Here is a 1,153,433-nt window from a genome sequence, read left to right as displayed (position 1 = left end):
TTTCACAAATATATAATTTATAAACATTCATTATAAAACAATTTTATGCCTTATATGTACTTGTTATTCTTTGTTTACTCCGTGAATCATAACGTTGACAAAACAAGTACTTGTCTTCTAAAAGGAATCTTGTACCGTCATATCAATGCTCTCTCCACGTAATGAGAATTTATCTCATTGTATACAACGCATTTGTTGCTGCCTTCTAAAAGCCTTTTCGTGTGCATTTTAGTATAAATTTTTAAATAAAGATAAAGTGATATTTTTTAATAAAATGTAATTTTTGAAAATCGAATTAATATGTTTTCTTTTAACTGCATAATTTTTTAAAAGTAAGTGCGATATGTAGTGTGTGCAGTTTAAGTAAAGAAATAAAACTCCTTCAATTTTTGTTACACTAACATTTTCCTTCAATAAACACAGAACCCCGTCACCTAAACAAGCTGTGGTCCCAATCAGTCCACAAATTTGTGCTTCTGTAATCAGTTTATCTAGCAAGTAACTAAAACTTCGAATGTCTGTACTTCATAGAAGTGACTGCTTAAATCCCAGATGAAAAAACTTAAACTGGACTTGTAGAGTCATTAGATTTATTTCGGGGCAATCCTTTTAAAGCAACTTTTCAAACACGATTAAATTTCAAGTGTTTTAATGTATTAGATTACATAATTTAAGTCTTTTCGCTTATTAAATTTAAGTAATGCTTTTTCTTGTTCATGAAAAGTATAAAATTAGCATCCTTTTGTTGTAGTGTGCTTTTAGTGAAGTTCCGTAATGACCGCCAGTGATTCGTCGAATGATAGTGATTGAAAAAAAAAAAGGTATCATTTTTTTAAACTTCACTTTAAAGATTGAATAGCCTACATTGAAAGGGAAAGCAGATCACAATAGACTCATGCTTGAATTGTGCCATTATAACATTTGACCAGATGTTTTCTCCGTTACACTGATAATTGACTAATAAGTATTGGAAGTAATTAACTTTGCTATTTTTAAGCCTCACATAGCACTTATAAAAGGACTTAAACAGCAGATGTTCACTTTTTCGAATTCCCTTTCTTTATAAGGCTCTGATTTATGTAAAGGAAGTAACAAATTTTACTGATGCGTAGAAAATTTGTAGATAACATTTTATTCTAAAAACAAAACTTTTGCTTTATATTAAGCTTTGCATTTGTACCTTTTTCCTCTTAAGAGAGAAAATTTTGCACGAGAAGAGTTTTAACCAGAGATCTGGCGATTTTTGTCAGATAAATGTTGAATAATCATTTTAACCTTTGAATCATTCTTTGTCCTCAGCATGACGTAAAAAAATTCATTATTATACAGAAATTTGCATGTCAGTGTTCTTCATGAAGTCGAAGCTATCTTATTCTAGACTGCTCAAATTGTGGCAGACAAGTTGCAAATACCGAAACTCTCCAAATAGGACTTAAGCAACAGCTTTCAGCTGTGTAAAAAAAAGCTTAGATTACCGTAAGGTCCAAAGAAAACACAAATGAGTTTTTCTTATAAGTCCTATTCAGAGTAAGTAAATGCGCAGGAACCAGCCATTTATTGCCGTAAAAACCTAGAAAATGAACTCCGCAATTATTGAAAACTTCCAAAATTCCTTTTTATAAGACTGAAAGCTACTTTATATAACATCTAATGAATATGAAAGGTATGTATTCGTTACCGTGAAAATTGGAGAATGTCGACTTTCACCGGAGAATGTCAACATTCACCAAATACGTCGGTGAAAGATCGAATATTTCTTTACATTCTTGTACATTCGGACCCTCACCGGTGTATGTCGACAATCCCAGATATACTCTGGTGTAGGTCGAAAAGAGAGGAGTATATGTACACGCTGCCATTCCAAAAGGAAGTGTCCCACAAATAAATGCAGTTGTAAAAGCAAGAGCCTCTTGTGCAATTTAAAGTGTCATAATAGTTTAAGTTGTTGCAATAAATAAGATTTGAATCACATAATTTGGTAAGTTTATAACTTCTATTATTTTCCTTTCTCACTTTGAATGTACTGTGGGTTTTAAGTTCTTATGTTCTTAAGTTCTTATTCTGAGTCTCAAGTGCGTTTTTTCGCGAATGAATTACGGAGAAGGAAATATAATATTCTTATATGTTCAACATTCACCATTAGTACATGGTGAATGTCGACATTCACCGGTGTAAGTCAGAAATAAGAGTATTTGGAAAATATTTCGGACATACACCAAGCGACTATGTGAATGTTGACATTCACCGATGAAAGTCGACATTCTCCAGATTTCGGTCTTTCACCGTAACATATTCACAACTTCGTTTTATGTTCAGTTGTCACAGCAATACGTCCAATGAGACTTTTCGAAAATATTTTTTCCCTGAGACTGATCTCAAATGCCAATCTGTTTCCCTCATTTTTCAAAAGTAACTGTAGCTTGCAATACTAAATTGCATTTATTCAGTAGAAACCTCTGTTTCTACTAGTGCGAAGCAGACCACCAGCGGCTGAGCGGTAAAGTCGCTGAATTGTCCGGGTCTCGAATGGGCTGGGTATGTTTTCGTGGTTTTTCCCATGTGTATGTGTGTACAAGACAGTTCCCTTAAGTCATGCATGAAGGCGTCTCTCCCCTTGGGCAGAGAGCCCTCAAGTGCTTTGTCATAGTCGAAACGACCAAACCCAAACAGTAGAAACAGAGTTTGACTACAGAAACAGAGTATATTGTAGAGTTAAGTTCAGTAAAGCATTTAAATAAATCTGTATTTTGATACAAACCTTGTGCTCATCGTAAGTTTTAATTTAAATCCGTATTTCGATTTAAGCAGTCGTTTTCATCGTATCTGTATTGAACTAAAGCATGCCGATATAAAATGTAACACTAGGGAAATAACAAAAACCCTAGATTCACTCATTGTGAATAAAACCTCTGTCAGTTTCGAAATATTTAAGCAGATTTCTCTTCTTTATAAATCAAAAGAATTTACCAATTCCAGTATTTAGACTTACGGTTTGGTTTGATGTAACTATATGACTACGGCAAAGCTTCGAGGGCTATCTGCCTAAGGGAAGAAATGACTTCGTAAAGGACTTTCTATGGGAAACTGGTTCGAATACACGTTACGCATGGGGAAGATCACGGAAACGTCCATGCGGCTAGCCCGTCAGCGGGATTCGAACCTCGAACCGAACTACCAGTGCTCACACACTTCACCGCTCGGCCGCTAATGAGCCACTGCTAGTTTCATGAGTTTTCGAGTTATATTTTATAACTACATGAGACAACCTCAGTATTCTTATTATCAGTAATAAAACAATCAGAGGATGCATTAGTTAAACAACAAACCCAGAAAAACTTCACCGCACTGAAAGCTGAAAACAAACTCCAACAGATCGAAACAAAGATTAAATTAGAAGTGATTTACCAATTATTTTTAACAATACATTTATCAACTGCAAAAATAAATATATTTAAAAAAAATTCAATCATTGTAAAAGTCGTAATTTTTTTTCTTGTAGAATCGTAAAATTCCCAAAGGATTTGCTAAAGAAGTTAGCTCAAAATTGAATAAATCACAAATAGCGCCTGAGCGTTTCGGTGATCAAATAGGAAGACAAACAAGCTTCAGCGATTTAATTATACTGAAATATTTATAATAATGGTATTAATCAAATGCACTAAAGTTGCGTTAACGTGCAAATCAGATACGCCAAAAACAATAGTCTACTCTCTTTCATATGAAATTAGAAGTCCCATATATTTATCAACGGAATGATTTTGAAGCAAATATGACCTCTTTAACACACCTCATTGTAAAATAGATTAGGAATAGATTATGCATATATCAGCTGTCACTATTCTAAATCTTATATTATTAGTCGAATGAATGCCTTAATTCCATGAATATTTTAAAGATTAGGGTCAATAGTTATCCAGAGGTGTTAATTGTTTATTATCATGTAAAACTATTAAACATAATTCGGAACTGATGGGAAATGAGAAACGTTGTAGTGAGTACACTTGACAGGTACTTTATCTATCTATTTGAGAATTTTGCTTATAGTCTTCAAATTTATAAGAGTTTTATGAGAAAAAGGAAGAGTTATTAAAGTTTACCTGTCTTTCTGCAGAATACCTGGGATGAGGATTCATATTTATCGTATAAACGAAATGCAGCTAAGAAAAGCTGTGCAGTTAATATCAATGGTTCTCTGCTTTCCTTTCTTAACTTGCGTTGCAGCATCTGTTAGCGAATGTTAATTTAATATATCTTTAAATTTCTTGCTGCTGCAAAGACATAATTACAATATTCCCTGGTTTTAAATAAAATTTAATAATAAGTTAAATTACAGTATTTAGAATGAATTCCCTGGTTTTTTTCAATCCCCATTCGGAATTAGACTGCAGAAATTTGCTGGATCTCACTCTATAACGACTCACACTTTATATTGACTTGTAACAGAGTCTATAAAGAATAGGAAATAAATATTATTTCGAATAATAACAAAAGCTGACCAATCGGTGGCAAAGACAGCTGAACACTAGTAGTTCGATCCGGGTTCAAATACTGGAGAGCGGACTAGCTGCATGTGAGTTTTCGTGTGCTTCTTTTGTGTAGCAAAATACGAGCCAATTTCCATTATAAAGTCTTCCCCAAATCCTTAGAAAATAGACAGTAAGCAGATTGTCTTCTGGTGCTTTGCCTTAATCTTAGAAATCTTTAATAAAGCTATACAGAAAGCAAAATATTAATGGCAATAATAGAAGCTGAAAGACCTTGTTATTACCTCGCGTCTTAGTTTAAAATAATTAAGCAATTTCGAGATCTTCGGAATGTTAGACTGCGAACATTCGCTGATCAAGTTGATTTTGTTTCTGTTCCCGGAGGCAACGCCGTAACTTTGATATGATGTCCGATATGCTTGCTGACTTACTATCTTTTATTCATTTTTGTTTGTTTCTTATTTTTTCGTTTTAAAAAAAAACTGATTCATTATTTCCCGAAATATTGCGTAATTTTGAAACTGACTTTCTTCCTAAATTAACTTTCAATTTTATTCAACATTTTTATTTCGTGAGATAACAGTATTAGATATTATAACTTGAATAATTCTGATCCTATTTGTTAAAAAGATGGCATTGATTAACAACTATATAATACAGAAGAATACTTATATAAAATCTAGTAGCACTGATTAGTGTCAGACTCTCAAGAATTTAAAATTTTCCAAACAATGGAAGAAAACACGGCAGAGATGGAACAGCCGAGAAAGGAATTGTCTAGGATGAATCCAAATTCCATGCATGACAGAACTTTGTGGTTTGCTTATGTTTCTGTTATCGAAAAATGAACTAAAATACACATTTGAAATCGCATTTTCTATAAACCTGTGTTTTAAATGAAATAAATGAACAATATCAGAGATGAAAGTTTTTGTAAACATTGGTTTAGTATTAACAATGCTAAATTTTAATAAGTTGTAAAAAAACACGTAAATTTCTAGAAATGTTTTAATTATTAATTTTTGTTTGTTTGTTTCATACGTGTACTATATATGTGTCATATAAGATAAATAAAAATAGGCTAGCTGTAGCCTTAGGACAATCGAGAACCCAATAAAAATTCCTTAGTGTGTTCAGACAATATTCTTCTTCTTTTTCATAAGCACCACAATCTGTTACAGCCAAGGTCAAAGTTTCCTCCACCTGACCCCATTCTGCACAACAGCTTTCCATTCATCCAACTTCAATCAATCTTAAATCTTCCTCGACACCATCTATCTATGTAATCAGTGGTCTTCCTTTTCGTCTTATTCCCTCAGTTCTCAAAAAGGTCATCTTTTTCGTTGGAAATGCATCATCATATCTAAACACATGGCCCAGCCATTTGACACGAGATGCTTTTATGATTCTCACAATATCAGTTTCACCATATTTCCTATATTTTCCATATAGTTCGTGATTATAGAGAATCCCCACATACCATTTTGTTGTGCCGGTCCAAAGATCTTTCTTAGGAGTTTCTTTCAAAAAGTTTTCAATTATCAGGTGGTCTTTCTCTGCTCTGTTAAATATCCAATATTCACATCTGTAAAGGGTAACAAGTCGTATTAAAATTTTATATAAATTTAATTTAGTTTTTTTAATTTTGATTAGTTTGGATTTAAGTTTTTTAAGGCCGTAGTAACATGTATTAGCCAGAAATATTTTGCTTTTTATTTCAGGTTTTATATCGTTGCAACTTGTGATCAATGTGCCCAGATATTTAAATTGTCTTACGGTCTAAAAGGCATAACTGTTTATTTCAAGGGGGATAAATTAACAGTTTTGTTAGATGCAATCATAAATTTAGTTTTGTCTTCATTAATGATTAAGCCCATCTTTCTTGCAGCAGTTGAATGGTTCTGTGCAGGATGGTTCGACTTGTGTTTATTCAAGAGTCTCTTATGATCATGGCCTTTTCTACAGCTATATTAAACAAGATAGTGAGTCTCGCTGTCTTAATCTTTTCTCAGTCTAAAAAAGTTCTTAAAGATGTGTTTAAATTTCACTATTTTAAAAATCATCCTTATCAGTTTCTTCAGGATATTTAAATCCAACATCGCTTCAAGTAATTTTTCTCTGTTAATACTATCCTAGGCAGCTTTAAAGCTAACGAACAGGTGGTAGGTGTCAATGCTATATTCTTTAGTTCTTTTTAAGATTTCAGACAATATTAGTAAGCAGGAAATTCTTGCGCGCTTCCAACGATAGTTCAGGTCTTTTAAATTTCCTCAGTGTTCATTCCCATAGGAATTCGGGCAACAACAACGAGAACTTCCATATGCATCTTTCCATATGTCCCGGTTTTTAACGTCATATCATAAGTACTACACGTCAATACCACGGTAGTATTGAAGAGTAGTAGTAGCGGAACACTTCGCGCAGGAACGGAAGAAATGAAAGAGCAGAACAGGAATCCAAGACACCGAAGAACTGAAGGCATGAAGCATTTTATTTATAGCAGCGCTCAGTTAAGCAATGAGACTTCATGACGTCATTTTTCCCTGCCGTGGCGAGTAAAGGCAGGTTTCTAACAATATGAAATTTACAAATACAGATGTGTCCCTCTATTCACTAATTCAATAGCCATGGCTTTAGCTATTCGTCGAAGCATAATTGTTTTAAGTTAAACGAGTAAAAGTTACAAAACGCACGCCAAGCGAGAACAGACCATAGCATTACGAAATATAACAAATCGGATAAATTCCACCTTACCTTCCCACGGGGACCCAATCTTTCGTAATAATGTGGTACCATTTACTGTATGATTAAAATAAAATGCAGTTATTTGTTGTTAAAAATAGAAATTTAATAATATCTTTATAAAATAGTATGTGGGTAAAAATATTTTTATTCCTTCCTACGTATTCAGTATATGTTAACTGTTTTAATTTAAACAAATGTATAAATCAACTATTAATAATGTTTATTTAAATTAATTGAAACCCACGACATAGTAACGACGATAAATTTGACTTTTAATTATTTTCATATTCACGTAAACAAAATTAAGTGTAATTAGACACCCATATATACATATATATATATATAATGTTATCAATAAATTTCCCATGAAATTTCGTTTAAAATTTCTTTTCTGAGGAATAAAAGAATTGAATTCTTAACACTAATCCTTCTGTTCGCAGGTAATTAAATAAAATTCACCATTGCTAAGTCACTGAAATGAAAATCCGCATGACCTACTAAGAAAGTAACCTCGTGATATAGCTATATAATAAGACTTGCTTAATAAATGTGTTAAGTCCGTACAATCTTCTACGAAATTCTTTGTCCGGATTTAATTGCCTTGCTTTTAAATGGCAAAAATTTAATCACGCATAGCAAAAATAATAAAAATCCAGAAGTTTTGCAATGTGTCTGAAAAGCAATTACATGCATTTTTTTCTGTCTCATACTAATTAATCCAGATTGCTCAAGGGAGCTAAATTTATTCACAAGAAAGTCATCACCGAATTAGTTTCAAAAGAAACTACTAATGTAAATGAAATAACATTTGTTTCACGCTTAAAATCAAAAAAGAAAAACATATCCTGCCTTTTCTCATTCTGCAAATCTCGATTGATCTTAGATTAACAAAGTGATTCCCTTCAGTGTCATGGCCTAAGAAAATTGCTTTTAGGTGATAAATACATGGTTATTCTATTAATTTTAGGTTTTATTCCATTGAAAATACGACTCAATTTCGTAAATGACGTAAAAGGTAAGTCTTACTGAATGATAACCTACGACAAATAAAAATAATTTCCTTTTTCTTCATTTTTCCCGAAGCTACATTCTTCAAAACGAATAAATCCTTATTCAATGAAATTTCATGTGCAATATTAAACAGCAAATACGCAGTCGTTAAGATTGTATTGATTATAGCTCCATTTTACGTCAGCGGAAGATCCTCTAGCTTTAAACTGTGCTGTTATCAGTGCAATTTAACCGTTTTTCGAAACTATTTAAGCTGGATGATCTAGTTGTGTAAAGTCAGGAACACATTTTCAGCTACTAAAAGTCACAAAATACTGTGGTATGTTTAAGGTAATTACAACACCTATATATTTACCCTGAAATAAACAAAGATTATTTAAATTGGATGAACCATTCAAATTATCGTTTAGAAATGCTGGATACAAATCACTGTATCTACCTATCATACGATAATTATATCTGCAATCATTTTTACTATTACGACGATCATTTACCTATACGAAAATATAGTTGCCATTTCATTTTAAGTTAATTATATTTTTTATTATATTCAGGAATATGAGACAGTACAGATATACATAACTCTTACATGTTTTTATATACATATACATATAATGCAAAAGAAAATAAAAAAATACGTTTAAAGTTCATCATATTCAATACGGAATGATGAATAAGACGCAACTCCCCCCCCCACACACACACACACCAAAAAAAAAAAAAAAAAGGTAGGGGGAAAAAAAGAAAATCTGAAAGTTTTCAGATTTTACATTACACCCAAAAGGGCGTTTTCTTAACATTTTCTCTGTTACCTGTATTTATTAAATAATATGTTATTCGCATTTGCACCACATAAAATTCAAATATACAGCAATATCATAAAATATTTAAAAACAGAAAAGCAGTGTGTATTAAGATTTGCGGATACACAGATTCGCGCGCCGCTAGAGATAAAAGCGTTTCTTTCCGAACAGTTTTACCATGCTTGCTCTGAAATCGTTGAGTTTCACAGTGTGAGAAATATTCAGTTACAACCGAAAACATCGCGGACGAAAACGTCGCAGAGGAAACAACGAAAGATGAAAACGTCGTGGGGCAAAACGTCTTGAGAGAAAAGAAAGCAATGAGATAATATCGCAACTCTAAAGCATCGTGGTACAAAATACCGTGGTCGAATAATAAAGCGATTCAAAAACTTCGCAGTTTAAAAACATCGTCATCGAAAATATCGTGGTAAAAAATGAAGCACCTACAAATCATTGCATGACGATAACATCGCACACGTGCGTTCTTCAGGTTTTAAAAGTTGTAATTGCATATTCGTATAAAGATTTGAAAGCTCAAAAAAACTTTTAACGACACTTTAAGAATAAACGGAAACAAAACAAGATATAATTTTCCTCAAAACAATTCCAGATTAACAAACGCCAAAGAAAGCAATTTTGCAATTAACTAAGTAATTTTATACAGTTAACCTCGTGTAGTTATTTATCTTCCTTTTTCTAAATATTTTTAGGCTGTATTTTTCAGGAAAATTATGAGTAAAACTTTATTAAAAAAAGATTAATTTATTAATGATCTTTGTAAATTTAAAATTCTATCTATTCTATTTGTAAATTAAAAATTCTATTAAATGCTGTAAGTTGCATTAATTTTCTACTCATTTTCAGTTTTTAAAGGCTTAAGTTTATTCATTCTTACTTTTCAGTAAAAATTTCTTAGGTTATTCAAAAATATGAAATATAAAAGTAAAAATATCCCTCCTTCCTTCTTGCGCTCTCAAATCATTATGCTAAAATGCATTTACAGCTTTTAAGACCTGAAAAACGCGTATGCGATGTTATCGTCATGCGACGTTTTGAAGGTACTTTAATTTTTATCACGATATTTTCGTCGACGATGTTTTTAAATTGCGAAGTTTTTGAACCGCTTTATTTTCGATGACGATATTTTGTACCACGATGTTTTAGAACTGCGATGTTTCCTCTTTGCTTTCTTTTCTCGCACGATGTTTTGTACCATCCGCGATGTTTTCGGCGGGCACCAAACATTCATGCACTCATGCTGATTCTTTATTATTTAGTTTCTTTTAATATAATACATGGAGATAATTTTTGGTGTCAACACTTTGAAAAGTGAACCAACGCAGAAAGTGAAACGAGGCAAAATGCCGTTGGTCTACCGCCTTAAAAAAAAAAAAAAAAAAAAAAGCGGAAGCAGAGTGGAAAACAGCAAGAGATCGCGAAATAAAAACAAATTAAATATGTTATTTTGAACTGATTAAAATGCTCTCTCTATATATATACATATATATATAGTCATAATACAGGGAAGACCCAATCCTCCTAGTCCCACTGGACCATATGACCATAAAGGGTCGACCCCCTCAAGACCACAAAAGGAAAGAAGAGAGAAAAGGAAGCTAATTAACTAAAAAAATTGGAGGTTTAATTAACGAACTAAAAATAAGGAAGAGACACAAACAACGAAGCACATATATATATATATATATATATATTTGTAATAATAAATTCCATTGTCAAGAATACACTTAAAATTCTAACTGTATGTTCTTTTCATTTTTAATGGCGACGGCCTCTTATTTGAAAGTACGTGGAATTAAATCCACAGCCCCGTAGTCAAGTTGTTTTTTCCGCCTTTTCTACACGTACAGTTTTAGAATGTTCTGGAGATATTTAAAGCGAACTGGATTAGTTGACGAGGCTGACGTCATTTCTTGGAAGCTCCGCCTTTCCAGAGGCTATAAAAGGACTCGCAAAAGAATATCGGGGCTTTTTCTTGAATGTCACGATGCAGTAAACTTCATACAAAAAGTTATTAGTAATTCTTTTTTATTTACTCCGGATATCTGATTTTGTAACTGTTATTTTCTTCTGAAATATAATAAATGGATCCTGTTTTTTAAAACTTATCGTCTGATAATTTAACCTACGACAAAAGCTGGTACATCTCATATATATGTATATATATTTATACCTGTGTGTATATAAAGGATAAAAACATGTAAAGCAACCTTCTAATTTTATTTTGCAATAGTCCCTTTATTCTTTATTTTACTTTGGGTAATCCCCTTTCTATCCTCTTTAAACCCTATTATTTTAACCTCCTTAAACCTTATTATTACCCTAACTATTTATAACATATCAGTCTAAACAGCGTCATTCCGAAATTAATCTTTATGCTTTCTTACGTAACCCTGTAATGAAGACACCTCTAAACCAATGGCAGGTCAGAATTTCTATTGATATGTGAACCGAAACCTTTTGAGTCACCCACACTACTTTTGAATGCTTGGTTACTTTTGCTTGGTTGCTGCTGATACTTTCCGGCTAATCTCTATCATTCATTGAACATCATGTAAACTTCAGAAGCTGTTTTACAAGTTTGTTTATGAACTGTTCGTAACTTTTTCGAAAATTACTTGCTCAATGCTATGTTACTAAGCTTAAAACTCGAAAGGCATCCATCAATGGAAAAGAACTTGACAGCGTAAAATTTTAAATTAGGTAAAAAGCAACATTATTTTAGCGTATCTGTTTTCAGAAAAAAGAATACAGCAGATTTTTATTGCTCCTAAAGGGACCTGTGTTTGATTCCCTCAAAACCGATAGAGTTATTGAAAATCTACGTCAAAAGTTATCTTTCTGCCTAGTTTTAAATGGTTGTCTAAAATCGATACTTAACTGTTGGCAACTTAATCCCTTACTTGGCGATAATTCTCTTTAACTTTTCGACGTTTAGAATGTATTTTAAACTTATTTGGCGATTTTATTTCAGTTTAAAACCTTTATTCTGCAGTATATTGATCCTATTAACCGAATTGTTGTTAACAATAAGGGAAGAAGTGTCTATGTTTCTGTATACAAAATGGCTGGACTTGGACAATTCGATAACATTATCCGAATGATAATATTAACCGCTATCGCATTAAGCTACGTGTACTGTATTATATAAAAATGTAAAAACATTCAAAATATTTCAAAAAAGTATTTTTTACGTTATTCGCCTAAAATTAAATGATAATCTCAATAAAAGATACGCACTGATTAAGGTTTTCTACCAATATTCGATGATATAATTATTTGTATTAATTAATTAATTTCAACTGAATGCAAATAAACTTTACGAAAGAAAACCAATGGTTTGTATATGATTCAAATTATCTTGAAAGTAACAAGTTTGAGGCATTATCGGACTCATGTTCAATACAGCGAAGTGTGTTCTTTGTTTACTGAGATTTCAGATATAGCTTGAAGACGACATATTTTGAAGTATTTTGATCTCAAGGGAGAGAGAAGTGCGCAATTTGCCTTCCCTTGTTCATAAAGGATTCCATTTCCATGTAAGGAAAACAATTTTACGGTTTAGGGGAAAATCATTAATTAGTATAAGAGCTTGTGGTGCTTCTTTGGCAAAATGAAGCAACTCCAATGATGGAACACAGCAATAACTTTTATTTAACACTCAAAAAAATGGCGACATACAAACAAGAAAAGAAAACATATTCTATCATTTAAAAATAAATTACATTCTTCGTGCGAGAGTCGCACGAGGCACTCGAGTCTGGTTTCAAATATTGCCATTCACAAATACCTTAATGTTCATCTATTTAAATTATTTAATCTACAAGATTTTAATATTATTTAAAGCTGTTACAACCTCTCCCCCAACGGAGAGACTTTTTCCGAAGGGAAAAGTTCTGTAAATTTCGAAAGTTTATAAGCTCGGCTTGCTCGATTGCTTAAAGAGAAAAGGTTATTTCTCTTATAAATTTCTAAATTTCAGGCCAAAAAATTTTAAGTTTTAAACAATACTTTTACACCACATTTAAAAAGAAAGAAATGGAGAACGTTCAAATACATTAGTTGAGCATACATTAAGTAATAAAATTAATTCTAAACGTGGTTACATACACTAAGAGTTACATTACTTAATTCTACTCAGAACATCTACGTTCTTGTGCAAAGATCCTTTGCGATGAATGACCTTAAAATTATAAGGTTGTAATGAGAGTGCCCAGCGCATCAATCTAGAGTTACATTTGGCGTTGGATTGTAGCCAGACCAAAGGATTATGATCAGTTTGAATCAAGAATTCTTGCTGACTATCCAGATAAAAATGCAGTTTCTTGATAGCGTAGATGATAGCAGCGCACTCCTTTTCAGTAGTACAATAATTCTTTTCAAACTTAGTAAATTTTTTGCTTATATACAAGATAGGATGTTCACGTTGTTCATCATCTAATTGGCATAGTACTATACCCATGCCATTGTCTGAGGCATCGGTTTGTATAATAAACCTTTTATCAAAATCGGGAGCATACAGATTTGGTTTCTTGCATAGCAACTCTTTTAAATTCTTAAAAGCTCTGTCACATATTTCAGACCATTGTATATTTCCTTTTTTTGTTACCCCCTTCAAAGCGTCCGTGAGGGGTGAAGCAATTTCCGAAAATCTCGGTATGTACTGGCGATAATACCCTACCAGTCCTAAGAAAGCACGTACTTCTGTTTTGGTTTTAGGTGTAGGATACTCCTTTACAGCCAGGATCTTTACTTCATCCGGGGTTCGTTGTCCTTGTCCCACAACATGGCCTAGGTATCTCACTTGATCTTGTGCAAATTTACATTTTGATGGTTTTAGTCGTAAATTTGCTTTGTGTATTCTTTCTAGAACAGAAGTTAAGTTTTTAAGGTGCTCTTCCCAGTTTTCTGAGTAAATGGCAATGTCATCCAGGTATGGTACAGCGAAACCTTCGCATCCAGCCAGGACTTTAATCATAACTTTGCTAAAAAAATATGGGACATTTTTTAATCCAAAGGGTAAACGTAGAGGCCTGAAACTTCCAAAACTAGTTACAAATGTTGCATATCTTTGGGCTCTTTCTGTTAACGGAATTTGCCAGTAGCCTCTAGATAAATCTAATAGGGTAATATATTTTGCTTTTGCTACAGTTTCGATACGTTCTTCAATATTAGGCAAAGGATAGTATTCAGTTTTAGTAACAGCATTGAGTTTACGATAATCAATACAAGGCCGAGGATCCTTTGATGAAGATTCTATCAAAATCATGGGAGATGTATAGTCCGATTCTCCCGGCTCTATAATTTTAAGATCGAGCATTTTCTGTATTTCCTTTTTGAGAATTTCAGTCTGTCGGGGTGACAGTCTGTATGGCTTTATTTGTATTGGTTCGTTATTTAATAGCTCAATATCGTGACAAACTAAGTTTGTTAGTCCAGGATTATTTGAAAAACAACCAGAATATTTCCATAAAATCTTTCGTAAATCTTCTATTTGTTCGGATTTCAACCTTTTCTCGAGTTCATTCTCCTCTATGATGTCCGAGAAATTTAATATACTTGGATTGGAAGGTAAACGAGGAATGTCCATTTCTAAGTCTCCTTCCACTTCAGTTATCATATTAATCATTTCTGGTCTTTTGTAATATGGTTTAAGCATGTTAATGTGATATACTTGATTTGGCTCATTTTGTTCCTCGAAACTTACAATATAATTGGTTTCTGAAATTTTCTGCTCTATTTTTCCAGGTCCTTTCCACTGTACTTCTAGTTTATTTTGACGATTCGTTGATAAAACAAGAACTAAATCTCCTCTAGCAAATTCTCTTTTCACTGCGTTTCGATCGTACCATGTTTTCCTCCGTTGTTGAGTTTCTTTCATGTTTTCCACGGCAAGTTCTTGGCATTTCTTCATTCGATTAATAAGTTCGAAAACGTAACTGACAACATTATTACTTTCTTCAATCGGTTCTAGCCACTGCTCATAAAGTAAAGTGACTGGCGTTCGTAGGTTTTTGCCATGAACTAATTCTGCTGGTGTAAAACCAGTGCTTTCGTGTGTGACTGTTCTGAGAGCAAAAAGAACTGATGGTAGATAATTCTCCCAATCCGAAGTCGCTCCTATACATACGACTCTTAACACCCTTTTTAGCGTTCTATGGAATCGCTCAACGGGATTACTCTGCGGATGATACACAGAGCTTCTTACATGTTTAATGCCGAAACGCTCCAAAAATTACTCTGTCAAAGCACTGACGAAAGAGGTCCCCTGATCTGTTTGGATCACTTTTGGGAAACCCATACGACTGAAAATCTGTAAGAAAGCATCAATCACAGATGGCGAAGAAATGTCTGTCACCGCTACAGCATCTGGATATTTGGACGACATACACAGAGCTGTAATAATATATTTTTTTCCAGTCTTCGAAATAGGTAGCGGACCAACGGCATCGGCATTTATTTTAGTGAATATTTCGGAAATTACTGGTACTAATGTCATTGGAGCCTTCTTTTTGTCATTTCCTTTTCCAGCGCGCTGACAAGCATCACAGGTTCTTACAAAATCTTCAGTTTCTTTGTAACACCTCGTCCAGTAAAAATATCTAGCAAGTCTGTCTTTGGTCTTTTTGACACCCAAATGACCAGAAGTTCCTTCGTGGCACATCTTTATAATTGACGGCTTGAGTTTTTCAGGTATAACGACAAGCTGTCTTTCAAAGCCCATTTTATCCGTCGTTTTTTTAACTAAAAGTTCTTTTCCTGTCAGACTATAGTTCTCATTTTTGCATGTACCTTCTTTAACTTCTTGGATGATTTTAGACAGTTCCTTATCAGCAAGCTGAAGTTGTGCAATTTCTTCTGAGTCAATTTTTACCAGTTTCATGATAGCTTCATCTTCCGTATTTAGTTCCGGTAAATTATCTTCTTCTTCAAAAACATCTCTGGATGCTTTATTTTCTTCCTTCATCGGTTCCAAGAGCTTCTCTTCAGCTATTTCTCTTTTCCTTTGAGCTCTAGTAGAGACAGCATTAACCTGGTGAGGACAACTATCAGGCTCCTTTCCTTGTTTATTCAACAGTGCAAAAGTTCGATTGCCTAATAAATACCTTCCTTTGTCGAGTTCATTTCTAATAATGGCAGCCTTAGTTATTACTCGCCCAAGATCGCAATTTAGTTCGATCTCAGCCAATGGTAAACAGGTTGGATTCAAGTCTAATGGCTGTTGCACCCACACATTTTCACCTGTCAGCATTTCCGGCGTGATGTATTTGCGACAAACTATATCAATACTAGCACCTGAATCCCTTAATATAGGAATTTCATGACCATTTACGTAACCCATACTAGTATAAGGTAATAGAAATTTATCCTCTGGTTTTGCACTAATTCTGTTAAGATTAGCAGGAGATTCAGTACTATTCTTAAGTTTTGGACATTGAGGCCTTAAATGTTGATAGGACCCACACTGATAGCATTGTGGCGTCTTTCGTTTTTCATATTTATCATCTGGACGTGGACTTCTAGGTCTATGAAACAAGCTTTGCGTATTAAATCCTGATGACATTTTGTTTTCAGTTTTATTTTTATTATCTGAACTCAATTTACCTTGAGTTAGTGCATTGTATCTTTCTTTCTGCCTATCCACTACAGGCTTTTTTTTTAAAGTTTCCGCAAACGTTTTCATAGGCATCAAGTTTTTCAGCTAATTTTTTAGTTGAAATCATCTCTACCCACTCATCAAGAAAATGATCTCGAATTTCAGGAGAAACTCGACGCTTAAGTTGGTCAATCACCATCAAATCTAGCAACTGATCAAAAGTCTTAACTCCTAGACCAGTCACCCATTCCTTGCAATAATTTTCTATTTCATAATTGAAATCCACCCATGTGGATTCGGTACTCTTTTGATGTTTCATAAATTTCTGCCTAAACTTTTCCGGGTTTAGTTTAAACCGTCTTAACAATAAATTCTTCACGTGTTCATAGTCTTTAGCTTTATCGGAGGGTTCTCTAGCTATTAACTGGGTTACTTCGTAAGGAAGTAGTCCTAGTAAATGAGATACAAATTCTTCTTTATCAATTTTAGCCCATTCTGCTTGCCTTTCAAACAATAGCAAATATAGACTGATATCTCCTTTCTTGTCATCGAATTTCTGCATAAGGTGACGCAGCTCCGTTTTCGGCCGGATCTGTCCGGTATTTTGAGACTTTGTCTCTGCTTCAAGTCTTAATCTCTCTAATTCATACTGTTCTTTCCTTCTCCGTTCTTCCGCTTCTTCCTGTCTCCTACGTTCTTCTCTTTCCCTTTCCTCCCTCTCTTTCCGTTCTTCTCTTTCCTCCCTCTCTTTCCGTTCTTCTATTATTGTGTCTAAAACTCCTTTGACGAATACTTCATCATAATCTCTACTTTCAACAATTTTCTGTTTTAAATCGACTATTTTCAAATCTGCAGTCACATGAACTCCCAGTTCAGCCGCAAGATTTTGCAAATCTTCCTTACGAGCTCTTCCTAAGTAAGACATTGTTTCTATGTTTAAAATTAACGAACATTGTTTTCTTTATATTTCCTCAAAATAGCTCAATTCAATAACTTTAATTAATTAATGCAGTCGGGAATCACGAAATTAATTGCATTTTGTTAAGTACGTATACCTCAAAAATGAAATATTTAAATTATATGAAGTTCATTCTCTCTACCACATTAATTGTGATTAAAATAAGAATAATAACATAGAGCAATATATATATATCTACCGTCTGCACAACTAAAATGAATATTAAATATAATATCAAATACGGTAATAAAATAAGACAATTTAATATTAACAGGAAATAATAATCTGGTATCGCTAATATTGCGTTCAGTGATGAACTAATAAAATAAAGCAATTCTATATGAACAGGAAGTAATAATCTGGTATCACTAATATTATGTTCAGTGATGAACTAATAAAATAAAAATACGCACGATTATTCGATCTTGGTCGGTGCCTCCAAAATAATTAAGACTGTGATGCTTCTTTGGCAAAATGAAGCAACTCCAATGATGGAACACAGCAATAACTTTTATTTAACACTCAAAAAAAATGGCGACATACAAACAAGAAAAGAAAACATATTCTATCATTTAAAAATAAATTACATTCTTCGTACGAGAGTCGCACGAGGCACTCGAGTCTGGTTTCAAATATTGCCATTCACAAATACCTTAATGTTCATCTATTTAAATTATTTAATCTACAAGATTTTAATATTATTTAAAGCTGTTACAAGCTGCATATCTTTGACAGTCTCTATAGCCGATCATAGACATGTAAACGAGGTTTCGAAACCCATGTAAGTCTGTTTAAGGGGCTAATAACCCTGTTTTTTTACCTAATGAATGGCAATGCTCGTTGGAATCGAACTTGTCTGTTGCAAGAATGCGCGGAAACAGATTTCAGTGCGACAAAGTAGGCATGAAATGGTTTAGACACCAAAACTGCAGTGGGCCAAATACCTTCTCTGCCAATCCAGCATCTGAAAAGTGCACTATCAAAATAATAGCGTGCATTTCACAAAAAACGATCAACAGTTTGGTAAATTTCACGAAATAAAAATAGAAAGTTTTCATGTCTGTTAAAATTGATTCTATACTCCATGTTAGAGAAAGCTTTGTTGCAAAACAGAGAGATAATTTTTAATCTTTTTTATTTCCATGTTTTTTAACTTTAATTTAAGATTTTGTAATGTTAAATTTACGTTCAATAAAGCTTTTATTCACTTTTTGTATCATTTTTCAATAAGTAATAATTTTCATTTCTGTCCATGTTATTTAATTTTGGCTAGCAATGTATAAAAATGAGTGATTCATAATTAATTCCCTCTGGTATTTGAAACCTTGTAGTGTAAGAATTTTATGCATGTTATGGCATAAAGAATCTCTCAAAATATTGCAGTATTTCGAAATATTGCACGACCAACTTCAGTGAAAGACGGTGGTCGAGTTGTTCCTTTCGCATCTCACAGGAAGCCTATTTCCTTGACCTTGTTGTACAAAGCATGAACGGGGATGTCTTTTTTTTTAGATGCTTCTTTTTTATACTCACTGTTTTCCGTTTTACTTCTTTTTTATACTCACTGTTTTCCGCTTTAATTCTTTTTTTATACTCACCGTTAAAAACTGACTCTCCCTTTCACCATCACAACTGACTCCTATTTAGCGAATTTTAATGTGCAGTAAACTTTTTGCTCATCAGCAAATGCCATGATTGTGATATATTGACACTTAGCATTGTAACTGCTAATTAGCTGCTAAACTGCAGTTATGCAATTAGGCCTTATTAATGAGCGTTAATTTGGATAAATCTTCTACTGAACTACAGTGCACTTTTTTTCTTTTCATTATATTTTTTGTAGTTATTTTATCAAAAATTATCCGCTCGCCTCCTTGCGCGCTCTCGCAGTGTAATTGGTAGCAGATCTTCTAGAAGCCAAAAGATTCTTGATTCAAATCCCCATAAAAGCATCGCTGGATTTTCACATTTCAAGTTCCGAAAATTTAATAGCTCAGTAATTTTACTACAAATTTTAGGTTTCCCGATGGGAATTATGAATTATCTTACATCAGGAATAATGTAATCAAATTATGGCATAGTATCTCTAGCTGTAATTAGTCCTACGAAAAGCAAAATATAGATATTTTGTTTACTCACATTTATCTGTTTTCTTCTTATTTATTGCAATACTTATACGAAAAAGAGAATTGGATTTTGACTAATAGTGACTTATTATTTACAAGATATCAAAATAAAATAATATGTCGAATTTTATATAACAAATAAATGCATTTTGTTATCTGATAGCAAATGTTTTAATTAAATTAAGATGAATAAAAATGTTTAATTATAACTTTATTTTGAAGTATATATATATATATCGTATCTGGCCTTTATTTTTGTAATCGTTGGTCGTAGTCATACGCTTTCCAATTACAGGAGGGTTTTGAAGATGAAAATATTCATGTTTAAGCAATGTAAAATTTTAAAAAAAAAAAAAAAAAAAAAAGAATTCTTATCGACAAATAAATAAATCTAACTGTATGTATAATAACAGTTTATATATGTAGTTAGTGTAACAGTAAATATTTAACAATATTTAATATCAGCTTGTTCTAAAAAGAATGTTGAATTAATAGGCTATACAGTGAAATAATGTAGAGGTGTCATCGGATTTTTATTACTATTATTATTGATATTGCCGTTGGAAAATTGGTTATAACTAACCACCTAGCATGAACTTTTTCTGAGCTAATATTTTAAAAACTTCTGCCAAATGTATTCTAATATAACAATATATGAAATTCAAAATATCATTCAATAAAATTTCTGAGGAAAAAAAAAGTGTTTTATGAATTTTCCAAACACTGCTTCCACAACATATTATCATTTTGCACCAAGGAATGAAGATGGATAGAGCAGTTGAGAAGCATATATTCTATTATTATCAGTAAAATAGGATCCATAAAAAATTCGAAGAACCGTGACATGTCTTCCTATCGTCCATTGACGTAGTTTCATAAACTTCGCCGCCCAACAAAGGACGTCAGTTTATTGCGGTTTTGTGGTCATGTGAGTCGTCTGCGTCACCTGGACATGACAAGGATAAAGGGAGCTGGCTGCTGATGGCGTCGAGATGACACCCATCGATGTTCCTCATCGTCTGCAGATATCGCGGAAACAAGCGATCTTGTTTTGGAAAGCTCTTCTGTTCGAATGTTTTCGACAAGGTGCTGTCCAAAATATTTCTGCCATCTGGATTTCTCGTTCTATTTGTTTCTTTCAGAATTACTTTTCCCCGACTCTTTCTTGAGAAAACAAGATAGTTTCGTGTTTGTTTTTATCCGTTTTATTTCTTCTCTTGCTCACTTACAAAGTACAAATTTAAAGTTCTAAATGCAATTTAGGTATTTGGAAATGCCGCATAAAATGAGATAAGAGGTATTTTTTATTAATTCCTTCCCTTTCTTAGTATATTCTTTTTGTTATTTTTTTACATGATAAATTTAATTTGCATATTATATAGTTTATTAACATATTACATGTTGTAAATTAAATAAAATGCAGATTATGAGATAATTTTCACAGCTGTTACTTCATATAACTAAAAGCTGGAAACTTTCTGGCATAAAGCAGATTGAAAATTTATGTGATTCGGTACCTTTGAAACTTTCTTTCATAATCTAATCAATTTTTGCATTAAGAAACAGGAAAATGAAAAGTCACATTTATTTCTAAGATACATCAATCACTATACAGCTAACACGCTCAAAATTTAAGGAATATTTTACATTTCTTTAATTAAATAATGCAAAGGATTAAATGTTGCCCACTTGTTATCCAAATGTTATCCGAGCATGGGTGCCTTCATGAAGGCATTTTTAAAGAAAAACTAGCTCATATTTAAGAAACACGTTAACAAATAAAAATAGTAACTAAAAAAATAATAAAAAAATCTGAAAGGTTTCAGATTTTAAATTGCGTCCAAAGGGGCGTTTTTTTAACATTTTGTGTATTACCTTTATTTATTAAATATCATGTTCTTTGCACTTAAACCATAAAATTCAGTTCAACAGCCAAAATAATTTTAAAATGAGCATATGTTTAGAATTTCCGATACACAGCTTCGCGCGCTAAAGATAAGAAGTTTTTTTTTTTTTTTTTTTTTTTTTTTTTTTTTTTTTTTTTTTTCCCCGTAGAGTGTTGCCATTGCTCGCTTTTAAATCGTTCAGTTTTTTAATCAAAAATTCGTTAAAATTTTATGAAATAGGAAATCGATAATATAACAAATTCAAAATTTCAAATTTGGGCTTTCAAATGCCCATATTCGCAGTAGGATTACGTCATTCAAAATTGAATGGCTCTAGGTACCGTTATTTTATCACAATGTGAGAAACATACATACATTTATGCAGATTCTTCATTATTTAATTTCTTTAGATATAACAGGGCGATAGTATTTGGCAGCAACAATTTGAAAAGTGATACGTTGTTTATAGGGTTCCGACGCAAAATCGCAAAACGAAAAGTATAGTCCTTCAACGGTTTTTTTAGTCCAAAGGGACAAAGCCCCTTCGAACTAAAAAAACCGTGAAAGTCTTTACTCAAATAACATTTTCGTTCATAATTAAATCTATAATGAATCACCACCATTCGGTGATTTAATCCATTCGGCAATGGGAGGCGAGTTTTAGAAGTAAAAATTCGCTTTACTATGTATATGTTTCGATGTGAATGGTTTTGACTCAAATTAAAAAATGTCAACAAAATAAGCAATTTTTAATACATTTCATTATTTTAAACTTGAAAATTGCTTTCAAATTGATTTTTAATTAATGCTTCCTAGCTTCGTTACCGCTATGTGTTGCAATCTCAGCATAAAAGAATACTCTTAAGTAGTGTCTTTTTACTGTCACTATACACGAAAGTGTTTCGATAGCATTGTAGAGTATTAATTTATTGTTATTAATAAGTTATTTTATGTTAATTAGCTTTTCAGTCTTTCTCGCTTTTTATTTCCATGCCAGAATGCTAATTTCTAGCTCGTGCGTCTTCAAACGAGGTAGAAAGAGATAGTATTTAATAGAAAGTTTTAGATTGTAGAATGAGAGCGTGTTTCGCCTGCTGAAGGCCATGTTGTTAATTGAAAGCTGCTTATTTGTGGCTTTGCGTTATTCTCGCCACTAGGCTTGTCACGCCGATATTAGGTCTAGGTTTTTTGCCGATATTAGGTTTTCTGCCTGTGTAGCCTTTGGATAACTACAGATTACTTAGTTAAGTTCAATTCGTTACTTTTGATTTACGCCATAAATGCTGGCTCGTTCTGTAAGCCCAAGCTGTGCCTTCCGTTAAATTATATGAGTTAATAAAAAGATCTTTTAACCTTTTACAAGTCTCTGTTGTAATTTCCAAGACATTGCGAGAAGTCGCTGAAGTCTTCAGAGTTTTCACTCAGTGATTGTTACCAAAGAAAGTGAAACTCTATAATAGTTAGAGCTTCTGTATGAGGAAGACTGGATTTTCATCGAGAATGTTCCAGTATTCATAACAAAAGTTTTACTGCATATGAGAAAATTGCGTATTGAATAGCGATGTTTTCCGTATGTGTTCAAATTGCATAATAAGGAATCTCGGTTAATTAGCTTCCGAATGATCTTGAATTACTCGCACATGTTAAGGTTCAACAAGTTTTAATCCATTGCATTCAGAGTTACTGTGCTTGTGATTTAAGCCCTCTTACATCAAATATCTAAAAGTGGAAATAGTTAGCGTTTATAGCTTTTAACTTGCACGTGTTTCAGAACAAATTCATCTTAGTCACAGAAAGTTAATTTGGAAAAATCAAATACATAATTTCCTCCAAAGAATGTATAAAAATATATATCTAGCTGTAGTAGTTTAGAGTTTCCTGCTAAAATTCGTATTGGGGAATATCATTCGATAGCAAAATTAATTGGAATGTTCTTATTAACTAACTAAAGCTATATAAACTACTATTATGCTTCATGAGTAAGGGCACGATGCACTGAGAACCGATATCCAGGAGTAATATTATCTGTGTTTTTTCGTAGCTTCAACGAGAAGTGAAACCTTGTTGATCAAAATAACAGAAAAAATATTAATACCAAGCTAAACAACAATTTTCTTCTCTGTTAATTTAAAAATCCCGAAATATTATAGAAATCCGCTGAGTTATTATAACACGCTTTAGGTGATTATGATATGGAGCTTCTTTGAAGGTATTTGTAGCATCCTGATAACTAGTAAAATTTATTTTTTATGCATGGTATTCATAAAGCAATAATATGGTCTGCTTTTCTGCTGTATTGCGTAACAATTACAGAAAGGAAGTAAATTTAGATTTCACCCAAAATTCTTAAATACCGTTCTAAGAGTTTAGAAATACGCATTTGTAAGGTGACACTTAGAACTCCAACGAGATGGATATTAGTGACCCAGCTATCAACACAATGGCAACACTCGCATTCGTTTTTAACGAATGCTTCGATTGGATTTGAGGAAAACTGATCTTTCTAAATGTTTGAGTTAAAACATTTAAATACTTTTTAAATTAGAATTCGAAAAATTCGAATAATGAAAAAAATGGCAAATCTGTCTAAAGATTATTCTTGGGGCTCGAGAATTTGAATATTTAATACCTCTGAAACGTTGTAACAGAAAAATTGTTAAAGAATCATTTTTATATGATCTGCCATAGAATTTTCAAAAATTACTATAGGGTATATTAAAAGATGCAGAGAGAGCAGTAAAGAATCATTAAGATAAAATTACTAAAAATGCTCTTCTTACTATTGCAAATAAACGTAAAAAAGGTATATCGTTACTACCAATCTTTGACTCACTAGAACTCATAAATATCTGTTTATATTAAAGTATGTCATTGTGTCTCTTTATTAAACAACCAGTGTATTAACCATATGTTTGATCTCTTTTCCTATTCAGAACTGAGATTTATAAAAGTATATGTAAAATTGAATTTCAGTGGTTAATCGAAACAACATTTTATATATAAAATAAGAAAATACTTGAAGATAATTCCCCATTTCATTGATATCATTATTTTTTTTCTAAAATTTTACTTTGTTTGCTTCTGGTAATTTATTACTGTATACATATTTTCTTAGCTTGTTTTCATTCTTTAATTGAAATGTTTAGGATATATATTTTATGTGACATGATTATTTACATGTGACGTGATTTCGCTTCACGAAACATGCACAGTAAAGATTTTCTTTATTTTTTAAAAAATTTGAAATAGAGAAAAGACTTTCCCTTATCAATACTTTTTTTATTATTTGATTAATAAACATACAAATGTAAGCTTTCAGAAGACTCTTAATTAACTGTCCTTTACGGGACCAAATCATAGAACGGAAAGTGAGTTTATTTGAGAAGCATGGAAAGCAGCATTTATAAATTGCGCGTCAGAATATAAAAAAAGTATTTTACAGAAATAAATATCCATACTTAAATACTTAAGAATTTGTATGTATATTCCTCCGGTTTTTGAAAACAAATTCTGCTACTAGTTTTGAACATAATCCTCCACCCGAATTCGGAGACCCTCCAGCTCCGAATTCTGAATTTCGAATTTGTTTTTATTTCTCTCATATTTTGTGTTCATTTAATGACATTTCGATTTATAAATTCAGCGATTAAAGGTAGTGTGTTGACGTTGCTTCAAATAAAAACTGCTACCTTCCTCACATTAACGTGTTGCTGATCTGCAAAGCATAAGACAATCTTTCAAATTTAGTCAGCAAACATAGTTATAAGCATGTTGCCTCTGTTGCAAACGGAAGATTAAACTATTCTATTTCGAGTAGTATCAACACATTGCTTTAAATCTCCGAAACTGTTAACCCAAATTTCATTAAATTTGTAGAGAATATGAAATAAAAAAGTAAATTTTTAAGTTCGGGCTTCAAAGTGCACATACTTAAGTACAGGACAATGTATGTTCAAAATTTGATGCTTGTAGATGCAGCCTTTTTTACAGTGCATGAAACAAACGTTTATATATACATAATTAGATACAAATTCTTCATTAATTAGTAGCAGAGATACGCACATACAGGCACACAGGCATATATATATAAGAAAGGGATGGAACATATAGAATTTATATAGAGAATCATTAGGATTTTTGATGCTGAAGATATGAAAAATATGCAGTGCCCTCGCCGAGACTCGAACTCCGAATACGCGTCGAGTGTGCATTCAGTTACACCAGGAAGGAGTGCTTGGCGACTCGGGGATTAGGGGACCCATTCGCCAAATCCTGGCCATAGTCCCTATATATATATATATAAAATCATATCTTTAAAAACTGGAAAAAGTATACTAGCTCAGAAAATGTTTTCAAGACTTGAGACTTTTTAAAAACCTTTTTAAGAGACTCTTTATTAAAAAAAAAAAAAAAAAAAAAAAAAATTTTAAGTTTAAAGAAAAAGAAGATATTGAAATTGTTAGCTTTTCGAGCGAAGCAATTTGTAAAAGTGAAACTTAATCTGAAAGTTTTTTTTTATTATTATTATTTTATTAAAACTTAAGATTAAGAAAGTTTTCTAAATTTATATTTTAGTCCTATTTAGAACTTTTCTTTAGCATTATGTGCGTGTTTATATATGTATACATACATATATATATATATATACATATAATTTTTGGAATTTTAATTTTATATTTATTCATGGATTATGAAGCTTGCAATTGATTTACATATGCTCTCAGAATTTAAATGATATTGTAGATTAGTTCGCAAAAATAATTAATCATTTATTTGTTTGCATTAAATTTCATTTAAATTTATTAACTTTAAAATTTGCTTTTTACGAATAAAGAATGTTTGATATATGATATATGTATATATATTTTTGTTTCCCTCTCCTTTCTTATTTTATTCGCACAAAATATTTTTTTTAATAAATTATACCGTAAATGTTTGAGGATTTTTAATTATTTTCGTTTTTTAAATACAAAAGCTCAAACTGAAATTTCTCTAAAATAAGTCCCGTAGTGTTCTTTTCAAGGACTTTATTATTTATCCTTCTCGTGATATAATTCCCTTTCTTAATTAATAGTTTATGTACTTACCTAATATTTAAAATCATTTATAAAAAACAGATAATCGAAGCTTTTCATAACATTTTTTCTTAACATTTTCTTAAATGAATTTTGTAAAACAGCACAAATGAAATTACTAAAAATAGTTTTGTATAGTATTATGTAGTATTAATATTAGTAATTACTGTTGAGAGTAGCTCCGAAACTGAATTATTATTATCTGTGATAGGACTTAAGCCCAAGTGTCCAAGCGACGAGCTTGTTTGTTTATCGCCGGAGGTGAAAATTTTCGATAAATTATAATAGTTACGTAGCTTATTCACAGGCATATTTTAAAAAATGTTTTATAAGAAAATGAGGCTGGATATTTATTTTACTCCTCTGTCACTAGATGTCAGCATTACATATTAAAAGTTTTATTTAGTTCTAGGTTTTAAGAGTAGATGGCATCACTATACAGTAAAGGAAATTTGGTTTTGGGAGAGAATTTTTTTTTTTTTTTTTTTTTTTTTTTCTCTCTGTTATATTACCATTCTCAGTAAAATCTCCTGTGCTCAAATAGTCGATGCTCATGTATGTGATAAAAGACGTCAGAAATATCTATTAGTAATTACAATAAAGAAGGAAATATTTATAAAAATTATAATTTAATGTACTATCAATATCATGAATTAAATCTATTATAAATTGCCTCAATGAAAAACAGCTTTGAATTATAAAAATAAAGTTATAAATCAAAAGTTAAAAAGTAAGCGTATTTTGCTTTTAGATAGTTATTCAAACATAAATTCGAGATGTATTACGGAAAATCAAAAGAACCTTAAAAATTCCCATTTGAAAACTTAATATGTATTGCGTTTAAATTGTTAATTAGTTAAACAACATTTTGTCTTAAATTCAAACATAAATTAAAGATTGAATGGCAGCTCCTCAGAGAAATGGCAGATTGCTAGGCCGCTAATATTTCTTTTTAGCAATAGTTACTGCATAAGGTCCCAAAAAATTTAGATCAAAATATCGCGGTGAATTTTATTCTATTTCTGATTGCTGACTGATTCGTGTATGGGAGATATGTTTTTCGCTACTATGTTCTGTACGAGGTTTGTAGAAAAATTCATGTTTTGTAAGTTTTTTATCAGATGACCAAATTTAGCATTTTCAGACTGTCTACCTAATTTGAATTATTTCTTAAATTGGAATCATGAATCTTCGATGAAATACTCAATAGATATTTGTTAGCGCCATCTTTCCGCAACACATTATGTAACTCTATTACCTTACAAATCGGACCTAATTAAAAATTACCAAGGCCCAGCGGATATTCTGTTGGCCCTAAAGAGACGCGCTACTATTATAAATGATCCCGAATCTCTATAATTTTTCGAGTTTTATGTTATAGGATCAAAGCTTCCTAAAAATTATATAATTATTCATAAATTTAAATCGACTTGCTTAGTATTTTTAATAATCTCCAAACACTGCATTTAAAAAAGACTTTCGTTCATTAGTAAGTGGAGATGATTCAAAAGGGAGGGCATCAAAACCTCATAGTTTATCCCCAAATCAGTGCTCCGAGAAGAATGGCTTTATCGGGCTTTAACGAAGGTTTTCCACCACCGTAAATATCGTCTGCGTAAACAGTTCGCGTTGGCGTGTTTAATCATATTTTGTCAAACGATTTTTGGCTTTTGAAAGAAAGGGACTTGTTTTAAAACATTTTGTTGTAAAATTTGTTAAAAGAATATCGTTATCATTAAGTACACGATATCTAAAAGGGAACTATCACACTACCAGATTAAAACCATCACTTTTTCTTCCAATTCTGTTGCAAAAAGTCAGCTACAGAATATCACCAAATCATGTACGAGTATATATCTTTAGGTACTATTGTTGTATCATATGACACTGTAAAGGTTTGGCACCGATAATTCAAAAACGAGGACTATGATATTCAAGAAGCAGAGCTCTATAGCCGGCCTACTAATGTTGCTGAGGACAAGTTAATCAGTTTACTTTAGGCCAACCAGCGGCCGAGCGGTAAAGTCACTGAACACTGGTAGTTTTGTCTGAGGTTCGAATCCCGCAAACGGGCTAGCTGCACGGACGTTTTCGTGGCTTTCCCCAAGTTTAACGTGTGTACGAACAAATTTCCTTGCGGAAGTCCTCCACAAAGGCATATGTCCCCTTAGGCGAGATAGCCCTCGAGGCTTTGCCGTAATCACATAAACCAACCGATTACTTTAAAATCCAAATGTTTGTTATTTTAAAATTCCAGCAGATTTTTCTAGATTGCATACTGAAACAGGAAACACTCAGGAGTATGTATATTTCGGTGATCCAGGTGCTATTGAAAATAAAACAATTTTTTCGTTCTTTTTAAATGAACGCTTCTTTTGGGAATTAATAAAACAAATTTTTCTGATGTTTAGCGTTAAAATATTTATTTGTTTTTAGATTTGATTTTTTAGCTTGTTTTTTAGTTTAGTTTTAGATATTATATATTGCGATAATTCAGAAAAAAAATATAGGTGGGATTTTTTAAGAAGGGAGAAGAATAAAAGCAGACACAAAAAAATAAAGATTTTTTTTTTCCTTTTGAGAAACCTTAATATGTGAATTTCTCGCCCAATTTGCAAAAACATAATATATCATAACTAATATATCTGTTTAAATTCCTTCAAAGAATGCTATAAAAAGCCTATGTCATTTGAAGTTTTTGCTTTATGAATAAATTAATTTCAAACCCTTAATACTCTATATATTGTTTCGCTATTAGATAGTGATAGTTTTATTATTTAATACCTGATCAACTTCATATACGACAGGCAAAAGATTTTCTTATATATTAGTTACCTTCTTCACATCCTAAACTTCATATAACAATCACTTGAAAAACAAAAGTATACCAAATATCATTTTACATTCTGAAGCCAATGATCATATATTTTCTCCTTTAATTTTATCAGCAACAATGATCCTTTGATTCTGTCAGTTGTTTAGCCTTAAATCGCAAATATGCCAAACTTTTACACATAAATTTTCAGTTGAATGTTCTTTGAAACACCTTTTGGTAGAAACTTTAATACATGCGCCTATTAAGCGTAACTGCTATATATCGAATTCTTTAGTGAAAAAGAACTTATAAAAACAATTTTCTCCCATTTCTGTTATTGCTATAAACCTTCTTTTGTGATAGTTAGAAGTGGGACGGATTTCAGATTATTTTATTGTTTTATTATTTAATACTCTAACTACAATTAAGAGATTTAAAGAATTCATTTTGAATTAAGGCCACTCAATTAACAGTTTTAAAATCCCCTATAATGACATGAATAAAACCTTACTTATATAAGGCTGATGGAATGCTTGCATAAATATATATATTCCGCATGTTTAAGTGATACGCATTTTATAATAAGTTATCACGTAGCGTGTATTTGTAGATAAAAATTACACAGTATATTATACAATAAAATAAAATAAGTTTTATTTCTTTTAAATTATGTTATAGAACAAAACAAAATAAATTTTATATTATTTTACTGTTCATGTCATTTTTCTTTATTCTCATCTGTTAAAAATGTTCGACGGTAGTAATTAACAAACAGGAAAAAGAAGAAAACATTCAAAAAAACGCAAATAGCGAAGGTGATCTTGGATGTGATACAACCGATGGCAGACATAAACAGGAGGTAGAGGGTCATAAATAGAAACTGGAGCTGCAAAAGAAAAAAATAATGATAATAATAATGAACTGTAATCTGAAAATAACAGATAACAAACTAATATCGAGAAAAATTTGCCATTAAAATTTTTAAACTGTACTAAATACTTAAAATATTTTAAAATAGAATGTCATAAAACATTCATATGCTGATCCTAAGTAATGCTTGAAAGCATCTTAAAATAAATAGTTACAATTAGCGTACTAATTTAAGAATTAATATTTCAGAAATTCAAGACATAAAAAATGAAATCGAATTCGAAAAGAATTATGTAATAAGCAGCTATTCCAAATTTTGGGTGAGGGAGGGGGTTTCTACGATATTATTTCATCATAAAGTATGACTATGTAAAAGCTTATGCACTTACATTGTCCGATGTAGAAACAAAAATGCAATACCTTGAAGAATCGGCCGTATGAATATGCAAATTTCGGCGAATCCATAGTCATAGGATTACGTAAGATGCAAGTTGGTCATGTGATTATAGGCGATATTATAAAAGGGAGGGAAATGTCGACGAACCAACAATCGCTGTTCTCTACAACTTTGGGAATGCAGAATTTCATGAAGTTCAGCGTACGAGAAGTCACGTGTAAATGAAGACAATGTCTAGACGAAGACACAGTAGGCAATTCTGGCAAACGGACTGTTTTACGAGGATTCAAACTGTAGGCTTACCTACAGATGGTTGGTCTTACCGTCCTATCACTGTTGAAATGTGCGTAGACTTATCTACTGTGCATAGTATTGGTCTAGACTCTAGATGCTTCAATGAATAATCTATAAATAGACGCGTAAGACCAGGTCCATCTAAGCGTGCTACAGAACGCACAGATCGACACATACGAAGAGAAGCGATGGCAGTCGACTACTATGAGCATTTTGCGCAATGTACATAGAACTTTGAATGCTCCAATTTCTATAAGAACAGTTTTCCGACATTTGGCTGAAAGCTCCTTCACACAAGCTACCCTTTGAGAAGACAGTCATTCATGTCAAACTGTCAACGCGAAAGACTGCGATGGTATCGTCAGCATATTTTTTGAACATCTGAATAGCACCATGTGGTATTCAGCGACGAGTCATCGTTATATTTGTCTGATGATTGTCACCGGTTAATAGTCTGGAGGCATAGGAGAAATAGAGCCAAATCGACTAATATTGCTGAACGAAACTCCGCTCGTAAACTTGGCATAATGATTTTGAATGCCATAAGTCATGATAGCAGGTCCCCCGTCTTTTGCATCAGAGGCACATTGACGACGTGAGAATATACTGATGAGGTGCTGCAGCCGTTTGTGCTACATTACTTTCAGCGGCTGCAAAATGGTATTTTCCAGCAAGACACCGCATACGACATTCGTTAGCCGACGAAAGCCTTGCAGTATGTTACATTGCTTTCTTGGCCTGAGATGTCCCCTTATCTTTCATTGAGCGATCATATTTGGGGTGTGATCGGTCGTCATTTGTCTGCTTTGCTCCAGCCGTTATCGAAGGACGAACTTTGGAGGAGGTTTCAAAGCATATAGGCTTCTAATCCTCAGGAAACTATCTGAACACTAATTGAACTGTATCTAGTAGGGTTGCGGCTTGCATCGCCGCGAGTAGTAATGATATATCTTACGGTTTATCTGTATATTTCAATGCTTGTTTGCATAGGCGTGCTCTGTCAGTGTACCAATTAACATCACATTCTACGCATTATGTCATGATATTGTATTTGCTATGTTGGGCAGTGTATTTAAAAATGAAAAGATTTTGACTACCTATAAACAGCCTATTAAACCAGGAACATCAAAAAGGCAGGAAACCATCAACTTGGATGCCCTGATAAAAACGCAGTTGCCCAAAAGAGGATTTCTGCGGCTATAAGTATATATTTATTGTTTACCTTGTTACATTAATAGTACGAGTATATGATCAATAATGTGTAAAGCAGTGACTCGCAATCTGCTTGACTCGCAGAATCCACTTTAGAGGCCTACCTTGTATCTTACAACGTAATAGTGTTTAAGAATAATGTTATAGAGGAAAGGAGGAGTTTTATAGTAAGGTAATGTAAAGTAAACCGTTAGGTAGACAGTTACGCAGTCCCTGAAAAATGAAATGAAATTTTAAGCTTTGAAATTTACCATAATATTTTAATTTATTCTCAACTACCACCAATACAAATGTTATTTTTAAAACTTGTCCTTACGTAAAAGCTCTTCCTAAGTTCAATAAATCAAATTATTTGCGTTACAAAAGCTAGCTTATTTGTGAGAGCAAAAACAAATAGTGCATGCAATAAACCCAATTTCTTATATGAAACAGCCCACCAGCGGCCGAGCGGTAAAGTCGCTGAACACTGGTAGTTCGGTCCGAGGTTCGAATCCCGCGAACGGGCTGGCTGGATGGGCGTTTTCGTGGTTTTCCCCATGTGTAACGTGTATACGAGGCAGTTTCCGTTAGAAAGTCCTCCACGAAAGGCATCCCTCCCCTTAGGCAGATAGCCCTAGTGTGCTTTGCCATAATCAAATACACCAACACCTTATATGAAACATTACATCTGATTCAATTCAAACATATGTTCATTCAATACTTATTATTTGAAGTTTTTATTATTCATTATCGAAGACAATGCGATTTAATTTTACTAATAGCAGTAGACTTAAATTCAGACATAACGCATATACGTTTAATGAGACACAACGCATATACGTTTATCCCACGCATTCTGTTGGGGGAGGGTTGTTTTAAAAGAATTATACGGGAATTAAATGCTCGGTCATTTCTTGCAGAGAATGCATATACGTTTAATGAGACAAAACGCATATACGTTTATCCCACGCATTATGTTGGGGGGCTTGTTTTAATAAAATTTTACGATAATTAAATGCTCGAGTCAGTTCTTGCAGACAACGCATATACGTTTAATGAGACACTTGTAGTTGCATTTTTGAATTAATAAATCAATAAATATGTGTAACTTTTTTCTACCGGAAATACTATATCGCAATGATTCGAGATTAGAACATATGAGTAAAACAAAACCCAACGCTTTATTAATGCCTACATACTAAGAACACAACTAAACATCAAACAGAGGTCAACTGCAGAGAAAACTTGAGGAGAAGTCACAATGTTAATGGCATAAAATTAACTGTGAAACACACAGCCAATTTCCTTGAAACGTAGCCCCATAGAAATAAAAGCTAGCTAGTCCAAATTCTCGAAGGGCAATAGGCAAGAAAACTCCAATGCGCCATTTTAAGAAATAACTCAGATACTGCAAGAAATGACTCTAGCGTTTAATTCCCGTAAAATACTATTAACCCTTTCCGGCACGCTACCTTTAAAGTCGGAGTTTTGATTTAAAAAAAAAAAAAAAAAAAAAAAAAAAGGTAGGCAGACTAATTAGGCCTAGAGGAGTACGCAAGTAAAATTTTGGGAAGATAGCACTTATCGTTTTAATTCTGTGGGTGTGCCCAGGTGGGCACACTGATTGAATAGAGCTTCGAAAAGAGTGCTGAAACGAGCATTGTTGTCAATGAACTGACCGATGAGATGTGGAGAAACAAAGAATACAGACTCTCAGTTGTTCTAGTTTATCGGAGAGCCCGGTCTGGGCACACCTAGGGTTCGCCGTTTGATTTTAGGCAAGGTTTCAAGGTAAAATTTAAAACTAATATAGAATAAGGAGATTAACATACAGCCAAAAAATAACGTAGAAGTTTCTTTTCAAATAATTCCTTTTATACTCTAAAAAATCTGGAAGATTTCTTTGAAAAATGAGGGTCTTAAACTAAGCATGGGTAAAATAAATGGACTGGTTTGCGTTGAGCTGCCAACTACTATAAATAAAGAAGGTTCAGAGTAACCTATAAGTCCTTTTCCATTCAATTTTTCTGTGCGTACGGAATATAATTTTTAGGTGTCTCCAGACCGGACACAAAGAGTTAAAACATGTCCTCCCCACAACAGAATGCGTGGGATAAAGCGGCTTCTTACTCAGCCTTGTCATCTAGTGAGAAACAGATCTTGCTTGCAATAATTTTGGAATTAATGGTTACAGAATGGCCAAACGTTGTCTGCAAGATGGGGCAAAATTCAACTTGCCAAATTTCTGTTCAGATATTACTTCTGGTTTTCTTATTTTCATTCCACTTTTGTGATTCGTATTCTTCAATTTCATTGAATTTTTTAATCATGTTAATTTTCTGAAGCTGCCATGAAATTTCTGGGAAATGCATTCGGAGCAGTTAGGGGTCAGTGAAGCATAGGTTGGGAACAACTAGTATAAGGCATTCAACTGTAGGCAAGGATAAAACATAAATAATTAATCGCACTGTCATTTTAAATACATTATTCTAAGAATTCATAGCAGCAGTGCAATGATATTAGTGTAATTGCAAGTGTATCTTCTCATTGTAGTGTAATGTAGCAAGTTAATAGTATATGTAACTGCAAGTATTATCTATACAACATAAAGTATACCTGAACTGCAGATAATTAGATAGTTTTTAAATAAATGCTTAGTATACCATGTTCCGATTAGCTAATCTTTGGAGGAAACTGCCTCTGATGCGAGTCTAGACGTTATTGTTTATTTTTTTAACTGGATCACTTGCGCACGAAGCCTGCAATAAATATTTGAGTCAAAGGCAATAACTTTTATTTTTTCAGGCCGCCAAATCAGCTTACTAAAACATTAAAAATCTCTTTAAAATTTTCAAAACGTTTCTCTTGCAATTCCAAATAACTCTACAACTGCACAGTTGAACTCTGATGAACTCGTATTTAAACAGGAAGCTTGACTTTGCCTTACGAATAGCTCGGATGATATTGTAATCTAAGGAGTCAGGCTCCGTGGCCTAACTCCTTAGATTACAGTATCATCGCCTTTCGCTTTGGAAGAATGTTAATTAATATGCTTGTTTCGGATGGCGTGAAAGTTACTTTATTAAGCGTATCAGTGGACAAGCAATAGGTCGGATCTGACTGAAGATCCAGTTTATCCTGCTCTTACCCTGGAAATTCTGCTTCCACGATGGTAGTAAGGGTTGCTTCCATCGAACTGGAAGTGGATTGTGTTGGGTGCACGTATTCATTACGGTGAGGTGGTTCGATTACCTTATTAGAAGCGACTTTATGTAAAATTCCACACATTCGCCTGCGCTGTGTGCTGAAGTCTTTCGACTACCAGTTTGAGTGATGTAGCCTTTTGGGAGTTCTTAGAGAGACTATCTTACTGCACAAGTCCTGTAAGCTTGGAATAAGCTTAGCTGTAAAAGAATACAGCTCGGCACTTTTCTAATTCGCATTCCGTTCGCGCAATTACCTCTCTCACTTGGTTGGTGAATTTTGAAAGACTGTCTCTCATCTGCTTATATCACTTTGTTAAGAACTTGTCATGGAGACGGCCGATACTATAGGTAATATACTTATGGTTTGAGACAGACGGAGCATTTTGCACTGTCCATTTGCAAATTGTTGATGACATTGAAGAGGTTGAGATGGTAAAGTTTTCTCATGAATAGTCTGACAAGTTTTGAGACTGTTTGGGACATTATGAAGGATTGCAACGAAGTCTTCGACGCCACGTTCTCTTATAACCGTAGTAGAGTATTTTCACGTATCGTCATGGGCGTTATAATCTCCAGCCACCAGGTGTTGTGCCTAAAGATACTTTCTGAGTAATCCTTGCTAGTTGTCTAGAGCTTCCATAATATCAGCTGTTTGGCGGAATGTAAACGTTGGTTATATAGGTACTGAGGTCTATAGCTTCTACAGCTATAGTGACAGTGTAATTAGAGAGGAATACTATGTTGGCAACCCATTTTTGAAGGCAGCATGTCGTTGCGACTCTTGGGTTCTCCTTGCCATCGGACTGCCTGACTGTCTATGTTAATGGCAGTTCTGCTACCTTGTTTAGGCGATAGTAAGATTCCTGCGCCAAGATGAAGTCCATTTCACTTTCGGTGGCGTATTGTACGAGCTGGGCCATTGCGCTCTCGCCCTCTGAAGATTGATTTGCAGAACTCGAATTTCATCTTGTTGAACTATTTGAGCATTGATATCACCGTCCGCGTTCTGCTCCATGCCAGAATTCCTGTTCACTGGGGGACTTCGGCTGATGCCTTTAGCCCGCTGGCTAATACTTGGTATTGCTGCGAAATCGTCTGCCAATGCGTTGGTACTCTAACATCTGGGGTGGTAGGCTGCATGTCTAAAGTCGTGATTTGCACCATGCTTGTACTTTGCAGTTCCGCAGTTGATGCAGGCTGGTCATCGGGCTCTGCAGATCCTCACATGGTGATTTCTCGGCCAGAATGCACAGAATTGTGCCTCACGGTAGCAGGTATCCTGCATGTGGCCCAGCTGCTGGCACTGGTAGTACTTCTTGATTACCAAGTAATCCCAAATCGTGCGGGTGTAGCAACCTATATGGATCTTCTGAATTCTAAGTGCTGTTGCGAAGCTTGTTGGATCGCGTTCGAAGATCCATATTTTTTTTAACTAAATCCACTTCAAGTAATGATCTGTTCGAGAATTTTGGACTTGCGCTGATATTCGAAAAGATTAGTGCAGTCCCGAACACATCTGCCCTTATCTGCTTGAGTCAGCTCATGCGGCACCCAGCGATTGAACTTGTACGTCAAGTTTATGCAATGCAATACGCGACTAATGGCGATGGCACTAAAGTCTAACTCCTGCAGGCTCTCGAGTAATTGCACACCGATATTCCTCCACAGTTTCGCGCGGGCGAGTCTCATCAACATCAGCAGGCCGGGCAAAGTAATCTTCTTGAATAGCATAATCCTCGTTTTTGAACTATCGGTGCCAAACCTTCACAGTGTCATATGATACAGCAATACTACCTAAAGATCTATACATGATTTGGTGACATTCTGTAGCTGACTTTTTTCAGCAGAACTGGAAGTAAATGATGGTTATTATCTGGTAGTGTGATAGCTCCGTTTCAGACAACTTGTACTTAATGATAACGATATTTTTTTACAAATTTCGGAACGCAGTGTTCTAAAGCAAGTCTCTTTCTTTCAAATACCAAAAAGCGTTTGACAGAATATGATTAAACACGACAATTCGAACTGTTTGCGCAGACGTTATTTGCGTTAGCGGAACACTTTCTTTAAACCCCAATAATACTGGCAATACAAAATGGAAGAAACATTAAAATAACTTATAAAGTTGAGCACGAAAGCGATGGCGGCAGTCGCCTAAACATAGATGTTCAGGATAAAGTCACAAAGAAATTTCTTTCTTCTGTAATACGTTACTTGGATGTTTTAATATATCTCGCTCATTTACTTATCAAAATAATTTATTTACATTAATAGAGAAATTTAATTTAAATTCGCTCTTAAACAGCATTCCATTCCTTTATACCAAAATCCAACTACCGCCATTTAATCTCTTTACCTCACTTCTTTTCATGGCAAACTGCCTTATTGGCACTTTGTTGTGCGAATTTTATCGGTATAATATGAAATTTCGATATTAAATAACATTTGATATTAAATAGTAGTTTGTACTAAATAGTTAGTTGCTTCTCGAGAAAAAAGTACTTTGGAATTCTAAAATGAGATACGTGTCGAATTATATATAACTGTTTAAAAAAAGAAATTCTAATTAAAATTAACGTAACTTATAACAAATGTTTTTTTCAACAAGATTGTATATAAAAAATTGCAGTTCCTTAAATGCAGCATAATATTACACATATACAAATCGCATATTTAGAAATAATCCTATTTTAAAGGTTTTAAATAAATCTGTAATTTTACAGATTTTAAATAAATCTTTGTATAAAGTACCCGGTACTTACAATTTGCAAAGACGTCAAATATTTTTTCCACCAAAGATATTTCTGGTAGTATGGTCCCAAAGAAGCTATGGCATAATAAGTGTACATGACGACATGGACAAATCCATTAATGCCTATAAATACTGAAAGGTATGCACCTGAAATAAATGTCTGATACTTAAGAAACGAAACATTGTTAAAATACATAATGTAATTATTATTACAAAAAAAAACATTCTGTTCTAATGTAAATACAAGCATAACTGAAATTTCTGTAGTCAGTATGATATTAGCTGAAAATTATCAAAAGTAACTCGAATAAATTAAAGAGATTAATTTTTCCCGAGAGAGATTATTGACTCATTTTAGAACTTTAGTGTTTCCATTCGTCATATCAGCATTATGTATTTCTCTGAAAGCTTTAGCTGCTCAAGATTTTCGCTTCAGAAACCAATCCATGGGGTTAAAAACATAAATGTACTTTATTTTTAATTTGCTATCTCTTTTATCATAGCTGTTTGTCTAGCATAAGTTTGTACATGCTGTGTAAATACAATCAACTCGACTATAACTGCTATTTCGGTAAATCTGGAAAAGAGGAATAATCGTAATTGACAGCTCATAATTGTTAAAGTATCGTTTTCATTCACTATTTTACTTCTTTATCGTATGCTGTATTATGTAGTAGCTGGAAGGTAACACATAATGCAAAAATTGTAAATCTCAAATCATGCATCAAATTATATACCTCTAATACAAATCAAGCTTAATTTCAATATGACATAATACTTTTTGATAAAAATGACGTAAATGTTTTTTTTTTCTGAAAAATGCAGAGTTTAATTAAAATATAATCTGACATTTTTCATGTCTCTAGGGATAATTAAAACACATTTTTCTCAATTCTTCTCCATCTCACATAAACTGAAAATATTTGGTTTCTCCTTGAGTCATTCTTCAATCTTCTTCTTCATTCAAGTCTGTAACAATCAAGTCGGTCAATCTCCGAAAAGTAAATAAAATCCATTTCATCATCTTGTACATTATAATAAACTGCAGACATGCCAACTCTACCGTTTAAGCAGAAGACTCGGTTTTCTACGGCACATCCGCCAACTCGATTTATAGCACGTTTCTGTTAACTATCTCTTATTCTGAAAACATATCTCTATTTATATCCGTCGGCTTAGTATTGCGTTCTTCTCACCCAACCTGAAAGATGTTGGCTTTTTTTAATACTAATCTTATTAAAAAATGAAGGATTTGTATGTTCATTCGTCGCAACAATCACCAGATTTTGAACATACGCGTAGTTCCGCCCCCTAAAATGTGCACCTTGAAAGCCTTAATTTTAAATTTCGAATTTTTCTTTTGCTCAAGTAAAATATGAACTTTTGAAGTTCAGGGGTATGCAGTTCAGGGGTATTCAGGGGTATCATGGTTTTAATATGAAATTATAGTCTAACACAAGTTTAGCAGATAAGCAAGTTTTAGGCTCTTCCCAACACTTACGTCACTTACTTGTAAAGAAATGGGAAAACGAAACGACAAAGGCGGTAGATGCTTTTGAGCAGACTAGGTAAGCTAGAAGTATAGCCATGAGACAGCGTATTGCTGACGAAACGTGGAACATGTTTTTTTTTTTTTTTAATTTCTCTTTCAAACTTAATTTGATTGCTATTGATTAATAAGAAGAAAAAACTAATTAAGAAGTTTAAAAGCAATATATATTTTACATTTTTAATCTGTATCTGAATGATTGAACTAAAAATACATTTAGTTCAAATATCTAATAATTTTTATGAATATTTGCAGTTACCTTTTTTGATTTTAAGAGATTATTTTAGCATTGTGTGGCATTTTAATTCATACAGAATCTTACTTATTTTAAACTTGTTATGGATTTTTGCAATTTTTAAAGTCATATCCTACTTTCAAGGGCTGTATTGTAATCTGATGACTTTAAATACAAGACTAAAGTGTTCAAATTATAATACGACACTTTAATAATTTAGATTCTTTGTTGCTAGACGGATCCGTACTTTAACTTGGACGCAAAGGCTTCGAAGTTCATTATGTTTAGTTCGTCCAGTCTGTCTGATATATTATAATATTAGTATTGAGCTCCTTCCGTATCTTTTTTTATATCCTCTGAGCACTATTCGCCAGGTTTCGTTGCATAGATGGATAGAAGAAAGGAAATTTTACTGCAGAAATAATATATATGAGTATTGCTACAGTATAAGTTCTGTGCCTCCTATTATCGAATTCTGCAAGTAAAAGGTAAGGGAAAAAACAATCGATATTTAAACTAACGTCAGTATATATAAACTTATATATGCTGAAACAGAGTGTCAAAAGTAATATAAAAGGAAGTTGAGAAGATCTGACCGAAAGAAATAAACTCATCCGAATTACATTTTCTGTATTTAATAAGATCTAAGAAATAAAATCCTTTAAAACAGTTTTCTTCATAAAACTCCTTTTTACAGCATTATTAGGAGTAGTTGTCATACTAAAGAAATTGTACTGTCAGCTGTAGTACTCACTGCAGTTTAGTATGTAATTTCTATTTCATCTAATGTTTAAAATCGTTAAATTGAAAAGTTGATTAAATTAGTGAGATCAAAACAGCAATAATTTTGCTTTATTACTAAAATTTATTTATTTAATTTTTATGAAATTACACTAGCTGTAACGATTATATATCTATATCTCAGAGAATTGAAACTAAAAAAAAATTTTTGGACAGTTTATTTAATTAATTAAAAATTTTGTAACGCAACGTTTCAATTGTCTGTTTCGGCGAAACGCGTAATAGAGTTAGCTTGGATCGATGTTCACTCAGAAATTTCCCTCGAAAAGCCAGAGTGGACCTCGAATTGAGCTAATTTACCATTTTCCGCTTTTTAATTTTTAATGTATTTTTAACTTGTTCCATCAATTGTTTTTTTACTGTGTTTTATTTTTTGCCTTTAACTTGTTCCGTCGATTAGTATTTTACTGTGTTTTATAATTTACATTTTATTTCGCATGTGGCCTAATATATCACCTCATTCAATTTAATTAGTTTTTTAAAACTGTGTTAAAATTTCCGAAAATATTTAACATATAGTTTTTTATTCGAACTTGTAAAAACTACTGAATATGCATATGTTGGATTTTTCTTGGAGCCACAGCTTTCGGTCACTTTTTGGCGAGCTAACTACAATTTCTCTTCTCATTTTCTTAATTTTGCAGCACATTGCGCAAAAAAATTTTGACCAAAATTGGTCTTTCTGTATTGTTCTTACAACTTTGCTTATAATAATATCTATACATATATATATATATATATATATATTATATATATATATATAATGTTTTCTTATTAATTAAGCATTTATAAATTACAAATTCCAACCTTATTAATTACGAATTCAAAGTTTTGATCTCCGTACACCTTTACCGCCCACCAGCGGTCGAGAGGTGAATTTGCTGAACACTAGTAGTTTGGTCTAGTGTTCGAATCCCGCGAACTCGTTTGGCTGCATGGACGTTTTCGTGGATTTCGCCCTATGCAAAGTGTATACGAACCAGCTTCTTTAAAAAGCTCTCGACGAAGGTATCCCTTCCCTTACGCAGATAGCCCTCGAGTTCTTTGCCGTACACCTTTATTATCTAAATTTTCTTTTAGATTTCCTGGTACATAATCTAATCATTTATAAATTCTCTCTCTCTCTCTCTCTCTCTATATATATATATATATGTATATAATTTTTTAGTCTGGATGGGCAAGCAAGCGCCTAGTTTTTTTCAAAAAGAAAAGGTTCGTCAACCGACTGCTGTGCGTGTAGTGTACGTGTGAAAATGTCATGATCCAGTTTGGCCTTGATGTCCTTTATGTTAATAACGTTCGTAAAAATTTAATTTTTATCCCCTTCTTGCCTTCTCTTATCTGTAAAATCTATTATCTTTCAAGTGATTTTCCTTCTTTCGATAACTGAAATTTGCCCCTTAAAATCTCTGATCGATATATGAATTGCTGCCTAATTTACATCAACCTTTGACATTGTTTCCTCCTATTTGTTATTCAGAAAAGTGGTCCTTAAGATTTCCCACTAAAGAATATGAAATTCAGGGTCCGAAGAAAGAAATTCGTAAACTGTCTTTGTCAATCATTGAGCTTGAATTTCGAAAATGCCTTAGGTTAATTTTCAAATTTTAAGTAAGCTATTATTCAAACATATGAGATACAATTTTAACTTAAATTGTAATTGGTACTTAAGTTTCCAAATAGAATTCTGAATTTAAATTTCCAGCTGTAACTGTTATTCTAAAACTTTATCAATTAGTGAACTCGGTTCTTTTTGAGTTTTCGATATCCAAATATATTCTTCCCATTCTAGTTAATGAATTTGATTTCAAATCCATTCTAATCTCCAATCTATTGAAATTTTAAAACAAAAAATTGCAAAAAAAAATTAATCGTAATTAATTTTTGATTTTTTTTGCTGCAATTCCTTTATTGATGAATGGCTTTAAGCATTTACATGCATCACAAATACCATTAGACTCACATCTTAAATAAAACGAAGTCATCTTCTAAGTGCATTAGATTTGATAAAAATGACTGAATGAAATAAGCATACTAAATAATGCAATTAATAACAGACTTTGTTAATTTTCTAAACTTACTTGTTTCGGTCCTGAATCCCAGCCATCCAAAAATTGGAACAACAGCATGATGAAATACGTGTAGAGGTGTGATCATGTTGAATTTTTTACTTAAAACTAAAAATACCTAAACAACAAAAAAAAAATAAATAAATAAATAAATAAATAAGCAAATAAAAACATAATAATATAAAAACATACGAAATGAAATTTTTTCAAATAAACTCAGTATTTAACAAATGAAAAGTGACCATCGAGGCTTATTACACAAATTTAAATAAATAAACTGTCTTGAGGTTTTTCAACATTGACTGAGTTATTTAGTAATTATTAAGGCTGTTAAAGGATGAATTAGATATTGCATAAAGTACATTACTGAAACATTTAATGTAATACCAAACTAATCGAAGTAATTATCTCTATTCCATTATTATAATTGTTGTTGGTAAACTAAGATGCCGTCCTGAGGAAAAAAAGCACGTCTTTTTCAAGTTTCAAAATATTATTTTAAGTAACGAAATAAAATTTACTGTTTTAAGACAGGAATAGATATTAAAATTTTTATCCATAATCTTATCAAACTCTTTATTGAAAATTATGGATTAGGAAATGAGTCATTCGATTAAAATACTCAGAACTCATATTTAATGTTAGCTTCATTAATGCATTTAATTTTAATTCTTAACTAAAACTATGATCCTTACAAACTAATTTTAATATCTGAAGTCTCAAACTTATAATTCCTAAATACATTTCTCTCGTTTTCACAATAATACTATTTAATTTATTTTTTGCTGTAAATTTTGCTGTTCCTTTCATTTTTTACCTGAAGCAATTTCATCACACGTCTCATGCCTACAAGGCATTACACAGTTAATGCTAGTTTAAATAACATTCATAATCATATAGGTTTTCTAAATATATGGCATTCAAGATAAAACAGCACAATACGTAATTTATTGGACGTAAACTATGCTTATTACATCCTGCAAGTCAGTAGTCAATGAGAAGTCAATAAGTCAATACGAGTTTGGAAATTTTCAAAACGTTTCTTAATATATATTAAATTCAATTAATGCGAAAACTCATAAATTACTTGTATGAAAATTCTTTCAACTCACCGAATGAAACGAAATCTTAAATTGAAGAACGGCACACAAAAATAAATCACAAAATACGACCATTGACTGACATTTAAGCAAAAAATCAACATCGAACTATTTTAATTTCTTTTTATCCAGCCTTTAAAAGCTAACATCAAAATCGAAACGAAAATAACATCAAAATATCAAGTTCTGAAATTATAATATCACAGTCAGTTTTGTTATACGGTAGTCAAACTTTTTGTGGTTTATTTTTCCGAAACGAAAATAACATCAAAATATCAAGTTCTGAAATTATAATATCACAGTCAGTTTTGTTATACGGTAGTCAAACTTTTTGTGGTTTATTTTTCATGATGAGGACGAACTTTGACTAAATTTATCGATAAGGACAGGGGGACGTATTAAAAGTTAGGTTTTGTAATTTTTTTAAAAAAATTATATTATAAATTAAAAAGTTATATAATGTAAAATTTCTATCATTTAAAATATTTTTCTAACTGGAAGTATATATTTATGATCAACAATCAGGAAAATAAAGGCCGTATAAGGATTCTTGTGGATCCTGTGTGTGTATCTATGTATGTATGTGTATATATGCTTCTGCAGCATAGTAGATTGTCAGTGCTCTTGTCTATTTCTGCTACCCAAGAAGAGGTACAGGTAAAAGTATGGGGGACACCCCAGCGATGCACCATGGGTCAGTTGGTAATTCCTTACCATACTAACTCTTTAAAAAAATTGCTTTATTAGAATTCATTCTTCTTTATTATAATTATCCAAGCTTTATTAGATTTACAAATAAATATTTAGGAAGTAGGCAACTGAAGCTTTCCAAATGATGTAGAGTTTACCTATTGTGGTACAGAGTGCGTTCCCACCGTACGCCTCGCATCCAGTATTTATTAAAAATAATGAATTAGTCCATTAAGAGGTTACAGTATAGTCTCAATACAATTGCAAGTTCACAAATTAAATTGAACATCTGTTTCGTTGTAACAAAAATAACAGATAAACATAATTGGTATGCACATAAATATAATGAGATAACTATAACAAATATATGTTATAATGAACTGTAAATAATAATACTAAAGAAGTACCTAATGGGGTTATTTCAATTATAAAAGGTTACTTACAGTTTAAAAAATTCACAAGTGGCGTCATTTGTACATATTCACAAGATGTAAAAGTTTATTTAATTCATGTTGTTTGAGAACTTATACTTGGCAAAGATCTAAGCCGTAGGAAAAGAGTCGTTGCATAATTTTTTGACTTCAGATACTGATGTTTATCTTTAACTAGAAACCTTTGAATGCCAGGAGATCAATTTGTGGGCTTTTATGTGATTCTCCTCAGTTAAGGGGCTTGAGAATCTGTAATGATCAGGAGTTCCCTTTTCCTCATATATACAGATGTCGGAGTTCGCCATATTTCTGTCTTAGAAATATGTGGGGAAGAGTTCGTGTCCTATTATATAGTAATTTAATTAAGGATTCTTGTAAAAAATGAGAAACTTAGATTGGGGATCAAGTTATATATGCGTCTTCCCTGCGAAGCATTATTTCGCATATCTTGCCTATATTTTGAAGCAAGTTTAGTCATACTTGAAATTTGAGGGAGGCCATGGAAGGATGATTTCAATACCGTCTTGATTAAGAGCTGCTTCTTTAGCTAATTGACCTACCTGATCGTTACCAAAATGGCCACTATGTCCTTTGATCCATGAAAAATTTAATTTTGTAGTTTGGAATTATGGCAAGAGGAAATTTTATATCGGAAATCAATGGAGAGGAAGGTAAGAGATTCTTAATCGCTAAAATAACTGCTTGGGAGTCAGATTTTTATGGTAAACTCATTGATAATTTTCAGAATGGCTATTTAAATCGCTGCTTTTATGGCTGACAATTCCGCTTGGAAAACACTCTTATTATTATGGAGACGACCTTTTCATTTGATGATACTTGAAGGGGCAGTTTCGAAATAGACTGCTAAACCAACTTTTCTTCAATTTTTTATCCATCGATATATGCATTTGGATATGAACTACCTGAATAGCAGAAATCAATTTTGATTATACGCCATTATGCTATGTTAGACGACTTAGCATGTCATGAAAAAAATCGACGTTAAAATAAAAGCCATTTTTATAAAATTCATACACCATGAGGGAAACCGTTTAATAGAATTTCATTTATTTGACAAATATATTACAATGATAAGACGAAATGATTCAAATTTAAGTAATTTTGAGATACACATTGTGCAGAAATCAGAAACCTGAGCATCCATATCTGCCAATAATAGTCCCAGCTACCAGATATTACCAGATAATAGGTAATAGTTGACCACCTGAGCCCTATGTGGACCATCGTTGCCTTCTATTATCAAGAACCCAGGCCAAACTGCCCTCCTGTAAAGTCTAACATGGGGCTTTACGATCTTCTCTCTATACTTCCACATACATGTACGCCGAGAATCAGTATTCAGGCTGAATCTCGATTTATCTGTAAAATGCTCCACTGGTTCAAAGAACATGCTGTCTGCACCATGCTAAAATGCTTTCTTGTATGCTGCAGTGAGCGGGACGCCATTTGCGCTTGTGATTCGTCTGTCTCTGATCTACGGATAATTCGCCACCTTATTCCGTCATCCATACTTTCGTGATTACTCATTTTACCTTATACCTTATGAAATTTACGCAACTCTTGCGAGAAACTCGGAAAATATCGTGAAGGAGGAAAGGCACACAAATCGCTGAAAACTTCTAGTGCGCTTATACCACTTCCACAATCACAGCTCCGCAGACACACAAGTGTAAGCCTACATATTCGACTCTGAATATGTGTATAATTCTTCAGCATAATTAGTACCTTCAATTATATAAGTTTCGTAAAAATAGACATAATTTGTCAATTCTCTTAGTTTTCAACACGATTGTATATCTTCTACCAACGAATTTCGGGTTTCTTGTGAGCTTGTAAGGATCTTAAGTTTTACTAACGTTTATTTTATTTTAAATCTTTACTATCACTTCTTATTTTCTACTTCCGGCCAGAATTATAAGCGTGAAGGAGTTTATGCAAAGTTGTCTGGCGAACGCCAAGTATTTAAGTGTGGCCTTTTTGCCAAGCAGAAGAGAGGAAGCCGTGAGTTCGAAGCAGGCCGCTTACCTTAGAAGTTACGCAGTTGCTACTTTGCCTTCCAGGCCAGAGGTTTTAATCCTCTTGATAAATTAAACGTATTGTAGTGTTCACAGTCTCTGTGCTACATACGCTTTCTGTTATTATAAGGCCAATCTTATTCTAAAGTTAAATTAGAGTTTAGTTTTATTTTGATATCTTTTAAGTTAGACCCCGAGTGGAGGGTCATTGTATTCCGAAGTACGGAAGTCATTGTATATAAAGAAAAAATAAAGGGTTTTGTATACCCTTCGTCTGTATCCTGTCTACTTACTACAATTAGTGAACATAGCTTTAGTAAGCTCTCTGTTCTAGTCAGGTCATTGTATGTTTCCGAAGAAGGCAAGAAGAAACATTGAACCTGATAGTGGCGCCCGACGAAGAATAACCATGGCCGAGTTTCAAGAAGAACCTGTGCTGCCTGCAGAAACAGCTCAGAATCCAGAAATGCCAGCTGCCGCCCTGGAAGGATTCGGGTATATTGTCCAGACCATGCGCGCTTCGATGAAACCAGAAGCAACGTTTAATGGACACTCACAGGTAACCAGTTTTTTGGAAAAATTGGATGACCACTTCATGCTCTACCCCGTGCACGAGTTTCAAAAAGTTACCTTAGCTACCAGCGCTTTGAGGGGCCAAGCGCTTAACTGGTTCAAATGTATCGGCAGAAGTCTCTTGGGTCAAGCAGGAAGTCCCACCTATACCTACGAAAATTTCAAGACTGCCCTACTAAAAGCCTTCCCTGTTGTAAGGGATCGTGCGAAATTAGAAACAGAACTTTTCAGTATATATCAACAAAGAATCGAAAACCTCTCGAGCTTTATTTTAAGAAAAATTCACGTTTTCAAGCTCTTGTATGGAAACCGTCCGGATCCTGAAATAATTCAAGTGATTTTGCCGAGGTTACTACCCCAAGTGCAAGACTTTATTGAATTGAGAAATCCGACTACACTGGAAAAATTATTTGAGCTAGCAATCCAGTTTGAAAGTAGAAGAACGGCGGCCGTCGAAAGAAGACGCCAATATCAACAGCGAAACCAAATTGGTACGCCAAGACTACAGCAAACTCAAGCACATGGCTACGGAGAAAAAGCGAATCAGTGGGCAAGGAAACCCGAGCATTCAAAAACAGCCGGCGAACGTCGACAGTTCAATAGCAACCCAGGAAAAAAGTCTCAAGGCCAGTGGAGAAAGAAGGAAAGCACCGAAAGAAAAAATAATTTAAACTAAAACGGATTTCTGCTGACGAGAGGGTGCGGAAATCCGAAGGCCACGAAAACCCCTCTTCCTACAAGTTAAATACAGTAATGGTGAAAAATTTAACTCTTCCGAAGATTGAAGTCTTGGTAAATAATATCCCGGCCACCGCACTCCTGGATACCGGCGCGCAGTGTTCCTGTGTGGCAGAAGTTTTTTTTAGAAAGTATTTTCGCAAATACCGCATATATAATGCGGATAATACAACAGTATTAGCGGCGCAAGGAGAACAATGTAAGTGCGTAGGTAAAGTACCTTTGTACATCCGTATCAAGGACGAACAAGTAAAGGTGATGTTTTTTATAGTAAAGAATTTGCAAGCACACTTAATACTAGGAATAGACTTTCTTTCAGACGCACAAGCTACACTGGATTTTAATGAAGCGTCTCTTAAACTGACGATGAAACCAGTGCGTGTAGAAAAGGTTGAACCGCCAAGGGTAAATCTCGACCACCTGCCTAGTGACGAGCAAGATAGAATCCGACAAGTGGTAAGTGAATTTGCTTCCTTATTTAGTGATATTCCAGGATTTACCCAGGTTACTAACCATAGTATTGACACCGGAGATGCATTGCCGGTTCGTCAAAAACCATACCGGTATGATAAGAATAAGGAAAAAATTATAGAATGGCATATTACCGATATGCTACGTAAAAAGATCGTAACGCCTATCTCAAGTAGTTATGCTAGTCCGGTGGTTTTATGTAAGAAAAATAATGATTATCCTTTGGAGCATCCAAAAAGGTGGAGATTCGCTATTGATTACCGTAAATTAAATTCCATAACGAAATATCCGGTATATCCGTTACCGATTATAGAAGAAATTTTAAGGAACATAAAATCAACCAAATTTATGACAACTTTAGACTTAACGAATGGTTATTTTCAAATAGGGATCAGGCCTGAGGACGTGCCTAAGACTGCTTTTATAACCAAGTCTGGCACTTATGCATTTTTGCGAATGCCGTTTGGCCTTTCAGGCGCCCCAGCAACATTTCAGCGATGCATGGACATTGTGTTAAGACCTGTTCTCGGAAAGTCCACATTTATCTATTTAGACGATATCATTATTACTAGTGATAATCTAGACCAACATGTACAGGATTTAAGACAGGTGTTTTCTTTATTAAATGAGGCCGGTCTAAAAGTTAATGTTGAAAAATGCAAATTTGCAGCCCCTGAATTAAAATATTTAGGTTACAAAATATCGCAAAAAGGGATCGAGACAGATGAATCAAAAATAATCGCTGTACAAAAGTATCCGACTCCAAACACGGCAAAGAAGCTCTCTTCTTTTCTAGGACTTTGTTCATATTATAGGTCCTTTATAAAAGATTTTGCGGCTATCGCTGAGCCATTGTTAAAATTAAAAAGGAAAAAGGCAAGATTCTCGTGGACGGCCGAAGCCAATAGTGCTTTCGAAAAATTAAAACAAGCATTAACGCAAGCCCCTGTGTTGAAATTTCCTGAAAAGGATGAAAATTTAGAAATTTCAGCGGATGCTTCGGATTATGCGGTAGGAGCGGTACTTTCGCAAAATCAGCAGCCAGTAGCATTTTTTAGCCGAACTTTAAATCAAACACAAAGAAACTATTCCGCGACCGAGAGAGAGGCACTTGCAGTTCTGTTAGCAGTGCAAAAGTTCCGAGTCTATTTTGGAAAGGCGCCGATAACAGTATATTCTGATCATGCGGCGGTAACTAGATTGTACTCTGGAAAAAATTTATCCCCAAGGTTAATAAGATGGGCACTCAAGCTGCAAGAATATAATCTGGTAATCAAGCATACCCCCGGAAAGGAAAATATCGTAGCAGATGCCCTGTCACGAATTAAATTAGACGAACAGGGTAATACCGTAAAAGTTGCAATGCTGACAGCGTGTACAATAAATTCCCGAGAAACTGTAATAACCGAACTGGGTAAGGATCCTGAGTTTGGAAGTATTTATGAGTATTTGAAGGATCCTGAAAATTTTAGCCACCAAGATATTGTGGCGATAAGAAATAGGGCGGCCCATTACGAACTAATAGATGGTCTATTATTTTATACAAAAACTACGAATTCCAACAACGAATTTCGACCTGTTATCCCAGCTAGTCTTAGATTAAATATCCTGCAAGAGCTCCATGACAGCCCTTTAGCTTCTCATGCTGGTATTCGAAAAACTACTCAACGCGTACGCGAGGCAGTCTACTTTCCTGAACTGCAAAAGTTAACAAGGGCGTATGTCCAGTCCTGCCCAACATGTCAAGCCGTTAATTATATTAATTTCCGCCCGGCCGGGTTTCTAAATAGTATTAAATCCGAATTTCCAAATGAAATAATCGGCATCGATTTATTGGGCCCTTTCCCAAAAAGTCAGTTAAACAAAAGTCGCTATCTCCTTGTTATAGTTGATCATTTTAGTAAATGGACCGAAATTGTTCCCTTAAAACGAGCCTCCGCGAAATTAGTTACCGATTCTATTTTAAATAAATATATTTTAAAATACGGGGCGCCCCTAAAAGTTATATCGGATAATGGTCCTCAATTTGTAAGTAATATATTTGAAGACATGTGCCAAAAACTGGGCATACGTCATTTAAAAATGGTCCCGTATCGGCCGCAATCAAATATAGCGGAACGGGTCAACAGAAATATAGTGAAAATTATCCGTAGTTATGTTAAAAATTTTCATAAAAGCTGGGATAACTATGTCAATGAATTTGCTTTCGCCCTTAGGACCGCAAAACATGATACAACGGGAAAAACTCCTGCTGAGTTATTTCTAGGCAGAAAGATTATAACACCGTTAGATAAACTATTTTATGTGCAACAAAGAGCCCCAGAATTTAAAATGGGTGATATAGAAAAACTAATAAAAGAAGCAAAAAAGAATACGGAAGTAGCACAAAGAAAACAGAAGTTATACTATGATCTGAAACGACGGGGAGTAACTTATAAAGTAGGGGATGAAGTACTAAAAATTAAGCATTCACTTTCTTCAGCACCAGAAGATAAAACTGCCAAATTTTTCCCACGCTTTGAAGGACCATATGTTATAGAAAAAATAACTCACGCTGTTGTAGTATTAAAGGCAAGAAATGGTGAAACCTGTTCCGCAAACATTGACCAGATAAAACCATTCTATGACCGTAATAAAATGCAAATCTTTTCAGATCTTTTGCAGGATCCGGTACGGCAGACACCGCAGGTACAAGTTCCAGAGGTGGGAAAACGACAAGTACAAGGGCAAGCCAATGAGAGACAGAAGCAAGTGAAAAGAAAATTGCCCCGCGGAAAAATTGAAGGTACAAAGAAAAAGAAGCCGTTCCACCGTCCAAAAAACAGAGTTCACGAACACCTCCAGAATGAAGAAGGGAGAAGGACGACGTATGTGGAAAAGACCGGGAGAAAGGACGGCAACTATAACCCGGCTGTGAAACGGAAGATTGACTCATCTGACAGAACTCTCCGCAGCAAAAGTCGCCGAACTGCGGAAGGGCCATCAGCGGCGGAGGAAAAAGTACAAGAAAAATTTGAACGGCCAACAACGAGGTCCAAGCAGGATCACGACAGAAGTTTCCCGGTTCCACCAAGACCAGCTGCCTTCAAACGGCCAAGACCACAAGCAGAGGACAGAAGGAAGATGTTCAAGGGTGGCCGTAGTGGTGAAAAACGGAAGCTTCCAGAGGAAAGCACTGAAGGGCGAGCCCGTACAAGAAGGAGGATCAACCAAGCTACGGTTTGCAGCACCTTTAAAGACTGGGCCCAGAAAAGGATGTCTGAATATTACAAAGATAAGTAAAATTTTGTGTTACTTTACAAACTTAAGTTAATCTTTCATTCTTACTGCAAGTGGCAGATTTGAAGAAGTTTTACCTCATGCGAGGTCTACCTTTATCGCCAAAAGGGCGAGAAATGAGTTGTGACCGATTTTCTTATTATGTTTTTCAATTACTCGCGCGTAAAACTAAAGTTGATGTATAATAGCGTTGTATAAAGACTTAAATATTGTAAAAAGTTATTGTATAAATTTTATTTAAAACATTCTAACAAGAAAGAAGTTTTAGTCTGAAAGACTTTTTGAAATGTAGTATTATTTCAATGTAGAAAGAATTGGCACTTGCTTTGAAAAGAATAGAAGTTAACAATGTACTACTAATGTATGTTTTCAAATGTGTAAAATTAACGGCATCTTGATATGTTCTTGTATACATGTGAACTGTTATTTTGAATGTTTAGAAATAACGTGATATGGTAAAAGTGAAAGTAATGTTAAAAATTTTGTTATTCGTGTGACTGTAAAGATTAAATCATGCTGAATATGTGTTAAAGGTTGAATGATGTAGTTAGGCTCTCTGACGCTACACTTTAGAGTTAGCCACTTTCAGAATAGTACCTCAGGGTCTAGAGTTGAATTTAGGGTGTGTTAAGAGGTCTCGTATGTTGAATTTTAACACGTTAGTGTTTTGATTGTAGGAGGAAGTGTTGAACACATAGACAGAAACACATTCGTGTTTGGTGTTTTTACAACACATGTCAGAGAGCACGGGGAGAGATAATTAAAATAGTCATGAATGAAATAAGAATGTTAAGAAAAGTATATTCTATATGTTATTTGCAATGTCATTCTGTAACATTTCATTAAACTAGTTTTCCTTCCAGATCTCTGGAAGGAACCAGAATTGAATAAAGCTCCTGTTTTGATGCAGTACAGATGAAAAAGAAAAAAGATTGTTGTATATTCCGGGAGCTGCTATTGTAACAAATTTCTTTCTTTTAAAATTTTCTAGTTTCTAGCTAAGTTATGTGTGTAAAAGTTTGGCCTCGCGTTAGTTTCTAGAGCTAAAAGTTTTCAACAAGGTCGTTTTAGACCTCAGTTTCAAACTAATTAACTCTGGCGGGAAGTATGTAAGGATCTTAAGTTTTACTAACGTTTATTTTATTTTAAATCTTTACTATCACTTCTTATTTTCTACTTCCGGCCAGAATTATAAGCGTGAAGGAGTTTATGCAAAGTTGTCTGGCGAACGCCAAGTATTTAAGTGTGGCCTTTTTGCCAAGCAGAAGAGAGGAAGCCGTGAGTTCGAAGCAGGCCGCTTACCTTAGAAGTTACGCAGTTGCTACTTTGCCTTCCAGGCCAGAGGTTTTAATCCTCTTGATAAATTAAACGTATTGTAGTGTTCACAGTCTCTGTGCTACATACGCTTTCTGTTATTATAAGGCCAATCTTATTCTAAAGTTAAATTAGAGTTTAGTTTTATTTTGATATCTTTTAAGTTAGACCCCGAGTGGAGGGTCATTGTATTCCGAAGTACGGAAGTCATTGTATATAAAGAAAAAATAAAGGGTTTTGTATACCCTTCGTCTGTATCCTGTCTACTTACTACAATTAGTGAACATAGCTTTAGTAAGCTCTCTGTTCTAGTCAGGTCATTGTATGTTTCCGAAGAAGGCAAGAAGAAACATTGAACCTGATAAGCTTCCTTCGTCATGTAGCAACTTTAATGATCAACAGAGTGTATTTCTTAATTTAATACTGGACTAAAATACATTCGTATTTTATTCTGAGAGGAAAATACGGAAAGGTTTAAATTATCAAATTATTCTTTTATACTTACTGTATCTAGTAACTCTATATATCTTACGACATACATTTCATATCCTAGAGCAAAAAACTGAAACAGGAAAAACAAAATTAAACCTTGATTCGAAATACAAATATATTATTTAAACAATACATTATTATTAGCATTAATTCATAGAATTTGCTGCGCATATCAAAATAGAGTTAAAAGCCAAAAAAGGTACCAGAGCATTGCATTATACCACTCTAAATAATGGCAATAGTGATCGAATAGCTCTTGAAATAAGAAATATTGCAGTCTATTTTCTACAGATATACGGTACACGTAAATGCATGGAGAACCTCAAGTTCCCATTTCCCGTTTCTGAGTAAATAAAGTTTCCACATACTAGTCCTAGACCTACAAAATTGCATATAGCATCACTCAGATCGCATCTAGTGCCACAGGAAACATCGATGAACCAGCAAACAAGTTGATTTAAACCGAAGTTCAGAACGTCTTTAGATTGGCCTTTATATTTTTTACATAGCATTATGTTACTTTATCACCGGATTAATTCCCAATGAAATCTGTCGAACTTTTAGAACCTCGGCCAATCCCTGAGGAATGGAATATTTCTATTTTATTACATCTTCTTATAGTTTTCCTAGAAATAATTGAAAAAAGCCTCCCTTTCGGCATAGTGGCAAGGAAGTTGATAGTCATAGCTTTGGACACAGGTTTGAATTCCGGAAAAAGCATGGATGTTTGTAAGTATATATTGTCTTTGTGGCACGGCGGCTCAATCTGAAAGTCATCTCAAAAGGTACGGCAAGAGGGATAGTAGACCCTCACATTAATTCTCTGTTCTTTCTAATCGGTGAAATTTGTCGTCCCCTGCGGTGTAACCTGAGCAATGTTTTTGGTATCGAGATGGCTAAATTGCAGATGGGTTTATTTATTTCTCACGACTTCTTCACTGGTAAAGCATTTAGCCACTGAGCTCCAATTTAACACAAAACATTTTCGAGGAATTTTCGTTAAATATACTCGGTTTGCAGCAGCTATTGAGAGAAATTTTCCTCTCTTTTTAAGATTCTAGAAAAATGGCTTAACTTTGGCTTTTTAGCCTATTATATACAGTTCCTTTTGTAACAAGCGGTATTTTTATTTTCGGAACAGAAAGCACTCTAATACATGCTTTTTTAACAAAATGCGCTCTAGAAAATCTAATTGCGTTTCGCTAAATTACCACTCAGGTGATAGCTTTTTAACTATAACATGAGAAAAGGCAAGTAAGTAAGAGACAAATGCATGGGCTTTAAGATACTCGAAAAACTCAATAAATATGTATATTTATAAACTGAATTGAAAACGTACAAGTTAGCTGTGTGCTATAAACTGCCATCATGCAAATCAAGTATAACTGTTAAAAAATACTAATAAGCTAATAATATGCTTTATATTACTTTTTGAATCTTAACTGCAATATTTTACAACATTCATTATCCCATCACATTTGCCTCTTTTTACATCCAAAGGAAAAAACAAAGATTAAAAGTGAAGAAATTACGTAATACTATTTTTCAAATTACAGTATCATTGACTGAAAATGTTTTTACATGGCTGCAAAGACCATCACATCTTCTTTCGATTTCAGCTTATTTGTATTAAAATCTGTTAACAATCATAATCAGAAAAAAAATGAAAATCAGAAAAATTTCTTCATTATTTTCTATCTGAAAATATATATATTAAATTTAATAATTTTGCCTCATATTTTACACACATACACAATACATTACACATCTTTCAATTTTTTATTATTATTGTTATTCTTATTGTTATCATGCGGTAATGTTAGATTCTTTTCACTAACTTTCTATAATATAAAATGAGAATACAAGTTACTTTTCTTAACTTGAATTTTAATTTTTACATATTTATTTGTATTCCAAGTCCGTAATGTCAAATAATTTTTATGCTCATAAAACCAAGTTGAAAATTTACCATACAATACTAAAAACCTGTTACCTACAGCCATGAGCAGGTAGTCACACTCATTGGTTTGTACAGGCCCTACCATTTTTGTGAAAGTTTGTTATTATATTATCTTTTGTTTGTTTTTATTTATTAAGTATTACATTGCTGTACAATAGGAAAATATGATTTTTTACAATAGGTGAATATGTATTTTATGAGTTTTTAACTATATGCTAAAATCATTTCGATTTAATATTGATAATAATATATACCATGATTTTCACAAGACTGCCAAAATTTATTGTATGATCTTTAAGCTAACTTTCTTCAAGAACATTCAAACTGGACAATAAATTTTATTTATAGAATGATATTTTGTTAGTATTTCTAAAGTATATCTTAAAAATTGTATCATCATCATTTGTTTGCTTTCTGATTGAAAATTGTAAACATTATACAAAATTTCTCTTCCTTTTCTAACATAATAATGTGTTTTTGTTGAATAACTTTCTCTTACCAAGGCTTTTTCTGCTTTAAGAGCGGAGACAAAATTATTAAATTTAATTGAAACTAACTGGCAACAGACCTTCAAATTACTAATTTTTATTTAAAGTAAAATCCCTTCAGGGCAACTTCGCTTTCTTTGCGCTAACTTCATTATTGTAAACTCTCGTCCAATCGTTATCCAGAACTAAACCAAAGACCTTCCAAACTTATAAAATATAAAATGACTTTCCAAACTCATAAAATATAAAATGACTTTCCAAACTTATAAAATATAAAATGACTTTCCAAACTTATAACCAAAACCAACTACGCAACTTCTTTCGCCACCTCGCTTTCCTGCTGGCAAAGTGTCTCTTATGCTCTGTTTTTGCTATTCTTCGCTATTTGAAATGTAATTACATGTCCCAAATTGTGTGTGTGGGGGGGGGGTATTTAGCTATTCTAGTGTTTCACAAATTATGAAAATAATGTGCTGAGATGTTTAATTACAAAGCTGGTCGTGCTTCTTCCAAAATTCTCTCTACCGCAATTTCTGGGCTACTACGCATCAGTTTCCATGGCCATGGATAAAAAATTAATCCATGTCTAATTCGAGCTATCATCTAATTTCAAATTATCTGCACTGAAACACATTTTCATCTCAAACACACATACAGACACGCACATATATAGGTAAACAATTCAACTATCTGTAGACTAGAGTTTTAGCAATCATTCAAAACATAAAGATAAGAACCCCAGTGTTACCACGTTTAAGCTCAGCAGCCTCGATTCTTGCGCGCATTGAATGAAAAATCAGTTGGTGTTGATTGAGCGATACTGCCTCTGTAATTTTTTTTTTAATTTCTCTGTAATTTTCTGTAATTTTCGATTTCACGTCGTTTTAGTTTTTGTGTAAAATTGGTTCTAAATTTCTTACTTTTTGTCTGTATTGATCAATTTTCAGCAGCGTATTAAATGGGAATACTTGGAATAATTATGTTTTTAAGTAAACAAAATGTGCTACGCTCTATATATATGATGTTTAAGGTTCAGTTACATATTGAATATTTTTCAGTATCAGCATGCTGTTTGCCTCTGTCCCTGCTCTAAACTTTTCTAATCATTTAAAAAGCGTTTTCATGGGTAATATAAACATTATTTGTTGTAATATTTTTTAAGAAATGAAGCAAATTCGCAATGACATAAGCATTAATCGTTATCATAATTCAAAATTTTAAATCAGTGTAAAATTTGAAATCATTGCCAAATTTTAAATTTATATGTAGACGTAATTTTAAATCAAGAAGTTCAGTGTACGTACTTAGGCAAATAGAAACATAAGCTCCTGTAATTAGCAAAATAAACATGAGTTTTATATTTCGCTAAATAAGTATAGATCCTTAAACAAGAGTAACCACAATGTGCATTTCACTTAAAACTTATATGTAACAGAAGTCGAATTTAACAAATTAAAAATCTAATGTTTTTATGCGTCTCACTTGTATTTGTGTATTTGTTGTTAAATTAGCATAACTTGCAGTTGCTCCAAAGTTCATCATACCATTTTTGTTTCTTTAATTTTTGAAATTTTACTGCCATACACACAAAAAAACGGAAAAAAAGAAAAAGCAGATTGTAGACAGACAAAAACCTGGATGTTTTTCAGAGAACTGCAAATTAAGGAAACATTAGAAAGAAATTTTATTTCCTCCTTTTTCTTACTGACATTATTTGCACATAATATTAAAGTAATGATTTAATAATAGATATCATTGCTCATTCCTTTTGTGTTGTAAACAGGAGGCTCCTGTCACCGCTGTAATATTAGAATTATGTAATAATAATTATTTTTTCTTTGTACAGGAAGTTGATAACCCTACATAATAATATATTTATCTGTACATTGTATAATAAAATGTTTATATTTTTGTGACTTTTATCAATCTAAAGTATCGGAAGGGCGTCAACAATCAGGTTTCCTCTTAAGTGGGTCATTTTCTTGGTGGTGATGGGCATGATGCTTGATGGTGAAGATCTTAATAAGGTTATTTAGGAAAAGGTGGGTGATTCAGAATAAGCCTTTATGATCATTTTAGATGCTGTTTTTGAGGCGAAATATTTTAAAATATACGTGACATTTTTAAGTCACATCTTCTATTATTATTCTTCGACATCTTCTGTTACGATTTATATCTTAGGATGAATCATTCATTATTCTTGCCTAAGGAAAAGTGCAAAGGAAAGACAGTGGTCACACTATTAAAGGATTTAAACGAAAGCAAATTTGGTGGAGTTTCCAGACTTTTCTGATCTTTTGAAAAATATCCCTTAACTTAGAATGTTCGACTCAGACAAATCGGTTATAAACTTGCGGGAGAGACAGAGTACAACTACACGATAGAAAATTGTCTTCGTTGTCGTGGAGAAGCAATTAATAGTCCTTCTATGTGTGAAGTCTTCATACACAGACCTTCTATCGACCTCCTGGAAATACTGCAATAGAAAGCTTCGTTGGCTATTTACCAAAAAGGGACGAGATCTGTGTTCATGTGAAATGATCTAATATCATTATCGGAATTGTCTTCGTTTATTTCTAGTTTCTCTTGGCCTCTTTGCTCTTACAGAATTTGGAGTTTCTTGTGTTTGAATCCTTTTAAAGTGTAATCATACTCCATGAAAGACATTCAGGCTGAATCACAAGAAGTATTAGACGACCTTCAATTAAAGATTCCCAGAGAAAATGCCAGTCATTGTATGATCTTAGCATAAATAAATAAAACTAATTTGGAGTGAATAGATACTAGATTTAATTACGTTAAGTTTCCAAAATTTGGTTGGTCTTGTTCTTATCTTTAATAATCAGAATAGTATTTATTAAATTGTAGGGTTTATATTTATTTTAACGAACATTTATTTTAAGTTTAAACTATCTTTCCTGTCAAGCCTTACTTTCCCCTAGAACTGCCAATGCCAGAGTATGTAAATTTTAGTAAAACGCGCAAGGATTCAAATTTATCAGCGGAAGTGTTCTGAGTTAAATAGAAAGGAAACGAGTTAGAAGGTGTGCTTTCTTGCTTCACGAGTGTGGAAGTGGCTAGTTAGAAATTGAAGAACCACGCGTTTCGGCCTGTGTGCTTGCCTCGGCAAATTGTTACGGTGAGGTTAGTTACGTTTAGAGAGCCTCGTAGTTAGTCTCTTGTTATTATCTCTTTTTAGTTTCTTATTTTTATTTTACCGCCGGATCGGCGTAGTTTGTGAGCGTCAAGAGCACGCATTTGTAACTTCTAAAGTTGAATAAAAAGGGACTTAAACCCTTATCAAGACTCTGTCTAATTTCCAGTTTCAGCAGTCACCACTTTGTTGCATGCAGGTTGGAAGCGCGCAACTTTACATTGGCGCCCGAACACTTGTCGAACTGAAATGGCCGAAAATTGGATGGAAGTTACTGGACAACAACAAGAAATGGCAAGCCAATTGGAAGGATTTGGATACCTGGTCCAGACTTTGAAAGCGTCAATCAAGCCAAACGTCAATTTCGACGGAAAAAATTCGGTGGCGATATTTCTAGAAAGCCTCGACAATCACTTTCAGCTCTACCCTGTGCCTGAAAGACAAAAAGTTGTCATCGCCACATCTGCACTAAGAGGACAGGCCGCGCTATGGTGGAAGAATATAGGCAAATTTTTATTAGGGGAATTCGGAAGCCAGACATATACATTTGAAAATTTCAAAAAATCGTTATTAAAGGCCTTCCCCATAGTGAAAGATCGAGCAAGGCTAGAAGCCGAACTATATAGTTTCTATTAACGGAATATAGAAGAGTTGACGGACTTTATTCTGCGAAAAATTAAGCTGACAGATATGCTGTACGGGAAGAAACCCGACGCGGAGATTATTGAAATAATCTTACCAAGATTACTACCTGCTGTTCAAGATTACTTTGAAATTAGAAACCCAAGCACATTGCAGGAGCTCTTCGAATTGGCGATCAAGTTTCAAAATCGCAGAATAGCGGAAAAAGCTAGAGGGGCATCGTATTCTCAAAGCATCCGAAGGCAATCTTCAAATGAGCAGACCAGAAATGCAAACCGCTCTTATGGGGGAAAGAGCTATCAAGCAAACTCATCGAACCTCGAAGGCCAAGGCCCAAAAAGAAAATTCGAAAACAAACGTCCGCGTACACACAAGGCATAAGTTGAAAGGAAAGCTTTAAACGAGTAGAGGGGCCTGTGAAAGGGAGGGTCCAGACCCCGGAAGTTTTAAAAAAACCCTCAAAAAGACACTTAAATACGGTCATCGTAAGGAACTCCCATCTACCAATTATACAAGTCCTGGTTGGCGATGTACCAGTAGAAGCTCTCATTGATACAGGAGCAAAAGGTAATTTTATGAGTAATACATTTTTCAAGAAGAATTTTTATAGGCTACGATTATTTAAAAACAAAAACACAGAAATTATAGCGGCGCAAGGAAAAACCTGTCACTGCATCGGGAAATTATCATTAAACATACAGGTAAAAGATGAAAGCCTCAAAGTATTAATTTTTGTAGTAAAAAATCTGCAAAATCCACTTATTTTAGGTATGGAATTTTTAAGGTCCGCGAGGGCCAAATTGAATTTTCAGGACAGTTCTATTGTGCTGGAGATGGACCAGAGGGTGATGGAACCAGTGGAACAACCGCAAGTTGACCTTAGCCATTTGAATGACCATGAAAGTCAAGCCATCCAGCAAGTGGTCGTACTTTTTCAAACTTGTTTTCAGACCGGCCTGGTAGCTGTCAAATAGTTACGCATCAGATACAGTTAACTGCCGACAAACCTTGTAGGACTAACCTTATCGCTATGATAAACAGAAAGACCTAATTATAGAAGAACATATTCAGGAAATGTTAAAGAACAAAATAATAACGCCCATAAATAGTGAGTACGCGAGCCCAGTCGTACTGTGTGGGAAAAAGAACGAGTTTCTTCCTTCGGATAAAAGGGCTTGGAGGTTTGCTATCGATTACAGAAAACTGAATAGTGTTATTAAATTCCCAGTTTACCCTTTGCCGGTTATAGAGGAAATTATTAGAAAGATTAAATCTACTAGATAGATGACTACTTTGGACTTAACGTCTGGCTACTATCAAATAGCTATGAGACCCGAAGACATACATAAAACCGCGTTTATAACAAAATCGGGCACTTATGCATTTTTACGCATGCCCTTTGGGTTGTGTGGGGCCCCATCAACATTCCAGAGAGCTATGGACATTGTTCTAAAGCCTGTCTTAGGAAAATCGACTTTAATCTATCTTGATGATATAATTATAACGAGTAGTACGTTGGAACAACATATTAAAGATCTAGAACAAGTTTTTAAATTATTAAAAGAGGCCGGTCTTACAATTAACGTCTCAAAACGCAAGTTCGCAACTAAAGAACTTAAATATCTCGGTTATAAAATTTCGCAAAAGGGTATAGAAACGCAAGATTCAAAAATAAAAGCTATCAAGAATTTCCCACCGCCCAACACCGCCAAGAAACTTTCTTCTTTCCTTGGGTTATATTCTTACTATCGGTCTTTCATAAAAGACTTCGCTAATATTGTTGAACCACTCTTAGTAATCAAAAGGAAGAAAGGTAAATTTACGTGGACAGCGGAAGCAAACACAGCTTTTGTAAGATTAAAAGAAGCGCTCATCAATGCCCCTGTTTTAAAATTCCCGGAGGGGGACGAAAACCTGGAAATTGCAGCAGATGCGTCGGACTATGCGGTGGGTGCGGTTCTTATGCAAAATAGCCATCCTCTGGCATTTTTTAGTAAAACGTTGAATCACACACAAAGGAATTATACAGCTACAGAGAGAATAACATTCGCCGTATTAATGGCTGTACACAAATTTCGAGTTTATTTCGGCAAAGCGCCAGTAACAGTCTTTTCGGATCATGCGGCTGTTGGTAGACATTACTCAGGGAAAAACCTAACGCCCAGGTTAATAAGATGGGCTTTAAAACTCCAAGAATATAATTTAATAATAAAATATAAACCGGATAAGGAAAACAATGTAGCTGACACACTTTCTCGCATAAAACTGGACGATGAAGGCAATGAACTTAAATGCGCTGTGCTGACTTCAAAAATTTTAGATTCTAGAGATACAATTATCGCTGAACTGAAAGCTGATCCTGAATTTGGAAATATCTATGCATATTTGAAAGACCCCGAAAGCTTTGAGCACACAGATATCGATGCGATAAGAAATAGAGCAGAAAACTATGAAATAATAGATAATTTATTATTCTATACGAAAACAACAAACGAACATCTCGAGTACAAACCAGTCATCCCAGACTCGCTTCGATTAAGCATTTTGAATGAATTACACGACGCGAAAACAGCGAGTCATTTAGGGGTTAGAAAGACTTTAAAAAGGGTACGCGAGGCGGTATATTTCCCCCAATTATACAAAATAGTAACTGCGTATGTCAGGTCCTGCAATCAATGTCAGTTAATAAATGATATTAATTACAGCTCGGCCGGGTACTTAAATAGCATTCGCGCTACATTTCCGAATGAAATTTTAGGCATAGATCTTATAAAAATCGTTTTCTTTTAGTAATTGTAGATCATTTTTCAAAATGGACAAAAATTGTTCCACTTAAACGCGCGTCAGCCAAAACAGTCGCAGATGCATTCTTACACAGATACATTTTAAAATACGGTGCACCGATAAAAGTCATTAGCGATAACGGTAAACAATTCATTAGTCAAATATTTGAAAATATATGCAATGGACTTGGCATACGCCATATCAAAATGGTTCCGTATAGACCACAGGCAAACATAGCAGAAAGAGTGAATAAAAACATTGTAAAATTAATTCGCAGTTACATTAGCACACATCACAAGCGCGGAGATGGCTACATAAATGAGTTAGCTTATGCTTTAAGAACGGCAAATCACGATACTACGGGAAAAACCCCAGCAGAATTGTTTTCAGGCCGAAAGTTAATTACGCCTTTAGATAAATTATTCTTTGTGGAACAAAGAGAGCAAGAATTTAAACAGAAAGACGTGCAAATGCTTATTGACCAGGCGATTAAAAGCTCGGATACGGCAAGAAATAGGCAAAACGTATATTATGATAGAAAACGCCATGAAGCAGATTTTAAAGTTGGGGATAAAGTGTTGAAGCGTAAATTTTCTTTATCAAGTGCCCCAGACAATTTTACTGCAAAGTTAGCTCCAAAATTTGAAGGCCCCTATGTAATTCAGGAAATCAAAGGAGTCGTATTGTACCTTAAGAACGAGAGAGGGGAAATCTGTAAAGCAAGGCCCGACCAGGTGAAAAAAATATTATAATCAAAATGATTTTGAAATCCTTAAAAGTTTCTTGCAGGACTTTTAAGGATTTCAAAATCATTTTCAAATCCATAAAAGAAGTAGAAGGTCCAGAAGTAACGTCACCCGTTCCACCACCCAAGAAGCAGAGAACTTAAGAGAAACCTAGCCCTTCTACAACCCATGCGACGGTACCGAAAAGAAGACACGAAAACTTTCAGACTCCAGCATTTAAGAAAAACAAGAAAGCAAAGCCGCCGCGTAAAGAAACCTTGGTAAAGAGGAAAACACGACTTACAACGTGTCGCAGTAGAAATTATACATCAAGGAGAACGCTCCCAGGGCCAGAGAGTCAGGTGCAAACAAGGCCGCCGTTCCCGAAAATAAAAAGACAGCAGGAGGAACGAAAAGACCAACACCAACAGAAGAAATTCAAGCATGACTCCAGACCGGAGGACGCCAAGACCAGCCGTCCAGGGAAAAAACGGAAAAGACAGCAACCCGACGATTACTACTCCAAGAGGCCAGCATGCATAGGACGAAAAAGAAACATTAACGTGGACGACAGTCGGAGGTCATTAAGGAGAAGACTGAAGTCCACGAAACCTATGACGTGGGAGCAGTTCTGCCAGAAAAGAATGACGGAGTTCCAATCATCGAAAACTCAAAGATAAGTTAAAATCTTCTATATTTTTTTTTTCATTTGTTCCGAAATGTTATGCGTAAATACGAAGTTCTATGTTTTGACGGAAGTCAATGTGTCTCGGTTGAGACTTAGTTTTGTTTTACTTTATTTAGCTAAAGCAAAAGTATTATTTTCTTTAAGTATAAAATCTAAGAACAAGCAGTTTCTGTTGGTCGAAAGACTAATTCTGTTATGTTAAAGCCAAAATTTGGCCGAAGATAAAAATAACTTCGTATTCTTGTATTAATAAGAACTTTAGTTTCAGTGCCGCCAGCTTGGCGAAGAATGAGTAAAGTAAAAATTTTTTTTTCTCTTATTCATTTTATGGTAAATTGTAAAAATCATATGTATTAGAATTTTGTAAATATATGTAAATACGTCAAAGTTATGTAAAAGTAGGATTTAGTCTAGAAGCATAAAATTTTAGATGCTAAAAGTAAATGCTCAAAAGGAATGAATTCAAATTTAAGTATTAAACTGTAGATAAAATCATGCTTTAGAGCGAAAGCCTGCATGTCTAAAGATGAATGAGGGGGAAGTTAGAATAAATGTGTCTTGTAGGGTTCTCCACCTACACTTGAATTTTAAAAATGTTAAAATAGCTCATCGAGTTTTAGAATGTCGAGTAAGGTGTGTCTATTTGGTCGCTGAATGCTAACAAATCATTGTGGTTAGGGAAAGTGTTGCAATACTAAAACACGAATATTCCCGTTTTGACACCACACATGGTGGAGAGCCAGGGTAAAATTAAATTCATGTTTGAATACTTGAATGAATGTGAATTAAATAGTAATTAAGAAAAATAAAACGAACAAAAACTTTATTCAGTGTCAAGAAAGTGTAAATTATAATGTATTTAGAAAGATACTGATACTTATTCCTTCCAGATGCTGGAAGGAAGAGAACAAGATTGATTGCTGAAGTCCAGGAAAAGTTGCTGTAAGAAGAGAGAATTAAATAAGTATACACAGAGGTTTATTATACCTTTTGTGAGATAACAGATTTTTTTTTGTGTAAACGAGGCTCTTAAGGAATTGTAGAAATTGTTCAGAATTGTAGAAACTTTTCACCAGGTCGTTTGTAGGACCTGCTTCCAAGTTTTCCAAATTCTGGCAGCGGCAAATGTAGGGTTTATATTTATTTTAACTAACATTTATTTTAAGTTTAAACTATCTTTCCTGTCAAGCCTTACTTTCCCCTGGAACTGCCAATGCCAGAGTATGTAAATTTTAGTAGAACGCGCAAGGATTCAAATTTATCAGCGGAAGTGTTCTGAGTTAAATAGAAAGGAAACGAGTTCGAAGGTGTGCTTTCTTGCTTCACGAGTGTGGAAGTGGCTAGTTAGAAATTGAAGAACCACGCGTTTCGGCCTGTGTGCTTGCCTCGGCAAATTGTTAATCTTTCAACGTAATATTCAGAGTTTGCTGAATTATCAGCGGTACTTTAGAACGCGGTGAGGTTAGTTACCTTTAGAGAGCCTCGTAGTTAGTCTCTTGTTAATATCTCTTTTTAGTTTCTTATTTTTATTTTACCGCCGGGTCGGCGTAGTTTGTGAGCGTCAAGAGCACGCATTTGTAACTTCTAAAGTTGAATAAAAAGGGACTTAAACCCTTCTCGAGACTCTGTCTAATTTCCAGTTTCAGCAGTCACCACTTTGTTGCGTGCAGGTTGGAAGCGCGCAATTTTACAAAATAAAAAAAGCACATTTTTAAACGAAACTTGATTAGGATATATTTAAGAATAAACCTACCACGGCAGTCTGCTTTAAGCAGCTACAGGCTGAAGCAAAGCCGACATATGTAATTCCGGTAGGTATACATTAGAAATTGCCACCTTCACTAACAAATCTTCAGCCTTAATTTTGAAGAACACCGGACCACCACTTTTCCCTACCTCAGCTTCTCTAAAGGATTTTCGTCTAGCCACGTATTTCGAATGCCTCCAGGCCGCCCAGACACTACGCGCTTACAAGCAATCATGCCTTTTCTGAAAATAGATCACTGCCGCATCGATACGGCAATCATCCTATACCGGCTGGGCGGATCAGCTTTAGGCAGTAAATCTTCATGTGCCATTACGTATCTTAATCCTAAGAGAATGGTGCCGGTGGTGTTTCAAGCAGCCTAGTTAAAATTTATGACACCATTTGTATTTGGAAACGAGTGATCTTTGTCACCTCATCCCAAATTTCAGGATATTTCTTTCTAAATTTTTAGCAGCATTGCAAAATGTATTCTTTGTAATCTATTCTCATTAGCAAGGATAAAAAATGCTTTTCTTTACCAGACAGGAAAACCAATTACATTTTAATAAAACATATAACCTCAGAATTAGTTCACAACCCTTTTTTTTTATCACCACCTGCGTTCTTTCTCACTAAAAGCGAAAACTATTTTATAACAAAGCAAGAACTACTATGTGTTTCAAGAACAAATCGTTTTGCCCAAATAATGTACTGTATGCACATAATTACATTTATATGCATAATTAACTTGCCAATTACCACAAAGTATATTTTCTGCTCAAACTTTCATAATTTTCGGTTGAATATGGAACATTATGGTACTTCGGGAAAAAGTGATGTTCTCACTCTTTGAAATTTATAATGCAAAATCTATACAGATAGTCCGAGATACTACCACGATATCGGCTTAACGAATTTTACATATTTCTGCAATTCTTGTAACTGGTGACAAATATTTGTAATATCGTTGCTCAAATTGTTTAACCTATATACTAGATTTGCGGTTTTGTAGCTGAGGATGGTGGTTCGGTAAAACCATCGAAACTAGTCCTGTGAAAATTTTGAAAATTAACGCTGACTTTTGTTGTTTGACTTCTGAATTAATACTATACACTAGCATTTATATATACTGTTGCATAGACTGGTACACATATGTTATAATAAATATGCTTTTACTTACATCAGCTACTACAGGATTTTGGGAATCTAAAGCTCCACAGAAAAATGAAAATCCTAGTTTAGGAACGAACTGTACACCCTTGGAAAAGAAAGAGGAAAACATGTTAGAATTTTGATTACTAAGTACATTTTTTAAACAAAAGTTGTAAATTGCCAGGTTTGTGAAATACAGGTATGTGGGTAGTAAATAAAATTGTGCGCTCACGAGCTCACACATTCACACATACATATATAGTATATATATATATATATATATATACACTGCTCGACATTGAAATTGCAACACCAAGAAGGAGTGGTCAGAAAGTGATGAAATTCGGAAAAAAGACAGAGACAGCAAGCAGCAATAAGTGATCTTTATTTCAAAATGATAGTCAGAATACAGAGCGAGAACGGCGTCGGCTCAGTAGAATGTAGGACCACCGTGGACAGCGATGCAAGAAGAAACATGTCTAGGCATAGGGTCAATAAGAGTGCGGATGGCGTCCTGAGGGATGGCTCTCCATTCCCTTTCAACCATTTGCCACAGTTCGTCTTCTGAACGAGGCAGGGACTGAGTCTGCAAACGGCGTCCAATCACATCCCACACAAGTTCGATTGGTGACAGGTTAGGAGAGTAAGGTGGCCAGGGAAGCATCTGTATAACTTGCAGAGCACGTTGGCAGATACGAGCACTGTGTGATCGGGCGTTATCCCGCTGAAAAAATGCATTAGGCAGCCCCTGAAGGTAGGCGATTACCACAAGCCGCAGTACTTTATCCAAGTATCGTTGGGCCGTCATAGAACCCTGAATACGAACTAGAGGTGACCTAGAATCGTAGGCAATAGCAACCCAAACCATTATGCCACGTTGTCGCGCTGTAGGGCGTTCCACAGTTACTTCCGAATTAGATCTGTCTCCACGTCGACGCCACACATGTATGCGGCGACTGTCACTGGATAAACAGAAGTGTGACTCATCTGAGAATACGGCGTTTCGCCATTCTGTCGTCCACATCGCTCCATTCCGGCACCATTCTAAACGTTGGTGTCTATGCTGTGGGGTCAATGGCAGTCTTCTTAACGGACGCCGTGAGTGCAGGCACCGTTCAATCAATCGACGGGAAATGGTTCTGGTCGACAAGGGAACATCCAGGGTATCTTGCACATGCTGCAGAATCGCGGTACAAGTGACTTGCGGAACCGCCACTGCTTGTAGGCGGATGCGTCAATCCACGCGTGCTGACGTCTTTCTGGCTGCATCTGCACCCCTCCTTCTTCACATATTTCCTTGTTCCAACCCTGTTCGCCATAGCCTATGCACCGTGCTCGCATCCATGTGGGTATCAGCTGCGATTTGACGTAAGAACCAACCCGCCCTTCTCAGTCCGGTCACCGTACCCCTCGTAAAATCGTTTATCTGCTGGGAGTGCCTTCGTTGACGGCGACGTGGTATTCTCTCCTATTACATGTATCCTCCGGGATAAAAGCCAACTTTCTTCGATAATTCGTTTGGCAGAAATAACGACACGAATATTGTCCATTCTGCACGTTTCTTTCCTTATATCTTACTTCACGTGCGTTGGAGAGCTGCGCATTTCACATCATTCGCATAACACAGTGAGGTGCGTCTACTCTAAAATTTGCATAAATTTCTGACCATTCCTTCTTGGTTTTGCATTTTCAATGTAGAGCAGTACATATATACATATACGTATTACTGAGTACCATTAAAATCATATTTAGTTATTCGTTACAAAGTGTGACTAAAATTAAAGAAAGGAAAACAGTTAATTTATTAAGATAATAGGTATAAATCATATAAATAATGCTTTATAGATGCATCGTCCAAAAGCATAGATTTGAACATACATGAGAGATGTATCCTCCATTAGTTACAGTATAAAACTATTTATTAACTGTTAGATGAGTTGTAACTGATTTATCTTTATTGTTTGGAAAAGCAGAAAATATTGCCTATCCGTAGCTAAGATTTTCCATTCAGCTTTCAAATTATAGCAGCATACAATGAATGTACAAGCTAGAGAATTTGAGAAGGATAGCTATTTCATTATAACATTTTGATGATGCAAATTTTATTAATATTTAAACCTAATTAACAAAACAATTTTCATGTCATATGTTTCGTATCGAAACTACAGATATTCTCTGCAAATTTCTGGTCTATATATACAGGTTTCCAAACGTTTAGCGCGCATTTTAAATTAGCAGTTTTTAAAAGTATAGTTTAATTTGAGCACTGAAAGTCACTGCAATTGTATACTGCAATAAGCAAATATCTTACGTTATAGCCAATCACATTGACTGTCCGAAAATATGCCATTTAGGCAGTCGTTGAAGACTCCAGCATTCTGGTGGTTTGAAAGAAGTTCATTTAAATTACGCATTAAGTATTTATAACTTTTGTAGGATAATTTTTGATGACATTCATGTCTCTGTGGCTGAAAGAAGACGAATGACAGATATTGTGCGATGACGTGCTTTCGAATGCATTGAAGCAGGACAGTCAAAGATGTCTCTCTTCTTCGGTATTCATTATTCTGTAATATCTCGAATTTAGAAGCAATTCTAAAAGGAATCAAACGTTTGTTCGGAGATCTGTGACCAGTCGACCAATGATTGCCATCCATTCAGAAGATTGGTATATGCGGAATCGAGAAGCGACCCCGCAACTGTTAACCTGAGGGTGTAAGATAATATCTGCCAATACTGTGCGCCGAAGGCTTTACGTGATAGGATTGTATGCCCGAGTACAAAGCGTTTCTGTTCCACTAATCCCCCAGTCGAAAGGATCAAGATTAAAATGGGGTCATTAACATGTCCATTGGACTGTTTCAGATTGGAACAACGTTCTGTTCACGGGCATGTCCAGATTTGCTCTGGAATGAGATGATAGGAGTGTAAGGGTTGCGTGTGCCTCCTGCAGCCTGTCTAAGGCATTTGGAAACTAGTATAATGTAGAACTGGACTCTGCGGCATTTCTGAATACCTTAATGAAAGCATGGGCAAACTCTGCAAAGTTTGAATGAAAATGGTCCTATACCTTTTTATTGCAGGTATTGTTTTTGTTTATTTTTAGCTTTAAACATCAGTCTGTTAATGATTCATGGGATGTCATCAAATAATTTACCAGAACATTTTTTCTTCTTTGTACATAAGTTTTGTCTCTCGTGCTGAAAGACATCTACTACCTTGATGTATAATTCAGTTTTAAACTATGTACTTTTCATTTTTGATTGATTTCAGCGTCACGTACTTAACTTTTGGAATCCAATGTATGATCCATCTGTTATTTATATTTAAAATTAAAGCACATGATTGTAATACAATTATCCTGGTAATTTATCGATTGCAATCATATATATGTTTACTCTGTTCTTTTTACTCTTATTTAAGCAGCAAATCAGTAGTTCCAAACTTTTCTGATTCGTGGCGCTTTTCCTTGAATAAACCTTTTCCCGGCTCCCTACCTTAAATAAAAGTATAACTGATCATAAGTAAGAGCTAAAAATAAATAAAGCTCATGTATCTTCATCATTTAACAATTTTCTTTTTACTTTATTAACATTAAATGAATAATTAACAGGATGAATGAACCTGCAAATTACTGCACATTTTCTCAAATTGTGGAATTAAACTGGACACGACCACCTTCATTTTCTTTTCCACATTGGTTTTTGCTCTATATTTGTTTTTTATTACAGAGATTGCCGAAAACGCAGTTTCGCATAAATAAGACATCGAAACTGGAATTAAAATCCGCTGAGCCTTATCCCCTTTCTAACTAGACAGGGATATTCATCATGAAATCCAAACTTCTGTCAATTCCATGCTTCCAAATTTTGTTTTATAACTGCTTTCGCATCATAACTCGATAAAATTCTCTTATGCCACAGAAGTAAATTCAGAGAGCACTAATGTTAAATCGATCTTGAATCCATCCACTTGAGCCCATTCAAATTATTTTCAGATGTGAAGGCATCAAGAATCTCGAATAGGTCCTGAGCCTTCATTGCTATAGTGACATTTCACAAAACAAAAGGTCTTATTTGTTATTATTACCATCTATAAACCGTACATAGCATATCAAATGACCATCCTTATTTAAAAAAATCCGTAGCCTCATCTAGCTGTAATTCAAATTAAACTCCTTTATTTTTCACAATTAATTGATCATTGATATATTCCGCCATATGCTGTATTCTCCGACTAATTATGTTACTGGGCAAAGGCACGTTTAAAAACAGTTTTTCAAAAGACTCACCAACCATGATTTTCATCATATCTACAGCAGCCGGTAGAATAAGATCTTCTGAGATGTTATCAGGCTTCTTGCATTTCGCTATTCTTTAAGCCACCTTGTAAGATGCTAGCAAAACATTGTTTGTTATTGATGCAGCATTAAAAGTGTATTTTTATATTTTCAGTTCTTTTAACTTCCTGTCAAAAAATTCACGAGGTTTTCCAACCATGCTGTGGTGATTAGCTTCTAAATGGCGCTTCAATTTACTTGGAAGCATGCACTCTGCAGCCAAAATTTTCATACACAATACACATTGCAGTCTCTTTTCACCATTTATTTTTGTTAACTTAAAGCCAAACTCTAAATAACTGTCATCATATTTACGATATTTTTGCTTTTTCGCAGTCTTGCCACTGGTTGAAGACATACTTTCATTATCTACGCTATTACGTTTATGACTGTTCAAAAATCGGTCCATTATCAAAGATACAAGAGCAAAAATCACAAAACTATGTATCAAAGACAGTAAACAAGAAGAAATGTGACACTAACTATACTACATGAACTAATTTATACCACTTTTCATTTATATGAAGCGCTGAGCTTAGTTTCACTAGACTTAGATTATAAACCGACTGACTGAATCGAGCTGGCAATGCGTGTTTATAAGGTATCCACAATATCTTCCGGAACAGTCCAAATCTGTCTAAGAGCCTAGGCAGCTCAACGTGTTTATACTACCAATCAACCTAAGTTGAAAACATTAGATATAGTAGGAAGTGTGTGCGTCCGTCGTAGAAGCATAGTTGTAAAATTTCGAGGATCCATATTATAAAAATTACGCTATGAAACATAAACATTGTTGAACCAAGAGAACGGAACGGAAAAAGTGTGTGAAACGATAGACTACGTTGCGTCAAGCTTTTTATTTAAAACTCTGCTAATATGTCAGTCATTCGATGACCAGTTGGAAACCATATTCTTTTTGGCAAATTATTGGCGAAATTGCAGTTGGACGTGCCTCACCCCACTCTCGATAGGAAACCCAATCGAAGCATTCATTAATTCACTGACAAGGAAGAGAAGAAAGCAACTACTATGGCATCTGCTTCAACTTTTACATATGTGTATAATTTCAAAACCTCCTAAGGCTTGTTTTGCATCATTATACGAATTAGAATTAACTCACAGATATTACGAATATTAACAAAGCTGTGGATGATAGATTTCATCAACTTTACTATGAAAATAAGAACGCAGAAAACTTTATAAAATTTATTCCTATTCAACATGAATTAAATATTAAAACCAAATTAGATTAATCTAAATTAAATTCTTAAACTTAATGAAGTACTGAAGTCAAACCCTAATAATCAAAAAATTAACGACATAAAATCAAATGATATGCGATATATATCAAAACGATATATATCAAAATCAAATTTATATATTTGGTAATCGCAGCAGCAGATATTGCAACACAGAAAATTTGCACAAGAATTATAGTTTCATTTAAACAAGAATGTTACCACAGTTCCGTTTCAGTTTAACGTCGTATTTGGCTTAAATTTTAAGAAAAGTAAAGATTAAGAGCATTTTCCAATTTACAATTTTATTTAAATTTAAGCAGTTCTCGTTCTTTTTAAATTAAAATTCACAGATTTCTAACTTTGCTAAATGCAATCTGAAGACCAAGATCACATTGAAATTCCTTTCAACTTATGATTTTATATCTTTCATTTTTTTTAAATATACTTTCAAGCATTTAAAACTTTAATGGTAAACTCTTTGAAGAGCTGATTTGAATTGCTACTCTTCGTATATAATCTGAAGTTTTCATATTGCAACTTTCGTTTCATTTTAATTCCAGGTTTAAAGTGCTATTGAAAACTAAAAACTAAAAACCTATTAAAAAACCGCGAGGATTTCAAAATTTAATAAATATTAAATTTCAGCAAAACTGGAATGAAGGTACTTGAAGGCCATTTTTTCGAAAAACATAATTAGAAAATGAATGAAAAGTAATATAACTTTCTTTAAAGAAATTCTGAGAAGGAAAGGTGAGCTTTATCAGCCGATACTTAATTGCGAAACTTCTTTTAATCTTTGAAAATTCTCTTATAACACTAAGATAATCTGACTTTATAATAATGTAAATTTTATATATATTAATTAATACTATTAATTGTTATACCATGCGCAACTGTCAGATAATTTAATTCTATTAATTTTAAAAAATGATCTTTTTTTAAATTTATTTTTATTTTTCATTTTATTTATTCACTTATTTATTTAAGCAAAATTTATCTATCCTTATGTATCTCAACTGCTGTTGTAGGTCTAGAAAGATATTACTATTTAACTCAGATGTATACATTAACACTTCGTGCATGCGTAGGAGTCAAATGTTACTGCTGGAGATAACACAATTTTTACAGAGGATTTACCTTAGTTTTATTCTAAATATTCCATTTTTAATTACTTTGGGATATTTGCTCTGTTCAGACCTAATAAGATACATCTTAGCTCTTACTTTTACAATTAGATACACATAAAAGAATGCCAATGAAAAATTGTAGAATATCATGATCCGTCTGATATCTATTGGCTTTCTCTTCTCCATGATTGCCGGACCAATTACTTTCACAAAGAAGACGTAACTGCTGACGATGGTAATCATAGGGGTTATAGTCTTGAGCAGAAACTTTTCTCGTATCATGGGATCTGGAAAAATAAAATACCTTTATCGTAAGCGTTACTTTTTAATTTGAGAGCATGAATATATAATTTATTTGAGTATATAAGTTATTCGAGTATAGAATTTATTTATAAGTTTACTTGAGTATATAAGTTATTTAAGTTATAAGAACATGTAAGTCATATGAATGTTGAAGTTAGGTATAGGCTTTATTTTATTAAATAGTTATCATAGATATATATTTCCAATTACAAAATTTGTTGAAATAAAGTCGAAAGTTTCATGAGAATAGTTTCAGTATTATGGGTGAGAGAAGTTCGGTAAAAATGAAACCTTTAAAAACGTAGCCTACTAGATAATACTATAAAAACAAAGTATTTTTATTGAGTAAATTAAGGTTCTGATCAGTAAAATATTTATTATCCTAAACAGCATAAAAAGGCCATCAAAAAACGTCTAAACACATAAACATTTTAAAAGGGGGAGAGATGCATTTTTTTTTATAATTTTGTTCATTTTTTTTATTTACGTTTGAGCATTCCGGAACAAATTTAGAGCGCAGCTACGCAGTATGAAAATTCAGTTCCTGGAATATATCTTTAAATAAATTGCATTACAGATACTGTCTCTTCCAGAATATTCCCCAGGCATCTACACACTGATTTCAATGGTTTCATGAACAAAAGTGTCAAATACTTATTTCAGTACCTGTATTATTTAGTAATATGTTGAAAATCTATCACATTAGAAAATGTTCGTCATATCAAAGTAGCTTTTAATTTTTGAAATCAAAAATTTCAGAGAACTAATGCAGGTGAAAGGATTTAATTGAATGATTGGCTTGCTGATAGGAAATATGTCTCAGAAGAAGTGCTATATATGAGGCAAACACTTCTAATCTCTTTCAAAGATTCATCCAATTCTTTACTTCAAATTAAATTAATTGTTTCTCGATTAATTGCGATTCTCCAACGATCAGTTATATACTCAATCATTTGAACCTCATAAGATGGTTTAACAATTTTTTTTTATTAAACCACAACTGGAAAAAATGTACGTCTTGTGCTTGGCAAAATCAGCCAACCACTTGCGGCAATGGAACTTTAAGTAATAATCAATTTCAAGATTTAAAACTGAGACTAGTAACCAAAGGCTACGCAATATACTTAATGCGGAGTTGTCTCAAACTTCTCACCTGTGTAACAATTTATATGTTGACAACGATAATGCAAAGCCGAATAATACAATCTCATCAGAGCTAGCAGAAACCTAGTAACGTGGCCTCGAGAGGTAGGAATATGCTCTGTCTTACAGTCCAAAGACCTCACCTTAAATATGCTATTAACCTGATTTGCATTCTAGTAGGGAAATAGAAATAAGAAGTGACAGTAAGTATCTAAATCATAATAGTTGATTAGATTAACACAATAGAACTTACATATGTATTAATTCAGATGTGTTTAAACATGAGTATTCATATGGTTTCAATTTAATCATAAAACGAACAAAATTTTGTGACAATTCTAGGAATTCAATTGCTTATACACATCGAAAATTGCTTTTTTTAGCAACTGATATTTCCATCTTTAATACAGCAGTGTTCGGTATTACATTTATAGCTGGTTTCTTGAAAGTATAAATTGAATCTCTCTTTGCTAATTGTCTGCATGAAGGTACAGAGCGCTTAAATATTTGTAGGAGCAAGAAAAATCAGCGATGCCCTCGCTAGAACTCGAATTCCGGACCTTTTGATTGTTACGCGGATGTTCTTCCCATTTACACCACGAGAGCACGTGCTAAGGAAGGAGAAAATTCCTTGCAATGGAATGTTATATATTCAACAAATTAAAGCATAATGAATATTTTTACTAACTGAAATTTGTTTTCTACGGGACGATTTGAAAAATTCCTTTTTTTTATAGAATGCTCGCATTTACGTTAAAACTGTTTTTATAAAATTATCTATTATCACTAAAATTGCCAAATTCACATTAAAAGGAAAATAATAGTCATTTCAAAGATAAATTACATATATAAGACTTCACAAATGTTATGTCATATAGCACCACTTTTAAACTTTTTTACTTGTTAAGGTTAAATATTAAATTTTAAAAAAAAATTATCACATCAAGCCAAAACGAATACATACATTTATGGAAGATTATTTATTTTTCAACTGATTTGTACAATATTTCTGAAAACCAAATACAGTGGTACCTCGACATACGAGTTTAATTCGTTCCGTAACCTTGCTCGTATGTCAAATTGCTCGTATCTCAAAGCAATTTTTCCCATTGAAATTAACTGAAATGCCATTAATCCGTTCCAGCTCTCAAAGCACCACCTCAGTTGTTTTCGTTAAGTGTTTTTGAATAAGAAAAATGTATTTACAAGAAACATTTATTTATAAATAACAAATACATATTCTATAAAAACATATTTAAAAGGAAAAGTGAAGTGCTTACAGAAGCGCTTAATTTTCGTCACTGGTCTTCGCATTTTTCGTTACGCTTTGCACATTTTCACTTGCAGATAGTTTAAAAAACTGTCCAAGGAAGTATGTTTCAGGATATCCAAGTCCCTTTCAGGATATTGCGGAAATGAGTTAGGCAAGTTTCGTTGAACAACTCTGATGCACGACCAGTTGCAACTTTTTCGGTGTGATTTTTATCCACGAACTCTACAACTTTCTCCCACATTCCCAAGACTTCCTTTGTATCTCTTGTATGGATAACCTCCTCCATCTCTGGCTCCTCTTCAAAACTAATTTTTCGTTGAACCACCGTATGCTGCTGCGAATGTAGATCGTGTAACTCCTGGGTTGTCAGCTCCTAAGACTGTTCCTCGACGAGTTCGTCACATTTCTCTCATTCACCTCCAGACCCATGGATTTTCCTAGAGAAACAATCTCCTCTACCACTGACACTTCGTGTTCCAATCCTTCGAAGGCTCTTTCAGCTACAGCCTCAGGCCACAGCTTCTTCCATGCAGAGGTTAAGGTCCTCGTTGTAACACTCAGCCAGACCTGATCAATAATTCTTAGGCATGTTAAAGTGAACATGCCTAAGAACTCTCAAAGGGTAAGTTTTGTGTTCTTCGTCACCCCAAAGCAGCGCCGAAAAATGTGCTTGGTGTTCAACTTCTTAAAATTAGAAATCACCTGCTGATCCATGGGCTGCAGGATAGGAGTGGTGTTGGGTGGTATGCAGAAAGCCTTTATAAACTTGAACTCTTCGAGTAAATCATCTTCGAGATTTGGTGATTACATGTTGTTTTACTGTAGATATTTTTTAACATAAGAGAAAAACACCAGGTTTATCTACTCCACAAAGAATTTCCTGGTGACCCATGCCTTCGGATTTGTCCTTCAAATAACTGGTAGTTTTTCTTTTAAACTCTTATGTGACTTAAAGGCTCTGGGATTTTCCGAATGGTATACTAGCAGAGGCTTGATTTTGCAATCGCCACTCGCATTGGCGCAAAGTTCTAGAGTTAATCTATCCTTCATGGGTTTGTGACCTGGCACCGTCTTCTCCTCTGCCGTTATGTAAGTCCTATTCGGCATCCTTTTCCAGAAAAGCCCTGTTTCGTCACAGTTGAAGACTTGCTGGGGGATGTATCCCTTGGCTTCTATCAGTTCGGAAAACGTTTTGATGTAAACCTCAGCTGCCTTCACATCCGAATTTGCTACCTCACCATGCCTGACGACGCAGTGAATGCCGGTCCTTTTCTTAAAGTTGTCAAACCAGCCTTGAATGGCTTTAAACGAGTCTTCCGATTCCTCGTTTGGGAAGTGTGTGGGATCTGCTTCAGCAAATCACCTTAAATCGCTCGTGCCTTCTCACATATGCTTTGTGATAAGGTTCCTCCTTGAAGCTGCTTCTCTGTCACCCACACCATCAGTAATTTCTCATTCTTTTCATGGAGAGAGGTCCGGAGCTTATAAATTATCGTAACGCCCTTAGCTGGCGTTAAACCCTTTATCAACTCCTTTTGTTTAAGCACAGTACATATCATTGATGTGCTACGCCCGTACATCCTCGTTTAGTGTATTACTCGCACACCTTGTTCATGTTTTTCTATGATTTTACGCTTTAATTCAATAGGCATCATCTTCTTCGGTCCCATGGTTATAAAAATAAATGTGATAATGTTATGTAAATGTACAAAAAGCAAAAAACGCGAACCCAACTTATCAAAAATGCTTCGAAATCGAGGAAAACAAGCACACAGACTGAGGTCTAGTCTGAGGTGGGAGAAACTGTTAGACGCTGCACACGACACCAACATGTGCTCGCCTGTTGCGGTCGTGTCTAGCGGTGTAGTGTGCGATTCCTCGTATCTTCAAATCTTACTCTCATCTCAAAGCAAAATATCGCTCGCTCGGCGGCTCGTATCTCAAAACGCTCGTATATTAGGGCATTCGTATATCGAAGTACCACTGTATATATACTTCTAATTACATTCTATTGTGATTGATTTGCCTCGTTGTAAAATTAAGACTAATTTTAGTCAAAAAGTTACCGAAAACATGCCTTTTTCAAGATGTTTATTACACTGGTGTGCACAAATTAAGGACGAAGTCGAAAAATTAGCATATCAGCTGAACGAAGAGGCAAAGCGGACAGAAAGACAATCAGGAGATTAAGTAAGGTGATGTACGGTAGCACATGCGCAGATATGCAGGTAGACGTAATGGGGGAGTGTCTGATTAGTATAAAGCATGTTGTCGGTGTAAGATCAGTATTTCTGGCAAAGAGATAGCAGTTAAAATCACACCGAGTTGCTGCCTCAGCGAGAAATGGCGAATAATCAATCTGTTAGACGACATCTGGATGCTTTTACCCGAGGTCGAATCATTGGGAAGTTGGAGGAAGGCCGCAGTGTGACAAGTGTGGCTGCAGAGTTCGGAATTGCTCACAGCATCGTTTCACGACTTTGGAGGCAATTTCAAACTACAGGAACAGCTATCCGGGGGTTTAGTAGTGGTCGTCCACGAGGAACCACACACGCAGATGACCGGTATATTGCCTTACAGGCCAGAAGAAACAGGCGGCAGACAGCGGGAGAAATCGCTAGACAGGCGACTGGACGACCGATATCACGTTTTACCGTGGCCAGAAGACTGCATGGTGGTGGTCTGTTTGCACGACACCCTGTACGGTGTGTTCCTCTAACGCCTGCCCATCGGAGAAGGCGTTCTCTGTGGTGCCGGGAACACCGGAATTGGAGAGACAATGAATGGGGACGAGTACCTTTACAGATGAGAGCAGATTCAGTCTGAGTAGCGATTCTCATCGCATACTCATCTGGAGAGAGCGGGGAAGCCGCAATCATCCCTCGAACATCATTGAAAGGGACAGGTATGGAGATGGCGGTGTTCTCGTTTGGGGAGGCATCATGCTTGGTAGTCGTACAGACCTTCACATCTTCGACGCAGGTTCAGTCAACGGGACCCGTTATTGTAACGAGATTCTTCCATATGTGCGTCTTTTTAGAGGCACTATGGGTCCGCAGTTCCTTTTCATGGACGGCAATGCACTATGTCATCGCACAGTAGCTGCCAAACAGCTCTTAGAGAGTGAGGATATTGAACGTATGGATTGGCCGGCACGATCTCCGGATCTCAATCCCATCGAGCATGTATGGAATTTTCTAGGAAGACGCTTGGCAGCTCGTACCTTACCACCAGTAACGATTCCGGAGCTTCGATTGGCGCTGCAAGACGAATGGGCAGCAATGCCTCAACAACTCATTGACACCCTCATTCTCAGCATGGGCAGACGCTGTGAAACCTGCCTAGCAGTCAGGGGAGATCATATCCCCTATTAAAGACTGGATGTTTCTTGCTGGACACCCATCACAGGGATGTTTCGGCCTTCAGTCGCATTGCGCTCCATGCTACTTTTTCAATAAAGCTTCTTTTTATCCCTCTGATTTCTCTTTTAGTAAGTGTTGCTTACATTACTCATGTCCTTACGTATTGTGGATCTTACGGTATTAAATGTGTTGATTTGGAAAGCTTTTGTACAAAGTTATATTGAAAAAACCGCTTCATCCTTAATTTTTGCACACCAGTGTATTTCTAATGTTAAAAATATCCATTTTTAAGAATCTCTGGGAGATTTGTTTTGCTTCTTTTTACCGTAATGTTCTACAAACACTTCGGCTTCAAAATGCTGTAGATGCTTTGTCTTCAGTTTACAAGGATGCGTACAATAAAACATTTCAAATGTAAAAATGTATTTCGATGGAGTTTTTGCAAGTTAAATTTTATGTCGACGTTTTGTGTGCTGTTTAGAATAGTCAAGACAACGTGCTTATTTATCATAAGGAGAATAGTTTACACACTGCGGGGTTTGAAAAATAAGGCTCCCAAAGTATAAATATTGACTTAAACACTATTTTTAATTTCTTTGATTTTTTATTATAGATGTAGGGGTTATTATAATTTCCCAATAGTTAGTTATAATTTTGAATAGCTTTCCTTTATTATCTTGCTTCTTACCTACGGTTCCCTATCAGAATGAATTTTCAGAATCGCGTGAACCAGTATTTAAGGGGAAGTCTCGGTCATTTTAGTTGAAGAGCCCAGAAGTTCTTGGTACAGCGTCTTCTGTCTTCTGCTCACGTCGTTGCTTTAAGTCTCATCTTTACGTTCGGCCGTATATTTACATGCCTGCTAGTATTCGCCATTGACCATACTAAGGGCCAACTCTGATAGTTATTGTTGTGCAGCTTCGGCTGGTGTTAGTTTAGCTAGCATTAGAGTAGTCTCTTATTTTCTATCTTAAGCCGAAGCGGAGACTTCCTGTAGGCCAGTAAAAGGCCAATTGTGAATAAAAAGGGTAATTTAACCCTTCTTTGGACTTATTATTAAATCCTTAGAAGTAAACGATTAGTCGCTAAACACTTCTTAAGTATTCTAGCTGCTAAAGACTATCAACTTAGCTAGAAACTTATATAGTCATAAAATAATATGGAAAATTAACATATTAAATGTAAAGACATATAGAAGGTTAAACGCAGCTGATAGAAAATGCCGGGTATTTTGATAATATTAATGGCGTAAAACTGTATTATTAACCTTAGCTACTAATGTCAGGAAGCGATTGTTTCTCACTGTTGGACTACATAGTATTCCACCTGAAGTCAGCTTTCAGACGAAGATTTTATCGTAAAATAATGAGAACTTTTGTGTTACCTTTTTACAAAACTTACTGGTTGTAATTAGATATCAAAATTAGCAATTTAAATGAATAAAATGAAATTTTGATTAAATCTTGGATTTCCTCTAACCGTATATTGCCATAAATCAGTTTTTGTAAATGGATTTTAATATACATCATTTTAAACAGGATAAATTCAAGTTTAATTAATCATTATTGACCTAGTAATCTAAAACATGATAAATGAATTCCATGATATTACTTTATTTTTTCAAAGATAAAAATAAAGCAAACAAGAACAGAACATTACATTCAATAGAACTCATTTCAGTAAAACTAACATTACCTCCTGCGGAAAAAAGATCCTTAAATTGTTCCATACTTGTTGTCATATTTTCCTAAAATAGAAATGAAAGCAAGCATTAATTATCGTACGCTTTAAATATATCCGCGCGTGGATTAATATTTAAAATAAAATGAAAAGAACTCTTAAAAATAACATCTTTAATGAAACTAAAAGTTTTAAAGTTGAAAATGCAGTAAAAACAATAAACGGTGTAAGATGTGGACTGAGTTCAGTTAAAACAAATTCAAGGAAACATAATTATCGCATAAAGAAGTAACTGAAAGCAAAGCGCAGTATAACAAAGCATGGCTCGACAAGAAAAATTCCAAAATGATTAAGAATATAATGAGTACATAAAAAATTGCACTATTTCAGAAATTAATATCAGATCGCGAATAAAAATTAAACAATTCATTTTTCTTTCATTGGAAAGACAATAAAAACGATAATAAACGTTTTTCAACTAAGCAACCATGCTTTTAAGATGCAAAATTATAAATCGAATAAAAATGTTTTCAAAAAATTGCAATCTGAAAACTTCAAATCCTAAAACCTCGAAAAACATAAGCTGCTATAGTAAGTATGCTTATTAGCAGTTTTACTACCTTTACGATAAAAAAAAAAAAAAAAAGTTAAGTTTATTGCATTTTTTTTTTCGTTATCTTAACTTTCATTTCTAAATAAATTAAATTTTTAAGCACACTTTATATTTCTAAATCACTTCCGAGTTTTTCTTGCAGCATCATGGTTTCGATTACTTCGTTATGTAATAACTACGTACGTAATAACTCGTATTTTAAATTTTTGTTAACTGAACCACTTTCTATCACACCTCGCTCTCTGTTCGGTATATGATGTATAGTTTAAACATAATTATTAAATTCTGTGTATGGTTCCACGTAATTCTGTGTATGGTCTACCAGAAGTTAAAAACTACCTACGAAACAGACAACGGTACATTTAAAAAGATACGCTTAAAATGGCAAGGCCGTAAATTAAGGCCATGTTCAGATATCTACACTTACTTAATAAAAATTAAATAATCCATTTTTTAATTTATTATTATTATTATTATTATTATTATTATTATTAAAAAATTAAATAATAATAATAAATTAATAATTCATAATTTATAATTATAAATTAAATAAGCCATAAATAGCTGCGTTTAATTAATAATATTAAACTGTGCATTTATTTTATGCGATCTTTTGCGCATGAAATAAACAATATTTTCCCAACTGGCAATGTTTTTTATTTTGTTCGGACACAAAACACGCTTACTGAAAACTATGAACTGCGACGGGTTTAAAAAATTAATAAATTTAGAACTAATAGTTCTTCCGTTTACTTATTTCGCTTTCTGTACCTAAATGAAGCAAAAACCATTGGTCAATATAATAACAGTCAATACAGTAAAATCAAACGGAAGTTTCTGTAAGAATAAAAAATAGTCATTTGGCTGATGGTAATTGAAAAAATACAAATGCCAAAAACATTTCTCAACAAATCAATCAAATGTTAATATAAAAATTTGAGTTCTAATAACATTCTGAGTGAAATTCAGAATCTGAAAGAGAAGAAATTTGTGCGATAAACATCTCATTGTCAGATGCTATATAACATGTATAAACTGAAAAAAAAAGAGCATTTTCCTAAAACTGTCAGTTGACTTCAAAAGTAATACTTTTCATTCCATAATCCTACATTTGAATCAAAACACTCTTAATTACATTAAAAGATGAAAAGAAGTAAATATGCATCCTCCACGCAAGCATGTGATTGAAATTCATAACTAGCTTCTTACATATCATAGATTTTCCGGCTTCCTTCTTGATGTAGCCTTGCATAACGATTTATTACTATATGTATCATCTTAAATGCACCCAAATTATTTAGTTGGGCTCACGAGTCGTCGTGAGTACGTCTATAATGGGGTTGAAAAGGCTACTTTTATCTTGCCTCGAATTTAATTAAAGTTTCAACCTCAACTAAAGGAAACAATAAGTATTTCATCTTTATAAGGAAATGTTTACTTAAGGTCTTGCTTTCACTTCGACTACAAGATACTGTCATTTTTAAAAAACATATTTCCTACTTAAATGAAACGGGAGTTAGGGAACAAATTAAATCACTGCAAAATTAGGGAATTGTACTGTTGAGAGATTTGAGAACAATTATAATTCCTTTCTAGTAATTTTTATTTGAATATCTGCCGCTAGATTTCTAAATAGTTATTCCAGTGAACAGGAACCACAAACGATCCGATCTGAAAAGTTTTGATAAGCGACTAATCTTTATTCTATGTTAAAAATCCTATAGTTTCCAATATAGAAGCAGTACCATAGCATTTAGCCAAATATCATATGATTTCTAAATTTCCCCTTTTACTTTCTAACAATATTTAAACTGTAAAATATTCTTTTGAATTCATCGGTAAACTTAAAAACATTTCTTCCCAGTGTTTGGTTATAAATCCGTTTGATGTTAAATAACAATTTATTAAGGTTCTAGTTGATGAAGCATTAAAATGTTTTGAAACCAGACGTAAAGAATTCCATCATAAATGTGGTTATCAAAGTTTTAATATAGTTCCGCGGTGACCATGAATTTAACTCCGCAAACAGGCATTTATTTTTTAATACAAAGATTTTCAGAAGAATATTGTGTTTTGCTATAATTTAAGTAGTCACTATATTAAATTTTCTGGATATAATTATTTTATCCCTCCAACAGTTAATTTCTTTGAATTCCGCTGTATCTCTTATGGTCTTATAATGTTGAAAATACAAACTTCACTCTTTGCTGCAGTTCGAAATTCGAAATTATCCAAGGGTTCCCAACCGGAAGTGTATATGCTGGCTTTAAATTCGAAGCACTATATCCTTCAAGTATTTCAGTTTCATTTTTTAGCACTGGTACCTATGTAGTGCAGTCTCCAAATTAAGAAACAGTCTGTGTGTCTTTCGTTCGTACTGCACGTAAACTAATAGACCCAGGGCTACGAAATTTGGTGTACATCTAGACAAGAGCCAGTGCACCTCGAAACGATTTTCTCAAAATTCGAATCAGACTTTTTTATTTTGTCTTTTCGATTTATCGCATCCTTTTTAATAGTTTCATTCTTTTAGAAGTTTCATTCTTTCTTCGTTTTGACAACAGTTTTTCATTCAATCGTATACTGGACTGCTTACTCAAGATCAGTAAAATACTTCTTACAGGATATTTTAGAAACCTTGTTGCTGACTGTTGAAAATCAGCACTGTTGCCAATTGGAAAAATGAGGGTGATAATTCTGTGCAGTTTTTAAATTTAACGTTTCTCTTGGATACTGGACGTTTGTTGAGAGAAGGCAACAGGAAGTTGTTTATTTTATTTATTAGGATAATTAATATTTGTATTAAGGGAGACTGCTTATTTCATTGTAATTTTGTTATATATAATACACATTTTTATTTTTTATTTTTTTTTTTTTTTTTTTAATTTTTTTATGTGAAGTTGTTCTGCAGAGTAGTAGTAGTAGTAACGGAGAACGTGGGCACCATTCCTCTACCTGTTCTGCAGAGTAAAATTTTACGCAGTTTTTAAATTTAACGTTTGGTATTCCCTTAGGCATTTTCGGTACATTTAACAGTCAGACGAAGGCTGGGCGCATAGCTGCTAGTATAAGATAAAATGCCGCATTTTTTCTTTTGATTTTTAGACACGCAACACACACATCGCAATCTTCTTATTCTGACGCACATATGTTTTCGAGGCACAAAAGAAAGAATTTCCTTGTCCCCCTCCTCTCTCTCTCTCTCTCTTTATTAGCTAATGGCAAAGAGGTTTATATATTTTAAATTATGTCATCCACAAAGCACAATTTTGAATGGTTATTGCTATCTGATGATAGTTTCATTTTTTTAGAAATGTGATTTTGGCAACAGTTTCTCATTCATTACTTTGGATACTGGACTGCTCATTGTTTTCTCTTGAAAATATGAGATTTATTGCTTATTTCATTGTAATTTTTTATATTTTGTTTTAATTATATGTAATTTTAATTATATAAAAGGTTTTGATGAGTTTTTTAGGAAGCAAAGTTCTTAATTTCTTTTATACCATTTGAATTCTTAAGATTTTGTAAAGGGAGGTTGGTTAATTTATTTATTAGGATAATTAATATTTGTATTAAGATATATTGCCCATTTCATTGTAATTTTTTTATATGTAACACATTTTTTTCTAAATTTGTGGGGTTTTTTTAATGAAGTTATTCTGCAGACTAAAATTCTGCGCAGGTTTTTAAATTTAACATTTGGAGTCCCCTTTAGGCATTTTTCCGGTACATTTAAAAGCCAGACGAAGGCTGGCCCCGTAGCTGCTAGTGTATAAATAAAGCAATATATTTTTGTTTGTTCTGCTTTATTTTAATAAAGATTATACAGGTCATAGAGTGGAACCTCGAGAGCACCTCTACATACGAGAAATTTGAGATACAAGGAAAGTATAAGCGAAAAATTTCGCCTCTAAATACGAGCTCTGACTTGAGTAACGAGCAACGAGTTAGGCTGTTGGTATGCATGGCGCCATTTTCTGATCTGGCTTGACTCTGGGAATCCCTTAGTCAGATTATTCAATGTTCTTTGATCTACGTGTTTGTGCGCTTATGAGTTAATTGTTTATTGCATTTAACCTGAAAATAAGTATTTCACGATGCCTCTGAAGAAGATTGTTGCCTCAGATAGTGCTGAAGAGAAAAATAAGAAAACTATGGCCCTTGAAATTAAGAAAGAAATCATAGATAAGCATAAGCGTGGTGTAACAGTGACGGAATGGGCGAAGACTTACGGCCTTTCGACATCGACAATCTGTACTATTCTGAAGAAGAAGGAAGAAATTAAGAAACTTGATGCAGGAAAAGTAGTTACTGTTACTTCCAAACACCGCTCAAAACTCCTAGAAACTGTTGTTGGTGTGGATTAACAAGAAGCAGTTAAGGTCGGCGTCGGCAGCTATCATAAATGTAAACTACGGTTATATTATTTACCATTAGAAAAATGTTGAATTTATGTTGATATTTTTGGGGGTGCGGAACGATAAACTGGGTTTCTGTTATTTTCAATGGGGAAATTTGTTTCTAGATACGAGAAATTCGCTATACGAGCTCAATGCTGGTACAAATTAAACTCGTATTTCGAGGTTCCACTGTATATGTTTTTTTAATTTCTGAAGAAAAATAATTTAAATATTTTATTCAATATTAAATAATAATAAAACTCAAAAATTAAACAATAAAATTATTTGTTATTTTTTAAAGCAAGCAACTCATTTCTCTTTCAAATAAAATGAAACAATTAACTACTCAATTTTTACTTTAAAACTAAATGCAAAAGAATTTGCTTTTATTTTTACTTTACTAGTATAAAAGGGGTTCGTACACCTTAAAACCTTTATATCTTCGGATATGTTACTGTTGCAAGAATTGGGATTACTTATTTATTTTAAGAGCAATTACTTCCAACTTTTTACAGCTGTCAACATAATATAGCTGCTTTGAGAATTAGTAACCAGAAAGCTTGTGTTACCACAAATATTCTTACAATTAAATCTGCTTTGTGACAAAATGTTTTATGCATTCATGTCATATTTCCCCCTTACGCGCACAGTTTAAAACATTCTGTTACATAATTTAATTCCATTTTTAATATATAGCTTTTATAACATTTAAAAACTACTGCGAACTTAAAATCCAAAAAATTTCATGTTAAATTCTTATTTTATTTGGAGTTGAGTTTATAAAATGTATTTTATTAAAAAAATCTGTAATGGTTTCTTTTATAAAATTTTTCAATGCTAAAATATTCATCAGATTTCGGTTGAGTTAGAAGATAGTGCTCATATAAAGAATTCCATCAAATTTCAAGTATGTACCATTAGCCATTTAAATTTTTTTTAATTTATAAAGTCTTTCACTCCAATTCTTAAGACAGCTAAATCAAAATACAATTTATAGAAAATAGAGAGAGGTGGCATCCCTGCAAGGACACACAACAAGTGAAATCCAATAGCCATCACCATTGAATCGAATCCATTTTCTTTCTCAAATGTAGTAGTTCCTCCGACCCGGAGCCCCAAGCAGTTATTCTATACATCATAAAAGAAATAAACACATTTTTATAAATGCCTTTAAGAATATTGGAATTAATAGTTAAGATACTAGATGAAATGTTTTGTCTGTAAAAATTTTAAATTATATCACATTGTTTTCTTACGTAATCAAAAATGAGAAATAGAATATAATTTTTCATCTAGGGATACTCCCAGAATGAATTAAATGGTTTTAAGATGGAATTATTAAATTTAATTCTGGTAGGACGAACGCGATGGCCGGATTTAGGAAAAAACACTAAGTTAGTTTTAAGGTCATTAATTACCATTTTTTTTTCAGATTCACACCATTCTTTTAATTTGCAATTAAAGTTTTGAAATTTATTTTCGAGTTCCTCCAAAGAATCAGCATATAACATAAGAGATAGATTATCCGCATATGCCACCACGTCGACCCCGTCATCAAAATTAATACTAATCAAATTATGCATTATTAAACTCCAGAACTACATGATCCCTGAGGACAACCATGTAAAACATCCTCTGTAATTTTTGTACCTGATGAGCCAGTTTCAAATATAACCTTTCTGTTTAAAAAATAGTCTATAATGATTTTTAAAAAATTTCCCGGGATTTTCATGTCAAAAGGTGTCTTAAGTAGCGAGAGTCAACTGACCGCATCAAAGGCCCCAGAGACATCAAAAGAGACCACAACCACATGTTTGGAAATACGATGTAATCTAATAAAATCAAGCACTCTGTAAAGAGCACCTTCCGTGGACCGCTTAGGAATAAAATTGTATTGTTTTCCAGAAATTAAATCAAATTTTACAAAAATGTAGCCATCTATTAGCTATAATTTTATCGAGTATTTTTACAAATACATTAAGCAGACAAATTGGTCTGAATCCTCCAAAGGCGGGAGTCCTTTGGGATTAAAATTAATTTAGCCCACCGCTTCATATCGTAAGGAATTTTCTCCCTCCTTTCTGCATGCCTTCGCGGTGTAAAGGTTAGCACACTCGGCGCGTATTCGAGAGGTCCAGGTTCGACTTCCGGCGAGGGCATTGCTCATTTTGCTTCAAAATAACCTAATGACTCTACAGTGGCGCTCGAACTAAAAGGTGGTGGAGGATGATTCTTCACCACCAGGATTTCGCGACTGCATCCCCTAATCCCCAGTCGTCCTTTAAAAGGGGAAGTAGTTTAACGAAATAACAAGTTTTCTGGTGCATTTTAGAGCTATTATTATTGAATAATTAGCAGTGTGGACAAGAAGCGGATCATGTAGCTCAGCGTAGAATATGCCAGCTTTGTCATCTGAGACAAATACTTTCCAGACCATTTGAATACTTGTCACAGTACCCATGGACAGATGTGGTTCTTGGCTTCAAATTCTTCCTGAGCAGTTCTTTCAGTGAATCTATGTATCACAAGCTAAAGTCTACAAGGATTCTGCCAGGAATTTCTAGATTAGACTTGATGTCTGAATTTAGAACCACCAGTCAGTTAATCGTATCCTTCGGCTTTTTCAAGATGTTAGTAGAGAAACTTGTGTTTCTTCGCAATTGGGGAGTAATAAAACTTCCTTCAGGTCCTCTGCTACTGCTGCTTCTGGGACTTTGAAGACATTTTAGCTGGTCTCCTTACACTGGAGAATTTTCTGATATATAGAAGTATGAAGAGACGATGTGCCAGGGCCTGTTGAAGAATAACTGTGTCACTTCTCTTTCCGCAGCTAATTAGGAGTACTTTAGAGTGGGTAGCTTAGATATTTTTGAGTTTAATCCCTAACTTATTTGGATTCAAACACTTTGCTAACTGGGTTCTTAGTTGGTTATTTTTCTTTATCCTTAGGCCTTAGAAGCAGAACGTGATTCTGTATGGTCTTCGAGAGTGGAATTGTCCAGTGTTTATTATACTTTGCGACGTCAGACTGAGAAACTTTAGAACTCCTGTATGCTTCAGCCTAGACATCTTGGTCGATAACTTGCGCAGGATCTACGTAGAATTGCATAATTTTCACTTCACTCCTTTGTTGCAAAACAAGGAGTTCTTTCGTGTACGTAATGCAGGCTTTCTGCGCAGCTATAATTAGTTTTTGCTCTCCTGCTAAATCTTGGATATCGTTAATGAAGCCTTACAGTTTAATGAAGCTCTATAATCTACAGCATTGAATTTTAGTTTTAATTTGCGCTACTTTGGGTGTTCTAACATACTATGTGATTCGCAATATGCCGCCGAGGCTTCTTCTGACAATACTGTGCACGAAATAGAGCTTATTGAAGAGCCTTTGCGTTTGTACGTGCTTGGTCTATGATTTCATTACCAATAGTTCAGTACCTTTCAGAGATATGGTGCTCTCTAATTACTTGAGAAAAGTAATAGCATAAAGGAGAGTGTGTGATCTTGCGACTGTGCTTTGAGCTGGTGAGAAAGAGCACCAATAAAAAATGGGAACATAGTCTTGAAACTAACTAACTTGCTGTATCCTAAGCAATGTAATAACAATATACAACGCAATATTAACACCAAAAATGATGATACTACAAACACTGAATTATGTACACAAAATTAAACACAAGAGTACTTTAAAAAAACAATTACAATTAAAATTTAAAAAATAAAAGTTTCCGCTTGACAAGGAAATATAAATACTAGACCCAAAAATATCTTACAGGTCTTAAGCAGGATGTCTTAAACAAAACTGTCTTAAGGAAAGCTACGAAATATAAAAACTGGTTACAATTATGCACTAAATGTTAATATGCTTAAAGTTAAAAATTAAAAATTAAAAAATTAAAGTTAAAGTTAAAAATTAAAGTACAGTACAGTTAATATACAAAGCCAAGAAAAATGCAATATCGAAAGTTAAAAAAGATGCGTAAAGAATAATTATTACAAAATGTATACAAAATTTTATCTCGCTTGATATGAAATCATTATGTGAAAACCTCTGCATTGAGCGGTTCCATTAAAGCAAATACCTGAATTTTTCCATGGCCAAAGACGGGCAGTCTGGCAAATCTTAAAGAAATATGTCATAGCCTCTGTCAAATCTCAGAACACTTCTCAGATATTGTGTCTTTCGTCTTTCTTCTGTTTATATAAATTTTCCCACTGATTACATCTCATATATAAAGTAAAATTATTGAGCTTTCCGAGAAAATGCACAAATTTCTTCTCTCAAACAAGAGCCCATCAGCAGCTGAAGTCGCTGAACACTGGTAATTCGGTCCAGGTTTCGAATCCCGGTAGCATATTTCACAAGTGCACATCTGTGTAACCACCGAGGGTGTGGCTTCTAGGATGGACCAATAGGCATCCAGTAATATTTCTGTCATGTCACATAACCTTTCGCGTGCTTTAAGATTTAAGCAAAATGGTTGAAAATATTTTGCCACGCATTTTTCTGTACAAAATAGTTAAAGTATCGTCGATTTCTTCTGAAAATTTTCATTGCGAAGTTAGATCAAATATAAGCAAATGTGAAGATTTCCCTACCTGGTTAAAAGAATTTAAAATAAATACAAACACATTTTGGATACTCCGCAAAAATATACATGTGAAATATTACGTATTAAGTGGTGAATAAGATGAAGAAAGAAATATGTGATAAACATTTGAGCCCAAATGCTATCTTTACATAAAACTATGCATATGAGAAAAATATTTATACCAGTTATATATTTAAATAGAAGCCAGCACTTTTTATTGCAGTCTATATGAAAAATTACTTTAAAAAAAAGCTATACACTTGAATTTTCGTAATCCACAGGTGTTAAGTAAATGCATAATATTCGAGGCTAATTGTAGCTTGAGTCATTTTCTCGACGTAAAGAGCGATAATATGCCGTAAATATCAATCCAGATATTAATGCGTGATAAAAATGCAGTAAGTGAAATGTCAGCGATTAATTAAACTTATGAAACGAAAGCATTACGAGATTTTCTTCTACTACGCCATACATTTTTTACCGCGAAACAAATGCAAATTAAAACGTAAACGACATACGCTCGCATGCATGAAGATTTAGCGTCACAAGAGCAATAGAAGCTCATTATTCCATTTTCGAAACCCCTCCCTCAGTGGCTACGCTGATGTGCCCTTGCGAAATATGCATCCCAGTAAACGGGCTGGCTGCATGAGCGCTTCCGTGGTTTTTCCTATATGTAACGCGCATACGACCCAGTTTCGCTTAGAAAGTCCTCCATGAAGGTACGACGAATGCTTTGCCATAATAAAATAAACCAAACAGTAACCAAAATTCATACCGAAAGGAAAAGAAATGAACTTCACTGAGAAAGCGAAATTAAATTCATAGGAGGAAATCTATTGTAGTCGACGAAACCGAAATTCCAAGTCCAAGGCTCTTAGAAGTTCTATTTGCGTGCAGCATTTTTGTTGTTGTTGTTGTTGTTGTCTACAGCTATTTATAAAATGTCAGATTAACGCAATAAATTATAATGAGTAGAAAGAAAATCACAAAAAGAACATCTCCAAACCATTTTGTAAATCAATGGAAATTATTTTCCTTCTGTTTTGAATCAACAATGTCGCCTTTCATGACAACAAAAGAAACATGCATTACAGAAGCATTTATAATTTTTTTATCCATTTCACTTCCTCCACAACGTACGCTTTATTAAGGATTAAGTACTATACAACGTACACTTTATTAAGGCTTTATTAAGGATTAAGTACTATACAACGTACACTTTATTAAGGCTTTATTAAGGATTAAGTACTATACAACGTACACTTTATTAAGGCTCTATTAAGGATTAAGTACTATACAACGTACACTTTATTAAGGCTTTATTAAGGATATTTGTGCGCTGCACATAATTGAACAAAAAGTTTCAAAATGTGTATAATTGTTTCCTGTTTCTCTGAACTAGTACTAACCGACGTTCTAAATATGCACTTCGAAGTAATGAACATTATTCTCTTTGAAATAGAACAAAGTATTACAATATATTTCGCAAGCACAATACTATATAATTAAAAACACTCATCAAATATGAAGACATTTATCATCAATGAAACTGTATATAAATAATTTTTATAAATTTGAAATCGTTGTGGAATATGAAATGCTTTTATTTTCCCATAAATAATTTAGGTATATGCTAAAAAATTAATATAGTGAGGCTATTTATATTTTGAGAGCTGAAGATGGACTTATAAGGAATATATAAGTGATTAAATGGGTCTCGCTAACCTGTTATTTGAATAATTCGGCAATAGGAGGAGTTAGTTTCGTCCAATTTTGTGCACTTGTGCAGGGGCTCAAAGGAAACTTATTTTAGGAGTCTGGTTATTTTTGTTAGAAATCTTTTTGAGCTAAAATGTACCGATATTCAACCGAACACCGTGTTTCAATAATGTGCTATTCTTTCATTTCTCATGTCTTTGCCCATGATGGGGGCGTGTCTGACCTTGCATTATTTTCTGATCCCAATTCACCATTAAATAATATACCCCTCACAGAAGTTTCTACACGCTGTAGAGAGTCATTCTGTAAGTTTATACACACGCACATACATAACCTAAAATATAAAAATCAATAAACGAATAAACTTAAAAAAGAGATCACTCATTGAACAGAAAAATTCAACTATGAGGTTATCTTGCATAACAGGTGGTGTATAATAAACAAGGAAATACGGACACCCCATTAAAAGCTAATAATGAAAACTTCAGTATAAAGGAATAGAAAAATAGCAAAACATCAGTAAATTATTTTACTTACATGACGGACTGAAGAAGCAATTTTGATAAAATAGTGAAATAATTCGCTTCAGTATTTAAGCAATACACAAAAAAATGGGAAAAGATTTTGTTCAATTAGAAGTGCACAATTCTTAAACAAATTACCTTCAAAATAGATCTAAAGTGACTTTTAAAAATAAGCAAATCTAGTTAACTACATGTGGAGATTCGGCATTGTTTTGTATTTTCTGAAACTTTAAAATGCTACCAAATATTTTCAGAAAGTTTGTTCTTAACAATCAAAATTCAATATTTAATTATTTTTGGGATCATCTGTTGGTATTTAGATAAATTTTAAATGAATGTTTTTTTAGATAAATAATCAATTGTATGTCTTTCAAACAACCCTGTAATTTAAGACCGTCAAGCTTCCTTTGTTAGTCTGGCATATTTTTCTCAGTCAAACATTTATTGATAGGTAATCAAAATATCCTACATAGGTTCTTTCAGCTTTTCATAACACTTCTCAATTAGTCATATTTTTCTGTAATTACAGCTAAAATAAACGCTAGTAGATATTTCCAGTTTTCTTCTCTTTCCATAAAAGCAAAAATTAGTCTTCGAATTTCCTTCATTAATCGATAAAATGTTACAATAAGGCTTACGGAAAAGCGTTGTGTCACCATCTGAACATTTTTAAAACTACTTACCTTGTAAAAACCTTCAAAACCAGTGCATTCTTCTATTTTTGTCAACATGAGAATTTAAAGGACTATTCTTATTTTTGTCTAATTTTATTTGAGATAATAATACATCTTTTATTTTAGAAGTATCTCATAAATTAATCATTAATTTGTCTATTAGCAACAAATAAATACAACAATGATACAATAACGATATTAACCCCTTAACTGCCGCGGGCGTATATATACGCCTTGCTCAGCCGATGCGTTAACTTTGCGAATAATTTTAGGTGTAGCAGCGCAAAGCAAATGATAGCAGTTTGGAAGGACGTATATATATGCCTGGGGCAGTTAACGCATCGGCTGAGCAAGGCGTATATATACGCCCGCGGCAGTTAAGGGGTTAATATCGTTATTTCGTTTAGAATATCAATTATTATTTCGTCCATTTTTCATGTTATATATATTATATTTAAGCTTCAAATAAAAATCAGAAAATAAATGCAGTAATCACTAATGAATTTAGTATATGGAATTTTATTTCATTTGTTTTTTAAATTTTTTGTTCATCGTTATAAAGAACTTACTGTTTTAACCCCTTAACTGCCGCGGGCGTATATATACGCCTTGCTCAGCCGATGCGTTAACTGCCCCAGATGCGCCCAGATGCGCAGCCGATGCGTTAACTTTGCGAATAATTTTAGGTGTAGCAGCGCAAAGCAAATGATAGCAGTTTGGAAGGACGTATATATATGCCTGGGGCAGTTAACGCATCGGCTGAGCAAGGCGTATATATACGCCCGCGGCAGTTAAGGGGTTAATATCGTTATTTCGTTTAGAATATCAATTATTATTTCGTCCATTTTTCATGTTATATATATTATATTTATGATTTTTTACGGCTTTATATCACATTTTGAATTCTAATAAGAATAACCATATAAAAAATTACGCATTCCACAGTTATATTTAAAGTCCTGTCAAAAAAAACATATTAAAAACAACAAAATGTGCGTTTCCAAAGCAAAATGAAAGCAAAGAATATGTAATCGTACGTCTAGGGATATTAGGCTATGATCTGCCTTAAACTATACAAACCTTCCCATAGTTTGATGCAAAAGATGACAACTGTTAGACTGTTGAATTTCTTAGACTGTTAAACTGTTAGACCGTTGAAATGACAAGATTTGTTAATAATTATCATTAATTGTTCTTCCATAAAAATTGATTTAAGTAAATTAGCCTCAGAAATGATTATGTTATGTTGGAGTAGTGGTATGTTCCTAAAAATAAAATGTAGCTTTAAATATTACTAAAGCGAAGGTCTCTTGAATAAAGTTTAAAACTGAGCATTTATATTAATGACCTGAAGCAGAATGTTTTAACTTCTTTTTCATCAACATGGGAAATGGCTGTGTACCTATAACTATAACTGAACGCAGACGAGACGTTAACGATGACGAATGCTGACGTATAATGTAATTAACTGTTCTTTTTCTTATTTTAATTTATGTAATCGCTTAGAAGTAAGTCAATGAATTTCAGTGCTGACTACTAGTGATGTTTTCCTCTATTAATATTCACTAATATTAATAATATGATGGATTCTTTAGAGCTAGTTCCCAAAATGTAAATTCTTTTTCTCATTTAATTCGCCAGATGGACTTTCGTTGCTATACAGATCATTATGATCTTTAATTACGTTAATCAAATAATGAAATCAAAAGTTTTTTGAAGAAATCTAATGTAGTATGTGAAACAGTTTTATAAACTTTTGCTCGTTTTCTTTCCGTTAATGAAGCATATAACTAAAATAATTGAAGATGAGAATATCTTCCTGGAGATTAGTCATAATACCGAGTCTTGCGCATAGAGCAATAACCAACATTTATGCCGTCTTTATGAAAAAATAGTTAAGCATGGAAACTCCTATTACTTAGTTTTTCAAGCAAAGAAGCAGAAGCAGGGACAATATTTAATCACGCGCTCTTTTAAATAAGTACCGTGAAAGATCTTCCCGCGTTAAAAAACTTAGTGATTCAATGTCCTTTTCAAAATTGATTAAACCATCAAATACTCTTTCCAAAAATGCTTATCAACTCATATAAGTATGTTTTTTTTTTTTATTTATTAAGTCTACGAATTATACCTATATATCCTATTCCGCTCTTATTTTTCCCCTTTTGTTTACTAGTTTTATCGTTCGAAAATCGAGAAGAGAAAATTATGCGAATAATTTAATTTCCGATGGATGCGTTTACTGCAAAAACATAACAAATGAATTGTAGTCATAACTATTACAGTATTATTTCTTTAAAAATAACCTAACGTCCAGTATGAAAACATAATAATTATAACATAACAGTATCCAATAAGATATTTTCACTTCTACTTCCCTGTAACTTAAATAATCTCGTCCCCATTCTCATAATTCTAGTCCGTCTTTATTACCTATATAAATCTCAAATCATTTAGTATTCCTGGAACTGCTGCTTGCATCGGATGTTACAGCTTTTACGTAGTCGCTATTATCAGAGTTGTCATGGTCTTCGTCCTCTTTAAGTTTGTTCTCCCACGTGTTATTATCTTCAAAATCATTTACAACATTAGATATCTCCTTTTTCTTGAAACTCTTCATTATTATTGCTTCATGAGACAAAGCGCATTGATCCAAAATACAGGAGAAAGTCTTTAATGGTTTCTGTTTTTCAAATGCTGGTAAAATTCTGAGACTCTGCTACTATCCATTTGTTATAAAACTTTTGGAGATTTTTGAATGGCTTATTTACTGATACATCCGGAAATAAGTGCAAGTCTTCCTGGAATAATAATAGAAACGGCGTTTGTTCTGTTCATTTTTTTTTTTTTTTTTTACATCTTCTATGACATGCCCGCGAAAACTGTCCAAGACTAACAGTGACTTCTTATTTAGAACAGCACCTGCCCGAAGGCTCTACGCAGTTTCGAGCCACTCTTTCAGTAAGTCCGACGACAGCCATCCTTTACCGTGTACGCTAACTGCGATACGATGAGGGAGTTTCTGGTTTTAGCATCGTCTTCTGCTTAAAAATTGCGAAGGACGACTATTTTTTACCATCGGGATTCACTGCTAACCTTACTGTGCAGCATACCTTTCCAACTCTTAGTTTTTAACTAGCACGGAAGATGCTTTTTTTTATTAACTTTAGTGTTATAGGGCATGTCAACAGGGATTTGATTTGCGTTTCTGTATGTCCAAGACAGAAGTCGTAATCTTTTATTTCCTGGATCTCTAACCTATGAAATTCTAACACTTTTCCTTTACTTTTCAATGGTAACCGTTGGGCAAACGCCGTCCTTCTCTTCAAACTAAGCCATTTATTCTCATGAAACCAGTGACCCATCCTTCGCTCGCTTTGTTGGACTGTAATATTACGTTTCCTCTCTTCATTCCTTGCTTTCATTTGCATCCTTTCAAGCGACGCAACTACATCATTGTTTCTTTGTTCTGATGCGTAATTCAGCATTTCAATATCGACTTCCAGAAAATTTCCGGTTTTGAGTTCCGAAACGCTCTCCGCTCTGAATTTGTCTTCTTCAGTGAATTTTTCGATTTTCTCCAGCAGTAATACAAATAGAGTAAATTCAACTCCAGACTGTCTACTAGCAAGTCGGGCATCATTAGCTTCAACGAGTTAAAACTTTTAATTTAGTTTTGCTAAGCAGCTATGATTATTTTCTTTTCCATGGTTCTAAGAATTCTGGGAATACTGTGCTCGTAGTATACCCACGTCAAAAGAAAGTTTTTATATCAACGAATTGCCGATTATAAATAAAAGTATTGTTAGGGAACCATAAGTAGAGAAGATAAATGTGCGGCTGACTCAACAAAATCCTGGACCGAAATCAGCTAGTGTTGCTTTGTTGTGAATGGTCGATTTTTGTATTAGGCTGGCGTAAAGGTCAGCAGTTAGAAGAGAAATGTTCGACGTAACCTTCGCAGAAAGTTTACGAGATTTTGTCTCTGTTAGTGAGCTGAAAGCAATCACTATGTGGACAAATCCATTTTAAAATTTAGGGGAACTCGTTCTCTGAATGCATTAAAAAAGGTGGAAAATTAAGTGAATTTTTTTTTTTTTTTTTTAATTTTCAAAACGTGGCACTAAACCGCTAGGGGGGGGAAATATGCAAGGAAATAGGGTACTAATTGTACTAGCATATATACTTCTTGGAAAGACTTTAAAACATAGCCATATTTAATACAGGGCCTTAATAAACTTGTTCTTTTGTGTGTGTGTGTGTACTGAAATCTTACGTATAAGTACTGTAGAACACCAAAATCGAATTAAATAAGATTATATATTATACGGATAATCTACAAACTCGGAAAACAAATCTGCATTTCTTACTGTAGCCCAAATATGTATTTAAAGTAATGCGAGTAAGGGAATTTTGATTATGGGCTTATTTTGTTCACATTCACATTAAATAAAAAACCATGTAACACACAAAATAAGAAATAATAAACGCACAGAACAGCATCATACTGCATCATCCATTAATGGAAAAGAGAGATACGACATTCGAAACTTCGAGTATAATGAATCCAGAAAGAGATTCGGGTTTCGAAAACTCGATTTTTGCACCATTTTCGTCATTCGAATATTTCGAATAACAACACCCCCCCCCGAAAAAAAAAAAAACCTCTTAAACGCTTTGACTGGAAAATTTCGAAAGATCAATTTCATTGACGCTTAATAGAAATATTTAGTTTAAGAAAAAAAAGATTGTTACTATTTTAGTGTTACCTAGGCTTCTCATGTTCCAGGAACAATTCGTGCTTTTGTGTAAACCTTTAAAATAAACACATTTTGTTTTCTGAAGAAAATTCAATAATCTTTGCGTAGCATTTAGTTTAACTCTTCAAATATTGCTCCACTATCTACTTTCGCTTTGATTTCAAAAAGATTGTGGCAACATATAAAAAGAAATTTGAACTGTTCTTTCTTTTTTTTTTTTTTTTTCCCCAAAGGAAGCTTTAAGAGTAAAGAGTTTTAATTATGCACTTAAATTTACTTCGTATCTTCTTAATAGATGCAGATGTATTTTTAAAGACTATATTCTTAAACTAATTTTTCATCACACATATGTATTAAATTTTATTTTAATATTAAGTACAGCTTTCTTCTTCTTTGTGATTATTATTTCTTTTTTTATAATGGACTTAAGAGATTTCAGATTCTAACATTTCCAGAGATTTTAAAAAATTCATATCCATCCCATTTCTGGTAGAAAAAGCAACTGATTGTAGTACTAACGCTGTAAATGTGTACCAAAACTTCCTTGCATACAGACAGAATAAACATTACGCAGGTTATGATAGTTCTTAAGCACTGGCTAAATGCTGCATAAGTCAACATATAAGGTATTTCTCTCACCTTCTTAGCGAGCCTTCGGGGTGTAGTGGTCTGCACGCTCAACGCGTAATTAAGAGGTCCACGGTTCGATTCCCGGCGAAGGCGTTGCAAATTTTTCAGTTCTCTTGCTTCCAAAAAAATCCTAATGTCTCTTCAGTGGCGCCCGAACTAAAAGGGTGTTGGGTGATGATTGTCCTCACCCAGGATTTGGCGATTGGTCTCCTAAAAAACCTAATCATCCTTTAAAAGGGGGAGATATAAGGTATTTCTCCCTTCTTAGCGAGCCTTCTTGGTGTAGTGGTCGGCACTCTCAGCGCGTAATTGAGAGGTCCTCGGTTCCATTCCTGGCAAAGATGTTGTAAATTTTTCAATTCTCTTGCTTCCAAAAAACTCCTCTTGTCTCTACAAACCTGATTTCTTCGCTTAGTTTGAAGTTACATACAATGAGCAATGTTTGAGCAAATGTTTGAATACGTTTAAAATTTATCAAAAATTATAAAAGAAAGTTTTACAAGTTAAATTTTTTCTTTATCTGCCAATTTATGTCATTAGCCAGACGCAAGAAATAAAAATTAGCCTGCATTTTTCTCTTTTTTATAGTAACTTGAAGAATTTAGGGAAAATGTTTTAATGAAAGTATATAAATACATGAAATACTTTCTAATCCATTTAATTTACTATCCTTTCTGTTTTTTCAAGCCAGCAGTGCCTTCAATATGCATTTACTCTCTTTTCTAATGAATAACAGCAAGTCAACCGTTAATCATATTAGAAATTTTCTATTAAATTTTAACAATTTTGTTTAAAGTAAAAGCATTTAGATTTTAGATTTTAAGTTTTAATATTTTATTCTAAATTCTGAGGTATAATTATCCAAAATATTCTCTACCGTTGTCCTTTTATTTACATTTTCATAGCCTTGATAAAATAATTAAACTGGTCAAAATATAAAAGACGATTTGAGAAAACAATGGGAAATTGTATTTGTTGGGAGAAGGTCACCAAAAATGAGACTTAATAAAATACTCTTTTAGCTATATAATTACATTATTATGTAAAATTTTAATTTTTTCTGCGTATCTTGAAGCTTTTCTTGAAACATTGTTTTTTACATGCATCTACTGAGGAAGCTGTTTTACGTTGCGGGTTTAAGGCATGTTATAATCTGTACTTTGCTGTGCCTGCGACATACAAAAAAAAAATTGAATTCTGGGATTTTAAAATGGACCCATATTACGTAAGGAAGTCATTTTTGCTTACTTTTAGATATCTGAAGAGAAGTACATCCATAAGGCTTTTGGCAGAACGAGTTAGAAGTGTTCAGTTCATTATCTTTAGAAGAGAGCGTAACACTAATTGGCAACCGCCATTACGATCTAATATTCAGACAATGCAATTTGAAACATTAACACAACTTAGAGATTATACTAATACGTTTTATTTTTTGCGATCTTTATTTCTTGTTCAGTTTTCGGTACTTATTAAATTGAACATACTTTTAGTACAAGTATGTGTTGCTTGTTTGCACATAAAACTAAAATTCAAATGTGTAGCAGGGAGAAAAATGGACTCAAGCAAAGAAAACTGAGGATTCATTTTTCCTCTATCTGTCATCAAAAATTATTATATTAAAAAGGTTTCCATTGCCAGAAATTGCAATGTCTATTCTCGTGTTCAGCCTGCAGAGCGTAATTTTAGTTCCAATATTCCTTTTATTTTATCTTTTGGTGTATTTTTGTATGGATAAAATATGTTATTTAACTTTTGAAAGCATTCATAAATAATATGCAAGTTTGAAAGTTGCTTAAGGAAAATGCATAGCTAACTAAATACATCTGGAATGATCTAGGTCAAATATAAAAAACTATCAAATACAGGTGATTAAGATAATTTTGACCTGTAATAAATACACAGAGTTATCGCTTTCTCTCTTGTATGCTTTCGTGATGTAAGTGGTTAGCACATCTAGTTAAAAACTTTAAGATTCGAGGTTCGAATCCCGGAGAAGCCACTGTTGATTTTCTTACTTTCTCCATCTTCGAAATACCTAAAATGCTTTATAACTCAAAAATTGAATTTTGATATAAGGTCCGTGAGAAAAATATGCCGAATGAGAGTTAAATAAGAAATGAGTTAAATACGATATGTTTTGGACTATGACTAATTTCGTTACGAGGGATCTTTTAGTTAAAATAAAATTTATATATCTTTATACGAGTCTTGTAGAAAACGAATTTCATTGATATATTACTCCTTATATTGCACTCCAGCACTGCTTTATACAATTGTCGTTGAAAATATTGATCAATATAGTTTTTTCAAAAAGGAGATCTTATTCACAGAACCTTATAGCATTCATGTTCTGCATAAAAACGGCAAACTTTAGTATTGACTGTCAGGCAAGTTCACAACATTATTTGCACAAACTAAAAATGAAAATCATTTCTAGCTTTGAATTTTATTGAAGATTTTAGGTTACAATTATAAAATAATAAAACACCATGATAATAATAATATATTTTGAGTGTTTTTTAATCTTATGAGTTACTTATGTGAAAACTCTCTCATACTAAATGTTAACTAAATTATAACTTCGAGATTGCTATACACTAATTAAACACAAAATAATATCGTTGAAGAACTCAAACATAAAAAATTATCAAGAATATCACTAAAGAGAAAAAGGTGAAAACGAGAATCCAAAGCAAGCCAAGTTCTGAAATAAAATTCTCCGTCAATTTTTATCGTACATGAGTCAAACGTTTTGCGATTCATTTTGTATAACGAATATAAACTTTTACTAAATATTACCTGCAAGAACGTTTGAAATGTTTTGTATTTTTACATAAGGCATTTTTAAAACTTAAATGCGACATAAAATTAATATTTAAGTCTTTTAAAGCATTTCTGCCCTCCAGCGGTAAAGTCGCGGAACACTGGTAGTTCGATCCGGGTTTCGAATCCCGGTGAATGGACCGGCTGCATATACCTTTCCGGGTTTTTCCTCATGCGTAATTTGTATACGAGCCACTTACTCTTACAAAGTCACCTACGAAGGCATCCTTTCCCTTAGACAGATAGCCCTCGAGTGCGTTGCCATAATCAAATAAGCCGGAGGTTAAAACATTTCTTTAACTTGTAAAACACGTTTACGACACATAGTTGTGAAAATACAGGCCCCGCAAGGACTTTTTTCTTCAAATCTGGTTTCAATAACCGAATGGGCGGGAAAAAAAATTCATCTTCATCCGCAAGTCTCGCATGCAAATTGCTGAAAAATATATTTTGAGTTAGAAAAACTATTAATCTTAAAAAAATGTTTTAAGTTATTGCTTGCAGAAATTTTAACATTCAAAATTTTGAGTTTATTGAAATTCAATTTTATATGTAATCTATCTTTTTTTTTAAAAAAAAAAGATAAAAATGATTCAGAATATAAAATTTTGACATTTAATTACTTTCAGTTCCAGTTTTGCATGTTATGAACTTTTTTATTATAGATCTTTAGCACAATAAGGAGTAATATATCAATGAAATTCGTTTTCTACAAGACTCGTATAAAGATATATAAATTTTATTTTAACTAAAAGATCCCTCGTAACGAAATTAGTCATAGTCCAAAACATATCGTATTTAACTCATTTCTTAAAATCGAACTACGAATTCACAATTAACCCTTCAAGAAATATTTAGTTCTGCAATCTCTTTCAAACGTCCTATATAAAGAGCTGTTTGCGATTAAAAGCAGATACTAGATTTGCATGTGTAAGTACATCCTCTGATAAACATCTAATTAATTTAAAGATCACATTTAATTGTTAACCGTACAATACTAATTTATTCTAATATCTTAATTAGTAGAACACACTATTATGGAACCGAGAGTAATTATGCTGATGTGACGCAAGAGCAAATTAGAACTATGTTCCGTGAAATATTGAAATAGTATAATGCCAATACTTTAGAAAATACAAATCAGCTTCCATAAAATTTAGAAGCTCTAGAAAATGACTGAGAATTAAATTTTACCTGATTTTAATTTTTAATTGAGATGCTTTTTCCCTACCTCTATTATTCTGCATAGCTAGATTACTCTTTTCCGTGCTTTGTCCCTAATAACAGTTTGCAATGAAATGATATCATACTAAGCACATTTTACATGCTCTATTTTCATACGACATTCAAAGTTTTATCCTCCGTCTATTCACAATGTTATCTTACTAAAATATATCCGTCGCATTCACAAAGTCCTTTCACGGCCTTTATTTTGGCAAACTTTGATCGTAAACATGTATTTCCGATTACAAAAATGTTTTAAATGACGTAAATATTCATGTTATGTTATTTTTAAACTTAAAAATTTATTTCGTGAAAATTACAGAATCTGACTAAATTACAAAACCTATTTAAATAATGTATCGCCTGTCCCTTCTGATATGTTTAATAAAGGTTTATACTCATTGTAAAAAAATAAAACACAGAACTTTTGATTCCCATATGACGAAAATTGACACATGCATTTAATTAAGAATGTTCAGGAAACAGACACAAATTATAAAGAACGATATGTTTGCAATAGTACATAACTAAATATTAAATATCAGTTTAGAAAAAAAGTTTCGGATATTAATATATTTACTGACCAGCACTGCTTTATACAATTTTTTTTTCCTTTGAGAACAAACATACAGACTTCCCGTGCACCACATATGTACAACACGGGGCTTACAGAAGTAAGTTAACTAGAACATTAAAGGTTACATGTATAAATAAACATTAAAAATTACATGCATAAATAAAGCGAACAAAAGCAGAGAACAGCAGTCTGGACTTCACGAAAACAGATAAGTTCACTGGCCAAGTCACTCCGAACATTTTCAAATCGTTCTGTAAGCATAATCTAGGGCCATCAAATGCAGGGCACGAGAAAATCAAATGTTCCACATCCTGAGGAACTCTTTTTGAAAATTCACATAAATTGTTTGATCGTAGATTAAAACGAAACAGATAACTTGCAAATTTACCGTGACCAGATAAAAAGAGACACTTTAAAATTTAACGAGAGGAAAGACTCGGAATTCAGTCTATGGGAAATAGAAGGAAGGAACTTTTTGGTGACTTAAGCATTACAAGATGAAATGTATTCCTTATTCCACATAGCTAAAAGCTTTTGATAATGAAAGGACTTCCAATAACTCTTTGGAATGCTAATGTTGATATCAATGGGTAAATTTAAGGCATCTTTAGCTAAGAAATCAGCTCTTTCATTTCCGTAGAAACCATGATGAGCACGCACATAAGCAAAGCAGATATCAATACCTCTAATTCTAAGTGAACTAACAGTTACTAGGGTTTCGATAACTAATTTATCGCAGCTGGTAGACTGTCAGGCAAGTTCACTATTTGCACAAACTAACAATGAAAATCATTTCTAGTTTTGAATTTTATTGAAGATTTTAGGTTATAATTATAAAATAATAAAACATCATGATAATAATAATATATTTTGAGTGTTTTTTAATCTTATGAGTTACTTATGTGAAAACTCTCTCATACTAAATGTTAACTAAATTATAACTTCGAGATTGCTATACACTAATTAAACACAAAATAATATCGTTGAAGAACTCAAACATAAAAAAATATCAAGAATATCACTAAAGAGGAAAAGGTAAAAACGAGAATCCAAAGCAAGCCAAGTTCTGAAATAAAATTCTCCTTCAATTTTTATCGTACATGAGTCAAACGTTTTGCGGTTCATTTTTTATAACGAATATAAACTTTTACTAAATATTACTAGCAAGAACGTTTGAAATGTTTTGTATTTTAACATAACGCATTTTTAAAACTTAAATGAGACATAAAATTAATATTTAAGTCTTTTAAAGCATTTCTGCCCTCCAGCGGTAAAGTCGCGGAACACTGGTAGTTCGATCCGGGTTTTGAATCCCGGCGAATGGACCGGCTGCATGGACGTTTTCGGGTTTTTCCTCATCCGTAATTTGTATACGAGCCACTTCCTCTTAGAAAGTCACCTACGAAGGCATCCTTTCCCTTAGACAGATAGCCCTCGAGTGCCTTGCCATAATCAAATAAGCCGGAGGTTAAAACATTTCTTTAACTTGAAGTACACGTTTACAAAACATAGTTGTGAAAATACAGGCCCCACAAGGACTTTTTTCGATACGAAATACATATAGAGTACAAAGTTTGTAAAATATATTGAGAAACATTTTCTTAGGCGCACTGCAAGTTGTTTCTTTTAAAATGGTTATGAAAATAAATTTGATCATATTAAGGGGAATTGTACGGTAAGGAGGGGGAACACAAAAAGTCAGAGATGAATTAATGATAATATAAAATCTTGTACAAAAATCTGCAGTGTTAAATTAATAATAAATTTTAAACCAATAAAGTAATTATATTTCTTATCTTTAAAAGAAATAAGATAATATATAAAAAGCCTTGTGAAAAATAGATATAAAAAGGCAACAGTTGTATTAAAAGTAATATCAAAAAGCGTTAACCCACTAACTTTTCATAATTCAAATATTTTCATACTGTCTATACAGAATTTTTTTGATATATTTTCAGGCAGTTTAATTTACTAATAGTTACATGAAGAAGTTCATGTGTAAATAAATATATATTGTATAACCTTTTTACTTCCTTGTACGAAGTAAAAAGGAAGTATTGTAATCGCGAAAAGTTTCCGGCAGCATATTTCAACGAAAATATCAATTTTGACCGCTATCCAATGCAATTTAACGATGTTTTTGCGTGATATCTGTACGTAAGGACAGAATAAAATACTCTTTTCCTTCAAAAAAATTATAAAACTGCTTTAAAATTAATTCTGAAGAGAATTTTTAGTGGCGTCTGTACGAACGTATGTACGTACGTATCTCGCATAACTCAAAAACGAGTAGCCTCAGAACGTTGAAATTTTGTATATAGGACTGCTATAACATGTAGATGTGCACATCGTATTTTGGTTGCAATCGGCCGCACCAAACGTATATAAATATATTTATATACATATATCCACTTCGTTACCCGGCTCAGTGATCTCAGTTTCTTTACTCTTATATGTTGGTAAATTGCACATTTTTTGCTTTAAAAATGATTGAATTATACTTTAAATTTATTGTTTTTATCTTCCGGTTAAGGATTTTATGCCTTTAGTAAATCTGTGTGCAATATTTTTAGAATTATCAGCAATTTTAAAGTTGTTTAATTGCCACTAAGCCTTTTTTAATGGCGGCCATTGATGTTTACATTTGAAACAGGAGACTAGTGGATTTGTTGCCAATCTAGAGAAACTTAGCTTCGCAACAACAAAGATAACGCCTTCATTTATTATTTAAATCATGCTTAATCCTTTCTGGAATTTTTTCGAGGAAATAAGCGTTTAAGATTTACTTCGTAATTTTTAATATAGATATTTTGAGTTTTTATATATTTTTGCCTTCTCGCGAAGTGAGAACTGAATTAATTAAATGAGAAATACTCAATCGTCTGTGAAAAACTGTTTCTTTTTCGTTTTGTTTGCTTAATTTCTTTTATACAGCATTCTAGCTTTATTATAGTATTTGAACAGAACATGTGGCAACGATTAGATAATTCTATTCTTTAAATGATATAAATTTTGTGCATTATGAGTTATAATATGAACGAAATATATAAGTTAATTATTATATAATTATTGGATTATATAACAGTTAACTTAGTTTCCGTTATAAAATTATTATATAAGTTAACTGTTATATAATTATTAATACTGTAAAGTGAATCTAGCGCCAGAGTGTCGCTATGGTAAACAAATACTAGAGTGAATTTTAAAGAATGCATTTATTCTATTGTGGTTTATGCGCTGGCTTCGAAGTAGATTTAATTCAATCCAATAAGTTTAAATGAAATGCAAGAAAAAATGCGTATAATTTAATATTCCAATACAAGGAAGTCATGTGATGTACACATCAGATTTTTTCTTATATTGTTTCGTATATTTCGTATAATTGTTGCATAATAAAACAATTAAGCACACACATATATGCCCTAAATGCATATAGTATGTATATAAGAATAAATTAAACTTAATTAAAAAAATTAAATTTAAATACAAATTTAATTAAATATTCTTTATATATATATATATATATATTAATTTTAATTTGCTAAATTAGTGAATTTGTTTTCATGGATTGGTTTTGCACATGATTTGCTTATGCTTCTGAATTTAAATGATATTGTAGATTAGTTCGAGAATTAAATCTTTGATATGTTTGCACATTTTTTAAAAAAATTTTTTAAAAATTATTTTGGCTTTTTATTTTTATTTATTTTTTTTTACGCTTTAAATTTGCTTTTTTACTTTTATACGTGTTTGTTAAAATTTAAATTTAAATTTGTTTAAATTTAGTATGTATATAATATAGAGTATGCATACTTGTTTTAAATTTTTAATTATATTTTTGTATATTGGTATATTTCACTGTGTTATGACATTAACCGATCGTAATACTGTGAAAATGTTACTCACAATATTTAGATACAAATCAGGAAAAAATTAAGTTTAAAATTAATTCGAAACATTATGGAAGTTTGAAATTCATTTTAAATACTATAAAATGTAACATATAAACCTGACAAAAAGATTACAAAATTAAGATAAACATAAATATCTCTTTCATCAAATTTTGCAGTTATAGGTAACGGTTGTGTGTTAATGTGAATTCATTACGGTAACAAAAATTTTCTGCTTGATGCAATGACTGTTTAGACTAATCTTTAACATGCTGTGTGTAAGTAAATAGATAAAAATACATAAACGTAAATGTTTTCACGAAATCCAAAAAATGTCTAGTCTTTCCTTCAAAATCTTTCATGCTAAAAACAGCTTAATAATCGTCATTTCAAAAAATATATTTTGGATAATATGTCTATAATCATATTCTTCAAGTTGAAGGCTAATTAATGAATAAAACTAACCCATTATTCATAACTTAACTATCTGTAAATTAATGGTGGTTTTCGAATAACAGGAATTTGCTGAAAACGTTTGTCTTTGAGGTGTTAGTTTGGATAAATTAAAGTCTAATAAGTTCTTTACAATATCATTTCAAACATGTAATTCATAATGGAATACATTTTTGATAATTATGAATATCGTGTCGTATTTTGACACAGTTCTGAATACACAATCAATTTATTGAAAATTTTATAAAGAACTATATGTTAAAATACTTAAATTATATAAACAACAAATTATATATTATTATATATTATTAAATAACATAAAAAACGTTTTCACTTAAACAAAATACAAATTTACCTGATGTTCTTCAGATGTTTAAAGTTATGAGATCAAAACTTCCCTTATTATTAACTTCTGTTCTTAGTAAGCAATTACGATATTTCTATCTGCATAAGGAAAAAAGTAGCATTCTTATATTCACCCGAGAAGAATAATAGCAGCTTTTTTTTTTTTTTTTTTTGGTAGTAAGGTTATTGTTTTTTCCCTCACTTTAGTGGTCGCTTAAATACTAATTGTTTTCCTTCTCTTGACGTAAAGTTGTATTTCCGACGATCAGAATTTCGCACGTTGTACTCAAAAAGAAATTTTTATCTTGACCTTGAAAATGGTTTTGCGATATTTGTTTTATTCGTTATGTTTAAAAAAATGGCAGATGTCTGAAAATGACCAACAGGAAATCTTTTTCTTTTTATTTATTGATACTTTTGCTTAGGATTAGCAATTGTTATAATTTTTTATTAAAAAATAAGTAACAATTAATAATATTTGATTATCTTTTAAAACGACGCTAAATATTTTACTAAACTAAAACTAATGTAACAAAACATATTTTGAAAGTTAGAATTTTCTTCAAAATATCATTTCATATTTTTTAGCCTTTCAATTTATGAAATTAAATAAATTGTAAATGCAAAATAACTAAATAAATACTTTTAAAATTATTACGTAAGAAGCAAATTATTTTTATTAATTAAATTACTAAAATTACTATTATCAACAACGTAATACTTAATAAATTAATACAGCTTAACGTAACTTCATAAAGTAACTTTACTTTTTGTCAAAAAATTTACTTTCCATAAATTACTTTTATGTCAGTAAATTTGTCAGTAATTATTTTTTAATCTGTAAATTTACTTCTCATCAGTATTTTTATTTCTTATTACCAGTATAAATTCCTTTTTAATTTTTTTTACTATAAGTAGATTGGATTGAACTTTTCTAAAATGTTCTTTAGAGATAATTCATTTTAAATTTAGTTTATTATGTTTCATAACTATAGTATTTATCCTAATAATCTATCTCACTTTTTTCATATTTCCTAAATATCTATCTTTCCCTTTTCAATTCGTTTCCTCCATTTCTTGGCCGGTGACTAAAACTTTAATAATATGAAAAGTAAAAAAGAAAATCAAAGAAAAATTTTAGCTAAATTTAAATTGCACTAATAATAATGCACTGCCATTCTCAGTTTCACACTCGTGGGGTATTTTTAATTCCCAGGTGCCAGCCCCTTCCTGCAACTTCACTGTGAAGATATTGACCAACGGCAGCATTTAAAACAAAAACAAAAAATATTAAGTTTCTCTATGTTTGTCAAACCCTATTCTATACTGAGACTATACGCCAGTGTATCGATACCATACTCCAAAGTACGGGGTGTTTATAAAGTCCAGGCCCATTTTGATATTTAATAACTCATAAAATAACAAAGATGGATTAAAATTAATAACATAAATGGTTAGACCTTGTCAATGAATATCCACGTGTGCCCCCTTCGTCGCACGGAGAATATCAAGTCGATATTCATTTTCACTCCAGGTACCGGTAAGCATGTCGGCATCCGTAGAGGCTATTGCCGTTGTAATTCTGGCTTTTAGGTAATCAATGTTCGACACTCTCCTCCTGTAAACGTTGTCCTTTACAAATCTCCAAAGGAAAAAGTCCATCGGCGTTATATCAGGTGATCTGGGTGGCCAAGGAATTGGACCTCCTCGCCCAATCCATCTTCCTGTAAAATGGTCTACGAACGATGGTACCCCAATGAGGTGGTACACCATCTTATTTCAAAAAGACATGTGGCTGAAGCTCTTCTAGTTGTGGAAATACGACGTTTTCCAACATGTCTAAGTATACGACTGATGAGACAGTCTTTTCTGTAAAAAGGAAAGGCCCAATGACTGGGTCGTGCATTAGTCCACACCAAACATTAATCTTTGGGGAATCCCTTTGTGCCTCCCGGTATTCATGGGGGTTTTCAGATTCCCATATACACACAATATGGCAATTAACAATGTCAAAATGATACCAAAAACAAAAGAGAGAAAAATGCAATTAATAAGCAGACGATATTTAGAAAAGTACAGATATTTAGACTGGAAAATGAAATTATCTGAAATTAACCACACGCGCAGACGATATTTACAAAAGTAAAGATATTTGTTAAGAATAAGTTCACAAAAAAAAGTAAGCGGACTATAATATCACTTGTTTATTTTACATAACACTTTCAAAAATAGAAGGAATGTCGTCTACGACGACACAGCGCACTTCACTTTTAGCACTGTAGCAATTAAAAAAAAAAAAAAGAATAGAATACAAATCACATAAGTTATGAGTTGAAAATTCGTTACCATAGCAACCAGAATTGAATCATCAGGCAGCAACGCCATCTAATGTTGCAAAGACACACTAGTAATTCGTTTGGTAACAAAAAATACTAAACATAGCCCCCGGCCTTGAAGCCTTCTAAGGGTTCAAAAAAGACAAATAGTTAAACCTTACATAATAACATTAACAAAAAAATTAATTGAAAATATAACTAAAATTAAAGTTCAATAATATGAAAAAAGTCAATAGTGCATATTAGTCATGATTGGGGATAAGACACAATTTAATAACAGCTCGTTTGAAATCACCAGCGGCTGTATGGATTGTAGCCACTCGAACTTTTTTATCTTTACCTGGATGAATTAAGGCAATTCTTCCAATTTTCCATTGGTTTAGAGGCAATTGTTCGTTTTTGATCAGAACTAAATCACCACATTTTAGGTTTGGAGACGCACGAAACCACTTAGCACGTTGTTGAAGTGTTGTTAAATATTCTGCACACCATCGTTTCCAAAAATTTTGCACAGTCTATTGAACTAGAGACCAACGCTTAAGTCGTGAAGATTTCACATCACTCAAGTCAGATTCCGGAATGGCAAGCAAAGGGGCTCCAATCAGAAAATGACCTGACTAAATGACTAAAGTCGTTTGGATCACTAGACATCGCACAAAGAGGACGGGAATTCATACACGCTTCCACTTGTGTAAGCACTGTTAAAAATTCCTCGTAAGTTAGAAGTGTGGATCCTAATACTCGTTTAAGATGAAATTTCATGGATTTCACATTAGATTCCCACAAGCCACCGTAGTGAGGAGATGTCGGAGGATTAAATAACCAAGTTATACCTTCTGAGGTAATGTAGTCACATAATTCACTGCTTTTCTCAATGCGTGCTGCATTTTTATAAATCTCCTTCAGTTCCTTACTAGCACCTTTGAAGTTAGTAGCACAGTCACTCGAAATTTTAGATGGTTTGCCTCGTCAGGTGATAAATCTTTTTAGAGCTGCTAAAAACGTTGAAGTTGATAGATCACTGACTAACTCCAAGTGTACAGCTTTTATTGAGAAACACACAAAAATGGATACGAAACACTTGAAAGTTTTTGTTCTTCTCCCAACTTGAGACTTAATAGAATATGGACCAGCATAATCAACACCGGTGACTGCAAAAGGTCTTGATGGTTGAACTCTGGGCGAGGGTAAATCACCCATTATCTGGGTCACAGTCTTGCCTCGATTTCTAATACAAGGAATATAACTATGAATAATCTTTCTCACTACGCTTCTCACCGCAAGAATCCAAAACTGCATTCGTAAACTGCTTATTAATAACTCTTGACTAGCATGCAAATAATTGACATGGTAATGAGTTACGTTGAGATTAGTGACATATCCTTCCTTTGGAAGCAAAATAGGATGTTTGCTATTTTCAGGAATGTTTGCATTTTTTAAACGACCACCTACTCGAATGACGCCTTCTTCATCAAGGAAGGGAGTTAATTGTATTACTCGGCTGCTCACACCTTTTAATTCTCTCGATGTTTTTAAATAAGAAAGCTCTTGAGGAAAATATGATTCTTGGACATTTTTATCACTGTTTTAGTAGCTAATCGAAGCTCATCGGTTGTCAGAAAACCTCTCAAACGATTTTCGGAGAAATTTCGACAGTTGTAAATAAATCTTAGGCATAACGCAACTATACGACGTAATTTTGTCCAAGATGAATACCTTTTAAAAATGTCATTTTCCTTTACCGCACAAGGTGCTGAAATGCAAGTTTTTCTTTCTTCTCTACGAACTCCTTCATAATCTACATCAGGAAGATGTTCACTGTCAGGACATGGTTCGTAATCTTGTGAATATAACCAAGTAGGTCCAATGAACCATCGCTCACACTTCAGAGATTCTGCTGGAAACATTCCTCTTGTACCTGAATCAGCTGGGTTCCGCTTTCCATTGATATGGTTCCACCTTACATTAGGAATTGTGTTCTGTATTTTAGCAATGCGGTTTGCAACAAAGGGAACCCAACGATATGGTTCTGCAGAAATCCAGGACAGTACAACAGTTGAATCTGTCCAGTCCAAAACTTTACGTATGGGAAACTCTAAATGTTCTAACACTGATTTAAGCAAATTCACTAACGAAACTGCGGCGCATAACTCTAATCGAGGTAATGATTTCACTTTCAGAGGGGCAACTCTTGTTTTTGATGCTAAGAGTGTTACTTTGATGTCCAAATTACGTGACACTGAGCGCAAATAAATTGCTGCACAGTAGACTTTCTCGGAGGCATCACAAAAAGCACAGATATCAATACAGTTCAGGTCAGGATCAAAACAAATCTCGGTATTTTTAATTGTTGAATAAGATGTAAATCATTTCGGAAAATTTTCCATTTGTTAGCAATCTCATCACTAACAGGTTCATCCGACGATAAATGGAGTTTCCACATGTCTTGTATCAAGATTTTGACATAAATAATACAAGGAGCAAGCCAACCCAATGGGTCAAATATTTTCGCTAAATCAGAAAGGATATCTCTTTTAGAGTATTTAAACTTTTCACCAGAAATGAATACGGAAAAGTTAAAGTAGTCTTCACGGGGGTTCCAATTAATTCCTAAAACTTTGATTGAGCTATCGTCTTGAATTTTCATAGCCTCAGAATCATTTCTCAACTCCTGGGGTATATTCTCTAACACTGACAAGTCATTGGATGACCATTTATGCAGAAAAAACCGTCCACGTTCTAACATTTGCAAGAGTTGATTTACTAGATTTTTGCACTCTTCAGTGTTTTGAGCACCTACCAAATAATCATCTACAAAAAGGTTTTGAAGTACAACCTTCGAAGCTAAAGGATAGTTATTCTGCTCATCGTTGGTATAAAGGAAAGTTGGTATAAAGCACGAGTAGCCAAATATGGAGCCGAGGCAGTGGCCTATGTGACAGTATTAAGTCGAAATTCTTGAATAGGATCAGTTGTACTGTCCCGCCAAAATATCCTTTGAAAGTTTCTATCCTCTTCATTAACTAGAATTTGTCTAAACATTTTCATGATATCAGCTGTGACAACTTCTGGGTAACATCTGAATTTGACCAAAACTGGAAACAGCTCTTGTTGTATTCTGGGACCTGTCATCAATATGTCGTTAAGAGATAGTCCTGATGAAGACTTACTAGTAGCATTAAATACCACACGTATTTTACTCGTAGAGCTAGATTCCTTAATTACTGCATGATGTGGCATGTAGTATGCCTGACTTGGGGACGCTGAACTACGGACTGGTTCCATGTGCCCGAGATCCAAGTATTCCTTCATGAAATGTTTATACATATCATATGTATCAGGAGATCTTAAGAGATTTCTCTCTAAAGATTTTGTAAAGAAAGATCTTTAGATTTAACCCAGCCTTGAAGGGTTATCTTTAAATGGAAGTTTCACTACATAACGACCATTTTGATCACGGAAGTTTGTTGTTTTAAAGAACTCTTCACATTTTTTATCTTCACTTGAAATACGTTTGACTTCCGGAATGGAGTATAAAGACCAAAATCTTTCAACTAATTCGTCTGTATTCAACTGAAGATTATTCACTGTAAAAGTGTTAGTTAGATTCGAATCATCAGTAATAGTGTTCCCGGAAATGATTCAACCCAACTGAGAACAAATTGCAAAGGGTAATGATTCTCCTCTCTTTATGATGTCTCCCTTAAGCATAGTAAAAAATACATTTACACCTAACAAAATATCTATAGGTTTTCTTTCATAGAACTTAGGATCAGCTAAGACTAGATCATGAAAATGATTCGCAATTTTAGAAGGAAGCGACACGTTAGTCACATCTGAAGTTATCCTTGGAATCACGAATGCATATGTTCGAAATTTGGAATTTGACTCAAAGTGCGGGGTAAAAATTAATTCCACTTCTCCACTTGTTACAGTGTTGAACGAACCAAGGCACGATACTTCAATTTTTTTGTTAAATCTACCTATCTTTAGTTTACTGACACACTCTTCACTAATAAAGCTGGCTTCACTGCCACAGTCTAGTAAAGCCCTGCAAGGGATGGCTTTACCATTGGAATCACTAACTTTAATGAGAACAGTACACAGTAATACACGTTTTGATTCACCTTTAGAATAACTAAATTGTCCTGTACATGTTGTGACATTTGTAACGACTTCATTCTTTGGTAAGAACACTTCGGCTCTGGGGGAGAGTGAGGACGTTTTTTTTTTTTTTTTTTTTTTTTTTTTTTTTTTTTTTTGGTTTCTCATTTTCACTTGTTTTGATATTTCGATCAAAATGAAGAACAGTATGATGAATTAACTTACAAGTCATACATTTATGTAAACTACGACAGTTTTTCACTAAATGAGGCTGAGAAGATAAACAATTAAAACAAAGTTTGTGTTTCTTAACAAATTCGATTCTTTTTTGGGCACTTAAGTTTAAAAACTTACCACATTTGTGAAGAGAATGATCTTCCTTGCACATTATACAACTGTTTTTACTCGACACTAAAGAAGTTACTTTAGAATTAGAAAATTTCCTAAAATCTTTAGATTGGTTTCTACTATTCTGCAGGGTTCTAGCGTGGTCTTTTAGAAACTCGAGTAAATTATCTAAAGTACCTAATTCATCTTTTTTCAAAGTTCTTTCCCACCAAAATTTTATGTTTTTATCTAATTTCTCAGTTATCAGATAAACAAAAAGAACATCAGAAAGATCAGAAACTTCTAGCTTAAGAGTTTTCAAAGAGCGTATACATTCATTCACTACATCAACACAATGTAAAATAGCTTGAGCTGAATCAGAAACATTTGGCAAATTAAACATTTTACGGATTAATGCATTAGTTAATTCTCTTTTATTAGAATAACGTTCCTGTAAAAGTTGCAACGCTATATCATAATTAGCATCAGAAATAGGAATTGACTCAATAATAGACAGAGCCTTTTTTTTACAAGAAGCTTTTAAATATTGAAACTTCTGACATTTAGAAATATTCGGATTGTTATCTACACTAGCCTTAAAAAGATCATAGAAACTAATCCACTCATCTATATTTTCCCCTGTAAAGGTAGAAAGTTCTAATTTTGGTAATCGAACGTCAGATGAATTTACTTTTGCTACACTACTTGTTTCGATAACAGAGTCACTGGAAAGTTTCTGTAACTTTTTATTTATAGTTATCCATAATTCATCTAAAGTTTCTTGTATTGTTTGTTGTTCCGTAATGAATGTTTCACAATCTTTTTCAGGACACAACAAAAATATTTCCTCATAAATAGAACGAAGCTCACTGTTAAAAGCATTTAGTTTCGTTTCAAACAACTTTACCTCTAAAATTTCTGCTTGTTCTAATTTCGAATTTACCTTGCCTTTAAACATTGTTATATTGCTTTTTAGAACCTTCTTTTTAGTTAAAACTGGTTTCAAATCAGCCATTATGAATAACAATAAATATTATACTAACAACTCTAGCAAAAGAAGATGAAATTTTGGAACGTACTCACCCCCAATGTTGAGGTTTCTACGCTACACCATGCCACGGGAATATTCCACAAATCGAAACTGATTTCACCACAGATGCCACACGCATAATCCACAAATCGAATCGAAAGTACACTAAGCTGATTATTAATCCACAAATAGAAAGTGATTTAACTTGCTAATATCTGAATAAATCACATCATATCCAAAGCTCGCTAACTCTTCTATCCAGTCGCTACGGACCAGGAATGTTAAGAATAAATTCACAAAAAAAGGTAAGCGGACTGTAATATTTTACATAAAACTTTCAAATAGAAGGAATGCCGTCTACGACGACACAACACACTTCACTCTTAGCACTGTAGCAATTTAAAAAAACAAAAAAGAATAGAATACAAATCACATAAGTTATGAGTTGAAAGTTCGTTACCATAGCAACCAGAATTGAGTCATCAGGAAGCAACGCCATCTAATGTTGCAAAAACACACTAGTAATTCGTTTGGTAACAAAAATTACTAAACAATATTCAAACCTGAAAAGAAAAATATATAAGTTATTTCATCAATAAATGCCACAAGTTTGTTTATATCTTTATTATTTTATGAGTTATTAAACATGAAAATGGGTTCGGGACTTTATAAACACCCTGTTTATCTTCTATCGTTGAACTAAGATTAAATTTATTTTCATGAATAATGAAGAGATGATGTTCTTTACTTCCAACGCTGTGCTGAATTTCGTGTCTAGGCTCCAGATTTTGAAAACATTGCCTATAATTTTCATGCATGAATTATAAGCAACGTTTTCAAAATTGTAGGATTTTATTTCGGACGACGTGACGTGAAACTTGCTTGAACTTTTTTTTTTCTTTTGCCGTCTCCGATAAAAATGAATACATTTTAGAACGCAAACTCGCAAATCCATTCACTAGTTTCGATGAGAATTCATCTTTCATGCATTTTAACATTCCTAATTTGCAATATAGTCTTAATTTTAACATAATTCCCATATTTTCAGGTCATATACCTGACTTTATTTAATTTTAGATAAAAATTTTAACTTCTTTTCTACTTTCAACGTTTGATTTTCCCATAATATTCTGAATTTTAACTAATTTGCTATATTTCTACACTATATACATGCCTTTCATTTAACCTTTTACTTACTTTCATGTATTTTAACTTTCTTAATATCATACATGCTCTCAATATTAACTTAATTCCTATATTTTCTGACCATATGTATGAACTTTATTTAATTTTAGATGTAAATTTTAATTTGTATCGCACATTTTAACCTCCTCAATTTTTAAAGAACTCTAATTTTTAACTTTTTTATTATATTTTTACATCATACACTTGAATTTTCATTAATTTTAGATGTAATTTTTACTCTTTTTTCTTCTTTTTTAGTTTCCAACATACTCTATATTTTAACTCATATTTTTACAATTTTTGATCGTAATCACGCTTTTGATTTTACTTATTTTACGATTTCAATTAAACTTACATATTTAAATTTCTTAAACTTACAGATAGTTTTTAATTAAGTATTTTATTTTATAAACGTTAACTACTATTCATATCCAATTCGTTGAATAGCCCTTACTTAATTTATATTTTATAGTACTATTTTAATTTGCTTAATTCTACAATTTATCATTCTGCAGTATTCTTATCATGATTGATTCTACTATTTTACTTCATTTTTAACTTCATCCGAATTTACTGAGAAATAAATTAATTGCTTTAAGAAAAATTCATTTCGGAATCATATTTTACTCCTCTGAAACATTTGATTAAAACACTCTTCACCATAATAACAACCAGATACTACATTATTGCTTTTAATAACATGAAAATTGTTTCCAGCACCTCTACAAGTAATTATACTAGAAATACTAATAAATTCCTCTACAGGAAGAAGATTAAATTCATATTATAACTATAGACTATAACGGTACTAAAATTAACATTACAATGGTACTAAAACCAATTCCGATTTATTGCTGGTCACTTCTGACTTGAAAGCCATTTGTGACCGACGGAATTTTAATGATCCAGCTCGGGACATCGCCAAATTGTCGTGGAATTCCCTTTTGAAACTTCTCAAAATAGTAAACCAGTAGCTAGAATTTCCTGGAAATTTAAAAAGGCCCCTTGGGAAGACTGTGAATTTCTTTTAGACAGGGAATTAGATTCCAGGTCTTTAGACTTGACCAAAATATCGACAGACTATATGAGATAATTCGGCAGAAAATCATCTCATGTGCGAAGAAAACCTTTTCAAGGGGCAGAGTCACAAGATACAAATGTTCTGGTCAACTAATTTAATGGATCTAAAGAAGAAGCGAAATAGATTCAGACGTCGTGTAGAACTGAGGAACATTTAGGAAATTCATTTCAAACCTTGACTTTCATAGTAACGGAAAAAGAGCTTTCAGTGCCAGAGGATACTCTAGGGTAATTATTTAAAAATTAAAACTTAGAGCAAAGTTAGAGTTCTCAACAGATATCAGTTTGTCCATTTTCAACGCTCCCATTAGCTGAGTTTACTCAAGAGCCTTAAAATACGCAAGTCTCCAGCTGAGGACAACGTATTCTCTATGCATTTAGGCCTTATAGCTTTCAAATCGATTTTTTTGTTCTTCAACAAAATTTGAACTGCGGGATGTCTTCTTTCCCTTTGGTGCAAATCTACAGTTATCCCGATTTACGACAACGGTAAAGACACAGGGAATTTCCACAGTTATACGCCGATCTCCCTGACAATTAACTTCTGTAAGGTTTTTGGAAAAAATCATTTTTAGCATATTAAATTGGTTTTGGGAGACAATAGACATTCTCGAAGAAGTGCAAAATTGATTCCGAAGATTCAGATCCACCTATCATCAAGTTGCCCACCTTAGTAAGTCTATCAAAGACGGTCTTGTCAATAGACACATTTTATCTGCCTTCTTCGTCGATTTCAAGTCGGTTTATGATTCGGTATGGAGAGAAAATCTTCTCCTAAAGCTACCGGACATGGGTGTATATTCAAATATGTTGAAGTGGTACCTTTGTTTTCTTAATAAGGGCATATTACCCTGTTGCCTCATCGAAGCGAAAACATTTTCTATCTGCCTTTACCTGAGTCAGAATGTCTTAAAAGCAGAGGACTGTGATGAAATCCTAAGATCTGTGACATCTTAATCATTACATTAGTCTTCAATAGCGTATCATAGTTGGACATTTAACCATAATTTTGACTTTGGGTCTGCAAAAATTATCCAAAAGGCTTCTTCCATAAGTGAACTGAATTTTCTTGAGGCTTTTCATATTCACAAAGATTTAGCATGTTTAGTTAATGACTTTAAGTCCAAACCAGTCGTTCCTAATGCTTTTAAAATTCTCTTATCTTAATTCGGTTACTATTTTTGCCGATAGATGGCGTTACCTCCTCGCGTTTGGTACTACCAGAGGGTATAAAAGTCCGTTCAGTGGTTGCTTTCCATTATTCGAAGTTCAGATTTTGAGCATGAAGTGCAGTTGCCCCTCGCTCCCTATTTTTAACTTCGCTAATTTTCTTGTTCCTATGAGTTACATGTTTGATCAGATTGCCTGGCTCAGTAAAAGTAGGCGGCCAGTGTAACTCTGATTAAAAATTAGGTTATAACCACGTGCAGTGCTGATAAGGACCACGTGTTTCTGAGACTCCTCCCCCTTTATTTTTCTTCTTTCTAGGTATTTCTTTCTCCTGATGAGGAAGGACCTTTAGCTGCCCTCGAAATCGATTGAGTGTTTCAATATACTTACGCTAAATACAAGGTTGTTCTTACGATTTTGATAATCATAACCTTGTTTCACGTTGGCTCAGGGTCTATACAGACAGTTCTAGGATAGAAAATTGTGTCAATGCAGGAGCCGGTGTTTCTTGCGAGCTCTTTTCATTTTACTCAGCTGTTGGTGCTCACAGGTCGGGTTTCGACGGAGAAATCTCTTCTATTCGATTGGTCCTTCTTCAACTACAAAAGCGATTGGAAAGTTTTTCTTAAGTGGTGGTTTTCTCGTACTCAAAAGCAGCTCTTCAGGCCACAGAACCTGCTGGCCCATCCCGTACGAAAGACGACTGTAGCAGTCTTTTTACATGTTTATCAGATTGTAATAAAACATTTGTCTTGCAGTGGAACCCAACCCGCTGCGGATTCGATGGGAACGTGGCAAAAAATAGGGCTTCTGTTTTACAGTTAAATAGCTAAAAATGGCCTACCAATCTATTAAGACAATAATTAAAAGGACACTAATGAGTTCCTTTGCTCGGGATGTTGTCGCTAGAAGTGATCAAAAGTAGCCCTGTTTCAATAATATTCAACATATTCCTGAGTGGCCTCGTGATAAATCGGTGGCACTGTTATGGCTATTTTCTGGCCACGATTGTCTCCGAAAACACCGTCATACAATTAACTTAGTTCCGGATACTGTTTGTCCCTTGTGCGACTCTGGAAAGGATTTTGGCATTTCTCTCATTGCCTCCTTTTCTGATTTATCTCGTATGTCCTTATAGGAGCGATATTGGATTGCCAGACTTAAGTTGACGGATTAACCGATGTCTTTCTATCTTTATATTCATTCTTTCTGTGTTCATTTCTTTTTGTTTTAAATGTACCTGTTGCCCTGTGTACTTGATACTAGAAATTTAAAAAAAAAAAAACTTTACACACTATTTGCAAAGATAAAGACACTCCATATGATAACATAAGGTAGTATCACCCTTATATTTTTAAAAATTGAGATCAATTTCAGTTATGCGATTTATCTGTAGAGCTTTCAAATACAGATATATTTCTGATGGAAACTGCCCAACATATTGCTCTTTTACTTCTAAATCATTTAAATAAACCCAACCAATTAATGAAATAGTCGAACTTTCAACAAAACTTAGTGCATTTATACAGTTATTTAATTTATAAAATACGATATATTGAAAACAATGAGAGTAGAAACATCACTATTTCACAATTTAGAAAGAGATTTTTAATAATCAGAGTGAAAATATACTGAACTTCATGCAAGATTTTTATTGTTTCATACCAAATATTTCACAAAAAAAAATAATTCTCTGGGATATATATAATACAATGTTGAAATTATTTATCAATAAAAAAGAATGATTTTTTAATGTCGGAAGTTTTTATTTTCAAATAAAAACAAATAAAATTAATAAAATAATAATAATAAACAAAATAAATAAAATTAATAACACAAATAAAAACAAATAAAATAAATTTCAAATAATTTTCAGTTTTAATTTATTTTTATTTTCAAATTATTTTCCGTTAGAGAATTTTCAAAAAGTGATAAAAAGCTTAAAATACTATTATTATCCAATTCTTTGTTTATTAGCTCGAGCTTTTTATCATTGCATTTACTTATATTTTATCTCTAAAAGTTAACAAATTAACACTTTGTCCTTGTAATCCAAAATTTAATTAATTTAACTTTCCAAATCCTATATCATCTAAATATGCTAAAGGCGCCAACAATAATTCACTAAATAAACATTTTTCAATTTAAATTTCGAATCACAGAAAAAATTTGAATTTCTGATTGAAGTTTAAAAAGTCAATTTAACATTTTGCCTCTGGATAACTACCTTACTTTGGAATTTAACAAAAGCGTTTCATGTTCACTACCCACCTCTTGGCATAAAATCGTAAATATTCTCGAATTAAAAACTCAGCTTTTAATGAAATTAACAATTTCCACAGCTTGATTGAAAACGATTTTCAGGTTTTCAGGGATTGTTTTCGCCACTAAAGCTTCACGAAGAGTAGTGAGTAAATTTAGTTTCAGGTGTGAATTTCTTTATTTAAGAAATAACATCGGAATGTTATCCTGTTAAAGCCCGTGGTCCGTCACTGCATATGGCAATCCACTTATTCCCGGGAATATCATTCTCAGGCATTAAATTGTCAATTACTTTGAAAATTTTACTTGCAGTTGCTCTATCATGAAGAGATTTACAAAATAAATACGCTTCGGCAATTCGTTTACCTTCTTCGAAATGTATATAAAATAATAATTGAATAAATTTCCTTGTGTCAGTACTTTCATCCAATTGCAACGCAAAATATTCACTGTGTTCTATTTTTTTTTTTTTTTTTTTTTTTTTTTAATTAATGTCTTTTTTTATGGACTTGCCATTTTCCCATTTTATGCCATTTCATGAATTTGTCAACTTACTGTATCATTTAATAACAGGATATTATTAACTTCATTAGCCGATTTTTGGTTGAATAATGTTAAAAAACATTATCTATCTTAAACTGCTGGTAATATAAGGTTTTCTCCAAAGGTGTGAGCCTGCCTAGTCTTAACAATTCTTAGGCTTACTAGGTAACTGGCTTCAAAAGTTTTCTCGCTTAAAGTAACAAAATCTTTCATTACTTGTTTACTACTTTTGAACTCCGATAATTTCTTCTTAAAATTTTCCTCATATTTATCCTTTAAATAGGCATGCTTAGATTCAAGATGTCGTTTAAGAAACGACGGTTTTATACTTTGATTAGATAATAGTTCACCGCAAACAACTCATTGAGGTTGAGAGTCCATTTCAAATAAACTCAGACGACAACTAACTCATTATATCTTCTACTACAAATAGTTTTTCTTTTCTTTTCAATATTCTTAGTGCTAGTAAGTTTCCGTTTAGTCATTTCCGCTTAGTCAATCCTCGCCATTTTTCCATTTTGAAAATCTAGGTTCCTTTTATTATTTTTTCTCAAATATTTAAATGCACAATATATTACGATTTCTCCAATAACAAACAACGATGTTCTCAAATCACGTCGAAAAGTAAGGAATACAAAGCAACAAGGAATGTGTTAGAAATCCGGTGGTAGTTTGAAGACTATTATGCGCTGCATGTAATTGTAATATACGTTCTAAATTATCTTTTTGAAACATAAAAGTGTTTTAAGTTTTTTGAAAAAACAAAATACGGCATTAGAAGTTTTAGAATTGTATCAGTTACAATTATATTAAATACATTAATTATTACCGGTAAAACGTACAGAGTAATATTAAAAATTATGTGTACTTTAAATTATATAAAATTAGATATAAAAAATTTTAAATTACTAAGAACCGCTTTTATTGGCTTTAAATTGCTGACTTTACTGAGCAATTATAATTTGGAAGATAAAAGTCTTATGTCACTTAAAATAGCCAATGTTGTGAAATCTGCCTAACTGACGATAGCGTGAAAAATTTTAGTATCGGAGTGACAACACTTATCAAGCCAAGTGGATCATAAAGATATAATAGAGAAACACAATCTAACCTAACCTAACGGCTCAGAATGTTTGGAAAACTTCCGCTTAATATGCTCTTAATGTTAAAGTTCTCTTTTCTGAATCCCGTACATGGAAATGATACCTTAAAGACTGCGCCAAAATTAGTGCTAATGGTAATTCTATATTCAAGATGAACATGAGCCAAAAACAAATTGCTTCAGTGCATGAAACTTTTTGTAGTTACTAAACAAATTTTATTATTTTCGATGCTTGTTCTAAAAATCATAGATTGCAGGTGTTCCTGCCAGATGAAAAAAATTGACCTTTACTAGATACGATGAAATCTCTTTGCATAACTTTTATGATCGAGGTCACAAGGACCGATGAATAAAATTACATTCAGATCACTTTCTGACTATAAGTATACACTGAATTAACAAGTGTAATTTTTTTTTTCATTCTAAGCTACCTGTAACATCCTTCAATATTTTCCCTAAAGGTGATTAAGGTATCTTGAAACACGTGATACAGGTAAGCAAAAATTGTCACCAGATTCAAAAAAGGTTAAAATCCTTGCAGTGATTCAAGTTTTAATGCGAAGTGCGTGAACTAAGAAGTATCAGTAAACATATTTATTGTTTCCTTTGTTCTTTCTTGGGGAACTGCATTAGAAATTCTCAAGGCCATTTCAAAATCAGCACGCGCATGATGTTTCTATTGTATACATCCACTTAGCTCGTGCAAATCCTTTTTTTCCGACTCATGCATACTTAATTTCCCTAATCCTATAACAAACTAACAACAAAAAATTTAATTAGCAGTTTTTAGAAATCGCAGCTTAAACAGTTTTGAACTCAACGGCCCTTAATAACTCGGTCACTACTATAGCTATCGTCACCAAACTTTCTACAGTTCTGAGTCCTGGAAAAGGTCAACGTCCACTTTTTTCAAAAAAAAAGTAGCTAAAATCAGAGATATTAATTAAAAACTCGGAAAAAAGATAATTTTCGCCTTCATTTTTCCGAGTGGCAATACTCTCGCAAGCTGGAGATGAAAATCTGCTTCAAAAGTTGCTTCCACTGCTCGCTTTCAGATCCTAGCGTTTGTTAATAAAAAGTTTCTCTAAGTTTTACGATAAAATAAAAATAGCACTACTGCCAAAAATTACATACATTATTCCCGATTCAAAAAATTCGTGGAAAGCCATTTCGACTATTGCCATCTTTGTACAAATTTAATCAGACGAAATATGAATTAAAAACTCTGAAAGCGCTAGTTTACACACTGATTTTTCCGAGTGGCAACAGTCTCGCGCGTTGGAAGTAAAAATGCTTTATTTCGAAAAGTGTTGCTACTGCTCGCTTTCAAATCGTAGAGTCTGTTAATCAAAAATTTGTAAGTTTTACAAAATCTATACAGAAGAATGTATGTTTGTGTATTTGCTTGTTTCGCGTTATTGATTTCTGATCAGTTATGATAAATTTTTTGCCACATTTAATCGACTAAAGTTGAATGTAGGTAAAATATTGGATGGAACTTAGCTTTTACGACCATTTGATTGGAAAAACGAAAATCATTAAAAACTGCGTGCCATTCTTGCTGATATAATGAGAGAGAATTAGTTTATTTTTCTATCGAAATTTTTATGTGGGTTCCATATCGCATGAGACTGAAAAATATATGACTATGGATCTTATTTTTTGCACCGTTATTAGAGAAGGATTACAGCGGTGTCGTTCTCTTTCTTGTTAGATGCATTGCACTCAATCTAACTTAACTAGCATCGGGTACTTCCGCTAGTTTATAAATAATTATGATAGTTAGTTGATGTTATTTTTAATTAAATTTTAAATTTTACTAAATAATTTGGTAAGGTGAATTAAAGTGATCGGATGTTATTTCACACCATTTATTTAATTAAATGTTTTTGGAGGAAAATGCGTGGTTTTAATTTTCCTTCCTCATGCCATAACATATGCGATATTGTTCTGAATTTTCAACCGCAGAATCATACGGAAAAGACGTAATTGTTACAATGGACCGACACACATCTCAGAAGCCATTAGTTTCTAAAACACATCATGATTACTGTAATGAAAGAGCTCAGATAATCTATTTTAGACATTGTATCGCAAAATTGCATTATATAATAGCTAAGCATTTTCCTCTTAAAAATCATTATGATAGTGTTCAAAGCTTAAAAGTAAAGTAACCAATCGCTTAAAAATGTTCCTCTCCCTTCGAATATGGCAAATTAGTGGAGCTATTACTTTTCATTGCATGGAAACTTTAGAAAAAACTGCTGCTCTCCTAATCGTAGACGTTGATTCAAAAGGAAGTGACAAAAAGTTTGTAAACTTTGGGGAAAACCAGCACTCATGCAACAACCTTCGTAAATCGACCACAGAACGTAACTATCAATGTGCACCTTCATAGGCCTTCTTCTTTATGCCTAATGATGCGTAAAGTAAATGGTTTCTATCCATGTGAAATACTATTCCAACTCGATTTTGATTTGACGCAAGTTATTTGAAATGATTTTCTTCAGCTATGGCTGAAACGGCACCTTTTTCAAAAATCTTTATCCTGAATCTAATATTATAAAAGCGTTCTTAGTCAAAGAAGTAAATAAATAAAATAAAAAAATAATATTATTATTATACATAGCAACAAAAATGTGTACTACCAGTTGACTATCAAGAGCCGGTTTTAATTTAAATGCATATTAGACATGATATGTGCTCTACTGTCCCCAAAATAAAAACTACCCGAACATAAACACACAATCGCGTTAGAGAATGCCTTTCGGCTTTTATGTAAGGCGGATTAAAAGCGACCTCGAGAAGTCATGTGCATTAGTCGTTACAAGTAAAATTAATTTTTAATTTTATGGAATTTAGTTCAACTTTTACCTCATAAGCCGGTAACAGAAAAGATTTTTCCTCCGAAGTCTTTCTGCTCCCTTAAGAGGTGAACTTAGTTCTTCTGCGATTATTTGTTACTGAAACACAGTACCGCTCTCTTATATCCGGGAATTCGGCTTGTTTCCTCTGTTTTATTCCAGAGTCAATCGAAACTACGTCATTGTTTATCAAAACTTTATTTAAATGTGTTTATTTAGGAGCATATAAAGAAGCGAATTTAAACTGATGACTTTAAAAAAAATTGGTAAATTTAGAAAGAGAAGTTTACTGAAAAGTTATTATAATGAATTAGCCACCAATGAGTCGATTAGTGGAATAAATTTGTTACTAGACTATGCTTTGGAGCCAAATTACTAGCTACAAAAGTTTTTGTTGTATAAAACTGAACGAATATAAAATTTATTGATCTATTTAACCACTGCTTTCATCTATAACAGTTTTTAATCGATTTAACGATTAGAGACCAACAGAATAAAAAGCTTTTAGGGAGCACAGCTCGAGGAATGATTTACTATAATAAAAAACCTATCCAGAATAATTCCATAAAACACAAGATGTTAATTTATTGATCAATAATCGTTATATTTCCTATATATTAATACTTTCCGCCTCCAATGCATTTACTTAACGTTTAATCCTGAATTTGCCTTAATGTCGTTATGTGAAACGTATACAGATCCTGTAGCGAATTATCTTTTAATGCATCAGTAGAAACAAACGTTGAACACTAAGCAGTAACTGTTTTTTTTTTTTTTTTTTTTTTCCATATATTGCTGAATTTTGGGTTACAAATTGATGAAAAACAAAAGCCTTCTGAAGAAGTACTTTATCGCAATGCAAACTCCATGAGTTGTCTCACCATAACCATCTGTAGCCTACTGGTATGAATCACTGAACACTGGTAAGTTCAAACTCTGGCGAACGAGCTACCTTCAGCTAACGAGCTATATTCAGGAAGATAGTTACTTATTTTATAAAAGATAATTTCAAACTTATCGATTTTTTTTTTTTTTTTTTTTTTTTTTTTTTTTTTTTTTGGTTTGACTGATCAGAGTTTATACTGGCAACGAAAACTATTAATAACACATCGAGTTATGCTCTGGCCATATTTTACGCTGTTAACGAAAAAGTTTCAAACATTAACCAACATGCCGGCTGCGAAAAAATAACGAATATGTAATAATAAGAAAAATGTTTAAATCTAAATTATGATATTATTTTACTCGTCTGTCTGATTTCTTGTTAACCGAGTAACTTATTGTTCCTAGAAAAGCAGCTGATATCAGGTTTTGGGGTTTGCAACAACTCAAATACTACCCTACTAAAAATTAGCTTATCTTTCTAGAGAGTTTGGTATAAATTATGCAAAATAAAGATAATTAATTCTATACAGCTTTTGTTGAACCTGTTATGTAGCCCATATGTTTTTATGATCATCTGTTTGAAAAGCATAACAAATATAGGAGGGTTCGCGGCTTTCTCCTTGTGCAACTTTAATATCAGCCAGTCTCTTGCAGAAAATCCTCTAGAGGGTTTTCTGTAAGAGAATGGCACATATTATAGGTTACGTATGGACCACACATCATTGGCAGATAGCCGTAGTGTGCTTTGCCAGAATCCAACTATTCTAATTCAATTTGTACATTCATAATGCATAACATAAGGACAACCAAAATAAACAGTCGATATTACCTATGACCAAATTTGACATCAACTTTTGGTCATCCTTCAAATGCTATTCTCTTGATTGTTAAGCTGTTTTTGTATCACAGGCGTTTTAAACACGCGTTGTTGTTTTCGGAGTAATTTGAGAAGTGACGCACCACAACCCCAAATAATTTTCAGAATTGGTTTAGTAGCTTGTTTATAGCATCTCTTATTGTTAGACGACACTCGGTAAGCACTAAATCTCTGAATTGATTGACATGTTGCTCTTAAGTTGGATGATCTACCAGAATGTAATCCATGCATTCTTTGCGTTCTTTAAACTTTTATGCTACTCAAAACTTTTGCTTTTGATAAAGTGTTTTGGTAAAGGATTTTTTTTTTTTTTTTTTTTTTTTTGCAATATTTCAAATGTTTCTGCTGCAGAAATGTTATTTCAAAAACAAAATTAAATACATGTTCTTTGTTTAATTATACAGAGACTGTTCGCACATTTTTAGATGATTTTGTTTTGCCGTAAAAAAAAATAAACGTCTGCTTGAAATTTTTTTAAACTGAAACTATATATTTGAAAGTATAAATTATCGTCTTTAACTTGACAGTTTTGTTTCCATGCAAAATGTCGCTTTCAAAGAAGCAGTGGGTGGAAGGCTATATTTGGGGTCTTTCCAATGAAACTTTTTCGTATCTAGTTATTAAAAAACGTTTTGAAAGCCATGATTTTTCGACATCTAATGCTACGATAGGTAATGTTGTCAATAGCAAAGGGAAAAAACTCCAAAATTTCACTTTAAGCGGAAAAATTGTTCCAAATATATATCCAAGGGGGAAAATGGCATATTTTGAATGTTGCAAAAGTAAGATTTAAATGCTAAAAGAAAATCTGTCAAGTCAAAGAATAGTTGCAAAATCATTAAAGTGCTCAGTGTCGATTGTAAATAAATTGATTAATGCTGATTTGAATATTAAAAAGGCGACAAAATAAAATGTGCATTGTCTTTGTCCACGACACATAGCCGTAAGCAGAACGCGCTGCAGTATTCTTTATGAGAAACATTTATCCGGACAAAAATGGGAAAAAGATGAATGAGTGCACTTAATGACTGCAATAAAAATAGATCCGTATCCTACACTTCACTCATATCCGTACTAAATCTCCTGATCTATCACCCATGTATTTTGGGGCTTTGGACTTTTAAAAAGCGGGTTGTCCAAACGTTCGACTTCCAGAAATAATTTAAATTCCAAATCCTCAGACCAAGACTCCAAATCAAGACCAAGACTTTGGAAGCTGTTCGAGAGCAATGTAATAAAATACCTCTTCCGATACAACAAAAGGCTTAATTGTCTTGGAAATTACAGTGTATAAAGATATTGAAGAATAAGGGTATTCAGTTAGGTTCTAAGAGATTCAGTTAAAACATTTAAAACATATTTTTTTCAATCCTGATATAGTACCATGTCAGAAATTTAATATTCCTAATATCAGCCAGCTACAAAATTTAATATTTATTAATAACAGCAATTAAAACTAAATTTCATAGAATTGTATTTACTTTTAAATTAGAAAAGTTATTTATCAGAAAGAAATAAAGCATCAACACATTTTAAGTATAAATACAAGTTTTTTTTTTTTTTTTTTTTTTTTTTTTAAGATTGCCCTTATTCTACCTGCATCCTCAAGGATATCCAGACAACAAAGATATCTATTGGTGAGTGGTTAAGACTGCTAAATGCGGTCGTTCGACCAGAATTCGAACCCAGGAACGGGTGAGCTGCATAATTTCCCCCCTGTGTAACGTGAAAACGAGCCAGTTTTCCTTAGAACGCATCACTTCCCTTACGCAGAAAGCCATGGTATGCTTGGCTATATTCAAAGCACACGAAGATTCTGTAGTTATCACTTCAAACTACTAAGAACGTTAAACACAATGGAATACAAAGCACATCTAAAGAGCGAAGCTCGCATGGAGATCTCTCAGTACTGAAATCAAATCCGAAATCAAATCTGAACTAAAAACTGAGAATAGATGCTTTCTCCGGTCTTGTATAGTTTTCTCCCGGCCGCCAAGCAATTTCGGTACTTTTCGTTTCTCGAAATTACTGGGAGGCGTATACGATTGCAGTTACATACAGGGATCAATTACAGTACCGATAAAGACTGAACCAAAATATCGCCAACTTTGCGTACATTTAGCCATTTCTCGCCAAGCCAAATTGTTGCTAAATCCTTCGCCCGCTTGACGCTGTCGCGTAAATTTGGCGAGAAAGCCATTTACCTCAAAGTTAAATAGACTTGCCGCTGTAGTCTCATTTTTCCAGCAAAGCTTCTCATTTCTTGACGCCGTTCATGTTACATTATACAAAATTCGTAACAATACTTATCTTTTCGTAGCTTTAAGCTTCGAATAACTGAAATACATTAGTTTCGAGAATTGTTATAAAATACATTACATTTTTATCATCTTATGTTCTTCCTTGACATTCAGACAATCTCAGCTTAATGTTAATATTTTTTTTTCATACAATAAGTAGTGGTTTCATACAGAGTGATCCAAACTAAATGTTTACACGTTTTCTGTAGTTTTTATTTTCATCACAGCTAGCCAGAAGGCAAACTGGCAAACATCAGTGTACATCATATACTAGAGCTGAGCAACTTAAGTGAATTTTAGTGTTTTTAGAATGCCAAGAATATGTGCGAGGAATATGCATAAATTTCAGAAATATATACGAGTTGCAAAGACGAAAGAGTAGAGAATCTGATACTCTTACGTCGTCTTGTATTAACGTGGCAAATTTCAGGAGGAACTATGTGTAATATGGAGCAGTTTCAACTAAAGAATGACAATGAACGAAGATTGGTGACAATACTGCAGATTAAAAAGGTATATGCAAAAAAGCCATGGACACTAAATGGCATGCGACATGCGATTACTTACTGTCCTATTCTCGATGAAATTATATCCACTGTTTCCTCCCCCTTTTCTTTTTTTTTTTTTTTTTTTTTTTTTTTTTTTAGTCCAAAAAAAGTCAAGATTAAGATTAAAATTTTTTCCTGAAGGACTATTGTTTTCGTTTTGCGATTTTGCGTCGATTCACTACAAACCAAGGAATAGTCTATTCTAACCTCATTGTTACAAACGGCGAATCACTCTTCAAACTGTTGCCACGAAGTATTATCGTCCTGTGTTATATTTAAATAAATTAAATAATGAAAAATATGCATAAATGTATGTATATTTCTCTCATTGTGGTAAAACAACTGTACATAGAACCATCGAATTTTGAATGACGTAATCCTCTTACGAATATGGGCATGTGGAAGACCAAATTTGAAATGTGGAATTTGTTTTATGATCGATTTCCTATTTTGTAAAACTTTAAACGAATTTTTGATTAACAAACTCAAGGATTTCAAAGCGAGCAATGGCAAACTTGTACAGATAAAACATTTCTATCTATTTGGAGTCTCTGTTCTGTATCGGAAATTCAAAACGATATGCTCATTTTAAAACTATTTTGCGATGTTGCTATTGAACTGAATTTTAGGGTTTAAGTGCGAAGAACATCATATTTAATAAATAAATGTAACACACAAAACGTTAAAAAACGCTTCTTTGGACGTAATTTAAAATATCAAACATTTCAGATTTTCTTTTTTTCTTATTATTGTCCTACATCACCTGAAAAAGATATATTGCAGCCGATAGAAATCATTTTGAACATATACAATTTTAAGGTATAATAATTGTTATTATTAATATTCCTGCTATCATGTTCCAAAAGTGAAAATATTAATTTTGGGACATTCTGTAGTTCAAGCAGATAAAAGCTCCAACTATGTTCGTCATTCATCTTGAATACCTTCTAAAAAGAAGGAATCACTTCTGAGAACAGTAGACGTATTACGTAATTTCTTTATTTGTGGGAAAAATTGCATTCTATTTCGTTATATCTGTTTTGATGCATTTTAAAGATGTTGCATGTTCGCATGCCGTTAAATTCTGCCGAGGTCGTGTATAACTTCATTACTTTTCCTTAACCTTCGTAAACATGCCATTAACTTCTGATTTTTCCATGTGTGATATTTCTGACAGAAACAATAGAACTACATCAATTATTATGTAATTCAGATATTTTGCCAAAAGTGAACATAACCTGAGTATTACGATGCGTATGTTTATTGGATTTCCTGCGCTCCCTTTTACGCAGTGTTAACATTATTCAATTTTCAATACTTAACTAAATTTTGAACGAGATAAGGAATATTGCCTTATTATGTAAGCTCTACAGATCTTGGCAGAAATTTGGTTGCCAAAAAGTGAGATATGTAACAGCAAGTCTTCCACGACTTTTATGGAGCAACTTCATTCCATTTTCCCTGAACAACATTTAATTGCGCTCCGTTTCGTTTCGCCATTAATGATATATTTTGACCTTGTATTTTGTCCAGCTTTTATTTTTTAATTTTTGTAAGAACTTGAAAGAAGATTAGCTACAGAACATCAAATTTTTTTCTATGGGAAATCTAACTTTTATGCGTTCTCCCGGTTCCTATATTTATATTTGGGAAAGTTTTATTTTCTTTATGAAAAAATAAAATTATGAGAAGCTTGATTCCCGTACGACAAAAATTTACATAGATATTTAATTTCAAAATTTGATTTTTCTGATGTCATTTCAAAAGTGCCTTGGAGATTGGTTAATGTTTAAATGAAGTGCAGCAAAAAATGTATGTAATTTAATAGGCTGTACGAGGAAGTCTTGTGGTGTTCATATCAGAGATTTTAAATATATAATATGATGCTGTTTTGTTCGGTTTCTACTCAAGTAATAGTATAATGGTGTGGGCGCTATGCTAAATCAATTCACAATAATAAAAGAAGACTTTATTTTTTTATTACGAAGCTTAGTTTCTCTAGGTTGGCAACAAATCCACTATCCTGCTAAGTTTCAAATGTAAACAAATATGGCTGCTATGGTAAAAAAATTAGGCTTAGCCGCACTTAAACAACTTTTCAATTGTTGATAATTTTACAACTACTGCACGCAGGTTAATTAAAGGCATAAAAACCTTAACCGGAAGATAAGAACAACATAATTCAATTATTTTTAAAGCAAAAAAATGCACAATTTACCAACATATAAAAAACAAAAAACTGAGCTCACGGAGCCGAGTAAACAAAGTGGATATATATTATATATATATATCTTTATATACTTCAACCACCAGAAAATTTTTAACCAGATTACAGAATTTAGGTAATTAAACGACCATATCTCAAAATCTATTTCATTTATCTTAATGAAAATAATCTTAAATGAAAGGTTTAATTTTTCAGCTTTTAGTTAACAGTCAATGTTTCAAGTATAAATAATCATATTGAGTAATTTTAAACCTCAATATTACATAGTAATTCGACCAATTGCCCATAGTTTCATTAGCGTAGCTCGGAAAATTAAGTGAGAAATAGCTTTAAACATAACTTACAAAAACTCGAATTAGTAGAAGGAATCAATTAATACTTTGATTAAATAAAATACGCGTTGTGTAATATAATTTGGAATAATTGCTAAATGAATTTTGAATAAAACGTTAATAAAGTTAAAAATTAATTCACTAGACTTAAATTGACTAAACAACAATACACACGTACGTACGTACAAAAAGACGCCATGCAAAAATCTCTTCTTAATTCATTTTAAATCTGTTTTATTATTCGTTTGGGGGGAAAACAAAAAGAGTCCTTTGTTCATATCCAAGCAAAGTCAGCGTTAAATTGCATTCGAAAGCGGTCAAAATGGATATTTTGGTTGAAATATGGTACCCGGAATTTTTCTGATTACAATACTTCCTTACATCAAGTATGAATAAAAGTTAATCAGAACTGTCTCTTCAAATCTTTGAATAAGATTTATATCATTCTCTAAATTAATAGTTCCATTTGTATATTTTCTGACGTTATTCAGGTCCAGTTTTAATAGCAATGAAAAAAATTTTAAGTCGGACTCCAAATCATTTAATTCCTTAAATCCACTTTCAAATTCTTGCCATAATAATACAATTTTTCCTTCCTTTTGAGATTTTTCATTTGGAATAAAAGGATGGGATATAAAACAGAGAATATGCGAATTTTTTTATTTCAGTTGTTTTCCATATTTGTAATTCAACTTAAATTAGTCGCTTAGTAAGTTAAACCGCAAATATAGGAAACATATTTGCATCATTATCAAACTGAAAAGTTTAATGGCTTAGAGGGTTTGTTTAGAAAATAGTAGGAGTGAAGTTTTGACTCATAGATTTTCAAAATATGCCCCTTCTGCATCAACACAGCATTTCCAGCGACTTTGCCGATCATTGAAGGCTCCCTGGAATGCTCTTCAACTGCTTCGTTAAAGCAATTGAACAGAGCCGTCTTTTCATGACCATTTTCAGTCGGAGTAAGAAGAAGTCTCAAGGAGTGACCTCTTAGCTGTACTTGTACAGATTCAGAAAATGAGTCGCCTGCGTCCGTTCAGCAATCGCTGAATCAAGGACGCTCCAACACGACAATGTGCTAAGCCACACCGACTTTGCTGTCATGGACTTCTTGACCAAACATGGCATCACCACTCTACAGCCCAAACTTCTTCCTCTTCCCCTCCCCCCCCCGACTGAAAAAGGGTCATGGAAAGGAGACAGCACCAAGATTCGGTCAAGAGGCCGTAACGAGGGAGCTGAAGTGCATTCCAGTTTCCAAGTTCCAGGGAGCTTTGAGTGATTAGCAGAACCACTAGAAACGCTGGGTTGATGGAGAAAGGTCATATTTTAAAAACTAATTAAGTGAATAGTCAACTAACTGTGTCAAAATTGTGAATAATTTTAAAAAAAAAAATTCAGTCCTACTACTTTCCGAATAAATCCTGCATTTGTCAAATTAAAAAGTTTATTAGTTAAGGCAAAAAGACTCATTATCAAACTAAAAAGTTTAATAGAAGCATGCATACATGTCAGTGATAAGTTTATCCTTTCCTTGCAGCTCTTTATAGAGAATACTTACATGGCCGTTCTAATCAACAAGAAATGCTAAATCTTAGGGGTGTAAGATAGCAGACCTCCTCCTGGTGAAATCTGCTACAGCTTCTGACGAGCTCTCCAAAATGGTTAATTTATGCAGTGCTTATGCTAAAAAGTCCTAAGGCTTGCCTCCGTGCTCATCTTTTTCGTTTTAACATTGTTCACTAGGTAACACACATTGTAACATTGTAACATCTTCACTAGGTAACACACATTGTAACATTTTCACTAGGTAAAAAAAGTACCACAAACATAGGCATTGTTGAATGTACTGGTGAATACATGCAAAATTGCAAGCTGATTGTGTCTGCACAATATTCTTCGAGGAATCCTACATTGTTCTACAAGATGCAAATTTTTGTTCCAGTTACTGAAGCAGTTTCAGATATCTGCAGGTAACAATTCATCCCAATCGATTTTATTTCTCCAAGCTTCCTCTAAAAATAATTCAGGCAGTAACAATGTGGAGCAACTCAATTCAATAGGATTGTAGATACTATTTAACACTGAAAGTAAATTGTGCTTAGTAATAACATCAGATTCAAAAGATTCTTCAGGAAATAATACAAAAAGAAGTAATTTCGGTTATTCCACTTCATCCCAATAGCATCTGATCTTGCTTCTCACTTGCATTAGAATCCAAGTATTGGAGCTCAAACCGCTCTTCAGTCATTACATCTTTCACTTGAAACACAGATTGTGCAACTCTTCAGTGCTATTCCCACTCATAAAAAATTATCTATGTAGAAACTTTCTTTTAGTTTTTTGGATTGTTTCCTGAAACTCATCACCTGAATCACTATCGTTTTGATATCTTTCCATATTCAGGTGATGTCTTATGGCAGCATTTAAAAGGAAAAGACGGTGCAATTCCAAATATCACATGACAATGTCAGTAAAATTCAATTTGTTGTTGTTACCTGTCTGACAAAAGTCAGCACAAACCCACACCATTCACTGTGGCATCAAAGGTGCCTGTCATTAGCAAGAGCACTATATAGGTGACAGCTGGACTTTAGCACAGTACTCCCCTCCCCCAGTTTTGAAAAAGAACACCTCTGGGGAATGGATCCTAGATACTCCCTCCACTTGTCCCATACCACCAACCTCTCGAGAGGACTTTTGGCTCTACAAATATTCAGAGTGTTCCTCATGATACATAGACACTAATATTTAAAAACATCCATGTCTTCTCTAGGATTCAAACCTGGGCCCTTAGATATGGAAGTCAGCATCGCTAACTACTATCCCGATTAGTATTTTCTCACATCTTTCATCCTCCCATCATAAAAATTTTAAGACATCTTGATGTTTTGGATTTACGTTTAGTTATAGAAAGCCTTGCTGGATATCTGCCATACCACCTAATAACCTAAATCAAAATTTTAATAGAATTGGAAATATTTGTTGAGACAAGATTAGTTCCTTACTTAAGCATTAATTTAAGGATGTAGAACCTCAATGACATAAAACATTTTCATTACTCCCAAGCATACCACCCTCTACATTTGGACACAGAACCTTGATTCGGCTATGTCACAGTTATTTACAAGAGCAGGATGCCCAACTAACCATGGAAATGTTACTTCCTATCTTTGATCTTGATTGATTTGAATGGTTTCTTGAAAACGAACTAGTATTTTTTTGTCCTTTCATCCTAGATATTAGCAGACTTTCCTGTGATGGTACCTTTTAACTCTCAGTGTCCCAAAATTTTAACACTTTGAAATTCTGAAGACTGTCACTAGATTAATAACAGCCCTTTTCTTGTGTGTTCGTAATGTATACCATCCTAATTTTGTTTCAACTCCCGAAATTCCAGATTTCACAATTTCTATTCTCCTTGAAAAACTTACTTTCTATATACATCTTGTATGTAGTAAAATTTCTGTGATACAGAAATAACATCTCCTGCTGCGCAGGTAACTTAAATATTTAGTGTAATACAATAATAAAACGATATGCAAAATTATCAGTATCATGGAATATTAATTTGGCATCATCAATGTCTAAGTGGCACCTGTCCCATTTTCTTTATATACAAGCATATTAATCCTGCTCTTAAGTTCAAAATCAGTCTATAAATAGTTTAATGGCAAATATTGTAAATGCATTTTGTGAACAAGAACACAAAGTAGACAGCAAAAATGTTAGTTTTATTTTATTTAATTATGAATAAACATCATTAAATTAAAGGTGACTAGGCATATTTCAAGTATAACATGAGTTCATCTAAAAAGAACAGTTTTGGATGCTCGAGGCATATTATTACAAAGGTAAAAATACCCAAAAATAAGTATCAAAAGATTATCTACTGTACATGACTGCATGAGCAATCTGAGATAAAAAATCATAAAATGCACATTGGCTGAGAAAGTGTTGATACTTGTTTCTCTTTTCAAGTTTCACGAAGTAATCAATAAGTAATTATAGAATAAAAGTATACATATAGAAGTATAAAAGAATATAAATGAGCACTTTTTGTAAGTTTTCATATTAGTTTTAATTCTTTCAAAATAACTTGTGCAATATATGACATTAATGAAGAAAAATTTTATATACTAATTTATAATTGAACACACTAATCAGAAAAATCTATAAATGCTTAAATATAGTATTTTGGAGCTTTGAGTATTTCTTTATACAAATAACATGAGATTCACAAATGATGAAAAAAATCACAAACTTTACACACAACATAATTTTCAAGCAATTTAAAAATGCAAATAATACTATTTAATGCATCAAAATAATTTTTTTTAATAATTTTAAAAAAAGATTAAATACACTTATAACATTACAACATACCAAAGTTGAGCTCACACCATTCTTCAAATATGATCTTTGATAAAACAAAAATACAAATTTATAACTTTACCTAATATGTAGTATTTTGATGAATTAATGCATAAAATAATTTTTTAAAAATAATTTTAAAAAACATTAAATACACTTATAACATTACAAAATACCAAAGTTGAGCTCACATCATTCATCAAACATGATCTTTAATAAAAAAAAATACAAATTTAATAACTTTACCTCTTACATGAAAAATTAAATTTAAAAAAATCCATCTTAAAACTAACCACCATATTTTTTAAATATTGTATCTTTTCTTTTGCAATAAGAACAAAATATAAAATTATAATTAGTAACTCAAAATACATAACTTCTTTTACGTTAAATTTGAATCAAGCATGTTCACAAACATAAGCAAATTAAAATAATGTAAAAATTAAAATCCATAACAATATGTAATATATTAAAAAAGATGCATAACATAAAAAAAGATACATACAGTTTCAAAATTTGGAGACTTCAACAACTTTAAAAAATTAGCGAACTGCATACTAGTATTTATGACTTTACCATGAAATTAAAGATCCATTTCACTATCAAATCATATAGAATTAATTTATTTTGATTTTATTACCGTCAGCAAATATTTCTCAAGTGATGCAAATATCTGCTTTGAGTTATGATGTTGCCTCTTTTTATTATAAATATTATAATGCAAGTAAACTTGGGTTGAAAAAATTAGCTTAAAATATAATTACAATAAAAGTATGTAATATACATTTTATGATTCACAAAAGGGAAGTAAAACATATTTGCATTTATAAAAATGCAAATATATATTTTGTAATCTTCTTTAAACAGCTGATCCTTGAACTACGCAGGAGTTAAGGGCACCAATTTACATCAATTGCAAATTCGTGTATATATTTTTTAACCTTTCCAAGAACTTAACATCGCCTCTGACTATCTGAATATGAAATGTAGATTAAACAAACATTTTACATGTCAATGTATAGGTAGTATTCTTATCTCATACACACACACACACACACACAAAAAAAAAAAAAAAAAAAAAAAAAACTTGTATTTTTCAATTAACACAGCAACAATTACCTTTGTGTGTCATATGTAATTTATTTCTCTCATCATGAGTTATTATATTATGTCAACATCATTACAAATAAACAGAGAGAATGAGCATAAGTAATTTTCTTTTTGCGCTGTTGACCTCCTACCCCTTTATTCATCTTTTATGACAAGACACAGATTACAAGATTTGGCTGTTATCAATTGACTATGAGTTCATGATTAAATTTGTCCAAGCCAAAGACTTCATCCATACAAGAAGACCTCTTTGTGAAAATCATAAAAGAAATGCTACCAGGGTAACAGATTGGAGGTGCAACAAAAAAAATCACACCATAAAAGAAAAAAAAAGAGCAAATGCTAGTTCAAAAGTTTGCCTTTTCTGGTAATGATTCCAATTGTTTCTAATACCAAGCATTCACACTGGTAGAATTTTGTTAAATAAAATTAGGAATGAATTCTAGGAAACCTGCCAACTGGAATAATTACATGCTCTCTTATATTTTAATTTTTATATTTGTCTTTGTATTTATCTTTGTATTTTATGTTTATTTTATATTTAATAATGCAGCCTTCCCCCCTTCCATAAGCTGCATATGCCATTAGGTTCTACAGCTAGATTTTGTCCTAGCATTTATGTTTGGTGCTATGTGGTACCCTATTAACTGAAAAGTAATACATAACAAAAAAAATTTCAAATAAAAAAATATGAAAAAAATTAGTTTTCTTAGTTAGTAAGTTAGTAAAATTAGTTAGTAAGTCATGCACTGATATGGACTGATAAAACACATGAAATGTGATTGCCTTATAATAATGGAATTGATAAGCCTTGCCTATATACTAATGGTTCATCAGAGTTATAAAAATTTTATGGCAGATAATAATACGAGTCCTGAAACATTTTTGCATAAAAAACAGATGCAATATTTATCAACCTTTCGACTTTCTTCAGCACTGCCCTTTTAGAGGCAAATCCAGATTACCTTAAGATTCTTCATACAGCACTTTTTTGCTTAGTGTATTTTTACAATATCCAAAGACCTCTGGAGATCATGTTGATTACAGTATTCAGATATTAGATAAATGAAAGAAATCAATGACGATAAGTACAGAAATGACCAGAGATAGCTATATCACTTAATCTTACCATAACACTAACAACAGAACCTGGCTTCAAAATGATTACAATAGTAACTGCAGCACAATTACGTACGTACTGCAGGTAATTTTATAAGATATGATTTTATGCAATGTGCATCTTCATATTCATTCACATTTCTTTCAAAATAAATGGCATCGTATGAAATCCAATTGTTTGGGAACTATCTTAAAACTTTTTTCTTGATATCTGTATTTAGCATAATAAAGAATAAAATAGTCTAGTTTATTGATGACATACTTATTTTTTCTTAACTATCTTGATCTAGCATTTAAATTGTGGTAAAATTCTGAAATATTTTTTTAATACCTTACCAAACAAAATTATTTACAATTGTGCCCATGCATTAAACCTGCGTATTTCAAAGGAAAACTAATTTAAACTTCTGAAATTCCAGCTTTCAAAAAACTTTAGATATACAAATTTTGCAAAATAATAAGAGGAAGATTAAAATCAATTTTAAATTTCTCACCCAAATTTTAACTATACCCACAATTTTTTCTGCCTAAAGGGATATCATAAATACAAACATAAAAAATAAACTTCTGAAATGTAAATATTCAGATATGTTTTAAATAAATAGCATGAATTTTGCTATCATTATTGGCATCATATTCATAAAAAACATTAGTCGCTAATGGTGAATATTAATGATATCTGGACAGCATGATCACTAGTACAATGTATACAGCTATGACTTGTAAAAATATAATAAATACTCTAGCAAAACAGTATTTTGCTTAATTAATAAAAATTCTTTTTTTTTTTTTTTTTTTTTTTCTTCTTCTTACTTTTTAGTGCTCAGAAAGGAATAATTTTGAACATTTCTGGACAAAAGAGCCCTCACACTGATAAGAAACTGTAGAAAAATGAAATGTAAAATGATGTATAGTGAATAATACATAATAATGAACAGCACCAGTAGATTTGTGATAGGGACACCTTATACAATAGTGCATGATATACATGACACGTTTTTATAAATATTTCAAGCACTACATTGGCCAACTATTTTTATGAAAGATATTTACAATATAAGAAGCTTTAACGACATACAAAAAATAAAAATCATACTGAAAGCATATCTGACTTGATATATATATATATATATAATTTGTATTGTTAGAGCAATGATACAAAAGTCTATATGAAGGTGTCAATAAAGTTCATGTTAAAAGTTTATAACTGTGCAGAACATATTTTCCTTTTCACCATAGTTCATATATAATAATATAACAACAGATTTTATATATATATATATATAATGTGAAAATTCAAATGAATCTTGTAATAACTTTCCCTTTGAGATTGACAAAAGCATTAAATTTTATTTTTATGAGAAATTTAATAATAAATATGTAATAGCACAGACAAATTATCTCAGCACAGACAAAACATTCCATTCAGTCCCTTAAAACATACATATATATAATTTGTGATCAGTGAATTTTAAAAATACAACTGATTGGGGAAAAATTCATTTGAAAGCTGATTTTCCAGTTTTAAATATGCATTTAGAGAAACATCTTTTTCATACAGACTATATTTATAATGGCAGCTAATCCAAACTTCTTTGTTAGAAGCATTTATTTTAAATAAACCTAATTATCTAATAAAAATTTTAACAAAATATAAAATTTAACTGATATTATAACAGAAACTGGTACAGTTATGGCCACATTTACACAAAGTGTGTTAATTTATACCCATGCTTATATATAGCCTCCTTCTATGTAACAACGATCCATTGTGACAATGGACACTCGGAAAACAGCATTTCGAATGCTCTAAATATTATGGCACAGCAGTGAGTTTCAACATCAATGCAATAAATGACTTGCAAGAAAGATGTATACTTATTAATGGCATTTTAAAAAGGATTATTCTTTCCCAAAAATAAATTCTAACAACATACAACTTATTTGACTCAACAATGTTTTATTGATGCATCACAAAAAAAGATAAGAGAAATTAAAGTAATTCACTGTTAAATAATTACAGTTGCACATTTTCACTTCATTAAAAACCTTTTTAATGCAAAGAAAAGACATAGCAATTACCCATTTAAAATGCAAGAGGAACTGAATAATAGAAAAAAAATTGTGAACAAAAGCAAAACTGAGCTTTACAGATGCAACAGGGAATGCCAATGTTCTACAGCACCATTTTTGTAACAACACAATGAAATATTGTGGAAGTAAAAAGCTTCATTTCTATTAACATAATATAAAATAGTTATTTGTTTCACTTACATAAAATTAAAAAGTCACATATTTTGTTTTATATTTCTGCATTATTTACCAAAAGAAACTGGAGAGCTAAGGAAGTTTGATATTTAATGCAAATTATGCATTCCATCAACTTTTAAATTCCATATAAATAATGAATTCCCCTTCTTTACATTTTTAAAAAACAATTATTACAAGAAAATTCACATTAATTTAAATGTAATACTTATGAAGTGCACTAAAATTTTCTATATGGAATCACAGATACACAAACACCATTTGACTGTTTATTAATTCATACATAAATAATGCAAAGAAATATTTTTGATTTAAACTAAAAAGATATAAAAATATCTTTGAAAGAAGGGATATATTTCATTAAAGTACTTGGAATAAAGTTTTGAGAGCCAGTGCAAACACTTATACAAAAAGTGAGAAAATTTTTTCAATACTCAAATCTTTTTCCATTCAAGAAGTTTATATCTTCTATCTATATATATATAAGTGTATACTATCTCAAAGGTAATATAAACCTTCAAAAATGATGCAGATTACATATCAGAAAAATTTCAGATTCTGATAAAGATGAAATCATTAATTCTAAAACGAGAAATTCATAACAAAATTAAATTGAAACCTTAGTTCTGATTTTTTACAGCAAAATTGTGAAGTTACTTATTTTGTTTTGAAATTTATAAAAGGGATTAAGAGAGCATGATTATAATATATTACTATAAGTTTTTATCATATAATAAGTTTATGATAAAAACTTATAGTAATATATTATAATCATGCTCTCATTTATATATAATAAGTTTTTATCAGAAGTATACTGAAGGTAATGGCATCCCTGATGCAGTAATATGTTATGGAAAGCACAAATTTAAACAGTCATTTTAATTCAGCACAAATCATAATACATCTACCATCTCTTAATTAACCTACAAAATGCTCATTCAAAAAATTTCTCTTGCAATCATATATGAAAAAAAGTGAACGGAGGAACTGCATTCAAATGAAATACAGTTTTTGCAGTTCCAAACTTCAATAAAATATGAAAGAAGATAAATTATGACTAAGTTCAGGTACAACTTGTAAATACTCAAATAAATCCAAGCAACCAAAATAAACAAAATTTTGAAAGCAATATTTTGAGAAATGTATATTATTAATCAAGGAATATAAATGAAGAATTCTATCTATTTTCAATTATACATAAAAATGGCGATATGAATAAAAACCTCAATATATTTTCTGAATAATCACGGTTGATTTGGTTTTGTTCATAATGCATTACTTTTATTCTGCAGTGCTTTTAATAAATAATAAATGCACCATCATATTACGTACTAAAGAGTTGCTTTTATTTTTTATATAATTCCAAGCACAGCATAAACTATATATTAAGATTCAAAACTCTGCTTCAAAGTTTAAACTATATGTATCCTTACTTTAACAACAAAACAAAATTTTTCCTTTTCGGGGGGGCTGCAGAAAATATTGCTATTAATTTCATATAAGTAAAATATTATAAGCTGTAAGCAAAATAATCTTGTGAAATAAAGAAAAAATAAACATTACAATGCACAATTAAAAATATCAAGGCAATATTATAAAATAAAATCTCCTTAAATTACCTATCATTACAAAATTGAAAAATAAGATAACTACATATCCATTACATACCTATAATTGCTATTTCACAAATATATATTCCAAAACATAAAATGCAAAATTTGTTTTACATAATTATAACAGATCTTATAATGCACAAAAATTGAAGCTGGTCATATAATTAACCCTCATAAATGCATAAATAATTGCAATAAATTGAAATCATGATAAATTAATTTATAACTGCATAAAATAATTGCAAATATTAAAAAAAAATATATGTAAGTAAACAAAAGAAATCAATTACAAAAGTAATTATTTCAAAGCAATAGTGTTAACTTAATCTTAGTAATTAAAAACCACACATGTGCAAGTTTTAGAGATCAAGACATTAAAACACAGTACAAGAACACATAAAAAATAATCCACAGCAGACAAAATACGAAAACTGAATTCATTGTTGATGCATCAGTGTGCCTTGGGCTGAAAAAAGTGCAAAAAGCACTTTAAAGGAAATTTCTTAGAAAAAGTAAACATAAATTTGGAAATCGATTTGCTAGGTGAAATACATCTTTTAACATAAATAATATTAAAATGAATATTATAGGAACTTCGTGAAAACTTTGGGATTTAATAAAACAATAATTCTTCAAAAATAAAGCATCTAAACAAATAAAATTAATATAAATTTCCATTATCTAAATCATAAACAGTCTGGGAAAACTGGAAAAAAAAATCTTTGGCAGCTTAAATTTATCATTGCTCATGTCACACTTCCCTCAGCCCTCAAATTAAATGCATTTCACGATGTTTCAAAATATAAAATATATTAGGCTGAACATGAGATGACTCATTACCTTGTGAATTTGCTTTTCAACATATGCAATGTAATTTCATATTTATATATTCTATAGTTTATATATAACATGAAGGCTACACAAGCTTGCATTTCCTTTGTTGCCTTTTTTGTGGTTCTGGACGTAATACAGCTCTGACAGCTTCATCAAAAACCTATATACAAATACAAAATAATTTTTTAAGAAAGTAATGTGGATTTCAATTCACTACACACATTATCAAGGATGATATATTATTCTAAATAATTGAATCCCAATAGAATAGCTATGCAAAAGGAGCTATTCTATTCTATTAGATATCTAATATTACTTGAATCAAATGTTTCCACTTACAAAGATAAATTATCTTGAAGTGAAAATTTCATATTTGGATACAAACTGCTATCAGAGTAACAACAAGAAAGTATGGAAACCTGAATTAAATTTATATGTCAGCAAAGCACTATGAAAACGTTAAGGCCTGCGTCCAGGGAAAATATTTTAGAAACTACCTTATACAGAAAGAAACACAGTAAATGATCTTTAAAAAGCAGGTGAAGAAACATTTAAAAATATCATGATTTGAAATCTGACCAAAACAATTTGATTGCAAGAAAATTATCAGCAGCATTCTTTCTATTTTAGAATTTCATAAAATAAATTTTTTCACTTATCTTTCTTTGGGCAGAGATGCATTATTAGAATAATAATGAACAGATGAGCAAACTTTCATTTTTATTGAATTCTCGTGGCTTTCATATACTAATTACATATTTTAGTAAAATCAAATAAGTTACTGTCTGCTATACAGATGACATAGCGCAAGTAAGATCTGATCCAATTGCATTATTTTAAAAAACCCGTCTTGTTAGTGCTCTGCTTTTGCTTTATTTATTTTTCACATTTATGTATATTAAGCACAGATGCCATTATAACAGCAGCCGAAAATTAATACTAAGATTTCAGAGAAATGCATAATAAAAGGTACTTGTAAGTATTTTTATCGATATTTATTGATGAAAGTGTTTAATTCCGCTCAAAAGAAGACATTTATAAAAACTTATGTAGTTACAATTAAAATGCCTATTACTGAAAATAATTTTGCAATATAACAAAATTTTCAAAAATTAAGTTTAAAATATTAAATTTTAATGTGTTTATAAATATCAGGTTTAAGCAAAAGTTTCCCACCACTGCAAATATCGTCTCCGCAAAAAGTTTGTACTGATGTGTTTAATTATATTTTGTCAATTTTGGGCATTTGAAAGAAAAAGACTTGCTTTAGAATACTGTACTGTGAAATTTGTAAAAAAAAAAAAATATCATTAGCATTAAGTACAAGGTGCCTGAAATGGAACTATCATGCTACTAGATTACAACTATCATTTACTTCCAGTTCTGTTGCAAAAAAAAAGTCAGCTACAGAATGTCACCAAATCATGTGTACAGCTTTATTGTTCTAATGTTCTAATGTTGTATCATATGATACTGTCACGGTTTGGTACCGAAAGTTAACAAAGACATTCAAGAAGCTGAGCGCTCTGGCCATCCTACAGATATAGATGGGACCCACCTAAGAGAGCTTGCTAAAGATTTAGATGTTTATACCATGTCCTTTAGTCGCACTATGCATTGCATAAACTTTAAGTTCAATCACTGTGTGCTGCATAAGCTGACTCAAGCAAATAAAGACAGACGAGTTCGGGTCTGTACTAATCTGCTTGAATATCAACACAAGGAAAAAATTCTGGACTGAATTGTCACTTGAGATGAAAAGTAGATTTACTTCAACAATACAGGCTGAAAAGGGGGTTGGTCTGCACAGACTGAGTCTGTTGACAGCATCGCAAAGCACAATTTGACTTACAAAAAGACAATGCTTTGTATTTGGTGGGACTGTCATGGTATTATCCACAAAGATTATCTGAAAAAAAGGTAAAACCCTTGACTGTAAAGTGTACAGCAAGATGCGAGTTCGTATTGACACTGCTATCAAGGGAAAACTTTGAACTGAGTTCTGGTGCAAAAAGGTAATTTTCCATCAAGATAATACAAGACCACATGTGTCTGCATTCACAAGCTTCTTTTGCTACACCCACCATATAGCCCCGACATCGCTCCTTCAGACTTCTACCTTTTTCCACACCTGCAGCTATATCTTGCTGGTGCTACTTTACATTCTACACAGGACATCTGAAATAGAGAGGTTGATCTGTTTTTGGAGTCACGGCCACCAAGTGTCAAGGCCGAAGGCTTTAAAAAACTACCAAATCGTTGGCAGAAAATCATAGATTTGGGTGGTGATTACTACCCAAATCTATGATAGCTAAGCACTGAGAAAGTACTGTTTCATGTTTTTTCTCAAACTCTGTTAAGAACGTCTTTTGGCGGAAAACTGGAGCAGGGGAATTTTAGCAGTTTTGATATTTCTTTAACTTATTATAATAATTTTACAATTACCAAATATTTTTACACAATGTATCAGAAAATAGATAAAGATAAGGCAATGCTGTCAAAGAAAAAAATGAAAACATTTCAATTTATTCTTTTTATAACAGAAACATACATTTTCCTTGCTTTGCATGTGATGCTGTCATTTAGTCTCTTACTTGTTTAAAATTTTCCCATTGTTCTATGTCTTAAAATTAGAAATTAAAGTTAATGACCTAAAACTGCAATAGTATATTACAGTAAAGGTGAAAAAATTGACAGTTTCACTCATGCGTGTGTCAGATTTGCACAATACTTATGGGGGGGTCCCACAAAATTTTTGTAAAGGGCAAAGGGGTTGCGAAAAAATCTCAGTGATAAAAAGGGGCGGTCACGACTGAAAAAAAGGCTTAAGAAACCCTGCCATACAGGATCCAGAATTACAGACAAGGCCTGTGAATGGCCAATGTCAAGGATTTAACCCTTTGTGAGGCACACCTAAATATTTCCTTCTGTATGCACAGAAAAATTCAATGAAAAGGGATTTGAAGGTTACTATAGGTTACTCTGAGTCTTCTTTATTTATAGTAGATGGCAGCTCAACACAAACCAGTCCATATATTTTAGCCATTTTAGTTTTTAGAACCTCATTTTTCAAAGAAATCTTTTAGATTGTTTTTAAGGTATAAAAGGAATTGTTTGAAAGGAAATTTTTTTTGTTATTTATTTATTTATTTATTTATTTATTTTTTGGCTGTATGCTAATCTCCTTATTCTATATTACTTTTCAATTTTTTATCCAATGTTGAGGAAGTCACGAAAGACCAGTTGGAATATGGCAACATTAACTCCATATCTGATTTCATATAATCTTCAAACAGGAAACCTACTAGACAGGACATTTCGATCTATAGTCCTATGACAAAACAATATTGGTCTCTCTGGGACTCACTCTATATTTGAAATGGTGTCTTGTACCAAAAGTTCAAATTGGATCATGGAAAACTGTTCCAAAGGTAGCTGATACTTCCATGATCTCAGACGTTCTTAAAGAACTACATAGCAGCTAGACAGGAGGTCACTTCAAAATAATGAAAACTTTGCATACAGTTTAATAACGCTTCTACTGGAGTAGTGCGAGGGTTTGGATGTGCAAAAGTAGTGCCAGTCCTGCAATGCTTGTGCGAGTCAGTAACAATGATCGAAGAAATGCAGCCAATAAAGTCGCAACATTACAATATAGAAGTGCCTTTTGAACGCATTGTGTTTGACATCCTCAGAACTCTGTCACGAACTGCTGATGTCAACAAATACATCCTCATAGTCATTGATTTCTTCATAAAGTGGCCTGAAGTGTATTTTAACCCTGATCAGGAGGCTGTCATGGTAGCAGAGGTAATAGTACTGTATTTCCAGGTTTGGAATGTCTCTTCAGTTATATTCTGATCAAGGAAGAAATTTTATCTTGGCTGTAATTAAAGAACTCTGTAAACCACTCAGCATAGACAAAATCCAAATGACACCTTTACATCCCCAGTCAGACAATATGGTAGATAGGTTTAATCAAATAATCCTCAGTAACTTCTAAATGACGGTTTCCACCATCTGGGACTTCGGTGGCATCAAGCTAAAGCTCACTGGACGGCAGAGTGGAGATCTGTTCCCTGCTCATTGCAGGACAGAGTTCTCAGATGAAAACTGTCTCTCTTGGTGCCAGTGATGGCTATATGCTGCTTAGAAGGAGGTCAGGTGAATATTTGGAATCAAGCACTGCAGTATAGATACACCGAACTACACCAGGAGTTATGGTCAAGGGGCAATTTCCCATCAGAGGAGAAGCATTCTCATCACTATCCTACATGCCTTGGTAGCAAAGTGGAACCTCGAGATACACCTCTACAAAATACAAGAAATTCGAAATACGAGGAAAGTATGAGCAAAATATTTGTCTCTAAATATGAGCACTGATTCGAGTAACGAGCCAAGTTGTTGGTATGCGTGGCACGTTTCCTGATCCAGCTCGATTCGAGGAATCCCCTCGTCAGATCATTCAATGTTCTTCTATCTCCATGTTTGCACGCTTGGGACTTGCATTGTTTTTTAAGTTTAACATGAAAATAATTATTTTGTAATACCTCCCAAGAAGACTGCAGGCACAGATAGTACTACAAAGAAAAAGAAGGAAGCCATGCCCTTGAAAGTAAGAAAGGAATCATAGATACACATAAGCATGGTGTATGAGTGACAGAATTGGTGAAGACTTTCAGTCGTTCGACATCGACGATTTGCATTATTCTGAAGAAGGAAGAAATTAAGAAACTTGATGTGGCATAAGTTACCGTTACATCCAAGCACCATCCAAAACTCCTAGATGTTGAGAAGCTGTTGTTGGTGTGGATTATCGAGAAGCGGTTAAAAGGTGATTCGGTGTCAGAAGCTATCATTTTTGCTAAGAATCTGTATTTGGACCTTCTCCAAAAAACACCAGGTCTTGTTTACCAGTGTTATTTATTAGGAAAATTGATTTATAGGTTGATATTTTGGGGTGTGCGGAACGGATTAACTGGATTTCCATTATTTCCAATGGGCACGTTTGTTTCTAGATATGAGAAATTTGCTATACAAGCTCAAATTAAACTCGTATCTCAAGGTTCCACTGTACTCCAAACTGGTGACTGAGCTGGCTGTGCTGCCATTCTTGAACAGTATACAAGGAGGCATAAGGCTCCTCCCAATACCACTACTTATTACAAAACATACTCTAGAGAGGGGTGATACGTTGTCTTGGCTTGCGAAATTACTTGATCTTTCTCCTATCAAGCATGTATAGGACATGACTAGACAACAAATCAACCATCATCCACAGTCAACATGGGCCACTTCTGGTATGACTGGTCAAGTGCAACAGGCAAGGAATTCCATCTCACAGAATAGCAAACAGCACCTTCTTGCATGTTTGCAAGCTTGCATTGATTATTAAGACAACTATAGAGGTTACTGTACCACAATTTCCACATTTGAATTCATATGAAAAACTGTTCACATTTCATATTTGAAACCACTAAAGGTTAATGTATCCCAATTTCACATTCCAAACAACTCTTTTCATGTACATTTTGACCTGTGACCTTGAAAGAAACATTAATTAATGTTACATAGACCAGTGGTCAGCAAACTTATTAGCCAAAGAGCCAAATATGAACATTACAATTAAAAAAAAATGGGGGCCAAATCTGCTTGTTTAGTAAACTTTTATTACACTAAATAAAACTAAATTTAATACTTAATATTTATTAATGCAAAAAATGTGCTTGCATCTCTTTGGAAAGTTTGAGTAAGTCAGGTTTGTATGTTGTTGTTTTTAATTTTAGGCATGATTCCAAGTTCTCATCAATAAGGTGACTTCTCAGTTTACTCTTGATAATGTTCATGCTTGAAAAAGATTGTTCGCATATATATGTAGAACCGAAAAGAGAAAGAATAGCAAACGCGAGCTTTTTCAGCTGATCGTAAGAGTCATTAATGCTATTCCAAGCGTTGAAAATGATCATGTCTTCCTTCTCCAGGTCATTCAAAGCAGACCACTTGTGTTGTGAACTAAGATCACATTTTTTCTTCTCCAATATTTCCAATTCAATACAAAGACTTTCGAATTTAGAGCGCCATATCTCCTTGTTTTTTAAATCCAGCAATTGTATTTCAAAGCTACCAATGTCAATTTCAAAAGAGAAAATTTCAACTCGGTTATTGTACCATTAAGAGGATTTTTGACAAATGCTAAAGTTGCTCTGCTGTTTTTAAATTCCTGAAACATGCTGAGAAATGCTTCCCTCATATTTAAAATTATTGTTTTAAAATGGTGTTTATCAATAGAGGAATTATTTTCTTGGCGATGCTTCAGCAGGCTCGGAAAGTGAAACAATGTTTCCTTTCAAAATCCTGTGCAAAAATGGATAATTTGTTTTCGAATGTTATTACTTCTTCTAACACCGAAAACATTACGTTTCCTTTCCTTTGTAGTTTACGATTAAGCTGATTTAAATGAGACATAACATCTACCATGAAGTAAAAGTTTTGAATCTACTGATCGTCTGTTAGTTCTGGATAATGAATGCCCTTCTCAAGGAGAAATGCTTTAATTTTAGGAAAAAGGGACGTGAAACGTTTTAAAACGTTCCCTCTTCATAACCAACATAATTTGTTATGAAGCAGAAGATCAGCGTACTCACTCTCCATTTCAAATAAAAATTCTTTGAAATGGCGATGATTAAGAGCTTTAGCTAAGATGGAGTTGATAATGTTAATCACTAATTCCATAACTTTACAATTTCTTCCGAAAATCTTTGCGCACAAAGCGCTTCTTGGTGAATGATACAATGGTAAACAAGTATCTCATGATTAATTTTTTCTTTCAAAATAGCAACAACCCCTTTTCTTACGCCGGTCATACTTTTGGCCCCATCTGTTGAAATCGACACAATTTTAGCGAGGGGAATATGATATTTATCCATACACTCAATTACAGCATTGGCGATGTTCTTCTTTAGGGCCTGAATGAGACAAAATCTTACAAAAAGTGAAACTTGTGCTGTATCATTTATGTCACAAGACTCGTCACAAGACTTTATAAAGCCGAAACCAATTTCAGATCTTCGATATGCTGGGTGGTTATATTATACTCCAAAATACTCAAGAATCATGCTATGAATGTCCATGCTGCCTCGCAAATATATTTTCAGTAACAGAAATAAGAATATGTGAATGAAGAATTATGAAGAGATGGAAAATATTAACAAAGATAAATTTTCCAATTCATCATTTTTAAACATGAAGAGAACTTTTAAACCAAATAATTATTCTTTTACTTCTAAGCACATAGTAAGTAGTAGAACATATTATACTAGAACAACAGAACATTAAGGAATTTAAGATTTAAAAAAAAAAAAAAAAATCTATCAGTTGCCTGACAGTTGCAGCATCTCAAAATTTCCTTCCAAAATATAATTTATACTACTCACCTGCTTAAGGCCTCGTTGTGTGAGAGCTGAACATTCAAGGTACTTAACAGCCCTTATTTTTGAAGCCAGTTTTTGACCTTGCTCTCTTTTGATTGGAGACAAACCTTGTTCACTTAATAATTGTAAAGTTTCTTTATCTTCCCGCAGGTCAATTTTTGTTCCTGAAAGTTTTATTATTATTATAATTATTATTAATGCTGTAATGACTTTTTATTATGCATAAAATATTCAATGATGGCTTTAAAAAAACATATTAGAAGCTCATACAAAACTGTTAGATATTTTGAATGACCACTTCATCCAGCACAACTTTCATAAAGAAATAATTCACTGCAATAATTATACACATGACAGCATTTCAGTATTACAGCATTAAGTCTGAAACCCAAATGTCTAATATCCAGAATTATTTAATTATCTGGACATCTAGACCAACAGCATCTGTTTTTCCCCTCTCCCTTTTGCAAAATCTTGGAATAGAGAATATAATACTCAAAATAAAACAAGTATGCCAAAAAAAAGTAATCATTCTTCCAAATAATTCCTGCACATCACTTACAAATATCTGTTAGGAAATCGCACCCTGACCAATGGCAATAAATTGGGTGTTGGCCCTTGAGTGGTTATGGGGAGTCAGAATTTTTTCTATCTGAACTAAAGAATAAATAGGGTCCATAGATATATTCGTTTGCAGTGGAATGTTGCTTCTGTTTTTTTTTTTTTTTTTTTTTTTTTTTTTTGGTTGTCATTGCAACAGAAAAGGGAGAGAAAGAACTTCCTTTCCTGTCTACTATGTAAATTGAAAAGTTCAATACAGTCAAAAGTCGTTAATTCGGACACCCATAATCCGGAATGATCTATAATCCGGACCTCAAAGTTAAAAACTTTCTACGCATGCGCCGCGTTGGCACATGCGCACAGGCGTTTTACGCGTGCAAGTAAGACCTTGACTACTGCGCATATGCGTGTGTGCAGAATACGTTTTCGCCTGTGCGTTTAATGTATAACGGACGGTGTAAGCTAAAATTATCTAATTATCTATTTCAGTTAATGTTAATGATTGCGTTGTTCCTTAATCTTCGAATTGGATCCCGCTTATTATTTTTTGCAGACTGTAAGAGCAATTTTATAAAAGTAAACTTGAACTTTTGATTATGTCAAATAGAATTTCCGATGCTGGAACTTCCAAAGGATCTACAAAACGAAAGTATGTTTCGATGTCCAACAAACAAAAAGTGGAATTGCTGCAAAAAATGGATAAAGATATGAAGAATGTGACAGAGAGGTTAGTGAAAACGAAAAAATTTCGATTGACAAGTTAATCGGTATTCTCGGCACAGCAATTAACGGGACTTGAACAGCGGAGCTTTGTAACTGAACAAGAAATTCTGTCTGTTTATAGAATTAAAGAGAAAGTATTATCACATGTAACGAAGCAACTTAAACAACTTACATTGAAAGAAATGTTTAATAAAGTAAATAAATATTAAGCTTTTTTTTTTTTTTTTTTTTTTTTTTTGTAAATTTTGATACCCTTTAGATCATAATTGTTCTTTATTTCATAAATTACGGTTTCATATTTTTAATTTTAGAATTTCTGCATGCCATCGTACGAAATTTAAACTGATGACCTATAATCCAGAAAAATCGATAATCCGGAATCGCCGAAGTCCCGATGAGTCCGGATTAACGACTTTTTACTGTATTTAAGCCTCACCGATAAACTTTATTTGAAATAATTATTTTATTTTAAATTAACATATTAAACAAGATATTTTATTTTGTTATTAGAAATTTAAAAATTACATCTAACCCTCTAATTATGTCTAATTTAATTACCTAACCTAATCACATCTAGTTTTCCTTTTAATGTTTCACTTACAGAGATAGACAATGAAAAGATACTAATTTGTGCAATCATACTTAAAAAGCTTTGAAAAATTAAGAAAGGAATCTTTCACAAAAGAATTTGAAAATTTCATTGTGATAACTTGGAAATTCGCATACTATTATAAAACACTGCTCATCATTTATGTCTTTGTCACCATACAGGCAAAGAAAAACTTATTTTACTGTAAAATATAACTTCATGGAATTATTTTTATTGTTCTTTGCCGGATTTAAATAAACAAATAAATTTCTTTGGAAATTTGTTTATAGAGGAAAGCCAATTCCCAGAGAGTCAATTAAAGGACCTGAGAAATCTGTATAATTGCACTGTCTGTTAAATAAATATTTCTTTTAATGTAAGGAGTGGAGTTTTACATTTTCATTATTTTTTTAATTTAACAAAATTTGTAAATTTATTCCTAAAAAATCAAGTAATGGAATTACTTTTATTTTCATAAATACAGACAATTTAAATTTGAACCTGAGTAAATAACTGAAATTAAGTTTTAATTGCATAGATTCTACAATGAAAGGCATAAACGTGTTTTCATACTTATTGTGCTAAAAGTAAGTTTAAAAACTATTTTTTATATTAAAGAAATCAAATAATTTATTTCTCTTCAATTAAAAGTATACTAAGGAAAATGATTCTTTAATTCCTGTCTCCTAAAAAAAAACAATAAAATCAATACAAAAGTATGCATTGATGACCTTCTTGACACTTTGCAGTTTGAAATCATTTCTGATTTCAATAAAGAAAATCAAACGAAAACGTAAAAGAAAGTCCACTTTAAAGAAAAAAAGAAGTGCTTTAAAGAAAATACAGCATCAGAGTCTTGTCATCAAATTTTTATATATGAAACTAATCTCATAACTGCATCTCCTCAACATTTTTATTATCTTCAAATCGTTATTTATGCAGCATTTGTGCTCCATTACTGGCAAGTGCCTGATTTGCGCAAAAATAGTACGGCTCTGTGTTGTAGAGATTCATTTAGATTAACACCTTTTTGAAAGTATGCATTGTAAAATATAATGTCTTCCTATTATTTAAATCAAATAAAAAAACTGAAGCATGTTTATATTAAATGAGAAGAATAGCAAGAATGAGTACATCTCATGTTACCTCATCTTTACATCAAAACATGTTTTCCGAATCGCCATCTTTGCTCTGTAAAATCATACTAAAATAATTCCAATGCACAAGTTAAAACATGATTTTGATTTCATTCTGTGTTTGCAGAAATTTATGACTTGCAAAGAATCATCATTGATTTTTCTCGTGCTTCTATATAAAGTTCATGCATCTCTGGTATTTTCTCGACACTAATTGCTTTATTCTTAATAATAATTCTTAAATTTCACTTCAATTATTATACATTAATTATTACTGCTATCAGTCAAGTCAGTATACAAAAAATGTTTACTTGCCATATGTGTTAATTAAATAAAGGAGCCTGTGAAGTTTACTGCATATACAGTTGAGTTTCAATTTACCATACGAGCTACTAAGAATATTTAAGCATTGCTATGAAGGTTACAGTACAGCGTATATTCTCAGAACCCAGTAATACAGATTTTGGTAACAATAACTGTTTTATGAGCTATAATTAATAATTATAAAACAAAACTTAATACTTAAACTTGTTTAAGTATTTAAAACAAGTGATTCACATTAATCATCAAATGAAACAAATTATACGATATTTTTACCTCAATACAATTATTTAAATATATTGAAGTGTGAATTCACATCAACATCCCAATGTGATTTCACATCAACGTCACCATGTGACAACACAAAAAGTCAACACTAAGCCATGCCTATTGCATCACTGCGACATTGAGATCGTCACAGTGTGACACATTTGCAATGTCACAGTGACGTCACTGTGCTGTAGGGTCAGTATATGACATAAAAAGAAGGAACTTATTGAAAATTCTGAGCCCCCTCCACATTTGTAATGAATAACAGAAAATTCATTCATTATGCTAAGAATGATGATAATGACAAAGTGATGATTGAATGAATGAAACCGCATTGCAGCAAGGGCGTGCTATTGGCTCAGAGCAAAATATTTCATGAGAGAATGAATACCACAGAATACCTTGGTGACCTCTTAAGAAAAGGCTCCAACTTGTATCAAAGATTCAAAAGCAATACTAACAACTTCAAAAGTGCAAATGCTGCATGAATGCAAAAATGTAAACAATAGGAAACCAGAAAAATATACTTCTTTGGGTATTTACAGGAGATGGATGTAAGATTTTGGGGATTTTCTAAAATTATCATTCAAATAAAAGAATATGGATGAATGGTTGGTTTAAAAATAATTTCCTACTCAAAGCTCATCAGCATTTCAATTAGTTTACAGGATGATGTAAAAATTGCTCCGATTAAAAGACAGTTGTTCGTCTCATACTTAACTCTATGTTTTAATAAATGATAATATTTCCATCTTATTCCTTCCTCCAAACTGAACATTCATCATTCAGTCATAAATTTTTTGAACAGTAGCAAGACTATTCCTGAACTTTTGAAATATTCAATACAAAATTTGCTTTGTAGAGTACAGTAAGGTTCAGCTTTGTAGAGTTCATAACAGAACATGCCAGAAATTTTTTAAGACTTCATACAACTAATTGACACCATATTTTACAGTAGTGTTGATGATAATAATAGCAGTGAATCTAAAGATTTTTGGATATTACAGGCAAAATGTGAAACTTCCCAATTAACAAAATTTGTAGAGAACAGGGCTGTGGAGTCACAGTCATAGAGTCAGAATCGGAGTTAGGCAGATTTTTGGATTAAAATGAGTCGGAACTGGTGTCACTAAAAAAGCCCTCGGATCCGACTCCAGTTTTTGTTGAACTGTTTGAATTTGAAACGAAATTAAAGTGAATTGAAAAAAAAAAATCTAATGACAAACTAAGTTATTATTTTTATTTATAGACTATATATCTTAATAAATATTTAGTTATTTTCTATTTTATTGACATATTAATAAATAGTATAAGGGAGGAGGACGGATGTGATATTTGCCATTATTCATTCATTTAGTTACTTCTTCATCTCATAGATGGCACTATTATAGCATAATTCACAAGAAGAAAAAGGAGCCCATGGCTGCAAACTGCATGTTGAGTCACCAAATTTGAAACTCAAAAATAAGTTTTTTCATCTCTCTTATTTTTTCATGCACATAAAGGCTACCTAAATGAAAATAGTGATAATCTGTTTAAAAACCTTATTTGTGGGTTATTTTAATAAAGTTTTTATAAATGTGTCATGAATGCATGTTTTACAAAATGGCTACAAATCTAAAGTGACAGTAAGGATATTAAATGGACCAATAATACATGGGGATAAATGGAACTGTCCATTCTGAATATAAAAAACATATTAAACAGGTATATTAGTTTTTAAGTAATTTTTCATAACTTTAAAATTATCATGGATCCATCAATGTCTAAGTAACTGCAATAAATAAAATATTATTGTTTATGTTTTGAAATAAGAATTGCTGAAAATATCTATATATACAGCAAAGTACCAATATTCTGCAAATGCCTACACTTGAAGTTGCATCTCTAAGTGTAAACAATTTTGATTTTAAAATTAATGTTTTAATATAAAAGAATGTATAAATTTTATTTTTACTTTCGAGTTTGAGTTTAATTATAAAAGAATGTTTTAATCTAAAATAACATATTCATTTTCAACTTTTGATTTTGAAATTAATGTTTAATATAAAAGAATATATAAATTTTGTTCTTCTTTTGATTTTGAGTTTGATTTTAAAAGAATGTTTTAATATCAAAGAATACATAAATTTTGTGTTTACTTTTGAGTTTGATTGCAAATTATTATTGATCGCAAAATGTATAAAATAATACTCATTTATACATTTTTCTATTAAAGTCTTTTGTATATATTAAGTTGCCCAAATATTAGTAGTTTTTTAATTGTTTTTATTATTTTTAAAATATTGTGAGAGTGTCAGAGTATATATATATATATATATATATATATATATATTGAAACAACAATCTCATCTAATTCAGTTCTTAACCAATACCTTAAATTAAGAAGAGTAGCTTACTAATTTTTATTTTAGATTTTGTTTATGACAAAAACTTTTTTGGCTTAAGTAGACTAATAGCTTTTTAATAATTGAGTATTGGTTATAGCTTATGATCTAACTCTAACAAAATAACTAATTTGATTCTTATTTGAAAAAGATGAAACGTTCTCACTTAATTTGGTTATTGTTAATTAACAGTAGATAGATTTCTTTCTGCTTGACAAGTCAATTAATCAGCAATTTTTACAGTTAACTTTTTTTCTATACGGATTTTAAATAGTTTTAACTACAATAGAAATCTAAATAACTTTAAATACTGACTTAAATTACTACTTATTAAAATTTTTTCTAATAATTCATAGCTTTAAATTTTTTTTTCCTTGGAAATACTATGCAAAAACCTTTTTTAATAATAATAAGAATATATATATAACCTACATAAAATCCTCAACAGTAATATATTTATGAAATATGACCTATTTCGGATATATATTGTTGCTAATTGTTCATCTTATGATAAAGAGCACAATTTTATATATTACATATATAATTATGAGAATTTTATATATTATATTGTATTTTTTTAGTTTTATAACAGTTATTTTAATTTAGTTAACCTTTCCTATCGCTCCTCATTTCAATTTACAACTCCCAGAATAAGTTTTTAGAACCGCATTGAATGCAAATGAGTAAGAAATAGTATTAAAGGAAAGTTCAACTTACTTAGAGAGAGAGCTAGGAATCCTGAGTAGTGTGCGTTTGCCTTTGGGCTAAGTCTCTCTAAACTGCTGTTACGCTTGGCCATATGTTATGTGCTTTTTGATAGTTCGCTGGCTAGTTTAGATTACAAGCCAATTATCTTAGAATTGTGTTAGCTTCAGTTAAATCTCGTAGCTAGATATACTTAGTTCTTATTTCTTATTTTTGAGTTTAAGCCCAAGTGGAGGCTATGTTGTAGGCTCGAAAAAAAATGGCCACAGTTCATCTTATTTGATTGAAAAAGGGTATTTAACCCTTCTGGAGTTTATAATTTCTGTTCTTTGAACTAAGCGATTATTCACTGAACATTTCACTAGGTTTCTCCACATTTAATTTAGAAGAATAAGAGTGAGGAACTCTACAATATATATATGATCTATAGCTCCTGTATCTTTTTTTAAAGATTTTTCATACATAATACACTTATTATTATTAAAATGTAATTTTAAAAATATTATCAGATATTCATATTTGTATTTTAAAATCTGAAGCATGACGTTGAAGAAACAACCCAGGAGATCAAGTTTTTAATGAATATTTCACCATAACGACAGATGAAAAGTACTTTGTGTGTCAATGTGTTACTTTAAAGTGTGGTACTGATGGTGAGAAAAAAAATCTGTGGACATAAGATAAGCAAGTTTAGAGGTTCTGACAAGAATGCTCCATCAAGAACCACAAACTTATTGAGGGACGTAGCACGCTTACATCCACAATTTTTTGATAAAATTAAGGAAAAGATAAAAGCATGAGCAACAGAAAAAGTAATATCAGGACCTTGCACTTCTACTGATGGAAAAGCTTTCCTCACTAGATTTTTTTAACTAAAGACAAGATAACTATGACTGCTGAGAGCTTTAAAAAAATTCTTATCAACTTAGTTGTACAAAATGGTGTAGTAATGGTGGAATGATGGGTGGTTGTACAAAATGGTGGAATGTATTTTTGCAACCTGAATTCCTAGGACTTTAATTGAAATCGACGAAATTTGGGATTTCATTAGATAGGGAAAGTGTCCATAAATTTATTCTCAATGACAATACAAGCAAGAAACAAAATTTGAAAGAGGACTTCAGAGGATAGTTCATACACTTAAAGGTGGATGATGCTACTAGACACAGAGTAAACTATTTAGCAATTAATGCCAGATTTATTAATAATAATAGAGTGATCATTACGAAGACAATAGCAGTAAAAGATGCTGAAGCTCATCATGATAGCCATTATCTCCAGAAATTAATTCAAAGAGTTTTTAAACAATTTGAAATAAGGAAAGAGCAGATTCTTTGCATAGTTAATAATAATGCATCTAATATGGTTAAAACAATACAAAGATGAATGAAGATGAAGAAATTGTTAGAATAGATGGAAAAAGGACTGCTTTAGATATTGAAACCTCTCGAGAATATTCACACGGAGCTTTAGATGATGTTACTGAATAGGCATCAAAATTCTGCCAAATCAAGCAAATGTGTTGTGCAGTCCACACCTTGCAGCTTGCTGCTAGAAATTGGGTGGAAGGAACCTCATGCTACAAATGTCATTGGTAAATTTAGGCAAGTAGCAATAACTCCCTAAATTGATGCCACTTTTAGGAGGCAAGTGGAAAAAAGGAGCAATTATTGATCAAGAACGCAATGGGGAAGTACATATTTTATGATAAAGAGCTTGTTAGAATTAAGAACGTTTTTATAAATTGTAGATAATCTTAATGTTTCACTAAGAGAAAAACTAAGGAATGATTTTGCAGAATTGGAAACTTAGAATTTTGTTGGATGACGAATAAATTAAAAAGGCAACGAAAGCCATCTATGAAATTTCACTAAGAATGAAATTCTCAGAGCAATTGGAGTATTCAAATCAGGACAGTCAGACTTCAGACACTGCAACTGAATCTCTAGCATTCTCTTCCAATGAAGAATTAGATTTTGAGAAATATATGGATAATATGAAAAGGCTAAAGCAAAGCGGATGAAAATAAAGATGAGTCTTTAGATATAAAAATAAAAAATACAAACAAGATTCCTACACAAGCCTTGAAGAAATAGAGAAATATGATCACTCTTGCAAGACACCTCTTTTAGAATTTACATTAATCTATCCTGTATTATACACAAGTTAAAAGAAGTAGCTCTAACATTAACAGCTTTTGCTTCTGCTCAAGTTAATGTGGAAAGGCTATTCTCAGCTCTGAAGTTTGCAAAATCAGATCTATGGTCCTCTATCAAAGATCTTGCTGAAGCTGTACTGTTTCTTAGAAATTATTAATGCCAGTTTTTCATTCCATAATAAATGATAATTAATATAAATAATCTGAACTCCATCAACTTTTTTGTAGAATCTATTACTTCTTTTGTATTAAAAAAATAAGCTGAAGCACATGTATATGTTTACATATATATATGAGGAAGTCAGAGTCTTTAAGTTTAAAATTCTAGGAGTTAGATTCGATCATTTTCCCCCACCAACTCCACAGACCTGGTAGAAAAGTGCTAATAAATGAAGATGATATAACAGTTTTACATTGCAATGACAATGCGCCAATCATGAGTCAATTAACAAATGGGAAAATCTATTGTGTGATTTTAAATCCAAAAAATATCTTCAGTGACTATGAGGTTGTTGAGAATGAAAAGATTCCTACTGATAGTTTAGTGGGATTTCTGGACAAAGCAACTATAGGACTTGAACAATGAAATTCTGAACAAGAAATTATGTCTATCTGTAAAATTAAAGAGAAAGCACTGGCATAAAAAAAATAGAAAAAAAAAGCACGAAAGAAGCAGCTAAAACAACTTACATTGAAAGAAATATTTAACAAAACAAACACATATAGAACTTTTTTTATAAATTTTGATTTCCTTAAGGTCATAAATACTTCATTATTTCACAAACTAACTACCTTGCCTTTTTAATTTTATAATTTCTTTATGTCATAGTACTAAATTTAAACTGATGATTTAAAATTCGAAGACTTCCAAAACTGGAATTATCGAAGTTCTGACGACTCTGGATTTTGCAATTTGTACTCCATTAAATTGATCAAAAATGTTCATTTGTGAAATTTTGATTACAAGAAAGGGCTAATACAGGTTCCAAAATGATTTGATGATGCTTTTAGCATAAAACAGAAGGCATGTGGCATGACAGTCCATGAAAACAATAGTACTTTTTACAATAGAAACCATCAACCACTAGACTTTTATCAAAGAATAATTTATGTATTGTAATCTACTGAGGAAAGTCAATTATAAACATTTCACAGAGATCAGGCTGAAAACAGCTCATCAGCGAGAAGAATTCACCCAAAATGAAAAGGACTGTGCAAATTAGCGGCACAAAAATTCACAGAATCAAGGCTAGTTACAATAAAAGAATGTAAAATAACATCTTAATGCACTACTCAATGGAAGTTATCAGTTAGTGTGTGATCTCTAGAGATATTCATCTTAGCCAAATACAAGTGTTGTGGCTTAAAATAGATTGGCCATCATTAGCAAAAAATTTAAATAATAAAATATTACTTCAATCATTACAACTTTTCATATATTTGCCTTTACACATAAAATAAGTAAATAAGCCTCTTTAATATTTTTTTTTTTTTAAATTTTGCCACTAGCACTTATCAAAATTAAAAAATAATAATAATAATAATAATAATAATGAAAATACAAAAATAGAAAACTAATAAAACAATATATATACTCATAAAACAAATGCCCCTAAACTTTATCATATCATACTATGTAGCCTTATACAAACTTACCCACTAAAATGATAGGGGCATCAGGACAGTGGTGCTTAATTTCAGGATACCACTTTGAGGTAACATTTTCAAATGAAGATGGACTAACCACACTGAAGCATATGAGGAAGACATCAGTCTGAAAAGAAAAAGGAAGGCATAAATACTGATTAATCATAAATAAGTTTAATTGAGGAATAACAGTGTATTTTTATATTCACAAAGCACTGCAATCAAATGCATGCTCGGTATATTGATTTCATACATTTAAATTTATTCAACCTAAAATTTTAATTAAAAATTAAATTGCTACAATTTTATAATATTAATTGGCAACATTTCTTATTTTTTCAGCATATCTTAGAAGTTTGAATTCTAAGACATAAGTACTTCCCCTTATTAAAAAGAAATATATTTGATACAGATACACTCATGCTTTTGATCTATATGACATCTGACACCTTTAATTGGCAGAAAGAAGGGAAAGAAAAGAGAAGTAAAGATATAAACACATTCTTTGATAATGAGTTCTGGAATTAAAGAAGTTAAACAAAATTGAAAGATACATATTTGAGAATATCTAATTTAAGTCCAGAGGTACTATTTTCTTTTAAAACATTAACATCTTTTATTTAACTGAAATAACAATGAAGTTTATAATTTTTCAAAGCATGTTTTCTTATATACATTTCCTATAGTTATTCATTCTTATTTCTGTTGTGCAAAACTAGTTGTATTCCTCTCTCTTACAGATATATTCTGACAGTTAACTACAACAAAGCACACAAGAGCTTCTGACAAAGCAGGATAGCATCATGGGAGGAATTTCTATAGAAAACTAGTTCATATTTACATTATACATAGGAAAAAAACATAAAAACTTCATGCTGCAGGCCCAATTGCCAGGATTTGAACTTGGATTAACATAGCAGTGTTCAGTATTCTTCTCCATTCATACTAGTGGACATCCTATCATGATTTCTTCTTCTATTATAATTTTATTATTTAAGTCTTCTACTTATGAATAAAATTAATTTAATTAAGGGAGAAAGGAAGCAGGAAAATTTTAAATTTCTCAAAATTTTTCTTTGGAACTTACAATTTAAGAGATTAACCCATTACCGCACAGTGATCTGTTTATAAATCACCTACTTTTAGAACAACCATTGAGAACAATATCTTTTAATCACTTCTTTTTGTCACTGGCTGATTTCCTTACATATGTGGTCATACTCCCAAAGACGTTTTGAAGCATTCTTTTCCAGAACAAACCAGCAGATAACGTCTGAAGTTAGCCAAGTGAACTTCATGGCACAGCTTTCGATTTTGTATCCAACAGAAAAAAAAAAAAATTAAAAGTAAGTTACACTTTTCTTAAGTGTTCTACATTTTCAAAAACTCTTTAATTGTTCTGTGCTATTTAGATTAGAAAAATAACTGGTCTTATACTTAAAATTTTAGCTTAAACATGCTGATCTATAAATAGGTCACTGGGCGTTAGTGGTAACTAATATTGTTTTTTTCCCTTTTCATTTTTTCCAAAATGTACAGTGTAAAGTGTTTCACACCGCCAAAGAAGCATTAGAATATATGTTTTCTAAGGAGATTGGGTCATATATAATTGCTTTACCGCCTGAGGTGGATGAGTTAACTGATGAAGAGTGCTTTGATGATGGTGAAATGATCACTCTATCAGTAAAAACATAAATGATTTTGGACTCAACATTACGGAACAACTACCATCTACATGTAGAGCCAGCAATGAAAATGAAAATAAAAAAGAGTTCAAAATTATCAAAAAATGCAGCCAAAAGCAAACCAGACAAAAAATAACCCTGCTTATGCTTTTAACAAAGAAGGTAATTTGTCTGGTGAAAATCTTGAGAGCATTTCAAATATTTTAGAAAAATATGAATGCACTTAAAATTTTTGAAGAATTTTTATCTCCCAAATTTTACGAATGCATTATGAATGAAAGAGAAAAATATGTGAAAATGTGGAAAAATAAGCCAGAGTAGTTACAACTGATGAGTTGAAGTGTTTTGTTGGTTTTTTGATTTCCTCTAGCTACCATACTGGTAATGAACCTGATTACTGGTCAGTGGAAGATCTTATGGTACCGATAGTAAAAAATCCAATGCCTCTAAATAAATATAAAAAAATAAATCTGTAATCCATTTCACCAACAATAATTACGCAGCAATGCAAAAGTCAGGCTGGGCATTCAAAATAAGAAAATAAATCAAGCATATAAATCAGTTTTAAAAAATTTGGAATTTTCAATAAATTTCTGTCTGTTGATGAAATGATGATTAGATATTACAATCATCATTTTTTCAAATAATTTCTTAAAGGCAAACCTATACAGTTTTGCTATAAATCATGTAGAGTAAAGGATTACCATTATAATTTTGACTTATAACAGTGGTGTGGAGAATTTTGACAATACTCCTGAAACTTCGAATGAGCCGCTTGGAACACGGTGAAAAAAGGTATAAAAGGCATCTGAAGACATATCGTAGTTGCATACCTCACATTGGAAAAAAATTCAAAGAAATTTGCATTGGAAGACATTTGATGATGTCATTAAGACCAAAGTGATAGGCTCTATATGATTAGATAGAAAAGACCTTGTTATAGATAAAAGACGAAACCAAAGAAGATGCCAATTTTAAAAAAATGTAAGAAAGTCCTATTACGTTTTGTACAAAATGCGATGTAACACTTTGTGTGAAATGTTTTCTGCTGTATCATGCTTAAATATTGCAAATTTGCTCAATAAAAATATAACTAAGTTTAGATCAGTAAAACAAGATTTTTTTTCCTTTAAATCCTTTCAGTTGGTTTTAATTTTGCAAAAAATTCATATTTTTCAAACTAAATTCGTAATTTTTTAAATCATGTCAGAGGGCAGTTACTTGTTCTTTTATTATCAGAAGTGCCCAGCAATCTATTAATAGATCACCTATTATCTGAACTGCTAATTATGATAATTGAATAAAACTTCATAATTACTTAATTTACAATATATATAATGTTAATTTAAAAACATTTTTCAAAAATTATTATGCATGCATTTTGTGGGTGCTGTTAATCACTGAAATGTCAAAAACAGTTTTCCAGATCTTTAACAAACTTCATAGATGTACACATTTAAGCACTGACAAAAGCTTTCAAAGAAAATTTTCATTCAGATACAGATAAATACAGAATAACTCTTGTGACACTACAAAACATAATTAATAAATAACAGATTTCAGTTGAATTTCATACTCATGACATTGTGAACAGCAAAAGAGATTAGAGTTGTGAAAAGGATGAATATTTGATGAGAAAAATGTCTGGAGGTTCCAAAACAGAAGAATGAAAACCATTCACAGAAACTCCCAGAAAACAAGATTCAGCCACATTCAGTACAACCACATTTAGATATGTGCTACTTGAAAGTTAGCCAGTATGGATTTGAAAATCTTACGTTGAAGCAAATTATTAACACTTAAATATCTGGCCTTTAATACAGACTCTTGATCATGGCACTTAATATGCAGTCCTGTGTCATAGCGTATTACTTTTAAACAGGTGCTTCAAAGGTGTAACAACCCCTAGGATTTTAGCTCTTAATTCCTCTCTGAGTGGTAAATATTCAGCCATCTTCAAAAGCAATCATTTCCATTCTTCAAAAGGGATCCAGAAGAAGGAATGACCATAAAGTGCCCATTATAAAGTAGCAGACCATATTTATATGATTCTGCCTGTGATTTTAAACATTAAATTAGATGATAAAATGCAGTACTAAAATGCAATAATTAACACTATTTACTCAAAAAATGATAAAAATTACAATAAACTAAGCCCCACCCAATTTTTTTTAATTAACTATACTTGGCATGCATATATTTCATAATAAATTCAGATTGCAGTTTACCATTAAATAGCAGAAAATAAAGCCACAATGCCAATTTGCAGTAAGTTATGATAAACTTACATTATTGGCCAGTTATCTGGCTCCACAAATTTAAAATGTTAAACTGATTGTTTTGCCATCAAACAAGTTTCTGGTTAAAATAAAAATATTAAATTTCAAACCAAAAATCAAATTATTTCCCAGCTTTTCCACAGAATCACATATAATAACATTGTAAATAATCTTGACAGAAGACGCTTTTGTGAAAATTTAACCTATTATACTATTGGTAGTACTATTTCATCATCATTGCTTTACTATTGCATAAAAAAAAAGGATACAAACAGATATATATCATAAAATTAGAGGAAAAACAATAACAGATAACCCATGAAGATAAACACAGAAGAAAGATAACAGCAGAAAATTAATTTAGATCTCTGTTTTACAGAGCTCTAAATTTATGTTTACAGAGCTTTCAGAAACATTACTTTTCAAAAGTAAAACTTTTCCCCCTCAAATCTCCTTTTTTATCAAGCTAAAACTGGTAGCAAAACACACTTCATGTTGAATTTAGGGAAACATTTTATCACCTTCATATTTTTTGTTCAAATATGAAACTTAGTCAATATGTTGCCACACGGAAGGAATTTTTCTGATTTATAGCCTTATGTCACAAGCCTCTTAGGGTCAATCAAGTTGGGTATGTTTATGTGGGTTATGCAACCCAAGCTAAAAAATTCTCAACAATATGACCCTACAACTGTTATTAATGCATGAATACAACTATCAGTTTCTGGGTATACTATCATCAACTGCCTCTTCTCTACGATTTAAAAGTATTGAAACACCTTCACATAAATGGTATGGAAAAATGAAATTAAAAATCATACATTTCCTTCAGAATACTGTTTTATGAGGTGTACAGGGTTTTAGAATTGAATTTTTTCAACCAATCCCAGTGAACCTGTTAAATGATAACTAGTAGCCTTTAGTTACTATCATTTTTCATTTCCTTCTATTGCAGTATCCTTTGTTTACAAGATAACTTTTGGATAAAATTACAGCAGAATTCTGATTGGGACCATGGGTTGTGCAGATTAGAGAATTTTGCAGATTACAGGTTAAGTTTTTGTTTACATTTTTTCCCTTTTTATTTTTACATTTAATTTGTTAATATATAAATAATTATAAAATCATACTCTGGAATTATTTAATCAGAATTTACTCAATGCAAAATTATCACATATTTTAACGCATTTATTAATAAAGAAAATGTCAGGACAAGAGATAAACTTTGCAAGTAGAAAAAGGATAAACAACAGGGAATTTTTTTAGAAAACTTTAAAAAAGCATCAAAATATTTTTTGCATATCCACATGTGAAATTAATTTTTAAATAATTTTTACACTCAAATAAAAGGAAAACTGTGTAAATAAGTAAATACACTGTTTACAAAAATCTCAGCAACACAGGTTTGCCTTACTGGAATCCCTACACTCAAAATCCATCAGTACATTTTGTGCATATGCTGTTCTATAACACCAATAACAGCTTATAAGAAATGCTACAACTGAAATTTTGAATTTCTTAAAAGAAAATTTCTGTTTTTTATACCACTGTTACCATACTTTTGATATTTAATGACACATAAATCTCATTAGGGGCTTCAATTAAGAATCTACGCATATTTGTTGGCAGTGCAAACAAGTTAGCATTCAGAATGTAAACAAACCTTCCATTGTATGCATTTTATTTGAAATTCAACTCCTGAAAAACCGTTTAGTTCTTTACATATGTTAATAACATAAATGTTGACATTAAAAAGAAGTGGAATATACATTCAAAAGTAATAATTCATCTAAAATAAATAATTTGCAAATTCACAATCTGCAATTACTATGAAAAGTGAAAGTGTGTGAAATTGAGAAAATGTTGAATAAATTAAATTTATTGCATTGAATTTTCTGAAAACTGAAATTTTGTTTGTTTACATGAAAAAACGAATGCAGATTACATGCATTTGTGGTTTAAGAAATTGCAGATTATTGGAATTTTACTATATTTCATTTTATGCACCAAATATCCAACATTATGGTGTTAGCGACTAAATAGCAAAGAGCAGAAAGTTTGCTTCACACAATGCAATTATAGTTAAGCAGCTTATTGCAAACATAATTGTGACTGTTCTTAATCACCCGCCTTATTTGACAGATATGACACAGACACTTTTCTGTTCCCTAAAATGAAATTTTCACCTTAAAGAGTACCGATCTGGCTGCACTTCAGCAGTTTCGAAAACTGCAACAAAAGAAAAAAGGATTGTTCTAAGAAATGACATTTACAAAGCAGTCAAAAGGTGTTAAAAATCTGCTAAGAAATATAGAATTGCAAAATATGCTAGAATAGCAAAAGAATGAATATACATTGAGGCTTAAACAATCATAAAGTTGTTTTCTTCAAAATTTGACTTTTTTAAGAATTCAATTTTAAACTTCATGGTTACGCCATGTATAAATATTTAATGTGATAAAAGATTTTTGTAATAATGGTGGACAGTAAATTATATTTCATTTGATAAAATTCAATACATAGTAACTTGCTATACAACAACACATTTTGATTGTGAACTTAGTATTATGACATCTAAAGTATAGGCATAACATGCACTTTTACAGGTTTATTCTTATAAGAATTATAAAAATTAAAAATAACTAAAAAAGTTACAAAATCTTTAAAATAATTATGTTTGAATTATATCTAGAGCTAGTTATGCACCAAGTAATACACACCAAAAACAATGTACATTTCCAAACATTATAACTGAAATAAAATTTTATATGAAAGTCAACAATAATTATTATGTTTCATTTATACCTGAGGGTATGATAATGGTCTAAGCCTATCATAATCTTCCTGTCCAGCAGTATCCCATAAACCTAAACTGACTGGTATTCCATCACACATCATGGCAGCAGAATAGTTATCAAATCTAAAATTATAGAAAATATAAATTACATGTTTATCTGAAAAATTTAATCCAACATCTAAGAACTTTAGATTACAGTCTAATCAACAGACAGAAGAGATTATTTTTTAAAGTTTTTGAAAAATTCAGAAGTGTTTACTATTTTGAAGAGATGAACTAACTACTTGTGAAAAATTTTCAAAAATAGTTCACTTTTCTTTTTAAATAAAAATAGCAGTTAATGCTGCTAACTCAAATTAAATCTTTACTCTAAATAAAATTAAAACTCACCTAAAAAAAGAAACTTGCAGACTTCAGTATTTATCTCCATAACTGATTTTCACAAAATGGTAACAACAGAAAAATAGAATAACACTAACAGAAATAAATGTACTTTTCTGTTAAAACCTATCACATATTTTTAGTACCATGTTGATGCATTTTGGTTTATTTTCCCTTCATCGCTCTCTATATTTCAACAGTAACAGCAAGAGCTGGTAAGTAACCACAGACGATTCCAACCAAAAGTTTGATATTTTAACCATAACTGCTTCAGAATGTTTTGATATTTTAGTGTGATTTGTGTTATTTAGAGTAAACTGAAAAATCCAAATCAGGCAAAAAACAGAATTGACTTGTTAACATTTTCATGTGATTATTTTTCATAACTTTCACAGTGCAAGAGTCCAGACAAGAGTGCTTTGATGAACTTAATTCTTTATGCAGTGGAACCTTGAGATATGAGCATCTCTATATGTGAGAAATTCAGGATAAGAGGAAAGTATGAGTGAAAAATTTGTCTCTAAAATATGAGAATTGACTCAAGTAATGAGCAATGAGCCAGGCTGTTGGTATGCGTGGCATCATTTCCCGATATGGCTCGACTCGGGGAATCCTCTCCCAAACGGTTCACGACCATTTGTTTGCCAGAAGTCATGGCACTCAATGACTTTCTTTAATTTCCGCACATCAAAAATAAAGGTTAGCGTTGACTTTAGGTTACCCCTTGTATTATTACGAAGTTGCTGTTTCATTTATCATCAAGTTGTTTCATTTATGGTAGCCTGAGTAGCTGAATGTTATGGATCGGACCATGCAATTTTCTTCCATTCTTCTAATGTCCTATTTCGATATTTCTTAAGGCTGGTTTACACTTCTCCGAGTGACTTTCAGCGAGCCCCTCATCAAAATAGAAGAAAAGGAAATCAAAATGTGACTGGGTAACTCACTGTGATGTGTTGGGAGCATTGAATCAACTTTTAAATGAACTTCGGGGTGAGGATATCCAAAGTCACAAAAACTTTATCAGAGTGGGTGAAGGATAATTTGGAACTTTATAGGAAATGGTCACTCCACTTATTCAGAAAAAAAAAAAACTACGTTACTTCGAGATGCTCCTGTAATCAAAATTAAAATGCAGATAGCGCTTCGGTTTCTGGAGACATGTGACTCCTGCAGTTCTCTGCAACATTTATTTTGAATGCCAAAATGCACAAACAGCATATTTATTCCAGAAGTGTTTGAGACCATTTTCTGAGTATGAAAGGTTGAGCACAAATTATTATCTTTTGCTTGAACACTCCAACACCCTCAAATTTTAACATGTCAATAACAGCCTCATATGCCTTCTGTCAGGGATTTTTATTTTAATACTTCCCACTGATCATTTGTAAATAAAATCTAATTTGTTGTTCAAATAAAAAAGAAAGTCTATAAACAAAATTTTAAAATTTTAGATATTTTATTAGGTGTAACTGGCCATGAGTAAAAACTGGTTTTTCAAAATTTATATCAACAAAATAAAACTTTGCCCTTTCATTTATTTTTTTACTTGAAAACTGTATTTTACTGTGTAGTTGAATAACATATAATTTTATTGTTTTTTTTTTTAATTAAAGAAAATTCAGAAATAAATATGTTTAAAATAAATATTTTGAATCCGATACGCTAATTTAATTTTCTTCTATGTTTTTTCTACAATATCAAAAACCTAAATTCATTCTGATCAGTAGTTATATCCGTGTTATACTTAGGTATTAGTAAACAATGATCATAATATTCAGGTAGTGAAGTATCCCATAATACTTCAAAAGAAGCATACACATTAAAAAAAGCCACAGTTAGATTATCGCTCCATCTCGGCATTGGACACGAACATCTCTGCAAACGCTGCTCGGAGTTGCTGCTTGGATAGATTTTCAACAGGTTCAAAGTAGAAACAGATTCACCGACTCATCTCCCCTACATTTCTCTTAGATAAAGTGAGCATTTACATTGTCAAAGAACTCGTAGCGAGGGGCTCACTGCAGGTTGCTCGAACAGGTGTAAACTGGCCTTTAGTTCACTGCAGATGCAGCTGGCAATGACGTGCCGTCAGTGCAGAGACATGCTTCGGCTACGTAGGCCCATAATGGCAATGTATATGGGCCTACGTACTAGTACTTAGTGTGTTGAGAAACACTGTCTGGGTTGCCACTGTTGTAACTGGTGGTGATTTCAGCTGTTGTAGCTTCTTCAGTTAGGCAAAGAATGCATAGCAGTCTCCGCTCTCCTCTGAAATCAATGCGATGCAACTGCACGTGAATAGCCCACTAAACGCAGATTCCGATACTGATGCTCCAATCGCCGAGCCATAACAATTTGACCTTTATCAAATCTGATAAATCAGCTGCTTCTCAAATTATGTCGATAATCATGATACGTTTGGAAAGACAATGCATAGCTGCTTTATATACTCCAACATCAGCCGTACACTCGCAGTGGTTTTGTTCCTGGCCAAGCCCACTGTTATAAATGGAGGGTGGTTGTAATGTAATGGCTTTGTATATAATATATTATTTACCATATTTTCAGTATAAAAATCACTTAATATGAAATGCAATTAAGAAGTACAGATAAGATAACACTTTCAATGATTCATTTTCTTATGATGATCAGCAATGGATGTTTATAACATTGAAAAGAATAAAAAAATTGTGCATTGTCAACTGTCAAGTTCTCATGTTTACGACTGTACTTTTATAGATAGAATTTTATCACTAACTGACACCAATATGTAGTTAAATATTTAATATGTTTACCTTTTATATACTGCAATATACAAGGAAACTAACTTTATTTAAAAAGATAATGAATGATTTGTATAATAAATATGTATAGTAATATATATCTTCTCTTTAGACTACAAATCTGGCAACACAATAATGCAGCAATCTTCAAATGTAGTCCACAAGGTCAGCATCTAATGTTATTAGCCATTTCTGAAGATTACTTCACGGGAAGTTGCACTAAATTTATTTTGGTTAGTTTTTGTTCAGTCTGGGTCTAAAATTTCTGATTTCACAATATAAACTGAAAAACACACATCAAAGAATAACTGCAGAAAGACAAAAACAATGAAAGCCATAGGATTTTATCAAACACAGTACTTTGGATACTGTGAATAAACAATAGCCCACTAAAGAACACAAAGAAACGAAATGAAGATAAATGAGTAAAGATGAGCAACAAAGGGCGACTAAAATACAGAGACAAGTTGTTAAGACTATGAGCATTTAAGAAAAGGTTCACACTTTATACAATAGAAACAAAATATCAAAATTTAATTAAATACTCTTTTTTTTTTTTTTTTTTTTTTTTACAAAAACATAAAATATAAATAACTAAGTATAAACAAAAAAAAGATTAAAAATATAATAATCACAAACTATCACAAAAATTATAAAATAATGCATAAATTTAATGACATGGCACAGTTTATGCCAGAAGCTGCCAAAGGCTTTCTTTCATGTCAACTCGTTTTCCAATAAGCCCTATAGTCAAGCACCGATTTTTTAAAAACATTTCTTTTTTTAAATACAAAAGATTTTATACTTAAAGCCTCTTAAAACATAAATCTCTTAAACCTATTTAAAGAGACTGTCATTACATCTGAAATATGTTGTACAAAGCTGTTCCTGTTGCAAAAGAACTCATCAAATTGAAAGCTCATTCGGCTTCAGCACTACTAGTACACTTATGATGACCTTAATTTATATTCAGGTATTTAAATTTAAATTTTGAAATAATTCAGCTTATCTATTTGAAATAATTTAACTTATTTATTGAGATTTTTTTCAATGGAAGACTAAACAATCGAACTCCATCCTACTGTCTTGATGTTAACCAATTTAATAACTACAATAAATTTATTAAAAACATACAATATTGTTCAGCACCTATTTAAATTTTAGGTTATCTACAATGCTTCTGATTAAATTTAAGCAAAACCAGAAGATATCTTAATTTTCAGGAAAAGAAAATCTAACAAAACTGATTATTACATGCAAGACATATTTTTCCTGAAATAGAAAATCATCACAAGAGGCTTACAAATTAGAGTTAATTTAACAAAAGCTTGTGAATTAAATTACACCATCTTCAACAGCATACTATTATATCCCATCTAAGAGTTCATTTTTTACAGTCTACAAGACATTTTTCTGATTATTTATATTTCCCAGTTTATTATTGATGCACATGCATTAACATGGATAATCAGGAGTTCACTGTACTTCCAGCACCAAATTTTCTCATAATAAGGTAGTGTATTTTATGAAAACAGTTTTCAGACTTTAACTAGAAGTGTTCAGTAAATATAAAACCGATACTTTGTTATTTACACCTCCAGTTTCAGTATTTGACAGCACTGCTATGTCTTGGGAACATTTTTAAATATGCACTCTACAATAGCCAACACATGCATGCGCATACTGCACACATATTTGAATACAGATGGATTTAAATGCTTTATATTTAATTGTCATTTCACCAAACACTTATCCACAGCTTCAAAAATGTAAATATTAACCATAAGGTTAGGTTTATTTTTCTGCCATTGTAAAATGTATTATTTCTCATAAAATGTTTTTATTATTTATGAACAGAAGCTGTAAGCCATAAAGATAGCCAAACATAATTTTTTCACTAATTCATAAGCCAAACATAATTTTTTCACTAATTCACAATCACCAATGAGCCAGCAAAATTTGGTAAAGGAGAAGATAATAAGAAAGTATAATGAAATTTAATAAAAAAAGGTATAGAACAAAATTATATATATATACAAATTAAAGTTAATTAGTTATAACCATATGCATAAAAGTAAGCAATAACAAGATTTCTACTAGTAAATTCCTTCACTGAAATATATTTCTGTTATAATGAATAAACAGATAAAGAATCTTACACTGTTGGAACATATTCCCCAGGAAAGCTATCTGTTGTATACGATATCAGCATGCAAGTTTTCCCCACAGTCCCATCGCCAACGACGACACATTTTATAGGTCTTCCGGATGATACACTACCTGCAGGCGCCCTCTGCATTAGAAATTTTTGTACAAAAAACTGCAAATATATAAAAGTATTTTTAATACATAAAGCTTGTGCATACTTTTTATGATACATTAATCAAAAAAAAATAATTATCTTATACAGAAATTACTCTGGACAGATTTAACTTTAAAGGCTAAAAAGTTAAATCTGTCCTGATATTGATCACCACATTTAGTCACCAAAACTTACGAACATAAGTGTTTAGATGATTGTTTCAAAGAGCTACCTTTTTACTGCAGAGTATTATAACCGTTCAATGACTTTTTATAACAGATAAATTAATAGAAAATATTATTTATTCTGAAAATAAATCTAATAACCACTGATTTAAACTTGCTTCCAAAACCTTTTAATTAAACTTAATAACTAGAACATTAATTTCTGAAGTTTATTACTTCTAAGAACTACTAAGAAAACAATCCCAAAGAATATAAATAATTTTCTATTTTGAAGTAAATCTGTTAATAAAACCACATTAAAGCAGAACTATTTTTAATAAAGCTCTCAGCCTTGTAGCATGAAAAACCAGAAAGTTTATTGCATTGCATAGCAATGCCACTTCTGAAGAACACCAGATTAACTTAAATTCACTTTATAATGCATGATCCAGGTTACTGAACTGTTTACAATATGATTAAGACAGAATAACAAGCCGAACAAACACTAATTCAGAAGTCAAACAACAAAAATCAGTGTTATATGTTCAAATTTTCACAGGACTAGTTTTGATGATTTTACCAAACCATCAAAACTGGTCCTGTGAAAATTTGAAAATATAATGCTGATTTCTGTATTTTGACTTCTGAATTAGTGTTTACAATATGATTCAGATATAAATTTATTTTAACAGATATTCTGAATTTTATGCTCCTCAGTTTCATTTTATAATTTTCTTGTGTTAGAGTAGACTTTAAGGTACCCCTTGTATTATGGTGAAGTTGTTTCATTTATCGCCATGTTGTTGTTTCATTTATGGTAACCTGAGTAGTTGAATGTTATGGAAACCCTGTTGTGACGTAACCGCGTGCGTGATTCTGGGAAATTTTGAATCATGAGATGTTTGGCAAGCGCTTTTGTGGTGTGTGTTGGTTTTATTGTTTAGACGGTAGAATGGCTGAATGTAGTAAGATTAATTTCAAGTTTCTGTACGATTTGGAACGAAAGAGGAAAAGAGCATTAATTGACTGATGTGTAAATATTAAATGACTGATGTGTAAATGAAGGTTTATTAGTAGTCATTATAAATGTCCCGTATGTAGGAAGGATATGCGTCTAGCCCAACGTAAAAACCGTTTAGATGGATTTGAATGGGCTTGTAGGAAAAAAGGTTCAGATGTGGCGATGCCAATATATGGATTCAAGTTCAGATAACTATGGGAAGTTTTTGGATGCTGTTAAGGAATTTTGTGTGCCACAGACTAAAGACGAAGGAACTTCTAAATAGGGTAAGTGGATATATGCTTTTTGTAGTGCTTAAACGTATAACATGTTTTTCCTTTTTTATGTTATTTTATTGATTGGTTTAAAATGTCGTTTATTGAGATTAAATATTTTTTGTTTGCCTGTATTTTAGAATTGGGTGCTCTATTGACTTTTTAAGTGAAAATACATCGATGTGTACATGGACAAAGTGAAGGGAGTTTTCTATGCAAGTTTGTGCAATTCTTGGAATTTTTTAAGTGAAAATAGATCAAAGTGTGCATGGATAAATTCAAGGGAGTGCGCAATGCCATTTTTGTGGAAATCGGAGATTTTTTTTTAAGTGAAAATAGGTCGATATGCACATGGATACAGAGTTTGTGCAATTCTTTGTCTAGTTGTTTTGGCTTTGTGTAGCAGCGATGTTTGGCACAAAAATCGCTGTTATGCAAGCCAAAATAATAAGTCAAAGAACTGTACAAACTCGGTATCCATGTGCCGCCAAAAAACACCAAGTTTCACCAAGGGGTACCCTAAAATATACTTTTATCTCTTCTTGTATTTTGTATTTAACCTTCTTGTATTTTGTATTAACTTTGTATTTTTTCTTGTATTTAACCTTACCTGGCAGCAATTTTAAACACACTAAGAAAAACCCAAGGGAAGCAAAGCTTTTATTCATCAAAATACTTTTAAATATTATGAAAATAAAATTTAAAACATAATGTACATACTATTGAGTAGATTTAACTTACTATTAATACATACTCCTGAGTAGATTAACTTATTATTAGTAATGCACTATATTAACAAACTAAACAAAATTAAAAATAAATATTAGTTAATTAAACATTGGTTGAATCTTTATAAAAGGTTTCACATATGTTTATAACACGTTGAGACAATTTAGCTCAAATCAAATTTAATAAGAAAAATTACGGCAGAAAATCACTAAGGCCAGAAGAATAGAATTTACTCAATATCAAGTTTCTTTAATGCAATATATTTTACTTATTGCTGAGAAACATTTCACAGCAATAAGTAAAATATATTGCATTAAGTTAGTAAGGGATAAAAGTAAAACATCGAGATTCTGTGACCTGCCGGTTGATGAGATGTAAAATCAGGAGAGAAAGAAATTATTCTTTAATAATTTTGATAAAATTTCTAGAATTTTTCCAAAAACTACTGTATTACATAAAATGTTCAGAGGTTTAGGACATGTTATCAACTTAGCTTATGCATTTAAATTCTGTTTTAGTGAATAAGTAAATGCAGAAGTTACATAATCAATGCATAACTTAATGCTGGAAGATGCCCTTGTTTAGCTCAATTGTGAAAAAAAAATCATTCAAAAGTTTCATTAATGAGGATACATAATTGATAAGAATTTGGGTTTACTTGAATTCGAGGGTTAAAAGAAATGTCTTGCATTAAAAGTGTAATGGGATGAATATTTAAATTATAAAAAAGCATTTTATTTCTTAACAGCAATAGTAGATTCATGGCAATGCATAATTCTTTCAATATTTCTGTAAAATAGCACCTAATAGCAGAGGAAACATGCATATAACAATATTATTTATTAAATATAATATTCTATTTTATTAGTTTAAACTGAGAATTTTGTCTACTAAGCAAATAATGCCTGTAACAATAGTCTCAAGCACATCTATCATTAACCTGCACCTTTTGCATTTATAACATTAAGAATAATAGTCTAAAATTTTAAGAGTTAAGAATTAAAGCAAAAATCTATCTTATAAATATTTTATTTACTAGATGGATAATTTTAAAACTAGTTTCTTGTACAAATTATATTTTATCTGCAAGATTATAAGCAGAAAATTTTAGAAGTAGCAGTAATAATAATGTTTACTTTATCAAAAGAACCAAATTTAACGAAAAGCAATTTTAAATACACTTTTTTTTTAAATAATTTTCAACCCTTCGGTTATAACGGTTTGTTTTATTCCCCTAACTCCTACACCATGATAAACGTACTATCTCATTTTTTCCCGCATTTAATTCCAAATAGTAAAAACAGAGAAGAGACTTTACACTCGTTACAAAAAGGTCGCCTTAAAATTTGACAATGACTGAAAAAATCTCCGCTTTAATAAATGACAGAAATATAAACTAAAAATGCTGCTAAAACCAAACACAGATTTTTCAGAAATTACCAGTGACATACGCAAGTAAACAAATTTAAACCATCTAACATATATACCTCAGATAACAGATACATGATGTCAATGTTTATTTAATGATATTTTTAGATTTCAAAAGGTGCGTTCTTAATAATAAAAACATACTTTATTCTGCAACAAGCATTAGTTCCTTAAATATATTTAGAATTTACGAATATTTAACCTTACCTGGCAGTCTCAAAGAGCAATACAAAGTTTCTTCTTCCACGGCGTCTTTCCCCGATTGATACAATTTCGGTATCCCCAACAAAGATTCCGGTGAATTTTTGGAAAAAACTTCAAGCCAGATGATCCACCCAAACTAAAATAATAAAAACAAACTCGGGAAGCATGTGGCTTAGTAGCAACACTGATATGGGGGGGGGGGATGATAAAAAAAGACAAATGTATTAAATGCGATTTTCGGAAAAAGGAAAAAATATAAGTTTTATATTGCAAAATCAAAATATTAGAAATTTGTTAATTTTTTTTATTTAACATATTTTGAATTCCTTTATGAACCTCAGTGAGTGGTAAATCATTAAACCAAATATATAACACGAATTTTCAAACCTAACAAGCCAGAGAATCTGTCTGATATCTGAGACCCGACGAAGGAGGCTTACCCGGATATTTACCGGCCTCAGGGCAAATACTCTCGACACACGAGTGCTATTGACGAATGAAGGGTTATTGTAATTGGCTATTTATCGCCGTACTGGTTATTTTTTGTTATTATACTTTTACGTATGTTGTAATTGCCATGTGAATGGGTTTGGGGAAGTTTTTATAAAATATTTACGACTCTTCTCTTTAGTGGTATAGTTTGTAGCAAGAACTTAAGATTATCATTATATATACGCGTGCATTAAAACTAATCAGTCTGCTCAAAAAATGCATTAGATATGTGATTTTACTCATGCATTATTTCTTCGTACATACACAAATAGAAATATATATTTCTGGCATATATGTATATAATATTTAGAGTGTGCAGTAGTTTTTAAAATGCATGAAATTTATGAAATCAGATTGAAATCTGTGTTATATTTTATTATCTATTTAATGGAGAAATACTTATTTATTACTGATTTAATGGAGAGATACGTTTTATTATATTACATTTTTATTGTCAAGTGGAGTAATCTTTGAAATATTATAAAAACTGTATAATGGATTGTTTTGCTAAGCAAGTTTTTTCCGAACATTACGCTCTGTTAACTCTTTATTGAATACGTCCACTGTATTATGAAAAGAAACCTGACATTGTATTAAAAACATATTTCCCTAAAAGATTTAAGGAAGGCAATTATTATTCATTTTCTCAAATATTTGTTTTTATATATTATGTAATGAATGTGGAATATTTATGATTGCAACCTTTGAAATCAATCAAAAATAAATATTTAGGTCAAAAGAATTGTGTATGTAAAAAAACTTGTCCACATATATATTTTCATGTTAACAGAATTTGTTTTTATATATCATGAACAATTATGTGAGTTCATCAATGCAGAGATTCCTTATTGATTTCTACAATATTTGTCCTTGCAATCGTAAAACTGCATATTTGCAAAAAGTATAGATATATTTTCTTTGAAAATAAAAGTAAGACTGTTAAGTAGTGTCTTAGATATCAATTGTTTTATCTTTATTTAAAAATTAGGGCATAATCGGCAAATTACTGAGAAAATTTAGATGACTAAAAACTAAAGAATTTTGAATGCAAGAATGTTAGATAATTTTAGATATAGATTTTATTGCTTATTACTATATTTAACTACACTTATTATTGCAGCTTATGTAAAATTTACTGTTTCTGTTTAAAAAGTTGTTCTTTTTTACATCCTTTCACTTTTATGAAGAAAGTTGGAAAGCAGAATTATGGTGCAACGTTTATTTCATATAATGCCTGCTGAAAAGTAGGACCAATTATGATGTAACAGGAAAAACAAGGAAACCAACAGTTTTAAGGAAGTATCTGCAGATATCAATTTTAACAACTAGTATCCTAAACATTAGTCAAAGTGTAACAAATTTTTAACTTTTTGACCCATTTGGGCACCTAAATTATAGACATAGTGATCTTATAGATTCAAATAATTAGATATTAATAAGTGGTCTTCAACCTGTCTCCTATATCTTGCACAACCAGATATTTCACAACTCACTTTACATTTTCACTGCCATCTCCTTTACAGTTTCCAATGGACTCATTTTTTTACACCGAATATACATGTACTTCTATCTACATAATCTATGTATTCATCATATGATTGTTTCTTTTATTTATGTTTTATTTCTTAAGAAATTGATATGATTTTAAAAAAGGACAACATTTATATTATAAGAAAATGATTTAATGAAGGTGACCCTTTTCTTTTTACAATGAAAAAAGAGGACAAAAAGCGAACAAAGCAGGACATTTGCGTCTTTACAAAATTTTTTTAAAGCAGTCACACGAACTGTAAAACGACTAAAATACAAATAAATTGTTGTTATTATTACTTCTACATCAATTGGCATGGCAGATGATACCATGTTTATTGCATTTGACAAAATATGTGTATTACAACCTATGCCTAGTGTTTTCTTTTAGAGTAAATCTGGTAATTTTTCATAGACATTATTTACTCCTTTTGCATCTTTTCCCACCAAAATTTGTATTTGTATTATCTGCTGTTAGTGCAACAACTTTATATTTCAAATTGTTTTCATTTATTACTCTGTATAGATGGTTCACCAAAATTTCTTCGCCCTCGATAGACTTTAAATTAAAAATTTTTATGTGAGTGCCGTTGTTAACATTATAATATCTTACTATTATTGGATACAATTTTGTTTCATTATGATTCGATGCCTCAGATAAAACTGTTACAAATACTGCATTTTTCAAGTCTTTTGCAAGTATATTGTCACAATTATTATACTCAGAGTATAATAATTATACAATGAAAGGAAATTTGTATTTGCATCAGATGTAAATGCGAACTATAATATTATAGACACATTAAAATAAACAAAGTAAAGTGCGCAAAAGTGTGAGGTGCATGACAAGTGTGGCTGCGTGATGTATTGATATGCCCAGAATGTGTTGTCTGTGCATTTTATAATCATGTTTCTTCGAACTGCACCATCACATGACCATTGACGTGTAACATTTCGAAGCAGCATCTTTAACTAATACAGAGATAAACAGATTAGTTGTAAAATATTGAAAAGGAAGACAGTTCGGAGGACACTTCTTGAAGAAGGACAGAGTCTACCAAATGAGGACAATTGGTCTCCTTGCATGGTGGTTCACATGTAACATTCTTTTCATTGTTACCTCCTGGGGCATAGCTAGAGGGGAGTGAGGGTGGACATCTGTCCCTTGCCCCCCCCAAGGGGAGCCAAACTGATGTTACTAAATTTTAAAATTAAATATTTTCCGTTCTTAGCAAACAAAAGGGGGTGCGAAAACTTCAGCTGGGCACTGAAAACCTTACCTATGACTTTGGTTACATTATCAGCTTTAAGATTTTCCCCAGGCAGATTATTATAATTCTCATACTGTCTTCGGACTAGTTGTAAGACATTTTAGCTCTGCGTATTCCTAAACATTCATGATTTCATTTGGATAAAATTTTCACGGTGAATCATTTCCATAAGTTTCTTCAGAGTATCAGGTATGAGTCAACATTTCAGACATTAGCATCATATTCTGAAACATAAGCACAGAAGCTAACCATACAGAAATAAATGCCAATGATGATTTAATAGCTGTCCTTTAAAAAAAAAAAAAAGTATTCTATATAATATCCTTTAATAAAGGTTAGTTTTTCTATATAAATTCACCTTAGCTGCTTCATTACTTTTTACCATTTTGTCTTATTAAAGATTTTACAGCAGTGCTGTTCTTTTGCAAAGTGGAGATCTGTATTAAATTTCTATTTTTTTAGATATGTACTGTTAAATATAATTTAACAGAAATTCAATTATCCTTCATCCTCTCAACATCAGTTTTTACTATTCACTTATATATTCTGATGGACAGAATGAAACCCCTAAAAGGCGAAAAATAAAAATAAGTAATAATAATAAAAAAAGGATTTAAAATAAACCATATTGTGATAAATATGATTATTTTGTCATTTTATTTATAATAGAGGAATAAATTACTGTTTTAAAAACAAACCAGTACTATGAAATAAAATTACATAGAAAAAAATTTCCATAAAAAATGACAAATGGTCAAATCAATAGTCATGTTTTTCCTGAATATATAAACCTTCATATCCAGCATGTAAAATTTTAATAGAAATTTCTATCCAGCAGTAAGAAATAGTATTGACCTAAAATGGCAAGGATGAGTCATGTTAAAGATGTTTGATATTTATTGTATTTTGTGTAACGATTGTAAGTTATATATTTCTTAAATGCAACGGACTTATATCATAAGAGCTTGCTTTTGTTTGCATAAAGGCACAAATCCACATACTATTGGAATTTCACTTTGCCAAACAAATTCAAATTTTACACGTACATCCATTTTGATGTTTTCAATGAAAGCAAAAATACCAATCTGCAGTTTGAAAAATTAATCTGGCAATTTAATTATGATCTGTACATTACTTATAATAAGTATAACAAAAGTTAACATATAACACATATGAAATTTTATTATTGTACAAAATCTTTGGTAAAACAATTTTGGAAACTTCTGAAAGTTAATAGTAATTCTGAGAACATAAAAAAGCTTTATTATTGGGCATTAGTAATAGTTATTTTCTTGTTTGAGCAATCTAAAAGCTATTAAAAGAAACAGAAATTGAAAAATCATCAGGAATCATATATGGTCATCTTAGGGAGATTTTATTACATTTAATATAACTTATGTAATAGTTTACTATTTATATATGTATATGTGCTATTTCATCACTGTGTGCTAACATAAGTTGTCAATAACAATTATTAAATGCAGTGGTTTGTGAAATGGGCAGAAGTTTTGATTTTACTGCTTACTTATTTATAATTATTGATCATTTTTAGCAGTTACAGTGAAATCATTGGGGCAACCACTTCCTGAAAATGAGTAATGTTTCTGAGATCATAAATCAAACTTCACAGAATTCGTTTTTAAATATCTCTATAAGATGATGGATTCCATGAAAGATAAGAGCCATGGATGCCCTTCTTGCAGAGATTTCACTGTGTAGATATTTAGTTATTGCTATTTCATTACTCATTATTTGCTTCTGCTCTCTCACATAAACTATATGCATGATGCTTAAAAGATTTTCAGAAATATGTTTAATAAAAATTTATAATTTTAATCCAATAGTATATATTATTAAATTTTTTTCACATTTCAGAAATGTTTAATATGGAATTTTTATTTACTTTCTCAAGGGGGAAAAAAAACTTAACATCATGATGTGTTAATGAAATAAACATCCTGAATTTTTTATTCATACATAATTTGTCAATGCATGATCTCATAAAAAAGTTCTCAGATTTAATATTTAAAAATTATGGAAATTTTTAACTTTTTTTAAAATAAAAATTCTTGTTTTTAATGTAATGAATCTCATTGCTAATGTTGGAAATAAAGATAAAATTGTACCTAACAGATGGGAGATTTCACTGATATGAAGTTATGGCATTAAAAAATTATTCCTGTTAGCATAGAGCTTCTGATAATAGTATTCAGACTTACTAATACTATTTCTAATATCTAATAGTTTGAAAAGACAATAGAACTTTGTTAATTCAAAATTTGTGATAATTTAAATTTAGATATCTCTTTCCCTGATGAGTTGTTTTAAAAATGTATACTAACTTTTCTTCATAAATCAAACATAACTTTGATAATTCAAAATTTGTGATAATTTAAATTCCTCTTTCCCTGATGAATTTGTAGAGGCATTAAGTTATTTTAAAACAAGAGACATGAAAAATGAGCAATGCCCTCTCCGGGAATCGAACCACGGACCTCTCGAAGACCCGCCAAGCATGCAGACCAATACACCACGAAGGCACGCTAAGAAGGTGGGAGAAATATGTTATATACTCCCCCTTTTAAAGGGCACTGTTGATTAATCACCAAACTCTAGTGGTGGAGAATCGTCATCAACCATCATTTTTAGTTCAGGCGGCACTATAGAGATATTGTTTCTTTCTTCTTCTTCTTCTTCTTTTTTTTTTTTTTTTTTTTTTTAATGCAGTAGAAGTAAAAAATTAGCGACGCCTTCACAGGGAATCGAACCACGGACCTCTGGAATACGCGCCCAGCGTGCTGACCACTTCACTACGAAAGCATGCTAAGAAGCTGGGAGAATTACCTTATACACTTCCCCTTTTAAAAGGTGACTGAGGTTTTATGGGACCCACTCGCCAAATCCTGGGTGTGGAGAATCATCATCTACCACTCTTTTAGTTTGAGTGCCACTTTAGAGAAATTATGTATTTTTTTGGAAGCAGAAAAGATGAAAAATGAGCAATGCTCTCGCCGGGAATCCAACAACGGACCTCTGGAATACGCGCCCAGTGTGTAGACCATTACATCATGAAGGCATGCCAAGAAAGTCGGAGAAATACCTTAAAAGTTTTATCAAAAATGGATACTAACTTTTCTTAATAAGTCAAATTTCCTTGGGTGCTGTAATCAAAATTTCAATCAAATTTTCAATTTACTCAAAATTCAGAATTTTGAGTAAGTTTATTTTTCCCCCTACTTTTTCCTATTTATCCTAAATTCATAGAAGTTGTTCTAACTTCTCGGGAGATTCTAATCAATTGAAACCTGGAATGTTAACAAATATGTAGAAGTCTTCGGTAAAAAACGAACTTCCCCTTTTCGTCCTGACAAGCAAATGAAATATTGTAACATGAATACAAGTCTGTATCTCAAAAATCGTCCAGAAAAGCATCCGTTCTCTTAGCAGATGTTCCTTACACACTTTGCTTTAAGTTAATTGAAACAAAATCTACCGTGATATGTAATTTAAGTTCTTCAGAGGCAGTGTTTTGTCAATATTCAAATTTTTTACACATAACAATAATATTTGTAATAAATATTTAGAGATATCATGTATCATACAGCATTATTTATTAGGAAAGTACACAATTCTTGGTTTAAGGATGCTAGCATATGAGAACACTGCAGCTTGGTTTCTTGATCAATGCTATATCTTTTGGTACCTCTAAATTTTAATAATAAATTATTAGTGCTATGTAACTCTTGATTACCTTGGCATTAATTAAATCACACTGTTTCCTTTGCTTGGTCCTAATACTTATATAATGTGCCGTATGTGACTTCAGAAAAAAATCCAAGCTGTTGTCAAACTAAAATGAGAAGCAATGATATAAGAAGCATGATTGCCAGTGCCCAACTTAGCCTAAATGGGGACTTTACCAAAAAGTTTTTTGGGACCCTCCTATGCTTTACTGCTTCAAACATGCGAACTTTTTAGATATATTTAAATTTTTATAGTAATAAACTTTCTAGTCGATTAAGGGCCCTTCTGTGATGTGGGGGCCTGGGGCAACTGCCCCGTATGCCCTTGCCTTAGTCAGGATCTGATGATTACATAACCTACAAAGTACATATTTGAGGACTATATTTCCCACCTATTTGAGTCCCTACTGTCATACTTTGCTTTCTTCCTTGAAATTGGTATTATACTGCTAGCTGCTAAACTTGCTATACCATGACTGCGGCATGCAACAAATGTCAAATTTGCCTAAAGTACTACATGGTGGGATGTGCAAATAGTTAATGATGAGCATTCTAGCGCATGCACACAAAGCAGGTATGAATAACATATGTATTGTGTATAATTGTAAAGTCACACCGCGATTTTCATTTAGAAATCACAACTGAACATCGGTCGTTTGAGTATTACGCCTACATACTATTATAAACGAAAAACTCCTACCAGCACCTGTGAGAAATCGACTGCTCCAGGATTGGAGGGTTTATCGGTCCACTAGCGCCTAGAGGACAGCCATTTCGTCTCGGCTTTTGCGGGATTGTACAATGACTTCACGTGCCCTGAGTCAGGAATTTGGCTCCTCATGTTCAGGACTACGAGTGTCTGCACAGACCGCGCTATGACGTCTGCAGCACCACGAACTGTTAGGACTGCGACCGTTATTGCGGTTTTCAATTGATGACGCAGCAGAGACAGGCGTACGTACCAGTAGATTGACGAACGACGATATTGGACACAAGAGTACCACCACATCCTCTTTGTAGAGGTTCTGCTTCAACATCATGATGAAACTCGGTTCTGCGTCAGCCATCATGATGGACGTATCCATATATGGAAGTGTAGCAATTTTAACGCCCAAAAGCAGAGTACTTTAACCATCAGCTGTGTGCATTTAGAAAAATTATATGATCATCATGAAACATGCAAGAGGAATGAGAATACAGAAATGAAAATACGATGGAAGCCTATGAGTCTACGCTTAGTCACCATGCATAATTGGTCTCAAATTGATTGAAGAGCATACTTCGGAACACAAACTACACTCTTTTGCAAAAAATCCAAGCACCATGAAGGAAGTGGTTGTTTTTGATGAAATTAAATATATGTATAACTCATACACAGGTAATAAACTGATTAAAAGGTCAAAGTTATAGTACCTGTTCATGGCTCACAATCACCCATTGAGTGTTCAAGTTAGTAGTTGGTCGAACCGCCTCTGGCGGCAATGCATGCTTTAATTCGTCGAGGCAAGGAATGGTAGAGGTTCCTAATGTCATCCTGCGACACATTCTGCCAAGCATTCATCAGTTGTCGCTACAGATCTGCGATATTTTGTTCTGCCCGAATCTGGCGGCCTACCATGCCATAAAGATTAAAATAGTTCCGACCCGGCAATAAGCCATACAGCATTGAATGCTGTGACACCAAAGGGTGTCTAAAAACTATTTAGCGATCACTCAGCCTGAGTCAGACCTTGGTAGTATCATTACGAATCCCTACCGCACCTGAGCGCGCACTGAACAGAACGGTGCTTATAGTTCTGTGAAGGCCGCTAATTTTCTCCATATTCCACTCCCAACGTATGCGCAGAATAAGTGAGCAGCGTGGGCGAGGTCAGGTCCGATTAACTCGCATAAGTAGAGCAGCCAACTCATGCATTGCCGTCTCTTCCCTACGTCGACGAAGGACCCACGGAGAGGGACTGATAAACATGGCCCAAGATCCCTAAAAGTGAACTCCTGACGATTGAAAAAAAGACAACCGTAAAAGAGACAACTATTCACTGACGGCAATGAAATTATGCTCTCAGAAAACAGCTATTAGCACTACAGCTTACCACAATATCGCTGCCGATCACATTCACTCAGGACCAGGTTCGGAGCCTGTGCAGCCGTACCGGGCGGTAGCACTTAGGGAAGACAAATGTTTTAGAATTTAGGGAGGCACTGGGCGGCAGAAGTTAAGACAGCAAAGACTGCACAGTGGGGCAAAGAACCTACCATTGGCCCTGCGTACACTCCTTCATTGATGCTATTCCACCAGATGCTAATGTTAACTTTCAAGAGAACGATAATCACCGTGCATAATTGATCTCATATTGGCTGAAGAGCATATTTCCGAACATAAATAGTGCCAACTCAATTCTTTGGTTTCAATCCTATCAGCACTTTCAGAAACAAAATTGAAACATAATTTCGAAACTTGATGACAAGAGTTTTTAATTGTTGATCAGGTTTATGCGCGTTGTCAAATGGTTGTAACTGTCGTCCTAACACGCCTCATGCATATCACTTTTGGGAAAAAAACTGAAGATCTGGCAAGCAAAAGGGACGTTGTAATATTAAACAGACATTCCTTGGAGGCGTTGGCCGCATGCAGCTGGCTATTATCTTGCTCAAGGATTATCGCTGACAAATGCCATAGTTTTGGCAATACAGAAGTTGGCAGGATCTTGTCCATAAATCATTGGGCTCTTAAAGTGCTGCGAAAGATCAGTACAAATTTGGTTATTATAGAATTTGGCTGCCTAGATAATAATGCCAGTATATACAGAGGTATGGTTGTTTTACGTTGACAAAGGGTACACAGCTCACTGGGACTTCTATGCTGAATTAAGGTAAGCCAATCTTCTTTCACGTATGAATCCCAAGCTAACGAAAATCATAATTCATCGCAGAACATGATCCAGTTCTAACCCGATACATTCGAAAATTATCAGCCGCAACACCAGAATAAACGTTGCTCTCAATGCCCCCTCTCCGGGGATCTACGTCGGAAAATCGGGAAGCTACTGTCTAAGATCTATACATAAGCAGTTTCGGCCACGTATAATCAGTCTTTACAGGACTAGAACCTACGTTCATTCAGAGAATGTTTCAGGACCATATGGCATCATTCAGGACCATATGGCATCATTCAGGACCTGCAGGGACCATATGGCACCATTTAGAACCTGCAGGGACCATATGGCACTGTCTTGTCTGCCTATTGACTGTAGGTCGCAACATGATTAGAAATGAGGCGTTTTCATTGGGTCATTGGCTCTTCGGTCCTCTGGTGCACTTAGTAGATGGAACAACACATCAAATATGATCATTGAAACAGGACTGGTACCCAGCTGGAACTTTTATTGACTGAGCGTTATCTTTCGTCAAATGTTATATATATAAAGTCCGTAGGAGACCGCGTGAGTTACGTCCGCCTGAATGGTCTCCTGCAGATCTGAGGATTTTTTCTGAAAGTTAATCCAGGGCAGGAGCTCGTCTCCAGTGTTCTGTTCTGCTCTCCATGCCTAGGAGTTATGGATATTGCAACAGACGCCGAAAATTCAAACCACCTTTCCTTACAACACTGTTTTTTAAAACTACACGTCTAGAGTATGTAGGTAAGTGATGCTGAATGGTAGAAGCTTTCAACTAATTTGCAGTAACTCTTGCTATCCCACGATCCTTCCCAGAAACTGCCATTCTAGCTCTGCGTCTGTCCTTTTGGTGATTCTGAATGCCTTATTGTAATACTTAGTAACAATACAGTTCTAACTGTATTACACTCTTGTCAGAATTCTGGTTCTCAGGTTAGACGATGCATCAGTAAGATCAGTCCGTTCCCATGAAAGTGGTAATGCAGTCACTGTCGAATTTATTCATTTGGATTATATTGAGTATTCGGATACATTCTTATTAGCTAATGCAAACAAAACTGTGAAGTAAGTAGTCAAAGTTATAGAACGTTGACACGTTAGTCGATATGCTTAACTGAATAAATCTTGCTCAGGCAGTTTTAAGTAAGACAAGAGAAGGCTTATATAAGCACACTGTTTTTTCGGGAAATGAGCCTGTCCTCACCTACACTGCTGGCCATTAAAATTTCAACACCAGGAAGGAATGATGCGACGAACGGTAAAAGCACGTGAAAGGAAGAAGAGATTTGGTATGCAAATGGATTAGAATTTAAGCGCATGCAAGGAGGGAGAAAAGACATCTGATGTATTGCATAAAAAAAGTTGCATAGTGGATTTCTCATTCGGAACGCGCTTTGTACGGCCAGAGTTTTCTCAGAATATCGTGTTATGCCTCAAATATTAAGACGAAATTCTTACCAGCAAGAGTCGGAATATGGTAGAGGCAGGATTGTTTCCCATAGAGAGTGTGGATTATCGTTCCGCGATATCGCCCGTCGCACTGCTCGACATCCAATCACTGTCATGTGAATATATAATCAATGGGTTGCTGAGGGTCATACTGAACGGCATGCAGGATCTCAACGCCGTCTCCTGACTAACGCTCGAGAGGACAGACATATTGTGAGGTTAGCCTTGAAAAAAAAAAAAAAAACCGCGCAAACACATAACGAACCATTAGTTAGGAAATGGGTATGTTTGCAGTACGCCGAGTATCCGCTCGTACGGTGCTTCGACATTTGCAGCAGAGCAGTGCTTAAATTGCACCGGAGCCCAGCTCTGGTACTTCTCAGTTTTCAAGATAAATTACAATTCTAGCCGGAGTGCACCGGAGCCCTAAATAAGAAGGCTGCGGCAATTCTTTTATGTAACTGAATAACAATTTCCGTAGAAATTTTAACTCGAAAATTTTATTTTTAGCAATAAAATTATATTAAAAATCGCTTATGACATTTTAATTTGTCACTTTACAATTATTTTAGTTTTAATTATTTCAATAAATAATAATTAATTATCTAATAATTATCAATTAAATTATAATGAATTATATAATAATTGTTAATTGAATAAAATCTATAAACTTTAATTAAATAGCTATTAATTAATTTGATTATAATTAACTGTTTAATTTTAAAATTATTAATGAGTTTAATAGTCATTTAATTTATTTATTTACTTTTATTGCTCTTTGCTGGCGGTCTTCCATAGGGCTCCGGCACTTATAATTTTAAAATTTAAGCCCTGCAGCGGAGTGAACTATCAACACGATGACTGCTACTTTGGCTTCCCTTGAAAATGCAGCATAGAGAGAGAGACAGTGATTCTGGTGCACCAAACGACAAAGCTGGATAAAAGAATGTCACAATGTTGTCTTTTCAGACATGTCCCTGTTCAGCGTGTGATATTCTGATGGCCGTATATGTGTCTGGAGGCAGCGAGGAGACTGCACGTCGTATGCCATACATATCTTTTTGCAATAAATATCTTTTTTGTATTTGCTTTTCTTCACAGTGTTGCTATTTTAATGGCCAACAGTGTACTACTGAAGTGTTCCTAACTGAAACATGTTTCGTTGAAAACTGCGTCTCGCCTAGCTAGCGAGATAATTTTATACTTAAACGAAAATGTTTCGTTTGAAGCGATAATTTTATACTTAAACGAAAATGTTTCGTTTGAAGCACTGTTTCTCGTTTGATTTCTCCAAAGAACCGGTTTTCGCATAAGTCAACTGATCAGACAAAGATTATATATTCGACGTTGTATGCATAGACGTTCTTTCTGCACCTTCCCACGCATTGACTGTATTCTCAAATTGCATATTAATTCTTCTAACACTACATTTCCTGAATGTTTACGCCAGCCCAGAAATTTTACGAGTCATTCATTTTAAGTAATATAGTCTGCTTCTTATTCGATCTATTATTTTTCTTCCAGTCTTTTTTAAATTGCTAATTCTTCATCGATTTAATACATAGCACTGTTGATTTATGTTATAGTGAATGAACTTCATTGCGTTTTTCTGTGATTACATTTCACTTATTTTGTGACATTGCATCCCCTTTTTTTTACCAGAAACAATGAACTGTTTGTATTTTCTGAAATATTAATGCTAGATAATTCATTGCTATGCAGCAACTTGATCAATATGGTTCAGAAGAACCGACTCACTTGTGCCAAGATTCGAACTTCAAATAAGCTATTTTTTTACTGTTATGCTTAAGTACATTAAGGACACTTGAAACCTGTCAGTCCAAAAGTGCTCTGATGTGGATGATAGAAAGCAAACAAAAGGTGTAAACCACAGGAATCTGTCTTTTCGGGTTTTATGTATCGAATCTAAGAAATAATTACCTATACTGCTGCAACATAAACACCACAAGTAACAGGTATAAAGTTGCACTATTATGAATATTCAAGATCTTTCCGCATGTAAAGACTCAGAATAAGTTAACACCACACTTATTGATATGTATAATGTATAATATAAGCAAATGATAATCTCCTTTTCATCGAGTTAGAATGTCATACAATAAACAGTCCATGTTTAAAAGCATCTAGCTAATTTCCTGGTCTTAATCCCATATCAAGTAGAGTTATACCTGACTTATGCAACTTGAAGTTACATGTTTTTTTTAAATCATTTTTTAAACTCCAATATATGCATACAACCAATGATTGCATAAGAACTTTGATGGACAAGTGGTATAAGCAATGTACTAACTTACATTTCACAAAAATTTAGACCAGATTTTATGACAGCAATGTAACTAAGAATGCTTTAGATGTATGGAAAAAATTTAATGTTGTAAAGGGCAAAATTATTTTGTTTCCCAGTTGCTTAATGATTTCACTCCTATATATATATACATATGCCAGTATTGGGCTCAAACACTACTCCTGCATGAGTAATGTCTACATGAGAGTGGAGTAGGTCAAACACTACTCCTGCATGTATATTTAGTTTATTAAATGAAAACTTTAGTTATTTTCCCTTTTTTTTAAGTGTATTATGTAAATATAAATAAATATATATATATTCAGAAACAGGTTTGAAACATATTCACATAGATATTAGATTTTTTTTATATGTACATATACAGTATTCTTTATTAGTTCAAAACTGAACTTCACAATATCATCTTCTAAGACACAGGTTCCAAAACTTTTCCATGTCTAGCAGTTCTAAAAAATTATATTCTTGCAGCCCCTAACAAAGTTTCTAAAGAGGGTGAGGAAAAAGAAAACAGTTATGTAATCAAATTTTAATAATAAACAAAAATAAAACATGGAACTAAAACAAATATTACAAAATTTAATATTTGCATAAATTTTTCAAAACAATAATTAATAACTATTTCTATTCCTCTGTATTGGATATTTTTTTTCAAATTGTGGCACTTTATTGTTAATAGCAATTCGCATATCTGCTTGAGCATCCAAGCGATTTCTGAATTTTGTTTTGATTGACAAAAGAGCATACTTCACAAAGAATTCCTTCACATGCAGAAAGGCATCTTTTTCTTTTGTGATTGTTTTCATGTCTTCACAGAACAAGACATCTTCCATTATAGCAACACTATGCTGTAGCACCCAGACAGGATAGTACTTAATGACGCTGCCTACCATACCAAAAGGTTCGAGTTCAAATCCCAAAGAAGGCATGGATGTTGTAATGTAAGTGTGTAATGGTTGTTTAGCAAGGAGCATTAAAAGCAGAAGGTGAGGCGAAATCCTTGAGAGGTTGGTGGTAGGAAACTTTCTGACCACATTCAGAGCATTCTTCTTCAAAATTCCATTTTGGTGGAAGCTTAGTACTTAGCAAGGCCCAGCAATACCTACCCACTTAGATATACAGGTGCTGGTTTTCCTTCAATCTGTCAGGTACTAAAACAAGCTTATTTTTGTTGCCCATCAGTTATTATGAAGGGACAAACAAACATAAGTTTGATTTAGGTAATTCTGATTATAGATGCTAAAATATACATTATGAACATAAACTCTTTAGAACAAAACAATTTCAATAAATATCTATTTGATTTGAATATATTCAAACATCATATATACTAATATTTTCAGATTTTTTTACCATACAATGTTTACAAGAGAAGGATTCGGGAGACAATTACAAATTATTATTATTTTACAAATCTCTGAAAGCTTTTTATCAGTTTCAAAATTATTTGAATGGAACTATTTTGAATTTACTTAAAAAGTCATATTTTCATCCTTTAACTGAGATGCTCACACGTATGTATTCTGACTCAACACAAATTCAGACATTAAAATAAAAATAACACCAGAAACATATATTATAAAATTTAATTCAATCTAATACATTATTACTAGACGTAAATTAAAGAATATAAAATTCTAAAATACATATGCAAAATCTGATGTGCACATCACATTACTTATTAAATTATACAAAAACTGCAGATTTTGAAATTTAAAACACTACTCAGTCTTTGTCACATGGGAGTCAAACTTCTCATAATTTCATTTTTTATAATGAGTATAAAAATGTCCCAGATATTTTTGCAGACATAAGGAAGCTGGAGATCGCATTAAAATAGATTTCGTTATTTGTCAAAATAATTTTAAAAAAAAGTTTTACATTGATAAAACACAACTATTTTCATCATTTAAAGCATTTCAATGATAATTGGGAGTATAGACTAGGGCCAATGATTGTGAAAATTAAGGCTAGGTAAAGGTGTGTGTGTGTATATATACACATTTGGTTCTGGCAATTACAATAAAAAGAGAGATGCACAACTATAGCAGTCCCATATACAATAAACATTCTACGGCTAATCTTTTTTAGTTATGTGAGATAAATACATATGTATGTACAGAAATCATTGAAAAAATTCCTTTTGGAAAAGAAGTCGTTTATTCTGTGCATATATACAGATGTTATGCAAAATTATGCATGACTGTATGCATGACTTTATGATAACTCTTATGACAATGCATAAATCGGCAGAGATTTTAAAAACTATTAATTTTTTGGGAATCTGACACAGGAGCCCAAAAAAAAAAAATTTTTTTTAGACAGCAATGTTCAAAAGTAGAGTTTTATTTAAATTTTCTGTTAAAGGTTGTTCTCAAATTTTGTATTTTCTTAATACAATATTTTGATTTACGGTATAAAATGGGTTTATAACCAGAACATTTTAAAGTTCTTAGTCATTCTCAGTTTTACTTGGGACAACAAATTAACAAATGATATTAAAAAAAAAAAATGTTATTGTAACTTTTTTAAGTTTATTTTTTAACAGTTTTAAGATATTAATATATATTTATTTGGTTTAATAAAAATATACAGTTTAATTTAAATATTACAAAAGCCTGATGAACAAAACTGAATTAAGAGTATTAATGAACTATTAAAGCAACAGATTAATAACATATTTAATTTTATAGCATACTTCATTTAAAATCTTTCCTAAAGCAGTTTTGAATAATGAGAATAAATATGGCACTAGTTTCAATTCACTAAGCATCATCAATTTAAAATTTTTTTTCTCTCAGTTTTCCTCAAAGCAGCTCTTTTACATAATAGGAATAATTATGCCTACGAACCTATTGGCCTTTCTATACATCTTAACTTTTAATTTTTCTATTTTAAAAGGGTCAACTTTGTGGTAAACTTCCGATTCGTATTCACGACGCGAACGACCTAATATTAATAATACGACTACGAACAAAGACAGATTGAACAAAAGGTTGGCTACTTTTGAACAATGCACTTGGCTCTAAAATTTATTCTGGTAACCTTACATTGCATCAGCGATTTCGAAAGGCATCATGGGAAAAAGTACACATTTTTCGGTAAACTTCCGGTATCAGGGACTCAGTTATCTGTAAAATTCACAAGCCAGATTCTACACCGGTGTACAGATCCATAAGCTTACTACCTTGCATTAGAAAAACCATGAAAGCCACAATTCTTACCAGGATTTACAAGTATCTCGACGCCAGCAACATAATCATTCCACATCAGTTTGGCTTTCGGAAGCATCAAATCAGTTATATAGAGTAGTGCAACTGATTTGCGAAGAGACCTAAACCAAGAACGTCTCATGTTGCGTTTTTCTTGATGTAGCAAGGTTTTTTTTACAGCGTTTATTTGGAAGCACTCATATACAAAATACCAAGGAGGTTAGAATAGAAGGAGGGAAGGTTCAACTCAAACGGTGAAGCTTGGCGGCCATCTTCCTGTTATCACCGTGACTTGTGCAAGGAAGTCTGTCATTGCAACATTTTTTTCTTTTCTTTTTGAAGCATGTCAGCTTGTATTGCATATGGATGCACAAATAGATTCTCGAAAAAAATTCCGGGCATTATTTTTCACACATAAGTATTAATTTTCTTTTTTTATGTAATACGACAACTATGTCAAAAAATATCACAATGTCATGTGGTTTTCTTTCCAGATGTGAAAAAAAAGGACTTAAAATAGGTTATTTAATATAACTATGATCAAAATATATTAAATACATTTTATTATAGCTGGTATCTTCGTTCCTTAAGATACAATGCTATATGGTAGGATTTAAATTGTATAATTTGAACGTTTTAGTTAATTCGTTTTATAACTTTCATGAAAAGTAAGAAATCGGTGCTACTTTGGTAGACGGTTGCACGGATTTTCGCGATTTACGTTGGCGCAATTGTTGGCGCGATTTCTACAAACGTCAGCCATCTTGAAAAACGCTGTTTTTCCGCATAGTAAAGTAATCGAAACTTAAAAAAAAAAAAAAAAAAATATCGTTAGAAATAATGGATTAATTTTTTTGTTGAAAATGTCGTTTTTTAAGATGGCAGGCAAGTGTAAATAAATACATTTACTATGAGTATAAAATACTAAAGTAAGGTTATTATTACTTTCATATAGCAAAGAAGAGAATAAAAACACCGCTATAAAAACATTGTGCCAACGTTTAATTAGATTAAAATATTACTGAAATTGAATATCGAAATAAAAAACATCATCCAACATTTAAAAGAATTAGAATATTATTGAATTTAAATACTTTAAAGTACGTTATATAGAATATAATATATATATATGTATATTATATAGAATAAATACATTTACTACGAGTATAAAATATTTAAGAAAGGTTAAATTATTACTTTCATATAGCATAGAAATAGAATAAAAATACCACTATAAAAACATTGCGCCAACGTTTAATTGGATTAAAATATTACGTAAATTGAATATCGAATTAAAAACCATCATACCAACGTTTAAAAGAATTAAAATATTACTTAAATTAAATACTTTAAAATAAGTAAATAAGAACGCTTCGTACACTAGAGCTAAAATGACAGCAATTAGTTTATTGTCGGTAAAAAAGGAGGAATGTCTGATAATTTTCTTACCGTTACAGCGGTTATTTCTTCCAACATGACCACAATATCATATACGGCCGTCTCAGAATCGGCTCTTCTAACGGTCTTCATCTGTGATCTACATTTTCGCACTTCATTGAAGAAACAATTAGCGACGTTTCCTCCAAAAATTTAAAATAAATTTCCTCTGACCCTCGTAAGAATTTATAAATAAATCTTTGATTAGGAAAGCCAGGCTGGCGAAAATAAGGTCTCAAAGGACAATTTTTGATTCCGAAACCAAAAATTCTTGGTACTTATCAAAAACAACATTCATCTTTGAAGGAGACATTTTTGAAGGAATTCGAAGATATGAATTAAATTTTAAAATGGCGCGGTAATGCACAAATTTTCAGCAACCTATCAGGGAGCTGATTACAGCTCATTAATGCAAAAATATTCCAAAACCAATCAGAGAGCTGATTACATCACACCTAGAATTAAAATTATTTAAATAATCATACATAATAAAATCATTTTAAAAAGAAATGCAAATCTAAATTGTATTTTAATATTTAACAGCCATAAATAATGTTTAAAACATTAGATTAAATTTATAGATATTAAGACCAATTACTTTTAAAGTAAGGTGACGTCACTGATTACATCATCCACAGCATAAAATTTCATAAAATATGATAAAGAATAAAATTTTTATTTCAAATAAAAATGCAAAATTAAATTGATTTTTAATATTTAGAAGCCATAAATACTATTTAAAACACGGAATTTATGCATAATAACACGCATTATTTTTTAAATAAAATGTCAACAAAGTATCGGTTACCATAAATAACTTATCCAGCAATGGGTTTACCATAAGTCGTATTACTCGCCAAAAGAAAAATTGCCAAAAACTCGCCAAAATCCGTGCAACCGTCTACCAAAGTAGCACCAAGAAATCAATTGTTACTATTTTTATTAATTTTAAAGGTGTTAAATAAAGCAATTATCTTCTTTATATATTAATTATTATCATTTTTTAAGTTAAGATAAACTGTTCTGTTGTTAAAAATTTTGTGCGTAAACTTACAAAGTTCTGGGCAGTATAGTGATAAAATTAAGTAAAATATTTACACAATTGAACATGTGGAAAGATGTATCCAAAAACTTAAATAAATAACCAAACCAAAACCAAAAATAGGTGTATTTCTGTAATTCAACTTAATTAAAGGCAGTTTCTTTGAGATTAATAAATATGAAATGCGCATAAACTGAAATCAATGCATTCACATAAATCTGTTTTATTTCATTAAGATTTATTTTCTAACCTAAGCAAATCCGTGAAATATGCAGAAACATCATTTTTTAAAGGCTTTAATGTTATGCGCATGGATTTAGATTTCGAACTATTTCTTAATAATTTGCTGTACATAGTAAATTATGGATATCATCTTTATTACTTTAAAACAAAAATTTAACAATAGCGAGGGATTTCATTATAAATTTAACATATTTTTACTGGAAAATAAATGCACGGAACAGCTTAGAAACACGTACATGTCACTGCCGTAATGCAATGTTTTGAAGTCACAAACATGGACGCCGCTTGTTCGGCGGAGTTTCATTCCCCGATAGTGGTGGAAACTGCGAACCCTCCCTCCTTCTATTCTAACCTCCTTGCAAAATACACAGTTTGGGCTTCCCAGATTACATTGCAAATATCAGTAAATCCCACCTAGCAGGTAGAGTCGTTGATATCTCTGGGACATATTCAACTCACCGAGTTATATCGGTGTACCACAAAGGTCTTTATTTGGGCTCATGCTCTTCAAGATTTTTTTTCCAATGGCTGATTGTGAACAGTTGCAGTGTAACACAGTCCATTAATCTATATAAGGCCAGATGTGGTATTCTCTTTATTATGGAGGCACCTAATAGGTGGGCCACCATCGCCTCCTATGAAGGGACAGACAGTTAAAACCATGCCTTCTCCGGGATTCGAATCCAAGCCCTTCGGTATCGCAGTCACGCTTCCCTAACCACTATACCGTCTGGGCGGCTCTTCAAGATTTTCGTGAATGCCATTCCATGCACACAGAACACTGCACATACAATGTACACGGATGACACAGCCAGCCTTACTCTAAGTGCATTGCTCAGTGCAGTCGTCCAACACTTACAAAACTACGTCAGGAATTGGAGAACTCGCTAGGTAAATAGAAAATTCAAATCAACGTTGAAAAAAACTATGGTTATTTCCTTCCCAAAGAAGAAGAAAATTAAAAAAAAAAAAAAAACCTCATGTTTTAAGAGAATACTCTGGCCTTGATCTTCACTAATATTCTGTCGTAACTGCACACATTACATCTATTATGCAAAAGTTTCGAGTACATAAAGCACCCATTAACTACTCGAAAGAGCATTCTGTCTACAGACAATAAACTACTTGTTATCGTCTTCTTGTTTAGTATTTATTTATTTGCCCAAAGAGGACGTTATTCCCGAATGGGGAATTAGTCTCGAAACGGCATTTTGCGTTGAATCACTATAAACTGAGTAATACGTTTCAAATAGTTGCCACCAAATGTTAATTTCCGCATTACATTTAAAGGAATTAAATAATGGAGAATCTGCATGAATATATGCATATTTCTCTCATTGTGTAAAAACAACTGTAGCTACAGCCATCCAATTTTAAATAACGTAGTAATCCACTCGAATATGGGCATCTGGAAGCCCAAATTTTGAATTTGTTTTATTACTTGTTTCATATTTTGTAAAAATTTTAACGAATTTTCTACTCAGAACTGTGTTTTTTTTACAAATTACAGTCTTCTCCTGATATTTCGCAATAACAGAGTACATGCAGATCTGAAATTTCTCCAGTTAAGCTTTAATTGTTACCATATGGTAAAAGCTTTACATAAACGCTAGGGGAAGGTTAGTAACGCTGCACTTAGAATTCGTACTTACATTTTCAACGGCGTAGATAACATCAAAAAGCCCATGGCCATGTTAAACCAAATCACATGCTTGCATCAAAAGCATATTCTTTGTTTTGTAAATCCTGTTCCTAATTTCCAAAGATATTATATATTTTTCTAAAATTTGTGCCACTATCTGGTTATTACACATATTGTAATTTATCTGAATGCGAATTATGCACACGTCTTCGGTATTGATTACTTATTTCATCGTAAAGGACTTTTGTACCTAATTAATTAATTTTGCAGCAATCTATTTCGTTATTTTAATCGTAAGTGTTTTGGATACGGATTAGGGCCTAGTAGCCGAGGCAACTCGAAAGTGTAACTCGAAAACACATGCGGCTGTCAATAGCGGATTTATCATGTTTCTTGTCTCAGAAATTCTAGAAAATTCTACAAGTAGGACCCAAACTAGAAGGTGGGGGACGATAATTCGTCACCACCAGAGTTGACGGTTCGGTTCCGACCTACCTTGTTCAAGTGAGGAGAATTTAAGATGTTTCTTCACCTTGCCGCGTGCCTTCGTGATGAAAAGCACGTCCGTCTAGTAATGTCGGAATGTCGGGAGCTCGAGTCCCTTCAAGGAACTCATCACTGCTAATTTACCATCTTTCCTGCTCCAATAAACACCTAATGACACTAAGGCCTAAATTAAGTCATAATATTAAAAATGTAAAAACATTTAATGAGACGTAAATGTCTACATTTTTGTGCACTTTGTACGCATATCAAAGACTCGAGACAATTATCTCTCTAGTGCAGCAAAAACGACTCATGTTGGCTTCCCATATTCTTCCCACCATGAGCATAACCAATATCCCAGCCAGGAGGTTGCAAACGACTTTAGACTCAGAAATTGAGTTATTATTGAAATGCAATTCGCCCGACAGTATCAGTATAAAGATAGGACAGGTCAAGTATAAAGATAGCCAAGGGCTTTTAATAAGACCCAAGGTAGGATTTTGAGCAGATAGTTGTAAATGAATAGTCACATGTTTTTTTTTTTTTCTAATCGAATAAACGAATAAATAAAAAACTGACTCGAGTACATGAATAAGCATATTGTTCTTTGGAGAATAGGAATGAAAGGTCGCTGAACATTTGGGGGGGGTGTCTTTACCTTATGCTACAATAGTTCTAATTATGTCTATCAAAATCTTTCTAGAACTTCCTACCTATTTCGATTCTTCTTTTTTGAACTAGCTTTCGATGAACATTCAACATATGTATATAAGAATTCAAATGATCACTAATCAAATACTGAGAGTAACCTAATTTTTATTCTGTCCCATAATAGTACTCATGGTGCATGGTTGAGAGAAAGAAATAAGGTTTGATTTGATGCAGGGTAAAGCATACAAGGAATATCTGCTTTAAAGAATGGATGCTTTCTTGGAGAAAAAGGAAACTGACTCATATCCACGTTACACATGGAGAAAACCACAAAAATGCCCATGCAGCTGGCCCGCTCACTAGGATTCGAACTACCAACCCTTAGCGACTTTACCGCTCGGCCGCTGGTGGGCGACAAAGAAATAAAAAGCTCATATTTTTGTATGTGGACAAAACGTTGTAACGAAGTCTTCCGAAGCTCTTTTATGTTGTCAGTCTTTACTTATTTGGCAAAAAGTGTGCTAAAGTTCTATTGCACTTTCAAAATTTTCCAAGTCGTAAAAATAAGGAAACAGTGTACCGTTCCTAAACTTTTCACCTGGTTAACAAACAGAATCAGAGGACAATAACAAAAAAAAAAAAAAAAAAAAAAAAAAAAAAAAAAAAAAATTCTGTTCATTTGCAGCTAAAACGTCATTTCGAATCTGATAATATTATGAAGAACCCAGATACGTAATTAATATATATTTTTTCTAAAAATTCCCCAATTCTAGATGTTTGAACATTTGTAAGATGTACTTGAGCTTATAATCTTCATTATTTGAAGTCCACTGTCAATGATTTAAGCTATGCACTGACTTACGGCAAAATATCCTGACATAAAATATCTCTTGCTTTACGATGTTCTCTCCCGAGCATTAAAAATCTACTAATGTAGTCTACATAAAGTAGTATATTCAGATTTCTTGATTGTGAAGTTTTAGCTGCAGATAATATAAACTTGATGCACGTAAGATTTATATCAGACTTATGGTTGAAGGATTCGAGGTATAAAAAATCGCTCGTACATGCATTAAAACTCTCAGCGATTTCGAGACTAAATTATGTCTAAATACCAAATTTTGTAAAATTTGATGAGAAATTTTGGGAGAAATTCAAATACTTGATCACTAATCAAATACTGAGAGTAACCTAATTTTTATTCTGTCCCATAATAGTACTCATGGTGCATGGTTGAGAGAAAGAAATAAGGTTTGATTTGGCTTATTTGATGCAGGGTAAAGCATACAAGGAATATCTGCTTTAAAGAATGGATGCTTTCTTGGAGAAAAAGGAAACTGACTCATATCCACGTTACACATGGAGAAAACCACAAAAATGCCCATGCAGCTGGCCCGTTCACTAGGATTCGAACTACCAACCCTTAGCGACTTTACCGCTCGGCCGCTGGTGGGCATCATGGTGCGCACATTTTCAGTTTTCACCAAGAATAATTCCCTTGGCAAAATTCTTAATTTATAGTTATTATTCTTAATTTATAGTCCATTTCACTTTCCCTTTCGTTGCCCATGAGCGGGGAAAAAAATTGCATCCTTTATTCTTTCAAATCAATTTTTTAATATTTTTTTAATTTTTTAATATTTTAATCATAGCTGTTATTTTTAGATAATTTTTTCCTTTTAAATTTTTATTTTGTTTCAGTTGCATGGCTAAATTTCCTTCAAATAATTATTTTAAAATTTTCTAGTTATTCATTCAAACTGTGTATTTTAAGAATGTATATTAAATTACACTTTTGAGAATTTGATTTCATTTATTTGAATTACATTTCTTTCGATAGAATACTTTGTAACACAGATTACGATACGTTTGAAAACTGCATATCTTAAAAGGGAAAATACAGTAAAGCACAGTTTATAAGTCTTCCAATGGGACGTTCGGAAAAGATAAATGAGAAAGATGTATAACCAATATTTTAGTGTAGGATGAGCTACTTACATTGCTTTACGGAGTTTTATCATTGTGCTTTTGTACTTTTACAATTTTATAATCCCACTTTTAGTCTTTAAAATATTTTTATATTTTAGTTTTAAATATTTAATTTTAATATCGCAAGAATCAAATAGCATAAGATTTAAAACAATAATTTAAAATTTTTAAAAATACTAAATTTTACGCAAAAAATTATTTTCTTTCTTAATGTGTTGTAGTTTTTCTTCAGGCATTTTGAAACTATATCAAAAATCATCCACATTTTTTTTTGTTCGCAATATATCACAAATACTATTTTCGAAACGTCTTTGTATTTCTGACATTCATGTAAATGAAATATTCTTTCCGTTTCATCAGTATTTGGTCACAGTAAAATAGGGAAGCGACTTTTACCAGAAATACAGAACGTCTTTTGGTGTCTAGAGTTGGAGATGTCAAATTTTTAAACTATTGAGCAATATAATATAAGATATTACAAATACTTATACTACTAAACATCATTACTGTGTAATTTGAAAATCCTGTTCATACCTATATTGTAGTAAGTAAATGAGTGAATATATGCAAAATCAAAAAAACTTAACGGCTAAATGTAAATATAAATATTATGCTGCTAAATATAAAATAAAAGTACTATGCTAAAATGTTTGCTATTCAGTGAATAGGTCAGGTTAAGTTTTTTTAAATATGCCGAAGCATGCGAAGGCTAACTGCATAAGAGGATGGATGCATTTGTGGAAGACTTTCTAAGGTGGTGTTTGCGTATTTAATTATGGCAAAGCACACTAGGGCTATCTGCCTAAGGGAAGGGATGCCTTCGTGGAGGAAGTTCTAAGGAAAACTGACTCCTATACACGTTGCACATGGGGAAAATCCACGAAAACGCCCATACAGCCAGCCCGTTCTCGAGATTCGAACCTCGGACCGAACTACCAGTGTTTAGCGACTTTACAGATCGGCCGCTGGTGGACCCGGACTTTCTAAGGAAATCTAGCTAATATTTGCACCATTCATATGGAAAACCATGACATCCAACGACGCAGCCAGTTCGTTTGCCTGGGATATGAACCCGGGTAGAGCTTCCAACATTCAACGGTGTTAGTCATTCAGCCACGAATTGGGGCCATTTTATTCGGCACACATGCTGTTGTTACATGAAGCATAACTTGCTTTTTGAGTGTGTAGTAAAAATAATGCATGCAATTTTCATTCAGTTTACAATTATACATATACCTTTCATAAAAATTATGATATATGCTTAATTACGCTAAATTACTTACTCGAAAAGATAGTGAAAGCTGAGAAAATAAAGATTTTCACAATCTGAAATTGAAAAATATTAAATATGTATGAGTATTTATGCATATTCGTTTAAAAACATGCATTTGTCTCTAATTAAATATGTAATTAAATTCTTTAAAATGTATTTGGAAATGAAGGATATTTTAATTTATAAAATCTTATGAATGTCAGTTACCGTGACGAATTCTTAGTTCTTAAATATACGTAAAGAGCTGCCCAGTCGGTTTAGTGGTTAGGGAAGCCTACTGCGATACCGAAGAGTACGTGTTCGAAACTAGCAGAAGACTTGGTGGTAACTGTCCGTCGCCTTCGTAGAAGGCAGCGATGACCACCTAGTTGCCTCCACAATAAAATGGCCACAACTTCTGGCCTTAGGAGTGGCCAATGCTGATTAGGCAAATGCCCGCCATTGGATATATATATATATATATATATGTAATAACATATTGTTGCGTTTTTTCTTACTTCTGACACCAGTTGTTGCGTTATTTTCTTCCTTCACATTCGTACGGGGTTCGTGAGGATCTGGAGTGAATAACGACGACACTAGTTGGTGAAGTATCGAAACACACTTTATTGGCTAGTACTAATCAGGACAGTTCCAAAATCACGTTACAGTCGTCGAACTACTACTATAAACACACTGACACAATCAGCGACATAGCCTTCAGGTTATCAGGCTATCACGGTGCAGACAGCTTGACCGCAAGGCACCAGAGTACAGCTTTTGACTCTCCTTGGTCGTTCTCGGAACTCCACGTACTCTCGAGGCTCTCCACGCTACAACTCGCGATGCACTCGACGACACACAGAGCACGGCTCTCGACTCTTCGGTTCAGTCGTTCCCGGGGCTCAGCACGCTCTCTCGACGATGCATTAACCGCGATACACTAAGAGACTCCTTCGGTGCACTCGACGACCCACTCGACACTAGTTGCCCGGCTGTCAACCCGATCGACTGCGCAGGGATTGACTCGCTAGACGAGACACCGACTCGATACTGACTAGACGAGGCACACTCACTCGCCCTCTCGATGAAGCACACACTGACTGACTGCGGACCAGCACGGTTTATATAGCTTTCGGCCTGTGCTCGAGAACATTCTGGGCTAAACCGGTAAGAATTCGTTCCAGAAGGTTCTCCAACCGTCCATGGTATATCCCCAATTGTGTCGCCAAATGTCGTGAAATGGGCGATTTCTCACCAAATGTGGCAACCCTGCCCTCTTTGCTATTTTATGGCAATCCTAAAACTGCTTTGCAGGGAAGCCATCTGACCGCGCCTGTACATTTCGTAACACTGTCCCCTCCCATGGACTGCACGTCCCGGGTAGTACAATCCTTGGTCAGAAGCCTAATTCGATGCAAACAAAACGTAATGAAACAAACATAAGGTATAAATAAATAACATAACTAAAGAAACATATTTACTCATAATAATTTTAAATTATACAAATTAAAGTTTCAATTAAAATCTAAAATTAAATCTAATCTCTAATTAAATCTAAAATCTAATATCAAATTAAAGTCTAATTTCAGTCTCTGTCTTTTCATTAAAATATACACCGGTCAAATATTTTTCCACTGCAGTTCTCAAAACCAGTTCCGATGTTTGCATTAGAGTCGCGAACGGAACCCGATTCTTCGCTATGAGACGCACACATAGTTTGGAAAGTGGGTGAATTTTCTTGCCATACTCGAGCGCACTGCTTAAACTGTACATGAGCTTCTCCCATCTCTGCATCACATACGCTTTCAGATGATTCAACACTTGCTGCTTGTGACTTCGTCATTTCACTATCACTTTCGACGATCTTGACAGTCGCGTTTTCCCTTTGTTCTATCTCTACTTCTGGCACATGAGATTTAATATCTTCTTATTTCTTCATCCTTTGATTCTTCAGACGCCAATTCAGTCATTTCCACATCATCTTTTATGGCTCTAGTTTCTTCTGTAAGCTCCACTTTCATCTGTGGGAGTTGCTTTCGCACCTTTTCTTGTTGGTTGTGCATTAGCACTGAAGGCGTAATGAGTACGTTTCCTCAAGCACAGAATTAAAGAATAAGTCAAAAGATTAACTACGAAATCTTTATTTGTTAAAATAGGATAATTTTGCTTAACTTAAGCATAACAAAAAAGTAATAATGTTCACGGACATTAAAACACTGAAGTATTGAAAAGAATAACTTACAGAGAATCATCATCAGTCCTAAATCACCAGGCTTACCTATTTTAGGCAATAAGAAAAATAAACAGGAACATACTTTGCCATCGTACCTGAAAGAGAAGAAAGTACTACTGGATTAGACCTTTGGCCAGGTACAAGTAGCTAGGGTGAAAATCAAATATACTGCATTGCACCCGAGTTTTACTTTCTCTCGCCAATATATACCTTGGCGCACGTTCGTTTCGTATGCCTTTCGAGTTTCATTATGCAAAATACCTAAATTTATGCTAACATCTTTTATGGCTCTAGTTTCTTCTGTAAGCTCCACTTTCATCTGTGGTAGTTGCTTTCGCACCTTTTCTTGGCCAACATTTATTTCTTCTCGTCCGACGTTCTTCTCTTCCAGTGTGGCTTTCATCTTCTTCAGTCCGGCTTTGAACTCTTCCATACCGGCTTTCCATTCAGCTCTCATCTCTTGATATCCGGCTTTCATCACACTCCTCATCCCGACTAAGAAGTCCATCAAAGTCTTCGTTTCCTCCGCCATGGCTTTCCTCTGCAGGCGAGTCACTGGCATTCACTCGCAAATCCCACTTCTGACACCAGTTGTTACGCTATTTTCTTCCTTCACATTCGTACGGGGTTCGTGAGGATTTGGAGTGAATAACGACGACACTAGTTGATGAAGTATCGAAACACACTTTATTGGCTAGTACTAATCAGGACAGCTTCAAAATCACGTTACAGTCATCGAAGAACTACTATAAACACGCTGACACAATCAGCGACACAGCCTTCAGGTTATCAGGCTATCACGGTGCAGACAGCTTCACCGCAAAGCCCCAGAGTACAGCTCTCGACTCTCCTTGGTTGTTCTCGGAACTCCACGTACTCTCGAGACTCTCCACGCTACAACTCGCGATGCACTCGATGACACACAGAGCGCGGGTCCCGACTCTTCGGTTCAGTCGTTCCCGGAGCTCAACACGCGCTCTCGACGATGCACTAATCGCTATACACTAAGAGACTCCTTCGGTGCACTCGACGAACCACTCGGCACTCGTTGTCCGGCTGTCAACTCGATCGACTCCTCGGGGATTGACTCGCTAAACGAGACACCAACTAAATACTGACTAGACGAGGCACACTCACTCGCCCTCTCGATGAAGCACATAATGACTGACTGCGAACCAGCAGGGTTTATATAGCTGTAATAACTTACTTAATCTTCTATTATGGGTGGTTCTTGTGTTTTATTGGCCAAACAAAGACACTTTCCTTTAAGTAGATCTATTTATGAAACAAAGACTATGTACAGGTATTATATAGTACAGATTACAGAGTATCTATTTATGCCACTTTCAACCACTCTCATCAAACTCTCAACCCTCTCTGGAGAAAACTCTTAATTAGCTACACATACGGGCGGCGCAGCGCCCTCTATCTCTTTTTCGACAATAGCTTTCAGCCTGTGTTCGAGAACATTCTGGCGTAAACCGGTAAGAATTCGTTCCAGAAGGTTTTTCAACCGTCCATGGTATATCGCCAATTTTTCGCCAAATTGGCGATTTGTTGCCAAATGTGGCAACCCTGCTCTCCTTGATATTTTATGGCAACCCTAAAACTGCTTTGCCGGGAAGGCACCTTACCGCGCCTGTACATTTCGTAAAAATAATGTTACGAAGTTTCTATATAAATGTAAGTAATTTTAGTGAAATTATATGTAAGTTGTATCTAATTCATAATTTAACATGAAAGTTCTCAAGAAAGCGAAGTTCCGCCGGAAAAATTGTTACAGGGGCAAGCCCATTTAACATTAAAGTAAACGGCTGGAGAGATAGGGCAAACTCATGATGGTTTTAGCGACTAATTATTTTCGTCAAATTTAGCAAGAAATCGCCAACCATTTGGCGACATGTATGTCCAACTTCTCTGAAACTATAACTAAATCTATCACTATGTAACTGTAACTGTGTCCGGCTACTTTTAATATTAACCATATATGACTTCCAACAACTTTGAGAAATCAAAGGTACTGGAAATTTCTCTGCGGTCGAGGAAAAACTATGTAAGACCAGAGAGAGTATCAGTTCTCAGTTTCATTCAGAGTACTGAGAGATCACTGTTTGAGCTTAACGCATTTGAGGCATTTTGCATTGTTTTATGTTCAGCATTCCTAGTAGTTTGACGTGGTACTACTTATTGCGTTCCGCCATTCTAAGAGGTGTACGAGTACTTTTGTGAAAAGCTTCAGAATTTTAAACCGTAGAGACTTTAGGTTAATTGGAAGCAGGAGAGATGAAAAATGAGCAACGCTGTCGCAGGGAATCGAACCACGGAGCTCTGGAATACGCGCCTAGAGCGCTGATCACTACACTACGAAGGCATGCTAAGAAGGTGAAAGAAATACCTTATACACCCCCCTTTTAAAGGGTGACTGGGGCTTTTAGAGGACACAATCCCCAAATCCTGGGTGTGGAGAATCATCATCCACCACCCCTTTAGTTCAGGCACCACTGTAGAGTCATTGGGATTAATTTGAAGCTGGAGAGATGAAAAATGAACAACGCTCTCACCAGGAATCGAACCACGGACCTCTGGAATACGCGCCCAGCATACTGATCGCTACACTACGGAGGCATTCTAAGAAGGCGGGAGAAATACCTTATACTGTTTCTTTTGGGAAAATAAATTTCATTCAATCTCATCGGCTCTGTATTCATTCAATACATTACGAACCCTTAGGCACGTAACAATATAATGATTATAAATAATATCGGAATATACAATGACCCTAACATTCAGTTGTAAACAAAAATTTTAGTTCTAATGACAAATATATTTATGAACTTATTTAAGCAAGAATTTTTTATATTGGAAAACAATATATAAAAATTTAAAGTTACTGGATGGAACAATATATGACATGCTTACTTAAGGAAGTGGCAACAAGAAATTTTACAATGCGCATTATTGACATCTAGGTGTCAGAAGAAATTTTTAGAAAATATTAAAAAAATCTTTTTCTTTTTACATATTAATAATTTTTTTAATGTGTCATCCTCTTAGAAAGTTACGTACATGGAAATCATACATCAGTAGCAATGTTTAATATATTTAACTGTTAAAATAAAAATGCTCTAGTTTAAAATAAGTCAAACAGCGCATTAATTACAGAGTGACTACGACTTTTGTTTTAAAAGACATCTCAGCTGAAAATCATCTCATATTTCAGGAAGTGACTCTATAAATAGAAGCAAAGCAATGTGTGATTTTAATTTTAACAACACTGTTGCGTGCGCACGGGTTCGTAGTAGATTGAATGCACAAGTCCGATTAAAAGTCAATGTAATTTATTCTTATCACAAGAAATAAAACAAAACGCTGAAATTTTTCCTCAGATATATTCTTACAGTATCACAATATCACACAGTAGTTATATTTTAAACTACTAAAACGTTAAACAGAAAGCAATTCAAAACGCAGAGAAAGCTAATCCGATCTCAAAATTACAGCAGCTAAGTAAACAACAACAGTTCGCTAAAAAACTGTACTGAGATGTTTCTCTCCGGCTTTTATAGCTTTTTAAACCGGTCATGAGAGACAGTTCTAGCAGTTTCTGGAAAGCAAAAAGAGAATTACGGTTACAGCTAACACAGTAGTCAATTACATTTATTCAATTTAAATACAGATTACGAGATATCTATTTATTAAATGCGCATGCTCCTGTATTTTTACTTTTCCGACATAGCTTTTTTTTAAAATACGTCTCGTGCTGCATCGCACGGGGATATAAAACAATTTTAATGATAATTCTACTAAAAGTAGCTAACTAAATACACAATCCGTAACAATACAATAAACTTTGCTTTTAATTTTTATTATCCTTAACTAAATAAAATCGAATTACTTTAAAGTTTCTTTCTAATGTAATTAGAGGAAATTTCTGAAAGCATTTAATTCAAGTTAAAACTGTTCTGAGCACGCGAAAAATGTAGCATTTAATTTCGTTTTGAATGAAATGTTGTTTAAAAATCTATTCTTTCGCATAGTTAGGCCTCTGGAATATTGTAGAAAAGAAAATATATACATTCATGCTTATAGTTGAGACATAATTACTATATGTTTATCTCCGAGCATGTCAAACCTTATGGATTTTCATGCTAAATCACTAAATATTTTGATAAACAAGTGCGAGTGTCATTGCTTCAAGGGATAGCGCACGGAGAAAACCAGTTTGAGACCTCTTCTTTCCTTCGTTCATTCATGGAGGAAACACGAGAGTATACTCAAATTAAACAGATTTTGTTGGATCATTACCGTAAAAATTTGTAAGTCATACAAAGAAGCTGTGCAATAGATGGAAAGATATTATCGAATAATCAGCAGAAACTGGATAATCAGGACAAGGAGAAAGATTTTAATATGCGGAATTTCCTTCTATGTTTTGAATGTAAATCATCTTCACATTTGCAACTCTAAAAGTCCGCAATGGAGAAATAAAAGGCTGAAAATACTCCGATGATTTGAGTACGATTCGTCTTCATATTTTCGATCGTCATGTCTGCAGTGGAGAAAATAAAACAGAAAGACAAATTGACATCCTTAGCATTGTCCGACCGCGCAGAAAAATACTTACAGCCATATATACCGTATTTGCCGGCTTATAAGACGCACCCCATTTTTTATACAATTTTTTGAAGGATAAAACTTTATTACTGTTCATTATACCGCCAAGTTCATATCGTTTTCTCAGATGGGGATGGCCAGAAATGCTTCTCTGCAGTCCTGTTTCCATGTTCTTTAGCATACGCAATCACACATATGCTTTGTTATAGCAATGCCGACGTTGTTTTTGAGCCATAATTTGCCAACAAATTTAAGAAAATTGAACAGTAGAAATTTCACACACTTAAAAGTCGTTCACAAAAACTGGAAAGTTTAAATGAAGCCAGCTGTGATCGCTAATGACAGCGCATACGCATTCACTGAACTCTACATAACTGAAATATTCTCACACTCCGGAAAGGAAACAAGGGGGGAAAAAAAGTCGCATAACGCCGAATAGAGGAAATTGGTGTCTTCCTTTTTCCCGCGATTCCTGTTTTTGCGGTTGTCAAAAACATTCCTATTTCCGCGAAATCATCAATCTTCATTACCCCCTGGGATCCGAATGGACTTTGGCCACACCCGAAAGGAAGGAAAGAAAAAATTTTTTTAATTAAGAAGAAGAATTTTTAAAAGAAATAATCGAAAAATATTTACGATCTCAGATTTTTGCATGAATGAGGATAATACTGTATTTAAAAGGAAAGAGAGAGATGTTCAAACTCTGCGATGATTTCGGCAATGAACTAAAAGATAGTTTCTTATAGTAAAAAACAATATTCCAAAATTCTGCATAAAGGTGAGTTATAATAAAATCTTTCAGAATAAATATTCGTTCTAAAACTACTTTCTTTCTTCTAAAACGTCGACTTCTTTGGTCTTAATTGCGCTTTTGAAGCTTTTAATTCTTTCATTTATACAACTCAAATAAACTACATTCTCCTTATTTTTATTCTGAATTCGATACTGATAACCTTTATAAAGGGCTAAGGGTTTTTTCTTTTTAGTTCCAATAATGTCTGAAACATTCATATTGATTAATATAAGATATGAAAATAACTGCTAATATTGTAGCAGAATTACAAATGGAATGAAACTTTAAATTTCAAGAGGAGCCTAAGACACGTTTTCAATCTATCGAAAACTAACTTATTCACAAAGAAACTACCCAGCTCTTCTTAATGACTTATCATGACATCTCCTGAGGAGCTGTGGAAAGGGTATTGTACTCTCCGATTTCGCGGGACAGAAATAGTTTTGAAAAACGCAGAAACATAACTAATTCAGGAAATTTCCAGAAATGAATGTAATCAAAAACTGAGTATTCACGTATAAAACGCACCCCTTTTTTCAGACCTATTTTTAAAGGAAAAAAAAGAAGTGTGTCTTATACGCCAGAATATACGGTAAGTAAAACAATTATTAATGGGAGAAGAGTTGTTAATCCTACGTGATTCTGATATTTCTATAGATGTGATAGCGAACTCCTATGCACCTAAAGATGTTTTACTGGTGAAGTAGTGTCGATCCGCCGGCCGTTGGATCGCAACTCTAAATGACTACCATTTACTAAAGTAAAGACTCAAAGTGATGTTTTGGGTGACTTACGAAGGCTGCGGTAATAGCAAAGTCTGTAGGTCTGGGGCACTCAATTCTATGAAACAGACCCTTACTCGAGAGAGACTTAGAAAAGGCAAAAGGCGAAATCATTAGCGTAATTCTCAGAAAACGGAGGGTAAAAACTGTCTTTTGAATGTTGTAGAGGAAAGGAAGGAATTTAAGAACTGGGTTTGGAGTTGGTCGCTAATATAATTCGAAGAGAACAATAATTGGCATTCGTCAGAACATTTAAACCTCACTCAGCGAGCGTATGAAACATTAAATTCCACTTGGGAATAAAATTAGGAAGAGAGAATTTTTTTGGAATGAAAACCGTGACAGAGTATTTATAGATTTGAGTCAACCAGTGCTTCGTGCGTCTGAATTTTGAGAAAGAATTTGCAGTGCAATGTGACGCATCGGATATGATTTTAGGGGTTGTCCTATGTACAACGTATCAATGTCCTATCCATAATTCACCAGTGATGAAGAACATCCACTATTAGTAAAATATTGAGTTCCGCGAAGAGAATATACAGCACGACTGAACGAGAGCGTGTGGCTATACCCTAAAAAATTAAGGTTTTACCTAGACGGGACCTATGACTATCTTTATATGAATGGTGCAGCACCGTAAAATCTGGCTGCTACGGCCTTCCCTAGCGAAATTATGTGCTTTCGAATTTATCAACGATGTAAATGATGCCACGAAAAATGAAAAATTTAATGTAGCGCTATCTTTCAAAAAAACATAAAAACTGCCAAGTTAGTGCGAAAAATATCGAGCTGTTATCTGAACAGATGAGAGAGAAATATGTAGGCAAAATACAACATTACGAATCTCAAGAAGGCAACGTTACCAAGCTATGGATACTATTACGAATTTTGTATACATATGTAAATTCCTTTAGTAAAATGTATAAATTGTAGTATTTCTTGCATAATTTATGAAAAGGGTCAAGAGGTTGAAGCTTTGCCCGAAAAATGGGTTACAAAGCAAATCTATTTAACACTGAGGTAAATGACTGTCTGACGACACAGCCACAATTGCCAGAAGTAGCATTATTCGTCAGAAAATTGCCATGTGTCAGAAAATTGCTATTGTCATGAGTCAAATGTGCCGGTTTTCATAAAACTGGCAATTGTGACAAACTTGACAGAATTGACCTCGTCTGTGTAAATTGCCTTGGGCTTCACGTCGCGTCCTATAGGGGGTGCCCTAGGTTCCCCACCTATAAAAAGTCTATTAAATCATCTAATGTCAAGACAGGGATTAGTTATGCCCAAGCAACTAAACCTACAAAAACTCTATCAAAGCCTCTGCCACTAATGTCTCTGCGGATGCGGGTAACGTTAATATGCAAAATGTGCCAAGAAATTCCTCTCATACTCATGTTAATAAGAACAATAGTAGTAATGCAAATGTTAAAAGTCAAGAATTAGCTACTGTTAATTCAAACTCTGCCAAAAAAAAAAAAAAAAAAAAAAGTATAAATGATATATTTGAGTTAAGTCGGGAAAGAGGTTGAAAGCATATTCGGATGGAATATCAGCCAAGTTATTCATATTTACAAAAGCAAGCTATCTGAACTTCGCAAATGTGATACCATATTAGATAAAATTTAAGTATTGCATATCATTCTTGAAGAAATTCACGGGTTAGTTAACAATGTTTAATTTATGGATAAAAATCTTGTAATTGTAACATGGAACGCAAACGGGTTACGCCATAGACTAGACGAATTACGTATCTTTGTAAATGAGTATTGCCCTGATATCTATTTCCTTCAAGAACACAAGCTTAGTCCACAAGATACTTTCCAGGTTGCCAACTACAGTCTCTACAGATATGACCGAGAGCGTACAGGCACCCTGGAGGAAGACCGCTCGATCACACACCACCTTACAACACTGCCACAGCTTTTAGCCGTTGAGGCCCTAGCTATTACAGTCACTACACTCACATCACACCCACTCACAGTTATCTCCGCCTACGTTCCAAGCACAATAAAGATCACAAGCGAATATTGCGCAAGACTTCGAAGCGATATTCCAACTCAACAGAAAAACAACAATAGGCGAAGACTTCAACGCACACCACCGCGCATGGAACTGCAACCACACCACATTCCTAGGCTCTGTAATTTACCGTTTTGCCAACCAGGCAGGAATTACTATTGCAGCTCCAGATACCCCAACACGCTAAAATGACAGATCAGCCAATGTTTTGGATTTTTCCTTCTCAAAGGCTGCGCCCACCAGCGGCCGAGTGGTAAAGACGCTGAACACTGGTAGTTTAGTCCGAGGTTCGAATCCCGCGAGCAGGCTGGCTGCATGGGCGTTTTCGTGGTTTTCCCCATTGTGTAACGTGTATACGAGCCATTTTCCCTCAGAAAGTCCTCCCCGAAGGCATCCCTCCTTTTAGACAGATAGCCCTCGTGTGCTTTGCCATAATTGAATAACCCAAAAAAGGGTTATTCAATACCCATAATTCTCAAAGGCTGCTCCTCAAAATCCATCCAAACTACTCTTAATGAGTTATCCTCTCACCACAACCCGGTCGTAATTAAAGTGGGGACCTCTGTCTGTAGCACATCACACAAAAAGGCCTTTATTACTAACTGGGCAGGATATGCCAAAGCCTTAAACAACACCACACTGCACATTCCAATAGCACACACAGGTGATGAGTTTGACGCAATTGTCACTAGTTTCACTACTGCCCTGGTAAACGCTCTTAACGATAATAGCCCTCCTGTTCAACACAGGCAAAAAGCCACAGATCCTGAACTTAGAAAGCTCGTTCAAAGAAACGCTGCATGCAAAAGAATGGCAAAGGCACAGATATCCAGCGGATAAGGCTGCACTCAATCGATTAAACCACCAGGAAAGGCCTCTTACATGTCAGCATGCACAACACGACTGGGCCACCTATCTCTCTTCCCTCTCAGCTGAGAAAAGCTCAGTCTGGAAGGTGACAACAAAATTAAAGAGATGCTACACAAAGTCCCCCGCTATTCCGCCCCTAAAAGGCCGACAGCAAATTGCCACCACCGAAATTGAGAAAGCTGAGTCACTAGCTGATCACTATGCTTCTCAATTTTGCACAAACAACATCTCCCCCCCCTCCAACAGAATACCTGGTTTTCAGCACACTGACACAATACCTCTCAAAGCCACGCACAAACAACATTACTCCTGTCAAACCATCAAAGGTCTACGGCTACATCGAGAAACTCCAAATCAAGAAGAGCCTTGGATTAGATAAAATTTCAAACAAGATGGGTGTTCTTATGCTTCTAAGACTGTTTGCTGTCATCAACGCAATGTTACGCCTGGGCCACTTTCCTTCGCTTTGGAAGACCGCCGTCATCACTCCTGTCCCAATGCCTTATTTAGTCTTATTTAGTATGGCCGCATTACGCTTAAGCCGTAATGCGGCCATACTAAATAAGGTTGTATTTTTTGACAGTTAGCATATAAATTAGCAATTATAAACTACAAATCCCAATAATGGCCGAATGAATACGTTCTCTGAAGAGTGGTAATTCAATCTGTGTGCAACTTTTATCGAATACACATAAACGAATTAACAGTTTCCTTCATGTGCAACGTGAATACGAGTACTTTTCGTTTAGAAACTCTCCCCATAGGCATCCTTTCCATAAAACAGACAGCTGTAGTGGAGCATTGTCATCAGACAAATATAAGCTTGAAAAATCTGCAATTCTAAGTGAAATTTAACTAAGTTGAAATTCACTTGGATTTATATATCAAACTACAAGTTATTTGCAGTTATTTGTAGTTTGTAGTAACTCAGCTGTAGCTGAATTCTCGAACAAATTCTGTGGAGCCAGTGTTTTCATGATGATTTTTATCACATCTAAACTAATTATTAAAAAATAAAGCACGTTCTTAGGGAACCAGTTGAAAGGTACGTAACACGAAGAAAGAATAAAAAGGAAAATAATTTCCCTTGACCAACTGGTGAAATGCAAATTTGCAGTCTGGGTATTTGACGTCAGATGATTTTAATTCAGTTACTTAAGACTTTTTGTGTGAGTGCGAGAAACAGATTTTTCTCTTCTTTCACTGAGATGCATACTGATAATAAATGAATAAGTCTATATAAAAAAAAGGAATATGTCGACGTATAGCATTAAGAAAAGGAAGAAAGCCTAGATTTGTGGAGATTTTTATATAAAATCCAAGAAGTTTTACATACTAACGTTTTAAATTTTTACATATAATCTGGGCCTAAGTAATTTCGCTTAATTTAGCAAACTTATATATAATTAGTTATATTATAAACTGACAGACAAGATAATTGATTAAACGTACAGATAAAGGAAACTATTTTAACATACAATTTTTGTAGAAAATATGTATGGTAAAGTTTTTTTCTCTGTTAAAAAAAAATAAAAAATCCTTTTGGTACACTAAACTACTTGAATACATGATTTTTATAAAAAAATATGAATGCTAAAGTTTTTTACTGTTTTCTTTTAATTTTCCTCGGTCCGTACTGCTTTTCTACTCTAATTTTTCCTTCCTCAATAAGAGTAATTATAACATTGGTGGCCAAAATTCATTATAGAGACAAAAATCCTTCTTTTAAAATTTGCCTCTCCTAACCTTCATTTCCTCAAAATCATTTATCAGTACTTGGACGTCCATTTTCTCAGCCATCTCAGCTTCAACGCACAATAGTGATGTTTCACAGCCGATCTTGTGTCATAGTGTTTCTTAAATATATTTTTATTAGTTTCAGTATTGAAAATGACTTCTCACTCGTAGCTGTGGTTACAGGTTACGATAAATACAATATAAGTAAATTGCACACTCCCGAATAACTGCTTGTCATGTCATAGTATTTTACCATTGCTAATTTAGCTAAGTCCTTAACGGATTTCAAATTTTGGATTTCTGTTCTGAAAGTATTTATAAATAATAAAAGTTGTACTTCCAGTGCGTTATCAAAGCCTTCTTTATATGTTTTCTGTATTTTTTAAACATTATTAATAATTTCCGTATTTGTTGACTATGACAGTGTTTTAGGTTCTTTATTTTTTGTTTTTCAAATTTAGTTTCTACGCCCCATTTATTTGTAATAAACTCAGCTTCTTTCATAATGTCTTCAAACTTGTTTCTCATATCTTGCATATTAATAGAAACGCTTTTTAGATGTTGATGAGCTCCGATCGATTGATTTTCGATTGCTAAGCCGATTGATGGGTTGATCGATCCTGCACTATAGCGCAGGACGTGTTTAAAAAATTTTTGTTTTTAATTTTCGCCTGTTATTATGCTTCTTAATATGTATGGAAACATATATTATATTTATATTTCATATTTATCACAAAAATATTTCATGTTAATAATACGATACGTTATTAATATTAGTAGACATTTGCATTGTTTATGGTGATAAGTTTGGATTTTTTAGATAAATGGATTAAAAGTTTAGCTGAATTGAATTTTTAGCAAGTTTTAAATTATAAGAATTTAGTTTATGTAATGTTACAAATCAATAACTTACCTTTATAACTTACCTTTATATTTGAGATTACTTTGAAATTTAATTTTAATGAAAAACTTCTGTTTGTTCTCGCCATAGACTAGAGAAATGGCATTAGAATAAGAGCAAGTTTAAGTTCAGTTTACTGTTCTGAGTCATCAGCCAATTTACAAGTATAATACTTGAGGGGTAGCGTTTCACACTTCAACGCAGCTGTTTAACGAAGAAAGGGACCCCGCCTCCACTATAAATTTCCAGTGTCTTCCCAAGTTGAGTCACAGTAAAACTTTCATCCAAGATTTTACTGTAAAAATGTCCATTGTCCATTTCCCTTTTAAAACGCTGAAACATCTGTTTTTTCCCCCTTCAGTCAAATTGTACTATTATTATTGTCATATTCCAATGACACATAATACATCACGTGCAATATCTTTTTACATTTCCTCTGTACTATAAATGTATTTCAGTTAATGTATAATTATTAAATATTTAACAGTAAAAATTATGGATATTCGAATATTTTTAGGAAATTCTTCACAAGTTTACGATGAAATCATAAACAAGTAGAAACAAATTTTATTGATATGTATCCAAAGAGCTTTGAAAATGATTGTGTAATACGAAATGGAAATTTTAAAACTAAACACTAAATACTTATGGTATGAGGATTTATCTAAATTTAAATGCCCACTGTAGCAAAATATGACGATTCCCTTCCAAATATTTCAAGGTCCCAGAAATGTTTAATAATTTAGAGTTAAGCTTATTGACACTAACGTGTATTTGAAGATGAATAATACTCACACTCTGTCTCATGGATCCTAAAAGTAGAACACATAAATACTTGTTTAGGAAACAAGTATAAAGTTTCTTCATAATTAGTAAAAATAAAATTATATTAAGCAAGTTTTGCGTACTTCGTAGAGAAATGTGCAAAACTTCATTTAATGAAAATAGGTTTGTTGTGGATCAAAGAGCAAAATCAGTTAGGAAAAGCGGGTATATTTTAGGAGCATTAATATTTATGATTATTGTTATCTGTTTTATTTGCGTCTTAGAAAGCTATTTATGTCTCAGAAATTAATGACCTCAGATTTCCAGTCTTTACATTGTTTATCAATTAAGCAATATCATTTTTTATCTTAATCATTAATTTATTAATGATAAAAATATAAAAAGTAAATATAATGTACGAGAACATATATTAACGGAAGCTATTTATGTCTTAGGAAAGCTATGCAGTGATGCCGAAATAAAAGAGAATAATGTACAAAGGAATTTTATGAGTGAAAATTGCTTCATTTACTAGTAAAACGTATTAATTAAATTTTTTAATTTGCAAAATTTATTCAAATATTGCAATAACGGGAGAGAATTCTTTTCTGAAATATTCCATTCGTTTGTGTAGTGAAAATAGCAACGTAATTCGCGTTGTTTCAGATGTTTAAATGCAACTTAAAACTATTAGGGCAATGGTGCCATTGATATGTTTTATATTTTCAGTAATTAATTTATCGAAATTTACGAAGTAGTATATACTTTTAGTTGTGTGATGCCATTTTTATTATCATTATTATACTATTATTGATGATTTCACGTACTGAATGGTGTGGAAAATAAATTAAAAGCAAAAGTAAAGTAAATTGTAAAATTTCATTTCAAATAACGATTAGAAAGTACTCCATGAAGGCGTTCTTCTCCTTAGGCAAATAGTCCTCGAGTGCTTTATTATTGTATAATAATTCAATTCCGTTTAAATAACGTAGAAATTGTTGCGCATTTTTCAATTATACGCTTAAATGCTTCACATTGTTAAAATAAATTGTAATTTATTATATTTTTTTCAAACGAAGGGAAATTAATATATTACTTTCCAAACAAATTTAGTGTCTTCAGAATTATCTTTTACAGATAAGTGTGAATTTTTGGTAGAGGGTAATTTACAGGTTAAGAAACACTACCGCTCTTCTCTTTTCTAAAGCAAATCAAGTAAATCCTCAAGTATTAAAATATGCTTAGTAAGTAAGATATAGTTTACGGGTTCCGTGCCTTCAGATTTAATTCTCGATTAGGGATTTTAAATAAATCCTAACCTGCATTTTAGCTGCAATGTGAGAGTATTTTGAAAATTTTGATATGAAAAATTGGATAAATAGAACTGAAATATTTATTCACTCATTATTTCAAGTAAAAATATTCATCCCTTCCGTTTCCTACCCCCATGAGTGAAGAAGAGGTAATGAATTTCGATAAATTTAATGAAAAAATTTCATTAAATTTACACTGGAAATTAACTGAAATATTTGGCCGCTTAAATGTTTGAGCATCTGTGTGTTCGTCAGCCTGCCGTAAGACTTCCCCCTTTTTTTCGGACATTGAATTCATTCAAAGATCCCTAAGCCGAACTGGAAATCTCTCCTTTCCAAATGTGGTGTCATAAATTCTTTGCTTTTCCTGCCCATACAGCACACTTAGTTGCTATGACGTTGCAGTGAGCTCTCAATGTTGCATTTTCTTTACATCACATTTGTGACCACTGTACAACGTCGCAGAAATGTCGCATTGTGACGTGGATGTGAATGTCGTACGGATGTCACATACGCGTCGCAGCAAACGTTTTAATGTGACCACAAGAAATTCGCAGTCTTTCCCACCCTGACCTTTCTTGACTTTGCTCGCTTAATTCTTCTTTAATGGAAGGTATTCTTGCGCGCTGACTTCCCTCCCCTCCGATTCATTGCTATGTGTTTCAGTAAACCTTTCTAAATAAATGATTATTTTATGCTAATAGCTTAAAATTTTAGTTATTTCTTTTTTATTAAAAATATTAACAGTTTTTAGCGTGTTTTTATTGATGTGGTACTTTGAAATCATTGAACTATATTCTGTGGTGAATGGATTCACATTCTACCGTATCTCGTGTTATCAAGAGAGACTGACGAAAGAGTTTGTTGTCTGCATAACGTTTGTTTGTCTTAAGGATTTTCGCGACCATTTTTTTAGTTCTGTTCACCGAACGCATCGTCTGTGCTACATTTTCAGGTATGCACTGTTTATTGTACATTGAAGTGAATGATATCAGTAATAATTAATATGTAATAATAAAAGCGTAATTTAAATTATATGAACAAAAAGAAATACTGGCAGTAGATTAATTTTATTTGTATTACAAAGAGTGCGAAAGCAAGGGCCATTATCGAAAGTCATCTTATTTTTGTCTCACTGCTTAGAAATTTTAATTTAGGGAATCAGGCTTATTTGGTAGATATAATTCACTTTTTGTTGTTTTTAATGTTAAAAGATAATGTGAAAAAAGAATTGATTTTATGCATTTTACTGCAGTACTTTCATCGTGTTCAGCTATTTTTCGAAATTATTCACAAAATAATTACTTCCTTCCATGCGTGGTACTTAGTACTACAGTATATAGTTTATTATATAGTTTTTTTTTTTTTTTTTGTGGTCAGTACAAAATTTTAATTCAGAGTGAATTAGTTTCGACGTTGTTTGACTGATTGATAAATAGCGCTCTAAAATAATACTGGCTGGTTAAGTTTCGAATTACAAAACATCACCAGCATTATGTAGACAGACTAGACAGACATTACTAGAAATGTGCATGTAGAAAGTCACTTGACATGAATTAATAGAGGAATGACGCCGTCCAGAGAGGTTTATTATAAGCAGTTACTATTTTTAGTACAGAAACTGAAAATACCTAAATTAAAATGATGAGTTAAGGGCAAAACAAATTTAAATTAGAATCTTGATATACATAGTTTTTATCTATCAATCTCTAGATATACGCTTAACAATACACAAGAAACATTAAAAAATTAATATTCTATTTTCTGAGGTATTTTTTAAATATACAGTAGTGGCCAAAATTGTGGACACTTTTGGAAATTTATTATTAGGATTGGATGGGTTTCGCCCAATCAGCTTGCTTCCTGCACTGGGAAAGATCCTAGAGAGGATTATCTGCAGAAGACTACAGCCAGCCCTAAAAGCGCTTCCAAACCAGCAGTTTGGTTTCCGTAAAGGGTTGTCTACTAGAATGCCGCTTGTCAGAATCGTTGAATTTTTAAGCGAAGCTATTCATAAGCCCCAGACAACTGCTTTCCTTATGCTGGACGTGGCAAAAGCCTTTGACCGCGTCTGGCATAACGGACTTATATCTACAAGCTTGCTTCCCTTGATCTCCCCAGGAAAACGATTTTGGTTCTTCACTCCTTTCTAAGTGATCGATCCTTCTATGTCAGGCAGGGCGATGTTTATTCTGAAAACACTTTAATTAAAGCCGGCGTTCCTCAGGGAAGCATCCTTGGGCCTATTCTCTATATGTTAAGGACTTCCCTATGATTGAAAATACAAACTGCATCACCGCCTACGCTGACGACACCGCCATTCTTTCTAGTTCACTTAATCCACTACATGTCATTATCAGAATACAAAACCACACACACGAAATACCACACACACGGTGTCGCAATTGGAGGACATCCATTAATGCTACAAAATCTAAATTATTACTGATAGGACGGCACAGAAGAAAAAACACTGATGCAGATCTGACCCTCTTTAATGAAACGGTGCCCAAAGTCAGAGAGGCTACATACTTGGGAGTTCGTTTTAACGGCTCGCTTACATGGGGTCCTCACATTTCCATGACCATCGGGAAAGCCATAGGAGTCTCTAGGAAGCTCCGAAACTTTCTTGACGCCTCCTCACCACTGGATCTTACTCGCAAGAAGCACATTTACACATCAATATTAAGACCCATCCTTACATATGCCTCCCCTGCAGTGTGCTCTGTTACCCCTTCCGTATTAAATAAATTGCAGGTTTTCCAAAACAACTACTTACGAAAAATCACAGGAGCTCCCTGGTTCGTTCGCAATGAACAGCTACACAGAGACCTTAAACTCCAAAATCTGGCATTATTCATCAATAAATTAAATAATAATTTTTTCAAGAAAGCCATCACCAACGCAGAGGTAAATTATTCTGACAATTTTAAGTACGAGCTCCTAGAACTTGACATCAATTTAAGGCCGTATGCAACCCACATTTATCGGAATGCCCCATAAAAACTCCTAACTTCTGCCAGCCAATTTTGAAGTTTCAAAGTATGACTTCTTCATTTACACTGGCCTGAGCCACATCTACACAATCTTGCTGCAGTCCCTTTTCAAGGTATTCCTGCGAGGCACTGTATGTTATGTCTCCTCTAACCGGGGTTATTTGAGGTGCCTGTAATAGCGGGATATAATTCCTGCTGAAATAGGCATATCAAAAGTATCAAAGTATCATAGTATAGTGTATATTCTCAGAAGTGAGTAATACAGATTTTCCGTAAGTCAGCTTTGGTAACAATAATTGTTTTATGAACTGGAATAATTAATTCATGCAAATTTGTTATGCTTTTGCATAATACTCTATTTGTAAGAGAACAGAAAATTGCGTTTAGGAAATGCTGAAATATTTAAAACAAATGATTCACATTAATCATCAAATGAAACCAATTATACGACATTTTTACCGTAATACAATTATTTAAATATACTGAAGCTGTGCAGTGAAAGACAGTTATTTTAAATTGATAGCTTAAAAATCTCATAAAATTGTAATTTGTCGATGGAGTAATAATGGTAAAAGAGAATGCCCGTTTTGTATAACTAATATAACTAAGTATAAATATTTATTTCCTGTAATTTATTTTCCATAATCACGTTTTCCAGCCACTGATTTTTGCACCCATAACTATTTTTTCTGTATTATAGATTAAGCCAGTGCTTAATTTCTAAAATTAGAAGTGCCGGAGCCCTACGGAAGATCGTCAGCAGAGGGGAACAAGAGTAAATAAATAAATAAAATGACTACTAAACTCATTAATAATTTTAAAATTAAATAGTTAATTGCTATAAAATTAATTAGTACATATTTAATTAATGTTTATAAATTGTAATTTAATCAATAATTATTATATAATTAATTAATTATAATTGATAATTATTAGATAATTATTATTTATTGAAATAATTAAAGATTGAAGTAATTAACTAATTAAAATTAAATAAAATGTGAAGAGATAAATTGAAATTTAATACGCGATTTTTAATATAAATTTATTGATAAAATTAAATTTTCGAGATAAAATTTCTACTGAAATTGTTATTCAATTACATAAAAGAAGTGCCGCAAGCCTTTTTATTCAGGACTCTGGTGCGTTCCGACTAGAATTATGATTTATTACAAAAATTAAGAAGCATCGGAGCCGAGATCCGGTGAGTTGCGGCCCAATTTAAGTTCTGATCGTAGGGGGGAGTTCTTTTATCATCACAAAAATTAAATATACTTAAAGTACAGCTGATGAAAATTCCAGGGCGAAACAGAATGAGGGTATGAGCGGGTGGAAAAAAAAAATGAGGGGAATCTTGGTGAGAGAGAACGTTCTCTTTGACCGTGGCTCTCTGTTGATATAATTATAGCCATCAAGCAAATGGTTGTCAGGGGTAAATGAGTCCTGAATCAGACTCCTAAATGTAAAGTTGCTGATTACGCTCCCCCTCCATTAGTGGATACCATGGAGGTAGGAAGTTAGACCTTTCTTAGCTCCTTTCTTACCTCTATGGTGGATACTGTGGGAAGGCGATGCATAGGACGTGCTTGAGCAGTTTATCTCAGTATTTCACTCTTATTGTACTCCCTGTCACTTAACGCACATTTAAGAACACAAATTTTAATTCCTGCGAGGATAATTAACTGTAAGCATTGATAACAATACACTAAATACAAAGGCATGGCGAGGTATTTAGGCATTCCTAAACAAACTCCCTCCAAATTTATTGCTTTTCTTAAAGGGAAAGGTTTCCGCATGTGAGTGAGGGGACTTTACTTGAACGTCTCATGTTCTCATGAGTTCGTATTTCTAGGGAAATAGAGTATTGCAAAGTCTGCTTATTGTTAAACTAAAACGTTAGGAATTCTAAATTCGTTTCCCTTTAAATTGTGGTTCAGTTTTATAAAAAAAAGTACCAGAGCTCATCTTATTTAGGGCTCCGATGCGCTCCGGTTAAAATTGTAATTTATCTTAAAAATTGAGCTCCGGTGAGCTACGGGGCAATTTAAGCAGTGGTTTAAGCAACAAATCGCTAATTTGGAAACAAAGATTGTAGTTCACTAATTTGGAGTCTAAAATTGTGTTGATTTACAGTGCTTAAATTGCGCAGGAGCCCACTGGAGCCCGGCTCCGGTACTTCTCAATTTTTAAGATAAATTACAATTTTAGCCGGAGCGCATCGGAGCCCTAAATAAGATACGCTCCTGTACTTCTTTTTATAAAACTGAGCCACAATTTAAAAGGAAAAAATTAGAATTCCTAACGTTTCAGTTTAACAAAAGGCAGACCTTGCAATACTCTATTTCCCTAGAAATACGAACTCAGGAGAAATGAGACGTCAATAACATTCGGAAACCTTTCCCTTTAACCCTTTAACTGCTTAAGACGTGTTTTTGGAATTCTTTAAAAATGCTTAAGACGTCTTTACACAAATTTCAAATCGCACGAAAAATGCTTAAGACGTGTACACACGAAGCCCTAATTTCGCGAAGATTGCTTAAGACGTGTTTAGACGACGCGATCTGGTCTTCCTTCCCCTACCTTTCTGCAGGCGGCTGTCAGTTGACACAAAGGTCTTAATAGTGTCTTTATAGGGTCTTAATAGGGTGTCTTAATAGGGTGAAAAGAGCACTTTAGGAAAAAAGTCCTTAGAGTGAAGCAGGGGCGTAGCTAGAGTTTCCAGCGCCCGGGGACAACTGAAGAATTTGCGCCCCTTTCTGTGTGCCAAGAATGGAAAACATTTCATTAAAAAATTTCGTAGCATCAATTTGGCGCCCTTTGGATGCTGCGCCCGGGGACAGATGTCCCCCCTTGCCCCACCCTAGCTACGCCACTGGAGTGAAGTATCGCTGTCAGACAGCAGGTATGTATTATCTGTGTGACGACTGAAAGTCTGCGAAAGAGGATAAATCGTTTTACATCTGTTTGCCCCAAATTTTAGTAGAAACAAGAAAAAATAAGAATTGTAACGAAGGACGCCTTTATGCCTATATGTTTTAGAATCAAATATTTTATTTTTGTATTGAAAAATGATTACAATTTCTGATTCGTCAGGAAAAAATATAAAATGTTGCAACCAGCTTTCTTGTTTGCCTTCGTATTTCAAATGCGCGTTATTATAATGCTATATTTTTCCTTTTTACATTCTTAAATGTTAAAACTGTGCTTTCAGCATGCCTGAGTTTTGTACTCTTATGTGTGGCTCTATGCTCCGTAAAAATGGCGAACTGACATATAAAAATTATATAAATGTTGAAAGGAAGATATTCTACTCGAAACTTCAACTAAATGGAATAAATGAATACCCCGAAGGAATTTCTAGAAATATTTGTTTTAAAAATTTTACTATTAAGATTTTAAATCCAAAATGTTTTGAAATCTAAAGAAAAAAATCTGATGTGTACACCACATGACTTCCTTGTATTGGAATATTAAATTATACGCATTTTTTCTTGCATTTCATTTAAACTTATTGGATTGAATTAAATCTACTTCGCCGACAGCGCATAAACCACAATGGAATAAATTAATTCTTTAAAATTCACTCTAGTATTTGTTTACCATAGCGACACTCTGGCGCTAGATTCACTTAACAGTATTAATAATTATATAACAGTTAACTTATATAATAATTATATAACGGAAAGTAAGTTAACTGTTATATAATTCAATAAATATATAACAATTAACTTATAACCAGTTATTTCGTTCATATTATAACTCAAAATGCACAAAATTTATATCATTTAAAGAATAGAATTATCTAATCGTTGCCACATGTTCTATTCAAATACTATAATAAAGCTAGAATGATGTATGAAAGAAATTAAGCAAAGAAAACAAAAAAGAAACAGTTTTTCACAGACGATTGAGTATTTTTCATTTAATTAATTCAGTTCTCACTTCGAGAGGAGGCAAAAATACATAAAAACTCAAAATATCTATATTAAAAATTACGAAGTAAATCTCAAACACTTATTTCCTCGAAAAAATTCCAGAAAAAATTAAGCATGATTTAATTTGCAATAATAAATAAATGCGTTATCTTTGTTGTTGCGAAGCTAAGTTTTTCTAGATTGGCAACAAATCCACTAGTCTCCTGTTTCAAATGTAAACATCAATGGCCGCCGTTAAAAAAAAAAGGCTTAGCGGCAATTAAACAACTTTAAAATTGCTGATAATTCTAAAAATATTGCACACAGATTTACTAAAGACATAAAATCCTTAACCGGAAGATAAAAACAACATAATTCAATCATTTTTAAAGCAAAAAATGTACAATTTACAAACATATAAGAGTAAAGAAACTGAGATCATTGAGCCAGGTAACAGAGTGGATATATATATAAATATATTTATATACGTTTGGTGCGGCCGATTGCAACCAAAATACGTGGTGCACATCTACATGTTATAGCAGTCCTATATACAAAATTTCAGCGTTCTGAGGCTACTCGTTTTTGAGTTATGCGAGATACGTTCGTACGCACGTACCTACATACGTTCGTACAGACGCCACTAAAAATTCTCTTCAGAATTAATTTTAAAGCAGTTTTATAATTTTTTTGAAGGAAAAGAGTATTTTATTCTGTCCTTTCGTACAGATATCACGCAAAAACATCGTTAAATTGCATTCGAAAGCGGTCAAAATGGATATTTTCGTTGAAATATGCTGCCTGAAACTTTTCGCGATTACAATACTTCCTTTTTACTTCGTACAAGGAAGTAAAAATATGTATTCCTTGAAACATTTTTGGAAAGACATCTATCGATATAAAATCTCTTAAAATTAATGGAGTGTAAATTAATTAAAACAGTTAGTGTACGGAAGGGTTAGATATACATACTCCTCACAAAAAATTACAGTCAGAAGATCAATTATTTAAAGATATAAATTAATTACATTAAAAGAATTTAAAATAAATTAACATCTGTCCAAATATCAATGCTAACAGCAATAGCACGAATGAAAGTTATTCTTTAAATTCCGAACTTAATTCATCCGTCGGTACGCAATGATTGTGTCTTTGCAATTACTTTTCTTATACACTCACGTTTGTGAAAATTGCAACACCAAGAAGGAATCGTCATAATTGAATGCAATTTAATACACAGTTGAGTGGTAGTGGTACAAATAAATGATTAAATGTTCAAAGCAAACAAACAAGAACAAGAGATCAGAATCAGTATTTTGTGTGGCCACCACGCGCCGCAATAAGTGCTGCTACACGACGTGGCATGGAGTCAAACAAAGTTTGAATATCTGACTGAGGAAGAGCATTCCATATCGTTTGTACGCGTACCCAAAGTTCGTCTGCAGACGCAACAGGACGAGGATCACGAGCAAGACGCCGACCAATGACATCCCACACATGTTCAATTGGCGACATATCCGGGGAACACGCAGGCCAAGGAAGAAGCTGTACCTGCTGCGCTGCAAAGAAGGATTTAACAATCCGAGCAGTATGAGGGCGGGCATTGTCCAGTTGAAATACAGCGCCTGGCAAGCTTTGAAGGAAGGGAACAGCTTCGGGCTGTAGAACTTCACGGATATACCGGTTGCTGTTCAGATTGCCCACAATTCGTAGCAATTGAGATCGTCTATGATATGCTATGCCGCCCCAGACCATAACTCCGGGTGTTCGTCCACTGTGGCGTTCGATAATGCTCTCCGGAAGGTGGCATTCACCGGCATAGCGTCTGACACGAATGCGGCCATCATGGTACCACAAATTAAAGCGAGATTCGTCAGAAAACACGACATGCTGCCAATCAGCACGCCAGTCTCTATGCTGATTGGCCCATTGTAGCCGCAGGCGGCGATGGTCGTGCGTTAGGGGGATCCTGTATAAAGGAGTCCGTGCGCGCAGTCCACACTGCAGCAGACGTCTACGAATTGATGAAGCACACAATGAAACACCTGTAGCTATTGACCACAGTGCTGCCAATTGTCTAGAGGAAGCTGTACGGTCCGTCCGCGCCATGCGGACCAGGTGTCTCTCATCGCGAGCTGACGTCACATTTCGGGGTCCACTCCCGGATTTCCGAGTTGTCCGACACTCGTCCGTCCACTGCTTCCAAACGCGCATCACTGTGCTGCTGTTACGCTGCACACGAGAGGCTACTGCACGATACGACAATCCAGCTTCACGAAGGCCGATGATTCTCCCTCGTTCAAACTCTGTAAGTTGTTCAAATCTCGCTCTCTTTCGTCGACGAGGCATAAGTACAGATTGAGTTAACGTTTACCACTAGCAGATAACCACCGATAACCATACACGCCTCGCTACAGCCGTCTATTTATTCGGATCCATCAGCCGTTCAGAAGGCGCTGCTCAGCATACGCATGCGCTACGGATTTGCAATTCTAATCATTTGCATATCATGCGCTACTTTGCATTTCCTGAAAATTTCAGCTCACTCGCGTAAGTCCTTCATGGTGTTGCAATTTTCACAAACGTGAGTGTAGATACTACAAAAGGCCGCCAACGAAGTAGCGGTAAAATCGTTGAATACTAATAGTTTGAAGCGGGTTCAAATCCTCACGAATGGATTGCCTGCATACCAGTTTTAGCGAAATTTTGCTGCCCATGTTTAATGTGAATATGTACCAATTTCAATTAGCTTTTCATGATGACGTGCCTTGACTACGAGTCCTCGCTCGGGTTGTGTTTGGTTTGGCTTGTTTGATTATTAAGCACGTGAAGGCGATCTGTCTAAGGGGAGGTATGCTTTCGTGACAGATTTTCTAAGGGAAACAATCTCGCACTACAAAAAGTTAAAACCATAAAAACGCCCATACAATCAGCTTGTTCACGGGGGTTTGAATGCAGGTCAAACTACCAGTATGTTAAGAGAAGCGATTTCAAGAATGTTTAATTATTTTATTTAGTTTGTAATAAGCTAAATAAAATAATTAAACATTCTTGAAATCTCTTCACATTACTGAAATGGCAATAACTTCGAATTATACTATGCTACCGTTTTTCCTCTAATATCTGGTTCCTTCCAGAGATCTGGAAGGAAAACTAGTTTAATCAATTTGTCAAGCAATTAAATTGCAAGTAACATGGACACGTTTATATATATTCTTTTAAAACTCTATTCTTTTTTCATTAGTACCATTATTTAATTATCTCCTCGTACTCTCTGACATATGTTGTAAAGAGAGAAACACCAAACACGGCTTGTCTATGTAGAAGTGTTCAACACTTATGATCAAAACACTAACGTGGTAAAATTCAACATAAGAAGACCTCAGAACACATATTTATCTCTGAACCCTGAGGTACTATTCTAAACAAGTGGCTAACTCTGCAGTGTAGCGTCAGAGAGCTTAACTACATTCATTCATTCCAAATTTAGCACATATTCACAAGGCGTAGCGCTTTTTTCAATTATACTATTAAGTTTTAAACTTTGGCATTTATACAGCATTTTCACTTTTAACATATCATAAAAATTTTAAAGAACAGTTCACATGTGTATAAGAACACATTTACATGCCATTAATTTTACACATTTCAAAACATACAGTGTGGTAATAAAATGTTTTGTTAAATTTCTTTTCTTCAAAGCAAGTGCTTGTTTCTTTTACATTTAAATACTACATTTCACTTTTATACAAGTCTGTCGGACTAAAATGTCTTTTCTTAACAGAATCTTTTAAATAAAGCTTTATAGAATATTTTTACAATGTTCTTAATCCTTTAACTGCTTAAGACGTGTTTAAACGTTTTTGGAATTCTTTTAAAATGCTCAAGACGTCTTTACACAAATTTCAAATCGAACGAAAAATGCTTAAGACGTGTATACACGAAGCCCGAATTTCGCGAACATTGCTTAAGACGTGTTTAGACAGCGCGATCTAGTCTTCCTTCCCCTACCTTTCTGCAGGCGGCTGTCAGTTAACACAAAGGTCTTAATAGGGTGTGAAGTCTCTTTGAAAAGAGCACTTTAGGAAAAAGTCCTTAGCGTCAAGTATCTTTGTCAGACAGCAGGTATGTATTATCTGTGTGCCGACTAAAAGTTTGCGAAAGAAGATAAATCGTTTTACAACTGTTTGCCTTGTGGTACTTTATACAAATGAAAGTCAAACAGGATTCGACGTTGTTATAGTTCATTGCCGAATTTTAGTAGAAACAAGAAAAAATAAGAATTGTAACGGAGGACGCCTTTATGCCTATATGTTATAGAATCAAATATTTTATTTTTGTATTGAAAAATGATTACAATTTCTGATTCGTCAGGAAAAAATATAAAATGTTGCAACCAGCTTTCTTGTTTGCCTTCGTATTTCAAATGCGCGTTATTATAATGCTATATTTTTCCTTTTTACATTCTTAAATGTTAAAACTGTGCTTTCAGCATGCCTGAGTTTTGTACTCTTATGTGTGGCTCTATGCTCCGTAAAAATGGCGAACTGACATATAAAAATTATATAAATGTTGAAAGGAAGATATTCTACTCGAAACTTCAACTAAATGGAATAAATGAATACCCCGAAGGAATTTCTAGAAATATTTGTTTTTAAATTTTATTATTAAGATTTTAAATCCAAAATGTTTTGAAATCTAAAGAAAAAAATATGTAATCCTTGAAACATTTTTGGAAAGAAATCTATCGATATAAAATCTCTTAAAATTAATGGAGTGTAAATTAATTAAAACAGTTAGTGTACGGAAGGGTTAGATATACATACTCCTCACAAAAAATTACAGTCAGAAGATCAATTATTTAAAGATATAAATTAATTACATTAAAAGAATTTAAAATAAATTAACATCTGTCCAAATATCAATGCTAACAGCAATAGCACGAATGAAAGTTATTCTTTAAATTCCGAACTTAATTCATCCGTCGGTACGCAATGATTGTGTCTTTGCAATTACTTTTCTTATACACTCACGTTTGTGAAAATTGCAACACCAAGAAGGAATCGTCATAATTGAATGCAATTTAATACACAGTTGAGTGGTAGTGGTACAAATAAATGATTAAATGTTCAAAGCAAACAAACAAGAACAAGAGATCAGAATCAGTATTTTGTGTGGCCACCACGCGCCGCAATAAGTGCTGCTACACGACGTGGCATGGAGTCAAACAAAGTTTGAATATCTGACTGAGGAAGAGCATTCCATATCGTTTGTACGCGTACCCAAAGTTCGTCTGCAGACGCAACAGGACGAGGATCACGAGCAAGACGCCGACCAATGACATCCCACACATGTTCAATTGGCGACATATCCGGGGAACACGCAGGCCAAGGAAGAAGCTGTACCTGCTGCGCTGCAAAGAAGGATTTAACAATCCGAGCAGTATGAGGGCGGGCATTGTCCTGTTGAAATACAGCGCCTGGCAAGCTTTGAAGGAAGGGAACAGCTTCGGGCTGTAGAACTTCACGGATATACCGGTTGCTGTTCAGATTGCCCACAATTCGTAGCAATTGAGATCGTCTATGATATGCTATGCCGCCCCAGACCATAACTCCGGGTGTTCGTCCACTGTGGCGTTCGATAATGCACTCCGGAAGGTGGCATTCACCGGCATAGCGTCTGACACGAATGCGGCCATCATGGTACCACAAATTAAAGCGAGATTCGTCAGAAAACACGACATGCTGCCAATCAGCACGCCAGTCTCTATGCTGATTGGCCCATTGTAGCCGCAGGCGGCGATGGTCGTGCGTTAGGGGGATCCTGTATAAAGGAGTCCGTGCGCGCAGTCCACACTGCAGCAGACGTCTACGAATTGATGAAGCACACAATGAAACACCTGTAGCTATTGACCACAGTGCTGCCAATTGTCTAGAGGAAGCTGTACGGTCCGTCCGCGCCATGCGGACCAGGTGTCTATCATCGCGAGCTGACGTCACATTTCGGGGTCCACTCCCGGATTTCCGAGTTGTCCGACACTCGTCCGTCCACTGCTTCCAAACGCGCATCACTGTGCTGCTGTTACGCTGCACACGAGAGGCTACTGCACGATACGACAATCCAGCTTCACGAAGGCCGATGATTCTCCCTCGTTCAAACTCTGTAAGTTGTTCAAATCTCGCTCTCTTTCGTCGACGAGGCATAAGTACAGATTGAGTTAACGTTTACCACTAGCAGATAACCACCGATAACCATACACGCCTCGCTACAGCCGTCTATTTATTCGGATCCATCAGCCGTTCAGAAGGCGCTGCTCAGCATACGCATGCGCTACGGATTTGCAATTCTAATCATTTGCATATCATGCGCTACTTTGCATTTCCTGAAAATTTCAGCTCACTCGCGTAAGTCCTTCATGGTGTTGCAATTTTCACAAACGTGAGTGTAGATACTACAAAAGGCCGCCAACGAAGTAGCGGTAAAATCGTTGAATACTAATAGTTTGAAGCGGGTTCAAATCCTCACGAATGGATTGCCTGCATACCAGTTTTAGCGAAATTTTGCTGCCCATGTTTAATGTGAATATGTACCAATTTCAATTAGCTTTTCATGATGACGTGCCTTGACTACGAGTCCTCGCTCGGGTTGTGTTTGGTTTGGCTTGTTTGATTATTAAGCACGTGAAGGCGATCTGTCTAAGGGGAGGTATGCTTTCGTGACAGATTTTCTAAGGGAAACAATCTCGCACTACAAAAAGTTAAAACCATAAAAACGCCCATACAATCAGCTTGTTCACGGGGGTTTGAATGCAGGTCAAACTACCAGTATGTTAAGAGAAGCGATTTCAAGAATGTTTAATTATTTTATTTAGTTTGTAATAAGCTAAATAAAATAATTAAACATTCTTGAAATCTCTTCACATTACTGAAATGGCAATAACTTCGAATTATACTATGCTACCGTTTTTCCTCTAATATCTGGTTCCTTCCAGAGATCTGGAAGGAAAACTAGTTTAATCAATTTGTCAAGCAATTAAATTGCAAGTAACATGGACACGTTTATATATATTCTTTTAAAACTCTATTCTTTTTTCATTAGTACCATTATTTAATTATCTCCTCGTACTCTCTGACATATGTTGTAAAGAGAGAAACACCAAACACGGCTTGTCTATGTAGAAGTGTTCAACACTTATGATCAAAACACTAACGTGGTAAAATTCAACATAAGAAGACCTCAGAACACATATTTATCTCTGAACCCTGAGGTACTATTCTAAACAAGTGGCTAACTCTGCAGTGTAGCGTCAGAGAGCTTAACTACATTCATTCATTCCAAATTTAGCACATATTCACAAGGCGTAGCGCTTTTTTCAATTATACTATTAAGTTTTAAACTTTGGCATTTATACAGCATTTTCACTTTTAACATATCATAAAAATTTTAAAGAACAGTTCACATGTGTATAAGAACACATTTACATGCCATTAATTTTACACATTTCAAAACATACAGTGTGGTAATAAAATGTTTTGTTAAATTTCTTTTCTTCAAAGCAAGTGCTTGTTTCTTTTACATTTAAATACTACATTTCACTTTTATACAAGTCTGTCGGACTAAAATGTCTTTTCTTAACAGAATCTTTTAAATAAAGCTTTATAGAATATTTTTACAATGTTCTTAATCCTTTAACTGCTTAAGACGTGTTTAAACGTTTTTGGAATTCTTTTAAAATGCTCAAGACGTCTTTACACAAATTTCAAATCGAACGAAAAATGCTTAAGACGTGTATACACGAAGCCCGAATTTCGCGAACATTGCTTAAGACGTGTTTAGACAGCGCGATCTAGTCTTCCTTCCCCTACCTTTCTGCAGGCGGCTGTCAGTTAACACAAAGGTCTTAATAGGGTGTGAAGTCTCTTTGAAAAGAGCACTTTAGGAAAAAGTCCTTAGCGTCAAGTATCTTTGTCAGACAGCAGGTATGTATTATCTGTGTGCCGACTAAAAGTTTGCGAAAGAAGATAAATCGTTTTACAACTGTTTGCCTTGTGGTACTTTATACAAATGAAAGTCAAACAGGATTCGACGTTGTTATAGTTCATTGCCGAATTTTAGTAGAAACAAGAAAAAATAAGAATTGTAACGGAGGACGCCTTTATGCCTATATGTTATAGAATCAAATATTTTATTTTTGTATTGAAAAATGATTACAATTTCTGATTCGTCAGGAAAAAATATAAAATGTTGCAACCAGCTTTCTTGTTTGCCTTCGTATTTCAAATGCGCGTTATTATAATGCTATATTTTTCCTTTTTACATTCTTAAATGTTAAAACTGTGCTTTCAGCATGCCTGAGTTTTGTACTCTTATGTGTGGCTCTATGCTCCGTAAAAATGGCGAACTGACATATAAAAATTATATAAATGTTGAAAGGAAGATATTCTACTCGAAACTTCAACTAAATGGAATAAATGAATACCCCGAAGGAATTTCTAGAAATATTTGTTTTTAAATTTTATTATTAAGATTTTAAATCCAAAATGTTTTGAAATCTAAAGAAAAAAATATGTAATCCTTGAAACATTTTTGGAAAGAAATCTATCGATATAAAATCTCTTAAAATTTATGGAGTGTAAATTAATTAAAACAGTTAGTGTACGGAAGGGTTAGATATACTCCGCACAAAAAATTAAAGTCAGAAGATCAATTATTTAAAGATATAAATTAATTACATTAAAAGAATTTAAAATAAATTAACATCTATCCAAATATCAATGCTAACAGCAATAGCACGAATGAAAGTTATTCTTTAAATTCCGAACTTAATTCATCCGTCGGTACGCAATGATTGTGTCTTTGCAATTACTTTTCTTATACACTCACGTTTGTGAAAATTGCAACACCAAGAAGGAATCGTCATAATTGAATGCAATTTAATACACAGTTGAGTGGTAGTGGTACAAATAAATGATTAAATGTTCAAAGCAAACAAACAAGAACAAGAGATCAGAATCAGTATTTTGTGTGGCCACCACGCGCCGCAATAAGTGCTGCTACACGACGTGGCATGGAGTCAAACAAAGTTTGAATATCTGACTGAGGAAGAGCATTCCATATCGTTTGTACGCGTACCCAAAGTTCGTCTGCTTTGGTACTTAATTCATCCGTCGGTACGCAATGATTGTGTCTTTGCGATTACTTTTCTTATAGATACTACAAAAGGCCGCCAACGAAGTAGCGGTAAAATCGTTGAATACTAATAGTTTGAAGCGGGTTCAAATCCTGACGAATGGATTGCCTGCATACCAGTTTTAATGAATGTTTGCTGCCCATGTTTGTAGCGTTGCGCGCCTCCAACTTGCACGCAACCAAGAGGTGACTGTGAAAACTGGATAAAAGACAGAGTCTTGTTAAGGGTTTAAGTCCCTTTTTATTCAACGTAATAAATTACAAGTGCGTGCTCTTGACGCTCACAAACTGCGCCAACTCGGCGGTCAAATAAAAATAATAACCTGAAAAGAAACTAAAGACAAGACTCTAATTACGAGGCTCTCTAAAAGTAACTAACTCACCGCGTTTTACAATACCGCTGCTAATTCAGCAACTTGAAGATCACTTGAACGATTAACACTACTTCCAGGCAAGCACACAGGCCGAAACGCGGGGTTCTTCACTTTCTGGCCAACTACCTCCGCGCTCGTGAAGTAAGAATATCACACCTCGAACTCGTTTCCTTTCTATTTAAATCAGAATACTTCCGCTGATAATTTGAATCCTTGCGCGTTCTACTAAAATTTACATACTCTGGCATTGGCAGTTCCAGGGGAAAGTAAGGCTTGACAGGAAAGATAGTTTAAACTTAAAATAAATGTTAGTTGAAATAAATATAAACCCTACATTTGCCGCTGCCAGAATTTGGAAAACTTGGAAGCAGGTCCTACAAACGACCTGTTGTAAGTTTCTCTAATTCTGAACTAACTGTCGAGAACCTCGTTTACAGAAAAAAAATTTTATGTAACAAATTGTATACTAAAATTCTGTTGATAGTTATAACTCTCTCTTCTTACAGCAACTTTTCCTGGACTTCATCAATCAATCTTGGTCTTTCCTTCCAGCATCTGGAAGGAATAAGTATCAGTATCTTTCTAAATACATTATAATTTACGCTTTCTTGACACAATAAATTTTTGTTCTTAAACGATTCGTTTTTCTTAGTTATTGCTTAATTCACATTAATTCAATTTTTCCAAGCATTAATTTAACTTTACCCTGACTCTCCACCACGTGTGGTATGAAACGGGAATATTCGTGTTTTAGTCTTACAACACTTCCCCTAACCACCATGATTTGTTAGAATTCAACAACCAAATAGACACACCTTACTCGACATTCTACAACTCGATGAGCTACTTTAATATTCTTAAAAATTCAAGTGTAGGTGGAGAACCCTACAAAACACATTCATTCTAACTTCCCCCTCATTCATCTTTAAACATGCAGGCTTTCGCTCTAAAGCATGACTTTATCTACAATTTAATACTTAAATTTTGAATTCATTGCTTTTGAGCATTTACTTTTAGCATCTAAAATTTTATGCTTCTAGACTAAATTCTACTTTTACATAACATTCAAGTATTTACGTACATTTACAAAATTTTAATACATATGATTTTTACAATTTACCATAAAATGAATAAGAGAAATAAATTTTTACTTTACTCATTCTTCGCCAAGCTGGCGGCACTGAAACTAAAATTCTTATTAATACAAGAATACGAAGTTATTTTTATCTTCGGCCAAATTTTGGCTTTAACATAACAGAATTAGTCTTTCGACCAACAGAAAATGCTTGTTTTTAGCTTTTATACTTAAAGAAAATAATACTTTTGCCTTAGTTAAATAAAGTAAAACAAAGCTAAGTCTCAGAGACATATTGACTTTCGTCAAAACATAGAACTTCGTACTTATACATAACATTTCGGAACAAAAGAGAAAAAAAAATTTATAGAAGGTTTTAACTTAACTTTGAGTTTTCGATGCTTGAAACTCCGTCATTCTTTTTTGGCAATATTAATCCCAAGTTAGAGGTTTCATGGACGTCAATCTTCTCCTTACTGACCTCCGAGTGTCGTCCACATTACTTTTTCTTTTGCGTCCTCTACATGCTGGCCTCTTGGCGGAGTAATCGTCTGGTTGTTGGCATTTCCGTTTTTCCCTGGCACGGCTGGTCTTGACGTCCTCCGGTCTGGAGACCTTCTCGAATTTCTTCTGTTCCTGATATTTTTGTTCCTCCTGTTGCCGTTTCAGTTTCCGGAACGGCGGCGTTGCTGGCAGCTGACTCTGTGGCCGTGTGCGCGTTCTCCTTGATGTATAATTTCTTTGGCGATCCGTTGTAGGTGGTGTTTTGTTCTTTAACACGGTTTCTTTATGCGGTGCATCTGTATTCTTGTTTTTTTAAACGCTGGAGTTTGAAAGTTATTTTTTCTTTTTGATACCGACGTCCGGGTTGTAGAAGGGCTAGGTCTCTCTTCGGTGGAATAGTTGTTGTTATTTCTGGACCTTCTACTTCGTTTAGACTTGAGTCCTGCAAGAAACTTTTAAGGATTTCAAAATCATTTGGATTATAGTATTTTTTCACCTGGTCGGGACTTGCTTTACAGATTTCCCCTCTCTCGTTCTTAAGATATAATACTACTCCTTTGATTTCCTGAATTACATAGGGACCTTCAAATTTTGGAGCTAGCTTTTCCGTAAAATTGTCTGGGGCACTTGATAAAGAAAATTTCCGTTCAATACTTTATCCCCAACTTTAAAATCTGCTTCACGGCGTTTTCTATCATAATATGTTTTCTGCTTATTTCTTGCCGTATCCGAGCTTTTAAGCGCCTGATCAATCAGTTTTTGCACCTCTTTTTGTCTAAACTCTTGCTCTCTTTGTTGCACAAAGAATAATTTATCTAGTGGCGTAACTAGCTTCCGTCCTAAAAATAATTCTGCTGGAGTTTTTCCCGTAGTATCATGATTTTCTGTTCTTAAAGCATAAGCTAACTCATTTATGTAGCCATCCCAGCGCTTGTGATGTGTGCTCACGTAGCTGCGAATTATTTTTACTATGTTTTTATTCACTCTTTCTGCTATGTATGCCTGTGGTCTATACGGAACCATTTTGATATGGCGTATGCCAAGTCCATTGCATATGTTTTCAAATATTTGACTAATGAATTGTTTTCCGTTATCGCTAATGACTTTTATCGGGACACCGTATTTTAAAATGTATCTGTGTAAGAATCCATCTGCGACTGTTTTGGCTGACGCGCGTTTAAGTGGAACAATTTCTGTTCATTTTGAAAAATGATCTACTATTACTAAAAGAAAACGATTTTTATTTAACTCGCTCTGGGGGAAGGGACCAAGAAGATCTATGCCTATAATTTCATTCGGAAATGTAGCGCGAATGCTATTTAAGTACCTGGCCGGGCTGTAATTAATATCATTTATTAACTGACATTGATTGCAGGACCTGACATACGCCGTTACTATTTTGTATAATTGCGGGAAATATACCGCCTCACGTACCCTTTATAAAGTCTTTCTGACCCCTAAATGGCCCGCTGTTTTCGCGTCGTGTAATTCCTTCAAAATGCTTAATCGAAGCGAGGCTGGGATGATTGGTTTGTACTCAAGATTTTCGTTTGTTGTTTTCGTATAAAATAATAAATTATCTATTATTTCATAGTTTTCTGCTTTATTTCTTATCGCATCGATGTCTGTGTGCTCAAAGCTTTCGGGGTATTTCAAATATGCATAGATATTTCCAAATTCAGGATCAGCTTTCAGTTCAGTAATAATCGTATCTCTAGAATCTAAAATTTTTGAAGTCAACACAGCGCATTTAAGTTCATTTCTTTCATCGTCCAGTTTTATCCGAGAAAGTGCGTCAGCTACATTGTTTTCCTTACCCGGTTTATATTTTATTCTGATATTATATTCTTGGAGTTTTAAAGCCCATCTTATTAACCTGGGTGTTAGGTTTTTCCCCGAGTAAAGTGTACCAACAGCCGCATGATCCGAAAAGACTGTTACTGGCGCTTTGCCGAAATAAACTCGAAATTTGTGTACAGCTATTAATACGGCTAATGTTTCTCTTTCTGTAGCTGTATAATTCCTTTGTGTCTGATTCAACGTTTTACTAAAAAATGCCAGAGGATGGTTATTTTGCATAAGAACCGCCCCACCGCATAGTCTGACGCATCTGCTGCAATTTCCAGGTTTTCGTCCCCCTCCGGGAATTTTAAAACAGGGGCATTAATGAGCGCTTCTTTTAATCTTTCAAATGCTGTGTTTGCTTCCGCTGTCCACGTAAATTTACCCCTTTTTCTTTTGATTACTAAGAGTAGTTCAACAATATTAGCGAAATCTTTTATGAAAGATCGATAGTAAGAACATAACCCAAGGAAAGAAGAAAGTTTCTTGGCGGTGTTGGGCGGTGGGAAATTCTTGATAGCTTTTATTTTTGAATCTTGCGTTTCTATACCCTTTTGCGAAATTTTATAACCGAGATATTAAGTTCTTTAGTTGCGAACTTGCATTTTGAGGCGTTAATTGTAAGACCGGCCTCTTTTAATAATTTAAAAACTTGTTCTAGATCATTAATGTGTTGTTCCAACGTACTACTCGTTATAATTATATCATCTAGATAAATTAAAGTTGATTTTCCTAGGACAGGCTTTAGAGCAATGTCCATAGCTCTCTGGAATGTTGATGGGGCCCCACACAACCCAAAGGGCATGCGTAAAAATGCATAAGTGCCCGATTTTGTTATAAACGCGATTTTATGTATGTCTTCGGGTCTCATAGCTATTTGATAGTAGCCAGACGTTAAGTCCAAAGTAGACATGTATCTTGTCGATTTGATCTGTCTAATGATCTCGTCTATAACCGGCAAAGGGTTAACTGGAAATTTAGTAATACTATTTAGTTTTCTGTAATCAATAGCAAACCTCCAAGCCCTTTTATCCGAAGGAGGAAACTAGTTCTTTTTCCTACATAGTACGACTGGACTCGCGTACTCACTATTTATGGGCGTTATTATTTTATTCTTTAACATCTGAATATGTTCTTCGATGATTACGTCTTTTTGTTTGTCGTACCGATAAGGTTTAGTCCTACAAGGTTTTTCGGCATTTAATTGAATCTTATGCGTGACTATTTGACAATTTCCTGGTTTTTCTGAAAACAAATTAGAAAAATTACTCACCACTTGCTGTATTGCTTGCCTTTCATGGTCATTCAGATGGCTAAGGTCCACTTGCGGTGTCTCCACAGGTTCCACCACCCTCTGGTCCATCTCCAGCACCACGGAAAGGTCTTGAAAATTCAATTTGGCCCTCGCGGCCCTTAAAAACTCCATACCTAAAATAAGAGGATTTTGCAGATTTTTCACTATAAAAATTAATACTTTGAGGCTTTCCTCTTTTACCTGTAAGTTTAATGATAATTTCCCGATGCAGTGACATGTGTTTCCTTGCGCCGCTATAATTTCCGTATTTTTGGTTTTAAATAATCGTACCCTATAAAAATTCTTTTTGAAGAAATTTTCACTCATTTCCTTCTGCTCCTGTATCGATGAGGGCTTCTACTGGTACATCGCCAACCAGGACTTGTATAATTGGTAGCTGTGAGTTTTTTACGATGACCGTATTTAAATGTCTATTTGAGGGTTTTTTAAAACTTCCGGGGTCTGGACCCTCCCTTTCACAGGCCCCTCTACTCGTTTAAAGCTTTCCTTTCAATCTGTGCCTTCTGGGTACGCGGATGTTTATTTTCGAATTTTCTTTTTGGGTCTTGACCTTCGAGTTTCGATGAGTTAGCTTGATAGCTCTTTCCCCCATAAGAGCGATTTCCATTTCTGGTTTCCTCATTTGAAGATTTCCTTCGGGTACTTTGAGAATACGTTGCCCCTCTGGCTTTTTCCGCTATTCTGCGATTTTGAAACTTCACCGCCAATTCGAAGAGCTCCTGTAATGTGCTTGGGTTTCTAATTTCAAAGTAGTCTTGAACAGCGGATAACAATCTTGGTAAGATTATTTCAATAATCTCCGCATCGGGTTTCTTCCCATACAGCATATCCGTCAGCTTAATTTTTCGTAGAATAAAGTCCGTCAATTCTGCTATATCCCGTTGATAAAAACTATATAGTTCGGCTTCCAGCCTTGCGCGATCTTTCACTATGGGGAAGGCCTTTACTAACGATTTTTTGAAATTTTCAAATGTATATGTCTGGCTTCCAAATTCCCCTAATAAAAATTTGCCTATATTTTTCCACCATAGCGCGGCCTGTCCTCTTAGTGCGGATGTGGCGATGGCAACTTTTTGTCTTTCAGGCACAGGGTAGAGCTGAAAGGGATTTTCTAGGCCTTCTAGAAATATCGCCACCGAATTTTTTCCGTCGAAATTGACGTTGGGCTTGATTGACGCTCTCAAAGTCTGGACCAGGTATCCAAATCCTTCCAATTGGCTTGTCATTTCTTGGTGTTGTCCAGCGGTTTCCATCCAATTTTCGGCCATTTCAGTTCGATAAGTGTTCGGGCGCCAATGTAGCGTTGCGCGCCTCCAACTTGCACGCAACCAAGAGGTGACTGTGAAAACTGGATAAAAGACAGTCTTGTTAAGGGTTTAAGTCCCTTTTTATTCAACGTAATAAATTACAAGTGCGTGCTCTTGACGCTCACAAACTGCGCCAACTCGGCGGTCAAATAAAAATAATAACCTGAAAAGAAACTAAAGACAAGACTCTAACTACGAGGCTCTCTAAAAGTAACTAACTCACCGCGTTTTATAATACCGCTGCTAATTCAGCAACTTGAAGATCACTTGAACGATTAACACTACTTCCAGGCAAGCACACAGGCCGAAACGCGGGGTTCTTCACTTTCTGGCCAACTACCTCCGCGCTCGTGAAGTAAGAATATCACACCTCGAACTGGTTTCCTTTCTATTTAAATCAGAATACTTCGCTGATAATTTGAATCCTTGCGCGTTCTACTAAAATTTACATACTCTGGCATTGGCAGTTCCAGGGGAAAGTAAGGCTTGACAGGAAAGATAGTTTAAACTTAAAATAAATGTTAGTTAAAATAAATATAAACCCTACATGTTTAATATGAATATGAGCCAATTTTAGTTAGCTTTTCATGATGACGTGCCTTGACTACGAGTCCTCGCTCGGGTTGTGTTTGGTTTGGCTTGTTTGATTATTAAGCACGTGAAGGCGATCTGTCTAAGGGGAGGTATGCTTTCGTGACAGATTTTCTAAGGGAAACAATCTCGCACTACAAAAATTTAAAACCATAAAAACGCCCATGCAATCAGCTTGTTCACGGGGGTATGAATGCAGGTCAAACTACCAGTATGTTAAGAGAAGCGATTTCAAGAATGTTTAATTATTTTATTTAGTTTGTCATAAGCTAAATAAAATAATTAAACATTCTTGAAATCTCTTCACATTACTGAAATGGCAATAATTTCGAATTATACTATGCTACCACTTTTCCTTTAATATGAAATTTTGAACTTTTCCGTTATCGGACAGCCCACCAGCGACTGAGCGGAGTCTAACGGAACAACTGGTGGTTCTGTCCGAGGTTCGAATCCCGGCAAACGGGCTGGTTGCCAGGATGATATTCTTAGTTTTCCATATGTGTAACATGTATGCAAGCCAATTTCCGTTAGGCAGTCCTCGAACGAAGGCATCCTTCACCTTAGGCAAATAACCATCGAGTGCTTTGCCATAATCAAATAAACCTTTATCCATAACATTCTTCAAATATTTTTATGTTGAAAAGTTCATGCGCCAATGTTGGCCTCCCTTGAATGAAATATGTTGTTTATTTTTTGTTTGTTTTTTATAACAACAATGTTCTTGTTTTCAGAATCTGAATCATCAATAAAATTCTTTTAATAATATGCGATTCTATTTTTTTTTTTTTTGTTTTGTTTAATGAAAAATTAATTTAAGCGACAAATTTCTTACATATAGAAAATTTTTCGATTTTCGAAACGAGTTGCTGTCAAATGCGCATCTTCTCGTTGCTGCATATATTTATTTAAAGCAAACTGCTTGTCGCGTGTGCTTTTATATTTGAAAAGATTCAGAGAATTTTCAACAGGGAAATAAAGTTATTGATTTTACTGAATTTTGTGGATTCTTTGTGTTTTGAGGTAAAAGTCAAACCATCAGATATGTGATAACCTTAAAATAAGAGTATATATAATCACGATTTTGCGGCCAGACATTCCCAGCGAAATATATTACAAGAAATTATCTATGTAGAATTAATGTATATTCCGTTTAGTATTTGAATTTATCAGTGTTATTACACATCAGTTTATCAGTGTAAGTTATATCGAGTTTTAGTTGTGTTCGATATAAGAATTTTATTTGGTTTATATAAATCCGATTCGTTTAATAATATTATATTTATTAAATACTATTTATTAGGTTTCCAAGTCTGTCAAACCCAATCAATGGCCTCCTGGCTAAGATTTCTGATTATCGCTATTTCGACTCATATTCGAACCCAAACAAACGAACTGGTTGCATGGTTGAATTTTGTGATTTCCCCTATGTGTAACATGAACATGAGTACGTTTTACTTAGAAAGTCTTCCATGGAGACATCGGCTGATAGATCTCGTTTCCTTTGCCATACTCAAGAAATCTAAAAATTTTTCAAAAAGACTAACAGATGCATATAACAAAATAAAATTAAGTAAATGCATATAAGAAAATAAAATTAAGTAAATGTATATAAGAAAACAAAATTAAGTAAATGCATATAAAAAAAACTGAAGTAAATGTATATAATGAAAAAAAATGAGGTAAAAACAAATTTTTAATAAATTTTCAATACAGTAGTTTTTAAATTGCTTGTTTTCAAATTTTATTTCACTTTTATGTATGTACTAATATACAGTGTAAGTGTGGGAAAGTGTGCTTGTTCGGCATATCCATATATATTAATTAAATAAATCTGATTTGAAAATGCATGCACCAACGCGCTATTCTCGTAGTTTGAAAAACACTAAAGTATTTTCTGAGAAAAATATTTATAAAAAAAATTAAATTTCGTCTTCTTACTCGGTGCTGTGTAAAAAATTTAAATAAGCTTATTAATTTTTTCTTCTTTATATATAGATTATATATATATGTTTTTTCTTCTTTCATATATAGATGAAAAAAACAAATTAGTTTCTTTTCATCTATATATGAAAAATAACAAAATCTTGCTGTCAGAATGGAAATTCTTAAAAATATAAAACTCGGTTTTTTCGAACAAAAGTTTTTGAGAAATTTCTCTAGGTCAGCAGGTAGTAACAGGACCACTGACTGCTTTGTTTGAAAAACCCGATGAAGTGGATGATTTTACTCCCAAAAGGTTTTCTTTAACAAAGCAGATGCGGTCCAAATGGCTTTACTGAGAAGCGTTCGTATTTGAATAGCTTGAAGCTTGAAAGCTTGAGTTGGAAGACTTCTTGTTCCCGAAGCAATCAGTTATACAGCAATAAAATTTGTTATAGATATTTCTCTCTCTCTCTCTCTGTGAGTTCTTGAAATCTTGGAATGGGTGAAAGTTTATTTTGTTTTACATATATAAGGAAACTGCATGTAAAGCAAAATAATTCAAGGCACCCATTGTATGTTAATCATTGTACGCCCCCCCAGCTCTTCGGTTGGGTATTAAGAAAAGAAATTCCTATACTGCTTTTGTATTACTTGTATAGTGAAGGATTTGAAAAAAATAGCTTCATATGAAAAGTTTTTCTCCGATGAACGAATGCAGCTAAAACATGCTTCTGTCTTCAAGTATATCCACAAAACATGAAATAGTATTGTACTCTTTCGTATTGTATTGCATTTTTATATTACTTCGTGGTAAATATTTTGATTTTTAAATTTCTCTCTCTCTTTTCTCATAATACACAAGTAATCTTTCAAACATGGCTGACCTATGAACCTAAATTTTTATACTATAAAATTTTATATAAAAATTAGCCGTAATCATTAGACACAGCTTTGTGTATATTATATTCTTGAATACATGTCTGCAATTAATACTAAGAATACTATTGATAAAATTCGTAATATAATTAGTAATGAAAATACTGTTTAAGCTAAAAACCGATTTGAATCTTTTTTTCATTATAGGGTAACGTAAGCCAAACAATTTTCGTTAGAAATATACAATTATGCTAACTTGACACATCAGATAGAAAATATTTTATCATCATCATCGGCTATGATAAAAGATTTTTACGCTTAAGATTTTGGATTATGATAAAGCACACAGGACCTATTTGTGTAAGGGAAAGGAAGTCTTCATGGTAGATTTTTTTGTGGGAAACAAACTGTTAATTCACAATCAATTGTACTTATGAAAAACCCCTAAACCTCCCATGCAGCCGCTAGAATTTACCGGTGCTCAGCTATCAAACTGTTCGGTTGCCAACAACAAACTACCAACATCCAGCAATCTTATTCACTCAACTATAGTGAACTTAAACTAATGTTTGTATAGTATTAGTAGTATTAAAATAACGAAAATATTTATTCTAATAAAAATTTTTGTTTGAATATCCTCCCTAGTAAGATATTTCCTTTGGTTGGAGATTTATCAACAATAAATACTATGTTCAAACAAGACATTTATTTAGAGCATAATGCTTCAAAAATGTATGCTGGGAACCCTAGAAAAAAATATCGCCGGAAAATATATCTCCAAAAAATATTTAATTATGCATATTCTTATGATTGATTATTAAATAATTAATAACTTTTATAATTATTAAATGCAATGCTTATTTATACTTTACCAAATGTACAGCAACACTCTTTCTTTACAAAAATACTATATTGAATAAATTATATTGTAAGCTAATAAGTAACAACATTGCTTTGTTTAATTAAGATACAATAACAAGCCGAACAAACATTAAATTGGAAGTCAAACAACAAAAATCCGCGTTATATTTTCAAATTTTCACAATCTAATTTTCATTACATCTTATCTCGTTCATTTGCGCTTTTGCAGCTAAAGATGATGGTTCGGTAAAATAATCGAAACTAGTCCTGTGAAAATTTGAAAATATAACGCTGATTTTTGTTCTTTGACTTCCAAATTAATTGCTTTGTTTGTTATTAATATATCTCATCTTTCCTATTTCAGATAAAATTTACTAGTGCTTCTTGGACTCCTGTCCAAGAAAGAATTTTTAATTTGAATCAATAAATTTATGATACACTGAAAACGGTTTCAAGTTATAATTCCCTTTCTGAATATCTTGAATGTATATAAAAAAGTAAAATGTAAATTTAATATTAATATTATCACTCTTAAAAAACACCCAAATGTTTCGTTTATTACTCTTAAAACTGCGTAATAATTAAGGAAAAAAGAAATTATTTAAAATAATTATTAGTTGCATGCAGTTGAAGGATATAGGAAAATGCTGAAGGTTTTTAAGATTTTTATTTAATGACAAAAATACAGAAAATCGGAAATAATACGCAATGTGTCAGCAATATCTCAGAAGGAATGAAAGTTGCATCAGATATTTATCAGAATATAATTTTAGTGATAGCAGTTTAATCAGTCTGCATTGAAATTCCGGTGATAATCAGTGACATACAGATTTAGGTTACTTAGGTTAAAAATGCGTAATAATTTAAAATTCAACAGGGTAAATTTTAAAACCAATTTATTTGAAAACTAGCAGCTTTGCTGCCAGCCTTCGTCTGGCTTTTAAATGTACCGGAAAAATGGCTGAAGGGAACTCCAAACGTTAAATTTAAAAACTGCGTAGGATTTTACTCTGCAGAACAACTTCATAAAAAAAGTTATTACTTATAACAAAATTACAATGAAATAAGCTATATCCCTTAATACAAATATTAATTATCCTAATAAATAAATTAATCAAATTCCCTTTGCAAAATTTTAAGAACTCAGATGGTATAAAGGAGGTTAAGAACTTTGTTTCCTAAAAAAAGTCAGTCAAAACTTTTCAATATCTTAAAAACAGTGAAATGAGCAATAAAAAAATAAAGGAATGCAAAAAACAAAAAATTCTGAAAAGCAAAGTATAATTAATGATATTTTATCTTATATTTTCAAGGGAAAAAATTACAATGAAATAAGCTATATCTCTTAATACAAATATTAATTATCCTAATTAAAAAATTAACCAACTTTCCGTAGAACAAAAATCATGCAAAACTTTTCAATATCTTATAAACAGGGAAATAAGCAAAAAATAACATGAAAGCAACTCAAAAAACATAAAATTCCGCGCAGAATTTTACTCCACAGAACAACTTTATAAAAAAAATCAATAAAAATGTATTATATTTATATAAAAATTACAATGAAATATGCCAATCTCTTAAAAACAGTGACATAAGAAATACGATGAAAAATTGTTGCCAAACCCATATTTCTAAAAGAATGAAACTATTCAAAATGATGCGATTTCATCAAAAATCTATCAACAACAATAAGACAGGAAAATTGTTGCCAAAATCACATTTTTAAAGATGTGAGATGTGAGAAGTGTACTCGGAGCTTCATTTAAAAAATCTTTTAAAAATACAAAATGTTATCATTTTTCCAAAATTCTTTTTGTAAAAGCATTCGCAAGGATGAAAGTTTAACGTGTCCAAAAATCAAAGAAAAATAAACTGTACATTTTTAAAAATAAACTTTTTTTAGAAAAAATCCCATTGAAAAAGTGTTAAGCTCCCTTTGTTAAATAAATTTGTACTTAATCGATTTATTGAAACACAAAATTTATTTTAAGTTCGTAAAATAGCTAAGTGCCTACGTTTCATGACGATGTGAAAATGGAGTGTGTAGAGTAAAATCTCGCTTTCCTACAGCCCATTCATTATGTTTCAAAATGACACGATTTCGTCACAAAACATGAAATAAAAAAATTCGAATTCGAATTTCGAAAAAATCGCTTCGAAGTGCACTGGCTCTTGTGTAGATGTACCTATGTACCAAATTTCGTAGCCATGGGTCTATTAGCTTACGCGCAGCGCGAACAAAAGGCACACACACAGACACTCTTTCTTTTATTATATGTAGAGAAGATATGTAGAGGTAAGATTGTTTAAGGGAAGGAAACTTTTAAGTTTCGCAGCTGTACCCTGCGGCATTAAGACGGTCATCACGGAGAGTCTAGCCTTTTGCAATTCTTGAGAGCTCACATCTACCGAACAATCTCTAGTAACCAATCTCACTTAACGGAATCATTGAAGTAAAATTCTGGGAGGGATGGGAAATAACAAAAGAACTGCTTGACAATTTTCAGAGGTTTAGGGTTATTTTCGCGACATTTTACGGGAAGTTCGGTCCAAAACTATCGACAGTTTTAAAGGGATTCGCAGAAAATCCCTCGACAGGCTAAGGGTTAAGAAGGGCAACAAATTTGGGGAAGTTTGTTTAGGAACGCGTAAATTTCTCGCCATGCCATCGTATCTAGTATATTGTTATCCTCGCAGGAACGCAAATTTGTGTTCTTAAATGTGCGTTAAGTTACAGCGAGTACAATAAGAGTGAAATACTGAAATAAACTGCTCAAGCACGTCTTATACATCGTCTTCCCACAGTATCCACTAATAGAGGTGAAAGCGTAACCAACAACTTTACATTCATCCTTAGGAGTCAGATTCAGGACTCATTTTACCCCTGACACGCATCTGCTTGATGGCTATAATTATATCAGCAGAGAGCCACGGTCAAAAAGAACGTTCTCTCTCACCAAGATTCTCCTCATTTTTTGTTTCCACCCACTCATACCCTCATTCTGTTTCGCCCTGGAATTTTCAGCAACTATACTTTAAGTGTATTTAATTTTTTTGATGATAAAAGAACTCCCCCCTACGACCAGAGCTTGAAAATTGGGACGGAGCCCACCGGATGTCGGCTCCGGTGCTTCTTAATTTTTGTAATAAATTATAATTCTAGCCGGAACGCGCCAGAACCCTGAATAAGAAGGCTGGGGCTCTTCTTTTATGCAATTGAATGACAATTTCAGTAGAAATATTATTTCGAAAATTTTATTTTAACAATAAAATTGTATTAAAAATCGCTTATTAAATTTCAATTTATCTCTGTACATTTTATTTAATTTTAATTATTTAATTACTTCAATTTTTAATTATTTCAATAAATAATAATTAATTATTTAATAATTATCAATTAAATTATAATTAATTAATTATACAATATTTATTGATTAATTAACAATTTATAAACATTAATTAAATAGCTGTTAATTAATTGGGTAATAATTAACTATTCAATTTAAAAATTATTAATAAGTTTAATAGTTATTTTATTTATTTATTTACTCTTGTTCCTCTTTGCTGACGGTCTTCCATAGTGCTCCGGCACTTCTAATCTTAGAAATTAAGCCCTGTTGGGCACTTCTAATCTTAGAAATTAAGCTTTTAATTCAAAATGAAACATTTCGTTGTATAACAAGATAATAAAATAGGTAAATGTCCTATAAAATATAGTACTAAAACGGTTTTACTTTCATCCAGTTATCAAAATAATTTAGATCTCTTTCTGGAAGGAAAGCAAAGGAAAAAAGAAATGGAGAACAGAAAACAGTATTAAAAGCCAAACTGTTAAAAAAAGTTTATACAGATATTTAATAAACATAAATGGATTACAGTTATATAACCTTAATAGAATGAGATACAAGCTCAGTAAGATGAGGAAACTTCAACTGATTATATTGGATATTTTCAATTATTTAAAAATTTCGAATATTACCGAAGTATTTTAATTACCTTGAAAAGTATAATACCTTACTGGATCATTAAACGTTTGTTGTAGTTACCTGTTCTCTAAAATAGGAGTTCATCACTCTAATCATTTAGAAAGTAATCCAGTGTTGCGTGACATCCATTTACATCTTTAGTACCATTATATTCATGGCCCTTTATTATGCTGCATTCATGTCACTCTATGGCTTTTTATTAAGTCGAAATGAGTTGTTACATGAATGTTGCAGTGTGACCTCACAACAATATTACTGTGTAACTTCACAACAAAGTCACAGCGTGACTTCACGCCAATGTCACAATGTGACTTCACATCAAAATCCCAATCTGCCTTCACATTACGTCGCAATGTGACGTCGCAAAAAGCGGACATTAAGCCAATCCTACAACGTAACTGCAGCATTGAGATCGTCACAATGAGACACGTTTGCAATGTTGCAGCGACGTGCCGTGCTGTTGGGGTGGACTAGAAAGGTATTTCGACATGGGGGTGGGGCAAAGTCCTTTCATGCCACAACTGCTCAGTGCTCAACTTACGTCAATGATTTTGTGTCCTTAAGAAAGAAAAGCATGTATTCTGGATTTAGCAATTAATACTTAAACACGAAATTTATTAATACTTACGAATTTTATTAATACTTACGAATGATTCCCCCTAAAGCTTATTAGTGTAAAAAACAGAGAAAAAAAATCGATCCGCCTTTAACTTTGCCATTTTGTAATGTCAATCGTACTTCTAAATCCAAAATGTTTCTGTCCCTTACCTTACCTCTTGGTGCGACTATACAGGTTGCAAATACCATCTTTTTTTACATTGTGAGAACTATACATTCAAACACGCAGATTCTTCCTTTTTTAATTTCTTTAAAAATAATACAGGGTGAAATTATTAGGTAGCAACAATTTGAAAAGTGATACGCCCTTTATAGCAAACCAACGCAATACATGTTGTATTAAATTGTAAGAATCATTCACATTAATAAATTCAATTTCAAATTGAACATTAAGACTGATTTTTGGACTTGGATTTGATAGAAAAGCTAGTAAGAGATTCAATATATGAACAAAATTACACGCTATAGAATGACATATGAAAATTACGAACTGCAAATAATATATCACGATTTCTTTTAACTTGCAAGGTTCATTCCAAATTAAGTAGCAGAATCCTACATAGTTACTTCTTTGATTTCTGTGCCTTCAGATTTAATTCTCGATTAGGGATTTTAAGGTAACCCACCTCGTTCAAAAGGCCGATTTCAACTGAAAAACTCATTTTTTTTTTTAAATTTAATATTTTTTAATGCCATGTTCTTAGCTATCGAAAACAGCTCTTTTCTGTTCTTGATATGTTGATTAGAAGTGGAGATATACCCGTTTTTCTGAGATACAACAGACCGGAAGTAACTGTCTACCACACCGGAAGTTAAAGTTTAAAGGACAAATTAAAGGTGCAACTTCCACTTTTTTCTGTGTTATATATAAATTAAATAATTTTAAGCCTTTCGATATGTGTATGGAGGTAGGAAGTAAGATGGAGTCGCCCTAAACAAGTTTCTCCCGTACCCTGCTCTGAAGCATCGGCGATCCCTACGTGGTGACCAAAACATTGGGTCATTTACCATTGAGTTCTATGGGATTTGACGAGTTCAGATGTAAATATTTTGTAATTACGTCGTAAATATACATATAAATGTATATATTTTCTTTTTCTACAACACTTCAGAGTCCTAAGTATGTGAAAACAACATATAAATAAACAACATTTCATTCTGAACGGAATTAAATGCTATACTTTTCACAGGACAGTTTTCTCAGAATAGTTTAATTTGAATGAAATATTTTCACAAGTTTTCGTTAATTACATTAGGAAAAAAAATTAAGGTAATTCGATTTTATTCGGTTAAGGTACAAAAATTAAGATGAAAGTTTATTGTATTATTAATATTAAAATTATGCAAGGTTTTTTTTTTTTATTTATAGAGCTTCTTCCTAAAATACTTTCTTAAATATGACATGATTTTTTGGCTTCTGAGGCATCTTTTAAATCGAAAAATGTAAGTCAATTTATAATTAATGCTCTATTCGGTTCATTTTAAATTAGAGAATTATTAGGAATTAGCGAAATAATTAAATAGGTATGAAATAGTACTTGACTTTATCTGAACATTTCTGAAGGGAATAAAATAAGTTTTTTTTTAAGTATTATTTAAAACTTGTAACTGAGTTATTATAAAATGTAAGGGGAATAATTCTTTTAATTATACTTATCAGATTTTTTTTTTACTCTTCATTTCAACAATACATATTCCAAAACTCTTTATTACGTTCTTAAGTGCGCATCTCATAGCATTTGCTTTACAATACCTTTTAACAGATTGCTTTCCAATACGAACAATTCTTGCTTAAATAGTTTTATAACGTATTTGTCAACAGGATTTCAATTTATGTTTACAATTTAATATTAAGGTTATTATATAGTATTTAGATAACATTTATAATCATTATAAATTAGATACATTTAATAATTAAATTTCTTCACAGTACTTTCACAGTTGTTTATAAGTGAATAAATTCTTCATTTCAAATACATTTATAAATAATTTAATAATTATTTATAATATGAATATTTAAGTATTTTGTCAAAGGCAGATACATGCTTTTTGCAAGCACATGCATAAATACCCATATATATTTCCTATTTTTCATTTCCGGCATGTGCAAATCTTTAATTTCTGTGCATTCACTATATTTTTCGTGTAAAATAATTTACACTAATTTAGCATACACCCAAAAGTTTTACATAAAAAATATATATGAATATAATTTGAATGAAAGTTATAAGTATTATTTTTAATACCCACTCAAAGGTCAGTTTTTCTTCGAAATTCCTCCACGATGGCATCTCTCTCTTTAGACAGATAGCCCTTGCATGCGTTACTCTATTTAATAAAAACTTAATCTGACCTATGTGCCTAATTACAAATATTTTAACATACATAATTTTATATTTATAAAACGTGTAAGCCCAAAGTGATTATTTTTCAGATATATAAAATTAAAACGATGGATTTAAAATGAGCAGCAGTAAAGCCTCTCCTCTAAAACATTTTAAAAGGTACATGTTACAATAATATATGCATGTGAAAAAAATTTGTTTTCTTTAAAACATTTTGACGTTTGGAAAATAAAAGTAGCGAAAACTCTATCAAGGGTATCGAAAGACGTATACAATTTTAAATGTACCGTAAGGTATTTTTCATTCTTTAAGCATAACATTTTTCTTAAAATCTATATTTTTGTAATGCAACAGCTTATAATTTTATAAAACAAATTCATAATCAAAATCGCTGTTGTTAGTTATCGAAAAATAACCAAGATGTGATTTTTGCGTAAATGTCACTAAACTATACAAATTGCTATTATCCATCACACTATGAATGTTTCTTTCATGCGAAAATGTCTCTTTTTCGATTTCTACGGAACTGTCGTGTGTCGAAATACTATCAGAATCTTGTCAAGCGAGCTTCTGAATGTAAACAAAGAACACCCCATCTGGTGACCCAAGCTTCAAAGCAGTGCTTCAGTTTTAGCGCGGGTTGGCCCCTCCTCCCTTTCCTACCTCCATGGATATGTGTGGAGAATCTGGCAAAGTATTTTCATTATATATTTTCTCTTTTACGTTTGGCAACAACGTTTCGAACTTATTGTTTTGTTTACATTGAGATTTCGATATTTCGGTTTTGTGTACAAATTTCCTGCACTAATTTATAAGCTAAAGATTCATTTTTCTGCACTTTTTTTATTCTGTTTAATAATCGAAAGTTCGAGAATGCCAAAATTTATACGTAGTCATTCAAAAAAGCGAAAATTTTACAGCGACTAATACACTAAATATGTGACTGCTGATGCTGGTAATCACAATGAAATTGAAACATCTGTCTATGAAATTATCTGGAACATTTATTGCAAATGAAAAAAGTGATTTTGATGAATTAAAAGGCAATCATAACGTTAAGGTTTCTATTCTTTTAAATGTTATACTCTCACTTTGTCACATATAATGCAGGAGCATTTTTAGCGAATATTTGTGTATATAATGTCATGTAACAATCTGAAAACTTTAAACGAGATTTTTGATTAGTTGTTTTTTTCATGATTTCTGTTCACGGCAACCATGATAACTCTAAACTTTCATTATAGAATCACTTGAAATTTTGCACACACGTTTTATACATTATTATGCATAATGTAGACTAGCAGTTAAAAAATTAATCCCATAGAATTTAAGTTATATAACTTTTTCTTCAATAGCATGTGTATTTTTTTAAAAAAATTAGCGTTTACTGACATATTTGGCTAGTGAATCAATATTTTCAAATTATTCTGGTTCAATACATGTTTCTAAGTAGTATGTATAAAATAAAGCAGAAAATAGATTTTTATCAACAATATTTTCCTGTCAGTGACGGTTGATATTTTTATTAATTTTGATATAAAATTTTCAGTTTTTTGCGTACATTTCACAAAATAATATTTTTTTTATCGCTTCTGCAGTGATTACATTTAAGTTTGAGTACGATTCATTAAAAAAAAAATATCTTAAATTCAAAAATATAACAAACATTTTGAAAAACGCCCTTCGAACGAGGTCGGTTACCTTAAAGAATTCATAACTTGCATTTTATCTGTTTAAGTTAAAAATGCTGCATTTTATTTGTTCTTAATTACTTAGAAAATATGTCAACTGGTTATTCGATCATAATGCGAATTATACAGTAACAAATTAATACGTATAAAAATAAGTACTTTATAATAAATAGTTACAATTAATTTCTACTTCCACCGCTTTTTGTTTTGATTTGCAAAAGGAGAAACCTTTCCTTTAGGGGGCCGCCTTTAATAATTTTCAGGTTTGAGTCTAAGGAATACAAAGGGACCTTTCTTATTTCCCGCTCACTGCTATCCCTAAACTGGGGTAGGTTATGAAGTATTTCATAGTCGAATGCTGGAATATTAACTTTTGTAAAAACTTGAATTTAGCTGTTTCAGGTGCTTCCAAGGCCCTCCTATCTGCGTCATGCAGAGAATTGCGTCACTGCACCATATAGCATGGCCGACTCTATCATGGCCTTGAAGCGAAATCAGTTTCGGAAGGTCAAGTGATCAAAATAGTCGATCTTTTTCTCTTCACTATAATCGCGAAGTTTAACTTGTCAAAAATAGGTTTATCTTAAAATAAATATAAGTAAAATTAATAAACGTGAGTAAATCGCATGATTTGCATTAAATTTTTCATAGTGTAATATTTTCACAGGTAGTAAAATGCATATCTTCAATAATTTTTAAAACAATTATGTTTATCTTACTAAAAATATCATTGAGAATCACCACATATTAACTTTATTTCTGCAATTTTAATAAAAATGGAATCCATTTATCTAGTCTAAATCAAATTTGTTCCCAAAATAATATAAAATCCACAAAAAGGGAAAAATTCAATAGATTTATGGATGTAAATTTTATTTAGATTTTCTTAATACTAAAATAAATATTAAGGGTAGAATATTTTGTAAAACTTCATGCTGCTACCATCGCATCAGCTATATAAATTTTTAGATCCATAGTCATCTCTCATCACTTCATTCACTAATAAAACACGGAAATGAATTAAAAATTTCTAGAATGCTAGAAAATTTGTGTATAAACGTACATGCATATTATGCTATAAATAAATCTTTCAAGAAAATTTCGAAAAATTAAATGCTAATTACATTCATAAAAAAGGACATCCTTCTATTTGTGCCAGCTCCAATTTCATGTTGTATCACTTTTTCCTAAAGGTAAGTGATTAGGCTCACCTAAGAGGTAAGTGATTAGGCTCGTTTTTTTTTAAGTGGTGCTCCCCAAATTACAGGCCTATTCCATTATCAAGAATAGATTCATAAAATTTGAAGCTGTACCATATACACGCATCCTACACCTTACATAATTTATGCAGAAACATACATAAAAATAAACAGTTGTGACTTATTAACTGAAATTAATTTGTAAAATTTTTAACTTTTTTATATGAACATTTTATATTAATTTTGTCATTTTATTATTTTGTATAATTATTTAACATTATTTGACAAGTTTGATGATGAAATTATAATATCGCATTTAAAACGAAGCTTCTTCTCACTTCCTAATAATTATCAGTGATTCATAAAAATGCTTTATACAAATTACGGGTTTTTTAATTTACTTAAATCTCGCGGAATTTTCCTTAACCATTCAGCTCTTCTTTTAGGTGATTTAGGTAAATAGTAAGTAGTGACATTCTCGCTTTTGTCGTAATTGGATTTGCAAAATTGGATGCTAAAACGAAACACTTGGATAGGCTTGAGAAGAGCTACAAATTTTCCCAAACAAATCTAAAAATTAAAATGATATAAACCAAAATATAGATAAAACTATTATTTACCATTGCATAAAGCTTAAGTTATTTACAATCACTTAGAATAGCAAAATAATCCACTTACATAACACTATTGGCATAATATATATCCAAAAAATTGGACGACCACGGATTCGTAATCACATACTACCACAAAAACACATCGACCATCTGGATCACGTGATTTTTGCGCTTCAAGGCCATTATAGAGTTGGCTGTGACCATATAGGTAGTGTGCCCTTAAAAACTCAAAAGAAAACGAATTCTATTATCTACATATACTTAAAGATTCTAAAGTTAAAAGTAAATTGGAGTCAAATCAAGGCTATTCCTCAACTATATTAACAATCGTGTAAAAGGGGCTTAACACAAAATCCAAACATATCAAAATTAAAATAAGAATTTATAGTAGTGCAATGAATGTAAAAATGAAAAGCAAAAGGGAAAAAAAATAAAAATAATAATTAATCTTCTTTTATTGAAATGCTGATTCCGAACTCATCAAAGGAAAATGAATTAAAGCTTCTATATACATGCAACGGAATCCGTATTTTAAGTTTAAACATGTAAATGTAGTTCAGCAGGACATTTAAGGGCCTCCTAAGCCTTCGGGCCCCTATGCGATTGCGTTCGTTGCATACCTTTATTTACGCCACTGGCTTCCAGACGCAGAGTAATAACGGGAGCTTAATATGCGGTGCGAGTTAATTAGTTTCAAATGCGACCTAGCCTCCATTTTTTTTATCAAGTTCTATAGTTTAACAACTATATCCCGTTAGCCAAACATTGCTTCACGTGTATTCAGGTCAAATTTCTGATCATTCTAAGTAGTTCTTATTTTTCAGAGTTTAAGAAATTGGAATTTTAATTACAATCATTCTATACTTGCGGTATTTTCAGTTTTCTTGAATTCTGACGTGCGGTTCTTACTAATTTGAAGTTTGACCATTTCACTTTTATGCATCATTCACCCATAAAATATTTGACAAAATCGCTTTATTAAAATGCAATGATAATATTTTATCGCAAACATGTATTCAAATAAAGATTTTAATCTGAATAATGATTTAAAGAATTTTTTATTCACGAATTGTGTAAATGTATGAAACACGGAAAATGTCTGCTTTCATACCACCTGCTCTTTAATTGTCAAGAACCGTTTAAATTCAAGTGTTGTCTCACTATCTGCAGCTGAAGCGAATTGTTACATTTTTGCTACATACCTGCTGTTTATGTAAAATGCCTGATGAGAAGCAATTGTCTATATTTTCAATCATTTATAGTTTTAAAATAACGCTATACTGCAATAGGATTTATTGAAGATTTTTTTTTTTCCTTTGCGCATGCGGATTAAGAACATGTACCAACCACCAAGTGACCATTGATCTTTCTCCGCCTCCTTCTAACGGCAGTGATGCGTTAGTGGGCAGCACGCATAATTGTTTGCTTGTGTATCTGTAATGGAAATTGCTTGAAATTGTGCAAAAATGACTGGGAACATTGGAATGGAAAACTTGATTCCCATTGTAAATAGATTACAAGATGCTTTTACAAAGCTTGGAGTTAATTTATCACTCGATTTGCCTCAGATAGCAGTAATAGGAGGGCAGAGTGCTGGAAAAAGTAGTGTTTTGGAGAATTTTGTGGGGAAGTAAGTATTATGATTTAAAAAGTACGAAATAGAGTATATATATATGAATTATAAATCTGAAATTCGAGTGAAATTTTAATTTGTATTGGCTATATCACTGCTTCGATTTCATTTAATACCGTAGTTCATACCTCTTGTTAACATACATGAACCGCTCTTCTTTACAAGTTACTGTAGTAAGAAATAAATTTATTAACTGAAATTAGCTTCTTTACTTATTGTTTTGCATCAGGTGTTATTTTTTAAGGTAGAATAAAAATTTTGCATTATTAGCTTGCAGTTCTATTTATGAGCGCGTGAAAAATTGCTTACATTTTATGAAAAGATTGAAAAATAAAAAGATATTATTACGGTTTGAGTAATATATTCTGCAATTTATCGTGTTTTTTGTGAATAATATGTAGTGATTTCAAGCAAAACGCATTGCTTTGTTTACATAGGATTGATTTTTCATGTTTTATAATCTTCCTAAGTTTGTATGTATATAATGTATTCATTTCAGCCGAAAACTGACGATTGTACGTTAGCATTCATCACTGTTTGCTTTTGTCTTGTATGGAAGTTATAGTTTAGCTATTTATTAATGTGCTTATTTTTCTGTTGTATCTGTTAGATGTTTTTAAGAAGCAAAGCAAAAGTACATCCAGTAATGATAAAAATCTAATTTTATACAGCATTTTGCCTTCTTTTTTTATATTTTTTATCTTCTGTATATATCTGATTGAAAATATCTGAAAATTATTGTAAATTGCTAATAAACTAAATTATTGGTAGTGAATAAATAAGATGAATGAAATGTTTGTTATAATTAAAAAAAAATAAATTAGAAAATGTTGTATGATCAAAGTTTGTAATTTATTTTTAGTGATAAATTAACACAGCATAATTTTTTAATGGAATGAATAATTTGCTGAAGTATTACTTTGAATTTTAAGGAAAATCACATTGCTGTTTTATATAGGCATTGTGAAGTAATGCTTATTTGATCAAAACAACATGCAAGGAATTTAAGTAATTTCAAGTAATATTTAAAAATATATTGGCAATTTGTACAAAATCCTTACAACTGTCATATTTATTACATTAGAAAGTTGGAGTTTAATTTACATTTTTAATACTTTTATTGTTTATGCTTAAGTCATGTAAATATGGAAAAATTTTGAAATGAAAATGATTAATTATTGTATGTTTCTGTAGTTTGTTAGACTTGGCCTTGTATTTAGGTGAATGTTTCTATTTAAAATTTGCCTTAAATCCATTTATTGGATTTTCCATTGCATATGGTTGCCTTTTTAAGTAAATAAGTTCTATAAATATGTTTTATATTATAAACTGCATATTATGTTTTAATATGTCAATGAATTTATTTTTAATGTTCATTTTTTTTTCTCCAGAGATTTTTTGCCAAGGGGCTCTGGTATTGTAACAAGACGTCCTCTTGTTTTACAGTTAATTTTCTCCAACCAAGGTAATTGATGTTAATTTTTATTGCTGATTTATGGCCAGTAGTGCCAATAGTATTTAAAATTTTTATAAATGTGTATTTTGTCTTACTAAGTGCTTAACAAGTATAAAGAAGTGACAGTACTTCTTTATTATTACAACTGTCAATTTTTAAATGTCAGGTTTGTGCCAGGATTATTGCTTCAAATTTACTTCTCATGTACAGTTTGTAGCTGCTATTTCTATAGTTGCTTTTAATATGGCATCAGTAGCATTTTTGAGTCCCAGCTACTGTCACCTCATGAATTGCACAAGGTAAGACTTGCAATAGTGACAAACTGTGCCTCATTGATTTTTATTCTGCTGCTTGGCAAAGTACCACTGTATGTGAGTACCTGTTGTTAGATCAACTAAACTAAATTTATGGTTCATGATAAAATATCACTTAACTTGTTTTACAGCTTCTCTACTTTGTATGTTCACCAACTATCTGAATAAATTGTCAATTCCTCTTTAACATGATCAGTGATTTTTGCCATGGATGTCATTATCTCTCTATTTAGAATGTGAGCGGGAAAGAATTCACCAGTTTCTTGCCATAACTGGTCAAATATCCAGTATTATGGAAGAATCTTGCTGACTTTGTTTTCTTCCTGTATGAATAGATTTTCATTTATGTCAGTAATTTTTTCAGAGCCACATATTTACTTGTTTGGTTGTTGGATTAGATGTAGAGAATATACCTCTCTCATAAACTCTTCAAATCAGTAGTCATATTTTCGTAAAAGCCGAGTTGCTTTATCCAGCTCTTAATAGATGTCATTTCTTCTGTCCAACAGTAAATAAATTTCTGTGCTATTGCAAACATATTCTAAACCCATTGAAGCATTTTTTTAAAATTTAATTAATTAATTTTTTAACTCCACAAGAATAGCAACTGACCAGTTTGGAGGGAAACCCATCAATGTTAAATTCCGTACTTCTCTCTGCCTTTGAGCATTTCACATAGCATCTTCAAATACTTTTATTGATATGTCATTTTATTTAATTGGCATATTTGCATTATTCAAATGCAAGAAAGTGTTTCTTTCTTGGAAAAAAGATATAACATCATCGGTAAAAGTATAGTTTAGGGTTCTCCTTGGCGAAACTTGGCGATTTTTGGCGGTACATGGATACCGATTTTGTGCAATTCTTTGACTCATTATTTTGGCTTGTGAAGCGGCGATTTTTTGCGTCAAAAATCCCCGCTACACAAAGCGAAAATAACAAAACAAACAGTTGCACAAACTCAGTATCCATGTACACATCCACTTATTTTCACTTAACCCCCCCCCCCGAATTGCATAAAAATGGCACTGCGCACTCTGACTTTATCCATGTACATGTCGACCTATTTTCACATTAAAAAAAAAAAAAAAAAAATCCGAGAATTGCACAAACTTGCATTGCGCACTCCCTTTACTTTGTCCATGAACACATCGATATATTTTTACTTAAAAAGTCAAAGGAGCACCAAAGTCTACAATACAGGCAAACAAAAAATACATAATCTCAATAAAATACATTTTAAACCAAGCAATAAAATAACATAAAAAAGGAAAAACATGTTATACATTTAAGCACTACCATATATATACCAGCAAATATTCAATATATACCAGCAAATATTCACTTACTATGATTTTTGAGTTCGCTTCGTACACCCAGAGCCACGTATAAATCAAAATATCATACTCAAACGACTTTTTTTCAAACCAGGTACTCTTTCTGATCGAACGCTTCACATAGTGACCATCTGAACCTTTCTTCCTACAAACCCATTCAAATCCATCTAAACGGTTTTAACGCACACCACAAAAACGCTTACAAAACATCCCATGATTCAAAATTTCCCAGAATTGTGCATCTGATTACGTCACAATAGGGTTTCCATAACATTCAACTACTCAGGCTACCATAAATGAAACAACAACTTCGCCATAATACAAGGGGTACCTTAAAGTCTACTAACATTTTTTTTTTAAAGTAGAAAGTACGCTAACATGTTGAATACTCGGAGCTTTTCTGGTGGAGATAATTTTGTGATCGTGAATTGTTAACATTTGTATGAAGAAAGAAAATTCTGTAACATGAGATTTACTCAGAGTTTTACTTGTTGCAGACAAACTCTACATGATCATTATTAAGAGTGCTGGCCTTTTAAAATGGTGTGTGGTAGCAATTCATCGCTAATCTTCGTGTCTTTTACAAAATGGGGAGGGGTGTAAAAATAAGGAAGTTCTGAGATGACTTTTTTCATGCTAAAACAGTATTAATAATTTAAAAAAATCTTCATTATCTAGGTATATATGTAATTTTCATCTTTTAAGATATACAGGATGTTTATAAATGAATGGTGCAGTTTTAAAAATTAATAATAAATCAATGTATTTTCTTACTTGTCTAAAACCTACACAGTAAGCAATGTCGACTATCCAAGTTTCTCATGTGCTATCTGCTGTTTGCTTGTCATGCTTACTCCACAGCATCAATTTCCAAGATGGTGCCGCTACAGGAAAAGGCTTTCTGTGTGGTCCTTTTCAAAGTATCCAGATCTGTGGTTTCAGTACAGCATGAGTTTGATGCATGTTTTCTGTGTGATGTCCCACAAGAAAGTGCATAGCCCATTTTTCTTCAACAAGAAACTGATTGTCTGCCCGGTGGCAAAGTGGCTAGCTAGTCATGCAGCTGCACCGCAGGTTCTAGATTTGATTCCCAGGCTGGGCAAGGTTGACTCAGCCTTTCATCCCTTGAGTGGGTCAATAAAATGAGTAACAAGTTCACTTCAGGACTAAACACCAGGGATCCTGCAACAAGCTGACCACTTGCCCAGAGCATAGGCTGATGCATTCCGGGGCCCAAGGTCAAGAAAGCAGAATTTGTGACACTGCAGGCCGTGGCCCACTAGGGCTGTTGTGCCTCTGAATTTTTTTTGTGATTGGTGACTCATTTGTAGACATGTCGGAAACCTGGTTGTTTCCCTAGGTGAATACCAGTTATGATGATTATGTTTTGCAACTGGATGGTGCTTCGCTCCATTTTCACAGGAATGTACAAGAGCTTCTTAATCGGGTTCTTCACCAATGCTGGATTGGACATGTTGCAACAGCAGAGAATAACCTTTTCCCCTGGCCATCGCGTGTGCCAAATTTAACACTATGCCATTTCTTTCTTTGGAGGTTTGTTAAAGAGAGAGTTTCTGACTGCCATCGCCTGTGTCCGTTGAGGAAATTTGTAGTCAGATAAAAAACTTGCGGATGTGTTACACCGAGTATGGGAAGAATTTGATTACCATTTAGATATGTGTACCAAGGATTGTGATTAATGTGTGAAAGATTGTGATTAATGCATAAAAATCTTGGGCAGTTGCTACTGCTTATGCTGTAAGATTGCTGTATAAAATAATACATCTATTTATTTTTTTTAAAAGGTCACTATTCATTTATAAACATCTTGTATATCTATTTTTATTTCAAACTTCGGAGATCTGGGAAAAAGTCAAGCAATAAAATGAATACAAAACTTAAGCATTCATTAGTTAGGCTTTTGCATATCTTGGGTAAGTCAGCAGTTACTACTATCAGATGACAGTCAAAAATAGAAGTTCTGTAAAATTAAAATGCTACAAAGTAAAGCTAGCAAATGAATTTAAAGAAAGGAAACATATAAAGCATTGCTTAAGTTAAGATGTATTTTCATGAAACTTGGTTGATCATATGTAATACTTGCTGAGTTTGTTACATCGGGTGATAATGTGACCCCAGGTTCATTAAGTTTGGTCAGTAACAAATATAGCATGAACTGACCAAAAATTTGATTATAAATATGATTTTATATTAAATTATTATCTTCTTTTTGCTTGCATCTCATAAAGTATAAATGTTGATGCATTTCTTTTTTTTTTTTTTTTTTTTTTTTTTAAGTTTTTGAACTACCCTTAATAGCGTTATCTAAAAATAGCTTTCTTAAATAGAAAGATTTATTTTATACTGAATTTTTATAAATTCCTTGGATAAATAAATATATTCTGTCCGTAATTATCTACATTAATTTTAAGTTAAATTTTAATTTGGAATGCAAGTTTAAATGCAAGAATTATTTAAATTCTTTCGAATAGCTTACTCAGAAATTATGTAAAACCGCAGTGCATTTGCTAGTGCATTCTCATTAGAATTGAGAAATTTAACCCTTGACTTTGCCTTTTTCTATATTTTCGCCATCGGGTGAGTGGTGTGATTTCATCCTAATTGACTTAATTACTGCCTGCGAATGAATGGCCTTAGGGCATAAAATTGAACTAATTCTGTTTGGCATCGGTTGTACCATTATTGGCGACTTTAATTGCCTGCACCGGCAAAATGGAGAAGTACCAATAATGGAAATCCAGTTAATCCATTCCGCACCCCGAAAAATTTCATTTCTATTTCAACTTCAGTAAATATACCTGGTGTTTTTCGGAGAAGATCCAAGTACAGATTTTTAGCCGTAGCGCAAATGATAGCTTCCGCAACCGAATAGCCTTTTAACTGCTTTTTGTTAATCGCACCAACAACAGCTTTTCAATATGTTCTAGGAGTTTTGGACAATGCTTGGAAATAACGGTAACACCTTTGGCCACATCAAATTTCTTAATTTCTTCCTTACTCTTCAGAATAGTGTAGATCGTCGATATCGAGCGGCCATAAGTCTTTGCCAATTCCATTACTCTTATACTACGCATATGTTTTACACTATGCATATGTTTATCTATGATTTCTTTCTTAATTTCAACAGCCATGGCTTCCTTCTTTATCTTTGCAGCACTATATGAGGCAACTGAGGCAACAGTCTTCGTTGGAGGCATTGTAAAATAATTATTTTCATGTTAAATATAAAAAACAATTAAATCACAAGTGTACAAATACATTGATCAAAGAACATTGAGTGATTGGGAAATGCGCCACACACCAACAGCCTGGCTCATTACTCAAGTCAGTGCTCTTATTTAGAGACAAATTTTTTCCTCATACTTTCCTCTGAAATTCAAAGATCTTGAATTTCTCATATGTAGAGGTGCTCTCATTTCGAGGTTCCACTGTGTTATGCTTTGTTTCAGAATTCATGAATGAATAAATTTGTGTGCAAACTGTATGTTTTAAAGCTTTATAAAGAATTAGAAATGAAGATTTTGGTAAGATTGTTAATTTTCAAGGTTAATTACCACTTATGAGAGTGTAGACTTTTTTTTTTTTTTTTATGGTTGTTAAGACTGAAGAGCTGTGTGAAGTACAGTAGCATCTGATAATTATAACTGAACTCGAACATTTATGAAAATTATTGAAATGTGCTACTGAAAGAGAGTTAACATTCCTATAAGACAACTGCAGTACCTTATTACTTATTTAAATGAATGTTAAGTAAAATATTGTTTTAATCATTTTTAAGATTTAATTTTGACATTTTAAAATTGTCTAGTGTATGTTTTTTTATAGGGTAATATAAGTTTTAAATGAACAGAAATATATGATTTTTTTTTCAGATTTTAAAGTTCAATTGTATTTATATTTAATATTTTTCATGATTTTTTATAAAATATTTAGTTTAGGAATAACAATAAAACTTTTCAAGGCAATCGCCTTCCTCAAGAGTAGAAAACAACCATGTGATGGCACTTTAAGTTAAATTTCTAGTTAGACTCATTTATCAAGTAGGATGAAGGTGTTTTGGATAATAATTTTTTTTGACATTTCACAGGAACTATTATTAGCAATTAAGGATAGAAATGTATACATATTATCTTCTTAAACAAAAGTATGTATTATAAAAATACTTGCATAGGTACAAAATATACTATTAGTGATGATATAAAATACCGTTAAATTTCATGAAAATATCAAATGATGTTTTTTTATGTTAATTATATAAACTATAATCATTATTTTAAACTATAACTGTTATTATTAATCTATAATTAACAGTAGGCACGGTTTTAATGAGCAGTAAATGGAAAGCATCTTCTGGAGATAAAAGATTTCATCCCCACTTTTGTTTTGTATCTATTGTTTTGAGATTCCTTGGTTTCATCAAAGCTATTTATGCCTAAAGAAACTCTAAAAAAATAATTAGAAATGACTGATTTTTGTTCCAGTAATATTCTGCATTATTTTTTGGTTAAACTTTTTTTTTTTTCAAAAATGATTGTCAGTATTGTAGTTGGATTTTATTTTAATAGCAAAGTTATTTCTTTGAGAAATAAGCACCATTATTGTTATTTTAAAATTTTCACATTATGGTATAATTTGTAATGTAATTTAGCATAGACTTTTATGAATATAGTGCTATAACTTTTGACATTCTTTTACATTTTATTGGACTGAGGTTCAGATCCTGGTAGACAGTGTGGCTACATAGGTAGGGTTAAGGTTCTTCCCATGTGTGTCTTAGATACAAGCCAGTTTCCCATAGAAAGTCCTCTACAGAGGCATTATTCTCCTTAAGCAAATAGTCTTCGTGTCCTTTGCCATTATAATTGAATAAACAGAAACCAAACAGAAACCTTTATTTGTACAAGTGTAGAGACATTAGGATTTTTTGAAGCAGGCAAGATGAAAAATATGCAACGCCTTTGCCGAGAATCAAACCGCGGACCTCTCAATTATGCGCTAAGCATGCAGACCACCACACCACGAAGGCATGCCAAGAAGGTGGGAGAAATACCTTATATACTCCCCCTTTTAAAGGGCGATGGGGGTTTTTAGGGGACGCAGTCGCCAAATCTTGGGTGAGGAGAATCATCATCCAACACCTTTTTTAGTTTGGGTGCCACTATATTGACATTAGGATTTTTTGAAAGCAGGCAAGTTGAAAAATATGCAACGCCTTCACCGGGAATCAAACCGCGGACCTCTCAATTACGTGCTGAGCGTGCAGACCACCACACCACAAAGGCATGCCAAAAAGGTGGGAGAGTTCAAAATCAATGTATGAGTGTAACTAAAACAGTTTGCAGTGTAATTATATTTGTAGGTATTGTAATTAGGTTTTTTTGGTGAATTAATGTTCTCTGTTACATTATTCGGTTCATTATTCATTAAAGTGGGTGAACACTGGATACATTTATATGTTAAGTGTCTAATAATAATTAACTAAATCTATGTATCTTGAAAATACACATATTCTTTTCATATAATACAGTATAAAGTCCGAGATCTGGACTCATCAGGACTTCGTTGATTCCAGATATTAGATCATCATCAATTTAAATCTAGTAAGATGACATGTAGAAATTATAAAATTAAAAATGTGAAACATTTATGATCTAAAAGGTATCAAAATTTACAAAAAAAAAAAAAAAAAGAAAAAAAAAAAAAAAATTGAAGGTTTTCAGATATCGCAATTAAAAAAAAAAAAACCTTAATATTTAATTGTTTATTTCATTAAACATTTCTTTCAATGTAAGTTGTTTAAATTGCTGCATTTTTTGTGTTGATACTTTCTCTTTAATTCTATAGACAGACAATTTCTTCTTCAGTTACAAAGTTCCATTGTTCAAATCCAATAATTGCTGTATCAAGATGTAAAAGGTTACCAGCGATTTGACTAACTTGTCAATTGAAATTTTTTCATTTGCAATAATAACCTCCCTGTCACTTTCTTCACTATCGGTAGAGGTATTTTCTGGATCTAGAACGATACTACTGATATCGTCATCCGTTAATTGATTGATGATTGGGGCATTGCCATCGCAGTGAAAAACTTCTGTTATATCATCTTCATTTATCACCGCTTCTCAACATTTCTTTACAAAATCCATTAATTAGAAAATCTCGCCTTTGGTTTGCGATATCTGAAAACCTTCAAATTCATGGCTATCGTTTTCATTTTCCTCACCTTGAAATATGGTATATGGACATAAATTATGCCAAGCATTTTTTAAAGTATCTGCATACACATCCTTCCAAGATCTTGTAATGCTCCACACAGCAGATTTTATGGTAAAGTATTTCAAAAACTCTTGAATAGGCTTGCCATTATTCAAGAAATTTAACACGAATTTAAAAAATGCTACTTTATATTTGCATTTCAGCACATGCACTATTCCGATATCCATAGGCTGAATAATGAATGTTCAGTTTGGAAGAAAGAATAATATGGATACATTATCTTTCACTAAAATTTTAAGTGAAGTATGAGCCAAACAGTCATCTACAGTCAGGACAATTTTTGTATTATGAGGTAAAATAACTGAATTCAAATGTTGCTGAGCCTCGGGTATGAAAACATTTTCAAACCAGTCATTCATTAATGCTTGTGTCATCCATGCTCTTTTATTTGCTCAATAGATGATGGAGAAAATATTATCCCTTTAAATGCTGGAGGTTGTGTATTTTTTCCAATTATGAAAAGTTTGCACTGGTGCATTTCTGCAACATTTGCACATGCTAAAATTGTCAGTCTCGCTTTGAAATCTTTGACACCAGTTGGAGCCTTTTCTGTAGAGGTTGCCAAGGTATATTGCAGTACATATTCCAGAAAAGACCAGTTTCATCAGTGTTGTAAATTTCTTCTGAAGATAACTTCTCACTATTAACGAGTTCATCTGCAAATAGTTCAGCATCTTCAGTTTCTACTGAAACTTTTTCCCCTGAAATTTTTAATTGCCTTATGCCATAGTGATTTTTAAATTTGGCTAACCAATCTGTCAAATATATGCACTCAGTTTTTAAGTTCATTTCTTCATGCAATATTTTGGCTTAAGCCATTAACATTGGACCTGTCAATGGCATGCCCTCGCTGTGATGCTGTGTGACCCATTCAATCATTGTTTTCTCATGAGCGTCGCTTTTAGTATAACAAATAATTTTTCTGTTTTTCATTGCTAGTGGGGAGTCAGAATCCACCAAAAATTCAAAAAGTTCCTTTTTCTGTTATATCATATACTGTTGACTTTCCGTTGCCATACTGCTTACATAATTTTGAGACGGATATACCTTTATCCATTTTATGCAAGAATTTCACTTTTTGTTTAGTGGACATCGAAATATGCTTTTGCTTTGTAGATCCTGTTGCAGCTCCAGAAATAGAACTCTTTTTGGCATAAAAGTTCAAACTTTAATTTTTATAAAACTGCTGTAATACGAGGCGTATTCGGAACCGTTTTGAAAAAAAAAAAAAAAAAAAAAAAAAAATAGTAAAACAATTTTTTCGAATCCAATGTTATTTTTACATGAAAATACATGTCTTAAACTATTTTTCAACATAGTTTCCGCCAGATCAAACACTTGTCATAGCGGGTGACCAGTTTTTGTATACCATCGTCAAAGAAACTTCCCGCCAGTTTCGATAACCACGACTCCACAGCATTTTTCTTGTCATCGTCAGATCCAAAGTGCTTGCCACCAAGCTCGCGCTTCATGTGCAGGAACAAGTGATAGCCGGACGGCGCCAAGTCCGGGCTGTACGGCGGGTGATCGAACTGCTCCCAATGAAACTGTCGAATTAACGATTGAGTGACACCAGCAGTATGGGGCCAAGCATTGTCATGGAGCAACACAATTCCTTTACTGAGCATTCCTCTTCGTTTGTTTTGAATGACACGCCTTAGTTTTGTTAGTCTCATAATATCATGCTGCATTAATGGTTTCACCTCTGGGAAGAAATTCAGTAAGCAAAACGCCTTTCCTATCCCAGAAGACAGTGCACATGATTATCCCAGAAGACAGTGCACATGATTTTTTGTGATGACATTGTCACTTTGAACTTTTATTTTTTCGGAGAATGAGTGTGTCTCCACTCCATCGATTGTTGTTTCGATTCTGGTGTGAAATGACACACCCAAGTTTCATCACCTGTCCTGTCACAATTTGGTTTAAAAAGTTTTCTCCCTCATCACTGTACTGCATGAGAAATGTCAGGGCACTACCAAGTTGCTTTGTTTTGTGAACATCAGTGAGCATTTTTGGAACCCATCAGGAACACAGTTTGCGATAACTTAAGCGGTCAGACACAATTTCGAACAAAACAGTACGTGAAATTTGTGGAAATGGCTCTGAAAGATTTGCCATTGTGAAGCGTCTGTTCTCATGAATTGCTTCATTAACTTTCCTTACCAAATCATCGGTGACAACAGAAGGCCGACCACTCCGAGCCTCGGCGTGGACATTTGTTCGACCTGCATTAAACATTCTTACCCACTTTCTCACCATTCCATCATGTATCGTGTATTCACCGTAAACTTCTGTCACTTGACGATAAATTTTGGCCTGTTTAACATTCCTCGCGTTCAAAAATTTAATCACGGCACAAATCTCACAGTCAGCGGGAGAACTAATTGTCTTAAACATTTTGAATGTGCACAGCAAACTGAAAACACAACATAGAGCAACCAAAATGGCGACAATTGAAAGTCAGTGAACAAGAAAGACTAGTGCGCATGCGCGGGACGCCTACCAAAGCGCTGCGACGGCGCTAGAATGAAACGGTACTTAGTTTCCGAATATGCTACGTAATATCAGCTTGCAAAAAATAATAAGCTGGATCAAATCATAAAATTAAGGAACAGCACAATCTGCTGTATTCTGAAATTCCTTGGAATCAGTAACGTATAATTTTAGACTAGCTTAATAGCATCCACTGTACATTATTGGCAATGTATCATGAGATTGGTGATGAAAGACAAGTTCCACTAAATTTTGTTTTGCTTCTATAGTGCACTGAGATAATTAAGCCTCATTTGTGTTAGATAATTATTTATTATACTTAAGTGTATTTCTTGCACATACTTATCTCAGTCTTGAATAAATAAATTTCCACATATACTTAAGATTTTTTGAAGGCTGGTGCTAGATGTCTTACCACCTGATCCAGTCTCTGCAGGTCCTAAATTCTTCTACCAAGCACCTCCCTGAATTTTGAATCTTTGCTAGCCTTAAAGTTTGGGTTCCAGTGCTTTCCCTAAATTCTAAAAATTTTGTCATCCTGTAATTTTGTTGTGTGTTGCTTCTCTAAATTCCAAAAAAATTGTCTTCCCTAAATTCTGCTGCCTTTTGCAGACGTACAAGCTGTGTTGCTGGTTCTGGGTTTATGTGAATAACAAATCAGTTATTCTTAATTCAAATAGCATTAAACATCTTTTGAGTATGAGTATCAATAACAAAATATATTTTTAGCTTATTGAAAGAAATTTTTTCCTTGTCAACATTTCTTAGTGCTTTTAACTTACATCTATTATCATCGCTAAGCGTAATGTCATCATAAAAAGTTACCTTATTAATTCTGTAGTCTTTATTATTCCGTTACTACTATTAAAAAAATTAGATATCGCTGTATGAATCATTACTCAAATTGTCATGTGTTGATAAACATGCGTTGAGGAAAGCAAAATATAATAAATAATAATTTGCCAGGTGGGCGTCAGGGATATAAAATATTAATAGTTATATCAACAATGTTTCTTTGTACAATATGTTGGTTTTGTATGCCAAGCAGATATGCTGATCATTGATCACACAAATTTATGCTAAGATGATTATTTCTTCAGTATTGAGGTATTTTATTTAGTGCTGAAGTGAGATTAAGAGATCGGGACTCTCCACATGTTTTACTATGGGGGTGATCAAACGTGTATGCATAAAGCATACCCCCTTTCCCCCAAAAACCTAAAAACAAAAATGGTTGGTGGTGCTTTGGACGTCCGGATCACAGACTTTGTACTGTAGTATATTTTTTAATTTAGAAAAAAATAATTTTGCATTGAAATATGTATCACTTTTGAAAGGAAATGGAAGGTTACTTTTGTGTAACTTTGGAAAATGACTTTTTCTAGTATTACAAGGGGAAAAAAAAAAAAAAAAAAAAAAAAAAAAAACTAAAGGGATAATGATTTAATGTTCAAAGTTCTGATTTATATTTTGAAACAGATGTGTTTCAGAATATTTTTTGCAAAAATTCTGTGCAAAGTTAGTGTTGTTTAAATATGCAGAAAAATGAAATGCTTCAGATAGAAATTAATAAAATAACAACTTTTTGAAATTCAAATGATACATGTGATATTTGTGGAACAATTTAATGAATTGCCCATTTATCATGAATCATATTATCATATTAACCATGTAACCATATCATCATAAAATTGCAAAAAATCCCCTAAAATTCACAAAAAGCTGTTGTAGAAATTCAGAGTGCGATAAAGTTGCTTCATTTGTCATGCTGGACTGAATCATTAGCATTTAGATTTTGATGTATATAATATTAAAAAGTAAAACAAAAGTGGTGATATGGTGTTCTAATGTCATAGGAAAAGAACTGACATTGATAATAAACAGTTCTTATCTCCAAAAATTTTGAATAGATGTAGTAAAATGATATGCAAATAAAAAATTTTGGGGGACAGATGTAGATTTTTACTGACTAAACTAAAAAAAATTACTTAAAAGAGTCATAATGGAAAAGAACTAATTATTTTCATTTACTATGTATTCTGTAATCTAAAGATAAGTAGCACTGATTTAATTTTCATGCACATAAAGTTGGTAAATGCTAATCTTTGAATATGAAATCCTTTAAATTTTATTATTAGCATTATGTAGTCATAGTCATTTCATCATGTCAGTCATCATGTAGTCTATTATAGATCTTATTAATTCTGTGGATATCACAGAACTCAAAAAATTTTGTAGACTTGTTAAAAATCTGAAAACCTCTAAAATATTAATCATATGTCATGATTTTTTCAGTATTATTAATAATTTATTCATATAGGGATTATTTCCCACTGACTCTGTCCAAATTTCTTAATTTCTGAAACATACAATAAAATGATTATTAATCTTTTTGAATTATAAATGCCAAAACTTGCTATTAAATTTTTTTACAATTCTTATTTTCAGTTTTCATAAAATTGAATTTGATCTCTTTTAATCTTTATCTGTCATAAGACTGAATTTTTTTTATAACAGAATATGGAGAGTTCTTACATGCAAGAGGCAAAAAATTCACAGATTTCGATGCCATCCGTAAAGAAATTGAAGATGAGACGGACAGAATGACAGGATCTAACAAGGGCATATCAAATGCGCCTATAAATTTAAGAGTATATTCTCCAAATGGTATGTTAGCCATATTTTTAATTATTTTTATGTTCTTTATGATTGGTATAGCTTAATTTTAATATACACCACATTCTCTTGGAAAAGTAAGTGAGGCTAACAAATTATTTTCATATTATCTACAGCAGGTCATCTTTAAATGTTTACAGTCTAAATGCTACATAGTAATATTTTTTAATTAGTGGAAGTCAGTATGGAACAGAAAAGCATGAGATATATGGATCAGTTTGAGTCTTTATGATCTGGAATGTTAAAACAGAAAAATTTCATATGCAACGTAAGTTTTAAATGAGCCAAAGTGAAAAAAAGAAAATTCTCTCTTCTCTCTCCCAAAATAATGTTTAAAATGGGCTTATGTATTTTAAAATAATTTCTTTCATAAGAAATAATTACACGAATAATTAGTATAGTAGCTACTAGTTATAATGATCTACACTGGTTTCCAAAAATATAAGTAACTCATTTAAAAACGAGCTAATCCGTATACAATTTGAAAATTGCTGAGTAAATCCCCAGTATGCAAATCAGTGGCGCAGTCGAAATATGTCATCTACAATGACCATAAAATTGCATGTTTCAGAACAAGCCTGCCAATTTTGCTGTGATACTGAGATAAGAAATTTGAGATAGCCAATTTGACAATGACCTCCAGACATCATTTACCCAAATAACTGCAGTGTAGATCTGTTGGGAGCCTAGAGGCATTAAACACGTCAGAAATAAAAACTTATTCCGAAATTTATAAAAGAATTTTTTGAAACAGTTCATCATGATGAGAATGACAAAAGTTCATGTAATCAGAGTTAAGAAGCCTTTAAGTGAAATTGCTTTTACGTAATATGTGACAGAATATCTTTTGAACTGAAACTACGTAGCAAAAGTTTCAAAGACAGTAATGAGATTTTAAAAATATTTCATACAAACTCAAATGACAATGTATCAATTGAATCTGAAGATACCACATTACTCAAAAAATGGGGCAGTGAATAATTGGAGGAGGAACTGTTACACTTTCTATTATTTTGTAAAACCCAAAATTTAACATTTCCATCTGACATGCTCTAATTTTTAAAGACTACAAAAATTGTATCAACATTTCCAAATATGGAAATCATATTACGTATATTTTTTAATTTGCTTGTATTGAATGCATTTGGTGTGTTTTCAGTGTTAACACACACAAAAAACTATTTACGAAACTCATTAAGTCAAACAAAATTAACTTTTCAGCTGTACTATACATCGAACAAAACATGTTGGACAGTAGTAATCATGAAGAAATGATTGGTAAATTTGCAGAATTGAAAGCGAGAAAAAAAGGAGTTTTGAATTAATTTCATAATCATTTTTTCAAAACTATGGTTTTGACATTTAATTGAATAAATTATGTTTTCTTAATTTATGACATACAAACAAAAAGTTCCAATTCTATTGATTGTATTGATACATAATCAAATGCATGTTTATAATTATACTAAAAATGGAAACTGTATTAGATTTTTGAAAAACGGACTATTTTTTGTTAATTATTATTATATACTTATCGTTTATTATTTTGTTAGAAAGTTATTAAAATGGCCCGGCAGGAAAAAATGTGTAGGCCCCTAAAATTGGTTAATCCATCCCTGTTCCTAATTATTAAATCTCTTCTTCTTCAGCAATTCAAGAGCATTAAATCTCATTGCTAGTTCAATCAGGCTTTCAAACTGTTGAAAAAAATTTCTTCTAATTGTATTCCAGACAGTCAACATTTTCATGTCGTATCCAAGAACACTCTTCAGATGTTTATTATCTACTTTTTGAAGATATATTTCAATCTTTGATAGCACAAAGAAAGTACTGAAGATCTCAAAGTATCTGATTTCAGGGATATAAGCTTGTTAGGTAAGATGTCTCTAATTTGGGAGCTCTTCAAAGGACTCTTTTATTAGTGTGTCTTCTGCTAAAGCCTTTGATAATATTTTAGGAATTTTCACCTTAAAACATTCCCCATGACATCTGTTCATTTTTTTCATTGTAAGTATTAGTAATATGTCTCTGGTTTCTCACAGTTAATGCAGCTAGTTGTAAGATTTAGAGTAGTTTCATTAGTGATATAGTGGAAAAAAGTCTCGTTAGTGAGTCTGGTTGACCTGTAATGTTATTGCAAATTGTGTTTTTTATATGCCTCAAAATGATTTTCTGTTGTGTGGAGAGATTTTAATTAGAAGAGGGAACTGAGCTGAAATATTTAGTTATACTAAGAGCAGATTCCAGAATATGCATTTATAAATTTTTTATTATTGCCCCTCCCCAATCTCATGTTGATTGCAGCATTTTTGGTTTTGAAATTGGTGTTTACTTGCATTCCTTAAATAAAAATCAGAGCTTTAAATAAATCCTTTAATAACTTTGAAGTTGCTTTGCATTCTATAAAATTATTAAACATCCCAGTGCTGACTTTTCTAAAAATGGTTTCAGCATATCAAGTGCCAAAATATTATAATTTTTGAGGATGTTGATTTAAAATGTTGCAAATGGATGTTTGGCAAAATGGATAACAAAAGTATGAAGCATCTTTTAATGCTTTCTGAAGTGCTTACATAGCAATTTAAAGCAAGGCAGCTTTTTTCTAATTCTGAAATAGTATCCTGAAAGTTGATAAATAAAATTTCTGGTAGTTTTCAAATAGTGAAAATGAAAGAGAACCCTATGATGTTTGGAAAAGTTTTATGATTTGATAAAAGTTAAATGTTTGCCATGCTTAATAAAAAGTATTGATAGTTTAGGGGATTCAGTTTTAGTTTATAAAAAACAAAAACAAACAAACAAAAAAAAATTTTACTTGATTAATTAGATAAGTGAAATGCTAAGATTTATAAAATATAGCATTTATTTCTACACTGTTTTTATTTTGAACTGTTTAAAGACAACATATCTTTTCTTCTATTTGAATAAATATTAGTATTAGAGCAAAAATTGATATCTATCTCAAATCACTATTAGTACTGATATAAATTTTTCACTACTGACTATCAAAATAAATATATAGTAATGAACAGTCTGATCAAACAGAAAATCCATAAAGTTATTTTAAATAGCATGACGTAAAGGAATCCAGTTATCTTTTAACCCCAGTATCTGCATACCTGCTGGGGATAGCTTATCAAAATCTCTACAAGCTAGAAGATAAAAAAATTGTCATATGTTGCTGATACATTTTATTATGAAATACCTGAAAATATCTTCTTTTCTACAGATTATTTTTTTTTATCTTTTCATTTTATAAAGATTTAGTGGTTTGAGTCAATATGATTTATCAGTATTTAAAATAATTTATATTTTGGAAGGAAATTTGAAGAAAATCAGATATATTTTGATAATATTTTATAAATAAAAATGTTTGGTCAACAACTACAAAGGCCTTTATTGATATTTAAAAGTTGCATATTACAAATTTGATATTTTAAGTTTGCCAGTTTTGACAACTATGAAAATGCTTAACTGCTTTATTTATAACTGAAAGGAGGGAAAAAATATTCTGTATTTAATGCGAAAGACTGAGTTTTGTACTGTGTACTTTTAGTTGTTGAAGACAATGTAACATTGGAGAAGTATGATTTTAAAATAAATGGTGCAAAAGAGGCTGTGGCTTTTTAACCATAGTAATTATCCCTAAGGAAAACATTAATTTATGGTTATTGAACAAAAGAAATTGTGAGTATTACAAAGTACAGCAAATTGAACCTAAGTAAGTAAAACTAAAATTAAAGTAGTTGAAGAAATGAGAAATTTCGTCTAATAATGCGGAAACTAGAATTAGATGCTTAGAATGTGAAAAACTAAAAAATAATATTCACAGGTAATATAAAGCTGATGGAAGTAATCTAGCAAGCTCAGCAGTTATCACAGTTTAGTGTAACTATTAGGAAGAAGTAGAGTTTCACCTTCATTTATGAAGAATATTGGAACTAAAAGTGTTTTAATGGAGATTAAAAATTGAAACAAAAAGTAACAGAAATAGCGGAAATTCAGTTACCTGACAAAAACAGTGACATGAGTAGTAAAACAATAGAGAAAAGATTATGAATTAATTCACAAACTTAAGTAAGAGATTCTGATCTTTGCAAAATAGCAGAAAACTTCTGCCTATTTTATAAGCACTGAGAAATTATTTGATTCATAAAGTTCCTGTAGAAGGATTTTCTTTACCTGTCAGTAACGAAATTCATTTTTAACAGCCTCGTGAAAAGTAACTATTAAACAACTTAAAAGGGTAAATTATTTGTGGCAACCCATGTCAATCTGGTTCAGTACAGGAGGAATAATCAAAGTGCTTGTGTACTCAAATGTATGTTCACTGAATAGATGGAGTTGAAATTTTGACATTACTAGCAAGAGTAAATCTTAACAGAATTTAAATAGTTTTTCTTTAGCAATGTAGCTGGTCAGAATAGGTAACTATTCCAGTCTATTTATTAAATGAAAATTACTTTTAGGATATTAAAAACATTTTTTATGATTATAACAGTTGAGATTTTTTCCGTTGGTCTAGACAAGCACTTTTTTATGAAATTTCAATTTGTGCTTTCATAGCTTGAATAAATTAATGGAGGAAATTTTATTATTGATTATAGATAAGTCAATATGGTTCACTATAGATAAATTTTTGTTTCTAGGGAAAATTAGTTGAACTGCATGTAATTATCTTTCATAATTTTTTTGAACTGTTTTAAAATAAAAATTCTGATATAAAATTAACATGTTCTTTCAGTTTTGAATTTGACCCTTATTGATTTACCTGGAATGACTCGAGTTCCAGTTGGCGACCAACCTCCAGACATTGAACAACAAATTAAAGATATGCTTCTTACATACATAAAGAGAGAGACTTGCTTGATACTTGCAGTAACTGCTGCAAATCAAGATTTAGCAACTTCAGATGCTCTTAAGCTTGCTAAAGAAGTTGATCCGGAAGGTAATCTAAAAATTTTTTCATTGATGCCGTTTTCCCCCTGCATATTTATCACTGTAGTGGATTATCCAGACTAATAAACAAATGAACTTTTGCTAAACAAAAATTCGAAGTGTATGCTTGTTTTCTTAGTTATCTGTTATAGAACAATAATCTAAGTTTAAAATCAGCTGTAGATTTGAGGTGTGTTATTTTTCCTGTGCTATAAGTTTGACGTGTATTTCAAGTACAGTGATTCAAGTGATCCCTGAGCTTGCATAATATATGACTTATGTGAAGTTATGTAAGTGTGCAAAAGCCATAATATTCAAACTATAACCTAATTATTAATTGAAAATGATATTTTTGTAAACAAGCTTCTTTTCCCTATTTTTTTTTTTTTTTTTTTTTTTGCATTCAAACAATATTCATGTAGTTAGTTAAGCAATTTTTTTAATGGCTGTTTATTCATTATTTATTTTCCTCTAAAATGGATTCAAATAGCAAAAGAAATTTCCAATAAATGTACTAGCTGAAGCTCTTAATCTTGTGTTAGTCAACCTAAAATCAACTGATCTTAATGCTAGCCGAGAATTGTTCAGCTTAGGAACTGTGCATTCATTCTGATACATTTAAGCTATGAGGTCATCTACGATGACAAAATGCATGTGACCACATAATCTACTCTACACATGTTTGTAAGATGCCATTCATAATGACATTCAAGATTAAAGCTTGGATTGCCTCAGTTGCTCTCAGCCTTTAACAGCAGTTTTCTTCTTCATAATCATCCATTTCCAGCACCAACTGTTCCACTAATAAGCCAAATTAACTGTCACAAGATTTTTTTTTTTTTTTTTTTAAATGTGAAAAGTGTTATTTCATTTAGTTCATATATGCTTTTGTGTATTTTTCATACTGTTATAGTTTATATTGACATTAATAATACTGTATGATGGATCATTGTAAAATAATACTGAAAATGATTATATAAATATATATCTACATATGTATAATCATAATTAAAATTTAAGTTTATTAGGAAAATACATTTAAACAAGTTACAAATTTAATTTGCTTGAAATTTTATGGAGCATGTTACTTCATTACATTGGAAGATTACTGAACAAATATTGATTTCTCTCTCAATAAGTCAGAAAATGAAGTGATATATTCCTAAAGTTATAGTGACAGATAATTTGCTTTAAGTGAAGGAAAAAAAAATATGCATGTGTAGCAAGTAGCTTATCAGATTGGTAAAATGTCAGATGTCTTTTCTGTCCTTAAGAAGGATTTTCAGCATTTTTCATGGCATTGAAGTGAAATCAGTTTTGAAAAGTCCTATGATCCAAATAAATGATTTTCTTCTCTTCACTATAATTGCAAAGTTTGCTGAAAATCATAATTTTTTCTTGAAATAAATGTCAGTAAGATTAATAAACATGAGAAGGTTATATGATTTACGTTAAATTTTTCATAATAAAATATTTTTGCAGGCAATAAAAATGTATTTGCTTAATCATTTTTAAAACACTTGTAATTTGTTTATATAACTAAAATATCATGGAGAATGACCAAGTGTAAACTTTATTTCTTTAGTTTTAATGAAAATGGAATCTATGTAATCTGAATCAAATTTATTCTCCAAATAATACAAAATCCACATAAGGGGGGGGGAGGAAATCAGTAGATGTATGGATGTAAATTTTATTCAGGTTTCCTTAGTAGTAAAATAAATATTTAATAATGAATATTAAGAGCAGAGTATTTTGTATAACTCCATGCCTCTACCATCACACTAGCTACATAAATTTCCAGAAGGCATGTATCTATACTTATCTATCTTCATTCACTAATAAAAACTGGACATCTAAATTTTGTCAAAACAGGGAAATGATTTAAAAATTGCTGAAATGCTATAAAATTTGAGTAAAAAGGTAAACTTACATACACATTATGCTATGAATAAATCTTTTAAGCAAAAATAAAAGAATGAAATACTATTGCATTTTAAAAAAGGACTGGCTTTTATTTTAGCCAGCCTCAGTTTTATGTGGTACCACTTTTACCTTTTAAAGTGGTTTCCCAAAATTGCAGGTGTAAAAACAGATTCATAAAACTTGCAGCTGTACCATATACATAAGTGATGCATTTTATACACAGTATATACAGAAACAAGAATGCATAAACAAAATAAACTATGAGTTTTTGTTAACTAAAATTAGTTGGTAAATTTAAAAAAATATGAACATTTTATATTTTGTCATTTTTGTGTTTTGTATAGTTATTTAATAATATTTTCCACATTATCCAACAGATATTTTGTAACCGAGTTTGTAAAGTCATTCCAAATGTGGAAGAATCTGTTAAATTAAAGCGAATTTGACCTAGCTGTATGCAAAATAGCTTATATAAAATACCCATTTGTCTTCTTGACATAAGGCATGCATCTTCAATATTGTTAAGAATTTCACTAAACCAAAAATGTATAGTTGAAGATGTTAATAAAGCAACTTCTGATGGCAATGTTAATTTTCCCCTTTCTACTGCTGTAATAAAACCAAAAATATCATCTGCTCTAATGAACACTTTGCAACCAGTCATGACAAATATTTGATTTTACAACCATATTTCTATCATGGAAGCATAACCTGAAACATAATGAGGATCGGTAAAATATCAGATGAAACATTTTTTTGTAGAAAAATCATTAATCAGTAACTTTGAATAATCATCATTATTCACAAATGAAAAATTAGAATCCTTGTGGTGAAAAGAACAATAAAGGAACGTTCATATTTGATGATGAAATAATATTGCTTTTGAAACAAATTTGATTTCAAAATTGATTTCATTTTCCATTGGTGTATTTTGATTGCCTGGGTGGCGGCCTGCTAGCAGTTTTGAAAATGCATCCTTATATATATTTATCTATGTGTAACGTTAAATCGAACAGAATTCTATTCAAAGTATACTAAGTCAATCAATCACTGTGTATTGCAATTAGTTCAACCTGGAGTATTGAGTTTCTGTTTTGTATCATATGCAATGTTTATAACTGATTTTCAAGTCGTGAAAATAAAACCCAAATGCGCAAACGCATCCCTCATACCCAGAACTACATGTCTGTTCCACTGATTCTAAGAAATAATTTAAAGTAAGAGCCATATTTTTTGCTGAATGATAAAGATATTCATGTTATCAGATATTTCCGTATGTATTGTATAGTCAGTAAGCTGAATGCTGTTTAGGTAACCATTGGAAATCAAGAATTTATTATAAAATATTTTAATTGCATTGGCATTGGCCATTACTCAGGCAATTTCAGTCTAGACAGTCAGGAAAGCTCTGGGGATTACAAGCATCCAACCTTCTCTGCTGTGTGTCAAATTTCTGTCTTAGTCTTGTTATTCATATTATAACTGTTTTTACTGATAATGCTAATGAAAAATTAAAGTATAGATCTTACTAGTGGCCAAGCAGATTAAGATTGCTGAATACTGGTAGTTCAAACAGGTTTGAAATCCCAGCAAACAGATTGGCTGTATATACATTTTTATGTTTTTTCCTGTATGCGATAGAAATACAAACCTGTTTCCTTTGCAAACCATCATGAAAGCATCGATTTTCTTAGGGAGATAATCCTAATGTACTTTGTTTTAATCAATTAACCTAATCACTACTAAATAATTGTTGCTGTGCCATTTTCAAAATTATTCTTAGGAAATAATTTACACACTCCTTTTATTCAATGATTGAGAGTCCAGACTGTAATTTTCTCTAATTTCTTAAAGCTAAAAAAATTAAACCTTTTGTTATTGTAAGTAATTAATATTTTTATCTTATAATTTTACACTTATGTACTTATCTATAAATCATTTGCTTAAATATTCTTATAAAATTTTGTGAATTGTATTATTAGTTAAATTTTTTTTTTTTTTTTTTCACTATTAAAGGCTTACGTACAATTGGTGTAATAACAAAACTTGATTTGATGGATGAAGGAACTGATGCTAGAGATATATTAGAGAATAAGCTTTTGCCTTTGAGAAGAGGTAAGTTCATTTTATTTTTAACTTAAAGAGACATCACAAAAATTATTTTGTTTTGATAAGTATTATATTTATACATTTTCTTTTTGTACATTTCGCTGTTTGCCAGAACAGTATTTGATTTTTTTGCTTAATAATTTGGTCATTCATTATGAAAAATTTTGCTACATTTTATATATAGTTTTTTTTTTTGAACAATTTAGTTATTTGGTTTCTTTCAGAAAGTACTATTTATTGGGTTTACAAATAAGTTTTGAGGGATTTACATAAGATGGCGTTACTAGTATTAAATCCTATTGGATAATCTTGTAACTATTTTTTAAAGTGTCAGCATTTTCATCTAAAAATCAGTCTGTTTCATTTTGCTGAAGTGTAAATAACAAACTTTCTTTGTGCTCAGCCCATGTCAACATTTCTACCAACAAAACAAAATATGCGAAAAGCGCTTCCTGTTTGCTTTAATTTGAAGAAACTGCAGCTGATGGGCATCGATTGCTGTGTGAAGCATATGGGGAACATGCTGAAAACATGTGAGTACTGGTTCGAGTGACAAAGAACATGAAGGAAGGCCACTAAAGTTTGAAGATGCTGAGTTGGAGGCGTTATTGGACCAATGTTCATGCCCATCACTGGGGAACATTATTAAAAACAGTTGATGCTGCAACTGAGCTGAGCACTGAAGCTCAAATGCCCTCCAATATACCAAAAGACATGACAAAGTGATCTTTCAGCATGACAATGCTCGGCCACATGCTGCAACAGTCGTCAAGGAAACTTTAGAGGTGTTTCAATGGAATGTCTTACCCGCCGTATTCACCAGACATTACTCCTTCGGACTTCCACTTGTTCCAATTGACTCATGACTTGGCCAAGCAGCACTTCTCTTCATACGAAGAAGCCAAAAATTGGGTCGGTTCTTGGATCGCCTCAAAAGATGAATTTTTTAAACGGGGAATCCATGTGCTACCTGAAAGATGTTGAAAAGTTGTAGCTGACAATGAACAATACTTTGAATGAAATACTTTTTCCAGTTTCTCTGAATAAAGCATCAAAGTTAAAAAAAAACCTCTAAAAACTTATTTGTTCACCCAAGAATTTCCTTTAATGTACTCTCATGCCGTAATTAAAAATAATTTCAATTTTAATAAGTAGAAGGCATTCAGATACAATTTAGATGATGAATTCATTTTAGTTTAGATATATTACTTGAAACTGTATTTATACCAAACTAAGCTAAAAATATTAACATTGAAAATTATATATTTTAGATGCTTTTATAAATGTATATGTTTTAGTTTAGATATATTACTTGAAACTGTATTTATACCAAACTAAGCTAAAAATATTAACATTGAAAATTATATATTTTAGATGCTTTTATAAATGTATATGAAAAATAATTCTGAAGTACTCTATTAAACCTTATTATATTTTAGTATTCTTAAAAATTTAAAATGTATATTCTTCAAATTCTGTTTTCTGAGGTAATTAGTATAATGAAATATATGCATTAAAAGGGGCAGAACTATTACATTGCCAAATATACTTTAAAATTTCACACCACCATGATCTGACTTATGTAAGTTTACTAATTTGGTGTTTTTATTATTGGTTGTTTGTTACTGGTTGCAATGCAACTTTATGACATATTTCAGACTTCATTTAAGCTACTCTTTCTGTTCATTCTAAAATGAAAATTTGATCTTGCATACAAAGACGAAAAGAAAATTGAATTTATTTGGGGGAAAAAATGAAGAAAATAAGGACCTGTTTGAAATATTTTTTAATAAATAGAATATTATGGAAATATAAGGAAAATTCTCATTGCAGTGAGTGTCAACATTCATCTTTGCTGCTTGATATGCATATGTGCTTGCCATAGCACAAGGATAACAACTTTTTCATTGGAGACTGACAATTTAGTTCTTACTTTTTTTTTTTTTTTTTTGTTTGTGGCCGATGTCTGATGTTGGCTCGTGTATATTAATGTTTAAATATATAGCCTCTTGTGAAATGTGCTTTTTTTTTTTTTTTTTTTTTTTTTGTAAATGTCAAATAAAGTGGGCTTTAACTGGTAGCTGCAGTTCTGGGATTTATAGGTCTTTCTGATGACCTTTTGATGGAGTCTAATGGTGAAAACATTATCACCATGTTTGGGTACCTAAAGTAAGAACTGTACTGGTGCACCATACGCTGCAGCTATACTTGCCTTGAAAACTGATTGTGATTTAATCCATGATTTTGTACAGAAGATGCCTCTCTAGTTATAGAATCTTGTGGTTCAGAACTTATCCGAATGAAGTATGCTGCAGTTTCACATGCTGCTGAAGAAAGTTTTTTTAGCAACTTGGATGGAATTTGTGATTTCTGTGCAGTGTTGTATCAGTACGAATGATTCTTAAGAATGTTTTGATGAAGATTCGTACCCTGCCACCCTCGGAAGGGGATACTCTTACATTTAAACCCTCATCGACTGATTCTCCCAATGGCTGAAACCAATACCAGTGAAAGAGAATTTGGCAGAAACTGTCCCTTGAATGTTTTATCCATTGGATTGCTAGGTTTGGAATTCCACTCCACCATAAGTACCGATCAGGCCAGGAATTTTTAAGTTGCACATGTTCACTACTTTTAATAAACTTCTTAGTGTTCATAGAACTCGGACTACTTCATACAACCCTGCAGCAAATGGATTACTTGAGAGATTTCACCACTCACTAAAACAAGCATTGATTTGCCATAATAATGTCCAGTGGACATTGAGTGTTCCAATTGTACTTTTCAGTGTTCGATCATCGTACAAAGATTTGAGTGGAACCTGCTCTGGGATTGTCTATGGAACTGCTATTCGTCTTCCCGCAGAGTTTTTGCAACCCACCCAGGTGTATAATTCTGATGACCTGATTTCATATATATCATTTATTATTTATGCGTGAGACAATGAGAGAGATGTTTGTTGCCAGTCTCCACATCATCTCATGTTATAACAATATGTATTTTGTGAACACAGCTTTAGAGTCATGCGCTCACATAATTGAGGCATAATGCACTGAAATCACCACTGACTCGCTTGTATAATGGTTCATTTAGAGTAATAAAAAAGGTTTAATAAAAATTTTATGTTTTTCTTTAAGGGAAAGAAATCAGTGCTTGACATCGATTGCCTGAAACCAGCATTTTTTGTTCCAGACACTCTAGCATCAGTTTCCATTCCTGAACTCTTAAATTAATCCATCAGGTACTGATGTTGAAATACCTATGCTTACTAACCAAATACCACTTGTGTATACTACTGGGTGTGGCTGAAGAGTCAAGTTTAATGCAATATAGCTCTGACCCTTTGTGTCTTTGGCACATGGAGGGTAAAATCCTGCTTGCAGCGAGTGGCAGCATTCATAAAACTTGAATTTCTTCGCCAAGATTGACTACTTACTTCCCATCTTTTTTTTTTTTTTTTTTGCCTGTTCATGGCTGATGTCTGATATCGGCTTGTGTGTGTTAATGTTTAAATATTTAGCCTCTTGCAAGATGTGCTTTCCTTTTGTAAATGCTAAATAAAGTTGCTTTTAAATGGTAGCTGGAGTTTTGTGATTTTTAGGCCTTCTGATGACCTTCGGATGGAGTCTAATGCTGATATAACATCACCATAGGAACAAAATAATTAATGTTAAAAATCTAATAAATTTTGTGAGAACTCGCCTTTTTACGATCAGATTCAAAGTGCAAGGTAAAGGCTAAAATATCCAAATACTAAATGGGAATAGCTTTTTTTTTTTTTTTTTTTTTTTTTTTTTTTTTTTTTTTTTTAAAATCAAATTTAATTTTTTTTACATCAAATCATAAGTAAAGTGCTTCAGGTAAAGTAAGGTAAGGGTATGCTTCAGGTATTGTAAGCTTCAGGTAAAATTCACATAATTGTTAATGAATTATGCAAAATATAAAGATATTTATGTATTACTTTATAAAAGTTAATTTTTATTCTTGATATCTAATAACTAGGCTATATTGGAGTTGTCAATCGAAGCCAGAGAGATATAGAAGGTAAAAAGGATATTAAGGCTGCAATGGAAGCAGAAAGAAAATTTTTCCTCAGTCATCCAAGTTATAGGTAATTGTAATTTACTGTAGATTTTTTGTGTATTAAAGATTTAAATGTGTAGATCTACAGCACAATCAAGCATTATTATAGAGTCTAGATATACTTGTGGTGCTTATATGAGTGCAACCACGTTAACAGTAGTCACAAAATTTTCAAAATACAAGTAACCCTCGTACAGCACAGTAGATAGATCCCTAAAAAATAGCATATTGTGTGAAACCATGTTGTACGAGACCCAGAGCCAGTACAAAAAGGAGGGGTTATGTTCCGTAAACTTTTATAAAAAGAAATATTTTTTAATTCTATGTAAACAATTTAATTTTTATTAAAAATATATATAAGTACAACAAAAAATATTACATATTTTAATTTAATGCAAATTTAAGTTTAATAAATTTCTTCTTTGTCATTGCTCAGTATAATCAACCGAGATCGGGTGATTATACTGACATTTTTTCGGTGGAATGAGATCGCTTTCACTTTCAGAATTTCTTTCTTCATTTAAAGTTCTGGCATTTTCCTTCCCTCTTTTAAAAATCTGTAATTTTACTTTACTTACTAGTTCTTACCGGGTCACTGTAAATTTCTCTATATAGAGCTAGACAGTTTTACAGCTCCCTTTTGAATTTTTGGTTATTTTAGCGGAAGGGTCTGCATTCAAGAAAAATGAGTCGAGATTTTCTGCTAAGGCCTTCTTTTAATTTTTTTAATGCTAAATTTTTAGCTGCACCATCTTCATCAAAGCTAGTGTCCTCAGAATAGATTTGATTTACATGTTCGGATGCCATTTCCATCAAATCTGCTTCGGCAATTTCTTCTTCCACTAATAAATCTTATTATAACGTCTTCAATAGCCATATCCATAAATGGTGTCTGCCGATAACATCGCAGAGAAAACAACGCAAGGCGAAAACGTCGTGCTACAAAACATCGTAGGAAAAAACATCGCAAAGAGAAAACATCACAGTTCTAAAACATCGTGGGACAAAACATTGTCGTCGAAAATAAAGCGGTTAAAAAACTTCGCAATTTAAAAACATCGTCGTCGAAAATATTGTGGTAAAAAATAAAGTATCTACAAATCATCACATGACGATAACATCGCAGACATGCTTTTTTCAGGGTTTAATAACTGTAAATAGATATTCCCATAATAATTTGTAAGCACAAGATGTAAAGAAGGATAATTTTTACTTTCACATTTTTTTAACTAATAAATTTTTGTTGAAAAAGTAAGAAGGAAACGTAAGCATAGAAAATTAATGCAACTAAGTAGTGTTAGGTGTAGGAACAGTATTTTGACATTGGGATGATTCAAATCTTGTGGGTGACATAGAGCATTTTCAACTAGTAATAGCAGCGTGAAGTTCAAATTTTTCTGCCTTAAATAATGTTCAGCGTCTGGCACAAAACAATTTTAAAACTAATCTTTAAATATATTTCCAGTTACCCAAACTCTTGGATTTGCTTTCCAATATATCAGTAAGGTGTTTTTATTTATGCCTTTAAGTTCACGAGGATTTTAAGATCTATAAACTAACAAGGGTTTTGTCACACCCATTACTGCACAAAAGTATCATTAAACAATTTTTAGGTACGTTAAATCCGGAGGCAGGTTTAAAATGCGTATGTAAATAATAATTTTTTTGCTATTATCATTCCTTCCTCCGCTATAATTTTTTTAAAACATAAAATGCATATGTAAATAATATTTTTTTTGCAATTATCATTACTTCCTCCCCTATATATTTTTGCAAAACCACTTTAGTGCACTTTGATGATTTTTTATAGAGGAGGGGAGGAAGGAATGATGATTTATTAATTACAAAAAAATATTATTTATATACACATTTTATGCTTTAATAATGCATTCATTCTAAAAATCAGTCAATAATCTTATTTGACAAGCAAGTTTTTATTTCATTTGTTGTGGAAATTTCTTAGGGATCACTGTAAGAATAAATTCAGATTACATTTAAAATAAATACATATGGAATGATTTTTACATGTTTAGCTATTCTTTTAGCACACCATCAAAGAGAAACTGGTTTTCTGTATCAACTGGCATTATAATTTCAGGGATGAGGTGATTGCTTGCAAGCTGTGATATTCTTAGTGGCAGGTTGTGCATTTTTTTTGCCACTCATAAGTGACAAGCGTCTTTGAGGTTATTCTTTAACATTAGAATTGTTTTCTGGTTAGAACCATTGTAAACAACACTCTCACATTGTTAAGTCTTTTTTATTATAATAATAAAATAGGTAATTTAACTTTGTGATAGACTGTTCTGTCAGTAAGTTCCATCATGTGCTACAAGTTATTAAAATGGCCATTTGAGGTCATAATGATGCCATTTGCTAAAAACTCGTACATTTCCCACACTATTCTAGTGAAGTCTATTGTTATGTATTGCAATTAAAGTATCATTATGAAAGATTAAAATATCTTGCTGAAATACTTTATGTAACACATCTTATTATATAATAAATAATTATGTTAAGCAGAATTGTTCTGAACTATTTTTCAATTGTTTCTATTGTTGATTATTTTCTTTTGTATTATAGGCACATGGCAGATCGTATGGGAACACCATATTTACAACAGGTGCTGAACCAGCAGTTGACTAACCACATTAGGGACACATTGCCTGCACTTAGAGATAAATTACAGCGGCAGATGCTTTCTATGGAAAAGGAAGTTGAAGAATTCAAACATTTTCACCCTGATGATCCGTCACGTAAAACAAAAGCCATGTTACAGTATGTAATCTTTGACAGTCGTTTTTTCAGAAATTTATTGTTTTATCGAAATATAGTGGAACAAATTTTAATCTGAGATTTAAAATTGTATAAGTTTACAAACATACATTACTGTGTTTTCTAAATATGAGCCTGTAAAATATTTCCATTTTTTACATTTTGGGGTTAACAAAAGTTTTCCGCCACTGCAAATATTGTTTGTGCAAAAAGTTTGTGTTGGCGTGTTTTATCATATTTTCTCAACAATATTTGCATTTGAGTACAAGGTGTCTGAAATGGAACTATCACATTACCAGATTAGAACCATCATTTACTTCCAGTTCTGTTGCAAAAAGTCAGTTACAGAATGTCACCAAATCATGTATACAGCTTTAGGACTAATGTTATATCACATGATACTGTGAATGTTTGGTACCGAAAGTTCAAAAACAAGGACTATGGCATTCATGAGCCCCCACCCTTGCAAGAACTTATAGAAGAAGATCAGTATATAAACACTTGAGAGCTTGCTAAGGGGTTAGACCAGTGTTTCTAACCTTTTTTGTTCTATGCCCTCATAATCCTCTCTAAAAGTTTTAAGCTCCCCCCAGCATATACATAATTTTTAATATTTAAAAATTGAAATGTTCTCGAAAGAAACTTGAATGAAAGCTTTTAGGAAGAAATGACTAAGGCATTTTGTGAGCAAACACAGTAAGTGAACTTTAAAAACACGGAGAACTGAGATTCAAGAAAAAACTCATTTTAGTGAAAGTTTTTCATTTTAAGTATTAGTAATTTTTATTATTTAAATTTAGCGAGTTCCTTGCACTTGATACTTGCTGCAAAGAAATTTTATGTCAGGTTCCAATTTAGATAACTTGAGTCTCAAGTCTCCTGGTTTCATTATATCCAATCAATTTTTTTTTTTTTTTTTTTTTTTTTCCTAGCAGCAAATCATTTATGGCACTAAATCCACATTCAGCAAAATATGAAGATGGAAATGGTAACAATAGTTCTCTTGCAAATTTTGTTGCATTTGGATATCTGATTCTGGTTTCCTCACAAAGCTATGTCATCGCTCCATTTATATTAAATAAAGTTTTAATTAACTTATTATTTTGCATTTCTGCGAGTTCTTTTTACTCCATATTTGAAATATCAGCCAAATCCACTAGCATTGGCTGCTTCATCCAAGTTGGGAAATCAATTTGTTTTAAGTTACAAAATCTTTTAAATCAGCTGATAAAATTTTCAGATGATCGACAATAACAAGTATAGTGGTATCAATAACAAGTATAGCAATAGTCACGTCACATTTTTGGAGCCAATGAGACTTTTCAAAATTTTTGTGGTAAATAGTATATGCCTGACATAATTCAACAAAGATAATGAAACCAAATATGTTCCTTTTGCATCGACATAAGTTTTTATTTACTCCTTGAAGTTGTTTATTTAATATATTTAAATTTTCAAAGATATTGGCTAAATAACCCACATTATCCGTTAATGGACTTTTCATTTCAGGTTTGTTTCGGTCCGAGGTTCGAATCCCGCGAACGGGCTGTCTGCATGGGTGTTTTCATGGTTTTCCCCATGTGTAACGTGTATATGAGCCAGTTTCCCTTAGGCAGATAGCCCTAGTATGCATTGCCATAATTAAATACACCAATACCATTTCAGGTTTGTCGTTTATAAAATAACTAAGAGTATCAAATAGTTCCATAAATCTTTCCAAGTAGTTCCCTTTCGACAGCCTTCTTACTTCAGTGTGAAGTACAAGTCTCATAGAGTCTTCATTTTGTTCTTCATAAAATAAATTTAAAAGGCGTTCACATTTGGCCCTAGTTTTAATAGCACTATTATAACTTTACTTATACACTTTATAACAGTACACTTTATAACTGAATTTAGTACTTCATTTAGAACAGGGGAATTGTTTTTAGCTAGCAGGTTTTCTCTATGAATAACACAATGCACAAGAAGCATTTCAGAATTCTCATCTTTTATCAATTTTAAGCAACCCCTTTTCTTATTCTATGCTTTATTTTATTTTTCAACCATCATATTAGGAGCACCATCTGCAGTACAAGATTATATTTTTTATATCTAAGTAATTTTTTAGCTTACTATAAATATCTTTGGAGGTAGTGGTGCTTTCTAATGATTTACAGAAGAACATTTCTTCAGCAAAATCACCTTTATGAATATATCTTACATAAGTTACAAGTACGGCCTCACTGTCTCTCAAAGTTGGTTCATCCATTTGCACCAAAAATTTTCTTATTTTCAGCTTTTTAACAAGTTGTATTTCAATATCCTCATTTAATCTTTCTTCTGCAAACAGTATTGTTATTTAGTGGCATAGCTTTAACATCTTTGTCATCTTTTTCTGGAACAGGTTTAAATGCTGATATTGATGGTTTGATTCAATTCTCCCCTATAGTACGGCTTTTCCCATACTAAGCGATGAGTAGTGAAATTTGATAGCCTCAAGAGCACGATTAACAGTTGCATTATGAGCAGTAAATAAAGACTTTAATATTACTCTTTTTTCAAAAATTTTCATTAAAGTGTGAAAATAATTCAAATCTGAATTAATATCAGCATTATGTTTCGCCTTCAAATGTGCCTCAAGACGTCCTAGTTTCATTAATTCATTGGTTAGGCATTATTGGCATAAAAGACAAAAGTTGACCGGGTATGAAACCAAATTTTAAATATGTCTCCGAATAAGGACAAACGTTTTTTTTTCTTTCTTGCACCCCTCATTTCATTAAGGGCTGAAAGAAAGAAATATAAGATCAATATAAACAAAGATGAAAGCAGCTGCTGTTGCCATTGAAGGAAAGAATAATATATTGGTTGCCATTCCTACAGTAAAAAATAAAATAAATTCATTGGTTGAAATGTGCGAGAAACATCTGGAAAGCATAATGTGTCAGTTATTTAAATGCCTTTAAAAACATTTAAATGTCCATATTTACAGAAAGAATTCTTTATAAATATTTAAAATACACCGCAATATAAAAACTTTTTAAATTGCGGTGCTTACAATTGCAGTGCTTATTTTAAACGCTTACATTTTTCTTTATTTTGGGGAATTAAAAATGAAATTTCGAAAAATTTTGACTTCATGAAACATATTTAGAACGTCCTTTGTTCCCTTAAACTCTGGGTGAGTGCATTTTCGAATTGCCCCCCTTAACAGTCACATTGCCCCCTTGTCGGGTGTGGGCCCCACGGTGGGAAACACGGGGTTAGACGTTAGTAGTGCATTAGTCATTAGTATAATTAGTATGTCCATTAGTCACGCTATACATCTCATAAACTTGATATACAAGCTCAGTCGCTGTTTGCTGCTTAAGCTGACTCAAGCAGATATGTACAGACATGTTCAGGCCTCACTAATCTGCTCACGTATCAATGCAAGGACAAAATTTTAGACCATATCATCACTTGTGATGAAAAGTGGATTTATTTCGACAACAGAGGCTGAAAAAGGGGTTGGTCTTCACCCTGTGAGCCCGTCGGCAGATTCACAAAGAGTATCTAGAATTTATCCAGATTTAACAGATTTTATCCACAAAGAGTATCTAGAAAAAGGTAAAGCCCTCAACAGTAAGATGTGTAGCGAGATGCTACTCTGTGTTGACATTGCGATCAATGAAAAATGCCGAACTGAGTTCTGGAACAAAAAGATAATGTTCTATCAAGATAATGAAAGACCACATGTGTTCTGCATTCACTGGCTGGACTCTGTACGCTCTCGAATGGGATCTTTTGCCACACCATATAGCCCTGACATCCCTCACTCAGACATCTACCTTTTTTTTACACCTGCAGTTACATCTTGCTGCTGCTAGCTTCCATTCTGGACAGGACATCCGAAATGAGATTGATCTGTTTTTGGACTTTCTGCTACCAAGTTTCTAGGCTGAAGACTGAAAAACTACCAAAAGATTGGCAGAAAATCATAGATTTGGGTGGTTTTTACTACCCGCACTAAAGGTACTGCTTTCACGTTTTTTCCTAACTTTATTAAGAACGTCTTTTAGCAGAAAACTTTCATTACAACCAGATATTTTATGAAATGTATCACTTGCAGCTTTTAGGTGATTATCATCTTAATAGTAAATAGTTGATTTGCTGTACACCAAAATGTGCTTAGGCTTTATACAGAACTTAAGTTTAAAAATGATATGATTGCGTGTTACAGATTATCACATCTGCAACACATGATTAGCATAAAGGCTAGTTGTAATAACAAGATGCATTTATTTGTATCATATAATCCCCCCTTTTTTTCTTTTTCTTCCTCTTTAACAACTTAGCTCTTTTTAATTTCCTATTCTTTGCTAATTTCTGAGACTGTAATTTGTATGTTTGGAAATCATCTTGAAAGGGTAATATATATTTGTTTTATTTGGTAACATTAAGTTCAAAATGTAAAACTTTTGTAAGTTTATCCAGTTTCTTTTGCATACAATCAAATAAGGTTCGTAATTTCTTGCAGTCATGTACTTTTCATTTTAAGCAAACTATGTTGCAAAGGACCAAAATTCTTGTAACTTTGAATTTGTTAATACTTGAAATGTGCACAGGTATTCAGATGTAAATAAGTCAGTCATATTTGCTGTTAATTAGTAAAACTGATAACTTTTGATATGAGGCATAGATAATAAATTCTGATAAAGATGTCTATTAAATGACTAGAAATAAAATTCATTGATAATGTTTTATATCTTGTACAAAAATGTTCTAATCACAATGATGATGTGCTAGATGTTAAAATATATAAACTGTTGAAAACTTAGCTGTATCTTATTTAATAATTAAAATTTGATATTAAATTGTGTTATATTAATAATGTTTGCTAGCTTACAATAAATATCAGCAGTTCGGGAATCTTTTGCACAAATTGTCAACTTGCAACCAACTAGTAACTTTTATGCTTTTGTCTGTAAAGAATCATTTAGGTGTTTGCATTAATATAGAAGTACCTTATTTTCTTCACAACATGTTTTTTCCCCAGGTATAAAGAAAAAGATATTTTGTATTAGCAGAGCCTTACTTGCTCTATTACACAGTTTGGTGAAGTTTACAAGAGCATAGCTCTATTACACAGTTTACTATTTTTTTATTGGGGGAAAAAAAATAAAAAATATAAATTAATCGAGCTTAAAAACTTTTTTTAAATCTGAAAGCTTTCCGATTTTATATTACGCCCAAAGGGGCTTTTTTTTAACGTCTTGTGTGTTGCCTTTATTTATTAAATATCATGTTCTTCACACTTAAATCATAAATTTCAATTAAACAGCAATATCACAAAATATTTAAAAGACCATATCTTTAGAATTTCCGATACACAGTCTTGGGTGCTGAAGATAATTTTTTTTTTTTTTTTAAAGATAAAAGGCCTCCCTCCCCCATACAGTGTTGTTCGCCTAGTTGGCGCGGCGTAAATCGCCTTAATTAAAAACTTAAGTACCAACGCCTTAGGGCAATTTACCAACAGAGACGGTTAAAGTAGCGGTTGGCTACTAATTGCCGCCTAGCCATTGACTCGATTTCGATTTCCTACAGTGTTGCCACTGCTCACTTTGAAATTTTTGAGTTTCTTAAACAGGAAATGAATATTTTATAACATGACTGATCTAGGAAATCAAAACAGTTTTTTTACTTCATTGATGTTGCAGATGCTCAATGAAAATTCTGTTAGACATTTGTTACTAAACATTTCACATCATATATCAGTGTTTTTAATGTAAATTTAGCAGTATTAGGGAGAGTATGACAGTTATTAGCCTTTTGTGAAATCCGAAGATTTATATCCAAAATTTACCAGTGCATTTCTTCTCTAGTTAAGGTGATATTTTTAATTGTTGATTTTATAGCATAAAAAATCTAGTCAGAAACTTCATTCCATATTAGTTTAAAATCTGTTAAATATGTGGAATAGATTGTTCCTCATTAATCACATTAAAATAACAAATAACAATTGGAAATAATTTTCTACTGCCTTTATTAGAAGCATATGTGGCAACATTAAATGGTAAATGCTTTGCAGCAGATGTAAATAATTCAAGAGCATAGGGAGCTATATTTTGCACAATAGATTAAGTTTTTGTACACCGAAGTCTTTTATTTTTACAAATCATCAAGTCAGGAAATATTGACTTCATAACTTTACTTCCATATTCTTTTGAAAAATAACTGTGGTGTGACTTTATACCATGATAAACTTCTGTGAATTCTGCTGCTATTATCTGATCATCAAATTTTGAACTTTTCAGATTGGAGTTAGGAACAAATGAAGATAGTCATTGTTTATGAGAATTTACTTTCATTCAAGATTTGACAGCTTTTACACCTTTCTACTTTATATTCATATTGCAAACAGAATATCTAGCCATTTTTTTTTTCTGATTTTCTAACAGTTCATAACCATGTTTTAAATTCACTTTGTGTCAGCCAATCTTTATTAAATCTACAAGTTCACTTCTTCTTTTTTGGGTTTTTATTTTCTTGAGTTGTCCTATTTTGCCCTATAAAACAGTAACAAAAATATTGAATCAATGAATGAATTAATTAATTTAAAAATTGATAAACTGCTTTATCTGTTTTTGGTTTTTAAAACATCAATAGTAAAAAAGCATAATTATTCTTCTTAAAGAAAAGGGGTCATAGACTTTGCTTCAAGCAATATACTAATTTCATGAGATAATCATTTGAATACAGTTTTCCAGGGTTCGTACAGTCCTTATAAGTCCTTATAATTTTTGGAATCAATTTTTGGTTCTTAATTTCCTTAATTTTGGTCAAAATCAGCAGAAGGTCCTTAATTTTAATCATCTGAAATTTCTGTTTTTATGACTGCCATTTTGAGTGTGAATTAGCATTTTGGAGGAATATACCTAAAGAAAATTATTCTTCAAAGATATGTGCAGTTATTATGTAAATTACCCAATTTTTTATGATTTTAGCCTTTACTATAATTTCCCATTTCTATTTCCTCGTATGATAGAGTTACTGAGCCAGATTAAGTTTGAATTAAATTGTATAATCTATGACCACTAGTCTGCATTTTTAGTTTGAATTTGACTGTTCTTGTTTAATTACATCACCGTTAGCTGCAATTGATTTTGTTAGCATCAGAACATGCCTTTTTGTTCGAAGTTCTTTTTAAATAAGAGGCTTATTTAAACCTTTGTCTTATATTGTAGTTACTTTCAGCCATAACGATAATTTGTTTCATGTCTGTCAGGAGGTTTCAGACTATTTAACTTTTACCAGATCAAGTAAACTGTCATAGGTACATTGTGGAGTGATTGACAAGTTAGGAAATAAAGCACGCAGAAACTAGCAAGATCATTGGTTTGCATCTTTAGACAAATCTCTAATTCTTAGAAAAGATGCTTAAAGAGAAGGAAATTGATATAAACAAGCCAAAATGTTTGGGAAGGCTTCAAATTAAAATGATAGATAAATATTTTGTTGAGTGTTGTTGGCAAAGTTACAAAACATAAATGTTTTGTAGCTTTTAATGTGTAATTATCCTAATATCGTTTAAGGGTCAATGTCATAAATTACATGTATTTTAAACTGTGAAATTTTATTAGATTTTGGATTTTAATAGGGCTTTTTTAACAAATATTGTTAAAAAAATAAAATTTAATAGTTGCCATTTAATGCTTAGGGATCCATAATGACTAAGGTTATCTAACTATTCAATTTAATTATTTATAACTAACTGCTTACCCTTAAAAATTATCTCTACGTATTAAAGCAAGTTATTACCTTTCATTAATACTCACTGTGGTCACAAGATAAAACACAAAAATGTAAAAATTCAATTAAATCTTATTTTTTGCATCTAGTGAGACTTAAAATAATGCAAAACAACTTATCACCTCTGGTGCTTTAATGGCTTATTGGAACCTTAAAGTACGTTAACTGGGTTACAACACCTGGAACTCTACACGAAGCTACAACACTAACTGCATCACACATAGCCTGACTTTCAACACTTGCCAATCGTGTCTACATCAGGCCTTTCAGTTTTGTTCTAATCAGCAGGTCTCTCTCTGGACAAGCAGCAGCAGTGACAAGATTCAGTCTTTCGTTATGAATTATGCTGATTATGATCTTACTTCTCATTTTAACCTATGCGCTTTGACATAAAATCTACCTGCTATTTACTAAACCTCTAGATTGACCAAGTATGTGACAAAATGATACATAAAAAAAAAAAAAAAAAAAAAAAAAAAAAAAAAAAAAAAAAACCTTAAAGCTGACTGTTAGTAACACGTAAATGTCACTTATCTTCTTTCAAATATGTCCAAATATTATAAATGTAAAATATTTAATGCTACTTGATAAATTGCATTTGATAAGTTTGAGAATAAATTATTTTATTCTCAAACTTATCAATAATTATGTTAATTCATGTTTAGTAATTATGCATACTACTTAGGAATCTATTTTATTTTTAGGGTGGTATTAAAAGTGAAATTCAGGCATGGATAATATTGTTAATTGAATTTTTTCAGTTCCCATTTGCTCATAGGTCCTTAATTTTTTTCATTAATGGTCCATGACTGCTGTTTTTTCATTTTGGAAAATCCAAAATCAGTAAAGCAACTGCTTAAAAAAAAAAAAAAAAAGGAAGAAAGGGTGGAGGGGGGCAAGGCTCTGGTTAGATTAGAAACATTGTTGCGTGAAGTTTATTATAAAGATATATTACCAGGAAATATGCCAAATCTAATTTGCGCTACCTGATTTAAGGAAAATTGCCAAAAAAAAAAAAAAAAAGTTTTAAGTGGCATGGCTTTAATGCAAAAATACCTTTATTTTATTCTGCAGCTTTTCGTGTGTGTTTTCTATACTTTAATTTGTATTCTGAAAATCTTGGTATGAATTAAAAAGTATTTTCATGCAGACAGCAAAGATATTAAAAGAAGTTCATAAGTGTATGTACTTAATGATTTTGCCAGTGCTTTTATCATGCATTTAATCTTTTCTTTTCTTTTTTTTTTTTTTTTTAATTAAAGTTTTTTGGTCACATGGATGCTAAACTATGAAAAATGTGTGCATTAAATTATTGTATCTTTTTCTTCATTAACAATTTAAAAATAAGGATTTTTCTAATATATTTTATGATTAATTACTTACAAACTCCTTTCCGTAGGATGATTCAACAACTTCAGACAGATTTTGAGCGTAATATTGAAGGCTCAGGATCTGCATCTATTAACACAAGTGAACTTTCTGGTGGTGCAAGAATAAACAGATTATTTCATGAAAGATTTCCTTTTGAAATTGTAAAGGTATAATCATGCTTATGTTACATGTAAGGTAATACCGTTTTTAATATATCTGTTGTTTCTTAATGTGTTTAATATTATTTTTCTTTAAATTCATTTAGATGGAATTTGATGAAAAGGAATTGCGAAGAGAAATAGCTTTTGCTATTAGAAATATCCACGGCATCAGGTTTGATATTTTTTTTAAATTTCATGATTTCATTTCATAACTAGCTTGCATTATTTTGTTAGAATGTTTGTATAAATTTTAATTTATTTGGTAGTACAATTATGCTTCCAAAGATGAAGAAAGTTTCTGTAGTAGCTCTCTTCCAACTCTCCCCTTTTTTTGCTTTACATAATATAAACCATGTCATATTATAAGTTGTAGAGGCATTAAGATTTTTGGAAAAGCTGGAGAAATGAAAAATGAGTAAACGCCTTCGCCGGGAATCGAACCACGGACCTCTGGAATACCGGCTCAGTGTGCAGAATCACTACACTAGGAAGGCGGGAGAAATACCTTATATACTCCCCTTTTAAAGGGTGACTGGGGCTTTTAGAGGACACAATCCCCAAATCCTGGGTGTGGAGAATCCTCATCCAACACCCTTTTAGTTCGGGCGCCACTGTAGAGATTAAGATTTTTGGAAAAGCTGGAGAGATAAAAAATTAGCAATTGCCTTCGCCGGGAATCGAAACACGGACCTCTGGAATACCAGCCCATCGTGCATAGCCGCTACATCATGAAGGCACGCTAGGAAAGTGGGAGAAATATCTTATAAGTTTTGTTGATGTTAAAATTTTCAAGAATTAAAAAAAAAAAAATGAATACCCATCTTTCAAACATAAAATCCATTCTTCAAAACTAATATTGCTTCTGAAGAAGAGCTATAGTGTCTATTAAAATAAATTTTTGTGTTTACTTTTAAAATATACTATGTGTACTATAGTTCTCATTTTGTAAAAATTGCAAGATTTTACTTTTTATATGGTCCTTTGGTCTCTATAGATATACTCAGAAAAATTTTATATCCATTATAAAAAAGGAAACAAAGTGTTTGATTCCTGTATGAGAAAAACTAACAAAGATATTTAATTTCAAAATTTTGGATTTTTGATGCCTTTTTGGCTTGCTTTGCTAAAAATACCAAATTAATACTTTTATGAAGTTTTATTATATTAAAATCAGTCTAATAAACATATGAAAAAATTTTAAAAACATATGAACAATGAAAATAAACATATGAATTTTATTGTCTTATATAAGGGTTGCCCAAATGAAAAGTGGACAAGTTGAAGAAAAATAATACCTTTATTGTAAATCAAAACAAATCGCCATGGTCGTTGAAACACAGGTTCCAATTTTGTAGCAGCAGCTCGATGCCTTTGCTGTAGAAAGATTGGGGTGAATTCCTGAGGAAGTCCTGCATGGCTTCCTTCACTCCATCGTCCGAATGGTAACCTTTTCCCTGTAAGACTCTCTTAAGTGGTGCAAAGATGTGAAAGTCACAGGGTGACATGTCCGGACTGTACGGGAGGTGCTCCAAAACCTCCCAACAGAATTGTTTAAGGTCGTCTGAGTTTTCTGGGAGACGTGTAGGTGGGCATTGTTATGCAGAAGGATCACTCCTTGTGTGAGAAGGCCCGGCCATTTGTTTTTTATTGCTTATCGCAGTTTCGTCAGAGTACTGCAATATTGTGCGGAATTGATAGTGCTCCCTTGGGGCAGAAACTCAATTAAATCTCGTCCAAGACAATCGAAGAAAAGGAAAGCATCACTTTCTGTGCAGTTATTGTTGCTTTCGATTTCCGTGGAGGAGGAGATGAGCTGTGTTTCCATTGCATACTCATTTTCTTGGATTCGGGTGTGTAATGGTGCCACCAGGTCTCGTCGCCCGCAACGATACGATCCAGAAATGCGGGATTCTCCTCATAACAGATCAAGTGCTGGAGACAGAAGCCCATTCTTCGTTTCTGATGATCAAGGGTCAGGTGTTTTGGTACCCATGCCGCACACACTTTTCTGTATGGCAGATGTTTGTAGATAATGGTGTTAACCGTTCCTTTACTCAGGTTGAGTTCGTGACTGATTTCACGGGTTGTAATCCTTCGATTATCTTGGATCATTTCGTTAATGGAGGCAATGGAATCATTGGTGATCACTTTGTTTGCTTGGCCCGGTCTCGGCAGATAAAATGTCGTTAGCCACCCTTCACGGAAACTTTTACACCATTTGTTTACAGCTGTACGACCTAAACAGTGGTCGCCATACATTGCCACCATTTTTCGATAGATGTCCGCATTACGCTCACCTTCTGCAACCAGAAAATGTACTACTGCGCGTTGTTCTGATCTGAACGCATCCATGGATAGCATGACTTTTCTTTTGCACAATTTAATCTCCTACAAACAGGTTTCATGGTTAAACTCCATCTGAGATGCATACATCATACCGCACTTTATATACTTGTGCAGTGGCACTGCTATCGATGCATTCATTCTGACGTTATCGAACGTGTCCACTTTACATTTGGGCAACCCTTATATAACCGTTGATCATTAGGTAACTGAAGTTTATACAGTTGCATATTGTACTTTGAGTGTAGAAATATTGAAAACACAGTGTGATATTTGACATTGAATTCCTGAAAATATTCATGACAAATATTATTAGGTTACATATCCAAAGGGCTAATAGCGCAACTTCATTTGTATTGTTTTCACTTTAATGAATTGGCTTAATTCTTCACCCACTTAATATTTAATAAAATGCATGTAATTTCAATTCTTATAAGATTTTTCATTTCTGCAAGAAAAAAATTTTCAGTTTCCTTGTAAAGTTATGGTTTTGTAGCATTTCCACCTAACTCTTCAATTCTAGATAACATTTTTATGTTTAGAAATGTAAAGTGTGATTATTATTTGATAGTGATATTAGTTTGGTTTCTTTTGCTTTTAAATTTCCTCATTGTCTATGTAAATGCTGTTTATTCATATTGGTTTTCTGGAGTGTAATAAATATGGAATATTCAGTAACATATATTTTCTACTAAAATATTTCAATGTATTTAAAAATAAATAAAATTAGAATTAGATGTTCATATCTGTTGTTTAAATGCATTTCTGTATAGTAGCTAGGATAGAATGATATTTGCTTCATACTTGAAAATAATGACTAAGTTTAATTTTTTTTCCCTTATATAGTTTAAATATATGCTTGAAAATGATCTGTTGTTTTTTGAGGAATATTATTTTATTATAGAGTTGGGCTTTTTACCCCTGATAAGGCATTTGAAGCAATTGTCAAGAAACAGATAGCTAAACTAAAAGAACCTGCTTTGAAATGCGTGGATCTTGTTGTTGCAGAGTTAGGAAATGTAGTCAGAAAGTGTACTGATAAAGTATGTAAGAAATTTATTTGTATTTTAATAAATTTTTAAAAAGGATGTAAATGTTTAACTTTATAAATTAAATTGATAATACTTCTGACAGAGAAATGAAAGAATCTAAATTGTATTAGAACCTCTTTAGTGAGATGTTTAAAAATCATTGCAAAAGTTTTTAAATATACTGTTAAAAAAATTCTTGAAAATCATAAAAATATTAGTGATATATAACTCATGAATTTCAGTCAAATAATTCATTATTCTGGAAACTGCATTTTATGTTTTGACATGTGAGAAAGTTACTGCTTTCCTAGAGCAGCATAAAAAAGAATTTATATTGAATTTAAATCTTTTTTGGTAGAGGGGGCCTAAATGTTAAAATGACCTTTTTACTTTCCTTCGCTTGAAGTTTTTTTTTTTTTTTTTTTTTTTTTTTGTGGTTTGAGTTAACTCTTTTTCACTTGTATGTATTGGTTAGAAAGCTCATTGAATTGGCAAATGGGGAAAATAAATAAATAAATAAATAAAAATAAAAGCTGTTCAAAATTTAAAAAAAAAAAAAAAATCTGAAAGATTTCAGATTTTAAATTACGTACAAAGGGACATTTTTTTAACGTTTTGTGTGTTACTTTTATTTATTAAACATCATGTTCTACATACTCAAACTATAAAATTCAGTTCAACAGCAGTATCACAAATTAATTTTAAAATGAGTATATCTTTAGAATTTCCGATACAGAGTCTTCCATGCTGGAGATAAAAAGATTTTTTTCGTACAGTGTTGCCATTGCTCGCTTAAAAATTGTTTAGTTTTTTATTAAAAAAATTCGTTGAAGTTTTACAAAATCTGAAATCGCTAATAAAACAAATTTCAAATTCAAATTAGGGCTTCCACATGCCCATATTCTATGGAAGATTACATTATTCACATTTTGATGGCTCTAGGTGTCGATGTTTTATTACAATGCAACAAACATACATACATTTATGCAGATTTTTCATTATTTAATATCTTTAAATATAACACAGAGTGATCATATATGGTGGCAACGATTTGAAAAGTGATACAGCCTTTTAAAGTTTTCGACGCAAAATGCCAAAACGAAATTAATAGTCCTTCAAGGCAAATTGCCCCTATCGACTAAAAATAATACTTTTTGATTATCTGCAGCATCACCGAAAAGTCATGAGCACATGGGAAGTTAATTTTTTGTTAATCTAATGCTTGAAAGGCAACAGCCATTTTTAAAATAACGGCACACTAAGAATTCCATACAAGAACAGTTAATAAAATCTAAAAAGGAAGAAACATTAGTAATAAACTACTTACCTTTTTGAAGAAATCCTTCCTTTTTATGGTGTTGTTTTTATCATGTACATAGCAATTTGTTCCTACAAAAAAAAAAAAAAAAAAAAAAAAAAAAAAAACTGAAAATTGCTCAAACTTGCCTCTATACAATTTTTGCATTGTTCGCTGTCAAAACAGATATGTGCTATGTACACTCCTGGGTTACTACATAAATGCTTTCTGCTGACATCATAGGTTACCACTTAATTATTTTGGTGATATTTATTTGTCTCATGAATATTTTTTCACTTCTTTCACTGGAGATCACATATCAGAAGACTTCAATAGAAAATAGTACATATAATACAATTGTATGTAAATGGAAAATATTATGCAGTCTAAACCCTGGAATGATATAAAATCTGAAACTCCTCACTGCCAGCAGCCAAAAGAATTGCTTAACACATGCATGTTTGATATTTTTCATAAAACATGTGGAGAATCCTGATTCTTAATTTCATTTTGGCACTAAGTAAAATACCTGCATATTGAAGAAACAATTTGTTGGTATAAATCTGTATAATAAATAATTAACTCTTCATAACCACCTTTTTGCTTGTCATACATCTCATACCGAAACAATGTTGATTTTACACCTACAAAATAATTTTTATCTCTGATGGTCAGCCTGTCAAAACATCATTTCATACATCTCAAACGTTCAAACAATCTGAAACATTCTGCATCCAAACATTGTTGATTTTATAACTACAGAAAATGTTTTATCTCTAATGGCAACCTGGGGAAACATCATTTATTATTTTTTGCTTTTGTCATTGCATGACTGTCAACACCCATCTACTTGAGAAATGATTAATGAAGCAATGTCTCATCTCTCTCTCTCTCTTTTTTTAATATTAGTAATTGAATACCAAAGAACATGGCTACATTTTATGTTGGCATTACACTTAGTGATGGTAAGAGACTTCAGCTAACTGCCCAGTAAAGTGCTGAATGTGTTGAGGAGGAGAAATTTAATAAATATTTCTTTCCATATGCAAAAAACAGATTTTATAAGTGATACTCATAGGCCAAAAGATTACATTTAGTGCTGTTTGAATTAAGAAGGAATGATTTGTTATTCAGATAAGTCTAGAATCTGCTCCAGAGCTGGGGTGGCAGAATATAGGGAAGGCAATATTTTTAAAATTTGGAGAAACATTGAACAACAAAATTAAGGAATGTAAAAGTCATTAGAATTTAGTAAAGGCAATGGGGCATAAAATTTTGATAATTTAGGGAGGCACTTAGCAGCAGAATTTAGAATCCACAGGGAATGCACTAAGCTGTAAAATGTCTAGCACTAACCTTGAATAAGCGATATGTGGGAATTTACTTATTTGGGACTCAGATAAGCATGCATGGGAAATAGGCAAGCATAATAATTAACTAAACTAATATAATTCAGGCTTAATTTCACCAGTGTGTGATGAAAACTAGATAAAATTTAGTTGAACAACATTTCTTTAATCACCAGTCTCATGATACATCATGGATAGTGTATAGTGGATGCTAACTATATGATTGATGATACACCCAAATTTAAAGATTTTCAGATATCGCAAATTTTTACAGAAAACAAAATTTTCCAGTTAAGAAAGAACTGCAAAGAAATTGTAATAAATGAAGATGATATAATAGAAGATTTTCATTGTGATGAGAATACCCCACTCATCAATCAACTCAATGCCCTGATTATCATCAATAATGGCAGCATTTTAAGTACGGGAAAAAATTGTAGTGGATTGTCAAGAAGTATTATGCGAAAGCACATTTATAAACTGTTCATAGTCTTTCTGGAATTTATCTGATTATATCCTTTAATTATAATTCTTGGAAAGGGGGTTGTAGAGAATTAATTGATTTCATCTTTATCATCTTCAGTTTATCATATAATGTGCTTGGATTAATTTCAGAAAGTGATTAGCAAATATATTCTTCTGTCAACAATGTTGCAACTTGAATTATTACCAGTATCCACTCATACATTAAATTCTTCACTATTCATGTTAACTGAGGACTTTTTCCTATTCAGTTTCTTCCATTTCATCATTTATTAAAAGGTTGGCATATTTAAAAAGGTTTATTATTTTCCTTTCTGAGATGTGACTCCAAGATGTCTTCAGTAAATTCGACACATCAAGAAGGTTAGTTTACCTTGCTAATTCGTTTACATTTATATCCATATCATACATGTTATAAAAACTCTAATACTTAGCTAATCAGGATCAGAGTTAAATCAGGAATTTTATATTTACTGATAAATATAAAATATCAGTATGCTTAGAGAAATTTACATTTTGCATTATTCTTCAATTAAAAGAATTATCTCATTCTTCATTTCCCTGTCCCATTTTATTCCATTAGACAGTAGATATAACTCAAGGTGTGGATGACCTAAGTCCATTACTAAGTCATTCAACTTAGGTCATCCACACCTTGATTTATATCTACTGTCCATTAATAAGCTCTTTACTTCTTTCAAGCATCAGGTATTTTTTTTAAGCATACTTATTAATGCAGCATAAAGTAGTCGGATGATCTTTTAATATTTATAAACTTTTCAGTTTTATATAAATATGTATTTTGGGGCAATGCACAATACTATAGACCTGTGTCATCTGCATTGTAAATATTTTTGGGACAATGCTTTGCAGAGAATGTAGGCCATTAATTTGAACTGCAGATAAATCAGCATATTTTTTTAAACTATTCGTGCATTTGTAAACAATGTTTTTTCCATTGGGTAAACCAGCCATTATATTGCTACAAACTATCATTTGTCATTATGATTAATTCTCAATCTTTCTGCCACATCAGTGGAATACTGACTGCCCCATCATTGTCACAAACTTTTGCAAATCCAATAGCCATTGCCTTCTGAACATTGCAAATTTTCCCATTCCCCCTTCATGTTTTCATTTCAGTTTTACTTTGATTTGCAAACAATAGCTTTATAATTTTCTAAAAGCAGCTTTCTGTTGATTTTGAAGGCAAGTCATAGCAGTTTAATAAACAAACTTCATCACTGATATCGTTGTTCCTTTTACTAGTCTTTATAATTTACAAATGATCAACAGAAAGTGATTACAGATAATAAAAATAACTAAAAGTGACTAAATAAAAAATTCGAGCTTTGTAAAACAGAATATTCATCAAAATGCAAAGTTCAGAGTGGAGGAAAGAGTTTTTTCTCATGTAAAAACAAACGTGGTTATCTGAATTCAAGCTCTTTTAAACTGTCCAGCAAATATTTATAAAAACCAAGAAAATGGGTTCCTTTACACTTGGTTGAATTAAGATTGCTTTATTGTCTAATTTTGACAATTATAGTTGACTAAATTCGCAGCCATGTCATTGGGTAACATTTGTGTGTTGTTTGGCGCATTTTATGATCTATTTTGACATTATTTGGCAGTTTTAATTCAGCTAAAAATATTCTCAGATTTTAATAATAATTTCATCATATTAATTCAACTTTTGATCATAACAAGTAATAGATTTTGTATATGTTGTCTACAAATTGGCAAGATTTTAGCAAATCAGTAATAATATCTGAATGATAACATTAACCACAATCACATTAAATAGTGTCTACCATGCACATACCTGGGTTGCCACATGACTTCATTTTGGTGAGATAATATGTTCCCTCATCAGTACTTTTTTCATGCTTTTCGATGTGTGTGTGTGGGAGTGTAGATAATCAGAAAGTATGACTTGCTTCTGATAAAAGTATTGTACTTATGCAGTATCCCATTCCTGAAAATATTACACTGTCAACTGGCAGTTTTCTGAGTGCTTATGTACTTAATTTAATTGCTTAGCGTAAAGGATTTCTAGTGACTTCTTATGTTTAATTTTCTCTTATGAAATTTGTGAACTAAAACTTGCAATCATTCATTCATTTGGAAGATAAATAAATAAATAAAAGATTGAAATTTAACATTTGGATGGAGATCTCATGTATTCTTTTCAAGAGCATAAAATAGAATTAAAAAAGGGGTTAAAGAAGTCCTTAACATGTCTTATAAATGCGATAAATTATGTTGTGGTTTTATAGTTCAGCTACATTCATCATAAATATTTCCTCCCGAAGTCTATCGTATTGTGCCTTTCTGTATTTTTAAGAGCAAATTCTGTTGTGTTATCAAATACAAATTGTTGTCCTAAGTACCATTAAAGTTTTTTTTTTTTTTTTTTTTTTTTTTCCCCACTGTCAAATTTTGATCACCAGTTGATGTCACTATAGTTGCCAGGAAAGGAATATGTGTGTACCAATGTTATAAGTCATTTTACGGAAAAAGAAAATGTAATTTCTTTGATTCGTCTCTTATTTAAAATTATGACTTCACATTCATAAATTTTCATTTATCAAATTCATCCATATATCTTATTTTTAATAAGTACATGAGTGCTTTAATAAACTTTTCGAATCTTAAAATACTGCAGAAATAGCTGTAAAGGAAATAATAATAGAAAAAAGATTTTTAAGGTATTGCTTTTATGACCTTTTCAATCTTTTTAAAAATAAACTTCCTAAATTTAGTGTATGTGAAATTTGGTAGCTTAATTATTTATCTTATATTTGATAAAAAGATGTATAAAATATGTAATAATTTTTGTTTTATAAGTTTACTGAGTTTCTAAAATATCTTTTTAATAACATATTAATTTTATTGCAGATGAGCAGGTATCCTCATTTAAGAGAAGAAACAGAAAGAATAATAATGTCTTTCATCAGGGAAAGAGAACAGAAAACTAAAGAGCAGCTTATTTTGTTGGTTGATGTAGAATTGGCTTATATGAACACTAATCATGAAGATTTCATTGGATTCTCAAAGTATGTGAAAGGAAGTCAGTTCGTATTTTTTTAAAGTAGTTTAATAAAACATTCAGATCTATATAATGATAGTATTTCTACCTGCGTTTCCTTTTGTGTATTTTATTTATTTATTGTATAATGATAATGAAGATATTTAAAATTAATTACATTTGAATATAAAATTTCTTTTATTTATAGTATGGGGGTGTTGCTTTTATTACCTTCTTATTCATATTTTTAAATAGTAATTTCTAGGAGCTTATTTTGTATTTGTATGCGAGTAATCTATTTTTATGTATTTCCTTGAAAATTATTCAATAATTAAAAAGTTTTATTTTTGTAAGTAAGAATAATGATGGAAAGATAATTTTTAGATGAGTGATGTATTTTAATATGCTGTTATATTTTAAAGATCATGTGAAGGGGGTGCATGCATGCCCTTTGTAGGAATGAGCAATATAAACACCAAAATAATATTGTCACAATATAATTCAAAACAGTGTGAAACATATCACACAGTTTTGAAACTTTACAAAAGTGTTTTAACAATACCGTGTTTATGTGAAATATCTCTATGCTTACAGATGTTTAAAAAGAGTGCTTAATCCTTTCTTATAGGTTCCAGGAGTCAATGATGGTGTATGTAGATGCTGCAGTATTTTCTTATATTGAGATGTATTTTCAAAAAAACATTTCAAATAACACAGAAAATATTAAATTGCTCGCATTTGTAGCTTTTTTTTCAAATTATAAATGTTTTTTAACTAATTTATATTTTATTATTAGTAGTATCAAAGAATTCACATCCTTACTAGTGTTACAAACACTTATCCCCTCTCTAAAAAACTTGAATTAGAATATTGCATATGTATTCTCTAAAGGTATTTTAAAATCCTAGTTTAGATAAAATTCACTATTTTCTGTGTTGTATGTTAAAATTTTATGATATAATCACTATTGTAAATTTTTATTTCCCAAAATAACAAATAAATTTATGCATTAAAATATCGGTATAAAATATGTGGTGTTTAGTGTTTTACTATTAAAATGTGGCATGATAATTTCAGCAAAGTGTAAATGAATTTTAATGTGATGTAATACTGAAAATATTTGTTCTCTTTGAGTAAGGAATTTAGATATTTGTCTAAAAGATTGTAGAGAGAGATGATACAATTATGTTGATATGGTGCATCAATTATGTATATAAATATTGTGTAATACTTTATTACTGTTATGAATTATGTGTAAAATCATATGCATATCCTCTATAATAATGCATACATAATAAAAACTTGTACACTTTAGGAAAATAAAAAAAAAGGATGAAATTAATAATGGAAAAAATACTTTTTTTTGCATACATTTTCAACATCCTAATTTGTGATATTTTTTAAAGAATGAATATTAAATGTGAAATTTTCTGTGTAATATTAAAAAGTAATAACGAGAAATGGCACAGAGGTTATTCATGCGTTTTCTGAACAGTTTTGATTAAGCAAATCATTAAATTTAATGATCCATAAAAATTAATTTGCTTTCTTTTACTCTGAGGAATAAAATGTATTCTGCAGTTCAAATTTTTACAAAATGACTCATGTAAGTAAATTGTCGGATAAATCTGTGTTTCTGCTGTGTTCCGCACAGAAATGTAGTCGCACGTTTCGGGGTAAAACAGTATAGGGATCTTAGGCTACAGTCAATAATATCATGCATCACAAAAGAAAAAAATTATATTCGATGCTTTGTACAGGAAATAGAATTTCAAATGTGCATGTGCTTCAAAGAGCATTTTAAACATTTAAGGCTGTACTAAGAAAAGCTTTGAATCATCTATTTTTGCTATAAATAAAATAATAAAAATTAAAATTTGGGGGAAAAAAGGAGCAAAAAGTACCTATGTATATTTTTTTAATATATATATATAGCAGAGATAAAACCCAATATTAAATTCTTTACAAAAATAATTTATTCTGTGAAAGATGAAAATTTATTATTACCATAAATGAAGCATGGCTATATTTAAATGACTAACAAAAAGCAATAAATTTACTATTGTAAAAGGGGAGAGAAAGACTTCAGAGTTTTGTTTCTAGAGTCTTAAGAAAGTTTCAGTGAAGAGTTCATGATCACAGCAAGTTTTTCGTACAGTAAAAAACTAAAATTAAGAAAACTCAAAAGAAATGTAAAAATTAGAGTTTTCATAAAACATTGTTTTGATTCCCATACTTTAAAATAAATAAATAAATAAATAAATAAAAGCAGTTGAACTCCATCAGGTCAGAATCACGAGGTACATATTAGCATCTATAACCAAATCCTCTCTCCCAAGGAAAAAGGTGACTGCATTCTAAAGTGCAAAGTTTTCCTTTGCAAACCCTTTTCACTTTTCTCAGAAATGTCAAGATAAGATGTTAGTGAACTCTCTGGCTGTTCTGTTAAAAAAGTCACTTATTTGCAAAAGATTACAGACCATTACATATAGATGCAGTCTGTATGTCATAACGTATGGACCTATGTTATAGACAGATTATGGAAAGAGAGGTGAGAAAAAAATTCCAATCTAAAATAAATAAATGCTTTTTTGTCATGGAAATCAGTATGTAGGTTAGTTGGTAGGAGACAAGCAACCAGATCAAGCAAATGAAAAAGATGTTTTATAATTATTGTGCTGTATTAAAATTGTTAAAAAATGTTTGAATATCCTCTGTATGTATATAAAAATGTATAGTATGCAAAGAAAAACATAACTGAAGAGTGTTAATTGGTATCCTATCCAAATAGCTTGGGATGAAAACTGTTTCAGAATTTAAAATTGTGTAGGATTATTTGAACTTCCTATTTAAATAATAGTATGGTTTGGTGCATCAAATACATACATGAAATTTAGTTATCCAAGCATATGCATCTTATAAATACAATATGTGAAAAGTAATTTTATGCAATATATTTTGTAATTTGATGCACTAAATAGTTTATATAAGCAAACCTACTTTTATGTTCTGTCTGTAGTGAAATTGTAGTTGTCTGATATTGATAGTAATCTGTAGTATCATTCCTTGGTTCTGAATTTACATGTAGGCAATATTTTTATTATGCTTTTTCCACTTACCAATTTTTAACAATAAGAAATAATGTATTTAGGATAACCGACTACTATTACATTGTAATACATGGGCATGTTTGCAAATGAATTTTTTTTTTAAATGCACTGAAAAGGTTGAAGAAAGCTGGGAGCATTTTTTTTTTCTTTTAAGGATACTACATGAATTGTCAGTGACAAATCTGTTTTCTTTGTGAAATATCAAATGACATTTTCTAATATAGCTCACTAGCACTAATAAAGTTTCCAATTTTTATGCAATTTCTGGTGAGGGATGCCAAACTAGTGAATGTATATTTGGTAATGAACCTAAATACTTTAATCATCTAAATGAGAAAAATATGAAGTTGTAGTATGTTTGTATTGCATATTAAATAACTTTAAATCAATTAATTTTTTAATATAAAGTAATATATTTGAGAAAAGAAAAAAAAATCTCATTACAATGCAAATTACAAGGTACAATAATTATGTGATATGTGTGATTCTGTTCTATTAGTTAATGTTTACAATCACTGCTGAACCAGAATCTTTTCTTTATCCAAAAACAATATCTTACGCTATTGTGTTCTTTCCATGTCCTTATGTTGTGTGTTCCCTTATAAACAGTGATGTCAATTTAACTGTTAAAAGTACACAGCATTCTTGTTACTAGACAAACAGTGTATCTTTGTAGAGTTATTTGACTATAGTTGTCGTATCTTGCAGTTAGTTTACAATAGCTTCCATTGTTTGGCTTCTCTCTTGATCTGCAAGTATATAAAGTGTTTATTATTGGGCGTTGTTATTCGTGCACAGCCACCACTACTACTTCCAACAGCTATACTTATTCAGAAAAACATCTATGCCTACAATATTGCACTAGAGGCAATATTAAATTCATTGGCCAAAGTGCTTTAACATTGCCCTTGCTTATCTTTCCTAGTTATTTGACATTGTCATCAAGTCATTTAAATTTTTCTTTTGAGTATTTTGTTATCTGTCAGCTGGATGAATTTTATGGAATAATTATGCTACCATTGCAAATTCAAAAGAAAATTTCCTAACTTCTGATATTATTATTTATGCATCATGGCAATATCTTTGGCATCATGATTCCAAAATTTCAATAGGCATCAGCTTTCTGCTAAAGATCTGTAATTATACGAATTACTGCAGATTTTTTTGTTGAATTTTGAGGTCGTAACCTTTAAAAATAATATTGGTTCTTAAGTTTTGTATGCCGAGATGTAAATCATATCCGATTTCGACATTTATAGAGCATGAAGTGTGGTGTAAATATTTTGTAAAAACTCTTATTATTTACTGTGTTAGTACATGCAGAAATATTTATAATAATAGTGTGTAACCTCATCTACTAGCACGATATTATTTTTATGAGTGAATAAATTCACAGCAAAATTCACTTATAGTCTAGATAAAATTGAGAAAACTCAGTCTTTAATTTCTATTAAAAATATCACAGAAAAGTAATTCATTTGATTTAGAATGCATGTACTCAATCAAAATAAATGAGCTATGCTATTATGTATTATATTCTTTATATTATGTGTATGTGGAATATAAATATTGTAGAATGATAATGTAATAATTATATCATAAATATAAAACCAAATGTTTTATTGATAATTTCTTTCCATTCACATACAATAAAATTAGAATACAATATTTAATGGATATAATTTACAAAATACATCTTTATTGACTGTTTATATGATTGGCAAGGTTTCTACCCTAGAATAAGCTGGTGAATGGTTAAGGTTTTGAGGAATCAAATGTTGTATGTAGATTTTCAGTTCATGTTGATACATGTAGCTCTCTTCATTCAGAGCGTAACTGTAATTTTTCTTGCAATTTCTTAATATAACTGTCATTTGTATATTGTAAGCATCTTTTGCAAAATTTGGTTTCATTATGTGTATAAAAATTACAGTATAGTAGAACTCCAGTTATCCAGATCAAACTTGATTGATAAACTAAAATTTAGCTTATTAATTTATTTACATACTTTTAACTTTTAATGAAAAATAATGTAAAAAATCTAAATAGTTATGTTAGGCAAGTTATCTAAATAGTTCTGAAATGTAATTTATAAATAAAAATAATAATCCCTGTTGAAAAAGCAGGTTAGATTAAAAATGAGATGGATTTTTTTAAAATTTCTTCATTAAAGTCATAAATTTATTACAAATTTTAAAAGCAAAAATTTAATATTATTTCTTATGTTGTTAATTTTATTATAATGATACATGTGTAAGTAAATGTCTTAGTTAAATCTAGTTGAATCAAAACAGGCAGTCCATTTTATTTTAAATATATGTAGAATAATTTATTTAGTTTTAGTATAAATAGAATTAAAGTAAAAATGGACTATCCATTTATGAGAATAAAAAATTATTTGTTTAATTTTGTAAAATTTATATAGTTTTTATTTGTTTAATGAAAATAATATATATATATATATATTAAATCTGTGAAATCATTGTATAAAAAGGCAGTAAATGGGGGGTTTGCATTATTTTCATTGCAGTAAATATTTATTTTATTGCATAAAAGAAGCAACTTAATTATTCAGATTTTCAAATATCTGGAGAAATTGTGATTCCAGTTAGTCTGAATATTTGGAATTCTGTTGTGCAGACTTTTGAATGCTTGGAGAAATTATGGTTCCAGTTAGTCTGAATATTTGGAATTCTACTATATTTCTCTTTTCTTTCCTTTCCATTAAATATGTCTGTATGCAAAATGTGAAAATCTCTGATGTGTCTGAAGTGTATTTTATCAAGTTATTTTAGCTGCTACTATATCTCTATATGTTATTAATTCTGTACATGTTCATTCTACTTTCATTTTCATATTTTCAAGCAATTTATTTATTTTTTTTTTTACATTTTGAAAACTATATTTTTACTGTTTATTCTGTCTGCCAGAACTGTTATTTGATAAACTATATTTATATTGAGTTAGTTATGTTTAGTTTATGTTCTCCTTTGTAGCTCTGTTGAATTTGATTTATGTTGTGTATAATTTTATTGACTGGTTTGTGCCCCTGGCTAATTGTGAATTCTGGTTTAAGTGAGACCGAAAGTGATATTTAGTTAGGGACATTAGTTTATTAAAATTTAGTGTTTTCATATATTTTTTAATTTTGAAACTTCTTAATAATTAATATAGTTATATATATTATGTGGGAAATATATGTATTTTTTCTGATTTCCTGTTAAAATTTTCAGTGCTCAACAGACTGCTGAAGTTAATACTGGGAAGAGGAAGCTAGGCAATCAGGTACTACAATAGCAAAACATATAACTGCAAAAAATAAAGACATCTGTATATTTTAAATGTTTAGGAAGATCCAATGCTGTGGTAAACTACATTTAAGTATAGCATATATTTTTGACTGTTTCATTTTCATAGGTTATACGTAAAGGATGGATGTGCATACATAATTTAGGAATCATGAAAGGTGGTTCAAGAGATTATTGGTTTGTTCTGACATCTGAAACATTATCATGGTATAAAGATGAAGAAGTATGTGAAAAATTCATTATTTTACGCTGTGATAGAAATTGTTATGAAATATATATTCTAAAATTTGTATACATTATATATTTTTTTTTTGGGGGGGGGGTAAAAAAATTATTAAGGAATACTAAAATTAAAATCACTTTTAAAATATTTCCACCTTTTTAATAGTTATTAAAATTATTTTATTTGTATTCTTATAATTTAACCTCTCATGATGAAAATTGATCACTTAGATTGGAATCAAAATAATGCTTAGAAAAGATCAAATTTTAAGTTATTATGCTTAAATAAAACTTTTCATAAACAAAAAAGTTCTTTTTTTGGAGGGAGGGGCTGCATAAATAAAGGTTGGAATCTAACAAACAGTAAAAGAAACTGTTAGCAAAATTGGCAATAAAAATGAATGTTCTTAAGTGTCCTGTGTTCAATTTCTAGCAACTGAACAGCTAGCTGTATATGAATTTTTCTGTTTATAGTAGGAATAGGGACCATTTCCCTATTAACATTACAAATGGAGAAATTTGTAATTTGAAAAGGATTCCATTGGAAGTCTTCTGTAAAGGTTTTGTGTCTAAAGTGCTTTTCTGTAATAAATTATCTGTTTGCTAATAAAAAGTTTAATTGAAATTCTGGTAAAGTTTTGGCTAGACATGTAATATTTTATTGTTTCTGGTTTTGAAATTTATTTACTATGTAAAATTTACTATTATTTTGAGTTAAAAAGTTATTAAAAATTTGTTGCTTGTTAGCTGATTTGTATTTTATCTTCTAAACAGACATTCAGATTCATAGAGAAACTTCATCTTTATTACAACTTCCCAACAGTTTCCATAAATGTATTTCAGGAAAAAAGTAGGTTATGAATTCAGTGCTTCTGAAGATTTTATCAAAATCTTTCATAAAATAAATAATTCAGTTTTAATAGCTAAAATACTGAATCATTGAGAGCTCTTGTTAAAATTCTTGCTGGTATAACTTCAAAATTCATTCACTGAGGTAACATTCACTGAATTACTCCCATAATTTACTTTTCAGATGGAATGCTGAAATCAGAGTTCACTATAGGATTGAATTGCTTCACAAATATTAAAAGCCTTATTTATAATTTTGTTCACTGTATGTAGAAGAGGGAAAGGGAATTTTCTAAATTTTACATATAATCCTTTGCTATATCAGACTGGTTTCAAGTCAAATTTATTTATTTTAAAGTCAGTTTTATTAATTTTTGTTTTAAATAAAATAACATTCTTTCAACCTTTTATAACATCCACGTTACTTTATTTCTGTAGACTTGTTTGAGGTAAAGAAATTAAGACAGTTATTTTTATAAAATCTGAATTTAAGACAGTCTTCCCCCTTTTTGTATTTCAAAACGACTAGAAAAATCTATTTATATTTGTTGCTTTCATGTATATTAAATATTAATGTTGTTTTGCTGATTCATTATGATTTCAGATTTTGAAATTACTAAATTCTTAATGTTTCAATATTTTAGGAAAAAGACAAAAAGTACATGTTGCAGCTTGATGGTCTACAAGTTAAAGATATTGAATCTGGCTTCATGTCAAAGCGTCACACCTTTGCCTTGTTCAATCCAGAGAATAGGCATGTATTAAACTCACATTCTTGATAACCATTTTTATGTTGTTTTCATGTTTTAGATCTTTTAACATAATATTTACCACTTTTTTGTTTCATGGTTGTTATGAATTTTTACCAGATATACATTCTTGCGTACACATATTTATAGTCATCCTGGAAAGGATCATTGTTTGTTATATGTGTGCTTATCACTACTAGTATGGGTGTTGGAAATATGACTAAGTGTTATTTGTGGAAATGTCTTGCAGAGCTTTCTTCATAACAACAACGAATTGCTTGGCTGAAATCGATGCCTGTCTATTTTTGCTTTAAAGTAAGCAGACAAAGAGGAATCGCATATCACAGTATTAATTGAGGAAGGAAGATGCAACAAAATTATTTGCTGCTTTGTTTTGTCAACAGAAAAGTGACAAAGTAGCAAGTTCTACTTGAGTGCCAGTGTATTTACTAAGCACTGACTAGTGTAAGCACTGAGTAATACACCAGTGTATCTAAGGATGGATCACAAATGGCTGTATAGCATTAAAAAACAAATAAGTGTAGTTGGATGATAAGTGAAATAATGTCAGAATACTAGGACATAACAATAAAGATAAGTGAAATAATGTCAGAATGCTAGGACATAACAATAAAGATAATGTATCGTGCTTTGAAATCCAGAAGGCTTTGAAAAGTGTTCAGGCAAAAAAATTATCATTTTGTGCTAAATGTGTAAAATTGAAAAAAAAAAAAAAAAAAAAAAAAAAAAAATGCAATTATCGTCTGCAGGCATTCTGGTGTAAGATGTCAATATGGGGTATGGCTACCATGGAGGGGATGCAAGATTCCACACGTCATGTTATACTTTGCACAGCATTATCCGGCAGCTGTTGGGGTAATTTATTCCAACGCTCTGTCAGTGCACAGATGAGGTTGTATTTGTTTGTTGGAGTGGGGCATTGTCGACTAGCAAAACTTTTCCCCAAAGCATCTGAAATATTTTCAGTGAGAGTTAGATCTGTAGAATGTGCTGGCCATATGAGGCATTAAATATCCTCGCTTTCTAGGCACTCTTGGACAGCGACTGTTCGATAACATGTTGCATTGTTTTCCATGAAAACAAATTTATTACTGACAGCACCGTGGAACATGCGAACATAAGGCAGCAGAACATCATTAATGTATCATTAGCCAGTCATAGTCCCAGTTGGAACCACATAGAGTAACGAACGGCCATTGATCATAATCCCGGCCCATACCATGACAGCTATATGTAGGGTATTTATTGGTCCCTTTCTTGTAAGTTTGCCAGACTATATGCAGTACCACTCTCACACCAAATTAACTGGTATCTGTAGTCCGATAACAGACTGAATCTAGATGCTCATTTGAGAATAGTACACAAGCGCAGTTGTCTTCCCTTCAATTGTGATGCTGATGACGCCATTGCAAATGGTGGAACTGGGACATCTAGATAATAGAATGCACACAACAGGATGGTGGGCATATAGTCCTCATTGATGCAAACGTCTGGCTACAGTTTTTTGGGAGATTCGCTTGCCAGTAGCGGCAAGTAACTGTTTTGCTATTTCAGTAATTGTGCTGAGCCGGTTCCTTTTTGTTGATAGTGCTATGTGCCTATCTTCTGCAGGCGTTGTACTGTGAACATGACCTCCCCCGTAATGTTTGCTACATATTCCATTTGTCTGAAATGATTTCCAAAGCCTTGAAACAACACTGTTGCTGACATTGAACTCCCTAGCAACATCTGGTATTATTCGCCCTTCTTCAATCTTGTTAGTAATACGGCCATTAGTGAAATCGTCTAAGTGATGTTGGGAAGACATACCAAAAATTGAGAGTTCATCAGTTTATTCGTTTCCATTACATTTTGCTTTTGAATGACAATGATCAGGTCACAATTTTGAATCAATGACAAGTCGAATCCTTTATATCTCTTTTTCAGCACTATGACGTGGCGAACAACTTTGGCAAACCAAAATGTCTTACTGTATCCTGCACATATACTCATTTTCACATTTTTCTGCCTTCCATTTTGTGGTTGGTTTCACTGCTATTGTCATCTGTCCTTAGCAGTTCTGCACCAGTGTAGAGGCAATGCAATCTAACAATATCCAGTTCTTGTGCCAAAGTCTTGGAGTTTTGCCATGGATTTAATTGCATAGACTGTGAAGAATCTACACATGCCTTAACTCGAGTATAGAACACATGCATTATCTCCTGTCTACGCTGTTTGAATTCTTTGTAAACAGTTCCTGAATTATTATTAGTAGTGCTGTTATTTAAAGAAGCCAAGCATAATCTGGTCTGATATGTAGCATCGTATTTTCTTTAGTGATTTCAGGATGAAAAATGTAATTTAAGTTGTGGACTGTACGGAAAATACCGTATTTTGAAAACTTGATATATTTTGCCTTTTCATGAGATCTAATGGCATTTATCATATATATTAATTACATCATTGCAAATAATTGTATGATCTGTGCATTCGTCATCCAGCTAAATATGTGAAACAGAATGCTGTTTAACATAGCATATCTCAGGTCTTTAGTCAGAATCTTATGGACGAGTTGAAATATTTCATGTACATAATGCTTTCAAAATATGATGTTTGTTTGCTTGCATTTTGACATAGTATTCATATAAGCATATTTGGCTCATATTTCGATGTAGTGTTTATGTAAACAGTGTGCCAAAATTAAACTATTTATTAAACAGAATTAAATTGTTCATAAAAATAATTTTTGATCGGCTGTTTTTGAGTATAAACTATATTTCGTGCATAATTTTTAAAATTTTTATTTTGAATTATTTTTATAAATTTTTGAATATTAAATATTTATTAAAAAATTTATTTATTTTAAATAATTTTAAATAAGTATTAAAAATATTCATATTTTGTAAATTAAATTGTTTTTAAAGAAAACTTAATAAGTTGTTAGCTGTATTAAAAAAGAAATATTATTGTAATCTTAAATATTACCTGTTTTTTCATGTAATTTTAGCTCATGAAAAGTGGGCTCTAGAATGAAGTATGTTCCGAATTCTGTTTTGAGTATAAACACGAAAGACATATCAAAGCAACAACTGTAATGTTATATATATTATTTTAAATGTTTAGCTATGTATGGTAAGCAATAAATTTGTATATGCTGTGTGACCATAGGAATGTTTACAAGGATTACAAACAGTTAGAACTGTCATGTGAAAGTTTAGAAGAAGTGGATAGTTGGAAAGCTTCCCTACTTCGAGCTGGGGTATATCCAGAGAGAACGTCTTCAGAGCTCACAAATGGAGAAGAAGGTTCTTCAGAAGGATCCACATCAATGGACCCCCAGCTGGAAAGACAAGTTGAAACTATTCGCAACCTTGTGGATTCTTACATGAAGATCATTACAAAAACATTCCGTGATCTTGTCCCTAAAATTCTGATGCATTTGACTATTAACAGTGTAAGCATACAACTTCCATTTTAATAATAATAATAATAATAATAATAAAACTGTTGCACATAATTTTTTTTCATTGGAAGCTAAATTTTACTTATTTTAGAGTTGCTGTAAGGTTTGTAATGGGGTCTAATGTATTGATTGTATCAAAAGTTATGACAGTTCAAATGAAATTACTGCTTATGAATTCAATCAGTTTTTTAATTACTATGATATCAAATCTAAAAATCTGTTAAACTTTTCAATTCAAATATAATTTTTTATTTTTCTAACAATCATAATCCTCTTTCAGACCAAAGACTTTATATATTCTGAATTGCTAGCAAACCTATATTCTGCTGGAGATCAGGTAGGTAATTTTAAATATTAAAATTTTAAGTAAATCTTAAATTTAGTTCACAAATTTCTGTTGTAGAAATGCTGTATAAAGACGTTTTTAATAGTAAGCTAATTAAATTAGATACTAAATGGTTTGTTGGTTTAAAATGTTATTAAGTGTTATGATAGCTAATGAAATAATGCATTCATTTGATTGTTTTAATGAAAATTTCAATATTAATTAAAATTGTGTAATTTTGTAATATTCAGTTTGAAAATTATTAAACATTCACATGATTCCAAATTTTGCTTAATGTGCTGCATAAATTATGAATATTAAATTCATCAAATGCTGATTTTTAAAGCAATATAAATCAAATAAAATATATGTGAGTGCTTGAGAACATAAAATAATGAGCAGTTTATTTTTGAGCAGTTATGTGAAACTTTTCCTTCATTGTTTAAAGAATCTGTCTAGATGAAGCCTATGAGTTGATGATTTCCTTTCTGTATGAAAAAGATCAAGTTTGTTAAATTTCAAGCAGTGACATTATGCATTGTAGAATTCATAATAAATATTGTTATAAAAGGATACTTAAATTTTTCTATGGATGTTTAGTTTTTTAACTGTTATCTGAAAATTGAGATACGTATCAGTTTTTTTTCTGGCAACTTTAAAAAGAATTAATAATTCATAAATATTCTCTCAATCATTTTTGAATTGCTGCTTCAGATTTATTATGATATTCTTCTTAACAGTGCAATCATTCCTTATTTAAAAAATTTAATTTGGCATTAATTTTAAATGTGAAGATTTAACGTATTTCAAGAGACATAGTATATCAGATTAATCTATACAAGTGTATTGTTTGAGTTGTCTTAAATGCATAAAACTACATTTTAATACTACCATTTGAGGGGGGGGGACTGAAAAGCACTGGAAATAGTAGAATATATAACAGGGATTTTCAAGACCATGGGAGCCGCTTGATAGGTTTTATGAACGTTCGAGAGCTGCAAGTCCCAATTTAGATTGTTTCAAAAATAATGAAATATAAAGAAACTTTTGAAGTAAATGAATGAATATGTAATTAATATGATTACATATAAATGTAATATATTCGGGAACAATAATTTTGATAGCACAGAAGTGTTGATCCATAATGACTAAGAAATCGGAGGCAAAGGCAGATTAAATCTTTGGTTTTATTTTTGGCAACATGTTGCGGCTACACACAAGTCGACAAATTAAATGTGCCTGTTCCTAAGGGCTTACATTTTTGATAGATTTGCAGCAAAAAAGAAGAAGCAGACAGACTGCAGTCCAGCTAAGGAAAACATAGAAAGTGCGTAATGTTCAGGAAGAAATTTTATGTCAAACTGAGTTAGTTTTGGTTCTCAAAGCATTTTGATTGGATAGTTAATATTGCTGTAAAATTATTATTATTATTATTATTGGATGCTTAAGTTTTAGTTCAATTTACATCACCAGAATTACATAAGAGTCATATGACATAGATTTTTCTCTAAATGACACAGTGCAAATAGAAGTTACTATTTTTAGAATAGAGAAGGGAAATTAATTTACGCTGCTAATTTAATCTTTTACACATTTATTTTTCTTACATAAATATGAATAAATACATCCTATATCTACTATCTATACTGTTTTATATTACAAAAAATTAAGTCCCAAGAAAATAAAAATTTGTAACACTTGTACTGGGTAACAATTTTTATTTCTTTGTACAAAGTAAAAAGGAAGTATTGTAATCGCAAAAAGTTTAATGCAATTTAACAATGTTTTTGCGTGACATTTGTACATAAGGACAGAATAAAGGGCTCTTTTCTCCCCAAAAAAATTCTAAAACTGATTTAAAATGAATTCTGAAGAGAATTTTTATGGCGTCTGTGCGTACGTACGTATCTCGCATAACTCAAAAACGAGTAGCCTCAGAATATTGAACTGCTATAACTTGTAGATGTGCACCTTGTATTTTGGTTGCAATCGGTCGCACCAAAAGTATACAAATATATCCACTCTGTTACTCGGCTGGTCTCAGTTTCTTATTCTTATATGTTTGTAAATTGTGCATTTTTTGCTTTAAAAATGGTTGAATTATGTTGTTCTTATCTTCTGGTTAAGGTTTTTATGCCTTTAGTAAATCTGCATGCAATATTTGTAGAATTATCAACAATTTAAAACTTGTTTAAGTGCAGCTAAGCCTAATTATTTTTGCCATGGTGGCCATGTTTGTTTACATTTGAAACTCTAATATCCACTCAAAATAGTGGATTTTTTGATAATCTAGAGAAACTAAGCTTCACAATATTACAATATATTTTGTACTTCACAATATATTTTGAGTTTTTATGTATTTCAGTCTTGTGGTGAAGTGAGTACTGAATTAATTAAATGAGAAATACTGAATCGTCTGTGAAAAACTGTTTCTTTTTTGTTTTTATTTGTTTAATTTCTTTTATACATCATTTTAGATTAATTATAGTATTTGAATAGAATATGTGGCAACGATTAGATTATTCTTCAGATGATATAAATTTTGTGCATTCCGAGATATAAAATGAATGAAATGTAACGCTGTTAAGGGACCTTAGCGCCAGAGTGTCACTATGGTAAACAAATGTAGTGAATTTTAAAGAGTACATTCATTCTATTGTGATTTATGCACTATCGATGAAGTAGATTTAATTCAATCCAATAAGTTTAGAAGAAGTGCAAGAAAAAATGTGTATAATTTAATATTCCGTACAAGGAAGTCATTTGGTGTACACATCAGATTTTTTCTTCAGGTAGGAAAACCAAATATTTTCTTCAGATTTTCCTAATACCTCTCTGTTTATAGAAGTAAAATGAACTGATATTTATTGGTCTAATAAAAAATTGTTATTTGAGTAAATTACAAATCTTTATTTTAAAGAAAATTGAGTGTTTTTTTTTTAAAACATGTGAACAGTCTTTTAGAAAGGATAAATTAAATGATACAGGTCAATGCATACTGTAGAGAAACTGTTATTCAAGGAAGAATATTTAAAAATAAGCTATTAACTTGTTTAGGCTTTTGCTTAAAGAGTAATTTTGTTTCTCCACACAATTAACATACGGACGAACATACTGAGATCATTCAAATCATTGGCTCCTAAATTAAGAAATCATTAAATATATTTTCCCCAAACTTTGGAATAATTTCTTTTACTGATGCCCAGTATAGAAGAATTCACACACACACACACACACACACACACACAAAAGATATATATATATATATATATAATTGCAATTTCAGTGGTATTTGAATAATCAGTATCTCTCATGACAGCCCTGACTGATTTCAGCGTGGCATCCAAAGGAATCTGCCAGAATTTTTTAGTAATCAGTACACTGTGCATCATTGAAAATTGTCAAAACTATCTCTCGAATTGTCCAAATAATTTTGGACATAGATAGCGAATTATTATTGAAAACTTTCGAAACTTGTCTCTCGAATTGTACTGATAATTTTGGACATAGATAACAAAGTTCATGTGCACCACTGAAAATTCTCAAAACCACCTCTTGAATCATTATTAAAGATACATGGCACTGCATGATTTCTATTTGAAATTCCATTTGTATTAAAAAATCAAACTATATTTATTCAAAACAAGTCACATTTCAGATGGCAAAGGATCGTAAGTAGCCCGTGAGCTGCACTTTGGCCGTATCTAATATATGAGATTTATAAAAAGCAGTTGAGATTTTGATGAAATTAGAAAGCTTTAGTGACATCTAATTTACAAATTGAAGTCTTTTATATAATTTTAGCAGTTTCTAGCTCATTTGCAAATCCTATCTCATTTGCTTGAGTCTATCCGGAAGAAGAGACCAAAAATGTGGTCTGAGCAGTCATGGGTGTTGTTGCATGACAGTGCAGTCCCTACTCGTCAATGACTTTCTTGTGAAAACGAAAACAACTGTTTTGCCTCATCCTCCATACTCACCTGATATCACACCCTGTAATTTCTTCCTATTTCCTGAACTGGCAAGATGCTTGCAGGGTCATCAATTTTAATCTTCAGATGATGTTAAATGTGAATCGCTGGTTGAATTAAAGGACATGGCCAAAAATGGATTTCAGACATGCTTCGATGAACTTTACAGGTGCTTGCAAAAGAGTGTTGTTGCACAAGGGTCTTATTTTAAAGGATGATTTGTTTCTGCAATTTAATTCATAATATTTTTTATGTTACAGACTCAGTCCGGGAACTTCCGAATCATACCTCATTTGTAGTTTGCAATAATATCATTGTAACTGTCTTGTAATAAATTCATTTGTAATGTGTTTATTTTTTGTGATATAGTTTCATACCAAAATAATGCATATTGTTACTTATTTTGATTAACTTTTAAATGACGCGTGCCAGCACATAATATGGCATTCCAGAAGTAATTTTACCTGTAACAGCAATCGCGCGCTGGCACATATAATAAAATTCTATGCTTTAAAGTTTTAGTAATAAATGTAGTCATGTAATAATCTTTTATTACCTCTTTTAAATAATATTTCTTATAATAATTTGGCATATGGGTACAATCTGTTTCTTTGACATAGCATTAATTATGAATACAACATCACATGACCAGTAGAAAAATTGTTAAGGTTTCTATGCCTTTAGTTAATCTGCATGCAATAGTTGTAGAATTATCAACAGTTTAAGGAGTGTTAAGCCTAACGAGACCACTATTTGTGTACATTTGAAACTCTTAGTAGAATAACGAATTTACCAAATTTAAACTTTCAGTTTTGTGCACCAGGAAATCTGTCTTTCTGTCCATTGGGTAAAATTTTTTTTTTAACTGTATGTGCTGTTTTATATTTTCTGTATTTTACAATTTTTAATGAAGATGCTTTGAGTTTTTGTGTATTTTTGTCTTGCTGGGAAATAAGAACTAAATTAATTTAATGAGAAATACATCTCTAATGAAATTCGAGGAAATAAGTTTGAAATGCAACAAAAAAAGCATATAATTTAATTGGCCATGCAAAAAAGTCGTGGTGTCCACATCAGATATTTTTATAGTGTATTATTGAGTAAATTGAAATATTAACTGAATTATTCCTTCCTTGAATTAGAGTTCTTTGATGGAAGAATCACCAGAGGAAGCTCATAAAAGAGAAGAATTGCTGCGCATGTATCATGCTTGTAAAGAAGCCTTAAATATTATTGGTGATGTTTCTATGCACACTTCTTACTCTCCCATGCCACCCCCAGTCAAAGATGATTGGCTGAAGGTGTCAACTCCAGATTCACCTCGGTAAGTGCATTGCTTTTATGTCATGTTTGTAAATATTAGAATACTAAGCTAATCAGTTTCTAGTTTTTTTTTTTTTTTTTTTTTTTGGGTGGGAGGATATATTTTGTAAGAAATTTTAATAATGCTGCTATTCAGCTGTTTGAAAGTTGTGCCTTTGCAACTGAGAATATTTTCTTTTGATTGATAAATTATAGAAGTAATTAATTTATTATTTGATGATGCACATATACTTAAGTTTTGCATAATGATGTATTGTAAAAATAATATCCATCGATAAGAGATTCTAACTTTTGGTGCTACTCAACTTTAGTGCTGAATTTAAAGTATTTTCTTTCCATATGTTAGAATCTAAATTTTTATTAGGGAAAAAGAGAATCTTTCTTTGATCTAAAAAAAGAGCAAAATAAGATTCTTAGGCGTAATATCCCTTAAGTATTTTACGGAATTAACAATGTAGTGCCATCTGGTAGCATTTTATTTTATAGCATACAATGCACATTAAATGGTCATGAGTGATATATTTAGCTTTGCTATAACAGCATTGCATTTTAATTTTTTGTTGCATGTATGTAGCTTTAAATTTATGCTCGAAAAGAAATTCTACAATATTAACCATTCTGTCGTGCCACTATCAAACTTCATGAGAGGTGAGTTTCTCTGTTACTGGCAACAGGAGAGAGATTGTTATTCGAAAAGATGGATGAACACATTCCGTTGTAATGATCATTTTGTGGATGTTGCATATTGTAAAATAAACCTATTAAACTGTGCTAAATAGTATTAAAATGCTATATATTAAAAGATCTTTCATCTGATCTAAATTTTAACAAACCACTCACTTTTCTCTTAAACTCACAATGATGTTCACGACATTTTTGGCACCCCTGGGTGGGCGTGTTTGTTGAAACATGTCGGATAAAAGAATAGATAGGGTAAGTTGATTACCTTATACTTCCATTTTGAAGTTATTGATTATTGTTTTACTGAAGTTTAAAGTACTATTCTTGCCTAATTTTTATCTGAATATTTTAAACTTAAGACAAAATGGAAGTGATGAAAAGAAACAAAACTGCACAACGTTCAGCTTTTACTAAAGCATATAAAAGACTAGATCAACTTTTAATGATGTTAATGTTGATTATGAAGAAGCAGAAATGTGTTTTCATTTTTCAAAAAAAAAAAAAAAAAAAAAAAAAAAAAAAAGGCAGAAACATTAGAATTGACGCATAATGCTTATTTAGATACTCTAACTGATGATAAAGAATTCGAATCAGAATTTGAAATAACAGAGGACTGTCAAGAAAAGGCGGTTAGGATACAGTTAAAATCGGAACGATTTCTCGATAATATTAAGAGAAAATTAAATGAAATACAAAATACAGCGTCTGAGAGTAGTCAGAAATTAGTTACTGATGAAAGTACATGTAAAACTTTGTGCCAACGCCTACCGAAAGTAGAACTTTATAAGTTCGCAGGTGATTTAAAAAATTGACTTGCGTTCTGGAATCAGTTTAAAAACATACATGAAAATAATAACTTAACGAATGCAGACAAATTCCATTATTTGATACAGTCAACAAAAATTAAATTAGAAGCTAGAGATATTGTAGAATCTTTTCCTGTAACGAACGAAAATTATCCTTTGGCTATAGAAAGCCTCACTGAGAGATATGGTCGTAAAGAACTTTTAATTGATTTTTATGTTCGAGAGTTAATAAAACTTGTTTTGGATAACGCAGCGAAAAAGAAGCAGGATTCTTTGAGTAGTTTGTATAACAAACTTTCAACACAACTTAGAGCCCTGAGCAGTCTCGGTGTGACAACTGATCAGTGTGGAACAATTTTATACCTTCTTGTAGAAAGTGTCGTATTCATGTATTGCGATCATTTGAAAAACAATGAAAAATTACTAAATCTGAACAAACATTTCGAGTCTTGATGCAATAATAGAATTTCTGAAAAGCGAAGTTCAGTCAGAGGAAAAAATAAAATTAAGCAGAGTGGATATTTTTTCTCTGTTTGATCATAAACACTTCGCAACTAGCCAAAATATTCCTTCCATGTCGGATTTGATGAATCATGAAGCAATACCTTCTTGTTCATTTTGTTTAAAAGATCATGAAATGCATAACTGTAAAAAGGCATTTTATATTCTGTTAGATAAAAAAATGTCTGTGGTAAAAAAGAAAGGTTTATGCAGAATATGCTTGGTTAAAGGTCACCTCAGTAACCAGTGTCGATCAAATGTTAAGTGTCAAATCTGTTCAAAAAGACATTTGAAATTTTTTTTGTCCTAGTCTTGAATGTAATAAGTCTAGTGAAATGCATAACCAGGAAAATGATAAGAGAAAACAATCGATTCTTTGCATTCGCGTGCTACGAATGAAGTTTTTGTTCAGACCTTGGTTGTAAACATAGAGGGTAAGAATAAAAGGCGTAAAGTTAGATTAAAGATTGATACGGGAAGCTCAAATAGTTATATTTTAAAGTCTACCACAGAAGAAATGGGTTTTAACTTGCAATGGGAGGAAGAATTTAGTCACTCTTTATTTGGTGGAACGAAAACTGAAATTTATAAACATAAATGTTACAGGATTTATTTGAGTAGCCTTAATGGTAATTATTCGTGTAAATTAGGTGCTGTAGACCATGATGTTATTTGTAATGATATTTCAAGCATAAGACATGGTTCTTGGATTTGCGAATTAGGAAATAAAGGAATACACTTAACTGATACCCAAGGGAATCCAGGCCCTATTGAAGTACTGTTAGGGGCAGACGTTGCAGGGAAGTTATTTACTGGCAAACAAGAAGAACTAAGAACAGGTTTAGTGGCTATAGAAACAAAATTGGGTTGGACTTTGATGTGTAAAGTACCTCAATCCGAACATCAGCACAATGTAAATATGACTATAGTTTCTGTGTTATCTCAAGAAGACCTGCCTATTTCATCACTATGGGACTTAGAATTATTGGGTATCCGAGATCCTGTTGAACAAAAAACTAAAGAAGAGTCAAGAAGAACTATTATAGTTCATTTTCAAGAAACAGTTCATCAATTAGAAAATGGTAGATACAAGGTTAATATGCCTTGGAAGATTGAGCCTGCAGTCTTACCTGATAATTATGACCTATCTTTGAAAAGACTCGAATCTACTATGAAGAAGTTGGAAAAAATCGGATATCGTGAAAAGTATCATGAAGTGTTTAATGAATGGCTGCAGGAAGGAGTTATTGAAGAAGTTCCTCAAAAGGAGGTGTCTTTACCTGTTGTTCATTACCTCCCACATCATCGAGTCATTAAGGAAACGTCTTCACTATCTTCCATGAAAATTAGACCTGTTTTTGATGCTTTGGCAAAGCTTCCTAATCAGCCATCTCTAAATGATTGCTTAAAGAATGGAATTAATTTGATTGAAACTATTCCCTCTATTCTAGCAAGATTTCACTTACATGAAATTGGTCTGATTTCAGACATCAGAAGAGCTTTTTTACAGATATCTCTAAATGAAAGAGATCGAGATTTTTTACATTTTCATTGGTATGGTGATGATGGTAGAATGAAAACATTTAGTCACACCCGTGTGGTATTTGGCATTACTTGTAGTCCATTTTTGCTAATGGCGGTTACTGACCATCATTTATACAAAGAATCCTGGAAAGAAAAATATTCTGAAGAATTTCTTTAAAAATTACAAGATAGTTTTTATGTCGATATTTGCATAACTAGTGTACAAAATAATGCCGAACTAGAAATAATTCATCGAATCTGCAACTAATGTGATGAAAGAGGGAATGTTTGATCTAAGAGGATGGGAAAGTTCTGGCATTCCTGCATTTTCAGAAAGTACAACATCACCGGTATTAGGACTGATTTGGGACAAAGATTTAGATACCTTAAAAATAGACACCGAATCTTTGAAATTTGATGAAAGAGGAAAGGTAACTAAAAGGAAAATACTTTCACTAGTTAGTCGAGTATTTGATCCCATAGGTTTCCTTGCTCCTGTTATGATTCAACGTAAGATTTTGCTGCAATCCACTTGGAAAAGCAAAGAATCATAGCATGATGAAGTGAAGGATGAAATGAAGAAGAAATTTCTAAAATGGAGAAAATAACTGAAATACTTCAAAAATATAAAAATTCCAAGATGGTTAGGTATGATGAAGGAATCCAGTTTAAGTATCCATAATTTTCTCGATGCCAGTAATAAAGCTTATGCGGCATGCATTTTCTTAAGAAGTGAATCCAGTATGGGTTCAGTGACTGTTCAATTACTTCAAGCCAAATCACAAATAACTCCAATGAAGACTATTACTATACCACATCTTGAATTAATAGCCGTTACCGTAGGTGCTAGGTTGTTTAGTTCTGTGAAGCAAGCTCTGAAACTTCCCAACATCAAGACTCTTTTGGACAGATTCGTCCACAGTTCTTGTGTGGATAACTCGTCGAGAACAGTGGTCGGTATTCATTACAAACAGAATACCATATATACCCGCGTATAAGTATAGTCGATACCGCATATAAGTCGACCCTCCCACTTTGACATAAAAAATTCGTAGAAAATAAGAAACCCGCGTATAAGTCGACCCCCCACTTCCGAAATCGATCGAGAAACTTCGTAAAATTTTTTTTAAGTACTACATTTATTCAAAATCATCTGAGAAAAAAAAGTAAATATACGATAAAAAATACCTTGGTAAATAAACAAAATCAAAATCCTTCAACGTCCGATTCATGGTCAGATTCACCAAACATTTCACAGAACTCTTCTGTCGTCATTGGCTCGTCATCATACATATTTTCAGTCACAAACTCTGTTTTGTTACAATCACTACTAGAGCCTTCGTCGTCATTTTCACTTTCAAAAACAGCTAAACAGCTTCACTTTCAAAAACAATTCTAAATCATTTTATAATCATTTCAAAGGGTATTTCGTTCCAAGCATCTTTAACCCACTGAGCAATTAATGTAATATCGGGCTTTTTATTGTTGGCTCCCTTTGTAAATGTTGGTTGACCGGAACTAATCCACTCTGCCCAATATTTTCTAACATTTACTTTGAAGGGCTTATTGAGGCAGACATCTAGGGTTGAATGACGGATGTCAATCCTCCCGGAATTAAAAAAAGATTCGCGGAAAAGATTTGCGTACGTAAAATCTATCTGCATTTTCCCTTTTTAAAAGTTAAAAGAAATATTAAAAACTGTTCAGTTATTACGTGGGCTATTTTTTTTAAAATTTTGACGTGTATGCCTGTTTACAAAAGTGTTTCATGAATGAACAATAACTATTATAAAGACTTATACGTACGTAAAAACTATCTGCATTTCTCTTTTCTTGGCATGTTGGGGAAACTTTTTTATTGCTCGATATTGATCAGTTGTTCGGGGGCTGAAAATTCTTTGGTTTAATCGAAACTTACTCTAGTTAAAGTATGAAACTCTGTGATTAGTTCGTCACATAATTTAAGTCATGAAATTACGTCAAGTAAGTGACTTATTTGATAAGTCATCCAATTTGAGTGCGGAAAGAAAACAGCTGCATTACATAAAGAAATTTTTTAACTTCCGATTCCTTTAATTTTTTACGGCCCCGCGTATGATTCGACCCCCCCCACTTTGAAGTCTGTTTTTTGTCCAAAATATCTCGACTTATACGTGGGTATATACGGTAAGTGAAATTAGAAAATTGACAACTTCGAAAGATTTGTTCCATATTTCAACTGACCACAATCCAGCAGACATTTTATCAAGAGGTTGTGGACCCAGGCAACTTCAGAAACGCAAGTAGTGGCAAGGGCCAGCCTGGTTGAAGAATTTGAAGGAGCAGTGGCCAAAGTCAGCTGTAAATATTAATGAGAAAGAAGTCGAGATGGAGAAACAAAAGTCAGTCATCTCTGCTAGTAACACAGAGCTAGAGTCAATTTCATTGCAGTTAGCCAGAAAGTTCTCTAGATTTTCAGAGATGATTAGGGTTATGGCTTGGATACTGCATTTTCAATCAAAGGGAGAGGACTTAAGAAAATGCAAGGAACTTCCAAAAAGAATTGTAAAATGCACAAAGGATTATTTTCCGTGTAATGCAAAAGGAATGTTACTCTAATGAAAAAACACGAAAAAATTTGAAAGGTCTTCTAATATTTGAAGATGAAGAAGGAATTTTATGATTGGATTCCAATCAAGGCTCTAGTAGACGAAGGCTCTAGTAGTCCAGATTGATAAATGAGGAAGAATCGAAAGATTTTATTTCTTCAATAACTCTACCATCGAAACACCTGGCAGTGAGAAGATTTATAGCCCAAGAACATATTGCTAACAAGTATGCTGGGACATTAACTCTACTGACTATTTTACAGAAAAGATTTGGATAGTGAAAGGGAAAAGAACTGTCCGGAGTGTTATCAAAGAATGCTTAACATGTAAAAGGCAAAAGGTAAAACATCTTGAGGTACCTTTTCCGCCTCTTCCAAAAGACCAAACAGAAGTAGCAGCAGTTTTTTAAGTTTCGGGTGTAGATATAGCTGGACCTCTGTTGACTAAATCTAAACAAAAGGTGTGGATAGTACTTTTTACTTGTGCCGTATTTAGTACCAATGACTTCATCCAAGCTATGTGTAGATTTGTAGCCAGAAGAGGACAAATTCCTGTGATGTATTCAGACAATGATACTAATTTTACAGGACTACACAATGCTCTGAAACAATTAGATTGGACTACAATTGAAAGTGAATTTAGAGTCAACGAAATTCGTTGGAAGTTTAACCCACCCTCTCCATGGTGGGGAGGCTTCTGGGAACGCTTCATTGGGATTTTGAAAGATCTTTTAAGAAAAAATCTTGGGCGTTCCTGTTTGTCTTACGAGAAATTGCAGACTCTGTCTGTGAATGTGAATCTGTCATGAACAGCAGACGATTAACTTACATATCCGAGGAACAAGATCTGAACACCCTGACCCCCTCAATGTTTCTTCAGGACATTCCATTAAATGATGTTCCTGATTTGAATCAAATTGAAAAGACTAATATTGTTTTGAGATGGAGACATACTCAAAAGGTTCGTGAAGATCTAAAACGAAGGTTTAAAAGGGAGTATATGGGTTTCCTTCGTTCTTCACTTAACAAAAGAGAAGATAAAATACATGTAGGTGACATCATGTTAATTGGTACAAGTGATAAAAAAAAGACTCCATTAGTTGCTAGGGAGAGTACTGGAACTCTTTCCAAGAAAAGATGGAATCATCAGACTTGTGAAACTACAAACTGAAAAGTAAAACATATGAGACCAATTCAACGACTGTATCCTTTGGAATTGACACCAAATTACGAGCAAGTTGTATCGGAACTTCAGAAGGCTATGAAAGTGGTAGCTGAAAATCCTGAGCTTAATACTGACTCTAATTAAACTGTTCGCATGTCTCGCTCAGGACGAAAAAGAAAACCAGTTAAAAGACTGGATTTATAAACTTCTAAACAAACTTTTGAACTTTCTGTGTTTGAACTCTAAAATATTGATTTCAATTTGCATTCTAATATTTTGAAATATTTCTATTATTATTTGTACATTATTGTTATCTCAAATTGTATGTATGTGTTATCATTATGTTACTGTTTTGTGTTTGTATCCCCAAACTCAAGGTGGGGAGAATGTCGCACCCTAATCAAACTTCATGAGAGGTAAGTTTCTTTCTTACGGAATGGCAACAAGAGAGAGATTGTTGTTCGAAAAGATGGATGAACACATTCTGTTGTAACGATCATTTTGTGGATGTTGCGTATTCGTTTGTTGGTAAAGCAGCAGTGAAGGGAGAAAGAATTAAATTCTGAGGACTTAAAATTCAGTTTTAACATAAACATAGCAAATTGTACGCTTCCTTAAATTTCTAATTTAATTTAGTTTGTTATTATTATTTATTTATTTGACAGATTATTGTTATTACAAATATAATAATTAGTGTTATAGTTGTAATAATAATAACCTGCCAAACTAAAGTCTGAATTTTTTATTATGTCGAAAAGAGTTTCTAATTCTGGAGCTACAGCAAGATATGCAAATCGAAAGAATGTTTCAATGTAAGTCAAGTAAAGAGTGGAATTGCTGCAGAAAATTAACAGAGACATATTAATTTCAAAATTGCATGAGTATAACACTGGAAATATATACAACATATGAAACAGACAATGGAAGCTTTTGAATTTTTTGCAGATTTCAACGTGCCATTAGCAATGAATGACAGAAAAATCATTTATTGTTCTAAATCAATCACTGGCAATCACAACGACATGATGATTAAATGGATGACACAACATCACAGCAAGGGTTTGCCATTGTGATTGTCCCATCTAATGCTAATGGCTCAAGCCCGTAATATATCATAAGGAAATAGACAAAAACTGAGTGCATATATTCAACAGGTTGGTTAGTCAAATTTGAAAATCCCCATGGTTAAGGCAATTAAAAATTTCAAAATAAAAAGCTTATACTGAAGCAACCAAACGATCTGCAGATGAATTAATCAAATTCGTTAATTGCAAAAAGTTATCTCTAGAACTAATTTATAACCTTGACAAAACTTTTTTTTTTGGGGGGGGTGCAATATTTGCCATGAAAATACCCTGGTAACCTTTGCAGAAATCTTTTATATCGGGAAAATTACGAAATCTCAGGCATTTAAAGGAATAAAGATTTTCTCTGTTGTCTATCATTAAAATAAAGAGTATGGATGACACAAATTGTAATGAACAACTGATTTGAAAATCATTTTATACTTTGGGCTCAGTAGCATTTGAAATCATTTAATTTATTGTGTGATCAAACATTGTAGATAATAGACTGTTGCTAGAGGGGTTTTATTCTAAGTCGAAACGTCTACCATACCTAAAATCTATGTTTCTATATGAAGAACATCATATGTATATCTATGATTAACTCAAAGCAAGGCTAAGTTAAATATTTATTTACAACATGTACAGTTAATTAATCAACATATAGGAAATTCTACAAATCAAAGGGTATTAATGCGCCATTCCCGTCTAGCATCTAACATCTAACTAACTTTTACTTCAGGTGAGGGTGCTGCTATTGCCGTATGACATCACATTTCTCTACATAGACAACTGTTCAGCTCATACTTCACTTAAAGTTTTAGTAAAAAATAACTTCTTTGTTTTATTCTTTCAGCCCAGTTGTACATTCATTATTCAGTCAATGGATGTCAGACTGCTGCACACACTGAAATGCAGATATAAAGTAGCCTACTTAAAATCCATGATAAATTTTCTGAACACCCGAAAGACAATTTAAGAATTTTTGAAATATTTTAGTATTAAATCTGCTGTGTGGAACATTGTAAGGTGATAAGATGTCTGCAGCTGATTTTCAAAAATCCTTGGCATATAATTTTATGGCCCACTACCATATTTCATGATGATGATGATAGTCAGGAGTTTGAAGTGTCTTTAATGTTACAAGCAGAATGTAAAATTTTCCAAGGTACTTACTTTCCCATCAGCCATGAAAGCTGGAGGTCCTGCCGAAACTGCACCAGCAGATCTGGTGAAAGTTTGAAGGAAGAGATTGCTATTTATTTATTTAGATAATAAAAGATTCTTTAAATTTAATTAGATAATAACCGGCATATAAAAAAACCAAATAACTAGGAGCTTGTGCTTTGAGATCATCTGACAAAAAAAGTTCTTTGAAACTAGCACTAATCATTCTAGTGGTCAAAAATCCTCAATAAATAGCAACAAAACTATAATCTTCTTTATGAACTCGTTGCCTTATAATTTCACTTGAATATGATGTGAACTGATGTACTAACTACTCTAATTGATATGTTATTCTGCGATGACTTTTATTGCACCATTTGGACAAATTCCACTGTTTTTTTCAGGTTTTGAGTATGTACATTAATGTAACCAGTTCTGCAATTTTGAAACTTGTAACCGTTTTGCTCAAAGTAGGTCACTAATTTTAATCCTCCTCTCCAAGATGGTAGACAAAAACATAAAGAGAGCAGTTAGTGTTTGACTTCCAGATAAAACCTAGCCATCAGGATCAAGGTTACATAAAACCAAAGCAAAGTTCTTATTAGGCATGTAATAAAAGAGAGCTGATGCATTCTTCCAATTTTAAGGAGGCCCACCAGCGGCTGAGCGGTAAAGTCACTGAACACTGGTAGTTCGGTCCGAGGTTCGAATCCCGCGAACGGGCTGGCTGCATGGGCGTTTTCGTGGTTTTCCCCATGTGTAACGTGTATACGAGCCAGTTTCCCTTAGAAAGTCCTCCACGAAAGGCATCCCTTCCCTTAGGTAGATAGCCCTAGTGTGCTTTGCCATAATTAAATACACACACACACACTTCCAATTTTAAGCAATTCCTCCTCACTTCCAGTATCACTATATCAGACACCCTTTGCTGTGGCTTTTTTATTGACCACACCTCATGCTTATGTTAACTGGACTTAGATAAACTCTCGTAAAATATTAAATTAGAATTTAAAAAATATTAAAATTTTAAGAACATAACTTGAAATTTTATAAACACTAAATGTGCATTTTTGGTATTTTGGAAAGATGTTAAGATATGAAACTGTTGCTTCAGCTGCTTTTATATAAGCCCTGCCTACTAATGCCTACTTTCACTGCATTATGCACACCATGTTTTTAATGATTATTGAAATTAGATTAGAAAAATTTTTTGTAACTAGTTAAAGATGTAAAATAGTAGTATAATTTTGTTGCTTAAAAATTACGGCAAATGCTTTTCTTTTATAGAAGTCTTAGTTCTTATGAATGTGTTGTAATGTCACTTTTATCCATTATTGGCAACATTGTTAGAATTAATCAACAGCAAAATAAGCAGACCTTTTATCTCCAGCAAGTGGAACTGTGTATTGGAAATTCTAAAGATATGCTCATTTTAAAGTTATTTTGCGATATTGCCGCTGAACTGAATCTTATGATTTAAGTGTGAAGAATATGATATTTAAGAAATAAAGGTAACACACGAAACGTTAAAAAAAAGGCCCCTTTAGACGTAATTTAAAATGTGAAACCTTTCAGTTATTTATTTATTTATTTTTAAGATTTTGATTTCGTGATCATAAATGCTTTATTATTTCATAAACAACTATTTCATATCTTTAATTTTATAATTTCTACATTTCATCTTAGTAAATTTGAATTAATGGTAAAAAATATGGAAATTTCCAAAATTTGGAATTGCCAAAACCCTAATGGTTCCAGATCTTGAAATTAGTACTGTAAAGTCCATGTAACTCATAACCGTTGCGGTAAAAATACCTTATTTACCTTATTTGTTATTTCAAATAACGAATGGAAATATCCAGTGTCACTAGCTCTAAATGTTCCCTTCAAAGTCATTTATAGATGCATATTATCTGAAATATTCTTTATCATTACATGATTCGCGTGAGCTAATGCGGTTCATAACTTAGAAGCTGTAGAATTTCACAATCTGTTGAACCATTTGTAATAACCACACATAATAAAAATTGTATCATTTCTTGGTATAGGCGTTTGTTTCTACTGCTTCTGTTTCATAGTTGTTTCTGTTCGTTAATGAATATTATTGCAACTTTTTAAAGAAGTTTTATCTCAACTGTTTTTATAACTTAAGGCCTTCATCTCCTTCTCCTGGTGGGAGTAGAAGAAATCCTGGTGGTGGTCGTGCGCCACCTCCACCCCCATTGACTAATCGACAACCCCCAGGGCCTCCACCTGCAAGTAACCGCATGCCACCTCCAAATGCACCTCCACGGCCATTGAGTGGTGCAGGCATAGGTCAGCCTCTCATACCTTCGTAAGTATTTCCTCTCTTGTCGTGTTTTATATTTTATTTCTAGAATGGATTATTTTTCATGGATGTGTTTTCATTTTTGTGATTTTAAGCATTTCAAAAAAGAAATTAAAATGATAAATTAAAGCATTTTGAAATAGTAATGAATAATTTTTTTGGTACTAAATTAAGAACTTTTCTGTGATTTACCTAATTATATGAAAACATTAACTGTAGTTGAGGTTGTCTGTGCTTACCAAATAAGAGTAATACATTAAACTTAAAGCTAATTTCTTATTAAATTTTGGAAAGACTAATTATGTGATAAATTTGAAAGAAAGGATGAAGATACCAAAATTAGGCATTCTCTTTTTTTCTTTTTTTTTTTAAATTCCATGACTAAGCAGGACAGTTTCTTGGCTTTCTGCCCCTTGTGAAGAAATCATGTATTGAATTTACTGAAAATAATTTTTTATAACATCAATGCAGTTTATAATTCAATAAATGTAGAAAGAAAGTCTATATGTTTTGTCATTAATTTGAAAATAAGCAGATGTGTAAAATATTTTAGCTGTTAATAAAACAGTTTTTTTTTTGTTTGTTTGTTTAGATATAATGTTGCTTTATAATTTGATGTACAAAATCATCTATAAATGTTAACAGCCATTAGCATGCTAGTTTTAAAAGGAAGTGCTTGTAAGAGTTTGGATTGAAGTGGGGATAAAGATGAATGGTCTTAAGGCTTGCATAGAAACAGGTTTGCTTGATATAACCAATTTATATTTAAAAGTAACAAGTACCATATCTGAATTTTATTTGCTCCTAGCATATTGATGGCATAGATTAAAAAAGCTTATGTGTAAAACACATGACTTCCTTGTACGAAATATTAAATTATATGTATTTTTTCCTGCGCTTCATGTAAACGTATTTCCTCAAATTTCATTAGAGATATATTTCTCGTTGAATGAATTCAAATCTCACTTCGCGGCAAGGCAAAAATACATAAAAACTCAAAATATTTTCATTAAAAGTTGAAAGATATAGAAAAAATAAAACACAAAATATTGTTAAAAATAAAAGAGCAATTTTTGCAGTTAAATTGCAGTTTCTGTGCAAAAACAAACAATTCAGGCAGCAGGCAAGAAGACAATTTTTTCAGTGCACAAAACTAAAAGTTTCCTTGTGGTCCCAATTGGCAAAAAGGCACTGAAAGTGCAGAAAGAAATTCACTATTCTGCTAAGTTTCAAATGTAAACAAATATGGCTGCTGTGGTAAAAAAAATTAGCTTAGCTGCACTTAAACAACTTTTAAATTGCTGATAGTTCTACAAAAATTGTGTGCAGATTAACTAAAGCCATAAAAACTTTAACCGGAAGATAAGAACAACATAATCATTTTTAAAGCAAAAAATGCACGATTTACCAACATATAAGAATAAAATAGAGCTCGCTGAGCCAAGTAACAGTATGTATATTTATATATATATATTTGGTGCGGCTGATTGCAACCAAAAAGGGAAGGGTACATCTACATGCTATAGCAGTCCTATATACAAAATTTCAACATTCTGAGACTACTCGTTTTTGAGTTACGTGAGATACATATGTATATACGTATAGACGTCGCAAAAAATAATCTCTGTCGTATCAATTTTAAGTCAGTTTTATAATTCTTTTTGGGGAAAAGAGTCCTTTATTCAGTCCTTACATGCAGATGCAAAAACATCGTTAAATTGCATTCGATAGTGGTCAGAATGGATATTTTCGTTGAAATATGGTAACTGGAATTTTTCATGATTGCAATATATCCTTTACTGTGTACAAAGAAGTAAAAAGTTTAATTTTGTGTGTGATGAAGTCCAATATTTATGTGTGAACTTATGGAAGTAACATAATGAGAAAAGTATTTTCTGTATTTGGTATATTTCATTTTATACGCAATTTTAAATAAATAGATAGAAAAATTTAACAAATGAAATGAACATATGAGATTAAGCATTATCTAACTTGCATCTAATAATGGAATTAATATTTTGTGTGATAATTGATTGCAATAAATGTAAAATGTGCAAGAAATAAAATCATTGGATTATTTTTGAGAAATAAGGTAATAATATGGTGAATGTATCAAATATATTAATGATTGTTGTAGAGACAAGCATATTATTACAGTCAGTTATTTTATTATCATCAAAATTATCTGTAAATTAAATGCAAATTCTTTTGAAAGGAAAGCGGCAGAGATTTATGGTGCTGTACTGTAAGTGAGCTTCCGAGATGGAAAATAATTCAGACTAGTGATCATTTAAATATTTATTTTAAAACTTAAACAGAGATTTCTGGGTTAAATGAAAGTAAAGCATCAGCACAGTTATAGAAAAGAAAGACAAAGCTTTCACATGGGATGCAGTTCAGACACATGCATGTCTTATATCTATGGCATTTCTCAGACATTCCTTTTTCGTTTTTGTCGCAAGGAAACCGCACAGAGGGAAGGGGGTGCCCTTAACAAGTTTGTTTGTTATTTACTTTCCAGCCACTGATTGCATAAAACCAGCTTTTTTAAAAATGACTTTAAATATCTTAAATATTAATGTTATAGTCTGGTTTTATTAAATTAAATTATATTCTGGTAAACCTAGTTTGTAATATTATTATAGCACAAAGTTGACATTTTTTCAATCTAAAAATTATTTACTATTTTTTACTATTTACAGTTATCAAAATAAATAGCATCAACTGAAATAGCTGATGCTATTCATTTTGAGTGATTATTTTAAACTGTCTGTTTAGATAAATTTGAGAGTAAATCATCTGTTAGATAGGGACCCTTGATATATATAGAACTACTGAGATTTACATTTTCTGTAAAAAAAAATTTAAAATCATCTTATTTAAACATATGTGACCATATTATGTAATTCTAAAATTTTTCAGTAATTTTTAAAGTATATTTGAGTTTTTATTACATTTGTTTTCTCTCTGTTTAATAAATGTTCTTTATATATACAGAGAGAGAAATATATATATATATTTCTTTCTTCATCCCTGCTTTTGTTAGCTATTGTAGCTTCTATTGTATAATCTTTGTCTGTATGTTGTTATGTAAGAGTCATGATGATTTGCTTTAAACGAAGCATCTACGCTCGTGTCCAAAACTATCTTTACATGCATGAAATCATGGATTTGACAGGAACTTTGAACTAACTGTGAACATAAATACAAAGAAAAAATTAAAAAAAAAAAAATGCATATGCTATAAAACTCTAACATGAAACTATAAAAATGGTAATAATAGTTACAGAGTTCAGAAAACGGCAACAAAAAAGAATAACTGAGAATAAAATTAAGGCCTATGATTGCAATATGGAATGTGATCTCCCCTGCCTTGTACACACATATCAGAATGCATTTTCATGCTGGCAATAATAACATTAACTACAGTTTTGGAAATTCAAGTTCCACTCTTCCAGCAATGTGGTTGTCATGGCACCTGCTTTAGTGTAGGAGAAAGATGCAATTGCTTTCCCAGAATAGCCCCCTAATCTTTCTTTCAGGCTAAGATGAGGAGATTTTGCTGCCATAGTATTTGCTCAATTTCTTCATTTTCAAGTAATTTGTCAAAGAGGTTTACTCAGTGTAGGTGAGCATTTTTTTCCCGTAAATAAAAAGCCAGATCCATATGTACTTCTGAAAAATTTTATATGAGGTACTAAGACCTTGTCCCAGTATCTCTGGCCAGTCATAGATACATTGTTGAAAATTTGTAGGGGCATACATCTATAGATCATTATTTCCTCCCATCACACCTGCATTACTCAAATGGTCATATTCCTCTTTGTTCAAAGGAAAATTTCGTGTTCCTGATTTATTTCAGAAGCAAACACGTTTAGAATCAGAAACTAAACTTTGACTCATCAGTAAAGAGAACGGGATCACTGGTATTCTCTCCAGCTCTGATGTTTTTTGCATTGTTTAAAATGGTATCTCTTTTGTTATTAAGATGGTGAAACACATATCTTGGACTTTCTGGCATAAATGCCTTTTTCATTAAACACATCTTATATAGTTTACCAATGATACAATAGTTCCTTTGGTGTCTGTATTTTAAATGCATGCTGTGAACTTAACTGCAAGCAGTATACTTCCTGTTATGAAAAGCAGTTGTTTGTTTCCAACCATTTCCAGGCCTCTTTACAATAATTTCAGAGTTTGAAAATGTTTCTATAGCACTGTCTTAAAATATTCACGTATCTCACTGCTTCCATTATTGTCTGTACTGTTTTTAAACGGCCGATGATTTGCCACTTCGCAGTTTCTTCCAAATGATACTTTGGAGCCATAGACAATCTTTTTTAATCCCTTATGTACTGAAATCAAATGCTGTATTGCAGAAATGCATCCATATTCACTTTGTGCAAAGTGCTTGATTTATCATCATATGATGTAATGTTTTGATTTGCATGTTGCAAACCATTTGATCACTTTTGATTCGATAATGCTTCACACATCTCTTGCAAAAATGGATTACATTGATTGCATATTTCATTGCATATCATTATTTTGGGCACAAACTAATTCACATGACCAAAATTTTAAGGTTATATGACATCAGTGTGATATGAGTTGCAGTATTTCTGAATGGCCTCATACATCCATTTATCAATCTGGGTTTAAAAGTTTGAAATACTAACCTCAAAAGTGTGTAAAAGTAGCTGAATTAACATGGTGAAAAATGTATCTTTAAATTCAGTGATTGGCACATGTTTTTGATTCTAATTATTTATGTATTCTTTAATTTCCTGCATTTAGAGGAACAAAGTTTACAGACACAGAGGAAAACCTTCTTTTGGTACTTCTAATAACTCTTATATTTGATACGTACAACATAAAAAGTTATTGTTTTTTTAATATTTGTATAAAATAAAATAATATGTTGCTATTGTTTTTGATTGCTGTAGCATTTATGATATATCATAAGAATTTGTAACAGGAAAATGTGCTTAAGTTTATAAAATAGAGCAGAGATTTGGTATGAGAGTTGGTAATGTTTTAGGCAAGGTATTTGATGTCCTCATGATTTCAGACTATATAATGGACAATAACATATTTAAGGGAGATTATATAAAATTGAACAGTTGTAAAGATATCATCTGTTGTTTGGTTTAATATGTGAAAGAATGAAAAGTACCACAGAAGTAAACGTGTATGTATATAGAGTGTATTTTGAACTGGTATCATAAATTTTCAGAGTATTTTTTTAATCATTATGCATATCATTTCCAGTAATATATCCAAGTCTCACATAAATCTAATTTATGATAAGTATTGGTTTAATTAGTATGTTTGAGTATTTGAGCTACATGAATAGCAATTTTTGTATAATGTGTGATTTGACTCTGAAAATTAATAAAATTATAAGTAAATTTCTCTCACTCTTTTTTTTTCTTTTATGGTGCTTAAAATTATTGGATTTATCATGACTCTAATCTGTTTTCAAATTTCTTTTCTTCTAACCTCTCTTATCTTTCCTTTCTAATCTTTCTTCTATGCAGTCGTAGCCCAAGTGGAAATGCACCTTCTATTCCTCCTCGAACCTAAACAAGAGACTTCTTGTGGTACACTCGGTGGGATGTCCCCTGCCACTGCCGAAACCTTCAGCACTTCCAGTAGCTTTTTCTTTTGTCAGCTTTTGCTTGCTTTGAGTACATAACAGGGCTCTTGCAGCTTTCATAAATGGGACTATATAAGTGTTTTAGTTTAGTTCAAAGATATATTAAGAACATCAAATAATATATAAGTAAGGCTATTGAGAGGTGGCATCATACCACTTAGTGTATTGGTATAATTTACTAGTAATAAATTCAAAGATGAAAATAGTATAATTTTGACATCTTCATGTAAACAAAGCTTTGTTCTAGTACGAAGAGCCCTGGTGTGACCAAAGAATTGTTGGATGTACTTTTACTAAACAATTTTAAGAGATATCCTGTTAGCTGCTGTAGAATTGTTGCTTGTAGGATTTTTCTTAACCAGGAAAAAATGTGTGCTATGTCAAAGGTTACGAAAAGGAGTTGGTGGTTAGCAACTACTAAACATATCGTTAATTTTGTAATTTTTAAGACTAAGACTAAAATTTTTTTAATAAATCTCGCATGTATTTTTCAGTCATCAATTTTCAATACTGATTAATTTTTATGTACAGTTGACTTATGTTACTTGTGTTTATATCATCTTTTTAATTGAAATCATATTGTTTAAGAACATCTTTGGCATTAAATATTCTGTGAAAGAAGATCTGAAAGGCTTTAAGTAATTCAAAATTTAGCGTAGATAAAATCAGCAGAACTTTTCTGTTGGGCTTTTTTTAATAACATTTTGGTGTATTTGCACTGTGCTTGATGTCATTTAAAATGTGTGATATAATGAATTATTGTATTCTAGTTATTCTGTAGGTGAGTGTATTACATTCTGAAATCATGAAATAAGTAAAGAATTAATGAACTCTTTTCAGGAATAACAAGATTATAGGAATTATTGTATAGATTTATAAATGAAGAACTATACACACATATACTATATAACATACATATATAAATATATATAGAAATATCGATGTGCAAATTTCTGACATTTACTTGTATATGTTAGATATGAAAGTAGTTCGTTTTAGTTGTCTTTGTGAATTGTGAATTTTTCAGAAGATTTAATGAATGAAGAGTACAAAGGTTATTGACAAGTATTTATTTTCTCCCAAACTCTTAAGTTTTTCTAATATAATTTTTTTAGATTGTCTTGAAAGTAATATTCTTATAATCTAAGTATGTTATAATTTATCATTTTTATTTTTGAAAACCACTGAACATAGAACTTGTCATTCTTTTTATTATGTAATTATGTGCATTCACTGTGGCATATATAAGTATCAATGACATTCTATCATAAAAAATTAGGACTGTAAATTTTTGCATTTGAATTGTGAGACACAAAACAGTTTCAGTGTATAAACATTAAACTGACTTAAGCTGTAATTATATAAATTCCTAAACTGCTTAAATTTAATTAGTAGCTATGGTTTAATACATGATGTTGCAGTTTCACATGTGAAATAAGTTGTTTTTTCCTATGCATACTGTTCTGTTTAAGGGAAGTAACTGGAGTAAACATCAAGTTGCTCATTTAGATTCACTTAATGAGTTATTTAATGCCATAATAAATTATAAGTATAGGGCTTACTTTGAATATTTGGTTTCAGTTTTAAATGACATTTTTCTTTTGAATAATAACTGCAATAATTTTGTTTGCATGAATAAAATCAACTGCAGTTTTTGATTTATGAAAACATTTTATTAAACTATTGAATGAAAATTTATAATGCATAAAAATATTAACAGTCTGGATAGTCAGTCATCTGTCTAAATCACATGAAAGTATTCATGGGATTGAAATTATTACTTACTAATGAAATACAAAAATTTTACTTTTGAGGAAAATATAAACTTTTTTAAAATATAAGAATATATTTTTGAAAGATAAAGGTGCTTATATGTATTGCCTCTTGTAATTTTATTACTTAGGATTATTGCTGTATGTTCTACTTTGTAGGATTTAGTGTATTAATTTTATTTTGTTAAAGTTAAGCAGGCTTAGAGTTTACAGAAATGAAATCAACATAGTATGTAACATTACAATTTACATTGTTCCATACAGAACTGTGTTTGAAGTTCCATACTGAAATCTCCCAATATTTTAAAATTTCTCTCAGTTTTATGAAAGTAATTTTTTAAATACTTTATTGAAACTGTAATAAATGAATACATCTACTAAACTCTCAGCCTGATTGTTCATTAATAGATTATTTTCTAAGAATAAGTTTTCATAATTGTTAAGATTATTGTCATGTTTTCTTAGGCGACCTGTACCTCTCATCCCACCTCGAATTCCTGATCGACCCCAGGTGCAAGCCAAGCCACTAATTATTAGGCAAAATCAGTAATGACAGCTTTAGCTTATTTTTTATAAGGTCCATTATAAGATAATCATCCAGAACTTTTTTAACAGGAAGAAAACTGTGATTTTGTACATAAAATATATTAACCGATATGTTTGTTCTTGGGATATGAATTTCAAATGCTCATTGTCAACCATGATTCCAGTCTTTTCATATATTTGCTGAAAATTGATTTTAAAGTAAAATGTGTTGGAAATACAAGAGTTTAATGTATTGAACATTAATTTATTATCTAGTTTATTTAAAAAAAATCTATTTTCCCCCCTCATTTAAAAAGATTGGTGTTGACTTTTTAAGCCTTTGCACTCTTAAATTCTAGTATTATGCCTTCAAGGCAAGTACTTGTTGCATTTGTATGACAGTACAACTGTTAATTGAAAGTGCAAATAATTAATATGCATTCCATTAAAAATTTTGCTCTGTGATTTTTCTTAATTTGTTACTTTTGACTATCGCAAAGATTTTTTATTTACCTAAAGTTCCTAAAATTATTTGTGTGCTTTTAGTTTAATGAAGTATTATTTTATTTGTATTTTATTCATACTTTATTTTGTTTATGTGTGATGGTGTGCCAAAACAAATTTTTCTACTATATAAAAGTTCCTAAATTTAGGAAACTTTTATATCTACATTTATTTTAAATGCATGCATTAATCATATTAAACTAAATATGTCTTTTGAAATAAGGGAAGTTTTGATTATTAAAGAGATTAAACTAAAATGAAAAAAAAAAAGATAAAAAACAAATTGATTAAATAAAGCTTTAAAGCTTCCATATTTCTAGTACAAGTATCTTTTAATAAATGAGTTGAGTTTAAAAGCAGTCATTCTTTTTTAGTTACAGACTGTATGTGACTCAGGAGTATAATTGTTTTTGTAAATTATAGTTGCCATGTAGTATTAAGATCAACCATGACATATTTAATTTTGTTAGATATTATTAATCACTGTTGATTATTTTGAAGTTATGATTGTTAAAAATTTGTTTTGTTACTATATTACATTATTCATTGAAACTCTTAATGCATAGAAGATTTATTACCTAAAATATGAAGACTGAACTAACCAATATTCATATATTAAAAAACTCTTTAATTTTTTTTATTAATGTTAACTTTCCTTGAATAATTGCATTTGTGAAATATCTCATTAATTTTAGTAAGTAATATCTCAAATAGTTTTTGTAGCAAATGCTTTCAGTCTGTTATAAAAATTATAATTAAAAATTAACTTTATTTGCAGATTCATAAAATTTTTATCACGAACTCATATCTGTTTTAAATTACTTCTGCTATAAATATTTTTGTTTATTCAGTTTTGGAGTAATCGCAATTTGTAATTTTAGATATATTAATCTTTTTGTTATTGCTGTCGTCTATGAACAGTAAAATGTTATTGCTGTATTAAGATATTTTGAGAACACTTGTTAATTTTATATGAAATATTAAAAATCTTATTTTCCCCCCTTTTTTACATCAAAATTGAAACATATATCAAAATTTTTATACTTATACCAGGGTTGCCACGCTACCTGGAAAACCGGAAAAAGTCAGGGAATTCGGAAATTGACCAAGAAATTCAGGGAAAAGTCAGGGAATTTAAGTGTTTTAGTCAAAATCTGCAAAAGTGAGGGAATTTCATACAACGATCCCGCCAAAAAAGGCGAGTTTTGCGCCAACGTTGGAAGAGATAACTTTTTTGGTGAATTGTGTATCACGTGTGTGTCATTCGGGCAGCTGGCATAGAGGCAATTTTCGCAGCTCCAATTTGATTGTCTTTTTAGAAAGGCAAAGCAAGTTTCCCGCAACTTTTGGTTTCCAGTAACCTCGAGAATCGCATGTGCAGTGCATGAACTAAAGAAAGTACCTGTTCTCGTATAAAACAAAATGGGTTTAATCCTAATATACGGTACCATGAAGGTTAGAATTAAAAAATATGTATTGTAAAGAAGGAAAACCTCTCTGCAACAGACGTGGCTCGGTTCCATCATAGCGGGAAACAGCTGTGCATGCACGATATATCTGTCGCCAAAGCTCGAAACCGGTGTCGAAGTTCGAAGGTCACGTTATCAAGAGTTCATAAAATGAATATCGTTTAAAATGTCTTTAAACTCTCAAGGAAAAGAAAATATTTTTTGGCGCAAGTAAATTAATTCATGGATTAGTTATTTTGAGGGGGGGGGGGAAATCTACGAAAATCTGTTTTTAAAATTATTGCGAAAAATCCAAGAAAAAACATTCTTTGATAAAACGTTTCTTCTTGGATTTTTCGCAATAATTTTAAAACAGATTTTCGCGGTTTTCTTTTTTGTCAAAGAACGTTTCTTTGGTGACAATTTTCAAAGTCATCGAAGGCCGTATCGTATATTAGGATTTTACCGCAAAATCTTTTTTTTTTTTTTTTTCTTTTCTTTTCTTTTTAATAAATACCTTGTCATTTTGCAGTAAAATAAAAAAAATAGTAATCAATCATCTAGGATAACCATGTAATATAACTATATTCGCTAAAATATCGTTGATTATTCTAATTAAATTTTTAAGTAATTTTCTTTATTTTTATGTTATTCATATCATTTAATGTTGCTTCTTCCCTCTAAATTTATGTATCATTAGTAAATAATATTTCCAAATTTCAGGAAATTTTCTCTGGCATAATCCTGAAATTAATTCTAGCAGTATGATGACATCACGAAATTTAATGCACATATTTTTTCCTTTTGTATGCTGCGAAATACGTATAAAATACCTCAATTTAGTAAAAAAATATCATTAAATAGATTTCTTTCTTTCGTTTAGTTGCAGAATGTCTGCAAAAAAAAAAAAAAGCCTTATTTTATTCCAGATTGGGCAGATTCTAATCTCAATCTTCAGTGGAGAAAACAACTCCTATTATAATTATATTTGTGTTTTTAAGTGTTAAGGTGCCTTTTAAGAATACACCTCACACAAATTAAATTTACCTAATATCTAACCTAACTTTTAGCATTGCATTGTGATTTATAAGAACCGGATTAGCCTCGTGTTGAACGGGGGATGATCATGAGTAATAATTAAATAAAACGTACAGTTGTTATCCAATGTATATATCTTAAATTTTACTAAGTTTTTTAAGCAGAAAAGTAAACAAAATTATCAAACAAAGTGTACCAAGAATAATTAAGAATAAATGTCCTCTGATTGGATTTATTGAATAATTAAGTGAATTTGCTACATAGTACAAGTAATAACATAATTAATTTACCTCTTAGCACAGCCAACGTACATTACGCGGATAGACTGGAATTTTCTCGAAACATACCTGGAAAACCTGGAAAAGTCAGGGAATTTCATTCTCCTGTTTGAGTGGCAACCCTGTTATACATTTCATGCATTAGAGTATCTTGAATAATGACTTGAAAAAAATCCAGTGAGATGTTATAAAATACTTTTTATCTTAGAAATTAAATTAACATTGCTTAATGTGATTATACAGTCATTTTAAAGGTTGCAGGCAAACCTTTCATCCATATTTAATTTTTATACTAAGTTTAGGGTTTTATGTTTTTTACTTTTTTAATTCTATCTTTTGTGATAGGCATGTTTCATTATCATATTTGATATATAAACATACAAAATTTGGAAACCAAGAAATGTTTGTGGTTTTACATTATCAGTTACTTCCACTTTCCCTCAGGCTTGCTGTAAAATCATTGTTCTGTACAGAGATATGTAAATGAAAAAATGAGTATATATATATATTATATTTTCATTCTGTTAGTATTTTGTGAGTTATTTTAAGTTTTTGTGCAATAAATTATTTTTCCTTATGTTTTACATTTCAATATGTAAATTAAAGTTATTGAAATAAATTGTAAATACTATGCTCTAAATTCTGAATTAGTATATGTAGCAATTCGGTTTTTAATTAAAAAAATATATGTCACATAAATACCACAGGAATGTATCTGACATATCGACAATGATGTTTTAATTGTCCATTGATTCTTGCTTTTCTCATCTGCAGAACACCTTAAAAAGTATTTTAGCATTGTTTTTTAATTGTTTAAGTACTTTTCATATGGCTTAGAAATACACGCACATAAATATATATAATATATATTTATAAAACGCACATATGTGTGTATTATAAATATATGTTATAAATTGAATATATATATATTATAAATTAAAGAAAAATAATTTTTTTTACAAAAAAAAAAAAAAAAAAATTCTGCAGGGTACAATTCAAATACCCTTTGTATAATCAGCTTCAAATTCCTCAAATTTTCAAAAAGTATCAAAGTCTGCTACCGAGGCAACAGCTCCAAGTGACTTAAGTTAAAAAAAACTTTAGGAAGTATGATTGTTAATCACCACGATGCTACAGGGTTCGTACAATCCTTGAGAGTCCTTAGATTTTTTGGAATCAATTTTTGCTCTTTGAAAGTCCTTAATTTTCACCAAAATCAGCAGAAGGTTCTGAATTTTAATCATCTGAAACTTTTTTCTGTTTTTACAACTGCCATTTTGAATGTGAATTAGCATTTTGGAGGGATATTCTTGGCGATTCACTGACAGATATGGTTATCTTTTGAATGGGTTCATGGGTTATAATTTGTTTCTATTTCTAACATAAATGATGGGATACTTGAGTTTCTAAGCAAGAAGTGAAACATAAGCATTTTTAAATTCATTTTTTTCTAATAAAGAGCTCTTAAACAACTTTTCTCTTGTGGGGATGTGACTTCTTTTATTAAACGGTTCTAAATTTGGCGACATATGAACATTTTGGCGATTTTAAGATCAGTTTCTATAGAAAATTTTTAATTCCGAGATGTGAGAATTTTTCGACAAAAAAAAAAAAAAAAAATAAATAAATAAATAAAAATAACATGGATAAATATCATTAAAATAATGGTAATATATTGAAATTATATTAAAGAAATAAAATTAAAATAAAACATTTTTATTTTTCAATGTCATATTATAAAGTTTCATTTTGGGAACTTATTATACAATATTTTGAATCTGAAAAATAAACAAGGTATAATGTTATAAAGCACAATTTACGAAGCAGCTCTTAGCAAAAGCAAAATTAGTTATGTAATTAATTAATAATGTTTTCTTTTTAATTTTATCATTGTAAGATTTTTTCTGATGTCAGTCTTTCATAGTAAGAGTTTCTCTCATGTCTCAGAATATGCATCAGTTTTCTCTATAAAATTAATTTAACACTTTTTCCCTTCTTTTTTTTTTTTTTTTTTTTTCCAAAATATTTCTAGCTTTTTGCTGTTACAGAATTGGTAGGGATAATTTTTCTCTAGGATTTTAGACATTGCAGCTTGGAAAGTTTAGAAGGCAAGATTTATAGACCCACGATTCTAGAAGATTCAAGAAATATGTGACAAAATGAAAAATGTCTCCATGGTATCAACACATAATGGATGTATTTTACGGAAAGTTTGCAATGAATTTCTTACTTTTTGGAGAATGTCTGGATGAACAATGAAAACATAATATTTGAATGTTTTACTTCTGATACTAGAATCTTTTTCTTAACATGTTTATCTTCCCTTTATTTTCTCTACTTATCAATAGACACAAGCATGGAATATATATATATATATATATAAATGCCTATAATCTTATCACATGGACAGGCATCATAGAAAGGAATTTTTTCTTAATAAAGAAATTGAAAACTGACAATTTAAAAGATTCATCTAATATGTCTTAATGTGGGGAAAGGCAACGACCATAGTTGATAACACACATTTATTACTATTTACAAATATAGATTATATTAGGATTACAATTAATGATAATGGTATACGAGCGATCGAGTGACGTCTGCTCCGCTCGCCAGCTAATCCTCGTCTTCCTCCGAAGGTGGGAAACACATGCTGACGCAATGCATACGTCACACAGTAGGGGATTAGGGAATATCATGACATAACATTTCCCACATTCATGCATCATACACAAGGCTGGGGCTAGGCATTTTCCCACCTCATGCAATCTCTGTGGATCTTAAATCCTGTTGCCCAGTGCCTTCCTAAATTCTGCTTCTAATGCCTGCTGTAAAAGAAAAGTTTTGCCATTTCTAGAGCAATTAGCAGCTTTTTCTTTACATTCTAAAAGCATTTAGTTTTATTAGAATAACAGAAATATTTAATTGAAAAAAATTCTAAAATGAAAAGGAAACTTATTGAAGAAAGAACCTGAATACATAAAGAGAAAGTTATTCTTCAAAGATATGTACAATTATTATTATGTAAATTACCCAGTTTATAATTTCAGCCTTTACTATAATTTCCCTGTTCTACTTTCTCACCAGAATGCTAATCACTTGGACAGATTTTGAACCTTTGTCTGATATTGTAGTTACTTTCAGACATAGCGATAATATGCTTCATGTGTGTGGGGTTTTGGTACGTGTTGAGACAAATCTCTAATTGTTAGAAAAGATGCTTAAAGAGAAGGAAATCGATGTAAACCAGACAAAATGTTTGAGAAGGCTTCAAATTAAATTGATGGATACATATTGAATGTTGTTTTTACAAAAGATAAATATTTTGTAGCTTTTAATGTGTTATTATCCTAATATCGTTTAAGAATCAATGTCATAAATTTATGTATTTCAAACAGTGAAATTTTATTAGATTTTAATAGGGCTTTTATAACAAATATTGTTAAAAAATAAAATTTAATAGTGGCCATCTAAATCCATAATGACTAAGATTATCAAACAACCTAATTTAATTATTTATAACTAATTGCTTACCTTTAAAAGTTACTCTGCATATTAAAGCGACATACATATTAACCTTTCATTAATAGTCACTGTGGTTGGTCACAAGATAAAACACAAAAATGTAAAAATTCAAGTAAAACTTATTCTTTGCATCTAGTGAGACTTGAAATAATACAAAACAACTTATCACATCTGGTGATGTAATGGTTTATTGAAACCTTAATGTGTATTAACTGGGTTACAACCCCTGGAACTCTACATGAAGCTACGGCACTAACTGCATCAAGTGTATTAACTGGGTTACAACCCCTGGAACTCTACATGAAGCTACGGCACTAACTGCGTCAAACAGAGCCTGACTAATTTTCAACACTTGCCAACCGTGCCTACATCAGGCCTTTCAGATTTGCTCTAATCAGCAGGTCTCTCTCTAGACAAGCAGCAGCGGCGACAACATTCAGTCTTTTGGGGTTATGAATTGTGCTGATTATGATCTTACTTCTCATTTTTACCTATGCCATTTGACATAAAATCTACCTGCTATTTTGAACTTGATTTTGAACTGCACACTCTCTCCAATGTGAAGGACTGGCTTAATTCACATACAGTTAATAATTTAATGAAGCTTGCAACTCCATCCGAAGTTTAGTCCCTCATTAAAAAAATTGAAGACCAAAAAAGTCCCGGGGCTTGACGGCATCACAAGCACTGCCATGAAAAACCTGCCTATCAACGTTATGTGCAAGATTACTTCTATCTTTAACGCTTGCATGACTCACTCTTACTTCCCACAACAATGGAAGACGGCCAAAATTATTATGATCCCCAAACCAGGGAAAGATCATATGCAAACAGATGGTTTCCGACCTATCAGCCTCCTGCCTGGACTATCTAAACTTTACGAAAGAATTTTACTTGCCCGTATGAAATTGCACCTCCTAAAGCTACCATCGGAGCAATTTGGATTCCGTGAACATCTATCGACCACCAAGCAATTAGTAAGAATTACTGACTTTGTGGGACAAGCACTTCCCTATAATTTGAATACAGCTGTCCTCATGCTAGACGTGGCGAAGGCTTTCAACCGCGTTTGACATGAGGGGCTAATTTGCAAATTGATCGATCTTGATTTTGAAAGGGAACTCATTCTTGTGCTACTTTCTTTCATATCAAATAGGAATTTTAAAGTCTCCGTTGGAAACTGCCTCTCTACTAAAAGAATCATGCTGAGTGGTATTCCTCAGGGATCAGGTTTTAGGTCCGATACTCTACTTGTTCTATGTCGCAGATTTCCCGAAAATCCACTGCAATACTTGCATGCTATGCTGACGACACTGCTGTCGCGGTGAAGTCAGCGAATCTTAATCATGCAATTAAAAAACTACAGGAAAACGTCCCTTGCATTGAAAATTGGTGCAAACTCTGGAAAGTCCGGATTAATGCATAAAAATCCCAACTCCTCATTGTCAGAAAAAGAAAGAGCAATGCTCCCCTTAAAAAGGAACTGTTACTGTTTAATGAACCAGTGCCAATTGTCAATAAAGTAAAATATCTTGGCCTGACTATCAATAATCGAGTTACTTGGACTGCACATATTGAGAATGTTCGTAACCATGCACTAAGAGTCATGAAATGTCTCTACCCAATTATAGGAAAATTTTCAAAAGTGAATCTGTATAAAAAAAGACTAATTTATCTTAGTACCATCAGACCAATTATGACATATGCGGCGCCAGCCTGGGCTACCGCCACTGAAAAAGATATAGAGAAACTCCAGAAAATGCAGAACAAGTTCCTTAGGATTAGTATGCCCACTATTATGTTAGAAACAAAGTATTGCATAGAGACATGAAAATTGAACCACCAAATCAATTTATTCGCAAGATTAATACAAGTCTCTTCAATGGTGCGGTAAATTGTGAACGTCTTATGAACTTTAACTTGTTTCACTACGAGATACTTGTTGAAGATAAGTTTCTCAGGCCTTATGCTGCTTATCTGATTAAGGAAAAACAAGACTTTCCCACTTAATTAGTGTCTATTAAATAATGATCACGATAGTATCTACTTTCAGTGACACCAAACTCAAGCAGCAAGCATCTGAGCCTCAGCTTGGGTGGGTGACTACCCATGTGACTTAACGGGCTCTTCTTCCTGTGCCTTGTGTTTATCTCCTGACGAACTTGGACTAATATGCATATGTAAATAATTTAGAAGACTGATTTATGAAATTAATTTTACTATTTCTACTTTCATATACGTTTTGTACTGTATTTAATTGCAATTTTAGCGAGGTATTCCTCAGAAGATTCGCAACCAATGATAAGTTAGCTTGCAGCCCACGTGACAACTGGTCACGCCTCTTTCCCATTAGCTCCTGCCCTTCTGGACTCACACTTCGAACTTATTCTCTTTTCAGCGCCCAAAGAGCAAACAGCTGATGACAGCCGGAACACATCAAGCAGAATGCTTGATAATTTCGGCATAAGTGTAACTTGGAACACATCAAGTTTTAAATTTAATAGAATTCATCGCATTAGAATTTCAAAAGAAGAATGGAATCGCGGCATGCTACCTCGATTTCGAAAAAGCATTCGATCGAGTGTGGCATGCCCGTCTCATTTTTAAATTATCCAAATTAAAGCCTCCCGACAGCTTCCTGAAACTTATGATATCCTACTTAGAAGATCGCACTTTTCAAGTCAGATGCGGAGATGCCCTTTCAAATAAGAAAAAGATTTTTAGAGGCCTTCTTCAAGGCTCGGTTCTCTCTCCGGCAAATTTTAATCTGTATGCAAGTGACATGCCTAAACCCACAGATGCAAAAATTTTGAAATATGCCGATGACACGGTGATTTTATCTAATTCAATGAACCCTCAACACACAATAGACAAGCTTAAAAATCAAGTAAAAATTATCGAATTATGGTGCAAAAGATGGAAAATTAACCTTATTCCTGAAAAATGCTGTATTGTAATGTGTCGAAGATACAAAAAATACTCCCCTATCAACAATGATATTAAGAATTGATAATGCACTCATCCTTACCGCAAGCTCCTACAAATACTTAAGTGTTTTCATTGACTCTCAACGTACCTTTACAGAACACATTAATTATGTGACCAACAAAGCTAACGCCGCTTTTATGGCTTTATATCCACTCCTCGGAAGAAAATCAAAATTAAATCTACAGACAAAACGGACTCTGTACTTAACTTTAATTCGTTCAATACTTCTATACGCTATGCCTGCAAGACTCACAGGAAAAAATTAAGTGTTATGCAGAACAAAATACTTCGCTCTATGACAAATGTAAATTGGTTCATCAGGAACATTCAAATTTATCAGGAATTGAAGATCCTTGAAATACAAGAACAAATCTTAATTTTTTCACATATATTTTTCAACGTCATTAATTCGCCGCACAATGCTATCAAAAATTTAGCGAACTATGAACTATGAGAGTACGGTTAAACGACCACGATCTATTCACCACAATGCAAAGTGGTGAATATGTAAATATTTTGTAAATAGTATGTAAATATTTCTTCAAATTTCTTGCATTTACCCGCATTTAATAGCATTTATTCATCTTACCAAGTTTCAACTCTGTGTTGTATTTTGTGTATGTATTTTTATCGTATTATTTGCTTTTGGCAGAGCATCGGACTATTGTGAACTAAAAGACTTTTTAGCAGATTATGGACTTTGCTTTATTATTGTTACAATTCGAACGCGAAATGAGCGAAAGTTTCTCTTCTGCCAGTGGCAACGAAGAGTCGAAAACAAACTTGGAAGAGAGCAGTCGCTCACTCAGTTTCTCTTGATAGAATTTGATACGAAGGGGGGATAATCCCCATCTTTTGATTTGAAATTAATCTCGAATTATGTTTATATTGTAATATAAAAGATGTGTGTAAATAAAAGTCATTAAGACTTAATTGAAGTAGTGATTTGAATCGAATATACAAATCGAAAGCTCTCCCAAACAGAACTATGGATTATAGAAATAACATATTTTAGTGGTGCCTTCACCAAGGGACTTTTGGATTAGAATTTCGAAGATTAGCAGATGGATTACGTGTAAACAGGTAAGCAATTCCTTTTTCTTTGAAAATTTGGAAAAAAAAAAAAAAAACTGTTTCAATATTGTGATTAGTCAATTTTAAACATGGAAGCTTTAGACAAACTGAAGCAGAAACGTACGAATGAACGCAGTAGCGTTACGAAATTAATTAAAAAAATACAATCTTTGTTATCAGAAAATATCGAAAACACAAACATTGAGGAATTGCAGGAGATGAATGAAACAATTCTCGAAAGAGAAAACACGTTGAAAATGTTGAATTCACAAATCGAAGCTCAGTTAAAAGATGTTAAAGAATTTGAAAAAGATATTTCTGCAAGTGATAAATACAATGAACATATTATATCAGCAAAGTTTAGAATTAAAATAAGATTAAATAAATGTAATGAAAATTTGTCTGTGAAAAATGCATCAGATGCAAATTCTTTGAACCCTTCCGTTTCTGAAATAAATGTATCGTCATCGGCTATGGAATTGCCAAAGTTAAATATTCCACGATTCTCAGGAGATGCAGGAAAATGGTTAGAATTTTTAACAGTTTTCAAGCTGCGATTGATCAGAATAAAGCTTTAACCAAGATTGAAAAATTCGTATACTTGAAATCATTATTGATAGGGCAAGCATATAATGTCGTTTAAGGATTTCAGATAACCGAACAAAATTACGATTCGTGCTTAGAACTTTTAAAAGAACGCTTTGGAAAACCAGTGAAAATTATAAAATCACATATGAATAATCTTTTGGACATAGAACCAGTTAAAAATTCTTCTAACTTAAATGCACTAAGAAGATTACACGACGCTTGTGAAATAAACATACGAAGCTTAAGTAATTTAGGAGTAACTTCAGGTTCGTACGGACACTTGTTAAATCCGATATTATTGAAATTATTGCCTCATGATTTGACTCTCGAATATCATCGAAAGCGTGATTCAAAAGAGGAATCTGATGTTACAGGTTTAATTGCTTTTTTGAAAAACGAAATTGAATGCCGGGAACAAACGTACGCAGTTAACAAACCTGAACCGAAATTCGTTTCTTTGAACGGAAAGAATAAAGACTTCGACAAAAACAAAAGTAATTATAAATACACAAACAATGAGTTTAACTCTAAAGTTAACCCGTCGTCAGCGGCAGAATTATTAGCTCCTGTAAAAGAAGAAAACTGTATTTTTTGCAAAAATAATACACATAATAGTGAAAAGTGTAATATGAGTGTAAATGAAAAACGAAATGTACTGCGATTACAAGGTCGATGTTATGTTTGTCTGGCTCAAGGTCATCGATTTTCTGATTGTTCTGAGAAAAACTCTTGTGTATACTGCCACAAAAAACATAATGTAACCTTTTGTTACAAAAATGAGAAAAAAACCGAAGCATCGCAATCAAAAGGAGTAGAAAATTCAGCGTGCAATCACATTAGCATCGGTAGGAATAAAATATTTTTACAGATGGCGACAGCAGAACTTAAAAGTAGGTCACTCAATAAATTAGTTCCTTGTTTATTTGACAGCGCTAGTCAACGCTCGTATATTCAGAAACGTCTGTCTAAACAACTGGGATTAAAAGTCGCGGGAAGGGAAGAAATAATGATTCATACTTTCGGATCTCAAGTGCCTACCAAACAGAACTGTACTCGAGTAGAAGTAAAAATAAAAAACATTTTCGATAACCAGGAATTAATTATTCAGGTTTTAGAGACTGATGAAATATCGAGTGCTGAGCTAAACTATCCTCCGGAAAATATTCGGGAGTTGTTAAAAGATAGGGGAATAATTTTAGCGGATGTTGATCATGAATCTTTAGATAACAACAACGTATCTTTACTCATTGGAGCTGATAATATTGGAAATTAGTAAAAGACAAAATTGAACGTTTGAACTCAACATTAGTTACAATGGAAACCAAAATGGGTGGGTTTTAATGGGAAAATTATCTGATCATATCGACGATAAGAAAAATGTGACTAATGCCGTCTCAGTGAGTTCTTTATTAATTCACACACCGAAGATTGAAAATTTGTGGAAATTAGATTTATTGGGGATTCAAGACCATGTTAAAACAAAATGTAGAAAGGAAATGGAAATTGCCGCATTGAATCATTTTAACGAAAGTGTTACCTTTAAAGAGGGAAGATATGAGGTTCAGTTGCCTTGGGTAATAGAACAGGACTGTTCAAGTCAAAATTTAGATATTATTAGACAGCGCTTAAACAGTATGACACACCGGTTGATACGAAAGGGCAAATTCGAGGATTACGAAAATGTTTTCACAGATTGGTTAAATGAAGGAATTATAGAGGAAGTCCCTGAACACGAAATGAATAATCAGTGTCACTCTTTACCACATAAAGGGGTATTCAAAGAAACTTCGTCCACGAAATTGCGACCGATTTTTGATGCTTCCTGTAAAGACAAAAATTCGCGCACACTTAATGATTGCCTAGAAAAGGGTCCAAATTTGCTGGAACAAATTATTCCTATAATTTTAAGATTTCGCAAGAATAGAATAGGAGTTATTTCAGACATAAGAAAGGCTTTTTTGCAAATGTCAGTGAATAAGAATGATCGAGATTTCTTACGATTTTTATGGTGGAAAGACTTTGACAAGGACGAACTTAGAGTTTTTAGACATAAACGCGTTGTTTTTGGATTGAATTGCAGTCCCGTTTTATTGGCTGCTGTATTAAGCCACCACATTGATCTGGATTCGTCTAAATATCCTGAAACAGCGGAAAATTTAAAAGAATCATTCTACGGAGATAATTGCATTACAACTGTTCCTGATGAAGAGACACTTACGCGATTCATCGAGGAATCGAAACAGATATTAGATTCTGCGTCATTCGATCTAAGAGGGTGGAAGCACACTTCTCTTTTAAAGTCTGAAGACAGTATAGAACCTACTCCTGTATTGGGAATTTTGTGGAATAAGGAAGATGATAGCCTTTTCTCTGAGGTGAAGACTGCTACTGACAAACCAGTGAATCTTACTAGAAGAAATATATTGTCTGCGGTACATTGCATTTTCGACCCCATGTGTTTTCTCTGCCATATAACGCTAACACCTAAACTACTCATACAAAAGACATGGTTGTTAAAAATTGGTTGGGATACAAATATACCCGAAGACTTAGGAAAAGAGTTCTATTCGTGAATTGATGATTTGTCACTTTTATCCAGTATTAGAATTCCAAGGGCTATAGATATAAATGGAAATGAAAGTCTTAGTCTTCATACGTTCTGTGACGCAAGTAAAAAAGCCTATGGATGTGTAATTTATTTAAGAAAAGAAACAAGTGAAAATGTATCGGTGTATTTTCTTCTATCCAAAAGTAGAGTGAGTCCATTAAGAAAAATGACCATAAATCGTCTAGAATTATTAGCGTGCTGTATAGAAGTCAGACTCGCAGCTCTTGCTTTACAAACACTCAAATTAGACAACGTTCCAAGGAACTATTAAACAGATTCGAGTACTGTACTTTTTTGGATCCAAAGAGATGGCCATTGGGCGCCATTTGTCGCAAATAGAGTAAAAGAGATACAAAAATTGTCATCGGAATCTGAATGGCGTCACATTCCAGGAAATTCGAATCCAGCAGATATACCATCACGAGGGTGTTCGATTAAGAGTTTTGTGAAATCTCGCTGGTGGCAAGGGCCAGAATGGCTTATGAAGAACGATGAAGCGTGGCCAACTAGTGAAATGATTACTAACGAAGAAGAAATTATGAAAGAAAAGCGAAAGAACATTATTTCGACTTTGGCTAATATCACCGCTGAAAAATGGTATCTGATTTACTTTTCAAGTTACTTTAAAATTGTGAGAATAATTTCTTGGATTCTAAGATTCATAAATAATTGTAGACATGGAGGAAGAAATTATGGCAAAACCCTGAGTATTGAAGAATTAGACATTGCTGAGAAGAAATTAGTGAAGATCGTTCAACAAGAAGCATTCTCTAGTGAAGAACAGTTGAAGGGACATTTTACTTTCAGAGATGAAGAAGGGATTATAAGATTGAAAATGAAGATTTTGGGAAGACATGATGATGAAAACTTCCGGGGCCATATTGTACTTCCATCCAAACATGAATTAGTAGAAAGAATGATACAAGACTACCATTTACAACTTTTACATGCTGGTACTCAAGTTCTTTTGACTAATATTCGTCAAAAATTTTGGATAATAAGAGAAAAAAGAAACAATACAAAGAGTCATATCGAAGTGCGTTCGGTGCAAGAGATACTCGGCGAAAGCTCTTGATACAGTGCCTTGTCCTCTCCCAGAAGATCGAGTCAGAGATGTTTATGCATTTGAGGTGACAGGTGTTGATGTAGCAGGACCACTTTATTTAAAAGAAAATAGAAAAGCTCGGATCTTGCTTTTTACTTGTGCAGTTTATCGTGCGGTTCATTTAGAATTAATTGAAAGCTTATCGACTAATGGATTTTTTTTCGGATTTAGAAGATTCATAGCACGAAGAGGACGGCTTAGAGTAGTATACAGCGATAATGGCACAAATTTTGTAGGGGCAAGGAATTTACTCCGATCTGTTGATTGGAACCAAATTATTAGAATTTCTTAAATAATGAAAATTCAGTGGAAGTTAAATCCACCAGCCGCAGCATGGTGGGGCGGCTGGTGGGAGAGACTGGTTCAGATGATCAAGAAGTTATTGAGAAGAGTCCTGGAAAAGCATTACTTTGGTATGAGGAAATGTTAACTATCCTATGCGATGCAGAAGCAAATGTCAACTCCAGACCATTAACATACGAGTCAGAAGATTCCACCGATTTATATGCACTCACTCCATCTATGTTTATTCAGGATGTGCGAGCTGAAGGTGTTCAGCATCTGGATAGTTTGGATAAAATCAACTTATCGAAAAGATGGCAATACCACCAAACGTAACGTGTGGAATTTCGTAAAAGATTTAGAGATGAATATCTTGGTATGTTAGTACATCGACCAAAGACTGTACCTTCGCGAACCATCAAGAAAGGTGATTTAGTGTTTGTAGAGGACGATAAAAGGAAAAGAACAGACTGGCCTATGGGTCGTGTGATCGAAACATATCCAGGAAAAGACAGCAACATCAGAGTGGTGAAAGGGTGTAAGTAAAAACATCTAGTGGTGAACTGTTAAGACCAGTTCAAAGAGTATTTCCAATGGAGATAGACAATAAAGAATCTATCTTCGAGCTTAAAACTACTGAATCATCCATATCTTCGAGAAATACTGGTTGAAGGAATGATTTAGTAATTGATACCAAAGACTGTGAACTTGAAAATTCTGATAAAAACATTCAGTTTAGTAGGTATGGCGGAAAAATTGTGAAACCAAGAAATTTTAATTAGTTTAATTTTGTTTTCAGTACCACTATTATTTGTTTTCTTTATTCCTTTCTTTGAATTTAAATTTTGTATAAAATTTGATTTTCCAGTTTAGTGAACTAATCTCTTTACTAGTATTTTTCAGAAAAGAATTTTTGCCTGTTGTTTAAAGAATGTAAATTTGCAGAATATTAAGTAAGTTTAAAATATTCAAAATATTTGTTACGCCTAGATAAAATTGTTGATTTTGGTAAGATTTAAATTACTCATCTTATATTCGTATTTCAATTTTCATTTCACTATTGTTTTGATTTTTTCATACTTTGTCAGAAATCAAAAGGTGGGAGAAATGTTACAATTTGAACGCGAAATGAGCGAAAGTTTCTCTTCTGCAAGTGGCAACGAAGAGTCGAAAACAAGCTTGGAAGAGAGCGGTCTCTCACTCAGTTTCTCTTGATAGAATTTGATACGAAGGGGGGGGGATAATCCCCATCTTTTGATTTGAAATTAATCTCGAATTATGTTTATATTGTAATATAAAAGATGTGTGTAAATAAAAGTCATTAAGACTTAATTGAAGTAGTGATTTGAATCGAATATACAAATCGAAAGCTCTACCAAACAGAACTATGGATTATAGAAATAACAATTATATAAAAAAACTGTGTTTTCAAATCAAGTCTATCGTTAACCGACTCTGCTTAAAAATATGTCTCTGTGATTGGCCCACGTGACTTCACGCCAACTTCTGTTAGTTCCGAAGATTTACTAAGATTTTAAAGTATTTATTTAAGTTTACAGTGTTTAAACTCAAGAAACGCTTCCTATTTGTGACTCTTTCAAGTTTTTAATTGCTATCAAGGGATTATAGACTCATTTGAATTATTTAAAAATGATTTACTTCTTTTGTATGATCGACCAATCCGACTGCGACTCAGTGGCGTAGTGAGGGGGGGGCAAGGGGTGCATGATGCCCCGGGCGTTGCTCGTAGAGGGGCGCCAAATGGTCTCCAAACAAGATTTTTCGGAAAATTTCAGTTTTTATTTTGATCGATTTCTGGAAAATATATTTAAAATTAATAATTATTGTAATATAATTAATTATTTATTTTCTTGATTTGTCTGATAAAATGTGTAATAAAATGCTTGAAGTACATGAAGTAAAACGTTCTTTCTGACCATTTTATTTCTCCAAAGTAGAGATATATTTTTATTTTTTTAAACGAAATGCACGTATATCTCCAGCTTTTTATTTTAAAACGATAATACGACCTTGTCCCGAATTTCTCAAACATATCCAGTTTCCAAAATGCGATTCCATAATCTGGAAATGACATTTTGGGAAAAATGGGAAAAACCTAAAACTCCACTACAGATCTATAGAGAAAATGTTTTTCCAAACCTAAAGTCGCACTTCAAATACTACTTACTATTTCATTATCAAATGCTAGCTATGAACGTTCGTTCAGCAAATTAAAATAAATTTTCACATATTTACAATCAACGATGGGACAAGATCCCCTAAGTCATCTGAGCATTTTTAAGCGTGGAAAGAGAAAAATTTGAAAGGATCGACTTTGATGAAGTAAATAATAAATTTTCTTTATCCAAGGTAAGAAAAATGTATACATAGTAATTAATTGCATTCGCGTATTATATTATTATAATAAATATAAGTGACCGGCCAAATCGAGGTGCACGTGATTGAAGCGAGATGAGGGCAAATTTAAATTTTTAAGTTGGCTGGTGCTGTGTCTGACAATTTTAGATCTTTGTCACTCCAAGCACGAACGTGTTCAGTTGGCTAAGTCCTTTTGCATGCTAGGCCATACGAAACGTTGCTGTATCAGTTTCCTCGAAGCCTTGATGCCAGGATGTGACAGACGATGTAACTGACTAAAAATGGCATGGCGAAACCCGGAGGGAACATAAGGTCGAAAGCTTGAATCCTGAACATCACAATAAAGTGATTTTCCAGGTGACAGCTGCATAAACTGCAAGGTGAGATTGATGGAAGATTTGCTTTTCAAGAGTGTTTGTAGTTCTGAATCCCGGTGTTGTTCATCCGCCAGTGCAGCAAAGTTTATTGGCGAAGGAACGGCTAGTTCTTCGATACAAGACAAGGTGTCTGCTACAATATTCTGCGAACCCCTCGATATAACGGATACCTGTTGAAATTGCCCTATGAAGTCTAGGTGTCTCATTTGACGAGTAGAAGCTTTATCCGAATGCTGCTGAAAAGCAACCTTATAAACGTAGAGTGATAATGGTTTAGATGCGGAAGGATACTGCAAATTTGTTGCCGAAATTAAATCATTTTTGCATTTTTTGAAGGCTTCGCGAGATTCTGTGGTCCAGGTTATAACACCTTTATCGTTTTTCTTGCTTCCAACTAAAAAACGAATTTAGAGGTGCTTGTAGGGTCGCTGCATGAGGTAAGAAACGTCGATAAAAATTGAGCATAGCAAGAAATCTTCTTAAGTCCTTCACTGTAGATGGTTCGGGTATATCGCGGATAGCGGTGACTCTATCTGGAAGGGGTCGAACGCCATCAGCGGAAATTTCATGACCAAGAAAGGATACTCTTGGTTGGCCGAAAACGCATTTAGAAGGATCAAGACTGACACCGTACCTTTTAAAACGTTCAAAAACTGTTCTCAAATGTGATAGGTCTTCTTGCTCTGAAGAGGAGGCGATTAAGACATTATCAAAATAAGGTACACAAAAGTCAAGGCTGATTAACACCTGATTCATGAAGCGTTGGAACGTTTGAGCAGCATTGCATAAGCCGAAAGTTATGACCGGAAACTCAAATGGTCCAAAAGGCGTAATAACCGCAGTTATCGGAATATCAGCTGGGTTAACTGGCACTTGGTGATATGCCCGCTCTAGATCAAGGGTTGTAAAAATAGCTTTTCCCTCTAAAACTTGCATACAGTTTTGAATGTGCGAGAATGGGTAACGATCAGGAATTGTAGTTGCATTTAACCGACGATAATCGCCACACAGGCGCCTGTTACCATTTCGTTTCCGAACTAGATGGAGAGAACTGGCCCATGAACATTTTGAAGGACAGCAAATTCCCTGTTCCATCATGTATTGAAATTCCTCTTTGGCGGCTTTAAGCTTGTCCGGAGGTAAGCGTCTTAGTTTAGCTGCAATTGGAGGTCCGGTAATTTCAATATAATGTAGTACGTGCTTGGGTTCCGAAATACCCATAATTGGGCGCGTGTTTCTAGGGAATTCTCTGAGAAGTTGATGCCATGGAGAGTTACCCGAAATCAGTTTTATGCTCAAATCTTGACTATTGCGAATTACTCCCGGATAAGTTAATTTGGATGTGGAATCTATCAAACGGCGATTCTTAAGATCGACAAGCAAAGAAAATTTTTGAACAAAGTCAGCGCCACTAATAGGACTTGAAACAGTAGCAATAATGAATGACCATTGGATGTTGCGGCGCAATCCTAAATCAACAGATATCAGGCGTTCACCAAAAGTTTGAATAGGAGTTCCATTTGCTATATAAAGTTGTAACTTGGTAACGCGCTTTTGTTCGTGAAAATGTGGTGGAACGACAGAAACATCAGCCCCGGTGTCTACAAGAAACCTTAAGTCCGATTTCTTTTCGATGACGAAAAGGCATGCAAAATTACGGCCGCTGTCGTTCACAACTTCGAGCAACGGCCTTTCTCGTTTCCCTGGTCGTTATAACGACACGGTGGGCGGCATTTGTTTGCTTGTTTTGTCTTTTCATCCATAATGTTTCCAAATTTGTGGCGGTAAAAACAAATACCCGGGTTATGAGGCCCCTTTTTGGACCATAAGATCACTTTGTGATCAAGCGGGTTGGGGCGTTCTAGCAATCCTATCCAGGTTATGAATACCCGGCTTTCATAACGTTTCCTCAGTGGGCTGCGACGTGTATTTCAACCACGTGATGTGGAGCGGTTGCGCTGAAAATGTTCAGCTTGGATGGCTACTAACTGAGCAACCTGTTTGGACAAATCATCAATTTGAGCCTGTAACACCACAATAGCAAACGCCTGCACTGCGTGTATTTGCGCTGGAATGGCCAGCTGGTGAATTTTATCAACGATTTTCGGAAGATCTTTAAGTAGCTCGCTACTGGCCGCTAAAATGGTTTGCATGTTAGATGGGAGTCTATTCATCCATAATGTTTTAAGAATGTTATCCGTTAGGTTACCGGCGGCTAAGTCTGACATTTTAGACAGCAACTGAGAAGGCCTCATATCACCCAACCGTAAACAGCTGCTTGATTTTAACTGTCTCGGATTCTTAAAAAACATAAATTATTTTTTTTAAAGATTTGTATTTGTCCGTCGCCGGTGAATTCAAAATTATTTCACGAGCTGATTGAAGTACCTCTGATTCTAACGCGGCGGTCGCTGTATAAAATTGAGTTTCGTCGGCAGTAATGTGACTCAACTGCGCATCCCATTGAATGAACCATAACGATGGGTCTCGGCGACAAAAAGGCGGTTGCTTAAGTGCCACTCGCACCAATTGTGAAGCAGCATAGTCGTCAAACCCTTTAGATCAATCAAATATGTACAATAATATGTATAGAAAAATAATCAATATGTATATAGTGGCACGGTTTCTTGGTATTTAATCAGAGAAATTGGCGGCTCAAATGCAGTAGACGATACATATATCCGCTGCACTGGAATGCGGCACAACGCTTGAAATGACAGGTGAAATGTCTTACTTGCATCTCATCACACTGGATAACTTACTGCTGCTCAGAATTTTGACATATAAACTCCCTATTCGTAAAAACATTGAAGGTTGTTATTCGTAATAAATACGTGTCACCAATTATGGTAGTACGATTTTTTGAGACAGAATGTTAAATAATTATAACAATTGAACAGAATAAATATTTTTTTTGTTTTTGGTTGCTATGGGTTACCGGACTGGCAGAGTTGAGTTGTAGTAGGCAAATATCTATTTATCTATAATGTATATTAAACTTTTAATTGTTTGAAAACTGTACTTTTTAAAAACACTTATATAAATATGTAAAATAAATAACGCCTTTTTAACTAATTCTAGATAATCGTATGTCTGATTTTTCAGTCGACACAAATGCATTTCCGAATCCAAGGCTAGTGTAGTTAGGTAGTAAATCTACTTAATATAGTTTTGAGTATTTTATGGCAGATTTAGCATTTTATTATTATTTGCACTATTTTCGTATTACGAATATATTCTATACATTATGTTACTGACATTTTTTTTGTGGTGGGGGGGGCGCCAAAAGGGTATTTTGCCCCGGACGCCAGTTATGCTTGCTATGCCACTGCTGCGACTCTCAGTCACATGTACGTAAGGGGGGAGGGAGAGAAAGGGAACAAAAGGCGATATGTACGACGTCCATGCAAAGTTTGCTCTGCTAGCAAAAAAAGAAGCGAGAGTAGCTTTATGTGTTCTCTAGCCTAGTACCTTTACATCTTCGAAAATGTTTTTAAAAATACCATACATCTCTTAAATATTAATATTTTTTTTCTGTTTATATTATAAATATATATATGTAATAATCAATCATCAAATAAAGCAGGTGTATTTTTTATAATTATGAATTAATTTTTTTTTATTTTACTTCTATTTTTCGTTATTGTTAAATTGCATATAACGAATATGCAAACCAAATTTAGTGTTTTACGATAATGTATAAAATTTTAAATATTTTTTTCACCTATTCATTGGTCGTCAAGAAGCGAATCATGCCGGCGCCCACGCTTTAGGTGGTAGACACGGTGCCGGCGCTCAGACTTTAGTTGTCTCAGATGCCACCGGCGTACAATGTGTTAACAAGAGGGCTTTGGGCAACATTTAAACAACAGAGGCCATAATAAATAAGGTTGCACCTGTACTACTTTTGATCCTATATGTCTTTCTCTTGACAAATTTATCTTTCATTTTTTTATTTTTCACTATTAAAAAAAATGGAAAATTGCAAAAATGATTCTAAACATGCCACATGGACAGGCATCTGTAGAAATGAATTTCTGTGTTATTGAAAATTGACAGTTTAAAAGATTCATCGTATATCTCTGCATGTACATTATCATTTATAAAATTACTTGGAGTTATTCTCAATACTGAAATTACCGAAGATAATTTCTTTTGTGAAGTCTAAATACATGCAGTTTTTTTACAGTAATAAAATGTGAAAATTCAAAGATAAAAGAAAAAAAAATTATTACATAAAACAAAAACAAAAAAATACTTCTTCAAATGGATAGTGTTGAAGATAAAAACAAATCAGATGACACCACTGAGACTAGTAAGGAGTATAGGTTTGTTTTTTAAAGGAAGTAAACTTAGAAAAGTAGGCAAAGGAAATATATATATATATATATGCTAAAGTATCCTGAAAATTTTAAAATTAAAAAGATAAATAGTTTGCAGTGTTGTCAATATTTTGTATCTTTGTGTATAAACCCTTTTAAAACCGATATAATAAATTATGTAAGTTACTTTAAAGTTGCAAAATTTCCTTAGATTGCAGTTTTGATAGTGCTTTTTTAGTGAATATTTTTAAAAATATAAAATATAATAAATTAAAAAATATAAATTTAATAGTGACCATGTAAATTTAAAAAAAAGTGTGACTATTACAGGTATAAAATAGGAATATTTCAAGAAATTATATTTCCAATTTAATTTTAATGACTTGACAGCTTAAGGAGTTGGTTTTATTCTGAAATTTGTTTTTGTCTGAAATTTGTTGCTTAATATTATATTGCCTTGTTTTTAATAATAATGTACCTTGCACACTGTTATTTTATTATTAAAATGGTGTTACTAGACTGAAGCCGATTGCATAGATACTTACTTTGATTTATTCTCTTCTGTATTTGCTGATAAAATGTGAAATGTTTTTCATTGATGGTCTTAAAAGTCCGTAATTTCCATGAATAGAAATGTGTATAAATCCTGAATACGATTTGTTTTGTGTGCTACGTAGAAGCAGTTTTGCATAAAAAAAGAAGAAAATTATATCTAGAAGACATATAGAGTGTGGGGAAATTCTATAGAGGTTGGAGAAAGGAAATTCAACATTAAGCAAAATTTTCGATGTACAATGTACTATTATTGAAGTAGCGACATTATGTGGCATCCAAGTAAAGTCATGTAGTTAAGTACTGGAGGAAAATGCAATACATAAAAAAGGAGCATGATATAATATTATAAAATGCAGTTAATCTGCTTAATGATTTTTAACTCTTGCTTTAAGAGGGCAAAAGTCCACTTCAATAATTCATGAAAATTTCAAAACATTATGATTTTTCTTTGTCAGAATGAAAAGGTTTTGGTGATATAATGATCAAAGTCATGATTCGCAGATGTCAGTTAAAGCCAATTCACACCACTCAGTCGCGCGTAAAGCAGTAACTAATCAGAAGTGAGTTCAGAGGCGGTCTTTTCCTGATGGCCGGAGATCATGCGAATTGACTTCCTTACGGGTCATTTACAGGTATCTCGTTTCAAATGATCAGTTTATACCAGTTTTTTTTAAATGAATTTGCTTTCAAAAATTCTTCTTGCAGAAAATATGATATTACATGAAATAATCTTAAAAAAATGCAGATGATAATTAAGAATGTATAAATTAATACAGTAATTAAATAAGTTATTTAAAAGAAAAGGCTGAAATTTATTAATGTTGGGCATAATTATCAACCATAAATAAATGTTGTTGATAATTATGCCCAACATTAGCATAAATAAATGTGGTTGATAATTTTTACGTAATAATCTAAAGCAATAGATTGTTGGGACAAAATATTGACATATTTCGAAATCCTTCATTTTAAATTCTTAAAATCTACCCCAATTTAAGGTTGCTTTTAAGGCCTCCTGTTGCCTAATGGATAAAGCTTGGCTTCCAGAGCCGAGGATTTTCGGTTCAAAGAAAGTTATTGTAATTTAATTGGCATTTAAAAAAAAACATACTTATCGAAAAGTTTATCGCTAGCTTCAAAACAGCGCAGATACTTATTCAGTTTGAAGGCCAGTTTACTACTGGTGATGGTTTAACTTTGAGGTAACGCGTTGGGAACACCTTTCAGCGGATCTTATGTACATTATATGTTGGGGGTCTTGCTTTTTCTCATCTTTGATGAGTGTACGAATTCACTAAATTTTTACCTTCCGCGACTCTTTTTTTTTTTAATTTTATTTTTCACAAGGACTCTGCATTCATTTTTCAATTATTACAATCGAGATTTTAGTCTTGCAGGCAGTACTACGTGCATTTTCTTTCTTATAACAACAAGCCTTTGCTACAATTTACAAGACAAGGTAGTATGTGTAAAAGCCTTTTCGGCTAACGTCAGACTAGCAAAAGCGGTTTTAGTATAATATTGATTTTTTACTTAATTTAAAAAAAAAAATTCATTTTAAACCACCGGTGACGAATAAATCATTTATCTTAAAATTTAGAAAAACCATTATTTATACATATAGGAAGCTTTTCAGTGTAGGAAATTTAAATTAATGCAGAATTCAACCTTTGAGATTGAAGCCGATTTTATGGAATACTTCTAGACATTTTAATCGCTTCATGTTTGTTTTTCTCAATGTTTCTGTTACTTAATTATGTGTTAAAAATGCTAAACAGAAATATACAAGTAAATTCAGTGTAAAACCACAGAATTATAAGTTTTAAATATTTTCGAGCATTTTCCCCTTCAACAGTTTGTTTAAATTGGCCTTTATCCATTTTGCTACTATTTATTCATTAAATATTTATGACAAATTAATCAAGATACAGTATGTGAAAAGACTAATATTAGTTAAACAGGGTGTTGCCGAATCCGAAAAATTCAGAGGGGTAATAGTAGGTAGGCATCAAGAGAATTAGGTCGAGAAGAAAAAAAAAAAAGTTCTCGTATATAAATTTCCCATGCGTAAAAGAACTAGCAGTATATGCATGTGATTTACGGCCGAGCAAGTGGCCGCGGACGCCGAGCGTAGAGAATGTAGCAAGAGCAATATCCGACGAGACGTTATCCGCACCATTACAAACATCGATCAGCGACAGAGGGAGCTGGGATCCTTCCATACAACGAGGCGTAATGCAGGACAAGAACGTAGTGTGCGCATCCCTGAAACAGATCGGTTGGTTGTAGCTGAACTGCATACTCTGTACAAAATGGTGTGAAAGGTTCTACGAGCAGAAATGTGCATTTCTTTCACATGCAGAAGATCCAACTCCTAGGCGATGCCGATTAGCCCTTTCGATAGAGTTCGTCCTTTGGGTGCTTTATGCAACTTAAAATGATTTACAGTTTCTCGGCTATATTTTACTCTCAGATGAAGACTTCTTTAACAAGAGAAGGCGTAGTCAACGCGCAAAATGCGTTTATGTGGCCGTCCGAAAATGCCCACAGCACTGTCTCATTGAAAGGGGAACACAAGTTCGGAATTAACATCTGGGCAGGGATTCTTTGAGATCAATTATATATACCTTTTTCCTGAAAGTCTCAGCGGTGTAAATTACCTTGTTTTCCTAAACCACCTCTTCTTGGATTTGATACAGGGGATACTGGCTGTTGTGTGCCAGAACATGTGGTTCGTGCATGATGGTATGCCAACACATTTTTCGATTTCGATGCGTAACCACCTTGATGATACATATTTTCCGGAAGGTGGATCGGACATGACGGACCTGTTGCTTGATCTCCACACTTTCCGGACGTCATCCTTGGATTTCTTCTTCTGGACCACCTGAAATCGGTTGTTAATCAGGCGTCTGTGGATGCACTGGAGGATCTGATAGCACGAATCATCTTCGCTTCAGCAGACATCCCTAGCACACCGGATATGTCTGAACGCGTCTGGCAATCCTTCGTCTCTCGGTGTCGGCTGTGGAATGAGCTTCGCGGCCGCAAATTCGAACAAATCTTCTAAAAATGTCTCGTCGTCTCTTTTCTGAGGTTGAACTGTGATGCACACTATAATCCTCCTTTTCATCAAATAAATGCTTTAATACTACTTATTATTGGCCCTTTTAGTTCCACCCGACGTCACACTTTTCATAAGTATTTCCGCGATTTTCTCCCACTAAACGTGATTTGTGGCCCCATGTTCTATAACAGGTTTTCATCCTCTTGATGTCTAGTATCACCTCTCTGAATTTGTCGAATTCGGCAACCCCCTGTATGTATGATGAGTTTTTAAAATAATTTTAAGGATTTAAATGTTTTATGGATTTTAGTCAAGATTAGATATGATACTGACATATCAAGATTCCTTCTTGTGTAAATACATGCATATATATGCATATAAGAAGTACAAATTTATAGTGGAAAGAACGATTTAGTACTCATATAACAATCTGGAAAGAGTTTTATAACAAAAACTGGATGTTTCTCAATCAACAGAATTTAATCATAGATTCTCATATGTTGTAAGCATTTATTAATGACGAAATGTAGTAGGATTTCTTTCATCAAGGTTGTGTGATGCAAGAGATGGTGCTTTTGATCATATCTGAAGCTTTTTCTGCTATCATGATTGTAGGTATGTTTGTATTTCCCCAGACGATGGATGGCATGACTGATGCATCCACTACTCTTAATCCTTCAATCATTTTCACTCTGAAAAAGTGTCAAAAGAGAGATAAATGCATTATAAACAAGCCAATTTAGGAGGAAAAATAGTAATTTTGGTGACATTTATTACTGTATGTGCCAGTGGTTTTTAACCATTCTCCCCATTTCCTTATTATTATGGATTAGAATGATTTGATTCACGATTAAATTCTAAATATATGTGAAATTGAAAATATTTAATGTATTTTACTATAAAAGTACACACAAATTCAAAATACGTTATATTTAATAAATGTACATAACATATATATTTATTAATGCAGAAATTTTTGTTATATTTAATAAATAAAAGAAACATATCTTTTGATTTGCTTTCAGCCTTTCAGGTTCACATAATTTCAAATAAGTAGCAGTCAGTATTTGTTGTTAGCTTTTTATCTTAGTTTGGCAATCTGATCTCAAAAAAATCTTCCCTGAAACTGCTTTTTAACTTTTCTTCCTTCCCTGAAACTATTTAACTTATTTTACTAATTAACTTATTTTTTCATTGAAAACCACTGGTATACAGAGAGTTTTTGCAAATTCAGTTTTCAAGTTATTTTCTCGTTCAGTAATAAATATTGATTGTACTTAATGACTCTATTTTTCCCTTCGAATCCCGAGGTACATATAGAAGCTGCAAATGTAATATTAATATTTTTATTGTAAGTGGCCTGTAGCAGCTCTGTCTTCAAAAGTTGTTTTGAAGTCTGCACCAAGTGTTCTTCTGAATCCTAAAAAAAATGACATTTTTGAGGACATTTGGAGCACTAAAAAATGTCAAAGATCTAAGATTCCCACTGACGAAGCGGGTGACGGTGGTTTGATCTTGCCTATTACAATCATGTGCCAAAGAGTCACCCGGTCGATTACTCTGCTAGCAGAAGTACTCCATCTTCTTCTGATTTTGAGTTCATCAAGAAATGTGTAAGCTTTGGTATTACGTCATTGTTGTGGATTTAAGAGATTTTTTATTATGTAAATAATAATAGATGAAAGACTTCAGTTTACTTTTAAGTTTATTCTGGTTGTGGACTGTTATCTTTTGAGTACCACTGGTAAAATAAATTTCATGTAATTTTGTCTAGAATTCTGAATCAGAAATTTTACAAAGTAAATGGATCAATAAAATCTGTAAAGAAAAATAATAAAATTTGTATAAAATCTGTAATAAAATCTGTATTTCATGTCATTGTATTGTGATCATGAAATGTGTAGAAATTTAGCTTGAAGTACTGAAAATTAAGAATTAATAATCTACAATAAAAGTGGTTAATAAAAGTGGTAACTAGAGGCATTCTAGTTTGTAATTACTGTGATTACTAATCAATTAAAAGTTTTCGCCATTGCATCTTAATGTTTGTTCAACAACACTAGGACGAGCTTACCTCTCTCTCCAGGACTATGTGGCGGTTAATGCAGGTTGATTGCTTTTCACATTGCTTTATTTAAGTGTCAGAAAAAGGACGGATGCTTATCATTGAAATGTTTTCCATCATATGGACATTCAAAATATATTGGGATGAAATAATCTTGAGAGTTTAGTGGTAGGGGCAGAGGTGTGCAGTATCTTTTAATTCCATATCCCTTTGAACTCACTCAATAGTGGAATCGAGCAGCTAACACTTTTATACTTAATTAATTTCTGAATTAAATTATGCAATCGAACCTTCCTTAGGCTTCGTTTCTTCTAGTTGTTTCAGACCTTCACAGATGCCTACTTTCGCATTTAAGAATTCATTTTGCTTGAATACTGTCATAATGATATGGGGAAAGTGAACATGGTGTCTCTTTATCTGTGAACAACTATTGTCAAAATGCCCTTGAAGTTGTTGGGCTCTAAAAGTGTCCCTTTTTATTATCGTTAATTTTTTTTTATTTTGATTCAAAAGATTGAGTGCTTTTAAATTTTGTAGTGCTTCATAAAATATTAGACATACATAAAATAGGAGGAAAAGTGATAAATTTGTTAAATATAATAATATATTTATGAATAAGATTTAACTAGGTGATTGCTAGGTGATTTATAATTAGGCAATGTCTCAAATACATCTGTTGTTCGAAATACTGCATCTTTAATAATAAGCCTTCGCTGTTAGAAATCCGGAGTTCTACTTCTCTAAGTAACTTCAGTCATGCTTCACGTCTAATAATAAGGAAGATAAAGTGAGAGTGCACCTGTATGTGAGTGAAAATGTGTACTGCATTTTTTTGTGAATTGTGCTATATGCATTCCAATTCATTTAAACACACGAGAGCACCTTAACTGCTGTATAGTATAAACTGGATATGTTTTATTTCACTGTGTCGATGCCGAGTTTCATTAAATTCAGTCTTGTATTTATTTTATAGGAAATTCGGAGGGGGTATTTTCTAACTTTTGGATGCAAGTATATTGTTGACTGCCATTGGACTTATGATTGTAAGTAAAGAACTGTACCTGCTACTTTTAAAATAAAATAAAAAATTAATTATAAAATTTAAAAAATCAATTATGAGCTGTAGTTCGTACTTTAAAGCGAAAAAAGTCACTTTTGATATTATTTTTCATAAGTGTGTTACAAGTAGCGAACTTGTCTGGTGCAAAATGAGCAACTGTTAATTAATAAAATAGCAGATCTTAGACTAAGTATCTATAACTCCAAAGAACATATTAAAAATTAATTAATGATGAAACTTTTGTGCGTTGATTCATTATGTTTCTATTAAATATCGTTTCGATACTCTGGAAAATGTTCATCGTTTTCTTGAACTTTGCTTATTAGTTTACATTTATGAAAGCAAGCTTCCAGCCTTTATATAAATATAACTTAACATATATCAATTCTATAATAGCTAGATGAAAAAAAAAAATGAAGGGGACGAAGTGAGTTGCATTTCAAACGTTCTCACTTGAGCTGGGGGTCGACCACAGTTGTTGGATCATTCGGGTCTCCCATCTTGGCTGTTCCAACTGGATGGCTTAACGTCATGACTACAGCTCTAGCCATGCATTTTAAGAAGAGATCTAAATCTCCAAAGAAACGCTCGCATCCTGGGAATGAGGTGTTAAACATTTGTGATCCCACTCTCTGCATATGGAGACTTGACAGTATCTTAATGCAGGTTTTTAACCCTGAGGAAAAAGAAAGTATTAATTTCAATTACTTTTTTTTTTAGTATTGTGATCTTCAGAGAATTATTTTCTATAACGTCATTTAAATCCGTCAATTTTTTCCTTTCATTCATACAAACGCATACTGTTCCCACATTACAGACACTCATAGTTGAAATAAAATCAAATCCGCTTTCAAACTCCAATCTAATTATTCTTGCATTTCCAAAATCGTAAGAAAAAAAGTAGTATACAATCATACACATGTTTTCACATCCTAAATCACTACAGATGTGCCAAACGTACCGCCTGCCAAAATCGGCGATTTTTGTTTTGTCTCTCATGGTAATCCATTTAATCAGTTTCAGCCGCTTCTGTATATTTTTGTTAGGTTATTTTTCGTATTTCTGCTGTGCCTTCTTTTTTTTTTTTTTTTTTTTTTTTTTTTTTGATAGGGGTCAAAAATGTTTTATTGCATTTTTACCAACTTTTTTTAACAGTTTTTCCCTTTTTCGACCGATTTTTATTATTTTCATTTTTTTGTTTATATTTCGCACTTTAAGCCTAACAGGACTAATTTTGGGAGTAACGTTTCATGAACGCGGTGCATCTGGCATATTTGTTCCCGTAAATCTTTCCCACACCGTGGTTTAATATCTAAAATATCCCGAGAACACAAAAAACACGATTGCTACGCGTCAAAATGTTTAACACCAGGACCGGCGCTAGTCATTTTGCCGCGCCTAAATACTTCGCCGTTTTATTGCGACTCTTCTCTAAATTAAAAAAAAATATTTTTTTCTCTAACTTTTGGCGTTCTGTAGCGCCAGCCCTGAAAGTAACAATCACCAGCCAAATTCATGAGTTCACTGAATTTTAATTTTCACTAATAAATGTCATTTTTAAACACCGATTACTCCGCATGAAATTTTTAACGTGTCGTTGATCAAATTCAATTCAAACCGTTACAACAGTTGGTTCTCAAAATGTTTTGCCCCATGCACAGCTTTAACCATTGCTAGACGATCTTCCCCTCCGCTTCCTTTTCAAAACTTGGAAAATGTATATACATTTATCTAAATTTAGATTATTTTCAAATAGGTTTTGTAAATTAAACAACAAAAATATAGAATAAAAAATGTTGATAAATACCAAAACTTGAATAAAAGTAGTTTTTTTCCCATAAACTAAAATTTAAATGAAAATTTGATCGGATTCTCCCCTGGAATTATAAAATTCCTACCTGGTTGCGAACCCCTGCGTTATAGTGTTTGAACATCACGAGTTCTCTATTTTCCTCTTTTATAAGCTTCAGATGCTCCTCGACTACGGAATATACAGGTTGCCAACATTGGCGTGCTTATTGCGTACAAAACATTTCGTTGCCATGCAATGGTAGTAAATACAATTCCAAGCTTAATTAAGCTTAATTAAGTTCAAGTGATTGAGTAAAAACTGTAGGAATAATCCATTTTCAAAAAGATGCATTCATATTAGATAACTTTTAGAGTCTAAAGTTTGATAGTTGTGAAATTTATATTACATATGACTTGAACATTATCCGTTTGTGAATGAAAATCTATGAACTTTTTAAATCGCAGCGGTCGCATGATTACAATGTTGAAGCAATTATATTGTTGCGTGCCTATGGTTTCATAACAGAGCGAATGCACTCAGAACCGATAAAGCGACCTTCACGCTGACAGGTCAAACTTTCAGCTGGTACAAGGACAAGGGTAAAAAGCTGCTGAGTGAATCGGAAAGTTTCAGTTATAAATTTCGACGTTCAGATCGTAAAACTATTATATGGCAGAAAACTCAATGCCGAAATCCCAGAAATAATATTACATAGGTTGTAGCACCACATATAGGATTTCTTGGAATCGAGCAGCCCAGGTACCTTAGAAAAATTGTTCGAACTAGCTGTTGAAAATCAACGTGTTTTAGAAAATATGCATATGCGATGGTCAGAGGAAATATTTAGCGGGATCTTTAGAAAGTCTCTAGTCGAAAGAGGTTATAAGTTTCATGGGCAAAAACAATTTGGTGTCTGGCAGATTTTTCGTCGAGTAATGGCGATCCCATAAAAACAGAAAGAATATGATGTGAAGAAAGGCAGTGAGAAAAATTTACATTAGGAAGGAATGCTGTGGGCCAGAGAGGTCAGTCATTCCAGAATAAAGAAAATGCTTCTGAAAATTTAATTGAATAAACGATTTTGGTTAAAAATATAACCTTGTTGAATATGAAAATCATGTTGAACGAATTTTTTCAAAGGCTGGGATAGTAATAGAGGCGCAAAGTAGCTTTTTGACTGGTAAGATTTTTTTTAAAATTAGGTCTAGCTTGTTTTAGGTTACAGGAACAAAAGTGATAACAGCGCAATACAAATACTGTGAATACGTAGGATACGAGTTCCGTTGAATACGAGTTCCGTTGAATGGGCAAATAAAGAGCGAGTAACTTATGGTAATATTTTTTATGGTTAGAAATTTATGGACAAGGGTGATTTTGGAATTAGATTTTTTAAAAGCAGTTGGTGTCTGTGCAGATGGAGATGAGAATGGTAAAGGAAAAAGAAGCAGCACCGACAGCTTTGGACTTTAATGATCTGTCTCCGAATAAGAAGAAATAGTTGGAACAATTGCTAAGAAATTTTTCAGAATTATTTGATGAGAATTCAGAGTTAACTCAAGTTGAAAGTCATGAGACTGGTACGGGAGACAACTCCCCCCCCCAAATAAAGCAAAACTCTAACACTGCGATAAAGTCAAAGAATGTATGATTTAAAAACATATTTCAGAAATATTAAAGGGTTTTCATCCGCAGAGAACCCGTTGGCGCTTCGGAAAAGAACCCGTTGGCGCCGTTGCATTTTTACTCGCCAAGCTCGCGGTTCATCGGCGATGAGCCGAGCCGCAAACGTGATATTTTGTAAACGTGATTTTTAGTGCATATAAATTCAAGTTAGCAGACAAAACAATATATTAAGCATATGGTAGTAAAAATTCACAGATAATAAGCATGTAGATGTAAAACTAACTTGTTAAGCGTGATATACGAAAATTGTATTAAATTCAAGTTAGCACAGAAAAGAATATATTAAGTATAAGACAATATATAAGCATTTATAACGGAAATAAAAATTCATTTGAAAAATATAAATTAGTATTAATGTACTGAAATTAACCTGTTAAACGTGATAATGAAAAAAAAATTTGTCTTAAATTCCAGTTAACACAGAAAACAATATATTCCTTACACCAGCAGTGGTTTGCTACTTTTGATGACCATGTTGATGCATCAAACTATTCTGTCATCTTAGATAATCAATAATCTTTTTTATTTCAACTTAATCATCTATTTATGTCACACTTGCCATCCTTTGAAAGGTTATTGTTAGAAAAGCATTAACAATATATTATCTTGTTAAAATTTTACGCCAGAAAATTGATTTATTCTCATAATTTTAGATGACAATAACCAATAATAAAAATAAAAGCATTACTTAGTTATTTAAAGTGCTGGTTCTTAGAGCTGTTAATAATTAAGAACACAACGTGAACAGCTGTGTTACAAATTAGCATTCACCCCTCTCGCATTATTTTCTTCCTTTCATCCCGAACCGAGAACCGGCATCTATCTACGAAACTATTTCTATCTATTCGTTGTTAAAAAATTCAGAAAAAATAATAATAAATAAGAGAAGAATAATATAAATCTGCAAATGCGAACAACGACAGTGATAATTCAACAAAATGAACCCAAGAGGAATGGTTGCAAACTTCGAACAAGCGAATAGGATAAATGCGCTGGGTTACCAGGTTTGAACTTTTATCGCCAAAGTTGACGATGTTTACATTTACCGGGTTCTCTGCGGAAGTGCTTCCATATTAAAAAAGATAATCTCCGAGTAGTCCCTACGTTAGTCTTGAATTTCATGTAGAAAGAAGAATAATTTATCTCCCACCAATTTTAGGGCATGGAGACACGCTATCGATAGCAGGATTATTGAATAGCTTAATAAAATATCATGTTTACCTTTCACTAAAAGTTGAAGAAATAATTAGAAAAATAGAGTCCACATAATAGTATATGACCATACAAGATCTCACGTCTGGATATTTCCAAATATCTGTGAAACTAGAGGACATGCAAAAACGGCATTTATTACTAAATAGGAAATATACGCATTTCCTCTAGGGAAAGCATTTGGCCTATACTGGTAACCGCTACATTTTAAGGGTCACGGACATAATTTTATAGCCCGTACTAGAAATCAACATTGACATACTAGAAAGACATAAAAGTCTCTAGTAACACAACTGTTGAGCACATTGATCATAGAAAATAGCAATTAAAAATTATCCCCTACCGAAGACTGCAAAGAAGTTAGTATAATTTTTGGGTTTGGGCTTCTATTATAGCAGAGATTCGCTTATATAACAGATCCCTTGCTAAATTAAAAAAGATTAGATTCACTTGGTCGAGGGAAGACAATTTAATTTTTAAAAAGCCCCGGTCTTAAAACTGCTTGATCCGGAAGGCAAGTTAGAAGTCACTGCAGATGCATCTGATTTTGTGCAGGAGCTACGCTTATGCAAGACAGACAATAAGTAGCGTATTTAAGGAAAAAGAAAAAAGTAACAATTCAAATAAATTGTATGGTTACACTACGGGTCCTGTGTAGAGAGAAACACTAGGGGTCATGTTGGCTGAACAGAAATTTAGAGTCTATTTTGTTAAGTAGCCTATACTCGGACCATGCAACAATGACCTGTACTCGATAATACTCGATTTAATCACCTACTTAGCAATCAGAAGAGTAACAATGAGAGTGATACCGATGGCACACTCTTTTTTTTCTTTTAATTCTCACCACACATTCATATCCGATATGTAGAGATTCTTTTTCTCGTTCAATACTTCTACAAGATTTAATTTCATTTAGCCTAAGTTTAATTTAATAAGCATATATTTTGCATATATAAGGTAACTAGATGAGATCAGCGTCTTAAATTTGATTCCGAATAGCAACAGATATCTATGCCCTGATCAGAAATTGAATTACATTCTTATCGGCTTTGGAACGGAAATAAAAAAGAAAGTCATTACCCTCGACGACATCCTGCAGATCTTGTGGATTAGAATAGTAATTAGGATCAATTTCAGGAGGATCATAAGGGTTTGTTGAAAGAAGGCGGACGGTTCCTCGACTCTTAGGATGAAGAATCTGGGACAAGCAAAGATGAAGTGGTTTGCTTTGGTATGGCCCGAAGTACGCTTGAAAATCCTGGAAAACAGACAATGCGTAAGCAGTTTCGAAATTGGACGAAGGGAAAAAAAAAAAAATTACAGCAAATTTGTTGTTAGATGTTACGAAAAAGCTTACTCGGTACTGACGTACGTAACGTAAGACAGTATATAGAATATCCTTTATTAATGGTTATGAAATGTCATACACCATTCATTAATTACACAAAATATATACAAAAATTAAGGTATAAGTGATTTCAATTAAAGGTATTCTGGAAGGTATGTAAATTAAAATGTTATTAAGATTTTTATATAATAAGATAAAAGTTATTAGGAAGAAAGTACATTGTTTCAAATTTCATTTAGCCTAATGAGCTAACAGTTTTCAACCTGAAATTCAGCTATTTCTCTTAGCCTAATAATTCTCAGCCTGAAATATGAATTGATGATCATATGTTTTATGGAAGGCCACAAAAATTATTAATGCCCTCGTAGGGCAGCGTAATGACCACAACGTGGCACCAAAAATAGAAACGCTAAGTTATAAATACTTCGAAAGTGAGGTTGGGGAGAAGCACAACATTGTCATGTTTGCTCCTGCATTAATTTCCGAAATATGGACGGGAAGTGTATAAACGCATAAATGCTCGTAACAGACAAAGATGACCGCATTAATTTGGACAGCTTATAACCAAATACTCTATAAGGTATTTCTCCCGCCTTCTTAGCATGCCTTCGTGGTGTAATGGGACACTTGGCGCGTATTCGAGAGGTCACAGGTTCGAGTTCCGTCGAGGGGATTGCTAATTTTTCATGTTTCCTGCTTCAAAAATCATAATGCCTCTACAACTCTTCCCATTACTTAAATGAAATTCGTTGCTTTGTTTTCATAGTGTAGGGTTTATATTTATTTTAACTAACATTTATTTTAAGCTATCTTTCCTGTCAAGTCTTTACTTTCCCCTGGAATTGCCAATGCCAGAGTATGTAAATTTTAGTAGAACGCGCAGAGTATTCAAATTTTTAGCAGAAGTATTTTGAGTTAAATAGGAGGAAAACGAGTTTGTAAGTGTGCTTTCTTAATTCACGAGCGTGAAGGTTGCTAGGTAGAAATTTAAGAACCGCGCGTTTCGGCCTGTGTGCCTGCTTCGGCAGTTAGTTGAATCTTTCAACTTCTTATTCAGAAAGTTTGCTGAAATCTCAGCTGTATCTTAGAACGCGGCTAAGTTAGTGACGTTTATAGAGCCTCGTAGGTAGTGACCTCTTTATTTATTCATCCTGTTATTTATTTTTAGTTGTACTTTTCTATTTTTATTTAACCGCCGGGTCGGCGCAGTTTGTGAGCGTCAAGTGAACGCATCTGTAACTTCTAAAGTGAAAAACAAAAAGGGAGTTAAACCCTTCTTAAGAGTTTGTGTAATTTCCAGTTCATAGCAGTCACTACTACTGTTGCGGGCAAGTTGGGGCCACGCAACATCACATTGGCGCCCGAAAACTTTTCGAACTGAAATGGCCGAAAACTGGATGGAAGCTCCTGTACAATTCCAACAAGAAGAAATGGCGAACCAATTAGAAGGATTTGGATACTTGGTCCAGACGATGAGCGCATCAATCAAGCCAAACGTCAATTTCGAGGGAAAAAATTCGGTGGCGATATTCTTAGAAGGCCTAGAAAATCATTTCCAGCTATACCCTGTGCTTGAAAGACAAAAAGTTGTCATTGCCACGTCTGCACTAAGAGGACAGGCCTCACTATGGTGGAAGAATATAGGCAAATTTTTATTAGGGGAATTCGAAGGCCAAACATATACCTTTGAAAATTTCAAAAGATCATTATTAAAGGCCTTCCCCATAGTGAAAGACCGAGCAAAGCTAGAAGCCGAGCAATATAGTTTTTATCAACGAAATATAGAAGAGTTGACGGACTTTATTCTGCGAAAAATTAAACTGACGGATATGCTGTATGGGAAGAAACCCGACGCGGAGATTATTGAAATAATCTTACCAAGATTGCTACCTCCTGTTCAAGATTACTTCGAAATTCGAAACCCAAGCACCTTGCAGGAACTCTTCGAGTTGGCGGTCAAGTTCCAAAATCGCAGAATAGCGGAAAAAGCTAGAGGGGCATCGTATTCTCAAGGTCTCCGAAGGCAATCCTCAAATGAACAGACCAGAAACACAAATCGCTCTTATGGGGGGGGGGAAAGAGCTATCAAGCTAACTCATGGAAGCCCGAAGGTCAAGGCCCAAAAAGGAAATTTGAAAACAACCGTCCGCGTACCCAGATGACAGAAGTTGAAAGGAAAGCTTTAAACGAGTAGAGGGGCCTGTAAAAGCGAGGGTCCAGACCCCGGAAGTTTCAAAAAAAAAAAAAAAAAAAACTCTCAAGAAGATACCTAAATACGGTCGTGGTAAAGAACTCACAATTACCGATTATACAAGTCCTGGTTGGCGATGTACCAGTAGAAGCCCTCATCGATACAGGGGCAGAAGGTAATTTTATGAGTGATACATTTTTTAAGAAGAATTTTAATAGGTTACGATTATTTAAAAATAAAAACACAGAAATCATAGCAGCGCAAGGAAAAACTTGTCAATGTATTGGGAAATTATCATTACAAATACAGGTAAAAGATGAAAGCCTTAAAGTATTAATTTTTGTGGTAAAAAATTTGCAAAGTCCAGTTATTTTAGGCATGGAGTTTTTAAAGGCCGCGAAGGCCAAACTGAATTTTCAGGAAAATTCATTTATGATGGAAATGGATCGGAGGGTGGTGGAGCCAGTGGAACAACCGCAAGTCGACCTTAGCCATTTGAATGACCATGAAAGCCAAGCCATCCAGCAAGTGGTGAGTACTTTTTCGAACTTGTTTTCAGAACGGCCTGATAATTATCAAATTGTTACGCATGATATACAGTTAACTGCCGACAAACCCTGTAGGACTAAACCTTACCGGTATGATAAACAGAAAGAACAAATTATCGAAGAACGCATTCAGGAAATGTTGAAGAACCAGATAATAACGCTCATAAATAGTGAGTACGCGAGTCCAGTCGTACTATGTAGGAAAAAGAATGAGTCCCCTCCTTCGGATAAAAGGGCTTGGAGGTTTGCTATCGATTACAGAAAGCTTAATAGTGTTACTAAGTTCCCAGTTTACCCTTTGCCGGTTATAGAGGAAATTATTAGAAAGATTAAGTCTACGAGATACATGACTACGTCTGGCTACTATCAAATAGGTATGAGACCCGAAGACATACATAAAACCGCGTTTATCACAAAATCGGGCACCAGAAGTAACGCCACCCGCTCCACCACCCAAGAAGCAGAGAACAGAAGAGGAACCTAGCCCTTTTACAAGTCATGCTACGGTCCCGAAAAGAAGAAAGGAAAATGTTCAGACTCCAGCATTCAAGAAATCAACGCCGCCGCGTAAAGAATCTTTGGTAAATAGGAAAAGACCAGTTACAACGTCCCGCAGTAGAAATTCTGCGTCGAGGAAACCACTTCCAGGGCCAGATAGTCAGGAGCAAACAAGGCCGCCGTTCACGAGAACAAAAAGACAGAAGGAGGAACGAAAAGACCACCACCAACAGAAGAAATTCAAGCACGATTCCTGACCGGAGGCCGCCAAGACCAGCCGTCCAGGGGCAAAACGGAAAAGACAGGAACCCGAAGACTACCACTCCAAGAGGCCGGCGTATAGAGGGCGAAAAAGAAAAATAACCATAGACGAAACTCGAAGAACCCAAAGGAGACGATTGACTTCTATGAATTCCATAACGTGGGATCAGTTCTGACAGAAGAAGATGTCGGAGTTTCAATCATCGAAAACTCAAAGATAAGTTAAAATCTTCTATAAATTTTTTCTTTTGTTCCGAAATGTTATGCGTAAATACGAAGTTCTATGTTTTGACGGAAGTCAGTTTGTCTCGGTTGAGACTTAGTTTTGTTTTACTTTATTTATCTAAGGCAGAAATATTATTTTATTTAAGTATAAAATCTAAGAGCAAGCAGTTCCTGTTGGTCGAAAGACTAATTCTGTTATGTTAAAGCCAAAATTTGGCCGAAAGTAAAATAACTTCGTATTCTTGTATTAATGAAAAATTTAGTTTCAGTGCCGCCAGCTTGGCGAAGAAAGCGTGAAGTAAAAATTTTATTTTTATCTTATTCTTTGTATGGTAAATTGTAAAAATCATATGTATTAGAATTTTGTAAATATACGTAAATACTTGAAAGTTATGTAAAAGTAGAATTTAGTCTAGAAGAATAAAATTTTAGACGCTAAAAGTAAATACTCGAAAGAAATGAATTCAAATTTAAGTATTAAACTGTAGATAAAATCATGCTTTAGAGCGAAAGCCTGCATGTCTAATGAATGAGGGGGAATTAGAATGAATGTGTTTTGTAGGGTTCTCCATCTACACTTGAATTTTAAGAATGCTAAACATAGCTCATCGAGTTTCAGTATGTCGATTAAGGTGTGTCTATTTGGTCGTTGAATTCTAACATATCATTGTGGTTAGGGGAAGTGTTGTAATACTAAAACATGAATATTTCCGTTTGTCACCACACATGGTGGAGAACCAGGGTAAAGTTAAATTCATGTTTGAATACTTGAATGAATGTGAATTAAGCAATTAATTAAGGAAAATAAAACGATCAAAAACGAAAACTTTATCCAGTGTTAAGAAAGTGTAAATCATAATGTATTTAGAAGATACTGATACTTATTCCTTCCAGATGCTGGAAGGATGAGAAAAAATTGATTGCTGAAGACCAGGAAAGGTTCCTGTAAGAAGAGATGGTAAAATTATGTATCTACAGAAATTTATTCTAATTTTTGAGAAAACAGTTTGTTTTATGTAAACGGGGCTCTTGAATTTTAGTTCAGTATGTGGAAACGTTTTGAACAGGTCGTTTCTAGGACCTGCTTCCAAGTTTACCAAATTCTGGCAGCGGCAAATGTAGGGTTTATATTTATTTTAACTAACATTTATTTTAAGCTATCTTTCCTGTCAAGCATTTACTTTCTCCTGGAATTGCCAATGCCAGAGTATGTAAATTTTAGTAGAACGCGCAGAGTATTCAAATTTTTAGCAGAAGTATTTTGAGTTAAATAGAAGGGAAACGAGTTTGTAAGTGTGCTTTCTTGATTCACGAGCGTGAAGGTTGCTAGGTTAAAAATTTAAGAACCCCGCGTTTCGGCCTGTGTGCCTACTTCGGCAGTTAGTTGAATCTTTCAACTTCTTATTCAGAAAGTTTGCTGAAATCTCAGCTGTATCTTAGAACGCGGTTAAGTTAGTCACGTTTATAGAGCCTCGTAGGTAGTGACCTCTTTATTTATTCATCCTGTTATTTATTTTTAGTTGTACTTTTCTATTTTTATTTAACCGCCGGGTCGGCGTAGTTTGTGAGCGTCAAGTGAACGCATCTCTAAGTTCTAAAGTGGAATAAAAAGGGAGTTAAACCCTTCTTAAGAGTTTGTGTAATTTCCAGTTCATAGCAGTCATTACTACTGTTGCGGGCAAGTTGGGGCCATGCAGCATCACAACAGAATAAAAGATTGACATCTCCAAAAAGCATCTGACGATAGCCAACAACTTTCTTTAAAAAAGATGGTTATTTTTAAATTTTGGTTAATTTATTATTTTAAAATGATTTAATGTGCATGCTAAATTAACTTACGTCTTTTGTTAGAAAACAACTACATTCAGAAGTCAAACAACAAAAATCAGCGTTATATTTTCAAAATTTTTACAGGACTAGTTTCGATGGTTTTACCGAACCACCATCCTCAGCTGCAAAACCATTGGTTTTGCAGCTGCAGAGTATTTGCGGTTTTGCAGCTGAGGATGGTGGTTCGGTAAAACCATCGAAACTAGTCCTGTGAAAATTTTGAAAATATAACGCTGATTTTTGTTGTTTGACTTCTGAATTAGTCTTTGTTCGGCGTGCTATTGTGTCTTAAACAACTACATGTTTTAATGATAAAATTTTGAATAGATTCACTGATATTCTTGATTAGAAATTGTTATCTCCGTCAATAAATCGTCTATGCATAGCAAAAAGTAAGTATCTGTTACAGTCTGAGCATTCAGGTTGTAATACTCAACGCATAGCTGCACTTTCCCATCCAGCTTGGGAATCAAAACCACAGAAAACTGCTGCGATTGCAAGGATGCTCTCGTCAAAAACTGTCATGCAAGTACAATCTCTCGTACAAACCTGCTCCTGGTAACATCGATATATTCCAAATTTCTTTCAAATAGCCAAACCTCTGACTGATTTAACAAAAATGAAAGCAGTATGTGAGTGGTAAGTGCAACAAGAAAATGCTATCCAAAAGCTGAATTCAAAATTAATTAGGTCACCGAGTCTTAAGCAAGCTGATGGAATGAAGCCTTTTGTCATTCGAACAGATGCTAGGCACTGCAGCCATTCTATTAGTGTTGCTGCAGGTGGAGAAGAATGAAGAACCTCATAGAACCTCATAGAATATGCTAGCCAAATCTGACTCGACTTTACAATGTGTCCCATTTCTCCAGTTTGCACTAAACTCTTTCTCGTACAACAGGTACGAAAAAGAGTTATACCAATATAAACAGAAGCAATATGTTGATAAGAAATGACAATCAACTGCGAAATTTACTCTTGGAGATAAAGTCTAGGTTAGCTTCCACCCTGTCAGCAAAGGCCCATTAAAGAAAACTAGTGAATTCATGCCTAAGCGAGACGGTCACTATATGATAGTGAATACAAGACGCTCAACGACTTTTAATGTTGCCGATCGCAACGAAACAGATAAAATTTTCGGCAAATATGTTTCAACCTTGAAACCAAATCAAGAACGACACAAGTTTCAGACTTCAGGTCGGGTAACTCCAGTGGCTTTCTTGAAGGAAAAGGGTCGCCCAAACCAAAACCGAACCTGCATCCGTTTGAAAAGGTGTTCCTGAATTTTAAGTTACTATTAATGAAACTCTAGTTCGTTCATCTTCTTCTCCACCTACTAAACAAAGTAAACAAATGACAGTTCTTGACTTCTTGCTGAAACGTCTACGAAGTCAAGGGGGGAGGATGTAACACATTTATTTGGATGTAACCGAACGATTTTATCGAACGCCGTCTAGTGGCAACGAGAGCAACTTACATCAGTCGAGTTCCAGCTGCGATGAAGATAGTTTTTAATCTCCTTGTCTCGAATGTTAATTCTAAATGTTAGGGGTTTCGTTTTTGGTGCATGTCTGGTTTAATATATATTTTCTTTGTAAGTGTTCCTGTGCTCTGCTAATAAGTACTTTTAGAGCTAGGCAGCGTTTGTGTTTATAGAAGAACGGTTACATCATTATATTAGTTATTATTTTTAATTCAATATCTATATTTTTATAATTTAAAATACAGCACAATAATTGCTGAATTTTTTAAATCAATGACTATATTGATTCTGGTGACATTATCCTTGAATTAAAAAATATTGTAACAGCATCACTCAAGAATATTTTAAATTCACATTCTTCTGAAACTAGTAAGCCTCCGGTTCTCTAACGAATCGAATAAGCGAACGCATGAAACTCGCTACGGTATGCATAGCATGGGAATAAGACTGGGAGAATTAAAAAATAGAGAATAAATCCAACTTTGTATATACAGGGGTGTAGCTAGAATTTCCAGCGCCCGGAGGCAATTGAAGAATTTGCGCCCCTTTCTGTGTGCCAAGTTTGGAAAACATTTCGTTAAAAAATTTCGTAGCACCAATTTGGCGCCCCTTGGATGCTGCGCCCGGGGACAGATGTTCCCCTTGCCCCACCCTAGCTACGCCATTGTGTATATACATTTTGAGACTTAGCAATGAGATTAAAGTAAATAATATTAAATTAAGATTAAACGAAGGTGGATGGATTATTTTATTGCTTTCTTTTACAACATAACTCAAACTTTGCGCAACAATAGAAAGTAGAGTTAACAAAATAAATAAACTCATGAAAATTAATTAAAACCTTCATTGTACACAGTGTTTCGGATAAAATCACTGCTAAGCATTGTTAAACATTAATAAACATTGATTAGCTGCGGGCGTCCACGCCACACGCATTTTTTTTCTCTTCACGTTTTCTAATATAAGATAAACTATGTTAGTAAAATAATAGTAATTAATAAATAAAAATGATATTGCATTAAAATACAATTAAGTTTTACAATATATCAATAATGCGATGCTAATTGATTAAAATCGTCATGTTATTTATTATAAATTATGTTTAATAAATACTGTTTATATTAAATTTAATAAATTCTAAAAAATAAATTATATTAAATTAATATTAATTTTAATACACGTTAAAAAATTAACGTTTACAAAATTTAATAAATGTAATACTGTATTAGTTATTGGGCTCGTTAATGAACTTTTACAAAAATTAGTTTCATATAATATTTATTAAAATTTATAAAAGATTAATCTGTATTTCACTGTCTTTGAAAATTAAATCTATTTACGATTTAAAGCTTGAACAATAAAGTAAGATTCTTGAGCGCATTCCAATAATTGCTCCTCACTCTCTAATTTGAAGACCTAAACCACAATAAGGGTGGTAAAAAACAAAATAAAGCAAATTTTATTGACTTCTGATATTGCTATAACGGCAACCCTAAGTGTGTCCAACGGCGCACATACTTTTTTCTCTTCGCCTTTTCTAATTTATGATTCGCTGCATTGTTCGATGCCTGTAAATTTCTAAAGTTTTGTTAATAAATGTGAAATATTAATATTATCATTGGTTGACGAGGAATATATGAAATTATAAAAGATAACACGGTCTCTTTTTTCGGTCGCGGACACTTAGCCGACAGGACACTTAACCGACACCAGTTAGCCGACAAAACATTTAGCCGACAGGGACACTTAGCAGACAGTACATTTAGCCTACAGGACATTTAACCGACACGGACACTTAACCGACACGGACACTTAGCCGACAGGCCATTTAGCCGACACGGACACTTAACCGACAGGTCATTTAGCCGACACGGACAGTTAGCCGATAAGACACTTAGCCAATAAGGACACTTAGCCGACAGGACATTTAGCCGACAAGGACACTTAGCCGACAGGACATTTAGCCGACAGGACATTTTGCTGAAACAGAGAGTTAGCCATCAAGACATTTAGCTACGGGACATTTAACTGTCAACACATTTAATCCACAGGACACAAAGCCGACAGTAACGTTTAGCTGACACGTACCCAATAATTATTCAAACTTACTATCAATTACAAAATTTCTCGACTTCTCCATAAGTTCAATATTTAAGTTATTTTTTCACTATCAGTAAAATTCATTTTTAGATTCTTAAAGATCTCATATATACTTTTAATTATTGAGTTAATTTAGCATGGTTTGATATGTATCCATGGACCTTATAAGAAATAGACCAACTCAAATGGGTTTTCTCCCTTGCCTTGGCGTATTGCCGGCTGTCACCTTGCCCATATCCGGAGGAGTATGCAGCGCGTATAATTTTCAAGAAAAAGCTGGTAATAGCACCTCATTTGACAAATTAGAATTTTTAGATATTTTTATTTTTGAAACTGAGATTGATTTTTAAAAATTTAGCATGTTTATCAAGCATAATTGATGTTCTAAATAATTATAAAGCTGTTGCATGCTTTCAGGTCTGGATATTTTTGTAGCTTTTCCTATGCTGCAAGGAAATTTGTATCTCCTTCTTTTAAAAGTAATATTTTAAATCTGAACTAATAGAAAAATTCAAGCAAAAAATTTTCTCTTACAATTTTTATGCTTTTATTGGTATAAATAAGTAAAAAATACTAAAATTGAAAAAAGGGATTTTTGAAAGGTTTTGCTTAAAATTCTTATTTGTACTGCTTTTTTAAAATTATATCTGAATATTAAAGCATAATATTCTACAAAGAAGTTTTATTTCAATAATATTTCATAATACATTATAGTGATTAACACTTTTAACACTTTAATAATTTTTATGCATTTATTATAAAGTTAAAAATTGTATTTGACTGTAATAATTGATTGTGCTAGTATTTTATAGTGATTATTTTTTTAATTTATGTCTAGTTCTGCATAAGTTTTCTTATTTATTGTTAATTTATTTTATCAGCCCAAAGATGCGGCAGCTCAGAAAAGCTATTAGTTTCGAAACGGCATTTTGTTTTGTTTCACTATAAATGTCCATTTCACTTTGCAAACTGTTGCCACCAAATATTATCGCCCTGTATTATATTTAAAGAAATTAATTAATGAAGAATCTGCATGAATGCATGTATGTTTCTCTCGCACTGTGAAAAAACAACAGAATTTAGAACCATAAAATTTTGAATAACGTAATCCTCCACTCGAACATGGGCACCTGCAAGGCCTAATTTCGAATTTGTTTTAATCCATTTCATATTTTGTAATTTTAACGAAGTTTTGATTAACAAACTCAACGAGTTCAAAGCAAGCAATGACAACCCTGTACAGAAAATAACATTTTTATCTCCAACGCGGAAATTCTAAAGATATGTCATTTTCAAATATTTTGTGATATTATTCTTGAATTGAATTTTATGTGGTTTACCTGCGAAGAACATGATGTTTAATAAATAAAGGTAACACGCAAAACTTTACAAAAACGCTCCTTTGGGCGTAATATAAAATTATATTGCTGAGTGCTTCCAGAGTTTATCTTTTTTTTTCCTCATTACAGTCAAAAACGTTTATGCTCCGAATTTTATGAATTGCTAAAATAAATAATCACCTTTTAATGTTAATAATTAATGATCATATAATCAAATAAATGATCGTCTTGTTATGTTATAATAATTTTAAAAACTATTGCTTGAAAATGCTCATAAAATCAAAGAAAATGTTCAGATCTTGTTTAATTTTACCTTATTTGTTTCAAAGCATCATATGCTATCAGTATTATTTAATTTTACTTTATTTGTACACAAAAATAAGTTCATAAGTTTTGCGTTTAGCATTTTTACCGTTTTACTAAAGTAAAGAAATTCATACAAGAATTACGCTTGAAAAAAATGCGCAAAATGCAATGCAATAAAAATTATAGTTATCCTTGAATTATACTTTTTATGGAAACATATAGTGGTGAGGGTTAGTTTAGCAAATATATTTTATTTTGTTATTAAAACAATTTAAAAAAAGTGAATTTTTAAGACAAGCAAAGGTATAAATTATTTGTGACCTCTATAATTTGCAGTTCATGCCACCATTCTTGAGATAAAAATTCTGTAACATTTTATAAACCACGCCTCTTGCTTAAAATACTTACTTACGTGAATGTTTATAGCCATAAACTAGTGTATAATGTTTAATTTAGAAGTAAAATATTCTTTAAGTTTTTGTTTTAATCATTTTCGAGAAATTTCAGCGCTTTTTCAATTTGGCCAATGTACACCAAACACAATGTACACCAAACAGCAGGATACATATCAAACAATGCTAAATGAACACAATAAATAATAGCACATATGAGATCTTTAAGAATCGAAAAATGAATTTTACTGATAGGTGAAAAAATGACTTATATATTGAACTTGTGGAGTAGTCGAGAAATTTTGTAATTAATAGTTTAAATAATTTTTGGGTACCTGTCAGTTAAACGTCACTGTCGGCTTAGTAACCTGTTGACTAAATGTCTTGACAGGTAAGTGTCCCGTAGCTCTAAATGTCCTGACAGCTAACTCTCTGTGTCGGCCAAATGTCCAGTCGGCTAACTGTCCGTGTCTGCTAAATGTCCTGTCGGCTAAGTGTCCTTGTCGGCTAAATGTCTTGTCGGCTAACTGTCCGTGTCGGCTAAATGACCTGTCGGCTAAGTGTCCGTGTCGGTTAAATTCCTGTAGGCTAAGTGTCCGTGTCGGCTAAATATCCTGTCGGCTAACTGGTGTCGGTTAAGTGTCCCGTCAGCTAAGTGGTTTTCGGCTAAGTGTCAAGGACCCCTCTTTTTTCTAACCTAACATTTAGTTTCTTTAAGTTTCTTCTTTGACAATATTAATAATTTATCAAATTTTTAATAAAAATGGATGACAAATTTTTAAATTACACTCTTTTAGCTAAAATTATTAAAAAAAATGTAAATTAAGTTAGGAATTCTGAAAGAACTTTATTTCAAAGTTAATTTTTAATTCATCCTACGGTCAAAAGATCGAAATTGTGATGATTAATTTGGTCATAAAATCTCTGAAACCATAATTCATTTGATCTTTAAATATCTGTTAACTCTGAAGAATTTCCAAATAACTTTTAGGAGGGAAGAAAATGATTTTACATTACGTCCAAAGGGGCATTTTTTTAACGTTTTGTGTGTTACCTTTAGTTATTAAATATTACGATCTTCGCACTTAAGCCATAAAATTCAATTCAGCAGCAATATCGGAAAATAATTTTAAAATGAGCATATCTTTAGAATTTCAAATACACTGTCTCGCGAGCTCGAGATAAATAAATGTTTTTTTTTTTTTTTTTTTTTTTTCATACAGTGTTGCCATTGCTTGCAGCTTTGAGTTTGTTAATCAAAAATTTCTTAAAGTGTTATAAAATATGAAATTTATAATAAAACAAATTTCAAATTACAAATTAGGGCTTTCAGATGCCCATATTTGGTGGAAAATTCAAAATTTGATGGCTCTAAGTACCGTTGTTTTATCACAGTGCGAGAAACATACATACATTTATGCAGATTCTTCATTATTTAATTTCTTTAAATATAATACAGGCTACAATAATTAGTGGCAACAATTTAAAAAGTGATTCGCCTTTTATAGTGAATCGACGCAAAATCCCAAAACGAAATTAAGAGTTTTTCTGGGCAAATTGCCCTTTTGGACTAAAAAAAAAAAAAAAATGACTGGAATAGATTTTGAATAAAATTCCGCCAATTTTGAGGACTACATATCTCTCTTCTCCTGGAGTAAAAAAATTTTTGCAAAACATGGGAGCAATGACAACTATTTTATGCCTAAAACTATGGGTAGGGCAAAGCGAACACGAACGTAATGTTGTTTTTCGAGAAAAATAATAAAGGCAAAATTGTGATCAAGTGCCAAACTGTAATTAGTTACGGAAGATTTGTTTATTTTCCCTTTTTAGATATAACGTTCACATTTGTTGACCCGAAATTTTGATCTCTTTTATGAACAGTGTACATGCACTTCATGGCTCAGTGACGTATTCATAGGAATTTTGTCTTTCCTTAATTTCCTTCTTTGAAAATTGGATACTAGAATACATCGTGCTATCAGCTGAACTGCTCTTAAACAATAGAAGGGTAAAAAGTTAACGAATTCTTACAAGAAAAACAAATTGTGGAGTAAAATCAAATACATCTGCTTATTCTCAATGGATTCGAGATATTTAGGGAAGACATTATTTCGAAAAATGTGAAACAGGAAAAAACAAAAAAGGACTCAACCAAAATTGCATAAAAACCTAAATTACAGTTGCAGAATTTGTCATAATTTCACAACTGAGTGTGAAAAAGAATGACTGAGAAAATTCATGAAATTGTTAGTGATTCTGAACTGTAATTTAGAGCAAGTATTAAAAGAGTTTTAGTTAACATTGCACCTTTGGCTTGATTCCTAGGTGCAACTTAGCAAAAATAGCAGGAAATTCCACAAAATACAGCTCATGATCAGGTATATCTTTCTGGGCTCCAGTGGCGTTGTTGCTTAGGAAGGCCAATAAATGGATAGCAGATGTAGATACCAAAGGACCTGAAATGACAACATTCATACACTCACTTAAAATGTGCTATCAGATGACGGTTTTCCGCTATTTGATAAACATAAATAAAGTTTATATTTTCTCAATCTGCCCCATGGAAAGAAGTTCATTCCCAAAGATTCAGTTACCATTTTTCAGTTTGCCACTACTCGAATCATCGTTAATTTTTCATATCTGGAATCGACTTTTGCAGACTGTCTGAAGTTTGCTATATTTTAAAATTTGAATAGCGTGTATAGTTAATTGAAATCTCCCGGAAATTTCAACTAATTTGCAGAGACATTAGGTAGACACCACACCACGAAGGCATCCTAGAAAGGCGGGAGAAATACTTATAAATTGAATACGAAAAACAGTCGGTTATAGTCATTAACATGGAAGGTCGTACTGATTCTGTAAGTTATTCTCTCGCCATAACTACGCTAAACAATGTTACGAACTACCTTCTGTAATACTGATGCATTTTGTTCTTCGAAAGCACTAAAAATATCTGTAGGCCATAATCGTGTTATAACCATCTCAAAAGCATGAATGTGATAAAATGTGTCTTTTTCTGAGAAATAGATAATATACAGTTTTCATAAGCAAGCAAATCATTTGGTCTTCTGCTTTGGAGAGGAAAGGAACTTGTCTTTATGACTACGCAAACCGAGAATTCTACGCCTTCGAGCAACATGACCGAGATGCACGTTGACGGTGATATCGTCTTGAACATCTTCGATAGTGAAGTTGACCGTATTAAACTGTTATAACCATCTCAAACGCATGAATGTGATAAAATGTCTTTTTCTGAGAAATAGATAATATACAGTTTTCATAAGCAAGCAAATCATTTGGTCTTCTGCTTTGGAGAGGAAAGGAACTTGTCTTTATGACTACGCAAACCGAGAATTCTACGCCTTCGAGCAACATGACCGAGATGCACGTTGACGGTGATATCGTCTTGAACATCTTCGATAGTGAAGTTGACCGTATTAAACTGTTATAACCATCTCAAACGCATGAATGTGATAAAATGTCTTTTTCTGAGAAATAGATAATATACAGTTTTCATAAGCAAGCAAATCATTTGGTCTTCTGCTTTGGAGAGGAAAGGAACTTGTCTTTATGACTACGCAAACCGAGAATTCTACGCCTTCGAGCAACATGACCGAGATGCACGTTGACGGTGATATCGTCTTGAACATCTTCGATAGTGAAGTTAACCGTATTAAACTGTTATAACCATCTCAAACGCATGAATGTGATAAAATGTCTTTTTCTGAGAAATAGATAATATACAGTTTTCATAAGCAAGCAAATCATTTGGTCTTCTGCTTTGGAGAGGAAAGGAACTTGTCTTTATGACTACGCAAACCGAGAATTCTACGCCTTCGAGCAACATGACCGAGATGCACGTTGACGGTGATATCGTCTTGAACATCTTCGATAGTGAAGTTGACCGTATTAAACTGTTATAACCATCTCAAACGCATGAATGTGATAAAATGTCTTTTTCTGAGAAATAGATAATATACAGTTTTCATAAGCAAGCAAATCATTTGGTCTTCTGCTTTGGAGAGGAAAGGAACTTGTCTTTATGACTACGCAAACCGAGAATTCTACGCCTTCGAGCAACACGACCGAGATGCACGTTGACGGTGATATCGTCTTGAACATCTTCGATAGTGAAGTTGACCGTATTAAACTATAAGTTATTTCTCCCGCCTTCTTAGCATGCCTTCGTGGTGTAGTGGTCGGCACACTCGACGCGTATTCGAGATGTCCCTCGTTCGAGTTCCTGCGAGGGCATTGCTCATTTATCATGAAAGGTAAGTGCAATTTGTCTTGCCATTCAGGTACTGTTAAAATTTGAATTAATAGTAAATTTAATAAACGTAAAAGTACTCATGTTGGTAAATCTAGTATTGATAACGTTGACATTTTAAAGTTGCAGCTAAAAGTATTAAGCAGTTAAAAATCGAGAAAATTTCTAAACTGTGCAACCGCTCATAAATTTAATCTATTAGATGATGATAACGAGAATGTGACCCCAGATAATCAGGTTGTGCTGCAGCAGGTGACCTAAGCTCAAGAAACATCTATCCCTCTCATAGTGAAAGCTGTAAATCTTTCATATGAGAGAATTTCTATAAATTTGTCTAAAAGTACTGATGTACTGTTGCTTTAAAGGCTTGAAATGTATGCTTGTCCTGTCTAATACAAATGCGACAAAAGGCGTAAATTAAATGTGATATCTTTCAAGAATAACTGTAACTTTTAAACAGGTTATATTTTATGTGAACTATCTGTTGGGAAATGAGATAAAATAGGTACTCTAAGAGATCAGAGATCTCCCAAAATAATTTACTGTCATCACTTTTTGAAATCATGAATGATTTTATAGAAAACAATTGTCTTCTGCTTATGTAAGTAATAAACAGCTGTTTCAACCATTCTTATTCTTTTATTATTAACGTAAAATTGAAACGAAGTACTTGAGTTTTCTTTAAGTAAAATTTTTAATTGTTTCATGATATGTCAAAATTCTGAGCACTTGAGTTACAATGATATTTCAATTTCCCGGTTATTTAAAGTTTAAAAAAGTATCATAATAATAAATGCTATTTTTTAATGATTCTTGTGCTCACTTTTCTCAAAACCTAAAACGTGAAAATTTTTAAAAATATTTCTCGCCATGAAAAAGATAGAGGAAGTAAGGATACTATAATCCTAATTCTTACCAATTCTGTTATTGATGTAAGTTTGTATGTTATCCGGGTCCACTAGTCGTTTCAGGTACGGTTCGATATCATCACTCAAGTGGTAAGCCACAAAACCGGCACAGTGATCTTGGAGGTTAAAACCCACAGGTAGATCGGCCACAAGCGGTATCTAAGTGTCAAAAACTATAACTGAATAAATTCAAGTAATGCATATGTTACATACATTTAAATCCTTTTTAATGGCACTCGTTTAACCGAAACGGCTGGGAAAAATAATATTGAAAAATGAGTCCAAAATTAGTCAACTCAGCAGTAAATATATATTGTATAAACATATTGTACACCATGTCCGCAGGAGTCATTACCTGGCCTTTATTTTCACAACCTTTTGTCGTAGATATATACTTATAATCATAAACATTTTTTAAATGACGTAGATTCATGTTGTGGCATTTTTAAATGCAAAGAAATCAGCTTTATAAGAATCTTGAAATATAACTTTTCTATATCGGGGCTGAGCCGCCCAGACTGTCTAGCGGTCAGGGAAGACTGACGCCTTAGTAGTGGCCAATGGCGTTAGAGGCAAGTGCCCGCCATTCGGGAAAAAAAAAAAAAAAAAAAAAAATGGGGATGAGATAGTTTTAAAAGCTTTGCAACCACCTCATGTTTTACAGGCAAAATACACCGCACCTTGCAAAATAACCTGTAACTATGTTTTTCGCAATAATAACTACCTAATTCAAAATGTAAATGACAATCCAACCAAAAAAATCACATTAATAAATTATTCAAAAGGTTTCATCTGAGGTGTAATCTGACAAATTAATAGCATTTTGTTTCAGCAAGCTTGTTTTTTTTTTTTTTTTTTTTTTTTTTTTTTTGAAGTGTTTTGGGCAATGTATGAAAGCCGGCAGTTTATAGAATACCTGTGTGTTTTATAGAATGCTGAAAACTGGCGAGCAATTGTATGAAGATTAACTTTTCATACATTTCCTAGGCATTCTACAATGCCAAATGACAAACCGGTAAGTATGAAATACAGCTTTGATTCGTTTCAAATATTTATGCATTTAATTTATTCATACGAAATCCACATATTTAATACATTCATTCCATAATACCATACATTCTCATAGTTTTCTTTAATAAGAAAGACATAATTTTTTTTAGTGTAACTTTAATTTTTCTTTACGTATTTTGAATAAAAGTTTTTTAAAGGAACTCTTTTATTATTTCTTCAAAATTACATTTGCATTTTTGGGGAATACACGCTTTGCCTAAATTTTATTTGTGATTGCATAGAATGCCTAAGGAAAGTATAAAGTAATTCTCATATCTCATACTTTACCTAAAAACGCCAGGAATTCTATAAAATGCCCACTTTCTATAGAATTCCGGCGTCTCATACATTGCCGGTAATCTAAACATTAAAAAAAAAAATTAATTTACGCGTAGTTGTAAATAAAAAAAATATTAACATTTTGAACGTAGTGAGTTTCTTTGACAGTAAACAATAGGGGTAAGCAATTGAATCTTTTTCAATGGGTTAGTGTGAACACAATTTATAATTTAGTTCTAATATTTTTCTACTATCCTATTTTTACTATATTAAACATACACTGGTGTGCAAAAATTAAGGACGAAGTCGAAAAATTAGCATATCAGCTGAACGAAGAGGCAGAGCGGACAGTAAGACCATTCAGGAGATTAAGTAAGATGATGTACGGTAGCACATGCGCAGATATGCAGGTAGACGTAATGGGGGAGTGTCTGAGTAGTATAAAGCATGTTGTCGGTGTAAGATCAGTATTTCTGGCAAAGAGATTGCACGCCGTATAGCAGTTAAAATCACACCGAGTTGCTGCCTCAGCGAGAAATGGCGAATAATCAATCTGTTAGACGACATCTGGATGCTTTTACTCGAGGTCGAATCATTGGGAAGTTGGAGGAAGGCCGCAGTGTGACAAGTGTGGCTGCAGAGTTCGGAATTGCTCACAGCATCGTTTCCGACTTTGGAGACAATTTCAAACTACAGGAACAGCTATCCGGGGGTTTACTAGTGTCCACGAGGAACCACACCCGCAGATGACCGGTATATTGCCTTACAGGCCAGATGAAACAGGCGGCAGACAGCGCGAGAAATCGCTAGACACACGACACAGGCGACTGGACGACCGATATCGCGTTTTACCGTGGCCAGAAGACTGCACGGTGGTGGTCTGTTTGCACGACGCCCTGTACGGTGTGTACCTCTAACGAATGCCCATCGGAGAAGGCGTTCTCTGTGGTGCCGGAAACACCGGAATTGGAGATACAATGAATGGGGACGAGTACTCTTTACAAATGAGAGCAGATTCAGTCTGAGTAGCGATTCTCATCGCATACTCATCTGGAGAGAGCGGGCAAGCCGCAATCATTCCTCGAACATCATTGAAAGGGACAGGTATGGAGGTGGCGGTGTTCTCGTTTGGGGAGGCATCATGCTTGGTAGTCGTACAAACCTTCATTTTTGACGCAGGTTCAGTCAACGGGACTCGTTATTGTAACGAGATTCTTCTTCCATATGTGCGTCTTTTTAGAGGCGCTATGGGTCCGCAGTTCCTTTTCATCAACGACAATGCACCATGTCATCGCACAGTAGCTGCCGAACAGCTCTTAGAGAGTGAGGATATTGAACGTATGGATTGGCCGGCACCATCTCCGGATCTCAATCCCATCGAGCATGTATGGGATTTTCTAGGCAGACGCTTGGCAGCTCGTACCTTACCACCAGTAACGATTCCGGAGCTTCGATTGGCGCTGCAAGACGAATGGGCAGCAATGCCTCAACAACTCATTGACACCCTCATTCTCAGCATGGCAGACGCTGTGAAACCTGCCTAGCAGTCAGGGGAGATCATATCCCCTATTAATGACCGGATGTTTCTTGCTGGACAACCATCACAGGGATGTTTCGGCCTTCAGTCGCATTGCGCTCCATGCTACTTTTTCAATAAAGCTTCTTTTTATCCATCTGATTTCTCTTTTAGTAAGTGTTGCGTACATTACTCATGTCCTTACGTATTGGGGATCTTACGGTATTAAATGTGTTGATTTGGAAAGCTTTTGTACAAAGTTATATTGAAAAAACCGTCTCGTCCTTAATTTTTGCATACCAGTGTACTTTACTACACTACCTTAATAGTTACAACAGATTATCGAATGAAAGTGTTATTCAAAATAGTTTTCGAGAAGTATGAGGTGTATGGGTTATTTTCGACGTTTGAGATTTTACTTTATGTGACAACTTAATCTCTTCTGTGGGGCCTGCTGCATTAATTTCGATCTTAGACCTCCATCACGAGATTATTTCCTTCCTTTTGCCTTCAGAAAAATATAGACTAAGGCCATTTTTAAATAATTTTCAACCACAATTTCTTTTCATTTTACATCTTGGCGAATTTTAAAAGTTTGAAAAAATCCTTATGTTTTATTATAGGTGGCAAAGCAAATTCATAGGCCGAGACAAGTTAGTTCAAACAAAATACATTCACTAATATGCACTGAACAAGCATTTAAAAAATTCCTTGAATTACGGTTTTAAATAGAGTAAATGGTAAACTAGTGTCTAGCAGACATAATTTTGCAATTATAGTAAATGGTTTACAAAGCGCATTCATTGTTTTAGTAAAAATTACCATATGAACACACAAGACTCGTTAACTGCAGGAAATTTTTTGTGATCGTATTAATAAAGTGTTTAAATGAAATGGAAATAAATAATCACAGTAATCGTAAATACATTGTGCTCTAAAACTGTATGACTTACTGACCTTCAATCTGTCCAGTTCGGTCATGGGTCCAATACCCGACAGCATTAATAACTGTGCGCTGTTGATGGCCCCAGCTGATAGGATAATTTCTTTCCGTGCTTTAACTTGGCGTGTGGATCCTTTAAAATCGAACTGCACGCTAACGGCCCTCCTGTTCACGATCGAGATCTGACGAAAGGAATAAATGCACGCACAAAATACATTTCCGAATAAGCAGACGAAAAGAAAAAAGAAATGAAAAATAAGGAAGCATTAAAGTATTTATTTTGGTGAACCTAAAAGTTTTTATTATGGTTAATTTAGTCTTTCGCTATAAACATACCTTTTATCTGTTCTAGAACTGTGATTCGAATATATTCTATGTTTCGCATCTTTAAGAAACATCTGATCAATGTTCATATCGATTACAAAAGTAATATTAATCACGAAATGCATAGTTGTTCCTACATATCTCGTGACTTGTCTTTAACAGCATATGTCACTCCTTATCTCACCCATTAATAGTTCATTTCATATTCAGGTTGAAAATTTAAGCTCCTCCGGCATCTGGATTGATTTATGTAATTTTCCTTGGATTGCGCAATAACTTTTAAGTCATTACGGCTGGTTCTGGTCTATAATTTTAAGCACATTTTGAATGATTTATTGTTGGTGTGGACAGTATCTGCTGGGATATTTTGATTGGTTTGGGCAATACCCTAAAATTAATCCAATTGATTTAGTCTAGAGGTAATTTAATTATGCAATAATTCTAGAGCTGTAGCTTATTTATACATTATTATATTATATTAGTTTTTTCATTGCTAGAATTTTCCTTTGACTAATTTGTGTAGTAGGTTTTGAGATGTCTTGAAGCATTTATGTATACATTTCGGTTAATTCACATCGCCTACATATTTTTAGAATTGTTGACGCAGTTTCCTTAAAGTATATTGTGTGGCAATTTTAGTGACAATAAAACATAAATCACATAGTTTCAACTATAGTGCAATTTGAAGTAGTAATAATTATTTGATTACTTACTTCCTAATTAATTTGCCAAACAGGATAATGGTATATGCTTTGTTAATCTTTCTCAGAGAGCATTTACAAAGGAATAGGATAACATTTGCATTATACATAAAGGTACGCCTGTTAGCATTGGAGTAGCGGCTTGGAAATTTCTTCAGTTTTATTACACCCATGCTAAAAAAATAAGTAACAAAGGCAAAACAGGTAATAAAACAAGAGCTATTTAATGGATATGCATGAAATTGATCCAAGAGGTTGGTGCGGCATTATTAGACCACACAGCAAACAATAAAGGAAAGCCATACAAAACCACATGCATTACATCGCGAGAGATGTGAAGAATGTGCAATGGAAACATCACATTTATTATTGCGAATTGAATTATGCTTAATCTATTCTGAAATTATCGTTTAGTTGTTAAATTGTCCCATATATTGACTCAGAACAGCGTCCAAAATAAGTCAAGTCAGTTTTTACGCCTTCAGTGTCTTTTTGCTGATTGAGACCAAAAGTAAACTTTCAGTTTTGTGCACCGAAAAATCTGTTTTCTTGTACGCTGGCGGATTTTCTTGTTTTTACGTAGAAACTGTAATTTTAAATGTAAAAGTTAAAAAAAAATGTTTCTAACTGTATTTGGAGTTTTATGTTTTTCTCTATCTTTAAATTTTTAATGAAGGTATTTTATGTTTTTATTATTTTTGGCTTACCGCGAAGAACTGAGTTAATTGAATGAGAAATACATCTCTAATGAAATTCGAGGAAACATTTGCTTCATATTAGCAGAAAATACTGTCACTTTGAAATGTATTCAGCAATGATGTGTAATTGATGATGATAATTTTATCTTTATTATTGACAAATAATACGCTAGTAACGTACTTGCTGCACGCATATTGGGCGTATATGCCAAAATATAGGTTTGCGACGAACATTGGAATCCAAATTATAGGGCTTTTGCTATAGTAATAACCGAAGGAACAGTTCGCCATTGGATGGAATCAAACTAGAATGCCTAAAGCATCTTCTTTTATAAACGTCCTTTGTATAATAGATTTAGCGAAATATAATTATGAATTTCAAGAAATTGATTGCAAATTAAATTATGATAATTACCAAATATATCTGGAATTTTTTTTTAACCTTTAGATTTCAAGTCCATTGTTTCCGTTTAAAAGATCAAATTCTAATCTCTAGCTTGAGATTTTTCTTTTTCCCCATTTGCACGTTTCCTCAGAAAATTAAAAAACATCGTAAGACATTTTTTACCTTTCTTACCATAGCCTCCGTCACAATATCTAAGTTAGTCCTATTCTCGCTAGGTACAAGATAAGCCTTAGCTGCACTGCATCTCTGCCCTCTGCGGATAATAGCTTGATGATCATAAAATCCTGCAAAAGGAGTCACGGAAATAATTTCTAGAATATGAATAAAGGAGCATTCTGTTATTATCCATTAATGACATTAGTATTTTGTTACCGTATTGTGATGGTCCGTTGACGTCCACAAATCTGTACCCCAGACTATGAGCAGAATCTACTACAGGATTCTTGACAGCAGGTTGGTACCTGGGTTTCGAAATTGTTACTGGTCCGTTGCGTCCATGGAAACCTGGCCATTGAGATTTTCATAAGTATTGTAAGTAATATAAATATAGTGCACTCATTAGTTATACTCTGTACGCATATAAATATTTCATGACTTTTTATTAACTGTATTTCTTTCATGTGCTGATCTTGAAATTTATGATTCATCCGTGGCCTATCGCGTGAGTGCATTGTTTTTTTCCAGGAATGTAAAAATGCGTGAATTAACCTTTTTCATGTGCTGCAACGATTTCTTCAGATTACTGATTTATTCTAATTCACGTATTGCAAAACTGACAGTCAGATTCAGGTATTGCGAAATTCACGCTGGGGACATGATTTTTTAGGGTGTGTTTTCAAATTAGAAATGTGCTTCAAATTAGTAATCAATGAGTCCCTTCTAAATTTCTGCCTATTCAGTTTCAAATAGAAACTAAATAAAAGAAAGAGAAAGACAAAGCATCAAAATTTAAAACAGATTATTATGTTTAGAGTATGCTTTCGAAAGTTACATTATTTATTTACTGGAAACAAAAATTTACTTTCAAATCTATTTACTCTATTTAATCTCCTGTATGTTAAACTTTTAAGAAACATAAATTTAAAGGAAAATGAAAATATTTATTAAAAACTGCAATATCACTTAAAACACTATAAAAAGTAATATATAATTGTCTTCATATGAGTATGTTTGTATCAACTAATTTGTGATGGCATATTCGAATCTTTGAATCCCACGAAAGTTTAAAAAGAATACACATCCATAATTTCGATTGGATTGGATTGGATTATTTAATTATGGCAAAGTACACGAGGGCTACCTGCCTAAAGGGAGGGATGCCTTCGCGGAGGACTTTGTAAGGGAAACTGGCTCGTATACACGTTACACATGGGCAAAAACACGAAAACGTCCATGCAGCCAGCCTGTTCGCGGGATTCGAGCCTCATACCGAACTACCAGTGTTCAGCGTCTTTACCGCTCGGCCGCTGGTGGGCCCATAATTTCGAATAGTTATCAATCGAATCTTTCGAATCCTTATTTAAAACCCGTTAAAACGTTCAACTCAGAATTTGAGCATTTCAATTTCATTGACATCCAGTGGAAGCGTTCGTTAATAAAGAACGCGATTAGTCTGATTTCAGTAAATTTGTATCACCAGCATCATTTGGAGATGGTCATGAATGCCGTACTCGTATTTTTCTGAAAGTAGCTGTACGTTTTTAATTTTGTATAAAAACTTGTACGTTTTATGATCACGAATTCACGATTCTATTTTTCACGAGTTGGGAGAGCATCAAATTAATCAAGAATATACTAGTATAATCAAGCGTCAATATACCATTTCCACGTAAAGACTCAACTTGAAAATAAGAACTTCCAATTGAAACACAGAAATATTTAATGAAGAGCTTATGTACATTATTTACATTATTCAAAACACAAAATTTGCATATAATATAAATTTCCCATCATAGGGCCAAGATTAGTTTATCAAGAGCAATTATTAAAATTGTTGATTACCGCTATGCGGCCAAGAACAGATCATTTCAAGCGTCGCACTCAAGCTAAAAAAGTTATTACATTCTTTCTCTGCCGCCAGTCACGTGACCTAGTCGGCGACAGACGATAAATAATAAAAGAAAAATTGGTTCCATCGGAAGGAAAAAGAAATAATTTCAACAAGTTTAGTAATTTTCTACAGCGTTCTGTGTTTAGTTTATCTGTTTATTTCTTAAAATAATAATCTTTCTTTGACACTTGCTTTGATTTAAAAGTTTCTGGAGTATTGTAAAAAATCTGAATATTTACAATTTTTTTGGTCGAAGTACAGGGTGATCTTTTTTAAAGTGACAGCGTTTGGAGCGTTCTGTAGCGGGATCTAATAGCCGAAATGCCACCAAACTTGGTTTTAAGACTAATCCAGACATGGGAAAAAGGATTCCGTGAAGAAAAATTTTAGTTCCAAAATTCGCCGCTATGGAATTTTGTGGCGCTGCTGTAGCTTACAATAACGAGAATTAACGTAAAACACCGGTATCAGAGAAAAATTCAAATGTTGTGCGATGACAGCGCCAGTAATAGGGGTTATAAAAGCAAGTAGTAGACAGCTCCGACAAATAAATTCAGCTGAAGTAAACGAGCTCCCAGTGGACATGCCTCTCACGTTACAGGAACATTACCTCTGTATTACATGAATCAATGTAATGCATCCGAAGCTCTTCGGGAATTTCGAACCAGAAAAAAATTACGAAAGGGGCTTTTATCACTGAATGGTCTTAAGAAAATGATTAAGAAGTTCGAGGAAACGGGGTCACTGACCATTCGCGCTGGAAGAGGACGTAAACCAGTATCAGAAGATGTAATAACTGATGTGGTGACTGCAATTTTCGAAGCATTGCAGAGAACCATTGCTGGTACTAGCAGAACCTAGGGTGTAGCTCGACAATTGGATATGAATTATTCCACGGTATGGAGAGTTTTGCGGCGCGTTATTGGATTTTACCCCTACAAAATCAGCCGCTTGCACGAACTGAAACCAACTGATTATGATAAGCGAGTGACATTCGCTCTATCATTTCTTGCCAGGGTAGAAATTGATGATGCTTTCCCATGGCACATTCTGTGGGGAGATGAGTGCCATTTTTATCTCAATGGGTCCGTAAACACACAAAATGCCGAATTAGGGCTTCTGAGCAGCCCCACACCGTGCACGAAATCCCATTAAATTCCCCAAAAGTCACTGTGTGGTGTGGTTTCACAGCCGAATTCGTGATTGGGTGATTCTTTTTTGAGACCATCAGTCCGACAGGGCCCCAAACGTGCAGCATAAATGCAGAAAGGTACCACGAAATGCTGTAAACGTTTGTTATTCCACAGCTTCAGCAAAGAAACCGTCTCCAACAGACAATCTTTATGCAGGAGGGTGTTCCGCCACACATTAGTAATAAGGTAAAGCAGCTGTTGTGCCAAACTTCACTGATGATAGAGTCATAAGTCGCAGTTTTCCAGTTGCATGGCCGCCTCGTTCCCCTGACCTCACGCCATACGATTTTTGGCTCTGGGGTTATTTGAAATCTCAAGTTTACGTTGCCCGACCCGCCTAACCAAACAAGTTGGTCTTATGGTCATGACAGGCCAATGCCCTTTTCAACAAATGAAAAAATGAAACATAAAATATCTAAATGAGAATAATCATGTGTAAATAATAATTATAAGCATAAAAGTGAAGAAAAGGAACAAATACAAACATTTAGACAAGAGCAGACACTAAAGACAAAAACAAAAAAGCGAATAACAAACGCAAACAATGGTAACAACAAATTATTAAAATATACCAATTAGTGATGGCAATAAAATGCAAATATCATACACTGATTCCCACAGCCCGGCGCTAACCGTCAATATATTTCATCACAGATTTACATAATTGTGCGAAATCTTTAAAGCATAAAAAGGGATTTTCAAAATCAATATTTTTATTGTTTCTTAAGCTATCAAAGTAGGGACAGACTTCGAGGAAATGCTTAGCATCACCAAACAGGTCACATAGTTTACATTTATCGTCGTTCTGTATCTTAAACCTAGCGAAGTATTCCGAGAAACACCCATGTCCGGTCAGAAACTGGTTAACTTCAAAATCATTAAAGATAAGTTTTTTTTTCTTAATCAGTTCTAAATGTTTCAAATAGCGACTTTTCCTTTTAGAAGAATTCCACTGTAACTGCCATTGCTTAAAATAAAACGAATAAATAACTTTAGTTGCTATTTTTTTTAACCCTGAACATAGGGCGTCCCCGAAACACTCCCTATGGCAGCCTCTTTTGCGAGCACATCCGCTCTCTCATTACCGTATATTCCGATATGGGCTTTAACCCAACCAAACTTAATATTAAAGGATAAGGATAGTTTTTGGAAAAGATCTTTAATATCGATAATCAGACCATTATTATTTTCTGCATTATAAAGTGCATTTAAACCAGACATGCAATCTGTAAAAATATAGAAGTTAGAATTTCTTGCAAAATTACTTTTCAATATCCATTTAAGGGTATAGAGGACGGCGATGAACTCGGCTTCATAAACAGAGTTATATTTTTCAAGTCCCAATTTATAGTGATAGATCTCAGTATCAAAATAATATACAACAAAAGCCGAACCCACCTCATAACCCGATCCATCAGTAAAAATTTGGTATTCCGTTAAACAAAAGGATCATAAATATTATAATTGATAGAAATACGGTTTGCCGGATGGATCACATGTAAATTAAAGACAGAAAATGAGTCAGCAAAAACTGGGATTTCATCATAGTTAAATAAGTCTCCGAAATATTGTTTCTTAATATAGTTTTATAATAATAAAACTTGTAGATTATCGAGAGAGGCGGAGTGCCCGCCAGGACGCAAAGCACCTCATTCGAGACTGTGTGGAAACAACGGGTGAGCGCGAGAAGCCAGCTCCGCTGAATGGAATTGAGTTTCGTACGTAAGTGTAGTAACTCCCCTGCCCTGCCCCTGCCCTGCGTTGGTGGAGTATCAAATTTGTCTATTCTAAAGGACAGCATAACAAAGACAGTGCGGAATATTCCTCGTGATATGTTACATATGGCTGTGGGGAACGCTGTGAACAGAATGCACGGTGTTATTTCTGAGAACGGGGCTCACATTGACTGTGGTCTAATTCCTCACCAGGGAACTTAATGTAGTAAATAAACATTAATAATTTAACTATATGATTGTATGTCTTGATGTCCCATGTCTTGATTAGTCTAAATACCAAGTTTCGTGCTATTTCGGCTATTAGATCGTGCTACAGGGTGCTCCAAACACTGTCACTTTAAAAAAGATCACCCTGTATATAGAGATAAATAACTTGAAGTACTTCATTTACTAAATTTCATTTGTATCTTCTTAGTAAATATATGTGTGTCTTTAAGGAAAGCAATTCTTAAATACGTTTTTCTTAAACGCAGAACTCAAATTTTATTTTAATTAAGAAATTTAACATTAAGTACATATTTTTTGCTCCTGTTCTTATTAATCTTAAATGGAGGATTAGAATGATTTAACATTTGAAGTATTATGTTTACGCTTTTGCAGCTAAGGATGCTGGTTCGGTAAAACCATCGAAACTAGTCCTGTGAAAATTTGAAAATATAAGCGCTGAAGTTTTGTTGTTTGACTTCTAAATTAACATTTGTTCGGCGTGTTATTGTATCTTAAGTATTCGAGAAAGCTTAGGCTTCATTTCTGTGCCATTAATAATAAAACGAGTAAGATAATCAAATAGCATTTTTGACGACGGAAAAGTTAAAACTTAAAATACGCATATAATAGTGAAATTCGACGAAGAAAAAAAGGACATATATATAATTCGACGAAGAAAAAAAGGACAAAAGAATATCTTTAAATGGATTGGTATCTGAGAACTTTGTTCTTTTAAAGGACTAAATTATTCAGTGCAGTTTCAAAAGGCATGGGAATGTAGGAAGCATTTAAAAATGATGTAATCATATTTACCATTCCACACATACTCCAGATCAACGTTATCTTCGAGTTTCTTGAAGTAAGGTAAAACTTCCTCATAACTCCACCCAGAAGCTCCTTGAGCTGCCCATTCATCATAATTCTTTCTGTTTCCACGAACGCTGAGTAATGCGTTAATTGTACTAGAGCCTCCAAGTGTTTTGCCGCTGGGCCATACAACTTGCTGTTGTGAAAAATATAATATGAAGTTCATATATTTAAAGTAATAGTCTTTTATATCTGTTAATAATCATATTGCTTCTTTTCTGAATAAAACATTTTAATCACTGATTAGTGAAACCTCGAGATAATGTAATACTTTAAGAAATAAAAATGAACTTTTATTTTGTAAAAGTAGAGACATTAAGGCTAATTGTGGCAAAACTGTTGAATAAAGAAGTATTTGAAAGAACAATTTATTAAGTATACGCAAGTAAATACACTGACTTAGCACAACTAGATTTCGTGCCGTCGAATGCATCAGTGTTTTGTTTGATCAAATATATATATATATTTGATCAAACAAAACACTGATGCATACAACTTGCTGTTGTATGCATCAGTGTTTCCATGGTGTATATGTATATATATATATATGTATATATATATATATGTATATATATACATATACACCATGGAAAGAGAGGAATCATAGAAGTCCACTATTCGAAATTAGGAACCTCAAGAAGCCCAGAAAGGGATGAACGAGGAAACCTGAAAGGTAGCTGGAAAGCCCATCTGAAGGATAAATCCTGGCTCAAGGGAAACAAAACGTGTAAACCACGAGTCTCACCAAGTTAAATTCTAGAACTGAGAGAGAGAGAGAAAAGTACAAAAGCAATGAAAGACTGGGATAGAAATGGCAGAAGAATGCAATGAGGAAAAGTATTATATCCTTCTGATGCTGCTACTGACGAAAGCTAAAAATTTGGAAATGTTATGTACGTATTTTTTATTTGTCTTAAAAGTTTTTACCAGATGACAAGTTTGGAGTGTTAGTACGCAGAATTTCAACTAAGTTCTAGTCCAGAGAGTGTTCACATGGTTTATTAAGCCAAGAATTGAAACTTTTTATCCACAAAAAAGACCTCTTTTTTTCCCGACTTTGTGTGCTGGTTGTTGGAATCCAAATTCTAAATAAGAGAATCGTTGATATATCCTTCAGCCTAGGTAACAATTTTAAGACTACTGAAAAGACAGTAGTAGCATACGATATGCAAATGGCATTCAGTATGGCTTTAGTCATATGGATAAACAGCTTGGATTGCCTGGTGTGGCTGACATTAATATTATCCAAGGAAAGTAAACTGGCTTCGAATGATTTTATAAATCGATTATATTATGAAACGAAAAGTGAACTCTATAAAACTACAATAAGTTTATGCAGTTAACGTTGTAGCTCAGAGAAGATTTATTAACGTTGCAGTATATAGAAATATAGCAATACTTTCAGTTTCCTTGTTCCATTTCTCACAAAACTGAATAGATCAGCATTTCTCAAACATTTTTCAAGCAGAAACTACTTTTGTAAAGTAGACTCCGCGGAATATGTTACTTTTGTACACTTTAAAATCAGTTTTTGTAACCATACATATTTACATTTGTAAGCATTATATACATTATATAATACCACTATACTTATATTAACTAGTACACTTACATTTTTAAGATACAGTTAAATAAAATTCATTTAATTTTATGTTCGTATTAAACAATTAAGCTAATAGAAAAAAATTATATCTGCTTTTAATAACTCAAGGCTATTATGTAGAGTCATAAATTTTTTTTTTGATACAGGGGACGTGAAAATTGTGCAGTGCACTCGCCGGGATTCGAACCTAGACCTCTTGAATACGCGTCGAGTGTGCTGCCGTTACAGCACGAAGGCATGCAGAAAAGAGGGAGAAAATACCTTATAATTAGAGTTCGGATATTATTTAATTTTAAGTCTGAATTGAACAATTAAGCTAATAGAAGAAAATTTATATTTGTTTTTAATAACTTAAGGCTATTACAGCTTGTAAATGTTATTAAATAAAAAAAAATTAAACACATTTTAGTACTCATATTAATGAGAGGGATAAACTTACCGATTCTTGCACACTGTTCTATGGTTGGATGTATTCTGGTAAGATTAAGACTATAATCTGAGGGATCGCCACATATATTAAGTTTGTTTTGGTTCTTTGTTTTTATTTGAGTTGGTGATGAAAACCCTTTTTTACACAAATGCATAGAAGCAAACTGAACGATTATTATAAAGCACCATTGTGCAGTTCACTATACTCCATTTTCACTTGTGATGAGGTCTCGAAACTTACCATACCTTCTGCTTGGACTTTCATTTTAAGTTCGGTGTCATCAGAGAATCCTATTAACTTTTTTTTTCATTCAATAATAGTTTGTTATTTTCAAAATATCAATGGAAAAGATTAAGAATCCATCAAAATTCCTTACATTCACCACTTATAATAAATAGTATATATATGAAATAATTGGAAAATAACTATCTAATTGTAATCCCAGAGTTGTGAAATGTGAACATATGCCACTGTGTAATGCTTTTCCAATAACACTATAATTTTCTACTAGTAAAGATTTTGTAAATGGTGTAAATAGTGTAGAGTCTGTAAATAGTGAAATATTTATCCGTTTTACACAACTAACCCCAGAACCAAATTTTCTCTCAAATCTTTTTAATTTCTCAAGGACATGAATCGTCAAAGACATTGAATGGTCTTATGGTCAAAGAATTACCTTGTAGACAGAGATTTAATGCATTCAGATTTGAGAATATATCTCGAAGATGTCCCAGTGTACTTAATCAGTAAGAAGTGATGTAAAATCTTGTTAATTTTGTTTACAAATAGCAGGACATTTTTGCAATTCCAGGAGGACCATTTAAGAGAAGCTGGAATAGATTATTTTCAAAATTGTTTTAAAATTTTTATCATAATTCCATTTTAAAATCAAATACTCATGTATAAGTAAATACAATTCTAATAATAGTAAAGTCATTAGGATTTCTAATGCCGGAGACGTGAAAAATGTGCAGTGTCTTGGCTGAAACTCGAACCCTGGACCTCTCGTCTACGAGTCGAATATGCTTCTAATTACACGACGAAGACATGCGGAAAGGAGGGAGAAAATACCTAGTGATACAAATATAGTAGATATAAAATAATTTAAATTATGCATTAATTAATTGAAATTTTACAATTGAATAATAATTTTATATTATGGGGAAAATTAGGGAAGCTACTCGTGTCGAATGATAAGAAATGAAGAAACCATCAAATGTCTTTTCAACATGCAGATGATGTGTATATAAACTCGCTATACATGTCACATTTTACACACGCTTTATAGTCTCGTCGCCTGTTGCTCCACTCTGAGTCTGCGGGTTTGGTTAAGGTAACGTTTCCATGTAATACTTCCAGACCCCACCCACTTAATCAGAAATCGCTACGAAATCGGTATCAATCTTTTTGCTGTGGAAATTCAGTCCAGTTTGAGTGCACATGAACTTCTAAGCGGTTCATTATCATTTGTGTTACTCGTATAGTTCATATTATTTTCTCCTCTATTTTAGCGCATCTCTATTATGCTAAATAGGACGACGCCTGCAGACCAAAGCGAATCTTCAAACTCCAATTCAAGGACATCGAAACGAAGAAAAGTACGATTTCTAGCCATTCAGCATTAGGTTTTTTTCGGAATGAAAATGAAGATAATCCCAAACCTGAGTGTGTAATTTCCAATGAAATACTTGCAAACAAATGCATGTGCCCACGTAAATTACGTCGGCACACTGAGAAAAAACATCGCGATTTAAAAAAAATCAGTCTGTCGAATTTATTAAAAAGCAAGCTGAAAGTTTCGAAAATGTCAAAAACAAAACTTTTGAGCAAACAAAACTTCCACTAAAGCCCACCTTTGTCGGGATTGAAAACTTGATCTAGTGTGTGATCTTGCTTTTCTATAATGTTTTGAATTTTTCTGGATGCGTCCGAGCAATTTCTTGATACGCCGACGCAGATTCTGCTTAAATTCTTATGCTATGAATAATTTTAAAAAGCTTTTTGAAATTTTCGAATAAACCTTTATTTGCCACAGAATTTGGGTTGACAGAGGATTCTCTATGTTCTTTAAAGGTATTAGTAAATTTTGAGTGTTTTTGTTTAATTATATTACTATCCAATGGAATTCTTTTCTTCACAGCTATCATTAGTCTGAAAGCTGAGTGCCTTTTCCATCTTCTGAATTATTGGCCCCGGGGGGCCAGCTGCATTTTTTGCGGATGTCTAAGATCCTGCAGCAACTGCACTTCTTATTTCTTTTTCATATTTCTGAATATTCCGGACTGTTGCTTCATTCAAATTAAGACTTTTTGCAATGTGCTCTTCTCTTAAAAGCAGGTGATCATTTTAGTGTGGAGGCACCTAATAGGCAGCCATCGTTACCTCCTATGAAGAGACAGACAGTTTTACATCCAATGCCTTGTCCGTGATTCGAACCCGGGCTCTTTGTATCGCAGTCAGACTCGCCTAACCACTAGACCGTCTGCGGCTCTTCTGAAGAAAAACATTTCTTCTTAAACTTTGTTTTTATCTTTATCGGACATGGCTTGGGACTGAAACTTAATGTCTTAAAGACGAAAAAGTTATTCTTTAACACACCGTGGCTCGACGAAGACTGCCAAGCAGCAGTGTGAGACAATTTTGCTTTAGGCCACGGAAGTGAGGATTCGAAAGTTGGAAGCCGAACGTGTATGTTGTGCGTTTTGGAGCTCTTATTGTGACCTTATGTTGTTCAGCTTCAGCGATAGTGAGTTTTCTTCATTGTTATCTGGAGACTATGTTTTCTTGAGAGTGTTTTTTTTCTGCTGTGCTATACTTTGAAGGAGGGAGTTTTCTTCATTGTTATCTGGAGACTATGTTTTCTTGAGAGTGTTTTTTTTCTGCTGTGCTATACTTTGAAGGAGGGAAACGATTTTCCTCCGTTACTGGGTAAGAATTCAACTATCGCTCTGTTCCACATGGCTCGTCTCCCTGGAGGACATTAGTTCTTACGGAAACCAGATCTTTGAAGACAACTGGCAGGGCTTACTAAACAAGGATTATTATGTATTAAATGACTATGTAGGTGCTTTGCTCAATATGGAAAAACCTTATGGGGAGTTCGTTAAAGTTCTTGACATTTCTTGGGGAATTTCTTATCGTGTTAGAGCAAAACTGTGTTATAGGATTCCGTATTGTAGGAGGGCTACCTGTATCTGTACATACTTTTTCGGGTGTACTTGCACTTGAAATTACTTGAAATTTTAATACCATGCATTTCACAACGTTTTTGAATTTTGGAATAGGAATATTTCGCTTCAGAATGCGCTAAAACATATCCTTCAACCCAAAGCTTGTTTAGATGTGACATTTTGAAAGAGGATTTAAAAGTAAAAGACGATATTTCTTATTTTAAATAATAAGCTGTTTCCATAAATTTTTGTTCTGAGGTATTTGCTATTTTTTTAATTCTTTACCGAAATCTTTCTAAAAATTGATACACGTTCTGTATTTGCAGTGCATAACAGAATTCAAGGCTTCATCAAAAATACTGTTATGGAAAAACAACACTGAAGAACCACAAATGTCAGACTTCTAATACATTTCAAACGTTTGTATTCGAAAATAATACGAACGTTTCTGACAGCGAAATTAGCAAGATCTGAAGGCATTTGAGTGCTGTGAAAGAAAATTTGAAATTTACGTTACTGAAGAAATGAAAAACTGAAGAGAAAAATTGGATTGCGCATCCCTTCCAGGGCAACATTACTACTGGCATCATCGAACGCTGATGATCTTACTGACCTATCAGAAAATACATTCCTGAAACTGAATTTTAACTGTAGTAAATTGAAATGATTCTGGTTTATTTGTCTAACAAACTTATCTAATTCCTTCTATTTAAACTCTGAAGCTATTACTACCTTATGGCATCTTCATACATTTATGAAGTTGGATTTTCGGCAGTGGTAGGAATTAAAATCCGAATATCGAAATAAGCTGCAAATGTCGAACTCCTTGGTCTGAAAACAACGTGAACTGACCTGGAGTTCATTGCTATCATCAATAGCAATCGAAAACAGACCTTGTTAGAAATAGTTTTTGTAAAATTAAATTTATATAATAAATATTTTTTTCTTCATTGAAGTTCCTTTTTGACCCATAAAACCTCTTTCCAAAAAAATGTTTGCTGCTTACCTCTGAAACAATTCAATGCAGTAGATGAAATGGGTCAGGCATACGAATACATTTATTAAAAAAAAGAGAAACTGTAGAAACATTCAAAATTAAGCTTATACAAAAAACAAGTGTAACATTTTAAAATATTGGAGTACGAGTATTTAACAGAAGACCTGAGCAAAAAGGTGCATATTTAAGCTCATTAGCAGCTCATTTTTTAGGTATACTTAATTATTTATTTCTGCGCAGATGAAGTGTTCCCCTCCGTCACATATGCAGAAATCCTTATATCCTCTAGCTGTAACCTGGCTTTCAAGCACGGCCAAGAGAAAGTTCAGAAAGTGGTAAATGGGAACACTAAGAAAACATTTAAAAGGGAAATGGTTTTTAGAAAAACAGTAATTGACGAAATATAAAAAGATAAAAAGTGTCAGCGATATTGAAGTCGACAGACATTGAAAGATAAGTAAGTGTCAACAATGGAAACGGGAGTTCTGTTAATACTGTGTCTTTTGACTTTAGACATTTTACACGACTGGTAATTCTTTCTTTTTATAATGAGAATAATAAAACGTGAATGCGTTTTAGCAATAAAGTTTTCTATTATAATACCAATACAAATACCTTAAATAAAGAAGTTATTAATTCGTAGAATATATAATTGGTACAATTCTGCATTTGTTGTTTTCTTTTTTTTCTTTATGCACAAAAAATATTATTAAGCATTAAAAGCAAAAATTAATTTGTTGGTATTTTATGAATAAATTTATGATTTATATATGGGTTTTTAAAATAATAGTATAATATAATATTTATCAACTAAATACTTCCTTTTTATGTAGAATTTGCGAGGACTTCGGAATTTATAAAATTTAAAACGTAGTCGTACTTATACGAATATTATAACGCAGTATACAGAGAGAAAAAATTAAATTTTCTTAGAGTTTTTTTAAAATGATGTAATGTTAAGCAGTTTTCATTTATTTGAAAAGGTACTCAACTTTATTGATGAGAGAAGCCGCTGTATATCTTTGTGGGGTAGTCCTGTAATTCCAATCAATGTCACTGAAAATAAACCCTCTAGCTGCGGCTGGAACTTCGGTTAACAAATGTGGAGGTTTTCCGGCTTCTAAAAGTAGAACAGTTACACAAGGAATCTCAGACAAGCGGCTGGCTACGGCGGAACCTGCAGCGCCTGCGCCTACTTTTAGAGATAAAAAGTAATGCAAGATTAATTTAACAATATGTTCTTAACAGTTCATCCAAAATATTTATAATGCATTAAAAGGCTAAATCCTTTTTTAAGGCATGGTTGTAACTGTCCATCCCTTTATAGGAGGCAAAAGTATCCCGCCTGTTAAGTGGCTTCATAATAAAGTGACCATCACTTCTGGTCTTAGTTGTGGCCAAGTAGAAGTCGGCTTAGGGCTCGCCATTTGGAAAACTTTTATAGATTTACTTCTTGTATTGTTTTGATCTTACAAGTAAACCTTCTCTCCTCTGATACCGGTTTCCCGGAAACTCATATATTTTCTGAAAGCTTATGTCACAAGTAGAAAAGTGTGAAATATCAAGGGCAGAGGGATAAGCGTTTAAGAGCTGATTTAAATTTTTCAAGAAAATTATGTAATTTTATTGTTTAATGAAGCATGGAATGTGAGTATTAAGTAAGTATTAGATTTGTTGCACTGTGTAAAAAGGCTACTTTTTATTTTTTTAAGGGAAGTAGGAAATGGGATAAATTAACTATGACCTCGCTGAGATTCAAAGCACAGATTTTCCAACTGCTAGATGCCGTATTATCACTAATCTTTCAATAAGAGGAGGACAATTAAAGAAAGGCACGGAACGTAGTCGGTCAAATATAGATGGTGATGAATTATAGTCCACTGCATTTCAATTCGGGTTGCATTATAGTGACATTAACATGTTTAGAGTTGCCGCTGTGTTGAGGTGGTAGAGGAATTGTCTGTTACAGTCTTGGACTTGAATTCTATTCCTGGAAAAAGCATGGGTGTTTGTAAGCGTATTGCGTCTTTGCGGCATGGGGTGGGATTTAAAATACAATCAGACTGAAAGCTCTCTAGTCAAGATGACGATAAGAGTCCTTCGGATCCATCTTCTATAGGTATTCTCCATCGAAACTGGGATGAAGCTTCCTCTCGGGTGTAATTCTGTCACTGCCTATTGTGCGCACTGGGTAACGCTGTTGGTGATGACATGGCTAAACGACTTTTGGGTATGACCATTCCAGAAAAACGCATTAAATGATGCAAGTATCTGATTATTTGGTTTAGCAACAACTACACTTTTTCAGAGAAAGAAATGTGAAAAATTAACTGCGCCTTCACTGGAAATCGAAACACTGATCTTTCCGTTACTTCCGAACGTGCTACTGCTTACGCTTTGAGCAAACGCTCAGTGAAATGCAATAATTCCGTATATTTTAACCTTAGAGATATTTATCAAGTGCTTAATTAATTTATTTGTAAAGAATGAAAGTTATTTTATCAAATTTTAAACTAAAGTATGTTTTTGGGCTTTTTACGTCAGAACTGAATCAACTGAGCAGTTAAATGTTTTCCAAAGGCAATGGAGTTTAATTTTTCAGCGAGAAAATACGGTTGCATGAATAAAAGTACCTCTAGCATTATGGCCGAAGTGATGCAAACAATGAAGGGTAAATATCCATTTTGAGTAAGAATCACGTGCCTTTTCCTGATAGAAAACATTTAACGTGTTTTAGATTTTCTGTTCTTTCTCCTATTCCGGCTATAATCGTTAAATATCCCCAAACATTTGCAACGAAATTATGTTTTTTGGTTTCATATTTTGCGTTAATGCAACCTATGGCTAAGTGGTTTGCAACTGTGTTCATCGTGGTAACTGAAAGTTTGGAAATTAAACATGACACAATAGACATTTTCTCTCAATTTTAGTTTATAGCATTTAAAAATGCTCTGATTGCATGAACTCATAACAATAAATATTAGAGAATAAGTTACAGGACATACCCACAATGTAGTCGTATTCTTCATTAAAGTTTTCTTTTGTAGTTGGCGAGTGCTTTTGCGTAGCTAACGAGAAAAGAAGCATTGGTAGTAAGGGAGAAGAAGAAAAAAAATTCGAACTCTGCGCTTCTTCTACCTGTTCCATTCTTCCTGAAAAATGAATTCGCAATTTCTTTCGGAGTCATTATTAATTTTGTATAGAAACATAGAACTCATTAGATATCTTATTGTAATGAGAAGAGTTATGCCCGAAATTAAAAATTAAATAATTGCACATCCAAGAAAAATCTTCAGAAAATGATAATTTGATTTATGTCTCTTTTTCGTGTATTTTATTATACAAGTGATTTTAATCTAAACACCTCTTTGACAGACTGAAATAAATGAATTTAATTAAAAAAGCTAAGATAATTAGAATATAATTACAATAAATTATCGATTGTCAAGTTTTTTATACCTCATAATTCGTGAACGTAAAAGGAAAAGGGATTTCATTGAAAGAACTAATAAACACACATAAAAATTTAAAATGAATGATATAAAATATACAAGCATTAAAAAATACGGTAATCATTGCGATCAAAGTTGTCATCATGTAAACATACTACAGTGCAAAGACAGCTACCGCGTTTAATATTCCAAAATTATTTGTATTGATTATTATTATGAAAATTTTAGATTATACAAGCTTTAAAAAAGTGACTAGAAACTATTTATTAAATATTGATTCTAGATACGTGCTTATAAAATTTCGCAAAATAAGATATGAAATTTGATAGAAACCGCCTCATTTTGTTTAACATTTAATTTTAGCATTTGATATGGCTTTCGCTAAGAAGAGTGCAATAAATAAAAAGGTTCATTTTAATTTATTCTCATTGACACATTTGAGCATATATGTCCCGTAGATGCTATTAGTTAATAATTTCACAAAGCCAGCTATAGAATTAATAAAGAGAATTTTATCAACAAACATCGAATCATTAATTATCTGAATAAGCAACTTCCGTTTCCTCCTGGAACTAGTGATAATCTGATCGGATGTTTTTAGTAATAGGTACTGGACTGGACTGGACTGGATTGCTCTGATTATGAGTAAAAACATACTAGACTATCTGCCTAAAGGGAATTGTATCGTATTTACATTGTACATTTTATTTCTCAAATTAGAAAGGAAAGTGATTTTTACGAGACCAGAAACTGCTGGTAAATATACTACACAATATCAAAATACATTTTCGAAAAGAGGAGTAAATAAAAAATCACACAGATAAAAATAATGTTTTAGAGTAAACCTTCCTTAACACGAACTCCCTGAAGGGGAACACTTGGATAACATGAACAAAATTTCGGCACCTGGAACGATGCACATGATATTATAGGAAATTTTATCGGTTAACCAGAATTTCCGTTAGCACGCAAATTATGAATTACGAACTATTTTTATTCTGTTGCATCATTTTATACTTTCCTTTAACACGAACTTTCAAAAGTTTTTCATATTTTTTCCTGTTGTCTCTTCTGGTTTTCATAAAACTCAGTTGAACACGATAGAATAAGTCCACTTAAAATTTAAATGAATTTTATTCATTATAAAGTATTTACATAGATTTACTGGATTGCAGTTTAGTTATATATGAAGTTTCAGCGCACTTTAACATATCTTTAAGTTCTAATGGCAGCGTTCGATGGTCCTGTTGATGGTACTCAGATACCTTCCAGGATGCGATAACTAATGTTAAGTTGCTAACAGTTGTAAGGTTTATCTAAGTTTTCTACAGTTATCTTTAGTTAAAGCTACTTTCCTGTCCCTGCTAATTTCAGCTTACAATTTCCTACCAGAATGCGTTTTTAGAATCGCGGTTAATGCAAATGAGTGGTATTTTAGTCGAAGTTCCACTGACTTCGTCAGAGAGCCAGAGTTTCTGACTAGCGCGTGTTCGCCTTTTGGCTACTCTCTGTCTAAGCTATTACTATGCTCGGCCGTATTTCAGGCTTTTGATAGCTCCGCCAGCTTATTTGATATCTAGGGGCCAACTACTTTCGGTTATATCGTTTTAGTTAAGTTTTACTTCTTCATGGCCAAGTGGAGGCTTTGCTGTACGCTCTATGAAAGGAGCCAACTGTTATGTTCTTATTTTGAGAAATAAAGAGTAATTAACCCTTCTTGAGTTGAAGAACTCAAGAAGGGTTAATTACTCTTTATTTCTAAGAAGACTGGAATTTGAAGTAAGCCAGATGGCTTTTGATTAGTGGTTTCTCCCCCTAATTTGAAGACAGTGTGATATTTGTTAAGCAATGCATCAGTTGCAAGCCGTTGAGCTGTAGTTAATTGCTGTCCTTCATTTTCTCGTAGTCGGCAGTTGTTTACAACAACTGGGGTTTCTTCCAGTACTTGGGATTGATGAGGTTTCACGAAGCTATATTTTCTTCGAAGTTCATCAGAAAAGTTCCACTTATTTTCAGCAAGATTTAAAACAATTTTAGCTTTTTGAAGAAAGTCAGTTCCTAACAGAGTCGAGTTATTTTTGGCATCAGGCAACACAAGGAGCGGAGTTTTGAACTCTCTGCCTTCGAGAAGAATGATTTGTTCGGTGCGAAGTACCTCTTTTTCAGATACCAAACCATCAGCGAAAGACACCTGTAGTGTTGTCTTTTCAAATACTGCATCTTGTTTCTGCAGAATATGATAGAGGGATTCACTTGCAATTGAGTGACTAGCACCAGTGTCGGCGAAAGCTGTACCGGAAACACCACCAATACTAATTGGAAATACAGCAGTCCGAGTGGAAGATAAACAGGATCGGATTTGGATAGTGCCAAAATTTGATGAACTTGAAGACTTTGGGGGGTTACAATCTGGACATTTAGACTTAATAAAACCAGTTTTTCCGCACCCATAGCATGTTAAAGGAGGTCGCTTTTCCTCTGTTTGTTGCTGACCACAATTTAAAAAGGTTTTATGAGTTCCCTGTATGTCACTTGTTCGATTTTCTACTTTGTGTTTGGATGGATTAGTCGATTTGTAAGAATAGTTCCGCCTGCCAGGAAGTTCAGTTTTATAGTTTGTATTTTTAACACGTACAGCTTCATAATCATCCAATTTCTGTACTAATTTAGATGAACTCTTTATTTTCCCCCAAGTATCAATAAAATGCTCCTTAACGTCAGTACTGACTCTTCTTTTAAGCTGATCCGTCAGGACCAAGTCTTTGAGTGATTCAAAGTCTGTAACATCGAGACCATGGAGCCACTCTTCGATTTGGGTTACCCAGGAAAATAATAAGTGATAATGGTACCCAGTTTACTAGTGCTGTTATGCAACAACTATGCTATATCTTGAACATTGATCAAAGTCTTACTCCTGTCTATCACCCACAATCTAACCCAGTTGGAAGGAAGAATAGAGATCTGAAACCACGTTTAGCAATACTTGTTGGTAACGACCATCAGTCATGGAAGGATAAACTGCCATTAATAAGGTTTGCTTTGAATACAGCCAAATGTGATTCAACTGGACATTCTGCTGCTTTTCTTCAATTTGCACGAGAGTTACGAACCTTAGATGATGTAAAGCATGATATAAAAGCCGTAATTGAGAACGATAATTTTGTTCCCGAAATTACTCCATATTTGAAACGTTTTGCAAGAAATGTACAACAGGTACGAGAAAGAGTCGAAATGCATCAAGATAAGCGGAAACGATATGCTGACAGAAAACGAAGAGAAACACCGAAATTCGTTCCTGGAGATAAAGTTTGGGTCACCCTCCATCCAATCAGCAAAGGTCCACTGAAGAAAACTGCTAAATTCATGCCCAAGAGAGATGGTCCTTATGTGATAGTGACTACAAGATCTCCAACCACTTATGATATTGCCGATCCTCATGAACCAGACAAAATTCTCGGCAAGTATCATGTTTCAGCCTTGAATCCATATCAAGATCGAAATAAGTTTCAAAACTCAGCTCGTGTAATTCCAGTGGTTCCCTTAAAGAAAAGAGGACGCCCGAAACGTGTAATACCGCCCGAATCTGCACCTGTTGCACAAGGTGCTGGTGACGCTAAATTTCCTGCTTGTCAAACTGGAGCCCATTCATCTGATTCTCCGCCCGCTGCACAAAGTAGACAAAGGTCAGTTCCTGACTTCTTGCCGAGACGTCTACGAAGTCAGAGGGGGAGGATGTAACAGACCTATTTAAGTGTAATTGAACTATTTTATTCACGCCATGAACTCATGAACTGTAACCGAACTATTTTATTTAAACGCCATCTCGTGGCGATATGAAAAAACGTCAGTCGACCTCCAGCCGCCATGATGATAGTTTACTATGTTATGTTATTCAAATGTTTGATGTTCCATTTCGTTTATGTTTCATTTTTATATATATTTCTTTTGTTTGTAACTGTTCCTTGATGTTAATAAATCCTTTTAAAGCTAGCCGGCATTAGTGTCTATTGAGGAACGGCTGTAACAGACCTATTTAAGTGTAATTGAATTTGTATAGTATTTTATTCATGCCATGAACTCATGAACTGTAACCGAACTATTTTATTTAAACGCCATCTCGTGGCGATATGAAAAAACGTCAGTCGAACTCCAGCCGCCATGATGTTAGTTTACTATGTCTCTGTTATTCAACTGTTTGATGTTCCATTTGGTATATGTTTCATTTTTATGTATATTTCTTTTGTTTGTAACCGTTCCTGTGTGCTCTGTTAATAAATCCTTTTAAAGATAGCAGGCATTAGTGTCTATTGAGGAACGGCTACATCACAGTGGTATTTTAGTCGAAGTTCCACTGACTTCGTCAGAGAGCCAGAGTTTCTGACTAGCGAGTGTTCGCCTTTTGGCTACTCTCTGTCTAAGCTATTACTATGCTCGGCCGTATTTCAGGCTTTTGATAGCTCCGCCAGCTTATTTAATATCTAGGGGCCAACTACTTTCGGTTATATCGTTTTAGTTAAGTTTTACTTCTTCATGCCCAAGTGGAGGGTTTGCTGTACGCTCTATGAAAGGAGCCAACTGTTATGTTCTTATTTTGAGAAATAAAGAGTAATTAACCCTTCTTGAGTTTTACGTTTCTGTTTCTGAACTAAAGCGATTATTCGCTTATATGTTCACGAGGTTCCTACACATTTATTTGTTAGATAAAAGTTAGGAACCCCACACAATAACAGAATCAATCAGACCTACAGGAAGCAGATAGGCATACGTCTGCAAACAAAACTGAAAATCTTAGAGCAAGTAGACCATGGTGTACTGAAGACAAATACAATTGTCGAAAAGTATGGAATTGTCAAATCTATTTTATACACAGCACTTAATAATATTTCGAAAACATCCTTAATGCTACTGCATCGGGTTCCGGGAAAAAATCTAACCGACTAAACAGCGCTAACTACGAATGTGTCGAAACTTCTCTGTCAGAATGAATCAACGATATGCTTGCTTCTAGTTTACCTTTAAGTGAACCTATAATTCGATTAAAAGCAAAAAGTTTGCAAAACTTAGACATTCAAGATTTTAGCTGTTCTGATTGGCTGTACCGGTCCCAAAACAGACACTTAATTTCACTTTTAGTGATTTGTTGTGTAGAAAATAACGTGAATAAAAGGAGTAGACACTTGGTTGCATGAATTGGGCCAAGTGGAGAGAAAAGTACGGCTCGTGTGATGTTTACGATATGAACGAAAGTGGGCTTTTTATAATCTTATCCCAAGTGGTACCCTCGGAATAACAGGTGATAAGTACCATGTACAATGGCGGAGCACGCAGTAAACAACGTTTTAACTGTTGTCCTTGTATGTAATGCAAAAGGTGATAAACACTGTGCTTGGGTGATCGGTATGTTCGAGAAGCCGCGTTGTTTTAAAAACATAAACAGCACCTTGCATCTAATCTTACCATAAAAAAGCTTGATCGAAAGCTCATAATTTCATAAGCGGCTTCTTCATTTTAATAGTCGAATGGTGGCTCAATAGGCATATTCTAATAACACTGAATAGGTGTACAACTCATAACATCTATGATTTGAACCTAACCAGCTTTTCTTACAAATGCAACAAGTCGTCTTAAGCCTTTATTACTCTTATGAGGAGTTGCAATTTGCGCTGCTGAAAAGTTGACAGAAACATCAGCTTGGTGCAGTAAAAGCTCTCTTCTCATCCTGGAATCCCAACCTGGATCCGTGTCTTCATAATATGTACAGAACTGTATTAGCAGAGTCTGGAGATATAAAGATGCTAATCCTGTTGAGGAGATAGATGGTGATAACGATACCACCTCACCTCACGAATGGAATATTCTACAAGACGTTGCAAAGCCTATTAGTTTTCATGAGTTTGTTAGTGCATATAACAACGTTACCGTGTGTGCTCCAGTGGAATTAAATGCACAAGAAGTTGTGTCTGAGTTTCAAAAAATATCATCTGAAGAGAATGAGGACAAAACCATTCCACCCATCCGCCAGGAAGTGTTACCCGCTTTAGACACTTTAGAACGCTTTGCTGCAACATGTGAATTTACAGCCAGTTTTCCGAAGCCATGAGTACGGTTGACCGTTGTAGTACCAGCATTTCCATTCCTGTTGTGTCAGCGCAATGTACAGGGATATTTCACCTGAAAATGCTTTGTGAGGACATATTTTCAAGCTACACTATACAATAATTAATTTAGGTTTGTAGCGTTATCTATGACGACGCCCATAATTTACTGTAGTACGTAGGTACCTGTATACTGTTAATGGTTAATGTATAAAAAAAACTCTTACAGAAATAAAATTTGAATCTCCAGTTAACGTAATTTTTTTTTACACAAACTCTTGTTTTCTCAGTCCTTTGTAATTCTTGTTAACTATCTAAATATGAGTATACAATATAATTTTTGGAAAGACAAATTTTATAAAAAATTCAACTTAATGTTCCATAATGAGCCTTTCATAACATCCCTTTTCATAACAAAGTAAGTTAAAATAAAGATATGTTTAAGCAATTTTAATACTAAAAAATATTTGATTACATTTAATAGATTTCTTAATATATTGCTTGAGTAATATAAGATGAAGTTGTTTAGAATGTTTCTGTAATCTTCCATTTTTTTCGGAACATTCAAATTTTGTACTTAGAAAATCAATGATTATATTGTAAATGCTTCAACTTTACATTTATCACAGAAATAAACAAATATTCATGTTTGAAACATTAGGCAAAATTTAACATTTGTTTTACAGAAAAGCTTTTTAGAATTCATATATCTTAAATAGATGGAATATATGCAGATATCGGTATAAAAAAATTAAAATTCTTAAACGAGGTATAAATTTTTAAACGAAGCTTAAAATATGTAAATAGATTCAAATATAAATTTGAATTTTCTAGCTATTGTAGTAGTTCCCACAATTTTTGAAGGCGAAAATTATATATAGCAGAAAAAATTCTCCTTAGTTTTTTTGGGTGGGGGTTTATTTTTTACATATTTTGCTATATAGGGGGAAAAACTATAATAGTTACAGTAAAATTAAAAATCGGAAGAATTTAAACTTACCTAATTTCGTTTTTCACTCAAATTCAGAAACTTCTATCAGAATGTATAAAAGAATATTTATCAGGACAGAAACATGTCATTCAGAATTGGAAAACTTTCCGGGTTAATTCAATTCCTAGACAGACTGAAAATTACATCGACAAGAGTTTCCAAATATTGGTTCAAATTTCCGTTACTCAGCCGTATGTAAATTGTAATCATTCAGGTTTTTGCATTCAGTAATTATTATTTTTGTGAATTCAGCAAATGGCTGACATAACAGGAATAATTTCGACTCTACATTTAAAGAAAGGATAGTCTCAATTTAAAGCTGTGGGATAATAACACATTCTTGTTTCCATTGTTATTCAACCGTATTAGAAATGAAAGAAATGAAAATTGTTTATTGAACCAATAAAATGACATGCAAACATCCTATGTTTTATCAAATATAAAAATCAGTTTTCTTGGGAAAAATAGGCTATAATTCATTATTTTCAAATTGGTTTCTAAAATTTCATCATTTTCGTTTATAAATGTGAATACAGTAAAATATGCGAAAATCTAAACTTGGCAGTTTTATTAAATTTTCCTAGATCCTGCAAATATTTCGCCTTTTAGAATTTAAACTTATACTAGGCTCTTGCTTCTCTCTGTTATATGACATATCTATACAAATAACTTCTGAAAATGTTTCTTTCAATTTTACAGGATTGGTAAAAAATAGCTGAATCCTTTGGATGTCATTTACGTAGATTTGATAGAAATCCTTCTACTCTTATCATAAGTCAACTCTTAACTACAGTTCCTATGTACATTCAAATTTGTTCTTAAGAACTCTTTCATAGTAACTTCTAATGAGCATTTGTATATGCTAGGTGAATATATTTAGCAAGTATAATAATGTTACTTAAAGTATGAGTAATGATGTGTGCTGGTATTGTATATACAAGCAACTGAAATTAATCATATTGTAGGGTTTATATTTATTTTAACTAACATTTATTTTAAGTTTAAACTATCTTTCCTATCAAGCCTTACTTTTCCCTGGAACTGCCAATGCCAGAGTATGTAAATTTTAGTAGAACGCGCAAGGATTCAAATTATCAGCGGAAGTATTCTGAGTTAAATAGAATGGAAACGAGTTCGAGGTGTGCTGTTCGTACTTCACGAGCGCGGAGGTAGTTAGCCAGAAATTGAAGAACCCCGCGTTTCGGCCTGTGTGCTTGCCTCGGAGAATTGTTAATCGTTCAACGTGATATTCAAAGTTTGCTGAATTAGTAGCGGTATTGTAAAACGCGGTGAGGTTAGTTACTTTTAGAGAGCCTCGTAGTTAGAGTCTTGTTATTATTTTCTTTTCAGGTTCTTATTTTTATTTTACCGCCGGGTCGGCGTAGTTTGTGAGCGTCAAGAGCACGCACTTGTAATTTCTTAAGTTGAATAAAAAGGGACTTAAACCCTTAGCAAGACTCTGTCTATTTTCCAGTTTCAACAGTCACCTCTTGGTTGCGTGCAAGTTGGAGGTGCGCAACTCTACAACATTAATAATGATGATTATGTTTAATTCGTTGTTGTGAAATCCTGCAAAATCTATTCATGTAATTTTTTATGCAGTTTTACATATCTATTTTGTTACTTTTCTTCTTACGTTCATATATTTTTTTCCTCCAATAAAATTTCCCACTAGGGAAGCTGCATTGAATTCCGCATGGCTCGACCTAGGACAGATGTCATCTTTGCGGTGCACTGTATTGCTTAATTTAATTTTTTTACAAAATACCTAAAATAAGCTTTTAAGTCCATTGCTGAAAAATACTTCATGAGCTTTAATTTTTCGAAATTCATTTTTGAAACCTTTATACGTTTCAAACTTCGTGCTCTTTTCGCTGGCTGGTAGATTTTGTTATCATTGCCCTTAATATGTAAGTCTCCAAGTTTTAAGTTTAGCATTAGTTTCTTGCCAATGTTGTTTTTCCTGAAACATGTTCTCATCAATCAAATCTTAAATAAATGCTCTAATCAAGCTATACTGGAATGAATGTCATTCTGAAAATATGTTACAGGTACATAAAGATTAGCATATATATCCGGAATTGTTACGGGTACATAAAGATTAGAATATATATCCGGAATTGTTACGGGTACATAAAGATTAGCATATATATCCGGAATTGTTACGGGTACATAAAGATTAGCATATATATCCGGAATTATTATGGTACTATTGCTGATTTAATTAACAATTCTACTTTCAATATTCCTGTCATTTACAGAGAAAACAGGTAATTCGAAAACTATTAGCATAAGGTTTAATCATTTTCTTTCACAGCAAGTATAATTTTATAATCGATTTTCTTTTCAGTTTTAAATGCTAGGAAGGATATCTAAGTATCAGATATTAGGTTTTGAGGCAACAATTTTCTACATTTAATTTTAATGTTTTAGGTGATGCCACTTTTCGTAGACTGCAAAATTAACAGTGTGGCTGGCGGAAAAAAAATAATCCCTATCAATTACGGGTATAGTTGCTGATGGCAAGTCCCCAAAACTCGTACATTGCCTAACGAAATTGCACATTGTCATTAAAAAAGTATATTTTGATTTCTTTGATTAATATTGTTATTAAATTCATTAAAAAACTGTCGAGAAACAACTTATAGAAATATTTTTTTATCTATTTTTTCCACACCCTACTGGTAGCTGGTTAATTATGATAATTTTAAAGCATATCATTATTTTCAATTATCAACGGTTTCTCAAATGCTCAGCGTGTAGGCGCTATGTTATAGAATGGTAGTTAATTGATTATGAATTTTACCTGTTTCCTATCACTTCAATAAAAGTATTCTAGATGAACGAGAATACTAAGCCGTTATTTTGGAAACAAAATTCTAGAGGGTATTTTTGCCTTTGAGTCTTTAAGATTTATCCTGTAAAGTACAGCAACTTCATCTACTATTGGATTGGCTTTGAGGGTAGTTTTCCATCGCAATTTCTTTTCATTTTATGAATAACCTTTGAGTGAAATGTTTATTACCTTATCCTATTCATCACAGGATTTTGATAGTTGAGATGATGCACTGTAGTTTCTACTGACGCTATAGAACTACCCTCTAGGCAAGGAGAAACCATGTATTTAATCGAAATTTATCTTTATTTTATATGATTTATTTGCTTTCAAATTCTTTGGCAAAATTGAAAATATATTTCTGGAAGTCTTAAAATCAGGCATTAATTAGTAAAGGCATTAAAATCTGTTTCTGAAAAGCTTTCAGAAGCACAAATTTTATTGTCTTCATAATTTTCAGGCTTTCTTTCATTAATATTTAATTGATGCTGCCTCTGCACTTTTTGATTATTTTATCTTCTTTCATAACGGAACAAATTCGTGTTTTTTCACATTTGGTATTTATGTATAAACATTTTTAATGGTATTTTCATTTTTTGTTATTTTGATAACTTCAGAATTCATGGATCAATTTCATACTTCCTTAAGCATGGTTGTCAAAAATAAATATTAAATAAAAAAAAAAAAAAAAAAAAAAAAAAAAAAAAAAAAAAAATCTGAAATGTTTCAGATTTTAAATTACGTCCAAAGGGGCGTTTTTTAACATTTTGTGTGTTACCTTTCTTTATTAAATAAAAGAAAACTCCTCGCACTTAAACCATAAGATCTAGTGCAACAGCAATATCGCAAAATAGTTTTAAAACGAGCATATCTTTAGAATTTCCGATACAGAGACTCAGGCGCTGGAGATAAAAATGTTTTTTCTGCACAACGTTGCCATTGCTCGCTTTGAAATCCTTGAGCTTGTTAATCAAAAATTCGTCAAAGTTTTAAAAAATAGGAAATCGATAATAAAACAAATTTCAAATTTCAAATTTGGTCTTCCACATGCTCATATTCGTTGGAGGATTACGTTATTCAAAATTCGATGACTTTATGTACCGTTGTTTTATCACAATACGAGAAATATACATACATTTATGCAGATTTTTCATTATTTAATTTCTTCAAATATAATGCAGGACTCTAACATTTTGTGGCAACAGTTTGAAAAGTGAACCGATATTTATGAGTCCGACGCAAAATGCCAAAACGAAACTAATAGTCCTTCGGGATTCAAATCCCTTTGGACTAAAAATGAAATTACATTTTTAGGGAAATTACAAATTAACTTTTTAAAATGAGTTATTTTGATACTTTTTGGATTGAATATTTCTAGCAAACTGTAAGGTTTTTTTTCATTCCATCCACATCTTGTTGTTCTGATTATTTGAAAAATTTGTCACGTCTATTTTACTGAAAAAAATTCGCAGTTTCCTGTTTATGACAGCTTCTTCATTAAGCAAGTTCCGGCCTTTCATAACTCTTAATGGAATTTACTTCATATTCTTGTTAGTTATTAGCAAAATCAGGCCAAATGAATTCTAAAAGAAACACTCCATGTTTTCGAGGAACTTCGAATTTGATACTGTTGTTAATGTTTGATAGTACTAATTATTAAACGGAAGGCATATTTATTATTAAATTGGAGTGCCTAATGGTTAACGAATATGACCTTTTATTAGACCTTAATTTTGTTCTTGGCATAACTATGTCGCTTGATAAAGGCATGTCATTTTTCTAGATGCTGACATGCCTTGGATTTTAGAATTCTTAAAAATATTTATTATATGCATGTATAAATGCGTTTTTTATTGAAATAAAAAATAAATTTACACAAAAAGTTTGTCAAAATTTGAACATCACAGATTTAACGGTAAATAATAATATCGCCGTTATTTACTTACTTTTGATGACGAAAAATGGCAGAAAACCTATAAAACAAATATTATATTATTCTCAATTTAAAGATGAATTGGCTTGATTCAACTATTATATTTTATAGAAGCTATTGTCTTCTAAATCTATGAACAATTTTAAAGCTCAGTATCTAAAATTTTAATGCAAAACCTTTACACGATTTTATTTAGTCCTCTGTATGTTTGGGTCAAATTATGAAATTAGTTTCTGACTCCCTTCTCATAAAAATTAGATGTACAGGTTTTTTTAAAAATAAGATTGAATTTTTATCATTCATCATGTTTAAGAGTCAAAATAGTCTTTACAAAATTTTGATATTGATACTACCGAACAAACCGAAAAAATTTTGAAGGTAATTTACTTAATTTTAGCATTTTTCTTCTAAAAAAGGGATAAAAAAAAATCCCTTACTGTTGGCGACGACATTTTAAATCGAAAGACTTCATCCTTTACTGTTAGCAGCCTCATGCATTAAATTATGATGAGATTGCAGTTTTAAGGCAAATATAAATTTAAATGTATGGTACATAAATTCACTCCATTGAATTCATCAAAAAACCCTAGAAAAAACGGAAAACGTCCAACGTCCGCGGCGTGTAATCCGTTGCTGTTGCTTTTTAGGCGAAATAATTTTCCGAAGCGTTTTCTAAGCTATCGTTATATTCTTGGTCATATACGACAAAAATAAAATGAAAAAATGTTGCACTCACACGTACAGTCTGTATCCGAATGTTAACAGAATTTCATCGATGACTTGAAATAATAGTATAGAAATGACACATGTAAGAATGATTTCGCGCAATATACTTAAATTTTTTTCTGAAATTTAAGTAAATTGAGTAATTTAAGCATCTTTCTGATAATTGAAGTGACTTCCTGGTAATAAATTTAAGTAACGTTCTGTTAATTTTACTTAAATTTCTTTCTGAAATTTTCTTTAACAATCTTCCATTGTTTATGATACCAACAAATGTTTTAATATATTTAAGTGAAACAATGAAATTTAAATAGTTTTTTTATATATTTTATGTGAATATATTTTCTAGAAATAATATCAGCAAGTTACACTTCAGTACTCAGACGCTGTGGAGCTTGTTTTTAACAAGACTGCACTGAAGAATTTAAGTATTGAAAGTTGTCCCGTTGTATGCATTAAAAGACTGCTTCTAAGCACTTTACATTTTAAGCTACATTTAGACTACTTATGTAATATTAGACTTTGATTCTCAAATCACAGTAGAAATTTATAATGAACAGAGAATGAATGAAGAATCATCTGATTCTGAAAGCGAAGCTAAGTAGATGAAAAAGATGAGAAATTTGTTTCTGCTGAAGCAAATGTGGTTGCGAAACATTGATAACGTTTAATGCGTTTTTTAGTAAATATACTTAAAGTGAGGTAGGTCATGTTTTTATGGTTCTTTTATATAATGTCTTTACTTTGGTATAACAGGATTTCAATACTTTTGGAATGTCTAAATTACAATTAGGATTTATCTATTTAATAAGCTATGATTCTCTAGTTACAAGTTGAACTAAAATCTCCCCGGAAGAGGTGATTCCTTTGAAAGAAATTTTACTCAGGTCTGTTGAGGGATCAGCAAGTCAATTCAGTGAATTTCTTTGGCGTTTTTCAAAACTAATTCTCACTCATGATGTAGGAATTTGATAACGTTTTTCTTTTATCGCAATATTAGAATCTTACACATCGACCCTTTCAATCATTCATCAATTCTAAAAGCTATGAGGTTATTAAAAAACTACTTCTGCAATATTTGAGCATCTTATATACTGTAATATTTCCGCATTATGCAACATATTTGAAATGTTCTTCGCAGGCTATTATATTTAGTTATTTAAAATGTTTAGACAATTCCGCATTTGATTGGTAACATGTGGAAATTTAAAAGAGGTGAAATATAAGATATTAAATATTACAAAAATGAATTTACTTTTATGTATTATTTTTTGGTCATTTTCATTTGTGATTCTTATTTATCCATTATGCAATGAAATTTTCTGCCGTGGTGCAATAACGTTATATTCCAGTAAAAGTTTCATCAATATCATACCTTAGTTAGTTAAGTATTCTTACGCTACCACTAACTTGAAAAACCAAAAAAATTCTTTTATGCGGTGTCCCCTAGTATTTCAAGTAGCAATTTCTTGGGTTTATTATTCGAATAATTTGAACGCTCATTTGAATAATAAATGCATTTAAACGGAGGTTGCTTATTACTTCCATTAAAAGTAGCTTAAAATGTTTTCCCACTTACCATATAAAAGGAATAGGTTTGGCTTCTCTTATCAAATTTTATTCCTTTGAAAAAAAAAGTGTTATAAAATCCTGCAGTTTTTTTTGTGCAGAGCACATTATCTATTAAAGATAGTGACACAACTGTGGGTTTAAAAATGTAATGTAACAAAATTATAATGTTATACAATACACTAGGTTATTTATCATTTGCGTATAAAAAAGTAATTAATTGATAGAAATCTGAAGACCCAGCAAAAGGAATCCTCAACAGAAAAAGCAAAGAAGGAAAGGAAATGAAAATTTTGAATGCTTTCTCTAAAGACAGTAATGCAAGTGAATATCATCCTGCTATTGCTTTTGTGAAATGATTTATTTTATCCAAATAAAAAATAAATGCTTGCTTCTTTGTTCATTAAAATTATCTCTTGCTAATTTATAAATCAGATTAAGATGAAAAATGCCTTTTCATTATAATAGTGATTGAAAAGCAGAGGTGCGTCATAGTCATAAAAAGTTTCTGCATAGTATAGAGTAAGTATAGAGATTATATCTCGTGTGAAATTGGGTTTGGATGAAACAATAACCTTAATGAAACTTTGATGATTGGTGAATTTTTAAAATGTAACAATGTAATTATCTTCAAACTTGAGTGATAAGCTGAGAGAAAATATTTGTGCTGAAATTAATTACAAACACAGATTTTATCGCAAAAATTTAATGGTCCAACAATAAAAATTTGAATGAAATTAAAAATGTTATGAAGAGCTTCCGAAGTTCAAGGAACTTCGAGAAAAATACGTTTCGGAGTTTTGAAAACTGAATTGTATGAAAATCAAAACTTCTTCTCTACTGTAACGTTGGAATGATTTGAGATAACATAGAAAAACCGCCAAATGTTATCTGAAATAAAAAGAATCAATTTTTACTAATTATAGTGAGTGAGTGAGTGAGTGCACCGCTATGATGGCTTCCGACCACGGACATGAACCAAACGGAATTATACGCGAGAACAAAATACGGCAGTTAAAAGCTGTTTATTATTCTAAAATATGACAAGTCATCTGAATGTAATTAATTTGATGTTGGGCAGAATGTATTGTAGAGTTGGTGCTCAGCTGATGCTCTGCAGAGTAAGTCTGACGTTGTGCCCAAGAAAAGTGAAGAATCTGTTTTCGGTACAAATATAATTAATCACCGTTTTTCGATTCAGAATTTCGTTGACTAAAATGAGCTGAAAAATGCTAAAAAAAATAAAGCCAGAAGGAAAGGGAAAAATTCATTTATGATAAAAATAACTATAATACTAACATTCCTTAGTTACTATGTATACCATTCTATTGATATCAACAGGTATTTTACATATAACAATTAAGCAAGCCAACATATGTTAATGTCAGTGTTGCCATTAGCATAAAACTATACTGATGTAGTACTGAAAGGCTTAGTAAAATTCTATGCGAAACTGTATCTCTGAAATGGTATCTGCAAATTTTGTAATTTGCCTAATTAGGAAAATAACATGTTTGGTCATGCTTGGTTCATGGCAACCATTATAAAATTGTAATTCCCGTATAATTTAGAATTCGGAGCAATGTTAAAGAATATGTAAAGATTTATACTCTAACGTGTTGTAGTTAACATGTAAAATATGAACTAGTCAATATAATAATTAGCAAACTAGTTGTGGATAACAACTACATACATACCTTATCTATGGAATATTCTGAAGCATCGTAATATGTATCACAAGCTAGAACGCTGGATGTTAATAAACTCATTGGCGCAAATGTGGCTATTTGAACTTTTTTATTATTTTAAAAACAAATTTTCTAAGCTTATTACTAAATGTAAATAAGTTTAACTTACGTTACTAAGTTGTATAAAAATGACAAATCCGTGTTAAAACAGTTTATACAATATTGCATACAACTTAATTCAAAAACATGCCGCTCCTATTTACAAGACTCCTGTTACTAAGAACGTCATACTCTAACACTGTAAAATATTTCAAAAGTAGAAGGTAAGTTAATGGAAACTAATGCATTTCAAACATAAATAATTGCTAAAACCACGATTCTTGCTTGCTAAAACCATCTTCTTAATTTTGTAAAACTTTCATAACCAAGAAGTGAGATTTTAATAAAAGTTAGGAAAAGGATTTTTAAACTTAAATGTACTTAATAAATATTACAAACAGAAATATTTATGTAGTCTGATGTTAGCCAGTATGCTCTAAGCATCATTATACTACTGTTAATGGTAGCAATTAGTCATTAACGATAAGCCGTAACAAGTTGCATGTTACAGCGTAATACTATGATTTATGCTGAGAGTTGAGGTGTAAATTCTATATTAATCTATTTAGATCATTACAACTTTTGTATACCTGTGTAATTATATAATCAATGCGTGATCATGTATTCAGAGTGAAAATGCTTTAAATTAATGTTATGAATGCCCGTGAATCTCTTGTTGCGACGGCTTATTGTATGACCAGTAGGTGCAGTAATGTGACACAGCAATACTTGTAAATTCGCCAAAGAAGTTCTGGTGCTCTGACTACTCTTCCCTGTCCCACTCCCTGGTACGCGAATGTACATTTTCTTCATATGAGCCTTTGTCGCACAATCCTGGCGTATATTGCCTTACCAAGTAAAGCTCTATCCATGGATGTAACAGTCTGTGGAGGTTGTTCGTTGATTTCATTTAGCTACTATAATAATCAACCGATCTTCATAAAAACTGGTAAATTTTGGTACATCGAAGACAGGTCTCCGGACAGTTATTTGATTTGTTTGCGATGTTTGAAATACTTCCACATTCCACAAATTAACGACTCATCTGTTCACTTCCACGCTTATCGAATTAATTTCCACCTTTTCGTTGCCCTGCGTTGGCAACACGCTTTTGAGATTTGTCGTTCGTAGAATTCGGTCGCTAAAAGCGTAGCTGACCTGTAAACGTTGTAATTCCTATTTTGAAGCTTATCTGTACTCCTGAATTATTACTAAATGTTTACGTGTGAATGTTATATTATTAAATGTCTTCAGTTTGATTTAAATGCACCAAGAGTCTTGAATTTATTAAGTATAATCAAAACCGAAACTGCGTCATCCATGTCGGCGCCATTCTAATACGAGGAACGTAAACAAATTTCTGGAGGCACCGGCGAGATTCAGGCGGAATTCGTCTGCAGTTCAAGTACAGATAAGTGCTTTTTATTTCGATTTACATCTGAATTTGATTCTTGAAGTTTTATATGTATTTTGTATTGATTTTCGTTCTGAACTTGAATACTTCGATTACTTATTATGGATCAAGCTACTGTCATTAGATTGCGTAGTAAAGCAAAAGCGGCCTTCACAAGGCTTCAGAATACTATTTCTTCCGATTTATCTAAAAATGAAGTAATTTTGCATCTGGAGCGCTTGGAAAGGATTTATTCAGATTTTGATAAATTTGATGCCCAATTACCAGAAGAACAGTGAGAAATTGAAGATTTTGAATCGAAGTATTTTAGTTTGAAACTTCAGTATCAAAATTTATTAGATGTATTAAATGTGGCTAATGTGCCAAATGTTTCAGGAAATTCTAATATTAGTAACTTTAAGTTACCTAAGTTAAATATTCCTATTTTTTCGGGTAACTTTAATGACTGGATGAATTTTAAAGATTTGTTTGTTGCAACAGTGCATAATACTTCTTTATCGAATATACAGAAATTTCAGTATTTAATCGGATCACTTGCTGATGAACCAGCTTGTATAATTAAACATATTCCGTTATCAAATAATTCTTATGAAGAAGCATGGGCAAAATTGCTCGCTAGGTACGATAAAAAGAAGCAAATAGTACAATCGTTGATTAAAACATTTATGGATCAAAAATATATTTTACAGGTTGATAATGTTAATTTACGGCGATTAGCTGATACTTCCGATGAAGTTATCAGAGGTTTAAAAGCTCTTGGTGACAAAGCAACTTCTAGAGATCCATGGTTAATATTTATGTTGCTTCAAAAGGTAGATTCAGAAACTCGAAAGTTATGGGCACAGAAAACAGCGGAAGATGATTTTCCTACATTGGAATCATTTTTTGAATTTTTAAATTTAAGGTGTTCTTCTCTCGAAATTATCATAAATAAAGAAGCAGAAGCTAACGTTGTTCATAAAAATAGTAATGTTAGTTCTAAAACATTACAGAATTCTAAATTTAGTAATACTAAATATTCGAAATGTAACGGACTTCATGCATTATATAAATGCGTTAAATTTAAGAATTTGGATATTACTGCTAGAAAGAACTTTGTACGAAAACGAGGATTGTGTTTTTTATGTTTAATTTCACATCTAATCAAAAACTGTAATTCACATTTAAAGTGTAATTCAAAAACACATAATAGTTTGTTGCATGAAGATATTAAAGCTAACACCGTACAGCTTTTAAAAGCGCCAAATGAAAACGAAAGAACTCCAGAGAGAATTTCGAATGAACCATGCGAGGGTCAAGGTCAGGTAGTTATCAGTAATACGATTCAAAATTGCAACTCGGCGATTTTGCCTACAGTTCTCGCACTCGCATTTTCGTCCAGTGGCGAAACTATCGAAATTAAAATATTATTGGATTCCGGAAGTGAAAGTTCGTTTATTTCTGAACGAGCTGTTCGAAGATTAGGATTAAAAAGAACAAATCAAAGGTTACTTTTGCGTGGAATTGGCGGAGTGCCAGCTTCCAAAACTCGTGGTTCTGTTGATTTTAAAATTCAGTCAAAGTTAAATAATGAAGTAATTGATGTTAACGCATACATTTTGGATAGGTTAACTTTGCCATTGCCGGAACAAGTCATTAATGTAAAGCATATAAAATAGATTAAATCTATTCCGTTAGCGGATCCGAATTTTGCTCAACCCAAAGAAATTGATTTGATTTTAGGAGCTAATTATTTTTTCCGTTTTAAGATGTGGCCACATATATGGTTCGAAAAATGAGCCTGTAGCTCAAAATACAATTTTCGGTTGGGTGATTGCTGGGAAGGTCGGAAATAATATGGAAGGTCCCAAAACAGCAAATTCACACTTCATAAAGTTAGAAGATAATATAAATATTGATTACGAACTTAAGCGTTTCTGGGAAATGGAGGATATTGTCGATGTTGGAAAGAAAGAATTTCTGACACCTGAGGCACAATTTTGTGAATCACATTTTCAAAACACTCATTCTGTTAATTCAGATGGGCGATTTGTGGTAAAACTTCCATTCTATAAATCGCATTTGATGTTGGTTGATTCAAAACCGGCAGCAATTTCTAGGTTGCGTTCCATGGAACGAAAATTCAAAGATAATCCAGAATTTAAAAAACAGTATAAAGATTTCATACATGAATATGAACAGTTAAGACATATGACTGTGATTAATGATGATTTATCTAACAGGATTAATGATGATGTGATTAATGATGTGATTAATGATGATTTATCTAATCGGATACAGAAAAGTTTTATCTTCCTCATTATGCGGTCATTAAACCTTCTAGTACAACGAAAAAATTAAGAGTAGTTTTTGATGCATCCTGTAAATCTGAAAATGGTATATCATTGAATTCTCTTTTAGGGGTAGGTTCGAAATTACAAAGAGATATTTTTGAGATTTTGATTAATTTTCGATTTCCTAAAATTGTTTTCACAGCCGATGTGGAGAAGATGTATCGTCAGGTGATGGTAGCCCCTGAAGATCAGAATTATCAATTGATACTTTGGCGATACAATTCCAGTGATGAAATGCGTATGTACAAGTTGAAAACAGTTACGCATGGTCTTTGCTCTGCTTCATTTTTAGCAACTCGATGTCTGAAGCAGGTAGCTTTAGAGTCTAAAGAGGAATCCGATGTATCTCGTATATTGCAAGAGGATATGTATATGGACGACATATTGTCGGGTGCAAATACAATTGATAATGTAGTATCTGTCTGCAAGAAAATATCTTCAATTTTACATGCACGTGGTTTTGATTTGAGGAAGTGGAATTCAAATTCTGTAGAATTCTTAACTGAATTTAAGGAACATTGTTCGTTGAATTCTGATTTTGAGATATCTCCTAATTCGAGTTCGAAAGTCTTAGGACTTTTTGGAATTCAACTACTGATACCTTTAGTTTTAAAGCTACATTGCACATCAACGCACCTATAACAAGGAGACGCATATTGGCAGAATCCTGCTCGCATTTTAGATCCTTTAGGTCTCTTATCTCCTTGCACTATATTGATTAAAATATTCTATCAAAAATTATGGTTAGTTAAAGGAGACTGGGATTCAGTTGTTCCCCAGCGTATCTCAGATGATTGGTTTAAAGTTCAAGAGACATTCTGTCAAATCAATAATTGTGAAATTCCGAGATGTGTCATACTTACAACGGACAGTGTTATCCAACTACATGGATTTTCTGATGCATCTTCGCAGGCCTATGCAGCAGCCATTTACTGTCGCCAGAAATACAATGGTACGATTAAGGTTAATCATTTGGTATCAAAGACTAAAGTCGCGCCTATAAAGCAAGTATCCATTCCTCGATTAGAACTCTGTGCTGCGTATTTTTTGACCAGTTTAATGCGATCTCTATTGAACATTTTAAAGAAGTTTAATTTCGAAATCTTTGCGTGGACGGATTCCAAGGTAGTTAGTTCTGTCTTGTCTATCAGCTCATCCACGTAAGTGGAAAACTTTTGTGGCAAACAGAACATCTCAAATCATAGAAGTGATACCTATTAAAATTGGGATCATGTTCCCTCTAAACAGAATCCTGCAGACATTGCTTCTCGTGGCATTGAACCTCAACTCCTACCAAATTGTACTTTGTGGTGGAATGGTCCACCATGGTTGCGTCAGGAAGAGGAAAAATGGCCTAAATATGAATTAAAATCTGAAGATGATACTGAAGTAAAGGCCGAACAAAGATCTGATCCTATTTTTATTTCTCATATACGTGAATCAAATGATTTATTAGCTAATTTGTTAGAGCATTATTCTTCGCGTTGTAAAGTTGTTCGTATTCTGGCTTACTGTCAAAGATTTATTACTAATTGCCAGAAGCATCATGTTACTCAGAACATTTCACGTAGTGGCATTAACTCCAGCTGCCTTATGCCTCTAACATTTCTAGAGATCCGATTAGCAGAAAATTTCATTATTCGTTGAATTCAGAATCATTATTTCAAAGATGATTTACAATGTATTAAAGAAGAGAAACCTTTACCCAAGAAGAGCCAACTACGTACTTTGTATCCATTCGTAGATAAAGATGGTCTCTTACGGGTGGGAGGACGTCTTAGAAATTCATCTTTAGCATTTAACATCAAACATCCTGTCATACTTCCTTCTCGACATAAATTTAGCGAATTACTAGTGAAAGAACTTCATATTACTTACCTTCATGCTGGTCCTTCTTTATTATCACACCTCATCAGGTAATCTTACGGGATAATTGGAGGAAAGAGACTGATACGCAGTTGTGTCAACCATTGCTTAATATGTCATTGATTTAAAGCTGCTTCAAATCCGCAATTGATGGGGGACTTACCTGAACATCGTGTGACTTTGGAACGACCTTTTACGCATCTAGTGTGGATTACGCAGGTCCTATTACCATGAAATTTAATAAGGGTCGTGGTTCTAAAAACAACGAAAGGCTGTATAGCTCTGTTTGTTTGCTTGTCGACTAAAGCTGTGCATATAGAAGCAGTCAGTGACCTGACGGCAGACTCGTTTATCGCGGCACTTAGACGTTTCATTTCACTTCGCGGTGCACCACGCCACATTTACAGTGACAACGGTACCAATTTTGTGGGAGCATGTCGAAAACTACAAGAACTAAATCAGATTTGGTCTTCCTTGTATTCATCTATTAAATGGCATTTTATACTGCCTGCTTCGCCCCACTTCGGAGGAATATGGGAAGTCGGCATTCGCTCAGCGAAATTTCATCTGAGAAGAGTATTGAAAGACACTCTTTTAACCTACGAAGAGTTGTCAACGCTACTTACCCGGACCGAGGCTATTTTGAATTCACGTCCACTTACTTACGTGAACGATTCTGATATTGACTCTATTAATGTTTTAACCTCTTCTCATTTTATTACAGGTGATATGTTGATTTCCTTTCCAGAGACACATCAGTCTGTTCGCACAAGGAGTTCTAGGTGGGAACTTGTACAGAATCTACGTCGCGGATTTTCATATCGATGGAAAAAGGAATATTTGAATTCTTTTCAGCAGAGATCCAAGTGGCAGCACATCACCCCCAACCTGAAGATCGACACGGTGGTTCTAGTCATCGAAGATGGATCTCCACCTTTAGCTTGGCCTATAGGACGGATCATCGATGTCCATCCGAGCAAGGACGAATTAGTTCGCGTAGCTACAGTCAAGACTAAAACTGACCAATTAATAAACTTTCACCTTTACCTGTGTATCAGGACTAAACCTGATAGGGTGGGAGTATGTTCACCTCCCCGCTTATCGAATTAATTTCCACCTTTTCGTTGCCCTGCGTTGGCAACACGCTTTTGAGATTTGTCGTTCGTAGAATTCGGTCGCTAAAAGCGTAGCTGACCTGTAAACGTTGTAATTCCTATTTTGAAGCTTATCTGTACTCCTGAATTATTACTAAATGTTTACGTGTGAATGTTATATTATTAAATGTCTTCAGTTTGATTTAAATGCACCAAGAGTCTTGAATTTATTAAGTATAATCAAAACCGAAACTGCGTCATCCATGTCGGCGCCATTCTAATACGAGGAACGTAAACATCATCAATGTCATAGAAAAGAGAGAGACCTTTGATTGACTGTTCTGTCCGATAGCTCGCCAGGATTCATTATCTGCGATTCGTCTTCTTTCATACATACTCGTAAAGACATGAAACTAATCTCCAAAGCTATCCTAGGAAAGTTATAAGCACTTCGAGTCAGCATTTAAATTAACCTCCTTCAGAATTCTGGCGTTTTAGCGACTGCCTAGTGCCTAGTAAGTATATGTTCAATCGTTGCTAGATATATGTTTGCATTCTGACAATCTGCATCTGCCGCGGTTTTCGTCCAATTAAATTAAACTACTTTTTCAAAAATTACTAATTTGCATTGAGTGCTTAACTTTTGCAAGCCACATTAGTAGAATTAAATTTCTATAACTGATATGCATATTTTAATCTTAAACTGAAATTTAGCTTACACGTCTTTCTCATTTGTGATTATTTCTTGGGCGATCTTTTGAAAGACGAATAAACAGTGCAATAAGGTAATACAGATTTTATTGATAGGAAAAGAAGGCAACGAGGTTATGCTCACCTTACTTTATTTATGTATGCCAGGTTCATTCTGGCGGCGAGATAATCAGATCCAGTCGTACATTTGAATAACAGCTCAGCAGTGGAAAAATTACGGATTTTGCAGTATTATCAATCAGGTGACTAGAGTACTAACACAATGCATATAACACAACTTGCTGTTTTCGTAGGAGGTTGTACAGTCCAATAGATGAACTTCTGTCTGAAATTGGAGTAGCAGGAAACTACACAAGAGAAGGGTTAAAGTACCCTTTATTAAATCTTTGAAAATTTACAATGCGTCAACTCGACACTAACAAACTTCGCCTCTGCTTGGGCGGTAACTGAAAATCAAGTAGCTAAACTAAAAATATGAAGATATTAACAAAAGATAGAACTAGACTACAGGGCTCAGCGAGATCCCGTAATTTAAAACCCCTTCGAAGCTAGTGGCAGCAAATAAATGCAATTAAGCCACTTGAACCAGCAATAAGCAAACATATCTACGGCAGAGGATGCGGCTAGATATCCAAGTCTGCTTAAATTCTGGCATAGGCAACTGCAGAGATTTATATTTATTTTAACTAACAATTTAAAGTTTAAGTTCAAACTTTAGTATAAGCCTTCATTCCCCTAATTGATAATGCCAGAATAGTTAAATGTGGTAGCGCGCGTGAAGGAACGCACATTTCTGCTTTGTAGAAAGTATTTAAAAGGCGAGTTTCGATAGGAGAGAGAGAGTTAGGATCTAGCCGCAACCTCTGCCGTAGGTACGTTTGCTTCTTGCTAGTTCAAGTGGCTTAATTGCATTTATTTGTTGCCACTAGCTTCGAAGGGGTTTAAGTTACGGGATCTCTCTGAGCCCTGTAGTCTAGTTCTATCGTTTGTTAATATCTTCAAATTTTTAGTTTAGTTACTTGATTTTCAGTTACCGTCCAAGCAGAGGCGAAGTTTGTTAGCGTCGAGTTGACGCATTGTAAATTTTCAAAGATTTAATAAAGGGTACTTTAACTCTTCTCTTGTGTAGTTTCATGCTACTTCAGTTTCAGATAGAATTTCATCTACTGGCCTCTACAAGGTGTTACTGATGAATTTGAAGTAGTTGAGGAATTACTGAAAATAATTCATCTGAAAAAGAAAAACTGTTGCACAGAATATCTTTTCCGAAATAAAAACTGTAATAGATAAATGTAAACGTAAATTAAGTTGGGATATAATCATTGGATTTAAGAGTGATGGAGCAGCTGCTATGTTTGGTGAAAAAATGGAGCATCGTTAAATTCAGAAACATAGTGAAAGAAGAAAATTTCAGAATACGTTTTGCGCTATACATTGCATTATTCATCAAGAAGCACTCTGTGCCAAAATCTTGCAGATGGTTAATATTATGCAAGCGATAATTAAAACGGTAATTTTTATCCTTGGACGAACTCTGAATCATTGAGAATTCGTTGTATTGCTTGAAGAAATTGAAAGTGAGTACGGAGAAATGATTGTAATGAGGTAAGGCGTGTAAGGCGAGAAGCTGTATAAAAACGATTTTTTGAAATTAAAATTTTCATGATGTAAATAATAAAACTATCGAAGTGCTACATAAGGATGCATGGATATCATTATGTTCTCTTAGCATTTCTTGTTGAATTAACCCTCCAACTAAAAGTTCCTAATAAAATGCTGCAAGGATAAATTTATCGTTGATATGTATGCTTCCATTAATGCTTTTAAAATAAAATTGTAAATATGGGAAACGCAACTGAAATCAAAATATTTCGCCCATTTTCTATTTCCTAAATCTGTGCTATTATTCCGCATGAAATATCTCAATACGTAAAACAAATACAGCATTATTAAGAGAAGAATTTGAATGAAAAATTTAAGGAATTCAATGATTTAGAATCTGACTTTCAAATTATTTTATCTAGCATTAAAAGAGGATGTGAATAATGTACCAGAAAATCTACAAACGGAACTAATTAATTTAAAATGTGATATAAATCTTAATAAATATTTGAAGAGACAGATCTAATTAACTTTTATTCGCATTTGTTGATTAATAAGTTAAATATTTTCAGTTTCGAATTTAATAAGAATAATCGCTTTGTGTTTGGGAATGCATTTATATGCGAAAAGTTTTGTTTCGCCGTTGAAAATTAATATATCTAACAAAAGAGCCCGATTGACCGATGAGCATCTACTACCCGTGATGAAGACAGTTTCCAGTAATTTTTCTCCAAAGCTACAAACGTTATCAAACAAACTTCATCACGTGTCAAGCTGCAATAAAAAAAAGAGAACTCTGCAATTAATTATATACAATGACATATAGTTTGTTTGCTCGTGTCTATAAAAAATTTAATGTAATAAAAAAAGTAGATTGTCGCCAGGTTATCTCAAATTTTATTCTACTGGGTCCTCAAAATTTTGCAAGCTTTTTTAATTTGTTTCTTTTGAATTTACGTTAAAATTAATTTATTAAGTGGTTAATTCAACAAATTAGAATTATCTCTATATATATAAAGAAGAAAGTCTGTGTGTTTGTTTGTTCGGTAATAACTCAGTCACTATTACAGCTATCGTCACCAAACTTTCTACAATTCTTTTCTGCGTAATGGTAAAAATCGACCTCCACACACACACACACACACAAAAAAAAAAAAAAAAAAAAAAAAAAAAAAATCTGAAATGTTTCAGATTTTAAATTACGTCCAAAGGGCCGTTTTTTTTAACGTTTTGAGTGTTACCTTTATTTATTAAATATCATGTTCTTTGCACTTAAACCATAAAATTCAGTTCAAGAGCAATATCGCAAAATAATGTTAAATTAAGCATATCTTTAGAATTTCCGATATACACAGTCTCGCGAGCTGGAGATAAAAGTATTTTTTTTCTATATAACGTTGCCATTTCTCGCTTTTAAAGCATTGAGTTTGTAAATCAAAAATTCGTTAAAGTTTAACAAAATATAAAATCTATAATAAAACAAATTCCAAATTTGGGATTTCAGATGCCCATATTCGCAGTAGGATTTCGTCATTCAAAATTCGATGGCTCTATGTACCATTGTTTTATCACAATGCGAGAAATGGACAATCATTTATGCAGATTTTTCATTATTTAATTTCTTCAAATATAATGCAGGACTCTAACATTTTGTGGCAACAGTTTGAAAAGTGAACCGACGCAAAATCGCAAAACGAAAACAATAGTCCTTCAGGGACAAAGCCCCTTTGGACTAAAAAAAAATCAGATATATTAATTAAAAACGCTTAAAACGCTAATTTTAGCCGTCATTTTTCCGAGTGGCAACAGTACTGATATCAGCAACAGTAATATATCAGCAACAATGGCTGAGTGCCATTGTTGCTGATATAATGGGAGAGAATTAGTTTATTTTTCTATCGAAATTTTTATATGGGTTTTTCGCATCAGACTGAAAAATGTATGACTATGAATCGTATTTTTTGCTTATAATAATGATGTATTTGTTTTAGTTTTGCTGACCCAAATGACAATTCCATACGTCAGATGAATGTATATACCATATGATTCTATGATTACGTAATCAGTTTATAAGGTACTTCTCCCGCCTTCCTAGTGTAGTGGTCAGCACGCTGGACGCGTATTCGAGAGGTCCGTGGTTCGAGTCTTGGCGAGGGAGTTGCCAATGTCTCTCAATACCCAATGTCTCTACAAGTACGTGTATTGAATATTACTTTGCTTCTTTGGCATTTTTAGGCATTACATTGAGGCATCATATTCCTTATGACGTGTAATATGCTATTATACGAATCTTCAAATGATGTCATGAGTAAAATAATACATGACTCTCTATCCAACTTTACTGACATCGGGTACTTCCGCTAGTTTACAATAGATGTCAGTCCAAAAATTTTAAATTTAGCTGGTAACCAATAGAAATCTGAGACAGATAGAAAATAAGTACGACAAATTTGAATTTGTTGGGCAAAGCATACACAAACAAACGCAAATCTGAATTTGTTTGTGTATGTTTTGATAAATATTTAATAAGTGAAATTTGAAATTTTGTTAAAAAAATCTTTTCCCTGCGGCACGCATGCGATTTGAGGTTGAGACCACCTGCCTACAGTATTGATTTCAAGATAAAAATTTGCTCTTGGTGAAGTAAAATATTTTGATTTCGATAAATATCTTTGATGTATCAAAAAGTCTATCATGCACTAGATTAATAACTCTGAAGTCTTAATTTATGTCTTTTTTCCTATTTCCATTTTCATTAAGATATCTAAAAATTCAGTGGGAGATCTAATAGCGAATTTCTGTGTAAAACAAAATCTTTTCGAAGAATGTTTCCGCTCAGCATGTACTGAAATGTACGACAGTGATTTTATTTACAAATATAATATTAAAAATCAACATTTTAACTGCAAACAGGCACAAGAATAGCTTTGAACAAAACCTTTGACTGTAAGTATGAAGAATGGGAAGTAAAAATGCAAATTTCTAATTTGGATTTATTCTTTCTAAAGTATTGTGTATTAATTCTGAGTTTATATTTCGTATTCCAAATTTATACTAAGAGTCTCATATTTTTTGCACATAAAGATATCATAAGAAAGCATGAAATTATTGTTTGAACAGTTTTGATAAATTCGTTAACACATTTAGACATAAGGTTCTTAGACAGTTATCCCTTGCCTAATGAAACATAAGATATTTTTTTTTTTAATATGGGGCGTTGTTGCTTTTTGGCTTCAACTTGTAACGGAAATCTTGTGAACTTAAGGAATCCTCTAGAAATTGCCGAATTTTACCAAGCATATAAGGATTCATTCAGCTCATTAAATTATTAGCAATCCAAATATAACTAAATGCAACCTATTTTGAAACTTAAAAGTGTAATTTATCCTGAGATTCCTTTATACTAAACTAAATATGAACGATGAAATGTATAAATAAGAAGCAAGTGATGAGATTGGGAAATTTGGAATTCATTTTAGTTTTGATATCCATTACTTTTATTTTGCTCTAAATTGTGCTAAAATAAAATAAAAAGTAAATTTCGTAAGAGCTTAAGTATTACAGAAACACGGTTATTTCTGATTTCAAATGAAAAGCCTCAACGCATTTTGAAAGAAAACTCAGTTTCGCTTTATAAAGAGCAACATTATTCTGTGAACTCATATAAGTTCCTTTTCTTAAATAATCCTTGTAGTTTGTTTACCTGAGCATAAAGTTGTAAATGTAAGTTAATTTTTATCAAACAAATTTATTAATTTGAAGCGCCCTTTTCTACAATTAATGCCATGTGCGAAAATATAAAAGCAATCAGATCTGAAAATAAAATATCTTCTTCTTCAGCCAACGCTCGTCTTGGCCACGTCAGCCACTTGATGCCACGCTATCTAGTCTAGTCGTGCTCATCCTTCCATTGTGTCTTCTCGAGTTTCTACCTCCAGATCGTTGCAGGTAAGATGATGACTAGTGTTATCTTCTCCCCCAAACTTATGTCAGGGATAAAAGTATAAGACCGTCATTAATCACTTTTTCCAAGCTTGGTTTAAAAATACCAAATATCACAATTTTTTTATCTGTTAAATCATGTTTAGGTGTTCATCGTTTTGACAGATCAAAAGTCATGTGCGTCACACTCTAATTTACGCTTAAAATTATTTAAAGATTTAAAAAGACGCAACCTGCACACGTAACAGCCAAAAATTGCAGGTAAAAGTATCTTCTCGGTTAAATGTTAGCACCAGTGCTATACAATACATCATAAAGAAGCATCAAAGCTTAAGTAAGATGAAAAATGTTACTATACTTGAGAGACCACAATAAATGAAATGACATAAGAGATTTAAAAACATTTATCAAGTATAATAAGATTGCATCAACTAAAAGAAATTTAGAGAAGGACTAGGATCACTATGAACTGGAGGTATGTTTAAGAATAAAATAATAGACATTTACATACAATAAATTTATACATCCTATGATTGCAATCTTATATCTCTAAAGCAGCTGAAAACATGTCCGTCTGTCGTAGCAAAAAACACAAGGACTATATGAAAGTTAAAGGAAAACTATAATTATTTTAAACTGAAGTTAGATATTTATAAAGAATTTAAGGATTCATTTACATGCTATCCTATTTATTTATGTTAATACGGAGATCATTACAGGATATCAGTAAAGAGAAGATCTCATGAAGATTGCATTATACCAACGAACATCCTGTTAGTGTTGTGATTCCAATTTGTATATGTCATATGTAGAATTGATAACCTTTGTTTGTGTCTGAAATACTAAACTTACAGAACTATCTTGAAGGTATATTTTATCTTTGAATATTGAGAAAACCTTTTCAGTGTTTTGTCTTCAGTTGTTAAATTTGTGTTTCAAGATTGCAATATATGTTACCATAGATCTCAAACTATTAAGCGTTTGTTAAGAGAATATATCGCTGAAATTTGTCAAACAAGTAACCTAGGATAATCTTTCAGAGAAACTTCAATATATTTGTGTAGGGAATGGGCCTAGGAGAGGCATTCTGATAAGTGGGTAAAAAGGTAACTGTATTTAAGTACTAGTATAAAAGCAAAACATCTGAAAGCAAAAAGTTATGCTTTCCATGTAAAAGCCAATTTTTGTTGCCTGAAAGACCGAAAGGGAAGCAAATTAATTTTGACAATCTGATATTTTGTCTTAAAATTTAGAGATCAAGTACTTTTGTCAAACAATTGATTTTAAGAATGCACTTTTTAAAATGATATAAGAATAAAATCCTAAACTTCATTAGTTTAAAATCTTTATGCTCCTAACTATAAAGAAAATATTTCAAATATACAAATTGATCAATTAATAAATAAATTCCATTTAAAATATATTTCCCTGTTAATTATAAAAGTGGTTTAACATATATAGCGGTGGATGTAAAGTATTATTAACGTCCTTCAGAAAATAGAATAAAAAGGAAAAGCTAAACAGGAGTTTCTGTAAACACATTATTAATTAGTCAGAAATTAATAGTTATTAACTAAATATTTCACTCTTAGGTATATTGAAAGTTTAAAACATTTCTTATTTATCAGTAAAAGCAGAATTTTAAGTCAGACATTTTCAAAGAAGGTTCTGTAAAAATTATTGGAAAACTTGGACACATTTTAAAATTATTTTGTGAATAACTAGATAATTAGAAAGAGGTTTGATTTATGTTGAGTATTGAAAAAAACCAGCTGTAAGCCTTATTTCTTTAAATGTCAATCCTAGATGCACGCTTCGAATATAAAGTTTTCCAAAAGAAGATGGAAAATTTTCGTAACAATTTTTCATTTTCATAAATTTTCTGGAAAGGTAATGTCAACAGTATGAACAGAAAGTTTCTGTAAAATTAAAATCAAATATAAAATAAAAATTACAATTATAATAAGATTATAATATTTTAATTAATTAAAAATAAAAATTTCATACCTATACTCAAAATTTCAGGTATCTGAGGTACATAATTTTCCCATTCATATAAAGAACGTAATTCAGACATTTGAGAAAAGCTAGCGAAGCAGTTGCAAATCATAAGGAGTTTTGTTCATGATAAACTGTAGCGTATTGAGTAAAATAGAAGTCATTAATAAAGTCGTCGGAAATATTCAAGCTTATTTCTGTGAATTTTGCACTTAGATGAAAGCTTTTGATATTTAATTAATTGCAGCATGATAAATATTTTGTGATTTGATATTTTGCCGGAAGGGTAAAATAATATAATAAAGTCGCTTGTTATTGGTTAAAGATTGTTTAACATTTGTTTTAAAATTTGTTCAAAAGTTTAACGATTTTTGTCTTAAAAATTTGCTTCATCCATAATGTTGAAAGTCAGAAAAATTCTCTAGTCTGTTTTAAGAATTTAATTTATGACTAAAAATAAAAGTCTGAGATCAATATTTAAGGAAATAAAGCCGATGTGTATAATACTGTATATTTCTTTTGTGCTAATATATTAAAAATATTTCAAACTTCTTATTTACTGCTGTTTTAATTTAGATTTTAGTTATGTTTGTGAGATTTGTTAAAAAATATTTCTTCACTTTTAATAAATTCTTTAAATCTTATTATTAAGGCATTGCATTTTATTACAAATCTCTATTTAGAAATTTATGATAAGTTTGGCAGGGTTCAAGCAAATTCTAATTTGATTTGTGAGAGAAAAAGATTGAGAAAGGATAAAACAACATCAATTTTAGGTAATTTTACAAAACTGAAAGCATGGTATAATAAACAATAATGATTATTGATGGAAAAAAAGGATTATTAATTTCTTAGATTAAGATCCTTTTTCTTTCCCAGTTCCAAAGCTCTCATAATTTCAAAATTTAGCATGGAACCTTGATGTATAGTTTTTCAATGGGATGTAAAAAAATGACAAAAAAATGCGGGAAAGCGATTAATATCGGAAATTATTTTACAGTGTAAGTAAGAAACGTATTTTAAATATACTTTCAGTATGACTACACAACATTAAGATACTGCTTTCTAACAAAAAGTAATATAATGGTATTTACAGTATAACTTTATCCCATTTGGAGACATTTCGGAACTTAAAAATGTTTTCACGGTCAACAATGTTTACATTTTGAGTATAAAAACGCGTTAAAGTTTTTGTAAAGTTTTATTAGTGCCCGGTGATGCTTGGCAACATTTCTTGCTCATTTTTATCTTATTATCGCTCCCTACACACACGCTACTACTACTCTACACACGCAGACCCAAACTGGAACTAATTATATAAACCACTCAAAACTTGAGGAATAAACTAATAAAACTAACAAATAAAAATGGCTACCTCAGGCAACAAAATAGCATCTGTGAATGACACTAATAACACAGATACGGAGCTGAGGAATACGCGCTAAGCATTACTGCATTTACTATCCAAGGAGTTGAGACAAAGAATATGCACACATAGACGTTCTTTGGTTGAGAGAGTCTTGTTCAAAGAGAAGGAACACAAATAACAAGTAGGTACGTTGCTTAATTTTTTTTCTTAGAGAGAAAGTGATTTACAGAAATTAACGCGTTGAAATGATAGTTACAGGAATGATGAATGTGAGAATAAATAGCAAATTACTGAATATTTCGCATATTCAGAATTGAATCCAAAGACATGTTCTTAACGTCAATTTTTCTTCGAGATACGAATCGACCAAGCAGTATATTTTGATAAAAAAATAGCTGGATAATTTTGGTTTTCCTTCTAATTCATATAATACTTTATAAGCAGTTCGTTGAAAAATGATTAATGGCTCTTGCGATGCATCAAGATTTTTACTTCCTTCGGTGTCCTGTAATTCTACGATGAGCTCGTGAATGTTGCTATGTAGTTAGTGTTTACCTAGGCTTCGGTGTGATTGATTATGCATTTAAATTTCTACTACAACTTCAAGATTCGGAATAAATGTCTGTTTCACAGTTGAATATATTACGTTTCCGTTTTGGCACAATATACGGGTAAGTCAAAGTTTATCTTTCATCCAATTTTAAGTTATTAAGGAACAATAAAATCAAATTTAATTTCCATCTTCATTTTGGCTTGTTGCCGGTATATGTATAACATTCTAAAGGCCACTTTATATAATACTGTTTAGGGTTTCCTGAGAAGTCTACGCCTTTTCTCTGGTCCTTCAGCCCAACTTAGCCAATAGTTATTAAGAGTGCTAGTGCCGATCCCGTCCTGAGACTGACTTGCTGTATGAAAGATTGCAGATTCTGTAAACGTTCCAGTGGCAACGATTAACTCAAGTACTCAGGCCAAGAAATAACGACTACTATATAGTGTTATAAACCTCTACATTCAAGCTTTCCGTTGTTTATTAATACTAGATTATCAAACTTATAGACAGCCGCTTTCTTATGCATTTTATTAACTTTCATTAATAAAGTTATACTGATGACTGTGATGTACTTTTGTGCTGATCGTAAAAATGAATTCTGATTTCTTTCTGTATCATCTGCAGATTTTTTTAAAATTATGAAACTACATTTTGTTATATTTACCGCTATTACTGTTTTCTGTATGTAACTACAGAAATGCCCTGAGTGATGGAAAAGTTATAAACCAGGAAATCGGCAGGAAATAATTTATAAAAACCCTAATTTCGCTTTTGTTTAAGAAGCTAATATTTAGCAAATTAAGAGTAAGTTATTCGGTCATTGTTATTTTTGTTAAAATATCCGAAAGCCCGCGTAAATTTATGCCTTAGATTTCATCGGAATCCTTAATTTGTTTAAATATTTATTAGCTTTGATAAAACATTTAATTCCAGTCCTCACGAGTCGATAGTTTTTACGCAACACTAGTTACTATAGTTTGTTTGACGTTTTCCACTTTTAATTTTTTAGGTGACGCTAAATTGCTTATATATATATGTGTGTGTGTGTGTGTGTGTGTTTGTAAGGTATAAAATATGAAAGAAAACTACTATTAATTTAACATCAGTCCTTTTAACTCCTCATTTTAATTTGGTTAAGTTCCCTTCTTGTCTTAATATTAATGTAAGAATCTAAATTAAAAATTAGTTCATTTCGTGCTTTCTCATATAATTATAGTACAATACAGGTAACTATCATTCAATCAAATTAGAATTTAAACAAAGTCTTTAAATAGTACTGCTACTAAGTGCACAACCCCTTTTTCATTCTTTTATCTTGTCGCTATTAGACGCCCACAGTTTCCTTCTCTTCTTAGTCCCTAGTCTAAATAGCGATGTGAGCTCTACAGAATTATGGGATGCATATAGTACCTATAATGTTGATGTGTCAACCTGTCTATGCTTATCTAGAATTGCTTTATTACAAAATAAAACTAATTGAATCGACGACCACTTCTGAAAGCTTTTCTCCATTATGTCCTCTTATATATGTCCAGCTGTGTTTCTAATCTCAAATTAGCTGATACTTCACATTCGCATATTATTCATGATGATTACATTTAGAATCGACAAGATCCCGATCTGTGCGGGGAAACTTCAGTCGGTTTCCTTTGGTGTACCAGCATTTGATGTGCTGTCGACTAAATGAAATAATGTAGAGTTATTACATTTCTTAGATGCTGATCCATAATGATAATGAACTAAATGTAGTAATGTAAAATTTTTGCATTTTTTAAATGTTGGTCCATAATGAAGAGCAGTATTTGGAAACTGAGATTAAATAGTCACTTGTTTTCATTGACATTCATGGCCACAATTTACTTGGCACGCCAATCATGCCTATTTACGGAATATTTACGTTTTTGATATTGTTACGATAGGAAGAAAGCTGTCTAGACATGTAGCATGACTTTTCACATGAGGCTGTTGATTCAATATAGTTTTATTTCGTAATAAAGCAATTCTTGATAAGCATAAACAGGCTTGCACATCATCATTATGGGGACGATATGCAAGCCACACATCTCTTTTTAGATAAAGGATGATGGGCAGAAGCAAATTGTGCGCGTCTAGTAGCAGAAAGGGGAAGCAGGAAAAGGACTCCGCAGTTCGCTGCAACGACCTTTAAAAGCTTGATTCCTTTGTTTAACGTTTGATCTGAATAAAATAAATCTAATTGGATGAAAGCCGCAGGCATTACAGCATGATTAGATAAGAAAGCACGAAAAGAATTAATTTTTAGATGACGGCACTTTAAATTCATATATCAGTAAAGACAAGACGTGGACGTGGCCAAAATTAAAATTAGTAGCTTTCTTTCAAATTTTTTATTTTACACATATATACATATATATATATATATATATATAATAGTAAAGTTAAATTAAATTTTAAATAATTCTCTTGTGCCATTGCTGCAAGGAATAAAATTTAAATTTAACAAACATTCTATTCGTAAAAAGAACATTTAAAGTTAATTCAATTTTAAATAAAGAAATTTAATTGCAAACAAATAAATGATTAATTATTGCTGCGAACTAATCTACAATATCATTTAAATTCTGAGAGCATATGTAAATCAAGTGCAAGTATCAAAATTCGTGAATATATAATTCCAAAAAAGTTTTTAATACTAAAAAATTAAGAAAAATGCATAAATGAATAACAGTTGAGCAGGCAGGAGACAGACTTATCAAGGGGAAGTTGCCTCCAAACCTAACTCTTCAATTATTCAATTCGTGTTTCGTCATCCATGTAGGCAAGGGTAAAAGTAAAATTCAAAACGGAAAGTAAATCCAAATGTTGTGAATCACTAAAAAAGAAATTTAAACAAGTGGAATTTTGTTAAATTAGCAAGTAAATGACTAGAATTAAAATTAAAAAAAAAAATAAATTAAGAGTAGAAAACCCAATTTTTTAGAAAACCAAAGTAATTTAGAAACTCTTGCCTAGAGAAAACTTCCCCGACACGAATTATGCATATAAATAAAAAAAGAAACTAGATACTATCTATAAAAATACATAAATAATTCAAAATAATACTAAAAAGGCAAGTAAACAGTAAGTTTTAATTTTAACTTACCAACTATAATTGTATTTGGAGAGTGGAGCAGCATTGCCAAACTAAGTGATGTTAAGTAGTGTGTTTCTGCTAACTTTATAAATAGAGGGCGCTAATTTATTTCATTTTAAGTCAAACAATTTTGCCGTACTTTATTTCAAAAGCATTTTAGATTTTTTTACAACCCTTCGTTTTTTTTACAATCCTTGATATTTTACAATCCTTAAATGTTTGCAACCATTTTTTTCACATAGAGTTAGAGTTAGCAGTTTTACAATTTTTTACACTTTTTTACAATACTTCACAGTTAGCAACATTTTTGCAACAGAACACACATTTTACATTACTTAAAGGTTTTAAAATAGATCTGACAGATAGCAGCTTAACACTCAACTAGCAGAAAACACTACTTAACAACACTTAGTTTGGCAATGCTGCTCCACTCTCCAAATACAATTACAGTTGGTAAGTTAAAATTAAAACTTACTGTTTACTTGCCTTTTTAGTATTATTTTGAATTATTTATGTATTTTTATAGATAGTATCTAGTTTCTTTTTTTATTTATATGTATAATTCGTGTCGGGGAAGTTTTCTGTACGCAAGAGCTTCTAAATTACTTTGGTTTTCTAAAAAAATTGATTTTCTACTCTTATTTGACCTTTTTTAAATTTTAATTATAGTCATTTACTTGCTAATTTCTCAAAATCACACTTGTTTAAATTTCGTGATTCACAACATTTGGATTGACTTTTCGTTTTGAATTTTACTTTTACCCTTGCCGACATGGATGACGAAACACGAATTTAATAATTGAAGAATTATGTTTGGAGGCAACTTCCCCTTGATAAGTCTGTCTCCTGCATGCTCAACTGTTATTCATTTATGCATTTTTCTTATTTTTTAGGATTAAAAACTTTTTTGGAATTATATATTCACGGATTTTGATACTTGCACTTGGATTTTGATGCTTTCAGAATTTAATTGATATTGTAGCAATTATTGTTCGCAGCAATAATTAATAATTTTTTTGTTTGCAATTAAATTTCATTATTTAAAATTTAATTAAATTTAAATTTGCTTTTTACGAATAGAATGTTTATTAAATACATACATATATATATATTAGCGCATTTAATCAATATATCAAAAGCATTTACTCAAAAGGAAATAAATCTCATATCTTTCTAATTGCACCGAATCTTTAAATTTTAAATTGAAATTTACTAATAATTCGAAGTCACCATTTAGTATCATATTTGTATTGGTTCATCTTAACTGAAACGGAAAGTTGCAGTTTATTTCAGTACTTAATTGCAGTTTCGGTCAGTCTGAAATTAAGACAAATATAATATTTGTATTTCTATTAGCATACACGAAATATTTTAGATTTTATCGTATTCCTATTAACCATTCAACTTCTCCGGTTAAATTTCTGAAAAATGTATAAAAATCTGATATAAAAAAACTAATATTAATTAAAGTGTCTTGAGTTAAAAAAGTGTAGTGTAATTTACGTAGATAAAAATAATTAAGTAAATACAAGTAAGTTAATAATTCAAGAATTTAAGTGTTTTAAATAATATTTTAAAGTCGTCGTTTACAGAAGGAATTTCGTTGTTTCAGGGGGCTGAATGCACTCAGCCTGAGTCGTTAAAAATAATCCAAATCTAAATAAATACGTATGTATTTTTTTATTTTTTGAAAAGGGGATGATCTTTTAATGATGGTGAAAGCGGTACATGGTACAAAACAGGTTGATAACCATTGACTTGGAGAAATATAAATATTGTTAATGATTCCGAAACAATTATATGAAAAAAATATGTTAATCGATCGTTCAACTACATTTGAGCAATTGTTTTTTTCTGTAGGGCAGTTGCGCTTTTCTTTGAAGACGGAATGAAGCTGAATTATTTTCTTTAGCTTCACAATTTCTTTCATCAAGTATGCTACATATCAAGTAAGTCTGGACACGGAAATGAAATTATTTATTTTTTATTCGTTATTTCATGTTTGAAATTTTCCTTTCATATCTGTCAGATTTAAAGTATTAAAATTTGCTTCGCTTACGACTTTTGGAAGAAACTGTGATTGAATTCTTTGGACATGATGTATCCCAATTCAATAAATAACACTTAATAACCACCACGAAATAAAATCATGTTTTTATTTTAGTTCTACGAGTGTTTAAATGGATAAGACAGCTAAAACCTGATAGTTCGACGTATTACTCATAGCAACTGTTTGGTTTCAAGTGATTTCACAGCTTTTCCCACTTGCAGCGTAAATAGAACAAGTTTTCCTTAGTAAGTCCTCTTCGAAAGCATTTCTTAAAGACTGATAGTCCGTGCTTGCTTTGCGTTAATTAGTTAACCTATAATAGCATTTCTTCCATAAAATGTTTTTTTGTAAAATCTTACTAATCTTACATGCCCAAATTTACAGTCGGGAAAAATGTTTTTAACTGTTATGTATATTGAAGGAAGGATATTGTTATGTTAGGATTCGGATATTGTTATCTATTTGCCCAAGTTCTTGCCATTTGTATGCGAGCACACAGAAAATACATTGATTATTATGATCAATAGCCGGTTTGTGTTATCAAAATACAATAGCAAAAAATTTTTCAAATTGAAGAAAAGTCTGTAATAAAAGTTTGAATCGTCAATAAGGCCAAAATAAGGCAAAGGAATTAACAAATAGCACAGAAGTGTTACCAAGTCAGGGATTAAGCCGCCAAGCATCTTGATTTTGATTTAAGGCAACTATGTACAAAAGGTGAACGTTTCTTAAGTTTTAGGATAGTCGACTGGCCTAACCAGTTTAATGAAATGGAATTAGAGACGACATTGCTTTTTCATGTCAAAATATCTCTTCGCCCTCTTTTTATAACTTGCCATTTTTATGAACGGTCTATTCTACAAAACGCTAATTTTTTATTCTGCTTAATCGTTTCATCTTGGATTCGACCAGAAAGCTCAATGATCTAAGGAATAAAATCGGCTTCTTAACCGCTATGGCCAACTCTGAAAAACTAGAAACTAGTAACGGAATGCTGCTCTTACGTTAAATATTTCTCAACCCGCCTTATGCAAGACTCTGAAGAACTATGAAGGTATTATTTGTAAAGCAAAGCAGAAAATAAACGGATGTGTGGCATAAAAGATCCCAGTGTTGAGAAAGCATTTAAGATTCTGTTTACAAACTTTCGTGAAAAGGATGTGGCAGTCAACGGTCCATTGATTGCCACAAAGCTAAAGAACTAGTGTAAGCACGATTGTAAATTATTATATTGTTATTACACAGAATAAAATTTGAGAACAATTTGGGAAAAGTGATTTTTTAGAAAGCGAATTCATCTTGGTTGATTTAATCGATTTACAAAAACATTAACGAAAAAGATGCTGATTCGTTTCTGCAGGAACATGGTTGAATGTCATTAATGAAATGAGAATGGCCTAAATTATCTACAAAATACTCTCCTGAAACTATATATTATAACACCAACAAAACAGAACTATACTGTCGTGCTTTGCCTAGATTTAACATTGAAAATTCAAAAGGATTTAATATATCAAAAGATCGTGGTACCATTTTATTTCCATAAATACGAGTAGTAAAAGAAAAAAAAATAAAAAATCTTAAAGCTTTCAGATTTTACATTACGCCAAATTTTTTTTAAACGTTTCGTGTTACCTTTATTTAACTTTTTCTCCCTGTAACACGCTTTCGAAAATTCATTGTGGAAATATTGTTGGGGCTGGGTCTTATGATCTTCAATATTGGGATACCTCATACGAACACTTACTATAAATTTACTTCCTTGAAAGAAATGTTTATATCTCTAGAGGCTTACATTTAAAAACTGCAGCTTATTTTTTATACAATTCATACGAAATTATAGTAAAATGAAGAAATGATTAATTTTTATATGATATCAGAACATATATTAGGAATTGAAAATGGATTAGAAAAGAATAATAAATTAAAGTACAATATAAAAATAATGTCAATTACTAATATATTATTTACTAAAAATGTATTTAAGGTATGTATTATTGATTACGAAATGTATTTCAGGTATGTATTGTTTATTAAGAAAACTTAAGTCCCTATATTCTTGGAAGTTTAACAAACAAATAAAAAAATCTATGTTAAATTAAAATGTTTGAGATATTGAAAATTCAAATGTCTGAAAGTGAATTATTGAAACTTTCTAATTACCCATTTTATCTAGGTGATTACTGCTGTTAATTATTTCCTTAATAACTAATTAAAGAAACTAAAATTGTATTCCTAATAACATGTTCAGATTTATGATAGGAAACATGTAAATATTTTTTATACATTGGAGTTTTAAAATGATATAATTTAATGCTTTAATTAACGCATTTTTTCAGTGCTATATCGTTTCTAAGGATACATGAAATGGTGACTTTGAGGTTTACATGTATATAAAGAAAAATTAAAAGCAAAATCTCTCGTTTAAAATTGCAGCACACGAAAAGCATTTGGCTACATTTCTACAGTTAAAAAACATATTCATTTCTAAATTTAATTATTTTAAATATAAAATGGATGATAACAAATTTTTACCATTTATTTCTAACTTATGAATTGTAAGAAAAATATCTAAAAATTTGCAAAAGAAAACGTGTAAAGTTCTGTAAGTAATGGGAAAAATTGTCAAAAGTCCTATAAAAGTGTAACATCAGAAATCAAAAAGAAATATAATGACAGGTTTTGGCATTAAGAATCCAAATAATAATACCTGAACTTTAATAAGCAAATAATAATACCTTTGCTTTTTAATTTTGAAAATTATAACAAAGCATATTTAAATAATATTGATAAATAAATATTGTCATTGAGTTTTACAATACTGCAGTTTCATCTGAAATAGTTAAATGGAAGATGCACTGATTCTGTAAAAAAATTATGCATTCATTATATAAAAAGTATTTTTCACTTAAGTCTCGCAATAATACGTAGTCAACGAAATGTTCCATAAAATTGCCGGCTTTTTGTTTTCAGAACTTTGGAACATCTTACAAATAATAATAATTATGTTTTATAATTTTCTGTAGTTGAAAAGTTAAAAATTACCTACTAAAATATCGAAATGTACAATAAAAATTTCACTGTGATTAGTAAAATTATAATTTAAAGAACATTAAAAATATTTTTAGATAATTTGAGAGGAAAGATAAATTTAAAATATTCTATAATTTAAACGAAAATTTTAATTTTACAGTGTATTCAATCTATAACGTACATGTTCAAATTTAGAAAGCTGACAGAGGTTTATTTGTAAATCAGATATACTATTTATTTTACTTCATTTTTTCCACATGCAAGAAATAGCCTGAACAATTTCAACGTAGACGCCTGGAGAAATTTGTTTTTCATTTATTAGTAGACAATTCTCTTTTAAATTTACAGAAAAAATATTTAGCATATAAATGTGCATATCATTTCGGAAGCGTCTGTATACTTACTAATCACTTCTTTGCCTGATATGCTGGATTCCTTTATAAATTTCTAGAGAAAATATTTCTTTGCTTAACAGAAATCAGAAAACAAGTTTTCTTTTAATATATATAATATACAGCTGAAAAAAGATATTTCTGATAAATTTCTATAAATGCTAACACATAATGAAATGAAAACTTGAATGCTAAATATAATTAAAGTCTCAAATATATTAATAAAGTTGGTAAAAAATATCATAAAAATTCTCATCCTTAAAGGAAACTTCAAAATCAGTGTTGCAATTTAAGTGGCTGTTTAACAAACTAAAAACATAATATTAAATTTATACAAGATGTTATTAATATTTTCATTAAATTTTTAAGAGCAGATAAGGTAGACACATTTAATTAAAACTATAGTTAATATTGTAAAGCTATAATGTTTTTAATTTTATTAAATGTGATTAAAATATGAGATTTGAAAGAAATATATAAGAATTATATATTTATTTTTAGCTATTTGATATGAGAGTTTTTATAATTTAAGTTTTTTTTATCAGTAAATTGATTACAAATTATCCTTGGAATGCCGCTGAAATTCATTAGCATTCCAAGCTTATTAGATGAGGAACTCAAAAGTTCTCACTTCAGTGCAGATGTATGTACTTTTTATTACACAAAGCTCACAAAAATGGAATAAAATCATAATCTCTTTGTTGCTAGTAGTTTTTTTCATAAAGAGATTTAAAGTTTTTACCTGTTGCTTCAACGTCATTTATACAAGAAAGGATAGATATTATATCTACCCAAAAACGTATTGAAGAAGAGGACAAGTTTTACATAATATATGTTTGTATAAAAATACCAGTCTTAAATACTCTTCTTCATAAAGTCTCCATATGGTGACAGATTAATGATAGAACGTTTGATCAAAAAAGTTTTTTCTTGCAATGAAGATTATATTTCATAAGACCAAGACTCCGAATTTTAGTCGAATAGTTTTCAATAAACACGACAGTTTTCTGTTGTAGAATGTGGCAATAATTCTTGGAGTTGTGGATCAGGTAGAGCGTCCCTGTTTGGATCGGCCGATCCTCCGCCGTTTTCCATGATGTAGTATAACTTATTTCCCAAACCGTGATGCGAATTTGTTCTCAAGCCAACAGTTCCTTCGGTGAGTGTCACAATGGAGACTTCATCTTTCTGTGGATAATAAGAAATGCTACTACTGCGGCGCATGTTTCTGTGCTTGACTGGTTGATATCGGTGACGAAGACGAAACACAGTAAATGCCGTCAGCACTCCAGCTAGAAGTAAAAAACAGCCTCCTGCCAGACCAGCTGAAACTGCTATAGTAGTAGTGTGATCCCAACCACTTTGTTCTCCAGTTACAGTTACAACTCGAAGTCGCGAAGATAGGACACGTCTTTGTGGAGATACTGTCTGAACACTATTGTTCCTGAAATCATCGGAACTGTTACTTACGTCACTGAGCTCGGAAAATTCCGAAAATGTTTTCATCGTTGTAGATGTCAGTGAAACACTGACTTCGCTAGTATGAGTATTTTCTGGAGTTAAGTAATGAGGTTGCGTTGGTGAGACAGTAGTATCTTCTGCAGAAGTAGTGGAAAGCATTTCAAGAAGAGAGCTCGTTGGTGAATAACTTTCAGGTGTAACACTAGTTAGATAAGCAGGAATTTGGCTGTTTTCTTCGTTATTTACAATTTCATATTTGTATGGATCGGCAGACATCGAATTTGGCTCAAGTGCGTTTGTTATATGCGATGCTACGTCTGACGGTGTTATTGTTTCTTCATAACTCATTTCTTTTTTCATACTTTTATATGACGACAGCGTTGTCGTAACAGATGAGCTAAAGAGAACTGTAGATTCATTTACAATCTCAGTACTTTTTACCGAAACAATGACTGAAGTAGTTTCTGTACTCACTGTTGCTTCTAACTCAATCGTTGACGTTTCAAAGTCAGTGTCTGTCAGCATCATCAAAGGCTTCAACTGGATATTCTGCGGTGTAGCGCAACGTATGTTATAACTGCTATAAAACTGAACATTGGATTGTCTTATCCAGTTGGAGAGCCATTTTATATCTTTATCACATTGCCACAAATTTCCGCTCATCTTGATAACTTTCAGGGCAGGGAAAAACGAGGGAAAGTCAGATCGTAATTTTATTATGCGATTATGCATAATATTTAATTCTTGTACGTTTCTCAAACCATGCAACATGCGCGTTGAATTAACAATGGTTTGAACAAGTAGTGAACTATCGTATACCTCTAAGTTTAGGAGACTGTGTAGAGCGTCAAACATCGCTTCATCTAATTGAACGTTTGTTGGAACTCTGGACATCTGCAATGTAGTTAACTTCGAAAGACTGTCAAAACACCGCGCATCAATTATTTTGAGATTATTTTGAGACAAATCCAATGTTTGTAGTTGAGTCAAATTTGCGAACACGCCGGAAGTTAAATTTTCAATTTGATTTGCTTGTAGATCCAAGTTTTTTAAACTGATCAGATCACAAAATACACACGGCGATAGATTCCGAATTTCATTGCGCTGAAGAAATAGTTGCTCAAGTTGAGTCAAGCCTTTGAAACTATAACTTGGTAAATCTGTCAGTTTGTTTTCCTCCATATACAAAGCCAAAAGACTTGGTGGAAGATTAGGAGGGACTTTTGTGAGACAATTACCGTTCAGCCATAACCTCATGAGGTATTCTTGCCTTCCGAGAGCATCATTTTCGATTTCGCTAACACAGTTGTCATCAAGAACCAGCAAACCTAAATAAGGATAACTATCAAAATCACCCGCGCTGATGTGAGTGAGGTTGTTTTTTGCTAAACGCAGATCGCGAACGAATTTCGTTAAGCTCTGAGGAATTCTGTCCAGTCCAACATGGGAGATATCGATGTACTGAAGTCTGGAACCAAAAAAATCTAGCCTTGAGAGAGTTGTGAGGGGATTGTTACTGATGATGAGATGAGCGAGATTCGTTAGGTACTGAAACGTACCTACTTCGATGGCAGAAATATTGTTGGCATCTAAGTTTAAGTACTGAACTTTGTGAAGTCCCACAAAAGTACGTGTTGTTAACTGGGACAATTTATTGTCTCTTATGTTGAGTTGTTCAAGGTTTAATAATTCCACGAAAGCTTCTTCTATGAATTCCACGAAATTAGATGACAGATCTAGGAGACGCAAACGTCGTAGATCTTTGAATACTGAGTAACAGAGTACAGCTAAAGAATTCTGACTTAGATCAAGCTTTTCAAGTTTCGTATTCGATACAAAAGTTGAATTTTCTACGGTCTCGATGCGAGACTGTTGAAGTTTCAGCTCCTGGAGTTCAGTTAGGCTGCTAAAATCTTGTGAAGAGATTTCCGTGGTCAGAAAATTTCGTAATTCGAGTCTTTTAGTAGTTGGTGGAATGTCCAGCGGAAATCGCCATAACCCATCTCCTACACAACTCACATAGTCACCAGTGGCATCGCAATAACAAGAACTCGGACACGGAACAGAAGTGCTGGAAACGTCTTTGACATTCAAGAGAATAAAACTAAATATCCAGGACAGTAGCATTGCGAAGGTTTTCATAGTTTCTGTGGTTTTGCTATCTACTAGCATATTAAATTTCAATAAATAAAATAAGATTGGTTACACCGTTTTCTGATGTTAACTTGCAGAGTTTACTCCTTAGATATACACTGAAGAGAAAGAGTCAGTATAAGTGCTCTCTAAAGATCAAAAATACGCTTTCATAAATTAAATGTAACTTTCCCTTAAAGCAGATTTCCTTAAGTCACCATTACTCATAGCACTATCACAGCGTAAATTTACACACAGAACTTAATGTCAGTACAAGAAGAAATTTAATGTTACCTTTCAAAGGTAAGTTAATCCTTAGAGGTGTAAAAGTTTTGCTGTTATTCAATCAGCAAGTATCGTATAGATCAAAGAGACATGCATAGCTATTTGATCAAACTTTTTACTTCACTGAATGCGCTCGAAACATCTATTGACTTTCAAACCCAATTTGCTGCCAGGAAATTAAAGGAGTGTGAATGAGCTTTGAACGAATACTTCCGGTGGCGCGCAAACTGCAGCCGGAAGTGTTAATATCTTTTTTCCTATTTGAAGCTAAACAAACTTTGAAAAAGCTAACATCCTGTGGCGCTGGGGGCGGGTAGTAATACTTTCTCCCTTTCTCCTTGACTTTGGAATCCACGTTTCCTGCGGCTGCTTCAGAGACCCGGATGAGCCGCCATTAAACCTCATTAATTACTTACTATCCGCAGCATTACTCCACATAGTTTTACCTTAGCCCTAATGTCAGTTTTCGCAGTGTTATTCATCACAGCTTGGCTTTCATAAACATCAGGAGACTCACTTTGTAGAACGTGATTTGCTTCAAGAATATTATGCTAATATCCCAGTCTGTCGGATTGCTGAGTTAAGACCTTAATATATGATTCGAGATTCGTTTAATGCGCATCAGACATTTCGTTAACTGTTCTCTTTCGTTTCACTGCTAGCTTAATTTCTGAAAAATTCGGTAGAACTCTGCAGGCCTTACTCTTCAGGAAGAGTAATAATTTCAATTTCAGCATACATTTACAGTTCTCATTAAATGTGTTATAACTTTATGATAACGTTTTGTTTAAATATATGAAGTGTTTTATTTTTAATTAATATTAATTAAGAGTTTCTCCGAAATAATGAAGAGATTTTTTGGTAGTCGAGAACTTTATGCTTCGCTACACAAATACGCTCCCAGATATTTCACATTAATGCAGAAATTTGATAAAACACCTGTCTCAGATAGGTGATACACCTTTCTTTCTTTCCGGATGCGGGCAGCAAATAGTTATCTCATAATTTTATCAATACTGTGAGTTGACGACATCTGCTTCGAACATTTTTCACGATGGATAATTTCATGAAAATTCGGTGATCAGTGAAACGTGTAACTAATTAGATCTGAAATTATTCTAAACTGAAAATATCCAATATAGTGCAGGGAAATGAATTGTCTCCTTTAAATTTGCTTCGCTATTAATTGATGTAGTTTCAGGTAAATAAGTGCTTTTAAAGCATCATTCTTATTGCTGCTTGATTTTTAATTTGAGTAGGCTGTTCTCTTGATAGAAAGTATTTTCTTCAAAAATGGTGGTAATTTCAATCCACAACATCACCTGAAAAAGATAATATGAAATGAATTAAATCATTCAGTACAACTGTTTATTTTTTTAAATATATGGAAATAAATATAATAATAAGTAATTTTTAAATATATGGAAATAAAGAAATATAATCTTCAATAAGGAGAAATGCTATCTATAAATAATACAAATAGCATCCTTATTTAATATTAGAAATGAAATAAATTACCATATCTGATTTTAATTATATTATCTACCTGAAATTTTTCTCTCTGTTTCTAAAATTTTTATCGTGGTTTATTTCAGTACATAACGTGAAATAAATTACTAGAACAGAATTTCATGTTATCACATTTATGCAAACGATTAAGTAAAACTTAAAAAAAAATAGACACATTTTTAACGAATAAACAGAAAATATATACATTTGCTGTTTGCTTAAAAAGAATGATTAAAAAATTATGAATAAAAAGCTATAAATATTATTTATAGATTTACTATTGAAGAAATCACATGTAATCCCTAAAAATAGCCAAAGCATTATACATATAGTTTAACATTTAAGCAATCAAGGTGTACATTTGGATTTAATCCAGAAAAAGTTAAATGACATTTTATACTTTATAGTTAGTTTTTATTTTTGTCACTATTTAATTGAATTCTACATTTTTAGCTTCAGTGGGACATAATGAGCCTTCATATTTACTTTAACACACAATGCAATATAATAATAGTTATTCAATATTTAATATTCACAAAAATCTCTAACTTTTAAAATCAGAATTATATTAATACTGCTCATTTAATCTTTTAAACCTTGAAGTACTTAATACTAATCAGACTAATTTTCTTCAAAATAAATTTCGGAACTAGGATATATTTAATCAAATAAAAAAATCATAAATTTCTTTATTTTCTTTAAGCTTCTGTAGAATTTGGTAAAAATAATTCTCATCGAAAACTCTGTCAATTTAAGCACAAATAGAGAAGAAAAAAACTATAGAGAGGGTTAAAACAGCCTTATATATATATATATATATATATATATATATATATATATATATATATAACTATCTTTAAATGAAACATTTATTTAAAGTTTTCTTTTCAAATAGCTTAAACATGTTTACAATCAAATGAAAGAAACCTTTGATTGGTGCTTTGTATGATTTAAGTTAGCTTAGGGGAAACAAAGACGTAATTGTTTATAAATAAATGGACTGTGAAGAAAACGAAAATTAACTGCGAATAAAATAAGGCGTCTTCATAAACCAAGACAGAACTAAAGGTAGAAATAAAAAACATCTAAATAAACAACGGAATAAGTAATTATAAGCAAAGGGAGCTTTAAATGCGTTTAATTAGAGCCCATGTTCGTGTTGTAGAAGCAAAGAACTAATTTTTTAGGTGTTTTAGGGACTCAAAGATTTTGTAAAGCGCATTCCAACTGATCTGAATTATAAATTCTGTTCTTAGGAGCATTACATGTATTTATTTACGGTTTTTTTCAGAAATCCTTAAGCTTTCCATCTTGCAATTTTACAGACTTTTAAAAAAAAAATTAGGATCATGAGTGGTTTACCGTACATAAACTGGTTGATGGAAACTACTTCGTAGATTATAAGGTGTAAGGTGCGAGTATCATTGCACATATATCAGAAAAATAGAGAACGTGAGTTAATATACAATTTAATTAACATTTTAGTGCAAATGGGGAAGTCTCATGCCGTATAAATAAAATAAATAGCAATAACATATAAATATAAAAGAAATGTATACGATTATTTACATAGATTTATTACGTATATTTTCACTAAAAATTTACCTATTCTTCGAACAAGGAAAATGAAAGCTACATTTTTATACATAGAATTAAGAGACTGGAAAATTTTCGCTGATTTAAGCTTGCTATTTTACGATTGTGCTTATTAACTGCCAGTTTGTGATCTTCGGTGGTAAGACTGAGAGCCAACTCGCGTTAATTATCTCTGTGCAACTTCGACTGAATATTTAACGCTTTAATTTTATATTTCTACTTTGAGTTGCAGCAAAAAGTATTGGCTAATTTTGTAAGCACCGAGAATATTGTTTGTAAATTCCTTCTTGAGTTGAATAAAAGGGTCTTTTTACCCTTCTTACGACTTGGAATTTATACAGTTTGAACTCAGCGAATAGTCGTTCAAGTAAAGATCTAGCGAGCAAAATGAAGTTAATTTATCCAGAACCTTACATAAGTAACACCATGTCTTTTTCAGACAAAGTCTTTTGACTGGTGAAGACACATACTGGTTACATGACATCATAATGTGATCTATTAAAATCATATTGAAACATCTAAATAATACTTTGTGAGAATTTTTGATTTAAAAAATTTGATGTGTACACCACATGACTTCCTTGTACGAAATATTAAATTATACGCATTTTTCTTGCATTTCATTTAAACTTATTGGATTGAATTAAATCTATTTCGCCGACAGCGCATAAACCACAATAGAATAAATGCATTCTTTAAAATTCACTCCATTTGTTTACCATAGCGACACTCTGGTGCTAGGTTCACTTAACAGTATTATATTTCGTTCATAACTCACAATGTACAAAATTTATATCATTTAAAGAATGATCTAATCGTTGCCATATGTTCTATTCAAATACTATAATAAAGCTAGAACGATGTATAAAAGAAATTAAGCAAAGAACAACAATAACAAAAAAGAAACAGTTTTTTCACAGACGATTGAGTATTTCTCATTCAATTAATTCAGTTCTCACTTCGCGACAAGGCAAAAATACATAAAAATTCAAAATATCTACATTTAAAATTACGAAATAAATCTGAAACACTTATTTCTTCGAATAAATTTCAGAATGGATTAAGCATGATTTAACTCGCAATAATAAATGAAGGCGTTATCTTTCTTTCTTGTTGCGAAGCTAAGTTTCTCTAGATTGGCAACAAATTCACTATCCTTCTGTTTCAAATGTAAACAAGCAATGGCTGCCATCTAAAAAAATTATTAAGCTTAGCGGCACTTAAACAACTTTAAAATTGTTGATAATTCTAAATATATTTCATACAGATTTACTAAAGGCATAAAAATCTTAACCGGAAGATAAGAACAACATAATTCAATCATTTTTAAAGCAAAAAATGTACAATTTCCAAACATATAAGAGTAAAGAAACGGAGATCACTGAGCCGGGTAACAGAGTGTATATATATATAAATATATTTATATACGTTTGGTGCGGCCGATTGCAACCAAAATACGAGGTGTACATCTACATGTTATAGCAGACCTATATACAAAATTTCAACGTTCTGAGTCTACTCGTTTTTGAGTTATGCGAGATACGTACGTACGTACGTACATACATTCGTACAGACGCCACGAAAAATTCTCTTCAGAATTCATTTTAAAGCAATTTTATAATTTTTTTGGAGGAAAAGAGTATTTTGTTCTGTCTTTACGTAAAAATATCACGCAAAAACATCGTTAAATTGCATTCGATAGCGGTCAAAATGGATATTTTCGTTGAAATATGGTGCCTGAATCTTTTAGCGATTACAATACTTCCTTTTTACTTCGTACAAGGAAGTAAAAAAGAGCGAAGAGCAGATTTAATGTACAGTGGAAACTTCAGGATATTGTAGTCGTCGTAATCTGAGGGATCTATAATCTATGTGAGTACTCTAGGACCAAGACGAATAGTACACTTGGTTAAGTGATATTAAAATAACTGAAACTTGAATGTACTACCCCATCTCGAAGAAATGTTACTCCTTTAATTTTCTCGAAACAATTTTAGAAAAGCAAAATATTAAACTGATCAATTATGAACACGGTTTTATTTAATACTTGTAATTATTTATATATTTTAATCAGTTCTTTTACGAATTTAAACTTTTTTCTAAAGCTAAAAATAAGTATTTCAAAGTTACTTTGAATTAAATGTAAAATAATTGGGTTTTAACATATTTGAGATTTCATGCTTAAAATGATATATCAGAGAGAAAAAAAGTGTAAAAGTAAATTAACTAATACATATTTATATTAATATAGGAAGGGTGGCCACAGCGCGACTTTCGCAGGCTAGAGGTGCGGCTCTCATGCAAATAAAATAAATGTGAGGAATTTTGTAAATTAAAATTAATCACATTATTTAAAAGGAAGTAATTAATTTATTTCATTTTTTACAAAGTTATTAGCAAATTTAGACTGATCAATGTACAAGTGTAATTATTTTATTTCATTTCTTGTTAGTTAGGAAACTCAATAATGTTATTCAGAAACATAAAAATAAATAAAATTATTGTACTTATTCCATCAAATATTCTAGTCTATTTAGTTACATTTACTTATGGATGCTTTACAAATGGATGGATGGATGCTTGTGTATGCTTTAGAAGAAAAGTAGAAACTAAATTGAGTTGATCTATAAATTGAGGTGATGTGAGCGGAATAGAAAACATATGTAATGCATCAGAAACTTTTAGCATCATACAGAATTTGATGCGCATTAAAAATAATTTAGGTGTTAATTCTACGTCTGAATTGATGAGAAATTTATGGTAACTACACTCATGTTCATAAATTAAGGATAATTCGGAGTCACGCGGAAATCGAACTCTAAAATAAATATATCACCTGTAAAATCACTACACACATCTTCAAGAATCATATGGAAATTTCAGGAAGTAAGCAGATGACACCGATGGTACGTCACAATGACGAGAGTGTAAGAGAGTGATATGTAAGGAATACAGGCAAAGAAGTAAAATTGTTCGCAGGCGCTTTATAAGCATTTCAGTGCAATAACCGAATAGTTATGACACAAAGGACGCATTTGGATGATTTTTTACGTGGTAGAATCACCCAACTGGAAGTATCAGAAGAACTTGGAATTGCCCAGAGTGTCACCTCCGGGCTTTGGCAACGATTCCAAGATGATGGTAATGTGAGTAGACGTTACAGCGCAGGTCGCCCCAGAGTTACAACGCCAAATGAGGACCGATATTTGGCAGTTACTGCTAAAAGAAACAGGCAGAGCACATCCTCAGACCTGTCTCGTCAGCTCTCTTCAGCCACTGATACGACAATTTCAAGGCAGACCGTGTACAGACGCTTAGAGCAGATTGGTCTATATGCTCGTAGACCTGTCAGATACGTTCCACGTACTGCAACTCACTGTCGCCTGCGGTTAGCCTGGAGTAGAGAGCATGCATTGTGGACACCGCAACAGTGGGCTTGTGGGATGTTTTCCGAAGAGTCCAGGTTTAGCTTGCAGTCTGATTCTCGGCAGACTTTCATATGGAGAGCTCCATATACACGTTACCACCAAGAAAACATCATTGAACGACACCGTTACGGTGGTGCAGGAGTCCTTATTTGGGGTGGAATTATTCTGGATTCCAGAAGTGACCTGCGTGTCCGAATTGGAACCATGACAAGCCAAATCTATCGGGACGTCATTCTGGAACAACATGTACGTTTGTTTCGGGGCGCCATGGGCGCACAATTTGTGTTTATGGATGACAACGCCCGTCCTCACCGTGCAAACATCGTAAGCGAATACCTTCAATCGGAGGATATCACCCGTATGGACTGGCCAGCATTCTCACCGGACTTGAATCCAGTAGAGCACGTTTGGGACATGCCTGGCCGACGAGTTGCAGCCCGTCAACCTCCTCCTACATGTCTACCGGAGCGTTGGAGAGCATTGGTTTTTGAGTGATGTAATATCCCCCAAGATCAGATCGATAATTTGATACTCAGCATGCCTAGGCGTTGTACGGACTGTATTGCATCGTCTGGGAGACACAATGTATTACCAATCATACCAACCATGAAATATTGTTTTTTTTTGTAATTAGGTGTTTTTTGTAATTTGCTCCAGGGAGGAAAAATCGCTAATTTTTTTAATAATATCAAACATATAGCATCTTTTTTTGCTCTTTACCTTTTGTTTAATAAATAAGGTTTACAAATAAGTCAAATTTGTTTTGCTTCTAACTCTTCCTTTGCCTGATTTTGCATTATCCTTAATTTATGGACATGAGTGTAGAAGCTTTGGGAATATCGAATAAATCTGCTGTAAGTCACACTTTAGAACAAACAGGGGGTTAAATATAGAAATTTCGAGAATCCGTAAAATTTGAGGATAACTGATATATGGTTTACTTGCTGTGGAATGAAATGGTGGGGAATTTCAAGATAATTTTGAGGTAGCAGAAAAACGATTTGAGTCGCTGCTGCGCAGATTTAAGAATTCGAACTTTCATGATAGATTAATATATACAAGAAGATATCGCAGAAGAATAGGAGTACTTAAAAACTAAAAATGAACACTTTTATCGCATCGAGCTGTAATTAACAGAAAACAAAGATAGGTGTATACTTCGCATTGTGTTCAGCATATCTCACACGCTGAAAGCAAACTGCCGTTGAATGATTGTTTAAAATCACACGTTTCATTCCATTTTAAACATATTTTGCTACTTTTAAAATGATGTAATTATGGAATTAAGGCTTTTGGCAAATCTAGTTGCGACTTCCGAAATTTACTGAATTCCAATATGCGACTCTTACTGATATGAAGTTTCGCTACCCCTGGTATCGTATCTGATATGCAATGGGCAAAGATGTTCAAGTGTTTAGAGTAGAATCATGTGTTACGTATACATTTAAAAAGAATATTTGGAATTGCCCAATTTTTTAGCTGTCACTATTGCTTTAACGTAGATGGTACTTTGATTACATAATAAACAGTGGACATCACATAAAAATTAATTGAAGGTTACGACACTAAAAATTAAGAAATAAATTAATTATAATTTAGATGTTCGCCCAAAACATTTTACAAAACTTTAAATAATAATTGAAATTGTTAACTAATGAACTATATTTCTGAACCATACTCATTTTCATTATACAAAAGTAGTCCAGCGTTTTATAAACCTTTCAGACTTTTTAACACTTAAATTTCCTTTATTCGAACGGGTTGGTTATTTCAGTGAAGTAAGCCCTGCTTTACGTGATACGCGACTTATGTAAATTCGTACTTGTGAAAGTGAGCAAACAATGTAACATTCAAACTAAATCTACCAATTAGAAATAAGGGCTCTATAAGCAATATTTCTGTTACCGGACAAGGGCAATTATTGAATTCTTTCAACCATCCAACTTCAACGGTGACTTCTCCACTACAAGGCCAAATAACAGGAAGTAATGCTTTTATCTGATACTGTACACACTAAGAATGCTTCATCATGCTTAGATACGGACTAAATCAACTAATAGTTCAATGAACGTTAACTTTTGCGCTCAAATCTAAAACTGATATACTAAAAAATTGTAGAAAATCACTTATTTAATATTTTTTACAGTTTTTATTTTAAAAGGTTGCGAATAGTCGGTTTAATAGCTTGTGAAAATTTTAGGACGTTATGAAAGATGTATTTTATGATGTCAGAATTAAAAGTAATGATCAGATGAGTATAATGAACGCAAAATTCGATTAAGTTTAAATATATCGCCTCAAAACTGTAATTTAAGTTAAAGATTCGGAGTAAACTTCATTTAGATATTGTTTTCCGATTTATCCGATGGTGCAAAGAGACTGAAGTATTGCGATGCTTAATTCGACGTTTATAGATATGAACGAATTATGCATAATAAACCTTTTCAACATTAAATAAAATTCTATCTTTTATTAACAGTGATAAAATATTTTAAAATATTGGACAAATACAAAAGAACGAAACACAGCAAAGTCTGTACTATGATTTAGTGACTATTTGTTAACGAGATCCCACGGAATGCTCATAATTGCGTGATTTAGGTGAATTTTTGTGCTTTTCAAAGATATTTTATTAATTTAGGAAATAGGTGGAGCACAGAATTTAAGAATCTGTAACAAAATTTGGTTATTGGAAAAAAAAATCTCTTCTTCGAAATTTTTATTATTTAACATCATACATAAACTTTTAACATCATACATCATCATCAGAAACTTTTAACATCAAAATATTCTAGTAAATAGGTGGCGCACAATTTAAAGATCTGTAACAAAAATTTGATACTGAGCCTCTTAGAAATTACTTTTCCTTCATTGGGATAGGATATGTTTTCTAATTAAAAGAATTTAACTCATCGAATTTCGAAGAAAGTTCCAAATGTTTCTGAAATATATTGAGCATTGTGTCACAGTTTTGTACCATTACGAGAATATTTTGAGGCATGTTTTAACACTTCACATTTGACTTTGTGTGTGTGTGTGATTATGGCAAAGCCTCGAGGGCTATCTGCCTAAGAGGAGGGATACCTTCGTAGAGGACTTTCTAAGGGAAACTGGCTCGTATACACGTTACACATGGGGAAAACCACGAAAACGCCCATGCAGCCAGCCCGTTCGCGGGATTCGAACCTCGGACCGAACTACCAGTCATTTGACTTTGTAAAGCTCCCGAATGAAGATTTCTTATGTTCAATTTTTTTCATTTGTTAAGACAAACTGTTTGCAACAGTAAAAACTAATTTTCAACTTCTTGAGTTTTATGAGTTTAGAATAAGACTTCGGATTGCATAGGCAGTGTAAAAATATAAGCAAAAATATACAGCAGTGCTTTGCGTAACGAATGCCCTCGTATAGTGAATGTCCCTCATAATGAACATGAGCACAAGCGGAAAAATGTCCTGCGTAAAGAATTCGATTCCTCATTACGAACCATGGCTCACCAGTAGAGTCGCTGAACGCTGGTAGTTGCGACCTGGGTTCGATTTGCCCCATGTGCGTTTTCGTGGTTTTCCCCATGTGTAAGAGCCAGCTCGCCTTAGAAAACCTCCCCGAAGGCATCTCTATACTTAGGCATATAGCCTTCGCATGCTTTGCCGTAATTAAATAAACCAAACCATTAAAAATATGCGCAGATTTCGATACATATTAAATACGAAGCTAAATTTATTTTACTCTCTCTTTTTGGCGTGTAAACACAAAAAACGACTTGTGTATATATAACGACAATGAGCGAAGAAGAGGGAAAATACATATATTTTTAATATTATAGTGCTACTGAAGAACTGAAAGCTCTTCTTGAACAAGAACAAGAGAAAGTCCACGTGGAAATTTCTTTTAGTGAGCATAAAGAAAACGTAAACACTCCGTCCCATCTGACACTTCTGAAGAAAGACGTGTCCTAAAAGTGTAAATTAGACTGATAGTACATCTCTTAAAGAGAACATTTATTTTATCAAAAGCAGAATAAATCCAGGTCAATTCAAGAAATTTTAATTGCAACATAAAAGATCGTATTACACAACACGGTGTAATTCGTGAACATCTGCTTAGAGAACCAGAACTTATTTTACAGAGAACTACTGATAATTGCAAATCAGCCAAACTTTCCAAATTATACTCATATGCTATGTCAGAATCATCTGCATTGGCACAGGTTGTTGCTGTTAGTCATAAGAGGAGTAAAAAGAGACAGAATAACAATTTTTCTAAGCAGTATAGCTAGATCCATATTTACAAGCAGCAAAATCAATACAATTCTTGATTACAGTACTATTATTTAAGCATAAGTATTTCTCTGCGCGTAATGATAGCGTCAAAATATGAATATATATAGATGCGGTAATATCTCGATAAGACTGTTCATTATCATTTGAAACAGTTCAGGTGCACAACTGAGATCAAAAGGCATGACAAGAACACGATATCTCCCAAAAAGAGTAATAAATGTACACAAGTGAGTACTTTCATCATCTGATAGAAAACATTTTTACGTCAGTTAAGGAAAAAGTTCAGACCTCTTAAGTTTTGACAAATGCTGATCATGAGAAGAAATCTGATAAATCGGAGAAGAAACCTAATAAACATTAATTGATGCAGATTTCAGATACTTGTAAATAGAAAAAAAAAACTGTACTTCATGCTTGTGAACCTTCTTTCCGTCTTGTTTCATTCTCATAATTTTTTTAACTTAGCTTTCTAGAACTATTAGTATTCTCAAGCAGCATCTATAACAGGTACAGATCCTTACTGCAGGATGACTTTATGTTTGCCAGGGAGATTGCATATTCCATCAAACACGTCGTTATATTTTTCAGTTGTATGACGCAATGCTGAAAAAATAGAATGCACACTATTTACAGAACATTTAGGTGACACAATCCGTTGAATTAAGTCAATAATCACTTTGTAAGATGGTTATTGTCATTTATATAACACCTCATAATACACTCACCAACAACTGGCAAAGCATCACCAGTATATGTATAAACACTTATCGATGTCGGGCAAAATAATGAATTAATAATATCATTTGATTTTTGAAGTATAGAAAAAGGTAAAACATTTACCTGTGCACCAATATCCAATTTGGAAGTAACTGCCTGGTCATTAACACTAATTTATTGTAACCAATTACTTTAACCAGTTGTAAAAGAAAGAAGCACCAATACAAGCAATGTTTGGATGTGTTAAATCAGTTGAGGAAACCTGATGGTTTGTCTCTCTACGTATTGTTTTCTGGCTTACGCGAAAATACTGGAAAAATTATTCTGCTTTCCGCAATTATTATATGCCTTTCCATAAGCTGGGCAGTCTCTTTGTATGTTTTGAACAAGAACTTGATCACTATTGTAAGAAATTCATTATGACCCTACAGACTACCAAACAAAATGGATTAAAATTTAACAAACAGAAAGTTTGAACATCACTACTAGCATTAAAATATTTAGATCACATTGTCTGATTTGATGGTCTCTCACCAGAAGTAGCTAAAGCGCAAGCAAATACAAGTTTCCGTATACCCATTAACAAGGAAGAACTGATGAGATTTCTGATTATGGCAACACATGTAATGAGATTTGTGCAAGTTTCTCAATAAATTTTGAGAAATTATAGAAAAAAGACACCATTTGGCTATGGGATGGCCATTGCTATTGAATATTTCTGCTAGTCAAATGTCTATTTCAGTCAACCGCTCTGTTGCAGTTATTTGAGAAAAACAAACCAATATCCCTTTCTAGTAATGCTTGTTTATTTGAACTAGGTGGAATGCTCCTGCAGGATAATAAACCTGTATTTTATTCTTTGACAACATGCGGATTACAGATACTTGCAAATAGAAAAAACTGTATTCATGCTTGTGAGCCTTTCCATTATTCTGTTTTTGGTCGAAGCTTAGAAATTCAAGCAGACTGTAAGCCCTCGTTGAGTGTGGCTCACAAATCATTTGACGATACCTTACCAACACTCCAGATATTGTTAATGCGATTGCAAATACATAATTTTAAATTAATGCATATTCCGGGGAAACAGCTAGCTGTTGCTAATCCTTTGTTCAGAGCTCCTCTGTTCTCAGTTCCTGTCATTATCACTGACATACACCATGTTCAACTAATGATCTCTGCGGTTTTTCAAGCTTCACAGTCCAAACTTGGTGAGATTAGACAGGTGACAGGTGATGGAGGACGGGAACGCCTGGTGTCTAACATAGGTAAGCAGGCGTGTGTCCCGCGTCCTCCCCTGTTTAGAAGCAACGACTCACTGGAGCCCCAGAAAGCTTCACCGGGAGTTTATTTTGATTTAAACATAGAGGTTACAGCGTCATACAGGAGTGGTTTCAGCTTTACATAGGTGATAGAATAACATAATGTTGTGATTGTACACAAATGCATATAAACATAAATAAACACAGGAGCTGAGAGAGAAGGAAAAGAAAAGAGGAGAAAAGATGACAGTAATGAAAGTGAGGAAGAGTAGAGGAGAGAGGAGACGTGAAGAAAGAGCATGTGAACATACACTAGCAAAAAGAATAGCAGTTACGCATACATTAATACTTAGCATTAACACGATAACCCACATAAACAGTACATACTAATTTGGGAGACATGCTCTTGATATCTAAATATGTGAACAATATACGTTACAGAGGCAAATAATAGTGCAGAAGTGATTTGTATACATGCGATTTACTAACAGACGTTATAAAAATGCTAATATATAGAATATGTTAAAAAAATAAAAATTTCTTTGCACAAGACTGGAGCAGATACACGATATTTACAGATACGATGATACAGATAACAGATATTTACAGATAACTACAAGTACACAATTCCTACAAAAGCAAATACGCGATATAATCTCTTAACACACAAGTATACATTCCCAAATACATGATATTTACATATATGCTGGCACTAATACTTTCAAGTGCATGATACTGACAAAAAAAAAAAAAAAAAAAAAAAAAAAAAAAAAACAGATTTGCAATACAAAAGCAGGTACGCAATTACACATATACAAGTACGCTACAATAAAAGTAGATACACAAATGTTGACATATTCATATGCTTACAAAAACGCTGACACTGCTGTGTTTACAGTTACATCGAATATATTATTGTATAAAAATCGGGAACAGGAGGACAGTTGTTGATGCATGTTGATATATAAATTGATATATAAGCTCCTATTATGTAAATAATGTTGTACTATTATAGAAATGCTGGTGATGTTGATTATTCTTGCAATACACCGATGCAAGTGCTTGCAATACAATACTTACAGATGCACAATACTGAAGTAAATACATGATTTTTACAGATACGCTGATACTAATACTTACAAGTACACAGCAAATACACAATACAATCGAAAATACACAAATACATATGCGCGAATAACCAGATACAAGATATTTACAAATGCGCTGTCACTAGCACAAACAGGTGCATGATACTTACAAAAACAGAGTCGCATTAAAAATTCAAATACGCTTTTACACATATACAAATACGCAGATGCACATACACTTTAAAAGCAAAGCCACAATTGCCGATAGGTGCACGTGTTTACGAAAACGCTGACACTGAGAACAGGAGGACAATAGCTATGCATGGGTTGGTTGATATATATAATTTCTAATATTAAAATATGCTACTATAGAAATGCTGGTGATATTGAGACATTAATAGTGTTATTTTTTCAGTACACTGCTTATATATGCTGGGACAAATGCACAAATACACAATATTTACAGATACGCTGACACTAACACTTACAAGTACAGGATACTAACATAGTTACACCACACAAACGCGGGTATGTAAATACATTTGAGCAAATACGCAAATACATATACGCATTAAAAAGCAAATACAGAAACGTTGAAAATGCGCATGATTACAAGTACGCTGACACTGTTTTGTTTGCAGCGTCATCTCACATATGCTATTCATAAGAAACAAGAAACAAATAGATGATGAATTACAGTTCAAAACTATGGAATAGTTGTAGTACAGGCGAGATTAGACAAGCAAAACTGGTGAAACAGAACTAAAAATTGCGGAAAACGTAGCACACACCATACTTTGAGAAACACTATTTCTCGAATGGCTAGCCTCAGAAGAAACAAAATCTTGATACACTTGGGAAAACCTATTGGAACTCTCAGTAGGAATTACACATTGAGAATGACATTACTTGTTGTAGACCACGACTAGTGATCCCAAAATCTTGTCTAAATGGAATGTCTACATTTAGACCATAGATGTTAGAGGTATAGTTACTTGTAAAATTCTTGCTCTACAACCTCTCTATTGACCAAGGCTGGCATCAGATACTGAAACTGGATATCAAATTGTATCAACACTATGCATCAACACTTGCATCAACACTATGCTGCGTTTAATACTTGCATCAACACTGTATTTTGCACACGCACCTATGAAAATGAGTGTAATTTTTAAAGTGTGTAATTTGTTTATTTTAAACAAAAAAGGAAAATATTATCTAGAATGTTAGAATTCTCTAGAACCCTAGAACCCCCTAGGATGCCCCAACGGCTGCGAGCACCTTTGGTTAAGAAACCTTGATCTAAAGTGAACATTCTTTTTCTTCTCAATTTAATTCTGCATAGCAGTTTCAAATCTAATTATTATTCACTTACCTCGATGATCGACCTGACCATCCCTTACAAAATAGTATTTCGCACAAAAAAGCCGCTCTTAAAAATGTGCTGCAGCAGGCCGGCCACCCCCTCCGCCCCCCTCTAGCTACGCCACTGAATGACAGACAGTATCATAGGAACAGAATCCATATTAAATTCTTTAAAAGCTCGAGTGTCATTACAAGAACAGAATATCAACAAAAGATTTGTTTTCAACCTGCTCAGAAAAGAAGTTTTGCAACTGAGAATTTATTTTCGGCAGAATCCCTTCATTTCGTTGGAATAAGAGATATGACTTAAATTCTTTTTTTTTTTTTTTTTTTTGTTTTGTTTTGTGTAAGATAGTTTTTTTTGTGTAAGAAGAGTGTAGAGGTTTATTACAAAAATGTGTACAATTTCAATTATTTAAAAAAAAAAAAAAAAAAAAAAAAAAGCACTGAGGCTCCAATAGGCTGCTATAATGTATCACCTAACTGAATAGGCAACATGACCAAATCTGCAACTGAGGAAGCGTTTTGGGCATAAAAATTTAGCAAAACGGAATTCGTCACCGTGGCTCAACTTACATTTCTATTCACCTCCAAAGTTATTACGCTTGACAAAGATATTTAAAAATACGAGTTGCTTGTGAAAAGTTACAAGGCTTCAATTACGCTTTCTTGAATAAAAAGTTAAACAGGCCTTGTAATAAGCATGAAGAAATTAACAACGAGGACGTGTTATGAACTAGTGATTTCCTGCATTACAGTTTTGAAAATTTTACGGAAGCGGCTAAAATTCAATCCATACAAATTTCAGTATTTGCAGCACCTGAAGGGACTTGGCAAAATAAGTCGTTTCGTCTGAAGGCGTGGCCGTTTGGTCTATTGGGTGATATAAATCACAGTGATTGTCTACATCAGTATACGGAATGTTGGAATAGAGCTTCATATCTGCATGCACGTACTAATCCTCCAAATTTAATTGCGATATTTTGTATTTTTTAATACATGATTGAAAGCAATTGATGTTTTTTCTTATTTTTGTATTACATTGCTCTTAACGAAACTCCACCCTACTAGTGAAGACAATGGAGTTTCTTGTATTTCAGCATATTTCCCAAATCAGAGCTATATTAAGAATTAACGAACGAGTTATGGCAAGTATAGTACTCTTAAATTTGGTTTGAAGCGTTATCACATATGTATCATCTGAACTATAATGCTACACAAATAATATTTGTACTTTGGAATACTTAATCCATTTAGACAACGATACATTGTAGTTTCCCATAACAAAGTATTGGACATGCACAGCTATGTAAATAACACAAGCCATTCTAATACGGAAAGAATGCAGACTAATATACAGAATCCTTTAGAAGCTTAGTTCTAACACAAATACCAACCATAAATTGATTTTATTACACTTTTTCCCTTTACAGAGTTCAATTTCTTACAGAAAACTTGTGTTAAAGAGAAAACTCCTTTCAGATTCCATTGGAATAACATGATCTGACTCTAAGGAACGGAATTATAGGAATTTTACTTTACATCCTCATTTCTTTTTTCGTCTTTTTTTAAATAGAAAAGGCGAAGGAAGTGGCGTACGTTGATTGTCAGAACCGAAAGTAAAGTGGAGAAATAAATGGGAGGAAAAAAAAAAAAAAAAAAAAAAGGAAACTTTATAAAGAGCTAGACAGGAAAAAATTTTCACCTTCAGTTTAGACTGCAAATAAAAAAAAAAAGACCACGCTTTGAAATTTACAAAAGTAATAGAGATAGATAAGGAAAAGCGTTATCACTCCAAGTCTGGGCTTAATGTCTTCTCTTGCACGTGATGCTAATTTTATTTCTCAAATAGTGTGAAGTTAAAAAATTAACTCTAATTTGAAAGGGGAACTAATCTGAGATCTTTGTCTATCACTGCCACGCATAGAGACAGATGCAGACTAGCCTGTGTCTAGAAATATCACATTTGTTATCTGAACTTCGCTTTAAAACGACAGAATTCACGAACAGAGATAAAAGTTTGAACTTTACCTATTTTGTATTTTCAGTGTGAGGTAGTGAATGTCAGAGAACTGTCTCCTTACAATTATTGCTTTTTTTAAAAACAGAATATTTTTAGAATAGGTTTTTCTCATTTCGTTATTTGATAAAATCTCTCTCTTTCTTCATTCTTTTTCTTTTTATTTTAAAAATCTGATCATGACATCTATTTTTATTATGAGAAATTAATAAAACTATCATTTGAAGTATTACGGAGTTTGACTACCTGGTAGACGCATACCTGAAATTACATAAATTATAAATATAAATTTTTTATAAATTTAATTTCCTTATAAATTTTTTGAAATTAAAAATGTTAGAGATTTCTATAGAAATAAATTGAATAATTAATAAACAAGAATTTATTTGGAAAAATATGATATTACAATAATATCATTTATGATAATTGGGAGGTGAATATAAATGTGAACAAATTACTACATACCGAAAAATATAGCTAATACTTTTCCAGATTTCAGTTATTTATTAAATGTATTAATCATCTTTTTTAATTGTCACAAGATATTCTGCCCACCAGCGGCCGAGCGGTTAAGTCGCTGAACACTGGTAGTTCGGTCTGAGGTTCGAATCCCGTGAACGGGCTGGCTGCATGAGTGTTTTCGTGGTTTTCCCCATGTGTAACGTGTATACGAGCCAGTTTCCCTTAGAAAGTCCTCCGCGAAGGCATCCCTTCCCTTAGGCAGATAGCCCTAGTGTGCTTTGCCATAATTAAATACACCACCACCACACCACAAGATATTCTCTTATAGGTTGGCCAAGAAAGTGCGCCAAAATACGTTTTTATAAATATATCAGCAAAGCTAAAAGGTGCGCAAAGTAAACAAATGTATATATTTCATTTGATAAATGATTAGTTAATTTTTAATTGTCAGATGAAAATAGTTAAGCACTCGGACTGATGCAGAATTTCGTATTTTTTGACACCAAAAATGATATCTGCAGGAAGTATTCCTTATATAATAAAAGTAAGTGATTATTCTATACTGAAGCGTGTAATTATAACGTTAGAAACTGTTTTTGCTAGTTACAGTAATGTTCATAAGATATATCAGTCAGATGTATTAGAAATCACATTAATTGAATTTACTATAAGTCATATCAATTAATGATGTTACTAATGATAAAATAAAGATGTAGATTATTATTTGAAAGATAACTTAAAGACCTTATGTCACTTGAGGTGGGAAAATACAAACTGGCTGTTTGTCAGGCTGCGTGGAAAAATTAATTATCTCTTGAATATTACAATCTTCACATTTGCCAAATTAAATAGGACATATAAGCACTACAGCTGAGGGATATCGAAAAATTGAAACGACTTCGTTACAACATTACAAACGCTGCTAACGTCGAAACAAATATGAAATATGAAAATACAACAAAAGTAGAGAGTACTTGCTTCAAAGCACACCTGCATATAAATATGAGAAAATATTATAAAAATAGAAAATTCCAAAAATAATGTAATTTGAAGCAAAAGTAAAGCTTCAGGTCACATATACAATAGAAAATATTAACTAAAACAAATTATTCCAGCTTGTTATTTATAGTCGACAGTGAATTACAGAAAAGAATTTTTCCCCGCTTCTTATTTAACAGGTAAGTATATAAAATATTTCGTGTACGACGTAAAAGTTTTTGGAAAGTTCAAAATAGGATAGTCAGTACTGTAAACGATTTTAATTTGTTGAATAAAATGTGCAGAAAAGTAAACATTATCAGTTTCTCTAAAATTTTATCACATGTTCTCTTCGTGCTTCATATTTCATTGCTTTCAAGTTTTAAAAAGAATTTAACTTAATTCAAATCTTTACTGAACTGAATTAAGTTACTATTCCTTTAATTAAGCTTAGGAATTTACTTTTAATTAAGCCAGGAAATTAAATGCCGAACAAATATTCTTTTGCATAGTATTAAATATAAACACTATAAAATTCGCAAGCTTTAAACATAAATTTATAATAAAATAAGAACGTAAATTAATGGGTTTGGAATTATGTTTCTTTGCCTCACTTGAACAGCAATAGTGAAAGACGTTCGAGTATTACTTATGTTATGTTTTAAGAAGTGTGCGAAACTGCTGTCAGTTTATAAATGGCTTGTAACAGTCAATTTTTACTTCTCCGCTTCAAAATATTTTATAAAGAAATTACCATAACGTTGCTAGTTGCTATTTCTTCTACCTTGCACTAGAGGGCACCACCTGCAGCGAGCTCGTTCGGCATTTTCAAGTCAAGATTAATCGCAGTGTCCGACTATCGCGAGGATGTCCTCTTCTTAAGCGGATATTTCATATCCGAATCTTTTCTATTGTCTTTCCTTGCATTAACCGTGAGCTAGGGATATATTTCACCCGCCACCAACAGCTACGGTGGGCGGGAATTTCTTCTTCTCCCTTCACCAATGAAATATTTGGGTTCCTTAAGCCTTCGTTCGCTCGTGGAACGTGAAATTATACTTTTCTTCGGAACTCCAGTTCCAGGCAGTTCGATTTATCTTTAAAAGGATGTAATATGCTCCATCCAGATGCATCCGAGATATACATTTTTTTCTTTGCTATGTAATTAGAAATTTTTCCTCGGTGAATGAAAGTGAAATAATTAACGTTTCTCTCTGGAATTGGCTTATTAATGAAGTAACGATATTTGTGTAATGTAACGAGAAGTTGAAGCGAAGTGGAGTTGAAAGGGGTAGATAGATAATTAATATAAGATTAGAAAGAATAGGTAAGAGTAAATTTTGCCTTTGGCATTCAGTTACTTGCAACATGAATCCCTACTGCAATTCATTTAAGCAAAGATTAAGAAATTAGACTTTAAAAATGAACCTAACAAAATTTTACTGTAAAGATATCTTGAATTTATGATAGACTGTCCTAGTTTTTTACAGATATTGTACATGGCTTGCTATTCCAATATACATGATAACTAAACCATCAGAACGTTGCAAATGCTTTTACATAAATTCTCTGTGTCAGAGTTCCAGCTTAAATTTTGATCCGAACTACCGAAATGATATGCTATATTTCTGAATTTGAGATTAGTTAATATAATTCCGTAAAATATTACAGTCTCCTCGTGCTTCATATTTCGTTGTATCTAGCTGTGAAAGGGTATTAAAAACTTTGTAGAATATTAGGCATGCGATCAGTTTTATTGAATAATGTATTAAAATGGTAGAGGGCTTGTTGCATTAATTCTGTTTTATTGAATAATATATTTAAACAATCGAGAATTTCCGCATTACTTATATCTTATTTGTAATACGCAGGGAATAATATATGAGTAAAGACGTATGTTGACTCTTCTCAACTTCCCTTAATAAGCTGTTTTTAAGTTATGATCACAGGGGACTGCTTTCAAATTTCAAATTCGTGAAAACAGTAGATCATTTCCATTTTTGTTTAAATAGACTGTTTTAAAAAAGTCTAATGCTATTTTTGATGAAGTAGACCCGAAATGGTTTTGCCTTTCGGAAAATACGAATAAATAACTAAAATCCTACTTTCAAAAGCAAGTAGCATTTCTCGATTTTTACGTATGTGTTATATGTACGTGCCATCTTTGTTTATCTGGTTTTTACACGAGCCTCAGAAGTGTTATTCTTCTTTAACAACAAAAATAATAGCTTTTATATTCTATTACCTTTACCATTATGGGCTTTTATGTGTTACATTTTTACTCATTCTGTTATGTCATTTAGGATTTTCTCCAAAAATGGTTCTTGTAATTTAGTTTTGGCGATCAATGAAGTTGCATAACCGAAATTAACTGTAAGACAATTCATTCGCTGAAATTAAAATCCATTAGCTAATGTTTAGAATTTAAACTTCAGGGCATTTCTGCTTTGCGAAGAGACAACTTTAACCAACTTAGCGATGTGAAATCTGCAGGTATTTGGGATATTTTCTAATTCAGCATGATCATTTGTTAAGATTAGATATAAACAGTTGGACATTTTATACTATAGTATGATTATTTATTAATACTGGAAAGAAAATAATAATTACTTTTAGGTGAAAGTAGTATAATTTCTATGCATAAAAATATAAAATAAATTAAGGCTAGTATTGTTAAGTCTCATTAAACTTTAAAAAAAATGCAATTAAATAAGATCCGTAACAAAAGAAATTCGTTACTGTGACTTATCTCACTTGCCTGATAGAAACATCAGAACAAGCCCACGAAATTCATCGTAGCAAAGAGTGCAAGAATGCACCTGTCATTGGCAAGAGGCTTGACAGCATTATACAGATGGCAGTGCGACTTTACTCAGTTCCACACCAATTTTGATGGAGAGTCCAAGGGTCTGCAATCCCTTCTTCACCTACTATCAAACCTCTCGAGAGGACTTTCGGTTTGCCGAATATTTGGAGTATACCCATGCCACACAGACACTATACATTTACAAACATCCATCCTTCTTCGGGATTCGAGACCCTTTACGCCAGTCAGCGCCCCTAACCAATGTCCCGAAACTGTCTACAAACTTTATTTATTTTTTTTGTAAGAACATATTAAGTAAAGGTCAGAGTAAACTTATCTGAAGTTAACAAACGAAGTCATTAAATAATAATGAATGAAAGTCAGGTTATTTTAAAATGACAACTAGTAAAATGTTTTAAATTGGTAATGGTGAAAATATTACAGTTTTCGGATGTTGTATTGTTTTTTACACGAATTATACGTTATATTATATGTATTGGTTCGTTTTGTGTGCTGATTTATATGAGATATGACATATTTTCCTAATTTTCGAGTGCATAGTCTAAGTACCACCGGTTGATAACCCCTGCTTTAGACTGGTACGCAAAGAAGTACACAAAGAAGCAAAGTATTTTTAACTATTAAATTCAAAAATTAAAACTCCATCATCCTGATAGAGGTTTTTCTCTAACACTCGTAAATTTTATGCGATCTGAGCTTTGTTCAAGAGTGGTGGTAGTAATAGTACTTTGTAGTGTTGGTACATCCTAGTCAAAAAGTTGAGAACCGCTGAAAGCCATTTTAAAGAAAGCAACAAAGAAAGTCATAAATCACGCTTAGTTATCTCCATGTTTGTATGTTGGGATTTCTCTTTAATAGTGAAGTAAAAGGCTAATATTAAAAACTTTTTTCATAAATTTTATCACTTCAATAATCTATTTTTCTGGAAACTTTATCCAAACAGTTTGCTTCTGCCCTCTATTTAATAAACTCGAGTTTTCTTAATGTGCATGCGATTGTTGTGGTCAGAATCTATATATATAAACATGTCCCGTTTTAATTCACTAATTTTCTTGCTACTTAAATGATCTTATATATGTAAATGTATGTAGGTCTTATATACATAATATATGTTAATGCATACAAGATACTAGGCTTAATGGCAGACAGCAAACAGTTGCAGGATCAATCAAACATACATTTACACATATTTGGCATTTGAGTCAGATATTTTTATTTTAGAATATTTGCTACAAAGAGAGAAGCATTTTCCATTTCTATAGTTCATTTTATTTGCCTTGTGTTAGAATCCAGGCAGCCAAATCTGAATCTTTTGAAGCCTTTTTTTTTCCGAGATTTTTGGGAGCCCTATGTGACAGGATGACAGATGTGAAGAATATGTCGCTTCTAGGTTTAATGTTTTAGTAGCCAAAAATATGAAAACAAAACACTAGAAAGTCAAGTAAGAATCTCATGCTAACGACAGCTGCCATACTTTCGACTTTTTCGATAGGTTCAATGTAAATTGTGTTCCTAGACCTGTGCGACTTGGAAGCACGGCAGCCTGCAATTTTCCATCAGTTTTCATACAACTATTCATAAATAACGCTATCATTACAATATTTTTTCAGCTTGCGTAAACATATATGCATAAGTTTATATGCATTTATTTGCATAGTTTGAGCTTGCGTAAATCTATATTTAGTGTGCATGAAAAGCAGTTCTTAGATGAAGAGAAGAGGAATGTAAATACTCCTCTCTGGTTCTGGACCTAATTTTAATGATCTATAAAGAAAAAAAAGAGTATTTCTTTATTCCGATGAAAAGAAAATATGTCTTGTGCCAGACTTAAATTTTTCTTTCATCTGTGTTTTATGCAAATGGTATCCAAATAAAAATAGGAAGCAAAAGCCAATTTCATTACATTAATGGTTACGTTCTAATATGATTTATTTTCTGGTAATTATTTTTCAAAGCTAATTTAAGAATACCATCATAACTTTTAATTAAAGTAATGAGCACTTACAATTGTGTGGAGATGTTCTTAAAAATACACCTACTTCAGATACTGTAAAAAGCTTTATTATAAATAGGTTGGTTGGTTGGTTAATTGATCAAGACAAAGCACGCTAGAACTACTCGCCTAAAAGAAGGGATGCCTTCGTAGAGGTTTTTTAAGGGAAATTGGCTTATATACAATCACATGAAGAAATTAAGAAAATCCTACATAGACAGTCATTTCACCGGAAATTAAAACAGGTTAGATCTATTAATTTTCTTAAATTTTCCAAGATTTTTTCACTGGGCCATTAATGTCTTCCGTTATTAACAGCAAATCAAACAGCTTAAATCAAATAATTTTAAAACAATAAGATTCATTCTTAGCCAAACTAGAACACTTGACAACCACTGTTGATCCTTTCGAATGTATGACGCCCTTACATGTAAGAACAGCTTTGCTTTTGTTAAGGTGTTTTAAAGAAAAAAAATATATGAAGATATTTGAAAGGGCTCAGATTTTAACGGTAGCCCCAAACGATTTGTTAAGGTTTTTCTACGCTCTCGCTAAGCTCGCAGTCTATCAGTTAGCTGCTGCACTCACTCCTCTTAACCCAATTCTTTTAAATTAAGCGAAATTAAAATCCGCTGAGCTTTATCAATTAGAGGCAGATATTCATCCTTTACCGAAATCCAAAATACTGTCAATTACATGCTGCCAAATTTTGCTTTCAAATTGCTGCCGCAATATAACTTGATAAGATTGTATTTATCCGCAGAAGTAAATACAAACGGAGAAGTGTTAAATGGAATTTGAATCCATGCTAACCTATCGAAATTTTAATTTTGAAAGTATTTCTCAAACTAGATAATTAACTATCATAACACCCTTCAAACACGGTTTTCATATCTTGAGAAAGACCAAGTTGACGTCAAAAATTTCTGCTATATCATCTCGATTAAAAAGTGTTAGTCTGCATCTTCATTCAGTTTTCTTCTTCCTTGTTTTTTTATGAAAGGTGATATTTTTTCAGCTTGAAAAACCATGCATGTTTTTTCCCTGCAGAAAGAGATTAAGGAAATTCAGTGTTTCAAAAGTGACTCATAGATACCCCAGTTTTATTAAAAAATCAGCATCAGCAAAATATTCTGCATCTTTGAATCGTTCTTCTTTAAGGAAAGTAAAATTTCTTGCCGCAATAGTAAGGTTCATGATAAAACATTACCATGTGCAGAGAATCATCCTGCACTGTTTATAGTAAAACGAGCATTCGGATCCCATATCCTCACACAGTTTTCTTACTTTTAATAGAGGAGATTTTATAAAATTTACCACATTCACCACAGGAATTCTAACATCTTGCTTCAGTGCAGGACACAGATGTTTTGAAGCAGGGCTTCTTAAACGTTTTTCAGTAGCGAATCCTTTTTATCACTGAGATTTTTTTGCGATCCCCAGGACACCATAATATTTACAAAAATCTTGTGGGACCCCATGAGCATTGCGCAAATCCGACACACGCGTGAGTGAAACTGTCAATTTTTCCACTTGTACTGTAATATACTATTGCAGTTTTAGGCCATTAACTTTAATTTCTAATTTTAAGACATAGAACAATGTAACAATTTTAAATAAGTAACAGACGAAATGACAGCGTCACGTGCAAAGCAAGGAAAATGAACATTTATATTATAAAAAGAATGCGTCGAAATGTTTTCGTTTTTTTTGTCTGTATTGTCTTATCTTTATCTATTTTCAGATACATTGTATATAAATATTTGGTAATTGTAAAATTATTGTAATAAGTTGAAAAAATATCAAAACTGCTAAAATTTTTGGCGAACCCCTGTCGCCGGTCCCGCGCGATCCACAGTTTAAGAAAACCTGATTTTAAGCAAGCGCTTCTCTATGAGTAAAGCAATGGGTCCAAAGTGCATTTAATGATTTTCTTAGAATAAGTGCATGTAATCCTTCACAGCAGCCAGACATGGAGCGAGCTTCATCAGTACAGAACCAACGGACTTGGGACAATTCAAATTATTTTCAGATATGAATGTATCAAAAATCTCGAACAGTTTCTGAGTGATATTTTTACAAAGTGATATTTTTACAAATAGAAGGTCTTCTTTAATATTATTTCCATCTATAAACCGTACATCAAACGAGTATCCTTATGATACATATGAAATGAGTATCCGTAGCCTCATCTAGCTGCAATCCAAATTCCATTCCTTTAATTTTTCCAATTAATTGATCACTAATATCCTCCGCCATATATGTTGTATTCTCCGACTAATTAATGTCATTGCGAAAAGGGACTTTTAAAAGCAGGTTCCCAGCAGAATCACCAACCATGATGTTCACTATATCTATAGCAGCCGGTAGAATAACTTCTGAAATGGCATGAGGCTTCTTAAATTTTGCAATAGTATAAGCCATCTAGTAAGATGCTAGCAAAGCGTTGTTTGGTATTGATGCCATCTTAAAAATGTGTTTTTTGTTGTCTTTTATTTTCCTGGCAAAAACTTTAAGAGGTTTGCCAACTGTGCTGTGGTAATTAGCTTCTAAATGGCACTTCAAGTTTCTTGGAAGCATACACTCAGCTAAAACTTTCATACACAATGCACATTGTAGTCTCTCTTCACCATTCATTTCTGGTGACGTAAAAGCAAACTCTGACTCGTAACTCGTAAAACCATCATCATGTTTATGATATTTTCAGTTCTTCACAATAGCGCAAATGGTTGATAATATACTTTCTTTATGTGCACTATAACGTTAATTAATATTAATAAATCAGTGCATCATCAAAGATACAAGATAAAAAAGTCACAAGCTATCTATCAAAGACAACAAAAAACAATATGCCATTAACTATACTATATGAACTAAATTATGTCGCTATTCTTTTATACGAAAAGCTGGGGTTATTTCACTATAATAAGACAACTGAATCGAGCCGGCAACGCTTGCAAAATCTTCCAAAGTAGTCCAAATTTGTCGCGAAGGTTCTCGATCCGATCCGATCCGAACAAGTATGGTGGAGTACGCACTTCAACGTGTCGATATTACCGGTCATCTTAAGTTGAGAACACTGGGTATAGGAGAAAGTGCGTGCATCCATCGTAGAATATTATAATTGTAACACTTCGAGATATCACATTTCAAAAAGTACGCTATGAAGTATAAATAATGTTGAACAAAGAGAACGGAATGAAAAAATGCAAAACGATAGATCATGTTGCACCCAGCTTTTTATTTCAAAATTTGCTAATATCATGCCAATCATTCGATGAAAGACATCCTCTTTTTGGCATTATAAGTGAAACTGCAACCCCCTGACCCCACCCCACTCTCGATTAGAAAATTAATTATAGCATTCATTCTTTCACTGATCGGAAGGAGAAGAAAGCAATTATTATGGCGTCTACTTCATCTCTGACATGCGCGTATAATTTCAAAACCTCATATAGCTTGAAAAACGTTACGCAGTTCCACTGAGATTATCGTTATGAATGTTTTTTGTCATATTACGGGAGCATTTTTATAATAAATCTGATAACGAAATTGTTACTTTCGCTGCTAATTTGACTGGCGTTTCTGTGACAAGAATAAATCATACGAAATATGACCTGAAAGAAAATAGTGCATGGCGAAAAAAAAGACCTGTGAAGGTAAGCACACACAAACTCGAATCAAACGATATGATGAACAACTTTAGCAAAAATGCGGAGAAATGTTCACGGTTTCTTTTTACTGAATGAGCCGTGAAAAGATTATTCTAGTCTTGTACGTGTTCTATAAGGTATTTCTCCCCCCATTTCTTAGCATGCTTTCGTAGTGTGGTGGTCTGCACGCTGGGCGCGCATTTTAGAGGTCCGGGGTTCGATTCCCGGCGAGGGCGTTGCTCATTTCTCATCCCTCCTGCTTTCAAAAAATATTTAATGTCTATAAAGTGCTTATATTAGATTGTTATCAGGTATAGCGCGATCATACAGCAGGAGCAGCGTTGTCAGCTTACTTCGATAAATATCCTACCCCGGGGACTTTACATTTTATACCAGGTCAAGTAAAAATAAACTACACGAAAAATATGGATATTTTTAGTTTGTTGTTTGTTCAGTTAGGCCAAATGTCTTGGTTCTATTAATTATGAAACTTTTACAATATTTCACTGCGCCCCTGTGAAGGGGCCGCGGTTCCCCGGGGCGCCACAGCGCACAGTTTGGGAACCACTGTGCTAACCACTGTGCTTTTTGAATGCTGTCCTTACTACTGACCGGTAAAACCCTAAATTCAGGACGAAATGAATAGCAGAAAGTGAGCTCGTGTATCGAACTTCAGTAAATTGGAAGCATTAGTTCAGTAGCAAAAATCAGAAACGTTCTTCTTTTCTAGAACCTTCTACAACCCATCGAAACAATGTCGAAAATTAAAAATAAAATAAAAATAATGCTGGAGTAAATAAAATACTTCATTCTCCATATTAAACTTTGAATGTAATGAAAAATATTAAAAGATCAATTTCAATCATTATAATTCCATTTTTTTCCAAGTTCTTCCACTTAATACTTCCCTTAATAATTAGTCTTAGTAATGACGGATTATCGATGCTTGAATGCATTTATATTGAGTTATTATAGTTTTATGTAGATTTGTTTTGCCATTACATATTGCTGTGGTTTTGTGTGCATATTTTATATTTTTGTTATGAAGGGATGCTTGCAACTATTACGTTTTATTTTAGGAATAATATATATGCAGCGTTTCAAAGTTATAATAACTCTGGCGGAAATTAAAATATCGTATTTACCCCAAAGCTCGCGATATTTAATACCGCTAAAAATTGACATTTCGAATTTTTGAGATGATGAATGGGAAAGAATAGAAAAACGGAATCAAAAGGTCTAGATTTTTTTTTGGATAATGTGTATCAGCAGTTCTCAAAGTGTGTCCCACAACCCATCAGTGGGTCGGCATACTATTTCAATAAGCCACGAAAAGTTTTGAAATGCTGTATTTACTTATTTATCTATAAAAACGAAATTATTTATAATTAATAATTAGTTCTTTAATTACATAGGTATGTTTTTATTACAGCATTATTGCATTATATTCTTCTAGAAATCTTCTTTTTCTCTTCCTGTCTTCCGAAGCAATTCTATTTTTATTTGTGGATCGACATAAATTTCCATTTGTATGCATATGGATAGCGATATTCTCGCCCACGTTGGCCATAGTCAAACCAGGCTGCTTGCTGATTTTACCTATTATCGTGGAAAGATTTAATTGCGCTACGGAAAGATTGCCAAATTTCAGCTGATTACACATTATAATCTTCAACGTTTGCATGGGCATGGCAGAAATCAAGTCAGAGTAGTGTAAATATATCAAAACAAAAGTCCCATGCGCAGCTTTCCGATTTATCGTTAGGTAAGAGAAAATATAGACGTGTTTCAAATACTGAATATATGCTTTCGGTATGCCTGTAAAAGTTAACTCATTCTATTTTTCCTTTTTACTTCCTTGTACGAAGTAAAAAGGAAGTATTGTAATCGCGAAAAGCTTCAGGCAGCATATTTCAACGAAAATATTCACTTTGACCGCTTTCGAATGCAATTTAACGAAGTTTTTGTGTAATATCTATACGTAAGGACAGAATAAAGAACTCTTTTCCTTTAAAAAAAAAAAAAAAAAAACTGCTTTAAAATGAATTCTGAAGAGAATTTTTCGTGGCGTCTGTACGTACGTGTCTCGCATAACTCAAAAACGAGTAGCCTCAGAACGTTGAAATTTTGTACATAAGACTACTATAACATGTAGATGAGAACCTCGTATTTTGGTTTCAATCGGCCACGCCAAACGTATATAAATATATTTATAAATATATCCACTCTGTTACCCGGCTCAGTGATCTTAGTTTCTTTACTCTTATACTCGTATGTTTGTAAATTGTACATTGTTTGCTTTAAAAATGATTGAATTATGTTGTTTTTATCTTACGATTAAAGTTTTTATGCCTTTCGTAATTCTGGAAGCAATATTTGTACAATTATCAACAATTTAAAAGCTGTTTAAGTGCGGTTAAGTTTTAAATAACATGGCGGACATATTTGTTTACATTTGAAACAGCAGAGTTGTAGATTTGTTGCCAATCTAGAGACACTAAGCTTCGCAACACAAAAATAACGCCTTCATTTATTATTGCGAATTAAATCATGCTTAATCCTTTCTAGAATTGTTTCGAGGAAATAAGTATGTAAGATTTACTTCGTAATTTTTAATACAGATATTTTGAGTTTTTATGTATTTTTGCCTTGTCGCGAAGTGAAAACTGAATTAATTGAGTGAGAAATACTCAATCGTCTGTGAAAAACTATATGAACGAAATATAATACTGTTAAGTAAACCTAGCGCCAGAGTGTCGCTATGGTAAACAAAGTGAATTTTAAAGAATGCATTTTTTCTATTGTGGTTTATGCGCTGTCGGCGAAAGTAGGTTTAATTCAATCTAATAAGTTAAATGAAATGCAAGAAAAAATGCGTATAATTTAATATTCCGTACAAGGAAGTCATGTGGTGTACACATCAGATTTTTTTTAAATACATACATTTCTAATAGCCTTTTTCTGAACAATTACGGATTAATATGTAATATTAAAAAACTCTTCTTTGACTTAAATACGCATTCTGTTGTTGATAATGTGATTTTTTCACACATGCGAGTAGAAGTGCAGAAGATAAATGAATCCATTTAATCTTAAGGGGATATTAAAACTCTTAGATTTTCGTAAGGTATAGCACGATTATATGGTACAATCGAGAAGGCGCAGCATTGCCGGCACGCGTCCGCAAGACTATTCTGTGCCAACGACTTTTATACAGGGTCAAATAAAAATAAACCACACAAAAAATGTAGCTATTTTTAGCTTCTCAATTGTTTTTATTTAGATAGACTAAACGTCTTGGATGAATTAATTAATGAAACTTTCACAGCATTTTGCGGCGGCCCTGTAACGAGGCCTTGGCTCTCAAGAGCGCCGCTGCGCACAGTTTGGGAACTACTGCCTTACATATTTGAGTTTGGTATCTTGCAGGTGTGTGGTATCCAGGTGGCTAAATTCGTAAGATTTCAAATATTGTGGTTCTTCTTTGCGAAGCATGATTTAAAAACAATTTAAAAAGTTCCATTACAAATCGATAATACTTGGCTAAATACCATTAAATTCTCTAAATATGATATGCTAATATGAAATTAAGTAATTAAGTTTTTATTAAACCTTAAAGTTAAGGGGTAGGTTTATTTAATTCATTACTGCAAATTGCGCTAGAGCTTCCTGTGCAAAGGAGAGGATGTCTTTGGGCAAGATTTTTCAAGAAGAACTAGCTTCTAACGCCTACTTAATTTACATATAGGAGAAAAATACGAAATTATCCGTACAATCACCGCTACAATCAGTCAGTACATTGAGCTAGTCACGTCAGACTTAACAGTGGCAAGTGGCTTTAGGTGGCCACTTTTATGCTTTAAAGAGGAGAGATATTTTATTGTAAAATATATTTTTAATTGTTCATCTAACCCTGTAATACGGCTATGATTTACAGAAAATCATTTAAATTTGATAACGGTGAAACTTTGGAAAAACTTACATCGTTCGTAAACCATCGTAAATTTGACGGCGCAAAACATTTTTTCGTTACTCGTAGAAAACATAAAAATGCGCAGTAAAAGTAATTTACTGCTAATAAGCATTGTTCTTTTTTGTGTAATACCTAATAAAAGCAATATTTATTTTTGTGCTATATAGTGTGCATATTTTTCATAATGTTTTTCTTTTCTGGTATAGGCAGGTTTATAAACCATACAATTATCAAATGGGTTGTCAAATTTTACAAACGTTTAGTAATCGTTTGTTAAAGGGATAAACAACGTGATAATTTCATTACGGAATTCAAGCTATTAATGTATTCCACTAATCTCATAAGAAATAAAATGCATAATTACAGGATATACAATTTAAGTATTCCTTTTAACTATCTGTTTTTGTTTTTTAGAATGCAACAAATCACAAGCGAGCTGTCTGCCCCTTGAAATGCCTTCGTGAAGGACATTTTAAGTGAAAGTGATTTATATTTCCTGTCTACGAAACACAATAGAAGTAACGGTGCAACGTTTTCGTTCTTCAAGATTCAAGTCCAAGCCAAACTATCATTGCTTTCTGGAAGGCAAATGATTTAAAAATATTATAACTTAACTTGATTTATATATTCATATATAAATCACTTCTCTAGACGCAAGATTTAAAATATTATGCTTCCTTCCTAAGCTATTCTTCTTTGTGAATCACAGTGGGAAAAGCTCGGCTGCAAATCGACATTAAGATGTAAAACTGAAATCATTTTTTACTCCACTGTTATTATTTCACTTTGGAGCCCAGAAGTGACATTATTTTAAATGTATAAACAGAAAGACATAAAAAAATTGGAAACATCTTATTTTTTACCCCGGAAAACCTCAAACTATTACCCAATGGTCGAACAAAGTACACAAAAGAGCTATCTCAGAAAATTTATGAACAATTTATATTTTTATTTCTAAAATTCTCGGAGGCAGGAAATTTTTCTTTCCCTTCTTCAGTTTTCATTATTATTTCCTCTTACAGATTCTTTCTATCTCTTATCAGCAGCCTCTGTGTTCTTCAGTCGGAAAAGTTTGTTTGCCTTTTCCTTCATAATGAGAAGTAAAACGTTGCACGGGGGAACAGCAGCAGAAAGATAAGGAAGGCAAGGGTGGGAAAGGGGCTGGGTGGAAGAAGATATGAAAAAGGGGACTTTATTGGAGCTTCCGATCGATTTGAAATCCCTGAAGTCTTTTGCTCTTAGTTATCCAAAAAACCGCATTAAAAAGACATCAGATAATTGATTCTGAAAATGCTCTAAAAATATGACAAGCTCCCTGCGCACGGGGATGGGTTTGTCAATAAAGCGATTTTTATACTTTTCCACCCGAAATTCAACTTATATTCTATGCTATCTCTAAAACTGCAATCTGGATCTCCGCAAAATATTTTTGGGTTTTTTAAGGGATGTGTAGTGATTGCTACAAAGGTTTTAGGCAAGAAAATATTGTGACAATTACTTCATTCAAAATTACAGATAATAAAATATTAACATATTTAAAACATTTAAATGAAATTTTATTTACTTGTTTTATTTTACTTCAACTTTTATTCAAAATTACAGTCAACTCTAACTAAAAGAGTTGTGTCAAAAAAGAATTTTTTTATTGCAAAATGATGGAAAAATTATGGTTACAAACCCTCAGCATCAAATAAAATTGTCTAGGGATAATACAAAAGGAAAAGAAAAATGCTTGTGTTAACAGTTGTGATAATCCAAAAGGGAAAGAAAAATGCTTATGGATAACAGCTGTGATAAAACAAATCGAAAAGCAAATGTTTAGAGCTGCGATAATACAAAAAGAAAAGAAAAATGCTTCGGATGACAGCTGTAATAGCAGATATTACTAGCCAAAAGACAAAATTATTTTTTTAACCCGACTTTGAACTCAATGATATTGTTCAAGTGGTCTCACAATCATTGCTGTTAAATGCCATTTATAGCTCCATTTCTTCATTTCTAATTATAGTCATTCTATCCTTACTTACAGAGATTTTTTCAAGTTTTCATTTATTTATTTGTTTTTGAATATTGATTTAATTTACTTAACCAAACGAAAGTATTCTCCAGACTAAAGTGAGTGGAAATACAGATAGATTGCTAATAATATTTTATATTAATTATAATATTACTTTTCTTCTGTTTTATTAAATGCATTTGGATTAACAGTGATTTTGAGTTAAAGCTGGACGTCATTCCCGATATCTACTCCAGTTAATAGATAGTTGATTATAAATACACTTAAATTTTGTTTTTCTTATAAATAATTCCTCTTCAGATTCCAGTAATGTTAAAACCCATTTCTAAAAGGCAAATGTGCAAAATATAAGCGTCCTTTCACGCATGTGCATTTTGTTAAATACGACTGAAACCAAGTCAGTTTTCCTTTTTGCCCTATAATAGAAGCCCCGTAAAACTCTCCCCTAACTTTGAATGCAAATTCTTTGTTAAATATTCACTCAGTAAGGTGTATCTTATGTTAATTAATTAAGCAGTTGTTATGAATTAAGTCTTCGCTATAAGTTATCCTTTCCATATTCCTCACCAGAAATGCAAATTATCTTTGTGTGTATTTAAGCTGAGGGCTTTGAATCTTTAACGTTTCTGATAACCGCGTCTTATTAGTATTTTCACCAGCTCTGCTTAAAAGTTATATTTCGGCTTAAGCATCTCTCTAGCCCATATTTTAAAGTACACGCAGGTAAAATTCTGAGATTAATTTAGTGAATTATATGTGTAGAGTTATACTACGTTATGAACGTTTGAATTTAATTGTCGATTATATTAATTTAAATATCCATAAAGAGTAGCAGCTTCGTTTGTAGCACAAGTTGTACCTATTCTGTTCAACTTAAAACTAAATAAAAAGTCTATTTAAACCTCATTGAGTATTTTGTGAGTAGTTTAAGATGTAGCGATAACTATTAAATTGGTAGGAACTGATGATTTTTAACACTAGCTTTCAGATATAACAGAAATCCTACAAATCCTTATCAGTTAGTTATATATCAACTAATGAGAAATAACTCTGAAATAAGTAGCAGAAAAAAATGTTCACCAGAAAACGTAGATAAATATTTTAACAAGTTTATCAGCAGGAATTAAAAATTCTATTATTAAGGTACTTAAACAAAAACGCGATAAACTCATTGGACTACTTTCCATTATGTTTTATAACTCACATAAAGAGATAACAATTAATGTAAACTTTTATTTGTTTTGCTTTCCTCTCAATAATTTAGTTCCATAAGAGTTCACTTTTAATCTCTTAACAGCATGTGAATTGTCGTAAGAAATGTTCTAGGTTCTTAAGGCAGATGGGAGTTGACATAAAATTTTGAAGTTTGACAGAGAATAATACAAATCTCTGGGAGATGAAATTCACTGTTATAAAAATAATAAAAAAATAATATAAAATAAAAAAATCTGAAAGGTTTAAGATTTTAAATTAGGTCCAAAAATGCGTTTTTTAACATTTTGTGTGTTGCATTTATTTATTAAATAACAAGTTCTTCGCACTAAGCCATAAAATTAAGTTAAACAGCAATATCGCAAAATAGTTTTAAAATGAACATATCTTTAGAATTTCCGATACAGAGACTCACGAGCTGGAGATAAAAATGTTTTTTCTGTACAACGTTTTTGGAGTAAGGAGCTGCAAATGAAGTTTAGACATACATATAAAAGAAGGATATAACCATAGCTATTAACAAAATTAAAATACTTTAAATTCTTTTTCACATATATTTTTCTTTTTTAGTAAATATCTCGAATAATAGAAGAAAGTGTGAGAATCACGGAAAATATGTTTAAAACAGATGAATATAGAAATGTAACTTTTAATGAATTAAAGAAATATTTCTTTTTCGTAAATCTTTTCCCTGAAATATTCAAACGAATTATAATTCCTACATTCAAAAATCTGCTACTTACTATTCGATCATAAATAATGTCGTATCAAAATATATTTAAAAACAATTATACTCTTTTAAATCTTAAGATTTATCGTTAATTAGTCTTAAAAATGCTCCTTTTATATTTTTATTTTATATTTTTTCATTTAACATATTAAGCGCCATGTCAGTCACTGACACTAAGCTTTCCGTTCGGACTGCGTCAGCCACTAGCGACTGACAACATACTTTTCGCTCAGGTCGCGTCAATCAGTGTTAACTAACAACGTACAACGTACCTCTTCCATTGGAGAACTGGATTTTCTAGAGGCATTTCACATTCATAAAAATCTTTCTGTTCTAGTTAACGATCCTAATTCCAATCCAAATTTGCCTTCGGCTTTTAGAGAAATTATGTTTTAGTTCTGGTTTCGCCAACAGATGGCGCCACTTGCTTATTCTTGTCCAGGCTTTCTTATCTTATCTAATCATTATTTCCTATCTTGTTCATTTGCGGTTTTGCAGCTGAAGATGATGGTTCGGTAAAACCATCGAAACTAGTCCTGTGAAAATTTTGTAAATATAACGCTGATTTTTGTTGTTTGACTTCTGAATTAGTAACAACGTACAATTAAGAAAAATTCTGCTCTATCAAACATACCTTCTGTTAAATTCTATACATAGCTCTCTAGCGCCAGCCTATCGTTGAAATCGGATACCGCGGACTAAATGGAAAGGAAGAACAGTGCATTTGGGCCTCTTTTTCTTTTATAAAAATTTGGAGTCTATCAAGTAGCCTTTCAAACTGAGAAATGGTGCTACTAATTGAAATCAAGCAGTTGAAACTTAAATTTTGTTATTAAAATTTAAGGCTTACAAGCCCTTTAGAACTTAGAGATATAATCTTTAATGCAAAATGAGATTAAAATTTAATTTCAAAATTATAGTACACATATGCCCATTAAACTAAACCAGTTTGCGTAGCCATATCCAAAACCTCGATTTTGTTTTTTTGGCATTGGAGACAAAAATTACTGTTTTGTTTTTTCAATTTCATTGCTGTTTCAACAATTATTCCAATCTGATTTCTTTAGTCATTTCAATACAAGTGTTCAATAAATATGTTTTGGATGCCGCTCTTGAAACTGTAAGATATAGTACAGTGTTATTGCTTTCTTGTGACTGACAGAGTGGTGTCGTATAATTTTTAAATTACAGCCAGCATTGATCTTATGATTCTGTAATTATAGCTGCAGTTTACAGAGCTCATTTGTTGATTTGCTTCAGAGTACCGAATACAGGTACTTGAGGTCACAAAATTATAATATTTACTGTAAAAGGGCAATATTTTCATTTAATTAATTATTTTTAAGACTTCACTAACAAACGTTATTTTGTAAATTCAGCAATAGAATATCTATGGTATCAGTTACACATTTGTTTGTAATTTATGACAAAAAATTTAATTTTTAAAATTGATTAAGTATCATTTAATGGAAAAGTGAGGTTTGACAAAATTTTTCAACAACTATTTGTGATTTTAAAAGCTTTACTTTTTAAAATAGCAATCACAGACCAAAGGCATTTCAATATTTTTTTTATAATTATATCTGTCTTGAAAGTCTGATAACTTACAGGGAAACACATTTCTTGCGTCCTTCTTGAGAGCATGCAGAAAGTTCTATACAAAAATTAACCACGGAGTCAGTCGAATTTTTTTTTTTTTTTTTTTTTTTTTTTTTTTTGTTGGAGATGATTTTATTAGAGAGAGTGATTGTCGGTGATGTTTAAGATTGTCATTTAATAATGTTCTAATAAATGCTAATCCCTTTCAGAGGTCATCGTCTTAGGGAGGTGTTTGTCAAGAGGTTTTACTGTATTATATGTCATATCAGTTAATCCGTTTATGAATTTTGATTTCATAATTTTCGTTATGGAAACAACTTTTTTGAAAATGTAAGTATTGACGAATATAGTAGCAAAATATTACTCTTACTTTATTCAATTAGGATAAAATAATAATAAAACATGGGCCGCAATAAGCGAACTGACAGACCCACGGGCCTCCATTTGGGCGTTACTACTTTAGAGTATGAAGTGCAAAGCAGAAAACAGGTAATGAAAGAATTGAGGCTACTGATACATGACAATCAAAACATTTTCAAATCTGTTGGAAAATGAAGTAAGACTTTTTTGTTCATTTTTCTTTCTACCTTAGAATTTATACAAGATTCTCGAATCCAAGAACACGTTTCTCAGTCTTCTTTGACTCAGTGTCCTTCCTAATAGCAAGTGTGAAAAGTGAAGAATGTGATGAAAATGCATACCGACGGAGGCTTTATAAGAACATACCGAAACCTATGTTTTAATGTTGAAAGTGCAAATGGGTATCATATCACAAAATGTAAGAATATGACAAACACTAAGGGAAAAAAAGCTGTCAGATTTTATATTATGCCGAAACGGGCTTTTCGGCCCGTTTTTTGTGTTACCTTTATTGTTTAAATATGATATTCTTCGAACCTAAACCACATAAAATTCAATTCAACAGCAATATCACAAAATATTCAAACACAGTCTTTGGAATTTCCGATAGAGTCTTGTGAGCTGGAGATAAAAATGCTTTTTTTCCCGTACATTCTTACCATTGCTCGCTTTGAAATCGTCGAGTTTCTTAATCAAAAATTTATAAAATATGAAATAGATAATAAAAGAAATTCAGATTTCAGGCTTCCAGTTGCCCATGTTGGAGTGGAGGATTACGGTATTCAAAATTTGATGGCTCTAGGTACTGCCGTTTTTTCACATTGGGAGAAAGATACATACATTTATGCAGAATCTTCATTACTTAATTACTTTAAATATAAAACAAGGCGATAATATTTGGTAGCAAGAATTTAAAAAGTTATACGCCGTTTATCGCGAACGACGCAAAATGCCGTTTTGAGAGTAATAGCCTTTCTGGGCTAACGCTCCTTTGGGCTAATAATTATGGGAAACTTATATTTTAGTTTTCAGATTTAGAATATAATTTGTACCCATCAAATGTATGTTCCTTCTGGTCTTGGTTATCACATCGATACTTACTTGATTCCTTGCCAAAAATGATTCAATTGAAACTCCATATTTTCATTAATATCTCCATATTCAATTTAATTATGCAACTAAAGAAGAAAATTCTGGATTATGATTAAAAAGCATGGTTAGTATTACATTTCGATAACGATATATAATTAAATTACGAATTTCCTGAAACTGCGGCATAAGAACTTTAAACGTCTTGATAAAATTAAAATTCTAAAATGCTTTCCTCTTTTGCGTAATACATTTGCGTAATGCGATTTGTAGAACTCCATAGGGCACGACTGAAAATGTTAATTAAGTATTATAAGATAATGTGTGCATATAACTTTATTAACAAGTTTAATCACTAAGTTCAGGAAGAGTTGTTTTTCAAATATAATATCTATTTTATCCGTTTTGGAATAAGCCAATAGTTTAATCTCATGAGCATTCCGCAAATATTTGTTATAATACAAAACACCAATAATTCGATTATGTTTCGAATCGCAGAAAAGGGGGTTGGCTGTATGGCTGTTCTCTTTGTTTCCCGCATATGTAACTTGATTAAGAGCCAATTTCTCTTAAAAAGTCCTCTATGAAAGCATCTGTTCTTTTAGGATAGCGTTTGTTTGCTTCCGCAATCAAATCAACAAGTTAATCTCATGTTTAATGTATGCTCACCTCATATAAATTTAATCTTTCCATTCTAAATTATAGTTTTGCTGCACTGAAATTAGAATCATCGTTATTATTATTACTGTACAAAAGCAAATGAATATGTTAATGTTGCATAAATTTCTTCAATTTTGCAATATACCATGGCATGTGCCATCAGCATGTCCATATTTATTACTTGTGCAATCTTTATATCACTTTTAAGTTCCACACAACAGCTGAATAAGCTGACAAAAAAGTTTTTCAAGTGAAATGAATTTCAACAGTCTTACATTTATGTTTTGCTTCAAAAAACATTTCTCTTTCTTTGACAGATATTTTTCTTGACAAAAGGAGAATAAAATCTCTCAGTCATAATCATGTTTGACAGCAACAAGCAGTTTTCTTAACCTGCTTTAACCTGCTAATCTAATCGTCATGGTAACAGCAATTTATTAAATTCATTCTTTATGGTTATTTCAAAAGTGTTCACATTTACTCACTTAGTATTTCAGTCTGAGGTATTAAGTTAACAATTTTGGATAAATACGTTTTCAGCTGTTTTTGAGATCAGTATTAGAATTATGCTAAAAACGCAAACCGTTTTCGTTCTGTATTTTTGCTCAGAAAAGAACTGAGAAAGTTTATAGTCGAAAGTGCAATTTATGAATTATCAAAATAAATATGTAATACTTTCATTAAACTTTTGATGACTACTTTTGCTTAAATTACCGATCAGTCTGTACAATAAAAATTAGTTTATCGCAATTGGCAACACACTTCAAAAGTATTTCAGCAAATAGTCAAAAGGTAAATAAAAGCGAGTTAGAAGAAACTTTTAAGTTCTAAGAAAAAATTTAAGAAGTTACTTAAAAAAACTTCACTTAATACATTTTCATTAGCAGATGTTTTCACAGCAATAAAACAGCTCATTTGCAATTTTAAAAGAGCACAAGCGAGGAAAAAAAAAAAAAGCGAACTTTTGGCAGCTCGGTTGACTGCAGTAGTGGAGATAGTTTTATGTCTTTTCTGGCAATCCCTTTAAAACCTTCCAAAATGAGGGTGAACATTGGTTAAGTAAATGTGCGCCATTTGACTCGCAATTAAAAGCTTGCGAAAATGGATGGCTTGTCGGCAGAGTTTTGGCACATATTTAATAGGGAAAAAGTTCGCATTAATTGCAAATCTTGGTCGTTTGCCAAAATGACTTTTTTATGTTTTCGCTTGGCAGCGGACTTTTCATTTTGGGTCGAAAGAACAAATCATTAAATTGGGACAAGTAAACGAACCGTATTTACGGCAATACTTTTTATAAATATGCAAAATTTTCTGAGATTACTAGACGTTAAGAGTATTTATTCCCACTTTCTAAATTATTTATGCAAGGACGTTGATTTGCTATTTATGAAATGTCTTTTGCGCAAGAAAATGTGATAAACTATATTTTTGGAAGTTAATGGTTTTATACAAATTTTGTATTGAATTGTTGCATTTTAAAAGTCTATAACTAGATATTATTTCCATGAAATATTGTGACAACAGATGGAAAAAAAATAAGAACACGGCACTCGTCGATACTCTAATTAGGTTTTTCTTATTATGGGTAGCAAATTAAAGTTAGGCTACAAACATAGGCCACAAAATTTTTAAATATATAGAAATAATTTTAAGATGTATGTAATTGATTTCAGCAGTTTCAATAATGTTAATACAGTATAAAAACTTCTCCTTTAAATTTTATTTAACCAATATTCCCCTACGCCTATTAAAGCATATTAGCAACTTAATATATTTCTTATGAATGAAAGTTATCGGTAGCTAAAATAATAACATTAAAAGAAAATTTGCATTTTACCAAATTATATATATTTATAAATAATAGCTGGTGATAAATTCTGCTGCTTTAAACAAAGCTGATATTCTTTTATTAAAAATAACTTAGAGGAACAATCGTGAGTCAGAACTTTTCCCGAATATTCCGTAGTCAGGATTTTTCAAAACAAATATAATTTTAAACTTCCCAATAAACATATTTTTTTTATTTAAGCCACTTAAGGGAAATGATTAAAGGATCTTTGATTGAAAAATGCCAAATGTTTTCAGCATGAATCAGATAAGCAAAATTTGGCAATTATTCTTCCGCTTTCTTAGTAGTTTAACTGAAATTTTAAACCATTACATTTTTTGAAAATTTTAATTGTCATAATGAACTTAAAAATTTAATTACTTTGTAAGGATTATGTTAATTTTATTAACAGTTAAATTTTGAGTTAAACTTCTTTCCTGTCAAATTCTTAAAAAAGCATGATTAATACTATTATCAACTTACTACTTCCGGCTAGAACATAGTTTTAGAATCTTAGTTCTGAATACATAATGAAGAGGAGCGTTATTTAACCGCGAAGTTCTACTTGATGAGTTAGAGAGAATCGGAGTTTCTGATTAGTGCGCGTCCGCCTTTTTGGCTACTCTCTCTCAAAGCTGTTATTACGCTCTGCCATACTCGGGCCCTTGATAGCTTCGCAGTCAATTAGCGTTAAGGGGCCAACTCGGTTAGAATCTTGATAGTTTCGGCTATATTTCTTTAGTTTAGATTAGTTTTAGTTTACTTCTTAGCCTCTTAAGTTCAAGCCCAAGTGTCGGCTTTTATTGTACACTCCAAGACAGAGTTCTGTTAAATCGGATATGAATAATAAAGGGTTATTTACTCTTCCATATTGTTGTTTCTTGTTGCACGAACTCAAGCGATTATTCGCTTACTAGTTCTTAAGATGCTTCCCGTCCAACAGCAACTTAGCCTTTATAAAGTGGAGAACTCTACAGCTTAAATGCCATCTTGGTGTGACATAGAGATTTTACAACCTATTTATTATTCCTACATATTGAGAAAACTTGCTTACACTATGAATTATGATTTTACTTTTTAATAACTAGAATATCAAACATGTGCTTTTAAAATGATTGGTTTTGCGGTTTACAAACAGTGATCGCACTTTTGACTAAGCGCGGTTAATTGCCTTAAAAGGTCATGTTAATAGCAACAGTAAATTTATTTGATTGTATATTTACTGTACTCTATTAATTAATTATCAATATCAGCACCCTGTTGATTAATTACAAGATAATACTGTTATTTTTTGTAACTGATTAACAATCAATATATTAAGTGATAAAGCTTTATATGTATCATTAAGAATACATTATCTTCCAATTAGTATTATGGTCAACTCGGGCTTCTTTCAGGACGAAGGATAAGCCTTAGATCTTAAAAGTACTCGTCCCAGAGGGGATGCTGGTTAGTAATACCGAGTGCTACACTTGGTTCCAAATCTCGGATAACACGTCCATATCTACGAAATCATTTCACAGCATTCGCATAGCTAACACTTAAATGTGACTGAGTAGTACTTGCTATTCTTCAGCATAAGATGTTTTCCTGTTAACTTTTAGGTACTAAACTTCTTCCTCTTCTTTCAGTTAGGAAAGAATCAAGAATAAGCCGGGTGATAACCCTCACAGCAGATTGGTGACTTAGTACATAACTCATGACCGACTTCGAAACGTTTAGCACAAGTAAGTTTACTACAGCACGACGCTTTAGAAGTGTCAGAACGCTGACATTGAAAACAGCGGAGCTGTCTGGGTACACTGCCTAACATGACAGTGTAGCTACCCAGTTTTAATCTATGATGGTAAATCTTGTGAGTGGAATATTAATATAGCGCATTTGGTACTAATAAACTGGCCTTCTCTGCACATAAAAATGTGTTTGGCATACTATACATTTTGACCCTTGAGTTTTGTAATATTTGTTTTCCTCTGAGACATCTATCAAACTTTGCTCAAATATAAATCTCCTCGAAAGGTTTAGACTATTATGCGGGGAGACGTTACAGTTCCAATGGTTTTCAGACTATACGGTGCAAGCAATTGTTGAGCAGATTTTGATTCCATGAGAAGTCGCCTGATTGAAATTTCTCCATATTTTGGGTTTGCCAATATACAGTATATTTATTTATGAGAAAAGAGATATATTGTAATTTTTGCCAGATGGGGCGTTAACAACCGGAAAGAAATTCATGTCAGTTCTTGCATTTCTGTTCGAACTTATGCGCCTAGCAGCAGACGCAAATTCAAGTTCACTAGTAGGAGAATTTTCATTACCCACATTTTTGGAAGAAAGTGCAAGCAAACAAGTCTGAAAGAAAATGAATCAGGTTCGACCGCCCACCCACCATGGACCCCTAACAAGGGAACTCAGATTTCTGTGTTAGAACTAGTCGGATCTATTCGCAAACTGAAGCCTCACAGTCAGCTTTCCAGGAAGCAGGTGCTCCCGAAAGCTTATCCCCAAGTCACTGACATAAGAAATAGCGATCAGCCGATTGACACTAGCGATGATGGCTAAGTGCTTCTCGTTTGGACTGAAGTAGAGGTCCAAATAGTACGTTGGGGAAAGCACCTCGCTCTTCAAATACTAGGACTCTCCTTTTCAGCTGTACTACACACGGGAAACGAGTAGAAACTACCTCATCATGGTAAGCCAGAAAAAGCGTAAATGCATAAGGGAGAAAAAAAGAAAAAAGTTATAGTTAAGATTAGGGCAAAGAGAAAAGAAGATAACTCATTGAGGCTCCAGCGGCGTGACACCCGTCTAACCAAGACGACGATGATCCTCTGAAAGGCTAAGATTCTTTGAGATTGCCGAACCCATTCTAATAAGTGAGCACCTGAGAACAAAGAAATGCAAAAATAATTGCTCTCAGATTATGTTTAAGTTTCAGGAAAATGTACTAAACAGTATTCTGAAAATAATACAAAAATAAATTAGTATATTACTTAATTATGAAATCACATGAGATTAGGATTAGCAATATGAGCTCATTCAGTTGCCATTTGACTTTCAAGAAGATATAAAGAATTTCTTACTTGATTTAAGAATTTTTTGATTTATCTTTCTATTCAAATATTTAATATTTAAACCTCATGAGTACTGAATAATGAGCAAAATTTTCTAATCTAATTAAAATAGGACATTACACCAATGTACATTTTGAAGAAAGGGGAAAATGGTCACTGAACAGGAGAAAACTTTTGGCGTATTGCCATTTATGTAATTTCGGTCAAATTCAGCGGTTTAGATGATTTGGTGTTATGCACCTGCCCTCCGAGTTCCTCCCATTCTTATGATTTCTTATATTGTTTAAATGTAAAACATCAGGTGTTTGTGTCACCCAAGCACAAGCCTAAACAAATCGATTTTTAAGCATTTCTGCTGCTGTAGAAACAATCCTGAAATATATCAATAGTAATAGGAATTTTTATATTGCTTTGGCATTACCGGTATAACGTATGATTTTGTATCGAATACTTTTAAATAAAACTTTGAAATGTTTCCTTTTTGTTCTTTTTAAACTTTTTAAATAAAACTTTGAAATGTTTCCTTTATGTTCATGTATTATTCATAGTTCTGGGTTAATTTTTCAAATTTTAAAAGTTACAAGTTGGTTGATTCTTCCTAAATAACTCATTATTACTAGAATAATATCAGTTAATTTAAAAAAATTCAAATGAAATGAATATTTGATATTTGCGCTTCTAAGAGAACGCACTTTTGCTAAATAAAAAGTTTAATAAATCCAAGGCTTTTGTTTTAAATACTTACGACTTCAAATTATTTCCGTACCAATCAAAATAAATATTTCATTTCTAGTCTCTCGTTCACAAAATAGGTAAAAATGTTTTTAAGTAGAGAACGCTATCACCATTAATGTTCCAATACTGAAGGGTAGAATGAGCACAAATTGCATACTCTCTCAGCAACGCTTCTTTACCCTTCATCAGAAATAAATGACTGTCATTAACTTCTTCATCTTCCTGAGGTTTGCATTACGACGACGGAACCAGCCAATCCCAATCCCGATCCCCGCTATCTATTCTCTCCTGACTCAAAAATAGCTTAGTAACCATTCCATCGGGGTTCGACTCATAATTCCTTTCCTATATATCTGGGCGAGCAAAAGCGATTACAAGAATCTTTTAGCAGTCCCATTCCTTACAATCGCCATTCCACACGAGCAACTTCATTATTTTAATGAGTTTTTGGGCTCGGAAATCCATCTGTCCTTTATTAGGAGCCCAGCTTTTGAATAAAATGCGCATTCCGCACTCGTTAAGTTATTCCCCGCTTCAGCAAGTCCAGGTGGGACGGAGAATGAAATGAGCTTGATCTTCCAGCAACTGACGGCTTGTTATTTGAACTTGGCTCCGTGAATGGAACTTTGATGAAGAATGACGTCCGACATTCTGGGTCGTCGTTTCGTTCCACCCTCCCTCGGTCCTAAAAGGATGCTTCAATCGATGCGAGGACACTCTCTTCTGGTGTTAACCAACTTGGACATTTTGGCGGGAATATTGGAATTTCGTTTGTTCAGAGGTACCTATCTGTGTTTAATTTTAACTCACCTTAAATTTGCAAAATAAAAAACTGTTTTTGTACTGTGAATGAAGATTAAAATGTAATAAAAGTGATTTTAGATAGATAATTTGATAAGAAAACCTTAGGGATTTGCTACTAAAAAGATCTTGTGTTTAGTCGTTGACCGATTTTTGAATTCTGGATCTGGAAACCAGAAGCTTGAATTTAGGATTAAAATATTTGTTACGAGAAATGTAAATGCATTATTTAATATTTATAATCTTTTTAATGAAGCTCGTGAATAAATGTAAATACTTCTAATTACAAAAGAAAAGAATTATAAACATTTTTAATGTGCAGATTTTAAAATTTACAGAAGCTTGAAGTGTTTAGTTAAGAATAACATACGTGTATGTTTATCTTTTTATCATCCACTACAAACAGTATCTAAATCTATTAAAAATCTCATTTTGTTTCACATTTTTTTAAATGCATTAAATGCGAAGTATTCGCATTAAAAATTTTATAATTAAGGGGTAATTTTGCGTTACACCGCTGAAAATTTTCAATTAAAACATTTTAGAAAAGCTATTACTGTGAAATAAACAGAAAAAAATGATACTAATAAATTGCCAAGCATTAAATGAAATCAGTTTCAAGTCATAATATTGATTAAAGTATACTCCTTTAACATTTAAGATAATATTAAAACACATGCTGTTTGGTAAAATTATAACATTTAATTAAAATCCGTAATTCTTTTAAATATTTTAATGTAAAGTTATTTAATTACTAATATGAAATTATACATAACTGTGAAAGCATTATTTGTAAGTAAAAAAAATCGAGCAACAAAATTGCTGAAATCTGCGTTATGTTTATTGAAAAAGTTTATGAATAAGCATAATATTATTTCTCATTGAGAGGCGAAAAATGCTTTATTATTCACTTAAAAATTATAATTTGATTCATACATTAAAGAAATCTTATCTCAAATATATTCATTAAAGAGCAAATTTATTGACAAGTTCGTTCTTCAGACCACATTTACCGTAATGTGCTTTACATACGTTTTATAAACAGTTTCTTAAATGTGCAGTATCGCAGCGTTCTGATTGCAGAATGTATAGAGAAAATCAATCCAATGACTTAGTGCAAAAGATGTTAGATAATTTTCTTACATAATAAACTTAATTTTCAAAACATACACCATAATAGAACTGATTCCTTATAATTGCCAATTTTTGCTTATATCCTTGAATTTTAATGAAAATGTGAAGAAAATTTTAAAAACGTAATCATGTCTAATCATGTCTAATTCTCATCTCAACACACTAAAAGGCACACTCTTGTTTTAGGAGATTATAACAATTCTGTTGTTATTCCCTTCTTTCCATCAATTAGCTATAAAGTTGCACATATTTTGCAGAAATTTAACTTTCGGGTTGTTTATTCTTCCATCAATAAAATTCCGAGTTCCATACTCAAGGACCCCATTCCGGATATGAATTCCTGGGGTATTTATAGGATTCCTTGCCAGTGTGGTTTAATTTACATTGGCCAAACTAAGAGAGCCTTAAAATTTCGCGTCAAGGAACATGAGGCATATGTTAGAAAAAAGGAAACACAGAAGTCTTCTGTTGCTCAACATTGTTGGTCCTAAAACCACACTTTCAATTTTTCTGCTGCCAAAATTATTCAAAAAACATCTTCCATTGGAGAACTGGATTTTCTAGAGGCATTTCATATTCATAAAAATCTTTCTGTTCTAGTTAACGATCCTAATTCCAATACAAATTTGCCTTCGGCCTTTAAAGAAATTATGTTTTAGTCACTGTTTGTCTCTTTAACTTGTGGAAGAATATGTGGACTTATTTCAGATTAAAACATTAGCCCGTGAGTTTGGAACTATTTGCATGGCGATTACTTGAGATAAACCCGAGACAGAGAGAGAAAGCGAACTCCAAGTAAATATGTTGAAGTTTGCTACATGATTTAAAAAAGGTCCTAAACTTTAAACTGGCCTTTCAGACAGGCAATTTAAGTACATTTCAGATAGTCTTAACTGACTGTCCGAGATATTCATTTAATTTTAAGTAGTGCAAGTGTTTATTATACGATTTTAACTAGAGCTCGAACTTCTTTGAGAAGTCTCTTTAATTTTATATAGCACTGACAGTACATTCTTGATGAATTTAGCTGAAAAGTTAAACATCGATTCTCTGATATGCATTAAATGTGCATCTCAAACTTGGTTTTAAATTAAGCTGAGTTCATACTCATAATAATTATTTCACTTATATTAACAATAAAACACCGATTACGATGAGAGATTTTTATAGCATTAACAATATATGCTGTTAAATGAATGCGCATTCATCTGGTAACAAACATAGAATAGGTAGAATAGATTCATAGAATGGATTGCCCAGTAACATGCATATGATTTTGGATGAAGTTTATTGCATAAGTATTTAAAGCATAAATATTTAGTATGTTAAAGAACATTGTTCAGAATCATTTGAAATTCGAAATATATAGCAGTTTGATATTAACGATAATTGAATAAATTTCCATGTGTCATAGGCCTGGAATTTCTGAAATGTTACTTATTTTGATAACCTTTTACTGGTTCCAATGTATTAAAATAATAATAATAATAATAATAATAATAATAATAATAATAAAACGACGTTATAGTAATAAATTTTAACAAAAACACAGTTTCAAACTGCTGCTCAGTGTTTGCTTCTCAACATATAAATTTAACTTAAAAATCTCTTGCAGAACTATACAAATTGCTGAACCAATTTTAAGAATAAATGCGCCAGTTTTTGTTTTCCAAATACAAATCTTGTTATTTAGCCAGGATTGAAGCTTTTTAATTTACAAGTTTGTAGTTTTTAATATGAATTATAGAAACTGCTTATTAATTTCTGTTCTTAAATGGCGAAAAGATAAAATTCTATTCATAAACTAGTATTATATGAGTAGATCAGTATTCTGTGAATAGTCTACAGATTAGATTAAAATTAAATTATTAGATTATAATAGACTAAATTATACTTAGCTCATTTTACACGATTTTTTAAAAATAAGGAAACTTAGATTAATATGGAATTCAGAATTAATTTTATGAAAATTTTACGCAAGTTACAAAAACAAGGAATTGCCTAGTGAAGTATTATGCTGATTTTACGTTATAGTAGGAAACTGCTGTGAGTTACCTTTACAACAGCAGAAGGTAAAATGTTATTTTTGAGTTTAATGTTCCACAAGCAGCTATGGAGGCAAGTGATATTTCTTTCTTTCCAAATTGGTTATCAATAAAAATTTTTAAATTAATTTCACTGATATTAAAATAACTATGTAGAGATTTCGAAGCTAGTGAAACATTTTCAAATCATTTAGCACTATCTGTCAAAATCATTTGTGTTTACTTTCTATCAAAAATGTAAAGCTAGGGAAAAAATAACAGCTTTTCCTTTTGATTGTTACCTTTTCTTCTTCTTGTAACTTCGAAATAATGAGAAGGCAGATAAAATCTTTACAATTCTTATGCAATTTTCTTCTTCGGAAAATGTTTTATTTCATGTCTTAGTTTGAATTAAATGCTGCACATCCAGATTCATCTGTTCTAATTCTCTTTTCTAACGGATGAATTTAAGTTTATTGTACACTTAAATGAACATAATGATAACAATTTTGAAATGTATTTCTGTGTTTAATTACCTCAGAAAAGAAGATGATAACGGCCTTTTTAAAGTGCTTTTTGAAAAGCCATCTCAGATGCACAACTCACCATTTAAACCCCTTTCTGATACTCCTTAAATAAGTAGAAAACATATATGTAAGGCTGTCTTCTACGCAGGTTCTTTATTTTATTGCAACGTCTTCAAATGTTATGAGTAGTGTTAATGCGAAGGCCTCTCTTTCATATGAGCCAAAATTGGCATTAAAACCTACGACTCGACGAATGGAATACTACAGTTTTCTTTACATTTCTTTCAAATGCTCAAATAATATCTAAAAAAATATTGTTTAGGAGATTTGAAGAGGCTTTAGTTCAAAGTTAAAATATGAAAACAAGGAAATAGTTTTTTTAGATTGCTTTCCCCCCACATAGGATTAGGAAGTTCTAAAACAATAAAAATGCAAACATTCTTATAATTAGAAAATCTTGTCCGTCAGTTTAATTTAGAAAGTAAAATTATTTACTTCTACAACAAAGAAAAAGATAGTGCTATTATATGCATGTCTCCAGGAAAGAGTTTGATTTGAAATATGCTGCAGTTAAACTTGAAATGTAAATCTAAATTAATTGTCGTATTTGGTATCTGAATATCTACTAGTGTCTGGGATAAACTTGATAATCTTCACGGGTTGGTTCTTTAAACTCCGAGACATTTGTCAACGTCAATACTTCGCCGCAAGAGCTATAAATTTAATTCAATTAAATTTCATCCAGTAGATCTTAGATGTGTGGTATTGTAAAGAATACTTCCAGATTCACAATAATGAAGTGTGAGTAGACATTCTATTATACATTTAGCGCAGAAAGAATATTAAATCGGAGTAAATTTTGTGCAGGAAGAACAGAGCTACCAACCACTTGGGATGCTTGGTTGTTTGAGCCAATAATTTTAAAAGGATTTATACTTTACAAAACTGCAACTGCATGTCATTGAGTTGTTTCAGCTTTAATGTAGAAGTATGCCTTTCGTGCTAAATATGGTAATTTGCATGTATTAAGCTGTGTATTAAGCTCCTGTTTCAATCTGTTCTCCACATGCAGTTCACTACGAAGCTTCTAAATATTTGTTAGACAGTTTTGCTTTGAAATGGATGAACTTTATTAGAGTGTACCGAATTAATCCATTGGCGTTAATATAGTAAAACTGGCCTTATCAACGAGATACACAACTGTAGTAATTAGAGTTGGAGTGAAAAACGTGAAATATCAGGTATGCCCTGCGAACATGGATCTTTCGATTGTTGGTTGGGTATGCTACCAATTAGATATAGGGAGACTATTTCTCTTCACTTAGAAGGTGACTGGAAAGGGAGCAGATCCAGTTGAAAAATCTAGGTGGTCCACCACATTCTAGTCGGACGGCCAGTGCAGAGTAATCAGGTTTTATTTGGAGCGAGAAACGGGAAAAATGTTTTATGCCCTTGCCGGAACTCGAATCACGAATCTTCCGACTTTTAGCTGGATGTACTACCATTTACACAATGGGAGGACGTAGTGAAGAAGGCATAATTACCTTATACTATAAAGTATTTCTCCCGCTTTCTTAGTATGCCTTCGTGGTGTAATGGTCAGCACGTTAGGCGCGTATTTGAGATGTTCCTGGTTTGAGTCCCGGAGAGGGGGTTACTCATTTTTTCTCTCTTATGCTTTCCAAAAATACCTAATGTTACCTAATATCTTTACAATACAACCGCCTTTTCGTATCATAATTAAGCTCTGATGCAGATTAATTGCAATAACTGGTAACATACATATGAGCAGTACATGCCTTTTTAATCCTACACATATTTGCTCTTATGGTTGTTGAAATATAGATAGTCTTTCAAATTCAAAATTCGCTATCCTTGTATGCACATTTAAGCTAAATTCATTTAATTAAAAACCAACTGCTGTTAATTTTTCAGAAATTAATTCTAAGTAACTCTCAAAGGAATTAAGCTAACTTGCAAGGAAACATTACTGCACACATTAAAGAAAATTTACTTACATAAGGAATGCATGGAAGGCGAGTCCAATCAATATTTTACTTCCGTGTTATGTCAACAGAGGGCACTGAAATCTCAAACAAATGAACGTGGAGGGATAAAGAAACGTGTATGTTCTTAATCAAGGCTCGTTTTCAAGAATGTACCCCATTACCGCTGCTATGAAACCGCTGTATATCTCGCATTTCAAATGAAGAACATTTTATTCGTTCGAAAATAGCGCAGCTGCCTTGGAACATAATTACAACTTTCGACGTTCCACTTTTCCAAATAACTTAACATCTTGAGAATGGCACAAGAGGTCTTACACATTAGGCCCAGCTGTTTACAGTCGCTCCATAAAATTAGAGTTGGAAATTATTCCCATAAGTAAATTTAATCTTTTTGAAACATAATTCATGCTGGTTTGTTATCAACAGCTTAAGAATATGAATCATAACACAAATAATGGCCAGCGCAAGGATACTGATGTCAAGAAGCGCCTTAATACCACGAATGGAGTAATAAAAGCATTATTTGGATAATTTGAGGCGTTAATGGGGCTTGCTTAAGTTCATAGACACTTAATAATAAGCAAGTAAAACTCAAAAAATTTTACGAATAAAAACTTAATCTTCATTTTAAATTAAAATACGTATTACAGTTTTTATTAACCTGAACCTGAACATTTCAAATTAATAATTAGCACAGACCGGAAGCCTGATGTTCATTTTAAATAAAGAATCTCATTACTCTTTAAGAAATTCAAGAAACAAATGACGTAATCTCACTTCTTCAGGATCACAGTATTCCGGAACGTAGATTTATCTGCCATAAGTAAATAATGCAAAGGATATTTGCTGTCATTTGGTGAATAAGTTACAAGAAAAGAGGCAGAAATAAATTTCTGAGAGTATATGATTTAATATTCTTGGATCTTTACTGGGATTCAAGTTGCTAATTAAAACCGATAAACTTTAACAAACTTAGAAGACTCCGAAAAGTCGTAAACTTAAGAAGACTTAGATAATTTAGCATAAGAAAAATTAGAAAAGGGCTTCAGACCGATTAGTAATAATTGGTGATAAAAGATTTATTAATATTTTTCTCTCTGGTGTATATTTTCATAGGAAAATTTAAAGTTATGCGTATTGCTATACCAGCAGAAAAAAGAAAAGAAAAAGATTGTCGAGCATATATTAAGCATTGGCAGAGAATGTTTAAACTATTGCCAATCAAATTCAACGTTGCCAATCAAATTCAAGTACCAACAATCTCTTGTGATCAATAAAATTGGTTTAAAACTGAAAATATATTACTTGCGGAATACGATCGTCTTAGAAAATAGATATATTTTATGACGCAGTAAGAAAATTTGTTTATCTCTTTATTTTTTAAAATGCAGAGTACAAACATTTATAAGCCTTTTCCCCCCTTTACAGTTAGTTTTAGAACTTTTTTCTCGGTCGATAAAATGAGTACCAAGTTCTCTTGGAGACTAAACACTGGGAGTCCTGCGACAAGCTGACCACATGTTCAGGGCATATGCTCACACACCCCGGGCCCCTCAGTCAAGAAAGCAGATTTGGGCACTGCAGGCCTTGGCCCGCTAGGGCAATTATGCCACTGAGTTTAGTTTTTATATTTCCAACGGGATTCGATGGGGTAAATTTTGTTAAAAGGCATTGATTTCGATCTATACAAGAAGCACTTTTAGTTTAGGTCGCTCATATTTTGCTCTAATTCTTGCAATACTCCTTAATCTAATATGGTATATTAGATAAGGATAATGACATCATAACTGATAACATTATAATAATATTAACAACATTTCATCTATTCCTTTATTTCATCAAGTAGAATTTTTACACCATTTAATTCCATGATAAAGAAAGGAAAATGATCAGAAAAATAACAGCTCAGGGAAATATGTGTAACATTCGTTAAATGAAAATTTTACTTTTTCGAACACATCAATTTTTTTTACACAAAACAGAGAGGTGAATTAGATGCTTCTTACGTTTTAAGTAATGTAATACTTTAATGTATACTCTGTAGTTAAACAAACTATGTGTGAAATAACAACCTTTTAAATCTCATACCTTCACATCTTCACTTTAATCTGCAATGGTAAGTTACGGTTGCTGAGTAGCAGTTGAAATGTTCAATTATAATAGATTTTGATTAAGGCAAAGGCCCGGAGGGCTAATTGTAATGAGATAGGTGCTTTCGTGAAGGGCATTTTAAAGGATGCGACTTTATATTTGCATCACATATAGAAAAAATCTGATGTGTACACCACATGACTTCCTTGTACGGAATATTAAATTATACACATTTTTTCTTGAATTTTATTTAAACTTATTAGATTGAATTAAACCTACTTCGCCGACAGCGCATAAACCACAATAGAATAAATGCATTCTTTAAAATTCACTTTGTTTACCATAGCGACACTCTAGCGCTAGGTTTACTTAACAGTATTATATTTCGTTAATATTATAACTCAGAATGCACAAAATGTATATCATTTAAAGAATTATCTAATCGTTGCCACATGTTCTATTCAAATACTATAATAAAGCTAGAACTATGTATAAAAGAAATTAAGCAAACAAAACAGAAACAGTTTTTCACAGACGATTGTGTATTTCTCATTTAATTAATTCAGTTCTCACTTCGCGAGAAGGCAAAAATACATAAAAACTCAAAATATCTGTATTAAAAATTACGAAGTAAATCTCAAACGCTTATTTCCTCGAAAAACCTCCAGAAAAAATTAAGCATGATTTAATTGGCAATAATAAATGAATGCGTTATCTTTGTTGTTGCGAAGCTAAGTTTCTCTAGATTGGCAACAAATCCAGTAGTCTCCTGTTTCAAATGTAAACATCAATGGTCGCCATTAAAAACAGGCTTAGCGGCAATTAAACAACTTTAAATTGCTGATAATTCTAAAAATATTGCACACAGATTTACTAAAGGCATAAAATTCTTAACCGGAAGATAAAAACAACATAATTCAATCATTTTTAAAGCAAAAAATGTACAATTTACAAACATATAAGATTAAAGAAACAGATCACTAAGCCGGGTAATAGAGTGGATATATATATATAAATATATTTATATACGTTTGATGCTGCCGATTCCAACCAAAATACGAGGTGCACATCTACATGTTACAGTAGTCCCTGTTACAGTACAAAATTTCAACGTTCTGAGGCTACTTGTTTTTGAGTTATGCGAGATACGCACGTACACACGAACGTACGTACGTACGTACATACGTTCGTACAGACGCCACGAAAAATTATCTTCATAATTAATTTTAAAGCAGTTTTATAATTTTTTTGAAGGAAAAGAGTATTTTATTCTGTCTTTACGTACAGATATGACGCAAAAACATCGTTAAATTGCATTCGATAGCGATCAAAATGGATATTTTCGTTGAAATATTCTGCCTGAAACTTTTCGCTATTACAATACTTCCTTTTTACTTCCTACAAGGAAGTAAAAATGCCAAAACCTCTATGTAAGTATTTGCTTAATTATCTAAAATTAAGCTCGAGTTGGATTATTAGAATTAAACAGCTTTATATACCGAGTCGTTGGTGGACTCCAAAACCTGCAGCGACTGCATCTGGTTAAAAAATAAATTGTTTGCCCTATTTACAGTTATATGTTCATATTTTCTAAAAAATTCTTTTATCGTTAGTAATGTCTCATTTTGGAATGCCAATTACAACTATGTTTTACTCTATATCCTCCTTTTTTTCTTTAAAAGAGAATTAAAACAACATTCTAAGAAATATACCAGATATAATAAACTAAAACATAATATTACAAAGAATGCAGAGGTTACTATGAAGTAACAATTTGAATACTCCATAAGAAATATCCATAAGGGATTACCCATAAGGAATATTTATTTTTATCGCTTAATTCTGGAACATTTGTTACAACTCTGTTATTCTCAAAATCCCCCTTTTGTTCGTTAGAAGAAAATAAAAAGAAAACATCCCAAGAAAGCTACCAGATCTAATAAACTAAAACACAATATTTCAAAGAATATAGAGGTCACTATTAAGTAACAATTTGGATAATCCATAAGAATATTTATTTTTATTATTTGAGATATCAAGTTTTGGAATATTTAATACAAGTATGGGTTCTTAAAATACTTAAAATCCCCATTTTGTTCGTTAGAAGAAAATAAAAAGATAATTTCAAGAGAGCTACTATATCTAGTAAACAAAAACACAATATTACAAAGAATATAGAAGTTACTATGAAGTAAGAATTTGACTAATACACTAGGAATATCAACCTATTTACAAAGAATAATCAAGTTTAGTATTATAGCTAACCACTGCAGCGGATAACAGTGCAGTGGTCCGCATAGCTCATAATTGAAGAAACAAATAAAGTTTGCAGCGCGAACAATTATAATTATATAAAAAAAAACTTTTTCTGTTCAACGAAAATACTGAAATTAATTATTTAATTATTTAGAGGGGAGATTAGAAAAGATTAGACATATAATACTACTTATATAAATTATTGTAGATGTAACAATGTTTTATTTAAACTACATTTATAATTAAAAAGTAATGTTAAAATGAAACAAATATTTATTAAAGGGGCAACAAAATTCTTGTTTGAAAATATTCTATCTATCGAGATATATGTATATTATAATTATAAATATTATTAAGATAATAAAATTTACTGAACTACTACCCTTAATACTTAAACTCATACTTAATTAATACTTAAATTATTACTCAATCATTTATGTATATGGGAGCATTTATTTGTAAATAAACTCTTCTACTTACCTAATAAACATTTCGTCTATAAAGTGTAAAACTGACAAACATAAAATAATAATAATCAGGAACAGTTTTATATATATGAGTTGATACTTAACCAGCTACTAAAATATTTTACAGCTAAAGATTGTTAACCTTTTGCCTTCAGTTCAAAACCGAACTAAGATTTTCCTACGAATTTAGCAACCCAGGTTTACATCTTCACGCAATTCTCCAACAGATTAACGTTTCCATATTACATACTTTTCACGTCGAGATTATTCTCTTTTCAGAGTCTTAATCAAACTTAATAAAGATCTGAGAATGAATTTGTCCTGTCAGGCACTTAATATTCTTCGAGACGTCTTTTTGAAAGTTTCGTCTAGTTGAATTGCAGGTCGACACTCTGTCTGGAATCCTCAGAAACCCGGGGCCATGTTTACTTACGGATGGAGTTTGGTGCAGAATGGTTTAGCCTTCAATTCTTTGTTATCTTTCAATTTAGCTGTGAATACAAATTTCTACTGACAGAGTCTTCTTCTCTTTCTTCATTGGAGAGAGAGTGGTAACGTGGGTGGTTATCGAGAAGAACATTGAGGGAACGAAGAACATTTGTCCCTTAGGGATCTTTACGTTTTCTTGTATCCTCTTACATATACTTATTTTCTTTTCTTAGGCTTAATTTTCGAAGATGGAAAAAAATATTTCTTTCAAATGCTGTCAACATTGCTTTTATAGTAATGAAAGAAGAAATTCATTTATGTCACAGGAAACAAACAGAAGTGACAGAGTGAAAAATTACTTTTATGTATCCTTTTACTTTAATCAGTTTAATTACTTTTAATCAGTTTCCTGTGCTACAATTAAAATACTATTTCAGACTGTCCTGCCGAAAAATGGATTATATATTTATTTAATCGAAATATCGATAAGGAGTGGTCTCTTGAGTTATTCAAAGTTTTCTTAATTATAAATTTAATTTGTTAGAAGCTTGCTGACAGGAAATCGTGAAATAATTTCTACGTATGTGTTAGAAACTGACCCTTCAATTATTAAGGGGTCGCGTGACTCTGCCCATTTCTATGAGGAATATTTTTAAAAAATATGCTGCAAATGTTTTCTGAGATTTATAACAGTCGTAAAATTTTGCAGGTGAACAAAATAGAATAACGATATATAAAAGATTAAATTTACATGGAAAACTCCTTGTTGAGAACATTATAAATATAATTTGAAATGTAACTATTTTTCAGTTTTCCATAATAGCTCGATTAATTAAATTATTACGTCAATGAAATTCAATTTTTAAGCTAAAACTATCTTAATTCTGAATAGATAAAGAGCTTCTGATTTCCTTTAAATTTTACGATAAAGAAGCGTCACAAACGGGAATAGATGATGAAATGAATTTCTTTCTCTATGAAGAATCAATTCCTACAAGAGTTACAATTTTCTTTTAAGTAATAATAGAAAAGCGAAAAAATAAAAAATAAAGAAATTAATTATTATAACTGAATGAAATCATGATATATTATTAATGATGAAGGAAATTATGATATATTATTAATGATTATATATGATCAAAGAAATTAAAAATTATAACAGTAACTGCATTTGGTGAGAAAAGTGATTATGAACAGTTGGAATGTCATGAATGCGTAATATATATACTCAGGACTACTTCGTTAAACCTCTTTCTACAATAACATATATATATATATACAATCCTACGGGAAAAGTATTAAATTTCTTTCGCATTTTTATGTAATTTGGTGTGTCTGTCTTTTCAAATCCTGTCATTAGTTATTGATCCTCTTTAATGATCTAATTTTCTGGGATTTTTGGGGACCAATTTTTCTGGGAAATGTGAAAGATTTCACACGAACGTATTTGCGATGGTAACAATTTACAGAAACGTTTTCAAAATTCTGCATATATTTCTTTTACTTAACGCTAAATTTTTCTTACAGATCCTTGTTTAAAGACTAAATTATTTAACTGTAGAATTCCCTTTCTTCACACCACCGAATAACTAGAAAAATAATCTACGCAATTTATTATGTAATGTACTGTCCTCTAGTAGTTTTTAAAAATTCTTTTGATTTTTTTAGCTATCATGCAGTTGCTGCTGCTGAATTCTTAAATCAAACGATTTAGTCCTTTATTATGAGAAGCTTAATAATTTTAGGTAACAAATAGGAGGAAGTATAAACTAAACAGAAATTTAAATGAATGAATATAATCCTTTACTATCAGATGGATTTAAAAGCTTTGCAATAAAATTTTGAAAAAAAATGACTGTGTCGAGCATCGTTTGAGAAAGAATGTTATTCCTCAACGGTGGTAATCTTTTATGTATTCCGCATTTTATAGTTTATAAAGTATAAAATAAAATACATATTAAAACTTTTTAAACCATACAGTTTTTGTTCAATGTATTAAGTAAAAAAATTAAACTTAATTTTTGTAATTATAATATTTTTGGCATAGCAATTAAAAATAGAGTTCTTGGGAGTCCATAAATACTTTATATTAGGATATTAATAGGTATATAATGAGCAACAGAAATAATAACATAGAAATCATGTACATAAAAGTGATCATATTCAATTTGGGTAAATTTATTTTTAATGGTTTTGACTTTAAATCCACCTTTTATTAGCAGGCCCAAATTATTTTTAGTTATATGTGATTAACTGTATTAGGAAGTCTCAAGTTATTTTTTATTTTCAGTGCATTTAACTAAAATCACATAAGTTTAAAATTTTATTAAAATATATTTTCGATGTCTGGCATTAGTAACACGCTTAGAATATCCACTAGGTTTTATATTAATTAATGAAAACATTGATTTCAGAATTAACAAACAGATAATTCTGTTTTCTCTCTTTCATCCTCTTTCAAACATGAGACCTTGATTACAATTAGTAATAAATGCAATGACATGCTCAGTACTGGTAAATCTGCTAAATACATTATCTCTTTCTTTTAATTTTCTTAATAATATTTACTTTCCTCTAGATTATTTCTTTACTCTAAAAGTAAGACATTTAATGAAAAGGAAGCGTAATAAAATACATGCTTTTTATTATTAATAAATTATTATTGTGTAAGTCTTTTACATGTGCAAGTCTTTTCCATGGCCTTTAGGTACATGTTTACAAAGCTCTTTTACATGATGATATTTAAGTTTTTTACATGATGAGCTGTGAAATTTTCAGGAAGCTGTAAAAGATACGCGAATGTTCAACAACGTGGTTATTCCGCCTCCCTAATCTTCGCATTGCACATAGACATGAATTAATAAAAATAGTCAAATTTTTACTTCGTAGCAATACATATGCCTGAAGGACGCATCCCAACTACGAGACAACTATATATTCATAAGTTATCTTCTATTATATATTGCTTGAATACATATATAATGTTATTTAAAATCGCTTCAAAAGGAAACTTAAAAACTGTTTTTATTGTCTTGTAGGGTTTATATTTATTTTAACTAACATTTATTTTAAGTTTAAACTACCTTTCCTGTCAAGCCTTACTTTCCCCTGGAACTGCCAATGCCAGAGTATGTAAATTTTAGTAGAACGCGCAAGGATTCAAATTATCAGCGGAAGTATTCTGAGTTAAATAGAAAGGAAACGAGTTCGAGGTGTGCTGTTCTTACTTCACGAGCGCGGAGGTAGTTAGCCAGAAATTGAAGAACCCCGCGTTTCGGCCTGTGTGCTTGCCTGGAAATATTGTTAATCGTTCAACGTGATCTTCAAGTTTGCTGAATTAGCAGCGGTATTGTAAAACGCGGTGAGGTTAGTTACTTTTAAAGAGCCTCGTAGTTAAAGTCTTGCCTTTAGTTTCTTTTCAAGTTATTATTTTTATTTTACCGCCGAGTTGGCGTAGTTTGTGAGCGTCAAGAGCACGCACTTGTAATTTATTACGTTGAATAAAAACGGACTTAAACCCTTAACAAGACTCTGTCTTTCATCCAGTTTCAACAGTCACCTCTTGGTTGCGTGCAAGTTGAAGGCGCGCAACGCTACAGTCTAAAATGCTGAAAATAATTACCTACTACTACAACATTCACATAGTCGCTTGGTGTATGTCCGAAATATTTTCCAAATACTCTTATTTCTGACTTACACCGGTGAATGTGGACATTCACCATGTACTAATGGTGAATGTTGAACATATAAGAATATTATATTTCCTTCTCCGTAATTCATTCGCGACAAAACGCACTTGAGACTCAGAATAAGAACTTAAGAAAATATGAACTTAAAACACACAGTACATTCAAAATGAGAGAGGAAAATAATAGAAGTTATAAACTTACCAAATTATGTGATTCAAATCTTATTTATTGCAACAACTTAAACTATTACGACACTTTGAATTGCACAAGAGGCCCTTGCTTTTACAACTGCATTTATTTGTGGAACACTTCCTTTTGGAATGGCAGCGTGTACATATACTCCTCTCTTTTCGACCTACACCAGAGCATATCTGTGATTGTCGACATACACCGGTGAGGGTCCGAATGTACAAGAATGTAAAGAAATATTCGATCTTTCACTGTAGTGAATGTTGACATTCTGCGGTGAAAGTCGACATTCTCTAATTTCGGTCTTTCACGGTAACATAGTATTATTATACGCATTTGATTCAGTGATGTGGGTAAATAGGTAATTATGCCAATGATATTAAAATGTAAGATTATCATAAGCCATGTAAGATTATCATACTTTCTCTAAGAAAACTTAATTGCTTTCTTATGTCTTGCTTAAACCTTATGCTCAAACCTTACAGTGGCGTCCGAACTAACAAAGGTGGTGGATGATAATTCTCCACCACAGGAATTGGGGATTGGGTCCCCTAATCCCCAGTCGCCCTTTAAAAGAGGAAGTATATAAGGTATCTCTACCGCTTTCTTAGCAAGCCTTGGCAGTGAAATAGTCAGCACGCTCAGCGCGTATCGAGAGGTCGGTGGTTCGAGTCCCGGAGAGGGAATTGCTAATTTTTCATGTCTCCTGCTTCGAAATAACCTAATGACTCTACAAAGTTATCATAAATCTTATCAGTTCTTAACAGTGGCTCAGATATAAAATGAAATTATATTTTCTATTATTTAAATATTAGAATCTATATATTGCTTGAAATTATATTTTTTTTCTGATATATTTAAAATAAATGCCTATGTGTAGTGATTGATTACATGCATAAATGAAATTCGAATTTAAATTTGCAAAAAGTAAGACTGTTTCACACTATTCAGCCTATTTATTTTAATGTATCTGTTCTGTCCATCTATTCTAGCTATTTGAGTTAGTGCATTCACATTATTTTATGGAAACTAGATTCCTAAGCAGCTACCTATGTTTCGGATAACATGTTTTCCAAGAATAATGATGAGCTGTGATTACGCGATAGATGTAAATTTTGCAACTATAGAAACTGAATTCATTTTAGATGCAGTGTGAATTTTTTACCATTTAGTGAACATTTCTGACTGATGTAAGAAATAATACCAAATGTTTCGCTTAACAAATTAAATAACTTCATAATAACGTTTTTTATTTAGTTGTAAATCCATACGTTTTTTAAAGTTTTATTTCTTTATAAAATAATTAAAGCAAAAGTACAAAAGTAATCTAACAACTCTATATGTTTAAAAGAACTGAACTCTTTAAAGAATTACTTCTATTGTCTTCAAAGCAAGTTACGTTAAGTTAGAGGCAGTGAAAGTTCTTTTATTTATACTTAAAAACATTTTTGACTTCTATGGTCTCAACATTTATGCCATTAAGTACTCAAGGTAATAAATAAAGTCTCGAGGTAAATGCATGAAAATAATCCATTTACATTTAATTTGATGACTTTCTTGCATAAACATCGTTATGGGAAACACGAAAAATGAGAACTGTGCGTGACAGAGTACGCAGAGTAAAGCAGACATAATGGGCAGAATAATGAAAAGAGAGAGAGTTCCACACAGCTGAGAACTAAAACGATTTAAGAGATAAAGATGGAAACAAAAATAGAGGTATATGGAACAGCAGAAAGATATATTTATAGAGAGGTATAGATTTACATGAATAAGTAAGCACAGACAGAAAGGTAGACAGATAGAGATTGGAGGAGCTGCTAGGTATATAGACATGGACTGAGGACGATCCCAGTAGCCAAAAAGATAGAAAAGGAATCGGAATTATTAGTTTGGGAAGTACAGAGAAAAATGGAAAGAGTTAAGGTAGAGAAAAATGTAGGGAATTAGACAGATTCTGGAATGAAGATAAATCTAGGTACAGATGGGAGACATGCAGAGAGAGAGAAAGAGAGAGAGAGTTTGGGAGGTAAAGAAAGATAACAGAAATATATAAAAAAAAGAGGAAAATTCGGCAGTTAAATAGTAGAGAATAAACAAAGGAAGAGAGTTAGGTTTTATGGCCTTCTTTATATTAAAGGAATTGCCATATAAAGGATTAATTATTCGTGCATTATTTTATTTAACTGAGATACACGTTTCCTTGTTAAAATTAATATATGCGAATAATATTAGATCGCTTTAGTTTGTTTGTCGCTGCATAGTTTTAAGGTGAATGCTTATTTATAATAAAAACAGTAGCAAGCAGGTCTATGGTCTGTTAAATAGAATTTCAGGGTATGATTAATCTCATTGCTGGAAACAAAGTGACTATGAGAATATTCAGATTTATATGATGGTTATTTATATAGCTGACTAGAGAGTTATTATTCAGACTAAAACATTAGGAAAAGAACACGATTTACCAATTGTCAGTTTTTGACGAATATCCTTTTAGTTAATAAAAACTAATTCTCATTAAGGCTGTTTTTAGTACTTATATTTTTATCTATTTATAGCTTATAGAGGACATTCCAAGAAGAAAGTTTAAACTGATTATAGTCTTCAGGCATTGATTTCTAATACAAAAAATCTGTGTATTGAACATAAATGGAAAGCTATAATTTAAAAAAGAATTTACATCTGGATTCACGTACTGAATTAAAATAATGCATTTACAGTTTAATTCAGAGATCGAATCCTTTCTTAAATTTTCGACAGTGAGTGAGTGTTTCACAGAAACTGTCAATTACTTTTTAATAAATGATTTCGAGTTCGCATTACAAACTAATTTACATTAGGGAATGAAACGCATAGCGTAATGTGTCATGTAGTGACATCATTTCATGTAATAATTGTCAGCATTCTGAATAGTATGATATAGCATTTAGCAGTAGAGATTGAAACTGCAATAACGATTCGGTTTAGTAGCTCATCGTAGTTAAAAAGCACGTAAATGTCATTAAATATGATATCAGTAATCTTTGGCAATTTCAGTGTTATTCATTTTACAAAAATAATTTAAATCAACGTACATTAATTTGAATTCTTATTTGTGCTCAATTTGTTTAAATTATTTTATTAAAATTTACATGCATTCTTATCCATTTGCATAAGAAAAATACCAGCATCATCAGTCTCAATTTCGCTTTCATTAACTACGATGTAAGTCTAAAGACATTTTAATGAAATTTGGAGAGTGAAGCAGCAGTATTCCCGAAATTGAGTGAAATAAAATGAATTCAGTATTTCAAATTCAGTGTAAAACTACCGTGAATTATTTCAAAGGAAGAGAATAATAATAATAAAAGTAAAAAAAAAAAAAAAAAAAAAAAAAAAAAAAATCTGAAAGTTTTCGGATTTTATATTACGCCCAAAGCTTTTTCTTAACGTTTTTGTGTGCTACCTTTATTTATTAAATATCATGTTCTTCGCACTTAAACCATAAGATTAAATTCAACAGCAATATCACAAAATAATTTTAAAAGCACATCTTTAGAATTTCCGATACACAGTCTCGCGGGCTGGAGAAAAAATGTTTTTTTTTCCGTACAGTGCTGTCATTGCTTGCTTCGAGATCGTTGAGCTTCTTACTCACAAATTCAAAAATGCTTTACAAAATATGAAATAGACAGTAAAACAAATTTTAAATTTGGGGTTCCAGATTCCCATATTCGGGTGGAGATGTACGTTATTCAAAATTTCATGGCTCTATGTACCGTTGTTTTATCACAGTGCGAGAAACATACATACATTTGTTCAGATTCTTCATTATTTAATTTCTTACTTCATTATTTAACTTCTTTCTTACTTCATTATTTAATTTAATTTCTTAAACAATACAGGGCGATAACATTTGGTGGTAACAATCTGAAAAGTGAAATGCGGTTTATAGTAAAACGCTACAAGATGCCAAAGCGAAGTTAATACTCCTTCTGGGCTAACAATAAAATTCTCTTTTTGAAATTCTGAAATACTAGGTGTATAGCGACATTATGATTTTTTTTGGAGACCGGAGAGATGAAAATTGAGCAACCGCCTTCGCCGAGAATCGAACCACGGACCTCTGAAATACCGGCCCAGTGTGCAAATCACTACACCACGATGGATCGTTGAGAAGGCGGGAGAAATAACTTATAGGTGATTTCGTTGTACTAATAGGCGATTGTTAGATTTAACGAAATTTAAGTTGAACACATAAAAATCATTAATTTTCTTAAAATTTCATATTCAAAATAGTCTTTTCATAACGTTAGAAACCCAATAGAGTGTATCGTTAAATACTAACGATTATATCGTTAATCCCAACGTTAATCCTAACGAGTGTATCGTTAATCCCAACGTAGTTTCATTTCGATCTCTATTATGAAAATGATTTTAGACACAGTCTATGCGAAATATTTTTACAGATAAACTGTCGACATTTCAGTTGCAAAATTTGCAAGATTTTTTTCCCTTTATCTATATTATTTCAATTGCTTTAAGTGTCACCAGCAACACTGTATATTTGACAAACATTAGTTTGTAAGAAATACAATATATAATTTAATCGGCTATGCAAAAATATGTTCTCCATGTATTTGACTACAGCATGAAAATGTAATAAAAAATAAGAAATTATATAAATTTACAAATATATATATATCAAGCAAGGTAGTTATTAAAATACTGAATGACCAATTTGGTCTAGATAACATTTTGCGCAATATGCTGCAAAATAAGTAAATTAGAAATTGTAGTAAGCTCGCCTAAAAGTTACCAGGAGCTGTTGCTCCAAAAAGTTCAACACGTTTTAAAAAAATTAATACATATGAAAATCAAACCATGTAACAGGTAAAACATTAAAAAACAAAATCAGATAAAAAAGTAAGCGGAAAATGGTAAATTAGCTGAACTCGACTTCCAAACTGGCTTTTCAAATCAAAAATTTTGATATTGATTTTGATTTTGATTTTAGTCTAGATTTTAGATGTATCGGAATAGTTTTTACATATTTTTAACACCTTAATGTGTCATTTTGTGCGGACGCGTCGGGAAATTGGAACAGAGAATTGAGACTATTAAATTTTCCAAGACACTTTGTCTAAATAAAAAAATTTTGTAGGGAAAAAGTTTCAATTGTCTGTTTCGGCGAAACGCGTAATGGGGTTGGCTTGATTCGACGTTCAAACCAAAAAAAATTTCCCTTGAAAAGCCAGTTTGGAAGTCGAATTCAGCTAATTTACCATTTTCCGCTTACTTTTTTTTTTTTTTTATCTGATTTTGCTTTTTTATCTGATTTTGTTTTTTAATGTTTTACTTGTTACATGGTTTGATTTTCATATGTATTAATTTTTTTAAAACGTGTTGAACTTTTTGGAGCAACAGCTCCTGGTAACTTTTAGGCGAGCTTACTACAATTTCTAATTTACAAATATAAATATTGTTGCGTGCGTACGGGTTCGTTATGAAATGAATGCACAAGTCCGATGAAAAATGAACAAAAATTTATTATTATCACAACAAAAATGCTTAAATTTTCTCAAATCATCATGCAGTATTACAATATCTCACAGTAGTTATCTTTTAACTACTCAAATGTCCAATAGAACGTAATTCAAAACAGCTAAAGAACGCTAATCCGCGAATTCGCTACAATCAACAAGAGCAGTTTTCTAAATAACAACAAACTAAGCAACTACTACAAACTGAGATGTTTTCCTCCTTTTATAAGATTTTAAAATCACGCGCTAGAATTTTCCAGTACTTTCTCGAAATCAAAAAGAGATATTTATTTATTTAATGCACGCGCTCTTGTATTTTCAATTTTTCCGGCTTAGCTTTCTTTTAATATTCGTCACGCGCTGCACTGCGCGAGAAATAAAACCATTTAATTTATAATTGAAGTAACATTAGGTTTTTAAATACCAAATTCGTAACACTGCCCCCTTCCCAAGGACTGCACGTCCCGGGCAGTACAATCCCTGGACAGGAAGCTAAACTTACAACTAAAGCATGAATGCAATAATAAGCATTACATTACAATAATAAACAACATGAACAATAAATGCAATAAATAAAACAAATCAAACACAAAATACAAATCAAATGCAAAATACAAATCAATTACTAAATACACATTTAGAAGCAAAAAGGACCATGGTCTTACACTATTTACAATTATTTACATTACGTACTATGGCCATAGCAATGAGCTAACCTGTCGTAATGAACGACTTTACGTTTAGAGTTCGAAGACTTACGAATCCGAACCACGACATCATTCAGTCTGTTCAGCACTGTATACGAATCATTCGAAGGTGACTGTAATTTAGGACTCAGTCCTTTTCGTTGAATCGGGTTCCACAACCATATCTTGTCCACAACCATATCTTGGATCTATGTCTAGTAGCTCTCGTGTCGTATCTGGTCTTCACTTTCTCCGTCGCCAAGTTGACTCGCTTTCGTGCAGAACGGTGCATCCCCTCAAACCGGGCCTGGACATCTTGGATGTGTTCCTCAGGCGATGAAGGCGCATCCGTAGGGCGACCAAACACGCGGTCACAAGGCAGACGAAGGTCTCGACCGAAGAGCTTCTGAGATGGAGAATAGCTGGTAGTCTTGCGTTTCTTTTCGACCCTGGTATGATTTCGGCAGCTTCCCGAGCTCGATCTTTCGGACAAGGCGTCGACATTTCCAGGCGAGGATCCCTTTTGAGGATGGATAGTCATGCCATTAGATGCTGAAAGCAGCTTATTGTTTTGGAAATCTAAGGAAAAATTGTATTTCCTTAAAAAGTCCAATCCGAGTATGCATGGATCTGTAATATCCGCCACATATGCCGTGTGATGGTAGGCGGCACTTCCAAACGTGATGTTTACGTTTAACTTCCCAGTTATGTCGATCTTGTCACCAGACGCAGTCTGAAGGGTAACACAGGATGGCGTCCAATTAAGTTTATCTTTTAACTGTTCAGCTAAATCTTTCCTAATGATGGTAACATTAGCTCCTGTGTCAATGATCATATTGCAAGGAACTCCATCGATATTCCCATTGATGGACAGTCCGTTATTGTTGCCACTCACTATAGAGATCTTAAGCGCTTTAAAACAGGGTTTTTCATTATCTGGAAACCTCCGTTCCTTGATATGGTCATTAATTTGTTTCCTGCGTCGTTGCTCAGAAATTGTCTCAATTTTCGTACCCTGGGGTGTTCTGCAATTCTTTCGTACGTGGCCTTCAGCTCCACAGTTCCAGCACTTTGGTTTCTTGTCAGTCCTTTTCCTTCCCGTGGCATTTAATTGTCTGCTTAAATCGTATGCCTTATTTTCCGTGCTCTGGGGAGTTCTGCAGTTCCTTCGTAGGTGGCCTTCAACACCGCAATTCCAGCACTTTAGAGTCGGTTTCGTTTCACCACTATTCCGTCTTAAAGCATTCACTGGTCTTGTCAACTCATCCGTTTTATTATCCGTGCCCTGGGGTGTTCTGCAATGCCGTCGTAGGCGACCTTCAGAACCACATCTTCAACATCTTACAGCCACTTTGTTCTCACTGCTAATCCGTATCAAAGCATCGACTTGTCTGGATAAATCATCTAAACGAGCCATCAATTGGTCCCCTGGGTCGTGGACTCGCACAGCTCTGACTGGGTAGCGATCTCTAAGAGTTGCCTGCTGGGCTGCCTCCAATTTCACGGCGTACAACAGAGCGCTTTTTACATCCTTTACATCTGCCATTCGTAGGGCCTTCTGTATTTCGGGATCCCGGATCCCATCGATGAAATATTGCAAGGACAGGATTTCCCTTGTTTCTGTCGGGCACTCCGAAAAGGCGTGATGTGACAGCCTTTCAACATCCGTGGCGAGCTCCTGAAGTGATTCGGTGGGCTTCTGTTGACGGGATTTTAATTGAAGCCTGCTGTAGTCTTTTAAACATTTCTCGCCAAAGCGCAGCTCCAAGGCGCCGGACAGAGCTTCGAAATCTAACCTTTTGTTTTCGGGAAGAGTCTGAAGAATATCCGCTGCGTCGGCTCTTAAAGAAGCGGCGAGATGACAGGCCTTAGCTTGGGAATCCCATCCATTTGCATCCGCAACGATAGAAAACTGGGTCTTGTACACTTGCCAGGATGTCTTCCCATCATATGTGGATAGCTTCAGAAATGGACGAGCAGGCATCGGTAAGAATTTAAAATCATCACTCTTGCTCCCTGCCGTCGCTACGAATTTCTTTAGAGTTTCCATTTCTTTGGCAACTGCAGAAACTCTCTCATCAATTTGTTGTTCGACTTGGTGTTGGACGGCACAAACTCTTCCTTCAATTCGTTCCTCTACAGCCGAAACTCTCCCTTCTATATGTTCTTTTACAGAAGAAACTTTTTTTTCTATTTCTTCTTTCACCGAAGAAACTCTTTCTTCAATTTGATCTTTTACGAAAGAAACTTTTTCTTCAATTTGTCCAACTTTATTTTCAACTGTGTCAATTCTGCCTTCCATAGCTTCAAATTTATTTTCTATTATGCAGGTAATTTCTCTTTTCATTTCTTCTTGACATGCTTCAATCTTTTCTTGACCAGCTTGAACGGCTTTCATTTCGTCCTTAACGGATTCCTGGCCCAATTTCATTTCTTCTTTAAATGAGGCAAAGGCTGATATTAACTGCCTTAATTGCTCTTCCATCGCTCTTGTTATTGGCATTCAAATCCCACTTCTGACACCAAAAATTGTTGCGTGCGTACGGGTTCATTATGAAATGAATGCACAAGTCCGATGAAAAATGAACAAAAATTTATTATTATCACAACAAAAATGCTTAAATTTTCTCAAATTATCATGCAATATTACAATATCTCACAGTAGTTATCTTTTAACTACTCAAATGTCCAATAGAACGTAATTCAAAACAGCTAAAGAACGCTAATCCGCGAATTCGCTACAATCAACAAGAGCAGTTTTCTAAATAACAACAAACTAAGCAACTACTACAAACTGAGATGTTTTCCTCCTTTTATAAGATTTTAAAATCACGCGCTAGAATTTTCCAGTACTTTCTCGAAATCAAAAAGATATATTTATTTATTTAATGCACGCGCTCTTGTATTTTCAATTTTTCCGGCTTAGCTTTCTTTTAATATTCGTCACGCGCTGCACTGCGCGAGAAATAAAACCATTTAATTTATAATTGAAGTAACATTAGGTTTTTAAATACCAAATTCGTAACAATATATAAAAATTCTAATTATACTACTGTATCTTTTCTCTATTAAAAACGATGCAGTTACTTGAAATTTCATACACGATATTGAATTAGCTGCCTCATAAAATACGAAATAAGTTATATCGTAATGATTTCGTGCACACCATATATTGTCATAACTTCATAGTGTTACGAATTTGGTATTTAAAAAGCTAATGTTAGTTCAATTATAAATTAAATGGTTTTATTTCTTGCGCAGTGTAGCGCGTGACAAATATTAAAAGAAAGCTAAGCCGGAAAATTGAAAATACAAGAGCGCGTGCATTAAATAAATAAATATCTCTTTTTGATTTCGAGAAAGTACTAAAAAATTCTAGCGCGGGATTTTAAAATCTTATAAAAGGAGGAAAACATCTCAGTTCGTGGTAGTTGCTTAGTTTGTTGTTTAGAAAACTGCTCTTGTTGATTGTAGTGAATTCGCGGATTAGCTTTCTTTGGCTGTGTTGAATTAAGTTCTTTTGAACGTTTGAAAAGTTAAAAGATAACTACTGTGACATTTTGTAATACTGCATGAATATTTGAGGATATTTAAGCATATTTCTTGAGATAATAATCAATTTTTGTTCATTTTTTATCGGACTTGTGCATTCATTTCAAACGAACCCGTACGCACGAAACAATATTTTAATCAAATAAATGAAAATTGGCTCATTGAATTTTGCGTGATTTCAGTAATAAACTAGAAGATAAAATCACTAAATCTAATTAGTTTAACCAGCTCTGTGCCCAGTAAAACAGAACATCTGTAGGACAGAATTTGCAATAAATTAGACAAATTTCTCTAAAAATAATTTTAATGAAAACTTCAAAAAATATTCTAAGACAAATACTCTTGTCTTTCTTAGCTGTAATGCAGAATTCCAGCTGATTACATTGCTAACTGTACTGCTGATTGTTGCGCAAAATTTGAGTTACGTTGCAAAATAAAATAATAAAATAATTGTTCCGCATTTGTATAACCGTTATTTAATCTTATTTATTACTTAATTTAGTTTAAACGTCATTTAATCTTATCGCAAAATCTCAAAATGAATACAAAACTTTAAATTCTATTTATTCTCTATTTTTTTAATTCTTCCATTCAATTCAAATCGTAGCGAGTTCTACGCCTTCACGTATTCGATTCGTTAGAGAATCGGGAAGTTTTTCTAATTCTTGTGTATTTATTTCCTTACTATCATTTCATTGGATTTTCGTAATTATTTTAATGCCCTAATAAAATCGGCCTAATAAAAATGTGTAATTTAAAACAGTTTTTGTATATTTTATTCAGAGCTTGTTAATCTGTAGAACTCGCTGCCTCGGAAAGTAGAATAATTATTTTCACTGATCTGGAGTTACATGCTATTCCATTCATCATAGTTTTTTTATTTAGAAATTGCATCTCGTCCTTACTTAAAACCATGGGCGTATTAATAATAAAGAAGAATTTTGTTTTTTTAAATTATAATTTATCTATAAAACTCTAAATTTAAAAAATATAATCATTTTGAATAAAAATCATATCTAAAAAATGTAATGATTTTTGAAAATTTGTCCAAGTCTGTAAATTACGTTATAAATTCTACAAAACATTTCTTTCTAAAACAAATATTTTGGTCTACTCTGGTTGGGATGCTGTTCAACCATTAAACAAGGATTTGTGATTCCCACAAATACTTCAGCAGTAAGTAAAAAACTGCTATCGGTATTGAATTTTGAAAATCTCCCTGTGGATTATAGTATTGCCATTGAAAATACGCATGGGAGAAAAATTACTTAAAAATGGAATCAGAAAACGGAACCAAACATTAATTTCAAGATTTGACTAAAGAAAGTAAATTATAAAAGAATAAGTTAAATGAAACTACACAAAAACAATAACATGTTACTTCGAGATCTATGGAAAAAATGTAAGCTTTCAGGTGTATTACTAAGCAGAGGCGCAAAGTCTCAGTTAAGGAAATAAGTTAATTAAATTATTTATTAATATCTAATCCTTTCTTCTCTTTTCTTACTTCAAAGCTTTTAACGTCTTTCATCAAACGGAAAACGCAATTTCATCAAAATACACAAAACATAAAATTTCTCATCTGTTCACATTCGTCGACAAATTAGTTCTTTTTTATTTGAAATTAGTCGACGAACAAAAGCACGAGTTATTTTTTCTGAGATAAGTCTCAGTTAATACTTTGACCTTAATTAATTAACTTTTTCAGTCTTTTTTTAATCACTGTTTTCTTGATATCACGTTTTTATGTACTCTTCACATGACTACATAAAAATACCTGCCGTCATTTCTTTACAACGTAAGAGACTTTCGATGGTGAGGTTGTAAGCTCAAGAAAGGAGAAAGACTAAAAGCTGTTTTTTCGAAATATTAATTGAAGTTGATAAAAATACTTGTTCTTTAACACGGAATGCTTTTTTTATCATTTGTTATAAACTCTTACTACAACCTTGATCTAAGCTTAGAGATGAATCACTTTAGTCTGACAAAAGAGATTCATTACCTGCAGTTGGGTAGTAATCAAACACTTCTTTTAGAAAGCTCTAGGTGATGTATTACTTTAATCATGATGCCATTCAACACTTGCTAATTCATTCTCGGGAAATGTGTTTTTGATTCACTTGATTAAAGACGGGGTTACGTTATAATCTGCTTTATATTTATGATTACCTTTTATAAAATATTTAGTTATCCATTTCTTATTTATTATAGCTGTTCTTAAAATTGAAGTTAATTATTTATGTTTCATACATGCTACTAATTTATGTCTAATTAACTCATGCAATATCTAAAATTTTTTATGTCTTACTCGTGATTATCTGCTTTGTTATTTTTATTTAATAGTTTAATTCAGTAGTAATATACGAAGAGAAAAAATTATACAGCGTACAGCATAAACAAAGAACATAGTTTAGTTAGTGATTACCATAAAAACGCTACTTAGAAATGTCGCTAACGTTTCTATGATACTATATCCTTCTTTGGAGGTTGTATTGAAAAAGGTTATTTGAGGTTTTATATTTTCAAATCTGATCCAGGAAACACTCCTCCCTGAATCAAGTTTGAAATTACCTAAAGAGTTTCCTAAAACAAAGTAGATATTTTAGGAAAATTTATGCAGCTTCAAAATAGAGAGTGAGAGGATTCTTTAAAAATGATCTAACTTTGCATTATGGCTACTAAGAAATAAAAATTTCAGTTCGATATATTATCGTTGGTTGGGGAAAAAAAACAAAAACTAAAGGTATATTTAGACGTAAAATTGGCAGAAATAGGTTTAAAATATATTTACAAAGGGTTAACTACTAGAAACGTAAAGTTTAATGTTATTTTACTCATGATAAAAGCATTATTCTCTAAAATTGGAAACTTTTATCATGCAGTTGCTCACTAAATTTGCTGAAATTGCTTGAATTATGTAATAGCACGGAATGTAAAATAATAAAGATCTAAGTAAAATAAGTAAAGTTATGATGTAAGTAAGTATAAGTACGGGAAAAAATGTAAATAACTACATTTTTTTCATGAATAGCTTATAGAGTCATTAGACTATACAGTATTTTCTCCCTTTTTTCCGCATGCCTTCGTGGTGTAAGTGAAAGTATATTCGACGCGCATTCCAAAGGTCCAGGGTTAGAGTCCCTGCAAGGGTACTGCAAATTTTTCACATCTCCTACTTCAAAAAAAACCTAACGACTCTACAAGGTAGTTAGGAACAAGAGACGTAAAAAATATGCATTGCACTTAATGGGACTCGAACTGACCTTCTGATTGTTAGCAAGATGTGCTTTCCAATTACATCACAGAGGCTTGCGGTAAGGACAGAGAATTTTACGGTTTTTTAAGGTCATCGTAGCATAATCGATAACTTCTTTTATTAGGACTTTTATTATAAGAGATATAAAAATTTAGATTTTTTTAAGAAATCCTACCCAAAACTGTTGAAACTGTTTTCTTAAAGTATTTAACTTATTTTGAGAATTTTTGTTTTTGAAGTACGTTCGTCAAATCAGTATAAAAGGAAATACTTATATAATGCAAGCTACGGTCACTTTTCGAAGGCTATTTGTTGAGTTCGCAGCTTTATTTTGGAACAAGAAACATGAAAAACCACTACTGCCCTCACCGCGAATCGAACTCCGGCCCTAGCGATCGCTAGCCAGAGATGATTTCACTTACATCACGAAGTCATGCGGCAAGTAGGGTCTATTGGTGTTGGTGTATTTAATTACGACAAAGCGACTAGGGCTATCTGCTTAAGGTGAGGGATGTCTTCGTGGAGGACTTTCTAAGCGAAACTGGCTCGTATACACGTTACACATGGGAAACCACGAAAACGGCCAGGCAGCCAGCCCGTTCGCGGGATTCGAACCTCGGACCGAACTACCAGTGTCGGCCGCGGTGGGCGCGGCAAGTAGGGAGAAAATTCCTAACACCTTTAGTTACAGAATCACAGTCGAAAGCAGTTTAAAGAATTTTCTGAAACCCAGGTTGCACCATAACTCACTTCTCGTACTCTCTTTTCGCAAAACTTCAGAAAACCCATGAGTATGAAAAAATAAAACGAAGAAAAAATTTCATTGTATACAACAAAGGAACAAAACGAATTTATCAGGAAGATAGGATAGTACCTTCGAAACGGACTACTTTTGGTAGTTAAAGAAGTATTGTTATAGTGATTATAAATAATAAAAAATAATTAAATCTGTATTTTAATAAAAGATAACCCAATAAACTTACGTAACTCAGATAATAAACATTATATATATTACGTATTTAATTAACTTGTTCAATGAGGTTTATTCATTTTGTTACAGTGGAAGTCTTGACGATTCCTCGAATGTTTTCGAAAATATCTGATTTTCGTAGCTGGTCAGAAATACGAAATATTATGAGCATAAACATTTAAAAATGAAATTAATTAGCCAGTGAAAAAATAATGTGACAGTTAATTTTGAAAAGTTTTTTATTTCTCATTTCTTTACTTTTACTGAGGATATAATTTTGCTTAATTTTTTTTTCGGTTTCTGCAGTAATGAAATTTTGGTACCTTAAAAATATGTAATGATTTTGGAGGTGACGCATGCCTATTTCGTTAGAGAAAATTTCGTAATTTTAATAGATCACAATAAAGATATACAGGCTGAAATGAAATCTCAATCAAATTTCTCACTAAAGCATTCTTTCATAAACGTTCATGACTCTAAACAAAGAGTAACAGATTATTCAAAAACAACACATTACAAATGTGGAAAAGATCAATTTTCAAAATAGAAACGCATCCTATTTAGAAAAAAGATACAGTGTTAATATTAAACTTTAATGCTTTCTCTTTTATCAGACACTCCTAAAAGTTTTTCAAAAGAAATGAAGTGTTACTCAGGCTGCGACATAATTCATAATCTCATTTCTCTCTCTTAGTCAGGTAGAAACCCAACAGAATAGATCATTCTTTCAACAAGAAAACCCTCCCCTTCTGTGTTCTTTAAATTTGTTCAAATCCCATATTCTGTTGCCAGCATTAGCCAATTAAATCCAAAATGAGAAGCTCACAGCTCCCCCTCTTTTTTTCTCTCTAACCAGCTAGGCATCACAGCCGAGTAACACCACCACACGCGAAACTCTCCTCTTCCTCCTATTGGGAAATAATTCTTCACGCAGGAAAGCGTTGCGAAGACAGCAGAACGTGTCTGGGCTGGTTCACACCTTCCTTTCTCTGGAAGCCTTCCCCAAAGGCTCCCCCTGCATGGGTCGATAACCAACTAACTGCAGGCAGCCGGAAATTCTAATTAGGGAACTAAGCCTCGAGAACGGCGTTTTAATGAAAAGCGCCTTTAATTGACAAATTCCCTGATTAAAATAAATATATCCTACCTGTTAGATCCAAAAGAAGTTCGCACGATATATTCTCTCTTGTCAACCTGAAGGGAGGGAGACAAAAGATTTAGCTAGCAAAACAAAAGATATAATTAGCATTTTATTGGGCATGGAAAATATCTCTGAATTTAAATGTATTGTGCGAATGTGCTGGAGAAGAGCTGATTAGGAATGGGAAGGATAATTGCCTAATTAAGTGTTTGCTATTGGTACTTCAACAAGGTGCAAGAGAATATTTTCGATCTCGGATTATTCACGTAGGAACCGAAACGCTGTGCCGACATGCTAATGTGTTAGGTATGTTAGAGCTATACTTATCAGATTATGACAGGTCAACGACTAATTTGACTGAAATTCTCTGAAATCTGTGCTTTGGTTAATAGAAGACCTGCCGAGAAACGGTAAACTTGGAATCAATGTTATAGTGACAACAGCTGAGACACGAGGAAAACAAACTGAAGTATTATTAACAGGACTATAAATTTATTTAAATATTTTTGTTTCCTTGCTTTGTGGATTGAATATGGCAAAGCACACGAGAGATACTGGACTTTTACAACTTTCCTCGTATTAAGGTGCACACAAGATGACAGTTTTGATGCAATAAACATCACTATATTATATAACCAGATATATTTAAATGTAAATGAAAGATTGATTCTATGTTGCATCATTTCAAAGCTAGTTAGATTTAGATCAATTTATCATTATAGAATTCTAAATGTACCGTCATTTCAAAGACTACGCTATGCTTTTCAGGTTGTTTTAAACCACTTAGATTTTCGCACTCTCATCTTCAGATTTATTACTTCCTAATCTCCCGTCACTTTTACAAACCCTACAAATTATGTAAACTAAAATGTAAAGACATAACTTTCTTCATATTATTCACTGTATTTATTTCCTTTATTATATTACAAGCACAGAAATATTTCCTCCTAATCATATTGTTGATGAAGAGCACTTGGCAGCGCGCCCGTGGCTGTGTTTCGCAAGCAGAATGGCTGCAAGAACGCTTTTTTGGTTTTTTTACGACAGTTATTTTCTCGTAGAAAATTGGGCACTGAAATATTCCTCTAAAGCAGATAGGCTGAGCAAATTTTGCCCTAATAATTTAACTAATCGTGGAACTAAGGCATTTTGGCTAACTGTTGATAAGTTGCCGAAATGCAAAACATTAGTAGACCGCTTCAGATTCTTTCCGCGACCGTTTTTTATACGTGCTGGCTGGGCAAGTATACTTCATGGTTTTCATCACGTATAATGTATTTGATTCATCAAAGTCGTATTACAAGGTTGCACAAGATATTCCCCGCGACAGCATCCCTCTCTACCGGCAAATAGTTTTAGGTTACTTTAACATAATCCAGACATCCCCTATAAATATGTCTAAAACTTTTGGTGAAAATAAGAAACACCTGAGAGGAAAACAAATGTTTGTAAAAAAATCGACATGCAATCGACAAATGTTCGCTATTGGAAACACTGAAAGCAAGTTTGATTATTTTAATAAATACTTGCTTCAATTACTTTTCAACTGGCTTGGTTTGATTTAGTTTGGTTTGTTTGATGACGGCAAAACACTTGAAGGCTGTCTGCTTAAGAGGAGAGATGCCTTCGTGGAGGACTAAGGGAAGCTGGCTCGTAATACCCGTTACACATGCAGAAAAGCATGAAAAAGCCCATGCAGCCAACGTAATCGCGCGATTCGAACCTAGCACTGAACTACAACTGTTTAGCCTATTTTACCGTTCGGCCGTTGGTAGGCTTCTTCAGAATCTTCAACTGACATTTGTTTTTACAAATACAGAAATTATGATTTCATAGAAGCAAACTATTTTCGTGTCCTGACCGTTGTATTTCAAAACAATGAAATTCTTAAGCATATTAAAATACGCCCTTCTTTTAAGAAGTGATAATGTTTTTAATTTTCTAATGCGAAATATGCAGCTTTTATTAACAAAATGCCTTTTTTTTCTGAGCATCAGTCTCTGAAATTAAATACCATGGTATAAAAAATGCAGTTCAATTAAATTATATATGAACTGAATATGTAATAGCTGATAATAATATAATTACGTATGAAATAACTGAACAGTATATGTTAGCCATTTACATTTGTTACTATGTATACATACATCTAATGGTTAGTAAATACATAGGGTGTTTACACATTTTTTAGAATGACTTTGAGGTCTTTTGATGTAAACTGGGGATTTATTGCAATAAAATACCCAAGTGAAAGAGTAAGAAGGTAACAAAAGGGAAAAAACAACAGAATAAAAAATAAATCACGTAAATATATGACTAATTCAGTATTCAATGTAATAAGTTGGATGTTCATTAAAGCATTCTAACAGTTCTAAAGCATTCATAACAGTGTTTAATAGACTATTTTTGTTATATGGAAAAGATATATATAATAACTATATGTAAGTGAAAAATCATACTGGAGCTCTAAAAAATTATGAAACAGTGATATTACAATAAAACATATTTTATTACAATATCACAGTTTCATAATTTTGAGTTTCATAAATTGTTTCAGAATTTCATAATATTTCATAAGTAATAAAAACATATTTTATTACTTATGAAAAAACTAGGCACATAATAATTCTGCAGAGAAAAGTATATTGCAAATTTAAAGAAATTAGGGGCTAGCAACTTTAGCATATTTAGCTAAAGTGATCTGTTAGAAATTACTTCGGAGCCAAATAAGACATTAAAGTCTTTTCCGAATCTTTAAATCATTAACTTATTTTCTGAAATGCAATTTATGACGTGATTGTCGCTTAAAACATTCTACAGATCTAAAACAAGCCTTCTTTCTTATTTAGCCTCTGAACTGCATATTTATTCTTCCTTTGGGTTTAGCGATCACCAGCTCAAACAGAAAATATCCGTTGGAGAATAAAAGAAGCCGTTCTGTCCTCCAACGAGACATTGATTTTCTTCTTTCCAATGGATCCGCTTGTTTCTGGGATTAACTCTTGATCTCCCTTTCCAATCCCCGTTAATCCACTTGTTCTACGAACTGGCAGGCATATTCAGGAGAAATTTCACTCCGCTCCCAGCCCATCGAACGGGGCTTGAAAAATCGACGCTGAAGTTATTTGTGAGCAATTAACGGGAAACCATTTTTCTCTCTTAGTGAATAATATGTGCCTAACGGAATCGGGAAATTGTTCCCAATGCTAAGCCCACCATCTGGGCTATGGGAATTGATTTGCTTTTACGATTTGTTAATAACATTTAGCTTTGCAACTGTCGGGTATTGAGAGGGTTTGTATATTTCTACTGTAAAAGCAAGATATGTTGTTTTAGAGGGATGAAGGTCAGTTTTCGACAAGAAAGATACTGGAGAAAATGCATAAAATTTAATGATTAAATGCTGAAGGATAGATTTTGATTTCCATCTGAAATATTTTAGAAATTGTACTTTTGCCGATATGGCAATTATTTAAGTTTTTGGACCTATTTATTTATAAGATATGTGGCATAATGTGGCGAATAAACGTCAGTGATACAAATGATTGTACAGGGTAAGTAAAAAAGAATCACCTTTTTACAAGTGGTCATAGTAAACAATGTAATTGACACATATTTTCCTGTTGTGCCTAAAATTAAACTTTAACTATCAAAGATTCTTACTAGATGTTACACGTGGTCTATATGGATCTTTTTTTACACGCCCATTCTACAGTCCAAAGAAACAAACGACAATGCTTTCCTTTTCCGACCTTCAAATTATCCGGGACTAACTCCTTGTGATATTTATTTATTTATTTTTCCGGGTTATTTAAAAGTATTAGTTTTATACCACCATAGTCATTCATTGTTATGAATTAAGTCCACGTTACTCATACTGTCATAGCAATTGTATCGGACACTCTTTAACATAAGAGGAGAGAAAGGGGTTACGGTTTAGTTTTTATTTGATTCTGGCAAAGCACGCTAGAGCTATCTGCCTAAGAGGAGAAATGCCTTCATGGAGGACGTTCTAAGGCATGTTTGCTCGTATATACGTTAAACATGTGGTAAACCACGAAAACGTACATGCAGCAGCGCCGTTCTTCGGGATTCGAACCCCGGACCGAACTAACAGTGTTGAGCGATTTTACCGCTGGGCCGTTGGTGGGCCGTAAGGGATTATGGAATGATTGAGTATCGAGTGACAAAACGATCCCACGTAGAGTATTCGTGATGTTTCACAGGAAATTTGGATAGCTACAAATTAATTTAACGTACTGTGGGGAAATATGAGCCAATTAAATTGCTTGATACAATCATTTGCAATAGGATGATTTTTTTAACTTGTATTTTACAGTAGAGTTGCCGCATTAGATAGTTATTGCCATAGTAGTGACAATATATGTACTACGGATCTGTGACATAGTTTGTGCAAGTTCTCCTACCTGATGGAAATTATCAAACCAAAAAAAAATAGTAAAGATGGATGCCTATTTGAAAGGAGGCAGTTACAAGGGTTTGATTTAGATATTCATCAGAAAATGAAAAGGCAGTTTTGGGCGTCCCTATGCATTACTTCAACGGGTTTTTAAGATGATCACTCAATCTGGCAGTCGTTGACAAGAAATTCAGTACAACATAGTCGGAGAAATCTATTCCCTAATCCGACCTTCTGTTTACACTGACCTGGTCGGGGAAAAAAATGTTGACCTACACTAGTAAGCAAAGTTCGCGCTTTATTGTTGTTTTAAATTCTATTGAGTTTAAAATTGCATGAGTCAGCAATCTGCATCTTCAAAGTTGGTTCTGCCAAGCTGAATTTGCCAATTATTTTTCATTTTTCGGTTTATCTAACAGTATTTTTACCTTATATTTATGTATCCTGTTTTTTGGTGCGATATTTAGTCTTCAAAAAGAAAAGGTCTCTTTCTTTGGAAGAAAAACTGAAAGCTTTAAAGAAATTGGACAAACTGAAAGCTTTAAAGAGACATTAAAAGTGAAACATTACAGCGTCGAAACATTACAGAAAAAGGCCACAGGAAACAGTAAAAAGAACTAAAGGAGATCTAAAAGTGATGCTTTGAGTAGTTTATCAAAGAAAGAAAAACGTAAAACACTGTCAGTTGATTCTGAAACTGCAGCATCTGGCTGCAAGCGAATTAAAAAAACGATTAAACTTGTCTGTAGTAATGCCATAGCAAATCATAAAATGGAACTTTCTATGCTAGGGAAAAAAATCCGAGAATTTTCAAGAGCATCCTGAAAAAGGTCCTTTCAGTCAAACATTTTAACCAAAACAATAACTGGAATAGTTAAAATCTTTTTAAATAATGGTTTTTTTAATGACTATATTCCACAGACTTGCAAGTTTGTTAAAAGAATAATTTGCCAAGAAAAGCACTATTGCTTTTGGAAAAACTCGAAGGAAGAAGATCTTCACGGTTAAATAAAGGCGGTGTTTATAGCTCAAATATTAGGCCAGTCTGTCAGCCCATGAATTAAGAAGCTTTGAAAAGAAATTATAGCAAGAATCTTTTGCCGAATGCCGTTAATTCTATTAATCGAGAAAAAGATATGATCGAGAGTTTGCAAAGTCTGAACTTAAAGGACTTCGCCTTTCACGTAGCAATCGTGGAAAAGTGCTAGTTCAGCAACAATCGCAAAATGTTAGAAAGGTTTATTGAGATTGTTGAGGGACAGAAAGAAGAATTTCCAGAAAGTGTTTACCTAAGAAGGTCAATCAGGAAGACTTGTTGTCTGTTTTAAAAATGTGCTTGGATGTTGATGAAGCAACAGCGGAGGACTTGAATGAATGGTTTTCTTAAAATGAGGAATATACCCCACAGAATTGCATGACCAGCTTTATCAGGTTTTGAAATTTTTAGTCACTTGGTGTACATTACCTTATAATTTACAAAATTTTATCACCTTACTTTAATACTGTAAATACCAACTTAATGAAAGGAAGTTTAATGAAAACAGAGACTAAACCAAGTAATTTAAAAAATTTAGCTAATAGAAGCTGTAATTACACGTCCTCACGAGCAGCTCCAAAAAGCCGTGGATCTCATAAAATAACTGTTAAAGAAATCATTAATATGGTGATGAACAAGAAAGATACAGAAGATAATGAACGTAAAGTAGCCGTGGCATTTTTGACAGAAACTCTCACACGGAATAGTACAAAACTCTAGAAACAGAGTTTAAACACATGAAGAAGGAAGGTGGAAACTTCATCAGTGGAGGTTTCTCTTCTGCACAGACTGCGAGATTTAGCTGGCAGAAAACGTCAAGAAACTGAAAAATAAAAGTCAATTACTACTTGTATTCATCAGATTTGATTGTTCTTTCTAATTCTTTGTCGACTGTTTTTTGCCAGACATACAATATAAGATTGCAGTTAGTTCAAGTGACTACTATATAATTTTTTAAATAATGAACGTATTATGTCAGTTTTAAATATCGCATTTGTCGACATTGTTTTCTTCCGCCTCGTCCGACCCTCTCGATCACTTGACCAAGCCACGATCAGTTTAGATTGGATAATTGGGACCCTACTGTGTACAAAATGCATAAAAGTGGTGGAGAGATATAAAAGTACAAATGTATACAAGTAGTGAAAGAGGTAGTACCTAAGTAACATAGCAGTCAGGCAGAAGAGTATTTTCCTGTGCAGGACAGACGTTAGTAGTGAAATATTTTTAATAATATCGTTACTGCTTAGTCTATTAATAAAATGTATTTTTAAACTTAAGTTACTTTTTGACGCTTTCTCGTTTACAAACCAAAATGATTAAAATTACGAACATAGAGAAAATATGATCGTAATCACTAATTTTCAGAATTTTGATTGTCGAGTAAATATTCTTTTTAAACGGATGGATACTGGATCGATCCTCGGGAATAACTGAACGCACAATCATTGAACCATCTAATCATCGAGAATATTGCCTTAGGTATACCATATGGAGTTGACTGCTACTGAACCAGGGAGAAAGGAGACAAAGAGACACACACACACACATATGCAGCCAAGCCTTACGCGGTAATCCAGCTCACACATTTGGTTTTCGGCAAACGTCCAGGGAGATTTATTAAGCAAATATGGTGGATTTAATTTTTTATGACAGACAGGAGTTTTATGGTGAATGCATTCAGCAGTAACAAAACGTAAACAAACAAAAATATTAACAAAGTGTTACTGGTTCCTGAACATTTCATTCTTCGTATTACAAAAAAGAAGAATCCAACCTGCTATGTTATCTTATTTTATTTTTGCAAGATATTCATGAAAAGAATACAGTAAATAATTCTTGTTCTTAAAAGATATCTTACTACCATTTCATTTAGTTACAAATTAAAATTACAGTCTGCTAATTTAAGAAACTGGAATTACAGAGTTACTGAGATTTGATGAAGGAACAGCAAACACCATAAGAAGAAAAAATACCTCAGAGGAACTTAATAAGCTAATTAGTTTCTTAATGCGTTAATTACTTGATTAACGTTCGTGCTTCTTTCAATTTTAATCTCAAAGGAAGCAGAAAATATTCGGACTTATTCAAGTATATAAAAATTTGATTTCTTTGTTTTTTTTATTCCTCCCCAACAAAGTTTACTTGGACTTTGATTTTGAACAGAATTAGAGTTTTATGTAAAAGTAACAATTTCATCGAAACTAATAAGTGAATTAGTGAAAGCCAGGTATCGCGAATATTTTTACAAATTGAACGAGTTCATATTATTGCATTCTTCGAAAGAAAAGTACGGTTCATGACAAAAGCGAGCCAGCTATGGAATCTCCATGCAGAAAGAGTACTGAGAAATTCGTTTTTCTTTTGAGAACATTTCATAGTTAGAAAATGTTTTTAAATAATAATTACAGTTAATTTACAGTTTATTGAGGGTAATACATAGAACGATATCCACGGCTCCGAGGCCAGTTTAAAAAAAAATAAAGAAGAATCCATATTATAATTAGCAGAAAATGCTAGTAAGAATTTTCAAGTACATTCAATCAGTTTAATCTACGGAATATATTTATTTGGTCAGTTAAATCAAATCGGTATTAAAAATGAAGAGGAAGCACCCTAAATAAAGGAAAAATAAACATCATTAAAAATGAAGTTGCTTTTTTTTGATGAAGTTTTACTATTTGAAAGTCATTGAGATAACGGATTGGAATTTCTTCTTTAAATATGGGACGTAAAATTTTCTTTTGATAGTGAGTTGAGTTGATTTAAACATATTTTTGCACTCTTTTCATTTTTAATTTCCCATTATAAGAGGAACCTGCAACAGTCATAAACCCTTTACTGATACTTTCTTTGCACTGACGGAACCAAGTTTGTACATTTTTTTTTTCGTTTTCGACTCTTTTTGTTGCAGTCGTTTAGGTAAATCTACAGTGTCTCACAAAAGTGATGGGACACTTGTGCTTTACAAAAGAAAACTGTAATAAAATAAATTAAAAGAACATATAAAAATTTTTTGTGGGAGTGTTTCATACTTAAATTTAGTAACAATTATTACATAACATACATTTTCTCATAATATAAAAATATTAATTTAATCAAAATACAATTGTTTAGAAGCAAAAAATGGCTCACATAAGTGATGGGACACCATTAGATACTACTACGTACTACAATAAAAATATTTTTTGGAGTTTTTAGTTTTATTCAAAAGCAATTGGCAATAATTTATAAAATCGTCTGCAGTATTTCTCTTCAGTTTGTTTTGGAGTTTTTGTATTTTTTAGCTCTGTGCAGCCATGAATGCTTAACGAAAAGAAACTTTGCCTGAAATTCGAAAATTAGTTATCAATTTGCATATTCAACGTGGAAAATCTATTAGAGAAACTGCTGAAACAGTTAACATGAGTCATTCAACAGTTTTCAGTATCATTAAACGATATAAAAAGAATCATATGATTCAGGATAAAAGAAGACCTGGCCGTCCATCAAAGCTATCGAATGGAATAAAGCGAATTATCGTTCGAAATATTAAAAAAAATCCAAGAATGAGTGCTCCTAAAGTTGCTGCTGATTTACAAGCATTATATGGAGTAATTGTTAATCCTGAGACTACTAGAAGAGTAATTCGATTTGCTGGATATCACGGTAGAGCAGCCAGGAAAAAATTCTTCGTAAGTGAAAAGAATAGAAAACTCAAACTGGGTTTCGCAAAATCCAACATAAATAAGAATTCTGATTACTGGAATGAAGATATATTTGCTGATGAGAGTAAATTTAATATATTTGGTTCTGACGGTAGAATCTTGGTGTGGAGAAAACCCAGAAAAGAGTTTCGCAAACAGGACTTGGTTCCAACAGTAAATTATGGTGGAGGAGGAGTTGTGGTATGGGGGTGTATGTCGTCCGCTGGAGTTGGTAATCTTGTTTTTATTGACAGTATAATGGATCAGTACAAGTATATTGACATTTTAAATCAAAATTTGAAATATTCAGCACGAAAATTGAACCTTCATAACGATTTTAAATTCAACCAGGACAATGACCCTAAGCACACTGCTTTGAACGTTAGACTCTGGCTGCTGTATATCTATCGTGAAATAATAAAAACATCACCGCAATCTCCAGACTTAAATCCCATAGAGAATATTTGGTAAGAATTGGAATCAAGAATTCGCAAACACACCATTTCTTCAAAACAACAATTAAAATCGGTGCTTCAAGAAGAATGGGGTAAAATCACAAAAAAATTAGTCGAAACCATCCCAAGAAGATTAAAACATGCTTTAAAAGTAAAAGGATATCCAACAAAATATTAAAACCTTTTAAAAAGTAAAATTTTTGGATAAATATTTGATGGAAAAGTAAGTGACCCATCACTTATGTGAACCATTTTTTGCTCCTTTCTAAGCAAATTATTATTTTAATATTTTGAGAAAATGTATATTATGTAATAATTGTTACTAAATTTAAGTATGAAACACACCCACAAAAAATTTTACACGTTTTTTTTTATTTATTTTACTACAGTTTCCTTTTGTAAAGCACAAGTGTCCCATTACTTTTGTGAGACACTGTATGCTTTATTAAGGGTCACAATGTATTTCAATTCATGTTCTGCTAAAACCTTTTCACACAGGGTTCTACAAATGCTTCGACAAAAGCTGGTGAACATTGTGTTTTTTAGTTCTTTTAAGTTGTAAATCCCAGTTTATTATTTTATTTATTGCTGATACAGATGTATTTAAGGACATTGCAATTGATTTTTACTCCTGAGAACTTTCCTTTGTTGCCATGAGTTTAACTTTAGACACATTGGAAAAAGTACGTAGTACCTCTTTCCAGTATTCGTTTGGAGTGTTCGTTCAATGCAGAAGCGGTCTTTCCCTTTCCGATTGATAATGTTGCTTATTCTATTCTTAGAAAATTTAATACCATGCACCTTACAGCGTTTCTAAATTACAGAGCACGAATATTTCTCTTTAGAAAGCGTAAAAGCATAGTTTTTAGATGCGTAACTTGTATACATGCGACATTTTGAAAAAAGAATAAATGTAGAAGTAGCAGACGATATTGCCAGAAATGTTATTCCAAAGCATTTGCTTTTTAATTCTTTATCGAAATCGTTTTAAAAATGTTTTTTAACATCCTCTATATATATTTATTACGTTTTCCTTGCATTAGTACAAAATATATTTCCTGGGCGATCACTATGCACATGAGTTAAGAAGGGATGGGGGCATATCCTCTACAACATTCTGAATGTCTCTTTCCTATGTATACATATATTCATGAGGACATGCTTCGTTTTCCTTCTCTTTTGTGTATGTTCCGTTTGCTAAAGGAGACATTTAATAATAAAACTGATTTTTAGCTTTGAACTAAGAATACATGGAATGAATTTTGTGATAGAAGCAACATTTTATTTTAATCAAAAATATGTTGATAAATAGAATGAATTTTATATGATCTGGCATTATATTTTTGAGGAAAATATCACTTTCATTTATTAGTGAAATTAATTAATTTTCTTCGATGTATTTTTAGAATAATAATCTGCATTTAAACTTTTAGATATATTATATCCTAAAACGTTTGACATTGAACGTATTGACGCATAATTATAAAGATACATAAAAAAGTAATTACGCTGTTCTTTAGACGTATTTTTGTAGGAACGACATCCTTTTATGTGTTAAATGAAATTTATTAAATCTTGAATTTTAGTTTTGATTTCATTTTTATGCTTTGTCTGGAAGTAAAATAAAAGTTAAAAGAAATATTGAAATATTTAGCTGTTTGCGTATTTTAATGATACTGATACAGTAAGGAATGTTTAACTTTTTGCTACATATTTTCTGCAGTGACGGTCATAGATAATTTAAATTTTATGTCTCAATTATTCGCAAATAAAGAAGCAAAAAATTAACATATATATTATTTAGAAGAACTAAAGAGAGGAATGCAGTTAAATGTAACAGACTTATTTAGATAGAGATTCAAAAATAAAATTCTCGAATGCTATCAATACATTTCATTTCTTACGTTTAAATGTATTAATGCAAGCATATATCAAAAGGATGTAAATAGAAGTTCTCTGAATTCATTTAGTTAATTTACATCGACAAATAGGCTTTTTAAAATAATGAACATTTTAAAATTATTATCGCGTTTCTATCGCTTCAAAAAGTTTAATTTCCTTAAAAGAATTAAAAAAAGGAAGTTTCCTTAGAAATGTAATAAATATGGGAGAACTACTAAATTATTATTTTACTAAATTATTACTAAATTATTATTTCTAACTACTATTATTTTCTGAAAATTATTCTTTTATAATAAAAAATAATTATTTTGCATTCTTATGTATATAAAAAAAAGAAAGGAGAGAATTAAATTTGAAATGGCATTCGTATAAAATCACGTATTTCATCTTCGCAGTATAGCAGTTTAGGTACCAAGTAAATCATTAAGAATAAGATAGATGGGCATAAGTAAAGCTATAATTTTATTTTTAACCTTCTTTCTATACTATTGGATTGTCCTTCGATTGATTTATTTTGTAAAAATTCTATAAACGACTTAATAAACTAACATTTTAGGAAACTAAAAAATAGTTCCCAAAACAAGACTATTATATTAATAATGGTTATGTAATAATTTAATATATTAACTACAGAGTGACGTCAATATTACCTTTCTTTTAACATTCTTCTACATTTAATGAAAGAAAAATCTGTAAGCTTTTAGATTATATTATACTCAAGGGGCGTTTTTCATTTATACACATACACAATTTCAAGAGCATTTGGGCTAATGTAATTTTAAGCTAACAATATTTAAAAACAACATATCTTTAGAATTTCCGTAAACAGTCTCGCGAGCTGTAGATAAAAATGTCTTTTTTTTCGTACAGTATTGCTACTGCTCACTTTTAAGTCATTGAGTTTGTTAATCAAAAATTCGTTGAAGTTTCGAAAAAACTGAATTTGGTACATATTAATATCTCTTTTTTATTAAACTTATACGATTCTTTCTTTTACAGTTCAAAATTTAGATTCAATCGAAATAAAATGCGCATACATTTCTTGATTTATTTTAAAATTTTTTATTTTGTAATAATTTTACAAATTTTTCGAAAAACATTTTGAATGATAACCTATTGTCATAAAGTAGATGTATTTCTAGGCACACCTTAAAAAATGAGAGTATTTAATTCAAAATTTCCTGAGATAGAGATTAATTTATACATTGACGTGATTTGAAATATGGCATATTTGTTATAAGCGATAATAACACCATATGGGGTTTACTCAATTTCTTAATATTATTTTAAAGAATGAACTATGCATCGTTTTTTCCCCGCTCGTGCGCAATGAAAGGGAAAGGAAAATACAAGTAGGTTGCCGTAAATTAAGGATTCCGCCAAGTGACTTATTCTTGCTACAATCAGGAAAACGTGCGTCAAGATAAAGTTTTGTATTTTTCGGTAAATTTCTTACCAAATTTTACAAAACGGAACATTTAGGCATAATTTGAGTCGTAGAATCGAAATATGAAAAAAGTAGGTAGGTCATTTCAGAAAAGCTCCGATTTTGTATCAAAATAACTATTTTAGAATCATACTATATATAAATTTAATATATGTTCTAAATTGCGCTTTCGAGACATGAAAATCGCAAGTTTCTTTCGTCAATCAGCCCATTAGAACGGGAAATATAGAACTGTTCCTTTTTTTGTGTTGGTCGCTGAACACTGGTAGTTCGGTTCGAGGTTCGAATACCGCGAACGGACTGGCTGCATGGGTGTTTTCGTGGTTTTCCCCATGTGTAACGTGTATACGAGTCAGTTTCCCTTAGAAAGTCCTCCACGAAGGCATCCCTCCCCTTAGGCAGATAGCCCTAGTGTGCTTTGCCATAATTAAAATACACCAAATACATTTTTTTGTGTTGTGCAGAGCGTACATCTCTTACTACGTAGGTATGGTGATGTGATACGCCATTGAAAGGTTATTGCGAGTATAAAGGATTTTCTAAGAATGCTGCATATGAGCAAATATTTCAGTTTCTTACTAGATTATGAAAAATGTTATGAGCCAGGAAAGGAAAAATTAGTTTTATTCCTATATTTGCTAATTATTTACTCATAATTTGGTATAAAGCTATTTAATTTATATAAGAATCAAGCTTTATGTTAGAGTTCCTATTAATAATAATATGACTATTTTTTCTCTTCAAACCAAAGCACCACTTGAAGGATGATGTGCTGGTTATATATCAATTACCAAGAGACTTGTGAAAAAGATTTGGAAATGTTTTTATTTTCACTTTTTATCAGAAGTCATTCTATGCACTTCGTAAACCTTCAACATTATGTGTATATTTTAAAGAAGTTACTTTGAATAAGTCAAGATTGGCAACACGGGCGGACATGAAAGACGGGATGAGCTAGAATATCTTGGTTGAAAAGTAACAACGGCGTGCAAATTTGTTAATCAGGTACATTATTAGTAACCAAGCGAGGTGTATACTATAAGTAATAGAATGATTGAACATAAGCGCATATGGAGCAGTTTTTACGTAAAATATTGCCATTTATATCCTAATGTCAAATTCATATCTGTTTTTACTTTATTTTGAGGACCCGGTGGTGGAATTAAATAAAAATATAAAAATTAAAAAAAAATATTCTTAGGTGCTATCCTATCAAATATTTCCTGCGACAACGTTTTGTTGTGAACTTTTTCCCTTGCCGAGAAATGAGTTTCTCGGGGAATGAAAAGATCCGCATGTTAATAATAAAATATTCTTGGTGCAGTTCAAGAATCTGAATAATGCATAAGATACTTGATGAGGTAAACACGAGAATTCACTTACAATTCCTTTTTCCAAATTATATCATGTCATGAAATTCTTGAAAATTTTTGTTGGTTTCCAGTTGCTTCGTGAGGATTTTCCTCCGTATTTACGGTTTTTGATTTTTTTCTTCTCAGAAAGGAATATAACATGTTACGTATTCTTAATATTAGTAATATTCAAATATGAAATTAATAACATATAAATTGAGTGATGCATAATGCAATTTTTCTGCAACAACTCAGTTTAACTAGAACTATTTTATAGCAACTACAGCTATTTTATAGCAGTTACAACTATTTTCTCTGTTAGGATACTTATGAATTGCTACATTTTGCAATTAGTTCCCAAGGATTAAAAATTGCTTTTGATAATTAAGAATTAACTACATATTTTAATTTAGGAAAACCGAAAACTGTGTGACTAATTTACATGCCTTCGCAATTTTAATAAAACAATGTAGGCATGAGTTATAATTTGAAGTTATTTTGTGAAGATGTGAAGATTTGTTTAATTTAATTAAAAATAATTTTCTTAGAGGCAACCTTTCCTGTCGCTCTTGCATTCAACTCACAATGTCTTATCAGAATGTAAATGATGTAGCGCGAGTGTATTCAAATGAGGCAGAAAGATATTAGTATTTAAAGGAAAGTTTTGCAAGGTGAATTTAGAGCATGTTCTGCCTGCCTGAAGGCCACGTTGCTGTCTTTTATTTACTAGCGATTAGACTTCTGGGGCGTTCAATGCTTCTTGCCATTAGGTTTGTTTACACGGACTTCCAAGTCAGATCCAGCCTGCACGTTAAGTAACCCGTGAAGCCTTTAGACTAAATTTAACTCCATTTAATTTTAAGTTTCCATTTGATATTCGTTACCTTTTTGAATTAAGCCAGAAGAGTTGGCTTTTGTCAGCACGAGTCAGGCCATCTGTAAACTTTAATTGGAGTTAATAAAGGGTCCTTTATATCCTTCCCTTAACACTATCGTACTTGGGGACACTTTCTTAAATAGTCTTCTAACGTCTAGCTAGCTTCTGATACCAAAGTATACGAGACGTTATATCGAACAACAATGATCAATTGCAAAGCATTTTCTTTATCCTACTTATATATTAAATGACAAAATTTTAATTTTGCTTAAGTTTCAATTATTATATTCAAATAAAAATAACAACACTTACAGAAATAAGTAATAGGTTATAACGAATTATCGCATGGCCCCGTAGTGCTCTCGTCGTGTAAATATTAGCACATTCAGATGGTAATTCCTAGCCTCATTACATCCATTGCTACTGCCAGAGGGGCAGCTCTGTGTGTTGAATTATACACTCTGTGTATCCCAAACCCCCTAAAAATTTAATCACGACTTCCTTCCATTTTACTGTGTATGAACTCTAAATATGATTTTTATATTTGCTTTGCTTCCTGGCGTAGCAATTTTAGTGGCCTGCAGTACAATTCTCAGGGAAAAAAAACAATTTAGATCTTATCAGAGAATACTGTACAACAATAAAGCCAAATATTACGTTCTTACCAAAGTCGCCAAGCTTCTAAGTGTGTTATATTTTGATATAAGCAAGCTATTCTCATACTACAATTTTCGTGACATTTTCAGCAATTATTGATAAATACCACCAACCTTGATAATTCATATCAAATCACTGTAGTTTAGTTTACATTAATGAAAAAAGTATCTTAAAATCTTGCTTTACGGAATACGAATCTACGGCCAGAAAAAAACGGTGAATCAGTTACCACTGGTAGCTCGACGAACTTTCTTTTATAGCTGTGACATTTACTAAGGTTGTCTACAATTTTTACAACTCATATATTAGATTTATACGAATCCTTCAAAATATATCAGTTTAATGTTTCTAAAGTAATATATCAATATCTACTTTTTTAGATGAAAGCAAGAGAAATACGTGTCTAGACACGGGATACTTTCAAATATTCCGTGTCTAGGCAGAAATTGAATAAATAAAATTGTTTTTAATTACCGTCACTTTTTAACTAACGTTATACTACAGATTTCTTTCAAACATGGTGCAATAACAAATTGAATAAATCTTAATTTTCCATTTTCTTAATCATCAAAAAAGAATAACAAGTATCCATAGGAGTTATTATTGAAATTTCTCTCGAAAATATGCATCAGTTCTGAAATGAGGAAGATCAGGAAATCGGAGTTTACTTTCCAGAATTAGCCGCTGTTCTAAATGCATTAGCCTATTTCTACGGAGTTGAAACAGCTGGAAAGTTAAATTTAAGGATAGCTTCTTCACTTCCATTCTCTATTGAATTACCACTCTCTAAGTGGAATATTTGAGAACTTCAGTAGCTTTGTGCTCCTTTGTGATATCTTCTGGTTATATCTCAGTACTTTTCTCCTAATGAGGCAGTTTGGAAATCCATATGCAAGCGCTGCGAACCAAAGCACCGTTCCGGAATAAATTCTAACTTGTTCAACTCAAAATACTACAGTATCATACGAATTTTGAGCTTAGAGTTTCGCATTGCGGTGTTTCAACCCCACTCCAAGAATCAATTGGATTGCTAAAGGAGTCGATATCTAGTGAGGTGTCGACGGTGAATGCATTAATAAGTATCAACAATTAACTATATACTTTCTTCCTAACGTTTGTTTAATCTTAATAATATGTATTGTGCATAGATTACTGTTTTTTAAATGCTGTTGTCTGAACAAATGAAGATTTCGGGATTGAAAACCCGTCTTCCGCTGCAAACGTTTTGTAAAACCACGAGCTAGACAAATAACTACTGGATTAAAGCTAAAGTTTCTGTTTATATCGTTTCTGATATATGGAAGACTTCATTAATTTCAAGACGTAGAAATTAAATATTCCAAATAGAACCATATTTTCAAAATTTTCCCAAATCGTTATTCTTTGGAACACATTTTAGTTACGCTAATAGCTCATTATATTAAATTGAATTTTAGAGCAGGGAAATTCAGGTAATGAATAAAAAATAAATAAGCAAAATGGAGTAAAATACATCCCGCACGATACAAATCAACGCAATTGATTAAGCTCAGCTATCTCGTTAATAATTACTTTTTATCAAGTAATAATTTAGAAAAGGAAAAAAAAAAGACATCCAGTAACAGATTAAAAAAAGACTTTGCTACCGAATTTATTTATCATCTCTCGCAATTTTCTACAATCTTTGCGTGATTCTGTAAAATCGTGCAATTAGCAGTATTTTGTACCTTATTATCAATTGAAAATTTGTGATAAAAATGATGTGCTTTCATGTGCATATTTATGGTTTAATATTTTAATTACTTAACAAATTAACGTAACAGGTGGAGAACTTCATGAAAAACTAATTTTAGCGTATATTTGTTGTTAGGTAACGAATTTTCAATGAAAACTCATCATTATTAATGTTGAGTTTTAAGAGATGGTTATTTGATTGTTCTTTTTTCGTGTGACATTTCTGCTGTCATGTTATATGTTAAGAAGGTTAGGATTTAATTATGTAGTCTTTCAACTTACTAGCGATTTTTCTCAGAACTTTTGACAATTTATTTTGTCAGTTGTATTAAATTATATCATGTTTATTTAATTCGTTTTTCAAAATTTCGTTTAGTAAATTATTATCCTTGCTTTCCTCAAAAGTTACAAACGTGTGTAAATTTCTAAAATAAAATGCCTCCTATATAAACATTCAGTAGAATTTTTCAAATTCATTCGAGCCCCTCAAATTTATAACTTTTATCTTTCAAACTTTTGCTATAGTCTATAAAACGTAAGGTAAATACCCTTTTCAATTTCTTGATGTTAACAAACCGTAACTAAAATAATTTTAGAAACCCGAAAATGCTTCAATTTTACAGTTTTAAAGTTTGTTTGAACTGATATGCGAGAGGATACATTTTTGCCCTTTCTCTAATTCAATCAAAATGACAGATATCACAGAAGGACAATTGAAATGCATAAAAATTGGTTATTATGTACAAGCTAAACGTAAAACCTTTTTTAAAAGTAAAATTAAATTTAAATGGGAAGATCTACAAGATAATAAATACTTTGTATATTATATAACATGTTTATATATTAAGTGTCAAATTAGATAATATATAAAGCACTAGATGTAAAAGCTATATCAGCTTTTACAGAAAACTAGACAAAACGCGCAGTTATACACTGACAGAAGATGAATAGCTTAGTTTTAAAATATTCGATAATGTTGAAGTTTAATATTTTTAAGCATATATTTAGAGCATTTTTTAATGTACGAGTATAACTTGACATGAGATGTCAAGCACGGAAAATTTTAAACGTCAAGGAGGGAATTTAACCAATAATATTGACAGCCTTAATACCTTACTTTCCTTTATTTCTATATGTCTAGAATTTTCAGTTTTATAAAAGTGTTCTTCTTTTAAGCAAGAGCTTTCTGATGTATATTTGAAGCTGAATATATTTATATTTCTGATATATGTTATGCGAAGTTGAATATATGTATATTTGAAGCTGAATATATTTATAATTTCTGATATATGTTATGCGAAGTTGAATATATGTATATTTGAAGTTGAATTTATTTATATCTCTGATATATGTTATTTGAAGTTGAATCTATGTATATTTGCAGCTGAATATGTTTATGCTTTCTAAAATATATAGATTTTTAAATAGTTGCATAAAGTAAAATCATTGCTTTATCATAAATCTAAGCCAGAGCAAATATTAAGATTGAAAATCAGTGATATTAACAATATGTTATCATTTCATTTATCTGTAAATTCTTTATCAATTTATCTTTGGTTTCAGCGCTTTGGGAATGGAATAACTGAAACCTGATTGATTTATATTGGTCATCACCCAAAGCATTAAAACATCGATGTCCAGCTAATAAGACTGAAAAGTTGGTTTAATTGCTTAACTTAATTTATGCTCGTTTGATAAATAAAAAATAGACAAATAAAAAATAATTTACAAAATGACTTATGCATGATTGCATTTATTTTGTTGTGAATTTTATATGAATAAACGAAGTTGAAGTATTACGTTTTTAGCCCTTCCTGAGACAAAAGAAAATTAAAAATTTATATCAAGCACTAATTAAGATGAGGATTTTAAAAATACCTAGTTATAATTTATTAGAATATTTATATCTCCTGGAGATTACCGTTTTCATTCATTTGGAGAGGATACATATGGCATGGCCGAAGGGCAATTTTGTTTTCACATTTTTGTGCTGCTGTTCATGAAAATAATTTCTTTACTCTGAAACTTTCGCCCACAAATTCAACAGCAATAAACTCTTCTTTCATGTTCTTATACTTATCAGCATAGAATCGTTAAATTTTTATAAAGAAAATTATAGTAATGAAGTAAACTTCTTGTGCACAAATTAATGCAAAAAAATTTAAAGATGCAGCTCTTCATTCACAGAACAGAAAAATAGAAAGGGAATCGTAAAAACCAAGAGTAAAATTTGACAAAAGTAGAAACAATTCAACTCGTATTACTTTCTGAGTAGTTACTAAGAAATTCAGTATAATAAAAACATAAAAATTCGGATTTCAATTGAACGAAAGTTACGTTTAAAAGCATTATTTTGACAGAAGCATACCTTAAATGCTTTCACGGACTAAAATAAGGTAATGCTTTCTTTTCCTTTAAAGAAAAACTTTTGATTTATGTTTTTCGAAAGGAATCCGCCGAAATAATTCTATGTGCATTTGTATTTCCTCTTTTTCCTTGCCTCAAATACTCTGATAACAACAACCCTACCCAGCTCATCCGATACAGATTGTGAAGCGGTATCATTTTTCTCTTACCAAAAAGCGAAATTCCGCAGAGGAACAGATCCACAGAAAGGGAAAAGATATCTGGCAGGAAGGAAACAAGGACAATAGTTTCGCCCGTTGTATCATATTTGTCGCCATGTCTGACTTGCTGCTGGAAGCTTCCACGCGGTTCTGCAGTTGAAGACACCGGATAGCAGCGTTGTCGTAAACATTTATGGGTCCGATATCTGCGTCTTGGGGATGGTTATTCTTATTTCTTTTTCTTTTCAGCAGAGAAAGATAAAAATAAAATCCTTGACCACATCCTTTAGATTTTCCCCAGATCTAGCAAATGGCCAAACAGGTGTTGGTGCTTTAAAAATGACATTATAATGTATTGATCGCATAATTTCTGAAATGGCATTGATTATAGTACGGCGTCCATTGTTAAATTTAGAGCAAGAAATAAAGGATATTCTGATAAACGTTTACTTTATCATGGAAAAAGAAGAAGAATAGAAATATTAATTTGGTCATTGTTTTAGTAAATAGCTTTAATTTTTACTGGTTCTTTTTCATATCTGAATTTAAAACGCTTAAGATGAAAGTCCATTGTAAATTAATGTTGCGCTAAATTATGAGATTTCATCTTGGAAAAAAATATTAAAATGCTTTTGTCTATTGTTCTTTAATTGTCACTTCGGTTTTGGTCTGCAGGTTAAATAAACCGAATTGAATTTATTTAAATGTTCAAATTTGTAATTTATTTTATAATTTTCATATCAGGCATTTATTTTACATCATTTAACCAATGAAATATTTGATTAATCACCGAAATATTTAATTTATCAGCGAAATTTATAATCGTTATATCAGGTATAGCATAGTCTCGTACCATTTTTTAAATATTTATTAAATATTTAAATATTTAAATATTTTTTAAATATTTAAATAAGTGTTTTTAAACATTTAAATAAGTGTTTTCCTTTTAATCTGTAAATATTTTCATAGTACGAAATTAGTTTCAGTTTGTTAATTACCTCAAAACTACTATTTGTTATGAACTTTCAACATGGTTTGATTTGATATAAATTTGCATTTACGATTATTACTGTGAGAAAGCACAAAAATAGTGCTAAATTAGAATTTGAGAATTTAAGTTTTCATCTGAAACTGATTTCTTTAGCTGAATTGTCTCTAAAACTTTGCTTTCTAAAATAATGACTATTGTTAAGCAAAAAGACCAGATTTTCTCTCTTCCTGATATTAACGTGACGTGATTTGAATCTAGATTTTTCGAATGCTATTTTTCTCATTTTGGAAAAAGAATTTAAGACGGATTGTAAATTTAAATGTGTCTGCTGTTTGCTTTATTTTAGAATATGAATACAAATTCGTTTCACGTTTTTATGTTTCAACTAGTTATTAATTTAAGTTTGGCAGCAATGTATCAAAAGCTTTTCTTAATGCGATTTTTCTTACATACTAAAACTATAAAAATAGAAAAGAACTTTTTAATATTTTTTGTGTGTGGCTTCAGTGGTAGTTCATCCTAATTTGTTTTGTATTAGGAACTCAAATAGTTAAGAAATTAAATTACATAAAAGCCATTATAATTTATCAAATGTCATTCGAATATGGCTGGTCAATTACTTAAAAAAGTTTCCCTTCTATCGTAAATGATTACATGTGATAGTCACAAATAAATTTCCCATTTACAATTCGTATTATAGTAACACATAAATTCTTTCAAATTTGTACCCCATTATCACTTAGACTGCCCCTTTCATTTCTGTTACATATCAATAATAGAGTTGCAGGAATTTATAGGAGCTTAAAATCCGAAATCCAAATTGCTTTACTCTCATTAATAAAAATTGCAAACTTATCTTTAAAAGCTTTTTTCAAACATAAGTTGAGTATTTTTTCAACTGCGATGTCTCTCTCTTTCTCTCGATAATGTGACTTCATTCTTTTGCTAGTCGTCGCAAAAGACAACAGTTTTTTTAAATTTTCAGAACTATCTAGCTACCAGTTATCTATCAAGTTATTATTTAGACTAGAAACCTTTCTAGCTTCTTATTCATTAATATGCTGCAGTACTGTTTTTAATAAAATATAATTTCATGTTTTAAAGCTCCATCTTAGTAACTTGATCTTCAAGAGAACTTAAAAATCTCGTTCTGCATCTCTATAAAACACGAGTATCCATTTTAACTAAACAATTTGCATAAGACATAAAATAGTGCTATTGGTTGGAATCTGATGGCTGGAAATTTAATTGTGTGCTCTTCGGAGGCCTTTTAATAAATCTTTTGCTTTGTAATACTTACTATTACTTCTATATTTTCTTAGTGTGAAAGATGAAGATTTGGGTGGAGCAGGGTATATTAGGAAAATAAATACACTACAAGGTCAAGGATCGAACTTTGAACTTCCGAATTGCTGGAGTGATCGGCTAATTATTACATTCCAACAGACACGCAGGAAGAATTTGGTAATTATTTGCATGATAAGAGAAAGGTCTATTATAAAACTATAATTTTGTATAAAAGAGGTTTCAATAAATTCAATTAGAAATGTTATTAGATTCATTAAATACTGGTTCATTAGAGACTAATTAAAAATGAGATTTAAACTAGCATAGAAGACAAGTTCTTATTTGTGTTACTAATTTTTATTAATCTTTAAAACTAATACGAGCATTGGATTTCCTTCTTGAACTTCTAATGCACAAAGCTCCCCAATTTTGATGAGGCGAAGCACTTTGGAGAAAAGACAAGTGTATTTACTTTATAGATAGAGCTTCCTTAGTTGTAGCAGTAATTAGTTTCTGAATTAAATATGGATTTAAGTGAAGTTTAAAAGAAATAAAATTTGCCATTTTGCTATTTACTAAACCTGATAATAAACATTTGATGATAATGCTAAATATTAAATTTCCTAAGACGAATAATTTGTAAAACGATAATTATAATATGTTGCTGTATTCTTTAGTTTACATGTAAGTGCTCTTTATGTGTAAAATAAGTGAAACCATACTGCATATAAACAATTTAAAATTTTAGTTCGAAAACAGCATAGTGGATATTTGATGCTTTAGTATTATATAGCAAAATAATTTGAAAACTGTTTTCCAAAGAATGATGCATTATGTACACTTCTGCGCATTAGAATACTTAGGGCACTATATTCCTACATCCTAAGTTGTTATTAGCATAAGTGCGAGATACAAAATTCTTGAATAAACAAGGCTGGAAAAAATTGCTAGCCATGCTTTTCTAGAGAAACCCGATGAGCTAAAACTGTCCTAGCAATGCCCCGTTCTGCAAACAAATTGGCTCTATGATGTCCTTGACGGCTTTATTGGTCATTTCCTTATGATATGTTTCTTCCACTCATTTATTCTCCTCTCCCCAGCTAAACACACACTACTATCGCAATTTACGGATTCAAGGTTTCTCTGCAGAGGATCTGGCAACTGAGCAGAAGAAAAATGAAATAAAAGCACTCTAGTCTAATTTAGTGTGAATTAGAATGTGCTGCGGTCTTAATCAGATAAAAGCGGAGCATGGAATAAATGCTTTTCCCTTTTATGGCATTTATTCGAGGAATTAAGCACGTATACAGCGTCGAAGTTGTGATCAAAATGTCTCACATTAATTTTAGTTATACAAATGATAACAAAAAATAAGGACTTAAGTTTGCAGTAATAAATGATAGCAGAGTATAAGGTAAATATTGTAATTACCTTTATGATAATACTTGGTTACATCACAAAATCAGGGTAATTGCTTTTCAGACGTTTTGAAACCACGGAATCAGTCATTCGATATGCGTTAAAAAACATCAGCTGACGTTACACTGTAAAGTGTGCAGACACATGATACGTCAGTATGAATAACAGTGTAAAACCAGCAGATATGCAGAATCCAATATGATAAAAATGTAGAATTGCAAAAGTTTGAATGCAAAAAATTTTGCCTCATGAACTGACTGTACGAAATGACGCGGTCTTTGCCATGAAAATGAAACAACTCATAGAATCTACGCATATCCTGTGCATGTTGCGTTAGTTAACAAAATCCTCCACTTGCAAAAAGTATATTTATATTTTATTTACACTTCAGTCTTCATACAAGGTAGCACTACATCAGAGTTCGTTCTTCAGCTTCCTCTCGTTCTAATAGGCAGCTCATGCTCAGGTAACAAGCCAAAGAAGTTACGAAACAAGATTAGTTCGACACGTGCTGCAAGATGTTAACAAATTACCAAACTATTTATAACTGAAGTAAATACTCTGACACTCAACTTCAGCTGATGTTACACCTCAAAAATTTCAGACACATGATGTCTCAGTTTGAATATCGGTTGCAAACACAGAGGATTGCAGAGTCTAATTATATACAACTGTAGGATAACAAAAATTTGAATGGTGTACCATAATCTAAATTTATCTTTCATGAAATGACGGGTAAAACTCAAGTTGTTTTAGATGGAATGTATGCAATAGCTTTTCAGACATTAACAAACGATTTGGACTGATTAATTGTTCGAATCCGGCAGTCCTTAAAGCATTAACAAAATGGCTAAACAGAGGAAAAAATAGGTAAGGCTTGTTATCGTATTCCGTAGTTAGATCAAAAGTAGAGTAAATAATCTTCTCTGTCTTACAGAGGGGAAGAGTACATCAGTTTACAGACAACTGGACCAGAGACCAACGCAAATTGACTTTTGATCAAATTTAGTTGAACATTATGTCATGGGAAGGAAAAATCAAAAGGTATATACTGACACAAAATATGTATTTTCGTTTCTTTCTTTTTTAATTCCTAGTTCTTTAGGATTGTAAAAATAGCTTTATATCGCATACAGATTTCCATGAAAGTGATTTAAATCTAATTTAATGTAGCAATGCTTCGCCGGTCAAGTTAATAAATATTAGAGATCCTGTTTACATAGCAATGTTATTCCAGTGAAGGAAAAAAATTCCAGTAGAAATAAACTCAGAGTTCCCATCAGGTATAACCTTAAAAAGACGGAAGTTATATCTCAGTGGATGAATGAAGCTAAAAAGAATATCTGATCAATATATTGGAAGATATTGTAGCTTATTGCGATTTGGATTATTTGAAAAATACGTATAGATAGAAAAATTCATGCTTGAAAGATTTAAAGCCGTATTAACGGGAAAAGTTGATTTAACTGATTTAACGAAGTAGCATTAACCTGGTTGTAATAATTTTGGCCCAAATATAAGCATATAACATAATAAAGTGAAAAATCGAAAATTTACTCTTTGGAAACAACTAAAAGACATTATTATTGAAAAGTTCTGACTGAAATCCATACTAATTAAAGATTTTATTCACTGATTATTGCAAATAAACTCAATCCAGTAAATTTAATTAAGTAGCAAATACAGACAAACAATCAAGTAACTAACGATGTTTATTAAATCATTCGTTCTAGGTGAACAAATTAACGAGGAATAAAGATGTGCCCAATGCAAGTAATAAATGTAATATAGCTCAGTCTGATTCAAATTTTTTTAAGTCTTTCCTCTCGTTAAATTTTAAAGTGTCTCAGTTTTTATCTGGTCACGGTAAATTTGCAAGTTATCTGTTTCGTTTTAATCTACGATCAAACAATTTATGTGAATGTTCAAAAAGAGTTCCTCAGGATGTGGAACATTTGATTTTCTCGTGCCCTACATTTGATGGCCCTAGATTATGCTTACAGAACGATTTGAAAATGTTCGGAGTGACTTGGCCAGTGAACTTATCTGTTTTCGTGAAGTCCAGACTGCTGTTCTCTGCTTTTGTTCGCTTTATTTATGCATGTAATTTTTAATGTTTATTTATACATGTAACCTTTAATGTTCTAATTAACTTACTTCTGTAAGCCCCGTGTTGTACATATGTGGTGCACGGGGAGTCTGTATGTTCTCAAAGGAAAAAAAATAGTAAGGATTCGCAACCCCAATTCCTAACTGCTTCTCTCACCAACCGTATACAGAAACACACATTTCTACTGCCTTCTACAATGGCCAAAATCATAAATTCTTATATCTGTCGTCATTAGCCATGTTTCTACACGGGCTCGATTCTGAACAACGAGAACAAGTACAATAATTTGAAAAAGCAATTTTCGCATAGAAGAATCAAAGGATTTTATTTGCTCTTTGTCGTCTAACTTTAAATAAGGTGACATTTTTCATATTTGTTTAAAGAATGCATGACGCATGGCAAATGTAAAAATAAGTAGACCAAGATAAAAAATCTTGAAACAAAAATAATTGGTTCTAAAAATAAATAAAAATCGTGAAACAAAAATAATTGGTTCTAAAAATAAATAAAAATCGTGAAACAAAAATAATTGGTTCTAAAAGTAAATAAAAATCTTGAAACAAAAATAATTGTTTCTAAAAGTAAATAAAACCTGACAACTTAAATATAAGTTCACAAATATATATCATAAATATATTGATTTCAAATTAAAAATTTTAAGTATATTAAGGAACACAGATGTGATAAGCAATAGTGATTTTGATGCAAGATATTGAATTAGGAAGTATCATACATGGGGTTATAATTAAAATAATTCTATTAACAGCCGTTAAGAAATGGTTTTGATTAGCATGTAATAACGAAACGCTGTACTTATCAGAGGTAATGGAGAAATAATTTCTGAACAGATGCAACTCAAATTATAGCGCAAGTTAAAATTTATTATTTCGAAGGAAACAGCCCAGTGTTATTAGCCAGGAGAAAACTTCCATGTATAATTAGTATATTTCAGATAGTAACATTTCTACCTAAACAGCCGAGTAGCAAAATAAAAACAAGCAACAACGTCAGTCACATACATTTCCAAATGATGAATGCTATCTTAAATAAAAGCAAATATATTGTGACTTTTATCAAAATGTATCATGCTATTTAATATGCTATTAAAACTTCATGTCTATAATTTCGAAGGTGAATAGAATCTTTGTTCAAATGCAAGTGTGAAAATGACGAAGGGGAAACATGTGCTGACATGATAACAGTAAATAAAAGGGAAGAAGAAAACGCTATTGGTATCATCTGTTATAAAAATGTGAAAAAATTAGGAAATACTTTCTGTAAATGCTGAAGGTGAAGGAAGATCAGAAATATGATCATTACCTGGACTTAAAAGGCTTTTGTCAATGTAAAACGCTTATGTTTTTTGAATAATTTTGGCTGCAGAGAAACGGAAAATGTGATTTGCTTTACAACGATGTTATAAAATGGAGAATTTATGAATTATTTTTCCTAGCATATGTCTCATGCTCCTTCTTTAATTATGGTTAATGATCCCAGTTCTAATCCATGTTTACCTTCAGCTTTAAAAGAAATCATAGATGCATTTATGCTTTGCCAATAGATGGCGTTAGAGGTTTCTTTTCTTTTTCTTATCTTTTGTTATCACGTTAAAGAGAAACGTTAAAGTATAGTTAAAAAGGAAGGCTTGTAGAGACATTAGGTATTTTTGGAAGCAGGCAAGATGAAAAATGAGCAACGCTTCGCCGGGAATCGAACCACAGAACTCTGGAATACGCGCCCAGAGTGCAGACCATCCCGCCATAAAGGCATGCCAAGAAGGTGGGAGAAATACCTTATAGACCTTATAGAAATAACTTATAGACTAAGCTTTACAGTTTTGAAAATTTACTCTGACTCTTGTTGATGTAGTATATTTAACAATGCTCTTCGATGTTTTCGTTTTGTTATAACAGCATAAATTCGCAATTAAAAATTTGCACAAACTATGTTTGTTATGTAATATCAGACAGCTGATAACATAAATCTTTTGCACTTGCAGTACCACACAACTTATTCTTCAGAAAAATACGAGGCAAGAAAGATCTGTAATTCACTTATCTAAGCTAAAAAATAAACACTTAACTATCGATACGTTAACTTAAAAGCGAGTCTTTCATATCAAACTAACACCACAGTTACAGCAGTCACAGTCGGCGTGAAGTGCAAAAAGAGGTTTGAAGAGATATATCCTATTATGGCCTTAATTGAAAACGGAGATTGTCTTTTTCTCCAATACGTTCTTCTATAAGTGTCAAGCGTTTTTTGGAACTATGGGTATGGACTAGTGTTGCCAAACTTGACGATTTTTCCTTGAATTGAAATTATGTTACAATTTTTAATCAAACAAAAATATTATTGTTAATATTTATTTTCGGTTTATATTTTTATACATTCTTCAAGTGATCAACTTATTTTCATACATTATACTTTATTTTCGGAACTCGAGTGGGTCACTTGAAATTATGAAGTGGGCCACTCGATGATCATGGGTCATAGACCGCCGGGGTCTGGACAAGAGGATATTTTTTTTTAATAAGTTATTGCTCGAACAATTGTCAAAAGAAATTCAGACAGACGCAATTTTCTTAACCACAGTTACAGTTACTATATTAATAGTTTCAGCAATAACGGACAGGTGGCTTCTTTGTGATATAATATCTATGCATTAGTATTTTCAAATAATGACACCATTTCCGACATTTCCAACATCACACGCATTTTCAACATGAATAGTTTTACCTATGATCTTTGAAATGATGATATTTTCACAACAAAGTTAAGCTATTGCTAGCATTCTGAAAAGGCTTTCTTCTCTAAAGTTATATTTCACGTCCAGTAATTTTCTTTAGTGACTATTTTATTTTTTAATTTGCATAAAATTTTTCTGGAAAATGTTATTTAACGTTATTTAATTTAAAACATTTGTTTTATCTTTTTTCACCAGAAATACCTTCCCATATCCTGAAAAGCATATATGTTAAATTTTTCGTTGACATAATTTGACTAGTCTAAAAGCTCAAACGTAATCTTTAAAAGCATTAGAAATCAGTAGAAGTTTAGGGAATTGAATTCTGTCATTCGTAGACAACGCTTCTCTGCTTCTAAATCCAATTTACCTCAAGGCGTGGATGCCAAAAGCGTCCATCAGAACTAGATGAACAGATTTCGATTGGTCACGAATTGTGCGGTTCTGAGCTTCGAATGATTATGAAAGCTGATATTCATGATTTACTTGACAAAGATATGGAGAAAATTGAATAACGGAAAACTCTTTACTTGAAGCGCTTTTTAGCAAAGATTTTGAGCCGCGAAATAAAGAATAGTTAGAAATTACGTTCTACAGAATATCATAGAAAATTCTGCTAAAGGGAAAATGCTTTTAAACAGAGAGATTTTAAGATTTAATGCTGGTTTTTAACTGTCAGAAAATATCGATGAATATGAATTACATTTTGATTTGGAATTCAACCTAGAATAGTGAATCTAAAAAAGATTTTCAAATTCAACATATTCTCTTTTCAAAATCGCAATAACAATCTTGTATTTCGGGTACATTTATTAAAACAATCGATTTGTGTTGTTTATCGATTGAGTGTTTTAATAAATGTACGCGAAATACAAGGTTGTTATTGCGATTTTGATTGTCACATTGGCGTGCTTCTCTTCTATTCTATATTCTCTTTTTTTAAACTAAAAGAGTAAAAGCGCCCAGGAAAATAGTGTAGAATTTATTTCCTTTGTTGATGCTCCGAAATTTGCCTCTTAATCGTTTATTCCATCAACTTATTTTTATTTAAAATTTTGTTATTTTTTACTTTCTATTCCGTTAGAAATAATATTATTATAGGCAAAACATCCTATCTATATTTTTTGCATTTTCATGTTGGGAACACATACTTCCAAGTTAGTCTTTCATAAATGAATTAATTTGTGAATTATTCATTAATCCACGAATCAGTTTTTCCCTAATTAATTAGCTGATAATTAATTCATTTCTTAACGAAAGGAAAACAGACAAAAATTTGTCGCCTAGATAAATAAGGATTTAATATGCCAAATTCTAATGACATATTTTTATGTTTCTGGTGCCACGTAAATCTACATGCTGGTAAATCTCTCAGTTTTATTAAATGATGAATTGTTACGATTTTGAAGTTTAAATTTAATTGAATGAAAAATTTCGATTTAAACGGGGTGCAACATTTTTCCATCATGGTTTGAAGTTACATATCAAATATGAATTTGTCTACTTTAGGAGGTTATAATAATAATAAAATCATTACAACCTTGTTTACAAAAAGTAATAGAGAGCCATAGAAGGTAACTTACGATTAATAACTTAACTTACGATTGAAACATTTTTCACTGTTTTTATGCATTCAATATTATTATTTTTATAAATTTTGTTAAATGCAGTATAGAAAGTTTAAGGTTCTATGCTGACACAATAAATCCTCTATTGACCGAAATTTAATTTTTAATACTACATGTTGTTGAAAACGCACATTTCTAGCAACTATTAAAGAAATATTTTAATAATTAGAATAACGATAGCAGTTTTGAACATGCAAAGCTACATCAGTCGTAATCATAAATTCTTAAACAACAAAATATTCCTATCGAGGAAAAAATTACCAAGTGCTCTAGGATAGATTTGGTTTTATTTCGATATTTAACATCATGTAAATTATTTACACATTACTTTTTAAGTTCTCTAAGTTGTTTAGTTCAAGGATAGAGATCTAAAAATAGCAAATTGATAATATTTAGGTGAGTAATTCTAATAACATATACATTACAATGTTATGTAGACTAACTGTAAAAGTAATGTTAGACTAATTGGCAGTTCGTTATTCAAACAGAATCAACCGCGCACAAATTAAACTTTTGTCTGTACCGTATTTCCCGGCGCATAAGACGTACCGGCCTATAAGACGCCCCGCCTTTTTTATACACATTTTTGAAGGATAACATTTTATTACTGAACTGAAAATACTGTAATAAATGTAGAGTATTTTAAATATAAAGTAATACAAATACAAAGTCATACTTTCTGCAAATACCCAATCTATCTTGGAAAGAACACCTTTTAATCTTCTTCGTCAAAACCCAGACACTCATCTCCAGAGCTAAGAGTCACTCGAAACCTCTTTTAAATAAGCATCTGAGTCCTCATACAAAAAATTGTTCTTTTTACCCAGTTTCCATGTTCAGCCCTGTTTCCATGTTCTTTAACATACGCAATCACACGTAGCTTGTACACTATCTTATAGCAATGTCGACGTTGTTTTTAAGCCATAACTTGCCAACAAATTTAAGAAAACTGAACAATAGAAATTTCACACACTTAAAAGTCGTTCACAAAAATTGGGAAGTTTAAGAACCCAGCTGTGATCGTCGATGGCAGCGCATGCGCATTCACTGAACTCTACGCAACTGTAATATTCCCTAACTCTGCAAGGAAAGAAGAAAAAATCGCATATAATAAAACACTGAGTATCGACGTATAAGACGCATCCCATTTTTCAGATCTAATTTCAAAGGAAAAAAGTGCGTCTTATATGCCGGCAGATATGGTAATTATAATGGCAACCGTCTATCAAGGTTCACTCAAGGCTATCAGTGTCAAACGAGGCTATTAGGCAGGGTCACTAGAGGTCTATCTTTCTGTTGCAGAGTAGTACAGTAAATTTAGATAAACTGTAAAATTAAAATGAAGCATATCATTTTTCAACAAGGGTCACCGGAGACCCTTGATAATACCTTGGAATCATTTACGACTTAACGATCAGTGTGATATAGTGCAATAATTTTAATTAGATTTATAAAGTAAAATTAAATCCAATAACACCGGTGTCCTCTACAAAGTTGCTGGTTATCAGTCACCGACAGTTTATGTATTATTTGGACTCAATGCAGATATCATCATGTGTGGAATAGCAGTAATTTTAGTTAGGTTTCAAACTTAATATTAAATCGAATAACAATGATGACTTGTAAGGTTGTAAGCCGAGGGTCACTCTGGGTCAATCATAAGCCAACGATAAGGAATAGTGCAAACATTCAGAAGTTTAAATTAAAACTGAATTGAAGAGCACCGGTTTCTTTGAAGGATGTTAGTCATAAAGACCAACAGGTTGAGAATCACTTGGAGTCAACCCGTCGATCACCGGCGTGGAGCAGTGCAGTAAATTTAGATGACTATTTAAATGCAAATTAAATTGAAGCACTCCAGTGTCCATCAAGGCTGTTGGACACATGTTACATCAATGCTACTTTCAATCTGTAACTACATACTGACGGTCCTTTGAGCTGAACTCATAGATCACCGGTGTGTGCCAAATAATGCAAATTTAAATAGTTTTAAGATTATGTCTAAAGACACCGATGCTCTTCAAGGTTATTTGTCACTCTTAAAGTGCAGGCTAGGAGTAACTCATAGTTCATCATTTTAAGGTAGGAAAGTAAGTTTAGATAGATGTTTAATTGAAAATTAAATCAAAACACAAGCGTGTCCATCAACAAAGCTAGTTACCAGTTCGTGCCGATGCAGTTGTAACGATCCTAAGTTTTACTAACGTTTATTTTATTTTAAAACTGTACTATCACTTCTTATTTTCTACTTCCGGCCAGAATTAAATACTTTAAGTTGTTTATGCAAATCGTCTTGCTAACGCCCAAGTCCTTAAGTTGTGGCTTTTTGCCAAGAGAGAGAGAAGGAGTTTTAGGAAGCAAGCCGCTTTGCCACTGTAGTTTTACGAGTTTTCACTCGGTTGCTGGTTGCCTTTAAGGCCAGAGATTTAGCTCTCTTGATATTTGCAGACGTATCGTAGTTTTAGCAGCTCGGCGTACTACATACGTACCCTTTTTTAAATAAAGGCCAGTCTTAGTGCTAGGCATTTATATACTAATTCAAAGTTAGCTTTTAGTTAGAGTTTTAGTTAGTAGTTTTTATATTCTTACGTTAAGACCACAAGTGGTTGGTCTCTGTATTCCGAAGTTCGGAAATACCTGTAAGGTATTGAAAATAAAGGGTTTCGTATACCCTTCCTGCTTGTGCTGTCTACTTGACATCTTCATGAACATAGCTTGAGTAAGCTCCTTGTTCCTATTCAGGATCATTTATGTTTCCAAAGCAAATCAAGAGAAACACAAGTCCTGACACAGTTAGTAACACGTGATTACAGTTTATGCGCTCATACCAGTGGGCACTGGTGTGGGGTAGCGTAGTAAATTTAGACATATAATATAAACTAAAATTAGTTCGAAGCACTCAACGTTTATGAATGTTGTTGATACTTGGTTGTGTTATGAAGCTTACTTCACGGCACCATTGTTAAATAAGAAACTACTTGCCGTGAGAGGTTTCTACTTCCTCTTAGGGAGGAAACTAAACTCTTAAGAATTTGCTAATTACCAACTTTTAGTGATCGTATAGTGAATTTTTAATGCATTTGCGTTGTAAAAATTGCATCCGCGCCGTGAGAGGATCGTAAACATTAGAAAACATATACAAGATATATAGGAAAAACATATTAAATATATAAAGAAACATACTGTAATAGGTTTCCAGATTAAATATCAGTTTATTCCAATTCATCACAATAAAATAAAATCTTATCCTCATCAGAGAGTATAAGGGGGAAATTCTTCAATTTGTCATTTACTTTTTTTTTACATTTAAATTCATATAAAAAAACTTTAAGGTTTGTCTTGGTAATTTAAAAGGGGAAAGGGAAACAATTGAAAGCCTGTGAATTAAATTAAGATTCAACGTTGTTATTTACATTCCAAGGAAAATCGTTGAAACCTTATTTGAAGTTCAAACACAAAAAAAAATTGACTTATCTGGTCTTGAAGTGGAGGACTCGTATCCTAATAAGCGTTGACGTCGGCGGGGTTCATTTTTACGGTCACAAATGGAAGTTTCAGAAGACATCTTCCTGTCCTGGCACTATTGGCGAAACACACACGCAGGTAACTGGTTTTTCATAACGACGAAACTACTTTAACCCTGGAAAACAGAAAACAGGTGCACTGCTGCCCAGCACGGCTATCCGCCTGGTCTTGAAAGTCTTAAGTCAACACGCAGGTAACTGGTTTTCATAACGACGAAACTATTTCCATTCTGGAAAACAGAAACAGGAGCACTACTGACCAGCACGGCTATCCGCCTGGTCTTGAAAGTCTTAAGTCACTCGCCCGGTTCAATTTCGCCTTTTAACCAGAACGCGGCAGGGAAGCATCTCTCTTCTTAAATTACATCTTTTTCAAGCAAGTTTCAAGAGTAACCTCCAAAAGTAAGTTCAGCAAGCCAGTCAGTCTCTCCAAGTCTCTCACGAAAAAGGTGTCACACCAAAAAGTCTTTCTAAGAGTAAGTGAGTAAAGTCCTGGTCTCGCACGAAAAAAAGACACCAAAAAGTCTTTCCAAGAGTAAGTGAGTAAAGTCCTTAAGTCTTTCAGCAAATATTCATACCTCTTCAATCTCGCCTCTTAACCCAAAACGCGGCCGGGGAGCGTATTTGCCGCTCCCCGCCGGGAAACATCTCTCTTCGTAAATTACATCTTTTCTATCGCTTTCAAGCAAGCTTCAAGAGCAACGTCCAAAAGTAAGTTCAGCCAGCCAGTGAGTCGGTGATTCAACTCAAATTTTCTTCGTCTTCTTCACAAACGCGGGCTCCCACTATGGCTTCAATTATCGCCCCCTTAATTTTGGCAAAATTTGCGTTTTCAACCCCTGAATGCGGAAATAAGGGTGATCGGGCATGCGCGCCCTTCTTCACTTAGCCAACAACCGGACCCACCCTCAATCGCCAAAAACCTGAATGACTTACATTGAAAGTCACGTAGCAACCTTTGACCTTTCTGTCACGTACTTCCTGTCTTAAGGTCAACTACACAATGAAATTCCTTCTAGAACATTCTAAAGGACAAAGCGCGCGAAATCATGATTTAGCAAAAAATTGCTTCCCTTTCCCTGCTTCTTTTCACAATGAATCAAAGCTTGTACAAAATTTGCAAATAAAAGAAAATAAATAATATTCTTTTAAACTAAATAATATTCCCAGAAGCATCTGTTTTTCCCCAAAATTAAAGCCTTAAAATAAATAATTCAGAATCAAATAAAATTAAAATTTCCATAAATCAGAAACTCATTCACCTAGTTTTTATACCGCTACCAGACAAATTCTCTACACAACAGTTGTTGATCACTTGAGTAATCGGTTCGTCACCAAGTTGTGAGTCACCGCCTGAGTTCAGCCTATTGATAACCGATGTGGGCATTGTAATACGGACCCACGTCAAGGCAGCTGGTTGTCTGTTATCTATAAATTGAAACTCAAGGTTCCTGGTTGTTGTATGCAAACCAAAATGGTGTCATCGGTCAAATACAACCTAAAATTCACACTAGGATGTCATACTAGGATGAGGCCCTATCCTTGTATGAATGAATGACCACTGTGGGATGGTACAGTAAATTTATGTGGGCTCTTAATTTAAAATTAAAAGAAAAACATATAAATGCCCGTAAAGGCTGTTTGTCACAGTGACCTACAGATAGATGTCCATTGGACAGAACATATTTATGAAGCTTATGTATCAATCTATATATCATCAGACTGCCAGTTTCTGATAGTCAGCTGATTGATCACAAGCGTCTGGTCAGCCCATTGATCACCAAACTGCGCTCATTACAGGAAACAGATATGAATAAGTTTTAAAAATGAAATTAATCTGAAGATTACCTGTGTGCTTCAAAGTAGTGGATTTCTGGTAATCTATAGATTAATCACTGGTGACTTTAAGTTACTTACTGTCAACCTACAATTCAATTGCGAAAGAGCATGCAGTAAATTCAGGTAAAATCTAAATTTTATGAAAAGCGAAGGATGTCGTAGACCATCAAACCTACGGTCAACAGTGACCGTCAAGATCATTCGTTACCGTTAACTTACGTGATTTCGGTCACCATTATGGGTTGGTTCAGCATTGTTTTAACGACAACACTTGCCATTACAATGGATGATAAATACATGGAAAAACAATATAAAATTCCCAAAATCGAACAAAATCTCTTCTAAAAATGTTTCTAAGAGCAGGAAGTTTAGTTTATACGCATTAGTTCTAGATATACTGGAGATTAACTAAAAGTTTCTTTCGCATAACCTTGCGTTAAAATAATCAGAAAAAACCTTCTTTTAACGTGTTCAATATCATTACAACGTTCACATTCCACTTTGTATTCTGATCAAATATTGTGAACACAATCAATAGGCCTTTCTATAGCATATAAGTATCAGAAAAGAAAAATGTCAATTTTGCAATGAAATTTTAGTGAAAAATTGCCAATAACTTTATAAATCTGTTGTACGTTATAAGGTACAGTTGTACCATACGTATACAAAACTACTAAAATTTAGAAAATTTCAGTTCACCAAATACTCATAATCTTAAAACATTTATGTAAATGAAAGATTTTTTAAATGAGTTAATTATGTAACTTACCATTCAACAATTAATTTAAGACGCTGTTACTGATGCTACACAATTCATTGCTCTGTAATGTTGACTCTGAAAGAGAAATTAGAGATTTAAGAATTGCGTTAGAAAAGGATAATGAAGAATAATTATTGCGTGTCATTAATTCCAAATTTTAATTACCAGACCATTTTTCTTATTAATTATACATAAGTTAACAGATTAAAACTACTCATTTATGTCGCAGAGGATTTGATACGAAAATTAAGAGCATTAATTTCAAATACAGAAAGCTTTTATTTATCAGGCATACAAATGCAAGGTTAAGTCATAATTTTCCTTGGATGAAGTAATTGACAAAAAATGAATCTGTATGTATGAGGAAACCTACCAAACAGCAAGAGAAACAAAAATAATGGAGCATACAAGAATAATAATGCACAGACCATGTATTAAGAGTAAATATCAGATGGCTTTTCATCACTTATTGTATGAATATTTATTGTATGATTTGAAGTACGCATTACATAAAAATACTTATTGCATGAATATATGTGTTAATACCTTGGCTAAGTATTAATAAATGCATTACCACATTCCTTATAGTTCTCGATTAGGAATGCAATAAATTCTTTAAATACGTTTACCACACACTGCATGTCATTTTATGAAAAAATACAAGGTTTGTATAATAATAAAAGCATTTTCAGATTACAAATGATCTATGCAATCGTGTTTAAAAAATTTAGTGATTATTTTAAAGTGTTCCAGTCAGTAATTGCATGGATGTCAATGTACAGAATAATCTTAACATATGCAAATTTACCAATATCTAAAACATATCGAACTGTAATAAGTAATGCTTAGAAAGCTTATTTAATTGGATGAGTAAAAAATTAAATTAATTTTTTTCAGATACACTAATTGGAATATTAACATAGAGAATGGTTTCAAATTTTGTATTTCAAGATTTGAGTTCGCTCTTAATCAACTCGAAACTGCTTTTCTTAGGTTCTGAAAAATAATCAGAGAAAGTTTTATGGTGAAACTCTTATCAGAGCAAATAGGTCTAAAGTAGAAATATTTTGGATTTTATAGAGATACAGATTGTTATTATTGTGACATATCATAACTGTCTGAGAGTAACATCGGATTAAGCTCATGAATTGTACCTTGGTCGACAGGTAAGGGTTGCAGAATCAATCAGCTAATTGTACTAAACATATCCACGTAACTCAGTCATAACTTTTCCTGCATTGTAATAATCTACAGAACTCATTAATTGTTCATGTTGTGAAAGCCCATCAACAGTATTTAAATTATATCTATTCATCTCTAGTTGGGTAAGTCTTGTGCTCTGCACTTTTACCAGCATTGCACCCTTCTTTCATCCCTGAACCATTAACGTATCCAGCATTCTTTGGTACTTGCCAAAGACCTGTCTTGCAAGAAACACAATAAATATTTTGTGTACTTTTGGAAAGGACTGAAATACAACATTTTACTTGCTCCTCCAACCAAACATAGGCCTGGAACTTTATAGCAAAGTTAATTCCATCTGAAGGGCCACCTGGCCGATATGCAAACTGTCCAACTGCATCGGCTGCCACGCCGTCGGTGGAAAGAAAGAAAGATGATAAAGCTTATTTACTCAGAGCTGAGTTGAATACGTTTATCAAAAGAGAAGAATATCAAATCAGGTTACCAGTAGTATCTTCAGGCATAAAACCGGTAAAAAATCTTCCGTGCGCAATTGGAAGAGCTACCGTACACATCATCCTCTTTAAAAAGAATCAAGAGGAGTGAAACATAATAATTTAAAGGCCATTTTTCGTCGCGTATATAATACCACTAGAGCCCATTACGTCTTAGCCAGCTTATTGCACCTATTCCATAAGTTTAAAAGAAAGCAACCTAATCAAGACGTTATGAGACTGATAGATGGCGTAACTCTGGGCGGATCGCTGTGTGATATCTGGCGACTGTTTGGCGATCAACAGAGCATGCTTGGCGCAGGTAGCTCTTCTTCGAGAAGGGTTAATGTATTTATTAGGAGTTGCATGTTAGCCTCGGAAGAGGAAGGTAGTAGATTGTACTATGCGGTAGGAGCGACGTACTGCTCTGAGTATCTATTATATTATGCTTTGAATTATATATTTAATAAATGTTTGTTTCGTCTTGCTAAATGGTGCCTTATTAAACCATGAAGTCATCACAACACGCTCTCTTACGAGAAAACCAGAGAGGTTAGAAGCTTAGAGCGTTGAAAACGGAAGAGGCGCAAAGTTAAGCCTAACTAACGAAAGAATTGTTCATTTGCAAAAGAGAGTAAAAACGTGAGAATTATTTAATCGAGAGTTTGAAAGGCTTGATTCTAAAGGAAAATAGAAGAAAATGTTCAAAAACGCAAAGAAAGAGGATTTAGTAACAGTTCTATTGGAAATTGGCGAAGAAGCATCCCCAGATTTGAAGCTGGTAGAACTGAAACACAAACTCCAGAATAGCAAGGAATACATCGAAGATGTTGATTTTGTGAAAGAAATTCTGATTACTACAGTGGAGAATAGAAAAAGAAAAGAAGAAATGGAAAGAATGCAAATGGAAGAAGAAAGAATAAGAACAGAAAGAGAACACGAAATAGAACTAGCGAAGATTCGAGCAACTCAAAATGAAGGAAGTAGAAGTCCAACACCTTTAATCCAAAACACAGAACGAGAAACCGAAATTTCCCTGGACAAGCTGATCAAAGGAGTAGAAACACTGACTATACCAGTACCGAAGAGAGCAGAAGAATGGAATATATTTTTCGATTCTATCGAAAGAGCATTTAAGCACAAGAAGGTTCCTGAAGAATACAAATCAGAAATATTATTGAAATTAATTGGAGAAAAAGCTTCAAATGTTCTTGTTTATATAAAGGAGGAAGATCTGCAAAATTACGAAAAAGTGAAAACTCTTGTTCTGAAGGAATATCAACCTACTCCTCAAACCTGTTTAGAAAACTTCAGAAAAACTAAACGTTATTCCGGCGAAACGCATATCCAGTTCGCTTCAAGACTACATGGGACTATTACAGCTACATGGGACTATTACTGCAAGTCAAGAGAAGTAAAGGATTTCGAAACACTCAAGGAGTTAATTATTTCCGATAAATTATTCCGAGCATTAGATGAAGAAACAGCTGCACACGTCGCAATACGCCAAGGAAATAAATGGCTGAAGCCTCAAGAATTAGCTACAGAATGTGATATTTATTTCACGGCCAAAGGAAAATCTTTCGACGAAGTTCGAAATGGAATTAAGCGATCACCGAGATTCCTGGATACAACATGTGCACACGACAAATATATTCCACCACCCATGAGAAAAGAATATCCAAAACACGAAAGATTTCACGCGAGAAGAAAAGAATGTTATATTTGTGGAAATTATCAACACATCGCGATAGATTGTCCAGACAAAAGAAGAAAGAACGAAACTGCAGTAAATAAGAAGGGAAAGGATGATTCCAAAACTCAAAAAAATTCAAACAGAACATCAAAAGAAGAAGCCATCGTAGCTAAAGTAAACTCATCCCATCTACGATCTGAATTCGCAGAACGCATCGTTCAACCACTGCAAAAAGTAGATATTTTTATTAACTCTGAGAAAATCGAAGCTATCGTAGACTCTGGAACGCAGATAACGATCGTACATGCATTTCACTACGTCAGCTGCTGAACATAGACAAAGACGTCTTGGGCTGCACGCCCCCCCCCACACTTGGTTACAACGGCATAAAACAATCTATTTTGAGATCTATTTTAAAATTATTAGTAATCCATATTAAAATTTGTATTTTGCGCAATTTTTATCGCTGATTTGTTTTTATATTTCACTGTGAATACTATGTAAACTAGAATAAACTTATACGCCATAGATTATTAAAATATGTTCCTCAGATTTATTCAAGTTTTTTCCTCCAGTATTTTTCAGTCATGAATATTTTAGAATGGTGAAGAAATATGAATAATTTACAAGCTTGGTTTTTCTTCTATGAAAAGAAAATTTTCGGCTTATTTTTTCTTCTTACCTAATATTATGGAATTATCTAAACTGAGGATTTAAACACCTTGCAGAAAATATTTTTAGCTTTCCTGGAATTTTTAAAAGCATGATTTCAAATTAATTTAAATAAATTTATATTCTCATTTTGGATTTAAACACTGTGCACAAAAGCCTTCTTTAGTGTTCACGGAATTTTGAAAGCATGTTCTCAAATTAATTTAAATAAATTTATATTCTTATTTTGGTTTTAATAGAAATTCGAAGCTCTTTCATTCTGCAGGTGACACTGGCATGCAGTTGTTGAATGAAAGAGCATATTAACATTTGACATTAGTATGCATGACGACAAACAAATGATGACTTTTTGTTTAGTTTGATTAAAGGTTGAAAGCATTCTTGAATTTCTTCACTTCGAATTGTCAGGCAGCTTCAGACATTTTTAGGAAATTAATAAATATTCCCGTAGACTACAAAACTTTTTAAGCATAAAAAACTTAGTCATTTATGCTTAAGACCATAAATGCGAATTTAATTTTAGGCTTTAAATTTTGAAGTACTTTAGAGGTTAATATTTAAAACATTTCGTATGGAATAGGGTGTATATTAGAGATTTTATTTATCAGGGCCATCGTTCACGTAAACATAGCCTAAAGAAAACACTTATCCTCGACAGTAGGCCTTCTTTACACTATCAAATATGACTATATTGACTGTTATTGAAATACTTAAAAATTTACAAAAATACTATAAGTATAAAAAATTAAATTACATTTTTTAAATTGTATACAAGAGTATAAAGTACCATACAAAGAGAAGACTTCGTGTATATTTTGTTTATTACGTAAGATAAAATGCATAAAGTAATTGCAGAACCCGATTATTATATCTCGATTTGAAATACTACGGTGTTGAGGAAACAATCTGCTAGGGAAAAAATTTAACTCCTTCCAAATGTGGCTTTTATTACGACATTTAGCAATTCTATTAAATATTATATAGGGAAAGTTTTGCCTTCTTTTAAATTCTCAAATTATTATTTAAAGTTTAGTTCTTTCCCTTACAAAGGAAACCATTATTTCAAATACAATTATTTTCTATTAGTTTGATCGTTTGTAAGACATAATTAGTTTACTGTATATTTTAGAACTAAACCCACCTTAATCTCAAGTTTTGTCCAAGCCTATTCGTAAAATCATTTATATGGCTTTACTTGTATTACGTCACTCATAATGTACGCTTAATTATTTTCCTCTTCCATCTGGGTTTAGATTTTGACTTTCAGATGTTGTTTGAGATATTTGATTGGAAATCTTTTTTTAATGAAAAAATACGACAGAGTTTCATTTAAAGGAAAAGCAGAGTTTTGTTTAATGGAAACAATGTCAGTAAACAATACATCTCTTAAGTTGGATTGAAATTAATTTTCTATGAAATCTCAAGCTTTAATTAAATTATCTCTCGTGTTATTGTACCTTTATGAATAGTTTAAAAAATTACTTAACAAATTATTTCAAGTAAGTTGAATATTTTGGAAACATACATTTTTAACTCCTAAAATTGAAACTGTTAGCTCTATATGCTTGTGTAAAGCCTTATTAATTTTATTTCTAATTAGTACCCAAAATAATTTTATTTTTGAGCTTCTGAAATCTCTCTATATTCATGAATTAAAACTTAAAAAAAAACTCAGTTTAAAAATATCATTTAATTGATTTCTTTCAAATATAATATAGTTATATAACATTTATTCCTCAAAAATCAGAAAGAAAATATGACACGTAAAATCCTTTTATATCCAGAGCACTTCCAGGACACTAAGCTTTGCTATTAAATTTATTTTACTCACTAGATGCTTAGCACGTGTGTGAATAAGGCCGCTTCATAAGGGCAATTCGACCCTAATTCGGCGAATAGGCTGTCGGTATCAGTGTTTTCCCTATGTGTAATAGAAACCAGTTCCCCTTAAGTCTTCCACGAAGGAATTCCTCCCATTAAGTAGATAACCCTCATGATGCTTTGCCGTATTCATTGCAGCTGACAAGGAATCAATATGCTGAAACACCAGACTAGATGTTGTTATTCTTGGCAATTTATCGCCACACTGAAATATACCAAATTTTACTTCCACAGTTAGGAAACTAAGACATTTAAAATATTTATTGAGTTCTGCAGTTCAGAGACAAGGCAAAACTTGAACTGCAGTCCAAAGTTACTATTTGGAATAATCACTAATCAGTGCTCAGTCATAATTCTAAAATGTGATTTGTATATTAGTGAAAGGCACAGCTTACTAAATTTAAACGTTCTTATAGAACTTGATGCTACTGTTATTAAAATCAACAAATTTATTACTTAAGTACCTGGAGCTTATTTAACATTCAGTCTTTATTACTAATTAAATCAATTAACAAAGTGATGTAATACTGAAAGCTGTTTAAATTACGCAGTTTTTCTATCTCCTAGATATCATGTAATAAACATAAAAAATATGTAAATATAAATTATAATTTAGATTAGCAATAGCCTTTGAATGTTTAATTTTAATTTGCTATTTCCTCTCCGCATTCTAAAAATAATAATACCTTTATTCTCACTTCATTTCGTGACTAATCCATGTCATATGACTCTGACATAACGCTGGTGACGTAAATGAAACTATACAGCTTTATTAATTCTCCAATCAAATGCATTAAAACCGAAAATATCTCATTTTGAATTAAGATGTCATCCTGAACGCAAGACTTGCTTTCTGTCCGTCGGCCTAGATAATCTACTGCTTCTCTTTTTATCGTAAAACTTTCCAAAATGTAAACGTTTTGAAATAGGTACGAATTAGAGTGCTAACTTTAATGCTGCAAAATTCGTTTTGAAATAGAATGAATATTTAATCCGCCTCGGCTGTCCACTTACTCTTCCTTAAGGATCATAATCTACGAAATGCAGTATCTCTGTATCTACGTCATCAATTGTTTCTACAACATCATAACACCTAAATCTGATTCATTACATACATTTAAGTGTAATCAACGTATTTTGCGTTTCCTCAAATTTTAATTAAATTTGCACGCATCTGAAGTGAACTGGTACAAAAAAGTAAAGCACAACAGAAACAAGCTGATTAAATTTAAAATTTTATAATTTAACAAAAGTTATATGAAGATAAACAGGAGTTAATAAAAACGGAAATAAGCCAATAAAAATAACATAGTTCTAATCATTTGTAAAAACGCATCACTATGTCTTAAAAGTCTCCAAATCTCTGTTGGCGACAGATATCCCGAAATTAATCGCTTAGATTTCAGAGTAAACTAAACAGAATAAAGTTAATACCAATGAAATATGAATTTACGATCAATAAATACCAATGAATGTACGTTCTTCGAAGATTCGAACCTTTGATCTGATATAGAATTACATTTTAGCTACAAGGAAAAAAATTAGAAGTAGTGTATTTAATATAGCTACTTGAATATCATATTAAAATTACATAGATGTACAAGATAAGAAACTATTTAACTAAACTACAGGTTAAAGCACTAATTCACAAGCAACATAATAAATTGTTCCTTTATATTAAATTAAATTTCGTTCTTAATAATGAAACAAAAAGAACAAATTTGCTTTCATTCCTTAGCGCCCCGATAAGACAATTATCAATATGTATCTCGAAGCTAGATGCTTGTCTTTCGATGTCTTCTAGAATCGATTTGTGCGGTGGGAAAAAATGCATTCAATTTCAAACTTGTAGAAAGCTTATTTTGAGAACGTACTTTACAACAGACATACTGACTAATCGTTGCGACTTATACTAGGCTTTAAATAAATCGATGAATAAATTGAAACGTTAGGAACAGGATCAGGTTCTTACACATCAGCTGAAGGTAAATAATCAACTTCGAAAGTTATAAATTTCTCTGAACATTTTTTAAAGAAGCATTCAATCATGCTGCATGCATTACGGTGTGCACTTATTTAGCATAGGTTTCGCACCAAAGCTTTCTTGGCGTTCTTATCATTATAGAATAGACAGGAAAATAATCTTTCAAAAGAACTTTATTTAAAATTTTATGAAGGTGTATGTTGACTCACTGGTAAGGAAAGTATGAAATGGCTGAAAAAGCTTATAAAATATTTTATGTTAATTAACCAATCATTATGATTTAAACCTTTACTATATCATCTCTTCCCCGAAGTTCTCACCAGAATGCAACTTGGTTGTTTATTGAGAGAGAAATTAGTTCAAATAGGTAATTTTGTGTAACTTCTGGCTTGAATCTGAATTTAAACTTTTATTATTTTAAATACTCTCAAATAAAGGAGGTTTTTTTTTTTTTTTTCATTTTGAGCACAAGTGGTGCGTAACTCGCTTATCTGTTCTGAAGAACATTGATTTAGCTTCTACATGACTGGCTTCCAAATCTTTCAAGAGCCATGCCCGGCGACGGCGCAAACTTTACCCTGGCCCTGCCAAAGACTCCAAGTTTTTACAATACCAACTACTTCAACGAAAGAAGTTTTGGTACATTTTTTATAGATACAATGCGAAAGTTAGTCTAACCATTTAGCAGTTTCGATAGCAGACGGCTGGTCGGCCTTTTTAGAAAGCCTCGAAACGCATATTTTATTATACCCGATCGCAGAAATTGAGAAGGTTTCTATAGCTATCACCGCATTGCAAAGTCAAGCATAGAAATGTTACAAGCGAATTGGAAAAAATCTGCTAGGTTAACTACAAAATAAAAGTTAAAAATTCGATACATTTAAAGCAGAAATTTTATGATATTTTCCCGTAGTTAAAGATAAATGGTACGTTACGAAAACTTTTTAAGTTAGCTTGGGTGAAATTTTAATGTTTTTGTGTTTCGGCAAATATGCTTAGACAGAATTGTGATGGAAGACTTAGTGGAATTTAAAAAAGTCTATACCAAAAATACATGAGAAATTGCACGGGAGAAAAGGTTTTGGAGGCTGGTATAAGGTTTCGCCGACTAATGGTGATCGTCAAAGTAAAGATAAATAAAGTTTTTATAAAAGAAAAGTGCACGTTGATAAGCAGAAATCTTTAAACTGGATGCAGGTGTTGGGGATCAGAAGAGTTATTCATCATCTCCCCCACCCCTGCCGAAAAAAGAAAAAGTGTTCTCAGATTCAACTATTTGTGTATTTAATAAAATTTAAACTTCCAAAAATCCAAATTGTCTTGAATGGAATTCCGGCATTAGTGTTGTTAGATACAAGGGCGCAGAGAAGTTTTTGAAAGAAAACAAATTTAAGTAAAATTTTAAAATATATAAGTTATGTGATGATGTAGAACTAAAGTGATAACAGGGCAAGAAAACGTAAATGTATAGGGAGAGTGATATTAAATGTGTAAGTAAAGAATTAGTAGCATGAGCAGCATTAAGTGATTTTTGTTTAGTTTTCGTTAGAAATTTACAGTCAAGTTTGATTTTGGATTCTTTAAAAATAGTGGACGAGAGAACGAATTTTGAGCAAGACTCGGTAAATTTGAACATGAATGGATTGAAGGAGAAAGAAGTAGAGTCACCTTATTTGGGACTTAAAGGAAATTCCTGAGAAGGTAAAACGTTGGAGCAATTGGCAAGAAATTTTTCACATTTATTTGATGATACCCGACTGTTAAAGTATGTTGTGAGTCATTCGATCGAAACAGAAAATTAACCACACATGAAGAGAAAACCTCACCACTATGATCAAGGTAAAGAAAAGATGACAGAAGGACACATTTAGGATATGTTGAAAAACAAAATATCTCCACAGGGAGTTTCTGCAGTAATAGTCAAAAAGCAAAAATCTGTCATCTTCCAGACTGGAGATATAACTCGCTTGTCAGCATATTAGGCTGGGCATAACATTGATTAAAATTGCTGCACACTTAGAACCCGACCAATTTCTTTTAATTGCCTTGAATTTAACTTCTATGAATTAAAAGAAATAATTACAAATTTTATGAAATTAAAAATCATAAGGATAAGTTAATAAATAGCAATTTCAAGTTATTTTCTTCTTATACTGAAGTTTTTGAATCATAACTCTGATTCTTATTGCTGTAACGCCTCCAGTAATAGATTTGATGTACAACCTGTATATAAAAGAAGAAAATTTTCTCTCTCTCGTTGTAGCATAAACATAAATAGAAAGGCTCAAAGTTACAAAACTGATGTACAGATTATTTAGGGAAATCTATATACATCTTGAAAATATTCTTTCAAAAGTTAAGATTTTTTTCATGTAATTTTGAAACTATATTTTACAGATTTTTCGCACACGTCCTCCCTTAATGATTGCACTATGCATCATAGAATTTCATTCTTGTAATTACTGAATGTATAGAAAACAGTTCTTTCTGATTAAATTTATCCCGGATTTTTAATTTAATTCGCAAACTTTATAAGATCATTAACATTTATCAATATTTTTGTTATTACATACTTTAATGCTTCTAAGTTATATACATATTATAATTCAAATACTTAAAATTTATAACTAATTGAGTCATGAACATTTTATGGATTGCAACATCGAGCCTTTATTATCTTTTAAAACAAGAATGGTACGCAAGTGTTAATAAGGCAGTTTTGGCATTTTTAATGCTGTGTGTAAGGATTTTCACTTCATTCAGTTGCACTTGTATTCTCCTATCATAATTAATTTTCTTTTGAATCATTGTAGACTTTTCGAATAGCTTGTTTGTATTCTAGAAATAGGTTTCTCTTCCCAGGTATGAAAAAGAATACATTGCTGTTACAGAAAGAAAATAATAAGTATAAAGTGTTTGGAATAATCAGCAGGTATTATTGAATAACAGATTCATAGCTATTTATATATTTAGTGAGATCTAATGAAACGTTTAGGCGTCTTGCAAAGATGATAGAATAAGGATTTAAACTTAAATGTAAGCACACATAGGAAATACACTCATGTCCATAAATTAAGGATAATGCAAATTCAGGCAAGGGAAGAGTTAGAAGCAAAACAAATTTGACTTATTTGTAAAGCTTATTTATTAAACAAAAGGTAAAGAGCAAAAAAAGATGCTATATGTTTGATATTATTAAAAAAATTAGCAATTTTTTCCTCCTGGAGCAAATTACACACACACACACACACACACACAAAAAAAAAAAAAAAAAAAAAAAAAAAAAAAAAAAAAACTATTTACAAAAAACCAATATTACATGGTTGAAATGATTGTTAATACACTGTATGTCTCCCCAGACGATGCAATACAGTCCGTACAACGCCTAGGCATGCTGAGTATCAAATTATGCCTAGACTTTGGGGGATATTACACCACTCAAAAAGCAATGCTCTCCGAAGTTCCGGTAGACATGTAGGAGGAGGTTGACGGGCTGCAACTCGTCGGCCAAGCATGTCCCATACGTGCTCTACTAGATTCAAGTCCGGTGAGAATGCTGGCCAGTCCATACGGGTGATATACTCCGATTGAAGGCATTCGCTTACGATGTTTGCATGGTGAGGATGGGCGTTGTCATCCATAAACACAAATTGTGCGCCCATGGCGCCTCGAAACAAACGTACATGTTGTTCCAGAATGACGTTCCGATAGATTTAGCTTGTCATGGTTCCAATTTGAACATGCAGGTCAGTTCTGGAACCCAGAATAATTCCACCCCAAACGAGCACTCCTGCACCACCGTAACGGTGTCGTTCAACGATGTTTTCTTCGTGGTAACGGGTACCTGGAGCTCTCCATATGAAAGTCCGGCGAGAATCAGACTGCAAGCTAAACCTGGACTCGTCGGAAAACATCCCACAAGCCCACTGTTGCGGTGTCCACAATGCATGCTCTCTAATCCAGGCTAACCGCAAGCGACAGTGTGTTGCAGTAAGTGGAACGCATCTGACAGGTCTACGAGCATATAGACGAATCTGCCCTAAGCGTCTATACACGGTCTGCCTTGAAATTGTCGTACCAGTGGATGAAGAGAGCTGACGAGACAGGTCTGAGGCTGTGCTCTGCCTGTTTCTTTTGGCAGTAACTGCCAAATACCGGTCCTCATTCGGCGTTGTAACTCTGGGGGCGATCTGTGCTGTAACGTCTACTCACATTACCATCATCTTGGAATCGTTGCCAAAGCCCGGAGATGACACTCTGGGCAATTTCAAGTTCGTCTGAAACTTCCAGTTGTGTATGCCCACATTCCAGACGGCCGATAATTCTACCACGTAAAAAATCATCCAAATGTGTCCTTTGTGTCATAACTATTCGGTTATTGCACTGAAATGCTTATAAAGCGCCTGCTAACAATTTTACTTCTTTGCCTGTATTCCGTATATAACACTCTCTTACACTCTCGTCATTGTGACGTACCATCGGTGTCATCTGGTTACTTCCTGAAATTTGCATATGATTCATGAAGATGTGTGTAGTGATTTTACAGGTGATATATTTATTTTAGAGTTCGATTTCCGCGTGACTGCGAATTATCCTTAATTTATGGACATGAGTGTAAATCGATTTCCTGTGGTAAAGGAAATTTGAGTTATTAATTATGTGTAGGTTCCTTTTGTTGAGAGATATACGAGCAAATTTATTTCTCCAGAGCAGAAAAACCGGAAGATTGCTAAAGTGTTACTAAGTGTCAGGGTTATTATTGAAGTTGCAGTTAAATTGCTTGAGATTATCTGCCATTATATTGCAAATGTTTATCCTCGAGATATGTCTGTGTTTAGAATAAGTTATTTTCTAGTGACTTATCTCACTTGTCTAACAGTAACATCAGAACAGCCCACGAAATCTATCGTGACAAGGAATGCAAGACTGAGTCTGTCGTTGGCAAGAGCCTTGAGCATCATACAGGTGACAGCACTACGTTGTTCAGTTCCGCCCCCAATTTTGATGGAAAGCACCCGGAGAGTCTTCCATCCCTCTTTCCCTACCACTAAACTCTCGAGATGACTTTCACCTAGCCGCATATTTAGAGTGCCCCCTTGCCAGAGAGACACCATACATTTACAAGCATCCATGCCTTGTCGAAGGAGAACCTTCGGTACGGCAGGCAGTCAGCGTCGGTAATCACTGCCCAGACTGGGCGACGTTTAACATAAGTGATAAGATTTATGTCTGGTATTTATGTTATATATTAGTTAATATTTTATGTTTTATATTACTTAATGTTTTATTCTCTGAAAATTTATTTAAGAAGTGAAGCGGGCCACTAGTTGCCAACACCCAATAAAGCCTATAAACACTAGTAATTCGATTCATTCTGAGATGCATTTTAAGCTGATTACGTGTGTGATTTGGTGGTTTTCCCCATATGCTAGTGAATACGATTAATTTTTCCCTAGAAAGTTCTCCTTCCTGCTAGGCACAGAGCACTAGCATTCTTTGACATAATCTAATAAATCTGAATCTGCTGAGCTAATAACTCGACCGATGAAGAGAAAAGTTAATAGAGAGAAACAGAGAAAGTGGGCAAAGCATGCTATCAAAGAAGCAGAAGGAAAGTGTAGATCTTGGAATTTAATGCAATTATGTAGAAAAATAAAATTTTTTTTAAATATTTGAAATATTTTCCCCTGCTCTGAAATTTTATAATTGCATATAAAATGATGCTCTAGTAAAATAATTAATTAGAAATTAACAACATTTAAATAGCTGTCTACAACCGCAGTAAGTAAAATGAATCATATACTAATCTGTTCATGGAATGATGAATGAAGTAATCATGAAATAAATAAATGATAAAGTAAAAATTATATTAACTTTTATTCATTTATTTTCCATCACTTGTGTCGATAAAATGAGTACCAAGTTTGCTTGAGGACTAAACATTGGGGGTCCTGCGACAAGCTGACCACTTGTTCAGGGCATATGCTCACGCAGCCCGGGGCCCACGGTCAAGAAAGCAGATTTCGGGCACTGCAGGCCTTGGCCCACTAGAATTGTTACGCCACTGAGTTTAGTTTTAATTTTATTCATTTATAATTAAGTAATATTATTTACACTTTAGAGCACTTTTACGAACATTAATTATTTTTCTTATAAAAGATTATATTAAAATAAACGTTTACGTAACATTATAACTAGCGTTTTCATGAAATAACATTTATAGTTATTTTTTTATTAAATGATCGTTTATTAATACAGTTTTCACTTTTAAGGATTGTTACAAGATTTAAGTAATTTACCTACTTAAAGTTTTAACTCTTAAAAGAAAAATATTCTTAAAAATAATTTCCCTTTGTTTGGAAAACAAATCAACTATCTTTACTATCTTTTGCTGAGTCAAACTAAATTTGCAATTTTGATTTTTTTACCCCATCGTAATTTTTTTACCTTGTTTTTCATGGTAATTTAAATGAAAGACTTCATGCAAATTATTTAAATAAATGAACTGCAGAAAACTTAGAAATGACAAAAAACATAAATTGGTTCTTTGATATATGAGTAAGCTAGGCATGTGCATTAACAATAATTCAGACTTAGCTGTAAGACCATGAACACGCTTGAAAGTAGTTCGAAAGTCGAAAGTTCACAAGTCACAAGTCGAAAGTTCACAAGTCGAAAGGAAAAGCATGAACAGTTAACATGAATAAAAATAGTAGCACATTTATTTCAAACTTCATAAAAATGAACATTGAAGAAAAATATGTGTGTCGTTGTTATTAAGTATGTATAATAAAGATATTTGATGCAATACCACGGGAAATCTCCAAACCTTGTTTTTTATACTCATGTCTAAGTTATGTTTGACAACACGCATTCCTCTTTTTATAAGCAGGATTTTTGCCTTGAATCTGAATATTAAAAGTTTTCTCTTTTATAAAATGACTAAAAATTAAGTGTCATATATTGAAAAACCATTCATAAAACTTTAATAGTGGTTAATGTTTGTTAGATAAAACTCATGTGCTAAAATCATTTCCTAACTGGAGAATAGAGTGAGAGTGGTAGGATTCTATTATCTCTTATATATGAGCCTAATGCCTTTACGTTTTTTTGAACTGATTTATAATGTGTCAATGTATGTTATTTATTGAAGGTTTTTCAAATTAGGTTACACATGACATAATATTATTTATAGCTTTAGAATGTCTGTAAACATAAATATGCATTTTCAATAACTTTATGTCTCTGTCTGAAAACTTCCGTTAGCAATATAAGGCTCTTAAGAAGATGAAACGTTTGAGTAAAATAGAGAGAAATTGTAAAAAAAAGGAAGAGAATACATAAATATTTTACAAAACTTTAAACATTTAATGTTATCCTACAGAAAAATTGCACGTTCTTTATTTTGAAAACCAGATTGTGAATTTGATGCGAAACATTTTAGCTTACAATAACCATATATGCAAAATATTTTGCCAGCAGAACTTTACATTTTGCTGATCAAAATTTGAAATTTGAATAAAGACTTTTGACCTATACTCTTAAATGAGGTTAGCCAAGATTTCAATAGAAATTTTTAGAGAACTTCCGTCTCCGTTACATAGTTTTAAATTAACCACATATGCCTATCACTGGATATCATTAGAACTTTAGTTAACATTTATCTGAAATTTACCATTATTAGAAGGTTCTGATTTTTAACATGTTCTTTGCGCATGACCAGAACTATTCTAAGATATTTCGTTGCCTAAGATGAAAAGATAATCTTACTTAATACAAAATTATATATCTAAATTGATTTTTTAAATCTGATAATTTTTAAGATTGCTATATATAATCATAAGATGATAATGTTTGCAGTAATATTTTAAAAGTATTATTCATGGGAAAATAATCCTGCAATGTTTTACATTCTAAAAATGTGAAAAACTAGCCTTACTAATAGTTCAGTCAAAATAACTAATTAGAATGAATTAATATAGCATAAATAACATTGCTTTGATTTCAGCAATGAAATAAATTTTTGTGAAAACTTCCTAAACATTGTGATAGATAAAAAAGTAACGGCTGAAATGTTTCTTCAGGAAATGAACTTCTCAAAACGTATTTTGTTAAATTTTTTAATAAATTCATAATTCGTATTTAAATAGTTTAGTTTATTGCAACTTCTTCCTCTTAATTAATTGCTTATTTTTCTTAAAATATGATTCTCTTCTTACTCTTTTCTCTCCTTGCCCCAGCCCTGTACACTAGCATATCAATCTTTTCAAAGGGACATTTTTTTAAGATTTACAACATCCTGATTTAAGAAGAAACGGTTTCTAAGAGAAACTTCGTAGATAAGTACTTAACTTCTTCTTAGATAGCTAATGAGCTAATAAACATTAAAGTTTAGCAGATGAGAGTAGAAATTAATGAATTTTATGTTCCTTGAAATACACAGCAATTTTATTAATTTTTATTTCACCATTACGTTTATCTTGTTTGTAAGAGGAAAACATAAAACAATTGTAACCTTCCGAAAAACATTTGTGAAATCAAACGCAAATATATATTTTTCTAAAAATTTTGTAAAGAAACCTATTTGAAAGTTAAAGAAAACTCTTATCAGTTTAAAAGTGAAATAAACTATCTTATGCCACAGAAGCAGAATGAGATAAGGATGTTATCCATCTAGGTCACATACTAAAAAACCCTAAATGTCTTCAGCGGCGTTTGATAGAAAAAAGCTCAGGCTACGTGACTTTTCTTCCAGAGTTTTAATGGCTGCCCTCCTAAAATTATTCATCCTTTAATGGTTTAAATTTTCTACTTTTCCGAACAATTACCATTGAACCGCTAGTTAACATGGCATGGAAAGGATTTGGAAAAAGTTACGCAGTATGGAAGCATAATATGTCTTCTCATGAATGTAATCAATTTGAAACCCGTGGAAAATTCTTATTAAAATTTTTTTCTACTTTGAAAAACTATAAAATGAATGATGCTGGTAGACTTTTGAGACCTTTTATGGTTAGTCGCAGTCATAAATTAAAAAAAAATACTTTTAGGGTATTTGCATTCTGTATTATGAGTTCAATTAACAAATAATTATATTTTCACGCCTTGTGAAAAATACTCACTTTCAAGGAAGATTATTCAAATGTTATAAAAACATTATTTGATATTGTGTAAAATGAAAGAAACAAATGCTTTCTAATGTACGCATCGTTTCTAACATTCAAATGTCATACGTATTTCAACTACTTAGTAAAATTTCATTTAGAAAATAAGGACATTTCTGAACTTAGAATTTGCTTTTATTTGAATAAAAAATGGCTTCTATATGAATTACGGAATTAAAAGTGTAGTACTTGTATTATTCATTTAAAGTGTCCTGAATTAATAGCTGTAAAATGCACCAACTAGCCATACAGAAAGAAATATTGATAAAGTATCTGATTCAATCAAAAATCGTGAAACCAATAATAACTGAACTTTCTAAGCTGCACGTATAGGACTACCAATTTAAGGACATTTAGAGGAAATGTATTCTAAATTGGGAGTACTTTGATTGCTTACTTCAGTTGCCAAAAATTCAGGAAATTTCCATTAATGGGAAGTGTCTGTTAAAACGGAATATCCTCCATGAAGAGTTGCGTTCTTGCTTAACCTGGACGTTTACAAATTAAGCTAAGTTATCTAACCATTCCTAATATCTAACCATTCCTTTATGCTTGCTAACTCTCACATCGCTTTCATTGTGATATTGAGTGGAAAACTTTCTGGATTACATGTTAATATAAAAGAAGGCCAAATATAACGACTTCTATGGAATCTTATTTTTTTCAATTTAATAGGGTTAGGCAAATTAGTCTTATTCACCATTTTGTTGGAACTCGTGGTTTAAAACAATGTCCGAATTCTTTGGTGCAAATCTCAGTTTGAGGAGGGACAAGTTGAGAATTTTCAGCACAGAGATGGTTTATCAAGCTTGAGTTGACAATTTTCATGTTTGAGTACCCAAGCTGGGAATTGTTCGCCAAGATGTGAATCTTGATATCAAATCTTTGAAGCCCAAGCTGGGGACATTTGCTCAGGCCTATCCACATTCCCAATGGATGCAACAAAGCGTGCCTTGAGTGAGGAATAATGAATTACACGATATTTGTATTTGAATTCATATAACTTTCGGGAATGGTAGTACTTTTGAAAAAGATATGATAACTATTATTATTGCTAAGTTTGTGAAGCATAGAATATGTTAAGAATCACAGGTTTAATCTGCGAAAGACTGTACATATTTTCTCATTTTCTGCTGTTGATTGCAAACTACATGCCTCAGTTCCTCATCTACTTTTAATTTGTTACTCACTCAGGTTTCTGTATTATGTCGTAGGAATTGCCTAACCACGTGTGTGCCACATTTTCGCGGAACACTATTGTAAAGAAATTGTACTAAACAGAGACAGAAACCAAAGGTCTCCGTTTGCTGTAGACTTTTAAGTATTTACGCCAACAGATTTAGTATATTAATTTTTTAATTTTAATCAATTAAGCTGTCTTGTTAATACTGTAGACTTTTAAATATTTAAGGCAAAAGAATTAACTAGTCATAACTAAATATTTGGCTAATTTTACAACTTCTTAATTGAAGTTAAGTATTCTTAAATACTGTAAGAGGAAAATTGTAATTTTAATATAACTGTAAAAACAGAGACTGATATAGTATTTACTTAAATATATTAAAACTAATAGACTCAATTAGTTTACCGAGTGGATCTAAAATATATAGACGGCTCAAAAAATTTAGTGCAATGAAAATGGAATTGAAGGAGTTGTAGATAATTGAAAGAAAATCACAACAGCGTTAAATTTTAAAATTAAGCAGAAAAACAAGCTTAGTTTGGCTTAGGTTTGAATAAAAAGTCTATTGGTTTCAAGGCAATCAGAAATAGGTTTCCTTTCTTTAGAAGCAAAAATGATTTGCAGAAACGGAAGAAGGAACAAACATTTTGCATCAAAACAATGGGAAAAGCAAGACAAAATTGAACGTAGTGCCAAATATAGAGAAAAATTGTAAAGAAACATGTAAAACTGAGATATTAGAATTCTGCAAGTGTTGGGGAGAACTGGATTTGAATTAATTTCCTTAAATAAGATAAGCTAAGAAAAATAAGTAAAGAAGGTAAATATTGCCGAATGTCAAAAGCTTCAAAGAAATACGTTTTCATCAGATGAGGAGTTCTATGGATAATTTTCGCAGAACCAAAGTCAAAATTACGATCAAGTGTTTCAATGTTCGACGCCAAGAATTTTCGCTTCGCGTCGTAAGTCCTAAGTGAATAAAAATTTCAGTTCAGACAACATGCATCTATAGAAATCTAAGGCTAATTTAATTATGGTCAAATGTTTAGCTTCGTTTCCATACCTTTGGAATTTATAGACAAATACGACGTAAATACTAATCACTTGTTCTGAATTACATACTATATATTTCTTGAAGAAAAACGTTGTAGCAATGTTTCTCTTTTCTGTTCTGTGTTTTAAAAGCTGTAGCGTATTACGGGATCATAATAAAATAATTAAAATATCCGATAATTCAAGTTCCAGGAATATAATTATAAGATTTGTTCAAGGAACGTAGTGATAATAATGCACAATTTCCAATAATTATTTTATTAATTTTTCCTTATTTTAAAATCATTCTGAGTGTTTTTCTTTTAGTTCCGAATTTTATTTTTAATCTGATTCTTTACTTTGGGCTTTGATGGCGCCTTCAATCAGTCTTCACCTTATTACGAAAAAGTTCATTTTTTCTCAGAGGTTAGAATCAAGAGAGTGTTGTGATAGAACTACTTTCAACTCACTCTGTCACTTCGATATTAAGTCTCGCGAAACTTTTCCCACCTTGACGGTGAAAAAAAATTCTATCATTCAAACTCATGTTTTGGACAAAGAAATAGAAAAATAGTTTCGATCAATTTTCATTACACAGATTACATTATGGAGCTTGACAGATGATGTAATTTATCAAATAGCTATACCTTCTATATGTCTGAGGTGGCACAAATGAAAAAGAAATTCGCGTAGAGGGAAACGCAAAAGGGGTGCAAGCTATGAAGTATAAGGAAACCCGCCGTTAATGACAGTAATGCACTTTTCGGTGGCCCCGCGAGAGGGCGCTGGCAATCACTGCTAGCAGTAGCTCAGTTTCGACTTGATTAATGAGAAAGTGTCCCAACTGTTACAAATGATCCAGGGACCAGAGTTCCGAGACAGGGCCCACGCGCTTGTCGTTAATGGATTGTTGCCCTCTTCAGACGATTCCTAATTTGCTTACGTTTAACTGTAACTGTAACCCTATAAAGGTCCAGGAGAGCAGAATTTCTCCAAATGGAAATAGTTCCAAAAGTTGGCTTAGTATTTCTAGAGTTTACGGTAGCAACCATTCGTCATCTGAATGTCAGCACCTGTTGCTATGGCGATCTTGAGTTGCGTGATCTTGAACAGATAGAGGTCGTGCGTAGCTTATTTGGAAGAATGACTGACAACTGGACATTCGCTGATTAGATTTTCGTCTGCCATTTGAATTAACATGTCCACTCTAAGATGATGTATGCTTAACTACTGGAAGGTTTGAACGAACTAATTACAGCGTTCGAAATAAGTATTTCGACGATGCTTACCATTAGTCAAAATAAATGAGAATTGTTTAAGTTACAAAAGCAAAGATGCATAAATGTTGATGAATGATGTTAGGTGACAGTTGTGAAGGCCTTCGCTATGTAATTTTCAAAAGAATGATGGCAAACGGATAGATATAACGAATGCAATTCACCTATTTAATACTTCCTCTTTCGCACCTTTAAAATAATTATAAGCTTTAGTGGACAGCCGTGTTATAGTTCCACTTAAATCCCTTAATTTTCATACTGCAGCGTAGTTGCTTTGAACTATAAGAAGTAGCTCATTAAAAGTGACATAAGCAGCAGTGCTTGGAAGACTAATCGAAAACAAATAACATCTAAAACTGAACCGACGTATTAAGTCTAATACCAGGTTTCCAAAAACGAAGAAAATAATTTAGTTTTGTGTTCACCAGAGAACAATAAAAAAGTCATGGCAATTACCAGAAACGTATCCACTTATGCTTTAATGCCTTTAGGTGCCTGGCATTAGTACTTGGATAATATTTAAAATGGTGGTCTAATTCCATTAATGTATGCTGCAGAATCGTAGATTTATATGAAGAAAAACTGAACTAAAGCTCTTTTTTCAGTTTAAATAATCAGGTAAATAATCATACCAGTTTCGTGTTTTTAGATAAGGTTCTTAAATGAAGCCCCTTGGAAAGAAATTCTATTGGGCTACTATGTGGAACACATAGCTTCTAGTAATGCTAGTCTAAAGAGTTACGAATATATGAATATGCACCAACTTGCTGAAAAATTATGTTTGGAATGTCTTCCGTTGCACCAAAGTTATAGATTTTAGCTAAAAAATTGCATAATCTGCATTCTTTTGCCGATGTTGTTTTTTACCGTGTTTGAGATATTCGATAAAATATATAAAACCAAAATTTTCAAGAGTTCTGTCAATATAATGACACTGCATACTTTGTTTATGAATATCTGAAAAGTAAATTTGTCATTTTCAGTATTAGGTCAAAACTTAAATTCATTTGTAGAATGTTTGTAATAACAAGATATATGAAACAAAAAATTAAATACGTATTTTAGAAATGGAAAACTGTTAATCATATTTAAGAAACTGTAACTGCCTATGAAAAGAAATATTTGGGGTATTCATCATCCGAACGAATTATTTTAAATTTTACTACTCAGTTATCGTATCATAGTAGAGAGATGAAAAATTATAAAACAAAATATTTTTTAATGATGCATAGTAAGCATGTTTATGAAAGCTTTACAATTTATTTGCATACTTTATGATAGATCAATAGAAAACTGAATCTTTACTAAATTATATTTATGGAATTCAAAAACAAATACTCAGTGAAAAGATATTTATAATCTTAGACATTATTTCAAGCAATACTCATGTTCGCCAGTTTCATTAGACAAAATGCATTGAAATAAAGAAACTGACATTCACATAAGCTGTGCTATAATAGCTGAATTGAAACCATTAAACTGATAACTAAGGATCTTCTGAATTGTTGTATTTCGTTTCGGGCCAGTTTGTTGACGCAAAAGAATTATAAAATGTTTCAAGAGATATGAGGATTATTTAGTTAGGGAAATAAGCATACAATAAACATCATATATCGACGAGACGAAAGCTGTGTCCGCCTGCTTTAGCTTTGAAATCATGGCATGTAAACTTACATGTTTGTAGCTAGTGGCCAGGGTTAAGAAGAGAGAGATTTAGCTTGAAGTTAAAAAATTAGACTGAAATATTTTCCCAGCAAGCGCTCATACAACCTTATATTATTCTTATTGAAAACTGTGATTTGAATATTCTTAGACATAGAATTTCAAATTTACTTTTGACCGCTGCAGATGTATTTGCAGGAGGTAGCGTCGAGTAAATAGGATATGATAACTATCAGTTATAATTAAAGAATGATTAAAATGATAAACATAAATTATGAATATAACGACTATTTATATCACAGGAAAGTTGACACTGCTAAAATAAGAGAAAGAATTTTGGAGTTATTAACAGTCAAATTAAATTTCTTCATTAATACACTGCTCAACATTGAAAATGCAACACCAAGAAGGGGTGGTCAGAAATTTATGCAAATTTTAGAGTAGACGCACGTCACTGAGTTATGCGAATGATGTGAAATGCGCAGCTCTCCGACGCACGTGAAGTAAGATATAAGGGAAGGAACGTGCAGAATGGGCAATATTCGTGTCGTTATTTCTGCCAAACGAATTCTGGAAGAAAGTTGGTTTTTGCCTCGGAGGATACGTGTAATAGGAGAGAATGCTAGGCTGCCGTCAACGAAGGCACTTCCAGCAGATAGACGATTTTACGATGGGCATGGTGATCGGACTGAAAAGGGCGGGTTGGTCCTTACGTCAAATCGCAGCTGATACCCACAAGGATGCGAGCACGGTGCATCGGCTATGGCGAACATGGTTGGAACAAGGAAATGTGGGAAGAAGGAGGGGTGCAGGTGCAGCCAGAATGACGTCAGCACGCGTGGATCGACGCATCCGCCGACAAGCTTTGGCGGTCCCGCAAATCACTTGTATCGCGATTCTGCAGCAAGTGCAAGATACCCTGGATGTTCCCGTGTCGACTGCTTGCTGTTTCTGTCTTTTTTTCAAATTTCATCACTTTCTAACCACTCCTTCTTGGTGTTGCATTTTCAATGTCGAGCAGTGTATATATAAATTCGTCACACAAAATGAAAATCAAAATCTTAACTATAATCTGCAAAAACCTTAAATCTCTATCTTAATCTGGTTATTTCTCCTTTCTGCCTTAAAAATAACTGCTTATAACAAATCGCTCTAAACTGCATTATTTCAAAATTAATCCATGTTATATAATTCTTGCATAACGCTATTGCCGCAGATATGATATAACGCTTCAGCCAATAATGATTTCATATTTGGGAATCGAAACGTAATATTAACCAATTAAAAAGAAAGGTTAAACTAAATTATTCCAAACTGGTCGTTCATCTTAGACACGTTACATTTCTACTCTTGCTTACTGTTCTGATAACAAATCGCCGTTTACTTTTCTTTCATCATTTATTTTGTCACAGCGATGTAGAAAGGCATAAATGTAAACAAGGACGGACGCTGAAGTTGCATACATTAAAGTAGTGTAAATCTATGTCGGGAAGTGTTTTTGTCCGGAAATAAAAGTATTGAATCAGCCATGACTTCAACTAATTATTTATGCATTTACTTGACAACATCATCTAGAATGCTTCTGAAATAGTTGCATTATTTCCTTCATTTAAAAAATGTTGATGTTATCTATATTTTATGCTATTGTTATTATATAGTATTATAATCTATGAAACATATAATAAACATATAATTTTAGAATTGCAGTAAAGAAATTTAGCTATATTAAAATTCATAAGTTTGTTTGCATGCAGTTTTATAATAGTAAGTGTTTTTTCTATTATTTTGTTTGTAACAATTTTAGTGTATATTTTTGTGCAATCGTATTGGGTTTACCAAAAATTAATTTCTTAAGTAAAATTGCAAATTTTGTAATTCTGAAACGATCAACATGTAAATCGTGAAAATAGTTAAGATATACGCAGAAACTCTTCAAACGAACTATAGTGATAATTTCTGTCGCGAAATCGGCGACATTTGATGATTTATAGCGAACTTGGTGACTTGGCTGGACATTTCCAGAAAATGCAATCTTGAAGCTGTAGAAGAGATTTTCCCCGAAAATTAAAGATAGCCGGAAACCCTATATACACTTTCGTGTTAAACCATGGTGTCAGTTATTTCAGAGTTCAGATCAGAAAGTTGGCTGCGTGAATCGTGAATTCCAAATTGTATTTTAGAGTATATTCTGGGAATGATATTTGGAATCTGTGGCATGTCTCTTATATTTAGAAGAAAATGTTTTATATCTGTGTTTATTTTGAGACAGTCAGTTTTGTTTATTCTGCTGTGTTTATTGTAATAAATTGTTAGTTCTTCTCATTTAACTGATGTAGTTTTTGAAGAGATCTTCACGAACCCGTAGCTCATGGCAGTATGAGTTCGTGATACACAGTTTCTATTACATTACTAAACAGCCGAATTAACCTTTTCCCTCCCTATTTTCTTTCTTTTTTTTACCCTTTTTTATAGGAAAAGGATTTTTGATCTGATCTAAAATGGATTCCGTATGCCACCTTCAAAATAAACATTATGCATAAATTTCAAATGTACGGATAAAAATTTAGTATGTTGCTTATAATTCTTTCATTCAGAGAAAAAAAAAACAACGGGCACTCTGCTTTTGTAGGCAATATGATTTTAAGCATCTAATTCTTCTTGACATAGATGGAGACTATTTAACATCTATCGCACGCTATGTAATCTTTCAGAAAAATTTCGACTTTTAAAGATTCGTGAGTGATGGAGCAATATCTAAATGAGTAATAGAGCACTGCTATTTTATTACAGATTACATAATTTTTATTTTATAACTACATACGTTATCAAGTTAGAAAATATTTCTTTTGAAGGTCATAGTTAAATATGAAATTTTCGCTTCTGATGTTTCCAATCTATGGCAAAAAAACGATGAAAAGTATTATAAAACGGCATGTTAACTACATGCATATCTTTCAGTCAGCAAACACACAGAATTTAAAAAAAAATATGTTCCGGAAAAGAGTCTAAAACTTGCAAAGACTTTCGAACTCTGTCCTTTCAGAAGAATTTTTGTTCTCGTTGTCTAAAACTTATCCATCGATTTTAAGCTATCAGCATTCAAGCGCATTTCAAAATATCTATGAAATCGTAGCAAAACATAAGTTTTTATACTAAAGCATCAACATGAAAAGAACATAAAATGTTTCCATCTTGTTCAAATCGAAAAGTTTGGACAGACAATTCATTCATACCGTGTGAAATCGCAACACATTCCTTCCATAAAAACGTTTGAAGCTCTCTTTTGATTTTCTTTACTATTTTGGGAAACTTAAATTAATATTTTTATACTGTGTAAAATTTCTTTTTCACGACTTTCGCTATATTTGAGAGGCTAAAAAACAAATTAAAGTGAATAAAAGGAAATTTTAAATGTTTATAAAATTTATTTTGACCCTTAGGATTAGTTTGGGACCTGAGGAAATTGAATTAGTTTATTCGATGGCCTTGGCGTTCAAGAAGACATCACTTTGCTTCGAATCGTCTGAAAGACATTTATTTTCTCCAGAAACCTGGTAAAAAATACCACTTCAATTTGTTGAATAGCAAGAAAATGTTTTAACAAAAGGAAGAAAATTCGCAAATGATTTGGGTAAGAGAAAAACGATAGCTTAATTGTACTCCCCCCTTTCTTTCGAGAGAATTAAAAACGGTAGGGTCAAGGAAAAGATCTAAAAACTTAATGAGACGAATCTTGGTTTTTATGCGACGTTTTGTTAATATTTTAATGGCTCGTTTTTCAGCCCGTGCTCCCAAAGGATAATGTGGAGGACAAAAGAAAGAGTTCTTTATAAAACCTTTTAGAAAACGGCTACACAAAAAAACTGCATTTCACTCTGGGGACTGTGTAGTAGCTTATATAAATTCTAATTGGTGACAAATAATTATGCAACTATATGAATTAGGAACAATGAGTTACTTACGTTTAAAATCTTTTATAAAATTTGCATTATTATTCCGTTAGTGATATTTTATCATTTTCTATGCTGCAATTAAGGTTAATCATGAAAAGTTACTGACTGAAATAATTATTAATGCATCCTAATAAATTCTGCAAACAAAATGCAGTTCTAGTAACATATAATTTTAATGAAAGGAATTTTGGCAGCGCAGAATTCTTGTACTTTCTTTCACAGAAACTTTAAAATTCTTCACTCTTTGATCTAATTATTGAAGTATGAAGACATCAGCTTCACTTATGTATATTAAAAGATAAATAACACTTAATTGTTTCGAGAACAATAAATGTTTTATGAGAACCTGGAAATTTAATCAACGACATTAGATTATGACTTTATGTATTAGGAAAAGGACACGAATGTTCACTATCAGCAGCGAAATTTAAACTTATATTGCTTTAACGAGATCAATTCCTTTTATATACTGTATTATTTGGATAATCAAAGTGAATAACTACTGGAAAAACACAAATAATTAATCAACTAATGCATAATCATAGCCTTTTGTTAATGTATTAATCTGCAAAGAACAGAGTAAAAGGCAAGGGTGACCAGATAAACTTTTGGTTTACAAACAAAGCGTCTACAAAACTGAGGTTACAGTGATGATAAGAGTTAAGAAGAAGATCACTGGAAGCATAAGGAAGGATAATAGGTCTAGGATACCTTACAGTTTACAGAAATATAAGGTAGGTAAATACACTTGAGGAGTAATCTGAAATGGTAAGTACATACCATACAAATTTATGACTTTTTAGTAATCGTATGAGAATGTTTCCACGACATGCTAAGCATACCATTTTAATCACATTGGAATGTCGAAATGTGTCTGAACATTACTGTCTGTTACATATAACCAGCAGCAATAATTATCATACTTGATCAAGAAAGAGCAATTCTACGTGAAAGTGTTTGAACTATTATGTAAATTACATAGTGAATTTTATCTATCATATGACAATGGGTTATGCAAAGCTCAGAGAACACGAGAAACACTATATATTTATTTTCCTTTGCGCAAATTTGGAATAATGCATATTATTTATTATTCATTAGTAAAATTTATTTTGCTTATTATTCAGATCTTTCTGGTTTCACTTATTTCATTAAATATTTCAATATGATTTTACGATTTTCGGGAAAAGCATAATTGATGGGCAAGTATTTTCATTACTACTTTGGTTAGTTACATAATTTTCTTTCACTCAGTGTTATACTTTTTTATACTTTAAAGAAATGGTGTATGGTGTATTTAATTATGGCAAAGCACACTAGGGCTATCTGCCTAAGGGGAGGGATGCCTTCGTGGAGGACTTTTTAAGGGAAACTGGTTTTTTTTTGGCCTTATAAGAGAGTCATTTCCACTTTCTGCGTAGAAAAACGATTTTTAAAATGTAAGTGAAACTTAGTAACATCTTCTTAATTCATACCTCCTGTGTACCCAAACTGAAAACTAACCCTGAATTCCCTGACAAGCAACAGGATTGAACTCCGGAAAATTAACCACAAATACGAACAATGTATACGAACATTATTGTTGCAGAAAATTAAAATCGAAATTTTACTGCACTTATAATTTCTAAGGTATGTTCAGTTTATTACTCAGAATTACGAACTAGTAATTCTGAGTAATAAACACTCAGTAATATCAGTATTAAATACGTATACATAGCGCTTATTTATACCACAGCATGAGAAAGTATTTTTTACGAAATTGGGAAAATAAAATTTTTGTTAATTGTAAAGGCACCATCTGGCTAACCATAAATATAGAAATAAGAAGAAATATAAATGGGTGTGATAGCTCAATTTTAACAGCTCTACTGTACCTGAAAAGCAAAATTTCGATTCCCAGTCGAAAAACATATTTTATATTTACAGAAATCTTAATGACAATCTTTTTTAAAATCATTGGCTTTAACTCAGATTACATAATTTTTTTGAAGGAAACAAAACGATTAAACATGCATTTTATACTAATCTAACCGTCTGGAGAAATATTTCAAGAGGCATGAGGATACTCAAGAGAAAGTTCTGAAGACTTCAAATTATCATTTTGACATATAAAGATAAACAAAACAATAAAACCTTCACAGCATCCAAGTTTTTGTTTATTAAGTAGGAATACTTTAAAATAAATTCTATTAATTACAGTTAACTACTTTAAACAGAGTTTAATTTATCCTGAAAAATATTTCAGAGAGTTTATTTCACAAGTAAAATAGTTTAGCGAATATCTAAGCTGCGCAAAATCAGCTTTTTTTAAAAAAAGTATATTTATACTTTTAATCGACTTTTATAGTTTTATTCCTTCTTAATTTTCGTATTTTGTCTAAGACTTCTTGCTCATGAGTATATGATGAAACCAATTCCTTTAAAAAGTTAGTCGATTAAAATGTAATTTATTTTATAACTGAATTTTAGTGTTTATAACTGTATTTATTTTAGGTTATTGTAGAAAACTAAACTAAAAAGTTAAAAATCCTTAACATACAATTTTGATAAGTCATTTCGTTTCCATTTGAATTACAGAATGTTCTTTGTTTTTAAATTTACTTTCGCCTGTTCTTTATGTAAGGAAACAGGACATTAAGTCCTTTCACGTAAACTGACATTTAAATATATTCTTTTACATTAAAAGACTGATGCATGACAAATTTTCTGCTAACATTTACATTCAGCAATAGAAATTATGTGGAATTTTTATTTAAATTTAATAAATAAATTTGCTTTATAAATGCAAAATAATAGTTTGCGACTTGTATTTTAGTTTATAAAATTCAACTTATAAAACTTTTGTTTGCTTTATATCCAAGATGTTCTGATTTAAAGCATGCATAATCAAAGAAAGCATACGTAATTCGTTTCATTATCCAAAGAATATTCACAGAATTCTCCTTACACAATATACCCTAAGGAAAGGTTGTATTCTCCTCGCACAAACTATTCTAATACGAAATAAATTCAAACCACATATTAAGGTAGAATGTGTAGCTTTCTTCTTCTGGATAACTTTCACCGAATTTAGTTAAGAATCGCGAAATTTTCCACATGCTTCTGGCTGGTAATTTTACTAAGTATTTCGCGCTGCGAAATTTGAAATGCAAATGCTCAAGAGGAATATTTATTCCCACATTCTTAGGTACGATGCAGAAATATAGTTTAGTAATCAAAGGGAACAGGCTTTAACAAGAATCTTCTAAATGTATTGCGACATTTGATGTTATGCAAATGTATGTTTATGTATTGAAATAAAATATTGTTGACGAAATGTTGCAGTAGATAAGTTTGTTAATTTATATATATATGTATTTGAAGAAATAATTTTAGATTTACATCATACGATGGTTATAAATAATATAAAGAAATGCAAGTTTCTTTACTCAATAACAAAATTGAGTTATATGTAAACAATAGTCAAATTTGGTTCTTAATAAAATTATACGAAACTTCAGCAAACGAAATTGAACAGAAAAATGTCATGTTAAACCTATGTTACGAATGAGTAATACTTCGGCTAAGGAAACAGGGTTTTATATTTCAGCCACGAAAAGCATGATCCTTCTTAGCATTCTGAAAAAAATATTTCAGTTAAAATCACTGTTATATTACTATTTAAGTTTGCTATGATCGTGAAAGGTAGATCGTGATAGTGTAACAGAAAAATAAAAAAGAAACCCTGATACAAGAACATTAACTATCTGATGAATATATTTCTGTATGGCCCGAAATGCATATACATGTTAGTACTCAAAGTTGAATAGCTTTTTTCTCCATACACAGCGTTTTAACATAAAACTTACGTCTGTACCTATCTTGTTCAAGCAAGAAAGCATACGGCAACTAAATACTTTTTAAATCATGCATATTCAGGTAGCACATGCTTTGCTCTAAACGAATTAAAACAGTAATTATTATGCTCTGTTAGTTTTCTCAATATATGCTTTTAACTTGCTTCATAATTAATAACTACTTTAATTAAACATGTATTAGTCGTTATACTTTTCCTTCAGTTTACTTTTAAAATCAGATTCTTAAAGTTTTATTTCAAGTGCAATTTGCAGTACAAACGTTTACGTATCTAGAGAGAACAGAATATTACATTTAGGATACAAACATTTATATATCTAGAGAGAGTAGAAATACTTCAATGTAAAACATAAAATTAGGCAAAACAATAACCTTGTGTTTGGCGAAATTCTGCAGAATTTCTTTGCTTAAGACGAATCTTTTCTTTGCTTATGAATCGTACCTGTTCGCTCTTGAAATCGATAGAATTTTAATCAAAATCTAAATCAAACATGAGGTTGTTATTTTACTAATTTTATTATTCACATGTCTGTTAAAATACTCCTAACATATTATAAATGCTGCATTTTAAAATAAAATTAGTAATTGTATACAGTACGTAACAAAAGCAGACAGAGTATTTGTAAACGAAGTTTTGCTTAACTGAAGTTTTCTTAGATAATGAAAACGACTGACAAAATGATTTTTAAAATTGAATGCTTAATAATCGGTAACTAAACTAAGAGAAGAAATTTAATATACTAAATGAATTTCCATTGGATTAAATAATAAAAAAAAATTTGAAATTTTTCAGATTTTAAATTACGTCCAAAGGGGCGTTTTTTTAACGTTTTGACTGTTACCTTTATTTATTAAATATCATGTTCTTTGCACTTAAACCATAAAATTCAATTCAAGAGCAATATCGCAAAATAATGTTAAATTAAGCATATCTTTAGAATTTCCGATATACACAGTCTCGCGAGCTGGAGATAAAAGTACTTTTTTTCTGTATAAAGTTGCCATTTCTCGCTTTTAAAGCATTGAGTTTGTAAATCAAAAATTCGTTAAAGTTTTACAAAATATAAAATCTATAATAAAACAAATTCCAAATTTTGGATTTCAGATGCCCATATTCGCAGTAGGATTTCGTCATTCAAAATTCGATGGCTCTATGTACCATTGTTTTATCACAATGCGAGAAATAGACAATCATTTATGCAGATTTTTCATTATTTAATTTCTTCAAATATAATGCAGGACTCTAACATTTTGTGGCAACAGTTTGAAAAGTGAACCGACGTTTATGAGTCCGACGCAAAATGCCAAAACGAAAGCAATAGTCCTTCGGGACTGAAATCCCTTTGGACTAACTATTGCATATTATCTTGAAATATTACCCAAAAGAATTCTGTATCAGTTTTGTGTTCTTGAACGTAAATGCAAATTATAGCATAAAATTATCCTCAGGTTGTTTTATCTAAGTTTCAAGCACTGCTTAATCATAAACGTTGAATTCAATCTTCATTCCGAAACAAAAATTAATTTTAGTAATAAATAGCGGTGTTACAATTCTAAGAATAATAAACGGATATAATATGATAGCTATTATAGACGGCAACACATTCAGCTCACACGTGCCTAAAAGCTCAATAAAAGCAAAGATATGACGGATAAATATTTAGCAGAAATAAATTTTGTTTACAACGTAATACTAAAATATATTCCTTTATTTGTTAATATATTATTTAATACGTACTGTTCTTAAGGAACATTTAAAGGTATAAGTATTAATCCTGATACGTGCCTAATAATATAACATCGTGGATTATTCTTGTTTTGAATATTTCTTTAAGTAAGTTGGAGTTGTGAAGCAGAATGAAACTTGTAATGCATAAATAAGCTTCCTAAATCTTTCGTTATTTTTATTTTCCAGAGTTAGTAATATTATTTCTATCTTCCTTGGCAAATAAGTATTATTCCAATACGCAGTTTAGTAAGGAAATGTTAATGTAACCTTTCTCCTTAGGACACTAATATCCCTCGAATATATTTATTGCCAAGGGAAAAGTGATAGGAGACATTAGCAAATAAAGATGTGTTAAAGAATCTATATATTATGGGGAATAAACATTGTAACTCTTCTAAGAAAAAGTAATTATTGCAATAATTGAGTTTCGTATCAGTAAGATGCAAACGCTTACATTTTATTCATTATTGTTTCATTTCAAATTATCAGGAATTTTCTACGAATATCACTTATTAAATGTATAATTTAATCCAGTTTTGTGTATTAGAAATCGATCAATCACATTTTGTAAAATACCGTTAAGCTGCTAGACATTTGAAATATTGTTGCCCGCGTTTGAAAACTTTTAGTCAAACATAATGAATAATATTTGAATTACGATAGAAATTTAAGCACATTATTGTATAGTAAATACAGCATTTTAGAAAAACAGGCGGCCTTTTTATCATATTTTCTAATTCACATTAAATAAAAACTATATATAAATTATGAAGCTGTACTTTGCTCTCTAAAATTACTTAGTATGAGCCATTCACAGACAGAGAACCAGCAAGTTCTGTTAAAATGCTGAGCTTAAAAGTTTTAATTTGTTGATGACAGATAATGGATTAAGCTGATTTTACGTAAATTCTTGGAAATTATTAATATTATTTTAAGCAGATATTTATATGTTTCGAAATATTATCACTTAATTAATTTACACTCCTATTGAATGATCTACTAGAAGGTATCCTTTTTTGCAACTAAAATATTAGCAAATAAAATGTATCATTAAATGGTCTTATTTAGAAACGTAATCAAACGGTCTCGTTGCAGTTTAAATTACCACTAAACAGTATCATTCCTGTAACTGATATTATACCAATAATGTGACGCATTCCGTTTTATATTAGATCTTATTTTACAGTTACTTACAGTTAGAAAATACAATTTGGTATTGCATAACTCTTTCATAGGATGTACTTAATAATGTTCAAATACAACTGATTTTGACGAAGGCATGCTACTTCTCCCTATTATATTCTGTTAAAAAATAGTGGATAAAAATTTCCTATGACTAAATATTATACAAACATTTTAATGGAGTTAAACACTTAAAACAGTCGAGAAACATCTACTTGAAGGGATCATTGTCTTCATGGAACATTTTTAAAGGAGAACATAATTTGCATTTATGAAAAACATAATGAGATACCGCAAAACGCCTTGAAGCCATCATATTTAGTCACCATAAAGACAGGTCATGTTGTGTGCAATGCACTTTTGACACTGACTGTCCAGTCCCTGAAAACTTGGAGTGATGTCCTCTTTTGTATCTCATAGAGGCTAGACTAGGTATTGGGGTAGATTACTGACAGTTACAGCTTTCCGGGGGACTATTAACTATCTGACGATGAAGGACAAATGTGGCCAGACATTGTCATGGAAAAGCTTACTTTGACTGTTTCTAGACGTATGTAGACATTTTCTCGTTCCTTTGCAGTAAATGTGCCGGAATATCCTTGCATATGTTAACATTCACTGGTGCCCTTTCTGACTTATATTTTCTTAACGTTTTCAATGTTTTCGTCACTACGAAAAGCTGTTGGTCTACCCTTTCGAGCAGTGTCTTCAATATAATACTAAAACATTTAAATCATTAATAAATACCTTGAAAGATACACCTCTCTCTTCATAATTTTGTTCCATCACATCATCCCTTTCACAGATACATAAGGCTTGAAACAGAACTTTAAATTCGTTCGCTGCTCCATTTTGCAGCCATTAGTACACCTTTGGATACTAGAGTGTTAATAACAGAAATGCGTGATGTGAATTATTATGCCTCGCTCAGGTATATTCAAATATGGTATGGAGTATCATTTCCAAATTTCGGCGTTCGCTCATTAATTCGCGTGCTCGTGCTATGACGTCACTTCACAGAATTTTATATTTACACCCTATTAGTTTTCATTAATATTTTATAAATAAGTTTTCTATCAAATAAATATTACCGAAATGAATATAATTCTTCCTATAATAATTTGTCAAAGATATGTTTTTTTTAATCATAATCTGTTTCGACTTATTTTCGGCCACAAATGTATATGCATGGCATTTCTCATCCAGATGTGAGATATGCAAACATTCAGACATAGAGCATATTTCTTACCATTTGAGTATGACGTTATTGCATATTTAATCCATAACAGTTCACGTTTTTATATACACATATGTAGATTTTATGTAGATGGATAAGTAACCACATGACGTTTTCATCGCAACATGATAAGCAGTAACATATCCCATATCACCATCTCCAATAATGAATGAACGGAAGAGTTATTCCAGGTGCTTATCCGAATGCAATTACCACACGTTCCCCTGAATCTCTCAGTGGTGAATCCCCTTCTCGTGAAAGTTCAATTATATCTCGCCTTTCCTTGCCGAGTGAAAAAAATTAAAAACACACAACATCAGGCAAAAGAAAGAAGGCAATGGGGTACGGATTGAAGGATGAGAAACAGATTACATGTTCGTGCAGAAGAGTTCCGTGTGCATAATGGCGAGGGGGTGCTTTTCTAGTAAAATTCCACTGAGATTGTCATTGTGGGGTTTTATTCCCCCCTTTTTTTAAACTCTCTTTGGAGTTTTTTCCTCTTTCTGGCTACTCAGGAAGGATTAAAGAGTTCTAAGATATTCGAAAAGTAGTGATTTATGCATATATAACGAAATAAGTAGAGCATATCAAACTAGGAGTATCTTTATTGAGTTCGAAGTTGAGATGATTTAAGTAATTGTAAGGATTTGTTGATAATTTGGTTCATTCAAAAATTTTTCTGCAGGAAGAATTTTAATTGAAGAAAGAACTTAGGGCGATGGATTTTAATTTTACGCATTAGTTCACCCGAGAAGTACAAAATGTTCCATTATTTGAAATTTCATTTACTTTCCGAGAAAAAGTTTGATCAGCACTACTTATTTTTATTCTGTATTTATATGGTTGTTTTAATTTCTTTTCACCAACTTATCTTTCGCTTACATTCATATTGCTTGCAATAATATTTTGCGCAAAAAACATTAAATAATGTCCAAATTTAAAATAAATATATTTATATGGTAAAACATTTTGAGAAATTAAGTATATGATGGTGTAAATGTTTATTTTTTAATTGATGCTAGTCACATAAATGTTTATTTTCCAAAATAAATTTAATTGCTTAAATTGAAACATACAGTAGTATTAGTTAAGAAAAGCAGAAAAATAAAAGTATTATTTAAGATTGTAACAGAACTATTTAAGTGTAATTGAAATATTTTATTCAACGCCATGAACTCATGAACTGTAACCGAACTATTTTATTTAAACGCCATTTAGTGGTGATATGAAAAAACGTCAGTCGACCTCCAACCGCCATGATGATAGTTTACTATGTTATTTTATTCAAATGTTTGATGTTCCATTTGGTATATGTTTCATTTCTATGTATATTTCTTTTGTTTGCAACCGTTCCTGTGTGCTCTGTTAATAAATCCTTTCAAATCTAGCCGGAATTAGTGTCTATTGAGGAACGGCTACATCACAAGATATAAAAACTTACTAAAATCGTTTACAGAAGCCAGTTTCAAAGGGGAAATAATTACATTGCTAACTTTCCTTTCACACAAAATTACCAAAATAATGCTAAGTTTGTTCTTTTAAAATAGGTTTTTTTTTCTCAACAGTATTCGTTTAAATTATCTACTGAAATGCAAAAACATTCTTTGATTTCAAATTAGCGCAAATCAATCGTTCCTTAGTTTTAAAACTGAAGTATTCCCCATATACTTCTCAAAGAGTATTACTTTAAATATTATAAAATATTTAGGCCTATCTTCTTTTCCATGACTTGAATGAGGATCTATTTATTTCTTCTGTACTTAGTATACAGTTAACAGAATTTCACAACGAAAATTTTATGTAAAACTGGGAATTTGAAAAATATAAAAAAGCAATAACAAATATGGCATTTTTGGTTCGACTGTGAATTGTCGTCTATCATAGTTTGTAAGTCAGTTATAGTTTAAAATTTTTAAGCTTTTTTCTTACTTTAAGTTAAAGAAAACTATTATTTATGCTTCAAAGATTAATAATTACATTATTTTTCAGAATTTTGTCACCAATGAATTTTGCCCTTCGTTGCCAGAGAAAAATTGCTCTGTTTTTATAACAATGAGGAACGAACATATTTAATACGTAATCAATTTTAGTATTTACTCTATTTTCTATAAACCAAATCCGGTATTTCTGAACACTGGGGTTATTTAGCTTTGTGTATTGCTAGTAAGTAGTGTAAAAATATGGAACCTTTAAAATAAGGATAATAATAATAGTTTCAGTTAATAGAAAAGTCAAACCCAGGTGAGATACTGAGCGAAAAAGTGCTCTTCAAAAATACAGTTTTTTTTTCTTACTTCACACTTGTTAATTGCTATTTGTTCGAAATATCTATTTGGAGTAGAGTTGCTAAGATATCTGTTTGGATGAAAATATTTTGCTTCACCAGCAAAATAGTGGATCAAAAGGATTTTCCATACAGTTTTTTATAGAATAAATGTTGAATACGTTTCCACATATTTGAAATTAACTTAAATTTTGTTTGGACATGGAAAATTTAACTTTTGTTTAAAGCAATTTGAACTTGATCCAACTATGCTACTCAGGTCGTTTAAGAAAACGTTTAAGAAGTGCTGCTTTAGGCCACTTTAAATGACCTGCTGCATGATGATGACACCAGTTACTTCTTAGTCATGCTCCATGACCATGATGTTTTAGAGCGGAGTAATGAACAATGCAGAGAGAGATGAGATCTGCACTAGCAAGGCAATCCATACTAGGAAAAATTCATACTTCCCCAGAGAGCCTATATATATAAGACCGTAATCCTTTGTTTAAATTTTGAAGGGTGATTGGCCAAGAGCTCCATGCAATGCAGACGACTGCAGATGAGATAATGCAAGTGAGGGTTTCAGTAACGCAGTTTAGAACAAGTTCTATTATTTTTAGAATAGAGAGGGGATATGCCCAAATGAAATGAGGAATTAAGATACGATTACTAAGTGAAGTTATAGTATTATTTTACATATTATAGCGGCGATGAGGAAGTTAATCATATCTTCAGTATGTTTACCATGTCCAGTTTAGGAAGATAACTTATGGCAGAGTTTCTTAGACTGTAGGCTCGCAAAGCGAAGTGATAGGGTAGCGAAAATTTAAGTCAGATACAAAAATTCAAAGGAACTTAAGTCACAATCCCTTCGTTATCCTTAATTTAATATATAACATATTCTGTACAGGGCAATTATAAAATCGGAATGCTGGCAAATTGAGGTGTCAATTATATTTACATATTGGTGTGTATTTAATTATGGCAAAGCACACTAGGGCTATCTACCTAAGGGGTGGGATGCCTTTCGTGGAGGACTTTCTAAGGAAAACTGGCTCGTATACACATTACACATGCGGAAAACCACGAAAATGCCCATGCAGCCAGCTTGTTCGCGGGATTCGAACCTCGGACCGAACTACAAGTGTTCAGCGACTTTACTGCTCGGCCACTGGTGGGCTATATTTACATATTGAGAAATATCGCTAATTGCATCATATATTAGCATTGTCGCATTTCTGATTCAGCTTTTAAGTTATTTTAGAATCAAAATATCGTGCAAACGCACAGTAAGTAAATTGAAAATTGTAAATGTTTAAAAGTATTGAAAGTTTTAATTGCAAAAATTATTATAGATGACTTAAAAATCCTAAGAACTCAGTTTTTCAAATATTTTACACCGAATTCTGATTTCAAAAGCTATTCTGGAATCAAAAATCATTTTTGATTGACACTAATTAGATTAATCACCTGCCATATAAAGCACAAGAGAGGCAATCGAATGATTTAGAACTTGAGGTTTCACCAAAATCCTTGAATGAATTCTGGATAGGAATTTCCCATAATTTATGTGAAATGGCATTCAGTATGTTTACCATGTCCATATATTACATTTTATTATGCTATTTCGCACAGCATTATGTGAAATGATTTTTACAGCTTTAAATCTAATTAAGTCTTTATATTGTTCAACTAGGTATTTAGATAATTTGTAGAGTCATTAGAGTTTTTGATGCTGGAGACGTGAAAAATAGACAATGCTCTGGCCGGGATTCGAGTTCCCGAACTCTCGAATACACATTGAGTAGGCTTCCAATTTACACTACGAAAGGAGAAAGAAAATACTTTATGTCTATTTTACCTCTAATCGCCTACTTTGGATTAGAGGACCTAGCTGCCAAATCCTGGTGGCGACGAATTCACCATCTTTTAGTTCGGACGCCCGTATAGAGTGAACATAGGTCATTAGGAGTCATTAGGGACTAGTCGATAGAGTCATTAGGGACTTTTTTTTAAGCAGGAGTCACGGCAAATGAGTAGTGACTTCGCCGAGACTCGAACCACGGACCTCTCGATTACGCGCTGAGTGTGCTGACCACTATTCCTCCAACAAGGCACACTAAGAAGGCGGGAGAAATGCCCAGGGATTAGGAAAGCCAGTTGCCAAATCCTGGTGGTGGAGAATCATCATCCCCCCTTTAGTTCGGGCGCTATTGTAGAGACATTAGCTATTTTGGATGCAAGAGATGTTAAAAATAAGCTATGTTTCTGCCGGGAGTTGAACCACGGATTTCTTGAATACGCGCCGAGCGTGCGGACCATTATACCACGAAGGCATGCTAAAAAATTGGGAGAAATATCTTATAAGTCATTAGATTTCTTTTGAGGCAGGAGACGTGAAACATATGCATTGCCCTCGCCCGAATTCGAAACCTGAGCCTCTACGCGTTGAGTGTGCTTCCAGCTACATCAAGAGGAATGCGAAAAGGAGGGAGAAAATACCTTATAACTTTATTCCAGTAGTATCGAACATTCCATTAAAATTTAATTTGTCACAAGGCAAAAAATGATCATATCAGTCTCATTGAAACGTGATTTCCTTTCAATAATTTTTACAAACTTAAAACAAATTCTCAAAATACTTCTTTTCATACATATATCGTTAGCAAAAGAAATCAATTATCTGTAGGAAAATATTTATTTGTTATAGCTTTATTTTACATTTAATAATATCTCTGGTTGCAAAAAAAAAAAAAAAAAAAAAAAAAAAAAAATCTCCGTGACATAAAAGGATCACAAATGAAAAACGTTTAAGAAGTGCTGCTTTAGGCCACTTTAAATGACCTGCTGCATGATGATGACACCAGTTACTTCTTAGTCATGCTCCATGACCATGATGTTTTAGAGCGGAGTAATGAACAATGCAGAGAGAGATGAGATCTGCACTAGCAAGGCAATCCATACTAGGAAAAATTCATACTTCCCCAGAGAGCCTATATATATAAGACCGTAATCCTTTGTTTAAATTTTGAAGGGTGATTGGCCAAGAGCTCCATGCAATGCAGACGACTGCAGATGAGATAATGCAAGTGAGGGTTTCAGTAACGCAGTTTAGAACAAGTTCTATTATTTTTAGAATAGAGAGGGGATATGCCCAAATGAAATGAGGAATTAAGATACGATTACTAAGTGAAGTTATAGTATTATTTTACATATTATATATATATATATATATATATACAAGTGATTCTGAAATATCTGGTTAAAATATAAAGGCAAATAGAGGGGATAACAGTAAGCAGATTTTGCTATGTAATTTTTATGTGGAAATGACACTTTGAACTGGTAGAGCGTGATATCAGTAAAGTAAAAGCGGTTAACTGACGTAAATCGTTATTCCTTATGTAGATTTTAAGCGCTGTGCATCATAACAAGAACGTGGAGCTCACGGACTTGAATTTTATCTAGAGGGCTGAGAAATGAAATGAAACAGCTATTCAAAGTTTGCACAGGGAGAGACTCTCAAGTAGAATGCTCTCAAATCGTCAAGCATTCAAATGTATTAACTAGGAGCTGTGCAAGAGTGGATCTTTATGTGCTTCTATATGTAATATTGAAATTCAGTTTTGACAGAGCTCTTACAGTGAGGGAAGATGTAATGCGTACATTTCAGGATAATCCTGCTACAAACACGAAAACTGTTCAACGTGCGTTTGGTGTGAGCCAATTAACCTTTTGGAGGATTTTAAATGAGGAAGAAATGTATGCGGTCATTGTGAGGCGTCAGCTTTGTTTAATAGTAAAGTCAGAAATTACCTTGAAGTCACATATTTGCCAAATATTTTAGAATCAATATGCACTTACACATATGTATAATACTAATATATATATTGATTGCAAAACATCTGGCAAAAATGTGTATGTAATAAAAACAAAGTCAGAAGTAATTGAACAGCAGGAATTTTGATGCCGTAGAAATGTTGATCCATAATGAATAAGAAATTAAAGGCGAAGGCAGATTAAATAATCATTTTTTATTTCCGCAAACATATTGCGGCCACAAACAAGTTGGCACATTAATTGTGCTTAATCCAAGAAGTTTATATTTTAAATAACTTTGCAGCAAGAATGAAGCAGCAGACAGACAGCAGTCTAGCTAGGCGAAATCTTTGAAAGCAAGTGCGTTATGTTCAGGGTTTTAGTTCCATTTACATTAGACATTTACGTATGTTTTAGTTTCATTTACATCACCAGAATTATGTAAGAGTCACATGACATAGATTAATTTAGAAATGATGCAGTGCCGACACTAATTTTAGAATTGAGAAGATAAATTTACGTTGCTAATTTAATCTTTTGCATATTTTTTTTTATTTTTCTTACATGTATATGATTATAATATATAAATATGATTATAATGTAATATTAACCCAAAAGATGACAGATATTGAATCAGGAGTCTTGCTTTAGGCCGTTATTCATGTAATAATATTTATCTTCGTAATCTCGATTAAACCGGATGTCTGTTAAAAGAACTTTCGCTATGTCATAATACCGTACTTAATAGCAATAATTTTATGGTTTTAACTATTTTTCCGAGTTTCTCTTTTACCACCAAGCAGGTAACCGGAGATAATAATCATCTAAATGATACAAGAGTGACTTACATACATTAATAAGTCATGTTTGCCACCATTTTGAAATGTTAGTATTATCGAGCCAATAGCGAAACAAATAAGATTTGCATATGACGGGCGGAAATTTAGTGCTTACAAACTATGTACAAGTCTTCATGTAACCTTAACAAAAGATTGACAGAAGAGGTCAAAAGCTGTTCTTTTCTGTCAACCCCGGGAAATGAACCTTACACTGCCTGGCTACAAAGACACCCTTGCGAAGAACGATGAAACGATCTCGGATATAACAGCAATCCTTTTAAAATGTCTCTCGCGCATTTATTTTACTAAGACGGTCTTGACGCAGCATTTCTGGGGCGACCATTATTCAGAGCCTTCCACGACATAATTCCATTATCCCTTTTAAGAGAAACGTTCATGATAAATTTTACAGAAACGAGATTTGACGCGTTGGTAGGAAAATAAACTTACCTGTGTGTTCTCTTAGGTTTAAATATACAGAGGTGCATAGAGTTCTACGCTTTTATTGTGAAGTATGCCGTTGTTTAGATGGAATGAAACCCACCTGTTAAATATTTAAGAAGGAAGGATTTTCGTGCAAATTATATTTGAAATTGCAGTTGTAATTAAAAATTTAAAAACTAAAAACCGTGGGTAATGAATACAAAACACACTGATTAGAAAGCATACATACGAAATGTGAAAAGGAAGGAAACTTTGAAGCGAAATACTTTTAAGTACTGAGAACAAAATCAAAAGAGAAAAGAATTTTCTTATTTTTTTTTATTCCTATAGCGAAAGAAAATTCTTTTATTTATTCTCTCTTTGCCCCAATAATGTATTCCTTTTTCGTAAAATTTGGAAAAAACTGAAAGCAATTCTTTTTTGTTCATAAAAGTTTCCCAAGTAAAATTCCATTCTATTATTTGAAACTCTTGGGTTCTTCTTAGAAACTTTTAGAGTGATTCAAAAAACTAAGGACCATTGACCATGTATAAAATGGGTCCTTAATAAAGAAAAAGCAGCAGGAATAAAACAAGCCAGCATTGATGACTGAATGATAAACGTACAACCGCTTAATTATCCAGAAATAAAAACACATAAAAATAACAATTTATGTGACCCTAAGGAGCTTCTTAAATAGTTAGGTAATTTTTTATGTAAAAATTTAAAAAATTAAAAAAGAACTGTCCCGATACACTATCTCATCACCAGACAATAAATTAGGTTGAATTTAAAATAAAAGTGAATTTTCATAGTTGAGAAACATAGCTATGGCCATTTGCCAGAAAGTTATTTATCACTGCTCAAGCACAGAAAAAGTAAAGGCACAAGAAGATAAGCACATATAGTTTAACAAGTAATTAGGTTTAACCTTAAAAAGAAATAAAAAGTGACTATGAAAAATTCTACACTTTAAGTTTTTAAGGATATTTTATATGAAACAACCGTAATGGTTGAAATATTCCTATCAAGTTTATATTACTATAGCTGCAATGTAAATGATATTGAGCAGATTATGCCAATATGCAAAAGGACTATTCATTTAAGGAGAGGGATACTTTCTTGAAGGATGTTTTATGGAAATTGACTCTCATATCCATGCTACACTTGGGTAAGAGAGTGAAAATATTCATATATTCAACCAACTTGCACTGATTCGCACTCGGTTTAATTACGAGTGTTTAGAAAAACTGTTCACAGTCACTGTTGGGCTAGTATGTAACGGGTTTTGAAATTTTAATAGGTTTTTTTTAAACTTGAAAATGTAAAAGGTATCTGGCTTTAACTAGCTCTGTCTCTTATATAAGACATTGCATTCAGTTCAAAAGGTAGTTTTTCTTAATGAATAGATTCTGAAAAAAAGCAAACAAAGAAAGTGTGTGATTATGGCAAAGCCTCGAGGGCTATCTGCCTAAGGGGAGGGATGCCTTCGTGGAGGACTTTCTAAGGGAAACTGGCTCGTATACACGTTACACATGGAGAAAACCACGAAATCGCCCATGCAGCCGGCCCATTCGCGGGATTCGAACCTCGGACCGAACTACCAGTGTTCAGCGACTTTACCGCTCGGCCGCTGGTGGGCCAAACAAAGAAAGAAAAAAATGGCAGAGCATTTTCCGACCAAACGATAAAATTTGCTTTTGGTTTTGGTTTGGTTTATTTGATTACAGAAAGCACACTAGGGCTATCTGCTAAGAAGAATGCCTTCCTGGAGGAATTTCTAAGAGAAACTGGCTCGTATAAATGTTACACATGGGAAAAAACAAGAAAACGCTCATGCAGCTAGCTCGTTCTCGGAATTCGAACCGCGGAGAGAACTACCTGTAAATTTGCTTTTGGAAAGAGTGGAAAAGATTTTGAAAGGGAATGATAAGAATAATGAAACATCTAAAAAAAAAACGATGAATTATATATTACACAAATTATCCGCGCCTTTGAGAGAAAAATTGCAGTACAATAGGACATCTCTAAGTTCGTTTATGAAACATTTGTATAACAAATATGTATAATAATTGAAAAAATATCTTCTTTTAAAACATATTTACGACGAATTTCTTTTCACAACTCTATTCATTACAAAAAGTTTATCTTATCATAGCAATTACTACCGGAAGAGGTGGTCACTTTATTGTGAAGACACCTAATAGGTGGACTACCGTTGCCTGCTATGAAGGGGACAGATAATTTACATCCATACCTCCCTCGGGATCCGAGCCCGGGCCCTTCGATATGGCATTCTGGCTGGCTGCATTTTACTTGTATTTGTTAGCATTTCTTTATTTGCGTTCAGGTGTTGGTACATATTATTCCTTTTATACATGCAGTACATAGCCTCAAACACATACTGAAAGAACTTAGAATAACGACTCTAACACTCATCATTCATGTTTAGAATTAAATTTACCAATGACAAATGATAATCCGTCGCCATTACGCGATTGGAAGTATTTAATATACTTAGATTTTTGATTTCATACGTAGACAGCGAAACATTTAAGATTTTTTTCCTTTCTTCCAAACGACATTTTTTAAACTATAAATGTAATTTAGAATGAGATTCTAAAGTGAAAGATAAATTTATAACAGCGCTTTGAAATATATTTACAGAAGAGCTAGATATGAGTGATGATTTTAAATTTAGAAAACTACTGTTGTTGATTGTAGCGAATTCGCGGATTAGCGTTCTTTAGCTGTTTTGAATTACGTTCTATTGACATTTGAGTAGTTAAAAGAAAACTACTGTGAGATATTGTAATACTGCATGATAATTTGAGAAAATTTAAGCATTTTTGTTGTGATAATAATAAATTTTTGTTCATTTTTCATCGGACTTGTGCATTCATTTCATTTTTCTAAAACAGCAATTAATCTCTATCATACTTACTATCGATCCATTTGGATTCCTATGAAATGCTCTTTAGAGTTGAAAAACTAATCCATTAGGTTATGGTTCTTTGCTAAACTTATTTATTGGAAGTGGATTTTCTTTACGTGATGCCGAAGTTAAGTGCAGAAATCAGAAAAACCGTTTTTGATATAAGAAATGACATTTCGTATATTAAACCACATTTTTAAAGTAAAAAATAAAATTCAATCTAGATTTTGGTAGGTTTAGGAGATTTTGAAACTAATGTTTTTCCTGAGGAATCCTGTGTTTTTTTCTGTGATAATCTTGTTCTTTGAGTAAACAGTGCATATAAAAATCTTATATCTAAACGCAGCTAGTAATTAAGAATAATAAACAACTACTCACAGAGCGCAAAAATTAGATCTATACTATTAAGAGCACTTATGTTATTTGAGAAAAAAAAATGTATTTTCTTCATTAAAGAATCAAATGTTCTTCAATGAAGTAATAATAATAATTATTAATTAAAACTTTAATTTCTTAAAGGTTTTCTTACATCTCAGGAACACAAATTCTTAATAAGGCTTCTGAAATTCTTTATTTAGCTGAGTACATTTCCATATTACAATTAAATTGGCAAAAGCTGTATTTGCAATAATACTGTTACGAATTTGGTATTTAAAAAGCTAATGTTAGTTCAATTATAAATTAAATGGTTTTATTTCTCGCGCAGTGCAGCGCGTGACGAATATTAAAAGAAAGCTAAGCCGGAAAAATTAAAAATACAAGAGCGCGTGCGTTAAATAAATAAATATCTCTTTTTGATTTCGAGAAAGTGCTGGAAAATTCTAGCGCGTGATTTTAAAATCTTATAAAAGGAGGAAAACATCTCAGTTTGTAGTTAGTAGTTGCTTAGTTTGTTGTTGTTTAGAAAACTACTGTTGTTGATTGTAGCGAATTCGCGGATTAGCGTTCTTTAGCTGTTTTGAATTACGTTCTATTGACATTTGAGTAGTTAAAAGAAAACTACTGTGAGATATTGTAATACTGCATGATAATTTGAGAAAATTTAAGCATTTTTGTTGTGATAATAATAAATTTTTGTTCATTTTTCATCGGACTTGTGCATTCATTTCATAACGAACCCGTACGCACGCAACAATTTTTGGTGTCAGAAGTGGGGTTTGAATGCCAATAACAAGAGCGATGGAAGAACAATTGAGACAGCTCATTAGTGCTTTTGCTGCATTCCAAGAAAAGATGGAAGCTGGCCAAGCATCATTTAAGGAAGAAATGAAATTGGGCCAGGAATCCGTTAAGGAAGAAATGAAATTGGGCCAGGAATCCGTTAAGGACGAAATGAAAGCCGTTCAAGCTGGTCAAGAAGAAATGAAAAGAGAAATTACTTGCATAATAGAAAATAAATTTGAAGCTATGGAAGGCAGAATTGACGCAGTTGAAAATAAAGTTGGACATATTGAAGAAAGAGTTTCTTCGGTGAAAGAAGAAATAGAAGAAAGAGTTTCTTCCGTAAAAGAACAAATTGATGAGAGAGTTTCTGCAGTTGCCAAAGAAATGGATACTTTAAAGAAATTCGTAGCGTCGGCAGGGAGCAGGAGTGATGATTTTAAATTCTTACCAATGCCTGCTCGTCCACCTCTGAAGCTATCCACATATGATGGGAAGACCTCCTGGCAGGTGTATAAGACACAATTTTCTATCGTGGCGGATGCGAATGGATGGGATTCCCAAGCTAAGGCCTGTCATCTCGCCGCTTCTCTAAGAGCCGACGCAGCGGATATCCTTCAGACTCTTCCCGAAAACAAAAGGTTAGATTTCGAAGCTCTGTCCGGCGCCTTGGAGTTGCGCTTTGGGGAGAAGTGTTTAAAAGACTACAGCAGGCTCCAATTAAAATCTCGTCAACAGAAGCCTACCGAAACACTTCAGGAGCTCGCCGCGGATGTTGAAAGGCTGTCCCATCTCGCCTTTTCGGAATGCCCGACAGAAACAAGGGAAATCCTGTCCTTGCAATACTTTATCGACGGCATCCGAGATACTGAAATACAGAAAGCTCTACGAATGGCGGATGTAAAAGATTTAAAAAGTGCTCTAGTGTACGCCATGAAATTTGAGGCAGCCCAGCAAGCCACTCGTCGAGACCGCTACCCAGTTAGAGCTGTGCGAGTCCATGAGCCAGTGGATCAACTGATGGCTCGTTTAGATGATTTAGCCAGACAAGTCGAAGATTTGATACGGAGTAGCAGTGAGAACAAAGTGGCTGTAAGATGTTGGAGATGTGGTTCTGAAGGTCACCTACGACGGCATTGCAGAACACCCCAGGGCACGGATAATGAAACGGATGAGTTGACAAGACCAGTGAATGCTTTAAGACGGAATAGTGGTGAAACAAAACCGACCCTAAAGTGCTGGAATTGCGGTGTTGAAGGCCACCTACGAAGGAACTGCAGAACTCCCCAGAACACGGAAAATAAGGCATACGATTTAAACAAACAATTAAATGCCACGGGAAGGAAAAGGACTGACAAGAAACCAAAGTGCTGGAACTGTGGAGCTGAAGGCCACGTACGAAAGAATTGCAGAACACCCCAGGGTACGAAAATTGAGACAATTTCTGAGCAACGACGCAGGAAAGAAATTAATGACCATATCAAGGAACGGAGGTTGCCAGATAATGAAAAACCCTGTTTTAAAGCGCTTAAGATCTCTATAGTGAGTGGCAACAATAACGGACTGTCCATCAATGGGAATATCGATGGAGTTCATTGCAATATGATCATTGACACAGGAGCTAATGTTACCATCATTAGGAAAGATTTAGCTGAACAGTTAAAAGATAAACTTAATTGGACGCCATCCTGTGTTACCCTTCAGACTGCGTCTGGTGACAAGATCGACATAACTGGGAAGTTAAACGTAAACATCACGTTTGGAAGTGCCGCCTACCATCACACGGCATATGTGGCGGATATTACAGATCCATGCATACTCGGATTGGACTTTTTAAGGAAATACAATTTTTCCTTAGATTTCAAAAACAATAAGCTGCTTTCAGCATCTGATGGCATGACTATCCATCCTCAAAAGGGATCCTCGCCTGGAAATGTCGACGCCTTGTCCGAAAGATCGAGCTTGGGAAGCTGCCGAAATCATACCAGGGTCGAAAAGAAACTCAAGACTACCAGCTATTCTCCATCCCAGAAGCTCTTCGGTCGAGACCTTCGTCTGCCTTGTGACCGCCTGTTTAGTCGCCCTACGGATGCGCCTTCATCGCCTGAGGAACACATCCAAGATGCCCAGGCCCGGTTTGAGGGGATGCACCGTTCTGCACGAAAGCGAGTCAACTTGGCGACGGAGAAAATGAAGACCAGATGCGACACAAGAGCTACTAGACATAGATCCAACAAAGGAGACAAGGTATGGTTGTGGAACCCGATTCAACGAAAAGGACTGAGTCCTAAATTACAGTCACCTTCGGATGGTCCATATACAGTACTGAACACGAATGACGCCGTGGTTCGGATCCGTGAGTCTTCGAACTCTTACGACAGGTTAGCTCATTACTATGGCCATAGTACGTAATGTAAATAATTGTAAATAGTATCAGACCATGGTCCTTTTTGTTTTTAAATGTGTATTTGATTTGATTTGTATTTAGTATTTGATTTGCATTTAGTATTTTATTTGTATTTAGTATTTGTTTTGTATTTAGTATTTGATAGCATTTGATTTGTTTAAGTTAGTTATTGCATTTATTGTTTATGTTGTTTGATATTGTAATGTAATGTTTATGCCTCAGTTGCAATTATGCCACAGTTGTAAGTTTAGCTTCCTGTCCAGGGATTGTACTGCCCGGGACGTGCAGTCCTTGGGAAGGGGGCAGTGTTACGAATTTGGTATTTAAAAAGCTAATGTTAGTTCAATTATAAATTAAATGGTTTTATTTCTCGCGCAGTGCAGCGCGTGACGAATATTAAAAGAAAGCTAAGCCGGAAAAATTAAAAATACAAGAGCGCGTGCGTTAAATAAATAAATATCTCTTTTTGATTTCGAGAAAGTGCTGGAAAATTCTAGCGCGTGATTTTAAAATCTTATAAAAGGAGGAAAACATCTCAGTTTGTAGTTAGTAGTTGCTTAGTTTGTTGTTGTTTAGAAAACTACTGTTGTTGATTGTAGCGAATTCGCGGATTAGCGTTCTTTAGCTGTTTTGAATTACGTTCTATTGACATTTGAGTAGTTAAGAGAAAACTACTGTGAGATATTGTAATACTGCATGATAATTTGAGAAAATTTAAGCATTTTTGTTGTGATAATAATAAATTTTTGTTCATTTTTCATCGGACTTGTGCATTCATTTCATAACGAACCCGTACGCACGCAACAATACATTGAATCAATGTATTATTGCAAATGCAGCTTTTGCCAATTTGCCATTGAATCAATGTATTTTGCCATTGATATAAATGTATTGTGACAGATGATGACTTTATTTGAGATCTTCACATAGTGACAAAACTGAAAGAAAAAAGTTCAAGAATATTGTACATTTAGAACCTGATTTGTAGTGCTATAAGATAAGATTATCCCTACTTATTAAAATACAATTATCTAAAAGATAAATAGTTTTATTAAATTGTACAAAACTATAAATCTATATTAATGACATAGATATATATGAATCGCTGTTAAAATTGGAACTGATAAAAACTTATCATATACTAAAACACATTACATATCATAACACATAGCCCGAAAAAAACACAAAAGAAAACACCATATCCAGCCTTAATTACTTCATTTTTTAATAATTATTATAATTACTCAAAACCATTGTTGAAAAGCTAAAGGATCTTAATGAACCAAGTTGACGGTTTGTGGTATAAAAATATAATCAGTTATTTTGAAGTTGAAGCCACAGACGGAGATTTACAGACCTTTAGAAATAGTGTAAGGATTCAATTTCGATTTCTGATGAAGATTCTAAGACAAAGAACAAGTTAAGATGTAACCTGTAAAATGCCATCCATGATTCACAACTCTTTCTCCCTGGAGGAACTGTTACTTTCCCTTAATAATACGTCAGTAAACAATGGCTGCCATGTAAAGTTCCGCAGAGAGTTCAACCACTTCAAAGACAAGAGTTTTAAGGAAAGAGGAATTAAAGCAAATGTCCCAGATGTCTAGAAATTTCTGCTTCGTTAGCCAGATTAGTTAGAATTATTTGTTTAGTTTTAGAGTTCAGGTCATCGAATCCAAACCATGAGTCAATGTATAAAGCATTACTTCGTGATGAATACCTCTCAAGGTAGAAGAAATATGAACCAAAAGAATTATGTTCTTCTTTTTCAAATTAAAAGAACTAATAGAACACGTTTTTTTATTGTTATTTATTTTAAAAGTATTATTAGACAGTTCTAACAATTTTAATACTATCTTTGCGATTAGTTTCTGCAATATTGTTAGGAATTTTAAATATATGTAAATAATTTTAACGACATTATATGTGAAATTGTAGTATCTCTTGTATAACGTAACATGGAATGCCTTAAAAGTGCTCAAGCTGAAGTTCCGCGGGAAAAAAATAATAATGGCAAGTCCACATGGCGAGATAGCAGCAAGCTGGCAATGGTTTTAGCGCCTAATTTTTGTCACTAGATCTGATGAGAAATCGGCCAAAGTTGCCAAACTTGGCATCTATTATTTGGCAACATTTTGGTCAAATCCCTGTACAACTACAATTGGTCTAATTCCTATATGCAACTGTAACTGTACACGCCTTTTTGGTACATTACAGTTCAAAGGTTCTGAAAATTTTTTAGTGAACGGGGGAAAACTATATAAGACCAGAAAGAGCATCAGTTTTCAGTTTTTTGTTCAGAGTAGTGAGAGATCTCCCAGCGAGCTTCGCTCTTTAGAGGAGCTTTGCATTGCATTGTGTTTAACGTTCTCAATAATTTGAAGTAGTAACTACTGATTGTTCTCTGTCAGACTGAGAAAGCTGTACGAGTACTTTTGCGATAAGTTCCAGAGTTGCAAAGTGTTTCTTTTGGGAATATAAATTTTGTCAAGCCATCATCTGTTCTGTGTGCATTCAATCCATTACGAAACCGTACGCACGTAACAATATTAACAACTGTGTGCTCGCTACGTTCAGCTTCTAATCATCAACATAAAATATATACTAAAAAATCATTTTGATGATCATTTATACAGTATGATTATTATGGACAGAGTTTTATTTAATGTTTATGGATTTACAGAGTTTTATTTAATACTCAGTTTATTTGTGTCAAATCTTGAAATTAATTTTAATTCTCTTCTATTGATCCGATTTTCTTGAAACTGTTTAGTACATGTACAATACTTACATGTTTAGGGCAATAACGAAATATAATACAAGAATGTTTTCAAAAGCCAGAATAGGTACGACTTTGATTATTATTAAAGCTTTCACCTTATTGATAGGTGAAACAAATTATTGAAAATTCCCATTCGCAGCCCCATGATTGAAAAATTATGCGATTTGATTTCTGAATCAAACAGAAATTTAAATGAAATGAATACAATGGTGCGGAAAATTAGAAAAAATTTTACTATATTCAGAGGCCATATTTTTGTCTTATTACTTTTCAGAAATTTGTTGGTTAAAAATTATACAAAAAGTAAGAAATCATTTTTAGTTTGTAAGGTTTATCTTAATATCTTTAACAATTAATTTTTAGTTAAAAGTTACTTTCCTGTCCTCTCTGAATTTCAGCTTACAGCTACCGGCCAGATCAGGATCGCGATCTAATGCAAATGAGGAGAAGAAGTATTTAACTGCAAAGTTCTACTGGCTTCGTTAGAGAGACAGATATTCTATGCAGCGCGCGTTAGCCTTTTGGCTGTATTCTCTTTTAAGCTATTTTTACGCTCAGCATTACTTTAGATCCTTGATAGCTTCGACGTTAGTTAGCGTTAAGGAGCCAACTTTGTTAGAATTTTGATAGTTTAATCATTTTAGCTTAGTTAAGCTTTATTCCATAGTTCCCTGAGTTCAAGCCCGAGTGGAGGCTTGTTGTAAACTCCAAGGAGGAGTCTTCTGCGAACTGTATATGGAACAATAAAGGGTATTTAACCCTTCTCGAGTATCTGTTCTCTGTCTACTGAACTAAAGCGATTATTTGATTACCTGCTCTTAAGGTTCTTCACTTTAGCTGTATTTTAAAAAGATAGGAATCTTACAAGTTCATTTCACTATAATGTGGCGATAGTTTAGTTTTACTTCACTTCACAAAAATGCTTTAGTTTATTTCACCATAATACAAACAATAAACTTTTAGCTATCATAATAGTCCTGATATGTGACTACACTAAAATCACAGATCTGTCATATATGAACTCCATTAGGATAACAACTATCAGGGATTTTAAGCAACAGTAAAAAGAATTCTACACAAAAGACATGTTTCTAACAATTTTTATTTAAGATTAGTTATTGTTATCATTCCAACTACTCCCATGATCATGAATAATACTAAATTAAAAAATAATCTCCTCTTTTTTACTTCCTTGTACGAAGTAAAAAGGAAGCATTGTAATCGCGAAAAGTTTCATACAGTGTATTTCAACGAAATATCCATTTTGACCGCTATCGAATGCAATTTAACGATGTTTTTGCGTGATATCTGTACGTAAGGACAGAATAAATGACTCTTTTCCTCCAAAAAAATTATAAAACTGCTTTAAAATTAATTCTGAAGAGAATTTTTCGTGGCGTCTGTACGAACGTATGTACGTACATGCGTACGTGCGTAAATACGTGCGTACGTACGTACTCAAAAACGAGTAGCCTCAGAACGTTGAAATTTTGTATATAGGACTGGTATAACATGTAGATGTGCACCTCGTATTTTGGTTGCAATCGGCCGCACCAAACGTATATAAATATATTTATAAATATATCCACTCTGTTACCCGGCTCAGTGATCTCAGTTTCTTTACACTTATATGTTTGTAAATTGTACATTTTTTGCTTTAAAATGATTGAATTATGTTGATTTTATCTTCCGGTTAAGGTGTGTATGCCTTTAGTAAATCTGTGTGCAATATTTTTAGAATTATCAACAATTTTAAAGTTGTCTAAGTGCCGCTAAGCCTTTTTTTAATGGCGGCCATCGATGGTTACATTTGAAACAGGAGACTAGTGGATTTGTTGCCAATCTAGAGAAACTTTGCTTCGCAACAACAAAGATAACGCATTCATTTATTATTGCCAATTAAATCATGCTTAATTCTTTCTGGAATGTTTTCGAGGAAATAAGTGTTTAAGATTTACTTCGTAATTTTTAATATAGATATTTTGATTTTTTATGTATTTTTACCTTCTCGCGAAGTGAGAACTGAATTAATTGAATGAGAAATACTCAATCGTCTGTGAAAAACCGTATCCTTTTTGTTTTATTTGCTTAATTTCTTTTATACATCATTCTAGCTTTGTTATTTATTATAGTATTTAAATAGAACATGTGGCAACGATTAGATAATTCTATTCTTTAGATGATATAAATTTTGTGCATTATGAGTTATAATATGAACGAAATATAATACTGTTAAGTGAATCTAGCGCCAGAGTGTCGCTATGGTAAACGAATACTAATGTGAATTTTAAAGAATGCATTTATTCTATTGTGGTTTATGCGCTGTCGGCGAAGTAGATTTAATTCAATCCAATAAGTTTAAATGAAATGCAAGAAAAAATGCGTATAATTTAATATTCCGTACAAGGAAGTCATGTGGTGTACACATCAGATTTTTTATATATTTAACTAAACCCGTGTAATTAAAAAATCTGTGTGCACTTTTGCAGTGATATATTTAGAGTATGCTTAGAGTATCTATTGTCTTATCAGCTAATCATTAATTAATTTCAATCGATGCATTGACTTCATTTTTAAATTTTAAATAATATTTGCTATTTATGTGAATACTTATTCTCCAATAAAATCTTCTTCAGACTTCGCCATTTTTTTGTTAAAACGAAACAAAACAAAAGCAAAGCCAAGAAAAGAACATTTCCAGGCTTCATTAGAATAATACCTTACTCCCACTCCCACTAAACAATATCGAAAATGCCTTTCATATTTGAAATAAAAAATGAATACAAATTGGATATGTTAACAAGGTGGCGCAATTTTTAGTTTTTAATATTCAAAGGGGGATTAAAATATTTACCAAACTGCCTACTTTTTAGACGAAAAAAATTCATTGCGTCAGAAATCCCATTTAATTATTTCGAGAGCATTTGCTGACGCATTTTTCATGTCTGAAATTTCCAAGACGAGGGATTAAATATTAATAAGTAAAGCGGTTTAGAAAATAACTAATTGATTTAGAAAAGAATAAAAAAGGCAGTGCTCGCAGATGGAAATAGACAGGAAGAATTCAGTTGTAATTATTTTAACGCAGAGACTGAACTTGAATGGAAAAGCACTCTTTTATATTTAATCGAAGGGAAAATACTTGCACTGCTACTTTTGTCGAGTTCTATTTCAAATATGGCTTGTTTTTTGTTAAGTAAAAAATGCTTATTTATAAACACGATATAAAAGTTTTAATTTCCTTATTAATGCGCCACAGAGAAATTAAGAAGGCATCATTATGTTTATTTTCATTTGGAATTATGTATACAAATACGTATAAGTACCTTCATAAACAAAGAAGATGAGCTGAAGTACTTTTTAAATAAAAGAGCAAACTAAAGATCGGAAAAATTCGGAAGAGTAAGGAAATTATACACTGCTATAATCTTATATACCAGGGTTGGCCAAGCTCCTTGACAGTCCGAGCCATTTTTCAAAATTTGAAATTTTTCGCGAGCCGCAATTAAATACGTATTTAAAAGGTATGCAAAAAAGGTATTAAAATTTTTCTTTAAAAGAAATTATATTTATTGAAAACATATAAATAAAAGTACAAAATATGTGTATTGAATTTAAATATTAAAAATTAAACACATTTATTTTACTTTTCTTGATAATTCTTTAAAATTTGGTGAAAAATTGGTGACAGACTTCTCAGTAATTCTTTGAGATGCTGGTTAGTTAATACTGATCGGTGTTCGGATTTCACGAATTTTAAAGTGGAATAAAATGATTTACATAAGTACGTTGTTTCGAATATTGAAATAATTCGACAAGCAGCCTTTTTTAATTCAGGATAGTTCGAATTCTGTTACAAATTTCCAAAATTCAGTAATCGCCTTCGATTTATATTTTAATTTTAGAGCTTGATCTTCTTGCATCTCGATTAATTCTAATTCTCCAGATGCATTTTGGGTCATAATTATGTTGGAAATGGAAAACTCACCTTGAATTATGTTAATTTCAAATGGATTCAGAAAAAAAATCAAGAGACGATGGACGGAAATGAAATTTGTTACAACGTTGCACTTGGTCTTTCGTATTTGTTGTCTGTAATTTAAAAGACATTTTGAAACACATACGGAACGATAATAACTTTTTAAAATATAATAACACAAAAATGAAAAGGGAACTGGGGTACATGTATCGAGAGCCACAAATAATCCTTCAAAGAGCCGCATGTGGCTAGCGAGCCGCAGGTTGGCCCCTCTTGTTATATACCTTTATTAAGGCAAATTTTCGTTTCCGTAATTTTATTGGATATGTGCAAATATTTTTGCATTTCTGTTTTTGTTTCCTGTTTGCCTTCGGAAGCCTTGTTTACGTTCAACAGTTGACAGGGCAACGTGGAAATTTCTAGTGGTTTGTTCAAAAAAATAAAGATGCTGGTACGGATTTTTCACATTATTTCTAACACAAAGAGCATGCTAGATATTATATTTTGTATGAAAATGATCTTAAACGCATAACACATTCATATCGAAGGATATGTAATATATATATGGCAGTAATGCTGTATCAGAAAGCACTCATTAATACTGATTTCGCCGCTCCAGGCAACTCCCATATAAAAAAGTTAAAAAATAACCAAGAATTAAAAGACGTGGATCTATTAGAAGTTAATGAATGTAACATATAAATTATTGTCCTGAAACTGGCAAAGAAATCTGGAATTCTTAGAACGATGTTAAAAACGTGGTATTCGCGCCTTGAAATTTGTGATAAATTTGAACACTTAGTACCACAGAACGTACGGACACCAGAGCGAAAAGGAAAGCGAACTGATGCATTTCTAAAATTGCACAGCAGAACGTATCTGGAATTTTTGCGTCAAACGGTAACTGGTGATGAAACCTGCTGTCTCCATAAGAATGTCAAAGAACATTAAACTACTTGAAGACCAATTAACTGTCAAGCAAACCACAAAAAAGTTTCATATCCATACGATAATGTTCATCCCTCCGATAATTTCTACAAAAGTTTAACGGGATTTCAAAAGTGTGATAGATTTTTAATTGTTCACATATTTTTCCCAACAAGGCATCTAGTTCACACATTGGTGAGTTCAGTGCGGTACATCCTAACGAAGATCATCCAATCACAGCATCCACGGAAAGGTAACAATCGCATGGTACAAGTTTAGAAAGAGCAAGTTCAAGAGGAATCTTTTGCGATGGGCCATGGGTTTTCACATAGACATGGCTGTTATATATGTTACATAGGTTTAAACATTTAACTTTACATTGGACAGTTATTTACATAAAATATAAGACTGCAGTTCAGATGTTTTAGTACACTTCTTAAATAATGTTACAATTAAATATTCTACAGGGCAGCTTTTATGCAATTTAATTAATGGTATAGTACATTTTGTTTGCATTCTAAGTTCATAAGTTTGCATTCTTTAAGTGAAGGTTCAGTTGAACAGACTATTTGGAAGCACGTAATGATTACTCTTAAGTTAGTTTGCGTATAAAGGTTACAATTCACTTTATTTTTATGGTGCAGTTAAAATTTCATTTGTAAGTAAAAGACTGCTGTACGTATTGAAGCGCAACTTCACAGTTCATATTTACATTTAATAACATGTTTGCAATGTCTATTACGTACTGTAAATACGAAGAAATAAGCATTTGAAAATTTATGCTTTTGACATAAGTAATAATAGGAAGGTATATTGCCCAAAGCTGAATCTTCTTCGTCGAATGCCTTGAGAGAAAAGAGCCTACTTCTGGTTAATCACTGTTATGTGATATTTGATCATGACATCGTAAGTTTCACACATTAGCTCGGATTCTGAGGAATCGTACATTAGACTCTTTTCTTTATAAAAAGAAATACATAAATATAAAGAGTTATCGTAGAGAACTATCAGGATAAAGATGGGTATGTACCCAAATTTCGGTTTCTGAAACAGAGATGAAAAAAAATATTGCAGGCTGGAAATTAAATGTCTTTTGCATTATAAAAACGTCCTTTCAAAAAGCGCAAGGAATTTTACAAGCACCAAATACGCATGAATAAAGTGTTGTATACAGCAAAGCTGAGATTACCCATTACCGTAGACAAAGAGAAAAATTCGACTTGATAAAAATATTAACTAATGAGTTTTGGGCAAAAAGTATGATCTTAAATATTTTTTTTTACCTAAGTGACTTTTCGTAACTTATTGATTTAATGTGAGATAAAACAAGAAAACGCGTTCACACTTACGTTTGCTGTGTATCATTTAGTATTCAGTTCATGCATAAAATAACAGCTGATATGTGGTACAATAATATGCGAATGAACATTATTATAGTCACATTACAATGTAATTGGTTTGTTTTAACTTGAATTTAAAATTAAATGAAAAAACATAAAAACAAATGATTTTGTAATATATTTCAACGCCCTGAATGTTTTAAAAATTTATTTTCTTGATGCTTTTGCTCTTCCTAGCGGTAATTGTTTGGCGATAACATTGTCTCAGAACGTCAAAACACATACAGTAATGGGTACTACGACTTCGCGATGCTCCCCTTAATGAAAACGGCAAAATAAATAGGAAGACGTGAAATTTCTTTCAAATTTCAGATGAATTACGTTCCTTACACAGAAGATAAGCAGATATAAATTATTCAGAACACATTTTGGACGGAGGTAGAATTCTGTATAATAAATGAAGTGTATCGGAAATTAAAGAACTCCCTCGCACACTGAATTCAGCAAACTCCAAGCAGGAAACCAAAAGATACCAGTCGTATGACTTAGATAAGCTTTTCTGTATAAACTGAAGTGTCCAAAACGTAGTTAATATTATCATTGATATGCTTTCCTCGATGAATATAATCAAATGGGCGTTGTTCCTTGTTTTTTGTTATTAGATTTAAAATTCACGCTAATCCTGTTGCATCTTTCTTCTTCTGTTCCACTAATTTTGTTCTTTGATACTGGATATTTTCATTTACTAAGTGTATTAGAATGTAAATCATAATGCACGATTACCTAATCTTGGATTTAGTTGCAATTTCTTTGCGGCTTATTTATGTTTTTCTTTATTTCTTTTATCATTTCTTTGATCAATATGCTTTAAAAAATATTGTTCAGTTCACTGCAAGTGAGAGAACGTGGTAATATTAAGTAGTATTAAAGTACACTTTGTGGGAGTAAAGTTATATTTTTTAATGAAATAAAAAGCAACAAGTTATAAATTTGCTATACCAGGAACTACATTCAAATCTAGAGTTACTAAATGATAAATACAAGGTCTGGATAGAACGTTTTAAGACTGATTGAATATTAACTGTCGGAATAACACTATCTATTTACAACAAACGGAGCTATATAGTAAACAGCATTTCTGATTCTAGTAATCGAATAAGATGAGTTGAGGAGGAAATTATCGTTTGGTGTTTCAATGTTATTTATATTTGTAATAGAGTCGTAATTGGAACAGGGATAAGCGATAAAGTTTTGTTTTAAAAATGGCAAAACTGCTAGCGAATTTAATAAAATTTTGCAGAACGCTTACGGTGAAGAGTGGTTGTTGAATTTTAATGTGGTTTTATGGATTAATAGATTTCTAGGCGGTAGAGATAACGTAAAGTATGACGAAAGAACTGGACGTCCTTGCACAAGCCTAAATGGCCGAAATGAAGAAGCTGTCTGTGATGCTTGCGCAGCATTTTAACATTGATAAAGAAACTGTCCGTAGACTAATTTGTGAGGATTTAGGAAAAAGGAAATTGTGTTCACGTTTTGTTCCTTATTCATTAAAAGAAAGTATGATCAAGTGATGGCTTATCAGGATCTTCTTGACATATAAATTCGCGAACCAAGGTTTTGAAAAAAAAAACATCATCACAGGTGATAAATCGGTGTTTCTCCTACGATCGAGAAGCGAGGAGACAGAGTGCAGAGTAGATAAGCTCAAACTTCCAAAGCGAAAAAACAGTAACTGTGCTACCTCCCTTTTTGTCGGACTTATCACCACCAGATTATCTTTTGTACCCAAAATTGAAATTAATGCTGAAAGACCATTGGTTCGACGATATGAAGGCGATCCAATAAAACGTTGCGCAAGAACAATGAGGCATTTCAGCACACTATGGAACGGCTTGCGGATCGCGCCAACTGATGTATGATTTTAAAATGGTTATATACAGAATAATTGATAAAAAATCTATTTCACTTCACTCATTGTTTTTTATGATTTCAGTCACAGAAAATTTTAACCATTCTATGTAAAAGCGTAAATGTAAATTATTTTGATAGATTAAGAAAAATTTAAATTAAAAAAAAAGAATAGACAAGTTTGTCTGTATTTACAGGAAATACATAGATTAAAATCTCTGGCCAAATAATAATTTAGCATACCTTGAACAATTAACCCCGACAAAATAGCGCAAACTAACAGCCCACAACAAAATAGCCCATGGAAAATTAGCCAACCAACAAAAAAAGCCCATGGCAATACAGTCCATCACTAAATAATCTGCATCAAAGGCTTTTAAATTGACTCCGCGAACAACTTAAATTTTTTAGTATCTAAATATGTAGGCGATATAAAACGGTGCCTATGTATAAATCAGTAATTACATCTTTCGCACAAGTGCATTTGGAAATATCTACACATTCAAACTTGATGCCGTACAGATATGTACATATGTGGGCTGATAGGCGTTCTTAAAATGTTTCACAACCATTTGTCAAGGAGGGTGCTTTAGTAACAATTTCCACACTGAGGCTACTACGGCGTATACAAGTTGGGTATCGTCTGGTGTATATTATAAATTATAATTGTTATACAGTTTTCGAAAGATTTACATGTTTTGAACAAAAATATCTAAGTATGGTTCATAGCTCAATAATCTTGAAATATGAGGGTCAATAAACATTGATATTGTTGTTATTGGTCTTACATGCTTTGCTTTTAATTAAAAAAAAGTATATGAAGAATAGGAAATATTTTTATTTTGTTTTAAATATTAAAGGTGGACAAGAATTTTGTGGAATGGCATGAAAAATCAATATTCGCGTAAAAAAGGTTTCAGAATTGAAACCAGAAATAAGTTAGTTATATTTAGGCTATTTTTCATGGGCTATTTTGACAGGTCACGATAATTTAGTTACATGGAAACCAGATCGAAACAGAAAGTAGGTCGAAGGTTTCTAACTGCATGTTTTCGGATGTGATTATTTTATTGAAACAGTTTATGAACACTTTGTATATAAATTTCATAGTAATTATCCAATTACGAAATTTTCATCTAGTGATATGTTTAGTGTTGGTACTTCATTAAACTGAAATACCGCGCAAAATATTTCAAAAGTTTTCAGTTTTTTTAATCGCACAGATTGCATGCATATTCTAGAAAATAACAGAAGTTTTTCACTTAATGGGCAATTTTAAGAACCAGATTTCCCTTGAGAAAATTTCCGAAAGACACAAAGCACTATCAGAAGTTTAAAAGCGATTATCGATTTATCTAATCCAGCTCTTTACGAAGATTAGTTGGGTTTCATACGAAAATTATTACCATTAAAATCAGAGACAAGTCAGACATTCCCCAAATATATGCGAATAATCACAGATAATTACATCATTTTATAGCAATTTAAGTTCACAGAAATTCTTGCTTTGAAATATAGGTCTTTAAAAGAAGCGTAAATGTTTACTTAAGAAAAGTATGATACTTTTTTATTACTTTAAAACTTTAATAACAATATTTTTTCCGTTTTCCAATATCTGCATTAAATGCGTTTCATACAGATTCACAGTATAGCAATTCCACGTATACCTAGTTTAACATGTTTCCAGGAAAAAATTTATTTTATTTGTAACATAAGAATATAATATGTAAAGTATCCTACTGTGTTTGCAGCTAGATAAGCTTCAAGCAAACTGAAGCGGCAAAATTTATTCACAAAACACAATACCTGCTTTATTTTATACCCAAATAGTATGAGATGAACAAGGTAAAAAAAACTTTTACTGCCAGCCATTTGCATCGAAATTTTCCACTCCCCACCCATTCTTTTCTTTATTTTCTACCAGACACATTATTATTCCTCTTTTAAAAACGCGACATTACCTTCTAACTCCCCTTTTATAACTTCTTTTCACAGATCCAATAAAGGTCAACATTGCGATACGAGAGCAGTGTTTAAAAATGATATGAAAAATATTTCCTTAAGAGCAGCATTGCCTTAACAAGTTTTAACCATTTTTTTATATTTTTGCGTTCTTTTCTTTATGATACCATTTCGAACTATTTTTTTGTTAAACTTTTCAGGCCCTCTTTTTTACGATTTGCCAATTTTTACTGCAGCGTATTTATTTTTCCTTGTGGATGTTTATCTTCGGGTTCTTGTTGGAGATCATGGTAGTTAAGGAAACGTGACGATTCTTGCCCGGGTGAAGACTTTATTGAAGGGTTGGTGGAAAGGGGAGCTTAAAATTCCAAGGGGCGTCGACAGAGGAGGGGGGGGAAGAAGGAGTATATTGGAGTTCCAGCGTACGTGCCGTTCATGCATAGCAGTTTCATTTTCGTCCAACAACGCGAGAAGACGTTATGCCTCTTTTATGGCGTGCAAGCAAGGAAGAGATTCTTGTTGACTATTGGATACTGGTTTGCTTTCCTTGGGAATAAATGACCCTGATCTTGTGACTTGGAATATTATTCTAAAGCAACCATTTTGAGTCTTTTCGTATTCGAAGCAACAGCCAGAGGAGAATATCTGTTTTTATGAAACAGGAAAGATTTGTATGTATTAATATTTGTATCCTCTGGTATGGGACCCATGTGAGAGGAATACTTTCCGATGCATGGTCAAGATGAATTTTCTTGTATTGAATTCCACAAATATTGTATGTGTGCGCAAGATTTTACGAAAGGAAGGGAAAAATATTATTCTTCAGTACTCATGTATTTCTTGCAGAAAATAAACAACTATAATATACCGATTGGAATACATACTCAAATCAAACAATTTGAATTTGCGAAATTCTAAGTAATCGACTACTAAGTATATCTTCAAATTGTTTTATGTAAGTATACCTCTAAATTTAAGATATGATTATGAATGCTTATGAAATCATATCTTAAATTTAACTGATATTTATTATTAAACTGAAATGAACTATTCAGTTAAATGGCAGAATAAATGTCCGAAGAAAAGGAAATACAGGAAATTTAAGTTGAAAATGCAGGAGTGCATAGACTTTAATTTTTTGTGATCAGTGATAAATGATAGTTATTTATATAATGAAGAAGTTTTACTATTATTATTATTAGGGAATTTACAACATTTTACAACAATTTACACACTATTATTATTAGGGAATTTACAACATTTAAGGATGGGACGGAACGAAACTTTCATGTAAATGTTTAAGAATATTGTGTAATGTTTATGAATCAGGTTTCAGACTTTCTTATCGTTACTAAAGTAACGCGTTCTTGTGAAAACTTTCGCAGGCCAAAATTAAGTAACACACTAAAGCGCTCATAATTAATTTATCTGAGAAACAAGTTCAAGTGTTTCTAGGCATCCAGAAAATCTTATCAAATCCCATTAAGTAAAACATAAAAGAATATTAAAAGCAAAACTGATATCATGAATGCATAAGGCAAAAGAACACAACGACAGCCATACTGGTGATGCCAATGAAAATGGTGAATTCAAACTGAGGGTGTTGAAGATTCCGTCGTGGATGATGATAAACCATATAATTAATGATTTAGTAACAGAAATGTGTGGATCATCACTTGCGATATTCATGTCATTATAACTTCATCTTCTGCTTACTTGAGTGTTGAAAATCTTTATTTGTTGCCTTTTATGGATGATAGAAAAGTCTGGATAACATGGTTTACTGCTTCAACATATTCGTCTTACATGTTACTGTTCGTAGGCGACTAAAAAAGATCTTAAATTTATGATTTGTTTTGTCGGTTCTTAAACATTTATCCAGTCATTGTGTACATTTAGCAAAAGGATGTCTTTAAATTTTGTCTGTCAGTGCGCAAAAGCAAAAAACTTCGGATTCCCGTTGCAAAATTAGGTGGGGTGTAAAGGAAAGTAAAGTCTCTAACATTATAAATATTTAATAAAATCGAAGTGTGTTAGAGGGACCTTCGTAAAATGGTGATACCTGCATTTAAATTTTAGTTCTAGTAAATGACAGCATGTTTGGATATTAAATGAGATTTTTACAGCCTTTAGGGAAATAACGCAGGCTTTCTTCAGGGAAAAGCGTAAATATCCAATTTTGTCTTTTCTGGGATTTGAAATCCCGTAGATTTTAATTGTAGCTGGATGTACTAACCACTTACACCACAACAACATGCGCGGAGACTGTATTAGTCAATTATAATATAATCTTAGTGAAACGTATTCTATCTTATTTTTGATAATTGAAAAAATCACTGCTTCTATAAATTAAAGAATGCTTCTAGATTGGCTAGCATCTTCTCATAGACTTAATTTCGGGAATTTAGTTATTTCTCTAAGCTAGCAGCTATTTCGAGATAGGTCAGTATTTCTGCAAGAAACCCAGCATTTTAGAATTTTCTTATTTCTTATTATTTTTTCCTTGTCTAATAAAGTAAAACTGCGTTCTGTAATTTACTTTTGTCAGTTTTAATGGAATCATAAATGAATTCAGGAAAACTACTTTTCATTCACTTGATTTCCTTTAACGTTTTTGATAGTTTTCTTCATCAAAGTTATTAATCTTTAGGGATTTTTCACTAGGAAAATTATTAGTCGCAAACCTACAGGTGCTTTTCATTCTAGAGTTATAAACTGAGAGCACAATTTCAAAGAACCATAAAATAAATCAAGATGCAAAATTAAGTAAATTTAAGATTACGCCAACCCTGTGGAGACTACAGTTTTATCTAGAACTTTTTTAGTCCTGCATCGCATATGAAGATCTGCTCTAGGCAGGATTTCTACTATTAAGGAAACCATTCTCTGGCCATCAAGATGTCAGTTCATTTCACGGTTTCTCTTATAGAGGTACGTAATGAGCTGAGAATGTCTAACTAAGATATAGACACTAGAGGACTCAAACTGGAACATTTATGCTGTTGTATTCTCTGCCGTTCCTTTTATGCTTCATAGAAAAAGTGAATAGATTATTGAATGGATATTAAGGTATGCTAGCTTACGAAAAGTGTATTAATATTTTATGGGAACTTGAAGAGTGTGATTATCTCTAAAATTTCGCCGCTGTGATCAGAACTGAAGAAAAAGCAAAGGAAATAAAAACATGGATATCTTAAGTATATTGTATTTTTATGATTTGATAGAATTGCAGATGTTATATTTTACACAAATCATTAAAGAATTTCTAAAACTGCATATTTTCGCTCTTCTTTTCGGTGTGTATATAAAGGACGAAATAGTAAGTTCATTTCATCATTTATATATACACCGTGAAAATTCATGAATTTACAAGATCATGGCATCAAAGTAATGCTGCTCTGATGAAAAATGAGTGTAAATGGGGGCCTTCGAATATACACGAATATGTACACGCATGATGATGCTTCTGCTTTTACAGATGAAAATTTCTGTTTATGATAGGTAGTCGTGGACAGATAGGTGACATATTGCTTCAAAATTACAAGCAACATTTTACATAACTAGGTCTAGCAAGAAAACAAATGAAAATCGGCAGTCTATGCCTCGGCACGACAGAGAAATTCGTAGAGTTTAGTATCAATGTTAGAAAAGTTTTAGTTCCACTTAAGTTTTATTGGATAGTTAAGAATTTTGATTTGGAAATTCTAGTATTACAACTAGTTGAAAGACCTTTTGCCGTTATGTAAATGCATGCGTCATGAGCATTATAAAAAAATCATGTGACAAAGATTGATTTGAAAATGACACAATTCTGAGAGATTTATTATGAGCACATTATTATCTACCTAAGATAGAAAGGAGAGTAACAACCATTAAAAATCAGACTTAAGAAGCTAATGCAAACTAAAATTAGATTATTTTAAGCAATTTCTTTACCTTACATATACACACACATCTGGACTTATATGTAATAATTTGGAAATGTTAAAGACATGATGTTGAAGCATAAAGAAGTTAGTTGCAGTCATGGCACTACTAAATATTCCTTTTTATTTTGGGTGACACATATTTGTTAGCCGAAACAAACAAACTGGAGCAAGAAGAGCTGTTCTTTAAACTACATTAGTACCTATATAATTCTGATTTATGTTTGAAGCAGCATGCATTGAAAATTTGGCAGAACAGGAAGTTAGAGAGAAAATGCGTCGTTCCCCGGAAGAAAGCCTGAAACAGAAATGAAAAAAATTACGGTTCACAGTCAATTAGTTTCGGTTTACCTTATTTTGGTTTCATTAATATTTAAGCTTTAAAAGTTATTACTGGCTGGAATGTTATGGTTTCTATAGGCAGAGAGTTATGTAAGATTTATATGGCATGGATTAATATGGAAATAAGACAGTTTAAAGATTTATTACAAGCGTTACTATTTATATAACGGAAGGGAATAGAAGAGGATATTTAATTTGGTTTACATATAAATGTCTTCTAGAACAAAGCGATTATACTAAGTGCATAAATTCTTAATTGTGTGTACTTATTTTTTGGCAAATAAAAATTAGAGTTAATAAATTTCGTGTCTTCAAATCTTTGTATAAGATTTATATCACACTGTAAATTACTTAGCTCAATTTATAGATTTTCTTGCGCGTTATTAAGGTTAGTTTTTAATGATAATGAAAATAATGCAAACTTGAATATCAAATTATTAAAATTTTAAAAAGTAGTCGCGCATCGCCTAAAATTGCTTCGGGAGCCGCCGGCTGCCTGAAGGCCGCCAGGTTGGAACTACTGGGGTAAGGGATAATTGCAAACTAAAATTATAATTTTTCTTTTTCTTTTTTGTATCTTATACACACACAAACACACATACATATGTATACATGATATCTGTCGATATATATGTGCATGTGTGTGTGAGAGTTAGATAAAAAGTATATAAAAGCTGTTATTTAATTTAGCAATAATCCATTAATTCTTCATTTTAATTTGACTATTTCTCCTCTCTATTCTGAAAATAGAAATTTTTTAAGATAATTTTTCTGGACTGTGTCATTTCTAAATTAATCCATATCATATGACTTTTATATAACGATAACGACGAGCTAATTCAAAACGAAACATTTCTCTTAAACTAAGTTTCCATATTGAATAATTGTGCACTTTGCTTCCTCTCTTTGGCTTATCTAGGTTATTACTTTCTTCTCTATTCTTATAACAACCATATTAAAAGTGTAAATGTTACATTCAAAACGATTAGTGTGTCAAGTATATTGTGGCCGCAAAATATTTAATTAAAATGAAAGAAACATTTTAAACTTGCCGTGACTTCAATCACCTATTATTTAGAGTTTCATCAGCTATCTGAGATTTTCACAAATCTTCATCATGTATAAACTAGATATTAGATAAACTAATGTAAAGAAAATAGCTGATTTTCTTCGTGAATGCAATGTCTTGTTAACTCTTCGTTTTTCTAACTATCGCTCTTGAATTAAAACTATTAATAAAAATTTAATGTTCGAACTCTTTTACATCAAGTTTTGCTGCACTGAATTCAATACATATCATTAAATGTGTTCATTAAGTATCTAAAGTATACTTATTTCGACTTGTACAGAAACTCGCATAAATTTCTAATGAATAGTGAGAGAATAAATGCAAAATGAAACTATTTTAGAAAAAGGAGAAAGGGGACATAATACGTAGATTTTGCTCTATTTTAATGTAACACGGTTATTTTTATACTGTTTCTTTTAGGATTTTCTCCAAACTTGATAAATGAATATTTTCTCGGCCCTTTGGTTATAATATCTAGCTCTGGGCAGTGTCGGAACCTTTCTTACGTAATCTGCATTTTAGACCCATTCAAGCAACGAAACGACGATGTCTTAATCCATCATTTTCTGGATGCCTAACCCTTATTTATTCTGAAAGGCTATGAGTTTGACTAGTGCGAAAGTTAAAAATATTTTCTCTTATATCATCGCATCATTTTGCTTCTTTACCAGGAAACTGAATAAAATAATTACATGACATTCGAAGTTACCACACTCAATATTATCTATTTCCTTGCGTTTTATGGACCACAGCACAATTCTGAAGATTTCAGATTTCTTCTGTTGATTTGCACGTATCATAATGTTTCTCAGCCGCAGCGATTTATGCTCCATTTCAGATACGATATCTTAGTTTTCGTTGGGAAAGAATATTTTCTGATTTTTGATCCATTGCCAGAAACAAAGGGATTGTTATTCCACCACATTACGTTCAAGAAGTCGACGGTATTTCTTATCTTTCGACGGAAAATTCTTCTTTTCTTCCACCAAACAATGGTTATTACAATCTGAGATTTATCATAAAATATATCATTATCGAATGTTGCTCTAGAAAAGCACTTGTTATCTTCTGAGAAAGATGATTTGTATGTCCTAGATTTGAAGACTAAATATTTTGTTTCAGATTTAACGTAAGCCATAGTTATTTTGACTCTTTCTGAGCAGAAGTTGACTCAGGCGAAGGTATGTATTTGCTTATTATTCTCAGAATTTATAGCTTGCGGAATACTTTCTCTCTTAACAGAAGTGTTTCTTATTAATCATCAGTTAATTTTGCTAATAAATACCAGAAATTATGTAACTGGTTACAGAATAAACCTATGCTTAACCAAACATGATGAGAAAGTAACATTTCTAGTAATATATCATAGATAAAACACATACGAGAATTGTTTGTTTTCTTGGTCAATCGAACCGAAGTACGCTAAGATTATTCTCTAGAAATTGAGAACATAAGTAATTAATATAAGCATACTCTAGTAACATAAACAATATATTTATTACCATAAAAAGTAGGAACAGGTGCGGATATTTCACAGCATATTACAATTCATAAGGAATAATAAAGTATTCTGTTGCAGACTATATGACACTTTGTTCGTGTCCTGCATTCATCATTAATAGGAACAAGAAAAATTTATTGTGATCTCTAGGGTCTTATAACTTAAAAGGAACAAAAACTAACTGGCCAAATGCTTATGATAACGCCCATCATATTTTTGTTTCCGGCACTACGGACCTGATGTGGTTCAATGTGGAAAACTTGAATAATTAGCTATGCGTCCGGGCATCAAAACTTGAATCTTTTGGTTGCTACGCAGATGTCGTAACTACCACAAAATAAGGACACGTGTAAGAGTAATGCCTTAATCCTGTTACTATCGCTTACAGTTTGATTTATATAGAAAAATGTACGTGGATAATAAAACCTTGCATTAATTTTTGAACAAAAGTAAACACGTATTTCGTTATGTAAGTAGGCCTGATTACGAAATCTTTGTGCAGAAAATGAATTTAAAATTCCATGTTTGTTGCGAGATCTTATTTAAAAATTGCTTTGTACTAAACTAGTTCACAAAAAAAAAAAAAAAAAAAAAAAAAAAAAAAAAAAATAGAAACATCAATTGATTGAATATTTTGCTCCATCTACATCCCTAACTAAAAATTTGACTAAAAATTATTCTTCAATACATAGACCGTTTAACATCAACGTATGGATTTGCCCAAATTGCATGCAAAGGGAAGACTGATATTAAACCTAGAGAAAGAAGAAAAGAAGACACGCAATTAACCAAGACTTGTCCAGAATCGAGCTCTTACCGCCGAGTTATGGTTGGAATTCAGCCTCGGATAAACACCAATACATTTCAGATGACCTATTCTAAGAAACTTTTAAATATATTTTGCAGTTCCACGTGAAATTTGGACGCTCTGTAAGATAAATCTGTCAATGGAATATCGACTCAAATTGTTTTAAAAATGATTTTTATAAACGGAAATTTATAATTTATAAGGTATTTCTCGCACCTTCTTGGCGATCTTTCGTGGTGTAGTGGTCAGCACACGGAGCCGGTATTTCAGAGGTACGTGGTTCGATTTCAGGCGAAGGCGGTTGCTATGTTTCCATCCTTCCTGCTCCAAAAGATCCTCCTCTCTACAAATTAATTTAACGAATTAGAATACATAGTCCCTATGTGAAGTTGTCTTTAATTTAGTGTTTTATAAAATTTTCCCTACAATAAATTATCACGTAATTAAACTATGGCACCTAATTTTCAGCATGCGATTTTCACATTTCATCTGTATTTAGGCATTTTAAAAGCCAAATAATTAGTAAAAGGTACCTGTAACAATTAGACTATGCATTAACTTCTCTACGCTCGGAGGTCAATGACTTCAGTATACATAGCTGTATATCCTTCTACAGTTCAGCATTTTGTGAAACCGAGATCAGAGCAAATGATAGACTAGTAAGTATTAAACAAATTACAATTTGAGAATGATAATTTTCTTAATTTAGAGTTTAAGCCAAAACATAAATATTAATTCTGATCACCGATAAAATAGTGACATTTTGTAAGAATGGGATTCTTTTTTTTTTCTATTTTTCCAATAGCAGATTGTGAACAGTTACAGCATAACACCGTCCATTAATCTATATAAGGCTAAATGTGGTGGTCTCTTTATTATGAAGGCACCTAATAGGTGGGCCACCATCGTCTCCTATGAAGGAACGGACAGTTACAACCATGCCTTCTCTGGGATTCGAACCCAGGTCCTTCGGTATCGCAGTCAGGCCTTCCTAACTACTATACCGTCTGGGCGGTTGTGAGAATGGAATTGTAACACAGAAAAAGGTATGGATTTTTATAAAATTTCTGATATAAAAATTGTAAAATAAGCAGATTAATTAAGATGTTGAGAAGCTGACTTTTTTTCTCGATAGTTACATTCATTTTGAAAATTCCTAATCACGAATAATAATATCACGATTGTTTATCCAATCTTCAAATTTAAACAATTATTTATATGAAGGAAACAGTATTTTATAAGAAATCTTTTGTAACTGAACATTAAGTAAAACTTCTTATCCTTCAAGTAAGTATACGAGATACTATTACACAAATATCAGGTCTCATTTTAATTCCTAAGCCAAACATTTATAGAAGTTTAACATTTTGCTCGATTTCAATAAACGAGTGATGAATTACATAGAGTCACAGAGTATGCCGAACGTGTCATCAAACATATACACTTGACTTTCAAACATATATCATTCACTTTTTTTTCACTAATACTCATACTGCATATTAATGCACATATATTAGTTTTAGTGCAATATATATCAAATATGATGTAATGTATTTGTTTCTGTGTATATGCCTTTAGTTTCTGAAATGCGACTGTTAGATTTAATTAAAACGTTCACTGAGAATATGGAATTTTTGTTCCTAACAATTAGAACCTCTTAACGTCTCGGACAATGTGATTTATTTCAGTAAATCCAAGATTAAAGAACTATTATTTTCCTCTGTTCCTTCGGCTATATTATTTCATTGTCATGTTGATTTATTTTGCGTAACTAGAGGCTAAATAATCGATACGTCTGCTTACCACTTTACTCTGGGGAACATCATCTCTTAGATAAGATGATTTATAGTTCCTAATGAGAAGCTAGGGAATTGTCATGCCCTTGTACCGGTTTCTGTCTACACATACTATAACTGGTATATTAGTTACTTTATTTATGCTACGAGACCTGATGTTTTTCTTGAACAAATTGGTCTGATAAAGTTATTCCATTAGAACTGTATACTCAGTAGTTGCAGTTATAAGTAAAGGTTTGATTAGTCATTTGCGAAAAGATACCTGTAAGTTATCTCTTGAAGAATAGAAATGTAATAAATATGGAAACATATTGCTGAAATTTTATTGTTTTGTTTTATCTCTCTCAGTACGAAGGAGAAGAACATATCTACTAATTGCTAAGAATGCCACCTGAATCCTCTAATAAATCTTATAAATTCAATACACCAAGGATAAAAGAGGTAGAATAATAGAACAAAAGTAATAAAATAGAATATAATGGAATAAAATCAATAAAAGTAGTTGTATAAAAAATATATACTAAAGTTTATAGGGTAAAAAAAGGTTTTTACTGAAGTAAGGAAGAAATCAGCAAAAACTATGAACGTACAGATCTTTTTTATGCATGTGATGGACTTACAACGGGCTTATTTTAAAGTGACGGTGCATACCATTTCATATCTTTTCTCAGTAATGACTATTGACATAAAACATTCAAACAACTAGCAATATTTTCACCAAATATGGGCAATCTGTAGATAATATCAAGTGATACCTGTAGGTAATCAAGTTAGATAAGCTTCGAAAGCCTAGATTTTCCTATCTACCACAGCTGTTAATGACCCATGATAAGATATGAAGATTTTCATGCTAAGGCTTTTCAAGACTTTTACGTACATAAGCAGAAAACATAACTGTAGATCTGCAGAACTACATACATATTCCCGATGTATTTCTTTAAAAAATAACAATGAATAATCGCTTAGACCCACCGAATTTTCCACGCACGTAATCTCTACCCGAATATAGACACTTTGAAAACCGAATTTTTAATCCAAAGGGGCTTTGTCCCTAAAGAACTATTGTTTTCGTTTTGCGATTTTGCGTTGAATCACTATAAATTCCTATTCTGTAAAATTAACGAATTTTGGATTAAAAACTGAACAGTTTCAAAGCGAACAGTGGCAACACTTTAAGGAATAAAATATTTTTATCGCTGGCGCGAGTGACTGTATATCAAAAATTCTAAATATATTATATTTAGCTCAATGTGGCATTAGTCCAAATGCTCTTCAAACGTGTATGTCTCTGTAAATGAAAAAACGCGCGTTTGGGCTAATATAAAATCTAAAAGCTATCTCTTTTTTACTAACGCTTTGTGTGTAAAATGTATTTATTAAATATCACGTTCTTCGCGCACGTTCGACACAAATCTATTCAAAAACAAAATCACAAAGTATTTAAAAGCAGCAGAGCTTTATAGTTTCTGATAGACAGTCTCGTGCGCTGGAGATAAAAATGTTTTATTCCATACGGTATTATCAGTGCTCGCTTTCAAATCGTTGAGTTTCTTAAATAAAAATTCTATAAAGTACAAACTATGAAACAAGTAATTCAAATATTGTATAATGTCATTCTGTGAAAATATTAAACATTTTTAATTAGATAAATCACCAATTAAACGCATTTTTCATTTGAATCAATACGTTATTACAAATGTAAGAAACGAATATTCTTAAGAAGGGCACCAATTTCTTTCATATAGAGATTCAGTTTGAAATATCTTACGCTTTTCCAAATAGCAATAGATTCAAATGAAAACAAGAAAACAGATAAAAGTGCATGGGTCACCAGAAACTTTACTACAGAATCGAACAGGTATTGCCCCAATGCACTAACCAGCTAGAATATGGAAAACTTGAACTGACTATACGCTATTTGAGTAATACTGGAGTTATAAATCGCAGTTCTTACAGTTAAACATAAGAGGATAATAACATAAAATTACACACAAAGGTTAAAACGACTCATTTATGGAGATTCAACGTAAAATCCCTTTTCGAGACTAATAGCCCTTTTGGCCTAAAACAATGGATGTATGCGCTGTGCTACCAAACTCTAATTTTTAAGATTGAGTTTGTCATTTAAATTCCTCGAACGGTTTTTAAAATTAAAAAAATCTCATATTTCTTGGAAACAAATTTCAAGCAAATTAATAATTTCAGGTAGATTTAGTATTGGCGCGTAATTTCAAAATAAATTTCGTCACTCAGAGAGAAGACCTCCAAATCCGAGATATACAAATATTTTTAAAGTAAATTAGAAAATGTTTTGAGAGCGCTTGGGACTAATGTGTCATTTTTTACCTTAGCTAAAATTTAGTTTAATGTTATCAGATTTGGCAAAACAATTTTTTTATTGAATGCTTATATTTTTGCTTTTTCCAAATAGACTTTTCATTATTATTACATGTCTTAAAAACGTTTTGAAAATCCTGTAGATAGTATTTATAAATATAAAATACCTAATATTGTGCCGATTATCAGGAAAAAGGAACAAAATAATACCCTCAGAGAGTAAATGTTTTTGAAATTGCTTCAAAAGCAGAATATTTACTTTGAAACAATAATCTACATTTTTTGTAAGAACAGAAAATAAAATAGTTATAGGACTGTTTGTCGTAAAATAGCTGAAAAACATCCGTACAGTAAGTCTGAACGCGGAATAGGATTTTGAAGCTTTTGCCAAAATCCTTTAGCCAGAAACCAGTGGATTTACGTCGTGGTATTTACGAAGTACTGACTTACGTAAATGATCGTAACAAAATAATCGCTTATTAGAAGAGTTTTGCATTAATTGTGTTTAACGCTCTTAGTAGTTTGAAGTGATAATTACTGATTGGGCTCTGTCAAACTGGGAAGAGTTGTACGATGAATTTTGTGGAAAGGTCTAAAACTGTAAAGTTTTTATTTTGTGAAAATAAATTTTGACAAGCTATCATCGATTCTGTGTGGATTCAATCCATTAAGCACGGAAGAATATTTAATCTATAATCAAAGTCCTTTAATATTTCGCTAATCGACCTATTATACTTCTGTTGTTGCCTAATTGAATACTTAAATACAGTTTGCACTACGTACAGTACAGTAAGGGACGTGGGGAAAAGTACCATTTACAACATAAACAAAAATTATTTTCTTAGTAGTGAAAATTAATATGCAGGCTAATAGCCAAAGAAAACGATCAAAAGAAAAATATTTATAAAAATAGCTACTTTTAATTAAAGCACTGATGATAATCTGCAAACCCCATTCTAAAATTTATATATATCCTCTATATTTGAAGGTTTATTATGCTAATGCTTAAAGTAAACCCTATGATAATACTTAAATTAAAGTAAATATTAATTTATTGAGTAATATTAATTATTAATAATTAATTTGGCTAAATTTGCGGAGGTTTATAACAAAACATTATTTAAAATAAATGAGAATGTCAAAGGAAATGGAAAAGTTAAGATTTTTCTTCTTAGGATATCAAGATTTAAACATGTTGGTATCAAAAACCAGGCCTCCTCAAACCATATGTTTTGCGTTATTTCTAAACAGAACATTTAAAATAAGTTACAGAAATGTACCCTTTTGCATAATTAGTTAGGCGTTATTTGCCAAAAATCGTGTAAACCAAGTTCTAAAGATACCTTATCTCTATTTTAAAGTATGTAAACTATTGACCTTTCGGAATGCCTTAAAATAATCTGAAAGATATCAGCTGACGAAATAACTAATACATTCCTCAAATTTTAAATTTATTCAGAAGATAAGTATTTCTTACGATTAATCAAATTTCCTGTTTCATTAGAATCAGATCAATCTGTGAATGGCTCATTGTTTTAATCACCCAACTGTTAACAATTTGGATTCCACTGCCCTTTGAAATATAATTCTGGTAGCTCTAATAATAATGCAACAGTGAATTTTCCAATTAATGATGTATGAAATTCTGATTAATTTTTATAGGTATTAGTATATAAATCAGTACGCATTGCTTTTGGAAGAACACGCTGTAAAATGCAGTGCTCGAATTTCCAAAATTACTATCCAGCAGCACGCATTTGATGTTGCTACCCATTTATCATAATAACCATACAAGGTATCATTTAAGTTGCTAACTGGTTATTTTCCGTTACTTTTCTATCCTTTCGCTCTAATTTCCATTTTCATGCCAGAATGTAAACTTCTAGCTCGCGCAATATTCAAATGAGATAGAAGAGACTGTTTGAAAGAAGGTTTTAGAAGGCAGAGTTAGAGCATGTTCTGCCTGTTTGAAAGCCAAGTTACTAAATTGGGTTCTATTGCGTTTAGCATTTTGCGGAGTTGAGTTTTTCTTGCTATTAGGCCTTTTTAAGCCGACCTTAGGTCAGAGCTAGCTTGCAAGCTATACCAGTTGAGAAGGCGTAAGGCTAACTTATTTTTATTAGCTTTATTTCATACATCATCTTTAATCTAAGCCATAATGATTGGCTTCTGTAAGCACGAATAGGTGCCGATTGCTAAACTTTCTTTGAGTTAATAAAAGCGTCTTTTTCACCCTTTACCTGCCTCTGTGGTACTTACAAGGCATAGTGATAATTAACAAATTGTCTTTCAGAGTTTTGGATCTAGCTTATGTTACCAAAAAACACCAAACTCTGTAACCGGATATGGACCCAAGTATTACTTTTCATTTCAAAAACAGAAAGAGAATTTGCATGATTTATGTAACAGCAATATGTTGATTTGAAAGACTCTGTTCAGGATTTGAAAGCTATGACAAAATGCCTTTTTAGGCTAGAATTCGACGATCAACGGATATGTTGAGTGCTCAAGATCAAATAGAATATTTAGGCTTAAAATTTACTGAATGTTACCCATAGATAGTAACTTTTCCGAATGCGAGATTCTGAAGCACTCTAGTATTCAAATGTTTTCCTATTATTTTTTTATTAATTGATTTAATTAATTGTTACTTCAGAAACAAATGCTCCAGAGTTAAATGAGAATTTTAAAAGAACTATTTTTATATCAAGACGCTTACAAAGACATATTGAAAATTTTGTGTCTTCTAAACTACTTATATTTTTAGTTTTTCTGCTTTATTTCTAATGTAAGTTTCCTCCTCCAAAACTCTGGAACTTAAATAGCATTATGTTTCAAATTCTCGCTCATTTTTGAAAGCATGAACATTCTTTTGCTTATTAACGTATTTATTTTTCACTGAAATATTTCATTCACTCCATGAAGTTTATAATAAAAGTAAATGTTAAAGTCATCTCAAAAATTTGTAGAATAGTAAAAGAGCATGAAAAACGTAATAATTCACTTGATTTTAGTTTGCTGGCTTTTAGGGGATAGCAGAAAAACATACAAACATTGGACTATGACAATAAACTCGAACATTTCAATTATAAATAGAATTTATTCTATTTAAATAATTACAATCTTTATACTAAATCCTCCTTATACAGTTACTTTATACGAAATAGAATTTATTCTATTTAAATAATTACAATCTTTATACTAAATCCTCCCTATACAGTTACTTTATACGAAAAGAACAGAAGTGAAGCAATGCAAATTGATCGACTTAGTAGTTCGTAAAGAACATAAGATTTATTAGAGGTAAGAGCAGCAAGTTAATTTTCTGTTCTCTTTATTATACTCGGGTAATTTTCCCTTCTTTTCTATTGATGCCATTTTCATTTCCTTTCTATGTTTGCTCTTTTAGATAAGGAAAAAGAACATTGTCTTCATTTTAGTTGTTGGTAGTGACTTCAGTACTTCCAGTTCGCTAACTCGGGGTCTTTCTCCCGGCAATAGTCTGATAAGCAAACACTAAGAATATTTTTAGAGAGTTGAAATTCCAGACAGCGATTAAGGAAAAGATTGTTCAGACTGCATTTCTCGTTACGTGAGACCCAAGAATAATTGTTTCAATCCCTTTTTACGGGATAGTTAGAACTGTGAAAACTTTTACGAGCCTTTTTACGATGCTCCTCTCGGAAGAGGCCCGTGTTGATTACGATATGGTGAATGTTGCAGCTGTACTTAAATTACTCAAATCTGGCTTTGAATTACAAGTTTAGAGGACATTTTAGAGTTCTTTAACTTTTCGGACGGTAATGGAGCAGAGATGGTAAATTTTAAGATAAAGGTTATATCAGCACAGATCATAAAATTGTATTTTTATAGATACTAGATTTTATGGAATTACAGATACATAGATTTTATTTGATATGTAGAAACTTTTATGATCCAGTTGGATACAACTGATTTTTCATTCGAGTAAGAACAATTAAAATACTTTATTTTTCCCATTATGTCAGAAAAGAAAGATACAGCTTTATGTAATTTCAAAAAGAAATCTTAATTATTTTTTGACATTCTCACGCTTTGACATTCTTGAGGGATATCACTATGCTAAACTTGCAAGTATCATATAGAAACATCTTTAGCATTATGAAAACCTGTAAAATAAATAATAGAATTTAGTAGCTAGAATTTGCATGTGGATTGTTCAGATGTTAACTCTAGCCACTAAGGTTATGGATCTGAGTTTTTATAAAGCGGATAAATGCATCAATGTTTCGTAAAAAGTGCTCATTCTTGAAACAATGAAAAAAAACCCTTTTGTTAAGGAACAACAAGCTTCCTATAATCCGAGAACATAATCAAAAAGGAAGGAGTCAAAGAAATATAGCTAAATTTGCCGTTGATTTCGAGGGTCTGTATCAAGCACATAAAAGTCTAAATGATTCGAGTTGTGACTTCAGGTACTATTGAGTTGTACTTTATGATTTAATTAGTATATAAAACTTTATAAATAAATACGTACATATGTACTGTCAATGTGTACCCATTTTGTTATGAACGTTTTCTTTTCTTTGACTTTCATCAGGATGCGAATGAGGTGGAGTTCAATAAGAGGGAGTTCATGAATATTTTAGATACAGAGCTTTGCTCGTAAACGTGTATTTTCTCGTTAACTTTTTCTCGTTAACTTTTTTCTCGTTAACTCGTTAACTTTACAGAGCTAGATGAACTCATCTAACTCTGTAAAGTTAACGAGTATAGGGAGATTAGCCCTTTCATTAGCCAAAAGTAAGCCGTGTTATTAGGAGTGTTAGCCAATGCTTAGTAATGGTATTTATATTTGTAGCCTCTAACTGCGAATCAATTTAAATTTGCCAATTCGATTTTCGGTTATTTTATACTGCGGTCAATACATTCAACTTCCGATTTATCGGTGTGATGTAGGGGATAGTATGCACGGTTAACTCAAATTCACGATTATCCAAAGCTAGATTAAAAAGAGATGAATAACTATAATATATGAAAAGAAAATGCTACAAGACAATTTACTTGTGCAGTCTTTTAAGGAACTCTGGTTTAATAAAGTTTCAAATCAATTTTATCAACAACAACAACAACAACAAAACAATACAAAAAAAAAAAAAAAAAAAAAAAACTGTATCACTCTGACAATTGCAGTTCGCGTAAATAATGGCAGTCAGACTCTCTGTTTTGCTGAGTTGTTTAAGATCTTTGATCTTATCTTGCGTAGTGTCAGTTTTCAGTCAGTACACTATCTTCTTGCACTTCCAAGTACTCCAGAAGACACTCGGTGTGATACAGTGCAGCTCCACATGTCTGTTACCAAAGTTTGTCTGTCTGTGCGTCCAAAGGTCTGTCACCTGAGATAATTTTGTATCAAACTATTTATGAACTTAGATTCTGTTCATCTATTCCTTTTTCTGATTGAAATACTGCACTGGTAAGTTGGTTGCTTCCGTGCCTTTAAAAGATTTTGTTTCTTTTCCGCCTCACCAATGACAACCAGTTTCAGTTTGTGGTTTCCTGCCGCGTTAGAACACATCATTATTGTCATACAAGATTTACTGATTTCATAACTAGGAGCATTTTTTTCGTTTTCAGACACAAGAGGTTTTGTTGGCAAGCATTTATAAAATAACCCAAATTCATCAAAATTGTATACTTCTTCTGAGAACAAATTTCAGGCTCAATCACGTTTTTCAAATCACTTCAAAACTCTTTTGCTGCATTCTGATCACCATTCGAAAGTTTATAGTATACTTGAAGCACTCGAATAACATGGCGCTATTTGAAATGCGTTAGCCATCCTAATGGTGCAAAGAATTCGCCTACAACGTTCTGATTGCTGAAAAATATATTTAGCTTTTCCTGCACAAATCAGTCCATTTATTGGGTGCTCTCTGCTGAATAAACCACTCCAGCATAGCTCTATCTAAGTCCTCGTTGACATTTTCATTTCCTTCATTCCCACAGCAGAATCAGGTGCACGCGCTATAAGGTATTTCTCCCGCCTTCTTAACGTTCCTTCGTGGTGTAGTGGTTCTGCACGCTGGGCCGGTATTCCAGAGGTCCGCGGCTCGATTCGAAGTTTCTTTTTTAAATAAATCACTCATAGTCTGCTCACAAACTCCGTACTGCAAAGACACGGATTTCACGCTTGATCCATTCTCTACTTTTCTTACCGTTTCAACCTTCTGATGAATGGAAAGAACAACACCCTTCCGTTTTTTCTGACATTTTGCAAGCGAAAATTATTATAGTATTTGGCAATGAACAACCATTTGGCAGTGGAAATGTAAAATCTAAGATTTTTCTTAAAGCGTCAGAGCGAGTTCTAAAAATAGCAATTTCTGTTTCAGCAAAAGTACAAAAATTATTCGCCAACCAGAACTACTCCAATTACTATAGCTCCAGATTAAGAGCGCGTCTATTTCTCTATTATTATCAAGTGTAAGATGGAGTAAGTAAGGAGGGGGATAGGACATAGGAAGGGATTTGTAACTGCAGTCAGTTTGTCAAAAACGTGCTGGTAAGGAGAAAGGCAGAAGGGGGAATAAGCCTGAGAAGTCGTCAATTAAGTTTTCCTATCGACGTCTGCTCTCTCTCTCATCGTCTGCTTGAGATAATACCGTATTTATGCGAATCTAATGCGCCATCGAATCTAATGCGCATCCCCATTTTAAAACTTTAAATAATAAAAAAATTGTTTGTCGGCGAATGTAATGCGCATCAATGGTATGAGGAATTTATTGAATCTTATTTTATACAACAATGGATTTGTATATAAACTAACAATCAATAGTATGATAATTTTATTTAAATTTAGATACCATATTTTATACAACAATGGATTTATACATAAAGTAACAGAACATAGAATTAACCTATTAGTGGGCTATTGTTATGTGAAACAATCATTGTTAATTACCACTACCGTATATACGGTACATATCGTAAAGTATGAACATGAAATAAATGGTAACATTTCTATCTAGCTAACAGTTTCTATAATCAGTGATTAAAAGTAAACGTCTTTATTCACTATTTTGATGATAACTTTTTTAGTCCCCTTCTCCGTAATGGTGTAGTTACGAGGCATATCAAACCAAATTGGCGTGTCGTCAGCGTTGCCAATTTGCCCCATTGAAAAATTCTTTTCCTTCCGAAGTGTGATGACATACCGCTAAAATGTTAGTAGTTTTCCCTCAAAATCTGCTGGAAGCTTTTGGCATATTGTTGTACGGCGTCTTAGAAATAAGCCCATTCGCTTCATAAACCGATCCACCCATCGACGGCTAGCTTTAAACTCTCGTTTCGGTATTCCAAGAACTTCAGCCTCCTCTTTTGCTTTATTTCTTATAGTGTCGCTAGTCACAGGTTGTCCATTCTTCCTCCTTTCACGTACAAATTCCAAAACTTTTTCTTCAATTTTAGGGTGTCTTCCTTTGCGAGGGCCAGTGAATTTCTTTCTACTAGTTTTAGTTGCAAACAGTGCCAATTTCTGTTGCCGCCACAAGCGAACATTGCTCTCAGTTACGTTGAACTCTCTCCCAGCCTTTCTATTGCCATTTCTTTCAGGATAAAGAATTACTTTACGTTTGAAAGTAGCGTCATATGACATTCTTCTCAGCTTGTTCTCCATCTCGTGACTACGTACTCTGCAGTTTGTATCCTCTATGCAATAATGTGTCAACGATAAATGTAACGGTAAATGTAGTCGAGAAATACAGTAATCCATTGTTACGATTTAATTCGGTTGACGTCATCGGCGAACTTTGCACTCGAATCTAATGCGTCATCGAATCTAATGCGCACCCCAATTTTGAGTACTACATTTGGCCAAAAACGATGCGCATTAGATTCGCGTAAATACGGTATTTTTTTCCGCCACAGCGCTTTTTTAGAGGGGCGCCGGTTAAGCTACAAACCGGTTAATTTGCCTCGGTAAATAGCGAGTTGACTTAGGCTTACACATTCTATTTTTATATGTAATTGTCTGTCCAAGTTCTTACACTTGCATCCGCAGGTTTAAAGAGATAATGCTTAGCGGAAGATATAGTGGTCGAGATGCCCGACCATTCCACAACAAGCACATTGATCATTATCGTATAGGCCGAACTAATGCGAAGGAACTCATAATAAATGGATTATGACAGCTTAAATACTAAGTAAAGTGTGAGAAGCCACTAATTATTTATTTTACAATTTTAGGGAAGCATTTATATACCTTTCTTCCTGTATGCGAAATGAATAAATGAGAAATAAGTAAATTAATAAATGAGTCACCAATGACCGAGTAATTAAAATGAGCGTGTATCGGTTTAGAGGGAAAGAATTCTTGCATAATCGAAACACTATGATATTTCTCAGTGCATCAGGATACGCTAGTACACTTCTGGTTTATTGGTGATTTTCAAAGGCAAACGATTGTTAATAAAATATTCATTATTTGAACAGCACGTTTTATGACGTATTTCATGTTATATCTAAATACCTGTATTGAAGTTATTTATACGCCTAGAATGGCTTCGAATGAAAATAAAGGAAAGGCGTAAAATCATAGTTCGTGTGATGACAAAGCTACCACAGACCTCCGGGATGACACAACCTTGCACTTGCAATTTAAATAAAAATTTAATTTTTTAGAATCTTATTGCTCACGGTATTTGAACTCCAGAGCAGTTTCTAAAATGTGTCAGCACCAGAAAGATCTTCGATTCAATTTTACATTTGTTTGACCTGATAAATTAAGAGATAAAGGAATAAATTCTAAATTTTTGAGGCATTTCGGATCAAAAACGAAATTAAAGAAAGGTTAAAAATTCAATTTTTAGATAGAAGTGAATGAACTCGATTCATATGCAAATGTCACAGACAGTTCTTCACGCATAAAGAACCTGTCAGGAATCACCACAGAGAAAAGTTAAAAACACCCGCAATCTTTACAAACCGCGAACAATGCCATTTTCTTCTTTCTCCTTTTTTTCAACTTTACTGACAGTCAGACTCGAAAAGACATCGATGTTACTCCAAAGACGAAAATAACTGGGGATTCTTTCCATACTTTTTTTAATAGATTCTAACGCCCGGAGGAGGAAAGGGGGAGAAAGTAACTTCTACTACTTCTGCTGTCGCAAGCGTCGCTTCTTCCTTTCATATGCAAATGATAACCGCTCTCGAAAGTTCCATGCAGATTCGCTGGTGAGCGCAAATAAGGACTTCCAAACTGCTGACGGAAAGTGGTTTTTTTCTGTCTGAAATGTTTGACACAGAACGTCTTAAGTTACAAATACTGCAAAAAATTCGTCTGAATTATCCTAACGCTCGCCAAGATTGAAAATGTAAAAGTAGGTTTTAAGAAACGGTTTTCTCGAGGCATTTTCCTTTCACAGAGCAATTTTTTTCTTTCATATTCATCGGAAAGTTTCTTGATGTGCGAAGATGAGGTATGGAGTATCTAGATCATGTGCCTTTTCTGAAATCATTACCGATGCTCATTTTACCATTTCAACTTGTCTTTTATATTTTTCTGTGCACTTCTTGCAAATTTAAACCCAGATATTTCTTTCTTTTAAAACTTTTACTAAGATTCATTCTAAACTACAAGTGTGGCATATCTCAAGTGCATATGTAGAATTCTTGTTTTTGTTTGAAAGCATAAATCTTTAAATTGTTCGACCACAGATGTCCTATTGCACACTCATCTCAGAAGAAAAATTCGATTTTCGTGTTACTCAGCACTTTTTATCATCCCCACGTTACGCAGCCTCAGGTCTTTTAAATATGTTACAAAAAGTAAGAGAATCATGTGAATGTAAAACTTTAATACTAATCAGGAGATTATTTACATTTTATTTATAAAATATTCAGTATTAATTGCTCAGCAGTAAAGGCAAGTTAAGTTTCTATTTCGTTTTTAAATTTAGACTTAGAATTACACTTATTGAGGCATCCAAATGAATGACATTCTTTTTGTTCTGGAAGGTTCCTTTTGTTCTGGACGTTCTGCTTATGGTAAAGCGTCGAACCAGCTTGTATATAAAGTGATGTGTTTCTTTTAGAATTCCTTTCTGAACATAATGCCCATGTTAACATTCTTAGCTTAATATCTAAAATCTTGTTCTCTATTCAGAAAATACACGGACTAATAATCACTGCTTGAAATTTGCAATAATTGATATTGGCTATCAGAAGGCATTAACATTCTTTATTTAGAAAACAAATGTTGAAGTGGCATCATTTGCGACGGTACGTGCATAGTATGTACAGCATAGTACGTGTTGTTGTGCAAACGGATGTAAAGCGCCATTCAACATCTGGCGCTATACCACATTTAGAACAAAACATACGCGAACGAAAAAGTTGAATTTCTTTGATCAGAAACGGACCTTTGTCATGCCAGAGATACTTTATTTGCCAGTTACCTCGCCCTCTAATTTCGTTGCTCTTTGTTATCAAGATTATTCTAGTTGGTAAATGCTTCCAGATAGTTCAAGCCATTCAAAAGAAAAGACAGGCAATTATGACAGATACATAAAGAGGCCTTCTTCGATGTTTCCTAAAATGCCTGACGTACTAGAAAAATTACCTATGTTGTGACGGATTTTATTTCGGAGATGACTGGTTAATAAAAATCAATATTTCAAATATAACAACTCTACAAGCATTTTACGAGAAATTTTTACCATGTGAGGCTTTTTATGACTTAATTTAAGTTTTAGAGTAAATAAGAAATACAGCTATTTAATGTTAAGATACGGCATTTTGACAGTTTAACTATCTTATCACTTTGTTAACGCAGAAGATCTTCAGTATATTAAGCTTCTATATGTGAAATTATCTTACATGGAAAATAGTATTTTTTTGTGAAACACTTTCAAAATTCAGGTCACATTAGATGTTAAAACCTTAAACCCGAGCCAAGTCAGTGTTTGTAAGTATAATCAAAAATCTATTAAAATAATTATTTTATGTGCAGTAAAGGTTCTAATTTATTATACAGGGTGAATCTGAAAAGTGAGCAAAACTTTACGGGGTGATAGAATGCAGCTACATGAGCAATATTTGTCACAGAATGGTCGGAACAATAAGCGGTGAGAAATTAATTGATAGTCTTCTACGGTCACATTTAAAGACAAGAATTTAACACAAGAATGAGAGGAGATACTTCAGAATACATTTTGTTACACGAATGTAGTTCATGTACATGCTCAAAGAAATTATTCAAAAGACTTCCGCCAGATGTAATGCAGGCTTCACACCTCCGGGATAGGAACTGACGCACATTTGAGAAGACAACATTCTTTTTCCGAGTATCGCCGGCAACAACGGCGATCCTGGCGACCAGATTCATATTGGGTTCAGAGGGCACTCGTAGACTTGGCTTTCCATATGGTCACTCAAGAAAAGTCCAAAGACAAGAGATCCGATGATCATGGTTGTTAAGCTGTGGGATCTCCTCGACAAACCATTGCACTGGAAATTTCGTTGTTCGTATAACCAGCCATTTTCTCTGTAATCCACTGAATAAAATGCCATTGTGTGCAAGGACAGACAATTTTTATGCCATTTACAATGCCATCTAGTGGCTAGGCGTTTGCTTTCCGCCCAAACTTTCTTTGACGAATACTGCTTATATAGCTGCGTTCTATCACTCCTTAAAGTGTTGCGGACTTTTTCAGATTCACCCTGTATATAAAATAATACATGGGGAGCATGCAACTGAATACGAGTTGATACAATTGAATATGCACATAACTGAACGAATGAGTAGAATACAAGACAATATATGTGTTGTTATACTACATCTTATTTTAATTAAATCTGTAAAAAACTTTCAACTACGTGCTTTCCTGATGTACGTCGTAGCACACTCGCCAGTGAAGTCTGGCAAATGGAAGATCCGGAAGTTGAATATCGGCGAGCTCACAACTGACTCATCGTGTTTTGTGATTTAAAAAACCAACATATAAACTAGGCTAATTTATTAATGGTGAAAATCTGAGGAGAACCTCTTTACATTCTTACTTTAAAACATTTATGCATATGCAAGAGATGTACCATTCGTTATTCAGAAAAATATGCTAGGTACAGCGAAATCTTCAATCTTATTACTATTGCAAAGATTCATGGCCATAGAAAATTCTTAGATGTTCAATTAAAGAATAATACTTAAATGGCTAAACTGCTGCCCTTATCGATGATGCACATGGTAAGCAAACGCCTTCCATTTGTCCGCAAGTTGACTTAGGATGTTTTGGTAAGATTTCAGCATCAAAGTAGTGTAAACTCGCTAGCATATTGAATAGTTCGCAGAATAAATTTGTCGAAGAAAATCTTTACATCACAATAATATACTATAGCATATTATTTACTTGTAAGTACGAATGCACTTCTTCCTGCAGAATTATTTACTTGCCCTAGCAGGAAAATAAATCTTGCATGATCAAAAACAGTCTTTTTCTATACTGGATCCATTATTTGCTCTGCAAACGGACTCTATTTTTATTTTGCTATTTTTCTGGATAGTTTCTCCTGACAAAACATATTTCCTAACATGTAAAATTATCATTTACTTTTATTGCCATATATTCCGTAAATCACTACATATTTTTTCTTTATTATTCAGCAGGCTTTGTTTTATTATTCAGTAAGCTTTGATTTGTTATTAAAACGTTTTGTTTATTGTACCAAAGAAATGTATCACTATCCATCAAAACGTCTAAGTTCCTTTCTTATCTGATTTGCTATCAATGGCATTTTCATTGTCATCAACGTACATAAAATCTCACAAAAGAAGGTTAAACATTTGGTCTTCTCTGGGAATCAGCAGTTCACCGACCAATAAAATAGTGCACAGCCACGTTGAGAGACATCATACCCAACCTAAAAAATGAGAATTGGTTGACAAATATCTTCTCAGTGAATTTGAAAAATGGAGAAGTACCCGTTTGCTTCTACTATAAAAAATCCTTACGTTAAATTTTAATGACAGTGCTAATTAATCAGCTATTAATGATAAAATGTTCTAAATTTCGGCAAGAGTATAATTTATTTTTCGTGCTTCCTGCTCCGAAAAAATTAATACTATTCCACAGTCTCTTCGAGGTTTTTACCTCGAATATTAAACAGCTTGAAAATTTGACAGTATCAGACTGCCATATTTTTATTTTCCTCAACAGATCATATTAAAATTTCATATCTGCTGCTTGCATATATGACAATGTACATTTTATTTTTTCACAACTCGAAATTCGAGCACTTAAAACGATAACTACATCTACAAGGTGTATAATTAACTTTTTTGAAGTTGAAATGTGTATAACAAAGCAGTATTGGTTAACTAATGAATTTGAGAGAAAGGCGAAAACCTGACAAAACTCGACTTTCTTTGATACTGAAAATTTTGTTTCTGTTATGAAACATTGTTCCTTTGCATTTATTTTGATCGAAAATATTGACTTAATTGTACAGAGATATTTCTGATTTCTGCCAGAAAAATGGATTTCTTCATCTTGCACAGGAAACGCTTCCCAATAACTGATTTACCATCCCTTAAAATAAGGAGTGGCTTTAAGGGATTCCAAAAACTCTTTCTTTCTATGTACATCTTAGTAAGAACAGGTCTAAAGGAAATTTATAATGTTTTGTCCTGTTAATTTTTGTAACTGTGTTAAGAGAAAAATTCAAAACTAATCAATATACAGTGGTTAAATTTTAATTAAACCTTATTTTAGAAACAATAGTCAGGAGAACAAGAACTTTGCCTGTATATTCCTTTTAGATTTTACTTGTAGAATTCTTTAAACGTTTATTAGCTTTTTTATAATTTAGGTTAATGCATTTCCATCAAACTTAAAGCTGAATTTGAAGCATATTTATTATTTTATTGAGTTAGATTCTTAATTTCGATTTACATATATTCTACAGAACAGAATATTAAAACTCTAAATTTTAATCTAAGTTTTAGCAAAGAAAGATTGCAATATACAAATGAGATAATCTAAAATGCCATTAAGAATAAAGCAATGCTAAATAACATAATGATTTATACTTTCTATCGTAACTCAATAAAGCACTAAGAGCAGATGATGAAGCCTTCATATCGAAGTTAATCACAACTGATAAAAATCACTGCTATCCTTACTTCATCTGCAGCTCTCTTAATGTTGTATCCTTAACACTCTTACGAACGTTAAAGTCTTGTATCATATAAAATGTTCTTGTAAGATATAAAAGCAAAAGGGAAATCGATATTATTACAATGCATTCCAGTTCATCGGTAACTAGTTTTCGTAGTTTTAAAAATGCTTCTATCTAACATAAGGTACTTTAGCCGAACACCGTCTATCAGCGATCGAAGAAGAAGAAAGAAAAAAAAATAGCCTGGAAGAAAATGAGGTTATCTTTCTTTCTGATCATAACCGTGCCCTTTTCGCTGATATTATTTTGCTGTTCGCTGCTTAATAGCATTATTATACATAACTAAAGAGCCGATTTTTCAACGCCAGAAGAATCCGAAAACTCGATATTTTTTCTCTAGTATTAACTCCACTCAAAACGCGTAGAAGAAAAAAATGCAGAGCGGAATTGTCCTTAAAAGTACTCTTATAAAAATAGAGGGTATAAAGTACGAAAAAAACTAGTTAAGGGGTAGACAGGAGCTACTTTGAGCTAAAAGATATTGAGGCTTTATATGCGCAGTTTAAAAAAAAAATTGCTTGTCTCGTATTAAAAAATATGAGCTTTTCCAGAGATAAATGGTTTTTTGGGGATCTTTTTAAATGGATACATAATTTTCAAGGCTAAACTTTAAAAATTTTGTTTTTAATAATATACTGTGACTTCCATTGTCAAAAAGACTTATTATAAATTTCAAGATCTCTGAATTCTTGTTTCATTCTTGTTTCTATAGCATTATTTGCATTTGTATAAGGTATATTTCCCACTTTCTTAGCATGCTTTCGTGGTGTAATTGGAAGCATACTCGACGAGTATTCGAGAGGTCCGTGGTTCGAGTACTGGCGAGGACATTGCTCATTTTTCATCTCTCCTGTTTCAAAATAACGTAATGTCTCTACAGTGCCGTAAATAAAAATGTTGGTGAATGATGATTCTTCACCACCAGGATTTGGCGATTGGGTCTCCTAAAATCCCAGTCTCCCTTTAAGAAGGGGGAGTATATAAGGTAGTTCTTCCGCCTTCTTAGTATGCCTTCGTTGTGTAGTGGTCAGCACGCTAGACGCGTATTCGAGAGGTCCGTGGTTCGATTCCCGGCGAGAGTATTGCTCATTTTTCAATTCTCTCGCATAAAAATAACCTAATATCTCTACATTTGAAGAACATTTTTCTAGAGTATCCATTTCATAATAACTTTTCACGGATGGAAAAAAGTCACTACCTTATAAATGTTACTGACCTTGTAAAAAATGTAAATGATTTTAAAACAGTAGTTTCTACTGGTAGAGTTTAACAATGTTTGCAGATGAAATAATATCATTTCCGTGTCAGAAAGTAAACGTAACATTAAATGATCCAAATTCGCGATTATGTACGATCTCTAACATGTAGATAAGCACAGATAAATAAAATGCACAAATCATATAAGCGTTTGTTGAGTAGATTATGTAAAAGCACCTGAGAATAGTACTTAATGAAAGGATGGCTCCGTGTTCGAAATTCGAACTCGCATTGAATTACCAGTGTTCGACAGCTTTATTCGCTTGACCACTGATGAAACTTAATCTAGAAACGTAGATTCTATAATATAAAAATTAATGACAAGTTTACACAAATTTGAAGAGCTAAGAAGTCGGGAGTTATTATATTTACTATACGCTTAAGCTAAAATGATGATAAAACTGCGAAGATTTGTAATGTGACATGCAACATTTCTCTCAAATTCATTTATTGTGAACCATCTTTACAATTGTTTCAGATAATATTGCAACAATATCTCTCCGAATATTCATAAAACTTTACGACACTACTTCTGTCTCTGTCTTTTAGAACCGAACGGCATTAAACTCAGTTTATTGTTATACATTTTAAACCTTGTTCGCAAATAAAGGGTTCCATTATCTCTCCTCATCAATTTTTCAATCTTCCGTTGGGTTAGGTTGCTTAAGTATAGGAAAGCACGTGAGAGATCAAAAGATCTGGCTGAGAAAAAGGATGCCTTTTTGGAGCTAGTTTTAATGGAAACTGGCTTAAAACCACTGATTTAAGTTCATTTGTACTTTATTCTTCTCACTCTTCTACTGACTTCTCGAATTACTGCTTACAGAATATTTCTGAGATATTCTATACTCTTAATATTTGTTCTCATTATGCTTCCTTCATTAATTCAACACCACAAACTATTTTAATAACGCCCAGTTTTACTTTACATCTATTGATAGATTATTGCACATTTATGATATCCAGATCAGCCTATTTTATTTATATGGCATTGGGATCATTTATTTATTTAGAGCCGATTAAGTTAGAAATTAGCGCTAAGCTTTTAATTTCAATTCTACGCCTTAGCACAAAGATTCAGTATATCATACATAGTCAATTTCTTCCAAAAGGATCCCCAAGTCCTCCCACTTCTCCAAGTAGCAATCTTAGAAGGTTATTCTAACCATTTCTAGGCCTTGAAAAAATAATCCTATGACTGGAAAATCCTCACACCGGTAATAAGGAGTTCAGAGCAGCTAAATTTCGTAAAATACTCTAAGTAACGTAAATCACAGAAAAAGATAAATTTGATAATTTTACCTGAAAATAATATTAGCATGATCTATCGAGTTTCTTAATGCTTTTAGTTAAAGAAATAGAACTGAATTAAAAGTCGAAAGAAGGAACCATTATATTCTCTTGCTTCGTTTTATCATACAAAAATATTTAAAAAAATTGCTCGACAAAGAACAGCAGTAATTATTAAATTCTCCATTCGTTATTCTCAGAATTGTAAGTATAATTCTGTTAACCTCGGAGTAAACATCAGCTGTAATGAAATAGTATTATAATGAAATTTCTTCTTATTGAAATCTACTCATACAATTATATAGCGCCCTTGGTCTTATTTGTGCGCCTCACGTTTAAAATTGCTAATTGACTGATGTACGAAAACGTACGTATTTAATTATATGAATATATGCATGCGTATGATCGGAATTGAATAAAATAGTTCAAGTGTTAATTTTGTTGGCACCCTCGAGCAGTCATTATCAAAGGAGCGTAAAGAACAAAACTCTGCTTCAGAACAAAATGAAAGCTCATTTAAATAAATTTTGTTATTTCATTTGCATTCTCAAAAGATATTATCCTACTTCGCGATTAATAAAATTTTCAAATATTTCTATTGTTAAATGCAAAGCTGCCAGTGAAATTATTTTTAATCAGATTAAGTCTAAATAAATTTTAAAAAATGACAGAAATTTCTAGACGTCTTTCTTATTTTTTCAACTGTGTTTTTTTTATTAAAATGAAATCTGGATGATGAAATGACAAATTCATTTTTATTTCCTTGTACAAAGAAAATGAAGTATTGTAACTGCGAAATATTTCGAGTATCATATTTCAATGAAAATATCCATTTTGGCAGCTGTCGAATCGATTTGAGCGATGTTTTTGCGTGATATCTGTATATGTGGACAGAATAAAGGACTCTTTCTTTCAAAACGGATCGTAAAATAGATTTAAAATGGTATCAGAAGACATACTTTCAAGATGTCTGTACGCACGTATGTACGTATGCATCTCAAATGACTCAAAAGCGAGTAGCCATGAACGTTGGAATTTTGTACGTGGGACTGTTGTAACATGTAGTTCTGCAACTGCCTTTTTCGTTGCAATCGGCCGCAACAAATGCATGTGTATGTTAAACTCATCTTACTAAAAAGCATTTTTGTCCTAATAATTCTTACTCGAGATAAAGACGAAACACTTTCGCAATTACGTATTCATTATTGTTAATTTATCAGAAGTTAGTTTGTTGCCCTTGCAAAGTTAACTAATTTCCGGTCAGTGACTATAATTATTTGGTTTATTGATTACATTTTCCCTTTTAATTATACTTTTTTAATGTTTCCATTTTAAATTTATTCAAGAATCAATTTTAAATATTCTAATGAGTTCTTTATTTCAAAAGAATTCTAACTACTTTCGTCAAAGGAGATAATACACTAAATAATCAAAGTAATAAAATAATAATTTATGTAGAAAACAAATTATTATTTTATTACTTTGCCGCTTTTGCGTAAGTATTTGGAAATTTACTGCGATTAATAAATTATTTACTTGTATATATATATTATATAGCCAATCTGATAGCTGGCTCGGTGAGCTCAGCATTTTAATTCTTATGTGTTGATTTAGTGTGCATTTTTTGCTTTAAAAGTGATTGAATTATGTTATTCTTATGTTCCGGTTCAGGACTTAGAAGAGAAGGGCTAGCTCATAGAGCTTTTTCCCCTGAAGCAGAAAGTGAGAAGTGATGACGTAGCCATGATGACACTGAGCGCGCCAATATAATTCACAGCTTGGAAATTAGCGTTTTTGAACCAGCGTTTAAAATGAGCTGTGTGTGAAAGATAGCTATAATTTGGAAGAGGCAATGTTACTGCTTTATTCATTTTAGACTGAAACATTAAAAAATTTAATAATGCTTACTCAATTTTAAAACAATAGATAAAATGTGCTACTCTTTTAACATAAAGTTCCGTGGTTTTTTTTTTATTTTTATTTGCAGGTTTTTTTATTTAATGCACGTTTATTTCTAATCATTTCTTTATTTGCATGCTAACTGAGAGAATTTTTATACTGCTTCTAAGATAACTATAATAGCAGCTATTTAAATTTACTCAAAAAACAACTTTACATTGACATAGGTTTAAACATATATGACATATATGGCAACATTTCTGCTAACCTACGTTTGATTTTTTGCCTAATTGTAAATTTTACACTGTTATAATTCTCTTCCGATTCAATATAATAGATATTTTTTAAATAATTTTGTAATTTGTACTTATATCTATATTACAATTAAATAAATGTATATAAGATTCTTACCTTAATTTTGACAAAATAGCTTTATTCAGAGTACCTAAAACAGTTATTTAATTTTTCAAAAGTGTGAGTAAAGGAAGCAGGTCTTTTTATGCCAATTACTTGATGTTTTATACTATTACATTTTATCTAGAATGCTAATCTAGCGCAAAATCTAATCAATAATTAGTTACAAAGGATACAATAAGAATAACTTTAACAAGTACTTAACAAAATTAGTTTGCTAAATACTTGTTATTCTTGTTGGTACTATTTTGGTACTATTCATAATACCGAAGATATTATCGATTAACTCATAGAAGTCAGATGCTTTCTGATTTCCTGTGGGGTAGAGTATACCTTTTGCGGTACTTTTTGAAAATAATGTTTTCTCTGGAGCGACTTTTTGTCTCTCGTTTCCCTTAACCATTAAATAATTTAGTTTTAGTTTGTGACACAATTTGATTTCTTCTCAATCTCTATTTAAAACCTCTTTAATAATATCAAAAATTAAAACAGTTACATCTTCTAAAACAAATCCTCTATCTAAAACGCGGTTTCTCAGTAATTTGAGGCAGAGCGCGAAATGAGACCTCTGATTACAACAAACTGCACATTTTGAAAAGAACCAACTTAGTCCAATTTAGAGTCATAGCAGAGTTTTCAATCTATACGCATTTCGTCGAAACTGAGAACGCATATTTTTTCTACAGAATACAAATATTCGCCTCTTTCCTTCTTTAGAGTAAGAACATTACTTTGAATTCTTGGACTACATTAAAATTTAGAAAACACTAAAAAATAAAATAAACACCATTTCTTTAATTTGATAATACTAGGTAATGATATTCCAACTTTTTTCTTAATTTTTTTTCTTTCCAAAAATCATAGCTTTAAGATGACAGAGCTCTTATGACAATGCAACGTGAAATATTTTCACTAGTCCACCTGATTTGTTTCTTCTTTTTCAGTAATGCATTAATCTGCGTCTTTATAAAAATAGGCTTTAGAAATTTTCCCAAATTCTCCGATTTGTGCTCCCCCCCCCCGCCAAATTTCGCTATTTGCGATTTTAATTTTGTGATACCAATTTCTGTCTAGATGTCGTCCACCTTCTTTGTCGCTGAACAAACATTCTAGAATTTTTCTTTTCTCTATTTTTCAATACTTTAATACAATTTAATACAATTTTCTAAGGATATTATTTTGTTCTTCAAATTATCAATGCATTCTTGTTTATCCTTAAACATTCAGGATGATCTACATTTTCATTTGTGAGTTTTATTTCAAAATCATTAAAATTTGATTTATTATTGTCCTCATCAATTTCGATTTATTATTGTCATCATAATTTACTTTCGGCACAGCATTCTATTTCAACAGTTTCTTTTTGTGGCTATCCAAACAAGCGATTTTTCATATCATCTTCATAAACACTGCATAGAAAATGTTCGCTGCAAATTTTTCCGCTCTTCACATTAATAGAATCTTCTCTTTGACATTTGTGTATCCATTCTTTCGTCAAAAGCAAACTCTCATTTGGATCCTTTGGTCCCATGAAATAAAATATCTCATCCTTTCATACTTCTGTAAGTGCTACGGCACGTTACTGCAGCGCAAAAAGCCATATTACGTAAACGATACTTTATAATATAGAATTTAAAATAAAAACTGACGAAAATTACATATATATATAAATTATTTTAAATATATACATTATTAGAAAACAGATATATATTATTAAAATTAATTTGGGATATGTAACCTCTAGAAAATCGTCTCGCAGCTCAATGAAACTACTGTGTTAAACGCGGGAAATCAGGACAGGTGGCATCACAGTGACGTCAGATTATTGCCTGTTACGTCCCCCCATTAGGCTCGCGTCGGCGAGGAGTCGAACAAAGAAATGAGCTAGCCCTTCTATTTATCCCTGGTTCCGGTTAAGGGTTTTATGACTTTACGTAATCTGCATGCAGTAGTTGTAAAATTATCAACAATTTAAAAGTTTAAACGACACTGCTAAGCCTACACGACACTGCTAAGCATTTGTTTACATTTGAAACTCTTAGTAGCATAATGAATTAAGTCAGTTGGTACACCAACTTTTCTTTTGGTTCCTTTTTACTCAGTGTGACCAAAAGTTATCTTTCAGTTTTTTGCACCTAAAATTATGTCACCCTGCCCTCAGGCCGAATAGCTTGTTATTGCGTAGAAACTCTAATTTTAATTGCAAAAACTGCTTTTTTAACTGTATTTGATGTTTTAGATTTTTCTGTATTTTGCAGAATTTATTTAAATTTTAACGAAGATTGCATTTTTATGTATTTTTGCTTTGCCGCGAAGTGAGAACTGAATCGATTGAATAAGAAATATATCCCTAATGAAATTCGAGGAAATATGTTTAAGTGAAATGCAGGAAAAAATGTGTATAATTTAATAGTCATGTGTCAGTCACAAGTCATGTGTCATGTACCGCGTAAGTCATGTGGTGTGCACATCAGATATTTCTCTTTTTATTCAACAACTGCTTTGCTTAAAGTTTGAAAATTTTGAACAAGAATGTTTGAATACTAAAATCCTTCTCTTTCATACACATATTTCGTGTATGGCCAATGGTGGAGCAGGAAACTAGAACTAAAACAAATATTTTACATAAAATAATATCAGTCATTGCCCGCTTGATTTTGTATTGCAGTATCTAATGAGAATTGAAAATAAATATGCTCTTAATTATGCCATTAAAAGTGCCAAATAATATTAGAGCTGTAGAAATGTGTATGTTATGAAATCTCCATTAGAGTTTCTGTATTCTTCCAACAAAAATAAGATATACTTTTAGACTATCAGAACCAAAAAATGTTAGTTACTCATTATTTACAATAATTTATATTATCAATCTAAAATTTTAGGTCATATCCTTGAAATATAAAAAACAAATAGCCCTAAAATTTATTTCTTAATCTAACAGCAGTATGTATGTGGATAAAGGGCATATAATTAACAGAAATCAATAGAAAGTAATATAATTCTAAATCTTATTGAAATATTAAACGTGTATCAACAAATGCTTCGAGAATTTTCTTATAGAGTATTCGAAATTAAAATAATGATTTCTTGCTTTGCAACTCGCCAAAATCACCGAAATATCGCCAAATGGTGTCCTCAAATGACTCTCTGAAAGCACCATCTTACAGATTAAGGAGGTCAACATCATATTGCCGGTTCGTGGAACGTTGTTTGATAAGGGTGTGTGAAGAGGGAATGTAACGAGCATGTCGAGAAGACCCCTGAGGTTGCCATGTGTGTATATGTCATCATAAAATATCCATTTGATCTAGAGGATTCATATAACTCTCACAATTTAATAAGAGAATGGACATAGATTTAAAGAATATACATCAAACATACGAGTATATTATTCTTTTCAGGAAAATAACAAGCAATTTAAACATCTACATACTACAAGCAAATCAAAGCTGAAATTGACAAAACCTTGATATATATATATAAATATATAATTGCACCTTATACTATTTTCACATAAAATTCTAAAATAGCCAACCCGTAAGCTGTTGTTTTCTAATGAGAGAAAATTTGACCATTTGAAGATAATCCCTGTCGTTTGAAATGCACTTTTTCGTAATAGAGAACAAAAATTTAGTTTTGCCTTTTAAGGACGTTCGTTTTGACGTGTTTCTAATACCTAACAGGTATTTAAAATAAGTTTACTGTTTCTTGTTATAGAGGTTTACTTTTTATTTTTTCAAACTGATTCGCTGCATTAGATTATGCTTTACGTACATTTTCATTCATGGATTGCTTACTTCTTTATAACTTAATGGCTCTTTTAGTTAATTTCTCTTTCGTTTGTTTGTCTAGCTGAGCCACTGATTATCTGCTTAATTTTATAATCCACTTAGTTTTTTGTCATTTTCATTTGTTTATATCTTACCATTTCATCATAAACGTATCAATCAACCAGTGTCCTTTAACAAGCCTCAATGAAAGTATCTTTTCTCTATAAAAGATTCCATGTTGTTTGTCTTCAACCAACCATTTTTAGTTAGGCACTTTAGTCATTTTCTATAAGAATGTATAATAGTCTGCAGTTTAAAATAAAATTATTAATAATTTCTATGAGTAACTACCTACCGTGTTTGAAAACCGTCCACAAAAACGTGTATTTTTATTATAGGTTCGTAAAAGGTAACTATTTCAATAACGCACCAGTTTTTCAGGTTACCAGTCAAACGTAGGACGATTTATGTTGAAGGAAATTCCCACACCTGATAAGTAAATACGGACCTAAATTTCATTCAGTTAAAAAAAACGTATCAATTGATACGTATTTATAAACGTATCAATTTATAAACTACGTCTTAAATTTTGAGGTATTTTTTTACCAACTTAGTTTTTGCCTAAATGTCAACTGAAGAATGAGCCTAGTTTTCATTTAATTGTATGCAATGTCATATCTTTCTTTTACATTCCCTATAGCCTTTTAAATAAATGTGGACTTCATTTACTCATGTTATGGATAATTACTTTTACGAAGTTTGTTTATTTAGTTATGTCAAAGTACTTGATGGCTATCTGCCTAAGGAATGGGATGCCTTTGTGGGGGGATTTCTAAGGGAAACTGGCTTTTATACATGTTACGTACGGAGAAAAGCATGAAAACACCAATGCAGCTAGCCCGTTTGGAAAAAGTCGAACCCCGGATCAAACTAACAAGGTCCAGCGACCGTTCCGCTCGGCCGCTGGTGGGCCCTGTGGGGCTTTAGTGAAAGCTAAATGTTGATAAGAACCTAAAAAACCCGCTATCTGTTTGCAGTAGAATATTTTAAGGTTTTGTGTGGCAGATGTATTTTACGAAAAGTATTATTTTTTTGTTTTTACCTGTGACCAAACAAGACAGCTGACCACTGATACTTCGCCTGGGTTGCGAGTTCCGTCATGAGGTTTTTTGTAATTGTCTCCATGCATTATGCTAATTCCAACCAGTGTCCTTTAACAAGCCTCAATGAAAGTATCTTTTCTCTATAAAAGATTCCATGTTGTTTGTCTTCAACCAACCATTTTTAGTTAGGCACTTTAGTCATTTTCTATAAGAATGTATAATAGTCTGCAGTTTAAAATAAAATTATTAATAATTTCTGTGAGTAACTACCTACCGTGTTTGAAAACCGTCCACAAAAACGTGTATTTTTATTATAGGTTCGTAAAAGGTAACTATTTCAATAACGCACCAGTTTTTCAGGTTACCAGTCAAACGTAGGACGATTTATGTTGAAGGAAATTCCCACACCTGATAAGTAAATACGGACCTAAATTTCATTCAGTTAAAAAACATAGAACATAAAACAGATATCTAAATATATAAATCTTCAGCAAGCATGTCAGAGTTTCATGTCAAGGAAAAACCAAAAGTGTTTCGCTATATCTTCGTGAGTATAAGTCTACTAAAAGCGATATATAGACTATATTTTACTTGAATATCCTCGGCAATGGGAACAAACGCCTGTATGATAGAATAAACAAAAGGATTTTTGCTCTGTTTGCATTTTGCTGAATCCCTCTCCAGGAAAAATCAATCTCACGCTTTCCCTTGTCTATTGCATGAGAGGTATCAGCCTTCATCTGAGCTTAGCGTCGGCTTAAGGCTTGTTGGAAAGGATTGGGGAAGCCTGTGAGATGCCACAGCAGAGGTTGGAAGCTCCAGAAAAAAAATCAATACACATGGCGACAGTCTGGGGGAATCGAAAATCACCCTGTTGCTTCTTTTCATTTTCGGGCTGTATATCATCTTTTCGTTGGCGAAAAATATTGTTGATAAGCAGTTGAGTGATGTTTTAAAATATTATTCGATTATTTATATATTTTTGTCGTTTCTGTTTGCAAAATTATTATTTATTTATTATTATACCTAATTAATTTTAATAATATTCGAACGAAATTTATTAATATCTAATTATTAAATAATTTTGAGTGAATGGGTATTTAAAGCAATTAAAAACTACCTATCGTACTTAAGTGAGTACTGATGCACATACATAAATTAAAGTTTGAAGCTCATTTTCCTTTAAAACATGCGTGATGTAAATAAATATTTAATACGTTTTTGTGAGTTTTAGTTTTATTAAAATGAAATGCGCATTAAAACCCGGGTAATTTTAAAAGGAAGTAGGCTTTATTTAAAAATGTTTCAGTTTTTGTAGTTAGTATGGAATTTAACTTAACTGAAGTAATCTGCAATTAACATACTATAGTTCTGAGGGGTCTTTAAAATTTTTTTTACAACTTCAATTTCTTTCTGTCTAGTCTTATTTCATTTCGTTTTAACCGTAAATTAAGATCCACTTTTAATTTTCTTCTGTATTTATTTTTCAAATATAATATGGAAGCAAATTCTTGTTCACACAAATAGGTTCTGCAAGAAGGTGATAAAATTTAATAGCTTTATTTGAAAAGCCTTTAAATTATTTTTTTCGATTCAGACAAAAGTTAACAAGGTTTAATTTTTAAATCTTCAGTTAGAGTTCGATCACTGGAAATTTTTATCAAGTGTTCTTTTTTTTCCACGAGAGTTTTGAATGTATTAGTTAAAACGTTGTTTTTTTGCGTATCACCTATTTTGCTCTTTCGTACCACTAGTTGATAATCGCTGATCTAAATTGTTTCTACGCTAATGTGTAATGATTCATTGTTACATAGCATGACGAATTGTATGCAAATATTTGAAATTACATCTGTTTGTAACTGTTTGGGAGTTATAATTATCTAATTTTTGCTATTATGCATTTTATTTACTTATTGTGTGTTTTATTTTATTGTAATTTCAATATTCCTCATGCTTATTTCACGTTTATGTTTTAATTTAGGAACACACATTGTACAGTTGTGTTATTAAATGTTTTAAAATAATTCTTATTTATTCTGTATAAACATAACTCATCTGACAACATAGGCTGTTAAAGTCAACAAATTCTTGTCAAAAAAATTTCTCGCGTTAATTATGACACATGGCGATTTATCACCAGCATGGCAATATTTTGGTATTTAATAATAACATTTTCATGGTAAGCTACACATGGAATGAAAATGTGTTATGTTAAGTAACACATTTTCAGGAATCTAGAATGATTGTGCTAAAATGGTCTTATAGCTATTCATCCCCTTTGGCTACAATATAAATGGGAATTTCAAATGAGCCATTGTTGAAAGTTAGTTTGTAGTCTGAAGAGCTTTTGATTTTGAGAAATGTGGACGATTTTTTTAAGATTTAGAATAATCGCCTTGCGTCAAGGAAAATTGTAGAATTATCCCCCGTTTCTTCTTCGTGTATCTTTTACAGATTTTCATTTTCGAAAATTTTTAATGATTAGAGATGCGAGTATAGTTTAAGTCTCTTCTTTGTCTGTTAGTTTATTTATGAATTTATTTGGGAGATCTAGCATGTAAGTCCTCCATTAAGAAACAAAAAAAAAAAAAAAAAAAAATTGGATTTATTTTATGAACGTAGAATGTTTATTCATACCCATGTATAATGTGTAAATTAAAAGGAAAAAAAGCCGTTTTTACAATGAAATATATATATAAATATGTAAAATTAAAAATATTTGAATCAAAATTATAATTTAAAATAACGGTAAACTCTTTAATTCTTCCTTTCTGTTCTAAAAATCGTAATAACTTCTCGTATTATTAATCGTAATAAAATAATAATTTTAGATCATTCCTTTTTGCATCGCCTTTCGCAGCGCTGATGACGTAATAATTAGAAAATGAAACTTTTTAACTCAAACCATAACCTTTCTCTTCGTGTGCTTCCATCTTGCATAACTACGTACTTCAGCTTCGCTCTCTAACCTGCTTAGGATGTAATTTCGCTGTCTTGCTTGCTACCGCAATAATATCAAAAAAGTAAATGTTCTTGAATAGGCACGACTAGAATGCCAAGCGAACTGTGGCCCCATACATCACCTGGAAGTAAAAATGGAATTAAAACTGCCTCGACTGCCAAGTTTCTTAAGATGTTACCACGTCAACATATTAGCATACTACGCAATCAGAGATCTTCCTTTTCAATATGGATCTACCTACACATCAACACTACTCCGTCTTTCCTTTGCGTATGTTACACACACACACACACACACACACATATATATATATATATGTAATAATAAAATTCCATAGTCAAGAATACACTTAAAATTCTAACTGTATGTTCTTTTCATTTTTAATGGCGACGTTCTCTAATTTGAAAGTACGTGGAATTAAATCCACAGCCCCGTAGTCAAGTTGTTTTTCCCGCCTTTTCTACACGTACAGTTATGGAATGTTCTGGAGATATTTAAAGCGAACTGGATTGGCTGACGAGGCTGAAGTCATTTCTTGGAAGCTCCGCCTTTCCAGAGGCTACAAAAGGACTCGCAAAGAAATATCGGGGTCTTTTCTTAAATGTAACGATGCAGTAAACTTCATACAAAACATTATTAGTAATTCTTTTTTATTTACTCCAGATATCAGATTTTTGTAATTGATATTTCCCCTGAAATATAATAAATGGATTCTGTTTTTTAAACTTATCCTCTGATAATTTAAGTTACGACTACATCAATGATTCTTCACCAATCTATTTATTCCGGACAAAAGCTGGTACATCACACACACGCATATATATATATATATATATATATAAACCAGCAAGTTATAGGCTTATTATAGGTCAGTTATAGGCTATAGGCAAGGCAAGTTATAGGCTTATATTTAGCTACAGGCTTATTAATTACTTTTATATAGTATATGTATATAGATAGATAACGTTTCCAAATTCTACAAAGTGAAATTTATTTAAATACTAACATCAAAGATTAAGAGGAAAAGTAAATTTTCATTTGAAATAAAATGAATATCCGTGATTATGGTATGACAAATTAAGACTTTAACATTTTAATGAAATTAGGATAGAAAAGAAATTTGTAGACATTTGAAATCTGTGTATTTATTATAAGGTTAAAATAATGTGCCTGGATTTAGGTTTTGATGCAAATGAGAGTACGTACAAGTAAAAAAGTTAGAAAGATGTTCTGTAGCGTAGTACGTAGTATAGGAATGTTAAAACAGATGTCATTAATTTATAATACAGGTATAAGCAACGTATTTATTTATGTTTTTAATTTTTAACTGCAACCCTTCATCAGTCTTGGAATACATAATATCGCAGTAGGTATTTTATATTATCAAGAAAATTACAAGACCCAGACAATTTGAAATATAATTAATTTTACTATGGGAAAACTAAAATATTCATTACATTTAGATAACTGCAGCAGTTTCAAGATTTATAACATTTATATAGCTTTCTTCCTCTTACTATTGAGCAAGATGATTTCTTCTGCAAGAACAAGATGACAACATCCATATCGCAAAAAAATATTTATAAATCGTCTGGTTCTATGATCCAACAATTTTGAAAAGTTTATTTAGCAAAATTTATGCTCTCAACTCTTTCGCCTGATAGCATAATGCAGAATTAAAATTTAAGTCATTTGAACTGTCCTTAACGAGAATTAAACGCTTAATTAAACATAATCTAAAATTACTTATACTTTTGCATTTGAAAGATATTTCTCATGGTCTCAGAAAAAAGTATTTTCGTATAAATATTGCATGATTTTACGTAAGTTAAGTATAAACACAATGCAAAGAACATGGATATGAATATTCTGTGAGGCATGAGCTTGCTATATAATACACGCAATGGCGTGATAAAATTTCTGTTGAAATGAGGAACCTTTGAAAAACGTAAGTTTGCTCACTTTTCTTTCTCTTTTAGAAGGTTCATAGTTGTTAAGTTAAATTCTTTTTGTATGTGATGAAATTTTCGACAAAATTTCTTTCCTTTAAATTGCTTCTTTCACAGCAGGTGAGTGAAAAGGGAGTAAACAGAGAAGCTACAAATTTTCTCAAGTATGAGAAGACTTAGTATGTTTTCGTTTTCGTAAGTAGGGAATGGTACGTTCGCGCATGTATATTTTTTATTTATTCTAAACAAAGCAACTAACTTTATTAAGCAAACTAACGAACGTTTCTGCGTGAAACCTGTAAATAGTAACAAAGCAGTTTTTCTGAATAAATCATACAGCAATAGTTGATGACACATAATTAAATCTGGTTCCATTCTGAGAGCATTCTGAAGCGAATAATTTATAGTTGCTGGTTAAATATAAGAAGAAAGAAAAGCTAAATTTAAGCGTAACCTTTTTTTTCCGAATGCACAGAAATTGTAAATCAATAAATTTTCAAAACCGCAAAATTGCCCTTAACATCAGCTGCATTCACCTACAATAGCAACTTTTAATAAAAAATATTACATTTTATTGTCCTTTCTTAAATGGAAAAAGTATTAATATATATTAGAAACAAATGAAGCAATAGGAGAAGAAATCTAACTACATTGCGATTAATTAGAATCATTTGTTCCAGTTCTTTTCTCCACTGATTTAATTTTTTCTTCTGATACGGTATAATTTTACAGCCATAGTTGGAGCACGAGCTCCTTAGAGCAGCAGCCCAATCTTCCTCATTCAGTATTGCGGTTACGGTTAGGTCAAATAAATAAACCACGGTCCCTTCATTTCCAGCTTTGCACCTGGATCTCCTATAACCAATTGGAATGGCAGAAAAAGATTGTGTGTTGCCGAAAATTCTTGGAGAACTTCGAGACGCAATCTTCGGCTGAGGAAAGAAATGAAATGAAAGAGGTGTGTATGCCCACCTATTTGCCAAGTCGGGAACCAAGCGTGGAGTGGGTTCAATTTCCCAAAAGGTCAACGTCGATGGGAAGAACGGGGGGAGGGAGTGGTTCCGAAACAAAAGGTGGGAGCCAATAGCTCTCTTAAGCGAACTTGATGGAACCCATATCCCAAAGAAGAAAGCAGCAATTTGCCCTTAATGTTCCTCGGGAAATAAAAATGGCCGAGAAACACACTCAGTCTATAGCATTGCTGGTTGCTAAGCAACCATGGGAAATATAATGGTAATATGGATGTTTGGTTGAAGATAATAAAAAGCAAATTTTATATCGAAAAAACAGGCAAATAAAAGACTGCTACGAAAGTCGATGATGAGATAGAAAGAAAAGGTAAGCTATTTAATTTTTTATTCGTGGAAAGTAACGAAACAACCAAGGAAATGACTGGAAATAAATTAAGATAACATTAATCTCTATGTGATCTATCCATTTCATTTAAAAATGCTCAAAATGCCTTCTGTTTGGGCTATGGATGAATTATCAAAAGCAAAAAAAGTAATTATCTAATTACTTACACAACCATTATAGAATTACGAGGAATTATTTTTCACCAATTTGTAAAATAATGAAAAGATCGGATGTGATTAATAATTTGAATCTAACTAATTTCAGCTAGCTCTTAATAGCAGAATATAATTCTTTAAAAACGTATATATTTTTCCAATTACGTTTTTAGTCACCAAAATTAAAGATCATGAATCAGAGTCTGATGCCAGCGCATTAAAACAGCTTGTCGTATTAAGACATTTTAAATAAATTTAGATCTCGAGAAAAAAACTCCTAGCTGTATGATCTATAATATATGTTCTTAATCTTGAACTGGAATGCTCCTGTAAATCATTCATGTGAATCAAAGACATAGAATTAAAATACAGAAAGGACGAAAGAATTGTATGCCTTTGTGTTATACAGAAGCCCTATGAATTGTTAATGTTAGCTTGTTTTATCCATTCACCCATAATATTTTAGGCACAAAATTCTAAGTATCATTCTGTAGCTCTGAAAGTCATAGTGCTAATGCCTGATTTCTCATTTGCATTTGGGTTATCGTCCATATCTAATGAAAACTATTTATATGCAAAAAGATGTATTTACATTTTTAATTTCATAATAACTAGGACTAGGAAATCTACGTAAAATACTAGTTACTCAAGCTAAACATAGATTCAAAATATTAGTTAATTGGCTGGAACATAACATAATATTATTCTTCCGTACATTTCCAGGGAAACTTTCTTAAGGGAATTTTGTTTATAGTTTTATTATAAACAGAAACATTAATAAGAATTTCCCTGCAACTAGTTTATGTGATGCTTCCCCCCCTCAGACGTGGTTAGTGATTCTGACCGCCGTACCTATGGGCCGGGGTTCGAATACCGGAGAATGAATGGATGTAAATTGGCAACCTCTTAATACAGACGGTGGCCCATCCATTCGGTTCGTCCATAGTAAAGTGACTACCGTTTCCGGCCTTAGTAGTGGTCAACGTCTATGATGACATATACCTGCCTTTGGGGAAAAAATGTTTATCTGATCCCAAAAGTCTGGCGAAATTAGCATTGTTTAATGGTTGTATTCTTTTAGTCATTACTATGAGACAAACGAATGGGGTGAGATCCCTGATAATTTAGTGGTTTTTAAATGTGCATAAAGCTACAGTAATTTTTAAGCGTGTAAGGATACCTCCAAACGACAGAAGATCTTTAGATTTTGAACAAGTTTGTGAAAACATACAATCCAATGAATAGTTTCTCATATAAATATAAATTGTGCTCCATTTAAAAAAAAGTATCAATTTATTACTTTTCTGCACTCTGTGGCGGATTTATCTATATACAGAATAGGATCTTATTAATCGCTTTTATTTGCAGGCAAAGGAACTTGATCAATATTATCCAGAAATTTTCAACTGCTTCGTCCTTTTGATCTGATAAATAATATATAGTTACAGTTCAAAAGTTACATAAAATAATGATTTTAAAAGTTAGCAACGCTTTGTTAGTTTCGATGCCTTTCTTTTATTTTCTCCTCCTATCCCGATACATTAACATTATTTTAGTAACTCAAAGTACAGGAAAACACATCTACCTGTACTCTACCCACTTTGAGTCAAGTGCAGCACTTTAAGTGACAGAATCACACTAGGTAACAAATATTCGAGCGATCTTTGGCGTCAACAAATACGAAAATTTCTCTTTCTGGAATTCACAGCGTCAAAAGATTCCATTCCCTAACTGGGACTCAAGCCCACACTCTCAACGGAACAAAACAATTTTTTCAATAGAAGAGGCACACAGATAATTCGAAAATGAGAACGCTACAATATACATTGTGAATTGTACATAAAACAATTAAAAATGCATGTAGCATTTCAAGGATTCTATAGAAGAATGACGGCTTCTATGTCTGAAGCGGCAGAAGCAAATATTTTTCAAAAGCTTTGTGAAAAGAGAGTATTCATTTATAATGCAGCTAAAAATAACTGTACAACGCAAAGCTGTAAAATTAAAAACACAGTGTCTGCAAGAGCGCAAGCATGTATAATAAATAAGAGAAGTATTTACTGTAGAAATAAAGAAACAAGTTTCTGCTTTAAGAATTAGAAAGCTGTTTCTAGATCACAGAGAACAGTGTCGAAAGCGAATTATCTAAATATTTAAATTAGGATCGAAACAGGAAGAATAATATTTGTAAGAATATGTTTTCAAGTAACAATTTTTAAATTTTTAGCATTTCACGTGATTAATGTTTGTTTTTAAGAAACTTTTTAACCAAATAAATGCGCTTTTAATGAATGTCGAAAAGATATCAATGTAATCTCAAGTAATCTTAGTCACAAATTGAGAATTTACAAGGATTTTTTAAAATAACATTTTTAGAGTTAAATTTGAAACCAATGAAAATTTATTTTTCAACAATTTTTGAAATTTAAAGCTAGTTTTTCTGTTTTCATCATTTTCAACTTTCGTGTGAGAATTTTTTCAGTTTTATAACAACTGATGCTTTATTCCCTGTTATTTACCCAACATATTTCGGAATTTTGCAAACGCTTTAATTTAAAATAAAAATCTTTCTCTTAAATTTAATTTATTCGTTAATTCATTAGTTCAATTTGTCCAGTTAAACAATAAACCTTCTCTTATCTAAAAAATACACTTCGTTAAAAGCAGAGATAGATTAAATAAAAAAGATAAATATTTAATTGTCACTCTAAGCAATACTTCAATTCGAATTAAGAGAAAAATAAATTGCTCTTATATTTTGTCCACTCTTTAAACATTTTAATGAGAAAAGTAAATGTATTTGTGAATCAAAGGATTAACATGGTTTTTTGAATATGTTTCTAGGAAACGTAGTTTAATTAAATATGTTATCTTATTCTGAAGTTTAATTATATTTTTCCAAGTTCTCATGAAAATAAAACTGCAATATTTAATTAAAATAATTTATTTTTTGTTGTAATGCTAAGTTTATCATTAACGAATGCTTATTGCTCTAAGTAATATAAAAAAATCTTGGAATATTTTATATGAATTTCTACTGGTATAAAATAAATTTCAGCAATTTTTTAGAAATTATTTTTATTCCGTTCCCTGATAGGATGTTAGTATAACTTATTAATTTTGAGTTATATTTTTATGATAATATAGACCTATAATGTTTTGCTACAAATAAAAAATTGATCTTCGCAATTATTTTTTGTGTCAAAATATTGTTACGAATTTCACGCACAGATAAATGATTTTAGTGCAATTATATGTGAAATTGTTGAATTTTTCTGCATAACGAACGCAACACGAAAATCTACAAGAAAGATGCTCTGCTGGAAAAATACGAATACAGGGGCAAATTTATTTAACATTGAGTAAATGCGCTAATTTGGTGAGATATCGCAAAGCTGACAACGGTTTTGGCCAAAAGTCACCAAACGTAGCGACCATTTGGCGACAGTTTGGTCCGGTCCCTGTATCACCGTAATAGGTATTGTAATTGAATAACTGTAATTGATTTCATATGGTGATTTCATATAGTAGATTGAATAACTGTAATAGATTTCATATGGCCAAATTACGTAGTAAACGTAATTTTTGCTAATGCTCTTTCCGGCTTTATATAGTTTTCACGCGGCAGCCGAGATATTTCTAGCATTTTGTGCTTCTCGAAATTACTGGGAGGCATATCAGGGCCAAATTACGTTTACTACGTAATTTGGCCCTGATATGCATATCAATATCTCGGCTGCCGCGTGAAAACTATATAAAGCCGGAAAGAGCATTAGCAAAAACTCACCTTAGTTGAACCTAGAAGCAAAATGATGATCCATGATTCTGCCCTCAGTTGTTGTTGTGAGTGGTTTGAGCGACTTCAGTGTATTGAAAACTTCACCTTCTAGATCTACATTACTTGCGTGGTGTTTATCATTCTTAATAGTCTGTAACTACTCATTGTACTCTGAAATATTGTGAAGACTTGTACGATTATTTTTGTGGAAAGTTCCAGAACTCTGAAGTGTTTCTTTCGATAAAATAAATTTTATTATCGGAGCAGTATGCACTCAATCTTTTACAAACCCGTACAAACGCCGCAATATTCTTAATTTTAATCAGTCACTGAATTTATTTTGCATACGAAATAATTTTAGCAAATTTTAATATTTTCACTGTGTTAATTTCAGAATTAATACTTAAGAAGTTATTAAATAGATCGTTTATCTTCATTTGATGATATGATCTTACACAAAGACACCAACTACTCTCATTTATCACCATTAAACCTCTTAAATTTTTAACCTTTTGGAGGCAACAATATGAATATTTTAACAATTTATGCAAATTTAATGATGTTCAGTATGTAGCGATACTGGGCCCGCCAGCTGCCGAGCTGTAAAATTGCTGAACACTAGTAGTTCCGACTTGAGTTCAATTCCGCGCCAACGAGCTGGCTGCATGGACGTTTTCGTGGTTTTTCCTAAGTCAAACGTATATACGAGTCAGTTTCCCTTAGATCGTCCTCCACAAAGGTATCCCTCCCTTAGGCAGGTAGCCCTTGTGCTTCGCAATATTCTACTGTACCGTAAAATCATTGTAACGATCCTGAGGGCCAAACATTGCTTGCAATATGAAACAGTTTAAATATCCGAGGCTATCTCATAGATGCACCTTTGCGACGTATCCTTGTTATCTTAACTGGTAGTGGAACTGGGAATGAGTAGATCAGAGTTAAATAGAGATATCTTAATTTATGATAAATAGCTTTCGATATTTAGTTCATAGGTAAAAGAAGATCGCGCTGTTGTTGCAAGTTAGTATCAAGAAGCATCGAAAATTTTAAAAAGTTGTGTTATCCCTCCTCTTAATTGTAATCCTACAATTCATTATCAAGATATTATTTTGTACTCTGTAAATTTGATATTATTTTGCTTCATAGTATTTTGTAATCTATAAATTTTTACTTTAGACAAAGCGATAATTCGCTGGCAATATAACGCTGTTAGATGAATAGTCTATAGCTAAAGTCTAAAAGCCTATAGCTAAAGTCAGGCTTAAAAATATAACCTTGAGTTTATCAGTAGTATTGCTTTCTATTTCATAAGAATATAAAATTGCTAACAAATAGCCTACATTTTATGAATATTCCCTAACTGCGTCGTAGCAAATTCAAAACAGTTAACCATTCACAATTTGAGATTCTCTTTCTTGACACTTATTTTTTGATAATTGTTAACAGCACCTGTCAGCGATGTATGATTGGCTTATTGGGCAATCTAATTTCTCTCTTTCTAATTATGAAAGAATTTCCACTATAGTGATTTTTTTCAAAAGTACATGCCAACTAATTCAAGAAAATAAACTAAGAAATAGATTGACTTAGATTAATTGATTAAGGTAAAAAACAACCCCTATATTGTGCTGAGAAAAAAGAGAACAATTTTGGAAATTGGAAGTTTAATCTAATTTTAAAATTTTGGAAATTTGAAGTTTAACAGCATATAAACCACAAAGCAACAAATGCTTACCAATGGTCAGAAACTAGACTACATCTTATATTTAAATGATAAAAACTGCTGTTTGTATAAAAATATCATTGTTTCTAAGTACGGGTTTGGCATAAGAGTTTCCAACACGGATTTGCTTCAAACGGATATAATGTGAAGCAAATTATGTTCATGTAGCAAAATTAAAATGAAGAAAATTTTTGTGTTGAGTGTAATAAAAAATATATTCATTGCGTACTGTTCGTTACAGTAGAAATAAGATGTTTGTAAGATAAAAGATTTTATTATGTATAAATCACGTGAGTACATTTTAATCATTAACTACTCCATGTGCTCTTATCTAAGCTTCTAGCATATTAGGATTATTCACGTCATATCTTTACTTTTTTATTTTTGATTTATAATAACAATTCGTTTTAACCACTTAAATAACACCAATAAATCCATTAAAGTTAATGAGCTAAAGAGAGAAGTTTAGAAATAATTTACCCCAAAGTACTTCATACGCTGTCAGGATGGAGTTTCTTTAATATTCATTAGATCTTGACTCAGAAGCTTATATGTGACTTTTGTTTGTTTTAGGTCCCCGTTTAAATATATATAGCAATCATAAAATGTCTGAGTTTTATTTTCAGAGTTACTAAAAACAGTTTGGTGAAATTATTAAAGTCTGCAATCTCTTACCCCATCAAATACATTTTCTCCGTTTTTCTTAGAGTATCGATTCGCGTTCAAGAGAATTCGCAGCATATGTAACATTCTCTGCACATTCTAGAGCTCCCTCAGACTGGAACAGGTATTCAGAAATATTCCAGTCGCGTCAAAGGGTTGCTAGAAGAAGCTTTTCTTTTTCATGCATGGAAAAGTTTTGAGCTTCATATCTCTAAGCAGCTTTTACCCAAGAGTATAAAGGACTTCGATGTCCATAAGCATCTCCCATGAATGAGACTGAGTTAATATAGAAGTGCTGGAAGCGAGTGTTTGCGTTATCTACAGAAAGCCAGGTCTCTTTGCGAACACGACTTAGATATCCTTCTAAATGTATAATAAGGGGGCGTATAGGAATTAATTTATTCTATTAACTGATTTAATATCAGAGTACATCTGATATTAAAATTTCATGAATTTCTTAAAAGTTCGATATATGAATGTCATTCCCGTTATTAAAAAATATGGCAGAACTTAAAATATTGCATTTGATTAGAAGAATGTGAGATGTGTTGAACAGTTGTTTTAACTCTAAAGAACTAGTAAAATTATGGAATTTTAGAGAAAGAACAATATTTTGCCTCCATTAAAGAGCCTGACAACTCCATTAAGAGCTTGCATTTTAGTTCATAAGACTGAATGATATTACTGAACATCAAAGTTTTTTTTTATTTTTTCCTAATTTAGGCATAATAGCTCATTATTCAAGAAATAGACCTAGAGCTCAAGTGTTTGTGAACGGGCTTGTTGTATAGATGATATTATACTGTTTCCATATATGAGGTTAATGTTATTGTTAACGGGCTGGTTGTATAGGTCACATAGAGAGGTCAATGTAAGTTCCTTTTTCTTAGAAGCTCTGCCAGGAGTTCATTCTTTCCCTTTGGCAATGCAATGTTCAGGTAAATAAACCATTTAAATAGTATTGTGTGTAATTAGGCGACTTGTTTTCCTTTTTTACTTGTAAAATTGTGAGTAACTGTTTTGAAAGTAGCAATAAAAATAAGCACATTAGAATTTTATGAAGAATTCATGCTATAGTTATGCACTTTTTGATATTCTGGTAAAATAACATAAGGAACATTAACCAAGGAATTGTTACACACTTTCGTTACATTATCATGAGGGATGATTCGAAAATTTCTTTTTAGAAACTTTGATTTAGGATTGGGACCAGGAAATGTTAAAAAGAAGTACAATTACAAATTCCTTTTATAACCCATGTGCCATTTTTTTGACATACTAAGTTCGAAGTGCAATTGACTTGCAAACTTTATCTATCTTTCCACCTTGAAATTCGGTTTTTATTGCATCCTTATAATGTGTGCCGTTTTTCCCTTCATTTTAAAGGTCTAAAAAAGGATTAAAATATATAATTTAATTACTCTTCAATCTTCAGCAGTAATGCCTCGAGATTTACTAAGGGAAATATTATTTTAATGGAACAATACGAAACTTACTGATTAACAGATAAAAAATATAATAAAACATTTTTATTACTTCCGTAATTAAATTGCGAAATTTCACAATTACAATGCGCATTCTCTTAAAATAAAGAAGAAATAGAATTCCGCTGGAATCTAGGACTGAAATGAGAGGAGAAATAAATTTAATTTATAATTCATAAAGATAAATAAAGAGCAAAATACTGACTTACTTTCTTCAAGCACATATATCCATCAAAATAAGGAATCTTGTTTTCACGCAGAGCTCTCAGTTTGCAACAAAGAAGTAATTTAATTCGTTCTGAAATTAGTGCGCGATTAGTTTTTTTCTCTGCAGTCAACGTCTCTTCAAAATCTGGAATGAAAATAAAATATTTTGTTGAATTATTTTTATGTATTTCCAAGACAAAACAAGAACAGTAAATTAACTGAAATGGAAAGAACAAAAAGTGGAATCTCACAAAAATGAAATACTTTTGGAACAGAATGGAAATTATATTATTTAAAAATAACAGGGACATCACATTTTAACAAATATTACTTTAACAGCGTATATTTTAAGCTGAATTTCATTATTCCTTGTGACATTTGTTATGAACTAGGCAGTTTTAATACAGAATCGCATGTTACTACAGGCTAATAGTACGTAAGTTCAGAACCATTTTAGTATAGGAAAAGGTTGCTAATTGATTGTAGGTAAGTATTTCAAATTATGTGCATTTTTTCATTTCGGTGAATATTTCTACATTTTTTCCTAACATATGTTTCAAAACACATCAATGTTTTAAATTTGAAAGTGGAATTTCACATAAATGTTATAAAATTATATGCTGCTGATCTAAATATTATTATGCATTCGACGCATTTGATCTGAAACCTAGCTCTAAGGCCTGTTTTTGTAGCAATAAAAATAATCACATTAGAATTTTATGAAGAATTCATGCTATAGTTATGCACTTTTTGATATTCTGGTAAAATAACATAAGGAACATTAACCAAGGAATTGTACACACCTTCGTTACATTATCATGAGGGATGATTCGAAAATTTCTTTTTAGAAACTTTGATGAGCTTTACAAAAAGGTACAAATAAAGGTATCGTTTACAAAATTTTAGTAATCATTCACTTATACACTTAAGTACCACTGAATTAGGGATAGCAAGTCAACAACTAGTTGGTCTCCGCTGGCCTTGATAATGACCATGCTACACGACGAGGTATAGATTCAATTAGTTTGTGGAAGCATTTAACAGGAATGACTTCCGAAACTGATAGAGCTGCCCATATATCAGGAAGAGTCGCTAATGTTGTGTTATGTGGTTTCACACCTTTCTTCAAAACATCCCAACAGTGCTAAGTAGGATTTAAGTCAGGGCTGCTAGGTAGACAGTTCATAACAGAGAAGTAAGAAGAATGCTCATGCAACCAGGCTGTAGCCAACAGAAATCTGTGAGAGGTGTAGTTATCTTGCCGGAATTCTCCATTTCCGTGTGAATGACAAGGCAACATAAATGGATGGAGATGATCGCCCAGTAACTCTACGTACCGAATCATACTGAGTGACGTTGGTATAAGTCACAAAGATTGCAAAAATTACCTAGAGAAAACACTCCAGACCATGACAGCTGCCTTGGCATTCTACATTTCCAAACTGCCATACAGGATCCATGGCTTCATGAGCCTGATGTGATATTCTTAGCCTCCCGTCAGTGTTAAGTAGTCGGAATCGAGACTCATCATTCGTGCTATTCGTTTCCAGGCCTCTAGTGTTCATTCTCTGTATTCTGTTGTCCAGACAAATCCTGTAGCTCGATGGCTATACGATTTGTCAGGACAACAGACATTGAGCAACGGTACTTCCGTTGGCATACGGCTCCCGAAGCCAGTATGATGAAGCGTTGCACAATCCGTTTACTGACTATGCATGTATGGCTGTTTAATGTACAATGCCATGGCGGCTGTCATGGTATAAGCACGATCCATTTACTTATAATGGTGCCGTGATTCAGACGGATGGTACTTGGAGCTAAAGTTTGGCTTCGGTGGCTATGTACAATACGTTTCACACCATGCTCGTTCAAGGCTAATTATCCTTTGCAATTTGTTCGATTGTTAGGTTTTCTCCCACCATCCATGTATTCTGGATATTCTCTCCTCACTGTCGACCTTAAAAATCTTAGCTGTCTGACGATTTCGTAAATTTAATGGCCTACGCGTCGAGTGTCTACTATCTGTTCGCGACCTTAGGTATCTAAATCAGACATTTTACGCATATTGGCAAATGAAACGACTGAATAACAACAACCATAGTACTATCTATATACGCAGTTACTATAACGGCCTCATTTAAGCATTAATACAGCGTAGCGCAAGAACATTTGCATAGCTATGTCTATCCATATTTTAATTGCACTTCAGTGCATGCAGTCTATAAAATGCTTGCATTTATTTAAACTGGCTGGTAAGGTGTGAAATGATTAAAAATTCACACATTGCCCAGACATTCTATAAACTGCCAAATGATGGACCGCCAAAGTAGGAAATACATATACATGCAGTATTATATACAATGCCTATGGAAAATATACAGTTATTTCATGCAACGTATTGGCCGCTGTAATGAGTGCGATACAGAAATGTTTCTACGGACTTGAAACTTCAGAGAGAATTTTAAAAGAACTATGTACGAGATCACATTTCATTTTATGTTTTAAGAACTCACTGACTACAAAATTCCTTTCCGGTCACTTATTTTTGCTCAGTCCAATAGAAGTAGCCAAGGGTTCGTCAAATGTATGTGTAAAACAAAGTGCCAAAATATGAAATGGCTCTGTGTGAAAAAAATATGAATTGTCAATTTCAAAATATTATTGAAGTCTACCATATTGCAATAAATAGGTTGATTTTAATTTCTTATTTTTTACAGAAAAATTTGTTTCATTAATAAGAGAGGCAAGAAATTTATTTCCTAAACTTTCATTTGCACGTATGTATTTTGAATAAAAATGTTTTAATGCCATCTTTCATTATGTTGTCAAAATAGCATTCGTATTTTTGTTGAATGAGCGTCTTTTAAATAATAGCCTTATAATGACCTTTTTTTTATTCTTTGCTTAAGGAGCATTTGTCATTCTATAGGATGCCTATACATTGTATACAATGCCTAGTGAAATGTATAATTATTCTCGTATTTCATACTTTGCCTAAAAACGTCAGGCATTCTATAAATTGTCTAGATATGCTTCTTTTATAAATAACTCTTGTATGAAAATGAAGAGATCATTTTCAATGTCACAGCCACCCGGTTATTCGCAAATACGGAATAATGATGCCAAGCTATCTTTGAATTGAAAAAGTACTTTCTGCTTCATAAGAAATTTACATTTCATATATTCATTTCAATATTCCCTTTTGAGGTATCTGTTTGAAGAACTAAATATGTAATTTAACCCTCAAATATCTAATCCATTCCTGCATATTCTTGCTTAAATAGTACATTTACTGTACATAATCACTGGTAATCACAAGTGCACGTAAAAGAAAACTATGGTATTATTTATCTGTCCGAAGACTAAGATTTATTAACGTACCTATAAATAAACAATTTATATCAATACATTAATTATAGAAATCGATGCATATGCGCTACTTATGAGTCTTAGGGTATTGGTACTTTAGAATAATCACAAACTGGAAACGTATATGAAACAATTTATGAAACGACATTTATGAAAAGAACGCTTTAATGAATTGTTACAATAATTCTAAATTTTCTAAATTCACAGAATCCTATTTTTAATGCTATGGCTTATATCTTTGCCTTACTCTTAGCTTCTGAATGAACATCTAACCTAATTAATACATATTTAAACTACTTCAACCTTGTAAACTAAGATCTATTCAAACTATAATGCTTCGTTTAGCTTTTCCAACCTATGAAGGGACCAACTATTAACTCGAGATTAACACTATTGGAAGATTGGCATAATCGCTTGGTCACTTCGCAAGAGAAACGTTAACAAGTAAGATGAAATGCATTTTATTACATCATTTAAAATAGTAGAAGCCGCAGACAACAGGAAATTTCGTTAAAATTCCAAATTAGCTTTCATATATTTGAAGATAATGCAGGAATTAAGAGCTTACTTATAAAATGTCTAAATGTCCATTAATAGATTCCATTAAACAGAGCTGACGACTAAGTAAGTATTAGATAAACTTAGCAAAATTGGGAAAGATTACTAATCAATGCTGGAAAATGTTACAAAATACGGAAGTAAATATACTAAAGCTGTGTACACTTAATATATTAAGGTATGACTTAATAATGTGTAGCGTCATTAGGTTATTTTGAATTAGGAGACATAAAAAATGAGCAATACCCTCGCCGAGACTGGAGCCTGAACCTCTCGAATATGCACCGAGTCTGCTACTGTTACACCACAAAGGCTTGCTGGAAGGAAGAAGAAAATACCTTATATACTCTCCCTTTTAGATTGCAGCTGTGTATAAGAGAGGACTCAGTTGCCAAATCCTGGTGGTGACGATTTATCGTCCGTCACGTTTTTGTTCGGGCGAGCCATTAGGTTATTTGGAAGCATGGGACATGAAAAATGAGCATCGTCATCGCCGAGACTCGAACCTGGACCTCTAAAATATGTTCCGAGTCTGCTACTATTACACTACGAAGGCATGCTTCAAAGAGGGAGAAAATGCCTTATAAATTGACAGTAGAATAGTTAAGTAACTGTTTTGACATAACACAAACTTAAGCCTCAAGCAAGGTTTTCGATGTTTCTACGTAAGCAATGGATACTCTGCGCAAAATGAAACACTTTATTAATTTTAGGGAAGCGTTCAAAATATATTTATCCCAATTGTTACAAAAAGGCCGCTTAAAGAATAAAATATAAAGCAATCATGACTTCCCATTAAGCGTTTTGCTCTTAGAGTAATATATGTAATTAACGCAGTTGAGTTTCCCCGTGCTTTGAGTATAAAAACTATGATTGTTTTAATTACAATGAGTGAAAATAGTTTGGTGACTTCATCCGGTATAATAACATATCGCTTCTCGGCCTTCATAGCTAAGATTAAGTGTGTAATATAATTACATGTCTTCAAGTGTTTGGATCATATAGAAGATTGTAAAAGAAGTCAGTGAAAGCAAAAGTCTTTCGCTTCGAGAGAAACTATACATTGTAATTAGTTGGTGAATAAAAACATAACTCTTTCCAGTAAGACTCCTGTTGTGGAATCTTTGCAGATTGCCTGTAATCCCTTGTGTTTTTTTTATGTTGTTTAATCTTAAACCTTTGTAATTATTTAGTTTAGAATTGTTTTTAATTTCAATCAACTGTGTACAAATAAATGATAATTATATAAAAGGATATGACAAAACAATGAATCTCTGTTCTATCAGGCGCATGATATTATGGCAATGCGATATATGCATTTCACACTATCATTAAAATAAGGAATCTAAAACAAAACCAGCTGCGCGCTATAATGTCTTCTCGAATTCTGCCTCAGCCATGCTATCCAAAATCAGCATCTTTAGCGAAATAGTGTACACTGACTACCAATAAGTATTTGGACACCTGTGATAGAAGAAAAGAAAAACTAACCTTATTCAAAATCAATAGTTGGTAGAGCCTCCACGAGAGGTAATTACAGTTTGGACCCTCCGGAGCATACGTTCCACAAGTCTTTGTATGACAGTTAGTGGTATTTTCTTCCACTCGGCTTGGAGAAGACATAGAAGTTCCTTCACCGATTTTGCACGGGTAGTGCACCCCTGAATTCGGTGATGCAACTCGTCCCAGAGGTTCTCGATAGGGTTCAGGTCTGGACTGTGGGCAGGCCAGTCCATTCGATGAACTCCATTGGCACCATACCAAGCCGTGGTTAACGCCGAAACATGATATCTGACATTGTCGTCCTGAGAGTAACAGGGGTCCAACCCGTAAAACTGCCACAACGTAGCACATTGTCATCCAAAACAGTGCAGTAGGCATCGGAGTTGAGCTTACCATGAATGGGGACCAAGGGTCCCAGCCCATACCAAAAGAAACACCCTCAGACCATAATTCCACCTCCGCCAAACTTGACTGTTGGCACAATGCATTCTGGCAGGAGACGCTCTCCAGGTAGATGCCAGACCCAGACCGTGCCATCCAAAAGGTAAAGAGTGAACCTTGATTCGTCACTCCAAAGAACCCGTTTCCACTGATCTACGGTCCAATTTCGATGTGCTTTGCACCACATTAACCGAGCAGCGCGGTTGGACTTTGTGATCAAAGGCTTATGGGCAGCAGCAAGACCATGACAACCAAGCAGATGTGCTTCCTTACGGATGGTATTCATTGAAACAATACTCCCGGATGTCTGTTGAAACTCCTCGTGGATGAGGGCCATCGGTTGGGTGCGGTTCTTCCGAATTTCTCTGGACAGCACTCGTCGGTCTCTATCTCCCAGTTTCGTTGGTCTGCCGACTCGGGACACATTTCGACAATCACTGCTCACCTTCCACTTCTTAATCACATAGGCCACTGTCGATTTTGGGTACTTCAGATCGCTCGATATGTCTCTTAAGGATTGGCCACATTTGTGATACCGGATAATTATACCTTTCTCGTAATCAGAGAGCTCTGAACTGCGAGGCATCTTGCATGCGACTAAAACCGATTCTGTTTCCTACACGATATATACCGGCGGAGTCCGTGACGTACCTTAGGACCTCAGATATCGTCATTTACATAGGTGTCCAAATACTTATTGGTAGTCAGTGTATTTCGCGCCAATACAAATGGAAAACCTTATTCCTGTTTTTTCTTCAAAGTGAAATAGAAGTTGGCTTGTTTTTACCTATCTGCATGCGGTCTCCTCACCGCATTCAAGCTGGCAAAAGTGAATTTTCTTTAATTAGCCCTGAATTAGGGCTTAATTAATTAATTTTTTAATTAAACTTGATCAGTAAGCAGTTTGTGAATTTCTCTCATGTTCATCTTTGTACGCTCCCTCGCGGTGATGAAAAAATCATATGCATATATAAGTATTTTGATAGTATCATGTCTATTGTACGATGCAAGTGCTGAATCTGCCGCTGCTATTTTCCATAGCAGCTGACCCATACAGGATCCATGAGGATAGCCTCTATTAATCTGAATTACATAAATCTGACTTTATACTTTCGTTGTGTAGACTCAGGCTCGTGTTTCGGATAAAATAAGGATATATATATGAATACATACTGCCCTTGCAAAATAGAAAAATGTGAGATACTTTTCTCTTTCGAGATGTGCTATGAAGGAAAAAGGAGTATAAGTCCCTGGATTCTTATCTCTCTAGCCATGATCTTTGTCAAAACTATTTCTAAAATCATGTGTTTAATCTAAACAATCCAACATTTTAAAATTTCGTTTTCCTTTTTTCGGTTTCATTTTCCTTAAAGTGCAGATGAAGATATGCATTTTAAAATAATTATCTTATCAATGGTTCTAATTGAATGCACCAAAATTGGGGCTATTTTTAATATCATATTTGTCAACAATAAGCAAATAAATAAATAGATTTTGACGATGTAGGCCAACTAGCAGCCGAGCGGTAAAGTCGCTGAATACTGGTAGTTCGGTCTGAGGCTCGAATCCCACGAACGAGCTGGCTGTATGGGCGTTTTTGTGGTTTATCTTATGCGTAACGTGTATACGAGACATTTTCCCTTAGATAGCCCTTCACGAAGGCATCCCTTCCCTTAGGCAAATAGCCCTCGAGTTTTTGCCATAATCACAAACAAACACACTGTTGGCAATATCATCTATCCACATCTAGGTTTCTAAATCTGCTATTTCTTATTAATGCAGCTAAGGAACATATGCTACTCTTGAAATATTTTAATCTACTTTATTTATGAAATTAGCGAAAGAAATTAGTTAAAATAGAATAGTTTAATAAAAATTGCTGTCTCTAACTGATATATAGTAATATTTTTTGTATAACATGAAGATATATAACATGTTAAGCAGATGCAAGAAGTGTACTTATTTATCGTAGCGAAACACTTTATTATGTTTTATTTACATTTGCTTGTGCACACAAATGAATAATGATCTAATTAAAACTTTAATTAATAGACGGAATAGGAAATGAACAATGGATTCTTTGAAATAATACTTCTTTTCCAGTTTTTATTTAATTAGTCGAAATTTTTTCCACAGCGGACACACTTGAGGTATAATAAAGAGAAAAAAATTTTGAGAAAATTTTCTTTGTTCTTGGAAACAATTACTATTTACTACCTGCGATGAAAAAGATCAGCTTAACAACAATTTAGATAAGACATTTTTCCGGAACTTCCGCTTTTGTGTTGGGTCGCGTAAGCCGTTGCTACTTTCCTTTTCTGCGAAAAAAAATAAAAGTGGTACTTTTTTTTGTTAGCTTCTATAGTTGTTTTGTAGGGCAATCAGAGTTCTGAAAAGAAATAGCTGATTGGATAATGAAACGTCCTTTAGTTATTTTTTAATACAACAGCATTAAAGTAATGTTAATTTTTTCCACCACTCATGATTTTGCTGCTTTAGTACACCTGTTGCGTTTTAAAGAAAAACCCGTGGAGGAAGTAAGGAAATCAAATTAATTACAACTAAAAATTACACAGTATTGCTGTATTAGAATTCCAGATAGACAGGCAAATAAAGTGGTAGGGTGTTATGCTATATTTTTTTAAAGAAAGAAAACATCGATAATATTCAAAATTAGCAACAGCTGGAAGATGTAAAAAAACTATAGAGGCAAATGAAACAAAGTGACGAATGAGCTTTAAGCACATAATAAGATTCTCGTGTCATTATTACCTACACCCACTCAAAGCGATTAACACTGGGAGATAAGGTAGAACTCTAAATTTAGGAACTGACTGGGAGCTCATAATAAGTGCTTGAAATATCTGGATAATTTGAATCACCTCCTTTTAGCAAGATATTTACTAATTTACTGTTGTTCAAGTGAGGAAATTTTATATTTTGTTAATCTTAATTTACTTCAAAGAACAATATGTAGTTGAAAATTTCGCTCATAAAATAAATTATAAATTGCATTTCATCCAGAAGGCGATTGATTATATTGTAATTGTTTAAACAGAAATCCATTTATATTTTAACTAAAATAAAGAAAATAAAAATAAACATAAGTAAAAACAAAGAAAATAAAAAAAAAATATGTGAAAGGTTTCAGATTTCAACTGTCGCCTAAAAGGGTTTGTTAAAGTTTTCTACTTTTTCAATGAGTTCGCAGTTTACTAGTTTGCTTTTGCACTCACGCCTGCTAACCCACCTTTTTTCCTTTTTCTTTTTTTGCTTTCTTATTAAGCATCGTTTTCTTCGCACTTTCGCGACATAAATTCAACAAGGAAAAAAAATCACAAAATAACATATCTTTAGGATATCCGATAGACAGTCTTGCCCTCTAGAATATAAAAAGATTTATTCCACACAGTGTTGCCACTGCTCGTTTTACAATCCTCCAGTTTGCTAATAAAAAATTCGTTAAAGTTTTAAGATATGTAATACATAATAAAACAAATCCAACGTTCAAAATTAGGACTTCCAGATGCACAAAGGTCGGGTACAGGATAACGTTATATAAAATGTCATGGCTCTAGGTACCCCTTTTTTACAGTGCGATGAACCTATTTACATACAGATTCTTCATCAATTAATTTCTTTAAAACTAATACGGGGCGTTAGCATTTTGTAGCAATAACAGAAACAGGAAAGGAATTTTTATTTACATAAACCTTAAAAGTACGATTATTTTTTAATTTTCATCCTGCTAAAATTTAAAAAAAAAACTTTTATATGAGTAAACGAAAACGCATAAGCTATTTAACTAAAATTAAACTAAGATATTTTTTTTATAGCAGCCCTATAAATAGTACTGAAGTTTTAATGTTTGTAGATTATATAATTAGTCTGCGAACTAAAGAGCTCAAGGAATCCATAAACCTGAAGCTTGTTTTTGGAATTCCTATTCAGAAAAATAAATGCTAAAAGCTCTGAAATTTGTGTGCACTTGATGTGGAAAATCAAAAGGAAATTTTTATTATGTTATAAATACTTTATTAAACGTTTTGAGCACATGTTTCATTAAACGAAATTTATAATGTATTTATAACTTCTGCATTGTGCAAGTTTAATGGATGAGATCTGCTCGCAATTTTTAAAATCTAAGTTTATAGGTATTAACTATAAGTTCATCTCTTACCCTGTATTTAGTCAGCTTTGCATTTGTTAGTACATGACGCTAAAAAGACGTTTCGTCTAGAAATAATGAGAAATATGTGTTCTCGTGGTGTGTGGGATGTATAAGTGACGAGAACCGTTTAGTACAATAGTGGCTTACTCAAAGATGGATTCTGATCTAGACCATGTCGTGGCGAGCTGTTCGGTAAAATTAAAAGAACAGGCAGCCTCTTATCCAAGTTTAACACTGGTTATTAATTACTTGATCCCAGAATTAGTGATAACTCCAAAATGATCGTTCGAGGTCCACTACTGTACACGCCTTTCTCTCATTCCAGGCACGCAAAACAGCATTTCTTCGCCCAAATGTAATTCCACAACTTTCGTAACAGTAGCCAAGATTTCTCAAACTACGAGTGAGGACAAAATGCGAAATATACTTAAGAAAAAGGAACAGGGCTGTAACCTTAAATGAGGTGCATAATAATAGAAGCTGTCACCTCAGCTTAAACATACAAAAACATTTCCAGCTGTAGACATCTGGAAAGAGTCAGCGAAAAGAGTCAGTAGCAGCAGAAAAATATAAAAAAGAAAAAATGAAAAGAAAAATTGATTGGATTAATTCATGTTGGATAAAGTAGTTATTTGATTTGTAACTAAATTCTGAGATAAAACTTAATTGTTTATTTAAAACCTGTTGTATGAATCTAGTCTGTTAAGAAATTTCTGACGATATTAACTGGCAGATGTTAACAGTGAAAAGCAATATAAATTTAAAGATGAAAATAAAAGATAAAAATCTACATTACGCCCAAAGAGGCGTTTTTTTAACGTTTGAAGTGCTACCTTTATTTATTAAATATCATGTTCTTTGCACTTAAATCATAAAATTCAATTCAACAGCAATATCGCATGAGCATATCTTTAGAATTTCCGTCACACAATCTCGCGTGCTGGAGATAAAAAGGTTTTTTTCCCGTACAGTATTGCCATTGCTCGCTTTGAAATCGCTGAGTTTGTTCATCAAAAATTCGTTAAAGTGTTGCAAAATATAAAATCGATAATAAAACAAATTTCAAATTCCAAATTCGGGCTACTAGATGCCCATATTCAGTGGAAGATTACATTATTCAAAATTTGTTGGCTCTAGGTACCGTTGTTCCATCAAAATGCGAGAAACAAACATTGATGCAGATTCTTCATTATTTAATTTCTATAAATGTAACGCATGGCTCTAATATTTGGTCGCAACAATTTGAAAAGTGAATTGACATTTATAATGAACCAACGCAAAACGCCAAAAGATAATTAATAGTCCTTCTGAGCTAACGCCCTTTGGTCTAAAAAAGTTCCAGCAATAGCAAAAACCACGAGATTCCTAAAAAATGAATTATCGCCGGCTTTTGGATTTACCAGCTCAAAAAATCCAAAGGAAAAGACAAAAGCAAAAAGGCTCGTGGCCTGCAGCCACCTAACACAATGTTAACAAAGAAAGAAGACACGCGATTCACAAATTCCCGGTATTTGTTAGTTAGTACAGCTGAACCAACAGTTTAGCAAATTAGCCAAGGAAACTATTCCATATCTCAAAGAACAACCAATCATAATAGTTCTCTTACTTAACAGACAAACTGAACTGAAATAATTTCTTGTCTGATGAAAAGTGATAATTCATGTTACTACAAACCTGTTGGTAAAACACTTGTCGTCAAACGAAATGGATGACATCCCTTACCTGTTTTTTTCAGATGACTGTAACAATTCTAAAATCTTCAATCAAATGTAACCTCGTCACATGTGGACTCCTACTCAAGACTGACTTCTTTGATGTTCTTTGTTCCATAAGCTGCTTACTCCGTGTCTATTTTAGCAAAACAGACACTGTTCGGAAAGCCACTCAATATATTAAATAACAATTTCAACAGAAATACTATAATCATTATTAAAATAATTATTTTAAACATTTAGCTTTGCCATCCACGTGGCATAGAAAATTTTTTTCTAGTTTGATTGCCATTTATGGAACCCTCAGATGCTAAGCATTGGAACTCCGAGTTCTATTCAGCACAGTATGAAGATCACTTAATTACAAACTCGTAGACTATTCTAGACTAACATTAATCGCTAATGCATTAATCTAGTTTAATATCTAGTACACCTTCCGAAAATGTATTGCATTGTATTAACCGTTTAGACTATTCCACTGATTAAAAACATTCAAAAATATTAAGTTAACAATTGAGAAAGAACTCAAGATCTGGTTAATTTAAGTTCAATTCTATTTATAATTAATCTGCATGTTTAAGAAAAATATCTGAATTTTTATGGTAAGGACATCCAAATCAAGTGTTGTGTTTTTTAGTAAGAAAAACCGCCTTGAAATGTAACGTAAAAATGTAAGGTGTTTAATTGGAACTGAATAAGCAATTTATAAAGTAGCAGGAAATAATAAATGGAGTGTTACACGAAAAAAAAAAACGATTTAAAAGGAATTGAATGAGCCCTCGTCTAATCGTGTTTTTGCATTTTTTAATAACGTGTAATAAGTAAATTTAGATTTCAATTGCAATGCTTATCAGAATAAAGATTAGTTCATTAAAAGTTTTAAAACTGTTAGTTAAAGGATTGCGTAAAATATAAAATCTAAGTTTTTATGCAAAAATTGTACAGCGAATTCTTCTTCGTAAAACTTTCTTGATGTTAAATACTAAACTTTCCAAATATTTATGTGAGATATCGACATTGATATAATCAATAAATATTTTGATTAACCCATTTCAAATCTGAAAAATAACGAGTGCTGTTTCGTGCAATGTGTACATAAAATAACACCATTAAACATTCTCTATAATCTCCCACAAAAGCAAATTTGAAGTTCTCTTTCAAATCTGGACAAAAAAAAATGTAAAATGTCGATGGATGAAAGATATTAAAATGATCTAAAACAAATGATGGTTTTTCTGAAAGTTTTGCACATGAAGGTAAAAGACATTTGTACTCAATAGTTTAAAATATAGACTCCTATAATTGGAAGTTTTCTCGGCACTTTTCAGTTATCGATGCCGGATTCAGAAATAGTACGTGTGTAGTGTATGCATTAATGTATGCATAAATATACAGACGTACGTATATCTGTGTGTATACACATATACCCACATACATGCATAGACACGTACACTTATACATATATTTCTGAACCCGGTCCTGATAAAAAAAAAGAGTACCGTTTTCTCTACAGGTAACGTTAAAAGGGTTAAGTTCCCTATTTATAGATCCTTCCACTGCAAAAACAAAACAGGACAAAACAAAAAATGGTGAAACTATTTTTATAAAACTCTTGACATTATTTTGATAAATTCTGTCTCCGGAAATAAATGTGTAGGACCAATACATTGAGATATGTAGCTTCTTCCACATACTCAATATACAGCAGCAAATATATTCGTAAAACATGAGTTGTATTTTAAGCAGAACAAACACTCAATAAGAAATGTTTTGCATATTCAAAATGATTATGTTTTAAAATCGATGAAGTGTTTGCTTTGCTTAGAAAGTCATTTCTATGTACTTCGGTTATCGTGAAGAATAGTTTTTTTGTGTGTGAAGAGGATAATCTTAATTTTTCATAGAGTGCTAGTATATATTTATTATCAATGGTAAACTTCATCTATTCATAATTATTGAAATGTATATAACATGATGTGAAACAATGTTAACGTGAACTAAATGAATGCAAATGTTGTTATTAATTATATTCTCTAATTACCTTCTCCATGGTTAATAAATAACCAACTAATCGCTTTCACCCTTACTCTGGTCAATGGTTCTGCAAACGTTGTTGAGGAAAATTTTCTACTACCTTTCAAGAATAGTTAACTTTCATAATTATTCATTCTGTTTTGATTGATACTTCTTAATTCCATCCTTTTCTTGATAGGTTCAGTTATGCAAGTAAAGAATATATCTCACATGCCTCCTTTATAACACTTCATAAAAACCTTTTCGAGACATTTATAACTTTCAGTTCGAACATTTTGAGCAGGGGCAGAACAGAATATATTAACACCTGGGCGAAAAATATTTTTCAAATATTCGTTGGCAAGCGATTCTGTGAAATAAGGCATAGCTACGTCTTGAGACGTTATATCTTTTTCTAGCACATGGGTGCACTAGTTTCAAAATAACATCATATCATGATTAAAAAAAACATCATATATATCACCTTTTTGTGCCATTTTCCCATTTGAATAGCTCATTTTGTACACTGGATTTTATGTGCTATGCCGTTAATTTTTTGGGAAATAATTATTAAACCAGTAAACATATATTAATTGATTCGATTAAATAGATCCTGGTATAAAAGTTAAATCTGTAGACCAAGTTCAGATCCAGTCTTTTTAATCCTGTCATATTTATATTCTTTTATTTAACACTTAAGTTTTAATTCTTGCATGTTTAACGTTAAACTCTTGGGAAGGTTAAATCATAATCTGAAGATTTCAGATATCATTATTTTATATTAATTTTGTCTTATGCAATAACTTTTAATTTGGCTAAGCAAGAAGTTGATTCTTTCTACTCTTTTGTTTTTCATGCTGTTAATGTTTGTTCCTCTGTATCTGTTCCTAATCTGAATTTCAACTTTCAAGAGGTATTTGTTGACAGAGATATTTTTTGGTTCCTTGTTGATAAAAATTAATTTTGATTTTTTAAAAAGATATTAAAACAAATGTTTTTCATAACAACTGCAATAATTAAGACACAATAACACGCCGAATAAATACTAATTCAGAAGTCAAACAACAAAAATCAGCGTTATATTTACAAAATTTTCACAGGACTAGTTTCGATGGTTTTACCGAACCACCATCTTCAGCTGCAAAACCGCAAATGGTTGTTTGCGGTTTTGCATTTGCGGTTTTGCAGCTGAAGATGATGGTTCGGTAAAACCATCGAAACTAGTCCTGTGAAAATTTTGTAAATATAACGCTGATTTTTGTTGTTTGACTTCTGAACTGCAATAATCTTGTTTTCCTCTTTCTTTAATTAAGAAACTTCTAGGATACGTATAGGTTCATGTTCTACCATCTTTTATTAATATACTTTAGTAAAAGTATTAGGTTGTTCATGAACAGTTACACCCAATCTGAAATGTTTGGAGGTTTTTGCAAAACAACCTGATTCTTATTTGTAAGAAAAGGTAAGCATTTGATTGGCGACCATATAACGGTTTTTATGTAATTTTTGTTTCGCTTATTTATCTGAGTAAAATTAACTTTGGATACTTTATGTTTTTCTTTAATGAAGAATTATTCATATTTATAGGATAGCACAAAGCTCCAAGCACCAGATAAAGATATCCTTAACAAATATAATTTCTGTTACATTTTCAGGTTTCCACTGTAATTTGCTATTTATACTTTTATTTCACCATAAAATGGACTTGAAAATGAACGTAAGCCTTAAACCTTCTTTTCTAAAAATTGTTGTTTCATGGTTATAAACAACATTAAGTCTAGAAATAAAGAATATGACAGCTATAAGAAATATAAGTCTGTAATAGTATTCTATAAAGTATGTAAGTTTGCTTTTCTTTCGCTCTTCAAATGGCCACCTCATTTTTGCTCCCAAAATCTACTACTTCAAGCAAAATGTCCATTTTATTTTTCTCACATATTTTCGCGATGTGTTTTCGTTATTTTGTAGGAGTCTCATGAGGTTTTCTCCATCTGCTGGTCTTTCAACTTTTCTTGTCATCAAATTGTCTAAAATCGTGACATTGTTGGCTTAATTTTTTTTTATTTATTTTTATTTTCAGTTCTATGGCAATTGCATGTGTTTTCTTTTACTTTGCAGTGGACCGTAGCGCCCTCTCGCAGAAACTGGCAAAGTACCTATAATGGAATGTCGATAGTATTTCTGACAAAATGTCAACGGCTGTGAACTCAAATGGAGGAAATAACATTTAGTCGATCAGTTAGAAATTCTACGCTGCGCTCTCTCCCTTTGGTGTCAAGAACTCCGTGACTTGTCTTGACTTGTTACAATTCTGCGTGAAGTGTTCTGCAACAATGCACAGTGACGTTTGTAATGTAATAAAAAATATTTTGTTGTGAATATTATGACTTCTTTCAGAACACGACCGTAGAAGTTCTTAAGGAGAAATACTCAATATTCGGAAGAAGCATTCTTGCACTTATAATAGGAAATACTTTACACATACATTTTTTTTTTGCATTGTCAGCGAATACGGGGGAGAAAAAAGGTATTTTACTACAAATACTAAAACTTATTTTTAACCCTTTTAAAATTATCAAATAAATAATGTTAAAAACAGTTTTATTTAAATTTAATCATATTTAACCCTATTTGATTTTGAAAGCCACTAACAATGTTTTTTTTTTTTTTTTTTTTTTTTTTTTTTTTCTCTTGAAATTTCCCTGAATTTAAAATTTTATTAGGTTTCACACATGACAGCATAATAACGCACAAGATTTCTCATCATTAAATGTTTAGATTCATAGTGTTCAGCCACCTAAAATATAATTTCTAAATTAAATGAAATTAACTCAATCCGAACTCATTGTAAGCAAAGATAAATAACAATGACGTACCAAGTTATGAATCCTTGGTACTTTCATATAACTTAATGTAGTTTTTACATGGCAGTATGTGAACATAAAGTTAAATATGAAAAACTTAAATATTAATTATCTCTTTCAGATTTAATTCTTCGGAGAATTTTTATTCCATAATATACAGAAATCTAAACATAAAATCGTAATCTAAAGAACTAAGTCATTAAATATATCCAAAAGTTCATAGTGAAAAACTAATGAATCATTAAATAAAATTAATAAAAAGTTTATCTTTTGAAATGAATATTAATTAAACTTTCAGTTTTTACCAAAATTTAATTGAATTGTTTTTCTGCTTCCTAAATGTACAACAGTAGCAGAAAATAACCAATGAACACAAATGATGGAAAAAAGATGTTTTGAAATACTTAGTTTAAGAAATTAGGTTTCCTTATAAGGTATTTTTCTCACTTCCCTAGCGTGCCGTCATGGTGTAACGGTAGCACGCCTGGGCCAGTATTCCAGAGGTCCGTGGTTCGATTCAAGGCGAAGGCGGTTGCATATTTCCATCTTTTCTGCTTTTAATTAACCTAATTACCCTACAAGTGGCGCCCGAAATAAAAGGGTTGTGGATGATGATTCTCCGCACTCAGAATTTGGCGACTAGGTCCCCTAAAGCACTAGTCGCCCTTTAAAAAGGGGAGTATATAAGGTATTTCTCCCACTTTCCTAGCGTCCTTCGTAGTTTAGTGGTTCTGCACGCTGGGCCGGTATTCCAGAGGTCCGTGTTTCGATTTCCGGCGAAGGCTATTGTTAATTTTTCATCTCTCTTGCCTCTCAAAAAATCCTAATGACTCTACAACCTTATACTCAGAGAAAAGCAGGATTCAAATACGGAGCATTTATGTAATTTCTCCTAGTTGTATGGAAATGTATAATTAAGGGATTTTCAGCAAAATAATAACAGGGATTTAATGAACATATGTTCTCACACGCTGAATTGAAGGTTAGTTCATGGGAGCGTCGAGGGAAAAAATATGCTAAATTAGGGAAAAGTGGGGAATGTTTCGAAGGCCTCCTGCAGATTCAACCTAAAATTTGTTAAATTTTTAAAATGTTCATTGCTTAACGGAGTACTATTTACCATTCCTGAAAAGTCATACTTTTACTACTTCTTTTATTAAAGATTTATTTTTTTAAATGTCAAAACGCATATGTTGTACATGTTAACTTTGTAGGAAATTTTTAATATAATATTTTCAGTGGAAAATAATAAAAGAATAATATTTTCAATAATAAATAATATTTTCAGTGGAAGTTCACAAAACATTTCCACTCAGCATTCTGTAATACATCTTCCTGTTGATGGAATAACAAAATTAGAAATTCGTCTAAAGATGCTATTAATATCAGAAGCAATCTCAGGTGCTTATATTACATAAACAGCTGGGTTCATGAGTTTTAATGTAAAAATTGGAACACACTATATTACAAGACGATCTCGCAGCATTTGTAAAGTTGTTTGTTTGTAAGTAAAGTATTACTATTATCATTCACATTCTAAGAAATATTTCCTTTATAAGTGTATATGCTACATCCATGTTAAAATAATTTACCGTTTAAAACTACATAGATTGCTTTACGCTTTAATTTAATATAAAGAAAAAATCTGATGTGTACACCACATGACTTCCTTGTACGGAATATTAAATTATACGCACTTTTTCTTGCATTTTATTAAAACTTATTAGATTGAATTAAACCTACTTCACCGACAGCGCATAAACCACAACAGAATAAATGCATTCTTTAAAATTCACTTTGTTTACCATAGAGACACTCTGGCGCTAGGTTTACTTAACAGTATTATATTTCATTCATATTATAACTCAGAATGCACAAAATGTATATCATTTAAAGAATTATCTAATCGTTGCCACATGTTCTATTCAAATACTATAATAAAGCTAAAACTATGTATAAAAGAAATTAAGCAAAAGAAATTAAACAAAAATGAAACAGTTTTTCACAGACGATTGAGTATTTCTCATTTAATTAATTCAGTTCTTACTTCGCGAGAACTCAAAAATACATAAAAACTCAAAATATCTATACTAAAAATTACGAAGTAAATCTCAAACCTTATTTCCTCGAAAAAATTCCAGAAAGAATTAAGCATGATTTAATTGGAAATAATAAATGAATGCGTTATCTTTGTTGTTGCGAAGCTAATTTTCTCTAGATTGGCAACAAATCCACTAGTCTCCTGTTTCAAATGTAAACATCAATGGCCGCCATTAAAAACAGTCTTAGCGGCAATTAAACAACTTTAAAATTGCTGATAATTCTAAAAATATTGCACACAGATTTACTAAAGGCATAAAATCCTTAACCGGAAGATAAAAACAATATAATTCAATCATTTTTAAAGAAAAAAATGTACAATTTACAAACATATAAGAGTAAAGAAACTGAGATCACTGAGCCGGGTAATAGAGTGGATATATACAGTGTCTCACAAAAGTGATGGGACACTTGTGCTTTACGAAAGGAAACTGTAGTAAACTAAATTTAAAAAAAAAAAAAAAAAAAAAAAAAAAAAAAAAACATGTAAAAATTTTTTGTGGGTGTGTCTCATACTTAAATTTAGTAACAATTATTACGTAACATACATTTTCTCAAAATATTAAAATAGTAATTTAATAAAAATACAATTGTTTAGAACGGAGCAAAAAATGGCTCACATAAGTGATGGGACACTTACTTTTCCATCAAATATTTATCCAAAAATTTTACTTCTTAAAATGTTTTAATATTTTGTTGGATTTCCTTTTACTTTTAAAACGTGATTTAATCTTCTTGGGATGGATTCGACTAATTTTTTTTTGTGATTTCTGGAGTGATTTTAGCACATTCTTCTTGAAGCAATGATTTTAATTGTTGTTTTGAAGAAATGGTGTGTTTGCGAATTCTTGATTCCAATTCTTGCCAAATATTCTGTATGGGATTTAAGTCTGGAGATTGTGGTGGTGTTTTTATTATTTCAGGACAGTTATACAGCAGCCAGAGTCTAACGTTCAAAGCAGTGTGCTTGGGGTCATTGTCCTGGTAGAATTTAATATCGTTATGAAGGGTAAACTTTCGTGCTGAAGATACAAAATTTTGATTTAAAACGTCAATATACTTGTCCTGATTCATTAGACTGTCAATAAAATCAAATAAATCATTAAATCATAAATAAATGTCAATAAAAACTGTCAATAAAGATTACCAACTCCAGCAGACGACATACACTCCCATACCATAACTCCTCCACCACCATCTTTTACTGTTGGCACCAAGTTCTGTTTGCGAAACTCTTTTCTGGGTTTTCCTGGGTTTACACCAAGATTCTACCGTCAAAACCAAATTTATTAAATTTACTCTCATCAGCAAATATAACATCATTCCAGTAATCAGAGTTCTTATTTATGTTGGATTTTGCGAAAGCCAGTCTGAGTTTTCTATTCTTTTCACTTACGAAGAATTTTTTCTTGGCTGCTCTACCGTGATATCCAGCAGATCGAATTACTCTTCTAATAGTCTCAGGATTAACAATTACTCCATATAATGCTTGTAAATCAGCAGCAACTTTAGGAGCACTCATTCTTGGATTTTTTTTAATATTTTGAACAATAATTCGCTTTATTCCATTCGATAGCTTTGATGGACGGCCAGGTCTTCTTTTATCCTGAATCATATGATTCTTTTTATATCGTTTAATGATACTGAAAACTGTTGAATGACTCATGTTAACTGTTTCAGCAGTTTCTCTAATAGATTTTTCACGTTCAATATGCAAATTAATAACTAATTTTCGAATTTCAGGCAAAGTTTCTTTTCGTTTAGCATCCATGGGTGCTCAGAGCTAAAAAACACAAAAATTCCAAAACAAACTGGAGAGAAAGACTGCAGACGATTTTATAAATTATTGCTAATTGCTTTTGAGTAAAAATAAAAACCCCAAAATATATTTTTATTGTAGTACATAGTAGTATCTAATTGTGTCCCATCACTCATGTGAGCCATTTTTTGCTCCGTTCTAAACAATTGTACTTTTATTAAATTATTATTTTAATATTTTGAGAAAATGTATGTTATGTAATAATTGTTATTAAATTTAAGTTTGAAACACACCCACAAAAAATTTTACATGTTTTTTAATTTATTTTATTACAGTTTTCTTTTGTAAAGCACAAGTGTCCCATCACTTTTGTGAGACACTATATATAAATATATTTATATACGTTTGGCATTCATATACGTTGCATTCGATAGCGGCCGATTGCAACCAAAATACGAGGTGCACATCTACATGTTATAGCAGTCCTATATACAAAATTTTAACGTTCTGAGGCTACTCGTTTTTGAGTTATGCGAGATACGTACGTACGCACGTACGTACATACGTTCGTACAGACGCCACGAAAAATTCTCTTCAGAATTAAATTTAAAGCAGTTTTATAATTTTTTGAAGGAAAAGAGTATTTTATTCTGTCCTTACGTACAGATATCACTCAAAAACATCGTTAAATTGCATTCGATAGCGGTCAAGATGGATATTTTCGTTGAAATATGCTGCCTGAAACTTTTCGCGATTACAATACTTCCTTTTTACTTCGTACAAGGAAGTAAAAAACAGATAATAGTAATTCTTTCGTTTTTAATATTTGGTTTAACTACTTGTACAGAAAATAATTGAAGCAACAGTTTTTTTATTAATATGACTGCAATATGCAGCAAAAGTTGATAATTTTCTTTAACTCTTTCTCATTGGGAGAGGCCAAAATATGTTTCTCTCAACCATCTGAAACGACACTCTGTAGGAATTTTTGTTGAAATGGACTTCCTTCCCTCCATGTAAAGCAGCATGCTACAGCATTAACAATAACCGACTTAAATTAAGCGATTGTTTCTCTGTTGGGGATCTTTGTGCGGTTTAGCTACTGTGTTCAATTTCCCCTTAGGACAAGATTGTAGCCACGAGCGTTAATAGATAAAAGATGACGATACAGAAAAGAGAAGAGGGATACATTCAAGTAACAGAGCTACTTTTAATTACTTCAAAAGAATGACTTAATACACGAAACCAATGAGCCATGCATTAACTTGATGGGGAAAAGCACCGAGTTGAAAATGGATGCAGGTATTCGGGAGACATGCCAGTGTCTGACGAATGATCGGGTATTTTGGGCGACTTCCCTGTGAAAGAATGAAAACATTTTTGTTATTTGTGAAAATTAATTTGTCTCATAACTTCAAAGTTTCTATCTGCGGAGAATGAATAGATTATGAAACGAAATAAGAAGGTAATAACGATAAAAATTTTAATATGAAAGTATTTTAAATCAAGAATTCCCTTTACTGGAAACTTTTGCATCGAGAACTAAAACATATTTATGGAATTAGCATACTAGAAAAAACTGTAACTATTCTTTTAAAAAACACAACTTCATTTCTATTTTAAATTTACCGTACAACTCTGCCGTAAAAAATGTAATCTGATTGTAATACAAATACAGCGCATTCCATTAACAATAATCGTGTAAAAAAATCTGCATATTAAATTTACCACACTACCATGTTGTAGGAAATGCCATATCATGGTAACAAATAAAAAATGCCCACTTCATTATAGTCACTGTCACACATGTTTCAGCAGTAACTATGTGTTCAGCTGGTATGAATGCTCCAATTTGTTTTTCCTCTCCTAAAGCAAATAATTTTGATGGTTTAGTTTTTCCTGTCTTCTCAACGTTCGCACTTAACTTGTGCAAAGCACGCACAAAAACATCAACAAATTTTTAGCTGGCAAGTCTGATCCGTCTCTGTATAAGAGTAGAACATGGGATAGTTCGTGCAAGAATTATAGGATTCGGCCGCAATTCAACATTCGACAATACTACTTACAGCTTTTACAGTATTAATGTCAAGGCAATATTCTGCAGATGCATTCAGGTTTAAAAGCGAATGTAGTGAAAATTGCGATGAAAAAGAACGGAAGGAGCCGTATTCTCCAGCGAGCATGTACTGTCATCTCTATTAACTGCTCCAAAACTGATGAAGGTAAAAGAATTGCTCTTGTTACACTCGAAGGAGACTGTATTATGGAACAGCTATCTTAACAATTAAATTAGCATCTTTCAAACATACGTTTTCGCTAATAGAGCAGCCATACAGCATGCAACGGTCATAAGCATCATCAAAACAATGATCTACACCGGCAGTATTTCGACATTACTCGCAGTTCGGAACCATAATCACTCTTCTTAATCATAGAAATATAACGACACCTATTTAACAATATTCACGTATGCATACATTTTGTTTGTTTCAACACATATGCCAGCCTAGGAAAAAACGAAATAGAAGGTATGCTTGCCAAGTAAGAAATATTAACGCAGCAGAACTTAACATTCCAGCGTCCTTGCTACTGCTCGACAAGGCGATTAAAAGCGACAATTAGAATAAGGTCAAGGTAACACAGGGAAACGAACTGCCTCCTAACGGCGGAAAATCATCTACGTCTTTTTCTCCGAAACTTTGATACTTATAAAAAGTTTATAATTATTAACTGAATGACAGTTAACAAAATTTGCAGAAAGACAAAATGCAAAATGGCAATGGATCGACGGCAGTAGGCAAATAAGGGACACACACTGAGCTACACGTTTTCCGAGCAAGCGAACAATTATTAGAGAAGATTACTTTTAAAATTCCTTAGTATCTGTAAATTCTGTGCTATTTCTATGGTTATTATCTGCTCTAAAATTAACTTGGTTGTGACAGTAATTGACAGAAGTGGAATTCTGTGGAATGTTGCTTGTTATCCCGATGATAAGCCTTCGGCGGACAGTTTGAAATCGATGAATATAATATATACATAGTATAATTTAAGAAATTAAATTATCGATAAATAAAGAAGGGTAACATTTCATGATTTTTATTTCAAAATGCAAGTATATATTTAAAGTTTAAACTTCTACGTAATTTTTGCAAGCAAGTCGCATATCACAGAGCAAGTAGCTCGCGAGTGTCAGTTAGGGTGCCGGACAACCGTAGTTTGCCCATGCCTGTTACATGCGCTTCAACGTATTTACTCGTATACACTCATGAGCAAGAAAATTACAATATGCACGAGCATTCGATGTCTGGACATAAATCAAAACTAGTACGTAATCGAAAATCACGCGCGAATCACGAACAATGTATAATCGATAATCACGCGCGAATCACAAACAATGTATAATCGATAATCACGCGCGAATCACAAACAATGTATAATCGATAATCACGCTCTGTTAAAAAAATTACCACTTTTAATGAATGGATTAATTTCTTATTTTCATTTCATTTTTTATTATTTTATTACAGTAGCTCATACTTAGGATGTTAACGTCATGGGTCCTTTGATTCGGGATGAAAAGTTTGAGAAAAGCGTTTCTCTTTTTATACAAAATAGATTCTTCTTCGTTTTATATTTTGTATGCTGTGTTTTCTAAATTAACTTTCCGAGTCAATGTTTATATTTGCAAGTTTTAAAACTCAGAAAGTCTCAAAATTGCCTTAGGCAGAGTTCAGTTACTGTTTATCTCAGCATATTGTATTTTCCTCCTATTGAGTTTAAAATTGTTTCCTTGTAGCGTATTCATAAAATGTAAGCATACTTCTTTACATTCTATTACGCAAAGCCATGTTGCCAGGTAATGCAAACAATAATAAAACTTACAGAGAAAAGTCTTCAAAAAATAAATGTAAAGGCAATCCCAGAACAAAGTTGTGAATCGTCGGCAGTGGTGTTGCAAACTTATAAGAACAAAATCTTAGTTTGAGATTTATGGGATGTTGAGGATCACTGAAAAGAGGTGTTACTGAGTACACTGTAACGTGCATTAATATCTTAAACTCATTCACAGAGAAGTCGTCCGAAACGCCCGAGCACTCAACATCAGTAAGTCACAGGAACGCCTTGCATCCTTTTCTACCTGGCACTCCTATGACATTAGTGCACGACTTATTAGTTTCGGGAAGTGTTAAATGACTTAGCATATTATCATCAATCATTCTTTTGAAGTGAATAAAAGTAGCATTGTTACCTGAATGCATTTCCCCTCTGCTTTATTTAGAGTCAAAGTTTAGCTATTGAACCTCGTATTTGCAATTGTGTTCTAAAGGGAAATTTCACACAGTGGGTGAAACCGCACAGTGATACCCCAGAGGGAAGTAATCGGTTCACTAAAGTAGGCTATTATTAATGCTTGAACACAGAGGTGGGGTCTGTATGACCGCGTCAATATTTTAGGACTGCGAAACTCTTTATAAGTTATATAGTTATTCTTTTTTACTGTACATTCAAGTTGACATAAAATATAACTATTCCTAAAAATTTTTATCAAACTCTATCCAATTTTTTTTTAAAAATAATTTTTTAAATTGGGCCGCGGTCATATAGACCTCACCTCTGCGTTTACGTTACTTTCCTCTCGCATGAGGGGGGACGGCTTTATCACAACTCGAGTGTCGAACTTGTAAAAGAACTTAACTCTAGAGAATTGACGTATGTCGGTACTATGAAAAAAAAATTACAGAGAAATTTGTAGTGAATTTTTTCTAAATAAAATGAAAAGTGAAGGAACTTTCCCTTCATGCATCCACAGATAGAATGACTCTCGTTTTATATGTGCCTCAAAAATTAAAAAGTGTTATTATCATTTCTTCAATGCATTATTTGAAACCAGAATACCTTGAAACTCAGAAACTAGAAATAATAACATTTTACCATTTGACTAAAGGAGGTGTAGATGCATTGGATGAAAAATGTTCTAAACATTCCACAAGTCGAAGAACAAGGCGATGGCCAATGGTTACTTGATGTAAGCAGAATTAATGCACATGTAATATATCAATGGAAAAAACTTATTTTTTGATGGAGTTATCATCATAATTAGTGAAACCACATATGGAACGGAGGATTCAAAACCCAACTGTGAATCGAGAAATAACAGCTTCGCAACAGATCATCGTTGCATCGTTTTGTAATTGATCTTCAACATTTTGTTATAGGTAAATATTTCCTGGTATGCATTCCTTGGGAAAAGTTTGTTTTTGTTCGACCATGAAATATAGTACAGAATTTGGGTTATTTTATTTTGTGACATTCTGTATATTAATCTTCGGATTCCTTTCTTGAAAGTAGTTAACTCTGCGTTTTCCACTATATTATACACTATACTATTTTTCCACTATACTATACAGGGAATTTTCTCTTATCTTCGGGAACGTCGGTGTTTGACGACTTTACTCTAAAACAATTCTGTGTATTGATTACATTTTATACCTTATTATTTAAAAAAAAAAAAAAAAAAAAAAAAAAAAAAAAAAAAAAAACCATTGCTTGATTTAAGGGCAGTTACTCTTAATTTATGCTTTCTAGCAAGGAACGATACTCCCCATTGTTAACTAAGGACAAAAATTCCAAAAGCAAAATGTATTCATCTAACCTAAAATGGGATAATTATTATAGCAGCTCATTTTATTGAAAAGACATTGTCTAAGTATAATCTATTAACTACATTATCATTATCATTATAAGGGCACAGCCGCGATCCTCCTAGCCAGCACAAGTCTTCAGTATGATCAAAAAATGGGACTGGCCTAATTTATATATATATTTTTATCCATTGTTAATAATTTTTCCTCTGCAATTTCCATTTGCTTTTTTAATACCAATTGAAATCTACAAGCAGCAAAGGGAGTTGACGAATATGCACAGGTGCTAATGGGCTCATAAGTTGATGCTAAATTTGAATTCAAAAAGCGATTTTTACTATATCATTCATACTGCTGCATGTAACATGAAGGCACACAAAAAATATACATAAATTATCCTGAGTAACCTTGACTCAAGGTAAAATTTCATTTTGAAACATTGTATGCTAGAAAACATGCGCAGTAGATTAATGTACATAAACCAATTTGTGAATACATGGCAAATAGCTGGAAGTATGCAAAGGTATATTTAAACAAATTTGCTCGATAAGCAGCCGTAGGACAGATATAAACTAGGCAGGCTGCTGCCTGCCTACTTTATATTCGTCCTATGGCTAAATAAGGCAAATGAATATCGTTTATGTACGCTAATACGATTTGGAAAATATGGATAATTTCTTATCCGTATTTACAGAAATCACATTAAGTATTTTATATATATTTATCCGAATCTCTATGGCGGACATCCGTAAGACAGCTATAAATCGGCTGGTTTTGAAGGAAAGCACTTGAATATCTATCTATACTAGAGGAGTTTCATTATTTTAGCCACAAGCTCACGCCATTGACTGGAATACCGAAGTAACGAAGGTAAGGACAAAGTCGCCAAACAGAATGAGACCTCGTGATAACAGTTATACTGCTTTATATTGGTGTCCTTAGTAGTGCTTACACAGCCGAAAGCCTTAGGGATTCTTTACGGTGCATAAAATAACTACATTGAGAATCATTTATAAATTGTAGAATTCACAAAACGCACTCTTCTGCTATCCTCCAGCCACCATTTCAAAATGCGAATAGAAGTTCAATTTTCACTTTCATGTTTTATTATCTTTATATGACTGCTTATGCCTAAAGTCTGAATAATTTACTGGGTGGCTATTTGCATGTTTTGGTTTCAAAACTTGTTTTAAAAAATTTAGCTGTGGAAAGCAGCATAACATTGAAAGGTCAGAATAAGACTAAGGAATCAAACACTACCTTATTAATGAGATCGGTATGTTCAAATAATCTGTAAGCAGTTACTGAAGAAAGTCTGAAGAAGGATATGATGCCACTTGATTGGTATTCGATCTAGGCAAGAAGAAAATTATTTTGAACTTTATCGCATGATATAAAAGAACAAAGGAATAAATAACAACGTCTGAAACATGCGAAAAATGTCCTAATGTTTTCCTTGTAATATTTTAGTTATATGTATGAATATGTAAAACTAACTAAACTCCAGTAAAAAAAGCGGAAACGTTATTAAACTCTCAAAAAAGCACATCTATAATTTAATCTTCAAGGGAATATAAGTATGAATCTAATCAATGAAGAACCAGGAGGTTGCATGTCCGAAATTTAGAAGAAATAGCAATTGATAATTACTCTCTTTCACGTTGGTAAATGTGCATTCTGTCCATCAGCTACATTACTGCCAATAATGCACATTTATATAATTAGCAATAAACTATTACAGTGCTGAGGAAGTGAAACAAAGTATTTTGTTTTATGAGAGAAATAATTTATCTCGTGAGACTAATTACCTTCCCAAGTGCGATGAGAAAATTGTAAAACGATATCGTACGCTCAGAAAATATAAATAATGTCAGATTTTCATGTTGCATATATTTCGCAGTATGCTTATTCTAAATAATGGATATAGAACACATTGGAATGTTTTAGAATTTTGTGACATGCACTCGAATTAACCATTTTGTCGGGTTTAATAAAAATGTAATTTCCAAGACAGAAATATAATTCTTACTTTGCTTATTTATTTGCAGGGGAAGAATAAGTGATGTGATTAATTTAAAAGTTTCACATACATATTTGAGATATTAACAGCAAATTAATTCTAAGGTATTGTATCATCTTTTAAATAATTGCACGCATTGCAATTATCGACCTGAAATGCGTTTGGTATTAGAGAAAATAGGATAGCTTTCTTGTCAGCAAGAGGTTTGCAGCAATTATGAACCTCTAGAGCATTCAGAAACATTTCTATAAAATAATTATTGCTTTTACTTTTAACATGGAAAAATACCTAGCTAAGCTGTAAAGTTTTCGGAGATTCCGTATGGAGATATTATGAATTTTTGTAGATACCTGATATATCAGTTTTAACGAGTATAAATGCAGCAGTTTTAGGTGTCACAGAGTCTATACTAACAATATCAATTCTTCTCAAACTACCCAAGTTCGCTAATGATTACTCTCCAAATCCGAAGATTCTCAAATCCGGTGGAGAGTCGTCTAATTCAAACAGCGTACTATTGTTCAAAATCGGGGCTGCTGTAGGACAAAGAGTGATAACATCTCGAATCGTTCTCTTCAGAAGACACCAAGCACCAGCTGACGTAGAACAATTGAACTAACTTCTGTCGAGGGAAGACCGTGTCGAGTTTATTAAACAGGTCGCAAACTCAAAGCTGAGAAATATCCGAACTTTGAAGAGAAAACTAACGGCTTCTCTCACTTCTGTTAATGAGTTGGTTATGTCCATTAGAATACCACCGTTATCGGATCCTAACAAATACTATGTAGATTGTATAATATGCTTAGAGTAACTGTTTAAAACTGCCTAGCGCTTATACATATGGTCTGAATAAACTATTTTAATTTATTTTCCTATTCAATTTGCTTATGATTTATTTAGTCATCAAGCTTTTAATGTTGGGCAAATAAATGTTTAAATATTTTGAAATTCGTGTTTTCTTTCTTGTAATAAATTCAGGACTATAATAAAAATTCTCAGGTCTTGTGTTAGGTAAATAAATATTTGGTGCATACAGTAATATAGCGTTCACAAATTATAAAAGCAAATATAAGCTAATATTTCACTATAATTGGTTCGTTAATTATTAAAGCTAATCACACGGTCACACGAGGAAAGGGAAAATTGATCTCTATTAATGCTACATATGGTAAATATGCGTAGATAGCGTACGTAGTTAGCGTAATAAGAAACAAGATGCGTTTATTACTCATAGCGTTTAATTATTTCTTCTTAAAAAGGATAGAAACTATCATTACAGGGAGCATATTTTGTCAGGAAGCTACATTTCCATTTTGCCGGCGCAAACGATAAAGTCGCCAAAAATGGCACAACCGATGCTAAACGGAATTTTCTCGCTTTTAACCTTTAAGCCTCATTTTCAAAACAAGTCGCAGCCATTTCATAACAGATTAATTGTTTCTTTAAATACTGGCATACAACTAACATAGAATTTTTACCAGATAGTTCAATTTTATGTAAGGCCATTCGCGGTAATTTAGTCAATTAGGATGCAATCACACCGCTTACCCGAAAGCGAAAATGTAGAAAAAGCAAAGTCAAGGGTTAAATTCATCAATTCTAATGAGAATGCACTAGTGAAGTAAAGCATTGCAGTTTTACATAATTTGTAAGTAAGGTATTCGTACGAATTAAAATATTTATTGCATTTAAACTTGAACTCCAACTTAAGATTTAACTTGAAATTAATGTAGGTAATTACAGAGAGAATTAGATTTTTGTAGCGTAGTTTGAGATGAGATCACTTGAGGTCACGTGGTATGAAGCGGCGAATCAGGATGTTGTACCATGAAAGCATACTAAATTCCTAAATTAATGTCTTTTTACAAATTTATTATCTTTTTACAAAATTTTAAGCGATATTTAAATGTTTATGCCTTCAAAAGAAAAAAAAATCTTAGAACTAACATTTGTTAACATATTTTTATATGTATACTGTGTGTTGTTGCAATAAAGTCTGCTTGGCGAGATTTGCGCCGGCGAAACGGAAAAGTACCCTTTCTTCGAATAGTTGTATATTCCAGTTGCCAATTATCAGAGACTAAACGTTTACATTATTTTCATGTTGTCAGATTTTACTTCTAATAGATCAACATAATAAATTCACAATAACAAAAAATGTGACGGGAAAGCTCTCCGTCGGCCAAACGATAAATTTACAAGTACAGAACAGTGAACATAAGCCACTAAAAATCTCATGCACCAAAGACTTTCAGGAGAATATAAATTCATTGGTTATTTGAATATACACATGGGAAAATCCACAAGAAGAAACCATGCAATCAGCCAATTCTCTGAGATTTGATTGGTTTGGTTTTTGACTATGGGAAACATTCGAGGGCTATCTTGTCTAAAGTGAAGGATGTCTTCGTGAAGAAAACTGGCTTGTGTACACGTTACACACAGAGTAAACCACGAAAATGCCTATGCAGCCATCTCGTTCGCGGGATTCGAACCTCGGACCGAACTACAAATGTTCAGTGACTTTATCGTTCGGCCGCTGGTGTACGCTCTCTGGCATTTAAAGCTGGCATGAACTAACTGTATTCAGCAGTTTTTAACCATTTGGTCACCGGTGGGGCTTCGCAGGAGCATGAATTTCAGTCAAACAACTAGCGTTCAGCAATCTAATTCATTCATGCATGGGTGAATGTTATTGTAAGAAAGTTTTCGAAATTAAGATAATTTGCATTCTGAATAATTCATTATACTTCCATAATTAATTTAATTCCTTATACTCCATTTAATTAATTTTAAACGCATGCATGTTTAAAGAAACTAATCCTTAATTATGTATCTTTACAGTAAAGATTAAAATTATTAAATGTGTCCAGAAATATAATCATATACAATCGTAACTGTGATTTCGATTGTATGTGATTATATAAGTATTAATAGCTTTCAATATACAAACATAATAACCTGTTTTGTTTTGTCTATTTTGCGATGATCAAAGAATTAATTCTGAAGAGATTTTTTTTAAAATCTAGTGGCCGTAGACATGCTATTTCCAGAATTCGTGGAGAATGATCAAATATATCGGTTATTTAGTCACCTCATGACCGATAGTGTTGCCTAGAGTACTCCAAACGAGCAGACCGATTGTACGCTCGCGAGAAGGGGGATGGAAAAATACAAGCATCCATACTTTCTCGCAAGATTCGAACTTGGTCCTAACAACATGGCATCCAGCTTCGCTAACACCAGCCCTCAGAGCACATTTTTTATAAGATCTAGTGGCCGTAGACATGCTATTTCCAGAATTCGTGGAGAATGATCAAATATATCGGTTATTTAGTCACCTCATGACTGATAGTGTTGCCTAGAGTACTCCAAACGAGCAGACCCATTGTACGCTCACGAGAAGGGGGATGGAAAAATACAAGCATCCATACTTTCTCGCAAGATTCGAACTTGGTCCTAACAACATGGCATCCAGCTTCGCTAACACCAGCCCTCAGAGCACATTCTTTTATAAGAATTTAAAGTCTCAATAACAGTAATTCGATAAATATTTAGGGAGGACAGAAAGCAGCCGAATTTGGAAAAAGAGACTAATAAATGTCTTGCCAACATTAATATTTATTGATTTTGACAAGACAAGAAAGAGATTTATTGATTTTTAAAAGTTTATTTAAAATAACTAAAATGTTAAATTGAATATTAATCTTGATGCTTGAGTCTGATAAATATTTTCATTGACTTATAGTGAGGTGTAATAATAATTTGCTCTTTTTAATATATTGGTGCTCTAATTTGTTTACTCTGTTTTTCCATTATCTATACATTCTTCAGTGGAATGGAAATCAGGAGCAAATAACATTCCGTTCAATGTGACTATTTATTGCTTTTAAAGATATTAAAAAATTTAATCTTAATTCTAGGTATTTTTATCTTGTGAGAGTATTTATAATGTCTATGAAAATAACATGTAAATTTCATACTGTTTTCCTAAGGCACGTTTGACCTGTAAGCATTCATTTGTTTTTATAATAATACTGCAACTCTGAATGTTTGAAAACTTTGATGATATTTTACGCTAAATATTTCACACAGATAACTGGCAAAATAAGCCTCAGTAATTTTATTACAAATGGTATGCAACAAAGAACAGGAGAAAATAGCTTTCGTATTATGCTTAGAAAATCGAAATCTCTACGACAGATCCAATGACAGATATTTCAGGAACATAATTTCATCATTTTATAATTTTCAACCTGACTGTGCGTCTTTAGAAGTTGAAGGATGTTTAGAGCGGTATTTCGTGAAGCATTTAATTGAATGTAGCTACTCAATATACTGACTAACTCGTGTGTTTAAGGACATTACCTGAAAAAAAGATAGCGTCTGTTAACGAGCTGAAAGAACACATTAATATAGTTTTCCTCGTGTAACACCCGAGTATTGTGTAATAAAATTGCCTGAAGTAGACTAGCATTTAAACATATTGTGAATAATTCACTGATGAAAACTAACTATACAGAAAATGCTGAGTGCTACCTTGTCTTCCTAAAGATAAAAGTAAAATATTATCTGAGTGTTTTTTTTTTTTTTTTTTTTCGTGTGTGTGTGTGTGTGTGCGAGTGTGTGTGTGTTTTGACATGGAATTCTGTGCATAACCAACGTACAATCTAGACAGTATTCGTTAAAATGGGAAAAATATAAAGGTGGAAAAAGAAGTCTGAATATTTTTACTGTTTTCTAGTAACACAGGTATTTAAGTATATAGTTAAAATATATGCTTAAACTTGTACAACACAAAATCATCCCTGTTCGACAACCGCGTTATGATGGAACGAGAAATATTATCTTCAGCAGCCCGTAAACTTAAAACTGAAATTCGTATTTTCTAAGTAGGGCGTAAGAAAACGTTTTACCTATTAAATCTTTCTTCTGACCGCCTTCGAAAATGTTATTTCTTTCTATGTATGGGATTTTTGATCAATGGTAGAAAGCTTTTGAACTTTTTCTAATTTAAATATAACTCTATTTATTGCACGCTGTGTGTTATGCCGGCGTATGCTTCCTTCCCTCGGCAATTTCTAATATTGTTCCTACAATAAATTTCAGTATAATTTTAAAACAGCGGAGTAATTAATTAGTAATCGATAAGATCTTACAATGCGAACAAAACTTTGGAAGCCAGCGAACAAAACTTTGGAAGCCAGAATTGAAAGAAACGAAAGGAAATCTTTACAGTTCTGTTTTGGTGTTTTTGTCCGCATTTTTCATCAAATTATATTTAAAAGAAAAATCACGTTCACACTATTTTCTTAATTACAGCAGCAAACGGAATTCGAAATAACACGTTCCTAAGTCGTGACATTTCCTTTTACTACCTTACTCTTCGCCGAATAATATTTAATTGTTTTTCCGTCAAGTCTTTGCTGTTTAATTAAAGATTAAGAAGATGTGCCATACTTCAGTGCACAAATATAATGAAGGCATGAATATTAATTACAGAAAGATTAACGATCATATTAATTTTACATAGAAGGAAACAAGAAAATATACATTTTTAATATTTAATTGGAAAGTGGATGGATGATGACGTAAAAAGGTTCCTCGACAAACTGAAATATATGTTTCATTCATTGCTTAGTAAATGAGAACTGTACTTTAACAAAAGAAAACTTTTTCATCGTATTAAAAAATGCTGAAATAATAAGCCAGAATAAATTTGCTCCATAAGTACGAAGTGCTTGAACATTAAATTTGTTTCCATTTTATAATTAAAACACTTTCGTATATGTAGTAATTTTGCTCTTTTTTGATTTAATTAAAATTAAAATTCTTTCTCTGCATTGATTAATGGGAATTAATGTCGATACATATCGATATACAGTATAGACACAGAAATATAATTTTATAAATTGCTGACTAATCAGTACGTTCATATCTGATGTTTGTTCAGAGCTATATAGTAATATCCTGCAAGATTAGTTTTCGGAGGAAAGAAATTACAAAAATTACTGTCCAAAAAGGTAAATGATTAAAATTTCTTATATGACGGTAATAAATATAATGTTTTTAATAAAAGGGGTTAATTAAATGTCTCAAAATGCAAACTTCTTTCAAGGGACAGGCGTTTAAGGAAGAAAATGTATAAAACCCTCAGATTCCATCTTTTGATGTGTTCTCGGCCGAAAATGGTATGGAAATTAGGTAGAGAACCTTCTGTGGTTTGCTTTAAGAATTCACTTCTCCAATTTATGTATGGTGACCAGCTATGTCGACCGACATATAGTCCAACTTCGAATCCCGGAGTATTAATGCATAGTGTCTGTGCAGCATGGGAGCGTTTAAAACGCATACAGTCGACACCACATCCTGTTGAGGAGCTGGTGATAGGGAAAGATACGTAGAAGACACCTGAACTCTTTCTTCTGGGTAAAGGTCCTTCAATTCCATCAAAATTGAAACGACGCTGGACAAACTCATATTTTCATCTATACTGTGCCTAAGGCCTTAGTCATAATAGACAGGCCATATTCTTTACTCTTTTGGCTACAGTGAATTCGGGAATATGATGTAGAACTATATTGAGATCAGAATTAGCTTCAACAAAACTGCAAGCTTTCAATCTGCTTTATGTACAATAAACAGATATATTGAATTATTTCACGAGCTATTTCAGTATTTGAATATAAAAGTTATTAATTTACAATTCTTTTTTTTTAAAGACATGCTGACAAGCTTATATAGCTGTCGTGATTGCTATATCACATCAATGAATAGCTTATGCTGGACTACTTCATTTCGATGCTGTGTATCCTAGAAACAGTACCTTGAACTTGTTGTAATAATAAGTGATTAGAGCTTCTGTGACTTGGTTAGGGAAGTTTTAGTGAGGTTTTACTGTTTTAGCTAGTTAACTGCTGTCTTATTTTAAGTAGTTAAGTTTTCATTACAGCTTTGATAACATATCACAAGTTTCAATTTTTGATATTTTAACTTGTGGGTATGATTCATGGTTTAATTAATTTTAATTATTAGTGTCTGTTAGATTTGAATAAGATTATTTGAAAGCTAAAATATAAATTTGATGAAATTAGCTGTCAATGGCTATAATTCTCCAAGTGGCATTTAAGGTTGTAGAGAAATTAATTATCAGTTAAGCTAAGTACTTTCTGTGCAGTTTTCAAAAATAGAATGGTAGTTCTTATCACAGCAGTTTTCTAATAATAGAAATTAATTTTATATAAAATATATATATGCATATACATTTCTAAATGCATAAGTTATCAGAACTGCGAGCAACGGAATTTATTTGAGAAAATATTGCCAACAACATTTATGCAAAATTCGAAGATGCATTCCTCATACGTAAAATGTGTGGAAAAATTATTGTTGGATACAGATGAATATCTACGAACCTAAGGTCACTAAAATGTTTTCAGATTGATATCCTTATTTAGAATCAAATGATTCTATATGCTGTATATTATTAATTTCTCAAATATCTTCCTACTGAATTAAACTGTTCACAGGGTTTCATAAATGGTTAGGAGAAAGAGAATAAATTGTTTGTTCTGGTGAGGCATTTTTATTTTGAAGAGAACTTCTTACCATGTAATTGTTTATTAAGCGTTGAGAAGGCTCGAAATCACAGGTCACTAATTATAGAAGTGCTTTAAGGACCTAATGCAGGCTATCATAATGCTGATAACTGCGTGTTTTCAGATTTTCCTATTATAAAGTTATCTATTAGAGGATATTTTAGTATTGATAAAGCGATTTCAAACACTGCTGTCGATGCTTCAACAACAAAGTGCAGCTAGCTGGGCATTGTTTTAGAGAAAAAACACCCAATTGTTTTCCTTATGGTTCTCCGCAAATTATTTTTAAGGCATTTTCATTATAGTCACTATTCATTCTGCGTGTGAGTGAACGCTGTTGACATCTGTAACCTCAGCGGATAGCCGCTAAATACATTCTTAGACAAACAAAACGACGCACCAAGAAGGAGTTATCCGAATGGGACGAAAATCGGTAGAAGTGATGTACATGTACAGAAAAACAAATTATTAGAGTTTGAGAAAAATTGGATGATTTATTGAAGTGATAGAGCTTAACAAAGTGAAAAAGTCAGTAACGCTTTTGTCGACCTCTGGCCCTTATGCAAGCAGTTATTCGGCTTAGCATCGATTAATAGAGGTTGCGGATGTCCTCCTGAGGGACATCGTGCCAAATTCTGTCCAACTGGCGCGTTTGATCGTCAACATTCCGAGCTGCTTGGAGGGCCCTGCCCATAATGTTCTAAACGTGCTCAATAGGAGAAAAATCCGGCGACCTTACTGGCCAAGGTAATGCTCGGTAAGCAGTAGAAACATGTGCAGTATGTGGATGGGCATTTTCTTGCTGAAATGTAAGCCAAGGGTGGCGTGATATGAAGGGAAACACAATGGGCCTTAGAACTTTGACGACGTACCGCTGTGCTGTAAGGTTGCGACGGATGACAACCAAAGGGATACTACTATGAAATGAAATGGCACCCCAGACCATCACTCCTGGCTGTCGGCCTGTCTGCCGGAAGACAGTCAGGTTGGTATCACACCGAAGTCCGGGGCGTCTCCAGACTCGTCTTCGCTAGTCATCGGGGCTCAGTTCAAAGCGGGACTCATCACCGAAGACTGGCCTAATCCAGTCAGTGACAAACCAGTGCGAATGAGCCCGACACGACAGCGAACGGGCTTGTCGTTGTACAGAGGTCAATGGTATTCGACGCAAGGGGCGCCGTGACCTCAGCCGCCTTTCTGTGAGCCGTCTATGATTGGTCCTTGCGGTCACTGAAGCACTAGTTGCACGTACAGTCCATGATAATGATGCACCTGGGGCTGTGAGTGTTGCTCTGACGATTGCTCGGTCTTCAGGTTCTGTCGTTTCTCTAGGCCTACCGCTTTCTTCTTGACGCTGTGTGCGCCCATGGTTCACCTATTCCTGCCAACATCGTCTAGTAATGGCATCGGCTCTGCTCAAATGTCGAGCTATTCGCCGATAAGGTCAACCGGCTTCTTTGAGCCCACTACATGACCTCTCTCAAATTCTGACATCTGCGCATATCGTTCGCGCACCTCTATGCGAGACATAGTTACTGTCTAACAGAGTACACGGAATGAAATTCGTGAAGAATTTATGACCTGGAATCGTAATTTATCATCTTAAATATCCTGTAAGTTGCGCAGATCAGATGCGCTGTAAAGCGACAACCGTTCATTCATTGGCAGCCAAAATGTAAAATTTTGCATCGAAACCTGTATGCATATCAATTTGTGTCCAATTTGCTTTATATCTTCTCGGTGCGTCGTGCTGCGTCATTTTTTTTTTTTTTTTGTCTACTTATATGATTATTTGCGTGTTGCCATTTTATAAATCTCAGTCGTTAAAATATTGTCACAGTTACATGTTTTAATATTACATTCACACTTTAATATTTTAAGTGCTTCGTTACAGCACTTCCTGAGCTTAGCACACAATTCAAAATCGCCTTTTCGGCCTAGTTGTAGAATCATAGTTTTATTTTGAATAAAAAAACAGTGTGTTCTTCTGGACTTCCAGGCCTCCAAATTACTAGGTGCATATGTTTTCAATTACGAAGGAACAAAATTAGTAAGAAAGAAATTTCTAACATTCTTCCCTACTTAAAGGGCAATCGGAAAGAAACGAGCACAGTTATCAAACCCAGGTTAGGTCAAATTATGGTCCACCACATTTTTATTCAGATGCTATGTCGGAACAGGTAGTGACGTACTTGCCAAGAATCGAACTCCAGACCTCTCTATTGCCAGTCAGACGTGCTTTCCATTACACCACGAATGCACGCAGTAGGAAGGAGAAAATTCCTTACAAAGTCGCAAAAAGGTCTTTATTAAGTGCTACAGCAAAATGTTCTAAGTGTTTCCACGTGATGAGTCTAAATACCAAAAGGCTAAGATTGTCCAAGTGTTGCTACAAGGCTACTATGTTTATTTTCGAGAACGAGAAATAAAGCAGTTTTATAAATTTTAAATCAGCTTTTACAGTATTCGTAATACATATAGCTGGTAAAATTCTTAAAATTTCGATTAGGAAACAAAAGCGAAAAATCCTTTTTCCTTAAAATTGGATAAAAATAATCAATTATCTAAAGGAAATGTAGTCCGTATCATGGAAAGAGAACTACATGCTTTAATCAAATTCAACAAAAAAACGTATTCTTGCTCCATTGAGACTTCTAAGCATAATAACTTTATAATACAGGTCATGCCCTGAAAAAACTTTTATCAAAGTCTGAACAACTCTTCGCGCTCTTACATCACCAGGGGATGCAGCGAACTTCAAAATGCGTACCAAATTCACTCATGCCTATTACATCCAGGTCCTCAGCTCGAAAACCTTTTCCCTATTGAGCCAAAGCTTATTAAAGGACTTTTAAACAGCTGGCCGGCTCCCAAAACCTCTTCATCACTCCTTTTAAGCTAAGAACAATACACGCTGTTGTTGGGCATGCGCAAGAGGAAGTTTAGGCTTAACTTTCGATGCGAATGAAGAACTCGAATTTTCTATGAGAATGACTTCCTAATTGACCGTTTTATTGTTATTTGCGATAAGGACGAGTTTTATTTCGAAGAAAACTGCAAAGCAAAGATAAAGAACAAAAGAATTTTAAGGTTAAGATAAGGAAACTTCAACTGGAATCTCATTATAACTTCGAAAGGTCTGAAATTTCTGGTCATTAAGTTTATGAACGCAATTAGGGTTGATAATGAGCAGAAGAAAAAAAACAGACTCTTTTTATTGTTAATTTAAGCTCGTTATCGGATTCCGAGAAGTTTCTGCTTTAGAGGGGAAATCAGATATGAGTTCGGCAGAAAATAATAGTGTGATTGCGATGGGGAAATAAATCTATATGCCTAAAATGCCTTTTTTATGTGGGCATAAAAATATGCATGAATAAACTCAAGAGCAGCTGAGATCCATCATGTTTTTATCAATTATTGCTCTGCACCCTAGAAAGATTTAAAAAGAAAAAAATAGTTTCACTTAATTAAACAAGCTAGGAAAAATGTTCAGTTAACTGAACATTTTGATAAATGAAAGTAAAATGTGAGCTCGGTTTCAACATAATTATTTAAACATATTTTTCTGACTGTAATTAGAAACTTTAGAGGAAAAATAACATGTCAAATTAGATCAGCTCAAGTATATTTAAGCAAAATTTTCCATAGCATGCAAATTACATTTCTCTTTCTATGCAAACTTTATTCTGCAAGCAAAAATATCATAGTAAGGAATTTTGTTTCTTCAAAAACATGAAAAAATCTAATTTATTACCTCTCTTTCTTTTAATCTTGCTTGATAAAAAATATTTGATGCAATATTTCTCTATATTGTTATTTACTGTTTCATATGCTTTTGCTTACTACGCATTCGGTTAGGCTCTTATTAATAAGAAGCCATGTGGAAGTGGGGATAATATACGGTAAATAAATAGCTGAAGTCTGAAAATCTTCTGAATTCGTACTTACCTCCATTTAGAATTCCAGAGACTGATGCAGAAAATGTGAATATTGGTAGGAAAAAAAACTGTGTTTGATAAACTGAGATAATACGTAGCACGAAATTCTCCCCCCCCCTCGTTTCAAGCAGGTGTAATAAAGGAGCCTCATAAGGTATTTTCTCCTTTCTTTCCAGCATGTCTTCGTGGTGTAACTCTAGCAGACTCAGAGAAGAACGTTTAGAGAAGGCCACGTTTGAGTTCCGGGGAGAACACTGCGGATTTTTTGAATTTCCTGATTCGAAACAAAATCTATAAGACTTAACAAATGGCAACCGAACTAAAAGGTGGCGGATAATAATTCATCACCAACAAGATTTGGCTTCTCGGTCTCCTAATTCTTTGTCGCCCTTTAAAATAAGGAATTATTAAGGCATTTTGTACCTCCTTTAAGCATGATTTCCTGGTGAAACGGTAGCACACTCTGATCATATTCGAGAGGTCCAGGTTCGAGTTCTAGCGACGGCATTGTTCATTTTTCGTGTTTTCTGCTTTAAATAACCTTTAATGACTCTACAACCTTTCTCCTATACGTTCTCTTCTTTAGAGCTATATATTTATGTGATTAAAAATTAAATTACTGCATTGTTTATATGCAAATATATACATAAAAATAGTGTTTCAAAATATTTTATTAGAGAGAGTAGATTCCCCAAGTTTTATGGACATGTTTTTCATTCTGAATCTCTAATATTTGTATTTTACTCTACAGAAGTGTTTCTCAAAATTTAAATTACTTCAGAAACAATTTAGACATGTAACATTATTTTGTCTATCTAAATAGCATTCTTAATTAATTGCGTAATTAAGATTTTCTGCTATTTTGAAAAGAATGGAGATTTCGAAAGGAAGTTTGAATCATTTATACATACTAAATAAGTCTAAGAGTCTGATACATGAAAATATCATACATAAACTAAAAAAAGAAGAAATATTTGAAAAGAAGATCATAAATGTTTTCGGCAGTTGGTGAGTTTTCGTAAGTTTTGATTTTTGTTAGAAAAAAAAACTTCGAACACTGCATAAAAAGAACGCTGCAAAATTTTAAAGAATTGAAAAATACTGGATTGTGCATATGCAAATATATACATAAAAAGAGTGGTTCAAAATATTTTATTGAAGAGAGTAGATTCTCCAATTTTTATTGACATGTTTTTCACTACTTTCATTTTGGACTATTTGTATTTTACTCTACAGTAGTGTTTCTCAACTGGATTTACTCTAAGGACCGGTAAACTATTTGGGTACGTTCTCGCGGGTCGGTAAGTTTAATAATTCGACCCATTGGCACAATTTTTTCACATAAATAAATCATGAAGACAAAAATAACCGGCAAATTCGCGGACCGGCAATTATTTCTTGCGGACCGGCGGTTGAGAAACACTGCTCTGCAGCACATAATTTATAAAGGTAGCTTAAATGAAACAATACATATTTTTAGCAAATTTCATTATTCTATTACTTCCATACTCATAAATATGTGCAGTTATATATTATATTAGGGTTGCAAGGTTAGGACCTGGAAGAAAACGCAACTTATCCGAAAACCTCGCGATATCTCAGAGATAAGAACAACGGAAATTTTCGTTAGTAAAAAGGATTTCTTTCGATGGGTGATGAGACTTACTCTAATAAAGTCTCCTTTTTCCAGGAGGAAGTTCGTCTTGTAAACGAAGAACAGGTTTTTGGCAATTTTGAAAAATATTGATTTAGCTTGTTTTCTTTAATTCCACCAATTGTTTATTTAGTTTCGAGAATTCTGTACTGTTTAAGTGTTGTGCAGTGTTCTTTGTTTTAAGTCACATCGAAGTAAATTACAACTTGATGTTTTATTAAAAAGATGAAATACATTTTTAAACATATTATTTTATTTCACTGCATGCTTTCTTTATATCATATATAACATTTTAATGGCCTTATATTTTTGTAATTAATTTAATTTATTTTCGCTTACTTTTGATTTATAAACAACAACCAGATATAATTCGGAAACGGGGCCTTGTTGAAAGTTTTCCAGCTGCTCCGTGAAGAATGATAATTCCTTTATTGCATTATTTTATTATGTTTTTTTTTTTTGTTACTTCGTTGAAATATTTTATTTCTATTCCAGTCCTCTGTTTTTCTTCCTTTTAGACTGCAAATCGTCAAACTTTTGATTTGATTATTTGATTAATTTCGTAGCATGCAACCCAACTTTAATAATGTATAATTTGCATTTTCTAAGAATATATAACTAGCAATTTACTTTAATGAGCATTAAAAATGACCCTTTGGACGTCATATGAAATCTGAAAGCTTTCTTATTTTATTTCTTTTCTTCTATTATTAAAAAGAATCAGTTTGACACTTTAAATTTAAAGCTATATATTTTCTACAGAATTTTTATGCGTAATATATTTTCTGGCACAATTTATGCTTTAGGAAAAAATCATGCTCTAAACAGCTGATAGCACAATATTGCCACATTTGATCATTCTTGCAGCTTAGAAGCACATCACTGTAGCATGAATACTTAATGGTAACATGGAAATGCGTTTATGGCTAGGTACATCACATAAGTGATATTACAGAATTCTGTTATCCGTCACTACTAATTACGGATAGTTATCCTTATTCGCTTGGCCGTTCTAAAACATATTACACATGAATTTTTGTTATAAACATCTTTCACTTACACAGCTTGCTTTTCACCTCCCTAAGAATATTTACACTTAAGCATTAATCCATCATCCAGACCGTCTAAAAAGAAAGTTTTCGTTTCTCGGTGCTATTATATCTTTAATGGAATCGTGCACGACATTTAGAAACAGTTCTGTACTGATAAGTGGCGTGAGAACAGTACATTTCTGTCTGACAAGATATCTCAATTTGCTTCTGTCAGTGAAATATTTCAGTGATATTACAAGCCTGTTAGTATAAACAAAACGGTTGATGCTCTCAGAAAATTCGTTATGTAAGTTGAACGTATGTTTCTGAAAGGTTCTACTCTGATTTCGGAAATCATGTTTCTCATTACGTTTCTATTGACATTTATTTTGTGGCTGAGTAAATAAATCTCTTCAGAACACATACATAGCTTTTGTTGATTCTATTTCTTGGGAACAGGTTTAAAGGATCACAGTTCAGATAATATAGGTAAATGATTGGGAAAATTCCTCACCAAAAACATTTATTCAGTTAAAGGTAGATCTGGCGTGTATTTAGCGTTATATGTTTAACAAGTTGTTGAGCGTTACGCATTTATCATCGTAGCGTGTATAATAAGTCTGTCATCTCTTGTTTTGCTTTATTTATAAGATTAAATATTTGATTAAAAACGCAATACGATATTATTTCTATACGCTTATTTAGGAAACTGATATTCCAACTCTCGGAACTTCCGAATTCCATGAAGGATTTGAAATTCGGACACTCGAGTCATTTTGGTTTTTTGATTATGTTCGAGTTTTCCGAAAATCCTAACATAATTATAAGCTAAATATTTTAATTCAAATTTTGCTAAGACTAGTTTTATTGACATCCAGTAGAAAAATTCATTATTAAAAAATACCACTATTGCAGTTTCAGTTTGTATCACAAGTATTCCTAGGACGGCATTACTGTAAATTAGTGATTTTTTTATTCGAAAGAAAAAATACATACCCCTAGAACGGTAAGAATGCCAAATTTAAATTTAACTGTTCTAGGAGGATGTTAATTTTATTGAAATCATGGACAAAGCAAGCTTGTTCAATTTTACTTATATTGCAATCATTTTTTGTACGTAAAGATTCTTACCAACAAGATTTGTCCTCTTTATTACATGCTTCTTGTAAAGATCTCGATCATTTTGCTGTTTTTGCACTTTCAGGTTTTCACTTGATTCAGAAGAATCAGACCCCATTAAAAACTACTGGAAATAGTAATTGACAGTAGATCCACAATTAAGCTAGAAATGGGTAATTGCGATTTAAACAATCGGTGAGTGAAAATGCAGATCACAGACAAACGATCAAGTCCATGAGGGAATAGGGCTCTGATGAGTCACGGACTATAATGTAAAAACGAGTCATGTGAATGTCCATATGTTCCTTTTTAATAAATTATGGGAATTCTAACTTATTTCACACCTTGGGAGCTCAGGAAGTCTAATATTTACAGTCTGGTAGAGTAACATCTAGCTGGGAATCTACGAGTAACTTTTACACAATGTGCGAAGCTTAATGTAGTGGTACATTCCAGGCATTCATCTCATTTTTGAAAAAAAAAAAAAAGGGACACATAACCTCTTTTTATATCTATCAATTCAGATGCACATTCACAAAATGCAGTAATTTTTATTACATTATTTAATATATAAAATTATTGCTTGAAATACATATTAGGGAAGATTATACTGTAATTCTAAAAGAACTGAAATAAGTAAATAATTAAATTCCTTTAGAATTACTGCTTTATGTAGAATATCAATTCTTTTTGTTTAGATAGAAAATTAGTAATACAGTTTCCAGAACGAAATATTTTCCAGTTTTTTTACTACACTATTTTGACGAAATTTGATATCTTTGTTATTTTCGACAGCATTATAATTATTAATAGATCGTGAAGAAAGAAATTGTTTAAAATTTTTTTGCCGTGTACCAATTAACAGCTAGAAGGATTTCACAGATTTTACATGATGTTTGTTTTACGTTAAAATATACAAACTCTTTCCGAAGAATTCGTGAATAGACATGCTCTCAAGTTATTGAAGGTGAAAGTCGTTTTACTTTCAATGATTAAATTTGCGAAGAAAGGTGAACTAAGAGGATAGAATAATGAAACGGCAATATTGTCAGTGACTGGCCAAGTACAGTAGTCACAGCTCTGGACTGAATATTACCTCCGCAACTAAGTTGAGAGTTTGAGTTGAGTTATCAACTAAGTTGAGACGTGAACGTCATTTATATCTCTTCTACGAAATATTCCAGAGCTTTAAGTTTTGATAATTCCGAAGCTTTAAATTTTGAATTATCGAACGTTTTAACTGTTTGGAATCAAACATAAATAACTAATTTATAAAATACTTCTTGATATCTGATTGAATGCATTCAAGTTTGTTATGCAACGTTTTATAACTTTTGTAAGCATCATGTATGTACGTGATATGATTATTTTAACGATAGTACATCCCATCCAGTAAAATAAGTTTTAAACGTTACGAAACCTAGGTAACTTTCATTTTTTAACATCATATACTTTTATTAGCCTAATATCTTTATATTTAGCAAAAGCAAAAGCGAAAAGAGATAAAACTCTCCTATATTGCAGAATCCTCAGAAAATAAAGTATCGAATACACAGTATCGAAAGTGACAACAGTTTCTATTTATTCGACGCCATAAATTCTACCTTCTTCATACTGAACAAGCTATTTGCCCCCTCATAACACGTCGGTATGGGACATACGGCTTCACAAACCATATTTTCCTTCAAATACCCTTCTCGCCCCACCTTTCACAAGTTCAGTGAAAAGAATACGAGGGCCTCCCGAAAATAGCGATCGTTACCTAAAAAGATATTACTACCGAATATATGTGTTTCCTTTTGTGTTTTTACCGCCATAAGTTTCTTGCTTCAAATGCCATCCCAGAGGAAATCAAGGGGAAGGAAAACACTCAGTAAAATAAAAGAATAGGCTATTGCCTCCCCATGAGGATTTCTTTTTTAGGTTCTGTTGTTTTTGTTTCGCTTCGGCAAATCTCACCGAATTTCGTCGGATATTTTTCTGTATTATCGCCCAGATCTACACAGTTTAAATGTGCTGATGTATAGCAGGAAATCACCTGAACGAAACGAGGTGCTTTGTACGATCCGGCGTTCATCGCCTGAACATTCAATGGAGATCGGGTTGTTTGAGGAAACAAAGAAATCCTTTCTTGGCTTTCGCTCTTTTGCATCTCCTTATCGTGAATTTCCAGTGTAATGATTTGTTAGAGAGCACAGAAGAGCCAACGAACTGAATATTTAGAATTGAAGTGTAATCTCTTTTGCTTTTAGGGACAAATGCAGCATATTTTAAGACACATTATGTGTTTACTAATGAGAATTATGTCACATAGAGGATATTTGTTTGGAAAGAAATGAAACATTTCTTGTTTTATGTCAAAAGCTATATCGAAATAAAATGAGATAAAGATCAGAATACCTTTTGAATATAAATTAATTTTGTTTGTGTAAAATCCGTTAGATGTACAATTATTTCAATTAATACAATGTAATCTTGGGATAATTGCAAATATTTTCATTTACGTTTCATGAAAAGGTTGCACATAGTTCGTGTTTCTATAGTGCTTTTGTATACTTCAAAATCTTTAGATAGTATGATATCATTGCAAAAAAATGCATTTGAAATATGCGAGGAAAAAAACTTCATATACTGAGTCATGCAATGCGTCTGCCAGATATTCACTGACATTTCACTCAAGATTAATATTCAGAAGGATTTATGATGGCATAATGTTCAAAATACCAGATTAAAGATTTAAGTCATAAGTGCTTGAAGATAATGAATGAAATTTCATATATATATATGTGTGTGTGTGTGTGTAACATTTAACAAAATACGATAGCTGCTTCAAGAATAATTGGCGACCACAAAATTAATTATTCTAGATTTTAGTGCTCTCCTCCTAAATTCATCTGTTCTCCCAAATTCGAGATCCTTCCTTGTTATATAACAACCTGAAATTAACCAATCACAGATTAGCTGTACTTATATATCAGACTTAGTATAAATACTCTTGGCACAATAACTACATCATTCCTTTCCCTAGCTTCTACCCTGCAAAGAAATCTGCGTTGCTTATGCTGTCCTATCTTACGTTTAAAATCAATGTACATAGGATTTACCGTGTTTCATTATGATTGGATAAATATATACTAAGATGATTTTATATGCGGGAAATAAAGATTGGATATTCGTCAAATTCTTTTTTGTGTCAGCGTCATCTTCCTTATATATATATATATATATATATATAAATAATTTTACGTAGAATTTTTATATTGTATCGAAATTTATTGAGCGTTTTTTGCACTGAGAAATACAGTGCAGTCTAGAAAGGAATGCATTCTTAAAATATTCAAGGACAGGAATTTAACATAAATGAAGAGATCAGATTCTACTTTTAATCATTTTTAGTCAATGTCTGAAGTTAAAATGCACCTTCCTTCGCGTAATAAAATATTTGGAAGCAACTGAAATCATTTTAAGGTAACAACAAGGAAGATATACTTCAAACATCTGAAAAAAAGTAAGGTAATCATCATAATAGTGAAGAGAAAATATGGCAAACATGATAAAACAAAGGCATTTATTATATTTCGAATGATTGAAAATGAAATTTATAAGATTTTGTAATTGAGCATAAAGTTCCAAAAATAAATTTACGTATCTTTGTAACTTATGTACCTTACATGTTTCAAAAATTTGCTTGCATTATACTTTAAAAAATGTCAATTGTTTACAATTTATGTAGCAGCTTAAAGTATGTATGAAATATTTTAAAAGATAATTATACAATTATATTCAAATATTTAGCTGCAATCGAATCTTTAATGAAAAATGAGATATACCTTCAACTCAATTTGAAATTTTAATTATTTTTGGAAGCTCGAGTATCGTCAAATTTCTAACTTAAAAAAATTCCAAGCTAGAATTTTATGATAATATTAAGTAATATTAATGATATTTTTTGTTACATTAAAAGAATAGTGCAACAGGAAAATAATGTCAACATGATACCAAAAGATCTAGGATGTCAATCTGCTTTGAGTATCATTTTGTTTTGTTGCACTTTTAAAATAATGAACCGTAAGAAACTTCTTTAGCAAATTTGTAGCCTATATAATTCAAGTGTAATCCTTCTAACAAATTTGAAACATCTTATTTAGACTTTTGATCTTACTCAGGCAGCAGATGCATTTTTTCTGCTAGTTAGTCCTGTTGAGGAAGAATAATGACTTTCCTTAAAGACTAACATATTCCACTTGTCGTGTTACAAATCTTTTTCTGTAATTTATATTCATTTTCGTATTTTTAATCATGATCATGTTTTTTCTTCCTAAATTATAATTTATATTTCTGCTTAATTACAGGTGCTGCTTGAACATTCATTAGGATAGAGCCCAGTAAAGTAATAAGCTTCGTAATATCACGCTTAAACTCTTATGCTTGTCTGGAAAGAAACATGAATTGTTACGATTAATACTTTTTTGATCAAACTTTGAAAATAAGGAAACGCGTTTTTAATGCATAAATGTATTATCTAGTCAGATTAGGAGTGATAATGAAGAACATTATAATGTTATTTTCAGAGATCAGGAGGCTCTGTAGTTCAGGAAGGATGAAAATTCAGTTGCACTCTCTTCAGGATTAGAATCTTGAATCTTCCAACTACTTTCAGGATATGCTAACCACTTATACCCAAGAGCATGCAAGCCATGACGTGACAAATTCTTGAATTTTATGCATGATACTAAAACTTAAATATAAAATAATGAACAGACTAAAAATAAGAATTTAAAAAAATCATTCGGTTTGCTCTCTTTACTTTTCTTTCAACTGGTGGTAATATTTATTTTAATTTTAAAGTCAATAATAAGAAATGTCACTGGAAAGAGTTTAAGCTTGTTACATGAATATTTCATTGAAAAAATATTTTAAATAATTTGTATTTTTAATATTTCGTTTCAAATAAAATAAACAAATAAATCAGAATAATAAAAATTATTTACAAAGGAACACAGCTGTGAGTAATTAAAAAGTCCTATATGTTTTCTATTTCTTAGTAACTTTGCTTTCATTTAATAATGGGATATGTTCCATTAATGTTGTCGTAATATTTTTTTAAAAATAATATAACATTAATTTAACAGAAGATAAATCCGTTTGACTGTTTTCAGGATCACCATATTATTGTTTAAAGAAAAATAATATTCGCGGCTAACGTCCACCTCTGGTAAAATAAACATAAAAATTATGATTTCAAAAATATTTTTTCAAAAAGTTATAAAAATAAAATAAATCAAAATAATAAAAACCAAACTAAATTTGCTTTTCAACAGTTTTTAATATTACTTTATTACCTTAAAACAAGCAGACTATAAAATATTATGACATACTTAATGCTCCGTGTAATTGCATGTATCTAAGAATTATTAAATGCTGTACACACTGTTAATTAAAAGGAATAAAATTACTGTAACGTAACCTCTTTCTTAGATAAAATTAAATGTTCACAATTAACAGTAAAATTCCAAACACTGCGTGCATATCTAATTTTAATAGCTTTCTAGTTTAATGAATAACTGGCTGTTTGGTTATATAATTACGGCAAGTAAATAATGGCAATCTATTTATGTTTATCAATTAATAAGTAAGTGATGGCAATCTATCTTAGATGAAAGATACTTTTGTGGAAAAAAATCTAAAATGATCTGTACCGGATAATTAGTATACTTTTATTTTTAATACACTTAATTTTACATCAATTATTAAGTGCAAATTATCATTTATATTTTGAATGTAATTCAGTCATTCGTTTATTTAGCCAAAAGGTGTGGGTTAAAATAATAAATACATACAATCGCTAAACTCTATTAAATACACCTTCAATAAAATCCTTCAAAAATGGGCGGATTTGTAGTGATTTTTCTGATGAATAATGTGAATACAACCTGTTTATCTTCGAATATCTTTCTCGAAGCTCTTAATTACTTTAGGTAGATAGTCTTGATTTGTTTTATCTTAAACAGTTAACCTTTTTTGTAAGAATAATTTCTTATGTAATTTTCTTAAATGTGGTTAAAACATGCATTTTGTAGACGTAAAGGAACTGATACACGCATTCAATAACTACGTACAGCTAGTTCAACATCGCTTCGATTTGTAAGCCTTGTTGTATAGCTCCAACATTCGATTATATTTATAACGCTAAACACCCTGCTATCATAACAATATTTAATGTTCAGATTGCTCAGCTAGTTGATTCTAAAATAACTTTTCACATGGTATGATATATCGATTTAATAATGAATCATTTAGCGATTTCGAAGTCTTTCTGTTCGATTTCGTAAACCGAGCGATTTTCATTATTCAAACAATCAATAAGGTTATTACTTCAATTTTAATTATAATGTCTGAATGAATATTCATTTTTTAATTATATGAAAGGATTTAATGATTTTTCTCCGAAGAAAATTCTTCAAACACTGAAATATGAATTTCCCTTTTAGTCTTGGTGGGAATTCCTTTTCTTCTGAATTCGTGTGGAAGAAATATCCATTTATATTTATATTACTTATCCTAATTTTTGAAATAAAACATTATGTGACTATGTAATTTTATTGCCTATGGACTAAGGTTTAATTGTAATTTTCTATGAAACCATGAATTAAAACATAAAAATGACAACGGTATGCTTCGTTAACAACCATTAACAACGATCTGTTTGATAAATTAAAGCAAGTCCTATAGATGAATTTTAATTAAATATTAGGTTAAAAAGTTCTTTTTTCCATTGAAAAGCATCATATATTTCAATTTTACAGAAATCAAGTAATTATCATATGTAGAGTCACTGCTTTTAACTTACCAAAACAAATGAAATATAGGTTTAATCGTGGCTGTGATTGCTTTCGACTTTTGTCGCACTGCGCTTTAAAAGATCTATCTGTACTTCCATTTCAATAACTATATCGATTTAAAAATGAATCCATATGTACTTCAAAAGATCTATCTATACTTCAAAAGGGATCTATATGTACTTCAAAAGATCACTTGTGATCAAACAAATGAAATACAGACTTAATATTGTGATTGTGACTGCTTTCAACGTTAGTCGCACTACGCTTCAAAAGATATATCTGTACTTTGGTTCCGATAACTATATCGATTTAATAATGAATCTACCTGTACTTCAAAAGATCTATCTGTAGTTCAAAATTTCTATCTGTACTTCAAAAGGGATCTATTTGTACTTCAAAAGTGATAAAAGCAGGAAGCTTAAAGAGTATGCAATTTCCTCCTCTCGATCCGAACTTCAGATCCCTCTATTACTAGCGACAGGTGCTTCCAATTAGTTCATGAAGGCACGCGCTAAGGAGGGGTAAATACTTTGCGTAAAAGATCGGATTTCATAGTGTTTTGAAAAAGAGCTTGCAAAAACAATAAAGCAATATTTTTCTTATAGACTTAAGAGAGCCACGATAAAGCCAAGACTTATCCGCGATATTTAGAGAAAATGATCATCGAAATTAGGATGGATGTAAAAGAAAAAGTTAAGTTTCAGTTCTTATAAAGCAAAATCGTCATTCTTATGAATTTTTCCTTCATTATAGATTGGAAGGTTAATAATTTAGGTAACACGATAAAAGAAACGATGAGTCTTAACTGCAAGAAAAACTTTAAATGTTTCTCACTCTAATTTTAAGCTAATCAAAATTTTCTTTTCCTAATGACGATTTCTTCTTCTAATATTCTAATGATGATAGAATCTAATACACGCTCATTGTAAAAAGTTAAATTTGCTTAATCTTTAGTACTCTCTGAGCAATGAGGCCAAAAAACCAGTATTTTATTTCTTGTTATTGCATAACCACTTTTGAGATTTACTATTCGAAACTGATGCTATTAGTTTTAACAAGCTATTTCGGAATCAAAGTTTGCCCACTTTACTAACAATACGGGTTATGAATTCTGGTAATAATTTCTTCTAACTAGTAAGATCCTACACAGTGTTTAACCAAGAAGAAATGAAGAAAACTACAACTTTATCACTTTAAAAAGGAAAGGTACTTAATTTTGCAGAGATTTTTATTTTCTTGAGAGCAATAATAATTCACTTCTCGTATTTTTATTGAAATCATAATTGTTCCAAACAGAAATTAAATAGCTGCTAAAGTATTGCGAAAAAATTCAGAAATTTCATTGGCATATACTGTTAAACATGAAAATCCATTTTTACAAATCATAACTCCTTTAAATACTACTCCAGGCATAATAAAACCTGAGAGGCGACTTTGCCCTTGCTGTCTTTTAAAATACAATAAACTTAAACTCAAACGAAAGTTTAAAACAAACCTTTTCATCAACCTTTATGATTATACAAAATGTAACAGAACCCAAACTTTACAGCCTGCGGAAAATCCAGAACAAATTCTGAAGTCAAATTAAAGTATTAAATACATATTACATTATGTTATGCAGTTCCGTTAATAAGGTTCGTGAAAAAAGCGTATGACATTTGCAGAACTTGAGTTACAAGACGTTAGTGTACCCTGTACAGAAGAACGTACAAAGTAATGTAAACGCTATAGAATACGAAATCTGGATTATGTCAAGTAACATTATCCAGAGAATGTACTTTGTCTTGAAATACAAACAAAGTTACATCACCTTTTACCATTAGACACGATGTTGCATTTTTAACAATGAAAATTCTATTAAGAAGTTTCTGTTCCTTTCATCAGAAGTATATCCCTGTTATTATGCAACCACCATGATATGTCAGAATTCTCACACTTTCAACCCGCTATTCACTCTTATCAAGATGCTTTTACGGGATTTGCGCTCTCTTGCATTTCAGCTATCCAAAAAGACTGACACACATATCAAAGAAATATTCTACAATGCTTTCAGTAACCTCAGAATTACTACAGGATGATTAAAAATTTTAACAGGATTTTAATAACTTAAATACAATACACTGGTGTGCAAAAATTAAGGACGAAGTCGAAAAATTAGCATATCAGCTGAACGAAGAGGCAGAGCGGACAGAAAGACCAATCAGGAGATTACGTAAGGTGATGTACGGTAGCACATGGTCAGATATGCAGGTAGACGTAATGGGGAAGTGTCTGAGTAGTATAAAGCATGTTGTCGGTGTAAGATCAGTATTTCTGGCAAAGAGATTGCACGCCGTATAGCAGTTAAAATCACACCGAGTTGCTGCCTCAGCGAGAAATGGCGAATAATCAATCTGTTAGACGACATCTGGATGCTTTTACCCGAGGTCGAATCATTGGGAAGTTGGAGGAAGGCCGCAGTGTGACAAGTGTGGCTGCAGAGTTCGGAATTGCTCACATCATCGTTTCACGACTTTGGAGACAATTTCAAACTACAGGAACAGCTATCCGGGAGTTTAGTAGTGGTCGTCCACGAGGAACCACACCCGCAGATGACCGGTATATTGCCTTACAGGCCAGAAGAAACAGGCGGCAGACAGCGGGAGAAATCGCTAGACACACGACACAGGCGACTGGACGACCGATATCGCGTTTTACCGTGGCCAGAAGACTGCACGGTGGTGGTCTGTTTACACGACGCCCTGTACGGTGTGTGCCTCTAACGCCTGCCCATTGGAGAAGGAGCTCTCTGTGGTGCCGGGAACACCGGAATTGGAGAGACAATGAATGGAGACGAGTACCCTTTACAGATGAGAGCAGATTCAGTCTGAGTAGCGATTCTCATCGCATACTCATCTGGAGAAAGCGGGGAAGCCGCAATCATCCCTCGAACATCATTGAAAAAGACTGGTATGGAGGTGGCGGTGTTCTCGTTTGGGGAGGCATCATGCTTGGTAGTCGTACAGACCTTCACATCTTCGACGCAGGTTCAGTCAACGGGACCCGTTATTGTAACGAGATTCTTCTTCCATATGTGCGTCTTTTTAGAGGCGCTATGGGTCCGCTATGGGTCCAGATGTTTCTTGCTGGACACCCATCACAGGGATGTTTCGGTCTTCAGTCGCATTGCGCTCCATGCTACTTTTTCAATAAAGCTTCTTTTTATCCCTCTGATTTCTCTTTTAGTAAGTGTTGCTTACATGACTCATGTCCTTACGTATTGGGGATCTTACGGTATTAAATGCGTTGATTTGGAAAGCTTTTGTACAAAGTTATATTGATAAAACCGTCTCGTCCTTAATTTTTGCACACCAGTGTATACAGGTTTTAATAATATAATATTTAATAATACAATATATAGGTTAAGTTATTAAAACCTGTTAAGTTTTTAATAACTTAAATACAATATACAAGTTTTAATAACTTAAATACAATATTTTTTAAGTATAGGTTCTATATCTGTACTTAAAGTATAGATTCTATATCTATACTTAAAAATATCTTGCAGATATAGATTTTACATCTATACTTAAAAATATTGTATTTAAGTTATTAAAACCTGTTAAAGTTTTTATATACAAGTTTTAATAATAAGAATATACAAGTTTTAATGACTTAAATACAATATTTTTTAAGTATAGATAAGCACTTAATTCCTATAACAGAATAGTATTGTATAAGGTGATTTATGTAAAACTGGTTTAAGAAACATGGAATACGAAGGCAAGTTAAAAGCAGGCATTTATAGAAACTGCAATGAACGGAAGCAAAACATTTCTAGAAAAGGGAATGAAATGCAATACTCATAAAATATTACTTATTGAATTTTGACTGCTATTCAAAATGTGAGAAAATAATCTGGAAATGATACAAGATTGTTTTCGAATATGTATTAATATCAAGGAAAATAAACGTCTTTCAATGATGTAATTATTCATTAAAAGTAATATTAATACATCAACGCATGCCGCATTTTTTCAGTTATTTAATTTTTAATCTCTTTGGCTGTGGATAAGGCTAGTTTAAATTTAAGAGAAAGATGCAATAACTAATGCACTCGGATACTAAATATCAAAACCAAGTTCAAAATTCAAAATTCGGAGTTCATGGTGCACATAATGTAGTGTAAGGAAGACTGTGGGTAATAAAACTTCGGTGGATCTAGGTACCGCTGCTTTTCGACAGTGCGAGGTATATGCATACACACATACATATTCTTCATTATTTAATTAAAAAATAATACATTGAGATACATTTTGTGGCAACAATCTGAAAGGTGATTCGAGTACAAAAGAGATGCAGACAAAAAGTGCGTTTCGAGACAAAAGCACCTCCTGCTAACAACTCCTGCGACTATCTTTTTTCTTTTATTTACGTTTCCATCATGTTAATATTTTATTCAAAGGAAACGTCAAAAAAGAGCATTTAAAATAAATATTCTCCATAAATTCTACTCTACTTGCACATGCGCTGAAAGGCAGAATTCAAAGTCATAATTATCTTCCTCTTAATTGATGAATACTAACATATCATTAAAAAAAAACCTATGCATTTGACAAGCCATTTATTTTCAAACTTCGTTTAAAACATTAAATTTTCTCTGCTTCAAGCTCCCTCTATTTTTATTTTAATGCTCAGAAATCAGTTTGAAAAATGATGGCAAATTCATAAAACACAATGCGCGTAACGCCTTTTGCTAATAGTGATGAATCGCAGGAAGAGAATTGACACTAGAGTTTTCTCGTGCCCCTTTATATTGTACCGATTGATAATTTGTTTATGTTTTTTTAAGCAATTACTTAAATCTACTCTTACACGTTTTCCATTTTAAAGTTACTGTATTTTGTCTTTTTGTTCAACAAAACGTTTAGTCTCACAGCTTAAGAAAAATATATTTTTCATTGAGCATATTATATGAAACGTGGAAGGAAGTGAGATTAGATTCATAAAACTGAGAAATATTCAACATGTTTCGATAGTTTTCATTTCAAAAACGCAAATAACAGTTGATAAAATGATTAGTTCGAACGTGTTTTACAATGAGAGAAATTGTTTTTCTTTACCTCATCTGTTGAAATTACCGAGTAACATAATTAAAACATAATGTCGTACACTCCAGTGAATAGGCATCCTAATTTTCTTAATGTATAGTCCTGTAAAATCACTTGTGAGTAAAATAAATTGCTTTTAATGACGGAACGTAAATATACGTTAGTAAGTTAGCTAAATACATGTAGTTTAGAAATATGCTGACACTGGATCTATTTTGCATCAATTTCTTAATTATAAACTTGCAATGTGGTTAGCAAATTTGAAGATATAATGTTTTCGATTCAAAGGAATTCAAATGTACAGTTCTAATGTGTTTTGCAGAATTTATTATAAGATTGGAAAATAATATGCAACAAAAACTAGTCAAAAATACAAAAACATATTCGGTTTCGGATTCTGTTAATTTTATTTCATATTCAAATACAAGCTATTGAGGAATATATGAGTTTTAAAATATTTCAAAATACATTTAAGATTGCATGAAGTATATTATCACAAAAGTATATCACTAATCTCATAGAATATGTAAAAATTAGGTGACAATGTAAACTTTTTTTCAGATTTTGTATTTATAATAACCTGTTTAAATGTCTAAATGAAAGTTAGTTTAAATTTAAGCCATAATAGCTTAAAGTTGAAATATGCTCAGAATTCAGTTCTCTAATCATTTTCTAGTATAATGTTTTAAGTGGAGTGTATTTTGTTTGAAAATAAGCACACAAGGTGTTCATTAAAAGAATAAATTTTGTGTAAATCGTGGTTTATATCATCGTTTAAATTAAAAATTATTACTGACGTTTTGTGAATTTTGTTCTTCAGAGCACCGCTGTATAATGTGTAACGTTTATTCGAGCCAGTTTCTGTTAGAAGCCCACCACAATTGCATCCTTTCCTATAGGAAAATAATCCTTGTTTGCAATTTCCTAGTCAACTAACCAAATTAATAACCTCAAAGAGAAACATCAGAATTATATGTTGCTGGAAGATGCTTACATTGTTTGCTACGAAGATTAAAAAAAAAAAGAAAACTATGCTTCTAAGTCATTATGATCATCGAATAATAAAAAAGGATAGAAGTAAGTAAATTAATTATTAATAAGCATAATTAATTGAACTAATTAAAAGAAATACACCATACAGAGGCACGTTATTAAGAAAGTTACTTTAACTGTTATACGAGAAAAATTTTTTTGGAATGACTGAATCCCCTGCGATTGGTCTGATTGCAAATGGAGTCGAAAGTCCAATTAGCGAACGCTCCCGTAACTTGCCAAGTGTTTTCATACTTTGTTTGCAACCTTTACAGAACAAAGACATTCAAGGCAGAACTTTCTACAAAAAGGAAAACTTCTAATTTCATTCTCCCCAAAGAACACCCCAATCGGCCAGATCATTGCGTTGCCATCCCATGAGTCTTGGACCTACCCGGATAATTGGGATAGGGGTAAACCAGATACGTTCTATGCAAGAAAAAATTTTTTGTTTCTCTCCTGACTGTAGCAAGCTTTTTATGCGCAAGGTAATTTATTTATCTCTATTTACTCTCATCTAAGCAGAGTAAAACAGGACTCATTATATATGCCTCTTCCTACGTTTTTATAAATTTCGAAACTTGTGGTTAAGATAAAGGCCAATTGTCTTAAAGGTTTCAGATGTTTGTCTTCTGATAGATTGCAAATAATTAGGTTTGATAATGTCAAATGAAATATTTATCTTTGGTCAAAGATTTTTCGGGCTCAATTCATGGGCTCAGTTATGAAAATTTTTGAAGTAACATAAAGGAAATTGTGCGCTTTTAGTCAAGACAATCCTTGAAAATTTATACCGTTATATTATTTGAATAACTATAACTGAAACTTCAATTCAGTTTTCTTTAGAAAGTAATTATTTCAACTGAGAAGAGGGACGCAAGAAATTTCTGTGATTGCTCACTGCATGCATTTCTTGTTTTGAGTAATTAGACGTATTTCTAGTCCACTAGCAGCATAGTGGTAAAATCGCTGAACACTGGTAGTTCCGACTTAGGTCCGATTCAAGGCGAAAGGGCTGGCTGCATGGGCGTTTTCGACCTTTTCCGACGTCTAATCTGGATACGAGCCAGTTTCCCTAAGAAAGTCCTTCACAAAGGTATCCTTTCTCTTAGGCAGATAGCCCTAGTGTACTTTGCTATAATCGACCAAACCAACTAGACATATTTCTATACTGTTCAGGGGATGAAATTCATATGACAGAAATAACTGATAACATATATTCTGTGTTGTTTTTACGGTAATTTCTGTTATGTTTTCAATACAGAAGTTAAATATGCACTTAAATTTGTTCTGTTAAGTAATTTTGTGCATTACATTTGCAAACAATGATTATTACAATACATTTATTTTAGTGATATCCAATTATTGATTAAATTCAGAAGGTTATAAATTAGTTATAACCTTCTGAATTATAGTTTGCAAGTTATATGTCCATACATTGTAGTTCAAAATATTTTTACTGCCATTCACATATGTAGGTTAATTTTTCATTCTCAAAAGTAGATATCAGTTTTATATATATATATATATATATTCATGTGAATATTACCCAACATCAAACTAGTTCAGTTTGACCTTAAATAGGACTACTTAAAACAGTTCGTTCTTTTGTTATAAGATTTAGATATCAAATTTATTTACTACAATGTTACATTCTGTTTGTGACGAATTCAAAGCACTATTTGGAATTTATATTTCCTTTTATGACTGTTATTTTAAAATAGTACCTAAGTTAGACTTGCTTTTACTTTCAGGATAACATTTCGGGAGGTAGTTCTATATCTTAAATACGATAACTTGCTTCTTAGAACTGAGTTTATTGCATTAAAGGGTTTGATATAGTACTTACAACATAAGATCGAGATTGAATGTTGGATTCGGTTCGGACTGAGTTTTTTCAACTTTTCATCAAGTGTTTAATTCGATTAAAGGTATTTAAATAATAATTCATCTATGTCTTAATCTTATATCCTTTCTTGAGTCATAGAAGGAAAGCATTTAAAAACAATCCTTTTGCTAATAATGCTTTCTAGTGCGTTCTTAATCTTAAAGAATGATTTCTGAAGTAACTTACTTGCAATTAAAATTAATTACCATCTTAAATTCTCAGTTGGTTTTTTAATATGCCATTTTCGTCAAGAAGACAACTAGAACTAGAATTAAAGAACTAATTAATTAAAGAACTGCTATTGAAATGTGCATTTTTACTTCATTTTTGTTTATAATGAAAAAACAATTTATAAAATACATATCCCAAAAATTAAGGCAAGTACGAATAAGATATGTGCTTATATGCAAACTTATTACTACAACAGATGTAAAAGTATCGTACGGATGAATTACTAAATACTGCAACTATAGTTAATTATAGGCATATTTAGTTAACTATACTTAATTATAGGCATAAAGTGCCATGTGATATGAAATGGAATTTGGTATAAAAAAGTCAATTGCGTCAACAACTCCCTCTCTTCCGTCTTTTCTCTTGTTTCGTGTCGCTGTTTTGCATTGCCTCTTAGAGTTTATTTTTCTAAATTCGTCAATTGTTTAAAATGTGAGCTGTAGAAAATTGGGAGGTGCATAGCTCAGCCGCAGTGATAATGCGCCTTATCGAAAAAATAAAATTATGTGTGGAATTTACCGTTTCGTGTATTCTTCGAGTGTCAGCTTACTAACTGTGCAGCAAAGTTTAAGTTACGATGCAGTCCTCTTCAACGTCAATCCGTTGTAACTTTACTCTCACCAAGTCATCTTATCACAATATTGCACTCGTGTTATCACATATATATGTGTGTGTGTGATGTAAGATAAAATGCTAATTTTAAATTTGTAATAGATATTTAATTCTACAAATAAACTGATTATTTTCTTCTATTCTACCTGAAATGCGTTGTTTTTTACAAAGCTTGTAGTAATGTACTTTCTGAATACTGTCTTTACAAAATTAATCTCTGTCTTAGGATTCATATTCAACGCTCATAAAGCATGTACTTACCGCACATGAACTGAAGGCTTCGGCCCAATAATAAGGACAAGGTAAGACAAAGTTTAAACCAGCAAATAGAAACAAACTGGAGGTTTATCTTTTTTATTCTTAGTGTAGCATCAATACGTTAATGTTTGCGCTCTTCTCGTGTGCGCATTCTTGAGTGTAATCTGTTGTCTTTCGTTCGTACTATGTAAATTGTTGTAAATATGGAAAAAGTACGCATGTAATTATTGAAGAGCTAGAAGTTTAGCTGTATGCATATTTACTTCAAGAATTCAGTGCCAGAAATAAAAAGCATTACTAGCCCATGATTGCAGCTATATCTTTATGCGTCAGCTCCATCATCCTGCTCTGCGTCACTACAAAATGTTCCCAATGTTCATTACATAAGTGAAACAAATAACTGAATAAGGTACAAGAGGAAAAGACGCAAAAAATGCATTAGTATACATTTTACTATTCATTAATATCTAAGATTAAGAATTATGTATCACAAAATATCCGTGATCGAAAGAAATATTCAAATGTATTACCAAAGAGAAGAAAAATTCAAAATACTCAGCCTCCGTACCGAGTACCACTACACTTTCGATGCAACTCACTTGTAACCAAAAAGAAAACAGTTTTCTATCCTCCTCAATCATGTACTATCCTAAAAAAATCAGCCGAAACTACGATTTCGCTATAAGATTCCCTCCCAGAATCTTACTTTTGAAGGAGAAGAGCGACTGCGCTTTTTCCCACGCAAATGTTTACTCCCGATTTCAGCGAACCCCCAAACCAAACACATCGCCCCTCAAGCCGTTACGCTTCCCAGTTTCTTCTTTTATTATTTATTTCTAGCCAGCACTGCAGTCATCCCCCAAAACGAATACTAAATGCGAAGCCGTTTCGTGAAAATAAATCAATATTAAGCGTATATTCCGCAGCAGTTGTTCAGGTGTCTTAAAAAATATTAGCTTTCCTGCCTTATTTAATTCCAAGCCCAAAGTACAGAAATAAAGATTGGTTCAAGAAGAGATATCTCCGGTAATTAGTGAATAAATAACTTTCAATTAAAGAATTAGCATTAAAAAAAGTCACCGATCTTGCTAATTGAACTATTATGAGCAGTACAGAATACTAAAGAAGACAGTTCGGCGTAAAATTATCTTCTGAAACGGCTAAATATTTTTTTTTATCAGCCCAGTCCTTTAAGATTGAATCGCTAGTTTTTAGATTAGCTTGCTTTTTTGCAGTACCTGTAATGATGATTTTCATTGGCGACGATTAAATGCATAGTTGTCATTTTAACACTGATTTTATCTAAATTAGAAAACTAGGCATGGTATTTATATTAATATACACGGTAAGACTATTTTGTATACTTCGATGATAATTTTGTATGTGCTAACATAATTATTAAATATACTATGATAAGAGTTTTTAGTGGTATATTATTCTTAAATTGTCCAAGTCTCAAGAAACAGGATTTATATCTAAACGTGATTTATAGTAACAATAATATAATGGAAGCAAAGGATGTAAAATTAAAATAGCATACTTATTATGCATACAAACTGAATAGTTTTAGGTATTGTTGAAACAAAGTGTAACGTATGAAACTAATACACAGGGCAAAAGAACACTTAAATTTGTTCTTTTGCCCTGTGTATTAGTTTCATATGTTACACTCACAGGGAAAAATTGTATTTAAAAGAAGTAAACAAGAGTTGCAAAACTATCTTGTTTCCATTATACGAAACTGAGACGTTAATAACATTATATAATTGTAGCATTTAAGTATGTTTACAGCAATATAATTCTACAACAAATATTTTATCAACAACTGGTCTAGTGCTTACAAGGGCTAATAGAACTGATAACCACGGCTTTAAATGGTGACAAGAAATGGCAAAAAAAAAAAAAAAATAACAATTTTTATATTACAATGTATAGTGGAATGTGAAATGTGAACTTGAAAACACATTGAATATATCAAACATCTGTGAAACTAAAAGTCATTATAATCACAAGCATCTACAAAAAGTAATATTTGCGCTCGATATTTGAAAAAATTGCTCAAATTCACGACCAGCAACTACAAATTTGCTGCCTCTGCATTCAAGACCTTTTCCGCTCGGGCAAACCAGCAACACGAGACAATTTTCCGCACATTTCGTGAATTTCTTACAGCCAACTTAAAATGAACCCATACACAACTTTAACAAATGTAAGTGTTCTTTTATGCCTGAAGATATTTGCGGTCATGCGTGTTTTAACCGGATACAAGCGGTATTATTTGAGGTTCGGATTCTGCACACATTATCTATTCAAAATTTTCTATCTCTACTGCGAAATCACTATCGCTTCCAAATTCATTATCCTAATACCATGATACTTCGCCTTTTTACACCTCTCACTTCATCGCTTTCATCATCACAGCTTTCCTTTTCTCTATTGGGAAGTAATCTATGAATAGACGTAATTTCGTGCTTCATCAACGAAAATTCAAACTCATCTGCACTTGAACTGATGCCTTCATAGTATTCTAAGCTTATTGGAACTGATTCCTTCATCGTATTCTACGCTTTTTGGGATTCGCAACTTCGGAAATAATATCCCTTTTGCAACGACTCCCGAGTTCGACTTTGACGTTAACTTTTGATAATTTTGACGTCAGAGTGCATAAATAATAGTTAATCCTAGTCAGCTCTCGAGTTACCTCATCAAATCAAGTGTGACGGAGAGTCACCTCTCGAGTTACTGCATTTAATCAAGGACCGAGAGTCAGCTCTCAAACGCAAAGCGTTAAAATGCAATTACAACATATTACAGTAAACTTTGCAAAGTTTTTTTGCAAGAACGTTTCGTTTTCTCCATTTGTTGTCCTTTTGGAGTAAGCAACATGGTATTCCCAAGTAGCAAGAGGAAAATTTTAGGTTTCGATCACGGCGTTTAGAAAGCTGATGTTTGGCGTTTTCCCACTCGAAATAATTAATGACACTTATTATGTTGAACAATAACTTAAACTCATCTGAAGTCGGTTTACTGATTTCTTAACTCTCCCCAGTCACCCTTTAAAATGAAGAAACTATAAAGAATTTAAAGTATTTTTCCCATGCGTGCTTAAGTGGCTAGCACGTTCCGCTAGCCTAGTGAAGAATCTGTGGTCCAAATCTTGGTGAGACAACTGTTAACTTTTAAGCTGCTTCCTCTGATAATTCTACAGAGGCCGTTCACACATTTTTTAGACGATGTATATTGTATTCACAAAACTAAATTACATAAAATTATTGTGTTTTAAATGTTTTTTTTGACATCCCTTATTCTGAACTATCTTTCGACACCGCGATTTCCAGGATAATAATGCCTTTTGAAGTGGCAGAAGAGGTATTCTATCCCATTCCTCACGAACAACTTTCCAGAGTCCTGTTAGGGTTTTGCGACAACGTTTGGATAATGCAGTTTTTTAAAAGTCCGAAAGCACAAAAATCCATAGGTGACACATCGGGAGATTTAGTAAGGATATCAGTGAAGGGTATGGCCTTGATACCAGTTTTTTGTTATATTTCTTTTAGGAAATTTACAGTGGATTTTGATGAGTGACTACTAGCTTTGTCCTGATGGAGTCTCACAGATTAATGGCACTGTGGGTAAAGCGATGGTATTTCATTCAGAAAAATTGGCGATAAAATATATTCCTGATAGTATTTGGAGTTAATCTTGACATTTTTTTGCACTCTCTTTATTTTTAACTTGCCATTATAGGAAAAACCAGCAACAATCATGAATCCCTTAGAAAAAATTTCGATTCTTTGAACCATGTACTTAAATTTTTTCTCCCCTTTTATGATAATAAATGGCTCTTTTTTTGTTACAATCATTTAAATACACACATGTTTCATCTATTGTGACAATTGTTTTCTATTTTTCTTTGGATAAGTGTTTCTCATATAGAATTACTGCAGCGTGTCCTGCGTTGAGCGATATGCTTTGGAAGAAGATGATGCACACTGCGTTTTTTCGCTTAAGATTTAAATCAACGTTTCTCATTTTGTTTACAGTGGACACCGAGCATTTTAATGATTTTGCAACTGTCCTTTGACTAGGGGGATTTTATTTTAACATTAAACAACGTACCTTTGCAATAGTCGAAGATATCCGTTTTTTCCTTGGATACTTGTTTGGAATTTTTGTCCCACTTGAGGCTCCAATTTGACGTTTGTTTCCTTTCTTGTTGATGATATTACCTATCGACGCTTTAGATATCACGAAAACATGACTCCATATCGTTTTTGGATAACGAAGTATGCATATTTCTCTTCGGAAAGAGCGTAAATGTAGCCTTCGAACAGCTGCTTGGTTAAATTCGCCATTTTTAATAAAAACAAAACTTTCAAGCAACAGACGATAATTTTGACTTTTGAAAATATATTAGAATTGCAATTACTTCTTTTGCAGCAAACGATTTTTTATTATCGCTTACCAAAATCGTCTAAAAAATGTGCGAACAGCCTCTGTAGTAGTCAGTCTTTATACGGGTCACATATCCTTATAGTCTCTAAGGAGATTACTTAGAAGTTAAAAAAATATAATTTATGCTTGGCATGCATTTACCTTTTCCTGTCATTCATGCACTCCACAGTTATTTAAATGATCAGTCAAATAAAAGGTACCTAAGATGGTGTCAATATATGCTGTTCTAATCGTAGACATGGCCTTTAGTTATACCTCCGCTTCCAAACAATGCTGTCTTACGTGCAGTAAATTCGTTTCTGTGTTAATCGGAGAGGCGTTTAAAAAGGTTAAATATTGGTTTGCTTTTACATTAAATTAAGACTCTTACATTAAAGAGCCAGGTAATTTGCTGAAAATTATCTGCAGGTATTTAATTAAAAGCTTCCATATTGTAAATTGTGTTATGTAAGTCTGATAGTAGTTGCTACATATATTTCTTAAAGTAGTTTATAAAAGTTAAAACTGATTTTTATTTTCGATACTCTTACTTGTGTTAATAAAAGTGTCGAAATAAGATTTCGGTTAAGACGTCGAAGTCAATGCCAAAAATAAAACCTCACCAAAAGACATTTAAGTCTGGAAAAAAATTCGCTAGTAATTAGGGCGGAAGACAGAATTTAAGAGAGCAGAGGATAAAAACTACTTGTTAATCTCTAACAACAGATATATAAAAACTGTTTTATCAGACGAAAAAGAATATGACAAATATCCATTCTCAAACTTGCATATTAGATCAATTATTTAACTAACAAAATTCCAGGCAAATTGATTGGTGTAACATAAGATAACGATGCTAATGTAGTAAATAAAACACCTAAACGCATATTTATTATGAATCCCATTGCTTACTTTTATCTGTTCACTAAATTAAATATAAATTAATATATTTAACATTAAGAAATGAAATTATATTTAAAATGAAATAAATTTTATTACTTTACAATAATTTTCTTTGTATAAATGGATGATTCTAATAGTACGAACAGCTCTCTGAAATTCAGTGAAGCGATTGCTAATCTATTGATTCTTAATTGATACGTAAGTAATGCTTTTACCAATTTACAAGTTAGGTTTCAAGATTGTTGATTTCAAGAAAACGTCTTATTATGTCTGCCTATAATGGTTTTTCTGTGCTTTTAATATTCAAAATAAATAATTTAATAATAAGTATATTTAAATAATTGATTTATATTAAAAATATTCATACGAGAAATTTGAAAACTTTACTTTTGTCTACCGTCACTTTAAACGTCACTGCATTAAACATTTTACTTCCTAAAATTAATGTTAATAAAAAACATTTTACTTCCTATTACATTATTTAATCAGCAGAGTAAAAAAAAAATAAAAAAGAATTCCGCTAATGAAACTAAGAAAGAAATATTACTCTACAAAGCTTAGTTGAGAGCTTAAAAGTAAGTAATAAAATTAAATTGTAGAAGTTTATTTTTTGAACAGTTATAATGTAACACAGCCCATTAATCTATACAAGGCCAGATGTGGTGGTCTTTTTATTATGGAGGCACCTAATGGGTGGGCCACCATCGCCTCCTATGAAGGGGACAGACAGTTACAACCATGCCTTCTCAGTGATTCGAGCCCAGGCCCTTCAGTATCGCAGTTAGGCTTCCCTAACCACCATACCGTCTGAGCGGCAATTTTAGAAGTTTATTGTATTTGTAATTTTCATACTGATATCAAAATATTATGGCGCTAAACCAAGTACAAAGAAAGCCCTGCATTTGAATTTGTTTGCTATGGCGCAAAAGACAGAACTTCGCTGATTTACTGCGCATTCTAAATTAACTAATTTAATTAAAAGCAGTTCTACAGTTACGGACTCTATAATATGAATTACAAAGTTATACCAATATGCATAATACAACTTGTATTCGATCCAACAATTTTATAATGGAAAATCAGTTTCTGAAACCTGCAGTGATCTCGCATAGGGAACGGGATTTTATTAGTTCGGATACTGCTTTATGTAAAACAATTACTAATGTAAAACATCCCGCTAATACATTTTCATTAAATATGAGAATAAATTATAGACGCATGGATGACATTAGCATCACATTTTTATATGGATATGTTTTCATCTATTTCATAATCCAATTTTAATTTCACTTCAGTTTGCTCACCGTATATTTCTTAAAGGTTCCATTGTCTACGTAACAAATGTCTATTCATTGTAAAAGTTCAGATTTCAAACACTTCTCTAAAAGTCTAAGTTTTAGCTTTTGCAATGAGCATCGTTCTTGAAATTTACAAAGAGTAAATGATATAGTCTTCAAACTTTATCTTACAATCTAAGTATTCGAAAGTTTCATTTTACTTTCAAAGAGGTTTCAAAACATTCAAAGTATTTAAAACATTATATAAAAAGTCTAAGTATATAATTAAAGTTAATCATGGTATGCAGATTTCATTTTAACATTTGAAATAATTTTAAGCTAAACAGTTAGGATTGGTTTAACTAGTTTAATTATTAATCTACAGGTAATTAATAATAAGATCATAAATTATTACATTTAAAAAGAGCTATTAAAAATGGCAAAGCCAATGGTAGAAAAAAATTGTAATTATGTTATTTTATCGTGCATTAAAGGTACATGAAGATTTATACACATGCTTAGAATAGATTTCATGACGTAGCTGTGCATTTATTTTATTAGATTTCTAGTGTATGAAATTTGCAACAAATATTTTCTGCGAACGGCAATACTTTCCAATATATTACGATACGATTCTGTGAACTAATTGAAAGCAATAAACATCTGAAATAGATTTCCTCTGAGGTGTGTAAAATAATTGCTTCATAGGTTTTTCAAAGATTAACCAAAATTTAGTTCATAAAATAATTCATATTAGAAGTTGCGCTTGTTTATGAATTATGAAAAGCTTTATGTTATTATATGCCATGCTTAATGCTCTCATAGCACATCGCAAGTTCGAGATGAGCAACTAAACCTTGTGTGTGACAGGAACGAAGGTCTAGACTTAGAGCATGTACTGACCCTAAATTTTGCTAAATAAATGATGTTGCTTGACCTTTATGAGAACAGGTTGTCTATGAAAAGCGATAATACTCAGAGCATCGCTGGGGCTAGCCTTGATTGATCACGCTTGAATTTCTCTGATCCGTAGTTTACATATCGTCATCCCTTTTTCAGAGCCCTTTAGATTATTGTGTCTGAACTGTAATTGAATACAACCATTTGAAAGACTACCCAAGAAATATATCATTTTCCCTACAATCATTTCTAAGATGAAAATATCTCAAAATTAAGCACATTTAAAAATTTAGAGTTGAGTTCATAAATTACGAACTGTAAACGTTAAATAACACTTCAATTTTTTAATTACATTTCCTTCAATTAGGAACTTAAAAATAATTTTAAATATTTATGAAAAGTTTAAATAAAAACCTGCAAATTTCACTGAATGGTAAAGATCTTAATTTTTCAGTCACATCAATGAGATAAAAGTACACTCATTCCTTTTACAACTTCATACATAATTTTGAAGTCGAATGTTTAAAAGATGGAAATGAATATACTAGATAAAATTTTGAAATGCTTGGGAAGGAAATGATGGATATTTAGATTGAACGGTGTAGAAATTAAATTTGATGTTTTCGGTGTTTGTACTATATCAGAAAAGGGGAGACTTTATCTGAATCGAATAATAAAAATGCTTCCTCCGAGGGTTGGATGTAAAGGAAGTGGATAAAAAAAAGAAATCTTATTTCTCCCATGTTCCAGGCTTCTTCCTGTGCTTTATTTGTCCTAGTAAGGCATGATAGCCCCAGGTGAATACTAAATGCAAGAGCGACCTTTTACCATAAGGTCTTCCGATCAATAAAAGTTGGGAAGGGAGAGTCTGTTTTGTCTTAAGGGATAGGAAATAAGCCCCTTTATCTCGGTTCCACCCATCTGATTTGGAAAAGCTTATGCTGGGGGAGCTGCTATATAAAACATTTTGAGAGGAGAGTGTATGTAAAATTGAAAAAGGGAGAATTTTTTAAAACATTTTATTGGAAAATACAAGCACTCCTTTTTAAAGGTTTTGTTCGGATATGATCAAATTCTACGCATGTCGATTTTGCTTCTGCATACATTACTAATTCTGTATAGAAGCGCGACGCTTTCTCTGAATGATAAGCGTAACGCTGAGAAATTATTTTAGGAAATATTTCCCCTATGGCTATATTTTTGCATAGAATTTCGGGGCAAGAAGTATCAGAGATAAGTTAAACTAACTTTCATGTAATTTAGTATGCAGTACTCCAGTTAAAACATATCACGTAAGTACTGTTTCGCTCGCTCAGTAGTAGCGTCATTTTTTCAACCCTGAAAGAAAGTAGTTTTGTACAAGCGAAAGGAAATTTGCACCAGTATAACTTGTGCACCAGTATAACTTGTATATAATAACATAAAGCTTTTCATAATTCATGAACAAGCGCAACTTCTAATATGAATTATTTTATGAACTAAATTTTGGTTAATCTTTGAAAAACCTATGAAGCAATTATTTTATAGTGCGAATTTTAAAGTGCGATATAAAATATACTGTTTTAAAATATATTAGTACAGAATAAGGTAAAAGTGCAAAATAAAACTGAGATTATAATGATGCAAAAATCACTATCTGAACCATAACATTAAAATAAAATTACATGTGCAAAAAAAGGCGGAAAGGACAATAAAAAATTAAAAAATTCTTGTATACACGAGTTTAAACGCCATGACATTCATTGTTCAGCCACAGAAAGCTACAAATAATATTTAACATTTTTGTAAATATTAATAAATATTATTTGCAGCCTTCTGTGGCTCCAGGGAGTTATTGCTTCTAAATAGGGAAGGACGCGGGACACATGCTTGCTTACCTATGTTAGACACCAGGCGTGCCCGTCTGTAAATATTATTGCGTGCTTACGTGTTCGTAATGTATTGAATGCACATAGAACCGAAAATAACTTGACAAAATTTACCTTCTTAAGAAAAAAACTTTGCAGTTTTGGAAATTTTCACAAAAGTGTTCCTACAGCCCTTTTCAGTATTACAGAGCACAATCAGTAGTTACCACTTCAAACTATTTAAGAACGTTAAACACAACGCAGTGCAAAAGTGCATCTAAAGAGCGAAGCTCACATGAAGATATTCTTTCCGATCTTAAGTAGTTTTCGCCCCGGCGGCCAAGAAATTTCCAGTACCTTCCATTCCTCGAAATCACTGGAAGACATATATGGTTGCAGTTGCATTCGAGGCCGGATACAGTTGCAGCTGCATAGCCATTTAGGCCAATTGCCGCAACAGAGGAACCGAACCAAAATATTGCCAAATGGTCGTCAAGTTAAGAGATTAGTTTGGCTATTCCTCGATAAATTCGGTGACAAAAATTAGTTGCCAAAACCAGTGTCAGCTTGGCGAAATCTCGCCAGTCTAATAGCTATTTAAGTCAATGTTAAATAGATTTGCCCCCGTAATCTTATTTTTCCGACCAAGTTTTGTTTTCTTGACCCTTTGTATTATATTATACAAAATTCGTAACGATATTATTCTTATAAGAAATTTACTATTCAGTTTTCCCATACGTAATGGTGTTTATTCTTCTGTTACTAACAATAAGTTCTTTGTGATTTGAATACTGGTATACGTATCTAAATGAACTTATTCTCCTGGTTAAACTGCTCTATATAACCTGATATATTTCTGTGATAGGGTAATCTTAAATTGCTGAGTCATTAGATATAAAATACTAATGTTATTGTTTTACGCTTGATAAGATATTTACTATGTGTAAGAGAGAATAAGAGAGGATTTACCGTGGGTAAAGTGTTCATAATTGATATGTTTTTAATAATTCAAGTTTATGTCTTTAGCAGTTTCTCTTAAGTCCAGAGGCGGGAAAGAGGAATAAAATTTTTTTACTAAAACTAAGTGCTACTGCTACAGGGTTATTGTGTCCTGATAACCTAAAGAGAACATGCGACAGATATTTGGGTGACGAAAAAAGGCATCGAAAATAATATTTACGTTGTAAAGTTATAAGGTATTTTTCCCGCTTTCCTAGCGTGCCTTCTTGGTATAGTGGTTCTGCACTCTGAGCTGGTATTTCAGAGGCCCGCGTTTCGATTCCCGGCGAAGGCGATTGCTAATTTTTCATCTCTCTTGCTTCCAAAACTTCCTAATGTCTCTACAGTGGCGCCCGAACTGAAAAGGGTGTTGAATGAGGATTCTTTACATCCAGGATTTGGCGATTCGGTCCCCTAAAAACTCCTGTCCCCCTTTAAAAAGCGGAGTATATAAGGTATTTCTAACGCTTTCCTAGCGTGCCTTCGTCGTGTAGTGGTTCTGCACGCTGGGCCAGTATTCCAGAGGTCCGTGGTTCGATTCCCAGTGAAGGCGATAACTAACGTTTTATCTTTTCTTTTCCCAGTTTAACCTAATGTCTCTATAAAGTCTTATTTTTAAATAGAAAAATCACATATATACTTCTGCTTCATGCATTCATGAATAGTAAAACTCATGCTATTATTTGTAATTTTCTGCTAAAAAACATTGATTTAGGAGTAAATTATTACTTTTTAAACCGCTACACAATTATACAATTTCCAAAGATCACAACCAAGAGATTCAACCATTTTTAAAACACTAAATCCTGGTACTTAATTCTTTCTCGAATTTACCCATTCATTTTGTAACAGCTTGTTTAGGACGAAATTTAAATTAACTGTTTTATTAGACCGAAATAAATGTAAAAAAGCTGTTCTTAACAACATGCGGACGAATATAAAACACGAAAGATAATGTACCTGCATTATTATTTATTATATCCGCATCGTCCTAGAAAATATCGTGGTAAAAATAAAGCGCCTACAAATCATCGCATGATAATAGCATTGCTGGCATGTGCTTTCAGATTTTATAAAGATTTAAATGCGTGCTTATATAATAATTTTTGAGAGAAAAAATGATGAAGAATATGTTTAATTATATATATCGTATTTTTTAATTAATTAATACACCTTTATCGAAAAAGGAAGACTCATTCTGCGTAAACATGTACTTAAAATTTTAAGTTAACAAAAGCCTTCTGCGATCATCATGGAATGATTTGTAGGAGCTTAGCTTTTTATGACGATATTTACTACGCTGATATTTTAATAGAGAGAAATTTTTGAATCGTTTTACATTCGACTACAATGTCATAAGCCACGATGTTTTAGAACCGTGGTGTTTTGCTTTATTTTTCCTACGATGCTTTACTTTACATTGTTTACTCCGCGACAAATTGTTCGCGATATTTTTTCCCTGGATGTTTTCAGCGGACGCCATTTCTGTTTACACAGTAAATAGAGCTGACACATTTTTATTGAACTGTAGTTTAAAGTGGAAGTGTAATTAACAGGGTAAGTATAATCAGTATTTTCAGTGTGAAAACACTGATTATAGTGATAAAGCTTCAATCCAAAGAGAAGATAATTGACTGGATCGGTTTTTGAATTTTAGTTTCTTTTGTACGAACATTTGCGTCAGAAGTATTTTTACAGAAGGTTTCTTTAAATGAAAGTATGTACCACAAAGATTTCTTTTTTCAATAGTGATATATTTAATGTACTACTTACCATATATTTTGCAATAATATAAAATGTTATTTACATGATTTGTACAAGGAAACGTAAAATATTTCTAGCATTTGAATTTGAGATCTTTCATTACGTAAATTAGTGCTGTAGTATTAAGCTACAGTACAAGTTTTCGTTTTGAATTAATACTTTCATATTTACAAAAGGCAGATGCGGTTACAAAGAAAGTCGCTGATGGTTTATAAAATTTACACTAGTCTAGAGCAAGCAGATAATCATAATTTGAAGCACCTATTATAAAATTCTTCCAACTACTGTAATGAATTGGAATAATTTAAACTTTTGCATTATGTGCTGTTGATTTTTCTAATGAGATAATTAATATTGTAGATTTTCAGATTTATTTATGCTAAATGATGCACAAGGAAAAATCTATATTCTTCCTCAGCCGATTTTTAAATACGTAACCGAATTAAAATCAGAGTCAAATTTCTTTAACTTCATAATATTTCCGCAAATTATTAGGCAACGTAAACAAGTGGATTTCCACATCAAAATTAATTGAATCTTAGAACTGATATTTTTTATTGTATCACTTTCCGTGAAATCAGAAACGGACAGCAACGATATACGAAAAATTGCATTAAAATTCAAACGCTAATATATGAGAAAACAAGTTTCTTCTTAAGCTGTGATTAAGAAGGGAAGGTTGAAAACGACACTAATGAGTTAATGAGTTGTTCTTAATTATAAGATGATTCATGCAGAATATTATTCAAATGATTAATGAATATTTCGAAGAATTACTTGCACGGATAAGAAGAAGGAATGCAGTTTATTCGTAATCTGTGAGATGAAATAGCTAAGGAAAATCATTATATAGGAAATAAATAAGTTTTTCTCAGCTTTACGTTCTGCTAAATTTCTAAAAACAGGATAATTTCTTTTTACAGTTTGAGGGACATTTTATTTTATTAAAAGCATGCTGCATTTAAGACCGAAAAACGTTACTAATTTAGACGTTTCACAGAGAAAAAAAGAAATAAAATGAAAGTGTGTCATCACTTAGGGACATACAATTCTCATTTTGTATATAATTTCAAAAGATTATTCAAGATCATATAAAAGATTAAACAAAGAAAGTAAAATATTTGCAAACCTGATAAATTTAGAAACTTTGAGCAAGAGACCGTACATATAATTTGCATCAATTAAATATGCAGTTATTAAGCATTTTACTACCCAGTTACATAAATTTAATGATATATTTAACTTTCATACTACATTTATTTTGGATAGAGCAAGGTTATTCCAATATAAAAATTTCTTATTTTTATCTTTGAGCCAAGAAATGTTTGAGCTCTGCAACTAGCCAGGGCGTCTACATAGGTCGATAAAAAAATTTAAATTTTTAGTTCTAAATTTAACATATTTAACCAAAAAGGTAGACAAATGATTCCAAATATATTACTAAATGCATTAATTGACTTTAAAACAAGAACAGATAGATACCTTGTTGTTAGGAACACTTTTCGTTTCCTATTATAAATTCTAATTCTTTTAATAACCGGAAAGGTAACATTATTTACTTTCTGTCTATATCTATATATATTTGTGTATATATCTATATTCAATTTTAATATTAGATAGATATTGCTAGGCTATAGTTGTTGAAAATAAGTTGTTAAAAACTAGAATGAAAAGGAGAAATCTCTGAGCGCAGTCTTTTAATATGCAGGTAGTATATCAAGACACACTGTCGAAAAAAGTATTCGAATTTCGGCCAACATTTCATGAGGTATTACTTTTATTTTCTTCCATTAAAATGTTAATTTCCCTTTCCCCGAATTTATTCTTAATAATACCTAAAAGAAATATATTCTAATCCAAATGCGTATGTCTTTGTAAAGTAACTTAAGTTTAAATTTTCACTTTTATTCTTTTATGTATTAAGAATGCATAAAAACATCTGGATTTTTTCAGAACACAGAAATGAACTTATTTATAATTGAATTAAACTGGATCAAAATTTACGAAGGCTTTCAATGAAGTATATTAATCGAAACCTCTCATAAATAATAATAGCCATAGCTTTTTAAATCGAGGTTTCTCGACTAATGTTATTTTGTAAACATCTAAATGTGATTAACTCTACATGATATATCCTTGTTTTCCTCCCACTCCAATGATACAGAAACCTCAGCTGTTCTATTTTGGTTGGGCAGATAGATCTTTATTTACTTAGACAGTGCACTGGCACGTGACCAGACTTTAAACACAAGCGATGTTTTTCGAAGCACGATTGAGTGTAATTGCACACGTCGTGTTGTCCCCAAGAAAACAAGCTTTTTTGTTTTAAACATTAAAGAAGCAAATGCGTTTAGTTTTAGTTCAACATCTCTAATTTATTTTGCTGTCCTCTTATTGATTTTGCTATTATATATGAGACTAACATTTTCAGAATAGCTGTTTTTATACAATAATTATGTAAAAGAAAGTTAAATGTTTTAACTTCAGCTTTTCCTTAACTCCTAATTTGCTGATTGGGCATGAATTAATTGGCTGAAGCTTTTTTTGTAGCTGGCATCTTATCACCATATTATTAAATCACTAACTCAAGTAAAGTACACGATAATAAAGCACAGCTATAAGGACCCAATCGCCAAATCACAGTGGTGGAGAATCATTATCCACCACCTTTTAGTTCGGGCACCACTGTAGAGACATTAGGTTATTTCGAAGCAGGACATATGAAAAATAAAATGCCCTTGCCGGAACTCGAGCCATGGACTTCTAGAAAACGCGTAGAGTGTGCTGACCATTACACCACGAAGGCATGCTAAGAAGGCGGAAGAAATACCTTATAAAGTAATTTTGAACTTTAATGTTTGCCAGATAAATTCTGTTCGTAACACTATATTAGATAAGAATATGAAAATAAAAAAAAACTAATTAATAAATTGAAATAGGCCTCGAACTCCTTATTTTAAATTGGTTATTTTTCCTTTTTTCCCTAACACTAGTAACTGCTTGTAACAAACCCTTCTGAAGTGCAATAGTTCAAAATTAATTCCTCTCGTATGATTCTGTACATGGCTAATGGTACAGGCATTTACAGGAGACTTCCGCTAATAAAAGTATTAAATTTGGAAACCGAGACTTATTATCGAGATGAATATGAACTGAAAGTGATACAATATGAATGGGAATTACATTTTGAACACATCGCATTCTTTTTCTCTCTATACTATGGACAGCTAACTAACGTCTAATGATCCAATCGTATTCAAATATATTTGAAAAAATCTTTATTATATCGATGTAGTGTTTCAAGAACCATCATGAGGTTTTCACCACCCTAATGTAGCTGCATATGTCAATAATGAAAGAAATGTTCAACCAGCCTTGTTGATCGCTGCTATCTTCTTGCATCAATATTTATATTGTGGAATTTTGATAAAGGTTTACTAGAGAGATGCTATTTTAATTTTTTCCTTTTCTTTCTGCCTCTTTTCGCTCTAAGGTGTACTCATTCTAAAATTTACGTAACTTTTCAGTACCAGACTTTATTATAATATTTAGAGATTTACAAATAGAATGAGAGAGTTTGGCCTCATTCCTCTGCTTTGCTTCTGAAGAAAACATCGTGTTGGTGAAGCTAATGCTCGTCTTGCCGTGTATACTTTAAATTGCAGTAAAATCCTTGATATCCTGTTTTTTGGTAACTGTGTATTTGGAATTCTGCCGCCATGTAGGTAAGCCATTTAAGTGAGATACTGATGAATTTATATTCATTTTGGTAAGAAATTTTTGTCTTCTGTAAAGGACTGTTGAGTTGAAAACCAGGGGAAGGATGGCAGATGATTTTATATTTGCATATATTAATTTAAACTCTCACAAGTAGTGAGATAAAAGATACTTGAAGTGTTTTAATTCCATATATGTTTGTTTGATGATTAGATATTCTTGTGGTGATAATTCACTGCACAGATCAAACGTTATATACACGATACAGCCTCGTATTTCTAGACTTCAGTTCAAGAAAACATTAGCTGAATAAAAATTGCCTTGTATCTCTAAAGGTGTCTGTAGTGACGAACACTGAAAACGGCAACCTGTAATTTTCCAAAAGTGTCTTGAGGTAACCTATGCGACGTAATTAACACTCAGGAACTTCTAAAACCATCATTTTAATATTTCATTGCTTAACTCTCACTAAATCTCATTAACAAAGGCCTGATATCAAGTGAATTACAGGAGCTGACTTCATCCTTAAAGAAATGATAGCCAGATTGGGTTTCATGCACAGTCTTAAACGCTTTCAAGCTTCAGACTCTTTAATCTATTATATTTCGTTTCTAGGCAAAACCAGAGGTAGAAGTTTATGATGTAGTTACTAGGCTACCATAAAATTAACAAGAAAAAACTACAACAGCTTAAGCAGGAAGAAAAAGCGATTGTTGGAATCCTTCAGAATAAGAATAAAAAAGAAAGATAATCCTAGTTTTCTAATCTCAGAAATTTGGGCAAATGAAGGAAGACACAAAGTTTTCAAGTAAAAGTATTATCCTCATAAAGCAGGATCAAACTGCAGCATAAGCGTTTTCATGCCTCGGTTGAGAAACACGTGGGAAAAAAATAAAATCATAAAATAAGAGGTAAAATAAAATCACATTGAACAAATTCGGAGTGCAACGAAGGATTAATGAGTCTCAAAAGTGTCGAATGGTGTTTAATCAAAGGATGCAATAAACTATAAGACACAACAGATAAAATAGACAAAAACTTTAATTAATGTTTATTGTTACCGAAGAAGAAATTTGGACAGCCACGTGTGGGAAGTATGAAGAAATTTTTAGATTTCGGATGCGGTGTCTCGTTCCAGAAAAACATCAACAAATTCTCTTTAGAATGCATCTTCTTTTAACTTGGCTTTGTTTGTCAATGAACCGAAGTACGAGGCAGATGAAAATATCGCGGGAAAACATTTCTGACGAAAACTTCACGAAGCAAATCATGAAAATGTACTTTTACATCTTTATATAAGAGCTTAATTAAATAAGCAACATTTTATAGTTAGCAGCATAAGTTTGAGAATTCCATTAACTGTAACACGAAGCATTAATGTAAATTAATTTCCAGATTTTATAATGCTTCATATGATTCTTCCTATCTATCACCTCAGCCAGATAAACTTAAATGGCAGATTCAGCAGATGCGTTTCAAGAAAGTTTAACGGTGAACGAACTCTCTACTAACTGAATTCTCGTTCGGTATTGGACAAATTACATCCTCTAACTTCCCTCTTTTTTATTGTTTAATATGCAGTTAATTTGAACGGAGCTTCAGTCTTTTCAAAAGAAACTGAATAATATATATTGGATTAAGACTCTGTAAAGGAAATAAAAACACATTTGCCACCATTACTAAGCAATCTGGATATATCAGATTATAATATGATATTTAGAAGAATCTGTAAGGATTTTATGTTAATTAACCAATTATTATGATTTAAAACTTTTCAATAATTTCTTCCTTAAACAGTCCTCATCAGAATGCGAATTAGTTGCATCAGTATTTAAGCTGAGGTTTTAAATGTTTTAAGGTTACAGCTTTAGGCAGCATCGCTTGCAGTTTACGTCCTATCGCCAGCTCTGTCAAAGATTATTGCGGCTTTAGCTATTTTGCCAGACGACGTCAAACGCGAGCCATTAATTATTCACAGCCAGCTTAAGTAGACCATTTTGTGTGGTCTCTGATTAGAATACTTGAATTCAAATTTCAACTGATGTTATTTTAAATACCCGCAAATGGAGGAGTTTGTATTTGTAAGCACATGCAATACTTTCTTTTAAATTTAAAGAGTTAATAAAAATGCTATTTTAGCCTTGGTAAAACTTTGTCACCCTAATTCAGACTGGGGTTGTAACTCGTTTGTCAGGCTAGTAGGGTTTGCAAGATATTGATCTAAGCCGCTAAACAACTAAAACACTGCAAATGTACAGTTAAGATTAAAGAAAGTTTTTAGAATATAACATATTTTAAAATATAAAAATTATAAGACTGAAAAGAGACTTTCATTTGATCTGCACATTTTAATTCAACTCCTGAAACACTTTTAAGGTAAGCAAATGAGATAAGCCTGCTCAGTTAAAATTACTACCAGAGAAATTAAAGAAAAGCAGTTTAAAATTTTGTATGTGGATATATGTGTACCTACTTGAAGCTTACAGTAAATATTTATGTCAAGTGGCAACACAATTCTAAATTACTAGGGAAACAAATTCAAGAGGTAATAAGAATGAAAATCTCAGAAAGGTTTCCTTTGAGATGCTTAACGAGAAATGATGAAATAAACTTTAAAATGTTATCATTAAAGTGTCTCTTTACATGATCCAATTTTTACTAATGAACAATCAAAATTTTTTCAGAGACAATTATTTGTTCAAAGACAAGAGATTAAAAATATTTTTCAAAGAAACCAAACGTTTTGCGACATATCACACTATTAAATAATATTCAGAAGTAGTATCAATATCCCTTGGAATATGCAATTTCGTTTCCTTAATTTCCAAATCAGCTGTAATGGAATTTAAATGCTAAATTAGAGTAAGACCTTTCTTAAACTTTTTTAATATAGTCATAAAAAATCATTGCACATAGAAATAAACGTAAAGAATTATATAAATCTGAAAAAAAAAAAAACGATATGACAGCTACTTTCAATAAATGATAATATATTATTAAAAATAAAAAAATTATAACTTTGAAAAGTATCGAAAAGTGAAGAATGCGAGATTTTATGAATATTTCTGCGAGCACAGCTGAAAAAGCTTTTATTTGTAATTTATAAATTTTAAAAATATTTGCTGTGGCTTCTCAAAAGAATGAATGCAAAATAATTAAAGCGTACCGCTGGATAGAAAACTGTAGAATAAATCTGTATAACGAACATCGCCAAATACTGATAAATTTGTGTTTCATTTTCGAGATATTTTACACTGTGAAGTCGTGTGCCACCATTATTAAGCGTCTTGAAACAAAACTTCCAGATGTTCCTTGCCTTCATTTCAACGATTTTGTGACCTGGAGAATTATAAATTACTCCCACTTGACGGAATGATTTGTTGGACACCTCGTGCGTAAGTGGCCAAGTGAAGTATAGTACAACTAAGTTTTGAATAATTTCCTTTACCTAATAAACGAGAAAAATCATCATGTGGTGTTGCTACATTTTACACAAAATGTGTGGCGTTAAGATAAATATTGGAGCCATGTTTTGTCGCTGCCGTTTAACTTTGATATTTTAAATTTCTCAATTTTAATATAAGACTCTTATGTTTTGAGAGACGAATGCATGATATGCCTGTCGTAAATAATTATTTTAAAATTATTTTAATAATTAAACCGAAAGAAACCATTAATATAAAATAGAAATTACAAATTAATCCCACGGGTTATGCATTTTAATTTTAAACACGATTTTTGACTTTTTGAAATTTAAACTAAATAAATTAAAATTTTTAAAGTATTGGGTTGTTTGTTCCCAATCTGCCATTGGAAAATAAAAGAGAATTGGGTTGTGGTAAATTTTTCAGACTGATATTTGTTTAAAAAACGATTTGTTTTTTGGTTTTATTAGATTACGGCAAAGCACTCGAGGGCTATCTGCCTTAAAGGAGGGATGCCTTCGTGGAGGACGTTCTAAGGGAAACTGGCTCGTATCCACGTTACACATGGAGAAAACCACGTGGAAAAACGAGAAAAAGTTAATTTTTACAACAGATTTTACGTACCACATTTTGACAAATGTTATTATAGTAATTTTAGAACTTAATAAGGTGCTTCAAAATAATACTAAGCAAATTTAATAAACAGAAATCAAAATAAGCCCCTCTTAAATGTGCTAAATTGCAGTATGATAAACTTCGGAATGAAAAATGACATATTGAAAGGTTCGGAAATGTATGTAAAGTTTTAATTATAAGAAGATACATACCCAGCGATTACACAGATTACAATTTTACGTCATGTTACATTTTTTGCTTGTGATAGCAAGTTTACGAAAAACATGTAACTATCACTTTCATTAAAATGAATAAGTTATGATGTTTCATTTTTAAAACCTATACAACTTTGAATTTAGCTCCATGCTTCTTATTATGATATAAATGCAAAATTACTACACTATATTCGCTGAACTTATAATTAGGATTTATTACGTCATCACATTAATAAATTGTTGAACTATCAGCTCAGCATATGACACATGCTTCACATATAGAAAATGTTTAAGAAATAAATTACGCGCATAAATTATATGATTCTGTTCCAATGATGCAGAAGATTCAAATTAATCATAACACTACTTATTCTCTTGTTGCAAATAAACTGTGGTTAGCGGACAAATAAATTTTTTGTTATTTATTTGGACACATTATACCTCTGGTAACGAAGATTTGAAAAGCTTAGATGCTGTCTGAGTCGCGCATGCTTTAATTCGGTGATTGGAAGACAAGCAAATTTTAGACATAATCGCATTTCACTTCTCCTCCAGAGCGAATCACAAATATATTCAGATTTTATATAAGTTATATACGATATAGCATTTCTAAAAGTAAAAATATTTCTCCGTGACTTTTAGATCTAATTTTTGTTAAGTTATATGATCAGTTTATGATGACTAATGAATATTGAAAAGGCCTCTGTTCCTTACATAAGGTAACTGGCCTTTGTGAACTGCATTAATATATTCCATAATAAAAAAAGTATAACAATAATATATAAAAATTACACTCAATCATAAAATGAGAACCTCCAACATTACCTTATATCAAGAGGGTAAAAGAAACAAGTGTACAGAGGCCTCTGTTTTGGAACCAGTACTCCCTCAACATACGCTATACTTAACACACAGTTACTCAAAATGTTAACATGCATTTACAATAATTTCGTATTACTTATCTGTATTAATTTCATTTATTTTTACATATGATTAATGACGTTACAATTTAATAATCTTCCCTGAAAAAATTATTAATTTCATTTTATTTTCAAAAAGTTATTTAAATTTGACCATAAAATTCTTAATTTTTCATTTTCATAAAACGAAGAAACAGCTTGATATCAAATAGAATTAATTATTATTAAATTTCAAAATAACATTTAATTAATAAAAAATAACAGTTAATTAATAATTAATCTAATTAATGAATTATTTCAGAGTAATGACAAATTTAAATATACTCTCTTAGCAGAAAATATCAAATAAAATGTGCCAACAAAATTAATAAATGCAAAACCATTAAATGAAAATACCAGAATATTTACATTTTCTTCTCTGAACACTATGTAACTACGTTTTTATCTCAAAACAATAAAACTGTGGGAATTTTAACTAAAACTTTTCATACAAAATTTACAATCCACTACACCAATATCACTTTTCTTTCACTGAAAAACAGTAATTTAATACAGTTTGACCGAAAGAAAGTCACTTGGATAAACATTAGGGCGTATATTCAAACGCAGAAATGAATAAAAAGGTTTTCCCACAGTTCCCAAACATGCGCGAAGTAAATGGCACATAATGATTTCTGTTAATTTTCGACGCACAACGGAAGTATCTCGCATATGGTACAAGGCACTAACACAGATAGACATCCATGAACCAACTGTCATGATGAATTTGTTAAGCATTAATGATTTAAACCAACTTTTTTTTTTCCTTTCATATATGACGTTAGCACTTTTGGACTGGCAGATAAGGAGACACATTTATTGAGCTTTTGTAGATATTTTACAGAAATCCACTTGAGAAATAATGTTCCATTTCGCACTTGAGGCATCCTGTCCGATTCAGATGTATTAGAAACAAACTCAGAAGTGATTTTAAGCAGCTAATTTAATCGTTTACATATTCCTTATTTTTATTACATATCTCTGTATTATTTTATTCATTTCCAAATTCCCTGACATCAGGATGGCTTTTTCATGACTCATGAAAGCACTTCTCTAAGCACACAGCAGAAATAAGTTACAAATTTTATTTAGTAAAGTATTCATAGTTCTAACAAGGCACGTGCCGTACCGAATTTCATGACCCTTGATCTTTTACCCTATTAAATGGCTCGGCATTGGAAAGATATATCATCTTTATATTGTTGTTAAAGGACCGACTCGAGGATAAAACTATACAACTCAAGTTTGTAAAATAGTTTTGATAATGGAATTTCATGGTCGAGATGCTACTTCAATCCAGTGGATTGCTGCTCCATTATCAGTGTAAAAATCTGAAAGTAAACGTTACTTTTACGTGCATATATAGTGACTAAGTATACTGCTAGGTAACTAAAATTACTGAATATCTCAATATTATAATTTACTTTATTACTTCGACGAAGTCATTCTTCCTACTTAGAATATATTATAGATGGTACCATATCTAGATCACAAAGTAAGTCTAAATTCATTTTATATGGACTGGTCAAATGAATCTCATAACCTGTCTAATGGATCATATTCTCACTCAACATTCTTTGAAAGTGTTTTGCGATTTTTGTAAATGTGTTTGTATCCAAGGTGTATCCAATAAGGCTGTAAAGACATTAGCATATTTTGAAACAAAAGCCGCGAAAAGTGTGCAGTGCTCTCGCCGGAAATCGAATACGCGCTAAATGTGCTACCGTTATACCATGAAGGCATATTGCAAGGAGGGAGAAAATACCTTATAAAGTGTTGGTTTTAATCATTTCTTAAGATTTGAGCTGGCGTGTTTTACATGCCATTTGTAGGAGTACTAAAAATTCTCGTATATTTTATAATGAATATACTTGAAATTTTTATATACCTGAGAATATGTAAATTTAAAAAAATCATTCTTAATTTTCAACACGAGAAATCTATTTAGCTATTATTGGAAATGGAACTACGTGTGAAATCATTCCAGTAATAACAAAAAGCGGATTCAAATTAAAATTTGTAACGAATTCCTTCTATTTATTGTGATTTAAAAGCCAGCTTGAAACTTCATTTATTCATTTAATAACAAATTCCACATTACACATTTCATTTGAAATTCATTACAGGCAGTGTTCAGCAAAGTCGCTTAAAAATACGTTTCAGAAATATTTAGTTTCAACAAAAAGAAATTAAGCAAATTAGCAATCCTGAAAAAAAAAAATGCATTGCAAGACACTTCTGAAATCATGTTCATTTCCACAATCAAAGCCCATGTTGTTTCTACACAGCAATCATTATAAACAACAATACACTCCCTTCTAAAAAAGTGGAGCATGCGCAAAAGGCTACGTTGGCAGGTGTTTGCAGGAGCACCACCACGTAGGAGTACTAAAATCTACAAATTTCCAGGAGCTTTTTTTTTATTTTTATATGAAGCCTTCGTTTAGATTAAATTTTCACTAAACACACTTTCGCTTTCAAGAAATTTCGGATATTAGAAAAGTTTTATAAAACACAAAACTATTATTATCCTGAGTTATTGAAAGATTCCCGAAAACTTAATATTCTTGAGCAAAAACAGACTTCAGAAAAGTCACATCCTAATTGAAATCGATTTGAAATTCCGCCTCTTATAACCGTAGCTGTCTAAGCCATATCCTTATTTCCGGTTTCGGTTAAACATTATTGTTATAACAAAAATGTGAGTTTATATAGTAAAAAGATAGTTATAAACTACAGATATGGGTAAGAATACAAATCCGCTAATTCGCTATCTATCTGATTTCGCTCCATGGAATAAACATTCTTTAAACTATTACCAATAGGAAATAATGTTTTATGTTTCAACAATTATGTTTTCTATTATTAATTAAATTAAGAAATTTTAACGTAACAATTTATTTACTACCTTATCTGTATTTTTATACTCAGTTTTGATGCACAGAGCTTCTATCGAGTGTTCTTATTATATAGAGTGTTCATAAATCATTTTGCTTTTCTCAGCGCTGAATCCTCAATGGTGCCTTATAAGGAAACACAAAAATTTCTAGCACACTCTTTAAATTATAAAACAATAACTACAACATGTGATTCTTCTTTGACATTTAGTACATTCTTGGAGATATCCGATATTAAAGTATGTCTTAGTTTTCCGCGTTAGTCAATTTGTTTCTTTAACTTCAACAATGTCACTGAATTCAGATGTGGAAATATACGTAATTTAACTGCATAATGAAAATTGGCACTATTATGCCATGAAGCCTAGCAAACTAGGATATTGGTCCAGATAGATTCTCAATAATTTATGATCTTATATTTTAATTCTACTTTTCTCACTCTCAGTTATTGTGACATTAAAAAAAATATTTAACTCTTACTTTCAATATTAAAAAAATTTCATGTGTACACCACATGACTTCCTTGTACGGAATATTAAATTATGCACATTTTTTCTTGCATTTCATTTAAACTTATTAGACTGAACTAAACCTACTTCGCCGACAGCGCATAAACCACAATAGAATAAATGCATTCTTTAAAATTCACTCCATTTGTTTACCATAGCGACACTCTGGCGCTAGGTTTACTTAACAGTATTATATTTCATTCATAATAACACAGAATGCACAAAATGTATATCATTTAAAGAATTATCTAATCGTTGCCACATGTTCTATTCAAATACTATAATAAAGCTAGAACGATGTATAAAAGAAATTAAGCAAACAAAACAAAAAAGAAACAGTTTTTTACAGACGATTGAGTATTTCTCATTTCATTAATTCAGCTCTCACTTCGCGAGAAGGCAAAAATACATAAAAACTCAAAATATCTACATTAAAAATTACGAAGTAAATCTCAAACGCTTATTTCCTCGAAAAAATTCCAGAAAGAATTAAGCATGATTTAATTGGCAATAATAAATAAATGACTTATCTTTGTTGTTGCGAAGCTAAGTTTCTCTAGATTGGCAACAAATCCACTAGTCTCCTGTTTCAAATGTAAACATCAATGGCCGCCATTAAAAAAAGGCTTAGTGGCAATTAAACAACTTTAAAATTGCTGATAATTCCAAAAATATTGCACACAGATTTACTAAAGGCATACACACCTTAACCGGAAGATAAAATCAACATAATTCAATCATTTTTAAAGCAAAAAATGTACAATTTACAAACATATAAAAGTAACGAAACTGAGATCACTGAGCCGGGTAACAGAGTGGATATATATATAAATATATTTATATACGTTTGGCACGGCCGATTGCAACCAAAATACGTGGTGCACATCTACATGTTGTAGCAGTCCTATATACAAAATTTTAACTTTCTGAGGCTACTCATTTTTGAGTTATGCGAGATATGTACGTATGCAAGTATGTACATATGTTCGTACAGACGCCACGAAAAATTCTCTTCAGAATTCATTTTAAAGCAGTTTTATAATTTTTTTGGAGGAAACGAGTCTTTTATTCTGTCCTTATGTACAGATATCACGCAAAAACATCGTTAAATTGCATTCGATAGCGGTCAAAATGATATTTTCGTTGAAATATGCTGCCTGAAACTTTTCGCGATTACAATACTTCCTTTTTACTTCGTACAAGGAAGTAAAAAACAACTGACTTTTTGAAAGAAAGTGTACTACTGAAACTCTTTGTGTCAGTTTAGTTTGACGTGAAGTTTAATGCTCAACATATTGGAAACAGAACTACGCGTATGCTTGCCGGAAAGTACGAATATAGGGGCACATGCCTAATTAACATTGAGTAAATGTCCATCTCGCTAATTTGGCAAGATATCGCCAAGCTGGCAACGGTTTTAGTGAGAAATCCCCGAAAGTCGCCACATTTGGCAACATTTAGGTAAGATCACTGCGAAACTGTAATGGGTATAATAATTGAATAACTGTAATGGATACTGTATGTAGCTGTAACAGTATCTGGCCCTCATATGAATAATATGAACTCAGTAATTTCGAGAAGCACTAGACATTTCTCTGCGGATAGGGGGAAAACTACGTAAGACCGAAGAGAGTATCAGTTTAGGAGAAGTATAATTAGTTCAGCATTAGTTCGGAGTATAGTCGATATATTCGTTACTGAGATATATTCGTATAAGCTTCGTTGATTAGCTGCATTCTCCATTGCGTATTGTTTAACGTTGTTAGTAGTTTGAAGTGTAACTATTGATTGTGGTCTCTGATACTTGAAAACCTGTGAGAGTACTTTTGTAGAAATTTCCCAAACTATGAAGTGTTTCTTCTAATAAAATGATTTTAATCAAACTATCATCAGTTTTGTGTGCATTCTTTCTGTTACAAACCCATACGCACGCAACAATATTCTTAGAAAATGGCATGGTCTAACTCAAACAACGCGCAAGTGCAATCGATTGAGCTTTCTTTGATAAGCTAGTGCAAAGATAAATTTTTGTTGAAAGAAATTTTTATCGAAATTATTTATATTATTTATAAATTAGTTATTATTTTTATTGAAAAATGTCTAAAAGTTTTCGGATTTTATATTACGTCCAAAGAGACTATTTTTCACTTACATGAACATACGCGTTTCGAGAGCCATTTGAATAGATTTCGGCTAACGCCTGTTTGGACTAAAATATTTAAAAACAGCACATCTTTAGAATTTCCGACACAAAGTCTCGTGGCAGGGAATTTTTTAATTAAAAATTCGTCGCAAAATATGTTTGACAAAATATGAATACAAAATAAATCACATTCGAAATTCGGGCTTCCAGATGCCAAAATTCAGGTGGAGGACTATATTATAAAAAAATTGATGGCTGTACGTACCGTTGTCTTTTCACAAAGCCAGAAACGTACATACATTCATGCATATACTTCATTATTTAATTTCTTTAAATAAAATATAGGGCGATAATATTTGGTGGCAACAATTTGGAAGGTAATTCAACGCTTTTAGTGATCGACGCAAAATGCATGTTCGAGACTAATATCCCTTCTAACGTTCATTTGAACTAATATTTAATAAAATAATTAATACTTAAAATTTAAACTCAACAACAAAAATCTGAAAGTTTTCAGATATTATATTACGCCCGGGTCGGAGGTCGGGAGCTTTTTTTATTTACATTCGCATATAAGTTTCGAGAGCATTTGGGCTAAAAATATTTATAAACAAACTATCTTTAGAATTTCTGATTTACAGTCTCGCATACTGGAGAAAAAAGTGTTGTTTTTTATACAGTGTTGCCACTGCTCGCTTTGAAATCAATGAGTTTGTTAACCGACATATCGTTAAAGTTTTGAAAAATTTGGGATACGAAGTAAAATATTTAAAAACAGCATATCTTTAGAATTTCCGATAGATAGTCTCGCGTGCTGAAGATAAAATATTTTTCCCATACAGTGTTCCTGTTGCTCGCTTGAAATCACTGAGTTTGTTAATAAAAAGTTCGTTAAAGTATTATAAAATAAGAAATGCACAATAAAACAAATTTGAAATTCAAAATTGAGACTTCCAGGTGTCCATATTGGAGGTGGAGGACTACGTTATTCAAAATTTGGTGGCTTAGGTACCGTTGGGGTTTCACAATGAGAAAAACATGTATACATTAATGCACATTTTTCATTATTTACTTTCTTTAACTATAATGCAGAGCGATAATATTTGGTGGCAACAATTTGAAAAGCGATTGGGATTTTTATAGTGATTCAACGCAAAATCCCGTTTTCAGACAAATAGCCCTTCTACATTAACGCTTCTTTGATAAAATATATATATATATATATATGGTTAATAACTTAAATCAAATTCACAATTTCGATATTTCCTTTTTTCATTAAGTTACTGTTAATCTCATTATTAAATATAATTAATTTATAGCATAATGTTAAAATTTGAAATTCGAATTCGTTAAAGAAAAATATACCTTCTAGTTTTCAATATTTATTTAAAAAAAGGAATGCCTTATTTATTTCTAACAACAATTTAAATACAACATTCGTAACAATTTTAAAGAAATTATCTTCAAAATATGCCATGTGCATTATAAAGTACTATCTTTATTAGAAAATTTAAATACAGAACAAGGAAAATAGCATTTTATAAACCTATTGGTGTAGTAATTATTTAACATATTATTATCAAGGATTATTTCACGAACAATTGCTTGGAAATTCATAATTACAAAGCCAATGATCTGAAAATAATCCAAACAGAAGACTGAATGCATTTCCATTATGACTGAAAATAACATTAAAATTCTTGTAAAGAATAAGAATAAATTACGTACGTTTAGTTTCAAGATCGCATAGCTCGAAAGTGTTTGAAAACTGAAGTATAAAATGCAAAATGTTGGTCAAGTACGCTCCTTCACCGTAGAGAGTTCTAACTAATTTAAGTATATCCTTATCCTGGCTACTCTTATTTAATATCCCTCGTTAATGCTAAATTTTTATAATGCTCTTGTCAATGCTAGCTAAATGAAGGGGATTTTCAAATACATTATAATATTTTTGATTTTAATATGCTAATTCTGTAAATGATAATTCGCAAAACTTTCAAAAAGCACTAAATCCCGAAATGGGTTATAAACCTGTCACTCAGATTGGTATATTTAGAGAAGATCGACGCCATTGTGACTTCTGGGGGGGGGGGAACAGGTTGCAATTTTTCAATGGTTAAACTTTCAGAATTTTAGGAAGGGAACCTTAATGATGCAATTATGCTCAACAGTTTTATTCATGTTCCAATCACAAAAAAAAAAAAAAAAAAAAAAAAAAAAAATTAAAAATTTAGATTAACATGAAATATTAAGCAAATTTAAACAAATATTTATATTGACTTAATCCAATATATACACACACTTGTAGAAACAGTGTTGACTGGTACTGAAATTACAGTAATTAGGCACAATTCTGAACATGAAAAATATAAACAAATATAGTGATATTCATTTACAGGAATATGAACTCAACGTTCAGATAAAAAAATATTTTAACGTATAATGTTATTATATCTAACGTTATATTTGTCATGACACGGAAGAATCTAGTGAACTGGATTTAAGTAGTCGGTTATCTTTCTGAATTAGTGGATGGCGGAAATTCCGTTTTGATCTTCAATCGCACCAAAATAACTTTTTAAGTAACGTTCAGAGAAGCGTAACTTCAATAAATGCATTTGCGCAGCTTGAGATGCTGTTTATCGACGCTGAAATAAATTGATTCCGATTAGGATAATTCAAGGCGGAAACACTGACATGTGGTCTCGTCAGGTGGAGAAATTTGAACCTGTTTGAAGAATAATCGATACAGCTTATCACTGCTACTTCCTCAGCTGCTACGAATGAGAGAAAAGAGTGCAAAAGGAGAACTTAAAGCCTTCTTTCCACTTTCAAAGACATCTCCTTTTAAAATACCTTCGCTTTTCTCACCTACGTTAAGTGCTTTGAGACAGCAAAACTCTTTCATCAAAGAATACTGAGAAATGCTTATTCAGATTAGAATAAAATTTCTGCTTGTGAAAATATGGAAAACACATTTAAGAAAAAGGTCTATTTTTATTCAATATTTTATTAATTAAATCATTATAAATATGAAATTGAAAGTAACTTAAATAAATATAAGAAATGAAGATCAATGAATTTATCATCTCAGTGTTTTTCTATATTATCTGAATCAGAAAACTGCGTGACTCAAAGATCATACAACTTTCAAGTGAAGCAAAGAACTTCGATGAAGGCCGTTCAAGTACATAGATTATTCTACACACTTTACATAAATGAAACATTTTAATTTCAGCTGCTAAAGGACCTAATTAATAGTTGATAATAACATTTATATGCTTTACAGATCATTTAACAAATGGGGACTTTTTGCTTCATATGCATTGACTCTGTGTTCCATATTATTGCCTTTACATCATCAGAATAGAATAGAGTAACTAATTCCCAGCGGAGTATTATTACAGAACGCATGTATTAGGTTAGTTACTGTCAAGAATTCCTTAGACTATATAAACAATAAGAAAAACTTTATGGGTACAGTGATGATAACAAAACTAATTGTAACTGATGAAAATTATTATTTACATAAAGATGTAATTACAGAAAAAAAGCGATGGAGTACAACCTTAATAAGAATGTATTAATCTGTGATGGTTGGATTGGCTACGTAAATGGCAGTCATGTAGGAAAATCTTTACAAGAGCTGATAATTTTAAGATATCAACTTAATGACGCATGAATGAATACTTTCCTGGATGATTTAGAAGAATTTTCGTTTATTATTAGAAATTCCATTTATACTCTTTGATTTCTTTTCCATTTTCGTAACTAGGACCTTTCATTCCAAATTATATTAATGGGAAAAATATTAAAAGTTAATATATTTCTCTTTAACTACTAAACGAAATGATGCGAAGTTTACTTTTAGCTGCTAACATTTTAAAAAATCATTTGTTATGTTCTCATTATGCAGACAGAAGCACTCTCTCCAAATAAGAACTCAAGTTATTTAACAAGCAGATGTTTTCATGTAAATATAAGAACACAAGGGAGGTTGATTTAAGATTATCGGACTGTCGGTTTTCCAAACACAAGTAGTTTCTATATGTTTATAAAATCTGAGTAACGAAAAACAATATGGGATGAAGAATAGAATTCTACTTGGTGGTAAGATTTGATGTGAAACGATTAGTTATGGTAGTTACAGACGTCTTGCATTCAGCTAAATATTTGTAATATGAATTCCAGTATATTTTACTGGATTTCTTGTTTGTTTCACAGTTACTGTGATTGTGTATTATCTATCAGAAGCAGTTTAATGGTAAAATTCAAGTAGGATTACAAATGTTAGAATATGTCTTAATTTCTATATCCTAGTTGTTTGTGTTTATTTTCACGCATAGGTAACTGGATAATTTTTCCGCTTTGAAATTATAAGCTTGTTGTGCAAGCGTTATATGAACGTTATGTAGCTTTACACAAACTATAATGTAAAATACATAATATATAATGAAACGGTAAATTAATTATAACTATTGCATTTGCTTCTGGTTAAAATGATACGGGGTTTTCTTCTAGAAGTTTAAAAACTTATGTTAAATAACTTCCAAATATAAGCAGCCTTTCATTGACACTGACGCCTATCTAGTGGAATAAATTTAGCTTAATATCGAATATCGAAATTGCTTTTCAAAACCATACGTAAAATCTTGTTAAATTCGAAGAAAGTGCCACAAATAAACCATTTTGTCTTATCTTAATGATCAACGCACTGTCGCTATGAATTCAAATTCGAGATGCAGATAAAAATCAGTTTTAAAATAGCACCATTTTCAGTTATACACATGTGTATTTCCTAAACTGTAAAAAAATAGAATGAAATTTTGTTTTGTACGTCACTTTAATTATTACTAGCTGACAGTAGTAATTGCATATTAATTAAATATTATTTACTAACTAGACAAATTTTCCTATAATTATTGGAATTATTTAAATATTCTTTGTATTGCTCGTTTTCCAGATCTCATAAGTACCCCTTTTCTTTAGAGAGCCACAGAATGCATTTATATTAAAAATGCCATCATAACTTGGAAAGTTTCATCGAATTATCATCAACAGTAAGGTAAGGATCTTTTTAAATCCTATACCTTTTAAGGTGATCATTTTTCACTGTTAAAATATTATTTATTAAAACATCAATACATGATACCTACTTTGATTCTTTGTTATCATAATTAAACCTAATTACTTCAATGTACTTAATTGTATTCAATCATTCATTTGCACAATCTGCCTATCAGTGGTCGAATGGATGAGACTACTAACGCTAGTGATTCTAGCCAGGTTCAATTTCTGATATATGGGCTGCCTGTACGGGTATTTTTCTGGTTTTTCTCCATCTGTAACGTAAATAAAACTCAGTTCCAAAGTTCTCCAGCGCATATAATCTTTAAAGTTTCGAGCCAGAAAGTTCACTACCGCTAAAGACCTCTACGAAAACATTCTCCTTTCAGGAAGATAGTACATGTGCTTTGTCATAACAAAATAATCCAAATCACTGCATTCTATTTAGCTATAACTCATTCAAAAATTAGTGAAACTTGATACATAAGAACAGCAGGGTGGACCCGAAATAAGAAACCTCTGTTCAATATACGTGTTAATAAATATTACAATAAGATATTTAATGGATAATTGCTTGCTATCTACATCGCTTTACATAAATTTTGAAGTTTAAACTAAATCTGAAATTTCCAAAATGGAAAACAACTAAAAAGAGCTTTTCCACTTACGTAAGTTATTTCCACTTTACTGGAATTGTTTTACTGGTTTGTTATTTTATCTCATTCCTGTAATCTTATGGGAAATTTCAAGCAATCAAAAAAAAAAAAAAAAATTGACTGCCATTGATCTTCTTTGCCGGTAAAGAATTTGTTCTAATTGACGCATTCTATGGTTGGTTTCCTAAGTAAACAGTGTCCGAGAGGGAGCTACTGACCACCGTCCAATTCTTCGGCGTTCATCCCATGAGAAGAGTCTTCTCTTTCGCTTCGCTAACTAGGTGCCAAGCGTTCATTTACTCTTTTAATTTGTCACATGAACTAGTTTACGTTAAAGACAGAACTGAATTCTTTTCGGGAAAAAGAAAGAGAAAACGTTAATCTTTTACTGTACCATTTACAATTCTTGTATTTGTTTGCAACTAAGAAATAAATGTTTAGATTTCTTTGAAGTGAAAACTTGTGTTTAAATAGAAATAATTCAGTTATATCAAGTTTTAATTTTGCAATGATCTCTGCTAAAAAACAGCATAAAATCGTACTTCCAATGCGGCAGGAACTTATTAAAAATATTAGATGACAAGAAATTGATTGGTAACCACTTTTTCTAAGTTATCAGTCGAATGCATTCAAAAAGATGAATTTCTATTTAAAACGATCTTACTCCATTTCAAGTAATACTTACTTGAACATGTGGTTTTTAACCAATGATTGTCCGAATCATGTTTTATGGATACGTTGGCCCACGAATTGTTGTTATGACCATTCCACTTTATCTTCGATTCGTGCAGGAGAGAAGCGGAGGTATTTAACTGAAGCACAATCATGTCTCACAAACCACCGATTGGGAAAAGATGAGACGGTTGAGTTATCAAAGGTAGCACCTGGACCTCTTGCAGTGCATTCAGGGTGAGATAAGGCATATATAGCAGGGTATAATTTTATATACATATAGGCTGCAGAGTGCCATCAGTATATTAAGAGTTCCGTTAATCTGCACAGAATAGGCACTGTAAATGAACGGCTGTTATTACTAAATGGAATGTCAAATCATTATATCACATTGGAAGGCTATGCTATTTAAAAATGTAGGAGCATCTGCTCGGTGGCATGTAGGTTATACATTCTCAGATACTGAGTAATATTTGTGGTACCAAACTCGAGATGCACCGCAAAACTGCATTATTTCCTTTTACCACTCCACGCAGCTATGCTGGATCACCATCGCAAACATTCCCGACTATGATTCTATGTCAATAGAAGCTTTAATAAAGGGCGAATAAACACAAACCTGCATTAGCGAATAGTTGTAAAACTATCCATGTCATTCATACTGGTGAAGTGGGAATAATCTGCATACTTGACAAAATACGTCTAGTTGCGAACCGTGAGTCAGATATGGTATGACGTTGGACATTATGTGCAGCAATTAGTGTGCTCTGAAGTTTGTCTCCTTGCCTTGGACCACTACAGCGCTATACATTTCCTCCCTATCTCCAGTTTTCGTCAAATACGACCAATAGCTTTTGAATCAACACTTTCTTCTGCATTACCTGACTTCTACGGGATGAGAATTTATGCGAGGTAGAAGAAAATCTGGTTAATTTTAAATGTATATGTAAATTCTCATCCCGTAGAAGTCAGGTAATGCAGTTTTGTGGAAATAATGCAGTTTTGCGGTGCATCTCGAGTTTGGTACCACAAATATTACTCACTATCTGAGAATGTATAACCTACATGCCACCGAGAAGATGCTCCTACATTTTTAAATAGCATAGCCTTCCAATGTGATATAATGATTTGACATTCCATTTAGTAATAACAGCCGTTCATTTACAGTGCCTATTCTGTGCAGATTAACGGAACTCTTAATATACTGATGGCACTCTGCAGCCTATATGTATATAAAATTATACCCTGCTATATATGCCTTATCTCACCCTGAATGCACTGCAAGAGGTCCAGGTGCTACCTTTGATAGCTCAACCGTCTCATCTTTTCCCAATCGGTGGTTTGTGAGACATGATTGTGCTTCAGTTAAATACCTCCGCTTCTCTCCTGCACGAATCGAAGATAAAGTGGAATGGTCATAACAACAATTCGTGGGCCAACGTATCCATAAGAATCAACAGGAAATGGTGGCTTGCTGCTGTCCAAGTGGATAAGATCACTGAAAATTGAGCTTGCAAATATCTTAACAAACGGATTGTACGCATAAGGTTTCAGTGTTTTCCCCATGTGTAATGGAAATACGAGACGGTTTACCCAAGACTAGTCTTGTAAGAAAGCGTTCCTCCGCTTGGGCAGATTCCTCATACAATTTGCCTTAATTAATTGAGTGATAACGTAAATGTGATAAAGCTTTTAGTAATGATCTCTTCATGATCAACTCTTAATGTTTTATAAGATGCAAAAAAAATGACAAAATTTTTTATTTGTATGGAAACATAATTAGGAAACGCTATTTCCTTAGGAAAGAGTATTATTTAACCTTTTATCATTCGTATAAACTGTTGAAGTTATTTCCTTGAATGGAGAATTGGACGTACGTAAAAAGTAGGTTAAATTTGCTTTGGAAAAAAATTTCTAAGCTCCCCTTGAAAATTCCTGGTTGAATCCCAAAGAATTCCGTTCAGCACATCACAAGATATTGAAAGGGTAGAAAAGGAACAATCGATATAGAAAGTTTACGCCGCTCTGCGGAGTATTTTTGCTTTTACTTTGCTCTTCCTGTTGTTGTTTTGTTTACCTGTTTTCTAGCGCCACATTTGGCTACTTATCGCCACATTCCGCTGAAAAATTTGTTGTAGATTTGATTGGGCGCCTGAAGTCATTTTTGCTGTTCGAAATAATGAGAAACGTGTTGTGATTGTTTATTCGTCATTCATTTTTCAGTGGAATAATTTCTCATTTCTAATAAAACTATATTTTACTTTTAACACTGCAACTTAGTAAAATGTTAGAGTAGCGTATATCACAAAAACTGAATTTTATAAATTATTTGGAAAAGATTTTATATAATTCCCAAATATACTATTTGTTTTTGCTACTTGATTCATACAAGATTGCAGTAGATTTTACATATTGCTTTGCTTCGTATTCTTTATGAAATATAGTGTTCAGGTCATTAAAAGAAACGATAAATTACATATAACCAAATTAACTACTATTAAACATGCGGCCTGCATGAAAGCAGCTTCATTATTTAAAAATTTGAGAAGAAGACTATCTCAAATCTAGAAGTTTTGAGACAAATAGAAAAGTGTGCTTTCCTTTCAGTTATATATCAACAAAGTGTATCGATTATGATACGTATAAAGTGTTGAGAAATGCATAAATATATATATATTATCAAAGTTCTTATGTATATATTCACTGTTTGAGTAATATAAAGAATCTTAATATGCATATTATTCCTGAGTGGCAGAGGTTTTTCTTATTGGATATGGTAGAAATGAAATAAGATGCATAACTTACCGTCCAAGTAGTATTTTTTAACAAATTGATTTATTTACAGCTCACAGAACAGTAGTTTTAGTCATCTATAAATAAATAAAAATAAAAATTTTGTACCATGAAACTGAAAAACATATATAAATTCAATTATACAGTATTATGGAAAAAACTATTTGTATGAACAATTTTGGTACTCTTCTGTTATCGGGGCCAGATTCAGAAATTTATGTATGTATACATGTGCGCTGTATGTATGAGTGTATATGTGTGTGCATACATTCACATACATCCGTACCTACATATACACATGCATACATAAACGTATCCATCCATCCATACATGCATATGTACACCACTTCTGAGTCCGGTACTGATAACAAAAGAGCACCCAATTCTTTTAAGAAGCGTATTTTAAAACCATAAAGCTAAATCATATTAAATAGGATCACGAGCATTATATATCGTTTCAAATATCCGAGAAAATACGATCGTACGTAAAAAGATTTTACCTGAAAATGTGCTTTTACCAAACTGTTGAAGTTCAAACAATTTTACAATATGAAATTATTTTGATTAAACATAATTTAGATTTGCTAAACATTATATATTAAATATATGGTGCATAGAGTATTCATAAGAGATGGATATGTCGGATTGTTTTCTGTTTTAATTATTAACCGTGGACCTGTATTTCATAACAAAAGCCGAAGAATTTTATGAAAAAATATTTGAGTAATGTAGTTGGAAGCTTTCTGTAAAATATTAAATTCAAGGTTTTCCCTATTTTTATGCAGAATGAAAGTCCTCCTTAATAAAGCATTCATTTTATTTTAAGGCATGAAAAACTCAATGTTTCATTTTACATGCAGAATTCGCGGAGAATTTAAAGAGAATAAATATTCTAACTTACGTAATGTTTCAATATTTCTCACTACTTAAAATTTAGGCATTTAGAATAAAGTTCAAGAGCTGGTTTAGAGTAAATTTTAGTGTTTTTTTTTTCAGGGGTTTGAGGAGCGATTAATGGTTAAAGCAGCAATTAATTATCACTTTTCAAATTTTTAAATGCGAAGAACTCATTTGCTTCTGAATTAGAATCCATGTCAGACTTCAAAATTAACAGAATTTTAGTCAAAATCTATACCAGTCGATAAGTGCTGTTTTGTCTTTTAAGGCATTTTTTTCATTTCTGTAGACATGCCTTCGTGGTGTAATTGGAAGTATACTTGATGCATATTCGAGAGGTCCAGTGTTTGAATCCCGGCTAGGGCAGTGCACATTTTTCATATCTCCTGCTTCAAAAAAAAACATCTAATGACATTATCGCCTAATTGTAGATCTTATTTAGGTATGTTTTCCACACCCTGAGGTTGCATGCACTGGCTTAGTACTTTACATGATAGTAGCTACCCTGAGACCACAATAACAAAACCCCGGTTCCCTACGGCCAGAAAAGGCGATGTCTTCCTTTTCCGGGATTCCTGTTTCCGCGGTTGTCAAAAACGTTCCTGTTTCCGCGAAATCATCAATTTTCATTAAACCTCTTCCCAAAAGGGTTACATAGTGGGCGCAGAGTGGGCCTCGGTTTCTACCGAAATGTAGGAAGGCAACAAATTTTTAGATTTAAAAAGAAGAATTTTCAAAAGAAATAATTAAAAAATATTTACGATCTCAGATCTTTGCATGAATGAAGCTGATAAAAAAAGAAGAAAAACAGAGTTTCAAATTCCGTGATGATTTTGGCAATGAACTAAAAGATTGTTTCCTAAAGTAAAAAATAATATTTTCCCCAAATTATGCATAAAGGTGAGTTATAATAAAATCTTTCAGAATAAACATTCATTATAAACCTACTTTCTTTCTTCTAAAACGACGACTTCATGAAATAGCTGGAAAAGTGCAATCTTTGGTCTTGATTGCGCTTTTCAAGCTTTTAATTCTTTCAGTTATGCAAATCCGATGAACTACATTTTTTAAATTTTTATTCTAAATTCGATACTGGTAATCTTTATGTAGGGTTAAAGGTTTCTTTCCTTGGAGTTTCAATAATGTCAAAAACATCCATATTGATTAACATAAGCTGTGGAAATAACAGCTAATACTGTAGCAGAATTACAAATAGAATGAAGCTAAAGATTTCGAGATGAGCCTAAACTCAGACACGTCTTCAGTCTAACGAAGACTAACTTATTCACAAAGAAACTGCCCAGCTCTTCTTATGACCCATCTTGATATCTCTTGAGGAGCTGTGGGAGGGGGACTGTACTGTCTGATTTCGCGGGAACAGGAATAATTTTGAAAAATGCAGAAAGAGGAATCGTGAAAACGGACCTAAATCAGAAAAGGCAGGCTAGGCTGTCCCGGACGGTGGGTTGCTTAGGCCATCGGAGTGGGTAGTGTGACGGACAGATGCAGGTTCTTCAATTCCCCACCTTCATTTGCCTGGCAGTGGTGACCTTGGGCTACCGGTTCAGCAAGGAGTTGTAACAGTGAGTTCAAAAACTTTAAAACTCCGCCGCTGTGGAATGGGATCCCATTGCGAGCTGTTTTAGGAGTTGAAAAACTAATATTAAATTACGCTACAGAAATAAACTTGATTCTCGCATGAACACCATGTTGTTTAAGTTTTTTTTAATTCATAACACCTATCATACATAAACATATATGAGATTTAATTATAAACTCAGTATAATTAATCATGTAATCCGAGAAATAGGAGAAACAAGCAAACTAAACTAAGCACAAAATATATACGTTACATTCTAAAGATTTTAGCATAAACCTTTTTCGCAAGTCTTTCCGGTAAAAAGATATCAGACGATTGCAAAAGCACCAGCGCCAAAAACGACATGATTATTTTATTTTCAACATTTTATTAATTGCGAGCTCTTTAAGAGTAAGCAATGAGGACTTTCTTTCGGAGGCTTTTTAACAACCTCATACGAAGGTGTGGGGTCAGTCTGTGTAATGCCAAAATCAGAGATGGCCGAACACGTAAATTTCTTCGGATATTTATGTTTTTCCCGTGCTTACACAGACATAGGTATGTTTTCTCCAAGTAAATTGTTAGCAACTAGGTGAAGTTCCTACTCTACAACCTAGCAACGGGCATAAGAAAATAATTTATGTAGAGAAGTCAAATAATGCGCTTAGGAGGCATACATCAATATAAGTAAGTGACAAAAACGGTTACAATTTGAAAAAAGTGAATAAAAAAAACACTCAAAAGTTTATTCTCATTATAAAAGGTATAACCTAAACAAAGAAAGTGACGGGGTATATTGGAGTTTTCGGTTGCCTCTTCGAGCGCGCCCCAGCACATCCTTACTTCCAGGAGGCCAGTATTTATTGGTTTCTCGTTGAATGCGTCCCACCACCACCTCTTCTCTCTTTTTTACTCATGGAGATAAGGAAGTCTGTCTTACTTTTTACCTCCATGCTTTTACTATCTTCTTCACTCCCCTATAGCTGATACATTCTTGACCAATGACTAATGACACACTGTACCTATCGCGTTATATTACATATAAACTTTTTTGCATAGTGTGAAAAACTATTTTCCGAGGACTCACGACGTGTTGAAAGCAAATTTACAGAAATGGAAAAAGTATCACACACGAGTACGCGAGCGAAGTCTGCGTTTAACCAATAGAATTATTGAATAGAAAAAAAATCACGTGACACTCATAGAAGACTGCAAGTTCAAAGTGTTTCAGCCTCTGTTTCGTAGTCTGGTCAGAAGACTATCACATTCGGTTCGTTTTAAAGTGAAGTTTTGTTTGTAAGCAATTTAAGAACTCGGATAATACAATTAAATAGTTATTATAAGCACAAATAAGATTTTATGCGAATTAAGATTCATAAAATTGTTTAGAAATACAGTATATAAAGAGAATTAAATGGCTTGAAACACCATCCACCATACACGTAGGTTGTTTTTTTTTTCAACCTCCGATCGCACAGTATGATGGCCAGGTATGCGGCAGGTGGTTGGTGTGCGTAGTAGGCGACTGCGCATTTCCCTCTCCACACGCTCTGTCACTGGCGTATTCAACACGCCATTTTCTGTTGAGTTGCAGTCACGTAAATATGGCTGTCGCTATTGATTCTCCCGCCAAGTGTGAATTGTGAGCTGTTATTCGTTTCTTGCAGGCAGAAGGGAACAGTGCAGCGGAAATTCATCGAAGAATGAGTCGAGTGTATGGAACCAGCTTTATGAGTGATGGCGTTGTCCGCGAATGGTGTCGAAAGTTTAAAGATGTCCGAAATGATGTACATGATGAAGGGGATCAAGGACTCAAATCTGTCGCTGCAGACGACATTGTTCAACGAGTTGACCAAGCGGTTAAGCAAAATCTAAGGTTCACCATAAGTGAATTATCGGTGAAATTTCCGGATGTTTTAAGATCTTCCCTGTACTCTATCGTTATTGAACAGTTGTACTCGCTGGGTCCCACAGATGTTGACTGACGACCACAAAATTCGCCGAATGGTTGCAGCGTTTGAGTTTCGTGACCGTTATAATACTGACGGAGAAGAGTTTTTGAAATCCATTGTGACAGGTGATGAGACATGGGTTCAATATGACACACCCGAAACGAAACGACAGTCACAACTATGGATGCACACAAATTCTCCAGAGAGACCCACAAAATTCAAACGAACCTTTAACAAACGTAAGGTTATGGCAACTGTTTTTTGAGACCAAAAATGTGTGTTGCTTGATGAGTTTATACAGCCCGGAACAACAATTAATGCAGATTCATATTGTGAAACTTTGCAACGCTTACGGAGAGCTATTCAAAACAAACGAAGAGGCATGCTGACGTCTGGAATTGTTCTGATCCATGACAATGCCCATCCTCACAGAGCTCGTGTAACCCAACGGCTCCTTCAGCAATTTCAATGGGACATTTTCGAACATCCACCATATAGTCCCGACCTAGCGCCGAGTGACTTTTATCAGTTCCCTGAACTGAAGCAGTGGCGTGGCGGGAAGCGCTTCCAAAATGACGTGGAGTTGAAAGAAACCGTCACATCTCACTTCCAATCATTCGCTGGGATATTTTATGAAGAGGGTATTGCAAAGCTTGTTCACAGATATGACAAATGCCTCAATCGTCAAGGTGATTATGTAGAGAAATAACCTGTATTGTACATTACTTTTGGTAATAAAATCTGTTTTGTATATTCAACCGTCTTTTCTTTACAGCCCATCGGAGATTGAAAAAAAATAGCCCTCGTAATAAAATCAACTTCATATCTTTTTAATCTTTCCATCCTGTCTTTTGATTTGCTTGCTTATGTGTGGTATGGGAGTACGTGTAAGGGAATCTGTGCAATAATTAAAGCGTTTTGTAATTTGATCATTAATGTATTATTACACAAGTAAATTAAAAGAAAAAGTTCATCCAATAAAAGTTTTACAGATATGCTGTTTTTAAATATTTTTAGCACCATATGACATTAAGCCAAATGCTCTCGAAACGCGTATGTGCTTGTAAATAAAAAAAGAGCCCGTTTGGAGTAATATAAAATCTGAAAACTTTCAGGTTTTTCCTTTTTATTATTTATTATTTTTATTTATTTATTTATTTTGAATTTCGAATAAGGTTCAAATTTTAACAGTTTATGTAAAGTTATGAAGAGAATAAAATATGCAATGTGGAGACAAACAAAGAGACAATTTACTCAAGAAAAGCACATATATCATTCCATAATGGCTTAATGGTTTCTATTTACAGTGCATATTTTTAAACTATATTGAAAACAATAATACTAATAATAGATAAAATAGGAAATGTAAACAATAATAATAAATAGATAAAATAAGAATAACGCGTTTCAAAATGAGAAAAACTCCCTTTGATTTACAGTGGCTACGGGTGTGGTTCAAACTCGAAAATTTCCCTTTTCAATCCAGCGCGCTCGCAGCTCAGCTATCTGTGATACCAACTTTTACGAAAAATAATGTAACAAATAGAAATCACTGCAAAGTTAATTTAATTAATATTCAATAAATAAGTGCCGTATGACTGAAGTTGCAATTGTCTTCGAAAATTTCGTAACTGTATTTTATCGAATCCTCTTTCACAGTCAACTGCTTTAATTTAGAAGCTGTTATACTGTTGATGTTTGGTTTTGGTGAATTTGATATTGGGATACTTATAGAGCTTCTCGTTACACCTCAAGTAATGAACATTCGTAATAATTAAGGAGAATTTTGTGAGGCAGAAAATGTGATTTCGTAGAAACTGTAATTTATTTAGGTTCCTATTACTGACTGTGTTACATACAGGTGAAGCATATGAATATGAAGGTCGGATCATTGCTTTATAAATCTACAGTTTTTCTCTTTAATGAGAATTTGAAATTTATACCAATCTATGTGGTTTGCGAAATTGAGGATGCTCTAAACAATTCTGATGCTATTATTCCTCTGGGACAGTTAAAAATCTCTTTTAATAACTCATCGCTATGTGGTTCTGACGTCATATTCAAAAGTGTAAACAAAAGGTTTTTCCGACTATGACACGTGATAAGAACTCAGTCAGCTATTATGGCTGTTCGTTCACGTCGCGGGGGAAAAAGCTGAAACGAGTAAATTCAGGTTTACATTCTCTGCGTAATGCGAATTTACGCCGGCGAAAGAGAGAAATTGAGGCAACTACGCCGCGAGCGTACTCGTGTGAGCGGGCCTTTACAATTTGCAAATGATATCTTTCGACAGAAAAGTAATGTAACCCTACAGAAAATTTAATAATACATTAAAAATACTGAAAATGATTGACTTAGCGCTGGATTTATAATAACAAATCGAATCTTGGGTGCATTTGAAAAATCCCTAAAATCTGCAAATTGTATTACAGATTGAGGATGGACCGTATTTAGAAGACTGTTTTCTGGCGTATTCGGCGAAGTAAAGAAGCGATGATTAGCTTGATCGTTTATCACTGATGTGTTGGGAAAATCTATAAAAATCAACTTCAATAAAAAATTAAAAAAACAAAATCTGAAATGTTTCAGATTTTAAATTACGTCCAAAGGGGCGTTTTTTAACATTTTGTGTGTTACCTTTTTTTATTAAATATCATGTTCCTCGCACTTAAACCATAAAATCCAGTGCAACAGCAATATCGCAAAATAGTTTTAAAACGAGCATATCTTTAGAATTTCCGATACAGAGACTCACGCGCTGGAGATAAAAATGTTTTTTCTGCCCAACGTTGCCATTGCTCGCTTTGAAATCCTTGAGTTTGTTAATCAAAAATTCGTCAAAGTTTTAAAAAATAGAAAATCGATCATAAAACAAATTTCAAATTTCAAATTTGGTCTTCCACATGCTCATATTCGTTGGAGGATTACGTTATTCAAAATTCGATGACTCTATGTACCGTTGTTTTATCACAATACGAGAAATATACATACATTTATGCAGATTTTTCATTATTTAATTTCTTCAAATATAATGCAGGACTCTAACATTTTGTGGCAACAGTTTGAAAAGTGAACCGACATTTATGAGTCCGACGCAAAATGCCAAAACGAAACTAATAGTCCTTCGGGATTCAAATCCCTTTGGACTAAAAATATACTGGACATTTTGAAAATGATAACCAAGATGTACATGGATCACAAACACTGTGAAAAATATGTGGGCCGAATTTCTGAGATAACTTCTCAGACGAACATAAAAAGAGTAAAAAAAGCGAATTCCTCTGGAAAGAAAATTCTAATGTAAATGTTAATTATTTCATACATTTACTTACTGGGAAAATAATTTATTTCATACTTAAATACAATAAATATTGCTTCAACATTGTATGTGTGCTAGATTCTATCATTCTGCTTACGGTTTCTGAAATTATACTTCATGGAAGAGGCTCAGCACTTTTGATTCAAACACATCCATATGCCTTTTCTTCGATTTGTCCATTAAATGATCTGTTGAAGGGAATTCGTCGTTACTTACAGGTACTCTACGTCCAGCAATAAAACTCTCTGGATTCTGGCAACAAAATCACCACATACGAACAACCAAGCAATCATATTTGCTTGTTCCAACAACAACAAATTGTGGCAATCATTTCTCGCAAGGCGGAATACTCTAAGAGCTCGAAGGAAACAGACAGAAAGACGCAATAAAATGCGTCTCTCGGAGAATCTCTCATCCAGGCGAAGTAGATAATAAAAATCCATGGAAAGGAGAGAATACTGAAAGGAATTCGTTGTCTTAGAATCCTATTTTGCCCCGATGTTTCTAGACGCCATTTTAACGCTCGATAGAAATTGGCTGAAAAATTGTTAACGGAAGGGACGTACATCAAGGTGTTTGCTAGTGTTGTTTAACTGAGTGGTCAAAGTGAAACTATTTTAAAGTTTACATGAGAACAGTAGCTAAGAAATTTTATAAAATAAATAGCAAACATTACACTGTACACAAGGTACTCTTTCAGATTCGGTTTTCTTTTAGTTCTTAATAAAAACTTCACAACATTAGAAGAAACTATTATCGTGATTCCATAAAGTTAAATTCATGGCATGATGTACACAAAGTGTATTGTTCTAAATTTTATTTGTTATTCCGAATATGTAAAGCGATGTTTTTATAGGATAAAATCAACTTAGATTGTGGTGAAAAATGAGACTTCTTCATTATAAAATAAATTTTAAATTACCAAAATTTTAATCAATAATAACTTTGAAAATATTTAATTTTATTATGGTATTTTTCTGTGTCTTAAATTTTCTAACTAAATTTGTGACCTTTACATTAACCGTTGGTGATGTGTTAGAAATTTAAAGGGAATACTGAGTTCTTTAATCACCACAAAATTCCTACTTTTTTATGTATAATATAAGTAAGGGTATAAATATAAATATAAAGATTAAAATATAAGATGAATATAAAGAAGATTTTAACAGTAAACGATGAGCTTTGCACTTTCAAATTGTTATCGATTGAAAAGTTGTAATGCATTGTCTCATTCCTAGATTCGTTTAATTTATGGCTAGTGTTATGAATAAGAAGAACAAATCAAATGCAATTGTATAATGAATAATTATTAAATTGTTAAAAAGAGAAATTTCTTGAAATTATTCTTAACGACGAATAAATGCTTCCTAAGTTAATGAGAAAAGAAATTAATGATAAGCATATTTATAAGAAATGTCCATTTTATCATTCGCAATATACGGACATTTCGCAAAACCATTGCAACATGACTACCTGGAATTTTGACTACAAATCAAAACACTGAAAGAACAGAAATCCTCACATTTCAGTCGCCGTGAAGAAATGAGGAGAATTTTTGTCTTGCATTTTAACTTTTGATGGATGTTTTATGCACACTTGAAATCAAATATTCCAGCATGAAACGGTGCACTAATTTCTAAACTGCTTCACTGAAATTTAAAACTTAATTAACACCTGGAAAAGTTCTCATTTCTAGTTTGGGGGATTCTTGGGATATTGTGTTCAGTGAAGGACATGCAAGACCTACAGTTAAATAAGTGTTGTACTATTATAAACTTTTGGCGAAGGTTAAAGCAACCTAAAAGAATTCTTATTCACAATATCCTCTTTCATTAAAGAATGTAGGACAACACAATCAACACAATAAGAATAAGAGAAACTATACTGAAAAAACTATGCAGCTGTTAACTGAGGTAATTAAAAAAATAGTAATTTTTTAAATAAGCTTATTATTTTATTTCTTACTTGTAAATTATATGTCAGTAATGAGCTTTTAATAGAGTCTATTCTTGAATCATCCTCGTGTATGAGATTTAAAAAGCTGAAATTGGGAGACAAATTTAGAAATAAATTAAATCCGAAGAGAAGTCGATATTAAGCAACAAATATCTTTCTCATCCTAATTTTGCAGATAGAACTTTTCTTAATGAAACGTGTGTGAGTAATTTATCAGAAATTTCAACAAATATATTCTGATTGCATAAAGCAAAATCTATAAGAGCATTCATTTAGTTCTGCTACTGAATGATTAGGAAACTGTTATGCATGTACAATTTGTGAATGCAGTTCTCTCTTTGGTAATATTTTTATTTATACAAATTGAGTTTATGGAATTAATTGTGTTATACATTGTTAAAATACAGTGGATGGACAAAAATATGGAAACACCTTGTGAAATGCATGCTTGAAAAGAAAGATTGATTTTAATGAAATATGTAGGTGGCGCTGGCGTTTTTGACTACTGACGCCACCTATACAACTTCGTAAATGTGCTAAACAGTTCAGTTGTTGTCGGAATACTGTTATGTGAGGTTGTCATTGCATTATGTCAGAGTTAACAGACTTCGAACGTGGGCAAATTGTTGGAGCACGTATGGTAGGTGCTTCCGTAAGCAAGGTAGCCGAGGTGTTTAGTGTTTCAAGAGGTACTGTATCAAAGATTTATTCCGCATATTTGAAAAGTGGAAAAACATCATCTGCTAAATCACAGCGCGGACGAAAGTGTGTCCTGAGTAATCGTGACAGACGATCATTAAGGGCAATTGTGACAAAAAATAAGAAGACCACAGCTGCAAAAGTTACTGCTGAGATGAATGTTGTGTTACCGAACCGTGTGAGTAGCAAAACAATTAGAAGGGAGCTTCATAAACAGTGAATTGCTGGCCGTGCTGCAATTGAGAAGCCACTCATCAGTGATGCTAATGCCCGTAACAGGAAAAGGTGGTGTTTAAGTCATAAAGGCTTGGACTATAGAGCAGTGGAAGCGAGTAATATGGTCTGACGAGTCTTCTTTCACATTGTTTCCCACTTCTGGCCGAGTTTACGTCTGGAGAACGCCATCTCAAGCCTATAATACAGACTGCTTGTTGCCAAGAGTGAAACATGGCGGCGGTTCTGTTATGGTTTGGGCAGCCATATCGTGGTTCTCTACTAGCTCCATGATAACTGTGTCAGGGCACATGACTGCCAAGACTTATGTGAACATTTTGGCCGATCAAGTTCATCCCATGGTACAAACTTTGTTCCCCGATGGTGATGGTGTCTTCCAAGACGACAAAGCCCCTGTTCACACAGCTCACATTGTCCAGGACTGGTTTTCTGAGCACGAGGATGAGTTGTCCCATCTCCCCTGGCCACCACAGTCACCAGACCTGAATATTATCGAACCTTTGTGGTCTACATTGGAACGGAAAGTGCGTTCTCGTTATCCACCGCCAACATCGTTATCTGAACTTGCCACCGTTTTGCAGGAAGAATGGTATAATATTCCCTTGGCAAACATACAGGAACTGAATTTATCCATTCCGAGAAGAGTGCAAGCTGTTTTGGATGCCAGCGGGTTTCCTACACCATATTAAGCAAAGAAACATGTTTTTTTAAAGGTGTTTCCATATTTTTGTCCAACCCCTGTATGTTATCCACAAATAACATTAAAATAAATAAAATGACATAAAATTAATTAATTAAATAAATCATTAAAATAACATAAAATTAATTAACTATCTTATTTAAATAAAAAATCTTTTAGATTTCTTCTAATCTCATTTTTCTTATTTAAGTAAAAAATCTTTTTTTCTTATATTTTTTAGAAAAGTCTCCTTTTTTTTTTGGTTTTTTTCTTCTTTTAATCTTAAAAAAACTTTATTATCTTATTTAAATAAAAAATCTTTAGAAGATAAAGATAAGGTTAAATTTAAAAATCTAGTCTTATTTTCTAAAGAAGAATATAAAGATTTAAAAGAAAAGATAAAAAAGAAGATAAAGATTAAAAAAATCTTTATCTTCTTTTTTTCTTAAATCTTTCATTTATTTTTAATAAATAAATGCAAAGAAAGGAACGATTAAATTTTAAAGTGGCAAAATACATTTAGTGATTTTTCTGAGGAAAATTTCATTAGTAATTGTTTTTAATATTAATTATAAAAATTACTTAATATTAAGTCCGCGCTTTTCTCGAAGACTGAAACAGGTAAATATAAGAAGGCAAATCTAGGAAGAAAAAATTTTCATAGCATATACATTGAAATGCAATGGACCAAAACGACTGTGTAGTAATAGAGCCATAGCTTTAAATGAAGACTATCACGATGCCGTAAATAATTAAATCCGCACCGAAATAGCTGACGCATTTTTTGTACACCTGCAATCGTTCCGTACACCATAAATGTGCAACACGGGACTTACAAAAGCAAGTTAAGTAAAGCATTAAATATTAATGCGTAAATAAAACGAACAAAAACCAGAGAACAACAGTCTATACTTCCCAAAAACAGGTAAGTTCACACGCCAGACTTTTTCAAATCATTCTTCAAGCATAATCTAGGACCATTGAAGGTAAGGCAGGAAAAGTTAAATATTCCACATCTTGAGGTACGTTTTTTGAGCACTCACATAAATTATTTGATGATAGATTGAAGCGAAGTAGATAACTTGCAAGTGTACCGTGACCAGATAAAAAGATAGATACTTTAAAATTAATAAAGAGGAAAGACTCGGCATGCAGTGTATGTTAAACAGAAAGAAACACTTTATGGTACCCTCAGCATTACAGGATAAAATATATTCCTTATTCCATTTAGATAAAAGCTTCTTATAATAAAAGACTTTCAATAACTCTTTGGTATGCTAATATTGATGTCAATGGGTAAATTTAAAGTATCATTAGTTAAAAAATCAGCTTTTTGTTTCCCATAGAATCCATTATGACCACAGACGCAAGACAAACGGACATTAATTCTTTTATTTCCAGCTGACTCAATTACTTTTAAATTGTCACTTTTTTATACTATTTGCTTTCTATTCATGCAAAACATGATACATCTCTTAGAATTTTAGTTGTGCATTCAAACCCTAATTAGACTACCATCTGCAAACCACATATCATAGTGTTTTAATTCAATATTCTAACTTGCATGAGCAGTAATACTAATAATACTCAAATGGGATTTTTTTTGCAAATAAAAGCTCTGTCCGTTTAAAAAATATCAAAGGCTGTTTGCTTTAAGCTAACTGGGAGCTGTAAAACCCTTCGGCTAAATCAAATTAATTTTTTAAATTGTTTAGTGAAACATGAAATAAATTCTACGCAATCACGTTTAATTAACTATATCTAATATACGTTTAGACGTTATTTATTATATAACAAGGCTCATAATTTCCTTTGGAATTTAAGAGTTTATAGTATAATATCTACAAGAAATACAGTAAAAAATTAGATTAAGCATCTAAAGGATCTTTACTAATACCTAAAGCATCTAAAAAACTGAATGATTATTATTATATCCTGTCACAAATTTAGAGAATTAATAGGCAGGTGGCCAGTTTAACGCAAACATTCCAGTTACTGAGAAATGCAATATTGTATGCATGTTAGATTTAGTTAAATAGGAGACGGTTCATACTGTAAAATGGAGGTTTCCTACCAAATATCAAACAGCAGCATCCACAGGCAAACAAATTCGTATGTGGTAAAAAAAAGGTTCAAGAAAATTAGCTGTGCGCTGCGATCGAAGTCTGGCGCATCCCTAGATAAGCATATATCGAGCATCTCTATAGTATATACAAAGTTTAGAAATATTCCTTACCTATTGACACACAAATTTGGGCTTTTTACGATATAGTTACTGTGCTATAAAATTTCGAAATTATGGAGGGTATCTCAGTCACACTGTAGTTTAGATGAAACCTAAATTAAGTAAGCTTCTCAATGTAAACATGTTACATTTATAAGGTATTTCCCCCACATTCCTAGCGTGCCTTCGTGGTGTTATGGTCAGCACACTGAGCCGGTATTTCAGAGGTCCGTGGTTCGATTCCCGGCGAAGGCGGTTGCTAATTTTTCCTCTTGCCTGCTCCTAAAATCCTAATGTCTCTACACATTTAACAACTACGTAAATAATAAAATCTTCTGTTTTGTAGAGAATCTAACATTCATTAATACCTGCAATTTGCGTAAATTCCAGATAGATCGGCTAATAAGTTAATGGATGTAAATTCATTAGAGTACCGGCCACTTTAAAATGCATCAGTTGCTCACATACTATTGTGAAACTCATTGGGATACTACGGTTCAGCAGTTATTTAAAGGTTATATTTATTTGAAGCACATTTTGGAAGCCTGATTCCGGTTCTAACATGAAAAGCGTTTTACGTCTCCTTGTACTATTCCGCCATTCATATCCGCTAATTAAATGCCGAAGTGGCAAGTATTTAAACTTTGACTAACAACTGAATAAGTTAGAATAGTTTCGTAATAATACATACGAGAAACAGAACCTATTCATAATAGGTTATGAAAGGTTCTGAAAAATATGACTCAAGAAATTAAGTCTTTAAAAACTGACACTATAAATGTACACCTTGTTCCAAAGTTCCTTAAAATAAATCAGATAATTTTATGAATGCAATTTAATTAGTGGGACAGATGAGCTGTAAATATGAAATGAACTATGTTATATAGTCTCCAAAGGAAAAGCGTGCAACAGAGTAAAGTTTTCGGTATGCATTTTTTACGTACTTACAAAACGATTCGAAACAATACATACAAAATTATTCGAGGTATGCAAAAAGATCGTGTCAACATTTATCATAAAACTGGAAGTAAGATTTTCGTTTTGATAAATTTAAGGAACAATTAAAAGGGAAAAAATTATCAATATTAAAATTTACCATTTCTATATTGAATATACACTGTTTCAAAATTAAAAGAACCGCTGATTTAGCAAGGAAAGTTATTTGATTTGGAATATATAGCATAATACTCGTATAAAAATAGTTTTTAAAATGAACAAGAAAATAAGGAGTTACGCAGGTGAAAAATCGTATTTTAATGCAAACAACGATAATTTTACAGCAAATGCAGCTAATGCCATAAAATTTAATTACTTTCCACACTTTCTGGACATGATAAATTAAATAATTTTTTTAACTTTCCTGATTGTATAAAAAAGCATGTGTCTTCCTAGAACGCTCAGCATGGCTTCACACTTGCGAACTATCGTTTTAATGAAGTGGTCTATGAGATTATGAAGGATTCTTTTTCATTTTTCAAGAATAGCATTTTGCAATTGAAAAATGAGTGTCAATGGAAGTTGTGATATAGCAGCCACAAATCTCCGTAATTTTCACAAGCCTGTTCTATTGAATTCAAAGCCAGAAAGTATGTCCGCCGCTCTAGACGCTCTATCGTTTCTTCTTCAAACATATAGTTCACAAAAACCACGCAATAAACCTGGGCGTTGTTATGCATAAAAAAAAGTTGAACTGCAAATGGAAGCAGTATAAAGAACGACTAAGGGTCTAAGAATCTTATTCTTGCACATATGGCCAGTCATAAACCCATTCTAAGTGACGTATAAGTCAATTACACGCACATAAACTTATCCTTACCCAAGTAAGCTCATTGTTTCCAGCGGAAAGCTATCCATTTTTGAGGTATGCCGAACTATATCGGATGCTACCATCTTTCAAGTTCATAAATCGTCTATTATGTGGACGCTGAAACTGTATTCATTAAAGAAGAGTGCTTGGTTCTACTCAACAAGTACCCAGTCACAGCGTTTTCGAGCCCAATTTTGTAACCGGCCAAAGATGCCCAGGTTTATTGGTTTATAAACAACTGAACCTATGTGAATAAAATTGAAGTACCTGAATTATCCTTATCGAATTACCTGAATTATCCTTATCGAATTACCTGAATTATCCTGAATTATCCTGATCGTGAATTATCCTTATCGATAATCTTCCTTTGATTGCCTATTTAAAGGATTATTTTGCAGCTGATTCACAAATATTATCACGAAATATATTGTTCACAAATATTAGTCATATCTCTACCTTAACCACAGAGCTTAAAAATACTACCTATTTCTTGGAATTGACATTACAAGCATGCAGTTATATTTATTTTGATTCCAACGTTAAATGCTATGATCATAGACTTCGACAGGGTTCCATCTATTCTATATATCGTCATGTAGTACTTTGTGAAAAATTGTGTTTATTCGACATGTTAACATGAGATAGATATAACAAGCTGCCTCTTCCATGGTAATTGGTAAAAAGAAGGCAGTTCCGAAAAAACTAATGGCAACAGATTTGCACACACACACACAAAACAAACAAACAAAAAAAAAAAAAAAAAAACTAGCTGAATCATTACATTTTGTTACTGTCTACCATCTCAAACCACATGCAACCTGCCGAAACACGCTTACAGCGCAAGTTTCCGAAAGGAACAGGGATACAGCGGCACACTCAATCCTCTATATTCAACGCTGTTGCCCACATTCAGCTTTGTATGTAGTTCTGAATAGATGCGTATATTTCCAATATGATTATTTGTTTATCAGCTGCCCATATATTGAGATTATATACTCTACTACATTAGCTTACGTACTAGCTACAATTTAGCTTTCTTGTTTATACAGGAATATTACAATTTTGTCTTTTCCTGATAACTCAAATTCATGCATATGCTCATGTCTTCTGTAAATCAAAATCAATCTGTAGCAACATTAGTGTATTTCGAAGCATGAAAGATGAAAGCTGAGCAACGTCTTCGCCGGGAATCAAACCCACGGACCTCTGGAATACGTGCCCAGCGTGCAGACCACTACACAATGAAGGCACACTAAACCACTACACCAGAAGGCGGGAGAAATAACTTATATATTCCCCCTTTTAAAGGGCGACTGGGTTGTCAGGGAACCCAATCGACATGTCCCGGGTGTGGAGAATCAACACCTACCACCCTTTTAGTTCGGGCGCCACTGTAGAGATATTAGGTTATTTCGAATCAGCAGAGATGAAAAATGACTAACACCCTCGCCGGGAATCTAACCACTGACCTTTCTGATACGCGTCGAGACCACTATACCACGAAGGCACGTTAAGAATGCGGCAGGCTAAGAATCAATAACTAGCTTCCAAGCTATATACTGTCATTTCAACAGAGCTCATCTCCCTGTCATAGTTCTAACAGATTTCGACGAGTTGGTATCTAAACTCGGTATGACTAACACCCCGGTAGGAGCGGTGATAAGTTCCGAACTCCCATTTTATTTAATATTCGCTTGGACTCAAGTAACTTTCTGATAGCTTTCTTGTTCGTATGCATTTCGAACTGTTTCATATTGTCGTTTTGTTATTCGGAGGGAACATCTGACGTTAAATAAAATATTACTCAACAACATTGACTATAATCTTTTAACGAAGGTGCCTCTTTAACTCTGTAAACTTCTTTAAATTCCTAGCTAGCCTACGAAATCATTGCTTGCTCCAATTTCTATGAGTTTTGCACTTAGAAAGAAGACATGCTTTGTGCTTTATTTACTAAATCGTAATGAATATTTTTCTTATTTTGAACTTTAATACAACTATTTAAAAGCTATGTTGCTTATTTAGAGTTCTTCTCATAGAAAAAATGTTCCTTTAAAATGTTTTCCTTCATTTTGAAAAACCTATGTTCTTGGAAGTACATGTGTAGGTCAATATTTAAGAATGGATTTGGTTTGGATTGGTAGATTACGGCAAACTGCATAAGGACAATCTGCCTATGGGGAGTACTTAAGAATGTCAATCCTATTGCAACCGTATTGCAATATGAAGAACTTGAAGCTACGTTTTTATAATTATTTCCTCAATATCACAACTTAAAATATTTATATATAAATCCATTATGCATGTTGAGTAGGTCAATACACAGTATTTGGTTTTGTGTCAAAATACCTATATTAATACAATGCTATATATAAATCTAATACATAGCCTTAAGTCGCGTTTTCGAGACATGAAAAGCACAAGTTGAATTCCGTCAATCGGCTCAGTAGAACGGGAGACACAGATTCTGTCTCTCTTTTCCCTTTTTCCTTTCTTTTTTTTTTCACAGTGTACTTTCTTAAGAGAAACGTTGAAACTGAAGTCTTGCATCGAATAATAATATACATCAAAATTTTAATTTAACTAGAGGGAATAAAGCGATACTATGTCCCCTTTATAAATGAATTCATCATTCTTAATTTAAGATCGAAAGTATAAACGTGTTGTTGTTACGCTTAATTTGTTTCACAAATATGTTACGATTTTACAAGGCTGTTATTTAATTATGTAATAGTTACTAGTAGTCCGTAGTCATTTTTTCGCTTCACATTCAATTTTAAATGCTTTAAAAATGTGAAGAGTAATATTTGTAGTTAGTAAATTACGGTTGCTCGTCTTGCGCTATTTATTTGTATATGTATGTATTTGGTTTAGTAATGTTATGAAAAATAAAGAACATTTCAATGCGTCGTAATGCTTTTTCATCTTCTTCCTCTTCTCTGTCAGCGATGAATTTTATTATACGTTATTTACATATACACACAGTCACAAAAGCTACAAACCGTCTTCAAAACATTATTTACATTTATACGGATATTTAAAAAAGTAAATAAATAAATAAATACAGCGTAATAAATTTCTGAGACATACATTTATGTCTAATCAAGAAAATAAACTATAGTTCTCTGAGTTTCAACAAAATATAATAAAAATCGATGCTTTGCATGTCAAAAAACTCTAAATACAGAGAAAAAAGTAGGTCATTTACTTTGGTCAACCGAATCAGAAAATAAAGTTAATACCGTGTGGGCCCAGCTTTTGCAAAACATTACCACTGTCAGTACAGTAGCATTGACGGAAGAAGATTTGTTCCCGTACATGGTGTAATTTCAGACTATGTGCATTAAATTGTGTCTTCAGTTTCTATTCCTGTAATAGTAGACTGGCAGACTGGCCGATCACTTTCATCCCATACAGGCTGTTTACCGGTTTCATTTGACGATCAGGGTGGTGAATGCAATTGATTCTGTACTTTATATCCTTAATAGTCTTAGCAGCACGTTTTGACTTATTGCCTTGTTCAAGAACCAACTGCTTCTTAGTATCAAATTTTCAACACATATGATTACAGATTACTTTGCAATAATTTCAGATAAGCGAATCGGTTCATAGTCCAATCTATGAAAACTAATTTAAACTAATTTACCTACTTCAGCAGCTGACACTGGGTACCGAAATGATTACACTCCATCCACCATGTATAATAACAGGTATCAAATTTTCCAATTTCAATTCTTCATTTTTCTGCGACCAAAGCTTTCCGCGACTATCGCTTCCGAAACTACTAAATTTACTTGCATGAGTAAATAGCGCTGTTTTTCAAAAATAAGTCTTTGTTTAGGTATTTATTCGCAAAATTTAGCCGTTTTTGTCGATTTTGAGATGAGATCGCAAATTTACTTCTGGGAGCTCTGTCATTAAATCTTGTTTTTCGAAGAATTCTGCACAGATCTTCCGAGTAAACTTTTTTTCCAGTTACCATCGCAAGGTGTTCAGTTAATTATGGGGCTCTAATTTTTGGATCATTTTTATTACAGTGCTGCATGATGATGACAAATTTTCCTCGGAAGTCTTATTCGAGATTAGTTAAATATATTTTCCCTTAACTTGTAATGTTTACACATTTCCCCTTGACTTGCAGTCTTTATTTTGGTCTGTACAATTGTATGACTTTTTTTTAATGATTTTAACAATTACACAATGAGATTTCTTTTCATGCCTTAATTTTACAGCACATTTTCTCAAGTCTAAAGGAATTTCTTTCCTTCGATTCATTTTTTCAAACTACGATCACCTTTGCAAAAGAGAATCGAGATTCTGAGTTTCATGTCTTGTTAAAATGTTCTTATAAATTCAAAAAGGAAGAAGACGATGGCTTTGTCGACTAATTTTTGTTTGACACCAAATTTGGCAAGAAATTACTAAGAGTTGCAAAACTTGGCGACCATTTGGCTACAGTTTTGCCCGGTAAGAGGGTGGGTATATACACATAAATATGTACGTATGTTTGATGAGGCCGACTGCAACAAGGAAAAAAGGTTCATAACTAGGTATTACAGCAGTTCGATATACAAAATTTTAAGTTATAAAGCTATTAGGATTTGAAATATGCGTGACAGACGTCACGAAAGAATCTCCTCTGAATGCATTTTATATCCATTTCACAATCCGTTTTGGAGAAAAAGTCTTCTATTCTGTCCGTACTTACAGATACCACGCAAGTCCTACAAATGGATCCGAAAGCGGTCAAAATCTATATTTTTGTTGGAATATGATAACGGAAATTTTTCGCCATTGCAATATTTCCTTTACTTCGCACAAGGAAGTGAAAAACTGCTGCTGCAATCTTTACAAAATTTTGGACCATGGCATAATTTAAGACGTAGACTCGAAATTAAAACATATTGCCATGTCATGTAAGAAATCTCCATTTTGTGTCAGATTTCATATATTAGATATATTAGAACAACAGTATATATGAATCTAACATACATAAATCGCAGTTTCGAGACATGAAAAAAAAAAAAGGTTGAGTTTCATCAATCAGCTGAGTAGAACGGGGGACATAGAACTGTGCCTAGTCAGTATACATACCTCTTCTTACAGGTATATAAACTTTTATTCTTTTTTTCATTTATAAATTTATTTATTTCTTTATGTAAACCTCGTGCAATTTAGTAATGCGAATTGAATTTTGTCGCTTATTTCGTGTTATAATAGGAAACAAAATCTTTTTCTTTCACTAATTATGTTTCTTACACACGTGTCCGGAGTTTTTAAAGGCAAAGGAATGCTAATTATTCTTTTAATTCTTTAAAGCACTTCACTTCTATTGAACTAACGCTGTTTCAAAGGACTTATTCCAAAGTTCAGTAACTTGATCTGACTCTGATTTGGAATGAGGAGTTTCCAGGTTTAAGGGCAAATGAATTTGCTCTGCGTCGCATTATAACTTCGTTCCCTAACGTATTTATCGATTACTGTGCCAATAATCGTAAAACTTCGCACATATCGCACCGAACATTCACACTGAGTCATATCTCTGTGGCCCAACTTAACTGCGTTCGGCGACGATCCTCTCTCTCAAGCTTTTGTCGTCGTTTAAGCAAGCGGATCTTGACATTTGTGGGGCGTAATCCCCCGTGCGTGCGTGCTCAAGTGGGAGGTAAAGTGAAGGAGACAGACCGTCTTCTGTCTCGGCGTCTCTCGAACTTCATTTATTTACCGGAGAATGAGAGAAACAAATGGAGCGAGCCGTGAATTACGATGGCGGATCACGTGACATATGTAATGGAGACTAATATTTGGTCGTGAGGAAATAAACGTTCTGTTCCCTCCCACGACGCTATCCGTAGAGAACCGATGCTAGAGAGAACATTGCCGAGTACTATTTGAGTTATTGGGAGAATTATATGTATAAAGAGGTGTTAGAAAATAGAAAGAAATAATTTATTGATACCCATAAGGAGGATATTGTTATTGCATTGAAAACATTAATGTAGTTAACACGTCATGATATATTCTTATTCCATTTAATGGGTTATATTTATGTCCGATTTTGCCCATTGATACAGATTTGTCCACTTGTAAGTACAGCATGCGATTTATTTCACATGCAGGCAGATCTACACTTAATGTGTAAAGCTTTTGCATTTCTTTGCATTTTTCTACAACGGTGAATTCATTGCTTTCTTAAATAGATCATCTTTTATACCATAATCTGAAATCATAGAAAAAATGAATATTGAACTTCTTGTTTGGCTACAAATATTAATATCAACATGTAACAGATTCCACATTATTGATTTATTGGAAATATTACATATATATTTTTTTCTATATTTTTGATTTTTGATTTATTTATTTATTTATTTATGTTTATCATGACCAAGATAGTTACCAGATTTAGGATAGGAAATGTAAATTAAAATAGTAATGGCATTAATTGAGATTTATTTGGAAGAAGATAGAGGATCAAGTATGTTACGTTGAAGTAAAACTGAGGCGGAAATAGATGCAGAATTCAATAAATCACCAACACGCGTTATTTTGACTATACAGCACTCGCACACGATAGCTTGATAAAAATTTTGATTTAATACCACGCACCATTAGAAAAATACTCCACGAAGTACAATTAAGATAAATATATTTAATATTCAGCTCTTTAAAAAAGCCTAGGATGAAGACAATTTTTAGTGAAACAAATATGATCCACTGAATATTTTGTGAGATGCAGGCGTAACATTATGAGAGAAGTTTCTGAAGAAACAGTGGATCATTTCTAGCGTTTAATTGAAAGTAATTGTTCTGTTCAGACATTTAAAGATAGCTCTGGGATATTTAAGGTGTATTCTGATTTACATGAGGATAAAGAAATATAATATTCTGTCGAGCAAGTGTTACTGAGTTGAGCTATTAAACAGAAAGGCGATTAAAGACAGAATAGGCAAAACATAAATTGCATGGTCGAAACTAAGAGAGCAGACATTTTAGAGGCAAAATGTTTGTATTTGTTACCGAAGGAAAAAACTATCCTTCAGGAAAGTTTCCGGAAAATTCCATAAAATTGTCACATGGTTTAATAATTGAGAAGTTTAATGGTAGAGGAAGAGGGATGGGAGACCTTAAGATCGGTCCCCTGGGGTATTCTTGTTCGAAGTTAGAACGACGGGCAAAGTCATGTCTTGCATTTTTTGCCATGATAAAATTTTTAGATCTTTTCTGATATTTCTGTCGGACAAGTGAGATAAGTTACAAACATATGCTTTTATACTCAGAATGCAAATGATTTTCATGCACTTTTTTGTCCTAAAACGTTTGAATAAAACGTTGATTTTTTAATTAACTTTTACATTTTTCTAAATTTTTAGATAGGAAAACCTTTATAAATTAAAAAATCCGGATTTAATTAGAAATCTCATCGAAATACTGCAATTGAAAACAGTGATTAAGTTACAGTAAAATTGGTATATTTACAGTGTCCAGTTAAGCTTCCAGTTAGTTTGTACAACTAACGAGAAAGAAAAATTAATAAATAGAGTTACAACCTGAAAGCTTCGTAGAACTATCTAAATACCAAAATTTGCCATGATGATCATACGAATAATTTATTCAATTACTATATATTTTAGAATTTTCTTGTATAATTCCCTAATATTTTTAAAATTACAACTAGTCGACTTTTGAAAAATCATTTTAATTATTCTTTAGATTTTTGGAATGTTACTAAAGCACATATTGAGACATACACGTTTTTATTATAGTTTCTAAGTGATGCTTATTGAGAAAAATTGTCTTTTAGGATTCATTACAAGTAGAGAAAAAATTGTACTTTAGGATTCATTACTAGTAGAGAAAAAATTGTACTTTAGAGTTCATTACTAGTAGAGAAAAAATTGTACTTTAGGATTCCTTACTAGTAGAGAAAAAATTGTCCTTTAGGATTCATTACTAGTAGAGAAAAAATTGTACTTTAGGATTCATTACTAGTAGAGAAAAAATTGTACTTTAGGATTCATAACTATGATGAAAATTAATTCGTAAAGTAAGGTCAAGGACTAGTTTTCATCAGTGTAGTTGGATAGTGTTATTCATTCATGCGTATACGAGTTTCATTAACGTATGCAATATAAAAAATTACGAAGTGTTATATTTTGTGTTATTCCTATTGTGATTTAAATACTAAATAATATTTTAGAATAGTTTAGATTAAAGCATCAACAAGCAAGACTAGTTTAGCATAACAGGTATCATTCTGCGTTTCTTATTAAGTTATTGAGAGCATTTCTCGCTGGCAAAATTTCTCAATCTCACTAATTAAGACCTTATTCCATTTGAATATGTTAGATAAAAATAAGAACGCTACTCAGTATAAATCTCAAACAAATTAAACTAATTGAATGTTTAGTTCAAAAAAGAATTCGCTTCTCCTTCGACAAGAAACAAAATGAAAATTGCCCGTCTTTATTTCCTGTGGTTCAAAAATTAAAAGTTATTTTCCTTACTTCAGTTCTGAAATCTGTAATTACTGAATAACCCGAGGAATATCGTACAATAAACTCGGTGTTAGATAATATTTTTCTAAAGCGATTCTAACTAATAATTTCTAATCATTTACGTGAATACGTTTCACATTTTTAAATCAAAAATGAATAAAATGTTTATTGCTGCGCAAAAGTAACCTTTCGACTATTAACTTGCTTATTAATATAGTTATCATTTATGCACTATTAATAAGGTTTTTGCAAAGAAAACCCACAGTAGACATCAGAAACATATTACTGGCCATATGTTTCTGAGCCGATATATAAAACTAGATACTTAAAAATAATAATATAACAAAGCAAAAACTGAGAACCTGAGTTAGCATATTGCTCCATGGTGTTAGTATATTATTTTGTTGACTATGATTTGATGATAAATATTTATTATTTTACTTCATTTTTATCTCATTTATTTTTATCATTGCGTCAATTAAAACTGCTACCGGCAGTAAATCATCAGTCACCACATTCGTATTCTTCATTTTAATATGCCCTATAAAATGAAAAATAAATATTATTTGTTGCTTTCTCCATTCCATCGAATTATTTCTACGCAATTAGCTCCATTTAATATCATAATCTTATTTATACAAAATATTTTTCATTAATGACAGAATACATATTTGGATGCAGAGTCTATCATTATAAAATATAATTTTAATTTCATAGCCTAAAATAGTTTCTTAAACTGTCGTTTGCGATCCCCATGGGGGTCGCAGAACCTGCAGCAGGGGGTCGCCAAACATTTTAGCAGTTTTGATATTTTTTTGACTTATTACAATAATTTTACATTTACCAAATATGTTTAGACAATGTATCTGAAAATAGATAAAGATAAGAAAATGAAGACAAAGAAAAAACGAAAATGTTTCGACGCATTCTTTTTATAATATTTTCAAACTTTCATGTTCATTTTACTTGAAAGTTCTATTCTTAAGGTTCCTTTTACTTGCTTTGCATGCGACACTGTCATTTCGTCTGATACATATTTAAAATTTTCACATTATTCTATGCCTTAAAATTAGAAATTAAAGTTAATGACCTAACACTGCAGTAGCATATCACAGTACAAGTGAAAAAATTAACAGTATCCCTCACGCGTGTGTCGGATTTGCGCAATGCTTTTGGGGGTCCGAAAAAAAATTTCGCAAATATTATGGAGTCCTGGGGTCGCGAAAAAAACTCAGTGATAAAAAGGGGTCGCGACTGAAAAACGTTTAAGAAGCTCTGGTCTAAAACATACACGAAGCTAATTGATATAACTTTAAAAGCGGTACTGATATACTTCTTGGATGCAATATTGAAAGAAAAAATATTCAAAAGATAAATGGATTTTAATCAACAATTTTTGGTAATCCAGTGTTCGAAAATAAAACTTTTATGTTTTGGATTTAGATTTTTTAGATATTGTTGCTAGTATTATATACCTAAGAGGAGGGATTCATTCATGGAAAAACGTACACAGTGTACAGGTAGAAAAGACATCAATAATTTTTGAAGTATTGCAAAAATATAATTTTTTATATTTAACAGAGAGAATAAATTTAAAAATTGTAAACATTTGCCAATTCTATGTACATTAGAACTGCATATCGTGTTGTACTTACACATTACAATTACATGTTTGTTGCTGACATGAATCCCACGCAAGAGTGACATTTCAACAATAAAGTTTGGAAAAAGTATTTATTTTTCAATACGGAAGAATTTTCAAAATTGATTCGTATGTATATAGTTAAAACTATTATGCAAAATATGGTTCTTTTAAAAAGAAACATCTCCATCGTACTTGATGATTGGTGCATAAGAAATAATGGTCTTGTAAACAATTATGTACATACATAATTTACATATTGTATTCATACAGTATTTCCGTAAGAACATATTTCTTAATTAAACATAGTTCACTTCGGAATGTTATCTCTTAGTTTTATTAATTTTATTGACGTTTAATTTATAATACATTATTTTATGTTTCTTTGTTTTTCAATTATGTTTAAGAAAATCCATACTTCAATTAATGATATATAAGAATAATTATGGAACTAAATTTGGAAGATCTTTTCCTAGATTTACTCTGAGGAAATTTAAATTGAAGAGAAAAATAAAAATAATAATAAATATTTTAAATTGAAGAGATAATTTTGATTAAAACAGGGTCTTTCATTTATTTTTTAATTAAATATTAAGTTACCTATTATTTTTATCCATTCATATATTTGAATAGGATCGTTGTCAAGAAATGTTATGCTCAAAACGATAGAAAGTTTTAAAAATCCTTTGGCTTTAATCAAATATTTATATGAATTCTTAAGTTAATTGAAAATGATTTTATTGAATTAATTTTCATTTTTTAACTATAAACATTGTCAAACCTTAAAAACCATTAAAAAAAACATGTACACTTCGTACACAAATAAAGACAGTTCGATATCGATATCTCCCGATCTACTGGGCCGATTAACGAAATTTAATTTGCATTTTACACGACCCGAAAGAGCAACTTAGAACATATATATTAGATTTATATATATAGCATTATTCTAACATGGATATTCTGACACAAAATCGGACTTTTCCTGAAATGAAGTAACTTTTTTTTCCACATTTCGATTCTACGATTCAGATTAAGCCTTCATATAAAATTTTGTAAAATGTGATAAACTTAATAGAGAAATTTAAAAATTTGTCTTTGCGCATATTTTTCAGTTTCCATCAAGAAAAAATTACCTGACGAAATTCGTAATTTATGGTAACCTAATTTTCCTTACCCTTTCATTGTGCAAGGTCGGAAAAAAAGGTGCATCATTCGCTCTCATAACAACCTAAGTAAGTTCAAAAAATTTTAATTGAGAAAGCGAAAACTACAATTGGCGTTATTATCGCTTATACCAAATATACCAAATTTAAAAACGCTCCACTATATAAATTAATGTTTATCTTGAGATGTTTTGAATAAAAAACTTAAAATTTTTGCAGACATGTCTAAAAATGCGTATATTTAAAGGTAATGGAAAAAACGTTATGGTTTATAATGGATTATTTGGATTGAATAAAAATTTCATATTATTAAAGAAAGAGCCAAGTTAATTTAATAAAATTTAATAAAAGAGAGATATTAAATATACACCAAACAAAATTAACATGCAGAAGCTAATATTTTGAAAGATAATTATTTAAAAATTTCTCTTGCGGTTTTTACAAAACTTGGTACTTTGGCATAATTTGAGTTCTAAAATCGAAAATGTCTAAAATTCTAAAATGTCATTTCAGAAAAAGTTCGCTTTGTGTCAAAATACATACATTGTTACATTGCTATATATAAATCTAATATTTATCTTAAATCGTTCTTTCAAGACATGAAATACCCAAGTTAAATTTCGTCAATGGGCCCAATAGTAACAGGAGACATAGAACAGTACGATCCTTTTTTTTTTTTCTCAGGGTGTATGTTTATTTTGCGTGCGTGCACGTTTCAGAAGGGATGTGTTTGGCAGATTATTTGATGTTATAGAAATTCATTGCAGAACGGTAAAGAAGTATTCATATTTATGCGTCCTTTGAAACTGGGTCATACATTTTGAACAAGGTTTATATACGATCTCATTTTTACAGTATGCCCGAAATTTTTTCATTCTTTCCTTTAGATTTCTTTTTTCAAGAAAGATTAAATGTGAGATTTTCTAACTCTCTCCTGATTTAAGTGGTTAAGACAAGTATTTGGCAAACATCGTTATAATTAATGTTTCGATGATTAATTATTGCATGGCTATGACTCAGCTCTCACTAGATGAGTATCTTCTATTTGGGAGAGGCAATGGCTGATAATAAAAATATATAATTTGATCTTCTAGAATAATTAAAAAATATTATGTAATATAACTGTGATTATTAAGAACGAGTGCACCGAATGAACGTGAAATGTATCACGTTAAGAATGACTTTTAATAATACTTCAAAAGTTTAAAATACGCTAATTAAAAAAAATTATGTAACATAACTATGATTATTAAGAACCTCTGCAGCAAATGCATATAAAATGTATGACATTAGGAATGACTTTTAATAACGTAACAATTACAGAACTTCAATATATCGTTCTTGCAAAGATCGTTTCTTCTCATGTATCATTCCCTATTGTTGGCCCAGAATGAAGTTTGATACTTTGATACTTTGGTTGTTTATTCTGGCATGCAGCGGGAGATGCACTACTCCCGCTCTTTCCAGATTCCTGAAGGAATCCCCTTAGAATTCTGATATACGTAAAAGTCCAAAAATGAAGTTTCTACAGTTGAGATAGCCTTGTAAAAGTAAAAGAGAAGTGAAGCGTTGAGCTTCGGTGATCAGCAAGCCATGTCTGGAGCAGCTACAGAAGGCCAGGGAGGTGGGGAAAGCTGGCCGGAACAATAAAGAGGTTTGTAGATTCTAAACGTGTTGAGTTTGCAAACTACTGAGTGTGTAAACTGAGCTCTCATTGGTAAGTTTAGGTAGACTTTAACAAGCGAGCGGCAAATGTGCGAAGAAGTTTATCTTCATCAAGTATTTCGTAACTTAAGATATTGGCAAAATTAGCCGGGTTGTAGATAATCGCTCTGTTGAAGAATTATTCATTGATGCGATTAATAAATTCTTGAATTTATTCTAAGTTTAAATTCGAGTATAGACTACGATTTCTGATAAAGAAAGAAGCTCCGGTGATTATTATTAAGAACTTGTTTTGAAGGACTTGAAGATTTTTGTAGTCCTTGTCTTTTGCATTTGCCCAAGAAGTTTGATGTCGGTAACGTTAGTTATTTCAGCATCTATAGTTTGCGATTTATGATTTTTCTGCTTTTATCATTTGTAAGTAACATTCCCATACTATAGTATAAAATGTTGAAAGATGGTACACATTGTTAGTTGAGTTAATTGATTTTTGGAGTATAAGTCTGGTAACACGGTATTATTTGCCTGAGCTTCCTGTCCGAGCTATTAGCATATTTTCAAATGTAATTTTATTGCAAATTGCAATAAGCTTATTTCTATTGATTTTCAGTGTTATAGAATTAGTTCTGAAAATAGGATCAACAAGAAATATGGAGGTAAAAGGAGATCACATTGAACAAGAAATGACGTCGGATATCAAAGAGACTTAACGAAGTTACACAAAATGTCGAACGCTTAGCTATGTTAAAGAAAAATTTTAAGCATCCTGTGGAAACATTTTGGGATTAGAAAAGATGTATTTTCAATTAAGTAAATATTAAGCTAAAGTATAATATAAAACTTTTACATATAAATAATAATTTTAAGCAAAGAATGTTGAAGCAAAGAATTATCGCTCTGTATTATACTTAAAGAAATTAAATAATGAAGAAGCTGCAAAAAATGTATGTATGTTTCTCTCATTGTCATAAAACAACGGCACCTAGAGCCATCAAATTTTAAATAACGTACGTCTCCACCCGAATATGGGCAAATTTGGGCGAATAAGCCCAAATTTGGAATTTGTTTTATTATCTATTTCATATTTTGTAATGTATTTATGAGTTTTCGATTAAGAAAGAAACTTACCGATTTCAAAGCGAGTAGTGGCAACACTGTATGGAAAAGAAAAACATTTTTTCCTCCAGCTCGAGAGTCTGTGTATCGGAAATTCTAAAGATATGCTTTTTTTAACTTATATTGTAATATTGCTGTTGAATTGAATTTTATGGTGTAAGTGCGAAGAACATTATATTTAGTAAATAAAGGTAACACACAAATCGTTACAAAAAAATCCCCTTTGGGAGTAATATAAAATCTGAAAACTTTAAGATTTTTTTTATTTATTAATATAAATATTCAGTAATGGCCAAATGCGTAAAACCATCGAGAATTAAAAGTTCATTATTTTCCCATGTGTAATGTGAGTACGAATAAGTTTCTTGAAGAACATCTTCCACAAAGGCATTCTTAGGTAGATAGCTCTCGCATGCTTTGCGTAATGAAATAACGTAAACTAGCATTTAATTTATATTTTTAATTTATTTAATATTAAAAAGGATAAATTAGCGCTGCCATTCATAATAATTTAATTGGTATAATTGATAACCTATGTCATAGCATCCATCATATTCTAGAATCATTAGTGTTTTTTTTTTTTTAAAAAAAAAAAAAAAAAAAAAAAAACAGGCGACACGAAAAATCCGGGCTTATGCGTCAAATATGTTTTCCAGTTACACAATGAAGCCACAAGTAAGGGGAGAAAATACTTTATATAGTACACCTCCTTTCCAAGGGCGACTCGGAATGAAGGCACCCAGTGCCAAATCCTATAGGTGAAGAATTATCGACTACCATCTTTTTCAGTTGCTATAGAGTGATTAGGTTTACTGAGGCAGGAGACGCAAAAAACGAACAGTGCCCTCGTCGAGATTCGAACTTCCGGACCTCCCGATTACGCGTCCGACATACTTTCAGTTACACAATGAAGGCAAGCGGAAAGGAGTGAGTAAATATTTTATAACGTATTTACGAACAATTCTATCAATATAGAAATTAATAAAAGATGTTACTAATGTTGTACATTACGCTGCTTATAGTCTAATATTTTAGTTTATTTCTTTCAATTTCATAATAATTTTTGCAACGTATTTCGAATTCTATATTTTACCTTTTTATTTTTCTTATTTTCTTACTTTTTTAAATTTGTAAACTTACGTTTAATCTCCAAAGCAGCAGAAAACTTAAAAAGTGTCGACTTATTTGAAGAATAAAAAAAAATAGAGAAAGCTTTATATTTCATCATTCAAAAGTAAAATAATGAAATTTAAAAAAAGTTCTTTTTACGGAAGTTTGAGCCAAACTTTAAAAGGTTTTTTTTTTTCACTATTTATTTTAACTAAATGAAAGCCGTTTGGTAAATTTCCATCCCAAATCAATTTGCTGAGTTTCACAACGAACGCAACAGATTGAAATTTTCAGATGTTCTTTTTATTATTATGGTTTATTAAATGAAAAAAGTTTCTTCCTCGCAAACTGCAAAGTTTGAATAATCTCATAGAAAAAAGGAGAAAGCTTTCTTTATTAAAGTTTCATTTGTTAGGAACAAAAACTGATTTTTATATTTCTCAGTAATTTCGATTCCTAAGTGCACAAAAATGTTTTGTTTAATTTAAAGCTTAATGGTTCATTTTAATGCATTGATAGGAAAGAAATTTAAATCAAATCATTACTTTTATTTCGATTGTCATGTCTTTTGTCATGTATGATACATTATTTATGCCAAAGTATAAAATTCCCATACTTTTCGAGTATATTTAAACGTTGTTGATTCAGTCTGAAAGCCAATTGTCTCAATAACTAACAGTCAATGCGTCGCGCTCAAAATTTAAAATCTGTTTTGGCGCTAAGAAATTTTTCGGACATTCCATTATGTTTCAAAGATGGAATGCCGTTTGGATATTCGTAGCATAATGTTTTTTACTGTTTTTGTTAAAAGCGGTAAATATTGAATAATGCTTTCCTTAATTACGCTTGTTAAGGATTTGAAATTTTTATCAATATATTACGGGTATTTTAAGAGTAATATGTTTTTTTTGCAAGTATAATATGTTTGCAAAATTAAAAAAATAATAATTAAGTTTTCCTGTATGTATTAACATATTTCAGCAGCACTTTCCTTATTTTTAACGATTCCTTTATTTTCTATACAGGATTCGTCGCTGATAAATCCTAACTACATTAAAAATGACCCCATGACAGCAGATAATTCCCTGCCCTCACGCAAAAAAGATCTCTAAAAAATTATTTTTTTAATACTTTTTTTTTTTTTTCAAAATTTAAAACGATATTCTAAGCATGTTAATTTGAGGATATTAAATGCACAAAATGATAATAAATACTGATGTGAAATATTTAGGAATATCCTTAATATAGTAGTTAGTGATACTTAGGGATCGGCAGGGATCGGCTAACCATTTTTTTTAGCTCAAAGGAGCGTTAGCCAAGAAGGCTATTTGTCTCAAAACGGCATTTTTCTATTGATTCATTATAAACGGCGTATCATTTTAAAATTGTTGCAGCGAAATATTATCGCTTAGTATTTTATTTAAAGACATTAAGTCAGGAAGAATCTGCATAAATGTTAGTACGTTGCTCGCATTGTGAAAAAACAAGAGTACCTTGTACCATTAAATTTTGAATAACGTAATCCTCCACCAAAATGTAGGCATCTGGAAGTCCGATTTTTAATTTCTAATTTGTTTTATTATCTATTTCTTATTTTATAAAACTTAAATGAATTTTTTTATTAGCTGCACGATAAAGATATGTTGTTTTAAATGTTTTGAGATATTGCTATTGAATTGAATTTTATGTGGTTTTAGGTCGAAGAATATGATATTTAATGAATAACAGTAATACACAAAGCTTAATATAAAGCTTTATTTTCTGGCATCTTTTTGGTGATTTTTTGGTCCAACGTTTTCGATATGCTCATCTTAAATACAAAGCAGAATGCCTAAATTTCAATTGGAACGTATTATAAACATGATGAGTGTTCAATTAACATTTCATGAATGCAAACAAAACACATGTATATTAGCAAAGTAAGGTACTTTTCCGTTTTGCCGGCGCAAACGATAAAAGTCGCCAATAATGGTAGAACTAATGCCAAACGGAATATCTTCGCTAGTAACCTTTTACACCTCATTTTCAAAACAAGTCGCAGCCATTTCTCACCAGATTGATTGTTTCTTTTAATACTGACATACAATTACGTAGAATATTTACAAAGATAATTAAATTTTATGCCCTAAGATCATTCGCGGTAATTAAGTCAATTAGGATGCTATCACACCGCTTACCCGAAGACGAAAATATAGAAAAGGCAAAATCAAGGGTTAAATTCATAAATTCTAATGAGAGTGCACTAGCGAAGTAAAGCACTGCGGTTTTACATAATTTCTCAATAAGCTGTTTATACGAATTGAAATAACTCTTGCATTTAAACTTGTATTCCAAATTAAGATTTAACTTCAAATTAATGTAGATAATTACTGAGAGAATTATATTTTTGTAGTGTATTTTACGTTAGATGAGATCACTTGGGGCCACGTGATACGAACCGACGAATCAGGATGTTGAACCACTATAGCATAATAGATTCTTAAATTAACGTCTTTTTACAAATTCATTGTCTTTATTTATTGGCTTTTTACAAAATTAGAAACCATATTATAATGTTTATGCCTCCAAATTAAAACATTCTTAGAACTAACACTTTTTATATGTATACTGTATATTGTCGCCAAAAAAGTGTGCTTGGTGAGATTTGCGCAGGCGAAACGGAAAAGTACCCAAAGTAATTATGCATTTATATAAATTTATTTGTGACAAAAATATTTATTTTCCATGGCTATAAAGAATGATATCTTGCGAAACCTTGAGAATATACATCGGTATGTATATATCTGTATACTGTGTTTTCATGCTAATTATACGCATACATAAAAAAAGTATGCGTATAATTTGGAAGGAAGGAGGAAATAAGAAGAGGGAAAAACATCTCTAGGAGTTTGAAGATTTTTTTCCCCTAGGAGGAAAAAAATAAGCAAATCTAATAGAAGCAAGAGCTCGAAAAATAAATAAAAAAAGTAAAATCTTGCCAGAAAAATACTATTTGTTTATTCCGAATACGTCGGATAGCACTTGCTACTTTGAACTGGAAGTTTCACTCGAAACAACATGAATATTGGAATTCTCAGAAATAAGAAGGGAAGAAATAACTCAACTTTGGAGTGGCAACTCAGTAGGAAAACAAATTGTTAAACCGAACAGCGGTTGCTTTTTTGTTCGTTAAAAATTATTATTTATTATATGTAAATAATATAGACTAATACAAAGGAAACTTTTAATAGTTAAAACATATATGCTAAAATAGTACTGTCTGAAAAAATAAATATTTTTAATACTATATATTTTAATGGAAGATTAAAAGCAAGATTTACTTGATAATACTTCTAAGAGATTCGTTTTTCTTCATATCATGATAAGAATGTAACTGTCGGCTAAGATAGCATTAAGTCCTTTTACTAATGTATTCGTTCAAATAAAATATTTAAAATTCCTAATAGTAAAGCAGTTACACTAAAATCTTTTTCTCTCTTGGTCGCAGTATTTATTTAATGTTTTTAAAGAAAGGGAGCATTTTAAATCTCCTCTATCATATAATGTTTGCAATAATAAATCAACCACAACCTGTCAATCAGAAGATATAGATTTAATTATATTCTACTTATAAAAATTACTAAACCAACGGTTACTGTAATTTACTACTACGCCAATAGTTGGAGAAATTTCTAATTAATGTATTTGGAATTTGATTAACTCATATGTAAATTTCAGTAAAGTATTTTATATTAATGTTTCGATGATAGCGTGAAATTAAATTCTGGTAGTTTAAAGTACTTACAGCCGTTTAAATGATATGTTAATTAGCAAGTAAAGTGTAATTACAGTGAATATTATTCGAATAACTGTTACAGTTATGAGCAATTTCAATTCCTTTCCGATTTGCATATTGAATGTTAATTTTTCCATGGATGCTGAAGATTAAAATTATCTTAAATTCTCACAGTTTCTAAACATAAAGTCCAATGAAGAGAATGTTCAATTTAATTGCAGAAGGGACAGACGAATCCTTTTATTTAATATTCAATCAAGGAAAGTCGGATTCTCTGAAAGGAAAAAATTAACTTTCAAGATAGCATTCAAATATCATAAAAAAAAAAAATTCTTTCTCTTCCTCTCTCTCTTTCTGAATATATATATAAAAAGAGAGAAATACTAAATTGTAACAGCTTTCAGCAATAAATTGTTGCTAACTGTTTCTTAAAATGCACTGTTTTCTTTTTATTTCAATTTGATGCATATGTATATTATTTCACATTTCTCGCTCCCGAGATTAATACTATATATTAATCTCGGAACGAAAGCCCTGCATTCCCTTTGTGAAAGCATCTGAAGTACACGAGGCTGTGACTGATAGCTTTTGAGGTAATAATGAACCAGATCTCCACACATAATGCATGGAAATTAAGTTTTATTCCATTCTTTATACATTTTTAGAGCTTTTTGTATTTGATGTATTTGACAGTAATACCAAATCAAGTCCACGAATAGCATAGTAGCCTGGAGGCAAGGATTGCGTCTGTCGCTGTCCTAGGGCTTCGATACTTTATAAGTGACAATATGCTCAGCTAAATCAGCTCAGCAGCTGACTAATATGCTCAGCTTCATTCTAAGTTTCAAGGAATGTTCGTCCAGAGAACGGATCTGAAGGTTTCTTACCGCTCTTCCCCTTCACACCCTGTACAGTTATCTCGATGAGAAGACTTAACCGTGAGGAGACTATCAGGTGACCATCTTATAAAGTTGCATAACATGTGCGTCTAGTTATCTTTTATACAACTAAACATGTTCAACGTTTCTTAAAATAAACGCTGCTAACTCTTCACCTCGTGCTTTCCCTTTTTTCTCCATGTGTAACAAGTATACGAGCCAATTTCCCTCAGAACATCCTTCCCTTAGACAGATAGCCCTCGAGGTCTTTTCCGTAATTAAACAAAACCAATCAAATTAACTTCCTAATTACTTTAAACTAACTTAGAGTTCGCCCTTTCACAATGGATGTTTCCTTGGCATCTTTCTGCTATTTGTCCACTGGTTACAAAAGAAAATGGTTCACCAGACTGTCAACGAAAGGCAAAACCGTTCTTTATCACGAATGCTGATGGCTTTTTCTGCATCAGAGCTCGCACAGCGTCCAATATATCCAAATACAGTGTAGTTCTTAGACGCAAAAACGCTATTGTGTAAAATTAATAAAAGCCACTTTTTCTTAAAACGCCCTCCACAGAGTTATCACTGCATTTAAGGCCTTGCCTGCTTTGTTATGGTTTAAATAATCCAATTCTAACGACACAAAATTTGATTGAGAACAAGCAGACGTATGAGACCAAGAGTCTTGTACCTTTTTTCCTCAATAATAAATTCTCCAGAGAATTTTCATAGTTAAGGATTATTTAAATTTTAATTGCTCCTATAATTTTAGTAGGGAACTATACTAGCCCCCATACGTTTAGGGAACTTAATGCATTAATCTGGGAATAAAAGCCCATAGATGTGACAGAAGACTTTTTTTTTTAAACGACATACAGTACTCAGGGTGAAAACGAAATAGTAGTTTAAGGAGTTTTCTCTTTTTTCATTGTTTTCGTTCTGTAATTTGAAAGAAAGTCCGGTTAAAATAAAGGGCCCATAGTTCGAATCCTGTTGGGATCATCGCTGATTGTCGCATGTCATTCCTGCTCCTCTTAGTAAAGAGGAGTAACAGTAGTCACTGAAATTAGACTAAATTAACAAATAAATATATTTTAGCACTAAATGCTATCTTTTTAAGTATACCTATAAAAGGAAGTTAAAATACATTGTCTTATGTAACAGTTACTTAACGAAGATTGATTAATTGATTACGAAATATTATTTTATGTTAATTTAATTTCCCAGGGAAAACATTTCAGTGAATTTCTAAAAGTTATGGAGCTTTCTATATATATCAAGACATTATGTTCAAATTTTTGTTCTTATGAAGATAATGGCTAACTGTTTTAGTTTCATATTCGTTTTTCTCTATTTTATCCCACATTTAGGTTTTTTGAATTTCTTATCAATAACACTGAATTATTATCTGCTAAAATGAAATATCCTAGGCGGCTATAGCAAAACCGTTTGTAGCCCAATGATATAAAACAGAGCGAGAAAATTTTGTCCTCTAGAAAACACTGTTCTTGCAAAAAAATATTTTGCATTGTTTGTATGATATTGAAAGAAAAGAATAAGAAAAATAGGAATTGGGATTATTCGTAAAAACAATATGAGAAAAGATCGGTGAAGTGGGAAAATCATGTTTTCTTTCATATTCTTGCAGTGCAGTCGAAAATGACGACGGCTAGCAGAAGTGTCGTTCGAAGGCAATATCTGTTGAATAGTTCGTGCATTTATCGTCTGTCGGGCAGAACAAGGCTACGCTTTCTGTTCCCCCAGCGAATTTGACATGTGGGAATGGAAATAAAGCATCCAGCGATAAAAAACAATCTCTGAAATGACACACTCACTGCTCCCAGGATGCAGAGGTAAAGTAATATGCGCATATTATCTGTCTGATATACAGCAATAGGATTACATCGTACTTTAGTGAATATATGATTCCTTTCTGATGCCATGATATTTCACGCCGATATGCGAAATTGCCACTGGAGACCACTACAATATATTCTATATATAGTTCGTTCATTTTCATGGCGATATTTTAAGTTATGCTAACCATTATCATTTATATTTTATTGATTTTAACTCACACTATTTAGAAAATGTGACTTTTAAAGACAGGATATATTTCTGAAAACTGGTAAGGCAAATTTTAAGTTACTGAATTTGGGAAATGTTCTTAATTAAAAAAAAGGAACAGAAATGATTTTAAAAGCAAAGTTTTGTGCGGACTATTTCGAAAAGGTTTGTGAAAAGCAATGAAATGAAACCAAGTACATTCTTAGATGTAATTTCATAATGTAATTATTGTTGATGAAATCAATATTTTATACCTCTTTTAAAAATAACTATGGTATAAAGTATTAGACATGTTCAATACACATTCAAAACGAGCTGCAGAAATCGAAGTTTGATTACATTATAGGACAGTTCAATAGAAATTTGTTTCAGGAAGTATGTTTTATGAAGCAACTCGTTTCATGTTTCTTTCGTTTCATGCAGTATTTGCTCATTTAGCAGTTGATTTTTGGTAGTTAGGGAAGTCTAAAACTACCCAGTCTGGTTTCACAAGCTTAGCTTCCTTTTGTGGAATCTTGATTTTGTAAGAGGTAATTAACTGTATTCGGATCAATATGGGCTTTCCAAATTCAGAATGCATGGGTTAATCAATTCTCTTCACCACTGTTTTAATCAATACGTGATAGCAAGGTCTATCTCTTCACGATGCCTTCGGGCTGATACGATTCAGTACCAAACAGTAGGCAACAGCACGAAGGTTTATATTAAATCTTGCGGTTTGTACATGAGAGGATTCCTTATGCAGGAAATGTAGTCCTAATGAGAGTTGATCATGGATTCATTTTAAGGGAATAACACAATGCGAAATTTGAGTGTATTGGAGAGTGGTCAGACAATATTACTTCACTTTAGAGGGATGTTGTGATGAGTTCAAAACGCATAACTTCGCTGAAAATCATATTTATTTTGTAGCAGAGTGTTTCATGTAGACCAGCGGTTCTAAACCTTTTGACTAACGCGTACCCATCTAAACAAAAATTGGAAATCTTTAGTACCACCACTACAAAATACCACCACTCTTGAACAAAGCTCAGATCTCGTATAGTTACGAGTGTTAGAGTAAAAACTCAATTAGGATGTTGGAGTTTTAGTTTTTGAATTTAAAAGTTAAAAATACTTTGTTTCTTTGCTTACCACCTATTTTTCTCTTGCGTACCACTGGTTGTACCACCTGTGCATGAAATATCAGAATGGTTTATAGTAGTGCCTAGGTAATAACACCTAAGGAATAACTTAAGTAATAGCACCTTTATATATTAACTAATGCTGAATTATTATGCATGCACATATGCTGCCTTCTTTGATTAACTACCCTGATGCTTAACAACCCTTGGATCTACTGTCGCTAGTTTTGAAAATAATAGAATCGAAACCACGGTTCTGAAATTATTGATCATATACATATATTGCTTCGGTTTAGTTCATTCCTTATTTAGGTAACGCAGACATTAGGTTTGGAAATAAAATCAAAGTATAACTACATTTCTAAGTCTCCAATTGTGCTCAATTTTTTATTCAGCTCGTGGACATTTTTCATTTACGTAATATTAAATTCGCAGACATATTCTTTCGCTTGGAATCGTCAGTTCCTTCCAGGCTTTAACAACCGCAAATCCAGTGTCTTCTCCTATTTTTACGGCTGAAAAATTCTTTCTTACTGATACTGGGATTGGAATTCGCTATTTATTTACTACCCGAAATGCTGTAATTGGAAAAATGATTGAGAGCAAAAATACATTTTAGTAAATGTAAGATATCTATTAAATATAATAAAAGATCAAGCAAAATATTGCTTACAATTCAGACTAAAGTTTTAGTATACCTTGAACCTAGAAGTTGAAATTATTTATTAATATCATTTCAATAAGGTCTAGGGATATTAGTATCTTCTCAAGTCAAGTCTTATGTTCCTAGTAATATATAGTAATATACGTAATATTACTTAAATTGTAATGCAATAATAATTTCATACTGCAAGATGCTAGAAGCATTTACATTTATTTTTATTTATTATCATACGTTAAAATACCTGAAGTTAGAAGCATTTACGTCATGATAGCGCCATGGAAAGTTCTTTATATTACATGCACAAGGAAGATTTAAGCACATAATTACTCAGAAAAATAATTCAGAAACGTCACTCCACATTCATTCAAACAACGAACATTAAGCCAATGAATATCCATTCAAAATTATTATCCTATTACTAACTTATTATAAATATATTTATTTAATATCGCAATTCCCACCTAACGTTTTAGCGCCAGATTCTCAAAAATTTTTAAATGTTCTCAGAATTTTCCTCCTTGTGTATATAGTTTTTCTCTCTGAGGCCTTAGTTTGTTGGTAAACTGTATTCCTTTGATTAATTCTCTTTTTATTCAGTGTATTCAAATCGTATTTGCATTTTTATATTAACATTTAATCCATTTTCTATGCCTTTGAAATTAGTCTTTGAAACGTGTTTCATGCAGATTTTTTGTTAATTTGTTAAGCTATCAGGACGTGGCAGGTGTTCTCACACTTAAGAAAATTTCCAAACATATGATTTCTTCTTATATATATTACATATGTTCCAGCTTATTGTAGCCTTGTATATTGCGAATATCTTCGATCTTTCTAAATCCGGGTCTTCCCCCTTTCTCCTTCCTTCCCCCGATGTTTTCTTGGGAACGGCGATCAAAGTTAATTCATGTGAGGTGGCCCTTGGATTTTATAAGGTAATTGAAACCCATGCGCGATGCGTCTGGCTAAGTTACCGTCAGATAGCTGTCATATATCCTCTCAATATCCAGCAAATATTATAATGTAAATATCACCATGTAATCGCTTCGGAAAATATAGGTTTCTTTTAAAGAAATGATATTGCGATCCACGGGAGAGTATGAAAGTGTCGAAAAATATAACAGTGCAATTCTTACATACAAATTCGAGCTGGAATAATAATCGACAGGTCAATAATAAAATATAAAATATTGTAACGCTCCAATTTTTATATGTAATTTTGAGCTGAAATGGTAATGCATTGCCATTTAATTAAAACTCCCAACAATTGCCAGCTAACTAACTAATCATCGGAATATATCGACAATAACTAGAGATAAAATCTGCAGAAATTGCTCCAATATTATCCCACATAATCTCTTAAAACTGTTAAAAAGGAGTTTTGTATTTAAACCGTTACCTGTTTTATAACATATGCAAATTAAAATTAGATCAAGCGTTTTTTACTTCATTTCAAGTTATATTTAACAGACGGCTATTTGTTTTCCTTGGGTAGTGCGCAACATATTTGATCTTTGCATCTTCCTAATATAATTATTTTCTCGCAACATAAACTGCTGTTAGGCAAGACACTAATTGTTTCGGTTGTTTATCACAGCTCATTCTACAGTAGGAGTTTTCTTTATATAATCGCTACACAAAATTTCTTCGAGCAGATACTGGTAAAGAGAAAAGCTAGAATTTTAATGTAAAACATATTTGGAATTTTAAAGTAAAATACACACACGCATATATATAATTAAAAAAACTATAAATGAAGTTCAAATACTGAAATAATTTGGAAAAATACTTAGATGACCTGTCTAACAGATTAGTATAATAACTCCGTGAATGGTACAAAGTTCTCGAAGAATTATTTTGCTTAGGCTACTATTTTTAACGAGAAAGTATCTGTTATGTTAAAAGAAAATATATATGTATTAAATAAAAATCATGTTAATATTTTATTTTCAACTTATAATTAAGTTGTTTAGTTTTAATTTTAAAAGGTTAAGTATTTAAATTCTTTATTTTTTAAATTGGTTTTTGTTTCAATGATGGCAACTTTAAAGTTTGTATTATTTGAAAAAATTAAATAGATCAAAATTGTAATAAATAATTAATAGCATTTTAAGAAGATTGTTTTTAAATTACTGGAATATGTGTTAATATATCTACTTATTTCTCGCATTAAGATGCATTAAAATTATTGCAAGAGGAAAAGAAACGTTTTATTTTAAGCAACTTGACATAATGAAACACGGTATATAAAATTACTTGTTTGCGTGCTAAAATAACGTGATGTGAGGGCGTGCTTATTAGAGCTGGGGATCTGTGGGTTATTCAATAAATCTGAATGGAAAAGACAGTTTAATGAAGAAAACTGTTCAAAGAAACTTCTTCCTAAAACTGCTGTCTGAAGCGTTGATAATATAACAATTTTAACCCAACACTTCTCTCGAAGTTTCGTGTTTTCGCCATGAGGTGAATGTCGTATTTCTTATAACGTATGGTAATATTCCATCCATTCAAGAAGAATATCTAGAATACCGGTTTAAAATAAATCTCACTAAACACTCAAAATATAAATTGTTTTATAATTTCTCATCTTTCGCCTGTTGTCAAATTACGCGTCCTAGTCTTTCAGAAACTCCCTCGTTTTCAGTTTAAAAACTGCCCTCATCAAGCCCTTTTGTAAATTACAATATTTAAAGTTGCTTTTTAGTCCCTTTCAATTAATTAATTATCTTTGTTATTATCTTTTTATCTCACTGACATTTTATGCTGTTGCTTCTTACACTCATCTGATGGCATGGAGAAACATACAACCTTGAAACGTTTTTGCAGAACTATTTGTTTTCGAGTTATATTTTCTTTCGAGCCGCATTTTGATGAGTATAGTTATGATGTTGTTGCTGAATGTTAAAGAGATTTAACCTCATTTTTATTTTATCAAAATTATTTTGTCTCTAATTCTGTGGTGTGAACAGCATACGGTCATCTTAATACATTTCATAGCCTGCGGGATAAAATGTTTGGACAATCGAGTTCACTTGGTCCATGTATAATCTTTGAACGTGGTGTAGTCGTCAAAAAGAATAATTGGTTCCGGAGACATTCACAATAATGTTGTCCAAACCATGTTGCATCAGCTTTGAGCTTTACTCTAGGCACGAGAGAGGCCACGTTATGTACACTGCGGAAAAAAAAAAAAAAAAAGAAAGAAAGAAAGGTCAGTTTCTATATATCCCGTTCTACTGGGCTGATTGACAAAATTCAAATTGCGTTTTTCGTGTCTCGAAAGCACGACTTGGGATATATGTTAGATTTATATAGAGTATTGTTCTAACATAGGTATTTTGACACAAACATTATAGGTATTTTGACATAAACTCAGACTTTTTCTGAAATAACATACCACTTTTTTTCCATATTTCCATTCGATTCTCAAATTATGCCTAGATATTAAATTTTGTAAAATTAGGTGCGAAATTTACGGAGAAATTCAAAAATTTATCTTGGTCCAATTTTTTTCAGTTTTCACCAAGATAAATTTGCTTGGCGAACTTCTTTATATATGGCAACCTATTTTCCTTACCCTTCCATTATACCGCAGCGAAAGAGAAGCACCTCCTTTCTATCTTTGAATATTGTGGATGAGAAGAAAAAAGTCACATCGTTCGTACTTTCAAATCATTTTAATAAAGTGCGTAAACCACATCTTCGTTATTATCGCTTTCAACAAATATGCCAAATTTCGAAACGGGCCAATATATAAATTCACGTATATCTTCGGAAATTTTGAATAAAAAACCGTAATTGTTTGCAGGTATGCTTAGAAATACGTCTACTTTAAGATGATGTAAAATTTTTATAGATCATAATTCAAAACATATTTTTGAGAAATTTATAAAAATTATTTAAAAATACAAATTTAAAAAATAAATGATAAAAAATGGGTGAATTTTATTTGGAATGAATCTAAATTTCGAAATGTGAAAGGAAAAATCAAATAAGTTTCAGAAAAAAAGAGAGATTAATATATATGTACCAAAACTCAATTAACATTGAGGAGCTAAAATTTTGAGAGCTAATGTTTTAAGAACTACTCCTGCAATTTTTACAAAATTTGTTATTTTGGCATAATTTGAGTCGTAGAATTGAAATATGAAAAATAAATTAGTATGTTATTTCAGAAAACGTCCAATTTTGTGTCAAAATACCTATATTAGAACTATGATATATATAAATCTAATACATATTCTAAGTCGCACTTTCGATACATGAAGAAGGCAAGTTGAATTTCGTCAATCGGCCCAGTAGAATGGGAGATATAGAACTGTCTTTTGTTTTTCTTTGTGCAGTGTACCTCTTTCAACACAAATACACCGCAAACTTTTGCATTTGTTGCTGAATAAAACTATCTTGAATTGCGGACTATTTAAGTGGTTCGCTCCTGATCTATTAAATATACCTTCACAGCTCCTTGTACTGAAAATATATCTTTAGTACCATAAGGAACAACTTATTAATCGGAACATTTTTGAAAGTCACGTATGAAGACTTAAATTTTGCCTAGTTTTATTAAAAAGTTTTACTTGAATGCTCGAATTTTAATACCTGCCGCCATCGAGCCATGTCTTCAAAAGGCACCATCAGACTGCGATTATTGTTCAAGACATTTTTAGTTCTGAAATCTTTTCTAACATAGCATACGCATTAAGAAAATAATACCATGAAGAGTTTAACAATTCTAATCTTCTTGTGATATGCAATTTCGCATTACTTTTCATTTAAATCTTTTTAACTCAAAATTGAAATTCACAAGAAGGTCTTTTCATATAGATGAATGGATTATCTGAATTTCTATTGTCAAAGCACATCACAAATGCATTCGAGACACTACTTTTTTTTGTGATTCTAATGAGATTTCAACAGCATTGTAATTTGAAGTTCTTTGTTATATCAAAATTGAATGATGAAATTATCTTACTAAACTAATTTAAATTCATCAGCCTTTGCCAACGAAATGAGAATAATAATTTTACGGAACTCATTTCCTCTCAAACAAATATTTTTTAATATTGCGGCAGTATTACGTTTCATGAAATAATTACTTGTTCTATTAGATTCTTTTGTTTTGCACATCATACTTATTTCCAAAAAATTGAGATTTTCCATATTTCCTTTTCAGTAATAATGCATATTTTAATCATTTCTTTTATCATATTTCTTAAAAGTTTTGTTTGATTAATTTATTAATAAAATCTTATTTCAATAGTTTGTATTCCTAAATGTTTATTATTTAGCTCACATTTGAATTTTTGAATTCCAAAATGCAATGTGTATCTCAAGTGTTGAGATCTAATGATTTCTAAAATCTTGATATTTTCGTTTTATAAGAAAACAGCAAATATTATTATTACAGAAAAATAATTGTGCCAACCTTCTTGCGTACAGTACAACGAAATAAATGCAAACTTTGGTCTTTAATAATTAATCTTTTCTTTAGTAAATGAATGAATACATTTATGGGGAATTAATTTAACAGATCCCATGGAAATAATAAGATAGTATTATAGATTTTCTTCCTACCAACATGCTTTATTATTTCTGTAATATGAACCAAGATTTGAATGAAATTTCTAGGATTTCAGTTTTGAAAGCCGCGTATGCTTGCTTCGTATTTTAAAATTTTTAATAGTTCTTTCTTCATTTTTTTGAAACGTTACTGATAAGCGTTTCAAAATATTAGACTGTAATCTGAAGTTTTCAGGCTACAGTTTGTTTTAAATTTATATATGATCCAACTGCGTCTATGTTTATAAATAAATTAACAAAATGATTATAAAATGCATAAATAAATGAGTATATCTCTAACTAGCTGTCATACATGCACATTTATATGCACGATAATAGACATAAAACCATAGAAAAATAAGAATATATGTCAGGTAATCAAAATATTTATTTACTGAAAAATCGTAAAATTTTAACCGCTTACTATTTTTGCATTAATGCATTAACAAAATTAAAAAATCTGATGGGACACCACGTGAATTACTTGTACGGAATATTAAATTATACACATTTTTTCCCATACTTCGTTTAAACTTATTTTCCTCGCATTTCATTAGATATATATTTTTCGTTTAATTAATTCATTTCTCACTTCGAGACAAGGCAAAAATGCATGAAACCTCAAAATATCTTTATTAAAAATTGAAAAATACAGAAAAATTAAAAATATAAGTACAGTTAAAACAATTTAAAGAACAAAATTTGCAATTAAAAAATTAGTTTCTACGCAAAAAACAAGCAATTCGGCCGGCGGGCAAGAAGGCCGATTTTTCGGTGCACAAAACTGAAAGTTTACTTTTGGTCTCACTCTTCAAAAAGATACCGAAGGCGTAGAAACTGACTTAATTTGCTGTAATCGTTATGCTGAGTTAATATATGAGATAATTTAATAACTTAAACAATAATTGAAGAATGGATTAAGCAGGATTTTATTCGCAATAATAAAAGAAGGCATTCTATTTGTTGATACGAAGCTTACTATCACTAGATTGGCAAAAAATCCACTATTTTGCTAAGTTTCAAATGCAAACAAATATGGCTGCTATGGTAAAAAAATTAGGCTTCGCCGCACTTAAACAACTTTTAAATTGTTGATAATTCTACAACTATTGTGTGGAAGTTAACTAAAGACATAAAAACCTTAACCGGAATATAAGAACTGCATAATTCAGTTAATTTTAATCAAAAAATGGCGAATTTACCAACATATAAGAATAAAAACTGAGCTCAATGAACCGAGTAACAGAGTGGATATATATATACTTTTGGTGAGACCGATTGCTACCAAAAAGGGAGATGCACAACTACCCGCTATAGCAGCCCTATATACAAAATTTCAACGTTCTGAGGCTACTTGTTTTTGAGTTATGCAAGATATATACATGCATCCGTATGTACGTATGTATGTAGGTATGTAGTAGTCAAACGCCGCAAAAAAATCTGTTCTGAAACCATTTTAAATTAGATTTATAATTCGTTTTGGGAATAAAAGTCCTTTATTCTGTCTTTACGCACAGGTACCGCATGAAAAACATCGTTAAATCGTGTTGGATAACGGTCAAAAAGAATATTTTCGTTGAAATATGGTACTCGGAATTTTTCGTGATTACGATACTTTCTTTAATTCGTACAAGGAATTAAAAAAGGCGTAGTATTACTGGCATAAATGTTATTAAATTTTTTGAGTTAAATTTTTGATGATTAAATTAAAATGCTAATAATTAATTTTTAAATCTCATACTTTCATGTTTTTTTGTTGTTTTCCGTGACACTAGTTCATTCAATCTAAAGCTTTATGAAATTTTTAATTATGCGAACATAAAGTTTAAACATCGCTGATTCTTAACTACAATTTATGTTTAGCTAATATTCCTGCTCCCTTCAGAATACTAGTTTCGTCGCTCTGAATTTCCTTCTGTACGCTTTTGCTGACCGCGAGTTACTTAGCTGTGGTAAATGATGTTGTATTCTGCATTTATGTTATTAGAGATGGTCTGTCTGCTGGATTAAACAATTAAATTATAAATGTTATATGCTTCAGGCAACTTGTTTGAATTCATTTAGAAACTAGTAACATTTCCGTAATGTGTTGCACTTTATTTTTAGCTAAAAGCCATGGATAGGAAAGTAAAACAACATTTATTTAATATTCATTCACATTTTAGCATCAAAAATGTTGTTAGCGCCTAGTTATTCAAAAAGCGAAATGGACGTCAAAAGTGGTTCGACACAAAACTGAGGTTCGAAGTTAAGAAGGGCCAAAATGCGTATGGCAATACTCAAACTATATCGGAAATTATAAAGGAATGCTGTTTTAAAATTTTTGTAGTTTTGCTGTAGAATTGTATGTGGCGTTAAATGCGAAGCAAGTGTTGTTATTAAAAAAGTAAACTACAAACTATCTGAATAAATCATCTTTTTAAGAAAAACGGACATTGATATGAAACTGGAAAAAGACTGAAAATCAAAATAAGAAAAATGTATCTCACTTAACACTGCATTGGGAAATCTAAAGATATGCAGCTTTTCAAAAATTTTGTAATTTTACCTTTTTATGTGGCGTAAATGCAGATAAAGGGTTGTTTTATTATAAAGTTCATAATGTAATAAAAGTTGTATAACTAGCAGGCACAGATTGGTAAATTCTGATCTAAATTTAAGTATAAAAAAAAAACCTTAATAAACCCTCTGTTGCGACGTTAAAATCTGAATCCTTTCAGGTTTCTTTCCTTTTGCATTCCCATAATCCGGTAAAACGAACCAAACCACATTTTGTACTTAAATTATTGTTTTCCTTTTGACTATCGGTGCTCTGTACAGCACTTTGACACTGAATGTAGCTTAAGCCAGTGCACGCCAATCAAATCCATGATACGAAAGAAACCGAAGGGCCGCAATTAAAAGTAAAATCAAAAAACTAAAAAAAAAAATGAACCTCCCGTAGAGTGTTGTCATTGCTCACTTTTAAATCGTTGAGTTTTTCAATAAAAAAATTCGTTAAAGTTTTACAAAATATGAAACCGATAATAAAACAAATTCCAAATTTAAAATTTGATCTTCCAGATGCCCATATTCGCAGTAGGATTACGTCATTCAAAATTGGACGGCTTTAGTACCGTTGTTTTATCAGAATGCAGGAAACATACATACATTTATGCAGATTCTTCATTATTTAATTTCTTCAAATATAGTACAGGGCGATAGTATTTGGTGGTAACAGTTTGAAAAGTGAAACGGACATTCAGAGTGATTCAACACAAAATCGCAAAACGAAAACAATCGTCTTTCAGGACAAAGCCCCTTTGGACTAATAATTTTCAATTAACGATACAAAATTTGATAACGAAATTAAAAAGTATTTTATTTTATATTTTCAAAACATGCATATGAAATAACAAAAAGAAAAAGTTCAAATGTATGTTTATTTTCAGCCTGAAAATCTAGAATTGTTATTTCTAAGATATTTCTATTGGCTATAGTTTGCAGTTTAAACGCATTTACAGCTAAATATTAGAATTTTTTTAATCGAAATTTATTCAAAGACTTGTAATATAATGGACAACCACTAACAAATTTACTTTTAGTAGTAAATTTTTAATAATGAAATAATTTAAAAGATTTCTTAATAATAAAATATTTTTAAAAACTTAATTTTGAATTGAAATATACGACAATTTCGTAACCGGTTCAAAATTAAACAATAAATGATTAGGACCTCTTCTCTTTCTTTTATTTAATAAATTTTTCTCTGACATATATGAACAAAGTAAAATTTGCGTGTAAATAATTATAAACTTCTTTATTTCTTACTACACATCGTGGTATTTTGATTTTCAATGTTTCTAATCCCGCAGGAAAGCAGTTAGAAAATATCTTTATCACAAATTGTAGATACTCATTAGCAATCTGGTGCTTTTGGTAGACTTTATTAATTTTCTAACACCAAAAAAGTAATTAAAAAAATCTGAAAGCTTTCAGATTTTACATTGCGCCCAAAGGGACTTTTTTTACCGTTTTGTTTGTTCCTTTATTTATTAAATATCATGCTTTTCGGACTTAAAAAATAAAATTCAATTCAACAATAATATCGCAAAATAATGTTAAAATGAGCATATCTTTAGAATTTCCGATATACAGTCTCGCGCGCTGGAGATAAAAATGTTTTTTTTTTTTTTTTTTTTCCCATACAGTTTTGCCATTGCTCGCTTTGAAATCTTTGAGTTTCTTGATCATAAACTCATAAATGCTTTATAAAATATGAAAGAGATAATAAAAACAAATTCTAAATTCCAAATTTGGGTTTCCAGATGCCCATATTCGGAGCAGGATTACGATATTCAACATTTTATGGCTCTAGGTATTGGAGTTTTATCACAATGTGAGAAACATACTTACAATTATGCAGATTCTTCATTATTTATTTCCTTTAAATATATCACAGTTATATATATTTGGTGGCAACAATTTGAAAAGTGAATTGACGCAGAAAGTGAATCGACGCAAAATGCTAAAACAAAGTTAATAGCCCTTTTGACCCTCCTTTGGGCTAAAAAAAGAAAAACTTCCAGCATGTAAATGCACATTCAAACGAAGCGATTATTCTAATTGCAAAAACTCATAACTGAGGATAAATTAATTACCTCTTCTAGAGTTTCAAGAGAGTTACTCTCGTTCACTTTTGGTAACAAAAATAACGCAAAATTGGATTCCAAACCATTAAAATTTTAAACTTTTTCTTCAAATTCTTGTCATAATTATTTTAATTAATTTATGTAAATGTATTTCTCATACCAAATAAAATTGATTTGGGGGGGGGCGAATGCAGCCGCTGGCTGTCTCCAGGATTTTGAGACTGCTGGCTTAAGTTCCGCTTAGGGTTTAAAAGTTAATCTAACAAAAATACTTAAATTATTTAAATTGTACTAAAATTGCGTAGTTTTTGTCCCAGTTCATTGAATTTGAAGATCATTATTTCGTGCCATTCAATACAAAAATAAGATATTTCTTCCTTAACAATTCAGGCCCAACAGCGGCCGAGCAGTCAAATCGCGGAACACTGGTAGTTCCCAACTGGGTTATATTCCAGGCGAACCCTAGGCGTTTCTCTAGCTTGCTTTGCGTAATAAACTAAACCAATACCGTACCAATTCTTATTAAAATAAAAATGTGTTAGGTCCTTTTAGTTTTTATATCACGTTCACATGAATCTAGCCTTAACATAGCACCGAGTAAATGTCGAATATTTGTTGTTCTGTTGCTCAAAGCTTACGGGAGAAAGAAAAGAATTCATTTCTCAAATACACTCTCTAAACATTACATTTTCTCCCCGGCCCTCCATATGCTTCTTCAAGACAAATTAGCATTCTATTCTTTTTGTGTATTTATTTATAACGTTTCTTCTGTGAATTTGTAATTTTATTTTATTTCATGCTGTGTTGTATTTGTTAGTTTTTTTTTTATTTATCTCTCTAAACCTTGCGTTATGCTTTTTGTTGTACAAGGAGTTTAGATATTCTTAAATAAAAAACAGTTAAAAAATTACTACTGATAAAAAGTACTTCAAGTTTCCTTATTGCCATACTTTCTATAAAATTTTACATCAGTTTTGGCTATTTTTCTATATTATTAAATAATTGACAAATTTCAACTCAAGAATTATCACAAATAATTAAGACTTTTTTCGGTGAATTCAGTTTCCTAGGATCTTAATAAAGAGATTTCGAAGTGCCTTTGTTACGGTGTGGAACGTGGTATAAGTTTAATGCTTTGGGAGTATGGTCGACAGATTCATATATATTCGAAAGAAGTTCATTTATTTAGTATTAAATTGAATGTATTGTATCTTAGTTATTTTTCTTCGAGTAATTTTCCATACTTAAGATTAACATTTAAATTTGATAAGGGCAAAAAAAAAAGTTTCTATTTGTTGAGGTGCAAAACCATTTTGGTATCCTTTCTCGTATTTGCTGTAGGATCGAAATACTCCATGAAATAATATCCTTGGCCTGATATTATTGAATTACTACGAAAATATTACTATATATTTCTAAATAATTAATAAAATTATTTTCGAAAGTTATCAACAGTTAATGAAATATATATTATTCAATTTTTTCGATGGTCCCAATTATTACCCGAAAAAATTTATTTGTCTCAAAACACGATTTTGCGTTGATTCACTTTAAATGTCGTTTTCTGTAAATGTACTGTTTCACTTGTTCATTCGAGTCTGTTGCCATTCGTGGAAATGCAAGATACTTATCTTTCGAATTCAGCTGTCTGTTATTGATTAACAAACTAAGCTGTTTAAAAGCCATAATGCAATTTTTAAGAATTTTTTTAAAATTTTTAATCTGATAGAATTAAATAAAAATGCATTTAATTCATAATATATCTAATCAAAAACATTAAGTAAGTATTTTTGCAGAAATACGTTATATATATTTTCTAATTTTTCAACTGTAAAAAAATATAAAACGTTTCCATATTAGTCAAAATGTATATCCATTTATTATCCAATAGAATGTTTCGCTATTCCATAAATACCATCTCTACTGATAATTTCTAATGATAAATCATATCAAACTTTAAAAAAGCCCTTTTGGACAATCGTTAAAATTTTAACCCTTCAGAGTTTTAAGGTATTTTTTAACATTTATTATTTTTCTGTTCTTTTTTCCTTCCACACATAATCCCTGTGCGTCCACATAATTGTATAATCTTTTCTTCAGCGGTTTTGGCATAAAGTAACGATAAATAGAGGCTCCTTTAAAAAAACATCTCTTTCAATAAAACTAAAAATAAAACAAAGTCATTATAGAGACCAGTTTAATATTTTACGTTAATAATAATATTTGTTATTTGCTGATTAAAATAATTAAAAAGTTTCGCGGCTAAAATATGGAACTCGAATGTTTTTCTCTTTTTCTGTAATTCTTGCTGATAAAGAGTAAAAATAATAAGTGTACTAAAAAAGAGCTTTTTTCTTTCTTAAAATTATGTATGGAATTCTTAGAAGCAGTATTCTGATAACTAACATAAAACTGGCGAGTAAGGTAGACAGTTGTGCAGTTATTGATCGTTGGTTTGGTTTGTTCGGCAGTTGAAACGATCGTGTTCGGCTTTACACGATTTTGCTCTCACGATTCGTCTAACACCTAACTCATGATACCTTACGCTTGTTTACTTAATCTAAGCGATTGGAAGTAAGTTGACGGGTGTCTGAAATAAATAAGTAAGAAGGTGATGAAGAAGAACAGGGAAACGGCTATTGCGTGAAGATGGGAAAATCTGGTTAACATAAATATTCTCCGCCTACCATTTACCGGTTTTTTTTCTTAATCTCATCACCGCCTATAGCAGAGACTGAGTTTATTTTAAATACCGATTAAATGTTATTTATGTGTTATACTGATACCTATAAAGCTGTATAAAGAGAAAAATATGCTTGTGTGCTTGGTCGGAATTATTCTGGACGTGCTTTGAGATTTGCAGCGAAAATTAGGATTCTCTGAGCAAGCCAGACGGTATAGTGGTTGCGGGAGCTACTACGATACCAAAAAACCCGGCTTCGAATCCTGGAAAAGGCATGGCTGTTTGTAAATGTGTACTGTCTGTGCGGCATGGGGCACTCTAAACATACGACGAACCAAAAGTCCTCTCGAGAGGGTGGTGGTAGGGAAAGAGGGGTGGGAGATCTTCGGACGCGCTTTGGGCTGCTCTCCTTCAAAATTGGGGGAGGAACTGAGCGAAGTCATAATGTCACCTGTATGGTGCTATAAGTCACAACAACACACAGGTTTCTCTAACACGCAACATCAGTATTGTACTATTTGTTTCATGGTAAGACATAGGGCTTACTTAACTAAGTAAAATGACATAGTTAATTTAATTCTGGTTTCTTCAGTGACTGTTTTCTGAGAAAATAAGTGTAGTTGAATTTGCTTTGCACAGACAGAAACTATAGGACTAGGATAAATATAGTGTAAACATTTTTAAGAGCGGTGTGTGAAACAGTAAATTATTGTAACAGAACAAAATGATGAAAAATAATAGCGTCACTGGCATTTCCGTTAACGATTTTCTTTCCAGTGACATTATGACGCAAAAATATGTAAGAGAATTTTTCGTTGTAGTAACAGAATTTTAAAATCTTTCCTTTGAAAAACACTATTCGAATATCAGGCAAAATAGAAATAGTTTGCTATATAATCCTCGTATTACTTGCTTCTTTTTTTAAATTTATTTTTATCTTCCTTCAGAAATTTTACCTTGATTCTTACTTATTTTTTATTATTAACCGAATTTCGCGTCTAATACCTACACTTTAGTTTTCAGTTCACGTTTAGCGTTTAACCGTCTTTGCCGGATCTCGCATATAGTGATGTTCTTTTGATTAAGGCTTTCTTGATTATTTTCATAAGATAATTGAATTTGTTCACATTTTCAGCTCCTTTTACATTGGTAAAAGATAAAATACTAAAGACACTTTGTTTCTGATTTATTTTTCATAAATAATCAGAAAAGGTTTGTTATGTTTGATTTATGATGACGTCATTTTTATGCGTATGTGTCTAATGTCGTGGTTTAGAATTTTCAAAACAGATCAACATTTCATGTGTTCTATTTTTAAATCGATGTTTTGAACTGAACATACCATTGCGAGGATGATAACGATGAAATTAAGAACTGCAGGGAAAAATATTTTCCAAAAGATTCCGAAAGCCAAGTCAGTGAAACGTAATCGTATTAAAGTTAGTGAAATAGAATGCGATATCGGAATTAATGACGGAATGCCAGCTAAAACAGGAAGTTATGTCAAAACTGTTATTAAGCAGTACGTAGAAAATATTTAGATGATCAACAGCTAAGTTTTCATCGTAGAATAAGAATAAAATCCCAATATGTTTCTGGAGGTGTCCGAGACAGAAATCATATTAGTTAGTCACAGTAATGCAGATGTGTAGAGTTTATACTTTTTATCGCTATTTTAGACAAAATATTTAATAAATATTTGATTAACAAAAGAAAAGGAATTGAATTGGGAATAAAAGTTTGGGTTTGCTTGCGTACATTTTTAAGAACATTGTTGAAACTTTTGAGCTATGTCTTTCATACTTCAGTATTTTATGGCATGGGCAATCAATAGATGTTATTTATTGTTTTTCTCGTATTATTTTTTATCGAAAAAATAATTCTACTCTTTAGTTGACGCTTCCTATATTCTCTGAGAGAGCATAAAGATGAACGTTTAATCTAATTCTGACTAAAGTATTCAGTTAGTATTTTCATTAAATTTCACTTTCTTCTATTGAATGTTAAGCAAATAGTGTAGTTAAAGATCTTTCGCATTCAATACAATTTTATCAATAGAGAAATATTGCTAATCCTCTCTAAAATTATTGTTTTTCTTAAAAATAGTTTTAATTATTTACAGACATAATTAATGGAGACTTGGCGTTTAAAGTGTTAAATATTTGTTAGAACAGCAGAAAGCATATTTCGTTGAGCTGAAATTTACCGCCCAGCAGAAGACGTGCGGGAAAAGAAAACTAATACTTAGATATTCATTTCTTTCCCTTTAATGGAATGAATTCGTTCTACAAATGCTTATGTAATTTTCATTTTGCGTAAAAAAAATAAAATTCATATTTTTAAAGTTCGACAAACGCCTCTCTCAACTTATTCTTTTCGACATTTAATTAATTATGCATCCACCTATTTAAAATACACAAATCAAGATGTTTATATTAATACATTTTGATAAGGCGGGAAGACGTATTCAGAAAGCCCTGCAAAATCATCTTATAAATTTACTAGGTATACAGATCCAAAGAGTAATGTAGATAAGCTGAAGTTAAGACTCCAGAAGGTTATTCAAATGGTTAAGCTATAACAACGACTGACACCATTTGATATAAAAGCCTGTCATGCTGTCTGTGAAAATTAGCGCCAACCTTTGTCTGTCAAATGCCTCACCGTTTCCCTTTTGCTTTTACAGTTTCCCTTTTGCTTTTACTTTTTCCCTTTTGCTTTTACCGTTTCCCATTTGCTTTTACAGTTTAGTAATTGACTTTCTAGCGATTAGTAATGAGGAAAAGCCAAAGGTTTTAGTTGAGAGAATTTGTTGCTAGTAATTCATGTACATCAAGTCATGTGACCAATTTCTTAACTTTATTGCCTAGTAGTAAATAGTTCTTTTGCGTCTTTTATTTTAGCTGTAGTTGAACGTAATAAAGAATGGGAAGGTAACGTTTCGTTGAATGTTTAATCTGCTTTTCTGGAAGCTGATATGAGTCAACGTAATAACTTGCTGACTATAAAAAACTAGCTTTACGAAGTACCACAAGATGAAGGTACTGTCCAAGAGCAATTCAGTAGCAGTGTGGGAACGTATCATATATCTCAACATTGATCCTAATTTTGTAGCAAATGTAATACTCATGTACACCTTATATTTTGAGATAAAAGTCGTTCTGTATCTACTTAGAGAGCTCGTATAAATCTTACTAGAATATTTTATAATTTTTAACTATACCGTTCAAGTTGAAATTATTAATTATGATTTCAGGTATATGTAAAATCAGTTCTGTAACACTGAGCAGAAACTTGACAGTAAATAAAACGCGAAGGATATAAATTTAATTCTCCTAAGGAAAATTTATCTGTATAAAAGTAAAAAAAACTTCTGCCACACTGCATTTTCATAGAGATTAAATACAGACAATAGACTTCCATAACACGTATATTAAGAACGCTGATACGTGCACTTTAGAAAATGTCCTGACATGTACCTCCACGTTAGGTTACTAAGAGAAAAACCAAATTTAAATTCAGAAGAAAAGTTGAAGAAATAAAACTTAAGTTTGGATAATATGAGTAGATGTATGTTAGGAAAACAACATTAAATTTGAAGATCTTATCAGTCAGATAAGGCGTAAAAACAGCATGAATGTAAGAGAATTAAATATATGAAGCGTAACTTGCTATTCATTTCTTAGTTTACATAGCATTTTTAAAAACGCTTTCTTTGAAATTTTGCCTTCTTTTATCTCGGCATTAAAATATAAGTTTATAAATATTTTAAGTATTAATCTGCTTAATAGTTCTAATTTTATTATCTTTATATTAAACAGTTATAATCTTTTTGAAACTTTCAAGTTTTTAGTATTATAATAATTTTAGTATTCCGAGTATTTTAGATATCATAATTCTTTTTTTTAACTAAATAAGGCTACGTTTCAAAACTGAAATTTAAAACTTACTCAATTAAGCCAAAACGTAGCATTGCCTTTTGCCTCGTGATGTACCTAAGTAAAAGGAAATAATAAATAAGTAAATAAATATAGCATAACTTGAAATTATGCAGATTCATAAAGTAAAATATAATCTGCTATACAAATCTCACCGTTTCATAAATTAGAGTCAAAATATAGTAATAATAGTAAACACTTTTCATCTTAGAAAGTTTTGCATTTCATAAATAATTTTAAATAAGTAATGAATACAATAACACAAATTAGCTCTTCGCGATATAATTATTATAGTTCTCATTGCTTTACTTACAGCGAAAGTAAGGGAACACATGTTTCACAAAGTGCGTTGCTTGGTTATTTAAAATCAAAAAATTTTTCTATTGGAAGAATTTTAACTAATATTTGCCGAAAAAAATTCCGTATTGATCCACTGGTCTCTAGAGAGAGGCTGAAATCGGGAAGGTGAAACTTGATACCTGAATATGAATCCCCTCTTGTTAACTTAAGTTAAACTTAACATAAACTCAAGTTAATAACCGTCGGTTCTGTGTCTTGATGGAAAAGAAAATCTTTAGTTCTGAATAATCTTCAAGATGGATTTGTGACTCCATTTGTGAATTTTCAATCAGCGATTGGTTAGATGAATAAATCTACTTTTCATGCTGGTAGAAGATGGTATCGCGTAATTTTTTCTGTTAGAAGATCCATGTTTTACACACCTTTTACCTTAAGTGAACCAAGACTCATTATCTCTCATGCTTACCACCAGGAGAAGTTATTTTCGATTTATTGACCTAAAATTCAATTCAGCATATGTAGGAAAAATGAAATGATGTAATTAAAACTTTGATGTATTACTTCAGTACCAATTAGCACGATTCGACCTCCTAATTGGTACTAAAGAATAATTAATACTGTAAGTAAAAAATCGTAGTTATCCTTTCACATACAAACCTCCTGTATCAATAATAGTATAGTAGCACTGTCACTGCTGGGACAATGTATAAGTGATACTGCACTCCTCCTGTTTAAGAGCTTGTGCTACTAAACCCTGGCTGCTAACCCTGTGCTACTAAACCCTGGCTTCTCCATTTTGGATAATTTAAAAAATTGATGATTCTGATGGACAGCTTTCTCATATTAGAATATTGCTATTTAAAAAAAGCTAAAATAGCAGTATTTTAAAATAACTAACATGCTTTCTGTTTAAAAATATATAAAAAATAGTTCCTGCAGCCTTTTAATACATTATAAATTGAAAGATAAGCTTAAATATATCTCAGAGTTCTTCAGTTACGTTTTAAGAATGAGATTAATATCTTCAAAAGCACTTTATCAAAAGCACATAATTTGAAAATTTAGGAACTTTTGTTCAAATCCTTATGCGATTCTTTAACTATGACACATTCAAATTTAATCACTGAAATAAATGGAATTTGAGTCTTAATCCCAGGGCAAAGAGCCATCGCATTATGCAAAATTTCAATAAACGTCTTCATAATAGACAGAAAAATATACATTGAAAGACTTCTAAATTTATTGCTACTGCAGTTGATAACTAAAGATTAAAGATATTTGAAAACATGCCTAAGTAGACAGAAATATTGGAAAAATGGAAGTACAAGAAAAGACATGAAAAATACATTTTTCATTTTCCTAATATTAAAGAGAAATACCAAGAAACACAGAGGTAAAATACTTTGAGACAAATTCTAGTAATCTCAAGTAATAGATGGGATAAAATAAAAATATCTATAGTTCTGAGGAAAATATTTTCAAGGATTTTGAAACTCTGTTGTTAAATAAAAATATTTTCCATCCAATGATATAAAAAATTTATTCCAATAAAAAATTCCTTCAATATCTCATTGAGATAGTGCAATATTGAATATCTAATCAATAAATTTATTTCTTATCCGGGTTTAACAACAGGGTTTCAATAACAAAATCTCGTAGAGATATTTGTTATATTGGAGAAAATATCTGATATCCATCAAATGAAGAATTTAGGTATGGAAAAATAAAACTGTTTACTTGAAGGGTATTCTTGGAAATAAGATTTGCCTTTGTGAAAAATAAATTCTGTGACTAAAGTGTAAAGGCATTCCTTCATGATTTTTTTCATGAGTTTGTTTTTAAAATTCAATAAAACCTAACAATTAAGGAAAATTGCATTCGAAAATATATTCGAAAAAATATCCAAATGAATTCCCTGGACTAATACGGTTTAGAAACTGAGTAAAATTCTACAGCCTGCCAGGACATTCATATGGGTAACACAAGGTTAACTATGTAAGCTTTTTGGCAGCCATGATATTCACACAGTTAGTTGTTAGAAAGTTGTCGGGTTATTAGAAATACAAGTAGGTGGAACACAAGAGTTTCATTTTATGCACAACTATGGCAGCATTTAATGCACAACTCGGTCCCAATTTTGATGGAAAACAACTTGTGGTATAAGATCCGAATGTCTGCGACACCTGACCACAACTTTGAACTTCTCCAAAGAAAACATTTTCTAAATTTCAACTAAAATTCACCATATTAGTATTACAGCAAAAACTAAGAATTAAAGCAACAATGTCTTGTCTAGCTAAGACATCATTGCTTTAATTCTTCCTGTTTAGGTGACGTTTAATAAAATTAATTGCCTTGAAATACAATTTCAGTTTGACTCTTGAGAAACCTAAAAATAGAGTCCTTCCAGTTTGGGGGCTATTAGAGATGCAGGTAGAAATAAATGGAACACAAGAATTTCATTACTGATCTGACTAATCGGCCTCTAGTTTGATGCGCTCGGTCTCAGTTTTGATGGAACATATCTTCAGAAGGCGGATCCGAGTGTTTTCCAACTCTTTTTCCAACCACAAAAACACTCCAGAGTACTTTTGTCTCGTCTGTATTTCAGGTGCCCCCAAGCCGGGAAGACGTTATGCACTTAAAAATACCCATGCCTTAGGCGGTGTTCGAACCAGACCCAGTGATCGGCAGCCAGCACCGTTCTACAAACTAAAATAGTTGGACGCTGTTTTGTAATCTCACATCAGGATATGGATACCATGCATTTCTTTCTTTTTTTTTTTTTTTTTTTTCTTGTCTAGCTTTATTCCCTATGACATTAACTTCCTGTTTGTTTCAAATAAATTTGTTTCATATTATGTCACGTTAACATTTCCTTTTATATGTCTCCGCTGAGTCCATTTTTATTTGCAATCCCTTAGACATATTTCTTGAAAACATTTAAAGCCTGCAGTCAGAATGTATATGTCATTCTGAAAAACTTCAAGCGTACGGAAAAACATCAGAAGGTAGACACAAATAGAAATGCCGTCAGTATTTCTGATTGACTGTCTTTCTTCCTGTAGGCATATTTAAAAAAGTTATATAATGTTTAAATATAAACGCGCTGCTTTTCCCCCGGGTATTATAATGATGATTAAATGGTGCTGCACTTGATTAATGTCTCAAAGAAAGTTTATCAATGTGATAAGTCTCCAACTTTATTCATTATTTTGCAACTGTAATTATAAGAATTATGGATGATAAAAGCATATAAGATATATGTAATAGTAAAGTTTAAACTCATTTAAAATTTACATATATATTAATTTGTGTTTGCTAACAAATTGGCTATTTTGAGAGCCCCGGAATGTTTTATTTATTCGAATGTATTTAAATAAGTTTCAGTTCATTAATTATTAATTTACAGTACGCCGAGTTTGGCTTTCATATCTCTCAAAACATCGCTGAGAGAGGCAGACTTGTGCTAATAAAGTTTCGGTTTGCTAATAACTTAAGCTGATGCCAAATAGAAACATTTAAAACAAATGCTAATGAATGTTAAGTTGCATTCATAAAGATAGAGAGTAGTAAAAATTATACTTCATCAATGTGTATTAAAAACAAGCGAATTCTAAAGACCATATTTGTTTTAAGAATGTTGTATAACAACATCACGTTATTTACTTAAAAGAAATCATTAGTAATTAGAAAATGATACTAACTTTAGGGGGAGCTAAATTAGATTAACAAACATTTACTTGCATAAAAATTTACATCTAAATGATTTAAAATATATAGCCTTATTTCGAGTTATTTAAATTAAATTTTTCTTCCTCTAAATGCGCCATAATGACCACAATGAAGCTGTAATAATAATTCCCATGTAGCATTTATTTATTAATAGTAATTTAAATCTATTATTTATTAAATTAAGATCTTTATCAAATCATGCTCAATATCTATGCTGATGTGTCACTATGGATCATATAGAGTCTTTTATAGATTAAACAAAAATCTGTTTACCTTACTAATCTCACTAACTGAAAAAGAAATCTTTCAAAATGTCTTTCCTCTATCACCTAACACATGATGGAATAAATAAAGATTCTAACAGAAACAGAAAACAATGAAAATATTGAATCCTAACCTCTTATAAAATCACTTAAATTTCATTAAAGACTGAAAATCCTTTATAAGGTATCCTCCTAGCGTGCCTCCGTGGTGTAGTGGTTCTCACGCTGGGCCGGTATTCTAGAGACCCGTGGTTCGATTCCCGGCGAAGGCGTTTGCTAATTTTTCATCTCTTCTGCTTTTCCAATTAACCTAATGTTTCTACACCTTAAAGATGCTGAACGATTATTCATCTGTTAAAGTACCACTAAATGATATTAAAGTTTTATTTTCAAAAATATTTTCTATATATATGAATAAATTAATTCATACCTATGCATTATTATGTCATTTTAGACAATAATTTCAATGTTGATGATGGAGATGTTCCAACAATCATGGCTGAGTGAAAACATTTTTTTTTTTAAATTCTTTTAAGTGGACGCTAAAATCTTACTTGTTATTCATTTAATATAGATGTACTTTTAACATCGTTAAAATATATTTGAACAAGGGAAGAGCAATAAACTATAAAACAAAGTGGTGGTGGAGAAAGTTCCCAGATCATAATATGAAGATCTCGGGGTCATAATTACATTTTCGGTTCAACTTAATTTTGATTTGTTTTTCTTTAATTCTATTTAGAAAATTTTAAAATTATGATTGGTTGAAGTTTTTTGTAAGCATCTGCATCATTATTGCTACTTAAGAATCCTGTGTGAAAGAAAAATTTGAAATTACATACATAGATTTAATATAAACATGATACTGTTATTAGGATAGATTTGTGATGGGAACAGGAAGTATCCAAATTACATAGGAAAATGAAGCGACTACTGCAAATTAAATTTGATGGTTATCTCACATAATTTGTGCCATATATTTCTTAATCAGATGTTTGGAAAATTTTATGATAGGTTTACGCAGTAATCGCATAATTTAAGAAAATATGGGTCTAACATTGTCTTACATTGAGAATCCATTAAGATGTTTACGGTGGCTACGATTTATAGTTTTAATGAAGTACCCGGATGTAAGACTTGCATATTTTCTGCATTTTTTGAGCAGTAAAATAAAAGGCTGCTAGAGATAAATGTTTACTATATTATTTTATTCAGTGATAAATTTATGATAAGCACACCTAATCAAAACCAGATTAACGACCAGATTCAATTATACTAATATTTGAATTAACAAACTATCCGAAGTTGATATCACATTTCGGTAATTCAGTTGGTACAGTACCTATCCGTAGAAAGGCACTCACGAATTCGATTGTCAGCCAGCGTGCAGGTTTCATATTCTCGTTCGTATTTCTTGTTAGACGATTTGTAAAAGAATACATTATTCTGCAATCAAGAGCGTAATATATTGCGCAAAACACATTTTGTTAATTTCAGCAAATGTGCTTTTAAACATTATGAATCAAGTATTATTATAAAAGTATGTAATAAATTATAACAATAATGCGTTACTTTTAAAAATTTGTAAAATGTCCTTATGCGCTTTTAAGTCTGTCAGTTTTTACGCTAATACTTTGTAATATTTCGAAATGTAAACTAAAAATATGTCATGCAACATTTCTAGTGACTCGGATTTTATCAATAACCACGTTTAATATTATGCCAGCTTGCTGTAATGTGACGCGAAAGAATAAACAGAATGAATCTGAACTTGTTTACAGTGAGAAAGATGTAAATTTTTATGATTTGCTTGGACAGATATTCGCAAATGAATGGAATTATTATATAAGGTATTTCTCCCGTTTTCTTAGCATGTCTTGGTAGTGTAGTGGTCAGCACGCTCGGCGCGTGTTTCAGAGGTCCGTGGTTCGCGTCCCGGCGAAGGCGTTGCTCATTTTTCATCTCTCTGCTTCTAAAAAATCCTATTTACTCTATATTTAAACAAAAAATAAATTGTCTAAATAACTTGATTTTATATTTAAGAAAAACAAATAATAAAGATATTTCTATGTTAGTCAGTTACAAAGTAGTTAGTTACGAGAAGCTTTTCTCCAATAACGCTTAAATTTCGACTTTCATTGCTGCAAGATATATTTTCCAGGTAAAGTTCAAATTGTGACAGAATAGCGCCAAAAGTACAAAATCACATCACTTAAACAATATTGCCGCCCACCTGCTCAATTAATGTACGAAAATTTTAACGATCTGTCTTAGGGGGCTTCATTGTCGGCACGTACCTTTCTTCGAGATGAATGCAAATTAACGTTATTAATGCAAACGGAAAGTGCTGCCAAAGAAAGAAAAAATGAGCGCATCATTTGCACTTGCTGCAGATATCCAATATCCACAAAAGATCCCAATTTTTATTTTCTCATTAGTCGTCAGCGGCGCGTGTGGGCTGGTATGTAAATCCACGCCCTACAGCGGTAACCGCGGAATTAATAATGAGGAGGTACGAGAGATTAAGGGGCTCCTTTCTTCGGTGCCAGTGTCACTTGCCGAACTTGGATATTTATAGAAGACGATATTTTGAAAATGGGAGAATCCTTCGCAACGTACGGTGGGGAGTTAAAGGGATGGGGTCCATTATACTGGAGTCGCAATTATCCCCTAGGACGTTCGGTAAATCACAGAATAATCGCCTAATGGGATGATAGGAAGTTGATGACGTCGTTGGACAAAACGTGACGCAAAGTGAAGTGGTTTGAGTGCTCAACCATAAAAGAAGTACGAGCATTCCTAGGAAATCTGAAATAATAAATAACACCTACAGCAATAATAAGCATGAAGCATGACTTTTATACAGAAAATGCTTGCACCTTAGCGCAAATAAAGGAAATAGATTTACGCTTTTGAGGATACGTTTTCGATTAAATTCAAAGATTACTTTCAAATTTTCCATTCGCATTTTAAATTAAGATTATATATCTGCGAAAAAATATATTTTTTCTTAATATGCATTGATCTATGTTCCTGGCACAAAGAGTAAAACATAAAACAGATGCAAACAATTACATATAAATAGTGGCTAAGTATTCATAAAAATATTTCAGAGAAAGCATTTCTTATATAGCAATTCAGCGTTAGTCTTTCACTAGTAACGAGAATGTTATTACATTTCGTAATTAATATGCAGACTGTGCGCTTAATTTTAATGCGTGATAAAAGATTTTATTGCAAAAGAGACTACTGCGGAGCGATCCAAAAATGTAAATATGAGATTATTTATTGAAAAACATAAAATACGTTTTCGTAAAGTGCAGAATAAATTCGAGAATTCGTTCTGAATACACAAATTGAATAACTCATCAATATTATAAGAGTAGAAAAACAGCTTCTAGCTTTCACAAACATCGCTAAAGTTTTAACCATCGTAATAATGTAAGCTAAAATATGTATTAATATTCTTTTTCAATTTTTACTTTTTTGTACCAAGTAAAGGGACTATTGTTATCGCGACAAGTTTCGGGCATCATATTTCAATGGGAATATCACATATGACCGCTCCCAAATCTATTTGGGCGATTTTAATTCTTGAAGTCTGTACAAACTAGAGGCAGTATTGTAATCGGGAAAATTTTTGAATATCATATTTCAACCAAAATATCGATTTTGACAGCTCTCAAATCCATTTAAATTTTCTTTTTCATGACATCTGTACATATGGGCAAAATAAAGGACTCATTTTTTAAAAACATATTGTAAAAGGGAATTAAAGTGGATTCAAAAGAGATTTTTTTTCGTGACTTCTGTACGAACGTACGCACATACCTACATATGTATGTATCTAAAACTATCAACCGTAGAACGTTGAAATTTTGTATATGAGACTGTTATAACATATTATAACATCTTATTGTGCACCTCCCTTTTCCACTGCAATCGGCAGCACCAAATATATATATATTCCCATCATGTTACCCGTCTCGGTGAGCTCTGTTTTTATTCTTATATGTATGTAATTAGTGCAAATTTTTTTATAAAACTGGTTGCTTTGTTCTTATATTCGGGTAAGTTTTATATGCCTTTAGTTAACTTGCGTGCAATACTTGCGGAATTATGAACAATTTAAAAGTTTAAGTAGCGCTAGTCCTAACGATGCCGCTATTTATTTACATTTGAAACTCTTAGTAGAAAAGTGAATTAAGTCACTTAGTACACCAACTTCAGAGGCTTTTTACACGCTGGGACAAAACGTTAATTGCTTCTTTTGGTATAGAATTTCTAATTTTAATTTTAATTCTAATTTTCCTTTATTTGTTTTTAACTGTTGCTGGTGTTACGTTTTTCAGTATTTTATAGTTTTTAATGAAGATGTTTTGAGTTTGCATTGTATTTTTGCCTTGGCACGAATTGAGAACTAGACTGATTGAATGAGAAATAGATGTATAATGAAAGTTGAGGAAACAAATTTAAATGAAGTGCAACAAAAAATGTATATAATTTAATAGACCGTACAAGGAAGTCATGTGCCGTCAACACCAAATATTTTCTTCACGTCTGCACGTACGTAGATATATATGTATCTCGCATAACTCGAAAACGATTAGCCTTAGAACATTGAAATTTTGCATATGAGACTGCTACAATATCGTGCTGTGCACACCGATTGCAATATAAAATGGGGGTGTAGAGTTAGATGTTATAGCAGTCTCATATACAAAATTTCAACGTTGTACGGCTAATCGCTTTTGAGTTATGCAAGATAGATACATACATACATACGTACAGACGACACAAAAGAAATCACTTTTACCGTCCGGTACGAAAAGGAAAATCCGTAGGTACAGACGTCACGCAAAAGAATTGTCCGCATGGTTAGGGAAACCGTAAAAAGTTATATTTCCGTTGAATATCATACCCAAAATTACTGGTACTGGGTAGCTAGAGATCACATGATACTTTCTTCTTAGCATTTTAAATTTTTGTTGTGAAATTCTAATTCTGCTACTGAATTTTATCCATATGTATATGCGTTGTATTTTATTTGTATCTTATCGTTTAAGGACAAGTTTTCAAAGGTGTTTTGTGCATTGAAAATGATAAAAAAAATTAATAAATAAAGTTACTGAAATTTTACAGAGGACAGTCATCCGTTTTGAGAGGAGAACTTGCTTTTCGAACACAGTATACCAGAAACGTGCATAGTTATCACCGTGAAACGTTCGAAACAACATCTAAAACTTCTCACGTCTGTCTGACGATATTAGAGGCCACAGATCACGTGTTTCCCTAACACCGTTAAGATACATCCTCTTTTCTCTTCATCAGTATGTCGGCTGAGGAGAATGGGCGAGAATGGGAATGTGATGATCTTCTCTCATCCGTAGACGACCGAAAACCCCCAATTTGACCGCTCTCTGGGGGATGAGAAAAGGGCGGATGATAGAGCCTGACTTTCTGCTGATTTTTACTTCTTTTTTGCTTGTGTTTTCATCCGCTTTTCATTCATTTACTTCTAACTTTTCTTTTTCTTTTTTATATTTCTGTTGGCTGAGCCTTCCGCTTCCTTTAACCGGAAATCCAGCGAATAACATGCGGCTCTTCCGATAACTTCGGAAACTATTTCTTCATCTCCTTGATCCGTAACCGCAGCGCTCGCTGCTCTTTGAAGGTGTTGTTTTTTGCACAAGCTGGATGACTTCCGACTGGATGAAATAAACCTCAAGAAAGTTGTGATTTATCACATGATAGTTTTAGGATGAAAGGAAAAAGAAATTACTTGAAGACGAACTGTGAAAATCACCTTTAATGAGGATATTAAATTTGCGAATATTTAATTGTAATCTAATCATTGGGTTATCAATAAAACCGTATCAGAATTGTAGTGTGAGCTATTAATTAACTTTGCAGATCAGAATAATTTGCCAAATTTCATTATTTTAGAGAAAAATTACAAGAACAAGCCATATTTTTTCAAAATTTAACACAAATAAGGCAATATACATTACCTTAGATTTGCGAATTTTTCTCAGATTTCAATTTCATGTTCCGGAACGTTTACTGTATTTCTGCTGTCCAACCATATACTATGTGAAACATAAAAAATGTATTATTATTTATGTGGTACATAAATACAGCATAGCGTACATGATAAAATGTATAGTACAGCTCAAGACAACGATTATAAGTTTACTATGTCATATTCCCAATTTTTTAGATTTTGAAAGACTATTTCAAGTTTAGCTAAAGAGCATTTTGTTAAAATATTCCCTTTTCTCTCCAAAAAAAACGTAAAGGTAAAATTCGTACTATGGAAAGAATATAAATATATTTTTTGCCTTTTGGATTCTTATGTTTTTTTTTAATTTTGATCTTAAGCTATATATACTTTTAATGCATTTAATTCCTTTATTTCAATGATTTCTTCAGTTTATTTTGAGTCGTTTTTTGTAAATGACATCTGAAGCCGTTTCTTTAGTTTCGTTTGGATATTTGAGTCATCACCGGATACATCTTTCGCATTTCCTCAATATAAATTACTTCTGCTTTTAATTAAGATAGTCTTATTCTTTTTTGAAGTACTTCAATTCATCTGAAAATCACTTATCCTCCTTTTTTAAAACCAATCCTTCTTTGCGGTTATATTGTCAAGAATGATGATTTTTAGATTACGGTTTAGAATTCCAGAAAAGGTTTTTCATGAAAAAGCTTTCTTTTGTTGCGAACTCAGACGTTTTCTGGCTTTTTATTGCATTCCTTATTTTTTCCTGCTTCTATCTTTTGCAAAAACTGCAGTCACTGGAATTTTTAATTGCATTCAACGATTTATACTAGTTTAACGTTTTAAACGCGAGTGCTCTGGTGAATATAAGATCAAAGGCTTTTAAATTGAAGAACAAAAACACTTAACAAGAAAAAACTCTTCACGATTGAAGAAAGTTAGGCTCTGATTATTAAAAAACAATACATTTGAGATTAAAGACCACAGCAATATAATGAAGAACATTTATGTGTATATGTAAAGTGTCTCAGTACCAGGATTACAGATTTATAGGTGGCGTAGAACGTACTCAAACAGCTAGGAATCAAATAGTAATGCAAGATCCAAAATGCTTTTCTCACATAATAGATAGTGTTGGTTTGAGGGTTCTCATTGAGAAACTCCATGCAACACATGGATGTAAGTGTGGGTATCATACGAAGCCCATTTAGCCGATGGGGATCTTGTATACGGGGAGGGAAGTGTAAGGGACGAACTGCAGAATAGATGTCCGAGGAATATTATCCGATGAAGCATACTCCCAATCAGATACACTGCATGACAGGTTAGCTAAAATGTTTTCCTGTAAACAGTTGAAATGTTTTGGGAAATATTCACGTAGCATAGTTTTTCGAATATCGAGAAGACTATGCTACGTCATGTACCAAGCTAGATTATGTGAGATGTAAAGAAAGATATCGGGCTTTCCGCTGAGTAAAAAATTATGAGAGAAAATGAAATGCATCTGTCATGTGCCGCGAATCTAGGTGCTTTGATTATGCCCCGCGGATTGCTATTGCGCAATATTTTCTTCAAGTGTGTTACAAAACTCCATTTTACATGTTGCTGTTTTGCTCACTATAAATCTTATTTTAAAAGAAAGGAATATTAAGTTCACATTAATCTATGCAACACGACGGCTTGCAGCACAGGATCGTTTTTAGCAATAAATATTTAAGCCAACATACTGGCAGATCAACTCATCGGATGACTGGGAAAAATTACTTGATCTCTGTAGAACATGTGCTTTCATAGCTTTTAAATAATGTACAGTATTAAGCATTAATGAGAACTTCATTGTGGTAAACAGTAGATCGAATGTGGTTTTATCCTTTTTCAACTCCGGGCATATGACGAATTGGTTACTTCCTCTTGGATGCACACGAAAGTATCAATGTATGTCATGCCCAATAACAACGTCAAGAAACTGATTGCACACATTGCAGCTACAGGAGAGTTCAAGACATAGTTTCCCCGAAAGCTCGAAATACCATACCCAGAAGTTGCAGACCCTGCATTATAGACACTTAGGCAAGACACATTCTTTGACATCTGTTACTTTTAAAGGTATATGTTTTATTAAAATGCATACTCACTTGCATGGTATCCTTTCATTTCTAATGTTTCATGTCTACTAACCGTGTGTTCAAGTGATTTCCGACCTTAGATTTCTACGTCACTTAGAGTCGTATGGGTGAGCAAATTTGTATCTGAGACGCCATATATACATTATTACATAAATACCCACTCATACATACATATATATAGTAAGGTTTATGTATGTTAATAACCCGTTATTACATGTTACGAATCTGTACTGTCAATTCTCCCTTTTCCTTTTGCTGGTAGAATGCAAATTAGATAATCTGTATTTAAGTATGATTTTGAGACTGTTTTAGAAAGGCCGCCTACGGTCTGCTGAAAAGCATGTTACTGGCTGTTATTCTATGACAGGAATTACTGTTACGGCGTTGCTTTCTTGCTAATACACTGCTGCCATGACGGTTTAGGTTAAGGGCCAACTTCCGCATTTATATATCTTTGCGTAGCCTTTGGCTAATAGATATTTAGATTTAGTTCAATTTAATATACTACGTTTGAATTTAGGACCTGTCTGATTTATAAGCACCTGATATGCCTTCTGTACAATTACTTAGTTTTTATTTAGTTTTATATAAAAGGGTCTTTGATACATCCTTCATACGTTTCTGTTTGGAGTCTAAGTGCGAGTCTTGATTCAGTGTTTGTTAACCAATACATGTGAGTCTTTGCAATATATATAAATATATATATCTGTGTGTGTGTGTGTGTAAAAAATAAAGAATATCTAAGGAGATTAAATTAGGAGCTTTTAAATGCTCTTCCGTATTCTAAAAATAGTAACTTTTATTTGCACGGCGTCATTTCGAGAGTGATCTATGTCATATAATTCTTACGTAATTCTGATGATGTAAATGGAACTAAAGTTCAAAACAGCCAATAGTAATTTTACGGCAATATTAACTATCCAATCAAAATACATTGAGAATCCAAATTTACTCAATCTGAATTAAAATTTCACCCCGAACATAAAGCACTTGCTTTCTATGCTTTGGCACAGCTGCACTGCAGTTTGTCTCCTCCTCCTTTCTTACAGCAAATTTATCTAAAATGAAATTTTTTTTGGGATAGACACAATTAATGTGTCAACTTGATTGTGGCTGCAACATGTTACTGATATAAAAGTTGAATTAAATATACCTCGACTTCTTACTTCTTTATTCATTGTGGACCGGCCTTTCAACATTGTACGACATCAAAATTCTCTCTGCTCATAACGGATTTAACCGCCTGCGTTCTACTGTAGAATCAGTCGACTTTCACCGGTGAATGTCAACATTCACATAGTCTCTTGGTGTATGTCCGAAATATTTTCCAAATACTCCTATTTCTGACTTACACCGGTCAATGTCCACATTCACCATGTACTAATGGTGAATGTTGAACATATAACAATATTATATTTTCTTCTCCGTAATTCAGTCGCGAATAAACGCACCTGAAACTTGAAATAAGAACTTAAGAACATGAAAACCTAAAACACACCATACATTCAAAATGAGAAAGGAAAATAATAGAAGTTAAAAACTTACTTAATTATACAGTACATTCTAAATGAGAAAATAAAATAACAGTAATAAAAAGCTTACTAAATTATGTGATTCAAATTTGGTGATTTCAAATTTTGATTTCATATTTGGTGAATGTTGATATACTCCGGTGAACGTCGACATTCTCCAATTTCGGTCTTTCACGGTAACATATATACTACATGTGTCATATTTCTCATACGTTTATTACCGATGCATATGTTGTTTCGTATATAGTGATATTTATTTTATTATTATAATGGAAAATAAAGTGCAGATCTTGGAAAAACTTTGATTTTTAGTTAATGTTTTTACGTTGCTTAAAACCGTACGTTGCTTGCGCAGAAATAATATTGCTTTATGCAGACCATATATTTATCTATTCATGTGCATTGTATCATGTGTACAAGCACATAATAATGGAATGAAGCTTTCAAATAATACACTCACGTCCATAAATTAAGGATAATTAGGAGTCACGCGGAAATCGAACTCTAAAATAAATATATCACCTGTAAAATCACTACACACATCTTCAAGAATCATATGCAAATTTCAGGAAGTAACCAGATGACACCGATGGTACGTCACAATGACGAGAGTGTAAGAGAGAGATATTTAAGGAATACAGGCAAAGAAGTAAAATTTTTCGCAAGCGCTTTATAAGCATTTCAGTGCAATAACCGAATAGTTATGACACAAAGGATGCATTTGGATGATTTTTTACGTGGTAGAATTATCGGCCGTCTGGAATGTGGGCGTACCCAACTGGAAGTATCAGACGAACTTGGAATTGCCCAGAGTGTCATCTCCAGGCTTTGGCAACGATTCCAAGATGATGGTAATGTGAGTAGACGTTACAGCACAGGTCGCCCCAGAGTTACAACGCCGAATGAGGACCGGTATTTGGCAGTTACTGCCGGAGCACAACCTCAGACCTGTCTCGTCAGCTCTCTTCAGCCACTGGTACGACAATTTAAAGGCAGATCGTGTACAGACGCTTAGGGTAGATTGGTCTATATGCTCGTAGACCTGTCAGATGCGTTCCACGTACTGCAACTCACTGTCGCCTGCGGTTAGCCTGGAGTAGAGAGCATGCACTGTGGACACCGCAACAGTGGGCTTGTGTGATGTTTTCCGACGAGTCCAGGTTTAGCTTCCAGTCTGATTCTCGCCGGACCTTTATATGGAGAGCTTCAGGTACCCGTTACCACCAAGAAAACATCATTGAACGACACCGTTACGGTGGTGCAGGAGTGCACGTTTGGGGTGGAATTATTTTGGGATCCAGAACTGACCTGCATATTCAAATTGGAACCATGACAAGCCAAATCTATCGGGATGTCATTCTGGAACAACATGTACGTTTATTTCGGGGCGCCATGGGCGCTCAGTTTGTGCTTATGGATGACAACGCCCGTCCTCACCGTGCAAACATCGTAAGCGAATACCTTCAAACGGAGGACATGACCCGTATGGACTGGCCAACATTCTCACCGGACTTGAATCCAGTAGAGCACGTGTGGAATATGCTTGGCCGACGAGTTGCAGCCCGTCAACCTCCTCCTACATGTCTACCGGAACTTCGGAGATCATTGCCTTTTGAGTGGTGTAATATTCCCCAAGATCAGATCGATAATTTGATACTCAGCATGCCTAGGCGTTGTACGGACTGTATTGCATCGTCTGGGAGACATAAAATGTATTATCAATCATACCAAACATATAATATTGGTTTTTTGTAATTTGCTCCAGGGGAAAGTCGCTAATTTGTTTAATAATATCAAACATATAGCATCTTTTTTTGCTCTTTACCTTTTGTTTAATAAATAAGCTTTACAAATAAGTTTTTGTAAAGCTTATTTATTAAACAAAAGTGTCAAATTTGCTTCTAACTCTTCCTTTGCCTGATTTTCCATTATCCTTAATTTATGGACATGAGTGTATATTTAAATCATTTAGAAATTACCTAGTCATCATTTAATACAAAAGTTATGTCTTTATTTATTTCATATGTTTTAATATAAAAATTCAGTAATGAATTACACTGCAATAAGAAATGAGTATTTCCATAATCTGAATGATTCATTAGGCTACTTCTAGAAAGAATCCGCCCCAAAGCACAGTAGATAAAATGTATCCATTTCTTGTTCTCAAATTTTCTTAGCACTTTTATAATTAACAGTGTTTTTCTCTTTGTATCTTCCTTTCCCTTTATATGTTCAAACTAGAAGTATTACTTGATTTTGCCGTACCATATGAATACTCTCTGAGAGGATAGCTCGTGAGATGTGAAGTCAGGCTACCTAATTTAATTAGTCTGAGTATATGTCTGAGTATCATCATAACAGAAACTTCTACACAGATATACGTATCCTTAAATATATACATTCAGCCATATTAGTTAATTCAAGCTTAAATATACAGTACATAGACAGATACCCGCCTGCAAATGATTTCATTTTCGTATTCAAACAAACAAAAGCAATTGTTATAACTACAGTAATAGTTTCGATAAGAGATGAATAATAATAGTAAATATAATTAAAAAAAATGCCGTCAAAATGCAGTAAATTGAAGAAGGTAGATATAGGAAAAGTTCAGAAACATGTTGTCGTAACCCATTTGAATGCACACGATCGCACATAAGCGTTACAAGTTGGATATGTATTTTATCAGTGTATTCTATTTCTTCTGGATTTGCATTGATTCTATATTCTTCACTATGAGATAGTACTGCATTTGGGATTTTGCGCTTTTATAAAGTTCCTGATATTTTCCCCTTTAGACATCTTTCTATATGAATTCTGTCTTTGAATAAGAGTGTCCTCGTGTATATTTTTAAAATTTTGCAACATTTCTTTTCTTTGGGAGAGACGCTGCTTCTACTGTACAAACATGCATAAATGTATATGTCGATTTGCATACGCCCTTGCATACATACATATGTATGTATGCATACTTATAAAAAACATTTGTTGCGATCAATATTACAATTCTTGGGCAAAACGTAGCGTCGCTGAGGTATCAAAATCGTTTAGAATTTTGTCTATTTCTGTTCATGAAATCAAACGTGTTTATTAAAATTTTATCATATTCCACTGATGCCAAAGATACGTTGTACATTCTTTGCAGGAAAAGATTTGATAATCAGTTTGAAAACTATAATCTATCTCTTAAGAAAGCAAAAAAGTGGCCATTGTTGTGGTGTTTAATGGATACGTTCACAACATCACTAAATACAGCCTTTCTTCTGAAAAGAGAAATGCACAATCAGTATTGTTTTCCATGTATAAAGCAGACAGTAGTTCTCATGTCAGTAAACAGTTACAGGATCTCATTGTGATGTACTTAAGATTTAATATGAGCTCAGTGTCTACAAGAGTTATCGTTATTTTTGAAAGAATTTTCGGGTTGATATGGATACGATTGTCATCTCTGGAAACGTTTCCAATATACAGGGTGATTATAATTAAAGTTTAAGTTTCAAAACGCTATAAAAAAAGAACCACTGATGAAAATGATGTGAAATTTGAAAGGAATGTTATTGAAGAAAGCGGAAAGCGTATGGCAGAAGAAAAAATTTAGTTTCAAAAGTTAACAACATATGGCGCTGTAAGCGGCAGAATCACGACGAGAAATGATTCGTAAAACAACGGCTAAGGTGGAAGTTACACATTAAAACGCATTGACAAATTAGAATTGTTGAATAATTTTATTTGCATGACTGTACATATCACATCGAAAGGGACAAATCGGTTTCAAGAGTTTTGCGGCGACATACCGCATAAGAACCATTCATCAAAGAAGTTCGGAACTGGCGCAAAACATGTTCATTATGGTGTCCACCGTTGTGTGCAACAAGTTGAAAGCGACAAACAGCATGTTCCACAACGAATCGCAGTGTCTCCGGGGTGATGTTCAGAATGCGTTGCGAAATGCGTGCCTTTAATTCCGCTAAATTTGCAATTGGAGCATGAAACACAACATCCTTCAGATATCCTCACAGCCAGAAATCACACGGAGTAAGATCAGGCGATCGGGATGGCCAGTCTGTAGGGAAATGACGGCTGATAATTCGAGCAGTTCCAAAATGGCGCCTCTGCAGCTGCTTCACGGGATGTGCAATGTGCGGAGGAGCGCATCTTGCTTAAAAATGATTTCATCCACACATCCACGCTGTTGCAGAGCTGGAATCACGTGGTTGTGCAAATGAGACGCATACCTCTGACCAGTGACGGTTGCGGTAACAGGACCGGAAGCACCCGTCTGCTCGAAAAAATATGGTTGTAGGATGAATGATGTTTTAAAGCCACACCATACCGTGACCTTTTTAGGATGAAGTGGTACGGGGTGCGTTGCCAGTGGATTTTCTGTTGCCCATATTCGACAATTCTGGGTATTCACGTATCCTGTCAGATGGAAATGGGCTTCATCTGTCCACAAAATTTTCCACGGCCATTCATTATCCACTTCCATGCGAGCCAGGAATTCTAACGCAAACGTCTCCCTAGCTGTCAAGTCAGACGGAAGCAACTCTTGCACATGGCCAATTTTGTACGGATAGCATTGCAGGATGTTTCGTACAATTTTCAGCACCGTGCTCGTAGGCCTGTCCAATGTTCGGGCAATTCCTCGTGCACTGCACGGTTGCACACCACCGGCCGACCCCTTCTGTAATGCTGTGGCCACTTCTTCAACTACCGTCGAATGCACTCGTTTTCTCCCTCTACCAGATTGCACTTCAAACGAACCTGTCGTTTCGAATTTTTGCATCATTTTCTTTAGACATACGACACTCATTGGACCAACGCCTTCTTTTATACCCTTCAGTATCCTGAATTTTTGCAGAGCTACTCTTGCACAATCGTCATTCTTGTAATACAGTTTTACCAGCAGAGCGCGGTCCTGCAATGAAACACTTATGGCGAACGTCTGAGACGCGGAATGAGGAACAGCCTGGTACCTGGCGGCTTTATAAGACTGAAATTTAACTAACATTTTAATTTGTCTTCTTCCGCTTGCAGCGCCATCTGTTGCTAACTTTTGAAACTAAATTTTTTCTTCTGCCATACGCTTTCCGCCTTCTTCAATAACATTCCTTTCAAATTTGACGTCATTTTCATGAGTGGTTCTTTTTTTATAGCGTTTTGAAACTTAAACTTTAATTATAATCACCCTGTAAATCTTGAATTTATTATCTTTGGATCAGTTCTCGCATAAGTTTCAGAAAGCTTTCCGTACATACAGATTATTTTTAAATTATGAGAAATCAAACTAGATGATACAGCTGACCGACTTTACCGAACTGTATACTAAATATCTGATTATATTATTTACTAAACAACTGACAGCAGTTATTACTTTGCACACGAAATTCACGCACAGCTACAAACTCTACTTTAAAGTTTGCTTTTTAAAATATCAGTTTTCATTATTTCCGTACTAAATAGATACACAAATTACACTCCTAATTCAAAACTATATATATCTTAAAAATTTCAGACGTTTTACATACAGGGAAGTCTTTAAAAAATATTTTTTTTTAATTTTTAATTTTAGTCTGTAATAAGAAGCAGCGTTTAGTTTTTCCTATGTAAAGACTATTTAACTTCCTTTGTACATTATATTTATTTATATATGATGCCTAGGTTTAATTTCTGACTATGAATGGTATCCTGTATTTAAAGATTTGTCTGTAAAATAGGTATTATTCAAAATATTTTGTAAAGACATTAGTATTTTTGGAAGCAGGATAGATGAAAAATATGCAAACGCCTTCGACGGGAATCGAACCACGTACCTCTGGAATACCTGCCCAGTGTGCAGAACCACTACATCACGAAGGCATACTGGAAGGCGGGAGAAATACCGTATAACGTTATACAATGCTTTATTTTTAAATTGGTGTCCGGCACTTTAAATATATTGATGTAAATACAATATCTAGGTATTTCAGCAAGGCACTGACATATACGCTGCGATAGGATAAGTATCGGTAAATGAAGAATCAACTGGAATCTTTCGAATGGAGAATAAATTCTGAAATTATCCTACAATCTGATTATTTAAACTGAATAAGTATAATTTGTTACTTGATTTTGAAGAGTGGGAATGATACCAAATTTATTTGCACATGTGATTTCCGCTCATAAAATTTGTTATTAAAAACAACCAAATGCGCAGTAATTTATTTAACAAATTGTAAATTTACTTTCAAGCACTAAATATTTAGTTCTTTATTGCATCATACAAAGGCTGTAATCATCATTAACGCTAACTCAAAAAACGCGGAAGTGTAATACGTTTCCACAGTATGCGTAACACTTAAGTATCTACAAAAATGAACATTGGTTTTGAAAATCATTCAGGACCTATAGATAAATTTTCGAGTTCTGGTAGAATAATGATGAAATTTGCAAGAATTTTAGTCGCTGTAACTGCACCTCATTCCTAGACTTCGCCAAGATTTTTTAGAGGTTCGGTTGACATTTGTCCGAACATATGTTAGAAGTAATTATAATCTGCCGTTCAAATAATCACCGATATTTTATACTTTCCTTCAACATATACGTCTGTAATAACTTGCAGAATGTTAACTTTTCACAGAAAGTTGCTACTTAAATACACAGAGGAAAGCAAATATCTTAGGAACATATCTGCGTTTTCGAGCAGAAGCTGTTACTGAGTGCGTCTTTTCTTGTAATTATGTAAGCGAAACTGCTTTCTAGTCCTCTATAAGGTTAAATATTATATACAAAGAATGTAGAAAATTACATGCGATTTGCATTAGAAAATTATAATGCTTTTAAAATTTATGGTAGAACGATGAAAATGTTAAATCTGCGAGAAAGGATATTTCATAAATACAAGGTTAAAATAAAAAGCAGTGGCAATACGTTAATTCTTCTGAAAATACTTTATTGTCATAGTTACAGACCTCTTATAATGAATATAATTGTTTGCCATGTTTACCACCTTCTGAAAAATTTTAGAAGGTATTCTAGATCACAAGTAATCCACTTCTGTTGCTCTCCAGCGATACTCTTCAGGCACAAATAACATCTTTCCTAGTGTTGTAAGCAATCCCAAGCAGCGGTTTCTTGTTTTGGCTGAGAGATCAGCGTCATGCCAACTCATTTTTGGGCATACAGTTCTAATACCTACTGATAGAAGGTTTGGTTGCTCCAATACTTCTCATCGCAAACTTCATATCAGATAGAAGATACATAAGATTCAGATAGAAGATATCATTCATTCAGATAGAAGATACATAAGATACATAAGATAGAGGAGATACATAAGAACGCTTGCTCATTGCGTACTGTGCCGGACATTGCGTACTGTGCCGGACATTGCGTACTGTGCCGGATGAGGATGGGATTTGTCTCTAGGGACATCATTTGAGATACAACAGTGAAAAAAATGTGATACTATTTGTTGGTGACGGATCTCATTATCCTGCAGGGCAAATGATGGTATAATGTGAACACTGTCGACAATCCCCTCCAACGGTGGCGATGAAACGTATTTGACCAATCTCGCAATTTGCCTGATTTGATACGATGTGACTAAAATCCAAAATAACTATCATTATTATTAGAAGCGAAGTTATCCGTGCTTTGGGGCGATTGCTGCTAGACGTGCTTATGGCATATGATGCCTTCCAGTAATTTGGCAGAAGGTGGTACCACATGGGCAGGTAATTATACTGAGATATGTTTAGTACTTCTACCTATGGTAAAATGTTTTTTCAGAATCAACGTGTTTCTATTACTTCGTAGGTATATACGATACATTTTCCCTATGAGAAACGAGAACCATAACATGATTATGCACATCATATTTCCTTCGGTCTTGTCGTTTACTAAGAATATCAAATAAAACTATTATGATAATATAAATTAATGTAGAACCAATGCTACCACTGATCACGTATAAAATTAGCTTGTTATGACGTTGAAACAAATCTTTGTTTTTCATTATATTCACAAAAAAAAACTGACTATTTGGTAGCAGTGTACTAAAGTGCACTAATATTTACATGCTTTAAAAGTCAAATTTTATTTATTACTTAGAATAAAAGAATTTAATACTTAGTTTATTTTGGAATTATATCTAGTTTGCTGTATATTAGAATATATTCTTATCTAGAGATTCAAATGTTACTTTAATTCAATACCTGTTTTCAAATTCTATCAAGAACAAAGATAAATTTTGATTTCAAGAGAAAAACTGCAACCGTAACCACAGCAGATCGTCATTCACTCCAGATGGGGTACTTCTTAAGCCTCCGGAGACAAACGCAAGAACAGAGCGCATTAAAATGTCATTTTTCTCTATACAATTATACTAATGTGGGCTTCTGCATTACATCTTCATTTCAGGATAGACACTTCGAAGCCGAGTTGGGTATTTATGCAGTTTGTGTTTTCTCGGAGTGGTATTAAGTGTTCTTAAATAATTTGAGATCTTATAAATGCGCCGGAAATTTGATGCATTCAGCCGTGTACGTAAAGTGCCGAATGTATGCCTGTGTGTCTTCCGCTCATTCACTCTATCCATTGAAAGACTAGATGAATAAAGCCTTTCTAGAAAAATTGTTAGATTATTGGATGTTCTAAAGAGATTAGTGAATGCTGGGAGCTGTCGGGAATAGAAGGTGTGTTTAAGAAATGAAAAAAAAAGTCTGACAGATTCCATGTATTTAATAGTCCTTGAAAATATTTTTTAATGAGAACTGAAACAACACGTGCGTTAGCTTCAAATAATGGACTTTATTTAAAGATTTATGATGGAAAGACAGTTCATGTTAAGTTACTTCAGAAATTACATCTAAAGTAATGCTTTTTTTTCTTCTAATGCGTTTCTTGATTAAGTTCTGATAACCAGTCATCTCTCTATATTTTTTAACTATTCGATTAACAAAGTAAGACTTCTGTTTGTTTCATAAACAAAATGGTTCACTTACCCATAGTTCCATTGTCACATAAGACTTATTATTTAGTAGGAAAAAAAGTTTTTATTTCTAGCCTTTTATAGGCGTTAGGCACCGCTAGGGCAGGGAAAGGGGGCCTCTTTATTATGGAGGCACCTTATAGGTGCTTAATTGTTTTAAAAATAAAATTTTATTATTTTATTTTCCTGGTGCAAGATTTAAAATTGATAAGATTACTATATATGACCCTTTTTACATAAAAGTTATATCTATTTATTTTCGATTTTTTTAAATTTTAGAATAAATTATCGAAATACCATTTCTGCGCAAATTTTACTGAAAATTAATGAGTTATAGGCAAAAAGAAAAAAACTTTAGAACCAAATCAACAAAGACAAGAAAATAATGAAATGAATAATTATAAAATCCCCATTTCCACATAAACATGTAAAATGCAACCGATATTCTTCAAACCAGTAGAAATACAGAAAAAGGAAATAGAAAAATAAGAAAAGATATATAAGAAGGAGTAGATAAATTCTAAAGGTAGAGGATACAACTGAACCTTTCTACCCTTGGAAAAGTCACTACTTCTAATCTACCTCCTCTTGATAAAGTTGAATCAGATTTTAATTGCATTCTTCTGCCTATATATGTTTTTGCTATTTTTCTATTTCGTTTCTCTTATTTCTATCGGTTTGATGAAGATTGATTGAATTTTAGATATTTATGCGGAAATTTGAATTTTATTGTTATTAATTTCATTTTTTTCTTGTGATGGTGAATTTGGTTCTAATTTTCACCTTTCCTAATTCACCTTTAATAGATGAAATCCATAATTCAGGAAAATTGGTAGCTCTTTGCAAAAATCTCTGTATCATTCTTTCTTAAAAATCCATCATTACATCCTCTTGTTGTATCAATTGGTTTCGTGTCTAATTATTGTACAGAAAAATCTCTAGCACTTTTGCTTATGTACATTTTTTTTTAAAGGAATAATATTGGTTATTAAAAATCTTTCATGTTCAACTGTGTAAAAAAGGAAACATTTGTGGTTATTTTAATAAATAAAGCAATTACGATATAAAGAAAAAAAATATAATATTTCACATTTCATGCCCGTATTTTTGCAATTTTATGTAAATTAGAAAATTAACGAAACAATCATCATAGTTATAAGTTATCATAGTTATAAGCATCATAGTTATAAGTTATAAACAATCATCATAGTTATAAGTAATCATGTAGTTATAAGTTAATCATCATAGTCATACTCAATCCGCATAGTTATAAGCAAAACTCTTTTCTTGTCAGCAAAAGTTTAATCTCAAAGAAGAATTTATTTTTACACGTTTCGTTTTGACTAACTGAATTAATAAATAAAGTAAACTTCCATGAGTTCTCTGTGCACTCACTTTCATTGTACACTCTAATGCACCTTCAGTTTTTGAATTTTTAATCCAGAAGAAGTACCATTATACCATGTTTATTATTTTCAAATATCTTCATAGTATGTCATCTACCGGAATGAAAAAATAAGATTAAAGGCAAATATTTTGTTCATAGCATATTTTAGCGAGCTTACAGGAAAATACTTTTTTCGGCTCCTTTTCGTAATGCTCAATGATATTCCGTTACTACTTTGTGACTATGTAAGTACTATGAACGAGGTTATAGAATAATATCGAAATCATGAAATAATGCATAAGATTAAACTTAAATTTTTATTTTAATCGAAATTTCATGTTATGGAACTAGTATGCTGTATCTTGTATATCAGATCGGATATTAGTCCGGTATGACTATCACACGTTATTACATAATAAATTTGTTTTTATTCCTTATCAAAGAGAGAGGATAATTACTGAATATTTCATACAAAAGCGTTTCTTCAGTGAAAAATATTAAAAAATTGCATACTTTTATTACGGTAGCGTCTTCGTATTACGTTATTATCTGTTTATTTTCAAAATAAATTACGTTATATTGTCTTCGTAACATGGCTTACATTAGGAATATAAATAATTTTTCTTTTACTTCCTTTTTATAGAAATATTGCTTTTATATTTCCTTTAGTAGAATAGTGAATTAAGTCCGTTAGCGCAGCAACTTCAAAGACTTTCGCCCAATAAGACCTAAAGTTAACTCTCGATTTTGTATTCCTGATCGTTGGCCAAACTACGTCTTTATATATGATTGTTGTACAGGTTTCTGTTTTAACTGTATTTGGGTTTTAGGTTTTTCTGTATTTTACAATTTTTAATAAGTATGTTTTGAGTCCTTATGTATTTCTGCTTTGCACCGAAGTGAGAACTGAGTTGATTGAATGATAAATATATCTCTAATGAAATTCGAGGGCATAAGTTTAAATAAAGTGTAGCTAAAAATGTATATAATTTAAGAGGCCATACAAGGAAGTCATGTAGTATCCACATTAGATTAGATTTTTGTATTTATTATCAGAGATAAAAACGCCATTGCAGGAAACTACGGAATACTTTACAAAACTTTTACAAAAACTTTTACAAAAAAACTTTTACAAAACTTTCAAACATGTTTCCCATATTACTTTGATAGCAACCAGCGTATCGTATTATTCTGAGTTGTAATCTGTAGCTAAGCTTAAGATAATAGGTGCTGACAGCTATGTGCAAACACAGCGTATCTAATAAACAGTAAAACAAAAGGGATATAACGAAGTCTTTATTCAGTTCTAAGCAAAAGAAGCTAAGCAATAATTTATTTGAGGCTTTAAACCTTAAAACTTTATTACTGACGTAATGTTTTTATTAGTTAATTTTACATTACATATTGGGTTCTCTTATTTCTAGTTAAACTATTGTATTAAATTGCTAGTGCAAAGAATATTGTTTTATCATTTTGCACAAGCTATTTAAGATGTTTCCTATATGCATAAATAATTTATATGTAATTTAATGATTAAGGAAGTCTAGATGACTGGTATTCTAAAGTTTGAAATATGTGTTGCTTATTTTCCCTTATTTCATAAATTATATATTTAAAAGGGATGTAAACAATACATCTGGTATGGTGCTTTTAACATTCTGAATAATATTAACGAGACATTTCAAATTAATACATTTCGTAATTAAATTTTACACAGCGAAAACTCATTCACATGGATGGAATTTAATTATTCATCCAAAAATGTTGAAGAAATGATTTGTTTCTCTAGAACCTAACATTTTCAATAATTAACAGTTTGGGCCCACCAGCGGCCGAGCGGTAAAGTCGCTGAACACTGGTAGTTCGGTCCGAGGTTCGAATCCCGCGAACGGGCTGGCTGCATGGGCGTTTTCGTGGTTTTCCCCATGTGTAACGTGTATACGAGCCAGTTTCCCTTATAAAGTCCTCCACGAAGGCATCCCTCCTCTTAGGCAGATAGCCCTCGAGGCTTTGCCATAATCACACACACACACACACACATAATTAACAGTTTATCCTAGAACTTTTCAATAATTATCATATTATTTCATGCTGATGTATGAAAATATAACCGCCCTCGTTTCTAGAATGCATGGTATAATGGTTCTCCCCAGGCACTTTTATTAATTTCATATCATGGATTTTTGTAAGCTCACGTTCCTATGAAATTAATAAGCTTCGATAAAATTAATTCTGTAGATATTCTCTAGAAACCTCAATTCCTAACTTTGAAGGAGCAATCATGTAATAATTTAACTAATGCAGAATTTAAAGCGCAGCTTCTCAAAAGACATCAAGAAACATTACCAAAGCTGGGTACTTCAATGAAGTAAACAAACATCACATCTTCAGACCAATTAAAAATAAGCAACAGACTATCACGTGACAGTATTCCGCAATGGGAGTCACTGAAGAGTTAATACAATTAAAATTTCATTCCAAGGAAATGATTAAAATCACGTGTGAATTCTATGCCTTCGCGACGTAAACTCAATTTGACTCTAACTCTGTAGAATTAAATTACAAATTATTAAGAAATCTATATTACTGATTTCACAGTCTTTGACATAATTAGCTCAATATTCCTATGATATTTGAAGAATACGCAATTAGTAATAATAATAATAGCAATAAATTCTAAACTTGTACTTTGCTCATTTTGTAAAGCAATATACTAATAATATTATATTAATTAACAAAATGCTTAGAATTTAATGAATAAGTCATTTAATATTTTTTCATAAAGAGTACAGCAGTAAAATATATAATACATTGTTTCGTATGTATTTTATATGGGATATATGCAGCTGATATTTAAACCGATGGTTTTGACGCTTAAAATTTACCGCATTAGAATGAAATAATAGGTAATAAACAATAAAAAGAGAAGAATAACTGACTTCGACAAGAACGCCACACTAACAGTTAAATTTATGCATTATTCACGAAAACAGATTAGAAACAGTATTTGATATGCACGGGTTCAAAATATCTGCTGTGCCTCAAAGCGGTCATTTAAGAATTTTTCAGCGCCACTCAGCTCATCAAACTTAGTCAATAAGAAAATATGTAAGTTAAAATATTTTTTTTTTTTTTTTTTTTGAGACAGCGAAGTTGTTGATAATTCAATAGTAAAGACCCAAGACCTGAATACGTTGCATCGTGGTTTCGATTTCTAGAGGACGAACTCGTTTTAGTGGCTTTGTTCATATGCAATATAAATAGAAGACGGTATTCCTTAGAATCTCACCAACAATGATATACTAGCCCTCTAGGCGGCAAGGCCGTATATATGCGGCTTAGAATACTTTTTATGATATCTGTAAGTATGCATATATACGTGCATATTAAAATATGTGAAAGAAATTAAGGCAATATATACAAAAAAAAAATCCAGGTATGAAATACCAGGAGAGTTTTTACATTAAAATCAAAAAAATAATTTGTTCTCATAGTAGTTTTGGGAAATTTGTGCTTTCTTAGCGAAAACCCTGGTCGCTCAGAGGGCTAGTGCTTGGTTACAGCCGAAAACATCGCGGCAAAAACATCGCAGACGAAAATGTCGCGGAGAAAACAACGCAAGGCGAAAACGTCGTGCTACAAAACATCGTGGGAGAAAACATTGCAAAGAGAAAACATCGCAGTTCTAAAACATCGTGGTACAAAACATCGTCGTCGAAAATAAAGCGGTTCAAAAACATCGCAGTTTAAAAACATCGTCGTCAAAAATATCGTGGTAAAAAATAAAGTATCTACAAATCATCGCATGACGATAACATCGCAGACATTCTTTTTTCAGGCATGCTTTAATAAGTGTAAATGGATATTCCCGTAATGATTTGTGAGCGCAAGATGGAAAGAAGGATAATTTTTACTTTCAGATTTTTTATTAATTAATAAATTTTTGCTGAGAAAATAAAAAGGAAACTTAAGCATAAAAAATTAATGCAACTTATAGCACTTAATAGAGTTTTAAACCGACATAGTTAACTAACAAAGGCCATTAATAAATCATTTTTATAAAGTTTTTACTGGTAATATTTCATGAAAAGTATAATCTATAAGTTAAATTTAATTTTCTATGCTTAAGTTTCCTTCTTACGTTTTCAGCAAAAATTTATTAGTTAATAAAATATGTGAAAGTAAAATTTATCCTTCTTTACACCTTGCGCTCACAAATCATTATGGGAATATCCATTTACAATTATTAAAACCTGAAAAAAGCATGTCTGCGATGTTATCGTCATGCGATGATTTGTAGATACTTTATTTTTTACCACGATATTTTTGACGACGATGTTTTTAAACTGCGATGTTTTTGAACCGCTTTATTTTCGACGACGATGTTTTGTACCACGATGTTTTAGAACTGCGATGTTTTCTCCCACGATGTTTTGTAGCACGACGTTTTTACCTTGCGCTGTTTTCTCCGCGACGTTTTCGTCCACGATGTTTTTGCCGCGATGTTATCGGCGGACACCCTAGTGCTTGAAGAATTCGACCTTGCAGATTTTACAATTGTTAAATTTTCTCTCCATTGGTGATATTCTGGATACAGATTGGAATTAATAACAATTTTGTAAAGAATTGGCACCTTATCTAAGTAACGTCCTACCACATTTAATTTCTTATGATTTAATTTGTTAAGTAATAGATTTGAAAACATTGCCAAATCACTCCCATATTAAAGTTCAAAAAGAATATTTTTTAGGATTTATCCGAAGTAATTATTAGCAGATCTAAGCTGCCGTGTTTAAGTGGTGCAACAAAAAGGTTAAAAAAGAATAATGCTATAGTTCCTAATCTAAGTTTATAATAGAAATGCTTTCAAGTTAAGTGTTAAATGATATAATCTAGGTTTCCTGCAGGTATACCTCCAGTCCTTCTGAACTTTCCCGAAAAGATGTCACGTTTTGAATGTCACACTATACCGCATTAGGTCTTACTCCAGGGTAGGTAACTCTAGGTGCATGAAATATTTGATTTTTTAATAGGTAAATGTAGCCAATGCTGTAAAATTATGCATATGTTTTATGTAATATAAAATAAAAGGGTTGGATAACATATAGTAGCGATATTTCAGTAGTTCTGAAAATACTTTATTACAGTAAGAACAAGAACATATAATCCTTCAATATAATCGCCTACGTGTCTACCACCATTTGCCAATTACTGGATGGCATCACATGCCATCAGCATATTCACATCTTTTGATACCCCGCAGCTACCTTTCGAAAGTACGTATAACCGTCTTTCTACTTTTTATAATAGGTGTCAGTCATTTCGACAAAGAGATCAGAGTCACGTTGACTCATATTAGGGAAGTTTGGCGACAGGTCCAGCATCTTCCATAGCCCCGTCGCAGAAGATCTATGACAGCGCTTGCATTATGAAACCGCGCGTTTTGATCGAATATGATGGTCTGTCACACCTGAGACATTATCTGCATCTAACAATCAGGGGGAAGCAACGATATTTGTTGTGGCTGAATCCCATCATCCTCCGCGACAACACGCCGTGTCATGGATCTTCGTCATGCAGGGGAGGTACTTTGGCTCAATTGTGATGCATCCATTACAATAGTAGACAGATGGTTATCAGTGATTAGGGCGGTCGTTATGGGAAGACTTCTTAAATAGACTTGTTGATGGAGTATGACGCCTTTCACTAATTTGACAGAAAGTAGTAGACATGGCAAGCGGTTATATTCAGGTACTGTAAGTTTTGGTACTTATGGTAATACTCTTTTAAGAACCACCGACATGTTGCCACTTTTTATCCGACTTCTGTAAATGCTCTTTTAATACGAAGTATTTAACCATCATTTTAAATTATTAATGATAACATGGAGTCCTAAAAATACAATACTGAATTAGCCAAAAAATTGCCTTTGTGTGCAAGAGGATCAAATGTCTTAACTCGTGTTTTTCAAATGGAAAATGAATGCAAAGATCTTGTGTATAAAGTTCGGTGTTGAAAATAAGAAAGGTAACTAAACATTGCAAATACTACTATACATTAAACTAAATAGATTCATTTCCTTTCAGATTACTAGCATATATTCTGGATTCTCCTAACACACATGTAGACATACAAGTATATACACATATATACTCCTAACATATACATTCATATATGTTAGGAATTTCCAACATATATATAATAACTTGGCGGTGGTTTATAGTATAGACAGAATGATGCTCCGTTTTAATAACTTGGAACAGTTGATAACGCAATAGTTGGATGCATAAAGAAACAGAAGCTTGCACACTTGGCCGAATTCAATTATTTCGTTTTTATCCATGTTTAAAGGGCATTTTTACACTTTTACGTAACAAAACACAAAATCAAATGAAGCCTATAAGAATAAGAAATATTTTAAAGTATCTTACGAAATCTGAAAGCAGGGGAAGTTTCAAACGCGGAAAGCGGAAAGTGAAAGGTTGATTCATACAGAAGAAATGTAGGGAAGTGAGTCAAAATGTTTCGGCTCTGAAACTGAAATTTTATCCAGTGATAATTGCATAAAAGTTTGCACTGCAGCAATACGTAAGATCTTTTGATGCAAATCTGTTTTGAAATGACGCAGTTCAAATGATATGTTATAAATAGCTAATATTTCTAGTACAGAAAGGGGAAGTACCCAAATTAAAATGAAGATTAAACGAGACCTTAGCAAATCAAAGTTAGAAGAATGCTCTACATATTTTAATCCTACATATATATATATATATACAGATACATATTAAATAAATATAATGATATTATTCATTGAATGACGCCATACGTAATTAAATTCAATTAGTTATAATCTGCGATAAAGGATAAAGTGATTTGGATAATAACAATAAAAATTACCGCAATATAATATTACTTATTATTACTATTAAAATACTTTTTCTTAGGTCTGTGTTTAGACTGGTCCGCAAATATTTTCAAGACTTTATGCTGTAGGTTATAAACCAACTTATAAAACGCATTAATTGATTTAAACTTAGAGAACTAGTTCTTACATGTTCGAACTTAGAGAAGTTCGGACTAATAAACGTTTGGGACTATTAAAACTAGAAGGTCCGTTGACAAGTTTCCAAGTGATTCATATTAAGAATAGTAAATAAGTTTTAAACGAAAAGCTGAAACATATATTGACTAAGTTACTAATTGCTTTAAAAACTTGCAGTATATGGAAAATGTAACTTTTTCTTAGAGGCGTAAAATATGAAGGCATGATATACCAGGGCCTATTAACCTCATTTTTCCCGTCCAGCCCTTTTACTACTGCTAGAAGTTCGTTCTTTCTCTCCACTTTTCAAAAATTTGAAAAATAACCTATACATTTATTTAGATTTAGATTATCTTTTAATGCATTTTAGTAATTTAGCAGGATAAAACATAAAAAAAGTTCATAAATCCAAAACTGGAGTTTGAAATAGTGAACAGCTAAATGAAAGGTTAACCGTATTCCCTATTCCCCGTGCTGAAAATATAAAATTCCCTCGAAGGGAAGAATTACCCCCTGGTTGAGAACCTCCATGATATACATTCAATAAAATTACTTGATGATTATACTTTTTACCTGTTATCTAAGAAAAATTAATGAAAACTAAATCAATCCAGCAGGGAATAAATTGCGCTTTCTAACATGATATATGAAAAGTTATTAAATCCCTTTATAAATCGCGAGAGGAAGTTACATAATTGAATTAAATTTCAAGCTCTTTACCCAATTAAGCTAAGACCTTGGTCTTAACGTATCACTGTTGTGTTGATCTAGTGCTGCAAAGTTGTCATCGTTTCATCGCCTGTTATTTATCGATAGGATATTTCACTGAATATCGTCGATTGTAATGGGAGCTATAAAACGAAACGGTTTCTGCTACGCTAGGGAGAGACAAGGGGATAGAATTACGAAACTGTTTAAAGGGGAGACAGGGGGGGTGAGTTCAGGATATAAATTTATGTGGGGAGCTAGTCCCTGAAAATAAATCACTTTCGGAACGTGCCGACGTGTGTTTTAAATTTAGGTCAGATATTATTTCCGTCCTGTATTATCTCGCGGACATTAGAATTAACGCTTCTAAGCGTTAAGGATTAAGGGAATGTATAAAAATTTCACTGGCGTATACAAGGTGATCCGTAAGTTACTATAAGCATAACTTTACAAAGTATCTAATCAGCAAATGAAGCCACATACTTGCAACTATAGAGTTCAGTCGATGCTTTTTGCTCGTAAATCTTTGCTTATACCTCTGTTCTAATTAACATTAAAGAATTTATTATTAATATTATGTAATAAACGCCCATTTCAAACATGGTCATATCTCATCTGATGACCTCAAAGAATTAAAGCCTTTTAGAAATCAAAGTACTTTAGAAAATTGATCGCGTTCTCTCAACTGACACAAAAGCTGCATGCAGAGTCGCATCGTTTCGTTGAAAATTAATTGAATTCTGTTTAAAATTAACTGCAATTTCACACTTCATTTGTTACAAGAAATTTGTAAATTTGTGGCTATAGCGACTTCTGAACTACGGTATCACGCTAGTAACCCAACCAAATATTATCTTACTTCTTTTGAACGACCACGAAAGAAAAAGAAAATGCGCGGTAGTTTACTGTTCAATATACACATTAGTGACTATTTGAACAATATATCTATTTGCGATAAATAGTTCTGCATTTACCGCATACTACTATATTTTTCGTGTTACGCTGCATTTCATGTATATATATCGTATTGACGAAATTTCTAAAATTTCAGGTTATTTACGGGTATCTTTTGAAAAATTGTTGAGAAATAGAAAAAAAAATATCGAAAACTTTAGCATTTAAAACAAGGACTCCCAACTGTTTTTTACATCGACCGCTTTCAAAAAATATTTTTCTGCATAGCCCCTTACAATTTGTTTATAATATTCAGCATATAATCCTAACGGTAGAAAGAGGGAAGACCAGTTAATTTGTATTGTTGTCAAATAGAAAAGCTAGCCCTACATATTGAGGACATAATTCCCATTTGTGCATGACTTCTGTTAAAATATTTCAACTCCCGGAATGTCAGAAAGAACAGGCGCAGATTTTCCTGTGTTCATTAGTTTTCCTTTCTTTGTAATTTTTTGTATTTTCCTGTATTCCTGAGTTTTACTCTTTTATAAGTAGTATTTACTGCTTATACTATTAGTATCTTTTTAAAGTTATATTACTAATTTTTAAAATATGTTAAGGGGTATCAGAAACCCCTATACCAACAATGTTAAATTGGCCATTTTCGATGTACCTATTCTCAAAACCTGCTGTAGATACAAGCTTGAAATGTTTTTCTGTAACTAACGTATACCTATCTGATTATACTAAAATGAGCTTTTGAAACATTTTGAATTTTAGAGTAAATTACAGGATATTTTGTTAGGCATAGTAAAATTTAGCACTTTTCTCGCACAAAAAAATAAATTTTTTTTAAAGTTTATTACAAAAAGCTCATTTCAGTAAATATTAGGGAACCTAATAAATAAGCCATAAAAAGTTTAGATAGAGCAGTAGTTCTTGAGAAAAGGTACATCGAGTATAAAAAAATCACGTTTGGAGAAAAACGCGTTTTTATGTAAAAATCCTCATTGATCAAAGCAGTAGATGACATATTAAAACTACATCTTTTTACAGTTCTAATTTTCATAGAGAGTAAAGAATCGTATTTTTAGAAAGATAAAAGTGTAGAGAATTTCAAAATGCAAAAATCCGAAATCACAATTTTTTGAAGATTTTCGGGCTCCAACTCCACTTAAATAATTTTTGTGTATTTTGTTTTTTATACCCCTTATTTTCTATGATTTCCTCCATATTATATGATATAGCGCTATATCTGTAAACAGTTAATTACCATTTTTATTAATACATTTTTTGTAATCAATCAAATCTTGGTTAAATAACTATATATATATCGACCCCTAGTCTTCCCTTTGGTCATCATTAAGCCCTTCTAAAATTCCGTCGACCCTCAGGGCATCTGTACCGACCCTGTTTAGAGCCCTTGATTTAAAACATTGCTTCAGAAAGGTATTATATAACAAACTGCAAAAGATCACCAAATGTTGTTGTGAACTGAAGATAAGTCATCAAAAGTTATTTTCAGGAATTTTAATATGAAATAATGATTACTAGTAAACTATTACTCACATCTCATTGACTCATTTTTAAGACGATGCTGATAATTATAAAGTACAAAAATACCGCGTACACTCTTTTATAGACAGATTGAAAATTACTGCTTAAATCATTTACGCAAATTACTAAGCAAATATCAATGCATGCTTATTACATCTACAGTTTCGATCACTAAAATTTGATTTTCTAATTTTGATTTTGAAATTTAGAAAGTTTAATTCTGATTTTGAAATTTTAAAGAGATTTGAATTTGAAAACTGCTATTTATATTATTATTGTAATTATTAATGCACAGCTTATTATTGCATGGCTTCTCTCTCCTGTTTTAATAATAAGACAACTAAACGACGCGTATTTCTATCAATGAATAAAATCTAAATTAAATACAAAAATAGTTTTTGTTTAAATTGGTAGCAATAAATTTTTGCATTGGTAGTAAGAAAACGTAATTACTGGAAGAAATCAGAATTTGAAGTTTACATAAATTTGCTGTGTCAAAAAATACTCAAATAAATATCACTGGTCATATATCACCATAATGGATTTCTATTAAATCTAGTAATAAATAATAATATTTTTATTTACTCATGGCAATACGTCACTTCACGCAAATCGTCAATAGACATGTGTTTTATTTGTAAATTGTTGCTCTAGAGGTGCTTTAAAATATTACCTGACTAATTTTACTGCTGCAATAAACGAAACTGATATGTTTTGAAATATACATAAAAGATAAAACTTCGTTTGCAAAAGTTTTACTTCGATTGCGCTGAAATGTTTTATCTTTTTTTCCATGTCGGTAAAAATTTCATTACAGTTTTAAACAATCTTGCTATGTGCACATGTTTTTTATTATATCTTTTCATTATTTAAATATGTTCTTTCCCATTTTGGAAAATAATAATTAGCATTAAATGCAAAAATTATCTCCAACGAAATCACGAATGAATAAATTTTGATAATTGAAATTAATTCTTTTTAATTTGCTAAAAGAAGTTTAATAAGAAACATCTAAGTCATAAAATTCTTAAGTGAATGCAACATTGCTTCTAAAAATTTAACACAACTTCCCCTTCAGTACAGAATAATAGTTTTGGGATAAAATAGAAAATTGATTAAACATTCATGTTAATTCGTCTTAATTCATTAAAGAAATCCTTTTTTTGTCCCCTGGGACACATTTAACATAGTCTATATAACAGCAAAGCGGCATACATTTTAATTTATTAAATAACTTAAATTAAATGTTTAAAATAATTTCTGATGTTTTAAATCCATATCCAATTGAAGTCTCATTTTTTTTAGTTGATAACAAAAGGTACATAAATTTACATTTCTTGTAAATGTCACTGACGTATCATTATGTAAAAAATGTAAACACTAGAAACTAACTTTCGTACTTAGTTCTTAAACTAGAGGTCAATCCGATGATAGAGAATAAATCTGTTTAAAAATGTTTCAAATGAAACGTTAAATCAGTTTCACAAATATTTCAGCCATTTAGTCAGCAATTCAATTAAAATACTAACATGTCATCTGCCTTTAGAATATGTGTTGCTTGATGACGTTTTTGTATTTTATACAAGAATAGTTTATATTGTTGCGTGCGTACAGGTTCGTAATAGAATGAATGCGCACACATCCGATGATAGGCTGATAAAATTTATTTTGTCAAAAGAAATACTTCAAGGTTCTGGAATTTTCCACAGAAATACTCGTACAAGTGTTTAAAGTATTACAGAGTACAATCAGTTATTACACTTCAAACTATCAAGAACATTAAACACAACGCGATGCAAAGCGCATCCAAAAAGAAAGCTAACCCGGAGATATCTCACGGTACTCCGATCTAACTCTTGAATTGACAACTCGCAACAACTACTACTACTAGTGAGAGCAGAAAGTCTCTCCGGCCTTACATAGATTTCACTCGGCCGCCGAAATATTTATAGTACTTTCTGCTTCTCAAAATTACTGGAAAGAAATGGGGGTCGAATTACGGTTACAGCTGACATAGTGATCAATTACATTTATTCAGTTACAGTACTTATTAAGGTGATACAAGGACCTGACCAAATGTCTTCAAATTGTGGCCAAGATTGACGCGATAAAATAAGTAGTCAAAACCTTTGCCAGCTTGGCGATATCTTGCCAGCTTACGGAGGTATCCATTTACTCAGTGTTAAATGGATGTTCCCCTGTATTCTTACTTTTATGGCATAGCTTGTGTCTTAATTTTTTTTTCGCATTACATTATACAGAAAAATAAAATGTAATTGCACGAAAATTATCAATCTATGTACATATTCGCTACAATATTGTTGAAGGAAGACAGGATAGATTTTCAGGAAATATGTAATATTAGAAACTAAGATAAGTATTTTGAAAGTTTTTGCTTGCACCAACAACCAGAATAGCATCTCATAAATGAGAGGTGCTTTTGTTAGCTTGCTGAGCTAAATACTGCAAATCACACAAGCACTATTCGAATTTTTGAATGATTTATTATTTAAGAGATTGAACCATCGCATATAATTTTTTTATTCATTCGTAAGCATTGTGAAATAAGACGTGCTAAACACTACAGTGCTAAAGTTCATGTAATCTTTTAATGGCTTTAGTTCTGGCAAAAATGTTGTTTAACCCAAGAAACTAACGATAAATCTGTGGATTAAACTTTTCTATATAATTTTTGATCATTCAAATTTTATGAACCCTTTCTTAATTTTCTTTCACCTATCTGATCATGAAAGCTTAAAATGGCCTACTCAGTAATACGTAGTAGTTCATAAAAGCATCTAATTTAAGTATAACACTTAATAGTCAATGGATTGCCTTAATAATTTTAATTAATGAAATGTAGAAAAATATAAATTATAATTCTTAATTAATTTTTAATACAGTCCCCACCATCTTCAGTTACAGATGTGCTGTTTTCATTAATGTTAGTACTCAGCAAATCCCACCACACTAAGTACAAATAATACTTTAGTACTTTAGTAATACCTGTAGTAAAGTTTCCTCTGAGTGTATGTGAAACCATCTTGCCACCGTCTCTTTTATCTCATTATATTTACTGAATTTTTTGCAATGGTGTTTCGACAAAAACCTCTACCGATAGCCATAATATTAAACTCTTCAACCTGTGATGAGAGACTGATACTTTATTCCATTGCCCTTAAAAGGATCTTTTTGTTCGTGCGGAACTCTTCTTACTTGATACTGTGTTTTGGAGCAGACCAACAAACCTGTGCGCTGAGATAATTCGGATTGGTGATGACCTATTAATTATACGACCGTTGTCTCTCTATTTTAAGTGTCATATTAAGATTATTATTTACAACCCCTCTCAGCATTGTTCTTTTTCTCTGATAAATAGGGAAAATATAGTTCGCTATCGCATAAACAAGTGATGTAATTTACACAGTAAACCATATAAATAGACAAATGAAACTTTAACTTTTTTTGTTAATTTTAATTAGAATCTTACTACTATTAAGTGTTTTTAATTAATTATCTATATTGTTTTTAACTATACCTATTTGCATCATTGTTTAAGGATATATTACTGTATGTATCTGCATTAGTAAGTTCCAGTAAGAATAACCATTTTACCACGAATAATAATTATTGATGAAGAAACGTTTTTAAATACATGTTAAAGTGGATTAAAAGAAAAAAGACTGATCTATTTGCCTACCTTCTTTTATATTTACACTTTGTAAGCTAGGAATTCAAATTTCAGTAATTTAATAGTTAAAGAGATTTAGGAAATAAATGAACTAAAATATGATTCAAGATCAACAGAGCGTTAGAACGACATAACGCATTTTATGTTAATGTTTGCGTGAACAAGAGCATTTGCATTATAATGACATTGTCGAATATGCGATATCACACTGAAATGCGTTTTAAAAACAGCGGTATATATTCATTAACATGTTTTTAATTAATGCAGCAACAATACAAAAGCGCTGAAACAATGAAGTAAAGATTACTTGGATGCATCTAATTTAACTTTTAGAGAAAGAATTTCATTTGTGATATAATGTGCGATAATAGAAACTGTGGGACTAATTGCTTTAAACGTAATTAAATAAACAGTTAGTTTTCCTTAGGGTTTATCCTGATACAGAAAAACACGTAATGAAATAAATAAATTAAATTTGCAATTACAATAAATAACGCAAAACTAAATTGTAAATGAGTTCTCCAAATCAGATTGCATAAATTACTTGATGCACTCCGAAACTTTCTTTTGTATCGGCAGTTTTGATAAACGTCTCAATACGCAGAAGCTATCAAATTGCTTTGAAATGTATGGCGGATTTCCGCACAAATACGGCAGATAAAAAATATCCGAAAACGATATATTTATTGCTCATTAAATAGCATAATTAAATTCTTGTGCTTTTATACTTCACATGAAAGAACTTAAGATTAGATAGAATTAGTAGCTATGTAAGAGAGGAGAATTTTTTAAAATTTTATGGCTAATAATTCTACTATCCTGCCTTTCATTTGAACTGCCGCTGAAATAACTATTTGTAACCCAAAAATAATTATTTAGTGTAAATATAGTAGGGTGTGTAACTATGTAAGATAGATTAATGAATCTAGAATATTATAGCTATTTCTACTATCATACCTTTCTTTGGAAATGGTATTTAAATCATGACTAAAAATTTAAAAATAATTATTTAGTGGCTGTAATGCATGTACATTTTACTAGAAGCGTGTACTATTTTTTTAAGCCGTGTGGGTTCAAGTCTAATGTAAAGCGTTTCTTCTTTTTCCGCTCAGCTGAGCCTGTTCTGTTGTTTAGGTTATGCTTTCAGCGCACCTTATACTAAATTCCACTAACACTCAAAATTAAAATTATCGGATTTTTTTCTCTCATATTTTTCCTATGTTATTTTATTGAATATCTAGTCCCACAGCAACTCCCAACTCCAATTCTTGCGATACATAATATTTCTTCTGCAAAGAATCAAACTCAAGATTTCTTCTTCAGATAAACTACCGCTACTCCTATGACTTCTGAAGTGCTTAGCTACAATTACGTTTCATATATATATATTAATTTTTAATTCTAAAAATTATTTCTTCTTGTTTTTCTTAATTATTATTCTTAACTATTAAAGTTTCTCAGAGAGTATTAGATGTATCAGATTTCATATCTTTTATTAATAATATTTAACTTATGTAATACTGCTTTTTACCTTCAGAATAGTAACCAGTGGTGTTACATTTGCAACATAGATGAAGCCACAGAGAAGAAAAATTGATGTAGTTTGTCCTGGCTTTCCGAATTTCTTTGATCTTGGAGAGACTTCGCACCACCATTCAAATGACTGATTAATCCTGATCTATGTTTGTAAATGAAGGCCTAGATTTCATCACTAGACCGAACAGCTACGATACATATACCCCATGGACTTATAATACTGTTAGCCCTTAAAAAGATGCATGCATCCTGCTCTTAATATAAGCGCTGACGATGTATCAAACAGTAGTATGTGCGAATCCTGTCATCTAATGTGTTTTGGTTTTAATCAGTGACTACTTTAGATGACATTTCAGTAAGGCTTCTGCACTAGATTGCTTTCATTCTATTTTTATGTTAATCTACAAATTTTCTCCAAATATTGTTCTGATTATTCGCCTCAGTTGTTCCGAAATGCTTAAACATACTCCGGAGCTTTAATGAGTATCTGCTCTAACACCTTTGTTTTCGTCTGCGGTGTTATAACAATTCTTTGTTTCTATTTTACTTTCACATCTTGAAATCCATATCGAAAGAAACTATAAGTTATGCTACAAAATTTCCTGGCGCTGGAAATGCACCGCATGCAGGTTAAACGATTGTACAATGTCGCAAACAAGCGTTATAGCCATAAAAACAATTTGCGGATAAAATATACCTCGAAAATACCGCAACATTTTTAAGCTTGCTTGAACTGTCATGTTTTCTTAGATGTCTATATCAAAATAAATATTATAGTTGCATAGTAAATATATATATTTTCATTTTCTAATAATTTTATCTTTCTTTTGAGCACTGCATCGCAAAAATATGCGATTACTTTCCTAAGCCTGAAACATATCTGAATAGTGTAATAGCAATTTCTGCCAAAATCGTTTTCGTTTTACCAAGTAAATATGACATAATAAATATTTCAGTTGAGTACATTCGAAATATTCTGTTTTTGAAATAATGCTTTAAAGCAATGATAAATCAATCCCTCTCATTGACATATACGATACTCAAAAACTAAAATATGAAACCTTTTCTTGGCCCATTATTAAAACAATATACAGTGTGTTTGTTAAAATCGTTGATTACTTGTAAAAAAGGTTTTGAATTCCATACTAAAAGTTATTTTATTTAATATCATTTTACACTATACACAGCAATTTTCTGTAAATTTTAGGTGTGAGTTTAATAATTTGATGAAGTAAAAAATAGAAATATTTGAATGGAAATCCAACAAACACACTTGCATTATTTATTATATATTTTAGTAAGATATAGATATATCATTCAAACATACGATATTATATTTTGATTTAGTAACTGTAACAGCGAACTGGAACCACTGTTTTCCACTTGATAGCTGGATGAGCAAACCGCTTATTCCCAAATGCATTTTCGGGAGAGCGAAAATTAATTAAAATCTCCTCCATTTAAAGAGCGATTAAATCTAATGTCTTTCTTCAGTCGCGAAGAACATTACACAAGATCACCCAAATCACAGTTTTGTTCGAGCGCCAGTTTGAGAGAAGCCAATGTGAAAAATCCACTTTACTCTTGCCGGTTTCGAACCACATTTTTATATCTTTTGATACATGAAGCATATACCATAGAAACATACGCCAGTAGAATGCCGTAATATCTCTCAGTCCCACTACATATCATTATTAATTACATAATTATGCGTATCTATATGCAGAAATAGTCAGGAAAATTTTCTTCTAGATATGTCACGCTTTCTTATGTTACACTTCGAATCCATTAAAATCGTGAACAGTGATTCAGTATAAAGTTAAAGAGCTGCATTTGAGGTACATGTTTTATATCCGTGTAATTTCTGAATTTTTAAGCAGAAATAACATAGCACAAGTAGACTGTACAAATTACATTAACGCAAGTGTTATGCATGCAAATAACAATCTTTCCTTTTATAAAGATATCAAGAAGTTATTTAAAAATTATAGTTGTGATTAGATTAATTTTTTACTAGTTAAAGTGTAACTAAGACATCTTGAAAACGCAAAAATTATTAACTTTAGCAGCGTTAAATATTGTCCCATTTAATTTATTTAACACTACGCCCTCGATTCTCTAACGAATCGAATATCCAAATGCGTAAACCTGGTTATGGTATAAATTGCATGGAAATGAAATGGGAGATTAAAAGTGTGAAGAATAAATCCAGTTTCAAAGTTGTATACACATTTTGTGACTTTGTATGTGAATAAAGATTTAATAAAGGTGGATTAACTCTCGTGCCTACCCTGCCACTGGCATTGAGCTAACCAGATGTTGTTATCTTTTGGCTAAAAACACATTACCGAACTTAATTACTAAACTTTGTGATAAGTGAAATGAAGATATTTCAGATTTTGCCTCAAATACTTTTACCGACACTAGCTTCTAACCTTCGGGATAAATAAAATCGAGACGTGTGTGATTTTCTCTTAGCTCAAATTCCATACTCTAGATTTTCCCCATGTGAAACGTGTATACGAGCCAGTTTCCCTTATAAAGTCCTCCACGAAGGCATCCCTTCCCTTAGGCAGATAGCCCTAGTGTGCTTTGCCGTAATCTCAATAAATCAAACAAATCCATGCTCTAGACTCACACCTTTGGGATAGGGGAAAGCAGGGTATAGGCTAAGTATGTTCCCATGTGCTTTAAATTAAAATGACCAATCAACGTATCTGCGTCCTGTACAATGTTCAGCACTCGTTTTAAATCTCCAATGATCTGTCTCGAATGATTTTTTTAAGTGCCACTGTCGATATTAACTGGCTGAGGCTTACTGAGAGAACTTAGCTTTTTTGATTGCTCATTTATTAATGCTACATGGTTAATTTACCTTTTAAGATTACGAAGGAAACTAACATTTTTTGATTGCTCAATGATTTCTCTCAGATTGTTTTTGATTGTTCCCATTTTCGAAAACGGAACATGTAAACGGAAACATAAAATTACGCTGAGTGTGTTCCGGCCACTCGCATTATTTTCATTTCGCCTTCTTTATTTTTTATCTCCTCCCCTTCGCCTTTCTGGATAATATTAAACAAGATGCTGACGTCATGCTAAAGCTGGAAATAATGACTAAGTAACGCTAAATAACAACTAAAACAGAAAAGTAAACAAGAGCTAATGTATGCAACTCATGTCTTAAATCTCATTCATCTCATATATTAAAACTAATATCAAATTAGTTCTCAGAATGCTAATCATAAAATAAGATACTCATTATGAGACTTATATCACATATAATATTGCCTGCAATGCTGGAATCTTAAAATTTATAATAATACTTAAATTTAAATACATAAAAATAATATCTTAATTTTCAAACACGAAAAACTCAAAACTTAAAATTTTATTTTAATTTGCTTTACAAACCGTCGCATTCTCAGCTTTAAAACAAAGAATAATTAAATTAAAATTTTTGATATTTTTAAGTATTTTCCGATATCGAGTTAGTATCTTTAGTTTTTGATATTTTCTATAAAGTTTGCGAATAGAACATGCCAGAGCAGCAAGAATATTAACCAAAATTTGAACATTTTTAACAACATTAAGCAGTAACAATTTTTACAGGTAATAATACCCGGCGCAAATACTGATATCTTCATCAATTTACATTCCAAATATAAATAGTACCGCGAATTTAAAAAAAAACTCATATGGGCACCACATGACTTCCGTGTGCGGTCTATTAAATTAGCGCATTTTTTGCTGCACTTAATTTAAACTTACTTTCTCGAATTTTATTAGGGATATATTTCTCATTCAATCAAGTTCTCACTTCGCGGCAAGCAAAAGGAATACATAAAAACTCAAAACCTCCTCATTAAAAATTGTAAAATACAGGAAAAGCTAAAACACCAAATAGAGTTAAAAAACCATTAATTTTTTCAATTAAATTACAATTTAAATTAATTAAAATCAGGCAGAAAGATAGATTTTTCGGCGCACAAAACGTTTAGCTCCATTCGGCAAAAAGACTGTTGTTGCAAGAAACGGACTAAATTCACAATGCTACTAAGTTTCAAATGTAAACAAATGGAGGCCTCGTTAGGCTGAGCCGCACTTAAACAACTTTTAAATTATTGATAATTCTATAATTATTGTATGGAGATTAATTAAAGGCATAAAAACAATAAACGGAACGTAAGAATAACATAATTCATTCCTTTTTAAAGCAAAATTTGAAAAATTTGCGAACATATAAGAATAAAAAAAACATAGCTCACTGGAGCCGGGTAACAGAGTGCTTATGTAATACACATATATACATATACTTTCGGTACGGCAGATTGTAATCAAAAAGGCAGATGCACAGCTAAACTGCCCCATATACAAAATCGCAACGTTCTGAGTCTATTCGTTTTTGAGTTATGCAAGACGCATAAATACGTACGCACGTATGTAAGCACCTATATACAGACGTCACAAAAAAGTCTCTTTTGATTCCATTTTAAATCCATTTCGCAATCCGTTTTGGGGAAAAGCGTCCTTTATTCTGTCCATACGTACAGAATTCAGGCAAAACATCGTTCAAATGGAATCGAGTGCGGGCGAAATGGACAATTCCGTTGAAATACAATAGAAATGCAATACCCTAAATTTTTCACGATGACAATACTTTCTTTAGCACGCACGTACAAGGAAATAAAAAGCAAGGGCAATACGCAACACTGTATAAACGTAAACATTGAAAAGCTGAGTGCGTGCACGCCGCGCATATTTTTTCTTCGCTTTTCGTATTTTACGTAAATTAGTCGAAAATGTTACTTACCATAAATATGAAAGACCGATTTCCTAGATGCTTTTAAATCTATTTTCCTGAAAGTGTTTTACATGTCTACAGTGAAAGATAGTCGAATATTTGAGAAATGAAATTATTCATTTATTCCACTTCATTTCTTGAATTTATCGTCAATATAATGCACATGAAACTATACCAAAAAGGTTCGTTTCTGTGTAGTTTCTATATTGCAAACTTTAGTGAGAAAACTGGAAACTGTCTCGTTTTATGAACGTAAAGCTACGCTAACTCGTCTAAGCCGAAATAAATAATTTTTTCTTTGAAAGCCTCCAGAAAATAAAATCTAAGACTGACACCAATCTCAATGCCTCCGAGAATCTGACATCTGCGATGACGAGGGGTGGCGACGAAGAAAAGAGGCCGGGATACGGGCGATTTAATTTCTGTCATACTCTGTCCCCTGAAGGCATTATATCGGACGTTAACTGCTCAAAAACAGGACATGCACTCTATCAACGGGCGCTGTGTGGGCAATGGATTGGCGTGACAAGACCATATGGAACGACTGAATTCAGTACCGGTGAAATTATGGCTTTCACGGCTGTTTCTGATACGAGAGATGCGCTCTTAATTATTGGAATACGACAGATCGATTAAAAGTATCCAAACGTAAAAGTGTCTCAAAGCATTTGGAAAAGTTTTTAATTGAAATATCGTTAATCATTCGCGAATAGGATTTTATGGCATGACACATCGATTCCATGGACATGACATATCGATTACCCTGTGATTGTTTTCTTGCTAATTGGATCTGTAATTAATTTCAGGGTGATATGACTTATATCCAATCAATACTAGAGTACATTTATAACGTCTTATTTAAAATAATGCTTTATGACACTGGCTGGTATAATTTAATATTTTAGGTCAAACTATAACTTTCATTACCTTAGTATAGTAGCAGTTTGAGTCCAAAATACTGCATAATTAAATTTAGTTAAATAGTTGTTTCACCTTCAAAACGCCTAACTTCACTGATTTTCATAAGATATGTACTACATAGAAAATTCATAATAAATACATAAATAGCAAAAAATTTCGACGAAAACAAACTATCTATTTTAGAATGATATAAAATTGCATGAAACAGGAACAAATACCTCAGACGTTAAGAAAAAAGATAACTTTCGATTCAGAACATCTTTTACGTTTGTCAATATATAAGGTATTTCTCCCGCCTTCTTGGCGTGCCTTCGTGGTGTAGTGGTTCTGCACACTGGGCCGATATTCCAGAGGTCAGCGGTTCGATTCCCGGCGAAGGCGTTGCTAATTTTTCATCTTCCCTGCTTCCAAAAAATACCTAATGTCTCTACAAATACTTGTTTGATGGTGGGAATAAGGATCATCTGCCCTCAAATGAAGTATTTTAAATGAAAGACATTTAAATCTTAATTGGATTTAGACTTACAAAAGAAGTTAAGTTTAAAAAGCAACGTCATACATGTTAACTACTTCGTGTTCAAATTCCATTTTAATCAAACCCATACTCAAACTGTTGTTTTTGTGCTTTTCTGTGTACCGAACATCACGTGTATACTTTCATTTGAAGGTAGAATTCTAATAGCTTTATAAATGAATTTTAGTGTGAAAAATACGTTTTTCCGTCGAGAGTCTTACAAACTGCTTTCAGTTCTTATTAACGCCAATTTTTTTTCCACTTTGCAATCGCATGCAATCAGTAAAATTGCATTGCCTGGGCAATGGGATAAATATTTTAGCTACATTTGCTGCTTAAACATCATAATAATTAGCTTTTACCTCTAACATTTTTGTTCTTCAATAGTCCTTTCTGTTGTTTGAGACCATTGTCTTGTGATATGCAGGTATTTTATGCAAGTATATATTTTATTTTTTTTTTTTTCAAAATATAAACAATTTCTTCTGTAGGTCTTAAAATGATGACTCAATGCTTACTTTAAAACAAATTTACAAATTTAATCAAAAATTCTTAATTCCGAAAATAAGGAACCTTATCATATAAAATGAGAAAGACTTATAGTATAAAAGAAGTAAATTAATTAACATAAAGTGATTTATTTTAAAATTCATAAATTCATTTGACATGGAAATGGTACAAGTCACTTGTAATCAAGTAGCTGATTTTTCGTTTCCTTTTTACTTCCTTGTACGAAGTAAAAAGCAAGTATTGTAATCCCGAAAAATATCCGATATCATATTTCAAATAAAATATCCATTTTGACCGCTATCGAATGCAATTTAACGATGCTTTTGCGTGACATTTGTACGTTAGGACAGAATAAACAACTCTTTTTCCCCAAAAAAATTATAAAACTGATTTAAAATGAATTCTGAAAAGATTTCTTTCGTTGCGTCTTTACGTAAGTACGTATCTCGCATAACTCAAAACTGAGTAGCCTCAAAACGTTGAAATGTTGTATGTAGGACTGCTATAGCATGTAGATGTGCACCTCCCATTTTGGTTGCAATCGGCCGCACCAAAAGTATATAAATGTATATATATATATATATATATATATATATATATATATATATATATATAATCGTATCCGAAGTATCGTTATGGTAAATAAATATAGTGAACATTAAGGAGTGCAAATATTCTACTGTGGTTTATGCGCTATCGATGAAATAGATTTAATTTAAAATTTCTTAAATGATAATTCAATATGTTTAAATGAAATGCAGGAAAATTGTAATTTAATGTTCCTTACAACGAAGTCATGTGACGAACACATCTGATTTATTACTTCCTTGTACGAAGTAAAAGAAGTATTGTAATCCTGAAAATTTCTGGTATCATATTTCAACGAAAGAATCCATTTCAACCGCTCTCGAAATCACGTTTTTGAACAAACAATGTTTATAACAACGTTTTTGTGCGAGATCTGTAAGTACTGACAGAGTAAAAGACTGTTTTTGCCAAGAAAGACTGTAAATTGTATTTAAAATTGATCCAAAAGAGATTTTTTCTTGACGTACGTATGTATGTATCTCGCATAACTCAAGAACGAGTAGCCGTAGAACTTTGAAATTTTGTATATGGGACGGCTATAACATGTAGCTGTGCACCTTTTGTTTTCGTTGCAATCGGCTGCACCAATCATATATATATACGAAATATTGAATGAACTGAAATTCATTGAAATCAAAAATTGTTTGCAGAATTATTTTCCATGATTTAAATTCAAATACCTTTAAAACTGTTTCTCGGAATTAAATTTCTTACTTCTGGGTTACTTCATTTTGATACATTCTTCTAAATTCATATTGGGAGATAATATAATCGATATTTCTACATAATATATTAAATAAATTATATATATATATATATTAAATAAATTATATATATGTATTAAATAAATTATATATATATATATATATATATATATATATATTCCCACTCTGTTACCTGGCTCAGTGAGTTTAGATTTTTTGTTCTTATGTGTTGGTAAATTACGCAGTTTATGCTTTAAACATGATAGATTATGCAGTTTTTCTATTCCGGTTGAAGTTTTTATGCCTTTGGTTAATCTGCATGCAATGGTTGTAGAATTATCAACAATTTAAAAGTTTAAATGACAAGCTTAAAGCCTAAAGAACCGCTATTTGTTTACATTTGAAACTGTAGAATAGTCAATTAAATTTTCAAATTTTTTAACACTTTCAATGTCTTTTTACCGAATAGGATGAAATGTAAATTTTCAATTTTGTCCACAGAAAAATCTGTATTCTTGCCCGCTGGCCGAATTACTTGTTTTTGAGTAAAAAGTCTAATTTGAATTGTAAAAAAATTTTTTTTAGTTGTTTTAATTGTATTTGGTGTTTTATGTTTTTCCGCATTTTACAATTTTTAATGAAGATATTTTGCGATTTTATGTATTTTCTTTGCCGTGAAGTGAGAAATAAATTAATTAAATGAGAAATATATAACTAATAAAATTCGAGGAAATAAGTTTAAATGAAATGCAGCATAAATGTGTATAATTTAATATGCCATACAGTGAAGTCATGTAGTATCCACATCAGATGATTTTAATTTATATGTATTTTGGTATTCCATCCTATATTGCAGTGGTTCTGAAAACATTACAGAATAAATATCGTACTTCAAGAAGGTGAAGTATTCTTATAAATTAGGAATATTCAATAAGTTCCTAAGTACAGAAAATAACTGAACAATAAAAATAATTTTTTTAACCTTCGCAAATAGGAATCAGAATTGGGGGATAAATAGATTATTCAATAAAAAGTCTCACGAGTGGTTTGTTAATTAGTTTACTTGAATTCAGATACTTTCTTCAACATTTAACGTTTCAAGTAAAGTCATAATCAATATTACTTTATTCTGTAAAGTTTAACTTAATTTCATGGCTATTTTCAATTCAAATTTTATGATATTTTTTGAAAGATGTTGTTTTTATTCGTAACCAGAAATTTATAGTTCATTTAAATCAGTGATAACATTCCCGTGGCTAGTTGAACTATTTCCTTGGTTAGTGCAACATATCAAAATGTATTCAAAGAAAATATTACCCTTTGTTAAAAGACTGATTTTTGCGTATAATAACTCTTCATTGAAATATGGCTTGCTTGCAAAAATACGAGCGTTTGCCGAGCAAAGATAACAATGCTTTGTCTGTACAAAGGCTTAATATTTTCTTTTCATCGTCGAATGGAAATGCAATTTATTTGCGATTGTCATCCTTGAAGAATTTTCCAGCTGCATTGTGAAATTGGGTTTATTCTTGTTTTTATGAAAGATAAAAAGAGAATATTTTTTCTTCCGAACATTTTTGCAAATACGCTGTCTACGCCCTAGCATTGTTCTTTGAAATTCTGGAAACAGTTTTTGAAATATTTTTTCCTTTGCACTATTTCATATATTTTTCATAAAGCCCTATGTTTTTTTTTTTTTTTTTTGCAGTTTATAGATTTTACTTAACTTTGGTATGTAAGCAAATGAAAAATTTATACGTTCATGATAATTCCCTTAAACATTATTTTCAATCAAACATTAGAATTTAATAGAGATGTTTCTTTTATTAAATTACTTTTTATTGTTCAATCCTTGAAAGTGAAATTATGTATACGGCGGTATTTAAAATTAAAAAAAATAATCAGAACATTTTTAATAAAATTGGACTTCGGAAATATTAGGGTAAAATTTTGATGTAAAAAGAAGGCAGAAATTCAAAGTATGCTAAAAAGCTGTGTTTTTAGTTTCAACAGTAAGACATGAATTACTTAAAAAGGTATCCGCCGAAACCATCGCGGAAGAAAGCGTCGCGGAGAAAACAACGCAAGGCGAAATCGTCGTGTTACAAAAAAAACATCGGGGGAGAAAATCGAAGAGAAAATATCGCAGTTCTAAAACATCGTAGTACAAAACCTCGTAGTCGAAAATAAAACGGTTTAAAAACTTCGCAGTTTAAAAAAATTGTCGTCGTAAATATCGTAGTAAAAAGTAAAATTTAAGTACCTAACACATCATCGCATGGCGATAACATCGCATACATGCGTTTTCAGGTTTTAAAAGCTGTAAATGTATGCTCGCAAAATTATTTGGGAAAGCAAGAAGGAAAGAGGGATTCTTTTACACTAATCCACACGTTTTTCCACATTTTTCGATAAACACTAAATATTATTCCAAAGACAGTGAAGCATCCACTGACCCTTATGCCTGCATTTCCTGAGTAAGAGTAGTCAGTAAGTTTTTCGAATTCAATTTTTAATTTGGTTTTTGCAACATTAATTTGTCTACCAGACCCAAATATATTATATTTTGATATTTCTACAAATGTAATATTTTAACATCAGAAAACATTTCTCACAATAGATTTAAGGAACTCCATGTGTATTTTCCTTTTTTCTTTTTTTTTTTTTTTTTTTTTTTTTTTTTTGTGAACAAAGAATTTTCTTCTTGCTGATCGCCCCTAGTATCTATGGGCACTAAATGACGTTGTAAAAGCTTTAGGGTTAACGTTTTAGCTTTATGTTGAAAAACCATTCTTCTGAATTTGCTGAACATTTTACACCATTAATGTGTGGCTGTTGTTTGAGTTTTTATTGAATAAATATGTGATTCCATAATATTACCTTGGAATGTAGTCTATACTTCAGTGCATTTTTGACATTTTCATGCAATTGTGGTCAAAGATTAATATAAAAGATACATTCTTACACACTTTACATCAATGATATTTTATATATTTCAATTAAATTTAGCCATCGTTAAAACAATGAATTATTAAATTTCTAACGTAACTTTTCGTTGAAACCACGTATGCCATGTTCATTTCTCATGTTAACTCAGTATATTTTGCTACATTAATTAAAATTTTAAAACACAGAAGATAATTCTTGTAGCGTATTTTAGTTACAAGGAAAAATTATACCAAGAAATACTGCTTACCAAAACATCTCAACAAACGTTTGGAGTGTTCGAATAATTATGGAAAGTACTGATTAATATTTTTTCAACAAATTATTTAATTAAGAGGAATATTTTTACGATATTTGTTTTGAAAAATGCAGAGCTTAAATGAAGAAAAAATAATATATTATAAAACATTTTAAAATTTGTGTTATAATATTTAGTACAAGACCTATGCGAATAAATTTTAAAACGCAAGTGCCTGAAAAGAAATGAGAGCCATTTTAAATTTTAACATCATGATTTAAATTGACGAGAAACAAATGCAGTGTTTGCTTGTAGAAGCTACAACAGTTATTTTTGACGTAATGGAAAAATAATGTTAGACAGATGGAGTTTACTTCCACTACGAGAATAATTGACCTAGAGAGATTTACAGGCTTTCGAAAATCTAAATTAACCTAATTATTGTTGTTATGCCAACCATATTATTATTAACTTAATATTATTAATATTATTTTTAATCATTATTAAATGGCTAAAAAGCTGCCATCACGCATTTTCGTACTAGAATTATCATGAGGAACGATGTAAAACTGATCTGCAATTGCGGTTGCAGTTCTTGAAGATATTGTAATAAAAAAGCACTGAATAACCATACTTTGTGAAATTTTCTTCTTAGAGAAACCATTTGTTAAATTTTCTTCTTAGAGAAAGAGAGTACCACAGATACTAGAGTAGCTCTGTCTAATACAAGTAAACAGACAGAAACCAAAAAAAAAAACATAAATAAGCCAAAATATCTCTGTAACATATATAATTCATTAAGTTTAAAATAACTGATAATTCTTCAGAAGATCTCAGATATTTTTGCAGTCTTTGAGACCCCGCGTGCCTACCTTTGTGGGGAATGCGGAAACTCTTCTTAATCAGCCTTAGCAGTCAGCAGTCAGCTTCCTTGCTTGAACAATTTAATGACAAGAAAAGTAGTTTTACAGGCATGCAACAATTGCAGTCTCTAGCGAAAAGTAGCGTTACAAAGAGCTAGGCTATATTTGCAACCTGAATAAATTTTTTATTCAATTTATATTTTACTCTTTAATTTTTATTTGTTGTTTTACCTTAATGTATTGTTTATTTATATTTTTCAAGTGACCCAAGCGTTACTACTTTTATGGTTTCGCTTAAAATTTCAGTAATTTCCAATATATATCTATATCTTGCTATCTACTTATCTGTCTGTCTATAGAAGGCATATATATATATATATATATATATTATAATTATTAAATGAAATGCTTTATTTCTTTATTGGAAATAACCGAAAGATGAAAAAATTAAAAATATACAGAGATCGAAGCAAAAAATAAATAATTCTTTCAAAATGAATAAAAAATGTTAAAATGATTCTGAATGGTGCAAAAAAAAGAAGTGTAAATTTAAAAAATAATTATTTGGTAAATTAAAAATTTAAATAAATAAATATTGATTCAACATAGTTTAGTCCCAACGTAACAGAGCCCACCAGGAGCCGAGCGGTAAAGTTGCTAAACACTGATAGTTCGGTCCGAATTTCGAAGCCCGCGAACGGGCTGGCTGCATGAGCGTTTTCGTGGTTTTTTTCCATGTGTAACGTGTATACGAGCTAGTTTCGCATAGAAACCCTCCACGAAGGCATTCCTTCCCTAGTGTGCTTTGCCTACAGATAGCCCTAGTGTGCTTTGCCGTAATCTCAATAAACCAAACCAAACCAAAATTCCCAATGTAACAGACTAGTTTAAGTGAATCTTTCCTTATTTAAACTACTAAACCATATTTCTGAGCATTTCATGTTTTGGTTGTTTCGAATTGGGAAGCAAAAAATTTATTTTATAATTTTAGTGATTTATGTATTAAATTGTTTCTACGTTTATTCAAATTTAATCATAACTCTTGGAATTGTAAGTTTTTTTATATTAAATTAAATTGAAATTTGTCTTCCTTATATACTATAATGATGAAAATGTTTATGTATTTCGGTTTATAAATAATGGCATTTTGTCTGGTAGGATAGCAGAATATATTCTGTGGTCAACAGAGTAAATCATGTTTTAAATATTATTATGATTTTTAATTTAATTTCAACACATCGATAAAAATTGAGTTCTACGAAAAACAATTTATTTTTTCCCTAGTGTTTCAGAGCAACACTTCTGGGAAATCTCCCATTCGTGTGTTTGAAATAATTATGAAGAACGAATGTAAAAGCGGCATTATCTTTTTCTGAACGTATAAATCTGTATTATCTTATTCTTTCTATCATACAAGTTATAAAGACTTGTATTCATAGTAAGCATACATTATCGATTCTAAAAGACCCTTTTAGTTGAACACAAAGAAGTAACACTGACACAACTTAGGTTTACACAAGCCAAAACTTCTGGCTTAACTTAAATACATAATGTTGAATTAAATCAAATGTAATAGATTGGCCTAACGGCTAATCTATTACATAGGATAACATAATGCACAGGAGAGGCTCTGGTTTGTAGAAAATTGCAGAGACAAGCTAAATTAACTTTCAGAGCCTTCGCTTACTTCGTTCTCTCTCAATCTGAATAATCGCTCGCTATCTCATTTACATTCTGGCATGAAACGTTTGGGTGAAAAGAGAGTGACAGAAAAGTAATTTAACTTAAAATGAACTTTTAGTTAAAAATAAATAGATAATTCCTCACAAAGTATCATAATCGGTTTTCACAGATAGCGCCCAGTCAAGTCTCTAGCAATCTCACAAATGCGGTCAAATATTTAAAATTTATTAAGATAATTTGTCACTTATAATTCAATTTTATATTAGAAAACATATAAGGTACTTCTCCCGCCTTCTTAAAATACCTTCGTGGTGCAGTGGTCAGCATGCTCGACGTATTCGAGTGGTCTGTGGTTCGAGTCTCGGTGATGGCATTGCTCATTTTTCACGTCTTCTGCTTCTAAAATACCTAATGTCTCTACAAACATAGTACATATTAATTTTTACTTCAAATTTTGAAATTTAGCTCATGTAAACTTTTTTTTTACTTTAAATCTTGAAATTTAGATCATTTAATATATAATACTATAAAAAAAGGCCAACATATCACCGCACACATATCAGCCTTTTCACCAGGTTCATATTGTACAACAGATTCGTATTGTATGAATATGTGTGTTACATGGAAGATTATCTTATGTTTATCCAAAGTGGTACATTTTCATACACTGGTTATCATTAATTAAGATATAATGTAAAATGTAAAGAACGCACCAGACAATTATGATGTTATAGAAATTAGACTATTTTTAAAATGAAAGAATTAGATGTGTCAGTTTTGTACAGGAAATTTACCTTCAATATTGAGCATGATCTTCCATAGAAGTAATAAAGCACATACAACGATAGGGGATAGTTCCAATTATGCGGTCTGCCATTTCTGAAGAAAGTAAAAGCTATTTCTTTTGCTAAGCAGTTGCAAGCGTGGCAAAATCTCAAAGGAAGGATTGAGAGCAGCTATATGTTTTCATAAAGCATCCCAAACATGCTGGATAGGATTCAAGTTCGATGATCGAGCTGGCTTCTTCATGCGCTGAATTGTTTGCTGCTGAAGATAATCATCCGCGATGCGAGACCCGAGCGGTCTACCGTTGTCATTCTGTACCAAGAAATCATGGACTATTTACCTAACATAAGAATGCACATAAGCATCAAGCATATCCTCTCCATAGGCTTGAGCGTTCACAGTTCCACATGAAAAGACTTGAAGGTCTGTTCGTCCACTCAAAGTGATACCACCCCAAACGCAGATACTGCCTCCTCTGTGTGCATTTCTTTCAAGTATGTTGGATGGATGATAACGGGTTCCATGCCCTCTCAAAATTAAATCACGCCTACTATCGCTTTGGAGGATAAACGTGGACTCATCCTCAAAGCGGACAACCCTCCACTGATCAGCAATCAAGTAGATATGTTGACATGGCCACCTCAAATGTTCCCTTCTGTGACGTGACGGCATGCAATGGTCTGTCGCTTTACGTACAGACCTCCTTCGTGAAGCCTTGTACGCATGGTTGACCTTGACACCAGCCTTGCAGTGGCTGCCGCTATGGTAGAGCTGAGGTGAATTGGAGTTGTTTTACACTTCCTTCGTGCGCGTAACAATGTTCGTGGTCTTGCTTCATTGAACATCCTGGATGCCGAATCTGTATTTAGAAATTGTTTCAAAAGTCTATAAACCAGGGGAGAACTCATATTTAGCTATCTGGTTACTTCTGTCTGACTTTGGCCTGCCTCTAGTCTCCCAATAACTCTCCGTCGTAGTTCTTCGGTCAAATGATGCCTGAAGGACATTGTTACGAAATCGCTATCCCAGATTTCTTATCTCAGTATAACAGCGAATTTTACAGGCTTGATCTCAAACATGTAAGTTTATGCTCCTTGCAGAAGACGTATTTCGATTGCAATGCCAGTTATTTACATATCGCAGTTTTACCCAGCAACTGTTATTATTTCAACACATATTCAAATTTTATAGAGGTTGGCTTATTTTTGAGTGACTTACCGCTATGTTTGTGGTTCTTCATTAATTTTTGCAAACCAATGTATCTAGAATAATTTTGCTTGAATTTAATGTTACATTGGAAATTTCTTTTGTTATTGGTTGCCTTCATCAGTAACAAAATGGGTTGATTGTATTTAAAACGAAAATTTAATTTATTTGTGAATTGCATCATTATTTAAAAGATTAATTCCCATGCAATTTAAATAATGCACAAAATGCAATTCATTTTCAAGCGCAGGATGATTTTTTTAAAGAAGCAACGTTATTGAATTTAATCCAGTTAACCTTTTTAAGTGAATGCTACTGTGCGAAGCATTTTTTACAAATATATTGCTTTTGATCTTTTAATAACAGACGAGTTGGAAGTACTATTTTTTCAAAATATAAAACTATGATTAATGGAGTTTTTCAACATTTTGCATTTGAAAGATTTAACAATTAGTCTGAGCAAACTTACATAATTTACGTGTAAATAAATTTGTATGAAATACTTCGGAAGATATTTAAGGAAAATGGGTTACTTTGCAGATTCTGGGCCTTAAGTACAATTCAAAACAGCAACTACACCATAAGATCTTAATGTTCGTATTCAAAAAATATATACGATTTTAATTTTTGATCTGACATAATCAAATTTGGAAAAAAAATCCCAAACTTTGCCAAAACATATTCAGAATTCCTCAGTTCGATCTAGTCCATAATTCGTTACCATTTCCATGAACTACATTTAAAAACCAATTTATTTAATAGCCCTATTATTTTTCACAGCTATCCAAATATATACCACAAATGTCATTTTATTTCATATTTGTACCGGGCATTGTAATTAGAGGGCGGTGTCCAGTCATATGACATAATCGATCAAGTGACGTAATAACATTTACGCAGCTGTTAGGACTTAGTTTTTGTCCCCCCCGGGCTTTTTGTATGTGTATCTTTTAGGAATTCAGTCTCATGCAGAAATGTTAGAGAAAAGAAATTATTTCCCCAACTTGAGGGGGCGGATCTGGCATTGTGTGACCTCATCAGGGAAATAGGGTGCTGACAATTATATTAAAAATGAATATATTCGTGGAGGGGGTTGAAAAGCGCGGGAAGCAACCTAGCGTTAACAATAATTTTTGCTCTTTCGAATATAAAATACTTCTAGCGCGTATTGATCGATATAAGGAAAATAGAGTAATTATATACTTGAATGGTATGTTCGAGAAAATGGTAATTTAAAATAATATTTTGAATAAAAAAATTTTATACGTTCTAACCAAAGAAAATTTGAAGAATGCTGTCTAACTTGAGATTCAAATAGAAATTGTTACATTTCTGTTTGTTCGAGTGAGTGATTTCTATCGAGATTTTGATTGTACGTAAATCATAAGCATTTGAATTATGCTCCGTAAGGTATATGGTGCTCAAAAAATATAAGATAAGCTCTGTTACTCAGGAAAGGTTTCTTTACTTAAGAGCAAAATAAAAACTTCATGATCTTTCTTCAGACATTGCAGGCACGTTCAAGTCATTTCAGGCATTGAAATAATAACTCAGATAAGTTTAAGAAAGTGTATTAGAATTATTTCCTTGAGCAACAAAACAGGAGAAGACTATTGAGAAATGGCATTTTGCTTTTATAAATGTCTTCAAACTTTTGTGCAAATGTCAGTGAAACAGACTTTATAAATATAATTTGTAGAGACATTAGGATTATTTGGAAGCAGGAAAGATGAAAAATTACCAACGCCTTCGCCGGAAATCAAACCGCGGACCTCTGGAATACGCTTCCAGCGTGCAGACCACCACACCACGAAGGCATGTCAAGAAGGCGGGAGAAATACCGTATAAGTTTTAAACGGATCCTCTAGAAGCACAGGTTGAAAATTCATAAGCAGATATTTAAATGTTTACTTTTTCCAAAATAACATTTATTTTAAATTTTTGATTAATCAGTAAGACGATTCAATGGATATATATTTCATGTACAATAACGTGTCAGTAATTTAGGTCTTGGAAGCGCTAAACTTCAACCATATCAAAACAGGGCCGACACAGTCATTTAGACACCATAAATTATTTCTTTTGAAGTTTAGCTGAAAACTCTAAATCATAAAATTAACTTTTCTTTGCGTTGAATAATGGTTATTCTGTAACATTTTCACAAAATATGGAATTACATTACTAATATAATTACTCGGGTTCGAATGCAGGCTAGGGCCACGCACTTTGTTTACGTCCCCTGCTTCAAAATAACCTAATGCCTCTACAAGAGGCTTCGAAAAAGGTGGCGGACCATGATTCGTCAATACAGGATTTGGCGATAGGGTCCAATTATCCCCAGTCGCCCTTTAAAAGGGGGGGTTATAAGGTGTTTTCTCCGTCCTTTCCGCATTCGTAGTGCAACTGGAAGCACACTCCTCACGTATTCGAAATATTCCGGGTTCGAGTCACGGCTAGGGCGCTCAACATTTTTCACATCTTCTGCTTCAAAATAATCTAATGATTCTACAAAGTGTCAACAGTATAACTTTTGCATATTTTTATCATAATTTATACAGCAGTTCGAAAGTCTTTCGACACACATTTGTTGCTTGAAATTCGCGAATTTTCATGACAGCATTCCCATTTTACGTTTCAAATTTACTTCAAATAAGTGTTGGTAAATTGTGCATTTTTACTTTAAAAATGATTGAATTATGTTGTTCTTAAATCACTGTTGAGGTTGTTATGCCTTTAACTAATCTGTATGCAATAGCTGTAGAATTATCAATAATTTAGATGTTGTTTAAGTGCGAGTAAGCGTAACTTAACAGCCATAATTGTTTGCCTTTAACACTTAGCAAAATGGTGTTTCTGCACCTTCAGTGTCTTTTTGCCGAGTGGGACTAAAAGTTAACTTTAGGTTTGTGCACTGAAAAAGCTGCTTTTTTGCCCGCTGGCCTAATTGCTTATTTTTGTGTTTTCGTGTGGAAGCTTTAATTTTAATTGTAAATGTTGCCTTTTAAATTGTTTTAGCTGCATTTGGTGTTTTATGTTTTCTATATTTTTAAATTTTAATGAAGGTATTTTGAGGTTTTATGTACACTTGCCTTGCCACGAAGTGAGAAATATATCTCTAATGATGTTCGAGGAAATAAGTTTAAAGAAAATGCAGCAAAAACTGAGTATAATTGAGTAAGCCATACAAGGAAGTCATGAAGTGTCCGTTTCGGAATTATTTATATAATATATTATTATTTATATAATTTGAACAATTTGAACTGAATTCTTTCCGAAGTATTGTTGAAATGGTTCTTTGTTAATCGCGAGTTTGTAAATAATCCAAATGTTTAGACTTTCAAGATTTAAAATGTTATAAAATGCACAGCTTTGATCATCGATCTGATGCGACCTTAGGGACTTCATGCAAAATATTCTGCAGTCATTTTATGAACAGTATCTGACAAGATGATTAATAAAATGATACGTTTTGTGATTCTTCTGTTAGTATGCAATACATATGTAATGGCATATTTGTACAACAAAAATTAGTTTACTTTGGCATTTTAATCTATTAAACCAACATGCAAAGGTAAAATTCGGAAAAAAAATGCAAAAGGTAAAATTCGGAAAAATCAGAGTGAGGATTTAAAGTAGTCTAGTGTAAATTATAACACTACCATCTTTGAAAATGTTTATGTTCTTCAGAAGATAAATACCTCCTGATGAAAAACATCCTTCGTTAGATCTTTTCCGAAGGCATTAAGAATTTTGTTCAAAATACAAGTCAGTTTGAGGTTTTTTTCCCAAGTGTTAACATCGTTTCGTTGAAGTTTAAATACATGAGAATTTATAAAAATGCATTTTTAATGAAAGCACACCCTATGTAAAAGCTCAAAGTTTATTTTTAAATGTTTGGAAAATCAAATAGCTGACTTCAAAGATTAAACACTTTTTTATTCTTTCGTTCGATAGCGCTCGTTCTAAACGGACTATTCTTAAAATAAGAAATGAAAGGAAGAACAGTGATTTTTCAGAAAGGCGTTATTTCGAGTTTTAAGCACCTTAGTATTTCCCATGCATTATATTAAAATTTAGGGCTTGATCACATTAGGAATTGGAGCATGCTTTATTGAATAGCTGCATTTTGAAATACTTATATGCATCCTAACTTCAAATTTTGACTTTGTTTTATGCACACAATTTTTTTTTTATTCAGAAGATTAAAACGGTAGCTACAGGCTCTGGGTTCTTACACATTTTTCCTAAACATGTACTGCCAGATGAAATTTACATAAAATGAGTTATAAAATGCCATTTGAAAATTTAAAGACGTTCAAAAGGAGTGTTCTGTGAGTATAACATATAAATTTTCTCATTGCTTCTTTCGATGACGTATAATGTTTATAAAAATATTAAATTAATTAATAAATAAATAATTTTTAATTTGAATTTAATCGCTGAGATAATAACGAATGAATTCATTAATTTCGATCAATTTTTAAAATCTATTAATAAATTAATAGATTTTTTGACCAAATGTAACTTCAAAACAAAAATGTTTCGCATTAACCATTACTGCTTCTGAATGTGTGCAAACTGTCTTCGTTAAACCCTTCGTTAAACTTGTTTCTGAAAGTACGTGCTAATACCTATTTAAGGAAATAAATCCCTAGCTAATTTATCTTCGAAAATACTATACACGAAAATGCAGACCTTTAATATGCATCATCCAGTAGTCAAAATTAAAAGATGGCATAAATTAAAATTCAATAAGTTGTTGTTGTCACTAATTAATTTCCTAAATATTCAGATTGACGTAAAAATATTACTACTAAATATAGCGCTATGCAGTCTATAATCTTACCTGCTTATGTGCTACAAAAATTTTGAACTGGTTTACGTAAGTTAAAACTTAAGTAAGCCTTATTAAAGTTATTTTAGCTTTCTGTATTTTTAACGTTTAATCCCTTGCGTTAATAAGGGGTGACGGAATCCTTTCGCTATTAGTAAAGTTTTATAACACTATAAAATATGAACCTTGGTACTAATTTTGATAGTGTTTTTATCATACGAGGTAAACAGATTAAAAACAGATTATAACTTTATATATTTATATATGTGAGATTATAACTTTCTCCTTGTAAATTAAATAAGTCTATCACAATAGAACAAATACATGGGTATAAAACTGAATACGTTGAATTTTACACTGACGTTTAAATGATGCATTTAATTTGCAGTATTTATAATCAGGTATAAAATATTTTATACCATTACTTTAATTTTAAATAAGCATAGCATTAATTTTGAATGGTGGTACATTGACATATTTAGCTATGGAATTATATTCATTGGCTAATTGCATATGTCACTGTATTTTAAAAGATGAAATTTAGATTTTGTTTTTTGTTCCGTTTCAGTTACTGAGATCTGTAATCTGTGGTTTTCTAAATCAAACTGAAAATTTAATTCCTTGCAGAGATAAAATACTTTGATTTGAATTTGATAGATATAGAAATTATAAATTGAAATTTACATAATTATATGACACAAACACAAAATGATTATTTCTATAGCAAATGAACCCCATTATGTGATTAATTTTATATACTATAGCAAAACTATATATTACTTTGACTAGTAAAAAATATCAAATATTAAATATTTTATCAATAAGTATGCAGAAGAATCAGTATTAATATTCCTCTCAAACCACTGAAATACACTATCAACATTTTTCTATAGAATCATGAAGAAAAAAGATTCTGTATTAAAAGGAAACTTTTTTTTTTTTTTTTTTTTTTTTTTGAAATAGTTTTGAGAAAGTTACATTGACTCGGAGTCAGTTGAGCTAAGACACAAAGTCGATACCGTGGTATTGATATCGGCAATTTTTGACAGATTTATCGATTTCAGGGAAGCAGCTGTTACGATATATGGAGATGGATTACTTTCTTTCACTCTATGTCCATATCGATTGATGGTCCTAACGAGAATCAAATCAATAAACATATGTGACGTCATCTTCTTTCAATGATTCGCTTTCAGTCTCTTCTTTTCATCTGGAGTGCAAACGTTTTCTGTATAAAATCGCTCAATAAATCAGGAATAAAGAATGATCCGTTGTACTTGCTGCCTTTAAAACCACCAGATTAGAACTCTTGTGTAGCCTTTCATTATTCCTATAAAATCCTATACAATAGTCGACTTCGAAAGAGTAATATAATAAATATGATTTTCTGTGAAAAGAATATATATAAATAATAATATATATATATATATATATATATATAATATATAATAAACATGATTTCTGTGTATAAATATGTGAATATATATATATAATAAATATGATTTCTGTGAAAGTGATAAATGCCTTATACAGTAAGAAATTTTGTGAGTGTAATGGAATATCCATATAATATAAGAATCACTAATTTAATTACAAATTAATTTAATTTTTATTTAATTACTATATTTGAAACTGAATGATTTATTTCATTATCATATATTTTACCTTCTCCGCGGATATATGTCGTCTGATAAGAGAATATTCAATTTTATATTTTTAAAACATTTTATTTCAATAATCGTAAATTAATTATCCTGAATCAGGGTGAAGCCGAGCGGTAAAGTCGCTGAACACTGGTAGTTTGGTCCGAGGTTCGAATCCTGCGAACGGTCTGGCTGCATAGACGTTTTTCGTGGTTTTCCCCATCTGTAACGTGTATCCGAGCCAGTTTCCCTTAGAAAGTCCTCCACGAAGGCATATCTCCCCTTAGGCAGATAGCCCTTGAGGCTTTGCCATAATCACCCACACACACTCTTCGGTGAGATTCATCAATCTTATCCACACTATTAGAGGGTGTGGATAAGATTGATGAATGCTGTTAGGCCAATATGGGATCTAATCCTGGTGAATTGGTTAGCTGCATAACAGAATTTGCAGTTTTTCTCTGCATAATGCGAATTCGAACGTTTCCCTTGGAAACGTCCTTCACAAAGGCACTCTTCCGGTAGGCAGGAAGTCCTAGTATTCTTTGTCTTATCTGATCTCATATAATTTAAGTATTCTTAGATAAATCTGGACTTATCAAAGGAAAGAGGAAATTTTGAACTTTCAAAGTAATGTGTTAAATCAGCAAAGAAATAATTTATCATTTAGCTCAGGATGTTAATTGTTAAAAGTATTCCACCAAAAATAATCATAAAATCTAATTACAAAAAAAATGTTATATAACTATCGAATAGAGTCTAGATTTAAATTTTATACATTTTTTACAAATATAAATGAGTGTAATTTCTTTAATTTGCATGGAATTTCTAAACTATTAATATGCATTTCTTAAACCTCAGTTGTAGTTCAATGAAATGCAAAATTTTCTTGATCTTAAAGGATGCTTACAATATGTTTTAAAATACTAATTATATCTTTATAGGTGACTGTCTCACGGGCTTCGCCTTTTAAACGCTTATCAATGAAGAAATCGAATATATTGAACACAACTGCCTCTATTTGACTTTACAAAGTCAATGTTTGAACTCAAAGGATGAGCATCAAACGTTAAATGTCTTCCATTTAATTCTCTCTGACAACACCGAGGTGCAAAATTTACTCCCAATTAAACCGTTTGCGGAAAATTAAGCGGGTATTTAATAATAGCGAAAGGAAACTTATCTAATGGTGGTCATTTTGTCTTGTATGCAAGCGAAACAATGGCATTTCGGTTGGAACAGCCGTGTGATAAAGAGCAGTAATAACTTAAATTTAGTTCAAGCATAGCGAGAATGAATGTTTGCAAAACTGAAGCAATACAGAGATAACATTTATAAACCACATACTTTTCCGTTTTAATTTCGATAAGAGCAGTCAAATTTTGTGGAAATGTATAAACGATGTAACACAGTTTTCCATTAAAAGCTCAGTGACTCTTCCCTTAATGCAGCTGATCATTGAAGCTGAGAGGAAACTCTTGCAAAGTCGGGAATAAATAGCGAAGAATATTTTATGCATTAATTAAATAATATGCTATTTGCTCTTTAGTTGACAAAAGTGCAAGTAAAATAAGTTAAACTGACTTGGATTTTACGGTTTTAGATTTTCATATTCTTAAAGAAGAAAGTTAAGCCTTACGTTTAGTGCAAGTATATTTATGGAACTATGACAAAATATAGAACCACGTAAGCAATGAAAAAGGCATAAAATTATACAAAAGTGTGTTACTTGTTATAAATGAATGAAGGATACGAAAAGTTATTTTAAATTTTTCATAGTTAGCTAACCTTCTGCTTCCAAATAACATACATTGAAGTAATTCGAAGATTTTAAACCCGGGAAAATTTATTCGATTAATTATATAAAATTGTAAGACCGTTTTTTGGTATTTTCTTGTTTTATTGATTGTAACCCTTTTGCATCCGTATATTTACGTTAGTAATAATCCTAAGCAGAGGAAACAGTGGGAAGCTGTTTTGGTTTATTACATTTCTCAATTAAGTTAATAATAATAACAACAATAATAGCAAAAAAATTTGTAGGCTATGGTGCCTGGTTACTACATGCAGGAAATGCTTTTTTCTCCAAAGTGCAGATAATTATGATGTTATTCAAGTTCAAACGGTCCGATTGATAAGTTAGAAATGGAGAACACTTATAAAAAGCTAGATTTTTCAAAATTAACAGCAAAATCGGAAGGTATAAACAAAGTGAATGATAGCTAAACTATATATTCATGAATAAATCTAGAAAAGATTAAAAAATAAAAAGTAAAAAAAATCAGAAAGGTTTCAGATTTTAAATTACGTCCAAAGGGGCGTTTTGTTAGCGCTTTATGTGTTACCTTTATTTATTAAATATCATGTTCTTTGCACTTAAACTATAAAATTCAGTTCAAGAGCAATGTCGCAAAATATTAATTTTAAAATGAACGCATCTTTAGATTTCCAGTACACAGTTCCACGGGCTGGAGATAAAAAGGTTTTTTCCTCCCGTAGAATGTTGCCGTTGCTCGCTTTTAAATCGTTGAGCTTATTATTCAAAAATTCGTTAAAGGTTTACAAAATATGAAATCGATAATAAAACAAATTTCAAATTCCAAACTTGGGCTTTCAGATGCCCATATTCGCAGTAGGATTAGGTCATTCAAAATTGGATGGCTCTCGGTACGTTGTTTTATCACAGTGCGAAATTCATACATACATTTATGCAGATTATTCATTATTTATTTTCTTCAAATATAATAAAGGATGATATTATTTGGTGGCAACGATTTGAAAACTGATACAGCCTTCAAAAGTGATACTATAAGTTTTCAACGCAAAATGAAAACAATAGTCTTTCAGGGACAAAACCCCTTTGGGCTAATAATGATTTTAACTTTATGTTTGAATGAATTCTTTATTCGCATAATATAATGAATGTAAACCAAAATATAGCTATAAGAATGCAGTGAAACATGTAACAGTCTTCTGCATACAGTCAATGCTGAAGTATCCAATTGGAGGAAAGTTTGATAAATAAAGTTCTGGCGTTTCCAGGTAATGGGTCTAGAGAATCTAGTATTGAACAAAATTTATGAGCTTGTAATAGTTGTGAGAAAAAAGTCAAAAGGGCAAATCGGAATTTCATTAATTTTTACAGCGTGTATTGATAATGGAACCGGAATTTATTGTTGAATTCTACTCGTTACTAGTTAGCAAAATACGTTTAAGTATCATAACGATTCGTACATTACGGAAGTTGTACGAATAAATACATTACTTTGCGCTTTCTAATTAAAGCTTTATATATTCGAAATATTCTCAAGGAAGCATTTATATGCTTCTTAGAGAATATTTCGAATGGCGAAATGAATTTTGTAAAATCAACAGAAGTATTTACCATGTCAAATCTAATCAGAAATTTAGCATGTAGGGTTTATATTTATTTTAACTAACATTTATTTTAAGTTTAAACTATCTTTCCTGTCAAGCCTTACTTTCCCCTGGAATTGCCAGAGTATGTAAATTTTAGTAGAACGCGCAAGGATTCAAATTTATCAGCGGAAGTATTCTGAGTTAAATAGAAAGGAAACGAGTTCGAAGTGTGCTTTCTTACTTCACGAGCGCGGAGGTGGTTAGTTAGAAATTGAAGAACCACGCGTTTCGGCCTGTGTGCTTGCCTAGGCAAATTGCTAATCTTTCAACGTGATATTCAGAGTTTGAATTATCAGCGGTATTGTAAAACGCGGTGAGGTTAGTTACGTTTAGAGAGCCTCGTAGTTAGTCATTTTGCTATTATCTCTTTTTAGTTTCTTATTTTTATTTTATCGCCGGGTCGGCGTAGTTTGTGAGCGTCAAGAGCACGCATTTGTAATTTCTAAAGTTGAATAAAAAGAGACTTAAACCCTTCTCAAGACTTTGTCTGATTTCCAGTTTCAGCAGTCACCACTTTGTTACGTGCAGGTTGGAAGCGGGCAACTTTACAAGCAAAAAAAATTAATTTTGCTGCTCGAAAATATTAGTGTATTTAATTTAATTTAATTAGGGCAAAGCACACTAGGGCTATCTGCCTAACGGGAGGGATGCCTTCGTGGAGGACTTTCTAAGGGAAACTGGCTCGTATACACGTTACACATGGGGAAAACCACGAAAACGCCCATGCAGCCAGCCCGTTCGCGGGATTCGAACCTCGGACCGAACTACCAGTGTTCAGCGACTTTACCGCTCGACCGCTGCGAAAATATTAGATGTTATATGTTTGATAAGTCAAACAGTGTTAACAATCACAAGGTGACAGCACACTATTTGAGTGCTTTTTTTATTTTTGCCGACAGCTGGAACTACCTTCTCGTTTCCTTTACAGCCTAGAGTATAAATACAACGTTTCGCCCGCTGCTTTCCAGTCTTGCTCCTGATGAAGAAAGACCTCTACCTGTTTGCCTTCGACATAAACTGAGGAAATCGACTAAATCTGCCCTAGATACAATGTTATTGCTTTACTAATTTTAACTTTAATTTAATTTTAACTATGAAATTAAAATTCAGATACAATTAAGTGAAGAACTGATAGTATTATACTTCAAGATAACTTTAGAATATATAGTTGGTTGTAAGGCTATTACAAATAAAAGAAAGAAGTCTTTTTGTGTTCCTCTTAAGGGAATATATTGATTAAAATCAATGATGGCAAACCTACAAGACGCATTGAAATAATCAAGTTCTATTCTGAGGCTTCTGGCTACAAATAAAATTTATTTCATTATTGAACACATACTTCACGATACATGTATGTTTTTATATGTTTTCAGGATAACATATTTGTTACAGATATATAGTTGTAAGTGAAGGCTTTTTATAGTGTTTAGTTGAATTCTCACAGGCGGCTATATTGTTCTCATTAGTGTGCAATATTCTTAACTTTTATTAATTTGCATATTTGGATTTGGTGCGTTTGATTTTAGTGTCTTAAGGGGGCTCATACACCTTAAACCCCTTATGATCTTCGAATATGTGACTGTTGCAAGAATTGGAATAATTAATTTATTTTAAAAGCAATTACTTCCAACTTTTTACAGCTGACTACATAATATAGCTGCTTTAGAAACTAGTAACCAGAAAGTTTGTGTTGCCACAAATATGTTTTTAATTTAATCCGCTTTGTGGCAAAAGTTTTCGTCATGTTTCCGCCTTGCGCGCATGATATTTTAAAAATGGCTAATGGTACATACTTAAAATTCAATGGAAGTCTTTATATGGGCACTATTTTCTAACTGAACCAAAAATTTGATGAATATTGTAGTATTAAAAAAATTATGCACGAAAACATTACAGATTTTCTTAATAAAATACATTTTATAAACTCAACTCCAAATAAAATAAAAAAATAACACGAAATTCTTAGAATTTTAGGTTCACAGTAGTTTCCAAATATTATAAAAGCTATATATTAAATATGAAATTAAATTATGCAACAGAATGTTTTAAACTGTGCGCGCTAGGTGGAAACTTAACGAAAAATTTTGTCACAAAGCGGATTAAATTATAAAAATATTTGTGGCAACACAAACTTTCAGATTACTACTTCAGAAAGAAGCTATGTTATGTAGTCAGCTGTAAAAATTTGGAAGTAATTGCTTTAAAAATAAATAAGTTATTCCAATTCTTATTATTAAATAATGAGTTATTCCAATTCAACAGTCACATATTCGAAGATCTTATGGGTTTTAAGGTGTATGCGTCCCCTTACGCTTTTGACAGATATTACGTTACCTTTTGCGTGAACTATTTTATGTATGAATATAAATGTCTTTGTTCGTTAACTATCCAATCTCTGCTGAAGCAAAATTTCTTTGCTTGCATTACAAACAAGTAGTGTTTTTTTGCCAAACAAAAGACAACCAAATGGTCTTTAGTCCTACTTAATCTACATAACTGGAGATTTATGACATTAAATGATCACTAGAGAAAAACAAGATCGTATCATAACTTTTGAGTGTTATCAATTTTTCAATTAAAAATAGTTATTAAACAAGCTCAGTACATAATTTGAATCTAAATATAACTACTTTAAAAAGCATTTAACGATTTCACCTCACTATAGACTTCATCAGGCCATACTCCCTTCCCTTCAAGCGTAAAGATGAAAAAAAGAAATTTCGAGAAGCAACGAGCTTTCCTAGTACGTGAAAATCCCATTTTGAAATTGATTTTTGACGAAAGCCTCCAATGGTTGCGAAAAAATTACACGTCGAACGAAAGAGGAGTTTGGGAGAGTTATCCAGGATTAATGACTCTCTCTGACTTGCGATTTTGTCGGATTAGACTCAGTGACCAATACACAAACTCCCGCTCCCCGCGCTTTGTCCCGCGTCATACATCTTCAGGGCGAAAAAGCCCTTGCGCGAAATGACACGGAAAAGTCGATTGCAACCATGACGGGTGGAATCAATAACGAGATTGCGTTTTGCCGAAAGGCAACGTGCTTCTACCCCACAGCGTGTTATCACGAGTGAATAACCTGATGAAAAGCTTTTCACACCTGAACGAGTGAGGAGAAAGATGACTGAAGCAGTAGTTACGTTTATAGCTAAGCCTCCTTTCTGAAATTTGAAAAACTGATCCCCGCACATTGAAAATGCTGCTTGTTCTTCTTCCAAGATTTTACACCATTTGAATTTTACTAAACTGGGCTCATATTTAATGTTCGCATTTCAGGAATTAATGCGTATGAATCATTAACTGGATGCTTTTGAAATCAAAATTATAATTTTTATCAAGCCTTCACCATTATAATTTATATTAAGCATGGGATGATTCGTGATCGTAGAGGTCGCTTGTTAGGATACAGGGAATTTCGAGAGCCATAGTTAATTTTCCAAAAACGCATACTGCATTTATATTACTTTAACCCTTTTAAATGCTTGTAGCTGCCAATTGGCAACATACCCATATTTAGTCATATAAATCAAGTCAAAACACAAATTTTAGCTTATTGCATAGTGTAACCAATTGGATACATACGGTTTACGTATATAGTTTTGGAAGTTTTAGTGCAACACTAACGGTGTAACGGTCATTATTGTGGGTTGCTGTCAACAATACTATTTTTTCAAAAATTGGAATACAAACTTTAGTTTACATTTTTTTAGTATTTTTTCTATTTTTATTTGATGTCATTTAGATTTTTTTTAGTATTTTTCCTATTTTTATTTGATACCATTTCTAATGTATTTTTGACTTAAAAATTAAAATAAAAATAAAAACTCATGCATTTAAAGGTTAAAAATATTAAAACAGATTTTTGTCTTCTTCAATGCAGATTTCTGAAGTAAATTAATTATAATTTTGGGCTTTTTATTTTATTCATGTGGTTGCATATAAACTTAAATAAGGGCTTTTATTTCTCCTGTTCTGCACTGACGAAAGTTTGTTTTTAATATATAGAATTATATACATTGTACGATGCAAATGAATATTTTTTTGGCTAGAAAGCCAAGAATTTGCTTTGGGTTGCTTTCCTTCCAATCGTTTATAGATATTAACCTGTTTATTGGATGTAAACTGAAATCGGAGGAACTTATCGTGAAGGCATTCGCGAATACGACAACGTAAAAGCTTTTTATTTGCTTAAAGAATAAGGCACTAATTTGAAAAAAGAGATTTAGTAAGTTTTGTCTATTTTTATTTCACACATATCCCGCTGGAAAAAACAAGATGCAGTTTAATAACTATTACAACACAAATAATTTTATGAAATAATGAGTAAACATTTAACTTAAATTTAAAAAAAAACTTTTCTTACATGCCGCATTTTAGGGCTAAAAAAACAAAAAATCACAAATTTATTAGAAATAATGTTAAATATTCAATTGAACACTCCTTGTGTAGAAATGAGAAATTAATGGCTTGTTGGAAATTTTATATTTACAAATTTTCTTTTGAAAACGATCCCAAATATGGTCAATAAGAGTGACAAATGGATTTTGCTCTAGCGTTTTCATTAAATGTGGGCAATTTTATAAAATTCACAATTTGCAAATATGAGAGTTATGCTTGTTATATTATTGCCCTGATAAAGCTTTAAGTCTCGTTCTTAATGAATTGTATGATAAGTTTAGTTATAAAACATTTAAATACATGGATTTATCCATTTTTCCATAATAAAGCGTAAATTTCTAAGCGCACACATTCAGCCCGAATCCATCCAGCTATCTTCACAATAATTAGTGAAAATTTAGATCCTTCATCTGAGGTTCAGTATTAGGTTCCGCCATGCCATTTGCTTTCTATTATTACCAGAAGATTAGATTTACTTTTGTCTACAAAAACTAATCAATATAAAAGTCTGGAGACTTTTTAAGTACGTCTTAGTGAATCTAACCATACATATCCTTCTATTTGCTTTTTGGGAATTGAGAAGCGTTTTATTATTCAGCCATAAGAATTACATATTTTTTTTTTAATTTCTATTAGTTTCTGCATTTTTAAATTTGTTAAAATATATTTGGTCTTCTGAAGTCAATTTTGACTGTTCTAATTTTTGGTTTGCGGATAATATTACTGACGAAGTATTTTTTTTTCTTTTTTTGAGGTCATGAAACGCTTCAGACGCTTCTTAGTAGTTTTCTGTTTTATCAAAATTGTTTTATGTTGTTTTCAAACAACTGTATGAAGGGTATACTTACATACTTAACATTCACTGTTCTCATAGTTTTCTCTCTGATTTTCTTAGGTTTGAATGAAACGTTATAAGTGCCCTTTAAAATCTCAGAATTATTTCACCTCATATAGCTCAAAGTAGCTCTTCAAGCTTTATCTTTTTCTAAGTTTAATATTGGTTATCCATAAGTTTGGCAAGAAATGTATAAGCCTGAATAAGTTTTTCTTTATGTTACTTACCAGAACGCTCCGATACGTTTTTATCTTAATTTTATACTTAAAGACAAGTTACTTAGAAATATATTTGTTTATTAGTATTTTTTAATATTAATATTATAACAAATTTACTTTTTATTACGGAGAAAAAGTATTTATGCTTGAAATAATAGATGAATTTTAATTAATGAATGGTTGAAAGTTTTTGTTGTTTCCCAATAGTTGTTTTGAGTCATTTAACTCAATGGTACAGGTGTGCTATAGAGAAATTGTTCCTCGAGAAAGATTTGCTTGTTTGTTGGATTAAATGTGGCGAAGCGTCACAAGAGTTACTTGCTTAATGATTTCATATAAAAAATTCTCAGGAAAGCTGGCTCGTATATATAGGGAAAACATAACCCAGTTACAGTCACGGCAATTTTCTATATAAATACGTTGTTAGAGGAGGAAAATCTATTTTAATATTTTTCCCTCCTCTAACAGCGTATTTATCTTTTGAAAGGATATTTTGAAAGTATAATAATTTATTTTTCTTCATAATTTTGGATATAGATAACTTACCCCAATAAAGTCTTGGATATTTCTAAAAACTTGTGGGATGTTATCTAAATGCTGCTACGTGAACATGATTCTGTTTGCCTTCCAGATGAATCTTTTCACTATATTTGAAACATTTTGGACTGTTATTTAAAATCTATGATGGTACTCATGTGTTTACCAAATTATGTTAAAAAAATTAACATCAGTTCAAGAATTTCATCACGGACGTTTTTAATAAATTTCATTTAAATAAACACAGAGGTATTTAAAATTGTTTAAAATTCTTTTATATAAACATATATTTTAAATTTTGCTTTATTTAAAAACTCTTAGTATTAAGAAAGCTGTTTTTTCTTTTTTGAAGATTTGAAAGGTTTGAATTTTCATAAATTCTAAAATATTTCGGGATTCGATTTAACTTTAGTTTTTTCCAAGAAAAGTTAAAAGCTATACTTACTGATAGTACCGTTCAACAAGATTTGAGATACATCATCAGTGCATTGTATTTAGGTTCATTTGAAAAATAATGCTTATGTTAGTAACACTGCAAAGTGGATGATATAATTCAAATGAAATTTTCCTCCTTCTCCGAATAAGAATTTATTACAAAAGCATAGATGAAGGCAATAAAAACTAAATTTCATGAACTAAGTGTAACTGAATGTTATAATGGGTAGGATGATCAACCATTCAGTTACAGAGGAATTACTCAAAAGAAGAATCACACCAATATTCCTCTCAAAATGTTTTACATGCGATTCATTGCATATATATATCTTAATCGAGCTTTTACTAATGGTCGATATTTTCCGATATATTATTCAAAATTTAATTTTTAATAGTTAAATTATTGTGCATATCTGTATTGTAAGTGAGATGACAATGTTGTTAACATTGTTTAGGAAACCATTTTGCTTCAAAACGTACAGAGAAACTATCAATTAACGTTTTCCGAGAAATTTTTAAGTAATGTCTAAATACGAAAACGGATGTCTAATATAATTAAATATTAGTTTAATTTATTGCATTTATAATTAATTATTAGTTACATATTAGTTGGTAGAGGGAAGTGTTTTACTGTTTATACATAATCTATGAAATTGTATACTTGCATTTCGTTCTCTTATGTAGCCTTCATAACTTATTCCATATCTTTCAGTATATCTGTTTGCTGATAGACTACTTAGTTTTCAGATTTGAAGGCTCCGATATAAATCTTTATTTAGTTTCACAGACTTGCATTACATACCATATAGTCTTATATTAAAATAGTGGGTCTTATATTAAATATATAAGTCTTATATTAAAAATATTTGGGTGGTGATATCCTTTAGCCTTTCTTTGTGATACCACTGAGAAGCACAACTATCACAATTGTGGTTTGTAAGGTGGAAGTAGAATGTTTTTCCTCGTGTTACGCTGAGAATAAGATATGCCTTCGCCATGAAAGAAAAGGTTTTACTGATGAGTTATTTATCTACCATCTAGAACCATCTAGATTTGAAAATTCCGTAAACTGTAAAGTAATTTTATTTCTATTAATGTCATCTCCTTTTTGATTCATTCTGTGCATCTACAGTCCTTATTAAATGCATACATGCTATCGAATTCCTATAATTTTGACTTGGTTCCCAGTTTTTTCATTTCATTTAGTTCCTTTGTATTTAATTAAAGGTTGTAAGGTGTAGTTAATTAAAGGTGGAAACATGACTCCAGTACACATCTGAAAATCCACGTATGCTTCTGGTTAAATATGCACTCCTATGAAATGGCTTTGTCATCTGACGTGTAACTACGAAATGAGAATCTCATCCTATGTTTCGGACATCCTGGATCCTTAGTGTTCCCACAATGCATTTCAAAATATCGATAAAGCAAGACAGGTGTACAAGAGATTACATTAACATACACAATAGACTAAAGATAGAATTCACCATTATTCAGCGTTGTCTGCTATGGATTGGCGATGGGAAAATTATGAATAAGCCAAGGAGTTATTTCATCAGAGTTAATAACCTCTTGGCTTATAGGAAATTAATTATATACCGTGAGATATATTTCGTGGAAATAACTGTCATCCTAAATTACAGCGGACTGGTCAATTATGTGTGTTAAACAGTCACGGGTGTGCTGGTTTATGAGAGTTGGAGGATTGTTTTGAATTGCACTGCCGCAGGAATTAATCTTTAGTCTCATACGTAACGACACGGAAGTTAGAATTAGAGGTCGTTTATTGCCATATCTGGTAAAGTTTCGCAGAGCGCATAGAGAAATTTGAGGTATTAATTCCACAGAGAAGATATGGAGCTAAGCATTGTGTGCTAGACTATATTTAGAACCGATATAAGACACGCACAAGGCGTGTCTTTTTGAATAGGAATTATTGTACGACATTTGTAAGTGTTATGAGTTTCAGACTAAGAAATGTCACTTTCTAAATTAATTTTGTCACTATGTAACAAACCTATTATAAACGTTTCGGTATGATCTCAAGCATAAGCTTCCATACTCTTTGTTTAAAGACATGCATATAATTAATAAACATCCACCCAGGTTATTTGAAGCTGAATTATTGACACTTACATTATTCTAATTTTAGTGTAAGTCGAGATAATAAGGACACATAGCCAGTGCTTCATACATCAAATTTTTATATCACTTAAAAACATCATGTGGAAAGTGTCATTAACATTTTTATTCGTATATTAGGGGGGTTTCAAATAAGTCAAATCTCCTCAGAAAGTTTGTTGTGTAAAAGAATCTGATCACGTAATCCTGCTAAGTTGAAATTAACTTTTATTTTTATTTTTTTTTATCAAGGAAGGCAATGGAGTACCCAACCCATATAAGAAGGAAAAAAAAAAAAAAAAACTTTAATTATGTAAAATGCGCTTCTATTTGATTTCAGTACTATGTTTTCTTTCCTGCATAAATAAATTAATTTAATAGCTTACTTTCTTATTGGAAGCTTTTACGTGAGAAAATGCTGTCCGAGGAAAGTGATGTAGGGTAAGGTCAACATAAAATCTATGGGCCGTATCCTTCGTTCAGCTACCTCCATTAGTTTCTAATTATTAATAGTAGACACTACTTGTTCACTGTTTAGTATATTACATGAAGATTGAAAACCACCATCTTGATTAGCATTTGATCCATGCTCAAACAAGGGGGCTTTATAAGATAAGAGTTTTGTTTTTTTCTTCTAGTACATCAATATAAAGAAAATATAGATATCAGTGAGACGCCAATAGTGTTTTAGCTGTTACTAATAACATTTAAAACTGTGTTCACTCAGATTTATTTGTCTGTATTAACAATGGATGTTTGCTGCGTTATAACCGAAATCACGGACGTATACATACCGACTGCTAGTTGCCTCCAATGAGCCAGCCTGCGTTGCTATGAATGGGCTGGTGGCCCAAGCATGGAAATCATATAAAGGCTAATATTTCGTAACTTTTTCACGTTGAAGAATAAAATGCCACTATATCTAATTTAGTAAAAAGCTATCAGGAGTAATTAGTTAGGTAGTGATCTCATTTCCTTTATTATAAAAATAATTATAATTTAATTTAATTTTAAGCTAAACTGGAGTATCACTAATTCGTGTGTAAAATGGATATTTTATTGAATTATCGTAATGATTACTTTTTGCGCAATTTTCATTACTTTTTGCTTAATTTATGCCCATTTTTTTGTTTTCAAATTGAATCTGTACAATAAATAGCGTAAGGACGATGCATAGTAGAGAAATTAAGTCAGAAAATTAACAAGTTTAATAGTAGGGTAGCTTAATTCTTACTGTTGTTTTCAGCAAAGTCTTTCAACAATGCACACTTGTTAGATCATCTATCCTAGATTTTGCATGTACGACAAGCATGCCATTTGATCGCCTATTCAACATAAATTCTGATAGAGCATTGTTTTTCTGTACTAGTTTCCGCTTTGTTTCGTCCAACCAATTAGAAAGAAATGCTGGATTACGCTTTGCCAGTATATTTTATGTATAGTCGCGTTACCTAAACTGCTGTTTATGTTCTGTTTTGCTAAGTCACTGATGTAGGCATTAACTATAACAGTGCTTGTAACTTCACTTTGTTATACTTCCACATGAGACTACCAGAAAAACTGAATCACAGATTCTACATCTTACAGCAAAATAATTTTGCTCAGCTAAATTTCAACCACGTAACCGTATTTTCATCAACTCTAAACGAATTTAATTTTTGAGTTTCAATATTTTATGATAAAAAGTGTAAAAGTGATTTTTCAGCTGTCCTGATTAGTACTAGCTAAATAAAGTGTGTTTCGATACTTCTTCATCAAGTGGCGTCGTTATTCACTCCAAATCCACACAAACCCCGTACGAACGTGAAGGAAGAAAATAACGTAACAACTGGTGTCAGAAAAGAAAAACGCAACAAATTCATTCTTTACATTATAATCATTCGTGATAAGGAGTTAAAGATAATATATGACAATAGTAAATTTAGAACAATTTAATAACTTATATCATATGACACGCAATTTCGCTCAGAAAAGAGCGTAAGATACAGAAATTAATCCTACATAATATTTTTGACATAAACATTTGCTATGTACATTCTAAAGAATTTAATGTTATAAAGTTGATAATCAGATGAATGTGAAGTTAAAAACATATATGAACGCATCAAACCCAAAATTTAATCCAGCCATTGCTTCTTAAAAGCAACCCGTTAAAGTTCATAAATCATCACAAAATCTCTAATAGTCTATATTGACGAAAGTACTACGAATTTAGGGACTGAGATATCTGGAAATGTCACTCAAATCCTGAGCGATATAATCGAGATAAGATGGAAATAAAAGGCAACTATAAAGTACATAAAATTTGATATTAAGCATTGTTATTCTACAGAAGTCTATAAGCGGTTTTATAATGTTTGCACGAACATAAGACTGAAGAAGAGTGTGATGCTGAAAGGCCAAGATAATAGTTCCCTAAGGACCGCTAATGCTCTTAGAAGCTTTTAAGCAGTTAAGGCGAGTACTTAGTTTCCGATAATAATTTGCGTATCTTTTGCGCTGCGATTTCGAGAGTTAGGTTTATTAAGCAATTACTAAATATTTCTCTACACTTAAATAGCATTTGTTCGTTTCTAGAGGTTACGTATTGAAGTTAGAAATGTGTACTCGTTTAAATACATAGAAAGCCTTGAATATTATTTAACATTTTAAATCATTCAAATATTTAGCAGATAAAAGTATGCTTTGTGCATCAAAATACATGTTTATTTTAATGAAAACATCACAGAAAGATGACTGTATCCAGTTAGCAATTTATTATGTTTCTTGCATCATCGGATATGTGTTAAACGGATACTTTTATTTTATGACTTAGGTTAATAGATTTTATAGGAAATGAACGGGACAGAAGATTTCTTGAAATTCAAAATATCCAGGTTTTATAATTATCTTTAATGTTTTTTAGAAGGCTGAGGCCCTGCCCTACTTTAGGGCACCGATTCTCAACCGGTAGTAAACAAAGAAGCAAAATATTTTTAACTATTGAATTTAAAAAATAAAACCCCAACATCCTGATTGAGTTTTTTTATCTAACACTTTTACATTTATGCGATTTAAGCTTTGTTCAAGAGTGATGGTGTTAGCAGTATTTTGTATCGGCGTTACTAAAAGTTTTCAATTTCTGTTTAGATGGTACGCGATAGTCAAAATTAAAACCCCAACATGCTGCTTTAGAGCTTATAATCGACAGCAGAAATTGAAACGTTGTTGATTAATTCATATCAGGAAGAAACAACTCTTGCTGCTCGAAATATTTTGTCTCTGCGTTAACTGACTGCTTGGGGTAATCTTCTGTATACATACAGATTAATTCTTATGACATAAGAATTAATTTCTATAGCCTACATTACATATTCTAGTGAAAACACGGTAAAATATTATGTGTTAGATAATGGTAAATAATATATAATTATGTAATTAACCTATTTTGTATATTCTGGTGGAGAAACACAGTAAAACATGATATACTAGCCAATGGTAAATAACATAAGTTATATATATATATATATATATATATATATATATAATATTTTTATCTCTAAATATTTATAAATAAGTATATTAAGAGATTTAATAATTACTAAATACTTTCCTTAATTACTAAAATAAATTCTTGGATACCTTGTAGAGTTTCTCACTTTGGAATTCTAAGTTAATGTTGGAAGTGAAGAATCTAAGAACGGATAAGCGAATAATCGCTTGAGTTCGGTGACAAGGAACAACAAGATAAAAGGGTAACTAACCCTTTATTATTCCAATAAGATTTAACAAAATTCTGCCTGGGAGTGTACAAGCGAAGCCCGCACTTGGGCTTGAACTTGAAAGACTAAGAATTAAACTAAAACTAAGATCAACTAAAGAAGTATAGCCGAAGCTATCAAGGTTGAAATCTAGTTGGCTCCTTAACTTATTTGACTACGAAGCTTAGCAAGGGCCTGAGTACGGCCGAGCGTAATAACAGCTTTGAGAGAGAGAACGGCCAAAAAGGCAGACGCGCGTAAATCAGAAACTCTGATTCTCTCTGACTCAGTAAGTAACTTCGTGGTTTAAATACCGCTTCTCCTCATTAAATATTCAGCAAGATTCCAAAACTACGTTCTGGCCGGAAGTAGTAAGTTGAAGTTAAGAATTTGACAGGAAAGGAACTTTAACTTAAAATTTAACTGTTAATAAAATTACCATAATGCTTACAACTTTATGTGTTACAACTATCCTGTCGATCACATTTAATATAGGTACACTTTTGCGTGGTATCGATATGCGATATTTTATTGAGAACCATATCAATGGTATCATGGTATACCACATAGCTGCATTATTTTGCGCTTTGACCAAATGTACCTAAGTTACACTTTATTTTAAAATGTTTTTAGAATAAACTCAAAAAAGATTTGCGCTTTCTCTGCAAAAAAAATTATGTTGAAGTTTTAAGCCAACCTTTTTAAAATCCAAACGCATGTCAAACACATAAGCAGGATTTTCGGGAAATCCCCTTTCGTAGGTTTACGTTTTTGGCATGTTACAATTATATTGATCGTGCAGTTTCAGATTTTATCAATGTTCTTCCTAAACATACATTGTACTTCTCAAACACATACCCGACGAGTATTTAAATGCATATTAATCTATGCAAAGCACATTTAAACGGCATTCTGTAACCACACTTATAAATATTCATTACAGAGCCATGTAGATCTTTAACGTTATACGTATGTATATTAATAACTAGGAATACCTATTTATGAGTTATTAACATGCATAGAGTATGCGTCTAATTTGCATAGATATCTACATGCATACTTACACATTTGTGCATGACATACTATAACTCCTTCGTGAATTCCAGTGAATCTGTTAGTGAATCTGTTATGAAGGACTAAAGTTCAATTGCTCTTGAAACCTATATAAACATCATAAATAAAAATACCTTAAGCTTCATTACGGTGATAGAATTATTCAAATATCATGGCGCTCAAATATCAGAAGTTCGTTTAGTTAAATAATGTTAAATAAACTTAATACGCGGCTAATGACTTAAAGATATATTTCACTTTGAAAGACGTTTGCAATAAATGTGTCATCATAAAGTATTAAGATTCAAACTGCTCAGAGTAAAGAAGAAGCAAATTAAATTCTCAGAACAGTTTTATTAATTTTATTTCATAGGATTCACTCTTGCGTAGTGAAACTGAAACGCTGCGAAATAGATTTAAGAGATAAATAGAGACATTATTAATGTCAGGAAATGGATGCAGACACATTTTGTGAAATACGAGTTTAGGTTATATGTCATAAATATTTAACGAAATTTATTTATAGAATCTAGCAATGTGTACAAACTACTATATTTTTCTTTGTCTGAGCAGCACATGCAGAATAAATTTCTAGCAGAGTAATTATATTAGTGTCCGTTCACTATTGTGAAAACCATAAATAAATATCTTTTACGATGCTTAAATATTCATTGTTTTGTGAAGGACTCTGAAACACAGTCAAAAAAAGTGTTCTTTATAGCATATCAGATAAAAATTCCTACTTTCTATAATACCGTTTCGAATACGCATAATAGGTTTTGGACTTTATACGCATCTCAGTATAGAACTTAAATACTATTGCTGTGTTGACCAAATTCATGAGGCCAAGTAGAGCATTGCAACATTTTCAAAAACCTTAGTTAAAATCACTGAATGCTTTGACATATAAAAAATGATAATTAATGCTTCTAGAAAGTACTACGCTTACATTTTGTATCATAATGCAAAAGGTGGGCTAAAGAATATCCACTTTCAAGAATGTAGTACCTCATTAAAACAATGCTAACTATTAAAATGTTATATTAAGAAACCAACTAGTATTTTTACCTCCTTTCAACATGACTTTGTAGTATAACAATAACACAGTTGGCACGTATTCGAGAGCTTCAGGTTCGAAGAGGGCCAAGGTCATTGCTCATTTTTTCGTAATTCCTACTTAAAAATTACCTAATGTCTCAACAATGCAAGAAATATTATTAAACAAGGGGAAAAGTTAACATATTATGTATTTTCTCAATGGAAACATAGCACTATTCTGACAGGACAGTCTCACAGGACTAATTATATTCCGCGAATTTATATATAAGTTTCGCAGACTCTATTTTTGATCTTAAATTACATTTCTGTACGTACAGTGCAATATTTAAAGGTCGGTCGTTTAAATACACGCTTCGTTGCCAAAAAGCATTACCTAAAATATATTTCTACATTAAATGATGTAAAGTGGGTAATTTGAGCCTTCCGTACTTCAAAAAAATGCGTATGATCTCAGAGACTAGAGAAAGAAAGATTTAGCACATAACGTTTTTATGACAATTGAATGTAGTACAGTGTAGTTTATGAAAATCATAAATCAACTAGCGATAAAACATATTTCCAAAGCGCATGAGAAATACAAGTACTGTGATTTTCTTGATACACACTGCGAAAACCACATACAAAGTTTAGTGTGACACAATCAATGAATTTTATCCTCAGGCTAGATTCGGTACTCTTTCAAAGAACTAACGGATATAATAATGAAGACAAAAGAAGAGAAAGGAACCGCAAAATAAACTAAAAATTTGCCAAGTCAGCGCAAAAGAAGAAAAGTTTGATTGTACAGTTTTTCTTAAGGCCAAACACGACTTTCCCTGTTTACTTCTAATGGAAGAGAGAAATAAATGAATATAAAAAGTTTAAATAAATATAAGAAAATAAAATATTTACTCGATCCCAACAAAAGAGATTTTGTGTAAAAATCATGTATATTTTTATTGAATGTTAAACTATTCTTCGCATATTTCTCCAAAAATTATTGTATTCGTTTTGAATAAATATCACCTTTCACTAAATTGCAACAAAGCGTCATAGATGACGATAAAATACATGATCGATGCTCACTGATAGTTTCGAGCACGGCTTAAATTTTACATGTAAGTTAGGTAAATGTTATTTATTAATGTTACGGTAAATTACAAAACAGTGGCAATTTCGTCAGAATGTTTTAAGAGAATCTAACTCACATAGAGAAAACCAAGCGAAATTCACGAATTCAGTCTGTAAAATCAACAGAATCCAATCAAAAGGATCACCAGAGTTCAGTCAACTTTGGTTTGTACTATTCATTATAAAATCTTCAAACTTGTGTTATATAACGAAAACTCAAGTAAACACAGATTTAGTTATATTCTTGTAGTATTTAATGTTTCTCGATACATCACCTCTATTAAGTTCCTTTTGCGATGTAAAGTACTTCTTACTTTTTTTTTTTTTTTTCCATTTCTAGTAACTACAGCCTATGCAAACGTTTTAATGGCACGAAATAAAATATGCGGTTACGTTAAAGTAATTTGAAATTAAGTTTGGAACAATTTTTACTTCTTATGCTCTTATGAATTTAGAAAGCACAGTATTTCGCATATAATCTTAAAATGAATTCAATAGTCAAATTTATTGAGGATTTTAATAATATTAACAGTTAATTTGAAATATGTGCAGTTGGACCCATGAGGCACGTTAATTTAAGTTAGAATTAGTCAATGGTCCATTTGCAATTTCTTCATTTTTATAAATTTTACGTATCCACTTTAATATCATAAAATTAACAAAGGAAAGGATTTTATTCTCTTCACATCTAATATCTTCTTGTTTAAACAATGCTTCTTGCTTTCAATGTTATTCTTGCTTTCAATGTTATGATTACTCAGGGTTTAAAGATTTAATAGCTTGAAAATTACAGCGATAGGGCAAGAACGGTCCTTTTCCCCGTAGCGGAAGATCAACAGCTAAAAGTACGAAATTTTTCACGGAAGCATTTCTTCCCTTAGTCATACAGCTTTCGCGTATTTTGCCATATTAAATTAAACAAGACTATTGTTTCATTCCATTAATTTTATTTTTTCAATTACTGGATCAATAATTTATTCAGCTAGGGGTAAGAAATCATTTCTTTAACCAAGGCATTTCAAGATTTTAGACAAATCTTGCTTTATCGAGCCGAGCGACATACTAAGAAGAGCAATGTAAATCAGGGGAACTTTAGCAGAGTGAATCAAAAGAGACCAGACGTAATATTTTCGGTTCAAAATTTAGACTAATGATATAATTTTTAAAAATGTTTTTGATCATTAATAAGATGGAACTGAAAACTCTAATTATGTGATTATTAAATGCACTATCGAAAAATACATTTTAGGTTAAATTTAAAGAAATATTTAAAAAATAATGAAATGAGTATGGAAACGAAACGTTTATGCACTTCTTTTGCTCATTTCCAAACAAAATTATTTTGATATCCCGCGAAAACACATAGTCAAATCAATGGTATTAAAGTTTAATATGTTGATTGAGACTAAAATCAAATTAACTACGCAGTAAGACTGTAAAATTAACTAAGCAACAATTCATTTTATCTAATAAAATAAATGTCAAAACATATTTTGAACATCTTGTAACACATTTGAAGGTTTGTATATAATTTGAAAACAAGATGAATAATATGAAATAGTAGAAGTATCCGACAGATGATGATTTAAAGAAATGATTACCAGATACGGTTATCAGGTAACATTTCGCCCGTTGATCTATTTATTGCTGAGAGGGACTTGCTGTTATTTTATTTGACTTACCATCGGCTCAGTAGGTAAGAAAGCTGAAACCCGATAGGTCGAAACGTATTCAAATTTCAGCGAATGATAAGCTGTATGAGCATTATTTTAGTTTTCCTAATGTTTGATGTGAATACGAATCGGTTTCACTTAGGAAGTTTTCCGCAAACGTTTTAGTTTACTTGATCCACGAAAACACCCATGCTGCCATTCATTCATCTGAATTGATTAAGATGCCATTCATTCTGCAATTCATTTATCTGAATTGATTAAGTTACAGAAGGTAACTTGATCAATTCAGATAAATAAATATGACTACTCAGCTGAAACCTCCTCAATCTCCTTCACCAGGGTTAGAACCCCGGACCGAATTACAAGTATTCAACGACATTACACTCAGCCGCTGGTGGGCCTTTACACAAAAGCTTTCCTTTCCTAAATCAGATAGCTTTCGTTTACTTTGCCGTATCAAATTAAACAAACTTCGTTTTATTCTAATAATTTTAGTTTTATGGACTGTTGGATCAGCAATTTACTTGGATGCATCTGCAACAGACCTGCTGCATTTAGTCAGATTTCACAGACCTCAGGGTTTCATGTATCATTTAATATTCAAGAATACTTCAAAATTATTGTTCAAACTGAGAGTTTTACAGAGACTTCCTGTATGCCTATATGAAGAAGACCATTTTAGAGCTATTAAAGAAGAGTATAGAAAAGTCTATTTTTAAGTACATTTGTGATTGACGAAGGACTATTGTTGCGCTTTCTTCAACGACTAAACACCATATATTTTTTTCAGAGTGGTGAAAGCTAGCAGTGATATTGTGTGTCCGGCTTCAAGAAGATAATTTTCGAATTTTCATCGAGTTATCTACCTGAACTAGATTATTAAGGATATAAGGTATTTCTCCCACTTCTCTAGCGTGCCTTCGTGGTGTAACGGTAGCATGCTGGGCCGATATTCCAGAGGTCCGTGGTTCGATTCCCGGCGCAGGCGGTTGCATATTTTTCATCTCGTCTGCTTCCAAATTACCCTAATGACTCTACAGTGGCGCTCGAACTAAAAGGGTTGTGGATGATGATTCTCCGCACCCAGGATTTGGCGACTAGGTCCCCTAAAACTCTAGTCGCCCTTTAAAAAGGAGAGTATGTAAGGTATTTCTCCCACTTCTCTAGCATGCCTTCGTGGTGTAACGGTAGCATGCTGGGCCGGTATTCCAGAGGTACGTGGTTTGATTCCCGGGGAAGGCGGTTGCATATTTTTAATCTCGTCTGCTTCCAAATTAACCTAATGACTCTACAAGGAGAGAACTTTATTATAAAACAAAACTATATTTTTAAAAATTGTCTTAACGCTCTAGGTTTATAAATGTAAAACACCATATCGAAAGAAAGCTTTTCCAGGAAACCAGGAAAATTCTACACAATTCTAAATTCTAAATTTTTACACAGGAAAATTATTGCCAGATTCTAATCACGGCAGTTTCGAGTGGGATGTATATTGGAAGAAAAGGAGTCAAAAGCCCCGTTCACAAGAGCAGATTCGACCGGTAGCGAAAACCGGTTCTTCCAACGTGTCCCGTTCACATGGGACAAGCATTAACTGCCTCGCCGAATTGGAGGTAGAACTTGGTTGAATTTTCCTTACCTCTCGGGAGCAGGGCAAATGGGGAGATTTCCCGTACTATACAGCGCGGTTCACTTAATTTTAGTTAGTGCTCGCTGGACTGTCAGCGAAACAATCGCGCTGATAGATGTCTGGGGATGTGATAGCATTCCCCCCAAAAATTAGATAGAGCTGTACAAGATACGGAAAGTATAGACAAATACAGACAAGGTTATCTGATGCTAGGTATTCCAGAAATATCGTTCAAATTAAAACTAAAGTTAAGACAAATGCTTATCGGCTTCAACGCGACAAGGGACTCGGTACCTTTTGAATGATTTTTTTAAAAAGCTTTAAGCATTTTCATCTACTTTTTATGAATATTATTAAATGGTTTTGTGAGACAAAATAATTTTGAGATAAAAAAAAGTTTTTGCTAGTAATTTTTTTATTTTAAATTTTTGAAGAAAAATTTTACAATTAAAATGTCTTTCTTCTCCTACAATTTTCAATGTCCCCCCCAAGGTTTTTTATTGTACTTATTAGAGTGTTCTTAATAACGTCAAGGAATGATTTTGCAATTAATGAATTAGTTTCTGAGAAAAAAATAAAAATACAATTTTATCTAAAAACTTTAAAACAAATATGATCTCAGTAACATTTTCATTTCAAATAATTTTTCCTTTCAGTATTTTTCGAAACCCATCCTTGTTTCTATAAAGTTTATGATTTTAAATAAGCAGTAAAAATAATAAAAAATTTAGTCCATACCTGTATATGTTTTAGGAGTTTAAGTAAAAGTATTTATTGAAAAAATGCGAAAGGTTTCTCAGTTTGCATTTGCAGTTTAAAGAATACAAACTGTCTAAACAGACATTTAATCATTTCAAATCTTTAAAATTTTATTATTGAATTTCAATAAACATATATATATATAAATCAAACCTAGGGCTATTTATTCAATTGGTAAATATAAACATAAATTACAAACCTTTTTTTAAAACTTTATGTGGCCAGAAAAATTGCAAACTCATAAAACGCAAGCAGAATTTTCCTTTACCTGCTTTTCTTTTGTAAAACACGTTCAAAACAATTTTAATACATTAATTAATTATAATATTGTTGCGTGCGTACAGGTTTGTAATAGATTGATAATAGTTCGTAAATGATTGTCATTGGACTCAAATCCGATGATAGCTTAATTAAATTTATTTTATAAACAGAAACACTTCAAAGTTCTGGAATTTTCCACAAATACTCGTACAAGTGTGTAGAATATCACTAAGTATAATCAGTAGTTATGCTTCAATCTAATAAGAACGTTAAACACAACGGAATGCAAAACGCATCTTAAGAGAAAGTAAATTCAGAAATATCTCCAATCTCACACTGAACTAACAACTGGTAACAATAACAATTTATATAGCATAAATAATGTCATAAAAATAGTGTGGTATAATGAGATTATTACTTTGAAACCGATGTTTCGAATTGATACCCAAGAAGAACCAATATTTCCCATTCTGCTTCATTGCATATCTTTCAAAAAAGTAAAAAAATTCCTCCAATTAATTTTCTTTATCATTTTTTTAAATGCGAAAAGTTTGTTTTATAAGCTGTGAAAATGTCGGAAGTTTGTAACCGATATATTTCTAGATATAAAATTTTAAAATTAATGGGCGTCAAAAAGTCTAAAAATATGAACGATTTTTAAAAATTCTCCCAAAATATTTTTAAAAAACATTACGCTAAAAATTTCATTTAATTTTTTTTCCCTCCACAGTGTGTTATGGTGCAAAGTATAATATTCTGAGATTCTCAGTTTATTTGTTAATATTTGCAAAAAACCGTTTCAACTTTAAATTTGAAAAAAAATCTAAAGTTCAGGTACCAGTTGCGAAAGTACAGATTGCAAAAGTAACAACAGTAAACAACGTTAAAAATATGTAAACAGTATTAGAAATCTGCCAATTCAGAGACGTGATTGTTCACAGAGGCTTAGGTGTAAAGGGTAGGAAGACGGTGGTCTTCTGAACGGGTCCTAAAGACAAAACTCTTTCATGTCTCCTTTTTCTCCTCTTGCTAACGGCAACTGTGCGAAGGAGCGTTGCATGTGAACGGGGCTAAAGTATAAAGTAACAGGGTCATTTTGGATTTATAATTACGAAAATGAAATTATTCATTTTGGAAAGCTGTTAAATTTCAGGGCTAGGCACGTAACACTTGAATCTCTGCATAATGTCATGTGCAAGAAAAAAATTTTCATTTTTATATCGCATACTAAGAAGCAGTTAAAAAATTAGAAGTCACCCCTAATATAACTTTGTAGAATATTATGTGTTTTACCTTATATGGCTTCCGGCCTTTAATTTTTATAGCCAATTAAAAATATAAATTATATCCAATATAAGACTAAAGCTTTATTTAGTTTATTTGATTTGGCAATACTTTGGTCTACTATCTACTGCTGTAGAAGTAAGCTACTGAACTACAGCTAGAACTGAGTTTGATAAGTAAAGCTTTTGAGCTGGAACTAAAGATTTTCTGTTGAACATATTGCTTGAAATTTAGCTGCTTCTATGAGTGAACACGGAAATAAAATAATCTAGGAAACAAGACTCTATAACAATAAACAGATATTTATTGAATTTAGTATTAACGTAAAATAAAACAAAAGGAACAAAGGATGGCCTGCAGCTCTTTACGACCAACCGTAAAGCCAGTACTCGGTATTCCGGAACAGTAACAATACAGCCATAACAGCTTGGCTGTTTGTAATAAAAGCAAGCAGCTTAACAATGCATCCTGGAATTAGCTGCAACGAGAAATCCAAACACCACTTCCAAGCGGCACTCCACTGTCTGGTATAACTACCATGCGACGCTCCACCTTTAGCATTCAATTTAAATATAACATATTCAGGTGAGACTGCTTGGAAATCTAAGTTTGGCCAACTAATTTTCCGTTGATTTAAAACGTTTCAGTTGTACTTTCTAATTCCTTTCAGAAAGTTGCGGTTATTTCGAGGTCTTTATTTGCGGTTTTCCTTAAAAATTTCAGAAGAAAACGGAGCTAGTTCTGAGTTTTTACTGGGTAGATGATAAATAGTAGTTGGTAACGACGCATAAATTGTGGAAGAGCCAAAAGAAACATTTTAACCTTTACGTTTCGGGTGACACCGAGTCAAATTTAACTAGCCAACACAGGGTTGAAAGTTTCTTTATTAACATATTTAAGAACGGCATAAGGTGCCTAAAATGCGTTCTTATTCATCGAGTAAGGTTTTTATAAATGCTACTCCGTGAGACAATTTAACTTAAGTTAGACTAGTTTGACTTCTTAAAAAAACTAAGATATATTTATATTATATGAATAAATTCATTCTATTTACTTTGCTGGAGTTGTAATGGCACCATCTGCGTTTTTCGTAAGATTTTGGCTTGAAGGAAACCAGAACTACTTAGAAAGTAGCTTCCGAAGCGCAAATTTTGGAAAAGTGTCAAGATATCTTTTATCTGATATCCCAAATTTCATCATATATTTCCTCCTTCCAATTCTTCCATTTCTCCATTTAAATAAACATTTTCGAACAATTCTGCCCTCTCAAGAGAAAATCGATTTTTCGTCGCGTGCTTTTTCACCAGGTACGCAGAAAAGGAAAACTATTCGAGTTTAAATGGGGAAAAAAGGGAAACGTTTCTTTTTTTTTTCCTTTCTCGCCGGAGGTTATTCATTTGCATATTTCCTCGGGCGTTAAGCGATAGGAAGTGCTTGTTACATAGAGAACCATATTCTTCTCGTTTCTGTCGCGAGAAAGGTAGCACTTTCTTCCAATTCCTTTGCAGCAACAAATTTCAGGCAAGCACGCGATACGAGAACTACCCCAGTCTATTACAGAAACGCAAAAGGAAGGGAATAGTTTTATTCTTTTCTTTTTTATTATTTTGTTCTTTAACCCCTCCAAGCCTTTAACTCAGTCGAAGAAGAAAACCGAATCTGCAGATGTAATGGAAGTTGAGATCTGGCAACGATCGATCGACGGCAGCAACAGCAGCTACCTCAAGCGGTTGAAAAAGGAAATGAAAGAAAGGCGAGAAAAGTTTTTCATTCTTTTTCCTCACTTTGTATTTTATTTTATTTTTAACAAAAGGATGTTATAGTAAATATAGAATATCAAGGAAACCTCCAAAAATAAACAGATTATATTGAGACTATTATGTTTACTCCTACTTTATTTGCACGACAAAATGATGAAGGTAATAAATTATTACAGCCATTTCTTTTTGGATAAAATATATTTTTCAGCAAAAGTGATATATTAATATACTTTTCGGGAACATATACTGCGTTATTCTAAGTATCTATAAAAGTTTACTAATGAATATTTTTTACGAAATCAGGTTATTGCATGATTTAAACAATTGTTGAAAAATAAAGGAAATTTTTGAGGGGATGAACAACTTGTCTTGAGAAAGCATTCATAACGTTCTTCCCTCCTTTCCTTTTCCTGATGCGATAAATTTCGAAATTTAGTACCTTCAGATTAAATATTCTATCAAACGTCTTTTTTGATTTTCAATGATTTGTGCTGATGGGTTTTAGTTTTTATTTCAGTGATTAGTTTCAGTTTCATCCCTTGAGTGAGTCGATAAAGTGAGTACCAAGTTCGCTTAGGGACTCCAACAAGCTGACAACTTGTCCAGGGCACAAAGAGAGGTAGGAAATTATTCTTTTATTTTAACCTCCATGATCCAGGGATGCTTATACACCGCGGGAGGCACGGTCAAGAAAACAAATGTCAGGGCACTGCACGCTCCTAAGGGCTGTTGCCGTGGAGGTAGGAAAATACCTTACTTCCTACCTCCATGGCTGTTGCGCATGGCTCACCTAAGGACACCTGCATGGCTCACCTAAGGGCTGTTGCGCCAGTTAGCTTCAGTGGTTATTTTTAGAGCGACTATGCAAAAGCGCAAACTCTGTAAAGGACTTTATATATTAATTTAGTCAATTAAACAGATATTGTATTTGAATGTTAGGTGGAAATCGTATAGTCAATCATGATTTGTAAGTAACAAGTATATCCCATAGGTGAAAACCTACTCGTTATATCTTTGAGTAGAGCAATGTGCCATACCGCTTACAACCGCCCGTTACTTCACAGATAGAAAAGAAGATATTTATACATTTCCATTAGCATATTTTATTACTGTCAGAGAACGGGAAAACGTAATGAAAATTGCTGTTGGTTCTCATAATGCTAAGATGAAAAATTAGCTAAATCGTTATAAATAATTAAGTTGATACAATTTACTCTTCATAGCTAACATTTCCAGCTTTCGTTACAAATCATAAAACTAGTTAAACTCCTCCTAGTCGCTGTATAAATTATGCGACATACTTTAATTTTTATATAAGATATGAAACCCAGTTTTGCAGCGGTTTAACGTCTTCGTACAACTTGAGTAAAATCATTGTGAAAATAACAAACATCTTAGAAATAGCCCAATAGGCAAACAACTTTCTTCCAACGATATTAAATCAAAATACTTATGATTTTAATAACAAATACTTCACATACGCAAACTTGATTAAAATACGTACTTGGGATGACTTAAAACACAAATTCTAAGTTAATTTGTAATTTGTTTGAAGATCAATTATTTACTTAATAGAAAATTGAAATGAGAACAAATGCAGAATTAATAATGCATTTCAGTTTAAATCCGCAACCCTGTTTTTCGATTCTAACGAATGCATTTTAATGAGCTTGCATGTAATATAAATATTCATTAGTTCAGAACTTTGTTGCAAGATAAACATGAGGGGAAGAACATATTAAAGTAATTCTTTCAAGCACTACGCTATTTCATTCAATAAATAAATGAATTGAAACGGAGTATACCTAAAAAACGTGCTTGACTTTACCTTCCATATACCTACTTCACTTACAAGACGAGAATTCTGTTTTATCGATATCTGTTAAAAATAATTGGTTTAGAATCTTTCTATTTTAAATGAAGGAAAAAACAACACTTATCGCAGTTTGAATGCACTGTATTGATCCCATAAACTTAAATATCGAGGAAGAAAATGATGAAGGAAAGGACTGGAAGTCGAAGGAATGAATATTGACGCTCGTCGTCTCTGAATATTCCTTAATTAAACGCAAAAGTTGTTCCGTAGAATTAATAAGAAGAATCAGATCACTAAACTAATTGAACCACTAAACTTTCATCCCTATTCAAAGAGTTTTGATAGACTATTAAACTTACTTGACTGTTATTGACTTTTATTTACCTTTACTAAAATGTATCCATTATTCATGGGAAAAGCAATTTTCAAAATAATATGTTTATGAGTATAAACGTGAAAACTTAATCCTTTTCTGGATTTATTATGTGCATTTATTGAACAATCGCATTGTATAAGTTAACACAATGACATAATTCATCAAGAGGCAACATCGATTGTGTGTACTACTCTTTGAATGATGTAAAGGAATGTCATCAAATAAAATTATTAACTTTTTTGGATACTTATGTAGCTTTCCTTAGTTTTGCATAAAATTATTTTAATTAAATCCACTTATAAAATTAATCTGAGTTTTAATATTAGTAACATAATTTTAAGTTTAAATAAAGTTGCGGAAAAAGTAAGTTTGAATTTGTTAATTTTTATTGGAAGAAACTCATGCGAGAATATGTCTTTAATTTTATCTAACTATTTCAGTTACTATGAAAATGTACATTTTCCTTTATTAAGAAATAAACATTTTAAAGTAAAAATAAAACAGTGTTCTTATTTTGCCTTATTTAGACTTTTAATTAATCTCTTATTAATATTATGCTAAAATATGTAACAATAGAATGACTTGCTTACAAGAAATTATTATCACATACTTTAATACAAATAAAGTATAATTTGTGTATTTATAATAATTGCAAAATTTTAGTGACAATAGGAATTTGAAGCGAGGTACTGTAGAAAATTATACCGTGCCAATTTCTAGGACAGGACGATTAAGCACAACAGTGCATGGGGGGATGAATATTTCTCTTCGTACTTAAAACGGAAGGGAAGGTTAGCCATTCTTAATCGATAACTGCACGTCTGCTCGTCACCGGAGTGCCATTTTGCGTCATGCACTACCCGTTAAGTCGACTGAATTCGAAGTTTTTAGATTACCGAATAGTTATGCTCATCGATATAACTGAAGATTACAAGGTAAAAAATGGATTTGACTTCTTATAAAATGACATCGCTTCAATTAAAATTGCCTGCTGTAATTTTTAAGTATTTCATTTCTATTGAAAACATATATTCGCATAGTGTAAGATAGATCAAAATACAAATTTTTCAATAAATACGATAAGTCCCAATTCTTTACCACATTTCATATCGTTTTAATTTTTTTTACGAACAGTAAATAACTAACCAACACTAACCAGCAAAAAACATTATAACCATCCCCACATATCTCAATGAACTCTCCTAGATGACGTGCAGAGTGTGATTAAGTGAAAATGATGTTTAATTCCTGCTGGAGAAGGTAAGGAATCGTTCTTGCACTTACTTTTGCGAGTGATGGGAATGGCTGATGATCTAAGGGAAGTTGATAGAGGGCAGGTTATAATGGTCCAAAGACTCAGAACGAGCATCTCTCAAACTGCACAAATGATTGGTTGTTCACGATCTGCTGTTGTTAGTATTTATGCAAAGTGGATAAATGACGGTGAAACCAGAAGTAGACGCCAAGATGTTGGACGCCTACGCGCAATCAAAGAAAAAGGACTTCGGAGACTGTCTCTCTTGATACAACAAAACCGTCGCCATAGTATGGCTCAGCCGACAGCCCAATACAATGCACGTCCAAGTGCAAGTGCTTGAGAGCACTTGGTGCCGCGGACACTGTTGGATATCGGATTGCGCAGCAGACGCCCCACTCGTGTGCATTTGTTGATCAAGCGGGATTGTCAGCCATGCTTACATTGGGCCTGGGAGAATCGAGACTGGACCATTGATAAGTGGAAAACAGTTGCTTGATTGATGAATCCCGATTTTGGAATAGTTGCTCCTCGCCTGTACAGCAGGTCATAAACAGTCTGGTGGGGGCTGTATTATGGTTCGGCGGACAGTCTCACGGGCGGTTCTGCGACCCTTTCTTGTTGTAAAACAGACCATCAAAGCTGCGGACTATCTGAACATAACTTCGATCAGTTGAACCCTTACATGGCGTCTGTTTACCCAACTGGAAATGGAATCTTCAGTGGGACAGCGTACCACGTCACGAGACTCGAACTGTGCTGGAGTGGTTCGATGAACATAAGGATGAAGTCTAATTAATGTCCTAGCCACCTAACTCGATGGATCTTAACCCGATAGAGCACACATTTGGGATGTCATGGAACGGTAGCTGAGAGCTCAAACACCATCATGTCGGAATGTCTAGAATTTGCATGACCACTGCGTAAACATTTGGTGTAGCCTGCCTTCAATCATCTACCAAGAGCTTGTGGCATTCATGCCAAGACTAAATGCAGCTGGTTTTCAGACCAAAAGTTGCGCGATGCTTAATTGGGTAGGCGGTCATAATGTTTTGACTCTTCGGTTTATTTTAGTAATTATAGAAAGTTTGTACTTTCTATAATTACTAAACTAAACCGAATCAGTCATTAAGTGTTTAATAGGCAACACATATGTCTATCGTACTTTTTGGCAGACCTCAATTGTTAGGCCATTCACATAGATTCATTTCAGGTATCTTGTCCTGAAATACAGAAGGGATTTCCAGAGTTTGTTATGGTGAATGACCTCGATTAGTGAGAAAACTTCAAGATCTCTCACGTTTGCTACAACACGTCCATCTTAATATATCTCTAACGCGAAAATTCACATGAATTCGATTCTAATGACTTTGCAGGTCATAATGAAAGTCATCTGTGTGCAACTAACTCTATTGTCTCTGAATTCCCGATTCAGGAACATTCTGACTGCAATTGAAAGTTCTATCCGAAATTACCAAAAGGTCTAAACAATTTAGTATTAACTCATAGAATTTTATGTTCTATTTCTTCTCATTAATAAGGACACAATGATCACCTTGTAGGACAGTCCATAATAGTAGTTCCATATAACCCTAAGGAACATAGATTGCGACACCTACTACCTTTGGTGGAACAGACTTTCTCGGGCTGCTAACAATGCGTCCCCCATTCAATTAAAAATCTCTTCCTTTCTTCCCCGTTGATCACATTGCGGTACGTTCGTGAAACTGTCTGCCCTCAGAAACTTGGCAGACACATTCTTGAGAATGTTTACGAGTGGGAAGTTCGCCTGAATCAATGCAGTCTTCGAATCAGAAGATCGCTCCTAGTCACGTGATTAAACAATGTTACTGCGTAAAAAAAAAAAAAAAAAAAAAATACACTATTGTCATGCCTCGCACTCGTTCCAACACGAGGTGGGCTCTTCTGTGTAAGCTTACCATAGTGGGAAAATAACACTTGTCCGCTTTGACATTTTCTTCACTAATTTATTACACATACTGCACTATGGATACACCATACAACGAGTACACTGTAAAATAAACTATATACAATATATATATACAAGGCGCGCAAAAAAAATTAAAACATATTCCTTTTCTCTACGTTCTCACACGGCATGCTCGCCGGTCCAACTCCCAGTGCCCTCTCCGTCCAGTCTTTCTTCCCCCCACCAGCCTGCCTCGACCGGTTTTTCCGGGGTAAGTCACTTCCGTTCTTCGTCTTTTATCAGGGGAAGGAACTTCACACCTCCCCTCTGGTTTGTAAATATTTACGACTGAGTCGAAAAATTTGAAACCCATATTATTTTGGCACTTACCAGGTAGTCCCTCTTTTCCGGGACACAGCACAAGGAATCACAGTAAAATCAGAGAGCAAAAAAAAGGGTCATGCTACAGTTATAAACACTAACACAAAAAACAACACTTAAAACACATAAACATAAAAACTGCACATGTCCAAATTTCTACAGCGATACAAACAAAACATTGCAATATCAACTCACTGACACTTCTTTAAGGAATAATTCGTTTACTAATATACCCTAATAACACAATCTTTTCTAGAGTAACCACAATAATACAAAAAAAATAATAAATGAAAATTACAATATCTATATACTTTTTGCCATACTAGCATTGAACATTATCCTTTCTAGTGTTACAATAATAAACAAACACACACAAAAAATATATATGATACCAACATTAGTTTCTTTTTTTTTTCAATTTAGTTCAGATTATTGGTCACTTATACATTCGTGAGGGATCCTCGACAATGCGTCTGCATCGGAGTTTTTAGCTCCTGGTTTATGCATTACAGTGACTTGGAAGCGGGATAGAGCTAATGCCCATCTCTGTAATCTAGCATTCCGGGGTATCCCTTCGGTTAAGTACTTTAATGGGTTATGGTCTGTATGCAACAAAATTTTATTTCCGTATGTCCAAGTTTCGAACTTGTCGAGAGCCCAAATAATTGCATACGCCTCTCTTTCTATAGTGCTCCATTTAGACTGAGCGCTAGTTAATTTCTGGCTAGCAAATGTTATCGGTCTAGCTTTCCCATACTCATCTCGTTGAAGTAAACACGCTCCAATACCTATTAGTGAGGCGTCTGTGTTAATTTCAAAAGGTTTCCGTATATCCGGCGTATATAAAGACGATGCCGTGCACAATGCATCCTTTAATTCTTTGAATGCCTTCTCGGCTTCAGACCCCCAAGGTATATCATTAGGTATAGATTTTCTCGTGAGCTCAGTTAACGGCCTAGCTATTTTTGCATAATTCGGAACATACTCTCGATAGTAATTATATAACCCCAAAACTGATCTTAATGCCTTTTTGGTTCTAGGTGGCTTCAAATTTTTAATGACCTGCAATTTCTCTGGATCTGGGCCATGTCTGCCTGAGCCTACTATGTGACCTAAATACTTTACCTCCGACTTGCCAAAAGAGCATTTCTCTAAATTAGCCGTAAAGTTCAATGTCTGTAAAGTACTGAGTACGGCTCTTAAATGTTTAAGATGTTCTTCCCACGTTGACGAATAGACAATTATATCATCGATGAAACTTTCAGCATAATCACTATGTGGTCTAAGAGCTTGATTCATAACTCTTTGGAAAGTTGCGGCAGCACCTGACAAACCGAACGGCATCACTTTCCACTGATACTGACCCTTCGGAGAAACAAAACTCGTCAGATGTCTACTTTCCTTCTCCATAGGGATTTCCCAATACCCCTTAAGAATATCTAGCGTAGACAAATAACGTGCTGCCCCTGCCTTATATCGAAGCTCTTCTGCGTTTTGCATAGGAAATGGGACAATCTGACTTTCCGCATTAAGCCCTCGATAATCACAACATAAACGTACGCTTCCGTCCCGTTTCGCTACACACACAATAGGGTAAGCAATCTCTGCTGTGGAAGGTTCAATTAAACCTCTTTCTAACAAATCAACAATTTGCTTTTCCACCTGTGGCTTCAACGCCTCAGGTACTTTATAAACATGAGGTTGCTTTCTTTCAACTCCCGTTTTTAACCTGATACTGTGGGATCCTACCTTCGCACATTTAATCTCCCCGTCAAACACTACATGGAAAGATTTGATTAATCTGCTCAACTGATCCCTTTGTGACCTATCTAAATGTTTCCATTCCTCTGAAACACAGATCCTATCTAAAAGTTTGTCTACTTTAGGGTTTCTTTGAATAGGCGCGTGCTGCACCTCCCCAAATTCTGTGTCAGCCTCATAGATTATCCCTACTGCATTTATAGGCTGTAAATATTTCCGTAACTTATTTTGATGCAAATGTCTAATAGATTCATCTGGCAATTTTACCAAATATGAATGTGGAGACTTTTTCGCAACTATTTCTCCAGGTCCTGTCCATTTCGAGCAAAGTTTATTTGTTGACGTTGGTATCAGTACTACTATCTCATCTCCTATCTCGAATTCATTTTCCTTAGACCTCAAATTGTGATGATGAACATATTTCTGCTGTTTAGCTTCCGAATTTTCTTTAGCGAATTTCTCTGCCTCCTGTAACCTATTTCGAAGAGAAATTAAATATTCAGTAATTGATTCCCCAACTCCTTGTGGTAATACCGTCTCATCTACCCAACTTGATTTAAATATCGCCAGTGGCCCCACTGGCACCCGACCATACATCAGCAAAAATTGTGAGACTCCGGTAGTTGAATTCGGTATCTCCCTATAAGCCCATAACAAATATGGTAGCTGCTTATCCCAGTTTCTTCCTTGAGTATTTATCGCGTGATGCAACATTGACTTCATTGTTCCTATCCATCTTTCCACTAGCCCGTTTGACTGCGGATACCCTGGCGTAGAAAATTTTGGCGAGGCCCCTAACCTAATTAAAAATTCTTGTGTTAGCTTAGCCTTAAAGTTCGTTCCGTTATCCATGGCTATCATTCTTGGAACTCCTGTTCGCATGAAAATATCAATGAAAGCGTCACATGTAGCTTTCGCTGTTATCGCCTTTAGTGGAATTGCCTCCGGCCATCTGCTATGTTGATCAACAACACATAACACATACTGGTGCCCTCTTGAAGATTTTGGCTCAATCGGCCCTAAAACGTCCGCATTAACCACTTGAAATGGAAGTTCTGGCCTCCCTACTGCTGTAATTGGAGCCCTATCCTTCACTTTAATTTTCCTTCGTAGCTGGCATTCCTTGCAAGCTTCACACCACTTCCGCACCTCCTTTGACAATCCTTCCCACCAAAACGACATTTTACTCCTTTCCGCCGTCTTCTTTGCTGCGAAGTGCCCCCCTTGTAAGCTTTCGTGAGCCAACTTCACAATTTCTTTCCTGCGGCTTTGAGGAACAACTAACTGACTACATCGCTGCCCATTGACACTTCCCGTGTGGTACAAAATTCCTGACTCCAGCCAATACCCATTCTTGTTATTACGTGCATCCATGAACGCGCTTTCCAGCGAAATACATTCCGCTTGCTCCTGTCTAAAACGTTGAGTTTGCGATAAGGGTGGGTTATCAGCTGACACTTGCTCACTGCCTCCCACTTTTACTTCCCCCTCATCTTTACTCCTTACCAACGGTGTAGTACGAGCTATTTCCGTTTCACCTTCGACCTCGGACTGGCTTTTTCTGTCGATTCCTTTCCGTCCAAGTTACTCGATACCTGACCAACTCCCAATACTAGTTTTTCTTCCTTATTTTCTCCCCAATAAATATCTCCTTGTTCCCTGAGAAGTCTAAAATCTCGAGGTGTCACCAGCGCCTCCTCGTTCAAATTATGCACTACTGCTGCATGAACGTTTACATAAGGCTGTACCTCCTCTTCTCCTGACCAGATACTGATAGGTACTGTAACTAATTGGGCTTCTACCTGGGGTCCCACGGCGGGTTGTAACCATATCTTCCCTCCAGACTCCAAATATTTCTGTGGGATTACCGATTTCCGGATTACAGTAACTTCTGCTCCGCTATCAATCACTCCTTTGAATCTAGCGTTGCCTATCTGCAGTTCTATCCTAGGTAATTCCCCACTTGCCCTAGTTAACGGAATTTCTTCTGCATAGTTAGCTAACTTCAACCCTACGCATATTTTATTTAATCCCTTTGCTTCCACCTCATCCGTATCCTCTTTTTCGCTTCCTCTCTTGGGTTTCGCTATCAGGTTTATCGCTGGACAAAAACGCTTTATGTGTCCTTCACCCTGACACTGAAAACATTTTAGAACTTTCTTATTTGCCTGCATCATTCCTTGAGGTTCTAAAGTTTTTACCCCTTTGTACTTCTCCTTATCAACCCTGTAATCAGAACTGAAATTCCCCTTACTCTTATTTGGTCGTCCTAATTTTTCCCCTTGTCTTATCGGTTCCTGTTTTGGTCCCACTTTATTTACTTCCTGAGCACTCGTATTGTAATTTCTAGGCATTGCTGCAACGTAATTATCCAAATCATTTGCAAGCTCTGACGGAGATAACCAGTTTTCTACCTTTTTTAACAGTATATGCGCCTTAACATTTGCGGGTAATTGATCTTTTACTTGATCGACAATCAATAGTTCTCTTAATTTATCAAAAGTCTTAACTTTTCTGGATTCTAAGTAGAAATCAAGTGCTGCCTCAACCCTCGCTATGTGCTGAGTATACGTTTCCTCATATCTTTTTACACATTTTTCTAAATTCTTTTTATGTTGCAATGGTGTAATCTGGAATTCTTTTAATACTGTATCTTTAATCTTAATATAACTATCCAAATCCCTTTCACCCAGAGTTGAAATCAAACTTTTAACTTTAGTTTTTAAACTCTGCAAAATAATTTTCCCCTTATGTTCTTCAGGAATTTTATAGAGATTAAACATCATTTCCGCATGATGGAAAAAGAACGGCCATTCCTCAGCTTTAGATGGTGGGTCAATCATAACTCCTTTCATTATTTTTAAATGTTTCAAGAAATCATTTCCCTTGCTCTCAGCATCTGAAACCCCTTCATCCTCTGAGCCCGATTTATTTCCTCCTTTATCTATTTTCCTACTCTGAATTTCTAATTCTTTAATTTTTATCTCGTGTTCTCTCTCTAATTGTCTTTCCCGAAATTCCATCTCTTTTAATCGGTCTTTAGCCGCATCTGCCTCTAACTTACACCTTTCTAGCTGCAGCTCCATTTCCTTTAACTTAATTTGAGCCTGCATGTTCTTAATAATTTCATCAGATTCTTCTGACACCCTATTTCTCCTTTTAGGACCCATATTAACTTCTGGTATTTCTTTTTACAGCTTTACCCATACAACACATAAATAACACTTAATTTTACAGGCAAACATACATATTTCACTACTACTGAATACTACCATTATTCATTTAGCAAACATTATCATTAGTGAACACAATCATGAATACCTTTCTCATATTACTATTAACATATATTTCACCATATATTGTTAACACATAAATGCCAAAAATTATATTAGCTTTTGAATTAGTACAAAAAAATAGTTCTGAATACTTTGGCCTTACGCCGTAATACCTTACATATTCTGGACATGAAACAAACATTTACTTATTGTTCTCAAATCATTAAACTAATTAATTTTTAATCAACCTATTAACTTTAATGATTAAAACATTTTGCCAAAACACGGCAACAACAAAAATAGATAATTTCTACCTTAATTAGTAACATGAGCACACCATTAAATGTTTCGAAATTACTGCTGACATATTTTTGAATTATTTTAACATTCATTTAGCATACATTATCTCCTTAATAACAAAATTAATCATAATTCTATATTTGCATATAAAATATACTTTCTAAGTGTCTACTGGCTTTAACGCCTGGCATTCTCATCATGTTATTAACCGACATTAACACAATTTTAATTTTCTCCGTTACTATAGTAATTATAGGGAGGGAGCTCTCTTCATTTATATATTGTGCTTCCCAAGAAATTAAGAGGGACTTACCTTTGATCCCGATAGTAGAAAATGACGAGTTGTGCTCAATTCTGTACAATTTCCTCATCGCGCTGCATAACACTTCACTTAATAATATCACCACGGTAATATTGATGATCCATTTTACCATCCACTGTTTCAACACTGCACAAACATTTCAATTAATAATATCACCACGGTAATACGGATGATCACTTTTACCAGCCACTGTTTCAACACTGCACGAACATTTCACTTAATAATATCACCACGGTAATACTGATGATCACTTTTCACACGACGAGGTTTCCTACACCCTTTCGTTTATTTGCACGTGTAGGCTTACGCGCGCCACTTTCCGTCTTTCACGACCATCTTTTGTCATCTTCCTTGCTTTCGTGAATTATGTCCTTCATTTAAACCACGTTCACTCAAATCACCTTTTACGATCTTACTTCCTTCGTATTTTTAGTGATTTCATTTTTCCCACTATCCTATACGACTGCGACATTTGTCATGCCTCGCGCTCGTTCCAACACGAGGTGGGTTCTTCTGTGTAAGCTTACCATAGTGGGAAAATAACACTTGTCCGCTTTGACATTTTCTTCACTAATTTATTACACATACTGCACTATGGATACACCATACAACGAGTATACTGTAAAATAAACTATATACAATATATATATACAAGGCGCGCAAAAAAAATTAAAACATATTTCTTTTCTCTACGTTCTCACACGGCATGCTCGCCGGTCCAACTCCCAGTGCCCTCTCCGTCCAGTCTTTCTTCCCCCCACCAGCCTGCCTCGACCGGTTTTTCCGGGGTAAGTCACTTCCGTTCTTCGTCTTTTATCAGGGGAAGGAACTTCACAACTATAAAGTTTGTACTGCCAAGTAAGCAATATAAACTTTATTTCACTAAGATATCTCTGTCCGTTACACAGTTACAAAGAATGTAAATGCTGAGATGACTTTTCGAAACTCATAGAGGGTTTTAATTTACAGTTGCTTGCCTTGAATATTTATAATAAAAGAATATAATTTTGCAAACAAAAGAACAATTATTTATTAGATTCATTTTATGTAACTAATTATAATGTTAATTGTACCACATACAAAGTTTTTCGCATGTAACATTTCAAAATAATTTACTCTATTAATTCGATATTTTTAAATTATTTTGAAAAGTTTCTTCTGTGTTAATCGTATTATTTGCGTTTAATTTAAAAAATCTCGCCAAATCTGTCCCTAAGTTTGCAATTCTCGCCAACTGTAGAAGTAATAAAGCAAACTTCTCTTTCGAGAAATACCCTTATAATAGGATAAATTCGCGTTTCTTACTTTTATTCTTTTCGTCTTTTTCGGACAGGATTACTCTCTTTTTCTCACAGTGTTCAATGACACAGGAAGTGTCGGAACAAATGCATGACTGAAAGGTTTTCCTTGATTCTCTTGTTTCCATAAACATCTTTGTTTTGAAGAAACATCTGGAAGACAAAAGTCACCATATTACGTAAAGCTTCCTCAGTGCGAATTAAATTGTGTTTTGCATATAAGCGCTAGGATGGAAAGTAATGTGAAAGTCTTGTTTTAGAAAAGATTAAGCTCAAACGAACGATTCATAATTGATGAGCAAATATTTTAGTAGTCAACGTATCGTTTTTCACAAATCTTTCCTATTTGCTGAAACTGTTGAAAAACTTAAAAGCTTAAAACTTCGAAAGCTTAAAACTATTGAAGCTTACGACATATACTCATTTTTTGAAGATATTCTGTGTCAAACATATTGCTGTAATTTTACGTAAACACATGGTTTATCTTTTGTGTTTACTTGTATTTTGTTGAATAACATAATCAATGCTTTTCTATTCCTGTGTACTTTTATTATTTTATTATTTTGTAGAGACATTAGGTATTTTTTGAAAGCAGAAAAGATAAAAAATGAGCGATGCCTTCGCCGGGACTCGAACCACGGACCTCTCGAACGCGCGCCGAGCATGCTGACCACTACAGCACTAAGCCATATTGAGAAGGCGGGAGAAATACATTTAGCGTGCTTTCGTGGTGTGGAGGTCTGCACGCTGGGCAGGTATTCCAGAGGTCTGCGGTTCGATTCGCGGCGAAGGCGTTGCTAATTTTTCCCTTCTCTTGCTTCCAAAAAATACCTAATGTCTCTACAACCTTGTAATTTATTTATTTAATTACTTCACTGTTTTGTGGTAACTCTATGTTTATGCACTATCCATTTGCTGTAATATTTATTTTGTACATCTATAATTTATGTTTTATGTCAGCCATCAATAGGGATCTTAATGGTTATTGAGATACATTAAATTTAAATCACGATCATGATTTTATGGTCTATTTTATATTTAGAGGGTCTTTTCCTAATTATAATTTTAATCAGAGTCCGAGGTCAGGTAAATGCATAACGACAAGTTTCTACTACAGATATGCGTTTTTACCAATTTTCTAACTTAGTAAGACATTTCACCATTACGAGAGATTAAAATTTTTACCATCACTTCAGCTGAACTGATGGTAAAAATTTTAATTCCATAGGGACAGGCTGAAACTAAATTTACTGGATACTAGAAACGCATAGTTACATAAGCTAAGAAGTATCTGTAATTTTAAATCTACTTGAATATACAGATTTACAAGCTTACAGTAATTAATTGCATGTACAACTAATAACTACTTGTTCACAAGTCTCGCAATATATCTCTTCTGCTAGGAAGAATCCTAGCTGAACATTAATTTTCATCTTTAAACAACTATGAGAAGTTTAATTTGGATGTACTTAGTCCAAACTCGGCAACCTTCTATTATATCAATTATACCAACACATTGTCTAACTTGTCTATCTAGCATTAGATGTAAGTCACAGTAACTTTTATTTGATAGGTCACACGAAAGTTAAAAATAGTCAATTACTCAGCTACTATACCTTACACACTTTTACGCTTTTCCGTTGCATTAATCGGCGTGTTTTAAAAAGAACTAGCCTGAAGCTGTTCTGTCTGCATTTGCTTTATAAATGAATTAATTTACGTTTTACTTTACAATATACGGTAAAACGTAAATTCCAAATGCTGACGAAAACAATTCTGCAATAATCGACACCATCAGCTATCTACAGCTGTAGATAACTGACCTGGTAAATGTCCACAAAAAGAAGATTCCAAATATCAGTTACATTAAAATATCGCCTATTATAAATGGCAACATTACTAAATGTAATGTATATCATATGTGTCATTTGATATGGGGGGATTTATATACATGTTAGAAATACAACTTTATATAGTTTTGTTTATCTTAGAACATTAGAGGAATGTGGCAGATTTATTTATGTGTCAATAAATGAAGTAACATAATGTGATGGAACATTGCATCAGGTTTCACAAAATGGCTGATATGGGAGCAGACAACTATATTACATTTGTTGACTGAATTTCAGGTCATTAATTTGACACATAAAGTTTAGAAAGAAATGTATTTAAAACAGAAGCAATAATTTAAGGCTTTTCATTTCTAATAAAAAATACTATCGCACGCAAATGTATGTTGCTTAAAACAAAATAACAGCACAACATAATTGTTTTGTTTTGTTGTCCTGTTTATGAATTTCATGGAAGAAGGGTTATCAGAGCCTCCAAGAGATTAGACTTGTATTTCCCCACAGTTTTGAGGGAAATCATCCCGGGTGTGGGGGTTCCGAGGGTCTCCTACCTCTCTCCCCTTCCTCCAAACCCCAGGAGAGGATTTTCGGCTTGCCATATATTTAGAGTGTCCTCGTGCTGCAAAGACACTATACATTTACAAACATCCATGTATCCTCTGGAATTAGAATCTGGGCCCTTTGGTACCGCAGCAGGCTGCCCTAACCACTATACCTTCTGGGCAGCAATTGTTTTGTTTTTTATTAAGTAGACTATAATTTTGAGTAGTGCAGTCATTTGAGCGATATCATTATGTTTCATCACTTTCTTCACTCTACACTGTAATTCATCTTTAATCAAAATTCTTACTCAGTCAGTTTTTCATGATCGTATGGACGAAATAAAGTAATTCTAATAATGCCTGACTTAAGCAACATTAACAATATTACTAAAGAAATCACCACGTGATTCTCACTCCTTAACCGAAGCCCTAATCGATAAACGGTCATTATCAGTCGCCGTGGCATCGTCACGTGATTCTCGTTGGGCAAAAGATGGCAATCATTTCTACCATCGCCTGCCACATCCTCCCCCCTTTTATCCTTAGCTCATTTTGTTCTACGATGTCATTAATGGCGCCACAACTGATCGTCGTAGACGAAACGGAGATCATCGATATTAGATGACTTTATTATCGGTTTCTGTGACGTCATCGTATATCGATAGTTTACATCGGAAACTGTTGCCCAGATACTACCTTTAAAAGGATTATTAGAATTTTTTTAGTCATGTTGGATAAGTTGAGATAAATTTAAGACTTGATATTCATAAATTTTTACAGGATGTTATCGGCCGTGAATGATAGATGAGATCCAATGTTTTAAAAAAGAACGAAATGTGATTTATCACTAATTTTGTATTTAGTTGCGCACGAGAAGTAAAAAAGAACTTTTAATGTATGTACGTATAGCATATAGCGAAGCCTTGCAACAACATAAAAGAAAAAAAAGGAGTATGTAAACTTTGGACACTAACTTTTGCGAATGAAAAAGGAATGGATAAAGTTAAACAGCAAGGCATCCTTATTTGGTCATAACAAACAGAAGAACATTAGTTATAAGAAAAAGAAGTTCCGTAAGAAGATGCCTGTTCAAAAATACGGCAAAAGTTTAATCCATGTGTGCATTAAAGTCCAGAAAAAGTGTGAAAAACATTTGAAATATCTTTGCATCATATGCAGCAGAATGTTTTGTCGTGCTTCAGGTACTGGATCATAAGAGTATTTCAAGGAAGAATCAGCAATGCCATTCGCTGCTGTTACCGATATCAGCACTGTCAGCTAATGGGTAGATATTAATCAACGATTAATATGCAAATGTCCTATAAACTCATTTGCCTTTAAAAAGAATGAACTGCGTTTGGTCGCGAAACACTGATCTTTCTTCAAAATAATACCCGACTGCATGTTGCTGAAGCACTGTCATCACTGGCTGAAATACATATGAAAGTACTAGAATATCTTCCATATAACTCAAATTGACAACAACGTGATTTTTGTTCATACTCATAGCGTTGAAAATACGACTGAGAAGAAAGTGATGTATTTCAAATCAGAAAAGACAAACGTCATGGCCGCACTGCTAATCTCAGAACAGTAGATTTTGTGTTGCTGAATCTTTCATAAAAAGCTGTGAAATTATACTGGAATGTGAATGTCTTTACTTTAACAACGTATTTGATACTGAACAAAAAACTATTTTTTTTTCAATTAGCTTAACTACTGAAGAAAGGTCATGCAACCAACCTTTTGCAAAGAAATAAAACTAGGGTGGAATTAATCAATGATGAATACTGTCGTTCATTATATTGTTGATAAAGCTAAACCAGATGAAGATTTCTCATATTTCGCAATCTTTCAAGTGAAGAAAAATGTACGAAAATGGAAAACGCAACGCATATACTAGTGCAGCTTCAAATTTAACTTTTAAATTATGAAATTGGTTTTTCGTAATAAAGTATAACCTGTTAACTTTTTTATTTAGAACTCATTTTGGTTTCTCTATTTCCGTTTTTTTTTATTAAAAGAAACACAAGAAGTTCCCCATGTACCACACAGTATCACATTAGGCTTAGAGAAGCAAGTATGAAACACCATACAAAATAAACAGAAGAGAAAATTGAAAGAAAATTAAGGATTATTACATAGTTTTACAATGAATTGACAAAAACTGTTAAAGGCACTTCCCTCAGAAATAAAGTGGTAAAATTCTGGAGGCCAGTTAATGTTAAAAATTTTCAGTCCGTTTCAAAATTTTTTATTTCTATTTCCGTTTCAAACGTTTTTAAATTTGTCACTTAAATTTATGCTGCGTATTTAAAAAACACTACGTTTATTTAATCTTAAGGAATCACAAGATTGAATATAAAAATCAGCTGTCTGAAAATTGCTATAGTTTTGATACATTAAACGAAATAAGATAAACGTTATATTAATGTTATACTTATAATTTTTTATTCAGATAGAAAATCTTCAAACCACAGAGTTAACAAAACAAAGGTGCCACTGTTTTGACTAACAACAAACTACAGAGTTAACAAACTGAGTCAATAAAGGTGCCACTGTTTTGACTATGAGCGAATGTTAAGCATTTATCAACTCTCGACGTCTAAACTAATTTTGGGCAACTAAACTTCGTTTAAGGAAAATTATTTCCTTAAACGAAACCAATCGTAAGATTTCGAAAATTTGATATACAAGTTATGTTTATGTTTAAATAAATACCACAATTACATTCATTTCTTGACAACTGGCAGTTTTCGAAACTATTTTGTCTGTACGTAAATGAAAGCCAGTCATAAGTTTGTAAGTTTATATAAAGGAAAAAGTAAATGGGCATACTTTACTTTTTTAATAGTTCCTCCTGATTCCTTCAACTAGGATTGGTCCATGAGAAAATAGTGTTTTATTTACAGTTAGATGAAGTGTAATCTAAGGAAACGAGACATACCAATAGAAAACTTTTATTTATTTTCTTTTTTGACAGGAATCTTGTATCATTAGTCAGCTCTTAATGCATTGCATCAAAGGATACCGGGGAACATTCCAGAATCTACTTGTGATGATAAATCACCATCACATCTAAAAATAATGATCCTAACTTTTAGGTAAATATAATGCAATGCACTTTCTGATGGCAACAATCATAAGGATATAAAGAAAACAGATTGAAAGGAATAGAACGAAATAAAAGGAAAGGAACATTTGAAGATTCTCTTTGCTGCCATCCAGTCAAGTAAAATCATTATTTAACGAAAATAAACTCATGTACCAAAGGAAAAGGGTATATAAATAAAAGCTCTAAAAGTATTCATTAAATTTGATATATTACATATATTAATTATACATATTTAATCTTCTGAGAAGTTTAGTGTTATAATCCGTTATTCTCAATGCAGTGACATGAAACAATTAGTAAAATTTTCAGAAATAATTTTTTATGTTTTCGAAAGTAGCACTTTTCTTAAAAAGACAACTTTCAGCTGTGGCTAAATTGAAAACAGTGATAGCTCATCTGAGGCTAGTTTCCGGTTTTTGAAATAAAATATGTGATAATAATATAGAGAAAATGGGAGCGAAATATTTTACCCCTTTAAATAAGAATTTAACATTCAACGGCGATTTTTTTCTTTTCGAAAATTTTATGGCACATTTGAGATGGCTTTTATGATTTTATCGCGGATAATAATACAAATTTTGAATTTCAGATATTCTAAAATTTATTTGAGATGTTTGGTTAATATATGGAGTCATTAAATATTCAAGTATATGAATACGATTGTTTAAGCAGTTTATTGTCATCATTTTGATCTTCCTCTTACTAACTTACTGATTGTCAATCAAGTTCGACTCTTACATTAATTGATTAATTTTTAACTTTGTTTTATATTTGAAATCAACAATCAGATTCTTTACATAGCTCCTTTCTGTACAGTACCTAGATAGCTAATGGTCCCTGCGCATCTGGACTTTGTACTAATGAATAACAGTATTAAAGTCGTACGCAATATTTACTGTGCTAGGGCACTTTTATTCTAAATGGAAAAGCGAATGTCCGTTTGGACGGAGAAAGTTGTTAAAGACTATTTCAAGCAAGATCAGGCTTCCTCTCTGTACGATATAAAGTTGTATAGATAATAAAGTCATATCGATATAAAGTCATATCGATATAAAGTCATAGTGTTACTGACTGATATATTAGGGTATTATTATCACAAAACACAAACAAATTAACCTGATCTCCATCCTCTAGACATTCGCTTGTAGAAACTACTGAAAGAGTCCGCTTGTAAAAAGATTACCAATCTGGAGCACAAACATAAAAAGATATCATCCTATTTATTAGCAACCTTTCCTTTTCGGAATTCTCATTTGTCTTTACGGCAAGTTTTCAAAGACGTTAATGCATGTTCGTACACAATTGGAAGCCATTTTCAGTTTGTTTCTAGTAGATATACGTTTGTAATTATTAAACCTGAATTGACAAGTGTACTGGTATTGTCTTTTTGGCTCACTATTTATTTAAACATTGAACTGTCATAATAATAGTAATAGGCAAATTTTAAAATTCATTTTCCGTAATTCTATATTGGATGAACGAACTTAATTAAAGAAAATATTGCTTAGAAAAGAGTGGATAAACGAACTTAATTAACGAAAATATTGCTTAGAAAAAAGTGGATAAACGAACTTAATTAACGAAAATATTGCTTAGAAAAAAGTGGATAAACGAACTTAATTAACGAAAATATTGCTTAGAAAAAAGTGTTTTGCTTTGATATGCATTTTTGATTAATTAACACGTGTAATTTTTGGGGAAGAATTAAAATTCGCTATTTATTTTTAAACGCGTACATATTACATGCATTTTTATATTATTTTTAAACGCGTTCCCTATTACATATAAATGAATGAACTGACCAAAGTCAAATTTAACCAAAAGTCAAATCATTCATTTATATATGGTTCATGATGAATTCCCTATTTCGATGAATAGGGAATTCATCACTTTCGTATGATTAGCCTTAGATTTGCAGCTCTATAGTTGAATTAAAACTTTTGGTGTCAGCCTGAATTTAGCTTGACGATTTAGTTAAGACTACACAAATATAAACTTGAACTATCCCCAGGTACAGGAATTAAGATCTCACAAACAACTCAATCACAATAATTAAAATTTTATTTTCGCCGTTTTTAACTCCTGTTATAGTTTACACAACTTCAGCAAAGCATGACGAGCCTTTAATTTGTCTACAATTACGCCACCTGCTCTGAAGATACCGACAGTTGCATTTAAACTGTCTAATCCGTTAGAAACCTGAATATATTTCAGTTCAAACGACCGAAATTTTATTCCGCATTTCATTCACCCAAACGGCTAGTTATTGACGGGCAGCGTAAAGCACACTGTAAGGCATCAACATATGAGTATTATTCTCAAGCAGTATCTAATCTTAATAAGAATTGCTAGCACTCAATCCCACTATTTAAATATATTCTAGATTGAGTGAAATTTGCATAAGCCATATAGATGGATGACCAAGTGAGTATACAAGAGGAATAAAAATTAAAATATAACCTAACTGTCATTTTTAAGAATAAAATGCGGAATTTAAGAGAAAATTTAGGTTTTTAAGAATAAAGACGGTCATTTTTACGAATACAATCCATGGAAATGGTCTACCAAATGGACAAACTGCTATTCCAGAAGTTTACGTCTATATAAATGCATGCCGTTCTAGCCAATTGGCCGGTGAATGTTCTGTCACTTTGGATCAGGTAATAATATTTTTATGTAAAAAAATTCATTATGATAAAGATACTATTATCAGTTCATGACACCACGAAGTAATTAATATTTAAAGCATTTACAAAATTATGCAGACAAGTTTTATGTTAATTTCCCAGCTAAATTTCTTGAAATTCACTAGGAAAACAGGCAAAAATCGATGTAATAGATCCGACAGAAAGATCCACGCAACGTCTTAATGACGAAGAGTTGCAGCAGGTGCTGTTCATCGCAAGTTCTCGCACATCTCTTCAATCGGAGCCATCTGGTGGTGAGAGCTGGCGCAGGTATATCACTTTCTCGCGTGTCTCTCAGGAATTTGTCGCTTGTCGAGCTCCATCGGCGAAATTTTGGAGCGTGCATGGAGTAGTTGTAGTTTGTTATCAAATTCCTAGCATCCATTCGGGATTTTATTCCTCTAATGCATCTGGTGTGTAATTTACGCTCTTCTCCCCTGAAGAGAGGGGGTATGAGAAGATGCGTTCTGTGATATGCACGACCAAATCCAAGAGTGCGAAAATTATAGCTGAAGATTTCCAAGCAAGCGCATGTTAAAGTGAACTAAAGAGAAAGAGCAACATTTAATAGCTAGTTGGTCTTTCCAAAGAAAACAAGCGGATAATTGAACTGCAATAATAGATCGGTCAATAGTATGTAGAATTTGTTGAGACAGAACAGGTTCGAAAAGATTGCCAAAGAAATTGTTGAAGCAAGATAAAACAGATGTTTGGAACATTAAATATTTAGAACGCAAAATTAAAGCCATACTAAAATATGTGTATTTATGTCATTAATTGCTTATATCTAAACAGTAATTAACATTTGAGAACACCTGTTTTCAGTTCATAGCATTATGATTCATTAGATTGAAACGCTAAAGTTTGCGCATGAATAAGCACTCGTAAAAATGAACATAATTTTCTAAAGATTGGCTGACATATTTTCTTATTGCATTCACTTGCATATACTGATGAATGAAATTTATATGCCGTTTGTTGATTTTTTTAATCTTTTAGAAGAAAAATGATTATGTAGACTTCAATATGAATGCAGAGTGGCTCCGCTCTGCCATTATTAAAGTTTGATAAGGGATTTTTTTCGTATTTATGTACATGAAACAATTTTGAATAAAAGCACATTTAGTCAGAATTATTTAATAAGACATCGTGTGGTCTATATTTTACTCATCTTAATTAAACAAAGGCTGAAATTACTTGAATTATACGTATAAATGAATAATGATAAGCTATTGCTTTACTCATCTTAATTAAACAAAGGCTGAAATTACTTGAATTATACGTATAAATGAATAATGATAAGCTATTGCTTTACTCATCTTAATTAAACAAAGGCTGAAATTACTTGAATTATACGTATAAATGAATAATGATAAGCTATTGCTTTACTCATCTTAATTAAACAAAGGCTGAAATTACTTGAATTATACGTATAAATGAATAATGATAAGCTATTGCTTTACTCATCTTAATTAAACAAAGGCTGAAATTACTTGAATTATACGTATAAATGAATAATGATAAGCTATTGCTTTACTCATCTTAATTAAACAAAGGCTGAAATTACTTGAATTATACGTATAAATGAATAATGATAAGCTATTGCTTTACTCATCTTAATTAAACAAAGGCTGAAATTACTTGAATTATACGTATAAATGAATAATGATAAGCTATTGCTTTGCTCATACACTTAATATCAGTGACGTAAGTTTCCTAAGTAAAAAGAAAATCAATCACTTTAATATTAGCGAACAAGAAAACGTTAATTCATCCTAAACAATCCCTGCCTAAAAGGTGGTGTGGTGTGTATTGAGAATGCGGCAAAGCACACTAGGGCTAACTGTCTAACGGCAGGGATGCCTTCGTGGAGGACTTTATGAGGGAAACTAGCTCATATACACGATACACATGGTGGAAACCGCGAAAACGCCCGTTCGCGGGTTTCGAATCTCGGACCGAACTACCAGTGTTCAGCGATTTTACCGCTTGGAGGCTGTTGGACCCCTGCCTAAAATATTCAGTTCAGGTCAAGATGAATGGGGATACCTAGTTTTTACCGCTGGTTAACAGGTATTGTTCCACTCTCAAACGCGCATCAATAATCATATTTATGTTACTTTTTCATTAAAATAACCAAATTTTTACTTTTTTCATATTAAAACACATAATTTATAAGTGTAAATTTTGAATCATATTTACATGAAAGAGAAATATAATACTATAAGAAAATCGTAAATAGACGTAAAAAAAAAGCTAATACATTCATGAACAACACATCAACAATTGTTTTGTTTAAAAACAAATATAACACTAAAATAAATGATCATGTGCTAATGTAAAGTATTGCGCGTTGAGATTACATTTTATACCTGACGCCGATTTCATACAAAATATGCTTATTTATGCGGTCATATTTGAAGTTATTAGTAATGCTGCATTACGTAAAAATAATAATACATAGAAATATTAAATAAATTCAGTTAATTTGACGAATCTGTATGTTCGTGCGTTTGGTTACAATTTAACAATAAGTTTGAATTTTTGGAATGACATTTAGACTTTGTTGATTAAAATTGTTTAAAGTCTTTTTCAGACTGTCTTGATTTCATTTCTGTTTTCACAAACCAGCAGCGAACGTTTTAAAATGGCTCTAAATGACTTTCCTTAATTCATATAAACTTGGAAGGAGATGATTAGAGAAGTGAGGCCCTTAAATTTAACACCCTCGTTTGAAGTAGCTGCGCTGATTCATTTCCATGTGGCACAACGCATTAAGAATATGCTTCTAATGCGACCGCACTCCATTAATGAGACATATACTCAAACGAGATCATTAAAGGAAAGATAGTCAAAAAGGGGATGGTCCTGGCCTTATATATATTCCACAATTCCATAGCCGCAAATGGCAGCAGATGATATTATGATGATGAGTATCGGCATTAATATGCAATCTGAGAATACGCCTTGGAATGTTGCGCTCCTTAGCATTCGATGATCTCAAAGAAGCAAAGTATGCTTGGGGATGAAAGATGTAAGCGTTTTTAAGAAAATATGAAATATACTAATGCGATTATAAATATTATCTTTAAAAATAGAACGAAGAATAGTCCCATTTCCTTTGGAAAATCGCATATAAATAAAATCCGATACTTCAAAATCCACTTGGTATAAGATATTTAATTAAAGTCAAATTACAGGAATGCACTGCTTATCGCCGTATCCAGTACAAAATGCATTATGCTATGCAATACTTGTCATTTTCAATATAATGTCATTGTCATTTTCAAATAAGTTAGAAAATTGGTAAGATTAAACATTTCAAAAGCAGTTTAGAGCTAATGTATTAATAAAATTAAAAATAAAAAAATACATTTAACTGTGTACATAAACATATATATATTGGCGATCAAAATGTTTACGAAATATGCTTACACACAGTTCTAGATGAAATGCAAAAAGCGTCCACCATTCACTTCATCTAGTTCATCTGGCATTCTTGGAAGCATTAGTATAAAGTTTCTTTTAACATCTGTTAGTGACATCTCATATCTACTCATATTGAATTGCCTAAAATCACAGATCCCGTAGAGATAGCATGATCTCAGGATGAAGAAAATGGTAAAAAACTTGGTTTTATCAATTTCTGAGTAAGAGATTTAGTTTGTATTCTTAAATGATCTTTATTCGAAATACTGCATTACGCCGAAAACCAAACGCTACATTCTAATTTAATCAGCCGATCCCTCAAGGCAGTCGAAAATGCTAAAAAATTGCCGATTTTGAAATTAAATTTCCTTGTCAATTTTTGTTGTATGGGAATCAAACTTCATATACTTTTATTTTTTCATAACTAATATAAAACTTTCCCAAATATAGGTATAGTAACTGGATTAAAAGTTAGATTTCGTTATTTGTTGAAAATGAATGTATTTTTAATTTATTTTAATTTAGTATTGCCGAAACATGAATATTTTCGTCATTTAAAACACTTCAGTAATTGGAAGTATATGAACACGGCAAACGATTGCAAAAGTAAAGCCCGAGTAAGGACTTTTAACCGTGTAAGGGAGTAGGTATGACATAAGATACATGGATTTGGTACTACTAAATGCAGTAAAAACGGGAGAGACACTACTAGATGTTATAGCGACTCCATATACAGAATTGCAACATACTACGGCTAATCGCTTTTGAGTTATGCAAGCTACATCCATATATATATCCATAGGTATATACAGACGTCACAAAAAAATCCATTTGAATCTATTTAAAATTATTTTACAATCCGTTACAATCCTTTATTCTGTTCGCACGTACAGGCATCACTCTAAAAAATCATCTTCCAAATGGATTCAGGAGTGGTAAAAATGGATGTTTTCGTTGAAATATGATACCCGCAATTTTTCACGATTACAATACTTCTTTACTTCGCAGAACCGTACTGATATGGTACACAGGATGATATTATCACATGCCATCTGTTTACATACTTGAACTATATATCTCTAATACTAAGCAAGCTTAAAAGCTGATCAAATTAACAGGTACAATCAGGAAACCTGTGGTACATCGGTTATCCTCATTCGGCAAAAAAAATAATTTCCTCTAACAGTCAAAATACACATTATCATTTGCATTAAAAATGCAGGTGTAATAACCAGTAGTATAAAAATACGGTTTTCGGTTCGTACAAAATATTCTTCAACTGTAACTACATTGCAAAGACTTCAATTTATTAGATGACAGCAGTTGCCATTTTTTATGCTGAAACCGAAAAGAAAATCTTTATTCGATTGCGGTGCAAAAACAAAATTTAAAAGGTAATTTTCTGAAAATTACATTAAGACTTATGATAATTATAAGTTCTCCAAATTTAATAGTGATTTAAATGTATCCCACTTTAATTTATAATAAACTTTATATAATAAAATTTGTTAAATTCGGAAATTTGATATACTTAACAGTCATCGATTGTTAGAAGTTAATTCCATTCCTTAAACGAGAACCTCGGGAAAATCGAGGAAAATGCATTTTTACAGTCTTACAATATTTTTATACTTTGACTACGTTTACTGCATTTTCTCTTCAATGAACATAAAATATTTTCCAGAAAATAAGTTACATTTTCCTGTTTCTTTTAAGTATAGAAGCCTTCGAGACGACTGGCAGACTTATTTAAAGAATCAATTCAATCTACCCTGAGGAAAATCAATGATCGAATTTTGCAATTCGCATTGTCAAAGCAGAGGGATGTACGGAGCTCACACATTCACTGAAGCCTTAAACATTTGATTTAGACTTTTATTAGGTTGAATAGTTTGCAAAATTGTCGGGTCGTTTTAAATGTAACATTAAGAAAAACTGCAGTATGGAATTCACAACACTAGAACTTTGAAATTGTGCGAGCTAGCTTTTCTTGACGTCTTTTTAAAGTACTACACAATACTATAAGCAAACAATACATTCTTCTCATTGGGATTAATGAATTTTATCTTTAGTTGTAATTTTAATGTGATACAGCATTTATGGCTTTACTCTGCTGTTCCATTCCATTTTAATCTACATTTGTAAATTAATATGGGATATATATTTTATAACAGTTATGTTCACATATAAAAGATAAAGTTTGAATTAATATTGTTTGAATTGCATCACTTTTTATAAAACATTATTTATTTAATTTTTTTATATAGATTTACACTACTCGATATTGAAAATGCAACACCAAGAAGGAGGGGTCAGAAATTTATGCAAATTTTAGAGTAGACGCACGTCACTGAGTTATGCGAATGATGTGAAATGTGCAGCTCTCCGACGCACGTGAAGTAAGATATAAGGAAACGAAGAAAGTCGGTTTTTGTCCCGGAGGATACGTGTAATAGCTGCTGACAGCTGAGAGCAGAATCTGGACACCCGTGCGGCTTCCTTAGACTATTCGGGTATAGTCCAGGTTCGCAACTATCCGGGGCAACACCTCATGGGGCCTATAAGGGCATGCACTGATCCTGTATACATGCTTACATAGTTCATAATATATGCTTATAGTTACACAGTTCATAATATATGCTTATATAGTTACATAGTTCATAGTACATGCTTATATACAAGTAGTTCATAATACATAGATCTTTCATAATATGTGCTTACATAGTTCATGGTTGCTTACATAGTTCATAATATATTGAGCCTGTTACATAATACATATAGTTCATAATAATTTTCATTGGCCATAATACATACATGTTTCATAATATATACAGTGGGCCGTAATACATACATGTTTCAAAATATATACAGTATAAAAAAAAAGAGAGAGAGAGAGAAGAGAGATTGACAGGGAAATATTCCACACTGCACAAATCTGTTCCCAATTCCTCCAGTTTCTGCATTATCGTGCAAATTTTGATGCGAAATGCTGGTTGTTTGATCAGATAACGCTTATGAGAAATTGCCTGTTCTAGAAGCTTCACATGCCACTGTGCGGTTAGAGGGCATTGGGTCAAGTAATGGTCTGGTTTACCAATGCCGCCACAGACACAACTTTCGGTATTTGCAATTCCTCGCTCATAATAATAGGAGGGGAAAGGCCCGTGCCCCGTCACAAATCCCGTTATTTGTGAGGATGAATCGAGACGATCGAGCGAAACTTTATGGTAATATTCACAGGTCTTCCTGCTTTGTTCGGTAGTGTCCCATTCCCAGTGCCACTGGTGCTGAGCTGCTGTCTTTGTTACTTTTTTAAGGTGAGACCACGGGAGTTTGGTAATAACGCTTTATGCATCGATATTGTCAGCTGCTTCTTTTGCTAGCCTGTCGGCTTCCTCATTACCTTGAATGCCGGCATGCGCCTTTATCCAAGATATGAGGATATTCATTGTCGGCGAACGCTCCTTCAGCATGTCCTGAATCTCCGCTATGATAGGAGAAGGATGTCTGGGATTTCGTAAGGCATATATGACCGAGAGACTGTCTGTAAGAATATTAATAGTGGATCCTACTGGGGGGCTTGTTAACTCGATAGCTTTGCGAATCGCAATTGCTTCAGCCTGGAAAACTTAATTATTCTGCCCCTTATGACCTTTCCATGTTATCAGCGTTTCCTTGTTCTTAGTTACTATAAGGCCACAGCCTACTTGTCCGTCAACTTTTGAACCATCCATATAAACATAATATTGATCCTTTATGTCAGAGTCATCTTTCCATGATGTGTGGGCCGAGACTCCTTTCCCGTAGTTAGACGAATGGATGACATTTACTGGCCTTATTTCTTCATGGGGGCTGTGCTGAGAGGTGATGTGTACTATAACCCCTTTTCCATGGTGTGAAGGATGGGTTGCATTTATGAGACGTTTTGTTTCATACTCCTCCGGATCATAGCATAGCGGTCCAAAAGTAGTGCAGAGATGTAACTGGAGAACAGTCGTTACTGCTGCTTCTTGTGCTGCTCTAATATGTAAGGGCAAAAGTCCCGCCAGTATTGTGGCTGCCGCTGTCGCTGTTGTACGGTATCCTTTTGTAATAGCCAGAGCAGAGGGGCGTTGTATACTACTGAGCAATTTCCTTTTCCTTTCGTTCATTGGTGTTGCCCAGATTGCCGCTCCATAGAGGGCCATTTTTTCCACGACGGACTGATAGAGGATTTTTAGGATATGTGGTCTAAGGCCCCAGTCTGAGCCTTGAAGGCCCCTTAAGGTACTTGCATTTGCGTGAGTCCTCGCGCGGACATATTTTGAATTTGTCACATGTAATTGAAATGATTTTGGTAACTTAATTTTGTTCATTATGTATTCACACTTTGTAACCATAGGTTAGGATGGTTGTACAAATGGATTCATTCAGCTTTATTTTGCAGTTTTTAAACCAGTTATTTATTAATGCTAATAGAGACATTAGGATTTTTTTGGAGGTCAGAGAGATGAAAAATTAGCAATCACCTTCGCCGGGAATCGAACCGCGGATCTCTGGAATAACGCCCCAGTGTGCAAACCACTACAACACGAAGGCACGCTAAGAAGGCGGGAGAAGTACCTTATAATGCAATAGTTAATTTTGCGAGCAAACATATTATCATATTATGTATAGTGAAGGAAATGAACTTAAAATTATTATGTTTTTATAAGCCAAGAATAAACCCAAAAGTAAAAAAAAAGGCGCAGAAACTGGCAAGAACAACAACAACACACAAAAGAACATTTAGTTTGAACATAAAAGTTATATAAACAGTTAACCTCGAATGTAAAAGTTCGACAAGGATTAAAATCATTCTAAAGAAAGCGCTTCTTTAATGCAGAAATAGAAATTAAGAAAAATAGGCAAATACTTCTATACCGTCTTCTACACATTCAGATCTATGAAGTTTACCGTTTGTTCAAAGGAAATAACTTTTCAAATATGGGATATGAATATTGAAGAAATAAAAAACCATCAACAACATATTTTTCTCATTCTTTTATCAAAGTTATATTCAGCAGTGAATGCGTAATGTTCGAAAATAGTAGAAAGAAGATATAAGGTGACAGACATAAAAAACTGACAGGACAGGAAAAGTTAGAGAGAATATCAGCAGGAAGAGAGAAATCTAAGAAAAAGGTTATGTGACAGTATACGAAAATATGCAATATATCAATAAAACTGAAATCATGAATTCGATCTCAAACTGAAGTAGATTTCTCAGAATTATCTTCAGAGAGATTCGTTAACTATCTAATTACTGAAACACACACGAAGTCGCTATATCCAGATAGAATTCAGAAACGTGGGTCTGCTGAAATGTTTTTGGCTGCTCTTTGAGAAAGACCAAAGTATTTTCACCTATTTGTTCTATCGTATTATTTATATTATTTTATTGCATTGTTTTGTTTTTGCATTCGTCTTGCGCAATTTCTTCCTGTTAAACTCTTAATCATCAAATTCTGACTTAATTATTCAATTATTATACCTTGACTATTACCATAGACCATGAAACTGTGATTTTAATATTATATATTAGAATATTTGTGCAACTTAGAAAGAAGAACATTTTCTTCAGCTTTCTTAAAATGCGCAAAGCTTTTCTTTTAAACCACCACCAGTTCAGTAATGAATACTGTTGTACTATGATTCTATAATTCTAAACCAATGAGTGGACTGTATAAATAGAGAACTAACTAATTTATTTACAGTAATTAACTACATTCAGTTCTAATACATGTTCTGGCATTTGCTTAGCCAATTCCAGATGGCCAAGTGAGAGTTCCTTTCTACGTTCTATAGGTCGAGCTGTATTCTCATTTAACACCTGTCTTTATTTAATATCGCATTTTCCATATTTATGAATTATTTGATGTTATGAAATATTATGGTAAAATTTTAACTTGTGATGCCTCATCGTTAAACCATGTTGTGAAACTTGGCTTGTGTTTACTAGTAGAATCCTTAGAAAAGGCTTGATTCCATCGGTAATTATACCAGCTGGAATCTTTGCTTCTAGAACACAAAAGGCGGTATGACTAACATTTGCTCTCGAAGGAAAGGAGCAGATGAAGCAAACAATTGAAGAGACCAAAACCTCGCCCTCCGGCAAACATGATACAAGGCTGGAACTTTCACCTTATACACGTTCGTTTGTTTCAGACGAACTATTGTTTCAAACAATTTTTCTATCCGCTTTACCACTGAAATAAAGACGCGCGACTTTTACTTTGCTTTTGCAAAATTTTTTAAGTTGTTCGTTTTCAACAGCCAATTAACTATTCGTATTGAAATCCCTGTCATCAACCATCATTTGTATTGGAAAATTAGTTTCCGATTTACATGCTAACTCCAGTGTATTTCGTGGTCATTGGCTGTTTTATATCATGTGTCAATGAAGAAAAATTGTTCTAAAGTGTTGTCTTACGAAATGTTTAAATGTGTGATATGACCTTTACATGCCAGCTTTAAAAACGGAATGTTCTTGTAAAACTACATGAGGAAAAATTCTATTTGCCTACCTGCAGTCTGAACAGATTTGTTGAATTTATTTGCTACTCATTTCTGCTTTCTAAAATGTTTTCATTGTTGAATGTTACAGATCTTTGAACTTTGAACTGAAATTTCATATGATTAGATCTTATTCATATGGCTTAAAAATTTAGGAAATCTACTGGTCGAAAGAAGTCTTTACAAAACCATTTCACACATTTAAAACGCATTCGAGATAATTTTAATAAACCTATGTCTTACTTGGTCATAATCTATTTATGTGGAAAATATTCTTTTAAGCATAATTATACAGCAAATTTCATTTTTTATAATCATAAGGAAGCAGTTAACAAAGACGGAAAGTGGGATATTTTCTTTATATTGAAGTTATGTTTGTAAAGCTCACGTTTTCATAAATTAAGCAAAGGTAAGGAAATAAAAATTAATATTCAAAAAATTAATCTAAAAGCTATTTCTAATCACAATAAAAATATGAAATAAAATAATTTTTTGAGAGTTGTTGTAATTATTTTATTTCATAATTTTATTGCGATCAGAATTAACTTTTAGATAAATTGTTTAAATTTTTTAATATTTTTCCGTTTTGAAATTTATTAAACATCGTTTTAATTATTTATTAAGTATCAGCTGTTTATTAAGCAACTGCAATTTCACTGAGTTTTAATTAGATTTTGCATAATCGATTATTTTTTTTTTTTGAATTTTTAATGTTTTGTTCAAATTTAATATCTTATTATAATCATTATAATCCTAATAAATTAATTCAGAAAATTCTTAATGTTTTGTTTACATTTAACATATGATTCGCCAAGTCATTTTAAGCGCGGCACGCAAGCCGATGCGGCAGAACGTAGTTTTATAACAGAGAATTAAACACTGAAATAGCTTTCAATAATAATAAAAGAACAACATCCCGATTTTTAGTTATGTTTGCCAAAAAAAATCATTAACTTCGAAACATTGCATTTTCCAATTATGATATAAAATTTCGCATATCCAGAAAAATTATCGTTGAACTGGATGCCCGAATATAGTTTTGAAAACTTTGAATCTTGGGTTTAGTATATCAAACAGAATTACGAGTCACCAGGTATTTTCCGTGCTGTTTGTTCAAATTAATAGAAAGTTATTCTACTGGAGTCGGTTCAACAGCAACAACAACTTTTACTTGGGCATCCAACACATACTTATTTGGAATATGATCCTTTTATGGAAATAATTTTCTCCTCTTTAAAGGTGTGTCCCAATAATCAAGCTGTGAAAAAAAAACGTCAGTATTAGATTGTAACACGATCGCTTCAAGAATCGCAAATAGCACTGTAGAAGTCAGTGTCCATAATTTGAGCGTGAACATTCCTACTTGTCGTATTTCAAAACGTTTACAAGTGGATCATAGTTTTATACATGTATCTGCCTAAAACTTTTCGTCTCTAACGAAAAACGAAATTCACCTGTATATTTCTTTTTAAGACACACTAATCATTGCCGAACATTTCATAGTCAGCAATATCCTAAATCAGATTAAAAGCAAAAAATACATTTATCTGTAAAAAGTATGAATCCCTGTTGATTTCTAGTGCAATTCACTTAGTTAATGCATTTACTTCTTAATATGACCTCCTTCGCGATGCTCTTTCCCAACAATACAGATTTTGATAAGTAGTATACGAACTACTGGCCGAGAGTATGGTAACTCAGCGGGTAATGTAGTCGGATTTTTAAACAGCTGTCACAGATGGTAGCACAGACATCGGAATTCTAATTACGATTATTAGTTCAAGCTCTGAGACACAGAATTCGATAGAAATTTAATAATTTTACTTTCGAAACTTTACAAAAGATTCACTCGCACAGGTATCGAACTCCTTCATTGTAGCTTATTTCAGACAGGCAGTTAATATCACTTTTTAGTTTGATCGCATGGATATCATTCCTGAAAGTTAGATCTTTCGGTTAATTTTAAAGGTTTGTTTTTGAACATCAGTCTGATATAAATTAAACTAAAATAGGTAAAAAGGTATGCCGAATGACAATTAACGACAATTATTAGCAATACTATTGCAACAAACATCGGCGCAATTTTCAAATTTTTAGGACTAGTTTCAAGCTTTGAATCAAACCTTCTTCATCAGTTGCATGAGTCAAAATGACGAAATAATAGTCTGTGGCTTAATGATAGCGTGAAATAAACATCTTCCTTGGCTGAGGGAATTTTCTAGAAGAGGTTTACATTCATACAAAGCTTTCAGTTCTAGTTAGGGTTCCAAATTTAAACCCGTATTTATTTACAGCTTTTAAGAAAATGATTTCATAGGTGTTTTCATTTTTTCTCTGTACATGACTTAATTTCTTGAATTTTCTTGTGCATTGTTATAGTGAGAGCACAGGCTTCTCTTTCGCCATTTTCACTCCTGCAGCTGAAGTGGATTCAATTCAAACCTCCGAAACTAATCCTTCAAATTTTGAAAATTACGCTGATTCCTTTTGCATTAGTATTTCCAATGAACGGTCTAATGTTCACAATTCCGGTTTAGTTTCTCAAGACATGATAACTGTTGTCGACAAAAATGGGCAAATATCGTAGATTCTTGTGATATTTTCAAAAATTTTTGCAAAGAAGTACATTTACAGAACGGAAAGACCATAACAAACTAATTTTCTTGAATTAATGTAAGTGTGTAGAATCATTAGGATTCTTTTGAAGCAGGAGACGTGAAAAATATGAAATGCCTTCGCCGGGACTCGAACATGCATCTCTCGAATATGCACCGAGAGTGCTACCGTCACACCACGAAAGTATGCTGGAAGGAGAAAAAAAACGCCTCTTTTAAAAGGGGACTAGTGATTAGGGCACACAATCGCCAGATCTTGGTGGTGACGAATTATTTTCCACCACCTTTTTTTTACTTCGGGAGACAATTGCAGAATCATTTTGCTCGCCAGGACTCCAACCCTGAACCTCTCCGAATACGCGTCGACTGTATTTACAATTACACGACGAAGCCATGCAGGAAGGAAGGAAAAAATACCTTATATTAAGTGTATCAATAACATATTCTGAATCGATAATTTGCTGGTAGAACGAAAAATAAATATTTCTGATTAGAATATGTCCTCAAAGATTAATACATGAAGTTTTAAAAATAATTTTATTGATGTATATAATACATTAACAAAATTATTTTTAAGTGCATATAATTCTTGCAAGAGGTAATCGCGAATTTAATAATGTAAGTGCCTCAGAGAAAATGTTGTAGTTAAACATAGCATTAAAAATCGTTTATATTACATTTTAGTGAGCATTAGGCCGTTAAATGTATGCAAAGAGGTCTATATAAACATTAATCCTTAAATAAATAAACCATATTTAATTAAACAATATCGACTAACGATTGTCTACTGATCCTCTTGGCCAGAACCATGGTACGATGAGAGAAAAGTATTTACCACTTCACTGGAGACGGCTATCAAATTTACATTAACCAACACCAGCTCAATAAAGAAAATAAAACGGAACCGTTTAACTTTTCCATTTTTTTATAAGAAGACTAGAGATAATGAAAGCTTGGAGCTCTGCCAACTTCTACTTTATCCTCATTTTCGAATCCCAAGTATCCCATCATGCAATGTTTTAATTTGAAGAGAATACAAAGAAACTTAAAAATGACGATAGTGTTAGTAACAATGATGATCATTATTAAAATGGCGTTTTCATAGAACAATTGCAATAAAAAGTAACCAGCGCATGGCTTTTCTACATGTTAATGCATTCTGCTGCAGTTTTTGTAGAATGTTCAGAAGTATTAATGTATCAAGTATCAAATTAGAATTTAAAAACGTAGCAGGATATACTATGTTTTAGCTTTTAACGCCAGGAAGCAAAATATGCTTAGACATATTATGTATGAAAAAGAAATCATAATTTTTACAAAGGTTTTGAATAATTTAACAATACCTGAAAGAAAATGTATGTAAAAAATGCTTGTATTCCTTTACTAATTTGCTTAATTATCTTTCTCAGTCTTTCTCTTTGTTTATATGAATAAATTGTAACGTTTATTGTAAGTTATTAATATGTTTTTCTTACGTTCGATTGCGTGTTGTCCCTTTTGGTTTCATATACGTAAGCATATATACCAGAAGATAATGCGGAACAGCTTCAGTATAGTCCACCTTCAAAGTTTGGAGAATTTGTTTTGGCGCCAAAGCACATGAAATACGTTGTTTTGAAAAATGGTTGCCATCCAGATTTTCGACGAAACTCCGTGTTTCAAAAATGGCGGCCATCTTGATTTCACCAGAAATTGTGGATAATAGAAATAAATTTAAGACTATTATACACGATTTTAAAAGAAAGAAATATTAAGGAATGATTAATAAAAATGATTAAGGTTAAAAGAATGTAATTTTAAAAACAATGCCGGAAAATCTCACCTTTGCTTGGCTTTCCCAAATGTAAGATACCTTTCCATGGTATCTTACATTTTTCACAACAAGTTTTATCTTTTAATAATCCACAACCCATCAAAAATCCTCTAAAATGTTCATACTCTCTTGTTAATTATACATAAAATATCTGTTTGGAATGCCTCGCTTTCCGAAACTTTTACGCTTGTTTGAAAACTCTCAACTTAAATTTTCCTTTAAAATCTCTTGCTACTTAATTACAACATCACTAACAGCAGGTTTAGAGCAATTCATAACTAAATGCAAAAATCTGATCTCCAAAACAGTATTCTCCGCAATATCTGAGCGTTAAACAATCGCCGAAAATAGTGTTAAGAATTTTGTGTTTAGATAGTTTATTTCAATACAATTCTAATTAAAAATTGTTGTATTTCTCCGTGCAATGCAGCGCGAGAAAAATTTTAAGAGAAGCTATGCCGGAAAAGTAAGAATATATTGGCACCTGCATTTAACTGTGAGTAAATGGATATCTCAGTTATTTGTATTGAAATTGAATAAATGTAACTGACTACTATATTAGCTGTAACCGTAATTCTATCCTCTTGTTTACATTGCGTTTGGCGAATAGTATGGGTTACCACATCATATCATTTATCGCCGCTCTCGGCGATATTTTTTGGTTAAAATTCTCGGTGGGCTATACTGAAGTTGTGCCGATCATGCAAAATGGTTCAGCAGAAAAACGAATCGCTGTCAGCACTATTTAAGCACTTAAACGTAACATGTTTAGCTATTTGTTTGAATACGTAACGTCATGATTATAAATCCTTACAGTAAGAATTGTCTTAGGATAATTAATGAGCTAGCAGTTACCTTGCTTGCCTGATACTTCTGGTTAGACATATCAAGGAGATTTGCAGAGTAGTAAATGGTTAATCCTGAGAGAATAAGTCTGATGCTTTTTCTAATTTATAATATTACTGTAATCTTAAGACAAATGCGCTGTACATTGTTGTTGTTTCATCAATATCAACTCCTTTATTTTAATTTTGGTTTAAAAGTTTAACCATTGTTTAATAAATGATATATTTCCATGTATTTCTGCATTGTTTTGTTACCCATTTCGATTGCATTGTTTTGTTTTTTTCTCAACTATTTCAGATTGAAAGCATATTTCAGATCCCGAGTTTCATGTGGAAATATCACGATATGAATATTTAATTGTGTTTTAAAGGCTGGCAGTTTTCTTACCTAGTTTAAAGTATTGAGTTTTCAAACTCTGTTTACATGTATGTGGATAATACATGGAGAAATTCTATGATTAAATATTTCCTCCCTCCATCTTTTGTGTAATAAAACAAGCATATTCAGCTTTGAATCAAGCAAAATGTTCCTTTAAATATGTTAATTCTTTCCATTTGTAGATTATAATAGCTGCTGATATATTTATGATCTCAATTTTACTGATCCTCTTTCTGTTGTACAAATATTAGAAGACTACGCTTCATATGTATTCATTACTTGTTCTACATTATTTTAAGATCTAATACCTTCTGGGAGAAGTTTGCAGAGCTATCGGAAATTTCTAGATAAAGAGAACATTTAATCACTTTCCTTGCAATCTAATAAAAATGCTAATGGCATCGCTCCAGACATTTGTAACACAATGGTAATTTCAAGAGAGTCGTTCGATCGCGTTATTGTTGCCATCTTCCTCGAAATTATCTCTTGAAATTGGCACTGTTTTCTTGCGACATTAGTTTAAGAAGATATGCTTATTGTTTTGAGATATGATTGGAAATGTTCTGCAATACTATATGCAGCCTAGAGACAATTTAATGAAAGGTTTTTGAATAAATTTCTACACGGCTTTATTGAAAGTTTCTAACCGTCTGACAGACACGTCATTTTAATAATGCTTGCAACGTATAATACATAACTTAATACAAATTAAATTTCGTTACAAAATATTCAAATGTTATCATTTTATCCTGAATCATAATCTCCATGGAATGTAAACATAAATGTCTTTAAACGATAACAACTTACGGAAGTTTTCTGGTGAAATTATCTGCACATATATATATTATAAATTAGAGTTGATACATGTATATTCCTCCTGTTATTCCTGTTATTATTGCCTGTAAACAAAGATTAAAGGAGTGTATTTGGGATGCAATGATTTTGATTCTTTTTATCCTGAATATAAATTTTGTGCCTAAGAATACTGTTTAAGTTTGCAGCTTACTCAATCTAAGTTTTGTATAACAACATGGATATTAAGTGGAAGCTTTCGGTTTACCTAAAAATGAATAAGCAGTATCGATTACAGTCACAAATTATAAACTGAAACATTTCTAAAACGAATTCTTATCATTCTGTGCAGTTAGGGTGTTCTGTGAAGGTGAATCGATAAATAATATAATAACTGATGATGTTTAATGTTGCGATTTTCTTTATATTCTTAGAAAAGCTCTGTCTCGTTTCAGGCTTTTCCAGTTGAGGGGTTTTTAAAAGTCGCCTCATTTCAGGTTTTCGTGATGCGGGAGGTAAGATGAATTTCCATTGGAGCCTTTTTAGAGTGAATGCTAAATAAAAAAAATCTTATGTGTACACCACATGATTTTCTTGTTCGGAATATTAAATTAGGCGCATTTTTTCTCGTATTTCATTTAAAATTATTGAATTGAATTAAATCTACTTCGTCGATGGCGCATAGGCCACAATAGAATACATGCGCTTTTCTGAAACGGCCCGATTTTTGATGTTCTCATCGCGAGTACAGCTGAATTGGACATCATGCTTAGAAATAATCTTAGGTTGTCACCTTAAAGTGAGATTATCATAGGCAGGTGGCATGCGTGACATATTTTACTGTGTTGCAGTTCTGTTATTTTCAATAAAAAGCATGTCCAATTTCAGTGAGATTACTGAAATAATATGATAATCAAAAGCCGTGAAATTAACACTGAAAACACAAGACTGCTTCTTTTGAGAAAGGTAAGTGGCAGTCAGTAAACATAAAACTGCTTTTTAATTAGTTTACGTAAAACTGAATAAATTTTGTGTATTCGTTAAATCATTGCACAAATTATTATTAAGAAACATTAATGTGATCTGAAAACTAAGTATAAATCAGCTAGGTTTCTTACTGTAAAATTTAATTACTATTATATGGCTACTTGAAGCAATTCATTTTATAAAAATCATAAAATTCTTACAAATAGCGCTGAGTAGTAAAAATTATTCTTGCGTGAGAGATAAATTTTTCTGAATTTAGTAGGTTGTTCAAGAACAGAGGCGAGACACTATTATGCGTTATTTAGGAAAAGAATTAACTTATACCATTTTGCTTCTCATAATTTAATTACTTGAGCATTCAAAGAAAGACTTTTCTAAATTCCAATTAAGGAGATATTTTGTCTATTGATTCCCCTCGTGGCCAAATGCAGAATGGAATTTAATCTAGACTATGTTTTGAGTATTTAGATGTTGCACTAATTTAAGAAACGTTTTAAACAACAGTCGTCTTTCAAGTGATTTATTTTTATTTAATACTAATATTGGTTTACAGATTTCATTGCCTTTATTTAAATGCTGTACTTCGTTACACTGCAGTGGCGTATTATTATTGTATTTTGCACTGTATTATGATCCTTGGAAATTCAGCTCTTACGTAGTTTGTCATGTACGCCCTTTCTACTGATTTACAGATTATTAAGACTGCTTCTTGAAAACTTTTTTACGCTTTCCTTTGTATTTACACTATATTCTAAGAATTAGTAAATCTAGTAAACACAATAATTTAAATTATTGACATCGAGTTTTATTTTTAACTTTACAGTTTAAAGTGTTCATTTACCTACATTTCACTCTGCCCATTTTCAGTTCACCTCATTCCATAAATGACTTTTTACACTGAAAAGAAAGACGTAACAATAAACAGATCGCTCATTTAAGAGTACATAATTTTGTGCAAATGTTATTTCAAGTAATTCTCTGATTCCCATATTCTGTTATGTGTTATGCAACACTCTGGTGAAAGCTTGAACACTTCAGAAGTAGAAATAAATCTCATGGGTACTTTATGGAGAACGTATGTTAAATATTGTTCTGTCGCGTGTTTCAACTGTTTTTGCAAGAATCGCATTTATGACATTTAGCGTCAGGAGTTTTCATAGCTGAGGTATGATTTTCTAAATGTAGATATGCTTATGATAAGAATTACTGGAAATGAAACTTTGAAAATCTGCATTGGTTTTTCTGGTCTCTTCTTCATATAATACAAATTACTGTTTGCTCTGCCATGTTAAGGTGACAAATTATTGGGTCCCTATTTTTTGAAGCAACCAGGGAAGCTTGGATTTCCCAAGGTGCTATCTGGCAATTCATTGTGTTTTTGAAGAAGCATGATCATTAGTTCTGATAATAAGATGGCATGAAATATAATCTCATCTAATAATATATAAAGATATTGGCAATAGAATCACATTTAAAGATTACGCCCGCAGGAATAACCATACGTTAACAGTCCAGATTTCTAGATTACTTTCTTGAGGACCTGTATGAATAATGAACGCATTTTAGCAGAATTTTAAGGGGACTCATACACCTTAAAACCCATAAGATATTCGAATATGTGACTGTTGCAAGAATTGGGATAACTTATTTATTTTAAAAGCAATTACTTCCAACGTTTTACAGCTGACTACGTAATATAGCTGCTTACTGAAATAATAATCAGAAAGTTTGTGTTGCCACAAATATTTTTATAATTTAATCCGCTTTGTGATAAAATTTTTCGTCATGTTGCCACCTTGCGCGCACAGTTTAAAACATTCTGTTGCATAATTTGATTCCATATTTAATATGTATCTTTTATAACATTTGGAAACTACTGTGAACCAAAAATTCTAAGAATTTCATATTAAATTTTTATTTTATTTGAAGTTGAGTTTAAAAGATGTATTTTATTAAAAAATCTGTAATGTTTTCGTGCATAAAATTTTTTAATATTAAAATATTCATCACATTTTTGGTTCAGTTAGAAGATAGTGCCCATATAAAGAATTCCTTCAACTTTCAAGTATGTACCATTAGCCATTTTTAAAATATCATGCGCGCAAGGTGGAAATATGACGAAAACATTTGTCACAAAGCAGATTAAATTACAAACACATTTAACATAAAACAACACAAACTTTCTGGTTACTAGTTCCCAAAGCAGCTATATTATGCAGTCAGCTGTAAAATGTTGGAAGTAATTGCTTTTAAAATAAATAAAATATCCCAATTTTTCAAACAGTCACATATTCGAAGATCATAAGGGGTTTAAGATGTATGAGCCCCCTTAAATGAAGACCACTGCTGCGATCCTGAATAAAAAAGGATTTATAACATTATTTGGAGCGTGATTAGATATTTAGACAAATGCATTGTACTAAACGGGCAGGATTTGTAATATATGATATGAGAAACATTTATCAGATAAATATACACGTTTCTGTTTCTATGAAGGATTCTAATAGGTTTTTAATTTAGCACTGTACAGCATTTAGCTCATTGCACCACGTTGAAACATCTTCATGCAACTGTATTTTGAAATTTTCCTCGTGAGCCACTCGCAAGTGAAATCGCCGAACTCTGAGTCAAAACTCAAATAAGATAAACTCAGTTTTTAGAGTTCAAAGTTTGGTGAGATTTAAAGTTAGAATTTGTATCGCTTGAGATCAGCGTTATTTAGCTAATACTTTCGTTATTTTCAGAAAGCCGATTTTAAGCTGCAATTATTCTTAATTTTGAAGCATTTTTTAATGAATTTATTTATCTAAATATTATTCATGCAAATACAGGTTAATTTAACCCTTTGAAAAAAAAAAAAAAAAAAAAAAAAACGGCCTTTCATTAAAACGACCGCAACCGCGCGAAACGGCCCAGATTGCTATGTTGGTTTCTTCTTTCTCTCTAAGTTATGCAGTAGTAGCTGCGGTTTCACCAAATGCATTGTATTAGTTTGTTGCAGACGGCTTGTTCTGAATGGCTAATGGAAGCTCCTTTGCTAGGAAGTAAAAAGGATATGATTTGAAATCTTTACACCTCTTTCTGCTTAATGGACGGGAAGAGGAGAGAACAGACGGGAAGGATAATAGACGGGGACGTGAGTTTCCGTATTTTAAGCGTACAGGTTAGCGAAGGCTTCGGTTTTCTTAAGATCCACAGCGACGATAATTTATCCAGTAAAGCTTCTAAGGGTAAATTATGCTGCCTATTAATTTTCTTTAGTTATATATTCGACCAATATCGACAATTTTGGATTTCGGTCCTTAATGATTTATTGAGGACAGAGAGGCCTCAGACGAATTCTGATGGTAGTTTTAATAGAAACACTGTGTATTTTGAGGGATAGTTACTCAAAACTCTATAAAGAAGAAACCAATGTCAGTTTAAAATTAAAAATCGGTCTAGTTTTAGATTTTAAACTCAAATTTTTGTCACGGATATACTCTGATCACATTTTTTTTTTTTTTTTTTTTTTTTTTTTTTTTTTTTTTTTTTATGAAACTTAAAAGTCAAATTGATTTTATAAACGAATGCGTCTTTTACATCTGCAGCTAAATTCCTTATGCTAAGCTGAATGTTCTCAAAAATGTTTTCTTTGAATAATTTTGCATACAGTGTATTAGGCGTGTAAAATGCTTTTTTTTTATTTACTTGAATTTTCTGTTACATTTTAAAATGCAACAGAAAAATCAGGAAAATTCAAGTCTGAAAAATAATTTTGTTGGAAAAGTGCGTTTAGTTTATATTTAACGGAATATTTTCTTTTTTAGTATTCTTCTGTCTGATTGATTCATGAGATTTCTGATTAAAAGTATTAAATTTTTTTTTATAAAATGACACTACCTAGACTCATTAAAATCATTATATATTTTTCTTTTTTATAATAATTCTTTTAGGCGGCACGCCGCACCAGCGGCTAGTTTTTTAAAGAAATAATATAGCGAATATAAAAATATGTATGGCAACCTCTAACATTTTATTGGAAGTACTAAATATATGCTGTTTTCAAGTATGATGTGATTCTCCGGCGTAAATTGTACGGCTTACTAATAAAGCCAAAAAGGAAGAAAAACTGTCTTAGCAGAATGGAATCCAAGAACAGACTAGTGAGAGAGCATAAAATAACCTTAAGGAACCCTTTGGTCTGACGTTAAAGTCTGAATCCTTCCAGTTTCTCTTTCTTACCTGAAGAATGAGGAAATAAATTAAGTTTGAAAATTTTGTAAACAAGGAAATATAATTTTTTAGTTCAAATACGTATTTTTTGCCAAATTTTAATCTGTTAAAACAAAGATTGAAAACGAAAATACGAAACGGGAAATAGGAGAATATAGCTGTGGGGAACTGACGTAAAAACAGAAAGACGCAAATAAATATATACTTAAAAAGGATAAGTGATTAAAATTGTAAGAACAAAGGGCTTGTACCTTTTACAATGCTTCTTTTGACTTTCAAATCCAATCTATATATCTTTAATAAAATGGAAGCTAAATATATAATTCTGTAATTGATACTATCTTAATTTATTAATACATTTTAATTTATGTAAAACAAAAAACATAGCTACATTTCGATTCGATAAGGTCAGATGCTTCCAGAACGAAAATACATTATTACTGAAAACAAGTACTTGTAAGTAAAACAAGGGAATCATAAATAAAATTATTCTGAATGATTTAATTCTGTATCACTTCTAATTAAATCGGTTTTATTGTAGTTGTTTTGTTAAAAAAGTATATAATTGCTTAATTTGCACATGGAGAAATTTATTTGAATAAAGTTAGAACACTGATGTATCAGTGACGTTTGATTCAAGATAAAGTTTGATTCGGTGAACGTTAATATTAAATTTCTGTAACCTAAAAGAATATCAAGTTTAGTTTTAAGAGATAACTAATAAATTCTATTTTATGCAAAGATATTTTATTTTCTGATTCTAGCTGTGGGTGAAACTGCATTATATATATTCTTTTGGAATACTTTGAATGCGAAGATTTTGCAAGTGAATTTTAATATTTCATGCCAAAACGTATTTCAAAATACGCAACCTTTACTTCTAATAAAATGTAAATCTTTGAAAAATAACCCAATTTTGATGCATACATTCTGAATATCTTCTAACGTAGACTGTAATTTTATTTCGCAATTCAGTTATTCTTTCTATGTATTCTATCCTCATCTGGTTAAGTCTTCTGAAAATAAATTCGTAGCTTAGGTAGAGAGGAAAAAATCTACAGTAGATCAGTTTTGAATATGTGTTATTTATATGTATATGTTGTATATAAACACTGTATATATTTATATAAAATTGGTTCTAAATTTCTTACTTTATATATATATATATATATATATATATAAAGTTTGTTACTACCGACTGCAATAAAAAAAGGAGATGCACAACTGCATGTTATAGCAATCCCATGTACGAAACTGAAAGTTTTTACAGCTAATCATTTTGGGGTTATACGAGATAATACTTGCGTATCTATATACGTTCGCACATACAGCACAAAAATATCCTTTTCCAATCCATTTAAATTAATTTTACAATTTATTTCGGAAAAAGAAGTCCTTTAGTATTTCCGTTCGTGCAAAACTCAAGTACAAAATAGTCCAAATAAATCCGGAAACGATCAAAATAGATATTTCCGTTTAAATATAATACCTGAACATTTTTACGATCACATTACTTCCTTTACTTCGCATAAAGAAATGTTCATTCAAATTTCTTAGATTTTGCGTTATGATGCCTTGTAATGCTACCATAAATTTTTCTCTGCTCTATATTTAGCAAGTACAATACTATTAATATTATATTTAATATGTTGACATTATCAATACTAGTTGGACCATGGCGAACTAGTATTTAACAAAAATTCTTCAGATTCCGCAAGTAATCTAACGGTCTGTATTATATTATGAGGCTATCCGTAGGCTTTTAAATTTTTAATATATAAACTGAGGTGTTTTCCTTCTACACGCATTCAAAAAGTAATATAAGAGAGGTAGTAGACTAATATAAATGTACGTTTTTAAAATTCATACAGATTATATTTCGGGAGGCAGGATTAAGACATTCCAGGTGGTAATCTCGGAACTTTCTAAAATCATTTTTGTTCTTTAATTTACTGCTCGTATGCAAATTTATTACTGCGATATTCATTTTCTTTTTTGGTTCTTTACGTTGCCAGCTAATTTTTAATAATATCGAATAGCAGCAAAGTAAAATTATTTTAATACATTATATAAATTTATATTCGTTTATTATACATTATATAATCCGACACTTCGGTTTTAGAAAAGTTAGATAAAATTTTCTGTAACAGCGATCATGTAAATAACATTCATGAACTCACATGGTCTGTGACAGTAACAAAATGTTCAAGTAACGGAATATTTTCGATCATCCTGCAAGATATGTTCTCTTTTCTTACCACATGGCTTCGGAGTGCAAACGAAAAGTACCTCCGACCAGCAGTCGGAACGTTCGGTGTTCGAGTCCTAAAGAGGACATTAAACATTTTTTATGTCCGATGTTCCGAAATAAAACGCCAAATGATCTCTACAATCTTGTATAGTAAAAACTAGGAAACATAATTTAAAAAAACTTTACATCTTATGGACTGTTGTAAAACAATTTTCGTAACCGTGTATATATGTTAAAGAAGATAGTTTCTTTAAAATTCCCGATTTTTTGTCTCATGTTTTGTATTTATAATATGCAAAGTTTTAAATAATATTTAACGAAACTTACAAAATTTTAGACAACGTCCGAGTGAAATATTAAACTCAAATTTGAAATGCAAACAATGAATATTCGATGACATATTTACATTTAAAGAAAATTAATCTAACTGCGCATGCGTAAGCTATATCATATCTCTTCCATACCTTGATAGCCGTAAATTATTGAAATATATAGAACAAGTTACATAAAATTTCAGATGCATATCGTGAAAATTCAGGAAAATACAGGTGATAGTGTAAGGATCTTAAGTTTTACTAACGTTTATTTTATTTTAAATCTTTACTATCACTTCTTATTTTCTACTTCCGGCCAGAATTAAAAGCTTTAACTTATTTATGCAAATTTAACTTAAGTTGTGGCTTTTTGCAAGAGAGAGAGAGGAAGGAGTTAGTAGAAGCAGGCCGCTTGCCTTAGCAGTTTTACTCGGTTGCTGGTTGCCTTCAAGGCCAGAGGTTTAATCCTCTTGATAATTTTAAACGCATCGTAGTGTTAACAGTTCTCTGTACTACATACGGCCTTTCTGTTAATATACGGCCAATCTTCAAGTAGACCCTTGTTTATGAATCCACAGTTAGTTTAGTTAGAATTTAGTTAATATTTTTATATTCTTACGTTCAGACCACAAGTGGTTGGTCTCTGTATTCCGAAGTCCGGAAATTATTGTAAAGAGTGAAAAATAAAGGCTTTCGTATATCTTTCCTGTGTATCTTGTCTACTTCCCACATTTAATGAACATAGCTTTAGTAAGCTCCCTGTTCCGAGTCAGGTCATGTAATGTTCCCGAAGCAAGTAAGGAGAAATATTGAACCTGATAATAGAACTGAGGGATAGGTTTTAAAAATATTTAGTGTGAGTATAATGTTGATGAAATACAAAAAACATATAATATGCAGCAGTCATAATGTAAACGAAAGATACTTTGCAAGGCTCATTGTCGCAGAATAGTTTATAACAGAGATTGCAGGATAGTTACAAACAAAATTAAAGCAAACAGGTGGCTAATGGGAGATATCATCCTTCTTAACAATTATACAATACTGACCGTGGAGTTTCATACTGGAGAGGATACCATTTATGAGTCCCTGTGACTAGTCCCCCCTCCAGAAACAATATTGTTTTCAGATCCAATGGACCTTGGTAGGCTGGGGAGGTGAGTTGCAATTTTTCTCCCAGACATATTGTTGAGTTCTAAGGGTTCGTGGATTTGGAGTAATTGATGAAGAATCAAAAGGCAGTCTATTTGCCAGTAAGCACTGTTACAAAGAACAGCTCAAAAGACACTTTTACATTCATCAAAATATTGCAATAAGAACGCTGAAACAATCAGCAACACAGCCTTCAAGCAATAACGGTGAAGACAGCTTCACGGCAAAGCACTAAAATACAGCTCACGGCTCGGTCTACTGCTCTGAAGCTAATCTCTAAACTCAAAACACTACTACTACACAACTGGATTCAAGATACTCTACTGCACACTTTCTGCGAACTGCTTTAACTGAATTAATTGAATGAGAAGTATAGATAATGAAATTCGAGGAAATGAGTTAATATGAAATGCAGCAAAAAATGTGTATAATTTAATAGGCCATACAAAGGAGTCATGTGGTGTCCACATCAGATTTTTTTAATCCTAAACAGCTAAAAGGGGATCATGTTTTAAGTATTGATTGTTTTCATTTTGTAGATTTTGTTTCTAGGCAAACCAAATAGTATCACCATACAGAGTTAAATATTTGTTACAAACCTTGTGGCCAGGAGATCCAGTGAAATTTAAAAAAAACACTTATACACATTAAGTAGATTTTTCATTAGATATGTGCTAAGTTTTCTAAATGGCATTAATTTGTTAAAACGTTAGATAATAAGAATTTGTATCTGTCGTATGTCTTTGCCATTTTAAATGTAAAATTTTAAGCTATTTTTTTTAACTTTCTGGAGGGTAGATTCCCATACAAGTAAGCGTAACCTAACTGTTTGGCTAAATTTTGTTTTAGGTGCTAAACTGAAATACGTATTTAATGATCAGAACGCAATATCGTATTAATCGTATAATTTTTATATTTCTTAATTTTTCAATATTTTTTACATTTTTTGAAATCTTAATGGTAAGTTCTCTCAGGGTAATAATAAACTCTGATCTGAAGTTTCAGAGCGCAATTGTTTTGAATATTTTGCGTTTCCCGAGTTTTTATTTTTCGTTGTAGATTTTATCCAATAATTAGAAAACACCTTCTCAAAAATCAGTTATGTTTCATTCCGTTGTTATCGTATCATTTACGCCTATCTCGCTACTGCATCTTTCAGAAATAAATATTTTCGATGTCTACCGAAGGAAGATGATTTTAGGTCTCAGCTTAGATTGCATGTCACATCTATTTCGGAAATTCTAGCTAGAGTTTCCCTAAGGCCAACTTTCCAGTTACGTGGGATTTGAAATTTGCAAACATTTGTCGGACCAACCGTCTGTGTTCAGGGCAATTTCTGGCATACTTTTGACTTCTACGCCCACATGCAAGAGGACATCATTAGCCTGAAGCACTAAATTTCATACGAAGATGGCGCTGCGGTTCTAGTGGCTTCCCTCGTTAAGCAGTATCTTTTCGAATTCACGCTGGACGCTCTAAGCTCGTTCGCAGAATTCAGCCTAATAATTTTGCCCAATTACCAGAGGTATAATTTGAGCTTGCAACTAAGTATAATTATCAAAAGCGTTGAAATGAGTGCCTCGCCTCCGCGTCTAATTTGAAGATGTGGATTATTGCTCCAATAGATGACGCTGCTGATTTCTGTACTCAGAACAAGTCTAGACAGGGTTTGCCGAGGACCATGTCTCCTTAGGGAATAGATTTGACGGAAAGGGTTCCTTTCCTCTGGGTTCTACTTAATAGTCCAAGCATTTTAGGATTGCATATTTGCCATTGTTACAATGGGAAACAAATACAGGCCGATTGCTGGTTCACTTGTTTCTGCAATTTATAAAGTTACCTTAAGGCATTTCTAATGGTGTTTCGAGTCACATGACGAAAAGAAAGGATCTAACAGTGAAAATTGACAGCGGATAAATGTCTTCGATATTACGTGAATTTTGAATACATTTAAGGAAGCTAAATTATTTAAAACTAATAAAGTTGTAGATATGATATCATATGCATATTAACACTTATAAATTCATATTGGAAATACAATAGATTCAAATTTTGATATAGAAGTTAGTTTTAAATTGGTTTAAGTCTGAAATTTAGGTTATTAGAAAATGAAATTTATTTGAGGATGTTTGCTGAAATGCAATACTAATTGGCCGAAAGTGCTGACAAGAAATTATAAGTATTTAATAATAAATTTAATATTTTCATCTTGATAAAAGAAAAAAAATGAGTATGTATAATAAACTCTGTAAAGCTTCAATTTTAATAAATACGACTTAGTTTTAAAACCTAGAGTAATTTTAATTTAAAAATGACGATTTAATTTTATCGTTTTCGTAATCAATAAAGAAATCACACAATATTTAAATGGATATTGAGTAAAATTTAATCTTGAATCTTGTTTTCTTTGTTGACGTTCATTATTTCTTGCAAATAAGAAAAAAAAAAAGATTTTAGTTATGAGAAGGCAGGCGGCTTGGAAAAGGGAAGTTACATGAGCAATAACATGTAAATGTAATGTTGTGAATGGAGGGAACGATAATTTATATGCTTTTAGTTCCCAACCCCCCCCCAAAGAAGGCAATGGACGTTGGTTCAATGTTGTGTGTTTATTTATTACTCTCTTCGCATTTACGCTACACTAACAGCAAAATCCACAAAATATGTAACGCCATAGATGATGATGATAAAGGTATACAATGATTTTATTGAGTTCAACTAATGCAGCTTCATAAGAAAAATATTTAATATTTTTTATTAGATTTGTCATGATTTCAGTGAATTTTTATTTAAATCAATGATATTATAAACAGAAAAAATATTCTTACGATCTGTGATTATTGCTTTTCAATCGCTTACTTTGCTTACGTGGCTGCTCTATAACCTACCAGAATAAATGTTAAAGTTAAATATCTTAGGCTTTATTTCATGGTAAGACGCTGAGGGGGAGTCGTACATAGACGCATTTCATTTTCGGCAGTAGCGACACGTTGCTTTCAAGTAACCGAGTTCATTGATTAAAATTGAAGGATAAATGTCTCACATTTTGCCGAATGGCAGAAGTCTGCCATAGTGGACGTTAAAACGTGTTTTATTTTGAGCTGTGTTGTCACTTCTCGTTTTCTGATTACTGAGTTTTTAATCAAAAGTTCGTTAAATGTGTACAAAATAAGAAATAGTTTTAAAAGAATTCGAAATACAAAATTCGAGGTGGACATGTTTCGGGGGGGGACTACAAGCATTAAAAACTCGGTCGCTCTTACAGCCATAGTTTTTTCGCAGTGCGAGGAACATACGTATGCACATGCATATTCTTTACTAATTTTTTTTTTTTTTAATTAGACATGGCGATAACATTTGGTTGACACTTTTTGAAACGTGTCTTCGGACAGACAAAGAGATACGAACAAAAAAAATGGGTTTCGAAAACAATAGAAAAAGTTTTCAGCATTTCATTTAAAAAACAAAAATATGGTTACTAAAATTCAATTTTGATTCAATCACTTACGAAAGCTAAAACTAATAGATATATCAAAGCAATCATAAATGTGTTACAAAATTTAGGTAATAAAACTAATTCAAAACAGTGATTAATATATTACAATAAACTTAAAATTTAATATAATTATTATTTCTTTGACATTTATACAGCGTATTGGTCCTATTTCATTACGAATATCATGTCTTAAGGAAGGTTATAATCGCTGAAAAAGTATGAGAATTTTTAAGGCTCGTTTTTCGCTTTGAATGTTATTCAAGTTTTCTTCTCTCATAAAATTTCTTGGTTTCGACTTGACTAAATTATTTTAACTAAAATTGAGCTAGACAATAACTTTCTCATGGATGGAGTATAAAATCAAAATGGCACACTCAACTTCTTTCTTCATGAGAATGATGTAGATAGTCTGAAGTTTATGAAAGTGCTAAGCAGAAAGAAAGAAAATGCATATAAGTTGAAAACAGCTGTATGACCTCTAAAACATAAGTAGCTGACTATTTTGGATAATTCAAGTTGCTAGACCAGCCCTTTAAGTATCCGCTATTCCTGTAATACCTGAAGATTCCGCCTTTTTCAAAATGAGATAATTCTGCAATTCGGGCCATCTTGCATGCGACTAATGTCAATTTTGTTTCCTTTACGACATTTAAGGGCACAGGACGTGACATGTATCAGGTCTGCATCAGCATTTGCATAGACATCCGGGGTGTTCAAATACTTATTAGTGCATAAGGCTTCATCACTGAATAAAAATCCATTTTTTCAGCTATGGCGAGAAAATAGTTAACTTGATTTCTTGCTTTTCATATTAATTAAACACGCGGAGCTTCAAATAATGACGGTAAATTTTCCTTTAACAGTCTGTATATAACTGTTAGCAGCAACATGAAAGTGAAAACATCGAAGATGTTTTAAAAAGTTGTCAACATTCAATAGATTATATTCGTGATTTTAAGAAAGATGTAGGATGACCAGTATTAACCCATCTGATAACGTAATTATCATTTTTCAGTGAAGATATGTTTTTTTTGAAGCAAGATCTTGTGAAAAACCTTTAAGATAAATTCCATAACAGATTTCATAATCTAGTAGTAATTGCCCTTTGAGAAATCCCCATCGCTTCCGCCACAACGGATTGCGTTTGGCCCGCCTCTACACAATAGATAATCCTCCAGGCTACCCATTTATCTAGTCAACTTACTGAGACATCGTATTCTTTGTCACAAAACATACAACTCGAATCGGTTGTTTTAATATCCTCCTACAGAAGGAATACTGCTGGTCGCTTTTTACTCCTTATCTAAAACACAGACAAAGACTCATGACAAAATTTGCGATTCACACACAACATTTGCAAATTCCCAACTTTGCAAATGTTTAACTTTTCCTTTTCACCCTCTTCTGTTTCATTTTTGTTAGAAAAAGGTTTTGAATATATAATTGTTTAACGCAGAACTCACAATATCTTCTAACTGTTTTGAGCAGTGTAGTTAAATTAAATTAATTGATTTCAGGTAAATTTATCGCAGTAAGTCAGAGACTAAGAAAATTGAATTGAATTCAAGACACATCGTATCGAGCATAATCTTAAGTGTACTCTATACTATACAAAACTTCAGGCGATAATATGGATTAAAGCATGGTTCGTAAGCCTTACTAAATGTGTTGCCTTTTCTATCCTGATGCGACCCTTTTTGATGATGCGATGACAGTTGGAACAAGCATAATTCCTGACGACGGCTTCAACAACATGTATGGTGACTGAAATGAAATTCGCAGGTTCATATTTTCTATACTAAATTAAAGCAATTAATATTAATTGAAAAATTATCTTTAATAAGCTTTTGCATAATAACCAAACACATTTGGTTTTAATAAAAAAAATAAAAGAGTTGAACTTTAAACTCTTAGAAACAAAGCCGTAATTCTTTTAGAAGCATCATCAACCAAAATGTAATGCAGGGAGAAATAATGCAATTTCACAAAGTTAGATGCAGCAGTGATAATTTCCTTAACAACTGTGTTTGACTGCACTCACTCACTTAACATATAGTTTTATTCAAGATCATTATTGCACTTTTATTGCGACTCTAAGGCTTGAAGGAGAATTTAAAATGCGTTTCATTCGCCATCTGGCAACTTCTCGTTGATTTCCTCTAGCTTTAAGGAAAAGTTAATGTTGTCTGATAACTAGTTAATGAGAAAATGATTTCGTTAATGGGATTCTTAGAAGATAGGAACAGAATAATTCTCATTTCAAGACACAAATGACAAACGTTATTTCGCTTTTAATGTTATTATACTCTTCGGAGTTACAAAAGGAATAACAATATTTCCAAAAATTCGATAATATTCATTGCGTAAACGAGAATGGATCTTTTAATGATAATATGTGATATTTTTTTCATTTCACGCTCTGTGGTCACGATATTTTTGTTTTCACTTCTGGAATAAAATTTTATAGTTTTATTCTTTAATAATTTTAAATAGCGAATTCTTATTAAGGCAACTGCAATAAATATCTCATCTTTTTCGTAAGACGTCAGTTATTTTATATTTTACTATAAAGCCTTTCGTACAAAAAAATAATTAGAAATAAGGAAAAGCGGAAAACCTGTTGCTATGCGAGATACAGATTATCATTTTTCAATATACAGGATGATTCTAAATTGTTTTTACAAATTAAGAGCTGTGATAGTACTTATCCAGAGAAGCAATAATTACCGTAGAACATAGAGTCGCATTCCACTCTGAAATGCAGAAAAGAGGAATATTAAAACTCCAACCTGAACTAACAACAGTGTTGGGAGAGCGAATGATAGAGACCAAAAGTTGCGCAATCAGTTCAGTGTAAAACTCATAGAGAGTGCACAAAACAGATCAAACCGGAAACTTGGCGTTCGAGTGCTAATTCGGAGCTCAGACTTTGATGTCAAACACTCAAATGCACATCTTTGGTTCGCAAGGTCTCAACCTCGCAAACGATGCAACAAGTTAATTATCTAAATCAAGGGCTTAATATTATCAACTAACTCCAACTCAAGGTAGGTTTGATACGATCAAGGTAGCAGTTTTTTCCCTTTCGCCATCTTCTATTCTGTCCTCCTTGGACTTACTATACTGCGCTCATTCTACTTGAAGCCCCTACTATAGGACACGAAGTTCTGACCAGCACGAACACAGCACGAACTTCCCATTCTAATTTCGAAACACATGCTGTGTCACGAAGTTCGTGACACAGCACGAACTTCCCATTCTAATTTCGAAATACAGTAGAAGTTGGAGTTAGTTGATAATATTCAGCCTTTGATTAGATAATTAACTTGTTGCAATCGTTTGCTAGGGTGAGATCTTGCGAACTAAAGATGTACATTTGAGTGTTTGCCATGAAAGTCTGAGCTCGAATTAACACTCGAACGCTCATGGTTTCGGTTTTATCCATTTTGTGCACTCTCTGTGAGTTTTTCACCAAACTGATTGCACAACTTTTGGTCTCATTCATTCGTTCTCCCAACACTACAGCGGTAAATTCAGGTTGGAATTATTTTCAGCTTCTCAGAGTGAAATGTGACCCTATATTCTATGGTAATTGTTGTTCATCTGGATGAGTACTATCACTCCTCCTAATTTCTATAAACAATTTATAATCACGCCGTATGTCCTTACATGCATTTTCATCAAACCATCCATATTCGGAATTGGTGTTTTAAAAGCCCAAATACGGGAAAGCACTTTTAAATTTTCAGTATGTGGAATCACGCTCGGAGAATTTAAATAATAAAAATCAAAGTAGAAAATTATAATTATGAATTTTACAATACCTATCTATAACAATGGCATGTGAAGTTAATATTTCTATCGCTGTCAATCTAGTTCAGCGAAACCATATAAAATGTCTAGTTAGTGTGTTGAATACACCCCAAAATGTCCATATGACACTTTTCTTTTTCATGGTACTTAAGAAACCAAATAAACTTTATCCATCCTGTCTTGCATTTAAACGTTATAATATTTATTAATCTCGTTTATTAGAAATTTTCTAATCTAAGACAGATTTTCCGTCTTTTTTTTCCTGTACTCACGTATGCAAGCACATGTGCGTATATAAATTATTTCAAATATTTTAAAATAATTTTTCTTTCTTTTTAATTTACGAAATTTTGTTATTAGTTTCTAATTTGTCAATAGAAAGCTCTTATTTTGATAAAGAATGCGTTAATAAGATGTAAATTTCCTCATCACGTAAATGAAATAAAAGGAAACGTTTGGGATATTGCCAAACCTGCAAATTACGGAGTAAAAAAAATGAGAGAGAGTGAAGGAAGGTTAATTATACTAATGCAATAAGTCTCCAAAAATATTATCTTTTACGTATATCATTAGACGCTTTCAAATGTTCTTCCCATTACCAAATATATTTATTTAATTAACAATAAAAAACTTTACATAGTCATTTTTCATACCATCCAGTATTTGAGTTTTGTCTTTATTAAGATATTTTTGTCAAATTATTTTACGTTTTCCAAGCATTGGTATACATTAATGCCAATCGAATACAACGTTGTCCCCATGCGCTCGGCTAAACATAACGTATAGCTGAGTAGGTACACTTCCCCGGATTCCATTTTAACATGAAAAAAATAAAGTTACGTCTTTACTTAAGTTGCTGTGCATAAACTCCATATCTTTAGTAAGCAACTAAGTAAATCTACAGAGCTTAGTAAGGAAACAAAATGATTCACTTTAAGTAACCTTTGTTTATTTTCAAGATGATAAGCATTTGCAAGTACCTAAGGAAAACTGTAGCATGGGTATAGTCTTAACAAGGAAATAACGATAATTAAGATGAAGTAAAAATAACGATAAATATTTTGTATACTGTATTTCAAATTTCTCAGTTTTGGATACTGGATATTACTTGTGATTTTATAATTTGAAATGCAACTTGTACGAAAGACTGGAAACAGGTCTCAAAGCTGGGAACTGCTGGAGAACCTGAATAGTTAATTATATGAAAATTTATGTAACATAATGCATTGAAGCACGAGAAAGGGCAATGCTAGACTACTAGATTGTTTTCATGACAAGACAAAGGGTTCATCAGTAAATTTGCAGTATCCGTTGGACAGTGCAGGTTAATAGTAATGATCAAAATAATATCCATTAATGAAGATATATTCTGAATTAATATATATATTTATAATTTTGCACAATTTTGGGTACTTATTTGTTTTTATTTGTTTGTATAATAATGCACATCAAGTTTTGCTTACTTTGTAATTAATGTAATTAGGGTGTGCTTGAGGTTAATGGTAAATTTCCTATTATTCTTGTTTTCCATTATTTTGTTAAATTTTTAAATTTTCAGTTAGTGTGTTAATCAAATTTAAGTAAATTTTTTCAATTTATTTTGGGTAATATTTGTAATTCTCTTCAAGCGCATATTGTAATTGTATAAATAGTTTCAGTATAAATCTGAGATACAGTCTATCAGAGTCGACAAATTTAATCATTAACTTGAAATGTAAAATGAATTCATTTTACGTTAAAATTGGTTGAAAGTAATTGTCATTTGTCAATTGTTTTCATGCTTAACATAACCGGCAATTGTTTTCATACTTAATTCTTCAAAATTAATTTACTGCCTGTCTTCATGCTATATTTGAATGCAATAATAACTGTCATGCATTAATTAATATTTATGAGACTTTCTTAATTAAGAAACACTGACATATTTCTATTAAGGAAACAAGGGACAGTTTTTATAACTAATAAAGTGATATATTTATATTCCCCAAAAGTGATTTATATTAAACTTATACTAGATTGCACAATAACCTGTGCATAATAAGATGTTTCCAAACTATTGAAAACGAAAGCGTGTTTAAATATTTTTCACAATTTTCATACGTAGTAATGGAAGGAATTTCTTTAAATTTGTTATAATAATTCTATTCCATTTTCCTGTTGAAATTTGGGATAAAATTTTATTATTTTAATATGACACTTTACAACAGAAAGAACCGAAATATATTGACGCGTATCGGAAATTCATTTAAGGGAAAGAAGTGAAATTATATGAAAACTAAAATCATTAGCTTAACGTTTTTGAAATGTGGATGTTAATTTTGATATTAATTAATCTACCATTGTGTACCGTTTCTGAATGCAGAAATGAAGATGATTTTATATTTTCATCGCTAAGAAAATATTTAAATTTCTCTTTACAGAAAGAGTTTTTCATAAGTAATAAAATAAGTACACTTTGTGACGCGTATCGAAAAAAAAAACGTGTCATCCAATGTTGGGGTTAATTGAATTTCTAAGATATATCAAAATTCAAATACAGGTTTGATATGCTAAATCATATCATCAAAAATATGAAGAGAGAAATATTACTTCATTTTGCTTATTATATTTTTGGCTAAGTCTTCCGAAAAAAGGAAAAGAGAGAAACTAATGATTACATTTTCCCTAAAAAAGCACCTCAGTCGGGAAAGTAATTCAGCTATCCCATCATCCATTGCGAGAAATGACAGAGATCACTAAATCATTAATCAAATCAGATCGTTTTTCTTAAAGCACCGCCTACGTTTGGAAAAGAGAAAAATCCTTAATTTACTTTTTTATTCCTTTTCTCTTGTTAGAGAGTATTTCTTCATAAAATTTCCCTTACCATCTTTAATGAAATATATTTCTCATTATTTATATTTTCATAAGCGTTCTCATAATTTTATCATTTATTCGAATTAATATTTACAACATGCACTCTTTTCTTAAATCCTCATATGTGCATCTATTTGTTTTATTTAATCATGAAAAAATTATAATTTGAAGAAATGCAACTTCTGGAAGGTTTTTTTCGAGTCTGTTTTTATCCTATGTTGTTGCTACGTACGCTTATTTTTTCTTAGCAACTGAAAAATGTTTCGTTTCGTCAGATTATTTAAATCTTCATCGGTTGTGTTCTTATTGGGCCTTGTCCTCAGGGTTTTAAACATAAATACTCATCTATTAATAACCTTAGCACTCATTTTATTTAATCAATCTATTCTCATTATTGATTAAATATTGAATGTGCCTATATTTCATTTTACCGCAGTCTTTAAAATGAAAGTAAATTAAATAAAAGCTTTAAATAAAATACTTTTACGATAAATCAATATAAAATATATACATGACTCCATGCTATTCCTATCAACATTTAAGATACACGCCCACTGCTGAAGTCTCCAGTTATATAGTATTACTACCTGCTTGCACGACCAGGCTTTGGTATCGCATGCATATTTTATTTTAAAAAAATGTAATAAAAATATCGTTATTAAAAGTTTTAAAAATTTTTTAAAAAAATTGAATGTTTTCAGATTTTTTATTATGCCCGAAACTTTAACTTGTGTGCTACCTTTATTTATTAAATATCATGTTTTTCGGACTTAAACCACATAAAATTCAATCCAACAGAAATATCATAAAATATTTAAAAACAGCATATATGTAGAATTTCCGATAGGTAGTCTCGTGCTCTGGAGAAAAATGTGTATTATCCGTACCGTGCTACTATTGCTCGCTTTGAGAAATCGTTGAGTTTGTTAATCAAAAATTCCTTAAATTTTTATAAAAAATTAAACACACAATGAAACAAATTCGAAATTCAATATTCGGCCTTACAGGTGCCAATATTCAGGTGGAGGACTACGTTATTCAAAATTTGGTTCCTCTAAGTACCGTTGTTTTTTTTAAAATGTGAGAAACCTACATAATACATTCACGCAGATTCTCCATTATTTAATTTCTTTAAATATAATATATGCGATAATATTTGTTGGAAAAAATTTAAAAAGTGATTCGCCATTTATAGTGAAATGCCACATAATGCCGTTTTGAGACTAACAGCCTTTCTGTGCTACCGCCCCTTTGAGCAAAAAAATACCTCCGCAGAAGATGAAAAACAGCAAAATCGAAGACAAAACGCCGAATTTTAAAGAATGAAAAACTAGCATTTTTTTATTTCTTACTAAACAGATATCTTGGCTGAATAAAAATTAATGCTCTTTCTTAAAAATCAAGAAATAATTAATAAATATATATATATGCAATAATAGCACAATTTTGGAAGCACTGATGTAAAACATTGAGATGTAAATGCGTAGAAATACTGATTGCTAAGATGCCTGATATTTAAAGCGTAGAATTCGTAAAGACTAAGAACTTGGCATAAGAGGAACTTTTAATTCTATTTTTTATTTAAATTCACATTTGTGGCCACAATTCACTTGCCACTCCAACCTTGCCTTATTCCAGATCAATTTTGATACTATAGCAATAGAAGCCAACATAGATCAATTTTGATACTATAGCAATAGAAGCCAACATAGATCAATTTCGATACTATAGCAATAGAAGCCAACATAGATCAATTTCGATACTATAGCGATAGAAGCCAACATAGATGATTGCAGCAGTGTCTTAACAGGAAGAAAACGTAAGCTGAAAGGGACGCACAGATGCGGAGGAAGAAGGAAAAAGAGTCAAAATTTTCAGTTCGAGTTAGAAAAAGATTTGGTTTACAATTATTTGGTTGAACAAGAGGTATCTGCATTATGCGTTAAGTAACATCGCACGATTCATTTGAATGATGCAGTTTAGACATATGACGTTATTTTGAAATAGAGAGATGAAGGTCCTCAAATTAATAAAACGTAAAAGAGGTTACAGCCAAATAAATTAGAAGTATTTATCATATTTTTGGTGGTACAAGTGCAAGTGTTTCGGAACACACAGTTCAGCGAACACTTATATATGAGACATACATCCCATTCGTGCGTTTCTGTTGACCAAGTGTCGTTGACTCCTATACTGGGCCCGAAAACATCGAAACTGGTCCATGAATAACTGGAACAGAGTTCCCTGGTCGAAGAAGTCCCGATTTCTCATTCACCACGTCGATGGTCATGTCAGGCTACGTCGTCTTCCATACCAACACTTACTCCCTCCTTTGTGCAGCAGCTCATATAGGGCTGCTAGTGAAGATATTATGTTTTGAGGAACGTTCTCATGGGTGGTTCTGGAACCGTTAGTTGTGGTAGAAGACACCATGGGAGCTTCGGACTATCTGAACATAACTTACGTGGCGTCTGATTTCCCATCTGGAAATGGAATCATCCAGCAATACAATGCCCCATCTCACAAGGCTCGAATAGTGTTGGAGTGGTTTGAGGTCCTGGCCACCTAACTCGCCAGATCTCAACACGATAGAGCATATTTCGGATGTCATGGAGCGACAGTTCAGAGCCTAAACACCACCATGTCGGAACATCTCGACTATGTTCGATCGCTGCTTAGACATTTAGTACAACCTGTCTCCAGTCATCCACCAAGAATTTGTGGCGTCCATGCCAACTCAAGTTGCAGTTTGCAGGCCAAAAGACGCACAACGTGTTAATGAGTAGGTGGTGGTGATGTTTCGGCTCTTCAGCATAAATTTTAGTAGCGCAAGTTTACCAAAATTCTGCAGTCATTATGCTTTTATCATGCTCAGTTTAAAAATAATTTTGTCATTTTTTTATATTTTCTGATCTTCTTAAAATATTATTAAAAATATACAAGTTTTAAAACACAGATATGGATTAAACTTCATTTGAAAACAAATGCTTCTTGTTAATAGCGAAATAAAATTTGAATTCAGCAAATACAAAATATTACTTCTGGGATTGGCAAAAATTCGTGAAATTCGTACAAAGCATAAAATAAATAAGAATGAATTTCTAAACTGAAAATTGGACTTGTAGGTGTAAATATTCGGGTGCAGGATTATGCGTGTTTTAATGTTTAGTGGCTGAAAGTGCCACTGATTTTCTAGAATGAAAGAAGCTCACATATTCACACACAGATGCTTAATGTTGTAATAGGAAAGATAAAAGAGAGGAGATGAGAAATAAAAAAGCTTTTATTGCGTGAAACTAAATAATATCAACAGGAAAGTGTTAAAACGCATTATTTAGAAGGTAGAATTTGTGCCGCGTTCTAAAGAGAATGAATCTTTCATAGTTTTAGGAATATTACAGAATATAAAATGTTTCCGTTTATGAAACAAGTATTTAAATTTATTCATCACATATTAAATATTACACTTAATTTAAAGTTTCAGTTTTGTACCTTTTTCAGATGATTTTGAAAATTGCTGAAAATATATATGCTGTGAAACGATAAAACTTATTCCATACAGTAATTAATAAATCTCCGATAAAATCTGCATGATAAAAATTATGCACAAGATTTTGATAGAATAATTTACGAACAGAAGCATAATGCTTTCAATATGCAGCATTTTTCTCAATGCGAAATGAAGTATACTAATTTATTATGTATGATTTTAGATTTATAATCACAATTTTCATAGGCTAATGTATTGTGACTGTTTACGCCAAATATATACCTTTTAACTATACAAATGTATAAACTATATAAATGTATGTACTACAATTTTTTCGTACCTCATCTGACTGCCAGCTTTCGTTATGTTCCCGGAAAATATAACTACCATTTGTAAGATCACCAAGTTTTTAACAGTATCCTTTTATTATATGCAACGTTCAATTTTAAAATAAACGATCGCATAGTTTTTTTATCTTACATTAATATGTAACAGTGTTATTCATAATAGATAATTTTAGTACTGTTTCCGAAAATTGCCATCTGACGCTGAAATATTAATAAAACATTTTTATACAAGAAGCATTTTGTTGCTGAATATTTCTGTATTCCTTTGAGAAACGCTAGAACTGGTAAAGAAGCATAATATAAATGTTTAAACTGTTAAATAGAACATCAATCATATTCTCATGATGTTTTAAATTGTTATAAAAAGCGTTGAGTGAGGGGAAAATTATTTTTTATTACTGCACGCTAGGAAAAACATTAGGTTAAATTGCTTTACACGTATTTTTAACTTTAAACAAAAGAAAAATAAATATCTTCTTATTTTGGAGCAAGGATAAAACATACTTGTTTCAGGCAAAGAAAAAAAATTAGTCATCTATCACATCGTTTTTTATATTTACAGACTAACCGTTTCGCTTATATGCCATACAGCATTTTTCTTCATATCTTGGTGAGTTCTTCTGCACATTTGGTCAGTTACAGTTAGTGCACGTTAGAGTTTGTCAAAGATTGATTATATGATTAGGAAGTTTGGGATTTGTTCCGTATCTCCAGACTACATGGCGTGATTTTGAGATTATACATAATTCTCTTTTAGTTTTTTTCTCCATCGATATACAGCATATCATGAACACAAGAAGTACAGTAAGCAATGCATAATAAAAAAGGATAAATAAAACACGCACTAGAAGTTGCTATAATTTAGCGGAAACATAAAAATATAATAAGCACTGATATTTCTATTTTTTAAATGTTTAATATTATACTTACTATTTCGATGTCAACAGAACACCAGTATAAAACTATTTTTGTTGGAATAATTTGCGTAAAATCTCATGATGTTTTTGTTTTGATGTTTTGATGTTTCTCATGATGTTTTGATCTCAATTGTTTCTGCAAAAAGTAATTTTAGAGAGAAAACAATAGTTATTTACATAAAAAGATTATGTTTACTTTTGATGGGGCAGCTGTTAACTAGGTAAGATAAACGGATCAATAGCAAAATTAAAAGAAAAAAAACCACATTTGATTCAACTACACTGAGTTGCACATCGTGAAGATTTGGGTGTTAAATTAATGAGAGGAACTCAAACATTGATGGAAATGACATACACCGTATTAAATCTGCAAAAAAGCGAGATATAAATTGATGCATTTAAAGGTTGAGGTTTCAAAGTTTAGAGAATTAGCCATTACCTAAGCTAATGATCAAATGGAGTTAGTTGGTTATTTGGTCATTTTGCACCGAAAGCAATAATTAAAAATAATGAAGCATTATTTAATATTTTAAGGAAGATAAAGCAAATAATCCTATTTGAAAATACTGTTCTCAGAAATAAAAAAATACTGAATTTCATATTAATGAACATATTATGAATGACATTTTCAAGACCTTGCAGCATTATGTGAATCGTTTCAGCAGTGTGATCTAAAATCACATACATTTCATTTTGTTCGTGGTAAAGTAAATAAAGAAAAATATATTAGCTTCAAAAGCGTTATTTGGAAAAATCAATGAAATTTCTCTTCTCTGAGCCAGGAAAAAAATATTTAAATTGTACTAATTCTATGCTAACGTTTTTTAATTTACTTTGCTCTCTTTTAGAGGCAGGGTTTCCTGAAAATGTACTACAGGAATGAGCACCGTTTCATTTCACATCAAAGTGAATATATTTCAATTACTCAGAGAACTACTCGAAAAATTATGCATAAAATTTTGTCTGTTAAAATATTAGCAGTACTACAATATAATGAAATTTTCCATGTGTGAAAAGTAATGCGTAAATTGGTAATTTTTATAACTAATAAATAGTGTTTTAAATATATGTGTTTTTTAAAATAAGGAGTGTTACTAAATCAGAATTAATGTAAATGCGTGCATATAATTTTTATAGGAAGAAAAGGGCACAGCTTAAAATAAAAATTCACATGAGTAGTAAAAATTGCAGGAAACACTAGCGGGGAGAATGCCGAAAAGGGTTTGACTTCAGTTGATATGTAATTCATTGATTAGCTAAAAGGTGTCTCCATTGCAGCGTAATGCAGGAATATATGATGGAAATTAATTTGAAATGGCGCTGTTTTAGACTGATGTATTGTACATAGTTGCTATTTTTAGGACAGAAAGGGGAAACACCCAAATTAAAATAAGGAATGAAAAGGCTATAGTCAGTTAAAATCAGGAGTTTGCTTTACATACTTTTAATCTTAAAATCTGAAGTATCGGGGAAAACTAAAGGAAACGGCTAAACATAATTGGACAATTCTATGTCTTCCGTTCTACTAAGCCGATTTAAAAAATTTAACTTGAGTTTGTTATATCTCGAAAGCACGACTTGAATAGACATAATATTTATATGTAGCATTGTTCTAAGACAGGTATTCTGACATAAACTCTGACTTTTTTTCCGAAAAGGCATTCCGATTTTTTTTTCATATTTCGATTCTACGACTCCAATTATGCCCAAATTTCAAATTTTGTAAAATTTGGTGAAACGCTTACCAAGAAATTTAAAGCTTTATATATAATGCACTCTTTCATTTTTCTCCAAGAATAATTCACTTGGGAAATTCTTAATTTATAGCAACCTATTATCTTTTCCTTTTTCTGTTGTGCAAGAACGGAAAAGAAGGTACGCCGTTCATACTTTGAAACAATTTTAACAAACTACGTAAACAACATTTCGCGTTCTTATCGCTTATAACAAACATGCCAAATTTCGAAACGCGCCAACATATAAATTCAAGTACATCTTTCGAAATTTTGAGTAAAAACCTCTAAATTTTTGCAGGTATGTCTAGAAATATGTCTACATTAAGATGACAGCAAAGTGTGATAGGTTGTTATTCAAAAATGTTTCCTAAAATTTTATAAAAATTACTGAAAAATACAAATTTTAAAAACAAATCAGAAATAGCTGCAAAATTAATTTAGACTGAACCTAAATTTCTAATTGTGAAAAGGCAATCAAGTAATTCTAATAAAAAAGAGATATTAATAAATATATACTAAATTCAATTAACGTTGAGGAACTAAAATTTTGAGAGCTCATTTTTTAAAAACTTACCATGCGATTATTGTAAAACTTGGCCCTTTGGCGTAATTTTATTCGTAGAATCGTAATACGGTAAAAACTTGCATGTCATATTAGAAATCGTCCAATTTTTATCAGAAGTCTTACGTTGAAACAATACTATATATAAGTAATCTAAGTCGCGCTTTCGAGACATGAAAGATAAATTTCGTCAGTCGGCCCACTACATCGGAAGATATACAACTGTCTCTTTGTTTTGTGGAGGTGTACCTAATTTAACTCATTGGGTAATATTGGGTGATACAACGTTTACACTAAAGATTTAAATTAATGCTGAATATGAAGCTTTTCGCTTTAGAAGACCCTTTCTTTTAATGGCGGAAGCCACACTGGTCATATGCTCATTACGGCTTTTAGAGTGAGTTCGTTTACATCTTATGATAGAAACGGAAATTGCCTTAAATTGCATAAAAGGAAAAATATAAATTAGCCCCCTGCCTCCAATTTAGTACTTTTACTCATAACGCACCAAAAGAAGCATTTACTAGGCGCTGAGTGCATCATATTACTGTAGCGACAGCACCTTTGATGATGGACGCTCCCAAATATAGCCTAGATTTTAGCGTACCCAGTACTACCATATTTGTGTGCAACTTACTGAAATTAATAAATTTAGTTGTTTCGTTTCCGGATGACATTTTGCGACTCTCCATTGTTATGATATTCGTCATATTGCTAAAGAAACAAGCAATATATTGTGATAGCGTATGGCTTATCTTCTAAACAAATTATACATTTAAGTCAGTTTTCAAAACCAACACGAAAATGATAGCTAAAAATGTAGGTCAAATTCTTCCAAGCATCGTACATACTGCTACATAGCGGAAGGAAATACTTTTGATTTCCTTCAAATTTCACAAAACTGCAACACCCATTTAAATTGAAAAATGATACGAACAATGTTCAGGATATAGAGCACGAAATAAAATTCCCCCCAAATTCTTCGCCTCGTGATAAAAGCACCCTGGGTCACAAACGTTGAAATTCCAAGTACAACGCGGAGCACCTATTGACAGCAAAGTCTTTTAACAAGACACGCTCTAAATTTATAGCCGGACGACAGATGATCATCGGAATAAAAAAAAAAGAAAAAAATAGATCTGGAATAAATGAGAAAAAAATAAATAAAACTTTCAGAAATCCCATTTTAAAAGCGCTTCATGCATAATTTATGAATCATGCTTTTCGTCAGCAGCGAAAAATTACTCCTGCCTTGGAAAGAAAATATAAAAATGATAATGAAAAAAGAAGTTTTATATCTTCGAAGTTGAGCTTCGAATCGAAGGATGGAAGAGGTATTATTATTTGCTCAGCACTTGCCAGAAATTAAACCCTCATTTTAAACCCGACAATGGGTTACGCTTATCGAACCCAAAGAACAATTCTCGGCTGGAATTCTCTCATTTCGATGCTTTCTTTTCTTGTTTTCAAGAGAAAGGAAAATGAAATTTTGGTTTAACTTTGATATACGCGAATTGAAGCAAATGAGTTTTCCTTTTCTTTCATGATTGTAAATAAGTATTAATTCGTCATTAAAGCAAAGTGAATTTTATTACTTGCTTTAAAACAGCTTTTATTGCTTGTTTTAAACGAAATTGGGCTAATATTATTTTTAATTGATGAGAAAGAAACGGATAAATAAAGTTTATCATAGTAAAATATCAAGACATTCTGCAGCAGGACATAATATATGCCGTTTGGAATATCCTTTATTAACTAGAATACATTTGTACGTAATTTAATTAACTTTAATTAATTATTTTATTAAAGAATTCAGCTTTAAATTACTAAGAAGTATATTTATTGATTTCATATGGCTTAATGTGTTAGTAAACTCATAGAAAAATTATTAGTCATAGACAAATAATCAACCTTAAACAACTAATTAGTCAAATTTTAAATTTGGAAGACATATTTCAGATATTCGCTTAATGTAATTGCGGTTAATGTAATCATTCGGATATTGTTATTGAATTGCCGAAGTCCGTCCTGTTTGTATACGAAAATATAGAAAATACGTCGCTTATTGTGATCAGCAATTCGGTTAATATTAAAATGTTATAAAATGAATTTTACAGACTGAAATAAGTTCTGGAATTAATGTCAAAATAAATTTTAAAAATTCCTAAATGACTGAAATTTTTATTTAAGTAAGGGAATAAGTCAACAAGCCACTTGCTTTTTAGTCAACCATTTAAAATTAGGCACAAAAAATGACACCTTTTGTTTAGTTTGACGTAGATTCTGAATAACCCGGTTGATTTCGAGGACGATCAGAAATAGGTCTCTAATATTCAGGCATTAGAATGGCAAAAGATATCTGCAAGGGGCTTCCTGAAACGAAAAACGAGAAGATGAAATCGGTGAAATCCCCATAATAGTGGTATAAAGTGTGTGTGTGTGTGTGATTATGGCAAAGCCTCGAGGGCTATCTGCCTAAAGGGAGGGATGCCTTTCGTGGAGGTATCTCTAAGGGAAATTGGCTCGTATACACGTTACACATGGGGAAAACCACGAAAACGCCCATGCAGCCAGCCCGTTCGCGGGATTCGAACCTCGGACCGAACTACCAGTGTTCAGCGACTTTGCCGCTCGGCCGCTGGTGGGCCAATAGTGGTATAAAGAACCCCTCAGAATAATAAGATTATTGGTACAAGACTGGTCAAATAGTTTCCAGAAACATTAGACACAGTTCATCAATGAACTTTTGCTTTCAGACAATCCACTAGTAATATCTTTTTTTTTTTTTTTTTTTTTTTTTTTTTTTTTTTTTTTTTTTTGTAGTTACAATTCTGTGAACATTATTACTTATATATCTCTAGTTATATTTATATTAAATTATTTAAATTCTATTGGCGATTTTTAAGGATATTTTAACAATTTTTTATGTTATTGTTTAAAAATAGCAGTGGAAAAACGTGATCACATTAAGCGGCGCCTATTGTATTATCGTTTGATGAATGGCACACACAACTCACAACTGCTTCAACTTTCTCATAACTGCTTAAGCGTGAAGCTGCATAGAAATTTATAACGTTATGCTTCAAATAATGCTAATATTCTTTAGGTGAAAGGTCAGTAAATTCATGGTAGCTTAACTATCGTAACGATCCAAAATCTTTTGCAAAATCTTCGTTAAATGTAATTCTAATATCAATATAATAACCACAGCTTAGAGGCAACTTCTAAAAAGAGGAAACATTATTTGTGCGTTATTTATTTTGTAAGTGCATTGCAGAATATTTTATCATATAGGATTAGTTAACATAATAAAGTATGAATTACATAATGTTTTGTAATGCAGAAATCGAAGCATTTTCAGAGTAGCTAAAGAAATATTATTATCAAATTGCTCTGCCAGCATTTAAACATGCTTAAAAACATTTTAATGAAAATTGATGTTTTTTGCTACACCTCTTATACATTGTTATAGATGTAACATCACATTTGTTATAGATGTAATATGTTTAGAAAGAGAAGCATAATGATAATGCCTCTCTTTCTACATCTACAACAAATTCGTAAGTATTATATTTTAAAGTAATAAATGATTTAAATGCTTCATTCTGCATTACATAAATTAGTTATACAGAATAAAGCATTTAAAAATCATTAAACTTCTCTAAATGTTGTATTCCATTTTGTATTTTTTTATTAATATGAAGACTTTTTGTGTTTCCAGTGGCTCAATAGGCCTCTTGTCGGAAGATTTTCTTCTTTTTACCTTTGCTTTTTAACTACTTTTAAAATTATTTAAAAATTATTTTATATGTTATTTGATATAGACTTTGTGTCGAAAGTTATGTTAGGAAAATTTCATGGAGATAGCTAAATATTCTTTGAAGAAATAAATTCGAAGCATAAACTGATTCATTCGAAATATTAAAGATCCCTCTAGAATCGTAGAACGAGGGGTACATCATGCTGGTTACAAGGGTAGCTCGATCGTTAAGAACTACCCATTTTAAAATATGAGTATTTTTAATGGAAAATAATGATATCTACTCTGCTGGCAAAGTTCTATATTTAGTACGAAAGCCGAAAGATTGATCGAGCTTGAAAAGCATGTGCAATATATTATCCATGTATCTAAAACCCGTGGTAATTTTTTTCCTGTCTTGTATTTACTCACAATATGCTTTTTGGAAATACGAATATATTCCATTAATAAGTAGGGAATGTAAAAATGGGCCATTAATGCAGATTATCTTTATACAAATGGTCTGAAAAATTTATAGACTATTTTAATGAAGATAATTAAACAATGAAGAACATAATTTAAGATTCATGAGAATCTGCATCAGAAATTAGAAAGGCGATAAATAATACTTTAATATTGTTTATATAATATGAATTGGAAGAATAAAGTCATAAATATTAATTCAAAGATGTGAAATCATTTAATGAAAACATACTGCATAAAGTCCCATAAAAATTAATTTTACTTAATTTCCATTTAATTCTAATATGATTTAGTTCAATTACTCTTTTCATTTTGAGAGTATACAACATTTACTCTTAAATGCTATACCTACATAAGTCAATAAATTACCAGCAAATATACTCTGATCAGAAACTTCATTGCAGAGGTTTTCAAAGAATTCCATTTTAGACTGACGATGTATAAAACTCATGTTTCTTAATTTCTATCCAAAGACACTTGACAGATATTAATTTAGAAGTCAAACAATAAAATTCAGCGTTCTATTTACTTGACTTGTATTTTATTTTTATTTTATCCTTTCACAGTACTTTTCTGAATGATAACATGTTATACGTTTTTATAAATGTAACGATAAAATAGAGGTAGAAGAAGTATGATTTTTAAACACGATTTTAAACCAGAGACCATCGTAAAGCAGCTAAAGGCTTTATAGAGAAAGATATTCATACTATTAACAAAACATCATCAATAAATATATAGATCGGTTATATATCAAAACCTTTAAAGACTGTATTTTCGCATTCTTACACTCTGGGTTAGAATTTCCCAACAAAAGGGCAGGATTGAATATGTACAATGAAGCATTTTATTTTCAGAAAATAGAAAAATATTTTAACATACTGATAACAGGTAAGTATTCCGATTTAAGAATGAAGCATAATGTATAGCATCTCTTCGACATGCTCTACAGCACACCACTCTCTTGATGAAATTTGTATTCAGTTTTTCATCTCTCTACGTATCGAAGTGGTTAATGATACGTTTAGTTTTCTCTTTGAATGTTTTCGTTTTTTTTCTTCTTAAGTTCGGATGTTTTCGGATTTGCAATAATACTGCCACGCAAAACAGACCAGCAGGATGTAGAGCATGGTGATTCAAAACCTGTGCTTTTAAACAATCTGCGAACTGTTACTTTATTAGGTGCACTTAAGTCCAAAAATTACACGAACCTTCGTAACAGTATGTGCGTAATACCTCGCCATCCTTGCAAGAATGTTCACAATAAAAACTTTCTGTACCTATATAAAGCACCCCATGTTTAGTACGCTGCGAAATGTCAGTGCTATCAGTAATAAAATGCCGGTGTTACCAAGAGCAAATCAAACTCGGAATTCTTAAATCGGAATATTTATCTCGTATACGTATGAAAAAATATTTTCTACTTTGTAAGAATGTTGTTGTTACTTACGCTCGTTTTTCTGACAGCAACATCACCTCAAGCCCACAAAATTCTTCGTGGCAAGGAGCGCTGAAGATATCCCTTAGCAACAACCTTGTCTTAGCAACAGCCTTGAGCACCATACGGATGACAATGCGTTTTTGCTCAGTTTCGCTCCCAATTTTGACGGAGAGCACCCCTGGGGAACGGGTCTTCCAGAAGAAGACTTTCGGCTCGCCGCCCATTTGGAGTGCCGCCATGCCGCAACGACATTTTACATCTACAAACATCCATGCCTTCTCCGGGATTCCAGCCCGAGCCTCTCGGCAAGGCAGTCAGCGAGGCTAACTACTATACCGGTTGGGCGGAATTTTCTAAGTATTCTAGTAGGAAAAAAAATTAGAAAATTTCTAAATTCTTAGAAAATTTAAAAATTCTTAGAAAATTTCTAAATATTCTTTCGAGACTCGGCCAGCCGCTACAGTGGTTAGCGACTCTGACTGCCGTAACAATGGGCCCGAGCTCGAATCCCAGAGAAAGCATGGTTGTAATTGTCTGTCCCTTTATAGAAGGCAATGACCACCCTTAACGTGCTTCCATAACGAAATGGCCACCACTTACGGCGCTTGCAGTAGCGCAAGACTATGGCTATTAAATAAAGCGTCCAACCATTATTCTTTCGGGTATATTAAAACCGTAGCTTTCGTTCGAACATCCTATGTTTAAACTCGTACATTTTAGTTTTCTAAAGAATTCCTCGATCTTAAATAAAATGGAATTTTAGCTTTTTCTTGCAGAAATTAACATTCCTTTTTGCAGTTAACAAACATATTTACTTCAAGCAGTTTTTCACATGTTAAACGTAGACTTTATTTCGTATTCCTGATAGTGATAAATTCTGCCGGAAATAAATTTTTAATGCTTTTTACGTATGAAACTGAGTATGGTTTGTAAAAATAAAAACACGTAATTTTTAAGTAATAACTTTTGTTCTAAGAATATTTTATTCGCAAGGTAATTAATTTATACAATTATATTATTAATCAATATTTTTAAGATATTGTTTTACTTACTTTAATAAATATTAAATGATGATGAACTTTGAAAAATTAAGAAATATTTTAAGTTACCTAATTTTATCGAATGTAACAAGAGAGAGTTTGCTCAAGTTACTTCCCATTTTAATTGGATGATAAATTAATTACATTAAGCTTTTATTCTCTGTCATTACTGAACATACTTTCTGCTTACTTTTATGGAAAATCTGGCATTGCTAATTACATTCTATTCAAGTAGAACTCAGAAGTACTAATGAAACATAAACTATTGTTTTAATAATTTTAAAGCAAAAGACATGTCTGTAAGAGAAACGGGTTAGATTAAGTAATACGACGAACTAGGAAATGTCTCTTGTTGCATTTTGAAAACTTAAACAGGTTTTTAAAAACAACTACTGCTGAATTTTGCCTAATTTTTAAAAACAACAACTGCTGAATTTTGCCTAATTTTTAAAACAAAAATCATTTATTTATTGGATGAAGACAATTAATTCTAAAGAACTGTTTTTGACTACACAGTTTCTTTTCTAAACATTCTCTATAATACTGAATTTGAAGCGTTTTTTATCCTTTATTAATCTGCGAAAACAGAGATATTCCTTTAATTAAAATTATCCTTGAGAAGTACTTATATTTATTGGATCTTCACAAAAACACATATATGGATTTAGTGTTTAAAACACCTCTTGGTGTCACATCTAAACCAAATTTTCAAAGCATAATACAAATTTGAAGGTAATTTTGACTTCATCGACTGTTCCCGAATTGTGAACTTTGGATAGTTTCTATACTTTAAAGCAATATTCAAAATAGGAATTTGAAAGCAGGTTACAGAAATAGTATAATCTTATAACCCTACGATACTTTTATGCTTTTAACTTCCGCAAAAGTATGTGTTTTTTTTTAATGGCCATATTGTAAAATATAAAAATTTTACGAACAGTATTTTCATATAATTTTCATGTGGATGTTTCACATTTAGAAACTAAATTCACAGAGTGGAGTGAAAGTTTGTCACTTTGTGAAACAAATAATATAAAAAAAATACCACGTTAAGTTATGAATTCCTCAACAAAAGCTAACCCTCGCTTGCAGACTTCTTGGTGGATCCACTCAGCACATCTGTATTATTCTGTTAATGGAATCCGTGCCATAATCAGAATAACTTAAACAAAGCAGTTATTATTAACTAACTCAAATATGCATGCGATATTTTCACTCTTGTATTTTGTATTCGAAACACTATCAAATAAAACAGAATTACGTTGTTCATGAAATTTGAGCTATTAGAAAAAACTAGATACGACATTAAAAGAAGCGGAATTGTGCTATTTATATTTAATGGAAAGAAGAAAATTCTATTAAAATGGAAATTTCTTTCTGATTTATTTACGACACTAAAATGGCGAATAACAAATATAAACGAACCCATGCATCTTACACAAATTAAAGCCTAATCCAGTGATTTAAATTATTTTTTTATATTCTCTTTTCTCAGAAATGGCGGTTGAATGAATTTGGCACTCTTATACAATGAAATGTCACCCGTAGTTTCTGTCATTTAACATTTTTATATTTCTCTAAGACATAGAAATATCTGCCGTGCATGTCCCTGGTTAAATCACGTATTCCTGTTCCGATCTCGAATAGATAGTCTTCGGTTTTTTGAAAGATAAAATCAATAAATGAGGCTCTTTCCATTACATTCAATTGTTGAGAAAGTACTCTAGAACGATAAAATATATTTTGATTTCTCTTTATCGCATTCAAAGTATTCAAAAAATTCCTTGGGTAGGGATTTTTATACACAATTCCAGTAATAGATTATCCCTCTTCAAGAGCATGCATTTTAAAGTAGACACTAACGCCCTCTGGAGGACAGTTTCTTATATACAAGAATAACTACCTGCACTTCTGGAGTCTTTCTTCCTTTCAAATCTAGTAGAATTCTCAGAGTTTTTTTTTTTTTTTTTCATTCCTAACTAAAAAAAGGGATCACATCCGTCTTTGCATAGGATAAATGCTCTCCAGATCTAGCGAGGACATAGATGTCTTAAAGTCCAAGACGATCCTGCTGGAATATCAGGCGGCACAATAGAAAAAGTGAATCAAATAAAATTTTCCCTTTCTTCTTCACTATCTTATCTAAGGGAAAATAAATGTATGAAAAGCGGGGAACTGAAAAGAAGAGAGCTTAAAGTTGATTTTATGGCTGAGATGATTCTTCTTAAAGATAGGAAGGTGCTTCGTGTCCCACAATGGCCCCTCACGTTGCTGATTTGGATTGTGCAGCGCTGGTTGGGGGTATGGGGGTTGAAGATGGCTTTTTCGGGCCTAAATCCCAATGGAAACACAGCAGATTCGCTTTATGGGAAGACTTTTTTTTCTTTCTTTGATAATATGTTTTGCAACCTCTGTTTGTGAAGAACTCTTACGAAGGAAGCACACATTGCTGCAAGACATTAAGCAAATACCACCAGGGATGGTTACTAAGCATGCTAAAGCGAATAAGAAGCAGCTTTTTGTGTACTGTCGGCAGAATAACGAATGAGAAAGATTACTTTTTTATTTTAAGCAGCTCTGAAAATTGTTGCGTAATACCAAAAAATGAAGGAAATGTGGGTAAAATTTGGAAAAATGTTTTTGCATCTTGATCTAGGTCAGCCATTCTGCTCCTTAGATATTAATATACAACATATCCTTAGGTATTAACATACAATGTTACATCTATAAGTAAAGATAAGTGGGAGAGAATAATTCAGAAAACGAATAGAATAGTTTATATTATCTGTTATTATACCAACCAGCTGGTATTGATCTTTGGAGGGTCAATAAAATTTTAAAGCGAGTTTATTATGATCAAGCGGTCGATTGGAGGTTGATAGCCAAATGATATGCTTCGGTTATTCATTGGCGCAATCAAGATCTGATTGATTTCAAAAATTTATTAATAAACCTGATAATTAACAGTATATTGATACAGAGATTCATTATGCAACTACGTCAAATCTTATTCAAAATTTCTTCGGTTTGAAATTCACTGCTTGATATTTAGGAATCACATGCAATCTTGGAATTCAGTAACCAGGCAGGTATTTATATTGATAGTTGAATATAAATACCTGCCTGGTTACGGCATTGATAGTTAAAATTCTAACAATAATAGTTCATAATTGCCTCTAAAGGCAGCTTAATCCTTTGCGTTTGGCTAATACGAGTATTCTTTGCATCTGAGAGTTAATCTATATTGTTGCCTGGATTAGAAATAATATCTAAGGCAAACTTTAAGACTAAGTGTTAGAAACTATGATGGTAATAACGAGTTTGTATTATGAGTTCTTAGCAGAAGACTAATGGAATGTCATTAGAAATGGTTGGCTTGCAAGCTACCTCCAACATTAAGCTAAACTTCTGCAATTAACCTTTAATTTTCATGAATTATTCTAGACATTAATGATTATTAATACTCAGCTCATCTTATATTTAATATCTGTTCTGCTGCTTATATCTCCTAGTAAAAGTTAGAATATTTGCTTGACTTGTTTTGCATTCTGCTTTGAATAATTCACGGAAAGAAGTTTTATGTGTAAGACATGTCTTATTAGTCCAAAGGGGCTTTGTCACGAAGGGACTATTAGTTTCGTGTTCCGATTTTGCGTTGAATCACCACTTTTCACCACTGACACCAAATATCATCACCCTGAGTTGCCCAAATTTGAAATTTGGAATTTGTTTTATTATTGATTTCATATTTTGCAATCGCTTAACGAATTTTTGATTAACAAACAAACTCAAGGAGTTCAAAGCGTGCAATAGCAGCGTTGTACAGAAAGAAAACCTTGTACAGAAAAAAAAAATTAACTCCAGCGCGTGAGAGTGTGTATCGGAAATTCTAAAGATATGCACAATTTAAAATTATTTTGCGAAATTTTTCTCGAACTGAATTTTAAGTTCGAAGAACTTTATATTTAATAAATAAAGATAACACACACAATGTTAAAAAAACTCCCCTTTGGACGTAATTTAAAATCTGAAACCTTTCAGATTTTTTCTTTTATTCTTAAAGTTGCATAGATGAATACTTATAAGCAAGGTGTGCTTATGTTTACGTTAGTTAATACTATTAAAAAATTTAACAGTTATTTAAAAAATCATGAAGCATTCAAACGATTCCTTGGTTTTAATCCAATTCGTAATGAACTGAATGCACACACATCCGATGATAGCTTGATAAAATTTATTCTCTCAAAGGAAATTTTTTACCGAAGTGGAATTTTTCAGAAAAGTACTCGTGTAGTTCTTCTCAATATAACACAGCACAATCAGTAGTTACCACTTCAAACTATCAAAAGCGTTAAATACAATGCAATGCAAAGCTCATCTAAATAGAGAAATTCTCAAGGAGATCTCTCAGTACAATGAGATAAGCTTTGCACTAAAAACTAAACTGAGAACTGATATTCTCTCCGGTTGTGCTATATAGTTTTCCAAGTATGGAGAGAAATTTGAACCACTTAGTTTTTTTCGAAATTGCTGGAAGACATAAACAGTTACAGTTACGTATAGGACCGGTACAGTTACAGTTAAGTATAGAATCGAATCAATTACAGTTATAGGGGCATCTGACCAAAGTTTGGACAAGTTTGACGACATTTGGCTCTCGCCATATTAGTCGCCAAAACAAACGCCAGCTTGGAGCTAACTCGGCAAAACATTTACCTCAATGTTTAATGGATCTTATTTTCCCGGCAAATCATATTTTCCCTGCATCGTATTTTTCCGGGGCAACTTTACTCTCTTGAGGCCTTCCATTGTTACATTATACAAGAGACACTATAATTTTACATAAAATTTCTGTAAAAATATTTACATATATATACAAGGCTCGTATTATATATTGGATGCCCTGCTCTTCGAACTAAATTTTCAATAATAAAACAATTCAATAATCATTTCCAGTAATAGTTTAATACAACATTGGATATCTGAAAATAATCCATCGAAGTTCGCCTTCTGTTGTTATGCAATACAAGAGAAACGTAGCAGCTTTTACCAATTAGGAATATTTTCAACATTTTCGCAGAAAACTCATTAAGATAGCGGAAAAGCTGTTATCTAGATTAATTGGTGATGATACAGATTTTATGGAAAAACCACAAATCCTGCTGAACCAGAACATCGAAACTTTTCGAAAAATCGGAGTTAATGAGTAAATGCGTCCCTTTAAAAATAACAGAACTTTAGACAGGAAAGCTAATGGTTTCTGGAGGCAAATCTACCATTATTTCATAGTTAGCTTTCGCAAATGTTGTATCATCCACTTGTGCATATTTTATGTTCAAGTATAAGATATTTTTCACGTAATAGAAAATTACTGTTTAAAATACTTATGTATAGTAAAGAGTTCATTCAAGTACTCCCAAATTATATTTAAAACATATTCATAAAATCAAGTGAATTGATGATTAATAAGAATCTTAATAGAGGATTTTAATACACATAATGAACCAAAAAAGAATTTTTTATCCGTTTTATGAAAAAGGAGTCTTATGAAATTTATAAAATTTTGAAATGAAAATTTCTAAAAAAGCATTTGGAATTAATATCAATATGAAATAATATTTTTGCTGCAGGCTTTAACGAATCAAAAATAAATTTTATTATTTTACAAGGAATAGTATAGTCATTTTTTCAATGTTTGAAATGGCATTTTTTACTTTTATCTCAATTTTTATTCCTATTTAATTGCAAACTTAGAAGAAAGTAACAATTTCTATTAAAAGTTTTAATAAAATCCTATTTCAAGTTCAATTTTTTTCAAGACTTGGAAACAAGGGACATACTATGTCTGGAAAAGCTAACCGGAGTTAGTAGAGATAAAAGAACATAGGAAAGTAAACAATAGCACAGAAAGTGTTACGAAGCATTTATTAGTGACGTGTTTATATGCCATAGGTATTGCTCCTAGAATCAGTACGACAGTGCCTGGATCGGTAAAATGTGCAAATGTGAGGCATACTGTGGAGACATCCATTTGCTTCAGCTGCTGTTGAGAAAAGGTCAGTATCCGATTCTGTGGGAGTCTCGTTAGATGAGCGTTTTCCCCGCGGTTACTACACTGCTCGAAACAGTTAGGGGATATTGTGAATTCGATAAATAACCATACAATAGACCACACTTTTAACAAAAGTGAAATAAAAAGGTTAAAAGGGAAAGTTAAAAAGCTTACAAAGCTTGGGATATGCAAATTATTGCCCATAACATCAAAACCTACGCGTTTTCCATAGAGTCAAAAGTGATCTGCAATATTCCTTCTGTAGAAGGCGAAAAACATTTGCACGCGCTGTATATTTTGTGACTATGAATACGATTTCTGAGCAAGATAACGTACCTGAATCGGTAGCCTGAAGGGCAATAGGTCGCTGAGAGGCGGATCAAATGCAATCCATTGTAGCTGAAGCATTAGGAGTTCCTTAAAGTGTCATTTCCATACTACGGAATCGGTTTTGGGAAACTGGAAATATTCCCCGAAGATCGGGACAAGATCGTACGCCTGGACTGACAAAATATGAGGATTGGTATTTAACACTGATGCCCAGAAGAAACAATACTATGAACGCCAGGTTCTTGGAACAACACCTTCAGAGGGCTACTGGTACCAGAGTTCCGACTTAACCTGTTCTAAACCGACTTTACTATGTAGGATTGTATGCTCGCAGACCAGGTTTGCATTTTGTTGACGCAAGACCACCGTACTACTCGCAAAAGTTGGGCAGACGAGTATCCCATATGGGGAACGAGATGACTGCAGGAAAGTGCTCCTCAAGGACGACTTCCGCTTTAGCCTTACAACAGACGAATTCTCATCTGGAGGGAACCTGGTACATGAAGTACTCCTGCGTTTGTGTTTGAAAGTGTCCGAATTTGGCGAAGGCGGAGTGACAGTCTGGGCTAATATTTATGTCAATGTCCACTATCAGAAATGGAGTATTAACAGCTCAGCGATACAGGGACGGGATGTTTAGACCTATTATAGCCCTTTATGCTGTCGCAATCGAGGATTAATTCATTCTCATCGATGATAACGTAAGGTTGTATCGTATTCAGCTAGTATACATTTTCCTTTTCGACGAACGAATCCTTCGAATGGTTTGGCTAGTATGTTCCCCAGATATGAACTTAACATATTAGAGAAATTCTAAGAAGAAAGGCTACTAATCGCTTATCAGACCAAGAAAAATTTCAGCAGTTTGAAAGCTGTCTTCTACAAGAGTGCGAGAGAATACACCAGTCTCTCATTGATAACCTCATTAATTCTATGCCTCGTAGGTGTAATCATTGCTTTCTGTTAGAGGAAACTCATTTGTAACCAAGAAATCACGCTTTCGGTTTATTTGAATAATATGCCCAAAATGTGCATTTTTTGTTTACCGACAAATACAGTCAAAAAATTTAATTATTCTTTGCTCATTGCTTCTTTTCCTTTTGTCATATCTCACAACAGCTATACATTATATACCAGTCGTGAAATTAATTTCTTTTTCTAAATTTGTATCCGAAATCATAATATCCCCTAATTATTTTGAACAGTATATAATGGAGAATATCAATGTAAAAATATGTTCTAGCGATGTATTCTAGCAATAAAGTGATGGGTCGATGCAGGCCAAACAACAATGCCTGATAGCATCTGCTCCAATGTTCTTACACATTAGTGCTAAAATTCTTGAAAATCTGCTTTGAGAAAACCCATATAACAGAACATTTCTCAGCATTTCGGGCAACACTTCATCAAAGACTATTCCATAAACACTCTGTCGAGAAAAACGGAAAAAGCTAAGGCCTAATGATATTGCCTTCAAATTTGCTTACAAAGCATTGATGATAAGCTTTTGTTGCAGAGCAGGAAGGCGAGCATATCATGTTGTCTATTGGACCCACACATGCGCCTTAAAAACATTAATAAAAGTAGTTCTTACGTAAAAAGACTGATCGGTAAAGGAAATAGATAATGAAGGTGGGAATTTAAAGAAATAAATCGCAATCCTCTATGCATGCTTTCCTGATGTGAGTCGTTAACACATCTACTTACCAGCTGGAAGTACCGCGGTTCGAATCCCGAACTTGTTTTCATATTTAACACTTTCGAAAAACCTAATAGTCTGTACAAATTGTAAAAACGTATTTGATAGTATTAACGTTTCAATTTTATCGTAAATGACTTTTATCAATTTTATCTTAAATGAATGTCGTGAAGCGTTACGCTATGTATGTAATTCTGGCAAAGCATCAAGGGCTATCTGCCTAAGGGCCTCCTTTGTGGAGAACTTTCTAAGTGAAAATGTCTTGTATACACATTATTCATAGGGAAAACCACGAAAATTCCCATGCAGCCAGCCCGTTCGCGGGATTCGAACCTCGGACCGAACTACCAGTGTTCAGCGACTTTACCGCTTGACCGCTGGTGTGCCAAGTGTTATGGAACAAGTTGGAAAAAGAAAATCAATTCATTAATCAAGAAATGAAGGGTAGAAAGACTTTGAAAGAAAAACATGCACTATTTTCGGATTGGGAGGCAATGCAATCTCGTAACCAGAAGAAAATTAAATAGATTTTTTAGAACTAAAATTACTTTACATTACATATATACACAAAACGTTATTAAGAACAATAAATTAACAATAACAATATTTTGTTTACTGTGATGCACGAAAAGAAAAAAAATAGTTATTGGAAAGTATAGTTTACTGGAAGGCAATACCTATCGACATGTAAAACTTTTATTTCGGAAGAAGCAATACGATGGGAAGAGGATACCCACAGTTAAAACGCATCTGTTCGTGCAGGCCTTTTTCAATTCGTTTTCTGATGAACCTCATTTAAATCTGTCCACAATCAATAGGTTTCTATTTGATAGTACAGTCCTGTCTTCCAATTGTTTTGCCAGGCTAGGGTTACTCGAATATGGAAGACTGTTATTTTGTTAGCTTTTTTTTTTTTTGGCAAATCGATTTCTTTCTTTTTTATTCTCAGAGTGGATGAGATTCAAGGTATCCAATCGATTCTGTTTCCTATGAGTTATCCCCCCCTTCTTGCTGTTGAAAGCAGTTATTTTCGGTTGGAAGCATCTTCAATTGTTTTGGAATGTAGGTTTAGATTTTCAAACTGTATCGATTAAATTTAAATACAAAAAATAACGGTTCTAATTTTTATCTGAAAACACCTATAAAGGTCATAAGTGCTTTCTTATTTTTGCTATCATTAATTTATGTTATGTTACCAGGACATACATCATCCACTCGACAGAGTAATTTTTGTTATTTTGAGAGGCATGCTAATTTTCATCTAGCCATTTGGTTTCCATTTTTCATAAATTTCGTACATCTATCTCAAAGTCATATTACACATCAGAAAATAAATCCTAACACCAGTTAACCCGTTCGCCGGAATTTGAATTTTGGCTCAGCTGTAAGACTTTAACTGTATCATCTTTTGACTTTTGGATATATGATGGAAGAAAGCGTTATACGCTTTAAAATATAATTTTAGATTTAGTTTTTGCAAATTGAAAAATAGCATAAGAACTTTACTTTTAATTAAATTTAAATTAATGTTATTTAGAGATTTCATATGATAATATCTTGAACTTTAAACAATGTATGCAAGTGCAGTAATATATTGTTACGGATTTTGTACAGAAATAAATGATTTTATTATCTGTAAAATAGTTTTTTTTTTTTTTTTTTTTTTTTTTTTTTTTTTGTTTATTTCATGTAACGCGAAAATCTAAGAGAGGAACTATGCCAGAAAAATAAGAATACAGGGGTAAGTCCATTTAACATTGTGTAAATAAATATCTCGCCAAGCTGACAACAGTTTGGTCTACTTAATTTGTCGCCAAGTTTGTCGGAAGATCCCAAAAGTCACTTAACCTGACGACCATTTGGGGACATTTTGGTGCGGGTCCTGTATAATAACTATAATACGTATTGTAACTGAATAAATGTAATTGACCATTATGCTAGCTGTAACCGTAATTCGACCCTCGCAGTGCTTTCCAGTAATTTCTAGAAGCAAAAAGCACTAGAAATATCTCGGCTGCCGGTTGAAAACTATATGATGCCAGAGACAGCATTTGCTTCCAATCGTTGTTTAGTTAATTGTTTAGTTACTGTTGCTGCAAATTGTTACTTCAGCGTGAATTGAGATGTCTCTTTTAGCTTTCTCGTTAGATACGCTTTGCACTGCGTTGTGTTCAACGTTCTTAGTAGTTTGCAGTGTAACTGTTGATTGTACTCTGATACTGTAAACACCTGTACGAGGATTTCTGTGGAAAATTCCAGAACTTTGAAGTGTTTTATTTGATAAAAATAAATTTTATTAACCTATCATCGCACCTGTCCGCATTCAATCTATTACGATCTTCGAAGTTACTCAAATAGTGAGTCCACTAAGTGAGTTACTAAATGTAACGAAAGTGTTGAAAGTGCAGTAGTATTAGGCTTAGCTATACATCAGAAAGATTAGAGGACGACAAAATGATTCCCATTGTCGTAATTTATGGAGTAGAACCTGAAACATTTCATTCGACAATGAAGTGAATACGATGTTGTTTTGGCCTGTAAGTGCAACAGAATGGGCAATGTGCATAAAACATGGCACACCTAATTGAGAAATAAAATGACTTACATTAAGCGAGTAAATGCGGGGACCATCGGGTCCCATTCCAGATCGCCAGAAAGAATAGGATGGTGCCCCGGGGAAGTTCCTGGAAAAGGGTTTTCGCTGCTTTATCAACAATTTACGCTTTCACTTTTAAAGAATAGATGAGCGAGAAATATTTTTCCTTTAATGCGACGAAAGTGTTTTATGCGTTGCTATTCTCTCGCCGTTCGAATTTCTCATTGTCGTGATTTATGGCCAAGAACCTGAAATAGTAAAGCGGAAATGTAATATTTGAAACCACAAAGGGATTGTGAAATAGTAAGATAAATTTTGTGTTTTGTGGTTCGATATGCTGGAAGCTAAGTTGAGTTGGACCAAATGGTTTTAGCGTAAGTGTATTAGTGGACTGATGGATATACTATTTCCAAGAAATGTTAGTGATATATCAATGATACTTAAAAATTTCTTCGATACTATCAATATTTATTTCACTGATTTCTCCGACTATGTTCCTCAGTTGATGATTTATTGAGTATTGCTAAAATTCAGTATAGCTTCAAAGGTTTTGTTAACTCTCTCTCTTAATTAATTCACTCGGATATAATGACTTTTCACACTAGAAAAATAAATTCATATTTGTAGTTCAATTCCTACCGTTTCAAAAAAAAATATTTCTATTTCTTAAATATCTTGATTAAAAATATACAGAAAATTCTTATAATTTTTCTTTAATGAATTTTATTCTGAAGAATATCTATTTAGATAATCTTCATATCCTATACTTTGGCTCAACATTTTGCTTTAAGATTTGTGATGACGAAGTAGCTCACTCGAAAATTTTAATGTTTTTATGTTTTGTAAGAACTATTTTAATTTTATTAACAGTTACATTTTGAGTTAAACTTCCTTTCCTATCGATTTTTAATTTCAACTTACTACTTCTGGCCAGAACGTAGTTTTAGAATCATGTCTGAATGCTAATGAGAAAGAGAAGTATTCAACCGCGAAGTTCTACTGTCTTAGTGAGAGAGATACTAGATATTCTGACTGCACGCGTCCGCCATTTTAGGCTACTCTCGTAAGCTATTATTACACTCTGCCGTACTTTAGAACCTTGATAGCTTCGCAGTCAATTAGCGTTAAGGGGCCAACTCTGTTAGAATTTTGACAGCTTCGGTTATATTTCTTAAGATTAGTTTTGTTTAATTCTTAGTCTCTTAAGTTCAAGCCCAAAAGTCGGCTTATTGTACAACTCCAAGACGGAGTTTTGTTAAACTTTAGTTGGAATAATAAAGAGTTATTTCACCATTCTTACTTGTTGCTTCCTGTACACGAACTCAAGCAATTATTCGCTTACTAGATATTAAGATTCTTCACTTTCAACTGTAACTTAGAATTACAGAGTGGAGAATCCTATAATTTCATTCTTCACATTCAGTTTTTATCTACAATGTTTTTTTTATTTCGATTTATTTTCTTCTAATATTGGTGATAAACTGATATGAGGACCAGAAGTATAGATATACTCATAGAAGGAACAGATTTGCTTCAACAATTTCATCAAAAAATAATTTTTCATATACATATTTTACTGCCTCTCCTATGCGTAATAATACAGAAGTTATATCAAAAATATGATTTTTATCTTAATTATATATAATTTTTAATTACTTCATGTTGTGCTTTATTATACAGCATATTGTGTTGCGTATAATAGGTGCCTAAATTAGTGATCTAACTATCTATGTATATTTCTCAGTATATGTATCTATATATGTTTATCTATATAGCTATATAAGTAAGAAAAATAAAAAAAAAATATGTAAAAGATTAATTATAACTTATTAGCAGCGTAAATTAATTTCCCCTATGTTTTCTAAAAATAGTAATCTCTGTTTGTAATGCGTCATTCCGAAACTAATCCATGTCATATGACTCTTACATAATTCTAATGATGTAAATAGAACTAAAACCCAAACAGCGAATAATAATTTTACAGCAATATTAATGATCCAATCAAAATGCATCGAGAACCAAAACTAACTCAATCTGATGTAAGATTTCATCCTGAAGGTAACACATTCTCTTGCTACTATCCGGCCTAGCTGGAGTGCTGTCTACTGCTTTCTTCTTACTGTAGAGTCATGAAAAATGTAAACCACTTGAAATAGGCATAAATAATGGGCCAAATTGATTGTGCCCGCAACATGTTTAAGGAATTAAAAAAAGATTTATTCTGCCTCTATTGCCAGTTTTCTAATCATTGTAGATCGGCATTTCAGCATTCTACGCCATCGAAATTCTTGTTCTTCTGTACAAATTTAACCTTCTACGTTCTACACCATCAATATCGCAAACTTCCTTTTCTTATTTACAGTTATTCCATATATATATATATAAGTCAAAATTATTATTTAAACTAACGGTAAAACATTAATTCTCTCTCTTTTAAAAATCGCAATAACGTCTTTGGATTGTGTCATTTCTAGATCGTTCTATCGCCTGCGCAGCTCTGATGACGTAATAATTGGGAACCAAAGCTTCTCTGTTCGTGTGCTTCCACCTTGCGTAACTGCGCACTTCAACTTCGCTATTGCCTTACTGGGATGAAATTTCGCTGTCTTGATAGCTATAGCTCTAATATCAAAAGTGTGAATGAATAGGCACACTAGAGTGCCAAGTGAATTGTGGCTCCACGAACGTCAGCTGGAACAGAAATGGAATTAAAACGCCTCGACTGCCAAGTTCTTTAGATATTATTATTAGCATACTAAATCAACATATTAGCATACTACGCAATCGGAGTTCGTTCTCTTCAATACGGATCTAATAGCTATTACGCATCAACAGTGTTCCGGCTTTCCTTGTTATGACTACATATATATATAATACATATATATCTATATCTATATCTATATATATATATATCCTACACACGGCGAAGATTACAACCGTCCTAGTTCATGCCGCATGGAATTGAACCTCATTTCTGCGGAAATCAGTTACATTGGCGTACAAAAGAATTAAATAAATATAGGTAAGAAATAATAAAAAAATAAGAAATTAAATACTTATATTACAGGAGCTGAAACCGTAAATTAGTTACTTGCGGAATGATTGCGATGAGAGCTGTTCCAGATTACAGCATTTTGCAGCGCATTATGTAGTGATAGCATGTAGTTTCGACACAGAAATATTACTATTTTGAATATTATTCCACAACGCTGAGTGAAATATAGATGCTGTTTTTTAGATGGAATTTCGCCGTCAAGCAGCATTCAAAGTAACAGTGGTTTGGGCTGCCCACTTTCTCACAGTCGCAGATGTCTGTGTTGGAAAGACCAAACCTATGCAGATAGGCTTTGTACGGTCCATGACCTGTTAGGAAATGTGACGTACTGCCAGTTTTGCTCTGCAGATCCATGTTTACACTTGGGAGCATTGCATGTAGACGTCGATCCGTTGTGGCATCATTCCTGCGGGTTTGCCTCTGTCTTATGAGAAGCTTGCATGTGGAATGCTTTAGCAGCGACACTGGAAGTGTTGTTGGACATTCAAGTAAGGATGCACTATTGTCAACTTCTTTAGCCACTGCGTCTGCACTTTCATTTTCTAGTATTCTTACGTGCGCTGGCACCCAACAGAGTACAGGACGAAAAGGTATAGGCATACTGAGGAGAGTTCTTTGTATATTGTGAGCCAGAGAGCTCCTACTGTGCATGCTTGAAAGTGCTTGGAGGCTTGAGGCAGTGTCCGTATAAATATGAACTTGATTAAGACAATCCCTACGACTGTGGTTGAATGCTGCGTATAAGGCTATGAGTTCTGCCTGAAACACTGAATTACTTTCGTTCAGTCTTCGTTTCCAGGAGAAGATAATGTTGCCTTTATCCACTTCGCAGAATCCACATCCTGTGCTAGCCTCTGTCTTAGATCCATCAGTGTATATTGCATGATCATTTTGCGCTGGAGAATCTGAGTTTATATAGATGGTGTCCGTTAGGTCAAATTGTGCTGGGTGACAAAGAGAACGAGATTTGTATTTTTCATAGTCTGTGGATCATGCTCTGTCCCCACAATGATGTAGTTTTATTAATCCTTGTAGCTTTTATCATTGCGGTTTCCTCTCGACTACAAGATGAAGAGGGGGAAGACCCGCAATGACTTGTAGAGCAGATGTTGGAGAAGTACGATAAGCCCGAAAGATGAGCAGAAGTTGACGTTTTTGTATGGAAAGCAAGGTTTCCCTCATGTTTCTGCCTCCAGATGGAGGCTCCGTACAAAATAATGCGTTCTGAAATGGTTTTGTACCAAGATTTCAGGAGATTTGCCGGTATGCCTCATTTCGTACCTGCAGTACGTTTCATACTGTTAGTGAGATTGCCAATGCGCTGTCTAAAAATTTTAGATAAGAGTAGAAGTAAGTTTATTATCAAAGGAGAAACCTAGGTATGTCATTTCTGATATATATATACTCAAATCGTTATCAGAAAGGCTTTTTAGGAATTTCAATTCTTTAGAAATAGAAATAAGTTACAAATATGAGTGGAATATTGCGTATATATATTAATTTGCAGGTAAAGACTGTGTGAATGTTTAATACAGTTTTTGTATAACGAAAAATGTAGAAATTATTTCCGTTTTTGTAAATCCAGAATATTAACTATTTCAGGAAAGAATTCTGTCATTTCTAAAAGACATTCGTAGATTTCTTTGAGTGGCAGAGACGCGTAGAGATTTCCAAAGTCATAGCAGTTAATATCAGAGCCGTGCCTACATATTTTTTGACCTGAGGCAAAGCGGTAAATGTTTTCCCCTGTATGCAATGCAAAATTATTTATTTACCTATTTGTATTTAGGAAGGAAGAATAAATAAATAATACTAAATGATATTTGAAAACATAACATTACACAAACACAATATATATATATATATATTCATTAGTGCATATACATACATATACTCATACATATAGAACAAATTAACTATATTTATATATATTTTATGCTCATTAAAAGTAATTATTCAAGTGAAAATACAATAACTCTTACAGTAATAGTTAATTATAACTTTGTTTATTCCACAAAGTGATACATATATATAGATTAACAATTTTTAAATGGAAAATATTAAAAGTATGCTTTTTGAAAAATGGCAAATAATATTAAGTAGTATAAATAAAACATCTGCTCAAACATTTATGGCATAAACTTTTCAGGCATATTTATAATTTAATATTTCTTCCTTTTAAAAATCAAAAAACGAAAAATCACCAATATTTTTATTTCAAAATTTATTTGATTACTTAACTCATGTTCTATAGAGAGAATGGACATGTTTGAAAGTTTTTCATGGCCATCAGATCTCATATAGTTCTTTATTATTTTTAAGTTTGCCAAAGCTTCTTTCGCCACTAGCTACAGTAACTGGCGACGTTAAAAAACTTAAAGCTGTTTCCAAATTCGGATAAGACTGAACCGAATAATAATCGTGAATTATTTTTAAAAGTTCTAAGCTGGTAGCTGCTTTTATGTCCGGAATTATTGAAATAGCATGGTTTTTAAAACTAGATATTTCGACTAAATTTCTTCAGCGTTCACATCATTGGGATATTTAAGTTACAAGCTGGTGCCTTTAAATTACTTAAATCTAATAACATTAATTGCTTAAGAAATTTCATTTACCTTTTCGTATCGCCATTTAAATTCTGAAATTAAAACATCGAACACTTCTTTCTATAAAAATGTATTTTTCTGCAAAACTATAATTTATATTAATTGATTCCTCACAATTTTATTTATTAGCTTTTCATTTTCGTTTCCTTTCAAATTCTGATGATATATTCATCTTTAAAGCTGAAGTTTTGCATTTCTCAAAAATGCATTGAGAAATATTTTCTCTCATTTCATGTAATGAAAGATATAGTCCCTCTACTAAGCGTGCGGCTTTATAGACAGTTATAGGTTTTGAATGCAAGGCTTTATTTACTTTTTCGATTTCTTGCAGTATTAAATTTTACGCATATAACAAGCATAAAAAATATAATATTGATTTGTTTCAAAATACTGTTATTTTTAACCCATTGCAAAGATTATTGAAACATTTAATGCCATATCTTTCAATAATCTATGTACTTCTGTTATTTGTAGATATAATTCTTTAACAGCATTTGCTCTTGATGACCATCGTGTCTCTGTATGACCTTTTAATGTTGCTTTCAAAATAGACATAAGTGCATCCCATCTACTCGTTGAAGATACAAAAAAATTATAAATCCTTAGTACAGTGCCAAAAAATATTAATATACTTGAATTTGTTGAAGCGGTATTTTTGCACACTAAATTTGAACTATGAGCTGAACAAGGAATCATGTAGTTTGATGATTTCTTTGACAAATAATGGCCTGCACGCATTTGTATAATCCAGCCATATTGACCTCGTTATCATAACCTTGTCTTCGATATTTTGAATCTTGAAGCCATCCTTTTCTAACATATAAATAATTTCATTTGTTAAACCACTACCAGTTTTCTATTTTGTTTCTATAAAATCTATAAAGCTTTCTTCAATAAATATAGATTCGTCTTTTATGTACAAGTTTCTAATAGTCTGACACTGTTACTCATGATGCGAAACATCTGGTGTACAATCAAATATCAAAGAAAAATATTTCGCTTAGTACGAATTTCAAATCAAACATGATTACCTAAGAGTAATATAAATTCATCTTGTGCTTTATTAGACAGATACGAAACGGATCCTTTTCTGTGGTTAGCTATATGATAGGCAGTATTTCTGTCATAATGACTTAAATTGACAATTAAATTTAGGAACATTCCTGCACTTTAACTGACAATAATTTCATGCATACCTCTAAGAGGTAAATTATGCTTTGCCCAAAACAAAATTATGTCTAATATGATGCATCAGATATGTCGTCAGTTTTCGTTTTCTGATTCTACTGCTTTATGCAGGGAATCATCTATGAAATAACCTCCTTTAAAATTTTTCCAAAGCATTTCCATTGAAGATAAGCATTACGATGAAACATAGAATTTTCGTGATCTGAAATTCAGTTTTAGTTTTTCCAATCTTTAAAATCTCTTTTTTAATTGGAAATAGTAGAATCTGTCTTACTTTTAGTAAACCGAATGCATAGAAAACAGAATAACGATACAGATCTTTTTGAATAAATAAGCCAGTTGCGATGTATTACCTCCCCATTTGAACATTTCTTAAAAAAACATTCTTTGAAAAATCTCCTGCCATCGTCTGAAGTAGATTCCCTGAAATCAGCATCTTAAATTTTATTTTGTCTGAAATTGTTGGCCATGATGGAGGATCATTGAAGTTAATCAGTTTAATGGTTACTTTATCCTCCTCGTTTCCAGAAATTTCAATTACTTGTTTGCTTTTATTTGAATCAAAGTTGCTTTATTCTCCAACTTCAACCACAGTTTCTTCCGAGCTATTTGCTATTACTTTTTTGATGAATTACTTATTTTGTTTGAATTTCAGTATTTCGAAGACCAGCCTTGTAACTATAAAGCGCAGTTTTGATAAACGCAATTTCTTAATTTTCTCCTTCTTTTGTATTCAGTATCACTGGGTTTTTTCGGTGCCATTTGTAAAAAATTCGATTTTTGAATGATTTTGATTAAGAAATTATCTAAATTTTACTTTTTCTCATAAGAAAGTTAATAAAAATTCATCGTTGAATGAAATTTACATAATGTTAAAATTAAAAATATATAAAACAAAAAGTATTAAGAAAATATTTTAAAAATATTATCGCGCCATAAACTTCTTTCGACGTAGCATTCGATATTTGGGTTTGACTATGAATAAGATTGTATAGGAAATTTGAAGCGCATTTATAAACTCTTTATTTAGCTTATTATAGCTTTCCATTTTCCTTCCTCGCAGATTTTTGGATTTCCGCTATAAGAGAAGATGCGCCAAACAAGTTTTTCCAGAAATTCATATTTGCCAAAAAAACATACTTTCATAATCAGTTAATTTCAACAGCAGTAAAATTTGTCTTTAGTGTTAATGGCTTCAGTAAACGGAGAAAAAGGATTGTCATACTTTAAAAAAATTATTCACAATACTTATTTTGAAGAGAACAATAGAGTCATAAGAGATAAGAATTTAACTGTGCTTACTAAAACGCTCGCTCTGTAGAAAATTGTGAAGTTCAGTTTGTTATGAAACGAAAAATATCACATACTTTAATACGATTTATGGTTTCATTAGATAAAGTTTGCAATGTTGTTTTACCACAGCTATGCTATTAATGCATCAAAATCCATTACAATTCTTAATTTAAATTATTAATCCTCTGTACATAGCAATATTAATGAAACCTGAGTATGTTTAATAACCATACTGAAACCAGTTTGCATTTCTAAAATTATGCAAACATGTTTCCGTCATTGGTTGAAATTCTCTTATATGCAATGAATTTTATAGTTCTTTCATTTTATTTTTTTTACCTTTAACGCAATTTCATAAATAATTCTCTTCGATATGTTAAGTAAAATTGCGACTTTCATTTTAAACACATCAAGAGATATTTTTGATCACGGAAATTCTTCTGAACAACTACTAAGTAATAATGTCTACATTTCTGGTCTTTCAATTAATGTTCGCGTTGAGAAGTGGCCGAAGGGTAACATAGGCAACTTGTTTAAATAGTTTATTGTAGTGATCGGATTGATTGCATTTAATCTTCTGTACCTTGAATATCAGGTAATTCTATGAGAACATTCTCCACGAAAACATCACTTCTAAAGCTTAGAGTGTCACGAGCATCATTATAATAGATTAACCAATGAAATCAGTATTTCATATTCACAGAATCTTTCACCAGTTCACCATCCAGCTCTGACAAAACGATTATTTGAGCTTGAGCAGAAATTTATATGCCATCTAATTTAAATATGCCGATAATTTGGCTGTCATTTTTTTTAAGAATCTCATGATATCTCGACAATAAAAGCATAATTTTAAAATTAAAAAGATTTAATGATACTTCATATTTTATCTTTTCTTTTATTGCGCCTCATGAATTAACTCAAGAAACTTCTATGTGTTAAATTTCGCGACTTATAACAGTGTTTATCATTAATATTTATTCACAGAAATGAGTATTTCTTAAGTCTTTTTAGCAAGAAGCATAACTTTTAAATATATTTTATATCGATCCCATTAGAGTCAACGGAACAAAACTAAATTTTTAAAAGATATTTGTTACGTTAAAATCAATTAATTACATTAGAATTAACCAGAACAGTTCGCCTTCAATCTTCCACAAAGTACTCAAAATTTTAAACTTCCTTTTTTAGTTCTCTAAAACTGGAAAACTTATTTTATCTTTTTAATACAAACAAGAGAATTATTAAAAAGCCTTTATCTTACCTTATATCTTTACATTCAGTTGACAAAGAATGAACCAATTTGTTTAATCCTTCAGCATCTGCTTCAGAAGTAACTTTAATTGAAACAATCCATACAGGCCCCGAGCAACATGAGTGTGAATACAAGCGAAAAACTTCGATTCATGCGCCTCGTTTATTGGAAAGTTTTAGACCTCCCCCCGAAAAAAAGAGAAAATCTGAAATGTTTCAGATTTTAAATTACTTCCAAAGGGTGATTTTAACATTTTGCGTATATTCCTGTACAACGTTGTCATTGCACGCTTTGAAATCCTTGAGTTTGCTTATAAAATATTCGTTAAAGTTTCACAAAATATAAAATCGATAATAAAAAAAAATTCAAATTTGGGCTTCTAGATGCCCATATTCGCAGTAGGATTACATCATTCAAAATTTGATGGCTCTAGGTAACGTTGTTTCATCCCAAGGCGAGAAGCATACATACATTTATGCAGATTCTTCGTTATTTAATTTCTTCAAATATAATACTGGGGGATACTATTTTGTGGCAACAGTTAGAAAAGTGAAACCGATACAAAATCGCAAAATGGAAACAATAGTCCCTCAGGGACAAAGCCCCTTTGAACTAAAAAGTGCAATAACTAATAATATATTGCATTTCATTTTCATTCACCCTTGTTTATTCTTCGGATGCTACTCCAGAAGGCGTTAATGAAACTGCAAACCTCAGCAGTTATGTCGCCGTCTATCTTCAGTTAACGGCAAGTTTGATATAACTAAGTAAAGAGCTTAAGTCAAATTAATGAGAGACAGCAAAGAACAACTAATGTCGTCAATATAATATTTTCTATGAAAATTTAGTATATATAATTCGTTATACAAAGTATAATTAAATACTTAAAGCTACTTTAGATAACAAATTTTAATGTTAGAAAATATTACATACACTACTTCGAATGCTCATGTCTTTTGAGAATTTAATTACTTATTCAATAGATAATAATAAATCAAAATTAAGTTACGATAGGAAATACACATATCAACATTAAACAAAAACAGTTCTATAAAATTAATAAAACAGATACAAAATATTAAAATATGTCGAAAATTCTTTGGTGTATTCCTTTGGAGCAGCCAAAGAATTTCAACAGAGCCAGGCTTTCGAATTTTATCTAGATGATTGTTAATATTGAAAACATTTTAAAAAAATGAAAGAGAATGCCGATTATGAAAATTAAAGTGCTTTAAAAGTATAACAAAATATTTTTTTAAAAATTAATTATTAAAAAAATAATTAATGGGGAAGAGAAAACATACTCCGACGTTTCTTCAAACTAAAAATATTTTAAAAAGATAAATAAGGAATCTTGACTAAGAAATTAAGAATTAAGAATGCTGATTAAGATAATTAAAATGCTTTAAAAGTATAATAAAATAAGTTTTTTAAAAATAAATTATTCAAAAAAAATAATTAATGGGTAAGGGAAAACATACTCTGACGTATCTCCAAAATAACAAACATTTTAAAAAGATAAATAAGGAATCTTGGGTAAGAAATTAGAAAACCATTGGATAAATCAAAAGCTAACTGCTAAAATTATGAATTAAAGAAACCTAAATAACTGGTAATTAAATCAAGAGCAATATGCTAAACAAATATTAAACGTAATTTGCTGAATAAATATATTCATAATTAGATTTCGAACCAAAGATAAAGCACAGCGGCTTAAGCACTTCTCAACTCAAAATGTAAAGTGAAAGCTAATATACTGTAAAATAAAAACTTTTAAAAATAAGATTATGAGGAAACAAATTTGTTCTAACTAAATTAAGAATTAAAAATAATAGTTAATGATGAAAAATTCAAAATTTTCGAACAGAAACTTGAAATGGAAGGCCTATAACACAAAATGAAAAATAAGAAATAGTGTAATATGCTAAAAATAATAGTTAATTTAAGTGTAATATGCTTTAAATTGGAAAAAATAAAATAAAAACTGAAATAATCAATTCAAATAACTCATTTTAATGCAATTAGAATGGAACTAGAAAATAATATAAAAAATAATAAAGCATGAATGAAGAAAATGTCCATGTGGCGGCTGTCTTCGAATTCTCGAGAATTTATACAAAATAAAGTCTCAAGTTGAGCTGCAGCTAGAAAGCTGAATGAAGAAAATCCGAATATGTATACTAGAGTAGCCGCCTTTCATAATTTAGTCTTTTTAATTGCTATCTCTTGGATATATATATTGAAAAAATAAAACATTTAATTCCGTTACATATTCCAAGGATCAAGACATTAAGAAAATAAAATAGAAAGAGATAATTGTTGCTACATACATCAACTCAAACATGAAGAAAAAAATATAAACACATTTGAGATCCGTATTGAAAAAATTTATAAACAAAAAATAAATTAAAAAAAAAATCTGGAATGCTTCAGATTTTAAATTACGTCCAAAGGGGCGTTTTCTTAATGTTTTGTGTGTTACCTTTATTTATTAAATATCATGCTCTTTGCACTTAAACCATAAAATTTAGTTCAATAGTAATGTCGCAAAATAAATTTAAAATAAGCCTATCTTTAGAATTTCCGATACACAGTTCGACGCGATGAAGATAAAAAGGTTTTTTCTCCCCCGTAGATTGTTGCCATTCCTTCATTTTAAATCGTTGATTTTGTTACTCAAAAGTTCGACTTGTTAAAGTTTTACAAAATATGAAATCGATAATAAAACAAATTCCAAATTTCAAATTTGGGATTTCAAATGCTCATATTTGCAGTAGAATTACAGCATTCAAAATTGCATGGCTCTAGATACCGTTGTTTTATCACAATGTGAGAAATATGCATACATTTATGCAGATTTTTCATTGTTTAATTTCTTCAAATATAATGCAGGACTCTAACATTTTGTGGCAACAGTTTGAAAAGTGAATCGACATTTATAGGAGTCCGACGCAAAATGCCAAAACGAAAGTAATAGTCCTTCGGGACTCAGATCCCTTTGGACTAATAATTAAATTATAATTAAAATTCCTAAATTTGACTACAAGTTGCAGTCTTAGAACTAACTACCCCTTCTTTCATCTATGTTTGTTTCATATGTGGTTTATTTATAGGATTTTGAATAGTTGTTTTTTGATCTACATTCATTTGCTCCACATGTATCCAGTGAATGTTTTTGACGCTGTTTATTGCAATTATTTGGTATTCTAGGATGCTTGAAAAATTAATTAGTATTACTGTTCTTAATCCAGCCTCTAGGGCTTAGACAGATAAAGATACATGTTGTTTTGTAGTTTTTTAATGTTTTAAGTTATAATTTGTAAATTTGTTTCATTATCAGTTCAGAAACAGGCTGATCTATTATCTCTTTCATTAAACCATTTCTCTGACGATCTTGTGGCGAAAGATGTAAATTTTCTTCATTTAATTTTTTTCATTTTAGTTTCATACTTTTTTTCCATGTTATTGCACACATTTTTATATATATTTGTTCCCTTTGCATCTTACTTTTCGTTTATTTTTTCCATCATTTTTGTTATGTATGCAATCAAATTTCTAATTTTATTATATTTTAAATGGCTTGATCCGGAAGGAATGTAGTATAAGGAATTTAAATATTTTATTTTATTTTTCAATATTATCACCAGTATTTAGTTATAATACAAGTTACATTTTGATAACTTACTTTACATGGAATAAATTTTCTATCCATATTTACTTTCCATGCACAGGTCCTTATTGCTTGCTGCTTGTTCTTGTTCTTTAATGCTTTAATGCTACGCGTTCTTTCAGTTTATATGCTTACTGACTGTCATATGGGATGCTCTAAAATATGAGCAATTAGAAAGTGATCGGGATTTAGAGTTTGGTGCAATGAAGTTCAAATTTTATAGCACGAAATAGCACATAGCATTTTTTGATCAAATTTCATAGCACGAGTATGAAATTAAAATACTACTATTCTGCTATTGATCCATTAATGAAAGATTATCTCATAATAAAAAGAAACCTATCTGGTTACTAACTTAAAGCTTAACAAATCTTACGATTACATTTAAATATCAAAGTCTGTAGCATTTATTATTGTTGTAAAAGGCGCGTTTAAAGTTAATAAAAAGAAGTAATCAGTGCTTTTGAAGAAAATTTAAACTTAATTGCTCTAAAATATAATATATTGTGTGTTTTGTCAAATTTGATCTAAAACTTAGATATAATCCCTTTGAAAAGCTATGGAACATAAGAAATGACACTGGCATATGCAAAATGACACATACTTAAAATTCCTTTTAAAATAGGAGATCTTAAAATGTTTAAGAAAATTGGATTGAATATTTACGATAGCAGATTGTAGCATGTGTGCATCTCCATTTCTGTCACTGAAGAAATTATACAGCATTAGTGCGTTAAATCTTACTCACCACACACACAAGAAGGGTAGATCGTATCGTTTAAAAAAAAGCATGATTTTTCAATACATGTTACTAATTTTCTTTTTAGTACAATGTTAACTGATACAAGTATCGGAACATCCAGTTTGTTGTTTTTATGCTGACAAAGCACTTAGCAGCAATCACATACTCAAATCCATGAAAAAAAAATGACTTGAATTCGTAACCAATTTGTTTCGTGTAATTGGATAATTTCTTAATTATTTTGATTTTATGGTTAGAAATGAAAATAATTTGGGACTGGAAATATGATGGCATCTTTTCTATAGAGTGCATTATAAACCCTTGCCGACTTTGACCTTTATTTTCCTGAATAACAACTAACATGTCTCAAAGTTCTAAATTTGGTGCAATTTTTGATTCGCATTTATACGTCACTTAATTTTACTCAAGTAAGTTGTAATTAACTTAAAATTAATATTAAACATAAAAATGATTAAGGTTGTTTGGAATATAGCAAAGAGCACGAAAGCTATCTAATTAAAGAAAAAGATGCGTTCGTGGAAGACGTTCTTGAAGAAATGGCTTGTACTCAAGCTACACATAGGAAAAATTACGCATCCAAACATGCAGCCAGTGAGGTTTCTTGGTTCGAGCCCTGGTAGAACGATCAGCGTTCAGCAGTCTTGATTACCTATTCAGATGCAAAATATCCAATAATAATCGGCTGAATATAACAAACGCTATTTTGTTTATGAGCTCTGAATACTTTGAGGATTAAAGAATTCCAAATTTTATTCTGTCAGTGTGAAAAATAGGTATGATGAATTGATTTATTATTTAAAAACCGTGAACTGTATTATAAATCATAAATAATATTCGGCATATTGCCATAATATGATTATGTCATAGTGCCATAAGTATTCGGGTTTGCTGCTCACTTCGTCCTTAATCTAATTCTTTTTGTTTCATAAAATTAGCTGTATAGCATCAGAAAACATTCTAATTTTTTGTTCAGTTATTCTTAATTTATTCTAAAATTCAAGGTTTTCTGTATACATCACATGTTCTCGGTAGTGTAAGTAAATATTAAATTTTTCTAAAAAATTTTATTCTTTTCATATGTTTTAAACAGAAATTTTTAATTTGATAAATATTTTCAAAAATACTTATAAATTATATTGGCTCTTAATAATCTAATTTGATCTTAATTACGCTTAAGTTTTGCAGGACGTTATACAGCTTTAAAAGAAGATGATAAAATACGTTGCATTCTTGAATTCTATATCTTTATTCGTGGATATGTGTAGAAACTTCTTGATTTAAATATTCAATTCAGAACAATTTCGGAGCATAGTATCGGAGCGTAGCATAAAACCTCTCCACAAAATACATAATAGCGAAATAAAAATTCGCAAACATTTTTATATTTTAAACAAATCGATTTCAGTGTAACAAATACCAACTTTTTAAATGAGACAATATATATGCATATTTTTGTTATAAAAATATTGCCGCGAAATTTCATATTTGAAAAATATTAAAAAGGCGATTTTGGAAGCGAATCCTATGCATATATAAATCATTTTGCTAGAAGCGTATTTTAGACATCTATACATGAAATATTAACTGTAACAATACATACGCGAAACAATAAAATAACTAAAAAATAATTCTATGAAAACTTCTAAATGTATCCAAAACTCTTTAAGCGTGGCAATTCGAAGTTAGACAATAAGTAGGAACTCTTCAAGCAATAAAATCATTTTTTATATTCATCAATTAATTAATGCATGAACTGCATGATATGACGCACTATTTCCAACAAAGATCTGAAATACGTAATTCAGATTAAATGTGTCTATAACGTACCTATACTTGCTGCGTGGGGTAAGAAACGAATTTATGTGAGAAGAAACAACTATTAAGCACATAGTTTTTCTATCTTACGTAACGATACTTCTTAAACTCGGAATAAGCGTAGGTTTTTAATGTGAAATTATACTTTATATTAAACATCTTATGTAATGCAAAGTATAAGTACTGCGCAAAATATAAGACGATGATACTTAGTTTAGCTTCTGATAAGTATGACCACCTAGCAGTCTAGTGGTTAACAAATATATTAAAATAACTTATTATAGGATCAATAATATGCACATTAAAATAAATCTCAGCTAAGTTTAAATCAAAGTATAATATTTAGACCATTTAATTATTTAGGTTACCTCAAATACAGGAAGCTAATAACATATGGGAGGCCCCCATTTTACGAATCTTTTTTTTTTTTTTTTTTTTGCAAACCACCTCTAAAAATGTAACTTTTCTTTTATGTGAAACTGGTTTACATTTTGTAAAAATTGATAGTCGAAATATTTTGTAAAGATCCCTAAATTATTTTTAAAAGATCCCTAAATTATTTTTAAACGATCTCTAAATTATTAGTCTACTCTCTCTCTCTCTCTATATATATATATATGCATGTAAGATAAAATATATGCAAACCAAATTATAATTTAAATTAGCGATATTCCCTTAATTCCCATCTCTGTTCTGAAAGTAGCAATGTCTTTTTCTGGACTGCATAATTTCTATATCAGTCCATGGTTTACGTAACGCTAAAAACATAGCTAATTCGGAACCTGAACTCAAGAATTTGAAAACTGAAACCTTGTATGTTGGATTAACTGCGTACTTTTTTCTTTTTGTTCTCTTGCCGTTAAGCTACTGGCTTGCTACATTTCTTTCTATCGCAATAGTATCAAAAATGAAAGTTTATTGAATAGGAACTATTAAAGTGCCAAGTTGAATTTGTAATCCCAAATGTGGATTGAAATAACGATGGGTATTCAGTCCATCCCGCCTGCCAAGTTTTCAACATTCTATGTTCTACGCTACCTACATTACTACGCAATCAAAATTCGCAATCATTCACGTAACACGTAAATGTTTCATGTTTATAACTTGATTAAGAGGAATTTGAAAGATGTTTAACCTATATTTATGACATACACACATATATATAAAGATAGCAATAGAAAGAAGTGTAAGCAATAGCTATAAATTCATTAACATATATTTCTAAATAAAAAAAATGATCTGTAAATTGCATGGCCTTCTTTATATTGTTTATTTATAATGGCGCCGAGAATGATAATTCTATATCTACATTGACTTTTAATAAAACTAATTAATCTATTTAAATAAGGAGAATTATGTTTTCTGAAATTTAAGTAAAATTTATTTCTGTATTTAATTTAAACTTTACTGTTCTACAACACACGTTCAGTGTTTCATGACGTAAAGCAGTAGTGTTCACTAAAATGTGTTTGAAAGAATGCATTAATTAAGAAAAAGGCGTACGACTAATAATGAATTGCTTTATAATATATACAGTAATCCCTCGAAGTTACATGATAAGTGAGAGTGACATAAGTCTTACCAGTGTTTAGTTCGTTTTGGTAATTCGGGATCTTACATTGCAAACAGAGTAATATATGAATTTCTGTTAAATATTAATAAGGCACAGTAAAATAAAAGAAAAAACATGTAGTAAACAATGCCAGTTTTCATACACATCAACGTAAAACAGTATTAAAATTAATGTATTATGGCATTATTTCTTTGTCGATGACGTCAAAAATTTAAATAAGCTCGTCTAGCGAAACAATGAATTTTTATCATGTAACATTTCTTCAGAACAAGCTAATATTTTTTACGCCATGGAGCTAGAACGCTTTCTGCATTAGAATACCGTTTCTTCAAAATTTGTGAATAGTTTCAACTAAGCCATAACTTCAAGGCTTGTAATTATGTCATACTTTTCCAGTAGATCTGTACTTGAGGTGTTGGTGTCTTCAGATATAATTTACTTACGCATCTCATAAACTCTTAACAACTGTTTGCTAGATGAGTCCAACAACTCACTGACGTCATCACTATTAGCTTTGAAATCTAGTTACCTGGCAAGAATGACTACAGGATTCGAAATTATGAAGGAACCTTACACGAAACAAGTCAGAACATTTCGTCGAATGTACGACCCTGATGCGAAAATATCTGCGTAAAAGGTGATAGGAGCAGAAAATAATTAACCGCCTATCGTCGAATTCGCGTTAGTCGAGGCAGCTTAATTAGGGGTTTTATTTTATTAATATAACATGTAATATAAAATATAGTATTATTTAAAATATTAGTATTCGCATTATGCACAAGTTTGTATTTTGTATGTAACACATTATATTCACACTATACTATACAACGAAAAATAGTCACAAAAATTTACATGGCGCCTAGCACTTAACATAATATAATACAGGTTTAACGTAAATCGCCATGTTACATATTAGTTTATCTAATATGAATGTCTAATAAGCTATCTCTTTATTGAACATTTTGAAACATAGAGGTGAAGTGCAGTATTATCATATTATTTCTGAAATATTAAAAGTTACAGCCGTCATATAATATACTGTAAGGAAGTAAGATATTATAACATTCAATTTGTGTATAAAAATGGTAGATGATAAGATTAGAGTTGAATATAAAACAATGATTGTCTACAAAATTTATATTACGCGTAGTAATTAATGATAAGTATCTAACATTTATTTTCTGCGTATTTCATATGCATAGTTGTTTCAGTAAAATAACAGAAACTGATTTAAATTTACATTTAAAATATGTGATTTCTTTGCTTCTACGTTAAAGAATCAGAAAACATGAAGCTTATTTTCATTTAGAAGACCTTATAATTTACATTTTTGGAGAGTCTTAAGCTGCATCTTTATGCGGTATTCTCTCACATAATAATATTTTCCTTTGCTTTGCAATACAAGCTCATAAATGTTCTAGCATAACTTTAAAATCTTGAAATATCTCTAAAGCAGATGACAGTGGAACAAATTTTCTTCTCATGACTTTGTCGCAAAATCTGAGCTGTAAACCATTAGCATTTGCAGTGAAATAATGTAGCAAGGAATTTAAAATGAGACAAAATCTAGTCGCAGCGCGTTACAGCAACAAAGGTTTATAGTAACAAATCCCAAACCATCAGAAAGATTCCACCACGAACTGTAAGATGTTTAAGATGGCATTTCGTAAACAAGTTGCATTTCCCTCTTGCATGTAGGCTACAAAAATATGCTCCCATTTGAAGAGAAAGAGGAAAAGTTGGCATGGTTACAAATGGCTCAAGAACAGTAAATCATATGTATTGCTGCTTATATTTGAGTTTAGAAAATACAGTATCCAGATTTAAGAACATCTCACGTCGTGAGAAATGGGTATTTTTCGAGCACAAAAAAGTGCAAAAAAAGATTATTTTTTAGCTTAATTCTTCTAATAAACTATAAAGCATGAAAACATTCTCTAGGCTTCCAAAGAGAAAGGTAATATTTTATTTTTTATGAGTAGGATTATTGTTAAGATGTGAATGAAATATAAAGTTGATAAAAGGATTTTCACAGATTTTAGAGCGGAAAGTTTTTGGAAGGTATTTTCAAATTGATTTTTCAGTTTTTCGCTCCTCGCGAATGCTCTAGGGCATTAAAATATTTTCTTGCTGCATGATTTTGGAATTCTGCTTCAAAACGTTTGTTTAGAAACATTCATTTCAGTATACTTATAAAACACATTTTGAATTTAGTCATGGTACAGTAACCCCTTTAAAAATCTGAGTATCAAACGCTTATTTCTTAACAATTTCGCTTTATATAAAATGGCTGTTTTGTTTATGACAATTATACCATTTTAAATTTCCACTAGTGTGAGAATAAACTACTTATTTCGTTCAAAAGTGACCTAATACGAACATCTAAAACTTGCACTGCTTAATTGAAGGAAATGAAAAGGCTTATTGGTTGGCAAAACAATCTACAAACCTTCAAGTTAATATCCCAAAGGCACTTCCTAAGTCATTCTTCAAGCAATAAAGTTGGAATGAAATAAATCTCCACTGGAATGAATTATATAGAGATTCATCCACTGCCTCTTTGACTGAATTAGTTTTTCCTTCTAGTTCGAACTGAATAATAAACATTTTTTCTACAATTTTGAAATTATTAAATTTGTAACTGAGCATTGTAATTTTAATTGATGTCTGAACGAAATTTGGGCTATTTAATACAGGCATGTGTTTCTCAAGCTTCAAGGCAGTGCAAAATCGCAAGTATAATTTATTCTACTGTTCAAAGGTTACGAAAAGAAGAGCAAAATTCAGGTCTCAGTTAAACTGTATGAATATGTATGTCTTTTGTGCAAGGTATACGTATAAGCCTGTTTTATATATAAGCTACAGGTTTACTAGAACTCTACTTTTATCCTTTATTTTTCAATTTATTTTACTTTTATTCTTTATATGTGTGTATATTTTTAAGCTAAAATATGTAAAAGATAAATTATAGTTAACAATAGCCTCTTAATGCTTAATTTCCAGCTCTCTTTTAGGAAAATAGTAATATTCTTCTGCACTACGTCATTCCGGGATTAATCCATGCCATATGACGATTGCATAACACTGATGTAAATAGAACTAAAATTTAAACAGCCAAGTTAATAATAACTTTACAGCAGTATTAAATTTTCCAATCAAAATTCATTGAAATCTAAAAATGAAGATTTCTTTCTTAACAAAAGGCACTTGCTTCCTACATCTCGGCTAAATTTGTATCTATTAAAAGTGTAAAAATATTGAAATAGCCCAAGTAGTGTACCAAGGTTGTTTGTGAACGCAACATGTTGACTGAAACAAAAATGAAGATTTAATCTGCTTCGGCTGCAGCTTGCTGTTCAGTACGGATTCAACACTCTACATTCACATTCTACATTCTATGCTTATCTACGTTTCTACGCCATCGATATTTCAAAGTTCTTTATAGAAAGAGAGAGAAAATACTAACTACATGCTTAGATTTTTGTTATTAATTTTTCTTATCACTTATACCTGGTTAACTGCACGTTCTAGCATAGATTTGCATCATTCATTAACTAGGTTAAATTTGTTCCTTCTTACATATTATTGTGTATGCAACATATTATTGTGTATTATTGTATATTCAAACATATCGCAGGGAATTCATATACAGTAACTGGATTTGAAATGCAAAAAAAAATTGTTATCTCCTAATCTTGGAAGTAACATCAGTCGAAAATCACATATATCTGCTCTAAAACTCTTGATAATCCTTGAAGCACTGATAGAATCCTTCTTTGGATATCTTACATAGATTTGCTATCCAGTCGTTTTGGGTAGTTTGGATTATCTAAAAACGTTCACATCGTGTACCCGCGTTAATATGAGGATAAGTAGAATCATAAAATTAAACAAAATCTGGTAAGTACGATTACCTTTTTAAGGAATCGATTTCTGATCGAACAAGCTCAGTTTTTTGCTCAAATTGCATGGTCGAAAGCCGTTTCAATTTCGTTTGCAATATATGACGAATAGTGATTTCTCGGATTCTGCTGCTTTACGAATTTCTTCCACAGAGCTTATGCTAATACTTTTTAAAAGCAAACTTCATTCATTGTACGTTGCACGCACGTGATACGACTCTTCCTTGAATGTCTTGACCAAAGGAATGGATGATTAAATAAGAGATAACTAGAACATTGTCAATATATGTTTTCATAATGTTTTTGAAATACGAATATTTATATTTTTCGTAAACATATATATATATATATATATATATATATATATATGTTAGATATGTTCATTTAGAAACATATATATAAGTTTTCTAAATGCTTAATATATATATATATATATATGTTTTCTAAATGCTAAATATGTGTAGTAAGTATTTAGAAAACACATATCTTAATAAAAAGACATATTATTAATTAAATACAGTAATGTTTTATATTTGAAACAATATTGTCCATATTTTTAAAAATGTAAGGTGTTTCTTAAAGGCTGTAGTTTTTTAATTATGCGACATAGTTTTATTTGAAGATTATTAGCACTTCTTTTCGTTATATACTATAATTTCGCTTAACAGCGCATTTGTCGTTTTTGTAGATGTCATGGAGCGGTTTTTTGAGAAATAACGCATCCTGGATATAAAAAAATCATTGAAAAATAAGAGAAAGATGCAGAGATGGTTTAGTGCTGTTTATAGGGATAGCAGTGCCCGTATGAAACATATGAGTGATACGCAAGTATTTGTTTTTAGTGAGACAGGACGACCTGCTGCGGATAATGTAACACAGTTAACTTGCTTCATGAGAAATGAGATGGGTGTGTGATATTCCTTCGAGGTGGAGATCAGGAATAGTCTAGAAAGCTTTGTGACTTCGCACCTTGTGAGGTCTATTTATGAAGTTATGCAAAGTTGAACATTACGTGAAGAAAGCTCAAACAAAAGAAAGTAAATCGATGGATCAGTGGCGAATTCACCAGAGACGTCTTTGAAAGGCTCATCTTGGATAACATCGGCAAAATAACCGGCAGCTGAAAAACTAACAATTGACATATAGTATGCGTCATTCTTCATTACTGAACTAGTGTGTGTATAGAAGAGAAAACCGAAGTTTAGATTTTATGCACTTTTAAGTGCTTTACTATATTCTAAACATTTGCGCAATTTATGGAACGTCTAATAACTGAGTCCATCATAAGATATTTTAAATGCATTAGTATGAATTCTCATTCATAATAGAAATATTACAATAACGTTTATTCTTATTATTTCAAAAGGGTGTTGGTTACACACTTTAAACGTACTACAGTATTTAATGGTTTACTGAAATCAATGCTAAAGTATAAAGAAAAAAACGATTTAACATTTAAATTAAAAATTCTCATCAAAACGTTTCTCATTTACAGAAAATAAATGCAGCTTTCTCACAGATACGCAATATATACAGTATCACACAAAATAATCACATTTTATTAAAAAATACGGCTATGTTTAGGGACTTGAGAAAAAACTAATACACATGGCAATAACTTTCTAAACGATGTTTCATTTGGAGCTAAAGCTGTGCTTCAAAGATATATAATTATATATATATATATATATAATTATATATCTTTGAAGATATATATATTATATAAATATATAATTATATATATATATATATATATATTTATTCAATTTATTCTTTTGAAAATATATATATATAATTATATATATACACATACTACTTGAATACTTAATGACTCGCAATGAGCGTACAGTGCATAGAAAATAAAATCATTATTATTTATCTGGACACTACAGTACATTCCAAAAATGTAGATTTCAAAAATTCATTTTTAAAGACCTAATCTCATATACTAATTTCTATAAAAACGCCTGCTTCCACAAATGACACACATGTGCATTAATGTAGATCATTGACCAAGTACATTTTTTTTAAAGTCGATAATTTATTTTACTTAGATCAAAGAGCTTTTTTTACACCCGCTTATACGTATGAAAATCTAAAATAGAAGTACATGTACCAATTGAGATAAAAAAATTGATAAAACGTGAAATGTAAATTTTACGTTTCAAATCTCAATTTTAATTTAATGAAATCCTAACTGATAAAAATCATACGAATATGTAGCTATTTCTAATGCGTTTCAAGTTTAGAAAAACACATTTTTTAATCTCCTATTTTGCTTACGTGTTAAAATGAGACATGTAGAACATCCTACACGAACGAAAGAATAATAATTCAGCTGAAATTGTTTCTATTTCCAGTGTTTCCCACAGAAAAACCGTAACATCTTCTTTCAGTTGTAACATCTGATACCTGCATTTATAATGGCGGATTATTAAAAGTATCATATTCATTGCTGATAATTTTACTTGTGGCCAAACAAATGTTTTCTTATTACGTTATAAACGCACATCTTTACATTTTCTATGATATATGCTAACGTGAGTCTAATTAGAGAAAACTAAAAATTAACTCAGTTAAGAATTCCTAAACACTGAAGTATTCTTTAATGTGAAATTGGAATTATCTTTCTAACTAAAGCATTTACATCTATGTGCACTTAAAATTCACCCTAGCCTATTCCTTTATGTAATATTCATGTCTCAGTGTGTTATACCGGTTTACCTATGATTCGTAAACTGCTTACATGAAATTATTTATAATTATTTCTCGCTGAAACTTTAGCAATTTATCATGGACTAAGAAAACTACGCTATCGGCAATAAGATTCCAGTGAAGTTCGGAGGAGAAACATTACAGTATTTCAAAGAATCTAAAAGAGTTGATATAGAGAGAGTACGTTCTTTTCTGAATGCAATAAAATGTATTTCAGTATAAAGTAATATTTGCGCTTTACTCAGTTCAGATGGGTCGATTCATTTAAAGACAAGAAAAAAATCGTCCTAGTATTTAATTTTCAATGAAATTATTACGTGAAACATCCCAAAGGTAAACGATATGAATGATACTGAATGTGTTGTCATTAGCACAAGGTGAATTGTACAAATATCTCTTTTAAAATTTAAAATTCCCTAAAAGAGTCAAATTTTCACTCACCAAGTTAACGTTCCTCCAGTAGAATAGTTTTCACAATCCTATATACTTCAAACTATGCTGAAGTAAATATGGCACATTCTGTCCAATTGCTGTGGAACACAAAGCGACAAGTGTTATGTTCCTTAACAAAGAATGCCAGGATAGTTTTTGGAATTTATTTTTCCCAGCTATTTCATATCTAAGACTACTGAATGAGAATATCATAAAATTCTATGATGAAACTGTTAAGAAATGTCAGGAGAATTGCAAGATATCGAACCACAAAATAGTTGTCCCACGTGTATATTACATCTTATTGGACAAACTTGACGACTAATGTCCCGTTACAAAACGGACAAGGGCCAGTGAACGCAGTGCTAGAGCATTCTACAGAGTGAGCCGGCATCGACGTGCAGCGGTCTAAAGAGAAGAGGGGTTGCTTTCCTTTGCAGTGCGGTGTGTCGCCAAATGAATTGAAATTTTGTCGCCAAACATTGCGATGCTCTCTGTGTTGAAGATCTGCGCATCTCTAACATTTGTATGCATATTTTTGAACTAAATTTATTTAAATTCATAAATAAACAAATTAAATTATATATTGGTAAGTCACGAATGCAGAATATTGTTATAGAAAGAATAAAAGACATATATGCTCTAAGATTTTAACGCACATAAGCGAGCTAATTCTTTCAAATAACAGGAAAGGGAAAAAATAGCACAATCTTCGTAATTCCAGAACAGCTTTTCAAGAGAATGACTATTATAAAGAAGAGAAAAATACGGAATAAATTGTTAATCTTCTTTTGTTCAAGCGTAATAGTTTTAGTAGTATATTCTTTATTGTATGGCAATTTATCTTTTTATTTCAATTTTAGCTAATAACTAGGTACCGCACATTCAGAGTAAATTTATACAGCCTGTAAGTCGGTATATATATATATATATATATGTAAAGAGGAGCTTATATTTTATACACATATATAAAAATAAAGTCTACTCTCTAAACCGTTTTATATAAATTTACTATTTAAATAGGCTTTTTAAAATTATTTTTCACTGAATGTTAACATGTTCAAACTTTTCAGGAGATGCAAAATGCTCAAATTAAGAATCTGAAGTAATTTCTCTTCATATATAAACAGATAAGAGAGCAGCTACCAACCACAAGATTTCCGGCGAAAAACAATTGCAATGTTTGGTAGAATCCAAAAGAGCTTTTACAGAGAGAGGTCCATTCTTTTTTGAATGCAATAAAACATGTTTCAGTTTAAACTAATAGCTGTGGTTTACTTAGTTCAGGTGTGCCATTTCATTTTAAGACAAGAATTAAATTTGTCTTAGCTTTCACTATGTATAATAATCCACTATCTGTAATAATACTGTGATAGTTGTCCCAATAAAGTATATATCCAAGTCTATAAATTTTGAGCTGTAATAAATTGCAATTTCTTTTAGTTCACATTCCTTTGCTTTAACATTTAATATTAGGATTTAATTGGTAGGACAGTCTCAAAAATATAAATGTTTGTCATACTAATTTTTGGTCGTTAATACAGAGTGATATAAAACATGTATGCACATTTTAAATTGTGTTACATTATATGTGCATGAACTAACGCTTATTAATATATGTTTTTTTATAATTGGGAAAGAATCACGTCGATGTAAAAATTAAGATCAGGCAAAAGTGTAATTTCCGTTTAGCGTAGATTTTGAAAAAAACTCTGTCGATTCCAAGTGCGTTCTGATAAGAACTACTTTTCTTCCGTGAGGGAAAAGAATTAAATTCGTTTAAAATTTTTAATTTTTAAAAAAATTAAATTAAATTTGAAGAGTTTTAAATTTAGTATAATTTATTTTCAAAATTTTAAAATAATGTAAACATAAATACTGTTTTCTCTAATGCATGTTTTTGAGGTAACCTCATCGTTCCTCTTTTGTTGTTATATTTGTTAACAACTGTGCATCCTCTGCACTTCTACATGGTATCATTTCAAAACAGCACTGTTAGATCTGAATTACTTTCACTAAGAGCATTGGTTATTCTTAGAAATCTAAATATTTTACTAATTATTTATTTATTTTAATAACTCTTTCATCCAATGGTAACACTTCAAAATGCGATGGACGTGAGGTTTTTGGAATTCCTATATTACGCAACTGATAAGTTTCCACCAACTGTCTTGCCTTTTAGTATCATATTGATATACACGGCTTCACAGAGGGATAATAGGTTGAGCAGATTTATTTAGAATTCACTGTCTTTGCACAACAATATTTTTAAATTTCAGTAGGAATTTAAGGCAAATTTTCTTTGCTCAAAGGTTAGTAAAATTATTTCAAATCCGTTAAATTTAAAAGGAGCGAACAAAAATTAAATTATCTATAAAATTTTCTCAAATATGCTACATATTTGAGGACATTGCATTATCTCAATGTAATCCAATATGTGATATCACATCATGCAGATGTAACTTCAACTATTTAAAATTAAATCGGAAATAATTATGAGATATCTATGACAAAAATATGCTTCAGTACGTGTTAAAAAGTCCCAAATATGAGTGTCCAAAATATCCAAAAAGATGAGTAGTCCAAAATGTATCCAAAAATATGAGTAGTATTTTAATAAAATAATATTTGAGTTATTTTCAAAAGAAAACTTAAAATGTAATGAAACAAGCGAAAACTTAATAACAATAGTTTGTAAGTAATATATATGATACGGTGAAACACCGAGATCTGGAGAATGTCGACTTTCACCGGTGAATGTCAACATTCACATAGTCTCTTGGTGTATGTCCTGTGATAAGGTTACATAAAAGAAGAAGAGACTGAAGATTTATATGGACAAGGATGTCTCGTGAGCATAAGCTGAAAATTATTATTTTTTAAACTTAAAAATACGTTTTTAATAGTTATTAAAATAGTCTTTATTAAAATAATTAAATCGTTGGCAATGTTAAAAACGCAAGCTCGAGAGTCACGAATTGCTCTCGCACGTAAAATGTATAGAATTTGATTTTTGAAATAGATAGGTTTTTCTCTGCAGAATTGTATGTAGCCATTTTTTTTAGCATTCAATAAATTTTATTATGCTGTGTTTTGTTTTCAACCTGATGTCACAACCCAGGGTTAGCATAGCGGTTTCGGCCACTACACCACAGTCCGAAATATTTTCAAAATACTCTTATTTCTGACTTACATCGGTCAATGTCGACATTCACCATGTACTAATGGTGAATGTTGAACAAATAACAATATTAATTTTTCTTCTCCGTAATTCAGTCGCGAATAAACGCATTTGAGATTTGAAATAAGATGTTAAGAACATAAGAACCTAAAACATACAATACATTCAAAATGAGAAAGGAAAATGATAGAAGTTAAAAACTTACTTAATTATACAGTACGTTCTAAATGAGAAAATAAAATAACAGTAATAAGAACTTACTAAATTATGTGATTCAAATCTTATTTATTGCAACAACTTAAACTATTATGGCACTTTTTGACCTCTCCTTTCGACTTTCACCAGAGCATATCTGTGATTGTCGACATACGCCGGTGAGGGTCCGAATATACAAGAATGTACTGAAATATTCGGTCTTTCACCTACGTATTTGGTGAATGTTGATATTCTCCGGCGAAAGTCGACATTCTCCAATTTCGGTCTTTCACGTTAACATATATAAAAAAACACTGCTTTATTCATTTGTCTTATATTCTGTATTTTTTTTTTGTATCCAGTTGCTTGTGGATGGTCTTTCAAAAATAATTTTAATTATTTCATGTATACATATGCTCTACAACTTTAGTTATCCGAATTGCTGATTATCCGGATCCCTTTCAGAATTTAAGAACAAATTTAAGACGGGAACGTAGTGTTGAAAAGTCAGTTATTTCCGACATTAAAAGGAGCCAACCTACGCTTTTAAACTTCGCGTTACTGCTTGAAAACGAAGATGGAAGTTCTACAAGAAAATCAATGAAGTCAGCAACAAACAAAAATTTAGATGTCCTTTTGAAGTTGTTTTTGCAGCAACGTTCTATGGAAAACCCAATTTTGGGTCCGATTCTTGGTGAAAAAGCTTAGTTCAGAAGCTTAGTTGTTCATCCTTTAAAGCAAATAACGGCTGGATAAGAAATTTTTCAGTGCAGGCACAGTACTCGTCAAACAGCTTACTTTGACCAAGATGTTCAGCGAGCAAGAACTTTCACTGTACAGCGTGCTATATAACATGTACGTAACAGTGTTGCCTTTTTATTTAAATTGATTAAAACGTCTTTTTCTTTGAAAATATTTTTTCCTCCCATTTTCAACATTTAGTGATTTACTATTTCATACACTGATGTCTAATTTTGAAATTAACTTCCTTTCATTACTAATTTTACATTTGAAAACATCTTTCAAAAGTATTATTCCTCAGTTAAATGCATGCATATTTTAGTACCAAGCGCTTTCTAAACAAATCCCTAGTTTCTAGCACTGAATTGCATTACAAAGTACTCGACTTTCCGGAAAATCTCTTACATTTTTAGTTAGAAAATACATTAATAACTTCATCTGTATTCGATAATAATTATTGATTGCGTACCATGATTTAATTATAACACAAAATGGTAATTATTTACCAGATATATCATAAATAGTATCATATCTTTAAGATACGTATATCATATATCAAAACTTAGATTAAAAGTATAGTATAATTAATAAAGACCAAATACGTCAAGTATCAAATACATACGATAAATAATAACATATTAATATGAAGTATGCATGATATAAATATTTTATGTATGTCAAATATATACCTTTATATTGATTTAGATATTAAGCGTCATATTTATATTCTCAACCACAGATGAAATTTAATTTAATTTACAAAATACGTTTTAATGTGAATCGAAAGCTTTATAGCAGATATTATTTTATTTATTTATTATTTTTAAGTTTAAGATAAAAGTATTAAATATAAAAGTTACATATTTCTGAGCATAAAGATAATTTTAAAAACTAGCTGTATTTAATGTGTTAGAGAGTGGTTTCCATAGTCTTAGCCCTGGTTTGAATCTCTAGACGTTCTTTAGACGTTATGTGTAGTATTTTGCGTCATGGTAACTTTTAAAATAATAGCGCCAAATGTCCTTTCGTAACGCTGGTGAAAGAAAAAGAGGAAAGGAAAACCCTCGGATCCGAATTTCATGAAATTCTTCTCCAAAACTGGTATAGATCTCGGAAAATTCATATTGGTAATTACAAATTATTATAAGCTTGACGAAATGAAAGGGCGCTAGCGCTCTTGCAACAGTAAAATTTACTAGCTGATGTTACTTTCAAACAAACAAAATAACAATCAACAACAGCATATTTCATATTTGTTAGTCCAGTCAGTTTTCCCTGAAGCACTAAATATTTCGTTTTGGCATTTTGCGCTGGTTCACTATAAATGTCGGTTCACTTTTCGAATTGTTGCCACCAAGTATTATCACCCTGTGTTATATAAAAAGAAAATAAAGAATGAAGAATCTCCATAAATTTTTGCATGTTTCTCGCATTGGGATAAAACAACGGTACCTAGAGCCATCAAAGTTTGAATAACGTAATCTTCTACCGAATATGGTCATCTCAAACCCAAATTTGGAATTTGAAATTTGTTTTATTATCGAATTCATATCTCGTAACACTTTAACGAATTTTTGGTTAACAAACTCAACAATTTCAAAGCGAGCAATGGCAACGTTGTACAGAAAAAATATTTTTATCTCCAGCGCATGAGTCTCTGTATCTGAAATTCAAAAGGGGATATGCTCATTTTAAAACTGTTTTGTGATATTGCTGTTGAACTGAATTTTATTATGTTTTCTTGAGTAACTGGAAAATTATAATTCCGGCATAAGTATATTTTTATTAGAAAAACATATTTACGTATTGAAAGAATTTTAATAAATGTAGAAAAAATTTATTTTGCCAAGAGTTAAAACGATTTCGAATTTCTACTGCTTTGCTTCTTATTAAATTTTGTAAACACACTCCTTTATGGCAAGAAAGACAATTTTAAGTTAATCTAAATTATATTAATTTATTCAGTTATAGTTTTCTTCAATTAGAAATTAAATTTATAAACTTGTATTTTAAAAACCCAAATAAATAAACCTTATTTAGAGTTCTATGTAAAGAAAATATGTAAAAAATCTCTATGTATGTAATTTCTATGTATATATTTAGAGTTCTAAGTAAAAACACAATTTATTTAAAAAATAGGTACATGAAAAAGAGATATGTCTGTGTGAGATCACATCTAAATATGTAATACCAATCAATAAATATTTATGATATTTTAAGAACACTTTTAAATGAAAATATGTTCTGCTTCATATTAACTATATTCGTGTAATGTACTTTATTGGCAACATAATGCATGGTAAACAGCTTAAGTTATCAGAACATAAAATCTGAGTAGATTAAGAGATTAAGTTGATTGAAGAGTACATCAGAAATGAAATCACTTCGTTTTTATTAATATTAAAAATAAAAATATAAAAAGAGCAGTTCAATATAAAAGTTTAAATATTATTTGATATGTGTGTGTTGGAGATTTAACTGATATCCCTGAACTGTAGAGTCATTACTTTTCCTGAAAATGGAACCATGAAAAAAAGCATTACCCTCGCCGGGACTCGAACCCTAGACCGCTCGAATACGCATCGAGTATCCTTCCAATTACGCCACGAAGGAATGCGGAAAGGAGGAAGAAAATACCTTATAGAAGGAATATATATTTTGAAAATACTTGCGTCTAGAAGTATGCTTTGCTTGATACTAAGCCATTTTACCAAATAATATATATACTTTTAAGCAACAGAATATAGCACGTAAAATTATTCATGGAAAATGCTTTAAAGAGAGAATTATAGGTAAAAGTATAGTTTAGGGTACCTATTGGCGAAACTTGGCGATTTTGGGCGGTACATGGATACCGAATTTGTGCAGTTCTTTGACTCCTTTTGGCTTGCGAAGCCAAAACTCGCCGCTACACAAAGCCAAAATAGTAAGACAAACAATTTCACAAACTCGGTATCCGTGTACACGTCGACCTATTTTCACTTTAAAAAAAATCCCCGAATTGCACAAAAATGGCATTGCGCACTCCTTTGACTTTATCCATGTACACGTCGACCTATTTTCACCTAAAAATAATCCCAGATTTGCACAAACTTTCATTGCGCACTCCCTTTACTTTGTCCATGTACACATCGATATATTTTCACTTAAAAAGTCAAAGGAGCGCCAAATTCTACAATAGAGGCAAACAAAAAAATACATAATCTCAATAAAATACATTTTAAACCAAACAATAAAATAACATAAAAAAGGAAAAACATGTTATACATTTAAGCACTACCGAAAGCAAATATTCACTTACCATGATTTTCGAGTTCGCTTCGTACACCCAGAGTCACGTAAAAATCAAAATATCAATCATACTCAAATGACTATTTTCAAACCAGGTACTCTTTCTGATCGAACGCTTCACATAGTGAACCACTGAACCTTTCTTCCTAGAAACCCATTCAAATCCATCTAAAGGGTTTTTTTACGTTCGACTAGACGCATATCCTTCCTACATACAGGACACTTATGATGGTACTAAGTAAACCTTCATTTACACACCAGTCAATTAAAGCTCTTTTCCCCTTTCGCTTAAAATCGTACAGAAACTTAAAATTAATCTTATTACATTTGGTCATTCTACCGTCTAAAGAATCACACCAACACACACAAGAAAACGCTTACAAAACATCCCATGATTCAAAATTTCCCAGAATCATGCACCCGATTACGTCACAGTAGGGTTTCCATAACATTCAACTACTCAAGCTACCATAAATGAAACAACAACTTGGCGATAAATCAAACAACAACTTTGCCATAATACAAGTGGTACCTTAAAGTCTACTCTATCCGAATTATATTTTTTTTGAAGATTTTGATATAAAATTTATAAAAAATTAAAATGCCCAAACAAAATATTACCTAAAAATGCGACAAATTTGAGTAAATTAAGGAGAAGATTAAGTAAAATAGTTTTCATAAATTTATAGCAATTACGGAAAATGAGGAAATATTGCAAATTTTAAAATTATATATAATAAATGAAAGCAAAATGAAAAATCTAATAGAAACAAACAGTACTTTGTATCTGATTTTCAAAGAAATTTCACTAAACACGGGAAACATACTGTTGAACATTCAAACCCATTATTCGTATTTCTGCGTTACATTCAAAATAATGTTTTCATAATTTTTTCCAAAAATAAAGAACTGTATAAATATATGACATAATTATTAAAACTTTACATCTTATAGTATGTTATTCTTCTATTTTCAGAAATAATAAATTATCGTTTATTGCTCTTTGTTAATCTGTGGTGTTCTTATTTCATTCTAGGTGTATTGTTTCCACATGGAAAAATCTATCTTTTCAAATCACGTCGTTGGAACTTAGGAACCTCATCTCTTAGAACTTTTACCTTTAAGAAGAAGATCTTTTAACTTTCTTTCTACTATTAAGCAACATCTATTTCTTTCTCTCCCCCCCAAAAAAGACAAATATGATATTTCTGGTTCTTTCCCATAGTTTACCTTACGAAACTACATTTCTGTTTCCTTGGCAACCAAAGACACAACTTTATTTTTACCACAGTCTTGACTTCATAACGAGAAAGTATTCGTAAGCTTTTTGAGTTGTTGCGAAGGAGTTGATTTAAGAGGAAATACCTGAGATTATTAGATTTCGGAGAATGCTGCATTAACTTTCAGACTGTTCTGAAATTCTTTATTAGATTTTGCAAAAGCTGTTGCAGAGAAGAATAAATTTATTTATAAATAAATACATAGAGAAATACACCTAAACTCTGCCGTTAGATCTCTAAACCACCAGGTGGACTAAACCTCTTTCTGTGAAAATATTGTTCAGTTTATTCTTCTACATAACTTTACGGAAAATACGAACACCAAAGAAACATGTAGAGCAATATAAAACTTACTACAGTAAACTCTCCTCTTAACACGAACTCCCATAAGGCGAGCATTCGTTTCACATGGACAATATAAAGTTCCGGCAGAGATGTACATGATCCTATAGAAAGTTTTACTGTTTAAAGCGAATTTGAGTTAGTATTGTTTTCTAGTCCGTTGCATCATTAGAGTTTTCCAATTAGTAAAAATTTTCAAATCTGTTCATATTTTTTCCTGTCGTTTCTCTACTAGTCTAGTTCTCTACTAGTCTTACAAACTGCATTTTATTTTTGAGACATAGCCAACAAGAGTAACATTGCTCGACAATCACGATCATCGTGTCAACAATGAATTTTAATCAACAAATGAAATTCTGTGTTCAGATGTTCGTTTTACTTCCTTGTACGAAGTAAAGAAAGTATTACAACAGGGAAAAATTTCGGATGTCATATTTAAACGAAGATATCTATTTTCACCGTTCTTGAATCCATTTGAACCATGCTTTTGCACGACATCTGTACGTACGGACAGACCTCTTTTTCCCAAAGCGGATTGTAAAATGTATTTAAGAAGACATTTGTTTGCATATGGGACTGCTATATTTAGTTGTGCACCTACCTCTTTGGTTGAAATCGTAAGCACCAAAACTATATAATTATGCACCCGTTATCATTAATTAAGGAAAAATCATATAAATGTCGGTTACTCAAAACGTTGCAAGGCGAATTTAATGACAATTAATTATAGTATACAAGACATAGTAAGCTATGGCATTACATAAAAAAATAACCAGACAAGTATGGTGTTGTAGAAATTAACATATGTGTAAAATGATCGGATCGGATGTGTTAGTTTCGTATAGTAAAACTGCCTTTCATACTGAACTTGATCTCCCCTAGAAGCAATTCAGCACATACAGCGAGGTGTGATGCTGTCAATTATGCGGTCTGTCATTTCCGAGGGAAGTGAAAGCCATTCTTCTTGCAAAGCTGTTACAAGGGCCTGAAACCGTGGACTGAGAGCAGCTATAGGTATTCTTAAAGCATTCCAAACATGTTCGATAGGATTAGGGTCCGGTGATCGAGCGTGGCCATTTCATTCGCTGAGTTGTTTGCTGCTGAAGATAATCATCCACGACTCGAGCCCTGTGCGGTCTATCGTTGTCGTCTTGTAGCTGGCACTTATCACCTATAAGCCACCATAAGTCCGCACATGAGCATCAAGAATGCCATCACTACAGGCCAGAGCATTCACAATTCCTTGTGGAAAGACATGGAAGCCTGTACGTCCACCCAAAGAGCTACCACCCATACACAGACACTGCTTCCTCCGCATGTATCTCTTTCAAGGATGTTTGATGGATGATAATGGGTTCCAGATTCTCTCCAAATCAAATTATGCCTATTATTGCTTTAGATGCTAAATCTGGACTTCTCCATAGCAACACAACCTTCCACTTATCAGCCATCCAGTGGATATGTCGATGTGCTCACCTCAAACGTTCGCTTCTATGACGTAATTTGAGCAGATTACAAATGGCTGGTCGACTAGCTTACAAACCTCCTTCGAGAAGTCTTCTAGGCACAGTTCTCGCTGACACCAACCTTTTGGTGGCTCCAGCAAGGGAGGATCTGAGTTGAATCGGAGATGCGGTTCTACTCCTTCGTGCGCATTACAACATATATCGGTCATTGGCGCTCGTCGTAGCGGTTGGCAATCTTTCTTGGTTGCCGAATCTGTGGTTAGGAATTTATAAAGTCTACGCACGAACAAAGGACTCACATTTAGCCATCTGGCTACTTTTGTTTGACTTTGTCCTCTTCTAGTCTCCCAACAGCTCTGCATCGCAGTTCTTCGGGCAAATGATGCCTGGAGGTCATTATTACGAATTGACTATACCAGTTTTCTTATCTCAGTATCAAAACGAAATTTATAGGCTTTCTCTCAAACATGCAGTTTTATACTCATCGCAGATGACGCATTCCTACTACAGCACCTCCGATTTGCACACTACAGATTTACTCAATAACCCTTCTTTGACAACATATTAAAATTTTATACAGGTTGATTTATTTTTGAACGAGTTATCGCGACTTTTGTCATTTTTTCTTATTTTTATACTCATCGCAGATGAATTTTATACTCATCTGCAATGAGTATAAAAAACATGCAATTTTATACTCATCGCAGATGACGCATTCCTACTACAGCACGTCCGATTTGCACACTACAGATTTACTCAACAACCCTTCTTTGACAACATATTAAAATTTTATACAGTTTGATTTATTTTTGAACGAGTTATCGCGACTTTTGTCATTTTTTCTTAATTTTTGGAAATCTGTGTATAAGCCCACTCTATTACTCGGCTCCTTGAGCTCGGTGTTTTACTTTTATATGTTTGTAAATTGTGAATAAGGAACCTGTTAGTGCCAGCTGGCCACTAAATTTGAACTTCTGCCTAAACCTCACTTTATTCCAAAAAATATTTGCACTATAATATGATCTGAACTTAATAATTAAGTCATATTAAGCGTTTGGAATAGTGCATTAATTGTTCTTATGACAAAATCTAATTTTTGTTGCTATTATGAAGAGATGCAGTTCGCGCTGTTAAAAAGGAGGGATAAAAGCCAACTTGTAGTGCTTCATACAATAAAAGCTATATCCACATTTAGAAATCTGTGTCATCGCAGCACGTACAGAAACGTTTCATCACAGCCTGGAGACATAAAGATGCTAATCCTTCTTGATGAATTAGATATAATTAAGATATCCCCCCACTTGACAAATGGAATAATTTACAGGACGTCGTCATCCCTGGTGTTAGTTTTGAGAAGTTTGTTAGTGCAGATGACGACGTTGCCGAGTGTTCTTCAGTAGAATCTGATGTACACTGCTCAAAAAAAAAAAAAAAAAAAAAAAAAAAAAAAAAAGGACAGTCCTATATCTCCCGATCTACTGGGCCGATTGACAAAATTCAAATTGCGTTCTTCATGTCTCGAAAGCGCGACTTAGGATATATATTAGATTTATATATAGCACTATTCTAACATAGGTATTTTGACATAAAATCGGACTTTTTCTGAAATAACATACCAATTGTTTTACATATTTCGATTGTGCGACTCAAATTACACCTAAATATGAAATTTTGTAAAATTTGGAGCGAAATTTACGGAGAAATTCACAAATTTATGTTGGCACTTTTTTGTCAGTTTGCGCCAAGAATCCTTCACTTGGCGAACTTCTTAATGTATGGCAATCTAGTTTCCTTTCCCGTAAGAGGAAAAAAAGTCACCATCGTTCCGTTTTTCCAAATAATATTCTTTATATTATATTTTTAATTATAACTTATTATTTTAAGTAATTTTTTCTTTTCCGAATTTCATTTTAATTGTTTCAGTTGCACTTTTTTTTTTTTTTTTTTCGAATAACTCTTTTAAAAATTTCTATTTACCTATTCGAACTGCGTAAATAAAGGTGCAGCGTTTATTTATTTTATTTTTTTTTTTTTTCAAATAGTTTTTTTTATATATATTTTTCGTCATAGTTATTATTTTATGTAATTTTTAAATTTTTATACTTTTATTTTAATTGTTTGTGTTGCAGTGTCTCTTCAGATAATTGTTTTAAAATTTTCTATTTATTCCTTCGAGTGTGTGTGTAATTATGGCAAAGCCTCGAGGGCTATCTGCCTAAGAGGAGGGATGCCTTCGTGGAGGACTTTCTATTTATTCCTTCGAACTGAGCATTTTAAATATATTTATTAATATCAATTTTCCAGAATTTGATTTTATTTATTTGAACTGCGTTTCTTTCGTTAGAATACTTTGTAATCCAGACTACGATGAGTTTGAAAACTGCATACTATATTAAAAGAGAAAATACAGTAAAGCACAGTTTTACACGCCTTTCAATGTTCCGTTCGGAAAAGATATATATAAATAAGAGAGATGTATAACCGACATTTTAACTTAGGATGACTTGCATACACTGCTTTAAACAGTTTTATCATTGTGCCCATTGCTTTACACAATTTTATCCTACATTTGGTTTCTTAAAATGTTATTCATATTTTAGTCAAATATTTTATTTTTGAAATCGCAAGAATCAAATATCATAACATTGTCTGTGTGTGTGTGATTATGGCAAAGCCTCGAGGGCTATCTGCCTAAGAGGGGGGATGCCTTCGTGGAGGACTTTCTAAGGGAAACTGGCTCGTATACACGTTACACATGGGGAAAACCACGAAAACGCCCATGCAGCCAGCCCGTTCGCGGGATTCGAACCTCGGACCGAACTACCAGTGTTCAGCGATTTTACCGCTCGGCCGCTGGTGGGCTATCATAACATTGAAAAGTTTTAAATTTAAAAAAATACAAATACTATATTTTACGAAAAAATTTATTTTTCTTCTCTTTTTCTTTAAGCATTCTGAAATTATATTAAAAAGTATCCAACTTTTCGAAATATTTTGGTATTTCTGACAATCATTTTAAATAAAGTTATCGCCTTCCATTTCATAGAGGCCCACAAACGGCCGAGCGGTAAAGACACTGATCACTGGTAGTTCGGTCCGAGGTTCGAATCCCGCGAACGGGCTGGTTGCATGGGTGTTTTCGTGGTTTTCCCGATGTGTAACGTGTATACGAGCCAGTTTCCCTTAGAAAGGCCTCCACGAAGGCATCCCTCCCTTTAGGCAGATAGCCCTCGTGTGCTTTGCCATAATTAAAAAATTCAATCCAATCCCATTCTTAATTAAATATAATTGATTTGTAACTTCTACTAGAACTGACGTTAAGAATTGAAGTGCAAATAAATAATATCGTGTGCAATCTTGATTAATATAAAATTAAAAATATTTGCATTCAGACAGAAAGTTTTTTGAAATATTTGCAATTACTTTATAAGAAGGATTTATTAATAACCGTAATAATTACTTATTATATTACTGATGATTAGGAATCAGTTCTTGACAATTACATTCTAAATTAGAATTTTAAATTAGAATAATGAAAATACGCTACGCACAAAAATACATTTTAGGATAAAAAATGAGTTGATTTTTTATGTTTTAAAACTTCTTGAATTCATTTAATAAACATCGTATCCTCGTTGTTAATTGAATTCAGAATGTTGGGTGTCGTTTATATAATTATTCTTACTTGTCCACGAAATCTGCTGACTTATCCAGCGATTAAGTAGCTGCAGATCATTTCTACATAACCATAGAACTTCCATTAATTCAGTCTCTAGAGGGTTGTATATTTATATCATAATTTGACTTTTATAAAAATGATTATTCTAAATCTTATGTTTCTATAAAAATATACTGTGCTTTAAAAATATGGATGATAGTACCAGCCGCTCTTTCAGCCACTTCAAAAGCATCAGTTTGTTTAGAAATAAATTGTGCAGGTAATGTCATAAAATTCAAATAAACATCAAACGAAAATTCTCAGTTTTAGACAATTCGATTTAAACGAAGTAAAGTAGCAGACGATAAAACGCCGAAGGTAAAAATTTACTCTTACAAAAATTTACACTTATTTAAAAAAAAAAAAAAAAAAAAAAAAAATCTGAAATGTTTTAGATTTTAAATTACGTCCAAAAGGGCGTTTTTTAACATTTTGTGTGTTACCTTTCTTTATTAAATATCATGTTCCTCGCACTTTCGCACTTAAACCATAAGATCCAGTGCAACAGCAATATCGCAAAATAGTTTTAAAACGAGCATATCTTTAGAATTTCCGATACAGAGACTCACGCGCTGGAGATAAAAATGTTTTTTCTGCACAACGTTGCCATTGTTCGCTTTGAAATCCTTGAGTTTGTTAATCAAAAATTCGTCAAAGTTTTAAAAAATAGGAAATCGATCATAAAACAAATTTCAAATTTCAAATTTGGTCTTCCACATGCTCATATTCGTTGGAGGATTACGTTATTCAAAATTCGATGACTCTATGTACCGTTATTTTATGACAATGTGAGAAATATACATACATTTACGCAGATATTCATTATTTAATTTCTTCAAATATAATGCAGGACTCTAACATTTTATGGCAACAGTTTGAAAAGTGAACCGACATTTATCCGTCCGACGCAAAATGCCAAAACGAAACTAATAGTCCTTCGGGATTCAAATCCCTTTGGACTAAAAAAAAAAAAAGATAGAGAGAAATTTAAAAAAAAAATATTAAAAAATTTATTTAAAAAAATAGCTTTTCATATAGTATTAATAAATATTTATTACGCATCATTGAGGGAAAAAATGTCATATAATTAATTCTCCGTAAAATTTGCTTGAAATTTAAAGTTAAAAATAGCTGTGGCAATACAGTGTAACAAAAATCCATAGACCATATTTGGCGTTATTATCGCTCAAAAAAAAAAGATGCCAAATTTCAAAACGCGAAAATATGTAAATTTGTGTATATCTTAGAAAATTTTGAATAAAAAAGTCTAATTTTTTGCAGATATGCTTAAAAATATACCTACTTTAAGATGATGGTAAAAATTTCATAGGTTATAATTCAAAATTTTTTTCGAAAAATTTATAAAAATTATTTAAAAATAGAAATTTAAAAAATAAAACACAAAAAATGGGTAAATTTTATTTGGAATGAACCTGAATTTCGAAATGTGAGAGAAAAAATAAAAAAAGTTTAATAAAAAAAGAGATATAAATAAATATTTGCCAAATTCAATTAACATTGAGGAGCTAAAATTTTGAAAGCTATTATTTAAAAACTACTCGTACGATTTTTACAAAACTTGGTATTCTGGCATAATTTGAGTCGTAGAATCGAAATATGTAAAATAATTGGTATGTTATTTCAGAAAAAGTCCGATTTTGTGTCAAAATACCTATGTTAGAATAGTGCTATATATAAATCTAATATATATCCTAAGTCGCGCTTTCGAGACATGAAGAACGCAATTTGAATTTCGTGAATCACCCCAGTAGAACGGGAGATATAGCACTGTCCCATTTTTTTTTTTGAGCAGTGTACAAGCAGTTGTGCTTGAGGTGCAAGAAATGTCATCAGAAGGAAGTGAGTAGAAGAGCATCAATCCACACACTCGCCAGGAAGTGTTACACGTCTTGTTACAAAGTTTACAACGTTTTCTTGCCACATTAAGAAATTGAATGCTAGGTTTACAAGAGCCACGAATACAGTCAGCCGTGAAGTTACCAGGCATTATCGTTTCTGTCAGTGACGGCGCAATATACAGGAATGTTTTACCAAACAATTATGTGTGACGGCATTTTATCAAGTTACAGTACAGTAATTATTGTAGAAATGTACTGTCTTTTATGAAGACATGCATTATATACTGTACTATGTATATACCTATATACTATCCAGGGTTTAGTGTGTAAAAAATTTATTCCGCAAAAATTTGAGTTCTCAGTTAAAACGAATTTTTTTAGTATGCAGTCTTGATTTTTCGGTCTCTTAGGATACTTGTTAACGGGAGCATACTTTTTATAACACTTTACCCTTAAAATAATGAATTTCACAACAGAATGGTTTTCAAAGAAAATGGATATTTATAGCTGAATAAAACCAAAATAAATACATTATATTAATTTTATAAGAACAAACTTTTTTCATTAAATATTCAATGAAGTAAATTTCGAAATAATACTAATGGAGACAATAGAATAAACTTTAAGCCAGTTTTATACAAATTACAAAGTGTTTCTGGAGTTTTGATCGGAAACTGCAAGTGCTTTTAACGACTTTTACTAGGTTTCAAACTTCCTTTCTTCTTTTAATTAATTTAAAAAATTATCAGCTAAAAGCACTATTTTTGACTAGCTTGTTCATTCGGTTTATAAATTTTTTTACTACTTTTACTTATATATATGTATATATATATGCATGTATGTGTATGAAGTAAAATAACGGAAAACCCCTTTTCTATTTTTGAAGCACTTTGCTCTGTCTACTGATTTCAAGAAATCCATTGCTCGCTTTTCAAACCTGAACTATTTACTTAACGTTTATACGTTGAATATTTACATAGATATTGCATACAGAAAACTCTATTTGAGAAGATCGTTATAAAAATACGACTTCATTCATGAAGTTCAATGATTTGATCATTTTTATTTGAACTATATCCGGATCTTTCTTCAGTTTCACCATGCTTACTTCAAAGCATGACAAGCAGATAGTCAAATTAAAAAGATAGCTTATGCTAATGAAAGAGAATAAACCTTACATAAAAGAAGAATTTTTACTAAAAAATCATTTATTTTTCATTATGCCACAGCATATGCTCCTAATGCATTTTTAAGGCTGTATATGATTTTTATACAATTTCAATTACCTTATTAGATTGAAACATAAAATAATCAATGGGAATTTATAATGAGGCATGCAAAACAATTGGTTTAGTTTACATTGATTATATTTCGAAAATTTTTATCTCGCAGGCATGTCTCATTGGTTACAACACACAGCACAATACTAAGGGAAGTTAAGATCATTTAGAATATGCAAATTTAATCACATAGTTAAGATCTATTTAAACATAAATACTAGTTTCTTCACATAACTAATTGCAGTTAATCTACTTTTTCAGCAGGCCATATTTTACTAATATAAACTCGCTTTAAATGATAGCAGATAATACGGGTTTGCGTATAAAAAATCCCCGTTTATCAAAATCTTCTTTCCTTTAAATGCTGTTTTTCCTTATCAACAGTATATCAGCAGTGACGCAAACGTAAAAGCGTGGCTTGGATAAGGTCGGGCAGAGGTCACAAAGGTTATCTGCTAAGCTCTATTCCATTTTTGACGGCACAACTGGAATATGTAGATCTTCCAGTTATTTTCCCTATCTCTGATTTCTTGAGACAAATGTGCAAGGAAGTTGCAAGTGTATTTTCTTGATTTAAATATCCACAAGTAACATTCTTAAAGAAAATTCTTAAAATGAAGAGGAATGAGTAAAACAGAAATTATTTGAATTCCACGCATATGGAATTATTGGGATAGCTTATGTTTATTTTTAGCACAGTTTAGATTTATTGTTGAATTTTTTAGACGCTGTAAATTTTATCGTTAATTTAAGATATGCAAAATATGAAACAGTGCACTATATCTTTTGGAGGAAGCTATTAAATTAATTTAGATGAAAATGCTACATGTAAGCATGCCTACAGAATTTATGAAATATGTATAAATTATGATATTAATGAAACGCAGTAGTCCTTAGGTTCGCCCAATAAAAACATAAATAAGATTAGTAATTTAGTTTCAGGATCTACGTAAAAAAAGGATAATTTCGTTACTTTATTCCTGTCAAAAAAAAAAAAAAAAAAAAGAGAGAGAGAAAGTGTTTTAGGCTTAGCCAAATATAACTCATTTTAATATTTTGGTTGTTCATATAACTGAGTTTTCTGTTTTCGTTTTCAGTTAAGTCTAGGATTCCAAATTGTTCAATGTTTGGCTTCCTAGAATTTCAGTAAGATTTTAGGGTTCCTTAATCCTTTAATGGAATGAAGAAAATGAATTCCCAAATTGTATGAATATGCTTATGTATTTGCAAATTCGAAGTTGCATAAGAAGAAAAAGTATACAAAAATATATACTTACAAATAAACTATACTATTATTTACTTATAACTATTCGTATTACAATAATCATTTCACATCCTATTTTCTGCACAAAGTGTCCATGACAGTACTTAATGCTGATATGATTGCTTCTCCAAATTTTTCTAATTAGAGGTTTTCTTTAAATCTACAATGAGTTACAATCATGCGAACTATTTTTCTCAACCGTAATGATTTGGACCAACCTCTGAGCATTTTACCAGTAGTATTTTCTTCTTTATGCTAGCCGCATCATCAGTACACGCAAGAATAGAACGAATCTTCTTATTTCATGGAAGGCTTTAGGTTTAAATACTGAACTAAATCACCAGTTGGGCACTTTTAAAGAATGAATTTTCGCTCATGTCTCAAACATACAATTCATTTATATGCTATAAACATGGTTCATGATTGTCATATCGAAAACTTTGAAACCATTTTCTAGAACGGATTTAAATTATTAAATTAAAATATTTCTTTTCTAAAGCTTTTTAACTAATTCGCTAAATGCTAACAAAGAATTGTGTATGTATTAACAGATTCTCACAAGTTGGAGAAAGAAAAATTCAGTACTATTAACTAGAATTTGCATGTTCAGAAAGAAAAGGAACATCAGAATGCGGCTGATAATCGGATAACAGGGAACTTTTGCTTGGACTGCCAAATGAAAACACTCTACACGAACTTATAATACATTCGAAACTACATTGCATTACAGAACATGATCAGAACACTTAATAATAATGTTTAAAAGTGACAAAACGAGTTATATGCATTCGGGTTATGAAGTTGTACATGTGTCCTAACAGAGAACCTTAATAAGTTAGATAAGAAAATTCAGTCGCAGAAGTCACTTGACTTATCTAACTTATTAAGGTCCTCTGTTAGGACACATGTACAACTTCATAACCTGAATGCATATAACTCATTCTGTCACTTTTAAACATTATTATTAAGTGTTCTGATCATGTTCTGTAATGCAATGTAGACGGGATAGCAGGTGAAACTCTAGGAACGGTAAAAAAAAATAAGGTAAAGAAGGAGGGGGCATTTTATCCTGTACGAATCAGATAGAAAGCGACGACGGAGGAAAGTCACGCCATGTATGAAAATAAGTAAATATCAGCATCCAAGCTAAATTACAAAATGTTGAACTCTAAGTATGTGGGTAGAAAATGGTCTGCAAAAATTACCTTCTGGAATGATTTGACTTTTGAAATGATTGCAGCATCTCTAAGAAGTGCAGTGTTTAAGAAACGCTCATTAGTTTAAAAATATGGTCCAAGTCGATTTTAAGATCATCAAAGATGAGTTTGTTTTTTAATCAGGTAATAAGAATCTGCAATACTTCCCAGAACCTTATTCTATATACCTAAAGTTTATGGAAGTTTAATTACTTGATTACAAACATTACTAAAATCATTAAATTATATTTGATCAATTTTGCTCTTCGATATGAAGAAATATTACATAAAATAATTTTATTGTCATTTTTTACATTTTACCTTGTAGAGTCTCGCATTCTTTGGTAGCATCCAATGTACGAAAACACTTAAATAAGATTAAAAATGAATTATGATTATACCTTGTAAAGTACCATACAATATTTACATAAAAGTTTATTATTAGTGATATCTAACTCACATAAAAGTTTAGCAGAAGATACTGCTTATGCATACAGAACATCCAGCATTTATGGCTTAAATAAAAAAAAAATAATGAATTTGACTTAACTAAGTAAATGTAAGTTACCCCCTACATAGATAGAGAAATGTACAAGTTGGTTCGAACCTAAAGTCGTCGTGACAAGCCTAACAGCGAGAATAACGCAACGCCACAGAATACTGCTGTCAAAAGAATCAATTAGCAACGTGGCTTTCAGTAGGCGGAACACGCTGCGATTCAACCCTCTAAATATCTTCGTTTAAATACTGTCGCCTTTCTACCGCTAACTAGAAATTTACATTCTGGCAGGAAAATGGGTGTATTGGTGTATTTAATTATGGCAAAGCACACGAGGGCTATCTGCCTAAGAGGAGGGATGCCTTCGTGGAGGACTTTCTAAGGGAAACTGGCTCGTATACACGTTACACATGGGGAAAACCACGAAAACGCCCATGCAGCCAGCCCGTTCGCGGGATTCGAACCTCGGACCGAACTACCAGTGTTCAGCGACGTTACCGCTCGGCCGCTGGTGGGCCTAAGGCAGGAAAATGGGAAACGAGAAAGGCAGTAAAATAACTAATATAAATTAGCTGGTTTGTAAAACTAAATGAATCTCTATATCTTACCTTATCTGCAATTATTAACTACAAAGCTCAGTTTTATTAAAGATATATTTGCATATACCAAATCAGTTAGTATAGATATATGTAAAAATATATTTAAAGATGGAAAAGTTATTTAATTTTGTGAGCTCTAATCCTACACGTCTAGTCACAAATATTTGAAAAATAGGGTAAAGAATTATTTTGCGAAGTATTTTAATTATCACACTTAGAAGCATTCCTAAAATGTGAAATCTACATATATGAATGGCTTCGGTACAGTCTAAAGTTTTCCAGTAAAAAGCTTTTGCTTCAGGATATTAAATATAAAGTGCTCTATACCTGTAAGTAAAACATTTTCGTGATAATACAGAACGAATTCGTTAAAAAAAGATAACTTTTAGATTTCTGGACACAAATTTAGTGAGCAAGTGCAAACCAGAAGCTTTTTGTTTGCGCATTTAACTCTTTCCTATTATTATGAATCCCATTTAACTCTTTTCTATTGTAGCATTCGTTATTAAAGATTCAATTGATCTGATAAAATATCAGTTACACCTATCTCTACTAACTTTGCGCAGAACAATATACAAAATTCCGCCTATCTTAATAGAGAAAGAAATAATTTACTAATTTATGTTATTGCTTTACCAAAAGTTTTGGAAAAGTTAGATTTAATTTTCCTCCTAATTATTTTGAAAAGGTTTTCATAAACTATCTGTCTTCACCTGAGAATCTTTGCAATTAAAAGCGCATGTCTGGTGTCCGTAATTAAATACCTAAAGCATGTATCCTTTGAAAATATTCTATACATGTCTATCCCTACATATATATTCATAAATATGTTATAATTAGGACATTAATTGACTGTATGTGAAAAGCAGTTTACTTTAGCCATTTATTTCAAAACTAGTTGCGTAATTTCATATTACATGGTGTAATGTACATTTCAAAATATTCATTTAATTAATGAGGAAGCGTAAATTTACCGAGTTATAAATTATTACGTTAATTTAAACTACTAGTGACTGTATGATTAAATTTTAAACTTTGGTGTTGATCTTAGGAAAATATTAGCTATCAGTATCTGATGTAACCGCTAAGTAAAGGAGGATGCATGCTTCGAAAGGGATATTCCTTATGAGTGAAAATACTATTGCAATCTCGACGTTATAGAAAAATTCTTTACTGGTGTTCACAAATAGCACAGAAGCTGCTTACCCATGTAATGCGATATTATAAAGAACAATGTTGTTGACACAAGTTTAAAATATTAAAAATTTTATTGGAGTTAAATACAAAACATAATAATAACTTATTAATATTTTTTAAAAATTAATTGATTCGATTGAATGAATTATTTTAATTAATATGCTATTAGAATTAGTGATAACTGATTTAAAATTTCATTTTAGTCCATTTTCCACATAAGTTTGCCACACATGAGACTCATTTCAAAATCTAGCGTCAATCACTATAATTTTGGACTTACTTTTTAATTAAGTAGAGAAGGACATATCTGCTCTATTTAATTAAGTATTTAATTTATCTTTCTCTACTTAACTTACTCTAAGAGATTATCAACTTTTTCTCTGCATCGACACCCCTTAGACGAATAGGTGTCTTTATGAATCTCCTTACATTTTCCTCTGTAGTATACAGTGTAAAACACAATCACAATGCAAATAATAAGTAAACATGAAAATAAGAATTTAATCTAATTGTTATTTATTTGTTTACTTAGTAGGATTTTACAAAATAATTTATTAATTTTAATACTTTTTAATTTTCACTTAATTCATAGTTTAAGAATATGAACAACAGTTTTGCAAATATAATTTATTAGATTTATGTTTAATTATTTTTTTACATTATCATTATTGTTAACTTTATAAACAGGTTTTCAAAAACAAAATCACAATTTCTAATTGCACAAATGTTCGATTTTAATTCATACGATGGCCGCGCTTGTTTTATTGACGCAATTTTTTAACATTTGGCTTAAAAATGCTCAGTTTAATTTTTAAAGCACTTTGTTCAAAAATATTCAACTTGTTTCATATTTTCCATTCCAGTTTAAAATGATTAGTACCTTTTTGTGCTTTTCTGTGTTCTAGCGTATAAACCTTTTATAATACACTTAAAATATTTATATATGTAAATATATTATTGGTTCTTAAATATATAAAATAATTTTGTTGCTATTTTTCCCTTATGTTTATTTTATATGATTCTTATACTTCCTATTACTTCTTTACTTATATTAATAAACTAGTCATTTTAAAATTTTACCCCAAAGGAGCTATTTGCTTAAAAGGGCTATTAATTTCATTTTAGAATTTTGCATTGGTTCATTATAAAAATCTCAATGAACTTTACTAATTGTTGCTACCAAATATTAGAGTCCTGTATTATAGTTAAAGAAATTAAATAATAAAGAATCTGCATGACTGAATGTATGTATGTTTCTTGCACTGTGAAAAGACAATGTTATTACCTAGAGATATCAAATTTTGAATAACGTAGTCCTCCACTCGAATATGGGCATCTGGAAGCCCAAATATGGAATCTGGAATTTGTTTATTATCTATTTCATATTTAGTAAAACTTCAATTAATTTTTCATTAACAAACTCAAGAACTTCGAAGCGTTCCATTAACATTAAAATCGCGTCAGTTTTCAAGTACGGATATTTTATGCGCGAGATTTTATTATGGTAGTTATAATACCAGTAAGAAATGGTTACCCATTTCCTACTGGTATTATGTTTGTAGCTTAGCAATGCAAAGACGGTACAATATCTAACGGCATTTTGCGTCGAATGTCTGTATATCTTTTCGAATCCCGTTTTGAACATACTCGACTCTTCATACTCTGAAACGTACTCTGATCATCATTTACGCCTTCTTAAAATTTCATCGACTTGATATCGTTAGAACCCCCTAATATAGACAATTCTGCTGGATATATAGACTCATGAAACCTTTTAAAAGTTTGTTATCACTTACAGTTTCTGCATTCTCTATGGACATTCACGATAAAAATTTGGAAAATAAATGTCAAGTGAACTTATACAGTGTTTATATTTTACTGAAGCGAAATGATTACAAGGAAACATGTCATAAAGGCTAACTATAAAGCAAAGAGTATTTCTGAAATCAAATTGTAAATCGAATAGTGTTTCTGAAGGCGTAAACAATGTATATATGGATAACTATGACATTTTTCTCTAAATTTTCCATTCACTAAACTTGGCCGATAATATCAATTATCTATTGCGTTAAGCACCAAAATATCTCATATCGGTATTAAATGTGCTAAGCAATTTAAAGATTCCTTAAGTGTTTTTATGGTAAAATACTGTCGTAAAACTAATTAAAACAATGTTTATTAAATAAATAAATAAGTGAAATAATAATAAATACATAACATTGTAAACCCATTAGGTTATTTTTGAAGCAGAAGACATGAAAAACGTGCAATGCCCTCGCCGGGATTCGAACCTGGACCTCTTGAATACGCGCCGAGTGTGCTACCGGTACACAACGAAGGTATACAGAAAGGAGGGAGAATATACTCCTCCTTTTAAAGGGAGACAGGAGTTTAGTGGATACACTCACCAAATCCCTGTGGTGAAGAACCATCATCCACCACATTTTAGTTCGGGCGCTACTGTAGGGTTATTAGGTTTTTTTTCAGCAGGAGACGTGTCAAATGAGCAATAACCTGGCCGTACTCGAACCTGAACGTCTCAAATACGCGTCGAATATGCTACCGTTACACCACGAAGGCATGCAGATATGAAAAAGAAAATACCTTATAAAATAAAATAAATTAAAAAACCAGTTTTAATTTTTTAACCTATTACTTTCTTCCTTTTCAACATAGTATAATTCTTTACATAGTCATAATAAGGAGATTATGATTGGAGCATTCTTCAAGTAAATCGCAAATATTGTTGTTATTCTTTAGGCCAGCGCTGCTTAAACGTTTTTCACTTGCGACTCCTTTTTATCATAGAAATATTTTTCGCAACCCCAGATATTATATATATGATTAAGACATAAAAATGAACATTTTTCCCATAAATAATTTATTTCTTTGGTTAACATCAAACATACAAAAGGAACTAGTTTAGGAATTATTTTTTTAAGCAATCAAAAGTTAACGAAAGAAAATTCTAATGAGACAGATGTGCTCGTTTGCTGCATAGCAAATTAAATGTTGGTGCAATATTTCAAACTGCTGGCCATAAAGAATCTTCAACATTTTTCAGCGTCGAGTGACATTTGGATTCAATTAACGTTAAACCTGAAAAACGTCGTTTAACATAAGTATGTGGTCTGAATGAGAGAAGAACATTTAATTGCCTTTCAGAAATAGTTTGAAATTCAGTTCTAGCTCCGATGCAAAATTCATTCAAAACTTATGTGGAATTTCAAATTTTAAATTTGAATCACTTAATAAATCTACAGATTTCTCTTGCACTTTATGTGGCAGGTGATTAAACTCATTAATATCAATTAACGTAATTTCTTTAAAAGCCGTATGCCATTTATGGCAATTAAAATAATTTCTTTAAAAGTCTATTCTTATTAACGTCAATTAATGCAAATCTTCAAAAGCCTTAATAAGGTAGTTTCTTTAAATTCACATATCTGAATTTGAATGTAGGAAATACCCATAGTTTAAGAAAGACTGCTTCAGACTAATTATTTTAATATCTTGTCTGATTATCTGGTAGTAAGTGCTAAATGAATGTTGAGTCATCTTTAAAACAGTTGATTTCTGTTTTTGATATTATTGCAGTCGATCGCATATTTTTATATGATAGAGTTATTAATCAAACGAACGAGGTCACATTATGGAAAGTTTAAAAAAATCTAATTTTCTAAAAAGCACGAGTAACATAAATACACCACAATTAAAAAAAGGTTTATTATGCAATAAGGCTTTTTTAAAAACGAATATGGTAGCCAATACACTGAAAGAAGAAAAAACATTATTGCATCGTTTAATGGAAATAATACATTAAATAATTATATTTAAGGAATTTATCCACAGTTTTACATCTCGAAAAAAAAAAGGGCGCCGCGCCCATGATAAATCAAAAAAAACCTGATGTGTGCACCACATGACTTCCTTGTACGGAATAATAAATTATACGCATTTTTTCTTGCATTTCATTTAAACTTATTGGATGGAATTAAATCTAGTTCGCCGACAGCGCATAAACCACAATAGAATAAATGCATTCTTTAAAATTCACTCTATTTGTTTACCATAGCGATACTCTGGCGCTACGTTCACTTAACAGTATTATATTTCGTTCATATTATAATTCATAATGCACAAAATTTATATCATTTCAAGAATAGAATTATCTAATCGTTGCCACATGTTCTATTTAAATACTATAATAAAGCTAGAAAGATGTACAAAAGAAATTAAGCAAACAAAACAAAAAAGAAATAGTTTTTCACAGACGATTGAGTATTTCTCATTCAATTAATTCAGTTCTCACTTCGCGACAAGGAAAAAATACATAAAAACTCAAAATATATGTATTAAAATTACTAATTATTAAAAATCAATTTACTAATTATTAAAAATTAATTTACTAATTATTAAAAATTAAGTAAATTTCAAACACTTATGTTCTCGAAAAAATTCCAGAAAGGATTAAGCATGATTTAATTAGCAGTAATAAATGAAGGCGTTATCTTTGTTGTTGCGAAGCTAAGTTTCTCTAGATTGGCAACAAATCCACTAGTCTGCTGTTTCAAAAGTAAACAAACAATGGCCACCATAAAAAAAAAGGCTTAATGGCGCTTAAACAACTTTAAAATTGTTGATAATTACAAAAATATTGCACACAGATTTACTAAAGGCATAAAAACCTTAACCGGAAGATAAAAACAACATAATTCAATCATTTTTAAAGCAAAAATTGTACAATTTACAAACATATAAGAGTAAAGAAACTGAGATCACTGAGCCGGGTAACAGAGTGGATATTTATATACGTTTGGTGCCGCCGTTTGCAACCAAAATACGAGGTGCACATCTACATGTTTTAGGAGTCCTATATACAAAATTTCAACGTTGTGAGGCTACTCGTTTTTGAGTTATGCGACATACGTACGTACGTACATACGTTCGTACAGACGCCACGAAAAATTCTCTTCAGAATTAATTTTAAAGCAGTTTTATAATTTTTTTGGAGGAAACGAGTCTTTTATTCTGTCCTTATGTACAGATATCACGCAAAAACATCGTTAAATTGCATTCGATAGCGGTCAAAATGGATGTTTTCGTTGAAATATGCTGCCTGAAACTTTTCGCCATTACAATACTTCCTTTTTACTTCGTACAAGGAAGTAAAAAAAAGATAATAGCTTCTACATTTGATAATGGCGGCCAAACAGTAGTGATTAGTGACGCTGACTTCCTGGGTTCGCATTCCGGAGAAGGCATTGGATTTTTGTAAATGTATATTGTGTGTGCGGCATAGGGATACTCTAAATACCCGGCGAGCCAAAGTCCTCTCGAGAGGTTAGTAGTAGGGAAAGACAGACGGGAATCCCTCGGTTCTGTTCCCCGGGGTGCTCACAATCAAAATTTGGGGCGGAACTGAACAAAGTCGTACTCTCAACAAGGGTGATGCTCAAGACTCTTGCCAAAGACAGGAGCAATCTTGCACCACTTGCCACGATGAATTTCGTGGGCTTATTCTGATGTTATTGTAAGACAAATGAAATAAGTAACAACAATACACTAGATAATGCAATTAAATTAATAAATTTATTTATGCACTTCACGCTTTTATTATTCGCGATATAAATTTGTAGGTGGATTATGAAATAGAATTATTTAATCTATTTTTCCATTAAATTGTAAGATAAATTGTTTTTCTTTAGTATATTAATCGTCATATGCATGTTAAATACAGCTTCCCTCATAAAAATCTTTTTTAAAATTATTATTACACCTTATTTTCTGTTTTTAAGTCAATATTACACATTATCGACGAAGAAAATTTTAGCCACTGTTAAAATACAAGCAATAAAATATAAGAAAATTGTGAAAAGCAAAAAAATAATTAAACATGCAGAAAATGAAAAGCGCATTCAGTTTCGGAAATTAGATGTAATAACAATGCCAATTAAAGCGCACTTTACATAGAAATCAAATGAGAAAATTATATCTCCAATTCGTTGTTAAGTGCTCAAACATGGCAAACTATAAATGCTTTTTACCCCGTCTGCTGCAGACTGCAACACATGTTTAAGAGAAAAAATGTAGAAAAGTTTTCAATTAATATTTTTTTATCTTTTGTGTTTTAAAAGAAGGCGAAAAAATATTTTTTTTTATAATCGGTGAAAATTTCAAAACATTACTTTCGATAAATATGTATATGTTAAATTGTTTAAAAAATCGAAAGATGTTCAAAAATTCTTCATAAATTCAGAATGTTTTTTACACCTTCAAAAACATATCATTGAAAATATTCTTGTTCGCTGTATTCAATGGTACAAAGAGTGTAATTCTATATTAATAAAAATTAGCTTGCTCTTTTAACGAAGATATGCGCAAAAAATCGTTGAAAAAATAGCTTCATCTCACTGAATTATCATCGACAAAGAGTGTGTATATAAAGTTTAAATTCGATAGTTTTTAAGGAAGTAGGTTAAATGTGGATGAAAATATTTCATTCAAACGAAACAACATGGGTAATCTAAATAAAAGTTTGTAAAATTTTAAAAATGCGTCACAGTTAGCAGTTTGAAATATTTTGCAGATTTCGTCTGTCGCCGTTTCAAATTTCAAATCAAGGGGAAGTTTTTAACAAACACGATAATTACAAATGATAAAAAATCAAATATTCTAATAAAAATGATAATTACAAATGATAAAAAATCAAACATTCTAATAAAAATGATAATTACAAATGATAAAAAATCAAACATTCTAATAAAAATGATAATTACAAATGATAAAAAAATCAAACATTCTAATAAAAATGATAATTACAAATGATAAAAAATCAAACATTCTAATAAAAATGATAATTACAAATGATAAAAAATCAAACATTCTAATAAAAATGATAATTACAAATGATAAAAAATCAAACATTCTAATAAAAATGATAATTACAAATGATAAAAAATCAAACATTCTAATAAAAAATACTTTTACTGTAGGCACAATAGTTCAAGACTATTGCAAAGTTCATAAAGAAATGTAAATCAACTGTAATTGTTTCATCTTTTTTAATTTACAATCTAACAAATGCAACAAATAATGATGAAAATTAATGGAAAATAAAAAAGAGAAAAAAAAAATAATGAAATGTACATAGGTGGACGAAAGTATCCCTTAACTTCTTTATGTTTGATTTTAAAAGTTCTAAAATGATATACAGAAAAATATTTAATTTCTTATGTATGGAATACTTTTGTGAACATCCTTTTTTTCAAAGTAAAATAACATAAAGAAAGGTGCTAAACTTTCCAATATCGTTTGTCTAGACCTAGATGGTCCCCTTATCATCAATAATGTGAGTAGGCTCCAAGAGTCAGCCACTGCTAAATAATAGGTAAATTACCAGAGCTTCTGTTTCTCTCTGCATTTCAGAATAGTAAGCAAATTCTGAAAACATTTTGTTCTGAGATTTCCTTAAAAATGTAGGTATTGATATGAAATCGATATGCATTAATGTTTCACCTTTTCGTTTGTCATCTATGGATAAGATCAAGCATGTTTGCTGTGCGATGATGAAGCTAATTTCCATAAATAGATCTGCATAAGAAGTTAAAGTCCAGATTTGTGAAAGGTAAACTATGTGTATGAGAGATACGAATAATTTTCTATAAAGCTTGAATCTTGCTGTTGTTGCAGTTGTTGCTATGTATTTCATGGAAAAATGGTTGCCAGAGGTTTAAGGAGGTTGGACTTCTACTTCCACCCCATTTTGAGGGAGAGCAGCCTGACGGAGTGTTCAAGGGCACCCGATCCTTTACTATCAAACCAGGCGAGAGGTCTTTCGGCTCGCCGTATATGAAGATTGACCTTATGGCGCAAAGACACTAGACACTTACAAACATCCATGCGTTCTCTGGAATTCGAACCCGGGCCTTTCGGTACCGCAGTAGGTTCCCCTAACCTAGAACGGAGAAATTCTCAGTTCTTTGAAAGTCACTTAATTAGTGATTCGGATCAACCACCCCTACCCCCCACAGGCGCACTGATCTTTTTCCAGAACCCATATAGATGTATGAACTTATAAATGAACTCCCCACGTTCTGTTCCCCATGGCATAATTTCCGGAAAAAATTAAATATTCTTCAGCTGATTGCATTCGTTTCTCCGATATGGTGTCATGTTTTCAGGTCGTCACTCTTCAACACAGTCTTAAAATACTCGGTATTGGCACATCTAGAGCGCGAACGTAAAGTTCCGTAATTGCCCTCTGAGCTGTTGCATGAAGGGTCTTATTACCCGGCATTTCATACCAATACGAACATATGGACTTTAGAATGTTTTATGTTACCCTGAGAAGTGAAGTTCCGCAGAAATTGTCTTGATGTTCTTATATGTACAAGAGTCCATGTATACACTGCTTTAATGAAGATCTTCTTCAGAGAAAGATAGTGTTGCTTTCATAGTAATTATTTAACGCATCCTGGAAGGCTGAGATTTTCTAATTTCATTTCTTTTCCCGTCTTCATTTTGAAATGTAATCATCTTTATTTCCAGTAAAACATCCATTGCCAGCTCCTTACTCTCCTTTCAAGCCTCAATATATATAGCCACAACCTCTGATCTAGGGTAGGGGATTACAGTTTATTGAGATGATAAATTCGGCGGGATGGCTGTGCTTCTCAAGCCAGTATAAACATAAGCATTTTTCAATAACGCTATATTTTTCTTAAACGAAGAGCTCTCATTGGTGCACTTCCCTTCAATTAGAATACTTTATTTAGCACACATTTAGAGCATAGTAGTAATGCAGCGGCACCAAGTAACAAAATGAATTTTACAACAAATCATGTACTAAGATTCTGAAAGGATACCTCTTCGCCAAACCAAGGCCCTACCCTCTGGTACCTAACCTCATGTTGTGGAACTTCTGAAAACTACTCCCCAAGAACTCTTTTCAGTGGCGTAGCTAAAAGAGAATGCCGTCGATTATTAGGGAGATTTATTCAAAATTTTTGGTATTTCTGTCTCGGAGTCTGATGCAGTGTGTGATTTCGTGGTTCGTGCTTGTGCAAATAAGCTCGCTTACCGTTTGGAAGTATGCAGTGACTAATTTGTGGTCACTACCTAATTTATAAAAACTTATGCAGATACTTTTGTGCCCCATTGTCGTGTGTATTACAACAGTACTCCGCACTAACTAGCAGAAGTAATCGACGTGTGCCAATGTCTTTTGCGTGAGAGTTATTTTTTTAAAATCCGCGCTGAGTCTACTTTTAGTTTCTAAAGAAAAGAAACTAAATTATACAAGATTTATTTAAATCACAGTTTAATCAGTTCAATGGAATAGCAGCATATCAGTTCGTGGTAATTACGCTACATTATACTTCCTACTCAACATGACAGATATATTATGATTTGATTTATATGCAGTAAATCATGTCCTTTTTTATACGTTTATATATGCAAGGCCAGAGCATGTAAACTGCATACAATAATTGCGATAAATTTGTTAAAAAATACAGGAGGACCTTTATATTTCATACATTAAACACAAAGTTCAATTTTATGAGTTATCATCTTATTTCACGTGTATGCGCATGATTAAACTTAGATTACACACTTTTGTTTTATGTTTATGCTATCCATTCGTGTACATGTATTACCAGGCAGATAGGTGCGACTGTTTAAAAGAGCTCATAAAGCCACTCAACCCGGGCAGTGGTTAGTGACTCTGACTGCCGTACCGGAGGATCTGGGTTCGAATCCCGGAGAAGGCATTTATGTTTGTAAATGTATAGCGTCTGTAGGGTATGGGAGCATTCTATATATGCGGCGAACCGAAAATTCCCTCGAGAAGTTGGTGGTAAGGAAAGAGGAATTAAAGACCCTCGGACAAGTCCCCCCCCCAGATGATCGCTCTCAAAATTGGTGAGGGGGACGGAACTGAGCTAAAATCGGGCTGTCATCTATATGGTGCTCGAAGCTCTCACCAACAACAGGCGCGTTTGACTCCTTGCCTCCATGAATGTCGTGGGCTAGTGCTGAGCATTTTCAGACAAGTGAGATTCAACAGCAACAGCTTCTATAAAGACAGCCTCTCTCTCTTTTTGCATGTTCCTATATGCTAAATTTATTTCGGACTTTCTTATTAGCATTCTGAAAAATAAATGCTATATTTTATTAAGTCGTGTATCTGTTTGCGTAATTTACAAAAATTTAATTTTACCTCTATTTGCATACACCAGTTAACTAAATGTTTTTGTTCTAGTTTTCGCTTTCTTTTAAAATTCATTTCGATTTATACATAAATGCATCTAAGCATCCATATGTCTTTTTCTACTTTTTTGAGCTCTGTAATAGTATAATAGCTTTGTATGACATTTGAAAAGTCATACTGACACAATATTCTATAATGAAGGCAAAAGATTTTATTTATGCGTTTATATTAAGGCATTAATTAGTTATAAATGTTCATCTGACTGAAGTTTTTAGCTTTTAATTTCGTTTTGGATAGTTTGGAATGTGTGTACTTTTCTGCTGCAGGTAACAGAAACATAATCTCTTAAAATCTGAAAATACTCAAGAACTCAAACTCTTATTTAAAAAAAAAGAAGTCTATTTTTCTGTTTTGTAGAAATAAGTGCGTAGAAAAATCATCAAAAAGAAAAAGTCACATTCTAGAAATGAAGCTATTTTTCGGTTAAATCCGCCTTCTTTACTGTCCATTAAGCAGTATTATTTGGCGATAAAACAAGCGAAGCTACATACCATTACGCCAAAAAAGTTACTTTTTTCTCTTTCTTTAAGTCATTTCCTTTCACTCTCATCGACGGTTAACGGTTATCTCTCTAACTCATGGACCATAGTTTAACATCTTCCACATTTTTAACTTTACAGTAAGGATAGAGGGAAATATCTTTAACCGTGAATGTCCATGATTTGACAAATCGCCAATGAAGAGAAGCGAAGTCATTTATAGCCCAAAAAAAGTTATTGAAGAAGAATTCACGGATGGCAATACGCATGCGCTATTAGGATTACATCCTTCTTTTTGTCTTCGGTGGTCTTTAATCGAAGCCTCCCGACTGTCCAACATGTTTATTAAAATGAGTACACTCCGAAGAACTTTGTATATTGGTTACCAAATTTCTGTAGTAATCGTCATAATTGGCGAAATTTTACGGTATTTTAAATTCTAGTTTCATGTACGAAATATAACGCATGACGTCTTTGAATTCGATGCTCCGGAAGTTAACAGTTTTTAATTAAATCTAATTGGGGTTCTTAATACATATATAGATTACGGTTCCCTTGGCAACCATTACTTATAGTAAAATCTATAGATTTTACAAATAGTAAAATCTATAGTTTCATAAAACTGTTGAACGAACAAATAGTAAAATTATTTGAATTTGCAAAACGAATAAAATTTTCGAATTCGTAAAACTAAATTATTAACAGTATGCTATAAAAGCGTATTATTTCAAGACCAAAATGAGAAATGCAGGATAAATCAAATTACTGATTTGGCATTTAATTAGTACTTCGAATTAGTAATTTATTTCAATCGGAAATGAAAACCTGGTAATCTACTAACAAACCACACACAGATCAGTAAGAATAAATTTCCCTACACTGGACTAAACCAATGTAGCTTTACGCTAACATCTAGATCAAATCCCGATAATATATCGTACACAAAACTAACATAATTGCATACGTTCCATAGCCCAAATACCTGTAAAAATTAGAGCAGAAAACCGATTGAAGAGTATGGATGGTCACTATAAATAAAAACAATCCAATATAAGCTAGTATGGAAGAAAATCCATTGAACTATATGAATACACGTGAGCTTAGCTGCGATCATAAACATGCTATTCCAACACAGACAAAACACTGTACGAGCCACAATGGTGCAAAATAAATACGCAGAATATTTTCCAATTAAAATCAATTTCAATAAAAATTAGACAATTTAAAATATCTATATTTTACTTTAAAGATGACTTACTAGATAAGCCATATTTGTGAAATTTGGTGCATATGGATAAATTATTTCTATAAATCTGGAAATCAAAACTCCTAGTAAAATTCTGCAAAGGAAATAAGGAAATTCTAAAAGTATCTTAATAACCAAAGTTGTAAGCTGTTTGATCTGCACATCATTATCATATATATATATATATATATATATATAATACATATATACAGTGTGTGTATTTGTGTGAGTGTACGATAAAATTATGTAAATCAAAATCAATTTAATTAACTAAAATAATTAAATATTTTTCTTATTTTAATAAATTAAACTTTAATTCCCAGGTGTTCTTTAACTCTCATTTCTTTGAATCCATTCGTTCTCTGTTCCTCTATTTAGCTGGACTGGTTTCGCTGCATTATTTTCCTCAACTTCTTAAAAAGGTAAAGAAACCTTTTAAGAAATTCTAAATTCCTAAAGATCCGGTGCACTTACTGCGCCAATTTAATTAATTAATTACTGAGCCAGTTTACGTACAAACTGTTTATTAATATATGTATATATATCAACCATGGCTGCAACTACGTTTTTCTAGGTGCACTTAACATCCAAATTATTTCGATGGTTTCGACAGGATATGTGAGAATGTGCTGCGCCTTTCCTTAAAGAAAGATATTTTAATACTTCATTTTTCATCCAAGCTTTATCTGCGAATCATAAATTCTCCAAATTATTCATATAGTACGTACCGTTAAATCAATCATCTTTGAATGTGACCACTGTTTCTGAACATGAATATACATCGATATTTTTCATGACCTCATCGATAAAAATTCACCAAATGACAAGCTGCAAATCAAATATAAAACAGCAAACTAAAGCACGAAACAAACAACAACAACAAATTCAACAAACACCTCATTGAAGTAAAATTCAAGGAAGCCTTGCTTCCATTAATTTAACAGAGTTAAACTATGCAGCTAGGTCACGTGTTCCTTAATTTCTTCTGTTTGGTTGTCTTACGTGAAAGACTAACTACGTTTAACACACACTTACTACAACACCAACTACGTGAAACACTGACGCAATTTTATCTCCATCGTTGGGAAATGATGCGAATTGAAAAGCATTATATTTGTGATATGTCACTCTAACTGAATCTGGATAAAAGTTTCTGCAAGAAGTTACATTTTGAGTTTTGCATCCGTACATGATATAAGAGAAAAGGTTATTAGTGTTATGAAGAACTGAAAAGTGATTAATACCGACGAATATAATTACGTAAATATATAATTTACGTAAGCAATTCTAGCAGTTATTGGCTGAATTATCAAAACTAAAACTGTTCTACATAATTAAAATATAAAAATTCGATTAAAAATAACTGGAATATTGCCTCCTATTTAGTACATCAAATGACGGCACTCATTAATGATCGGCTGATTTAAAAAGCTGAACACTGGTTTTTAACTCATCTTTGTGCACAGGAAACAGGCGAGCTAGAAAGTTGATTTTTGGATTCTCTTGTGTATAAATAAATTCACGCTAAATTTCCTTGCACAATCCTCAACAGAGGAATCTCTTCCGTTAGGCAGAAAACTTTTATATGCTTTGCCATATACAAATACAAATATCGAATATTATTGACATAATACAAGTATATCTTTGTAAAAATAATCTCCTACATAAAATGCAAAAGGAGGAAAGAATATGTCAGCATATATATATATATATACACGTACTTGTATAAAAACGAAAAAATATATTTTTGTAACATTTTTCCATGCTTTAAAAAGTCTTAACCGGTATAAAAGAGAAAATGAACAATAACAAAAAGAATCACAACATAAATAACTAGGATGGCCAGCTGAATAACTAATAACATTAAAATAAGCGTAAAACAAAAAAGAAAGATAACAAGGTAAACACTTAAAGGCTATACATTTCCATCCGGTAAAGACAATAGACATAAGAGCAACATAAAGTTGAACAACTAGTTTAAATGAAATACAATCCAAATTTAAAAACGAATTCTTTAAAATCTGTCTACTGCTTTAAGCGGATATTGGTTAAGATTTATTTCAATAAGCAGATGCGTTTCTTAATTCCGATACAATGTATCTCTATACCGTTATTTACATCAGAGTTAAATAAAAAGTTTTTTGATAGATACAGTAAAAGATTAACGTCTAAAAAATTTAGAAAGAAACATTAAAACAGTTGATACAGTAACCCAATAAAAGCGTTAAATTGACATATGTGGTAGAAAAGAAATTGTGGTAGATGGATGAAATAGCGAATTAAGTACATCTATCTCTTTTCAGTTACTTTCTGTTCTCGCCTTTTTTTCCTACTATTTTTGACTGCTCATTGGAAAGTTTTCTCCATTGCCTTTCAATATATTAACTTCTTTTAACTCTGCTTCCGGGTATCTGTTGAAAGCAGAGAGAAATTCTGATTGTAAATATTTATCGTTCTGTAATTTTGTACCAGTTGCACTTAAATTTAATTCTAAAAATGCCCTTCTACTTGCTGCTTCAGAAATGAGATGATACGTTTTGGTTTTAATTAAATCGCCGCTTTCTTTATAAAGAACCTGATGTGTACACAACATTCCTTTTATAGGCTATTAAATTATACACATTTTTGCTCCACTTTATTTAAACTTATTTCCTTGAATTGTTCTAATCTACCTAACTGATCCCAAAAGGCAAATTGAAAATGACATCACAAATTGAAGACTTTGAAATTAAGTATTCAGGTCAATTTTTCTGTCTTTCAGAAATCAAACTGCTTGTAATTTTTGTCATAACGAGTATAAATCTTTCCCAAATATAATTTAAACTATCAGAAGATAGCATTAAAAGATTGATTTCATTATTTGTTGAAATTTTTTTTTAAATTTGTTATTCCTCAGCATGAATATTTTCGTAGTATGAAATGCTTCTGTAACATAGACGTGTAACATAGACGTATATGAATACGACCAACGATATCGTAAAGGAAAGGTAAGGAGGCTGGAATGCACAGAACGGTCATAAAACTTCTCCGATATAATTCCTAGATGCATACCTGCTCCACCAATCGAAATGAAAATTCAGATATTGTTATTTGAAGGTGTGCGCTCGACATTGTGATAATTTAAAACAATAGACCTCTTACAGTTACGGCTACAGTGAAAATATTTTACAATTTTCGAACAAAAACTTGTTTTCTGCGTAAATGATTCAGCCCGTTGGAAAGCCATAAACGACTTTGGAGCGATACACATATGACGAAAATTACAGGCATAAAATATTAACGTAAACGACGTAACGAAAAAATTATTAAGGATAAAGAACCTTAAAATTATTTAAAAATTTCAAACTTTATTAAAAAAGACTTAAAAATTAAAATCCTGCACTCTCTCTGCTAAGATTAAAAATTTGAATAAATAAAATACATACGAGTATATTATTTCCTAGGAAATGAGAAGAAAAATTAAGTTAGCAAATGTTTACTACCGGAGAAATCAAAAATTGATATTTCTAATTAAATAAATTGGAATTTAAAATTTATTATATGCTAAGTTAATAAAAATTTAAAAGTTGTAAACAAGAGTATATATAAAGAATTTAAATCTTTGTTACTTCCACAAAAAGATTCCCACTTTTCAAGGGAACTGGAATCTATACAATCAGTAGCAATTCATTAAGGTTGCGTTTTGTCTTTTTCGCATTTCTGAATAAACACTCTGTTCCAAATTAAAAACTTGCTGATCAGTATTATTATAATATATCTCATTTATATTTTAATTGTTTCAAAAACTCGAAAAAAATTACCCGACGCCACGAAAGGCAATTTATTTCAAAAATAAAAATAATAACCATTCAGAACAAAAATTAAGAAGCAAATGAAGTAAAAAGAAGTAAAAGTAACTAAAGTAACATAAAAATTTTAAAAGTCTTATTAATAGTGGGCCTTTTTTATACATATTAATTAACTAAGATTAATTTTAAATTTTAGTTACAATTTTACCCTTTCCAAAAGTAACTTTTTCAGAATGACTCGTTTACAGCAACATGATTGATGCCAATAAGGGTTGCCATGAAAAATGCATTTGGTACTGCCGATTGCAACAAAAATAGGAGGTGCACAACTACATGTTGTAGCAGTCCTACATGCAAATTTCTAAGTTCTACGATTAACCGTTTCTTAATTATATGAGATACATATACACCTACATATATATGTACGTACAAGCGTTACGGAAAGGTCCCTTTTGAAATCCATTTTACAATCCGTTTTGGCAGAGTCCTTTATTCTGTGCGTTAATACACACGTCACGCAAAAAACCGTCCAAGTGCATTCGGAAACGGTCAAAACTTATATTTTAGTTGAAATATGATACCGAAAATGTTTCGCAAATACAACACTTCCCTTACTTCGTAAAAGGATTTACAAAAGCTTTACCTTGACAATTCATCTCTATTTTTTTTTCTATTAGTAGTTTACCGATTTTATGGATACATCAAGTCTGCTTGCTTACTCTCAGGTCGATTGCTTTTGTTTCTTTCTACGTAGATATACAGCCATCAGTGCAACATATTTATGAAAAAATACGTCACGAAACTTGCAGTTACTAAGTTTGACTGCTGCGTGGCGTTAGCGTTTAGTTTATAGGTGAAATGTTTTGTTACGTTCTACGGATTCGTGGATTGACAAAATTTGACCGCCAGTATTACTCAGGATAGTTTCAAAAACATGTGTTTACGGTCGTCGAAAATACTACGTCAAACACGCTGAAACATTCAGCAACACAGCCTTCAGGTTACAAAGTTGAAGACAGCTTCACAACAAAGCACTAATGTACAGCTTCCGACTCGGTCGATCGCTCTCAAACTAATCTCTAAACTCAAAACACTACTACTGAACTCAACATACTCTACTACTACTCAAGATGTACACGTAGAATATTCTCGGGAAAAACCGATAAGAATTCGTTCTAGTACATTCCCACTCTGTCTATGTATATCGCTGATTTTGTCGCCAAATATTGCCAAATGGTCGATTTCGTGCCAAATCTGGCACCCCTGCCTTTCCTTGCCACTTTTCAGAAACCCTAAATCCGATCTGCGGGAAAATTATCTTACCGCAGCTGGGCAATTTGTGAGAATATCAGCGTAATTCATATTGTAGAGCAAGAAGAATTACAGAATCTTTAAGAACGTGGTATGCTGCCACATTCTGAATAGAAAACGTTTGAACCAAAATTGTTGGATACAAACAGTACGCGAAATAGATCTAAATTTTACAATTATTTTGGGAGATTTTTCATCCCCTGACCTAACTGTTCTCTCTCTTCAAAGTGATTCTATAGGTAACCGTCTTTCGCAACTCAAGCCGTCTAGTACGATGCGTCAGCCAGTTTGTGGCAGATATCAACATAGAAATTCTACGAATACGAATTTTCTAGAATAAAGGTGTGAGCAAGCTGCACTTATATTTGATTTGAAATTATTAGGGGTAATATTACACTCGCTATACCCAACGGAAAATTCGTACCAAGATCTAGGCTAATGAATGCAATTTATTTCCACGAAACCTATAAGTGTATGTTCACAGATGGATATCAATTCGAAAGTGACTAGGTGATCATGTTTTGCATTTCAGAATAAGTTCTACAAGTGTTTCTTGCAAGCACTGCGGACAGAAAAAAATTACTGCACTTGTAATTATACCAGTTTTAAATGTACTTCCATTAACATATAGATTACAATATAAATTTATAAAGCAAAACGTCGGAGAGTTCACCCTGAAAATTGTTTTTGAATACAGTTTCTAAGATTATATCCATTCTGCATTGCGCATCTGGTAATAAAATTTGTTAATGCTTTGAAAAGCCTAAACGACTCTTCCAGATTTCTATATTTTGCATTAAAGACCTTTTGTTTAACTAAGCTTTTTCCATTCTTGCTCGCCTTTCTCTATTACATAATTACGAAAATAAGTATTAAAACACGTACTTCACGACCTAGTTGAAAATTTATTTTAAATATTATCTTTATATATAATTTTCTGAATGGGAAATGCAAGTAGATCTACTAACATTTAGATAAATGACAACTGCATCGATGTTTTGGCACACTAATGAGAGAATTTTTTTGCCTTTTTTTTTCTTTTACACTGTAATAAATGTTCATATATTTGAGAAGAGCAAGAAAAATACGAAATATTCCCATTCTATATAAGAAATATCTTTCTGATCTCTTCCTTTTTATTTCTTTTTTTGTTCTTTTTTTCATTTTCAGGTAATATGTGGTTTTTTTTTTCCATAAAACGTCGGATGTAGAAAAGCAAATTAAGAATAAATATGCATTAGAACTAGTAAAGGAGTATGCTAAGGTTTGTTGTTAAATGAAACGCGACGAAAGATTTTCAGATTAAAACTTCCCTGCGGAAATTTATGGCTCATTAAATCTGGCTCTCTTTTCTACTTGCTTTTACTAAATATATATAATATACATATACACACGCACACACACATGTATATATATGTATGCAGTCGTAGCAGCAAAACTTAAGCTTTAAAGAATCTAGTGAGTGGATACCTAAAAATATTCATAGTAAATCACTTGATGATGTTTTAGAATTTTCATTTGACGTTAGTTTATAAAAAAGGCGATTTTGTTTGTTAATAAGTCCTTATAATATGAACAAAATTATTTTTTATTTTAATTTCAAACTATATAATATATATGCATATTTGTCTAACACCTTTAACACCCACGAACCGTGTATATTCATTCATAAAAAAACTATGTAAACTGCTTTCTTTAAAAGGAGATCGCACTTGCAATTTTCATGTTTAATAGATTTAATATATTTAAAACTGGCTGTTAGAACAAATCAGTAACTGCAACTAGAAATAATATAGTTAGAGTTTTAAAAATCTCAGAATACAAAAAAAAAAAAAAAAAAAAAAAAAAAAACTGAAATATGCAGACATAGATCTTGAACATTCGCCGAAAAGCATTAGTAACGTAATTATTTATTCCTTTCTGGGATAAGCCCACCAGCGGCCGAGCGGTAAAGACGCTGAACATTGGTAGTTCGGTCTGAGGTTCGAATCCCGCGAACGGGTTGGCTGCATGGGCGTTTTCGTGGTTTTCCCCATGTGTAACGTGTATACGAGCCAGTTTCCCTTAGAAAGTCCTCCACGAAAGGCATCCCTCCCTTTAGGCAGATAGCCCTCGTGTGCTTTGCCATAACTGAATAATACAATACAATACATACCTTTCTGGAATAGAGTTTTGGTTAGTTTAGATGAACATGGCAAAGCACACTAGGCCAATTTTCCTAAGGAAATGATAGCTTCGTGGAGGACTTTCTAAGAGGAACTGGCTATTATACACGTTGCACATGAGGAAAACGAAAACGTCCATGCAGCCAACCCGTTCGACTCGAATCGAAACCAGGTCGGAACTACCAGTTTTCAGCGATTTTACCGCTCGGCCGCTAGTGAGCCTAGAATAAAGGAGTGAGAAAGGTGTGCTGATACTTGATTTGGAATTATGTTATAGCATTACACTTGTAGAGTTGGGATTTTTGAAGCAGGAGACGTGGAATATGTGCAGTACCTTCGCCGGGCCTAGAACCTGGACTTCTCGAATACATGCCGAGTGTGCTACAGTTACACCACGAAAGCGTTCAGAAAGGAGGGATAAAATATCACATTTTTTTCCCCTTTTAAAGGACGATTGGGGATTAGGGGACCGTTCAATGTCTACATTCACCAAGTACTAATGGTGAATGTTGAACATATAGCAATATCATATTTTCTTATCCGTAATTCAGTCGCAAATAAACGCACTTGAAACTTGAAATAAGAACTTAAGAACATGAGAACCTAAAACACACAATACATTCAAAATGAGAAAGGAAAATAATAGAAGTTAAAAACTTACTTAATTATACAGTACGTTCTAAATAAGAAAATAAAATAACAGTAATAAAAAACTTACTAAATTATGTGATTTAAATCTTATTTATTGCAACAACTTAAACTATTATGGCACTTTATGAACTCTCTTTTCGACTTTCACCAGAGCATATTTGTGATTGTCGACGTACACCGGTGAGGGTCCGAATATACGAGAATGTAGTACAATATTCGATCTTTCACCGACGTATTTGGTGAATGTCGATATTCTCCGGTGAAAGTCGACATTCTCCAATTTCGGTCTTTCACGGTAGCGTATATACATATAACTAAAACATGAAGTTTTGAAACCGATTTTTAAAACAGAATTTAGAATGGATATTAAGAACTTTGAAAATGTTTTAATATTTGTACCTTTGAATGCTTTTAGAACCGTTTCAAATAATTTTCCAGAATTCCAAAGAATATTGCAACTGTTTCAAACGTAGAAGAAAAAATACTATGCAGTTCAAATACAGGAAATAAAACGGGCTTTCTTGGTAATTCAGAACTACTTCGTAGCTGTCTCCAAGAGTAACTACTTATGCAAGAAATAATGTATTCAAAACTTTCCACGAAATCCTCTAAGAATTTTGCTGAACTGCATTCCCTGATCCGAAATAACTGAAGGTATCTTAGTATTAAAAGTCTTCGAGCGGCGAATAAGGCCATAATCCACGCAAAGGAAAGGCAAAGTTATTTGAATTTTGTGAAATATGCTTTCGTTTGGCATAACGTTTAAGAAAGATAGTTTAGTATATAAAATAATGTATAACACTGGTCTATCGATCAGGTAAATATGACAAGAATAATACATTCATAAATTTTTCTAGTTTATTTTTCTCGATAAATGTCATAATCTACCACATGAAGTTTTGTAGTTAAGAAACGAAGATGATTCTGCTCACATATTTAAGATAAGATTTTTACAAAGAAATCGTAATTTTAGTGAAGATAATAAACTAAGCTTTCATTGTTTCGCATGATTTTCAACACCTCAAATTAATCGTTTTGAGAAAATGCTACGTTTCAGAAGTGATTAAACTTTGAGTAGTAAAATCCTGTATGTGGAAGAGTTGCTATAATTTCTTATTTGCATATACTTCATCCTAATAAAATGCGTCGGTGTACCCAAACATGAAACAGAAATGTTTGATATTTGCATTTTGTGCTTTATACGTAGAATGAAACGAACAATATATTTGATCTGAATTTAAGAAAATGCTCTGCAGAAATTTAATTATAATAATATTAAGGCCTAAAAATTAAATTCCTATTCAATTATTTTATTCAGATGAGGCTTATTGAGGATACTCCGATTTACAATTATTTACATTGTGCAATTGATACTCTTCATTTATAAAAATTTCTGAATTCGTTCCGGTAAAAAAAAATTGTAGGCTTTTTACCTTTCAAATGGAAAAAAATACAAATATCATACATTGCAAATTTTCTTCTAAATTCAGAAAATTTTATCTATAGAATGATATGTTTAATCTTAATAAAAAAACGCACAATGTCTTTTGCAACACACAATGTCTTTCTCCAAATGTTTATTCGATGTGAAAGACAAAAACAAATTTAAATTACTTCAGATGTAGTCAATTAATACAACCGCCAAATTAATTAATTCGTAAAAATGTCAAACAATGGATTTAGAAAACACTTTGCATCTCCTGAGTTACGATATAAAATTCAAACTGCTTGACAGAGAAGTATGAAAATGAATCGAATTTTTTTAAGATGAATCAATTTCTTGTTATATGATTACCTCAAAGCCTCGAGGGCTATCTGCCTAAGGAAATGAATGCCTTCATGGAGGACTTTCTAAGGCAAACTTGCTCGTGTACTCTTTACACATGGAGAAAACCACGATAACCTATTCGCAGGATTCGAACCTCGGAACAATTGTCCGCCCTGCTTCTGGTCCCCAATTTGTTCATAACTCGCTGAATGTATTAAATATACTGACTGTTACAAAGCTAAATTTTTGACAAATTTGGCAGATAAATTTTTGACACCTTTTTTACTTCCTTGTACGAAGTAAAAAGGAAGTATTGTAATCGCGAAAAGATTCAGGCAGCATATTTCAACGAAAATATCCATTTTGACCGCTACCGAATGCAATTTAACGATGTTTTTGCGTCATATCTGTACGTAAGGACAGAATAAAACATTCTTTTCCTTCAAAAAATTATAAAACTGCTTTAAAATTAATTCTCAAGAGAATTTTTCGTAGCGTCTGTACGAACGTATGTACGTACGTGCGTACGTACGTATCTCGCATAACTCAAAAACGAGTAGCCTCAGAACGTTGAAATTTTGTTTACAGGACTGCTATAACATGTAGATGGGCACCTCGTATTTTGGTTGCAATCGGCGGCACCGAAAGTATATAAATATATTTATATATATATCCACTCTGTTACCCGGCTCAGTGATCTCAGTTTCTTTACTCTAATATGTTTGTAAATTGTACATTTTTTGCCTTAAAAATGATTGAATTATGTTGTTTTTATCTTCCGGTTGAGGATTTTATGCCTTTAGTAAATCTGTGTGCAATAGTTTTAGAATTATCAGCAATTTTAAAGCTGTTTAATTGCCGCTAAGCTTGTTTTTAATGGCAGCCATTGATGTTTACATTTGAAACAGGAGACTAGTGGATTTGTTGCCAATCTAGAGAAACTTTCCTTCGTAACAACAAAGATAACGCATTCATTTATTATTGCCAATTAAATCATGCTTAATTCTTTCTGGAATTTTTTCGAGGAAATAAGTGTTTGAGATTTACTTCGTAATTTTTAATAGAGATATTTTGAGTTTTTATGTATTTTTGCCTTCTCGCGAAGTGAGAACTGAATTAATTAAACGAGAAATACTCAATCGTCTGTGAAAAACTATTTCTTTTTTGTTTTGTTTTCTTAATTTCTTTTATACATCGTTCTAGCTTTATTATAGTATTTGAATAGAACATGTGGGAACGATTAGATAATTCTATTCTTTAAATGATATAAATTTTGTGCATTATGAGTTATAATATGAACGAAATATATACTTTAAATGTTATATAATTATTGGATTATTATAAAACTGTTACATAATTATAAAAATGCTTTAAATTTAATTCTGAAGAGAACTGTTATATAATTATTGGATTATATAACAGTTAACTTAGTTTCCGTTATATAATTATTATATAAGTTAACTGTTATATAATTATTAATACTGTTAAGTGAATCTAGCGCCAGAGTGTCGCTATGGTAAACAAATACTAGAGTGAATTTTAAAGAATGCATTTATTCTATTGTGGTTTATGCGTTGTCGGCGAAGTAGATTTAATTCAATCCAATACGTTTAAATAGAATGCAAGAAAAAATTCCGTATAATTTAATATTTCAATTTAATATTCCAATACAAGGGACTCATGTGGTGTACACATGAGATTTTTTTAATTCAGTTTGTAGAGACATTAGGATTTTTTTTGGAAGCTGGCAAGATGAAAAATTAGCAACGCCTTCACCGGGAATCGAACCACGGACCTCTAGAACACCGGCTCAGCGTGCAGAACCACCACACTACGAATGTACGCTAGGAATGTGGGACAAAATACCTTATATACTCCCCCTTTTAAAGGGCGACTGGGGATTTTAGGGGACCCAAACGCCAAAACCTGGGTGGGGAGAATCCTCAGCCAACACGCTTTTAGTTCGGGCGCCCCTGTAGAGACATTAGGATATTTTTGGAAGCAGACGAGATGAAAAATTAGCAACGCCTTCGCCGGGAATCGAACCACGGATTTCTGGAATACAGGCCCAACCACTACACTACGAAGACACGCTAGGAAAGTGGGAGAAATACCTTATAAGTTGTTCCTTAGGAAATCATACTAAATTACAGAATTAAAGCTTTATCAATATGACTTACGACCAAATCATAAATTCGATGTATGATTATAGTCTTATTTCCCAAAGAATATGTATTAGTTAACTAGTTCTGTAAGAAATGATTAATTTAATTCAGCAGGTTCGCAAAGTAATGTTTATTCGTGCGCGTATCAATAATTAGGAATCAGCGCCTCGGAACATTAACAGTGCATTAAGTAGATGAGATTCTGAAAATCAACAATTCGTCTTTAAAGTGCAGCATGTCTCTCAGGGCAGAAAGGATCATTTTCATTAGTCGATAACTGAGAAATTAAGTTCCATGTTCTGTATTGACAGAAAGTGGTTGGTGTTTAATGGAAAAGATTTTAAAAATCACGTTACCACTTTCTTGGTCGAATGCCACATTAAAAATACATTTCTTTAAATCATGAAAAAATATCATTATATTTTAACTATACTACTTCATGTAATTACACGTTTACTACTGCTTGTAACTAGATGTCTGAGAAAGTTAGCCTATTTCTTGAAATAATTTTATGACAAAAAGTCAAAGCATATTTCAGGCATGTTTTCATGCCATTCGACCTGCATTACGTCTACTTTACAGAAAGACAATTTTTTCTTAATATTCCTAATCTTTTGACAAAATTTTAAGATTAAACCTCATCTACTCTACCCCAGAAAATTAAAAAATATTTTGAATGAGGGTTAAATATAGTTTAATACTACAATTCATTGAATAAATTATGTGTAGAAATCGCGAAATTAAGTCAAAAATCAGTTTCTTTGATGAAACGCTATAGATAAAGTAAATTGAAAATGTATCTAGGTATCGTACTTCTTTGGCTTAGCAAAGAGATATGCTCCCAGTTAAAGCTAGTATAGTAAAACCCTTAGTAACATCCTTGTATGGAAACTGATCCTAACTTAAATGGTATTGAAAATAGTATCGAATTCGTAATTACGAAATGAAGATATACCTAACTTTTAGTAAAACTTTTTTCCGCTATTTCATTTCTCAGAGGTTAAAAATGTCTCAGAATTAAAAATTAGGTAAAACTTAAAATCAAAATGATAACAGGGTTATAACAATTCATGGACTTTTCCCAGAGTACTGGAAGATACACCTACTTTCCATTTAACGTACCTAATATTCAAATAATAAAGATCAATGATTGACATTCTACTCTTTCGATGCTTCATTATAAAACCTAACTCATTGTGTATTTATCTCCGTAACTTAATCTTCTGTCATCTAAATTAATAGCATTATGCATCGAAATCAAATGATTACACTACAGTGTATGCACAACACTAAGCAATGACGTGAAACTCTAGAAATAATTAAGTACGGAGATTCTTTGAACGATAGTTTCACTTTAAATCAGTGAGTTTAAATCAGTCAGTAGCTGAGGGTTTTTCTTGAACGTTGCTTAATTATTCAATAAAAAATAGAAACTCCAATGTGTCATTGAGGAAATATGGTGACATTATTTCAGATAATTTTTAATGATCAAGAGCTAAAACGTACTTTATAGAAAGATTTCAAATCTTGTGGGAATTGATATAAGTAAAATATTTTATAGGAAATACTTCTGTATATGGAATACTTTAGTGATGTTATTTCTATTACGTTTTTCTGACTATTAAATATTGTATAATTTTTAATTCTGTGCAGCTATAAAACGTAATTATTACAAATATCAAATCGACTCAAAAATTTGGTTTCAAAATGTCTGGAGGCCACGGTTGGAAGATTTTAAGTTTGATTAAAATAGTTCATGAAAACTTCAAAAATAGTCAACGCAAAATGATAGATTTATTCTAATATTATGTATTCGCGAGAATGGGGATCATCTTTCTAAATGCACTAATATAACGTATTCACCTTATCATTAATTATAAACAAAATGCAGCTTCGGCAAATTTTTCAGCAGAAGGAGAAAGCCAAGTCCTCTGAAATATAAACATTCAGTCTAACTTAGGTATCTTTTATCTGGAAGAAGGCATGAATCGTTCAACTAAAGACTTTTTAATGAAGTAATGTAAAGTGCAAATCGGTAATTCTAGGATAATGTTGCAAATTCTGAATAGAAATTAAAATCAACTGTAAGCATTTTGTTCTAGCTGAGGTATACAGTGCTATCACTGTTTATTCATTTCATTTATAGTTATTTTTATGAATTCTGAGTGTCAGGAAAACATAAGTACAATATTCAGGATATGAAAGGTACAGGATATTATCTAATTTTAAGAATACGAAGAAACATTGCAGCGAAGACGATAATAATAATGAATATTGTTATTGTTGTTATTTTGTAAAAAACCTTAAGCTCAGTTTTTTTAATGAAAAGGTATTTTAAATGTCAGAATGAAATACAATTCAGTTCGTTACAAAATTTACTGTAATATTTTTAAATACAATGCTGTCACACTCTACAGCACAGCAAAGTATATGCACACGCACGAAGTAAAAAAGGCCGGAAATTGGGAAAAAATTGCTGATGCTTTTAAATTGTTACCATTCCAGAACTAATATAAGGCGAGAAAATTCAGAATATAATACTCTCATATAGAAGACATTTGTTTTCTTATTTCTTATGAAAATAAATGATTACGCTTTAAAAGTAAATTTGATGGAAAAACATTTCTTAGCAGGTGATTATGCATAACTGGATAGCATTTTGAATAAAGCATGTCTTGAATATTCGTAGTCATAATATCGTTGGGAAAAATATAAAAGAGAACAATCTGCCTAAAGTTTGTAGAATTGCTGTATATAAGCGACCGCTATTAGAAAACGATGGTGTTTTTCTCTGCTATAATATAATTGCTTTAAAATAAAAGTAATGACAGATTTGAGAAGCAAAACTGGCTAAATAAAGTTAATCCATTGGCAAGAAAGGATACGAGGAAAGACTAGTGTAGACTAGTAAAACAAAAGCAAGTAAAACGATTCCCATTTCGGATATGAATTCCTGGGGTATTTATAGGATTCCTTGCCAGTGTGGTTTAATTTACATTGGCCAAACTAAGAGAGCCTTAAAATTTCGCGTCAAGGAACATGAGGCATATGTTAGAAAAAAGGAAACACAGAAGTCTTCTGTTGCGCAACATTGTTGGTCCGAAAATCACACTTTCAATTTTTCTGCCGCCAAAATTATTCAAAAAACATCTTCCATTGGAGAACTGGATTTTCTAGAGGCATTTCACATTCATAAAAATCTTTCTGTTCTAGTTAACGATCCTAATTCCAATCTAAATTTGCCTTCGGCCTTTAAAGAAATTATGTTTTAGTTCTGGTTTCACCAAAAGATGGCGCCACTTGCATATTCTTGTCCAGGCTTTCTTATCTTATCAAATCATTTTTTCCTATCTTGTTCATTTGCGGTTTAGCAGCTGAGGATGGTGGTTCGGTAAAACCATCGAAACTAGTCCTGTGGAAATTTTGTAAATATAACGCTGATTTTTGTTGTTTGTCTTCTGAATTAGTATTTATTCGGCGTGTTATTGTGCCTTAAGTAAAACGATGTTTATTAATATATCAATATATGTAAATAATATCTGCAAGGTCAACATTCAAGAATCTTTACAAGGAACGCATTCGTCTAAACATAAACTTACGCTTGCCAAAAGCCCGAAAGCTAGAAAATTTTCCAACGTTCCAATTTCTCGAGATTTTATTGTTGCGTAATATACAAGTAAAATGTGTCATGCTCTTGTATATTCTAAAACTGCTGCATTTTGTTGTAAAATTTCTAATTTCTTTAAAATTTTTCATCTTTTATAAAAGAATAAAACTTCTTTCTGAAAGGGTCACGTTTCGATCTGAAATCCATCATGAGCTGACAAATAAAAGGTCAATTCAATCATTTTCTTGCGCCATTTCATTGCATTTCTGCACATGAATTCAAACTTATAAACTCAATCTCTCTATCAAAATCTTAAAAACAACTTTGTATTTAGCGTAAGTATAATGAAACACTCAATCGATTTCGAGGGCAGCTAAAGGTCCCTCCTCATCAGAAGAAAGAAATACCTAGAAAAACGAAAATAAAGGAGAAGGAGTGTCAGAAACACGGGGTCCTTATCATTATTTGAAGTTCAGATTTTGAGCGTGAAGGTGCATTTGCCCCTCGCTCCCTATTTTAACTTCGCTAATTTTTCTTGTCCTTTATGTTTGATCAGATAGCCTGGCTCAGTAAAAGTAGGCGGCCAGTGCAACTCTGATTAAAAATCCAGTCATAACCACGTGCAGTGCTGATAAGGACCACGTGTTTCTGAGACTCCTTCTCCTTTATTTTCTTCTTTCTAGATATTTCTTTCTCCTGATGAGGAGGGACCTTTAGCTGCACTCGAAATCGATTGAGTGTTTCATCATACTTACGCTAAATACAAGGTTGTTTTTAAGATTTTGATTGTCCCATTAGCGTTTTTCTCTTCTAGTCAATCTCTCTAGTTAAGTGTTTTATCTTGCGCATAGTCTCCATAAAAAATAGTCTCCTAAATTCAATAGCTATTTTAATTGAACCCAAATCTATTTAATTTTTAGAACTTGAATAACACATTCCTCTACCAGAATATGCCCATCTGGAAGCCCGAATTCTGAACTTCAAATTTGTTTATTATATATTTCATATTTTGTAAACCTGTAAGATTCTCCTGTAAGATTGTGTAATTCTCAGTTACTGTAGAAAGTGACGAATCTTAAGAACTAGTTAGCGAATAATCGCTTAAGTTCGTGTGACAAGAAACAACAAGATGGAAGGGTAACTAACTCTTTATTATTTCAATAAGATTTAACAAAACTCCGTCTTGGAGTATACAATGAAAGCCGACACTTGGGCTTGAACTTAAGAGACTAAACATTCAACTAAAACTAAGATTAACTAAAGAAATATAGCCGAAGCTATCAAGATCCTAATCGAGTTGGCCCCTTAACAACTACAAAGCTTATCAAGGGCCTGAGTACGGCCGAAGCGTAATAACAGCTTTGAGAGAGAGAAAGTAACCAAAAGACAGACGCGGGTAAATCAGGAACTCTGATTCTCTCTAACTCTGTAAATAACTTCGCGGTTTAAATACCGCTCCTCCTCATTAAGTATTCAGAAAGATTCCGAAATTACGTTCTGGCCTGAAGTAATAAATTGAAGATAAGAATTTGACAGGAAAGGAACTTAAAATTTAAGTGTTAATAAAATTAACATAATCCTCACAAACCTTTAAACGAATTATTAACAAATTCAACAATTTCAAAGCGAGCAGTGCAGAATAATACATTTTTAATACCAGCGCGCGAGACTGTCTATCAGAAACTCTAAAGATAGGCTGTTTTTAAATATTTTATGATTTTGCTGTTGACTTGAATTTTGTGTAGCCTAAGGACTAAAAATGATATTTAATAATCAAAGTAAACACATAAAACGTTAATAATAAAAAAAAAACAAAAGAAAATGTTTTGTAAAGCGATGTTTAGTAAGAATACTGAACATTGATACGATTAATTGAGAAAAGTCTAAAAAAAAAAGAAAACAGAAAAATGTATTCCAGCACTTAAGGCAGCATTGTGAATTCTAAAGGTGTACTAATATGCTGCTTTTAAATTTTTGTAATTTTTCTGTTTAATTATAATGGCGAACGTCCGAAGAAAGTGATGCTTAGTAATGAGGCTAAAAAAATGCGAAAGATTTCAGATTTTATATTACGCTCAAAAAGGCTTTTTTTTTTTTTTTTTTTTTTTTTCATTTACACATACATACGCGTTTCGAGAGCATTTGGGTTAACGCCCCTTTGGGCTAAAAATATTTAAAAATTGCATCTTTTTTAGAATTTCTTATGGACAATCTCGCACCCGGAAGATGGAAATATTTTATTCCGTATAGTGTGTTACCACCGCTCGCTTTTAAATCGTTGAGTTTCTTAATCGAAAATTCGTAAAATTAGAAAAATTTTAAACACATAATAAAACAAATTTGAAATTCAAGAATCGGACTTCCAGTGGCCCATATTTGGGTGCTGGTCTACATTATTCAAAATTTGAAGGCTCTAGGTAACGTTGTCTTTTAATAATGCCAGGAATATACATACATTCATGCAGGTGCTTCATTATTTAATTTCTTTAAGGTGATACACGGCTATATTACACTGGTGTGCAAAAATTAAGGACGAGACGGTTTTTCCAATATAACTTTGTACAAAAGCTTTCCAAATAAACACATTTAATACCGTAAGATCCCCAATACGTAAGGACATGAGTAATGTAAGCAACACTTACTAAAAGAGAAATCAGAGGGATAAAAAGAAGCTTTATTGAAACATTAGCATGGAGCGCAATGCGACTGAAGGCCGAAACATCCCTGTGATGGGTGTCCAGCAAGAAACATCCGGTCTTTAATAGGGGATATGATCTCCCCTGACTGCTAGGCAGGTTTCACAGCGTCTGCCCATGCTGAGAATGAGGGTGTCAATGAGTTGTTGAGGCATTGCTGCCCATTCGTCTTGCAGCGCCAATCGAAGCTCCGGAATCGTTACTGGTGGTAAGGTACGAGCTGCCAAGCGTCTGCCTAGAAAATACCATACATGCTCGATGGGATTGAGATCCGGAGATCGTGCCGGCCAATCCATACGTTCAATATCCTCACTCTCTAAGAGCTGTTCGGCAGCTACTGTGCGATGACATGGTGCATTGTCGTCCATGAAAAGAAACTGCGGACCCATAGCGCCTCTAAAAAGACGCACATATGGAAGAAGAATCCGTTACAATAACGGGTCCCGTTGACTGAACCTGCGTCGAAGATGTGAAGGTCTGTACGACTACCAAGCATGATGCCTCCCCAAACGAGAACACCGCTACCTCCATACCTGTCCCTTTCAATGATGTTCGAGGGATGATTGCGGCTTCCCCGCTCTCTCCAGATGAGTATGCGATGAGAATCGCTACTCAGACTGAATCTGCTCTCATCTGTAAAGAGTACTCGTCCCCAATCATTGTCTCTCCAATTCCGGTGTTCACGGCACCACAGAGAACGCCTTCTCCGATGGGCAGGCGTTAGAGGTACACACCGTATAGGGCGTCGTGCAAACAGACCGCCACCGTGCAGTCTTCTGGCCACGGTAAAACGCGATATCGGTCGTCCAGTCGCCTGTGTCGTGTGTCTAGCGATTTCTCCCGCTGTCTGCCGCCTGTTTCTTCTGGCCTGTAAGGCAATATACCGGTCATCTGCGGGTGTAGTTCCTCGTGAACGACCACTACTAAACCCCCTGATAGCTTTTCCTGTAGTTTGAAATTCTCTCCAAACTCGTGAAACGATGCTGTGCGCAATTCCGAACTCTGCAGCCACACTTGTCACACTGCGGCCTTCCTCCAACTTCCCAATGATTCGACCTTGGGTAAAAGTACCCAGATGTCGTCTAACAGATTGATTATTCGCCATTTCTCGCTGAGGCAGCAACTCGGTGTGATTTGAACTGCTATACGGCGTGCATTCCCTTTGCCAGAAATACTGATCTTACACCGACAACATGCTTTATACTACTCAGACACTCCCCCATTACGTCTACCTGCATATCTGCGCATGTGCTACCGTACATCACCTTACTTAATCTCCTGATTGGTCTTTCTGTCCGCTCTGCCTCTTCGTTCAGCTGATATGCTAATTTTTCGACTTCGTCCTTAATTTTTGCACACCAATGTATTTGGTGGTAACAATTTAAAAAGTGATACGCACATTTGTAGTGATTCGACGCAAAATGCCGTTTCGAGACTAGTATCTCTTCTGGGCTAACTCCCCTTTGGGCTAAAAAAATGGTTTAGTAGACGTGAGTGCAATAGCATATTGCGAGCTCAGCGAAAGCGTAAAAACATATAACACTTCTGTATGACCGTTACAATCTAAAACCTTTCAGATTATTTCGTCTAGTTGCAATATGATGTCACTTCTTTCGAATGACTCAGTTTTGATGAACAGATTACTACAGCAATTGTTTATTTATTTTATTTGAATAAAACAGATAATAACAGATAATTTGAATAACACTTTATTTGAATAACACGGACACATTTAAGACTGGAAACTAAAAGCTACTTGTTTACTTATATATGCTTTGAAATAAAAGTTAAAAGTTAAAGTTTTTAGAACACTTGGAAGTTAAAATAGGAATATACGAGCTAGACAAGTCACTGTTTTTTATGACAGTCCCATTATAAATATATTATTAAATTCAGACTTATCGTGTTGGAGTTAACAAATCAAGCAAGAATCAGAATCATGAGTCATTAAACTTTCAGGAAATACTTTTAAATGTTTGAATAGAACCTTCGTTTTAAGATGGAAAAAAAAAAGGCAAAGAACAAGTCTGTGCTTACGCAATGACAATAAACCAGATGATTCGGGAAAGTTTTAGGGAAAAAAAAAAAAAAAAAAAAGAAACAAATCGACTTGTACCATCTATTGACAGAAAGTGAAAACAACAATGAAGTAATTTCCTTAAAAGCTAAAAGTAAAGACAGAGGAGAAGAGAAAGACAAAAAAGGATTTAGGAATAATATTTCATAATTGTTTCCACTTTCTATTAACAGATAACTTCGAGTAGCTTTGTTTCGCTCTTTCTTACAACTTTCTCGAATTTCTTAGTCTATTGACATCGCGTCAGTAGATACTTCTCCTTCCCAATTTTTACTCGTGCAGCTGAAGAAGAATGTTCGATTGGAAACTTCGAAACTATTTCTTCAAACCTGAGAAATTTTCACTGATTTTACATGATTTAATAGCTTCAACATTTCTTCTTCAGAGTTTTATTTTAGATCATATCGCATTTGCCTTGCCTCCAATCTGACAGATGGTTGTAATTTTGCCTCTTATTAATTCTTCATTATGATTTGGGAAATTGATTTCAGATTTCATGCGTAACCGTAAATAATAGGGAACTTCTTGACTTCAAATGGGTAGAGTGTAGAGACATTAGATTATTTCGAAGCAGATGACATGAAAATGAGCAATGACCTCGCCGGGACTCGAACCTCGGACCTCTCAAATACGCGCCGAGTGTGCTGCCACTACACCACGAAGGCATATTAAGAAGGTGGGAGAAATATCTTATATACTCCTCATTTTAAACGGTAACTAGGGATTAGGGGACCCAGTCGTTAAATTCTGCTAGTGGAGAGTCATCACCCACCACCATTTTTAGTTCGGGCGCCATTGTAGAGTCATTAGGAATTTTTTGAAAGCAAGAGACATGAAAAATGAGCAGTGCCCTCGTCGGGACTCGAACCTCGGATCTCTAGAATACGCGCCAGGTATGCTGACCATTACACCACGAAGGCATACTAAGAAGGTGGGAGAAATGCCTTATAAGAGATATATGCATATTTATTGTAATAAAACAGGTTCATTGCTCATACGGTGAAGTTTTCTTCAATATTATAGAAAGCTAACCTTTCATTTATTTGTCCAATCAGTCACTTAGTAATTATCACATACAGTCCAAGAGAAATTCCGCTTTAAATGTTTTAGGGCAAAACCCATTCTCTTAATACTAAAGTTAGATTTTAGTCTAGTAAATTTGCCAAATGAGCTCTATAACAGAAAAAAGATCACTGGAATTAAGAATCACGTGTTTTACGTCCTAATCACAGCCTCCTAATTACTAGCTCATATTTTTTCCGCTTTTTATTGCAATCTCTGCGCAAGACTATTTCGTATACGATACTCATAAAAGGAATATTTTTTCTCCTTCTTATGATATTGTTTGTGCAGTTCAATAAAGCAATAACATCCGAGTGGTGGATAATAAAACATACTGTTCCCAAGGGAGTTTCATTAAGTGCAAAGCTTGCACTCGTTATCGATCTCATACTGCTTTGCAGCTGAATGCGGTAAATGTGGTTTTCTTGTAATCTTCTCAGAACGAAAACGTTACCCGATTTAACGAGAATCTCGTATTGTATCTCACAATCAGAAATACATTCAGTTACTGGATGAGAATTTAGGTCGATTAATGTTGTAACTTTAGGAAACTTCTTTTAAAGGAATGTTCAGAAAAATGAAATATGAAAAGGAAATATAGCACTATCGAAATGAATGAATGAAATATGAATATGACACTATAATATATACTAGTAATATCCTACAATAAGTGAGCTCTTTGCTATACCATCAACTGTCATCTTCTTTTGTATCTAGATTGTAAAAATTAACCTACATATATTATCAGCGAAACGAAGCCTAAATGTATAACCAAATGAATATAAGCTGGAAATATTTATATTGAGTCCTGAATAATTTGTTCTGCCTTTGATATGTGACTTGAATGAGGTATGTTTCAGTAAAATGTATTAAATCTCGTTTAAATGCCCTTTTTCTATGTTAAAACATATATATAAAGTTTATTCGTGCACGAACTCAATAGAATTTTTATTCTATAGTGACCATTGAAAAGGATATATAAAATCAAGTCTCCTTTGGAAACCAGTAGCGTATTAGTTCCTTTTTAGAAAGGGAAAATTTGCCTATTTGCTAGAGGGAATTCGAACCATCGCATTAAACGAATAGGTGCTAAATCACTTGTTTCTTTTGATAGTCAATATCTTCCCACTACGTTCTCAAAACGTGTGAGAATAGCTTGAATTTATTCAGATGAAGGGCGTACACAGGTAATGGCAGAAAATCAGTCTCAACTTTATGCTTATCAAGCTATTTTGAGACGAATCGTAAAACATGTAACTAGGCATTACCATTGTAATTCACAATAGAAATTTCAGCACAACGTTCATTGTTACTTGAGAAATATTAGTGGTCGTACTTCCACGGCACTGTAATCATACAAATTCATTATTTCAAGCAGAACTATTGGCTATAAGAGAAACAATAACATATGCAAAGCAATTCTCAATAACCAAACTTTTATGAATAGTGAACTATTTATGAATTATAAACTATTTATCAACTGTGAACTATTATTACATTTCAACAAATCATCAAAATTCTATTTTATTTATTATGTATATAACCAAAATTTTGTATCTAAATCTTTATTTGTATTCTACATTATGCATTCTTTATTCTATGCGCGTGCCATCAAAATTTCTGTTAATATTTACATGATATCTGTTAATGTATGTCAAGTATATGTCAAAATGATGTATACATCAAAATCAAATTTTTATTGTAATATAAAATTTTAAATAAACGTGGTCCCACTGAGTGAGCAACAAAACTGAAAGTCTTCATGGCGGCACAGCTGCTCATCCAGTGGTCTCCGGTCTCCGGCATTGTACTGTCACTGTTTTACATTTAAGCCACCTTCTAGATTGGTCATGAGTTGTGATGAACTTGTGTACATATACATTCTGCTGCATATAAGAATGAAATGAAAACTTGGCTCATGTGATTTCGCGTTGATTTAATTTAAAATCTCAGATAGCTTTCACTTACACAGATAGAGCCGAAGTTTTACAATGATATGCTGTAGCTATAATAGCGGTAAAAAATAACGTTTTAAGGTAATCAGCCAAACGTCAGTTTTAGCGCACGTGCTATTAAATTCCGCTATTGAAATCACTGATATGAAACATATTTTTGCCTTCACTATAGTTCAATCTCTGAAATAATTTGCTTTATGTAATGAAATTTTAACAATCCTTCTATCAACCCTTTTGTCACCCTGGAAATGAAAATCGTCACAAATAAATTACTTCGTTCAAATCGCATTTGAGTTAAAAAGACTTAAGGGCCATAAAATTTCCATTCTTTCGGCATTTTTATAAAGTATTTCTTTTAATATAATGCTATCCTGAAATTTAATGTGTTTTAATTTTTTTTAAACAAATTTATGCAATATGAGAAAGTACAATACCTAGAACTAGGTGTTTAGCCAGAAAACATTTTACGGAAGATTCAAAATTTAAATAAAACTAAATAAATTATTAAAAAAAATATTATGCATAGTATGCAATGTATATCAAATAATTTCGAAATGTTGCTGACATAAACTGATGACATAAAGATAAGTTTGCAGTCGTGGCGTATTTAATACTTCATTTTGTTTCTCGTTAGCAAACATTTTGAAGCTAAGACAGATAAATTGGCGTAGTAAGTGCTTGCTTAGAGAAAACTGCATGGATGCCGTTTCCAGTTTTGAAATATATTTTTCAATACAGACCCAGATGCGGCCTAGCTAGCAAAAAGAAATAAAAAATGAAACGCTACGTGTCCAGGTGAATGTTAAGTAAAGATTGATTTTTCCTACTTCAGACTGGTTGTTTTGAGTTTTGCAAAAATGTCTGCATCAGTACCTTTACGTAAGAATCATAGGACACACATTAATTTGGAAAAGACTCAAGTTAGAGAGATTTCGTATAAACAGATACTATTTTTAAACTGGAAAGGAGAAATATCCAAATCACAATAGAGATTTAAGCACTGATGCGAATTACAGTTATTATTTTGATTTATATATGCAGATACTTATCCGAGCAATCATATCTATGTAAATTTGTGATCAAGAGAAACATGTGATTCTCTATAAAAGCTCAGTAAGAAGATTTAATGCTTTTCTCTGATGGTAGTTCTGACTGTAAAAGGAAAATATCATCTGTGTTTCACTCTGCAATAACTGAAAAATACATGTATAAAAATATAAACTGTCTACTTTCATTTTACGAAACATTTCAGTGTTACACACACAAAAATGTATTATTTGTTATTAGTAGACGTGCAAAGACATACAGAACGGCGCTAAGGTTTAAAGTTACAGCTCAGTTAAACAGCAAATTTAAATGATGAATCCTGCGGTGATTTGCAGAAGCAAGGGTCTTCGTCATAAAATGTGTCCATATTCAAATTTTGAAATCCTGAAAACTATAATAAAGCAAAAATAAAGATGACGTACTAGCGTATAAAAAATAAAAGCAAAGATATATTATTTCTCTGCATATTTTCTAACGGTAAGAAATCCGTCCTGCAGACAATGACAAACTACCAAAAATGCTTCCATGATTTCACATCGGATATGATAATCGAAAATACCGAGGAAGGGTAAAGTCTAGTCTTTTACAGAAAAGAGTAAAACATGTTCAAAAGGAGAATTAATTTTCATTAAGGCACTAACCAGATAAATACGCACTACTAATTCATTTTCAACCTAATAATTAAATTTAATTCCTAAACTTTTCAGACAGACAGATAGAATGCAGAACACATGTGTTAAAAATGATCACTTTAATATTTGCCTTGGGTTATTCATTTTCAGTTTGGAACAGAAGCAGGATAAATTAAAAGTTTAAATAACTTTAAAATTATTTAAACTATTTGCAACTTTCATATTTTACTAAATTAAATTGAATATTTCAAAAAATTAGGCTCATTTCCTTTTTTTTTAAATCTCATCATATCATCTTTTCAAATATCACAAAAGTTACATGAATATGGCAAAGTACAGAAGGGTTACCTGACAAATGGGAGGGTTGCATTTTTGAAAGAGGTTCTAAATTTTAAAGCGAAAGAGTTCCAAACACATTCTAAAGGAAAGTTTTTGATTTCTTGAGAAAACTGTAGAAACAAAATATCGAAACAACTCGCATGTCATTATATAAAAAGTACGATTTTACGTTAAAATACGTATGTTAGAACAATACTATACATAATATATATCGTAAGACAGACGTTCCGGGAGATATTCGAGTTTCGTCAGTCGATTGGGTACGTCGGGTCATATAGAACAGTCCCCCTCTTTTTTTCGGGGAGGAAGTTCCGTGTACCCTTTATCCATTTCAGAAATTTTCGAAGACTCAAATCAATCAATTCAATCTTATACATTGTTCCACGAAATTTGAAGTAGTTTGTAATACAGAAATATTAACATTTTTAAAATTTTTCATTGAAAACTAAGAGATGAATTTTATACAATATGTTTGGCTACATATGTACCATTCTGACATTCTGCACAGGAAAAAAAAATATAGTGTTATAGTTACCTTCACTTGAAACGGAATGAACAAATTTAGAGAGAAAAATTGAGAAAAGGAAAAACATGCCGTTTCCAGATGTTTAACCTATTCCCTTCCCTATTCCCTTCCCTATTCCCTTCCCTATTCCCTAGTTCATCCTTTTTCCATTCATCCAGCATTTACACCTCGAGTGTGCTCTGCTCATGTTTGTTTGCTGTCGGTTTTCTCGCTCTTTGCATTGTCGCAAATATTCCGTGTTCTACCATTTTACGGTTTCCGCTACCAGAGTGTTTTTATCCTACTTGCAAAGACTAAAGGGCTGAAGTACGTTGACGCCTGAAAACGCCGGGACGGGATAGCCGGATTTATGTCAAGGCGTTAGAAGTCATGATCGACAAATATGCTATATGTTTTATGAATTTTAGTTTTACGTTCCCCTACCCTTCGATGTACAAAAGCTATTAAGTTTCTTCTAGAGTTACAATGAAATAATTTTAAAATGTAATCTAGTTTTCCATTTTTTGAAATGCTTTGGAAGTTTTTCTTATAAATAATTGAGTTACAGTCTTAAAATAACTATTTGTAAGGCCAAAACATCCTCTGATACATTCCAGGAAACTTTCTGTGTGATTAGCAGTTAGTTATAAATCTTTTCACGAAACTACGCAATATTTAATCATAAACTTGAAAACTTTTATATGACAGTTCAACATCTTCAGTTTGAAAAGTGTGATATATTTCTATATTCGCCTGACACCATAAGCCCTTTTTTGATTTCCATATATCATGTTTTCTCACATTATCCATATGAATGAAAATTTCCAGAATCTTTATAAATACACTTTTATACAGGATGTTTGGAAGAGGTAGCATTAATTCCGATTTCGTAATTGATATCGCCTGACATCGTCTGCCTTTTCTATAAATTGTGTTCTTCGAAAAGGTCTCCATAAGTTAGGACATTATGGATAAGCATCGCAAAGGCATCTGAATTCATTAATTCCGTTTCTGTGCAGCTGTAACATATCTCCACAGAACCGTGGCCATTGTTGTCCGCTTTTCCAAAACAAGGGTTATTAAATTCTCATTAAGAGTAGAAGCCATCGTTAGTCACGCTCTTCATTTGTCACAAGGGACAAGATATCCTTTCAAGGAGGCAAAACTAATAAAAAAATTCGCTTTTCGAAGGATAAAGGGAAAGGAATATCTTTCATGATATAGAAAATTCTGCTCCTGGCCTAGCTCCAAGCACTAGACGAGGAAAAAGCAATGGTTGTGAAATGGCAAAAGTGACTTTTTCGCTTAGCTTTAACGTCTCACTTAACAGTCGCAGAAAATTTGTCTTGGTTCTGCTTTTCCCAAACCTTTCTTCCATCCTTGCTCATCAGATTAATGGATTCGAAAGCTTGGAGGGCTTTTTGATCTGTTTCGTTTTCATTATAGATTGCGGTTGAGTTCATTTTTCATAATGGTGATAGAGGTTTGTTTGAATTTCAGCTGAATATCACCGTCTTCTAGACGTGATTTAATATGATAGATGCATGATATGTATCGACTGCTTGATCTTAATCTTATCTCATTTCTTTAACAATTTGGCTGCTTCATATTAGATTGAATCAAAGGAAAATGTTGAAATTCTTTTTTAATATTAATGATATAACGAGCCGTACAAAACAGAGGAACAATTCTTGTGATTACCAGAATCTTTTACCGTCGTTGAAAACTCAGATCTTCATCTATGTCTCAGAGAAAATCGATATTGCACTAGCATCGTTTTTGTGGTAGAATGAAGCGGTTTTCGATAGTACACATGTGCATATCTTTCATCATGACCGAAACGTCAATAACGTAGGATCATGTGATTTATTGTTGAAACTCTGCTTATGGATGTGCATAGAAATACACAGACAGATATCGATTTGAAATGTCTCATGGTGCTAATATCTATAAGACTATATTTAAAATTTTAGGACTGGAATTTATAATTCGATCATCCATAACTTGGTTCTGACTTCACTATTGAGTATTCGATTTATTTAGGAAGAAACACAATATTTGGACTTTGAGAATTCGTAAATTAGTATTCTGCTTACCAATGTGAACATCGAAATCCAATTTAGCATATGATTAAATAATACCCACGTAGTTGCCATTAAAAATTATACATTAATGATCTCAAACAGATATCAGCTTTACAATCTGTAGGCATACGTGGTCTGTTATGAAGAGCTACGACTGATAAAGAAGGATGGAGATTAAGCATTCGGTAAGCTACAGGAACAGTAAGCTACAGCTACAGTACAGTGCAGTACATTCAGTAACATATAAAATTAATTAAACATGTAAACCTTTTCACCATATTAATTAAACGCATAAAATATTTCATAATGCAAGCAGATTGGCAGCTGCAGGTTCAATACTCGGCTGATAAAAGATTTTTGTATACCAGCTTTATACGTATATATATATTTTAAAATGTGTATGAATGAATTTATTCTACGTTTTATTCCATTTATCTGTTCAAGTAAATAAAGTATCTAAAAACATTACTAACAAAACAAAAAATTGAAAAAAAAAAAGTGTTTGGAACCAGTTTGTTGGAATCTTCAGACTGACCCCCGACACTATTTCAGCAGCTTAAGTCGTTAACGCATTTTTAGCTCGTAGTTTAAGATTTTACACGTTACTGCTTTAATGTATTTCCAAATCTTAAAAGGACTTAAAATTCTGCTTATTTACTAGATAATCATATAAATATGCAAGACTTGATGTGTCTATGGAGAGATACTATTTTATTTTCTGAACTACCGTCTGAGAACATGGTATAAAATACATGGTATTCAATTGCGCGATAATTACGCTAAGTTATTTGCGAATAAAACTTGCAGAGTCGTTAAGTTGTTCTAAAGCAGAGACATGAAAAATACGCAATGCCTTCGCGTGGACTCGAAACTGGAGCTCTCGAATATTCGCTGAGTATGCTACCGTTCCGCCACGAAAGCATCCGAAAGGTGGGAGAAAATACTTATAATTTGTACTTCCTCTTTTAAGGGGACCAAATCGCTAAATCCTGGTGGTAAAGAATCATCATCGCCCCCTTTTAGTTCGGTCGCCACTGGAAAATCATTTTTTTTTTTTTTTTTTTTTTTTTTTTTAAGTAGGAAACACGAAAAATGAGCAACGCCTTAGCCAGGTCTCGAACATGGACCTCTCGAATACACGTCAAGTGTACTACCGTTACACTAGGAAAGCAGTCAGGAAAGGGAGAAAATTCCTTATAAACTATTGAGGTAACACAGTACAGCGTTAAAAATGTTATGCCAAATGAGTTATGTTTTCAGTTTCCTATCTTTTGAACCAGTTAGCTCCGAACTGCACAAACATATTCCATGTTTTATTTCTATAAGTAGTTGACACCAGAGGTGAATTGAACCAGGATGAAGAAATTACTTAGAATTACATTATGTTTTCTTATAGAAAGTTAGGTTCTTGTACTGCTATGCTATAGCCAAATGTTAAACAAATTAAAAATAACCTTCGAATTCTGGTTGAATTCAAATGAAAAATTACATCTAATATTTGTAATATATGTGTTTAAAACTAATTAATATTATACAGTAAACATGTGAAACAGCACTAATATAAATAAATATATAAAAAAGTGACTTTGAAAATTAATTAGTTTAAAAAAGTACATAAGTCTTTATTACAGAAGTCTAAAGAATAAACGAAAATAATTGAAACATTAAACAAATAAAGATTTATAATTTTATTGTTTCTCATTTGCATTAACTTCTCGATTCAGAAAATTCATTTACAATCAGAATGCCTTATCTAGTATTAGGATACACTTTCATAAATATTTTATCTTATTAAAATCGGCCACTAATCTATAACGAGCTAAGCTTAACACTCCAAAATTTCGCTTGATTACTCAAGGGATAAAACTAAGCCTTAATTTCCATACAAAAAGGATTTGTATCTTTGATTTTTATACTTTTTTGTGCAAAGAATAAAAGTGCTTTTACTACTCTCAAGAACACCAGATGAGCTACAGGACGCAATAGTTGAAATTAAACACAACTCTTTTATTTTAAATGCCTTTTTATTGATTCAAACCCGCATTTTTATATAAAAACCGTTTACTTTCAATACACGTTTTGTACAAGCAAGTGTAATTAATCGAGAAAAGGATTACTTTTCTTATTTTATGACCATTCATATTTTAATCCTAAGTAATCAGAAAACCTCATTTTATGGATATTTTTGTGTTTTTAATGTTTTCCTTCCTTCCTTCTAAAATCTTTACTCGTTACATAAAATGAGGCAAAATTTTGTTATTTGTGATAAAAACGTTTTATAGTATAATTTATTTTCTAAATTTCCAAGAATATCTAAGCAATAAATACAATTAAGATCCTAATCATATTTAGGGTCCACTGGATTTCACGCAAACCAAGATTTACATCTAGCCGATTGTAGAATTAGTTAATAAAATCAAAAACAGTACTTTCAAAAATTATTTTCTCTCTGTAATTTACCATCAAATTGCGTTTTAATTGACAGTGCCTGTTAAAAAATAACATTCAGTTTTTTGGCTGTTATCGGAAAACATAGATTTTAGCTTACAGGCAGGAGATTCATGTCAAAACCTAAAATTTACTGAGGAATTTGCCTTTATTTTAAAAATAAATGTCGTTTTTGCCATAGCGATTTTAAATTATTTCAACAAGTGTTTATTATAATTTTAACTTTTAATATGTTGAATAAAAACCAGTAAATAATGCAAATAAATTGTCCAATATCTGCTTAAATTCCTTTCCATGTATTTTTAATTTATCATTGACAAAATCGTTTATGCATTACAATGATCTACCTAATAAGAGTAAATGATTAAAAAGATATCAGGACACTAGGATTGAAATCCAAATAATTACTTTTCTGTTATCGTAAAGGCTGATCTCTTTCCAACTAATTCTGTATAAATACAAAAATTTTTGTTTTCCTAAACGCAGACCTTTTTAGGAATACATGAAAATATAATTCAAAAAGTTCTATTTCCTTCATGTTTTAGTTCAGATTCATTGATGAAGCAAATTTACCTGGAAAGCACATACATCTTATTCAAAGGCTACATAATAGGCGTACCTCTATAACAGTATAGTTTTGTTACTATAACATAAATGGCAATCTGGAGTATAATAGAACATCTACATTATACATTTAAGGACGGCCAGAGGAGATGAAACTGCTCCTATTCTGAAAGTTTCACATTTTCACTCGTGCAAGATCCCAGGTTGCGTTAATGGATCTGCCACTCTTCGCTAAGTGTCCAATGAGATTTATTCCTAGGAATCTAGAAGCCATTAGAATATTCTGCTGCTTGCATGAGTTGTTTCCAAGCCATACCTGGGTTGCACTTGCCTGGTGGGCGTTATCTTCATAAATATTCAAACATTAAATGAAATCGTCCCATCATTTTTTGTGCGTAGTAGTCAGCACATCCAGATGGCAACTGGAAATTTGACTTTTGTTACTTAACAACTCCAGCCTGATTATCAGCGTATTGGTTTAGCAAGATTTCTTCCTTTAAGATATAAGGTAGTCTCCCACCTTATTGGCTTGCCTTCGTGGTGTAGTGGTTCTGCATGCTGGGCCGGTATTCCAGAAGTCCGCAGTTCGATTACCGGAGAATGCGGTTGCTCATTTTTCATTTCTCTGTCTTTTCCAATTAACCTAATGTCTCTACATAGAAACTTGACGACTCTATAAGCCATTTCATTTGGAATCCACGAAGGGCTTGATATTGCACAATAGACTGAGGCAGTATATCTTGATTGCATCCAGCATACATCCTGAGAGGATGTGCCTGGGATCTCAGCGGTCCAGTCTAATAAAAATCTGAATTAGGAGAAATTTATCAATAACAAATCTCTCATACATTCAGTATAACTTCTCTTTACCTCTGTTGCTCCTTCTACTAATTACATTTTCTATTATTTATTTACATTAATTTGTTGTTTTGGTTCCCTTTGATTCCCGTGTATTCTCATACCAGGCAAACACTATTACTGGCGAATTCAAGTTTGAGCTTGAGTTTATAACAGTTTTATTTACTATCAAAGCAAATTTTGATTTTTTTTAAATTTCTGAGTGTTCAGATATATGTTTTAAATAGTATTTGGTGCTTTTTATGATTTGTATGAAACTTATACCTATTCCTTAAAGAATAATTACCAACTCTTTAATATAATTTGAGACTGATGTTTTTTTCATTCAGGGAGGATTTTTAATAATGCCAGTTGTTATAGAGAGATTCCCTAAAATGTTATTATACTTTATATACAAATCACAAATAGTTTATTTTATGGTCAGGAATTTGTCTACTAAACCATATGTTAATTTGTTAAGCGTAATAAACATTTGAAAATATTTTGTTATAAAAAACTCTCAGTTTACAAATTTTCATAAATAATTTAATTTTAATGGATAAGTAAATTTGCTTGCGTTTTAGGCTTTCTTTTGTAGCTAAAAGCTGCAGAAATGGCAGAGCCTTGCAGAGCGTACTTGACTAATAGTAAGTTACCGCTACGTCAGCTCACAGTACAATGAAAAAGCTAAAATTAATTTTTTATTTACTCTTAATATAATAGAACGCTCACAACTTGTGCTGCGGACGAAACGAAATGTCCAATATTTAAATTAACATAACATATATTTCAATTCAAACGTAGAAACGCAATATAAGATTACACATAGGAATAGACTTATTTAAGCTGGTCAAATATTTTGCCAGCGCATATTTTTACATAAGTCAGCGAGATGTTAGAGTCAGACCATAATCTGACGCAGAGCAGGCGTGAATAATAATAGTAAGACTCGGTACCAAAAATTCGAAATTAAAGCTTTAAAAACTTCAGTTTAAAAACAGAAAAACCTAATTTGCATTCTAATGAGAAATACGGAAAGAAGTAGTTATAATTATTTTAAATCATAATAAATGGTTAATTAACATATGATACCTTACAAATGCATATTTCTCACTGTTAATTTTCAGTAAAAAATATAATATTACACATGAATATTTTCGTCACAATATAAAATATGTAAATAATGCAAACCTTTCTAAACTTTCACGTAAGTTCTCTGAGTAGCAAAGCCATTTGCACGTGTTCCTGTTATAGAACCAGAGGACAATTTTAAACTTTTGTGACAGCAGGATGCCAGATTATTTGACATACAAAGATTTTTTATTTATTTATTATTTTAAAGATTATTTGCAACAATGAAAAAAAGAAAATAAAAGAAGGAAATAATTTTTACATTTTTACATTTTTACTGCGTCCTTTTTAACATTCTGTCTACGCTTCACCCATTTTCATTCAGATAGGAAATTAAAAAGAAAATACAGTTTTGCTTTGCAATATATTTATCACGCCCAGTAATACAGCAAATAAATTCACCCGAACTATAAAAAACAAGAAAATGATATTAGGTAATTGATTCTAAAACTGTGAGTTACAATTATAAAGCATTTTGCAATAAAATTCTTCACGGTGTAATAAAGCACATTATATCAGTTTTTTAGTTAAATATACTTGGTAATATATTGTTTAAATATATTTGTGATCAGTCGCTAAAATCATACATTAAATAAATTTAGTTCTGTATTTAAATAACTGCTATATTTTGTTCTCGATTTGTTAATTTTCAGTTTATTTTATCATACGTTTCTGTTGCATTTTATTATTGATAGTATACTTTGCCTTTAATAATTAGAAATGAAAGAACAGAAGAAAACATTCAGTAATAATATCAACTTTCTTGAATTTAGTTCCATGTTAGCTACCAGATTTAAAGTTCAGAAATAAGAACACATTTGTTTTATTTAGCCATTTTACATTTTCTTCGGATATTCTAAGCAACTGCAGGCTTTTGAATTTTTTATGCGCAATTCATGGTTCGTTTCGAAACGAGAGCCAGTTCTCTTAAAATCGTAGAAACTCTACGATCGACTTCAGTTTTTATATGCTGAGTTGTAGAATGCCTGCTCGACTTCAGTTTAGATGTAGAATGCCTGCTCGAGATCTCACCGGCATAATCTTCCCAACTTCCATCTTAAGATGAGCTGCAGGAGCATAATGATTTTTTTCGATTTCTTTTAAACTTTATTTTATGTTTATTTTCCTCTATTCTCTTGCTCGTTCGAATACCGCATTCGAATAGATACTCTGTAATACCAAGTTCCATTTTTCCTTTTCACTATTGTTCTTGTTTTCGCCTTTACTTCCCTGAAGGTTTGCTTTTCTATTTTCTGGCGTCAAGGTTTCTTTTTTTTTAGTTTCACATTCTCATTCCTTTCGTAATAAGAAGCTTTATAGGTATCTTTAAATGGATATTTTGGGAATTTTTTTCCCTTTCTTGCTTGCCCCCAGAAAAGTTTCTTTGTTCTCGCCACTTTTGAATGGAAAAGAAAGACAACGCGATTAAAACTCTATTCCCTGATGTGCTTGAACTCGTTACTCTTCCAGAGATCTATTGTATCCTTTTTCTCAAAAGAATGGAACTGTTTCGAATAGAAATTCTTTTTGTTCAAAAATTACGTAATGTTTTTTCGTACACTTTATACTCAAAGATGGCTATTTATAATAAAAATGATTATATTCTCTGGAGAATATCTTTTAGATATCAGTTTATATGAATTTCATACAACAGTAATAATTTTAAATGCAAAAAAAAGGGATATTTGGCTGTCCATAACTTTATTTTGTTGATAGTTTTTGTTTGCATAGTTGATATTGATCATGGCATTGCAGTTTCCGTTTCAGCCCATTGCAATAAAGTAAATATATAAAGTAAACTAACCACATGATTTTTTTTTCAATTTAAAAAATATACTAATGTAAAGTTAGGTACACACTATACAAATTATAGACATTAACGAAATGGGATTTTTTTATAAATTTTAACGTTAAAGGATGCGTTGAATACGCACAGTTAATTTCAAGGGTATAGTTATTGCTCTGCTGATAGCTTCATTTGATTGACCCAATGTTCAATTTTAATTCGTCTTGAATTTGAAGTTTTTTTCTAAGGCTAGTAGTTTTTCTCTTTGAATAGAAGCTCACCAGTAGCCGAGTTGTCAAATCTCTCGGCTCCGCTGAGTCTCAAATCAAAGAGAAAAAAAATAGCAATGAACAATGGTTCGAGCAGGGTTTACATCTCAATTGATGAGATAGCAGCATAGATTGGTTTGAGTGATTTTCGCTATGTGTAATACAAATACATGCCGGTTTCTCTTAAAATATTATCCAGGAATATATCGTTTCCCTAAAGTAGATAGCACATGCGTGCTTCGCCGTAATTAAACAAAGAGATAAAATCTTTTTGATTTGATCCACCACTTAAACATGAATTGGTTCCAGAAATAAATGCACTGTTCTAGGATAATTAAAACAGTAAATCATTCATGCATTATTGAGACAGATTTAAAATGTCATATTAATTGCCTGAAATTGACAGAAATAATCGAATATCCTCAAAGAAGAGAAATCTGTGAATTCGTAGTTTAAAAAAACACAAAACGTATACCTACTTCAATAGTGTTCAGAAAGCTTTAATGATAAATGAAAGCTACACCCTGAAATGCTAGCGTAATAACTCGATGTTTATACGATAAACTCTTATGATAATAATCAAATTTTATTATATCGAGATAACTCTCAAAAGATGAGAATATGGTAAAAGACAGACAATGCGGCTGGAAAAATGATGAATATGTCACTTAGATGGTGAAATTCACTTAAATGGTGAAATTCTTTAATCTTCCATTTGAAAAAAAGGATTGTGGATTAGAAGAAAATATGATATACAGATGCACAGATGTATATTGTAATGTATATGGGTAAATGTACAGATATTTGATTGTCCGTAGATTTCGAATCTAGATTTCCTGTTTTAAATTTCAAAAGGATTTTTGTTGCCTCTAAAGATTTCCCTTTGCCATGGGGTTTGCCATAATATTTGTTAATCCTAATCAGTGATAAAATGAAAAAGACTTTTAAACTTCGGCTGTTGGTCGCAGCGTGATGTTTGCGTGCCTGAAATTTCCATCTTTCTGTCATGAATAATTTAAAACAGACAAACTTCCCTTAAAAATACACCTCTTGTATCACTCTTTATTGGTGAACAGGTTAAAATGCAAAAAATACCAAGTAGTGGAGCAGAATTAAGAAATCTTTAATAGAACACATACATAATAGCATGATAAGCTTCTAGGGACGTTAACGTAGAGAATAGCTGCACCATACGGAACGAATAAACCGAGACAAACTTACAGCTTACATTTTCACTGCGATAGGTGAATACAGCACGTGATATTCAGTGCTTCGGAAAAAAACACTTTATGCACACTTCTAACTATTAAAACAGCCACACTGAAGAAGTCTACAAAAAACCGAAATACACTGCAATTTACCTGACCACGCTGAGATAAGCAGATCATTAGAATTTTCATACACGCAAGGCTAATGATTCTTCGAAGCAGTGAAGAAACACAGATTAAAATTCTGATTTTTCTCTCAAAAAATCCGTTGTTTTATCGTTGGATTTTTCATCAAATTTCGCGTTACAAAACGAAACAAATACTATCATGCGTCAGAATTCAATCACGTAAATATAGCAGTTTACAACACTAAAAATAGTAACTTGGGAATGCAGATTGCCGTACTGCGCAACTGTTGCTCACGGTGGTCGAGATCAATGACTGTCAACAGGACTTTAAATCAGTGGGACCAGAACTGGACTTAGAGCGACGAGAGGGATCTTAACACACCCCCCCACTCAGCAGTGCATGAGATTATAGACATCATGTCGTTATACTGTTATGGGCCATTGACACTGGGGTTTATCTGTGATAACGGAGCCAGTTCCGTTTGTTGACTGGCTCCGCTATATGTGAAGTTCAGATTTTTCAACTCCCTCTGCTATGAGGAGAAACTAGGTTTGTAGTTGCGTCGGCTATGTCATATGTATCCCTTTGTTCGAATAAATCCCAGTGTCAAAGGCTCTTTAGAGACACCACATATCCTGGATTACGAAAACAGCTGCGTAATACAGAACCAAGTATCTGAACACAGAGTACGACAATGTATGCAAAGAAACGAATTTTCAGCAAGGTGACAATTTCTTCGGATTCCAGTGACATTAAATATTAGGAAACAACGGCTACGATAGACCGTTCAACGACATACATAGTCGCTTTAATAGCATGAAGTCCTTTTTTCTGACGAATCTAGCTTCTGCTTATACGTCTTGATGGGTATATCCGTCTATCCGTATGAGAGGGTATCGAAAGGCCGATGTTTGGGAGGCGTGCATCCTTCATCATCATACCACTGCAGCACCTAAAATAATTTTATGTCAGGGCCCTTACCAGTCTACGTTTCGTAGGTTCTAATGGTATTCGTAGAGTGAAGAATAGAATGCAAGCAAGTTGGAAAGTCCTTAGCACTTCGAATGCAGTGATCTCATGGAAACGTACATGTAGCGCCTCATATGCTAGCAGTTTAAGTAAGCAATATAGTAATTATATTATGCCAAATCTTTTTCTTCCTTACTTGTCTTTCTTCGTAGACATAATAACAAATAGTGAAATAGTTTTCTTTCTTCATGGCATAATAACAAATAGTGAAGTAACATAATGATATATAAATACTAAAAACAAAACAAAAAATATGTACAAGTCCTTGAAAATTTATAGTTTGTCTAAGGTAGAACCTGCCATTTGCGCAGAAACGATTTTTACACAGATTATATTTCGAACATGTTACAAGAATGTTTACATTAAGCGAATTAAATTTCGGATACCTAACAGATTAATACTCAGGTGCTGGGTTAAGATGCCATTGCATTTTAGGAATAATTGTGCAACAGACATCAGATGAAGGATCACTTAAGAATTATATTAGAAAAGTTATTGCCTTGCGGATTTTAGAATGAAGGTGGGAGAATGCGAAGGAGTTAAAAATCCGTTGTTAATTTATTATTAGAAAGGTAGGCATTTTATATTGTATACATAGCGATACATAGCCCAAGTAGCATCCTAAATGTTCCTAAATGTTCGCAGAACAGCTTTGAAAACGTCGTTATTAAGTCCCTGTGTTACATATTGATTTATGCAGAAAAATAAGCCTAATAATTAATGCATTGTTCTTCTTTTTTAAAATTTTGTGTTCCTTGTATTTTTCTAAAGTTTAAATATTTTATCATTTCCTGAAAACCAGAAGATAATACATTTTTTTCTCTTTGGAATAAATATGAATAATTAATAATAGCCTTAATTATTTTCAGTACTTTAAACTATATTTTTAAGTAACTTAAATTCCAAATTACGATTATTTAAGATTTCATCATTTTTTCCCTTGATCCTTTACTATGCAAGTGAGAGTAATTATGAAATTGGTTATTATAAATATATAACAATAATAGTAGGTTTTAAGTAAATAAAACTCAATCAGATATAAATAAAAGTAAAGCTATATATATGGGTAAAAAAAGAGCGTTTCTGATTATAACATCATTATCACATTTATTTCTGTTAAATCTCAGAGACAATGAAAATTGCCCCTGTCATGATAAATTAGGAAGCATAAGGTAACATAATCAGTATTTTACATTAACTCAAGTATAAATTTATTCGCGTTTCATGGTAAAAACTATAACCATTAACTTCTCTATTTCCAAGGTATGCAAATGAAAGACTGTACAAAGTAGTTAATAAATGTGATCAAAAATATTTTATACAGACATATTCCTAAATCTAAAAACAGGAAGAAAAAAAAAACATTTCCCATTTTCATATCTAAAATGAAATAATAAACTAGCAAACAACATACATGACAGCACTATATAAGAAAAGACATGAACTAGTAGTGCTTGAAAGTATAAATAGCAGAAGGATGGTAGCAGAACTTAAATTTCCAATTAATAAAAAAAATATTTGCATTTTTTAAATAGTAAGCAATTAAAAGTGCAATAATTGTGGATTGCGGTATTTAGTAGAAATGCTGATGTTTCTTAACCTCATTTCCTTCGATCGCATGTAAATATATTTACTTATTTTTAGTTTCTACGTTTTAGAATAGTGGTAGATTGCAATGATCATTTCACGCACTTTTCATAATCAATGATGTTCCTTTTGATACTGAATTGAATACTTTTGATACAGAAATAATTTAAATAATATAGTGATACGATAGTAAACACGATAGTGAGCTATAGTACGTCAAAGTAAGCTCTTCATTAAATAGCACACGATGAAACCTTTTTTTTCTATTTACTATGAATTTCTTTGTTATCACAAGCACATAAAATGCAAGCGAAGAAACGAATATACATAAATTTAATAAAGAACCAACCAAATTTTCAATATTCATTTATTGAGGTAATCTAAGAGACATACATAACAGCAATATTTAAAAAATTGTGAATTACACAGTGCTTGGAAGAACAGATACCAAACGATAAGTAATAAAACTGCAATTGCAATCAATAAAAAATATTTAGTGTTTTTTTAATATTACACAATTAAGTATGGCATAATTATAGATTACAATATTTCATAGTAATTCTAATGTTTGCTTAACACTATTTTTTTTCGATTACCATAAATGATATACGATATAGCACTCTGGACGTTATAAACGAAGCAGTGTATCCAAATAATGCACCGCTGGAGCCACTGAAGGTTGGAGAAACCATCATGTAATTTTATTAACCGGAAACAAATAAACCTCCAAAACACAACACTATTTCACTATAAGAGCGATTTTAGTACGTTGAAGCAGATATTCACAAACAAACTAAGCAGAAATTCAGCATTGCCACGATGATTTCGCCTCAATTCGATATAAACTGCCATCATTATATTCTTGTACATCGTTCTCTTTCTAAACTTAATTCCGACGGTGAATTACAAAAGCGTGAAGAAAACATTCCTGAAAATAAGACACAGTCTGAAATTATTGCGCTGTTACTAACTTGTTTGAATTTGGCATCTAGCCAAAGCGCGCAATCCTTGAGCTCAGATGTTCGTTTATATAATCACCCAGTAGGTAATATACATGACATGTCAATCGGTCGAACAGCAATTCAGTTTAAACTTTCAGAGATTTATACGATTGTATTAAACCTTTCGACGGTTCTTCTGATAATTTAATAGAATCTTTTTTTAAATGGCATAGAAGAATTATTTCAACTAAATAGAATTACAAACAATGTTCACAATATGATATTTACAAAAAAATATTTATCTGGCTCGCTAAAATATTTGTAATGCCAATGTCGCCAAATCCCGATTGTACCGTATACTAGGATTAAACCAAGCATTTTTAAATGCATGGAGGTGGACAGAAACGTAAAAACATAACAAACAGTTCATCAGAATTTTTCTAGGTAATGAATTTCGTATTTTTTTCACAGTTTCTCTAATTTTAATGTCAACACTTATTATTAATTTTTCAAAGCCATTAACTTTGTCGTTTTCCATTAAAAGGGTTAATATTTCTTTCTCCATTTCCATAAATTTTTCCGTTCTGCTTGTCCTGACTGTCTGTGAGTTTTCCGTCATATATATTGGATAGCCGTTAAAAATGCATGGATATGCATCATATTTTAACATTGGACGTTTTCTCGAAATTCTTAAAATCGCCTCATTTTTGTCCGTGTATACATCCTCTCGCACAATCATAGCTTCGCGAAGATTGCACTTTTTTCTCTGTATGCGGTAAAATGTTTCAGATTATGTCAGCATACTAATTCAAATAAATTCGGCCTTACTTCAAAAATAATAAATAAAGTCATATTTCAGCAGTGAAATAATTGCTAACATGTGATTCGTATTGATTTCGGAAATATGACTTTTTAAAATATACAAAATGCATAACTTAATAACTTTCTTTATAGATTAGTTTCATTTTTAAATATGTTGGTATAATATTTATAAAAAATATTTTAAGTATTAGTTATTTTAACAAAATTTTAAACAATAATTTGACACGTATTTTTAGTACTAATTAAATTTAATAATTCAAGGATTTATTTTAAATTTATATTTCATTAAATAATATACCTTAGATTAATATATTTAGATGAAATAAAGTAATGAAACATTGGAAAATAAATCTTAAGCGGACTTCACATTCTTGAAAGGGCAGATTTAGTTTTTTTTTTCATTCTAAAGGTAACGCTGATGAACTATGAAAAAGATGCTAAAACGACCATGTCTAAAAGCGGTCATATCATGATGTTTCAGCGACGTCGACAAATTGCCAAGATGCAACGGCATATAATTTGAGTCTTTGGGCAACGTTGAAAAGACGTCATATAAGTTACCACGACCATTTTGCAACCTCTCAGACCAATTTGCAACGTCGTGTGCTGGGAAATAGATAGATATAACATCAAAAGTGTGAATAAGTGATCGTCAGACTTAGACGAGATGAAGGTGAGTGTCAATCCACCTTCAACTTCTATTCGTAAAAAAGAATAGAGATGAAAGCATTATAGAAAGGGCACTTATGGCCTTAATAATCTCTCTTTGCCTTTGTTACAACTCTGGACATTTGGCGCTTTAATAATACAGCGGTCAAATTTGCTTTAGTCTCGTTTCAAGAAGTAACAAAACTACTTTCTCTCAGTTGCGATAACGCTTTTACGTTTAAGCTAAGATTCTATGTTTTAGCTAGTCTTTAATTAGTTTTAAACTAGAAGCTATCACTTTTGCTGATGAAAACTCTGAAATGAACAAAACATCTATCTGTTACACACGACACCGATCAAAACGCTGGTAGGAATGAAACGGAGGACAATGAAATTAATTCGGTCTTCTTTCAAGCAAAATTTCCTGAAAATTGTCAGAAACTTCAGTTTTGGATACCGTTGTTATGCAATGTGTTTAATATATAAGAGGATTAAGTAAAATAATAGGCTTCGCTTATTTAACTAGCGACATTTATATCAGATTATTTGTAAATCATTTTGAGCTGGTACAATATTCTATCTCCAAACAGCTACTAATAAATTTTTAATGCGTAATGTATACACAGAGATATAGTACGTACTAAAAATCAAACACATAAGAAAGACACTTTTCAGAATCTATCTGTTACATATACAAAAAATGCAAAATCAAAAACATATATCTGTGAAGTATGAAGATTTTATTGATTAAACTGTTCAATTGTATTATATTTTAACTTTATTTCTGCATCAAAGAAAGCTTTCCTTGAACAAAACGTCTTTTTCCCGTAAACAAGATTAAAAGAATTGTGTGAAAAACAAAATAAAATTGTATCTCAAAGAGGCTATACGGAATTTTCCTTTAGCACTAAATTACTGTAATAAATGCAATCGCTAATGAATAAAATTCAGTGAAAAAGCTTTCAAAGGTAACCTGTAAATAAATAATGCCCTTAGAATCATCTAATTTTATTTTTCTTATAAACCAGTATCTCTTAATTGCATTAGCGTTCTTTTAAAATGCCGAAGGAAAAGGATTATTCGGAAGGATTCTTTAGAAGAAATTTTTTAATGTCTTTCTTAGTGTCGTTAAAATTAATTAGCACAACCCTCGCATCTCAGGAAGAAATTATTTTATCTCCCTGTAATTCGTGTCCTGTCAGATTTATGTCACATTATCAGCGAGTGTTATGTCGAAAGAATTGATTTTCTTATCTGCATAATTGTCTTGCAGTGCTCCGACTCAGATAATAAAATCTACGCAAGATAACAGTTTTGTAATTTGCGGATTAGTATTCAAAGTTGCTCATGTAGGTTGATCAATCAAGTGAGGCTTGCATTTGCACACGCGCGTTATTTGTGTATTAGATAAATATTTTCCGAGGAAAATATCGCCAGATTATTTCATATCGCTTATCTCTGAATAGTGGAATAACGGTTTTCTGGTATAAACACGGAAATACTGAAGAGTCTAAATGAACATCACACTTAATTAATGATAACTTGTCAGTTATGGTAGAGTACTTACATAATATAATCTGCTTATACATAAGTTGTACATGTCGCACTAGTGATATTTAAGAGAAAGATTTTATTTACAGTTAAATGTTTAAGATACGAAATGCTCAAAATACGCAATTACAGAATATGTTTGTAAAATGTATAGACTTTCATTTTAATAGAAAATGAATTTTAATTCATTAATTTACGAAACGGATACTTTCCAAATATTATTTTGGTATGAAATCTGGTTCAGCTTTGTCGCACTGGTAGGTACGGGGCTTAGCGATGCTGGTTGCTGTATCGATGGGCCCGGATTCTAATCCCCGGATAATGCTTGTTTAAATGTGTAGAATTTCTGTGGCACTGTGGCGTTGGGGAATACATGTCGTACCTAAAGACCTTCGAGTGGTTTAATGGTTGGAGAAAAGATGTGAAAAATCCTAGAATCCTTACCCTGTGGGATTCTGCTTCAAAACTGGGACGGAGCTGGACAAAATCATACTTTCGCCTATAAAGTTTTCCCAGGCCCAAGCCAATGGCAGATGCAACTCTGCTCTTCTGGCCGGAATAAAACTCAAGGACTTATTCTAACATTAGTGTCACGTAAGAAAGATAAACCACTACAACAGTACAATTTTATCTTAATCTTTCTCTAAATACTGACATGTAAATTAAATGCAAAATGATCGAAAAACAGAGGTTGCAATTTCTTCTAACGATATAAAGATATCTCATCCACATTTAAAGCTGAAAGTTTTCAGATAAACGGTTTTAGGTAAAACAACATGATAAACAAAACATGTTTATCATGACTAATGTATTCTTTTAGATACATATGGTGAGCGTACTACACACATTTCCTAGAAGCAGAGGATTTTTAAAGCCCTTGCTAGGGAATGAAACATTCTTTTATGCGTGGAAATGCTACGGCACTCCTAATAAATTCAAACCAAAATTAATTTAATAAAAATAGTTATAATTGTGCAAATGTTTAGAAGGTTGTTGATGTCAGAGCATAAAGGGATATTTTTCTAAAATAAGAAAAATAATTTAGAACGCCTGGGAGAAAAATAACATCCCCTGCGAACGTTAAATGCATATTAAATAAATTCATTTAGACCAGGATTTAGGCTTGTAACCGAGCGAGATATGATTTTTTAAATATTTTGCCAGACCGTAACAAGGAATTCATTACTTATATAAAAATGTAGATTTGCCAGCTTAATGACTATGCATCTAATTACTGAAAAAAAGGAAGGAAAGACTTTTTTACTGGAAAATAAAAAAGAATTACTACGAAATTTCTCGAGCCACTAGACAACTAAAATGTTACTTTTCTTTTTCTTCATTCAATTTTAGCATCATAGTAGGTTAAGAAATGGTGTCCTATAGCTTTTAAAAGACTGCTAGCCTCATAAAAAATTATACGCTCACTTCGGGTTTCAGTCCCTTTAACTGTAGATCGGAATCACTGAGCAGTTCACGTTTTTCAAGTAGGTGGAGGAGGTGTAGATCAGTAGTCAGTAGTCTCGGCTTGAATTCTTAGATTAGAATCAAATTAACCCGCGGGAAAGCACGTGGGGTGTATCATACCCCACCCCTACATAAAAGTGGAATATTCCTAATTTGTAAAACTGAAATTCTGTGCTGCATTCAGTAGCTGAGTTTCTAGTTGTGATTGACTTTCAGAACCGCTTTTTCTTTGCCTGCGTGTTTCAGAAAAAGATCTATCGGTATTTTGTTGGAACTGGGGTATGATATACACCACGCGCCTGTCCTTGTAAGTGTTTTTCTGAGTGAATATTTAGTTCAGAAATTTATTTCTAGAGTGTAAAAGTAAATATTTCTACTCGCAAGTGATTTTAAAGTACTTGACATTAAATTCTTAAAACTTTCTAACCGCATTATGGTAAAAAGAATGACTCCCTTCGAATTGGAGATGCACCGCCTGTGAGATTTATTAGAAATATTTGAAAGCGATGAAGATTGCATTTCGGAAACTGAAGATGAAACTAAAAATATTTTCTACACTGTTTTGGTTTCGAAAAAGATAAAACATTAATGCATGATTTTCCTAAAAAGGAAAAAACTGTTCTTATGCTTTCAACATTATATAAAGATCATACTATACATGATACTATTGGAGAAAATAAAACGTCAAGGATTATATGTTTTTATAATATGACTAAAGGAGCAGTGGATATGGGGGATGAAATGTCAGATAATTATTCAATTGCCAGAATAACAAGGAGGTGGCCAGTGGTAATTTTCTTTCCTGCACTGAATGTTGCTGTAATAAACGCTTGAATTATATTGCATTCAACTGCTAATCCACCAACCAGAAACAGAAGTCTGTTTTTGAAGAACTTAGCATTAGAATTAATGAAAAAAAAGTATTGAACAAAGATCAGAGATTAATACTTTACCAAGAAACTGACGTACTGCATGCAAAACAAAAGCAGAAGTTTCGACGAAGAATTAAAACGAATACATGAAATTCGAAACAACTAAGTATGAAAGATGTGATAAAATGCCCTAGCGCCAAATACAGAAGAACGTGAATGCAATGTTTAAAATCCGAAAGCATTCTGTGTCAAGAACACATGAATGTATTTCGTTCAAAGTGTAAATAAATAAAATAAGCATTGTGTATTAGAGATGCAATGAAACTTAGAGGCATAATGTTTATTTTTTATTATTTTCATTTCTTAATTTTAACTCTAAGATTATTTTGGAAATTAATTTTTTTGAAACCCAATTATTATTCACGTATTTATAATACACGAGAACAAGAAAAACAGATTTAAAACTAATTAAAACTATTTTTATCGTATTTTAAATATTGGGGTATGTGATATCCCTCGCGCCCATTCTAGTAACTTTTCTTGGTGCGACTTCCGCCGTGTTAAGGGAAGAATTGTGGAAAAAATATTTTTCAGACTATATGGAAGTTCTTTATTGATAGGAACTTGTCGGAAATTCAGGCATTAGTTTACATCAATTGATATATATCTAAAGAATTATTTTTTTTTCCATGAAGGAAGCATGATGGATAAGTAAACAAAAAAATAAGGGCAATGCTAGACATTCATCATTTAAAGTTATCAATACGTGACCGAGTTCCGTGTAACATTTACTCCCCAGTATGAAGAGTAAACTATTTCCTTTGAGAAAGTTAATTCAGTTTATGTTGGTGGAAAGTATCAAACATCTTACACTTACTAAGAAGAAACCGTACTCAGCTATTTAAGGCAAAAATTACTTAAGCTGTGACATAATGCACAATGAAAGCACTTCTCCATTTTTTGTTCCGCCCCGCCAAAAAAAGAAAAAAAAATCCAGCTCTGTCAATTTTCAAGAAAATTTCTACTTTTTTTTTTTCTTCCATAATTATGTTTTCCCATTAAACAAATTAAAATAATCTTTCAATAAACTTCAAGTAATATTTCTGTAAATTTCATTCGAGTCACAATGTGCCGTGTTTCATCTAACATTAGACAATAGAAGTCTCAAATATGATACGCAGGTAAATAAATGAATGATTACCAATGCTACTGGATTTAGTGAGGTTATTTCATAATCTTCTTTCGTAAGTCAGAAGAATAAGCGAGTTTACTTTCAGAACTCTTTTTTTATCTCAAAACAAGTAATTAGTCTCCACATAGGATTTTGCTTTGGTTCACTGTAAACGGCAAGCTACTTTTCAAATTATTGCACCAACATTATCGGCCTATGTTATTTTTAAAGAAATTAAATGATGAAGAATCTGCTTGTATGTATGCATTTTCCTCACACTGTGAAAAGACGACGGCATCTAGGGCCGTCAAATTTTGAATAACATAGTCCTCCACCCGAGCGTGTGCACCTGAAAGCTCGAATTTTGAATTTCAGATTTATTTTATTATTTATTTAATATTTTGTTTAGCTTTAACAAATTGTTTGATTAACAAACTCAGCGATTTGAAAGCGACCAGTGGCAACACTATTAGAAATAAAACAATTTTATCTCCAGCGATCGAGTCTGTTGCCATTCGGAAAAATGTAACATATTTATCTTATTAAATTAATTAAATTATCTTAACAAATTCGGCTGTATGATAGCAATATGTTACCGCTCCTCAAATTAAAATATTTTTATCATTAATTAAATCCTAAGATGCTTTTAAAATTTATCTGGAGAATTACTGAGTAATAAACTATGCGGTTTAAAGAGCAATAAACACAGTTCTTAAGATTTTTTTTATTTTTAATGGTATTGATTTAAATAATCATGTATTAAAATCAAGATATCTAATTAGAAATATTAAATATTTTTATGACATTATACTATTTGAACTCATTAAAATCACTGTATACTTTCCTTTCCGTATGATAATTATTTTAGGCGGCTGGTCGCGCAAGCGCTCAGTTTTTTTTTTAAAATATACTCGTATGCGACAACCTCTAAAACTCTAACAAATAAAATGAACACATAAAATGTTAATAATAAGAAGACAAAATAATGTTAGCCATCTTAATATTACAACTGAATACTGATGAGAAAAGACTGAAAAAGTATAAATATATGTGCCAACGCTTAGCACTGCAGCTGAAATTATATGTAGCTTTACATAGGAAATATATGCAGCTTTTAAAAACTTTGTGATTTTATTGTTGAGCTGTATGTAGCATAAGTGCGAAGAAAACGATGCTAAATAATAAAAATCTGAAAGCTTTCAGATTTTTTTATTACGCCCAAAAGGGCGTTGATTTAACTTTTTGCGTATTTAATACACATAAAATTCACTTCAACAACAATATTACGCAATATTTAAAAACAGCAAAACATCATATCTTTAGAAATTCCCATACTCAGTCTCGCGCGCTGGAGATTTTTTTTTTCGGGGGGGGGGGCAGAGTGTTGACATTTCTCGCTTTGAAATCGTTGAGTGTGTTAAGCAAAAATTCGTTAAAGGTTTACAAAATTTGAAGTAGATAATAAAACAAATTCTGAATTCGGGCTTCTAAGTGCCCATGTTCGGTTGGAGGACTGCGTTATTCAAAATTTGATGGCTCTAGGTACCGTTGTTTTTTCACAATGCGCGAAGCAGCCATGCATTCATTCAGATTCTACATTATTTTGTTTCTTTAAATATATACATGGCGATAATATTTGGTGGCAACAATTTGAAAAGTGAAACGGACATTTAAAGTTTTTAGCTTAAAATGCCGAAACGAAATTAATAGTCCTTCTGGGTTAACGCCTTTAGGCTAAAAAAGGGTTAGCAAGATTGAGTGCAAGAGAAGACTGACAGACTAGCTCAGCTAGTTTTATAACTATGTATCAATTATATGATATTTTCCACCTGAAGATTTAAACGACTACCTCAGGCCAAATATTTGATAAATCTCTAATCCCGATTTGTTCATGTATCATCTGGTTTCTATAATCTAAGACATTTTAATTCCACTTTAACAAGTAAATTGACAACTCTTTTTTAAATTCTGAATTTTTTTTTTTTTTTTTGCTATTTACTGTTTTAAGCTCATTCTTAAAGTGATTTCCGAAGGTACAGTTTCATACATACCGTAAATGCATATATAATGTGAAATTAAAAATTTTGAATTTTTAAATACATTTGATACAGATGATTTGATACAGATTCATCTGTATCAAATGCATTTATACATTTATGATGCATTTATGATGAATCTGATGTATGATGATTTATGATCATTTATGATCATTTATGATGAATTATTTATGCATTTATGATGAATTTAATACAGATTCAAGAGATAAAATAAATGAAATGGAAAGAAAATTGGAAAGATAATAATTTAAGCTAAAATATTGAGTTTGTTGCTAAACTGTACACAAATGTCATCAGTTCTGCGAAATAAATTGTAAAATATTCTTCACCGAAATACATATTACATTACATATAAATTTTGATTTAGTATTTAGTATTATCAGTTATAAATAAAATATAATTTATTTTATTGTAAAAATAAAAAAAAAATATTAGCAGTTCATTCTATTTTTTATGACAACTTACAAATTCTATTTGACGTGTAAATATAATACAATTTCTATTAAAACGTTTTTCACGAATATATGCATTTTTTTTAAAGCAGCTATCGTTAGACAGCTTTTCTATAATAAATGTTATAACACATAACTCGATATAACATCTTATTATAATTGAAGAAGTAATATCCAAAGTTAAAAAAGTATCTATATAAGTATCAAAACGCTAGACTTTTAAATTATAAAAATGCTGGACTAATGGTTTGTATATTACTGGGAAACAGAAGCTTTAAATATAGCGACACTTACCGAAATTTAATTTAAACACTTACTCAGAAAATTTAATTTATCCAAAAAGAGTAATATTTCACGAATAGGACTACGACTAACCATTTTATGTGTATATGTTGCATTGAATTCGTTTGCAAGAATGTTTGTAATAGTCGGAGTTCTGTACTTGGCTTAAAGGTAATAAATGAATTTAACGTTTCATGCGGCGAACTGAGAAAAGCAAAGAGCATTAAAAGCTTTCTTGTTGTTTCTGCTTCTGTTGCTATTCATTAGAATATTTAAAGCAATGGTTCAGGTTTCGCCGATATTCGAGAATTTAACTTGGTTCGATTTTTGTTATTTTACTCACCTGAGAGAAAGAGTTTAGTTTTAAATATTAAATATTCGTGTTAAAATGTTTTTAAATGTTGAACTGAAATAAGAATTTATCATTCCAAGCAAAGTTAAGAACGGAGCATTATTTTTAATGTTCTTGGTTTAGACAACTAAATTTTGTTTCCAATTTCGTTTAGAAAAAGTAATTTCCATCTATATTATTCCATTAACTATTCATTTGCAGTATGTTGGCATAGTCTGGAAATGTATAAATGATGCAGTAAGTTCCGGCGTCTTTATTTATTTATTTGTTTCTAAATTAACATGCAGAAGGCGAAGCTTCAGGTAACCAGATTTGTCCACGGCTAACTTGATAGCATTAAACGAATTATGAAATTAAACGATAAGAAAAATATCCTTTAAAATAGCAATATTTAAATTAATATAAATTAAACATATATAAATTCAATAATTTCATTATCTAGATGCATATGAATAAATAATTTCGCAGTTCTTTAATTAAAAAAATGCATAGTCTTGCTTATGAACTTTTCATAATGTCTTAAATCCAAAAAGTTATTAATAATGCGTTGTTCATAACGTTTCTGGAAAATATTTGACCAACATGTTATACATGTAATCTTAGTACTGGAAGAGCATCCCTCACTGGAAGAGAATTTGCAAATGTAACATTTAAAATTACGTATGACAGCAATTTTTTTTTTTTTTTTTTTTTTTTTTTTTTTTTTGATGCAGATGTTTTCAGATAAATTCTATTTCAGGGAAGATTTAGGGAATATGCAACATTATTTTTTTCCCTTTAACTCCTGCAGAAGAGGAACTTGTGTTTGATCGCTCTCAAAATCAATATATTTGTAGAAAATCGACGTTCAAGTAGGCTATTCTTTGCCTCATTTGAAATGATTGACAAAATGGAAACCAAACTGTTGGGAACTTTATCCCTTACTAGGCAAATTTTAATCACTTTTTAACTTATTGGGCGATTTTACATCAATTAAAAATTTATTATATAACATTCTGTAACATATTAACCAAATTTTTTATTTCGATAAACGATATATTTTCCATTTGTCCGTATACAAATTCGCGGGACTTCGGGCGTTCAATAATAATAATATCCCGAATGATAACATTAACATGGTCACATTAATCGGCGTCTACTGTCTACTGTGGTGGGCATATTGAGTAATTATTTAACTACTGCAGTCTAAGAGAAAAGGAACAGAGTAGAGATTCATGACGTCATGAACAATGTTATAGTAAAATATTTTGCACGAGTCTTATTAAAAGTAGTTACAGTCATTCTAGTCTTAGGAAACAAATGGTGTTTTATTTTAAAGAAAGAATTCATAAATATTATTCAAGTAGTAATGTATGCAAAGGAATTAAAATTTTACATTTTTAGTGTTAAAGGGATTTACTTGAAATTAGCGAATTAAGTATCTACCTATTACCCCGTCGGTCACTGGCGAAATTTTTGGCTACGGTCGCCAATCTCCAATCGCCCCTCCGAAATTCTATAGAAAGTGGTCATATCTGGCGCTATGTTGGCAACATAACTGACACTAAATCGCTCTACTTGGCAACGCGTAAGTACCATGAATTATCTGAAAATTTTATTTGCTACTATTAATGTTTTAATTTCAATTTATGATATTATATAATTATTTACATTAAGAATGTCATTCTTCGAAAAACGTTAACTTGTGAACAGTATATTTTCGGATCTACGGGTATTACAACATCTACATGTGTTCTAATCATTAAGTATCACCAGTGCTGCAGTATACAAGCACCCATAACACAGTTATATGAAATAGACTTAAATAAACACATCTGGAGGTCCTGAAACTCAATATTATACTTTAATCGTGTTTGAAGCAACGAAGTGAAAAAACATTGGTATGCCAGAATATTTGCTTCGAATACTTCGATTTCATTTTTAAATGCCACAAAATTTATGTCTTAACGTACGTACTCGATTTTAATAATGCTAAACTTTTCCGTGTCTTGAAGTCAAGGCTGAATTTGATTTGAATTATTTTTAAACGAATTTAAATGGATTCAAAAATTAACTAAACAACAGAAAAATTTTATGCTTCGCTTTAAAATTTAGGAAAAGAAGCAATCTTAGTTAGGCTCATATTTTGAATAAACTCTGTACATATTGAGGTAGTTCAAACGCAAGTCTCTCTTCTTCAGGAGCAAATAGAGTTTTATTCAAAATCTACGTCAAACGTTGCCTTTTTTTTGGCCCGCTTTTTAAATATTTTACTGACATTTTCCTTTTTCATTTGAAACTCTATCCTTCTTAGAATTTGAATAAACTTAAAGGCTAAAGCTTTTCATACCTTTTTTTTCGTTTTCTAAGCTATAGTTCTAAGCTTTTTAAGAAAGGAAGTTGATTAATACAAAAACCGAAAAATATGAGAAACGTTTGCTGAAAGATATTTAAAAACAATTTTGTAAAGTTACTGATCATATAATATAATAAAAGACGCGGAAAAGGTTTTAAAAGTGAAAAAAAAAAAAAAACTGTTTTTGCTATTATATTCTACTCCATAGAAGTTATTCTGCCTTTACTTTAGGGCCTTAATATACATATTTCTTTTACAAATGTGTATTAACAGCTTCTTTCCAAATAAATAGTCCATATATTTTTTTTGTCTTGTTTGTGTTATTTTTGTAGGAATGTATTACAATTTTTTATTCATTCAGCATGTATAACTGTAAATATAAATAACAAAAAAGGCAAAAATTGTCTTTAATAATTAAAAATGAATGGTAGTACGAAGTATCTGAAATTAATTAAATAAGTTAAATTCAAATGTTAAAAGATATTGTATCCAGGGTAATTAAAACATATCTGATAAAAAATGGAGAAGATCGAGAGATGCATATTTGTAAAAGCATGCGTGTACATAAATGGCGAGTTAAGGTGGTACAGGGTGCTGTTAAACAGGAAATAAAATAATTCTTCTAACATCAGTCATCATTGCCAAAGGAATTTTGAGCAGTATGCATTGGTACATGAAACACGCGAACTTAGCCATATGCATTATATTCCGTGGGATGTCGAACGAAAGCGAAACGGCTGCTCAAAGGAGATGCACGTGTGTCTGCATTACCTTTAAATAATTCCTCCGTTTCTATTCGCACGGAAGTAAAACGGTGTGTATGTTGTTACGTTTTACGGAAGTAAAACCATGTGTACGTCGGTTAGCGTCGCATTCGTGTGTCCATGCATACCGCTCGAAAACCGCCCTCTAAACGAAGATTTACTCCAGGCGACTACTTTTGCCTAAGCCTTAGCAGCATCCTGTACCACCTCAACATGCAATTTCTGCGCATGCTGCCCATTATAAAATCTTCTTATTTAGTTCGCCTCTACCTACGTTTACGTTTTTGCTATCTACTTTCAATTATTCATTCCGTTTTCTTTCATTTCTCTTCTTACTACGTTTCTATGTTAAAACATGCCAAGATCTTTGAACTTGCGCTGAATTATAATGATCCATTTTAAAAGGTTTAATGAGAAGAAAGTTGCCATTATGCTTATTCCTTTCTGTTAAACTGACAGGTTGACAAAAAATTCGCTCCTTCGCTAACTTTATCACAAATGGAAAATACTGAAGCACTCTACGAACACGTCATGCTACCTATTTGAAACTCACAGAAAATTTTACGGTCTCCATTTCCTCGAAACTTACAGAAGCGTTACAACATGGCCGTTATTGTTCCACGTCATGTATAATGTAATTCTAAAACACGATTTTCTCTCCATTTCATTAATCAACAGAGCGGAGAGGCGAGCACTTATCTTTGATGCTGCGAACTAAGTGAATATAGCAGAGCAAAAAGCCAAAAAGTGTTTCGCTTAGTGATTAATGCTCCTGACAGATAGCCCAATGGCCTAAATAATACGTACGCTTTTCGTTGATTTATGGTCAGACCGCCAAAACAACAGGAGCAGTGATTTGTTTCTGCAACGTCACTTTTCCTTACGCCTTTTAATAGAACTGTTATTAATCTTTGGGGACACAAAAGATTCAGGAATAGGTGGTCCCCTGCCAACGTTTTGTTTCGCGCTATTGAGACGTCAAGCAGCGTGGCGAGGTTGATTGATTTAATTTGTAAAATTCAGAAATCGCGAGTTAGGTTAACCTTTCCTATTTCGTATTTATTTGATTGGTTCGAATTACGTTACCAACAGTTATCCAAGTATGATGATTTAGAAATGAGTCCCTTGTTTCATTTCGTATACAAAACGCTTCTACTCAGCAAGCATTTAATAACAGAAAATCATCTACCTTTTTTTGCAGTGTTCAGCCTAATTTGTGATTTTTGTAAGCTACAAAAATTACTAAATTAAATGTAGTTTTATTCTATCTAGCGGGCTGATAGCTAGACACGGAAGTTACAAAAGCCAGCTTTCGCACTGATATGCTTCATTTTAAACACAGGTAAAGCATGGAATTTTACTTTCCACTCTTTCCTCTTTTACGTCCATAATTGTCCATGTCTTGCAGTGCATCCTTGTGGACTATGTTCTCTGTTCTGAGATTGTGAATTGACAGATGACGCTGTTCATTAAAGAGCGAATGCCTAACAGGTAAACTATATGTCAGACGTAAATTCTATAGGACAGAGGTTTTAAAAAGAGATATTTTGTATTCCTAAGGTCGCTATACAAGTACTATGTCCAGTGGCCTTAGAGAAAACTAAAACATCGTATATTAACTGGAAAGCTTCTAACCAGATATAGAAAAAGATGTGATAATGAGCTGCTATATTCCCAACTGATAATTTACGTTTGTGTATTTACAACAGGCGTCAATTATTCTTGCACGCATGCTGATGTCTTTATTTCCCATTTCTAAAAAAGTAAGAAAAAAAAATAGACTGCTAATTTGCTGGAAAAATATAACTCCATATTTAATTTATAATATGTAATTAATTAGGGCCCAGCTAATCAAAAATACATATACTTTGTTTCTCACTTAATAGTTCTTACATTAAATAAGGAAAAGAAATAAAAGAGAGAATATATTTTGCTCTTCGACTTTCTGATAATGAATAAATCCTTAGGTCTGGGCTCCAGAATAAATTGCTCTTTAAAGCATGTGTTTGGTTTCTTTATTTTTCAAAGCAGAAATTTTGAAGCAATGAAGGTTCCAGTTAAATATCTGAGAATGTTTACTCAGCAGAAACCTTTGGCAACTGTATCAGTATTAGAAATTAACAAATGTTGTTGTAATTTGCAAGACTCTGGCTCTTAAAAGTATTACATTTTCTGTGCTTCTAACTTTTAAGTACTGAAATTACCACATGATATAAGTATTTACTTCTAATTCGTAACCGGAATTTAATTTGAAAACTATGTATTCTCAAAGACGTTTTTGCGTTGATAATACTACAGCGATGTAGATATTTAAAGGAAACACTTTTATATTACGTAACTTATGAATTGAAACCTAAATTAAGCACTTTTATTCAGGAAATGATGGTTTCTCTGGAATATTTAGATATATGTTTTCATTTTGTGTGAATTGTCTTGTCAGCGAGTGTATGAAAATAGTGAATTTTGCTTATTCTTGATTTGTTCAAAAATATTAATTTTATTGTGTGAAGATTTGGCATGTAGCAGATGCAAAATAAAAATGATACAAATCCGGCAACTACTTTTTGAATAACTCTTTTTTTATGGAAGTCGAAAGTCACCCATCTTTAATCTATCATATATCTTGCATGTTTCATGTATCTGGACTTTTCGATTTCTTAAAAGAAAAGTACACATGTAGGACTGATTTTAGATGTTTTCCAACAACTGCTGTTAAGAGTTGTTATGTCTCCAGTAAGAAAATATCACTAACTAACGAAGACAGCAATAAGAAAAGAACAATTAGGGCGCAATTTCTATTGCGAAGAAGCCTTATGCTATGTTATGATCTGGAAGTTGTCAAGCAATATTTTAGCCCTGTGATATGTGGTCTTCTTATATTAGGTTAAAGATTGGGAATATGTGTTTAAAGCATTAAAGAGGAATCTTTGTAAAGTTTCTAAAAATGTCTCTGTATTTTTAATATGAAGATACAGGCAAAATTCCAGATAAGCTTGTAGAGATTGCAGATGTATTTTTAGAGCCAGGAAACATAGTATGTTAAAGGTGGGCTCTCACTATAATTTTCTTATACTAACTTCTAATTAAAAGTAAGATTAAGAACAAGTGGTGACATAGTTTTTCCAATTCAGATAATGAGGAGTTATCATCCACTTAATTTTAATTCGAACACCACTACAGACAATACAGGTTTTATCACATCCAGCAATAAGGACGAATTAACGATGCCCCTTATCGGATCCTATCTACGGATTTTGCAATTTGTTGGTTGGACATCCTAATCACATACACAACAATACAACGTATGTTGGACATTATTATGTTTATATATGAAAGCTGAACGCATAAGTAAGTCATCATATTAACAGTATTTTAATTAAAACCAGAGTGTCAGTTGTCAGTGTTATAATATTGAGATATTAGTTCTTAAGACGCAATAATTGTTGTTTGACTTCTGGATATTAGTTCTGTTTTGCGAAAAGGTTTTCACTCGTGAACAAATAGCATTAAAATCTTAAGCATATAAAAAGCCTATTTTTTTACATCATTATTTTTTTACTGGTCATATTAATATTTCTATGCACTTCATGTAAATTAATTAAAAGTGACTTTTACTATACTGAATGAAATGATTTTATTAAAGTAGTTAAATATTACTTCTAAATTAGTACGTGCTTGTATGCCATATGTGCAAGACTTAAATTTTATTTAGTAATGCATGCTACAGGGAAAAAAGTAAAACAGCAGATATTTCTTTTTTTAAGTTTTGTATCTGAAACGCCGCATATTTAGTAACTTTTTCAAAATTTTCTGTTCAATATTTGAGAAATCTGTAGTGTATTTTATGTTAATCATTCAAATATTATGATTTAAGCATTTATTACAACTTCTCTTTTTCCATAGTCCTTAAGAAGATGCAAATTAGATAGCACCGCATTTACGTCGAGAGTTTTGAATGTTTTAGACGTTGAGCACTTCATGTTCTATCGTTGAGATCTGCCAGTAAATATCCCATCTTTTGTCATTGTCCGAGCCGATATTTAAAAGCGTCATTTAAATATCGAGCCAACTTAAATATTCCAATCTGTGTAGTCTCCGATCACATTAGTTTTAATGCGGAACTTCAAATTTATTGGATTAAATAATCGCAAAGTGGAGAAGCTTACATGTACTTGCAAGTTGTGCTTTCTTTTCAGTTGCAGATTTAATGAATTTATTTAATAATTTAATTTAAATTATTTAATACTATTTAATAACTTGTTACTTATTTAATAATTTAATTTAAATTATTTTATAATTAATTAATTAATTAAGTTGATAATTCATTTGCAACATTCGTAGGATTTTGTCGTAATATTTTAAACAAAGCAGTAACTCATTTGTTAATCTAATAAGGACATAATTTAAATTCTAGAGAACTAGAAGCCTATAAGTCTGAAAATGTACATTTTCTTAAACTCCAGAATATTTTCTCAAACACACATTCCACACATTAACGTGCTGTAAGAATACATTTTCAGGGAGAACATTATTTTTATGAAATAAATATTATTGACCTTTAATGGCAATTACGGAAGATTTTGTAAAAATTACGCATTCAGTTGTTTAATTCCGTACGCATCGTGAGCCCACTGTTGGCTAAAGACTGGCAGATCATTTCTAAAAGCATTGTACTTTTTGGAGACCTTTTCTCCCTACTAACTCTGAGGGGTGGAAACTGTATCGCTTGTAAACTACCTCGCCCAAACGTGCAACAGAAAACGAGACCGTTTGAACAACATGTTCTGCTTATAAATGCTTATAAATGAGTCAAGGTTTTCTGAGAAATACTCTCATTCCACTAAAACTAAACAACAGGTGATTTAATGAATTTCCATTTAAACTCTTTCAGGAAATACTATTTTCAATTACTGAATTGCAAAATAGGCTTTTTTCCAAACCATAGATGATTCCAAAGCTTCTCATAATGTTTGCAGTTAAAAACAGAAATTTTCTTTAGAGTCATTCGGTGGAAGATGTGTTATTTTAAAAATAAAACCATGTTTATCCTATATACCCAACTGAAAGTAATTTTAATATGTCATGTTTATCTTAAAGCGTTTCCGAATTTTTAGATGAAACATAAAATATATATAGAAATTGCTTCTTATTCCCAAAGACAAAACACAATGACCGAATTCATGTGTTTTAATAAATGTAAGATGCGATGAATCTGCTGTTTGGAACAACTATGTTTGCAATAACACGAATGCGAATATTTGTCTCGCGGAATTTGCAGAAAAATCCATATTCCTAATGCTAAGAGTAGTGGAAGTTTTTACTTTTTTTAGTAAGAAAAAAATATTAAACATAGGTATATGAAAGAAGAAAAAGGAAAACATAAGAAAATGCCTATTTTGCGAAAAAAATATTCACATTCAATATCTTGAGTTATGGGTTTAGAGGACTAGTAACTTTTAAATCATATTATAATGCATATATATAACTCATTTTTATGCACTTTATATAAATTTTACGGCCTGCTGAAGGATATTGCCCTAAGTTGTGAAGAGATAATCTTCAAAAAGATATATAAAATGCTATAAGACGAATTTATTTACCTACCGTTGTAGAGTCGTTAGGCTATTTTGAAGCAGGAAGCCGTAAAAAATTAGCAATGGTCTCTCCGAGACCCGAACCTGGACCTCTCGAATACGCGCCGAGTGTGCTAACCATTACACCACGAAGGCATGCAGAAACGAGGGAGAAAATAAATGTTACGAAATACAGTGTTAAATTTCAGTGTTATTTACTATTGCAATTCAAATTCATTGCGTATGAGGAGTATTTGGTTAAACTTTTTAAGGAAGCAAACATATTAATTTTAAACTTTTGAAATCGTATTTCAAGCGTAACCTAAATTTATATCAACATGTCGTACTTCTGCTTGCATAAATCCGTATTAATAAACTGAATCCTTGGCTTATCTTCAGTGTCATTAATATAAAAGTCACAATCTGCACTTCTAACATAAAAACATCAAACACATTCATTCTCCAGGTATCGCAATCTTTTAGTCTATCAAATATCGCTACGATTTCGAAGCGAAGACATATCCTGAGTTTATTCTTGACATGTAGCTCAGACATTGATTGAGCATCATCTCATTCGCGACTCTTCGTGGATCATCTATATTCCCAACACTCTCAAGAACCTATGCCTTCACGAAGCTACGTCCGAAGAGATTGATTGATTAGTATCACTTACCAACTTTCATCGGAACACACTCTAAAGTTGGTAAGTAAGTACGTAGTTTCAGATACAATATGTTTCTGTTACTTATGTGACAATTTGTTACTTATTTTTTTATGCATTAATCATTTCTAAAGCAGTAGATCGGCGTGTGCGATACAGAAACATTATTCTACCATATTGTATGCTTCAGAATTGCCTTCTGTAAAAGCAGACACGTAAATGTCTTAGAGAACATTTTCAAGAAACGAAATTCCTTTCTAAATCATTGGTTATATTAAATCATCTGCATTTATTTTACAGTAACGAAATTTCAATTTTTATACACTCCAAATAATGATTCACAAGAGGTCATTATCACATTGTTATTATATTTACGATATAAATAATATCGTAAATATAATACCGGAATATCAATTTTTAGTTACATTTATATCTCTTTGTTTATTTGCGTATTTGAAGTATATTCATCTTTTTAGATGCGATGAAACTTGATTAAAACGTTAAGATTAGAAATTTTCAGAAGTTTGGTGAGATTAATAGCTTTCGATGGAGAATGAACTTCCAAAAGCGTATAGCATTTTTTATGCGTAGAGAATAGAATAGTGTAGAATGAGATGTTAGTCTCTAAGCCGCATTCTGCGTTGAATCGCTACAAACACTCTTATGTATTCACTAATATTACTCTTTAAATTGTTGCGACTCAATATTAATACTTTGCATTTAATTTAAAATAAATTAAATATTGATGAATCTGCATGAATATTTTTCTCGCATTGTGGAAAAAAAACAATGGTATCTAGAGCCATCAAAATTTGAATAACGTAGTCCTCCACCCAAACACGGGCACCTATAAGTAGGAATTTTGAATTTCGAATTTGTTGAATTTTGCGTATTTATAGGAAATTTTGGTTTTTACTGGTTTTGAATTTCATTTCTCTCATGCCTTTTTGTATTTGTTTCTAAATTTCTTATTTCTTGTCCATCTGTCTATCTATCCATGTATCCAAGATAGATAGATAGATAGATGGATACATAGATAGATATTTATACGTTTGGTGCGGCCAATTGTAACCAAAAACGGAGGGACACGAGTACATGTGATAGCAATGCGTTGTACAAAATTTCTACATTCGTAGACTACTCGTTTTTGAGCTATGTGACATGCATACATACATACAGACATCACGGTAAAATCTCTTCTGAACCCATTTTAAATACAATTTTACAATTCATTTTGGAAAAAATATTCCTTTACCCTCTTCAGATGTCACACAAAAACATTGCTCTAATTGCTTCGAGAGGAGTCAAAATGGATATTTTCATTGAAATATGGTACTGAAACTTTTCGCGACTACAATACTTAACTTTACTTCTTACAACGAAGTAAAAAGCAAATATTTCAATCAGTGCAATTTTGTATTATTTTTATTAAGATGGAAATTACAATTTCCTCTCATTACTTATAACATAACATATCTTCAAATTTAAGAGTATCTGGAACTGAGCTCATTATTATACTCTGCATTTTAAATTAAGTTGGACTTTTAGAGTGTAACTTCATGAATAAAGAATTCCAAGGGTCATTGTTGATAATTTTACGTAAACCCCATTAAATTCTTTTGCCAATGTCAAGCTGAGTAAGTTTGATATAGAAAAAACGCCTTTTCTAGTACTAAAGGAGGTTACTAAAAAAAAAAAAACTTCCAGGCTTCATTTGTCCTTAGAATCTCCCCTTTTCCCAAAGACATCAACTCCTTTCAGTTAATGGCATTTGGAAGGCAGAGTGAGTCCATAATCACATAGTTCGCAGTTCCTACAACACATCATTTGCGCTGTGCTTACAATGTAAGGAGAAAACCTTGTACTCTGCGCTTAAATTAAAACTTCTTCCGCACTTTACTTTTCCGAACTCCAGCATTAAATCTGTGTTGATTCATGGACAGGAACTCCTTAGCGCTAAATATAAATTGCCCTATTTTCCAAAAGCGCTGCCTGTATATGCATCACTAGCAAACAAATACCGAGGCATAATAACGAAGAGGCCATCCCGGTGCGTTTACGAAAAGGTGGGAATGGGAAAACAGCGTTGGAACTCAGTTTCCTAAACCATCTAATACCCACCCACCTCCGCCTATCTATAAATCGAACGGGAGGAGGGTTACGAGCGAATATGATGGTCATTAAGCAGCTGGATTTGAGGTATCTTTTATCCAGCGGCGTGTTTTCTTTGGCAAAATTGAAATTCGTTTGGGAATTTTCCGTCGAATTGTTCTGGTCGTGAAAAGTACAAATGCATCTTGAGAGAGGAGTTAGAAATGATGTTTGGCGAACAAAAGACAACTCCAGCTCGATATTTAATAATTTTATATCCCTACTTTTCGGAAAACTTTGAGGTGCTTTATGTCATTGGCTGATATATAGTACAGAGAAAGATTATTTATAAGTAAACAAATGCAATATTTTGTATGCGTACAATATTTATAGAAACCATATGCATTAATTTAAAATTATATTATTTTTTCTTTGAAATTTCACACCTTTCCTAGATTTGTAATAGAGCTCTTTAAGATAGTTTATCTCGTATTACGTAACTTTTTTATGTAAAATAAATCACATTTATCTAGTTTTACATTATAGAGTTCCGCCTTCTTTGGCAGCATAAAAAGCCTTTTAGGTTATTAATAAAATCTGAATTATTAATAGCCTTTTAGGCTATTAATAAAACCTGAAATTTTTTCAGCTTTTTGTTAGTAAATAATAGCTTTATTTCTAATTAGCTTTTAATTTCTTATTAAGTTTAGAACAGTTTTTATGATTTTATGAACATATACCAATATATAACGGCATTTATGCCTTTATATTTTTGATTTACTTCTATGTTTCCTTAAAATACTTAAATTTTAAGCTGTAAGACTTTCGTCTTCCTTCTTTGTAACTTGTAACCAAAATCCCTTTGAGACTGTAAGTTAATTATCGCTAGGTTTAAAGATGAAAATAGAAACGCAAGAAGGGGGAAAAGAACCCTTTTTCTTGCATATGTATGCATTTTGTTACACAGAAGAGAACTGTTCCAAAATTTAGGTAATTATGTATTCAAGAAATAATAATGGCAATAATAATAAAAATTCACATAGTAAGATTAGATTTAAGAGGAAGAAATAAGATATAGAAAAGCAGAATAAAATATTATAGAAAATCATTAATTAAAGGTGTCTAATAATTTAGACCTTGTCGGTATTAAGATTAGTTCCATACTGTATGACAAGCTCATTACTTATTTTCAGCATAGACAGAAACATATTTTCATTAAAGTAAGATTGAAGACCACTATGTAACCGGAATTAAATAACCTACATAACGGTTTCATGCATTAATTACTTTAGAAATAATTTCCTATTGATCTTAAAACACTTTTCCAGTATTTTTCCGTATATTCTTTGAAAAATATAAAAACAATATGATTTATAAAGTACGTAATGTGCATACATTTTGATTTATTCTTTGAGTTGCACTCAATGCTAAAATTAGCTCAGAAGAACTACAGAAAGAAATAGTGTGATATCTGGAGCTTTCTCCCAGCAGCGGGTTTTGCTGCTCTGTCTGTTTTTAAGTTGGTTTAAACGCAGACGCTGACCTTTGATCTACGGCAAGTTAATATTGTTTTTCAAAATGTAATAATTTTCATTACAGCATGGAATTTTATAAGAGAAATAAAATTTAAACGTTTTCATTATTGTTAATTTTTTAATTAGTTTCTAAATTAAATTTCAGAGTATCTTGATATTGCAGTTGCCATTTGTTCAACCTGAAAGACAGCAGCGACATTATACACTTTAATTAAACTGGGGTCAGAATTCATTACATATGATACGAATGCTGATAAAATATTGTTAACAGATAATAAAAATTATGATTACAGGAGGAAATGAATGTAAGATTTATGTAATATTTTAACAACTTTAAAAGGTTTATTTTTCAGATTTAATATCATCTTCAAATCTTTTTAATTAACTAATTTTTAATTAACTAATTTATGTAAAATATTCTTTATAATTTGCAATGAATGTAAGATTTATGTAATATTTTAACAACTTTAAAAGGTTTATTTTTCAGATTTAATATCATCTTCAAATCTTTTTAATTAACTAATTTTTAATTAACTAATTTATGTAAAATATTCTTTATAATTTGCAATGAATGTAAGATTTATGTAATATTTTAACAACTTTAAAAGGTTTATTTTTCAGATTTAATATCATCTTCAAATCTTTTTAATTAACTAATTTTTAATTAACTAATTTATGTAAAATATTCTTTATAATTTGCAATGAATGTAAGATTTATGTAATATTTTAACAACTTTAAAAGGTTTATTTTTCAGATTTAATATCATCTTCAAATCTTTTTAATTAACTAATTTTTAATTAACTAATTTATGTAAAATATTCTTTATAATTTGCAATGAATGTAAGATTTATGTAATATTTTAACAACTTTAAAAGGTTTATTTTTCAGATTTAATATCATCTTCAAATCTTTTTAATTAACTAATTTTTCATGTAACAAACTAGATTTTTTCGTAAGAAAAATTTCAAATACACAAAGCAGTTGACAATGTAGCTATGAAGCAAATATAAACCTGTGTCTGATTATGTATATCGCTAAATTAATATCCGTGTCATTTTCGGCTCATTTAGTTAAGATAATTATAATATAAGTAAAATCTGCGTTATAACATTTTTTAAGCATACACATTTGCAAAAAATATTAAATGAAGGATTTCACGAAATTTTCTTTTTTTGTAAATTAAAGTAATTGTAAATTGAGTTTGCAAATTGATCATTTCTCACGCAATCATTCTCTTGGATCTGACAAGACCACCTTCGATGGTGAAGTTCAGGCGATTTAAAGTGGCTTTGACCTAGCTAAATGCTCGTTCTTCCCTTTCTGAACAGTTTGTCTTATTCTCAGACTCCCAAGCAGCAGTACTGGACAATTGCTAATAGTTGCCAAGCTTCTATTTCTTCATCTGTAATGCAATGTAAATCTCTACAACGAGAACTACATGAAAAACATAAATGGTTGTTTTGCTGTGGATTCCTTCTCATTGTGGCATCCCCAAAAATGAAAAAGGATATGAGCTGGCCAAAAAAGTATAGCATATTATTCCAGCTTCAAATATCCAATTGGTTATAAGTTGGTTATAAGTCTGTATAGTCAAAAATCAATATGATTTTCAAGATCAAGCAACTGGCATAACCAAAAGAAAGAACAAGAGATAATCTCTAGGAGATTGACATCTATAGTCTCCCAGACCACCCCAGAAGCTTCTTTTCCATTAGCTACCGTGCATGTCTGTTTATATGCAAATCTCCACAAATTCCAAATAGTTGTTAGTCCTGACTGCCCCCCCCCCTCTGCTGCAGTGGTGCGGTGATGAACGCTGGGCATCTCCTTGCTGCTCAGCGCTCTGTCAGAACAGTGGTTTTTTTTTTTTTTTTTTTTTTTTTTTTTTTTTTTTTTTTTTTCAGATACTGTGAAGCTAGAAACCTTTTAATTAGACTGCAGACTTGATCTTATTTTTACCTCTTTATATATAACTCTTACACATTACATTTTTATTTTTGTGTATTTTTTTTGTGTATTTCAGACTTATGTTGTTTGTTATAAAATTGTTTTAATATGTATTCTATTGAATTATTATTGTATTTCTATAGATTCTGGATCTCTGTATGGTGAAAAGATATTTGTCTCTGTATTTGCCACCTGCATTAGAAAAAAACGAGCTTACCCATTTGCTAAAATCCGTTAAATATAGGCATTCCCGAAATTTAGATTTTTTGTAAATTAATTGTAGTTTTATATAATATAGTATCATTATTTACCATACTGAAGATGGTGTGCAATTGCATTACATCTTAATTTTGTGCTTAAAAATACGATAATTGCATGATGATATGAAATTCATCAAACCGAAGTATTTCTGAAAAATAATGCTTCGAAAAAATTTAGTCTTCTTATAAAAATTAGAAATAATTCTTATTTATTGCCATTTTAGTGTGCGATTAATCCACAGTGTACTAATACTCAAAATATTTAATGCAGTTGCTGCGAGGTAGGTACATAAGAAACAAATCTCATGTCTCATTTTATGAATGCATTCAGCCGCGTTTTATTATATTGCTAAATTAAAACTGAACAAATCCCTACGATAAATTCCATTCTTGAAATAAAATATAAAGTTGAAAATATTTTTATGTTCTGTCCTTTTCACTATTTACTTTTTTTATAACCCGCTGAAACATGAGCGATAAAATCACAAAAAAAAAGTACTGTCTGTGGACAGAAAAGGAATTATATCTGAGCGTTGAACTTCTATGATGAATCACTGGAAAACAAAAATGGATATTTGCTCTGCCAGAAACAATTTCATGTGTATCTGTTGTTGATTCACTACCTTTCATTATTAAATTCTATTAAATTATCCGCTCGTTGAGACACAAACATCCATTTTTTTGCTTTTTCTGGAACTTGCATTTATATGCTAATTTAATTTTGCTTTGATACTCAGCGGAAAATGTACACTTGTAGCGAAAACTCAATTTATTTTAAGAAAGAAAGAATGCCCTCTGAATAAAAAGATGAAATTGAAAAAGTGATGAGAAATCACACAAAGAAAATATTTTTACATACCAATCGTTATTTTTTCATTTGCCGTAGGCATTGTTATTAAATGAGAGGAAAAATTTGTCTTAATGAAATAATTTTTTTATGGAATGGAAAGACCACACTTCACTGAAAGAAAACATTAACTTAAACAGACACCAATTGATTATGATGAACGAAAAAATGGTTTAAAAGCTTATATTATCAGGCATATGATAAGTATTTATATTTAATTTATTAAAATTTATATTTAGTTTTTATGAAAAATATTATTGTGCGAAATTTATTTAAAGCGCAGTTTTTTATATTTTCTCCAGGTTTCCTTTTATCAAGCAGAAGTAACGAAAATATCACTAATATAAATTCACGTAAAGACATTAGAATCAACTTGAACGGAGTCATTTTAAAAAAGCTTTTGGATTGTTACTTTAGGTTCTGTTAAGCTACCAACCACATGTTATCCACTCATCTTGAGAAACAACAATCTCCAAGGTATTGCACATATTAAATTTTGCCATTTGGCAAAACATGAGATGTAATTTATCGTTCATATTTAATTGATTTTACAATAAAATTTCTAATTAAATCAGAATTTTATTACTAATTAATGACGTCATTAAAAATTAACGAATATTTTTTTAATTAATTGCACGTTTCTTAACATGTTTTTATCTTGTTTATTTTTATGGATATAGCCTTGAAAGTAATTTTCATCCGAATTTTTTGATTTTATTTTCAGTTTTCATTTCGAAGTTTTCTCACATATCATTGCGTAGTTGTCAAATTAATCACTTCAAAACGTCGGTCTTAAAAAAGATCGATGTTGAAAAGTAATTTTCTAAGTAAAGTTTATTTGAAATGTTTATTGTAAATTATTAAATTTTCATGTTTCTTCGAAAGCCCATGAATATTTTCAGTTCTCTCGCAGTTGTTAAAAATGGTATATTTTTAAATTGAAAGATTTAGTTCTTCTTTGCTAGGAACAGTATGATTTTAAATGAAGCTGAGATCAAGTTTCGAAAGCAAGCACAAATTTTAATGAGGTAACCGTAAATTCCAGTAATCAGATTTAAAACATTTTGAAAGAAAGACGACTTTATAACATCAGTCTCTGAACACATGAAAATTACAAGAAATGATTTTTATTTGCTCGGATGTTAGATACGGATGTTAATTCTCAGTTATTTTCAGCATTCTTTATGTGAAAAAAATGTAGAATAAAAATATATTCAACATTTTTAATTAAATGGGTTTAAACAAACGGGCACAAATGTAAAACGCTTTTTAACAATTAGAAAAAACTTTGCATAGACAACTTGAAAATAGTATTAGGATAGTAACACAAGGAGCAACAGAAGCGGTAACATATATAAGAATAACGGCATTCAGTCTCTTAAAATATTTTTCGATAAAATTTGATTTAAAATCCGCCATGGTTAGCAGCGCAGCCTCATTTTATTTTAGTCATATATAACTAAGAACATTATGATAACGAAAAGCATATTTTGCATTTTTATTGCATTTAACTAAAATTAAGTATAAAACATTTTCACACATTTTATATATATCATCAATATTTTTATGTATTTAATGCTTTGTCAAATATTCAAAAAAGACTAACAAATATTTTCATAATATTTTTCTTATATAGAGCATATAATATAAAGGTTCAAATGCAATGAAATATAGTATTTAACATTAGCTTAGGTATTAATGGTTCTAGCGAAGAAACCGTTTGACAGCCTGTAGGATTATGTTTAAGCAAACATTTCCATTTACCGACGAATTGAAATTTATTCAGTTTTACAAGAAATAGGATACATCGATATTGCCAACGAATCCCCATTAGTCAACCGTCTTTTAGTAGTATTCCTTCATTGATTGCAAGACTAACAACAAACACATACCTCCACAGTAAATCTCCTACCAAATATATTGACGTTCGTAGAACTTACACAGATCAATAAACTTTGCGCGCCTGATGAGTAAACCTATTCCTCCTACGACGAACCTCAAATCTTCTCGCTTACTTAACTCAGCAGGAATTAATCAAGGTTGATGTAGCTCGGATCTCATCGAGCGATACCATTGGCATCTATTAGAAAAGACCTAAGAATTCACATAAGAACAATAGCTATAGCTTGTGTATTGTGATGCTTCTTTGGCGAAATGAAGCAACTCCAATGATGGAACACAGCAATAACTTTTATTTAACACTCAGAAAATGGCGACATACAAACAAGAAGAGAAAACATATTCTATCATTTAAAAATAAATTACATTCTTCGCGCGAGAGTCGCACGAGGCACTCGAGTCTGGTTTCAAATATTGCCATTCACAAGTACCTTAATGTTCATCTATTTAAATTATTTAAACTACAAGATTTTAATATTATTTAAAGCTGTTACAACCTCTCCCCCAACGGAGAGACTTTTTCCGAAGGGAAAAGTTCTGTAAATTTCGAAAGTTTATAAGCTCGGCTTGCTCAATTGCTTAAAGAGAAAAGATAACTTCACTCATAAGTTTCCAAATTTTCAGGCCGAAAATTTTAAGTTTTAAACAAATATTTTTACACCACATTTAAATAGGAAGAAAAAAAAATGGAGAACGTTCAAATACATCAGTTGAGTATACATTAAATAAATAAATAAATACTGAACGTGGTTACATACACTAAGAGTTATTACATTACTTAATTCTACTCAGAACATCTACGTTCTTGTGCAAAGATCCTTTGCGATGAATGACCTTAAAATTATAAGGTTGTAATGAGAGTGCCCAGCGCATCAATCTAGAGTTACATTTGGCGTTGGATTGTAGCCAGACCAAAGGATTATGATCAGTCTGAATCAAGAATTCTTGCTGACCATCCAGATAAAAATGCAGTTTCTTGATAGCGTAGATGATAGCAGCGCACTCCTTTTCAGTAGTACAATAATTCTTTTCAAACTTAGTAAATTTTTTGCTTATATACAAGATAGGATGTTCACTTTGTTCATCATCTAATTGGCATAGTACTATACCCATGCCATTGTCTGAGGCATCGGTTTGTATAATAAACCTTTTATCAAAATACAGAATTGGTTTCTTGCATAGCAACTCTTTTAAATTTTTAAAAGCTTTGTCACATATTTCAGACCATTGTATATTTCCTTTTTTTGTTACCCCCTTCAAAGCGTCCGTGAGGGGTGAAGCAATTTCCGAAAATCTCGGTATGTACTGGCGATAATACCCTACTAGTCCTAAGAAAGCACGTACTTCTGTTTTAGTTTTAGGTGTAGGATACTCCTTTACAGCCAGGATCTTTACTTCATCCGGGGTTCGTTGTCCTTGTCCCACAACATGGCCTAGGTATCTCACTTGATCTTGTGCAAATTTACATTTTGATGGTTTTAGTCGCAAATTTGCTTTCTGTATTCTCTCTAGAACAGAAGTTAAGTTTTTAAGGTGCTCTTCCCAGTTTTATGAGTAAATGGCAATGTCATCCAGGTATGGTACAGCGAAACCTTCGCATCCAGCCAGGACATTAGTCATAACTTTGCTAAAAAAATATGGGGCATTTTTTAATCCAAAGGGTAAACGTAGAGGCTTGAAACTTCCAAAACTAGTTACAAATGTTGCATATCTTTGGGCTCTTTCTGTTAACGGAATTTGCCAGTAGCCTCTAGATAAATCTAATAGGGTAATATATTTTGCTTTTGTTACAGTTTCGATACGTTCTTCAATATTAGGCAAAGGATAGTATTCAGTTTTAGTAACAGCATATAGTTACGATAATCACTACAAGGCCGAGGATCCTTTGATGAAAATTCTATCAAAATCATGGGAGATGTATAGTCCGATTCTCCCGGCTCTATAATTTTAAGATCGATCATTTTCTGTATTTCCCTTTTGAGAATTTCAGTCTATCGGGGTGACAGTCTGTATGGCTTTATTTGTATTGGTTCGTTATTTAATAGCTCAATATCGTGACAAACTAAGTTTGTTAGTCCAGGATTATTTGAAAAACAACCAGAATATTTCCATAAAATCTTTCGTAAATCTTCTATTTGCTCGGATTTCAACCTTTTCTCGAGTTCATTCTCCTCTATGATGTCCGAAAAATTTAATATACTTGGATTGGAAGGTAAACGAGGAATGTCCATTTCTAAGTCTCCTTCCACTTCAGTTATCATATTAATCATTTCTGGTGTTTTGTAATATGGTTTAAGCATGTTAATGTGATATACTTGATTTGGCTCATTTTGTTCCTCGAAACTTACAATATAATTGGTTTCTGAAATTTTCTGCTCTATTTTTCCAGGTCCTTTCCACTGTACTTCTAGTTTATTTTGACGATTCGTTGATAAAACAAGAACTAAATCTCCTCTAGCAAATTCGCTTTTCACTGCGTTTCGATCGCACCATGTTTTCCTCCGTTGTTGAGCTTCTTTCATGTTTTCCACGGCAAGTTCTTGGCATTTCTTCATTCGATTAATAAGTTCGAAAACGTAACTGACAACATTATTACTTTCTTCAATCGGTTCTAGCCACTGCTCATAAAGTAAAGTGACTGGTGTTCGTAGGTTTTTGCCATGAACTGATTCTGCTGGTGTAAAACCAGTGCTTTCGTGTGTGACTGTTCTGAGAGCAAAAAGAACTGATGGTAGATAATTCTCCCAATCCGAAGTCGCTCCTATACATACGACTCTTAACACCCTTTTAGCGTTCTATGGAATCGCTCAACGGGATTACTCTGCGGATGATACACAGAGCTTCTTACATGTTTAATGCCGAAACGCTCCAAAAATTCCTCTGTCAAAGCACTGACGAAAGAGGTCCCCTGATCTGTTTGGATCACTTTTGGGAAACCCATACGACTGAAAATCTGTAAGAAAGCATCAATCACAGATGGCGAAGAAATGTCTGTCACCGCAACAGCATCTGGATATTTGGACGACATACACAGAGCTGTAATAATATATTTTTTTCCAGTCTTTGAAATAGGTGGCGGACCAACGGCATCGGCATTTATTTTAGTGAATATTTCGGAAATTCCTGGCACTAATGTCATTGGAACCTTCTTTTTGTCATTTTCTTTTCCAGCGCGCTGACAAGCATCACAGGTTTTTACGAAATCTTCAATTTCTTTGTAATATCTCGTCCAGTAAAAATATCTAGCAAGTCTGTCTTTGGTCTTTTTGACACCCAAATGACCAGAAGTTCCTTCGTGGCACATCTTTATAATTGACGGCTTGAGTTTTTCAGGTATAACGACAAGCTGTCTTTCAAAGCCCATTTTATCCGTCGTTTTTTTTAACTAAAAGTTCTTTTCCTGTCAGACTATAGTTCTCATTTTTGCATGTACCTTCTTTAACTTCTTGGATGATTTTAGACAGTTCCTTATCAGCAAGCTGAAGTTGTGCAATTTCTTCTGAGTCAATGTTTACCAGTTTCATGAGAGTTTCATCTTCCGAATTCAGCTCCGGTAAATTATCTTCTTCTTCAAAAACATCTCTGGATGCTTTATTTTCTTCCTTCATCGGTTCCAAGATCTTCTCTTCGGCTATTTCTCTTTTCTTTTGAGCTCTAGTAGAGACAGCATTAACCTGGTGAGGACAACTATCAGGTTCCTTTCCTCGTTTATTCAACAGTGCAAAAGTTCGATTGCCTAATAAATACCTTCCTTTGTCGAGTTCATTTATAATAATGGCAGCCTTAGTTATTCCTCGTCCAAGATCGCAATTTAGTTCGATCTCAGCCAATGGTAAACAGGTTGGATTCAAATCTAATGGCTGTTGCACCCACACATTTTCACCTGTCAGCATTTCCGGCGTGATGTATTTGCGACAAACTATATCAATACTAGTACCTGAATCCCTTAATATAGGAATTTTATGACCATTTACGTAACCCATACTAGTATAAGGTAATAGAAATTTATCCTCTGGTTTTGCACTAATTCTGTTAAGATTAGCAGGAGATTCAGTACTATTCTTAAGTTTTGGACATTGGGGTCTTAAATGTTGATAGGACCCACACTGATAGCATTGTGGCGTTTTTCGTTTTTCATATTTATCATCTGGACGTGGACTTCTAGGTCTATGAAACCAGCTTTGGGAATTAAATCCTGATGACAATTTTTTTTCAGTTTTATTTTTATTATCTGAACTCAAAATTACCTTGAGTTAGGGCATTGTATGTTTCTTTCTGCCGATCCACTACAGGCCTCTTTTGAAAGTTTCCGCAAACGTTTTCATAGGCATCAAGTTTTTCTGCTAATTTTTTCGATGAAATCATCTCTACCCATTCATCAAGAAAATGATCTCGAATTTCAGGAGGAACTCGACGTTTAAGTTGGTCAAGCACCATCAAATCTAGCAACTGATCAAAAGTCTTAACTCCTAGACCAGTCACCCATTCTTTGCAATAATTTTCTATTTCATAATTGAAATCCACCCATGTGGATTCGGTACTTTTTTGATATTTCATAAATTTCTGCCTAAACTTTTCCGAGCTTAGTTTAAACCGTCTTAACAATAAATTTTTCACGTGTTCATAGTCTTTAGCTTTATCGGAGGGTTCTCTAGCTATTAACTGGGTTACTTCGTAAGGAAGTAGTCCTAGTAAATGAGATACAAATTCTTCTTTATCAATTTTAGCCCATTCTGCTTGCCTTTCAAACAATAGCAAATATAGACTGATATCTCCTTTCTTGGCATCGAATTTCTGCATAAGGTGACGCAGCTCCGTTTTCGGCCGGATCTGTCCGGTATTTTGAGACTTTGTCTCTGCTTCAAGTCTTAATCTCTCTAATTCATACTGTTTGTTCCTTCTCCGCTCTTCTGCTTCCTCCCTCTCTTTCCGTTCTTCTATTATTGTGTCTAAAACTCCTTTGACGAAGACTTCATCATAATCTCTACTTTCAACAATTTTCTGTTTTAAATCAACTATTTTCAAATCTGCAGTCACATGAACTCCCAGTTCAGCTGCGAGATTTTGCAAATCTTCCTTACGAGCTCTTCCTAAGTAAGACATTGTTTCTACGTTTAAAATTAACGAACACTGTGTTCTTTATATTTCCTCAAAATAGCTCAAAAATGAAATATTTAAATTATATGAAGTTCATTCTCTCTACCACATTAATTGTGATTAAAATAAGAATAATAAATAGAGGAATATAAATATCTACCGTCTGCACAACTAAAATGAATATTAAATATAATATCAAATGCGGTAATAAAATAAGACAATTTAATATTAACAGGAAATAATAATCTGGTATCGCTAATATTGCGTTCAGTGATGAACTAATAAAATAAAGCAACTCTATATGAACAGGAAGTAGTAATCTGGTATCACTAATATTATGTTCAGTGATGAACTAATAAAATAAAGCAATTCTTTATGAACAGGAAGTAATAATCTGTATCACTAATATTATGTTCAGTGATGAACTAATAAAATAAAAATACGCACGATTATTCGATCTTGGTCGGTGCCTCCAAAATAATTAAGACTGTGATGCTTCTTTGGCGAAATGAAGCAACTCCAATGATGGAACACAGCAATAACTTTTATTTAACACTCAAAAAATGGCGACATACAAACAAGAAGAGAAAACATATTCTATCATTTAAAAATAAATTACATTCTTCGTGTGAGAGTCGCACGAGGCACTCAAGTCTGGTTTCAAATATTGCCATTCACAAGTACCTTAATGTTCTTCTATTTAAATTATTTAAACTACAAGATTTTAATATTATTTAAATCTGTTACAGTATGTTAAAGATACTAATGTAATAATTTTTTCGTAATTTTTCAATATTTAATGATTGAATATGTTAAGGTAGTAAACCATTTGAACAAAATTTACCAGGGTTGTCCGTGAAATATTATATCGTGTTTATGAGGTTTATTTAATTTAAATAACTAGTTATTTTATGTTGGGAATCTTTTCTGTCACTTCTGGCTTTCCATTTTCCTGCCAGAATGCAAATTAGTTTGCGTGTTTTTAAGTGAGTTTTGAGATTGTTAAGACAGAGCCTGTTCTATCTCTTGATGGCCACATTACTATTTTTGCTATTCTACGTAAGAGGCCCTTTCTTCGGTCTTGTATCACTAACTGTCGATAGTTAAATTCCCGCCGGTGAATTCCGAACCAACTTCCCGGAAAATTACCTTGCGTAGCCTTTGACTAATAGATATTTAAATCTAGCTTTTAATTTTTACCCTGAGTTTTCGGCATAAATGGTGGAGAATTTGTAAGCATAACATGCTCCTTCTGTTTATATATTTGAGCTTGGAATAAAAAGATTTTTTTATTCTTCATCAGTTCTTGTATTTATTTAACAATAAGTCGTTTTACGTCTATTAAAGTTTTGTTCCAGTTTACAGCAGTGAAAGGCATTAAACCTTGCATCTTAATGACTAATTACATTTGAGAAATAAAATTTGAAGGCAGAAAAAACATTGAGAAAAACGTAAATATTTTTCTACTTAATGTTTAAGCTCCTAGAATGCGTCTTTTAAAGAAACTAATTTCTCAAGCTAACAAAATTTTATTCTAGTTTAAATTGAAAAACACGAAATTTTATTATAGCATTAAAACTCGGTTGACTATTTTCAAGAGAACATAATAACAATCGCGATTTTGATTCCCCGAGAATCCTAAAATGTAATAATATTAATATGATAGCATATATTTGAATTTTATTTTATTTTATTTCAAGTTGATATCCAAATATTCAGAAGTATATTTCTCAGTATTTGATTCAGCTTCATGTATATCATTTTTAAAATATTTGAACGAAGATTATTCAATAAATTTACAAACAGTAAAAAACTGATTTTTTTTTTAAATTTAATATCACTTATATACCAAAGAAATAATTGATAATTAAAAATCATACCGACATATTTGCTTATATTTACATCTTTTATAATTATTAAAACTTAGAGATAAGTTTAGTAACACATTAGTTTACATTTCTTTTCTAAATTTTGTAGATTCATTTTCTTTGAAAGTAGTGTAAAAATTGCTCATGAGTTTATGATAACTTGGACTTTGAAATAATTCATAAATAGAAATAATGTTATAAATTTTTCTTTTATTTCGTTTTTGAATAAAATTTTTTCTTTTAATTTTTGAGTTTGCTAACATAGTTGCCTTGCTTCTTCAGTAGTTAATATAATTAAAACTTCTATATTCAAATTTTAAATATTATCCTAACAAACTGAAATGTATACAGATAAATGTCAAAAAGTTTATAAAATCAACATATTATGACAAAAATTAGATATTTTTAATTGATAATCTTGTTTTTAAAATATCTCAGTTACTGTCTTCTGGAGTACTCTACTTTATAATTCAAATGTATGATAATCCATTTCCAGTTTAATGTGTATGATTCTGGAATTTTCACTCGCTAACTTTACAGTTCTTTATGTTTATATAATCTTCTGAATACGTAGTTGTAGTTGTTTGTATCACAGCCGTGAACTGTAAAAAAAACAGTGAAATTAAATTTTAAGACTTTTACAGGCTACCGGTTGAAAATTTGTATCAGTTTCTCATTTACTAAGAATTTATTTAACAAAACTTATACAACTAAAAAAACTCTATCCTTCAAAAGTTGTGTAATCGTTTATAGATCACTCGTGATTTTTCTCAAATTTTTTCTTCTTAATTTTCTGCAACAGTATTGACATTTTGTAATTTTACAATGGAAGAAATCCAAGAAATTTCCGGATTAAAACAAGCTCTGTATTGACCACTAATCACTCATGAATAGTTTACAAAAATTTTCAACTTCTTCCCGCAAGAGCCTTGAAATTCGCAATTTTTGCATTAGATTTTACTATTATAACAAAATACTTCAGAATGTTATTCTTCACAATAACACTGTAGACCTGTATCAGTATGCCATCAATTGCGTTATGAGAAGAACTGTAAACATTCCCCTTTTAAGCAACAAGACTGTAAAATATTTCTGCATTGTGTTCAAAGAAATTATTATTAACTTAAAAAAGGAATCATAATAATTTTATTTTCACACGATACGACTTAAATTTTATTATAAAATTGAAGCCGGTTAATAGGAGCTGAGCTGGAATTGGACCGATAAACACGCGGAGATACTGCATCATCCAGTTTCCTGTTGTGTGGGGTAATGAAATCAGCTTCTAACGTCTGTTTAATAGCTCAGTTCATTGTCTGCCTTCCTGCACAACGCACATCAATTGAATCAGCATCTTGAAATGCCCCATTCTTGATAGTTCAAGGGACCTTAGTTGTAATCAAAGAACATGAAAATGGCAAACTCTCGTATATGCAATGTAAACCAGTTCGATTGCCTCATGTTCTAATCTAGTTATGCGGTGAAGCAAATGGGGAGGTTGCAGAATTAATTTTTGCTGTTTGTTTCCTGAAATTTTGTTCTGCGCTACGCTTTTACACACGAATTTTTAATTTTACAGAAACGTTTTTCGATTCATAATTATTCATTTTCGTACTTAAATATTTCATAAATGGTTACTATTTATGTGGTTCTACGAAGTAACTATATTTGTATTACTAGCAACTATATTTGTAGTTCTGATATGGCCGAAGAAAAGGTTATATATAGTTGTTAAATTTATGTAAATAAACTACAGAAGAATATGGCTCGATGCTAAAACTCAATATCAAAAGTCACTACTCAAAAGTTATTGAAAGATAATCAAGGAGATCAAAGAGCTTTAGATCTAAGAAGACATTAAATTACACAAATGCAATAAATATTTCATCGTGCGAAAATGTCTCAGCTTTTTTATTTGTACTGAAGGTCCACTAAACTTTTGCGCTGCTTGTGACACTAAATTAATATACGATATCAACGTTAGTATGCTTAATTCTGATGTAAAGTCAGTACAAATATTTTGGATACAAATAGGTATAGATTTTGTTATCGCAAGAGTACCATAACCGTTCGTGGATAGAAAGTCATGAGTTTCAATTCCAGTGAAAGCTCTAATGCTAATTTTCTGGTGTCCGCCGATAACATCGCGGCAAAAACATCGTGGACGAAAACGTCGCGGAGAAAACAACGCAAGGCGAAAACGTCGTGCTACAAAACATCGTGGGAGAAAACATCGCAAAGAGAAAACATCGCAGATCTAAAACATCGTGGCACAAAACATCGTCGTCGAAAATAAAGCTGTTCAAAAACATCGCAGTTTAAAAACATCGTCGTCGAAAATATCGTGGTAAAAAATAAAGTATCTACAAATCATCGCATGACGATAACATCGCAGACATGCTTTTTCAGGTTTTAATAATTGTAAATGGATATTCCCATAATGATTTGTGAGCGCAAGGTGTAAAGAAGGATAAATTTTACTTTCACATTTTTTATTAACTAATAAATTTTTGCTGAAACCGTAAGAAGGAAACTTAAGCATAGAAAATTAAATTTAATTTATAGATTATACTTTTCATGAATTATTATCAGTAAAAACTTTATAAAAATGATTTATTAATGGCCTTTGTTAATGTCGGTTTAAAATTCTGTTAAGTGCTATAAGTTGCATTAATTTTCTATGCTTAAGTTTCCTTTTTATTTTCTCAGCAAAAATTTATTAATTAATAAAAAATATGAAAGTAAAAATTATCCTTCTTTCCATCTTGCGCTCACAAATAATTATGGGAATATCCATTTACACTTATTAAAGCATGCCTGAAAAAAGCATGTCTGCGATGTTATCGTCATGCGATGATTTGTAGATACTTTATTTTTTACCACGATATTTTCGACGACGATGTTTTTAAACTGCGAAGTTTTTGAACCACTTTATTTTCGACGACGGTGTTTTGTACCACGACGTTTTAGAACTGCGATGTTTTCTCTTTGCAATGTTTTCTCACACGATGTTTTGTAGCACGACGGTTTCGCCTTGCGTTGTTTTCTCCGCGACGTTTTCGTCCACGATGTTTTTGCCGCGATGTTTTCGGCTGTAACCAATTTTCTACCTTACACTACATAAAATGTTTAAGACTAATACATTATTTTCCAAAAATTTTATAAATGTAATAAATTGATGATTCTTTTACATTGTTCATGACATTAACTTAGTGATATCATCTTACAAATTAGTGTATGTAAATTTCGGAGGAGGGTCTGTGCGAAAATTACTTAATCTAACACTCTGGATCTCAGACGTTTAAATCTCTACTTCAATTTATTATTTTTCTCCACTTTTCTACTACATTTTACTACCCGCAAACTTAACATTTTATTTTTACGAGTACGGCATAATTTGCATATTTGCTATTTATAACTAGTTATGACTTTCCAACCTTAAAAACAGTTTTTGAAGGGCATTGTGAAGTGAACTACATATTTCTAAAGCAATGAATGTCACCAATTCAGAAAAAAAAAAAAAAAAAAAAAAAATTAGCAAAACAAAAAGGGCTCAGCAATTAATGCCGTGAGATAGAAATCTTGGATAACACAGCTTCGTATCTCTCTGAAAGCAATTAGAACTAACAGCAAATGATCTATATTTCTTGTGACTGCAAGAAAAACAAATGAGGTTTTAGTACAGTTAATAGGGTCTTGATTGTAAAATCGATATCTACCAAAATGCACTCGTATGATATTTTTTTCAGTTTCCGTACACTAATAGATAAAAAGCGCTTCTTGAAGAATGTTGCCTGATCCTAAAAGAAAAACCAGAAATAAAATAAAATACTTAGAGCTCTGAAATCAGCAAAGCTTTTGTTCCCAGTGGCTTTTATCTTTCCAGAACATTTCGCGATAGGTTGATTTTGCCTGTTGATCTTGAATTTTTATTATAGTTATTTTATAAGCTTTTTATTTTATGGAATAAAATATATACATTCAAGAGCAGAATTTAATATTAAACAAAAATTATTTGATGCTGAAAAAAGGTTATTTCAAAAAAATATAGTTTTAAAATCAAATTTTAAAGTAGTGAATCACGTTTTCAAAAAGCGATATTTAGTAACTTTGTTAGAACATACTTTATAGCAATAAAATTATTTCGGCTATATTTCTTTAGTTAATCTTATTTTTAGTTTATTTCTTAGTCTCTTAAGTTCAAGCCCAAGTGTCGGCTTTTATTGTACACTCCAAGACGAAGTTTTGTTAAATCTTATTGGAATAATAAAGGGTTAGTTACCCTTCCATCCTGTTGTTTCTTCTTACACGAACATAAGCGATTATTCGCTAACTAGTTCTTAAGATTCGTCACTTTCTACAGTAACTGAAAAATACACTAGTGAGAATCTTACAATTTAATAAATAAATGTAATACCTAAAATGTTAAAAAAAGGCCCCTTTGGATGTAATTTAAAATCTGAAACATTTCAGACTTTGTTTCCTTTGCTATTGTTTAAAACATTTAGAATTTTAGAATTTTTAATTTTATGTAACTCTAGAACTTTAAAGAAATCGTGATCGTAACTTGAATGTTTTCCAAATTGTAAGGCCCGGGAGCTAAGTTAGGGCACAACTGCGTGATTGAAAGATGCGCGCACACCTCTCGGCTCAGGGTTTTTGTGAAAAGAGAGAGAGTATGATGAACAAGGAAAGAGAGGATACTCGAGCGTGATTCCTCGTATTTATATACGAGATGAAATGATATATGAGACAAATTTAAATTTTGTCTGCCGATTTTGGTGCGTGCCGTACATATTCGAAAAAAGCAGATATTCAGAGACTTCTATAAATTTTGTTTTCAAAAATATTTTAGTAAGAACCTACAGACATCATAAATTAGACAGTGAAATTTTGCTTATCTCATTGACTTGAATCTAAGCAAGGGACAGATTGCTTATACTTCATTATTGCCAGTTGCTTCCGAATAATCGAACACATATAATCAACTATTAAGGTGTTAGTGTAAAATGCCATAATGTAAAACACGCTGACAAAATATGTGTCAACTAATAAATATTTTGCAATATTATACTACCCCATTTTTATGGGAATGCTGAAAAATTAATCCAATAAGGGTAGAACGGTTGAAATCATTGAGCACTGGTATTTCGACCCAAGTATATTTACCATTTAGCGTAAAGGAAATATTGTGGCTTTCAAATCATGCGCGAAAATGAGCCACTTTCCTTTAAAAAGTCCTGAACAAGGCATTTCTCCTTATTCTGTTCTTTGGCGTGATTGGATGAACAATTGATGTAGAGATGCCAAAAGTCTTCTTAAATGAATTTAAATCTAAATGTTACTGAATTTTGTTTTTAAACTCGTGTCGAATCCCATCATATCATTTAGTTCTATGAGTTCTGTGAATATAAATTATGTTAAAGTAGTTGATTCGGGTTTGCTGTAATTACATAGATTTATTTTGCTTGCCTGGCATGTTTCTATCGTTCAGAGAAATATTAATTTTTAAAAGAACAAGAACAATAGTTACTTTATCTTCAATAGGAAAATGAGAAAGTACTTTTATTTCTTGACTTTAAAAAAAAATTGAAAAGAAAAGGGGAGAAAGAAAGAAAGTTCTCAAACGTTTTTTAGGTAAAAATTAGATTTTTTACCTAATCTCTCTCTGCTGAAGACATCTCTAGTTCAAAGTTGGATATAGTTAGATAAACTATAATTTTCGGCATTTATACTGTAGATCTCTATTAGAATTTATATCTTATCTGTGCTAAAAGATGTACATAAACCATACCAGTAAATTAGCAGAAGTAAATCAATTTGGAGGGGAAAAAATACGCCAATAAATTAGCCAAAGTAAACAGATTCTTAAGAAAATTATTCTTTTCTGAAAAAATGAATAATTATTACTGAAATATAGTGTTTACAGTTTACCGATAATCTAATTCACCTTGAGCTGCAGTTATATTTTTATGCAACAGTTTGTTGACTCCTTAAACTTATGACTTCAAATATAATAAAAGTATTTTTTCAAAGAAGTGACTCAAATATTTTCTTTAAACTTAATTCTTCGCATGGTAATATGCTGTAAATCATTAACGCTGTTTAAACGTTGAGTTTTATTTTAAATCTCCTGAACATTAATAATTTTCCAGCTTTAATTTTTTCAGGTCTTTAAATTAGTAAACTAAAAGTTCTTTTATATTCTTATTCAAACAATGAGTAATGAACAAGGAATAATAATTAAAACGGTGTATAACAATTACATGAGTAATTAGATTTTTTACTTCAGTGCAATATTTCTATTTTACATATCAATAAAATGACAAATAAATCTTTTTATATTGTTTCTTATAATCTAATTTAAACGTTTTTCTCTCTTATTTAATTGTTATTTTACTTCACTGGGGTTCAGTAGCCCTCATTTTACATAATTACATAAGAATTGATATTCATATGACGTCAAAAGAAGAGGCAGCAGAATCAATTTAACCCATATTTGACCACTCTCAAATATCTAAACACAATATAACACTTTAAAGAATCAATAATACGAGATGCAACAAATGTAAAACAACAAACTTTCAGACATTGTTTTGATTTTATTAAATTATAAGCTATTCCATTAATATGACAATGGTCCAGTACAAGTAATACATTTTACAAAATTTTTGTTTACTTACTCAAGAGGCAACTAGCAATGAAATTTAAGAAACAGTCAGCACAAAGACTGATTCTGCATAATTGCACAAAGTCTAATATTGCCAAATTTGTAACAGTTGTTAATTTTTCCTAGCATGTGTTAACTGGCATCTTCTATGGCGCCCTTCGGGATTTTTTTTATTAACCCTCTCACTGCGTACTTTTTTTTATCAAAATAGGTTCAAAGATTGCATATTGTTTTATTACATAATTTAAATGTACATATATTTTAGAGTTAAAATGAATATTGGTTATTTTAAAGTTAAAATATGCAATTTTTTTGGTATAGTTTTTTTTTTTTTTTTTTTTTTTTTTTTTTTTTTCAATATAGAATTAGATCATAGAAAAAGGTTGTCAGAATACTGGAATTGAAGAATAATGATAAAAAAGGAAAATTTTGAAAATTAATATTGGGGTTAAATTATAATTTATTTTATAAAATACAAAAGTAAAACATATATACTAATGAAAATATTTGCATAATGTAATATTTTGCATATCAATTTTGCACCACTGTCGAGCGTTTTCAATAGAAACTGAATTTTCAGATTCATCACTATCTGCAAAGGAATCCGAGAAATTCTCATCAGTTTCCCTATAACTATCTTCAATATGCTTGAAATCCGAATCAGAACTACTATCAGTGTCGGAAGTATCGTCAGGAATATAGGTTATATGACTCGCGAAACGCTTCCTGCCAGACATCTTTCAGCTCTGAAAAGCGCTCGCAAAATGCTACATTACGTATTCTTGTATATTTGGCAGAGATGTGGACAACTAACGCCATCTGTTAGCCTACATCTGAATAAACAATTAAACATCACAGAAAAGCCGAAACGAAATCTTGAACGGGGAAAGAGCGGGTTGCACAGTTAAATAGACGGCAAAAATTGATTTCAGCGGGGAATCACGGATTGCGCAAATTTTGCTACTTTTACGTTGCCCCTGAAAATCGCGGGATGCACAGCGAGAGAGTTTTAATACGTGTTCGCTACTGAGACAGAGCAGCTCTTTAGTATTTCCCCACGAACCGTGTTGCCTGATGTTCTTTCCTATATACTGGCCTCGCCTGAACAACTTATTGTAATGGATATTTGAAGTGTTGAAATGTCCTGCGCTTCCACAAGGAAAACTGTTTGGAAATTTTCCATACGACTGCGATAAGAAATGTTTCGAAGCAGTTGAAGAAAAGGGCCAGTACCACGTTTTTCCTTGGATAGAAGTAAAATAAACTGCTGCGTTGGCTGTCAAATAAACCCACCCCATTTTTGTATTTATTATAGGAAGTCACGAGCAACGGAACATCAGTTTCCTTCCTGCTTTTTTTTTATTTCACAATACGCTAAACTTTGTTCTTCGCTTTTGTTTCTTCGAAATTTGTCAGCAAAGACATTACACAATTATCATTCCATCGTACTGCAGATATTTTGTTTTTTTCATCAAACAGAGCATCAGAAGAGCCTCTCTACATTTTGCTCAATGTTTTCTGAGGCACAAGTGAACATTTTGCCATTTGATTATTTCGTACAGGTCCAGTTCCGAAAATCCGTTTCCTTTCAAACAAAGAAGTAACCCATGAGATGTGAAAACATTGTCCATGTATATCCTGTGAAATTTCTGGTTTTCTACTATTGAATGCAAGCTTTCCACTCTGAAAAAGAAGTTCCTTGCATTTTTAATTTCTTTGATAAGGAATAAAATTGAAGAAGTATCCTTCGCAAGATGTCATTATAAATAATTTGTATCTTAATTTTATGAGTTTATTCTTCATAAATATCTTACAAACGTGCCTGCTAAAATAACATAACATTCTTTCATCGATTTTTTTTCATAGATTTTTAAAGTTTCTGAAAATACTGCAAACTGTTCCAAGGCAATATTCAGTTTTTCTAACAGTGGTCGAATTTTACAGTAACGGTCATCTTTAACGATTTTAGAATTGCCTTTCAAATGAACAGAAAGTTGGGTATCACTGTATCGATTCCTGGACATAACCTGACTCACTAATGTTTTATCAGTATCAAAGTAACTTTCCCAATACCGTTTTTGCAGGAGTAAAATATGAAATCCATTCTAAAGCAAGAAACGTTAAGGAATTGCTCTGACCTAGGCGAACACCTAAGAGGTGATGCGGCATTTGACTTTTGCTAAGTAATGCAAAAGAAATGCATAGAAAATTCCACCTATCAGATAGAAACAAAATACCTGAAAAATATTTTCACGGATATTTTTATTTCTACAAATAATACTACAAATCTATTAGCAGAAATGTATACGTACACCTCTTTAAGAAAAATTATAATTTTAATCCTAAATAACAGATCGGGAATAATAGATTTTAAATGGTACTTTAAAGTAATTTGTTAATTAAATTAATTAATTCAGGTCATTTTTTTAGCCTCCATATAAACTTCCGTCTGATTTAAAGCAGTTAGGCAAAAGTATATTTATTTGCTTACTTTTTTCCATTTAATGAAACTTCGTCTTATATTTAGGACAGTGGTCCAATACGGGTAAAAATGACACAGAATCCATTTCTTATTTTTATTCATTAGCTGTTTAGATTTCATTCACAATATCCAAATTCCTTATTCAGAATTTCAAGAAATTCCTTTGAATTGTTATACTAGCAAGATTTTTTTTACGTTATCATTAGCTCATTTTATCTTCCGTCTGTATCGTATATTACATAAATTTTCAGTATCCTTTCACTACTTGATTTTATATTTTGCTTAAGATGAACATCTTTAAAAATTTTCCGTTAAGCCGCCCGCACGGGAAAGTAGTTAGTGAATTTGACTGCCGTACCGGAGGGTCCGGGTTTGAATCCCGGACAAGGTATAGATGTAGTTCTTCCGTCCTTTCATAGGAGACAACCTACTGGCCCACCTGTAAAGTGTCTCCATAATAAAGAGACCACCGCTTCTGGCCTTAGTAGTGGCCAACGCCTGTAAACGACTACATCGCGGCACTGGGGAGAGAAAAATAATGCCAATCAGACTGAAAAGTGGTTAGTGACTCTGACTGCCGTACCGAAGTGCCGGCCTCGAATCCCTGAAGGTATTATAAATTATCTATCCCTTCTTAAGAAACAACGTAGTAGGCCCACCGCTTAGGTGTTTCCATTATAAAGTGACCACTCTTCCAGCCTTAGAGTGGCCAACGCCTAGAACTAGTACCCGCCACTGGAAATTAAATTTCGCATTAAATGAAATGCATGGAAAGAAAAAACCATATGCGCCTCTTTTAACTTGCATCACTATCTTGCATCTTTTAAATTTCTTTACATAAACTGAAAATTTAGTTGTGAAATTAGTTTTATATTCTTTTACAGTCAACAAACTCTATTAGGTTTAAGTTCTAAATCCTTACTCTTCAGCATATATTTGCAGATTTCATGGATGCATATTTATTTCTTTTGCCATTTTTTTGCGGCATACGGCGCTATTTGTCCATTTCGAAGTAATTATAGAATTTTAATCAGTCAAAATTCTCACATTATTTTGCTGCTCAAGATGTGAATTCGCATAAATCCTTTTTCTGGAATGTACTAAATCTTTTTTCCATTGCAGCTAATTGAAAGCAATACGGACGTTTGTAAAATTAATAATATAAAAAATATTTTATCAAAAGTAAATAATCGTAGTATAAAACAGAAGATATAAAGCAAGGCTCACCTTGAATAAATAACTGGACTATTAAAAATGTAATAGCATAAAAAATGACAACTAAATAGGAATTTTATCAAGTTCAGGAATGCGACTACAGATATAATGCAATGTATTGTATAGAATCAAAGTATACTTTTGTTGTGTTTTTTTATATAATCTGAGATTTGAGAATTTGTAACGTTGTATCATACAAAGCTAGAAACATGACTTATAAGCGTTGTGTAAATATGTGTTCGAAGATAAATATCAAAATCATAATTGAAGATGAGATCGTAGAATTTTTGGAAGGCCTGCAAGAAGATTCTCTCTGCGCATCATTTCCAGCAGTAAATGTTTGAGTACGACAGAGTGCTGATGTGTGAACTTATTCAAATATTAGTATAAGAAAGTTATTAATTCCCTTGAGATAATAATAAAAAAATGTAAACGATTATCGATAGGAACTGCAAATGTTTCTGAGGAAGTGTGTTTTTATAATGAGATAAATTTGTTAAGGTAATATTTAACAGGCAGTTAATATTTAGTAATTAATTATACAACACAACTAATATTGTTTCAAATAATGTCTCGCTTTTAAAATTTTCGCAAATAGTGGTACTTCTGATAACATATAAGTGGCGGTTGTTAATTTCACTAAATACCCTGTTTTTAATTTTCTGAAGATCTCTGTATCATTTTCTTTTCACTGCATAACTTTTCGACAGGTCAAGTTAATCTAGCGCGAGTTTTAGTATATGATATAGCAGTTTATTTTCCATAGCTACATTGATATATCTCTCAAGAACTCAACTTTAAAGTGTAACATTTTAAGCTTTTTAGAGTAAGCTTATTGTGAGATATAATATGGAAATATCTAACTTTTCAAATACAGTCAGTTTCTTTCATGAAGAGGTAAATGATTAGTGAATTTCGGTAGAATTATATTTTCTAAAAACAATTGTCCTACGCGTTTAGTTGCTGATAGTAACGTGTTAATCAGGGAACCAATGTTCGAACGTTTTACACGAAATGTTAAAGTACCCCTTTAAATTTAATGATACGTGCGTAACAATACACAGAATTATTTTCATCTTAAGTGAAAACAATTACATCCAAAGAAATATAACAAGTATTTACTTTAATAGGTGTCCGAATGTGACATCAATCAGGAAATAGAGTTTCGATTTCCACACTGATTTGTTATTCAACAAAGCTTATATATCATTAATAATATTATTTTATGTAAATCAAATCATGGCTAGGATTTACTTTTTATTCGTATTCAAGCAGGAATATTCAGTGGTCAATGAGCTATCATATATGCATAATTCAAAAATGCTGAAGGATTTTAAGAATAATGTGATCAATAATTATTGAATTATATATCTATGTCAAAAACTCGAGTAATGCATAAATCTTAAATTATAATTCCACCACTATAACTTCTTTTAAATTGCAAATCAGTTATTTCGTTTACACGAACTATTAATGCAAAATTTTGCTCTACCAGGAAGTGCTGATGCAACCACTAGTTAATGATATTAAATGTAATTAGTATCTTAAAATTCGTCATTTGATATTCATCGTATCCATAAAAGTTCTTACCTGGCTCTCATTTTCACAAGCTTTGGTCGAAGAGCTATACTTCCAGCCGCAAGAACGTCTGAAATGAAGCAAAGATTCATGTTTGGGCATTTTCTAATTTATAAAAGTAGGTTCTGCAAAAATTGCGAAATACAGCTTTTTATACTTTCTTCTAGTCCCTATAATTATATTTAAGAAAATGTTATACTAATAAAAAATGAAACTCAAAATGTTTGACCTTCCATACGACAAAAATTGACCGAGATATTTAATTTTAAAATTTCTTATTTCTGATATCATTTCCCTTTGCATTAAATTGTTGGTTAACAAATACAGTTTTAAAATTGGAGGTTAATTTTTTCTCTTAAATGCCATTAAATGATATTCTTTTGTTATTTAGCAGTGTTTCTAATTTATATTTTTGTTACATTTGGTATACCGAAAGAATTCCAGAAGAGTAATTTATAAGTTTTCAAAGCCTAAAAATTTTTTATTACCGTTCTCGTGGAGTTTATTAATTTAGAATTATAATCTGGTAATCATGCAAACAATTATTAAACTACAAATATTTTTTTTTATTTTTTATTAATGCAAAAATAATATTACTAATTAGCCACGAGACATATAGTAAATTTATGTCATGTTATCTGATTCCAGATAAACGACTCGTGAGTAAGCAATTACTTTTTTATTTGGGGTGGCCACGAGTGACTGAGTGGTAAAGTCGCTGAACACTGGTATCTCGGTCCGAGCTCTAACGGACTGGCTGCATCGACGTTTTCTTGGTTTTTCCCATGTATAACGTGTATACGAAACAATTTCCCTTCGACTATCTTTCACGAGAGCATCCTTCCCTTTGGCAGAGAGCCATCGACACTTTGCCATTAATCACGTAAAGCAAACAACCTTTATTTGTAATGAACAGCTTTCTCTTTCTCTACAAGCATCTCCTATTTGGTAATAGAAACAAAGGCTACAAAATAAAGAATACGTCAGCACTTGGACATCACGATAGCTCACTCAGAGACAGAATTCATATTTCAAAATCAGTACTCTATTTTAGAGCCTATATGATGCGCT

The 1,153,433-nt window shown here is 32.3% G+C and overlaps 5 protein-coding genes and 2 long non-coding RNA genes across 13 annotated transcripts; 2 read left to right on the top strand and 5 right to left on the bottom strand.

Annotated features, from left to right (window-relative positions):
- Positions 1-30,150: 30,150 nt before the first annotated feature.
- Positions 30,151-109,164, bottom strand: LOC118200938 (very long chain fatty acid elongase 7-like). The gene is made up of 8 exons (XM_035372931.2): positions 109,055-109,164; positions 81,833-81,884; positions 74,153-74,343; positions 67,378-67,455; positions 54,023-54,079; positions 42,898-43,003; positions 38,242-38,378; positions 30,151-30,407 (listed from the first exon to the last, which is right to left on the bottom strand). The coding sequence occupies exons 2-8, from the start codon at positions 81,876-81,878 to the stop codon at positions 30,240-30,242; spliced, it is 783 nt and encodes a 260-aa protein (XP_035228822.1). The 5' UTR covers positions 81,879-81,884; positions 109,055-109,164; the 3' UTR covers positions 30,151-30,239.
- A 28,767-nt stretch (positions 109,165-137,931) lies between these two features.
- LOC118200907 (ras-related C3 botulinum toxin substrate 1-like) lies at positions 137,932-179,873 on the bottom strand. The gene is made up of 6 exons (XM_035372900.2): positions 179,495-179,873; positions 175,549-175,709; positions 170,231-170,345; positions 163,471-163,588; positions 152,968-153,128; positions 137,932-145,694 (listed from the first exon to the last, which is right to left on the bottom strand). The coding sequence occupies exons 2-6, from the start codon at positions 175,686-175,688 to the stop codon at positions 145,617-145,619; spliced, it is 612 nt and encodes a 203-aa protein (XP_035228791.1). The 5' UTR covers positions 175,689-175,709; positions 179,495-179,873; the 3' UTR covers positions 137,932-145,616.
- Positions 179,874-193,528: 13,655 nt separating this feature from the next.
- Positions 193,529-196,120, bottom strand: LOC146997117 (uncharacterized). The gene is made up of 2 exons (XR_015040996.1): positions 196,049-196,120; positions 193,529-193,682 (listed from the first exon to the last, which is right to left on the bottom strand). It is a non-coding gene; the product is annotated as an uncharacterized LOC146997117 (long non-coding RNA).
- A 63,488-nt stretch (positions 196,121-259,608) lies between these two features.
- Positions 259,609-352,086, top strand: LOC118190433 (dynamin-like). Of its 5 annotated transcripts, none has more exons than XM_085816682.1 (20): positions 259,609-260,039; positions 261,434-261,507; positions 274,460-274,609; positions 279,363-279,566; positions 283,499-283,597; positions 287,594-287,702; positions 290,258-290,452; positions 299,622-299,760; positions 299,859-299,926; positions 303,002-303,140; positions 309,159-309,316; positions 309,917-309,937; positions 315,632-315,683; positions 315,816-315,929; positions 317,422-317,531; positions 320,695-320,980; positions 321,270-321,326; positions 326,428-326,609; positions 338,256-338,438; positions 351,689-352,086. In XM_085816682.1, the coding sequence occupies exons 1-20, from the start codon at positions 259,876-259,878 to the stop codon at positions 351,711-351,713; spliced, it is 2,529 nt and encodes an 842-aa protein (XP_085672808.1). In that variant the 5' UTR covers positions 259,609-259,875; the 3' UTR covers positions 351,714-352,086. The 5 variants fall into 5 exon arrangements, with proteins under 5 accessions (XP_085672808.1, XP_085672809.1, XP_035217033.1 ...); XM_035361142.2 differs by lacking the exon at positions 351,689-352,086 and adding an exon at positions 343,973-350,296 and having other exon boundaries at positions 259,610-260,039; XM_035361139.2 differs by lacking the exon at positions 351,689-352,086 and adding an exon at positions 346,329-350,296 and having other exon boundaries at positions 259,612-260,039.
- A 20,855-nt stretch (positions 352,087-372,941) lies between these two features.
- On the bottom strand, positions 372,942-425,384 carry LOC118190431 (glucose dehydrogenase [FAD, quinone]-like). Its single transcript, XM_085817810.1, has 12 exons — positions 425,261-425,384; positions 419,220-419,366; positions 417,207-417,409; positions 409,961-410,150; positions 404,334-404,465; positions 404,124-404,245; positions 401,847-402,014; positions 398,053-398,203; positions 395,171-395,319; positions 381,422-381,599; positions 376,105-376,327; positions 372,942-373,218 (listed from the first exon to the last, which is right to left on the bottom strand). The coding sequence occupies exons 1-12, from the start codon at positions 425,382-425,384 to the stop codon at positions 373,071-373,073; spliced, it is 1,935 nt and encodes a 644-aa protein (XP_085673936.1). The 3' UTR covers positions 372,942-373,070.
- A 36,321-nt stretch (positions 425,385-461,705) lies between these two features.
- Positions 461,706-1,032,374, bottom strand: LOC118186602 (uncharacterized). Of its 3 annotated transcripts, XM_085816679.1 has the most exons (7): positions 1,031,991-1,032,374; positions 848,914-848,991; positions 838,617-838,661; positions 782,758-782,822; positions 687,505-687,647; positions 576,572-576,637; positions 461,706-466,270 (listed from the first exon to the last, which is right to left on the bottom strand). In XM_085816679.1, the coding sequence occupies exon 7, from the start codon at positions 464,700-464,702 to the stop codon at positions 462,057-462,059; it is 2,646 nt and encodes an 881-aa protein (XP_085672805.1). In that variant the 5' UTR covers positions 464,703-466,270; positions 576,572-576,637; positions 687,505-687,647; positions 782,758-782,822; positions 838,617-838,661; positions 848,914-848,991; positions 1,031,991-1,032,374; the 3' UTR covers positions 461,706-462,056. The 3 variants fall into 3 exon arrangements, with proteins under 3 accessions (XP_085672805.1, XP_085672806.1, XP_085672807.1); XM_085816680.1 differs by lacking the exon at positions 848,914-848,991; XM_085816681.1 differs by lacking the exons at positions 838,617-838,661; positions 848,914-848,991.
- On the top strand, positions 643,956-703,648 carry LOC118186603 (uncharacterized). The gene is made up of 3 exons (XR_004757799.2): positions 643,956-644,014; positions 645,948-646,188; positions 703,388-703,648. It is a non-coding gene; the product is annotated as an uncharacterized LOC118186603 (long non-coding RNA).
- Positions 1,032,375-1,153,433: the final 121,059 nt, after the last annotated feature.

Source organism: Stegodyphus dumicola, chromosome 5 (assembly GCF_044657685.1).
Source record: "Stegodyphus dumicola isolate Sdum_Otavi_A_Nest chromosome 5, ASM4465768v1".
NCBI lineage: Eukaryota > Metazoa > Arthropoda > Arachnida > Araneae > Eresidae > Stegodyphus > Stegodyphus dumicola.
The sequence above is the reverse complement of the archived record's forward strand: the minus strand, read 5'-3'. Positions and strand labels throughout refer to the sequence as shown.

Coding starts and splice junctions, on each gene's coding strand:
- LOC118200938 (XM_035372931.2), bottom strand. CDS start 81,878: ATGACAACAAGTATGGAACAATTTAAGGATCTTTTTTCCGCAGGAG. Junction 67,456..74,152: donor ATGTGTATCTAATTGTAAAA/GTAAGAGCTAAG, acceptor TTCTTTTCCAAG/GGTGTACAGTTCGTTCCTAA. Junction 43,004..54,022: donor ATATAGAGTTACTAGATACA/GTAAGTATAAAA, acceptor TTTGTTGTTTAG/GTATTTTTAGTTTTAAGTAA.
- LOC118200907 (XM_035372900.2), bottom strand. CDS start 175,688: ATGCAGAGGGCGCCTGCAGGTAGTGTATCATCCGGAAGACCTATAAAA. Junction 170,346..175,548: donor GGGGAATATGTTCCAACAGT/GTAAGATTCTTT, acceptor CTATAATTTTAG/ATTTGATAACTATTCTGCTG. Junction 153,129..163,470: donor TGCCCCTATCATTTTAGTGG/GTAAGTTTGTAT, acceptor TAAAACTTTCAG/GAACAAAAATTGACCTGCGG.
- LOC118190433 (XM_035361139.2), top strand. CDS start 259,876: ATGACTGGGAACATTGGAATGGAAAACTTGATTCCCATTGTAAATAGA. Junction 261,508..274,459: donor GTTAATTTTCTCCAACCAAG/GTAATTGATGTT, acceptor TTTTTATAACAG/AATATGGAGAGTTCTTACAT. Junction 317,532..320,694: donor TTGTTCAATCCAGAGAATAG/GCATGTATTAAA, acceptor GTGTGACCATAG/GAATGTTTACAAGGATTACA.
- LOC118190431 (XM_085817810.1), bottom strand. CDS start 425,384: ATGAGAAGAGAGCTTTTACTGCACCAAGCTGATGTTTCTGTCAACTTT. Junction 398,204..401,846: donor CCGAACTGGACAGATTGAAG/GTCAGTAAGTCA, acceptor TTTGACACTTAG/ATACCGCTTGTGGCCGATCT. Junction 381,600..395,170: donor ACCTAGGAATCAAGCCAAAG/GTGCAATGTTAA, acceptor TCTGTTTTCCAG/GATTTTCAAGCGTACTTCGG.
- LOC118186602 (XM_085816679.1), bottom strand. CDS start 464,702: ATGCTAGTAGATAGCAAAACCACAGAAACTATGAAAACCTTCGCAATG.